This window comes from Phacochoerus africanus, chromosome 1, assembly GCF_016906955.1.
Source record: "Phacochoerus africanus isolate WHEZ1 chromosome 1, ROS_Pafr_v1, whole genome shotgun sequence".
NCBI classification, from domain to species: Eukaryota; Metazoa; Chordata; class Mammalia; order Artiodactyla; family Suidae; genus Phacochoerus; species Phacochoerus africanus.
In genome coordinates, this window is record NC_062544.1 from 165,134,166 (window position 1) to 166,287,598 (window position 1,153,433).

Sequence of the window (1,153,433 nt, forward strand, 5' to 3'; positions counted from 1 at the left end):
GTGCCGCGGGAGCAGCCCAAGAAATGGCAAAAAGACAAAAAAAAAAAAAAAGTAGGGTTGTTAATACAAGGATGTGAGTAGAAGGGGTTGAGGGTAAGAATGAAAAAATAGGAGTAGGTGAGCCCTCTTCTGCAGGACCAGTTGCCAGTGTCCCTCAGTGTCTTAAATGCATGTATCCTATGACTACCTAGCCCTTCCTCATTCTTCTTCTAAGACTGTCCTATAGAAATGTTATCATATACTCATAAGGCTATCTATTTTCAAACATAAATGTAAAACAGGATATTTGGATGGAAATGGACTAAGTCCCTCTTTTAAGGAATCAGGTTCTAGAGTCATGTCTCTTTTGTCTATTATGTCTCTTTCTCTTTTTTCCTCTAGATTATACCCTGGTGGAGGCCTCTAATATATGACACCACTTTGTGTATTAAGCAGAGCCATCAGGGATTACCTATTCCCTTTTGTATCAAAATGTTTGGCCTTAATTTTCCCCCAGATTATGTGTAGACAGCTTAATTTTTATTTTGATCCTGTGACAAATTCTGAGGGACACTCTTGGTTCTAAGACATCAGGAGAACCCAGATCCTAAGCAAACTCAGAATTTGGGTGGATGCTCTAAATGAATCAACTCCAAGTTGGCTCATAGATCTGAATTACCCGGAAAGTTGAAAGAAAGAAAAAGAAATCAGAAAATCATCTGACATACATCACAAAAGCCCATGAATGACCCCAAATCACAATTCCAACTTTGTGAAGCAGCTCATCCTGACATGCTAGCTTTGTCCATACTGTGTGCCCATTGCTTGTCATGTGATGTAGATGTAGTGAGTAAGAGAGGGCAGATCAAGTGGAGAGAGGACAGCCAGGTGCTGCAATGGGAGGGAAGATTTTGGCTTAGCCAAGTCTTGGTCGAATATCCTTCTCTGACATAGGAGAGGACCATCAAGTTATCTGTTTCCACTGAGGTGCATCATGAGACCAATCACATTTTATAAGATGCTTTGAGCCACATGTGCCTCTCTTCTTGGTTCCTTGAGTTTTCAGGGATCAAGGACTACTGTAGGGGATTTCACACACTGGTTTGGGGAAGCTTTTTAAAAACAAAAAACCCGATGTCATCATCCTATTGTAATTTTTTGTCTGTAAAACATTATGAAAGCTGCAAAGAAATTTTCACAAAACCCCCTATCCTTAATGATTTAGAGAGTGGAAGGGTTGTTTAAAGTAAATGAGTGCCAGAAAGATGAATTTTGATATATTTACTAAAATAAGCTTTTGATTTGTTTGCAGTTGTTAATAAAGAAGAGTCTACATCATATATGCAAATATATGTGTTTTTTTCTACTTTTTATATTATGGAAAATTCCAAACATGTCCAAGATGGAGAACAGGAAAATGAATCTTCATTAATTAAAAACATTCTGCCATTAGTTTTGATTTGTGCCCCATTTTTTTATTTTAGAGAAAGATGGTGTATTTTAAAGAAAATTCCAGATGTGGTATGTTAGCCATAAATACTTAGGTTGAAAAGGACATTGAAAACAAAGATAAATCAAATGATTTGTCTTCATATACCTTAACAAAGTTTCATCTACTGCCTCACTACTTGAAATGTCACATCTACCTTACATTTTATATGTTGCTCCTAATTTAAGGTAAATAATCTAGGATTTTCAAAAGAGCCATTAATAAAATAAACTGAGTAGAAATATAATTTTCAAACCAATAGATGTTAAGGGCTCTTTGAAAATCAAAATTATAGTCTGCAAATAAGAGTGCTTCTTTTGTAAACTGTTATGTTTGTTTTATAAAAACTAATACAGGATCCTAACACAAGACATACAAAATGTTCTAATATAACATTACTATTCATAGGTCAGGAAATAGGAGCAATCAGAATAATTCTGAATATTTGGTTCATAATATCAATAATTGGGAAAAAAATAACAATAGTTATCCGCAAAATAATTCAATTTATTATTTTTTATTTAGGTGTAATTGACCTATTTTGGTTTCAGATGTACAACACAAATGATTCAATACACATATATACTGCAAAATGATCACCACAATAAGTTTTAGTCATATCCATCACCTCCCATTGCTACAAATTTATTTTTCTTGTGATGAGAACTTTTAAGGTCTAATCTCCTAGCGAATATGCAATACAGTCTCCATGCTCTACATTGCATTCTCATGACTTATTTATTTTACAGCTGGAAGTTTGTACTTCTTGACCCTGTTTACCCATTTTGTCCATCCCCCACCCCCACCACCAATCTCTCCTCTGTATTGTTTTGTTTTGTTCATTCGTTGTCTTAGATTCCACATATAAGTGAGATCATACAATATTTGTCTTTCTCTGACTTAATTCACTTAGCGTAATGCCCTCAAGGTCCATCAATGTTGTCACAAATGGCAAGAATTCCTGCTTTTTTATAGCTGTGATATATTCCATTATATGTGTTTGTGTATATATATATACACACATATACATATACACGTTGTATACATATACATGTTGTATATATATTGAAAAAATTTTTTTTTCATTATTGGGCACTTAGGTTACTTCCATGTCATGGCTAATGTAAATGATGCTACAATAACATAGGGGTGCATATATCTTTTTGAGTTAGTGTTTCCATTTCCTCCAGAAAAATACCCAAAAGTAGAATTACTAAATCATATGCTAGTTCTATTTCTAATTTGGGGGGGAAACTCTATATTGTTTTCCCTCATGTCTGCACCAATTTTCATTTTTTAAAATAACTCTTAACTAGCAAAGCAAAGATCCTCAAAAATATGAATGGCATGTATTGGGTTTTCTTCATTCACTTGCAGTTCTTAACAATGCATGAACCATAAGCCTGGGCCTACAAACTGTTATAGAGTGGACACTGATTACCCTGCAAATTCACACATTTGATACCGAACCCAAGTTTGCTCTGCTCACTGCAGGACAGACCGATAAACTCAGAGATGAGTTGGGACAAGGAATAGTGACTTTAATCAGAGCGCTAGCAGACTTAGAAGATGGCAGACTAGTGTCTCCAAAAAAAACCCATCTTGCCTCAGTCTGAATTCAGGCTCCTTTTATACAAAGGAAAGGGAGGGGGAGGGGCCAACGGTCACTCACTAACTGTCACTTGCTTGGGGGAAGGGCCCACTGCAATGCTGACCAGTCGCTGAGCAGGACCACTAAAGGTCGCTCACTAATGGTTGCTCACTTACACATTGAGTTTAGGGAAGGCTGACAATATTGTCAGCCCATTTGCAGATAGTGGTGCCTTGTCTTTGTTTCCCACAATTAAACACATTTGCCAATTCTAAATCTTCTAGTCTTCAGGGGTGACCTTAACCATTAGGATTTAAATAAAAATGCTCCAACTTCTATTATAAGACCAGAAAGCTCAGAAATTCTGTTGCCATCTTAATATTTTAAGGCTCTTTATAAGATTTCCATTTATTATTTTCTTCTCTTGCTTTACTCTTTGGTGTCTGCCAAGCTCCCAACTCTTGGGCATTCTGTTACCTTCATGACTACCATCAACCCACACTGGACACCACCCAGATTAATTCACTTTCCAATGGCCCACCCTCTTGAGACTGCATGTGCAGCTGACTGAGGCTGGCGTTTGGGGAGTAAATCAAGAATAATTGTCTCATCACTGCCCCAGATGCCTCTTGGACTCCCTGTCTTTGCTCACGTCCCCAGCTTTGCCCACAGAGGGCAGGCTACCACATCCAGTCATCTTCTTGAGCATTTTCTTCTTCCTCTTCCTCCTTAAACCCCTCATCATGTATGCCCATGCTCTTGAAGCTTAAGCTTCATCTTATATTCTGCTAAATAGTTCAATATTCTTTAATTTATATGGCTGATGGACTGTGCCTGAGTGCTTCACTTTTTATATGTAGGAAGGAGTTTTTGAACATGCAGTGTCTCAAAGGAAGAAAAATTATCCCATTCTTCTAGAAGATGGGGACTCTAGTTATGTGCAGATTAAATGGCAATATTTACCCTTTTGGCTGCATTCTCCCTCTCCTTCTTTCTTTCTATCTCCTTTCTCTCTCTCTCCTCTTTATGGCTCTCTCTCTTCTTGCTTCCTCTCTCTGCATATGTCTCTATTTATCAACCCACCGTCAACCCACCCAACCATCAACACAGTATCGCAAAGGTGTGAGCAAGAGCAAGCTCACATAAACACACATTCAGACATTACCTTGGCTATTTCTGGGCTCACTTTTTGAGGGGGCACATAGAAAATACCACGTGGGCAAGGTAAGCTCTTGTAAATGTGGAAAAATTCTTACCTGGATTGCTTCTCCTCTGGATGATAAAGTAGAGGGACTCTATGAACATTGTTTTACCATTGGGTAAGTGGTAATCAGAAGCCTTCACAGATTGATAGAGTTTGGCGAGAGAGTGAGTGAGAAAGAGAGAGAACCCTAAACAGAAATCCCTTTGCAACAAGGCCACCTTACACTTCTGCTTACATACCTCCAGGAATGAAAGCCTCACTCCTCTGTGAGAGGGCTACTTTTATTTTTCAATAGTCCAAATTGTAAATGTTCCTTTTGCATTGCATCAAAATTTGACTCTATAATATCCACTCATTGCCTTTGGCTTTATTCCCTGGAGTCTCTTGAAGTAAGTTTACTCCTTCTTTCAAAAAAATAGTATTTCAAATATTTGAAAATTACTCATTAATTCCTGAAGTCATCTCTTCTCAGACTAAATACTTCTTTTTTCTTCAGCAATGCCTTTTATTTTGCAGCTTCCAGACCCCTTAGCTTCCTGACTTCAGTATTTTGGAAGTCATTCCATTTCCTCACTGTACACTCTCAAAATGCTCTATCAAAGCTGAACAACACACACGAAGAGGAGGGATAAATGCTGAAAGAATTTAATGTAACCAAGCGCCATACACTATATACAGTGCCAAAAGTATCCCCATCTCTCATCTAGACATTACACATTTATTAATACAAGATTGCATTAAGCTTTATTATAAATCTCACAGGCTTATACCAGAACCTGTCTTGACATTTTCCTCTTAATCTCCATTCCTTTATCTGAACTTGGTTATTTGATTCCCTGAATTGCAGTTTTACATTTATCCTCATACATTTCTGGAGTTCCCATCATGGCTCAGTGGTTAATGAATCCAACTAGAAACCATGAGGTTGCAGGTTCGATCCCTGGCCTCGCTCAGTGGTTAAAGATCTGGCGTTGCCGTGAGCTGTGGTGTAGGTTGCAGCTTGGATCTGGCGTTGCTGTGGCTGTGGCACATGCTGGCAGATGTAGCTCTGATTCGACCCCTAGCCTGGGAACCTCCATATGCCATGGGTGTGGCCCTAAAAAGACAATAAATAAATAAATAAATATCCTCATACACTTCATTTTGTTGATTCCATTCCATATTTTCACATTTTGGAAATTTTGAATCTATCCCATCATCACAGTACCAATTTTCCCATCACTTTCGGGTCATTTTTTAACTTTTGTTGGAGAAATCGTTTCTCCTTTTTTCTGTTATTTTTTATTTTAATTTCAATAAAAAGTGTTTTTAATGTCCATCAATTTTGATTTATGTATTGGATTGAAGAAATGAAATTTTCACTAAAAAAGTTTGAATCCCAGTTACAAGTTAAATCTTAGAATATTTCCTCAATTTTATTGTGTACCAGGTACCGGTCCTCCCTGCAAGAGTCACAATTGACATGAGTATATTAAAGGCTTGGAGAATTCCTTATGGTTAATAAATGTGTAATTTTGTTTTTCCTTTTATTCCAAATGTTTTTCACCATAGGGTCTAGAATTCTGTGTTCTTTGCACAACATTTATATTTTGAGGACCACCAGAGTCTTACGTGACATGTTTGGGAAACTCTTCTAGGTTGATGTCAACTAACATAATATTCAGAGTACCATTTCATGCCTTCTTACTCCTTCCACATCTTTTATGCTACTTTGAATTTGATTCTTTCAGTGAAAGTCCATTGCAATGACGGGTTTGCAACCTGGATTTCTTTGCTTCTGGCTCTGACTGGTATTGCAGGACTGTACATCTTTGGCGGAAATCACACCTGTGTATCACACCTGGTTATGCACAAGTACGGTTAGTCCAGCATGGCTCTGTGGAGTTGTGAGAACTCCACACTTCCTTTCCCACTTCCTGTGTGTCTCTTAGGCATCTCTATACACAAATTTCCACTATTGCTATCATTCAGTACCCATGAGAACATGTCCGTGGTCACCTGTTTCCAGACAACAGGCACTGTGGTCTCTCCCAGGTCGTCCTGAATCACTGAAAGTGTCACAGCTCTGAGTGTTCAGTAGCTCAATAAGGGGTGAATACTTCCTTTGAACTCCAGTGTTTTATGTGCTCCAATATTCAACAGTGTTTGGGTAGAAATTGCTTGTATTAATTGGTTTTACTTTTCACCGTGACAATGCTGCCCAACAAATACACCAAAACATGTGTGGCTCACAGTAATCATTTAATTTTTACTTGTGGTTGGGTGGGTTGGCATTGGCTCTGCTGAACTCAGGTAGGATTACCTGGACTTAGGCTGCAGGTTGTTGTCAGATCTATGTTCTTATGGAAGTGGCAGAAGTTCAAGAGTACTGAATGAAAACACATGATACATTTTAAGACCTCAGAAAACACTCTAACTTCTGTCCACATTGTATTGGCCCAAACAAGTCATGTGGCCAAGAAGTAGCTACTTCAGTCACAGTGAACCACGGCAAGGGCAGGGAGGGAGGAAAGTAAACTTTGGAGACAAATCTTTCATTTTTATACAGCCTTCTCTTTCATTCTCTTCCTATGAACTTCATGATCTCGAGAGGGCAGCAAAATAATCCCTTTGGCAAATGCCATGTTAGAGTCAGCTCTTCACCCTGAGGCATGGAGGGAGCATGGAGGGAGCTCTATCACTGAGTCAAGGCTATTTTTCCTTGTCAGGTTATTTTGTCTTCCTTAGAGTGTCCTAGAAGAGAGATGCTAGCAATCAGGCCTACTGCACCAGTTCCCCAGGCAGGTCCAGACCTGTTTGAAATTAACAATATGCATATTTATACTCAAGCTGAGAGGGATTTGTACCCTTTGATATCTTCTAAATTAACTTATTGGTGGGAAGAGGTGGGACTCCATAGGATACCACAGTAAAGCAACTTTATTTTTCCTCCATCTGCCTCTCTTAATCTACTTAGGGCACTAGTTTTTCACCACTCTTTGGATAAAGAGTTGAGTAGGTTTGGTGACTTTTCTTGCCACTCTCAGAGACCAGAATATCCTCCAGTCATTTTTGCATATTAAGATAACTTCATTTCAGGGAGTTCCCATTTTGGCGCAGTGGTTAATGAATCCGACTAGGAACCATGAGGTTGCGGGTTCGATCCCTAGCCTTGTTCAGTGGGTTAAGGACCTGGCATTGCCATGAGCTGTAGTGTAGGTTGCAGACTCAGCTTGGATCCCACATTGCTTTGGCTCTGGCGTAGGCCGGCAGCTATAGCTCCGATTCAACCCCTAGCCTGGGAACCTCGATATGCTGCAGGAGGGGCCCAAGAAATGGCAAAAAGACAAAAAAAAAAAACAAAACAAACTTCATTTCGGTAATTAGCATGTTCAGTCCAGTATAAGATCCAAACTCCAAATCTCATTCTTTTTTTCCAGCTTGGTAGACTGTGGCTGTAAGCCTGATGGGCAGTGAGCATGTGATTAGCACCTTCTCTATTTCCCTGTTGTATCTTCCCCTCCTCCACTCACAAGGCCACCCTGGCCCTCCAAGATTGGAAACAGGTAGGGAGCAGAGGTAAGGGGCAAGGTCAGTGCTAAGAAAATCTCTTATTGTTTTCTCTTGACCTTGGCAGGTGTTTAAAGCTAAAAATTTTATCTTGTGGGAGCATCTATGAATATCCTCTCCTGAGTAGCCAGACTAATCCCTTCATGTGGCAAGAACCTCCCCTGCAAATATTATCCTCCTACCCCACCTCCACTCTGGATTTTTCGCTGAGACAGCCTTGTCCTGGCAATGCCCAAGCAGACAGCCCTAGAGTAGGCTTTGCATTTGGACTTTGGGAAACACACCCAGAATTTTGATCTCCTACCTGTAGGATCACAGGTATTTACAAACACTACCCTTTTATCATTGCTGCAAAATTTTATCTGAGATCTTGTCAAAAATGAGACACTATTTTACTCCAAATCCTAAATACCGAAGGGCTACTCTGCACCACCCCCAGGAAGCTCCTGTCATGTAATTTAAGGTCATGGGGTGGGGGGAGGATTCCCTTACCCTGCCCTCCCTAGGGCGAGAGGCCTGGTGAGAGGGAGGGTGTATGTGAGGTACACTGCCACAGGGCATCCATGACTTTCTCCAGCAAGACTCTTATCCTCCTCAAATTTCATCTTATTAAACTCGCAGGATAGGTGTTGGCTAGTGGTACAGAACGTGTGTTTGGTCCCTTCTCAGGTAAGTCTTGGCTAAGTGGTCTTGTCTCCTCATATTGGAATGTGAAGACCCCTCAAGGTAGTGGCAACATTCTTTCAATTAAACTAAGGATCATAGACTCTTTGAACTTGAACAGATCTGAACATCTCATTCATTTTATAAATAAGGCAATTAAGTCTCTAAGTTAAGCAAATGCTCCAGGCTCATATAGCTTTTTGGTATAAAGAGACTCAAGCTATGTATAATCTGTGGTCCTCATCACCTCTTTCCTCAAATTTATCATCTTTAAAATGAGTGAATAATTATTCAACATAAGATGGCAAGTCAAGGCTTATTGTAAACGCTGAATGAGTTAAAGGGTTGAAAGCTTCAGCAGAATGTGGTACAGTAAGCACTTGCAGTCAGTAATGATCCTTCTCTGCCTTCTTTCTTCCTTCCTTCCCTACCTCCTCCTTTTAACCTCTTCCACTTTATGCAAAGATTCATGTGCCCAATATTGAGTATACAAGCAAGCAGTGCTAAAAGTGCCATTAATCACTGATCAATTTGGCAAAAATCATCTTTCGAGTTATAAAGCCTAGTTTATCCTTTATACTTTAAAATTATAAAGGGATATGTAACAGGAATTTCCAAACTGTAGCATTATCTCTACTCTGTCTGTAAAGGAAAACTTAAGTGTCCAAAAGCAAGGGAGCATTTAAAGGAATTTAGGGACATCTATACAATAAAACATGACATGGACTCTAAAATCTCATGGATAAACATAAAAACGTATTAAATGAACAAAAGCATTTTTCAAAACTGTGGTATAGTGTGATATCAACTTTAAAAATAAACTTTTTTCTTTTTTCTTTTTGTCTTTTTAGGGCTGTACTCTCCGCATATGGAGGTTCCTAGGAGCTGTAGCCACTGGCCTACGCCACAGCCACGGCAACTTGGGATCTGAGCTGAGTCTGCAACCTATACCACAGCAATTCCTGATCCTTAACCCACTGAGCAAGGCCAGGGATCCAACCTGTGTCCTCAAGAATGCTAGTCAGATTCGTTTCCCACTGAGCCATGACAGGAATTCCCATTTTTATTTTTATATTTTATTCATTATATTTTAGTTCTGGTCATCTAAGGTTGTGACCCACATAGGTCATCTTTGGGTTGGGAGCCATTGGTGATTTTTATTTTATACTTACCTGTGTTTCTTAAATATTTGTACAATAAACTTTTTAAAATATATATATATATATATATATATATATATAAACATGATGGGAATTGATTGAGAAGTTGAAAAACAGTGCTGAACTTTAGGATCAATGGGTTTTGTCAGATTATGCTTTATTGGCCAGAGGAAGACCTAACCCCACAGGTCTGCAGAAGCCTGTGTCCACAGATACTGTGCCCGGGAGCCATGGTAGAAACGTGGAGAACATGAGGCTCCTTCCACCAAGAGCAGCTGTTTCATCTGAGGCTTCATACCAAGCTCAGAGAACTGCTATATAGAGACAGTAAATCTGACAGGAGAAGTAAAGGAATGCTCTTAATCAGTATAACACTTTTAAATGTCTGCTTTTCCAAAGAGGTGGATGAGAAATAATAGTTTCTCCATTCATGCAATTTTTCTCTAAAGAAGCCAAGATAGAAAATGAAATGTGATGTTATAGAAAAATAGAAGGGACAGCAGGGCGAATATTCTCATTCTTTGATACGCATGGGACAGTCCCTCTTTCAGTGGGGAGAAGTCTTCTGATTGACTTGAAGGGCATCGAGTAACTGTTCCAACATTCATGAAATGGCTGTAGGTGAGACATCTGAAAAGTTTGCAGATCTGGTACTTCACTAAAAGGCAGGAAGCAAAATTTCCCTATTAAAAATTGAATTGAAAATTTTCTTTTTTTTCTTTCTTTTTTTTTTTTGGCTTTTTAGGGCTGTACCTGCAGCATATGGAGATTCCCAGGCTAGGGCTCTAATTGGAGATACAACTGCTGGCCTATGCCAGAGCCACAGCAGTGCAGGATCCAAGCCATGTCTGCAACCTACAACACAGCTCACGGCAATGCTGGAACCTTAACCCACTGAGTGAGGCCAGGGATGGAACCGGCAACCTCATGGTTCCTAGGCGTATTCGTTTCTGCTGCTCTACAATGGGAACTCTGAATTGAAAAATTTCTGACACTAAGAAAGGAACCAAGGATCAATGACAACTGAATTTCAAGGGATTTCTTTTAATAAAAGGGTTGTGGAAAAGTTGAATTTGTAATAAAATTTTAAACATATATATCAAAGCTATTTATAGGCAGAAAAAAAATTCCTTTTTCTTTGGCCTTTACATACCTTGTGTAGGTGTGTATGTATGTATGTGGGGGTGGTTTCTTTAGGCGAGAAAAAGAAAAATAAATACTTGCTATTTTATAATTCTATGGAAATCTAAAATGGCATGCCATGAAGTGAAATGAAAGATTGGTTCATTGGCTCATTATGGAAGAGGTTCAGACCTCAGAGCTCTTGAACCAGATCTTTATTCAAGTGGCTCAAATTAGCCAAGTGTATCTGTAATATACAAAACTCTCACTTGTTAAAAGATTCATCACGTAACCGGTCAGTTCCTTGTTGCCAGGGCCAATATTTTCTCAGTGTAGAAACAGGTGGAGGCTCTATATTTTCTGTCTTGATCGTGGTTTGGTCTGTTGTCCAGTATGGGTCAGGGTAGTGTTATGATCCAGGATAAAGCAAGATTGACATTTATTTATTTATTTATTTATTTATTTATTTACTTACTTACTTACTTACTTACTTATTTATTTTAGGGCCATACCCACAGCATATGGAAGTTCCTAGGCTGGGGTCGAATCAGAGCTACAGCTGCTGGCCTACACCACAGCCACAGCAATGCCAGATCCGAGCTGCATCTTGACTTACACCACAGCTCACAGCAACAGCAGATACTTAATCCACTGAGCGAGGCTAGGGGATCGAATCCACATCCTCATTACTAGGTACTAGTCAGGTTCGTTTCCATTGAGCCACAATGGGAACTCCTATTTATCCCTGGGATAAGCAGTCTGGATAGCAAAGGGGCATAGAAATAAAAATGGTGCTAGAGAAATCCAAATCTTGCCAAGAGCAGTGTTTCTCAACCAAAGACCCAGAGCAGCAGTTAAAGGAACACTACGAGTCAGGAAGGAGAGAGAGGAGGGCAGCTTAGGAGGCAATGATCACAATTGATCAAATGATGTTTAAATGGGCCCTATAACTATTAAAACCACACCTCATTCAGAAACCGATAGAGATACAGGCTTAAAGGCCAGGAAACTTAACTGCGAAGCTGTGATAAAGCTTTCACTACCAATAATTGCTCTGCTTTAGCTAAAACGCTGAGAGTGCATCAACATTTCAATTATTAGGCTAAATTGGTTAATATGCTTTCCAAATAATAAAATGGCTTTTGAAGACATCAGAACAATCTACAACTTTTATAATACCTAGCTTTAACCAATTTCAGATGCAGGAGCTTGAAATGATGGCCCTTAAATTCTCCTTAACATTATTCTGACTTAGGGCATTCTTTCTGGGGGGAGAGGGGCATTCTTTTGTTTTGCAAACATGTTATAGGAAACAAATGTGTTGGCCACTGATCTAAAGGACATATGTATTTAAAATGGACAATACGTTAGTTTCTACAGAATTATGTTCACATTCACAGTGATTAAATATTAATCGGACTCCTCTGTCCCATGAAATGCTAGAGGGAAAATGATAATTCATACGGTATTCTTAGCATCTACCATGATGTCACATATCAAAGACATCAATGATATCAAAGAATTGCATATTAAAGTGGTATTTTCCCCTAAAGGAAAGAAAAGCTGTTTCAGAAGTTTTGTAAAGGTTTTAATTTTGCTAAAAATTTTTGAGCCCTCAAGGAGAAAAAAGTTACAAAACAAAGTATTTCTGATAACCATAGTCCATTTATGCTTTTGGTGAACGGCCTGAGTTTTTGATAAGAGTCTAAAGACTTTTCCCTTTGCTTGTACAAAATGTGCTTGATAGCAGAGGAGAATCTTCCACTACAATATATTTCTATCACTAAGACATAAATGGATGTTTTCAAGGTTTGAATTGAAAATATGTTAATTCTCCAAGCTCTCGGATTTCAGGAGAGACTATAATTGTTAAGAGGAGAGCAAAGAAAATATGAGATTTCCTACACTCTTAAAAAACCTAAAGCTGTTTAATTCATATTTTAGCATTCAGATAAAGCCAGTAACTGCATATTCTCTGATGCAATGTTTTTACAGATAGATGATTAGTATTTTTGGAAAGCCTTACCACATGCCGTGTTTCATATGTGTTTCAACATGCGGTTAAGCTAATAAAGGGAGTTAAGGTCAGATGCAGTAAAATTTCTCATGATTTTTCAAATGCAAAGCAGTGCATTCTTCTTTTGAAGATGGAACAATCTAAAATGATTCAAAATGTTCTAGTATATCCAGATTATTGTGCTTTTGAAACATAACTTTTTAAAGTGAAATACATAGATTGTGTAATAATAATATCCAATTTGAAGAGCTTCTTGACATTGATCTATATGTGTTTTGTAGTAAATAGTGGAAAAATAATACCTGGAAGGCTGTAAGTCTATGTTTTCCTCATCATCAGAAACAGACTTTGAGATGGAGAATCATGAACTGGAAGTTTAATGAGTGAGCTTCAGAACAATACCCATGGGGGATGAAGGAAGCAGGGTTGTCAGCAGGAGAGGCTGGGGAGTTTTTCAGGAGTCCAAGTAGTACTCTCTGTTTCTATTTCATTTATTTTTATATTTTTCTTTTTTGACTGTACCCGAGGCAGGGGGAAACTCCTGGGTCAGAGATCAAACCCTTACCACAGCAGCAACCCTCTTCACAGCAGTGACAATGCCAGATCCTTAAACCAGCAGGGAATGCCATCTATTTCATTTACTTGTTTTGGTCTTTGCGGCTCTTTTATTCTTCTTTCCCAAGATCTGATTATCTCCTTTTCCATTCACGTGGCAGGAGGAAGAGGACTGACTGACTGATTGTTCCTCTTGTCCTTGGTTTACATCCCATCTGTACAGATTTCTGGGGAAGAGAGAATCTGGGCCAATTTGGATCAGGCATTTATTTTGTTCCAGTCATCTGTGGCCATGGTTGCAGGACCATATATATTATTTTATTTTTTATTTTATTTTATTTTTTGCTTTTTAGTGCCACACCCAGGGCATATGGAAATTCCCAGGCTAGGGGTCAAATCAGAGTTATAGCTGCCAGCCTACACCACAGCTCACAGCAATGCCAGATCCTTAACCCACTGAGCCAGGCCAGGTATTGAACCCGCAACCTCATGGTTACTAGTCGAATGTGTTTCCACTGTGCCACAACAGAAACTCCAGGACCATATATTTTAAATATGCCTATTAAAGTCCTTCCCCAGTGGACAGAATTCTCAGAAGAAAGGGTTTATGATAGGCAGAGCAGATAGCAGACATCACCTACTGTACCTGTTTTATTCAGGCCTCCTTAGTTTGTACATCTCTGAACATTGCAGGACATTCTTTTTTTTTTTTTTTTTTTTTGGCATATGGAGTTTCCGGGGCCAGCGATTAGAGCTAAGCCACAGTTGTGACCTACGCCCTGCAGCATTGCTGGATCCTTAAACCCACTGTGCCAGCAGAAGATTGAACCTGTTAACTGGAGCTGCAGAGACGCTATCGATCCTCTTGTGCCACAGTGGGAACTCCTGCAGGATATTCTTTCTCTTTTTTTTTTTTTTTTTTTTGCTTTTTAAGGGGCCACACCTGCGGCATATAGAAATTCCCAGGCTAGGGTATGTATAATCAGAGCTGAAGCTGCTGGCCTACGCCACAGCCACAGCAATGAAGGATCCAAACCATGTCTGTCACCTACACCACAGCTTACAGCAACACCAGCTCCTTAACCCACTGAGTGGGGCCAGGGATCAAACCTGTGTCCTCATGGATACTAGTCGGGTTCGTAACCCACTGAGCCACAATGGGAAATCCCCTGCAGGACATTTTTGATGGAGCGTTTCCTTAATATTGTTTTTGTTTACATACATGGATGTAGAAAACTAGATAAGAATGTGAATCCTGCTGAATTTAAATAATACTATAATCACTTTAATCATATATAGTGATGTCATAGCAGAAAATAAGTTGTTTGAATTGTTTCATATAAAGATGTTCAAAATGGATTCTCTTTTCTAAGCAAAAGAAAAACAGACTGAAGTTGATCTGCATAGTGTCCGAGTAGCGCATTTAGCAGATACAAGGGAGAATAGAATGTTCCTCATAATTCTTGACACCCAGGTGTTCACCCAGAAAACTAGATATTTCTGAATAAAGCAGGAAAGCTTTAGATAAGGTTTTCTTTACTAATTATTTCCCCCCCCCCCTGCTGCTATCAGCAGTGGGTTTATGTGAAAATAGAAAAGACGCTTATAAACCGGGCAATGTGGGGCAATCTTTCTGTTTTTCCCTTATGGCGTAACATTTACTCATACCTTATCTTAACTGCCAGTCTTTATTCCTAAAATAAAAGTTAGATACCAGATGTGATTGTGGATAATTTTTTTTCTTTCAAAAGGCAGTAAAACCCTCCAAGTCTGCCATATAAACAAAACCTTATCGGTTAGCTGGCCGGTTCCTCAGTTTTTAAAATGCCATATCCCTACGCTTGGGTGGAATCAGTGCAGCATCCTGTAAAGGGACCATCAGTGCATCCCCAGTACACGGTTGACAACTTTGTGTGTGAAAATTGCTTTCCTTTCCACTCCTGCCTCACCTCTTTTTAAAGAACATTTTATCATGCCAACCTCAGGCTTAGAGCTTTAGCCGAGGGCTAACAAAGGGAGTGTTGTACTTCTAACACGGCTGAACATGGTTTGCAGAATACAGAGCACTGGTAAAACATGCTAGGGTGGCAGAGAGCACACCATCCTACAGGGGAGAAGAGGAGAGAGGTTTGAAAGTTGGGTAAGTGGAATCACATGCACAAGGCCAGGTGACAGATGAATGTCCTTGTATAACAATCATTTCTTATTGAAGGAAGGAGAGAAAAAAATGCAATAGAGAAAAAGAGATGTTGCCACTGAAACAGTCATACCACCCTGTTTTCTCCCTATTGGGGGCCCGAGTAAGGAATCCAATTGTAAGGCAGAACAAGTGTTGATTTTTCTTGCTGAAAAAACAGCCTCCCGTTTTTATGGTCATGATATATCACTGAGTTCTTAAAGTGGAACTAAATGGTTACAGGAAGATGGAGATAGAGCAATGTTAGAATTCTATCTTGAGACCCTTCTTGTGCTGGCAGAATCCTACTTTACGCTGGTGATAAAAAATGATTTCTCTTTTGTGAGATTTTCTTCTCCCTGCAAGATCACTGTCTTCATCCTGACTTTAAAGACCTAGGCTATAGCTGAGTTCAACATACCAACTTATAGGCTTCTATTGTTTTTCCATTTTGTATTTGATTATTTTTTCAGTCATTTCTGTCATTTCTAGCTATATTCTTCTTGTGTCTTGTGAAAATTTTCCATTTTCTTTATGGATTTGATTTTTGTTGAAATACCTGAATGTGAATTTTTTGAAATCTCAGTAATTTACACCTGGGCTTTATCTGTACTTGTTCATATTTCTGTACTTTATTTACTCTCCCTTTTTTAGTCAGTCTCTAAATTTGATTTTTAGTGTTCTTTTTTATGCTTACCCTAAGTGAAAAATAATAACTCTTCCTGACATAATTTAAGCCAAGAAAATCACCCTGAGATATCAATGATGTGAATGAATTTCACTCTGACCTGGTAAACAGTGCTCAGAGGGCTTTATAGTTATTCTTTGGGGATTTACCTAAGCATCTTAGCTTAATGAGACTTCATTATTAGAATTTACTGGCATTTTCCCCATTTTTCTCTTATAGTTCATTTCAGACTGATCTTGAGAATTTTTTAATATTATATATATATATTATACATTTTATGTTTAGAGAAACTTAGGCATATTCATAGTTAGTGATGATTCTCATTTTCATAAAACTTCTAGGACAATTTCAAAAATAATATGGCTTTTCTGAGTTCATTCTATTATGATCAAACTTGTCTTTTTAAGGGATCCCAGTGAATACCCCCAACTTTTGGTATTGCTTTTGGTCCTCCATTACCTTTGTGAATAAGGTGTAAAATTATTTTATATAGTATATTAATATATTTCTTAATATATAATGTACATTGTATTACTATAGTACAATATTATATGGTTATTATATTTCATATATTCCCTTCAATTTGCTCTATTAGAGCCATTTCAGAATTTTAAAAATGCTTCCAGTGATCTCCTATTTTTCACTTATTGAGAATTTAAAAACCTCATGTGTCTGCAACTACCCTATATGTTTGTGAGAAAAGATACCAACACATGCAAAGTACAGCTTTCCTATATACCACTCACTCCTCTCTGACCAGTCTGTGGGTTTGGTTATTGTTTTGCAAACTGAGATTTAGAGAGAAATGCTGCACCTGTGATTCTCCCGGGCAGACTGGTTGGTGAAAACCCCAGGAGTGCAGGAACCTGGGCACTTAGAAAGCCAGCCACCCCTTCTGGTTGCCTCCATTATGATTTCCATTCCTACTCCCTCACACTGACTTAAAATCGATGTACCTGCTGCTGGGGCATTCTGGTAGTGCATACATTTTAAAGTCTCTGTCTCCTGTAATGCAGAAGCCCTGGAAAGCTACAAAACCATTTCCTCCAGGGAGGCCTAGAGAAGGAGGTCCAATCAAGAAGGCCTGATATAAAACGCTGGAGTCCTGAGCTCGTTGATTTCCAGACTGGCCCCTCTGAATTTCTCCTCTCATATCCACATCTCAGTAGGAGCTTACACCACTGGAATTCTGATAAGATCTAACCACTCTGAATTCCGCTGTGGGGAGAGTCCAGAGCAGTTGTGCTGGAGCAGTTTGTGGCTGTAAATCGTACCCATGTTATCAGTTGTATCATCATCGTGTAGTCCATCAGCCTGTATTCCATTCCTGCTTTAGTCAGAGAGCCTAGCTGTTCTTTGAGTGGCTTACTTTATCATAAATATTTTGTCTCTATGTAGGATTTTTGTTTGTGGCAATATTTCCTTTTGGTCTAGGAAACCTAGTCAAGACAAAGAGAACAATGTGTTCTGTGTGGAGAATGTTTTTAGAAAAGATAACCTGTGTGTGTGTGTGTGTTTCCTGGAAGAACCATTCAAATGTTGAATTCTAAGTTTTTGTGTTGTTTCCATATTCTCTAGGATTATGCTAATTAAATTTTAAGCCTTTTCCTATTTCATTTACTTATGCATTTTAAGGTTTTGAGGGTCATACAATTGAATAGTTAGCAACTATTCAAAACATCAGAAAGTCAATGAACTCTTGTTTATTTCTTTCTAAAGTTAGAATGTATTTTCCTTTAAGTATATTCAAGAGAGAGGTCTACATACCTACACTAAATTAAGCTTGTTTATTTTGTTAATCTAAATTTATAATTTACTGCTTTTTATTTATTTATTTATTTATTTTTGGTCTTTTTGCCATTTCTTAGGCCGCTCCTGCGGCATATGGCGGTTCCCAGGCTAGGGGTCGAATCAGAGCTGTAGACACTGGCCTACGCCGGAGTCACAGCAATGCGGGATACACCACAGCTCACGGCAACGCCGGATCCTTAACCCACTGAGCAAGGCCAGGGATTGAACCCACAACCTCATGGTTCCTAGTCGGATTCGTTAATCACTGAGCCACGATGGGAACTACTTTTACTACTTTTTTAATCTTCATAAATCCTATAGATTTCTAGACAGATAAAGTCTCTCCTTAATGAAAACTGACTAGTTTTTATTGTGTTCAGAAATTGCAGGTTGATATTTTGGGAGGACGGAGCAGTTTACCAAATATCCTGCTTGGTATTTATGGGGCCATTTTAAACTGAAGACATTTCTCTAGGACTTTTGAGACTTTTTAAGTTTCTTAACTATTTCCTATATGTAGCCTCTCTGATCACTTATTGCATTCTTCATGTCTCTGAACCTTTCTTCTACACTTCCTTTACTTTCCAGTTCCATGATTTTGCCCCATTATGCTATTTAGTCATTTTGCTAATTATATTTCTGATCATCGTATTTTAAACATTAATGCTTTCTACTTGTTTTCTTTTTCTTGAATGAATTATCTTCTCATCTCTCTCTGAAGATATCAATTGTCCTTAAAGTTTCTTCTTTTTGTTAAAGTACTTCTATTCTGGGGGGATGGGGTTTATTGTTGTTGTTGTCATCTGTGTTTATTTTTCAGTGTTGTTTTTCCTGAACCACATAGTGATTCTCAATTATGTATTCATCTTTGTATGAGAGTCTCTATTTCCCTGTTGCTGGAGGTTCTTCTGATAACCAGAGGCCATCTGCACTGAATGCAATGGGGTGGGTGTGAGAGTTAGAATGTGTGGCTTTTACCCATGGTTTTCCTTCTGGTAGTTCATAACTAGGTTGGTTACAGCCATCCTTACTACTCTTCTTCATGGACACGTGCTTCTGACACCAGTTGCTCAACAGAAATGTGAAAGAAAAAAGGAGCTAAGCAGTGTCTTTGCTTCTAACACAATTTCTTATTTCCAGTAAACTCCCTGGGGTATCTCATGAATCCCTGAAAAATTCTGGACAACCCTAGAGCCACTCTCACCTCTGCAGCAGTTCCAGCCTGAGTGGGTGTTATCTATGATTTTCTCTGCTGGTTTTATCTTGGTTTCTATTTTCACAGATTCATCCACATTTATGCTTCATGATTGACAGTATTTCTTAGTGGTGATCTGGATATATTTTAAGGTGAATTTATTGGAATACTTAGCTAACTCTCTATATATTCTGACATTCGAATGGCTTCAGTCAGCCATCTTAACCTAGTTTCTTCTCTTGTAATATTTCTGGATGGTTTAGAGATATAGAAGATTGTGGTTGTAAATAGCATCTTCTGCTTTCTATTTTAAGGCTTAGGATCTATTTTGATTAATCTTCATATTCAAGTTTCTATTACTGCACTAATGGAAATATGTTTCAATACAAAGAATCACTGTTGAATGAAACAGAGCTGTTCTTCATTCAAATCAGAGTGATTTCTAATTTTAGGAGTTAAGAAACACTTCAAACCCTCAAGCAACGTTTCACAATGCAGCACAAGTGGAAGATTTAAGAAATGAAATCTTTTCATTAGCAATCAATGAAAATATTATCACTAATAAATGCCCAGAATTACTAACAACAGGAGAAAAAATTGTGACAGGCTGCAGTAATTTCTTAGTTAAGTCAAAACCATCTCTCTAATAAATGATTTTCTTCTTCAGAGTTGAGTAATGAGACAATTTTGCCTTTTATCTTATCCTGATGCAGCAGAGTGACATGAGGTTCAGTGGAACCAGTTTTAAGTTGCACTGGTACCATGGAACACTAGTGGACTGGGCTCCCAAGGTGTTTCTGGTAACTAGACTTATAAGAGATTAAAATGAATATACCTCTAAAATATTGAGCTTATGGTGTCAGTTCCTCTAATGCTGTGTTCAGAGATTCAATTCATTCCAGAGTTTAAATATTACATTGAGATATAAGATATTTTGAGGGGTTTTTTTGTATGGTATGTCACAAATCCAGTCCAGGTGAAACTGCTTAGAAATGAAGTAAGGAAATGCAGCAGCTTAACAATCTCTGGGTTTCCTGCCAGAAATAACTTACTAATGCAAAGAAAAGATGATTAAACAGAAAAAAAGGCTTCTCTTGGTGGATGTCTTAATTGAAGCTGAGGTGATTATTAACTATATTATTCTAAAACTGGATCATTTCTATTCCTGAGGTGCTGGAGCATGCTGTGTGATTTCCTCAGTTTGATGAGGTATGTTGAGATGATTAGTTGTAATAGTAGCTGCTCTCTTGACACAAAACTACTTCAAGAGAAGGGAAGTGGAGTAGGAAAAAATAATATGAATAGGCCTTGGGTGCTGAAGGGACCACTCAGTCATTTTCAGGCCAGTGTGGCACAGGTGTGCCTTCATGGAGGGAGGCTGATGGAGTTCTGACTCCAGAGAGCAGAAAGCAGAAGAGAGGGCCTTGACATGGCCTGCAGTGTGGCTGGTTTTGGTCTCATGGAAGAAAGGTGGCTCTTTGCAAAATAGAAAAAGAAATATGCAGTCACAGTAGAGGACTCAGACCTCAGAGAATTGAAGAATATGATGAATGATGATCACACATAAATGGAAACCAAAAGAGCTAATTAGCCACCAGTTGATGGGAGCTGGATGCTCTCAGCTCTAAAATTTTGACAAAATAAACTTAGTCAAACAATCAAGACCTCTGTCTTCTATTTTCTTGGAAGTAAAAGGAGTAGAGAAAGAGCATATCTCAAAATCTGTTTTTTCAATATGTTCACTTTCCTAATATATTATTCTGTTTCTACTGGCCATATCCTGCAGCTGGAGTGGAATAAAGGTCTGTGAACGTAGGTGTTCTGGGTTGGGAAATCAGGTTGTGTTTGAGCTGATTCTCTGCCTCCTTCTCACTCTCCCTTTCTTCCTCCTTTCCACAAATCTTTTTTTGTTTTCCCACTTGGTGCTGATACTCTGTCTTGTTAACAAAGATGTAAAATGTATAAAGGGGTTAGATAGAGTGGAAGTCAGAAGATACTGAGGGAAGAAACAAAGAAAGGGAGAAAAGAGAGAAGAGAAAGAGACGTGCCAAGGTAAAGCAGGAGCCTGTTGGAGTCAAGAGCGGAGGTAGTTTCAGTGGATGATGTGGGTCGAGGAGCTCCTGTTGTGGCTCAGTGGGTTAAGGACCGAACAGAGTGTTCATGAGGATGTAGGTTCGATTCCTAGCCTCGCTCAGTGGGTTAAGTATCCAGCATTGACAAGAGCAGATGTGGCTCGGATCTGGCGTTGCTGAGACTGTGGTGTAGGCTGCAGTTGCAGCTCCCATTCAACTCCTCCTTATGCCACAGGTGCAGCCCTAAAAAGAAAAAAAATAATAAAAAAAATAGGTGGGTCAAAAGAAATTAAATATCAGACAAAAGCTTTAGGCGAAACATATGGTTTCCCTGTCTTTGGCGAAGAAAGAAATTTAGTGGGCAAATGAGGAGACAAGAGGAAGCTATGAAAGCAATTCACCTATTTTAAAACTTTACCCAAAGCCCATCAATTTTCAGGTTATTCCTGCATTTTACTGCAAAATGTGCAAATATCTCTGTGCCTTGTCCTTGAGCCTTTGTGCTCCGTACTAATGAGTGTATAATGAATGAAGAGAGCATCAAGGAAAATTGATAATCCTTTCCCTTAAAAAGTTAAGCTCTCTCATTTAGTTTCTAAGTCGTAGTCGTAGTCAAATTAGCCAGTGAGTGAAGGGGTGGATTTGGGAGAGTGGGGAGGAGTGCAAAGTCCTCAGCATGGGTCAGTGTCTACATGCTGGTATTAAGTCTCTTAGGGTAGGTGACTAATTGATATCTACAATAATATGAAAATGTGGGCAAGTAACTCAGAGTTAGTCCTGAATTTTTCCAAGTATTTAGGAGCTTCAACACTGGTTCATCCTCTCTCTAGCAGAGATAATGCTCCTCCTCTCAGGGATTCTGAGCAGCAGTTTGGAGCAGATGCAGATCTGTCCCAGCCTAACGATCAGCATTGTAATAGGTGTGATCTCTTCGATCTGTGCTCCAAGATGGTAGTGATTAGATATAATCTTCAGAAATAAAAATCAAACTGAGCTTTTAATGTATATTTGAAGATAAATAGATGAGAAAATCTCTGCTTGGACAGCAGCTGTCTAGGCAATGAAGGTTATGTCTTGACTCAGCAGTTATTTAAGTGTGTTTCTCCCTTTTTGGCATGATGATAATGGCCAGTGTAATGTATTTCATTTTTCTCCAGGGTAATGATGCAGCCTCTAATCATCCCATTGCCTGAAAATTATTTTCAAAATTGGCTAGAGAGGAACAGGATATTCTCATGATTAAAAAATATAAAAATAATTAAAAAAAAAAAACAGGAGGAAGGGGGCAGAAATGTGAAAAGGGAGCCATTTCTAAGAGTGGAGTAAAAGTGAATAGATTGTTAGCATGAGATTTTTAAGTTTTCTTCAGGGGAACCAGAGATATATGCTATTTTTAAAACACTGCTCTGTTTTGCTTTTTCTTACTTTGTCGAAATGCATTGATGGCATCATCTGTTAGTTTTGTGAATCTTTTACTTTTCCTAGTAACATCCAAGAGCGAAGAGCCATCCATACAACATATCATAGGTAGGATGGGAGAAGTAAAGATAGTCAGTCTTGAGCCAGTGAGGTTAGATGAGGGAATTGGATTTAGTTGCTAGAATAACAAGCCACCCTGGTGTCTGAGGGTCAGTTTGTGCATGAGTGCTTGTACATGGTGTGAATGTGCTTGTGTCCTCATCTCACCTGGGACTGCCCACATATTAATTCAGACTATGACCTGAAACCAAATATTTACCTCAGTCTCTTCTAAAGGTGTGAGAACATTGCCTTCATCTCTGTTACATGTGTTCTGTCTTAATTTAGTTTGTTGATAGAAGGTCATTACAGTCAGGAGAACATGTGCGGTGTGATAGGAAAGATCTGCTGCTAAATAGTTTAAGACGGAAAATTATTGGAATGATGACATTTGTTTGGAGTAACAACACAACCCACAAACAGGCAAACCATACAACACCTCGCTTTCTGTGAAAGTAAAGTGGCACATTTTACTGCTCAGGAAGTTGTCAAGAAGCAAAAAGTAAGGCTTGGGAAGGCTTCCCAGTAACCAAAATATTAAGGTCTTCACCACCACCACCACCACCAAAAAATCCTTACTTAGCGTTTATTTACTCTTAGTGTAAGTTTACTTTTAGCAAGCCTATTTATCTGGTTTCTGGGCTTGCAGCAGATCAGAACACTCAATTAGAGAGAGAGTAGATCTAGTAGACCCTAACAGAGTCTGTTAGACTCTTTCCCACATAGTGAGGAGAGATGACAACTTGGCCAATAGGGTGGTGAAGAACTGTTAGAAACAGACAAAAGTCCTCACAACACTACATTCTGTAGATATAGAGCATTCTTCGGTAACCTCTATATCACTGTAGACTAATTAACCCCAAAGGTCTTGAGAAATGCAAAATAAAACAAAATACATGTTTTAAAAAGTGAGAAAGTATGTCATATTTTTCAACAGCTTTGTTTTTGAGAATCATGGTGGTTTACCCTGTTAATGCTGAATAAATAAGGATTTGCTGTATATATGTACTGCTTTCCATTTCTTCATAAAAATACATCTCTTGGGGAAGAAGCTGTCTACTTTTCATGTTAAATGCATTCCCTTTTAACAATGTTTCCACTTTCTGGAGCTACATGTTTTGGCAATAATCTTTCTGGGTCACATGCTTGGTAGAGTAAACAGTGCTTTAGAGCAGAGCCAATTATACCTCTGTATGTAGGTCTGTGGTTTCTAAGTTATAAGTTGTAAGGTTCCATGAAGTAGAAGCCAAAATAGTGGAATTTCCTCTATGAATTTTCTATTGACTCCCTTTACTATGCAATTTCTTTTCTGAATATGGACCTCGGTTGCATGTTCCAAATTCTTATCAAGGCAATAAATGATTGAGCTTTGGCCAATGACAAGGAGAAAAAAATGAAGTTCAAGTAATAGAGCAAAAATAATGTGAATCAGGGTTGAAAAAGTTTTATTTAGCTATAAAACTGTTCCAGAAAAAATGCATTTCTGGCTATCCCAGAACACAAATACACTTGCTGCCCGTCAAGTCTAGTTCTCTTACGTCTGGCTTGGTCCTTTTTGAAATGTTCTTTTAAGACATTGGCATGTTTTCCTTTATTCCTTTCATGAGCGTATTTGTGAGTATTGTTCTTTCTTATGTGCATTTTAGTTCAAGAACACATTTTAAAAAATAACTCATCTTTTCTTTAAAAAGTATGTAATTTTTCTTTAAATGGTTTTGTAGATAATAAATGGAAATTTGATGGGTGCTTAGGGATGAACATTATGGTGTTATAATCCCCTGAGATCTTAAGCCTCCTCTTGGAAAACTAAAAGGTCTTCTATGGGAAACACTATGGAAAGATTCACCAACCAGAGCAGCTCAGATTAGGTGGGGCAGCTTGATATTCTTTCCACTGGGGATGCTACATCCAAGTATGAAACAAAATCATAATATGATATCTGAAGAAAGGCACATGGAACCTGAGCTGATGCTGTTGATTTCTCCTTTAGGTTGTAAGTAATCACACATATTTTACATTGGCAATAACTTGTACTCCATTCTAGATCACATTAATTGATTTGAAGAACCTCACCAGGCATATTTTTCATTCATTCTGAAAGAGTTTTGACTTCAAGTAGTCGCTTTAGCTTTAAGAAATAGATGTGAAAATATTACTTCCATTTTTGCCTGTATGCTGTGCACATATTGCTTACTTTTTATTTTCACTTTTTAAAGTTTTATTGAAGTATAGTTGATTTACAATATTGTGATTATTTCTGCTCTACAACAAAGTGATTCAGTCATACATATGCTCATATCCATTCTATTTCAGATTCTTTTCCCACATAGATTATCACAGAGTATTAAGTAAAGTTCTTTGTGCCATATGGCAGGTCCCCACTGGCCAATCATTCCATACATCTCAATGTGTATATGCCAGTCCCAAACTCTCAGTCGGTTCCTCCCTTGAACCCCACCTGTTCCCTCTGGTAACCATAAGTCTGTTTCTGTTCTGAAAATAAGTTCATTTGTATCTTTTATTTTAGATTCTACATATAAATGATATTATATGATGTTTGTCTTTCACTGTCTGACTAACTTCACTTAGTATGATATTTTTTAGGTCCATCTATGTTGTTGCAACATGAATTATTTCATTCCTTTATTATGGCTGAGTAATATTCCATTGTATGTATGTACCACATCTTCTTTATCATTCCTCTTTTGATGGGTATTTAGGTTGCTTCCATGTCTTAGCTATTGTAAATAGTGCTGCAATGAACACTGGAGTGCATGTATCTTTTTGAATTATGAATAGATTCCTGGAAGTGGGATTGCTGGAGCATATAGTAGTTCTATTTTTAGTTTTTTGAGGAACCTCCATACTCTCTTCCCTAGTAGTTGCACCAATTTACATTCCTACCAACAGTGTAAAAGTGTTCCCTTTTCTCCACAACCATTCCAGCATTTATTGTTCAAAGACTTTTTGATGATGGCCATTCTGACTTGTCTGAGGTGATACCTCACAGTTTTGATTTGAGTTTCTCTAACAATTAGTGATGTTAAACATCTTTTCATGTGTGTTTTGGCCATCTGTATGTATTCTTTGGAGAAATGTCTATTTAGTCTTCTGCCCATTTTTTTATTGGGTTGTTTGTTTTTTTGATATTGAGCTGCAGGAGGTGTTTGTATATTTTGGAGATTAATCCCTTGTCAGTCACTTCATTTTCAGATATTTTCTTCCATTCTGTGGTTGTCTTTTCATTTTGTTTATGGTATCCTTTTCTGTGCAAAAACTTTTAAGTTTAACTAGGTCCCATTTGTTTATTTTTGTTTTTATTGCCATTACTCTAGGAGGTGGATCTGAGAAGATATTGCTGTGGTTTATGTCAGAGAGTGTTAGGCCTATATTTTTCTCTAAGAGTACATAAATCCTGCTTATGAAAATTTACTTTCAGCTTTTGACTGCATCTCAAGGTTATCACAATCTTTTAGAATCCTACAATCACCTTCCTGGTAGCCCTCTTCCCCATCTATTAGTGTGATAATGGGGTGGGTGATATAAGGCCTCATCTGTGCAACTTGCAAAGCTTTCCCATCTGAAAGACATAGGCTATTCTTATAAGCATCTGTCTCTAAATTATGTTCTCTAGGAAGCCAACACTCAAGCGTGTACAACTAGAAATATCCTAGGGCCATCAGTGATAGAGAATAAATTAGTCTTTTGGCTAGAATACATGTCCTTATATACTTTTATTTTTTAATCTTCTAATGTATAAAGTGATGACTGTACTACTCAGGCTAAAGCATAGAGTTTATTCTTTGAGAGAAAGCAACATCTGAGAAAAGGGAGAACCCAAACTGTACCCAAGAAACAGTTGCATAATTAAAGATGGGCCTTGTAAAATCTGGCTGTACTGTGATATGGAAGTAACTATGCATATAGTTTCATTATAACACAACTAAATTTCAGTGAAAACCTTATCACTTGAACATGGTAGACTCTTCTACAAATAATCCAAATTAGTGAATCTTATATTTCATAACTAAGCTTTTAGATGTTTCTAAGAGACTGAAGAAGCTTATGATTGGAGCCAAGTCAAACCTGGCTCATCAACTCTAGAGGTAACTTTGAAGGATTACTCTTAGAAGGAGATGTCTTCCTGAAGAGATAGTAGTTAGAGTAGGTTTCTTTTTATTTATGGGTTCTGGTGAGAACAACAAACAAATAATATGCTGGGAGTTGACAGGCTTGTATTGAACAGAGTGTAATGACTTTGGGAGGCTTACAGTGGGCACACAATATTTTACCACAGTACTTTAGCATGTTTCCAATATTTGTTTTTTGGTTTTGTTTTGTTTAGTTTTGGTTTGGTTTGGTTTGGTTTGTTTTTATATCAAGGCATTTTTCCAACTATCCAATAAAGTTTACCTGAGGTTTTAGCCTCTATTCATTTGCTTCTTTGGGGGAAAATTTCACAGTAAAACCAGCTGGAATAGTTCTTCAACTAAAAGGAAGAAATGAAGAATGTTGTATTTGAATATACTATTCTATTATCTCTTCCATCATTTCCACTGCTATTGTTTGAGTTGGTTACTTATCTGTAGCTACTTCCAAAGAAAAGAAAAGAGAAATTACAGGGAAAAAAATTGAGTCTACTGTATGTTGTTGCCTATGGCCTTAAATAGACATCTGGTTTGCATTTTCTGTCTGTTTCAGAATTTTACTGGCTCTTGAAAACATGATAGGAAAATTAAACCATGAATAAAAAAATAAGCTGTTTCAGAATTAGGCTGAGATTGAAGAATGAGGTTGAAACAGGAAGAAAAAGTAGAAGACTTACCACCTTAGAGGTGGTAAGGAGGCAAGCATGTACTTTTTTGCAACTTATTCTGTGGAAGCAGGGCCTACATATATTGCTGTCTCTCTCTCTCTCTCTCTTGCATCAGAATGAAGCTATTAGGACAAGCACCTTCTGTTCTGGTCAAGCCCTTCTAGTTATCTTCTTGCTGCCTTCTTTAACTGAGGAGAATCAAGGAGGATCTGGAGAAACCTGGGGAAATTTAATTTGGGAAAAAATACACTTATGTCCTTTTATCACTTCTGTTACTTACTTTACTTCTTACCTTACTAAGTTTCCACAAATCTAGTTAACAATGTTGTGATGTTGTGAATTAAGAAGTGGTACAAAAGCATCTCCAACTTGGAAGGTAGAGCTCTGGGAAAAAAAAAAAAGAGTACAGTGACAAATAATACTTAGGGAAAAAATGTGTTTTATGGTGAAGGCAGGAAGAATCAAATCATGCAAAAGGAAGACATATAGCATCTGCTGTTTCTGGATAAAAATCCTTTTTTGCAAAGGACTGATAATGGTCTAAATTGCTTTAATGAATCATACCAGTAGTTTATCCCAAATCTTGAGCAGTATAAAACTCAATAAAATATCAACATGGGGCTATTTCTTTTTACTTATTTTCTTTCAAGAAATGCTTCTATTCAGAGATGCATCAAGGTCCCCAAAGGTTAGCAACATTTGACTTAGCACAATTTATATCCTTTTTGCACCAGAATTAATGAGCAGTTTTCTAAGGTTTTTGCAATATCCTCCAGGATTTTAGATGTATTCGTAATAGCTTGTATGAGGTTTGAAGGGATTTTTTTGTTTTTGTTTTTTAAATTATCTTGCCCTATTTTGTCCTTTTTCCTGATCTGGAAAGCATATGATGGGTCAAAAAAACAGGTTTCGTCCATCAGAACTTTTAGTGATTCAGTGTGCCCACTTGGAGCTATAAATTGGTGGAGGCAGTGAGATGGAACAGCTGTGTTTCCAGGTGGGGGGTTTAGAAAGTGGCACGTCCTGACTCAGAGGTCTCGAGCTCCAGGGGGCCTGGCTATCCTCCTTATAAGGACCAAGGATGGTGCTACAGAAATGGGTTGAGTGGTGAGTTCAGTCCCACTTGGATTCCATTGGTTTAATTTCCTTACATGTTAGTAGGAATAATGACGAATACAAAACAGACTCCTATTTTATTATCTCCTTTGACATTCTCAGGGTTGTCCCTTTGACATTCTGGAACACCTCTTGTTTCCCTCTGTTTTCTTCCTTCTTCCTCTTTGTCCCTCTGTTTGCCTTTATTTTTGCTTAAAGATTGATTACCTGCATTCAAATATCAATTCTCCAACTTCCAGTGTGATGTCGGGCAAAGATGGGCCTCCATGTCCTCTTCTGTAGAGAGGGGATGATAATAGCATTTCCTCTTAGAGAGATTCTTTGGGATTAAATGACTTGCACACATAAGGGATTTAGAATAATGCAGGGCTCATAGTACAGACTGACTGTTACAGGTAGGAACAGGTAGGTGACAGTAGGGGTAGAGTTTTGAGAAAGGGAAATTAAATGAAAGAGCTTTACCAATTTTCTTCACATGATCCTCAAATCTCGTTCACAAGAAGAGTTATTTAGGTGCTCTTTTTAGCACTTCAAGGCTTCTTTTGTGGAGGTAAGAACATATGAGGCTTTGGCCAAGAAAAAGCCACTGGTAGCCAAAAAAATAAATAATGTGCAATAACAATAAAAGGGGGGAAGTGCCTTGCTCATGAGTGGAGGACTGGCAAGTAATTTAGCACAACCTTTCTTGAGGTCAATTTGGCAATATGTACCAAAAGCCTTAAAATGTGCGTGTTTTTTGACATAGTAATTTCGCTTTCTGGAATTGTTCCCGAGGACATAACTAAAGATGTGGGAAAGATTGAGCTCCAAGAGTATTCGCTGGCATGCTTTTTGAAAAAGCAAAAGTTGGACATCACCTAGCACTCAGTTGGTTATGCAAATTATAGTGCTTTCAAACAATGAACCACTATGCTATAAAAAATGTAGATTTATTGACATAAGATGATCATAATATATTGGTAAATGAAAACAGCAGCTTCAGAAGCATCAGGGTTTGATTTGAACATGGCATAATAGGAAGGGGAGTTTAGAGGATTATGCACCAAGATGCTATAGTGGTCCTTTTTGAGTGGGTTGGATTTGGTATGGTTTTAATTTTTTCTTTTTGTCTACATATATTCTGATTTCCAATAGTAGACAAGTATTGCTTTTGCAGTTTTAACCAAACTGCCAAATGAAAGGCTTAAAGAGCCCAAATCTTACGTCTGATTTTTTAAAAGTCTGAAAACATCTGACCACACATTGTATGCAGATCTTGGTCTCCAGAAATCTAGCAAATGAGACTGTACACTTAAAACCAGTCCAGGTCTTCATTTTCTCATCTGTAGGATGGTCACGGTGATGATGAAACTGCCTCTGTGAGGCTGTGTGGATCAGATAAAATAATAAATGTGTAAGTATGAGTGTCATGTAGAACTTATTATTAATGTGGAAGAGTGATCCACTTAACCCTGATGAAGAGAGGGATAAGTTATAATTGAACAGCCAAAATGACAGGATTTCTTTTAACTTAGTTTATGCAGAACTATGCTTCTCAGGTTTCTTTAGACAATACATGGTCAACTTATGAGGCAGGTATTGAAGAACCCAATTGCTTAAGAAACTATCAACATTGTCTAACAACTTAGTGAAAGTCAGATTTCCTAATATGGAAATAATCAGAGTGAAGAAATAGTCAAGGTAGGATTTTCTAGACATAAATTTAGCAACTCACTCACACTGGCAAATAAACATATCATAGGAGAATGAATAGTCTACCACCAAAAACCTCTTACATGCCTTGACATGTAGCTGTGATTACATTACGAAACATTAACTGGCTGCCAGCATTAGGAATGATATAACAGATACTTTGCTTTAAAAACTCTCAAACATAATGCATTTTTTTTTTTGGTTTTAAGAATAAGTAAAAAAAAATGTAGCTTTAAAATAATAGCTCAAACATATTTACTGCTTGCTTACTATTTTCCAAGGGTTGTGCAAAATAACTTGCTTGTGTTATCTTACTCACTGGTTCTCAAAGTCAGGTTTCTAGGCCAGCAAGATCAGTATCATGTGATAACTTAATAATGACACAAATCCTTGGGCCCCATCACAGGCCTTTTGTACCAGAAACTCTAGAGGTGGTGCCCGACAATCCATGGGTCAACAATTCCTCCAGGTGATTCTTTTTTTCTTTTAAACCATTTTTTAAAAATTGAAGTATAGTTAATTTACAGTGCTGTGTTAGTTTCACATGTACAGAAAAGTGATTCAGTTATACATGTATCTATCTATCCTTTTTCAGATTCTCTTCCATCATAGGTTGTTACAAGATACTGAATATAGTTTCCTATGCTATACAGTAGGTCCTTGTTATTTATCTACTTTATATATATAGTACTGTGTATATGTTAATGCCAAGCTCCTAATTTACCCTCCCACTCATCCCCTGTGGTAACCATAAGTTTGTTTTCCATGTCTGTGAATCCATTTCTGTTTTGCAAATAAGTTCATTTATATCATTTTCTAAAGTCTGTACATATAAGTGATATCATATGTTACTTATTTTTCTCTGACTTACTTAGTAGGATGATCTCTTGGTCCATCCATGTTGCTGCAAATGGCATTATTTCATTCTTTTATTATAAAAGAGTAATATTCCATTGTGTATATATTGCTCCATGTGATTCTCATGTGTGCTCTTTTTGAGAAAAACTGATCAAAATTAGCCCTCATTCTAACTATATGTGTCTTCTTTTACTATCCATATTCTATAGCTGAGGAAATTCTAGGTTAGAGATTTTAAGCACCTTATCTGAGGGCACATAAGTACTAGATCCAGAACAAGAAATGATGTCTCCCGATTTTCCAAGCTGGTGAACATGACCACCATTGAATCTGAATATTTATTCCTCTCTTTTCCCTTCTTTTCTTTCATCTCCAGCCTAAGAGGTAGCATGAGTTGTGTTGAGATGGGAGAAACTTAGGAAGGGCAGGGACCCAGGAGTCCAAATATGATCCTGCCCTAGTGCTGATATTTGGTTCATTCCACAAGCAATTCCTGAATGAGAACTAGGTCAGGCAAGGACTGGGGCTTTAGGCTCCAAACCCCAGCGTCAGTCTTGAGCTCTAATAAATTGCCCTAAATGATGTGGAGCCAGAGGACTTTATTAACTTATTGGTAGCCTCAGTGTCACAGCAAAAACTGAGGTGCATTGGGGGTAATCTCTTCAACCCATTTCCTTTTAAGTCCTTGCATGGATCTCAACTCTCTCTAGCTTCTCTTAATAGCAAGAAAAGGCAGGAAGTCACACCAAGGAATGGAACAGAAAGTCCCTTTTTTCAGAGAATTTGTGCAGATGTTCTAGACTCGGGCTTCTTTTTACCGATTTTATAGAGAAAGACACTTTTCAAGAAACAGTTCTGAGGCGATTTCCCAAGGGAAAAAAAACTGCCGCAAAGGCCTATAATTTAATCCTATTCCCTAGAGCACTGAGAATTCGATACCCTTCACCTCTCCTTCAATGGGACATCCCTTTTAGCTCCTCTTCCCTGAGTCTCCCAGGGAGAATGCGGGGGAAACTTGAGCTCCCCCTAGAGGTCACTGAGATGGTGGTCATAAGGTCATTGCTTGGTGTTGCCAGAAGCAGATATCAAAATTGTTACTAAATATTTCAAAGTGTTACTTTTGAAAATAAAAGGGAGAGCAAGATAGGACATTTTTGTTTGGAAGCAGGCTTCATAGAGGAGACTACAGGCATTTTAAAATGTTTGGTTTATCTTTTGTCAGAAATGTAAATAAACCCTGAATTTGAAAAGATTTTTTTTTTAATTTTTAAAAAATCTTTTGGAATTTAATCAATTGCTCATCCCTCTCCTGGACCAAAAACCAAAAAGATATTTTCAATGTTTAAAATATTACTTGCAGCTGGAAACCTTTTGATCAACTTACTTGTTTTTCAGGGACTTAACTAATGGTACTAACTCTGATTTACTGTTTAGTATTAGTCCAAGCCTAGGTGGAGGCAACTGATATTAGACAGTTCTCAATTCAGGTGATGGGTGGCTTTGGAGGGATGTATAATTAGAATCATCTAGGGGGATTTTGCAAAAATAGACATATATCCCATCTCAACTTTTTGGGAAGGGGGGGTATATTGTAATCATGAGGGTTAGGTGTTATAGATAGAGAATGAGGGAAACATTTTGAAAAACTTCCTAGGTAATTTAGATATTGTTCAACATACTCACTACTGATAAATATTAGCTTAAGAAATACTAATCATGGGGGTTCCCTTTGTGGCTCTGCAGGTTAAGAATCTGAGTATCCATAAGGATGCAAATTTGATTCCTGGCCTCGCTCAGTGGGTTAAGCATCTGGCATTGCTGCAAGCTGTGGTGTAGGTTGCAGATGCAGTTGGGGTCTGTTGTCGCTGTGGCTGTGGTATAGGCCTTAGCTACAGCTCCAATTTAACCTCTAGCCTGGGAACTTCCATATGCTGCACGTGTGGCCATAAGAAGAAAGAACAATAACACTAATCATTTAAATTACAGAATTCTCTAAATTTCAACACAACAGTAAGCTAGAGCACAAGAAATACCTAGTCTGTGTTACAGTCTAGGAGTGACTAGATCATGTTAAGAGGATCATGCTCCCATCAGCATCCTTTACAGAACCATGATTTAACATTATCTTCATTATTCGTAAATCTCTATAGTTTTGGATATAAAATACACTTATATATAATATTACTTATACACTTTGTACAGTTTCTTGTCTGCAAAAATTTCTAGGATTCTTTATGAGACTCAAATGTGTCTTTACAAATCCAATTAATTTGTTGCTTATTGTTGGCACCCAGAGTTGTCATTGTGACTGGGCTGGAGGTTGCCTCCCACAAACTAAGCTCATTTTGGCTCCATTGGGGTGGCATTGTTTCCCAATGCTGTTCTTAACCTTCAAATTTTTTTTTTCTTTTTTTTGTCTTTTGTCCTTTTAGGGCCGCACCCACAGCATATGGAGGTTCCCAGGCTAGAGGTCTAATTGGAGCTGTAGCCACCGGCCTACACCACTGCTAAGCATCACCAGATCTGAGCCATGTCTGTGACCTATACCACAGCTCTCCACATCTCCGGATCCTTAACCCACTGAGCAAGGCCAGGGATCGAATCCTCAACCTCATGGTTCCTAGTCGGATTTGTTTCCCGCTGCTCCATGATGGGAACTCCAACCTTCACAATATTATGGCAGTTGGGTCAGCTTTCAGAAATGTAGAGAGGAAGCTTATTTCCTCTTTATTATGCTGTTAGAGTTTGTCACAGCTGGGTGTGTTGGTCACAAAGTATAGAATTCAATGAGAGAGTACTTTCACCTCATCTGTACAGGACTTCCTCTTAATTGCCTCTAGAGCTGTTGGCTGAAGACAGGTTTTGATGGACAGAAACCACTACTTCTATTGGACACACATGCCTTGGCAGGGGGCTGAGAGCTGGATTTTTCTCCTTTTGAGCAAGTATCTTTCAATGCTTTCATGGTCCTCATCCACTAGACTGCCTGGTATGTCCAAATATCAGAGCTGTTTTTTTCCTCCAGAAGGATTTCTAAACTCCATTGTACATAAGTAGATGCAATTGGATAAATGTAGGACGGATGTGCCTAATCTGGCATGCCAAAAACTCTGCCAAGACACGAAACTATTACATTTGTAGAATTAAGATAATGTTTATCTGTTACACTGTTCTGCATTCAATATGTAAAGTTTTCCTTAAAGCTAGGACTATTTATGTTGTCTTTCATTTAGCAACCATTCATTGAATGTCCATTAGCCAGGTACTAACCAGGTACTAAAATTAGCCTAGCAAAGATGCATAGGCTAGACCTTCCCCTCAAAGTAATCAGACTGCCCTTAGGAAGCAACCAGAATGCCATCTGAGAAATGCTATAATAGGGCACTTGAACACGTGTTTGCTGTTGCCTGAAAACTAACTCTTCCACTGCCTCTTTTTTGGAAGTCTTCTGCAGTTCATGGCTCTGCTCAATTACCACTTCCCTGAATGGAGCCCTGGGTGAAGCAGATCACCTCTGCCTCTGACCGTCTAGTATGTCCTCTTGCATTGTTAACTTTCCATGATGCCTTCTTGTGATACTTACCGATATCTGAAATGATTCTATTTATTTGTAATATAAACTCTGTGAAGGCAAAGCTGCCAGCCTTGTGCACTGCTGAACCCTCAGTGTTCACACAGATGCACCTTTTGGAGGAATTAGAAGAGTCTGGCTGAAGCTAGAAGACTGAGCTGCACTTTTTTCAAAACTAAGACAGGAAAAGAGTATAGGAGAGCATACAGAGAGGTACAGCCATATGTGAATCTCTTGGAGAACTGCAGAAAGTCCAGCGGTACGTGGTGTGGAGTGGATAGTGAAGGGGGGAAGCCAGCCCAGCATCCATGCATCACATCATCAAGGACTAAGAGCTTAGGAGGGGCTGGAAGTGGCTCTGTTGATGTTTCTGGACAATTCGAAGTTATTTCTTGAAGTGGGATTTGCAGCACACAGCTTCTTGAGCTTTTCCAGCATCTGAATTTGGTTTTGCTGCCTGGACTGGCCTGGGATGGAATGAGTAGAGATTTGACTTTGAGCAGCATTGTTATCTTACTTAATTATGACATCTAAGGTGGCATTTGTGAAGGTGCACTTCACCATTAGCTGGTCTTTTCCATCCTTCTCCTCTTTCACAATTCTTTAAATCCACCCAGACTCTTGGAGGTGGGTTTCCATTTCTCACAATATGGCATTTTCACAAGGGCAGGTGGTGGCTTGCTCACCTCTTGGGGAGCCCGGGTGCATAGGGCAGACAAGGTTAATGGAGGAGTTCATCTTTCTTGAGAGACTGAGAAGTTCACCACCAATGGTAGTTCCTGTCTGCCTTGGTTCTACTGCATTTTAATTATCATCCTGACCATCCTCTGAGTTCAAAGAGTGTGTGCATATTCACCATTGTTTTACCAATGTCCAACAGAGTGTTTTGCAAATCAGCACTCAATAAAGATGTGGAGATAAATGTCGCATTTAGACTTAAGTTTTGCTTTTGGCTGTGGTAAACATCTGCACCTGTGTTGTTCCAGATACTGGCTGGATTGATTGGCTTTAGTTTGTGATAACGGTTGTAGTTTTAAACTGCCTCATCTTTAAAATAGAATCTTAAATAAAATGCCACCCAACATTTTTTTTTTAACTTTAGAAAAACTCTCCTAGCTTTTCTATCACTGGCTCAGGGCAGCAGAGGTAGTGTTGCCTTCCAAAACAGATAATCCTGGTGTTGAATCATGGTTCTGACATGAAGTAGTGATGAAAAATGGTAAATAATCACACTGCCCTGAGCCTAACCATCCTCCTCTATAAAATGGAGACAAGTAAGCTGTTGTACATAGAATGTTGTTGTGAATATTAAAAGTGATAATAGTTGAAGAAAGCTTTCACTCTGCCACATGAGTACCTATTAATGTCAATTTCCACATTTTACTTTCCTCCATGAAAATCAAGAAAGTAAAACATCCCTTGTAAAGGGTGTGCCAAGAGGGGGGAAAAAACAAACAAACAAAAACTTCCTTCAATGCTAACTCAAATTTGTGACTTTCTCGCTGAATATCTTGAGTAATTTTCTTAGATGGTCCTCAGAGCTTCCTTGATTATGTGCTCATTTCAACACATATAAACCTGCCAAATGTCATTGCTGGTGAGGATAATTATGGCTTGTGGAGAGCATGACTCTCTCTCTCTGAATCCTAAGGAAAGAAGGGAAGCTATTGCCCCCCACTTGGTAATTCTAGATTGTACACGAGAATCAGTTAGGAAAACAAGCGTTTTGCTTAAGACTGCAGAAGTTGCTGTGTTTGTTTAATGATTACTACAACTTGCTTTGTAATTATGATTGCACGGATAATCCTGCATGATCTAGGGAACTTTCGGAAAGTAATGACAGTAATTTACGGCCATGTGGTTTCATCTGGATGCTTAAGTACTTGGTCAGTGCCCTGCTTGCATGCTCCATTGCCTGCCTGATGGACCCATTCCCTGCCTGATGGACCCATTCCCCACCTGAACAATGTACAATGTTTCCCCTTCTTTTTGTTTCTTTTTTTGCTTTTGCCTTTTAGGGCTGCACCTGCAGCACATGGAAGTTCCCAGGCTAGGGGTCAAATTGGAGCTGCCAGCTGCCAGCCTACACCATAGCCACATCAACCCTGGATCCGAGGTGTGTCTGCAACCTACACCACAGCTCATGACCTAGACCTAAATCCAGCTCACAGCAATGCTGGATCCTTAACCCCCTGAGTGAGGCCAGGGATCAAACCCTCATCTTCATGGATACTAGTCGGATTCATAATCACTGATTGCTGAGTCACAATGGGAACTCCCTGTTTTCCCTTTCATGATGGAACATTGTAGAATGATTTCTGAGATTGTGTGAAAGACAAAGGAAAGGGAATGTGTGTTGGGAAAGGGAGAGTGGAAGAAATTCCTTTCACTGTATTTTCAGCTTTTCAATCAATGAAAACAAATCACTATTTTCATTTTTTTCTAAGACAATGGAATATAAAGTCATTGCAAATTAGGCCGCCTGGTGGTTATCCAAAGTTTTAAAAGAACTTGGAAAATTCCTATAAGCTTCAGGTAAACTTCTGTGAATGTTTCCTTTTAACTGTATATTTTTAGATAATTGAAAACCAATTGAGGTAACTCTCCATGGCTTACAGTTACTCATGAGCATGTTTTATTCATGATGACAAGCTCCTTCAAAAAAAATAAAAGCCCCATGTTTAATTCAGATTTTGGGGGAAAGACAAGAATGATAAAGTTAAGAGAAAATAGTAATTGAGCATCTAGTTTCTGTCTATTGCCTTTGAAAACATGCCACATCCTGAAAGGAAATTCTACTTATGTGTGCCATGGTCTCCAAAAGGAAAATGAAGATGCTGTTTCAGTTCTTCAATAAGCCAGACCCAGAGAATTTCCTTTGAAGTTGCTTTGTATGCTTCTCTGCTGAAAAACTTTAAGTTATAACCCTGCTTTGTGCTTGGAAAATAAATTCAGCACATTAATTGTATTTATGGGAGAAAGTAGTAAATGTCCCAGAATGAATACACAGCCGTAATTTACTCAGAGGCAACTGCTACTGCCCATAAACTTCTCCTCCTCGCCTCTCCTGGTTTATGACATCAGCCAGCCTCACAGATGAATCACTGCTTTGTGCACCATCAGGTCCCTGCTCTATGTAAATTTCCACCAAATGCTTATCAAATAGGATTATTACTTATTGCATATTTTCTTTGCTGATTTTCCAGGAGATTAAATAGTCTATATATTAAAGGGAGGGTGTGGTTTATCTGAGCTACATATTCGCTTGGATTGAGAAATACTTGACCACCACTGGCAGAATATGAGGTGAATGCCTGGGGTCTCTTTGCATCAGGAATTGAGAAATCCTGTAAGAAAACCTCATCATATGGGGGAGAGAATTGGATTCATATCTAGCCACACCTTGCCATCAGATGGAAGAGGTGAGTCTGATGCATTATAGTGTGGGTAACACTAGCACAATGGTCTGTATCCACGCTTGAGTTCTAGAGGGAAAATGGTGCCTGGATAAAATCAAAAGAGAGCAATCTTTACATATATACCATGTTGGAGAAAAAGGCAGCTTCTTTGAGGGGTCAAAATAATAGAATAACCGTACAGGTGGAGGGAGGCAGCCTCCACTTTGGCATTGAGTAAAATGAAGCTCTGGATAACCAAGGTGAGGTGCTATTAAGACACCAAGGCCACAGAGGTGGCAGAGGCCCTCAGCCATGTCACGTCAGTACTGTGAGCAGATCAGGGCTGGATGGAGCAGGAGGCATGACCCCCTTGCCTTCCTCTTTCCTGGAGAGCAATTGGGGCTGCTTCATGCAGCACTGGGAGAAACTAAAGCCTCTGGACTTAGTGGCTGCTGAGAGAAAGGGTTGAAAGCCTACCTGTGCTGGTCCTTGGAGACTTGGAAGCAAGTTTGAGATGACTTCAAGGACTGAAAGTTATCCTCACCCATTGGGGAATGAAATCCAAAATAATGCTGCTTATTACTAATACTGAGACACCATTTCTGTCTCAGGGATGGTGTGGCCTGAGGTATTCAGGATAACTACTTGAATTCTTTAGTTTCTCCTTTAATCATTTTATACTTCTTGATATACTAATGGATAAAGGAATGTCCATTGTAGAGCATTTTCTATCCCATTTTTGGAGAAATATTTGGCTGTAACTTAACTATGTGCTATCAAATATTGGGAATAGTTTTCCAAAGACATATCGATTGATTCCAACAAATTCTATATGATTTCCCACACTTGCATTGTCTCTGTCTCCTATGTCAGAAGTGTCTGCTTTTTTAATGCTTCCTGTGCCACCAAACTTCAAAGAAATAGTAAGAAATAATATTTGTGGATTTTCATATCCCAAGATGAAATTTACTTTTAATTTAATTTTTTTTCTTTTTATGGCTACACCCATAGCATATGGAAGTTCCTGGACTAGGGGTGCAATTGGAGCTGCAGCTGCCAGCCTATGCTACAGCCACAGCAACATGGGATCCAAGCCATATCTGAGACCTATGCTGGAGCTTGTGGCAATGCTGGATCCTTAACCCTCTTGAGTGAGGCCAGGGATAGAACCCGCATCCTCATGGGCACTAGTCAGGTTCTTAAAACGCTGAGCCACAACAGGAACCCCTAAAGATGAAATTTATTAAAAAAAATTAAAACCCACAATTTTGTCCATATCTATTTGAAATGAGTGGAGGCTAAAATAATAGCACTAATGTATTTAAAATACTTTCAGGCTTTTTCTCTGATTTCTTATTGGTCATTCTGTTTGATTTTCCCATGAGGTCATCTTAATCTTTCAGACATAGGCAAATAAATCAAGATTTTTTTTTTTGTCTCCTATCCATTATTTGCACCTAATGACTCTAAGAGATGTTTGCTGCTAACTCACTTTAATTTTAAATACCTGGGGTAGTGTCAAAAGTTTGAAAAGATTCTAAATAAAATATCAGTAAATAAAAATAATTTAAAACAAAGCAGAAGCCATATAAACTCTTATAAAAACTAAATTGAGAAATATTAGAAAAGAAGGACACGCACATGCCATCCTCTACCACTACCAGCAAGTCCCTGTCCTATTAAAGCAGTTCTTTAATAATTTAAAAATAAATGACTGAAGGAGCACAAAACCTGTGAGAAGTGGTCGAAGAGAAATTATAGAGGTTTTTAGAAAAATTTTTTTTTTGTCTTTTTGCCATTTCTTGGGCCGCTCTCACGGCATATGGAGGTTCCCAGGCTAGGGGTCCAATTGGAGCTGTAGCCACCAGCCTACGCCAGAGCCACAGCAACGTGGGATCCGAGCTGTGTCTGCAACCTACACCATAGCTCACGGCAACACTGGATCCTCAACCCACTGAGCAAGGCCAGAGATTGAACCTGCAACCTCATGGTTCCTAGTCGGATTCGTTAACCACTGAGCCACGACGGGAACTCCGTGGTTTTAGAATCTTGAACACACTTATCAAAATAAATGAAATGTGCTCAAGCTCAGGAAGTTATTACAGCAAAATAAATTCAAGGAAAGTAGAAATAAATGATTAAATGTAAAAGTTGAAATTAGGAGAGAGAGAACTATCAAAAAAGATGTTAAAAATCAGAACCTGGTGCTTTGAAAATAACTATTAAGAACATCCTTTTGTTGATAGAAAAGACACCCAAGTTAATAGAAAACTTAGAAAATTTAGTTATATTTTCATAAGCAAGGAAAATGAAACTGCAGAAACTGAATCAATTAAAAACTATAAAAGAATTCTATGAAAAGCCTTATGTATACAATTGGAAAACTCAGAAAAATAACTTTCAGTTAACATTAACTCAGGAAACGTTGAAATATTGGGATAGACAAATGCCACTAAAAAACTTAAAATAGTGATTGAAATCTATTTCTATTATTGGCAATATGGCAAATTAATTATCTTGGAAAGATCTAACAACCTACAAGGACCATGTAATTTCCATACTAGATAAAATTTTTCAAAAATAAAAAATATGAAACTTAAAACTCAATGAATAAACTGAGAGTTACCTTGATACCAAAACCTAAAGAAAATAATGTAGAATAGATGTCATAGATTTTGTTTGTTTATTTGTTAGGGATTTATTTATTTATTTTTGGTAATTGTGAGTTTGTACTTTACAACTAATTACCAAGCTTGTAAGATGCTAAAAAGCTAAGGTAACCTAGTATATTTAAAGTATGATTTAGTTTTCAAAAACTTCAAGTGTATACTTTTCCAAAATATACCTGGTTTGCAAAAATTTTACTCATGAAAAATATCAAGTCAGGGGAGGGGAACTGAAAGCAAGCGAAGACTGAGTTCAAGCTGCCACATGGAGGAAATAAACCTCATGAAATTGCAAAAAAAATTTCACAAAAATCATGTATATAAGCACAGAAAAACAAGAGTGCCATATGAAAGCTCTAAATTTCTGAAAGAGAGAAAACAGGCACAGATCTACGGGCAAAAATAAGATGAAATAACAGCCAAAGACACATTGGAGGATATTGCTATGGCAATAGAGTAGTTCTAGGAGCTAAAACCAAAAATAAATGGACTGAAAAAGTCAAGAGAAATTAACTGGTAAACTCTTATATGTAATAAAATTCAGTAAGTTTGTTGAATCAAATTACAAAAATAACTCAATTTTATATACTACATAGTTTAAAGCAATACTAAATAAATGATACTGTTAAGCAAAATAGCAAAAATTAAAATTCTAAAATACCAATAAATAATCCTTACAAAATGTAAGGATTTTATGAAAAAAAATATGAACTTTTAATAAGACATAAAAGGAAATCTGAATGAAATAAATAAATAAATAGAAAGTTAGGAGCTCCTGCTGTGGCTCAGTGGGTTCATGATCTGGCTGGTCTCTGTGGAGGCACCCTTTTGATGGCCAGCCTGGCACAGTGAGTTAAGGATCCAGCTGTAACTGTGGAGTAGGTTAGCTCTGGCTCAGATTTGATCCCTGGCCTGTGAACTTCCATATGCTGTGGGTGTGGCTGAAAGAGAAAAAAATAGAAAATAAAATAAGAATAGTTAAAATAGCCTATTGGGTATTGACAGGATATAAAATTAGAAAAAGAGTACCTTCCCTTCTCCTCCACCCCCTGCAACAACAATAAAAAGCCAGAAAATCTATGAAATCATCATTTTTCTCAAACTCATAAAGAAGTTCAAGAATGGGACCCAGATAAGGTCTCTGGGCAACTAACTAGCCAGAACTTTAAGGAAAAGAAGGTCTCCAAAGAGTGTCAGCATGCCCGTACTATTTCACATATAGAACAGAAGGAAGAGAGGTTCACCATAAAAAAATGGAAAGAGAGTGGTCTTTTTTTTTTTTTTTTGTCTTTTTAGGGCTGTACCTGCGGCATATGGAGGGTCCCAGAATAGGGGTCTAATTGGAGCTCCAGCTGCGGACCTACGCCAGAGCCACAGCAATGCCAGATATGAGCTGCATCTGTGACCTACACCACAGCTCACAGCAACGCCAGATCCTTAACCCACTGATTGAGGCCAAGGATCGAACACGCAACCTCATGGTTTCTACTCGGATTCGTTTCCAATGCACCACTATGGGAACTCCCGAAAAAGAATGGTTTTGTCAACAAATGGTATTGGAACAGCTGGACATCCATACACCAAAAAAAAAAAAAAAAAGTATTTTGATTCATATTATAGACTGAATTGTCCCCTCACCTCCCACCCTCCCACTTCACCTTCATGTGTTGAAGTCCTAACCCCCAGAGCCTCACAAAAGGACTGTATTTGGAGATAAGGCCTTTAAAGAGGTGATTAACGTTAAACGGAGGCTATTAGGCTGGAGCCTATTCCAACCTGACTGGTACCCTGATAAGAAGAGGAGATTGGGACACAGAGAGAGAGACCAGGGATGATGCTCACAGAGCAAAGGCCATGTGAGGACATAGCAAGAGGGTGGCCATCTGTAAGCCAAGGAGAGAGGTCTCGGAAGAAATCAAACCTGCTGACACATTGACTTTGGACTTCTAGCCTCCAGAACTGTGAGAACATAAATTTCTGTTGTTTAAGCCACCCAGTCCTAGCAAACAAACACAATGCATAAATCAAATTCAAAACTCAAACCATAGGCTTTAATATAAACCCTACACTATAAAACTTATAGGAGAAAATGAGAAAAATCTTTATAACCCTGTGTTAGGCAAAGATTTCTTAAAGAAGACAGGACTAAAAGCATAATTAAAAAAATAAATTTATCATCTGGACTTCATCAAAACTAAGACTCTTGATTTTCAAAAGTATCTGCAGAGTGCCAAGGCAAGCCAAAGATGGCAGACAATACACTGTATCTGATAAGAATTTGGATCAAGACTACATAAGTAACTTCTACATCACAATCATGAAGAAACAACCCAATAATAAATGAGCACAAGATATGATACTTCACCCAAGAAGATATTGAAATGACAAACACATGAAAGATGCTCATCCTTAGTTGGGGAAAATGGAAATTAAAACTTCAGTGTTACTCACTGCACACTTTTTATAATGCCTAAAGAAGCAAAACAATTCAAAACCCCAATAATATCAAGTACTGATGATGAAGATGCAGGACAGCTGGAATTTTTATATAGTGGTGAGAATGCCAAATAGTATAATCCCTTTGGAAAACAGTTTAGCAAATGATTTAAAACATTTATTTGCTATGTGATTTCACATTCCTACTCTTAAGTGTTTACCTAAGACAAATAAAAACTTAAGTTTAGGAGCTCCCATTGTGGCTCAGTGGTAATGAACCCAACTAGTATCCATGAGGACACAGGTTCTATCCCTGGCCTCGCTCAGTGGGTTAAGGATCTGGTGTTGCTGTGAGTTGTGATGTAGGCCAGCCCCTAGCCTTGGAACTTCCGTATGCTGCAGTTGTGGCCCTGTAAAGCAAAGAAAACAAACAAAAAAAACCTTATGTTCATCCAAAAATCTTATAGTAAGTATTTCTAGTGGTTTGTTATGACCTAAACAAAAACTACCCAAATGTTTTTCACCTGGTAAATGGTAAAGATGTGGCCGTTTGTACAGTAGAATATCACTTTTTATAGAGCAGTATAAAGTAACTGTTTGTATCTTCAACTAATGAGATGAATATCAAGCCTGAAAAATGCTAGATTCAAAAGGCTGCACAGTATATGATGCCACTTATGTGACTTGATATAAGAGGAAATCAAAGGAACAGAAAAAAAGATCGGTGGTTTTCAAGATGTGGATATTGGGCTAAGAGCTGAGAAAACGGACTTGAGAGTTGAGTGACTTTTGGGAGATGGAATGGTTCTGTTTCTCTCTCTCTCTCTCTCTCTCTCTCTCTCTCTTTCTTTCTTTCTTTCTTTCTTTCTTTCTTTCTTTCTTTCTGTCTTTCTTTCTGTCTTTCTTTCTGTCTTTCTGTCTTTCTTTCTGTCTTTCTTTCTGTCTTTCTTTCCGTCTTTCTTTCCTTCCTTCCTTCCTTCCTTCCTTCCTTCTTTCTTTCTTTCTTTCTTTGGCTGCACCTACAGCATGCAAAACTTCCTGGGCCAGGGATCAAATTTGATCCATGCCCCAGCAGTGATCTGAGCTACAGCAGTGACAACACCAGATCCTTAACCCACTGAAGTTAAGGGAAGTCCAAGGAGCTGTTCTGCTTCTTGATTGTAGTAGTGATATCGTGATTGCATGCATTTGTTGAAACTTGTGCACTAAAAACAATGAATTTTATTACCTCTAAATAATAGCTCAGTAGACCTGGATTCAAAAGACAAGGTTTGAAGAAGGAATAGGATAATATATTGCCTTAATTTAAGGAATGTCTTCCTAAGCAAACACAAACCCCACAGATTTGGATACAAAAAGATTCAAACTTCTGTATAACAAAATACACTAAATATAAAATCAAACTTACATTAAATAGAAATAATACTTACAACATGTTTAACAGGCAATATCTTGTTATCCAGAGTATCTAAACTGTTTCTACAAATTAGGAAGAAAAATACAAAAATTGCGGTTAAAAATATTTTCAAACTTGAGTTTCAGGTTTACTGAAGTATAATTCAATGAAAACATGCTAACATATTTAATCAGGAAAAAACCAATTAACGACTGAGATGGTTTTACACTTTAGATTGGCACAAGCTGTTGAGGGTGAAAGACAAGTGGAAACTCTCATACATTCTGGTCAGGGTGCAAAGTGGGGGAGTCTACCTGGAAGGCAATCTTACAGTATCTTTCAAAAGTTTAAAAAAAGTGTGCTATTGACCCAGCAAGTCTATTACTAAAATCTAAGAGGTATATTTTTTTAAAAAAGTTGCTTCTTATAGTTAATAATAAAAATTAAGAAATGACCTATGTAACTGTCAACAGGGGACATGTTAAATAATCGTGCTAAACTATATTATGCAGCCAGTTAAAAGTTAGGATAAAGCTGTATGCATTTACATACAAATCTCTATAAGTCATATTGTTAAGGAAAAAAATAAATTAGACTTTGATGCATAGACTTTCATATCATTCATGTAGGAAAAAACTTTGCCCAGGGTGTGTGTGTGTGTGTGTGTGTGTGTGTGTGTGTGTGTGCGCGCATTCGTGTGCATTCTTGGATAAATAATGTGAGGCTTGCAAGCTCAATTAGAAGTCACCATTATCTGTGGGGTTGAAGTAAATGAAGAAAGATTTGAGGTTTTGTACTCTGTGTTTTCCTGTTTGAATCGTTACACTGACAAAAATACATGTAAATTACTGAAGTAGTTTGAATGAAAGGAGCAGAAAATAGAGAAAATAAATTGTACAATATATATTGTGCAGTGTTGCACAATGCCTGTGTTTTGAAATGTTTTGTTTAAAACAATTTATAATTGTTCAGATATTTTGATCTGGTAGTGTTTGAGTTGTGATCACTTAAAGCATCACAAGTTATTATAAGCATGTCTGTTTCTTGCATGCCATTATTTACACCCTTGCTAGGAAATAGTTTATCTCTATAGAAATTATGTCAGCTCCCTCCTCCTGGGACTTTTTGCTAGGTAATGCAGACATTCACATTGGGATATGTGATAAATACAATAATGTGTAGCTAGTTCCTGATAATGCCTGCATTACTACAGGGAAGATTCAGAGCCAGATTTGAACTTGTAGGCTTTCTTTTTCCATCAGTGTGTAACAGAGAAGGGAATATGACATGCTCATATATAATAACTCTTTACAATTTCTAGACAGCCCGTCACCTAGCATTTGAGACACTTTGCATGTCAGTGTTTTGCTTCTTTAGTGTCAGTCACCGAGTAGTTCAGGCTTCCATCTGATGGGAAGATTTCACCATTAATCTCAACCACCTCCTTACTCTGCTCCAAAATGTTCCACCGTCAATCAGTCATTACGTCTCATTTTCTTGAAGGATGGTATTATTAAACAACTTCCCTTAGGCCACAGAAGGTATCAGTTGTAAAACCTAGCAGAAATACCAATTCCTAGTTCAGTACTTGTATCAGCAAGTCTTGCTACCTTAAAGGAACCTTTTTCTTTTGCAGATATAAATTCAGATTTGCTGTTGGAATGTCTGATAACATCGTGCAGTCCCAGAGAAAGTTCTCACTGCCTGTTGATAAAGATTATTGAAGGCTGAGGGGGTTATTTCCATTCAAGGAGTCAAAGGAACTGGGAAGTGAAGGCTGGATATTAAACTCAAGGGTGGTAGCTGTTTACAAATATCTAGCTCTCTCTCTCTCTCCTTCCGAGCACATGGAAGGGTTGCGTGACTGCACCCGATTACAGTTATGCACAATCACATGACCTGTTTTGGCCTTCGAGAGTGAAGAAAGGGATGTGTGTGACTCCAGGGGTGGAGGGTTGAGGGGGAGTCAGTGTGTGCCTTGTTACATTTTTTCTCCATTAGATGATGGGCACTGTTCCAGATGGCTGTTGCTCCATCAGCTTGGGTCCTAAAGTGAAAACAACATGAATCAGAGCCAGATGTGTGATAACATGTGATATAAGTGAGGAAATGCCCCAGAAACCTGTTTTAAGCCACTGAAATTTAAGGATTGCTTATAATTGCACATATTCTAGCCATTGTGACTAATGATGTTTTCCTAATAATTTTTCCCTAGACCAAACTCTCAAGGTTTCATGATGGACATGCTCAGCTAAAACTGTCTATCACTGCTGTTAATAATTTTTGGCTTATAAATTGGTGCAATAGAATGTTGGTGTTTTTAAAGTATGTGCTTTTACAATCTCTTCTTCAAAGTTTAACATTTTCATTTCAATTTCCTGATTATATTTAAGTTCTGTAACAAGGGATTTTCATATCAAGCAATAAGGTTTGTCTTTATTTTATTGGCGTGAATTTCTTTTAAATGTTAAAGTTGTGACCTTTTATTTTTTATGTTCTCCTAAGGAGAGCTAGCCAGGAATCACTGCAGGCATCTTTTTATGATTCCTTATCCAGGAATTCTAATGGTCGTGCTACTGCTAATGGTAATAGCCATCACTGAATGTCTGTGTTCCAAGCTTAAGGCTTGGTTCCTGATACTTTTTATTTCATTGACTCCTCACTGTGTCTATGCAAGTTACAGGACAAACAGACAAACCAAAACTCAGATTAAGTAACTACAGTGTTTCAGAGACATTAGGAAAAGAATCCCAGCTGAAAGCTAGAAAGGAGTATCGAGCTAAGAGAGAAAAAAGGAGAGTGGTGTCCTGGAATCCAATTGAAGGAAGTAATTTAAGGAAGAAGTGCCTGATTGTGCAAAATGTTGCCGATCATTCAAATCAGAGGAGGATTAAAACTTGGCCATTAAGAATCCTAAGTTCTACATAGGAGTCATGGTGACCTTGACAAGAGAAGCCTTGTCTGGAATGGGTTAGGAGGAATGGAGGGAGAGGATCAGAGGATCAGAGGGAGAAAATACAGACCCCACTTTCAAGGAATTTTGCACTAACTGGAAATAAAGAAGTGGGACAGTAGCTGGAGAGAGAAGGGATGTGAGGCTTTTTGTTTGTTTATTTTGATTTAGAACTGGAGAAATATTAGTCTGAGTGTATGCTCAGGAATGCAGAGAATTGCTAACAGTGTTCTGGAGCAGGTGAGAGGGGGTGGGTGTGGGATGTCCGTGCACATGGGGGACTTCCACAAGAGCTTGGAGAGCTCATCTGCTTACCCATGAGGAGGGCTGATTGTGTGCTAAAAGGGAGATGTGGAAAAGGGTGGGGGAGTTCTAGAGAGTTCTGTTTGCTCAAGGAAATAGAGAGCAAGGCCTGTTGTGAGAGAAAGTGGGAAGAAGCTTGGGAGGAGAAGGTGAGAACATCTCATCTCTAAGAGCAAGGGAGGGAACAGACATGGGCAGAGGACGACCAGCTTGAGCAGTGGGTGTGATGCACTGTGATGACATGGGATTCAGAGATACAGGATTTCAGAGAAGAGGGAGAGAATGGCATGGAACCAGCAACCAGGGCCAAAGAAGACCTACACCTTCTCCAAACATGGGAACCATAGATTGAAGAGAAATAATAGCCTTCACTCGTGGGAGACACAGGGGAGGTAGTGTTTTCTGAAGGGATTCAGGACTCAATTAGGGCTAGAAGTTAAGGGACACATTGAGACATGAGGTTTAGATAGAGACACCAAGGGGTAGAGAGGGCTGGAGAAGGCCCGTGCAATTCAGATCTCATTGGGCTTCCTCTTGGTCCCTCCAGGGGAAGGTAGAGGTAGGTCTTGGCAGGTGTGTTCTTAGGGCACAGGACTCCCTCAGAACCCCACTAGTGGGCAGGCCTCACACATGAGCATTATCACAAGGGAAACTCAAATGACTACGTAGTAAAGAAGTGTTCAGCTTGACTTGAACCTCAGATTCCAGAGAAACAAAATCGTAAGAATGAATTCCTCTTTGTTGCTTTAGATTTGCAAAAATTAAAGGTTATATGATATCAGATGTTTGAGAAGATGAGAAGAAATGGGACATTTTGTGCCCAACAGTAAGATGGTAAGTTGTGGCCCTCATTCTGAAGAGCAACCTGGCAGTAAGACGGAAAGTTAACATGCTTATACCCTACCCTAGCAATCCTATTCCAGTGCATATCCATCAGGGAAGAGCTTTCACTGGTTCATAAGGAACATATAGGAAGATGTTCACTCTAGCATTGCTTATAGGATGTGGATGTGAAAAACATAGTGTATGTGCATGATGGTACAATGCAGCTGTACCAGAATTGAGTAATGAATTAGACACAACATGAACATATCTTAAAGTATAGTATTGAGCATGAAAAAAAAAGAACTGTGTGGAAATTTACAGTACAATTTAATTCATGTATATTGTGTCACACATAAGAATACTATATATTTCTAGAGATTCATATATAATAAAAGCATGTATTATATATATTACAGCGAGTGACCCAGAGGGAGAATGGGGTTAGAGATGGGGTTGAAGGAAAACACATTAAGATAAACTAGTAGGGGAGTTTGCAAAGATGATAACAGGCCAGAAAGGAAGGAGTCTGATTAACTCAACTTTGCACACCTGAAATTTAAAAGAAAAAAAATTCCTTTACGATCTACTTCTTGGATTGTAAATTAGACCTGGCATGTTATTGGTCTTTATGTAGAGATTAAGATGGAACCAAGTACTGATTTCAGATACTGTATACATATTAACTTAATAGATTTAAATAAAGAGCAAAGAAAAAAAGGAGTTGGTTGAACCTAAGCATTTCTTATTTCTTCCTGAATCCCCTCTAAGATATTTTTAAAGGGAGTGTTTATATCAACATCAAAAAAGTGTAGGCACTCATTATTAGAGAAATACAAATCAAAACTACGATGAGGTACCACCTTACACCAGCCTGAATGGCCATCATCCAAAAGTCTACAAACAATAAGTGCTGGAGAGGGTGTGGAGAAAAAGGAACCCTAGTACACTGTTGGTGGGATTGTAAATTGGTGCAACCACTGTGGAAAACAGTATGGAGATGCCTCAGAAAACTAAACATAGAACTACCATTTGACCCAGCAATCCCACTCCTGGGCATCTATCCAGAGAAAACCACGACTCGCAAAGACACATGTACTCCAGTGTTCATTGTGGCACTATTTACAATGGCCAAGACATGGAATCAACCTAAATGTCCATCGACAGAGGAGTGGATCCAGAAGAGGTGGTACATATACACAATGGAATATTACTCAGCCATTAAAATGAACGAAATACCGGCAGTTTTAGCAACATGGATGGACCTAGAAACTATCATGCTAAGTGAAGTCAGCCATACAATGAGACACCAACATCAAATGCTTTCACTGACACGTGGAATCTGAAAAAAGGACAGACAGAACTTCTTTGCAGAACAGATGCTGACTCATAGACATTGAGAAACTTATGGTCTCTGGAGGAGACAGTTTCGGGGGTGGGGGGATGTGCTTGGGCTGTGGGATGGAAATCCTGTGAAATCAGATTGTTATGATCATTATACAACTACAGATGTGATAAATTCATTTGAGTAATAAAAAAAAATGAAAAAAAAAAGTGTAGGCAGTTCCTTTCTTCAAGATGGTGAGCAAGTCTTCCTTCTTCAAGAATGAAGACAGTGTTATCAAGTTTCTGATTCAGTGCTAACTAAGGTAAATGCTTAATGAATGTTTGCTGAACAAAAGTGGATTCTAGGAGTTCCCATCATGGCTCAGTGGTTAACGAATCTGACTAGGAACCATGAGGTTGTGGGTTTGATCCCTGGCCTCGTTCAGTGGGTTAAGGATCCGGCGTTGCCATGAGCTGTGGTGTAGGTTGCAGACTCAGCTCGGATCTGGCATTACTGTGGCTGTGATGTAGGCCAGTGGCTACAGCTCTGATTTGACCCCTAGCCTGGGAACCTCCATATACCATGGGAGCGGCCCAAGAAATGGCAAAAAGACAAAAAATAAAGGGGGGGATGCTATATATTGAGAAAATAATGGTCAACAGTCATATTTTCAAATGCCAGAGAACTGAATCCTTTTTTTTTTTTTTTTTCTTTTTTGAGAGCCGCACCCATGGCATGTGGATGTTCCCAGGCTAGGGGTCTAATTGGAGCTGTTGCTACTGGCCTACACCACAGCTCACGGCAACACCAGATCCTTCACCCACTGAGCAAGGCCAAGGATTGAACCTGCAACCTCATGGTTTCTAGTTGGAGTCATTTCCACTGTGCCACGACGAGAACATTGAGAGGACTGAATCCTTTGTATGATGTTACAGATTTGGTTGGTGGCTGCCCAGGCAGCATGAATCAATCGATCGTCTTGTACAAGAAAAGTATGTCCCTTGGAACCTCTATTTCTAGTCACTACTGCAGTTCTCACACCTGCAATGAGAACTACTGTAAAATTTGAGTAGGTCCTATTTAGTAATTTAGTAGTTAATCTATGAATCATGTTAAAAGAAATGTTGATCAAGATGGCAGATTCAGAAGCCATGTTTATCTGCATTGCAAAATTCAGGACAGTTTATTTATTTAACTTAATTTGATTTAATTTTATTTTATTTTACTTTTAGGGCCACACCTGCAGCATATGGAAGTTCCTGGGGCAGGGCTCGAATCAGAGCTGCAGCTGCAGGCCTAAACAAAACCAGATCCAAGCCACGACCTATGCCGCAGTTTATGGCAATGCTGGATCTTTACTGAGTGAGGCCAGGGATTAAACCCACATCTTCATGGAGACAACCTTGAGTCCTCAACCTGCTGAGCTACATACAAAGGAACTCCCTCAGAACACTTTTTACATAATACATTTTAGACATAGTGACATCAGTGACATGTCACCACACTCAATTTCTTTTATGAATAGGACTGTAGTATGTGTTATTCTACCAACCAAAAAATATTTTTTATGGCATTGAATCTTATTCTTGTGTGTAAATCTGACATTGGTTATGGTCCAGAAGTAATACACACTACTGACCCTTCCTGGAGATACAGTGTCTATTCCCACCTGCAGAGAATGCCACAGCCCTGGGAGGGGTCTGGGGAAAGGTGAGGAAGCCAGGTAAGACCAGTTACACACAGGACTGAAGAACCATAGAAGGCCAGAAAAGATGAAATCACTCTTCTCTTTGAGAGAGACTTCTACTTCAAGCAGAGATTAGATAAACTGAAAAAAGCATCATTGCCCTTGCCAAAAAAGCAGAAATTTGGTCACCTGGACCCTAAGCTTAAACAGTTCTTACAGCAAAGTAATTCCATAGGTCAAGATTTCAGTTGACACTGGAAATAGAAATTAGTCTAACCCATCCATCTGCTGCAATGTTTTATAATTTGAGTACTTTATATTGTGCCACTTTCTTATTGTTGGACTTTAGAGGATTTCCATTATATACTTTGCCACAACAATTATTTTCAGCACATCTTTAGATCTCTTAATTTTTGTTTTGGATAGATTTCTTTGTGTGGACCTTACTGGTTCCAAGAGTAGAAAATGTTAACGGTTTTATTTGTATATTATCAAATTATTCTAAAAAAAAAATCAAATTTACCTGTCTACATTAGTTTATAAGGCAGTTGTTCTCAATTTAATTTCAGCAACTTGTATCTTTGGAATTTTTGTCAATACAGCAAAATGTTAACTAGTTACTTTTATATTTTTTTTAAATATGTGCAATTGACAAATATTTATATGCTGCTGGGGATATATGTTTCTTCTTCAAATTTCTTGGCCTATTTGTGTTTTTTGCTTTTATTTTAGTATTATTTTGCCATTTTATAGTGGTGTGTTAATGCTTTTATAATTATTTGTGTTATTAATACTTTAAAATATCCATATATCATATCTGGCAAATAGTTATCCCTGTGTATTATTATTTTTCCTTTATTTTATTTATGGTAGTTCCAGGAATAAATTTACTTTATTGGATTTTTTTTTTAATCACAAAAGTAATACATGTACCTATAACAAATTAAGTAAGATAGAGATCTGTGCCCCTGGCCATTCTCACATGCCACCAGTTCAAAGATGATCAATATTAACAGCCTGATCTGCTATCTTCTACATGTTCTCTATGTTTATATAAGCATATGTACACATGTGTAGGTGGTTTTTAAATTTTTTTTCTTAAACTAAGTGTAATTATAATAATGAAGCTAATTCATTCTTATCTTTTGAAAATTTAGTAATGTAAAAATTACTATCCTACTCAGATAATAGGACTTGTTAAGGTCACTGTATTTTATTTGATTGATCATTAACTTTCTATATTCTAGAAAGGCCTAACAATTGCTGATTAATAATGTAAATGACAGTAACTCTTTAAAACTGAATTCTTTGAAAGCCCTTAAAAAGTCATGCAGATATTTCCTTTTTAATTATCTGCAACATTATTTTTAATGGTTATTTTATATCTAATACATATTTTATTAAATCAGTCTTCTATTGTCAGATGTTTTATTGATCCTAAGATAATTTTAAGCCACAAAAGTAATAGAAGCCTTTGTGTCTTATTACTGCTTTTGATAGGAGGACCTCTAGTCTACACTGACATTGAGAAGGGTGAACTAACTATATTATTTGGTATGTTATTGACTAGTTGTTTTAGATATTCTTTATCATGCTCCCTAATTACTTCCTATTTCCCCTTTAAGTTCTTATGTCTAGTTCGTAAAATAAAATGTTTAGTGAAGAATTTTTTAAATGTTGTATCTGTATCAATTGCTTTATTTTTTAAAAAATGATCTGCTGTCTCTAATAGATTTTCCTGCTTGTTTTTGAAAGTCTTATTATTTCAAATTCTTTTACCACACTACATCAGCTTAGGAATTTATAGAGTTCCACTAGATCCCATTAAACGTTAAAAATTGAACTGCTGGGATAAAATAGTGAGTACAGATATTACAACTAGACTCTTCTCATGAGCTGAGGAGACCTTACTGTACTTGGGTGGGAAACCCCTCCCTGCACTGCCCTCCAGAAAGTGCTGCCAGACAGTACCCTAGGGTGACTATAGGGCTTTTTCGTTTGTTTTCGTTCTCTCAGGGATCACAGTTCTGCCTTGTATGTTGTCCAATATCTACAAAGAGTTGTTTGGTGTTTTTTGCCTATTTTTTTCATTGTTTTTGGTGGGAAAGCAAGTTGGTTTCAATGACTACATTATGGCCAGAAGTGGAAATTTAACAGATACAATTTTAAAGCAAAATGCAGACAAGTTATATGTCTCAATTCTACTCCATCTGTCCCCCTTTAATGGGTATTTATTCCATTTTGAAAGTTGTTAGGTGAGACAGCAGCATGTTCTACTATATAGGACACAAGAAAAACTTATCATTCCAGATGGACCATTTTAATCAGGAAGGATCATATGACATTTACCAAATTATTATATAAAGGAACGACTCACCATCAATTAAATATAAACTGAAATAATCAATACTCATTAATATTTAAATAATCAAGATTAATCCAACAAATAAGGCCATACCTGCGGCATACAGAAGTTCCCTGGCTAGAGGTCAAATTGGAGCCACAACCATGGCAACACCTCATCTGAGCTACGACCTACGACACAGCTTGTGGCAACACCAGATCATTAGTCCACTGAGCGAGATCAGGGATCTAAACCCACATCCTCATGGATACTAGTCATGTTCTTAACCTACTGAGCTACAGTGGGAACTCCATAGTATTGATATTCTTAATATTTAATCTTTAAGAGGTATTACACTGAGGTTTTTCAATGAATGAGAATAACTGATCATAAAGCAAAACAAAGTCATTTTGGCCAAAAAAAAAAAAAAGCTTTTGGAGTGCAATTATTTCCCTCATGTTAGAAGCTGCAGATGATAGAATCTTTACTGTGGTCCTGTCCAAGGCCAATGACAAGAAAAACAGTTGTTCCTGGGCTGGCGTCTCTGCTGTAGTGAGACAACTTGTATGTGATGCAAACAAATGTGGTTGTTGACAAAAATGACAAGTCTTGACTAATAACTAAAGCAGGGAGGTTTAGTTTTAACTGACAACCCGGAATATTTACACTGCAGTTTCCTGTGAGAGTTAAATCATGAACTGACAATAATCTAGCCTCAGCCACAATTACCTAAGGAATTGAGGATTTGAGAGAATCTAATAGACACGTTCATTGTTTCACTATTGAAAATTACCCCCCCTCTTACTTTAGATTCTGAGAATGTGAGGCTCTGGACTACCTTGTCTTATCTTCTCCCCCAGTACTCTCATTAAATTTTACTTTAACTTAATGTATGCTATTTTTACAAAGGGTGGTCTGAATGGATTTTTTGGTAATCACATAATTGAAGTGGTGTGGTACTTGCTGTGTCTTCTGCAAGGTTTCATGTTATGAATTCCTGCTTGAATTTCATTCTAAGAAATAGCACAGACTACAGAGACAGTGTGTGTACTTTCATCAGATAATGAAAAGAATGTAGTTCAACATGTTTCTCTTGGTATTTCAGCTGGTAGAAAACATGGAGCCCAGTTCTGCCCACACTAAAGTTCTGCCACTTACTTCAAGTGGGGGATGCTATCTACTTGCTTTTGGGTTCAGATGTTTGGTTGAAACCCTGTTTTATTTCTCCTTGCTCCATTTTATACTGTTTCACTTTGTAAGACAATTTAAATGCTTTTGGAAGAATATGGTATATACAACCTAAATTAAAAAAAAAAAAACACGTAATTTTCTTTTTTCTAGTTGCGGCTTTTTCTTTTTCACCTAGAGAAGTTCCTTTAACACTTGTTGTAAAGCTGATTTGTTATAAAGCTGATTTGGTGGTGCTGAACTCTTTTAGCTTTTGCTTGTCTGTAAAGCTTTTGAACTCTCTGTCAAATCTGAATGTGAGACTTTCACTAGTCTTAGTTGTAGGTTTCTCCCTTCCATCATGTTAAATATATTGTGGCACTCCCTTCCGGCCTGAAGAGTTTCTACTATCGTCAAAAATAATACAAATAATAAATGTTGGCAAGAATGTGGAGAAAAGGGAACACTTGTACACTGTTGGTGGGAATATATACTGGTGCAGCCACTGTGGAAAACAGTATGGAGGTTTCTCAAAAAACTAAAACTATAACTACCATAGAACCCAGAAATTCCATTCTTGGATATTCAAAAAGATACATGTTGGAGTTCCCGTCGTGGCGCAGTAGAAACGAATCTGACTAGGAATCATGAGGTTGTGGGTTTGATTCCTAGCCTCGCTCAGTGGGTTAATGATCTGGCGATGCCCTGAGCTGTAGTGTAGGTAGCAGATGAGGCTCAGATCTAGCGATGCTGTGTCTGTGGCTTAGACCGGCAGCTGTAGCTCCGATTAGACCCCTAGCTTGGGAACCTCCATATGCTGCGGGTGCGGCCCTAAAAAGACAAAAAGACACATGTACCCCAGTGTTTACATCAGTGTTATTTACTGATATTATTGTTATTGTTATTGCCAAGCTTGGGAGTAGCCTAAGTTTCCATCAACAAATAAATGGATAAAAAAGATGTATATGTAAATAGATAGATATAGATATATCGTACAACATGGTGAATATTGTTCATATTTTATAATAGCTATAACTGGAGTATAACCTTTAAAAATTACGAATCACTATAATGCACACCTGTAACTTATATAATATTGTACATCAACTATACTTCAATAAAAAAATAATTTTTTTAGGAGTTCCTGTCGTGGCGCAGCGGAAATGAATCCGACTAGGAACCATGAGGTTGCAGGTTTGATCCCTGGCCTTGCTCAGTGGGTTAAGGATCTGGTATTGCTGTGAGCTGTGGTATAGGTCACAGATGCAGCTCAGAGGTGGCGTTGTTGTGGCTCTGGTGTAGGCTGGCAGCTACAGCTTCAATTAGACCCCTAGCCTGGGAACATCCTCATGCCTTGCGGGTGCAGCCGTAAAAAGACGAAAAGACAAAAAAAAAATAATAACAATTTTTTTTAAAGTGAATGTAGGAAGAGAGGTGGGTGATCTGACTGATCACAAGCTAACAAGAGAAAATGATTAGAGAGGGGAAAGGTTTTAGGACTATGAGTACATTAAGGAGTGTTGAATGTAGCAAAAAACCATGATGCCATTAAGAGTTGAGCAGGGACCTTGGGATTTGGTCACTTTACTGGATCAGTGAATCAATGAAAAGGTAACCAGATTTCATAGGTTTGAGAAATTAGATGTGAAGAAATAAAGCTCAGAGAAATAGATTGTCTATTTAATTAGTCTAAAACATGAAATGTGCAAAACCAAGAAATATAAAACACTGTAGCTGGGTCATTTGCAAACCAGGGTTTTGATTTAGAACAGAGGATAAACCTATAATTTTGTATTCTACTTCAATTTCTCATTATCCTGTGCTAAATATGCTGTGTACTGTGACCTAAAAGCACTTGTTCTCTTTTAATTTTAAAGATTCTATTTCTGTGTGATTAAGAAAATCTATCTGCTGTTTTTTGGGGTATTTATTTCCACATGCTTTGGTGTAATTAAGTACTTTTCTAGGAAAAAAAGTAACTTGTGATTTTTCCCAGTTTTTCATATATGTAACAAGCTTTTTTTTTTTTTTTTTTTTCTTTTTATGGCCACACCTGTGGCATATGGAAGTTCCTGGGCCAGGGATCCAGAGCTGTAGCTGAGGCCTATACCACAGCCACAGCAACACTGGAAATATGCCCCAGCTTTTGGCAATGCTGGGATCTTTAACCTACATCCAGGGATCGAAACTGCATCCTCAGAGATAATATATAGGGTTTTCAACCCATTGAACCACAATGGGAACTACTAGTTTTTTGTATTATCAATGCATTTTTTTTTTTTAACTCATGAGTAGAGCTTGGGGAGCAGCGCAGGCAAATCATAAAAAGTTTACAACAAGGAAAGTCCCAGGAAGACAGAGACTACAAGTATCAGGCTTGCTCCAGTATTTCTCATGATGTCTGACTCAATAAACATGTGCTGAATGAGTTGCGATGACTGCATTGATAATCTGATCCTCGGAGAATAAGGCACATGTGAAGTGGCAGTAGCTAAGCACCTAGAGGCGATGGGCAGCATTATTTCTTCACAGTACTGATGCTAGAACTGTAGAAGTATTAGTTTCACATTCCTGCTGCTGCTTTGGACCGGTGAATGGACGGGAGGTGTTTCTGCATCTGACACCGGCACAAGATTTCATTAAAGGAAGGATACACCTGGGCATGCATCATCTGTATGTTTTAGCTAGTGTGCTTGGACCCTCCCCAGAGTGGCTCACACTTGGGAAGCTGAGATAACTCAACACCTGTCAGGACTCAGAGGAGCTGACATCTGGGTATTTGCTACTTGTGGGATAAGCAAAGGGTGGTGTCCTCTCTGTCCATCAGGAGATCAGAGTTCCAGGGTAGTTCTGCCCCTCTCTTAGCTGAGTACAGCTTTCACTGGCCGAATTTGAGTCACTCACCTTCCTGGGTCTCAGCATGCTCTTTCACTATAGCCAGGAGGTTGCTTTTCTAATGTCTTTCCAGCTCCAAAGTTTTATAATTATATTTTAGGAACCAGGCTGGCAATATTTCAGATACTCACCTGTTCAGGATCCACTTATTGCTTGCTGAACTGAGAAAGCACCTATTATTAGTCACTTTCTTTTTGGAGAATTAGGCCAAATCAGGCCCTTGTTGTCTTTTGTGTTTATTCTAGTATGCAGGTCCTGAGAACATTTCCAGTGTTTTAGGAAGAGCTGAGCCTTCCATTTAGAAGCAGGTAGTTTTAGTGAGTTCATAACTTAGTTTACAGAGACAAGTGCATGCCTAGCAGAATTGTCACATGCTTGTTTATGAGATCACTCTGTCTGCCAGCTGGTACAAAATGAATAGAGCAAGACAGCACTTCACCATCTCTGAAAAAAGAAAGTGCTTTCATTGTTTTTAAATTTTTCTATGTTCTGGCATACAACTGTGAAAGAGACATTTTATGTACCACCAGCAATGTTTCTGGGTTTAAAAATCAACCCAAAAAGAATGACTCCTCTGTTCTTTTTCAAGATTTCTAACAGATAAAATGTTAGATATTTTGGAAAGAATGAAGAAAGTTTTTGTTGGTTTGTTTTGTTTGCTTTTACTGGCTACTAATGACATTCTTTTTGAGGTATCTATGAGCATGAAAGAATAGGTTTACACAGAAAGACTAAATTCCCACCTCAACGTTAATTATTTTATTCTGTGCCTCCAATGTCTAATCGCCTCCACCTGCGTCTCTCTCCATCCCTCTCCAGTCCTCCTGTCTGAATGAAAAGATCACATTGTATCTCCGAGCAGAGGGAATGGAGAAGGCAATCTTGGAATGAGGGCAGCCAATTAGGAATAGTGATGATGGTTACATTAACCCAGGTGAGTAATGAAGAGAATCAGAATGAAGATAGGGTCACTAAGAATAAAAGGTGGGGGGCCTTTGAGAAATATCCACCACGCAGAAGATCTAAATTGTGTAATAAGATATCCAGAAAGACTTTTTTTTTCTGGAGGACTGGTGGATGTTGTAGCACCAACCATTGAGAGAGGACAGCAGGTTTGGGAAAAGATGGGGAGGTTTGTTAGGAAAACTTGTGGTTTTGAGCTGCCTGAGTGTCTTCAAGATGTGATGTCTGAGATGGTTGAATATGTAGGTCTGGTCTATTGCTTTAAAAGATTTGCAAACCTGTGAGCTTACAATATTATTGTTTCTATCTTTAAAGCTAAACAACTCAGCTAAAGAGGTTAATTCATTTAGCAAAGTAAAATTTCAATAGATTGAACATTGGTCACTCAAAGTCATGTGCATTCTGCCCTTCTCGCTTTAAACAGCTGGAGTGAATCTTGAAAACAAAGGCTTTTGAGCAAAAAATTTTTTTTTCTCTGAAAAAAAATTCTATATTAGAATGTCTTCCTGTCATCAAAAGAAACTTGTCTGAGAAAAATAAAAGAGTCTGGAAGAAGTTTCAGTGCTAATGTATCATGACCTTCCACCTGCCTCCCCACCTCGTCGCTTTTCAGATGGGCACTTGCTACTCTGGTGTCATCACACATGCAACCAACACAGGCTTTCTGTAGGATCTGGGAGCTACAGAGACCTTGGTGGCTCTGGTGTTTGCTGATTCGACTTCCTATCAAATAAACCACTTTCATTTGATGCTGTGGTTCCTGTGGTTACCCTTCAGGTAGGGGGTCGAGAGAGTTTACAAGCAAAGCAACTGAACTCTTTTCTACTCTAGCACTGTTGGTAGCCAGATGGCTTCACTTTGTTCTCCTTTTCCTCTCCAGACGCCTCCCTCACAGCCTTTTGATTCCTCTTCCCCTCGACACCAAATCTGCTCCAGCCCCAGCACTGGCCAGGCAACTCCCTTTGCTATAAGCTTTCTACCTGTCATCTCTTTGTTCCAGCTTACCCTAGAGACAGTGGGAACTTTTTCTTTTTTGCTTTTTTTTAGGGCTGCACTTGTGGTGGCATATGGAAGATCCCAGGCTTGGGGTCGAATTGGAGCTAGAGCTGCAGGCCTACACCACAGCCACAGCAATGAGGGATCTGAGCCACGTCTACAACCTACACCACAGCTCACAGCAATGCCAGATCCTTAACCCACTGAGCAAGGCCAGGGATGGAACCCACATCCTCATGGATATTAGTCGGATTGATTTCTGCTGAGCCATGACAGGAACTTCTGAGAACTTCTATGCCTGGTAACCTGGATCTTGACTAAGAAGTGAACATCCCACTTGTAAACAGAGAGGGTCCTGTGAAGATCCCTTATCTTTTTGAAAAAAAATACCATACTCTCTCCCAGTTACACATGGACTTGCAGACCAGTGACTGCCCCAGTCACTGCCTTATACATTCTCTTGAAGACATGGTTGTAGGAACTTTAAAAAAGTATTTCCCGAACAGTTTTCTTTGATTCTTAGTTCTTTGCTCTAATTTCAGTTGTGCCACTGGCATAATTTCAATAACTTTTCATTTCAAGATGTTTCATTTCATTACCTACACGTTAATGCTTTGATGCTGCCATGAAAATTTTACAGACTAATTTTTAAAAGTGCCACAAAAGTGAATGAGAGGCAATATATCTTATAATATCAGAATGCAAAGGCATTACTCAATATTTTTTATCTCTTTGAATCTGATGGTCCCATGGGGCTTCATGGAATATATAGTGAAATACAGCCTAGTTTGAAATTTTGGGTGCCCATGATGGCATTTCCCATTAGCACCTTACCAAAGGTTTTAGCAACTTTGTGAAATAGGAGGCTCACTAAGGCATGAAGTAAGTTTTAAAATGCCTTTTTTAAATTGATGAGTTAAAGTAAATTTTCTTAGCACTGGAACCACTGAAAGAACATGCTCCTGGTTAAGATGACTAAAGATAAGCTTAATACGACTAAAAAAATATAAGACTTGTCAGGTGGGAAATGAGTGAGGCAAGATGTGCAGAAAACCTCCTCCAGTGTCCTCCCAACAGGATAGGTATTTTCTTCCAGAGGACGAAAATAAATTTTCGGTCTTTCCTTTGTTGGTTTTTTTAATTTATTTCTACAGCAGGATTTTTTCTGATAATGCTGGTCTTTTGCTGGAATCAGGGCCGTGACAAAACTTCAGCAGTCTTTATACAGCATTGTCCCGTTTGCATAGGATCAACTGGGCTTTAGCAAATAATGTCCTTCAGTGCTAGGGGCGGAAATGGTCTGGCAGGAGCTGTGGTGAAGGGAAAGTTCTATCTAGGACATCTCATTCCCAGTTTATTGTGCAACACATCAAGAGCCATTTCCTCTCCACTTAACAAATACTGTTCTGTATTGTTCTGATCTTATTATTTATTCCTTTGGATGAATATGTCTATTCTTTTGTGAAAGTCATGCATGACATGACTGTGATGAAAAATTGGCTATGATGAAATATTATTAACCTTTACTTTTACCATAAGTTAGTATATTTACTATAAATAATTTGCAAATTTCAGATTCATTTAAATAGGTCTGTCCCAGTCTCTAGCCTTTGCATCCTTCTTCCTTATCTTTTGGGTCCAGATAGGGACATTAAAAAAAGTCATTGTCAATTGGAATAAAAAGTGAGGATGATGAGAACTTCCCTCTAAAATTTATATATAGCAGAATCACCTAGAGGGCTTGTTCAAACACAGATTGCTGCCCTCCCCAACCAACAATCCTCAGAGTTCCTGCTCCAATAGCCTGGAGTGGGGCTGAGAATGTACTTTTCTATCAAGTTCCCAGGTAAGTTGATATTGTGGGTCTGGAGACCACACTTTGAACAACTGCTGTAAGTCAAATGAAGTATTGAATTTAAATTCTTCTCTTGATCCTTCGATTTTCTCTTCCATGTATTTTATCTTTTTCTATCCACCCAATCCTGTCTCTTTAAATGGGTAGTGACATCCTTGATCATGCATATCAGGAAAACATCAAAGCCCATATGTCCTCAGTCATGGCCACCTCAGCCCTTCACAGTTTTTTTTCCTCCGTCCCCTCAACAAGCCCCCACCTACCCCTACTTGTTCCATAGTTGGGCTTCCACTGTATCCCTCATCCTCTTTATTTTTTTAATTTTTAATTTTTTTATTAAAGTATTGTTCCTTTACAATGTCGTGCCAATTGCTGCTGTGCAACAAAGTGACCCAGGCAAACATATATATACATTTTTTCTCATATTATCTTCCATCATGTTCTATCCCAAGAAATTGGATATAGTTCCCTGTGCTATACAGTAGGACCTAATTGCATATCCATTCTAAATGGAATAGTTTGTATCTACTAACCCCAAACTCCCTGTCCATCCCACTCCCTCCCTCACCCTCCCCCTTTTGCCTCCGTTTCCCTATTTGTAAAATTGTTTTGAGTATTAAGTAAATTAATATTTGTTAAGAATTTCAAATAGTGCTTAGACTCTAGTAAGCAATATATGTGTCTATTATATAAAGTAAACGATGCAAGAATTCCTTTCTATAATCATTTCTGATGTATGATCTTGTTCACAGTTTTTCCTGAATGCCTAGCATAGAACCTAGCAAATTTTAGTTGCTCAATTAAATTGTTTTTGAATGAACAATATTTGCATACTTCCAGAGTTGAGGATCATAAGCCCATGAATAAACCCACTTCCTAGTTGGACATCTTTAGATAATAGAAAATATTTTCCTTTAGTAAGTCAAAAACTGTACCACCTCTCATTCCTTCCTATTATTCTTAGTTCCAAATTCTGCAGCAACTCACTAAGAGTTCATCTCATTCAGAGGATGGCATCTTTTCACATATTTTGAGCATCATTTGCATATTCTTTCTCTTTGTAGGGCTAAGCATTCCTTAAGAATTGTTCTATTGTCTGGTATCTAGACACCTTATCACATTCATTACCAATATTTTCCTCTCAGAACTTTTCCTCCTCTGACCTTAGCCTGCTCATAAAATTTTTGGACTAGTTAGGAACTCCCAATGTGGCATCCTACTTAACTAGTGATTTTTTTTTTAACTTTACCCAATGAAGTCTTACTTGACCATGATCCATTCTTAAAAACTCATTTCTATGATAATTCAGTAAATTAATTCAAATTTAAATTATTTATGCTCCATAGGGGTTTCATTTTGTATATAAGTCATTACAACAAGTACATTAGGATTTTAGTATATTTGGTTTCTTATTGTTCTGTAAATTGGTAGGCAAGAAATAAGAAAGAATAGCTATAGGCTTTGGAAGCAAACATACTCAAGTTTTTATCACCAGCAATGTTATCATGGAAAGTGTTTGTTCAGACTTCACGATTCTGAGGAATTACGTGCAGTAATATATGTTAGAGCAATTAGCTCAGGATTGGCTACATAGTATGACATTTAAGAATTTTCATTGTCTTTCAATGTGTGTTGTTTTTCTTATTACTCAGATGAATTTATCACATCTGTAGTTGTATAATGATCATAACAATCTGATTTCACAGGATTTCCATCCCACAGCCCAAGCACATCCCCCCACCCCCGAAACTGTCTCCTCCAGAGACCATAAGTTTCTCAATGTCTGTGAGTCAGCATCTGTTCTGCAAAGAAGTTCTGTCTGTCCTTTTTTCAGATTCCACGTGTCAGTGAAAGCATTCGATGTTGGTGTCTCATTGTATGGCTGACTTCACTTAGCATGATAGTTTCTAGGTCCATCCATGTTGCTAAAACTGCCGGTATTTCGTTCATTTTAATGGCTGAGTAATATTCCATTGTGTATATGTACCACCTCTTCTGGATCCACTCCTCTGTCGATGGACATTTAGGTTGATTCCATGTCTTGGCCATTGTAAATAGTGCCACAATGAACACTGGAGTACATGTGTCTTTGCGAGTCGTGGTTTTCTCTGGATAGATGCCCAGGAGTGGGATTGCTGGGTCAAATGGTAGTTCTATGTTTAGTTTTCTGAGGCATCTGCATACTGTTTTCCACAGTGGTTGCACCAATTTACAATCCCACCAACAGTGTACTAGGGTTCCTTTTTCTCCACACCCTCTCCAGCACTTATTGTTTGTAGACTTTTGGATGATGGCCATTCAGGCTGGTGTAAGGTGGTACCTCATCGTGGTTTTGATTTGCATTTCTCTAATAATGAGTGATGTTGAACATCTTTTCATGTGTTTTTTGGTCATCTGCATGTCTTCTTTGGAGAAGGGTCTGTTTAGATCTTCTTCCCATTTTTGGATGGGGTTGTTTGTTTTTTTGGTATGGAGCTGCAGAAGGTGTTTATAAATTTTGGAGATGAATCCCTTGTCAGTTGATTCACTTGCAAAGATTATCTTCCATTCTGTGGGTTGTCTTTTCGTTTTATTTAGGTTTCCCTTTGCTGTGCATAAACTTTGAAGTTTGATTAGGTCCCATTTGTTTATTTTTGTTTTTATTGTCAACACTCTAAGAGGTGGATCTGAGAAGATGTTGCTGTCATTAATGTCAGAGAGGGTTTGGCCTATGTTTTCATCTAGAAGTATGATAGTGTCTGGTCTTATATCTAGGTCTTTCCTCCATTTGGAGTTTCTTTTTGTGTATGGTGTTAGGGATTGTTCTAATTTCATTGTTTTCCATGTGGCTGTCCAGTTTTCCAAGTACCACTTATTGAACAGGCTGTCTTTTCTCCATTGCATATCCTTGCTTCCTTTGTCATAGATTAGTTGGCTGTATGTGCGTGGGTTGAATTCTGGGCTTTCTATCCTATTCCACTGATCTATATTTCTGTCTTTGTGCCAGTACCATACAGTTTTGATGATTGTTTCTTTGTAGTATAGACTGAAGTCCAGGAGCCTGATTCCTCCAGCTCCATTTTTCTTTATCAGGATGTCATTGGCTATTCTGGGTCTTTTGTGCTTTCAAACAAACTTTAAAATATTTTGTTCAAGTTCTGTGAAAAATGTCCTTGGTAGTTTGATACAGATTGCATTGAAACTGTAGATTGCCTTAGGTAGTATAGTCATTTTGATAATGTTGATTCTTCCAATTCAAGAGCATGGTATGTCCTTCCATCTATTTGTGTCATTTTTGATTTCTTTCATCAGGGGCTTATAGTTTTCAGAGTACAGGCCTTTTGTCTCTTTAGGTAGGTTTACTCCTAGGTATTTTCTTCTTTTGGATGTGATGGTAAATGGGATTGCCTCTCTAATTTCCTTTTCTGCTCTTTCATTGATAGTATATAGAAATGCCATCAATTTCTGTGTATTAATTTTGTATCCTGCGACTTTGCCAAATTCGTGGATGAGCTCTAATAGTTTTCTGGTAGAGTCTTTAGGATTCTCTAGGTATAGTGTCATGTCATCTGCAAATAGTGATAGTTTTACTTCTTCCTTTCCAATTTGGATTCCTTTTATTTCTTTTATTTCTCTGATTGCTGTGGCTAGGACTTCCAGAACTATGTTGAAGAGTAGTGGTGAGAGCAGACATCCTTGTCTTGTTCCTGATCTCAGTGGGAATTCTTTCAGCTTTTCACCATTAAGAATGATGTTCACTGTGGGTTTGTTGTATATGGCCTCTATCATGTTGAGGTAGGTTCCCGTTATGCCTACTTTCTTAAGGGTTTTTATCAGAAATTTGTTTTGGATTTTGTCAAAGGCGTTTTCTACGTCTATTGAGAGGATTATATGGTTTTAATTCTTCAGTTTGTTAATGTGGTGTATCACACTGATTGGTTTGTGGATATTAAAGAAAACTTGCATCTCTGGGATAAATCCCACTTGATCACGAGGTACAATCCTTTTAGTGTATTGTTGGATGTGGTTTGCTAGTATTTTGTTCAGGATTTTTGCATTGATGTTCATCAGTGATATTGGCCTGTAGTTTTCTTTTTTTGTGGTATCTTTGGTTTTGGTATCAGGGTGATGGTGGCTTCATAGAATGAGTTTGGGAGTATCCCTTCCTCTGCAATTTTTTGAAATAGTTTCAGAAGGGGAGGTGTGAGCTCTTCTCTAAATGTTTGGTAGAATTTGCCTGTAAAGCCATCTGGTCCTGGACTTTTGTTTGTTGGAAGTTTTTTAATCACAGTTTCAATTTCAGTACTTGTGATTGGTCCATTCATCTTTTCTATTTCATCTTGGTTTAGTCTTGGAAGATTGTACTTTTCTAAGAATTTGTCCATTTCTTCTATGTTTTCCATTTTATTGGCACATAGTTGCATATAGTAGTCTCTTATGATCCTTTGTACTTCTGAGATGTCCGTTGTTACTTCTCCTTTTTCATTTCTAATTTTATTGATTTGAGTCCTCTCTCTTTTTTGCTTGATAAGTCTGGCTAGGGGTTTATCAATTTTGTTGGTCTTTTCAAAGAACCAGCTTTTCATTTCATTGATCTTTTCTATGGTTTTGTTCATTTCTATTGCATTGATTTCTGCTCTGATCTTTATGATTTCTTTCCTTCTACTAACTTTAGGTCTTCTTGTCTATTCTTCTCTCTCAAGCTGCTTTAGATGTAAAGTTAGCTTGTTTATTTGAGCTTTTTCTTGTTTCCTGAGGTGGGCTTGTATTGCTATAAACTTTCCTCTTAGAACAGCTTTTGCTGCATCCCATAGGTTTTGGAGTGTCCTATCTTTGTTGTCATTTGCTGCTAGGTATTTTTAAATTTCCTTTTTGATTTCTTCAGTGATCCATTAGTTGTTTAGTAGCATGTTGTTGAGTCTCCACGTGTTTGTGTTTTTTGCAGTTTTTTTCTTGTTGTTGATTTCCAGTCATAGAGCATTGTGGTCTAAAAAGATGTTAGATATGATGTCAATTTTCTTAACATTACTGAGGTTGGATTTGTATCCCAGGATATGATCAATCTTAGAGAATGTTCCATGTGCACTTGAGAAGAATGTGTATTCTGTTGCTTTCGGATGGAATGTCCTGTAAATATCTATTAGGTCCATTTGGTTTAATGCATCCTTCAGGGCCTGTGTTTCCTTATTGATTTTCTGTCTGGTTGATCTGTCCATTGCTGTAGGTGGGGTGTTAAAGTCCTCCACTATGATTGTGTTATTGTCAATTTCTCCTTTTAAGGTTGTTAGCAGTTGCCTTATATATGGTGGTGAACCTGTGTTGGGTGCGTAGATATTTAAAATTGTTATATCATCTTCTTGGATTGATTCTTTGATCATTATGTAATGTCCTTCTTTGTCCCTTAAAATATTTTTCATTTTAAAGTCTATTTTGTCTGATATGAGTATTGCTAATCCAGCTTTCTTTTGATCCCCATTTGCATGAAATATTTTCTTCCATCCTCTCACTTTCAATTTGTATGTGTCCCTAGAAGTGAAGTGGGTCTCTTGAAGACAGCATATATATGGGTCTTGTTTTTGTATCCATTCAGCCAGTCTATGTCTTTTGGCTGGGGCGTTTAGTCCATTCACATTTAAGGTAATTATGGATATGTGTGTTCTTATTGCCATTTTATTAATTGCTTTGGATTTGTTTTTGCTGCTCCTTTTTTCTTTCCTACTTCTCTTGTTCTTTTCTGGCTAGAGAAGTTCCTTTAGTACTTGTTGTAAGGCTGGTTTAGTGTTGCTGAATTCTCTCAGCTTTTGCTTATCTGTGAAGGTTTTGATTTCTCCTTCAAATCTGAATGAGAGCCTTGCTGGGTAGAGTAATCTTAGTTGGAGGTTCTTTCCTTTCATCACATTAAGTATATCATGCCACTCCCTTCTGACCTGCAGGGTTTCTGTTGAAAAATCTGCCAATAGCCTTATTGGGGTTCCCTTGTATGTTATTTGTTTCTTTTCCCTAGCTGCTTTCAAGATTTTCTCTTTGTCTTTAATTTTGGTCAGTTTGATTAATATGTGCCTCGGGGTGTTCCTCCTTGGGTTTATTTTATATGGCACTCGTTGTGCTTCCTGGATTTGAGTGAGTGATTCCTTCCCCATGTTAGGGAAGTTTTCAGCTATTATATCTTGGAATATTTTTTCTGTCTCCCTCTCTCTCTCTCTTGTTCTTCTGGCACCCCTATAATATGGATGTTGGTGCGTTTAACATTGTCTCAGAGTTCTCTGAGACTCTCTTCATTTGTTTTCAATCTTTTTTCTCTTTTCTATTCTGCATCCATAATTTCTACTAATCTGTCCTCCACCTTGCTTATTCATTCTTTTGCCTCCTGTATTCTGCTGTTAGCTGCTTCTAGTGAAGTTTTTATTTCAGTTATTGTATTTTGCATCTCTTCTTGTTTCAGTTTTATATCTTGTATCTCTTTGGTCAGTGCTTCCAGTAAGTTATCCATCTTTGTCTCCAGTTTATTTCCAATGTCTTGCATCATCTTCAGCATCAACAGTCTAAAGTCTTTTTCCTGCAGGCTGAGAATCTCCTCATCTCTTAGCTGATTTTCTGGGGTTTTTCCTTTCTCCCTCATCTGACTTTTTACAGATACTACATTTGTAGCCTCTCTTACTTCTGATGTCTGCCCCCTTGTGGCTGAAGTCGGTATGGGGGAGCTTGCTATAGGCTTCTTGATGGGAGGGGCTGATGCCTGCCCACTGGTAGGTGAAGCCATTCTAATCCCTCTGGTGGGTGGGGCTGAGTCTCTGGATGGGATTAGAGGCAGCTGTGTGCCTGAGGGGTCTTTAGGTAGCCTGTTTACTGAGGGGTGGGGCTGTGATCCCACCTGGGTTGTTGTTTGCCCTGGGGCTTCTCAGCAGCTGACTGATGGGTTGGGCCAGATTTTCCCAAAATGGCCACCTCCAGAGAAAGGCATAGCTGTTGAATATTCCCAAGAGCTGTGCTTTCAATGTCCTTCCCTCACAACAAGCCACGTTCACCCCTGTTTTCCCAGGATGTCCTCCAAGAACTGCAGCCAGGTTTGACCCAGATTCCCATGGAGACCTTGCTCTGCCCTGGGACCCAGTGCATGTGAAAGTCTGTGTGCGCCTTTTAAGAATGGGGTCTCTGTTTCTCCCAGTCCTGTGGAGCTCCTGCACACAAGCCCCACTGGCCTTCCATGCCATATGCTCTGGGGCTCTTTCTCCCAGTGCCAGATCCCCACATGTGAGAGTTTGATGTGGGGCTCAGAACTCTCACTCCTATAGGTGAGTCTCTGTGAACCAGTTAGTTTCCAGTCTGTGGAGCTTCCCACCCAGGAGGTATGGGGTTATTTATATAGTGAAATTGCCCCTCCTACCTCTTGATGTGTCCTCATCTTGTTCTTCTGGAGTAGATACCTTTTTTAAGCTTTCCAGTCCATTTGGGTGAAGAGTGCTCAGTCTTTAGTTGTGAATTTTGTTGTTTTTAGGAGAGAAGTTGAGCTCCAGTCCTTCTATTCTGTCATTTTAATCCTGTCTCCTCAATGTGTCTTTTGATGTCATCTCTAGTTCTTTAATTTCAAGACCTCAGGTATTAGATCAGGCCTTGATCATTTTCATCTAGGTATTGTGTTTACTTTCCTCCCTCCAATCTTTCCTCTACATTTCTACCAGAATTATATTTGTGAAATAGATGGCCATTTTAGGAAACTCTGATGATGTTATATTGCTTAAAGAAGAAAGCCACTTCTGCTTAATCAGATACTTGACTAGATTTTCACCCTATCTTACCGGCCTCATTATGTGACCATTTTTCTTCTTAAAATTTCTTCTTTTGTCACATCAAACAGTTTGGCAAGATGGCCATACACCATATGCTTTCATATCTTTAAATCTTTGTATAGGAAGTTTCTTTAACTTAGAATGCCTTTTGTGTTTTTGTTTTTATTTTTATTTTTTGGCTGCACCTGCAAAAGTGCCCTGGGGCCAGGGATCAAACTCATGCCACAGTAGTGATACTAACCTGCTGAGCTCCCAGGGAACTCCTCCAAGCTCTTCGTTGTTTTAAATTTAATTTTATTGGAATATTGTTGATTTTCAATGCTGTATTAGTTTCAGGTACAGAGACAAGTAGGTCAGTGAAATATATAAATATTTCCATTCTTTTTTCCCATCAGGTTATAACCATTGGGTAGATTTTCCTGTGCTATACAGTAGGTTCTCATTAATCATCTATTTCATACAGTAGTGTGTATATATTATTCTCACCCTCCCAATTCTTTCCTCCTCACAATGATTTCACCTATGATAACTGTAAGATTGGTTTTGAAATCTCTGAGGTTGTTTTTTGAACAAGTTCTTTTGTATCTTTTTTTTCCTGCTTTTTAGGTCTGCACCTGCAGCATAAGGAAGTTCCCAGGCTAGACTTTGAATCAGAGCTTCTGGCCTATGCCACTGCAACACCAGATCCTTAACCCACTGAGTGAGGCTAGGGATTGAACCCACATTCTCCTGGGTACTAGTTGGGTTTGTAACCCACTGAGCCACTATGGGAACTCCTTTTGTATCATTTTTGTTGGATTCCATATATAAATGATACCATATATTTATCTTTCTCCATCTGACTGCATTTACTCAATATGTAATCTCTAGGTCAATCTATGTTGCTGCAAATGGCATTATTTCATTCTTTTTTATGGCTGAATAATATTCCATTGCATAAATGCACTATTCATCTGTCAATGGACATTTAAGTTGCTTCCATGTCTTGGCTATTATAAATAGTGTTGTGATGAATACTGGGATGCATATATCTTTTTCAATTGTGGTTTTCTCTGGATAAGAATGAAATTGGAATATTCTCTAACACCACACACAGAAATAAACTAAAAATTGGTTAAAGACCTAAGCGTAAGGCCAAATACTATAAAACTCCTAGAGGAAAACATAGAATACTCTTTGACATAAATCGCAGCAATGTCTTGTTTGATTTACCTCCTAGAATAATGTAAATAAAAATAAAAACAAACCAATGGGACATAATTAAACTTCAAAGCTTTTAAATAGCAAAGGAAACCATTAAAAAAAAAAAAAGACAACACACAGGATGGGAGGAAATCTTTGCAAACAAATGACTAACAAGCAATTAATCTCCAAAATATACAAAATCTCCATGGAGCTTTATATATATGTGTATATACATATACATATATATATATATATATTTTAATATATATATTCCAATCAAAACAAGGCAGAAGACCTAAACAGACATTTCTCCAAAGAAGACATACAGATAGCCAATAGACATATGAAAATATGCTCAGCATCACTAATTATTAGAGAAATGCAAATCAAAACTGCAATGAGATATCCTCTCACACAAGTCAGAATGGCCATCATCATAAAGTCCACAAACAATAATTGCTGGAGAGGATGCAGAGAAAAGGGAACCTTTCTACACAGTCAGTGGAAATACAAGTTGGTGGAACCGCTATGGAGGACAGTATGGAGGTTCCTTAAAAAAATAAATGTAGAACTACTATACAATCCAGCAATCCCACTCCTGGGCATATGTCTGGAGGAAGTCCACTCTCTTTATGGTAAGTTTTACCTTACCAAATCCTTCTTATTCTTTTGTGTTTGATTCAAATGCCTCCTTCTCTATAAAGCCATCCATGAGTCTCTCAGAAAGAATTCACCATTTGCTTTTGTGTTCAAAGTATTTTTGTGTTCACTTTAAGGTTTTTTTTTTTTTGTCTTTTTTTTAGCTATTTCTTGGGCCGCTATATGGAGGTTCCCAGGCTAGGGGTTGAATCGGAGCTGTAGCCACTGGCCTACTCCAGAGCCACAGCAACGCGGGATCCGAGCTGCATCTGCGACCTACACCACAGCTCATGGCAACACCAGATCCTTAACCCACTGAGCAAGGCCAGGGATCGAACCTGCAACCTCATGGTTCCTAGTCAGATTCGTTAACTACTGAGCCACAACGGGAACTCCTGATTACGGGCTTCTTGTTCCTACTTTAGAGGGTTTTGTCTCTTTCTCTTTTTTTTTAGGGCTGCATGTGCAGCATATGGAAGTCCCAGGATAGGGGTCAAGTTGGACCTTCAGCTGCCAGCCTACAACACAGCCATAGCAACACAGGATCCAAGCTGTGTCTGCAACCTACACCACAGCTCACCAACACCAGATACTTTACTCACTGGGCCAGGCCAGAGATTGAACCCGCATCCTCATGGATACTAATCAAATTTGATTCTGCTGTGCCACAATGGGAGCTCTCAGGAGGCATTTTTTTTTTCGTCCTCTCTCCACACTGTGTCGTGATGGAGATATGCAAGTTTTCTGTTTCCTTTTTCTGTATATTGAGACTTTTTCTCATTTTCCTCATGTTGAAATCATAGTCCTTTGGTATATCCACTTAACACAGCATCTTCTTTTCAACTCTTTGCTTTTTTTTCTTTTGTAGTACTACATAAAATAATGCTGTCTGTCATAATCAAAGTCATCTTAGATTCAATATGGTACATCTCTACTTTAAATATGAGAAATTGATTCATGGTGCTTTCAATTAAGTTGTTGAAGGCCTATCAGACACAATTGCTAAACAGTAATGAAGGATTGAAGACCAGATACTCAGGCTGTGGGACCCTCTTTCTACTACCCCTGCCATTATTGAATCATGGAAGTGCATATTTAACTTGAAAAAAATGCATTATAACTTAGAAATTTCCTTATAGTCTACCTTTTATCACCAGTTGTCTTGACAATCCTTTCTGACAGTAGATGGGGGTTGCATAACAAATAAATAATTTAATCTGTACATGCCCATATAAAGGGTCAACAACAAATAAACAATATGCTTTGTCTCCCAGGCAAGACACATTCTAAAAGAAATAGTGACTGACCTTAGTGACTTTAATAACGTATGTTAACATACGTGATTCCAGATCTGCAATAAGTTCACTAAGAGAGACTTTCCAGTAGTATTTAAAAAAAAATTCCCATATTCACCCTACTGTAATTAGCTGCCATCCTGATGTAATACTCTAACCCCTAAGACAATAAGGCTTATCACTATATCTCTTGTCTAAAATCTGTGTCTGTTAACTAAGTTATTCACTGTTAAGGTCAGAGGGCACGTGATTATTTGACTCACCTAAACTCTTTAATTCAAATAATTAATGTACAGTGGTGAACCAACAAATATTAATTAAAAGATAATGAATTAAAACCCCAATAACAAAATTTGTATCCAGCTGTGAAAGTCTATGCATTTGAAATTTTAATATTTAGTTTTTTAATTTTGCAAAGAAAGAATAACCTTATTGCTCTAAGTTATTGTTTTTTTATCTAGCTTTACGTTTTAGAAATATTAAACATTTTTAGAAATTCCATACAAGTTGAGATAAGCTCTGAAATATTTGCCAATAAAGAACCACAAGTTTTTCTCAAGCTGCAAAGCAGCAGTGGGATATTAAATATTTAAAAACCCTACAAAGTGTTCTCTCTGAGCTGCCAACCCTTTCCAAAAAAATGTATTAAAAGAATTCCCTCCAGTCTCTATAAGATCCTTGCATTTCATGAATAAAGGTAATACTTTTTCCTCTATGCTGTAAATAAATCTAAAATTTCTTCTCACTGAAACTCCTGAAAGTAAACATATGATGCTTTTTCTCATAAGCTATAAGGAGGCCCCCAAATAGATTTTCACCACCTACAAATAACCAGGCTTTGGTTATTGGAAAGTGCCATATGTTTCTCAGTCTGGCACGTAGGGATGTGGGTTTTTAGCTTTCTTCCAGTTGGAGATGTGTGGTGTCAGACTGCAATACTAATAAATAAGACAAATAGTTCAGAATCTTTCTTAAGTAGTTTTCTGGGCATATTTAATTCAACAGATTTAGGAGTTGACATATGTTATATCCATATTTCATTTTGTGTAAATAAAACAGTGATCTTGTAACGGATAAACATTCTTCAATTATTTTTCGACACTCAGATTCTCTCTGAAATGCCATATTTTACCAAATTTCGCCTCACTTTTGTTTTCTGCTAGCCCTTTTACTTAGTAGATCTTTATTCTTTGTCATCTTTTTCCTTTCTTTTTTTTTTCTCTTTCCACTGTATTGTTAGCTTAAAGAGTTTTTTTTTAAAGTTGCACAGTGTGACTAAAATGTTAACTATTTAGCTCTATCTAGGTCTTGTACTTCATAATCATTTAGCGACTATTACAAAATGTATTTTTTCTTTTTAGGGCTGCAGTTGCAGCATGTGGAGGTTCCCAGGCTAGGGGTCAAATTGGAGCTACAGATGTCTGCTTACACCACAGTCACAGCAACCCCAAATCTGAGCCCCATCTTCGACATATACCACAGCTTACGACCTACACCACAGCTCATGGTAATGCTAGGTCCTTAACCCACTGAGTGGGGCCAGGGATCGAATCCAAGTCCTCATGGATACTAGTCAGGCTTGTTTCTGCTGAGCCACAATGGGAACTCAGTATTTTTCTTTCCTTCCTTCCTTCCTTTCTTTCTTTCTCTTTCTTTTTTTCTTCGTCTTTCTTTCTTTCTCTCTTTCTCTCTCTCTCTCTCTTTCTTTCTTTTTAGGGCTGCACCTGCAGCATATGGAGGTTCCCAGGCTAGGAGTGTAATCAGAGCTGTAGACCCCGGCCTACGCCACAGCCACAGCAACACCAGATTTGAGCTTCTTCTGGGAACTTCACCGCAACTCTTGGCAATGCCAGATCCTTAACCCACTGAGCATGGCCAGGGATCAAACCCGAAACCTCATAGTTCCTAATCGGATTTGTTAAACACTGAGTCATGATGGGAACTCCGTATTTTTCTTTTAAAGTCAGCTTTTCAAGCAACTTCTATTATCTTTAAAGATTCATTGCTATGTCTGAGTTCACTTATTTCCAATATAAATCCTTGAAAATTATTTCTCTTCAACAAATTATTGGTGGATATAGTAACGTTAAGAAAAGGAATAGTGCCTAATATTTTACTTAGTAATGTTTTAAATGCTTCATTCGCCTCAAAATAACACAATTAAAACAAAGAAAATGCATAGTGCTTTTTAGTTCTAAGAACTAAATTAAAAACCTTAGCACAAAAGAAAAACATTATACAAAGAGAGATTTATTGTGTGTTGATTTAGAATTTACAGTGCTATTACAGTGTAGGGCAATTCTGAAAGCTTTCTTTTGCTTTTTCTTAACCTGCTCAGAAGTGGAATCAAATTAAACCTGAGTGCTAGCCTCCAAAGGTGGCTGCCATCAGTTCCTTCTGTCTGTGTTTATGCATGCCACTCCTCCACCCAAAAGTCGACTGTGATTCTTCTTTCTGTAGTTCTGGGCTGGTGCTCTGACTGCTCTGATCCAGAGAAGTTAGTGTAAGTGGCATATCTGGTCTCCCGAGGCCAGGCTGTAAAAGGTTTAGAAGCTCCCTAATTCCTGCTTTTTGATTTCTAGCGGCCGTACTGTGAGGAAGCCTGAGTAACCATAAGTATATGTCCTCATGGAAGAGAATGGAAGGCTCTGGCTAACAGCCCCAGCTGAGCTCCCAGCTGGTGGTCAGCATCAGTTTTGTGCTTTTAAAGCCTTTTGGATCATGCAGCCATTTCAGCATCCCAACATACCATGAAAAACACAGATACACCCAACCAGCCCACATGTGCAGAGGTATGTAACTGGTGTTAGCGTGTGATTCTCTGTTAGGGAAAAGACTAAGACCTGGTCAGATAATCAGGATGAGTTCTGAGGGATCAGGGAAAAAGGGCACCAGGGAGGGCAAAGCAAGTTTGGCATTTTAAACTCTAAACTGTTTAGTTCCTCATGGGGAATCTGGGTGATTTTTCTGCAATTATACAAGTAATGATCTTACATACACTCCGGGCCGAAGAAGGAGAAAGGCTAGTTTATTAGCTAAAAATCATGTCTTACTTTTAGCCAATCAATACATAGAGAAGCCAGAAGAGCTTGCTAAACTCCTCAACCTCAATAATTTAAGTGCACCCAAAGGACACCTGGGGTGGGTGGGGGTCAGGGCTTCACCCTATTCAGCTTGTTCTACTGGTTTCTCAAAGAGCATTAATCATGTCTCTTTCCTCCTTTAGCACTAATTTTGTTCTATCAGTCTGCCCAGCCACCCACCCATCACCTACCTCCTCTTGCTAGTCTAGAGAGGGCTTCTAATCCTCTCATTGGAGGAGGTAGTTTGAGGCAACCTCTCCTCAGGAGTGCAAAGTCTGCTGTCTACAAGATGTTTCTATATTTTATTGCAGTATTAATGCTGTTTCACTTAGCATTTTAAAGGCTGTATGCTAAAATATTAAGTCTATTTTTCCTGTTCTCAGTTGCTCTACAGAAAGCAGCCTTATTTTTCTTTGCATTGTATATTCCGTATCCTAGGCAACCCTTCCGTGCCTCCCCCTGCCCACCCCACACCAACCTGTCACAAAAAGACAGCCTTAGGTTGCAGATTACTAGGTCTTTTTGGTGATTGCCATCAGAATATTTTTGGGCTCTCAACTTCACTTAGGGAATTAGTCTGCTCTACAGATAGGAATCCCCCCTTTTTTTCACCCATAAAGGAAATATACCTTTGTTTCTATTACTGACTTACCAGTAAGATGTTCTTAAATTACTTTCCATGCAGTTCAGAATGACTAATCTTATTGGCCTAGAGAATTTGCTTGGATTGATAAAGTTTTTCCCTTTATTAAAATTTTACCACAAAGTCTCAAGATCCTGAAATGTCTGCAAGAGAAGTTTCAGGGGCAGGAGATTCGTTAGGGTGTTCTCTCCATGGCGTGGTAAAACCTCTGCTCGTCTAACTCTGGACCAGGGGCCACTGATTGTGTAAGTATCCTTGACATAGTCTCTCCTGGATTCCTGGGGTCACTGAGCTTGCTCCTTTACTTCTTATGTTAAAAGCTGCTACTGGCGACTTTGTAATTTAAAGGTTTGGTGAAGTGTACTTGCCCCTAAAGCTATTAACTTTACTAAGTAACTTATAAGAATCTTAATTTGAACATCCAAAGAGGTATGACTTTTTAAAAAATTAAAATAAGGATATTCTAACAAAAGGGAAATATTTTTCTGCAGTAAAACCGAAATGAAGGATTTCCCGTCATGGCTCAGTGGTTAACGAATCCGACTAGGAACCATGAGGTTGCAGGTTCGATCCCTGGCCTTGCTTAGTGGGTTAAGGATCTGGCGTTGCCGTGAGCTGTGGTGTAGGTGGCAAACACAGCTCAGATCCTGCGTTGCTGTGGTTCTGGCATAGGCCGCCAGCTACAGCTCTGATTAGACCCCTAGCCTGGGAACCTCCACATGCCGCGGGAGCGGCCCTAGAAAAACAGGCAAAAAAAAGACAAAAAAAAAATGAAGTCAAGATTCAAAAGTCATTGGAGTTCCCATCATGGCACAGCAGAAACGAATCCCACTAGGAACCATGAGGTTGTGGATTTGATCCCTGACCGCGCTCGGTGGGTTAAGGATCCGGCATTGCTGTGAGCTGTGGTGTAGGTTGCACATGCGGCTCAGATCTGGTGTTGCTATGGCTGTGGTGTAGGCTGGTGGCTACAAGTCCAATTATAACCCTAGCCTGGGAACCTCCCTATGCTGTGAGTGTGGCCCTAAAAATACAAAAAAGCAAAAAAAAAAAAAAAATCATTGAAGTCCATTAAGTCATCATAAAATGATTCATGCATTATTGGTACAAGGCAAAAATTCAAATAGTTAATAGCGGGCACTGAAGACCACACGGTAACACCAGAATCAATTTTAATTGTATGAAAAAATTTACATATTGAATCTAATAATACTAGTCAAGATATTTTAAGTTTTCAAACATATTAGGAAATTATATACCCTGAAATAACTAATTATGCCTTTTTAAATAATTAGACTATAGTGATTTTTATGGGGTGTTTAGAAATATGGTGTTATATAAAAATGATATCTTGCAAATGCATAGGAGCTTTTAAGTATCAGATCTTTTCTAAGGGAAAGGGGAATAAAAATTATCCTCCAGATGATTTTGTTTTTTCTTTAACAAATAAAAGCTGGTAGATAAAACTTTTGTCAGTTCCAACAAAGAATAAATCACTTTCTTGGTTAATTTGATAGCATGTCCAGTTCGCAAGAATGGAGAAAGCCTATTCGAAGAACTGGGACCCTTGGGTATAGAGAGGTCACTTCTCTATTAAAGAGGACAATACATTATTTGCAAAATGCCACTCTTTCTACACATTTGTGATGAGTTTCTTGAAAATTAATGACAGTCTTCAGAAATTGCTGTTGTCAGTCCCTGTAGATTCTGACATCATAAATTGTACCATACCACATTCATTAGGAGAAAGATTAAAAAATATGTCAGCAGGACACAAAAAGCTGATGGCAGATGTTTTACCTGGTATTTTATTCAGGAAAAGAGACACATTGAAGGATGGTGTGAAAAATAACTTATTAAAAATCCAAAAATTTTAGCTGTGTTTTCACAGTATCCAGTGGTTTTTCTCTTTGATGCTGTCTCAAAGTACTGAAGGAGCTTCTAAATCCCCAAGTTAGGATTCAGGAATGTGAGTTTTGTTTGCCTGTTTTGTTGTGTTTCTAAATTCTAATCATTCAAACATAGGCAGTAAATTATTTCCTCTAGCTTAGCTAAATACTTTATTAACTAAAATGCTTCATTGTTTAAGCACTTTAGGTAATGAAGGGCGGCATTCCCAATGACCACATGTCAAAATGAATTTCCTTCCTAATACAAGACCATATTATTGAAACCAAGGGGCTAGTGAGAGTCTAAGAAATGTTCAGGAAAAGGATCTTGTGCATATGAGAATGGTATAGAAGTGAAGTGATAGAGTCAAAGACAGAGGTTTGGGTGTGAGGATGTTTCACAACAATAATAATCCCTAATATTGATTGACTGACTGATTGATTCATTTTTTGTCTTTTTGTCTTTATTTTTAGGGCCACACCCTCAGCATATGGAGGCTCCCAGGCTAGGGGTATAATCGGAACTGTAGCTGCTGGCCTACCCCACAGCCACAGCAATGCAGCATCCAAGCTGCATCTTCGACCTACACCACAGCTCACGGCAATGCCAGATCCTTAACCCACTGAGCAAAGCCAGGGATCAAACCTGCAACCTCATGGTCCTTTCCACTGCGCCTCAATGGGAACACCCCATAATATTTATTAAGCGCTGTTCATAGAATCAATGTGCTCAGTACTTAACATGAACAAGGCAATGTTAGGTGACAATGATTGTAGTGGTGTGATATTTATGCCCATTTTTCATAGGTGGGTGCAGTGAGTGATGAAGGACTTAAAGGGCTTGTTCAAGGCCACACAGCTGCTAAAGGGTGGTTGTTTAATTGAACCAGACTGTTTGAATCCAAATTCCAAACTCTCAAATGAGGGATTCACAATACAGCAGAGGCAGGGCAGGGATGGTGGTACACATAATTGCAAACAGATTCTTAAATGGTTGGTGAAAACTGAGCAAATTGGTGTCTTCAAAATAAATCTGGTAAGTGCTCTTATTTAAATATGTGAGATGCTATGCAGTTTTACCCTTTAAATTTATGGGCTCTTATTTTTCTGCTTTATGTCTCTTATGTAAATTAAGGCATTGATTTGAAACCCAATTCACCTAGTGCTAAACAGTCCCTGCTCAGAATTCCAGGGTGCTTGGGAAAAGCCTTTGCTAAAAGCAGATTCTTTCTCTGTTTCTCATTTTGTATTCCTATGGCCTCACATTTCTCCTGAATTCTCACATTTCAGGTTCCATCTATTGTTCAGATATTGACCCTTCTCTGTTCACTGTGAGAGTGACAAGTAGGTGACAAAACAGGAAATGTGTAGGCAAGCTCTTGCAGAGTTCCCTTTGAAGCCTGTCAAGGATTTTCGGAGAACACTCTGAGCCTATATGTAAAATGTTCCCAGGCTATTTGATCATTGATGCTTCCACTTGATTGTTAACTCTCTTTATTAATCTAGGAGTGCAAATTTTATAGGCTAACTTTAATACAAGTCTTTGAAAATGTCACCATCCCACCAACTCCCACCACTCCTCAAGAGGGTTCCAAACTTTTGTAAATTTATTCTAATATTTTATGACAGAAGAAAAAAGCAGGCAAAGGCTGGGACTTTCTGCCACTTTGTATTTTAAAAGCCTTACATTGGAATCTGCATGGGGAGTTGAATTTTCTGCTTTTACTAAGTCATGCTAATATAATGACAATAATGACAATAGGTGACATTTGTTGAGTCCTTGTTATATGCTTCTGGGAACTGTGCTTAATAAACACTCTTACACTTATCATCTCATTTAATGTTCACAACAGCACGAGGGAGTGTTCCTATCAGCCCTCTCTTACTGGTGAGACTTGGAGATTTTAAATAGCTTGTTCTGGGTCATAAGTTTGCAACAGAGTCCAGTTTTTTTTTTTTTTCTTTCACTTTTTAAAGTTTTGTTGAAGTATTGTTGATTTACAAAGTTGTGATAATTTTTGCTGTATAACAAAGTGATTCATTTATACATGTGTATACTTCCATTCTCTTTTAGATTCCTTTCCCATATAGGTTATCACAGACTATTGGGTAGCATTCTCTGAGCTATACAGCAGGTCCCAGGTGGCCAATCATTCCATATACCTCAGTGTGCACATGCCAATTCCAAACCCCCAGTCCATCCCTCCCCACCTGTCCCCTTTAGTAACCATTAAGTTTGTTTTCAAAGTCTATAAGTCTGTTTCTGTTCTGCAAATAAATTCATTTGTATCCTTTTTAGATTTCACCTATAAGTGGTATGTTTTATCTTTCACTATCTGGCTAACTTCACTTAGTACAATAATCTCTAGGTCCGCCCATATTGCTGTAAACGGCTTTATTTCATTCTTTTTTATGATTGAGTCTAATCTTAAAACATGCAGTCTCATTCTAGGTTCTATATATGTTTCTAAGTAAAAGGCCAAATGTCCAAGCAATTACCTGGATGTTTGGGCAGCTTGTTTGTTTACTTTCTGTATTAGTCTACTGGGGCTACTGTAACAAAATGCTACAGACCAGGTGGCTTCAACAACAGACATTCATTTTCTCACAGTTCTGGAAGCTGAAAGTCTAAGATCAAAGTGTCAGTGGGTTTATTTTTTCCTAAGGGCTTTCTCCCAGGCTTGCACATGGCCACTTTGTCTCTGTGTCCTTATGTGGACTTTTTTTTAAGCATGCCCAACCCTGGTGTCTCTTCTTTTTCTTATAAAGTAACTAGTTTTATTGGATTAGGGACTAAGGTATGATATCATTTAACTTCAATTATCTTTTTTTTTTCTTTTTCTTCTTCTTATAGCAGCTCAGGAAGTTCCTGGGCTAGGGATCATATTGGAGCTGCAGCTGCCAGCCTACTCCACAGCCACAGCAACACCGGTTCCAAGCTGCATGTGTGACCTATACCATGGCTTGTGAGCGAGGCCAGTTATTGAACTCACTGAGCAAGGCCAGTTATTGAACTCATATCCTCATAGACATTATACCAGGTTCTTAATGCACTGAGCCCCATTAGGAACTCCAAGTTTAATTTCTTTTTAAAGGCCGTACCTCCAGATACAATCATAGTCTGAAGTATGCTGGGCATTTGGACTTCAACAAATGAGTTTTAAGTGGTTGCATTTTAGTCTATAACACTTGCTATCAGAATTCTTAAATATCCCAGAGACTGAGTTTTCCTATTTATAGAGCTGTATCAGCAGGCATAAGTGAGCATAGGTCACTGCTTTGTGATTTTAGTGTAATATTACTATCATTCTTTAATCCACTCAGTCAACATAACAAAACAAATATAAACCCCCACAATATTGCTCAGGAAAGGATACAGAGAAAAAAATGCCCAGAACTAAGCCTTATAAACTAGGGGAAAAAGGATACAAAGTACCTCCACTTCTGCAAAAGGTTTGGGAGTTCTAGTAACTCAATGATCAACCTTCTTTTATGGTCTCTCTTTTTTCTCTTCTGTTTTTGTTTGTTTGTTTGTTTGTTTTCCCAAGTGAAAGTTTAAGGAGAGTAAAATAATTCCTGCAAACTGTATTTTTCAACTATCTGACCTGTCTTCTCTAGTTCCACCCATTCCCTAATCTCTGAAACTGGGGAATTCATTGTTCTCAGGTAAACAGTTTGCATTTGTGAAAAGCAAGTCATTGTTTTTTGAGTCCTAAATCTAATTTAGGACAACTGATAAAATAAATAATCCAGAGCAATGCAATTCAAAGTGCATTGTGAAAATGAGTTTTATGAGCTGTTCCATGACAGAAATTCTCTTAGTTACACATTTAGGAAATTGTACATAATATGTTTTCTATTGAAGGTTGACCATCTCAGTAAAGAATATGTATGCAAAGTTTTATGACAAAGATACCAGTGTTCATCAGTCTTCTTAAAAAAAAAGAAAATAATATTGCCTCCAATTAATATTCCTTGGACTTAATAGGTATATAAGATGCTATACAAAATGTTTTCAGTGGGCCTAAGTTTGTTCATGACCTAACAGGAATGACTAAAAAGGGAATGAATGGCAAGTTAAATCCAATCAAAAGTCCTAGAAAAAACAAAGAAGTCAAACTGAGAAATTATGGAGAAAGCAAGACAGGGTATCCTACAAGGCAAGAATAAAAGAGAAGGACAATCAAAAAGCATAAAGTAAATGGGCCAATTCGAGCATGAACAAACTTGACAAGGGTCTTTGCCAGAAACTAAAGACTTCTTTATTTACGTAGTCATTCACTAAAAATGTAATATGTGTCTATGCATTCTAGGTGTTATGCTAAATACCAAGGATATCCCAAACTGACCGATCTGTTTGCAGACTAAAAAGTAGTAAATAAATTTAAATTATGATACAGGAAGACAGAGTGCAATAGGGGGATAATTTAAGTGTCAAGGGATTGTAGTGAAAATTCCATGTGTTTTGTGTGGTTCAGCTTCAACCTGAAGGAGTGGGGTAATAGTCAAATCTTACAGGCATATGTGTACCAAGCAAAGTTAAGAAGGCTGGCTTTGGTGACATCATCTTAGAGTTATCTGATTTACTCTATGTTGGGCTACTTTGAATACCAAATGCAGGATATGAACATTAAATCTTTTAATATAAAATCTTTATTCTTTTGTTTTTCTTTCCTTTCTTTGCTGCACTAGATAGAGGCTGAACATCTGAAGATTAACCCCCCCACATAAGCACCCTTTGAGTTTCCAGGGATTTGGGATCTGGGATTACTGGGGCATTGATTCCTACTGTCAAAGACCTAGAAAAGAATAGATCTGAGAAGGTGGAAAAAGAATGGCTTTCTCAGGAGAAGAAAAAAATTTCAAAACAGAGATCATAGGAAGGATGGATTAACCCAGAGAATCTTGGAATCTGGAGAACTGTTTTTGAGAGAGGTTCTAAGGTGGGAAACTGTCCAAGAACTAGCTGGATGGAGTTCTGGGAAGGAAAGGCCTGAGGGGCATTGTTCAAATTCCCTGCAGCTTAGTGGGACTGAGATATAACCCTGGGATTTCCTAGCCCTCCCCTACATTAACATCTACAATGGTTTGAATCCTGAAGCTATGCCAGTTTTCTTTCTATTATTGTCCATTAAAGACTTCACTTTGTCAGCATCCAGCATTTTACTTGTTGACCTCTCAGCAGAAAAAATGCCCACCCATGCTATATTAGTTAGCTATTGCTTCAATCATGCTCCATAACAAATTTTTGTGATTTCAAAACAATGACCATTTAAATTTTCTCACGAGTGTATGGGGTGGCTGGGCTTGAAAAGTCTTCTGGGCTCCCTCATCCTCTTGCCAGACACTGGTAGGTCATCTTAGGGCTGGTTGGTCCAGAATGCCCTCAGCCAGGCTGAATCAGCTTTCACCTTCCAGCAGGCTAGCCCAGGCTTGTTCTTATGGTGGGGGCAGGAATTGAAAAGATGCACACAGGAGTTCCCATTGTGGCGCAGTGGTTAACGAATCCGACTAGGAACCATGAGGTTGTGGGTTCAATCTCTGGCCTTGCTCAGTGTGCTAAGGATCCGGCGTTGCAGTGAGCTGTGGTGTAGTTCACAGACGCGGCTCGGATCCTGCGTTGCTGTGGCTCTGGCGTAGGCTGATGGCTACAGCTCTGATTAGACCCCTAGCCTGGGAACCTCCATATGCCACGGGAACGGCTCAAGAAAAGGCAAAAAGACAAAAAAGAAAAGAAAAGACTCACACAGCCTCTTGAGGCCTAAACTCCTATTTGACCTACTGTCAGGTCTGCCACATTTTCTTGCCCAAAGCAACTCAGAAGGCCAATCCCAGTTCAGTGGGTGGGGAAGTAGATGCCACCTGATGGGAAGAGCTGGAAAAATCAAGACCTAGATTAAGGTAGGGGAAGATTTGGGACTATTTTCATAAACATTCTACCACATATACCTTAAAATTAGTCCCGGTCCTTCTCTGATTACTCCACAGGGTAAGATCTGGCTTCTTATTTGGGGGTAGTTATGGGACAGCCTTCCACACTGTTCTTGGGAGGGCTCAGAGAGGTTGACTGAGTTCAGACTCCCTAGCTGAACAGGGATTAATGATGCTTTTATTTTAACTTCAAAGAAGTTACTAATAGTGAAAACAGAGAGCAGGACCTGCAGTGTGAAGCACAGGGAAGATAGAAATTTATGATAAAATAATGGACACATTGTAGGAAATTAATTTAAAATTTAAAGCTAAAGGCAGACAGACAGATAAGAATGAACAAAAATCTGAAAAAGAATCCAACACGTCATCCTTTAGGCACAAGCAAATTAAAAGTTTAGTTGGGGGAGTTCCCATCATGGCACAGTAGAAAAGAATCCGATGAACCATGAGGTTGCGGGTTCGATCCCTGGCCTCACTCAGTGGGTTAAGGATCCAGCATTGCCATGAGCTGTGGTGTAGGTCGCAGACATGGCTCGGATCTGGCCTTGCTGTGTCTGTGGTGTAGGCCAGGAGCTACAGCTCCGATTAGACCCCTAGTCTGGGAACATCCATATGCTGTGAGTGCAGCCCTAAAAAGGAAACAACAATAACAACAAAAACCAAATTTGGTTGGGAAGTAGATGAAGCTTGTTACATATTTCTGGGCCACATCCTGTGGCTGAAGATGTTGCTCTGACAGTGTAGGAAACACTGCTGGATTCAACAGAAACTTCTTGTCCTCTCAGTGCTGCAATCTGCTTTCCATCACCCAAGTCCTTAAAGAGCCCATGTGGAATATTCAAATGTTTGGTGGAATATATTTATTATATTCATTATTATTAATAAAAATAAAGAACATATGCTTCATCTGTGTTTAATCAAAATATACATGCTTTGGAAAGATCACCAAACACCATTGTCTTTCTTTTTAAAAAGTGTTCAGGAGACACTTTTTTTTCTTCCTAATTTTGGATTAGGTAAACTATAAAGGCAGGAGAATGTTGTAATAAGAGAAAAGGCTAAAGAAACCAGAATAATTTAGAATACAAAGCACAGGGTCATTAAAAATTATTCAAGAGTGGGAGAGCTTATTATAGAGAAGATGATAATTTATTTGCAACTTGACAGGAAGGAGAACATTGAAGAAAAACTGTAGAATTAAGGAATCTTGATGGATATAAAGAACCTCCCAGTTGTGAGAAGTAAAACTTCTCTGAGCATTTTTCAATGTCAAGGAAAGTGAATCACAATCTTTCTACAAATTTGAGATTTTATTTTATTGGTTTGAGTCTGTATTTTTCCATTTCATTTATAACAAAAATGTAGTCTAAAAACTTGCCTTTATGTAGTCTCACTTCTTATAAATATGTTTTATAGGTATTTTCACATACCTTATTTCACTTTTTCCACAATACCCTAGAACAGAAGGAATAGACTTTAGTCATTTCTTTTGTGTGTATGTTCAAGATGAAGACGCTTGAACACAAGCATCTTATTTAAGTATCTTGCCCAAGGTCAAATAACTCAGGTTGAATGTGATGATTTTTAAATAAAAAAAATCTTGATCCAAATTGCTATGCAACTGTAATATGGGCTTGGAATAAGGACAGATTACTTATTTTTATTCATGACTATTTGCCAGATTTTGTGCCATTCTCTCAGGCTAATGTCATCCTCCTACACAGTAAATTCAGTGCCTTCTGGTTGCCTGTCAGACAAATTCCAGACTCTCCAGCCTGGGTTCACAGGGCTATAGAGTCTCTCCTGCCCTCCTCTCTCAGTCTTCCATTTTACCTAGTCTGCTAGCATCCCCACGACAGTCCCTTCCCCATCCCTGTAACCACTCTGAGTAGAGGGTAGATGATGCAAAATGTGAGGAATGGGGTATTTCCACTCATAAGTGGACTTCTATTAAAAATTATAAGGACTTTTCAACAAGAAAGAAAAATACTCTCCTGCCTATGTGCATCTTTGGAAGGTGCACTGGTATAGAAAGATCAAGGATATCATTTTAATAGATAAGTAATTCTCCAAGCTGTTGATGCTGCTCTCCTGGAGGGCCAACAGAGCTAAGTATAAATATCAAGTTACCTAGTTTCTACCTTCATCTTCTTAAAACAAGTCACATGCTTAAAAGTGTGCCTTCATCACTCTTAGTCTTCTCTCTTTCAATGAATAAGACTTAATGGTGGGAGAGTCTAAGGTGTAGACTATTTACTGACCATTACATTTGCTTTGGAGTATTGTCTTGATTTTCTGAAAGATCATCTCAACTCTTACAAGGCCTATCAGTATCTTTTTTGACGGATAACACCTCTAGATTCCTGCCAAAGATGATTTATATTGAAAGAAATGTAGAGGGACACCTCAAAAGCCATCATTCAGAGAAATCCTCACAGGGCAGGATCTTAAAGAGAGGGTGGATAAAGCTGATTCCTCTCCTGCATCTCAAGGGGAAGGCTGTTAAACCTTCCTGACATGTTGTAACAGTAGATTCTGTCATTTCCCAGTGCTCCTGGCTTCCTCCAGCAGCACATCTTCCCCACATGCACTAATCCCATTTTTTTTCCCAGATAGAAAATGATGAAATTGATGCTTCTAGTCATTGATGATTTCAGCAGTGGAGGGGAAAGTGATGGGTCCACCAGATAATTCTCCAATACCACTTCATGGACAAAGGAAATTACCTCCCATTTTTAGGAACTTATAGGTGTCCCATCAAACCTTTCTTTTTCCTTGTCGTATACCAGGAGGAAACTTTTACTTCATTCCCTAAGCTGGGAAGCGTACAGTATAGTGACTCGGTGTTTTCTTACCATTCAGAACCAGTTCCATGCATTATTTCTAGAAAATTATATGCAAAGGTTCTTTCTATTTAAGAATGGTTGATAGTGTCTGCTGCCTCATATGCTATATTTCTCTTTCTGATTGATGGCAGTGGAATAATTCCAGGGCAGATATAAGGCTAAGAGATCAACATTATTTCTTTGGTGAATTGATTACTTTCCTCTGAATTTATAGTTCCTACCAGGACTGCAAATTAATATGGTGGATGCACTTAGTTATTCTGATTGTGCCTTATATTTAAATGCTGCCAGCCTAGACATGAAACGGTCCACATTTATAACTCATAATCAGATGGTAAGTCCTATGAACAAGAGGAGATATTTGTATCATGTCTTAGTGGAAAATGTTTTTGAAATAGTGGTGGATCTCAGTGTTGGATACTATATTGTGTAACATGAAATATATGTCTGGCAGCCCATCTATTATTCATTACATCAATATGTATTCAACATCTGACTCTAGGTTCTCATCTAGGAGAAATGAACACATGTACCAATAGCTTGGGAAGGTTGTATGCTGTATATATACACATAAGTGATAAATTATATGTGTGTATATGTGAAATGACTGTATAGGAGTAATGTGATTTAAAATTTGTATTTGTGTATATTTGTTCATAAACAAAGAAAGCTTTTGCTTTTTTGATGTACAGCCTTCTATTTTTGAAGGTAAGTTACTAGGAGAGGGGAAATTCATCATAAAGGTTGTGATTTTTGGAGGGGATGATTGTTGTTACTTTTGCAAATTATAGTATAATTTAAAATTCTCTTTACCTAAATATAGGATTTTATAACTAAAAAGACGATTGAAATGAGCTTCCCTAAGTTTCTCAGATTCCAGGTCAGTCACTGGAGGCCCCAAGCACCAAATGACACAAGTGGGTCAGGCCACTCCTTGTTAGCAGAGCTGGCACTCTGACCCAGTTTATTGCTTTTGCTATTTTATGTTTTTTAACTGTAACCACAGATGCCTGCAAAGTGGGATCTCAATTCCTACATTCTGTGGCTATTTTAACTATGGTTGTCTTCAGGATTTTCCTAGGATAAACTAAAATAATCAAGTATTTGCTAGGTTCTATATTTTTCATCCTGAATTGTGACACAATCTTGAATCCACACAAAAGCAAAGGAAGATATCATCATGAATATATAATATTATTATTTTGGAAACAAATGTTGGGTCAAACATATCTTTTCCTTTCAATATTGATCGCCAAGATCATGATACAGAAAAAACCCATACTTATACTACTGCATAGCAAAAATCTTTGTTGTCTCAGTTGCAATGGTAGAGGACCCTCAAGTCGAGATCCAGAGGCTGTCCTTTTAAATGACTAAAATCTGAATGCTATCCTGGGGCATATTGAAGACATTTTGGGATTTGTTGAATGCATAATTTACTCTGGTTAATTTTTTTTGTAGGGGTGTGAAGAAATGCCCTTTAATTCTTGAGATAATTGATGTCGACTGGGTAAGTGTAATTGCGATGGAAATGCATGTGCGTATATTTAGATAGAACTTGACTCACTGGCAACTTTATTAGCAGAGCAGCTGCAGGCTGGAATTTATCACTTTCATATGACTTGTTTGGTACCAAAAACACAGAAACTGTTAGATACTGTGAGTACATTTTTTTCTCAAATTGTAGATTAGCTGCTCTTTAAATGATTTGTGTAGTCAGTCTTCAGGGCCAAAAAAGCTAGCTGTATATGGAGGTGGTGCCTTGAACACCATGATACACTGAGTAAATGTTTTCCATGTACTCCACTGTTTTCCAAAATTATAACTGTGTATTTATAAATCTGCAATGTGCTTATCATCTGATATATTACTTTGTATTTACTTTTAAGGACATTAAGTATTTCTCAGAACTGTACAAGGAAGTATAGGAGAAACTAGTTTTAACACAATAAGTTACTTAATAGTCCAAAGTTACCATATACTACTTATAAATAATTTCGTGTTTGCGTTGTTATTTTTGCAAAGTTTTACTCCAGAAGCTACAGAATATCTTCTTATGCACTGGGGCCATTTAAATCCAAGAGATACTCTTTTTTTCCAAAATGTATTTCCAAAGAACAGGATATTTTCTTAAAATAGGAGGAAACTTGTATTCATTCCTTTATCTTTGATTTTTAACTTTTTTCTCCCTTTATCGCCTGTGCCCTGCTTAGAGAAGCTGCAGTTTGAAAAAGTAGGATGCTATCCAACTGCTCCCCATCAGTTATTATAGGGCTGAGTATTGACAGATCTTCAGCAATGTCCTCAGTCCTGTGGCATGGTGGGTCTTCAACTCCTGAATTTCTGCTGCTTCTGGCATTGGTCTTCAGTAGATTCAAGGCAGTAAAACAGGAGGGGAGAAGGGCTTTCTTTGCAGTCCAGGACCCTGAGTACTTGCCTGGCTTCAGATCCTGGCATCTTGCTGGGAGCTCTGCTATCGGGCAGCCAATGCCCATGGTTGGTAACAGCTGCTGCACTTGGCTTTTCCTTGCACTCATGGAGTGATCCCTGTTCCCTTTCTTCTCACTACACTGGCAAGAAATAAGCTAATAAGTAGCTGTGTGTATAGTGGAAGCTGCAGCAGGAAGGTCTCCACCTCACTTCTTTCTTCATTTCCCAAGTTCAAAGTCTCAGTTAATATTAGAGCTTTCAAAGATGGATCTTCTCCCACATTGGATCTTCTCCCTATAATCCATTAGTCTTCAGGAAAATGCTCTGTATTATAATGATACTCTCCCCCAAGATAAATATGAACATAGGACTTAGAAGTATACTGAGAACTTCACATATACTGTTTTCTTATGTTTGGTACTTAACACACTTTTGGGTAGATATTATGATGAAGTGGGAACTAAAATAGCCTAAGGGGATCTTCCCCCCCCAGATTCCACAGCCAATTAAAAAGTGAGTTTAGAACTTGACTCTGGTAGATTTTGAATCTATGTAGACCCCAAATTTCAGACTTGATTCCAAGGATTATATGCTCTGCTGTGCGAACTATAGTGACACATAACATGAAGATACAATGCTTTACTTCTTGTATTAAGTATCTATCACTAGTTTTATTGAATCACTCAGTTCTTCATGTGATGTTCAAAGGTTATATTTAATGAACATGTGTTTTAACAAGTTTCATTGATTTCTTTGTAGTTCTGCATTTTTATTTCATTTGAATTTCTGTGTTTGGGATGTTGAAATGTTAACATCTTGTATGGCACAAGCCGTGCCATGTTTTATAGGTCATCTCAACTTTGCTTATAGTTAATCTCACTGTAGCTATGCAAAAATCTATAATAAGATCCCATCTGCTTTTATAATTGCTCAAGAAAAATACATTATCGGTATCATTTGGATAAAGTGGAATTCAAATGAAACTGTCCTGATGAAAATGATTACTTTGGGAGTTTGCTTTTTAAAATCTTATGAATACCTGATTCAAGATAATATATTCTGTAGCATATATAGTGTTTGTAAATTTAAATATGCTATCTGTATTTAAAAGAAACATCTATCAATTATATATAAAATTTTTATTCTTTTTTTTTTAACTGAAAATGAGATATCCTGGTTAGAGAGAAGAACAAAGAAATATATATTTTGGTTTCTTTTCTTTAATGACCCTCTCTATTATCCTTCTGTACTCTTAGAAGACTACATGTTATTGTGAGCAGAACGCAGAACTCATAAGATTTTTTTAAATCAGAGACAACATTGTTTTTATTTCCTATTATCCCTTTACTTAAAAAATATTGCAGGAATTATTTCTCTATCCCTGGACAGGTAATTTGGTCTGGTACATGACATTTATAAATCACTCTCAGATTACTGAAACTTTTAAAGTCAGTTTGTATCACTAATCTGGCCTCTGCTCAGAAATCAGAAGGGACAGTCACGTGTATCAATGAGAACATTGGGACTGAATTACAGCTAAATCTTCTTCCCTTCCTTGGCTGGGGTTCTGCTGCAGGCTGGTTGTTGGCAGTGAGAGAAAGAGAAAGGTTGCCTTTCTACAAAAGTGTTTTTTAAAAAGTTTAAAGCATGACTCTCCTGCAATCATAAAGTGAAAACATGTCAAAAATGTACATTAACTCATTAATGAGAAAATCAGGTGAATGATCAAGCTAGTTTTAGAGCATTTACAGAATCAATAGTTGCTCAGAAAAAGAAAGCTGAATTAATTTTCCTGAATTTGTCCTAGAAATGTACCCTTTTGGGTTCTATTTTCTCCTAGGCAGAAATCTATAAGTCAATGTCAAATTCCAGAGTCTGGGCCCTATTCAGTAGAGATAGTAAATGAAATAAAGATTCCTCCCTGGGTAAACCTGTGAGCCATGCTTTAATGCAACACTGAAAGGACATGCAGTCTGTTTTCCTCTCTTTGCCAAGTTTTAGACATTTTCCCCTAGCATCCCTGTTCTAGGCTTTGAATTTTTCCCTCTTTTCCCTCTGTTGCTTTGTTCGGTTTCTGCCTCTGAAGGCAGAGGAAAGAAGACAGGGAAGAAGGTAGGAAGGGTTTTTTTTTTTATTGGTGGTACTACTAACTGGCATTTCTGTCGCCTTGGCATCTGTTTAACATGGACTCTCAGAAGGGTGCCTTTGTGGATTCCCAGAGGCCCCCCCTGGGTACATATGGTGGTACTTCCCCTGAAGTGAATGCTGTTTTTCTCTCTTGTTTTCTGTGTACCCCCTGAGTTCTGGAATTCCAGAGGTCTCCTCCAGCACCCAGATTCTCATTGTTGGAGTTAGGGGAGCTTTCCAAGATGGTTTTCTCTTGGGGAAGCCCTCTTCAGCAATTGTGGTTGGCTCTCTATTTTGAGGCCTCACATCTGCTCAACAGGAAAAACTTATGCCCTTTTTTCCAACACAACTTCTGTGCGGGTAGACCAGATCCAGTATAGAAGCAACTTTCATTCTGCACACCCTCCAAGTAGCTCTCTGGCCAGTTCCTCCTGCTTACTAAGCCTCCTCCGTGGAAGGCAGACACTAGTTCAATGTGTCACCCTCCCTATAGGGAATGGTCCCCTTGAACTCTCCTTTCTTCTGACTTGAGTTGAAGAGGAAAGTGTTTTTCCTTCCCTTTCTTTGGGGTAGGGAATAGAATTCATCTTGCCAAACAAATTCTTTCCCCTAAATTCTCACTTCTCTCTTTATTTATTTATTATTTTTAAAAATTTAATTTCATTGGAATATAGTTGACTACTATAGATGTTATATTAGTTTCAGGTGTACAGCAAAGTGACTCAGCCGTACATCTAAATATATCCATTCTTTGTTCCCATGGAGGTTATTACAGACTATTGAGTAGATTTTCCTGTGCTCTATACAGTAATCACTGCACTCTTTTATACTTTTCACTTGGACCTAAGTACAACGCAGCTTTAAACTTATAGTTTACTTGACAGTGTCCTTTACAAATTTGTCTGTCTTGTTTCTTGCCTGGATATATAATATCTCTCCTAATGTCCCAGATGAATCTTCTGCTCAAATAGACCATGGGACTAGTTTTAGAAAACTAGGAGTCCCCAAGAGACACGATCTTGCAAGCATGCTGTACTCATTTGAATTTTTCCCAGAATGATTTTGTCTGCTTTTCTGGGGGGGAGAACTATCTATAGGGCAAACATTTAGGACACCTGTCTTGAGCCTATGTTTGGAGGAATATGGGGGACAGATGTGAAGAATGCAGGAGTGGGAGAAGGCCCAGAGAGGCAGGTGGTCATGAAATAATCTGACTCTCTTTCTTGACTGAAAAGATATATAAAAGCACAGCATCTGTGCCAACCCCATCTCCCCTTCCCACGTGCAGCCCCTTTTGTCTTTTTTAATTCCAGGCGCACTCAGCATTTTGACTTGCTGTCACAGTACAGTATTCAGAGGGGAGAAATTAGTGTTGTAGTGTAATAGTCAGTAGATTTCTCTTCCCCTTAGATAACAATTTCCTTGAAGGGAGAAACTCTATTATTCTCATTATTGTATCCTCAGCCCTAGCTGGTGCCTAGTGCACGATCAATCTGTATTTACTGAATGAATGATTGAGACAAAGGGGGAGGCATGTAGAGTAAGATTTCCCCCAGGGCCCTCTTTTCTAGAAATGATTTTGGTCTCTGTTTTTCCCTTTTAGAAGAGTTAGGATTGGGGAGGCGGTAAAGCAGAAAACCACACTTATCATTGTTTATAAGAGACTCTCTTCTGTCAACGTGATTCCTCATTCATCTGTGTGGACGTGTAGGAGGAAGGTATAAAATTATATGTAAAATTTTTGAATAATATTACACTGCATGAATATATATATACCCTGATTTTTAGAAACTATCTAAAAACTGTCTTAGATTGAAATTTTTTTTAAGACTATAATGTCATCATTCATTATATGTCATATTCACATTTAAAATTCATTGGTTCAATTGAATAAAATGACATCAACTTTTACTATCCTGACTTGATAGGATTGATCTCCTATTTGGAAGGATTACTTTTATTTTTAGTCTTTTCTTTAGTATGTCAATAAATCATCTGAATGGTGCCCCTTTTGTCCCTTCTTTTCCTCTACTAAATGTAATAGAAAACAGCAACCCATTTTTAGAAGGTAGACATGGTTATCCTTATGCAATTCCCCTCTCTTCCAGAGATTAGAGTTTACTGTAGGGTAGCAGCCTGATAGGATTGTCCAGGAAATGGATTTTCATATAAAATATTAACTTATGGTATGATGTGTAGCAAAAGGAAGGATCAAAATATTATATATATATTTTTTATTTTTTAATTTTTTTAATTTTTTTTTTGCTTTTTAGGGTCACACCTGTGGCATGTGGAAGTTCCCAGGCTAGGCATTGAATTGGAGCTACAGCTGCTGGCCTACACCATAGCCACAGCAATGTGGGATCCAAGCCATGTCTGCAACCTACACCACAGCTCCTGAAAACACTGGATCCTTAACCCAAGTGAGGCCGGGGATTGAACCCACATCCTCATGGATACTAGTTGGGTTTGCTTCTGCTGTGCCATGACAGGAACTCCAGGATCAAAATATTATATAGAAAGAAGCTACATTATTATTTTTAATAAGATTGGTATTGTGGTTGTAAAGAACATAATATCATCTGTTCCAGTCAGTGCTTTCTTTCCGAATTTACCATGAAATGTGTTTTACTGATAAGGCACAGCATTCTGATCCATTATTTCTCTAAAAGCCTGGTTAAAAGATTTCCAGTACAAGATACTGCTCATGGTCTGTGTTACTTCGTTGAAAATAAGAGCTTCCAGTGGGTTAAGAATCTGGCGTTGCCGTGAGCTGTGGTGTAGGTCGCATACGCAGTTTGGATCCTGCATTGCTGTGGCTGTGGCGTAGGCCTGCAAGTGTAGCACCAGTTCGACCCCTGGCCTGGGAACCTCCACATGCCAAGGGTGTGGCCCTAAAAAGCAAAAAAAAAGAAAGAAAAAAAGAAAGAGCTTCTATTCTAAAATTGAAGGAAACAAAATATGTATTTCACAGGTATGTATTTTTAATGCCCCTTCCCTGCATTTGGATTATTAAATATAAAACTTTAAATAGAGTCACTTTATGTCAGATTATATTTAGACAACAGAGCTCCTTGTTTTCTATTGGGAAAAGAACAAATTTTAAACTGCTCCACTAAAATGTTTATTAGAAAGTTTTCCAAAAATGTGTTTGTAGTTCTAATATCTAAAGAACAAAATATGTATATGTGGGGTTTTTTTACTCTATCCAATTGACATCTGAATTCTATGTAATCTAGAGCTATAAATTCTACTATATATATATATTCTCCCTATATAACACACTATAGGATATATACTATATAGCATATACTCTCTATATAGTATACTGTATCAACTGTAGTATAGCTAATCCTAGTATTTCCTTACCTTTTTTTTTTCTTTACTCTTTTTGTCTTTTTAGGGCCGCACCCTCAGCATATGGAGGTTTCCAGGCTAAGGGTCTAATCAGAGCTGTTGCTGCCAGCCTACGCCACAGCCACAGCAACACTAGATCCAGGCTGTATCTGCGACCTACACCACAGCTCATGGCAACACCAGATCCTTAACCCACTGAGCAAGGCCAGGGATCGAACCCGCAACCTCATGGTTCCTAGTTGGATTCGTTTCTGCTGCACCACGACGGGAACTCCTTTCTTTACTTTTCACTGCATTTTTTTGGTGGAACTTTTTAATGGAAACGTTTAGTAAGAAAAACAAGAGATAGTTTTGTTTTGTTTTTTTAATTTATTAAATTTCAAATTGTTAATTTAGGGAGGTGTGAGAAATAATCTAGGTGTGCTGATCATTTGACACTTGAATGGTAGGTCTACTGTTTTTGGAAGAAAAGTATTTGTGCATGTACATCATATGCATTCTCACAACTCCTTAAGTTAGTTTGGAATTTGATGATTGAAGGATATGACCTGTTGTTTTTCTTATTAAGAGTTTCCATTAAAATATTTCTAATGAAAAAATGCAATGAAAATTAAGGAAGTCATTCGTACTAGGATCAGCTATCTTTAAGAGCTTGATTGGCTATGTCTAGCTCCCAAAAATGTAAGCTAAAAAGTTAAATATATGTGTATACATACACACAAATAATATGCCCGCTGGCTTTAATATATTAAGTTTTAATATATTAAGCCTCGGCTTTACTTGAATATTTTAAGTAGAATAAAATTTAGATGCAATTCTATATTAATTGTGTTTTATTCCTAAACAAGCTGTTATAAAGGATAAGTTAAATGGAGGCCTAAAATGGGATAATATGCAGTCTGAGATCCTATGGAGGAAAAAAAAAAAAAAAACTTGTGGAGTTACTAGATAGTAAATCTACTTTGAGATAAGGTTGTTAAAATGTTTGGTTTTTTTTTTTTTGTTATTTCTTGGGCCGCTCCCGCAGCATATGGAGGTTCCCAGGCTAGGGATCTAATCAGAGCTGTAGCCACCGGCCTACGCCAGAGCCACAGCAACGCTGGATCTGAGCCGTGTCTGTGATCTACACCACAGCTCACGGCAACGCCGGATCCTTAACCCACTGAGCAAGGGCAGGGACCGAACCCGCAACCTCATGGTTCCTAGTCGGATTTGTCAACCACTGTGCCACGACGGGAACTCCTAAAATGTTTTAATATTTAAGAAAGAGAAAGATTCAGGAGTTCCCATCATGGCTCAGCAGTTATCGAATCTGACTGGTACCCATGAGGATGCAGGTATGATCCCTGGCCTCGCTCAGTGGGTTAAGGATCTGGTGTTGCCATGAGCCGTGGTGTAGTTTGCAGATGCGGCTCGGATCCTGCATTGCTGTGACTGTGGCGTAGGCCGGTGGCTACAGCTCTGATTTGACCCCTAGCCTGGGAACCTCCATAAGCCACAGGTACATCCCTAAAAAGACAAAAAAAAAAAAAAAGGAGAGAGAGAGAGAAAGAGAAATATTTAAAAGGTTTTAAAATCTCACAAAGGCTTTGCTATTGCTTATGTATATGTTCTAGCAGTAATTTCAAAAATTATTTTCAAATAGTTTGTTCTAAGGTAACATATTATGTTAAAAAAGAACTCCACAAAAGATGTGTTTCATCTTGTACTTCACTCAGAATAACTTCTTTTCCTTTTTTTTTTCATTTAAATTCTTGGTTTTATATTGTCATAATGCTTGACTTCGCGTTACCTCTTGAAGTGCTTCGTGATCATATAATTGGGCCTAAGTAGGAACTAAATGCACCTAAGCTTAATGGTTGCTGCTCACCAACTACATAATTATTGTCAGGGTGGCTAAAAATGCAGAATGTCTGTCAAATATGAAAGAAGCACAGGCGGGGAGCAGCGGTGGGGAAGATGGAAATCACAGCTGGAGGTAATGATTACTCTGAATGTCTTCCTACAGCAAACATAGCATTTGGAAATTCATGAGCATTCCTTTTAAGTGTTCAAAAGTCTTTGCAAAATAAACCCTACATTAACTAAAACACTCATGAAGGTACTGCCTACACACTAAGCTGCCCATAATTTGGAGGAAGTTTCTTTCTAGGCAACATCAAAAGAAAGAACCATGAATCTTTTATATCAGAATCAGCTTTGGTGACAAGTAAGTTTGAGATCAATAATACAAATAGTTCCACTTCTCTGACACCCAATATTCAATGCTATACCACATAATTTTCTTTAAAAAAAGTTTAAAGTTCAATATGTATCTGATAATGATTTTTTAAATGTGTCCATCTTTTGCTAAATAATGCAGAATACACAAGTCATAACAATTAATCACCCCAGACTGATTCTTTAAAAATCCACTTGGGTTAGTAAGCACCTCTTTTAGCGAGCAGCTTTGTGCTTTTTAATAAAAAGGGAGCTTGACTTACATCCATTCCAGTTCATATGCCCCTCTGCTGTTCTGGTGCCACCATTAACCACTGTTCTCTTTGGTACTGGCTGTTCATGGCCTCCTGGGACACAGAAGACAGCCCCTAGGACCAAGGGATAAAGACTGGCAAACCACAATTTCCTTTATTCCTCAGATTCCTGGTAAGTGGTCAATAAATATTTTATGAATGAGTCAATGAATGAAAGAAAGGAAAAATGAATGAATGGATGGATGAATTGAGATTCTTTATTTTTCAAAATATCCTCGTGTAATGCTACTGTGCTTTACTGGAGAAGTGGTGTAGGTTTTGTTTGTTTGTTTGCTTTTTCTTTCTAACTCCTTTCTAACTATAGTCTTAAGTCCTCTTTGCCTGAGAAATAGGAGTCCATTGCAAAGCCCTCTATCCAACTGTAATCCTTCCCAGTCTTGGAAAATACTTTTGTCCTGTAGGAAAGATTCTATTTTGCAGAAAAGGCTGAGGGCAATTGTGGTACGGAGATGGCTCTTCTCTTTACTCCATTTACCATTATTTTCTCAAGATAACACTTTCATAACAATATATATCAATGAATTCTTCACTTTTAGCTGTTTGCAATTCTGCTAATAGAGTAAGAAAATGAGAGTGGGTAAGAGGTCAAAGGAAAATCAGTTCTATTAAAGATGTCTATTCGAGATCAAGACACAGTTGTCCCTGGAAAGGATAGATGTCACCATTCTCTTTGCAAGAGGAGTAAGTGAACTTTCAAAGTGTAACTTGCAAAGTCTTCAAGCTGATAACTTACAGCAGAAGGATTGGAACCCAGAAGTGTCTAATTCTAACCAGTATTATTTCCATAATATAATACTTCTCCAAATCTTGAGAGAATGAGGGAGGTAAGAGTCATTTGGAGCAATACGGCAATTACTGCATAGGTGTATCGGGGAAGCATGGGGAATTTTGGATGGCAATTTTCAAGGAATTGATATCTTAGGGACATGGAAGCACAGCATGGCTCTAGCCAGAGAAAATCTTGTTAACTGAGTGGTTATGACTATTGTGAGGTCAGGTGATTTTTCCACCAAAACTGCTTGCAGGTCTTTGGAGTGTTGTGGTTTCCAGGCGTCAATTTAAAAATAAAACCCCTTTCATGGTGTCAAAAGTATTTTCCAAATGTGTCTGAGAGAAGAAATATGAAAATGATAAAGAGTCATTAAAATATTGTTTAGATATTTTTTCACTAGTTTGGAAGGCTACAAATCAAAGCCTACTCAGGTTTCTTCTCTTTTCAGAATATATATCAGGTTTTGGAAATCATTTGAGGTCCATGTTTCCCAAAGATTGTTCTAAGGAGGTTATTTCCATAGGCTGCAATTACATGTTATGGGTTTTGTGGTTAGACATGTTTGGGAAGCACAGTTAAACACAGCCTACATAGAGCCTTCTCTTTGTTAACATCCATGGTCCAAGGGTAAGAAGCCTTGTTTACCAGAATTCTTTGAACTTGGACCCTTTATACTTAAAGAGTCACTAAAGAGATAAGTGGCTTCCAAAATCAACAGAACTTCATGTCACATATTCAAAACATTAAAATCTGAACTAACAAAGATATTATTGTTTCCTAGAAACACCCTGTTACCTCTTTACTGATAACACAACTTACTGATTAATATTTTACTGCGTAAATATGGTGGCCTCTTTCATCTGTGTCTTAGCAGAACCCCGTCTAAACAGCCTTTTGTAATTTGGTGATTTATGATTACAAAGTCTAACCTCACTCTACTGCTGAGTTAGTGCCCTCCTCTTTGCTCACCATGGGGGAGGAGTCTGAGAAGTCTGAAATCCCTGCTTTGATATGGCTAGGGACCCAAGTGTGGCATCTCCAACTATGGGGTGAAAAACACTCCCCTTTGTACTCTGTCATGCTGGTCTTATAAGTGGCAACATCTTCTTAAAAAACCTGACAGTGCTGTGGGGATTTTCTATACCAAACATGACCAGTGTCCACAGGCCTTCCATGAGAAATGCCCTTTGATTCTAATGATATATCTTTTTAAGTGAGAAAAATCAAAGCCGGAATATGTAAGTTATTTGCTCAAAGGAGACAGAAGCTGGCATCTCTGCTGGGGAGTATTTATCCCTTTGGAGGGATCATAAGAACTTTCTTCAATTTGCTTGCTCTTTTCTAAAAGAAAATTAATATCCCATGACCTAAAAGAGAAAGTGAGCCTAGAGCTTAAAGGACAAAATCATTATCTTTGACAGCCAGCAAAAATCCAAACTGAAATCTGCCCAAATATAAAATGCTGAACTGGAAAAGGAAAACCTTGTCTCTAGAGGATTCTGGGAAGAATTTTTTTACATTGCTCCCCAAAATTTCTACCATCGTGTAATACCATGCAATCAAAGTGAGATTAATTTTGATTGAACAGACTCAGGAAGGAATGTGATGTGAGCACTGTTATGGTTTCTGAATGTGTGGGTCAGTAATACTTAACAGGTCCCCACAGACATGCAAGGGAAGCCCCCATTTTGAACACTATTGCTCATTAGTAAAACTGATTAATTTGTTCAGTGAATTGAAACATAGGAAGTTTTGCATTCTATTAGTCTCTTTAATTTTTTTTTTTATTTTTAATTTTTAAAATGAATTTTATTGACCTACAAGAAGTGACTGACTACATTGTATTAGTGTCAGGTGTACAGCGAAGTGACTCAGCCATACATATATATCCATTTTTTTTCAAATTTTCCCCCATAGAGGTGATCACAGAATATTGAATAGATTTCCCGTAGCTGTATAGTAGGTCCTTGTTACCTGTCGATTCTGTATACAGTAGTGTGTATGTGCTAATCCCAACCTCCCAATCTGTCCCTCCCCGAGTCTTTCCCCTTTGGTAACCATAGGTTTGGCTTCAAAAAGGATTTTTCTATTTTTTTTTTTTTTTACACACCTGCAGCATGTGGAAATTCTTAAGCCAGGGATCAAACCTGCCACAGCAATGACTTGAGCCATTGCAGTGACAACACTGTATCCCTAACCCACTGCACCGCAAGGGAGCTCCTACTAGTCTCTTTTGTTATCTTGTGGAGAAAAATAATGTTATCTTGTGGAGAAAAATAATGCAAAAATACCATGCAAATTCCAAAGTTCTTTGACAATTCACAATTGAAGATTTATTTCTTTTAAGAAGTAGAGCAGAAATATGACAAGCTAGAGGTTCATGAAGGGGATGAGTTTGGTTCATTTGAAAACATTTTGTTTAAATATTTTAATAAGTAGGTATTTCTTACAACAAACATTTCAGGGAATGATTATTTTTTTTGGTCTTTTTTTCTTATTAGGGCTGCACCCATGGCATATGGAGGTTCCCAAGCAAGGGCTCAAATCAGAGCTGTAGCTGCCTGCCTACGCCACAACCACAGCAATGCGAGATCTGAGCTGCGTCTACAACCTACACTGCTGCTTACTGCAATGCCAGATCCTTAACGGAACAAGCAAGGCCATGGATCAAACCCACCTCCACATGGATACTAGTCGGGTTCGTTAACCACTGAGCCCCAATGGGAACTTCCAGAAATGATATTTTTTATTTATGCATCAAGGTTGCCCACACAGCTCTCCTCCAGTCTGAGCAGTGTCCTCACAGATGAATGATCACTCTGGCCTGTGCTTTAACAATAATGGGCACATGGAAAAGACATCCCTTTAAATTAGAACTCAAGCCAGTCCACCTCTGCCCTCCCTTTATTAGCTGATGATTCATGTTCATTTCGTTATCTTAGTATGAATGCACTCTCCATCAGGAGCTTTGTTTAAATTGAGCTTTGAGAAAGATCTGCCAGCTAAGTTGATTTCCTGACTCTGATGCTGGAACATCTTGATGACACAGACAAAAATTCTCTGAAATAATCTGTCTGACAACACTGGGAAAGGATAGTTTATTGACATATTATCTCCAAGGGCAGGGGTTAGGTCTCAGATTTCAGGACTTACTGCCTGATTTTGTGAGAAGACTTTCTTCTGCAATTTCTTACCCTTTCCATCACCTCCACTCCTCAAGTCAGTGGTTTCTTTCTGTGGCACCGCCATGGGGCGCCTCTTTCCCCCTTCCCTATCTGCTATTCTGTTTATTTCATGGATTAGCTCATTTATCATATATTTGTTGAGATGTTGTTATGTTCTCTAGTACTGTTTCAGACTAAGAGAAAAACTTGGAAATTAAAAAAAATTAGAGAAAAGAATAAAACAAAAACTGATTACAATGAATCAGAACAGCAGCAAATATTTCAAGCTTATCCCCACACCTGGTGAAAGTTCATTTAGCTTTGGTTCTGATCATTCGTCCTTGAATTTTGGCTTTCTCCATAGGATGTTAACCCTTTAGGTTGAAATAATCCTTCTGTATGATTAACTACTTTAGGTGCTGCTAATTCTCAATCTTTTGTGTGTATCGAAGAAATCATCACCTAAAAGTTTTCTCTTATATATCAAGAGGCGGGACTTATTTCATACATCCTTCTAATTTTACAAACCATGGTATTAAGAAATAGGATAGCTTTTCTGCGCTGAAATAAATGATGCTTTTTTGCTTATTCTTCATGGCCCATGCCTCCTTAACAGGATATTGCAGAACAGCTCAGAGGAATGCTTTGCAAACTGAGCTGCACAAGACCATCTTAAAACATGAATTATAGTTATAGATTAGCACATGACACTGTCATTTGCCCAGATTTCTATGGATGCACAACACTAATGGCAACACTAGATTTAAATCTTAGAAATATATTTGTTAGAGGAGAAACACTCATGAAACATTGATAAACTTTGACATTTCAGTTTTCAGAGTTATATTAATTTATTATTCCAAACATTTATAGACTCATAAATTAATTCAAGGGAATAGTCCACATTATTTGTTGACGACTTTATAAGTCATGGGATGTCAGTTACAAAAATTTAAGCATTCTAACAGGTTCTATATTTTATTTTCAGTATCAGCTGAAATGTTAATATACTTATTAACATCTCTTTTTTGATTTTCGAAAGGAATATATTTATTTTCTTTGAGGCAAATTTTTAAAATGTACAGATCTTAATAGATCATTTCTATCATTCCAGAAAATTATCTTTCCAACTTCCAATCCTTGCCCCCATAGGCATCCACAGTTATAATTCTTGCCTACTCTTGAATGTCATATAAATGGAATCATATAACATGCATTCTTTCATTTGTCTGACTTCTTTTGTATCACATGTTTGTGAGTTTTAAGCACATTTTTCCAAGTATCATTAGTTTTTTAAATTACTGAATAACATCCTATTGAATAACCATAATTTGTTTTTTTCCATTTTCTGCTGATGTATTTTTTGATCATTTCCAGTTTTTGATTATTATGAATAAAACTTCCAAAAACATTCTTTTATGCTTTTTGGTATATATACTTAGATTTGGAATTGTTGGATTATATATTAGGTATACATGTAACATGATAATAAATGGACAGTCTTCCAAGTTGATTGAATCATAGTATAGCACCCCCTTCCCTCCAACCCGACCCCACCCTGCCCCTTGAATGAAGTAGAGTTTGCCTGCTTCCACATCTTTGCCAGTATTTGGTGTTCATTTTAAAAAAGGAGTCTAGATTTTCTTACATTTTTTGAAGTCCTTTTTTAACGTCTTGTTTGTTCTTTTGCTGTTCCTTGTGTTTATCATCACTTTTACAATAGGTTTTTTTTTTTTTCCTTTTAGATCTGTATACTGGCTTATTTAAGTTATTGCTTTTCAGTTGTGATCATGGTATATGACGTAGTTGATCACTGTGGATTTAGCTTTGATTTGTGTAATGGCTTAAGATGCCCAACATCTTTTCATGAGCTTATTGAACATTGATTTATCTTATTTTATCTTATTTTCATGAAATGTTTGTTCAGATTTTTACCCTTTTTTTCTTTTGTCTTTGTCTTTAGGGCCACACCCAATGCATATTGGTGTTCCCAGGTCCATTCAGAGCTGTAGCCACTGGTTTACGCCAGAGCCATAGCAATGCAGGATCTGAGCCATGTATGCGACCTACACCACAGCTCACAGCAATGCTGGATCCTTAACCCACTGAGCGAGGACAGGGATCGAACCTGCAACCTCATGGTTCCTAGTCGGATTCATTAACCACTATGCCATGACTGGAACTCCAAATTTTCACCCATTTTTAAATTGCATTTCATGTATTCTTCAGTTGTAAGTGTCCTTGTCAGATTTTGGATGCAAGTGCTTTGTTGGACACTTGTGCTGAGAATATTTTCTTCTGGTCTGGGCATTGTCTTTCATCTTTTAAGAATATCATTTGATAACTAGAAGTTATTTGATGAAGTCCAGTTTATATTTATTTTTTCATGTATTTTTAGTGTTTTCAATTCTTACTAAGAAATCTTTGCCTTCTTCAGGATTATGAAAATGTTCTCTTTTCCTCTGGAAAGCTTTACAGTTTTAGCTTTTAAATTGCTCATCATATCAATGACCATCTGGACGTCGTTTGTGGGTATGTGATATATAACACTGTATTTTGAATTAAATTTATTTAATTAAATAAATTATTAAGTAAATCACTTTTAGGATTAAGTATTTCTAATGAATTACCTGGTTTATCATAATTTTTGGTGATAACTTCTTTCTTAAAATCTATGTTCTTTGCTATTTCTATAGTCACACACTCTCTTATACTTACAATTCGAATGGCTTATAATTTTTGTGTTTCAATCTGTGTTGTTATATGTGGTACACTTGACTCTTACTTTCTTATTCAGCCTGACAAGTTCGATCTTTTAATACAGTTAATGTGACTGTTGATATGATCTAATCCTATAGTCTTGTTATCTGGAATCTCATTGTTTCCTCAATTATTTTCTTTTTTCATTTTCTGCTTCCTTTTTTGTTACTCAAATATTGTTTCATTATTTCATTTTAATTTCTATATAGGTTTTTTATTTATATGTTTTTGTTCTTATTTTCTTGGTTGGTCTAAGACATAAAATACAGTTTAATTGGAGTTAATATGTATCACATATTATGTATATATGTACCGCATATATATGAAAGGACCTTAAGAAAAATAATTTCTTCTACTCCCTTTATCCTATAATTTTCTTCTACAAATATTACAAAACTCAGAATGTAATATTATTTTTGCCATAAAAATTCAGCGTCCTTTAATAAATAGAGAAAAAATAGACAAGCTTTTCTATTTACCCACATACTTACAGTTTTCAGTATTCTTTATCTTTTTGTACCACTTCCAGTTTCCATTTGTTATCATTTCTATTCAACTTGAAGAATTTCTTTTAGAGGCTTTTAGAGTCCTGACCTCCTTGCTACTAAGTCTCTGAGCTTTTATTTTTCTGAAAAATATCTTTATGTTTTTTTTTTTAATCTTAAGAGCAATGGGATGCTATTGGAGGGATTTAGGCAGGAGAGTAAAATCACCATTTAATTTTTCTAAAGCTACACATTGCAAGCATAAATAGTTGCACACAAGTTGGAGATGGGCCAACACGATGCACCAGGCCAAGAAACAATTACACAGGCTAGGGCAGGACAGAGGTAGAAGTGATAAAGGTGGACACACAGCTTTTTCATTATGACTAGGGCTTATTAAACTGTCCAAACTGTCCTGAGGAGAGGACACAAACATTCTCTTCCAAACAAAATCTAAACCCCACTGTAAATTAACAAATCGATTTATCAACATCTTTTTACATTTGGGGGATTTTTTTTTTTTTAATTTTTACCACTGCACCTGAGACATATGGAAGTTCCTGGGCTAGGGGTTGAATTAGAGCTGCAGCTGAGGCCTACACCCCAGCCATGGCAATACTGGATCCAGATCCAAGTCACATCTGCCACCTATACCACAGCTGCAGCAATGCCCCAGATTCTTATTCCATGGAGCTAAGCCAGGGATGGGACCCACATCCTCACAGAGACAATGTCAGGTCCTCAACCTGCTGAGCCACAATGGGAACTCCCATTTTGGGGAATTAAATAAATCAAGCTCCAATCACATGTGAGTAAGCTGACAAAAGTTAAATGCTCTACACAATTAAAGATCAAAGCCAGAGGTCATAGTCTAAATCTACTCACCTTTTTTACTTTGACTATAATAAATAAATGTAAGCTAGACCACTATAAATCATGGTATAGGAGTGTCTTGTGCGTTAATAGAAAACAAAGCATTCTGTTATGTGCCTGTTATTTAACATAGAGTCTAGGCCAGATAATAATTATTGTCCAATTTTTATAATAGCTGACATCACTGCAAGACATATTTATTCCTCTGATAACTAATTACTAGATAGTACCATTTATATGTAAACTTAGTGAGTTATATGAGTAGCATGTGTGTTAAAAAATAGAAAATGTAAAGTATTTCTTCTTCATTTCTCTCTTATTCCCTTCAAAATAGGGTGAGATAGCTAGAGAGTGAGAGTATCACAATTTTTCACAAAGAACCTCCTTGTCGGGTAACTCTCGTAGAGTAAATCTCAGCTGTGGCTGATTTTACCCCTAGGAGGTATTTAGGAATATATAGAGTTATGTTAACTGGGGATGCTACCAGTATTTTAGTAGATGAATAGTAGGAATCCTAAATGTCTTGAAATGTAGTGGTCCATCCTACACACTAAAGAATTGTCTTACCCAAAACACCAGCAGTGCTCCTGTTGCCATATGGATGGGGCAGGGGTGATGTTGACCTCGTCTTTGAATCCTCCACTGTACTTAGCACAATATTTTATACTGTGGTTATTGGCTGTTCTATTTTAGGTTGTATTTTAAAAATTTAAATAAATAAGCTATTCAAAATCTACAGAGATTTATTTATCTGGCCTGGTAGGAATATAAATATTTCATTTTGGTTGGCTCTTCCAGAATTGGAGCCAACTCTTCCACCCACTCCATGCCCTGTTTAAAGTGAACTCTCTCTCTCTTTGTAAAGATGGCCAAGATCCTTTTTATTTAAGCATGGTACATGCATCATAAATTAATGCTGGCCTTACCCAATATAGCCAAGAATACAGTAGAATTGCTGGAGTCTTTCATCTTATGGACTTGCTGTGTAATCAGTTGTATGGCCTAATATTCCATTAGCCAAATTATTCTCAGTGTCTATATTCATTAAGTAGAGGGAAGAAGAAGGTTTAATCTGATCTGCTTCTCTTCTCCATATTTTTCATACTTATAAGTTTCCTTTACATAAGGGTACAGAGTAACATGTGGGACTGTGCAGCCTTTTAAAAATTTTTAATTCATATAGTCATCAGTTTCCAATCAACAATCAATTATTGCATTTCTATAATATTATAATGTTCTGTTACAAACTGGATGCATACATAATAGTAAGAGAGTTTCTACTCCTAAGAATTTAGAATTTAAAGGGGAAGACAGGCAGTTGAGTGTGATAAAGAGATGTGTGTTCTGGGACAAGAGTAGGCTTATTTCTACTGAAATGAGGTCCAAGGAAGAGAGTAACCAGTTCTGCCAATGTGTGTGTCTGTGTATGTGTCTATTTGTGTCTGTGTGTAGTGGGGGGAAGTGACAGTTTGGGGTAATATCTCAAGGAGTTAGTAACACTTGAGCTGGATCTTGAAAGAAGAGTGATTATTAATTAGGCAGGCAAAGGGGAAGGAAAAAAGAAGAGTAAATAGCCAAGCAAAAGCAAAGAGGTAAGAAGCAGTGAGGTACTTTGCATGCATGAGGGCCCATTTCTCATATCTAGATAGTGGTGTAAGGAGAGATGGGTGGACAAAGCTCTGTACACCATGCTATGGGTTTGAAATGGATACTATAAGCTGAATGATGGTTCTCAAATTGTGGTTTCAGTCTAGCATCAACAAGACCACATGGGAACTTGTTAAAGATGCTTACTCTCAAATCCAACCCAAACCTGCTGATTCAGAAATTCTAGGGCTAGGACCCATCAATCCATGTTTCAACAAACCTCCTGGGTGATTGGAGCATGCTAAAGTTTGAGAATCATTGGGCTAAGAGAAGCCCCTGAATGGCATTAATCTGGTGATAATATGTTCAAATATGTGTTTTAAAAGATTATTTTTGTGAAAATTTGTTTATGAAATAAAAGGAGCAGAGAGACCATTTATGAATACATGTTAACTTCCATTAGACCATAAAGACAGGCAGGTGTAAAATACCAGAAAGGAAAGAGAGAGGTGGAGAAGTCACAAAGGACATTTAAGGAGGAAGAATCAATGAGATTTGATTCAAAGAAAAGCAAAGACCTTGACCGCTACCATACTTCTACCTTTGATGCCTTGATGGTGAAAGTGGTGCCCTTCATATAAGGTGGAGAGTACAGAAGGGGGAGAGCTTCTATTTTAAAAATGCTAAGATTGAATTTCCTGCATCACAGTTGAGCAGATATGTTGAATAGGCAACTAGGTGCATAAGCATGGAGTTCTAGAATGGATCCTGGGCTGAAAATGGATATGGGGAAGTCTTTAGCCACTTTTAGATGACTGAGGGCTTAAGGCTTAGGAAAGTGTGCTGGATAAAAAGAGGATATGCCAGTGTAATGCTTCAGGGTCTTTTATGGTCTTGACAGGAAAGGAAGCAACTTTACATGTGACTGAGAATAAATGGTCCACTCTTTGGTGAGGTTAGAGGAGAAGCAGGAGAGTGTGTGGTCTTGGAGACCACAGGGAGAGAGTATTCCAAGGAGGAAGTTATTGGTCATTAGTGTCAAACTACAGAGAGATGAAAGCCCAGAAGCTTTTTTTTTTCCCTCTCTCTCTCTCTCTCTCTCTATGACTGCACCTGTGGCATATGGGAGCTCCAGGTGAGAGGTCTAACAAGAGCAGCAGCTGTCGGCCTATGCCACAGCCAAGCCAACACCAGATCCAAGCCACATCTGTGACCTACACTGCAGCTTGTGACAACGCCAGATCCTTGACCCACTGATTGAGGCCAGGGATCAAACATGTATCCTCGCAGAGACAACACTAGGTCCTTAACCCACTGAGGCACAATGAGAACTCCTAGAATCTTGTGTTTTGATTTTAGGGGATCATTGGCAGCCTCAGTCAGGACAGTTTCTTCAGTGCAAGGTGGATATTTTTGAGTCTCTGGTCCAGCAAGGACAGCAGACCTCCCATTTTAGACAAAGGTGCTGGTTTTATGTAGTTCTCAAATTATTACAGCCAATGTTGAACGTGCATGTGAAGTTGCTGGCTGAATCAAGTAAAGTATAGAAGGTTTAAGTTCTTGAGAACAGAGGGTATAATTCCTCCCAGATAGAAAAAAAGAGGCATGGAGGTACTAGAGGCTGAGATAAAGAGGCGAGGGAGGCCTGCATTCTCACCAGGCAGAGCTGACATTACAGCAGAGTGAACAGAAAGCCTCAGCATGTGGGTCACAAGGAGGAAATATCAGAGGTCTTGACAGGCAGCTGGGACATCAAGCTGACGGCAGGAAAAAGCCACATCTGCATGCAGAGAGAAAGGTGTTTGGAAATATGAGCAGGAATAATCGCTTTTCCATTTGCCAATCTTATTCCCAGGGAGCAAAGGTAAGACTTTGATCCTTTCCCTAACAAGAGTTCAAAACCATGGGATAAAGATTACATAGGTCCTCTAGTCTCTGACATTGACTTCTGCCCATCCTGGATGTTAGGTTTAAACTTAAATTAAATCTGAAACATTCAGTCTAGTCAAAACTTGAAAGATTTGTGTGACTTGAGGATGGCAGGTGGTTTGGGCATTGTTAGAATCGTGTTCCTGCCCATGGTGGCCATAGTCATTAACTGGAGTGAAATGGCACATATATATATACCATAAACATGAAATTGTTCTGAGCTTTAATTTTTGAAGTAAAAGTCCTAAAGAAATAAAAATCTTGTGTTGATTGTCATGTAAAACCATAATTTTAATTTTAAAGTGACTTTTTACCCTGTAATAGCTTGTAGCCACTGCCCTCATCTCCACACAAGGGCAGGAATCATGTCAATTAATGACATGAGATGAAATAAAATATTCGAAGACTGTTTCCTGGCTTCTTTATTTTTAGGACTGGGTTAGAATGAAACTTGTCCCAGGAGTTTGGGAGAATTAGTTCATGATACCCTATAGCATTAAATGCTTAATTGGCTTCTGGTCTAATTCTGGGTGTCTGAGACAGATTCTATTTAATAATTTAGGCTCCATTATTTTAGAATTGAATTGAAACGACCTTTGAATATCTGGGATATGTATTTCCTAAAAAAATCCCTGTATCTCCAAGCTTCAAACATTCATACTTGTCATATGATACCATTTATCTTCATATTTGACCAGAAAGAATAATTTTCATTTGTCATATTCCTCTGCCATTTCTGTCTTACTAGCATAAGTGGAAATATTCAAGTACCAAGTCATACAGTTTATTCTCTTCTTAAGAAATTACTTCTATGATGGAAAAATCATATTAATTTAGTATAAAGTGAGTATTGGAATTATAGAGAAGTTTTGGGGAAAGAATCCAAAAGGAATTCTAACAAGTTTTTATTTTGCCAAGAAATTAACAACAGAGAGAACATATTTATGGAGAACTGTGTTGTTTGGTTCTAGATCTTGTAAATGTTTATGAAGCCAAGATGCACATGAAATCACAATCTCTGAAAGTTGTAGCTCCATTTTAAAGAATATATTTATTATCTGATTTGATGTGCATATATATAAAAGCCTTTTAGTTTATATTTTGTAATGTTTATCATATTATAATAATAGAAATGGGCTCTACAGACAAATAATAGAAGTGATTAGTAGAATTAATCCATGATAATATAAATGTTTCCTACCTTTTGGTTTGATAGCATTCTTCCAAAAATTCAATTTAGGCAATAGATATTGTGTTTCTTCAGATTCTGCTATTTATTATTGCAGTTTTGGCTGCAAACAAGACTGACACAGTCCCCAGCCTTCAATAAGTTTGCAGCTCAATGAAAAAGACAGACAATAAGTAAGTAATTCTGAGCGTGACAGGTGTCTCAAAAGGCAAAAACAGAATGAATAGCATTGTAGACCTGTCCTTATTTGGGGGCCAGAGCTTTCTGGAGAAATGGAAATTGAGACTTATACTTGACAAATAACCAATGGAATAGTTGATTTGTCTTAGGTGTATCTTTTTTTTTTTTCCTTTAATTAGGACCACACCTGCAGCATATGGAAGTTCCCAGGCTAGGGGTCTAATCAGAGTTACAGCTGCCAGCCTCTGCCACAGCCACAGCAATACCAGATCTGAGTCACATCCTCGACCTATACCACAGCTCACAGCAATGCCGTATCCTTAACCCAATGAGTGAGGCCAGGGATCAAACCTGCATCCTCATGGATACCAGTTGGGTTCGTTACTGCTGCGCCATCACAGGAACTCCTGCCTTAGGTGTATCTAAAGCCAAGCCACAAATTGGGAAGGGTCCAGGATGACTGGGACATAGAGTCCCAATCAGAGTGGTGAAAATGAAGCTTTGGGAGTAGATGGGAGCCAGGTGTGAAGGACTGTATCAGTTGTGTCCAAGAGCTTTGATTTCCTCTAAGGCCGAGGAGAAGCAGTTGAGTTTAGCAGTGGGTGTGATTATATTTATGTTTTTACAAAATGTCTCTTGATAACAGAATGGAGAAGATTAGAGAACAACAGGAGTGGAAGTGGCAATACTGGCTTATAGGCCATGCAGTGGTCCTGACAAGGAAAGATGGCAGCTTGAATTAGAGCAGTGGCAGTGGGCATGCAGGACCAAGGTGGTTCCGACAGCTAATTAAGGTGTAGAAGCAGCAAATCTTGATGACTGTGAATGTGTGTGTACTGGGTAGCACCACTGAGAGAAAAGGAAGGGAATTCTACTAAGTTTATGGCTTGAGAAAGTAGGTAGAAGGCAGTGATCTTTACCAAATAGTACAGAATTACTGATAGATTCCAATGAGAATGAATTCCATTTTCTATTATGGCATTAAATGATACAACATAGAGAAGTAAGCAAATTTAAAATATGAGTCAGTGTATTATAATCCCCCAAATATTCTCATGCACAGCATAGCACTTAAGGAATAGTACTTCTGCATGATTTATTTTGTTCACAGAATACTTTATATAAGTTAAAATCATTTTTATTGAATCTTCCAGTTAATTACAGAGTATTACATTCTTGCAGCAAGATAAAAGGCCAACAACAAACACACACTTTTAAACATAGTTCAAATTATTTAAATTACACATTCCTATAAATGAATCTTGGGACCCTCTCAAGAGAGCTTTCTCTGTTCTTTTTCCTGGCACATCTCCTCTTGGGCATCTAGCAGGGGGAAGAGGCAGGCGTCTTCTCTCTGATCTTTCTGCTTTTTTCTCTAGGAAGCTAATCTGTATTCTTCCAATCATCATCTTTGCCTCCCAGTGCCACCCTCTTGTTCTATCGCTTCTCTTCTTCCAAGTTTATGGCCCTCCATGTATTCAAGGCCCTCATGTCCTTTTCAGTTGGAGACTCTTGTACCCAAAACCACTCATCATGTCCAGAGCGGAACCCAGTCTCTGTTGCATTAGGATCAATTTCCTTCCTGAGTCTCTGAGTCTTCCATGGATTCCATGTAAAACCCTTGTCATCTTCAGGCTCCTTCTCGTCCAATTGAGTTAATGGAAGCAGCTAACATAAGTCAAGCCACTACTAAGTGACACTACTCAACATTTCACATGTGGATCTCCTCTGCTTTACCCACCAACACTGTGCAGCTGCTATTGGGAATTACCCTACTCTACGGGTGAAGAAACTGGGGTTTGGAGTGGCTCCACCACTCCTAGTGTCACACATAAATGAGAAATGCAAACATTAAACAGTGTTGTCCAGACTCTCAAAGCACCCAAGTATATGCTCTTAAGCACTCTGCTCAAAGCCCTTAAAACCAGTCAGCTATCAAGTCATATTAGTATTTAGACATTTCGGGTGACCTTGTCTTCCCCATTTTCACTTCTATAGTCCTAAACCTGGTCTTCCCATATCATCCAGGAATAAATGTAACGACTTTTTTGCTGGCCTGCCTAACCCAAGCAGCCTTCTCTTTGATGCATTCAGTGTACTGATGCTTTAATAAGAATTTTTTTAAATTTTTAAAAAATTATTACTTAAGGAGTTCCCGTCGTGTTGCAGTGGTTAACGATCTGAGTAGGAACCATGAGATTGCAGGTTCGATCCCTGGCCTTGCTCAGTGGGTTAAGGATCCGGCGTTGCCGTGAGCTGTGGTGTAGGTCGCAGACATGGCTCGGATCCCGCATTGCTGTGGCTCTGGCATAGGCCGGTGGCTACAGCTCCAATTAAACCCCTAGCCTGGGAACCTCTATATGCCTTGGGAGTGGCCCTAGAAAAGGCAAAAAGACAAAAAAAAATTATTACTTAAAATAACATATAGTTACTTTACAATGTCATGGTTAGTTTCAGATGTACAGCAGTGATTCGGTTACACACACATATATGTATATCATATAAGTATTTATATATATATATAAATTCCTTTTCAGATTATTTTCCTTTACAGATTATCACAAAATACTGAATATAGTTCCCTGTGCTTTGCAGTAGGTCCTTGTTGGTTATCTATTTTATATTTAGTAGTATATATATGTTAATCCCAACCTCCTAATTTATCCTGGCCTCTCTTTCTCCTTTGGTAACCTAACCATAATTTTGTTTTCTATGTCTGTAAGTCTGTTTCTATTTTCTAAGTTCATTTGTGTTGTGTTTTAGATTCCACATATAAGTGATATCATAATGGTATTTGTCTTTCTCTGTCTCACTTACTTTGCTTAGTATGAGAATCTCCAGGTCCATCCATGTTGCTACAAATGGAATGATTTCATTCTTTTTTTATGGGTGATTAATATTCCATTGTATATATGTACCATTTTATGGCTGAGTGATATCCCATTACATATATGTACCATTGTATTTATCTTCTTTATCTAGTCCTCTGTCAATGGACATTTAGATTGCTTCCATGTCTTGGCTATTGTGAATAGTGCTGCTATGAACATACAGGTGCATGTATTTTTTTGAATAATTCCTAAATAATTGCTTTACATGATCACTTATATTATTAATTTCTTAGATTTTTAAAAAATTGCTGCGTCCTGAGTAGGCCACACCTCGTACCATCTACCAAGACTTCCACCACGATTTCTATACACAATCCCCCTCTACAGGCTTTCCCTATGCAAATTACTCCATGCTACAGCTGCCTTCTCTCCAAATTTACCTCTGTTACCTGGCAGCTTCCAACTAGATGGACATCTGATCTAGAAATATCCCATCTACAGCTGGCAGCTGGAGAGGTAAAGAGGTGAAAGCTTTATCCAAAGCATGGCTTAGAACCAATCCTCTCTCTCAGGACACGACTGGCCTTGTGAGAGGAGTCAGCTCAGTGGAAGTAGGAGCATCTGCATAAAAAATTGAACAAAGAATCTGATGAGGTTGCTATGAGAAGGAAACACAATGAACTCCTATCTCTTCAGAGCCCTGGAGCCTGAACCACACTTGGGTCTGGCCATCTGGTTACGGTGAGGCCAGATTTCTGTTCTCTGATGGTTGCTGGGTTCTTTTGAGACCTTGTTCTGCTTTGTCTTTATTTCTATGTTTACTCCTAAAAAAACAGACTCATGTTACTTGAAGGAAGTCAGTAGCAGGGTGGTATTTTTTTTTTTTTTCCCCTAAAAGAGCCCAACGTAGAATGTTTGCTTTTTATCACATTGTCACATAGTAATAATAATAAATACCGACAACTATTACATGGACTTCGCAGGCCAGGGGTGGAGCTGAATTCAAATGTAGTTTTGTTTAATCCTCACAATCTTTTCAAATGGGTTTTCTTAAACTTCATTAACAGATAAATCTCCTGAGGCACAGAGAGGCTCAGTAACTGGTCCAAGATCACACACTTTGGAAGTGGCAGAACCAGGATTTGACCTCTGGTCTCTGTGATTCCATTACCCACATTGTTACCATATCCTGTCAATCCTTCTTTATATGGTTTTAAAGACTCCATGATTTCTCGACATAAAACTTTGTGCTCACTTGTTCTTCTTTTCTTATGATAATGATGTCTTGTTGTCCCACTAAAAATCAACCTTATTTTACCTTATTATTTTTTTTTCCTTTTAGGTCCACACCTGTGACATGTGGAGTTTGCCCTGCTAAGGGTCAAATCAGAGCCTTAGTTGGCAGCCTATACCACAGCCACAGCAACTCCAGATTCAAGCCACATCTGCAACCTACACCATAGCCCATGGCAACACCGGATCCTTTAACCACTGAATGAGGCTGGGGATTGAATCTGCATCCTCAGGGATACTAGTCAGGTTCTTAATCTGCTGGGTCACAACAGAAACCCCCTAAATCTACTTTATTTTATTCGCTGTTTTGTTTTTTTTGTGTGTGTGGTTTCTTTGGAGGGGTGTTGTTGTTCCTCCCACCCAGGTTATCTTCTGACCTGGTCTAATTAAATCCTAAAAAGTCTTGGTTATTCTGCCTCAGTCTTCTTTAAAGTTGTCTAAATCCATCTATTTTTCCATAGGAAGAATACACAATGTTGCCTTGTTGAAGCTCCCATTCCATTAGTCCACATAACTTCACTTACTTACTTAAGCATTCTCCCCAGTTAGGTTAATTTTGTATACGGAGTCTTATCTTTTCTTCTTTATTTATGTGAAAATACATTTGTAGTGCCAAGGTCATGGTGGAGTCTTCACCACATCAAATACTTCATTTGCTGTTTGATTAAAAGGGTAAATGTATTAAGTAATATGTATAAAATATATTTTACATTTAGTTTTACACCAAAAGATTTTGGAATAATGAGTAATTTCAGTCAACCTTAAACAAAGTGATTTTTGTCACTTGACAATTAAATGACTGCTTCTTTGTGTATGCCAAGAATGTATGTCAGTTTAGTTTTATTTCGAGTCTAGTTAAAAAAAAAAAAGATGATAGTGGAAATCTTTGTCTTTGCTATGCAGTAACCATTCTCTCTCTTTTTGGTAATAAATCCACAATTGTCTTCTGATGAACAACACACTCCTTTATTCACAGTCCATAGAGTGCAATGCAGAAATCTTCACTTTCTGGCTCCTGGCTCATTGAAAGTATTGCTCTGGTCACCATGATTTAGGAATGGATAGAGACCCAGTCAAGGGAAATGAAATATAAGGAGACTTTCTGGAATCACTGAAAGAAAAGCATGACTCTTGTCTCCTAGATCTTGTTAGTAACAAGGAAATATAAGCCAGAAGCTCCAGGAGGCTACACAAGGAGCCAGGAAACAAACCCTACAGAGAAACCAAGTCCGGTTAATACTGAATGCATTCTTGGATCAAGCTGAACAAGAACTTTCTCTAGTCTCTTTAGATAACTGACCCAATAACATTTCTTTTTTTAGCTTAAGTTACTTTGAGATTTCTATCATATGTACTCACAGGAGTTCTGACTCATCTTCTTTTACCAATGAAAGAGATTAAATTTTTCGTTGCCCATGACTTCCAAAACAAAAAGTAAACTCCACACATTCCATTCACCTTGCAATATGTAGTCATTGTTTGCCCCCATTCAACCATAACCAGTTATTATCTAATTTCATTACAGAAAAAATGAAGGTTTGTTTATAGGTAGACTATACAAACACCAAACTCTGATTTTGCTGCTTGTACATCTTAAAGAATTTCTGTTTTGTTTTATTTAAGTCAACCTTATACTCTGATTTTTTTTCTGCTCTGTGTGCTTTGTGTTGGTACAGGTAGGTGATATCTGTCTTAACTAAGAATGTTAGGGTTAGGGAGTTCCCACTGTGGCTCAGCGGGTAATGAACCAACTAGTATCCATGAGGATGCAGGTTCAATCCTTGGCCTCACTCATTGGGTTAAGGATCCAGCGTTGCTCTGAGCTGTGGTGTAGGTTTCAGACTTGGCTCGGATCCCCCTTGGTTCTGGCTGCAGAATAGGGCAGCAGCTGCAGCTCCAATTTGACCCCTAGCCTGGGAACTTCCATATGCCACAGATGTGGCCATAAAAAAAGTTAAAAAATTAAAAAAAAAAAAAAGAATGTTAGGGTTAGAAGTCTTGCTAATTCACCTGAATTGAAATGAACAGGATTGTATAGGCATGATTCTGTCTGTCAAATTGCCCTACATATTTCTAGACTGGCTGGATAAGTCGTCAGAAGCAAACAGACCCCAAACGAGCAGTCCACTCAATTTTTTTTTTTTCTGGCCATATCTGCAGCATGTGAAAATTCCTGGGCCAGGGATCATATGGCGCCACAGCAGTGACCCAAGCTGCTGCAGTGATAGCATTGGATCCTTAACCCACTCTGCCACAAGAAAACGCCTTGAATTTTGGAATAGAAACTTCTTCAATTTCTTTGTCATAAAATAATTTAAAGTTTTCTAGCTCAAATGTCTTGCTGCTTCATTTGGAAGTGAAATGATACAGTCTTTCACACACAGAATTATTGACATGCATTACACTAGAATATTTAATAGCAGTATTCAGTGATCTGTAAATCACTCAGGAGATCCAGGATTAGCAAGATATTAATGTTTAACTGCACAAGATTACCATTAGTTTTATCTTTCAAAGTATTATGGTTTATGAAGACAGTCACACAATTTCAGTTTAAATGTCCCTTAAGTTATCATTGTATTAGAACTGAAGCTTGCTGTTAACTGGGACTTTATAGAGGAAAAAACCCTGAGAAATACAAATCTTAGTCTGCTGTGATTATGATGACTAATATATCATTCAGGAAAAACTTTAGACTTGGTATTTTTTATTGCAAGATCTAGACTATGTGGAGAAAATTTCCATGTCTGTTAGAGTGTTTTTAGCTGCAAGTAAAAGAATACCAACCTTAAAGTTACTTAAGCAATAAGGATTTATGATCTAAACTGCAAAGTCCAGAGTTGGCAGGACTTGGATCTTATCTTCTAGCAAAGCAGTGTTAGGGTCCTTCCATCTTCTAATTTTGGTTATTGGACTTTAGTTTTCAGGTGCATCCTCTTGTAGCTACAAAATAAACTTCAGCCATTAGGCATATCTCATACAACCCATTCAAAGGCAGAAAGAGGTCTTCCTTACTGGGGATAAACCCCTTTTCTAGAAACTCCCAGCAGACTTGCAACAAGCTTCCCTTGACCAGCCCTGGTGCTTATAAATCCATAACCAGGCTTGAAGTAAGGGCTAGGAAGTAGGAATCTAGTATTTTCAGCATCTACAGTGAGTAGATAGTGTTGCTGAAATTCGGTCTCTGTCTACAGGTGACAAACAGAGATGTGAGACAGAGTTTTGGGTGAGGGAGGAAAAAATAGCTTTATTGCTTTGCCAGGCTAATGCCTTAAAGACTGTGTCCGCCATTGGAAAGAATTGCCAGGAGTTTTATAGTGAAAAGGAAAAAAAAAAACACACCAGATTTTCAGATAGGAAACAGGATTGGGACAAACCTTCATTCTTCTTTGTTTGGGGGAATCTTAGACATCAAAACTGGAGTCAGGAGATCTCAGCACAATCATGGTGGTGATCTTCCAGGTTATTGCCTAGAATAACAGTATTTGTGAGAAGGGCATATTGATCAGAGATTAGAACAAACTAGGAAAGTTCCTGAAAAACATCATGTGCTAATAATATTTAACCCACAGGCAATTGTGCTCAGGGTGCCTAATCTTTAGCTCATGGGTGATTGTGTTTAAAGTGCAATTAAGCCAGGGAGAAGGACAAGGAAGGCCTCTAAGCTGTTCATTTTAAAGTACTCATTTCGAAAAGAAGCATGAGGAATATAACTTTTAAGAGTACCATTTGCCTATATTATTATGTGTATCCCTTGAGAGGAAATCAGGATCCTGCCTCAATGCTATACTATTGTTTCTTGACTGCTCCTCCCCTGTCTCTGCTTCCCCTCCCTTCCCTGATCAGCAACCATCTGAACATGCCCCTTGGAACTCAGGGAAGGTCATGGAGGCTGAATGAGGCCCATTTCCTAAAAACAAGAAATGGAGGACACAGAAAGGATTTTGTGCCCAGAAGCCCCGCAGGGCCCTGCTTGGTTATATTAGCAGCGAAGAAAATTAACCGGAGAACAACCCAGACAATTCTGCCATGTGATTACTTTGTTAAAGAAGCAAAATTTAGTGGCAGCAGTGGCAGCAGCAGCAGCTGTGGGCCAAATGAAATAGTTTATTAGAATCCCAAGTTAAATGAAGATTGATGAATTTGCCTTTGGGAGGAGTAGAAAGGAACTTTGCTCTCAAATCCTACCCTCCTTTTTTTTTTTTTTTTTTTTTCCAAGAGTCATCTTTATCTAGTTTTTGAGAGTCTACGAGGAAAGTGGGTCTCTGTGCTGAAGAAAACTCTTCATGCTGCAGCATTTTGCATTATAATGGATACTATGCTCTTAAATAAGTGGGCTGCTTCCTTTTTATTCATTGTAAAGTTTCCCCTTTGTGCTCTTGCTCTTGTCAAAGGCCTATGTGTGTTTTATAAATGGAGCTCTAGGCTACTGTATTGTGACAGAAGTCTACCTTCTTTAAGAATAGTAAAGTTTTCTAAATTCAAGAGGATATAAACATAATTATATTGCTTGCAATGATTCCTGGACAGCCTTCTCAGGCCAGTAGGTGTTTTGCTTTTAAGCCTGAAAAGATGAATATTCAAGTAGACACACACGACAACAACAAAAACAAAGCAGCATTCTAAAAAATAGGGAGGCCAGGCCTGTTTAAAATGATATCTAAATATTGAATGGTTTCTTTCTCCTTTTATCTTTGTTCATTGTTGAATGATCTGTCTGCTTCTTTGGAAAACATTTTAAACTCAATTCAATTAACATTAACTGAGTTCCTAACATAGAGAAGTCATCATACTAAGCTCTTTAGGAACACAATGAAAATACACTTATTGGTAAGGAACTTATCATTTCCAAACAAGACAAGACTCAATATATAAATGAGTATAATGCAAGGTGAGAGACATTCACTTTTACCTTAAGTTTAAACACTTACCATGGAAATAAGCAGTCAAGTCTGCAGAATCTGGAGAGACTTTTGGACTATAAATTGGCTCTTTAGGGTGGACAAAGGGAATTAAGACTCCAGTAGTCCAGATTGGAGGATCTAGATAAGAGGGAAGTTATGGGGTCAGGAAATGTTGAACAATTGGATGAGTTGTACTATACCATCAAGTTGGACTAGAGCAGACAAGGAACCTAAAATGGTGAACTTGAGCTAGATGAAAAGCCACATGAGGAGTGTGGAAGCAACATCAAGCTATTGATTATTCCTGGCCAAGGCTTGAGCTCCTCTTTGCTTTAGATTTACATGCCTCTGTCTGCAAATCACTGACATTCATTGAATACTATGTTCTGGTCAATATTCTAAGCACCTCAGACATACTAACTCATATAATCTGCCCCCAAACCCTATTAATTGCTTATTACTGTAAGTTTATTTTATAGATCAAGAAATTTAGTCACAGAGAGGTTAAGCAACTTGCCCAAGGTCATACAAGTTACCCAAGGTCATACTCTTAACTACCACCTCTGTGGATGGGAAGAAAAACACAGCTATTCCTTCCTGGTATACATTATTATTTTCATACTTCTATTAAAAAGGTGATACATCAAAGTAAATGTATCTTATTTTTGAATTTGTCTGATGGTTTACTGTAGCAAATTTACAATGTAAGCTTCAATTCCTGTAATTCTCTGTACAGGAAGATATCTCAGAAAAGTAAAAAAAAAAATAATGCATTAATAATCATAAATCTTTCATCTAGAAGAAAAGTTAGAAGCCACTTAAGGCATTACAACATTTACAATATTTATTATTTAAAACAAAAAGGAAAAGGCTTTATAACATTCATTTAGTCGATCCATGGGACGTTGGAATTAAAACAGACGATAATCATCAGCGAGGCTAGTTTCAAACTGGGTCTCCTCAGATGTGATTTGTTTGGCCTCCACAGTAATTTCTTTTCTGTCTTAATTGAATAACTTGCCGATTTTGAAAAATATCAGGAAAGTTAATCTAAAGATATCCATTTGCAGCATCTCATAAAAAGGAATACAGGGCAACAGTGAACCCACATTTCTATGGTAAAAATGAAATAGAGCTGAGTAGAGGGTAGTTCGTTCAGGTGGGTCCTGTAATGAATGCTTGGCTAGTCACAGAAAGTACACTGCTTTTCTATTGCTGCATAACAAATTATATACATTTATCAGCTCACAGGTCAATAGGTCAGAAGTACATCAGCACGAGTGTTTTTTCTGCTAAGTGTCTCACAAGCCCACACTCAAGGGACAGTTCGTCAAGACTTAAATCTGTAATGGTTTAAAGCTTATCCCAGTTTATTTATTTACATGGTGTGAGAAATATTCTTGCCAATCTTCTTTACATACTTAAGGCAGATGACAATTTTTACTTTGGATATTGCTTTCATGATTCTCATTTTCTCTAACAACTCCAGTTTGATTGACATTCATCATTTTTCTATATGCTCACAGCTTCAGTTTCCTTATAATTGGGTTTATAAGCCTGAAAGAATTTGTTTCTTTTAGGTGACATTGCTTATCTCTGCTTGATCACCTCTGAGTATATTTGATAATGGGGTTCCCCAGTATAATCTGTTATCTTTATTTCCAAACTAATTTAAACATCCACTTATTGACAACAGTAGGTATTGCTTGGATAATAAGGACAATGTTCATAGCTTCAATTTTTTTGACAGCATATTTATAACTGTAAACAAATTTCTACCACGAGTCTTGCAAAGCACTTGCCAATTATAAAAATTCATCCATTTGTGACTATTTGTTTTAGGTTTCATGTTTCCCTTCACATTTTATTTCCATTTAGCACAGATGTTCTGTAACAAAATTATAAGGGTTCCTAGAGTTTTTGCAAAGAAGATGCTGTTGAGGTCTAATATCATCAAACATGCATTGATTGCTGAAAATATAAGCATCAACTCAATCAGTAAATTTAATTAAAAACCATACAGATAACACAATTCAACTAACTCTTCTTTGAACTCCTGAGTGGTGGGGGAAACATCCATTAAAAAAAAAAAAAACAAAACAAACTATTAACCATGAATAAAGTACCTTGTCTTTATTCTGGTCCTTTTAATAAGATTGTCTTAATTTCTAAGTTGTGGTTATTCTGATTCTGAGAAAATCTGTAGTTTGATTCTAAATGAACAGATGAATTAAGCAGGATATAAACTTTTTGAGTTAAGAATGTATCATTTGCTTTCTAAATCTCTCCTTTTATAATGGCTAAAGTAACTAAAGGAAGAGAGCAAAGTTTTCTCCATATTCTTGGAATAGTTTATCTTGCAAAAGCTGTGATATGATTTTACATTTTTGGGGGGGTATTCTGGGGGATTATTCAATTTATATATGCTGAGGTAACAAACCTTTTAAGAGTTCCCATTGTGGCACAGCAGAAGTGCATCTGATAGGAACCATGAGGTTGCAGGTTTGATCCCTGGCCTCACTCAGTGGGTTAAGAGTCTGATGTTGCTGTGAGCTGTGGTGTAGGTCACAAATGTGGCTCGGATCTGGTGTGGCTGTGGCTGTGGCTGTGGCCAGCAGCAACAGCTCTGATTAGACCCCTAGCCTGGAAACCTCCATATGCCGTGGGTGCGGCCCTAAAAAAAAAGACCAAAAAAAAAAAAGAATCTTTAGAGGATTATAATATGCTCCATATGAGACTTCCAGTTTGTTTGAGGTTAAAAATTAGGCAAATTCTCTTGTTGGTTTTAGCCTAAGATGAACATGTGTAAAGGATCTTATTTTTGCAAGGAATTAAAAGGCCAGAACTCTAAATCAAAGAACCGCTCCTAAAGTTAAACACAATGTATATTACTGTCCTAGAAATGTAAAAAGGTGTCTTTATCCAGCTAGTGTGATAGATTGATATGTATAATCTCAAAAATTGACATTACAGCTAAATAGAATAATGCCATCACTGGAAATTCAGTCTTTAAGAGCAGTAGCCTTCTTGAGCTTACTCAGCATGCATTTATTGAGTTTTTCCACAGTAGAAAAGCCATAGAGCTATAGGAATAAAGAACTGTATTGCAATGTTTGCAGGTCACCCTACATAAAGAGCATAGATTCTACAGAAGTAAACATGACAATTCAATTGTAATGCAAGTCGAAAGAGAAAACAAGTATCATAATTATACCTCTCATTTTTAGCAAATAAAAATAAATTTATTCATTCATTAAATATCATTTATTGTCTATTAAATATTATCCTTTAACATTAATAACTATTGGTGTTAATATTTATTAAATAATAATAAATTTAGCAAATAAATAATAAATGTTGTAGAAGATTGTGGAATGAAGATGCTTTTTAGAAGTGTTGGAACTTAGGAAAAAGTCACAGGCTGGTAGCTGTGACAGTCATTGTTATGTGGTATCATAACTACAGAAACTGCATCTGATTTAGTACCAAGAGGCTTCTCTAAGCAGGATTCCTTCAGTCAGTCAGAAAAGTCACATCTTGCTCTTAAGTAATAGGAAAACTTGTTTCTCCTCAGATCCATCCAAGCTAGGCAGTAAGTAACAATTCATTCTGTTGTCCTCCAGTAAAAGACACCTTGGAAGTGTGTAATTTTGAGAACATTGAGTGAGGTATGTGTCTTGTTCATTAGTTTGAAGAACTGCTATTTTAGGTAACAGGAAAGAGTTGAATTTAGCATGTTTTTTATTGGGTAATTCTCAAAAATTTCTGGTTGACACCAAAGAGCTATCCAACAAGTTCCATTTTGGCAAAACTGGATAGTAATAGCAGGACAGAGGATAAAACTCTTACGTAAGATGTTCATTATATTGAAACATGAAGTTGCCTATATACACCATCTACATTTAACCTCCAACCTGGCAATTTAAAATTCAGCCAACCTAGTAAATAGAATGGCTTTTGTTTCACTTTTGGCTGAAGCTTTTCAGGCCAAGAATAACGTAATCAATGTTGAGGATCCCAAGAGTTTCAAACAAAGGTGCTACACCTTTTAACCAGGATGTATTGAGATGTTAAATTGATTCTATCATATTAGTGATCATTCACCTCCAAGCACGGAAACTTAGAGGCAGATAATGAATGAGGGAGATTTTCTTTAGAGAAAGTATGGGGGCTGTGTGTTCTCCCTTCTATGGGAGCAAGAGGAGAACTTATTCCTTCTGCATTTTATGTCAAGTGGGAGGAGACTAAGGAGAACTTCCCAACTCATCCAAGGGGTAGGGGGAGCCTGAGTGGAGCCATCTTGAAAGGAAATCGATTCAACACAATTCTGGGTGTCATAGACCAGCAATGTCCTGCTGGTCCATGGATTCTGAGGCTGAGAATGATGCAGGTACCCTGTGCGTCATGAGTATTCTAGTAGGAGGTAGTAGAGAGGGAATCTTAAAGACCCCCATAGTAGCAATTAGAGAAAAATTCAGCTTGGAACATACTCCAGTCTCATAGGACAGAGCCATCATTACACAAGTGATTTGACACTGCCTTATGTCTTTATTTTACTTTTTAATTTTTTTTGCTTTTTAGGTCTGCAACTGTAGCATATGGAAGTTCCCGGGCTAGGGGTCCAATCGGAGCTGCAGCTGCCAGCCTGTGCCGCAGCCACAGCAACGTGGGATCCGAGCTGTATCTGCTACCTACACCACAGATCATGGTAACCCCAGATCCCCCACCCACTGAACGAGGCCAAGCATCAAACCTGCATCCTCATGGATACTAGTTGGATTCCTTTCCGCTGTGCCACAATGGGAACTCCCTGCTTTGTCTCTTTAATCTTCTCTCCCCTCTGGCCCTACCCCTGAGAAGTCATCACTTAAATTTGTCATGTCTGGCACCATGCTAAAGCACAATGAGAGCATACTATGCATCAATAATTGGTTTCCAAATATATATATATATACATATGTATATATATATATATATATATATATATATATATATTTGGTTTCCAAATATATATATAATATATATATGTAAGACTGGGTCCCTGTGCTGTACAGAAGAAAATTGGCACAACATTGTATATCAACTATACTTTATTTATTTATTTATTTGTCTTTTTGCCATTTCTTGGGCCGCTCCCTGCAGCATATGGAGTTTCCCAGGCTAGGGGTCGAATCGGAGCTGTAGCCACCAGCTTACACTAGAGCTACAGCAACGCGGGATCCGAGCCGTGTCTGCAACCTGCATCACAGCTCACGGCAACGCCGGATCGTTAGCCCACTGGGCAAGGCCAGAGGTTGAACCCGCAACCTCATGGTTCCTAGTCGGATTCATTAACCGCTGCGCCACAACGGGAACTCCATCAAGTATACTTTAATAAAAAATAGTTCTTATAGTGCTTTCTCTATGCATAGAATAGATAATACCTAGAATGCTAAGGTTGTGTGTGTATGTGTGTGTGTACACAGACACACAAATACACAAGATTTTAAAATTTCAAACAGAATTGTACCACTGGCATATATAGAAACTATCTCTACATAGCAATAGATGTTACTATAAGATAGTGGGATGGCCTTGCGTAGGCTTTTCTTTCACTATCTCTTCTTTCCCTCATGCTTTCATTCCTGTTCTTTTTCTCTCCCTCTCTCACTATTGCTCTTTTATTTATCTGTTTGTATACTGAGCCACTTACCAGGTGACTCCTTCCTATGGGGGTTTAGGCTCTGAGCTGTTGAGCAACCCCAGCCTGCCTGCCACTCCCCTGGCCTGACTGTTAGATTTCTAACAGATGTCCCAGCCTTGCTTGGGTTTGCTTCCCCCTGCCCTTTCCCCTGGGAATTCCTACTCTGCCCACTAAATGCCTCCTCCTCTTCCTCCTATTTCCTCCATGATCTCTGGAAGGAAAGGTTCTTATCTGTGCAGGAACTCTTTATCTTTTCAGAAAGCTTTGCTTTGGTCAGACTTCATTAATTGAGATGACCTTTTGGAATGGCCCAAGGAATATCCAATAGATGCAAAATAAAGATGACATCTACAAGGCTTCTGAATGTACATAGGTTCCATAATAGCACAGTTCCACATGATGAGCATAAAATGTTTTCTTCTGTGAGATCTGACACCATGAGTCATATGATACCTCATACGAGTTCTTTGACCTTCACTTCTGATTTACTTGTTTATTCATGTGACTGATTCTTCACATCACATTGAATTTCACCTTCCCTGTGATTCTCAGTTGCCATGACTGCAACGCATCTGAAAATTGTCTATGCTGAAGGAAGCCCACTAAAAATAGTCATAGAAATACTTATACACAAACACATACACACAAACACACACACACAACAAATTGCCTACAAATTCAGGAGAGTAAAGTAAGGTTTCATGGCTGAAAACCCAGTTTATTGATGGGGAAAAAGCAAGGGCACAAACAACTATTTTTTATGAATAAAATGATCTTAACAGAAGCTATCTTTAAAGAGTCATTTCTCAACTTTTCCTACATAATATATATAGAGGATAATAATTTTGTCACCATCCTTTCACGTACGTGGAAAAGGTTTTTCCGGAAGCATCTGTACCTCAGCACATCTGTAAGTCATTCCCAGCCCTCAGGTTTGGAGGCTCTGCTTCAAGGATTACTGCCAGGCTGGCTTCATTTAAGGTTTTTATAAGCGATTGGGAAGATGAAGTGCCCAGTAAAATCTTCAAGTTCACAGATGACACTAAGCTTCTCCGAGTAATTAAATGTCAGGCTGATAAGGATAAACTGCAGAAAAACTTTCCTGCTTGTGTGTGAGGTCAGAACACAGAGATGAACTTCGCCATGGATGTGTGAATATTGTAGACTAAGAAAAAATCATACAAGCCAAATTTTATATGATGATGACCTTTGAGCATGAGTGATGACCCAGGATAGAGATTTGAGGGTTATTACTATCTTCTACTCCTGGAGACTTCTACCTCAAGTTTGTGGTGACAAAAGTTATTACAAGTCTGTGAATCATTAGAGAGGCCGTGAAAATGACACAGAAACATCAGTAGCAGTGCAAGTACTTTTATATATGTTATTTTGTGTAGTCCTCATAACAATCCTACGTAATAATTTTTAATGCATTGGCCATTGAGGGAGGTGAGGCTCAGTAAGTGATTAACTCTTGCACCAAAACATAGCCTTCTGCAGTTAGCTCTGGATGCTGTCTGTAAAGAAAATGGAAGTAAAAAATGTTCAGAAATGGACTTTTCGAATAAGGATTGGGTAATCAGAAGGAAGAACTAAGGAAAGAAACAGATGTCTCTAGAAACATATTTAAAAAAAAAGAGTCTTTGGTATGGAAAAATGACTTAAATACTGAATGTCATATGGCTTGAATGAAGTTCTAGAACTCTAGATATGACTAGGATGTGGTATGATGCAGAAAAAATGCTATATTAGTTTGCTAGGGCTGCCATAACCAATCAAACCAACATAAATGTTTTCTCATAATTCTGGAGGCTTGATGTCCAAGATAAGGTATCAACAAGGTTTGTTTCTTCCAAGGATTGTGAGGGAAGGATCTCCTCCAGGCTCCTCTTCCTATGTCCGTTCACATGCCTGTGCATGCCTGTCTCTGTATCCAGATTCCTTTTCTGTTTAAGAACACCCATGGTGTTGGATTGGGGCCCACCCTAATACTTCATCTTAATTATGTCTGCAAAATCTCCTTTCCAAATGAGGTTGCGTGTTAAGATACTGGGAGTTGGAATTCAATATGAAGATTTCAAGGGGACACAATTCAACCCATCCCAATTGACAAGGAAGCACTGCACAATGCGTGATACCTTTGTGAAAATTATCACTCTGAATAAGAACAAGACCTAAAGAATTTACATGTCAGTGAAAAACAGAGCATTGAGAAAGCATTAAACCAATAAAGAGATGTGGGTGGTGGTGGGAGGGGACATGGTGGCAGAATCTTAGCCTCACAACATTGGAGACCTGTGGGAAGCCAGAGAGATCACTGTGTTTTCACAGTTGAGCATTAAGAAAGAAGAAGCTTCTTTCCTTGTCCAACAACAACATAACCAGTTGATTTCATCTAATAGGGCATTAGCATTGCCAGTTATTTATGCCAGTTTTTTTTTTAATCCCAGAAAAGATTAAACCCCAAATATTTAAAAATACAGTTTACTGCAAAACCCAAATAATTTCAACTCTTTGAATACATAAGGAAAGCTTCAGGACTGATCTTCTCTTTCAGATTAAAATCAAAACAAAAACATTTTAGACAAGTTTATACTAGATACACTCATACTGATAACAGTTTCTAAAATGAAACTCAACCACATTTCTCCACGGAATTGAAGAAGCACTTTGATTCAAGTTTATTGTTTTAATTATTATTTTTATTTTTTGCTTTTTAGGGCTGCACCCATGACACATGGAGTTTCCCAGGCTAGGGGTCAAATTGGAGCTACAGCTTCTGGCCTATAACACAACCAAAGCAACGCAGGACCTCACCCGAGTCTGGGGCCTAGACCACAGCTCACGGCAATGCCAGATCCTTAACCCACTGAGCAAGGGCAGGGATCGAACCTGCAACCTCATGGTTCCTAGTCAGATTCATTTCCACTGAGCCACAATGGGAGCTCCTTCAAGTTTATTTTATACAGGATTCATCAAGCCCTATGTCACAATGTCACATGTTATATATGGGTTGAGAGATATCTTAAGGTATGTATTATAATAAATTTTTACTGTATTGTATGGAAGTAAGACATGAAATGATAAAGAAAGGTAAAAATGTCATGTTTATTTGTTACTGCATCCATCCTCTAAGACTGTAGCCTTACTTAAAAATGACCTTTAGTGTAGTCCTAATCATGATACCCTGTGCATGGGCTTTCTCCAGGACTGTTTCGTTAAGGTTATTGTCCATGAATCTTTGGCCTTTAAAATGTTCCCGTGGTTATTTTCAGTTTATACTGATCCTCTGAGCCCACATCTGAATGGATTTGGTCATTGTCTTCTCTAGACTTCTAACTCTTGGCTGGTCCCTGGAGAACCTAGTGGCTGGGGGTGATTGACAGCTTTGGCAATACCAGACAAGCCTCGCCAGCACTGGGAAGTGGTGATATGTAAATGTAGTTCCCAGTTTTCAAATGTAAATATCCTTGGGTTTCTTGTCAAAGGATCATCCAAGTTGACTTTTGCTATGTGCAGCAGGGAGAAAACTAAAAATCGACACCAGTTTGCAATGCCTTTTGAAACAGGATGATGACTTGGGTCTAGGCACTGAATGGGATTGGCGTTCGGCCTGGAATACCTGGATCCAAGTGTATGAAACAGAGAAGTGGGCAAGGAGCAGTGTTGAAGGCCATCAAGGGTAAAGACAGAAAGGCTTTCTCCCCAAGATAAGAAGATGGGACATTTTGTCTTTGGACATCTAGAAGTAAGAAACTCTGAATTGTTTGAAAGAGACCATGAAATGCTATTGCTATTTTTTAAAAATATGATTAAATTTTATTCTATAAAATTGGAATATAGAAAGAATAAAACATTCTTTGTTATCACAATATATAATTGCAGTATACACAACTAGTAATATTTTGATCAGTTTCTTCCCAAGCTCTGTATTGTTGTATATGTTTGTGTTTCTCAATATGTGTTTTATATGTTTATATATTTTATATATATGTGTTTATATATTTTATATATGTGTTTATCAATATGTATGTTTGTGTTTCTCAACAGTCTCTCAACACATTTCTAAAATTTGATTAGACTATTGAGAAATGTTTCTCAATAGTCTAATCAAATTTTAAAATTTTTATTTTGCATCAAGTACCTAGAATCTTTTTATGTTCACATTGTATATATGATCATCTCTGACTACTTTTTAAATGTTGATATTTCCCACGATTCTATTTTTAACATTTATTTATTTATTTATTTATTTATTTATTTATTTATTTATTTATTTATATTTTAGGGCCATGCCAGCATCATATGGATGTTCCCAGGCTAGGGGTCAAATTGGAGCTGCAGCTGCCAGGCCTACACCACAGCCACAGCAACACCCCATCCAAGCTGCATGTGTGACCTTCACCACAATTTGGCAGCAACTCTGAATCTTTAACCAACTGAGCAAGGCCAGGGATTGAACCCATATCCTCATGGATACTAGTAGGGTTCTTAACCCACTGAGCCACAGCAAGAATTCCCATTGACTTTCTTTTTTATTTTTTTCCTACTTTCCATAATCTCCCAGGTCTTTCTCAAATTCTTTTCAATTTTATCAGAACAGGTAACACCTAAACACTTACAAATCACAAATTTATACTTTACATTTCAGACTCACAAATATAACTATTAGCTATTTAGTTGTTCCTTAATGAATTAATTCATCAATAATTAATAAGTTAATGTATAGAGCTCTTAGTATGTGTTGGGCGGTGTTCTGAGTACTGGAATTTTAATATGAAAAATGGTGGTTGGATGTGATAGAAGATGATGAGCATTGAAGCAGGGTTGGACAGGTATGGAAAGTCTACAATTTGAAGGTTCTTAAATGAAAAATGTAGGCATTTGGACATTTATTTCTAGTCTACATTATGTACCCCTATTACCATAGTCTTTAATCATCAGAAGTATAGTTAGTTATTGGACTGATTATTTTGTTTGGATCTCTATTAGTTTTCAGTTGTAGCTGTGACAGATTGTCACACATCTCAAAACAACTCAGAATTCCTATTTTATAGTTCTGTAGAGCAGAATCCAACATGAACCTCACTGAGCTAAGATCAAGGTGTTGACAGGGTGCCTTCCTTTATGCATGTTCTGGCAGAAAAACCCATTTAGTTGCATTTTCCTCTTCTAGAGCTGCCAGCTTTCCTAGGCTTCTGATTTCTTTCCTCAATTTTCAAAGCCATAGCATGGGCCAAGTCTTTCTCACACTGCCATTGCTTTGGTGATATTTTCCTCATTTAAGTGCCCTTGTGATCATATTGGGACCACCCTGATAATCCAGGATAATCTCCTTATTTTAGGGTCAGCTGTTGGCAACCTTAATTCAATCTTCTGCCTTAATTCTCCTTTGCCAAGTAACTAACATATTTATAGGTTCTGGGGACTAGAATGTGAACAGTTTGGGGGAGGGGGTCATTATTCTGTTCATCACAGTGTTTGCCTCCCTCCCTCAGATTGTAAATTTCATGTTGGAGTCTCTGTACCCACTCTTCCCTTCTTCTTCTTCTTCCTCTTCTTCTTCACTTTTTTTTGTTGTCGTTGTTGTTTCGTTATCATGATTTAATAAAAAACCAGTAAATTAGAGCTTGGAGCAACTGTAAGCCTTTGTTCAATGTGAAGACATCTATATCTTTGCTTCTTTCTTAATAACAGAAGGTTGGCTTTATTCAATTGGGCCATTTCCCAGCTAATAAAATTCAATATCCTGGCCTCCACTGTAGAACAGAGGTGTAATGTGACACTGTTTTGGTGAATGAGTTATAAGGGGAAATCTCCTGAGTACTTCCTGCAGAGAGGTTGCTTTCCTGATAAGTATCACCCCTTTTTCCTGTACCCCTGCCTTAAAGTCTAAAGAACAGTCATGGGCAAGAATGATAGGAATGAATACACCAAGGCTTCTGCATTAAGGATAAGAAGTGAAAATATGGAAAGAACCATGGAAACACTGATAACATTGTTTAGCTGACATCTTGTATTAATCCAAGGCTTACTTCTTTTTTTTTTTTTTTGTCTTTTTGCCTTTTCTAGGGCTGCTCCCCGAGGCACATGGAGGTTCCCAGGCTAGGGGTCTAATCAGAGCTGTAGCCACCGGCCTACACCAGAGCCACAGCAACAAGGGATCCAAGCTACATCTGTGACCTACACCACAGCTCACAGCAATGCTGGATGCTTAACCCACTGCGCAAGGCCAGGGATTGAACCCTTGGTTCCTAGTTGGATTCATTAGCTCAAGTGCCACAACGGGAACTCCAAAGCTTACCTCTTCTGGACTTCTTGTACTTGAGAAGAAATGTTTGCTACACACTTAAGCTACTATACTAGGATTTTTGGTTACTTGCAGCCAAATGTAATCTTGTTTCATAGCTGACATGAAAGCAGGCACCTTTTCTATCTTGCTTACTACTATAATTCTAAAGCCCAGGGTGGAGCAGAACATTTGCTAGGAACTCAACACCTGTTTCTTAAACCTCTGTTGAGATTTTGACTTTCGATCTGCATTTAATGGATTAAGTAAACATTAATTAGTTCAAGAAGGAAGGGTGAGTAGATCATCCAAACAAAGAGTATTTGTTAATGTCCTGAAGTGGGAAGAAGCTTAAATTTGGGAAAATAGTAGAGAGCAGTATGACAGCAAAAAAATAGGGAATGAGAGAAGGTTGCAAGATGAGCTTTGTGAGATCAGTAGGCACAGGATCACCAAAGACCGTGTTAACATACATTTTTTGCAATTCTAAAAGCATTGATCAGAAATAGACAGATTTTAGGTGAGGTTATCATATTTGTGTTTTTGAAGGCTCTTTTAGGCTGCTCTATGAAGAAAGGCAGTTGAATGCTTCAAGAGAGATTAGAAGGATATGGAAATTGCTTAAGTAAGAGATGACAACAGCCTGATGATCCTGGAAATGGAGAGAAATGGATGGATTGGAGAGACATTAGGAGGTTAGATTGACAGAAGCCTAGACAGGATGTGAAAGAAAGAGGGAAGGGTCTGGAGTAAGTCTTAGGTCTCATAGCGTGTGAGGGAGGGTTTTGGAGGTGTTCCTGCAGCAGCAACAGTCTGGGCTTGCTCTGTTGAAGATACTTTATTCAGGATTTTTTTTTTACTGAATGTTTATTATGTAGCAAGTTAGTAAGTGCAGGACTGAGATGTAAACCTATATTTGAATACTTCAGAGCCTAAGAGGAGGTGCGAATGGAGACTAGTGCCTGAAGATAATGCAGAGCTCAGTTTAGAACTAGGGCTATGAAAAGCTTTACAATCTACCTTAAATAATGTGTTAGTTTATTTTTCTGTATGTACTTTTTGAGGACACTGTTTCAGGAGCTGTGGACATGAAGATGAATATCCTGTTTCCAATGAGCTAGAGTCTAATACAGAACTTTTTCATATGAATGAATCACAGATGCATCGAGCTATATACCCTTCAGCTCTCAGGGAGCCCAAGCAAGTTCCTCTACTTAATACCAGTGTGGGATGTGGGGTACACAGGTATGATTTTCTGTGTTTGCTCTGCGGAAAAATGTTGGGATTTATAGGTTTAGAGACAAGTTAGACACATAACTAAAGATAAGAAGGATAAACTACAGTACACTGTAATGATGTAACAGCAGACTATAAAGTGATCATTTTAAAACTTCCTACAGGAGTTCCCGTCGTGGCGCAATGGTTAACGAATCCGACTAGGAACCATGAGGTTGCGGGTTCGGTCCCTGCCCTTGCTCAGTGGGTTGACGATCCGGCGTTGCCGTGAGCTGTGGTGTAGGTTGCAGATGTGGCTCGGATCCTGCGTTGCTGTGGCTCTGGCGTAGGCCGGTGGCTACAGCTCCGATTCAACCCCTAGCCTGGGAACCTCCATATGCCACGGGAACGGCCCAAGGAATAGCAACAACAATAACAACAACAACAACAAAAAGACAAAAAAAATACTTCCTACAATATAATGATGTAATAAGAGAAAATAAGGCAATAATAATAGTTAAAACAAAACAAAACAAAACCTTGCTGTGGAGATGGTTTTGGTGATAGTTGGTACCCATCCTTCTGGATGCTTCAAGCCTGAAAGTTTTGGTAGGGTTTCAACTATAAGATTTTTCGTTTATTTCTTCAGTAGCTACTTATTTTTCAGGTAAAATGACATGAAGCATATTCCATCATATTTTATTAGCTGATGAATTTTGAAAATAATACCTAGAGAATGGATGGCAACATAATGCTTTGTCTCTGTACCATTTTCCCCTCTGTGTAAGAAATGGGTTTGGAGGGGTGATGTAGCTTATTATTAAGTAGAACTTGGGTGTTTCCTGAAGTGATATCATACTCTTTCAATTATTTACTTCCTTCAGCTTCCAAAAGTCTAAGTTATAGCTCTCTGAGAGTGTCAAATACTTTTTAGTAAAAGAATCATCCTTTTATAGCTCCTAAAACTGTACATTTGCCTGTTACAATCATTCTTTTTCACCACAGATTTGCTGTACATATAAAATAACATTATTTTGAGTGTTTTAGTACATAAGCACTTCATTAAGTCTGTATAATTGTATAGTTTGACACTCATCTTTTCTCAAGGAAGCATGTAGAAGGTCAAATAACATGACCATTTGCTAAATCTGGCTTCTAATGCAACTGTTTGATGAAACTTTCAATAGATTCCAAGGGGTTTTAAATTGTGATTCGGAGTTGAATTCAAATAAAGGAATCTTTTGGAGTGACCACTACAACTGAGCTGGAAACTGAAACTCATTTGGTTTACTGAGCCACTAAAAAGCGAAAATAAATAGTCACTGAAAGCTACTTATAACATATTTAATAACATCCAGATATGTTGAGCTGTCCTCAAACCCCTCCAAATCTGTCGTGCTAGCAGTTGGAAAGAATGTCAAACTCCCTGACTATTTTTCCAATGCCACTGATGTGCTATTACTCCCATGAGACTTTAATAATGAGGATTTAGCCTGGGCCTTGAAGCAGTGTCTAAGCCCTCCCCTACCCCTTGTTCTTCCTCGAGGTGCTTAAACCACCAATGGAGCTTTTCTAGACTTTTAGAGCTGAGCACAAAAACCATTCTTCCGTTTCACAAATGTACCATGTAGGCTCTTATACACAATCATTATGATAGAACTTCTTACCACATCAGCCCACTGTTATAATCAAGCTTTTTGTGATAAGAGTGTTTTAAGCCATCTTGACAAATGCTTATAATTATAATCGTTATCATATGGAGCACTCAGTATCCTCAAAGGGATTTAAGTATATGCTAGAATCTTCCTTTTAACAGAGTTTATCAGCCAGCAGATTTCCATTCTTATGTACAGAAAGTACATTTTAGATGCATAAAACCACAATAAATGAGCTCTTAGCCATGTCAACTGCTGTCGTAATCAAGCCCCTTTCTTTCTGAAGTATTTAAACTATCTCATTAAGTATCCTTCTAGAGGATATAATGGCATCCCTCCGCATAAGCAAGGAGAATGTCTTGCATTTATATCCTTTCTGATTAGACTCTAGAGTTTTAGAAGTTTGGTCTCTGTGATAATTAGTCAACCAGTCCTCCTCAACCCCCTTTGCCTACCTGTCAACTCTAATGGCTGGAGAAAGATAATTTGCCAAATTGAGAAAGTTGCTATGAGGCTGGAGGGAAGTGTAGGACAAAGGCAAATTTATAACCTGTCACCCTTAAAGGCTCTGAGGAATAATTTATGAGCTCTCGAGGCTAATGTCAGTGGCATGGCCCAGAAACATGGGCATTTCTTATGTAAGTCCTAAAGCATTTATCCATTGATTTAAAAATATGGCAATATTTGACCAGAATATTCCATGGAGGGTCTCAAGCAGCTTTAAAGTGGGGCAGGGCCTGCAGCGTGTGGGCACTGCTTGGCTCCTGGCCTGGTCACATTTGGAGGTATGAGTCAAATGTGGGTCCAGCTTCTCTCCCACATGAATTTAGAGTTTGAGGGTCCAAGACTCTTTTTCACATCTTCTAATTCTTCCATCAGCATTGACTATAGCAGGTAATAAGTGTGAGCCATGATGCAAAAGAATGAGACCTGTGTTTTGTGGAATCAGACTTATTGCTTTATCACTTTATTTTTACTTTAGTCCATTTTTTACTCCATCCTTTAATACAGATCTTTCCTATGTATAGATCTGCAGTGGGGCATGGGGTAAAATACTTATTTAGAAAGTCAAAATAAGGTGATAAATAAATTATTATATATATATACATATATATTTTATGTAAATGTTACACATGTACATTTATTATATGTTATATGTATATTTGTATATACACACACACTGAAGGGATGGCTATACAGGTTTAAATAATAAAAGCAAATTTTAAAGTGTTCATTTTCATTTTCAATAAAATAATCAAATAATGATAAGTAATTCAATTAAATAATAATAACAGCGAAAGATGAATGTAAGTCTTTTTTGTAGTCATCTCATCGTGATGCTCTCACACTCAAAAATCAACATCCAACTTCTGAGCTTATGATGTTGTAGTTCCAGTTTAATGTAAATCCTGTAAAAAGAGCTGCCTGCTCCATCGACTCCCTTACCTCCTTTGTGTGTGCCTTTCACCAAGTGTGCTTATTTACTGCAAATAACAGTGGCGCAGCCATAAATCTGTATGACTGTTTTGCTTTTCACAAGCTGGGAAAAAGGCAAAATCAAAGCCAAAATGAATTGGGTGGTACTAAGATGCTGATGGTATTTGTAAAGGGCACAGGCATATTTTGTTGTGCTGAGTAATGCATGGGCAGTTATCTGGTGTCAGGGCTGCCGCAAGACTGATGTCTTTTCACAGAGAGCAGTTTTCGTCCTAGGGGAACAATCAAATTGAGAAAATCAAAATCCTCATGTAAGTGGAAGCTGCTTCTCTCTAATTTGATGAGGTGTGACGTCACTGTAGACTGGATTAGCATTTCTTCTCCTTAATATATGGAATATTCCATGCAGTTTTCTTTCAACAAAAACACATTAAAATATTCCAGCCTGCACTTTAAAATTCTTCTTTTTGCTATTAGCTGCCTCTGGGTGGAACACAAGGTGGTCTTTCTTGTTTGATTGCTCTAGGCACAAAACCTAAAAGAAGCCTGCTCTCTTAGGTACCTAGAGGGCTAGAGACTGGGAAAACAAGCATTCACACCCTCAGCACATCTGAATTTGTTGGCACTGCCAAATCTTAACTATCATCCATGTCACCATCCCTAAGCACATCCCTCTCTCCAAGGACAGAGTCCCTCAGCATCGCTTCCATTTCTTGCTTGGTCCCAAGATTGTACTAATCCTGTGTCCTTTCCTTAGGTTCATTGCACAGAATTAAACTGCTTGCAATGCTCAGACTTTGAGCTGTCAGGGGTTGCCCTAGAACTGCTAGCCAAGTGTCCCGTGACCAGCCTTCTTGGAGGGAAATGGACAAAATGATGTTGAGAAATTGTGTGGCTCCGTGTTCTTTGGCATCAGAGCCTCGCTGTGATCGGAATTGAAAACTGTGTGTCAGCATTTGTCCTCATTCTGCTGCTCGGCATAGAGCTTCTGACAAGCAACACTTTGTCATAGCAGCAGATTTGAGAAGGACTTGTGCAGTACACTGTACATCCATAAATCAAAAAGCAGGGCTGCTCAGGTCCTCCTGTTTAGGAATAAATGGAATTGAAAATGAAATGCCTAGTAATGAACACTTAGCTGAGAAGGTTAGCAACTGGGACAAGGAGTGGGAGATGAGAGAATGAGGACTGGGTGATTTGTTAAATTGACAAAATCCCTAATTTTGCAATTTAACACCATTTCCCTTTGTTCTGCTCTCAGTAGAGATGGAGAACAGCTGGTTAGTACCACCTGTGTAAGAATCCATCATATTCTTGAATACCATTAATAAATTTTCCCACAGCCTTTTCAGCCTTAGAAAAAGAGCAATTCCTTTCATCTTTCCAAAGTGGTAAATCAAGCCACCAGTCCAGGAATTCAAAATGTTTCCTAGGGATGGTTTGTTTCCTCGGCTAGAGCCCAGAACAGAAACTTTCTCAACTAAATGGGGTAGGGATTTCCTGTCTGAGTGGGAGTAGAAATGACAAGGACAGGAATTCCAGCTCTGCTTTTAGGACTTGTAAGGAACTAAGAAAACTTAATCCCTTGAGCCTCATCAGAAGAACAGGAATCCTTGTCTACCCAGGCTTTTAGGGAATGGCTACTCTGGTTGGATTGCCATATTTCTTCCTAGTTTATGTTACTATGCCATTAATATTATTACAGCTATTAACATGACTTGGCTACTTTTATCGGCAGCTGCTTCTATGATTCACTGAACAACTGATTTTTCATTGGCTCCTAGTAAAATTTCCAGAGTGTTTGTGACTGACCAATAAAATTTTATAGACCATTTATCAGATTATATGTTGAGGTATCCTTCCATCCAATGTTCATCCTGGGTCCAATCTGTAATGGGGGGGGGGTCACACAATATAGAACATTTCCACCAATAACTGGGGCTTCCTAGGGCTCCTCTTGCAGAGTGAAATTGACTGCTCATCAGAAAATTTGGTGAGCCAGTCTAATAGGGTTAGCATAGATAGTGAAAAATGGGGTGGGCTGGGAAGCAACTTTTCTCTGTTGCCTTTTTATCTAAACACATCCTTAAGCTTACAACTGACTTCCTCTGCATCAGTGGCTATATCACAACTAAACAAATGTCAAATGTTAGGAACTGGGAGTTTTGCTTATTTGCATCTTTCTGCAGGAATTGCATCTTCTCACTTGAAACACTTTGTGAATTCTGAGCATTTGTGTTTTTTCACGTAGTTAAGTTGATCAGTTTCCAAGATGGCATTTGATCTATTTCTCTATCTTCTGGGATCAATTTCAGATATTTGTGTTTTCCTGAAAAAAAAAATCTTCTATTTCACTTGAATTTTATTTTATTATTATTATTATTATTATTATTATTTGCCTTTTCTAGGGCCGCATCCATGGCATGTGGAGGTTCCCAGGCTAGGGGTCTAATCAGAGCTGTAGCCGCTGGCCTACGCCAGAGCCACTGCAGCGAGGGATCTGAGCCATGTCTCTGACCTGCATCACAGCTCTTGGCAACACTGGATCCTTAGCCCACTGAGTGGTGCCAGGGATCGAACCCCCAACCTCATGGTTCCTAGTCGGATTTGTTAACCACTGCGTCATGACGGGAACTCCTCACTTGAATTTTAAATGCTTTTAGATAGAGTTTTGTGAAGTCCTCTCTTGTACTGGGATATGAACACGGGCTCCAGGATCTGACTCAGCACTTTCACTTTGATAAGCAGGAATGAATAAAGCTATTTAGGCTTCATCACTTATCCTGCCATCATCACACTGCTCTTTCTCTCACCTTACTTTTCAACTATTCTCCACCTTCTCCAAACACTGCTTCTTCTCTTCATTGGTCAGAGTTTACAAACTGTAGACCCTTCCCTTCAATTGATTCTTGCATTGCTAACATATGGTGTCTGTTCTATTATCTAGTCATCTTCAAGACATCTCCAGAAGTGGGTAGGGAATCTCATATCATCAATCAAATCCCATAGAGAAAGCACACTGCCTCCTAACGCCTGTCAGTAAAGCTTTAGCCATAACATAGATTAGTCAATGTGACCAGGCAGCCTTGAATATTCTCAAGTACTTGTGTTTATCTGAAAAATGTCTTCCCTCATTTCCTTTCTTCCAGTCCTTCAAGGTGCTTTCTGGTTTTTGAAAATATCACATTGGAAGAAAAGTGAGACTCCAACATCTGGGACATGATATCCTGAGTAAAACAGGCCTGCCTTTTTATTTTTAATTTATTTTATTTTATTTTATTTATTTATTTTTTTGGTCTTTTTGCCATTTCTTGGGTCGCTCTTGAGGCATATGGAGGTTCCTAGGCTAGGGGTCGAATCAGAGCTGTAGCCACCGGCTTATGCCAGAGCCACAGCAACTCGGAATCCGAGCCATGTCTGCGACCTACACCACAGCTCACGGCAATGCCGGATCGTTAACCCACTGAGCAAGGGCAGGGATCGAACCCGCAACCTCATGGTTCCTAGTTGGATACATTAACCACTGCGCCACGACAAGAACTCCAGGCCTGCCTTTTTAATGACCTAATTTTGAATAAACTATACTGTCCTTGCGGTGTTTAATTCATTAAAAGAATATTTTTTCTTAAAAAAGTGGTATTTACATTAGAAAATTAAGAAACAATGTTCATAAACAGTAAAACCTATGTGTTTTTAGCAGATTTTTCCACAAGAAAATGAACCTTTAAAGTATCTCTGGCATCTAGGTATATTTAATGGTGAAATGACATAAAATTAAAAAAAAAGAAGCTTAAGAGAGACTTTTCAAAGTAGTGATATATGACTGTTTCAAAATGCATTTGCATTCCCATTTTTACCCGGAGTCTTATTGCAGCCCTTAAAAATCTACATTTGTTTCTAATTTATATTGTCATAATCCTTCAGAATGCATTTTGTCAGCACCTTCTCATTTAAGGTTTAAATTCACTCACATTAAAGGAGAGGATAAGTGCAAAGTGCTATGTGTTTAAAATTAATTTTCAGTTAACTTTTCAAAATGTTGTTTAAAGATCTTTTTGATGTTTGGGAAAGCTCAAGAGAATTTTGTGTGTGTGGTTTTGCAATCTTTAACACAGAACATCAAGTTGTGTTTTGTGATGAATAAATAAAACTTTAAAAGATTTAGATGATTTTAAAATGTAGGAATTTTAATAAGTTCTACATTTGGCCAAATATTATCTCCCATTTTGCTTATTATTTTCATAGCTATCTTTTCTTCTTTTGGCAGTGCCCATGGCATATGGATGTTCCTGGGCCAGGGATTGAACCCATGTCACAGCAGTGACCCAACTGCTACAGTGGCAATGCCGATACCCCAACCCTCTCTGCCACAAGAAAAATCTATAACTATTTCTCTTGATGGTTAATTATTCAGCAAACAGATTAGGATAAGCTTAAGCTTCAGTACCAGGCAAACACAGACTCTCGGTGGATTAGCACTCAGCATTTATTTCATCTTATGTAAAGACAGCTGTAGGTCAAGTAACTCTCCAGCAGCCTGTCTTTTAGGCAGTGCCTTAGCAAGCCAGTCTCCCTTGACCTATGGCCAAGCCATCTTAGCTTTTGATCTCCACACTTCCTGTAAATGAGAAGAGAACTTACACTTGCTTTTCAATCTTTGGCAACCTCTGCTCATAGCACATGGACCAAAACTGGTCACATGGCCCTGCCTAAATCAGAGAGGTGAAAAAATGTGGGGAGCGCATAGATTATTTGGTTTGCAATGCTAGCTGTACTGCAAAAGATAATTCTAAATTTGAGTTTTAGAGATAGAAGTAATTTGTGGGAGGATAGCTCCCTAGCATTATTTTATAAATAATGAAGGGGAAGCTAGATGCTAGATCAGCTCACACTGCTACTTGTCTTAGGGAGTGTCTTCCTAATGCTTTATTTGTTTGTTTGTTTCATGTGTTTGTTTTTTTAGAGTATAGTAGATTTACAATGATAACAAAAACATTGTGTGCCATCTGAGGAGGAGAAAATGTGGACTCATAGTGACAGCATGATGGTGTGGGCCCATCTATTTTCTAGGAGACCTAAGATAAGAAAGTGGGTGTCCTGAGGGTTCCACTGGGTGCTGGAGGGAGTGGATGGTCTAACATGAATAGTGAGGTGCTGTACATCCTGGTGGCCTCTCCACTTTTATTTGTTGTCCTCCATGATACTCTCTTGCCTTCCAACTTCATGGGCCCCTTGAATCCATTCCCAGTCCCCTGCCAATTCCACGCCCCCTCTTGCCCCCAGCCCCCCCAACTAGACTGTCTGTTCCTCACCATGGGGACTTCTACACATGTTCATCCAGCCTCACCTCTTGCCAGGGCCTCTGCACTGACTGGGTTCTTCCCACCCTATCCTTCCCTCCAGTCTACTTGGCACACACCAGTAGACTCTGTATTAATGGCTTCTGCCATCTTTAGGAAAATACCCCAAATCCTAAACCAAGCCTTCCCCTTCAGCCACTGGTCCTACCCTGCTGCCTACACAGTGGTCACAGGGGCCTACTCTGAGGTCCTCCATTGAGCCAAGCACTTTCCTACCTGAGAACATTCACTCAAACACCTTGTTCTCTCTGCCTGGAAACTTCTTCAGCTCATTGTGACTGGTCAAGTCCATTTATCCCAAACAAAATTAGGTCTCTAGTCAAAAACTTCAAAGAACCCTCAACTTTTCTTCTGAAACTCTCATCTGCTTCTGATGACACAGGGACACATGTGGTGGTGAGGAAGGTGAGCTTGCCCTGCCATCAACTAGCTATGACTTTACAGCTGCCTCTTAACCTCTCTGTAGAAGCAGTAAACGTATTAATAGGGCTTTTGTGAGGATTAAATGAGCTTTTATCTAAAGTTTTGAGAAGAAAACTTTCAAGCTTACTTTACATATTACAAAGATAATTGAGAATTATCACTGCTGCTTAGAAAAGGGGGATATTTTAAATAGATGGTGAAAGCATGTCAGCCCTGGAGATACAGTTACTAAAACATTATTTTGCTTATGCCTTTCAATCAGGGCTTAAAGTCATGTTCAGAAATTTTCATATCTGGTGTCAAATCACCACCTTTACTTAGAAGAGGGTATACCGTGATTAAGCGTGCATTCTCTAGCCTGTGATTGTTTGGTCCAGAGTCTGGAATTTCTGCTGTGTAAACTGGAGAGAGTTGCTTATCCTCTCTGAGCCACAGTTTTTTTATATGTAGAATAGTGGTTGTGAAGATTTTTGTGAAGATTAATGAGAGGATGCATGTCAATTACTTGGATTTTTTTCATAGATACCCCATAAATATTAGTAATTATTACAAACTGATGAAGATTTGTATTGACTAAGATTGTTACTTTGACTAATATTTCTCAATCTTAAATCTCAGTTTTCTCATCTAAATTAGGGATCTGGAGTTCCTGTCATGGCTCAGTGGTCAATGAACCCAACTAACATCCATGAGGACATGGGTTTGATCCTTGGCCTGGCTCAGTGGGTTAAGGATCTGGCGTTGCTGTGAGCTATGATGTAAGTGCAGCTTACAGATGTGGCTCAGATCCCTTGTTGTTGTGGTATGGTCTAGGCCAGCAGCTACAGCTCCAATTCCACCCCTAGCCTGGGAACCTGCATATGTCACTAGTGCGTCCCTAAAAAGACTAAATAAATAAATGAGATCTATTTAATCAACAGATATTTATATGGTGCCTGGCACTGGACTGCAAAATACCTGTGGCTAAAAGAGAGAATAAAACTCAAGGAGTTAATAGCACCTACCTGCAAAATTTGTGTGAAAGTGTAATGAGAATGCATAATTGAAATATTCCTTACACTTTTTGGCATATTTTATTCATTAAACAAATGTTAGTTTCCTTCCTTTCTCCTTTTCAGTTGGTGGATGTGTCTTACTCTCTTTTTTATAAAGTCTAAGTATACTCATTTTTAAGTGATTTAATAGGATGGCCATGGAATAAATTGCTTGCTTTCCTTTTACTTTAACCCAAATGGTATGTGTTGGTGAGATACGATTTATTAGATGAATCACCTACATCAAGCTAAATTATTTTGAATTAGATCTGTGTAACCGAATGTAATAGAAAAATAAAAAAAGAATGCCTTGTTCTTATGGAGTGTCATAACCACATGCGTGTTTACTCCAACAGTGGGTTGCATGAAGGACTTGTAATGCCCAAGAAAAGCTTTTGGCACTTCATTTATTGCTGATCACACACTGCTAAATATGGATTGAAAGATAATCATAGATTGAAAGAAAATCACCTAAGAAATATTTAACTGAAGTATCTCGTAAATAATGAAAAGGGGAGTTCCCGTTGTGGCTCAGTGGGTTATGAACCCGACGTAGTGTCCATGAAGATGTGGGTTGGATCCCTGGCCTCACTCAGTGGGTTAAGGATCCCTCATTGCTGCACAGTGCAGCATAGGTCACAGATGCGGCTCAGAACTGGTGTTGCCATGGCTATGGTATAGACTGCAGTTGCAGCACTGACATGATCCCTAGGCAACTTCCATATGCCACATGTGCAGCCCTAAAAAGAAAAAAGAGGGAAAATGTTTTGATTCATTGTTCCCTAATCCCTGCTGCCATCCTTCCACCTTCTGTCCTTTATAAGGGAATTCTCAGGCCAGGAACTGAATCTTAGCCTCAACTGCAACCCGAGGTGCTGCAGTCAGGTTCTTAACCCATTTCACCACAGCAGGAACTCCCTACCAGAGAGGTTTGATCCAAATATGGAGGACATAGGGAACTCTTTTTTTTTTTTAAGGGCCGCATCTGTGTGGCATATGGAAGTTCCCAAGCTAGGGGTCAAATCAGAGCTGTAACTGCTGGCCTACACCACAGCAATGCCAGATCTGAACTGCGTCTGTGACTCACACCACAGCTCACAGCAACACAAGATCCTTAACCCACTGAGTGAAGCCAAGGATCAAACTCACATCCTTCTGTCCTCATGGGATCTAGTCAGGTTTGTTACCACCGAACCAGGATGGGAACTCCATGAGATGGGGAACTCTTTTTTTTTTTGTCTTTTTAGGGCCGCATCTGCGGCATATGGAGGTTCCCAGGCTAGGGGTCTGATCAGAGCTACAGCTGCCGGCCTACACCACAGCCACAGCAATGCCAGATCCAAGCCAAGTCTGCAAACTGCACCACAGCTCATGGCAATGCCCGATCCTTAACCTGAGCAACAAACCTCATGGGTTCCTAATCAGATTCATTTCCGCTTTGCCACGATGGGAACTCCAAGGGAACTCTTGAGAGTAGCAAAATACTCCAGGGTATCTGTTCTGATAGGTTGAGGCCCATGTTGTATCAATTGTTAAGAATCTTGAATAGTTACAGAAAACATATATACTCCTAGGCTGAGAATCATGCGGAGTGCTAACTATCAAATCGAGAAGGGAATTAGGAGGAGGCAAGCAGGACTTGAGGTAACATTGGGATTTAGAACAGATTAGAATCAGGGAAACTAGAATTGGTACAACTGAGCTAGAAGCAAATCAAAGAAGGAGACCTTACACTCTGGTTTTGAGTATCAGGTATCATTTGAAATTGGTTTTTTAGGGCACATATGGGGAGGAGACTGAATGTGTGGTTGGCCTCATTAAAGTATGAGTGACATAGTACTAGTGATATAGCATCTATTTTATACCTAATTGCGAATATTTCTGGAATTTGGATAAGTATTTCTTAGGTCATTTCTACCATTAATTTTTTTTTTTTTTTTTAAAACCGATGCTATTAACTTCAACTGAAAAGAGTTCTACTATTTACAGTAATGCTTTGGGAAAAGCTATATTACAATCAGAGGTTTCTGGTATTTGGGGCAATGATGGGATTGAATTCCCTAAATTGCACAAGCTTCCTAATCTTTTCTAAATCCTAGAATACACTTAGCTCATGTCAGCATTTTTTTATTTTTTGACTTTAGGCATTTCTAATCCTGACACCTCCCAGATAAGATAAATGGATTTGTGTGGGTAAGACAATGATGGTAAATTCAAACTTTAGTCATTATCTTAAAAGGTTCTGGCCCTATGTTTTGCAAACAAATGCTAGTATTTTATTTTATTTTATTGGCTGCACCTGCAGCATATAGAAGTTCCCAGGAGAGGGGTAGAATCAGAGCTGCAGCTGCAGGCCTACACCACAGCCACATCTGAGACCTACATGGCAGCTTGTGGCAATATTGGATCCTTAACCCAGTGAGGAAGACCAGGGATCAAACCTGAATCCTCAGGGTCACCACCTTGGGTTCTTAACCTGCTGAGTCACAGTGGGAATTCCAATGCTAGTATTTTAAATTACACTTATGAGAAAAAATTAAGTTGAAATATCTGGAGCAATTCCAATTTTGCAGTATGCATTGCTGAATGACTCTCTTCTGAGATATTGGGACATTTATGGGAATTTTTTTTCTTTTAAGAAGAAAGATAGGAACTGAAAGGAAAGAAACAGCCTTTACTATTCCAAGTAACTTGTAAAATGTGTAAAATAATGCCGTTACTAAGTACAAACCATATACATGATACTTATTGAAATTGATATAGTAATAGTTTCTAATAGACACATGTCTTTGCAAACATGAATCAATAGTTAAAGAAGTTCCCAATGTGTTTAAATAATAGTAATAGTAGTCTGTAGTAACTACTCTTAGATTTATAGGGCAGGGGTTGTCTAAACTATTCCAAATTGTTGTGCCTCCTCCTGAGTTCTCTTAATATTATTTTAGTCTTATTTACATTTTAGAGATCTGTTACTCATAATATTTAGTAATTATCTGTAGCTGATAAGACAGACATACATGTAGATGTATTAAAACCTCCCCTCCAGGTGCCACCATAGTCTCCTTCTTTGTCTTACCTCCCTGTGTGTTTCACCTTTCACCTCTTACAGCAGTTTATACCACCCTAGAAGATAGTGTTCTATTTGTTTTATTTTAAATATAGATGATCTTGAATCATAAGGGCACTGCAGTTGAGATGACTGCAGAAGTTATTTATTTTATTATAAATATGGATGATCTGCTATTATGGGGGCACCACAAAACCACCTGCCTTCCTCCCACCCCCAGCACTGGCTGAAAGCCAAGGGCACTGAGTCTGCACTGCAGAATGTGCCTTGAGGTGTCTCAGCAGATCGAGAGGAAACACAGTGGAGTGGTCAGTGGCTGGCTCAGGTGCCACAGTCCTTAGAGCCAGTATGGGTTTGTTGTATTGCTCTTCACGTCTTCTATATTTTCTCCAATTTTTAAAGTAATATTCTTCTATTCTATGTCTGCTCAGAGATATGCTTGGGATTTATGATGGAAAATCCCCTCAAAAATGAAGAAAAGCCTTACTTCAGAAATGAAGGCTGGAATAAAAGTGAAGGAGCCAACCTCTAAGTTCAAGTTGTCTCAAATGGGTATAAGAATCATTTTTTAGAACAAGGGAAACTATTTGAAGGAAGAAGAAAATGCGAAGTCAATTCAATCAATGGTGGCATGAAAATGCATGGGCTGAGCGATGAGGTGGAAACATGTGTGACTTTGTGGATGCCTGATTGGAAAATACATATGTCTCTGAAGTTCAAAGTCTAAAGCAAGAAATGAATTTTAGCATAGGTGCTTGAATCAATAAAAGGAATGCTGTGATTACTTCCAGAAGAGAAATTGTTGGCCTCGCATCAGTATTTAAGGGAAAACTTGATGCATGGCTATGGAAGTAGCCAAGGCTTTTTCCGAAAATGTTGTTTAGATTATTGAAAGGGAGGACAAGTATTTACAATTGATATTTAAAGCTGATGAAGCAGGGCTTTGGGGAAAGTGGTTACCCTGCAAAAGTACAGTCTCATGGTTACAGGAAAATGCGCAGGCCTCCTTTACAGGAGCTTAGTGATGAAAGAGAAGACCATTGGGATCAAGGAAAAATTGAGTCTCCATGAAGAGATGTCATTTTTGTTCACTCATGTTTTCCAAGTTCCTAGAACAATAGCCAACATGTAGTCAATTCTCAGTACTTACTTGTTAAATAATGTTTGAAGAAGCCTCAAACATTAGTGTATTTCATATTTTAAAAAAAAATCATAACATGCTTTTATAGTGTGTCAGGTGATTATATTGTGTTCCTATAAGACATACGTGTGTTTTTATTTTTGTTCCATTAATTTTGTAATCATGGCTTTGGTATTTCTTGGTTTGGGATAAAACGGCTTCTCAGGACCCTGAGTTCATAACATGGCATCAGTAGGAAGACAATGAGGTCAACTCATCATGGCTGGACTTGGGACTCTACCTAGGAACCCACTGAGCTTGTCTACAATCATTTGTCTTGTTCTTTTCTTCTTCCTTCTTCTCCCTCTTTCCCCACCCACCAGGGTTTCCAAGTAGTTGTCATTGCATTTACTGTTATTTTCTATTTTCCTTTTAGGTTTCTTTCCCTTTATATCTCTCAATTTGTTAGCTGAGACCTACTGAACACACCCAGCTATCCTCCTCACCCCAAATAAAATGCCCTAATGATATTTAGAAGGCAATAATAGTCTTGGAGGTAGACTAGAATATCCTACACTGTGAAATGATATTATATATAATAAACAGCAGTGCCACTATTTTCAACATCTTTGAAAGTCACTGGATGGCACTTTAGACTCTCCAGAGAAGTCCTGTTTTATTTTCTCTTCTTGTTAAAGCTCTCTGCTTACAGTGGAATTGGAAGTACATTTTAAAAATTACTATTAAACATTTGTATTTTGGTTCCATTTAGTTTTATTATTGCAGATGTATATGAATCTATTTTAAAATTGGAAAGCTGCAATAATTCAGCTACTTGCTTAAACATATTTTGTATGATTGCCAAGAAACCTAACCATTTGTAGCATTGTTTCTCAGGGATAAATGGACTTTTGGATCATATCCTGCTTATAAATAAGAGGCTGCCAGTACACTTAATAAGAATGAGGTTTGTACCAGGTGTTGCATAGGAAAATTAGATGGAAAATTATAGACCAAATGATTTTTGTTGTGCAAAATTTCACAGGTAGAGAAATCTTGATTTACTTCCTAACCATGTCACTGTAATTCTCAGCTGATTTTAATTTTAATTAATTTTTTTTTACCCATTCTCTTGATTTCTGGAACTCTAGAATTTTGGAAATAACGAAGCATGTAGCTCTATTTTCTCCAGACTTATACAACTTTAGATTATAAAAGGTCCTTTAAGTTTGGCACATAAGTTAGATCTTACATTTCATTCTGAAGCAATATCGTCTCCTTACTTCGCGAATTAAGATTGCGATTTTTATCTTTTTTGAAAGAAGAAATAAATTTTAAGAAAAAAAACAACAACCAAACTTCAGATTTCTTATCTCAAAAATCACTAAAATTAGGCTGTACTTGATAATTAAATAGAAGAGAATATATATCTGAATTACCTTACCTAAATTAAATTTTTCCTTTAAATTTTTTCATAAACATATTATCATACATGACCATGCTTTAAATTGTCCAACTTTTATATACAAAGCAGAAGTGGATCTGGGCCAAACCGAGAATGTAATAAATGTGTGACTATTGAATATAAATTATCAATCACTGTCCAGTATTTGGAATTTTTATCATTACCCCTTTCCATTCACACAGATAATCAAGACACTTCCATGGCATGAAAGTGACCTAATTTTCTTGAAATGATTAAATTTAAAATTCCAATGTGTTAACACACAAAGCCATTCTTTCTGTCTCATGGAAACATACCTGTTCTGCTTTTTCTTTTTCCTCAACTATTTTCCTGAACAAAAGCGGAAAGAATAAAAGATTCTGGCTTTTGTGTGTTCTGTGTGTTTATGTGCTAAATGGTAGTCAACCGTATAAACGATAGAAGAAACTTCCTTTTGGAAGGTCTTTTCATCTCTGAAAGCAGCTTACTGTAGCCATCACAGTTAATTTTACTATTGGCACTCAAGCATAAACCTAGTGAAACTGTGGCTTCAGAGTACATTTGCACATAATGATTATCCTGGGAATTCACAGTTCTGGGGTAAATAGCACCTTCTCCACTTTGATGACTCAGGGTGATTTGATTTTTAAAGCACTAATAACACTGATGGACAATGGGAAGTTCATGGTTTTATTTGTTTATTTCCCTAAAGTAGATCAAAGGGAATTTCACTGGCTTAGCAGTGACTCATGGTAATAAGACCTGGAACGTTCACCTTGGCCATAAGGTCTCTTAACAGGAATGTGATGTGGTTGTCAAAAGAAAACATGTTTTGGACTGTGTTACTAGAGAAATCATATCAGTCACTGCACACTGGGCTGATCAGGTTATTGGAGCCCTGGATCAGATGGCAGGGTCCCCACTGCAAAGAAGGCATTAGCAAAAAAGTGTCTTCAGAGGATGCTGTGTAATCGGCAATGCATGAAGCAACAGGAAGCATTGCTTTAGGAAATTAATTTGCAGTCCATAACACGAAATCTGTTATGAGCAGAGAAAATGTCTGCATTCTTTCAAAGCCGTGTTTTGTCTGATGAGTGATTTGTTTTTTGTTAGAGGTTGAATGTACGCTTCATCCACTGGCTCCTAGGAAAGTCTGAAGAGTGAATGTGACCAACATTGTGACTTTCTTTATACCCAGAGAAAAGGAAAAATCCCAATCCCCCAAGTGTTATTCTCAAGCCACATTTTGACGCTGTCATTGGAAACTTTCTCAAGGCCTGGAGGAATGGAAGGAGCAGTGTGGAGGCTTTTTTCCAAAAACATTCACCTTTACAAAATGAAAAGGCTTTTGGATTGAACGACATGGAACTCTACTACATATGCAAACTCCATGAATGCAAGTTTAGTTCAGATTTCAGTGTTTAGGAGTGCTTACATTTACCAAGAGAGAAAACCTTGACATTTTTCTGCTTTGAAATTTATGGTTATAATTATTATTTTTTTCTTTTATTTTTTCTATATGCCAATTTCAAACCTTGCAGGATTGGAGGAGAGTTAAGGTTTTTAGGTAATTGTGCCTTATCTTTTTTTCAGGGTTTCTTATACCAAATATCTTTGCTCATTTTATCTAGATTAAATTTTACCTGCTACAGAAGTAACATGGAATGACTTAATATAAACTCTTGGGATAGTTTAAATCATCCTTAAAAAGCATATATTTCTTGAACATATCGAAGGGTTGTTATTTAGTACTCTATAAGTCAGAATGGCTTCATTGGACAGTGGAAGACTTGTATTTGTTACATTCACACTAATATGCAGGACCTCATTTCTAAGAAGAATTTAGGGAAAACAAACCAAGGAAAGTAGATGGTGCTCTTACATACTCTTCTAATGAATTGGTCTTCTCAAATTATGGTTTGAATGTCATCTTTCTCTAAGTATTCCTTTAGTTAGTGCAGAAAATATTCAGTGTATTAATAAATTAGCTTCAGAAAGCTGAAGTTGGCAAATATTTTAGATTATTCAAAATACTTAGTGGAGCATCAAATTAACATTGCCCAGTTTATAAAGAAAACACTAGCAAGCACAGAGTGAAATTATTTCACCTCATAAAGACACTGAATGATATTTCTTTTGATTAAAGCTTATCCTTTTTTATTTGAAGTTTGGAACAAGTGGGCATGGATTTTTTACATTCCTTATTAACCAAATCCTGATGAAATAGGTTGCCTTGTGCTAGAGTCTATTCTACTTGAAAAAATATGAGTAGTCATGCCAAAGTACCAGAAAGGCTGCCATAGCTAAACAAAACACTCATTCTCCCTCAATTTTTCAGAACTCAATAAGAAAAACAGTAACATGGGCCATAGCTAATCACCAAACAGAAAACATGCATCATGATATGTAAAAATATACCTAACTCAAAATGCTCATGTAAAAAACATCAACAGTTCATAAATTATTTTTGGCCATATGCATTCACTGTAAATGTTCATACATGAATAAAAAAAGTGAAATTTAACTTTGGAAATACAAATATAACATTTATTTACTGACATTAAAACACTGAAATGAATTTCAGTTAGAGAAATTAAAAAACAAAAACATTCACATATGTATGTGCATCCACAATGATCAATTATGGATGCATAATTTGTTTTTGCTATAGTTTTAGAATAAGAGATTCACAAACAGTATGCTTGGGGGAAGGGAGGCTCTTTAGAGTGATTTACATGATGGCTTTACCTTAGTGGAGTCCCTGTAGTTCAGGGTCATGTCACTAGAGTACATCATCTCCTGATGTTGGGTGATCGGTAACTGATTCCAGGAGATTTTCTTTACCAAATTCACAAGGAAACTGATCAGTGTACCAGGTTTCCTAGTAGTTAAATTAAAATGAGACATCCAATTGTCATAGAGACCAGAGGAATCTAGTGTTGCCATAGGGAAGTCACATGGGAAACTAAATTAAAATCAGAATATTGCTTGGAGAGCAATGAGTCAGAGCAAGAGGAGCTTGTTGCATGATTAAAATAGCTAATAGGGCCAACTGATAATAACCCAATGCATCTGTTGTCATCATTAGGACTTGGCTACCATGGGAGCCACATAGTTAAGTTTGATGTATTAATACCACTCACACTTTGTATGGTTGCCTGCTTGTGAATTGGGAGCCACTATGCTTCCTAGGATGACTTTTGCGATGATTTTATTACATCTCTTATGAACTGACTTCATGAGATTAACTCTTAAAATCTTGGAGGGTCTACTGATACTCAGCAGTACAACAAAGTGAAAAGACTACAGCACCAGGGCCTGACCTTTCTGTGTTTGAGTCCTAGTTCTACAGATTACTATCTCAATTGTTAACCTCCATTTGAGACCAGGTTTTCAAGTTTGTGAAGTGGGAATGATAATATCTATCTGTTAAGGATGAAATATTGACAATGTCAACTCCATACACAGCAGAGAGCACTGTGTGTTTTTTAAGAGCATTCGGTTTGGAATTGACCTGACATTGGTCCCAGGTCTCCCATGGCTTTCCTCTCCTAGCCTCCTTTTATTCATTTCTAAAATGTGAGAATAGGCACATTGTAAATCAAATATGCTTTAATAAAAACAACAACAACAAAAAACCCACAAAAGGGATAAAAGAAAAAAAAAACAAAAAAACTACAAGGACCTACTGTACAGTGCAGGGAACTCTATACTCAATATTTTGTAATAAACTTTAAGGGAAAAAAAGCTGAAAAAGAATATATATATTATATAAATTACATGTTATATATTATATATGTATAACATTCATTTTGTTATATACCTGTACTAGTACAACATTGCAAATCAACTATACTTCAATTAAAAAATCAAAATAAATAAATAAAATAAAATGTGGGGAAAAAATTTCACCCCAGAGAGTAGCGTTAGGATTAAAAGAAATAAAAGTAAAACATTACAGTTTCTGTAAGTTAAGGCATGCTCCATAAATGATAGCTATCGATATAAATAACAGCACAATTAGTATTCTTTCCATTGCTAAGAATTAACAACTTTTGCTGTAGTGAATAAGTCTTGAGCCACAGTGAATTAGAAAATAATACTGTTTCTCAGGTTCCAAGGGATCATCTTTTATTTGAAGAGTTTTCAACTATTCTTGTCAGTCTTTCAGATGCTGACAATTTTAGGGCTAACTGAAAGCGATTACTCCTGAAATTTAGGGGCTCTGACGAAGGGACTCAATCAGCGCCCTTTGTTGAGCGCAGCATCAGAACTGCCCTGGATTAATAGGAGCCTCAGGGAATCTAAGGCCTCACTGCTGGAGCCTTCAGACTTGTCACATTCACTACCACAACACTCGTTCTGGATATGGGAAACTTCCACCTTATTTCCAGAATGATGTTGTTTGGAGGATTATTTAGAAATGCTGATTATCCCCAGCAAGAATCTGGCTGCTTCTTCTTTGCAATAACCTGGAAACCTTTCAAAAGAAAATTATTAGAAATTAGATGTAAGCTTTCAGAGAAGAGAAGGTCATGGCGGCTTCTCTTTTCATAAAGCAAGAGATGCAACATTGGTGTTATTTCCATCAATGAGATAGAGTTTGTATAAGTGACATTGCAGAACTAATATAATTTGAAGATATGATGAAATATATGCTTTAATGCCTAATCTTAAGAAGAGTGAAACTTTGCTGCAAGCAACTGCAAAATTAGAAAAATGTTGAAAGAATGAAGTATTTTCTAGCTTTGTATGTCAGGAGATCATAGGGTATATGTATATATATTGTGGTTATTTAGTAGTTACTGAAGTTACTATACAAAGTAACTGTCAAGTGGTAGCTAGGAAATGTGCCTGGAAAATAATTCCACCAGGTGATTTTCCAGGTATAAGCTAGATTCCAACCTAGCATTAAACAGATTAGAGTGTCTAAGACTTGCAGTTATTAAAAACACTTATGTGTGAAATTCAAAAGTCCCTAACTAAAACCTTGACTCCTTACTGCCCACCACAAATTTGCTTTTTCCACAGTTTCTTTTCCCATCTTAGTAGCTCAAGCCCCTAAAACTCCTTTCTTTTTCTCACATCTCAGATTCAAACCACTAGGAATTTCTTGTAGTTCTGCCTTCAGAATGTATCCAGAATCCAACCACTTGCTCTCTCCTGGGCTACCATACCTGTGTGAGCCATCATCACCTTTCACCTGGATCATTGCCAGAGCCTCAGTGTCTCTCTGCTTCCAAATTGCCCCCTACAGTTTTACGCCACACAGCAGTGATCCTTTAAACTCTGTTAGATCACGTCGCTCTTCTACACAAACCCTGTCTCAGGAGTATCCATTGTGGTGCAGTGGAAATGAATCCAACTAGTTTGTGTGTTCAAGCCATGGCCTTGCTCAGTGGATCAGGGATCCCGTGTTGCTGTGGCTGTGGCTCTGATTCTCCCTCTAGCCTGGGAACTTTCATACACTGCGAGTGTGGCCCTTAAAAAAAAAAAAAAAAAAAAAAAAACCAAAAACAACAAACCTGTGTTGGCTCTTCATTACAATCAAGCCAAAACCAAACCCGGTAAAACCACCTAAAAAAGACCTCAATGACTTGGTTCTCCATTACTTCTCTTCTTCCTACCTTAGTCCCTCCAACCCAGGGACACTGAGTGCCTTTCTGTTCTACAATCTACAAATCTGACAGCTCTATAATATTGCTACCCAAGGAACAGCATGGCGAGCCTGGATTTATAGGTGTAGAACACAAAGAGCCAGTATTCTGGGAAATGAAGACATATAAAACCATAACTAGTAGCAGTCTGTAAGAATTTATAATTAACAATAGAATTCTAGACCACTTGATGGAGATAGCTGGGATATTTTAAAGAAATAATTTTAGAATATTTCAAAGGAAATATGTTAAATGCTTATAAAAATTATATAAATATTTGTTAGAATAAAATATAACTGTTGTTAGCAATATTTGAAAAAAATGGATAGATTCATAAAACCTCAGAGATGAATATCTAACCTTGTGAATGTAACACTATGTAATATATTCACTCCAGTCTCCAAATTGTTCATTAGAACCATATTCTTGATGGGTGGACCATTATGTTAACTCAGTTTTATACTTTTTATGATCCCAAGGATTGCTTTTATATAATTTAAATATAATAGCAAATATACGTGTATAAGGTGTTTTCACAATTTGCTGTGAATTTTTTTCCTTCCATTTTTAACAAGAATGAAAGCAACTTTACTGGGCTGTTTTATCATTATACATAATGCTCATTGGATATACCGAATGGAATATACCATTATTAAGAAGAGGGAAATGGTTATCTGAAATCCCAACAAGCAGAACATTTTGGTGACTTTGCTTTTAAATTTATGTACAAACTTGCAGACACCTACATTTTGAAATATACACACATACATGAGAATTTACACATACATGATCATATAAACACTGGGGATCCCACATTTAATTAATTAAGTAATGGAGTAAATCCTTCCATTTTTTAGTCTAATTACCCTAAGTGCTCCTAAACAATATTAATAGTCAAATGTATATATATATATATATATATATATATATATATGTATTCTCCTATTCTCCTTTCTCTGTTTATTTAACCATTTAATCACAAAACACAGTCATATACAGACATTTTTGTCATTGTTATAAAAAATAAAGTTATGCTACTTTTCTTCCTCTAGCTTTTGAAATTTAATCCATGCATATTCAAAATCTTTCCACATGAACCAGTGGCACTTCAATTTATTATTTTTAAAATTATGAATAATATTTCATAGTTTAAATATAACCTAATTATTCACTGAATCCCCTATTATTCTGTTTATACTTTTTGTTCCCAACTTCTTGCCTTCAATCACAAACAATTCTACAATCAACCGCCATGTATATATATGTATCTTTATGTTTTGTTGCCTTTATTTCTATGAGAGAGATTTGTGGAATTGTGATTGCTGGCTTTACACTTATCAAGATGGATGGTGTTGGAATATAGATCACTGAGAGACAAGAATTTCCACATAAAGATTCTATATGCCTCAAAGATGTTTTTTACCCATCATGGTTAAAAAAAAAAAAAAAGATATTTGAAGCTTTGCAAAGGTTTTGAAAATATACCACCAGGCACTACCTCAAAGTAAAATATTAGAGAAAAGACTCTACAAGACAAATGAGTCAAAACAGGGACCTCTGATAGTAGAAGATGAAGTAGAAAGGAAACTGGTGAGCAGTGAATCTTACAATATGTATAGTTAATTCTAATGGAAAAATGATACAGTGATGGTGAAATGTGGAAATTCAGGGATATATAAAGCTTGAAACAGAAGCGATGTACTACAAGGAGAAAAAGTGAAACCAGAAGTCCTAAATTATCAGCAAAATTTGAGACAGGAGGAGTGTAGGGAACATGTATTCCAAGGATTTTATCTTACAGAGAGGAATCTGAATGGCAAGGAAACAGAAACTTTGGATGGAGGCAAACACGTGAATTTGGGGAAAGGGAAGATTTGTACACTCAACATCCAAATGAACACAGAGTGAAACATTATAAGTATCAACAACACCAAAAAAAAAAGGTAAAAGATGAAACAATAAAGTAGAATAAATTGCAAAAATTTAATAGAGTGAAGATAGTAAAATCAAATATGTAAATTTTTAAACTAAATGTGAAACATTGAATGATTCTTTTAGAAGATAAGAATGATAAGATTAGGGTAAAACCTCACAGCTACTTGCTGTTTAAAAGAAACACCCCCCCTTTTTTTACATTTGTTAAAAATTTAATTTTATTGGAGTATGGTTGACTTACAATGTTGTATTAGTTTCAGATGTACACCAAAGTGAATCAGTCATACATATAAACATATCCATTCTTTTTCCCATATATGTTATTACAAACTATTGAATAGATTTTCCTGGGCTATACAGTAGGTTCTCATTAATCATGTATTTTATATAGTAGCGTGTATATGTTATTCTCACCATCCCAATTCTTCCCTCCCCCCAATGGTTTCACCTATGGTAACCATAAGATTGGTTAAGAAATCTGTAAGTTTTTGTTTTTTAAATAAGTTTTTATGTCATTTTTATTAGATTCCACATATAAGTGATATCATATGATATTTGTCTTTGACTTGATTTCACTTAGTATGATAATCTCTAGGTTCGTCCATGTTGCTGCAAATGGTATTATTTCTTTCTTTTTTATGGCTGAGTAGTATTTCATTGTATATATATGTACCACATCTTTTTTATCCATTCTTCTGTCAATGGACATTTAGATTGCTTCCATGTCTTGGCTATTGTAAATAGTGCTGCAATGAACATTGGATTACATGTATCTTTTCAAATTATAGTTTTCTTTGGATAGATGCCCAGGAGTGGGATTGCTGGATCATATAGTAGTTATTTTTAGTTTTTTGAGGAACCTCTATAAAGTTCTCCATAGTCTTTGCACCAATTTACATTCCCACCAAGAGTGTAGGAGGGTTCCCTTTCTCCAGAGCCCCTCCAGAATTTTTTTCTTTTTTTTTTTCCATTTTTGGCTGTCCCATAGCATATTGAACTCCCAGGCCAGGGATCAGACCTAAGTCACATCTGAGGCAATGCTGGATGCTTAACCTACTGTGCCAGGCCAGGGATCAAACCTGTGTCACAGTGCTCCCAAGATGCTGCCAATCCCATTGCACCACAGTGGGAGCTCCAGCATTTATTGTTTCTAGACCTTTTGATGATAGCCATCCTGACTGGTGTGAGGTGATACCTCACTGTAATCTCCACTTGCATTTCTCTAATAATAAGAAACACTCTTAAAATGACATGTTGAAAGAGACTGAAAATGAAGATCTAGTCAAAGAGAGAACAGGCCATGTAATAGTAAATAGCAATATTATTACCACAAAAAGTGAAATTTTGGGTTAATGGCAATAAAAATATTGAGGAGTAGCATGTAATGAAAAAGTTCAAATTAAAAGAGAATAGTACAGTAAAAAAATTCTGTTCCTCAAACTGCATAACAATTGGAGTTCCCCTCGTGGCTAAGTAGTAACAAATCCAACTAGTATCCATGAGGACACAGGGTCCATCCCTGGCTTTGCTCAGTGGTTTTTAGGATCTGGCATTTCTGTGGCTTGCAATGTAGTTTGCAGACACAGCTTGGATCCTGTGGCTGTTGCGTGGGCTGGCAACCGCAGCTCCAATTCAGTCCCTAGCTTGAGAACTTCCACATGCTGCAAATGTGGCCCTAAAAACAAAAACACTACGTAGGAGAGCTCAATATATTTCAAAGCAAAAACTATTGGTAATGCAAGACTTTAAAAATTAAATTAAATTAATTGAATATCTTTCAAGATTGGGTAGAAGTCAAAAGCAAAAAATAAATTTAAAAAGAGCAACTAAATAATATATTCATAAGATTGATAAATGTATACACATATAACGCCTATATAAATATACAAAGATGTTTACGTATTACAAATAAAGGATATTATACACTTTTCATATGTAATATAACTTTATATATAATCACAGTTAGGAAACAAATATACGCTATTAAAAGCTGACCCTTTTTAAAAAAAATCAAAAAAGACTTTACCTAATTTAAAATTATAGGCTTATAAGTAATACTGTTATAGAAGAAATAAAGTTAAAATGGCAAGCCATATAAGAAGTAATGTAAATGAGGATACTTCATACCAAAATATATAAAGCAAAGTTTTTGTTTGCATTTATAGCTTTAAATGCACCCACAAGAAAGAGAAACCCACAGGAAAATGTGGGAAATTGATTTATAATTAATCATAAAAAATTACAAAAAGAATGACAAAAAAAAAAAACCCAAATGCGGTAACTAGAAAGAGGGACTTGATTAAGACAAAAGTTCAAATTAATGAAAAAGAATGATAAATAAAAGAGAAGAAACCTCAAAGTTCATTTTTGATGGATACAGCAAATTTTTAAAGTTTTTTACTCTAATAAACATAAAATCTTTTATCTCTACAGGTCTTTCTGTTATGCTTAAATAGTATAGATTTATTTATACAGAAATATATACTATTCCCTTAGGTCTAAGATAATATCAAATGTAAAAAACACCATTATTTTATGAACCACTAAGAAAGAAAACCCTCAATTAAACTGTTACTGACCATGTATTATAAGAATATACTAGAAAAAGTATGTCTTTTCTAGTATGTGTGTGTCTTCCCTGCATGAAGGGGATTATACTCTTGGTGTTACTTTGCAGTTCTCCTTTTTCACTTAATGTAGTGGTGGATAGTACTATTTAATTCCTTTACTTTACTGATATTTATTATTCTAAAATATGGGTGTATTTACTAATTAATGGTCACTTGATCTGTTCCCTATTGTTTGTTATTACAGATAATTCTATAGCAGTTCTCCTTCTAAACAGGTTTTGATACATAGGTGCAATGGATACTGGACAGTAAAGAGTGGAATTACTAAGCTAAAGATTATGCTCACTGAAAATGCAAGTATACATTGCTAAATTATGTTAAAATGCTGTATTAATTTATATTTCCACAAGGAGTGTTTTAGAATAATCATTTCTTCATTTCACTTTATTTGATATTTACAATTTTTCCAGTCTGATGAGTGAAAATGATATCTCATTTTTGGTTTAATTTGCATTTTTCATATTACAAGTAAACATTTTTACATGTATGTATTAGTCATTTGTATTTTGCCATTTGGTGATTGTTTTTGAATATATCCTTTTTTTTCAGTTACCTATTGAAATTTTGCCTTCTCTATTTAATTTATAGTAATAATTTAAAACATTTTGATTATTACTATTTTTATAATATTTTATATACTACAAATATTTTCTTCCAGTCTGTCATTTGATTTTTAACTTTCTTTATGAGTATTCTTTTGGCTGTTCAGAACTTTTTAACATTTAAAGAACTAAACTTACAGTTGCCTTATTTATTGATTCTGAAACAAATTTTTTTTTAGAGAAGTTCTTTCCTACCTCACGATTATTATTTCTTAAAAATCTTTTTATTTTTTCTAGTAGTTTAATAATCACCTCTTTAATGCAATCTGAAATTTTGTCCTAAGTTTTTATCCATCTTCTTTTTAATACAGAGGAAACATATATGTATACACAGAAGAATTAAAAAAATCAGTATGGTTAATCCTGAGAATCCTAAAATATCCAAGTGTCCAGATTATTTTAAAGGATTTTATTTGGTTCCAAAAATAGAAATTTTTTTTGGAGCATTACTTCAAATACTTGAGAAACAACTGAATGAGTTTAAGATATCAAGGTGTAGAACAAAGCTAACTGAACAGTTTGGGCTTTGCTGTTATTAACACTACTAATTGATAGAAGTAAGAATGAGATATCGAAAAAGGAAAAGTAATGTAAGACCAAAGCCAGGTCATCAAGATCAACAGTGGTAAGTCATACTGATATGAGGGAACCTTGATGTGGTGGAATAGAAATGGCACGTGACTCCTGGGATCTTCCTACCCAAAACCCATAACTTTGTCTGATTGTGGGAAGAAAACAAAACAAACAAACAAACAAACAAACAAAAAACAAATCAGACTAATCCCAACTGAAGAACATTCTACAAAATATTTGACTAGTAATTTCTTCAAAACTGTCAAGGTCATTAAAACAAATGAAGTCTCAAAAGCTGTCACAGCCCAGAGGAGAAGATTTGATGACTAACTATGGTATCTTGGATGGAATCCTGGGGCAGGGAGGGAGAAAATGACAGTAATAGTTTAAAAAAAGAAAAAGAAAAGAAAAACTATAGAGATTTGAGTTAAGTATGTATTTTGTTAATCATACAGTACTGACAATTTGTTCATTATTTTTAATTTATTAAGGTAACAATATAATGTGATGTGATATAATATAGGGGAAATTGGGTACACCATCTCTGCACCATCTTATAAATTTTTTTATAAATTTAAAACAGTTCTAAAATAAAAATTTATTTAAAAAATAATGTAGGGAGTACCCTGGTTGCCCAGTGGTTAAGGATTTGGCATTGTCATGCCTGTGGTTTGAGTTTGATCCCTGGCCGGGGAACTTCTACATGCCTCTGGGTGAACAACAACAAAAAAGTGGCATTGGTTTATGGAGTGGGTCCATGTTAAGAAAAATTATATGAAGGAAACTTTGGCTTCCCTTTAATATTCCAGTTTCCTGAGGGGATAGTGGGCATGTGGTTAAGTGAGTGAACATGTAGTTGAAGAGTTACGTACATTTCAATTCAAAAGAAAGTTTATATTAAGTTCCAGTGGAAGTAAGAAGAGAAAAGATTTGTGTTACTTTCTTGAACAAAGTAAGTAAAATATTTTGAAATCAGGATGGGCTGCTTTCTTCCTCCTCCCCCTCCCCTGGCCACCTCTAACTAAATGAAAAGTATTAAAGAAAAGCAGAATTTATTTTAAGAGATAACATTCGGGCAAGAAATATCTTCATTAAGAAAAGACCCAAACTTAGAAACTTTTTTTTTCTTGCCTCTCAGATTGATGACATGGATTCTTCACAGAACATTATAGTTTTCAATAGTTTATGCAAGTTACTAGAAAAACAATTTTCAGTGATATGGCATTTTAAAAGTGAGTATGAGATACTGCTATATAATCATTTCTGGGGTATATTTCAAACCCCTAGTGCTCTGGAGACAGTGAACCCCCAGGCTGTGTGGGTTCCTGATGGGCATGAAAAATGTGAGCCCTTTTTTATTTAATCAGAGAAACTGTAATTCAGTTATTAATTGGAAAACTGAATGAGGATTAAAGCTGACCTCTTGTGACTTATCCACAATAAGTTTATCTATCTTGTACAAATTTTCATAAAAAATGAGAATGAAGAGAACCGAAGTGAAAGCCTTCAGGCAATGTGAAAATGCTATATCATACATTTAAGTTAATGTATTTTAAATTTTCTTCTCTAGATAGACTCTTCCCAGTGATAGACAGGGACAACTTGAAGACTATCTGCAGCCATTTGGAGAAATAACTGTTCTCTTTCCTGCTTTCAGCAAACTCATCTACCAAAATTAAAACGTTAGAAATAGTATTTGCACTTTGCTTTTATCTTCTGGAATTTCTTAATGTATCAGAAGAATATGGTCATGTAGACAAAGGGAGATGGATGCAGATATGCATTGTTCTTGGCTACACAACATAAGCCACTTATTATTATTATGAACTGTGTTCTATACACCCTCTCACTCTCTTTGCAGAGTTTATTCTCTGCTTAATTCCTGTCTAATACCACATTTTACAAATTTTTCTTCCCTCTTTCTTTCTCTCTCTCTCTCTTTCTTTCTCCCTTCCTTCCTTTTTAAATCCATCACTCACTCACTCCCTTCCTTCCTTTCCTTCTGCTCTCCCGTTCTTTCCTTACTTTATTCCTCCCCCCCTTTTTTTAAAATTAGGTCTTCTCTCATTTAGAACTATTTTCACATAAACAAATTTATTTTAATTCTTTTTAAAATGTGCAAAATCCTTACCTCTGTATGTTTCGAAGTTCATTAGTCTCTATTTTGTATTTTTCACAACTTGGAAAGTGCAATGATATGTATGTTTATGTGTTACACAAAATGTTTCATAAAACTATTCATAATTATGTCACCTTTTGTTTTTATAATTGTGGCACCTTACTTTGTTTTTCCCAAGGTACAATTGATTTTAACAGTTAAATTATAAAAATTTGTTGTATAGCTCTAATTGTGTATGGAAATTTCCTTTTTTGTTCACAGGTACATACATTCATATATAAAGGTCCTATCTCCTTCTAGGACTAATGACCTTCTTTGCAGGGGATACTTTATTGTTTTCACATCCAGCATCTACACTAAAATTTTATTGTTACTTTTGTGTAGCAGCCGCTAAATTCTTGCTTACACAATGTAAAACTTAGTAGCCATTGGGGTGTTTATTATCCATGAAGCTCATTTCACATCTCATCTATTATATGAATAAAATGTGAAAATAATTATGTTTTTCTAAAAAAGACGCTGTTAGGAATGATTGCAAAGAAAACAAAGCAAAACAAAACAAACTCCACACAGCCCAAATTAAGTTTACAGATTGTTTTAACCTTTCTATTAATTTATTTTTATTTTTTTTATTTTTTATTTTTTATTTTTTATTTCTTTCCCACTGTACAGCAAGGGGGTCAGGTTATCCTTACATGTATACATTACAATTACATTTTTCCCCCAGCCTTTCTTCTGTTGCAACATGAGTATCTAGACAAAGTTCTCAATGCTATTCAGCAGGATCTCCTTATAAATCTATTCTAAGTTGTGTCTGATAAGCCCAAGCTCCCAATCCCTCCCACTCCCTCCCCCTCCCATCAGGCAGCCACAAGTCTCTTCTCCAAGTCCATGATTTTCTTTTCTGAGGAGATGTTCATTTGTGCTGGATATTAGATTCCAGTTATAAGTGATATCATATGGTATTTGTCTTTGTCTTTCTGGCTCATTTCACTCAGTATGAGATTCTCTAGCTCCATCCATGTGGCTGCAAATGGCATTATGTCATTCTTTTTTATGGCTGAGTAGTATTCCATTGTGTATATATACCACCTCTTCCGAATCCAATCCTCTGTCGATGGACATTTGGGTTGTTTCCATGTCTTGGCTATTGTGAATAGTGCTGCAATGAACATGTGGGTGCACGTGTCTCTTTTAAGTAGAGTTTTGTCCGGATAGATGCCCAAGAGTGGGATTGCGGGGTCATATGGAAGTTCTATGTATAGATTTCTAAGGTATCTCCAAACTGTTCTCCATAGTGGCTGTACCAGTTGACATTCCCACCAACAGTGCAGGAGGGTTCCCTTTTCTCCACAGCCCCTCCAGCACTTGTTATTTGTGGATTTATTAATGATGGCCATTCTGACTGGTGTGAGGTGATATCTCATGGTAGTTTTGATTTGCATTTCTCTGATAACCAGCGATGTTTGAATTAGTGGAGAAAGATGCTATATCTAGAGGTGGCACCCAAAACCCAGACCATGTGCTCCAAGCTATAAATGAAAATATTAGTAATGGGCCCCAAAGCAAATAAAATGAAACTTCTTTAGACTTTTCTGTCTGATGGAGAAGTATGGTCATGAGCCATGCTCAGGGAAGATCCAAATCTGTGAGGCCTAAAACTGACATAATTTGAGGTGAAGTTTCTCTTAGAAATACTATAAAAGTACAAACTCAAAATGAAGTTCCAAAATAATTTTTTAGAGTGAACCATGGTTGGAGCTTTGGAGATTCAGATCCATTTCACCTGATATCTCTCAATGTGATTTACCAGAGTTACTTCCTGATTGCTTCCCAGGTTTCCATCTCTATCTTGACCTTCAACACAACTTCCAATGGTCAGAGATAGAAGGGTTCCCAAGTTTAAACTTCATTGTCCTCAGGATAAATCTGCACCTGCTCATGCTGATGGTTTTTCTTTTCCATGTCTCTGCCTACTGTGGTTTTGTTTTTTGTTTTTTGGTTTTTTGTTTTTTGTTTTTTGGTTTTTTTTGTCTTTTTCCAGGGCTTCACCCACAGCATATGGAGGTTCCCCGGCTAGGGGTCCAATCGGAGCTGTAGCCGCCAGCCTATGCCAGAGCCACAGCAACACGGGATCTGAGCCATGTCTGCGACCTACACCACAGCTCATGGCAATGCCAGATCCTTAACCCACTGAGCAAGGCGAGGGATCGAACCTGCAACCTCATGGTTCCCAGTTGGATTCGTTAACCACTGAGCCACAACAGGAACTCCAGGGCTACTGTGTTTTTAAACCTGCCTCCTCATCTATTCTTCTGGGCTGCTTCCCAAATGTGCTCCCCACCCCATCAACTTTATTTTTCTACAATCTCCAGCTTTTCCATAAGCAATGAAAAAAATAGCTTTAGTTCTTTGGCCATAATACAGCATTTTTAAACTTTTTTTTTTAATGGCAAGTGAGAATAACTGTTTGCCCATAATTTTTAAGCCATGTTACTTCTCTTTTCAATACAGATAAAAATGATGATGTACTTTTTCTGCAGTTGAGGAAGAATGGCTTGAGTCAGCCACTTGAACAGCCTGAATGGCCATTGGGTAAATCAGCCACCCTAAGGAAAAATGGATCCGGGTGCACAAATAATTACAAATAAAAATGATTTTGCAAATGTTTCTGTGAGATCCAGAGCCCAGAGACCCAGGCATTGTGGTCCCTCAGTGTGTCTGGAGTAACAAAGGGAGATCAACCCCCAAACTCTGTCACTAGAGTGCATTTCATTGATATCAAATTGGTCACAGGGCCTGGGCATGTAGCTAAGCCAGTTCATATCTGGAACAAAGGGAGAGTGAGCACTTCAGCAGCCAGAAGGTTCTCACTACAGCAGTGATGCTGGGGCCAGGCAGTGCTTGTAACTATGTAAGCATAGTTAGGTATTCCTAGTCTTTTCTACTGTTGGTACTCAAATGCCTCATAACCTATTGTTAAGGTTTCAGCCAACCATGAAGAATTAGCTGATGATGATCTATTATATGATCTCCCTCCATTTTCCCATAGCTAAACATTTGAGTCTAAAAGATATTATACTCTATAGGCATGAACTGCTATTGGTGTGATGAAACCATAGATAAAACTGTATATGAATATTCCAAATCAAAATTGTGACTTTAGAGGGGAAAAGTCAAGCTGTTCCTTGAAGTTATATAGATAATTTAGCAGTTTAACATTGTCCTTTACATTGACAGATGCATTATTTTTAGCCTTTTTAAACCAGAGTTTGAGGAGGTCCCCAAGAATGGGAGCATTCTTATGAATTTGGAAAAGGAAATATATAAACACCAAATTTTTGCTGTATAGTTGAAAAAAAATTGTATTGTGGAAATAACAATTAAATAAATAAATAAATAAACACCAAGTTAGGACAATTCACATTGTATGCCTCATATTTTGAATGAAAAGATATTATAAATTGTGTAATTTGTCTGTGACGGTTTTGCTGAATAAGTTGATTTATAAAACTAAATATTTCTACTCATTAATTTTTCTAGCAATGAACTACTCTGTAGGCAAAGTCTAAAAGCTAGTCGTGAAGGTTGTTTTCATTTTTTAATGGTTTCTGTTGTTGTGCAAAAGCTTTTATGTTTAATTAGGTCCCATTTGTTTATTTTTGTTTTTATTTTCATTACTCTAGGAGGTGGATCCAAGAAGATATTTCTGTGATTTATTTACTTCAAAGAGTGTTCTGCCTACATTTTCCTCTAAGAGTTTTATAGTTTCTGGCCTTATGTTTAGGTTTTTAATCTATTTTGAGTTTATTTTTTTGTATGGTGTTAGAGAATTTCTAATTTTATTCTTTTATATGTAGCGGTCAGTATTCCCAACACCCCTTATTGAAGAAACTGTGTGTTCTCTATATCTTCTTGCCTCTTTTGTCATAGATTAATTGACCATAGGTGCGTGGATATCACTTCTATGTGGAATCTAATTTTAAAATGATACAAATGATCATATTTACAAAAGAGGAACAGACTCACATAATTAAAAAAAAACTTATGGTTACCAAAAGGAAAATGTGGTGGTGGGAGGATAAATTAGGAGTTTGAGATGAACATATACACATACTACTATACACAAAATAGCCAATTAACAAGGACCTATTATATAGCAAAGAAAATCTATTCAATATCCTCTAATAACTTATATGGGAAAAGAATCTGAGAAAGAATGGGTATATATATATATATATATATATATTGCTGTACACCTGAAAATTTACTTTTCTATACACCTGAAATCAACACAAGATTGTTAGGTAACTATACTCCAATAAAATTTTTTAAAAATTAAAAAATAAAACAAAAACTAGTGGTATTAATGGGGAATGAAAGGAAGGTCTGCTATATCAGGTGAGAATTACTTTGTGTGAGGCACTGTACTAGGAGTCATCATAAGAGTTATCCCATTTCATCTAATGAATGATAACAAATAAGCAAATCAAAGCACAGATGAGAAGTTCAAGTTGCTATGATTAGTGCCATGATAGATGTTTCACAAACTCTTTTAGGAACATAATTTTGTTGGAAATGGACATCCATAAAAATTTCTTAAAAGAAGTGATATTTAACTCAACACTTGAAGTTATGAGTAGGCCAGGTGAAAGCAGAAGAAATAGTTTTCCAGGCAAATAAAAGACTATATGGGATGCCAACACATAGGGTATATTTACGAGATGTCAAGAGAGTTAAATTACAAGGGGTGAAGGTGAAGGAGTGAGCTATCATGATAGAAAGGTGTCTGATGAGGCTATTTCAGGAAACAGTTTTAGCATAAAAATAATGGGAAGTCATTGATAAATTTCATGATCATAGTTTCATTTTAAGAAGTAATTTATGGCTACAGAGAATTTTGGAAAAGACTGAAAACATTGTTACAATACACATACAATTTTAGTAAGATATTATATATGTTCCAGGTAGTTTAGAATATAATTCTGGGTCTGGTTATCCAACACAACATTGAGAGTACACAGTCAAAGGTAGGTCAGCTCCCATTCTATCAAAGGGTCAGCTATACCATAAGCATTCCTTTAATCCTATCTCTAGTGAAAACCCATTCTTCGTTTGCTAAGTGGCATACTAAATGTTAGAAATCGTGTTTATTGATGTAAATGGAGGCCTGTCAATTAGCATGATGAATGAAAGAGATTATCATTAGTTATACTAAGTTTTCAAGACATGTGGAATGGCTATAATATTGTGGATATTATCAAGCATCACCAGAACCAAGACATGGAATGGCTACAATATTGTAGATATTATCAAGAATCACCAGAACAGAGCGTGTGAATTTACTGAGTGTGTGAAGCTTATTTCCTTTAAGGATGATGCCTGAGGTTTGAGCTTTGATTGATCCAATGTTCAGGCATTGATTTAGGAATATTTCCAATGGTATGATCCCAATTAGAGGCAAGGATTGAATTTTACCAAAGTCTCTCTGTATAATAAATGTCTATAGATTTCTCAGAATTTGGCTTGAGATTTTTTCTTGTTAAAAGTTAATAGGAAGGTAATGAGGGCATAGTTAAACTTTGCTCTCTGAAATTCTTTGACAGTTATTATTATCTACCAAAGAGAACCTAAGTATTATGCAGGACCAATTAGGTGTATGTCTGTAGAAGATAGTATTATGTAACACATCCCCAGCTTTTACAGGAAGGATGAGAGTGGCCTGAATAACTAAATTGGAGATGGTGGCTGGATTGACTTATAAGTATAAGAGGTAGACACAATTGAATATGATAATGATCAACAAGATGGGAGATTGAGGGAGAAAGAAGAAAGAACAACCATATCCAATTTTCCATCACTATCAACTGGGTTGGGGGAGTTTTCATTCACTAGGAAGACAAAAGTAAAAAAGCAGGTGTGGGGAAAGATGATGAGTTCAGCTTTGTAAATATTGAGTTTGAATTGCCTGAAACATTCAAGCACAGCCATCTAGCAATTAGATAGACATATCTGAAAACACGCAGGGTCTGTGCTGTGAATGAGCAATGGGATCCAACCATCCCAGGAAGAGGAAACAGGGCAGCAGATAACCTTACTTTCAGCAATCACCCAGCCAATGAACTATGCTGGTTTTCACCCCAGATTTCTCCTGGGTAGTAATCTTTACTGGCAGAACATGAGACATAAGGCCAATATTCAACCCTATAACTTATTGGCACTGGCTAAAAAATAAAATTTTTTAAGAAACAATACACATTCAGTCTCTAGAAGCTCCCAAGTATTCTGGATCAATTTTAACTCACTTTACATGATCCAAACTCTATTCCTCCCAAGGTGAAGCTAATTAGACCTTGAGTTTCCTACCTCTGATAAATATTTGTTTCATTCATGTGCGCTCCCCAACTTAAGCATTATTGGCAAAAAGATGGCCTCTATTTCAAAGGGAGTCCACAGTGTGGTGAATGAACAGAAGGGCCTTGCTTATAAACTTCTACTTGTTGGCTCTTTTTTCCTATGGTGAAAATAATACAAACATTCTGCATTTCCTCATTTTTAATTCATTTTTTTCCCCTTTGGCTGCACCAGCAGCATGTGGAAATTCCTGGGCTGAGGATCAAACCCATGCTACAGCAATGACAATACTGAATCTTTAACTGCTAGGCTACCAGGAAACTCCAGTATTTCACCATTTTTTTGTTTCTTTTAAGATTTTGATGACATTTTTACTCCTCTGAATGCACCCAATTCAAATATTTTAATTCTACTCACTGCCTCTGAAATATTTTCTTTATTTTATATAATAAATTATGCCTTCAAATCAACATTAATTCCTCAATGGAATTTGCTCAGGGACAGTGAGACTCAGAAGAGAAAAATTTCCTGAATAAGATTCAAATCAGACAAGCAAACAAATAAATAAAATAAAACAAATCAGTATTTTTTAAAAAAAAAAAAAAAAGCCCAGAAAAGACAAATTTGTAAAAGATTGGGAAAGGTAGCTGAACTGAAGGAGAAAATCCAGGAGAGTGTGGACTTAAGATGAAGAGAAGAGGAGGTTTCTGGAAGGAGGACATGGTCAGCAATGCCAGGGGCATCCGCAGGAGATGAATAGCTATTGCCTTTACCTACAGCAAGTTTAGTGCTGAGTTCTTGAGCAATACTGGGGACAATAATAAGTTCAGAGGGCAGTTTGCTGGGGAATTTGCAAGAGTTCAGAAACTGGAGAAAGAGCGAACAACTCTATTTTTAAATGTTTGGCTTAGTAAAGGAAAGAGAGTTAGCATGGTTATTAAAAGGGGCCAAGGTATTGACGTTGATTGTTTTGTTTGTTTAACGTAGAAGAAACGTGCTTACATTTCTAGTTTATTAATTCAGAACAGAAGAAATATGCAGAGAGGGAGAAGATGGAAAGAAAAGCTTAGTAGCAAATAATCGATTGATTAAATTGCTTAAGCAAGCAGAAAGTCATGGGTCTCAGATCCCCTGTATGCAGAAGATGAGCTGTGTGCAGGAGAGGGGCTTTCCCACTGTTTGAAGATAAAGGAAGGAAATGATATGCATCAATGGTAAAAAAAAAAAAAAAAAAAAAAAAGGTTTTGAGTGCTTATTATGTGCTGACCACATTTCTAAGTACTTCTCACTTACTAGATCAGTAGTTCCCAAATTCTGGTTCCCGAGCCTGGGCTGCAAAGTCAGCATCACCTAGGAATTGTTAGAAATGCAAATTCTGGGGCTTGATGTTAGATCTACTGGGAATGTGGCTCCATTTGTGTTATAACTATCCTGGGTGAGGCTGACACTCACCCAAGTTTGAGATCTACTGCACTATATAATTTAACAATACAGTCTTTTTTTAGGTTAGATGTTAGAATTGTGTCCATTTTATAGAGGAGGATGCTGAGACACAAAAATTTAAGTAATGTGCCAAACGTCACCAACTGTCTATATCTAAATCCCATTCTTTTCAGTCCTATCTTATGCAGTCTCTAAGCGTTGCTTTTAGAATCAGTGATGGGATGTTGAACAATTTTCTGTCCAATGATTTCATGATTTGTTATTGTTTTCCCATTAACTTGAGAAGAAGAGTCACTTCCTGAGATTGAGAGGGGCAAGTGGTAGGATTAGCATAAAACAGTAAATATTCAACATGAGAGTTCCCTTTGTGGCTCAGCAGTAATGAACCTGACTAGTATCCATGAAGATGAGGGTTTAATCCCTGGCCCCTCGCATTGGGTTAAGGATCTGATGTTGTAGTGAGCTGTGGTGTAGGTTGCTGACTTGGCTTAGATCCTAGTTTGCTGTGGCTGTAGTATAGGCCAGCAGCTAGTTCTGATTAGATCCCTAGCCTGGGAACTTCCATAAGCCACAGGTTCATCCCTAAAAAGACCAAAAAAAAAAAAAAAGAAAAAAAGGTTTAACATGATATCTGTAGAAAATTAAATATACACCTGAGTGGAGGAAAAGGAAGAATTGTTGTTTAGTAGATAGTAAATATCCAGGAATTTATGAAAGCAATAATCTGGATGGTTGTTGGTTGATTCCAACATTATCTAGGAGCAAAGAAGTGAAATAGGTGAATTTATTCAGGATTGACCTTTCCCTAGAAAGATGTCGCAAAAGGATAGAAAAGCAGGAAAATTAAAGGAATTGAGAAGAGAGTAGTTATAATGATAGAGAATGCTATCTCAACTGGATAAGAAAGAGAGTAAAATTAAGAAGGAGAGAACAGAAAAAAACAGTAGGGAGTCCACGTGTATGGATACTAACCTTCTCTTCTAAGCAACACAGCAATAATAATAACAGCAACATTAAGAATAATACAAATTAGGAGTTCCTGTTGTGGCTCAGCAGAAATAAACCTGACTAGTATCCATGAGGATGTGGGTTCCATCCCTGGCCTGACTCAGTGGGTCAGGGATTTGGCATTGCCGAGAGCTTTGGTTCAGGTCTCAGGCAAGGCTTGGATCTGGCATTGCTATGGTTGTGATATAGGCCAGCCACCATAGCTCTGATTCAAACTCTAGCCTGGGAACTTTCATATGCCACAGGTGTGGCCCTAAAAAGAAAAAAAAGAAAAAAAAAGAAGGATAAAAAGAATAATACAATTTAAACCCTACTGCTCTGTTGATGATGATGTAAATTGGGGCAGCTACTATGGAGGACAGTATGGAAGTTCCTTTAAAAGCTAACACAGAACTACCATATGACCCAGTAGTCCCATTCCTGGGCATACATCTGGAGAAAACCATAACTGGAAAAGTTACATGCACTCTAATGTTCATAGCAACACTCTTTACAATAGCCAAGACATGAAAGCAAGCTAAGTGTCCATCAACAGATAAATAGATAAAGAAGATGTGGTACCTATATACAATGGAATATTACTCAGCCATAAAAAAGAATGAAATAATGCCATTTGCAGCAACATGGATGGACCTAGACTTTATCATACTGAGTGAAGTAAGTCAGACAAAGACAAATATCATATGATATCACTTTTAGTGGAATCTAATAAAAATAACACCAAAGAACTTATTTATGAAATAGAAATAGACTCATAGTTTTCAAAATCAAGCTTAATGGTTACCAAAGGGGAAACATGGAGGGGGAGGAATAAATTAGGAGGTTGGGATTAACATATATACACTAATAAACATAAAATAGAAAATTAACAAGGACCTACTATATAGCACAGGGAAATATACTCAATATTCTATAATAACCTATATGGGAAAATAATCTGAAAAAGAAAGGATATATGTCTATGTATAACTGAGTCACTTTAGTGTATACCTGAAACTAACACAACATTGTAAGTCAACTGTATTCTGATAATTTTTTAAAAAAATAATACAAATTAAACAGGTAGGATATGTTTTCAGTACAGTAAACATAGAATTAAATATTCTCTTCTTGAAATAAGTTCTTAGTCTACATGACACTATATTTTTTGCTTTTTTTCTTCTAACTCCTCGTTCTTCTTTACAAGCTCATCTTCCTTTACTTTGTATTCACACTTCAAATGCTGAGATTTCACAAGGATTTGTCCTTTGCTCTTTCCTCTCCTGATTCACTTCTCTATGTGATATCATCCATACTTGTGGTTTAAATTTTAGATAAACCAAAAATATAAATCTCTAGTTCAGACTTTGCCTTTGAACTGCAGGTCGGTACACCTACTTGTCTGTTCCAAATCATCACTTGCATGTCTCAAAGTCAACACAAGTCAAACAGAATATTGTTTTCCTTTTTTTTCTTTTTAGGGCCACACCTGCAGCATGTGGAATCTGAGCTGCAGCTACCAGCCTACACCACAGCCATGGAAACATGTGATCTGAGCCAAGTCTTGGATCTACACTGCAGCTCACAGCAATGCCAGATCGTTAACCCACTGAGCGAGGCCAGGGATCAAACCTGCATCCACATGGATACCAGTCAAGTTCATAACCCATGCAACCACAGTGGGAACTCACAGAACATGTCTTTTTCACTCACTACATTTGGCCTTCTTCCAGAGTTTCTACCTTCACTGTGTGGCACCATCATCTATGTGGTTGTGCATGGCAGAAATATATGAATTGCCCTTAATATCCTGCCTTCTTCATACACAGTGCATGAAGTGGAGCCGATGTGTATCTTCCAAATATTGACCAGATTTGTTCTTCTGCCCTCCTTTTGCCCTACAATCTCTTGATCTCTGTTGCCACTATTTCTCTGTGTGAATTGTTTACCAGTCCCAAGAAACCTAACCCTCACCAGGATCTAGTTTCCACCTTGTAACAAAATAATCTTTTAAAAAAAATATGTACATCTCCCTAAGTCTCTTCTTCACCTTTTTGGATAAAGAGGTCTTTATATGGACAGTCTAGTCCAATATTTTTCAAACTGGGCATGTGACACATTAGTGGGTAATAAAATTATTTTGTGGATAATAATTGTTTCAGTTATTTCTCTATTTTTAATATCTAAGTATGGGTGTGTATATCCACTGGTTCTTGATATAAAATGGGTTTCTTACTGTGGGTCATGGTCACAAAAAATGAAAAGACACCATGTCAACTTCTCCAGCCTCTCATTTCTTACTATTCATTTTAGCTATGATGGCCATCTTTTAATTCCTGTACTAGGACCTTTGTACATTTTTGAACTTAGACAGATGGATATTACCTCTTAAATCTATCTGAATTTAAATTATATGAAACCCTGAGTTCAGGCATGACTTTCCTAGCATAGTCCTCACCAGTAACCTTTCTACAGCTTACAAAACCATACCAATGCTTTTGTAGCACTCATCATAGTTGAGCTTTTGCACATACTTTTTTTAAAAATGATTATTTTGTCCATTATAGTTGGTTTACACTGTTCTGTAAATTTCTACTGTATAGCAAAGCAACCCAGTCACACTTATTATTTGATAAATGCCTATCTCCCCAACTAGAATTTTTCATTTACTCACTAAATAGTTATTGTTTCCACTACATGTCAGTTTTTATTCAAGATATTGAGGACCCAGCAATGAATGAGATATGGTAGGCTACTTGCTTTCATGGCACTTGTATGGTAGCTTGGGATATGAACAATAATCATGCAAACCAGTGAATGAATATTATACTTTCTAATAGTGATTTGCTTAGTAAAATCAATAAGGCAGTGCTAATACGACAGACTGAATGCACCTCCTTTGATATAGTGACCAATTGGGTGTCTTTGAAGGGATGATATTTGAGTTGAAAATGAATGGTGAGGATAGGCCAGGCATGCAAATAATCTGTGAGGACTGGATCCAGGTGTGTGTTTGCTCATCAGTGAGCATGCTGATATTTGGCACACAGTACCACTAATGTTAAAAATTATATTGCTGAATAAATGAAAGAATACGTGGATGAAAGAGTGACTTTGCCAGATGGCAGAATGACAGTCTCTAAAAATAAGAAAAAATTATTTTATGATTATGAACTTGAAGATGTTGCAATAAGAAAAAGTAAGTACATATTCAGATGATTGGGTAGATAAGAATGCTTTTCACCTTTCTAAAGAAGTATGAAGAGTTATTACCCTTAAAAATATTCAACAAAACAAATGCAATCTGCTTTTCTTTTGAATGCCCGTAAAATGGTGATTCGACAAGGCAATGCTTTCATTTTTAAAGCCATTTGTTAGTTATATATTTGGCTTAGAGATAGAATTACATAATAAGATGGGAGGTAGATTGGAAGTTAACATTTTGTAACTCATTTTCTGCAAGATTATACCTTTATATGAAACAATATAGTCTTTGTTGGAGAGAAATGATAATAAGAACAGATGGTACCATTCTAAGATGAACCCTAAAGCCGTTTTTATATTCCTAAAATGATAGTTCAAAAAGCAATAACTTGAACAAATGTCTAGCCCTGTCTCTATTTTTTTGTTTGTCCTTCAGATGCAAAAATATCACAAACACACTAATTACAAAATTACAAACTAATGACACATTTCCTATATTTCCTGTACATTTATGTATTGTACAAATATACTCATGTTTACCAACCTGTGTCTTTTTAGAGGAAAAAGAAAATTTGGGGGCAGGAATTCTAGGATTATTTTTGGTTTTTTTTTCTTTTCTCAAAGTGGTAAGGGGGAAAAGGTGAATTGCTCCAGGGATCAGTTTTGTTAGGGGTGAGAAATCTTATTGATAGGTTCACAGTAATCATATCTTCAGATGTGGGACTAGTAATCATCAACCCCTTCATTCATTGTTGAATCTCTCTCTAGGAGTAAGGCACCTTTGTTTGGCAAAAAATGGTACTATAATTATCAAAATAAAAAATGACAATTATGGATATAGGCTAATTATATCTGTAAATTTTTTTGTTATGAAAATAATTTAGGGAATCCCATTTTGAGACTATATGTAACTACTTTCTCACTTTTAGAATGGGAGATGGAAACATATGCCTAATGTTTCTCTCAAAACCCAGTGGTTTTTTCCACCTTCCATTGCAACAAGATCTCCATCTGAGAATTAATGGATTAAAGCTATAAAGAAGGAAATGACACTAATAAGACAAAGTCATGTGTATTTTATTTAAGAAATCCTTTGATTGCTTTCCACTTCTAATCCCCAGACTGAATAGAGGTTAAAAGGGATTTTGTCTCTTTATCTCTGCTTATGAAAAATTTATTTTTTTTTTCTTTTGAGAAAGAGGCTAAGGGGAGCTCCCATTGTGGTTCAGCAGGTTAAGAATCTGACTAGTATCCATGAGGATGCAGATTCGATCCCTGGCCTCGCTGAGTGGGTTAAAGGATCTGGCGTTGCCACGAGCTGTGGCATAGGTTGCAGATTTAGTGCAGATCCAATGTTGCTGTGGCTATGGCCTAGGCAGGCAGCTGTAGCTCTGATTTGACCCCAAGTCTGGAAACTTCCATATGCCATGTGTGCAGCCCTAAAAAGAAAAAAGGAAAAAGAAAGAGGCTAAGTTTCCTTCAAGAGAATATAGATGTACTAGAACAAAACAAGAGCACTGTCTTTAGAATAAACACAGGCAGAGGTATATTAATATGATTATGATATTGAGATTGTAAAAAACATCTGGTAGACTGTTGGACCTGTTAAATATAATATTAAAATAAACATTTACTGAGTGAAAACTATGTGTCACTCAATATTATACTTACTGGTTACAAGGATCCTATGACATTGGTCTTAATATCATCCTCTTTGTATAGATGAAAAACTCAGATCATGGAGAAGAAACTTGTTTAAATCCATGCAACTACTAAGATCAGCATTAATTTAATTCAAAGTTATTTTTTATAATTTTATTATCTTGTAATATAAAATGAAATAATTTATAAATTGGATGAAGAGTCAGTAATATCTTTTATAAATTTATGCTACCTCTTGATTACTCTACTACTATGTCCTAGATTCATTCATTGAGCCCAAGCTTCATTTATTTACTTGACTGCTTAATAAATGCTATTTGCCCCCCATATACCATTTGCTATATCCCTTAGACAATAGGAATATAACAGGATTTTTGTCTATATGGAGCCCCTACTATAATTCATGTATAGAATGACCAATTTGACTACCATTAAGTCCTAAAGGGATAGTATTTGTTATTTGTAACCACAGCTAAAACTTTATCTGTAAGCACAGAAAACATGTATAGTATATGTAAATTAAGGTAATGGCCAGGTTCGTAATGATTTTTCCAGCAGTTGTGTTCATGCCATCTACTCTCTCCCCACTTGAAAACCCTCCCCCGCCCCTGCCAGAGGGACTCTGCCTCTGTCTTCTCATTCTCCACCCTGGCATGTGTTCTTAGAGGGATTCAGATGACCTGTCTTTCTGGCCACAGTGATTGGAATGAATTCAGAGTAACTCGATTTCCTGACCATACTGATTTATGCATGGATTGGGCATGTATAACTCCAATTGGGTAATCAAAGGGCTTGCATCTGTAAAATTGGAACTAAAAAAAAAAAAAAAGAAAGAAAGAAAGAAAAGAAAGAAACTCTTTTCTTTCTGCTTTTAAAACCCAGGATAGAGGTATAGGGGCCTCTGGTGGCCCCAGTCCCAGTGGAGGGGAATAATGAATTTGTCACACAGAGAAAAGCAAAGATAAGGGATGGGATGAAAAAAATAGAAGTCTTGAGAGCATTTTGAATATCAGATACTAACTTTCCTGCGAAAGCCTTGCAGAGGTTTGAACCAGTAAATTTACTTTCATTACATTTCATTTATTTCATGTCTTCTTTTATCTAAACTAACACAAGTTGGATTTCTGCATAAGTTAGGGGCTTAGTTACACACAATAGTTATGAATTCCCACTAGTTTAAGAAGAAAGGCAGTTTCAAAAGGATTTTATAAACCCTACTGAATCTTTGGGCTGGCCAGAGAGCCACGCTTAGAAACAACACATCCACGATCAATATGCAGAATTACAGGACATAACTGGACTGCTGAAGATGCCTCGGCTGCTCTCCTTGGATACACACACTGTGGGTTTGCAGTTGACAATACGTAGACTCTTATGCTCCTGTCTCTGGAAACTGAATGTTTCTGTCCTTCTACTGCCCAAAGAGATTCTTTACAGATACTGCTTCTTTGCACCTCTGACTTCCAGCTCTGTGTTTGGCAGGAATATTTCTGATGACGAAAATTAACGTGCTCTCATCCATACTCCCAAGGAGGCTGAGGAAACACACGTGGGAGTTCCATGGTGAGTAGTAGGAAAATAGCATGAAACTGTTTAAAGATGTTTGGTCACTAGAAAGAATGATAAATATTTACTACCATTTATGTCACTTTCAACCAAAGATGTCCTCAATAACATAGCTTATGGGTTAAATGGTGGCTCCAAAAAGATATGAAGTCCTGACCCCTGGAACCTGGGGCATGCAACTTTATTTAGAGATAGAATCTTCACTGATATAAATAAGGTAAGGGGAGGTTCTATTAGGTTAAGATCGGCCCTAAGTCTAATATGACCAGTGTCCATATAAGCAGAGGGGGATTTTTACACAGGGAAGAAGCCCATGTCTAGATGGAGGCAGCGATTAGAGTGATGCATCTTGAAACAAGGAAAGCAAAGGATTGCCAGCTACCACTAGCTGCTCTTAGAGGCAGGTAAGGAGCTGCCCCCTGAGCACGCAGAGACAGAAGTCCAGCCAACACACTGGTTTCAGAGTTCTAGTCTCTGGAAATGAGAAAATAAATTTTTGTGGTTTTAAGTCACCAAGTTTGTGGGTATTTGTTTTGACAACCCTAGGAAACTATTACACAGCTTCCTTCAGGAAGTGACATCTAAGCAGACCTCTGGAGGAGGAGTAATTAGAAGCAGATTCTGATACAGTTTAGTGGGCAGGCTGTTTACTAGAGAGAGTCACTGGGATCCACAAGTGTGGCAGGAAGGGGAAGGACAGGGCCAGCAGCGGGAGAAGTCAAGCTGTTGAGGTAGGTCTCTGCCGACCTCACAGGGAGCTACCATGTCCCATCAGAATTATCCTGTTACCCTTCGCCTCCATCAGTCATTGGTTGTGGGCTTTTCCAAAAAGGCCATGACCTTGGGCAAAGCAGTTCCCTGCGTCTGAGGCAATTCCTGAGCAGGATAATAGTTGAAGCTGTCTATCAACTGTACCCCCAGCCATTGGGACAACAAACTCCTCCTTGGGGGACTTGAGTATCATGTCTTTGTGTCACCACAGGAGTCCTCAATTAGATGAAGGGAGTATAAGGTGTAGATAGAGTGCCAGGTCAAGGTGATGGTATGTATGAAAGCCCTGAGGTGGGATGGTGCTGTAAATGTTCTCAGAAATGGAAGAAAATGTGACAAGGATAGTAAGAAAGCAAAGTGGGTCAAGGTAAGACAGTGAGAAAGACCAGGGGTCAGACCTTAAGGAGTCTACATATATTCTATCTTAATTTTAAGAAAAGTGGGAAGCTGTAAAAGTGTTTATATAAGTCTGAGGTTGACATCATTGAACCCACATTTTAAAATATCAACAAAGTCAATAGAATGTAGAGTAATATAATGGTGCCAACAGGACAGTTAGGAAGGTAGCATTCTATTATACTTCCAGTACAAGAAAGAAGACAGTTATACTGGGGTGGCAATATTCATTGGAAAGAAGAGGACAGACTTGAGAGCTTTTGTAGGAGGTGACTAAAAGTATCTAGAAAGAGAAGGAGAGGTATTGACAATGATTTCAAGTTTCCTATAGACTGAATGTTTGTGTCCTTCACTCACCAAGATTTATAGGTTGAAGTTCCAATCTTCAATGCAATGGTATTAGTAGATTGGGGGGTAATTAAATGATGAGGGTAGAACCCTCATAAATAGAATTAGTGCCCTTTTAAGAAGAGACACCGGAGACAATTACTCCCTCCTCTATGTGAGGATATAGCAACAAAGAGGCTGTCTGCAAACCAGGAAGTGGGTCCTCGCCAGACATTGAGTCTGCCAGCTCCTTGATCTTGGACTTCTCAGCCTCCAGAACTGTGAGAAATAAGTGTTTGTTCGTCTAAGCCACCCAGTCTAGGGTATTTGTTGCAGCAGTTGGAAGTAAGGCAACACTTCTTGCTGAGATGGAGACTTCCTGTAGAAGCCTGGCTTAAGGTGGCCCAAGCCAGGGGTCAGCTTTGGGAATGAAGCAGTTGAGCTTGCTGGTGGGTTTCAGTGAAAGGAAAAGTTATGATTGCATATGTTTGCATGAACTTCAGTGGAGACATTTGTCTTGAAATAGAAATGCAAGAGACTTTAACTGAATCCATGGGGTGGTTGGAGTTGCTTAGGGATTAAGGGGATATAATAGAAAAAGAAGTGTGTTATTGGGTTTCAGAAACTTGGAGGTTTAAAGACTGAAGAGAGACTAGTAAACAGGAAGAGCCGGAGAAGTAGAAGAGGTACCATGTCTGAACACAAACATATTTGTATCTGTGTTATAGATACAATTTTATGTTTTTGAAAGTACAGTATCGACAGAAGAAATATTTACCCTTTCATTTTTTTCTGACTCAAATTATATGATTGTTTGACATGAGATATGAATAATTGTTATGATGAATGATTTACTTCCTAATCCATACATTAATGTGATTTAGAAAATGACCTTTTCTATAAATAAAAAGTAGACTGACACAAGTGAGGAAGTATTTTAAGTTTTGTACCATTGGAGGAGTGACCTAATTAGGGTGTGAGGAAACCAAATGGATTTTTTAAAAAAGGCTATTTAACAGTTCATTCTGTTACTTTAATGTATATTTTAAAAGTTAAGATGCAAAGGACAGAAGGTTTGATTCGCCTCCTCCTTCAGAAAACTTTTGAAGTAAGATTTCAACTTGGACTCTGCTGGAAGGTGGAGGACTAATTTATGGAATAATATTAGTTCTCTGAGGAGGAGAACATGCAGGGTTGCCTTGAATTGCAGCATTAGAAGGGCTAATTAGGTGTCTTCATGCAGCCTAGGCATGTAGGCCAGCTAAGTCTTTTCAGAGTAAGAACATTATTATGCAAGAGAGATGTTGTTTGCATAGCGACCATGGAAATGGAACTGTTCTTCCACAGTTAGCCAACAGAAGCTAAAGCACAGCGAAGTTTCCTTGTTTTGGTTTCTTTTTGCCCTGCCCCAGTATAGGATTTCTAATGAATACTATGTCAGTGTATGGTCCCAGCACTCTAATTACAGGGTAAGAAGTAAGGCAATTTAGGCGATGTTCTAGCCTGGAAAACAGTGCTTAACATTGAAGTTTTTCTGTACCCACGGGGGACCAGGAAGAGTACAAACCTCTGGAAATGTACATGGGGTCCCGGTACTTGGAGTGAAGAGTTAAAGTCCAAGATGCAGTGACTTCTAATGACGGTATTTAGCTTCAAAGCAACTTATGACACTGGGCTATTTTATTTTATAAATTTTCTCAGATAATTTATTTTCTTTTAAGTAGTAACCAAATACAAGCTTTTATATACAATGCTTTAATCTAAATTACTCCATGAATTTTTCATAATTAAGATAATAAAGATGGATTATATATTAAACTGAGAAAATTATAACATATGGTTAGATATTCTTAATTTTAAGAAATTTTATAAAATAAAAACCCAAACACAAACTTCTTAATGCAGAAATGGTCAAATATTTACACATACCCAAAACACAATAATAAAACTGATTTCCTCTGTCTTAGTTTCTGTAGAATTTTCAAAAAAATAGGTCATAAGTATTCAAAGGGAAGATGGGAAGAAGTAGATGGATGGAAATTTGTGTGTTATCCTCAGCTCAATACCCACTTTAAATAAGCAAAGAGATAAAGTCTTTTGCAAGAGTCTGGAATACTGTTGTATCTTCTGTTTTCTCCTGCTTTGGGTGAGGGGAGCAGAATTAACCCATCTTAATTCAAGCCCAGTGAGAAAGACTTCCCAGGAAACCACTCAGGCTGTTGACCTGTGTCCCCTGAAGTTGATGAGGTGTACATTCCTGGGATAGGTCTGCAGCCAGAAAAGCCTGATTTGAGAGACAGGCTGGCTGGTGGCTGTCATGGGAGAACAAGAAGAGATGGCTCCTGTGGTCCTTTCATGGTTTGAAGATACAAAGTCTTCAAGGATACTTCCTATGAACAAGCATGGGAAGGGGGCTGGCCTGAAGCCAGCTTAGAGGGACTGAAACCAAGAAGGCTTCCTGGAAGGTAGATGAGGATGAGAGCCAAAAAGGAAATCTGCATGGAATTATAGGGAAACCAGGGGTTGAGTGGAGGAGGCACAGCCTGCCTAATGAGACTACTGGTAAGTTTATCAATGCTGAGGAATCTCCAGGGAGCATTGCATCTGATTGAATATCTGCTCTGACCAGATGAGAATAATGCAGACTCAAGGCAGACCTTCCCTGTGCCTCCTCCCTCTTCCTCTTGCTTCAACTTGGAAGACTCAGAGGAACCCAGTGAGCAGGCATTCTGTTCATATTAGACCTGAGCTGGAGAAGTGGCTGAAACAGTGTAAGGTTGCCTGTCGTCACCACTTCTTCTTTTTTTTAATGGCTGCATCTGCTGCATATGAAAGTTCCTAGGCCAGGGGTTAAATCTGAGCCACAGCTGCAAACTACACCATAGCTGTGACCCGCACCACACCACAGCAGGAACTCCCTGTCACCACCACTTTTATTTATCCATTCAGTGGAGTTTTGATCACAACAATAACACAAGAAAAAGTAGAAATTATAAGGGTTGAGAATGAAAAAAATGAAACTGTGACTATTCATTGATGACATGGTCTAGTCATAAAAAATCCAGGAGAATCCAAGATAAACTGTGAAAATTACAACAGGAATTTAGCCAAGTCAGTGGACACAAGATCAAAACATGAAAATATTTTGTATTTCTATATATTTAGACAAAAAGTTCATAGAGAATGAGCATTTCTAAAAATAACCCCATTCATGATAACAGCAGAAAAGTTGAAATGTAGTAAAAGTAGACAAAAAAGATGTACAAACAGTTCATACTGAAATACACAAAATATTGTTAAGAGCAGTTAATGAATATATAACTTAATGGAAGGCTATGTCTTTTCGATGAGTTGAAAGACAATATTGTAAAGATGCCAATCCTCTCTCAAATGAAGATGTTTTGTGGAAATTGCTAAGCTGATTCTAAAGTTCATATTGAAATTAATATCCTAAGGAAAAACCAAGGCAATCTTGGAGAACAACAAAGCTAAAGAACATAAATTTCCAGAAAAAATAAAAAAACTGTGGTAAGCTGATACCATACAGATAAATAAAGCACAACAGAGAATCCCAAAAGAGACCCAAATTTAGTTGCCTGATTATGACAAAGGTGACAACATAGGTAAAGTATGACTTTTCAATCAATGATGCTGGATTTGGAAGACAAAATATTTTTATCCCTGTATTAGTTCTTATAGAGCTGCTATTAACAAAGATTGCATGGCTTTAAACAAGAATTTTTTCTTGACACAGTTCAGGAGTCCAGAAGTCCTAAATCAAGGTGTTGGTTCCTTCTGGAGCCTCCAAGGGAGCAACCATGCCATGCCTCTCTCCTAGCTTTTGGTGATAGCCAACAATCCTTGGTGTTCCTTGCCTTCTAGGCCAATCATTCCAATCTTTGCCTCTATCCTTGCTTTCTTCTCCATGTGTGTCTCTACTGTCCTTTTTGTCTTTTTCTCTTGCATAAGGACTATCTCACTGGATTCTAATGTGATCTCATCTTAATTAATTTTTTTTTTTTTTGGCCCATACTTACTGAATGCAGAAGTTCCACAGGCCAGGGATTGCGCCCATGGCGCAGATGCATCCTAAGCCACAGCAGTGACAAAGCTGGAAACTTAACCTCCTGGGAACTCCATATATGATCTCATCTTGATCCTTACCTTAATTATATCTCTAAAGATCCTATTTCCAAGTAAAGTCACATTCTGAATTTCTAGATGGACATGGATTTTGGGAAGATATTTCTAAACACACTATCGTCTTCTGTCTCTTACTATGCAAAAATTCAGTTCCAAAGGAATTACAAGTCTAGATGTGAAAGATAAAAACAATACTGATTTAAGAAGAAAATGAGAATATTTTTATAAAATTGAGTTAAGAGTGGTGGTTAAAGAGTGGGATTTAAAAGAAATTTTCAAACATTCAAATCCTGATTCCACTGTTTACTAGCTAAGTGACATTTATGTAAGCACTGTTCCACAGTTTCCTCATCTCAAATACCGGCATTTATCATGATGCCTACTTCCTAGTGTTTTTACAAAAATTGAGGGAAAAAAAAGAAAGTATATACTTGGAAAGTACTTAGCATATACGTTAAGGGGCATAATTATTATGACTAAAGTGACCAAAAGATTGACTAAGTGTCCTAGAAATAACATTAGGGGTCTTATGGAGATTATTTATTCAGGGGTAGGATAGGATAACATCCTACCCTTCAGAGGATTTGAATAGATGTGTAACTGACAGGTTTTTTTTTTTTTAATTTTACTCTAATAGAATCATACTCAACCTACTGATTACATGCAAAAGATTATATGTAAAACATTGGGACATTTTTTACAATGTTAAAATGTTGAAAACAACTGAAATATTTAGCTGTCAAAGAATGATTTTTAAAATGATGGTATATACATCATACTGTATACAAATATGGAATAATTCCTATGGCATATTGTGAAAGAAACAAAAGTAAATTAAAGAATTCTCTGTATAGTATGATTCAAATCTTATAAAAAATGACTGCTATATTAGTATAGGTGTAAATCACTAGAGTAAGTGATTAAAATGTATTTGATATATAACAAATTGCAGACAATGGGCATCTCTGGGGAAGAGCCTGGAATTTGAGTGAGAACACAAAGACAGCTTTTATTCTATACTGCTACTAGTTTGACCTTTTAAAGAAACCAGGACCCCAAATATACAGTTTTTTGCCATATTAAAAAATAACACAACTTTTCAAAGATAGAGAAATGAGCAGAGCATATGAATAAATTATTTATAAAAGAAGAAAAACAGCCAAGGAATATCTTAAAATTAGCAAACTATACTTGCATTTAAGTAAATAGAACCAACATTTTTGTCACATTCTATTTAATATCAATTTTAAAAGTCTCAGTGGAGGTAATAACCATTGTTGAGTGATCCAAAGTTACATGTAAGACTGAAAAAGTGTTTTCTTCTTTTATTTAAAGAACAGCCATTATGTGTGTATGTGTGTGTATGAGAGAGAGCAAGAGAGCAAGAAAGAGCAAGAGAGAGAGAGAAACACGAAATAAAGAAAAACCTGCAATAACAATCTAATTTTAGTGTATGAGAAAACATTTGCTACAAGGATGTTCATTATAGTATTAAAGTATTGGGAAAATTGTATGTTCAATAATTGATTGAGTACATTGCGACACATTTAATCAATATAATGATATATATCAACTAAAATACTATAGAATAAAATGTGTTATAGAAGGAGATGTAGATGGCTTTATTATTATTTTTTTGCATAGAATACAGTTACAAAATTATAGATATTATATGAGACCAGCTTTTATTTAAGATCTGGAAGAGTGAGCACCAAAATATTATAATAAGTATAGTTAAGAAAATTATGGAACAGAGTTAATGACAGAGCTTTTCTACTAGTTATTAATACATTAATACATTAATTTATAAGTTATTTAAAAGATTATCTGTAAATAATGGAATTACAAGCTTATTATTTCATTTTGTAGGCATATCTGTATATCTTATTTTCTGCAATTACTGTATATTATTGTGTAATTAAATAATGAAAGTTTATATTCAAAAAGTCTCCTCCAAGTAACCCAGAATACTTTTTCATAAGTTATTTTTAGATTTCACAATATTCTTACATATTTAGGAGTTAAACATGGGTTCAGTTCTCTCCATTTCTATTGAAAAATTAGCCTGCTTTGGGAGGGGGCTACACCTTATTTCAACACTTTCTTCCTTATTTTATCTCTTGGACTAAATAGAAAGAAAGAATATATGGCAGTGGAAACAGAGCTTGCCCATTTGCAACAGAGAGATGATTACTCCAGGACAGTGGTTCTCAGACCTTAAATAGCATCAGAATCTCTGGAAGCTTGTTAAGCCCAAATTGGTGGGTCCCATCCTCAGTGTCCCTCATTTAGTTCAATTTCACCTGCAGCCTGAAAAATACCCATTTCTAACAAGTTCCCAGGCAGTACGGATGCTGCTGGTCTGGGCCCGACACTCTGAGGACTACTGTGCCTGGGGGTAGGCACATATTTCCTTGAATCTGGAGCAGCCAGCCTCATGGACAGGCTTTGCTCCCTGAAAGAGTGAGGTGAATAGATAGATACATTAGAGCATAACCAAAACTTGCCCCACTCCCTCTATGTTTTTCATCCTTATTGGTTCTTACAAAAAGATTAGTTGGGTAATGGAGAAATCAGATCTTTTTAAAGAAAAGTATGCAAGATTTACATGTATCTTTGATATTTCTGAGATTCTAATATTGTCTGCATGAATATATAAATTATCCGAGGTTACCCATATATGAAAGGCACTGAACCTAAATTCTGACTTAGGATAGATGAATTTGATTTACTGTTACTGTGTGTTCCCTGTTTGTTCATTTCTCTGCTAAATTTAGAATTTTTTTAAAAAAGATTTTGTGTCATATTTATATGTGAGCTCTGTACATAACAGTCTAGCTTTTGCTGTCAAGGTTATACTAACCTGGAAAAAAAGGATAAAGGCACAGTCTTTATATTTCTATTCTCTAGACTAAGGTCAAGAACTATCTGTTCCTTAACAGTATAGTGGAACTTGCCTGTAAATCATCATAGTGTGCTTTTGAGAGGTAGTTTATTTTGTTTGGAACGCTTTTAACTGCTACAAAATTCTGTGTTTCTTAAAGTGAATTTTGTTGAATTATAACATGCACAAAAGTGATAAAAGTAGAGCTCAACAAATTTACACAGAATTAATACAGCAATGTAACCACCACAGAGCAAGAACTAGGATGTTACCAGCACCTCCTGAACGAACACAACTTATAACTTACTTTTAAGTGTGTCCACTATCCTGACCTCTAAAAATTGTTAAATTAAAAAAAAAAAGACTACTGTATAACAATCTAAAATAAAGTTGAATTTACTTGCTTGCTTGGCAAGAAATAGCAACACTATTTAAGTACAAATGCAGTTTCTCTTTGTAAGGAAATTGGAAAAGGTGGATATAGATTTAAAAAGGAGAAAGTACAAGATTAGGCAGCTTTTTGAATTCAGGTCTCTGGGAGCCTTTCAAGGTGGGTTGTAAACTCTTCTTTGCAAGTGGCCATTACTGAGTTTCACTTTACTACTAACTGGAAGCCTGATTTTGAACTGTCTGGAATGAGTTGTGTAAAATTCCAGAGAATAGCGTTGTCCACCACATATACTTGTGTGTACACATGCAAAGTTGAACAAAAATGTTCTTCAAAATAATATGAATTAGTTTTGAACATCATGTCAGTGAAATCTTATACTATGAACTCTTGTATTTGGCTTCTTTTGCTTAATGTTACTTTTATGAAATTCATGTTACTGCATAACCTATAGTTCCTTAATTCTCATTATTTTATAGCATTCCCTCATGTGACATATATGTGACATATATACACTTAGCATCTGATATCTTATTTGTTTAGTTCATTGCTCAAGCTATGTTCTTTTCCTTCCGAATAGGAAACCATAATGGTATTTTGGTTTTCACCATGCTGGTGCTTCGGGGAAATGTGTGTGTGTGTATTTCATATTTGCTTTTTTGCGGAAGAAGCTAGACACTAATGATATCATGACTAAGTTAACTAACAAATCCCTCAATATAATTTATTCATCCATGTTAATGTTAATGGATAGTTGAGCTGTTCTAGCATCTGGCTCTTATTAATAGTCTAATATAAACATCTCTCTACTATTTTTATACACATACACATGCACACACACACACACTTTAGTTGGGCATATGCCCAGGATCAGAATTTCTGAGTCATGGGGCATGCATAGCGCATCTTTAGTGGATACTGCCAGTTTTCCTTAGCAGTTGAACCAATTTATAATCTCACCAACTGTACATGAGTTCCAGTGGCTTCATATCCTTGTCATCACTTAGTATTGTCAGTCTTTTTATTCTAACCCTCTCAGTGAATGAATAGTGCTGTCTCATTGAAGTTTTAATTTGCATTTCTCTTATCGCTAGTGAAAATGAACATATCTTTTAATGTTTATTGCCCATTTGGATAGTCTCTTTTCTGAACAAATTGTTCCAACATGTTACCTATTTTCTACTGCATATTTGTTTTTTTCCTCTCAAAAAATTACAGGAATATGTAACTACACACACAAATACATGCACATATACATATACACACATGTACACATATATGGATATGTTCTGGGTTTGAGATCTTTAAGGTTATATTTATTCAAATATATTCTGTTGTTCGACTTGCTTATTCTTCTTATCTATGCCTTGTCTTTGTATTCTCTTAATGGAGCCTTTTATTAGACAAAAATTCATAAGAAATACATCCTTAACAAATATAAATGATTCTAGCTCAAGTTTTCTCTTATTCTATTTTGCTAAGTTATAATTTATCAAGAAATGATTTATTTAATCTATTTTTTCAAATTTATTGGCATAAAGTTTCTCTTGCTACTACGTTATGATTAAAAAACTCTACTCAATCTGTAGTTAACTCACTTCTTATTACTAATACTATTTAATTGTGGCCATTTTGTTATGTTTTTTTTTTTGATATTGTCACAGTTTTGTCTTTTTTTTTTCAATAAGTTCAGATCTTTATTTCCATAATTGTAACATCTAAATTCATCAAGATAGCTTCATTTGATATCATGGGTTTATTTAAAATGCTTTTAAATTTTATCTAGAATATGGAAGACTTGACGTTCTTTACTTGGACGGAATGATTGTATGAATTTAAGAACATTAGACAACAGAATCATATAGGAGAGTGGATACAGAATATTTAGATACCAACTAGTATGTCCTGTTTTTTTTCATTTTAGGTTCTATGCTAAATTTATAGACACTTTTGAAATTCGGCCATTCTCTTGTATTTTTCTTTCTCATAGACTGAGAAATATGCAAATATTGTGTTGTATAAAACTAACTATTACTTGTGAAATAGCTGAATAAACATGGAGGAATTTAGGTCATGATTTCCACAGTAATTTTAGTGCAGTCTAAGTAGAAGTGGGTATGATAGCATTACAAGTCAAGTTACAAGACTTAAAGCTGCACAGAGTCCTTGGCCTCTGGTGGAGGTGTGTTTTGCACTTAGACTTGGAGGTTGCTTTTTCTCATTCAGACCCAGAACAGAATAGAAATCCCTTCCTACTGTGACAAGTCAGCTCCAAGTAGGGAAAGGAAAAGACAAGGAGACAGTGCTTTGCAAGAAGAAAAACAAAGCTATTTCTGGAAAATATGTTATTAGTGGAAAACATTTTCCAGAATATATTAGAAAAACAGAAAGAGAAACTCTTTAGATCTTTTAAAGCAAGATCAGAAATTTTAGAACTTACCTCCCCTACAGTCCCTTTCCCTCCCCCATCTCCCAAAATAACACAGTTCATTAAGAACTCTTAAAGTCTAGACTCTTAACAATAAGAAAGAATAACTAAGGATTTTTTCAATTAGTATAAAAGATAAGAGAAAATGCCTGCTCCTAGCCAGATATTGTAGGGTATGAGAACTCTTGAATTCAGAGAAAGGATAGGTAAATTAAATATATCCAGATAAAGGGAATGAGGAAAATAATTCAGGATGGGGTGAGCAGCATGGGTGTTAGTTAGTCATACATGGCTAAGACAGGGTCAGCAAGCACATTGCCTAGTGCCAGCATGCACTTTCCTGGCACTGCTGATTCAATATAGCATTTGTTTCCTATTGATCCAAGCATGCCTCAACAATCCTCCTCAGAACATACTTGAGGTTGTCATCTCTAACCTACCAGTGAGTGTTGTTGGCCCATGAGAAGCAACTATTTTGCTTAAAGAGTACAGTTATAGATGAGAAACTCATAGTTAATAGCAAACATGTATCACATGTGTAGATGGTGTGTGTGCTTATCCAGAAGCAGACTCTTTATTATTCTCATCCTACTGAATAGATTCCATCACTGTCAATCAATCTACCTTTATAAGTCTTGCATTAAGTAGCCTCTTCAGAGATTGTTAGAGGTGAATCTGGGGGGGCCTTACTCACAACTCGGTAAAGATTTGGGTGTCTATACTCTGTATAGTATACTTCCTTAATAAGACTTATTTCTGTTCCCCTGTACATTATTCATGAACTCTTGAGCATTTGTTTGCTTTCTTTGTTTCAGAATAATTTATTTTCAGTCCTCTTATTCTGTAACTATGTTTTAATTCTTCTCCTAGACTCTCTATCCTTGATTTTTAAAAAATATGTATTAAAACACAACCATCAGCCCCAGCCCAGTATCTTGGGGGCAACAAACCAGGTATGTGATCTGGGCCATAATGGGCAACCCCCTGGAACAGGGCTTCAACTAGGCGAGATAACCAAAACCAGGAGATTAGGACACATGTGGCCTTAGGTTAGTGATTCTCAGCCACAGAGAACTCTTACCAAACACCAAATTCTGCTCCACATTCTCTCTGGAGTTTCTGATTTAATTGGCTTTGGATTACTCCCAGACCAAGATAGTCCCTAGGCATTTGATATGCATCTAAAGTGAAAAAAAAAATTGTTTGGGGGAATGAAATTCTGACATTATAGGCAGATGACTGGATTTTTTAACAGGTGTTGTTTCTAAAAGTAGGATCAGTGGCAGCCAAGAGAACCAGACAAGTCTGTATTGTCCCACAGGGAGCAAATGCTTCAGAGTCAATTTGCTTTGGAAAGTCCTTGATCAGATTAGCTCTGTTTTTCTACAGTAGGTGGATCCCCAGGGCTACTCTGATGTCTTATTACGGCAGAGTCATATTTCCTAGTTATCCTTGGGCTATCTTCTGGTATGGTATTTCCAAGGGCATTGCCTCCACCCACTCAGCTTTTTCATTTGGAGGGAAATAGTCACCTTCATTGAATGTGAGGTATGTGATATTGCTGTAATCCAACAGATCTCTTATATGAACCTAAATGAAACCATGGAATAAAACTCCAATTTATGGCAGCTGGAAGAGGAAATGAATAAAGACAGTTAAGCAACTAGATAGACATTCTCAACATAAATAGAAATTTGGATATAGTAGAAAGAACCATGGGAATAAAAAGACCTCAATGATCATTAAAGTGCTGTTGATTGACAATTACTCAATGAATGTTTTTGTTTATATGGAAAAACTACCCACATAACCTATCTTACTTATTGAGCTTATTTAGCTTGTTCAGATCATTTATTAAAAATCTTAATCCTTTCAGCTGATATTTAGCAGAGTAACCAAATTCATTCCTGCCATGAAAAATAATAAAATAAATAATAAAATAAACTTTACCAAACATAACCCATCTGTTGAGATTTAAGAATTAATGTTCGGAATTCAAAACAAACTCAAGCAGTGCATTGATGCCACAATCTGTTCTTACCTCATAGGAAATGTCCTCTATAGACACAAACTGAAGTTGCATGCATCATACTAATTTAGAAGAGAACAAAGTAATTTGTCAAGAGATGACGACAGGCAGTTCAGACATGTTCCAACTGATTATTGCACTTAGAGAATTTCTAGATGTTTGTTCATCTGAGGAAGGTGAGTTGAGGCTAATCCATAATTTATCAATTCCACTGAAGAACTATCAAAGCACATTTATACATAACTAGGAATACTTTTGTGTGTGTGTTGGAAAATAGACCAGTAATCACATCTTATGACAAAGCCCCCTCCCAATATGTAAAATTTTACCTTTGAATTTTGCTGATATAACTAGATAATTAGTTTTGATTTTCAAAGTCTATGCCTTAGGATGAGTATTTGATCTCCAACTGCTGCATTCATTCTAATTTTGATTATTGAAAACATAGTGTAAGGATTAGTATCAGTAGGAGAAATAAAGAGACTTCCAATAAGTAGATAGATTTTAAGTGCGGTTTTAGACTGCTTTTATGCTTTACTACTAAGAGTTAAATTTCATGGTAACACAGCAGTGGGTGAGTTGAGGTACTTTATAATAGGCATTGAACATAATTGTCTATTCATAGCATTGGGCACAGCCTTTTCAAAACACAGAGAAACAGAGTGACTATGGAAAAGCAAAATTATTGAAGAGACTGATTTTAATTGTTTCTTATAAGTAATTTTTTAGGCTGGAATGTGTGCTCTTGGGGAAACAATGTGACATTCAAATTTGTTACAGACAACTAAAGTTCACGACAGAAGAATTATGTGTATTTCTAAAATATGGTTAGTGGAGATGTTTTTATCACGCTTGTCCTTATGTCTTTGTGGTTGGGGTTATTAATGTTACTGTTCTTCTCCCAGACACATAGATTCCAAATGCAGGCATCTTTGACTCATCCTTATTTTCTTCCATTTCTTCTTTTTTCCTCACTGCAAAGCATTTACAGGATGTTTAATCTTTCTAATTCATGGTGCCTAATATAACACTTACCTGTTCAGAAACCATTAATGCTTCCACATTGCATACTAAATTTTGAATTAAATGTCTTTTGCTAGTACAGGAGAGCAATATTACAAAAAATGCACATTTTCAAATATTGTGTCATACAACTAATTGTTTCAATGGGCGTGAGCAGGGGGGTGTGGAAGGTGAGGGAAAGAGTAAATAATACCAGAACAGCAATAACCAAATTAAATTTATTTCAGGAATTTCAAGAACAAAGAACTTAAAAAGGGCCAGATAAATATTTGGGAAAAATTAAAAATAATAAACTGGTTGATCAAAGCAGGCAAACATAAACCTGGGAGACATCCCTGGGAAAACTCTGAAGAGCATGTAAGATCAGACAAGAATCAATAAACTTTGTACAATCAAAAGGAGTGCTAGTGCTGTTTACAACCTCTAGCAGGAAAAAGAAGAAAGGACGCCAGCTGAGCATCTATTTACTGCCCACCAAGCAGGTGTGAGTTCTTACACTGTTTACTCAAAAGTGTTTTTCTACTGAGCGAGGTGCTTCTTCCCAGTCATGGCAACATTATATCCAACAGCTACTGGAGTAGTGCCAGTCATGCTCCTTAATTACTGAATCACATTCTTTCCAATTCATAATACAAAAACTCATGCTGTTGGAGAAATGCCTATTCAAAGTCTTCTGTCTAGGAGGTAGGCAAGGACCCCACAATCTACTTTTTTACAGATTTTTTTTTTCATTTTTTAAAGGTTTATTGAAGTCTAGTTGATCTCCCATGTTGTGATAATTTCTGCTATACAACAAAGTGATTCAGTTACACATATACTCATATTCATTTTTTTTAAGTCTTTTTGCCATTTCTAGGGCCGCTCCTGCAGCATATGGAGGTTCCCAGGCTAGGGGTTGAATCAGAGCTGTAGCCCCTGGCCTATGCCAGAGCCACAGCAATGCAGGATCCAAGCCGACTCTACAACCTACACCACAACTTATGGCAATGCCAGGTCCTTAACCCACTGAGCACGGCCAGGGATCGAGCCCGCAACCTCATGGTTCCTAGTCGGATTCGTTAGCCACTGAGCCACAACGGGAACTCCCTCATATCCATTCTTTTTCAGATTCTTTTCCTTTATAGGTTATCATAGAATACTGAGTAGAGCTCCCTATGCTATGCAGTGGGTCCCCAATGACCATCCCTTCCACATACAACAGTGTGCACATGCCAATCCCAAACCCACAATCCATCTCTTCCCTCACCATCTGTCTCCTTTGATAACCATAAATTTGTGTTCAAAGTCTATGAGTCTGTCTTTTAATCTACTTAGCTGGTTAAAGTCCTCCCCTTTGCTCAATAGATAGTACAGCTTAGTGGTTAGAAATCTGGGCTTGACAAGCACTCACCTCAGTTCAAATTCCAGCTCCCATTCTTGTTAGTTGTGCTCTCTGAGGCAAGTTATGGGAACACTTTGTGCCTTAATTTCTGTATCTGTAAAATGATGGGGTTGTTAATACTGTTATCCCCATAATCTTATTGGTGAAATCAGACCAGTTATTAGATCTAATTGTGCAGAATATTGGCTGCACCTAGCATGAAGTTCTTACCAGTTGGAGGTGGCTGTCATTACTTTCCTGCATCTGCATGGTTATTTCCTCAACATAAGCCTCTGCCTCTGATAAGCATGCTGTTTCATCCTTGACCTGCTAGAATCTTACCTGTTCCTATGGATTTATTTTGACCCATGTCTCATAATCTTTTCAAGTGGATGGAATTTTCTTCCCTTTGTACTCCAGTTCAGCAACCCCTCCCCCCTTTTGTATGGCCATACTTGTGGTATATGGAATTTCCTGGGCTGTAGATTGAATCCCTCCAAGCTGCAGCTGCAGAAATGCTGGATCTTTTACTTTAACCACCACACACTGAGCCAGGAATTGAGCATGCACCTCCACAGACACCCAAGCTGCTGCAGTAAGATTCTTAACCCACTGAGCCACAGCGGAACTCTTCTGGCCCTTTAGTTCTGGGACTTAATTTCCTAAGTTCAAGACCATCCATATGTATATATATAATCACTAATCACCATTGTGTGAAAACCATCATTTTAGGATTAACACATAGATGCTAGAGAAACCTGAAATCCAAAATCACAAATCCAATATGCTCTGTGATTTTGCAAGACTAGAAGTATTTGCTCCAGCTTGCAGAGTGTAATTCAGCTTGTGGACAGGTTACCCAGTATCAGACACACAAGGAACTTCCAAAACCAAACCAGTCATCTGAATGCATGTTAAGGTCACATTGATACCATCATGGTGCTTTCACTTAATGTTTCTTTGGTTAAGTTTTGCCATTTTATTGTCTAAGTGAATGTATTGGCTGAGCCAAAACACTATTGAAGATGATTTTTAAATACATTTTTTTTAAAAAATGCAGATAAAGGCTAAACAAAACAAAACAACTCCACCCACTTGGACCAGGCCCCAGCCTTGACCCATGGCATCATCCGTGGTGTTCTGAAAAGAATGTTTCCTGATAGAGGGGGTTGGATGACAGGGTCAGCTACTCCATCTCAGGAAATATATATATATCCCCCTTTTGAATACATATATATATATAAAACCCTCCTTTCCTAGCTATAAGAATCAGCTTTGAATTTATTAGATTAAAATGCAGCAAAATTTCTCATTCTCTTTTGAGATGATGAGAAATAAGTCAGGGAAGAGGATGATAGATGCTTCCCAAGGTTGCACTGGGCCACTTGGTAGGAGTACTTCAGGGTTTACTCAATTAAGAGGTAGGCAATGTCTGGACCTACAGATGAATAACTATGAGATAATATTTGGAAATAGGTGTTTCTCTATCATTCTAACCACAGGTTTGTACCTGAGGTTCCCAAAAAACCGGTGATTATCTCTGAATTTTCAGTCACCTGGTGACTGGTGCTAATGGCTCAGAATAAGCATGTTTAACTTAAGAAGCCATCTGGACTCTTGACCACTCATGATGGGTGATGCTAGTCACAGAAATCAGTTTATCCAAAACTGTGCAACCTCCTGATTTTGTTTCAAATTTATTTTCTTCCCCATGTAATCCTTTTGAGATCAGAGCAAAATATGTAACCTTATTTTTCCTAATAATTGCCCAAACTATAAGCTTCATACTCTTAACATAATTTTTTTTTAATCTTTTCATCTTTTTCCAGGGCTGCACCCGTGGCATATGGAGGTTCCCAGGTTAGGGGTCTAGTTGGAGCTATAGTGCCAGTCTACACCACAGCCACAGCAACTCGGGATCCAAGTCGCGTCTGTGACCTACACCACAGCAACGCCAGATCCTTAACCCACTGAGCAAGGCCAGGGATCGAACCCGCAACCTCATGGTTCCTCGTTGGATTCATTAACCACTGAGCCACAATGGGAACTCCAAATTTGAGTTTCCTACAAAAGTCATTTTGAATGAACTTAAAATCATTGTTAATGAGATTAATATTGTACAGATTGTTTATGCAATATAAAGTTTTCAAAAAAATGAAGGGAATTTTCTCTACTGATTTATTGTGCTGTTTTTAACTAAGGATACCAAGGTTCAAATCAAGATTTTGAAGGTGTTGTTTGAAACATGTTGGGATTGGTCATTGCTTATGGTATAAATTTCAAAATAAAGTTAATTCTTTTATGGAAAAAATGAAACCCGTTTCTAATAATTTAAAATCCAAGCAATTAATATTATTTAGATTTGCATAGGATTTTCTCTGTAAGCATATATGTATTCTAATTGTTGATATCTTGTTATTTTATTTGTGCATGCTGGGTCAATATAGGAATAATCTTAGTCATATTTATATGTGTATGTGTGTGTTTATTTATATATGTTTACTGAAATGTATATTATTGATGATAAATATATATGAATGCTTTTATATATAATTATTTTGTAGAGTTCATGCGTTCTGTTGACTTTATAGTAGCAGATGATATATAGATATATATATAGGTATTGGATAGATACTTCATAGTCTAATACTTTTTAATGCCTTTAAAAGTTTGGAAACCTAGTCTTTATTCTTGAAATGTACTCCAGACATTTTGTTTTATCTTTTTTTGGCTTTACCTGGGACGTGTGGAAGTTCTTGGGCCAGAGATCAAATCTGTGCCACAGAATCGACCTGAGCCACTTCAGTGACTGCATGGATCTTTAACCCACTGGGCCACATTAGAATTCCAATATACTTCAGAAATTATTAAGAAACTATATGAAAGTCTAGGAACAGCTTATTTTTATCTTAGAGATTTTTCCTTTGTATTGAAACAGCTTTTTTTGTTGTTGTTGTACTTTTACGGCCACAGCTGTGGCATATGGAAGTTCCCAGGCTAGGAGTCGAATGGGAGCTGCAGCTGCCACCTACACCTCAGCCAGGGCAACATCAGATCCCAGCTGGGTCTGCAACCTACAGCACAGCTCGTGGCAACACTGATCCTTTAACCCATTGAGCAAGGCCAGGGCTGGAACCGCATGGATACTAGTTGGGTTCTTAACTTGCTAAGCCACAATGGGAACTCCCAATTTAAACTTTGCTTTTAATACTCCGTCTTATTCTCTTCATTGTAGGAAATAGCAGTCTCCTATTGAGTCAATTGATGTGGCTCTCACTGAAGAGATCCATCCTTAAATAGAAGAAGGCAGTGCCCATGGGGAGGAGCAAAGACACAGCTGGTCCTAATACATGGGTCTTCACCCAAAGCTGTTGAAATCTACACAGTTACAGAAAAAAATAATAATTTAAGTTATAAATGGTTGAAGAAACAGTGGATAGAAGTGAATCAACTATAGTCTGAATGTAGAAGCAAGGCTATACATGGGAAGGAAAACCATGTAATCAAAAACTGCAGAGATGAAGAAACAGTTAGATTGTGGAATTCGAGGTGGGTTAGGTAATTGAGACAATGCTAGGGTAGTGAAAGCTGCCCAGTACAGAGCTGGCTGGATCTAGTCACATTTGACAACTACAAGGACCATGTGCTTGATAAAGTAATTGATGACTCTGTACAAAAATTTTTGAGCTTGAACAGAAGTTCTGTTTTAACTTTTGATGGCTATTTTTTAATAGCAATTATTTTTTTTGTGGTTTCAAGGATTGCCTCTATTTATTTCCAAATAGTTCCAGTAGTTACCAACAGTCCACTTTAGCCACAGAACCTATCCCATTGCCAAATAACCAATGAGAATATTTTCCCCGGGATATTATTTTGTTAAAAGAACAGATATGAATTTGTATTTACCAGTTTTCCCCTGAACTAGATTTCCCTTGTATAACACCATTTTGTTGTTGCTGAAGGCATCCATAGACCCCATTAACTATTCTCAGTATGTTTAGTTTCACTTTTATTTATCCCCTTCCTTTATACTTAGATCTTGAATTAAGTTGGAAAGTGGATATTAGGACAAAGTTTAGCTGACTGGACACTTTACAAATTCTGTTTTATATACTTCTGATGTATGGACAACATTTATATACACAGGAAGCAACTTAGACTAAGTCCCCTCATTGCCCTGGAAGGTCTCCTATAATGATTTCTAGTGATTTTACATAGGAGAGCTCTACTTTTACTGACATTAGAAAATCAGAGATACAACTCTATTGCTCAGAGCATAGCAACAACCTGGGGGCATCAAAAAATGTGAAATGTGTCCAGTATACTAGGCAAGTATAAAAATGGGAAATGTGGCTTTATTAAATTACTCTAAGTTATGCACTATACTTTTTCAATTCTCAAAAATTCAATTTAATTTTCATTTTAATGTTTCTAAAATTGGGAAACATAATTGATGTCCAAGTATACTTGAGGTCAAAAGAAGTTTATATGCTGCTGGGCAGTGAAGTAAATTATAAAATCGTTGTCACTTCTGAGCTCATGGTAGATAACATGGCCACGAGTTTTGCCAAGAGGCAATCCTTTACCCAAAACTCTTTCTCTGTTCATCTGATTGTGATTGCGTCAGATGGCAACATGAGAAGAGTTAGTTGCCTCAATACCACCAGAGCTGGTTGCATTTTAAATTTGTATCAGCATTTGTTATTCAAAATATCCTCAAAGAAGATTATACCTTTAGGGAGCATTGTAATGAAAAGTTACTGCAAACTAGATGATCATTTTTCTTTCGCCATCTGATGTAATTCAGGACAGTAGTGTTTCCAAAACTTGGAATTGATCATAGAATTTTCAGAACCAAACGAGATTTCTGGGACCGATTTTTGAGTCCTGAGGGACCATCACTCATAATTAACAGCCATTCAAAAACAAAACAAATAACTATGAGTTCAGCCAAATATTGAGTGGAGAATAAACTCTAGGATTATCAGACGTGTTTCAAAATTACACTGTCATTTTTAAAATTGCTAAAGAGATTAGAATCATGTGCACTGCTTATCACCATGATGCAATGCTTAATCACTGATGGTCAAAATTTATCAGAACAATCTTAAGATTTAGAATGTGTTATGGCTTAAATGCTGATATTAATCAACAACATGGCATGGAATTTTAAAGATAAGTGTACACTATTGTTGTGTAGTGTTCATTTTAATATAATACCTTTCCTCTAAATACTATTCTTAAATTGATATGCCTTAAAAATCAATACTGTTTTAGTATTTAGGAAATGTGGTAAATTAATGGTGCCATTGAAAAGATAGAGGTTGCCATACAACTTCATTTGCATTACTCTTAGGCTATAACATTTACTATAATATTCACATTTGTACAGTCTTATCTTCCAAACCAGGCAGGAAGCTTATTGAGGAAGAAGACATGAATACAATTAGCATATCCCTAGTAGGAGCTCATGAATTCTTGTTTCCCTGAAGAAGTTAGGAGAGGGTGAAGGAGTATGTAAACAAGAGAGAAAATAAGAACGGAAGTGAGAGGTTATATCAGAAGACAGGAACACATGCTAATTTGACTAGCTTAGCTCTTTGACTGATATGCAAAACCCCAATCTGCCAATATTTCCACCTCTACATTCATTCACTCATTCACTCAGTCTCTACATGTTAAGAGGCAAATGTTTACATTAACAGTTTTAAATGGGAATGAAAAAATAAATGAAAAATAATTTCTAAGGGGAAGGGTTTGTGGAAAAGATACATGTATAATTATAATATACCTGGTACAACATCAATGTATAAATACTAGAAATTATAAGGGTCTGGGGAAGTTCTAGTTTCCCATATGGGAAATAATACTAAAGTTGTAATGTCTTTGAAACCGAGCACAGCCCTGTGGAGCTCCTGGGTGCAAAAGCCTTTCTGTGTCCCCCATTTCTTGTTCTTAGGAAATGGGCCTCATTCAAACCTCCATGACCTTCCCTGAGTTCTTAGGGACAGGTTCAGACAGTTGTTGATCAGGAAAGGGAGGAACAGTCAAGCAGAAACAGTACAGCCTTGGGAAGGATCCTGGTTCCCTCTCAAGGAATACACCTAAGAGAAAAGTTATATTCCTTATGCTTCTTTTAGAAATGAATACTTTAAAATTGAACAGCTTAGAGTCTTTCCTTGTCCGTCTCCCTGACTTAATTGTACTCTAAACACAATCACTTATAAGCTAAAGATTAGACACCCTGAGCATAATTGCCTGTGGGTTAAAGATTATTAGCACATGATTTTTTTCAGGAACTTTCCTAGTTTGTTCTAATCTCTGATCAATATGCCCTTTTTGCAAGTGCTTTTATTCTAGGCAATAACCTGGAAGACCACAATCATGATCATACTGAGATCTCCTGACTCCAGCTTTGATGACTAAAATTCCTCTAAAGAAAGAAGGAAGCATGTTTATCTCAATTGAGTCCTATCTGAAAACCTGGTTTTCTCCTTTTTACTACAAAACTCTACAATTCTTTCTAATTGGGGGGGGGGCACAGTCTTTAAGGCATTAGCCTGCTGTGACCCTCCTTTGCCTGGCAAGGCAATAAAGCTATTTTTTTCTCCTTTACCCAAAACTCTGTCTCTGTGTTTTAATTCTGCACTGGCAGACAGAGGCCAAATTCTGGCAACATCTTCAGAGTAATGGCAAACGATTTATTTTCATGCCTTCAAGTCATTTTGCTTTATTTATTGAAGATTTTAATAAAAAATAATCATTTGTATATCACAAATGCCCAGAAAGAGTAGGTATTGTGTTCAAATCCTTTCAATTTGATTTATTGGTCCCTAGTTTATTTGAATGCCATGTCACAGGGTACTGCTAATAAAAGCATGAAGACTTGTCTTCGGGCAAGTTTGATTTGAGGTGAATAACATTAAACAATAGCCTATTGACAGGCAATTAAACAATACTTCTTTTCCTAGCACTGCTTTGAATCATGGTTGTCCTAACTAATGGAAGCATCCTTATGTTTTAGAATTCCAATGTAATCTAAGATGAGAAGAGCCTTTTAATTGGATTTTCAATAGAATCGGCCAAGACCCACAGCTCATCATCTTGACTGCTTATCTTCATTGACTGAGGCCAAAACAAAACAAAGATAAATAGCAAAATTCATTAACAATCCATTTACTTCAACTGCAACATCAAATTGAGTGGACATTATTCATGCCTACTGCCATATCCTGGGGGAATATCACATGGTATTCCCCAGACAGAGTGCTCTGCTTCTTAGCTTTCACTTTAATTTAGTCAACTCTTCAGCATTTTGGAGGAAGCTGGCTGATGCAAAAAAGAAATAAGGCTATTATTTTCTTCTCCCATTCACACTTAACGTATTTATTTGAAAAAGGAGAGACAAGCAAAGAGATACCAAAAAGAAATTAAGCACCTCTTTTAGCATCTAAAAAGAAGGGAAATCCCCCAAATACTTTACTAAAAAAGTCACAGGAGATATTTACACTATGCAAAGTAATACTGAAGTCAGCCCAGACAAACATCAAGGAGAGAAAGTTAATTATGATGTTCTCTTATAAAGGAAGAAGCTATTATTTCACCACTTAGATTTGATGATCCAAAAGTTGTGAAATAAAGGGACCCATGAGCTTCTGGGTTCTATAAAATGTCATCTGTGGGAGTGTTATTTAAATTCTTACATTGCCAAGGTACAGTCTTAGGGTGTTTAATTAGCAACCTCCTTCCAAGAGAGCCTTGTCACTTGTTCATGATCTTATTCCCATTTTCCATCCTCAACCAAGTCCAAAGGCGTTAGTACAGGTATTCTTAAGTTTTGCATTTCACCACAGTTTGTGGTGGTTTTAACAAGCAGCATTTGTTGCCAATTAAGGTGGTGTTTTATTTCCATGTAGCAACCACTAAAGAACTGCTTCAAATTAACAAAGAAATGAACCAGCTTTTTTTAAAAAAATGTTTCTTCATTGCCTGTGCCTTTCACATAATTCCAATTGCTATGTGCATTAAATCACATACAATTTTAAAATCACATATAATTTTGAGGGCAAAAGAATTTCACTGCAATCTGATGTGGGATTAACCATTTTGAAATGAATGCTTATACTGCCTAAATTATACCTGATCATCCAAGTAGAAACTAATAATGATTAGATAATAAACAGGCAGAAACCAGGTTGCTAAGGAAAGAGAAAAGGAAATTAACTCCCTAATTAGATAACCAAGGTTTTTTGTCTAAATAATGCCAAAATCACTAATTTAATATGTTGAATAAGTTAGACTGGTTTTTATCATGTAAGAAAACCAAAGGACTGATTCCTTGATGTTCAATTCTTCCATTAGCTGTGGTGGCATTATACAGACATAGGTTAAACATGTTTCATGCTGCTTTTCCTCTGTGTCTAAGGCAACATTTTCTAAGGAGCTGGCCAAAAGGGAAATTTTTTTCTCTTTGGTTATGAACCAATGTCCATGTTCAGAAATAAGTTTGATAATTCTGATTGAATTTACCAGTAGTGTTAGCACCAAAACTGTCTGCCTGAGTGTGTGTCTATATCAGTGTTTGTTGACATTTCAACAGAGTAAATTGATTTTTAAAAAAACATCTAGCCAAATATGTTTATTCATTTTAGTCAAGAAATATTGACAGGATAGCAAAATAATCAGAATTGTAGATCCAGGTCTTATCCTAGAAAATTTGTCTTCCTTTAGATTCTATGACGCCCTTGTTTCCTGGTTTCTCTCTAACCTTTATTTGGGATTTCTAATGCTACACATTGGAGTCTTTTATTAGTTCCAGGAAACTCAATCATAATGCTCTAAAAACTGCTTCTCAGAGGTAATACTCTGTACTTCTGGGACTCCAAGTAGGCATATGATAGCCCTTTGTACCCACTCTTCTTGTCTTAATCTACGTTTCAATATTTTCTATCTTGGAGTTCCCTTTATGGCTCAGTGGTTAATGAATCCGACTAGGAACCATGAGGTTGCAGGTTCCATCCCTAGCCTCTCTCAGTGGGTTAAGGATCCGGTGCTGCCATGAACCGTGGTGTAGGTCGTAGATGCAGCTTGGATCCTGCGTTGCTGTGGCTGTGGCTTAGGCTGGCGGCTACAGCTCCGATTAGACACCTAGCCTGGGAAACTCCATATGCAATGGGTGTGGCCCTAGAAAATACAAAAAGACATATATATATATATTTTTTTTTTCTATATCTCTGTGTGATATGGTCTGAGCAATTTTTAAAGAATCAAATTCTAAAAACTATGGAAAATAGAAGTTCCTAGGGCCTCTCTATGCTCATCTCTTTACTCTCAAAAACAGTTCTTTTGATTCTTTCATCTGATTATTTTGGCATTTGTTGGGCTGCTGCTCACAGGCTTGCAAGTCTTGTCACTGCCCAGCCTCAAGACCAAAGAAAGAATCTGGAGTCAGTGACAGAGATATCACAGTTTATTGGATAGGGTCTCTTATGTGTCCGAAGTAAGGGCTTGGAGCAACACCTCATTGCTAATGGGGAAGAAGGGAGGTTACCAGTTATAGGGTGAATTGATATCATGTTGTCTCATTGGTTACCAGGTAAGCCAGCAGAAGGGCTTGTCCCTCACAACCCCTTGATAAACTAGCATCATGGAGCCTTTCTGATCTAAAGATTAGAACAATCACCAGCTGCGGCCAGAGGTAGGCATTTACTGATTAACGCTCTACGATTAAGAGAGAAGGTCAGTCATATGAGCAGGGTGTAGGTGAAGCAGGGACTGATTGAGCAGTGGGTATACAGAGAGAAAGAGAATTATCACTTTTATTTTTTTGGCCATGCCCATAGCATGGGGAAGTTTCTGGGCCAGGGATTGAACCTGCACCACAGCAGCAACCCGAGTCACTGCATCAGCAACGACATGTCCTTAACCTGCTGCACCATGAGGGAACTCTGAGAATCACTATCTTGGGTGGTGTGATCATATAGCATTTATCTCTGTATTTCTTTCTTTCTTTTTTTGTCTTTTGTCTTTTTAGGGCCCTACCCCAGGCATACGGAGTTTCCCAAGCTAGGGGTCGAATTGGAGCTGCCGCTGGCCACAGCCACAGCCACGGCCACGGCCACAGCAACTGTAGATCCAAGCTGCGCCTGCAACCTACAATAAAGCTCACAGTAACACCAGATCCTCAACCCACTGAGCAAGCCAGGGATCGTACCTGCAACCTCATGGATACTAGTCAGATTCATTTCCACTGAGGCATGATGGGAACTCCCTATCTCTGATTTCTAAATAATAGGATTTAATGCATTCTTATCATTGGAATAATTGATTGTCTTCTTGTGGTAAAGTTGAGAATCTAGCTATTAAGGTCGTAGGGAGAGAGTAAAGGGCCAAAGTAGGTGATTAAGTGCTTAATCCCACTAGGGGATCATAAATAGGAAAAAAACAGTCTGGGAGACCCTGTAAGTTAATGATCACTTAAGAAAATAGGCTTGCTTAACAACAAAACCAAGCAAGTTTGCTTAGCAACAAAACGATGCAACTGACGCTTGAGGCATGCCCCCGAACGATAAAAAAAATGGTGGACTGAGACCCACATCCTGCCAAGAAGTTAATGATTCCTAGGACATGCTCCTCTGTGTACCCTAAAAATAAAAAATATAGGGAAAATGACATTCCACTGAAACCTGAGATGATTTACTGTATTTTAGTATAAGTTACTGCCTTTTTACTCATTTCCATTGCACCACAACAGTCCCAGTTTGACGAGGTAGGGACCTGCCCTAAGTGCAGGAGGAAATGGCGATGGAAGTTTGACATCTATTCAAGAATGAGAAAGGAAATGGTCTTTCCCCACTCTTCCTTTGACTATAAAACTTTAGCTCACTAAGTTCTCAGGGCGGCACCCTCTTGCCTGCATGCATATAAACCTCACAAGCATCCTATGTGAATAAACTCTTTCCTTAGCTATCACTCTGCCTCTCACTGAATTCTTTCTGCTCTGAGACAGAAGAATCTATGTTCTACTAAGTCCCGAAAGGCATTCTGCTATTTCAAAAGGGTCTGTTTGATATTGAAACTCATATCCTTCAGTTGTGGGAAATACTCTGGAATGAATTATTTGATGATCACCTCCCCTTGGTTTCCTCTGTTATCTCTTTTTGGAATTGCCATTATCGGGAAGTTTCATCTCTCAGACCAATCTTTTTACTCAGACACTAATTTGACTTCATTTTTTAGGACTTCTATAAAGTTTCTCATTTTTGCTATTATATTTCTAATCACTGAAAGCTTCTTTTAATTCTCTGAACCTTCCTTTTTATGGCGTTGTATTCTTATTTTATGGTGTATCATCTTTCCTATTTATGGAAAGATATTAAATGGTTTTCTTTCCATGTATCTTCTCTGTTCCATTAGGGTACTCCTTCCTGTGTATCTGCTTTGGTCTCTACCTCTTGGGTTAGAGGCTTTCCCAAGTTGTTTGCTAGTCGTTGGTTCTCTGCACATGATCAAGAAGAGTGAAAGCCTCTGAGAACTGTTGCCTATAAGCTTCATTGAAGAGTGATGTGATTGAGATTTTCCTTTGGGACACTTCTGATATCAGAATTTTAGGTCTTTCACTTGAAGTTGTTGAATTTTCCAGATTTTTTATAAAGGGTAAAGACCTGATTACCAGCATTCTGGGAGCCAGGTAGTGTAAGAAGTTTTGGGTATGGGGTGGGGAATGAAAGAGCCTTGGGAAAGGGGGGATCTGCTGGCAAGTGGCATGTTTAAATTTACTTTATTTCTCTCCCTTTTTTAATATGGTGTTTAATATTCCAAGATAAGAAATTATAGCAGTCTTATAAAGGTAGGCAACTATATGGTCTGGGGAAGGGGATATGGAAAATTAATTAGCTTCTTAAGATATCTCAACAAAACCTCTAAACTTTTGTGGATGATATAGCCAATATTTTGAGTTTTTGGGAATTCTGAAGTACAAAATGGATTAGTTGCCTGCTCATTTCACTTCCAGTTTAAAAATCACCTTTTTGCCTCAACACTGTCTGTGACCATTTGTCTAACTATTTTCCAGATATGTCCAGATTTTCAAAAAATCTTGATAGCATTTCTTCTCTTGTTTTTCCTATCCTTGTGGGTTTATTGACCTCGTTACAGGGTTTCATAAGGAGAGATTTAAATGTATTTACTTAATCTGTCAGCCTTTTTTAAAAATTTTTATTTATTTATTTTTTAATGGCTGTACCTGTGGCGTATGGAAGTTCCTGGACCAGGGATTGAATCTGAGATGCATTTGCAACCTGTGCCACAGCTATGTAATGCCGGATCTTTTAACCCTCTGTGCCAGGCTGGAGATTAAACCTGTGCCTCCATAGTTACCCAAGCTGCTGCAGTCAGATTCTTAACCTACCGTGCCACAGTGGGAATTCCTAACTCACTACCTTTGTTTGAAATTCTCCAGCGATTTTATTTTATTTTATTTTATTTTATTTTTTACTTATTCTACCTTCATCTTTTAAAAAGCCTATTTGCCTTTTTTTTTTTTTTTTAATAAATCTGCCTGTTCATTTTCTAGAGTTCCACTCTTTGCCATATTCCAAAAATCCTATCTTACCTGTTTAACCATTCTCCTTGGACTTTTTTTGTATTCTGTGCCTGGTAATTCCAATATATAAAGTATTATAGATCTGGTTTGGCTGTCTGTTGTTTCTTCTGGCTCTCATGTAACTATGTGATTTTCATTGATTCTTATTCTTCTTGAAATTTTCAGTAGGATTTCTTTAAGGTCTAGATGAATGCATTCCACCAGAGAGGACTGCACTTGCTTTTCCTGATCCTCTGGGATGGGAACCATTTGAAACTAAATTCTAAGCATTGGAGTTTCTGGAACAACTAGGTATTATCAGTAAAGCCTAGGTTGCACTTATGAATTCTTACAGGGAGAGGTTTTTTTTTTTTTTTTTCCCCTCTCTCTCCATTTCGCATTAAAATTTAAGAAGGCAAATTTCCTTCCTGCCTGCCTTTTTCAGGAGGAAATAAATTACTTTTTGTTTACCCTTGTTCTGAGGAGGGGATACCTGGGGAACTCAGCTTTATGTGGGTGTCCATTAGAATGCCCACACTGGCCTGGCCCTAGGTTCTGTCTTTTGCTCCTTGCACCCTGAAGGGTTGTGTCATCACTTGCATTAAGCAACTACTCTTAGAGTTAGATGACATGGATCTTCTTTGTACCATATAGATTCCCACTTTCACTTTGCTTTCACTGCTGCTGAAACTTTACTTTCTTTTTTTCTTACTGAAGTTCTTAAAAAGGTGCTTTGTGTGATTTATCCAGCAGTGCAGGTTCTTTCCAGTTGTAAGGTTGGTCATGGTGACTGACCCATTAGCCATTACCTCACCTTTGCAGCTTTTCTCCTAAATATATGAGGTCTATAAATTTCAGTCCTTCCTCCACTGCTGCTTATATCCTCTTTTTTTGGCAATATCGTACATAGCCATAGATTCCTCTAACATCTATGTTCTGAGAATTCCCAAATATGGGTCTCCAGCTCAGTTCTTTAAGCTGAGCTCCAGAATGTTTTTTCCAAGTGTATCCATGACATCTTTGTTAGTTCTCTTAATAATTCCAACAGGAGTTCTTAGGTTGTTAATGTTTGTTGTTTTGTATTTATTTATTTTATTTTTACTCAGAAGGAGCTTCTCTCTCTCTCTCTCTCTTTTTTTTTCTTTTATCTTTTTACCTTTTCTAGGACTACTCCCGCGGCATATGAAGGTTCCCAGGCTAGGGGTTGAATCGGAGCTGTAGCCTCTAGTCTACACCAGAGCCACAGCAACGTGGGATCTGAGCCACGTCTGCAACCTACACCACAGCTCATGGCAATGCTGGATCCTTAACCCACTGAGCAAGGCCAGGGATTGAACCCACAACCTCATGGTTCCTAGTTGGATTCGTTAACCACTGTGCCACAACGGGAAATCCAGAAGGAGCGTCTCTTTTTGCCTTCCTTATCTTGGATAGACTCACCAATTGAAAACTCAGGCTCATTGTAGTCTATTTAATTTTGCTACTTTCCTCACTATCAGATTCAGCTAGTGGCTAAAACCTGTCTATTCTATGTTCTTATTGACTCTTCTTTCTTTTTACTTTGTCTCTATTCTCTTGGCCACTCCTTGGAAATACGGTTATATTCCCTTAACTGGCTTGCCTTTTCTTATCAAAATTCTCACTATCTTGATTATATATATATTTTTATTTTATAATGATTTTTATTTTTTTCCATTATAGCTGGTTTACTGTGTTCTGTCAATTTTCTAGTGTACAGCAAGGTGACCCAGTTACACATACATGTATACATTCTTTTTTCTCACATTATCATGCTCCATCATCAGTGACTAGGAATAGTTCCCAGTGCTATATAGCAGGATCTCATTGCTTATCTATTCCAAAGGCAATAGTTTGCATCTATTAACCCCAAATTCGCAATCCATTCCACTCCCTCTTCCTCCCCCTTGGGCATACATCTGGACAAAACTTTCCTTGAAAAAGACACATGCACCTGCATATTCATTGCAGCACTATTCACAAGAGCCAAGACATGGAAATAACCTAAATGTCCATGACAGATGATTGGATTAAGAAGATGTGGTATATATACACAATGGAATATTACTCAGCCATAAAAAAGAACAAAATAGTGCCATTTGCAGCAACATGTATGGAACTAGAGACTCTCATACTAAGTGAAGTAAATAGAAAGAGAAAGACAAATACCCTATGATATCACTTATATCTAGAATCTAATATATGGCACAAGTGATTCTTTCTTTCTCTCTTTCTTTTTTCTTTTTATAGCCATACCTGCGGCATATGGAAGTTCCCAGGCTAGGGGTCAAATATGAGCTGTAGGTGCTGGCCTACACCACAGCCACAGTGATGCCAGATCCGAACCACATCTTCGACATACTTTACAGGCTTGTGTCAACACTGGATCCTTAACCCACTGAACGAAGACAGGGATCAAACCCCCATCTTCATGGAGACTATGTTGGGTTCTTAACTGGCTGAGCCACAGTGGGGACTCCAACAGGTGATTATTTCTAAAGTGCAAACCTGACCTTCATTGTCCTTAGTCCTCTCTATGGTTCCCACTTGTCCTCAACAAAAACACAAATTGCTTAAAATGGTGCTCCAAATCCACAATAATATGACTTTGACTTCTTTCGTTTCACCTTCTACTCTGTGGATCCTCATCTTGAGCAATAGATTGCAACTGTTTACAATTCCTCACACATCCACATGTTTTCCTTACACTTGCTTACCTCTGCATATCTTTACCCTTACACCTCTTGGAACTCCTTGATGAGATTCTTCCTGTCCTCTCTATCACCACTGAGCAGAGTGTTTACCTTTTTGTTTTGTTTGTCTTTTTAGGGCCGCACCCACAGCATATGCAAGCTCCTATGTTAGGTGTCAAATCAGAGCTCTAGCTCCTAGCCTACACCACAGCCTCAGCAACACCAGATCTGAGCCAAGTCTGTGACCTACACTATAGCTCATGGAAATGCCAGATCCTTAACCCACTGAGCAAGCAAGGCCAGGGATCAAACCTGCAACCTCATGGATGCTACTCAGATTCGTTTCCACTAAGCCATAACAGGAACTCCTACCTTTTATACTAGTAATTACTTTCTCTTCCTCATCAGAGGACAAACTGCTTGGACTATGTCTTTTTTCCTTTCTTTGTCCCATTAAGTTACTAATGTAGAACAGACACAATAAATTTTGAATTTATGAATGAATGAATTTATTGGAAAATTTGGAACGGAACTCTGTCTCCAGCCTTCCTTTTTGTTTTGCTGTGTAATCTGAACCAAATTTAATAAGAAGAGTAACTTTTTGTAGAAACACTTTTCATGTCCTAACAATTGTAAACTCGTTTGGAAACTCTGATCTCACAATATCATAACCTCAGGGCTGGAAGGGAGCCTAGAGGGTATTTAACTCCCCTTTCAAGCAGACTGTAGAGTTTCTGCATGAGTTCTCTAACATGTGTTTCTCCCAGATTGCATTTGAATAACTTCAGAGATTGTGAATATGAGGAAACCATGGGACTGATTGTTTCTATTTTTGTTAAATTATGACCACAGAAAAGGTCTACCTTTATACCAAATCTAAATTTCTCTATTTATAAGTTTCACATGCTCACCACAGTGAAACCCCCAGGCCAAAATGGGGCATATTTAAATACCTTTGCCATAAAATAGCCCTTCAAGAATTTGAAGACAGTTTATGCTCCCTGCTCAGATGTCTCTATCTCAGCTTAAAATACATAAAATGCTTTCAGGTGACATTTATAGGCCTTTTGCTATGCTTTTCACTACTATCTTTCTTTTCTCATTTACAAGGATACTCTATTAAATGTCACTCAAGCTTCCAAGATTATCTGACTTAAAATACTTTACTGTTTCTAATGTTTCATTTAATAATAAAGCCCAATTTTGCCTATATTTAATCCTTATCTCTCTTCTTTTTATAAAACTAATTACTTTTTCAATACAAAAACTTTAGACAACAAATAATTGCTTACAGAGTGTACGTGTGTTTCATAATTCTACCTTTTAGGCATTACCATTTACAACAATTTGGTATATATGGTTTTCAGAACATTTTTAGTACTCATATAATACGTATATTACATATATTTACCAAAATATTACAAAAGTTGGACTACACTATATAATAACTTGCTATTTTCATTTTACATTAACTTTAAACATTTGTTATCCATTTTGGTTATCTTTGCAAACCCGTACTCACAACACAAATTGATAATATTTAACAGCTGCAAAATATTCCAGTATTCAAATGTCATTTATTTAACTAATTTACTGAAGTTTCCAATTACTGGAATCATTAACAATTCAACAACAGCTTTTGAGCATTTGCAGTATGCACAGCATTACGTCAACCAATGAAGCGAAGACGATGAATACAATATTTTGCCTTCAGGGAGATCACGATCTAGTGTAATAGAGTAATGAATCCATAATCATATGGCAATAAGAGAGCTATTTCAGGAATATGCGAGACACACAAAGGAGGTAGACACTTGGCATTTTCAGGTAAAAGTTGCATGGAGAAGAACCGTTTATGTTGCACATCGAAACATATGGAAGAAGTCATCATAGAGGAAAAGTATTTCTAGTTGCTGAGAGCAGCATATTTAAAGTCATATTGTTATGCAAAATGATAGTGTATTTGAAGAACTGAAAGTAGTTCAATGTGTAATGTATGGTGGGGCCACACCACAAAATTTGGATCCTATCCAATGGGCAATATGGAGCCAGTTTGAGTCAAGGAAGAGAGCTAGGGAGAGGCGTAACATGCAGCAGTGCCAGATGGAAGTACGTCTTCCTCAAGCAAAATTCTGTAAGCAGTGGTATTTTGCCTGGTTTGCCCTATTTGGGCAAAGCAGGTGACATTTGTGCCCTGCCTCTCTCACCTTGGGCCCTTGCAAAGCCCTCCAGCCCTACTTCTGATTACACAAGGGTTATCTCTTGAAGTCAGAGACTGTTTCGCCCATGGTCATAGTAAAGTGGTGTCTGGCCAGGCAAAAATAAATGAATGTAATCTGGCCACCTGAATGATGAGTATATTCTTTTTTAAGATTTTTTAAAAATTATAGTTGATTTACAATATTCTGTCAATTTCTGCTGTTTAGCAAAGTGACCCAGTCATATATATACATATACATTCATATATATGTGAATATATATGTATATTTTTTTCTCACATTATCCTCCATCATGTTACCTCACAAGTGACTAGATATAGTTCCCTGTGCTATATAGCAATGAGCATATTTTTTGTTTGTTGGTTTTTATGGCTGCATTTCTGGCATATCGAAGTTCCTGCACCAGAGTTTGAATCTGAGCTGCATCTGTGACCTAAGCTGCAGCTGTGGCAATGCTGAATCCTTTAACCCATTTCACTGGGCTGCAGATCAGACCCACACCTTGGCAGCAACCTGAGCCCCACAGTTGAATTCTTAACCCACTGTACCATGTCAGGAAGTCCTGTTTTTTTTGTTTTTTTTGGGGGTTTTTTTTTGACATGAATCACTGAAAATAATAAGAAAAGACCCAAAACATTAGGTTATTATTCAGGTTAAATTCAGTGTAACTGAAAATGGATATTGTTATCAAGGGGTATACTATGTGAGAGTGAAGCACATGGATGAATTGTAGAGTAAGGAATTATGTTCATGTCATGTATAAAACAGTGTATGTGATTTCAAGATATTAAACTGTGAGATGAGTCAACCGTAGTTTCCTTGGAAACAATGATGAATTTAAATAACTCATTACACTGAATTAACTTGAGGTAATAGAGCTAATGAATTACCTCCTACCTACATTTCTCTTTTTCTTCTAGGTCCTTCCAGTAAGGTGTCTCCTGAGCTGTCAATCTTCCCTATATTATAATTTAGAGTTAAAGACATGATTTCAAATTCTAGAGTAGTCATCTCTTAATTTTTCATTATCTGCTTTGTTATTTTTATAACTGATTACTCTCTCCAATTCGTTTTTTTCCCCTGGTATTGTATATATGTAAGTTTTCTATTAAAAAAAAAAAAACACCTTATCTGTCATAATAAGACTACCTATGGGAATACTACTAATGATTGACTTTCAAATGTCTTTTACACTTTACATGCTGTTTTTGCTGTACTAGGTTAGAAGATGTGTTAAAAGAAAGCAGGGTACGATTCAAAGACTTATTAATGACATGATGGAAAATTCAGAACAAGTAATCAGAAGGCTTAGGTTTTGATCTTGCTTCCAGCTTCCTTTCTGGTTACCTCTTGTAGATTCAGTTTTATCATCTTTAAAACTGGGATGAGAAAGCTGATTCTAACTACCTCAACTAGGTTATTGGGGTGAATGAAGCCATACACATGAAAGTACTTTCAAAGCTGTGCTCTGACATGAAAATAAATTGTACGGAACACGTAATATAGCAAACAGTAATCAGTTCACAAGTTCGTTACATTAAAATAAACATATAAATAATTAAATGAATTAGACAATATTGATTGAATGCTTACTTTGTGTATGTTTTAACCTAGTAAGAAGCAGATATTATTTTTTTTTTTGTCTTTTTTTGGCTATTTCTTTGGGCCGCTCCTGCGGCATATGGAGGTTCCCAGGCTAGGGGTCAAATCAGAGCTGTAGCCACTGGCCTATGCCAGAGCCACAGCAACGCGGGATCCGAGCCGCGTCTGCAACCTACTCCACAGCTCACGGCAACGCCGGATCGTTAACCCACTGAGCAAGGGCAGGGACCGAACCCGCAACCTCATGGTTCCTAGTCGGCTTCGTTAACCACTGCGCCACGATGGGAACTCCAAGAAGCAGATATTATTATTACCCCCATTTTGCAGATGAGGAAACTGAGGCACAGATATGTTAAATCATTTACCTAGGGTTACAGAGCTATTAGCAATAAAGATGAAATTAAAGCCAGGTTTTCTAGCTCTAGGATTTAGATTTTTAACCATTTTACTCTTGTAATGACTTACGAAATTTGGCAACAAAGTCAGGCTCAAAAGTTAAAAATAATATTTTTTCTGGAGAAGAGATTGGTATCTATTGGTTAATCTGTTGTGTGTGTCTTCATATCTGACTATGCCAACTCCATTATTTTTTTTTACCTCTTCTTTCCTTCTCACATCCTGAATCAGCCAAGGTTCAAATAGGAAAAATAATTCTGTATTACAATAAAGGGAAGTTATAAGTGGATAATTTAAATAGGTAATAAAAGAACTGAGATGCTAGCAGGGAATGAGGAGACAGCCCTGAAATTAGGAGCAGTAGTGGGCTCCAGCAGCCCCTGAGTTAGAAGGGAAAAGGAAATAGGTATGTGCAGAGCCCAGGGGCCCCTGTACCCACAGGAGGAGGTGGAACCACAAAGGCTTATCTGATGGAGGCTAGGTCCACTGAGGAGACTCAGCTTCTGTGGAAGAACCTACCCAGCCAGAGAAGGAGGGTATACATACCCTGGCTTCTCACTCTCTCCCCCTTACCCCTTCTTTATTTCCCACGTCTTTCCTTGGTTGAAACCTAGGAGTCTGGAAAAGGCAGCTAAAGGCATCAGCCCCATCCCTGAGTTAGACCTTAGAGAAGGGTAAGGAAAAAGATGGTTGGAGCACTATTTACAAGAGCCAAGACGTGGAAACAACATAAATGTCCATCAACAGATGGATGGATTAAGAAGATGTGGTTCATATACACAATGGAATACTACTTAGCCATAAAAAGAACAAAATAATGCCATTTGCAGCAACATGGATGAGACTAGATTCTCACACTAATTGAAGTAAGTTGGAGAGAGAAAGACCAATACCAAGTGATATAACTTATATGTGGGATCTAAAATATGGCATAAATAAACCTATCTATAAAACAGAAACAGACTCACAGACAGAGAACAGACATGTGGATGCCAGTTGGGGGGGTATGGAGTGGGATGGACTGGGATTTGGGGGTTAGGAGATGCAATATTACATTTAGCAATGGATAAGTAATGAGGTCCTACTCTATAGTACAGGAAACTATATTCTATACCCTGTAATAAACCGTAATGGAAAAGAATATGAAAAAGAATATATATATAAATAAACTGAAAAAATTGTATATAAGTATTTGTATATTTATATAGGAAATATATGAAATAAAATGAAAATATATAAATTAACTGAATAACTGCTGTACAGCAGAAATTACAACATTGTAAATCAAATATACTCCAAATTTTTTTAAAAAAAGGTAAAACACTGCAGTCTCTAACAGGCACATCCCCTTCAATTTTTGCAGTTTTAATCTTCCTAAGTAATCCATTTCTACTATGTTGGCTTCATCAGAGAATGAGTTATGATTATAGCTTTATATTGTTTAATGACACTGTATTGTTCTTTCTTTTACTCTTTAAGTTAGACTTGGCTGCTACAAACTCAAAAGAATCTTCCCTCTCTCTTGAATCATTTAGTCCTAGGGATTAATGATGGAGGAATAATGTGGAGGAATTAGTAAATATTTAAAATGATGCCACAGAGGCCCGCTAAAAAGTTGGTACTTCACATGTAATGAATATGGTGAACAGACATATTTTGGGGAGCAAACATGGATTAATTTTATTTTTCTAGTAACTGCCACTAACACAGTTGATAAAGTCCTTTTATTCTCTGAGTATTTGGCTCCATTTATGGTCTCTGCTTGATCACAAAATTCTTCAGCAGCTTTCTCTTGTTAGTCACATAGCCGTTTATAAAAATTAGACCATATATTTTTCCTAACTCTCTGTCTTGGGACCATGTACTTTACATTTAACTTTACTAATTATATATTCATACTAATTAAATATAGATGTACATAATTGTGTGTGTGTGTGTATATATATATATATATATATATGCATACTATTTAAAAGTAAGTTGTAGACATTGTGGCATTGTTTTCCTAAACCACATAGAAAAACATCTCTAAGAATAAGAATACTACATACCATTATCACTCTAAGAAAATAAATAATAATTACATTTTTGGAAATGTTATGGAAATTAGGAAAACTTTTACAGAAATACAGAAAGTAAAAATAATGCTATAATATTGTCTAATATCCAGCCCAAATTTAAATTCCTTCAATTGGAGTTCCCATGGAGGTGCAGCAGTAACAAGCCTGACTAGTATCTGTGAGGTTGTGGATTCAATCCCTGGCCTTGTTCAGTGGATTAAGGATCTGGCATTGCTGTGAGCTGTGGTGTAGGCCAGTAGCTATAGCTCTGATTTGACCCTTAGCTCAGGAATTTCCATATGCCATGGGTGCAGCCCTAAAAGACAAAAAAGAAAAAAAAATTCTCTCAATTGGCCAAACAACGTTTTTCAATATGTATAGTCAGAAACTGTGTCCCCAAATTACTTGAATTATGTTTTTCTTCATGACTTGGTTATCATTTCAATAAAAGTTAGATTCATTTACTTCCTAAAAAAATTTTATCAGAGTATAGTTGACTTACAAAGTTGTGTTATTTTCAGTAGTACAGCAAAGTAAATCAGTTTTACATATACATACATCTATTTTTTTCTTTTTAGATTCTTTTCCCATATAGGTTATTACAAAGTATTGGGTAGATTCCCTGTGTTATAGACTAAATCCTTGTTACCTATCTATTTTATATATAGTAGCATGTATATATCAACCCCTACCCCCTAATTTATTCCTCCTTATCACGTTTTCCCTTTTGTTTTGTTTTGTTTGTTTTTGCTTTTTAGGGCCGCACCTGCAGCATATGGAAATTCCCAGGCTAGGAGTTGAAACAGAGCTATAGCTGCTGACCTACACCACAATTGCAGCAATGTCAGATCCTTAACCCACTGAGCAAGGCCAGGGATCAATCCTGCATCCTCATGGATACTAGTTGGGTTCATTTCCACTGCACCACAGCAGGAACTCCCACGTTTCCCCTTTGGTAACCTAAAGTTTGGTTTCAAATTTTTGAGTTGTTTTGGCTGTGTAAGTTCTTTTGTAACATTTTTATTAGATTCCATATGTCAGTGATTTCACATATTTGCCTTTTTCTGTATGACTTACTTCACTTAGTATGATAATTTCTAGGTCCATCCTTGTTATTGCAAATGGCATTCTTTTTTTGGCCAAGTAATATTCCATTGTATATATGTACCACAACTTCTTTATCCAATATCCTCTGTTGATGGACATTTAGGATACTTTCTTATATAGGCTATTATATTTAGTGCCACAATGAATATTGGGGTGCATTGTATTTTTGAATTATGGTTTTCTCTGGATATATGCCCAGGAGTGAGATTGTTGGATCATATAGTAGTTCTATATTTATTTTTTTAAGAAACCTCCATACTGTTCTTCACAGTGGTTGTACCAGCTTACATTCCCACCAAATTGTGTGTGGGGGGATTCCCTTTTCTCCACACCCTCTACAGCATTTATACTTCGTAGACATTTTAATGATGACCATTCTGACTGGTGGTGTTGATACCTCATTGTAATTTTGATTTAGATTTCTTTAATAATTAGTGATATTACACATCTTTTCATGTGTTTCTTGGCCATCTGTCTCTCTTCTTTGGAGCAATGTCTTTATACCCTCTGATCATTTTTTAATTGGGTTGTTTGGGTTTTATTAGTATAAAGCCTTATGAGCTGTTTTATGTTTTGGAGATTAATCCCTTGTTGGTCACTTTGTTTGCAAAGATTTTCTCCTATTCTGTGGGTTATCTTTTCATTTTGTTTATGGTTTCCTTTTTTGTACAAAACCTTTTAAGTTTAATTAGGTCCCATTGTTTATTTTTGTTTTTATTTTCATTACTCTAGGAGGTGCATCAAAAAATGCATTGCTACAATTTATTTTACTTATTTCTATTTATCATCAATTTTAGGATCTTCTTTTTATTTCTATTGGTTTAATTCTATTTATTGGATATATAAAACATTTATATGGTTCAAACATCAAAACAATATCCAAAGATATACCCAGAGAAACCAAAGTCCCGTCTCCATTCATTCCATCTCATTTTTCTCTCAACACATAATCAATTTTTAGTTTATAGCTTATCTTTCATATATATGGTTGTGTGTATATAATTTTCTCATTTTTTTCACAAAAGGTAAAGTTACTATAGATATTCTTTTGCATCTTTCTTTTTTTGACTTAAAAATATAACCATAGTTTTTTATAGAGATATTCTTAATTCTATTTTTCCCCCAAACAAACAAAAAAAAGTGTATTTCCTCATAATTCTTGGGCTGAAATCAAGGAACCAGCAGGGACTTGCTCCCTCTGAAGGACCTAGAAATAATCCTCTTTGCCACCTAGCTTCTGGTGGCTTCCAGATATCCTCAGTATCCCTTGCCTTGTAGCTGCATTGCTCAAATCTCTTCCACTGCCCTCATGTGACTTTCTTCCTGGTGTGTCTCTGCATCTCTGCCTTTTTTAAGGGAACCAGTCATGTTGGTTAGGGGGTCCCACATAATCTATTGCGGTCTCATCTTAAATTAATTAATTACAGCTGCACAGAGCTTATTCCCAAATAAGCTCTCATTCTGAAGCTCCAGGTAGACATGAGTTTTTGGGTGAAAATTTTTAAGCCATAATTGTCTACTATTGGCCCTTCAAAATTCTTATCATTGCAATGTGCTCAATACATTCACATCATCCATAGCCACAAAATTTTAACCCATTCTAGCTAGCATCAATTCTAAATCTAAAATCTCATCTACATGTAATCAACTAAAAAAATTCCAGATGTTTTTAAATCAACTAAATCAAGTATGTGTCCATTGCAATGAACTGACTCTGCCCACCCGAAATTCATATGTTGAAATCATAATCCCCAGTATAATGGCATTAGGAGGTGAGACTTTTGGGAGGTGATTAGACCACAAGGGTGGAGATTTTAGGAATGAAATTAATTCCCTTATAATAGGGACACCAGAGACTTCCCTTATCCCTTCTGCCGTGTGAGGTTCAAACTTGAGTAGTTGGCAGTGTGCAACCCAGAAGAAGGCCTTAGACACCAAATCTGCTTGCTCCTTAACCCTGGACTTCTCCAGAAGTATAAGAAACAAATGTCTGTTATTTAAGCTTCCCAGTCTATGGCATTCTTTGACATCAACCCAATGGACTAAGACATTCATCATGGGGTAAAATCTCTTTCTCTCTACAGACTTGTGAAACTAGAAAATAGGTTACCTGCTTCCACAGTGCAATGATGGGACAGGCTTGGGCAAGATATTCCTATTGTGATGAAAGGGTGAAAATGTGAAGGATAATGGGGTTGCTAGTCTACAGCAAGTTTCCAATCCAGCAAGGCCAATTCCATCAGGTTTTAGGGCCTGAAGAATAAGCCTATGTGGCTTGATTCTCTGTCTTCCTGGCACACAGGGTCCATTCTTAGCTCTGCTCTCTCTGCCTCTGCATCCCTGACTTTAGCTTTAGAGTTGTTTTTCCTTCATTTTTTTCCCTATCTCTGTCTTCTTGTGTTTTTTATGGCTTAGCAGTGTTTTATTGTACAGATGAACTATAGTTTGCTTAATCAGTTTCCTATGGATAAACAGTTGGGTTGCTTCAAATATTTTGTTATTATGTACAATACAGAGTACATATCCTGACATATATGTTGTTTAATATTTATAAAGGATCATTTTTAGGTGATTGCCTAGAAGTACAGACTGAATCCAGGGGGAATGCAGAGATAGGTATTTGATGTACTGTCAAATGTTTTTCTGTAGAAAGTGATATCATTCTGCAATCCCATGAGTGGTGTAAAATCATGCCCATTTTCCTACAGCCCTGTTAATGAGTTTATTGTTTAGCTATTATACTTTTGTCAATATCATGGGTGAGAAATTAAACTTTATTTTACTCATATCTTTTTGGTGGGTGCACAATTGGAGAAAATGGAAGTTCCCAAGCTAGGGGTCGAATTGGAGTTTCAGCTGCTGGCCTATGCCATAACCACAGCAATGTGGGAGCCAGACTGTGTCTGTGATCTACATCACAGATCAAGGCGACACCAGATCCTTAACCCACTGAGTGAAGCCGGGAATCAAACTTGCATCCTCATGGATACTAGTCAGGTTCATTACCGCTTATCTGTGACAAGAACTCCAATGAGTATCTTTTCTTATGTTTGAGGGCCTCATTTTTTCAATCTTTATCTTTATTTTTTCTTAAAATCTCTTTATATATTGGAGGCTAGTCTTTCCAGTGAGAGTAGTATTCAATTTAACAATTCCACCTTAACCTCAAACCCAGTGCTTCTCCATGCCTTCACCCACACCAAGGGGGTTAGATCTTAGGCTCCAGTGACTTGGCATGAGATGGAGAGAATGTTCTGCTCCCTCACAACCTCAACCTTTTTCACTTCCTCCTCTGAAGGTAGCATGGGAAACAGGGAGAGGAAAACATGCTACTTCCTCTGTAACTACTCCTGAAAAGCTGGCCTCCCTCTTCCACTTTTGTTCTTACATAGTCTCCATCTAACAGTGGCTGGCAGTTTTTGGTTCTGTGTGACCAACACCCAAATGCTGGCTCTTACTGAGGAGTCTTTCACTTTCTTCTAAGGACTCTATTGAGACCTCTCCTTGTACAACCTCTGGAGCAGGATGGGGATCTGACTCATACCTTTTCTAGCTCCCTCCCCTCTCCATGAGTTGATTGTCTATCTACAGGCTCTTGCTGATGAGATCTTCCTGTCCTGTGGCCAGTCCTCCCAGGAGAGTTACTAGCAAGGTGATTGCGATTCAGCCACTTTTCACTTGATTCATGGGACATTCAATTATTCTTACCCAGTAATGTGGTTGGGATACAGGCTGATCTCTCCCCTTTCCCCAGCTCCTGCAGACTTCTCCCAGCTATAGCATCACCGTCCCACCTGCCCTCCCCAAACCAGCAATTTCAGAGAATCTGCTAGTTTAGATGCTATGCAACTTTTAAACTGAAGACAGTTGATATTTTCTGATTTTTTTATGGGAGGGCAGATGATCTAGTCTCCAATTTTGTAGGAAGGAGTATAGAACCCTGAATTGAAGTCATCTCTCCTCCCCCACGTCAGTCTATTGAGAAAGAACTGCTATTTCTCCAAGTTTAACATGCTCTGGAGTTCCTGCTATGATGCAGCAGTGCCAGGATATAGGTTTGATCTTGACCTGTCACAGAGGGTTAAAGGATCTGGTGTTGCCACACCTGTGGTGTAGTGGATCTGATCCCTAGCCTGGGAACTCCAGGGGTGGCCAAAAAAAATTAACATGTTCTTGCTCTCCAAAGGACAAGAGGAATAAGGTGTGGTGGCTGTAACAATGTCCTCTGTCAACCTTGACCAGAGAGGCTGACCACAATAGGAGGAGGGTCTTTAAATCTGGAATATGTGGTCCAGAGTACATTTATTTTTTTCTCAGCAATAGACTTTAATCATCATTTCTAGAAAATCAAGAAAAAAAAAGTTACTTCACTTCTCACATGATTATATTACTCAGGGATTTACAAACCAGAAAAAAAGAACCCCTAAGATGATGAAATAAAATTTTACCACTCTTTAAAACTTGGCAATCTTGGGAACTCAATAATGGACTGTTTTTAATGTAGTAATCTACTAATGTTTTTGGATATAAAGATGGATAGAAATCAGTTAACAAGGCAGTTGAGTTTTTCTGATTCTTCATTGGAAATCTATAAATTATAATAAAGTGAGAGTTCAATTGGGGTATAGGTAATACACTATCTTCCTCCTTTTTATCTTTTTTTTACTGGTGTCCTAGTGTTCAAATAATCACCAAATACCAGCACATCTTTCTAATTAATATTTTTGATAAACTCACAATTTGATGATAGAGAGTACATTTTATTTAACCCTAAGTGAATAGACATTGTTTTATATTATATTTGAAGAAGGAAAATAGAGTGGGGTTGTATTCAGATCTTAATTTAATTAGTTATAAGCATTGTTATTACAGAAAAAAGAAGAGCAGAAATAGTTGCTAAATGATCATGTCAAAAATGACTCCTTATTCACAGAGAAGTGAAAAACAATAAGGTTTTACTTGTAATTCTGTTTCTATGAATGAAACATTGACTATACAACAGCCAAGAGAGAGAGAAGGCCACACATGCCTTAAAATGTTTTCTCTAACTTGCACATAATCTCATTCATATTTGGGTTGGAACAAGCCCATTCCTCCTCAGCCAATTAAAAGCAGTTTGTGTGCCAGCCCGCCCCAGAGCTGTGCCATTTTAGCTAAGGCTTATTCTGCTAGAGCTGCCCTGTATTTGAATGGATCACCAGGAAATATATTGGTTGCCGGTTGCCTGGTTCTCCCTGCAATCTGCCACTGTCTTTGATGCTAGGCCACCCAAGTGTTTCCTTAGACAGCTCTGTCTTTTTCTCCTTGAACTCCTACCCAGAACACTTTGAAAGACCACCCAGTACTGACTCTGATATTGAAGCATGGCAGAAAAATGTTGAGAGCATGATCCACACACAGGTAGGGGTTTGTGAACTTTGTAGAGGTGGGTTCTTGAAGTTTGGAGAGTAGGGGTGAGGCCTGTTAGAAAACCCACCAAGGAGACTGAACAGCAGTTGGCACCAAATTCAAAGGAGTCAAAATATTTGCCCATTAAATATTTATTTTCTATTTGAGCCTTTTGGTTTACCTTAGGAAGCCTATTTAAATTTCAAGAATTCAGATGACTTAGAAGTTTAAGGAGTTAATATTTTTGTTTTCTAAAATGCTTAGAAATGTTTTTGCAGTTAATTCCATTAAAACATTTCAGCCAACTCAAGAACCATTATTTTAGGAAAATTAACTGAAAATATATTTGAATATCCTCTAACATAAATGATGGGACTTTGGGGGGCTCTTGCCTCTTTTCTGCTACTAGTTTTAAACTGATATGCAGTATGTATGTCTATCTATCTTATGTATCTTTCTACCTGTCAAATAGAAACTTAAAAAAAATCATATATATTGCTGATAAAGCTGGATGGTAGAATGAGCTTGAATTTGAGGTCAAAAGGGGCTTCTTATTCTACCTTCCCTGTGAATTGAACTTATTCACCCAATTGCGGATAAAGCAACTAGACCACATGTAGGTTTCCTTTACAGAGGAAGAGTCTGTACTGGAGGGGCGACCACGAGACAGAAGAGGACTTGAAGTGGGGCACTCCAAGGACAGAGAACCAAAGAAGAAGAGAGACAAGGCACTTGCAAACAAACATCTGTAACCCACCAATATATCCTCTCAGTCTCACTGCGGCTGAGGGCATGTCATGCATCAAAAACAACGAAACAAAATCTGTACCCCTTCCTTATGGTGGTGTTTTCACTGGAAATATTCTCAGCCAAAATCTATGTATTTTAGCCTACCCCTTGCCTCCAGGCGTGGAGTCATATGACTATCTTTTTCTAGTGGAATATCAGGTGAAATGATGTAGGTCAAGTCTGGACTATAGCGTGCTTTCTTCACAATCTCTTTCCTTTTCTCACTGGATACAGTGGATTTCAAGACCCTAAGAAATGGTGGAATCATACAAGGGAGGAGTATAGGTCCTTAAATCAAGGATAATAAAAGACTATTACCTTCCAGCCAGAACCAAAGGCATTGTATTATTATGTGAATGAAACTGAAATTTCTATCATGCCAAGCCACTGAAAGTTGAAAGTTTATTTGTTACAGCATCAAGTGTTACCTTAATTTATATAGTCACTACTCCTCTAAGATCGGAGGGAGAGAAGGAGGTACAAAGAGGAGTGAGGGCTCATTTCTAACACTCCTAACAAGATTCTTATTAAAGAAGTTGAAGTAGAAATTAAGGGAGAAGGAAAATAAAGCTCCCTTTATAGTAACTCCCCAAATGCCAAGGGACAAAGTTACTTTAGCAGTTCAAGTTTAGTCCCTTAGAAGACAGGAAGACAAATAAGTGGGTTGCCACATAAATCTTCCTGGTAGTTGTCTTTACAGAGTAGTTTAAGGGAGTTCCAGCAGCCCTGAGACCGTTCTGAAACCTTTTCAGGAAAAAGCCACAAGATGAGTTGAAAAATAAGAAATCTTCCCAGCAATTAATTAAGCTAGTTGGGTGTTAGGTGGTTATTACTTGTTTTTGAAAACAAATAGAGCATATATTATATACACCTATAAAGGTAAGATTTTGAAGTAGGAAACATTAGAATTGGAGGAGATTTTTTTTCTTGATGTAATCTAGATAAAATAATCCTTTTAGACTCCTAGCTGCTCTGATTTCATAAAAAAATAAAGTACTTGAAAGAGTATTACATTCATCCTAGATATTATGAAAATGTAAACTTTCCAGATTAGCAGGTAGGATGACTGGTTCAGAGGAATTTGGCTTCTGTGTGATAGTTTCAAGATACACTAAAAAGAAATTGGATCTCATTTTTCTTCAACCCACTTTCAATCATATTCATTTATTCATTCATTTATTAATAAATATATACTGAATACCTACTGTACTAAGTCCTTTTCTGGGCACTGAGGTTACTGAAGAAAGAAGACCAAAACCTCTACTTCCAGAGAAGTAAATTCTAGTGGGGGAAACAGAAAAAAGAAATATGCACATTTCAGATTATGCCAGAAAATTATTCACAATATGGTTACAAGTAAAACAAGACCTCTCTCTCTTTTTTTTTCTTTTTAAAGAAACTTATGGAACACCATGATTTATGTCAAAGAGGCAACTATTCTATCTAAAATGAAAACTTTTGGAGGTTGTAGTAATACTGGGCAGTCTGCTTTTAATGCCAGAAATTTAAGTGTCTTTTGAGGCTGTCTAATAGAGAGAGGAAATGAGAAATAGTACATTTTCTTTTTTTTTTCTTTCTTTCTTTTTTTTTTCCTAATGGGCTCTGAATTTCTTGCTTGAAGAAGCACTTATCTAGCAATAGCAAATGATTTCTTTATCATGTAGTCCTTTGAAATGTAAATGCAGAAAATGAAGGTCTCTGTGCTAAGAAGTCCAGGGATGATTCATTTATATTCTCTTGAATAACTTTTATACCTAAAGAGCTTCCAGCATAGTCTCTGGCATCTCCCACAAACAAAAAGAGGTGGCAATTTTCAGGCTCCATCTGCTATTTACTTGCTGTGTGACCTTGGGAAAGTTACTGAAACTCTCTGACCTGAAGTACAAAAAGAATAATACTTAGCTCATTTAGTTACTATGAGGATTAAGCAAAGTTCTATCAGTAATCTTCCTAGCTTAACATTTTCTCAGAAAATGCTAGCTTGTATTATTACCACTGTTTTTATTATCGCACTTATTTCACTTTTTTTTTTTTTTTTTTAGAAAAGCAAAGTGAGTTATGCATGATGTCCTTTTGACTCTTCATTTTTTGGATCACAAAGTAATGCCTAGGTTACTGACTCAAGGTCTAATGCTGAATGAGTAACAACAAATTTTCACCAAGTGACAAATCAATTAACTGGCTGGCTTGAAACAGGTTTTATTTTATTTTTATTTTTTTAATTTTTTGTCTTTTTGCCACTTCTTGGGCTGCTCCCGTGGCATATGGAGGTTCCCAGGCTAGGGGTTGAATCAGAGCTATAGCCGCTGGTCTACACCACAGCCACAGCAACACAGGATACGAGCCGCGTCTGTGACCTACACCACAGCTCATGGCAATGCTGGATCCTTAACCCACTGAGCAAGGCCAGGGATCGAACCCACAACCTCATGGTTCCTCGTTGGATTCGTTAACTACTGAGCCACCATGGGAACTCCGAAACAGATTTTCTGAATGATTTACTAAACTTTCCCTTGCAGAAAGAAAAGAACACACTTCACTTAAGTCTTGTTGTTCTTGACACTCCAGCTGACAGTCTTCATATAAGACCACGAAACAAGCAGCATCGTAATTCACTTGTTACAGTTTGCCATATGTAAACGATGACTGGATATGAATTGGCTCTTTGTCTAGAAACTATAATTGGATCAAATGTCCCACAATCTCGCTTTCATCTAAAGATTTCCAAGAAATTATTCTATGTCCACCCAATTTTTAAAACAAAAACATGATAATAGTAATATTAGTAATAAAGAACTTACCCAACATGATTGTATTGGCTGCACTATCAACTATCATTTTCAATCTTTGTAGATATTTTGATTTAATACCCCCTTTTTTTTTTTACTATAAAAGGAAATAGTAAAAAAATATATACAAAACAAAACACTACCACACTGACTCACAACTTTCTGCTTCCAGGAATCAGGGATTATTTTCTCTTCTTCCCCCCCACCCCCACTTTTTCTTATCTGGTAGCTCCCAGAAGACTCAAGAGAGCTTATCAACTATAGATTCATAGCATGGGGACTCTAGAAAGGGTTTTAGAAGTTCTATGGTCTAAGTTTCTTGATTTAAAGATAAGAAAGCTGAGGTTTATGGTAGTAAAAATGCTTGTTCAAGTTCATAAGGTATGTTGCAAAGTGTTCAAAATAGTTTGAATAGCTAACATTTATTGATTATTCTTTATTTTAGAGGTATTTTGGCAAATACATGAGAGGCATTGTCCTATTTAAACCTTCCAAACATCCTTGTCTGTTTCATTCACTAGGGTGTCCCCAGCACATAGGAGAGTCCCTAACAGAAAGTAGGTGTGCAATAAATATTTTTTGAAAAAGAATAAGTGAAATAACACTTTAAGAATGAGGGACTATCATATCTCCATTTAAGATGATGATATGGAGGCTTAAAAACATTAAGTGATTTGCACAAGATCATACAGGTAATGATAACCAGAATGGACTCTTCTCAAATGTAAGTGACTCTGGAATCTTAGTTCTTACCCATTTTCAAGGGCTGCTTCTGGGTTTGTGGCCTATTGGGGCTAGAAGCTGAGGAAAATATGCATTGTGGACATTTCCAAATTCTTGGATTTAATTTCATAGGATGCCTAAATTTAATGAGTTCTCCTGGCTTTCTTGCTTGAAGAATGATATGAGAATTAAATTTCTTTATATAAGAAAACCCCACAAACGGGTGGTGAAACAATTGATTTGAAATACTGTGTTCTGCATAAAAATATTCAAGGGAAGAGTTTGACCCTTTAGGATATTCGATTTGAAAAAATTGGTAAAAGCAAGAATTTGTTTTACATCTTCTTGAGAAATAGGCAGTTGGAAAAATATACATTGTAATAAAAGATTTACGTTCCTGGCATAATCCAGACTCCAAACTGCTCAGCTGATTTTACAGAACTTCTATGCTTGTCTTTTCATTGTCTTATGAGCATGCATTGTTCATTTCTACCTGCCCCTAGGTTTTACTCCTTAATAGGAGTAAAGGATTCTCTGACTCTTTATTTCTTTTCTTTATCTCCTGTTCTATAAGGGCCTGTTCAATTGCCCTTTCCTTCAAAAAAAAACACTTCCTGAAATGACTTCAGCCGCAGGACTGTCCCTCTCTCTTGAATCATGTTAATGTCAAACTTTTCCCATATTTCATGTTTAATTACAGTCTGACATGGAAGGGTTTTTTGCTTTCCAGTCCTGAGTGCCATTCTATGCAAAGGGTGGCAAGGTCTTCAAGAGTATGTCTTGCATTTTATACTTTGTATCATCACAGTCGAATGCCCTATGTATGATGATGTCTCAATTTGATATCTGTTGAAAGAAAATGAGGGAGAAATAGACTTAAAAAAAACAATCGCACTGTTAAAAGAAATATTTTTTTCTGCTTGATTTTGTTTTATAAATTATAAATCTTTAGCATGGCAAATTTTGAAATGTAGGCTTGCACCTTATAAAAAGAATATGCAAATTAATTTAATATATTTTTTCTTCTTATCTTCATCATGGGATGAGATATTTATGTGGTTTAGTGCTGAGAGCTTGAAGCTGAGTTTTTCATGTGCCCTGTTGATCTAACTAATTTTTTGCTCACTCCCAATTTATGTCTCAATTTCTACTCTGTTTTCATAAACAATCATAGTGTGTCCTTGGAGGAGATCCATGAAATTTAACTTATGTTTTTGGAGACCTCTGGGACATTTGTGTGAAAGTGTGTAAAATGCAAATTATCATTGTGGATTCTTCTACCTTCATTTGCATGTGTTTTTTCTTGTGTAATTTTGGAGGCTGGGAATATTTTCATTATTTCACCCAAAAAGATTCAACCAAATTTTCTGTCCTCATCAGCAAGTTGGTCCACTGGCATCATGCTGACTAGTTTTTCTTTTCTGGTCATTTTTTTTTTAATTAACCATAGCTTAAATGTTAATTATCAACCTTGGTAACTGTAGACAAGTCAGACCACTATCATTAGAACAGACAAAAACAAGAAAAATTTCTAATAAACCGGATTTTGTGTTGAACATTTTTACAGCCCACATGAGTGACAACCTCTGGAATTTTGGTTAGTCCTTGACTTACTATAAGAAATGACAACAGGAGTTTGCTTTTAAGAAGTCTCCAGTTTCAGTTCAACTAATCAGGTGAAAATCCTTCCTCACCAGACTAGGTTTGTCAGTTGGTGGCTGGCAGTGGCTGCCAAAGAAAAGCTACTATTCTGTGTTCAGATTATTGCCCTTCTATGAGCAAGAACCAAAGGAAAGAATACTTGATAATTAACTCAAGCCAAGCAGGCTCAAGACTTGTCTTGTTTTGTTACAAAAAACCAGGTCGATAGTGAAAAAAAGCTTTAGTAATTAGCCCAGAAACAGGCAAGATGTTTTTTTTTACTTCCAATATATAAGAGAGTAAGGTCAAATAAAAACATCATACAGAAGACAATAGCATGAAATGCGACGAGAATTTACCTGAATAGGTCTAGGGGTCATCTTTCAGAACACTGATAGCATGAGCTATCTTTTCCTGAATTTCTAGGAATTCAGTGATATGGTACTAATCCCATACTTTAGAACTGGATTTCTGTCTGACTGTTTAAAGACTAGGAAAACCATATCTATTGTTGTGTCTTATTTATTGTGCTATGTTCTTTTTCATGCATATACATTGTCTTCAAAACTGCCCAATAAAATAGGTCTTATCCAGTATTATTTACGAGTAGGGAAATGGGCAATGAATTCCTGATACGTATACTTCATGGGTTTTTTTCCTAACCTTTTAAAACTTATCTAGATTATAAATATGACAGAATCTTGAAAATTAAAAAATGTTGTGTATATATATATATATATATATATATATATATATATATATATATACATTCACACACATATACATGGAAAATCTTGGAGGAGGAAGCAAATAGACCTACTATATGAGACAGAAGTTAAATTCTGTCAAGGTGATGAAGATAAGCAGGAGCGGTGAGGACACAGGAGAAATGGAAATGAAAAGGGAAAATTTCCCTTGGGCTTACCAAATCACAATAAGCTATTTTCAATATGGCTGTGCCTAAGCAAATTTTGCAAATGTAGAAAATATATTGGAGAAAAATGTTAACTACCTCAAACGTACACCTAAAGCTCTCATGCTGAGGATGGTTGAACTGAGTATTTTGTAGATAAGCTTTAACATTGGGTAATGTGGCATAAAATACCCCAGTTACAGTGAGTAAAATCATCAAAAGATAAAACCATCTATCTTAGTTCCCTCTATGCCATTCTTCTAATCTGTTAATGAATAAACTGAGGAACAGAGATGCTATATATAATTAGTTTGTCACACAGGTAAATATGGGCAGATTGGGAATAAAATGCAGATTTCTGGATTCCAGCCTCAATTTTCTATAGTTCAATCTTGTTTCCTTTGATTTTCTTAGCTCAATTCTACTTGTTAAAACAACTATAAATTTTCTTTCCAAAGTTAATTGTGGAATAAAGTTTCAATATAGGTTTCTTTTTCTGGTATTGAAACATGTGCAAAAGATCTATTTATTCTTAGAGTTTTACTATAGGGAAATAAGGAATCAAAAATAAAATATTAGAAAAATTACAAATATTTAGAAAAACTCAATTTGTTGAGTATCCACACATTTTAATTATACCTAAATGGAGCTAGAACAGTATAATATTGTCTTTCTTCAGATTTTTTTCTTTATTTTATTTATTTAAATTTTTAGAGATGGAGCTTGCCTTATTTCCCCACCCTGCAATCCTCCATGCTTTTCTGTATTGATTTTCATTTGGAGCTTTCTTTTTCATGATCCATAAGTGTTTTCTTTATCTCCATCTCAATTATGATTCATAATTTGTTTGCTTTCCACCTTTGAGTTATTGGCCATTTTTGACTTCTAGAATAGGGAATCTAATTATTGCTAAAATCTTTTAGCCTCTAACTAATTAATGTTGCAATATTCTAACTTATGAGGAATTTCCCAAGTAAACTTTAGTATGTATATGCTTTACATATGAATCAGGACACTGTAATAAGAAAACTGTGCTAGGATTGAGATAGCTATGTTTTTCCAATTATGTTAACTACTATTTGACCTTCTATATCCTGGTATTTCTTTTGGTTTTAATAACCTCTAAGTATCTTTTACAACTACGATTCTCCAATTCTTTAAGTTGTAGGTCAGTGATAGATAACTATGATATAATATAGAGTTGATTATGAGAGATAAAAATTAATCTTTTTAATAAAATAGATTAATGAAAACTGATTAAAATATAAATGCTTTATGTATCTTCTTTGACTAGTTAGTGGAAAATTTTGATTCACATTAGTTCAAGGATTTTAGCTCTAAATAGACAAAATGACCTCCATTTTGACACATAGCCTCAAATAATACCTCAGATGCCTTAGCTATGTCACAAAGAGATGGCCAATCCAAATAACTAACAATGTGAGTTTTGATTAGTACAAAAAATTGAATATTAGGAAACAACTCAAATTACACCAATGATAGGCCAGTGGCTAAATCTTTTTTTTTTTTTGTAGAAATGCAATGATATTTAATTTTGTAAGATTGAGTATGTAACCGGTGGTCAGTTTTTTGAGTAAATGAAGTTTGTTCTGTGTCTCCTCTGGTCTAGGTATGTCCTGAGCAGTGGGGTAAGGTAGAGAGGAGTCATTATATTAGCAGATCAAAGTTGCTATATTTACTAGAAGGTGAGAGGAGAGCTCTCTAACATTTGAAATACATTCCTAATGCAAGTCTCGTTAACTTGAAAACTGGTAGAACAAGGAATACAATGTTTTCCAAGAACTCAGTGCGGACCAAGTGGAAAAATGAGGGAAAAGAACTGAAGTATAGTTTTCTTGAACCCTGCTCAATGAAATTGCCTAGTGAGGTGAAAAGAACTTAGCAAAAAGCAACAGTAGATGTTCTATAAGAAGTTCAAGGGCAAGTGACCTCATTCAATGGAAAAACATTCATCTAGAACAATGGAGCCCCAAGAGAGCGGAATTCAGAAGGAATCTCTTGGGAGCCCTCGAATGAATGTGGCTTAAAGAGAAAAAAAAGAAATCAGTTTAAACCTTCTTTTGGTGCAGAGTAAGAAACTAGCTTACATCAGTACAGTATGGATCAGACCCTCCTGTTCCTTTAGCTTATCCCTCCTGCTTAGCCTCTGGTAGTATCAATACAGTAAATGTGCTTGTTGATTACAAACCACATATAGCTTGTTCATCATGATGGTTGTCTTTTTATTTTTATCTGTAAGAGCTTTTAATTTTGAAATTAAATTGCTTGTTGAATGAACATGATTTTCTTTTTGAAAACTTCCTTCAGGAAACCCTCTGGATTTCTGTACAATTTGGGACAATTGCTTTCTAATTGAACTGTTCATTGTTCTCTTTGAAATGTACTAGTAGAGTAGGTCTATGTTTTCTAGCTTATCTTTGCATTTCTCTTCTGCTTTGTGAAGAAAGCATGGGGGAGCCAAAAACCTTTCTAAGAACTTACCAGTTTTTTAAGCTCCATTGAGGCAGATATTTTATTATGTTTTGTTCACTTTTGAATCTCTAACTCTAGAAGAGTACTTGTTTTTTTCATCTTTTTTTGGGGGGTGGGGAGCTGCACCTGCAGCATATGGAAGCTCCTGGGCTAGGGGTCAAATCAGAGCTGTAGCTGCTGGCCTATGCCACAGCCACAGCAGCTCAGGATCTGAGCCGTGTCTGCAACCCATACCACAGCTCAGGGCAATGCCAGATCCTTAACCCACTGAGCAAGGCCAGGGATCAAACCTGTGTCCTTGTGGATACTAGTCAGGTTCATTAACTACTGAGCCATGATGGGAACTCCTAGAAGAGTATTTGGGACATAGCAATGTTCAATAAACATTTATTTAAGAAGGAAGGGAAAAGAGGAAGAAACAAAGGAGTAAGGAAGGGAATAAAAAGTAAAAACTCTATATTGGATTTTGTTCTAATAAGTGTAAGAGGGTAAAAATTAATCTATTCATTAAAAACAAGCTTGAGTTTTCTTCCAGTAAAGAATATCTTCTGTTGGGAAAAAAATATGTAAGTTTCTCAGCAGTATTTTCATTTTGGGTTGGACACAGTAAGAGTAACCTCCAGTAGATGGCCAGGCTGGAAGACGTGCAGTTAAGATATTCTGAGAAGCTTTGCCAATAAGATTTGTTAAGTTTCTTTTTACTTAATAAGAGTAGACTGTTGTTTGGAGCTGGATACTACCTGCCTGTTTACTATCTTTGAACAAAGCAGTACCACAGAAAGAAGTCATATATACAATTTGGTTTTAAATGACAGACTTAGCTATCTGAAAATTTATGAAATTATAATTAATAAAATAACCGCCAATATCAAAACCAGCTTTATTCTGACATGAACAAATCCTTCTCATTTTTCCATCTGATAAATATATCTGTGTATCTTTAAAAATATTATTGAATATTTTTGTCTTTTGACTTGCAAAAATATAGACTTTTCTTCTTCCAGTTTCTCCGTTTGAATCAAAGTCATGGCTGGCATTTTATGCATCATACCCTCACTCACAAGAATCTGGTTAGAGGAGTACTCAAACTGACATAAACATACAGACTTCGGGGAGAAAAGCCTGAGAACTCACAACAGAAAATTAGATTATTAGTGCCTTCTTTCAACCTTGACAGTGCCACTTTGGATGAAGGATCGAAATTCTAGGCTAAACCCTCTTTTTGATTATTTTGATTAAACCAGAACATTTTTAGAATGAAATGTTTATACATCACCTAGAGACAGAAAGACTGCTTTTGAAACTGTAAGCTTGAATAGAAAAAGATAGCAACAAGACTGTTTACTTGCAATTTCAAGAGATAAAAGCAAATATTCCAGAAAATGATTTTCTTGCTCTCACAGACACTTAAAAATAAAGAAATTAAAATTCTCTTTGAAATAATAGTGAGATCTCATGCAAGGCTTCTGCCCTGTCATAGAAAACTAGTTTTAGAGGCAAATACACTTGACTCTTAGGAATTTGGAAACCAGAACTGCTAGTGGTTTAATTAGGACAGCTCCACTAATTTGAGCTAGAGTTATGACAAGTACTTTTAATTTAAATTACTCAGCAGGATCCCTGTATCATACTAACAATGTCAAGGGCTTATGTTCTAGTCTTAAAAATTGGCTAAGATCCTTAAATTGCCAAATAATTTAGCCTCGGAGGGACCATATTGCTTTGAAAGACAGCTATGTGGGGATTTGAAAAGAGCCAGAAATGAATGAGAAATAACTTAAAGAAGATATCTGGTTTGGTATGTGTACCATTTCCCCCCATTTTTCTCTTGTTACTAGCCAATTGATTGGCATTCCTAAAGTGTGAACTGCTTTCAATCATGAGATTTTAAAATTAACTGCTGAGGGTGTTTACGGCCTTTTAATAGTGTCAGTGTGTGACAAAGGTGAGTTCTGAGAGGATAAGCCAAGTTTTGAAGCCCAGGAGACTCAGGCCTGTACTATTACCCTTTGGCTTTCCCATTTATTTTTCTGCGCACGAATCCCCTGTTGACCTTGAATGAGATATATCTGAAATATATTGGGGAGAAAGAGATGAGAACTGGGCAGCTGAATACTAATTTGGTCTCTGCCACTGATTACCTCTGGCTCTTTTAGCTATTACCTCTAGCATTCAATTACAATGCCCACTTCCTTGAATCAGGGCTCTGCAGGCAGAGGTCCTAAGAATGAATTCCTTAACTTTTCAGCATCAGTGCAATAGAGATGGAAAGAGTCAGATAATTATTGGAGGCTTCTACAGTGTGATGCACTATGTAGTATGTCTATTAACTGGAGATCGCAATTGCAGAGGTAAATGATACCAATTTAAGGGTAAGTGATACCCACGCTTATATACATATTTATCATTAATTCTGAATATAGACTTGGGCTGCAACAGCAGTTTAATGGATTCAGAGCCATTTATTAAATTGGCTTCATGTATTTTCATGGTCATGTGTTTAAAGAATTGTATTTTTAAAGGATTTTCACAAATCTAAAATGATTTGCAATCAGATTAATGGAAGAAGTAAATTGAAGACACTCAGGTGAAGAGGCTGATTTTTATACTGAAGAGTTCAGGATATGATTTGAAGTTAAGTTTTCCTTGTGTGCTTTTTGTCAAGTTTTGCTTCTTATAATTAACATAGTTTTAGAAACATTTCTAGGATCTATTACTATTTCAGTGTTCTTTTTTTCTTTACTATTTTGGTAACGTAGTCACCGAAGTGTATAAACATTCATGCTAGTGTTGAGAGCCATGCTAAGTGGAAGAATTTGGTTTCACATCTCTACTGCTTTTAAACTCTGATGAAGATTGTTGCATGGTTTTATGTTTAATTAACTCATGGGATCAATCACTTTGCACCTATTGCTTAAGTCACTTTATCATTAATGTGGCCATATTCCTTTAAATAACCACAATACTATCAAATAGGCCATCTCAAATAAATGTTAGATGATCCAAAGAGCAAATGACTATACACATCATGAGTGGTTGTGTGTGTGTGCGTGCGAGAGAAAGTGTGTGCCTGTACCCATACTTAAGGGTATTGGTTGGTTTAAGAAATGGGCAAGGTTGTAGGTTTGGGGAGACGTGTGAAAAATTTATCCTGTTAATTCTCTTTAAATCCCTGATATCAGAGTAGAAGCCAAGAAATTTTACTTCTAAGAGAAGAAATAATAATGCCATATCTGTAGTTAGTGGGCTCTAATATACTGGAGTTAGCAAAAACAAGCAGAGATTAGAGGAAAATGTATTGGAGGGGCATTTTATCCCCAGAAGTCAGGAAGCCCATCTTGGGGAAGGGAAGTTCAAGTGCCAGGTTTCTACCTAAGGGGTTGTCTTGTGCTCAGTGAAGACGGGTGCAGTCTTCACGGCATTGTTCAAAGGCCCTTTGCATCCGTCTGCAGAGAAAGGGCATTTATGCTCTTTATCAGAGAAGTTTATACAATCTGAAAAATCCAGGCTTTCTCCAGATAGGTAGAAGCAGCAGAGAGCATAGCAACAAAACAGGAGAGGGGCAGGGAGCAAAGGTGACCAAGTTAATGGGACTGGAAGAGTAACAGCCATGGAAAAGAGCTCAGGGGTGAACTAGAAATCTTGCAGGAGGAGAGAGGGCACCTAAGAGCCTTGAAGTCCTATTGTTTTCATTGGACAGTAATGCAGAGTCCAAGTGTACTGGAAATAATATCTCTTATTTTTAATGATCTTTTACTATCGTGCTTCTTGCTCCTTAGCTCCTTAACCATATACGTAGTTTTCATTGTTGTAACTCAGGAAATAAAAGGCTAAAATTATTGCTATGACCACCATCTCAATTTTTCAATCAATATTTTGATTATAATACAATTTTTCCTGCTTCTGAAATTGATACCAATTTTTAATATAATTTAAAATTTTTCTTGCCATTATTGTGCTGACTTTAAATCTTCACTAAAATGTTGACTAGAAATGAACAGTGGGCATCTATGTCTCATTCCTAAATTTAAAGGGAATTCTTTTAACATTTAAATATTATGTATATTGAACTTTTTTTTTTTTTTTTTTTTTTTGCTGCACCATTGGCACATGAATGTTCCCAGGCTAGATGTCTAATCAGAGCTGTAGCTGCTGGCCTACACCCACAGCTCATGGCAACACCAGATCCTTAACCCACTGAGCGAAGCCAGGGATCAAACCTGCATCCTCATGGATACTAGTCAAGATTCATTTCCACTGAGCCACAATGGGAACTCCTGTTGAACTTTTTTTAAATATGTCCTTTATAAAGTTAAGCAAGTTCTCTTTTGTCCTTAATTTTTACCCTAAATGGGTAGTAGATTTTTGCATATATTTTTCTATATCTAATAACATGATATTATGGCATTTTCCCAGATTATGTGCTGCTATAGATAAATTGACTGATAAATTATTCTGTGGTTAAATGATTTTGAATTCTCACGATAATCTCTATTTTTCAGAATTAAATAAGAATTGCTACATATTTTAGCCAATGTGAGAGAGTCGAGAGTTTTTACATTTATATTCATAAGTAGGACTGGCTTGTAATTTTCCTTTTGTGAACTGTTTTCATACGGTTTTAGATCTGTGCCATAATAGCCATGTAAACTGAATGGGTAGAATTCTTGTTTTTTCTATATTAGGAAAATATTGTATCAAAGGAATATTTATTTAAAATTCATAGCTGGATTTTTAAAGCTTAGCTCTAAATGATTATTAGAATTGACATGTATATTGGGATGTAGTTCTTCTATAACAATTGGCGGAAATTTAAAAAATCATGATTATCCTTGGCTCTGGTTTTCCCTCTTTCTTGGCTTCTATTGGATAAATTGGATGTCCTTCACTATCTTTTAAATCTTTTCTCTATCAGGCTTGGAAGTTAGATATTTTTATCAGTATACTTAATTGAATGTTCTGATTAAAACAAAACTAAGATATATAATGTAATTGGAAAGTAGAGTGTTAGGCGAATATGCAAAATTTAAAAACAATTTTTTATTTTTCTTTTTTCTTTTTATGGCCATACCTGCAGCATATGGACGTTCCCTGGCTAGGGGTCAAATCAGAGATGCAGCTGCTGGCCTATGCCACAGCCACACCAAAGCAGGATCTGAGTTGCATCTGCAACTTACACCGCAGCTCACAGCAACACTGGATCTTTAACCCACTGAGTGAGGCCAGGGATCCAACCTGCCTCCTCATGGACACTGTGTTTGGTTCTTAACCCACTGAGACACAAGGGAAACTGTAATATTTTATATTTTGTTTCGGGACTTAAAAAAATAAAACATGCCTACACCGAGGGCCCTAAAGACATATAAGAAGAGGATTTATGAGGAATGTTTCTTTGGAAAGAGTTGTTAGGGTGTTGTGATTCTTATGCCCAAGCTCAAGACTGATGGAAGTGAAGAATTCAACTCTTACCTCAAACCTAGCGAAAGGAGCTCCACCAGGACTGTTAAAAGCTTGATCTCTTCCTCTGCTTTAAGGAGAGACAGGAGGAAGGCAGCTGCCTTCTGTTTGGGAAATATTAAAGGATGAGAGAGGTAATTCAGCCAGTGATCTGGTGGCAGTGGCAAGTCAAATTCTTGTGTAAGTGAGTGTTGTTGGCAGAAGAGGTGTGGGTTTCCTTTGAACTCCATGTAAACCACAAGTGAAAGGGAGCTGTTGTGAAGGTTGTCTTAGCTGCTCTCAGATAAGTCTGACTGGAAGCATTCAATCTCTGAAAAAGTGGTTAAAATAAAATCACAGGGTTCCTCGGGGCTGCCACATCAAGGAAACTGAAAGTCAGGAGGCCCCAGGAATGAGATCTTTAAAACCACAGAAGTGCTTGAGTGACCTTCACTTCAAACAAAATGACATTCAAATAAGAAAAGTCCTGATTCCCTCATCTAACCTCAAAACCCTCCTGGCAAGTGGTGGAGGACTCTGAAATGGTTGACTACCATGTTAACGGAGAGAATCAGCAAGAACAAAGATGCCAACTGCACTCTCTGAAGACAAGCAGTCCTAATACAACACACCACAGTTTAAGGATGAAGGAGGAGGTATTATCTTTGAAAAGAGTTAGAGGATTTTATTAATAAACCTGGTTAGACATTCTACATACAAAATTGAGACTGCATAGTCAGGGAATTTCCTATTATTTCTGTGAGATCAGAAAGTCATGAAATAGATTACTCTGTAGCATAGACCTGGTTATATTCCATGAATTCTGTTTGATTGGTGTTCTAGTTAAAGTACTCTATTTCTATTATTTAGTAGTTATCCTTACATTTTTAGCACATACACCTGAGTATGCATATCTTTACCCTCCTCCTGAACAACACAATGATATTAGAACTAGAAGTTTCTAGCAAATTCTTTTAACTTTGCTATGTAAAATTTTAACATAATCCTGTATGTTAATTTTCTACCTTTATAGCTTCTGAGTTTTCCCTTCTTATTTAAGACAGCTTTTCCCTCACTGATGTTTTACAAATATTCTCAGGTTTTCTTCTAATGCTTTTATACTTGTTTCTTACCTTTACGTTACTGATCTACCTGGAACATTTTTCCTGCATGTATAATGTAGTAGGATGTTTAATTATATTTTTTCTTTTAAATAGATTACCAGTGCCCTCAATCCCACTTATTTCAGAATCTATTGTTTGCCCAAAGATGTGTACTGCAACATTTAATAAAAATTTTGATATATGCCTGTTCTGCTTCTAGATTCTTTATTCTCTTTTCTGTTGCTGCTTTTACCATACTATTTTTATATTTCTTTAGCTATGTCTACTCTCTAATATTTTTCCACTTTTTTTTTTGAGAGGGAATTCTGGCATATTCCTTCTTCTTCATGAAATTTAAAATAATACTATAAGTTCCAAAAAGATCTCATTGAAATGCCAATCAAAGATTTGTTAGATTTATATATGAACTTTTGATAGATTTCTATTTTAATTAATTTTCCCTTTTAGGGGCACAAGCCATCTTTCCATTCATTTAGATCTTTCCTATATACTTACTTCATAGGTTTTTTCCTCTCATGGCTGCCTGACTTTTGTTGTTGTTATTGAATCCATTCCCAGATTCTGTATAACTATTATTGCTCTTGCAATGAGATTTTCCACATGCAGCAATTTGGTAATACAGACTCTAGGAAGCAATCTTCAGAAAGTCTCCTAGGAGACTTAGGTCCAAATGTGCTTGGGGCACAGACAAGAACAGGTGTGAGCCTCTTTTGAGCAATGTGGCAAGTGCTGAGCCATTGTGAGAACACAGGGAACCCTGCCATTTATTCCTTCCACAAAGATTTACTGAGTGCTTATTATGAAGTACCAGGAACTGCTCTAAGATGCTTTAGTAGACAGAACAGACAACAATGACTACAACAAAAAAAAGCTTGGGCTTTATTTAGTTTTTTCTTTCTTTTTTTCTCTTTTTTAAGTAAAAAAGACAGATAATAAACAAGTAAATTGTATGCTGCATAATATAGCAAAAACTAAAGCGAAAAAATAAATCAGAGAAGGGAAATAAGAAACACTAGGGTGGGTAAAGTTTCAGAATGGGTGCACCATCTAAAGAAGAGCAGAACACTAAGAGAAGATGCAAGATAGATCTCAGTCAGAGAGAACCAGGTCATATAGTGAGTTATAGGTCCCAGTAGCAATGGTCACCTTTACTCTTAAGTGAGTTGGAAAGCCACAGGAGAGATTTTAGCAGAGAAGTGAAAGACAGGACTTGGTTTAACTGTATTCTTTTGGCTCAGGGTGGAAAACAGACTAAAACAAACTAGCTCTGACCCAGGTAAAAGATGACAGTAAGAGTGAAGGGAATTCTGGGGATATTTTGTAGGTAGATAAGGAAAGATCTGCCAACTGAATAAGCAAAAGTTGTGAAAGAATCAGAGGAATCAGGAAAGACACCATTGCTTTTTTCGTCTGAACATCTGGAAATATAGAGTTGCCATTATGGTAGACAGTGTTCACTATGGAAGGAGTGGACTTTGGCATGGTCAGGTGTCAGGAGCTCAGTTCTGGACATGTTATTTAAGAGAGCCCTGTTAGAAAAATTAATATGAGTTAGTGGTTGTTGAGTGTGGATCTTAGGGACCAGGAAAGGTGATACAGATGTGGGAACCATGAGTATATAGGTGGTATTCAAAGCCGTGAAACTGGAGATCCCTTAGCAAGCAGGTTAGATAGAGAAGAGAGTTAAGGCCTGAGACTTGGAGTACACTGACATTTAGGGGTCAGGAGGAAAGGATAATTCAGCAAAAACAGGGAGAAGAAGTGACCAGAAAGGTAGAGGAAAAATCAGCCAAATGCGCCATAAGCTAAGGGAGGCACTTGCATCAAAGAGGAGAGAGTGATTAATTGTGGCAAATGCTGTTGAAAAGTCAACGGAGAGGAGAAATGAGAGTCGACTATTGTCTTCAGAAACATGGAGTTGGTTGATGACCTTGATTAAGAGCAGTTTTGGTGAAATGGGGTAGGAGCAAATTCTCTGGAGTGATTTTTGGAAGTTTGATGAGAAAAACTGGAGACAGGAAAGAGAGATTCTTTTAATGAGTTAGGCTTCAAGGCCTAGGAGAGAAAGGAGATGGATTAGAAGAGGAAGAGGGTAAAGGGAGGCCATTTTTGAAATAGGACAAATTGCAGCAGATGTATATGTTTAAGAGAGGATAAAAACAATGTTGCAGGAAACAAAGGAAGAGAATAGGTGGAGCGATGTCTTTGAGTAAGCGACAAGGGATTGCATTTAATTTACAAGCGAAGGACTGGCCTTGGCTGCCAGCAAGGAGGTAAGTAGAGAATATGGACACAGATGCAGGCAGGTGGGTAGATGTGGTAATAAGAACCTTGTGGAATTTTTCTCTGGCTGCTTCAATTTTTCATTGAAAAAAGAAGCCAAGGTCATTAACTGAAAATCAATATGGGGAAAGTTGTGTTGGAGGTTTTCAGATAGAGGAAAATGAAAGACATTGTCATACAGGAATAGGACTCTTTCAGCACCAAGCTGTGGGTAATGTGTAAAACATCTCTAATTGATCACTTCAAAATCATTTTTTCTTCTTCATTACAGTTTCCAGTTTTCAGCTGGACACATTATTTTATGGATCGTGATGGTCTTTGCAGCTGGGATGGCACTTTGTCTAAATTTAGCCAATGAGAGCAGGTAGAAGTGTTGCTTGTAATTTCTTTCTTTCTTTTTTTTTCTTTTGTCTTTTTAGGGCCGAACCCAATGCCTATGGAGGTTCCCAGGCTAGGGGTCCAATCGGAGCTGAAACTGCCAGCCTATGCCATAGCCACAGCAATGCCAGATCCAAGCCACGTCTTTGACCTACACCACAGCTCATGGCAACGCCGGATCGTTAACCCACTGAGCAAGGGCAGGGATCAAACCTGCAACCTCACGGTTCCTAGTCGGATTCATTTCCACTGCACCAAGACAGGAACTCCTGTAGTTTCTGACAAAGTTTCCTGAAGAAGGAAGGGCTGAATAGCTTTATCTCCTTCTGCTTTCTGTTGCTTTGATTGCAGATAGGTAATCTTAGATTGCTGGGTAGCTAAGTAGGCTAATTGGACCATGAACTGATTGTTCAAACGTCCTTAGAAATCAGATCCCAAAGCAAACTTAGGCATTAATTCATTTTTGGAGAGTGAGAGTAAAAGGGAAAATGAGGCTGGGAAGAAGGAAAAGCAAATACCAAGTGGTATGTTTCTGAGTCAGCCACAGCTTCATGAGAAAACATGTTCCACAATCATGGGAAAATCTGTAATGGGTAGGACTGGAGCAATTTATGTGCCATCTTCTTATCTCTTCTTGGCCACACTTCTCCTTTTGGGACATTCACTCCTTTCCCTTCTGGATTGTCTTCCCTTGTCCTTCCAGGTGGGTGCTGGGGAAGCCAGAGCATCAATGTGTTAGGACATGGGTAGTGGAGCTGCCCAGTTGCCTGCCTCAGTAGGCCTGGTGGAGGTGCTTATCCCAAGAGGAGGCTGAGACAGCAGTGGTGGGAAAGGATAAGAAGTTCCCACTGTGGTGCAGTGGATTAAGAATCTGACTACAGGGTCTCGGGTCACTGCAGAGGAGAGAGTTCTCTGGCGCAGGAACTTCCATATGCTGTCGGGCAGCCATAAAAAAATTAAAAATTAGAAAATTTTTTAAAAGATAAGAAGATAAGTATTGGTGATGAGGGCTCTACCATTGCAGGAACTTTGTGATTTTTGCTGGGACTACTCTGGCCAGGAACCAGGAGACAGACCTATAACCTCTCATTCCAACTTTGCTATCATCAATTAGGGAGATCATGGGAAAATAACTTCAGTTTCCATTTATTCAACTATTTCAAGAAACTGCTTTTGGGGATAAGTAAAATTGGCTGGAAATGATATTCAATGTCATTCCTGTTACATGTGATCCAAGAGGTTCCAGCACCTTCAAAGTCTAATTCCTCTGGGTTATCTGTTTATCTTACAGTATATTATGAAAAAATACTTTGGACAATATTTATAGAATGCACATGACATTAGATTCTAAATTCTAAATGTGGGGTGTTCTTGCTGCAATGGCAGTAAGTCTAGTTGAGTACTAGAGGGTTCAAGTTCTTAAAATGCTGCAGTACTGTCAGAGAGGTCCCACTATCCAGTTGATAAAATTAACTTCAAGCCTATCATCAAATGAGGAATAGACTTTTTAAATGTTCTGTTTTGCAATCTGTGGAAAAATGTAATTTGAAAAGCCTTCTTCTCCATCTTTATTTACTTTCTAACCTGTTTTTAAGCCTATAAATAAATAGCTGAACCAACTCATTCTAAACTGATTGAAGGCAGAAAGGAGAAGAAGGCAGCTCCACTTGTCCCTGTAAAAGTGGCACATGCCAAGTGACTGGGGTGTGGGGGGTGGGAAGAGAAGTGGGGATGGCAGTTTCAGGGAGGCTCAGGCTGAGGAGAAAGGGGACTAGAACTTGGAGGGGCCTCAAAGAAAGGACACACGTCAGATAAGGTGGCAGGTTGATAACAGTGTGACAGAACTATTTAAAATGGTTTCAGTAGGGAGAAGGAGAAATCAATTAATCTGGCTTGTATGGTTTGGATGCAAAAGGCTGATATTCTGTCAGTGTTGCTACAGGCTCCCTTGAGAGACATTCTGGCTCTGGGCGAAGGGCTGCTGTTGACCTTACTGCTTGTAACATTCAAAGGCTTAGAAAGAAAACTGACCAGAAAAAAGGGAAAGGCTAACCAAGGGATTTGAGGGCCAGCATGTAATGAGTTTCTGTTTATTCTTGTTAATGGAATGGAACTATGAAGTTTGGACAAAAATGATAAGAAAACCCAAATAAAGGTGGTTTAAGCACAAAATTTATTTTCCTCTCACATAAAATTTCATAGGTGGGGGTCCAGGGCTGATGTGGATATTATGGTCCATGATAATAGGGAGCCAAGATCCTTCTATCTTTCTGCTTTTCCATGTATGGCCAAGATTAGCATGGTCCAACATAGCTGCTCTGACTAACTGTAAAAATTACTCCAGATGACAGGGAAGAGAACAGAAAAGTGGTGGGTCATGTCCCTGCCCTTTAAAGACATTTCCAAGGATATGTACACTACATGGAAGTTACACCGCACTTTCTAGACTCCATCATCTGGGTACATCTGGTTGAATGGTGTGCCAGAAAGTATAATTTTTATTTAATGTTGCCATGTGCCCACCTGAATTTGGGGCTACCTATTACTGAGGAAGAAGGGCATACAGACCTTGCGGGGACAACTAGCAGCCTCTGTCACAATCGACTGAGCCACTAGCATTTGGTTATGCCAAGTCATTGTATAATTTTGAATAATATATTCTCATTGTCATTTTAAAAATTTAGATGCATATTACAACTTATCTTTAATAAATACTATTTATATATATATATTTTTAGACCTTTAACACACTAATTGAGCAGTATAGAATTAGGAATACAATTCATATAGATTTCTTACCTCCACTTTCCTCTGGCTGGGCATCTGAAAGTCATGGATTTCCCACCTTCTCAAGATAGTTTTTCACTGAGATAATGTTCAAGTTATATCTTCAGATGAGTAGATAAGATGAAATTGATTTACCACAGTGCTGAGACTATTTCTAAATGACTACTTTTAAAGCATTTGTTTGCTGACCTAGGAAGGAAAATAAGACATATACCCTGCCTCCAGAATTCTATTTTATTCAACAGGCTTGGAACACCCATAGTGTGTCAGGTGCTGTGCTGTGCACTGTGTTCAGCAAAAAAATCCATAGAAGTCCACATGGTCACCTTGGATGCAGAGGGATGTGTACAGGGCATTGAGAGTTGAATGTAGGACACATCTTTTACAAAGGTAAGTAAGTCTATTGAGTACTTTAATAAAGTTGTATGCAAAACGAGGGAGTATCCAGCAATTTAAAAGCATGGACATTCATTTTAGGAAAGGTAGAGTTCATTATGACTTCTTCTGCTGCTATTATGACCATTTAGAATTGTAGTTGCAAACTATTACATTTAGAAAGTATGAGCAATGAGGGTTCTACTGTACAAAACAGGGAACTATATACAGTTTCTTGGGATAGAACATGATGGAAGATGGTATGAGAAAAAAATTATATATACATATACATATAGATGTATATGCATTATTAGGTCACTATGCTATATAGCAGAAATTGACACAACACTGTGGATCAACTATAAAGAATTTTTTTTTTAAATTATGATCATCCGTCTTTCCTTTTTCCTTGCCAATCCTTTATCTCCACTCCCACAGGCACCAGGGTCTCAGTGCATTTTGCAGGACCATCTCCCCACATTCAGACTGTGGAAGTGGAGTGAACTTGTTTTCCCTTTGTGTCAGTTCTGGGTTGAGCTGTGATGAGTGAAGCCCATCTTCCTGACCACCGAGGCTGGCCTGGGAATGAGCATCTCACCAGAGCAAAGACAAAAAGGCACCTAAGGGACTGTCACTGAATGATGTACAAGGAGAAATTTTTTTTTTTTTTTTTTTTTGCAAAACTAAGAGGGTCAGAGGAGATTTGAATTTGCTGAGTGGTTAACTTATGAAGAAAAAAATGCCTAACAGGGAAGCGAACCAGGAGAACAGGATGAGGAGAGCCAGAAGGTGGGTGTGGAGGCACGAGTGTGTCCCTGGAGCCAACCTCAGTCAGATCCAGCCCTGCATTTTCTTTTTCTTTTTATTGAAATATAGCTTATGCACAATGTTGTGTTAGTTTCATGTATACATCAAAGTGATTCAGTTATATAGACGTGTGTGTGGTGTGTGTGCATATATGTGTATATATATATAAAATGCATTTTTTTCATATTCTTTTTCGTTATAGGTTATTACGAGATATTGAATATGGTCCCCTGTGCTACACCATAGGTCTTTGTTGTTTATTTTTTATGTGGGAGTATGTATCTGTTAATCCCCAACTTCTAATTTATGCCTTTCTATTTTGGTAATCATAAGTTTATCTTCTATGTCTGTGAGTCTGTATTTGCTTTGTAAATAAGTTCGTTTGTATCATTTTTTTAGATTCCACAAGTAAGTGATAGCATATGATATTTGTCTTTCTCTATGTGACTTACTTAGTATGATATTCTCTAGGTACTTCTATGTTGCTACAAATGACATGATTTCATTCTTGTTTATGGCTGAATAGTATTAGATTACCACAACTCCATTCATCTGTTGATGAAAGTTGCTTTCATGTCTTGGCTATTATAAATAGTGCTGCTATGAACATGGGGATGCACATATCTTTTTGAATTAGGGGTTTTCACCATTTTTGGGTATATGCTCAGGAGTGAGATTGCTGGATCATAAGGTGACTCTATTTTTTGTTTTTTAAGGAAACGTCATACCCAGCCCTGTACTTTCACTTCCATTTGGTAGCAAACTCTTTTTTTTTTTTTTTTTGCTTTTTCAGGTCCACACCCATAGCATATGGAAGTTCTCAGGCCAGGGGCAGAATCTGAGCTACAGCTGCTGGCCTACTCCACAGCCACAGCAACATGGGATCCGAGCTGCATTTGCAGCCTACACCACAGCTCACAGCAATGCTGGATCCCCAACCCACTGAATGAGGCCAAGGATTGAACCAGCATGCTCACAGATACCAGTTGGATTCATTTCTGCTGATCCACTACGGGAACTCCTCAGGTAGGTAGTAAACTCTTGAGAGGTTTAAATCAGTGTATATTTAGCTTATGCATTTGCATACAAAAGAGTTCTGACCTACATGGAGGTGATAAGAATATAGTGAGTGAAGTGTCTAGGACCTGGGGAAGTGTTTAAGAATCACAACTATTCCAATGTTGAATCTTTTACATAAGGTTTCCCCAAGCAGTGTTATTTGTAAACATGTTTTTCTACAAAACCAATGATTCTATGAAAAACAGCTTGTTGAAGAGTATTGCTAATTATATCAATCATTTGGGGCTACATTTTGTTAAAATCTCTGAGAAATCTTTCAGAGGAACCTGGTGACTGTGTTTGAAACCAGTGTCCCCAATTTTATTTGCCCATAGCCACCTCTTTTCCTCATAAACTTCTATTTTGAGAAATGCAGTTTTTTGGTTGGTTGGTTTTTAATTCTGCTCTTCAGTTTCACTTGGAGGAAAATGCTAGGTCAGGGGATAATATTTAGACAATATTTAAGCATTTTGTGGCCTTGGGGTTTGATTCCTTGATTAAGAAAAACAGAAATCTCTCAGAATCACCTAGATAACCTCTGTCTTCATAAAGTCTAAGCCTTGTTAATATATTTTGCTGAACTTTGGGAATGAATGTCATAGCTGTTCAGATTTGTGACATATTAAAGATGACTATTATTCTGGATAATGAACACAGTGCTACATAAAGTCAGCTGGAAAGGTGAAGTTCATCACAAAATTGTCTGAAAGATTCCAGTCAGCCTTTGGCTTAATTCTAATATCAGAGTTCCAAGCCACATTTTGAAAAATAGCATAATTTATTTTATTATCACTGGAACAATTCCTATATTTTAAAACAATTTAATAATATTTTCAATTTATTTTACAATAAGCCTGATATAAAGGAGGCAGAGAATCATTTTGGAATTAGCACATTTATTCTCGTTTATATTCTTTTTCAGTGATTTCCCATATATATATAGTTCTGAAAAAGGAAAGGAAATATAGTAATTATAACCAACTGTATTGGGAACTATGCTACATTAGCTCTTTTATTTGACTGTGGGTTATATAAGATATTTCAAATATGATTCAGGTATGAGATTTGCAAGAAAAATCATATAAAGACTTTAGGGAATGAGTATCATTTTATAATTGAATCACTAACAAATTCTTGGTCAAAGTCCTTTTGTATCAGAAGTATGTTAAATGATCAATTATCAAATCCCATAGGAAGCTGCAGGACTTTTATAATCAGTTTTTAGAATCTGAATGTAATACTCACCTCGAATTCTTTCTTCTCACCAGTAAGGTCTACCCTGACCACTCTAAAGAATGTGGTAACATCTCCCACCCTTTGCACACTCTGATCTCTCTTCTCAGATCCACTTTTATTCTGAGGGCATTTTTCATTATATAATTCACCAATAGCTTATTTGTTTATTATAATTCTTTTCTAAAGTCTAAGCACCCATAGGCTTGGATACTTGTTTGTATTTTTCACTGTTGTGTGTCCATGACCTAGAATAGTGCCTGACTGTAAGTTTATGTTAAGAAATGCTTGATACCTGAGTTGTTGTGGTCTCTGCATGAGGGTGAAAACAGAATGTTCCAGATTCAAAGCAAGGTGAAGAAAAGACACATTTATTGAGGCAAGAGACACTGTTAACACAGCAGGCCAATTTCCTGATAATCATGGAGAGCTAACACTTGGTGCATTTTCATGTCTGTTTTTATAGCCCAGAGACAAAGGAGAGCAAGGGGAGGTCTTACCATACACCTGTTGACCTTCAGATGGGTTGGGGAAGGGTGGGGTCTTCTGATACAATTGCTGGTTTGTTGAGGGCATATATTGCCCCTATAGGGGTGGGGTAAGGAGTGGGCTACATACCTTTCCTAGTAGGGGTAGGAAGGAGTAGGCCAAGATGCTGGGGTGGGGAGGTCCTTAGGAACATTGTAACAATTATAGCGAGACAGGTGGGATGATAAGGGTCTGTTAATTCTTATCTTAGCCAGAAGGTTTTTGAGTTTTATGTCCTTGGAGAAGCCTTGAAGTCCCACATGAATGTGTGAACAAACAGAGGACATTACATGTACAAATCACTTTACGGTATTTCTTGCCCTCACAGTTTCTAGGATCATCTGATACAAATGTTGCCTTGTGCTTAAATCAGATCCTGCCTGTGGAATAATGTGAGAAGCCCATAGAAAGCTAGAATACATATCTTCTTCAGCAATGCCTTAAAATTAAACCATTAGTGGTCTTCTTCTTTTCTTTTTCCTCCTCCTCTACCCCTTCTTTTTGTTTTTAACTAAACACTCTTTTTTTTTCCTAGAGGTAGGGTATTAGAAAATTGAAATACCTTTGGGAAGGGTAACACATTCCATTCCTAATGTCTTAGTGAGATCACTACCTGTCATTACTGCTGGATCCAAGCCAGAAGCATCTCCTCCCTAAATTATTGGAATACCATTCTAATTGGGCTCTCAGCTTCTAATGTTACTGCTCTAAATTCTCTTATAACAGAATATTCCTTTGAAAATGATAGCAGATCATGAGTCTCTTATGCTCAAAACCTCCAACCAGCTCCTAATGTCTCTTATTTTTCAAAGCCTGAGCCTTCACAGACCTACGTAATCTGTGACTTCATCTCCTACACTTCCTCCTCCTCTCCATGACCTCCTTATTATCCTTTAAATACTTCTTAGGATGTTGGCATCATCTGTTCTCCCTCTGCTCTTTGGCAAGATACCCTCATGGCTAACTCCTTGCCTCTTCCATGATTTTATTTACATGTTGCTTTATCATTGACCCCTATCCTTACTACCCTTTAAAAAATTGTAATCCCCATTGCCACTCTAAAATCCTCTTAGCCTGTTCTATTTTTTAAAAAATCTTTTTCATAGTACTTGTCAACTTCTAACATAATATAGAACATACTTATATTTATCATGCATTGTCTGTCTCCTCCTACCAGAAGGTGGATTCCATGAAGGCAGAGATCTTTGTTAGTTGGAGTACAGATATGCCCCAAATACCTAAAACAGTACCAGGCACATGGTAGATATTCAATTGCATTTTTAGAACAAACGGCTATATAAGGTTTCATCTGTGAAGGACAGGAAAATATTTGCAAAGTATAGAAGTCTAGGATGTCTTACAAAGATAAGCAATGACTGAGAAATAAACTATAGAGGGTGAAGGAATTGTATTACACCTGGACTGTAAACAGATTTGAGGCCAATATGGCAAGACATTAATTTAGATCCTGAGCTTATGATATGATCATTTGATCATTTTCCAACTTTATCTTACCACCTTCCCTATCACCTAGAAAGAAAATGGACTGTAGCAGGCTTAGTCTCATGCAACCTGTGTAAATTCATGGTTAGGAACCAACTAGTATTAAATATGATTGCTCCCCAATGGGAACTCTTTCAATTCCACTGTCTTGAAGACACTTAGATGTCCTTCAGTTACTGCCCCAAGGCAAATGACCTTTTTCTTAAAGTATATGCATAAGATGGCTGTGGAAAAATTATCAGAAACTTGGCTGTATCAGCAGTATACTGTTGACTGCTGATAAGCCTGCCAATAATTTGGGTCAAGGATGAGCCTGCAACAAGGACGGAGAGAAGAAATCCCAAGATTTTAACTGACAAAACCAGGCTCCATATTCTTACAGAAACTTCTCTAGTAGGCAGTATTTTGCCCAGAGATGTACTGACCAAGAGGTGAGAAAAAAAAAAAATTGAAAAGTTTGTATTTTCTGAGGAGCTTTTGGGAGCTACTAATGACAACTGTATTTGGACCTCTCTGAAAGACTCTCCTGAGACTATCTGAATGATTCATCCTGAAAACTATTGAAGGAATCCACTGGTAAAGAAACCATTAGCAACAGTGGTTAATTTTGGAAATAGAGAGTTGTAGAATAAGAGGGAAGATTTTTCATTTCATGCATATTTATACGGCGTAAATTTTTGTGAGGCATTTGGATTACTTAAAAGTTGTCAACATATTTTGTGGTGAACTCAATAGTTAGTGTTTGCATCTTGAATTTCATGCAAAAATTAATTACTAAAATTATAAAAAAAACCAACATGAAACCTAAAGTTTTTATTTTATTCAGTCTATGTCATGGACCCTAAGGGATATATCCTATACTATACATATGTAGAGAAAATTCTCATCTGAAAAATAGGCTAAGTCCCAAAGTTTATATACATTTCAATTGTTTAGAACCTGAAATGCATTTTTTCCCTTTAGAATTAAATTTGAACAGGTGGTCTGATTCTGTTATAATTCTCTATGTAACTCACAAACAAACATAGTCACATATCTATAAGGAAAAATGTTAACAAATCTTAAGTTTCAAGCATATATTAGCCATATTTCAATGAAAGGAAGGTTTTTCAGAATTCCAATATGGAATTCTCTGCCTGTCTTTATTCCACCCCCTGTTGTGGGTGTGGTCATCCTTTCCTCCAGCTCTCGCTGTTGTATATAAGAAGGTTTCCAAGAGCTCAGATGATGCCTCCTGGACAAGAGAAAAGACCTATGGAGTAGAAGGTGAGGGATCCTGGATGGTCAGAGAAGAATGAGGGGAAGAACTTGGACCTGGGGATTTGAGAAGGATAAGAACCAGATGAGGCAGGACCCGGGGGAGGAGCAATGGCTGAGTGAAGTTCATCCGCCTTGACCATTTATTTTCTGTGTTTCTATGGCTGTTCAGTGAATCTCGTATTGGCTGGGAACACTTCTAGGAGTGGTAGAGAGGGAGAAGCAGCAGTCCCAGCAGTGCTCTGAGCTAGCAGGATAGGTTTCCCTTGCTCTTCTTTCCTTCTCTTGCTAACGTGCAGAGACAAATGTGACACGGTTGTTAGGAATGGGGGGAAGGAGGGGATGAGAGCGGGGATCAAGTGAGAGAGAGCTGAGGAGGTTTTCCCTTCCCTTTTCTCATTTACTTCTTTCAGGTGCACCTGTTAGCTTACCATTTATGATGAACTTAACCCAAGTCTCAAAAGTGAAGAAAGAAAAGAATGTGAGAACCAGGGCAGAGGATGCTGCATCAGAGGAGACACTAGGAAGGGACTCAGCTCCCACTGCTGAGTAAGTGTGTAGGAAGTTGTCTTTTCTTCCCCATCCATCTGCAGTGCCCTCTTCTGTAAGACCCTATACTAGCACCTTCTCAGTCTTCACAGCTTGGAAAAGGAAAGAAGTAGAATAAGTATTAAGTGGGATATAGTAATTTTTATGATTACTATAACTGAATTTGTTGAATACTATTTCCCTGGCATTTTTCTAAGCCTCATATATGTATTAATTGGTTTAACCTTCATAAAGACCATGTAGTGTAGGTATTTATTATTATCTTCTTTTAATGGATGAGGAAACTGAGGTACAGAGAAGTTACATAACTTATGCAGGGTTTTATATAGGTGACTTAGCAGGTACAACTGCTCAGTTGTATTCAGTATTCTTGAGAGGATCAAAGGAAAATCAAAGCCTGCTTACATTGCATGTCTGCAGGTATGAGTAGTTTGTCAGAGGTCTAAGACATGAACTAGGCAGTTCTCCTATAGAAATGCTATTTACATGCAAATAGAATTATATCAGAAAGAAATACATACTCGTAAATTGAGAGGGGATTACTTTGCATAGGTTTTTATAGATAGAAAACATTATGAGAAGACTAAGTTTTCCATAAACTTTTAAATATAAGTGAATAAGTCAGCATAGGAGAAAAGTCTCTTTGGCAACTATTCCAGCTGGCTTTTATACCTAGTATAGAGCAGTAATCTTGGGGAAATTGAAAGAAACCGATTTCTTGAATGATGCAAAATTTTTGTTGGGGGGGGTTAATCAAGATGAGGTTATAGGTTTTCTCTATTTCATATTCTTTGAACCTTGGTGGAAACATTTTCCCTGTTTTGTTAAGTATTCGGTCGTACTGATTCATATTTTACTCTTTGTTTTGGAGGGTGTTACTTTTAAATTATTGAGAGACTATCAAATGCCGTTTCAACATTTTATGATGGATTTCTTATAGGGTTTAAAAAGCAGCATTAAAAATTAGGAGTCATTTTAGTATTTGGATTACCTTGGTAGTTCACAATTGCCCATTAGGATTGAAATATACTAGAACCATAGAAGACAGTTATAGGGTTTAGTGACTATATATAAATCACATGTGAATGTAAGTTATCATATTTAAAAAATAAAATATCACCTTCTCTTGCTTGATGGAACAACTAGATAATGACAACAACAAAATTTATTAAGCAAGCCACTGTACTAGGAATTAAATCCTTGCTCACTATGGTACATCTTCCCAATCATTTTGAAGCATCTGTTTTCCTCGGGAAAATGTTAATATTAATACATTATTCTATGATATTTTTTCTTCAGCATAGACCACTCATGGCAAAACAGTGTGAAATATTGCCTTTGATTCCCACCTCCCTGCTTGGCCTCCAAGATAAAAACTATGGACAAAATCATCTACTGACTTCTGCTCTTTACTAAATGTTGCTTGACATTCTAAAAAATCATTTGTTAATACTAGGGAACCAATATAAGGCAAGTTAGTATTAATGTTTACTGTTGTATGCTTTTATTCTGTGCTAGTAATATTTAAAATATTCACAAAAATAAGTGAAAATGTATTAACTCTGTAAATTTCTGACCACCGTAAGAATCTGGAGGTTGTGCCTAAATAGTCAGTTTTGAAAGTTTTCACTCTAAATTCAAATTTATGTTGAAATACATACAAAAGATGTCAGATACAGAAGGAAGAAAGAGCAAAATGACCTTTCCAAGGAAGGGAGGAAGGAAGAAGGAAGGGAAGGAGGGAGGAAGGAAGGAAGAAGGAGGATGGGAGGGAGAAAGAAAGAAGGAAAGGAAGAAGGAAGGAAGAAAGAAAGAGAAAGAAAGAAAGAAAACAGAGGGGAGGGAGGAAGAAGGAAAGGAGGAGAGAGGAAGGGAGGAAGATATTTTTAAAATGCATACTTTATTATTTTCAATGCAAGTGAATGTGGCTAGATGAAAACATTTTTCCCTGATTTAGGCAAATTCTGGGTCTATAAGAGTGAATTTTAGAGGCCTGCTTTAGTTTGAAATAACCATGATGATTTCATACTTCTGGCATATTGGCCTTGGCATATTGAGAACACCAAATATGAGGTGCTATTGAACCACCTCCCTTTTCTCTGCACGTGATAGGACACCTTAGGCTTCTGATTTGTGACTTGGGTACAGGGATTGGAATTTACATTACGGCCAAGTGGATTCCCTCCAGGATCCTGGCACTCCAAAGGGTGACATTTTTTAAGAAGGTACCCTTTGTGAAGACTTTTTAAATAAGAAGAGTTTCTTAAAATTACTTTGAAGTGAGAAGTATATAACCCAAAGGCAAGCATGACGTTATCACACTTCTACATATTTGTGATTGGCAAAACCTTCTGGAGACTGGCAGTATTTAACAACTCTATTTTTATTAATTCTTAAAGTTCCAGAAAAATCTTTATTCCAAACTCTCTCCAAATGATACTGAAAATGCATGTTAACATATATGAAGATTATAAAAATTGGAGAGTATTTTAATTTGGAACATTGAGATATCCTCATGGAAATTTTTTGTAAAGGCATACATTTAAATATATAAACTATGACATTGATTCCTTTAATTGAACAAAGCCGTCACAAGACAATTTTTCAGGCTGAAAAAGGAATCGCAAATTTGTAAATCCAATGTTCCTGCCTGTAGAGATGAAACCTCAAAATAATGATGTGGTGATAACTTTCTCAATGTTTGGTAAGTTCAGTCAGAGTCAGAAGCAGAATGTTTATACCTTAAAAATTTACAAAAAAGCTGTAGGTGCAAACTCATGTTCACATGATACTCCTTAACAAATTCTTATGTGATAAACCCAGTAGGGGCAAAAAAGAAAAAAATAATGTGAAAAGAATACAAAATGTCTGTATTTCACATTTAGCAAATTTAACTGTTTTCTCCAGATTAGCACCAGATTGGCCTTCTGAGGCGCCAAAGAAGGTATTCTGCCCTACATTTTAGCACTTTCAGTTGGAAAGGGGGGAAAAAATGACAAGTACTTTGAAAAGGCTAACAAGATTTAATTATATTCATGATATTTAGCTTGCTTTGGAAAAGGAAATTTTTAAAAAAATTCTTTTAATTCTACTTTAAAACTTTTTTTTTTCTGACAGAGGAGAGAATAGTGGGTTCATTCCATGTGGCTAAAAAGTGCCATCAGACTATTGTTTGCACCTGATACTAATTCACACAGGCCATCTTTCATGTTAATGATTCCTTTCTCATTGTTTGGAATAATAACTCTTTATGTATTGTTAGTCCAAACACAAGTGGTTTAAATTCATTGTACATGTAGACATACACTGGTTTAGAATGATTTGAATTTGCAAAAGCTGAAAATTCTTACAATTATGTCTAGAATTCCCTTTTGTTCTGGAAACCCTTCTCATCAACAGACCAGGCAATGACCTTCTGGGCTTCAGCCTTTTCTATCCAGAGTTTGCTGACTGTGTCATCTTCTCAGAAAGCCAGGGTGTTAAACCCAGCCTACATAATCAAAACAGACCATGACTGATTCCTTCCAGAACATTCTCTCAGCCACAAGAAATTGCTTATATTTCATATGGAAAAAGAAAAAATATTTTTCTCAATTAAGCTATGACTTAACACACATAGTCAAAGTGAACACAGCCATTACTTTGAAGAGACGCTTTTACATCCATCAGGGAACTGCTGTACCTGAGGGGCAGCTGAACTGAATGATTTGAATTGATTTCCTTGATCCTTGGCTAGTGGCAAGATAGCATTCACCTTCTCTTCTACACTCATTATTATTTTTTTTTAAAATTTAAGAATAGCTGATTTACAATGGTATGTTATTTTCTGGAGTACAGCAAAGTGATCAGTTAAATAAATACATTTTCTCAGATTCTTTTCCATTATAAGTTATTACACAATATTGAATATTTCCCTGTGCTATATAGTCAGTCCTTGTGGTTTATCTATTTTATATAAAGTAGTGCATATATATTACTCACAAACTCCTAATTTATTCCTCCCCTCACATTCCCCTTTGGTCTCCAAGAAATTATTTTCTATATCTGTGCATCTGTTTCTGTTTTGTAAATAAATTCATTTGTACCATGTTTTTAGGTTCCACAAATAAGTGATAGCATATATTTGTCTTTCTTTAATTCAAAGAGATATGTGCACCCCATTATACATTGCAGCACTATTTACAACAGCCAAGGCAAGGAGGCAACCTACATGTCCATCAACAGATGAATGGATAAAGAAGATGTACATATATATATGATGGACTATTACTCAGCCACAAAAAAGAATGAAGTAATGCCATTTTCAGCAACATGGGTAGACCTAGAGATTGTCATACTAAGTGAAGTATCAAAGAAAATATCTACACTTAATCTTAAATTTCTGAGTGTCTTCTCTGGCATTTCGATCCTCATAATAATTCTGAGTGATACCGTTATCCATGAAATGAACCATCTGAAACCCTGGATTCTCAGTTCTTCTCCCTTAACTTCTTCGACCTACATCTCTATGCCATCTCATGAATCCATTCTCAAAGTTAGTTCTTGTTCCTTGCCATCACCTGCACAATCTCACCTCTGAAATTCCAAATTAAATCATTCAACTCTGTGACCATAAACTCCTGCCTCTCACCTTTCTCAGTTTTTTTAACTTTCTTGTTCTTTAATACTTGGGAGTCCCTAGTTCCTACCCCTTATTTTTTTCTCCTTCTCCCTTCAACTCTTCCAGATTTCACTTCTCTCCTTTTTCCATTAAGAGCCAGCATCCACTAATGCCTGATGTGATTCCCTCAGCCTCTTGCCATTAAAGCCATGGGCTCACCCACACCTGTATCTATGCGTTCCCCTTTCTGTCTTGGAGTTGAATATTTACCCCACCTACTGTTCCAAGCCAGTCCCTTCACCTGATCTATGGATCCCATTTCATTCTGTTTCTCAGGAACTTTTATCTATTGATTATGTTCCTTCTCCGTATAGCTTCGATTTCCCCTCTCTTCTGCTCATCCTCTATCAGAGTTAAACATCCTCAAGTCTTCTCTGTCTTAAAAATGATAGATTTTCTGTACCATGAGAAAACTCTTTCATCTGTACTTGATCTTTGTCTCCCTTCTTCACAGGAAAATTTCAAGTGTGATATCTCACTTGCTAGCTCTATTTTATCTTCCTCAACACTTTCTGTGAAAGTTTTCTTGTCACAGTCACCAATGGCATCTTTTTTTTTTTTTTTTTTTGACCAGGGATTGAACCAAGCTGCTGCAGGAAAACATGGGATCCTTAACCCACTGCACCACTGGGAAAATCCACCTATTGCATCTTTTTGATAAGTACAATGTGCCGTTTTCACAACTCGGACCCACTGGTAACTTTTAACACAGTTCATTACTCCTGCTTAAGACACTCCTTTTTTCAGGAAATCTTGGGTAATATACTTGCCTAGATTTTAGCCTGTTCTAGCTGCCTCTCAATCTCTTTGCAGGTGCCAATAATGCTATTTACCTCTTAAATGTTAGTCCCTCTTCTCATCCCACTTTTCCTTAATGAGCCTAATGACACTCATGGCTTTAAAGGCAAAATGGGTTTTGATATCTCCCAAATCTCTGTCTGATTTAGATGTTTCCTCAGCTCCAGACCTATGTATCTATCCACTTATTGGACATTTCCAGTTGCATTTCAAAATAAATTCACCCCAAATTGAATTAATTATATATTGTGCAAAACTTGCTTTTACTGAAATATATATTCAAGAGAACAGGATTACCATCCACCTAGTCGCCCATGCTAGAAATATGGGACTCCATATGACCCTTAGCACTCCATAACTCTCCCTCTCTGGACAAATAAGTTACCAGTATCTGTTGATTTTACTTCTCAAATATCTTTCAAGCCTGTCCACTAGCCCTAGTTCAATGTGAAATTGTTCTCATTAGAACTTAACTATGGCTCTTCCTGTCTTTAGTCACTTTTCCACACTGCAGTTAGAAATCTCAAAATCTTACTGATTATGCCAGTACCTTGCTTAAAATACTCCATGTTTTCTTACTGTAACTAAAAGCATGTTCAAACTCCTGTCTATGGCTTCTGAGGTTTTCTTTTGCTCATATATCATCTCTCTCTCTGGCACCATTTTCTATGTGTCAACCACGGGGAATTAATTTTCATTATCTAAAGATGTTTGCTCTTTGTAAGATCCAGTTCTTTGCCTGCTGTTCCTATTTTCACTTACTTCTTCCCCAACTTCTTTAAGTAGCTAACTTCCATTTCCATTCAACTTAAACACAGGGTTTTTTTTTGTTTTTTTCCTGGAAGACTTTCCTGATCCTTCTCCCCCCCCTCCCCCATGTGAATTCTCTTGCCCTTTGTTTTTGCAATAGCTAAAAGCTGTACTTTCCCAGAGATACTGTGCTATGTTGGAACCACTTCTTATCTTCAACTTCTATTAGAGCAGTAATTTTATCTAACTTGATCACCATTATTTCCCTAGTCACTAGCACAAGATCCATGCAATAAATTTTTGTTTTGTAGATACACAATTGAGTGCAAAAATTACTGAAAGCCTGTTATATCTTAGGTTATAAAATTGGAATCTTTAGAGTTAAATGCATCCCCCCAACTCTTTAGGAATTTATAATTTAAATAAATAGGGAGAGGAAAACCATACTCCCTACCCTTCCCAACAAGAAGGATTTTAAAAACTTCACTGTGCTATTTGACCTTTAAATTCAATGAAAGTTCAAGAATAAAGAGGTAAATTAAGACAAGAAGGGAGTGAAATCAGATTATTAGGGCCATGAAGCTGCATCAGTGAGGCCGGTTTTGAAACAGCAAGGTATTTTTCAGGTAGCAATAGAACTGTAGCATATCAACTGGAAAAAATAATTATTAAGACATATAAACTCATTTGGGAAAAATAACAGGCCAGCATCTCTCCCCTTCCATTCCCCAAAATTGAATTGCTTATTTTTATTTCATCTACAGATTTCACTGTTGTTGACAGTCAGCTATAGATCTTGGGATACATAATTATATTCCCTTGGAGGAATCATCATGTTGGCTAGTTTATGGTTGACTACATTTCAATAATGCAGAAGATTTAAGGAGACATTAGAGAAATCATCAAATTTAGACTCTTGGGAAGGGTGGTCATATATTATCCATATCACACAATTTTAACAGACATTGGTATCTGTTTGCTTGGTGCTTTAAGGAAGTTTTAATATTGGCATAATGTATCTATTCTTAAAAGGACTACAGAGCATAGTTTTGCCTTTTTAAAAATATTTTTTATATAAATTATCTTTCCAAAATTCATCATTTATGGAACCCTACATGTGCTTTAGCTTCAAGCTATATATCTGCAGTGGTGATAATAATGGTATACACTTTGTAAGGTTACTGTGAGATTTAAATGAATTAATTAGTGCCTTCTCATCCTTATTTTAGTTTTTTTATTTATGAAGAAAAAAACTATATCTACAGCATAATGAGTGGAAATGATGAGGTACATTGTGGTAGGTCCAGTCTAGGGGAATCCAGCATGGGTTTCTAATTATCCCAGGACCCACATGAATTCCCTAAGAGCTGTGCAGATATTACCTTGGGAACTCTTGAAACCTACTGAAGGCACATATTTGGGAAGCCCTGAGCTTGTAAAGCTCTTAAAATTGTGCCTGACAGCTAATGAGTGCTTCAGCTATTGGGGGGGGGGGGTTGCTTTACAATAAGCTCACAAAGGTGAGGAAGGGTAGATACTATCACCATGTTATAGACAGGCATCCTGGGGTTTGGGGAGATGTGTGACACAACCCAGCGGTTCTTTCCAGGGCAGACATGATTTTAAGCAGGAATGAGACTCCTAGAACATCCTCTCTCCAGCCTTTACCCCAAATGAGCTGAGAAAGACATTGAAGAATTACACAAAAGGGGCAAATCAATTACACAAAAGGGGCAACATTCCCAGTTGAGTTACTCCTGACATTTGGAATGTCTCCATGGTTGTAGGCACTGCGTTACAAATGTAGAGAAGGAAAAGAACCTTACTACTGTAAAGATACTGGTCAGTTTCATTTATTTATTTATTTATTTATTTATTATCTTTTTGTCCTTTTAGGGCTGCACCCACGGCATATGGAGGTTCCCAGGCTAGGGGTCTAACAGAGCTACAGCTGCCGGCCTACACCACAGCCACAGCAATGCCAGATCCAAGCTGTGTCTGCAACCTACACCACAGCTCATGGCAATGCCGGATCCTTAACCCACTGAGCGAGGCCAGGGATCCAACCCACAACCTCATGTTTCTTAGTCAGACTCATTTCCGCTGCGCCACGACGGGAAGTCCAGTTTCATTTATTCTTTGTACCGTATTGTATTGCACACTGTGGATAATGTTAAGCACACAGACAGAAATTACCAGTGATAAAATATGAACGTATCATTTCCAGAAGCTCGTACTTATAATTTGGTCATGTTATTTGATTCTTTCATTTCTCTGAAGAAAAGTCCTTTAAAATTAATTCATTTTTTTTTGTTTTTAAATTGAGAGAGGTGGTACTAATTTTGTCACATCAAGGTCTTGGGTTTCTTGAAATGGAATTAAAGGATATCATAAACACACACACACAGAAACTAAGTAATTTGCTCCAAGAGCAAGAATTAAAACTGTGCATATGTACACACACGCACTCCAAAAGAAACCGTGAAGAAAATAGCATGGCCAATATTCATGAAATCATACATGATCTACTAAGATATTTAGCAAAAATAGGGCAGTTACATAAATTAGTTGAATTATGATGTGGTTACCCTTCTGCCAGCTTCAAACGTTTTATGGATTTCTTTAAAATATTCTAGTACTTCATTTTTTAAAAAATAAAATGATATAAAACATCATCTACAAATGTGTTAATTGAATAGTTCTTCTTTTTGTTGACTCTGTATTTTTCACATTTCCCTTATAATCATCTGAAATTTCATCAGTAGTAACTTGCCATTGTGCTTAGTGAAAGACCAAAAGAAACCCCAGAAATTTAAAGGATAAATGGATTCATAAGTTATAATAGGCTGATAGACACTTATAGGCACAGAATGCAAAGGCCTTTTTAAAATAATAATTTACTAAAATAGTCTTTTTGATTATTTTAAAAATGATAACATTAGAAGACAGCTGTAATATATTTTGCTTTTAGTAGGAGACTTTAAATTGGAAAAAATGCTAAAATATACTGTTCTAATCTGTTGCTATGGACCGAATATGTTTCCCTAAAATTCAGCTGTTGAAGACCAAATGGTATGTGCCTTTGGAAGAAAATTAGGTCATGAAGGTGAAGTCTCACGATGAGACTAGTTTCCTTACAAGAGGAACAAGCTGGCCAACTCTCTGCTCTCCACCATGTGAGGTTACCATAAGAAGATGACCATCCATAAGCCAAGAAGTGTTCCCTCACCAGACACCAACTCTACCAGAATCTTGAGCATGGACTTCTCAGCCTCCAGAACTGTAAGAAATAAAGGTTTGTTGTTTAAACCAACTAGTCTTTTGAGTATTCTTGTTGTAGCAGCCCAACCTAACACATCTGTATAGGAGAGAGAAGGAATGTGGGGTTTGGATCTTGGCAAATCCTGGATTTCCCTATTGCCTGGACATCTAAACAGATAAACAGATGTTTAGTGATAAAGGACATGACTTGATAGTGAATATGAATATTCACTAAAATGAACTGCAGAGTGATTACAATAAAATTAGACTCCCCAAATAGATAATCACATAATGCTCACACGCAGAAAACCTTTAACACTATTTATAACAGAAGCATCTGGCAATACCCAGATGTTCTATAACTTCCCTCTGGAAGGAAAAGTCAGCCATAACTCAGTGGACCATTATTAGAAAATATGATTTAAATGTTTCTTTTCCCCTTGAGTGACTAGTGATTGGAATAACACAGAAATATATCCTGCATAGTTTAACTCCATTAAAAAATATGTTGCGTGCAAAATATGTGCAAAATCCTGTTAGGTATTGAGTGAAATGTAGAAATGGGGGTTTGGGACTGGCATATGCAAACTGTGGTATATGGAGTGATTGGCCAACAGGGACCCGCTGTATAGCACAGAAAACTCTACCCAGTATTCTGTGAGAATCTACATTGGAAAAGAATCTGAAAAAGAATGGATATGTGTATATGTATAACTGAATCACTTTGTTGTACACAGAAATTATTACAACCTTGTAAATCAACTGTACTTCAACAAAACTTTTAAAAATGGAAAAAAAGAAATGAATAGGACATTATCTTAAAACTGATTTCTGCTTTTGAATTTATAAGGTATACAAGCAGGCTCTGTATGAATGAAACCCTGACTGATGTGTCTCATCATAAGCAAGTGCTAATTTAGTGTAGGTTCCTGATATGAAATGAAGTACTACATTCATTTCATAGTAAATATCAAGCACTCCAGCAGAGTTTAATATTTCATTTATTTATAAGTATCAATTACCTTATTAATGGTTTAGTCTGTTGAACTACCTCTAAACACATATTACCCCAAACCTTATTATATTGATAAGAAATATTATTTACCATAAATTATATTACTATTTAAAATGTATATTAATAAATTTATATCAATATTTTAAATGTAATACTATTTTAAACTATTTTAAGTAGTTCTAAAATAATTGACTAATTGATTTATAATGATTTCAAAAATAGTTTTTGGTAGAACCTAATGAATTTACTATTAATTAATTTTCTAAGTATTTGAATTCAAGGACATTTCCCAAGTTTTAATCTTTACCTGTTAACCATACAAAGCACTAATAACATGAATGATCATAGTTATCCATTATGATCATAATTACACATTAATAGGCCAGAAATGATGAAATAGATGGATAATTCTCAATACGCCTCTACTGGTTTCCAGGAGAGATTTCTTTTCACATTATCTGTGTAGATATCAGCCATGACAAAGAGGTTTTTTTTAATGATAATATTTATTGTTATAACCTCCTCATCCATTTTCTATAATGAAATTCTATAATTACTCCTATGTAGAATGTGAAAGATGTAAGTGATGACCTTTCAAAAGTTTATTTCAGTCAGTATTTCCATGAGAATACATCTGTCTCTGCCTGTTTCTGATTCTAAGCATGTAATCATCTGTCCAAATTCCTAAGATAATGTCAAAGGAGAATAGCTGAACATATTCTAAGTAAGATGGGGCTCAGAGAATGTCCAAAGGTAAATTAACCATAATACTGGACAAACCCATTTCAAGGCAGATGACCTAAAATATTGAGAAGCTGGAAGTCATCTGCATGAACAATAAGAATATAAACTCTGCCTGGGGTGGAGAGTTCAATGGCTGGCTTCAAGAACCCAGGAAAGACATGTGATCAAGTCACGTTAAGGTGAAGCAGCTTCATGAATTGGAAGTCTGAGATACATACCTAAACCCTGCTCATCTGCTTATCTGCCCATGAGTCAAGCTTCCAGACTTGTCTTCAGCATCTGTGGAAATCTGCTTCTTACATTCACAGAAAGCAAGTCAGGGGCAGGTCAGCAAGTTCCTTTTGTTAAAAAGGACAGCAAGGAATACTGTGTAGAAGATGTTGATGCCTGTCTCTTAGTTCCTCCAACTAATTGTTCACTCGTTTGGGTTAAACATGCAAGTTGGAAAGTAAAGAAATATAAATTTGTATTTCAAAAGTCTAACCCAAGTGATTCGTTAGAGCTAGAAAAGCTTGCCACTTCTGCTCAGACTCAGCTGTTTAGAAGTGTATTCTTTGCTTCCTCATTATTGAGAATGAATAGCCATGGGGGTGGGGAGGGGTGACAAAAAGGAGATGAGATTTGACTGATGCACTTAAGTTCCCATTTTATTTTGGAACTGAGGTCTGTGCGTGGTAGCTCCAAATGTTTATCCTAAATAAAGGGAATTCACAGCCCTTGCTTATATTCGCAAATTGACAATATGACTTGTATATGAAACCTGTATGTATGTATGTGTATATATATACACACGCACCCACATGCAGAGAAATATATATCACTTACTCACTGACATCTTTATACAAGCACATTTTCTTTAAGTACTTGAGTCTTTACACACACTCATATTGAATTTTCCTGTAATGTGATTTCTGATTAATACTCATAATACATGAAACTCAACATACAGACTTTTACACTGGTAACTGCATCTTCTTGCTTACAGAAACTTAAAGGCAGCAGTATTCAAAGAATTGATACCACTGTGGGATCAGCCTTTGGAAGCACGTTTTTTTAAGAGATGAAAATATCTGACATAACTACACATGAGCCGAGAAAACATGTTACAAATTGGATTGCTTTTTCTACATGTTGCTTTAAGTTTGCTTAAGTCAAATCCACCGCATCAAAGACTGTGCAATAATATGGGCATTGTTTCCTTTGTAGATGATTAACTAGCCCAGCTTCTTATAATCTGAAAAGTAAGCTAATTGTTGTCTTGGATATTAAAGGTATGATGCCAAGAACCACAACAGTAACAACAGAAAGGTTTCACAAAATCACAAAGGTACTAGGTACACAGGCAAATCTAATAGTCTGCTCTCATGATTTACTTTCAAAGCCTCCAATATCCAACCATTTGTGTAAACTCATATTGCAAATTCATAGATCTACCTTGCAAAGCATGTGGAAAAAGCCATTTAGAAAAAAAAAATCACTCAGGTAAATTGTAATTACTATTCTGACTTTGGGGCAATAAACTCTTTCCCCAGACACTGCAGCAGATTTCATCAGTGCGGGCTCATTGCTCTTAGGGGCTGGAGAAGAGCAGTGCTGTTTGGGTGAGTTATTGAGGGGACATCTGCAAAGTGACAGATGTCTGGCGCCTGGGCAGTGCTGGGTAAGCTCATGTTTTGTTTATGAAGCAGCCTCTCTTAAAAAAAAAAAAAAAAGGCATTTCTTTTTACTCTTGTCTCAGCAGAGCCTAAAATCACCCTTCCCTTTAAGTGGTACGTGATTTATATATTAACCTGAGTAATTTGCCTCTTTTCTCTTTACTGCAAAAGTAATTCCAATAGACAAACTCCATGGACTAACTCCCCTTTCTGCAGCTTTGTTTACTCAATTCAAATAAAGTGTGTAGCGATGTGTATTTTTTAAAGGTCAGTTCTCAGGAAGATGAGGAGAGTTGGGATTCTAAATATATTTTCAGTACCTGAAACATCTGTTCTTCTCTTTCATTCCCCAAATTCAAACTAGACCCGAGGCCTTGTTTCTATGGCTTCAGCAGTTGTTGTCAGAGTTATTTCAACTACAAACAGACTTTTCAATTCTCTTGCTTTTGTGCAACCTCCATAGTTTTAAGCCTTATCTTGGGCTTTTCTTCTTCTTCTCTTTGATCCTGTGCCAGAAAAAATCTTAAAAGGCAAGGCGAATTTGTGGTGTTTGCTCATTTTTAGCTTTACAGTTCTAAGACAGAACTATCAGAAGCATCAGAAACCTTTGCCCTGGTCCAAGTGAAGCAATGGCTGCAGACACACACAGGACATGACCTATCCTCAGGGACTATGTATCGACGTGCTGCACACATGTGTGCACTTTTTGATGTTATTGTTACATTTCTACTGGTGAAACCTTCAAACTGGAAGAACATGTAGAGAGTGAGAAATATTATACAAATTAGAAAATACTTCTAAAAGACAGGGGAGTTCGGGCTTGTGCTCATGTTTGAAGGAGGCAAATGTTGATGCCTTTTTTGTCGAAGGTGTAAAATTCCTATAGAAACAGACAAAATATTTTATAGAGAGAATCTCTTTATGGAAAATTCCTGTGTAACTTCTTTTTTGGCAGTGTTTTAAAATTATCACTGAGGGTGTCAGGAATAACAAAGAAGAGAGTACTAGTTGGGTATATCTTACCCAATATATCATAGCCAGAAATGAGGCAAATTTGGAGGTAGCACTGTTTTGTTTTTTTTTTTTCCCTGTTTTTGTATATATCATTGAGAATTTCTTTTGTCTTCTCCCTTTCCAAGAAGGTAGGGGAGCCAAGGAGTGTATTTCTTTGTATGAAAAATTTTAAATTAAGACTTAAATGAATTCATTGCTTTCAGTCTTTTTAAGTAGAGGGCCAAAGTCTGAGCTCTGAGTTTGCCAAAAAATGAAATAAATTAAATAAAACAAACAAACAAACAAACAGTGAGATCCTGGCAGGCCCAGTTTCAGAACTCCCACTTCTAGCATGTGACTGTCCAGCCTGAGAACAGACTGCCACCTGCTGCTGTGAGACAGAGGGGCATATGGTCTGCAGGATTCTGAGCATCTTCTCATAGGCCTCCAACTCACCACATCCTCACTAGGACATTAGTCCCATTCTGGCCTTCACTTCTCTAGAGATCATATTCAGAGAAGAGGAAAAAAAATTGAAAAGGAAAATATTGAAGGATAAAATACTATCTCTTAAGGAAAAAGAAAAGCAAGAGAATGTTTTCATTTCCAGAAAACTAACCTGGGAATTCTCATCACGGCTCAATGGAAACAAATCTGACTAGCACGGATTAGGATGCAGGTTCGATTCCTAGCCTCAATCAGTGGGTGAAGCATCCGGCATTGCTGTGAGCTGTGGTGTAGGTCTCAGACGTGGTTTGGATCTGATGTTGCTGTGGCTGTGTAGGCCAGTGGCTACAGCTCTGATTTGACCCATAGTCTGGGAACTTCCATATGCAGGGGGTGTGACCCTAAAAAGACAAAAAAGAAAAAGAAAAAAAATAAAAATAAAACTAACCTGAATAGAGAATAGAGAAATGGTTAAGTAATTCTGGAGAGCCCAGGGGACAGATACTCTTAGGTACAGAATAACAGGAATTGGTTTGAAACTGCAGCATAGGAACCATCTGCATAATAATGATCTAACAGCCAGGATAAACACAGCCTACAGACAACACTTTGGGATAACTGTCCTTGTCAAGGAGATAATGTAATCTTCATATATTTGAAAAAAATTCAGTGCTAACTATGGCTTTAGTTAAGATTACAGCTTGAAGCTAAACTTTGGACTTCTTTGTTGATTTTCTTTTTTAGAGTTAAGAAGTTCTGCTACCCACTTGCACTATGATCCAAATCATGATTTTAAAAAACAAAAGGCTAAGTTAATCATATTTCAGTAGTGGAAAGGCAAAATGTTGAAATGATTTTTTTTCTTGTCCTTATTGTTTGTATGTGAAATTGTTCCATGTGAATCTGAGATGGACTTTTGCTTATAAATTTTATTTTTCTATTTTCAAGTCTTTCAGGAAAATCAGTGTTTGAAACCCAGCTGCTGACATTCAAGCAAATCCAAGGGCAGGAGTGAATGATGATGATTAATTTATATTATCAAACATGGTCACTGAAATTCTCAAGTCTGACTCCTCACTCTTACACAGGAGGAAAACAGGAGCTCAGTCTGTTGAAGTGAATGGTCCATTGTTACAGAGCTATTTAGGGGCAGTAGGGTGACAAGTGTCACATCTCCTGAAATTCAGAGCCTTGTCTTTTGTACTGCTCCACAGTTTCCCTTAAAGTACAAGGCAAGATGATAAGAGATACTTAAGTAATAGTTCTTGGGGGGACAGAAGAGGTAAATTTTTAGTTTTAAAGAAAGAATAATTCTCTCTCTTTAAAAATTAGTTTCCTTACAAACTGTTTATAAGAACTGAGGCAAATTTTCAGAATATCATTGCATTGAGTCAACCTGGAAATGCCTGCCAGACATTTTCTTTCTCTTTACAGGTGTAATGTGCATTGATTATTTTGTTTGATAATAGCCAATTCTGCTATAGAAAAGAAGAGATGAGCTGTATGAAACCCACGAAATGTGTTAAATATAAACAAATAGTAAGTAGAACATGTATTAAACTGAAAGGATAGATGGACCAAAGGAAAGTTAATATTCATGAGTCTCTGTGAATTATAAGAGGCATCTGAGCCTCAAAATATACAAGAGTCCCTGAATTTGGGGGTACAGTTAGTATACATGAACACTTATTCAGCCACTCATTGGTGACACCATTTTGGCCCCCTGTGCCCTTAATTCAAGAAATACAATGAAACCCATGGCTCTTCACCAAGTTAATTGTTTACCAGCTATGGCCAAGTGTACTTATCCTTGTGTCTTGCCAATGTGCATCACTGATCCAGGGCATCTTCAGTCCATGGATACTTTTGTTCACATCTTAACTTTAATTCTCTTAATTACACCGTTGGAGCAGTTGGGAGGCTGATGTGGCAGAGAAACAGACAAGACATGAATTGTATGTAACCAGGATTCAAGTAATACTCTTGTACCCTATCTTAACTGTGTGCGCTGACTTCATCTCATTCCTCTTCCTTCTTACTGTGTGCTTTAAATTCCTTTAATAAACCATGTGATTTGAGCATTTTCATTTGGTCTGTGAGCTACTCTTTTCTTTTACCTCTAAAATAGTCTATTAGTTTCCTATTGCTGCTATAACAAAGTACCACAAACTTAGTGGCTTAGAACTGCACAAATCTATTAACTCACAATTCTAAAGGTCTGAAGCCCAAAATGGGTCTTATTGGCTAAAATCAAATTGTCAGCAGGGCTGTGTTCCTTTCTGGAAGGCTCCAGAAGAAAATCCTTTTTGTTGCCTTTTCCAGCTTCTAAGGCCTAAATTCTTAGCCTGTGGCCCCTTCCATCTTCATCCGGAAGATTCGATACAATGCCATCCCTCTGGTTCTGATATTTCTGCCTCACCTTCCCCATTTGACAATCCTTGTAATTACATTAGGCTCACTTGGATAGTCATGTATAATCACTTTATCTTAAAGTCAGATAATTAGCAACTTTAACTCTCCCTTGCCATGTACTGTATCTGTGGGTGTCAATTAGGACATGGGCTTTTGGGGAGGTCATTTTTCTACCCGCTACAGATAGCTTCCCTGTCACTGTATCCAGGCAACTTTTCACATGACTACTGGACTCATTCCTCCAACAATCTTTCATTTATCCAATATTGATTTACTACCATGTACATTACCGGGCTAAGGAATCCTTTTCCTAAAGCCTTACCTCCCCAGCTTCCACTTAGAACCAGAAAGTATGTAGCTTTATCCTGCCCTTTTCCTGATATTACCAGGGAGATTGAGGAGCTACAGGTGAAACCCTGAACCTCCAAATCAACTGGAGGTATAAACTCAAAACCAGAGTGACCAACCATCCTGGTTTGCCTGGGACTAAAGGGTTTCCCAGAACCCAGGACTTTTGGTGCTAAAACTTAGGCTGTCCTGAGGAAACCAGGACATCAAACCTCTTTCTAAGCCTCCTGTCCATCCAGTCAAGCTCCGATCAGACACTGGAACTAGAGGCACTTTTGCTGTAATGTTTTTTTGTTTTGTTTCTTAATGGTCAAACATGCGGCATTTGGAAGTTCCTGCACTGGGGGTCGAATTGAAGCTGCAGCTGTTGGCCTACACTACAGCCACAGCAACTCTGGATCTGAGCTGCATCTATGACCTACTCTGCCCCTTGTGACAATGGCAGATATTTAACCCACTGAGAGAGGCCAGGGATTGAAACCACATCCTCACAGAGACAATGTTGAGTCTTTAACCAGCTGAGCCACAGCAGGAACTCCACATAGTGTTCAGGCTTGAACAAGGAATCTAAAAGCCGTGGCTCTGTGTATTAAATATCTAGGGGTTTGAGAGCATACCACCTAAGTTTTCTGTTCCCAAATTTGCTTAATCATAGAATAAAGAATTTGGTGAAATTATTACAATATTTTTCTTCAATTATAAAATGCTATGATGTTTTTATTGCCTGTTTTCTAAGTGGCTTGGAAATAGTTTACAGAAAATTTCAGTGCTGTGGCTCTGTTCTTCCATTACCAGATTCCTGAGCAGCTACTCACAGCATAGCTTTCTAAGACTCTCACTGGTTTTTGGCTATTTACATAGAAAGTACTTTGGCTCTTTCTGGAGTTTTCCCAGATCCAAGCAAATATTTGAAGTTTGGGGCTTCTAAAGATTTTAAATAGAATGAACAAGCATATAATTAGGCTTGGGTTTCTCTTAAGGCTTGTTCCAAGATGTTCCAAAGTTCTGTAAGTAATTACAATATGTTTGTATGTGCATTTGTGGCAACAAGTTTGTTTCATAAATGTATTTGTTTTCTGTACCACAAATAGAAATGTGAATTGCTGATTCAATAAAATATTCTGAAAAGTGGATATCTTAAGATATAGCAAAAAGATGATGGAAATGAATTCTTTAACAGTACATGGATAAATGTGGGGTTTGTACAAAATAGTTAATGATTAATATGTTTGCAGTGTAAAGTTAGGCTATATAGCGTTTGAATTGGAGGTGAAAATGGAGACTATTTAAACACTGTTGAGGGGAGTCCTATATATCACATAGCAATGCATATCCTTCAGGAAAAAGAGTTAGAGAAATGGTTAGAACTTTATGGCTTCTTGTGATTGTTAGGGAAAAAATGGCCTTTTGCTATGCTACCTATTTAACTCCTGACACTGTATGTACTGTAACTTCTGTGGCCACCTCTTGCAGCCCAAACCAGGCAATTCAGGCAGTCAGAATTCTTTTTTGGTTTGTTTTGTTTTTAAGGCTATCTCATTATCCCTTAATTTGAATGCCTATGGCAAGGAATCCAACAGGGAGGTCACCAAACACAGCATCTGTCCTCCTTAAACTAGCCCACACTGTTGTATGTATAAAGAAGTCCTTGACCTCTTTCCTATGGACAGTGGCAGGGGATCTGGACTAAGAGCCAAAAGGCTGTGTATAATTTATGTTTTGCTACTTCCTTTTTTCCCACATGGTACTGATAGAAGAATAAGAAAAAGCGAAGATGGGCAGATGCAAGGAACATTTGAGAATCTGGTGTTTAAAAAGGAACTCAGCGGTCTATCTCTCTGGCCTATAGTCGGGAGACTTGGAAAATATAATTTTCTGCCATTTGTTCCTCTGCTGCTTCTCTATTTTCTATGGCCTTAAGGAATTATAAGCTGGTCATCACCACGGTATTCATTTTTATTTAACCTTGTCCTTTCCTTCTCTAATATCTCCTAGGGCCTTTAGAACTTGATAAAACTGTCACATAAAAAAGCAGGATGGGATTACACATATACACACAACTTTTATATAAAATAGATAACTAAAAAGGATCTGATGTATAGCACAGGAGGTCTACTCAATGTTGTATAATTACTTTTTTTTTTTTTTTTTGCTTTTTAGGGCCGCAGCTGCAACATATGGAGGTTCCCAGGCTAGGGGTCTAATCAGAGTTATATCTGCTGGCCTACACCACAGCCACAGCAACTCCAGATCCGAGCCATGTCTGTGACTTTCACCACAGCTCATGGCAACGCCAGATCGTTAACCCACTGAGCGAGGCCAGGGATGGAACCCGCACCCTCATGGATCCTAGTCAGGTAAGTTTCTGCTGAGCCATGACGGGAATTCCTATAGTCACCTTTATGGGAAAAGAATGTGAGATAGAATGGATATTTGTATACATACAACTGATTCTCTTTGCTGTATACTTGAAACTAATACAATGTTGTAAGTCAACTATATTTCAATAAAATTAAATAAAAAAGCAGATGAATAGATGTGGTCAGCTAAGACTTGGGATCACTGCAACACACTGCCTAGTCAGAGAAATGTAGTGGGAAGTGCATCTGATTCATAGATGAAATTACCCAATAAGCCTGAGATTTGGTGGGTCCATCTTAGACATGTACCATTAGACTGAGTTTCACCAATGGGTGGCTGACTGAAGCCTCATGAGGATTGAGGCTCTTTGCATATTTAGTACTGCTTAGGCCATCTCCTTTACCTAGAATTAGCACTCATATGCCTTCTTTTACTTTGTCTATGGCTTCTGTGTCTTATGAACTTATTTTTCTTTGCTTAACACATGTTTGAGTTTCATCCACTGCATTTGTTTTGTATTCTATAGAATATTTGAATGTTTTCAAACAATAAAGCAAATGTATGCTCTGCTTCATTAGAAAATGAGTAGGAAGTATATAGTAATTTCACTCTAATGTAAACAGATGGAGCATACTTTCATGTCTTTATTGATCGCTTAGTTTCCAAGTTTGTCCTATGGTTATGTTAAAATATAAGTGGGACTATAGGGATGTGTAAGTTATTGTTACATAAAGGGGTTGAAGATTAAAAAATGAACACCCTTTTACTAACATTTCATTAGGCTTAAATGAATAATTATTGTCAGTATTTATTCATTCAACATGTATTTTTGAGAACCTAAAATAACAATCTTTTGATAAAGACAGTAAATGGAAAACAAGGAAATATATAATTACAAACTGCTCTATATGGTCTAAGGAAAGTGAAAAGATTCTAATTGCAGAAAAATGTGTTGGTTTGATGATGAAGTAGTGAAGATGTATATCAGGGAAGCCTTCTTTTTTAAGTAATTTTTTTTTCTCATAGCAATTATTACATGTCTGACATTCCCACCTCCATTCAACTGTGAGACTGTGAGCTCCTTGAGAGTAGGAGGGTATTGCTATTCTTTTTGTTTTTGTTTTTGTTTTTGTTTTGCCACCCCACAGCATATGGAGTTCCTGGGCCAAGGATCAGATCCCAGCCACAGTTGCAATCTATGCTACAGCTGTAGCAACACTGGATCCTTTAACCTACTGTGCTGGGCAGGGATTGAACCTGCGTCTTGGCACTGTAGAGATGCCACAGCAGGAACTCTGAGGGAAGGCTTCTCAGAAAGTAACATTCGGCCTGCAAAAAGGGGTAGGCCATACAAAGAGAACGGAAAATAATGTTTTAGTTTTCATTCAAACAGCTAAGATTATACACACTTAAGTCTTGTCTTCTAACACCTGCCATGGCTAAGATGCAGAATAGTTGCACCCATTGTCCTCTTGTCCTCTATCCACTATCCCAAACACCATTTGTGATTCATTTGGATAGAATTCAGACATAGTTCTGGCATCAGATGAGACTTAGCAAGTTGATTTCTCAGTCAGATAACTGCCTTCAAATCTAGAAACTGCCTCCTAATTGTCTTCTAAACAGGTAGCATGTGTAAGAAGTTTTCTCTGGTGATGTTACCAGGGAGACAAGCCTGCCACTTCTTTCAAGGACTGAGAATTTAATGGATAGAATTATCTACCCCATGACTGCAGTGCTTGGTTATTGAGGCAGGTGGGGGAGGGGCAAGGGATCATTCTCTTTTCACATAGAATATGAGATTTATTAAGTTTTAAAGGCATAATAAAAAACTAGTGCCAAAATATGCCTGATTATGTGGCTATCCCCAGGCAAAATTCAAAACAGAAATGAAAGCGTTGAGTTCAGAAGACTTTTAATTAATTTGCTAATTAGTTAATTAATTTTCAATTTACTGTAGATTTCCCATCATGAGCCAATGGCAGCGGTGTCATATTTTATTCATAAGCAATTGACTGATCAAGGTAAAATTCACTTATCTCAGTAAAAATCTTAATACATTGGGCTTTATATCATGAAAATCTTGAAGGCTACAGACGGCAATTTTAGCCTTTATTGCAATTACTCTTTTATTTAATTTTTCCAAAGGGAATTATATAGTTTAGAACAGTGAATTGAATTTCTTCTATGAGTGAACATATGTTTCTGACACTATATGCTTGAAGAAGTTGGCCAGTCTTTTTTTTTTTTTTTGCCTTTTAGGGCTGCACCTGCAGAATATGGAAGTTCCTTCCCAGGCTAGGGGTCATATTAGAGTTGCAACTTCTGGCCATAGTCACAACAATTCAGGATCCAAGCCATGTCTTCCACCTACACCAGAGCTCACGGCAATGCTGGATTCCCAACCCACTGAGCAGGCCAGGAATCTAACCAGCATCTTCAGGATGCTAGTTGGATTGGTTTCCACTCACTGAGAACTTCTGAGGGTAGCCAGTCTTAATGACAATGACCTAAGCAGTGGTCTCCTGGTCTCATGTTGTTTCCTTGGCAGCTGGGAGTAATTAAACTTTGTGTTTTGTGGAGAAGTTTGCAAAGGAATCCCAATCTGATATCCACAGATTAAATTATATTACAAGGATCTGACATTTTGCATGTCTACTGAGTGCTGATATAGGGTTAGTACTGTTGTGAGTGAGGTGGGAGGCACAAAGACCTACTTTAACCTTTGCTGCTCTAGGAAAGAACACGTATAAAGATCAGAAACTCACTTTTAGGAGTATGTGTCTAAAGTCTCAAAGATCTCAGAATCCGACATTCTCAGTATCAAATAACCAAAGGCTCATTTACCTTTTTTCTTAAAAAATCCACAATATTCCCACTGATAGAGGAAGAAAGAATATAAATGATAATTATTTTAAGGTCACTGGATGGAGGGTTTAGATATCTGTTGTGACTACCGTGTGCTGAGCATGCAGTAGCCTTAGAGGAAGACCACTTACTTAGAGTTTTAAGGTCACTGGATGGAGGGTTTAGATGTCTGTTGTGACTACCGTGTGCTGAGCATGCAGTAGCCTTAGAGGAAGACCACTTTACTTAGAGTTCCAAAAATCACATGGAAGCAAAATTCATAGATTTTAACTAGGCTATACAAACTAAGGATATTCTGAGACTGATTAAGTCAATCTTGTGTTGTGAGTTACCCGTGATTCTACCACAAAACTACCACTGAAGTGAAAATAAATCAAGCATTGCTATTACCCCAAATAACAAAGTTAGGGTGATTCATTTCTAACACTGCTACCTGGAGAGTGGGTCCCTGTTGATGTCTGTGGCAAGTTATTTAAGTATGGGACAGCAGCAAAATCTACCCACATAATTTTGCAATAGTTGTGAACTAATGGACTTACAACCGAGCATGGAGGGTAGGAGAAGAAAACACATGAATCCATTACAGAGTAACATGAAACAATAAGATAAAATGTCAACTTTAATATAATTGTGCTAACATAAGTTTTCCAGAATGATGATTTTAGGAGAATATTCCAAATGCCTTGCTTTTAACATTAATGTCTAGTTGTATTGAATACCTATTAAAATAAGCAGACATGTGCCACATGTTTACTTTTCAAATAAAAAAATAATTTATGCAACTTTGCTTAATAACCCAAATATAAGTTAATTAGATAAGCATTTTTACCAAGTGATGGGATCTGGCTTTACCAGCCTACCCATGCCTACCTCTTCCTTGGGCAAGGTCAGCTTGTGCTAGAGCATTTGGACAAAGGCTGTCTCCATCCTCATCTGGAGTGAGGCATGCTGTACTCTCTCCCTCTCTGGACATGAAGTTCCCCATGGCCACTCTCTTACACCCACCTTGTTCTTTTTGCTATGGTTTCAGCCTAGAACTATGGAATTAGCATTGTCCCTTCAATAGGTTTTCTGCTTGTTTGTTTGTTTGTTTGCCACTACAATAACCTCTGACACTGGGTTTTAATGCATTATGTAATTAATGGATGGTTTGGGGGTAACAATAGGGGATTACAACACTGAGAGGGGAAAGTATACCTACAAAATCAGATGCTAAGATTGTTTTCTGGTGTCCAAGGACTGAAGATAAAAGAAACTCAACTATATCCTAGAATTTCTCTCTTGGGAACACCCTGGTTCATGACTTTATCTTCTTTTTTGCAGCTGCCCTGAAAGAATCTGCTTTCTTTTTTTTACAGTGTAAATGTACCTCTTGAGGGAAAATCTTATTCGCTAACTACCCTCTTCCACCAGCATAATATTCCATGCCAGTCTATTTGCAGAATCTTGAGTTCTGCAATCTGAAAAATAGCCTGTGGGAGTTGGTAGGAATTTGAGCAAGAGAAGGAGTCGGACAAATTGCTTCACAGAAATCCAGCACTTAGAATGGGTTTCGGGGCTCCCGTCCCTCTCCCTGCTTCCAACAGAGTTTGATATTCTGACATTCTCTGCTGCTGGTGGCTAAGTCTTGGAAAAAATGCACTCCAAACACTCCAACAGATACATTCTGGAGAAAAAGTATATATCTCAAAGTTACAACAGTATAAATCAGTTTAAGATAAATTATAATCTTCATTTTGGTGAATGGAAACTTTTGGAAAGATACCACATTATTATGGAATATAATATGGTCCTTTACATTATTATGTAAAATTGTTTTTGTCCTTTTTTTCAGTCTCATTCTTAGCTTCCAGACTCTATGGGGTTTGATTTCTCATTAAGGCATAGATAAATTAGTGTCTTAAACAAAATAGCAGGTTTCCTTCCTTAATCCTAAATTTAATGTGGAGACATCCCAGTTATGTTCCAAATACTGATTGAAGCTAAATTTGTTTATTCCAGGTGACATAGGCCAGTGACACACAATTCCATCAGACAGATAGAAAGCCTTTTTTTTTAACCCCCCCCGCCCCAGGACTCCAGGGTCTGGATTTACATGGCTTGGGAAAATTTTAGTTGATTTTTGTTGACTCTGCTCCTTCCTCTACTAAGAATTTATGAAAAAGTGTAGGACCATTTTATAACCTCAGTTTGGTGTTTGAAACCAGAGTGTTCTGGCTGACTTGGACTTCCTGTTTCATTCTATATAAGGTTATTTGAATGGCTTCAAATTGATCTAGACCACCAAGAAACTTATTAAATGGGAAACAATTCATAGTCACAAATCATTCACACAATATTTGAGGCATCTTTGGCTTCTCTTTGGTATAGTTCTATATGCAGCCCAATATCACCCAATCTTGCCTTCAGCCATGGCTACAAATAGGACTTACGCAAATCAATGTACACTCACATGCCATACATGTTACAATGGTTTTAGACCCCACTGATCTTCAGGCAAGACATTTTACCTTTCAAGATAAATCCCAGGTGTATCAATGAGTCTCTCAAAAGATGTATCCCATGTGTCATGGAATCAGATGTAATTATTATACAAAAATATCTGCCAAGTTTACCTGTCCTCATCTGGCTGCTCCCTCTAAGCTACAAGAAGAAAACTTACTGTATTCTTCTGCTCATTCATCTGCAAAGCTACAAGAAGAAAACTTACTGTATTCCCTGCTCAAGGTGGCCTACCAAGAGCATCTATGTTTATGCCATGAGATGCTGTCTCCTGCTAACCCCCAGTTATCCAAGTAGAAGGGGAGTGCTGGATGAGTACAATGGACGAATTTCCTATTTCAATCACTTGGGCTGCTTTATAAAGACCCTCAGAGAAACAGTTCCTTCAGATTATAGTACTCTCCCAGAATCTAAAAATCTTTCACACATATATTACTATTCATTTCTGGAATTCACCTTTCTAATCCATTGATTTGCAGGAATAGATGCCATGTCATCAACTTCAGCACTGTTCCTCTCTTTTCTAACTTTTTGTTTCAAGTAACCATTTTCACTTCTCATGAACTTGAAGAAGAATATAATATGAGAAAAAGAATGTATATATACACATGTATGACTGGGTCACTATGCTGTACAGAGTAAGTTAGCACAACACTGTAAATCAACTACACTTCAATGAAAGAAAAAGAAAGAAAGAAAGAAAGAAAGAAAGAGAAAAAGAAAGAAGGAAGGAAGGAAAGAAAAAGAAAGAAAGAAAGAAAGAAAGAAAGAAAGAAAGAAAGAAAGAGAAAAAGAAAGAAAGAAAGAAAGAAAGAAAGAAAGAAAGAAAGAAAGAAAGAAAGAAAGAAAGAAAGAAGGAAAGAAAGAAAGAAAAGAAAAAGGAAGGAAGAAAGAAAAGTGACCATACATGTACAATGATGTTGGTGCTATGTTTACATTTGCACTCCCAAGTCAGAATGGCACACTGGCAGGATCTAAGCCCATCAGCTCAAACCACTGAACTTGTTGTACACAGTTTATAGCCATTGTCTTGGGGATTTGTGAGTGACAGTTCCAATTAACATTGGTTGTGAAACAGGGTAAAACTTAAGGTTCAACTCTGTCCCTTGGTTTGCCTTTTCTTGTCCTATTTTCTTTTTAAAAATAATTTTTATCTTGCTTAGTTTTTTTTTTCTCTAATCCCTGCTCCCTAGAATTTGTAAACTCTTTTTTTCTCTCTTTCCCATAACCTAACCTTATTTACATTATAGAAGTCCTCACTATTATCCTTTCTGTTTTTCTTTCCAGAGTTTTCTAGATGGCTCAGGATGGGTCATTCTGCTTGATCTTTGGATATTTGCTTTCTACTTCTCTTTCGTCTTCCTGAGATCTTTGAGTTGGTTGCGAATCTTGTTCCCAGGATCACGGTCCAGAATGGCTATGGCATTGTACCTTTATTGAAGATCCAGCCTGGTATTTATACTTTCAAGCTCTGGCTAGAGTATGGGTTCCTAACCTCTGCTTTTTGAGTTCATTGTCTGGACATAGGACCAAGGCCCCAAATATTGAATTCTACCCTAGCACACAAAGTAACTATTGTTATATTAGAAAAGAAGATTATTGCCTCTGTGCTTTCACAGCTATGAGCCTTTATCAGCAGATAAAGATAATTATTTTACATAGAATACATAAAAATTAGATGAAGCTAAAAAGCACTTTAGAGAATGTATAAGCAGAAGTGCATCCTTATATTTTCAAAAACTATGAAAGTACATAGCTCTGCCCCAACAAAGTAGTCAATATCATATGAAATTGATCTTAAACATGTATCTGAATTATGAAATTAATTATTTTATTTATTTATTTATTTATTTTTGGCCAGGCCTGAGGCATGTGGGAGTTCTGAGGCCAGAGATCTAACCTGCGCCATAGGAGCAACCTGAGCCAGAGCAGTGATGATGCCAGATCCTTAAGCTGCTGAGCCACCAGAAAACTCCTGAAGTTAATTCTTTAAGTGCATATGTACTAAATCTGAAATCAAGGGATTAAAGAATTACCTATGATAGTTTTACATATAAATATAAAACCATGTATAAAATGCATAGCATTCCAATATTAATAATATAAACCAAATCTATCTGACAACCAAGAGGATGGAAAAAAATAGAAATCTATATGTTATACATGATGAGACAAGTTTTATCCTAAAAATTTTGTGGAGAATAATAAAGGCAAATACATAGCTAGAAGGAGTGGAAGATTTTGCTAGTGTGATTTGAGTAAATACAAAGAAAAATAGAGAGATGAAAAACTGAGGAAGATGGGAGTTCTCTTTTTGGCTCAGTGGTTAACAAACCTGACTAGGACCTATGAGGATGCAGGTTCAATCCCTGGCCCTGCTCAGTGGGTTAAGGATTCAGCATTGCCATGAGCTCTGGTGTAGGTCACAGATGCTGCTTGGATCTAGCAGCTGTAGCTCCGATTTAACCCTAGCCTGGGAAATTCCATATGCCATGGGTGTGGCCCTTAAAAATACCCCAAAAAACTGAGGAAGACAACCACAGTCATAGGGCAACATAGAGGTTGGGATTCATGCTTGAGCTCGTGAAGAAGGAAGGGTGTGGGTAGAAGGGTTGTGGAAGTCAAAGGTCTAAGGAACCATGACTCAGGAAGCAGAAGACAAGGGCTGAATCATAGGGTGAGAAAGACGTTGGACCAGATATAGGTAAAAATATTTTTGTAAAACTTCTTATAACAACAGCAATAATGTAAATATCTTAAATTTATGGAATGCAAGGAAATAATTAGAATGTTTAAAAATACAGTATACTTGTTTCAAAATTTCTTATAAGACCAAAGACTAGGAAGAGTTAAATTTTCCAGCTATAGATTCTTTGGTTGAATAAGTCATGGTGCTTCCAAATACTGGAATAGATTATAGCAATGAAAATTAATGGCATAGGAGTTCCCTTGTGGCTTATCAGGTTAAGGATCTGGCCTTGTTGCTTCAGTGGCTCAGGTTCAATCCCTGGCTTGGGAACTACTGCATAGATAAAAAATTTTAAAAAATAAAATAAAATAATGACATAGATTCTATCTTTTCAGTATGTAAATATGTTCACAATACTTATATGTAATAAAGGTAGGCCACAAAACAGCACTGAAAGTACAATTCATCCAATACTGTAAAATTATATTACACACACACACACACAGATGGGCCCAAAGAATGATTTTCATAATGGGTCTCTGGGATAGTGAGATTAAATGTAATTATTTTTTTTCCTTCTTATCTTCTTCAATGTGTGTTTTGTAAGCTGTTACTTACAATGACAATGAATTGACTTTTTGTCAGAAAACAACTGAACTAAAGAATAAAGAAAAGGAAGACTGTATCAATGAAAAGCCATGGGTTAAAATGGAAGCTGAGTATATAGGCATATTGTCGGAGCATTTGACATTTTCAAAATACACTACATTATGAGGAGCAAATAATTCATTCATTTGTTACTGTTTTTCCCTCCCTTGGGAGCACCAGGGCTATTTAAAATAATGGCTCAGGAGGTTGCAGGCTTGAATTGTTCACTAAGCAAGGGCACTTCACAAACTGCCATAAAATAGAAGTAATTACAAGATTCATAGAATTTGTGCTGAAAAGGACCTTAGAGGTTTATTCCAGATTACTCTTTTTACACATTAGGATGCTGAGACCCAAAGAAGGTACTGATTTGCTAAAAATAATACAAGTAATAGCAGCAAAGATAAGACTAAAACTCATGATTCATCTATTGTTTTTTGTTTGTTTGTTTTGTTTTGTTTTGTTTTGCTTTTTAGGGCTGTGCTAGTGGCATGTGGAGGTTCCCAGGTTAGGGGTGGAATCGAAGCTACAGCTGCCGGCCTATGCCACAGCCACAGCAATGCCAGATCAGATCCGAGTCTGCAACCTACACAATAGCTCACGGTAATGCTGGATCCTTAATCCACTGAGAAAGGCCAGGGGTAAAACCTGCACCCTAGCTCCTAGTCAGATTCATCTCCGCTGAGCCATGACGAGAACTCCTGATTTGTCTATTTGTTTGTTTGTTTGCAATCTGGACACTTTCCACCATGTCACAATTATTAACAATGGCAGAAGCGGAAGAAGAGAAGAACCAAACTAATTTCTTAACTTTTTATTTCTATTTTAAAATGTTGTGGGAGTGAGAGGAAATATAATTTACCAAGCCATGATAACTTTAAGTCAATTTTATGATTTCAAAAACGCCTAATTGTCCCAGCTAACAAAAGCATGAGGCAAATCATGTATAAGTTTATAATCTGCTTAGAAATTAATGAGATCAAGAAGTGTATACCACCCCCCCACACACATACACACATACGCACACATATATGTATATAAAATGGATGTATTCTGAATTTCAGGTGGAAATGCCTATAGGACCTATAGGCTGAGCTTTACAGTTGGTTGTAAAGAAAAGGAAAGTCAAGGCCATGTCTCATGGGCATATAATGACTGATAATGGTTTACAAAAGGACCTTGTTTCCTTTAAAGTTACACTAGAGACCTAATTTCAACCCGAGGCTTTGAGCACCTTTCCTCCTCCAGAGGAAACACAGATCCATACTTACATTACCTTTCATACAATTAATTTGTTTCAAATGTCTGTTTCCTAAACTCCTTCCTAAAGTCATGAAATATTTATCCCATTTTATCATTATCAAACTCTAAAATTATGTTTACATGGTCATTGTATGAATGCGATCTTAATTTCTGCAATGCAGGGTGCTAACTGATCTTTTACCCCTTCTAAAAAGAATCCAGAGGAGTGAATCAAAATGAGGAAAAAGAAATTAGTCTAGAATGTCTTGCTCTACGTTTTGAGAAGGAACAGAAATGAACTCTGTCATGGTTTGTCTTTTAATGGTCATCATATTGATCAAATTAAACACATTTAGTTATGGAGAGGTTATCACATATAATTCCCCAGAAATTCCAGTGTAATTTTGCATAGATGAGAACCCAGCTTGTGCTAAGAGTTGTATAGATTGATAGTTATGCAACTTTCTTTCCCTGCAAGGCCGGTTCCAATATCCTGAGTCCTCAGCAGATACTGCTGGTTCTTTCAGCTATCAAGCCGTGCCCCAGAGAGAAAGGCACTGGGTGTCCACCCAGAGTCCAAGAAACTCCCCTGCTGAAGCCACTCTGGACATTTAGATGTGAACCCGAGAAAATCCCCAAATCTGCTGCCGAAAATACTCAGTGATCATAAAGTCTTATTTTCAATGTTTTGTAGAATGTATACCTCTAGCAAATTTTATTCATACCCAAAATAAACTTCGTGTGGGGTAGTTAAAATCCAACAAATTCTATCTTTTCTGAAAATTATAGCTTTTGAGATCTCTGATGATACCTGACTGTTAAACTTGTTTAAAACACCATTAAGCAATGTTTCTTCCTTTGGTTGATTTATATGAAATTTAAATTAGAAACTCACATGAATTTATAGCCTCTAGTATTATTAAGAGAAATACTTAAGTACTAAGAATTTATATCCATATGAAGAATGTCATAATACACTGAGTTCCCTTATCATTGTGTTCTACTGTTACTACATTTTATATAATCTCTGAAAATGGGTCAAATTAATATATTTTATAGGTGATTTTAAAGGGCATGGTTAGATTATTTTTAAAGCCATGGTTTGGGATAAGATATGAGTTCATTAAAATGTATTATTTCTTATATTAAAGCCTGATTATGCAAATATATGTGCATATTCTCAACAGTTGTGTCATATTAGATAAGATACTTACATTACTTATATAGACTCTACCTATAAGAGATAGATAGAATTACATTAATAGAACACCGTCTGGATAAAGTAACCATTCGATCAATGTAAGGTACTATTATTATTATTATATTTCCATATATATGCAGCTTGGCTTTGATCTTTGGAAAATTAATATTTTAAAAAGCAAATACACATGTACTATTAAACTTGCAATTGCAGTTAAATATACATAGTTAAAAGTTTAAGAAAAATAGTATTTCATTTTTAAGATCTGAAGAAATGGCATACTTAGAAATTCATTGATGTAGAAACTCATTTGGTGGAATAGCCAAACCCAGAAGACTATTAGTACTGTCTGCTAAATTATAACTGTGTGGGCAAAATGTCCATTTAAGCAATTGAAATGTATTTTTATAGTTTTGAGAAACTGGCAAGATTACAAAGATGACCAAAAAGCTGAACTTCATGTGAACCCTATTAACTAGTTGTTTTCATGGAGAAGATACACAATGGAGAGTCCATAGAAGCAGAAAAATTTATAGTAAAGGAAGATAATTTGGAACAAATGTGCCTCTTTAATGATCTAGATAAGGCTCAAACAGTAGAAGACTTTATAAGCCAGAGTGAAAATTTTGAACTTTATTCCTTTTTTTTTTTTTTTTTTAACTGGGGGAGGAGAGATACCGGATGAGAATTTAAGATTTTGAAGTGCTAACATAACGGAATCGTTATTGAGCAGATAATGTAACAGTAACATTTTCGAGTCCTCAAGTACATTACATTCTGATAGATGGATTCAGACAACTAAACAAAAATTAGAATTAATATGATAAAAACTTTAATGTGGAAGCAGCATGTATTGGAGGAAACATTTCCGAGATGCACATTGCCTATTCTTCAGAGGAAGGGACATCTTCTTAGCTGTTTGGAGGAGGATGAAAGATTAAATTTGAGATATATTAAATTTGAAGTGTGTGAGAGTCATCTAAGCTGACATTGAGCTGTTTCAAAGAAAAATTCAGAAGAGAAACGGATTGGAGAAGCAGTTCTGTGATTTATCAGTGAATACATATCAATATCCTTAACCAGGGAGTGTAAAATCCCCCAAAAATTGTAAGAAAAATGTTGTACCCATGGTTCCATGCATAAACACCTAGAGAGAGGATCCCCAGAATTCTCCAGATTCTTAAAAAAGTCACCAAGAAAAATGTTCACAATGTATTATTTAGAGTAGGTGGAAAGTAAAGCTATGTTAGTGGATCATATGATTCAAAGTTAGGATGCAAATCGAGAGGAAGACCTAAAACATTACTTGTAGAAACACTAGCATTTATGATATTGAAAAAAAGTAAAGGAGACAAAAACTGAGATTGGATTGGAGAGAAAAGAATGGTGCTTGGACCTCTAATGATAGAGATAGGACCCTATGAGGACCCTGGCCATCAAAAATGCACTGAATTAGGTAGGTTGGATCGGGGGAGCACACTTTGTGTGTCAAGAAGTTAAAATCACAGATTTCAGGATAATAATTTGTCCTGTGTCTTCAGTTCTCTGATGTATACACAAAATGTACTAATTTTCAGTTCTTAGCTTTTTTTTTTTTTTAAGAGTTTCCTTTAGGATTTTTAAAAAATGATGTTTATTTTTTCATTACAGTTAGTTTACAGTGGTCTGTCAATTTTCTACTGTACAGCAAAGTGACCCAGTCATAAACACACACACGTATATATATTTACATTCTTTTTCTCTCATTATCCTCCACCATGCTCCATCACAAGTGACTAGATATAATTCCCAGTGCTATGCAGCAGGATCTCATTGCTTATCCATTCCAAATACAATAGTTTGCATCTATTAACCCCAGATTCCCAGTCCATCCCACTCCCTCCCCCTCCCCCTTGGTAACCACAAGTCTATTCTCCAAGTCCTTTCTGTGGAAAGGTTAATTTTTGCCACATATTAGATTCCAGATATAAGTGATATCATATGGCATTTGTCTTTCTCTTTCTGACTTACTTCACTCAGTATGAGAGTCTCTAGTTCCATCCATGTTGCTAAAAATGGCATCATTTTTTTCTTTTTATGATTGAATAGTATTCCATTGTGTATATATATCACATCTTCTTAATCCATTCATCTGTCAATGGACAATTAGGTTGTTTACATGTCTTGGCTATTGTGAACAGCGCTGCAGTGAATACATGGGTGCATGTGTCTTTTTTAAGGAAAGTTTTGTCCGGATATATGCCCAAGAGTGGGATTGCTGGGTCATATGGTAGTTCTACATTTAGTTTTCCAAGGTAACTCCATACTGTTTTGCATAGTGGTTGTACCAATTTACATTCCCAACAAAAATGTAGAAGGGTTCCCTTTCCTCCACACCCTCTCTAGCATTTGTTTTTTGTGGACTTGTTAATGACGGCCATTCTGATTAGTATGAGGTGGTACCTCATAGTAGTTTTGTTTTGGATTTCTCTACTTTTTTGCTCTTTTTTATTATTCAATGAATTTATCACATCTATAATTGTGTAATGATCATCACAGTCCAATTTCACAGAATTCCCATCCCATGACCCAAGCACATCCCCCCACCCCCCCCAAACTGTCTCCTCTGGAGACCATAAGTTTTTCAATGTCTGTGAGTCAGCATCTGTTTTGCAAAAAAGTTCAGTCTGTCCTTTTATCAGATTCCCCATGTCAGTGAAAACCTTTGATGTTGGTGTCTCATTGTATGGCTGACTTCACTTAGCATGATAATGTCTAGGCCCATCCATGTTGCTAAAAATGCTGGTATTTCATTCATTTTAATGGCTGAGTAATATTCCATTGCATCTATGTACCACCTCTTCTTGATCCACTCCTCTGTTGATGGACATATAGGTTGTTTCCATGTCTTGGCTATTGCAAATAGTGCTGCAATGAACATCGGAGTACATGTGTCTTTGCGAGTCATGGTTTTCTCTGGATAGATGCCCAGGAGTGGGATTTCTGGATCAAATGGTAGTTCTATGTTTCATTTTCTGAGCAATCTCCATACTGTTTTCGTTTTCTGAGGAATTTCCACACAGTAGTTGCACCAATTTACAATCCCATCACAGTGTAATAGGGTTCCTTTTTCTCTACACCCTCTCCAGCACTTATTGTTTGTAGACTTTTTGATGAGGCCATTCTAGCTGGTGTAAGGTGGTACTTCATAGTGCTTTTGATTTGCATTTCTCTAATAGTGAATGATGTTGTTGAACATCTTTTCATGTGTTTTTGGCCATCTGTATGTCTTTAGAGCACTATCTGTTTAGATCTTCTGCCCTTTTTTTGATGGGGTTGCTTGTTTTTTTGGTATGGAGCTGCAGAAGGTGTTCATAAATTTTGGAGATGAATCCCTTGTCAGTTGAATCACTTGCAAAGATGTATTCTCATTCTGTGGGTTGTCTTTTTGTTTTGTTTAGGGTTTCTTTTGCTGTGCAGAGACTTTGAAGTTTGATTAGGTCCCACTTGTTTATTTTTGTTTTTACTGTCATGACTTTCTAAGAGGTGGATCTGAGATGTTGCTGTCATTTATTTCAAAGAGTGTTTGGCCTATGTTTTCCTCTAAGAGTTTTATAGCGTCTAGGTCTTGAATCCATTTTGAGTTTTATTTTTGTGTATGGTGTTAGGGAGTGTTCTAATTTCATTGTTTTCCATGTGGCTGTCCAGATTTCCCAGCACAACTTATTCAACAAACTGAAGAATAAAGACCATATGATCCTCTCAATAGATGCAGAAAAAGCCTTTGACAAAATCCAACACCCATTTCTGATAAAAACCCTTCAGAAAGTGGGCATAGCAGGAACCTATCTCAACATAATAAAGGCCATATATGACAAACCCACAGTGAACATCATTCTCAATGGTGAAAAGCTGAAAGAATTCCCACTGAGATCAGGAACAAGACAAGGATGTCCTCTCTCGCCACTACTATTCAACATAGTTTTGGAAGTCCTAGCCACAGCAATCAGAGAAGTAAAAGAAATAAAAGGAATCCAAATTGGAAAGGAAGAAGTAAAACTATCACGATTCTCAGATGACATGATACTATACCTAGAGAATCCTAAAGATTCTACTAGAAAACTGTTAGAGCTCATCCATGAATTTGTCAAAGTCGCAGGATACAAAATTAATACACAGAAATTTACAGCATTTCTATACACTAACAATGAAAGATCAGAAAGAGAAATTAGGAAAGCAATCCCATTTACCATTGCATCCAAAAGAATAAAATACCTAGGAGTAAACCTACCTAAAGAGACAAAAGACCTGTACTCTGAAAACTAGAAGACACTGATGAAAGAAATCAAAAATGACACAAAGAGATGGAAAGACATACCATGCTCTTGGATTGAAAGAGTTAATATTATCAAAATGACTATACTACTTAAGGCAATCTACAGATTCAATGCAATCCCTATCAAATTACCAAGGACATTTTTCACAGAACTTGAACAAAATATTTTAAAGTTTGTTTGGAAGCACAAAAGACCCAAAATACCCAAAGACATCCTGAAAAAGAAAAACGGAGCTGGAGGAATCAGGCTCCCTGACTTCAGACTCTACTACAAAGCAACAATCATCAAAACCTTATGGCACTGGCACAAAGACAGGAATATAGATCAGTGGAACAGGATAGACAGCCCAGAATTAAACCCACGCACCTACAGCCAAATTATCTATGACAAAGGAGCCAAGAAAACACAATGGAGAAAAGACAGCTTGTTCAATAAGTGGTGCATTTCTTTTTTTTTTTGTTTGTTGTTGTTGCTATTTCTTGGGCCGCTCCCATGGCATATGGAGGTTCCCAGGCTAGGGGTTGAATCAGAACTGTAGCCACCGGCCTATGCCAGAGCCACAGCAACGTGGGATCCGAGCCGCGTCTGCAACCTACACCACAGCTCATGGCAATGCCGGATTGTTAACCCACTGAGCAAGGGCAGGGACTGAACCCTCAACCTCATGGTTCCTAGTCAGATTCGTTAACCACTGTGCCACGATGGGAACTCCCTGCTGGCCTACACCACAGCCCACAGCAATGCTGGATCCTGAACCGACTGAGCAAGGCCAGGGATTGAATCTGCATCCTTATGGATGCTAGTCAGTTTCCTTTCCCCTGAGCCATGATGGGAACTCTCAACTGTGTATATTTTGAAGGTAGAGCTGGCAAGACTTACTGATAGGTTAGATGTGTGATGGAGAGAAAAATGAATCAAGAATGATGGATGACAAGGTTTAGGGGCTGAGAAACCTGAAAATGGCAGTCTTATTGAGTGCGAAGTACTAGAAGAGGGGCCCTTCAGAGAGAAAAAGTTGTGGAGGGTGTACTAGTTTAGCAAAAATTTTGAGACTAGGATTTGTTTGTAAATAATTTACCAAAAAGATGTTTCCAAGAAGAGAGATGGATAAGGGAGTAGAGGAAGTAAGAAAAGGTAGGGGAGAAAGCCAAACAAGAAGGCTGGGGCAGGCTAAGGCCCAACCGTGGTGGATCTAAAAGGAGCTCTCTGGAGTGCAAATCATATCTCGGAGTTTTCCTGTCTTCAGGCAATTTGAGGATGGGCTACTGGGGTCAGGAGAGAGGAACATAAACTCCCGGGCACTTCAGGTTCTCTGTGCTTCTAAGAAGCTCCAGTAGCCCAATGGCTATTCTTTAAGAAGATGCTATGAACTGAATTGTGTCACCCCAAATTCATATGTTGACTCTCTAATCCCTAAAGTGATAGTATTTGCAGATGGAGCCTTTAGGAGATGATCAGGGTTAGACAAGTCCATCAGAAGGGGGCCCTTATGATAGGGTTAGAAGATTTATAAGAAAAGGGAGAGAAAGAGATCTCTTTCCACTATGTGAAGACACAGCAAGAAGGCAGACATCTGAAAGTTAGAAAGAGGGCTTTAACCAGGAACCAAGTCAGACAGCATCTTGGTCTTGGACTTCCCAGCCTCTAGAATAGTGAGAAAATAAATTTTCATTGTTGAAGCCACCCAGTCTGTGGTACTGTGTTATAGCACCCCAGGTGGACTAAGAAGATTACAGGTACAAGTCAGCAGACTCAAAGTATGTCGAAGCTGGAGGAGGGGTACAAAAAACAAGGAAGAGGAATCTCAGGAGCTACGGGTGGAGCACCAAGGACAATAGCCTGTAGTGCCCACTTCAGAGCTTAGAGTCAAGAGTTCACTTCAGCAGGCACTGAGACATATCAGAGCATCAAGTCAAATGAGTAGCTAGTTGGACACATGAGTTAGGAGAGAGGTCAGGAATAAAGATAGGTGTGTTACATCTGTGGTATTTAGAGGCAGGACTGTCTATGATCATTAGGGAGTGAAAAAAAGTTGAGCACTGTAGTAGGTACTGAATGAGGCTCAGAGGAAGTATGACATACCATCCATGTCCTTAAGCGACCTTGACCTTATTTGAGAAATAGGAATAGCCCAAGACAGTATGGCTCTCAAGGGGTGACATCTCTGGTAGATCTTCAGTGTTGTTAATATGTTTTTGACTATTTTATCTTATTAATTTATCCATTTCTACATCTCTGCCCTTTGCCCTTTTTCATGGGAAAAGGTATACTCAGCATCTTTTTCTTCTCCTCTTTCAATGCAGAAGCATCATTAAAAGCAGATCCATTTTGATGACAGGTAGTTTTTAGACCAAAGATAAGCAAATATATGGTGTTGTGATAGTTTGAGAATCACTTGGGTTCTTGAATTACCTCAAATTATCTGTAAAATTCTCATAGAAAATAAATTTGAATTTTAAATAAAACAAACAAACACAACCCAAACTAGCAGATCCCATGCCTTTGAAAACAGGATAGTATTTACTATATGAAATAAAATAAATAACATTAAGTGGGTCTGAGGAGTTGGAATTCTGTTGGAGGGATTGGCTCTTAAATGATCCTTAATCCCCACCCCCCTCTTTTTATGTACATATTAGTATAAATCTTGGCCTTGAAGGAAACAAAACAGGCTCTTCAGACCAACTTCTGAAGTCCATGCCACCCCATGAAGAGTCAACTAACCTTTGCTCAGATCCTAATTGTAGGAAACTCAGAACATTCTACACCTCTTACACCAATGCTGCCATTCTTTGTCTGAACTGCCTTCCATGAGTCTGGACTGCAAAGCCAGTCCTTTTATATTAGATATTAAATTTTATTAAGCACAAAACTATCATATTAAACTGAAGGGGAATTAGTAGAATTGCTTTTTTCTTTTTTCTTTGGCCTTTACTTTTTTTTTTTGTCTTTTTGTCTTTTTTTAAGGCTGCACCTACGGCATATGGAGGTTCCTAGGCTAGGGGTCTAATAGAAGCCGTAGCCGCTGGCCTACACCACAGCCACAGCAACACCAGATCCAAGCTGTGTCTGCAACCTACACTACAGCTCACAGCAACGCTCATTAGCCCACTGAGCCAAGCCAGGGATTGAACCCACGACCTCATGGTTCCTAGTTGGATTTGTTTCCTCTGCACCAGGGCAGGAACTACTGGCCTTTACTTCTTCATCAACACAGTCATTCAGTGACTAGAGAGTGTGGGAGCGTATATGGTGATATTAGCTACCTTCTGTGATACAGTACTAGTACTTTGCCTGTATACACAGAATGAATCCCCCTCACAACAACTCTATCAGGTTGATACTATTTTTATATCCATTCTAGAAAGGAGGTACAGAGGTGCTGAGAAACTTGCCCAAAGTCACTGAATTAGTAAGTGGTGGAACCAGAATTCAAACCCCATAAATCTGGCCCGGGAGTCCAAATTCATAACCATTATAATATTCAGCCCCTGCATTTGAAACTTTTCCCCCTACCTTTGTTCAATGAAGGCCCCACAGCATAATTTTACCCCACAATAGCCAAGGCCACATATGGTGGTCATGTTTGTGCTTGGTTTCAAAAAGGCTCAAGGCACTGCCTCTCAGAACACAGGAAATTTATGAGGCAGCTTATAGTCCCATGCTGGAAACTGATGAAATTCTATTAATCTCCCCTCTGCTAATTTGATTTGGTGTGTTCCTTTCACAGAAGACACCAGCTTATCATAAATCTGACAGGCCTGTGCTCACGCTGCACTGCTTTTATTATTATTGTATTACAGGGTTTCAGTAACTTGGATTTAGGATTACAGACATAACTGCCAGAAAAATTTATAGCAGGCTGCCATCCCCACATTTTTATGGCTTGGCTTGTTGCACAGTTTCTTTTAAAAATCTTAACACTTATCCCTTGACTTCAGTTTAAAAATACAATTGGTGCTTTTTCTGTCTATAAGAACTGTTTGTATTCTGAGTTAACTAAAGCAGTTCTTAGGTTTTTTTTTTTGTATTTTTGTATCTTCTGCATGAAATTTGGAAATATTCTTAATAGAAACATTTCCTAGGTTAGTCAATAGCAATTAGGCATTACTCTTAATTCGCTGGCATTTTAATATTGCATCTTTAAAAATGCACTTGGAGGACATGCAATGTCACCTCAAATAAAACTCAAGTGTAATCTGAATCCTTGTAATGTGACTCTTAATTAGTCTTGAGAAAAGGCAAAGCTTGTTCATTATTATGCTGAGGAGGACATCTAATGTTTTAAAAGGACAAAGATAATTATTAATTATATGCTTAGAATTTTATTTTGGGGCAAGAAGTATGAGGTGTAAGGCAATTATTTAAATTAATTAATTTTCAAATTATTAATGATGGAAATTACTAGACTGTAGTCACATGCCACAGAATAAGTGGTTTATTTGTATTATCTCATTAAAATGTGTCAAAAATCTTATAAGATAATTAAAATGTTTTAAAGCAACACAAAATAAAATATATTATCTTAGACTGCCCAGAATACAAACAGTTTGCACCATGTCATATATTAAATTTTTCACATACTATAGGGTTTGTTTTGATAATATTTGTTCCTGGATCTATCTTTTCTGCTTTTGTGCCAGGAACACTTGAACAGACTTGTAGAGGCAGGAAGAGAGTGTCTCTCTCTGTTTTCCATGGGACAATATTCTTCTCATATCAGTGAATTTTAGTGCAGCATCTCTGTGTGTTCTCGAAACATTCCAACACAAATGAGCAAGGGCATACCTGCAGGTTCTTTCTGTTTCTGTACTGCTTAAGTTATTTCTTCCTAATAATATTATATATTTAAGTTTTGATTAGAAAATAGAACAAGACTATGGAATGAAGACAAATGAAGACAGTGGAGTGTTTTTTAGTAGCCATTTCCTCATGCTTGCTAGAGTTTAATTTTTTTTGTCTTTTTTAATTTTTTTTTTATTTTACCTTATTTTTTAGGGCCACACCTACAGCATATGGAAGTCACAAGCTAGGGGTTGAATCGGAGCTGCAGCTGCCAGCCACAGGCACAGCCATGCCAGATCCCAGCTGCATTTTCAACCTACACTAGAGCTCACGGCAATGCCAGATCCTTAACCCACTGAGAGAGGCCAGGGATTGAACCTGCGTCCTCATGGATACTAGTAGGGTTCATTACCGCCGAGCTACCATGGGAACTCTGCTACAGTTTTTTTAGACAGGCGTCTTTGTCACCTCTTTTAGGTTCGAGGATAGCGGAGGAATCTCTTAAGTCTCTGTTTGCAGAAACTTCACGGGCATGGCTCTGGGAAACAAGTGTGGGTAATACCTGATACTTAATGCTACCCTGAATAGAAAATCAAGACTTTAATGAAAAACACTTCTGATGAATATTAACCCTTTAAGGACTTGAACTTTTTGTTCATTTTCTCAGTGAGTTATAAAAAGAAAGGAATCAAGGACGTTGGAAAGTCGGGGTATAGTGGATACTGAAGTGAAGATGTTTACTAGTTAATGAGATATAAAAATCTAGAGTGAAGAGAGAAGTCAGGGCTGGATGGCCAGTTAAATACATAAATACAGATCTAATTTTTGACTTTGCATATAGCATATTTATTTAGACATATAAAGCACGAGGGCTGAAAGTATACATTGTCCTGCTTATAAAAATATTTGCATTTGGAGGATTTGAATTTGAGGTTTGGTCAAAAGGGGTTTTGGCTTTTTCTGTTTGAGCTTTTCCAATTGAGAATGTATTCATGAATGCTATATGATATTAATGATTAATAGAATTTCAGAAAGAAAAACATGTGCTAGGTCAACCACACATACTTAGGCTAGGCTCTGATGAAATAAAAAGTTGTTCTATGTCAATGGGAAAGAACATGGTCTGCTTTCTTCAAATCAGGTGGAGCTAGCTAACAATGTCCATTTTCCTAACTTCCCTTGACTCTACCTTCTTACCACCTTATAAATATTTACTCACTTTTTAAGACATTGCCAATATTCCTGCTTTTGTGAGGGCTTATTCCATGACTCCTCTCCCAAGATAAGGCTTATTGATGATTCCCTTTGCTGATTATCTTCAATTCCTCCTCTTCTCTGTGCTGCTCACATAGGCTCCCTGACAGTTCACTTCCTATTGAGTCTGGCAACTGGGGACCATAAGGATGAGATTAGAAGGCAGAAGGACAGAAAGTTGTGGTGTTTCCTCCCTTGACCACTCCCTTCCTTGGCTGCACTTTTTGCAGTGGCCACATGCCACTACGATGGCAGCTCCTGTGGACTGGGGAAAGGGGATGGGGACACTCCTCTGTGGCTTCTGCTTTCATGTCTACTTCTTTGGTGACAATATTCCTTCCTCTTATTCAGACCTAGATCTGGTAACAGTTTCCTGCTGTTGCTATGTTCTGTTTACTTCAACCTCATTCATCAATTCCTAAGAGCAGCCCTGATGTCTCTTCATTAAAGTCTTTCTGTGAAACTGTCAGAGTGACATGTCTTGAGAGGCCCTTGAAGAATACACTTCTTTTTTTGTGCCCACTGTTCCGAGCTTCACACAGGTGTCTATCACAGCATCTATCAATGTGGTCTTTGATTTTTTTTCCTCATGAAGACCCAGAACTCTGTCTCCTGTTCCCTTTAAAACAGATAAAGAGGGTCATCATTTCTTGCTACATCTATGGCTGCCACTCTTGGGCAAATTGATATATCCTGCTTGGATGACCTCACTTCCTCTTGACTGACCCCCAGTTCTACTCTTGCTCCACTGTAATCTATTTTCAACTGAGCATCCGGAATCACCCTTTGAAGCTGTAAGTCAGATCTTGTCTCTGCTCAGTCCTTTATTGCACTGAGAATAAAATCAAACTTCTTCATCACGGCCTAATAACCCTACAATATGTATTCCCCCCCCCACTATCTTTTTGATCTCAGCCTTCCCACCAACCCCAGGTTATGTATTGTTGCTCATATCCTGAGCATTTTACCCCAGGGCTTTGTAGGGATTTTCCTTTGGCTGGAGTGCTGTCCCCAGACATCTTACTGCCACTCCTTCCCATGCTGTCGCTCTCAGCTCAAAAATCACACAGGTATCCCACCCTCTTTCAGAAGACTCTATCTCATGACTCCACCTTATTTCTTCTTTCCGGCTTTTTTTTTTTTTCTCTCCTACACTATAATGTAAATTCTATGAGAAGAAAGATGTTTTGCATTTTAATCACTGATTTCCCAATAAGTGTGTTTTCACCCCTTTCAGAATTTGATAATACATATATCAATGTAGATATTTTTAAGTGACACAAACATGATGTTAGAGAATGGGGTATTGGTTATGTATTTTGTTTTTAATTTTTACAATTTTGACAAATATTTGCATATTTCATTTAGATACTGAGTAAACACATAAACCAAACTAAACATGTGTGTGTGTGTGTGTGTGTCTGTGTGTGTGTGAATGGGACTTTGTGCATAGATATTAGTTACATGTTTTTCCCCAAATCGAAGTGAACTAATTTGAATAATTAACAGGATTTCTGTCCAAAATTCCAAAATCAAAACATTCTATGATCATGGGAAACCATGCCAATTAATTTACAAATGGTGATGCTCAGAGGTGGTGGTGGGGTAGTTATTTAATGAATATTGTATGTATTTATGAGCACTTAAAATATTAAATTAACTTGCTATTATCTTTTATCCTTGTCACATTAAACTCAGATCATCTATTTAAAGCTTCTTATAGTATAATACTTATGTAATTTAATTTGGCATATTTGCTTACTTATACTGCTAGACATTGCTAGATGTTTACTTAATTTTTATTCCATTTTTGAAAAGTAATAGGAAACTAATTTGGGATATAATGGCAATATGGTCATTGGAAAGTACTTCCCAGAGTTCCCACTGCAGTGCAGCTAGTTAAGGATCTAGCATTGCTGTAGGTATGGCGTAGGTAGGTCACAGCTGCAGCTAGGATTTGATCTCTGGCCCAGAAACTTCCATATGCTGGATATGCAGCCAAAAAAAAAAAAAAAAAAAAGAAAGAAAAAAGAAAAGAAAAGAAAAAGAAAAAGTACTTCTCTTTCCACAAACTAGCATGACCACATGACCCTGTTCTAACAAATGAGAAGCCTGAGGTACTCTTCTGCATGAGTTTTGGAAAATTTATTATTTTTCTGGAGGGAGAGAGAAACAAACTCAGCTAATACACACTTCTGGGTTTTTGTAATCCTATTTGGAATGAGTCTAGAGTTGCTGCACTGAATACTTTGTTTTTGTTCTCCTCTTCTCTCCCTCACCCCTAAGAAGCTAATGTCAATCACTTAATGTATTTTTCTCAATGCTTCCTTATCCTCATTGAGTCATTTACATATTTATATTCATACATGACATTAATTGTTTTGTGAATATGGAATTTGCATATCTATTACTTATATTCTATTTTACTTAGCAATGGACCATAAAATCTCACTAAGTTGGGAAAAAATTTATTTAACTCATTCTTTTTAATTGAAACATAATGATGCATGGTTTGGGTAGATGTCAAATTATGCAATTATTCTATCACTGGAGGACATACAACTAGTTGAGAATTTTCTTTCTGATGGTATTTTAAATTAGAATTTCTATGAAAATATATGGTAATAAAAATAATACAAATGAACTTTTTTTGCAGAACAGAAACAGACTCACAGACTTTGAAAAACTTATGGTTACCAAAGGGGACAGGTGGAGGTCAGGGAAGGGATGGACTGGGGTTTGGGATTGGCATATGCACACTGGGGTATATGGAAAGATTGGCCATTGGGGACCTGCTGTATAGTACAGGGAACTCTACCCTATATTCTGTGATAATTTATCTGGGAAAAGAATCTGAAAGAGAATGGATTTGTGAATATGTATGACTGGGTCACTTTGTTGTACAGCAGAAATTATCACAAACTTGTAAATTAACTATACTTAATAAAACTTTAAAAAAATAAAAATGCTTTAATATTTATTTAGTTATTTGCTTTTTAGGGCTGCACCTGCTGCATATGGAAGTTTCCAGTCTAGGGGTCAAATCGGAGCTACAGCTGCTGGCCTATCACAGCAATGTGGGATCCAATCTGCATCTGCAACCTACACCATAGTTCACAGCTGCGCCAGATCCTTAACCCACTGAGAAAGGCCAGGGATGGAACCTGCATCCTCATGGATCGTACTTGGGTTTGTTAACCGCTAAGCCACGAAGGGAACTCCAACGAATGCTTTAATTTTTTAGCCACTTTTTTATAATGAAACTTTTATAGCAAAGCTTTTGTGTATTTGGGATTGGGGAATAAATCTCAGAGTAGCCATGCTGTTTTGGACAAGGTATTTGCAAACCCCAGTTGTGTGGTAAACAATATTTTTTAAATAAATTTCCCTTTTATTATCATTGCCATTTCAGGCCCATTGATAGATATATGCATCAGGATGTTCAACTTTCTATAGTCCTTTGAAGTAGAAAATTCATCCTGAATAAAACAACCCTTTTTAGAAAAATAGCCATAGCTGCACATAGGCAGTTAAGCAAATATCTGGATTTCACTTGCAAAATAGGTTTATTTCACTTGCAAAAAATATATTTTGGATTTTGTTTTCTAAACTATCTTTCTGGATTAACAAAAAATATTTAATTTTTATTTTCTATTTTCTGGGTAGATATAGCCAAATCAAATAAAGAGAAATTAAACATGGCCAACAAGTATGTCAAATTGTGATTAGTGGAATGTTTTGTGGCATTTCTCTACTGATTAAATTTTTATTTGATCAAGTCATCATCATCTTAAGCTGCTTTCAAATGTGCTTAATACCTTCACATTTATAGGGGAAAATAATCAAGATTTAAATATAGAAAGAAATTTTATGAGGTAATTTACAAATGATTAGCAATCTGCCAAAAGGAAGTGCACAAAAGAGAGAGTAAACCAACGCATGTCAACAAATGAAAATTATCCTTTTGATACATTCTCTTGGGAATTGAATTTGAAGTTGTTTTCTGTTTTCTTTCTTTCCTTCCTGAATTTGAAAGATGAAATGCATATTGATTCATACCTGATGAATTTTCAATGACATTTTTTGGATGTCAAGTTAAAAATAAGGCTAAACACATATTTTTCCAGACAAAGGGGAGTGGTCCTGGGATGGGAGACTTGGAAGCTTTGTTTACATTTCCTTAATGGTTTCGCCTTCTTCAGCGTCTGAATTTTGCATGTACATGACATAACTAAGCAGGTGTTGGAGACAACTGTGTCTGAGAAATATGTGAGTGCAGAGAATGGAATTGAGTCCCAAAGAAGAATGCAGAACCTCCAGCTCCATATGACTCACCGAATTTCATTAAGTTTTCATAAATTGTAGAGCAGCACTTCCAACTCTCTTTCTATTCCAGGCTGACCTTCATACACTCCATTCTTAGTTTCCCTCCAAAAGTACAGGAGTTCACTCCTGCTGGAGGAAAGACTGGCAATGTAGATTTCAACAGCCTCTGAGACCCTGACCATGCAACCATATATTTACAATAATCATTATATTGCAAAACTTCTTTTCTACCCTTTAATTTTGATATTGAAATAAGTCAATTTTCTAAGACCTTCTGCCCACTGTCCTTAAAACATGTTTATTCTTCCTCACCTCTAAGTGCACTGCATTGAAATTTATGTTGATTTATTGGTCATTCTCAATATATAGTAATTTTCTTCATTAGTTTTTATATGACACAAATAAGAGTGACAGTGTCAGAACAATATTTTAGGAGTCTAGGTAAAGATAAAGAAGAAGTAGGGTTTTGAAAAACTATTCTATATTTTAATCCACATTTCCAAATATATAGATAAATTCTCTTTGGGGATTAGATGTACCTTTTCTAGTCATTTTTTTTTTCTAAATTACTTCACATTTCAGTAAATCTTTCTAATATGTTCTGGTTGAAGCTTTATAGTGATAGCGATTGCTGCTTGATATCAGCCTAATTCCACAGTATTAAATAAGCATGATTACTAGAATTACCCAATTATCCTCTTTCCATTGGTCCTAGCTCTGACCTCTAGAAAAACAAAAAATTTGCTTTTTGTTACCTCCGAAAGGGATTTTCTGTTTTGAATACAGTGATTGATTTCTTGCCTACTTTGCACATACTCATTCGAACTTTCCTAGTATGGCATAGATTCTACACCTTGGTGATCATAGCCATCATTTTATGTTTGTGCTTGGTTTTGCTGGGTCCTTCATGTATCTGGTGCCTGCAGTGCATTAGATAATGGGTTAGATTCTGGGGAACATATATTTTGATTTAGAAAATATTTGTATATCACTTTTTATGTTCCAGGATTTCTTTCTACTTGCCTTACAAACACTAACACATTTAAACCTCTTACCAAACCTATGCTTGGGCTATTATTCTCTCCATTCATATATGAAGAAATCAAGGAACAAGGAAACTAAATAACTTATCTATGGTCACATGGTTAAGGAGTGGGAAAACCAGGTTTTTAACACAGGGAATGTAACTCCAGAGTCCGTCAAGGTATGCTATTTCTCGTACATGGTGTCTACTCTCCTGAAAAGGTTCTTTATGAACACAGAGGATGTAACTGTGGGAAAGCTAGTGTGGAGCTTACCCAGAGAAGAAGGAAAAAATGTGGGTCTTTGGAGACCTCAGTGCTCTTCTAAATCAAGCCTCATCTGAAGCAACTGCTCTAAATAAGCCAGTTTTCTGTTCAATAAAACCAGTTTTCTAATATAATAAAACCACAATAGTGACAAAAATTATGTATATATTGCTCAGTATAGAAATGAATTTAAAAGAATAGTCACGATACTGTACTTTCTTAAATGCTGCTTAAGAGTGGGTGCATTGCCATTTTATCATGTGATGGTGCTAATTTTAGAATTTATTAAAGTACACAGACTTTTTTTCCTATATGATGTATTGCCAAATCAGATTTTTTTTTCCAGTTCTGTTGCCTTGCAAGTGATTTTTTTACATCTATGTATAAGACTACCTCTGTTAAATTATATATTGATCTGGGCCATCTGGGATAATGAGTTTATTAAATTAGTTATATCTTTCAACTTTATAACATAAGTATCTCACTACCAAATGTTACTTACATGAAATGCTATTTACATAAATGGAGTATATCCTAAATATTCATTACTATGGATAAAATTTCCTTCTATGTAAACATAGACATATGTAGTCTTGAAAATCAAGAGAAAACAATCTTGGCAAAATTGGGACATTTTAGTCTATTTTATACATGTGGAAGTATTCTGAGTTGTAAACAAATGCCAACACTGTACAGCTGAAGTCATCAGATATAACAATAGCTTCATAAGTTTGCGAAAGAGTTAATTCACTGAAATTTATGTAAAACTTTTTTTCTGAAATGATGTGTAGTAAATTGGTTTTGTGTGGATCAATTTAACATATAGAGACCACTTACTTCAAATAACTGAAGTATAATAGAAATCATAAAATGGGGAAATTATGTGATTGCACTTAGAAAACTATAAAGTAGTGATGAATAAGAGACAACACTCCCAAGTTATAAGTTTACAGCTTCAAAATTAAAGGCCATCTGTAGAAGATGGATTACAACTGAAAACATACAACCTGTAAAATTTCAACATATAAAACTTGATTGATCCCAGATTCATATCTACATGTATGTAACATGATTATAAAATATTTAGCTAGCTAACTTATATGAATCCTAAACTCAAAATATTAATAATGGATACATTTGTTGAAGGTTTACTATATGTTGAGCCCTATGTTAAACTCTTTTTGTGATGATATTATTTATTCCTCAGGTAAACCTTGAAGGTGAGTATTATCACCTTTGTAATAGGTGAAGAAACTAAAACCTTTAATGGAATAAAGACTTGTCCAAAGTCTTCACATTGGTTAATCTACAAACTGAGGTTGAACTCAGCTATCTAATCTTTCAACCTCTTTTTGCCTCTTTCTTATTGCAATGAGTGTGATTCTATGCAGGAAGCAAGACACCACTCTCCTGCTCAGACATTGCTAGAACTCCTATTAGAGAATTGCAGCAAAGGCCAATTTATGATCTATTGCAAAGGGGTATTATTTTAACTGCAGCCTAAATAATATTTTGGACTAGATTCTCTGAAGCAGACCCTGAGAGGAGGGCTTTTTTAGAGAAAAGCTTATAGGAAAAGGTGGTCAGGGAGTAGAAGTAGAATAGAGAAAAGTTCCTAGTGTTACAGCAGGCCGATAATTAACTATGAGCAGAGAAGGGTATTATGTGGTCAAATAGCAGGAAACTCGGCATCATGCAAACAGAGGGGTCCATGGGCAAAGAAAGGCAGTAACCTCCAGAGCGACAGGAAACCATACCTTTTGGGGTGATAAATGCCCTGGTGGCAGACAAAGAAATGTGGACAAGGGTGTGAATCTACAAATGCAACCTGTTGCTCATTATGCCCTCATAATAAAATTAGTTATGCAGATAAGAAGTATCCATCATGCACTGATGCCATGACACTTTCAATAAAAGCTAAATAAGGACAAAAATCCATCCTCCCTTTGGGAAGGTGGAACTGGAATGAAAATTAGGGAATCTGACCCCCAAACCCCACCTTTCCAGTGGATATCCTTCCCATCCAATTGGATGCCCCTTATAACTGGCTTGCCAGAGAAACACAGAGAAGTTGCTCACCTTTCTTTAACAGATGTATTTCTCACTTTAATAAATCCTTACTTTTCTTTTTCAATTTCTGTCTTGTTTCTGAATTCCTTCTGTGATGAGACAAGAACCTAACTTTTAGGAACACACCTTTAGCCTGGGTGTGAATTCAGTCAGTCCCTACCTCAGCTTAATTTTGCAGGTTAGTCCTGAAATATGAAATTAACATTCAAGTGTATCCAAACTTAGGCAAGGACATAAGAGTTTCATTCTTCTGCATAGGGCTCTTCGTTTCCCATAGTTTTTTTCTTCTCAGAAAGCAGAGTTTCTCTTAGGGTGATACAATGTATTTGTTCCCCTCAGAACTCCTTAGCCCAAAAGTGTCAAAATGTGTCTCTGGATATCTGTTTCTTTGCTTCAGAACATTGTATAACACTTATGAACTGCTCTTATCATGATTATGTTACAAGTTTTCAATTCTTACCATAAAAATTTTACTTAAATATTTGGCAACATTCTAAATTATTTGTTAATAGTAGACATTGATGTGTCTGTGCTGTGCATACATACAGCATGCATTGAGTAATATTAATAATTAAAACATTCCAGTATGGAAAGATAGGTTTTCTTGAGTTTACAGAACTCAAGAAGAAAGAAATTTAATAACAGATAAAATTAGTAACTTGCCCAGTATATTCATTTTTCTAGGGCTGCCCCTGCTAAGTGCCACAAAATGGATGGTACAATGAGACACCAACATCAAATGCTCACTGACATGGGGAATCTGATAAAAGGACAGACAGAACTTCTTTGCAGAACAGATGCTGACTCACAGACATTGAAAAACTTATGGTCTCCAGAGGAGACAGTTTGGGGGGTGAGGGGATGTGCTTGGGTCATGGGATGGAAATCCTGTGAAATTGGACTGTGATGATCATTATATAACTATAGATGTGATACATTCATTTGAGTAATAAAAAAATAAAATAACAGAAATATATTCTCTAATAATTCTGGGAGCTAAAAGTCCAAAACTAAGGAGTTGGCAGCACTGATTTTCTTCTAAGGCCTCTCAAGGAAAATCTATTCCAAGGCTCTGTCTGAGCTGAAATTCTTGGTGTTTCCTGGCATGCAGACATACCTTTCCAATGTCTACATCTGTCTTCACTGTCATCTTCTTAAAAGGATGCCAGTCACATTGGATTAGGGGCTGTCCCTACTCAGATATGACCTCATCTTACCTAATTACATGTGAGACTAGCATGTTTCCAAATAACATCATATAACAAGGTACCAGGAATAGGATTTCAATATATCTTTTTGTGGGAGACACAATTCAACCCATAATACCCATACACTAGCAAAATAGAGGTTCTAAAACAATTTTGTATGACTCAAAATTCTATGATTTTTCTATTTTTGAAGTGCAAGAATGAAAACTCTGGTACATAGGTAAAATCCAAAAAGTGAAAGGAAAATGGAAATAGGTTTTTCACTTTTACTTTTTGTTTTAGAAGAAAGGAATAAGACTAAGACTTTTATATTTATTCACTCACACAGCTACAGAGTGTTTTGTTGAGAAAAATTAGGGGATAAATGACTAGGTTTTTAAATGAACAGTATGAAACATTTGTGAAGTTGAGGACAAAGCAGACCAGAGTGGAAGAAGTGAGTGGCATATAATTTGAGCAGACAGACTGTTTATTAACATGCAATATTCCATAAATACTGTTCCACTGATTTGGTTTGCTTGAAGCTTGAATGCATATGAGTAAATCACAAGGAAATTGCTTGAAGGTACAAAATGTGGAAGTAGGGATAATTTGCAAAAGAAAAAGTAGCACCTGAAAAAAATGATAGTTTCTTAAATAAATACAACCCTCATAATTGTAAACTCATTTATTTCTCTAAAAAGAGAAAAAAAAAAAAACCCTATAAGGAACAAGTTAGTACATTTGTTAAGAAACATAATGCAGTATTTAGAGTGAAATGATGTAATTTAGAGAGCAGAGATTCTGCTTCGTTGAGAAACTGGATTGATGACTGAAATGCAAGATAGAAAGGTTGAAATATGATCTATCTAATGGTACAGGAGACATAATATGTTTCCACAATTGGGTAAAAAAGTTATGAAATAAATGAATGAAGGGATAACTCCACTATGTATTTTCCTTATAAATTACCAAGTCCACATATTGTTTTCACTAATAAGGACATAAATAAATCAGTCTCTTTCTCAACAAATCTTTTGTATTTTTTAAGAGAATTATGGGCCTGTGTGCTTCTGTTAAGCCTTGGGCAAAATCAAAGGGGTTTTGGTGTAATATATAGTCTGTGAAGATCATTTCTAAATCTCAAAAAGTTTATAATCACAGAATTCAAATCTTAGTTTTAATCACTAGGAATAGATCATTTAAGAGATGCATTTTATAATATTACAATGAAGAATATTTTGATTAGTTGCCCTTGAATAATAAAATAAAGTCATTATAAGACATAAATCTTAATTCAACACTGTATGCCAGCTGAACTAGTTTGGAAAGTAGAACTTTTGTGAGTGAAATAGGAAGCTACATATTCTCTCCTAAATGTTACGATGTCTCAATTTTGTTATATAACACATGTATTTGAAAGCATATAATAATTGGATCTTTTTTTTCTTTTCGTTTTATTTTATTTTTAAATAGTTTTTTTTTTAGGTTTTAGTTTTTCTATTATATTTGATTTACATTGTTCTGTCAATTTCTGCCATACAACAAAGTGGCCCAGTCACATATATATATGTATACACACATTCTTTTACATCCTCCATCATGTTCCATTACAAGTGACTAGATATAGTTCCCTGTGCTATACAGAAGGATTTCAGTGCTTTCTTTTCCACTCCAGATGCAATAGTTTGCATCTACCAACACCAAATTCCCAGTCCGTCTCACTCCCTCCCTCTCCCCCTTGGCAACTACAAGTCTATTCTCCATGTCCATGAATTTGTTTCTTTTCTGTAGAAAGGTTCATCTGTGCTGTATATTAGATTCCAGATGTGATATCATGTGGTATTTGTCTTTCTCTTTCTGACTTCACTTCATAAGAGAGTCTCTAGTTCCATCCATATTGCTGCAAATGGCATTATTTTGTTCTTTTTTATGGTTGAGTAGTATTCTATTGTGTATATATATCACACCTTCTTAATCCATTCATCCGTCAATAGACATTTAGGTTGCTTCCATGTCTTGGCTATTGTGAATAGTGTTGCAATGAACATAGGGGTGCATGTGCCTTTTTCAATGAAAGTTTTGTCCAGATATATATCCAGGAGTAGGATTGTTGGGTCATATGGTAGCTCTATATTTAGTTTTCTGAGGCACCTCCATACTGTTTTCCATAGTGGTTGTACCAATTTACATTCCCAACAACAGTGCAGAAGGTTTCCATTTTATCCACTGCATTTGTTATTTGTTGACTTGTTAATGATGGCCATTCTAACTGGTATGGGGTGGTACCTCACAGTAGTTTTGATTTGCATTTCTTAATAACTAGTGATGTTGAGCATTTTTTTATGTGCCTGCTGGCCATCTGTATGTCTTTTTTGGAGAAATGTCTATTCAGGTGTTCTGCCCATTGTATTTGGGTTGTTTGTTTTATTTTTCCTGGACTTTTATTGTAGGGAGTGTTTTTACTACATATTAAATTTCATTTCTAGTGATCAGTCTGTTCAATTGATGTATTTATTCTTGATTCAGTTTTGGTAGGCTGTATGTATCTAGAAAGTTGTCAGTTTCTTCTAAGTTGTCAAATTTGTTGGCATATAATTATTCATAGTATTCTATTATGGTTTTTTGTATTTCTGCAGTATCTGTTTTCTCCTTTTCATTTCTTATTTTGTTTATTTAAGTTCTTTCTCTCCTCTTCTTGGTGAGTCTGGCCAGAGGTTTGTCAATTCTATTTACCCTTTCAAAGAACCCACTCAGTTAATTGATTTTTTCTATTTTTCTTTGAATCTCTATTTTATTGACTTTCTCTCTGATCTTTATGATTTTCTTCCTTCTTCTGACTTTAGGTTTTTTGTTGTTGTTGTTGTTGTTCTTTTTCTAATTCTTTTAGGTGGTGGGTTAAATGGTGAATTTGGATTTTTCTTCCTTTTTGAAGAAGGCCTGTATTGCCATGAATTTCATTTTATGCATTTCTTTTGCGGCATCCCATAGATTTTGAATGGTTGTGTTTTCGTTATCATTTGTCTCGAGGTATTATTTAATTTCTGCTTTGATTTCCTCATTGACCCATTGGCTTTTTAGCAGTATGTTGTTTAGTCTCCATGTAGTCAGTTTTTTCTCATTCTTTTCCTGTGGTTGGTTTCTAGTTTCATGCCATTGTGGTCAGGGAAGATACCTGAAATAATTTCTATTCTCTTAATTTTTTTTTTGGGGGGGGGTCTCTTTAGGGCCACACACATGGCATATGGAGCTTCCTAGGCTAGGGGTCAAATTTCTGCTGTAGCTGCTGGCCTATACCACAGCCACAGCAACTCCAGGTCTGAGCCATGTCTGAGAACTACACCACAGCTCCTGGAAATTCTGGATCCTTAATACACTGAGTTAGACCAGGGTCAAACTTGCATGCTCATGGATCCTAGTCAGATTCTTTTCTGCTGAGCCCTGATGGGAACTTCTTCATATGCTTCATTTTGTTGAGCTTAGTTTTGTGGCCCAGTATGGGGTCAATCCTTGAGAATGTTCCATGAGCACTTGAAAAGAATGTATATTCTGATTTTCTGGATGTAATATCCTGAACATGTCAATTTCATCTAATTTTTCTATTGTGTTATTTAGGATCTCTGTTGTCTTATTGATTTTCTGTCTAGAGGATCTGTCCATTGATGTGAGTGGGGTGTTAAAATCTCCTACTATTATTGTATTCCCATTCATTTCTCCTTTTATGTCTGTTAGTATTTGCTGTATGTATTTGGGTGCTCATATATTAAGGGCATATATATTGACAATTATAATATCCTCTTCTTGTATGGATCCTTTTACCATTAAATAGTGTCCTTCTTTGTCCTTTCATTGTGGCCTTTGTTTAAGAGTCTATTTTGTCTGATAAGAGTATTGCAACTCCTGTTTTGTTTTCCATTCCTATGAAATATCTTTTTCCACCCCTTCACTTTTAATTTTTATGTGTCCTATGCCCTAAGGTGAGTCTCTTCTGGACAGCAGATTGTAGGCTCTTGTTTTTTAATACAATCTGCCACTCTATGTTTTTGATTAGGGTATTCAGTCTATTGACATTTAAGGTAATTATTGATGAATATGTATTTATTGCCATTTTAAACTTTGTTTTCCAGTTGATTCTATGTTTCTTTCTTTCTTTTTTTTTTTGGTTTGATGATTTCCTTTTATTTTATGCTTGTGTCCTTTTCTTTTTAGTTTTCACAAATGTAATGTTTGGTTTTGATTTGTCATTGCCCTATTTTTAAAATATGTTAACCCCTTCCTATGTCTGCTTGCTTTAGCCTGATAGTCATATAGGCTCAAACAAATTCCAAAAAAAAAAAGAAAAAAGAAAAAAAGAGTCTAGATTTACTTATTTTTCTTTCTCCAATGTCATGATTTTGAAATTCTTTTTTTAACATCTTCATGTTTGTCCTTTTGCTGTTCCTTGTTTATCATTGCTTTAACAATAGAGGGATTTTTTTTTTTAAGATTTCTACTGGCTTATTTAAGTGGTTCCTCTCCCATTGTGATTTCCTCCATTCTTCTTACTTCTTTTTTATTTAGAGGAGCCCTTTCATCATTTCTTTTAGAAAGGGTTTAGTATGGCTGTACTATTTCAGTTTTTGTTTTTTGGAGAAAATATTTACTTCTCCTTATATTTTAAATGATATTCTTTCTGGGTAGAGTATTCTAGGCTGCAAATTTTTCCCTTTTCGAACTTGCCACTCTTCTCTGGCCTGTAGTGTTTCTGTAGAGAAATCAGCTGATAGCCTTATGGGGGTTCCTAATAATTAGCTCTTTGTTTCTCTCTTGCTGCCTTTAGAATCTCTCTTTAACTTTGGCCATTTTTATTACGTCTTGGTGTAGGCCTTTTTGGGTTCAACTTGTTTGGGGCCCTCTGTGCTTCCTATATTTTTATATCTGTTTCCTTTAGACTTGGAAAGTTTTTAGCCATAATTTTTTCAAATATATATTCAATCCCCTTTTCTTTTTCTTCTCTGTCTAGAATCCCTATTGTGCATAGATTGCCCCACTTTATATTATCCCATAGATTTCTTATATTGTTTTCATGTTTTTTTCATTTGGTTTTCTGTCTGCTATCCTGACTGGGTGATTTCCATTACTTTGTCTTCCAAGTCACCACTGCATTCCTCTGCGTTATTTATTCTGCTCTTTAGTGTCTTTAAGTCAGCTTGTGTCTCTGCAAATGAGTTTTATAATTTTTCTTGGCTCTTTCTTATATTTTCTAGTTTCTTTCTAAAGTAATCTGTTCATATCTTCTCTTAATTTCTTCATATTCACTCTTAATTCCTTCATTATTTTCACTATCTCCTTTTTTTTTTTTGTCTTTTTGCTATTTCTTGGGCCGCTCCTGCGGCATATGGATGTTCCCAGGCTAGGGGTCGAATTGGAGCTGTAGCCACTGGCCCATGCCAGAGTCACAGCAACACAGGATCCGAGCCGCATCTGCAACCTACACCAAAGCTCACGGCAATGCTGGATCATTAATCCACTGAGCAAGGGCAAGGACCAAACCCGCAACCTCATGGTTCCTAGTTGGATTCATTAACCACTGCGCCATGACAGGAACTCCACTATCTCCTTTTTGAACTCAGTGTCTGTTAGAATGCAGAGGTCTGTTTCATTGTGTGCTCCTTCAGGGGAATTCTCCTGTTCTTTTAATTGGGAATGGTTCCTGAGCCTCTTCAGTTTGTTATCTTATTCTGTGAGTTAGGGAAAACAACTACTATATTCTTGGAGGATTGTTTATACGCATGAGTGCCCCTAGGTATTTTGTTAGGGCTTACTTTTTATTTTAGGGTGCTGCATGTACTTCCAAGGAGATGGAGGTAATGGGCAGGGCTAGTAGCCATGCCTGGTTGCTGGGCCCTTGACAGTGGCAAGAACCCATGGAAAGGTGGCACAGGTTGCTCCTAGTTGCAGGGCCCTGGGAAGTGACAGTGATCAGGCATGTGTAGGCAGCTCCAGGAGCACTTAGCAGTGGCAGCAGCAGGGTCAGTGTCTTTCCAGGGGAGTGAAAGCAAAAATGGCTGGTACTTAGTTGCAGTGCTCTTCTTTGCCAACGTCTGTGGTGACTGGGGCCACAGGTAGTATCTATTCACAAACCCCTAATGGTGGCAGGCCATGCCCCCCTCTGGCATCTGAGATGACTGCTGTGGTTTGTCCCTCCCACCTGTAGATCATGCAAGAGGTGCCATGTCATGCTTAGCCTCCCATTGACCTTAGGCCACACAAGAGGTTTCCCACCACCCACAGACCACACATGAGGTGGCTGGTTGCCTGTAGTCCACGCAAGTGGCACCTTGCCACCCATAGCCTGTGCCAGAGGTGCCCCACCCTCTAAGAGTCTGTGCACATGTGCAGAGAAAGAGATTCCTATGGCAGTCTGCCTCTCCTCATCTTTCCCTCCCCAACAATGGTGCCTTGCTTCTTCTGGGGGCCCAGAACTCCTCCAGGGTTCCCTTGGCTGTGGTGTTTCACTCCCCAGCCTGTGGTATTTGGCTCCCAAGCCTGGGGCACACTGCTACCTAGCAACTCAGGCTGTCACCACATGGCCAATCCTTGTCCTTTCCCTGTAGCTAACCTCCAGAGCCTGAGTTTCAGTGCCCAGTCCCTGCCCAGGTGTCTCAGGCTGTGGTGTTTGGGGTTGGTAGTGCATATGGTCTGTGAAGCTCTCACTCTGCTTTTCCCTCCTTAGTCAACCCTCTGCAGTTTTCTCCATGACTCTGAGCTCTCTCCATCTTGGCCAGTCTCCCCATTGGTTAGGTGGCTCTCCAGGGTGTGGGTACCTTTCCTCTTTAACACTCCCTCTCAGGAGTGCTAGTCCCATCCTATTCCTTTTCATTCTCTCTCTCTTTTTATTTTGTTCTACCCAGTTATGTGAATGGTTTCTTGCCCTTTTTGGAGGTTTAAGGTCTTCTGCCAGTGTTCAGTAGATGTTCTATGTGAATTGTTCTACACGTAGTTTTTTTTTTTTTTTGATGTGCTTGTGGGAGAAGGTGAGTACCACATCTTACTCCCCTGCCCCTAATTTGATCTTAACAATGATTAGTACATTGATAATGTATATATAAACTTTTATAAGACATACATTAAGTAACTTATTTAGATTCCAAATTGGAATCATGGCTCTATAGCCTCTTAAAATTAACTTGGTTATATTGATATCAAAATTAAAGAAAATACATAATCTGACTAGTGAAAAATATGAGAATTTTCACATTTTCTAAACTCAGCCAAATACAAGGTAAGATTTTTTTTATACAATCCTTAGATTAGATTAGAGCTCAAGACATTTTACTTGACATACCATAGCTAAAGCATGGCATCAGACATCACTACCAATATCTGGCTTAATGTATAGACACAAAATCAGTTAAATTTAAGATTTCACTTAAGGTCATATTTTTCAGGCTTGTGTTAGATCTTAAATTATAGAGTGATAGCCGAGGTCTTTAGCTATTCATGTGCCTCTGCACTAGGTTACATATTTAATCATCTTACAGGGAGAAGGAATCTAAACCTTAAAGTTTTGGGAGGGAAACATTCAGACAAATTTAGCATGTGTCAGAAAAAAAGCCCTTTCTGGGTTGAAAAAAAAGAAATCTCTTATTTACAGACAAACACTAGATAATATATCTAAAAGAATGATAAAATTAAAAACAGTTGAAAACCATTTTTCAAACCTCAATGCAGTATAATCAGGCATGAATCATATGTGAATGATAAAATCATTGGATTAAAGGTTATCGCAGAGCAGGATATTCATATAGTGCCAGATTAAAAAAAAAAAACAACACATAGATTACTAAACTAAGTATATCCACTAACTAACTACAAAAGAGAAATACAGTGGGGAAAACCAACAGTCATTACTGTAACCACCTTAACCCCAGGACCAGACTTAACATCACTTATACTGGAGAAATGGGATTTTAGAAGGCTTTTAATATGAAGCAATGTGAAATACAGAGAATCAGCCTTGAAATATAATTTCCAATAATATCTAACCTGAATCTAATAAAGCTTTCAGACCTCACTTCTTTTTTTTACAAGATTCAGGAAATAAAAAGAAAAACATAAATAATGCCACTGAAATTAGATAAATCTAGAATGTTGAACTTCTATAAGACAATCCCCTGGTTTATTTTTTTTAAAGAGGAAGAGAACAAGAGTCATGATAATAATCAAATGCAATGTGTGATTCTAGGTTTGATAGAAAATTGAAATAAGCAGGTGTAAAAGGCATTTGGGGATAATTTGGGAAAACTGAATATAGATAGGATGTTAGATAACATCATAGAATCATTGTCCTTTTCTTAGATATGTTTTTGGGATTTAATTTACATAAGAGGATGTCTTTATTTTTAGTATACATATGCTGAGGGAGAGTCACTCTGCTTGCAAATTACTTTCAAGTTTCTCAGAGGAAAAAAAGGTATATGTATAGAAAGAGATAAAACAAACTTGGCAAAACTGATAACTATGGTAAAGATTTACAGGTGTTTATTGAACCATTCCTTCCATAAGTTTTTATTTTTTAAAATAAAAATTTGGGCAAAAGTCCTTTCTATTATATCGACTAAATTAATTTTAGATTTTAGATGCTAAAACTTTATTCATTTCAGGTAAAATATGAATGATCTGTGATCAAGAACCTAAAATGTTTTTTAAGCAGTGAGTATTTTCTTATTGTAATAATTTTGCTATAAATTATGTTGTATTTGGCTACAGAGTAAATATTTCCTAAACTTATAAGTTTTTTGTTTGCTTGATATTTTTTAATGAATCGATATTTACCATAACAAAGAATTCATTATTTGCTTTACATTGTATGTGTTTCCACTATTTGCTTCCACTTAGGACATTTCCATATTGCTAAATTCTGGTGTTTCACATTACTTTCTTTAGCTGTGCCACAAGTGACTGGAAAACTATGTGCATGACTGCTACACAATTAGTTAGAGTGGCTAGAGTAGAGGTTTGAGTATCTATGTTCTATCTGTGCCATTTAGCTTTTCAACATTCTCCTCTAATAAAACCTGATGTGCTCATTATACAATAATTGTAATTAAGAAGAAATGCACACTTAACCTGAATACAGGGTATCTGCTTTCCCTTCAGGAGCCTATAGTGCCCTATTAATTGCCCTTCTTCCCTTGACAAGATGATAGGGAACTGAGATAAAAGAAGCTCCATTTCCCTTTAGCATTGGCAATGGGCTCTTCTGGGAGTGGAGCTTCTCTCCTTTATCCTAGAATTTACGCATTTCTATGCTCTTACTTGACCAAGGAAAGAGGTGAGTGTACTGTTATTATTTTTGGAGCCATTGCCCTTTACAGACACCATCATATTTCTGTTTTATGCCACTTTTTTAAAAAGTTTTATTCAAGTATATTTAATTTATAAGGCTGTGATAATTTCTGCTGTACAACAAAGTGACCCAGTCATACATATACACAAATCCATTCTCTCTCGGATTCCTTTCTCACATACATTATCACGGTATACTGGGTAGAGTTCCCCATGCTATACAGCAGGTCCCCTTGGCCAAGCATTCCACATACCTCAGTGAGCATGTCAGTCCCAAACCCCTAGTCAATCCCTTCCACCCACCCCCACCTGTCCCTTTTGATAACCATAAATTTTTCAAAGTCTGGTAAGTCTGTTTCTGTTCTTAAATAAATTCATTTGTGTCTTTTTTTTCAGATTGCACATATATAGGTGATAATATATGATGTTTGTCTTTCCCTGTCTAGCTTCACTTAGTATGATAGTTTCTATGTCCATCCATGTTGTTGCAAATGACATTATTTCATTATTTTTATGACTGAGTAATATTCCATTGTATATGTGTATCACATCTTTTTTTCTTTTTAGGGCCACACCCATGGCATATGGAGGTTCTCAGGCTAGAGGTCGAATTGGAGCTGTAGCAGCCAGCCTACACCACAGCCACAGCAATGCCAGATCTGAGCCAAGTCTGCAACCTGCACCACAGCTCACAGCAACAGGGATCAAGCCTGTGTCCTTATGGATACTAGTCAGATTTGTCTCTACTGTAGCATGACGGGAATTCTGTGCCACATCTTCTTTATCCATTGCTCTGCTGATGGACATTTATATTGTTTCCATGTTTTGGCTATTGTAAATAGTGTTGCAATGAACGTAGGGTGCATATAACTTTTTCATGGGTGGAAAGATATACCATTCTCTTGGACTGAATGAATTAATATTGTCAAAATGACCATACTACTGAAAGCAATCTACAGATTCAGTGCAATCCCTATCAAATAACCAAAGGCATTTTTCACAGAACTAGAACAAAATATTTTGAAACTTGTTTAGAAAAACAAAAGACACTGAATAGCCAAAATAATCCTGAGAAAGGAAAATGGAGCTGGAGGAATCAGGCTCCCTGACTTCAGGCTACACTACAAAGCAACAGTCATTATGCAACTGTTGTACAATATCCAAGAAGGTAGGTGAATATAGTCCTACCCCTCCCATTATTCCTAACACAACCAATACTCTCATCAGAACCACAGTAGATAACATACAAGAAAAATCTGATTGATTTTAGTCAACATATAGTTGCAAAGATGTGTGATACAAGAGTAGCAGTAGGCATGAAAAGGAGACCGTTCATTTGTAAAGGTTTAGGGAGAACCATATATGTGCAAGTCATTGTGCCTCTCATTGTCTATAATCAATGAATAAAATTTGGTTCTTGATCTCTTATTTTTTATTGCCATTGTTTTTTTATTTAATTATTTTAACACTAAACAAAGAAATGTGCTAAATGTTCCAAAAGGTGGAAATAATGCATTACACTCTCTATAAGAAATAACAATTAAATTTATTTAATCAGATATCATAGCAATGAGAAATGACACTTTGGACTTAAATAATTAGGCAGCTAATATATACATTAGTCTGCACTATTTAAAAAGTCAAAATGCACTGACATAAAAAAACAAATTTATGGTTACCAAAGGGGAAAGGAGGAGAGGGATAAATTGAGAGTGTAAAATTAACGGATACACACTTCTATATGTAAAATAAATAACAAGGACCTACTATATAGCACAGGAAACTATATCTAATATCCTATAATAAACCATTATGGAAAAAGAATGTACAAAGAATATGTATATATGTATAACTGAATCACTTTGCTGTACACCAGAAACTAACACAGCATTGTATGTCAACTACACTTCAATAAAATAATAAACTTTTCCTTCCTTCCTCTTTCCTTCCCCTGTCTCTCTCTCCCTCTCTTCTCTCCTTTTCTTCTTTTCTTCCTTCTTTCTTGTTATTTATTTTTCAAAACACCCCTGCTATGTTGCAAGGACTAAAAAAGGCCCCCAAGTAAGCACAGCGAATATGCAGGTATAATCTTTTTGTTCTCAGAGCTAACAGTCTAGGGGGAAGGAAGGAATCTAAATTTCAATAAAGCAAGAGATGTAATGTTAGCAAAAGTTCTGATAATACAAAAAATTAAATAATGAAAAGGTTCCAAAGCTTTGAACAAATATAAACACTACTCAAATAAGAATACTGTGTAATCTGAAAATAGCCGCTCTTAGACAATGTGCAATTTAACCTGTGCACATGGCACGCTGGACAAATAATGCTTCTTTTCAATGGGAAATTCCTTTGTCTGCAATAACTGGAATTGTGCCAGCCACTCAAATTCATTAGGTCTCTTTTCCACTAATAATGATAAGGCATTGTTTTCACTGTGTTCAAATGACTGATCTTTCAGATACTTATGTGCAATTGCTTTATCCCATGAAATTGTTTCAAATACAAAATAGCACATAAAGAAAAATATAACAATATATTATATTATCATTTTATCATAATATATAATATATTATCATTTTGGCATATTCTTTTCAGACTTTTAAAGTAAATTATACAATTACAGACACTTTAGTATACTTTTTCAATTTCATCTTTCATTTCCCTTTCTTGGTGAAACCTAAATTTTGTGATTGTCATTTCTATTAAAATATTTGCAGTATCACTACAGCATGTATAAACAATGGGTAGCATTGTGTTCAATATACTGATATTATCAATATATTGTATGTATTATTCTACATCTTGCTTATTTTGCTCATTATGACATATAATACTATATGAATATATAATTCATATGACACATAATATATGTACTATACATGTATATGTATATGCATATATTGCATTTTAATGGCCATTGTGTATTCCATTGATTATATCATATATCATCTAGCTATTTTTATTGAAGAACATTTAGATAGTTTCCCATTTTCACCATCACATATCATGGCACAGTGACCATTATTGTAGAGACTATCTTTTCCATATGTTTTCTTCTTCCCTTTTCCTTTCTTTCTTTCTTCTTTCCTCCCTTCCTTCCTTCCTTCTTTCTTTCTTTCTTTTTTCCCTTCTCTCTTTTGTTTCTTTCTTTTCCTTCAATCCTTCCTTCCTTTTCTTTCTTCCCTCTTTTCTTTCTCTCTCTCTCATTTTTTCATTTTCAGTATGTTAGAAAGAAGTCTGGAGATTACAAAGCAAAAGGAAGGAAGACCTTTAAACTTTACCAGATACCTTGAATTTTTCTCCAAAAGACACTCATTATCTTTCACTATCTGTGCATGAGATTTTCCATTTCTTTTCCCTACCGACAGACAGACTGTTTGATTTTACTTATTTCTAAACTGCTGAACATGAAAATGTGTCTTAGATTATTATTTTTTGCCTTTCTCTGATTAACATTGAGATTGAGTTTCTTGGTCACTTGCATTTCCACTTTTATTAGTTTTCAACTCATATATTTTGCCCATTTTCTAGTGAGTTGTCTTTCTTTGATTGATATGTTGGAGTTTTAAAAAATTATACATACTAGCATTTTATGAATTATACAATTTAAAAATATTTTATCACTGTCAGTGGTTTGTCATTCTCCTTTACATTAGTTACTTTTGATAAAGTACAGTTTATCATTTATAAACATATATTTGTGATTTTAAATAAATATTCCCTACTCTGACATAAAAACTGTTTTACATTTTCTTCTAAATTTTAAATATCTGATAGGACAATTCTTACATTTGCTCTTATTTAAATTACTTTAACAACACTTGACCTTTTGTCCTTTTACATGAATTTTAAAACAAGCTTGACAGTTTCCATTAGTGAACAATTTGAAATTGTGATGAAATGTCTTTATGAAATGATTTGAAGCAAAATGACCTTTAAGTAAAACTAAGTTTTCCACTTCATGCATGTATCTCATTTATTCATATCTTACTTTTGCCCCCCACATATGTTAAACTTTTTAAATTCCAGTAAATATTATTGTTCATAATCAGAAACTTATACACAGTTCTATTTTGTTTCTCTGAATTTTATAACAATTTATCTGTAATTACTATGCATATGCAGCAATTATATCAACTTTTAAATGTTTACCTTCTAACCAAAACTTTTACTTCAGTCTCTACTGGCCCTGTACATTTGTGTAATCCATGAGATCTTCTTGGGAGACACTCACATCACCTACCAATAAAGAGAAATTTTTATCTCTTTTCTTCCACTTCTTACAGACTTTCTTTATTTGCCACACTGCCTTGGCTGTGATAACCTATATGAAGCTGTTAAACATGAAGATGGGAGAATCATTATCTGTTATTTACTTTTGAAAGGTACATGTCTAAAGTTTCCCCATTAAAGTGCTATTGCAATTGGTTATCAGGCTAAGAAAGTTTGACTACTGCTGTTTATTTTGTAATCTCTGTTTTTTTTCCTAGATATATTCCTGGGTCTATTGTTAGGATCATATACTTTCACCTTTAATCTGTCACTGTGATATATTATATTAATAATATTTTCTGAAGTTGAAATACCTTTGGTATGCTTTCAAGGACCCTATTTATCCATGGTGCATTTTCTTTTGATGTGCTGCTGGAATTGTGTTAGTTTCTTTTTATGCTTTTAAAAACTTAGAATATTTGCATATATCATTTAGTTTCTGACATAAAATTAGTATTGGTGACACAAAAGGAATTAATCAACTTCACTTTTCTAGTCTCTGGAATAATTTATAAACATACAAAAATCCATTCCTTAATTTGGTAAAACCACTTAAAAACCTGACTAGAGAGTTCCCATTGTGGCTCAGCTATAACAAACCTATCATCTATGAGGATATGGGTTTGATCGCTGGCCTTGCTCAGTGGGTTAAGTAAGGATCTAGCATTGTGGTGAGCTGTGATGTAGGTTGCAGACACTGCTCAGATCCTGTGTTGCTGTGTTCATTTATTTATTTATTTATTTATTTATTTATTTATTGGACATGCCTGTGGCATTTGGAAATTCTGGTGCCAGGAATTGAATCCCAGCCATAGCAGTGATCTGAGCCATAGCAGTGATAACAGTGAATTCTTAACCCCTGGGCCACCAGGGAACACCAGTCTTTCCTGCTTTTAAGAATTTTTCTCGAGAGTACAAATTTACTTCTAGGTACTATCCTAACTGCATTTTGTAAGTTTTGATAACTGATTCTTTCTTTCTTGTTTGTTATATAATTTCTCTAGTGCTTTCCTCATTAATCTATGAATTGCTTAGGACTGCATGTTCAAATTTCTAAACACAGAGTTTTTACAGCATATTTGTAAATTGCTATGTTTTACCAATAATTTTATTGTTGATGCCTTATTGAATTTTATTTTAGTTCAAGTTTTTTGTTAATAAAATAGCAATTCTTTGAAATCTGATGAGACACTGAATCTCTGTACATGCTCTTTTTTTGGTAAATGTAATATATGTACCTGAGAAATATGTTCTATGATAGGTGCAGTGTGTGCGTATATTTATGTAAAGTTTTCTACTGTTACTAAATTTTTTGGCCTACTTAATTGAACTTCATACAATAGAAGTGTATATTGAACTGATCAAGTTCAGGATTTACTATTTGTGTAATTTTCTTTAGTTATTTGGGTTATTATTGTAGCTTTCTCTCTAATTTCACCATTGCTTTATATAATGTGGCAGTGTTATGTGTTCTTGGTGGATTACTACTATATTATTTTCATTATTTTTATGTTTATTATATGGTATTGTATAAATTATAATTACTATTTTGTTTTATAAATTTTTATATAATAAATATTTATTTCTATCATTGTTATATTGCATAATATATTATACAGTATTCTTTACCTTCATTACTTTTTACCCTTGATTATATTTTGGCTGATAATATTGTCATGTCTTTGTGCCTTATCTGTTTGTAACACTTATATTTAATCTAAGTATATGGGTTTGTTTTAGATTTGTCATTTTAAAGCAGTGTATAGCTTGATTTAAAAAAATACAATCTGAACACTGGTGTCATTTGTTAAGGGCATTCACTCTTAGTGCTGAAATATTTAAATTTATTTCTAAATCATATTCCTTACTATTTACTGAGCACCATCATTTTTCTTTCCTCCTTTAGGACCCCTTTACAACTTATGAGATAGATTTGGATTTCTGTTACTTTCATTTTTTTCTTCCTTTCTTTCCTTCTCTTCCTTTTTGGTCTGCTGATTTGTTATTTTTAGCATTGTTTAGCACGTTTTGCTGATGAAATTATGCTCTCCTCATAATTATTTTTGGTAGATCATTTTTATTTTGTTGATTTTAAAAAATAATTTTCTCTTCATTCCTGAGGTTGTACAGATCACTATGCTGTTTCTAGATGTGAGTTTATCTTTATCCCACACTGTGCTAGGGATTATACTTTCAAACTGAAAACTCAGCCATTGCTCTATTGACTTCTGCAAGGCCTATCTGAAGATATATGATGAAGACTCTTTAAATTATCATTATGTAGTGAATTATCAGGATCTTCCATTGCAACAGTTTTCCAAGAAACTGTGGCTAATCTACTAACATTTTATTAAATAACCACATTCTTCATATTAAAGAGTTCTAATTTGTTTTTTAATACCACCCGTTCTTTTATCTTTTCTGCTAATTTTGTTACACAATTTCTTGTCTTAGGTTTTCAGTATTCATTCACTGTATAAATATTTGTATAAAAATACTTTGTCACTTATCCCATAAAATTAACTGCATCTGGAATAAGATATGTTACATATAGGTTAAGTATCTTGCTTAGACTTATTCTGATTCGTAATTTGTGTTGGCTAGGTAGCTTGTTGCAGTTTATTATTTATTAATTTTTCATTGATTTCTCTTTAATTGCTTTGTTTACTCATCTCTTTGAGCTGCTTCCAACCGTCTCTATTCAGGGCCTCTGTCCAGGATCAGATATTATTAATGACCTCTGGATCCACTGTCTTTGAAGCCACAGACTTGATCACTGTTAAGCATTTCTATTTCATTTATAGAGTAACGGAGATGTTTGTTTTATTTTTATGCATGGCATTTTGTTTTGGTTTTCCACTTTTCAATCTTATTTCTTGATGTGTATTTGATTCTCCTCAAAGCATGGACTTGTTTTGCCATTTTAACTGAAAATCTTGGTGGCTATGTAAATGGACGTTTGAGTCCATTAGACTTCCTTGTCTCTTTTTTTTTTACTAATGTTATGGGTCTTTGTCTATGTGCTCATTACTTTGCTTCACTTTGGGAAAATTTAGCTGTCATAATATTTTATAAGTTGCATGTTTTCAATATATAAAATTAATTTCTCATAAATTTGGAATTATAGTCTTTCAAATTCTTGATTTTTTATGAGAGTAAAGTGAAGACATTTGACCTAAGATATGATTCAAGGTACCACTTAAAGTAATAGTAACTAAAGTAATATGTGCGAAGGTTACATAAGAAATCAAATTTTACACAGTAGGGCAGAGCATAATGGAGTGACTGTGCAGAATACGGAGGAGAACACTAGGCTTTGGGTTGGAAGATATGTATCTACTCTGGGCTTTGCCAGAGGTTAAAAGGATTAAAACCTTCTCTAAAGATTCTTTAAAACCTTTGTTTTCTCATTTGCAAAATTAAAGTGTTGGATTACAGAACTTCTAAGATTTTTTTTCAGCTTTAATGTAGATGATCCTGACATTCTAATTGATATTATACTTCTGAAATGATGTCCAATGTTTGCAAACAGCTTTAATCAGAGTAGAGGCAATTTTTATGGAGGTTATAAAGGGAATAGACTCCAAATGAGGCATTTGGATTTAAAAAGAAAAATACCTGGCAATCATGCACAGGTAGAAAAATAAATCATGACAGAAAAGAAAATGGTTGTAGTCACACAATCGTTCAATTTCCAAAGAAAAGAATATTTCATCTGGGCAACTGAAAAGTACAAGATTGTGTTTTCAATTTTCAAGTTTGAAAATTACTTTAATCAACTGCTTACTTTTTATTTTAGCCTTGAACATAAAAAGAGTGCATAGAATTCAAATAAGCAGAGTGATAACATCAGTATATATCATAGAGTCTTCCTTTCAGTGTCTTGTTTTTTATGGTTATAGAGGGAAGTTGACAAATGTGTACTCACTTTCAGAAAAGGCAAGGGAAAACCACTCCAAGAATTTAATTTTCTTCTTACAGAAATACAAACATTTTATAAATTTAGGGAATTATGCAATGATTACAATTTTTGATAGTTTACTTAGTGTCAAATCTATGATTTATTTTGTTCTATAGTTGAAGCCTTGGCATAGACTCTCTTAATTTACAGATAGCATGTTTTCAAAGGATAGAGAAGACTCAAAATGTTAGCATGAGGACAACTGAAGGCTGAAACTAAGTGCAAATCATGTTTGCATCTTTAGTACCTATTGTAATATTGTCTCACATTAGTTATATATTGTTGGCTGAATTTATTTTAAAGAGATTTAAACTCTGAGGATGCAAAGTGATTGGGTGTTTCAATGTTCATTCATCTAACAAAATCCACGTATTAGAGTTTTGCTAGACTTCTTATAAATCTAACAGAGGGTCTAGAATCCCTTATGTAAAGGTCCTTGGTTTGATAATTCAAACTATTTTGTATTATTAAGGGTGATTTTTGCATATACTATATTACCGATCAGCACAAAGCAAACCTCTTGATCAATACATAATTTCTATAGCAAAAAAAAGTTCACATTAGTAGTTCATATTGGTATAAACAGCTTCACATCAGATAAGGTTTTGCTGCCAAAATGAGTTTGTGACATACTTAATAAAAACAAATTTTTTTTCAGAGCTTGTGGTTTTGGAATTGCAGGTAAAGGATGATGTACCTACATTATATTAAAAGTACAGAGAACCTGGTGAGCGGAATACAGGGTATGTTTGAAAAGATCTACTTGCATTATACAGAAATATATTGTAATTCAACAACCCCTGAGAATATTAATGTGTTTAGTTGATGCAATCACACACTTGCCAGGTCCTCTCAAGACACAGCAAAATTGTAAAGATGACAGTCTAAGTGGATTTAGTGGAGCAATATGTCAGGAAATGGATTTTTTAAAATATGAGATTAACAACCCAGAAGGTAACAGACCCAGGACCTTGACTTCTTCAGAAACAGACACTTAGCAACAGAATCAACAGAAGTAAGAAAAGTGGATAGAGATTTTAAAAAATAGTTTAACTATTGATGAGCCATAATTAAAATTCTAGAGCCACTCTGGGTAGTTTAGGTTATCACATTGCTCATGTATGAAGTCACATGAGGGCAAATTCAAATACAAAGAAAAAGATGCCTTCAAGAGGAAGAGAAGAGACATTTTTCTAAGTAAATAGACAAATGAATAAACCTAAAACAATCAAGTAAATACAGAGAGAGTGTTGCTAAACACATATACATAGAGTAAATTTCTGACATACATCCATTGAGTATTTTTCTGTATATAATTTAAAATTTTGCATCATGCAGTGGGTCATGATATAAGTAGACTCTCCTTATTCAAAATTCAGGAGCAAAAATGGAAGAAGAGTAATTGTGCTTATTATGGTAGTGAAGCTCTCTGAAGTAGAATGGTTCATTTGAGCACAGAAAGACACAACATAATAAATAAAAGCTATTCTGAAAGCAGAAATGGTTCCTTGAAGATATTCTCTCCTCCCAGTAAGCAGTGTTATCCGTGTTTAGTAATAGTAGATAATATACATGGACATTGTTTTTGTGTGTCTACAAGTTTTATAAATCTACTATACAGTGTGGTATTCTTTACCATCATTAAAGGAACCAGCAGTGAGCCGTGTGCTAGGGGCTTGAGATATTAATTGGATGACATCAGAGGCTGAGCGCTTCTGCCAGTAGTAACAGTGAAGAACCATGGTCCAGAAGGAGATGTCACACGTGTCTGAACAGCCAAACTCTGTGAAGGAGCCCTGAGCCCACTTAAAGGACAGTACTTGCCAGTTAGACAACCCTTAGCAAGTCACTGAGTCTTCTGAATCTTACTGCTCTTTTGAGATAATGACCTACTCACAGATGCCCAAGAAAGCATCTTGTAAACTGTGAAAAGCAATAAAGATAATATAAGACAGCATTGGTCTTACCTTGCTCTGACAGAATAGCATGATGGTTTAGTATCTCTCAGCCTGGTTCAGGTTTCAGCATTTTTTCACAACCAGCTTCTGACCACATACAACTTACTTGAATGGTTATGGCCTTGGTATCTGAAACTAGAAAGCAGAGAAAATATGAGTATTAGCGAGTATGGTCCATCATTAATGGGACAGTGCATATGTCAGGCACAAAGTTCTCAATAATGTGACTTTTGATGATGATGGTGAGAAGGTGAGGACTATGCTGGTGGTGAAGTACCATCTATGTCCTCAGAGCAGTTCAAGCGCAATCTCAGAAGCAGATCTGAGACAATGCTTTAGCCAGTGAATTAGGCTATGCAGGGGGAGAGTCCCTATAAGTCATTTGAATATTGTTTATCTATGTTTTTCTGAATTAGTTTTAAATTCTCTATCTTTTCTCAGGTAAATTCATTATTGTGCATTTATTCATCATGTAATTACAAGTAGCTATGTAATATATACTGTGTAGTTAATTCATACTTTTAAAAAATACCACATATGCCAGTGTTCATTGTACCACTATTTACAGTATCCAAGACATGGAAGCAACCTAAATGTTCATTGACAGAGGAATGGATAAAGAAGATGTACATATATATAATGAAATACTACTCAACCATAAAAAGGAATGAAATAATGCCATTTGCAGCAAATGCATGGACCTAGAGATTATCACACTATGTGAAGTAAATCAGACAGAAAAAGACAAATGTCATATGATATCACTTGTAAGTGGAATCTAATAAAATAAAACAAAATAACTTATTCATAAAGCAGAAGCAGGGAGTTCCTGCTGTGGTGCAGCAGAAACAAATCTGACTAGGAACCATGAGGTTGCAGGTTTGATCCTTGGCCTCGCTCAGTGGGTTAAGGATCCTGTGTTGCCTTGAGCTGTGGCATAGGTCACAGACCTGGCTCAGATCTGATATTGCTGTGGTGTAGGCCAGCATCTAAGCTCTGAATGGACTACTAGCCTGGGAACCTCCATATGCTGCGGGTGTGGCTGTGAAAAGAAAATATATATATATATATATATAAAGCAGAAACAAACACAGACGTTGAAATCAAATTTATGGTTACCAAGGGGAAAACCATGGGTGGGAAGGGTAAGTCAGAAGGATGGGATTAACATATATATACTACTGTACATAAAATAGGTAACTAATAAGGACCTACTGTATACCACAGGGAAATCTACTCAACATTCTGTAATAACATATATGGGAAACGAGAATGGATATATGTATATGTATAACTGATTCACTTTGCTGCAAATTTGACAGTAATACAACATTGTAAGTCAACTACACTCCAATAAATTTTTTTTAGTTTTATAGTCTAATATAAATAAATACCAATTTATGATTTCATATCTAAAATCAATCAGTAATGAGTAAAAACTGATCTTTAAGGCTTGTATACTATTTGCAAGACTGAGACAGTTCATAGGTAAGAGTGAACATCAAACAGTGATCATAACATATTCTCCTGCTAATTTTGAGGAAGATTTCCAAGAAGACATAAAAAAGAGGTTTATACATGCTATTATTTTTCAATGGATGTTAAGAATTTGGTATAATCTGGCTAGACTCAGTAAGTTGCCTGAATCTTTTATGTTGTACACGTGTTTTTAAGCTTCTCAAGATATTCTTTGTATATGATTTCAAGTGCTTTTGATATACTTTTAATTCACTAAAAGAAAGCAACTTTTCAGGTTGATGTTCTGGATTTTGCTAACTTGCTGGTAAGAAGGGATTTTTCAATGTCATAAGTTACCCTTTTCCTTTTATTATAAAACAATATTTTATATTGCAGAACTGTTTCACTATCCTAGTCATCTTCAAATTTATTTATTGTCTGGTTATTTATGACATCTTTTCATAAGTTATCAGTTTTTATATATTGCTCTCCTTCTCCATAAATGAACACATTGCTCCAAAATTAATGTGAAATAGATAATAAGTGGCCTCACATAAATCAGAGGAAGTTTTTATGTAAAGAATATTTTGTGAAAAGTCACAATTTCATTTAGTTTGTATTTCAGAACAGCAGCCAAAGCCATAAGGTAGAAGAGTTATAAAGAGAAAGAAATTATTATAATCTTGATTAATAGTGAATAAACTGATCATGCATCTAGGCTTTAAAATATTGAATAAACTCATACTTCTGTAATAAATTAAACCTACCTTTCTGATCACCCAGCCTCTTTTTCCATTCTAAGCCGTAGTAAATTGTGACCTCATTTTCACAATTGAACTCAATTAGATTTGTAATGTTACAAAAGTGCTATATATTTCTCTTATTGTAAAAGAAGCTATTCCTTTTTATTTATATTTCCAATGCTAAAGCTACACTGTGTAGAAAATTATTTTATATTAAAAGGTCTTATAACAGAATCCTTACTCTTCTTAATGCTATGAAACCATTTTAAATATATAAATATTAGCGTTTTGTAAAAAAAAAAAAGTTATGTTCAACAATAATCTAGTGTTCTGTAAGTAAAAATTCTAAAGATATGTTTAGTGGGGAATTTTTAAAACATTGTTGGATTGTTTACTATACACTGCAGTATTATTACAGTCTCTAACTTCCTTTTGAGAAACAAAAGCAACTATGGTTGGGTAAGGATTTGGGGATGCATTTTACTTCTTTCTGATTAGAGTAAAAAATTAGCCCTTAATATGGGGGAAAAGTATCAAAGGAGTAGAAGGTCCACCAGGCTAACCAGGTAGATATTCAGTAGACGGTAGCTGCATTTCTGGAAAGAGGAGTTTTAATTTTTCCCAAAGTTCTGAGACGAAAATGTAAATGTAACAGAATATAACTAAATGAGGAGAACCTCACACCTGGAGGAATAACAAGTTTTGGGATTCCCTATCCACTACTTGTAGACCAATGTCCCTATTGACTTCAATGGAGGGAATGTTTATGAGAATTACTCCTGAAATGAGTAATAAAGGAATAGCAGGACTGATTTCTTTACCTAAGTAAATAAAACAGGGAGCACTGAGACGTGTTAAGGGATTTGATAACAAATAGGTATGAAGTTCCAGAATTATAGGTCACCTGAGTGAAGGTTCATTTATAGAGAAATATTCTGGATGAAACTAGGAAATAGATTAGGGTCAGTTTAAGGTGTGAATTCATGATTAATTGAATGATTGATTTGAATAATCATAATTAAAGATTACTGAAAAAGGTATTGGATTTTACACAAGCGCATTATTACTTCATAATACAACTGACTTTACCCATTAATCAGTGTCATATAAGTTATCTTAATGGAAATACTTTTCTCATGCCAGTAATTTTCACTGGTAATTTTAAGTGTAGCTTACAGCAATATTTCTCAGATTGTTACACATGATATATCTGTTTTTAAATTATAAGGGTAATTGTCAAAATGTATATTGCTGAGTTCCAGTCCAGACATATTAAATAAAATCACAGAGAGCTCTAAAAATCTGCATTTTTAGAGCTTTCTAGGCTATTATTGTTATATTAATATTTAAGGATCACTGGCTTCAACTGCATACATAATATGGCCACATAATTGAGAACACCAGAATTAGTCTACAAATAATAACTTCAAATACTTTTACTGGGAGATAATTCCTTAGTAAATTTAATCTATAAATCTAAACCTATGAGACCACAGGTACCACCACTCTGATTATCATAAATCAAGCTCTACGTTAATATTTGTACTTGTCTATTTTACAAGAATTTTAGAAGGCAATGACTAATTTTAAGGAATTGGTACACAACCAGAGGGTCTCCAAGTACACAATAAATTTCACTGTGATTTAGTCCATTATGTCAAAATAGAATGCTGACTAGTAAAAATTTCAAACTGGCATAACGTATGGTGAACACCTACGAAATGTGGAGTGTCTAGAGAAACATCTTTTTCAGACCAAAAGGGCTTAATTCTCCATCAAAAAGTAAAGCATACTTAGAAATGAACTGAATAAAACTGAGTTTTAAAAACTATTTTTATTGATTATTATTTTAAAATTTATTTTGACAGGGGGTTGTAATAAGTCTTCTCAACGTTTTATTGTAGTCACAATGAAAATTTCAATGGAGAGAATATTTTTACTAATGGTAAAATACTTCTTAAATGAAATGAAAATGCCTTTGCGGTATCAGCAAAGTCTATGAGCCTTACTTTAAATATAAGTAAAACTACAGTGAAAGGAAGTTAAATGTTTTTCCCAGGGTCATCTACAAAATCAGTGGCAGGCAGAATTAAAATGAAGAGCAAATGATAGATTAGACTTATTAAATTCAGGAAATGGATCTAAACACATCTCATTTTTAGCAGAATATTTGAATTATTGTCATCAGTTCATGTTGAGTGTGTGTGTGTGTGTGTGTGTGTGTGTGCGTGCGCGCGCAGGCATATACATTTGTTAATTCTCCATATTCACTATTGTAAGGTTTTGTTTTATTTTTAATTATACAATTTTTTGAGCAATTATGCTTAATAAACCAGAAAGAAATCTGTTTACTGTGGCACCAAATTGACTTAGACTTATTGATTGAGAAGGGAGGTTGATTTTTCTAAATTTTAACCTAGACCTCAGTTAAAATCTCTGGAACCTTGGATAAATGATCATAATTGTTAAGAAAGATTTTACATTGGGAAAGTTTTTTTTGGAAAAGACAATCCATTTGTAGTTGGGGAACTCATTTTTTTTTTAATCCATTATGTTCAAACTCTAGGGGAAAAATAATAATGGCATCTTGACAAGTGCTTCCATTCTCATTTTAAAAGAGATTGAAGGTTTAATGATAACTTAAACCATGAGCTGCACACTTACTAATGCTCAGTTCATTAAAGATTATTCAATCCTATGGAGGAGGAGAGTGATAAAGGCATGGACCTTAGAGCCAAAGGGCTTATATTCTTTGCTTCCTTCTCTCCCTCCCTTCCAATTCCTTTCTTTTCCTTATCTGGGAGAATATTTTTATTGAGATTTCTAAAGGTAATAAAATTATTTATTTATCCAGGATGAGGAACCAGATAGAAATAAAAATAATAGCAGTGAAATAGTGAATAACCTAAAGCTTTTATAATTGTCTCCCCCATCCCATGTCACATCCTTGGGATGCACTAGAGGAGAGGAAAGAGCTGACCACAAACAGTCTCCACACAGACACAAGGAGATTTCCAGAAAGCCTCACATCTTTCCTTGAACACTGGTACAGAGGCCCTGGGACATGTTTTGTAGCCTCTGATCCTGTCTTGGTCCTCAATTCAGGTATTCCTATCATATAGAGAAAGCAATGGTTACTTGGTGTTTTTCCATGCTAATTGGCTACCCCGAGCCCCTTCCTTTTCTATGGGACACCCTGATTCATTGTTTTATTACTATAGTGCATTTTAAAGTTCTTTAATTTTACCAAATGCAGTACTAGAATAATTTACTAAATCAGTGGTTATCAACCCTCTTTTCATATTACAATCGCCCTTAATAATATTTTAGAAAAATAATGATTTTAGGACCCCCATCCCTGAAAGGCTTACCCAATTAGTCCAGGGTAGGGCCCTTGCAATGGATTTTTGTAAAATTCTCCAGGTGATATGATCATGCAAATAGGTTTGAACAGCATTGCGCTAAACTGAATAGAGATTGGGAATAACAAAATTATTTTTATAATTTATATACAATTTTTTTGTTCCCTATATATATAATGTGACATTTGAGCTTATTTTTTATGAGACTTATTTTAGAGGTTCTATTCTGAAATTACTTAAAACATGTTGACCTAAAATGCTCATGAGCAAAGATCCAGGCAAGTCCTTGTTAAATTCTTTCCTGATGTCTCTAGACACGGTCACAATATAGAGGAACCAAATAGCTCACCTGGATCCTGCCTCACCCTGCCCATTTGAATACGTGGCTTTGGCACCAGTGTGTAGGACAGACTGAGTGAGGAGAGCCTGGAAAGAAGAAAGAGGCTATGAAAGGAATAGCAGAGAATGAAGATCTGAAGTATGGCAGTTGGCAAAAGCATCAGAAAGGAGATGCCAGCTAGCATTTTATGATAATTACTCAGGCTAATGCTGAATCTGAAATTGCTGTAGCTCAGATAATTTTACAAAGTGAAAATTAATGAAGTCCTCATAAATGAGCTGAAGTTAAAAAAATAAAACCTAACAAAACAAACACCTTCCTGAACTCTTAGACAATTACGGACCTTGCAAATCTTCTTCATTCCCGATAGATTTGAACCAGCTTTTGGAGTTTTAACCACAGGATCCTAGGTGTGGCTGGAACAGCACTTTGTGATAGTAGAGATTCAGGGAGCAGCATAAGGTTCAAGGTGTCCCACTCAAGTCCCTTCTAGTTTCCAGACACCATCTCCCAACAGGTTCCTCCTGGGTTAGTGTGGGTTGTTGTGGGAATGATGGTCAAAAACAATGCAAAAACCCTGTCTAAAGTGTCACCATCATGCAACTTCAGGTTTTGGTTGCCATGTGAAAATTCAGGCCCAGACATGCAAGATCTTCCTATTTTTTTAATAGAAAAACTTAAAGTGTTTCAAAAGAAAATACAAAACTCATTATGATATAAATAAACAAAAAATTTTCTCTTAGAATTTCTATTTCATGTTTAAAACTTTTAGAAATTTAGAAATAAGCTCTGAAAAGTTTTCACTCAATAATATATCATTATAATATCTGACTTCTTGTCACCAACTTTTGCTTTTATTCTGAATTTACAGTCCTTTTTGCTCTCTTAAGAATAGTTTCACTATGCAAGCATTTGTCTTCTCTAGCCAAATACAATGTAATAAAATACAGATCTTTCAGGACCTAGAATTTTTCCTGAATCTCTACAAATTTTGTTTCAATGTCAGAAATCTTGAAGCTAGAAATCAGAGTATTATTTGAGTCCCAGAAATGCTATGCTATTAATTTGATTCTAAAATGATAGGCAATTTTATTACCACATATTTTCTACGTTCCCTAGTGTATTTCCATGTTAAGTAATGTGTTTGTATGAATGCCCAAATGGATTTCCAATTTAAGAAAATGAAAAAGACTGCTGAGCAAGTGTTCAGTCTTGGTCCTTTTGATTTTTTTATCTTGATTTCTAAAAGAAATAATGCCAGCAAACAAACAATTTGAACCTTCTGAAGATTTTTGGAAAGGTCTCAAACACACACACACACACACACACACACACACACACACACACAAGGTACTAGAGTCCTGTATTAAAAAAAAAAAGATGAAAAGGACATAAACTAGAAGAAAAAGGTACTTATATTTAAAGTTGTTTCTTGGCAAGGAACTACTAGCAAGAAAAAAATTTTAAGAGTTTAAATGATGCTAATGTAACTGAAAAGCAATGTCCAAATGCATGTTTCCTTTCAGCAAGCAATTTTCATGTAGGATTATATTGATAAAGTACCAAAGCAGTTTATTCAAGTTAAGCAACTTTCATATAGGATGATATTGATAAAGTTAAGTACCAAAGCAGTTTATTTGAGTTAATTTAAGAAAGAGCATGATCTGCTCTTTAAAGTCAGTCAAAGAAGGCAAAGATGGAGTACCTAAGAACTGTCAATCTTTGACCACAATATGATCTTTAGAGTTGAAAACTGTATAATAACCAAGCAATAAGCCTGAAGCTTTACCCCAACAGAGCAAAATATATAAATAAAAAGCTACAAAGGATTAGACATTTTCCTTTTGCTCAAAGGTGCTATAGGATTTTGTTGCTACACAGGAATGTTGGGTTCAGTGGTAGGTGGGACTAAAACACTGGTGTAACCTTAACTGTGCTATTGTTACCTAGCAGTGCCGGAGTTTAAAGGGCAAAGCTCTGTTGAAGTTAGCTTGACCTCAAAGATTACACTATCAGAGAAGGAGTGAAAAGATCAAATCTGCTTATTGTCTTACTTCTTCTGTGCTAACCCAGATACCTGTATGGATAAAAACAAAAATAGTCAGCTCAAGGAAGTTCTCAATAAGTAATTGTAGAAAGGAAGAAAAGAAAGGTCAAAGGAAGAAATGGAAAGAAAGAAGGAAAGACAGAAAAGGAGAGAGGAAAGGAAGAAGGAAGGAAAGAAGAAGGAGGAAAAAAGGACGGCATCAGGGGTATATAATATGAATGGTTGCAGTTACAGAAATGGAGTTGACAGCACAGCTGAGTTAGACCAAGAGCTGAGCTCTCTGTATAAATTGTGAACATCTCTCAAGTTGTGTTGGTAACAGGACTTTCACTTATTTATAATGAGTTATAATAAGAAAAACCCTTATGAAGTGAAGTAAATAGTAAAATAACTATACATTCAGTAATATTAAATTACATTTTAAAACATTTTAATATATGCAACTGTAGGTAAACTTTAAACCCAGTAGCATTTAATGTGCTTTATTCATCAGGGCATGGAAAGCAGTTATTTCACTACACTGGTAAGTGAGATGTGAGGTGTTAACATTTCAGTATTAATGAACATCACCAGCCAAGAGACTGGGAGAAAAGTATCTTTCTGCTACTGCTTAGAGTTAACATTAGCCTAATGAATATGTGAAACCGTTGAACACATAAAAATTAGTTTCTCAATATAGCTGATGTCTTGTTTATGCATCACTGTGTGTTTATATGAATATGGCATTTTTATAATTTTATAATTTAGATCCAAATGGGAAAATAATTTCACATAGTACAACAAATACGGAATTGACTTTAGAAAACCTGGATTGTCTCATACCTGCTATCTTCAACTATGTATAAACTGGTCTTTTACTCACTTTTTTCATAGTTTCTTAATTTTTCAGATAAGAATATCTATATAATTGGGTTTTTATATTTGCTGAGTGACATTCACTAATATTTTTCATTTACTATGTCTGAAAACAAGTTTTAAACTAAAAAGCAGTATCAATCTTTTGTTTATTACGATTCTGTTTTAGACTTATACCTTAAGTTATTTTATGTCAACTTTTTTTGGAAATATGTTTGCTAGTTCTATATTATTAACCATTCTGTGATTGGCAATATCACAGATTCAATAGCACATTTTGATGTATAAAGTACTCAAGAAATTTGTTCTACATTACTACTAAGAAACTTTAAAGATATGGTTGCATATATATATGCAAATATATCAAGGCATGGTATAGCCTTGATAGATATGGTTGCATATATATATATATATATATATGCAAATATATCAAGGCATAGTATAGCACAAAAAATTAAAATTGACATCTCAACCAAGTGGGCCAGCCCACCAAACTGACTTATTTTGATTTGTGTTCATATGTAAAAATTACAGAAACAACCACAAAAAGATCTCCAAACCTCAGATTGTATATAGTTTAGTGAGGGGTATCAATACAAAGAAGACTGTCCCTTTGGTTCTACTATTATTAATTTGCTTTTTCTTATTAACCAAAATAACTTCAAAAACAGCAGCACAGAAGAAAAAAATGAAGTACCATATACTATGAGGGGAAAAAAAAGATAGGACCACCAAAGAGCTGGAACCAAGGGGGGCTACCCACTAGCACAGACTAACAGGATGTCTTGTTCTTATAAAAGTCTTCAGATTAGTGTCTCCAGTATAGTCAGAGTGAGCTTGGTCTTGATCCCCCTTCAAAACACCTGTGGAGGCTTCTACAGAACAATGAGGTGTCAGAGGAACATCCACACAAAGCCTTAAAGGAGCCCCAGCACGTGGATGCAGCCAAGGCCAACACCTTTCCCACCTAATTGTTGGTGCCAACATTTGAAGCCCAACATTCTTCCTCAATATTTCCTGATTTAGTTACAAACAATTCATCTCATGAATTAAATATATTTCCAATGACTAGAATTACAAATTTAAATAGAAAGTGTAGCTCAACTGCATATGTGTTCAGCAAATTAGAATCATTCCCTACATCTCCCTATCCTTCTACCTCATTTGAGGAAAGAGCTGAGTTTTGACCTCATTTGAGCTCACTGCTGAGTGAGGTGTGTGAAACTGTAGTTTCACCACGATTTTGATGTTTTCTGAGAGGATTCAGATTCCCAGTCTTCTCTGGAGCTGCTGCATCCTCAGTTGCCTCTTACCTGCTGCTCTGTCTCAAGTCTCATTCCACGTTCATAATTCAAACATGACACCACTAACAGCCTGTAGGTTGGGAGTTTCTCCTCAGTGGAAATAGTAACTTTGAAACTTCATTAAGAGAGGAAACTTTTGAAAAAAGTGAATTCTTCTCACTTCATCAAATCCACAACTCAACAGTACTTTGGAATAGATTTCAAAATCCTTAGTTTAGCAAACAAGATTTATTCTGCTTGGGTCCCTGAAAACTTTTAGCCTTATCTCCTGCTCCTCCTGAAGCAAAGCCTTTGTTTCAGTCCTACAAACTATTTGTCACTTTCTCTTGGCGACATATCACATGTCATTGCCCCTCCTACATACTTCTTTACTCTTTTGCCTGGAATGTTTCTCTACCTCATTCTTTCATTGCCTTTTGCTCCTTCCCATACTCAATTTTTTATATCCTTGACAATTATATACATATATGTATATTTCTCTCGGAATATTGGATCATCTGTGTTACTTCTCTAAATTTATCTTTGGTGTCACATTTTCCATCTCCTTTTATTCTCTTGCCAGGGATGTTTCTTAGCATTATCTTTCAGCTGGTCTATTGAATTGTTAATTTATTCTATCATACTTTTGTATTTCCAAGAAGTTTTTTTTTTCTCCTTTTGTAGAACTTTCTGTTCTAGTTACATGGATAAAATATATTCATTTTTATCCCTCTAAGGCTATTAATCATAATTATTGATTTTTCAAGTTTTCTTTGCTCCCAACATAATGTGTCCACATGCTCCCAATTAAATTTTTTGGTGGGTTGTTTTTGTGTTTTGGTTTTTTTAGTTTCTTATTTTAGTTTTTAAATTGTATGCTTAGAGACTTAAATTATCTACTGTTCTTTTTCTCTATTTCTTATTTCATGAAGCATTTAAAACTGAAGTATTAAGATGCTAATGAAAGCTTTTTTTTTTTTGGCATAAGAGGGCTATTCTATAGATGACCTAATCATTGCATGGGGACACTGAAATGTCAATCTTAGGACTGTGATAGAGGTTGCTCAGTTTCCTTGGAAAGTAGTCTTCCAAACTTCTGCCTGGGAGTAGAAAAATTCGGTGCCATTATTTGAAAGCTAAGTTGTGGGATGTCAGCTGAGTTTCACTATTCAATAAGGTCTTGTCATTCTTTCCCTAAAGTAGCACTACAGGGAAAATTTGTTATTTCAGCTGATTTTTAAATTTGGAAAAATAAAGGTTTTTTTTTTTCCCCCTTTCTCTTTTTAATCCCAGCTGGCTCCAGTCCAGCATGACTATTTCTTCCCTAATATCATATCTACAATATGGAAATTGATTAATATTGTTCTTAAGTTGTTGTGACCACTTCAGTGTAAAAGTGCAAAGTGCACACATTTTGTTATCCCGGAATTATTCATATTTAAATATTTTTATATTTTAGAGTATACATTTATTCTTTAGATAAGATCACATATAGAATCTCAATTTCTTAAAAGGAGAAATTTGGGAGATTTACAGAAGGATTATGAGGCTGGTAAATATCTCCTACACAGACAAGCGTATTACGACAAAATTGTCATATTATGAAACAATCATTTCAGGGTTTTGGAAGTTGACCAAAGGCTAACAAATTGCTTATACATAAACTCCAGAAAAGAACACCTGGAGTGGCAGTTGTCTAGCACAGATTAGCTCCACAGACCTGTGAAATAAGGAGATTTTATCAAGGCAGGGCTGACCATGAGTGCCAGTGGATTTGCTTTCAGAGGGAACTGATGTGCTATGGCGTAGAGGGCAAACAGCTGTCTAGTAACATTTTCATTCAGAGTAGCAAATTTGTTAGAAAACAAATAGGGAGAGCAATAGCTCAACTCCTTTGAGGTTGCTGTACCATTTGAGGCAAGTGGAGGACCAGATGGAAATTTAATAGGGTGATCCAGGAAACAAAGGATCTATATAAGGGCTAGACTTGTCTTCATATGTCCCTGGCTGAAAACTATATAAATATGTGATGGGGGACCAGAAATGCTTTGCAGAAAGTAAAATCTGAAGCAAACATTGAAATTTCCCTAAATTTGGATGTGTTCCCAACACACATACAGATCTGTCTCCAGAGGGAAGCGTTATGGGCTCTAGGGATTGTCAATAATCTTTACCCAATCATTGCCTGGCCACTAACCTATGGCATTTGGAAATATTTTGGGTGTGATAAAAATATTCTAAAGCTGAATAATGGTGATCTTAGCACAACACTATGAATCTACTGAAATGCACTATACTGTTTGTACTTGCAATAGTTACATTTTATAGCAGGTAAATTATGCTTCAATAAATTGGCTAAAAAAGGTTTCAAAATGAAATTTTCTTTTAATAATATTTTTACCAGTGGAATTTTCACTTTCATGTTTTTATGTCTAATACTTACAGGGTGATTATGCCACATAGAATATAATATCTAAGCTCTTGTCCTCTGAGCATCATATTTTTTTCATGTAATTATCTTATAGAAATCATAAATCTCCAAGGTAACAAATCCTTTCTAAAGAGAGGTCCATGAAAAGATTAATTTTCTCAGGTTGGAGAAGAGTTTAACTGTTAAAAACACAAAACTTTACCTTTTTATTTTCTTGGAACACACTAATATCACCACCCTCAACCCTACCTCTGGGGAAGCTACTCTACAAGAGTTAAAAATGAGAGTCCTCAGGATCCTCTTCATTCCTGATTTTACATCCCAGCTAAAGGATCTGTGGATTTCCTTTGAGGACTTAAGTCCCTGTACTCACTTTAGACCATTCTTCTCCGAGGAGAATTCTTGGGAGTTTTTGGATAAGTAGGCTAGAGGCGTGACTTCAGGATTAATGATAAAAACTGTGCTGCAGTAGTGGTCTGATATCAGACAACCCTATGATGAAGAAGTTGTGATCATCTGAAAGGTTAATATGTGAAACAGCACCTAATTGAATTAGAACCACATGTGATTATTTTAATGAAACATGGAAAGAGAAGCAAATATTCATTTCGTTTGAGATTGAGTGGTAATAAGAAAGTAGTTGAACAAAACTTTCAAAAAAATTGTAAAATAATAGTTGTAAAATAAAAGTTACAACATTTTATTGTTGGTATCTAGAGATGCTGTGAGTTTTAAAAGGTAAATTTTAAGGTGGGAGATTAGAAGAGCATGCCTCACATGAAAATGCAGTACTGTGTAAGTGATTGATTATGCAGGAAAAAGACAGTTAAAACTAGGGTTTGAGCTCAGATTAGGATTAGGGCTGAGGAAACTTTTTCTGGGGTTATAAATGAAATTGAACATATATATATTTTTTCTGTTTTCTTATTAAGCTCTTCAATTGAAATTAAGCAACAATCTCTTACAATTTTGAGGAAAATGTACCTTCCAGTTTTGTTGTTTGAAGGATACCTTATTTATCCTTTGAATATTGCTACTCTATCTGACTTATATTTTTAATTACCTCTTTTAGGATACATGAATTACTTAGGCGTTCATGTGATGCTTAAAACGTAGCCAACTAAGCAATAAAAACATAGCACTTGCTTTAATAAATCTAAAATCTGATTCTAAATTATGGTAATTTATATGCATCACCATCCTCTGCTAAACATAGCGGTCAGTAGCCATAGCTTTGCAGCAGACATTTATGTTTATATTTGCTAAATCTAACAACTTATGGTGCTTCAGTTTTGAACTTGGCCTTAGAATTTATTGCAATATAGTTGTTTTAGAAAGGCTGAATTTAGTGGAAAATACTTAAGTCCTCTAACCCCACTTACCAACATTTCTTTATTCTCAATCTGGCTTAATTTATTGCACTATTTTTCTTTTTCTAGTTGACATTGAACTAAAAGCTTGTAGAGCACTCACTGGAGGCAAAAAATAAATACTTTAAAAATGTATAGAAAGTTATTAGAGTTTTTTTAAAAACAGCTTTGAAGTCTTGAATGAAAAACATTTATAAATAGAAAAAGGAAAAATCAATCTTCATTAATATTTCCAAGTGGGTATCCTAGTTGAGCCAAGGAATCAGGATGAATTTATACTTTCTCACTTGCACAAATGATAAATATTTACATCAACACCACAGAAAACATTGTCTAGCAAGAATCAGAGAAGGAAAGCACTGAAGACTAAAGGGGTTAGAAAACATTGCAAGACCCACGTGCTGTTATTTCTTTTAATTTTCTACCTCATTAACATTTCATACAAGGATATGCTGAGTTTGCAGAAGTTATAACCTTTCATTATTAAACACTTCACTGAAAACTAGTTCTTTATTGTCCTTGGGGTGTGTGTGTGTGTGTTTGTGTGTGTGTTATGTAAAATGTTTTACAGAAATCAATGTAGTTTATATCTCCATAGTTTGAGACACAATAAAAAGAGTAAAACTATTGGGTATGTAGAATAATTTACTGAACATTTGATAATTTTGTTTGTGAAGTACTTTTATTTGGTATAAAATAACTATGTTCCAATATATTTCAGACCTAAAAGTGTCTGAAATGAACCCTCCTATGATCTATTGCAGAGTGAGGAAAAAGAAACCAGGACATATGAGGAAATGATTTATTCTGGTCTCAGCATTAAATATTTGGTATTATGGGAAAGTCATTTAGATTTTGTCATTCTTAGATTTACTGAAAGATAGTATTAGAAAATATTGTTTCCAAAGTCATGAGTATTCCTTTCGTATTTTCTTCACTTCTTATTTTATCCCAATTTTTCAGTCTTAGGTTGCTTTGTAATGATCCACTATTTACTTTCTGCCTCACTGAGCAAAATGTGAGTTCCTAGAGAGCAAGAGCATGGTCTTAAATTATTTATCTTTCTGTAACACATATGATCTGCAGCTTTAAAATTACAATGTATTTTGTTGTTTTTCTTAATGATTTAAATATATAATCACACTTATAAAGTATAAAGGTATAAGTATTTAGCAAATTTATATATATATACACACACACACACAAGCATGACAAAGTAAGACCACATGTCCCTTGAAATTATGATTTGCTGTCTAAAAGGGCTTTGCTTGTATTTGTAAATTTATGCAAAGCTTTTCTCTTTTACATAAAATTACTGTTGTGCACATGTATATTTTTGTAGGTTTTTCTCTTTAAAATGTTAGCCAAGGGAACATCCTTAAAACTTGGTCAGCAAAAAACAAAGTACTTAATATTTATATAATCATTTACTATTTAATCAGGAGTTTAAGCTATAACATGGGAAGAACTGAGTATGTATATCTATTTAATCATGCACATTTATACATGCACACATATGTATAAATGTTATAATTACAAAATGTGAAAAGTATGACAACAGAATTTACAATATCCTACATTAAAAATCATTATTTTGCTAAAGCAAGTTATGTGGCTTTACGTATTAAAGCTATGATCATTTTTCCTCCCATATATTATACTGTACAATGCACTAATTTCCATTAGTACATTTAAAAATTATTAGTGCGTTTTATTTGTTTCTTTCTCTGTTTCTTTTGGTCTCTCTGTCTCCTATTTCTCTTGGTGTAATTCAATATGAATAGTGGGCTACCTTGCCTTGCGATTTAGAGACTGTGCGGAGCCCAACACGAGGGTGTCAGATCCTGGGTGTTGTCAAGAAGGTAGCCACACTGAAAGGCAGCCCACTCAGGGGAGGACAGACATAGCTGACTAAGAAGGATGTCCCCTTGGGAATACAGCCCAGTGCAGGATGGCAGGGCTCAAGCAGGTTGAGGAGGATGTCCATAGTAGGGGATATCCTGCATGTGGTGTCAAAGTCCAAAAAGACTGAAGATGTGTCTTTACAGAGCTGTGTGTGGTGTCAACCACCAAGCAGGAAGAGGAGAGTGTCTGCAGGGGAGAATTGCCTGGCATGGGTTGAAGTCTGAGGAGGATGAAGAGAGGCTTCATTAAGTGGCAGGGTGGCAACAGTGGCCTGTTATGAGATTTCTTAGCCCAAATAACATGAGAAGTGCACTTGTCTAAAGCAGGAGGGGGAAGAGTTTAGTAGGGATTGGACACTGTTCTCTTACAGGGATTTGAACAAATTAGCAAACACATGAAGAATCATGGGCACTAGTTTTCTAATAGTCTAAGAAGGGAAATATAAAGGTGAAAAAGAATAAAATTGGCATGAACTCTGGGGTGTTGGACCAAACTGAAAGCATGTGAGCAAACTCATGACTTGGAACAGATATAGAATGAAATATAGGGGTATGTATATTTATGTACATGAATAAAAAATTTATATATATGTATGTATGTATATTTTGTGTAGGTGCACATGTATGTCCTAGCCCTGCTTGGTAGCAGGAACACCCTATGGCAATAATCACAGCTAGAAAATAGATTCTGTCTTCTAAATACCCTCCTTTAAAATAAGTCAGTACTCAGTGGGAAAATGGTTCATTCCTAGAGCTAGGGAAGGATCATACAAAATAAGTCTTGAATATAATGCTGCACCAGAAAATACAAAAGTGCTCAAAGATGGATGGGACATATTAAATTGATAGTAAATGCCACTGGCCAAATCTGTCACCATTTTGAGCATAAAAATCAGTATTGTAGTATCAGGTTATAATCCACTGAATAAATGAGGAACAAAGATTATCTATGAATCTATACTGGAATGAATGAACGAATGAATGAATTTGTTAGTATACTTACCAAACTTACCATTAATTGATTAATTGACTAGTGGAAAGTTTGCTAAGTGTATTAATTTTCTATACTATGTAATGAATTACCACAAACAGCAGATTTTAAACTTGAACAATAGTATCTCACAGTTTCTGTGAGCTGGGAGTTGGGCAAAGCATGACTGAGTTCTCTGCCAGGCTACAGAGTCATCCAGGGTCCTCGGTAAGACTACAATCAGAATAGGCCAGGGCTGAGCTCTCATCTGGAGGACTGGCTGGGGAAGATTCTGCTTCCAAACTGTTTGAAAATTAATTTCCTGATGAATTTCCTGGAAAACTCATGTTGGCTTAGTGTTTCTTGAGGCCAGCTATGGGGAGCATGATTCTAGAATAAGTAAGAATAAGTAAGCTAGCAAGACAAGTCTTACATACAATGAAATCATGGGAATGATAGTCCATCACCTTTGCCATATTCTACTGTTAAGTCCTACTGAACAAGTCCTAGTTCCTGCCTAAAGAGGAGAATATACAAGGGCATGTATATCTAAAGGTAGGAATCCTTAAGGATCACCTTTGGGAGTGTTTGCCAGAGTGAGGAACAAATATTTACATAACCCAGAGTTCCAGTCCACAAATGACCTCTTAATTACAAAGGGAAAAACAGTAACATTACAGTGGGAGAAGTCTGACACACACTCCATTGCTCAAATGATCAATGCAGTAAATCTAACCTGTAATGCAATAAAGTGAAACTGGGTGACATATTATAAAATGAAAAGAACACAGCATCACTTCCATGATATTTTCTTGGCAAAAATGTATAATCTGATTTTAATCATGAGGAGACAAGCTCAAATTGAAGGATATTCTACAACATATCTGTCCTATAATCTTAAAAATGTCAAGATCATGAAGTCAAGGTAATTGTTCCAGACTAAAGACAAGGAAATAAAACATAAAGTTCTGAGCTAAAAATCACAGGTTCAAAGGGCATTACTAGGGTCAGAACATTGTATTGAAGTATTTTATTCATGTTAATTTACTGATTTTGATGTTGCTGTTACAGTTATGTGGAAGAATGTCTTTATTGTTAAGGACACTGATTTTTTTCAGGAGTTATCAGGGATAATGAGACATTAGGCAGAAACTTATACTCAAATTGTTCAGAAAATAGTTATTTGTCATGATATTTGAAACTTTTCTTTTGGGTTTTTAATTTGGGGCCATTGCAATGTAAAAAATAATAATTAATTTAAAACTCCTGATTGCTCTGTCTACAGTTGCATTTACTAAAATTTGTTCCTCAGGACATTAATTGCAATGGCATTTAAAATGCTTCGAGCCAGAGTTCCCATCGTGGCTCAGTGGAAATGAATCTGACTGGCATCCATGAGGACTTGGGTTCAATCCCTGGCCTCACTCATGGGTTGGGGATCCAGCGTTGCCATGAGCTGTGGTGTAGGTCACAGACATGGCTTGTGTCTGGTGTTGCTGTGGCTGTGGTATATGCTGGCGGCTACATCTCCAATTCAACCTCTAGCCTGGGAGCCTCCCTATGCCATGGGTTCTAGAAAGACAAAAGACAAAAGACAAAAAAAAAATGTTTCAAGCCAAATACATTTGGGAAACATTGGTTAAATAATGAAAGATTTCTTAGACTCTTAACCATAATACATAAGTTGCTAATCTCAAAAAAGTTTAAATAATATCTAGTGTTTCCAAACTATTTTTCGTTTGTTTTTGCCTCCTTGTGAGAATTTCATGAGATTGGGGTCTGCAGAAAACACACTTTGGTACATGCTAATGTATAAATAAAATTAAATGCTCCTTAGGCCATTATACAAAGCTGCTTTTGTAATTTGCCCCTTTCTCAATTCTCAACCTCATTACCCCAACAACTAAATTACTCTGTTTATTTAATAAAATAAAATGTTTACCAAAAATTATTTTAATCTTTCAGCTTTTATTATTTATGAGAGTATATAGCCATGTGTAAAGAAGAAAATTAAATTAGAAATCCCACCCCCTAACATTTTGATGTCTTTCTTTCCATTATCTTCCTTCACTCTCCTTGGTACATATATCTATCTTGCACTTTTCATCATTAATTTTATATTATGTATGTTACACTGTAGTAATATTTTTACTTGACTTTTTTTACAAGTATATTCCTTAATTATAAAGCATTCTTTAAAATATTATCATGATGACAAAATGTATATGGATATTCTAGTACCATACAAAAAAATTTCACTGCCTTAAAAATCTATCTAGTGTGCTCCATCTATTCACCTCTCCCTCCTTGAAAGACTGGCAACCACTGATCTTTTTACTGTCTCTGTAGTTTTGATTTTTCCTGAATGTCATGGAGTTGGAAACAACAGTTTTTTTCTAAAATGCCTCAGAACTTTACAAGCAAGCTTGTTACCACATGTGCTTGCCAATTGTTAAGTGTTAGCGTTAAAAATATTGGCCAATTTAAAAAACATAAAATTTTATTTTCTTATTTAATTTCAACCTCACACTTACTGCTGTCTTTGGCCATTCTGACTGACATTGTTTTCCCAAAATCAGTTAATTTTTAACAACATACAAGTTTTTATCATGATCTACATAGGTTCTTATGACCTTACCTTACCCAATTTTCTGCCTTATATAACTCCCCTTCTGTTTCCCTAATCTCCAGCACCATTTATCTTCTTTCTCACCATTTATTTAACCCAGAAATACTCACAGAACTCCTACTATGTGTTAGGCATTTTTCTAAATGTTATACAGAGGTAAACAAAGTTCCTACACCACTGGCTTACACTCTATTTTATTACATTCTATTCCTCAATTAGCCAAGTATATCATCACTTTGTGACAGCTTACACAATGCTGCCTAACACAGCATTCGTCAAAAGTAAAATTACATTTTTGATTCAACAAAAGTAAAATTAAATATTGTAAGTAGACAATGAATGTTTGAGATGCTTTGAACTTGTATAAAGAAGGAGGGAGCAGTAGCGTCGGTAAAAAAAAAACAAAGGAAAAAATACTAACCTCAATAATTAATGTTAAATAATCTTTTAAAAATAATTTATGGAGAAAAGGGAAAGGAGAGGGAAATAGGGACAAATAACACATAAAGTCTACTCTATTTTGTTGTTGTTTTATAATAATACTTTAACTCTTGTTTATTTCTTCGTGTATTTGAACCTTAGATAATTAAAGTGCTTTCCCTGAGGGAGAGATTTTCACAAACCAGAACATCATGGTAAAGGGTTGCACATGACTGCATATTTTGGGGTTGTTTAATTTGACATTTTTTCAACATGCTTGGGTTGAAGCTTTCACTGACTTTTGCTACTTTTTCTCCCATTTTTTTTCTTTGCTGCTGAGAATGCCTATTAATCAATCTAATTCCATCCGGACTGATTAGAGTTGTTAAATAAGTTACCCATAGCAGACTTTGTGAAATAAATCTAGTAATGCAATTATCAATGGACTGTAAAAATCTGTTATTAGTTAATTATCAAGACACTTCTTAGTGATATTAAATTATCCCATTTGTCTTCTGATTATTATTCTGGTGTCATGTAAAATTATAAGATGTACGAAGAGCATCCTTTTAAATACTGAATTTCCAAAATGAGTAATTTTTACAGTCACAAATTTAAGATTTTATTCGTAAAATTTCAAGAATTTCATCCTTAGCATTTTTCATCACAATTTTTTACTTTATGGACAACTGTATAGTTCGATATTAAAGTGGAATATTTTTTGAGTCATTAGATTTCACTAAGGATATGTCACCATTTCATTTACCTGAGTAAGGCATTATTTGTAGATCCATGTCTGGAGATTAGACAGCCAAATCCCTCTGCACTAATGCACAATGATAGGCAGTTTTGCTCACTTTACTGGCAATTCAGCTGTGCCTGCCTTCACAAAGCAAATGAACAGTTAATTCATCAACAACAAATGCTTGGTTTCTTTGATTCATATCACATACTCTGTGATATGTCTTTCTCATCTCTAAAATAGGAACAGTATCTATCTCATGGTTGTTGTCAAGACACAATGAGCTCTTGACATACATATTGGCTTAATATTACAAGATCTTACAGGTTAGTACCTTGTGGGCTTTATCAAGATGGGCTTTATCAAAAGGGTCAGATATAGCAGGATGTTCCAGTAAAATCGAAACAAAAAAGTTTTTATTGGATTTGTCAAAATGAAGGTCCTTAGTCTCAATTTTATTTTATTTTATTTTTACCCCCCAGGTTTACATTTCAAGGTACAGTATCATCCTTTAAAACCATGGGCATTAATGAAGTATTTTCCTTTCTATTTATTGATTGACTAAAAGAATAATAATTACTTTCCCTACATGGTGGCCTATCTGAAGTGAATGTTTTTTGTACCACTCATTCAGTTAAAGTAATGTTTCCAGGATTTTCTTCTTTTAAACATATTCCTTAAGGAAAATAAGTTCCATTCAAGGCATTTTCCTCCAGATTAATCCATGGTGAATTGCTTCTAGAGGAAACTCTGCACCCAGTACCCCTTAATGCTCTTGAAATGATCCACGATTCAGTATTTCAGCCACCCCTAATCTCTACACTTCTCTTGGGCTGAATATTATGTTCTCTCAAACAGGTCATTCAAGAAAGACAGTAGGTTAGGAAAAGGAAAAAAGTACTCATAATTATCTGTGCTATCCAGGAAAATCCAATTGACAATTAACAGATATGTTGAAATAGGCTTTATCAGAAAGTATGTAATTGTTCTCTATTTATTCCTACAATGTTGTTACACAGTTCATTGCTCAAATTTAGTGGAAGACTAAATGATAACTCAAACAAATGTTATTTTAAAAAGCTTTAACATCCTTCTGAATAACAAGTAAAAAACAAAATGCCTGGGTAATAATTGTTTAATGCTTCTTGGATGAAGAGGTCTTTTAATAGGCTCATTAGGAAGAGTCTAGAGTAGCCAGATAATGTTGCTAACATTTAGGACCATAAGATCCTATTCATCAGAGGAAAAAAAACCCTAAAGAATGAGTGAAATTGAAGTTAGGAGTTTGCAAAAAAGTATTATTTAAAAGTATTAACACATCTAAGCTATATTTTATTCTCATAGATATCTAAAATTAATGTCATTTATATAAGTTAAGAGTTTGTCTAAGCACGAATTATGAGAAGAGGAAATTTTAAATGGGATCAGAGAGTGGAAGTTTAGAAGAAGCTTATATTAACTGATCTAATCTGTTAAAATATTGGAGCATTTTTTTCAAAAAGAGATTATCATAAGGATAAAATTGGCTTCAAAGATTGATTAAATGGATGCTGCATTTATATGACTCTTCTGGACTGAAATAATTTTCAAGACTTTACTCCAGTAAACTAATAGTTATACATTATGAAAAATTATCTTTTCTTACCAATCATGGAACAATGAATTCCCATTATCAATACATCATCATTTTATGGAAATCATAGATTTGTACACATAAATAATTATCCAAATAATAATTTTAACATACAGAAAACCTATTAGGAAATAATGAAAATATGATGTAAAAATTATAAATTTTCTCCATTAAAAGAACAGATTGTACTCATATGGCAGTAAATGTGAGAATGTATTACTTGAGTATTTATGGACTTAGAAACTGCTAACAATTTTTGCTCTAAGGTATTTTAATATATACATATATACATATGACTATCTATATCTACATACCCAAGTTTATACTGCAAGAAGGTGAAAATCTAATTTGAGATTTATAATTTATGGAAAAGAAAATATGGCACAACAGATAATATATGTGAAAATGCTAACTGTATTGCTTCAACTCTGTTATTGGAAACTCTTTGGAAAGGGAAGAGATGGGTGTTTGCTAAATGAACCAATCAAGGACTATAAGAGCTGGAAGAAGGCTTAGAGATGACTCTATTAACTCCAGCCTCCTTGGAACACACATGAAAACTAAGACTCAGAGAGATAGTCACTTTCAAGGTTGCAAGGCTGGTATCAGAAGCCGAGACCATTGTCAGTTCAGTGTGTTTTACATGGACTTTCATTTTGGCATTTCACTGTGATAGTTCTTTCTTTAGGGCACTGTCTGACTCATTGCATGTATTATGCATCTGTGCTTCTTGCTCACTAAGCAGCATTGCCAAATGTTCCAAACATTTCCAAATGCTTCTTGGGAGATGCCCTGACTTTGATTGAAAAACTTTTTAATGCATGAGTCCATTTAATCACAGGAAATTAAGATATGTAGTAAAATTTCAAGATACTGTAAGAAATTCTTCAACAACTGGGAATTTATTATTTTGGTGATGATTATTTACCTTTCCTGCTGGGATTGCAGCAGAATGTTTTATGAACATTTCTAATGGAACTTTTTCACCAACCTATAAGCTATGGATAGGACTAGTGAATAGATTAAACACAGTTGCAGTGCAGGACATTTTATTATATGATTAAAATCTCACTTTCCGGAGTTCCCGTCATGGTGCAGTGGTTAAAGAATCCGACTAGGAACCATGAGGTTGCGGGTTTGATCCCTGCCCTTGCTCAGTGGGTTAACGATCCTGCGTTGCCCTGAGCTGTGGTGTAGGTTGCAGACGCGGCTCGGATCCAGTGTTGCTGTGGCTGTGGCGTAGGCCAGTGGCTACAGCTCTGATTAGACCCCTAGCCCGGGAACCTCCATATGCCGAGGGAGCTGCCCAAGAAATAGAAAAAAAAAGACAAAAAAAAAAATCTCACTTTCCTCTGCTGTTGTCTTCAAGCCCTTTTTTTTCTCCACATGTTGATATACTCTAACAGTAAAATTATTTGACTGGCCCAGTAATACGTTCATCCAACACTTCATCATGCACTTGTTGAATAGGTTCATAATAATTACCTTTGGAAGAAAATTAAATATAGGTCTACAACATGCAGGACTGTGAAAGGCTGCATGTCAGAAGAATTCAGGGACATCTTGTGAAACTAAGGAAGAGTCATTAACAAGCTTTGAAAGAAGGATAGAATTAAGGTAAAATTTAAATGTAGCAGCATATATTAGGCTTCAACATATATTTTCTCAGAGATTGTTAAACTCACAATGCTCACTCAAGTTGAAATAGGAGTAAATATTCAAAGATAAAGCTGGATTGAAAGTAAATATAAACAATTTATGATCAAGGTTTGCAAACTTAAAACTCAAATGTCTACACTGGCCATTTTACATGGGTAAAACAAACAGACCAAGCTGGACTGAGATCCTATTTTGGGCCCTCACAGTGGCATATGGAAGTTTCCAGGCTAGGGGATGAATTGGAGCCACAGCTGCCAACTACAGCCACAGAAACACCAGATCTGAGCCTAGTCTGTGACCTACACCACAGCTCATGGCAATGCTGGATCCCTGGCCCACAATGCAAGGCCAGGGATTGAACACGCATCCTCATGGATACCAGTTGGATTTCTTTCCGCTCAGCCTCAACTACTGAACTTGAGAACAGATGCCTTATCTTCTCCACAGCTGCCAGCAGAATAGCCTCAGTGTTGTCTTATCAGACCTTACATTTTTTCTATTATAAACTTACATATTTGTATGAAAAGTGTCAGTTTTTTCATATTGCCAATTAAAACATTTTATAAACATGATGTTGGTTAAATAAATGCCCACCAGTAGTTCCCGTTGTGGCTCAATGGTTAACAAATCTGACTAGAATCCATGAGGACGAATGTTCGATCCCTGGCCTCGCTCAGTGAGTTAAGGATCCGGTGTTGCTGTGAAGCTGTTGGTGTAGGTTGCAGACTCTGCTCGGGTGCCAAATTGCTGTGTCTGTGGCGTAGGCCAGCTATAGCTCGGATTAGACCCCTAGCCTGTGAACCTCCATATGCTGCGGGTGCAGCTCTAAAGAAAAAAAAAAAAAAATGCCCACCAGTCAAATTCTACCTCTTTCTTAACAAATAGTACAGAATCAAGGGCTGACAACGTTTTCAATCTAGGCACAGCCATTAAGCTTTGTCTGAAATGTTCTTCACTGCAGCAGTTCAAGGACATATATTTCATACATTTCATAGGTTGTTTTATCCTGATTATTGAGTGAGGACTGCAGATAGCTTCTTATAGAATTTTTTCTCATCAATTTTTGATGAAGTCTAAAGACGATTACATCTTATATAAAAATTAAGTACCCATAATGAAATGCAATCCTTTCATTTTAAAGGGTTTTGTTTGTTTGTTTAATTGTTAGGTCTGATTCTTTAAATACATTTCTGTTAACTCACTAATCGATGGTTACATATTCCTAAAAATTCCAAATTATCAAGTACATTTTTCCTATTTAAAAGAACTCAGGCTCGGAGTTCTCTTGTGGTTTAGCAGCTTAAGGATCTAGCATCATCACTGTTACGGCTCTGGTTACAGCCATGGTGTGGGTTCCATCCCTAGCCTGGGGACCTCCACATACCACAGGTGTGGCCAACAAATAAACACACAAACAAATACATAGATCCCATGCTGGATTTGAGTAAAAAAATGAGGCTGGGGTTATACAAATTATTAGTACTTATATGGCACTTTCTACTTTGGGAAGTAGGTTTAAATACAATCTCATTTTGACCCCTTCATGTGATTTCTCAGATAAGTATTATCTTTATTTTATTGAATAACACAAATGCCATTTAACTATAGAGGTAGAAATTCTTCAATCCAATCCCACATTCTTTCCAGGGTACAAGAATGCCTCAAATGCGTCCTAAAAATCTCTTTGATGTTCATTCTATGTGTAGACAATTAAAATAATATTAAAAGCTTTATCTTTAGCTGTGTAAAAGAGCTCAACTGATTTAAAATTTAAACAAAAGAAAAAATAATCTTCGTGCTAAAAACTGATCATATTTAAGAAGCAAACTTTACCTTTGGGGTTTATTTGTACAACTTTAACAGCTTTTTGTAGATCTAAGCCTGAATATAAAATAGGAATATATCATTGGAGTCCTATGGTGGCTCAGTGGTTAAGGATTCAGAGTCATCACTTCTATGGCTTAGGTTGCTACTGTGGCAGGGGTTCAATTCCTGGCCTGGGAACTATTGCATGCCTTGTGTGTGGCCAAAAATAAACACAAAACAAAACAAAATCCCCCCAGATAGGGATATATCGTGTTACATCTAGAATTATGTCTTGAAAATCAGAACTTTTTTTTTCTTTTTAGGGCTGCACCTGGGCTTACGGAAATTCCCAGGCTAGGGGTCGAATCCGAGCTGCAGCTGCTAGCCTATGCCACAGCAATGCCATATTTGAGCTGTGTCTGTGACCTACACCCTACACCACAGCTGATGGCAATGCCAGATCCTTAACCCACTTAGCAAGGCCAGGGGTTGAATCAGGATTCTCATGTATACTAGCTGGGTTTGCTACTTGTGAGCTACAACAGGAACTCCTGAAAATCAGTTGGTTTAGAGGAGACTTCAAAATTATTTTTAAAACTTTATTCTTTGTACTTGTGTTTGAAGAAATATCACATGTTTACTTCTGTATTTCAGTAAACTAAATTTCAATTTTAGTCTCATTTCTGAGAAGTTTAAATGTCCAAAATCATTTTAGTTAAAATGTTGCAAGGGAACTTTTCTATGTGAAGCCTTAGCAAGGCACTGTGTTTATCAGAAATACAATTATGAAGCTCTGCCATACATCAAAGAAGGTAGAAAAATATAGCGAATGTCAATCTTTCACTGTGATTACAACAGGAGATAATAGTATAGTTCTTGTACATCATTAGATTTTACAATTAGTTGAAACATTTATTTATTTATAGCCATGTAACCAATTAAAAATCTACATATATAAGAGAGGAAGTTATTGGAAAATGCCAAAAGAAATTGTGCAAGTCTAAGCTCTAAAATAAATCATTTCAAGAATAAAGAGACCTTCCACTACTCAGTTTTTCTATGTGGAATACTTAAAATTCATCTTCCACTTAAATATGAGAAATAGCTAGCCTAAGCATCAAAAATATTATGTTTATGAGAATAACAAAGGGAACTAAGAAGTAATTATAATTAGCTGTTCATAAAGGAAAATGATTATTTATTGTTGAAATGAATTGAGTAGGAAGCATCAGATTATTAATACAGAATGGCATAACCTATTCCTAACATAATAGAGTGAATTACTGCTTAAATAATACATAGTTCCAGTGTCTTCAAAATCATGAATACTATATAGTTATAATTTGGGAAATTAAGTAAATGTTTTGGGTTTTTTTTTGGGGGGGGTGAAAGTTGTTTCTCTATAATCAGATGTGATTAGGAAGGAAAATCTTTATAAGTTACTAAAGATTATCTTAAGTAAAACTAACTATATTAACTACATTTCTTACTCCTTTCCAACCTCTGTTTTCAAAAAAAGACAAATACTAAATTCCAAGTAGATTACTAGATGAGATCTTTTTAATAAAAACAGTAATGATGTATTTTTCTTTACCCTCAAGAACCCTCCAAGTAATTTTATTTAGACTAAACTTTTTGAGGGTACACACACACAGACATGCACATATGGTCAATTACTCTAGTTATAATGAATGAATGTTCAAATAAATCACTCTGCAACTGAAGAGACACAATATAGTTAAAACATTCCATATTTCAACTCAGACTCAGAACCTAGATCCAAGATAACAGAATTGTTATTGCTGGAAGGAACATTAAAGTTCAACTAGTCCCAGTGTTTAAACTGAGGAAATTAAGTCCCTGAGAATGTTCCCTTTAAAATTACGCATGAGCCTTGAATTGCCAAATTCAAGGATCTGCTCTATCTTCCCTCTGCTTGATCTTTTAGCTGAATCTGACCTTCTTCGACATTCTCACATTTGGCTTGTGCTGTTCTCACATTTGGCTTGTATTGATGCTTTTTCTTAGTTCCCTCTCTTAATCTTTCTCTTTGGCTTCTCTTTTCCTGACAGTACTTCACCAGTATGTCCCAAAGTTCTGCTTTATGTGCCTCTCCTTTTACATCTATAAAATGTGCTGGCCGATGACAGCCATTTTTATTGCCTGATACCAACATTCCTAGTCTATGATCTTTATCCTGAAACTCAAATTCACATTTCCATATTTTTTATATGTAGACTTTACTTTTCTTCATGATTTTTTTCATTTTGGAAAATTGGACAGCTTATTAACCTTGACTAGATTTCAGTCTCTATTTTCACTCTAATTCAATATACACTTAGAATTCAGCTGTCTTCTGAATAGATATGATTCTTTTAGCCCTCATGTTTGTGGTACACTTTTCATACAGCTCACATTTTGAAGATCAACTCTTTCTGCTTCATTTCCCAAACCTTAAGCCCCAACTCAATGAACTATTTTCCACTCCCCAAGCACGCTTTTGTATACTTTATCCCTGTTGCCTTGTCCTGGAACTCCCTTCACTCATTCCTCTACCAAGTAGAATTTCCCTTCTTATAAGTTACACAAGGGGTACAAAGGAGGGACTGAAAGTAATATTTTCTAGGGAGATGCAGATCACTTTTCTGAGGAATTCCTTGATCCTTCTCATTTCCAAAAGTAGCATGCTCATTTAATGAGCAATGTCTTACTCAACTTCCATTAATGTGTCTAGCCAGTCTTAGGGATATTATAAATTAAATGATTTTCATTGGTATAGATGTACCATTTAACATATTTTTAAATCCTCTATTTTCTATGAAATTAATTTAAATTATTATTTTTTTCTATTACAAGCAGTGATTAATATTTATTTTTTCCTTGGATTTTATAAGTAATATTTGCAGCAATATAAATACTAAATGACAAAATAACTGACCATCTAAACAAGCACAGGATTAATAATGATATATATATGAATATATATAAAATATATAAAAAATATAAAATATATATAATAAAATTAATATCAAAGCATATTTTCATCTCACTGAACTTTTAAACTCATTCAGTAAGGAAATTTTTCACTGCCCTTTGGAATTTTGATTGAGATTATGTTGAATCTATAAATCATATTGGGTAGAATTGGCCTCGATAATATAGAGCCTTTCAATATCTTTCTCTATTAATTTAGGTATATTTTAAATTTCTTCCTGACTGTTTTGTCATTTTTAGCACACATATCATACAGATAATTGTTGGAGTTATATCTAGGCATTTCTTTTCGTTTACTCTTCTGCTTCTCTTCCTTCACTCTGTGTTAGCTTATTAGGGCTACCATTAAGCAATTACTATGGGCTAGATGGCTTAAATCAGTTATTTATTCATTCATGATTTTGGAGGCTAAAATGAGGGAGGAGATAAGATGGCTGAGCAATCAGAATCTGTCTCCTGTGGAGAGATACTTCAAGATAAAGATTATGGCAGGGGCAAGGAGGAGTTGCATCCAGCTTGGATAAAAGATAGAGAGCATGTATTTCTCATTCTTGAGTTCAGGGAGATCTCCAGAACTAAACATTTGCAGAAAAGTTGAGGTCTTCAGGGGTCAGAGAAAGCAGCAGCACCAGACCAGAGTACAGCCTATCAACTTCCCAGAGACCCTAGCCATAGAAGCCATCTTGACTAAAAGATGCATATGCACACAGAGCAGGGCCCTGAGTCAGAGTTCAAGGCCAGACAAAGCAAGGTGATTGGCCAGTGGAAGTCCAGAAGGACTGCCCACATACAAGTGATTTAAATGCCCTCCAAAGCACCTGTCATTCTCTTCCTCTCTTGCTGTTTCTCTCTCTCTTTGCACCCCCACCCCAAGCCAAGCCTACCTGACGTCTCTCTCTTCTCTCTTAATAAACACTTTATTTGCCTTACTACTCTCAGCTTATTTAATTAATTATTTGTCCAAAGGGACAACTTCTGGGTACCTAAATCAAGTGTTTAGGTTTCAGTGTCCTCACCCCACAACAACTGGAGAATAAGAAGTCCAAGATCCAACTATCAGTAGGTTTGGTTTCTTCTGAGGCCTCTCTCTTTGGCTTTCAGATGCTGCCTCCTGGCTGTGTCTTCACATGGTCTTCTCTCTGGCAGCCTGCATCTCTGGTATCTATCTTTCTATTCTCATCTCCTTTCCATAAAGACCCATCAGATTGGATTAGGGCCCAACATAAGGATTGTGTTTTTATTAGTTAATAACCTCTTTTTCCTTTTTTTCTTTCTTTTTTTTTTTTTTTTTGGTCTTTTTAGAGCCACACCCATGGCATATGGAGCTTCCCAGGCAAGGGGTCGAATTGGAGCTGTAGCCACTGACCTACACCACAGCCACAGCAGTGCTAGATCCAAGCTGCATCTGTAATCCACACCACAGCTCATGGCAACACTGGATCCTTAACCCACTGAGCAAGGCGAGGGATCAAATCTGTATCCTCATGGATACTAGTCAGGTTCGGTACCACTGAACCATGATGGGAACTCCCTTAATAACCTCTTTAAAAGGCTTTATCTCCAAGTACAGTTACATTGAGGTACCGGGAGTTAGGGCTTCAACATATGGATTTTTGGAGTGACACAGTTCGGCCAGGAAAACTTCCCTCCTGCATGCCTTTCTTTATTTCTTTGGTGTTTTATAAATGCTACTTGTTTTTTTTTTAAATTATATTCCAACTGTTCATTGCTAGTAATCAGAAATATCATTTAATCTTTGGATGATACTTTGGATACCAAACGGCATATTGTCTACCTTTTTCCACTAGTGCCTTAAACTTATTAACTATAATTATTTGAAATTTCCTATCAGATTCTTTGACCACTGTATCATATCCGAGTCTCATTCTTCTGATCATTTTGTCTCTTCAGACTCTGTTTTACTTGATGTTCTTACGCCTCAGAATTTTTTGGTGAAAGCAGACATTTTATGTGTGGTAGTAGAGACTGAGATAGTTTTCATGTCTGGATATATGTATGCTTTTCCTTCTGCTAGACCTTTATAGCAGGATTTCATTTAATAGACTTAGGACTTGGGCTAGGTTTGATGTTGTTGTTGCTATGGTTACCCTTATTGCACATCAGATTTCAGATTTCCGTAGAGATAGCTTGTATAGGGTGGGGGATGGTTTAGCAAAGAAATGCCTGATTCTGAGGTTTAGATTTTCCATTTGCATGGTGCCTTAAGCAAAGCTTCAACACATGTTCTTGTTCCTCTCCTGCCACCCTTTCAGCAATATTCTGCTCATACTTGTTATCTGTAACTTGTTACCTTGAGGTGGGAGTGTGTTCATTGCTTTTCTGACTAAGCCTCAGACTTGGGCTTGTGCCATGTCACTGGGTCTAAGAGGTGTGACATTCCCAGGTTTTTGTCCTTCTCTCAGCTAAGGTTGTGTGTTCAGCATAAAATATTGTCTCTTAGCCAGCGTAGGATTTTTTCCTGTTCCGTTTCCCATCTGTAATAAATGTTTAGTAGTGTCCTAAGGACTGCAATTCTTGCCTTTCCCACTGATAAAGTCTTGTGTTCTATAGTGCAGATTGAGAATGTTGTAAGTTGAATTTTGTCCCTCAGAAAACCTATGTTGGAATCCCAACTCCCAGTATCTCAGAATGTGACATTGTTTGAAGTTAGGATCTATACTGAGGTAAAAATATTAAAAGGTGGTTATTTGAGTGTGCCCTAATTCGATATGGCCTGTGTCCTTTTGAAAAGGAAAATTTTCAGGCACAAAACCTGAGACATACAAAGAGAGAAACGTGTGAACATGAAGTCAGAGAGTGAGGTGATGTACCCACAGGCCAAAGAAAGCCAAAGTTTCTAGCAAACCACTAGAAGCTAAGCAACAGGCATAAAAGATATTCTCCTTCAGAGGCCACAGAAGGAACCGACCTTACTGATACTTAGATCTCAGACTTGTAGTCTCCAGAAACGTGAGAAAAGAACTTGTGTTATTTAAGCCATCCAGTGTGTGGTGCTTTGCTGTGACAGCCCTAGCAAAGTGATACAGAGGAGAAGGGTCTGTGGGACTGCTTGCCCTCTCACATATCTGTCCTCTCCCTCAGCTGTCCTCTCCCTCAGGGATGCCTCACTTCTTGGGTCTGTTTCTAGTCTTTTCTGTGAGCACCTGGTACTGTTAATGGGATAAGAACCAGAAAGAGGTGTGGACTCCCCAGTTTCTTGACTCCCAGAAGTTTCACATTATTCCACAGTCTGCAATCAGTCTTTACTGAACTGTCAAGTATTCTAGCTGAACTCTTTTGCTAGTGTCCAGTTCCATCAACCCAGGTGAGTGCTGGCCATGTCCTTGTATGACCTTCCCTGCAGGCATTGTCTCGCTTGAGATTTGGTGCAAGGTGCAAATTGGTTGTTCTGTGAGCTCAGCCACTTGAAGGGTTCAAGCAAATTATACATTTGAAATTTACTCAGTTTTTTTTCACTCTAAGGTGGAATCAGTGCTTCTTCTGGCTCCCCATATAGTTAGGCAGAAGCTAGAAGCCCCATCTCTTTTGTACTGATGACAAATTGTATATCCAATGGACTTGGAAGGCCTATTTTTTATTGTCTATTTTTATTTGTTGGTTTTATTTTGTTTTGTCTTCCATATGTATTTTGATGTAACATTTACTGTGCTCTATGTAATCATGAATCTTTCATTCAAAGTTTACAAAATTCAAATCATCAATATTTATTTTTTCTTTATTTCTATTTCTTTTAACTCACATCTTTTTCAGATTCAGTTTTTTGTTGTTTTCTTGCTTTGCTATAATATACTCTCAAATTTTTTCCCCTTAATAATGTCTGGGAGTTGAGTTGTCTCAGTTCTTGAACTTACAAAGCAATGTTTATTTGCTTTTAAATTTAATTGATACTTTGTCAGAGTAAGTAATTTTCTATGCAGAACAATCTCAGAAATTTTAAACTACACTGTTTACCAGTAATGTGCATACTTGAAGATAACAAGTTTGAAATTTCTGTTTATCCTTTAAAAAACTACTATATTTGTTACTTCCTTGGAATTTTCAATTTACAATTGCTAAACTTCGAGAAAATTTGAACCCATCTTTTCTGGATTATCTATGAAAGCTATTGTCAGATAGGAGAGTAAATCGTCTGCCATGGTCTCATTTATAAGCGGTCAACATTTAAAATGTAAAGAATATTTTTACTGAGTTTATCTACTAGAGATGTTTACTTATTTTCAGAACTTCTGTAGCATTCAATATTTATCAAAGCAGTATTTTATTAAAGTAATATTACCTGTTGACATGTGTTACATTTTTCACCCTAGGTTATAGATATTTTTAAGGTAGACCTAAGTCTTATTTTTATTGTCTCAAGGATTATAAGAATTCCATGCTATTACTATTTCACAATTTCACTTAGCTTTCAATTATTTAAAAACCAATTTTAAGGCATTTTAAAAAAGTATATTCCACTTTATACCCATTCATATATGCCAGTAGATTCCCAGGAACAAGATATGCTTGTCTATTCATTTCACATATAATTTCTAAAGTTACAGCCAAGACACACGGTGGGGGAGAATTCCACTTGTATACTGTGTTATTTAGGTAGGTTTCTAATGTCCTAAAATGTGTTATTTGGCATATGATACAATTTTAATATAAGAAAACAGTAATAATATAGGATTTTGACAAGTATTTGGATTCTGAAATAGCAATTGTCCATATTTTGTATTTACCAGTGAAAAGCTGTCATTGAAAATTCCCTGTAATATACTACAGAGCCTTAATTCCATTGCATTCTTTGAGTTGATTACAAATCTCTGGCTTATATACCATGGAAACAATTTGTAATTTCAAAGGCACTGAAGTACTTCATAGATTTCAATTTTCACATTAGATTTCTTTCAAGGAAAATATGGCCTGTACTTCTTGTAATCAGCTCTTATTTGTTGGCAGTTTAGGTTTCACCAATTTTGTTTACTGTGGATTGGTGTTCCCTTGTGAATTCTTGTTCTCCTTGTCAGCTCTTTTAAATCAGCATATCAATATAAAACAGGCAAATAGTTTATTTTAGATGAATATAATAATTGAAAATCAGAATGAAAAAAGTCATTAATGCTAAATTTTTTTTTTAAATTTTTTTAAATTTTAAAAAAAAAGGAAGTAAATATAGTCATAGAAAAACGCCAGCACTGTTGGGTGGTTGACAATGTTCCTTTCTCATATATAAAATGTCCTCAAAACCTTTTTAAGCAATACGATTGCATTGCCCTTTAATATAACATGAATGTTCAATCATTTAGTTTCTGAGGTCAGAATACAAACTTCTACAATGATTTAAAGTCAAATTCCTCTGGACAAGAGTATGAATTTATTCTAGAGTACTCTACTCACTTTAGAGTATTCTAGAGAAATTTATTCTTGGTCTTATCTCTGTAGAATCAGTCTTTATTCTTTGAGCATTTATTTCTGCCATACATTCTGCTAGAAATCTTACATGTTATTCCATTTAATTTTTATAGCTATAAAAGGGAGGCATTGTTACTTCTATTCTTTAACTGAGGAAATGGAAGCTCACGGACATTGAGATAACATGCTCACCTTCCTCGTGGATTATACTTTTTGGAATTAGTTATGTAAATCTTTGTCTTTTGCTCAGAAAAACTTGAGCTCAGTTTTACTTTTTCTTGCAGTATTTCTGCCATTTTTGTCTTCTGTCCTAAACTTTACAAGGCAGCTATAATTCTGAAAGAAAAATGAATTATTTCCACATTCATTTATAACATTTTACTAAATGTGAGGGACCATTCTCATTACATAGACCAGGGTTTCTCAAACTCTACACTGTTGACGTTTTGAGCTGGATAATTCTTTGTGGGAGAGAGCTCTTCTGTGTAGTTTTGTGTACTTTATGATGTTTAGCATTATTGCTATCTTCTATTCACTAGATGCTAGTAGCACCTCCACAGTTCTGTTAACGAAAAATGCTTCCAATAGTTTCAAAGTTCTCCTGGGATAAACTTGTCTGGGTGGAGAACCATTCATTGATATAGATGGAAGGCTAACATTTGTTAACTTAGGGTTGCTTTCTCATATATAAAATGTCCTTGAAACATTTTTAAGTATAGAGTCAGAATATACCACTTTCTGAAGGCAATTTGAGAAGATGATTATATTGGGGAAAAATAAGCAAAATATGATTGTTGAGTACTTTGTATAAGATTTGTCATATTTTCTCTTAAATAAATGATGTATTTTATAAACAAGATCTTTATAAAGTTAAATGATAAAGATTTAAATCATAGAGTTAAATCATAAATATTGTACAAGTAATATGGTAAATACATGGCCCAATCACACAGATAGTCAGTGGTGGACTTGTGATTCAAATTCAAAAATAATTTTTTTTGCACTTCTAGAGCCACATTCTTAGTTATTTTTAATATCTTCATAAATTAATATATGAAAAATATGTTTGAATATACTCCTCTCATTTACTGCCCTGTGAAGAACTTCCTTTTTTTTTTCTAGGGTCACACCTGGAGCATATGGAAGTTCCCAAGTTAGGGGTTAAATCAGTGCTGCAGCTGCTGGCCTAAACCACAGCCACAGCAACGCAGGATCTGAAAACACATTAGTGATTTACACTGCAGCTTTCATCAATGCTGCATTCTTAACCCACTGAGCAAGGCCAAGGATCAAACCTGCATCCTCATGGAGACTATGTTGGGTCCTTAACCCACTAAACCACTACAGGAACTCCCAAGAACTTCCTTTTAAGAACTAGCTCCTTCTACCTGATGGTTGTCATCTTCTCAATTTGATTCCTTCAGTATTTACTTATATTGCTTATATTCCCTACCCCAAAACTGCCTTCTTATTGACTTACAGTAATTTCTTTCACTTGGCAATGTATTTCTTGTGCCCATTCTTTAAAATAATAAATTTTCTAAGCTAAAAATCATGGCTTTCAGTACTCTTCTTAATCCTGTAATGTCTCTCAAGATGATATTTAAAATGTTGGGAAAATTATTTAGATGATATGTAACAATCAAGAGAAACAGTTTTTCTCAAAACACTATGTACTCCTTTAAAGAGCTATCAATAAAACACTACCAAAACACACCCCTCAGGGTTATAAAATTGGCATATTTGATAGATATAAATTATGAATGACCAATTACTTGCTTTGAAAGCTGAGATCCATTTTTCTCTTTGAATTGAGTATAATAGAAAATGCTTTGATGAAAAAATTATAAAAATCTGTCCTTGACACTACATGCATTTTAAAACAACGTCACTCAGATGTTACTGGAAAGGAAAATTCATGTTTTCTGGCGAGTCCTCATCGGGAGACAAACAAACTGCAATTCCTTACACTTAAAACAGTTGCAGTTTTTGATTTAGCCATGATTCACCATCTGCTTCATAGAAAGTGATATCGGCCCTGCAGCTGAGACAAGCAGTTTACGATATCAAATAGATAAATAGAGGAGAGCCATCATTCTCTGTCAGAAAGTAGGGTTAGGCAAACCAATTTCCATATATTATGTTTCCCACTAGCGTTTTTATGTTTCTAGCTTCTAACTTACATTGGAACACTGACATTGAACGCATTTTTCCTGCTTATCTCATTCGCCTTGAAGAAGTCCAAAGCACGCAACTGTATTTCTATTTGACACTTGCTGAACGTTGACATATGATACCCATATAGAGTGACAATAAGGCACAAACACCAATTTGTTTAGGGAAATCTTTAGATATTTCCTCTCTTCTATGAATTGAGGGGATTTACTAGGTTTTTCATTACATTTAGAAAAATTACTCCCAAATAATTTCATTTGTTATTGTTAGTCCCATGTAGGGACTGATGCCTTGTTTAGCTAAAAGCATCAAAACAACTAATGAATAGACAGATGTCAGTTTGGGAAATCAAGAGGACAGACAATTTCATTGTAATTATTTGTATGTGTGATTTTTTAAAAAAATAACTCTAATTCAGTTAATACAATGAGCATAGTAATTCACTAATGGGTTATATTATTTTGACAGTTTAAGAAATTGATTCCTAAAGAATAATAACTATATTTTCTCATGTAGCTATTAAGTGTGAGGAAGAATAGAGGATGTTTTAAATAGATTATTTTATTAATCCTCACACAAATTCTGTGACTCCTTTTATAAATGAAGAAACTGAGGTTCAAGAGTCTAGGTAACTCATCAAAGCCCACATAGCTATTATGTGTCATTGTTGAGAATAAAAATCATTTGTTATATTTCATAGATGGGAAATTTTTGATTCTTCAACATGACCATTTTTATGAGTTCCATGACCAAGAAATGGATATTATTTTGGTACTCTGGTTAATTATAGAGGAGTTTTCCTGTGAACATAGCCCTTCTGTATTCTTTACTGAAGCAAAGATGTGCTCTTCCTTTTTCCTTTTTTTTTGAATTTTTAAAAATTTTAATTTATCACAATGATAATGTGCATAATATCAAAATATTTCTGTACGTCTTTTAACAATCTGTAAAGAGCAGTCTCCTGCCTCAAGCCTCCTCATCAGCTTCCCGTTTTCAAGGGTAAATATATATTTTATATTGCTAGTTGACACTTCTGGTGTTTACATTGATATTACCAGATAACATGATTATTCTACTACTTTTTATTTTTAATTTTAAATATCATCTATTGATTTTATATGGAAAATGTGAGAACTCAGCTCTCCTCTGTGTTCCCAAACAAGTACATTTGTCCTTTCATATTCCTAACAGAATGCTGCCATAACAAAAACCTTGAACATGTGACATTGCCTTGAGGCTGGAAAAGCAGTGAGGAGATCATAATAAATTCTGGAAAAATAGCATATAAACTGGAAGCACCTCCTTATACCTGTTAAACTGGCTACGTATATTTCTAGTTAGTTATCAATTTTTCCCAAGTTAGCCAATTTGTTGGCATATAAGTGTTGATAGTAATTTTCTATAATTTTTTTTTTGTTTGTTTTAAGGCCACACTTGTAACATACGGAAGTTCCCAGGCTAGCAGCTGCTAGCTGCTAGCCTAAGCCACAGCCACAACAATGTGGGATCCAAGCCACATCTGTGACCTACACCACAACTCACCACAACACTGGATCCCCAACCCACTGAGTGAAGCCAGGGATTGAACCCACATCCTCATGGATACTAGTTGGATTTGTTTCTGCTGTGCCACAAGGCGAACTCTAATGCATATTTTATTTACGATATTTTCAACTTGATGGGTTTATCAGGATGTAGCTCCATGATGAATAGAAGAAGATTTATACTTAACATAATTCTTTTCTTTTCCTTGGACATTATATAATGAAAATAATAAGTGCAATAACTGACTTTAAATTTAGGTCTAAAAGGCTCAGAAAATCTGAAATTATTAAAATAAATTGCATTTTAAAAAATATTATATATATTAATTGTGAAAGAGGAAATTAAAAGTTAATATTGAGGGATATTTCCAAATTCATCTTCTGCTGACACAGATGACAGGAAATAGACAGCTTGTTCTATTTAAAATTTTGGAACAGATCTTTGTGAAACCAGTAAATTACTATTCCTTTTAGTGGGGATTCCTTTCCCCAGGAGAGAGCTGACTATGTTATACTTTAGTTTGAATTTTAAAGGAGATATATATATATATATACACACACACATACAGAGAGAAAGAGGATTTTCAAAGTATACATAAATGTGGCAGATGTTAAAAAATTGGCATCATCTTTCCAGTAGGTCTATCTATTTATTTGTCTGTTTATTATCATCTACCTGTTTGCTTGTTTGTTTTAAATAGAAAATACTTGTGAAATTACCAGAAATACAAGATGTAAGATCACAATGGAAAAATGATAACAAATGGGATGTATTTTCCATTGAAAGAGTAAATGAAATTAGGACAAACACAGCAGAATTCCCTACTTATTTAAATTACAATATATGAGTAATACTATAATGTAATATAATTCATATATTGTGAATATATGATAACAAAATATCATATTTGATAGAATATATGATAATGAAAATATTGAATATGAAATGACTAAAGAGACAAGGGAGAGAATGAAAGAATCTTAATTGTGAATGTAAGGCATAATTAATAAAAAATTAAAAAGGGAAAAATTGGAGTTCCCGTCGTGGCGCAGTGTTTAACGAATCCGACTAGGAACCATGAGGTTGCGGGTTCGGTCCCTGCCCTTGCTCAGTGGGTTAACGATCCGGCGTTGCCATGAGCTGTGGTGTAGGTTGCAGACACGGCTCGGATCCCGCGTTGCTGTGGCTCTGGCGTAGGCTGGCGGCTACAGCTCCGATTCTACCCCTAGCCTGGGAACCTCCATATGCCGTGGGAGCGGCCCAAAGAAATAGCAAAAAGACAAAAAAAAAAGGGGGGGGGGAATTAATATGGATTAAAGAAAACTATTTCAAGCTTGCTAACTTATTTAAAAAAATTTTTTCTGCCTCTGAAAGCAAACCAAGAATAGCTACAATTTTATATGTTCTTGGCAATTGATGTCATGGTATGTGTAAGTCAGCTTGGGCTGCCATAACAAAATACCCCTGGACTGGGTATCTTAAGCAACAGAAACTTGCTTCTTAGAATTCTGGATGTTGGGAAGTGGCTTCATTAATGAGGCTTCTCTTAGCTTGTAGGTGGCTACCAACCCACTATGTACTCACTGATTTATTCTTTAGATGTACACAGGAAGTGAGGGGAGCTCTTTGGTATCTCTATAAAAGCCTACCTTTCTTCGTTTGAAGGCCCTAACTTCATGAGCTTACCTAACCCTAATTACTTCTCAAAGAACTCATCTACAAATATCATTACATTCAGGTTAGAGCTTCAACATAAAAATTCTGGTGGGATTCAAGATGCAAGCATTGAATCTATAATATGATAAAAACTTCCTTTGTGACTACCAAATTGATTTCATTAGAAAGCTAACAGCATTATTAATTTATTCATAGTATAGACAGAACATACATTTCAGTCTGAATGCAATTAAATTTTGATCCATTTAAACATGTCTGGGTTTATAATCTTTCATAAAATCTTTAAAACTTACAGAGGATACAGATGTGATAACAATGCTCCTTTTCAGACTAGCAAGGGGATTTTTCTTCCTTTTCAATTTCAGCCATTGGGTATTTGTTAGAGACAATGCTGAGGATAGGGAGTTGGTAGTTTTCTAGTACATATTCCTTTTGTCTTAGGCTGTGGGTTCATTAACAGACTAAATCAAAATTTTGGCATCACTACTTTTGCTCTTAATCTTCACCCAGACAAAACTCAGAATTTTGGCATTTCTTTTTACACAATGAAATTAAATTAAATGAGTTAAAGTTTATAATTGGTGGCATGGAGAATTCCAAAATGGTGTGAAGAAAATTAAGCAGACTTCCCAACATGTCATCAAATTCTCTGAGGATGAGTTTTACCTACCAATAACTGGTTCAATAAAACAAAAATAAAAATATAGATCTTATTTGTTACAGACAGATTTTAAACTTTTCTATAACTACATGTTTTTATTGTTCTTTTACTTTCTTTATAAAAGCACACTGTTAAAAACTCTGAGTTTGGACTCACACCTGGATCCTAAGTCCTTTCTGACCTAAAGAGCTGTGAAACCTTCTAACCATGTTGAACTTGGGAATTCTTCATAGACAAATGAAGGAATCAGGGTTGAGGATGAGTTCTATTCCTCCTGGTAATTAACTGTCCTTGATTTTCCAATCAGTTTTATCAGAGGGTTGAATCTCATCTCTGTTCTGCTCAGGTATGAAAACAAAGCAAGGGTCCTATGGGGCTCTGGGCACAAAAGACTTTCTGTGTCCCCCATTTCTTATTTCTAGGAAATGGGCCTCATTCAGCCTCCATGGCCTTCCCTGAGTTCCAAGGGGCAGGTTCAGACAGTTGCTGATAAGGGAAGGGAGGGGATGCAAAGAAAAGGGAGGAACAGTCAAGTTACAACAGTAGAACCTTGGCATAGTATCCTGGTTCCCCTCAAAGAATCCTGGTTCCTACACACAATGATGTAGGCATTTAATACACCTAAGGGAAAAGTTATATTTCTTATGCCTCTTTTAGAAATGAATAGCTTAGAAACAAATAGTTTAAAATTGATAGTTTGGATCCCTTCCTCGTGCTTCTCCCTCATTTGATTGCACCCTAAACACAATCAATTGTGAGCTAAATATTAGGCACCATGAGAACAATTGCCTTTGGTTTAAAGATTATATAAACACATGATATTTTCAGGAACTTTCCTGATTTGTTCTAATCTCTGATCAATATGCGCTTTTCACAAGTATTGTTTTTCTAGGAAAATTCAGGATGCCATAACCCAGAAGACCATCACCAGCATCATGCTCAGAACTTCTGACACCAGTTTTGATGACTAAGTTCCCTGAAAGAAAAGGAATGCATGTTTTCCTCAACCCTGATTCTCATCTGAGACTCTGTTTTTCTCCTTTTAGACTATAAAACTCCCTCCAATTCTTCCCCAAACAAGGGCATTGTCTTTAGGCATTAGCCTGCTGTGGTCTCCTCTGACTGCCCAAGCAATAAAAGCTATTCCTTTCTCTTTCACCCAAAACTCTGGTGGGCAGAGGCTGAGTTTCAGCAATGGTATGTTACATCAAAGAAGAAATTAGCTTTGATTTTCTTATTAAAGAAAGAAAAGATGATAGGGATAGATACTTTTGGTGAAAAATTTTTTCTAAACCAAGAAAAAAACAAAGAAAATTACAGAAAGAAGCTCTTATTGTAGAAGAGGGAGAAGTAAAAAAATTGAGTCTTTTTTTTTTTTTTTTTTTGGTTCTTTGCCCGCAATTGAGAGTCATCATGCCATATAGCAATGGTTAAGGCAGAAGGAGGAGCAGGCAGGGGAAGTGGTCAGGGTGCAATGAATAGTTCTTAGATCCATAGCTCTTAAGCCAAAATAATCGATTCTATCCTGTGGTAAAGGAAAAGCTATTTCTCACTTTGTTCTTTTGTGACTTTGAACTTCACATTGTATTAATATTATCTGTGTATCTTTCCTTAATTTTAAGAAACCTATTACAGAATGATACGTCAAAAGGAGACACTGTAAACATTCAATTGGTTTAAGATATGATCAGGACATGCCCAGTAATGTTCAGGTCAGGGCATTTTGAGAAACACTCTAGCAACAGGGAAGTAAGTGGGAGACATGAAACCACTGCAGGTATATGAGAAATATATTTTACTTGTGGTAAATGACTTTTCAAATTAAAAACCCAATCCTAAATTAAAAAAATAAATTAGATTATCATGTGGTTTTTGACTTTTATTAATGTGGTGTATGACGGTGATTGATTTGCATATGTTGAACCATACTTGTGAAACTGGGATGAATCCCACCTGGTCATGATGTACTATCTTTTTGATATGGATTTGGTTGGCTAAAATTTTGTTGAGAATTTTTGTGTCTATATTCATCAAAGATATTGGCCTATAGTTTTCTTTTTTGGTGGTATCTTTGTTTAGTTATGGATTAGGGTGATGGTGGCAGCATAGAATATCTTTGGGAGTGTTCCTTCTTCTTCAACCTTTTGAAAAAGTTTAAGGAGGATGGGTATAAGTTCCTCTTTGTATGTTTAGTAGAATTCACCTGTGAAGCCATCTGGTCCTGGACTTTTATTTGTAGGGAGTGTTTTTATGACATATTCAATTTCATTTCTAGTGATCAGTCTGTTCAGTTGATCTATTTCTTCTTGATTCAGTTTTGGCAGGGTGTAAGTCTCTAGAAAGATGTCCATTTCTTCCAGGTTGTCAAATTTGTTGGCATATAATTGTTGATAGTATTCTTATATGGCTTTTTGTATTTCTGTAGTATCCATTTTGACTTCTCCTTTTTCAATTCTTATTTTGCTTATTTGGGTTTTTTCTCTCCTCTTCTTCATGAGTCTAGCCAGAGGTCTGTCTATTTTGTTTACCTTTTCAAAGAACCAGCTCTTGGTTTGATTGATTTTGTCTATTGTTTTTTTGAATCTCTATTTTATTGGAGATCAGTATGGAGGTACCTTAGAAAACTATACATAGAACTACCATATGACCCAGAAATACCACTCTTGGGCATATATCCAGACAAAACTTTCCTTGAAAAAGACACATGCACCTGCATTTTCATTGCAGCACTATTCACAATAGCCAAGACATGGAAACAACCCAAATGTCCATCGACAGATGATGGGATTAGGAAGGTGTGGTATTATACACAATGGAATACTACTCAGCCATAAAAAAGAACAAAATAATGCTATTTGCAGCAACATGGATGGAACTAGAGACTCTAATCCTGAGTGAAGTAAGTCAGAAAGAGAAAGACAAATACCATATGATATCACTTATATCTGGAATCCAATATATGGCTGGCACAAAGGAATCTTTCCACAGAAAATAAAATTCCACAGAAAAGGAGAATAGACTAGTGGTTGCCAAGGGGGAAGGGGAGGGACTGGGAGGGACTGGGAGCTTGGGGTAAATAGATGCAGAATGTTGACTTCAGGATGGATTAGCAATGGGATCCTGCTGTATAGCACTGGGAACTCTGTCTAGTCACTTACGATGGAACATGAAATATGAGAAAAAAGAATGTATACATGTAAGTGTAACTGGGTCACCATGCTGTACAGTAGAAAACAATATATATAAATAAAAGATAAAAAAAAATTTACCAAGTTGCACTACACAGCTATGTTCACTTTGTGATAATTCTCTGAGCTCGTATTTCTTTTTTAATATTTAAAATTCTGAAGACTGGTCAGAGTAGCAGCTTCTACTTTCAAACACAGATGTGTTTGTGAGTATTCACTAGATATACTTCTGTGACAATAAAATATGTTTCTGAAAAGAAATCAATCGAAAATTTAAATTAAAAAATATAGTATTTCATGTGTAAAATCATTTAAAGAACATTTTTATCCTTCCTTCTCTCAGAGCTCATATGAAATGCTTATATATTGTTAAAATTACAATATACAAAATATTACCTTAAAGATTCTATTTTTGGAGTTCCCGTCATGGCTCAGTGGTTAACAAATCTGACTAGGAACCATGAGGTTGCAGGTTCAATCCCTGGCCTCATTCAGTGGGTTAAGGATCCAGTGTTGCCATAAGCTATGGTGTAGGTTTCAGATGCGGTTGGGATCTGGCATTGCTGTGGCTGTGGTCTACAGCTCTGATTAGACCCCTAGCCTGGGAACCTCCATATGTCACAGGTACGGCCCTAGAAAAAACCAAAAAAAAGAAAAAGATTCTATGTTTTATTGAGAAAATCCCAACATTAATAAAAGAAAAATGTGCATACTTATTTAACTAATTTACCTGCTTCACATTTATTTTTCAAGACACATGCTAGTCATTGCTAATAATGCATATAATTACAAGGTTCCTTTGTGTACAATTAGAGTTCCTTTGTTTTTCTCAAAAGAGATGTAAAAGTGTTCTCCAAATTCTTACGTATAGGGTAGTGTGAGGGGGCCTCTGAGTTCACTGCAGTAGTCAAAGGCATAATCCTTGTGTTTTAATACTAATCATGTTTGGTTTATTCAAAATTAATATTGGTCATGGTGGAAGAGTATTCACTAGCTAATGGATAAAACAGTTTCTTGCTTAAAAGAGTATCTGAAGGAGTCTTTCATATATAGTTGCTTGATAACTTTTTGGTCCCATTTCATTTCAAAGTCTTTTGTGCTTTAAGTGCATAATCAAATCATTATTTATTCTAAAGTTATTCTCAAGTGACATATTTTCATTTTGCTTTTATATTGATTACTTCTTCTAGCCATACAGTATTCTTCAAGGCCTAATTAATGGCTGTTGCACTAAACTACATCTTTGAGTGTCTTATTCATCTTTTTAATGAAGGACTTATGTGCTATTTATGAGGAAAAGGTCTTATTAAACCACATAGAGAATTTACTTCAAACTTTCCTTTTCTGTGACTGTTCATTTTAATAAAAACTTTATTAGATTTTCTGACAAGAAACTCAGCAGGAGATGGTTCCTTCATTAGAAAATTTAAAGTGCTTAAGGGAGTAGAATATGTTAGCTTCTTGTTTTCAAATTCATTACACTTTTTTTCTTATTTCTGGCTAGTGGGACATTAGGCAGAAGGGAAATCATGTTACGTTTTCCTATACTTGATAATTCATATTTTTATATGATTTTTGTGCAATCTTAGCTCAGAAGTTTTACACAATGCATAGTAATTTTTGGAGAAATGTAAAATATTAAATTCCTATTCCGGAATAAAGAAAAATGATAAACACATAGACAGTGGAACATTTTATCTAAATGCATTTTACCTGATGACATTTTCACATTTCTACAGAAGCTGTAGCACACGGGAATTCACTGCAGCTTATTATATCTATAATCTGATTTTGGCTTTTGGGTATTTTTTTTCTGTCCCCCCCTAAATTTTTCAAATGAGTACACTTTAATCTGCATAGAAACATTCACACTGTCTGGAGCTAAGAAAAGGATTCTTATGTTAATGAATTATTAAAATTCTGAATAGCAGCTTCAGACAAATGGAGGAGAAATGATAGGAAATTAAAACTTTGGAGATATACTTTCAGTATGGTAATTGGATTCAAATATTTTATCTTTCTGGAGAACATCAAAGACCCACTCACAAGCCTGAGCCTAGATTAAGTGAAAGTTATGACATACATTTGAATATATTCAAACTTTTTTTAAACAATTTAAAAATATAATTTCTACATTCATTATCCTGGTGAAAACCCCAGTTTTCGCCATCAGTTTTATGAGTGGGAGTGATGACACAAATAATGATCAAGTCCTTCTGGCCTGGGATGGGAGACAACTGACCAAACAGGATGGACAGTGGTCAAAACCCATTGGTTCCAGCACACCAATCCTGGCTTTCATTAATCATTTTACTCTTGCATCATGTATATCCATAAGAAATCTGTGGCCCCTGTGACTTCCTTTGAGATTTAAGCACTTTCTTTTCGTTTGGTGAACCACCTGCCTCTTAGATCTCTGTCCAGAATCAGTCTCATCTCTTTGCATTTTTCTAATAGTTAAAAGACTATCATATTAAGTGAATAAATCAGACAGAGAAAGACTATATGATATCACTTATATGTGGAATCTAAAAAAAAAAAAGATACAAATGAACTTACTTACAAAATAGAAACAGACTCACAGACATAAAAAACAAATTTATGATTACCAAAGGGGAAAGGGGGAAGGGTAATTAAGAGTTGGGGATTAAAATATACGCTACTATATATAAAATAGATGACCAACAAGGACCTACTGTATAGCACAGGGAACTCTACTTAATATTCTATAATACCTATATGGGAAAAGAACCTGAAAAAGAATGAATATATGTATTTGTATAACTGAACCATTCACTGTACACCAGAAACAAACACAACATTGTAAAGCAACTATACTCCAAAAAATAAAAATTAAAAAAACCCAAAAAATAGAAGTTAATAAAGCAGACGTGATTTTTAAAAATCAACACAACAATACAATTGTTCAAAAAACTTTAACTCTGGTTACTCTAAAACAAAAATATTATCAATGTAGGCAATGGTTTTGTAAATATGGACAAAAAATAAAATTAAGCATGCTCAAATAAGCCATGTACAATTCTGAGAACTGAATTGGATTACAGATACAGATGAAATTAAAACTTATAATCATACAGTTGACTCTTGAACAACATGGGTTTGAACTTCATAGGTCCACTTATACATGGATGTTCCTCGACAGTAAACACTACAGTATTACACAATCCATGACTGGCTGAATCTAGGGATGCAGCCACAGGTATGGAGAGACTGAGGATATGGAGAAACTGCCCATATGGAGGGCTGACCATAAATTTTACTTGGATTGTCAACTGGGTCCCTAATTCCAGAGTTGGAAAAAAATATATATATATATACATATATTTTTTTCTCATTAAATATGTATATGAAACAATACTTTTGAAAACAAGGTAAAATGGATCAATTTACAGCTAAAATGTTAGTAACTACATCTCCAAAATTTGGAAACCTGAAATTACCAATAATAATATATTTTAAAATTGACATTTGGAATTCCTGCTGTGGCTCAGTACGTTAAGAATCTGACTGCAGTGGCTCAGGCAGCCTGTGGAGATGTGGGTTCAATTCCTGGCCTGGCAGAGTGAGTTAAATGATCCGATGTTGCTGTACTTATAGACTCTTAGGTAGTAGCTGCAGATTGGATCCAATCCCTGGCCTGGGAACTTCCATATGCCACAGGTGCAGCCTTACAACGAAAAAAAACAAAACAAAACATTTAATTTCAAAATTAGACACCGGCTTTGGATAACTGCATTGATAAGTTGTACTAAACTTTCAAGGAGTAGGTATTTCTCAAATTATAAAGTCATTATAGACTATTGAAAAGCTGAAAATGACTGAGTTCATCTTCAACAGCTTAATGTACTCTAATACTGAGACAAAATGGGGGAATTCTTGTAAATAAGAACACAAAAATATTTTACATAAGTATTATCAAATGTATCCAGCATTGAATAAAAAGAAATCACAGCCAACTGGGAATTAAACGATGGTGCAACATTTAAAAATCGGTTAATGTTCTCTGCATTACAAAAATACCACAACAGCAGGAAAAACATTTGATCAAATTCTACACACATTTTTTGATAAAATATTTTTATAAACTATCAATAAATGGGAACTTCTTTTATCTAATAAAAAGTTCAACTATAAACACAAAAATTATCATACATAACAGTTAAACAATATAAATATTCCCATTAAAATCAAGCATAGGACAAAATTCCACCACTGTTTTATTAGCATTCCTAGTTAATTCTACAATGTTTCCAAAGGAGGAAAAGAAAAATAAAACTGTCATTATTCATTGACTATAAAAATGTCTCTTCAGAGAATTGAAAATAAATTAACGGACACATTATTATAACTATTGAGAAGTTTTAACAACATGGCTAGACACACATAGTAATAAACCTGCATTAATGAATTAAGAAATAATAGAAAATACTGCATTTATAATAGCAAAAAATTAAAAAGTAGCAAAGAACAAACCTGGGAATAAATAAATAAAACCTTAATGAAATTATAAACATTAAAGAAAATCAGATTAAATGGAGAAGTACATCATATATTTGAAGTATAAGATGTCAGTTCTCCCAGAAGTTATCTACAAATTCAGTAAAATAAAAATCTATATTTATACAGAGTATTCCTAACATAGGTTATCCCTAATTTAGATGTTTTTGATAAGCACAGGGAAGTATAAACTTAAACCAAGCCTTATTATTAATAAAGGCCCATAAATAAGGAGACATATTGTCAGGCCTCAAAATATAATTATAATGTACATTATAATACAAAGCTGTGACTTATAAATCATATTTACATATAAATTATGATTTACATTATAATTAAAATCATGTGTTAAGTCAGCCATAGAAAAAAAATACATCAATGGCATTTTGAAAGAATCCCTAGAAACAAGCTCATGAATACATAGCTATTTGTTACATGATAACATTGGCATAGCAATACAATGAATGAAATTTAAGACTGGGTTTCTAACAGTATTGTCCATCCATTGTTTAGGAGAGAAAAAGAATCTTACCTCCTGGCTTTATCAAATTTCAAATGGAACTTAAAAATCTAAGTGTTAAAGAAAATCTAAAAATATTTACTTCATTCAAGTCTTCACTTATGTATTCTTTTCACTTATATTGTAAGACCTACCATGACCACTCTACTTTAACTTGCAAATATCCCCCCTTCACTTTTACTGTACTGACCCCATCATCTATACTAAAATATAAACTTCTCAACATCTATGATTACTTCAATAGAATACATTCATTAAAGTACATTCATGTATGATTTTATTTATCTCTTGATACATATTAAGGGAATACCACATCCTCCCTTTTCTTTGCTATCTTGCCACATACATCCCTTGGTGTATTTTACAGATTTATTTTCCAAGAGATGTATACAGAGGTACACAACTCAGTTTATCCTCACTAGAACTGTAGATGTTTTTTCATGTTTATTAAGTGTAGAGGCATGAAATGCCTTCTTATTTTTTCTATTTTAAATCAGATTGGCCATTATATTCAAATTCTTCTTTTTTCTTTTCAAATTCTTAATCAATACTGGTTTCGGAGAAATATTCTACTTATTCGCTATAATCATTTTTTTTTGTGTGTGTGAAAATGTGCCTAACAACATTCCCTATATATTTGGACAAAGAAAATTCCAATACTACTGCTTATAAAATCCTGAATAAGAACTCAGTTTTACTGAGGAACATAGTATATTATATAATTCCATGCATGCATAAAGCAAAGGATTGAAAGTACATGTTCATCCTGTGAAAAAGCTGTTCTATCATAAAATATCATTAAAATGTATTACACCATCCTCCATTCTCCTGTTTTAATTTTTTCATTATAAAGTATATTATTTAGCAATGTATAGTCTCAAGGGGGTCACAAATCCTTTGTTTTGATAAAGATCAATGGTCAAGACTATATTTGTATAAATCAAATCATCAAATTTTACATTACCTTTAACCAAAGTTAAAAAATCAAAAGTTCTTGAAATTTGGCAGAAAACTAGAAGTGATTTTAAAAGAAAATACATCTCTCCCTTGACAGTACAAGCTCATTTACAGTCCTATTTTAGATACATGGCAATTTTCCCATGTCTTATTAACCTAACTTTCTTGTTTCTTTTCATTAACACCTGGTTGGAATTCAATCTCCCATTGGGAAACACCTGTCCACAGTTAATAAGGTGTTAATTGTAAAAACCATAAAAAGTGGAGTTGGGGAATTAGTTCACAGATTCTTAAATTATAAAAAATTCAAGAGAGTAGAAAATTTACAAGAAAGTACGTTATTTATTTATTTATTTGTTTTTTTTTTGGCCACTCTCATGGTATGCAGAAGTTCCTAGGCAAGTGACAAAACATGGACCACAGCTGTAACCAGTTCCACAGAAGTAACAGCGCCAGATCCTTAAACTGCTGAGCCATGAGGGAACTCTAGGATATGTTATTTTTATAAGAAACAAAACTTCATAGAATTGCTTTGGAACTTGGGGAAAGTTATCAAACCTCTCAGTGCCTTGCTTAACCCATCTTCAGGATGGGGATAAAAGCATATTATTTCATAAAACTCTTATAGAGATCAATGCAGTCAATATGGGTGGTATAACATTAACTTTGAGTTGATAGTGATTACTTGTCATTGCATCTTTTATCCTGTAAAGGACTAATTCTAAACAAGCTGTGATTCCCCCCCCCCCCCTTATAGCACATTTGGGAATATCTGGAAATACTATTGGTGCTACTGACATTTAGAGGGTAGAAGTGAAGGTATCTAACTACACTATGACAGCTCCTCATAACAAAGAATTATTCAGCCTTAAATGTCAATAGTGCTCACACTGAAAAACCCTATCCTAAAGCAACTATTTAAATAGCTCAAGAGGTATGGCTAAAATACCAATAGAGGTGTTAAATTACTATATGAAAAAATTTTAACTAACCCAACAGGAAGCATGATACAGAGAAAAAAGAAAGGGAAAAAAAAAGATGTTGTAAGTAGAAGGCAAACAGCAAGATGGTAGACTTAAACTCTTCTATATATATAATTTTATAAGATGTAAATGAATGAACGAGGTCACAGAAGTAGGTAGGCCAACTGATGTACTTTGTTCAACATTTTGAACTTTAGAGATCCTGTTTTAAATGGAGATCTTTTTCCTTACTTGAAATCTAGAAGATGGGGAGGAATGGAAAGGTGGGGGTGGGGTAAAGGTCATGTTTTACTTAAATCAAGACTTTCCATGTAATTAGAAATGCTCACAAGACTATCACACAAATTAAGGATACAGTTGGAAGCCAACCTGAACACTATGCTGTGAAATTCAAACTTTTTCATTTTATACCTCCTAAAAGAATTTTAAAAAACTCTGTCTGCGCTTGTGGATTTAAAACATATCAATAACTTATGATCATAATTTTATATACTGTAAAAGGTTCTCACAGTTTGTTGATTGGATCCTCCTTTAAAGAGACAATAAAACCCGTTGATGTAGTTCCCTTGTGGTGCAGCAGGTTAAGGATGATCTGGCATTGTCACTGTAGCAGCTCAGTTTGCACTGTGGCACATGTTACATCCCTGGTCCAGGAACTTCCATATGCCTTGGGCATGGCCAAACAAACAAAAACTAAAACAACACTGATACCATAAACTCAGATGGAATGCCATTGATTCCCATCCTTCAGTTTCATTCTGGTCATTTAGTTAAGCCTGCAATACTTCAACTCTGTGCTTAGTGCAATTTAAGTATTTGAACTTTGCTTTTAGTGGTAGAGTGGGATTTTACTAAGTTTGTCATCAACACTATGAAGCTTCAGATTTAGTCTTTTCAAGCTTGGAAAAAAGCCATCATATAACTTAAATGACAAAGGTAGTTCTTAGTTAAAATCAGGCTGAATTTCCATGAAAACGTCTGCCTTCACTTTAATTTTAATTTAAACATAATTAGTTTTTTATTCCCATGACAGAAATCTCACTACTTAATTCTCAGGTAAATAGTTAGATTAAGTATATGGAAAGCCCTACCTTTACTTTGTTACCTAGATGAAATAAGGTGCTTCCCCTTCAATATCTTTCTCTTTACTTTGCCCTTACAGTGCTCTCCACAAAAGCAACATGTCTAGAATACTCCTTCGGTGCCTACATGCATTTTCACCCAGTGGCAAAGTACCACATTATGTAGGGTGGATAAGATGTACCTTTTCCCTTTGTATAGTGGTAAAAGGGCAATTTTTAAAGGGAAGGTGAAAAAAAACTGGCAAATCACAGATGTTCTCTGGCATATTGATTTCTGGAAAGGACACGTATAGAAGTTAAGGGTCTGGAAATTGATTTTTTTTTTTAGAAGCTATCTATGTCCTGCCCACATACCGGCTAGAAAAATCTTTGGGTATCTTTGGGTGTTTAGGTTCGTAATTTCGAAGACTACTGCTTTATAACAGTTCAAAAAATGTCTTAGTGACATTTTTCACATTTACTTTCTATGGATAAGGTCTGAATCATATAAAAGAATGGTTCAAAATAAGAACAATCAAGGCTGTATATATGAACTTGTTCTTTTCTATTACTTCAGTTAGTCTTTTCCTCTGTCTTATATGAACCCACATGCCTATACACATATATACACTTATCTACATGCATACACACACAGCCCAATTTTGCCTGCAACAAAATTCTCATTCATGTTTAACACTCAGTTATTAAATAAATTAATGAAGTTATACATCTACTGGATACTTTGCTAGGCTCTGTGGATATAAAAACTTGTAATAAGCAATTCTTAATCCAAAAGAACATACACTCTAGAGAAGAAAAAACACTGACAGTTATTACCTTGTCATTTCCTGAGTGTCTCATCACATGACAGTCATTGGTACATGTACAGCTCCAGAGCACCAAGTGATGGGAGCTGCAGGGCTGCAGAATCTCCAGTCCGCCTAGCACTCCTAGTAGGTGCTGGCGTATCCATGACTGCCTCTGTGAGGTCCCAGGTGATGCTCTGTGCTAATTACTCAGTGTGGATGAATTATTGCTGTGCCTGGAAAAGTATAGTTATAATGTCTTTTTGTTTGTTTTATTGTATTTGTTTCTTTTTAACCATAGCACCAAACTTAAGAAAGAGCTAAGCTTCACCCTAGACTAACCCCATATGAAAAGCTTTCCTTTTGGGCTCTCATATAGGGTGTCTCCTTCAAATGAATTATTCCTGAGGGCTGATTTATATCCTGAAAATAAAAAAAAAAGTCTGAATAGCCTTAACCATGACAGTTAGAGACAGTATTTGAAAGCCTAGAGGGCTATAATCCCAGTTATATCCATGAAAGAAAGAAATGAATTAAGCTTTGCAGCTGCTTAAGGCTTTGCTTATTTCTTATTATAATAGGTTTTTTAAAAGCACTTTTGGCATAAAAAGTTATCCTTATTTGAATTCTTAAAATAAATTCCAATCATCAAAATTTATTGTCTTTAACTTTACTTTCAATAGATTTCATGGCCATTAAATGAATCTATACTGATCAGAAAAAATATATAGTTAGAACAGAAAATTTGCCACTTAGAAAAAAAAAAAGAACCTAAGTACAGTTTGTATTTTATAGATTTTTTGATGCTTTAGTACAAATTAAAGATTCCTTCCTGCCAGTTACTAAAAGTATGGCAATGAAGTCATACAATAATTTTGTTGCCACACAATAATTTTTATTTACCAAAAGTAAGCCTCAGATAACTGCATTGATTCCTCCACACTTGAGGCCATTCAATCGTAAAGAAAAGTATTGGACAAAAGACATTTAAAAATAACAATAGCAGCAAAGGGCAGCTGCTAGAGCTTTAATGAGATTTTTTTGTTCAGATAAAGTTTAGCATTCCTGAAGAACAAGATCAATAATGGCTTATTTGACTTAGATATTTTGGAAGATTTACAATAGCAGATTAAAAACTCTATTTTTAAATCATAGATTCTACTAAGAAACTCTTATCACAGGTGGCAAAGAGATCCATATGGATTGCTCAATCCATACAAAAACTGACCACATCCAAAATATTGACATATCTTCTCCCTAAATTTGATCTATGAAAGTAAAATTTTTTTGGACCAACCACATGCAATTCTAGACCTGAAAGGCAAATGGAAAGATACAGAGGATCCGAACAAGTATAACCAGACAAAATTCCAAATGCTGCATTTATTTGAATGTACACATTTCACAAAACCAAGTTCCCTTTTTAGCTATAACATTAATTTTCCAGCATACCAATTTAGAAATGTTTAGGAAGATCTTAAATTCTAAGGTAGAGGGCTAGTGATTTCTGAGGAAAATATCACAGTAATTAATATAGTATAATTAATATAGTATAGTAATTAATACAGTATAATAATAACACTTGTTACTGTAAATTTATTAATGTACTCTGCAACTACCGTGTGACAGAAAGTATTTTTCATATATTTAAACACCACCTTAAACATAGGTACCTAAAACACCCCTGTCAGGAAGTTATTTTTATCTTTATAATTTTACAGTCATTGAGGCTCAAAAGAATAAATAAGTTACCCAGTATTGAGCCATGAATAGTATCTAATCCAGGATCTACTTTTGAATAAGATTGGTGCCAAATCCTATGGCCTTACAAGTAAATGGACACCTCTGAAATCTTCTCAGGAAGAGATTTCAGTACTAGAATGGCTACTAACATCCAGGGATTCATAAAACAAAAATCAATAAGCAAAGTCTTTACTCTCCACTTCAGAAATGGTATGTAGGCCTGTAGGATTCACAAAATACAATTATCAAAATCCTTTAATAAATTGAAATTTTGATTCTGAGAGATCTCATAGAAATAAATTATAGTTTTCACAGGTTAACTCTTAGCCATGTGTTTTATGAACACCCTGCTTTAAAAGTTAAGCTCTTACATTTGTTAACTGGAAAGGGATGTTTGGAAGTATACTTTTGGATCAATGGTACTGGCACTCAGTTCTGTTACCTAAGATTAAATCTACATTCTTGTTCATCTGTAAATCTCTTGGGTTGAGGCTACATTAGGTTATTTTGTTACACAAGTTCCAAGCTCCAAGTGATAATAACAATAGAAGCAACTAATAGAATACTACTAAAATTTTAAATTGCTTCAGTGCACAATATTCAGATTTAATCTGTGTAGTAAAATATTGCATTTGTAGACACTCTCTGAAGCACATCAAAGATTTTTCTTTTATTAAGTAAAAGTCTAATAGAAAAAAATACTAGTGAAATCTATTAAATTTAGTCTGATTTACTAGAATTTTTTTTAAGAGTTGGTGGAGTAAGGTTTTAATATCTTGCTTAATTATCTGCTTCATGAACAGGTCCTTGGATATACTCACATAACATTGATTTGATTTTGGTGATATGGGAGACAAATACCAGCAGCTTCTGATTGTAACATTATGGATATTATATGACATTAGATAACTAACTGCATAACTATACATGAAAAGTCCAGTAGAACATGTTTAGTTGATGAAAGAATCGTTAGTTTTGCCGCACAATATTAGTTGTATTTAGAAATTCTGCTAGGCCTAACTAATATGTATTTTTTCAACATTTAAAAGAAAAGCTTACTTTTTAAATAAAATGTATTGCTAGTGATGCAAGGTTATTCCTGCTTAATAAAACATTAGTTTTGGTAGAACAATGTAATGTTTATTTAAAAACTCAAATCAAGAGCTTTAATATTGGTATACACTGGTGGCTCCCAACACTCACTGTCATCGGATTCACACGAATACCTGAGTCTAACCACGGACATTTTTGCCCTTGTTCTAGCTTTGGGCCTGAGTAGAAACACTTTTATTAAAGCCCCCCAGGTAATGTGAATGTGCAGGCAGAGTTGAAAATTGCTGGTTCAGATTAAAATCAAAGAAATTAAAAACAGTTTCCGAATCCAGGTGAAAAGTAGAAAATGATTTTTTAAGAGAAATGCTCCCTTGACAAAACAAGGTTATTTACTGTCCAATTTCAAATACATGGTGATTTTCCTGTCTCACAGTCACCTAACCTTCTTATTTCTCTTCATTAACAGTTAATTTCCATCGGGAAACATCTGTCTACTGTTTAACAAGGTATGTACCATAGAAACACTTAACAGGGGATTCACAGAGCCAGTCCATTGACTCTGAAGAAAGAAAAACATTTTTCAGGAGTAGTATGTCCCTAACGGTACCTACATGCTTCAGAAGCCATGCTAAGAAGTTGACAAAACACAGATAATTCCTGTTGAGTTTTACAAAGATGTGAAGAAAACTGAGTAAATATCCCCATTTCCTCACCTTTTGTGACGAAGTTGAGCTGAAAAGGGTTATGAAAGAGAAATGGAAAAAAATAAGTGGACAGTGTTTTGTTCTCTGGTGTAAGAACTGTTCCTGAATTATAAAATCTGAAATCCAAAAGTGTCATTTTGCAGTCATGACACACACCCAATGAGATGGTGGGAGCACAAGGTAAGACCTTTTACAAAATGTGAGATGTGAAAGATGAGACAAGGTATGCCAGGGCCCAACTTGACTGAGTTCTCTTCCTTCTTCTATGGCATTGTCTTTAGAAAATGGAAGAAAAATCAATAAAGAGAGAAAACAACAGATCCTCAAACTCTGTCTTGGTGAGGGGGACCTGGTCTATCATTCTGGGATAAGGGAAAGAAGAGTTCATGTCAGATCAAAGAAAAGGATCATGAGCAAGGTTTTTTTAAATGATGAAAGAAAAGTCTACATTTTGTAAAACTCAGTAAAAAATTAACCCAGCCTGGAGAAATAAAACCACAGGAAACATAAATTCTCCAGAGATGCTTTGTGCTGTAAAACAACAATATGAATATGTATGCAATAGGACAAAATAGAAAGGTATGTTGATAAAACAGAAAGCAAAGACAAACTAAAGACATAAGAAAAAAAATGTTAGGACCAAGACACCACAAAAATGCAAAAAAAAAATTAGAGTGACAAGAAATGTATACACATCTGAGATTATTAAAGTAATAACATTGAGTAATGGTTTCAGATAACTCCAGCAAATATACACAAAAAAGACAGAGATTAAAGCAATCAGTGAGGAGCAAAGTCATATGGAAAAAACAAAATTGATTCAGTTGAAGCATTACTGATTTCCCCAGAATAGACAGCACAATAAATTTATCAAAAATCAAAGCATTTTCAGAAATATGAGCAACATTCTCTGAAATAAAGGACTACTAATATGCATTATGAAACAGCATATATAGTTCTACAAAAATTCCATAAGGAACCCATGTGACCCAAAGATGAATTCCAATTAATTTATTATACTCTGTTCATGAAGAAATAATATTTAGGGAATCCATTAAGATAAAGGAAATCTTTCGGGAGAAAAAGTCAAAACTGAGACACTGCCCCTGAGACACTTCCAGCAAAGTTCAATGGCTGATGCATTAATATCTACTAAACCCTGAAACAAAGAGTGATCCAATTACCATAGCTGGCAAGTTACAGTTTGATGATAGAGCAAATATTCTCAAAAATAAAAGAGCTCAGACTAGTCAGGCCTTCTTGCTACTGGTAAAAATTACTTGTTTGGAAAACATCCAAAAAACTAGGAAGCATTTAAAAATTAAAATAATAACAATTTACAGGAAAGATAAGAAATACTGTGTTAAAGAGATTTATGTAAACCATTGAATAATGTTGAAGAAATTCTAATTATTGCACAAAGGATGCAAATGTTATCAACTTGGATTCTACAAAACTTTAGTAGAACTAACAAAAAGTGAGGCTATTGCTCAGTCTTTCATAGAAATAAGTCAATACAACTGTCTATAATAGAAATTTATAGTTAAAAACTAGGTGTTCCTGCTGTGACATAATAGAATCAATGGTGTCTTTGCAGCACCAGGACACATGTTTGAACACTTGACAAGCTCAATGGGTTAAAAGATCCAGTGTTGCCAAAGCTGCAAGCAAATGGAACTCCATATACTGCAAGGGGGCCAAAAAAGAAAAAACAAACAAACAAAAAAACTAATGACCTCAATTCCTTTATACAAAATCTGTTTTCTCAATTTTATAAGGATCTTTTAAGAAATATATCTTTTGGTGAAGAAATAATTACTTCTTCAGTTTCTCTTCATTCATATTACATAAAAATATAGCCAACACTTTATTTTGAAAGGTATAATTTATGTCTTGTTTTTTCTCTGGAGGCATGAAGAAAAGATGACCTTGAATGATGTCATTTTATGTGGCAGGATTCTGAATTTCCTTCCTTCCTTTCCTTCTTTCCTTCCTCGCTCCCTCCCTTCTTGCTTTTTAGGGCTTAACTGAGGCATATGGAAGTTTCTAGGCTAGGGGTTGAAGCAGAGCGACAGCTGCCTGCCTAAGCCACAGCCACAGCAATTTGGGATCCTAGTGGCAACGAATACCACAGCTCACTGCAAGGCCTGATCTCCAACCCACTGACCAAGGTCAGGGATCAAATCTGCATCCTCATGGATACTAGTCAGGTTCTTGACCTGCTGAGCCACAATAGGAACTCCCAGAATTGCCTACATCCTTTATAATGGGTATAAGAATGGATTTAGTTTTATTTCTCAAAAAAATTTAAAAATTGGCCTCAGACCATAGTCTCTCTCTTTTTTTTTTTCTTTTCTTTTTTTTTAGGGCCACAGATGGAAGTTCCCAGGCTGGGGGCTGGGGTCAGATTGGAGTTAGAGCTGCCAGTCTACACCACAGCCACAGCGACGTGGGATTCAAGCTGCCTCTATGACCTACACCACAGCTCATAGCAACACCGGATCCTTAACCCACTGAGTAAGGCCAGCATCAAACCCGCATCCTCATGGGTCCTAGTCAGGTTCGTTAACCACTGAGCCATGAAGGGAACGCCTCAGACGGTAGTTTTTAATTACATAATTTTAAGCACTGGATTACTTACATATCTTTGCATCAGCCTGATAAAATAAAAAGAAATTTGTTTAAAATGACTATCTAGTAATTTTATGATATAATGGTTAATAATAACATAGAATACATGCTTATTATTACCTAGACCTATGCCAATTACTCTACACGTAATACCACATGTTAGGTAGTGTTACATACCTTCTGGAGTTGGTCCCCAACAAGGGTCCTTCTACACAGGGTTGCTGAAGTCAAGGGAATTGATCCTTTGACAGAAAGACTGACAGGTGGGAGCTCACACCCTTCAGTCTCTGGAGGCCCTGAAAGGCCATGGGCGGGGCTAGTCCAAAGGATCCTGTGGTGCCGGTGGAATTCTCCAGAGTGGGGCGGGTGGAGTTCTCGCGAATGGGGCGGGGCTGTGCCGCTCAGGCTCCAGATCTCAGAATGAGTCAGCGTCTCTGCGCTCCACTTGTGCTCCCGCCATCATGGTTGGCAGTGTGGTTTTTGGGGCTTCTGCACGGTCTGTGGAGCCACAGAGCAGGGCGCAGCAGCTGTTTTACACAAGGAACTCTGGTCCAAAGTGCCGCGTGCGATGCCTCTGCATGCACACCCCTGTGAACAAGTGAAACTAGAAGAAGGACAAAGGAAAAGAAATAAAAAAAAAAAAGGTTAGACTTTATTACTCAGATTCTATTTTTATTTCCTAGTAATTTTTAAGGGGTTTTGGCAGTGACAAATTCCTCCAGTCTTCAGTCCTGCTGCTCCTCATTCTTGAGGAGCACTGAGGGGTGAAGATCTGTCATCCCTACCTGCTTTCTGCTGCATTTGGGTGTCATCATAGCCACAGGTGGAGGAGCAAAACTTCCTCCCTCCCAGCTGCCTTTAGATATGTTTGATTATCACCGGTACTTAGCCTTAACTGTTTCCATCCCTGAGCGACTACCATTTGGGATTTTATGGATTCTTACCTTTTAGAGACAAAGGACATCAGACAGTTTAGGATGCTTGGCTCAAATACTAGCAAGAGAATTAAGGTCATTAAGGAGCCCAAGAAAGGTACAAACCCAGTGATGCTAGGGAGTGTAACCCACTCCACATTGGTTCGACCAAATGAGGCTGACTAGTTTCTGCCACTCAAGTACCTTTTTCCAGTAGCCAGTTTGCAGTTTCTTCAATAAGGCCACTTGCATTAATGTAAAAACAATACGATATTTTGGTCAGTGCACACAGGCCCCTCCATGGTCATGAAAGAGATAATCTAGGGCACTTGATTATCCAGGATCATCCTGGCCAGCAAGTCAGCGGACTTTTGTAATAGGTTGAAGTTGAGGCCAGTCTCATTAGCCACCAGTGGCTCAGTGTTACCTTTTATATAGTGACAGTGTTCCATACAGTTCAGTTGCTCCTGCCAAGGTCACTAGCCCTCCCATGAAGGCAATGATTTCTGTAAATTAGTAGTGTGCTCTTAGGGGGAACACTGTTGTTTTTCAAAAGAGAATATTCAGATCAGAGAGAGGTTCACATGAGTGGTCAAAGGAGGATAAGTTGGCCTAGGTTGTCTCTCTGGAGGATGGGTCCTTTTCATGGGAGTTTCTGTCTCTGAAACTTCAGGGAAGAATGGGTAGTTAGAATCACCAAATGGTGTCTGTTCCACTTAGGAGTGAGTTGGTCTTGCAGGCTGCTAGTTTCCCAGGTTTTTAGGTTGGAGTTTTGGTGTTGGGGTTTCCATTGTGCAGATGGGGCATATTTCAATTATTCGACTGATTATGCTTTTCACTCCAGGAGTTACCATGACCTCAATTAACCAATTATGTAGGGCTGCCCTCCCATAGTGAGTTCCTTGATGAGCCTCCCTGATAGCTTGACAAGCTGCATTTGGAGAAAAAAGTATTGCCAATGTTCATTAACTAGCCCCCCATGGCCTCCTAGATCTCTATTGGAGTCCCATTTCTGGGCTTTGTCCAATTTTTCCTGTATATAGACTGAGGGGTAATTGGAGGGATCTGACCTCTTAGGCATGAAGGATAATTATCAGGTTACTGGTTCTAGGGCTGCCCTTACGTCTTCTTGTTGTTCCCATTATTACCTCTGCATTCCCTTTTTGATGACTTTTGCAGGGAATACCTGCCACTTCTTTTAGTAGCTGCACTTTTTCTGGGAGTCTCGACATGTTTAAACCTTATTTTACCCACTTATTCTTTGCAGTAAGCACACCCCTTTCTTTCCAAATAGCCTCATGTGCCTGTAGGGTGGCATGTGGATACTGGGAGTCTATGTAAATATTTAAGATCTTCTGTGTCCTGAGCTCCGAGGCATGGGTGAGGGCTGTTAGCTCTGCCTTTTGGATTGAAGTCCCTGGGGGTAGCCTCTGTGCCTCCATAACTTGGGTCTGAGAGATTTCCTGCCAGCTCTTTTCCCTCTTTTATAAAGCTGGTCCCATCTGTGAAACATTCCTCTTTAGCATTTGGGTTGAATGGTTGGGTGGCTGGAATAAGTCATGTCTATGGTTTCTTACAATCATGCTCCAGGGGAACTGTTTCTGTGGGTAGCAGGGTGGCTAGATTTAGTGTGACAGGGTTTTATGGTAACCACTTAGGTTGTATAAAAATGTAGCCTGACCTTGAATCAACCTTCTGGGGGAAGTGAAATGGGATCTCAGGATTGCACTACCTTACAGTGGCTCAGGGTAAGTGGAAGTATAGCTTAGAGTCATTCTCTGAGGCTCTAGGAATGCCCAAGTTTTTGGTTGCCTTTTTTCTTTTTTTTAAGGACTGCACCCACAGTATATGAAAGTTCCCAGGTAAGGGGTCTTATTGGAGCTGCAGCTGCTGGCATGTGCCACAGCCACAGCAATGCCAGATCTAAGCTGCATCTATGACCTACATCACAGCTCATGGCAACACTGGATCATTAATCCCCTGAGCGAGGCCAAGGATGGAACCTGCATCCTCATGGGTACTAGTCAGATTCATTATAGCGGACCCACAATGGGGACTCCCTCTGATGGCTCTTGATTGATATCTTTTATCTTACTCCAGTTGTCTGGTTTCTTTCCTGATGCCTGGATTTCCTTTAGGATCATATTTTTATAATGGGTCAACCTCTGTCTTCCACCTTCTTCTTCATTGTCTCAGTGGTCCCAGTTGGGCTCATTACCTGGGACCGCTTGATTCCCTGATCTGAAAATAGCATGATCTGTATTGTTTCCATTTTCCTTCTTTGTTTCCTCTTAGGATTTTGAAAAGACCATGACCTTTTCTTCCCCTGTGAGGAGTACATTGAGGACACTATGGATGTCAGCCCAGGTGGGGTCTGAAAGATTCCCCAAATCAGATTCAGGAACCCCTCTGGATCTTCCCTCAACTCCCTACTCTTACTTTTCCAGTTCTACAGATCAGGAATGGTAAATGTGATATGTACCTGGATGAACCCTCCTTCTCCATCGGGGACCTGCCTCAAAGGAAGTATTTTCCTAGTAGATTGTTATCCTCTAGCTGGTAATTAGCCCCACTTTATGTACTTGCTGGAATGGGTTTTGGGGGAGGGGGCTGGTCTAGAGGGGGACCCTCAGGACTGGCCAAAATGGGGCATATGAAGGAGGAGGGTAGAGAGAAAGCAGTAGGATAGAGAGGGGATCAAGAAGGTCTTGAGGGGATCAAGAAGGTCTTAAGGGGGAGGGTCAAGTGCTGGCAGAAGACTTAGTTTCCTTTGGTTTTTCCTCAGTGGGGGAGAGGCCACATCCTCTTAGAAGGACTTTGTTCTGATATAAGGCCATAGAAAACTAGACACAGGAAATTGTATCCCATTTATTTTGTCTCTCATAGCAGGTCCAAATATAGGGATGTTCTAATTTAGAGACCCATTGATGGGACAACTTTCTCCATCCCCCAAGCAATATTGGGGCCAAGCTATATGACATAGGAAGATTGAATGTTTTCTGGTCAGATGATAAAACCTGAAAAACTGGTTCTGCAGGATGTACCCTAACAAGCTATCCTTAGGCATGGTGGATGTTAGTTCTCCATATCTTAGATGTTCTGTCTTGGAGTTGTTTCTAATGACTGAGGGGGATAGTTGGAATGATCTGTTGGCACACAAATGCCACAAGATTTGACCTGAATAAAACTTCCAATTTGGAAAATTTGGAACCAGCACCAAATTTTTAATAGATTCTGCAAAAAGACCCAAATAGAAGGCATCCAAGTGGTGTGGACTCTGATGTAACTGGGGGCCCCCTGGAATTTGTAACAGCCCATGCTTGAGGGAATTGGTCCTTCCTCCACCAGAATATCCCTCAGGAGATTAGACAGGATGGTCTCAGGGCTAGAGCAGCTCATGCACTCCAGTTCTTTCCCCACTTGTCTGTTAGGCGGTGCCACAGTCTCTTGGGGTTGGGGGTGCTCTTGTCCTTTCTGCCAGGAAGAACGAGTTTTTCAATCTCCCACTGGGTGAGGCTAAAAATTGGAGGGATTCCCAGGGGTACTCACCAGATGACTGGGGCAGTTGATGCTTTTTGTTGTCAATGCGAGGAGAGCTCATAAGACCTTGGTCAATAATCACCCCAAGTTCACCTCATAAGCCAAAGGGGAAGGGGTTTGGAGGATTAAGAATTGGAAGAAGGATCACAGGATAGGTGTTACCTGGTCTTGCCAGTACTCATGGGGCCTCCAAATATCACAGTTTCCTGGTCTTACAAGTGGCTCACAGGGCTTCCTGGCTCACTTCAGAGAGAATAGTGCTAATTTGAAGAGAGGTCAAGTCACTGGCCACATACCTACCTTGGGACCCTTTCACACCTGGGTGTTCCCAGTGTTGTTTCCTGAACTTGCTTGTAAATAACTAGTTCCTCAAGTGTTAATGTTTTCCTCATTAATTAACAAGAGTTATTAAACAAAATATTTGCTCATGTTCATTTTCTGTTTGCATGGGTTTCACAATTTTGCCTTTAGAAAATTTTACTTTAATTTTAATTTCAATATGTCAAATCAGTAATGTCTTCTTAATGTTCCAGTGCTTAAACAGCTTTCTCTAATACCAAATCTGGTGCTTTATCTATGTTACTGCTTCCTTCAAATCTCTTTGTCTACAGAATAGAACTCAAATTGTTTAAGAAAGAAGTCTAGTCCACAAAATTTAACTTCTGCCTGCTTCTCTTGTATTTTCTCTTGCTGTATCTACCCTCAAATTCTATGCCACAATCCTATTGAGTTTTTAATAGTCTAAACATGCCTAACTATCTCATAGAGTCTTTATGCTTCTGCTATTGTATTATTTTTTCTGGGAATGCCTTTCTTCTAAGCACCTGACCCACCCCTTGTCATCTTTCCAGAAATACCAAATATCACCTATTTTTTATAGAAAATCTTTCTGGACTAATCATCTCAAAATGCCCCAGGTAAAATCGGCTTTCTTCCATAGTTCCCAGTTCTAACTTAATAGCTCTCTCAGCACACCTGCAATTCTTTTTTCTAAAAATATAATATATATATTTATTTAAAGCAATACATTGTACATTTAAGGTTTAACCAACTTCATAAAAATCTTTGACGATAGCAACAGAAGTTCCTCGGCCAGTGATCAAACCCAAGCCACAAGTGCAACCAGAGCCACAATGGTGACAATGCTGGATCCCCAACCAACTGGCTCACAAGAAAACTCCACACCTACAATTCTTTATTGCACCTACCTATTTACACATTTTTTTTTTCCATTTACCAGATTATACTTCTTAAAGGCCGGTATATATCTTATATGGCGTTGTATTTCTAGCAGTTTTGCTGCATAGTTCTCTAACAGTCAATTATTGAAAATTAAAATAGTCCTCGAGGATGTGAATTGAGAAGACATTCATGTGGCTTAGTATCGTAATGTGAGACCTGGAAAGGATTTTAGGGATCAGCTAGATATTTTAGGGTTTCTAATCAAATTACATACTGGGTGAGTAATCCACCTAAGTTCTACATTTTAGACACTAAAGATAGAATGGAGAATGTCTCTGTTTACTCACTCAATGATCCCAAGCCCTCATTTATATAAATAAATTGAGGCCTAGAAATAAAGCAAATTGTCCATGATCATACATCAATTTAGTGACAGAATCAGGATTAGTCCTTTTGTTTTGAATCACAAATAAGTACCCTTATAACTGGTCCCAGGGCATGAATTATTTTTTTCAAAGGTTCATTTTGATTCTTTTTAATTTTAATTCTGATGCATTAGCCTTACCTGTAGAGAACTGTATTTAGAGATGGGCCTGAGTCTGAGTAGAAGATGACTGCTTATACCACATTGCTTTTTCAGCATCCCCAAAGACATTCTGACCTTTTAATTTAAGTTTCTTAACTCTGTGGGATGAGTATATCCCATTCAGAGTAGCACCAGGAGTCATTTCAGTTTTCTTTGGAGACAAAATAACATTACAAAGATCAGTTTTTGCTAATAACTTGACCTTTCAATTCAGTGAGGCTCATACTGGTAACATGTGAGATTTCTTTAAGAAAGGAAAAAGAAAATATCAAGAGGTTTATGTTTTTCTGTTAGTTAGGAATTCTAGCCAATTTACTACCATAGCATATCATCAGAAAGAATAAACTCCATTTTTCTTTTTGTATACAGAGTTACAAAGCATTTTCTTCTTGTTTTAATCAAATAATGACCAAATTTAAAAAAAATAAATCATTCCTAAAAGCAAGCAGACTTTTGAAATGCTAGTATGCAGGAGGTATGTCTGAGTAGTCTTAGTAAGTGTAATAGAAAAAAATATTGTTATTTATGCAAATATGATTCTGATGTTCACAGACCTTAAAGCAATTCATGGTGAAATTATTTTAAAATGATGAATTATTTCTTTCAGATATATAACCTTAACATTTAAATTATTTGTCTAAGCCCTGGAAAGAGAGTTCCTTAGGAACAGAACATAACATTAGTTGATACTATGTGGTTGTGCTCCCTTTTTGAAAAACAGAATGGAAGATTCTATGTTTAAAAGAAATTGAGACTTACATTTACCAATAGGGTGTATGATCTGCCATTCTTAAAACAAAGTACAAAATATTTGTGACTCACTTTATTTCTGCCTCTCTTCCTCCTTTAACTCAACATCTTTGCTATCTTTACTTGCTCAGGAATGATGCTTGTTGCTGCCAAAATGTATCCAGAATAAATGAAAGAAGGGAATCAAAAACAGTGGCTATTTTAGCTAAGAAAATAATGAACTATTTCATTGCTGCAAATGTATTCATCTGTAAACTATTCTGTTGGTAACATAATAGCTAAAATCTAGTTACATACCACTGAGACTATAGAATTCATATACTGTAATATAGGTGGATTTACAAACAAGATTATTTTTAATCTTGTTGAAATCATTGATTTTCATAAGGTTATAGGCTGTTCTATGTAATGGAGTTTCTGTTGCAATTTATAGGTAAACATTTTAACTACCTTAGGGCATGTTTTTCTTACTGTAGTGACAGAAGTTAAAGGAGGAATGTGTCTTCACTAACCTTGAAACTGTTGGGTTTTGTTGGTTTGTGTTTTAACCATCTGTTATTTAAACATATCTGTGTGGTTTTGACATTTATTTACTAACATATATGGGACACACAGAACAATTTCTGTATTTCAAGGTTAATGGTGACAGTCCTATAGTTTAGGATTTATTTAAAAGTGCTTTTTCTTTCTTTCTTTCTTCTTTCATTCTTTTTTTTTTTTTTTTTAGTGAAATAGAAGAAAATACTTCTCATGTGTTTTAACAATGACTTTGATACTTACGTTTTCCCCTAAAGATGGCGGGTTATAATTCTCTGCTGGGACATGCATGCACGTGTGTCTCCAAATTCACATGCATACACTCTGACAGCAAAATTCCAGCAAATGCTGAGTTGTTCCACTATTCTTGTTGTTTGTGGTCATAGCCCCTTGGAAAAGAATGATCACTTTACTAAGCAGCTTCTGCAACCTCAGGAGTGCATCTAGTTGTTGAAATATGTTTGATTCTCCACACTCACTCAGGATCCTACTTGATTAAATATCTTGATTTTGAAGGAGCCTCAGATTGAGACAGCTTGGTGGTTTTTAGGAAATAATGGAACTGGTAAATCTGTCTGAAAACTTGATGTAGAAAAAGCCCAATTCTGTTTCTTTTTTAATGGGGACAGAATATGTTTACACATTCTCAGCCAGCAAGATCCAAGGATGAATTATTGGAGTAGTACTTTCAACCTTTTAATCTTAATTGTTTCTGCTCAAAGCTATGACTTGACTTTCTATAAAGCAGAGTAGGGAAAAAACAAATAAACAAAAACCCTGATCTGAAATCTGTATCCTCCTATGGACAGATTTGGATTTCAGATTTACAACTCTATGGTCATAGGAAGGTTATTTAGCTTTCTCACTGAATGACTTTTGCCAAGTTACATTAACTCTCTGCCTCATTTTCCTCACCTGTAAAGTCAAGATAACAGTATCTTCCTCACAAAACTTCTATAGGATTTAAATCATCTCATGTATGTAAAACACTTGAAAAATGTTTGCATACAGTATTAGTGTTTACTATTATTATTTCTGTTGCAGGAAAATTATGGTCCTCTAGAAGTGTTCAGATCCTAATCCTTGGAACCTGGTAGTATGTTACTTTACATGGGAACAGGGACTTGACAGACATGATTAAAGCTGCAAATCTTGAGACAGGGTGATTTCCTGGAATCTCCTAGTGGGCCCAATTTGATTATATGGGCTCTTAAAAACAAGAGAGAGGCAGAAGAATGAGGCAGAGAGATGAAGTAAAGGAGTCATTTAGAGCGTGAGAGGAACTTGACCCACAGTTGATGGCTTTGAAAATGTAAGGAGGGAGACACAAGCCACATAACGCAGGTGACCTCTAAAAACTGGGACCTCCAGAAACAGAGATCTCAACACTTTAACTTTAAGGAGTGGAATTCTGCCAACAATCTGAATGAGCTGGGAAACAGATCCTCCCTTAAAATATCAAGCCCTGTCCTCACCTTGATTTTAGCTGGTGAGACCTGTATCACATGTATACTTACAGAACTCTAATATAAAATACTGTGGCTTTAAAACACTTTGTGTTTTAAATTACTAATTGCAGATAGTAATTTATTTACTATCACTATTAAATTTGAAGTTTCATCATTAGCAATTTGAATAAACAATTGCTGCCAGCAGAACCTTATTGAAGAGTCACTATATTTCCAGAGAGAAAATTGATATGTAAATATTTGCTATCAGAACCAGTGTTTTCTAATAAGTCTCCAAGCTATGCAAGAACACAAAGATATTTGTGATTAGTCATATTGGATTTATGCTGGTCTTTCACTCAGATGAAGAGCAATGTGTCACATTACTAGAAATCTCTGAATGGAGACAATTTCCTCTAGCCTTTTAATATTATTTCTGCCAACATTGTAGTCTCATAATCTTCTCTTCACATGAGAAATTAGAAACATTTTAAAAAAATGCTAAACAGGTAAGGAATACACAATGAAAACATCTCTAGAAAATAAAGTTGGACTATTGATTATATGCAGAAGCACAGCACTAGGTTAGAGTGATTGCTAGATCACTTTAGAAAGAAAAGAAGTTGGTTTCCGTGGAGCTCACACAGCATCAATTATGATCACATCAGGAATTTTCCAGAAATTCTTTCTGAAGTGACTGGCTTGAGCATCCATAAGAATATCTTTTACATTTTTTTATCTGAAACCTAATAAGTTAAATGAAGAAAAATCCTTAAATTTCAAAATAAGATCTATAAGACTATAGAAATTGGTAATAGCCACATATTAAATATCATTTTCAGAAAATATTGAAGCTGGAGTAATTCCCAAATTATTAATTCAAAAAACTACTCTAATTTCTAGAGGTAGATTTCAATATCATGTATATTTGCTGTATAATCTCTTTTTTTGTGTGTGAAGATCAATTGCACTAAAATTACCAAGGTGCATTTACTGGCATGTACAAACATTTATCTTGTACATGAGCATGAAAAATGAAAATATATACAATATGTGAAGTATATCATGTGACATTGTAATTTTTTTGTATAAGGTTTTAATTTTTCTCTTGCAGAATACCTAAATAAAATTATGTATAATTAAATAAAACCTTTTTATTCTACATTTCCAATCAAAAAGAATCAAAGAACAGTTGAATAAAATTTTAAAGCCTTGAATTTATTTATATATTTAGTCCAAGCTAAATTTTTTCCTTTCATTTTTAAATTAAAGCATAATTAATCTGCAATATTGTTAGTTCCAGGAGCACAGCATAGTGATCTGATACTTCTGTATATTACAAATTGATCACCACAATAAGTCTAGTTACCATCTGTTACCAAAGTTAACACAATGTTATTGACTATATTCTTTATGTTGTACACTTTATCTTTGTGAGACATTTATTTTATAACTGGAAGTTTATACCTCTTAATTACTCTCACCTATGTCACTCAGTTTCCCATCCCACTCCCCTCTGGTAAACAAGTACATGTTCTTTGTATCTATGAGTCTGTTTCTGTTTTGTAATGTTTATTCATTTGTTTTTTTTAGATCCCACATATAAGTGAAATTATACAGGATTTGTCACTCTATTTTTAACTTATTTTACCAGCATAGTACCATCTAGGTCCATCCATGTTGTCACAAATAGCAAGATTTCATTCTTTTTCATGGCTGAGTAATATTTCTTATGTGTGTATATACTACATCTTCCTTATTCATTCAACTGTCAGTGGACACTTACATTGCTTCTATATCTTGGCTATTGTAAATAATGCTGCAATTAATATAGGAGTGCATATATTTTTTCAATTAGTGTTTTTTGTTTTCTTCAGAAAAATACCTAGAAGTAGAATTGCTGGATCATATGGTAATTATGTTTTAAATTTTGGGGAGACCTCCATATATTTTCCATATTGGCTGCTCCAATTTACATTCTTACCAACTCTTCTTCCTTCTTTGTTATATGTTAATTGGCCATATAAGGTTAGGCTTATTTCTGGGTACCCTATGTGTTCCATTGATCCGCATGTCTATTTTGGTACCAGAGCCATACTATTTTGATTCCCGTAGCCTTGTTAGTATACTTTGAAATCAGAAAGTTTGATGTTTCACACTTTGTTCTTCTTTCTCAGGATTGTTTTGACTGTGCAGTTTCTTTTTTATTTCCTTACAAATTTTAGAATTCTTTGTTCTAGTTTTATCAGAAATACTATTGGTATATTATAAGAACTAAATTACCTCTGTAAATTTTCTTGGGGAGTATGGTATTTTAACAATATTAATTTTTCCAATCCAGTAAATATGGTACATCTTTCCATTTGTGTCATCTTCAATTTCTTTTATCAGTGTTTTATAGTATTCCAAGTATAGGTCCTTTACTTCCTTAGTTAGATTTATTCTTAGGCATTTTATTCTTTTTGATGTGATTATAAATGGAATTGTTTCCTCAATTTTTATCTCTTACAGCTTGTTGCTAGTGCACAGAAACACAATAGATTTATGTATATTAACTTTGTATCCTGCGACATTGATGAGTTTTGATAGATTTTTAATGGCATCTTTAGGATTTTCTGTGTAATATGTCATTTGCAAACAGTGATAGTTTTTCTTACTTTCTAATTTGAATTCTTTTGCTTTTTTTTTTCTGATTGGTGTGGCTAAGACTTTCAATACTATGTTGAATAAAAGTGGTGAGAGTGAGGATCCTTGCCTTGTTCCTGATAATATAGAGGAAATGCTTTCAGATTTTTATCACTGAATATGATGTTAGGTATGGGCATGTCATATATAACCTTTATTCTGTTGAGGGATATTCCCTCTTTGTCACTTTGTTGAGAGTTTTTATCATAAATGAATGTTAAATTCTGTCCAAAGCTCTTCCTGCATCTACTGATATTATCACAGGATTTTTATTCTTCAGTTTGTTAATGGGGTATATCACATTGATTAATTTGTAAATATTGAACCATTCTTGCATTCCTGGTATAAATCCCACTTAATTATAGTGTATGATCCTTTCAGTGTATTGTTGGATTAGGTTTACTAATATTTTGTTGGGCATTTTTGTATCTATGTTCATCAATGATAGTGGTCTGTAATTTTCATTGTATGTGTGTGTGTATGTGTGGTATTTTTATATGGTTTTGGTATCAGGATAATTCTGGCCTTATACAATGAGTTCAGAATGTTTCTTCCTTTTTAATGTTTTGGACTAGTTTGAGAAGGATAGCTGTTTACTCTACCTTAAATGTTTTGTAGAAGTCACTTTGAAATCCTCTGGTCCTGGACTTCGTTGGGAGTTTTTGATTACTGATTCAATTTCCTTGCTGTTATTCAGTCTGTTAATGTTTTCTATTTCTTCCTGATTCAGTCTTAGAAGGTTATAATTTCTAGGGAATTACATATTTCTTCTAGGTTGTCCATTTTATCAGTGAATGAAATCATTCAGTAGTTGTTAACAGTAAGCTTTTTGCTTCATTGTATTTCTGAGGTGTCATTTTTAACTCCTCTTTCATTTGTGATTTGATTTACTTGAGCCCTCTCTTTTTTCTTGATGAGATTGGCTAAAAGTTTATCAATTTTGTTTATCTTCTCAAAAATTCATATCTTAGAATTTGTTGATTTTTTCTATTTTTTAATCTCTATTTCATTTATTTCTGTTCTTTATGATTTCTTTCCTTCTACTAACTTGGGGTTTTGTCTTTATTTTGTCTCTTTATTTTATAGTTCCTTTAGGTGTAAGTTTAGGTTGCTTATGTGAGATGTGTGTGTGTGTGTGTGTGTGTGTGTGTGTGTGTGTTTACTGAAGTGGTCTTGTATTGATATAGACTTCCCTCCTAGCACTGCTTTTGCTGCTGCCCATAGATTTTTTAGCATTGTTTCCATTTTCATTTGTCTCCAGTTTTTTTTTTTTTTTTTTTTAATTTCCCTGTTGATTTCTTCAGTGGCTCGTAGGTTTTTACTATCATTCAGCCTTCACATGCTTCTGTCTTTTGCAGGTTTTTTTTTTTTTTTCCTTGTAGTTGATTTACCGTCTCATACCATTGTGGTCTGAATAAAACATGCTTGATATGATTTCAGTCTTAAATTTACTAAGATTTATTTTTTTGTCTACCATGTGATTCTGCTACAGAACATTTAATGTGCATTTGAAAATATTCTGCTGCTTTTGAACAGAATGTTCTGGATATATATCTATTAAGTCCATCTGGTGTAATGTGTCATTTAAGCCCAGTGTTTTCTTATTAATTTTCTGTCTGGATGATCTGTCCATTGATATAAATGAGGTGTTATTGTTTCCTACTATTAATGTGTTACTTTCAATTTCTTCCTTTACATCCATTAATATGTCATGTATATATTTAGGTACTTCTACTTAGGGTGCATGCATAAATATATTTACAATCTTCTTGTTGAATTGATCCCTTGATCATTATATAATGTCCTCTCTCTCTCATATTATTTTTGTTTTAAAGTCTATTTTGTCTGATGTTTAGTATCGGACAAAACTGGCTACCCCAGTTTCCTTTTCATTTATGTGAATACTCTTTCCATCCCTCACTTTTTCAGTCTCTGTATGTCTTTAGATCTGAAATAAGTCAATTTTAAGTGGTATATGAGTCTTGATTTTTTTTAATCCATTCAGCCACTTTATATCTTTTTATTGGAGCATTTACTCCATTTATATGTAAAATAATTATTGATATCTGTATACTTGTCATTTTATTAACGGTTTTGGAAGTTCTTTTTTTCTTCTATTGGTTTCTTCTTTGTGATTTGATGACTATCTTTAGTGTTATGTTTTGACTCCTTTCTCTATTGTGTGTATGTTTATGATTATTTTAAGCTGATGATCTATTAACTATTTAATGGTGGTCTATTTAAACGTATTCTGTATATTTACTCCCTTATCCACCATATTTAATATTTTTAACATTACATTTTACATCTTTTGTGTGTGTGTATCCTTTAACTATGTACTGTGGATTTTGCTATTTTTGCCTTTTAAATGTCCTACAAGCTTTAAAAGTGGTTGATCTGGTTTACTGTATGTTTGCCTTTACCAATGAGATTTTTTTCTTTTGTAATATTTATACTTATTATTTTGGTCTTATCTGCTTAGAGAATTCATTTTAACTTTTTTTTTTTTTGTCTTTTTGCTATTTCTTTGGGCTGCTCCCACGGCATATGGAGGTTCCCAGGCTAGGAGTCCAATCGGAGCTATAGCTCCCGGCCTATGCCAGAGCCACAGCAACGCAGGATCTGAGCTGCATCTGCAACCTACACCACAGCTCATGGCAACACCAGATCATTAACCCACTGAGCAAGGGCAGGGACCGAACCTGCAACTTCATGGTTCCTAGTTGGATTCATTAACCACTGTGCCACGACGGGAACTCCCATTTTAACATTTCTTATAAATCTAATTTAGGAGTGCTAAACTCTTAACAGACAAGTAAGTTGTTTTTAAAACTCTTTATCTCTTCTTTAGATATGAATGATAATCTTTCTGGGTAAAGTATTCTTGGTTGTAGGCTTTTTCCTTTCATGATTTGAATTTATGATGTCATTCACTTTTGACTTGCAAAATTTCTGCTAAAATGTCAACTGACAGCCTTAGTCTTACAGGAGTTCCCTTGTACATAACTAGTTTTGTTTTGTTTTTGTTTTTGTTTTTTTTTCCCTCTCTCTACTGCTTTTAAGATTCTCTCTTTAATTTTTCAATTTTAATTTTAATGTGGCTAGGTGTGGGCCTCATTGGGTTCATCTTGTTTGGGACTCTTTGTACTTCCTGGACCTGAATGTCTGTTTCCTTTCCCAAGTTAGGGAATTTTTTAGCTATTATTTCTTCAAATAAGTTATCTACTTTTTCTATTTTCTTCTTCTGGGACCTCTATAATGCAAGTGTTAATATGCAAGAGTTTTTTCAAGAGGTCTATTGAGCTAGCCTCATTTAAAAAAAAATTCAGTATGGTTTAATGCAGATGGAATTAAATTTTCTGTCTGATGGATAACATCAAGAAAGCTTTCCAAGTTGGCTGGCTACTCTGTTCTATGTAGTCATTATGGAACTCAGGTTCTTCAAAATTTCTACTCCACCAGCCTTAGGATTTTGGCCACATCTGTGTGGTTAAAGCTGAGCAGTAAGACATAAAGGAAAAGAGAATATGGTGGAAGAAAATCTAATGACCACTCTCCTCTGTGGCCCCAAGCTCTGGGGAGTTCTTCTTTGTCCATTATCCTATATGGTCACAACCCACTTCTTGCTTGTGCACATCGTCATTTTTGAAAATCATCATTATTACTTTTTTCTGTTCAGCTTGGGTGATTTCCATTACTCTGTCTTCCAGTTTGTTGATCTATTCCTCTATATCATCTAATTGTCTAGTATTGATTCCATCTAGTATATTCTCAGCTCTCTTTGACTCTTCTTTATATTTTCTCCTTGTTAAATTTCTCACTGTGTTCACTTATTATGATCATTATCGAACTCTTTATAAGATAAATTGCTTATCTCCAGTTTGTTTAGTTGTTCTTCTGGGGTTTTCTCTTATTCCTTCATTTGGATCATATTCTTCTATCACCTCATTTTCCCTAATCCTTTTTAAAATTTCTGTATGTTAGGTAGGTCTGTTAATTTTCCTAACCTTTCAGAAGTGGCCTAGTAAAGGAAATGTCATTTAGAGTCCAGCAGTGCACTCCCCTTCACTCATTGGAGCTATATAGGCAGGGCGAGGTCTCAGGAAATCTGGCTGGGTGCACAGTGCTAGTACTGGCCTACTAGTGGGCAGGGTTGGCTTCTCATACCTAGATGCTCAGCCAGGGGTACTGGGACTGGTACTGTCTTGTTGCTGGGCAGGCAAATTCTGGGCACTATTAGGCTAGAGGGAAGGCTCCAAAATGCTTCTTTTAAGCACCAGTGTTTTTGTAGTAGAAATAGTTCCAAAAAATGACTGCTACCAGCAGCTGTGTCCCAAAGGGGAATCTTACTTGCCATCTGCCTCTCCAGGAGGCTCTCTGAGATCTTACCTAGGTTTAGTGGTTCTGACTTAGGTGTCTTTCACATTACTGCCTCTGTGCTGGATCTTGGAGTGTGTGAGATTTTGCCTGCATCTTTTAAGAGTGGAGTCTCTCTTTCATCCAGCCCTCTGGCTCTCCTATTTGCAAGCCCCACTGGCCTTCAAAGCCAGATGTTCAGGGAGCTCATCTTCCTGACACAAGGCCCCCAAACTGGGGAGCCAAATATGGGGCTCAGTACCTTAGTTCTTTGAGGTAAATCTCTGCAATTGTGATTATTCTCCCATTTGTGGGTTTCCTCTCCCCAGGTGTGTGTCTAAACTATATCATGTTTGTGTCCCTTCTATTTGTCTTGTTATGGTTTCTTCTTTATATCTTTAGCTTTGGAAAATCTTTTCTGCTAGTTTTCAGTTCATTGTCATCAATAGTTGCTCTGTAAATAGTTGTAATTTTGGTGTACCCATGGGAGGAGGTGATATCAGGGTCTTCCTACTCTGCCATTTTGGTCCCACCCTGTTCAAGCTTAATTTCTAAGTTTAAAATTATCTATGCAAGCATTTTAGTAATGTTTTAAGTTATTTTAAAGATTAATAGAAACTTCGGTGTTCTAGAAATTTACCTTAGAGAGCAAGAAGAGAGATTTTTAAAATGTGCCTTTTGGAGGCATAGATAACAAAATATAGCTGCCCATATACAACTAAAAAATCTACATGCTTACTCTTAATTTATGATATATAAATATGTCAATTCCCAAAGAAGTTGTTCACAAATTAGTCACAGTCAAAATGGTTCTGGTATGTTACTTTCTTCCAAGTCTTTCCTGTTTTTGCTTTTGTTTTGTTTTGCTTTTTTTGTGTTTTCGTTTGTTTTTTTTTTGTTTTTTTTTTTGGCTGCAAACGCTTTATTTTGTAGAAACAACTATAATTTTTTGCTTTTTTTTCAAATACATCAAAAGTTACACTAAAATGCTCTTCCTTGAAGTTCTATAATCTTTCACAATGATAGCAAAAAACACAAGCAAATCTTCACAAGCAAGTCATTCACTAGTTACACATATGGAATATTATTTTTCTACAGAGCTCCTAAATTTAATCCTCTTATTTGAGGAGTCAGTATGAATATAATCCTACATTGGAACAAAGAAAGAGGCTATATCTGAAAGGAAAGCTCTTCATTTATGAACTTTAACCATGTTTATGAAACTGAGATGAATTATACTTGGTAAACTTATGCTTCACCTACCAGCTGAAATGAGTGTTAGTATCATTTACACTATAATAAAGTAAGGAAATATAAGAATGATGCTAGATCAAAAGTACAATAAAAATAAACTTTGTATCATAAAAGTTTAATACTTTAAACCTAGTGTATTTATTTTTCAAGTCCATCTCACTAAAATTTACCTGCATACAGACAACCCATTTTCTAGGACATATAAAATTCCTACTTTACTACATTTATTTCTAAAAATCAATGTTAGTGCTTTTGCTCAATTTAAGTGATTCTAATGAAAGGTAAGTATGTGTTTGGATATGTTGATTGAAAAACTATACACATGAGATTCTCTTTTTTATCATTAACCTTTTTCTTATAATTTCCCAGAGTCATTATACATATATCATTAATATTTTCAAAATAATGCATTCCTCTTTCATGTTGTGGAGTCGTCAAAATTTTGACTTGATTTAATTATTTTTCCCTTAAAGTAAAAGTTATGATTCAATGTTTATAGCTGAACTCATAATAGTTTAGCATCTACAAGCTAGTATTGATTGGTAGACTTTTGACAGCTGTTTCTCATTTGTTGATACCATTATTTTCTCACAAATGGTCAAATTTGAAATATAATTGGGCCCAAATTATTCATAACCATGTTTCACCAAAATGATCTCAATCATCCTAATTTTTGAAATGAAATCTTTAAGTGTTATCTCTGAATCCAGTTGTTTCCATACACTTAAATATGACATCTTGTGAATGCAATTGTGGAGTCCAAATACAAATTCTCTACCCTATAATTATCTACAAAGCTTAATTTTTTTAAATTAGTAAAATTTATAAATTCAACCCAAGACATGATTTTAGTGCTCATGTATTATTTACAGTCTAAACAAATAACATCTGCAACATACACCCGCTACATTTTCATGTCATTCTGCATATAATTGTTTTGTTTCTCAGACTTATAATTGGGCATTATACAATTTTCACTTCATATTTTAATTTTATAATTAATGTTAATAAAAACATCTAAATTGTAATAAGTGTTGGAAAAAGAAAGAAGAGAGGGCAAATGAGGGAAGGAAAAAAGGGAAGACAGAAGAAAGGAAGGACTGACTACATACTTGACCATGTGGAACTTGTACTTCAAGTAACTACATTTACAAGTAAGACAAAATGTACTTTGAGTGAAAATTTAGTGCAAACTATTAAATAAAAGAAGAAAAGTCTGGCATTGGATGAGTTAGAGAAAAGAGGTGTTTTGAATTGTACTTCCAATAGTCATATCCCATGTTATTTTGAAATTTAATCAAACTTATTTTAAAGGGTTTAGCATCATGCTTGAATAAGAATAAATATTTAATAAATTGTAAATATTAATTACTTCCACTGCTTCTGCAGCTGCTATTATTTTTAGCATTATAAGACATTTTTGGAATCGTGAGGGAAGATTTCAAGTGGATAAGCAGTATAAGCAAAAGGATATTGACAAGAATGAGAGCTGCATGGTAACTGAATGGTGTAGGGATTGTCTTGATTAAATTGCAGAAATGAAGGAATACTTTTGGAAAGTTTTAAGATTAAATAGATTTTTTTCTTAAAGCCTTTTAGAATATTTGAACGAAAATTGTTATTTATGCTTCATGTTAACATATACTATGAAAAATTGAAGTCTAGAAAATGTAAAAAAAATAATTGTATAATTTTACTATTTTAAGTCTCTGTAAACACTTTGGTTTACTTTCTCCACAGGAAGAGATTTTTCTATGTAATTATTTAAAAATACTTGGCATTGTAATTGATAATATAATGCACTCATACCTTTGTGCCTTTCTTCTTTCTAAACATTATAATGCAAGCATTTTTTTTTTCTTTTGACCCCAAGGTGTATACAATAATCATTTAATGGACTCATACCAACTTAATTCTCTCTGCTTATTCCATCTTTCCTCCTACATTCTGGTCACAGCAATCTATTTGCATTTTTCTGAAGATTTCAAGCTGAAATTTACATATCTATAATTTTTCTTATTCTGCCCTATTAATCAAACTATTTCCCACCTCTGTATTTCCTCCCAACTCACTTATAATGTTTTAATAGTAGGCGCAAGCACCAACTCCTCTATCAAGAATTGCCTCATTACTCAGGACAGAGTACTGAGCATCAACAAAGAAAGAACAGTCAAGTTTCTTGAAGTTTTTGCTTTTTAGTGCCATAACCATGGCATATGGAAGTTCTCAGGCTAGGGGTCAAATTGGAGCTACAGTTGCCATCCTACACCACAGCCACAGAAACATGGGATCTGAGCTGCATCTGTGACCTATAACACAGGTCATGGCAATGCCAGATCCTTCACTCACTGAGAGAGGCCAGGGAATGAACCCATGTTCTCATGGATATTAGGCAGATTTGTTACTGCTGAGCCACTATGGGAACTCCTTAAAGAGTTTTTTTTTAATGAGTTATATAGAATGGAAAATAAATGAAATGAAGCAAGATTTCAGGTAGGATAATGAAAATATGAGTCTGTAGCTTAAAAGAGAAGTTTTTATTATCACATACCAAAAATGTAGTACACATGTCAAACCATCCATAACAGAAGAGAATAAAATATGAGAAGAGAAGAAAAAATGGAGAAGACCAAGGACAGAGTTTTGGAAAACCTCATCTTAGAGCTGATCAAAGAAATTAAAACTCAAAAAGAGACTGAAAAGTAATGAAAGTGGGATTAGTGTGCTGAAACACTGTGATGTAATAAAAGGTGCTGGAGGATAGTTTTCAGAAGGAAGCAGTCAATAAAGACAAATGCTGCAAACAGGTCCATTAAAAAGGATTTAATAAGGTATTGATTATATTTTCCTTTTTGCTTTTGTGATAGTGAGGGATGAAGGTAGAGAAAGATCATATGATTGAATAACAAGTATGTCTTCTGGGAGATATACTATGTACACTTATCTTCCTTTAACTCAAATTTTTTGTGTGCAAATAAAATAGTTGGGATGCTTACTATGTGCCAGATACTGTTAAAAGGGCATGATATTTTTTTTTCTCATTGTAACAGCCCTAATATATTGGTTATAAAATGAGGTTTTTATTCCCAGTTTACAGAGGAGGAAAACAGTGAGGTCATGAAAAATCTAAATACCTTGTAAAGGAAATCCTGGAAAGGAATGGGAATGTCTTTGAAAAACAATCAAGGTAACTTATCACCATGGAATAAATGTACAGGTCTTATACAACTTTTTATAACTTTATTCCTAATGTTTGCAGATTTTTGAGGCTGTTTTGAATGTTGTTGCTTTCATTCTATTTCTTTTCATTTGGTTTTAGCATGTATAAACCAAACTGATTTTTTACATTGCTATTGCATCATTATCCTTTGCTAAACACACTTATTACATTTAATAGTTTTTTAAAAATAGACTGTATTGAGTTTTCTACATAATCACTATTCATATCACTATGACTTCCTTTGCAAACTGTATTTATTTTCTATCTTTTCTTGATTGATTGCAATGGCTATAAGATCTAGTGGAGTGTCGAATAGGAGTGGTGATAATGGACTTTTTTATGATGTTAGGAAGAAAATTAACTATAATGCTAGCTATAAGTTTCTCATGAATGCCCATTATCAAGTTTGAGGGAATTCTCTTCTTTTTCTCAAAATTTTATCATGAATATATGTTGGATTTGATAAAAAGCTTTTCTATATCTTCTGACTTTACAGCAGGGAACTCAGGTTTCAGTTATAAATACCCCAAGATAGCTGGGATGGAGTTTTCTTCAATAGGGGCTTTGACTAAAAGGTCTTTTTATGGGAGTAGCAACAACAGCAGTAGTGATACTAATTATTGCTCATGCACATGGGATATTAATAAATGATCTCTGGTCAGAGACTCCCTGTCTACCATATTGTCAGTCTTCTCATTCTGACTTTAAGAGTTTATCACATATGTTTCCTTTCCCTTCTTAGGACATACAAAAAGAAAATTTTCTCTTTCATATTGTATTTAGATTGTTCTTATTTAGTAAAGACAGCCTCTCTTCTTTTAATATAGAAATTTTTTTACACCACTGAATAAACTGATGGCAAAATAACTGAATATGTTTTTGCCAGTTTTTGTAAAATACTACACAAATCCAAATTATAACACCTAAATTTTGAGTATAAGGCAAACTGAAGGAAAAAAGAAACATTGCTGATTTAGAATCACAGTAGGGTTCTAAAAGCCATTTTTCAAACCTTCATGTCCATGTGTGTTTCTTGAATTTTGGGAATTCAAGATAGTTCACACATCATTTATTATCTATCACTGCCAACAGGGCCTAAAGAAGTAGAACTTAAATTAAACCTATAATATCTCAGCAGTGATACATACATATATATATTTTTTTTAATTTTTTTTCCCCACAATGTGAGATAACTAAAGACCATTTATAGCCTCACAGTGGTTCAGTTGAATTTTGACTAGAATTAAGTTTGCCATAATTCACAAATATATGTTTGTTTTAAAAAGATATATTTTTAGAATGGTGGCTAAAATGTTTTGTGCCTATCATGGATACTGAATTTAATTTTTGACAAAATTCTTTTACACTTATTTCTGATTATACTAACGAATTTCATAATTACATTTTAAGTTATCACGAATCACCCCACAAAACTTGGACATTTTGGCAAAAATTGAGGAAATTCATTTACTGTAATTTATGTAAAGTGGTGCTAGGAAACATAGTTACTATAAGAAATATGTTTCATAAGGGAAATATTTATGATGGTACTATTTTATAAGTTAAATATTTTCATTTTGGAAATCTCTCTAATGTGAAAATATTATAAATTCAACTTAAAGTTAGGTTTCGTATTGTATCATTGTCTTTTAACTTTCTTATTTTATGAACTAGATGACCAAAAGGTAATAGACATTAAGTATTAACTCTGGCTATATCTTTATAGTGTATTCTTATATTCATATATTTTTACAGTGTATTCTTATATTCATTTTACATAGAATTTATATGTTTGACTCTCACTTTTATCATTGAAGTATTTTTCATATAACTCTAGTACAAAACATTTCAAAATTCTACAGAACCTGCTCTGTTATACACTTGTAATAGAATAGCAAAAACAATTTTGCTTTTCAGCTTTTTCCCTCTAAATAAGAGAAAAAAATGACACCGATTTGGTAGTGAGTTCCCATTATTGTGCAGAATATAGGTGCAAATATATTATTACTGAGATAAAAGAAAAGGTATTTGGTTCAACTACATATAGCAAGAACACCTTTCACTAACCTCTTGACTAAAAATGAAATAGTCTGTTAAGAATTATAGGCAGGAAATAACTTGAAAAGTAGCATAAACATTTCAGTACAAGGTCATAAACGGAAAGGATCATGAGAAAGTAAAGAAAGAGGTGGTAAGGAATAAATAGAGGTACCCTCAGTGATATATCTTTTGTCCAAGATAGAAATATAACTGTTACCTTGTTGCTGTTTTCGACAGAATGGTGAACATATGGAGAATTGGCACCATATGGGGTAAACCGTTATATGACTGTGTTTCATATAGATACTTGGGCATATGAAGACAGATTTTATTTTTTAATGACTATTCTAAATAAATATCTATAATTCAATACTTTACAATCTTGGTGCTATTTGTTAAATTACTTATTTTTGTCAGTAGAATTTCACTTCACTATTCTGATAGCAGTAATGCTTCCTTCCTAGGAGTCACTGGCACAAGAATATCTTATTATTTAATATTAAATTTGACAACTACAATTTCCTAAACATTTATAACCAAATCAGATATGCTTAAAATATCTGTTGAAAATATAGATTGAAAAGAATGTCATTTTATTTTTCGCACTACTGCTTCCCCTACAGATTATAAACCATAGTATAAATACACATGTAACTATTAGATATCTTAGAAAATATTAACTTTTTTACCAAAATAAATCTTTCTTTTCTCAAATAAGGACAGCCAGAAGGAACTATGTATGTTGACAGACAAAAAACCCCAGCATATTTGAAAGTTTTCATAAATAATATTTAAATTTTCAGGACTGAGGGATAAGATTTCATTTTGGAAATGCTCACAGTTTTCACTTTACAAGATAACAAAATAAAATTTCTTTTTTTTTTTTTTGTATGTGAGGATTTGGCAAATGCTATAAATTCTTGGATTTGGTGAAAATCTTACACAAATTATGGTCATGTTTATCCACGTATCTAATATGGCAGGTGAATATATCTAAAGAGTTGGCATTTGTAAAAACAATAGATAATGACTATTGACATAAATTTTGTTTTATCCCAATCAAATATACTCTGTAAATACATATGTATTCCACATCAGGAATAACTCATTTTCATAAAATGTATTAAATTTGTTAAAGCTTTTTTATGGTCCAATTTGACAAAATTTTAAGAGAATAGTCGAGTAACTATGGATGTAGATATAAAACTATGATGAATGTTATAAATGGCTTTTATCTATAATTACATTTTGGATTATCAGAATATTTGTGTATCAATTGAAAGGAGATGTCCCCTAATTTTCTTCAGAATGAAAAGGTATTCAGTGTATTCAACAAATGAATGTACAAGGCTTCGTGTAAGATTACTGAGATATAAAGAGGCATATATACTCTGCTTGCCTTTGAGGAGCTTAAGAGTAATATATGAGTCTTAAAAAGATAATTAGGAGTTCCTGTCATGGCGCAGTGGAAATGAATCCAACTAGGAACCATGAGGTGGCAGGTTCGATCCCTGGCCTCACTCAGTGGGTTAAGGATCTGGTGTTGCTGTGACCTGTGGTGTAGGTCACAGATGCAGCTCAGATCTGGCATTGTTATGGCTGTGGCGTAGGTCAGCAGCTGTAGCTCCAATTGGACCCCTAGCCTGGGAACTTCCATATGCTGTAAGGTATAGCCCTAAAAAGCAAAAACAAGACAAAACAAAACAAAACAAAAAGATAATTAGAGCTTAGGTACCAATACAGTTAAGCTGGGTTTTTCAGAGGAAGGAAATTAGAGAAAATGATCTTGAAGAAGTGATTCAGTTGAGCCTTTCAGGAAAGTCAAGATAGCCAAATTTTCATATAGGAAGAGGTTAATCTAGGATGAGAAACAGCTGTGTTATGGTTCAAGGGACAAGGGACTGAAATTGGGAACTTTAGGGAAATGATAAAACTGGTAATCTAAAGAAAGGCACATATGAAAACCATGGTGTTATGGGAAAGAGTTTGGTTTCATTTTGAAAACCATGGAGGTTAATGAATAGATTTAAACGGAAAAGTCATTTATAATTCACATTTTAAAAAGATCTTTTCAGGAACTATGGAAGAATCAGTCAGCAAGGACTACGACTGAAATTAGAGATGCAGGTAATGAGACTGTTACAAAAATTCAGAGAAAAATAATGAATATCGAAACATAGGTGTTGTCTGAAGGACTGGAGAGAAAGGGGTACATTTGAGAAATAGGAAGGAGGGAGAATGAACTGGGAAGTTTAGTATGCAGGTTTAGAGAGAGAAATGATAAAAAGTCTTCCATATTCCTGGCTTGGGAGACTGGGTGATTGGTGTTGCCATTACCTGAGATAAAGATAATGTAAATAAGAATAAATATGGAGCGAGGTAAGTAAAAATGAGTTTAGAACCGGACATGTTAAATTTGGGGGGCCTGTGGGACTTCAAGGTACTGATGTCAGTTCTGCTGGGATAAACTCCTTTCTAACAGATCATAAACGCAAAATTTAATCCTTAGAAGCTGTCTATCCCTTTCATCATAATTTGATCATAAACATGTGTTTGTTAGAATCCTTTAAGATGAAGAATTCCAACAGTTAAGCACTAATGCCTCCTTTGTATCAATGAACTATTGTATCTACAGCCATTCTATAATAGAAAAATGCATTTCCTTGAGTTTAGATTTATCATTAAAGAGGTTGTATATTTGTATAATAATTTCCAAAAATGAAATTAATTTCTGATTATAATGAATGAAAGAGAACCAGCACAAGGGCTTTTTCTCATGCATCATTTCCCCAAATGGTTATCTGACTTTTTAAAGGCAAAATACTTGGAACAATTAACTTTAACTCTCTTTCTATATTGGGCTAAGATGAATATATTCAACTCAAAGTAATATTTCAAGTGTGGAGTTTTGTGTATTATTTAAGTTTAGAAAAGTGTGTCTATGGCCCCTTATTATCAGTTTCCCCTATGTAGACCATGGTGCCTGATTTTAAAAATGCCACACTTGGGAGAAAGTCTTCAGATTATTTTGTTGGCTTGTACCTCCCTCTTGATTGCAACTTCACAAACAGTATGGGATTAGCCACAGATTGTGTCCATTTATATACAGGCTGGCTGCTTTGGGATGTCCTTTTTTGTGCAAGGGAAAAGAACAGAGGTACCTTCAGATGATGTTTTGTAGAGCTCCTTTAAACCTTATTAAATCTTTTCATCAATAGGAGGGAGACATCCTACTGAGATAATTTCCTTTCACCATCTCTCTTTCTCTATCTCTCTCCTTTCAAATCTGAAAGCAATTGTATTCTGCAGAAAGCAGATGCAAAGTGAATGGGACTTTTAAAAAGCTCATACAAAAATAAGAAGGTAGCTGTCATCAATGTGTAATGTTCATTCACCTAAAAATATATATTAAGCCTCTACAACTTGTCAAACACTGCATTAGTCTCCAGTATATATATATAAAATGATGGCAAAAGTAGTCATGATTCTTGCTTTCCAGCAGCTGAGACTAAGTATAATGGTGAATATAGGATTGATTTTTAAAAAATGATAGTCATAAATACATAACCCTGAGACCTGTCAGGATTAGCTTCTAATGTCATACAAGTGGCTTTTTTTTTTTTTAAGAGAAATCTTGGGTATGGAAAAAGCCACAATTTCACAGAACTATAGCTGTTTGGAAATGCATCATTTGCTTTAAAATAATTTATCTGGATCAAAGTGGTTGAAAGAGAATATAAATCAAAGGAATTAGCATATAGAAAAACAATATTTGCATTTATTTTGTGCCATTAGTGTTTGTTTAATTTTCATCATCTGAGGGAATTTTGTTAACTTTGTGGACAAAGATACAAATATATATTTTATATATATTTTAATATTTCTACTTATTTTGCAGACCTCAAATGTATCCTTTATTTGTGCTTCTAGTGTATATATCTGGTATAAATGAATTTTAAAACATTAATCTCTGATAAAAATTATGTTGTCTGAAGACAAAACTTTTATCTCTGACAAAAATTACATTGAACACAGTTTTATAATAGGTGGAAACTTTGACATTTTAAAAAGCTAAATAAAGTCAAATTATTTTTAAAAGGCAGATGTCTCCAAGAATAAATATAAATAAATCTCTCAAAGCAAAAATCTAAAAAGATAAATTCTTCCCAAAGACATTAAAAAGTTATAAAATTATTTTATTTTACATAAAAATTAAATAAAAATTAGATAAAATCCTTAAAGATTGAATAAAAATACTGAAAATTTATTTAAAACTTAAAAAAGTGATTGATAGGACTTCTGGTTTTTTACTCCACATGTTAAAACCTTAGAAGTCACCACTCTATCCTAACAACAAGTAAAAAAAGTTGAAGATTGAAAAATCTACAATTCTTGGATGTATACGAGAGGAAGGTATAAGGCATTAAAGAGGAGTATTATGAACAACTCTATAGCCACAAGGTTTATAACCTAGATGGAGTAGAGCAATTACTTTAAAAGTACAATCTGCCAGAACTCATATAAGAGAAATTTGAATACACCTTTATCTATTGAAGAAACTGAATCAATAAATAATAACCCTTTTAAAACAGAATGTGCCATTCACTGGTGAATTCCATGACATATTTAAGGAAATTATACCATTTCTCTATATAATCTATTTCAGAGGATAGAAGCAGTGGGAATGCTTCCTAACTCTTCTTATGAGACCAGCATTACCTTATTATCACAACCCAAAGGCATTACAAGAAAACTACAGACCAATATCTCTCACTGAACATTAGTGCAAAAATTCTCAACAAAATATTACCATGTTAAATCCAACAATGTATAAAGAGAATTATATTCTATGACCAAGTGGTGTTTATTCCAGGAAGACAAGCTTAGTTCAACATTTCAAAAATCAATTAATGCCATCTAACATATCAATAGGCTAAAAAAGAAAATTCACATGATCATATCAATAACTGTAAAAAAGCATTGACAAAATCCAACACTCATACATGATCAAAGCTGTCTGTCAGTAAATAGGAAAAGAAGGAAATTCCCTTAGCTCAATAAAAAGTAACTTCAAAAAAAAATCCACCACTAATATCATACTTAATAATGAGAAGCTCAATGTTTTCTCACTGAGATAAGGTACAAGGCAAGGATGTCCCCTCTCACCACTTCTTTTTAACATCATACTAAAAGTACTACCTAATGTAATAAAACAAGGAAAGGAAATAACCTGTGTATGGCTGGAGAAGAAAGACATAAAACTGTCTTTGCTCACAGATGACATGGTTATCTATGTAGAAAATCTCAAAGAATTGACCAAAACACTCCTATAGCTAATAAGCAATTATAACAAGGTTGCAGGATACAAGATTAATATACAATAGTCAATCACTTTCCTATATATACCAGTAATGAACAAGTAGAACTTGAAAATTAAAAATCACAAAATCAATCCCCCAAATCAAACATTTAGATATAAATGTAACAAAATATTTATAAGAACTATGTAGGAAAACTATAAAATTCTACTGAATGAAATCAATATTAAATGGAGAGATATTTCATGTTTATGGTTAGGAAGACTCAATATCAAGATCTTAGTTCTTCCCACTTTGATCTATAGATTCAGTGCAATCTCAATCAAAACCCCGCAAGTTATGTTGTGGGCATCAACAAAAGTCATTGCAGTGTTTATATGAAGAGACAAAGACCCAAACAGCCAACATAATACTGAAAAGAAGCAAAGTTGGAGAACTGACACTACCCAACTTCTACACTTAGAATAAAGCAAAAGTAATCAAGCCAGTGTGGTATTGACAAAAGAAAAATAGACCAATGGAACTTAATAGAACATCCATAAGTAGGCCCTGGTCAATATTGTCAGCTGATCTTTGGCAAAGGAGTAAAGGCAATACAATGGAGCAAAGGTAGTCTTTTCAATAAAAGGTACTGGGACAAATGAAGATGCGAAAAAATGAAGCTTGGTATGCACACCAAATACCCTTTAAAATTTACTCAAAATGAATCAAAATAATAAATGTAAAAATCCAAAAATATAAAACTCCTAGAAGATAACAGGAGAAAACCTAGATGACCTTGGTATGGTGGTGCCCTGTTAGGTATAACCTCAAAGATATAATTCATGAAAGAAATAATTGATAATCTGTATTCCATTGCAGTTAAAAACTGCTCTGTGAAAGACCATGCCAAGTGAATGAGAAGACAAGCTACAGACTGGGTAAAAATATTTACAAAAGACACATCTGACAAAGGATTATTATCCCAAATATACAGTAGTTATAAAGCACAAGAGTCAGAAAAGAAACAACTCAATTAAAAATGGGACGAAGTTCTTAATAGACACCTCACCAAAGAATATATCCAGATGACAAACATATGAATAGATGACCAACATCACATGGCATCAGGGAAATTTATATTAAAACAATGGTATACCACTACACACTTATGAAAATGGCCAAAATTCAAAACACTGACAATACCAAATGCTGGCGAAGATGTGAAGCCACAGGGAATCTTATTCATTGGTGGTGGGAATACAAAATGGCATAGCCACACCTTGGAAGACAATTTCACAATTTCTTGCAAAACTAAACATTCATTTACCATATGATCCAAAACTTGTGCTCCTTCCTTTGTATTTACATAAAGAAATTGAAAACTTATTTCCACTCAAAATCATGCACATGAATATTTATAGTAGCTTCATTTATAATTTCCAAAACTTGGGAGCAACAAAGATATCCTTCAGTTGCGAAATGGGTAAATAAACTGGTACATTTTAAATGATGAAATGATATTCAGTACTAAAAAGAAACTAATTATTGGGAGTTCCCATTGTGGCTCAGTGGGTTACCAACCCTAGTATCCATTATGATACAGGTTTGATCCCTGACCTTGCTTGCAGAGTTAAGGATCTGGCATTACTGTGGGCTGTGGTGTGGGTCTCAGATGTGGCTCAGATGCCATGTTTCTGTTGCTGTGGCTGTGGAGTAAGCCAGCAGCTGCAGCTCTGATTTGACCCTTAGCCTGGGAACTTCCATATACCGCAAGTGTGGCCCTAAAAACCAAAAAAAAAAAAAGCGAGAGAGAGAGAGAGGAAGGAAGGGAGGAAGGAAGGAATTATCGAGCCATGAAGATCCATGGAGAAATCTTAAATGCACTTTACTAAAGGAAAGAAGTCAATCTGAAAATCATTATAGAAAAGTGTAAAAAGTTTAAAAACATCAGTGGCTGCTAGAAGTTTGGGCATAAGGGACAAATAAGCAAAGCACAGAGGATTTTTAGAGCAGTGAAAATACTCTGGATGATTCTATAATGATGGATACATGTCATTACATATTTGTTTAAACCCATAGGCTGTAATGCCAAGAATAAACCTTAACGTAAACTATGGACTTTGGATAATTATGATGTGTCAATATAGGTTTATCAATTGTAATAAATATACCATTGTGGTAGAGGATGTTTATAATGGTGGAATGCTATGCATGTAGAGGTATAGGGATATACGGGAAATCTCTGTACCTTCCCTTAATTTTGCTGTGAACCTGACACTACTTCAAAAAATAAAGTCCTAATAAAGTGAGGGAAAAATAATATTATATAGTGCATAGAATTGATCAATTCATGAAAAATGTGTTTTTTCAGTACATCTACTTAGCGTTGGCTACAGTTGCCAACTGATTTGCCAATGGGCAGTTGTTCCTTTGATTCCCCAAAAAAAGTGCCCAATGCAGTAGACATCTTTCATAATTCTCACTCAATTGGCTTGCTCTCAAAATATATTGCGACTTATTTTACCTTTTGCTATCACATCTCAATTAAATCAAATAAACGCAACGCCTTTCAAGTAAGCATATTGTTTTTCTTAGATCTTAATGTTACTTAGTACAACCTGCATTTCACCTAATTTAAAACAAATTCTTCAATTTTTGTGGCATATGTGTGACATCTTCTTTTGTTTGTTTCTACTTTTAGTTCACATGTTTCTTCCTTAGTTGTGTTTTCTGTTAGTCCTTCCCTTAGCTTTCATTTGGTGACTGGTGATGGAATTGGCAGGGGACAGGAATAACTCTGTGGTCATACTGCTCCTCTCCTTGAAAACTCTTGCTTATGTCCTTTATGGAGAGTACTGTATCAAATTGAAGAGCCAACAGAGTGCACAGGGCACATCAGTGTGTTGTTGATAAAGTCAGCCTAAATTTGATTCCTTATGTATGATATCTTAAGAAAGCTTCTCCTAAAGTTTGCAGCTGGGTTACTTATGCTTTATATATTTGCACACAATGCATGTGTGTGAATGTATGTGTGTTTGTATGTATGTATATGTGAATTTATATGTATATATCAAATATACATATATATGTGAATAATTTAACTTGCTATGTTGCTTTATAATTATCCCTTGTTAGACTGTGAACACTCTGGAGGTGGGGAACATATGTTGGTAATATTAAAATCCCCAAGATCTGATTTAATACCTGAACATAGAATAATTTCAATGTATATTAGTTGAATTAAGTATGGTATATTTTATACATAAGAATACAGATGAGTGTTCCTTATTGGTATGAAGCATTGCCACTTATAAAGTATTTACATTTATTTCCTATTTGCATAATTGCCCATGTTTTTGCCTAATTGTTTAACGTGATTATGGTCAGTGAGAGGACACATTTAATATAACATGAATTTACCACCTTTTTCAGTGTACTTTGGAACTATATCTTGATAAAGGTCATCAGTACATTATTATTTATAATTAGTATTTAGTTTTGAAATTACTTCTGTTTATACATTATTACCTACATATAATAATTTTCCAATTTTGATGCTTGTTTTATAATCAGACATTAATTGTACTACCATTATAACCTTTCTGATTAATCTCTCATTTCAAAGACAGATTGATTTGAATGTTTTTAAAAATATTTCATGTTGATGATTAATGTGTTGTTATATGTATGAATTAATTAAATATGTCTCCAAATGCTGAAGTCATAAAATTATGATATTAACTAGAAATAGCTTACTCAGTTATTTTCTTATATTAAATAAGATTGGGGGAAGTTTTTAGTTGGTTTAGTAGCTCACAATTCAGCTTGAATATAATTTGACACAGCCAATATAAAATTGGATTTGTTCACTTTTCTAGTATGATCCCCCAAAGCCTTAAAATATCCATGAAAGAAACTATGGCATTGGTGATAAAGGATGCAACGTCTACCAAAGTGTGCTCAGATGCAATCTCCATACATCAGCTAAGTCGTCCTGGAAATTAATGGAGAAGGTGTAGGTGAATTGAATTAGAATAGGAATAGGGTATGATGTATAACTATAATAATTATGGCCAATTCACATGATGTACTTTGTCAAAATTGCCTTTCTTAGTGCTTGTATTGCTAGTTCTGGGCTTATAGTACATGGAATGGCAAATAAATAACTGAATTCTGATTGATAAACCCCACCCATCCTCCCAACTGATATGTTTTCTATTATTTGTGAAAACAGATATAGTTATAGCACCAACCACAGATATTTCTTGACTAGCCACTGTGCAGAACAACCTCTGGTAGTGATTTGAGATATAAAGAATGTACAATCTGTAGGGAAAATCAAGCACACATAAAAATGTAAGTGGTAATAAGAACTCAGGATTGGTAGAAATTATAGTTTGATCAGATTAAGTAATGTTAGAGAACTTTATTGAAGCCATAACAATATATTATCTAAACTTTGCATAGGATTATTTACAGAAGTTAAATAATAAAAATAGTACGTGTCGTTATTGAGTTTCATGATACTTTATAGTATTATGTTGAACATCTGCCCTATGAAATGGCTCTTATTATTCCTATTGTACCACTAGGAAAACCAAATAATTTGTAGGGAAAGCACACAGGTGATAAGTATTGTGGTTGGAATATGAATTCAGGACTCACTGATTCTAAATCCCAAGCCCTTTCATGATACCATGCTGACTGCTAATATTACCTCAAGCTCTACTTGCCCTATTCAAGCAGTGTAATTTCATTTGGGAAATAATAACACAACTTTCAGGTAGTAAGGAGTTGTGATAGAAGAGACAAAAGATGAAAGCTTAAGGATGAGGAAGTGAACTTAATATATCATTACATCATTGCAGACACTGCTTAGAGGACTTTTTATTTCTTTTTTTCCATTCAGCACCAGATAGCCCTAGACAGAAAAGACAATGATGCATCAACTTTGAGTTGCATTTGGTTGCAAGTGGCAAAGACCAGAATAACAGCGGCTTCAACGTGAGAAAAGTTAATTTCTCTCTCATATTGGAAAAGTAGAAATAATGTAGTCCAGAGCTATTCTGGACTGCTATGTGGTGATCCAATCAAGGACCTACTTTTTTTTCTTTCTTTCCATATCCCCATTCTTTGCATGAGCTTTCCATCTTTAGGTTCACCTCCAGATCCAAAATGGCTGGCGGACTAAACTGTCTTCATGATGATCCATATTTCAGAGAAGGAGCAGGAATAAGAGAAAGGGTGTATGCCCACTCTATCTGCTTCTAAAAGAGCTTTCCCCCAATTCTACTCATTAATGTCCACTTATTTCTCATTAGTCATCACCAGCTTTGTTAAAGACTAGGAAATATAGTTATTTAGCTAGAAAAATTGTTACCTAGAATTATACCTGGATGTTGTTACTAAGGAATAGGGAGAATGAGTACTTAGTAGCAGTCTGTGCCCCAAGCACTAAGGGAACAAAACAGTGCACATATTCCAGGCAGGCATTATCCAAGCAATTTGAGTAGCTTGGCTTTCTTGTTAAGGTTAATTGGGAGTTTGTGGAATCCCCATTGGGAGAGTTTCAAAGGGAAAACTGAGTGATCAGGTAATTTATGCAGCTCAAATCAGGTGAAAAATTCAGTTAAACTCTTATGATGTGCTCTGTGTCACAGAGCTGTCTGTCTGCTTACATTTTCTTTCAGCTCATCAGAAGAAATTAAGTTAATCAGCAGTATAAGTTCAAAACTGTATTATGTATGCAGTTTTATATTCTAAGCAATTTTTCATCAATTTAGAATCCATTTTCATGATAAATTGTCAAAATTGTGTTTATATTTTCATGGTCAGTTTTTTATTTTTATAATTCACATTCATTAATATATAATACATAACATTCACATGCCTTCATGATATTCAGATATCATATCCCTCAGGAAACATTTCAAATGATGCAATTCACAACATGCAGAAAAATTCTGACAAGTCAAGTTTAAGGTTGCCTCGATATTTTTCTTAGACCTAAAGTAAATTAATTCCTTGGGAGAAAAAAATAGGTTACAGGGAAGCAGTTTAAAAGAGAATAGACTTTATTTTTTTTTTAATTCAGTGAATTTTATTATATTTATAGTTGTACAACCACCATCGTGACCTAATTTTAGAACATTTCTATCCTAAATGGACTTTAGATTTGAGTAAATCTCAGTTTCAATCTCATCTCAGACCATAATTCTTTTGCTATTTGACTTTGTACAATATCGTGTCAACTCCTTCATCCTCATCTTTAATCATAAAATCATGATTCTGATACACATCTAGGCCTGAGAACCTCTGTAGTACAGTGTACTTAAGAAAGGTCTATCTGTTTACTCTCTGATCATTAGCCTACCAACAAGTCAACCTTCCTTGGTTAACACAAGGTAAACCAAATTCTAAGAAGTGGGCACCTGCTTCCTTAACCCATCAGTTCAGAGACGCAGCATGGGTAGCAAATATGTGGGACCACAGGGCTGAGCACATTCTATAGGTTGGAGTCAGCACATTGAATTTTTGTAACTAATTCTTTTTGTCCTGAGGGGGACTGGAAGTCTGGACACAGTTCACTGTCTATAAACTGAATTCGTCCTCAGGCTGGCCCTTTAAATCCTTGAGAAAGAACAGAGTGTGAGGAAAAAATAAAATAAAGTCAAAAAACTATGCTGCTACATCTTGGAACACAGAAACTTCTGCTTTGGGATCAGTTAAAAACGTTGTAACCCAAATAAGAGAAATGCACTATCTCAGGTTTGCTGTAAAATACAGTTGCATCTTTTGCCTCCCAAATGCTGACTTGAATATCTGAAAGCCGAAGTGGAGTAGCTGTGATACTCACCATAAAAATAGGACAACTGAGCAAAGTATGTGACCATCCCCCTTAATAGCAGAGCAGTATGGTACAGTGGATATATCCACTACGCCCAGCCCGGCTGCATAGCTCCTGGCTGAGAACTGCTCAGTGCACTGTTTCAGAGGAACTTCAGCTTCTGACATCTGAGTGTAGAAATTCTGGGAATGGAGGATTGCTAGTGATCCTTCCATAGCCTCTCAGAAATACATACAGAAGGCAGACAATACACGGGATTAAGAATTCTAAAGTTAAGCAGATGGAGATATGAATCTACAAAAGTTGGTTATATGTGCTGTGATAACCAACTCATGGGTATTTAAGCTTGTATTCCAAGTCTAGCAGCTGTTTTTCTTTCTCACTGCATATTATCTTATTTGTTACTAGGCAGAAGCCGAGTGGAGGTAAATCCTATATTTGTACTCTAGTCCAGCAAGGGGAATAAGGTTTCCCTAAGGAGCAGCAGCAGTATATTGAAGTTCAAGATTAGACACCACGAGGTAAAACAAGTAGATCCAGAGTGTCAGTCACAAACATGTAAAGAACAGGCCGCCAAATCCTGTATGGTCAATTAAGCTAAAATAATCAAGAAATCCACACTGAGTTCACAACTTCAAGAACATTGTAAATCAACTCTAATAAAAATTTTAAAAAAAGAATTCTTATGGACAAGGAAACTTCACTTTGAATTGAAAACAGGAGGCCGAGAGACAGTAGATGTGGCAAATAAATGAGAAAAGACGATGTGGCAAATAAATGAGAAAATCAGGCAGCAGATAAATGGTCTTTTTTGTTTAGTTCCTCAGAGCAGAGTAAGAACATGTTGAAAGGCATGGCTGAGTTTGTAGACAGTTGGGGACCTCGTGTGACTATCTCCAATCCTTCAAGACGCTGGAGTTCTATAAGTTAGACCCTAGTTCTACTTACCCTAATAATTAATTGCCATAGATTTCCTTATTTAATGATAAGTATTTTTCACCTGTCTAATATTTCCTTCTTCCAGATTCTTTTATGCTTACTTTCACATATCCAAAAGCATCCTCATAGAACCAATCCTTGCTAAAAGTCTCTGAAGATAACCAAGGCTTGCCTGAATCTTTACCTAGTAGTATACTCTAGATTATACTCTACCTGTCTTCCTGATTATTGTTGACAGAGGATGGATTTGCCTTTAGGTACCTGTTCCCCTGTAGTAAGATATAGGTCTTATGCCCCACTTCTTAATTGGTCAACCAAGAACCACTGCTAAGAGAACCTTTTCTTCCGGATTGATTTTTATTGCCTGTTAGGATGATGTAAACACTCACAGATAGGAGTTCCCATCATGGTTCAGCGCTTAGCAAACCTCACTAGCATCCATGAGGATGTGGGTTTGATCCTTGGCCTCGCTCAGTAGGTTAAGGATCCCATTAACTGTGGTTTAGTTCGCAGACGTGGCTCCCATCCAACATTGCTGTGTCTCTGGCATAGGCTGGTGGCTACAGTTCTGATTGGACTCCTAGCCTGGGAATCTCCATATGCTGCAGCTGCAGCCCTAAAAGACAAAACAACCAAAAAGAGAAAAAAAAAAAGCACTCACAGATAAACCTGCTAGCCCCAGACACAAAGCCTTAGTCATAATAGAAATTTAGAAATTTTATTCCAAAGAGCAAGTATTATTTAAAATAAATGTGATGTCTTAGCTTGAAGGGCTGGGAAATAAGACTAAAGTATAAGTTTGCATGCCATCAAAAGGATCTGGACTTAGGGCCTCACTTCAAGGTAACGGTTTGATTTGGTTGAGGGATAGGGAATCTGCCATCGTACTCCATTTCTGGGTACATGGCAGTGACTGGACAGCCCTGTTGCTCAGCCACATGGCAGAATCTTTTCCCTATCCTTGGAGTTGGACAAAGCTTCTAGAACTTTTCACCTCTCCTTAGATGGTTTTCCCAGAATATAGCCTGTGTCTATATTGGATATTCCTGGATTTAAAATTTGCATCCAAAGTTACCTTTTTTCTTTTTTTATTTATCAGTCTTTTCATGTCCTGAAACAGGAACTGGTCTAAAATTCAATTTGAAAGGTCTTTGATCTCCTTTATACATGTTTGTTTTGGTTTTATAGTCACTCCTACTCACATAGGATATCTTTTCACCTGGGGTTTTCTTTAGAAACCCATTTCCTCTTCTGAGTTTCAGATTAAGTACCAGCCAAGTTTTATATAAAACCTCTTCTCATTATGCCAGTAAAGAAGAATAGATGAGCTGGTTCAGCTAGAGTCTTTAACCAGTAATTGAGTGGAATCACCATGGTCCAGGATCTGGTCCTTAATATTTCAAGTTGAGAAAAATAATTATATCATTTTATAGCTTTTCAGTCTGTAGGAGATAAGCTCATAGCAATGTAATAGACCAAAACGACACTCATTAGGTCATTTGGCTCAAGAACTAGGGTTGTTCCCCTGCAAAGAGCTCTTCCCTCTGCCACTCAAGAAACTAAATTACAGATCTGAAGTTAGCATTATCAGCATGAAGCAGGACAAGGGATGCTGGATGTGCTCAAATTATGAGGAATAAGTGACATCCTGATTCATGTTAACAGTGTTCATGAGGAAATAAAGTTGGTCTTTTGGAATCAGCCATTAAAATTCTCTGCTGAACAACAGGAAACAGTTTCATTCTCCATCTTTTAAATTTCTTTTAGATTTCATTTAAACTGTATTAGAAGTGATATGACAGCACAACTCTTAACTCATATATTTGAATATGATAGAGTTTTGGGGTGACACCTGTATCTTCCTGGTTAGATCCAGGGAATATTTGAGTCCCAATACATTTGTAAACCTTCTCTTTGCATATGTGATTACTATTTATTTTACTTTCAGGATATTTGTATGAAGTTGTCCCAAATTCCTAAAAATCCACATTATAATACTTATCACATAGATAACGTTACACTCTCTAAAGAAGGAAAAACTGTTTGTGATGGTCAGTTTCGAGGCAATCTATCCATTCCTCATTTATTTAGTTTTTACTTTAGAAAGTAACTTGCCTTGTAATTTAAAGCATCTTCTCAAGAAGAAAATGCAGTGCTCTGACAGATTTACAAATGTCCTTGCCTCTTTGGCTTATCAACACATGGTAAACTGTGAAGCTGAATATTTTTAAAATTTATTTTATTGAAATACAAGTACAGTTGACCTAAGAGTTGTGTTAATTTTGGTGAACATATATATACACACACACACACATTCTTTTTCATATTCTTTTCTGTTATGGTTTCTAAAAAGATATTGAATACATTTCCCTGTACTAACTACTAGGGACTTTTCATTTATCCATTATAATAGTTTGCATCTGCTAAACTCAAACTTCCAATCCCTCCTTCTCCCACCTCCCTCCCCTTTGGTAATGACAGGTCTGTTCTCTGTGTCCATGAGGTTGTTTCTGTTTCCTAGATAAGTTAATTTGTGTCATATTTTATGCTACACTTATAAGTGATATATGGTATTTGTCTTTCTCTGACTTACTTCATTTATTATGATAATCTCTAGGTCCATCTATGTTGCTACAAATGGTATTATTACATTTTTTATGGCTGAGTAGTATTCCATTGTATTTATATATCACATCTTCTTTATCCATTCAACTGTTAATGGACATTTAGGTTGTTTCCATGTCTTGGTTATTGTAAATAGTGCTGCTGTGAATATAGGGAGAAATGTATCTTTTTCAATGAAATTTTGTCCTGATATATGCCCAAGAGTGGGATTTCTGGATAATAGGAAATTCTATTTTTAGTTTTTTTTGAGGAACCTCCATACTGTTTTCTATATGGGCTATACCAATTTACATTCCCGCCAAAAGTTTAGGAAGGGTTCCCTTTTTTCCACACCCTCTCTGGCATTTGTTATTTTGGTAGACTTTTAATGGCCATTCTGACTGGTGTGTACCTCATTGTAGTTTTGATTTGCATGTCTCTAATAATTAGCAATTTTAAGAATCTTCATATGTTTTTTGGATGTCGACATCATTGGAGAAGTGTCTATTTAAGTGCTTGGGTTGTTTGCTTGTTCGTTTTGTTATTGAGTTGTATGAGCTGTTTGTGTAATTTGGAAATTAATTCCTTGTTGCTCACATCATTTGCAAATATTTCCTCCCATTTCATAGATTGCCTTTTCATTTTTATTGTGGCTTTCTTTGCTATACAAAGCCTTGTAAGTTTCATTAGGTCTATTTGTTTATTTTTGCTTTTATTTCTATTACCGTGGGAGATTGATCTAAGAAAACATTGGTATAATTTATGTCAGAGAATGTTTTGCCTGTGTTCTCTTCTAGGATTTTCATGGTGTCATGTCTTAAATTTAAGTCTTTAAACTATTTTGAGTTTATTTTTTGTGTATGGTATGAAGAAGTATTCTAACTTCATTGATTTGCATGTGGCTGTCCAACTTTCCCAACACCACTGGTGAAGAGACTGTCTTTTCTCTGTTGTGTATGTGTTCCTACTTTGTCAAAGATTAATTAACCATAGGTGTGTGGATTTATTTCTGGGCTGTCTAATCCTGTTCCATTGAGCCACATATCTGTTTTTGCCAATGCCATACTGTTTTGATTACTCTAGCTTTGCAGTATTATCTGAAGTCTGAAAGATTATTTCTCCTGCTTTTTCTTTTTCCTCAGGATTGCTTTGGCAATTCTGGGTCCTTTATGGTTCCATATAAAGTTTAGGATTATTCCAGTTCTGTGAAAATGTCATTGATAATTTGATAGGGAATGGATTAAATCTGAAGTGGTTTTGGGTTTATTAACCCTTCCAATACAAGAGTATGGGATATCTTTCCATATCTTTGAATCATTGAAGCTGAGTATTTTAATCCAAGTCCTGGGTCATTCTTTCAAAAGTACATAATCTGTGCACATAATCTCAGATTTTATTATTGGATAAATTAGGATTGATTTAAAAATTATCAAATAACAAAACATTAAACTAATACCCTAGTAATAATAACCTGATTTACAGAAGGACCCCATTATTGAATGTAATAGGAATTTGAAAAATGCTGTGTAGTAGCATGTGCTTCAACTGTATTGTAGATACTTAAAAGCTATCTTATTTAAGTACATTTTAAAAAATTCATTTATTTTTCCAATCCATGGGTGATTATTTAGACTTTTTTAAGCATATAATTTTTTTCTACTTAATCTATATTCATTCAGATGAAAGTGTTGGCAGCTTGTAAGTAAACAATTTAGATATGTCAGCTACATGGATAATTTATCAGGAAGGAGAGATGTTTGGTACCTTGGCTGAGATTATTTTTTTATAAGATTTGGAGAAAGATGGAGTATTAAGTATTAAACAAAAAACTAAATCTGAGTATTTTCTATACTCTCTTTCATTCATACACAGTTTTGGATATTGGCCTCATGTTAATACTAACCACTTGGGGAACAGTAGCACACATCTATCTTGATAAACATAATCTGAAGCTTTATTTCATTAGCCCCACCTGTCCTTAATCACTAAATTGCTTTCCATTTACCAAAGACAGTCTGAATTAATTTATATATGATTTCTTTCCAAGGTGCTTTTTATATTTTTTGTGCATCATTCTAGTAATCCTGCTCATATCCCTAAATCAGGGGGAGGAATAGAGAATATTCACTTATATTCTTGATTTTTTGTGTATTAATATCTAGTACCTGTCAAGAGCATAAGAGTTGGAGATTTTACCCTGCTTCTAAGCTAACAAGCTATCCTGCAACAGTTTCTTGGATGTTAGTGGAAGTCATGGTATTTTTGGGTCAGAGAAAAAGATTTTATGTCTTACAACACAGCAAGCAACTTAAGCTTCTTGTTTGCTTCCGTTCCTCTTGCCCCCAAGTCCCACAATGGCACACGAAATGTGCAAGTGGATGTCACACATGTAGTGGTTTTGCACTGAAGCTAAGGAGACTTAAACTTAGGCTGCTCAAATGGTTTATAAAGCAAACTTCTCCAAACTTTTCTCTGGAGATTCACAATAGGTTTGATATACTTGGCAGTAAACACACCTGTGCTCCCCTCTGGAGGGAGCTTCTATCTATATCTTCTAAGGCTGTTCCTTACACAAACATGCTTGAAAAATAATCTGGAAAACAAGATGTCCATGCCTCTCCTGCAAGATATGCAGAAAAACAAGAAACTAGCAGATAATTGCTTCCAACGCATACTTTATAGGTACATATTTTTTATGGTACCTAATGAGCAATAGACTATTCTGTTTTATATATAACACTGAGAAACTGAATAGTCACACAAACAGTGGTCAGATCATATATGAAAATAGACCTCTCTCTGGCCTCCAACCTCTCCAGCACCCAGCTTTGGAAACCAAACCACAACCGCTGCATAAATCAGCCCTGAATTGACAGAACTTGCTCAAGAACTGCTAGCTTTCCTATTTTTGCGTCCTGCTTCCAACTCAGGACCAACTAGAGAAAGCTAAATATATTTCCCCAAACCTATCACAAAAGAGTCCCTGCTTCTAGACAGCCACTCTCCAGCTTCCCTTGCCAATAACCTCCAATCAGGCATACCTGAAGCCTTTTTTTTCCACTATAAAATTTTCCTACTCCCCTGCCTGCCTTGAGTCTCTGCCAAACACAAGTGATGGACTAACTCCCTTGTGATAGCAGGCTCTGACTTGCCTCTGTTTTCATTTCAGTGGTTTTCATTTATTTCCACAATGTACACATTTAGACAAATATGAAAATTAGAACTGGATCCAGCAACAGTTTAATTCCTATAAAAGATATGAAATTAAGACATTATGGCTATATGTGTGTGTGTGTCTTAAAATATCTGGATAGAATTCAGGGGAAAAACAGAATATAAATAGTATAATCTTTGTGGATTTGTATATATTTTTGAGGTAGTGTGGGTGCTCAACATTAATGAAAAAAGCAAAAAAAATCTCGGTTTTCTTAAATTACAAATTTAGTCTCTGTACTCTTATAGGATGCCATGTAGCTAGAAATACTGTGAATATCTTTAAAAAAAATTCCTCTACCATATAAATATTTAAAATCCACTAAAATTATATTGCTTTTATAACCTTATTATTTATGAAATGTTAGATGAAATAACCTTCCATGCTGTTGTTCTTTAGTGCAAAGGAAGAAGGAATTTTGCAACAGTAGCTTGCCTTATCAACATTGGTGACATTCTACAGTAAATGAACCCTTACAAAATGTGCAAACTGAAAGGCAAAAGTTCCAAAGTTTTAAAATATGCCCTAACTATAAAAACTAAAGAAATGTGGTACAGAATCTCCTGGATATTTTTTTTTTTTTTGTCTTTTAGGGCCACACCTGTGGCACATGAAATTTTCCAGGCTTGGGGTCAGATCAGAGTGGCTATGCCACAGCCACAGCAATGCCAGATCCAAGCTGTGTCTGCAACCTACACCACAGCTCATGGCAACACTGGATCCCTGACCCACTGAGTGAGGCCAGGGATTGAACCCACTAGTTCTCATGGATACTAGTTGGATTTATTTTCGCTGCTCCACAAAGGGAACTCCAGAATCTGCTGCTTTTTGTATTTTGGCTTTGACTAGCAGATATTAGGTGTTCAATCATATTTGTTTAATAGATGAGTGAGAATATTTCTAGAAGCAGTCTCAAATCCTTCATCTTGTCCTTGTAAACTTGACTACTGATGGGGCAAGGAGGAGACACATGATTAAATTAGGTGATTAGTAACTTGCATGTAGCCTCCTGCCTCCTGTAGGCAGTTCAGTGGAGATTTCATAGATATCAAGATGATGCTTTTCTAAAACAAACAGATAACTCCATTCTGTCATCTATAAATGCTTCCACCCTCAAGCAGATATTTCCATGGAAAAGTACAACTACCAGAAATAACTGGGTTAATTAAAGACTTAGAATGATGGCATTTTAGCTATGTGTTGACTAAGAGTGGACTGATAAAGGTGATTAGAATGGCTCTTGTTCATGCTTTAGAAAAACTTAAGAAATGACAGAAAGCTTAAAAATAAAGATGACATCAAGAACAAAATTTATAGCATTTCTGACATGCAATTAGCAGCCTTAGACCTATTCATTGTAAGGCAGCCCATTTCATTTTCACACAGGTTTATATATTAAAAATGGACCATCCAATAATAGTGACCCCCTTTCTTACCCTCTAGGTAAATATAGCTATTTTTTTTTTTTTTTTTGCCAGACATGTGGCATGCAAAAGTTCCCAGGCTAGGGATCAAAGCCACACCACGGCCGTAACCAGAGCCACAGCAGTGACAACACCAGATCTTAATCCATTGAGCCACTACAGAACTCTGAACATAGCTATTCTTAAAAAATATTAAAAATTAAAAAAAAATTTGGCAGGCTTTACCCATATTATCTCTAAGTTCCAGAATAAGCATGCCTGGTTATAGTGACCAGTCCCTTTGATGCCTTCTTTCCAAATCGCTGAGCATTTAGATTGTCTTCTTTTGGATTTATTTATTTGTATATATTCCTTGAAAGGACAGTGCTATACTTGGATGTGATTTTTCAGAGTGAACTGATTAATTCATATCTTAATTGGAACACCATTACTGTTTTTTGTGTGTGGGGGGGTCTTTTTAGGGCCGCACGCAAGCATATGGAAATTCCTAGGCTAGGGATTGAATTGGAGCTGCAGCTGCTGACCTATGCCACAGCCACAGTGATATGGGATCCAAGTTGCATCGATGGCCTACACCACAGCTCATGGCAGGGCCAGATCTTCAACCCACTGAGCAAGGCCATGAATACTGACACTAACTGGGTTCATTACTGCTGAGTCACAACTGGAACTTCTAAAACACTGTTACTCTTGATGTGAACATTCCACATATGAGTATGTATATACTAACATTTTGAGATGTGAACAATACTCCAGATTTATCTAAACCAGATCATTTTTCCATATTTATTCAATTAACCATTAAAATATGCATCTTGAAATTATGCTTTTTCAGATTATGTATCTGTTTTCTGAGTCCTGACTCTAATATACTCAGTGTTTCCTGCCACTCAGTGGATGCACTCTCCCTCTTCATAGAGCAATAATCTTATTGCCCCATTTTCCTGTAAGTCACTGATAAGGTTGTAGAAAGTAATGGGGGCCTGAGTTTAGCACTGATACACCACCTCAGCTGGCAGCCATGTAAGTAGCACTAAACTAATACTGCTCCACCCACTCCCAACTCACATGGAGAGAACAGGTGCTGTGACTGGAACCTCATGGTTGATATATAGGAGAAAGATGTTCTATAGGAATTTCTCCTTGTGGCTCAGTGGGTTGAGAGCCCAGCATTGTGTTTGGAAGGGTAAGGGTTTGATCCCTGGCCTCACTCAGTGGGTTAAGAATTTGGCATTGCTGCAAGCTGTGGCATAGGTCACAAATGTGGCTTGGATCGTGCATTGCCATGGCTGTGGCATAGCCCTCAGCTATAGTTGCAATTCGACTTCTAGTCTGGGAATTTCCATATGCTGCAGGTGCAGCTATAAAAAGAAAAAAAAAAGAATGGTATTCTGCAAAAAGGAGATGTGTACATTTCCTAGAAGATGGGGATGAACCACTTAGAATCACTAAGGAAACAAGGAGAGTTCTATCTAGGTCTAGCTTAGGTTCTGAAAAGAATGATGGTATGCCAGGATGATGTAAATGCTTTGAGTTAGGAGAAATACAATGAGTTCTGCATAATTTATGTTGAGTTTTAGTAAAATTTATATCAAAGTCCTCTAGGCAGCTGGGTCTTTAGAACTGGTAATGTGTGTACTACTTAACCTAAAGCTGTACATTGAGTCGTCGGTATGGAAGTGATGACTGGTCTTGTAGGAGTGAGTGGGATAAGAGAATATTGGTAGAGAACACTAACAGAAGTTGTTACATTTGAGAAGGATCCCAAAAAGCACTGCCTTGTTGCTGATCATTATGACTATTATAGCCAATGATAGAATTGGATGTGCTACCTAGGAAAGGACTAAATGTTTCTTCTCTGGCTCATCTGGAATAACATCACCCAGGACTGCTCTCAGAGGCTGTATCCTGTGGTGTAGACCGAGATGGTTCTGTTTCTGTCTTAAGGCAATCCTTGAAATTCACCTAAAACATGCCTAAAGTAAATCCAGGGTTGACTGTTTTCACATAGTTTTGCTTTCCCTTACTTCTGTGTTGGAAAAATAAAGCTTTCCCTTGAACAAATTACAGTGTAGGAAATAGAATATACGCTTAGAAAACTAAAGAGCAAAAAAAAAGTGCTGATACATTCAGAAGGAATAAAAATATCCATTTTTAAACTTCTAGAGGCATTCATTGCTGTTTTAAGATCTAGTTCTAGAGTAATAAAAGTCCAAGTGGCCAGATAAAAATGCTAATTAAGTTGGCTTTCAGCTCCATCATTGTGAGGTTTGGAATAATTATGGAGCATTCGTTGTCACATCAAATGAATCAGGTTTAACCTTAAGACTGTCAGAGGAAAATCAACATCTTAGGAATCTGCTGCGTGTTCTCTTTTACTCTTTTTTTGTTTAGTCATTTTCAAAGGACTTCTGCTTAACCTCATGCAGGATACTCAGGCTTTATTCCATAAATTGATACCTATCATTTAGTTGCCTTTTTTTTCCTTTTTCTTTTTTCTTTTTTTTAATGTTTTAGTAATGCCACTAGGCTTGAGAGGTGAGGAGGGGCAAAGACCTGTCAGTTATCTGTAACACTGTCTTTGGCTGACTTTGGTTAGTGTTGCACTTGTGAGTTTCTTGGAGCAAGTACAGGTGGATGCTTTAATTGGTCAGTTTGACTTAGGGAAGAGTTTATAACTTTTTAAGAAAAACTGTTTTGCTGAATCGATAAAATCAAGCAGTAATTTTAGTGTATTGGGGAGGAAGGTAAAGTGTGTCTCAAGTAATCTAAGAAAGTTTCCCAGTTACTGCTTGCTTGCATCTAAATGAGCTTAATGTTTACTTCATGAAGATGACTCATTATACCTTCACATTATAAAAAGCAGTCTTGGTCTAAATCACATCTAAGGTGTTTCTAAAGCTTTATGTTTGCATATCAATTTAAAATTAAATTGAATTTGTTACGTGGTAGTTTACAGAGAAGTCCTTGGTTTGAGTTCCTTTCTGGTTAAATATTACTATATTGGATCAGACTTGAATACAACTGATGATGAATCTTTTTCTTTAACACTTAATATGCTCTATCTAATATTATTTCAATTTTCATAACACCCCAAATTTTGACAGTCTCAGATACCAGTGTCCTCAAGCTGTTCTGACCAGGCAGCCTCATGACCTTCTGAGATGGCAACATCCTGAGAAACCTTAGAATAATTACAACCTCTCTCACATGGGGCTGTCTCCTGTCTCAATCCTAAATTCTCATATAAACAGAAGTTATCATCAGCTCGTACTTTGGATTTAAACCACATATGATTCTTAACTTTAGAATAAGACCTCAAGCATCAGTCATAATACTGTGGCAAGACTGAATTGTGTTTTTGACTTATGCATATGATATTTGAAATCAAAGGTATAAATACTTTATCCAATAAAGCTGCATCTAAATTAGGTCCAGAACTTCCAGACCTATAAAAGTACTTTGTTTGATAGCTCTAAGCCAGCTATTTGCTAGTAACCCAGTCTCACCCCAGCAAACACACTGTCTTAATAGTTTCTCTACTTTTTCTTTCTTTTCCTTCCCTCCTTTCTTTCTTCTTTCCTTGCTTCCTTCCTTGCTTGCTTGCTTTCCCTCCCTCCCTCTTTCCTCCCCTCCCCCATCTCTCTCTCACACACGCCATTACATATGGTGGCATTCACATGTGTGGGGCACTCTCTGTGCTGTTCTAAGATCCCCCTCTCACTCTTTCACTTAAGGAAGCATATCAGCAGTAATGCGAATAAGATTGATGGTGTCCTAGGAAAATTGCAATGACTATCTAATTTGTAAAGGGCAAATTATTTGACAAATGTAGTATGTATCTCTTATAATATGTCTCCTTAATCATGTAAACTTCTTCACTAGATAATAATGTGCCTCCCCAGAGTGATGTATCCAGTCACTCTAGCCCAAACCCCTGAAAGCGTCCTTGAATCCTTCCATTTCCTCTGCCTCCAATCCATCGGCCCATGCCCTTGGAATCCCTTCAGCATTTAGCTTTCCACCTCCAAGACCACCACCAGAGTCCTTGCCACCTTACCTCTTGCTCAGGCCACTGTATAATCCTCTTCACCTGACTTCTCACTCTGTAATAGCCAGTCTCCATGCAGTATTAAGAGTGATCTTCTCAAGATTAATACCAGTCTGAACTGGTTCAGACATTGCTAAATAAAGCCAGAGAATTAAACCCAGATATCCTCCCATGTCTGCTAAGTCTTTCCACAACCACGTCCTCCCTATCTCTTGGTGCATACTATAGCTTCTCCCCTTAGCTTACTGGGCTTAGCTGCCCTGCTGAACTTTCTCTGAGAGAACATGGAGGCTTTGCTTGGCCTAGTATCTTTGCCCTTACTGGAGTCTGATTCATCAGGATTGTCACATGGCTGGGTGCCTTTGGATGCTCAGCCTCCCTACTCATCCTCCATCCACTGCTTCTCCTCATGACTTCCCATCACATAACTGTATTTACTTTCCTCATAGCATTCGGCAGACACTGATCTTTCCAAGGACAATGCCCTGCCTTTCTTTTTTAGTTCCGTATCCCCTGCACCTGAACTAGTACCTGACCAGGAGATGATCAATATTATTTACTGAATTTTGATCCATGTGATCACTTTCTAACGATATGAGTAATCTAAGTCCAGGTACCAAACATCTGTTTACAACCTCTAGCCTGTTTCACATATTCTGCAGTGATACAATTTTACAATTACACAGCCCCCAACATACATTAAGTAGGATGACACAATGGAAAGAACATGAATTTAAGCATCAGAGAAAGCTATATTTAAATTTAAGCTCTAGAAACTGAGGTGACCTTATTTAGTTTTAGAAGTCAGGATGGTACTTAAATTTGGGAAGAGAGAGAGGGTAGTGATTGGGAAGGGTAATGAGAGAGGATTCTGAGAAGTTTGTAATGCTGTATTCATTTGAGCAGTGGTTACACAAGTGTATTCACTGATAATTTGTTGACTTGTAACCTAATGGAATTTTCCAAATCATATTATATATATATATTATATAGATTATATGTATATAGTCTCTATAAATATATTATGTACTATATATAATTACATGTACATGTATTATGCATATAATGATACATAACTGACTACATATATTCTAAATTAAAATGTGTATAAAGTAGTGAATTGCTGGGTTCAGGGGTCTGAAACATATTCAAGTTTTTGACACATATTGCTAAATTTTCCTTCAGAAATTATTGCCAGTGTGCATGCTCACCATTTGCTCATTGTTTACTTACCAATCATCATTAATGGGCCCTTGACCACTCAGAATCCTCTCGCTAATGAATATCTTTATTACTTAATAGCCAAATATATAACATGTTTTGCTTTTTTTGTCATTAGTCAGGTGGCATGATTTTCAATATATTTTTTTCTACTGAAATTTGTTGGTTTGTTTATTATCCATATGCACTGTGCTAAGTTTCATTTTGAGGTTGCAAGTTCTTTAAGGATTAATTAATAATTAATTCTTGTATTAAGAATTATCCCTAATATTCCTTTTTATGGTTGAGGATTCTAGAGAAAGGTTGTGAATCCATAAGATTGCCACCAAATTACTCCTGTCTCTCTCTCAGCTATACTGGCATACTTTTATACAGCAAAAGACTGGAAAGGGGTATCTTAAAATACTGCAAGAAGCATAATGGTACAAATACAGAAATTTGAGTTCATATACACACACAGGTGTGTGTGTGTGTATATATATACATTGCTATATATATATATATATATATCTCACTTTTCCTTTTTTTTTACTTTTCCAAATGTGACATGTATAGGGTATATAATTTTAAAAATAAAACCTAAGATAGTTAATACAGAATTTGGTACATAAATCATGTTATTTTTTTTTCTTCATATCATTCTTATTTTCTTCTTTTATAACTTCTTTCCTCACTAAATCTTCTGTATGCTATTAAAAAAAACACCTAGTGTGCTGTAAAATGAACATTCTTCACAATTCCTTTACAGAGAATATGCGTTCATCCTAGAGAACAAATATAGAAAACAAAGAGAATGATGACCATAAACCCTTGGTGGCTTAGTAGCAGTAGTAGGAATAGCAGTAACAGTACTACATGCCCTTTTAGAGGCTGTTGATGTAAATTTTTAAACTGTAAGTTGATAATGGTGGCAGTTATTGAGATGATTGAAAATATTAACTAGTCAGTGACAGTCATTCTGCTAAGCACTTTATATACTTCATCTCATTTAATACAATACCTTCATTGTAGATTTTAATGTTATCCCCATTTGACATAAAAGAAAATAAGGCTTTGAATAGTTTGTGTGATTTTCCTCAAGATACCCAGATCATAAATAGTAAACCTGAGATTCATACCTGACTGAAATTTATCCCAGGGATAGGCATTGATCAGGGACAAATACAAGCAATGATGTGCAATTTAAAGTAAGCATGACTGGCCCAAGGGGTGGATGAAAGGTTCCTGCCCTCAGGAATCTCAGTTTTCTAGTGGTACCAGATGAACATGATTTAGCGTTTTGATAATTGCTATTCCAGAGGGTGGTGTAACACTGTGAGAGCATATAGGGGCTACATCTACTCCACATTAATGCTGAATATTTTTTCGTACCCCAGCCCAAAGTGCCTGTTCTTATTATAGAAGCAACCTAGATTCAATGAAACACAATCCAAATACCCAATAGACAAACTGAAGACAAATTTCAAACAAACAAAACAAAAAGTTTATAAAACTATCACTTAGGATAGTATTATCCTTTCAGATTTTAATTTTCCAAACCTGGGATCACAGAGCACACACTCTGTGGTAACTGAGGCTTCTATGGCTTAGGCTTTACCACAGGTTTCCATAGCCTCTAAGATTCTTTCTTTTAAACTTCACCTGTCAAATTTCTATTGAGTCTATGCTCCATTACTTAGCCTCAAATTAGGTTACTCTATTAATTTTGTTCATGCTATTGCCTATATTTTTTTTGTCTTTGGATTTATTACAATTTATAATCAGGGACACATATTTAAGCAAAAATTTTTGTCTTTACCACTAACTCTCCCTTAATGAGTATTTCCTTCATGTCATGTCATAGTGACACATGTTGGAAAAGTGATCACATATTAATAGCCCCCTAACACTGAGTGTTTTAAGTTCAATGATTAGAGATTTTTCTGGAGACAATCCATAAAGAACAACTCGATAAATATTTGTTAAACTAATGATATGTCTGAACATAATTTTTTAAATGATTTTTATTTTTTGTTTTTTCTGTTGTACTGTACAGCAAAGTGACCCAGTCACACACATATATTTATATATATTCTTTTTCTTACATTATTCTCGATCATGCTCCATCAGAAGGGACTAGATATAGTTCCCAGGGCTACACAACAGGATCTCATTGCTTATCCATTCCAAGTGTAATAGTTTGCATCTATTACCCCATATCCTCAGTCCATCCCACTCCCTCCCCCTTCCCCCTGAGCAACCACAAGTCTAGTCTTCAAGTTCATGAGTTTCTTTTCTGAGGAAAGGTTTATTTCTGCTGTATTTTAGATTCCAGGTATAAGTATATCATATGATACTTGTCTTTCTCTTTCTGACTTACTTCACTTAGCATGAGAGGCTCTAGTTCCATCCATGTTGGTGCAAATGGCATTATTTTGTTCTTTTTTATGGTTGAATAGTATTCTATTGTATACCACATCTTCTTTTTATTTTTTTTCTCTTTCCTTTTTTTATTACTCAAATAAATTTATCACATCTGTAGTTGTATAATGATCATAACAATCTAATTTCACAGGATTTCCATCCCACAGCCCAAGCACATCCCCCCACCCCCCTAACTGTCTCCTCTGGAGACCATAGGTTTTTCAATGTCTGTGAGTCAGCATCTGTTCTGCAGAGAAGTTCAGTCTGTCCTTTTTTCAGATTCCACATGTCAGTGAAAGCCTTTGATGTTGGTGTCTCATTGTATGGCTGACTTCACTTAGCATGATAGTTTCTAGGTCTACCACATCTTCTGAATCCATTCATCTGTCAATGGACATTTAGGTTGTTTCCATGTCTTGGCTATTGTGAATAGTGCTACAGTGAACACACGGGTGGATGTGTCTTTTTCAGTGAAAGTTTTATCCAGATATATGCCCAAGAGTGGGATTGCTAGGTCATAAGGTAGTTCTATATTTAGTTTTCTGAGGTACCTCCATACTGTTTCCCATAGTGCTACCAATTTACATTCCCACCAACAGTGTAGGAGGTTTCCTTTTTCTCCTCACCCTCTCCAGTATTTGTTATTTGTGGACTGGGATCATTCTGACCGGTATGAGGTGGTATCTCATAGTAGTTTTGATTTGCACTTCTCTAATAATCAGGGATGTTGAGCATTTTTTTCATGTGCTTGTTGGCCATCTGTGTATCTTCTTTGGAGAAATGTCTATTCTGATCTTTTGCCCATTTTTCCAGTAGGTTGTTGGCTTTTTTGCTATTGAGTTGTATAAGTTGTTTGTATTTTAGAGATTAAGCCCTTGTCACTTGCATCGTTTGAAAGTATTTTCTCCCATTCTGTAGGTTGTCTTTTTTTTTATTTATGGTTTCTTCTGCTGTACAAAAGCTTGTCAATTTGATTAAGTCTCATTGGTTTATTTTTGCTTGTATTTCTGTTGCCTTGGGAGACTGACCCAAGAAAACATATATACGGTTGATGTCAGAAAATGTTTTGCTTATGTTCTCTTCTGAGAGTTTGATGGTGTCTTATCTTACATTTAATTTATTTTATCTTACATTTAAGTCTTTAAGCCGTTTTGAGTTTATTTTTGTGCATGGTATGAGGGTGTGTTCCAGTTTCATTGATTTACATGCAGCTGTTCAGCTTTCCCAGAAATACTTGCTGAATAGACTGTCTTTTTCCCATTTTATATTCTTGCCACCTTTGTCAAAGATTAATTGATTAAGGTAACTGGGTTTATTTTTGGGTTCTCCATTCCTGAACATAATTTATTGATTATTTTCCCACCTACTCTTCTAAAAAGTCCAAATAGCATTTGCTATTTAAATTTTTAAATAATTCCATACAGTTAAACAGATACCTTGTCAATATTTTTACATTATCATCCATGCTGCAGCAATAAAAATACCATACTTTTTACCCCAAAAAATAAATGCCTAGAAATAAAATGATTATATATATATATTTACATTTATAAGACTATTGACAAACGGTGATACAACATAATAAAATAACTCTCAGAGATCAATAAAATATTTATCACAGGCCATTTATGCAATTATTTGAATTTGGTCTCCTGAAAAAGCAATAATCTCTTGTATGTTTATGAGTTACTCATCTCTGTTTTTTTTCTTTTTTCTTTTTCTGTTGTTGATGTCCAACTTCATACTTTTTCAGTGTACATAGATTATTCAAAGTCTATTAGTTCAAAATTAGGAAGAGTGGTGAAGAAATGGACTCAATGATTAATGATAATTTATTTAAAGCATGACATATGAGGGTCATCCTCATGTTATGAAAGTATAATCTAACTTTTGTCATACAGCAGTATTTGGTGTCCACCTATAAATCTTGAGTGGTTGGTATTGATTTTATTTTGCATTAGGATAGAGTTTTTGCATAACTGACAACTTAAAAGCAGCAGTTTGATTATAATTATGAATTATTATAATTCAATTATCATAAATTAAATGATGTCACTACTTATCTTGCTTTATCAGTAACTCATGCTAGGGTCATGTAACACTAACTCAGGAACATTTTTATCTATGCCACCTAATTTTATACCTAAAACATTCTTCAAGATTTAGTCATTTTAGAAATTTTAATTATGTGGTACAGATTGCTAACTTACTCTCAGAATTTCAACCTTCCCTTCCTCTGTAGTAATAAAACTGTAATATTATTTAGGATGACAGTGAGGTTTCTATAGTTTTCTGGAACTTAGGTGTAGCTATATAACTAAATTTTTGTTATATTTAATGTAAGGAAAAGTATCATCCAAGACTGCTGATAATTATCCCTATCCTTTATTTCTACCACTTGTTGACTTGAGCTTAAGCAGTCACCTTTGATCATGAGGAGATGCATTTATAAGCTCATCAGCAGTGAAGGCCACAAACCAGCCCTGAACTGTCTATAACTATATTTGCTTTTATAATTAACTGTGATCTCTTGTGTTTAAGCCAGTTTATTGGGTATATTTTCTACATATGGTCAAACATAATCCTAAATACAAGATGTTCATATTTATCCCAAACATTCAGACTATACTTAGAAATCAGATTGAAAGTCTTGCTCTTCATTGTCTATGGAATGTCTATGAGTTTCCCAACTGTAAATCATAAAGTAGAGAAATAAGGTCCACCTATTACCTAGGATGGCAGGTCTAATAGGAGAGCCCAACAAAGTCAATGTTTTTGTTTCACTAAATATTTCTTGTTTTTATTACTTATTACTGTGTAACAAATTTCTGAAAACTAGTGGATTAATGCAACACATGTTTATTATCTCACAGTTTCTTTAGGTCAGGAACTGGGCATAGCTTTGATAGGTTCTCTGCTTTAATATATCATTTGAAAACTGCAGTCATAGTGCTGGCCTTGGCTGCACTCTAATCTGAAGTTTCAACTAGGGAAGGGAATGCTTTCAAGCTGAATGAGGCCTCAGTTCTTTGTCAGCTATCAGCCAGGGGCTGCCATCATTTTTTGGTTGGTTGTTGACCCAAAGCCACCCCTTGCTACCTTGTCACATGGACCTCCCCAACACGGCCACTTACTTTATCATAGCCAGCAAGAGAGAGCATCTCTAGAAAGATGTCCTGTCACCTTTGCTGTGTTCTGTTAGAAGAGAGTCACAGAAGACAGGAGGGGATTACACAAAGGTGTGAGTACTGGGAGGCAGGGATAAATGGGTCATCTCAGAGTCTATATGCTGCAATTCTCTGAAACATTTGAAAAAATCCATCACATGTTTCTATATACCTTTAATGTTTATTGATCTAAGGCCTTTTGCAGAATCTTATTTTGCAATATCTTCTGTGAATTGTATTACTTCCCAAGGTGTCACAAACTTCACCTGGCTATGGAATAGTCTGCAAAATATAAAATGCACTTTTTAATTCCTTTTATCAAACCACTACAGATATTAGTCATTCTGATCTGAGTATGTATCTCTGTTGTTTACCATTGAATCAGCTCAAGAAATAGAGAAAAATCTTCCTTAAATGGATTGTATACATTTCAAGATAAATAAATGTATATAGAGTGCTATATGAAATAAATTAATTTACATATTTTCCTCCTTTATTGTTCTACTGTGGTATTGAATACAAAATATATGAGAAGACAAATTCTTTGCAACCGAAGTGACAATTATACACTGAAGTTAATAATGGGAGTCAAATAGAAGTTTACTTTTGTTCCTGGATGAACACTAAACATTTAAATCAGGGCCTGAAATGTTATATAAATGAAGAAAAATATATTTTCTTTTTTTAATTTTATAATGATTTTTATTTTTTCCATTATATCTGGTTTACAGTGTTCTGTCAATTTTCTACTATACAGCAAGGTGACCCAGTCACACATACATGTATACAGTCTTTTTTCTCATATTATCATGCTCCATCATAAGTGACTAGATATAGTTCCCAGTGCTATACAGCAGGATCCCATTACTTGTCCATTCCAAAGGCAATAGTTTGCATCTATTAACCCCAAGAAAAATATATTTTATAGCACGGTTGCCAGATTTCGCATCCTGGTTGCTGAATATTCCTTGGCTTGTTTTAAATTTATAAAACTGTGTTACTCTATTTAGAAAGTTGGTGATAATTGGGAAAAAAAGCATTGGGGATGCATAAAAAATTGGCAGTGTAGAAATAGCATTGGAATGAAACTTTGAGAGAGATAAGGAAAGCTAAGCTAAATATACTTTGGCTTTAGGATTGCATTCCTCACTGTTATGGGGGAGGAGCTGATTTTACAACAGTTTACAGCTAGAATCTGCTAAGATCCATCAGGAGGCAATATATTATGTGTTTACAGGGGCACATTCTGTGGAAAACTGAGTTTAACTTTTCACTGTACATCTACTTGCAGAATGGCCATGGCAGGATCATTTATTCTATCTGAGCCTCAATTTCGTCATCTGTAAATTGGGATTAAGTTCATATTTCTCAGGGGTATTGTTGAATATTCACCAAATCAGATCCAAAAGTGATGTATACTTGGAAAGCTAAAAGAGATAATAGATAGCGTGTGTTTTTTATGTATATGTGTTTGTGTGTGTGTGTGTGTGTTTTGGAGAGGTATGCATGGTAAATGGAAAATCATGCAATCATCCCTGAGTACTACTTGTATAATTAAATCTGGTAACATAGCTAGTAAGTTCACTTTCTTTTAAGTTCATTATCATGGATCCCTAAAGCTGATAAAGACCAGAAACAGAGTCTGTCAATGAGATATTATATTTGAAGTGGTCAGCGTAATTATTGGCTTATAATAGGCACTCAGTAAGTATAGTTTCCTTTCTTCACAATCCCAAGTCCGTTACTGAAGTTCAATAAAATATCTCTGTACAAATACTTTTAATTTTATAAAGTAAAACTTATTTTATCCTCAAAAATGTGCTTTTTCCTTGGAAGAGTTACACTTTAATTTACTCTTATTACAGTAAAGCTTGCTTACATATAAAAATATAACATGATGATCTTTGTGGGAACAATGTTTGAAATTAAATTTTATAGAAGAACCTATCGCTGTATGAATGATGAAACTTGTAACTTGACGATTAAGTTCTGCTTTCCAAAATCTCCTAAGAACATTTTTCAGTACATTTATTAAAAGCATTTGAATTGTTATTTTAAATGACACATTGCATGGCCTTATCCCAGTTGTTAAAAATGAGCCTCAGAAATATGATAGAAACCAGAATCTGATTAAGTTTGCTCTTAAAAGCTGTTTGTCTACATTGTAAAATTACATTAGCATTTTAGACTCTGGAAACTTATTCAGTAGTATGCATTTATTCTTATCTTTCTGGTCTCTGCATGTTATCAAGTATATTTTTAAAAAAATAACTTTATACTGAAGTTAAATTATTCCTATCCTAATTCATCAGTAACAAGAATTATATAATCTTTGAATTTGGGGGTATGTATTATTTGTTAAGTACAAATATCAGTAATTACAAAGAATATCTATTTGGGATTAAAAATATAATTGGAGATACTTCCTAGTATGTTCATTTTCTATCAATATGTATAGAGAAGAAAGATGAGAACAAATTTTCAACCTGGATGCTGAGCTATGAAATAGTTATGCTAAGTATATGGTGCTTGTAAAATTGGCAATGTATGTTGCATAGAGTGAATGTGGTAGCATATGATAATAGATATGTGAATTGCCCAGGGTATTTGAAGGTCAACATAAGAAATATGAGAAATCTACTCTCATTTAACTGTGTCAAAAAATATTGGAAAAAAAATAAAGCCTACCTGAAGAAATAATTAAGATAAGCAAGAATTCTCTTAGGCAACTATTGCATATGGAAATTGTTCTAAATTTGTAGTCAAGAGTCATGAGCTGCATCCTTGATTTTCTGCTTGCTAGCTGAGTTAACGTAGGAAGGCATCTCCAAGTCATAATTTCTTTATCAGTGAAATAGAGATATTAATACCTACTTCACATAGTTGTCATAAGGCTTATTAGACATGAAAGCCTGTTGAACATTGCTGCACAAATGTTACTCATTAGTAAGATGTGTACAAAGACACTATTAAATATGAAGCACCACATTGTTATTGAGATATAGTATACCAATTTTTTTATAATAGTATTATTGGAATATATATTTGAAGTTTACTTATTCATGAAATAGTAGTCTTCATAAGACATATTTGCTGTGGAGTTTTAAAAAGGCGCTAGCAATTCTTATGTTTCCACCTATTATTGATTCTTCTTAATAATTATGATACAAAGAATGTAATTGACATAGGCGAGGTTTATATAGATGCTGTTACAGCAGGGACACTGACTGGAATTTGGCCAACTACAAAACATTAAAAAATGATGAGTAAACTGAGGTCTTCTAAATAGGTGTTAGATACTTTTTAAGTTTATTGGTTTTTTAGATGATTATTTTCTAAATAATAATAATCCTAAAGAATTATTAGCTTGTTTCCTTCTGTTTTGTTATTACTACTAATTCTTCTAGTAAGCAAGTTTCTCAGTTGCTCTCTTCAAGTTTCAGTTGGTTCCAGGTTGGAAAATTTTATTTCCCTTGGTCTTTCAGTAGAGAAATGGTAGAACTTAGCTGGAACTAACCAGATGGAGAGACAGAGAGTATGTAAGATACGCATGGGGAAAATGACAAGAGAAATATTAATGAATGTTTTTCATTCTTCTCTGAATTATCCATGGTTAACATAGGAGTATGCATAATCTTCCCCATTTTGCCTTTTTTTCCTCCTAATTAAAAAAAGAAACTTTGTTACTTTGTATGTGGAGTACATTGAGTGAAAGACTTCGGATTCAGACACTGGAAACATGAGCAAGGGATAACTACTTTGAATCTTTGTTCTACAATAATTAATTGGGAGGAAATGATTTTACTGTAAAGTTTGTTTTGAATATTCATTGAGATACTCTAGCCATTTTTAATAAAACACGTGCCACTATTCTACCAAAAATGTCCTGCCAAGGACACTAATAATCTCTGTCTCTACATCTAAAGGTTGTTTTTCTGGTCTTCTGAAATTTGACTTCTCATCAGCATTTGATTGAACTTATTATTCCTTTCTTAACAAACACTCTCTTCCATTAACAGGTATGGCACAATGCTTTTCCTGTTTTTCTTCTACTACTTAAGTGATCCTGTCTCATTCTCAAGTGTCATTGTAATTAACCCAGAGAACACAGTGAGCTTCCAGAGGCTCTCTTTCTTCTTACTCTGTTGACTTTCCTGAGGCAGGTTCACCCCTTCCCTTATTATTATTTATCATCCAAGTAATAATGACTCAGGGATGTATATCAACAGACCAGATCTCTTCTTTGAGCATCAGACCTTGTGTATCCAAAACTTACTCAAAATTCTCACACCTCTAGGATGTTTCAGTCTCATCTCAAGTTCAGTATGTCCCAAGACTAAGCACCTGATATTATAAGTGTTCTCTCCCAAAATAAGGAACAATAATCAAGCATTATTTCTTGTTTCTAATCTAACTTTGCTGTCTTGGCAAGTTTCACCATCTTCCATATAGGCACACAAGTCCAAAGCCTAAGAAGTATCATCAGCAATGGCTTATCTCTCCTCACATAGTTATTCTGTCATCAAGTTCTAACAATTTTACATCTTCAACACATTTTCTATCTATCTATTTCTCCATCACCATTCCCCTATTCAAGTTACTTATTTTAACCCATCCACACTACTGCAATATCCCCTTGCCATGTCTCCTAGTGTCCAATCTGTTCTTCAGACTATAACGGCAGTTCTCTTCTGAAAACACAGATCTGATACTGCCACACTCTTAAAAAGTTGATTGAAGTCACTTTATTGCTTCCCCATTGTTCTTTGAAAGAAGTCTAAAGTACTTAGTATTGCAGAGGTTGCCCTGCAAAGGTTCTTTTTGTCACTCTCATTGCTCTCCAGTCTTAAAGGTTTTCTTTCATTTTCTCCTGTCACAGTGCTTTTACACATATTATATTTAGCCTTCAGAATTCTCCCAAACCTCCCCCGCTCCTGCCTATATCTTATTTGTCCTCCAGAACTGGAACAAGTACCTTTTTTTTCCAAGAAAACTTGCCCTGACACTCCTGTTTGTTCTGGTTCTTTAGTTAAAAACTATCATGTACTATACTCCCTTCCCTCTTAACACTCTACTCAGTCTCAGTTTGTAATTGCACCCATTGTTGGTGTGATTATTTGAATAATGTTTGTCTCTGTATGTAGAATCTAAGCTCCATGACAGGAGTAACTGTTTCTGTTCTCCCTCTGCAGTACCCTGGACATGAGTCTTAATGTATATTTTAGTCACTTTGTTGTTAAAGCTAAAGAGCTCTACAGTGCCTAGGTTTATTGTAATATTATTATTTTAGGCCTGGGCTTTATTATATTTTTGTCCACATTTACTTTATTAATTTACATCAAGTTGATTGAGAAGTTATTTTGTGAAGTATATTTTAATAATAATGGTTGTCAGTTTATATGGCACTTCTTTGGAGAAGCACTTATGCACCTCAAATAAATATGATTTATATGTAATTCTTTTCTATATCCTCAATTCACCTTACTTTAAAAGAAGATATTTAAAAGCAAAAATACCTTGACTTGTATTACACCCATAATGTTAAATGGAAATGAAATACTATTATGCTGCCTTGTCCTTTAGGGTCTATCGGAGCATGAAATCAATATCACCATTAGCTCGAGTACAATCAAACACTTTTTCCAATTTCTGTCACTTGCTGTCACCTGCATTTGCAATTTCATGACACTTTTCTTTCACACACTTTCTTTCTGCACATTTCTGCAAAATTCACATAATCATCTAGAATTATCAAAGGGTCACTGTCAAGCTGAGTAGGATTAAGCTTAGAATAAAAGATATGACTAATGTAATGGGAGCATGATTATCTCGCTTTCCTTGTTGACTCTGCCTCTACATTCTTTTCTCACAGGAAAGCAGGGTAATGGAATTGTAAAGATTCCAGTATGTGCCTCAGGACTGAGTGTTGTGAACAATGATTAGTTACTGACAGAGAGGCTGAGGAGACTTGGGAAAGCTGGTCACTGAGATATACTGACCTAATGGAATGAGGTGAGACATAAAGAGTGAAGGTACACTGAGCGGTCTGGGAAAGGCCCTAGGGAAGGAGAAGAGAAAGAGCTGAGGAACAAATCAGTGAACTGAAATAGTGAGCTCTTATGAGAAAAATGAAAGGAAATTTAGAGACTCACAATAATTCAGATGAATGAATACTCATCAAAGAGAAGATTTTTTTTTTAATTATCACAAGAATGGAGGGGAGGAAACTTTAAAACATAAAGCCTTTCACAGCCTGAGATAAAGACAATGTCCTTAGACTGACAGGCTCAACCAAGGACTGAATGGGATGAATTTAAAATATTCATCTCTAGACATATGTTGGAGCAAATGTCAAAGTATTGAATATTGAAGGTGGACTCCTAAACCCCTTCCAGTGGGAATGGATAGATTTACTTTAAATAAGGAAAACTAGATTATCATCAGACATCTCACTGGTATATCAGATAGATGAGGAAAGTAGAGAAACACGATGAAATTCTGAGGGAAAATCATATTGCCCAGTTTCTAGAGTACATACTGAAATTAGGTAAATAAATAAAAATAAAACCTCAGTAATGTGGTATAGAAAGTAATCTAAAACATATTTTAACAAATTTAAACAATGCCAACTTGGAAATAAAACATCAGAAGATCTCAATGACAGGGAGTTTGCTAGAGCTCTGAAGGGTCTATAACATTTGGGAAGTTGGCAAAGGCTGGTACAAGAAGACATTTCTTGTCTTATTTGGGGGAGGGATCTCTAGGATAGAGAGAAAATATGGCTATGAAATTTGTGTTAAATTTTTTTAAAGCTTAATATACTTATAACCCATACAAAAAAATTCAAAGGGTAAGTCTAAGCAGAAGAATATTCACAATGTGTCAGAGCAACTTAACCTATTAATGGCTTCTGAGAGCAGGTTTAAAATGTTTAGCTAGATGTTGTTTCCAAAGAAAGGTGTTAAAAGCAAACAAAACTAAATCATTTTATATGGGAAGTTTGGAAAAGGAGATGTGTGTGTGTGTGTGTGTGTGTGTGTGTGTGTGTGTGTGTGTGATGTTTAAAAAAGAAATAGGAAATTGTATCCAAAACAGGACTCAAAGCAAAACGCACAAATTGTCATGATGAGGGATATTTCATATCATTTCCCCCATTTAAGATGAAATTTTGTCTGCACTCCTTTCTTCAGTTTAAATTGTGATGACGATGATTTTAGGCTATAATGGAAAGAATAGACTGCAGCAAGTTTGTTTTGTATCAGTTGTTCTTTGAGAAAAAAAAATTAGATCACTAATTGAATATGTTTCAAAGATAACATTCAAATGGAAATTATAAAATTGTTAAAAGTCTCAAATCGGGAGTTCCTTTCGTGGCGCAGTGGTTAACGAATCCAACTGGGAACCATGAGGTTGCAGGTTCGATCCCTCGCCTTGCTCAGTGGGTTAAGGATCCGGCGTTGCCATGAGCTGTGGTGTAGGTTGCAGACGCGGCTCGGATCCTGCGTTGCTGTGGCTCTGGCGTAGGCGGTGGCTACAGCTCCGATTCGACCCCTAGCCTGGGAACCTCCATATGCCGCGGGAGCGGCCCAAGAAATGGCAAAAAGACAAAAAAAAAAAGTCTCAAATCACAGAGTATAGAACCTGGGAGTAAGGCCTTCTTAAATAAGACACAAAATACCAAAGCAAAATTATTATTTTGAAAATTACTTTTCTAAAATTGGTGAAATAAAATGCTCCATAAATACAATTAAAGAACAAATAAAATTATGCTAGAAAGATGGCTGTAATGCAATTAAAAATTGGCTAAAAATATTTGGATGTAATTTTTTGTTGACTGTCAAGTGGAATTAAAAATTGCTAAGGATTTTGAGGATGATTTGGCATAAATAAATCTATCATTTAGGTCATCATTCACTGAAATGATGAGGCTCTCCATCACAGGGAAATGACTATGTGAAGAAGAGAAGAGCCCCATCAAGGAATATTAAGAAGATAAGGAGCAAAAGATAGATTTATATGTACCACTATGAAGAATTGTAAGTATGAAAGAAAACATAACCAAGGGTAGAACAATATCTACACTTGATCTTAGCCAAAAGGCTGAGAAGCGATTAGAACAATATCTAAAGTATGATACCACTAATGTAAACTGCATTAACACACACAAGCTGTATTTTCTAAGGGTACAATGTAAGCATGTAACATTTAAGAAATTCTGGAAGGATACACAGAAAAATGATATTAATAGTTATATCTGGGGAAGGGATCAAAGTGGAATGAGAATCAAAGAGAATTTTCAGTGTGTATTGTCTAAATAATATTAAAGTATATTAACAAATATTTATATTTTATAACTAAAATTAAAGCAAAATGGATTAGATTAAAAGTAGAAAGCCAAAAACTGAGCTAAATTTAGGGGATGAGCCATCAGTGAGTTTCTGGTTGCTTTAACTTTGGAGAGAAAAAAAGTCCCTAATCCTGGCAACTAGGAATACAAAGAAGTCATTGACATTATAAAAATATTTAATGTTCTGTTTAGTCTTGAAAAAGAAGAATTTGTGTACATCTATTTAAAAAATAAATAAACTGTCAACACACTCATATATAATTCCCAATCAGTTTTGTTACATTCTTCCTGACATTAATTACTGTTATTATAGTCCTACAGATGGTATTTGGTAAAAGAGAGGCTGGAACATTCAGAATCTCAGGTTAGAAATAGATGCGTAGGGAAACAATGCAGTTTCAGCACAGAGCATTTTGTCATAGGGATAAATTTTTTCAATATAAATTTAAACATTTTAACATTGACCTACTATTGCATTTATAGTCTAGAATCATGCTTATAAAATACTTGTGGACGTAGAGAAACTTCTCTGTTCTTGAGAGTAGAGGCTTTCATTTTGAACAGAATTATGTTCCAAAAGCTTAAATATGACAAATAAAATCTTACAATTTGTAAGCATTATCTATAGTATGTACTATAGATACATATGTAGGTATATCTCTGGTATATGCTGTAAGTATTAAATAATAGTTGTGAATATGTATCTTAATATAAAGTGAGCATTTAATTATTCATCAGTTCAATAAATATTTACAAAGTAACAGGCATTGGACTATGATTTCAAGATATAGAGATGATTGAATCACAAAGCCTGTCCTTTCAGGATTTACAATTTAATTACTAGGTAAATGATGTATGCAGATGGGTTATCATACAACACAGTATATACTGAAAATATGTTATGATAGAAATATGTAGTTGGCCTGGTAATGTCTGTGTTCTGAGACTTCTTTAAGGATGTTTCATTAGCTAAATCTTAGAGAATGAGTATGGTGAGGAAAAAGATACCATAAGCAAAGATTAACAGGTACAGAGTCTCCTTTCTTATGCACAGTCAAAATTCCCTACTTTTTTCTACTTTTGAGCCTTTGATCATACTGTTTTCTCTATTGGGGAAAGACTTCTCTTCCCTGCTTGACAATCCCATGCAGTCATTCAGAACCAATCCACTTGGGAGGTCTTCATATGACATCCCAGAATCATTATTCTCCCTGCCTTATCTTATTGCCCCTTTAAACAGTGTCTCCTGAATGTATTATCTGTGCATATGCCAAATTTTCTTTGGTCGACCACCTCTTTGAAAGCAGGGATGATGTTTAGTTATCGTCATATCACAAACAAATCCTTTCCTAGTTCTTTGCACTAAAAAAAAAATTTTACTGGGTTAACTTTTCCTCATTTAATGACCTAGACTTAGAACATGATCAGGTTCAGTATATGATAGACATGTGTGGTGGTAAAAAGTATAAGTTGAGAGGAGGCTGCCAATGGTGAAGGAGTTACTGTGCATGTATAGAGACACAAATTTTAGCAATCATATAAAGAAGCAATGCCACATCAATTAAAATAAAAAAGCAAGATGTTGGTTCTCTTTTCTCTGGAATATCCAGTTTTCTTTGTATATTGAGTGTCAGGAAGGACAAGATACAGGATAGTCTAAATGCTTTTAATGGAAAGTTGCTTCTTCACTCTGTAGAGTTATGCAGACAATATCATGTCTTATTCAAGACCATTAACCATCCCTTCGAGTAGTGTTTCAGAGGTTTTCCATTGTCGTTCCCATTTAATCACTTCACGTTCTATACTGAATAGCTTCTACTAGCAGGATTATTTTTATATGCGATTTATCTGAACTCTGGTTTAATAATCACTGAGTACTTTTTTGTCTTAGTATGGGGTAAAACATTTTTAGCAAATTGTTATTCTTTATAGAGTTGAGACACTCTATTTCTTAGATATATCAAATATCTAAAGTTTATACACTTTCTTTCTTTTTTTTTTATCTGTACCTACAGAGTATTGAAGTTCCCAGGTCAGTGATCAGGTCCCAGCCACAGATGTGACCTGTACCACAGCTGCAGCAATGCTGGATCCTTAACCCACTGTGCCAGGCCAGGAATGGAACCCTCTCTGCCATGGAGACACATGAGATCCTTAACCCACTCTGCCATAGTGCAAACTCCTATTTCTATTTTTAGAAAGGGGTCCAGATACCTCTGAATAAAAATTTGCAATTGCTGGGATCACTTTTTTGGACAAAGCAATTCAGTAGAACAATATCCTGAATAGAAAGAAAAAATGAGTAGGATATTATGTACTTCTATTAAAATTTGTGTAGTGCAATAAAAGATATCAATTCAAGGAATACATCCTATCAGGATAAAAAAATAATCCCCAAGAAAATACTTTCAAAATTTCACAAAGGACTTAAGGTACCATAACTAAAGTCTATGTTAGAAACAGATGTATGGAATATATTCTCACTTGTTAATTCTTCATCAACCTTTTAAATAACAAAGAAAAAATGCATGGCATTTTGCCTTCAAAGGAAATTTGGGAAAATAGGTTTTAAATCAATTTGTTTTTGAAAGTTGAGCTAAATGAATTCTATTCTAAACTTCAGCTGTGCTGTGGGTGAAAAAGAAAAGCTGCTATCTGAAATGAGGTCAAGTTCATAGCTGGTCCAAAGCAACTGTTCTCAAGTATTTGAGAGTTTCATTTCTGCACCTGCAATTTGATAGTGCCAGAATTGCTGACTCAACTGCCCAGCTGTCCTGTCTGTCAGATGCCTAAACTCAGCTTGTTACCACAACACAGCTAAAAAGTAGTCCAAGACAATGAAGGGAACACATTCCATTTTGATCTTTGTTCAAATCACTGTTTGCCCAGCAATGTAATGCATTATATTTAGAGAGTTATAGTATGTAAAAAGATGGTTCTAGAGCGAATAATGCACACGAAGATAACTAGTGATCACATGGCTTTGTAATGCCCTCCACATTTAGCAGCACTGCGGAGTTCTTCAGGAAGGCATATTATGTCTTTGATAATTGATTTTTTGTGAATTCTCAGAAATGAATTTAGGATGCACTGAACAACTAGATCATTCATCTTGTGAAAATGAAGTATGATGTTTTATTACTCAGATTACCATCAAAGACTGATAGAAATACCAGAGCTCTAGCAGTATCTGAATGTGTCTGCATTGTGAATATTCACAAGATTTACTTCTCAGGGATGGATGACCAGCTCTGAACCCTGCCATCCTAAAAAGTACATGCTCTTCTGATCCTGCCCTTTCTTGTCTCTGAGGCATATCATCCTGTTCATTTCTTACTTTATTAATTACTTGGTGCTCTCTCTTATTCATTAATTTTTCTTTCTCCAAGAAATGGAGACATCCTTCAAGGGTTCTGTGGTGTCTTTTCACCTTCATTAGGAATTCCTTCCTGATGATACCAGTTAATAAAATTACTTAAAGGAGCTCAAACTCTTCCATCCGCCATGTCCATTTGTGTCAAGTGATAGTTCCTTGTATTATTTTTTTTCCAGAAACTGCAGAAAATATTTCTTTGACATGTAATTACTCAAACATCTGAATTGAATTAAGAGCAGATTCTTCAGCATTTTTTGTCATTGTTTGTTTCTGGCTTTCCTCATCCCTGATGACTCCAATCCATGAGATGCTGGGATTTAAAAAGCTTAATTTTCCTATGATACATTTTCCAAAATAAATGTCTGCTTCCTGAGACTTGGGGAAGGCTTTCTCTCAGTGTCCTGTGCTCAGCGCTGGCTGTTCTCTTTGGCTCTGATTCCTGTGTGTATGTCACTAGCTGTATTCTTGTAGTGGTGGTGATAGCGGAGAAGAGGGAGAGAGAAGAGGAAGAGAAAAAGGCTGCTGTGGTGGAGTGAAGGTGCTGGTATAAAGCGAGATTGTACACATCTGCAACTGTGATAGCAAAACTATTTCCAGTTTGTACACTGAATAAAAACATTTTTTCACTGTACGTAATTCTGGCTTTCATAAGGAGAGTCTGTCCAGTTTGAACACTGCTGGAAAACTGTTTTGTTTTTTTCACTGTGCATAAATTTCTGAGCCTCTGATACTTCCTAAGAGGTAATTTTAAGCACATCCTCTTCATCCCCACCATGCAGCCAAGGATTTTGTTGTAAGCCAGTTGATTACCTTCACATTTAGGCCACACTGACACAAGATACAGTAACAATACGTTTTTGCAGAATGAATGACTGACAATACGTTAATAAAAAATTATTGTCCTATCTGACTAATGCTACAGAAGCAACAAAATTTACTACATTCCCTGATTCCACTCCAATAAAATGAGCAAAAGCAGAAAGAAATGCTGTGGTTTGTTCTACTCATTGGAGAGAAATCAGAGACTTTGTGCTAATGGAGCTTGTTAAATAGAAATTGCTAGAGCAACAGTTAATGACCTACTTTGCCTCCCATGGAGTGTAATACCATCATACTATTGTACTTTTCATTTACTAAATAAATTGCATATAAATTGTTCAAAATTATATACTCTGTGATTATTTTGAAGATCCATCTTAGACAAAAGATTCCAGAATAATCTTTTGGAATTTGTGTGCATGCACACACAGGCACACAAACATACACAAATGCATATATACATACATACATCTTCCCAGGACTTGTGCCAAAAATGAATAGACAAAGCACTTTTTTCATAAAGCACTGTGGACTTAAAATCTCTTCCATTTCAACATGCTTAGTTAACACTGTAACTTTTCCTCTTGAGAAGAGCTGCCAATACAAACCTGAATGAATTGATATGGTGTCAGTAATTATTGGGATTTTGTTCTGTCACCAACAGACTATGAAGGTCTTTCAGAGCTGACTTGAAAGATAAGATTTTTCCCTATTCATTCATTAGCTCAAAGAATGTTAATTTTTCTTTAAATTTCAGATGTTCAAATAAAATTTTAAATACATTCTAATTAACTACTGAAATATTCAAGACTTTAATCTTATCCTAGGAGAGCCTTGATGTACAATGGCCTTAGTTGACTTAAATGACACTTAAAAACTTAGAAAAATATGGAAACTATACAGTTTCTTATGCCATCAGCATGGAAAACATAAGTTGTTTGAATAACAACATTTTACTTACCTTTGAAGAACACCATGGTCCTTTGTTGGATTGTGGGCATCTTTCATGATCTGATCAGGGTGCAGTGACATCTCCAGCCTTCTCTGTATCCCATGTTTTGGCACTCTTCCTTGCAGTTAGAACCATCTTCTTTATACAAATACAATTATTTTGGAATTGATGATGGTAATCTTTTTTGGAAAACATACTAGTAGATACAGACTTCTGAAATCCATGTATACGAGATCAGGAGGATTTATACTTTGTAGAAAATCAATGAACAGAACCAGCACATCCTTCACAAATGACAATAATTAACATTTATGTCATCGTGTCAAAACACTCATAGTCATGGTCTAACATTGTAGACAAGCAGAGGTAGCATGTTGCTTACCTCTTTTTTATCTATCGTTATGGTGTGAATGTGGAAACATGTGCTGTGGTAGAGTCAGCAATGTTAGTTTTAAAACTTAGCATTGATCCACCATGCCCTATTAAAAAAGATCAAAGCATGTGTAAAAAAAAATAGTTGAGATCAACTACATATTTACTTAGAGGGCACAACTTCTCAAAATTGAGAGGAAAAAAAACTTCTGGTTCCAAAGATTCTGGTTAACTAAGTTATTAAGTCACTGAGTCTTAGATTTTTCACTTTTTGAATCTATTCATATAATGAAAAAATACCACTTTTTTTCAGGCGTTCTAACTTTTATTTTATTTTATTTGTCTTTTTGCTATTTCTTTGGGCCGCTCCCGTGGCATATGGAGGTTCCCAGGCTAGGGGTCTAGTCGGAGCTGTAGGCGCTGGCCTACTCCAGAACCACAGCAATGCCAGATCCTTAACCCACTGAGCAAGGCCAGGGATCGAACCCATAACCTCATGGTTCCTAGTCAGATTCATTAACCACTGAGCCATGATGGGAACTCCAGACTTGGATGGTTTTTGAAAATTAAAGTAGCAATCTTCACACACACACACACACACACACACACACATACACAAACATGGCATGGTAGTTTTCTCTCCAGAATTCCTCATTTAACTCTTAGAATTGTGCAGTAACTATTTATTTTTATTATATTAACCAGTTGCTGGACTGGCATTGATTTATCTAAGCTTATCCACTATCAGGTAAGGTGACCTTGCTGATTGGTTCAGGTAAGGAGTCATCACCTCTGTCTTCCCAATCAGAATAAAGCTCAGAAATGTCATTAAATCATGGTGGTAGTAGTGAGTGGTGCCTCTACCTTCTCTTAAAATGCATATTCTCTAGATGTAGAATGAAAGCTCCCTCAAGCACTTTGCTTTGATGAAAGACAACTTGAGAAGAAGCAACAGGAAAGATCTGATCAAATAAAACGTCCCCAAATGGATCTGATGTCTGATCACAGCATGCTTAGGGGTTACCTAACCACTAGAATAAGGGTTGGATTTTCTGTCTAATAGTTGAAAGCATCTTAAATTATAATATGAGTGAAAATTCATGACATTGTCCCTGGTTTATCATACAGATATGTAGCTATCAAACAACTGGGAACTATTTGCATTTTATTCTTGGCTTTCCACCGATTTTATCCATTCAGTTTGGCAATATTAAACACTCTTCAGTCTTATACAGTGCTTCAGTCCCACAGTGCTTTATTTTTTTAAGTTATTATGGATACAACAGTAATTTATGTCAGATGAATTAGGGCTTGAAATAAACCATCTCATCAAGAGGAATTTTAAAGGGACAAATCTGAAAACTCCAAACAAAAAGTCATTTTACACGGGCAAAAGTTAATATTAGTGACAAAAGCCACTATTTACTAGGTGCATACTGCATCCCATGGACTTATATGTACTAGATTATGATTAATCCTTATAACAACTCTGTGAGGTCTGCTTTATTATCATAATTTTGGAGCTGAACAATTGAAACTCAGAGAATTTTGATAATGGGTAAGATTTATTCAGAATAAGTGGAATCTTATAAATAAAGCTCAGATTCTTTTAGATTCAAAAGTCATGAATTTTATTCACTCAAATGTTTTCCTTTCCCAAATTTATTTTCAGAATTTACTGAGAACCTGGTCTACTCAGGACACTATATCAGAGAGTGAGAGTTACATTAAAGCATCAAATATATATTTCCTGAGAGCCTGAGAATTCCACCTATATAGTATATAGAGAAAAAGAAAAAGAACTCTGTGAGGTTTTAAAGTGTGTGTGTGTGCGTGTGTGTGTGTACTTATACATGTATACACTAATAATTGACTTGAGGGCAAAAAATAATGAGTTACAAAAAGCTTCTGATCAGGCATTATGAATTCTAATTCCGAAATCATGGACAATTTCAGTGATAGAATTTCATTACAGCTCAATCCGGAAGGAGATGGATATTCTTGTAGGTACAGAGTGGAGAGGCCATTCTTGGCTGCAGATTATTTGTGAGTTAATGTACGAAAGGCAGTAAAATTCAAAGCATGTAGAGGACAGACTCATATGATATAGACTGTTGATGAAGAATAGGGTCTAGGAAAAAAAAATAGAACCAGATTTTTCTAGATTTAGAGAATGCAAATTAAAGATCTGTGGATTAAGTCTGTATGGCTGCTTAATGTGACCTGAAAATGTTTGGAAATATTTGAATGATGACATTTTTTTGGCCACACCCACAGCACATGGAAGTTCTGGGACCTGGGATTGAATCTGAGCCACAGCTGCAACCTATAGCATAGTTGTGGCAATGCTGGATCCTTAACCCATAGTGCCAGGCTGGGGATTAAACCCATGCCACAGCAGTGACCTGAGCCATGGTAGAGACAATGCAGGATCCTAACTCACTGTGCTGTAGCAGGAACTCCCTGAATAATTAAAACCTTGATCTGTGATCATTAGCTCCCACAGATTCCATCAAGCAACTTCACTCACCCTTAGTGTACCTTTACTGGACCTGAAAAGTATGTTGAAGATTTTGAATATTATTCAGTGAAATAGGTATAGGGGGACTTAGAAGTGACATGATCTCAACTGCTTTTACATAAATAACTCAAGTAGCAATATAGGAGATAAGTAGATCTATTGAATAAACTGACATTTAGGAGGCTAGTTAAGAGGCTAGTACAATAACATGGGTTCCATTAAAAAAAAAAAAAAAAGCCACTATCTAAAGTAGTGGCATGGGGAGTGGAAAAATGTAAGACTGATTGCAGAACTCTGCAGGGTAGACTGAACAGGATGTTCTGTTATAATATTAAGATAATTAAAAAAAATAAATGGCAACCATAGAGAGGACTTCTCAAAGGGAAAAAAAATACATGCATACAAACGAAACAAATGATTTTGATTTAAAAGTGATGGGATTGCTGGTGGATAGCATAGATTGTATCAATGCTTCTTAATTTTGGAAATTAAATTGAATGTGTTAATTATTACAGTAGTGTGCTTGCTGTAGTTTAGGACTTAACATAGCCATTTTGAAAGAAATAAGAAGTTTCCATTCCTTGGTCTTGAAATTTTCACATTTGGGAAAAATTGGTCTTAGTATGCTATGTTATTTAGTGTGTCTTTTATTTTTATATGTATAAGGCAAAATATAGTTATTTGGTGGACATTTTCATTTAAAACCTGATTCTGATATAACTCAAATGTGACTTCAGATTGAGATGTGGTACACATGGAACATTTTGTGTGGGCATATGACTTTTGTATGTCTTTACACAATTATGCACCATAAATATAGAAAATTTCTCCCTCTCTCCCACATCTAGATTTAGACTGCCTTTGATTTATAAAAATATATTTTTCCTCTTTAGATATGTGAATGCTTGTGTAAGATCTTGGTCAGAGCTTAAGGTTAAGAATGAAGACCGTGTGGCAGCACAGATTACATCCAGGCTAGAGTATCTTCATCTCTTGCCAATGTAAAGAATGGAAAACAACCACCCTGAACTTGGCAAAGTGCTACCTGGAGTCCTTTGTTGCTGTGCCATTTCAGCAACTCATTTCAGACTTAATAATCCAGAATCTTGGAAGCATATGGTCAACCAATCTGATTATATTTATCCCAAGGGCCATGGACTTGATAGCTCTTTATGTGAGTGGGTAGCATTCCCCTTGAAGATAGCGAAAGTTCCCATTGTCAAATCCTGGAAGAAGATCAATTGTAGAAGGAAATGAAGTAACTCTTAAAACAAGTAAGGAAAATACTTCTCTTTCTGCGCCCTTTGGCATCATGTGCCTGAGATAAAAAATGCAAAAATGTTTTGAAAATTCTGAGAGTGGGAGAAAGTTGAGTCTGCTGCTTGAAAGCTGACCAGGAGCTAGACAGGTATCATGGCAAGTCTTATCCAGTTAATATCCCAGTATTTCTCTTCTCCCAACATAGGGTTTGTGATTCCACCTACTTCTCAATTCCTATTGCAGTGAAACTCATATGGGAAATTATCATTTTAAAATGTGTGTTATTTCAATCTTTCCATCCACACTGATCTTAATGCCTCTGAGCTTCTTTCCTTGTAGTTACCTTTATTTAGAAAGAAGAAACTTTCTAAAGCACTAGTCTATTTGTGTCACCCTTCTTCCTAAACTATTTCAGTGACTCCCCATTACTCTGTCAGAGAGTGGTCTTCAAAAAATTTGATGTAGAATAAAAAGTAGCCTTGACAAAGACCCTGCCTCCAACAGTTTATAGGTAAGCTTTCCAAGCAAACCAGATTCATTTGAACAGCTTAAGAAGCATTTTTCATGAAGAATGAAAAGATAACAGAGAAGTAATTAAGGAAAACTATATTAAAGTCTTATATTGCAAAGAATAATATTTGGTATAGGCAGATAATTTTTGAGTCAGGTTTATGAAGTTTTGAACTTGTGTATTTTTCTCATGGATTCTGTCAGTGCAAGAAATGAGGCAAGATTATCCAGTTATTACTATAACAACAGACAACCTAAAAAGTTGAGTTTGAGAAAAGCTGTAATAAGATGAACATATCCATTTGAAAGGTAATATAAAAGTGCAGTGTATGGTGGCTCTTAGAAATAATGCTTTAGAAGCTAATTCTTCCAGGAATTATATTAAACATTAGAGACCATGATTTGCTGGTATTCTGATATTATTCACTAATCTCTAATTTCTCTTTTTAATAGTAAATCAAAGCTGAAAAACATGTTAAATATATTATGATCTAATTATTTTACCATGTAATATCAAAGGTGTGGATTTGTCTCCTAGTAAATTTTTGTCATTTGAGAAATCCTGTATTTCAGTCTAATTATGACAACCCATCAGAAGATACAAATCCACCTCCCTACCATAAAGCACGTACTTTTTCACACACAGACCCATATCCCACTCTTTAGGGACTCCATGTGTGTTACTTTGGTTACCTAGGATCCTTTGCTTTAGTACATAGACTTTTTTTTTTTTTTTTAAATAGCTATACCTGTGTCATATGGAAGTTCCCAGACTAGGGGTCAAATTGGAGCTGCAGCTGCAGGCCTGTGCCACAGCCACAGCAACATGGGATCTGAGCCACACCTGTGGCTTGTGCTGCAGTTTGTGGCCCCACCAGATCCTTAAGCCACTGAGTGATACCAGGAATTGAACATGCATCCTGCTCGTGGATACTATAACCCACTGAGCCACAGAGGGAACTCCCAGTAAATAGACTTTTAGAACCAACCAAAATGGTTTACAAAGGAATTTGGGGCAAGTGTTAATTCAAAATGAAGAACTGGGAGTTCCCATTGTGGCTCAGGGGAAACGAACCTGACTAGGATCCATGAGGATGCAGGTTTGACCCCTGACCTCTCTCAGTGGGTTAAGGATCTGGCATTGCCGAGAGCTATGGTGTAGGTTGCAGATGTGGCTCAGATCCCATGTTGCTGTGGCTGTGGCATAGGCCAGCAACTGCAGCTCTGATTCAGCCCCTAGCCTGAGCACTTTCATATGCCACAGATGCAGCCCTGAAAAAGGTAAAATAAAATAAAATAAAATAAAAAACTGATTTCACAGTTATGCATGTAATCTACTTAAACTCCATTGATCCACTCTTAACCCTAGGCCATTTCAGCTAAATGAACACTCCAGCTACTCTTCCACCTTGCTAGCTGGGGTGGGAACAATGAAGGAGAAGCTGCCAGTTTGGCCAACAGGTCTAGGGAGGCAGAGGCAACTGCAAGAAGGACCCCTGTTCAACTGCAGACTTAGTGGAAATGGTTTGTTTAGAGATGAATGGTCACCCCTTGTGGGTGATTCCAGAGGAAACATTGTCATCAGATGAGAACCATGTTTAAGTTAGACAGGAAATTGACGACAAGAATGTTTTAATCTTTGCTGCGTAGTAAAATCACTTGAAATTTTTTCAGTTTCTCTGTTCATTCCCTACCACTAATTATTCTGCTTATGGCACATTCATCATTTCTCTTTTTCATGTATACATTTTCAGTCCTCTATATTATTTTATTCTTAAAGTTTAATACTTGCTATTTACTCCTATAAGAACTGACATTAGGGAAAAAAAACAAACAAACCGAAAAAGCTACTGATATCTTTTTCCCTGGAAATGGTCGCATGCCCAATAAGTTTGAGGTGGCTTTTGTTCTGCTGTAACATAGCCATATACAGCTAGTTTTCCAGACATTTCTGTTTATAATCCTTCCTCATCACATGTAAGCATAGATGAGTAAATGCCTGGGTATATGTGTAGTGTGCATATATGTGAGCTGACAGTTTTCTGCTCCTTGTCCCAGGTGTCTGCTCTCTCCAGTCCCAGAGAAATGGAGAATCTCATCTTCTTGGAGCCAAAGTACCAACTCCATGAGATAGGCTCCATGTAGCAGGCAGGGAGCATCTTTGGGCCCCTGAAGAAGAGCCGGCTGAGGGAACATGAGGTGGAGTGGCTCAGGAAAATATTGGACAGCCTGGTGAGTCTCCTGCAATTGTGCTTCTATGCCTGTCTGTTGAGGCTTAGCCCTCAACTCAGTCAGTACAAGGCATTAGGGGGACCTGAGAACTTCTGGCCTGACAGTTTTGTTGTTATAGCATCATTAATTGGTACCTTAACTTTAAATTTGTGGTCATTCTAATAGTGGTTAAGTTTTGTGTGTGTGTGTGCACGCTTTTTTTGAAAAAAACTGAGGTATTACACATCCTTGACATCTAACATTGTACTAGATTCAGTCATTGTTAAAAATAATAACTAATCTCTAAGAGAAATAGTAAGGGGTTTTGTTTGAGCCACACTGAGAACTATAGCCCAGGAAACACAGATTCAAGAAGTTTTTGAATTGTGTTCTACTGCACTACCAAATGGGCTTATAAAGGCAAAAAAAAAACCCCAAAGTTACATAAAGTGCTGTCAAGAACTAGGATCGGTGCTAGCAAGAATTAAGGATATTTTGGGGTTCAAAACTTTTACATAATTACAACGGGCAACCTTGAGACCATAAGGTTGTAACTGGCAACTGCTAGCAGATACTGTTTTGAGAATGGCTGGTGGTATCCTTGAGTCTGATATAGTTCAGAAAATTCAGGTCTTAGTAATGCAGAAACATGTATGAAACCACATCCAAAATGGCCACTCAGCTCCATCCTGATACTTGAGCCAGTTGCTCCATTTTGATGTTTTAAATGCAGTGTTTTCTTTTTTTTCTTTTTTCTTTTTAGGGCCACATCCATGGCACATGGACGTTTCCAGGCTAGGAGTCAAAGTGGAGCTGTAGCTGCCAGCCTACACCACAGCCACAGCAAGGCGGGCTCCCAGCTGCATCTGTGACCCATACCACAGCTCATGGCAATGATGGATCCTTAACCCACAAGGCAAGGCCAGGGATCAAACCCACATCCTCATGGATACTAGTCCTATTCGTTTGTGCTGCATCACAATAGGAACGCCAATGTATTGTTCTCTTTAATGGTTAAAGCAGATGTACAGTGTATGTTTAACAGAACACAATAAACTGTTCTAGTTAGCATAAAGTCCAAGTTAAATTATGCATAGGACAGACTTCTCCATACCTCAACATGTGAAAATTTCTTTCATCAAAGTGTATGACATAATGATTTGATACTTTTATGTATTGTGAAATGATAACTATAATAAAATTAATTAATATCCATCAACACAATTTTTAACAATTTTTAATGATTATTAAAACTTTTTCCTTGTGATGAGAGCTTTAAAATCTGGTATCTTAGCATCTTTCAAATAATGTATTATTAGTTATAGTCACCATGCTTGGAACTTACTCATTTTTTAACTGGAAGTTTGTACTTTTTGACCTCATTCACCCATATTATACACACATATCTCCTGCCTCTGGTAACCACAAATATGTTCTCTGTATCTATGAGTTTGTTTTTGGTTTTAGATTTTACATATAAGCGAGATATATGCTATTTGTCCTTCTCTGACTTACTTCACTTAGCATAATGCCTTCTAGGCCCATTGATGTCACAAGTGGCAAGATTTCCCTCTTTTTCTGGATGAATAATTATCTATCTATCTATCTATCTATCTATCTATCTATCTATCTATCTATCTGTTATCTATCTACCTATCTACACATCACATTTTCTTTCTCCATTTATTTTTTGATTCATTGCTTCTATATTTTGGCTATTATGATTAATGTTGCAATGAACATGTGGTTGCATGTATCTTTTCCAGTTAACGCCCCCCCCCCCCCCCTTTGGATGAATATCCAGAAATGGAATTGCTAGGTCATACAGTAGTTCTATTTTTGATTTTTTGAAGACCCTCCATATTGTTTCCAGAGTGGCTGCAGCAATTTACATTCTTACCAACAGTTCACAAGGTTTCCCTTTTCTCCACATCCTCACCAACATTCATTATCTCCTGTCTTTTTGATAATAGTCATTCCAGTAAGTGTGAGGTCATATCACCTTGTGGTTTTGATTTGCATTTTCCTCATGATTATCAGTCTCAAACACTTTTTCATGTACCTGTTTGCCATCTATATGTCTTTGGAAGAATGTTACTTAGGATACTCTGCCCATTTTTTTTTAAATTGAATTTTGCTTTTTTAGCTGTTGAGTTGTTTGAATTCTTTATATATTTTGGATATCGATTCCTTATTAGGTATATGATTTGAAAATATTTTCTGTCAATCTGTAGTTTGCCTTTTCATGTTGTTGATGATTGCCTTTGCTCTTAAGAAACTTTTAGTTTGATGTAATCACACTTTGTTTTTCCTTTAGTTGCTTTTGCTTTTGATGTCAAATCCCCCCCACAAAAAATAAAAACATTGCCAAGACTGATGTCAAGGAGGTTGCAGACTGCATTTTCTTCTAGGAGTTTTATGGTTTTAGGTCTTATGTTCAAGTCTTTTATCTATTTTGAGTTAATTTTTGTATTTGGTGTAAGACAGTAGTCAAGTTTCATTCTTTTGTATGTGGCTGTCCAGTTTTCCAACACTGTTTATTGAAGAGGCAGTCTTCATAATTCTAGTTGTGGGACATATACTTTTGTGGAACAACGACTTTTTAAGAAAATTATCCCAAGTGATTATATACTGTGCAGTCAGCATTGAGAAATATTGATTCAGACACTGTAGTAACAAACCAAGCAAAAGTAAGAATGCATAAACCAGAAAGAATAAAGAACTCCCTTTTCTGACATAATATTTTATAGTTTTATTATAGCACTTATCCTTTTAGACTCTGGTAAATTTTGCATGTCACTGTGTCTCTGACGAGACTTTGAGTTCCTTAAACCGAGGCTCAGGTCTGATTCATGTTTGTATCATGTTGAGCTTAACACAATGACTTTCCCAGATAGGTTTGTTTTATTTTCACCTGACAGCTATGGCATCATTGGGAACTGGTTTTATTTAATGAATAAAACCTCCAAATAGGTATTGTACTTCTTATCCTTCTTTTTTATCAGCTCTTTCCAGATGGTATTGTCTTCTAAATTACTTAATGCCACTATTTTCTATAAGCAGTCTATCATAATTATAATAATTAAATATTGTTACATGATATTTCTGTTTCTTGTGCAGAACATCAAGCATTTAAATTATTTTGGGCTACTCAGTAGGAGCTCAAATTTTGTCATCCAGATAGAGATTGGATTTTTTAAAAGATATATTTAATCCTAAACTTGACAAGGCTGACGGCATCTTAGCTCTTAGAGTGAATTATTTCATCCACTTGTACCTTCATCAAGGAAACTGGGAATGCAACTTTCACTGATAAGCAGATGCCATGTTGGTGCTAATGTATCCAATTAATCAGACAGTAATCTTACAACATAGCAAAAATAGGTGAAAGCAACCACAGAAAAAGGAATACAAATTCCACGGCCTTCAGAAATTATTGTTCAGACCATCTTAGGGTCTACAATTTGACCTTAAGTAAATGAAAATGGTACATGAAGCCCACCACTAAAGAGGAATTATTTTATTATTTTTATTCTAAGAATATAGAACCAATAGAGTGATTCTTTTAAAAATATTTTATTTTCTTCATCCTTACACATTCTCATTTGATAGAAAGGTTTGACACCTATTTTAAGCTAAGTCTACAATTTGGTCTAAGTACCATTCCCAGAAAAATATTTTACTTTTTTTGTTTGTTTTTTGTTGTTGTTTTGAGTAAAATGTGATTTTTTTTCTTTATCTTCTAGCCATTTGAATTACAGATAAAATAACTTGACGTGTTATAAAAATGTAATGGTCTATCTGGAATTTTTTTCATTTTTTTCAAGTTTTATTGAAGTATAGTTGATTTACAATGTTGTGATAATTTCTGCTATACAACAAAGTGATTCAGTTATACATGTATACACATCCATTCTTTTTCAGATTCTTTTCCTATATAGGTTATCACAGAATATTGGGTAAAATTCCCTGTGGTGTCAGTTAAAATTAATGACTAATGAATATTTTTATAGAATAGTAGATCATTACTACCTCTAAATTGGCTTGGGCTCAGCAATTAATCTTGACAGAGGATATAAAATGGTATTAGTTATGTGTTTTTTATTCACCTGTTACTATGCTGATGAAATCTAAATAAAAGAAACTTCATGTTATCTGTAAGTTCAATTTATTATCTTCTAAAATACACCTGATCCTCTCTATCTACATTCTTACTACTTCCAATTCCAGTAACTTTCACATAGTCTCTTAACTCCTTCTCTCTTATCTTTCCCAACTCTAATTTCTCGTTTATAGTTACCACTTAAATTCAGAAGTAACTTTGATGGTAAATATGTTTATCATACTTCTGCTTAAAAAGGAAAAAAAGAAAATAAATTAACTCCAAAATGCTTAATAAAGAAACCCAAATGGCTTTTGAGGCCTTTTACGTTCAGATAGGTATGTGCAGGTTTCAGAGGTATGAAGTAGTTAATGTCTGCTATAGAAGTTCAGTTACGCAGATGAGACTGTTAGTGATACTTTGGTCTGAGGAGCCTATTCATGAGAATGAATCCATTTCTGATTGTCTGATTAAATAACTAAAATAAAATGAAGTTAGTGGTTGGTTGGTCTAGAGGTCTATTCACTGAGAAAAAAAATTGTCCTTGGTTAAATAGAGATACACACTGGATATTGGTAGTTCTAAAACTATAGAACTATGATTTGTTGATTAAACACATGTCTAATCTGTGCTAGTGGCTACATATTATCATGGCTAAGGAACAGTTGGTTTGACTGTTCCTTATATGGAAAGGATGTGGAGACTTCTTTTTAATCTCACCCTTTCCTTTCTTCCTTTTTCATGTATCTTTAGCCAAGGCTATAAGAGTGACTATCAAGGATTAACTAGACTTTAGTCACTGTTATTAATTCTCTTTGAACACGAGGACTTTTGGTTTTGTTTCTTAGTAAAGGACTGATTTTGTGCTCTAGTATCACTCAGCTTAATTTTATTCTGTTTTTGACTGTTAATTGTTTTTTGAACCATTTGCTTGAAAAGTGGATAATAAATATATTTAAGATTCCATGTGTACACGTTGAACAACTGTGAGATAAACAAGAAAACTAAAATTAATGAAAGGCAGCGCAAGATGTCTCATTTTAAACATGACCTAAGATAACCAACAGATGTCCAAGAAAATAAATCCTAATAACTTTTTAACTCTATCTTAAATAACTAGGTGGGCTTTTCTTTTAACTTAGATATGGCTTGTTCAATTTTAGTGTTAGGCCAGGTAACACATGAAGTATTACCAATTTGTAGATTTCCCATTTTTGACCAAAAGAAAAATCCAGGGCTATTTTGTTGTTCATCTAAGAAATTGAATGTGATTTGGGGACCCAAAGGCATGAATTGAATTGTTAACTGTGTCAGATAAAATAAGACACACATTTTTTTATGGCCATCTTATATTTTTCAACTGCTAAGGATAAAGGACAATCTCAAGAGTCTTGCCAGAGATTATTATTTCTTTTTCCAAGAAGGATTTTTATCTCTTTGGACTATTTTGAAGAAGACTTAGTAAATAGAAGATGATGAAAAGTCATCTGCTTGGAATAGATGGTTCATCTTATAGAACATATTCAATTATTATTTAAAGTGATTGTCTTAGCAATGACTTGGGAGAGTTGAATTATAAATTTAGAGTGGTAATTGTCCTTAGTATATCTTAGGGGGAAATCACAGACTTACCCACACACACACAAACACACAGTAAAGTAGAAATATATGATTAAAGTAAGAAAGTGTAAAAATCAATAATTTCATGTGTCCCTTTGGTCTTAAGTGTGAACTTTTTGCTTAGGGAAGGCATCGATTTGTTTTGAGGATCTAGAGTCATTAGTCAGCTTCTGCTGATCTTCATTTTCTGGAGATCTTTTCTAGAATCACTGTTAAAGGTATCAAATATTATAAATGTCCATTTCTTATAAGGTCTTTTCCACTTTTCCAGAGTATTAAAAAATAATATTATTTTAAAAATGATATTATTACAAAAATCAAGTTCTTGAGCAAGTGACCAACCTTGTATAATTCATAATAGTTATGCCAATAATAAGTGTTCTTCTACTACTGGATAGATAATGAGGAATATCTTAGATAAGAAATATGATATCTGTTGTTTTGTTGTTTTCCATTATAATATCTGGTTTTGACAACATAAAGTTTTAAGTCCATTCAAAAAAAGAGGATAATAGAATATTTTTATAACTCGTAGAGAGAGGAAGTTACCTAAACTATTCACAGATGTTCAATGTATTCTTTAAGATATGGTTCTATTGTATGCACCATTATTACAGTTTTTTACATAATTAAATTTGTAGGATATGATGACTGCATCGTTTACTATTCTAAAAAATTTTCCTTATTAGTATTTCATATAATGATCAATTTGAACCAATTGTGAAGGACTATCTCATGGAGAATTTTTAGCAAATGTTGACTTGAGGTTATATCTGATACTACCTAGGCAACCATTCTGCCTTTGCCTGATCTTGTTCTCATGAACCTAACTGCCAAGACCAGCTCAGCAGGTGAGGGTTGAAGAATGGTGCTGTGTAACTTAAGAAAAGTTAACATAAAACAAGACACAAAAATATTTATCTTAATTAAAGGTGGGAGCTGGGGGACTCAAGGTCTCAGGGACCAAGAGCCCTGCCTCAAGAAACCACACTGCTTTTATTGTGCTCTTTAGGATTACATCAAGTGAGGAGGGGGTTGTAGGTGCAGGATATAGTTCTTTTATTACTTTAAAAGTCACATAGCTGGTAGCTGGTTAAGCTTTTATTCTGACTTTTAGGCATTTAACAATCATTAGCATTGAGGAAGCCTGGAAATAGCTGTCTATGCATAGCATCTAGAGAATCATCATTGTGCTTCCCCAGACCTCATGCCTATCTGCTGCAACCCAGAGTGCCTAGGTTTGCACCTCTTCCTCCTTTCTGATGCATATTCTGCTAACAGCCCCTCATAAACCCCCTGGGGCCATGAGGCTCCTCTTTGTCTTATTCTAACAGGAAATATCATGCTGTGCAAACTGCCTGCCATTCTGCACATGTCTGGTATGCCTAGACCAATGCATATGTCCTCATTCAGCTGACCACATGAATAACTTATGCCTTTAGGTCTTTGTTCTTAAGCTTAAGTCATTTACCAGCACTGCCACTGTTTTTCAAGCAGGAATATGGGGTAAGGTAAAGCAGGAGAAGATGGAGTTTTTAGCATAGAAAATAGAAACAGAGAGGCTAAGAAAAGATTGTAGAAACATGTCTGCTGACACCTAACAATTCAGTCATTAATTATTGAGGCCATATATTGTGTGCATATGAGATATCTAAATTTCTTTTTTTATTTTTATTTTTTGTCTTTTCTAGGGCTGCACCTGCAGCATATGGAGGTTCCCAGGCTAGAGGTCTAATCAAAGCTGTAGCCGCCGGCCTAAGCCAGAGCCACAGCAACGCCAGCTCCGAGCTGCATCTGTGACCTACTGCAGAGCTCACAGCCATGCCAGATCCTTAACCCACTAAGTGAGGCCAGGGATCGAACCTGCAACCTCATGGTTTCTAGTTTGGATTCGTTAACCACTGAGACACAATGGGAACTCCCAAGATACCTACATTTCTGAAGCAACTTATACAACTCAACAGGAAAAAAGCCAACCACCCAATGGAAAAATAGGCAAAAAGACCTGAATAGACATTTCTCCAAGGAAGATATACAGGTGGCCAACAAACACATGAAAAAATGCTCAAGGTCCCTGGTTATTAGAGAAATGCAAATCAAAACTACCATGAGATACCACCTCACACCAGTCAGAATGGCCATCATTAATAAGTCCACAAATAACAGATACTGGAGGGGGTGTGGAGAAAAGGGAACCCTCCTGCACTGTTGGTGGGAATGGAAGCTGGTACAACCACTATGGAGAACAGTATGGAGGTACCTTAGGAAACTATACATAGAGCTACCACATGACCCAGCAATCCCACTCTTGGGCATATATCCAGACAAAACTTTCCTTGAAAAAGACACATCCACCCACATGTTCATTTCAGCACTATTCACAATAGCCAAGACATGGAAACAACCCAAATGTCCATCGACAAACGATTGGATTAGGAAGATATGGTATTATACACAACGGAATACTACTCAGCCATAAAAAAAGGACAAAATAATGCCATTCACAGCAACATGGGTGGAACTACAGACTCTCATCCTGAGTGAAGTCAGTCAAAAAGAGAAAGACAAATACCATATGATATCACTTATATCTGGAATCTAATATACAGCTGGCACAAAGGAACCTTTCTACAGAAAAGAAAATCATGGGCTTGGAGAACAGACTTGTGGTTGCCAAGGGGGAGGGGGAGGGGGAGGGAGTGGGATGGATTGGGAGCTTGGGGTTAATTGATGCAGATTGTTGCCCTTAGAATGGATTAGCAATGAGATGCTGCTGTGTAGCACTGGGAACTATGTCTAATCACTTGTGATGCATCTATACATGTATGTGTAACCAGGTCACCACACTGTACAGTAGAAAATTCACAGAACACTGTAAGCCAGCCATAATGGAAAAAGTAAAAATCATTATAAAAAAAAAAAAACTTAAGGGAATAAAGCTGGAAGTAATTAACATAATTTTACAAATTCAATATAATTATAAAGGTGGTGGTGCTGTCCTTTTATATTTTGAAAATATCACCTACACAATATATCTAATGTTGCAATTCACATTATATTTACATGCTTTATTAACAACAAACTCCGCCATTGTAGAAAATATCTGATTTAAATTTTATCTTTGGGATCAAAAACATACTTAAGCCCCCCTATTTCATGCTAGAGCAGTGATAGGGAATTGTACAGAATCCTTTCCAGCTACTAGGCAGACATTTTGTAGCCATCTTTGATCGTTCCTGACCACATTTTATATATTCAATCTGTGCTATCTTGTTGATTTTTCTTTAATTTTTTTAATTCTATATTTTCAAGTTATTTCAATTGTTACTCTAAGTCAACCTGTTGTCTCCCAAATGTCTGGATGATTATAATAGTCCCCTACTAAATGGACTAACAGGTCTCATTTCTCAGAGTCACAAGACAAATCCCCTAAAATAGTGTTTAGAACATTGATAAGGACCAATATACCAAAAGCACTGCCATGACGTCAAATCTCAAAACCACATTCTAGCTTTTCAGAATCTTTATGCTATGCATAGCTTACTTAAATTCTTTAGACCAGGAGTCCTCCAAATGAACTCCTTTAACATCAGACCAAATTCTTTACAGCTATGATTACCAACCACGATGCAAATAAGCATAGGGTGTATTGAATAATTAGTAACAAATTGTTACTAATAAAATTAAACCATGAAGTTCTGATTGATAACATACTCATATTATCAAATCAAATGGACAGAGGTATTTCTCAGTATTAAACTTTACTAAATATTCAAATAACACTGCTAGTAAGATACAGCCAAGGCCTAGAGAAGTTTGAAAGTATATGCTGACTCCCTATTTACTTTCTCAGCACATTAGGACTGACTTCGGTCCATATTTAACATATAAATTGCAAAATGATGCATTCGGGACATGGCTTGCAGAAAAGGAGATACTTCAGTCATGAAACAACTCCATCTTAGACTGTAATAATTATTACGAATATATGACATTCCTAGCAGGTCATAACTCATAAATCTATAAATTCTATATTTATTTACCATAAGCAATTTTCAGAGCCCTGGAATTTCTGTTAAATGGATTTCATAGAAAATGACTCTGCATTCTCTTTATGGTATCAAATATTTTCATAGATTTTGCATGGCTATTTCCTTTCTTTACTTCTAGAGACATTAATCCTCCGGAAATCAGAGTATGTTGGAGATAGTCATTAACCTTTTGGTTTCAGTTTGCAAATAGCTCATATTCCAATTTCATATATATTGTCTCTTGGGTGGAAGAGAAAGAGGCAAGGTTAAAAGAAGACTACCTAGGAATAGTGAATAATCCTGGATTCAACCATTATACCTATATGCATATCTATTCACATAATCTATGAGATGTTAGCCAACTAGATTACTTAAAAGCCTTTGATGACACAGAGAGACAGAAACAGAGTCAGAGAGGAAGACAGAGAGAGAGAGAAAGACAGGGAGAGAAATAAACAGAAATGCTTAAAATAATCAAGGTACAAAAAATTATAAATATCCCATCTAGTAATATTTTTAATGCATTGAGAAGAAAACAAAAGGGAATAAACTATTTAATTCAAAATTTTTAAAGTTTTTTTTGGCGTTCTGGTTGTGGCGCAGCAGGTTAAGAACCTGACTAGGATCCATGAGGATGCAGGTTCCATCCCTGGCCTCACTCAAAGGGTTAAGGATCTGGTGTTGCCACCAGATGCAGTGTAGGTCACAGATGCAGCTCAGATCTGGCAGTTCTGTGGCTGTGGCATAGGCCAGCAGCTGCATGCAGCTCCAATTTGACCCCTAAACTGGGAAATTCCATATGTTGCAGGTGTGGCCCTAAAAATAAAAATAAATAAATAAAAAATTTTAAAAAGAGAAAGAAACAACAAACTTTTCATTTATGGGCGTATTCCACAAAGACTGAAAATTGTAAAGAATATTAAGATGAGAAACTGAGAACAGGAAACTTTTCCAGATAACATTCTGGTATATTCTGGTATGGATTTAATAGCTGAAGTAAAGGGAGTTTGGGACTCTTTTTGAGAAACAGGGGAAAAAAAAGTGGAATCAAAATACAAAATTTCCATTAAGAAAAAAAAACCCAACATGTATCTGAATAGTTTTAAAGAAGTCATAGAATGTAAACAAGATAGAAATCAAAACAAACTTATGGTGCACTAGATAAAACAACTGGTTTTGAAAATAAAACCGAAAACAAAAAGTCTTCTGTTCTTTCAGCATTGAAAGTCTGTGGGTTAAGAACCTCAGTAGATACTGCAAACAAAGGCCCATTGGAAAAAGCAGTGTCCCATGTTGCATAAGAAACAAAAAGGCAACTGTACAGAATTCCCCCAATTAGGCTCTGAGAGTTATGTTAGCACTGAAAATTTCCCTATTTTCTCTAAACTTCCAAGAGAAGTTCATATTTATAAATATAAGTAGACAAAAATTAAGCTTTCTTATTGACAGAGTGTTACTTCCATAGAACATCAGATCTTCAGAGTCATTTTTAAAGTGATTTTCACAGAAAAACATAGGCAAACTAACCAGTTTTAAGAACAAAAGAGGAAAATAAAAATGTCTGATTGTGCCAAAATATGAAAGAATACAGTAAAAGTAATCTTGTGTTGGATAGCAAATTATGGAAAGGTTGACAGGGAAATGAACTGTCTGCCTTGTTTTTCTAGAACCACTCAAGTAGATGGAATTGCCAACATTTCTAAATCCTTTCCCAAGTCCAAACTATAACTCATCTGGTGACTGTTATCAAAAAGATACTTCTCCCATTTTGTGTTACAACCCCTAAAACACAATAGGTATAATCTACTTTGAAATCAATCTTTCCAATAATGTACTACAGAAAGATTTTTTAATTTTATTTTTAAGGTTTCCCAAACATGATTAGATTACTGGTGATCTTGACACGTACTAGGTATGACTCAAAAAAATAAACAAATAAATCAGAAAAAAAATAAACAAAAAAGACTCCATGGATTAAAACATAATATATGTAACAATACACAAAGGAGTACAGATTAATACTTCCAAAGGGATCATAATCTTTTAACATGTGCACAAGGAAGCTTTGTTTTTTTTTGGACCAAAAACTACAGCAGCTTGATGTGGGTCCTTAGTTCCTAGAACACGGATTGAATCTGGGCTGTAGTGGTGAAAGCACTGTATCCTAATCACTAGACCACCAGAGAACTCCCTCATATGTGCATGAAATTTTAAACTATGCTCTGGGATTATTAATAGCATGACATACATTAATGACTTATTGACTACCATCACCTAGATCTTGATATGACAGCCAATACTTACTATTCTGGCCTCAAAGCAATTTCAGCCTTAGGAAAATTAACCACAGAATCTTCAACACATACTATAGAACCATTAAATGTGGTGGTACCATATGCAATATAATTCCTATTGCTAACTGAAAACATTTAATATGTTTTAGATAATTTGCTGATTATGAAAAAGCATCGCTTTCTTTTCCTTCTATTATCATCCATAATAAAACATTCTCAATTTGTCACATTTATCAACCTCAACCAAAGAAGGAATAATTCATAATTATCTTCTTAGGCTTAAGAAGTATCCATGCACAGATTCTTCTATTTGGGATACTTTATTAACAAATTCTAAGCAGTGTTCTTGTTTTAATGTCTTGTTTTCAAAATTAAAAATGACAGTGCTAGTCTTGGGATGCAAAAACTAATCTATAATATCCAATCTTCACCAGAAGTCAGTCAACTCCAATAGCCATAATTACAGATTTTTAAAGAGCACATCAAGTTACTAAAAATAAAAGTGTAAATATGTCTACAATGTACTATAGAACAATTATTGCTTGATGCCTTCATGTTACCAAAGAAATTGTTACAATGAAGTTAGGATCACAGTAAAAAAGATACCATGGTATACAGAAAAAATGCTTTAATAGGTAATCATGCTAAACTGGTTATATGACTAAAGTTATATTAATGTAAAAGAAAGAAAAATCCATTCAGAAATTTATTTTTTAAGAGTATAATTTCTCCTTTATTTACTAACCTATCAGAAAAGGGAAGCCATTTTGGAATTTTTGTTTTGTTTTGTTTTTATTTCCCCAATACATTTTTTTTTCTACTGTACAGTACGGTGACCCAGTTACACATATATGTATACATTATTTTTTCTCACATTATCATGCTCCATCATAACTGACTGGACATAGTTCCCAGTGCTACACAGCAGCATCTCATTGCTAATCCATTCTAAGGGCAACAATCTGCATCAATTAACCCCAAGCTCCCAATCCATCCCACTCCCTCCCCCTCCCCCTCCCCCTTGGCAACCACAAGTCTGTTCTCCAAGCCCATGATTTTCTTTTCTGTAGAAAGGTTCCTTTGTGCCAGCTGTATATTAGATTCCAGATATAAGTGATATCATATGGTATTTGTCTTTCTCTTTTTGACTGACTTCACTCAGGATGAGAGTCTGTAGTTCCACCCATGTTGCTGTGAATGGCATTATTTTGTCCTTTTTTTATGGCTGAGTAGTATTCCGTTGTGTATAATACCATATCTTCCTAATCCAATCGTTTGTCGATGGACATTTGGGTTGTTTCCATGTCTTGGCTATTGTGAATAGTGCTGAAATGAACATGTGGGTGGATGTGTCTTTTTCAAGGAAAGTTTTGTCTGGATATATGCCCAAGAGTGGGATTGCTGGGTCATGTGGTAGCTCTATGTATAGTTTCCTAAGGTACCTCCATACTGTTCTCCATAGTGGTTGTACCAGCTTCCATTCCCACCAACAGTGCAGGAGGGTTCCCTTTTCTCCACACCCCCTCCAGTATCTGTTATTTGTGGACTTATTAATGATGGCCATTCTGACTGGTGTGAGGTGGTATCTCATGGTAGTTTTGATTTGCATTTCTCTAATAACCAGGGACCTTGAGCATTTTTTCATGTGTTTGTTGGCCACCTGTATATCTTCCTTGGAGAAATGTCTATTCAGGTCTTTTTGCCTATTTTTCCATTGGGTGGTTGGCTTTTTTCCTGTTGAGTTGTATAAGTTTTTTATATATTTTAGAGATTAAGCCCATGTGCATTGCATCGTTTGCTACTATTTTCTCCCATTCAGTAAGTTGTCTTTTTGTTTTCTTTTTGGCTTCTTTTGCTGTGCAAAAGCTTTTCAGTTTGATTAGTTCCCATTGGTTTATTTTTGCTTTTATTTCTGTTGCTTTGGGAGACTGCCCTGAGAAAATATTTGTAAGGTTGATGTCAGAGAATGTTTTGCTTATGTTCTCTTCTAGGAGTTTGGTGGTGTCTTGTCTTATATTTAAGTCTTTCAGCCATTTTGAGTTTATTTTTGTGCATGATGTGAGGGTGTGTTCTAGTTTCATTGGTTTACATGCAGCTGTCTGGGTTTCCCAGCAATACTTCCTGAAAGGACCGTCTTTTTCCCATTTTTCTTTTTCTTGCCTCCTTTGTCAAAGATTAATTGACCATAGGTGTCAGGGTTTATTTCTGGTTCTCTATTCTGTTGCATTGGTCTGTATGTCTGTTTTGGTACCAGTACCACACTGTCTTGATGACTGTGGCTTTATAATATTGCCTGAAGTCTGGGAGAGTTATGCCTCCTGCTGGGTTTTTGTTCCTCAGAATTGCTTTGGCAATTCTGGCTATTTTGTGGTTCCATACAAATTTTTGGATTGTTTGTTCTAGTTCTGTGAAAAATGTCATTGGTAATTTGATAGGGCTTGCATTGAATCTGTAGATTGCTTTGAGTAGTATGGTCATTTTTACAATATTAATGTTTCCAGCCCAGGAGTACTGGATATCTTTCCATTTCTTTACATCATCTTTAATTTCCCTGATTAATGTTTTAGAGTTCTCAGCATATATCTTTCACCTCTGTGGTTAGATTTATTCCCATGTATTTGATTTTTGGGGGTGCCATTTTGAAAGGTGTTGTTTTTTTGTATTCCTTTTCTAATATTTCATTGTTAGTATAAGGGAATGTGATGGATTTCTGAATGTTAATCTTATATCCTGCTACTTTGCCGAATTTGTTGATCAGTTGAAGTAATTTTGGGGTTGACTGCTTCGGGTTTTCTATATATAGTATCATATCATCTGCACACAGTGACAGTTTTTACCTCTTCTCTTCCTATTTGAATGCTTTTTATTTCTTTTGTTTGACTGATTGCTGTAGGTAGGACTTCAAATACTATGTTGAATAACAGTGGTGAGAGTGGGCATCCTTGTCTTGTTCCAGATTTTAGTGGGAAGGCTTTCAGCTTTTCTCCATTGAGTATTATATTTGCTGTAGGTTTGTCATAAATGGATTTTATTATGTTAAGATATGTTCCCTCTATTCCTACTTTGGTTTGAGTTTGTATCATGAATGGATGTTGGACCTTGTCAAATGCTTTTTCTGCATCTATTGCAATGATTATGTGGTTTTTGACTTTTCTTTTGTTAATGTGGTGCATGACGTTGACTGATTTGCGTATGTTGAACCATCCTTGTGCACCTGGGATGAATCCCAACTGGTAGTGTTGTATGATCTTTTTTATACGTTGTTGGATTTGGTTGGCTAAAATTTTGTTGAGAATTTTTGCATCTATATTTATCAAAGATATTGGCCTATAGTTTTCTTTTTGGTGGTATCTTTGTCTGGTTTTGGAATTAGGGTGATGGTGGCATCATAGAATGTCTTTGGGAGTGTTCCTTCTTCTTCGGCCTTTTGAAAAAATTTAAGGAGGATGGGTAAGACTTTCTCCTTGTATGTTTGGTAGAATTTGCCTGTGAAGCCATCTGGTCCTGGACTTTTATTTGCATGGAGTGTTTTTATGACATTCAATTTCATTTCTAGTGATTGGTCTGTTCAGTTGATCTATTTCTTCTTGATTCAGTATTGGCAGGGTGTAAGTCTCTAGAAAGTTGTCCGTTTCTTCTAGATTGTCAAATTTGTTGGCACAAAATTGTTCATAGTATTCTGTCATGAATTTTTTTTTTTTGCATTTCTGTAATATGTGTTGCGACTTCTCCTTTTTCATTTCTGATTTTGTTTATTTGAGTTTTTTCTCTCCTCTTCTTGGTGAGTCTAACCAGAGGTTTCTCAATTTTGTTTGCCTTTTCAAAGAGCCAGCTCTTAGTTTGATTGATTTTTTTCTATCGTTTTCTTTGAATCTCTATTTTATTGATTTCCTCTTTGTTCTTTATGATTTTCTTCCTTCTGCTGACTTTAGGTTTTTTTGTTCTTTTTCTAATTCATTTAGGTGGTGAGTTGTTGATTTGAGATTTTTCTTCTTTTTTGAGGAAGGCCTGTATTGCTAAGAATTTCTCTCTGAGCACTGCTTTTTGTGGCATCCCATAGATTTGGAGTGGTTGTGCCTTTATTATCATTTTTCTCGAGGTATTTTTTAATTTCCTTCTTGATTTCCTCATTGACCTATTGTTTTTTTAGTAGCATGTTGTTTAGTTTCCACGTAGTGTGTTTTTTCTCATTTCTTTTCTTGTGGTTGATTTCTAGTTTCATTCCATTGTGGTCAGAGAAGATACCTGAAATAACTTCTATACTCTTAAATTTGTTGAGGTTAGCTTTGCGCTCCAGTATGTGATCAATTCTTCAGAATGTTCCATGTGCACTTGAGAAGAATGTATACGCTGATTTTTTTGGATGTAATGCCCCAAAATATCAATTAGGTCTAACTTTTCTATTGTATCATTTAGAGTCTCAGTTGCCTTATTGATTTTCTGTCTGCAGGATCTGTCCATTGATGTGAGTGGGGTGTTAAAGTCTCCTACTATTATTATATTCCCACCTATCTCTCCTTTTGTGTCTTCTAGTATTTGTTGTAGGTATCTGAGTGCTCCTGTATTAGGGGAATATATACTGATGAATGTAATATCTTCTTCTTGAATGGATCTATTAACCATTAAATAGTGTCCTTCTTTTTCTTTCTTTATGGCCTTCATTTTAAAGTCTATTTTGTCTGATATTAGTATTGCAACTCCTGCTTTCCTATCTTGTCCATTGGCATGAAATATCTTTTCCCATCCCCTCACTTTCAATCTATCTGTGTTCTTTGCCCTAAGGTGAGTCTCTTGTAGATAGCAAATTATAGGTTCTAATAATCTAATCTGCCACTCTGTGTCTTTTGATTGGAGCATTCAGTCCATTGACATTTAAGGTGATTATTGATAGATATGTATTTATCGCCATTTTAGACCTTGTTTTCCAGTTGATTCTATGTTTCTCTTTCCTTCTTTTCTTTTTTTGGTTGGATGGTTTCCATTTTTTTATGCTTGAGTGTTTTTCTTTTCAGTTTTTGTGAACATGATGTTCCATTACGATTTGTGATTAATTACCCTGTTTTTTAAGTATGTTAACACCTTCTTATATCTGCTTACTTTAGCTTGATAGTCATATAGGCTCAAATACATCATTAAATTTTTTTTAAATTAAAAAAAAGATTCTGTATTTTCTTATTTTCCCTTCCCTTATTGTATGATATTTTTGTTTTTTTCCAATTTTTTTTTAACATCTTCATGTTTAGATCTGTAGGCTGGCTTATTTAAGTGGTTGTTTTCCAGGTGTGGTTTCCTCCATTCTGTTTCTTCTTACTTTTTTTTTTTTTAATTTATAGAAGCCCTTTCCATATTTCTTTTAGAATGGGTTAGTATTGCTGTACTCTTTTAGCTTTTGTTTTTTGAAGAAATTCTTTATATCCCCTTCTATTTTAAATGATATTCTTGCTGGATAGAGTATTCTAGGTTGCAAATTTTTTCCTTTCAGCATTTTAAATATATATATTGCCACTCCCTTCTGGCCTGTAGTGTTTCTGTAGAGAAATCAGCTAATAGCCTTATGTGGGTTCTCTTATAATTCATGCTTGGCTTTTCTCTTGCGGCCTTTAGAATCCTATCTTTATCTTTAACTTTTGCCATTTTACTATAATATGTCTTTGTGTGGGCCTGTTTGAGTTCAAATAGTTTAGGGCCCTCTGTGCTTCTGTATCTTGATATCATATTCCTTTGGATTTGGAAGGTTTTCAGCCATAATTTCTTCAAATATATTTTCAATTCCCTTTTCTTTTTCTTTTCCTTCTGGAATTCCTATTATGTGTAGATTGGCCCGCTTTATATTATCCCATAGGTCTCTTATATTGCTTTCATTTTTTTGTTTGTTTGGTTGGTTTTCTGTCTGCTGTCCTGATTGGGTGATTTCCAGTATTCTAGCTTCCACATTGTTAATTTGTTCCTCTGCATTATTCAGTCTGCTCTTAATTGCCTATAGCTCCATTTGCATCTCTGGAAATAAGCTCTCAAGCTTTTCTTGGCTCCTCCTTATATTTTCTAGTTCCTTTCTAAGTGAATCTTTGTTACTGTTTGTGTCTTCTCATAATTCTTTGATATTCAGCCTTAATTTTTTCAGTATTTTCACTATCTCTCTTTTGAACTCAATGTCTGTCAGACTGCAGAGGTCTGTTTCATTGTTGACTACTTTAGGTGAATTCTCCTATGCTTTAACTGTGAATGCTTTCTGAGCTTCATCTTGCTTATGTTTTCCTTTTTCTGTGAGTTTGGGGAAGCCAAACTGTAGTTCTATAAGGCTACTTCTAGGCAAGAGCACCCTTTTGTATTTTTTTAGTGGGGTTACTATTTGTTTTTAGTGTGGGAGTTTAAATATTTGCTGTCTTTTTTTGTTGTGGGCAGGCTGTTATCTCCTGGGTGTTCAGTGTGTTTTCAGGGAGAAGAGGCAAAGGGTAGGGCCAGCGGTCAGTGCCTGGTCACTGGGTTCTCAACAGCATCAAGGACCTGCAGGAAGGTGGCACAGGCTACTGCTAGTTACAGGGCCGTGGGGAGTGGTAATGAGCTCTAGGCAGATCTACAAGGTGTCTAGAATATTTGGCAGTAGCAGCAGCAGAGTGCATGTGTTTCCAGGGGAGTGAGAGCAACAACAGTTAGTGTTTGATTGCAGTGCCCTCCTCTGAGGTGATTGGAACCGTAGGTGGTGCCTGTTCAGGGACCCCTAGTAGTAGCAGGCCATTACCATCTCTAGAGTCATGACCACTGCAGTGGTTTGCCTCCACTACTGTAGACCATGCATGATGACATGATCCATCTCACATAGTTCACATAGAAGGTGCTGCACAGGCTGTTCTTAGTTGCAGGATCTTGGGAAGTGACAGAGATCAGGCATATGGGTACTGCCTGGAGCATTCAGCAGTGACAGTAGCAGGGTGGGGTGTTCCCAGGGGTGCAAGAGCACCAACAGTTGGTGTTCAGTCACAATGTCCTCCTCTGTGGTGCCCTTGAGTGATTGGGGCTTCAAGTTGTGCCAGTTCATGACCTCTAGTGGTGGTGAGCCACTCCCGCCTCTGGAATCAGAGATAACTGCAGTGGTTTGCTCCCACCACCTTAGACCATATAAGAAGCACCTCATCCTACGTAGCCCCCACAGGATGTGCTGCACGAGGTGCTCTTAGTTGCAGGTTCCTGGGAAGGGACTGTGATCAAGCATCTGAGCACTGCCCAGAGTGTTTGGCAGTGGCAGCTGCAGGGCGGGTGTGCTCCCAGGGGAGCGAGAGCAGCATCAGGTGGTGTTCCATCTTATTGTCCTTTTCTATGGTGCCCTCTGAGGTGGTTAGGGCTGCAAGTGATTTTTGTTCAGGTGTCCCCAGTGGCAGTGGGCCACGTCCTCCTCTGGAGTTAGGGGTAACTGTGGTGGTTTGCTCCCACCACCTGCAGGCCATGCAGGAAGTACCCTGTCCCACTTAGACCATGCTATGGTGTGTTGCACCAGCTGCTCCTAGTTGTATGGTCTTGGAAAGGGACAGTGACCAAGTGTCTGGGCACTGCCCATAGTGTTTGGCAGTGGCAGCTGCAGGACGGGTATGTTCCCAGGGGAGTGAGAACAATAGCATATGGTGCTTGGCAGGTACCATGTTGCACTTAGTCCTCTGATCCCCTTAGCCCACACTAGAGGTATCTGGTCACTGGTAGCCTGAACAAGAAGCGCCCAATCTCCCATATATGAGAAAGAGGCTTCTCTCTTGGGAGCCCTGCGCTGGAGCCACCCTGTCCATTGCAGGCTAGCAAGCGGCTTCTGGCTTCAGGTGGCTTGTGCTGGAGATACCTGGTCTGCCATGGGCTAGCAGGTGGCTTCTGACCACAGGCAGCCCATGCCAGGAGATGCCCAGTCCTCCGAGTGCTAGCAAGTGGCTTCTAGTTGTGGGCAGGCCATGCAGAAGATGCCTGATCCGTTTTGGGCTAGCAGGTGGCTTCCAGGCACACGCGCATGCTCCGTGCAAGGAATTTCCTGTGGCGGTCCACCCCGCCTCCTCTTATCCTCCCCAACAATGGTGCCTTGCCTCTCCTGCAGGTCTGGACCTTCTCCCGGGTTCCTCCTGCCATGGCTTTCCATGAACCAGCCCATAGCGTACTGCTCCGCCACCTGTGGCACACTGCTCCTCAGCCCTTAGGCTGTCTCCACACTGCCAACCCCAGCCCTCTCCCAGGGGCAGACCTCTGGAGCCTAAGTCTCAGGGCCCAGCCCCAACCTGAGCATCTCTGTGCTGGTGGTTCAGATGATCTGTGTGGCTCTCACTCTGCTTTTCCATTCTCAGTCCAGCTAACACACTTTTCTCAGTGACTTTGAGGTCCCTCCAGCTTGGCTGATCTTTCTGTTGGTTAGGTGGCTTCCCAGGGTGTAGGTTCCTTTTCTCTTTCACAGCTCCCTCTTGGAAATGCTAGTCCTGTCCTGATTCCTTTTCTCTCTCTCTTTTTTTTTCTTCTTTTGTTCTACCCAGTTCTGTCAAGAGTTCTTGCTCTTTTTGGAGGTTTAAGTTCTTCTGCCAGCATTCAGTTGATATTCTGTGCAAGTTGTTTTACATGTAGATGTGTTTTTTGATGCGTTTGTGGGAGAAGGTGAACGTGACCTCTTACTCCTTCACCATCTTGCTCCGCTCCCTTAAGTTTTTATCGATGCCTCCTACAATTTTAATCTCATAGAAGATTAATTAATGCATTCATTTAAATGATCATACTGTAAGCATGATGATAGGCACTAGGAATTTGCCTGGCTATTAAGACCACACATCAAATACGTTAGATTCAGGAGTTCCCGTCGTGGCGCAGTGGTTAACGAATCCGACTAGGAACCATGAGGTTGCGAGTTCGGTCCCTGCCCTTGCTCAGTGGGTTAACGATCCGGCGTTGCCGTGAGCTGTGGTGTAGGTTGCAGACGCGGCTCGGATCCTGCGTTGCTGTGGCTCTGGCGTAGGCCAGTGGCTACAGCTCCGATTCAACCCCTAGCCTGGGAACCTCCATATGCCGCGGGAGCGGCCCAAGAAAAAGCAACAACAACAACAAAAAACAAAAACAAAAACAAAAACAAATACGTTAGATTCAAATATATTAAGTCATTTTCCCAAGTACTGCAAAAAAGTTAGATGGCGCATGCTTACCATCCAGGGTGCTTTACAACTGCCAAACCCAATTTCTTAACACATAAAAATTACATGATTTCTTTTACAGAGTGATATAGTCCTAGGCCCATTGCAAAAATTGCCTTGTGGTTAGCAAAGAGAAAGTACCCCCATGACACTTACAGGGAGAAGGGAGATTTGGTTTAGCAGTTGTAAATTAGCAAGTTTACAAGTTTATTTGAAAGTGGTACTAAAATCACTAATAAAAATCTTTTTCAAAGACATCAAAGTGTATACTGCATAAGATAGTTGGGAATGATCATTTGGTTGATTTTTTTTGCTTTCTTTCTTTGGCTATATAAGATGGTACTGTTTTATTGAGGAGAGGCTGATATAAAATTATAGGGTCTCTTTCAGATCTTAGAGAAGTTTTCAAAAAATCTAAGATATGTTTTCTTTTTATTATATGATGGTATTCCTAATTGTAAGAAAATCTGGACAAATGTGTGTGAGAAGGAGAGTGTATGTATTTGCATTTCAACTATTTAATGTTACCCTGTAGTTCACTAAGCTTGTGAAGGACATAATTTGATTGCTAATTCTAGCCAAGTATATGCATTTAATATTGGCTTTATACCATTTTGTCTTGTGGAATAATGTCATGAAATGTTTTACCTAGTTCAGAGTTAAGTTATCTATTTCAGATTAATAAAAAATTTTAATACTTGACAGTGTTATCAAGAAGTCTGCAATTATTAAAAGAATACAAATGCAAGATGCTAGTATTCCCTGAGATGCACTTGTTTTTAAAGTCACCCTCTCTGTGCATTTTAAGGAATATTTGACTCAGTACTTACAGTCAAAAGTATGAATCATATATAGTTGGTGTACTAGTTTCCTGATTGACAGAGCTCTGAAAATGTCACCTTCTCTAAGCTGCTCATTGAAGGATGGGGAAACCATAATTGTATTTCTAAAGGCAAAACAGCCCCTAAGGCAGGGATCCCAAGCATTTCATATCACAGGACACAAAGAAAATGATAAAGTATATGTAGTTCTTGGGTGTAAATGGACCAGACTGTTCATGGATAGGAGTTACTGTTCTGGCAATTCCAGTTCTCATCCAGCTTTCTTAAAATCTGAGGGCTTCTGCAGGTTGTCTAATTCAGTCAGTTAATAATGAGTAAAATAGAATTCTTATGATGGAAAGGTGAATATTAAGTTAAAAAGATGAATCACCAATGCCATGCTCTTGTGTCAAGGAAAGAAGAAATATACATGGAAAAATTTTATGTAATCCTTTTTTTTCCTTTTTTCAAAATGGTATAAATTTGATGTATCTGATTGATATTCTATTTTTTTGAAAAAAAAAGACAATATCTAAAAGATTAGTAATAATCTAGAAGTCAGAAACAATTAGAAATTGTGACATTAACATATTAGTCCACATAGTAGTATACCAGCAACACCCGTACCTACACCATTACCTATTTTTATTCCTATAACTAATACTCATATTTATATTTCTCTCTACCTCACAAATAAACCACTGGACTATAAACCAAAATCCATTAGTAACTTAGAGAATGATTATGGGGGAATCTCTTCCAGTGTTTACTTTTCTTTCCAAGCAATTTCTTCTTCTAAAATCTTCTATAGCTTCACATTTCCTAAAGAAGAAGCATTTTAACCAGCTCATATAGTAACTTATGATCTGAATTTCCATTATCTTTCCAAGAATTTCTTTCACTATTTTTCTTTGTGCACCCACACTCCAGCTGTTTTCTATGGCTGGGTTAGAAATCATCACAGATTAGTGGTTTAAAACAATTCCCATTTATTCCTACCCTTGAGGAGGGCAGAAACCTGATAGGCGCTTCTGAGTTCTCTGCTCGGGGTCTCACAATCCTGAGATGTTGGCTGAGCTGGCTCAGTGTCCTCTTCCAAGCTCATGTGGTATTTGTAGAACTTATTCCCTTGAGCTGTAGGCTAGGAAACCTGAATCTTCACAGTTGTCAGAAAGTGCATCTCTGCGTTTGAATCTCCCTTTGAAGACATCATCTGATTAGGTCAGATCCACTGGGACAATCTCTTTTTGGTTAGAGACTATGGCTACAGCTACAAAAATCCTATTGCCAGAGAAAGTAATATAATCATGGGAATGATATGCCCTCATGTTCGCAGGTTCTGCCACAGTCAAGAGGAACATATTCCACAAAGAATGCATATCAGGGAGTTCCCATGTGGTTCAGTGGGTTAAAGATCCAGCATTGCCACTGCTGTGGCTTTGGCTACTCTTGTGGCATGTGTTCGATCCCTGGTCCAGGAACCTCAGTATGCCATGCGCATGGCCAAAAAAAGAAAAAAGAAAAAACTATGTATATCAGCATGTAGGAATCTTAGGGGCCATCTTAGAATTCTGCCTACCACACCAGCCAAACTGAATTACTTGCTCTTATTTATTCATGCCTCACACATTTTTACCAATACTTTTATTTGTGTACTTCTTTCTGTCTAGAATGATTCCTTTTCCTCAAATTAATGTAGATGAATAAAATATAGTTTTTTATTCAACATTTAGCGTAATACTATCTTATTGAAGAAGTTGATTCTCCAAGTGGCTCAGTGTTTTCATACTATATATTGACGGTTAGTATATTGTGAAAGTAGCATAATGAGTGAACACTCATTGTTAAAAATAATAGAATAGAATATATTAGCAATGTATTAACAACAGAATAGAAAATATTAGAGGGTATTACCTAGGATAAAGATAAAATATTGTTTGTAACACATTTGTTTCAGCTTTGTGTATACTACACAATGTAAAATAAATTTATTACTGTGGGTCGAAGTAAAAGAAGTTTTTGAGAAGCACTGTTGCAGCAGATCTCTAAAGCCAATTGTCATTTTCTGCCTTGAATTACAGTATCTCTATCTCTGTCATATATGTTCTGTATTATTCATTTCTTCCGGGAGGAACTATGTCTCATTTATCTTTGCATCTCCCAAAAGAGCAAATGCAGTGCCTTATTCATAATTAAGAATCCAATAAAAATGTGTGGAATGAACAAAAGTAAAATTTGTTTTGTATTTTCAGTTTTGTCCTCCAACAAATGATCAAGTTAAATGTAAATTTTTTCTTTGAGTTTTCTTGATTTCATCTAAAAATTCTTTATTATTTAAATTGAAGGAGTACTTTTATCAGTAAGAAGTCATTGTAAATTTCAGGTGTTGGCCTTATATAGACATGCAAGTGATTCATTAAAATGTTTCCTCTATTAAATAATTGGATTTCTGGGAAAAAGTATGTTTTACTTCAACAAATATTTACTAAATGTTAATGAGTTCTGGGTACCAGAGATGTAATAGAGGATAGCACGGTAAGGCCTTTGACCTTGGGGACCCTGCAGTCTACCGGGAGAAATGGTCAACACATAAATGGAAGGATTATACTGAGACTATTATCATCAAAAGCTGAGTTTTGCAATAGAACATTGCTGAGAGGCAGTCAGCGAAGTCTTCTCTGAGGAGAAGGTCAAGAACTTGAAAATTGGAGATGTTTTAAATCAGGACTAGAAATATGCAGCATTCACCAATAATTAACTGTGGAGTCATGTGATTATGTCTTGATAGAAAATATTAATTACTCACTAGCAATTCTTATATTATTCAGTGGTACATAATCATTCAATGAATATTATACTATTATATGCAAATTTGTATATTTTTGCCTTTAGCTTTTAACAAAACCAAAAATGTATTTAGCCCTTACACAAAAATTCAAAATTCTCCTCCTCTCTCTTTATAAATAAATTTTTCTCCATATTTATGCAGACATATATATACAATTTAAACTCTACATGTTTATGTTTCAATCTCTTGCTCATATTTAAAAACATTAATCAAAAGACTACTTGATTTTTCTCTTGTGGTATTTGACAATAGAAGCTTTTTACTTAACTGACATCGTCTACTTGACCTAATAATTTTAATTTGGAGGACATAGCTCTATGCCAATATTCTGCTTGTATACCTTCCTCAGTTCTTTGTGTTCTAACTGAAAGTATGCTATTGTCAAAATTCCTGAAATAGCCAAATTAAAATCACCAAATCAATACATACTCTTATTTAGTAAGAGTTTATTATGCATATAAGAACAATTTGCTAAATGGGAATTTTCTTTGCTTTTTTTAATCTGTTAGGGCCACACCCAAGGCATATGGAAGTTCCCAGGCTAGGGGTTGAATCAGAGCTACAGCTGCCAGCCTACATCACAGCCACAGCAATGCGGGATCCAAGTCACATCTTCAACCTACACCACAGCTCATGGCAACATCAGATCCTTAACCCACTGAGCAAGGGCAGTGATAGAATCTTTCATGGATGCTAGGCAGACTTATTTCTGCTGGGTCATGACAGGAACTCCAAGGAATTTTCAAATTCAAAGATGGATATGAAACTCAGGGGGCTTGAAGTTACAGGATTGCTCATAATGTGAAAATGGGGAATTTATTTACCCCTTACAAGGACTGTTTATTATTATAATGTGTGAAGGGGCAGCAGGGGGTTAGTTAAAAGTGATTATCTCATACCATTTTTAGGAAGATGACTTTAAGTTTCTTTCAGGATTGTCAGATTTATTTATAGGAAATTACTTAAGTTTTGCTTATGTTCATGAAGCAAGCAAAATATTTAGTTTTGCTTATGTGGCCTAAATGATTTTGTCTGCTTGGAGAATTCTCAAGTCCATTCTCAAGTCATTAGTTTGTATTTAGTTTTAACACTTTGGGGAAGCAGAATTAATGAAATTATTCTTTAAAACCTGGGTTTTCAAAAATGGACACTTTGATACTGGGGGATATAAGCTTTGCCAGTCAAATCTTTTACCATAGAATATTTAGTAATTTAAGTATTGCATTTCCAGTTACTTCCCTCATATTTTTTTTCTGAAGTGAAAAAGTTGTTCTCCCTGAAGGTATAACTCAAATTCAGAAACTGCAAATATTCAGAAACCTAAGCAAGTACTGTCATGTACTTCAAAAACATATCTGTCCTCCCCTTGGCTAGAATGTCCAAGTAAATGCATTAAAATATGTTTTCAATGAAAATAATTTTAAGCAATACATTTGTGGCACAGTCTATTTACTTGTATACTTCTTAGTTCTGTCCGGATTTTCACAGTAGGATTGGAAGGAACATTGATGTGGCAAGGTAGTAAGTTTTTGGTTTCCACTGTCTTAGAGTTTGGAGCATGCTAGTTCTGTATTTAAAGACTCTTCTTTTGTCTTTTTTTTTTTTTTAATTTTCAGGGCTGCACCCATGGCATATGGAAGTTCCCAGGCTAGGATTCTAATCAGAGCTGTAGCTGCCCACCTATGGCACAGCCACAGCAACACCAGATCCCAGCCACATCTGCGACCTATACCACAGCTCAGGGAATGCCAGATCCTTATCCCACTGAGCAAGGACAGGGATCCAACCCAGGTCCTTATGAAAACTAGTCTGGTTCTTTACCATTGAGCCACAATGGGAACTCCTAAAGACCCTGAATGCAAACAACTCAGCATGGGGTCCAAGGATCGTCAGAATATACTCTACATTCCTATTTCATCCTACTTGCCAACTACTCCCTGCACAGAGCCTATATTTTATCTGAATAGAAAATCTTGCTCTTTTTTCGAGTAAGGTGCCTCAGTTCTGGTGTCTGTGACTGTTCTTAATATTCCTTTGCTCATGAAATTTCCTACCTTTCTAAATGTTTTAATTTAACCCACTCTTCAAAGTCCAGCACAAGTACTGTCATTTCTGGGAAGACCCTAGATTACTTGGAAAGGATAAAATCTTTTCCTCCTTTACATTACATAGAAATCTTTTCTGGACTCTGCTATGGTAACTGTCATTCTCTGGCTTGTGTTATTTATTTTGTATATTTAGCATACCTTCGCTACTACACTATAAGTTTACTCTACGTTCATTGCATATTTGTGATGTAAAGATGCTTAATGAATATTCTCTGAAAATCTTTCTTCAATAGCAGCTCTGGAAGGCATCATGACTTATGCTTCAATTTGTAAGCTTTAAAATGTATTTAAAGCACCACTTTCTCATGGATTATTTAAACTCATACTTATGCCTAAAGGAATGATTCAGATTTTAGACAATTATTTTGAAATTTCATATTCTTAACTTTTGCCCAAAAAGTCAGCAAATTTTTGCTTTTGTGCTGTATTGTTATTGCTTTGCTTGAGACAAATTTACAAAGCCAAAATGTTTTGTGAAGGTATAGTTCTGTCTATATTATTCGTAATAATTTTCTCCTCCAATGAAACAGGTTTTTTAACCTTTGTTTAGAAAATCTTTGGTGTGACTGAATAGTTATTTAGTAAGTTAAGAATTTGATAGTTTAAATTCTAAGACTATAGTTCTAAGCAGATGTGAAATAATTTTATAATTTTTGTAATCTTGTGGGTTTTTTAAAATATAAAGAATAACTAGGGAGTTCCTCTTGTGGCACAGTGGGAGTGAACTAGTATCCATGAAGATGCAGGTTCAATTCCTGACCTTGCTCAGTGGGTTAACCATCCGGCATTGCTATGAGCTCTAGTGTAGGTTACAGATGCAGCTCGGATCCCATGTTGCCATGGTTGTGGCGTAGGCCAGCAGCTGCAGCTCCAATTCAAGCCCTAGCCTGGGAAATTCCTTATGCTATATGGGTGCGGCCCTAAAAAGACAAAAAAGAAAAAAGAAAAAGAAAAACTAAAGCTAGAGTGAATTAGTGTTAACCGATTTCAAAGTAGTTGCCATAAGGATTTTTCTATTTCTCTATTTCAAACAAATATGCCTCAATGTTACACTTTAATAAGATTAGGAGAATATTAGAAGATATGCACAAAACATTTTTTTGTATGTGTGTGAAGACTACATTAAGAACATTTTCTTCTAGAAAACTGGAGTTTATTGAACTACGCAGCCTAAGACAGAAATGATAAAATTCATTTTTGTTGTAGCAGTTCGGACCCCTTCCAGGGCCCAAGAATAGGCTCATGTCTAACACTCAGAAATGAATTGTCCAAGCAGACAGATGTGCTGACAAAGCAAAAGACTTTGAAGGGGCAAGGGGTACCTGGGTGGAGAGCAGCAGGGTAAGGAAACCCAGGAGAAATGCTCTGCCATGTGGCTCACAGTCTCTGGTTTTATGGGAATGGGGTTAGTTTCTGGGTTGTCTCTGGCCAGTCGTCTTGCTCAGCCCTTACTTGGTCCGACCCAGGGTCCTTCTTGGTGGCACATGTACTTCTTGGCCAAGATGGATTTCAGTGCCAAGGATCCTGGGAGGTTGGTTGTCTCCTCCCTCCTATTGGCCCCTCCCAAATCCTCCCATTTAGTCTTCAGGGCAGCACCATGAAGAGACCTTATCAAGGCCTCCTTCTGTGAGACTACTCATGCAAGTGGTTTTCATCCAGTCTGGCCAAGATAGGCAGTTTCAGTCAGAGGTCTCCAACATTTTCATTAATTAGACTCATCAGGGTTTGAGGCCTTTACTTGAGTCTCTGTCTTCTGCTTTCAACATATATTTTTGCTGCTTTCTTCTGAGTATGACTTTTGAGAGTGTATATTTAATTAAAGAGTACATGACTGCAGCCTGAATAAGATGAAGTAAGAACTGCAAAAACTAACCAAAATGTCATCCTAGGCAAATATAAAAAAGGCTGTCTGGGTATGAAAAGAGCCTGCTTTTTTTCTGGATGAAAACATAAAACAAAGAAATCCCCTCACCTGAAGTTCTAGCTGCAGATGTTAGTAGAAGAGTAGCAGCATGGAGAATTGTGGTTTTTATGATTCTATTAAGGATACAGTGTTTTACATACAGGCTTTAGATAACACGGTGTTTCAATTTCTCAGTGAAATAGGTTTGCATATGCAGATAATAATGAATACTGACTGATATATTAATAGTGGTCCTAAAACTTTATGTTTTTTTATAGAGAGAATTTGATAAATCTTTCTGACAATGAACTGGTGGTGTTCAAACACTTGAACCTTGGTAAAATGCTCTTAATAAATGACTAAACATGTTTGTAACTTATAATTCCAATGGTATAGAAAATGCATTTGTTCAAATGAAAGTTTCTTCTCAGCAAAAGAATATGCATTTGAAATTAATTATCATAATTCGTTATAATTTGCATTACATTTGATGGGAAAACATTGTCTCGGAAATTCTTAGGAATATAATCTGCAGATCTGCAGAAAGCTATCCAACAACCATGTAAACATTCATCAGTTTTGCCATTGGACATGCAGAATTTTATTTTCTTTGCAGGGGAAAGGAAGATTATGCATAGACATTGTTTCTTTTACCTGGTGACTCATTCATTCAAAAAGATGGCTTCTGTATGGAATGTCACCTCCAGTACAGGGAATTTATCTTAGGAACTATGAGATTTTGAGAAAACTTTTCTTTCTGAAATTGCTTGAAGTTATTCTGAATATGAGCGATGTGCCTGGTTGATGCCCGGAAATTCTGACTGAAGTACTAATTTCTGTTAGTGTTTCCACTCGACCCCACTGTATTTGCCATTTCAGCTTTTGTTTTCTCAACACTCCTCTCACATCTCACAATCATCTACCAACCCTATCATCCCTACAAGGACAGAGTATTTTCCCTTGGCAGAGGCTGGAGGACTTCATGAAGAAGGTAAACCTATGAATAGAATCTTGAACAACGTAAGGGATTGGACTTCATAACATAAAAATCTTATATACACACACTTATTGATACCTCTCCACATCATAAATTACTAGTACAATTATAACACTTTGAAAATATTTTTTCTACTAAATATTCCCTCTGCATTCATTCTTTGTCTCATTTCTTCATTCATTTCTCATTAACTATATGTTTTGCACAAAAGGTGTGGAAAGATAGTTATATGGGGAACTAATTATATTAAAAAATAAAATGATGCATTTATAAAATCAGAGGTGCATTAGAAGCTATGAAAGTAGAAAGGGAGAACTGAACTTATCTTTACAGTGGACATGACACTTGAACAATTATGATTGAACAGTAGATGGGAAAAAGAGATAAGAAACTGCATAAGCACAGGTAAAAAAATAAGTTATGTTTGGGAAAATATAAGAAGAGTAAAGAGATAAAGCTTTTGAGAAGAGAAGATGAATGCAGACTATGGCTGACCTTGGATGTCACCCTAAGGTAGAGGTTCCAAAGAGCAAGCCTGTGGCCCTCCCTTCCTGGTCCATAATTCATTGAAGAAATTCCTCTAGAAATTCTCTCTCTTTTTTTTTTTTTTCTTTTGCTTTGTAGGACTGCACCCACAGCATGCAGAGGTTCCCAGGCTAGGGGCTGAATTGGAGCTGTAGCCACTGGCCTATGCCATGGCCATAGCAATGCCAGATCAGAGCTACATCGGTGACCTATACCACAGCTCATGGCAATGCTGAATCATTAACCCACTGAGTGGGGGCAGGGATCTAACCTGTGTCCTCATGGATGCTAATTAGATTCATTTGCACTGTTCCACTAAAGGAACTCCAAGGAATTCTCTTTTTATTTTTTCCAGTTGAAATAAGAACCAAATTTATTTATTTATTTATTTTATTACTCAATGAATTTATTACATTTATAGTTGTACGATGATCATCACAATGCAATTTTATATGATTTCCATCCCACAACCCCAGGACATCCCCACACCCCCCAAACTGTCTCCTTTGGAAACCATAAGTTTTTCAAAGTCTCTGAGTCAGTATCTCTTCTGCAAAGAAGTTCAGTCTGTCCTTTTTTCAAATTCCACATGTCAGTGAAAGCGTTTGATGTTGGTGTCTCATTGTCTGGCTGACTTCACTTAGCATGATCATTTCTAGATCCATCCATGTTGCTAAAAATGCCAGTATTTCATTCCTTTTAATGGCTGAGTAATATTCCATTATGTATATGTACCACATCTTCTTGATCCACTCCTCTGTCGACGGACATTTAGGTTGTTTACATGTCTTGGCTATTGCAAATAGTGCTGCAATGAACACCAGAGTACATGTGTCTTTGTGAGTCATGTTTTCTCTGGATAGATGCCCAAGAGTAGGATTACTGGATCAAATTACCAAGGACATTTTTCACAGAACTTGAACAAAATATTTTAAAGTGTGTTTGGAAGCAGAAAAGACCGAGAATAGCCAAAGATATCCTGAAAAAGAAAAATGGAGCTGGAGGCATTAGGCTCCCTGACTTCAGACTAAACTACAAAGCAACAATCATCAAAACTGTATGGTACTGGCGCCAAGAAATTATTATAGTTACTATCAATGACATTGCTATTGACTGTGGCCCATGGTAGATCCATGGGTTGAGACACAAGAGTCCTAGGAAAGAATTTGTGTGTTTTGTTTGGTTTTATTTTCTCAGTTTTTATTTTGAATTAGATATCTCTTTTTATGTAGTTAATAGACTAGAATAATTTATAACCTAATCAAAGTGACCAAGTCAGGTAATCCGCAGGAAGATGTAAAACAAAGTCACAATCTAATAAGTGACATCATACAATATGACTGAAACAATGGCATGATTAAGGTGACTTTCCAAAGATGACTAATTTTCTGCATATCCCAGTACTGAACAGGTGGCAGAGACAGCTTTGAGTGTCCAGGAAAAAAATTTGGTCTTAATTAGCAAGTAGCAAGTGTTTACATATAACTGTCAGAATATTTATTTGAAATTTAGAAACAGGCAAAAGAGATTACTGGCTCCTCTTTTCCTAAAGCTTGACTTTGCATTGATGAGACAATTTTCATATCGTAAGGGCAAAGTAGAAGACAAATTGTAAATTTTTGTTAAATAAAGATGCAGATAATTTCTTTGCAGTGCAGCAGATTAAACACCAAAGATTGTGATTTATGCCTCCATTAGATATTTACCACTTTAAACATAATCTAATTTATCAATTTTATTTTATTGTCATTTTAATAAATTGCCCATATACTTCTAGTTTCTTAAATGATCTTTGAACCATTTTAAATGTCTTACTGGTGGTTTAATTAATAAGTAAAATAAAATATTTGACATGGGGCATTCCCATTGTGACTCAGTTGTAGTAAACCTGACTAGTATCCATGAGGATAAAGGTTCGATCCCTGACCTTGCTCTGGCATTAAGGACCTTGCTCTGGTTAAGGATCTGGCATTGCTGTGAGCTGTGTTGTAGGTCACAGACTCAGCTTGGATCTGTCTGTCATTGCTGTGGTTGTGGCATGGACTGGGAGCTTCAGCTGTGATTTGACTCCTTGCCTGGGAACTTCCATATACCACAGGTTGGCCCTAATAAAGCAAAACAACAAAAAAAAACAAACAAAAAAAACTTTGGCATTGTTGCACTTTACATTTGTGTAAGAGTGATGATTTTCTTTAAAATTATACTTGAATATATTCTCATAACAGAGAGGGCATTAGGCAATCATTATTTCCCATTAGGGTTTTCAGTTCTTTCGTTTTATAAGCACGTTTTGATAATAGTTTGATACCCACATTGATGTGAGAATTGTGTCCTGCTGTCATGTATGTCACATTCTCCTGGGAAATTGGAGTCACACTGATAGGGATCTCATTCCCAGTTCTTCCATGTATTAATTTCATGACCTAGGCAACAATTAATATTCTCTGATTTTCTCAACTCATTGGTAAAATGAAAAACCTATTGCATAGTGCTATATTGAGAATTTTTTAATTTTAAATGTTTTTTTTTCCTTATAACTGGTTTAGAGTGTTCTGTCAATTTTCTACTGTACAGTAAGGTGACACAGTTACAATACATCTATACATTCTTTTTCTCACATCCTCCCTCATGTTCCATCACAAGTGACTACATATAGTTCCCAGTACTCTACAGTAGAATCTCATTGCTTATCCATTCCAAAGGCAATGGTTCGCATTAGAATTTAAAAAGAATATTTCATTTTGAGTGCCTAGCATGTGTAAAACATAGGAGGAACATACACATTCTAATAATCCTATTTGTATTGAAGTTAATGCCTGTCTTTGGCTTTTTCATGTAAGAATTCATGACTAGTTTTCTCTGTCACATTTACTTAACACATCTATACCTCAAACATTGTCTTTTTATTATTGTAACATTTGCATTTTTTTTAATTGGTAATTCCTTCTTTCCTCACCCCAGGTGTTTCTATAACTTATTTTCTGCTTCTCCACTCCAGGGTTTATAGAATGATTTTTTTTTTTTCCCCTTAGCAGTGTGTTTGGGAGGAGTAAACCTTCATGCCTGGCTCAGACCCTAACCTTTCTCCCTCCCATGAGCTGACAGAGGGCAGGAAGCAAGCCTTTTCTTGATGCTTCTTTAAAGGAATATACTGAGTACCCTCTCCTAATGATAGGAGGTGGCGGTGGGGGTCCATATCTGTATTTGTATTTGTAAATCAGCTTAATTCTGGATTTAATTAACAAAATTTATTTTGCTTCACACTCAGTTATGACTCCATGTTTGTTAGCTCATTGGTTCATCACTTGTAAAAGTAATCTTTTGGTTTACCCTGCCACTCCCTTGTCTCATTTCTTAATGTGTTGGGAAGTAGGGTACTTTTGTGGGAGTACGTAAGATACCCAATACCACGTCAATTTCTTCCTTTTCCTTTAAGACATTTTATTTGATTTTCTCCAGTCTCCTGACATTTTCTTTCCTGTGTTAGACCACAGGTAATCCGTGGCTATCTATGGCATTCATCTTTTCTTTGGCATCACCAACTCTAAATTAACTTAAGTATTCCTTTTTTATTTTTAAATATTACTTTATGACTGCACCCACAGCATATGGAAGTTCCTGGGCCAGGGATTGAATCTGAACCACAGCTACGACCTTCACCACCGATGTGGCAACGCCCCATCCTTTAACCTACTGTACTGGGCCAGGGATCAAACCCACACCTCTGCAGTGACCCAAGCCACAGCAGTCAGATCCTTAACCCACTGTGCCACGATGAGAACGCCATAATTAGATATTCCTTTACTGTTGATGTTACATAATTTTATCTAGAAAATGAACACCCTAAAACAAGTAGGTAATAGTTAATATTGAAAATTTATTTATTTGGTTTTCTTTATTGCTTGTGTTTTTTTTTTTAAGGCTGTTCTTACAGCATATGGGGTCAAATTAGAACTGCAGCTACTGGCCTATGCCACAGCCATAGCAACATGGGATCCGAGCTGCATCTGCGACCTGTGCCACAGCTTATGGGAATGCCGGATCCTTAACCCACTGAGCAAGGACAGGGATTGAACCCACACCCTTATGGATACTAGTTGGGTTCTTAACCTACTGAGCCACAACAGGAACTCCTTATTATTGTAAATTTATATGTATTCTTGATAATGTCCAAGCATTGTCACATAAAGTTTACAATAAAATTATTTCCATTTTAGAGAAGAGAAAAAATTGAGTCAGAGAGTAGTATGTTAACAACCAGAGAAGTCCAACAAGCTCAGAGCAGGAATCCAAACAGTTTGATTTCAGGAACTTTTAAATTCTTCACTGCAATCTCTGTGTATGAGAAAGCAGAAACAAAGATATGCTAGGGACTTGCCTGCAGTTGAGAAGATTTGCTTATCTGAGCTCCAATGTTTACTAACTCTATAACCTTGAGAAAATTTTTGTAACATCTTGGAGCCTCAAGTTTCTCATGTATTCAGGGGAAATATTAATACCTGCCCTGCATTCTTGCCAGACTTACTGGGAAGATAAATTTTAAAAAACTTTATTTCATATGTCGTACCATGCCTTGTTCCAAAATGGATTTAAGGCAGTGTGAACATGCATGTGGAAGCTCTTTCCAACTGTTAAATGTTAAACACCTGAATGTAGTCATTGTTTATAAATGTAAACCTTTGCAGAGGTGAGTGTATACCTGCTCCCAGGAGAGAAACCATGCTCTGTCATGGCAAGTCTTTCCGCTGCTGGATGAGGAATTTTATAGAAACACCCATCATGATCGTGAGGGGAAGTAGGGATTTCTAAGGCATTGATTGTCACAATGCTGCTTATGGTCATCATGATCCAGAAGATATGACTGAATAAAAGTTCAGTTAAATAAATAAAAGATATGATTGAATAAAATCTTATGATTTCAGAACTTTGAAAAATAGAATCTGAAAACTGCATCATAGAAGATGAAAAAGGGTAGCAACAACCATATGATTCATGGAGGAATATGGAAGAACCTCATTTTAAACAGAATTTGCATAGCAGATATGAAATAGAAAGTGCTGAAAGAATCTAGGTAAAAAAAAATAATTTAAAATTGGTGTGTTTAAAAGCTGTGTATATAGCTTTATGAACATTTCTCCAAAACCGCTCTGTTTTCTTCTGCAGTTAATTTGCAGAAATACTTAGGGTTCAACAACATGTATAAAAAATTATTCTCAGAGAATAAATGACCCATTTGTATTCAAACCACTGATGTTAGTAATGTGCAAAGTAAGTGAATCACACTAGCTAGTGAGCACTTTGAAACCACGTTAGCCACAAGTATTACAATATAGGGAATAGATGCTAGTTTTAAAAGCACAGGAAATGGAATGATGCTGGCAATTAATATTCCATTGTTTAATACCATAATACTTTATCAGAAGAAAAAATAGAATGAAATCAGTAGACATTCCCCTATATTTTTAGAATGTATGTCAAAATGCAATTATATATGATTGCATATTTTAGATTAATTGCATTTCAAACTAATTTCCAATTTCTATATTGAGATAACATTAAAATAGAGAAATAAAAAATATAAGGGTGATAGGAGTTCCCATTGTGGCTCAGCGGGTTAAGGATCTGACATTGTGAGGATGTGGGTTCAATCCCTGGCCTCGCTCAGTGGTTTGAGGATATGGTGTTGCTGCAAACTGTGGTGTAGGTTGCAGATGTAACTTGGATCCAGTGTTGCTGTGGTAGTGACATAGCCCTCATCTGCAGCTCTGGTTTGACTCCTAGCCCAGGAACTTCCATATGTTGCTTGTATGCTGCAAAAAGGAGAACAAAAACATAAGGGTGATAAAATGAAGATTTTACATTTTGCTACTAGAGAATAAGAAAACTTTGGCTGTTAAAATTATGGGCTTCTGAGTCATCATACTTGGATTTAAATCCTTAATTTGCCACTACTTCCTAGCAATGGGCCCTTGTGTAGATTTTTGAAATAACCGATACCTCAGTTTTCCTATCTGTAATATTAATATCAATTAATAAGAATAATAGATCCATAAGACTAAATGACAGTGTATAAGGGACAGACTACATGGTGTTGACTTATAAAACTCAATAGATGGTATGTATTCTTCTAGATTTTTTTTTTTTTTTTTGCTTTGTAGGGCCACACCTGCGGCATATGGAAGTTCACAGGCTAAGGGTCAAATTGGAACTTAACCTGCCAGCCTATGCCACAGACACAACAGTGCAGGATCTGAGCCATATCTGTGACCTATACCACAGCTCACAGGAACACCAGATCATTAACCCACTGAGCAAGGCCAAGGATCGAACCCACATCCTCATGGTTACTAGTCAGGTTTGTTACTGCTGAGCCAAATAAGCTTCTTCTAGCTATTTTTAATGTTATTGGTATAAATCTGATATTTCTCTTTATGGGTATTATTCTGTCACAGTGAAGACCTGGCACATCTTTATAAAGAGAAAGCAAAATAAAAACCAGATGGTAATAAATTTGTTAAAGCTACACAATCTTAATGAGCTTGCTTATTTACTATGCAAAGAAGATGATTCATGCATGTTTTCATGAGATATATTTATTTTATGAGAATGGAAGGAAACTGGCAATTTTTTAGCATCTACTATATAGGAGGAATCCTATTTGGATCTTTATATCCAACAATAGTATGAGATTGATATTATTATCCATATTTTATAGACAGAGATCATGGACAAGGTGTCTTAGGAAGTTGGCCTCTTAAACTATGTAGAGGCGAGGTGACTGGTGGTGGTTAAGAAGATGAATTCTAGAGTCGTATCACTGAGGCTCAAATCAGGTACAAAATCATTAAATGTAATGATATATTTAGAGTGCCTGTGTCATCGTAAACACTCAATGAACAATAGCTATTATTATCACTGTACAATACTATTATAAATGTTTTTCTTGGAAAGAGAGTCAGATTCTCAGCTTTCTCCTGAAGCGCCATTCAAGTAGCAGCCTATGTCAATGCTGTTTGGTGATCAAAGAGAACCTGCCATATCTAGGTAATGTTCAGCAGGTACTGGTCAGTGTTCTGCCTTATTCTCACCAGACTGGTTGTGAAAGACAATGAATGTCACCTATACTCCTAATCATTTCACATCTACAATTGTAATCAATATTGTTATGTGCACTGGATGGTATATAAGCGAGACTGAGTTAGAAGATATTTCTCTTCTGCTCTTCTCTTATGCCACCAGATATGCTCTATAATAAAGAAGGTATGATATATTGGGTGTGTGAGCATGAAGTTGAGCACAAATGAGATCATGCATGGAAAAATTAATGATTTACAAAACCTATTTTTAAGAATTAAAACAGAAAAAAATGGAGTTCCCAATGTGGTTCAACAAGTTAAGAACCTGATGTTGTCTCCATGAGGATGTGAGTTTGATCCTTGGCCTCTCTCACTAGGTTAAGGATCCTGGGTTGCTGCAAACTGCAGCAGAGGTCACAGATGAGGCTCAGATCCTGTGTTGCTGTGGCTGTGGCATAAGCCTGCAGTGGCAGCTGCAAATCGACCCTTAGCCTAGGAACTTACATATGTCACAGGTATGGCCAAGAAAAGGAAAAAAAAAAGAATGAGAAACAAAAAAAGCCTTGCAATGGAATTATATTAACAGGTTATACAAAGATACAGATGGATAATTTCTCCTTTTCTCTGATTAAATTAGATATTCCCAAGGGCCACTAAGATTATTTATATCAGTGACTGTCATACATCTGACAGTCAAGAAAAGAAAAGCTATTCTCTCTGGTATAAAACTTTAGCTAAGAAAGTCATCTTAAATATATATTCAGAAGTTCCCATTTTGGCTCAGTGGTTAACGAATCCGACTAGGAACCATGAGGTTTCAGATTCGATCCCTGGCCTTGCTCTGTGGGTTGATGATCTGGTGTTGCTGTGAGCTGTGGTGTAGGTTGCAGATGCGGCTCAGATCTGGCATTGCTGTGGCAGCAACAGCTTTGATTAGACCCCTCACCTGGGAACCTCTATATGCCGCAGGTGCGGCCCTATTAAGGCAATAAGACATATACATATATATATATATATGTATATGACAAATATATAAGGTATTTGTGACTATTTGTTATATTTTTTCCTAATTCTCTCCTTAATTAAGTAGTTATGCTGTGAAGAAGCCTACTTTTATAAATATGATTTGAAAAATTGACTTGGCTGGAGGTGTAATCATGGAACTGAGGTAGAATCCTCACTTAATGAGTAAAGACCTTTGCTAGAAGTCTAATGGAAGGAAGGAGAACTCATCCAAATGAAGTTAATATGTATGATTTAATTTTACAACCATCTTTAATTTGAAAATCCCCAAATGCTTGCTAAGCAAGTGCATGCTCTCTGTATATTTAATAGGCCATCTATAACAATTTCATATTAATCCATTTGGTCAGGAGAAGAATCGATACAAGAACATGGGGATATAGAAATGTTTTCATTTTATGGTTATTTTAAAATTATATCATATTAATCTTAGAATATTTTTAAATCAAACTTTTAAACTCTAGATAAAAATCCTATATTCATACTCTTTAAAAATTGGAGTGATGAATAGAAGAAACTCACTATTTATTAACAGTTTATATATCTGCAGTTTATATATATGAATTAACAGACACACGCTTATGCCACATCCAGCCCTGCAGGGCAATAGGAGATCCTGGAAGAGGGATGGCGCAGCATAAAAAAAACGCACAAGACTCTTTTACATCTAGAAAGTGGGGGACCAGGAGGCACTCTGTTCCGCAGAACAAAGGCCCTGGGCTTTAGCCCACATGACTTTTATTAGGGAAGGTGATGTAGGTTAATGCACAAAATCAGGTGCAGGTAATGATAAAGCTTTCTCTTAGTGGTTGTGCTTATGCACGTGTGCCAAATTTGTTTACTTCATTGTTCAGCAGTTTCAATGGTCTCCAACACACCTACACACAAAATAAATGTACAATTTTGTCTTTCATTGAAATTAGATAATATTAGGATGCGTTAGAAATAAAAATAGTAAATAGCCACACATTCGGTAGCTGTACATACTTCTTACTAAATTTTTTTCATATATGAAGGTGAATTTCATTAGCCTGATACTCATGTTTCTTCTGCTGATGGATACAGCATGGGAACTGAATGTTTCATTTTTATAAACCTTTTTAAAATTGGAAAAATGCTACACATCTATTCAAGATAAAGTCATGAAATATTCGCTACTCTGAAAAGGTCTATGATTTTGCAAATCAAGCTTAGGATTGCTGATTAAGTCTCTTTGGTAGTCAAATAATTTGTTAGTAAATAACATTCATGAAAGAATATTCATGAGATCAAAGTGCCAATTTAAACGGCAGAGGAATATTTAATCAAGCTGTATTTTTATCCTAAATAGGTTATAGCCTCTTTTTAATGTCACAAATCATTATCACCGCCATATTAATTTGGAAATCTACCCTGAGTCATCTATTTGAATTTTCTGGTCAGAGTCAAAATGAAGATAGTAACATGTTTAAAATGAGACAGTATGCTTATGAAAATTTTAATATACTTTCAAACACTCCATCATATTGTTCAGTATTTTTGGAGCATGCATGCCTCTGTGTTTGTCGTTACATTTTGTTAAAGCATCAGAGTGTTCTTATCAGTCTGTTTAGGTGGGTATGGGGAGTACTTACACATACGAATATTCTGGTTCCTGAACTATGGTAAGAAATGTTTATTTTCTTTCCTCTTCCCTCCTTCTGTTTCTTCTTTCCTTTCCGAAAACGTATCCATTGAGACTAAAAACTCCCCTTTGGTGGAGAATACACATTAAGAAAATTATGTAGTAAATTAGAAGGTAATGCATGCTCTAAGAAAAAATGGTGGTCAGGATACAGGAAATTGAGTTCTGGGGATGAGGGTGGGGTTAAAATTTTTAACAATGAGTTAGGCTATGTCTCAATGCATAGGTGAAATGTGAGCACAGAATTGAAAAGATGAAAAATTTAACCAGCTGGGTGTATAGAAGGACATTCCATGCAGAGAAAACAGCCCAAAGATCCTAAAGCAGATTTAAACCTGTCATAATCTGGAAATATCAGGAGGCATCTGTAGTTTGTGTAGCGTCAGTGAGGGGACGACTGGTGGGGAACAACATCACAGAGACAAGCAGGGTTCAGATGATCTATGACAGGAGCCAGTAAACTATGAGGATCCATGAGCAAATGTGGCCTGTAGCCTATTTTGTGAATAAAATTTATTGAGACACAGGACACATCATTTGATTACATACTGTCTACAGCTGTTTTCATGGTATAATTTGAATGGTTAGGATAAAGACTTACGGAGCCAAATATTTACTATCTAGCCTTATGTGGAAAAAATATTGCCGCTCCCTGATCTATGGCCGTTGTAGAGATTTTCATATATTTTTTGAGGAAGACAGGGAGTCATTGGGGGGTTTTGAACAGAGTGGTAATATAACCTGATAATGTTTAAAATAATTATTTTGGGAGTTCCCATTGTGGCTCAGTGGTAATGAACCTGAGTAATATCCATGAGGACCTGAGTTCAATCACTGGCCTCACTCAATGGGTTAAGGATCTGGTATTGCCATGAGCTATGGTGTAGGTCACAGATGCGGCTTGTAACTGGTCTTGCTGCGGCTATGGTAGAGGCTGGCAGCTACAGCTCTGATTCAACCTCTAGCTTGGGAACTTTCATATGCCATGGGTGCAGCCCTAAAAAGACCAAAAAAAAAAAAGAAGAATTATTTTGATTTCTATTTTGTGAACAAATGAGGAGGGGAATGAGTAAAAGAAGACACTTGAGGAGCTAAGTGCCAAAATCCAGGTGAAAGATTATGACGGCTCAGACAGTTGTGGAAATGCTGAAAGAGAAGTCTTGAGCAGTCTGATTAGGGCTCCCTGGACTTTAAGGACCATGCTTGTTAGGGCTCAAAAGGACACGAGGAACGTATTAATGTGTTACAGTAGACCAATGCACCCCTCTGATTGAAACACTTGCTGTTCTATCCTGAGGCCACCTTGAGACCATACGTGACCAAGTGAAGGTACCACCATCAATCACAGATGTTATATTCATTTAATACAAGTTTTTAATTTCAATTTCCATTTAAAATTTAATGTTCCATTTAGAAATTATGGTAGTAGTCACACCAAAGAATGACTAAAACACACACATATGGTACATGCACACACATATACATGTATAAAGCTACTTTTAAGTGCATAGATAACATGTAGTTACACATGTACACATTTCTCCCCCTTATGCTTCCATTTTTCTTCGCTATATATAATCACTATCTTGCTTTTCTGGGGTATCATTTTATAGTTTACATTAATATAAATAGCCAACATATAGTTTAGAATTTCAGTTTTTTAAAATTTAAGTAGATAGGATTATGCTGATTTTTGACTTTTGTAATGTGCTTGTTTTGTTTGACAGTCCATATTGACTATGTCTCTGTAAGTCTTGCCAGATTTTGTGTGCGGAGAAGGTGTCTTCCTCTTCAAAATATCATTGACGGAATATAGAAGTCAAAAAAGTGACAATAAAATGAATATAGAAGTCAAAAAAGTGACAATAAAATGACTGACCTTTTTAGATTGCTTTTAGTACAGATTTATTTAGTTAGATTTTTTTTTTTTTTTTTTTTTTTTGCGTGTGTGTGTCTTTTGAGGGTCCCCACCACAGCATATGAAAGTTCCTAGGCTAAGGGTCAAATCAGAGCTGTAGCCACTGGGCTATGCCACAGCCACAACAACACGGGATCCTAGCCATGTCTGCAACCTACACCATGGCTCATGGCAATGCTGATTCCTTAACCACTGAAGGAGGCCAGGGATCGAACCTGAGTCCTCACAGATGCTGGTCAGATTCATTTCTACTGAGCCTGATGGGAACTCCCTATTTAATAATGTTTAAGAAAAATAGGAAAATCTGTGTTTTGCTAAGGGAAATAATTTTCCTTACATTTATTTAAAATATTACCATAGGGAGTTACCGTCGTGGTGCAGTGGTTAACGAATCCGACTAGGAACCATGAGGTTGTGGGTTCAATCCCTGGCCTCACTCAGTGGGTTAAGGATCTGGCATTGCCATGAGCTCTGGTGTAGGTCGCAGACGCGGCTCAGATCCCATGCTGCTGTGGCTATGGTGTAGGCCAGTGGCTACAGCTCCAATTAGACCCCTAGCCTGAGAATCTCCATATGTCATGGGTACGGCCCTAGAAAAGACAAAAAATAAATAAATAAAATATTACCATAGGAATTTATAAAGACTTTATCAATTTATAAACGTATCCCTCAATGACATCAATCAGAAATTATATCAGATTTTTAAAAGGGCTTATTAAAACTTCTTTCTTTCTAAATGTGCTTGTCTACTTCTTAGGATCCAGTTGGCCTTCATAAGAATCAAACTGTCATTGACTCTTGATATAATTTATATTTCTGGTTGTATTTTTCAAGATATGAAGCTCTGCCAGATTATTCCTTTTATTAATGGATAATTTGACAAATTTGTAATTTGAAGTTGAGTGTGTTACAACATTTTAAATAATCTAATATAAATTGTTATGATATGTCATTATGATGAAATAAAAACAAGAAATTACCTCATTAAATCATGGAACATTTTATGACATATCATTAAGTGGTACTCAGGTGGCTGAATTCAATATAGTTGTCAAATATGTGTATATCCTATTAATAGTAGATTATAATAATAGATTATAAATGGATAAAGTGTATAATATGATTTAATAGGGGTTGTCTTTGGGCATCTGATAAATTGAAATAGATGGTTACAAATAAGATATATCTAGGAATTTCTTGATGCAGAGTGATGTAACCACTAACTGAATGATATATATTATAATCAATTTATTTATATCAGATTTATTTGATATATTCATGGTTCACAAAAATTAAAAATAAGATAGACATAAATTTTGAAGAAGATAAGGAGAAGTAAATGGTATAGATAGCAAAGAAACCATGGTGAATTTTGAACAAAATTGTTATTCATGGTTCTAGTTTATTTCCCAAAGGTTAAAAAAAAAAGATGACTAAGTAAAATTTTCCCTTCAATCTCTGTTTAATTTTGGAATCTTATGTTAGAATCTATTTTCACACAAATAGCTATCTCTTGTGTGATTATAAAAGTCAGTTGCATGAAAAGAGAATACTAGATCTGAACAAAAAAAGTAGAATATCCTCACAAAAAATGTGTTCATGCCTAATAATTTGACTTTTGATAGCATATTTTATAGAAACAGATAATTTCCATAGGTAGTGAGTTTCTTGCTACTAGGTGTATTTTAACAAAGTGGAGTTCTTCTACTGGGTTCTTCTATAAATTTATACATTTGACTTTGTTAACTTTGACCTAGCTGTCTTAGAACTCATCTTAAATAAGGGCACATATATCAGAACTTTATCAGAAAATTATTCTACCATAATAAGAGATATCACTTGAAAGCTTTCCAAAATGATAATTAGTGAAGAGAAGACACATAAAACTGTCCAGGTGGAAGAGTTATTGATACTGATGCTCCTTGTCAAAATGTGAATGCTATTTATCTTCAGACATTAATTATAGATGGCTTTTCTCAAGTAGGTTAACAGATAATTTTCATTGGCTGTCTCTTGTAACATAGCTCAAGAGTCGTTGTAATGAATGGGCCACCAGGTCTGAGAGTATTTGCATTTCAGGTGGGACAAGGTTACCTCAAGCTCTTAACAGTATGGAAAATTTGACACTTAACATGAAATTACTCTCAATGGATATACTTTGCAAATGTCTTCTAGTTCTACCAGCACAATATTTCAAGCTCGGTAGACCATTTTGTTTTTGTTATTTTAATTATCATATTTTGGACACATGGAAAACTTTAAAAGACAAAATAAGACTTAACACACTATTTGTTGAATTGATCATAGTCAAATTATAACGATTCTATTTTGACAAGTGATTTTATAGTTTTTTTTTTTTTTGTCTTTTTGCTATTTCTTTGGGCCGCTCCCGCGGCACATGGAGGTTCCCAGGCCAGGGGTCGAATCGGAGCTGTAGCCCCTGGCCTATGCCAGAGCCACAGCAACGCAGGACCCGAGCCGTGTCTGTGACCTACACCACAGCTCACGGCAACGCCAGATCATCAACCCACTGAGCAAGGGCAGGGACCGAACCCGCAACCTCATGGTTCCTAGTCGGATTCGTTAACCACTGCGCCACGACGGGAACTCCTGATTTTATAGTTTTTAAGAAAATACATTTGTAAGATATTTTAACTTCAGAAATTAATAACTTTTTTTAGAGGTGAATTGTAGAGAATAAGAGAGGGTGAGATATAGATAAATGATGTGGCAATTTATAATGGCCAGTCTGTTTGACTTAAAGTTGGATCCTTTCAAAACTGTCTGTGTAGACAATATAAGAAAGGGAATGCATGTGTATATATATTATATATGACTGGGTCCCTTTGCTGTACTACAGAAATTGGCACATTATAAATCAACTACATTTTAATAAAAAAATTTTAATTTTTAAATAATGGAAGTTAAAGTTTAAAACTTTCTATGGGGCTTAATATTAGTGTGAAAATAACAATTAGATCATCATGAAGAACTTTCACCAGGGATCATTAACACTTATTCAATTCAATTTACCTAAATCCATTATCACTTTAACCAAATATGTTGATCAATCAGATGAATTTTATTTAAGTAAAATGGAGGCTATATTTGAGTAACACACACACAAATGCATATATAAAGTGACTTTACATTGAGTTACTATTTGTGCCTCAAACACAAATTCAGATGTTGGAATTTAAAATGCTTGGAAAATTGATTTTTATGAAGTCCTTCTTTCGAGTTTTCTCCTTTTTGGTGGGTAGTGATCTGAATACTATGCTTTGATAAATATATTTCAATGTGTCTGTGCAAGCGGATGTATGGTATAGATATATCTACATACTGTGTATGTATGATTGAGCATTATTTTTGAAAATAGAATCAATGACCTAAAGAAAACATCATCAGCCAACTGAACTTCTAATGTGCTAGTCTTTATAATAGAACTATGTCAAAAAATATAAATGAATATTGCTTAAATACAAATACCTTCCTAGGCTTCAATAATAGTTATAGTTAAGAAATTTCTGATTCCTTTAACATATTTAGACTGCAACTATTTTTAATTTTTTTCTTTTATTTTTCCTTTTTTAAAATATAGTTGATTTACAATGTACCTTCAATGTCTGCTGTACAGCAAAGTGACCCAGCCACCCATATATACCCATTCTTTTTTTTTTTTCTCTAACCCAAGAGACCAGACATAGTTCCCTAGGCAATAGAGCAAGACTCCATCACCCATCTGTTCTAAATGTAACAGTCTGCAGCTACCAACCCCAAATTCCTTGTCTGTCCCCCTTTCTTCCCCCTTCCCACTGGCAAGTACAAGTCTACCCTCTATGTCCATGGTCTTTTTCTGTTTTTTAGATAGATCATTTGTGCCATATTTTAGACTCCACATATAAGTAGTATCATATGGTATTTGTCTTTATCTTTCTGACTTACTTCACTTAGTATGAGAGTCTCTAGCTCCAACCATGTTGCTGCAAATGACTATTTTGTCCCTTTTTATGGCTGAATAGTACTCCATTGTATATATGTACCACAACTTCTTAATCCATTCATCTGTTGATGGACATTTAAGTTGTTTCCATGTCTTAGCTATTGTGAATAGTGCTGCAGTGAACGTCAGGGTGCATGTATCTTTTTCAATGAAAGTTTTGTTCAGGTAAATGCTCAGGAGTGGGATTGCTGGATCATATGGTAGTTTGATATTTACTTTTCTGAGATACCTCCATACTGTTTTCCATAGTGGTTGTACCAATTTACATTCTCATCAAGAGTGAAGGATTGTTCTCTTTTCTCCACATCCTCTCCAGCATTTGTTGTTTGTTGACGTGTTAATGATGGCCACTCTAACTGGTGTGCGGTGGTACCTCACAGTAGTTTTTATTTGCATTTCTGTAGTAATTAGTGATGTTGAGCATTTTTTCATGTGCCTGCTGGCCATCTGTATGTCTTTTTTTGGAGAAATGTCTATTTAGATCTTATGCCCATTTTTCATTTGGGTTGTTTGTTTTTTTGTTGTTGAGTTGTCTGTATAGTTTGGAGGTCAAACCCTTGTTTGTTGAATCATTTGCAAAGATTTTCTCTCATTCTGTGCGTTGTCTTTTTTTTTTTTTTTGAATCGTTTCCTTTACTGTGCAGAAGTTTTGAGTTTAGTTAGGTCCCGTTGGTTTATTTTTGTCTTTGTTGTCATTGTTCTAGGAGATGGTTCAAATAAAATGTTTCTGTGATTTATGTCAAAGAGTGTTGCACTTATGCTTTCCTCTAGGAGTTTTATAATGTCTGGCCTTACATGTAGGTCTTTAATCCATTTTGAGTTATTTTTGTGTATGGTGCTAGAGAATGTTCTAATTTCATTCTTTTACCTGCAGCTGTCCAGTTTTCCCAGCACAACTGCCCTGGAAACACAAAAGACCTCAAATAGCCAAATCAATATTGAAAACAAAAAATGGACTAGAGGAATCAGGCTCCCTGACTTAAGACTATACTACAAAGCTATAGTCATCAAAACAGTATGCTACTGGCACAAAAACAGAGATACAGACTGCTGGAACAGGATAGAAAGCCCAGAAATAAACTCATGCAGCTATGGTCAACTAATCTTGACAAAAGGGTCAAGAAAATACACTGGAGGAAACATAGACTTCTTTGATTTACATGTAGCTCTCCAGCTTTCCCAACACTACTTAGTGAGGAGACTGCCTTTTCTCCATTGTATATTTGTGCCTCTTTTGTCAAAGATTAATTGACCCTAGGTGTGTGGGTTTATTTCTGGGCTGTCTGTTCTGTTCCAATGTTCCATATGTCTGTCTCTGTGCCAATACCACACTGTTTTGAATACTGTAGCTTCGCAGTACTGTCTGAGGGGGTTATTCCTCCTGTTTTCTTCTTTTTCCTCAGGATTGCTTTGAACGTTCTGGGTTTTTTATGATTCTATATAAATTTGAAATTATTTTTTTAGTTGTATGAAAAGAAAGTCATGTGTAATTTGATAGATCACATTAAATCTGTAGCTTCTTTGGGTAGTATAGCCATTTCAACAATATTAAATCTTCCAATTCAAGAGCATGGGATATCTTTCCATTTCTCTGAATTATTTTTTCATTTTTAAGTTTTTACTAAAATACAGTTGATTTACAATGTTGTGATAATTTCTGCTGTACAACAAAGTAATTCAATTATACATGCACATGCATCCATTCTCTTTTTGATTCTTTGAATCATGTTTAGTTTCCTTTATTAATGTTTTATAGTTCTTAGCATATAAATATTTCACCTTCTTGGTCAGGTTTATTTCTAAAAACTTTTTTTGGGATGTTATTTTAAAGGGGACTTATTTTCTTAACTTTCTCTTTTTGATATTTCATTGTTAGTGCACAGAAATGCAACAAATTTCTGTCTTTTAATCTGGTATCCTGCTACTTTGCTGAATTCATTCATCGGTTCTCCTAGTTTTTGTGTGGGGAGTCTTTAAGGTTTTCTATATAATATCATGTCATCTTCATATAATGACAGTTTCACCTCTTCTCTTCCAATTTGGATACCTTCTATTTCTTTTTCTTGTCTAATTGCTGTGGCTTAGATGTCCAAGCCTATGTTGAATAGAAGAGGTGAGAGTGGGCATCCTTGTCTCATGTCAGATTTTAGCAGGAAGGCTTTCAGCATTTCACTGTTAAGTATTATGGTGGCTGTAGTTTTGTCATTAGTGGCTTTTATTATTTTGAGATATGTTCCCTCTATACCTATTTTAGTAGGAATTTTTTATTATGAATGTATGTTGAATTTTATCAAATGATTTTTCTGCATCTATTGAGATGACCATGTGGTTACAACAGTTACTTAAAAAATGTCTCTTCTGTAGTAGAATATGATGAGTCAATGTAGAATTTGTAGTTTCTGAAGTAAAATGAAACAAGAATGTGAAAATCTCTCTCTCTCTATATATATATATATATACACTATGTGCAAATGAGCACTGAGATTTCTCTGGTACTGCTGTATTTTTATAAAGATGATTTTATTTATTTATTTAGAAATTTCACAATGTTGCTTATTTTATAAGATTCTAATTCCCTCACATAATTTTTGTATTAATCTTCAGGATTTTTTAATCCAGACTATTTTTCTTTATTACATTCCTACTTCAATAAAATTATTTTAAATCCTCTGTAGAAATACCAAATTCCTTTAGCTTCTTAAGAAGCATTCTATACTTACTATTATTTTAGTTACAAAGTTATAGTTGCTCAAATAATGTTAAAAAAATGCAAAAATGTAAAGAAAAGTGACCATAAATTAATTGGACAGAAGTATACATGCAACATGTTGCTTTTTATTTCTTTTTTTTTGTTTTAAATATGGAATTTTAATATGAACATGAATAACTTTTAAATTATGAGTTCATCATGAATATCTTTCCAGATACATAGAAGAAGATCTAATTATTTGCACAGTTTGGAAAATTCATAGAGTATGTATACTGTGATTTATTCATTTATTTCTCCCTATTAAGGGACATACAGGCTGTTTCTCATTTTATGTCAGTATAAATAATTCCATTATAGGTATTCATATAACTATTTGTTTCTTTCTTTAAACATTGATGCTTTTATTTCTACAGAATTGATTTCTAGAGACAGAGTGGCTATATCATGTAAACTGTACTGATAGAGACTCACAGGGGCCTTCCTAAGGTTATTATAATTCACTGTCAAAGCAGCAAGTACCTGAACTTTATGCCTTGAGTATAACAGTTGGTCTTTTCCAACTTTTAATAGATTAGTATTGAATTATTATTTTTTTAGATTTTGCACTAATTGGAATATTCCTAAATGTCATCTATTTTGATGAGCTTTTTATGTGTTTATTGGCCTTTTTGAGACCCAACAGAAACAAATAGTTAAGATTATGGATTTTAAAGACAGACCACTTCTATTTGAATCCTGGCACTACTCGGTAGTACTTTTATTTATTTATTTATTTATTTATTTATTTATTTATTTATTTTTGCCTTTTCTAAGGCCGCTCCTGGGGCATATGGAGGTTCCCAGGCTAGGGGTCTAATCAGAGTTATAGCTGCCAGCCTTTGCCAGAGCAACAGCAGCGCAGGATCTGAGCCGTGTCTGCGACCTACACCACAGCTCACGGCAACGCCGGGTCCTTAACCTACTGAGCGAGGCCAGGGAGCAAACCCGCAACCTCATGGTTTCTAGTCGGATTCGCTAACCCCTGCGCCATTATGGGAACTCCCTAGCTAGTACTTTTGTAACCATGGGCAACTGACAAGTTCTCTGTAACTCAGTTTTTTTGATCTACAAAATGAGATAGTAAGTTTCCAATTCAGAACAGACATACCTGTCTAGATAAAGCTTACCTTTGTTTTCTTCCACTTCATATCTGATGACTGCTAGCACTACATCCACCACCAGCTGTTTGTCCCCAGAACCACAGAGGTACTAGTTCTATAGGAACAGTTTCCCTTAAACTTTTTCATAAATTTCCCCTTAATGATAACACTTTGGATTTCAAGCTATGGAGAAAATGAAAAGAGCTCTTCACATCCAGAAGTCAGTCTTACATATTGAGGTCCTGGTATTCTCTTGTTCAAAATAAATAACTTCACAAACATCAACAACAGGCAAGATCCCTCTCTGACCTCGATGGATCAGAACAAAAACAAGACCACCCCATACACATGCCTAGTATGGGGAAAACATAGAACATTATCCAAACCATAAAAATGACCACACATCCTCTAATCTTAGCTTGTATGTGTAATTTCTACTTCTATGCCAACTATAGTTACAGCATTGGACTAGTCTTCCCTCCTTCTAGATAAGATTTATTAAGATTCCAATTCACTGAATTATCCTTGTTTCCAGACTAAAGACCTGCTTGAATAAACCTGTCCCCAAATCACCTAATACAAACCCAAATCTTATAGTAATTCCTTTCTAATATACTCTTACTTGGTGTGCACCTCCTTTGCTATAATGAATAATAAACTTACTTTACTCAACTTGTTCAGATATGTTCCTGGTAGCTTGAAGGGATCAACACTGCAAACGGATAACTCACACCAATGCTTCAGATGAACTAAGAAACAAGTTAGCAACATGTTTGATTCTCAGAATCTCTCTTTACTTTCACTTTATTTTCCCAGCTCTTCCCACTTTTGTGTAACATTTAATCCTCATGACTTTCTCTACTCTGCTGACCAAACACCAATGCACTCTAAATAGTATATATTTTGCATACTAATATTTTCCCCAATTTTATCAAATGTTCTATTCATGCTTTCCTACTATCTTAATAATACTTTCAGTAATAATATATTTGCCTGAAGTCATTCTGAAATTTTATTTGGAGTAAGGTATGTTTTTTTTTTCATTTTTTAAAGTTTGCTTGAAGTATAATTGATTTATAAGGTTGTGATAATTTCTGCTGTACAACAAAGTGATTCAGTTATACATGTAAATTTCTGCTGTACAACAAAGTGATTCAGTTATGCAAGTACACACATCCATTCTCTTTCAGACTCTTTTCCCACAGATTATCACAGAATATTGGGTAGAGTTCCCTGTGCTATACAGAAGGTCATCATTGGCCAATCATTCCATATACCTCAGTGTGCAAATGCCAATGGGGATAAGGTATGTTTTAAATAAACAAAATCTTTTTATCCACCATATGGAAGACTTTTGAATTGACACAAGCATATTTCTAATTCTTAAGATATTTTATAAATATATAGTCATATCAGTCACTCATATGATTTACTTTATTCTGATTTATATCTCTGTTCTGATACAATTGGCAGGCCAAATTTAATGTGTGGTGGTAGAGACCACTGACTTCATGATATTTCCATAATGGGAGTTCAAAAGAGATCATTTATAGGGTGTCATGGCACACTAGTATGTGAGCATCCTTTTGAGGTAGAAAGAGCTGTGTTCAAACTTTTCTTATGCCACTTTTTTTTTTGTCTTTTTAGGGCTGCACCCTTGGCATATGAAAGTTCCCAGGTTAGAGATCAAATTGGAGCTGTATTTGCTGGCTTACACCACAGCCACAGCAACGCCAAATCCAAGCCGTGTCTGCAGCCTACACTGCAGCTCATGGCAACACCAGATACTTAACCTATTGAACGAGGCCAGGAATTGAACCCACATCCTCATGGATATTAGTTGAGTTCATTACTGCTGAGCCACAGTGGGAACTCCCTTTCTGGCAGTGCATGATCAGGGGAAAGTTAATTATACTTTTACAGTTTTAGTTTTCCCATTTGTAAAATGGGGGCAATACATGAATTGCACTACTTTTGTGAAGGGACATAAGTATGTAATGCCCAGCAGAATATCTGGAATGTACTTGGCATATAATAATAATAGGCATGCCAACCACCCACAAAATTAATTTGTTCAGTTATCCATTTGCTCATTTAGCATTAATTTATTGAATGATTTCTCTATGCATTGTGCTAAATGAAAGGAAGTAATAGAAAAGATAATAGGAAGAATTCCATCCTCTAAAGAGTTCACATTCCAGTGAGAAAAGCAGATAAAAACTATTTATTGAAAAAAAAAAGGAGGTAGAGGAAGAGGAGGAAGAAGAGAAAGGAAAATAAATTCAATTCAATGTAACACTATTTCTTTCCAGTGTGAATGTTGTTTAATATTGCATTATTTGGAGTTCCTGTCATGGCACAGTGGTTAACGAATCCGACTAGGAACCATGAGGTTGCAGGTTCAATCCCTGCCCTTGCTCAGTGGGTTAACGATCCAGCATTGCCTTGAGCTGTGGTGTAGGTCGCAGACGCGGCTCGGATCCCGCGTTGCTGTGGCTCTGGCGTAGGCCGGTGGCTACAGCTCCGATTCAACCCCTAGCCTGGGAACCTCCATATGCCGTGGGAGCGGCCCAAGAAATGGCAAAAGAAGACCAAAAAAAAATTGCATTATTACTTTAACCTGTCCTTTACAAAGTTCAATATAAAACATCTGAGTAAATGTATAACGTACAAACTACACAGAAACTAAAGGAAATTCCACAGAGTTGGATAAGAGTCACTTGTAGGGATTTAATACTGTTTTGTCACATGTGACATTTGATATGTAGCTTAACTTCTCCTCCATCTTCATAAGTTTGTTCTGAAAATTCAGTGAGAAAAGATGTAAAAAATGCCTATCACCTAAGTATATACACAGTAATTATTATTTATGCTTTATGTTTCACTGTCCTTTATCACTCAGAATTTTTCTCTCCATCCTTATTTTATGCTATGGTCAAAGTTATTTATCTAGTGTTACAGAAAGTGATGTACATTTGTGTAGTGCTTTTGTCTTCCAGTGCCCAATACCAGACCCCACCCCATGTTAACTCACAACTCACAGTGCCCAAACCACACCTAACACACTAGGTTTAGAAAGATACAGGGATCTTGTCTCTACCTTGTAAGCACAAAGTCCTATTTTTAGGTTAAAGAGAAAGAGGAAGCAGTAGCAACACTATAGGGTCTACTGGAAGTAGATTTTTGCCACAAGACATGGATAAATGACTTGTTAAAACAAATCAACTAAAAGTTTAAATAACTCCATGCTTGGATATAAAAGTTTAAATAACTCTAAACTTGGAGATAGAAAATAATATATAAATTATTTAAAGTAATAATGGGTCATCTTAGAATAGACCAGTTAGAGTGTAGAATAATATGGAATTTAGAAAAATGTTTTAAAGCTTGTAGAAGGAATCTGTATGAGGCCAGATCTTGGGAGTTCTCCGGCTTATTTAAGGGTGAAGTGTTGGGGGTATAGTTTAGAACAGAATTTTACCTTACAACTCAATAACATTATATCTCCACAGGATTTTAATTAATTTAAAATGAAATTTTATGTAATTCTTACTCATCATATTGTAAGGAAATGGTTGGTGAGATATTTAGGGGAGAATTAGAATTTGGTGGTTCAGGATTTTTGCCTTTTTAAGCTAATAAGTTTCTTTCAAATTATTATTATTATTATTATTATTTTGGTCTTTTTTGCTATTTCTTGGGCCGCTCCCGTGGCATATGGAGGTTCCCAGGCTAGGGGTCGAATCGGAGCTGTAGCCACCGGCCTACACCAGCACCACAGCAACTCGGGATCCGAGCCGCGTCTGCAACGTACACCACAGCTCACGGCAACGCCGGATCGTTAACCCACTGAGCAAGGGCAGGGACCGAACCCACAACCTCATGGTTCCTAGTCGGATTCGTTAACCACTGCGCCACGACGGGAACTCCTCAAATTATTTTTAATTAAAATTTGTAACTGATTGAGTAGCTAGATCAAGAACTTAAATCCCTAGAATATGTGAATTGAAATTTACAGAATATGTTTTAATACCTATGGAAACCTTAGGTTCATAATGTTATGTGACTATTCTCAATGTCTATGAATTAATTTTATAGGATTTTTTAGGGGAAAAAACTCAATTGTCTTGTACTTTGTTTTTCTAATTTTCTAATTAATAACACTTACAGTTTGATGAATGACATTTTTGCCTTATGTTAATTTTTTATTAACCTGACAGCAAATTTAGGGTATAGAAATAAAACTATAGAAGACTTGCAATTTAAATTGTCATAGAAAATCTGAATATATATCTTATCAGTGTCCAATGATCTTTCATAAGTAAATAAATTTATTTTAATAAATGAGACATAGGCGAATATATTCTTCAGTCATTAATAACATCTTGAGTGAATTTACATGACAGGGATTTTCTTTTTATTTTTCCTATTTTTCATATCATTTTTCAAACTTACTATCTGTATTTGCCTGCAATTCATACAAAATTTCCCAAGAAGAGTGTTTATGTATTAAATGTACAGACATAGAATTTAAGATAGCAAGGCTCACATATACACAAAAGCAGGAACAATGGTTTATTTATGCTCTGCTGATGTTGCTGATAAAGCTATTTTCCCAAATGAATCTTCATACAAATATTTAGTTAAAAAAGCAATTTGGCTTCAGAACATTCACAGGATTCTACAAAACATCACCTCCTAAGAGTTAATTGCATATACTCTCTATTCCCATACATTTGGGAAATCATTCTTGCAAACACATTTAATAAATCATAAAAAATGATTGAAGTTAACTTAATGGGACTTGCTCTTTTTTAAAAAGTTATATCCAACAGCTCCCTGAAGTGTAGACTTTATTCTTTCAATCGTAGAGCAGTAGGGTAACAATTACAAAAGTCTGCACACACTAATGCATTTGTTTATGAAAAATTGAACTTCAGACAGTTGACAAATTTGATCCTTTCTCCTCATAACAGAGGTCCTTTCAGGTATAGTATAGTAATATTTTAAGAAGGAGCTTCCAGGATAGTCTTCCAAAGCATTTAGTTGTTTTTTTTTTTTTTTTTTCTGTTTCTCAAGACTAAAAAAAAAAAAAATTCCCTGTTAATCAAATTTCTACTCCCTTTGGGCAAAAGCTTCCAAAAAAAAATTCCTGGCCTGAGTGGCACATGAAGATTTAAGAATTCTGTGCTAAATTGTACCACTGGATTTCTTATCTGCCTGAAGCTTGGGGAATAGGTGGTATAGTCTCTAGAGATATAGGATCACTGTCATTGTATGAATAAACATTCCAATGTTGGGTTTTTTCCTGTGGAATTAGTACTGGCAAGTTATTTTGCTCTTTGTATGTTTCAGTTTTAGTAGGACCTTTAAAGGAAGTATTGATGACCTGATATGCGTTATATATGCATATTTGACTTATTGTTAATTTTTATACAATTAAAACTTTTCAAATCCCCATATAATAGTCACATGATCATCAGTTATTTTAGCTTCTTAAGAGAGAAGCTATTTATCACAGCAGTGTTAGAAAGGGTCATGTACTATACTTGCTCAGTCATATAATTCTCCCTATTTTTCCTTATGTACACTCAAATATGTACACTGTAAAATCACTTACAGTAATAACACCCAAAATTTATTGAATTTCTACACTGCACATATTTTATACATCTTGAAACCCACAACAACTCCCTTCATGTAAAATTATCCCCATTTTATAGATGAGGCTTGCAAGGCTCAAGTGAGTTAAGGCCACTGAGTTAGCAAGTATAGAATTCATATTGTAATGGAATTTAACTTCAAATTATATATATACACTTTTTATTGTAGTGAACTGACTATATGCTGTATTATTTATTTCTTTACTGGTATGTATGGGCCCAATACAGATAGGTGTATTGGGTGATTTCAGGTAGGTGAATTTCAGCCCAAATTCTGAACCACTAAACCATATAAAATAAAAGGCAAAGAAGGTTCATGGCAGGCTCCTGTTTAAACAACAGAGATGGTTTTCTAAATTTGATACTCAGACTGAGATCACTTTAGAATTTTGTTTCTTGTATGTACAAGCATATTTTGAGGGTTTGTAACACAAGCTTGTTTATGATTTATTCATAGTAATGATTGGGATATTTATGATAAAAATTCACATTAATGGAATATAATGTGTATAATACACAAGATCATGGACAATTGGCTTGGGTTAGGTTAGATAATAAGACAGTTGTATCATTCAGATTATCTTCTATTTTCCTGATGCACATTTGACTAAACCCTCGAAAGAAAGGGCAATGAATATAAAGCAGAAACAGAAACTAACAAGCCAAAATCCTTGTTTTATTACACTTCCTTTAGGGCAATAATATAGGTGCTGGTGTTGGCAAATGTAGCAGTTTTGACAGACATTTTTTAATCATCAGTTATGGAGGTTAGAGATTGAGCAAAGGCCTTGAACAGTGCTCTGGACAGTGGAAATCATCACCAAAAGTCAGGGTAAGGAAGGGAGTTCCTCTCGTGGCGCAGTGGTTAATGAATCCTACTAGGAACCATGAGATTGCAGGTTCAATCTCTGGTCTTGCTCAGTGGGTTAAGGATCCAACATTGCCGTGAGCTGTGGTGTAGGTCGCAGACATGGCTCGGATCCCACGTTTCTGTGGCTCTGGCATGGGCTGGTGGCTACAGCTCTGACTGGATCTCTAGCCTGGGAACCTCCATATGCCGTGAGAGTGGCCCAAGAAATGGCAAAAAGACAAAAAAAAAAGTCAGGGTAAGGAAGAAAGGAAATACTAACTCTCACTTGTGATTCTGAACACAACTGAAACAACTCTTTAAGTTCTAAAAGAGATTTGCAAAACAGTATTCCTAACATCAGGTGTAGAACCAGAAAAAACCTGTGGTGAATATTATTGGTACCCACATTTTAACCCCAAGCTGGTAATGATCTAGGAAGCAAAGATATATAAATTTATAGAGCTTGATAATTAGATAGGAATTTAGAGAGACTGTGTTTCTTCTTAATAATTATATACAGAAAAAAAAAATGAGTTTCTGAGGTGAGGTGACCTACGTAAAGTCCCCTAGATAGTTATTAGCAGAGAATAAGAAAGAAGCAAGACATTCAATCCCACCTAAGTTCCTTTACACTAAGCTATGTCTTAATTTTAGAGTACAACTGTGTGTTGTGGAGATACTATTAGTTTAGTGTCTCAGAGCAGAGAGTTCTGGGTCAGTTAGATATGGATTCCATTCAACTCTTTTTCTTACAAGGTGTAAGACTCTGGGCAAATTATAGATCATTCTATGCTTCAGTTTCCTCATTGAAAATATCCAAATAATGATAGTATCAGCCTCAAATGCTTGTTTTAAGCATTAATTAATGATCAAAGAATGGATCTCACTTTATAAGTACTCAACCAAGAGTAGTTATTTTATTCATTTGTACCGTATTAAAAATTCCAAAGTATTTTTCTCCAGATGTCAACATATTTTCATGTAGTTTATAAATAAATTTTAGCAATAAGAGGAATAATCATTTTCTGTGTTAAAAAAGTTCTGTGGATACAGTACTTATGTACAAGTCATTTGCATGAAGCTACCATTTCAAAAAATATTTACAAAGATTCAGTCTTTATAATAGCACCCAGTTATTCTAATTTTGCATGTAATAATGAGCTGATGGCTACATTAGAGAGCCAGGTAGCTAAAAATATGGATTGATAAAGCAATAAAATGATTAATTACTTTATCACAGATCCAAGAATATGAATATCTACAATGATCAGAACTCTATAATAAAAATGAAATTCTTTCGCTTTTTAAATAATAAAGTGGTTTTTAAGAAATTTGCATGATCCTAAGAAGAAAGTTACTTGTTTAATTCTCAAGTTTTGATTTAAATGCTTAAATTAAGACATACTTTTAACAAAAAAAGTGATTGCCGTGATTGTTCAAAGTAGGTAATATTGAAAGGAAAATTAGACAAACTAAAATTTCAGTCAGTTTATCCTCCATATTTTGTTTAAAATATCTGAATCAATATTTGTTAGGTGCTATTATTTATTTGTGTTTTATAAATTAAAACCCAAAGATTAGACAGTTCTGCCAATTGTTCAAAATGAGAAAGTTAATAGGTGGAAGATCCAGGATATAAAAAATCGTATCTAAAGAATCTAAAACCTTGCTTAATTCATAAAGTCAAACTATATATTCATGGTGATTGTCTTGTTATTGATAAAGTATGATTTTTGTTCTGATGCATTTGTGGTACATAGGTGGTTATTTATTCCAAGTAAATTTTAGCAAAGTAAAATATTGATTTATATTGGTTGTGTACAATACTAAAACATAAACTTCAAAATCTGAGTAAACTAGATTAAATTGAGGCTGCTTATTTTGAGAATAATTTAAATGTTGTTGGATTTTTTTAAAAGCAATTAAAAACATCCTAAGCAAGGAGAAATAAAGTAAGTGAACATTAAGCTTAGCACTGTTCTTCCTAGCAACCAAGGTAAAAGAAGAAATAGCTGAATAATATCACCAACATTATCTGTTATGAGGAAATACAGCTTATTGAGAAAGAAATATAAAAAAGGATAAAAAAACATAATGCACCTACCATTGACCTTTAAGGGAACTTCCCTATCAGGCTGTATGTATAAGACATGCTATATACACTATCAAAGATGATAATTGGAACATTATATGTCCTTTTTCTAGGTCAACCAATTCTAAGCCTTAAGACAAAATGTTAGATCCTAGATCAGTGAAAGTATTTCTATGAAGAACCGATGAATAAAGTCCAGTTACTGAGCTTGCTGTCTGCCCTCTTAGAAAGATAGAATTTTTAAAAACCCATAGAAATAAATGGTAATAATGTCCCTTAGGTCAACCCTTTCAAATATCAATTGTCAAGCTTTGACAGCAGTTGTACCAGACCAAGTTCCAAGTAGAGAACTCTGGCAAGTAAGTGAAAGGTGTTCTGAGTTTTTGATTGAAAAGAATCCTCATACTCTGGAGACCTTGGATATAAGTTATAAAGTTCACATTTTGGAATAAAAGTTAAGCAGTATGACTAAATTCAATCAGTGTGCATTATTTCATGAAATAATTATTATTTGCATTGAAATGAAAAAGTCATTAAAATGATAAAAATCATTCTTACCAAATTAAATTTAGTGATTTAAAATTTAGAACTGCAGCTAAGAAGCCTTTTCTAAATATTTTTCTCAATATTTTCCAATTTGAAAACAAGGCCTATTTATTTGTTGGGTCTTTTGCTATGTCTGTGTTACCTCTAATATTTTCACACCTATATATTAATTCATAATATAATTTCATTGTTATATAAATAAATTTTATGAATCAAGTGCTTATGTTAAAAAGGCTCATTTTTTGATTTCCCTAAAGCCAAAATATTCATGCTATGTAAAAATAAGTAATTTTGTGTCATTAGGACACAAATCATTCTATTGTGGTGTTCAACATTTATTCTATCTTCAATTATTTTTGGTAAAATTTTCTTCATGGCTTTTATATTGTCTGATATATATTAAGTTCCATAATAAGTTACAATAAGTCATTTTTCTGGGGCTGCTTGTCTATGATTTCCTCTCTTCAATTCTACCGTTATATTGATCGGTTCAACTGAAATTTTCTAGGTAATATGGTGAAAAGCTCATATTCATTGATAAAGTGACAAATGTGGTAACACTGTTTTGCTGTAAAAGCATAGCTTATATACATTCTACCGATTAAAACTAGAGCATCATTAATTAGTATATAAGTAAAGATGGCTCCAGTCTTTAGTTTTGACATCCATTGCTGTTCATAGGGCTAGCTAGAGCTGATGGTAATCATTTTAAATCAATTTGAGGGTCTTCTACATGTGTAGGCATTATATTGAGCAATGCAAGAAATACAAAGATTCATATTACCCATTCATTCAGCAAATATTTATTTAGTTGCTACTGTATTCCAACTACTGTTCTAGGTATAAGGGATTCAGCAGTGAAATAAAATGACAAAAAGAGAAAGACGTGAAGAAAACAAAGATACATTAGTTACAACCTTCTCTTAAGGAAAGGAAGAGAGCAAAATATGTACATCTAGATAGTATGGACCAGAGCAGTTTCTGAAAACAATATAAAGAACTTGTTAAAAAGCAACATTCTTTGAAAGTTAAAAGCAAAAAATGGAGTTGATCTTTAGAATCTTATCTTAATCTTTAAAAGTACTGAATGCATATTTTTTAACCTAATAATCAGCAAATATCCTCTGGATAGAATAAGTAGAAAATAGCATCAGACCTGAAGTGACTATTCTCATTCTCTCATTGTAGAGTCCACAATACTTAATGTTCTTATAAACCACTTGAAACAGCCTTCAAATGATGCACTTGGGCAAGAACTAATCTCCGATGATCATTTTGAATGACGCCATCTTTGGAGAAATATTTCACAATGAGTACTGATTTAAATAGAAATTGTTTGATTAAAGAACTTTTTTTCCCCCTGTAAGGTACCTCTGAAAATTCTCCCATCCTTTAAAAGAATATTCTGATGACCTCCTCTGTATTTCCATAACAACAGATTAATAACACAGTGCGGTGTTTGCACATGTCAGTTTCTACCAGCGGAGGGCGTGCTGGAGGACAAGGATGGGACTTTGCTCGCTCTGTCTTTTTCCACATTTAGCCCCACACTAAGTAAGTGTACTTCAAACAAATGTTGAACTATTGAATTTTCATCCTAATAAAATGGGGCATTCTTGAGACTAGCATTGTATCAAATTCAAACAAAAAAAAAAAAAAAAACAAGGCTCGAAAAGCATTCAAATATCATGACTCTTTAGAGAAGTGTCTTTTGAGAAGGGAAGTAGTGAGAAAAAGGACTGACAGTACTCTGTATGCTTGCTCATCTCTTCCAAAGTCCCTCTTATCAATGCAGCTGATTATTTTTTGCTCCTTCCTTTTCCCTACACTTTACAAATTCCCAAAAAGATGCACAAGTGTGTAGACTATTTCTGTTTTCTTACCCTTGTGCCTTGGTAGATATTTCTCCCTCGATTTCACCCCATACCCTTTCTGCACCATCTTAGTCCCTTTTAGTTCACCACTATTTTTACAGTCTTCCCTCCTACGGGCAAAACTAGGTCCTATTAATGCTGGCCGTGGAACAAAAACACTCCTCCTTTTTAGGCAACTGGAAAGAACAGATCAGTGTAAACGTTCAGAGGTTTTTGTTTGTTTATTTGGTTTTTGTTGTTTTTATTCATTTCTGTCACAAGCTAAATACTTTTGTGTTGAAATGTATGCCTGTTAAAAACTTTTGAGGAGATCCCGTTGTGGCTCAGCAGATTAAGGACCTAACATAATGTCCATGAAGATGCAGGTTTGATCCCTGCCCCCATTTAGTGGGCTAAGGATCCTGCATTGCCACAAGGCACAGTGTAGGTCACAAATGCAGCTCTGATCAGGTGTGGCTGTGGCTGTGGCATAGGCCTCAGCTGCAGCTCTGCTTTGACACCTACCCTGGGAATTTCCATATGCCACAAATGCAGCCCTAAGAAGAAGAAGAAGGAAAAAACAACTTTTAGTAAATACAGTGATATCCAGCAACTTCAGATCTCTGTGCAGGAATACAGGCAGAGCCAGTGGTCTATCACATTACACTGTTGGAAGCAAAAGGTCCTGGAAATACTCAGTTACACAAAGAAAATTCAACAAACACGAACAGGTACACTGTAGCCAGTGTTGTAGTTATCCTGATAACTCTGGCAAGTACTTGAGAGAGACTAAAATCAAAATTGAATTAGCAGGGTGCTGCAAATTTAGGGATGGAGATGTCTCTTAGGGGCTGAATACATCTACTCCCCGGATTCTCAGCCTTCCCTTTTTAGCCAAGCGTGAGACATCCTGATTCCTTCAGTGGAAAACTCCTCTGGTGGAACTGCAGATCAGACGCACTTTCACTTTTTCATAATCTGGCATTTATCCGCTCCCTTATATTTTCTATATCCCCTACTCCACTGGATCCTTTCCATCAATACACACTTATATTTTAAAATTCCCTATCTTATTATTTTTTTAAAAAATTCTGTTCAATTCCACATTCACCCTATAATACTACTACTACCCCATTTCTCTGTTTTTCTTCACTTAGAAAAATGACTGAAAATTCTGACACCTTCTGTCACTCTTCTTGAAACCACTCATCCTTTAGTTTTCATGATAACATACACTTCGTGATTTTCTTCTTACCTCACTAGAATTGTCTTCTAATCCTCCCTGGCTGTTGCCTCTTCCTTGACTGTAAAGGCTGAAAAAAATCAGACCTTTATTCTGGGCCCATTTCTCTTGTCTGTCTCTCTGTACAATGAATATAGGTTATATCATCTATCTAATCCTATGCCTTTAAACAACATCATTGTGCAAAATGCTCCCTGAAATCCCAGAGTTGTATACCAGACTGCCTCCTTGCCATCATCACGCGATTGTCTAGATGGCATCTTGAACATGTGTTGGACAATACGGAGCTCTGGATTTTTTCTGTGAACTTGTTCTACCTTCTTCTATTCTATTTTAAAAAAGAACACAATTCTCGGGAGTTCACGTTGTGGCTCAGCAGATTACAAACCCAACTAGTATCCAAGAGGATGTGGATTCAATCCCTGGCCTCGCACTGTGAGTTAAGGATCCAGCATTGTGAGCTATGGTGTAGGTCACAGACACAGCTCAGATTCACGTTGTGTGGCTGTGGTACAGGCCAGCAGCTGCAGCTTTAATGGGAACCATAGCCTGGGAACCTCCATATGCTGCAGGTGAAGCCCTAAAAAGCAAAAACAAACAAACAAACAAACAAAAACAAAGGAGGGAGGAAGAGAGAGAACACAATTCTCTTCTCAGAAACATACCCCTAACTCACCTTGCTGCTCCAACCTTTGATTTCTTTGCAATATAATTTCCATACAGCCAACAAAGTAATATTTTCTAATGTAAATCAGATCATGTTACTTTATGCTCTAGAAATTCCAGTGGCTTCCTTTTAGAGTTAGAACAAAACCTAAACTCATTATCCTGGCTTATAAAGCTCTAAATGATCTACCCTTATTGACCTCTTTGCTTTGAAAGTCAAGCCTCTGACCTACCTTACCCAGCATACTTTTGTGAGTAGGGCTTTCTTTAGATTTTTTTTCAAAGTTGCTGATCTGAGTTCTGTTTAGGGATTTTGCACAAGCTGATTCCATCTGTATTTGGTTGTGCACTTGCCATCAGCCTCTACATGGAATAAAACATGAGCCACTGCAGCTCAGGGTGGAGGCCAGGAGTGAGCACTCGGTACTCAGGGAAAACTGGAAGAACAGGTCTTCAGATATTTTTAGCGGAAGATTTTATGAGCCCAATTCTTGTATCTCTCATGTCTAGAAAAACACTAAAATCTGTCAATGATGACTGATGTCTGTGACTAATAGTAACCTTCACGAGACCAGCAAAAAAACTCTGTAAAATGTGTGTATAGCTGCATGAACCTCCCCCTTCACCTTTATGACTTGTATCTATCTGGATAGTCCCCCTTTTCTCTTTGGGGCAGCTATCAGATAACTCTCTGAAATACTGCCCCTGGGGCTGTTGTTAGTGGGCAAAACAGAAGATGTCCTGGTCATCTTTGACAGCAACCACTCCCAAGGGTGGCCCAGTGAGCCCTGAGGGAACTCAGGGAAGAAACAAAGAAGACTGGCCCACAGCTGAGGTGCATATCAAAGGAGTGAGTCCAGTAAACCCAAAACTTTATGTCTTCCCATGGAAATGGGTTTTATGTACATCTGGTTATTTTTAAGTCTTTTGCTCCTACTGCCTTCCCTACATTGCAAAAAACTCATATATCCTAGCTCCTCCCCTTACTTCCTCAGAGTGGTTTCTCAGGGCTACCTGAAACGCTATCTCCCAGGCTTAAGTCCTAATTTCACCACAAATAAAACTTAATTCTCAACTTTCAGGTTAATTTTTTTAGTTGACATGGTCATATGAGCATTTTTTAAAATAAAAATATCAGTAGTAATGTTTAAATTATAAGCATTACCAGAAAGCCTCATGAATTTCAAATTCTGATCATGCTCATTTACTAAGCAAGTTTGACTCACATCTATACACAGGTCCTCAATATGACCTTCACATGGCTGGCTCCTCATTATTTATGTGCTGACTTAAATGTCACCTCTTTAGGTAACTGTAAGAAGTCACTCCGTCACTCTCTATTACATCGCCCTTTTCAATTTCTTTGTCTGTCACTCAGCACTAAAGGTGGAGATTGTGTCCCCCACCCCCCACCACTGGTTTATCATCTTTCTGTCTCTGCCAACTAGAATATATTCCTCATGTGAACAGAGACTTTGACCCTTTTGTTCTTTGTTTTGCTCTCAGGTCCTATGCCTGGCCCACTATTTCTCCTCAGGAAATAGTCATTGCATTTCTTATGCACCTAGTATAGTGCTTGACTCATATTTTAAATTTAACAATAGCTTCCAAGTGTTTATTTCTGAGTCCAATTTTGTGCCTTTTATAGTCTCATTGTAACCAACACTCAGGTATTTGGACTGTCTCTCCCCCCATTCTTTATTGCGAAAAGTAAAGCAATAGAGATGGTATACATAAGAGTTCCTTTAATAGAAATTAACAGAGAATTGTCAGGGAGGAAGAAACTTTCCTCTATGTTTTTAGGTTCTTCTGGCTTGTCTGAGTGCTAAATTGACATGAACCAGGTTAGAAGGAAAAAAATTAAAAGTTTGATTACATGTAAACATGAGAGAGTCCCAGGAAGACTAAGTAACTCACCAAAATGGCTGAAGTCACGATCTTAAATACCATCTTCAGCTGAAGGCAAATGAGGATGTTGGGGGTAGTGGTTTGGGACTTCAAAGTGGAGGAAGGCAAATTCACATGGAGATGGAAAAGCGAATGTTTGGTAAACCGATGTTGGCCAGGCCTTGCAGAGACAGTGGGACAGGGAAAAGAATTTTAACAGACTTGCTAGGTTCCTCCTTGTCTACACACCTAGTATATCCTCTAGTTATTGTGGTGATGGCCCCCTTCTTGGAACAGGTCCTCTATCTACATTCTTTTAGGCAGTTTGGAGGAAGGTCAAAGATTCTTTCTGAGTCTTCCAGGCCTTGAGTGTTTTCCACTTGCATACCGAAGAGACCCATTTGAGGTGGCAAATTTTGCTACCCTACAGAATTCTGTGGCATCTCTAGAAAAAAAGGAGCAAAAAAAAGAAAATTAAACTTTAGGCAATTTACATCTTAAAACAAAAAATATGGTCACTGCCCCTAGTTGGACACATAAAATACATACTATAAAGATTTTTTCCAATTATGTATTACTAAAAGGTAATAGGAAAAAAAAATGGGTGTGAGTAAAGATTCTAACTTCTCATGTGTAGAATGCCAGGTCCTCATGTCTTCAAAAGTATTCCCCTTTTCATCCCTATGTTGCTGAATCTCGTCCTCTGTCTACCAGTATTGAATAGAAATTTGGAGCGAGAGATTTGGGTGAAGGAGAAAGAAGTAGTTTTTAATTGCTTTGCCAGGCAAAGGGGAACCCAGCTGGCTAATGCCTTAAAGACTGTGCCTTCCTTTGGCTAAGAATTGCAGAGAGTTTTATAGTCTAAAAGGAGAACAATAGGATGGAAATCCTGTGAAATTGGATTGTTATGATCACAACTACAGATGTGATAAATTCATTTGAGTAATAAAAATAAATAAATAAATAAATAAATAAAAGGAGAACAATAGAGTCTCTGATAAGAATCAGGTTTGAGGCAAACATGTCTTCTTCTTTCTTTCAGGGTATCTTAGTCATCAAAGGTGGGGTCAGATTTCACCAGGATCCTGGTGGTTATCTTCTGAGTTATGGCATGTAGACATTTCCTAGAATAACAATACTTGTGGAAAGGGCATATTGATCAGATTACAACAAACTAGGAAAATTCCTGACAAACATCATGTGTTTATAATCTTTAACCCACAGGCAATTATGTGCTCAGGATGCCTAATCTTTAGCTTACAGATAATCATGTTTAGGGTGCAGTCAAACTAAGGAGAAGCTTATGGCACAAGGAAGGGCTCCAAGCTGTTCAGATTTAAAGTATTTATTTATAAAAGAAGCATAAGAAATATAACATTTTCTTAAGGTGTATAAGATGCTTACATCATTGTGTGTAGGAACCAGGGACATTTGAGGGGGAACCAGGACCCTATGCCAAGGCTCTACTATTGTTGCTTGACTGTTCCTCCCTTATCTTTGCATCCCCTCCCTTCCCTGATCAGCAGCTATCTGAACCTGCCCCTCAGAACTCAGGGAAGGCCATGCAGGCTGAATGAAGCCCATTTCCTAGAAATAAGAAATGGGGGACACAGAAAGGCTTTTGTCCCCAGGCGCCCCACTGGGCCCTGCTCCGTGTCACCTATGTTTCCTACTTCTTTCCACTTTCTAATTTTAATTTAGCATTACTTTCAAGAATCACAGAGTTCCCATCGTGGCGCAGCAGAAATAAATCCAACTAGGAACCATTAGGTTGCGGGTTCAATCCCTGGCCTCGCTTAGTGGGTTAAGGATCCGGCGTTGCCGTGGGCTGTGGTGTAGGTCACAGACACAGCTCCTATCTGGCATTGCTGTGGCTGTGGCGTAGGCCAGAGGCTACAGCTCCAACTAGACCCCTAGCCTGGGAACCTCTATATGCAGTGGGTCTCTGCATTATTCTCTCAATCCCACCCCATGGTGAAACACAGAAATGAGACAGTGGGCATTAGAGATGCAGGCCATCTCTCTAGGCAGGGGCATTGCATTGGGATCCTAGTGATGGCCTGGTCAGAATGGAAGGGAACCCCCTTAAAGTGACAGCGTCATGGGTCAAGAGTTACAGCTCTTGTTGGGGCACTTTCAGGGATCATCACCCAGTCTGCAGGAATGAAAACACTGCCTCTGTGTGTTGCCTTGGAGACAGCAATCAAGTGGAATCAAATTTGCTGGAATAGAAGTGTACACCAGATTTATTTAAAGTGAAAGTATGCTCTCAGAAAGGTAGTGATCCACCCTGGGATTGGGGACTGGCCCCCCTTTACAATTGGGTTTTTCTTATATTCCCATTCTGCAGACCTTAATGGGGACCTGGTTTTTCCCACGCAGGACTGGCTGCTCAGGCATAAGAGCTGAGTGTTGATTGGTCTCTATTTGGGACATATTTCATCTTCTGATTGGTCTCAGGCAGGATACCTCATCAGCATGACAGACAGTTTATAGGGAATTTCCCTGGAGAGTCCCTTGATGTTAAGCCTGCTAGGCCTGGTTGCTCAGGGTGGGGGGAAGGTGCATTACAATGAAACAAGTGGGACAATGATAAGGGTCAAGTAATTTTTGTCTTGGCCAGAGGCTTTGGGTTTAATGTCCTTGAAGGGGACTTGAAGCCTAGCAGTAGGAAATTTATAGATGACTTAGTTACTGTTAACTGCTTTCACTGCAAGTAATGGCTAAGTTATTTGCCTGAAATTACATTTCTTTGACAAACACAATGCTTTTCTTTGGTTATTTTTATTTGGGGTGTTTTGATTAAAGTGAGGAGAATATGAAAGAGAGGACTAAAACTCTTTCACTCACTTAGGTTTAGCACAGTACTCTTTTCTGTACTCTTAAGAGAGGGTTTTGTTTCTATGATTTTTTTTTTTTTAATTTAAAATTGGAGGTCAAAATAGCAACTTGCATGGAAAACTTGAATCAAATTTATGATAAATTATCTTTTTATCCCCCACGAATAACTAGCAGTAACTTCCTTCCTTCATCATGTAAGCTTTTTCTTATGAAATATCAGTGATTAATGTTTAAATTACTATAATCATCAGAAAGCCTAATGCATTTAAAATTCAAAGCTCATTTACTAAGCAAAATTGACTTACAAATTTGTTCCCCTTTTCATACCATTGTATATTAAATGTCAGCCAGCATTTAGTGAAATTGAAGTGCCAAGTGTCAAATGTCTGCAAAACAACTTACTAAGTAGTAAGTAGACCAGGTCAGTTTTCCTCACAAGGAAATGCATTTGACAGTCTTGCTAAAAGGTGACATTACAGCATGAAAGAGCAGAAAGATAAACCCTCATGAATATGCACAGAATATGGGTGACAAATGATTTTATGATATAGCCCATATGTGCAACAGTTTACTGAGTTTTAGACTCTTACCTTTTTACTGAGGATAGTTGAACAATAATCACGGCTGCAAAGAATGGTAGACCTTTATTTAGAGTTTTAAGAATTGTAGTTTAGGAGACACAGATTTGGGTAAAAAGCAAAAAAAGTATTCAGGGGAGAGAAAGAGTCAGGGGCTTATAAAAGCAAAAGCCATGAGTCAGTACTCTGACACGGGAAAAGAAATATTTGTCCTTAAGGAAGAGGCCATCATGAGTCGTTAAAGGACAAGTGTCTGATAAGTACCGAGGCAGAATAATAACTCAGGTAGTCAGTGTAGGAACATAGGCTTCGATGCATTCTTTGATATGGCTATTGATTAACATTTGTGGCTGAAGGGCTCCAGGGGGTAACATCCCCACAGGCCTTGTTTACTCTAGGGAGTGTACCTATACCCAGATGGACATGAATCTGTAATCCCCTGTGACTCAGTTTATGGGAAGAAAAGAGCAAAGAAACCATGAGACCTACAGGACACTTGCATCCCTGAGACCCAATTGGACAAGGACTGATATACGTAACTGGGCAAGGTCAATGGGAGAAAACCATATCTTTCTGGACCCATCATTGGTACCCCCCCCCCATGTTTAAGGGATATAAACCCCTATAGGACAATAGAGAAAGGGGGCTCTTCTCTCCACTCCCAGCAGCCCTGGGAACTATTTGCTTTCCTGTAGTAAAGACTTTGCTTGCATACAGTGGGGGGAAAATAAAAAAGAATTTGCTTGCTTACTGCCTATGTGTTCATGGAGTTCATTCTTCATCTGTGTGAACAAGAACCTGGATTTCAGTTACATCTTTCCGGTATCATTATCTTGAGTTTCTGGCAAATGATATAGATGCTTTCATTAGGGCAATAAGTGAGCCAAAGATTAGGTTCCATCCAGGCTGAGGCATGTACAAGTCATACTTCCTCAATGGTCTCTCAGCTCCATTTTTTTTTTCTGTTACTTTTTGTGGCTGCACCTATGGCTTATGGAATTTCCCAAGCTAGAGGTTGAATAGGAGCTGCAGCTACAGGCTTAGGCCACAATCACAGCAACAATGGATCAGAGCTATATTTGTGACCTGAGCCACAGCTTGTGGCAATGCCGATCCTTAAACCAATGAGCAAGGTCAGGGATAGAACCTGCATCCTCATGGACATTATGTTGGGTTCTTAACACAGTGAGCCACAAGGGGAACTCCTCAGCTCCATTTCAGAGAGTTCTCTTAGCAATACTAACTCTGTTTTGATTTTCCTTTCACAGGATGATTCCCTTAAAATATCACTTTGAGAGAAAAAGCTTTAAGTGAAGACACATTAGCCCTCAAAATAATGATAAAGGTGGGAGCTAAGTTCTAGGGTTGCATTTTTTTCTCAGTGTATATGTTCTAAAATATTCTAAGAAAAATCACAAAAAACTTATACTGAGAAAGAGTTTAGCATAAGATAGCTCTTTGTCATAAAGATAAGGGAAAAGTTGTTAGTTGGTCAAAGTTTCCTTTATACATGCTAAAATAATCACATTTAAATTGTCTTTTGTTTTAACATATGTACTTTAAAGGAGCATGTGCTGTTTTAAACATACAAATACATGAGTGGAGATAGTGCTCTGCAGAAACCAACTGCTCTGGTTTTAAGAACACTCAAATTTCCCCTGGCAAGATATGTGTGAATCAACATTTTCACTAAGAAGCAAATTTTGCTCTCTACAAGAAGGCTCCCACGTTGAGATGCCTTCTCTCCAAAGCTAAGTTGTCTTTTGATTAATTAATATTTCACTTTTAAGTGATGCTCCATTGTAGCCCCTCTTAGGATAATTGGGACATTGATCAGCATTATTTTATTGTATCGCAATAAAATATAGTAAAATGTTGGATTAGGTACATGAAATTTAGTCTTCTGTGATATATCTGATCATACTTTAGAGAAATTGGGTGGTTTTTTTTTCACATATTGTAAGTAAAATGATCTACTTAAAAACTTGATAGTTTGAAGATGTAAATTTCTAATAAAGCTATAGGGTCAGTGCTTACTATCATCAGTTAGGTTTGGATCAAAAAAAAAAAATCCATGCCTCAGCACATGTGCCTTTCACAGTGAACACGTGATTTATGAGCCTTGCCTCTGTATGGGGCTATGGCCATGGCCACTGACATCATGACACTGTGACTACATTTGACCATAGCATGTGCTCTGTGAAGTGCCTGCTCTTAGACTTTCAGGCCCTGCTGTCCAAGGCGATACTTTGTCTTCTCTTCAGGACTAGGTCCCATGCTTGGTTCTTATAGGGATTTTCTGTTACTTATGGTTGTCATTTCCCTATGGGAATTCTTTATTTACCAAGATTGTTGGTATTTGGAAACCAGGCACTCCAATGTGTACAGTTTAGAAACACAGTATTTCTGTGAGCCTCACCACTGTTCTGAAACAGTGACTAAGCACAGACACAGGATTTTTAAATAGCCTAGGACTTGGTATCAAAAGTTAGCATCATGTCACTTCTGACTCTGTGTGATGAACATCTTTCACACTGAATATGATAGTTTAGTTGTACCCTAGAACATAGGATGCAATACTTGGCTGCAAACCCCTCTTATAAAATTGAATTGAAATTTCACTTTGTTTCTGTTCATCTTATTTAAAATGTGCAAATGACCACTTCGTTAAAATGTATTATTTTCCCGTCTTTCTTGTTTATTGTAGTATCATAAATATGTAAATATGTTGACAGTGTTCTCCACCAGACTTGCCAACTGTTTAGAAATCTAATGCCATTTTTTTTTTATGGGCCACATGTGCAGCATATGGAAATTCCCAGAGTAGGGTTGAATCAGAGCTGTAGCTGCTGGACTACGGCCTCCACTATAGCTACAGCAATGCGGATCTGAGCTGCATCTGCAACCTACACCACAGCTCAAAGCAATGCCAGATCCTTGACCCACTGAACGCAGCCAAGGATCAAACCTGTGTCCTCGTGGATACTAGTCATATTCATTACTGCTGAGCCACAACAGAGGTAATGCCATCTTAATGTGATTTAAGTATAATCAGTGATTAGGCTTCCCTGCTTACTTTTTCATTTCTTTAATCAGAATACTTTGATATGCCCTTCCTTCTGCTTTTAAGTCATTGGTTCATGTACATAAAGATGAATCCACTTTGTTAGACACTCAATCCATAGATAGGTTTAATTGTAAAAATTTATGTAAGGTTCTAGGAGGTTGGCTGTTACGTTGCATTTCAGATTCTGTCATGGAATCTTTTAAACTTGTCATTTTCAGAATTTTTTTAACATTTCCAGCTGAGAAATAAAATATTTTCCCCATATTGACTGTTCTGAAGTGATCCCATAGCATATGTAAAAATAAAAGTCTGAATTTTAATGAACTCAAAAATAGATTTTGATTTTCCCTCTTGTAAAAATAACAAATTCAGTCAATGTAGCTGTGCTGTATTATTGTTTTCCTACACTTGATTTTATTTTGGATTTATGAGAGGAAGTAAAAAATTCTAGTCAATGTAGAAAACAATTTAAATAGTGAGATTCATAAATATTCTGAGGGACGTTTTCCAAATTTGTGAAAATACTGGAGGAAAATCTCAAATTAATTAATTTATTTAACTGAAACTAGTGACCATTGTCCCATATGTTTTCCTTTTTTTGAATCACGACATATTTGAATTAAAAAAATGTATTTAGGGGTAAGTTGGCTCAAAATAAAAGGAGAACAGTGAACTAGATCCTATTAAGAGCAGAAACTCAGAAGTTCAGATTGTGGCTTAGTGGGTTATGAACCTAACTAGTATCCATGAGGTAGGTTCAATCCCTGGCCTTGCTCAGTGGGTTAAAGATCTGGTATTGCTGTGAGCTGTGGTGTAGGTCACAGATGTGTCTTGGATCCCACTCTGCTGTGGCTGAGGCGTAGGACAGCAACTGTAGCTCAGATTTGACCCCTAGCCTGGGAACTTCCATGTCCTGACCCTAAAAAGGGGAAAAAAAAAAAAAGAGTACAAACAGGGAACTAACGACATAGATCACATAGATATTATATATCTGAATTTTTGTAACATTAACTCCAAAATACATACATATGCCATGCACATACACACACATATATATTTCTTTATGTATTTAAAACTATTTTAAACTATATAATAAAATAAAAATATGAGAGAAACAAGAGACTATTTCAAAATGAACAGATAGAAATGAAAAAAGGAAAAACATTGTTAGAATTAACAATTTGATAGAGACATTAGTTTAGAAATCGCAGGGGAAGAGAGAAGCTGTGACTTGCGAGATGAGCCCTTAGAAAATGTTGTATAGGAGAAAAGGATAAAAAAGAAATCATAGAGAAGTTTTGATACATAGAGAGCAAAATAGGAAAGACTAATAAATATTTAAGCAGAAATGTAAGAAAAAAATAGAACAAAGTGAAAATAAAGAGATGATAGCTGAATGTTTCCAGAATCAATGAGAATTATGACTGAAACATTATGCATGCTAAGTAGGATAAATAAGAAATCCATACCTTGATACATGTGAAACTGTAGAATACGTCATAATAAGGGTTCTTAGAAAGAAAGGGCTAAAGACCTATAGGAGGTCACATGTCCTTAGAGCAAAAATAGAAGCCAGAAGAGAGTAGAATATTATCAAACTGCTGAGTGAAAACAATAACTTAAACTTTGCAAGAAAAATTTTCAAAATGTTGTTTAGAAGTATATCATCCATGAAAGGAATGATTTAAAAAAAAAATCTGTGCAGCTAAAGAACAATGATAAAATGAAAATAGTGTGCTGCAGATCAGCATTAACTTTGTGGGTAGGTTGCAAGGCCTTTGGTTACCCCTTAGCAAATAAATACTATTCTCTTCCTCCCTAAGAAGTATCAACCATCTTGAATTTTATATTACATATTCCTGTGCAGTTCTTAAAGTTTTACTGCCTAAAATATCTATTCCAAGCAAAAACACTGTTTAGTTTGTTTTTCTCTTCTTGAGCATGGAATCAATCTATACACAGTGCTGTATTCTCCATACTAACTTTGCCAGTAGTTTGGATGAGAGGACCCATTTAGTCAGACCAGTATCGTTATTAGTAGCCTGCAGATTCAAGAACAAGCAGTAAATTCAACAACACCTCAGAGAGGTGTGACCAAAATGGTGGAGGAGAAAGGCCCTGACCTCACCTCCTCCCAAAGGCACATCAAAATTAAAACCACATAAAGACCAACTGCAGTCTAGCAGGTGGCAGCAATTTGGGGGAGGTCATTCTACCATGTGGACCCTGTTGCTGACAAGAGTGATTTTGTAATTCTCCCTCTAGCTTATTAGCCCTAGGATCCAGATTGCCTATTAGTCAGCACCAGTACTGTGACGCTTCAGTCCTGCAAGCTAGCCCCGTGGAGACAGCCCCACCCTTCAGCAGGCCAGTTACCATTGGACCCCCTCAGCCCCCAGCCACTGGGGGCTTCACCCACCAAAGGCTAGCCCTACTTGTTTCCCATTGAATTTTTAAAAACAATATTGATTTTATTATAAGAGTGATGAAGATATCCATTGCTGATGTTTTTGAGATTTTGTGTAATGTGACTTTCATTTTTTTTCTGCTTGATTGGTGTAAGATTCAGAGAATTCTTAGAGTTCCCATTGTGACCCAGCAGTAAGAACCTGACTAGTATCCATGAGGAAACATGTTCGATCTCTAGCCTCACTCAGTGGGTTAAGGATCCGGTGTTGCCATGAGCTGTGGTGTGGGTCACAGACAGAGCTCGGATCCCTCTTTGCTGTGGCTGTGGTATAGAGGGGTGGCTCCAGCTCTGATTTTACCCCTAGCCTGGGAACTTCCATATGCCGTGGGTGTGGCCCTAAAAACCAAAAAGGAGAATTCTTATCACTGTTATTTTTATTATTGTTGTTTGTTTTGTTTCAATAGTTTTAGTGGGATATAATTTTCACACAATAAGCTGTACATATATAAAGTATACAGTTTGATAAGTTTTAATATACGTATTCATTTGTGAAACAATCACCCCATTAATTTCCTAGCCCCTCTTTATAAACCCTCCATCTCATACCTCTTTACAGTCTTTGCCCAGTCAGCAACTGATCCTTGTCTATCATATAGATTTGTTGATCATATGGAAGATATTAATTTTCTGGAATTTTATGTAAATGTAACCATATAGAACATATTCTTTGGTACTTTATACTTAGCATATATATTTTAAAATTCATCCATATTGTGTAGAGCAATAATTTATTCCATCTTATCACTAGCTTCTTTGCTATCACTCTTTGTTTTGTTATTTTAGTGGTCATGTGAAGATTTATGGTATCATCTTTAACCTATCACACTCTACCTTTAAGTGCTATTATACTGTATCACATAGAGTATGAGACTTATAATAGCATGTTTTCATTTATCTCATCCTAACTTTGAACTATTGCTGCCATACAGTTTTTATTTAAATATCTTGTTTAAATATCATTTATATTTGAAAAGATCAATTACATTTGAAAGAGATTTGAATAATAAGAAGAAAAAGCTTACCTCTTTGTTAAAGTAGTTACCATTTACAAGTTTTTCTTGTTTGTTTACTTGCATAGATCCAAATATCCATTTGGGATCATTTTCCTTCTGCTAAAGGACTTCCTTTTATATTTTTATAATACACATCCCCTGGTTATTAATACTGCCACTTTATGATATCTGAAAAGTCTTTGAATGGTTTGGTTTTAAGTTTTTATTCACTACCTATTAGCTGTAGAACTTGGGTAATTTCTCTACAGCTCATTTTCTTTATGTGTAACATAGAGATGGTAATAGTATGCACTTTAAAGGATTGTCTTGACAATAAATTAGTGCATGTAAGTCACTTGTAATAGCACTTGACATAGAGTAAACTCTCAATAAATGTTTTAAATTATGGGAGTTTATGGGGACAAGCAATAATAATCTGAGTAGCTCTGACTTAATCTATTATGATGTTAGTTAACAGGAAATCTAAGATGAGGTAGTTCTAAGGTTTATTTTGCAGCTAAATGAAATTAAGGCAAAAGTCTGATATCTCAGTGATTTTTTTTTCTCTTATTGAACACAAAATGATTCTTTTAGCTCCAAATAGTACATTTTCATAGCAGTTATCATACGCATAAAAGAAGGAGGAAAGAGATGACACAAGTAAGCCACCTATATACTCCTGTCTCTTTTGCCAAAAAGCAAAATTATTTTTCTACTACCCTCCTAGTAGGCCTTCCTTTGAGTGATCACTGGCCAGAACCCTGTAGTATGGACACCATTAACTTGAAATGAGTGTATTCTTCAGGGAAGGGGATAATGATGGTTGAATTGTGATTCTTTTTTTGGTGTTGGCCATTATGCTACCTGTATTAAAGTGGACATATCTTCATAAGGCAGAGAGGGGAAGTAATTAGTAAGTAAGAAACTTTGAAAAACATCTAGCTTTGGAAATTTCATATTAAATTCACCTTTTATTTTTATTTTATACTTGTGGCTTACAAAGGTATAAAATACTATAAAACACAATACAACATTTTACTCAATGCCAATTGCAAAAAAAAAGTATTGCACCTTAAAGTTGATAAAAACTGGTTTCAAAAAAATATGGAAATTGGCTTAGGGTGTGACTGAAAATCTGATTGTTTTTCTTTTTCATGGAATTACTGCTTTCCTTGCTGCAAATTCTATTTGAACAGAATCACCCTTGGCAAGAAAAGTCGTCATTGAATCACAGGCAGCTAAAAACCTGATGATTAACTGATGTTTTTCTGAATATTTGGAGCCTTGTCACATATCTTTCCATGAATAACTTTAGGTGAAAAATGTTACGCATGAATTACCATGTTTTACTTTTCAGCGATAGCTCTTTTTACAGCATTAATTGTATCATTTCTTTCTTGGTTTTTGCAATATCTCTGGCTCAAATAGCAAAACATAATCACCATTATTTTCATTGTCACCTCTTTTTTAAAAATTATCTCATACTTTTGGGGACATTATAATTAAAAATTACACAAATACATAGATAAACAAAATACCAGGTTCTAATCATTTATTTATTCACAAATATATTTTTAGACTACCTTTTATTTCTCATCACAGTACCATGGTGAGAAACAAACTCTTCCTGCTCATAGAAATCTTATATTTTAGATATACACTAGACTAGTGTGACAGTGAAAGATTTCCAATAACTATTACATCATATTTCCTTAGTTAGAACACTGATTTTTTTAGCTAGGCACATTGAACCAAGCTTAAAGACTACATTTCCCAACCTGCATTGTAGGAGAGTAATGAAACTCAGATTCCCCAGGAAGCACACTATGAAATGAAGATTTGCATGCAGGAGTTTTATTGAGGAGTACTTTATGTATCAATGCCAGCAGGAGAATCAGAAAGCAGGACTGGTAGCATTGCCATGCAGACACAACAAAGGATTTACCCAGTGAAATGAAATGAAATGGCCAAAAGTTGTCCCAAGTTAGGGATGAATTATCAGACTTTAGCCCTTTGTGTTGCCTGATTTGGAAGGAAAGGGGATGGGACCTTGAAAAATCTTTCTTCCTCTGTTGACAATCATGGCATCATGGCAGTCATGGGGAAGGGGGGAAGTTGGAGGTGGAGGAGCAGCACAAACTCAGCTGAAACCTTTTAACCATTAGCACTCCCACAGTGGCTAGAAAAAGCATACTTCTATCCTAAAACAGTAGCAGACCACAGGACATCATCTCTCAGCTGGCGCCTGGGCTGTGCTCTCAGCTGCTCATCACTCTTTCAGGCTGACCATTTCTGGAAGGTGTGGCATGTGATAGTACCAGTGGATCTCATTGTCATGCATCATTACCCTACTTTCTTGATTGTAAAGGAGGTCTTCTGGTTCATTTGGAAGCTAAACATAATCCAGGCTGATGAGTTAAACACTCTGTATAAGTTCTAGGGTATTGGTGCTGGGTGTAGTGTCTGGAAAGACAAAACTGCATTTGGAATATGGATCAAATCTAGTTAAGATATATCATGACCTCTTTTGGGTTGGAACTTGACACCCAGTCAAACCTGTCCCTCTAAGGAAAATATACCAGTTTGGCCAATAGTAATGTGATGCTCAGTACCTGTAATTGAGTATTACTAAAAGATAATAATGACAGTAATAGCAATAATCAGTGACAGTGTGATTCCTTTGTAAGGGATGGGTCTCTTGAAGAGCTGGCCTTCTAAGAGGAGTTGAACAGGGCTGAACACTTTGATTAAATTTGGGGTCACAAAAGAAGCTGCTACTCTGGGCATTTTGATTTATCAGGTGGGAAGGTCAAACTCAGAGGAAAGCAGGTCTGGCTCTCCTACTTCAAAGTTGTGTTTTCTGGGAAGGATGACACATAGGGTTATGGCTGAGGGTGACTGAGGTGGGGTTAAATGGAGCCACTGGGAATGCACCTGGGGGCTAAGGATATTAGGTGGTTGTTCATTGTGATATTGAAGGTCCTCTGACTGTACCCGAACTTAAGAATCATTAAGGAGTAAAGGAGACAGAAATCTCCAGTACATGAGGAGAACAGCAGGGAGGCAGAAGATAAGCTGAAAGTAAGGAGACAGAGAGCAGAGAAAAAGGAGAGGAGCCTCCAATATATCTTCTTTGTGGAGGAAAAGCAATAACTTATTGCATCATCCTTGTTTACATGGGTTGAAAAATAAGGAGCAGCATTTACTTAGAAGAGCTGAAGGAAATGTGTATCCTCAGAGAAGATTAGGGTCTTTGGGAGAGGTCCTGGAGGGATTCAAGAAAATAAGGGAGTTTACAGCGTTGATGATAAAGGAAGAATGAAAGGGATCTTTGATACAGAATGAGGTTTCATGGGCCATGAAAAACAGATGTGTGTGAGGAGGGATTAATGAGAGTATGAATCAGAAAAAGGAACTGTAGACCCAGATACAAGAGTTAGCAAGAGCAGATAGCTGGCCCAAGATATTTACATTTTGGATATTGATGGTACATGATATGGATGTGAATTAAATGGGCTGTACTAGGCCACAAATCTTTATTGAAAAAAAAAAGACCTTATTTTTTATGATAATTTTCTTTCTTACCCCTGAATGTTCATTTTGATCCTATTTTCCCTAAATAGTGTTTTGGGGTGTTCCAAAATGCAATATGCACCTTTCTATCAAACATATACTGTCATAAGAGGAACTTACCATTCTTGGTCCATGGGATCTTGAATTTTAGGATTAATGTAGGTCAAAGTAATTGGTGATGCCCATTAGAAAATAGACTGGGAAAAGGGGCACTAAACAAAACCTATAATCTCAGAATAAGTAGAAATAACAGGATTTTTTTTTTAGATCACATATAGAATCAAAGCATTATATTAATTTTTTTTTTTAATTTCCTCTAGAAGGCTTAGTTATCTTTGGCCAGGATATCAAAGAGAGATATTTGCTACAGTTGCCATTACTCTAAAAGCTACCATACTATTTCAGGAAAACACTGTACAAACAGTATCAGGAATCATCTGAAAACATTGAGAAGTAATTAAATGTTTTTCAGCCAAATAGACATTTTATTTTCATGTGTTTAACATTGTATAAATTTAATTTTAAGTTAAATAGTACCTAAGTTGACTAATGTGCATTCATCTTTACAGGCTTTTAAATAAAATTGTACACAAGTGTCACCATCTACATAACTCCTGTATAACAAATGAAAAATTAGTCCAAACATTCTGTTAGATGTGGGTTTGGTAGGCCAAGCCCTAAGGGAAACATCTTTTCTATTTTCTATTAGGTAAGTAAATTGGCTTCTTATTTTTTTCATGTGTGGTTCTTAACTTTGTGAAATTAGCAGATTTTTTTATGGAGAGGCTCACCTGCTTGGTTCATTTAATTACAATTTGCTGGAAGCCTGTGGCAACCTGGGAAAGAGGGCTTTGGCTAGAGCAAACCCTGGGATTAGTTTCAGTTGGTAGCTGGAGTGAGAGACGGAAGAGTCATGAGGGCCTGGAAACTAACTTTTAAAGTCAGGAACAGGCCACACAGGTACAGAGGCATGCATGAAAGTTCACTTAAAATGGAAAAACCCCTGGACTGTTTGAGTTGGGAGACTAACTAAGGCCTGTGTTGAGGGCCAAATAAGGATTTTCTAAGGCACACAGGAAATTTTCTATCCATTTCCCTATAATAAATGGTTTCACAAAATAAAATGAAGAGTCCATCAATCTTCTCTTGCCTTTTAAAATTAAATAAAAAGCTTAGAAATGTGCATATTTAGAATGACACTAATTGTATTGAACTCTAATTCGAGGGTTGTTTCAGAATTGCCAATTAAGTGATTTTCTTACACAGTATGTAAAATCTGAAGGTGAGGTGGGGCATATTTGAGCCTTAATGTGCATCACGCTGTTTTAATGATTCCTTGAGAACATTTCAGAATAGTGATGTAAATAAAGATTACTTTTCTTTAAAATTTTTTATAAAACATATTATTTTTCCATCTGGACTATTATGTGTAATATTATATACAGCAATTCCAGTGAGTAGTTGTTTGAATCCAAATTGTCAATTAGTATATAAAGTTAATTTAAAACACTCTACCAAACAAGATTCACTATCCCAGCTTTTATTTCTGAATATTTACTTTCACCATGTAAAAATACTAAACCGAGTAACTTCAGATTCTTCCCTTTAGAAAAGATTTGTAACTCACCTACAAAATCAAATTGCCATGAAATTTTAATGAAAATTTCTGAGATATTTAATAAATGGAAGAAGGAGATCTTTATGTTATTTTCTTACATTTTCTTTGCCCCTCGTCATATACCCTACAACAAGCAATTTAGCAGTTCAGAAAACCCTTTGATGACCAGCAGACAGGGAAATGAAGAGTCATACAATGGAAGGAATATACAAATATTATCGCAGAGAAAACAGTTTTTAAAATGTTTTTTTCACTGTTGATTTTTTCCTTGACTTGGCTTTATGAGTATTGGTTAATTTGTGTTTTAATGTTTAACCTCAATTCTATATGTATCCAGTACACTTTTTTAAAGATTTTGCTTGTTAACTATAGAAAGTTCAAGCAAAGCCAACCTAAATTTCTAGGCTCTTTATACTGTGTTTTTTCTTTTTATTAATCATCTTGGTAATACAGTTCAATAATAAGTCAAGGTATTTTGGGTACTGAATTGCCATATTAGGCTTAAGATTTAAAATATGAAACATTAATGATGTTAAAGGGATGAAATTGATAAAATGATGTTTTCCTTATTTAAATCCTATTAAAAGATGACAATGTATTAAATATTACATATTAAAATAATATTTTGGTTCAGTTTGATTGCTTTTATCCTTCAGTTTTGTTTAGAAGGACCATCTTAGAAACTTGGACTGTTATCAAAGACACATAATCCCATTCCTCATACTTTGTCATGTTTTTCTGCTCACATTTATTTTTAACTACTTAGGATAACTTATTGGTAATCAGATGTGCCACTATTGTGATCCTCCACATTTAAAAAACTCATTTAAAGAAAAATTATCTTCCTCAAAGACAAGTATAAACTCTAATGAGTTGTGCATCCTTACTGATTTCTCCAGTGATGTGTTGTACTAATACATCATTTCTGAAACCTGTCTCTTTAATGATATATTAATATAATACATCATCAGGCTGAGGTAGAAGAAAGATGGATTGCCTAAAATATGGTGCCTTCAGTAGAACAAAAGATTTTTGGAGTAGATTAATTTCAGTTTTAAAAAAAAGGGAGTCTACTTCTGAGCAAATTATATCAGCTCTTACCAGTCAGCATCTACATCTCTTTAACTAAATTTAAAAATTCTGTTTAATTTGGCTCTTTTATTTGGAAGTAATAAAAATTATGTACAGCTTTTTTTTGCTGCTCAGATTTGAAATATAACCTTTAGTTGTTTTCAGTTATAATATATAATACCCACAAAGTTTCTCCTTAACCACAGTAGTAAGGACCTTAACTATATATAGAGATATTGTGATTATATATTATTTTAAGGGTTCTTCTTCATGTATAATAAATTATAATAAATCCATATTATGTGAAAGATGCTCACCTACATAAGAATGTTTTATATATGATTGACTATCAAGGTAGAAGCTCAGTCAGCTTGGTGACAAATTATTTGTCCTTGAATATTCATTCACCTTTGTACAAGGATTCTGTCAAGGTTTTGTCCTCTGAAAAAACTTAGTAAGTTATTTAATTCTCTGAACCTCAATTCCTTTATCTATAAAATATATATATATATATATATATATATTGTCTTTCTAGGGCTGCACATGCAGCATCTGGAAGTTCCAGGGTAGGGGTCAGATTGGAGTTGCAGCTGCCAGCCTATGCCACAGACACAGCAACACAGGATCCAAGCTACATCTGCGACCTACACCATACCTCACAGCAATGCTGGTTCCATAATCCACTGAGCAAGGCCAGGGATCAAACCCACATCCTCATGGATACTGGTTGGATTCCTAACCCACTGCACCACAATGGGAACTCTTAAAAGAAATTATTAATACAAGATGCACTTCCAATTCAGACTCTGTATATAAGCCCATATATGCTATTACTATAGAATAAGTGTTTTGTCCCTCTAAGATTTAAATGTTGAAACTTATTGTCCCATGTAATGGTATCCAGAGGTGAGGCCTTTGAAAGATGACTAGGTCCTAAAGCAGAGCCCTCCTGCATGAGATTTGTGCCATTCATGAATGAAGGAGAAGACTTCCTTTCCCTTTCTCTACTCATCTTTAAAATGGTTCTACCTTGGACAGATGCATACTGCCAAGAAGCTGTTAAAAATCATTATTTTCAATCTAATTCACTGTAACATCATACTCCTTATCTCAAAATTTTTCTTAGGTTAACTTTTATACGAGGAATTAATTTTCACTAAAAATAGTGTCACCAACATTTCTTTCAACATTAAGTATATAAATATTTGCTTCATTTTTTTTCTGATTGTCTAATCTTAAAAACTATAGGATTTTTGAATAATATTTACATTTGAATATTTTGAGTTTATACTTATGAATTTCTGTATATTATCAGATTATATACCCTGTATAGTATGTAAATGACAGGACATTTTAGCTTAAAAAAATCAGAAACTGAAATAATGCATTGCTATGTCCACAGTGTAAATACTTTAGCTAAATTTGGCTATAAAGCTTTTAGAGGTGATTTAAGAGGTAATAAGGTTAATCAATTTATATGTCTTGTAAAAAATTATCTAATAGAAATGTAAAAAAATTACAGTGATTTATTTTCAGCATAATATGTACTAGTCAGAATATGAAAATATCCAAATATAGTTTAATATTTTATGGAGATTGCTTTCAGGTAGCATTTTGAATGATATGAAAGCCAAAATTTTATCTGTTAGAGAGATGAACATTGAGTAGAAAATCCTTATAGAAAAATAGGAATATATAGAAAATAAAAATATTTTCTCTGTGTATTAGAAATACTATAATGAATTAAAGTCATAAAAGTTTATGAAATTTTTTTGTTGAAATATGAGAACTTGCTATCTAGGGTGACCTAAATGGTTCTCAACCAAAAACAATAATGGATCAAGTTTAATTATGCTTATTCCTTAAATGTCTTTGTATAATAACAAAGTATTATAAATACTTTGTAATTTAGTAATTTAAATCTAGTAATTTAAATCTCTCTATATTAAAATTTATCAGTAAAAAGAAATAGACATAGTGATAAAAGCTCTGCCATTTAAAGAGCTTGGAATCATCCTTCCCATCCTCATTAGAAGGAAGCTAAACAAATCGAAACCAATGACTTTTTCTAGGTGCATCAGAGAATCAAGGTCACAGGAAAAACTAACATCTCAGAATCTGGAGAGACACAAAAATATAGAGAATTACAGCCAAGATCAGTTTACTTGGGAGAAGTCAGTACTGACAGGAACATTTAGTTGGTAATTTTGATGAGTGATAGTGGCTCAGTATAGTTTGGTATAAAATTGAAAACTCTTTTTGAGCAGTAAGTCTCAACACTTGACTTACCATATTCAGCAAGCATTCTTGTAAACAGATGTATTGTCACCTAGGCTTTGTTGTTCCATTTATAGAGATTAGGCAGAATAGATTAAGCATAATTCTTAAGAGACCTAGGATTTTCAGAATGTCAAAAGAGCATTAGATTCAACCTGAAGTCCCCAGCTGCATTAGACTCTAAAAAGTTCATTGAAGCTTTGAACCAAGGCCTTGACCTCTCTTCTTTAGCTATAAAAATCCTAGATGGCATCTTCTTCCAACAGAATTAGTAGGCTGTTTGATCTACATTGAAAATGTGATGTTCATTAATGATCTTAGATCTTCTGCATAACTTGTTGCAGCTTCTACATCAGTGCCAAGACCAGCTTAGCAGGATGGGGCTGAAGAATGGGTGCTATGGAACTTAAGGAAAAAAAAGTTAACATAAAACAAGACACAGAGACATTTATCTTAAGTAAAGGTGGGAACCAGGGGACTCAAGGTCTCAGGGACCAAGAGTCCTGCCTCAAGAAACCACACTGCTTTTATTGTGCTTTTATTGTGGGGTTGTATGTGCAGGATATAGGGGTTTTTAAAAATTATTTTATAAGTTCTTTTATTATTTTAAAATTCACTTAGCTGGTAGATGGTTAAAGTTTTTACTCTAAACTATTGGCATTTAAGAATCATTAGCATTTGAGTTAGCTGTCTATGCATAGTATTTCAGAGAATCCTCACTGTGCTTCTGCAAATGGCCTGCCTATTTGTGGCAACCCTGTGTGCCTAGGTTTGCACCTTGGTTCTCTTTTCTAATGCATATTCTCTTAACGACCACTCATAAACCACTTGGTCATGAAGTTCCTCTTTCTCTTATTCTTTAGAGGACATATCATGCTTGTGCAAATGGCTTGCCAATCTGCACAGGCCCAGTGTGCCTAGACCATTGTATTATGTCCTCATTCAGCTGACCCCGTGAATAACCTATGCCTTTAGGTCTTTGTTCTTAAGCTTAAGTCATTTACCATCACCGTGACTGTTTCTCAAGCAGGAAGACGGGACAAAGGAAGGAAGGATAAGATGGAGTTTTCAGCAAAGAGGCAAAGAAAATATTATAAAAACATGTCTCGCAACACATCAGCACTTGCTTCTTCACCTTATACTTTTATGTTATGGAGATGGGTTATTCCCTTAAACTTCATGATCCAACCTCTGCTAGTCTCAAACTTTTGAAGTTTCATCACCTCTTTCAGCCTTCATGGAACTGGAGAGAGTTAGGACCTTTTTCTGGATTAGGCTTTGGCTTAAGGGAATGTTGCAGCTGATTTCATCTTCCATCTAGACTACTAAAACTTTCTTCATATCAGCAATAGGCTGTTTCCCTTTCTTATCATTTATGTGTTCACTAGAGTAGCAATTTTAATTTCCTTCAAGAACTTTTTCTTTGCAATCACAACTTAGCTAACTGGCATAAGCCTAGCTTTTGGACTATCTCAGATTTTGACATGCCTTCCTCCTGAAACTTAATCATTTCTAGCTTTTGATGTAAAGTGAGAGATATGCAGCTCTTCCTTTCACTTGAACATTGAGAAGCCACTGAAAGTTTATTAACTGGCCTAATTTCAATATTATTATGTCTCAAGGAATTGGTATTCATGAGGAAAGGGAGTGAGATGGGAAACAGCTGGTCAGTGGAGTAGTCAGAAGACATATATTTATTTGCCATCTTGTGTGGGTGTGGTTCATGGTGCCCCCAAACAATTACAACAGTAACATCAAAAATCACTGATCACAGGTCACCATAATAAGTATAATAATAAGTTAAAATTTTGAAATATTGTAAGAATTACCAAAATGTGACACACAAACATGAAGTGAGCAAAGGTTATTGGAAAAATAGCACTGAAAAACTACCTCCATGGATGGTTGCCACAAACCTAATTTTTTAAAAAATGCAATGTCCATAAAGTACAATAAAGCTAAGCACAATAAAATGAGGTATGTCTGTATTGTTATATATATTTCAGACAAAGAAGTCTTGAGAACAAGGAAAATTATCAAGGATTAAGGGCAGTTTGACATAACAGTAAAGTCATCAATTCTCCAACAAAGCATAACTATCCTTATATGCATCAAAAAACAACATGCCAAAATATGTGTGCAAAACTGATGGAACTGCAGGAGTGACATACAAATCTACCATTTTGGTTGGATAATTTAATATCATTTTATCAGTAACTGAGAGATGCAGCAGAAAGAAAGCCATTCAAGATATAATTGAACTGAATAGCACAATGAGTCAACTGGATTAATTTATAGACATTTATAGAATACTTTATCTAACAATAGTAGAATACACATTCTTCTCAAGTTCACATGAAAATTCTTCTCAAGCTCACATGGAACTGTCCCCAAGATAAACCACATTGAGGGTAATAAAACATCTTCCATTTAAAAGGATCAGAATCATATAAATTATGGTATGAATGGAATTAAACTAGAGATTAATTACAGAAAGATACATGGAAAATGCCAAAATATTTGAAGATTAAATGATACATCTCTAAATATTCCATCATTTAAAGAGAAAAATCTCAAAAGAAATTAAAAAAATATTTTGAATGTATGATACTGAAAATACTACTCATCAACATTTGTAGACCATAGCAAAAGCAGTGCTTACGGAGAATATATGGCATAGAATGCATATTTATAATAGAATAAAGATGTAAAATTGATCATCTAAGCTTCCACCTTAGAAACTAGGGAAAGTAGTATGAGATAAGCCAAAAGCAGAAGAAAATAAATAAAAATTAGAGCAGAAATGAATGAAAATGGAACCAGATAAACAACGGAGAAAATGGAGAAAGTCAACAAAATGAAAGGCTTTTTTTTTTTTTTTTTTTAAATCAATAAATTGTTAGAACTGTTGCCAGGCTAACCAAGAAAAAAAAGAGAGGGGTAGAAAACATACATTAGTAGTAGTAGAAATATCATATTAGGAAGATTGGTTATCACTATAATTTCCTTGGACATTAAGAGGATAATAAAGAAATATTATAAATAAGTCAATGCCCACAAATTTGATAACTTGGATGAAATTGACAAATTCTTTGAAAAACACAAACTACCAAACCGCACAAAGAAAAATAGCCTGAATAAGTCTATAATATATAAATTGTATCTGTTATTATTTTCTCCCAAAATGCACAAGAACCAAATTGTTTCACTGATGAATTCTATATTGGAAAGAAATGATACAATCTTCTATAATTTCTTCTAGAAAATTAGAGGGAGAACTTTCTAACTTATTTTATGATACCTAAATTACCCTGATACCAGTCAAATAATGAGATACAAGTAGGAAAAAAAATCTATGGAACGATATCTTTCATGAATATAGATGCAAAGGTATTCAACAATATACTAGCAAATTGATTCCAACAATGTATAAAAAGGAATACACACAATGACCAAGTGGAATTTACTTCAGATATGTAAGGCTCATTCAACATTTGAAAATCAGTTAATATGATCCATCATATCAACAGGCTAAAGAAGAAAAATTATATGATCATATTAATAGATGCAAAAAAAATTTAACAAAATCTGAAATCTATTCATGACAAAATGTTCATCAAACTAGGAATAGAGAAGGACTATTTCAATTTAACAAAGAATATTTATAAAAAATCTACAGCTAATATCAAACTTAGAGGTGGAAAATCTAGAAGATTTTTTTTCCTTAAGATCAGGAGCAAGGCAAGAATGTTCCTTCTCACCACTCATATTCAACATCATACTGAACATTATAAATAAAGTAACAAGAAAATGAAATAAATGTATACATTATGAAGGGAAAAATATAAACCTGTCCCTGTTCACAGATGATATGATTGTTTATGTAGAAAATCTCAAAGAAACAAGCAAGTAAACTAATTAAGAACAGCAATGACAACAAAAAACTAGCATTTATAATAAGGTTGAAGGATACCAGTTTAGTATAAAAATGTTAATTGCCTTCCTACCTATCATCAGCAATAACTGAAATTTGAAATTAAAGACAATTTCTCTTTGATGTCTTAGCATTTGTTGTATGTATCTGGGTGCTCCTATACTAGGGGCATATATATTGATGATTATAATATCCTCTTCTTGAATGGATCCTTTTACCGTTAAATAGTGTCCTCTTTATCTTTCTTTATGGCCTTCATTTTAAAGTCTCTTTTGTCTGATATGAGTATTGCAACTCCTGTTTTCCAGTCTTTTCCATCCACATGAAATATTTTTTTCCATCCCCGCACTTTCAATTTATATGTGTCCTTTGCACTAAGGCGAGTCTCTTGTAGATAGCAGATTGTAGGCTCTGATTTTTTTTATTCAATCTGCCACTCTATGTCTTTTGATTGGAGCATTCAGTCCATTGACATTTAAGGTTTTTTTTTTTTGGTCTTTTCTGGGGCTGCACCTGCGGCATATGGAGGTTTCTAGGTTAGGGGAATCAGAGCTGTAGCCACTAGCCTTCGCCAGAGCCACAGCAACGTAGGTTCTGAGCCGTGTCTGCGACCTACATCAGAGCTTATGGCAATGCTGGATCCTTAACCCACTGAGCAAGGCCGGGGATCAAACCCACAACCTCATGGTTCCTAGTCGGATTCGTTAACCACTGAGCCACGATGGGAACTCCCTGTAATTATTGATAAATATATATCTATTGCCATTTTAAATCTTGCTTTCTAGTTGATTCTTGATTTCCAGTTTTTCCTTTGTTCCTTTCTTTCCTTTTTTTTTTTGTTGAAAGATTTCCCTTTATTTTATGTTTGTGTCCTTTTCATTTTAGTTTTTGTGACTGTAATGTTTGGTTTTGATTTGTGGCTCCCCTATTTTTCATGTATGTTAACCCCTTCCTATATTTGCTTACTTTAGCCTGATAGTCATAAAGAACACAATGCCATTTATGTTAGCACCAAAAAAATTACTCAGGCATAAATATAATACAATATGTAAAAAAATAGGTAAGAACAAACTAATATAGCAAAAAATGAAATAATAAATGAATAAAATGAATAATCAGAGAAATATCTCATATTTCATGGAAAGGAAGACACAGTATTGTTGCCTATCTTGAATCTGTACATTTAAGACCATCCCTTTTGTAACTGCAACAAGATTTTTTTAAATGCATATTGAAAAACTGATTCCAGCGTTTATATGGGAAGGCGAAAACCCCACAATGGTCAGTGAAATACTGTAGAGGAAGGACAGTTTCAGATACTACCAGACCTCAAAAATTACTTAACATAATAGTAATAAATACAATATGGTACTAATAAAATGTAGACAAATAGATCAATGGAACAGAAAGAGAGCCAAGAGACAAACACTTAAACATCTAATCAACTGCATAGCAAAACAATATTCTTTTCACCAAGTGGTGCTAGAACAATCTGATATCTATATGTTAAAATTAGATAAAAATGGATTGTAATCCTAAATGTAGAATGCAAAACTATAAAATTTCTAGAAAATAACGCAGAAGAAATCTAGGTGACTTTGAGACTGGCAATGAGTTTTTATATATAATACTAAAAGCATGATCCGTATAAGAAAAATATTGATAAATTGAAATTCAATAAAATTAAACATTTCTCTGTGGATAACACTATTAAGAGAATTTATAGACACAGCACAGGCACACTGGGAGGAAATATTTGCAAAATATATCTAATAAAGAAGTTATATTGAAAATATTAAAAACATCATAAAAATCAACATTTAAAAAACAACCATATTAAATAATAGAAAAAAGATCTGAGTAAATACCTGAACAAAGAAGATATATAATGGCAAACAAGCATGTCAAAAGATGCTCATAACATGTCATTGATGAACTGGAAATGAAAATAAGACACTGCCGTCCACCTATTAGAATGGCTAATATTCAAAAACTGTCAACCAGACACTGTCAAGGAGGTAGAGCAAAAGAACTCTCATTCGTTGCTAGTAGGAACACAGAATGGTTCAGCCACTTTGCAAGACAGTTTGGCAGTTTCTTACAGAGTGAAACATAGTGTTACCATACAATTCACCTGTCACAGACCTAGGTGACTACCCAGTTAACTGGAAAACTTATGTCTTCACACAGATTTGTACATTACTGTTAATAGAAGCTTGGATAATAATTGTCAAAACTGGAAACAATTAAGATTTCCTCAATGGATTAATGGATAAACAAACTGTAGTTCCTCCATACAATGGGATGTTATTCAGAAGTAAAAAGAAATAAGATATCGAACCAAACAGCCTAGTCTGTATACTGCCAGAATGGTGGGTACATGATACTCTGTCACAACTCATAGATGGAGCTGTGTAACACAAAGAGCAAACTTTAATGTAAACTATGAACATTAGTTTAATAATATATCAATTCTGGCTCATTTCTTATAAAAAATGTATCACACTTATGTAAGATGTTAATAATAGAGAAAATTTTGTGTGTGGAGGGGGGTTACCCCATGGGCAGTCTTTGCAATCTGCTAATTTTTTTTTCATAAATCTAAAACTGTTCTTAAAAAATGAGTGTGGGAGGGGCCAGTTGGAAAAGAGACTGGAGCTGGGAAATGGGTTCATTGTACTTCCAAGTTAAGTGATTCTAAGAGGAAATATCAGAAAACATCTTTGGGATTTTGTTTTCTCTTCCCAAAAAGAGTCTCTGTCCTTTATAACTAGATGCAGCTCCTTTGAGATCTCAGTTTCTGTGATCTTTTCCAGGAAATAACTATGCACCAGTTATGACTCTTTCTGCTCTTACTAAATTTGTACATTATGAAAACTCATGTCAGCATATTGGGCCACACAAATGAGATAATTCCTAAAGGAGTTTATTATCCTAAAATAATCTTCTCATAACTTACTTCAATTATATCAATTTTTAAGTCATATATGCAAATGACCTTAACTACAAATGCAATTGTCATGCTGAAAGCAAGCATGAAGGAATAATGAAACTAATAAAAGGACTGTATTTGGAGAACCCATTGTTTTCTGGAACAAAGTATTTCATTGACACAAAGTAATGAACTGTAGTGTATAAACAACTAAAAAAGCCTTTAAATTTAATTTAAAATATGTTTCCCCTCCAATTGTGAATATTTCCCCTTTTGTTATTAACATAGATGAATTAAAAGTTTTATCAACAGTCTTATTCACAAAGAAAAAAAAGAAAAGGGGGAAAGAAAAGGTTGTTTAATTGTGTTTGAAAAATGAAATAGTCAGAAATCCTGATTACTGTGGGAGGAATAAATTATTAAATCTACCCACATGCTCCACTTTTAATCTCTTCTATTCAATTTTGCATCCATAAATGTTCTCATACAATCTTCGGTAAAACACTAATTAGTATTTGAGAACTGATTCATTTTTTGCTTGACCTTTAGCTAATTTCAGTTTTTGAATTCTATTCTTTGCATATACAAATAGCTTGGCAAAATTGATTTCTTTCAGTTCTAAAAACCCAGTGTTCAATTAAAATACTTTTAAGTTATTTTTTCCTGTGCTAAGTGAAGCCATATTTCATCATAATATAAAATGTCTTCATTAATTATTTCAGGAGTAAGAAGCATTGCTTTTTAATAATAATCCAGTTTTAATGTAGACTCCTTTTCAAGGTTTCTTATGGAGTTAAGAAAGATTTTTAAACTGTAATTATGTTATACTATCTTCTCATCAAAATGAGAAGGTGGGAAGTGTTGTGATTATATAGATGAGTAACTGAACCGTAGATAATTAAAACAATTTAGGTCCCATTGTATAGCACAGGGAACTATATCCAATCTCTTGGGAAGCTAGTATGAGAAAAAAAATATAATTAATATATATATACACACACGCATATATGACCCAGTATATATATATATGATGGAATCACTATGCAGCAGAAATTGGCACAACACTGTAAATCAACTATACTCTAATAAAAATAAAATAAAATTTAAAAAGCATATATTATACTAAAATACTTTGATAGTGGTATTTAAAAGACAAAAAAAAAATAATTTGTCTGTTAATCCACATAGGGAAATTGAGAAAACAATATATCCTGTATCATGCTTACCTTTATTTCAGTAAGAGATACCACAGGAAGCATTTACTAAATCCCCAAGAGTATCCGATATAACTGAGTATCACAAAAAATGCAAAGTTCACATTTGTCCTTATTTTTTTAATCCATATCCTAACTTTAATCAATCAGTACCGCTTTACATGGGGTTCTATTTAGGCTGAACCACTGGTTTGAATTTGTTCCATGAGAGAGTAGAATAAAATATTTCAATGAAAGAGACATTTGAAATCCACAAATAACAAGTGCTGGAGGGGGTGTGGAGAAAAGGGAACCCTCCTACACTGTTGGTGGGAGTGTAAACTGGTACAGCCACTATGGAGAACAGTTTGGAGATACCTTAGAAATCTATACATAGAATTTCCATATGACCCCACAATCCCACTCTTGGGCATCTATCCGGACAAAACTCTACTTAAAAGAGACACATGCACCCGCATGTTTATTGCAGCACTATTCACAATAGCCAAGACATGGAAACAACCCAATGTCCATCGACAGAGGATTGGATTCGGAAGAGGTGGTATATATACACAATGGAATACTACTCAGCCATAAAAAAGAATGACATAATGCCATTTGCAGCAACATGGATGGAGCTAGAGAACCTCATACTGAGTGAAATGAGCCAGAAAGACAAAGACAAATACCATAGGATATCACTTATAACTGGAATCTAATATCCAGCACAAATGAACATCTCCTTAGAAAAGAAAATCATGGACTTGGAAAAGAGACTTGTGGCTGCCTGATGGGAGGGGGAGGGAGAGGGAGGGATTGGGAGTTTGGGCTTATCAGACACAACTTAGAATAGATTTACAAGGAGATCCTGCTGAATAGCATTGAGAACTTTGTCTAGATACTCATGTTGCAACAGAAGAAAGGGTGGGGGAAAAATGTAATTGTAATGTATACATGTAAGGATAACCTGACCCCCTTGCTGTACAGTGGGAAAAAAAAAAAAACAAATAATTAAAAAAAAAAGAAATACATGGACTATTATAGGGAAAAAAAAAAGAAAGAAACATTTGTTTAAAACCTGAGGACTTCTTGTATGAGCTTCTACTTCTCAGTCATGTGTTTATTGTTTTTCCCTGTGTTAACTGACAACTCCCCAGAAGTCTACTGCAAAAGCCTGTTGATTAGTGAAGCCAAGGGTATTAGACTTATTTCAGGAAGAGAGAACACACCTTGATAGAACTTTGATCATGTTTCAGAAAAGAAAGTCAAATGGGATATCATAGGGTTTTAGAGTCTAGACTGGATGGTTTGTGTGCATGTCTTACAAGGTAGGAAACTAGATTGGACAGTTTAAGAAACACAAACCTTGTATTGGAGAGCACAACATGGAAAAGTTTTTGAAATGATTCCTGATGAGAAAGTTTTGGTAAACTGATTTTAGTCTCATCTCCCAAGAGAAAATATTTCTTGGACCAAACAGCTAGGTTATTTTCACTTATTCTCAGTATTGCTTAACGAAAAGAGGGAAGAGGATTTCCAGTACTGATTAACACAAGAACAGGGACTATGTTCACTTCATGCTTAATTTTGTGGCTATCACTTTGCAGCTATCAATCTTGGTCTGGAACAGAAACAGGTTGTCAGCTCCAGTCTACCTCCCAACTTTCCAGATTAGTGGACAAGTCAGATTGTTACTGCATTGATTGACTGGAGCCCTACTAGGGTGCTAGTCCGGGGTGGAGACCCCTTGTCTTGGCAAGGGAAGTTCTTTTCTCCAGTTGGATTCATGCTGCCAATAATAAAACCAATGCTGAGATTGAAACAGCACAAGCTTTACTCAGTGGTCAAGAATGGAGGAGCAAGAATCTAGTTCATAAATCAACTTCTCAACCCAATCTGGTTAAAGATACCAAATATATAGAAGGGTCAAAGTAAAAAAGGAGGGAATTGGAAAGAGTTGGGGGGATATTCATGAATTATCAGAGAACAGAGGTGTGATTTGGACCTGGAACTGATACCATTCTCCTTTTCAGTCTATTAATGGACTTTTCTGGTTGTTGTCATGGCCATAGTTAACTGTCATGGAGCAGGCGGATTTGTTATTTAGCATGATGATTTTATTATAATGAGTGTATAATGAAGCTCAATTCTACTGGAAGTTAAATCTTCCACCATCTTGGGCCTAGTTGGTTCTAGCCAGTTCTAGTTCTTTTTTCTTTCATTCCTTTCTGCTATAAACATTGTAATATCTTATTTTCTAAATATTTAGCTTTACCCACTTTTCTTATTTTTTTTTCTTATTTTTTATTTTTTTATTTTTTTTTGTCTTTTTGCTATTTCTTCAGCTGCTCCTGAGGCATATGGAGGTTCCCAGGCTAGGGGCTGAATTGAAGCTGTAGCTGCTGGCCTACACCACAGCCACAGCAATGCGGGATCCTTAACCCACTGAGCAAGGCCAGGGATCAAACCCGCAACCTCATGGTTCCTAGGCGGATTCGTTAACCACTGAGTCACAAAGGGAACTCCAGCTTTTCTTATTAAGCATCTTAAAGTGATACTTTAAAATTCTCTCTTTTAAAACTTTCATTCTAAAATAATCATCTAAACATATTTTTCTCCCAAATACTGCTTTGAGTACACTATATTTTCAGTGAGTGCTATATAAGAAGGCAAAGAGTCATCTTGGTTTTATTTCAACAGGGAACATATTTATAAGTTGACACAAAATTTTTGCTCTCTGCGCATGTCTATGAATGATCATGAAAGCATTGCAAGCATTAATCTGGGTCTTACAAATAATTTTGAGGTCGTTACAATTAATTTGGAGATAATTTAACACTGTTAAATAATATGTGAAAAATGCTAAAATGGGTGCTATAAAAGCATAGAATTTTTTTCAAGTTCTTAGTTTTAGGAATGAAATAAGAGTAACAGCAAAATTATAACTCAATTCCTTTAGTATCTGCAGATATAAAATTGCATAAAACTATTTTACAGTTAGCTAATATAGTTCTGCAGGTACTTGACATAAATGCAGATACCACTCAAAGCAATGGATGTAAAACATTAATCCTAATGTTTGTTTTTTATAAAAAGCTATTTATTTCCATACTTGGAAATAACAATGCATATTCTCAGCACGGTCTCCAGATTGTTATCTAATTCTTATGTTTATACATTCTGAAGATATTCCTGACCCTTTGAAGTTGACATTCTACTCTATTATTTTGATAATATTGCACATAGCCCTCCAAAATGTGTTACATTTAGTAACATCAGATGCCTAGACAGTATGATTTCTATATTAGGAAGAATTTTTATTTGAATATCACACTAGTTTTAGAAAATACAGGATTTTTTTGGTAGGAAACTGGGATAATGCATGCAAAGAAAGTTCAAGAATGAGGAGTTCTGCCTGTGGCACAGTGGGTTAAGGATCCAGTGTTGTCTCTGCAGTGGCTCAGGTGGCTGTTGAGGGCTGGGTTCAATTCCTAGCCCGGTGAAGTGGGTTAAAGATCTGGCTTTGCCACAGCTGTGGCATAGTTCACAGCTGCAGCTCAGATTCGATCCCTTGCCTGGAAACTTCCATATATTCCATATACCTTGGGTACAGCCCCCCAAAAAAACAGTAACAACAACAATAATAATAATGATTCAGAAGAAGCAGAAACTCCCCAAGAGTTGGAGAAGCCCCGACACAGCTTAGTGCCAGCACAGCCTTATTTAATCTCACATTTCTTCTTCGTCCTTAGTACTGTTTTCAATCTCTCAAACTGGCCTGCCATATCTTCAAGTATGAATGGATCTGTAACCAAAGAGGACTTAAGAAAAATCCCAGAGAAAGATTCTGACAACATGGCAGGCACTGACCCAGAGCTGAAGGACACAGTGATAGTACAATATCAGCTACTTACATAACATTTGAGTAGGGGGCAATTGGCAATAGGACTGGAATCATTCATATTGCTGGAGAGGGAGAGGCAGTTCCCCCAAACAAAATGAGGTATTAACCACCAGAAGAAGGAGCAAAAGATGTTGGACAACTTTAAGCAACATATATACATTTCAATGAATGTCAAAATAAAATATTATAAAATATTTCTAGAGATCCCAGGAGAAAGATATATTAAAAGAGTTTTAACTTAGAATTTCTTTCATAGTAATCTGCCTCTGGAATAAATTGAACTATTTCCAATCCAGAGAAAGATCTAAAGGGATTATTCTATTCATTGTTTTCTAAATCCTGTCTTTATATGGAAGCTTAAGGGTACTGGAATGATTCCCAGTGAGAACAACACTTATTGAGTTATTCTACTTTTAAGTCCAAAAATTACTTTGGAAATAGACCTGAAGAAAATTCTATAGTCCTCCAATGGAACACCCCTAACAGGGTAATTATAATACCTCCTCAGGCCACTAGGAACGAGATCTATTTAAGCAGTTACTTGAGCATCTAGTTCTTGTTCACTTCTTCTAATGGAAAACAATGGTTAGTTCAGCAACTATATAATGCACCTTTTTCCAGTACATAGGTTCTCATTTTTAAAGCCAATTTTTCCCACTTGAAACCATGTCTGAAAGAAATTGCTTTAAATACTGACATACTCTCAGGTCAATATCCCTTAGTGATCTGTGTTTACTAATATAGTATAAGGATTCAAAAGGTATTTAAGTTAATGTGAGAAATTAATGGAATTTCTCATCTGCTCCCTTTATTTCACCATAGGAATGGACATAGCAAGCTCAATGCATTATTTCCTATAATGGCTAATTATTTTCTAACTTGAAATAAATGGATGCTCACCAGTGGCAAAGAGACTAGTGAAGAGGCTATTCCAAAAGCACTGCAGGCATTTGTGAGCATGAATAACAGGGTATAGACCCAGTAGAAATGGGGAAAAAAAGAAGATGTAGTCTGATCCTTTATGAAATTATATGGATGTTTCTACAAAATCCTACATGACAAATAGCATGTCATAAAACACGTATATTGATATTAAAAAAAGGGATGTAAGCTATTGAGATTCTAAAGTGGAGAATATTTTTTAAAAATAAACCTTAAACTATAAAATACATTTCTAGAGAGAATACCCAGTTTACCAGTGAATATTAAGTAATAGAATCCTTAAATGACAAACATGAGTAGATGACCAAGAGCAACAAGAGAAAAACAAAAACCCAAAAAAGTGTGGACCATGATGGACAAACAGAACAGAGGACTCTGAGTATCAGCCAAGTCATTGATCAATTATGAGAGTAAAACTGACTAAACGTGGACACACAAGAGTTCAGATATTGTGCCTACCCTCCACAGGTCTTTTCTTTTATTTACTTAGGAAGTAGTGTAGCTGCTGTGGACAGTTCAAATCCTCCAAGAAAGAGGGCCTAACCTAGGAAATAAAAAAAAAGGACAATTCTAAGATGAAAAATGTGAAGCTGGTCTAGAAAGTAATTGGTATAATTAAAATAGGAATTCTTTGAACTTTAAGAAAAATACCTTTAAAAATAGGTTCATTTATAACAAATATATAATTAGGGTTCCACAGGACCTTGGGCATAAAGTGAAGGTAGCTATTAAGAGAGTGCAGAAGGAAACAAGCAAGTGAGTATGTTAATAGAGAATACATAAAGCAAATAAATACAGTGATGTCTTCTTTTAAAACAACATAACTGTTTAAAAATATCTGAATAAAGAAATAGATGTTTAAGTGTGTTATATACAAATATAAGGGGTATAATTAAATAAAAAATAAAAATTTAAAAAAAATCTATAATTTTAGCAAAGATTTAGAAGTATAGAAGTAAAGGATGGGACTATAGTAAGATAAGTGTCAACTTTTAGGTAAGGATGGTTCTTAATATTGACAAATTAATAAATACGTGTGTGCAGATGACATTTATAGCTATTGAGATAATTATCTGACATCCTAAAAGCAGACTATTTAATAATGCCTCTGAGTAGATTGTAGACTTTTATTTTCATGTGATATACTTCAGTACTGAAAAGAGCTTGCTATCTAGTACATGAATTGCTCTTATAATAAAGAAAAAGAAAAGTAATAGTAGCAAGATGAAGTTATATCCATAAAGTATCATTGAAAAGATGATTACTAAGCAAAAAAGATGATTACCTAGCATATGATCACTTCTTACTATTGATCACACATATTACTACCAGTGCTACTGGCCTAATACTTACACACTCTTACCAACTGTCATCATCCATTGACCTGCTAACACATCAACAACTGTTTTACCCCTTTGGCAGCTTTTCTTATATTACTCTGGTACAAGCTCCCAACCACTATCCCTTTGTACGTGTAATGATCTGTGTGAAGCAAGTGGTGATTTCTAGAAGACAGATCTCATTATATTCCTTTTTGTGTTAAAACCTTCACAGTAAAGAAGATATGCCTGTTCTGCTGAATCTAAAAACAAGTGTTGTAGATTTTTATAAAATACATTGGATATGATACTTAGAAGGGACAGACAGAAGCTTGCATAAGCATCTGGGGAGAGATTTCCCCATTGGACTGATTTCACCCTTTAGGAAACATTTTTTTCTCTGAGGTAAATGCTAGGACTAGGTTAAAACCAGCTGCTCCTTTCCCAGGAGATAAAAGGAAGAGGGGGTACATTGCAGCTGGGCTGTTTCTTACATCAAAGACATTATGTGAAAAGTTCTTAAAGAATTTTGCTGTGATGTTATCCTCTTGGGGAAAAAAAAGGAAACAAGACTCATGGGAAAGCTGAAAATTAGGTTTGTAAAGTATACTCGAAGTGTGGATGAAATGTTAAGCATATGACTGCTTATTTCCTTGTGATATTTCAGGGTTCCACACTTGGCTTCACAAAATCATTGCACCACCACCAACAATAACAAAAAGCACCCCCCTTGCAATTAAATGGACTTAGAAATGATAAAGTAATTGGTAATGCTGATGTAAGATCCATAAAGAGATGGATTCATGTACATTGACTGCCATTGATGGCAATTATCTTTTGGGAGGTCCATTGTATAAATAGTCTCTTGGTAACAGGCTGGGACTGCCACTTAGAGCAATGCCAGACCCAATGTACTGGTTTCTCCCCTTAAAAGAAATACTAGCATAGCTCTGCAGTGAGTAAGCCAGGCTTCAGGTGGAGTCACTACCTATCCTCATTCATCATAAGTGAACTCTCTTGGACTGTTAAAGTGTGTGGTGTCTTGTGTTCCAGAGTGGAGGATATATATTTTTTTTCTTATTTTTCTTGGAAAGAGAGATTTGGAGCTAAAAGTTGTTCATTATTTTATATTTCTGTCAATAGTTACTCATTTTCTTCTTCCATCCTACTCCTGTACTTGTTTCCACAGCTTGAGTGTAAGGAGTATTCAATTTGATCATGCCAAAAATATTCACTAGGGAGTTTTTGGGATAAGTGACTACTCTTCTAGCTATCTGAGGTGCCATTCAAAACTAGGATAGGAAATCAGATTCAGTTTTAAAATATTTAAAACTTAATGAGAATAGGAGTTCTCGTCATGGCTCAGCGATTAACGAATTTGACTAGGAACTGTGGGGTTGCAGTTCCATCCCTGGCCTCGCCCAGTGGGCTGGGGAATCTGGTATTGCCATGAGCTGTAGTGTAGGTTGCAGATGCAGCTCAGATCCTGAGTTGCTGTGGTGTAGGCCAGTGGCTACAGCTCTGATTCAACCCCCAGCCTGGCAACCTCCATGTGCCACAGGTGCGGCCCTAGAAAAAGAAAAAAAAAAAAGCTTAATGAGCATAACTTGTATAATATTTACAGTCATATTTTAGTTTAAAAAGACTCCCACTGTATTTTTAAAAATAGTTGCACTATTTGCCAATTAACCTTTTAAATTTTTGCATTCTTCTAGTATTTCTGGAAGTTTAAATAGTCAGTACCTTCTAATCTGTAGTATTAAAACTACAGCCAAATGATTTGATGGTGATTTACTTATAACAATGTATTTTATTACCTAGATATTCATTCAGGATACTATGTAATTGGTCCTCAGGTCATTACATGTTGGAAAACTGTACGTAATTGCCAATAATAAAATTTGTTATTTGTGCAAATTATGTGAGTTAAGTTGTCAAAAAGATGTGTGAATTCTTACTAAAAAATTCACTATTCTTAAGTGATTTTATGTCCAAATGACTTCTATTTTTATGAGGTATTAGCTGAGAAAATCACACTTTCATTTAATTTTGCTCTAGTGAGCCTATTGTCTTCATTTCATGTCCTTCTTGGGATACATTTTTCTCTGTGTTCCCGAAGATTTATTCATGAACTCCCATTAGCGTTAATAGGGGTTGTATAACTCTATCCCCTACACAGCCAGTGGTAAATGAAATCCCTTTGGCATAATTTTCTGGCATTTAAATGAGTCTTGGGCTTTATATAAAATACAATTATGGTGCAATGTTACAAATGTAAATACCGAGAAGATATGGGAAAGGGAATTAAAGGTGCCCTTTATAATGACACATGAGAGGCTCCACTCTCTCAATTTGAAAGACACGATTGAGAGAAGTTCTCATATTATCCAACTTATCATCACCAGTTTGGGGAATAGCTCTATCTCTCATGGAATTAATAGCTATTAAATCCAAAATCTGACTTACCCATCAGATCACATAACTTTTGTCTTTTTTAATGGTGGAAACAATGGCAAAGTTATTTTATTGCTAGTACTTGACTTTTTAAACTGCAGGGAAAGTATTTATAGCCCACCTTGCTTGCAAAAGACTGTAATCATTTATAGATTTTCTAATTTGAGTAGCCTCAGTGTTAGGAGAGTTACATAATTTCCAGTGGGAAAGTTACAAATAATGATAAACAAGGCATCTAGGAGTAGGGCACATGGAATTCTTGTGCTAAAAAAATGCCAAGCTCTTGAAGATATCAAGAATGGAAACTCCTTTTTCCCTACTCAACACACCTAAGGTGGGGTCAAGTTTGATTCTCTCTTGTAAGTAGGTGCACTGAATATTACAAATATGATACTGTAATATGAGGAAATTTCATCTTTCACAAAATTTACCCTCTTTTATGTCACTGTTCCTTTAATCCCACCATTAGTAATTTGTCCCTTTTTCTGTCAAAGGGAATTTTAAAAATATCTTCTGGAGACCTTTATAAAAATGAGTCCAGAAGTAACCTACTGGTAGCTTACATGTCAGAAAGGTGTAATACAATAAATAATTAATAGTTTGATAGAACTTTTCTACCCAGCATGCCAGCTGAGAATCTGTATTTGTTTGGATGGAACAACTTGCACACTGGGAAAAATGGGACTTCAGAGTCACAGCAATAGCAGGGGTAAGTAAGGGGTAGAGGGGAACGTCTCTGACCATGTCACAGTGAGCCTGAAGCTGGTTCTCCCAGTGGTAACTGGCAATTACATTTACATCTCAATCCCACTGATTCTGTTCAGTGATTGCTTTATAGTACTGAACTGTGGGGTACTGATTTTAGATATAGACAGACTTGGGTTAATTGCTTTTATCTTGACATAAATAAACTTTCTGAACGCCATTTTTCTAACCTGATTTCCTAACCCTTGATAGTTGTTAGCATTATTGATACTGACATGTGGTAATGTTCCCTTTGCATCAGGTGGAGGGTCTCCTGGAACTGGGAGCCACCATGACCAGCAGAAAGATCTGGCTCTTGTTTGTAATTATGGATTCAAGAGGAAAGGTAGTCCTAATCTGAGCACCCACCACATTTGAACGTCTGTTACTTAAACTTAGTTTCATCTCATGAATAATTTTAAATGATTTTGCATACATTTTGGTATTTAATGGAAAACTTCCTTTGCTATGGCATTTTTTCCATATGTACCATCCTACCCTTGGATGGACAGCACTGTGGTTCTTTATCCATAGCAGCTATCTGAGAGCATGGTATTTTGTAAGGTAGTTTGAATGACAGATATTAGTAGAAGCACAGCTCTATATAGGCCCAGAGTAGTATGAGAAGTGCACATAAAATGCCACACAGTGATATCACGAGCTGCTTTTAGATCATATTTCAGATGAAAGAGGCTGAATTTCTGTTACCTTTGTAGTCCATGTTTATTTTCTCTACTCTGCTATTATGGAAACGACAATGTGTGGAGAAAGCTAATCTGTCAGCTTTTTAAATGATGAAGTGGAGAGAGGGGATATCTGTTTCAAAAAATAAGTACTGAATTCTTATTTTCCAGACCCAATGACAGTCTTTTGTGAACATTAATCAGAACAAAAGATGATTAAGTAGATTTTAGTGTCCTTTGATTCTAAGGAATGTTCTCAGGGTCACCCAGGTAACATGTAGAAGAACCTACATAAAAATCAAAGTACTATGAGGCTGTTTTGTGGAAGTATGTATCTCCACTGAGTCCACTTGCAGACAAAGGAGTACACATGCACACATACAAAGGAAAATACAGTTACTAACAAACACATGGGACCCTTGGTCACTCAGGCACAGTTTTACCAATAATATTAAATTGTTGCTGTCATGACCAAAACCATTCAAGGAAAAAACTCAACCTCTCTTGCATATATCCTCAAACAAAAGCCAACTTGCTTCCTAGTACCACAAAGTTTGGTGTCTCTACCTCAGGGACAGATTGAAAGGATTGGAACTGTATAATTGCTTATGGGAGAAAATTCAAATTAATTACCTTGTCAAATCTTTAATTTTAGTAGGATGATTGAAATAGATTCTGCCATTTATCTTCCTTAACTCTTCATATTACAAATTGTGGTTGTGGGAGTTCTTGTGAATTATTGTAACATTTCAGTGGTTGCATAGGATAGCTAGAGAGACATGTTCCAATGGTAAACTGATCTTATATTTATATGTATATAATTCTAGACCAAGGATCAGCAAACCATTATCCACAGACAAAATCTGGCCTGCTCTCTGTTTCTGGAAACATTTTCTTTTGATAACACAGTTATATTCATTCATTTATATATTACATATGCTACTTTCTTGCTACATTGACAGAGTTGAATAGTTGTATCAGAGCTGTATAGCTCATAAAATTAAAAAAAATTTACTGTCTGCTCCTTTGCACAAAAATTTTGGCAATCCCTGAATGTACTTGTAAGGTGTTACTAATTTTTATATAGGCAACTAGACATACAATGAATATTAAAATCACAGATAGTTTAATCTTTCTAAAATATGTAATTATGTTTAATTTAATCTTAAATAACCCTGTCACATTCAACTTCATATGAATTATTTAAAATTTTAATTTCTCAATTACAATTACTATGTTGAATATTTTAGAAGAAAATACTTTAAGCATTGAGAATAATTTTAACTTTTTATGTTTTAATTACCTATACTATTATTCTTTTTTGATTAAGATATATTCAAATGTTTACCCACTGAATACAATTACATGTTAGGTTTAATCCTTTAACTCACTGAGAATAAGTAGAAAAGCAAGAATTAGGAAGAAATAAAAAAATACCAAAGTGGAGCCCAGAAAGTAGTAAAAAGTAAAAAGAAAAAGAAATTTTGACATTATGACAATATATTTTATCAGCGTAGAAAGATGGAGCATAATTATCAAGTTTTTTCTTAGCTTACCTTGACAGCATTGTTTATTTAGTCCCATGGTATGCAGGACTGCATATGTGCTCTTACTATAGCCCTGCAAATGCTTAGAATGAGCCAGGTCAGTTCCAGCCTAGGCAGTAATCAGCTCCTTTAGGGCATCTCTATCTGAATAATTCACCCTAAATTTTATCAGCTTGTCTGTCTACTAACCGTGGCAGGTTTGTTGATCAGGAGAAGAGGCTCTCAACTTCTTATTGACAGTCACACTTGGCATTTGAAGCTATCACCCAAGATAAGATTGATCATGACACTTCATTATCTTCTCATTTTTCATAATTATACATCTGCTTTTTGGGTAGAGGCACTGTTATTTTTAGTAACTCAAATTTGTACAGTCCTTTTGGCTTTCTGGCTACAGTGTTAACTTGTAATTGAAGAGTCATGTTTCCTAAGAAAATACACAACACTACAAACTATATATAAATTAATGTTTCTGGTTGCTTAGGTACACTGTAAAAAGCACATGCAACAATTTTCTTCAGTAAATGAAATTAAACTTCTGTTTGGGTATTTATTTCAGCATTGGGATTAAATGATTGGATTCAGTTTAACCAAATGTAGATGAAATTAAAATATATCCCATGGTAATTCACAGAATTCACCTAATCAAGGGAGGAGGGCACTGGACATCAAGATAGGCAATCATGCTTTAAAAGTGAAACCAAGGTAAGAGAAGTCCTTGTGATTTCTGATATGGAGGAATACACCTTAAGTATATGACATTGTTAACCATGAAAAAGCAAGTCATTTGAAATTGCAGAAGCTGAACTTCAGGGCTGAACTTACAGGTGAGCTTCCTCAGGTAGTATAACAGTATAGGGTGGGACAGTAAAATTTGTTTACTTAACAACAATATTTCTTCCAAGCAACACTGGTTATAACAAATAATCTGAAATCAGCCTAAAAGTGTAGGGTTCCACAGGGACATTTTAGAACTGTATCTGCACACATTCTCTGACATATTTTGGGCAACTCTATTAAAACCATAAGCTTTAAAGAAAGACTTTCTGTAATCCTTTCCATGACAATTTATCTGCTTCTACCAAAGCTGGGCTTTGAAATTTTGTACTGATTTAATTTAATCAAAACACAGAGTTCTTTGAGTTTAGGAATGTGTTACCCTCCTAGTCTGAGTGTTCCCTGGCTGGTCCAATGGCCCAAAAGGCTATTTGTTTCCTTAGCACAACTAACTCATCTGTGAATCTAACTCATAAGCTAAAATATGTGTGATTTTCCTCCTTGTTCCTGTGACTTTTTTTTTTTTGTCCAAATACAAAAAGGACCAACGTCCCATCTGTGTATTTCTACTTTCTGCTTGACATCTCTGAAGTTCAAGAATATTTAAAGTTAACTTGGCAAGCCTTTCTTACTTTACACCTGATCTTTCTATTTAATCAGTCTACTTAGTAGTCTCTGCATTCAGTTTAATTCAGCAAATTTCATTGGTCAATGCAAGCTTCACTCTGCCCCCTTCTTTGCTTCTCCACTGCCTTGCACCTGCTTAGCCAAAGTCAGCATCACCAGCATCTTACACAATTCCAGTTGTCTCCTGACTGGCTTCTGACTTCCATTCTTGCTTCCATTCAGCCCATTTTCCATATAGCAGCCGGATTAGTTTTTTAAAAGTTATCTACTTGCTCTTCTTGACCTTCAGTGTCTTTCTACCATCTCCCAAATGAAACCCTTTAACATTGTCTGTGGAGCCTCATGGCCTCATATCTGCACCTTCTCCAACTTTATCTCAGACATCCTTCCCTTTTGGAATCATGCCCTAGCTGAATTGGCTTTTCTCACTAGGTTTATTCCTGTCTCATGCAGCATGAACATGGTATAGCCTAACTTTCCCAATCTAACATGAGTTCTTCCTTGCTCATTTTTGTCTCTCTGGCCCTATTCTTTTCCTTTACAGAATATTATTGTAATTTTTTATGATACATTTTTATTTGCTAATTTTCTTATGGCTTTCTTATAAATTAATAATAACATTGATAAACTTTCATCCTCACCACATAAAGTATCTATGGTACACCTGGCTAAGTTGTCTAGCTAACAGTTAATACTCTAAGCAAGGGATTGAGTTGTTTTAAAGTCACAATGAATTAGCCAAATTTTTGGTGTCTAGTTGAATACCCCTAACATTAAATAACATGTAGCTTTTTTTCCCAAAGAAAAGAAGAAAACAAGGAGAGAAAAACATAACAAATCTGATGCTGCTCAGAAGAAAAAGTCAATTGATCACTCATTACATAAAGTTTAAATCTTGAAATTTACACAAACCTATTAATTATTCTATCTAGAATATTGAATGGTTCCCAAGAAATGCTAAAAAGGATTATACACCTTTTATAAAAGCAATTTTAATTCATCTTTCAAGGTCACATTTTTGTGGATTATAAATGGGGGGCAATATTAGAAGGGCTTTACTACTCCATGCTTTACCCCTTCCCCAAAAACTGTTTCTTCTTAGACCATTTTCTAGCCCTGTGTTGCTAAGAACTGATTTAACTTCATTAACAAGGCACCATTTTTTTAACAGTTACTTAAAAAAAAAGTCTTTAAGGGTTTCCAGATAGCATAAATTACCCTTAGTCTTTGACAAGCAGTGATTTATGATTTATATATTATCTTAAATGTATTTGCAAGCCTAGAAAGGTTCATGTTTGCTTGCTATGTTTTGAGAGAATAGACATTTCATCAACTTGATTCAACCAACAGGACACACATAAATTGGAGAAAGCAGAGACTTGGGGTAATGATACATCACATTTAAGCTAGCAGAAAACTACCCCGAGCATTCTAATTTATTATATAGAAGGAGTTATTATATCTTGTCATGGTATTATCTGAGGCAACCAAACATCCTAATAATTTTTAAAGGTTTCAAATCCAGAAAACAGACCATATAATCTAAAACTTTATATTATAACACTTGAAAAGATTCACTCTAGTAAGGAAGTATTTGTCTCTAACTTATGCTATACCTACCAGATTTTTTAAGTATGAATTAGTTTAGAAAACTTTGCCAGCTCTTAAGCACATAAAACAAACTAAAAATAGAAGTCAGTCTTGAAAGCTGACATGCCTATGAGCAACAAAATTCTGCAGTGGTTTTGCAATAAGTGAAGCAACTGAAATGAAAATGGAATATTTGCCTCATTCATTTTGAAAATCATGTCTTAAAATATCTTTTCACTGTCGATTCAGGTGATGGCAGAATCACTACAATGGTGCAGGTGTTCTTTAGTCCACTCTGGCATTGATGAGGGGAAACAGTTGGGACTGAGGTGTCCTAACATTCCCTGATGCTTATAGTGGAGATTCCAGACTTATTCTTAGACCATGAAACTACACTTTAAATTTTATTTTATTTGGTGGTGGAGTTGAGAAAAACATTATTTACTGAAAAAAAATAAATCTCTAAGAAAATTTATGATAGCTATGGCCTATAAGTGTGTTTCATGAAGTTAGGAACAGTAATTAGTGCCATAAAAATAAAAGGAATGTAAATCCAGTTTACAGTTTGCTTGAAATTTGTAAATGCTGTTTAAAAGATCTCTTTGAAATGCTATTCTGTGTATCTCACGTACCAACCAAACCAGTGTTCAATTTGAAAGTGACGTTATGGAAGTGTCAAAGGGTGAGGAGTGTCCTGTCTATGTCATAATCCTCACAGATTTGAGACAGAGAGTGGGACATTCGCTTTATTTTATATAGATGCACACAGAGATAGGAAGAAAGCAAGGGAACCATTCAAAGTTTTATGACTATGCCAGGGGAAATGCAAAGACATTTCTCTGAGCCTATTTCATGGAATAAGACTTGCCTTAGAGCACCCCAGGACTATTGGCTACATCATTAGAAGCCATAAGCATAAAAATATAAGCACTTTGTTGAATGTTTGGACTGTTGGTTTGAATTTAGAGCAAGGTTAATTGATTGTTGGGGTGAAGCAGAGAGTGAAACAGTTGAGCACATCTGGCATCAACTGATAAGAACCTCAGCCACGCACACCAGTGCCCTCAAGGGAGGAACTGCCCTCTACTAGAGAATTTACTAAAGATCTCCTGCCTGTGATGCCTGATGTCACTGCTGGGAGCCCCTGATGCAAACAGTCTCCGTGCTCTGACGGTAGAAAGAAAGGGATTTGTGATTTAAGGAGAACTTTAGTATGCTGAAATCAATTCTACTCTTCTTTTCCTCCATTGGTGTCCCCTGACTGCTCTAGGAGGGTGGATGAAACTGTGGGGTAAGCTCTCTGCTTTGAGAAACTCTCTTTTAAACTTCTGGTACAAGGCATCAAATAAAATAAACTTATGTGTTTAACACCAAAGCCTATGTATGTGTATGATTTTTTTTTCTTTAGACATATTCACACACACACACACACACACACACACACACACACACTCTTAAAGGGAAGAGATGACAATGCAGAGCAACAGACATTACTTCTAGTCTAGTGCTTTGGGCTTTATTTCAAAAAGAAAAAAAAAAATACTCAGATGACTAAGATATCCCTTAAGGTGAATAGAGAGTCTAGCAGATTTAAAGGATGATTATCTTAAACCATTCTTTGAAACTTACTATGTTAGAGGAATCACTCAGGAATCTTATTAAAATGTGGATTCTGAATCAGTAGGTCTGAGATAGGTTTTATAAATCTCTATTTCTAACAAGCTCCCATGTGATGATAATTCTTTTGGTCTTTAGGCTTTATTTTGAGTAACAAGAGTCTAAATTATGACTCTAGATTGTTAGAATGGAAATAACAAACTGAAAACTTTACTCCCCACTGTTTTGTGCAAGTAAATTTTGCTTTCCCATTTTGGGTATGCTTTCTTGTTTTCTTCCGGATGTCTTGAAAATGAAAAAAAAAATTAATATCCTTGAGTCCAAACTTACAAGTTTTTTTTTTCTTTTCTGCCTGAACACAGTATACATTTTTTAAAATCACCTGTAAATAAATAAAGTTTAAGTTAGTGTATTTATTTATCTGGCAACTTGCTTATGATATTTACATTGTACTAAACATCTATTATTTAGGCTGTGGATTACAACTTTTTGTTTTATAAATTCAGTTGAATCCAAGATTTCTTCAGTGCCATAATTAGCCATTGAATCTTAATGGTCCCCACCAGTGAAATGGGGATACATATTTATGGTAGATGGATATGAGCCATCCATTATATCTGTCTCAGTCACTCCCTAAGTAACAAGAGCAACCTGCCTTGTGCCCAGGAGAGACATGGACAAGAAGGCAGGCTGCCGTCCTCTTGAGACTAGACCTCCTGTAAATATACATAGTAAAATATAGTAGATTTCCCACACATTTTTGCTGATTTAAAATTCAACTGAAAAACACTTCTGTGAGAACTCTGGTAAGAAGCATTCCCCAGTTCTACAGTTCTATTCGGTAAAGGTTTTAGTAGTTAGAACACTGTATGCATTAGTTTAGCAAATGTACTTTAAGTGCGTATTTGCTAGGAGATACACAGACAGAAAGGAAAGTCTCTAACCTCAAGGTGCTATATGGTCAGGATGCAAAAGTTGCAGGCAGTTATCCACCATAAAGTGAGAGAATGTCTGTAACAGATTCTGCACAACACACAGCAGGAGCCCAAGAGAAAGGGACATATAGCGACAGTCTTTAGGAAGATATAGTTTTAAAATTAGTGTTTGGGAGTTCCCATCTTGGCGCAGCAGAGGCAAGTCTGACTGGAATCCATGAGGACACAGGCTCGATCCCTGGCTTTGCTTAATGGGTTGAGGATCCAGCATTGGCCCATGGGCTGTGGTGTATGCTGCAGACGCAGCTCGGATCTGGTGTGGCTGTGGTGTAGGCTGGCATTGCAGCTCAGATTCGACCCCTAGCTGGGAACCTCTATATGCCATGAGTGCGGTCCTAGAAAAGCAATAAATAAATAAATAAATAAGTAAAATTAGTGAAGACTGATCTTAAAAAGATGAATTATCCAGGCAAATTCAGTTTGGGGAAGGAGAGTTGGAGAGGGAAGGAGAGCATTCTAAGCAGCAGAAGTAGCATACACAAAAGTCAGGGATGTTTTGGGATCTGTGATTTATTTAGGGGTCCCTTTGTCATTCAGAACTGATGGTGTGATATGTTAGGGGAGAAAGGAGAGAGAGGTGGTACTGAGTGTGTAGACAGGGCTGCAGTATGAGAATCTTCTATCTTAGAAAAAAAAATATATCTTATCTCTTAATAAAGGAAGCCATTTAAAATTTTAGCATCTGTAATATCATAGTCATATTCAAATGAATTGCATATAATTTCTCTGCTTAATATAGTATGTGAATAAACATTTTTTTGGAGAAATCTGATTTTTCTTCGCATCGGCTTAATGTTAACAATTAAAATGTTTCCAGTTTCTGCCCATCTTTCCTTTTACCTATTGTATGTGCCATTCATCATTGTATTTGCCATTCATCAAGTAACAAAGAGGCTACCATCTTCTTGCACCTCAAGCCTTTCTTTCTCTCTTCTCCCAGTTTCCTTGCTATGAGAGTAGAAAGAGCCATGTTTCTGCCAGTATTGCCAGCAACGCCTCTCCCTACTTCATTACAGATCTCAGATAGGGCACACCTATTTCTCTATCCTTTTAATTTAAGTGTCACAATTGCTTTTGCACTAGATATTCAAAACTATGCTAAATAACTGCATCACTTTGTTAAGGTGAAATCCTGAAACACATGTATGTGTATGTTATTGTGATCTGAGTATCAGAGCTATGAATTTGACCTTTTAAATTTAAATTCCGAGGACATGTGGAAAGGGTGGGATTTGCAGATATTTGGCAGTTATTTGCTGGCAGTACAACCCCAAGTAATTTTCTCTGGGCACTTGAAAACACTGAATGGATCTCTGTTGGCAATGTTGGTTCTCTAGCTTTTTGAAACACATGCATTGGAAAGCCCCTCCAAGTTCAAATTGAGTGTTAATTACAGAAAGAACACATATTACCAGTTTCCATTATATGAGAATCAGATGTCTTTCTGAAGTTAAAGATTTGAGAGATAATGTATTTATGTAACAAGAAATTACTGAAAAATATTTTCTAGTAGTTGACAACTCAAATAATGGTTGTTCTTTTTATGAACAAACAATTTATTTTGGGAACAGCTGGAGAACTTCATTTAAATGTGATATATGAGGAATCTCAAAATTTAACCTGAAATACTGAGAAAATGATGTTTGATCTCACTGTTTCTTCAAATCAGCTCAAAAACTTAAATAAAATCTGTAATGAACACTTCTGGTTTTATAGTGTTAGGTAAGCTAAATGCCTATTAAAATTGTTAAATAATTTTGTCTTTTGTAAGTATAAAATGCTGCCTGATATCTCTTTTCTTTAGCAGCAGATGGTTCTTGAAAAAGAAAACTCTTTCTAAAGGACTTTTTCGTTCAGCTCAACTTTATTGGTCATGGTTCTAAAAGTTTAGAGAAAGGATATGTGGCACATTGGACAAACTAAGTATCTAGTTAGGACATAAAGAGTGAATAGCTGGCTCCCTGACATTTATGTGATGTAAAAATCAACAGAAGAGAAAAAAAAATTGTCTTATGATTATCTTTAGACTAGAGAGAGCATGAGAGAGGGCTGATTTCTGAAGATGGTTTATTCTATAAATATGCTTATATATACAACACATTCTTGATATGTGATCAACAATCACTAAAAGAGTTCACAGGAGACAGGAAATTTCTGATCCATGTTAAACTCAGGAAAGTGCTAAGAGCATAGATTAACTGAATAATTCTACAGTTCTGATTCAGTTCTCATGGTGCAGAATATAACAGTAGCATACAGGGAATTTTGAGACTTGCATCATTTTTACCCCTAATTCTCACCACAATTCATAAAATGTAATTAAAGTAGTGACAAAGAATGGTTGTTCTCAATTTCCCCAAGTCCCAATATGGATTGGATTAAAATATAACATAGAATCCTTCTGTCTTTATTTGTGCTCTCATCTACTCCAGAATCAGTTAAGTATTTGCCTCTTTCCAATAATAACCAACAGTCCTCCATCCTTGAATTTCCTTAGTGATTGTGGTCTGTTTCCAAAACCTAGGCCACTACCACCAAATTATTTCTTTGGTTTTTGTTTTGTACATAAAATATATGGAGGAGATGCAAAGAATATAAAAACTTGGTTCATGCCGTAGAATCATAATGTCCCATTCCATATGATTCCTTGAAGTTACATAAAAACTCCTTTTTTTCAGAGCTATTTCATACTTTCATTTTCCTTAAGAATAATTCCATAATTTCCACTTTTATCACTTAGCTCTCCACGTTCACCAGCTTTAAGTAAATAGCCTCATTTTCTGCTTTGTTTACTATTCTTATTAACTGCAGGGACTATGATAACTAATTTGGATGTATCATAAGGTAGACACTATTATTAATTTAATTTTACAGATTAGGTGATGGCATATAAAGTTTTTATAAATTAAAGGACTGCATATGATATTTGAAGAAAAATGTTATTTTTCAATATTCTTTTTTAATTTCCTTGTAGTTCTCTATCTCCAAGTCAGAGCAGTGAAATTTACTGCCCCAGGGAAGAAATGAGGTGGGGATTACCAAGAACAAATTGGCTGTTTGATCAGTTTTTGGTCGCAAATCTGATATTCTTGATTGCTTTAATTAGACTCAATTTGATAAAAAGCCGATAGAGTTGAGAGATAAAAATTTTAAAAATGTCTTTATTATTCTCTTTCAGTATATCTTAAGGCAGGTCAATGGACTTTGCTGTAGCTACATTTTAAAGCGATGTCTTAGAACTATGAGAACAAGAAAGAAAATCCTCCAATTTCCATTAAAATTACCTGTGGGAATAAATCTGTGTTGAACTACATTTTATGACTACTTCTGGCCTGAGTTCCAGAGAAGAATCTTGTTAGGAAGATTCTTAATCTGTCAAGGATAAGAGATCTTTTATTTCACCTAGTATTTGGGACTTTTAACAAGAGTCCCCTTCGTATGCAGTTTTACTAAGGCAGTTTAACCTTTTATAGGGCAAATGTAAGGCTCTATTTAGCTCTCCTTACCTTCCCTTGGCTCTTTACTATTGGAAAATGACCTATAATTTCCATTGTGATCCTGGTACACATAGGGGTGTGTGTGTGTATGTAAAAATGAAGCATATAATATATAGCTCATAGTCTAACCCACTGGCCATTGAGAATGTTAGAGGCAGATATTGCAGAGAATTAAATGTCCCTAGAGATGAGGGATGAAGGATGGGTTTCCTAGAGCGGTTGCTAGAGAGAAATCAGACCACATAGGAAAATCAGTGGAATCAGTCAGCAGAAGGAGATGGATGAGTCAACAGGAGCATAGCCTAAATTAAGAACATAGACCATGTGTTACATTAGCATCAAATTTGACTACAGAAGTCATTGACAAGTCTGGAATGAGTTCTCTCACACCCCAGCAGAGATTAGCAAGGATCACAAGGATGCTGAACAGTTCTCAGTAGCTCCCCTTATTACATTTCATGTGGTTAAACCCCATGCATACCCACAGTTTCCCCATATACCCAGATAACATCTTAAAGAGGAGAAGTAGGTGTGAGGATACTTTTGAAAGAATGTGCATTCAACAGAGTCATCTAGGCACATACCACCTTGCAAGAGAAATCATCTAAGTTACTGAACTGGCCTGAGATTACCAGATCAGAATCTGTCTAGTTTCCCTCAACAGTGAAACACCCAACCCCACGTCAGAAGGTCAGGAATCATGAGGAGGATAATTTTAGTTATAGTGAAATAAAGAAGATATTTTTCTTTGTGTTTCTAAGTGTAATGCGAATAAACTTCCTTAAACAATTACAGCTGCTATACTGTGAGCTCTGTGACCAAGGACCACGCTTTTTTTGTTGTTGTTGTTTTTGTTCATCATCGATGCACCAGTGTCTGCCTAGCCACTTGTTACACACTTTTGGAATACAGAGAGAAAGAATTTGTTGCTTTTCCTTTAAGGCATAGAGACAGAAACATAATTATGATTCTGAAAACTAAATTTTTTCCCACTGATTACAAACCCAATTCCTTTCACTTGTTTTTTTCTCATTTTTCAACCACTCCACTTTGTCCCAGCATAGTCAATCTTGATTTCATTAGTCACCTTTTCCCTACATCTATAAACATGTAAAAGTTGTCTCTTCTTGAAATAAACAACAAAATTGAACCTATATGAATATTTTGTCCCTTGGGGCAATTAACCTTTATTACTTTCCAAACATTTAAATTAAGGTTTACAGTACCCAAAACATTTCCATACCTTTCTCTCTCTTCTTTTCTGTTCTCTTTTCCCCTTCACTAACTTCAGAAATCTTACCTAAGAACTAAGAATTAGTCTTTGTCGTTATGGACATGACCGAGTTGCTGATCATAAATGGAAGAGTATATTTATAATTTCTTTTCTCCTTGACATCTCTGGAAACCTTGACCTTGAACCATACCTTCTTTATTGATGCTTTCACCTCCCACAGAATTAGGAAGATGCATGATTCTAATTCTCCTCCCACCTCCTTGCTACATCTATCTATTCTTTTGCTGTTGTTGTCAATGCCTTTGCTTTGTTTGCTTCTGGGCTCACTGACCACACAAGCCTTTCCTTTTTTAAAGCCAGTTTTTTTAATACTTTGAATACATGTCCACCTCCCAAACTGCTAGTTATTCAAAGAGCATCAGTGTGATAGCTGAAGAGGACAGGGTTTGTATTTAGACATATCCAGGGTAGACTCTTAGCTGAGCTACTTAATGTCTGTGTGGACTTAGACAAGCTCTAAACTTTCCAAGTAGAAGTTTTATGATCTATGAGAATTGGATAATTATGTTTATATCAAACTGTTGCTTGATGATTAAAAATTAAACCTTAAAAGTGGTATTAATAGCTGGAATATATATATTAATAAATGGTAGCTATATTCATTCTTGATATTCTAAGCATTTATTTGTTCTCGTTAAAATTATAAACATTCATCAGAACTTGGCTAAAGTCCTACCTCTTTCACGAAGTATGTCCATTATACTCCAGATTCAGGGGTTTATTTGCTCCACTAAACAGATTTTAAAGCATATATTGTCCATTAATTACATCTTACCCTTGTGCAGAGGATTATTAATAAAAAGATATTTCTATTACATCATAAAAATGATCATCATAAAGACAGTCTGACATAAGAAGAGTAGATTCTTTTTTTTTTTATTCTTCCAGTCACTTTATTAAGAGGAACATTGACGTAGAATCATGCCATACTAAAACTAGAACCTATCACATAGATTTTTTTCATCTAACACCTTCATTTCAAATATGAAAAATAAGCTACACCCAAAGATTAAATAATAGGTCTAAAATCTCTAATATCTTATTAAACTAATAATTTCCTGTTCCCAAACCTTCTTATGGATTCTCTTCTATTGTGCTACATTGTTATCATTTTCTTCCCTTCTTCCCATTCTAATAAGGTGTTTTTTTTTTTTTTTTTTAATTTTCCCACTGTACAGCAAGGGGGTCAGGTTGTCCTTACATGTATACATTACAATTACATTTTTCCCCCAGCCTTTCTTCTGTTGCAACATGAGTATCTAGACAAAGTTCTCAATGCTATTCAGCGGGATCTCCTTGTAAATCTATTCTAAGTTGTGTCTGATAAGCCCAAGCTCCCAATCCCTCCCACTCCCTCCCCCTCCCATCAGGCAGCCACAAGTCTCTTCTCCAAGTCCATGATTTTCTTTTCTAAGGAGATGTTCATTTGTGCTGGATATTAGATTCCAGTTATAAGTGATATCATATGGTATTTGTCTTTGTTTTTCTGGCTCATTTCACTCAGTATGAGATTCTCTAGTTCCATCCATGTTGCTAGAAGAGTAGATTCTTAATGTAAGAAACTTTGAATTGTATATATTCAATTTCCCTTTTGAATTTTGTACTGTTGTGATAATACATTTTATTTTTACATATATCATAAAACACAATACATTGCTATCCTTTTGTTTAAATAGTTATGTATTACAGAGATTAATATAATAAGAAAAATTTGATAAACTTACCAACATAATTACTATTTCCAGTACTCTTTTGTTTTTTCTGAGTAGCCACATTTCTATCTGGGATGATTTTACCTGTAACCTAAGGGACCTCCTTTAGTATTTCTTGACATGTGGGTCTGCTGGTGATAAATGTTTTCAGGATTTGCATGTGCACAAAAGTATTTTCTCATATTTGAGGAAGACTATTTGAATGGGTATAGAATTCTAGGTTGACCAATGTATTTCTTGTTTATGTTAAAACATGTTACGCCACCATCTTCTCATTTACATTTTTTTCTGGTAAGAAATATGCTGTCACATTTATCTTTATTTCTTTGCATATAATAAGTCTTTTGTCTCTCGCTGCTTTTAAGGGATTCTATCAATACTAGTTTTGAGTACTTTGATTTTATTGTGCCTTAGAATAGTTTTCTTCTGTTTTTTTTTTTTCTTGGCATTTTTTCAGATTCTTATATCTGTAGATTTATAATCATCCAGTGTGGAAGATTTTCAACCGTTATGTCTTCAAATAATTTTTCTGTGTCCCTTTTTTCCTTCTCTCTTAATGATTCCAATTACGTGTATATTAGTACAATTGAAGTTTCTCTTAGTTTTCTAATACTCTCTCATTAAAAAAAATCCCTTTTATCTCTGTGTTTCATTTTGCATAGTATCAATTACTATGCTTATAAAATTTGTTCATGTTTTTAATGCAATATGTAATATGCTTTTGATTCCATTCATTTATGCATTTTATGCATTTTAGTTTACCTCTGTATATTTTTAATTTAGGAATTTTCTGTATGTTCTTTGTCTTTACTGAACTTTTGAACATGTAGAATGTAGTTTATAAAAGTGTTTTATTGTTTTTGTCTGCTAAGTCTAACATCTGTTTTGAATTGCTTTCTGTAGATTATTTTCCTCCTCATTATGGATCATATTTTCGTTTCTTTTGATTAGATTACATGTCAGATTTTGTAAATTTTACAAAATCATGGGTATTTTATTTTCCTATAAATATTCTTAAATATCACTCTGAGATGCAGTTCAGTTACACACACACACACACACACATATTAGGTAGGACAAAAGTAGCAATCAGTCTAGGGACAATTATTCTGTATTACTGAGGCAAGTATACACCTCTCAAACACTTCTGAATAATGGGATTTTCCATTTCTGGCTGTTAAGAACAAGCCTTCTTCTGAGCTGTATGTGGTCACTGGGCACTAGTACTTCTGACTGTTTGAGGGTAGTTCATTCTCTGGCCTCAAGTACTTTCCTCACATACATCTGTTGAATTCTAGATAGGGACCATCCGCAACTCTCCGAATTTCTAATTCTGTGCACTTTCTCCAGTACTCAGTACTCTGCATGAGGAATCTTAGTAACTTGGTATCCCCAGACTCTCAGCTCTCTGTCCTCAACTTCGCCTATGTTCTCATTCACAAAGCTAGAAATTCTCTCTAGGCAGTAAGCTGGGGGCAACTATTGGGCTTATATTATTTGTTTCTTGTCTTTTAGGGACCTCTTTCTTTTATTACCTGATATTCATTGTCTTAAAATTGTTGTTTTCGTTTATCTTACCCATGTTTTATTTTTTCAGGTAAGAATATCTTAACCAGTTACTCCACTTAGACAATATTATAAGTTCCATTCAAATGTGTTTTGATTTTTTCCAGTTTGTAATCACTACGGTGATTGACTGGGGACTTAAATTTTATTCTGGCTGAAAGTTTGATCTATATTCCTTAATGTAAATTAACATAATTTAGGCAAATGTAATATTATACATGTATAGCATATATCTGAACACACACATGCACCCCTCCCTTCTGTATATATGTATAGTCTTCAACTTTAATAATATATTGCTAATTTGCTTCAATCATTCATTTGCTCAGGTATAAAGCTCTTTGCTTTAAGTATTAAATACCTCCTTTGTGTTGATTCCTTTGAAAAGCATAAGGCATACAGTACTGGACATACAGAAAATTTTCTGCTCTTAAGGACTTTAAGATAGAATGAGTTTACTCATATAGTAATACAGTTCATTCTTTTTATTTCACCCATAGATCCTAGTATATTGTAGGCTTATAGATAGTTACATGTGCATTGGAAATGTAAGTTTTAAATTTAAAAGAAAATTCTCAGATAAATTAAGTTCTTAAATTCTAATATTCTGTGTGTGCACATGTGTGTATTTAGCAATAGGGATAATTTCACTATGTATTATTTAAAGTGCTTGGAATTTTTTTTAATGTGAATAAAAGTTAGCTTGATGTTTAATATATTTAATCTACATGCCTAGTCCCACATACCCATACCCTTCTAAAATACTTTGCTTTTGAATGTATCTGATGAAGCTTAATTAATTACAATATTTATTTTTGGCCAAACCCATGGCATAGAGAATTTCCCAGGCCATGGATCAAACCCATCACAGCAGTGAACTGAGCTGCCATAGTGACAACTCTGGATCCTTAACCCACTGAGCCACAAGGGAACCCCAATTCCAATATTTTTTAAATCCAGCACTTCTGTTATGAAGATACAGTTTCAAGATTGAAGGCCTCATTTTTAAATTTATTTCTTAAATAATTTGTTAACAATCATGAAATAATTATGTCAATGTGACTTCCATTTTATTTTTTAAATTATTTTTAAAAGTGAATTTTCTTATTTTCTGTGCTAAGGGTATATATAAAGCATGAACAAAAAATATTTTTCTTAACTATTATCTGGCATTGATCATTCATGTCTATTGGTTAAGGTTTCTGTAAAAAGTATGACAACAAATAAAATCTCTTGATACAAGGCTGTTCTAATATATTTTGTCTGTAATTGAGTCATTATGGAAATTCTAATGTATTTCTTCATGATTTAGACACAGTATAGTTACTTCAATATGGTTATAGTATAATTATAAATATCCATATACATTCTCTTTATATTTTTGAAATTTTAAACAATTACCTTTTTAAATTTTAATTCCAAAGTCTTCCCATAAAAACCAAACTAGAATCCACACTTGCAGTTATTTTAGTCCTTAGAAGCTACTGTTTAAATTGGAATTGCTATTTATATAACTATATACATATACATACAAATTCTATATATATTACTGGCTTTGCAGCTTCCTTTAGCCAAATATGCATGAGATACATGAAGGCAAATATTGTGATTTATATGCATAATTGAGGTGACTCAATTTATTATACAGAACTCATTATATCTCAAAGAAAATTGGATTTATTTTGTTATTCAAGGACATCATTAAGTAAAACAGAGCACTGATCTCTAAACACAAACTTTGTAATTGGGCATATTTCTCTTTAAGTATTTAGAAATAAAAAGATTAATTATAAGAATATTTTATATTGGGGTCAGATGAATACTAGTATTCCAATAATCTAAAAATTTCTATCTTCATTTCAGTTGAAAGCTTCAGTTAATTTTCACAATCTTTCACCTTGTGTTATTTTTCTCCATGCTTTCACCAACTTTAAAAATATCAGTTTACTCTTTTCCGAACTAATACATGCTCCTCAGGAAGTTTGGTCTGAAAATGCTTCTTCTGTATCCAAATTGAGCTCTTCATTTCAGATCAAATTAGAAGTTTTAAATTTTATTTCAAACAATACCAGTTTTTATTGTTAAATAAAAATTTATTGCAATGAAAGTCGTTTCCTTATAAAAATAGAATGAACTTAATATATAATCCCAAAGTATAATTTTAAGTATAATTTCATCTTAAAGTATGAAAGTGTTGTTGTTCTTTTTAACACAGTTATTTTTGTGGGGAAAGTAGGGAGTGACAAATTGGTGTGACTCCCTACCTCCCAGGGATTTCTCCTGTGGCCTTCTCAGTGCTTCTAAGCTCTCCTTTTCATCCAAAAAATACTTGACCATGACTAAGTGCTCCAAAATTCAGCATTAGCATCCCAAGCTGAACCAATCTTACATTTTCATTTGTGGGTTGAGATTTATACAGAGAGATATAAAATTGGATGTGAGAGCACATTAATCTCATAGCAAGGCCTCTGGGTGAATATCCCTAAATACTGCTACATTTTGCCTCAGAACTTGCCCAGTTTCTAATTGATTTTTTCTTTTCAATTTTTTTAATGAATCCACTATCCTTTCCTTTTTATTTTGGTAGGTGAATTATTTATTTATTTATTTATTTTTATTATAATTTTTTTCATTTTTTTAGGGTTGCACCTCTGGCATATGGAAGTTCCCAGGCTAGAGGTTGAATCAGAGCTACAGCTGCTGGCCTACATCACAGCCACAGCAATGCAGGATCCAAGCTGCATCTGCCACCTATACCACAGCTTACAGCAATGCTGGATTCCCCAACCCACTGAGCAAGGCCAGGGATCGAACCCACATCCTCATGAATGTGTTTCCACTACACCACATGTGGAAACCACTATTTTACATGTGTTTCCACTACATGTGTTTCCACTACACCACAGTGGAAACCACTATTTTAATTTAATGATTTTTTTGTACATATAAGCATATCCATTCTATTTCAGATCCTTTTCCCATGTGTTTCTTGTACATATAAGCATATCCATTCTATTTCAGATCCTTTTCCCATGTGTTTTTTGTACATATAAGCATATCCATTCTATTTCAGATCATTTTCCCATGTGTTTCCACTACACCACAGTGGAAACCACTATTTTAATTTAATGATTTTTTTGTACATATAAGCATATCCATTCTATTTCAGATCCTTTTCCCATATAGATTCTCAGAGAATATTGAGTAGAATTCCTTGTGCTATACAGCAGGTCCCCATTGACCAGTCATCCCATATTCTGCAGTATGCATATGCCAGTCCCAAATCCCAGTCCACCCTTCCCCCTAACCTGTCCCTTTTGGTATCCACAAGTTTTTTTCAAAGTTGGTGAGTCTATAAGTCTGTTTCAAGGTCTGTGAGTCTGTTTCAAAGTTCATTTGTATACTTATTTTTTTATTTTATTAATTAATTCATTAATTTTTAAAATTATTTCACAAATACAATTTTTTATACTGTACAGCATGGTGACCCAGTTACACACACGTATACATTATTTCTTCTCACGTTATCATGCTCCATCATAAGTGACTAAACATAGTTCCCAGTGCTACATAGCGGGATCTCATTGCTAAACCATTCCTAAGGCATTACTTTGCATCTATTAACCCTGAGCTCCCAATCCATCCAACTCCCTCCCCATTCCCCTTGGCAACCACAAGTCTATTCTCTAAGTCCATGATTTTCTTTTCTGTGGAAAGGTTCATATTTGCTGTTTATTAGATTTGAGATATGAGTGATATCATATGGTATTTGTCTTTCTCTTTCTGACTTGCTTCAGTTTGAGAATCTCTTTTCAACCACATTGCTGCAAATGACATTATTTCGTTCTTTTTATGGCTGAGTAGTATTCCATTGTGTATAATACCACATCTTCCTAATCCCATCATCTGTCAATGGCCATTTGAGTTGTTTCCATGTCTTGGCTATTGTGAATAATGCTGCAATGAACATGTGGTGCATGTGTCTTTTACAAGGAAAATTTTGTCTGGATATATGCCCAAGAGTAGAATTGCTGAGTCATCTGGGTAGTTCTATGTATAGATTTCTAAGGTACCTCCATACTGTTCTCCATAGTGGTTGTACAAGCTTCCATTCCCACCAACAGTGCAGGAAGGTTCCCTTTTCTCCACACCCCCTCCAGCATTTGTTATTTGTGGACATATTAATGATGGCCATTCTGACTGTTATGAGGTGTTATCTCTTGGTAGTTTTGATACAGAATGAGAGAAAATATTTTCAAATGATGGCAAATCTCAAGGACTTAATCTCTAAAATTTACAAACAACTTATACAACTCAACAACAAAAAAGCCAACAACCCAATTGAAAAATGGGCAAAAGACCTGAATAGACATTTCTCCAAAGAATATACACAGATGGCCAACAAGCACTTGAAAAAATGCTTAACATCCCCGATTATTAGAGAAATGCTAATCAAAATTATCCTGTATCCTTTTTTTAGATCACACATATAAATATCATATTATGTTTTTCTGTCACTGTCTTCATTTAGAATGCTGAACTCTAGGTCCAATTATGTTGCTGCAAATGATACTATTCATTCTTTTTATGCCTGAGTAATAGTTCACTACACATATATACCATATCTTCTTTATCTGTTCCTTTGTCAATGGACATTTAGGTTACTTCCATGTCTTGGCTACTATAAGTAATGTTGCAGTGAGCATTAGGGTGCATGTATCTTTTCAAATTATGGTTTTCTCCAGATGGATGCCCAGGAATGGGATTTCTAGATCATATGATAGGTCTATTCTAAATATTTGAAAAACCTCCATACTTTTTTCCAATGTACCAATTTACATTCCTACCAACAGTATAAGAGGGTTTCTTTTTTCCTGCACCTTTTCCAGCATTTATTGTTGGTAGATTTTTGATGATGGCTAGTCTGGCTGGTGTAAGGTGTTAACCTCATCATAGTTTTGATTTTCATTTCTCTAATAATTAGTGATGTTGAGCATCTTTGCATGTGTTTTTATTTTTTGGCTATCTGTATATTTTCTTTGGAGAAATGTATATTTAAATTTTATGCCCATTTTTTATTTTTTTATATGCTTATTGAGCTGCAGATGTTTACATAGTTTGGAGATTAATCCCTTTCAGTTGCTTCATTTGCAAATATTTTCTCCCATTCTGTGTGTTGCCTTTTCATTTGGTTTATGGTTTCCTTTGCTGTGCAAATATTTTTATATTAAATTAGGTCCCATTTTTTAATTTTAATTTTTATTTTCATTACTTTAGAAGGTGGACTTGAAAAGATACTGCTCTAGTTTATGTCAGAGTGTTTTCTTCCCATGTTTTCCACTAAGAGTTTTATAGTATTCAGTCTTATATTTAGGTCTGAAATCTTATATTTAGGTCTTAATTTAACATTTAAAGAAGAGTTAACACCTACCCTTCTGAAACTATTCCAAAAAATTGCAGAGGAAGGACACTTCACAACTCATTCTTTGAGTCCACTATCACCCTGATCTCTAAATCAGACAAAGATACCACACACAAAAAAGAAAATTATGGGCCAATATCCCTGATGAAAATAGATGCAAAAATCCTCAACAAAATACTAACAACAATATAGTAAAAGGACCAGGCACCATTATCAAGTGGGATCTTTCCCAGTGATGTAGGATTTTTCAATATCTGCAAATCAATCAGTGTGAAACACCATATTAATAAATTGAGAGTAAAACCTGGATGGTCATTTCAGTAGATACAGAAAAAGCTTTTGACAAACCACAAACCATTTATGATTAAAAAAAAAATAACTCCAAAAAGTTATCAAAGATGTAACGTACCTCAACATAGTAAAGGACATATATGACAAAATCACAGCTAACATCATTCTCAACAGTGAAAACCTGAAATAATTCCCACTAAGATCAGCAACAAGACAAGGGGGTCCACTCTCACTACTTTTATTCAGCATAGCTTTGGAAGTCCTAGTCACAGCAGTCAGAAAAGAAAAAGATATAAAAGGAACCCAAATTGGAAAAGAAGGAGTAAATCTATCACTTTTTTGCAGATGATGTGACACTATATCTAGATAATCCTAAAGAAACTACCAGAAAACTATTTGAGTGCATCAATGAATTTGATAAAGTTGCAGGATACGAAATTAATACACAGAAATAAATTTCATTTCTATATTCTAATAATGAAAGATCAGAAAGATAAAATAGGGAAAAATCACACTTTCCATAACATCAAAAAGAATAAAATATGTAGGAGTAAACCTACCTAAAGTGACAAAATACCTGTACTCTGAAAACTATAAGACACTGATGAAAAAAATCAAAGATGACATGAACAGGTGAAAAGATACACCTTGCTCTTGGATTGGAAGAATGAATATCGTCAAAATGACTATGCTGCTCAAGGCAATCTACAGATTTGTTGCAACCCCTATAAAATTACAAATGGCATTTGCCAGAAAACTAGTACAAAAAAAATTAAAAATTTTTTGGAAACACAAAGGACCCCAAATAGCCAAAGAAATTTTGAGAAAGAAAAGTGGAAGCAAGATTCTTGACTTCAGACAATACTACAAAACAGCAGTCATAAAAACAGTATGATACTGGCATAAAAAGAGAAATATAGATTAATGGAATAGGGTAGAAACCCCAGAAATAAACCCTCACACCTATCGTCAACTAATTTACAAAAAAGGAGACAAGAATATATAATGGAGAAAAGAGAGTCTCTTCAATAAGTGGAGCTGGAAAAACTGGACAGCTACATGTAAAAGTATGGATTTAGAATACTCTCTAACAACATACACAAAAATACTCTTTCATTAAATGTTATTTTTTGCCTAAGTCAAGCAAGTTAGTCTGAGGGTCAAATAAAGGAACTTGGTCTATCATTGTGCAACTATAAATATAATAAAAGTCATTGAGTAATAAAAAAAGGAACTTGGTCTAATTCTAAATAAGTATATATATTGAAATCTAGTCAACAAATAACAAATCCTGAAAAGGGTGTGGAGAAAAGGGTCCCTTCTTTATTGTTGGTGGGAATGTAAATTTGTACAGCCACAATGGAAAACAGTATGGAGATATCTCAGAAAACTAAATATGGAACTGCCATATGACCCAGCAATCCCACTCTTGGGCATATATCTAGACCAAACTTTCATTGAAAAAGATGTATGCACTCCTATGTTCATTGCAGCACTATTCACAGTAGACAAGACATGGAAACAAACTAAATGTCCATCCATAGATGATTGGATTAAGAAGCTGTGGTATATACACACAATGGAATACTACTCAGCCATAAAAAATGAAGAAATAAGGAGTTCCCATCATGGTGCAGTGGAAACGAAAGTGACTAGGAACCATGAGGTTGCAGGTTCCATCCCTGCCCTCATTCAGTGGTTTAAGGATCCAGCATTGCCGTGAGCTGTGGTGTAGTTTGCAGATGTGGCTCGGATCCAGCGTTGCTGTGGCTCTGGCATAGGCCGGCAGCAGTATCTCCAATTAGGCCCCTAGCCTGGGAACCTCCATGTGCAGCAGGTGCAGCCCTAAAAAAATAAATAAATAAAAAATAATGAACAAATAATGCCATTTGCAGCAACATGGATAGAACTAGAGACTCTCTTGCTAAGTGAAGTAAGTCAGAAAGAGAAACACAAATACCATATGATATCACTTTTATCAGGAATCTAATATGTAACACAAACAAAACTATTTTTAGAAAAAAATAAATTCATGGATGTGGAGAACAGACTTGTGGTTGCCAAGGGGGATGGCGAGGAAGTGGAATGGACTGGAGTTTGGGGTTAATAGATGGAAACTATTGCATTTGTAGTGGATAAGCAATGAGATGCTACTGTATAGCACAGGGAACTATATCTAGTTACTGGTGTTGGAAATGTTGGAGGATAACGTGGGAAAAAGAATATATATGTGACTGGGTGGGTCACTTTTCTGTACAGCAGAAATTGACAGAACATTGTAAATCAACTGTAATAGAAAAAATAAAAATATAAAAAATAAAAGTCAAAATAAGTAAGTGTATATATTGAAATCTAGTTTAGAGAGATACCAAATATTAGTTTTGGTATGTTAAGTGATACACCTTAAGAATGGGTGGACTATTTTCATTTTTGTAGTACTTATGTTTATATTTATCTGACTTTTTAAACAAACTGTTGCAGTAGCAGGGTCCATGACAGAATAGATGAATTTTTGCTTTGAAAACAACTCTGGTGAGTGTATTTGGATGTAAATAATGAATTTTCTTCCCCTTTGGAGGTGCTAAAACAGAAAGGGAATGGTTTCCCCTCAATAACATAAAGAGAAGAACTTGGAGATTTTATGATCATCTCTGCAGGATAGAGACAATAGAGCAAAAAATGCAAGGGAGAGATCTTTTGCCCTAATCAGTTGTGCCTGAGAAGAAGTTAATGGTTTCTAAGAAATATATGGCAGGGAATAGATGGCTATCATGAGGCACACTGACATTGAAGTTGATTTTTGTTTTTACTGTATTGTACAAAGAAAGACACTATTAGTATTGTTTCTGCTTAAGTGAAGTAGGAGGAATTGTGTCCAATATGGAGTAGAGTGGAAGCTGGAGGAGTGAGGCTGATGGAGGAGTGGCCAGGCAGTCTAGACAGAGGCTGCAGCAGGAGCTGAATCAGAAAGTAGTCCTCCCTGATGTTTCTAGACTTCTCATGGCTCAGAGGATGAGCATTCAGCTATTTTATATGGACATTTTAAGAAAGGTGACCCAGAATGGCTGAAGACATAAGGCCACTCAAGCATGAGGCTTTCTCTTCATAGTGTAGGTTTCTGAGAAATAAAAATTGGCAAGACAACGAAAGAGATTAAGCTATTCTGTCATTGAGGTCAGTGAGGTTTTATAGCACTTTGAGTAAATCACTTTTTATTTACTCAGTGCTCTCACAAATACATTAAAGGCAAATAATATAGCTTCCCCCCTCATATTTATTCTTGATTTAGCTTCAGGGTATTGATTGACTTTATTTTTTTAAGTTTCTTATTTTAGAATACTTTTATTTTTTTATTTTTTAGAATACTTTTAGAGTCATAGAAAAATTGTAAAAATAGTACAGAGAGTTCCCATAAGACCCTGTATTTCCTTATATAAAAAATTATAATAGCTGATGCTATATCACATTACCTCCAGATTTAGCATCTTAAAAAAAAAAACTCTCAAAAAAACCCTCTATTATTTTAGAGTTCCATAGGAAAAATTCCAGAAATCTAACACGTATCTCACATGGTTAAAATTGAAGTGTCAGCAGAGCTCATTTTTGAATGATCTGGGAGAAAATCTATTTTTTAGATGTTCCTAGCTTCCAGTGGACACATACATTCCTAGGTTAATGGTTATGTTCTTCCTTCTCCAGAGCTGGCAGTGGTTGGAAGAGTTTCTTTCATGTCTCAAATCATTCCTGCTCTCGTTCTCTTGTTCTGCATCTCTCAACATAACTAGGACATTTAAGGAATTATTAGATTAAATCCACACAGATAATCCCAGATAATTTCATCTCAAGGTTCTTAAATGTTATTACATCTGTAGTTTGCCATATAAGATTGGATATTCACAGGCTCTGAGGATTTGGATGTGGATATCTTTATGTGAAATAGTACTCTGTCTATAGCACCCCACGCCCAGGTTCCAATATTATTTTATCATACTTTGTTTTCCATCCTGGCGCACATGACTTTTTTTTTTTTAATTTGTGTATAATAAGTTTACTATTTGCACTGTAAAGTTGTATAGATTTTGTAAAATACATAGTATTATGTACCTGCCACCAGAGAATATACAAAATATTTTAATTAAAGAATCCGCTGTACTTCACCTACTTACCACTCCCTCTTGTATCCCAGCAAATACTTGTATTTTTACTATACCTATAATGTTGCCTTTTACAGAATGGCATATAATATATAGAATATAATATAGTAGAAGGTTAGATATCATACAATATGTAGCATTTTCAAGCTGACATTCACTAAGCAAAATGTGTTTAAGATTCACCCATTTGTAGCATGACTTAAGTCATTCATCTTTATCTCTGAAAACTATTGCATTATATGAATATATTATAACTTTTTTATCCATTTAACTACTGAAGGATGTCTTGGTTGCTTTCACCTTTTTGTGATTGTAAATAAAGTTGCTAATAATACTTACATATAGATTTTGTATGGACATATTTTTTCAAACAAGTAGACTAAATACTCAGGAGTACAATTACTGGATCTTATGGTAAAGTTATGTTTAGATTTGTAGGATACTGCAAAAAAACATTGTCCAAAGCAGCTGAACTATTTTGCATTCTCCAAAACAATTAACGACAGCTCCTCTTACTCTGAATCCTGACCAGAAATTAATATTGTAAGTTTTTTTTTATTTTAGTCATTTAAATTGGGATATAGTGGTATCGTTGTTTTAATCTATATTTCCAAATTAGGTTGAATATATTTTAATATACTCATTTACCATCTGTATATCTTCTTTGGCAAGTTGCCTGTTCTGATCATTTTTAAATTATGCTTGTTTTCTTATTGTTAGTTTTAAGTATTCTCTGTGTATTTTGGATCTATCTTGTATATTTAAGTATTCTCTGTATGTTTCTTAGTGTTGTGTTCTCTGAAAATTTTGGATCCTTTTTATCAGATATGTGATTTGCAATTATTTTCTTCAGTCTGTAGTTTATCTTTTCAGTTTTTGATAGAGCCAACTTTTTAAATTTTAGTAAAGTCTAACATCAATTTTTAAACATTTTATGTATCATGCTTTGGATATTAAATATTAAAAAATTATGATAAGAATTCTCTTGTGGTGTAGAGGGTTAAAGATCAAGCTTTGTCACTGCAGCAGCTCGGGTTATTGCTCTGGCCTAGGGACTTCCTCTTGCTATGGGCATAGCTAAAAAAATTACAATCAAACCCAAGGTTGCATAGATTTTTCTCTTAAAAAATACATTGCTTTGCATTTTACATTTAAATATTAGATCCATTTTAAGATCCATTTTAAGTAAGTTTTTGTGCAAGTGGTAAAGAAAGTGTTTAGGTTTTTCTTGTATATGGATAATTCATTTGATAAAAAGATTATTCCTTCTCCATGGAATTGTCTGCACACATTTATCAAAGAAATTTGTTGTTTATCCTTATCTGTTTCCGAGCTCTCCATCTGAATTTTCTTGATTTATGTGTCTATTCTTTTGTCAACATCATGATTTTTTGAGTTCTTTAATTGTTCTTATTCTTTGGTTATTTGTTGGTTACATGAGGTCTTTTGCCACACCATATGAAGTTTAGATCAGCTTTTAGCTATCTACTAAGTAGTTTGAAGTTTTCATTGGGTTTGTATTGAGTCTGTGAATTAATTGAGAATTGCTAACTTTATGTTGAGTTTTCCAAACCATGAACATAGTATATTGGTCCAAGTAGATATTTGATTTCTTTCACCAACATTTTGTAGTTTTTATATACAAATTTTCTACATATTTTGTTAGCTTTATTTCTAGATATTTCACTTTGGGAATACTACAAATGATATTTTTTTAAAATTTCATTTATTCATTGCTGGTATATAGTATTCCCCCTTATCCATGAGGGATATATTCTAAGACCATGAAACCCCATATAGTGCAGAACCCTGTATATAGTTTGTTTTCCTGTGCATACATAGCTATGATAAAGTTTAATATAAAAATTAGGCAAAGTAAGAGCAATAACTAATAATAAAACAGAACAATTGTATAACCATCATGAAAGTTAGGTGAATGTGAGAACTCTCTGGAAAAATGTCTCATTGTACTGTACCTACTCTCCTTTTGATGATGTAAGATGATAAAATGCCTGTATGATGAGATGAAATGAGGTGAATGACTTAGGCATTGTAATGTGGCAATAGGCTTCTCTTGCCATTTTGTTGATATGTCAGAAGGAGTTTCAGTTAGCTATGATAGCATCTATAGTTGGATGTCAAGAGAAGAAAATGTTGATGGTTGGGGATCCCAGGTGGGATGGAGCAGGACAACTTGAGATTTCATCATGCTACTCAAAATGGCATACAATTTAACACTTACGGATTGCTTATTTATATAATTTTCCACTTAATATTTTTCGGTCTTGGGGGACTGCAATTAACTGAAAACTCAGAAAGTGAAACCGTGGATAAGGAGGGATTACTATATAGGAAAGCAGTTGACATTTGTTTATTGATTTATGTACTGCAAACTTGCCACACTTGCTTATTAATCCTAGGAGTTTTCTTATAGCATCTTTGAAACATTCTACATAGTCAGTTATATCTTCTGGGAAAGAAAATAATTTCATTTTTTCCTTTTCAATCTATAAACTTTTTCTGTCTTTCTGATTTTCTCTCTCTTTTTCTGTCTTCTCACCCTCTGCCTCCACCCCCAATCTCCCTCCCATTCTTTCTCTCTTCTTTTCCTTCCTTCCTTCCATCCTCACTTTGTTCCTTCCTTCCCTCCCTCCTTCCTTCCTTTCTTTCTTCTTTCCTGGAAGGTTGTTAATTAATGCTCAGTTTCTCTAAAAGATATTGGATTATTTAGATAAACTCTTTTTCCTCATGTGTACATTGGCAGTTTTTGTCTTTTAAAAAAATCCTCCACTTTATCTAAGTTATCGGATTTGTGGTAATTGAAATCATCATAGTTTTCCTTTCTTATTCTTCCAATATAACCAGTAACAAAGACCCTTTTTTATTTATGTTGTTGATAATTTTTGTCTTATCTCTCTTTTCTTGATTTGTTAGCCTAGATTTTTATCATTTTTATTGATCTATTCAAATTACCAGATTTTTATTTAGTTGATTTTTACTATCATTTTCCTTTTACCAATTTTATTTAGTGATGCTTTAATTTTTATTGTTTATATTTTTGTACTTCTAATGGGTGTAAATTTGTCCTATTTTCCTAAGTTCCTAATGAAAGCTTTGGCGATGAATTTGAGATATATTTTTCTTCTTATATATGCATTTAATACTATGAATTTACTTCTAAGCACTACTTCTGCTATATTTAAATTTGATAAGTTGTATTTTCATATTCATGTAGTTCAAAATAGCTTGTAATTTACTTTAAAATTTCTTCTTTGATGTTTTTGTTATTTCAAACAGTTTTGTTTAATTTGCAAATATCTCAATTTTTTTCCAGCCATCATTCTGTTATTTGTTTCTAGTTAACTTCATTTGTGGTCTGAGAACATACTTTAATTTCTGATCTTCTAATTTTATTACAGTGTATTTACAGTGTATTTTATGGCTCAGAATGTATTCTCTTGGTGAGGTTGAGAGAAATGTGTAATTTGCTGTTGTTAGATAAGTATTGTATAAACTTCAGTTTTATCCACTTGATTGATAGTACTGTTCAGTTCAACTATGTCTTACTAATTTTGTGCTGCTGGATCTGTCAATTGCTAATGGTATAACTTCTCCATATACTGTAGTAGAATTTTCTCTTTCTCCTTTTAATTCTATCAATTTTTGTCCCATGTATTTCATCCTCTATTTTTACATGTATACTCATTTAAGATTCTTATGTGTTGTTCAAGAAATGACCTTTTATTATTATGTAATGCCCTTCTTTGTCCCTGATAATCTTTCTTGTTCAAGCATTCCTTTTTCTGAAATGAATAAGCTGGCATTCTTTTGATTAATTCTAGCAGGGCATATATTTTTCTCTTTTAATCCATCTAAGTCTGCATAACAAGTGAATTTCCTGTAAAGAATATGTAATCACATTTTTAAAACTACTCTGCCAACTTCTTTTAATTAGTATATTTAGTTCTTCACATTTAAAGATTTAAAGTATTTTTTAGGTATTCTTTTCTTTCCCCCTCTTTTCTGCCTTCTCTGATTTTAATTGAGCATTTTATATGATTAAATAAAAAATTAATTGCCCTAGACTTTACAATATACATTCTAAATAATGTAGGTTCCTCTCCAAACAACATTATTCTACTTCATGGGTGATGAAGGCTCCTGGCATCTAAGTGTTCCCAGCTCTTTTTTCTTGCCCCTTGTAATTTTATTCTCATTTATTTCATTTATCCATGTAACTATGTAACCCAATACACTGTATTGGAGATATACTGTTGATTTAAACAGTTATCATCTAGATTGATTAGGAATATAAAAATAAAGATTTTATTTTTACCTCACTATTTCTTCTTCAACCTTCTTTGCTATGATAGATTCAAGTTTTTGACCTTTATTATTTCTTTCTCCCTGAAAAACTATAATTTTTTTTGCTGGACAGTTCTACTGGCAACAATTTCACTCAGTTTTGTTTGTCTGACCTTATTTCTCCTGCATTTTTGAACGATATTTTCACTGGATATAGGTTGGTGTTTTATTGATTTTATTTTTTCTTTCCATCATTTTAAAAATTTTATTCCTCCCTCTTTTTGTGTGCCTTGTTTCTGATGAGAAGTGTGCTACAATTCTTACCTTTTTTTTTTTTCCTCTATAGGAAAGATGGCATTTCCCCTCTGATGGGTCTCAAATTTTCTTTTTTGTCTTAAGATTTTTCTTCAGCTTCAGTATGATATGCCCAGGTGTAGTTCATTTGATATTTATCCTGTGTGATGTCCTCTCTAGTTTGGTGTTTGTTATTAATTTTGGAAAGTTCTCAGTCTTTATTACTATAAATATTTCTTTTGCTTCCTTCTTTTTTCTCCTTCTAGCAGCCCAATTACACATATGCTATACCATTTGAAATTGTCCCAGAATTCTTGGATACTCTATTTTGGCTTTTCATCCTTTTTTCTTTTTCTCTTTTTATGGACTTAATTTCAAGCACCCTAAATTCCCTCTTGTGTTGTATCTAGTGTACTGATGAGACATTCTTCATTTCTATTGCAGTGTTTTTGATACCTCTCATTTGCTTTTAAAATCATTTCTTAGAGTTTCTATCTCTCTGTTTACATTATCCATCTACTCTCTCATGATGCATGTTTTTTCCCATCAGAACCCTTAACATGTTAATTATAGTTTTATTTTATTGGATCTGATAACTCCAATTCCTGTGTCATATCTGAGTCTGTTCCTGCTGCTAGGTTTGTCTTTTCAGACTGTACCTTTTGGTATGTCTTGTAATTTTTGTTTGACAACTAGATGTATGTTGGGCAATAGGAAATGGGGTAAACTAGTGAGGGGATGTATTTTAATCTGCCTAGGAGTTAGGCTGTGTTTAAAGTTTGCTATAACAGTACATGACAGAGGCCTCAAATTCCCCTCCAGTCCTTTTCTTATTATCTCCCTTAATTGGCTTTGGATGTCCTTAAATATACTTTGTCAGTGAGTCTGGTCCTTAGAGACTCCATATTACATAAACAAAGCTTCTCCAAGGCAGAAAAGTTGTCACTTTTACCTCTGAGTATTTAGCACCTTCTCTTCCATAGTAGATGTCTAAAATTTTAAGTGAAAAAGTACATGTGATGATCAAATATTAAATATTAACTAAAGTTTATATTAACTGACTAAAACTAGAAAATAACAAGTATAATTCAATTATCTAGGGAGAAACTACTTTTTAGATTTGTTTAATGAGGAATTACTTTACTTTGCCATATAGTCTAGGGCTAAATAACCTTAACTTTACTGGTTAAACTCAAATTATGTTCTTTTCTTTTAAATTCAGAGATAGCATCTAATTATAACATATAAATATCAAGTGGATATATACAATGTGTAAACATTCCAAAACCTATGTGGTAAATATGTATATACAACACATATATATAATATGTATGGGGAAAAAGTGAGTTTCTTATTTCAAAAAATATGTAATAAAATTTAAATTATATTTCCAATGATTTTCAAAGAATTAGCAAAAAAATATTATTTGCAAGCTTTGATAGAGGAAAAAGTGTATCATTAAATTTTGCAAAGGAAATAATTCAAAATGCTATGTTCATGTTAAATTAAAATGCCATGTGAATTTTATGACCGTTTTGAACATGATGAGACATTGTTAAATTTGTGGGCAAGTTATTACATTTCTGTTTGACAGACTTCTTCTGGGGAAAAGTTTTTCTTTCATATCTTCAAGATATATTTGGATAATCCAGTTGAAACCTTTTAAAATTATTCAATCCACTTAGTGAATATGCATTTGTATAAAATATTATTTTTTAATTGAGGTATAGTTATTATAGAAAAGATTATTTTAATTTTAGTTTTCAAATATTCCTTTTCTATGATTTTCCTCTGACTTAATTTATTTTTAAATTTCCTTAATTTATTTAAATATCCTAGATATTTTGGTTTTAATGAATGTATACAAAATAGAAAAGGCACTTTAATTTCATTAATGTAGTTAATAAACTTTATTTTCATTAATGTAATAAAACTGGTTTTCTAAATTTGGTATTTTAAATCAATTAAAAACAAGAAGTTTTATAATATTACAATTTCTTAAAAATGTCTTTGACTCTCTAGACATGAATATTTTATTTTAGTGTTCATTGCTTTAAAATATTCCAGAACATAATTTTATTTTGCTGTACATTACTAAAGCATGTTATTAAATCTAGCAATAATTTTTGTATAATCAAAACAGCTCACAGTAAAAAAAAACCAAAAAACCCCAAAAGAACAACAAAAAAACAAGAGCTCACATATGTTTCCTTAAATATTGAGAATTAAAATGAAGTAATCTTGCTTTTATGAAAACACTGCAGCATTATTCTAGTTACTTTAAATTTTATAATCAAAATATTTATTTGAAATCAAAATGCTTATTTGTTTTTAGATTTATACAAACCTAAAAAGTAGTTTCTGCCTAGATAATTGAATCATACTTATTGTTTTCTAGTTTTACTCAATGAAATGTTTATTTGTTATTTTTTTGGTGGAATTAATAGAGACATCCTAGATTTTTGTCAGATTTTTAAGCCACTAGTATAATATGTAGTTGTTATTTATTTGATACTCAAAAATATCATATATCTTTTCATATATATATTTATGAAAGTAATAGACTTGGTATTCTGTACATTCACATAATCAATTTCTGAAACCTTCACTGACCTCTGGGTACAATGGCCTTAGATTAACTAAAATGTTGCTAATATTTCAGATATTAATATAGAATATGCTTTAAAGATGATTTGGAATTTTTTTTTACTAAGTTTTTGGACCAAGAGCCCAAAGTATTTAAATAGGATGGTATTCTCTGTTAAATAAGGTAAAATCATGTTTTTAATATGTTCATAGTAGTTGTTGTTGTTCATGAGATTCAAAGAATCCTTCCACTGTCGTCTTTTCAGTCTCTTTTGTTAGCTAACCTGGGGGTACATGAGAGGTGGCATGAGGTGGGGGCTAGAATTCATGAAAGAGCTCAGTGCTCGCTGAAGGAGCATTTCAGAATGCCAGTAGGGTGTATCATATTCAAGAATTTAAATGGAATGTAAATAACTCATTTAGTGTTTTAAGAACCCTGAGAGAGACTATTAACTGTGTTATCTTTTTAAAAATAGGCAAACAATATTTCCTTTATCTTCACAGTTTGATTTTTAGGACTTATATGAGTAATAAGGAGAGAAGGAGCAGAATACTCAATTTTAAGTGTAGGAACTGATTGACAGAACGGAGTTTCACAGGTAAACTGAAAGCAGAAAAGGAAAATGGGAAACAAGATTTTTATTGTGTAGAAGGAGGTGGTAGAAAGTTAAATAATCATAAAACTATATATTTTATAACCATCAAATCAAATAATTGCAGAGTATGTTTATTTTTAGATAATTTTTCTCATTGCATTGAGAAATATTGCAATAGCTTTATGCTATTTTTTAACTTCTGTTTGTGTTATTTTGTTGCTTTAATTCTTTAGATGGGTTTATGGTTGAGTTTAAATCATTATTCGCTCCATATTTTATGTATCCACATAACATGTATCCACAGTTATGAATGATTTGTTTTAGAGGAGTGTCAGTAGATATTCTGGTGTGAACCACTAAAATTACTAGATTAAATGTGTTTTCTCAAGAGTGTATGATAACTTGTTACTATTAGGTTACTACTTATTTTCTACATCACTGCCAACTTTCACTTTTCTATGTAGACTTAATATATCACATGAACAATAACTGAAACAAGCTTCAATATACACATGTTGCAATTTCAAGGTGAAAATAATAGTAGGTTTTAACAAGATGGATCTTTCTCCAAAGACCTTTATGTTTCAAATGTTGTTCAATTTTTTCACTTGTCATAAAACAAAATATACCACTGTGACATGCTTTATGTTTTCTAATATCTGGAGGCAAACTGGCTGACAAATGTATTATTCTCTCATAAAGAAGAGGATGTTTGCAGCTGCATTACCCAGGCTGGACCAAACTGCTGCTTTTGTTCATGCTGTCTTAACAGCTATAGAAATCATTTGTGAGGTGCAAACCGTAATGCTTACTTCATAATGCTATTTTGTTCTTGCTGTAAAGATGCACTGTCATACATTAAATATGCCCATAAATCTCTCAGTAATTGTATATTATTTTTCTGTTACCTCTACAGTTTACACATTGTATTCAACTTTGAGCTTATTCTTTGTACAGTGATATGGCAGGTTTATGGGATGTTGTAAAGCTGAGAAAAGTAAGGCAATTATTGTTAAGCTTTTGTAAGCTATTTGAGAAAAGACATTTTCCACAAACATGGTACGAGGACCAATTCTACCAGGTATGCGTTAACTTAGATTTTTATTTAAACTCTCTCTAAAGGAGGGAGTGCTACTATGAACTTTTCAAATGTTGAAACCTTCACGTAAAGCTCGGACCTTTTCATTACTCTTTAAATAACAACCAAAGGGTATCAGACGAGCGATAAAAATAACATGAGTGAATAAAAATTGTTTTTTGATCTAATGTGAGTGAACTGAAAAGACATTCTAAAGGAGTTATATGAATGAAAATTTTAATCCTGTATCCACACGTTCCATGCCAAATAAAAATCTTCATGAGCTAGCCAATATGAATGATACTAATATTTTATGTCAGTTATCTCCATAGAAGTAGTTATAGATATTGAAGGGTAGCAGAATATGCCACCCCAAAATATTTTGATTGTAGGAGTTCAAGACATGCCACCCCAAAATGTGCCACTTTGGTATTTTGATTATTTTGAGCTGTAGGCACTTGCTAAACAGCAAATGCAGGGAGAGCTTTTCTATGAACTCCTCTTGCCTGCCTAAAGGGGATGAGTTGTCACAAATCCCCTTTTTGGGGAGTTTCATCAACCAGGGAAAATTGACTTTCCTACAGAACAAGGGGATAGAATTCAATACCACATCTAGACAAACTGTCACAAACTGTCACACCTCTCAGCTCTTCTTTTAAGGTCCCATTCATCTTTCCTAGAAATCATTTTCTCTCTCCTAAGAGGCCTCCATACCCTCTCCCACAGTCCTATTAAGTTGGTATTTAATCCTATATTGTAAAACTGTCTCTCCGAGAATTATTAAGTTTACCTGGGTATTTCCCATGTATACATGAAGTATACATGTTAAACCCCTGTCTGTCTTTCTCTTGTTAGTCTGTCTTTTATTAAAGGGACTCTCAGTCAAGAACTCAAAGAGGTAGAAAGAAAATTATTTTCCTCTGCTATGCTGTATGGTCACTGTGATAGGAAAAATCCTTACAGCTCATATGTCTATATGTTTATAATATGTGGAATGCATAATGTTGATATATATGAATACTAATTTTTTGGATGTACATAGACTTTGATAAATGTTACAGTATAGTGGTAAAGAAATTCACATTAGAATATCTGTGTTTCAAACCTATGGTTACCAAAGGGGACAGATTGGGGGAGGGGGAGGAGGGATGGACTGGGGGTTTGGGATTAGCATATGCACATCATGGTATATGGACTGGCCAACAGGTACCTGCTGTGTAGCACAGGGAATTCTGCCCAATGTCCTGTCATGGTCTATGTGGGAAAAGAATTTGAAAAAGAATGGATGTGTGTATATGTATAACTGAATCACTTTGTCGTAAGTAAGCAGAAATTACCACAACCTTGTAAATCAGCAATACTTCAATAAAAACTTTAAAAAATGAAAAAAATATAAAGTAAAAAAAAAAAAAGAATACCCATTTAAACTTCAGCTTGGCCTTCTCCTCTTGACACTGACATGAGGATCAAAAGAGATTAAAAGAAAGCCCCCTGCCTACTGCCTTAATGGCCTACAAATGCTACAATGAATCTTGTGATCACTCTTCAGTTTGTTCCTTCTAGGTAACTTGTGATAACATTCCATTACAGATAAGAGAGTACTCTTGTCTAGACTTTATTATATTTCTAGATTCTGAAGAGCTTTTTTCCCCACCCTTAGGAGGAAAATTCTTAATGGATTTAGGATCGTTATTAAGAAGTAATATTATTTGCTTATAGATATTTAAATACCAAGATTGTATCATTAAATTTTACCAGAGGCATGCTTTTACTCCAATATTACTAGAATGGTCTCTGGCTGGTTCTTCTCAGGTTTGTTGGTTGACCTCTATACTGCTTGAACTGTAAATGCCTTAGGAGAATCACTTCTTTCATTTCTTAAAAAACAAGTCAAAGGTCTGAATAGGTTCTTAGCCTGTCATGTCTTGGCTACTTTGGTAATCTCTAGTGACTAAAATAGGACTTGAAATTTTTATTTCCTGGTTTACAAGTTGGCTTTTGCAGAATGTTTGGTTGGATGCAAATTAGTCCATCAATCAGAAGTTCAACTTTCCTGCTATCTCCAGAGTGTATTTTCCAACTCCTATCATCAGAAATTTTTACTAATTTTTCTCTGTAATTATACCTAGAAATATACAGTCAATAAAATGTTGCTGAATAACTGAATGGTTGAATGAATGCTTGTTGCAATTCTTTATTTATTTACCTAAAGTTAATTGTTCTTTACAGTGAGTAAATTCTCTTTAGAAGATGAACATTTTCTTGTCTGTTAGCTGTGGTTGTATATGTCACTTTAAATACATGACAGACATTATTTTTTTTTCTTCCAGGTCATAATAAAAACAGATTCTTCCTTTATGTAGAAATTTGGAAGCCATGATTAGCTCTTTGCACAGTATTCTACATTCCTCTGCAATGGCTTCTTCTCATTTTTTTTTTTTTAATTACGTACCCATTCATTCTAATAGCTGCTCAAGAACTGTGTCAACAAAGAGATCCATGGCTGATGCTCAGCAACTCCTGCCTCTAGCCCTGGCTTTCTGTTCACATACCCACAGATAAACACTTGTTTCTGCTGGGCCTATATAAAGAATTATGGTTCCACAGAAATAAATTTTCACATTGACAAATTACTCACTCTCACTTATTAAGTAATTTTTTAGTCAATTAGCAGAGCCCACTGGCTTATTACGGCTTAATGAAATTATCTTTTATTTAAACAACATTGATAATGGCAACAAAGTAGCATTTATTTTCCTTTCACTTTTATTATAAGTGATTTATAAATAGATATTATGGACAGTTAATGAGGATTATATTTTATATACTCTGCTTATAGAATGAAACCTGAGGATGATCCCTGCCTCACTCTCAACTGTGAGCTGAACTACTAAGACAAGAGCACAGTTGCTTTATTTTCTGATTGTTCTCTGATTTAGACACTATCAAGAGCTCATCCAACTTCCTTGCATGTGCTGTGGGTCTTATTGGATTATGTGCCAAGTTAAGATCTTTATTGCTAAGCTTAGATCTAGAAGGATGCATTTATATCCATCACTCAACACCAGTGACTTCAAGCCAACATTTGATCCTTTTGCCTCTTTGTGGACTACCGGATTTTTCCACTACATTCATTATCTAGCTCTGCCTTCAAAGGTGCTGTGTCTTCCATTTTGAAGACAATATCTCTATGGAATCATCCTTTTTAGTATTAATTCAACATAAAATGTGTGATTATAAAATTTCAACTGTCTTATCTCTTCTTTCATTTCCATTCCTGTGGTGATTTTCCTTGGTCAAATCTTTATATTTAAACTATCCTGCTGTCACTTATTCCTTTTGTAAAAATTTTCTTTAAAATTTCAGCATGGTTTGCTGTAGTGAAAACTCTACACACCTCATGTTCCTCATTCATATCCTTAAGTGACACCACATAGTTTTCCAGAAATTGTCAAAATTCCTTTGACTGACTAACAAGGCTTTCATTGATCAAGACAGTTTTATATTCACATATGTCCTGACTCTTCCCCTATGGTTAGTTCCTGCCAGAACAGAGTTCTTGCCAATCTGTGACTATACACTGTCCATGTCTCTGTCTACATTTTGGAGAACCTTTTCTGCTATTGACTCATCCCTTCAATTTCTCGTCCCATGTCTGCCTTTTCTCATAGTTTATTTGTTTTATAGTTTTCCCGTTTGTTTTCTCTGTAGAGAATTTCCCAATTATTAAACTTGTGTGAGTTCCCAGCCCAGACTCCTTAAGTGTTTGAAAGAATTGATTCAGTGCTTACTAATCTTTGGCACATTGTGAAGAACTGGGGTATAAATATAAACTACCTTTTCCTCTACTTTTATTTCACTATGACATATGCCCAAAGATAAACATAAAAAAGTGTCATGACAGTAAAAAGGAGTGGGGTAGCTGCTATCTGTATGATTTTTACCTCCCATGTAGCCTTGTGTAGTTTTGGAAGGAAGGTATTCTTTCTCTTCCCCATATAGCACCAGGCATTCTGTAGTAACATCCCATCTCAATAAAACTATGTTGATTTGGATTTTGTTTGATGCTTATTTTAATTATCAACCTTAAAAATCACCTTGTAAAATGATGACCAGGAAGTTGACAGATTTTCTAACCCTTTTTCAACGAATTCCTAAAGGGACATTCAAGAGCACTAAGTCTAAAAGTGCTAAAATTTCCCTTTGAAATGGGATTTCATGATTACCCTTGAACATGAGAATGTCTTAGAAATCAAACAATATAACACCTGCACAGGCCAAAAGGAGCTGAAACACTGCTTGGTTCTTTTCCTCGTTCCCAGCCCACATGTAGCTCAGCTGGCTCACTCACAGGAGATGACGCTACTCACACTTTGCCTAGAGTGGAAATGATGACAGAGTTTTAATAGTTCAAAGAACTTCTTCTTTGATGTGCAAGAAGTATCAGATATTAACAAAGAAATAAATGCAAAAATACATTTGATTACTGAAGTGCTGTAAAAAATAGTTGGAAACTGGAAGTCATATTTAGATAAGCTGAATTACCAGTACTCTTATACTCTTATACTCATGCTTACGCTCATATACTCTCATACTCTTGCCTCTTTCTGTTTCCTCTTTAAGGATTTTTTGTGTGTATGAGTGTGTGTATTACAGCTGACCATAATCTATTAAATTAAGCCATATGAAAAACAATACAGATACTAATGTTAAATTATGTCATATTGACATTATGATATTTCCTTGTTTTTCACCAGAATGTAGCTCCTTGAGGCAGGTATTTTGCCCAATTTGATGTTGTATATCCAAACTCTAAAACAATCATGGCATAAAACAGATACTCAGCAAATGTTTCTGGAAGGAATTAATGGACGTTTTGTATTTTTTTTTTTAAGAGAAAGGTGGTGTTATAAAAGAGTAGATGTGGATTCATTTTGCTCAGTAATTAAATCTAGTGAAAATCAGAGTTGTTTCAGATTCAGCTAACTTATGCTCTGTTTTTCAAATGTTTTGCATTAACAAAACCTTTAATGAGTTTGGCCGCAAGGAATTTTTCTCCAATCCATATGTTTCTGATTCCCATAGAGTTAGCTCTTACCAAAACTATTTTAATTATTTATTTGAGTTCAAAGAAGCCTTTTGAAAAGTTTCGCTAAGGGAATTTTTATGTCTGACTTTTAAATATAGAAAGTCTTATTTTTCTCATTTTTTTTTTTAGGTTACATCTTCAACAATCTATCATCATTCTGAGATTTTTTTGTTTTTTACGCTGCTCCCTCATTTCTATTTCTAATGTCATTGGAGCAAAAATGTCCTTATTTAGTTAAATGAACAACCTCTCTGTAATGCCTTTCTTTGTTTCAAAATTTAACTACAGCATTTATCTTAACAAACATATACCTATTAATCTAATAAATGACAATCCCCTTGAGTTACAATATGGGGAAGAAGTTCTAAATTTGCCTTAGAAATGGATTTTGAGTTTACATATGTTAGAGTTGAGGTGAAACAAGACAAGAAAGAAATCCAAATGATAAAAGACACAACTGTTTTCTCTCCTGTGTTTAAACTCCCCATATCACAAGCAAATGCTTTTTTTTTTGCAGAGATTTTCTTCTTGGTTCTTATTTTCAGTAAAATGATGATATTTAAACATAAAATTAAAGATAAAATATTATTTGAATATACATATCTGTCCATTAGTTCAATCACTGTAATCTTATTTATTTATTAAATTTTGTAAAGATTAATCACATCCCTGTTGTGTGGCAGGGATAGGGGATCATATGCTTTAATTTTTAGTGAATTCAAAAACTGTCCAAGTGTGCTAGGAGTGCTTTATGATTGAGTTGCATTTAATAAATGCCTCTGAATGACTTAATACTAAAACATGGAGTTAGCCTCTGTATTTGGTTATTTTTATCACTCAAGTATTTTGTAGAATATTCTTTGCTAGAGTATTTGCTATTTTGAAGTAAAATTGTTTTTCCTGGGATTAAGCAGTTAGGTAAAATAGATTGTACAAACTATCTAATTCCTATATTTCTATGTTTTATTGAAACACTTATACAAAATATAGACTATTTACTATATTAAATAGATAATTTGGTAAACTAAAACAAATAAAATGGCAAAAGAGTACCTATAGCAATCATGTAACAGTATGAAGGAATTTCTATTTTGAAGTCTTTTCTTTTGAAATAAAATTATCTCTGAAATGTAAAAGCCTTTATTATATTGTCCATTGGTAATTTTGGTGAAAACATAGAAATATATACCTAATGTTAATTATTAGATATTGACATTAAATGTTAGTAAATGCAAAGGAACCAAACTGGACAAAAGCATAATTCCCTACGCTGTAAAATTTTTATTTAAGATTTTAACCCATTTAATAGTATGTCTCCCAGAACATAGAAATATTTTCTAAAGCATAATGTAAAAAAATCTTAAGTTCAATGCTTAGATTCAATGTGAAAGCTCATTTATGAATAAAAACATTTTTAATATAATTGATTTTCCTGAAATTGATAGCATAAAATAAATTTGCCACATATAAGGAAAGTGGTGAGGGAGTTGAAGTTCATGAATAGATGCCCATCTGCTCTTTTATCATTTCAGGTGTGAAAATGTTATGAATGTTACATGGTGTGCTATCAGAAATAAAGGAAGCAAGGAAAGAGTCAAACTGTTATGCCAATATATTGTATCAAGATACAAGTTTTTAAGAAATTCTCTACATTCCTTTTTTTGGTGTAAATATGGGTTTACAAAAACAGGTTACATGGTGTTTTTCTTTGTTAGGAAAAAGTGAAGAACAATGGTATGCAATTTATTTTGGCAGATTATCCTGGTTTTAGCTATAATGTTAATTACAAATTATACCTCAAAGTAAAGAGAAATTAGAAAAAAGGAAATATTGTAGCTTGGGTTATATATGCCTCAAAGCCTGGAATGATACAGATTTTGTTTTTCATCAGAGTGGTATCAAGGACGGTAATGACTTAAACATGTTTTAATTAATTATTCCCTTTGATGCAGAAGCAGTTGGGTAGAAATCATAGTCATTAATATCTAAAAAGGGCCATATCCCTGATTTTTGGCTTTGGTCATTATAACTTGAAATTTTTAATGCTGCTTCTAAGAAGGCTGACTAAATATATTTAGGATTAGAAAGCAAATTCAGTAATTTTTATTTTATTTATTTATTTTTGAACAAATTTTTAAAAGGTTTTTATTATAGTTGATTTACAATGTACTGTTGATTTCTGCTGTGCAGCAAAGTGAGCCATTATAGATATGTGTGTGTGTGTATATATATATATATATATATATATATGTTATATATATATACACATTCTTTTTTTCTCATTATCCTCCATCATGTTCCATCGCGAGTGATCAGATGTAGTTCCTTGGGCTATATAGCAGAATCTCATTGCTTATCCATTCCAAATACAACAGTTTGCATCTATTAACCCCAAACTCCCAGTCCAGCTCAGTCCCTCCCCCTCCCTCTTGGCAACCACACATCTGTTCTCCATGTCCATGAGACTGTTTCTTTTCTGTAGATAGGTTCATTTGTGCCATATGTTAGATTCCAGATATACATGATATCATATGTTATCTGTCTTTCTCCTTCTGACTTACTTCACTTAGTATGAGAGTCTCTATTCCATTGATGTTGTTGCAAATGGCATTATTTTGTTCTTTTTTATGGCTGAGTAGTATTTCATTGTGTATATACACATCTTCTTAATGCATTCATCTGTGGATGGACATTTAGGTTGTTTCCATGTCTTGGCTATTGTGAATAGTGCTGCAATGAGCATACGGGTGCACGTATCTTTTTCAAGGAAAGTTTAGTCCGGATATATGCCCAAAAGTGGGATTGCTGGTTAGTATGGTAATTCTGTATTTAGTTTTCTGAGGTACTTCCATACTGTTTTCCATAGTGGTTGTACCAATTTACATTTCGGTAATTTTTAGACAACATTTCTATGTAGTGCCCATGCCATGTTAAAACCTTGAGTACTGAGAATATTCTAAAACCATATTTATAGCATTTTCTAATTGAAAGAGATCTCAGAGATAATCTAATCCAATTACTCATTTTCTGTATGTAGGTAAGATTAGATAACCATCTTAACTAAATATTATAATTTGTTTAACCTGAAGCTTCTAAATTCTTTCTGAATTCTTTCTCAGTTATTCAAAGCTTGTTTTCATTAGCTTAAACTTGATGAAACTATTGATTAACTTAGCTTTTAATTGAATGGTATCTTCATTTGAAAAAATAAAAATATTTTTAAAGTAGACAAAATTTGTGCAAATTTAGTGCCATTTTCACTGGCTCTAAAATAACATTCATGAAAATAAACTGACATAATTTTAAAAGAAAGAAATATTATATAAAAAAGGGATATGCTTAGTTAAATAAAGAGGCCTGTTTTTAGATGGCTGATGAATGGATCAAGAAAGAAATAACCAACCAAACTCTGCATAGACAAAGCAATTTTTAGGCAGAAAACCCTAGCAGGGTGCAACAGATATGATGACCATCTGTTTTTGTTCTTACACATAAATTAGACTGTCAAAATTTAGCAATGGCATTATTTTTCCAGTGTGGTCTTTGTAATTATTGCTCTGAAACAGTAATTCTATCAATAATAAAACTAACCATGGGCCTTAGATACTAGTCTAAGTTCTTTACATATAGCATCTCATCTAATAATTAAAACAGCCCTATGAGGGAGGTATTGCTCTTTTCTGTTTCATTGGTCATATAGTTGAGAATGATTTTAAACTCCCAGTCTTAACTATAGCACTAAGTAGAAATCAAATGCAGGAGAGATATTGATAAGTTCCAAAAAAGTGAACGACATCAAATGAAACTCCTATTTCAAGAGTTAAATCCATAGTTCCCGTCGTGGCTCAGTGGTTAACGAATCTGACTAGGAACCACGAGGTTGTGGGTTCGATCCCTGGCCTTGCTCAGTGGGTTAAGGATCCGGTGTTGCCATGAGCTGTGGTGTAGGTTGCAGACGTGGCTCAGATCCCATGTTGCTGTGGCTCTGGCGTAGGCCGGTGGCTACAGCTCCGATTCGACCCCTAGCCTGGGAACCTCCATATGCCAAAAAAAAAAAAAAATAGTTAAATCCTATTTCCTTCAGATTTTGAGAGACTGATATACACTATAGGCTGATTTTATTTTATTTTTTCATCTTTTTGTCTTTTTAGGGCTGCACCCACAGCATATGGAGGTTCCCAGGCTAGGGGTCGAATCGGAGCTGTAGCCACCAGCCTACGCCACAGTCACAGTCAGAGCCATGCAGGATCTGAGCCGCATCTGTGACCTACATCACAGCTCACAGCAGTGCTGGATCCTCAGCCCACTGAGTGAGGCCACTGATCAAAACCACAACCTCATGGTTCCTAGTCTGATTCATTTCCACTGTGCCACTATGAGAATCCTAAGCTGATTTTATTTTTTTCCTGAAGCTATGGTCTGACTAGTTGCGTTCTGATAAGAATTTTAATTTCTGGAGCTCCCATTGTGGCTTAATGGGTTAAGGGCCCAACTTTGTCTCTGTGAGGATGCCGGTTCAATCCCTGGCCTCACTCAGTGAATTAACGATCTGCCATTGCCGCAAGCTTGATGTAGGTCACAGATGTGGCTCTGATTCGACTCCTGGCCTGAGAACTTCCATATGTCACAGGTGTGGCCATTAAAAAAAAAAAAAAAAGAATTGTAACTTCTCACAAAGAATGGTGTCTTAGTCCATGCGAATTGTTATAACAAACTTACCACAGACCAGTAGTTTATGAACAACAAAAATTTATTTCTCATAGTTCTAGAGGCTGGAGGTACGAGATCAATGTGTGAGCACGGTTGCCCTCTTCCTGGCTCATAGCCGGCACTTCTCACTTCTCACATGGTGGAAGGGTAGGGGTGTCCCTGGAGCATCGTTTACAAGTAAAAACTGTCCATTTCTTTCCCCTCACTAGCAGGGATTCCTCTCCTTACCTTCCCCTTCTCCCAAGCCTAGCACTGGCTCTTCTCCCTTACTGATGACATTCATTCTGGGAACTGGTATTTGTTTGCCTTCTATGTGTAGCACTTTCCAGTTCTGTCCTAGCCCCCAAAGTGTATCATAAGACCATTGTGCTTTTCAACCAATAAAGCTGCAGTAAACAGGCCACTCTTTAGAAGGCAATATAGAAATCTTTTTTTTTCTTGAAAGTACCAGAGAGCTATCTGTCACACACTATAGACAGTATATTAACATGTTCTTGTAAGTTATCCATATGGTCCTTTGTGACTTTTGTCATTTGTTTGTAAATTATTAGCATCAGTTAAGTACAGGGATGAACCAAAGGTAAGCCCTGGCATTTTATGACCTTCTGTTGATACTCTCTCAGGCCTGAGTTACACAGTCCTGGGTATATCACTTGCTTCTCAAATTCTTAGCCTTCAGATGTGTAAAATATGTGGATGGCTTAGATAGTGTTTTCTAGGTCTCCAGTCTTGATTCTCCCTCTCTTTCAATCTCTCTCTACAAATAACACACATGAACTTGAAGTTACCTAAAACATTTTCAATTTCTTAAAAGATCTTATAAAAAGATATAAATGCCAATTAATATAACATAATGCATACATATGTTGGCAGCATGAACAGAAAGCTGTTGAGGCTACTTTGTGTTATGGATCTGATTGTTGTACTCTTCTGATTGTGGTGATAACATTTGCTAGAAAAAAGTTTTAGAGAGTGATTTGGAGGCCAAAATGAGATACATGGGAATGTGTTTTAGGGAAAAGTACTTGATATTTTTATGCAATAATTAAACCTCCAGACATTGTTAAAGGATCTTGCTTGAGAAAAGAAGTGTGGTAAAAGTTGAACAATTTTATGCAATCATGAAGTAATTGGGACAGTTCTCTACTCATGGTGTAAGACAAAGAGTAACAAAACTATATAACAAGCATCTCAAACACTGTGCTCTCAAAGTTTCCCAATTGTGATGAAGTAAGCCACTTATTTTTCTCTCATCAGGTTATATTCACGGAAAACTCTTCTTAAAAAGAAAATGTTCTGGCTATGCAATAATGTCTGTGATTTCATCACCTTGCTTTGAATACCATTTAATAACTGGAATAACTTAAAAAAAATCACCAAATAATCAAATGCAGTGCTTAAGAAGCACTATTATGTTTTCCTTTAACTGCATGGTAATTATTCTTTACAATAGAAGAGTCTAAACTGCAGATATCATGCTGCAATAAATTTTACTGGAAGCTGATAATATTTAAAAACTTGTAAAGGGCAAAAGTATTTCACAATGAACATAAAATTACACCTTTATTAATTATGTATGGTACAAGTTATTTCTGACGTTGTCCTTTGGTTAAGTGTCAGTTGAAAATCTCGAGGTCATTTTATTTGTACATGTTAAATTGTTCAGCCACCAGCTGTTTTGTGAATAAATTAAACACCTTTTTCATAAGACAAACATCAACTCAGAACAATTATTGAAGGCATTAGGAGACAATGCTAATGTATTTCATGCTTCAAAGGCTACAGCTGCCAAAAATTCATAGCAATCAATCACCATCTTTTCCGCTGTATTTCATGTCTTAAACAACCCACCAGGGGTAATTATTATGAGTAGATTTTCTTCTTTTAGATAAAGTTGCCGGATATATTGATTAACCTATTGTTCCTTTGTGACTGCCTCATATGTAGCTAAAATATTAAAGCTATAATCAGTTTTTCATTTAAAGAAAAAAATGTAAAACTCACTCTAGACAATTTAACACAATTCATTGCTTGTGAACAGAATTACTTTTTTGTGAGTGCTATTATAATCCACAGTTCAGAACTAGAAAGCTGAACAAAGGAATAAAAATGGATAAAGAATTTGTTTTTCACAGGCAAGAGATTTTGTCCTGAATTCTAAAACACATTTTGGTGGTCACTGAGAGCCCCTAGGGAAAAGGGATCTCTGTGAGAGAAGCGTCTCAGCTTATTGGAACAAGTAGATATAAAGTCGGGTCATAGCTGTTCGTTGTTCATGGTAATAACTCCTTAGCCTCAAATGCAAAAATGATGTGCACTATAAGTTGAAATCCTTAAGGAAAGGAAGGACCATAAACCAAAACCTACCTTGGATTTTGCCTCCATTTTGATAGACCTCTTTTTCATCACTGCCCCATTGGAATGAAATCCTTTAAACAAACCTATCAGGATAATGGCTCCAGAATGTGATGCATTCACAATCTAACTTTCTCAACAGTGGTAAGAGGATGATTTCTAATTCAGAAGTTTCAAACTGGCAGTCTTGGTCTAAATAACGACCTATAGCTGTTTTGGGTTTGGCCTACACAGTAATTAAAAAGAGTGTTAACTACATTGACAGTATTTAAAAATTGGAATAATTTATAGTAAACATCTTTATTTTAAATTTTTCTTGAAAAAGTAATTAGACTGCCTAACAAGCTTGAACCTACATTGCATGTGGCAGTAAGCTGAGGAAAGAGAATTGTCTCCTTTCCTAAGTGTCTTTAGATGCCTTCCTTAAGGCACATTGATTTCTGTAAATATTGGCAACTTTCATCACATTTATTTGTGTACAAGTCTTACTCCTAACTGGCACTGGCTTCTTAAAAGAGGAAGGAATATCTTATCTTTTGCAGTGTCTTGTTGGTACAAGGCTTCATGCAAAGAAAAAACTTTATAAATGTCCCATGCCTTTTAACATGTATGAAATAATTAATGAAAAAATAATGTAATACACCACTAATATAGTAGACTTTTGAATGTAATGGAGTTTCCAAAAGATAATAATGAAATTGAAACATACTAAAAACATTTATTTATTAAAATTTTCCTGTAAAACTTTGTAATCTGTTTATAAGGAATTTAGTTACAGTGCAGGACAATGGTTTTTGAGACTCTGTTACTCTTTAGCAGAGAAACACATTGGTTTGTCTAAATCGAAATTAATGTGGACACCAAGTATATATTGGAGAGAGAGACAGAGAGAGAGAGAGGGAGAGAGGACAGTGCCCCCTGTTGAAGGAGACGTGAAAGGCCCAGAGCCTCTCAGCTAAGCCTCTTTTTCAGCTCTAATGCACTTTAAAAATATCACCTAGGTTTCTGTGGAACAGTTTGGAAACCACTAATCTTCTCAGATTTCGCTTATTGGAGAACAGAGGAAATTGATGTTCAAAGAGGATAACGACTTGGCCTTTTATGAGCAGACTCAGGATTACTGGTTTACAAAGATCTATTCTCAAACGTATGGGGATTGAAAAAGTTTGTCAGACACCCTTCCTGCCTACAAAGAACATAAAAGGAAAAAGGAGAATGTATGAAAAATAATCACATAAACAAGTACCATACAGCTAAGAATTACTCAGGAAGCTAAAAGTGTCTCTAAAAACAAAAGCAAATATAGGGGATCTTGCTAACGTAGTGTTTGAGGACTGTTTAGTCTAAAGTACGGGAGCGCTATTTTATAATTGTATATTCTATATTTAAGGTCGCTGAGTCTCAGCAGCATTGGCGTTTGGGGCTGGATAATTCTTTGTTGTGGGAAGTTGTGCTGTGCCTTGTAGGATGTTTAGTGGCATGCTTGGCTTCCACTTATTGGATTCCAATAGAATTTCCTAGGTTGTGATGATCAAAAGTATTTCTGGACTTTGCCAGATATGCCCAGGTTCAAAGCTACACTTAGTATAGAACCACTGATCTATATTACCATTTATAGATGCTAATTCTTGGCAAATAAGCCTTCTACATGCACCTTCCAATTCCAATTATAAGACAAATGAATTATAATAATTTTCAAAACATTTGGAATTATTATTATTATTATTTGTCTTTTGTCTTTTTTTTTTTAGGGCAGCACCTGCAACATATGGAGATTCCCAGGCTAGGGGTCTAATCAGAGCTGTTGCTGCCAGCCTATGCCTGAGCCACAGCAATGCCAGATCCGCGCCGTATCTGCGAACTACACCACAGCTCATGGCAACGCCGGATCCGTAACCCACTGAACAAGGCCAGGAATCAAATCCGCAACCTCATGATTCCTAGTCGGATTTTCTTCTGCTGCACCACGATGGAAACTCCCTGGAATTATTTTGAAACATCCCATAAGACTTGATATTAATTCTCCAGTATAGAATTTGAAGCAAAGGTGTTTTTATATTTATCACTAAGGTGGAATCTGGACTTGGACAATGAAGCTGTTTATAAGTGTATTCCTTGCTGTACTAAAGATCAGGTGTTAAGGAAGATAACTCAGCCTGGACAAGTGCTGGGCTGGGATTACTTAAACTTGATTGGAGTCCTTCTTTACAAATGCTAAGAGTAGATGTAGGGTTTGTACATGAAGCATTTTCTGCTAACATTTGAAAGCAGTCAGTGAGCCCTTGAGGAAATGTCTACTCTCATCTGCCTAAATTTGATTTAAAATTTGTATTAGGAAAAAAAAATTAACCTCGTATGTAATATATCACTTGTTATATCCTAGGCAATGTCCCAAGCATTTTATGTATATTAACTGATTTAATCCTCATGGCAAGACAATGATGTAGCTATTATGACTATCCTTTTCCTATTCATAGAGAAGTCTTATAATATGGCTGTGGTCATTTAGTTAGTAAATTAATACAGCAACAACAATAGGATCAGAAACCTGATGTTTGGCCTCCAGAGTTGTTACTTTAATGTTTATTGTTCTATCTCGCTTCTGGAATATATATGCCTTGATTTTTTTATTCTTAGTTATTTTTTATATTTATAATCAATGTATTAGAGAACTACACATACACGCACACACACACACACACATATTTGGTAAAAGAATATCTCAATCCAACAAATACTTTGTTTAAACAAAATTTTATCACAGAGAGTTTCCTGGTGGCTCAGCTGGTTAAAGATTTGGCATTGTCACTGCTGTGGCTGGGGCTCAATTCCTGGTCAAGAAATTTCTGCATGCCACAGGCATGGTCAAATTTTTTTTTTTTCGGATGTATGGTTTTCAGATTCTGGTTTTCACTGATTGCTCTTATCATCCAGGAAGTTACATTTTCATAAGACTAGAGTTCTAATTTATTTTCTGCACTTTAAATGAGGTTCATACATAATTATATAAAATACCTAAGTATAGATATACATGTAATGTACTGTGCATTCATGGATTCCTTTTTTTTTTTTAATTTTTATTTTGATATAGTTTCAATCTTACGGAAAAACTGCAAGATTCTCTCTCCCTCCTTTCCTTGCCTTCCTTCTTCTTTTTTCTTTTCTTCCTTTTCTTCCTCTCTCTCCTCTCCCTCTCCCTCCTTGTCTCTATGTGTCTCCTATAAAGTTGCTATCCTCTCCTCATAATTAATACACAGTTTGTAGGATGATACTTTATACCTGTGCACATATCTCACTACTCTTCAGATTTTTACCTCTGGTTTTAGAATCCCTTGATAAGCTTATGTGAAGCAATTACTATTATCTATCGTTATGTTTAAAAAAAATTACTCCAAAATGTGGCATCTTAAAAGAGTAAGCATTTATTATCTCACAGTTTCTGTGGGTGAGGAATTCAGAAGCTGCTTTCCTAGGTGGTACTAACTCAGTATCTCTCCTAGGTGGCAAAGAAGATGTTGGCTGGAGCTATAGTCAATCTGAAGAATTGACTGAAGCTGAAGAATGAGCTTTCAAGATGGCTGACTCACATGGCTATTGACAGGAGACCTCAGTCACCACTGGCTGGCATATTTGGGCCTCTCCATCTGGTTGCTTGTGTGCCCTCCTGACATGGTGAGTACTTACCCTCGACTGAATGATCTAAGAGAAAATGAAATAGAAGCTTCAAAGTATTTTATGTCTTAGCCTCAGAAGATATATACCATCATTTCCACCATATCTTACCCATTACAGAGGCAACCCTGTTTATTGTGGGAGGGAAGTACATAGGGCGTGAATATAAGGAGGTGGAAAAATTGGAACCATCTCTGATTCTGAGTACCAATGAGGGTTGAAAAATGGAATTTTCTAATGCCATTATTCCTTCTACATTATTATTTGGCTTTCTAAAGCAAAGCAGAACTTTTCTTTCTCTTTCACTTATTGAAGAATGTATTTAATCAGTGTGACTTCATGAATTCTTATTCAATGGACTGTAATCTCTTACTAAAATTATTTACTTTGATTCTTAAATTTTCCCAGACTCAGCCAGCTCTGTTCCTTTCAAGATCCTTTGTTTTCTTTTAATATGCATCTGTTACTTTGAATTAGCCGTATTAGGAATTATTTATTTCATTGGCCTTCAAAGGGTCATTTGTATGGGCCTCTAAATTCCCAGACCCTTTTAGTGGAACTGCCAGATCAGAACTACTGTCATAATATTACTGTAATCCCTTTCACCTTTTTTACTTGGGTAATATGTACACTGATAGTGCAAATGATGTATATGGTAGGGAAAATTGCTGGAAATAGCACTAATCAAGGGAGTCCTAACAATGTACTCTTCATCGCTCTCAGAATGAAAAAAAAAAAAATTAAAAAGAGGCAGTCTCACACGAAAATATCCTTAATATATCAGTAAAAATGATTAATTTTATTAATTCTGTACACTTGAAAATTATCTTTTATATTCTATGTGATAAAATGGAAAGCATTCATAAAGTACTTCTGCCGCATACCAAATTACAATTACTGTGGGGTAAATGCACTTGATTATTTTTGAGTTGTGAGCTCAACTGCTTTGGTTCTTGGAACATACTGGAAAGAATGATTGAGGATCAAGCCATAGTTACTCAAACACTTCAAATATACTTTGTCAAAAATGAAGCTAGGTCTGTAGCTTTAAGGAAAGCAACTGATAGTATTAATTGTCAGTGATATAATTTAAGCTTTAATGTGAAAATTAGACATTCAAAGTACTTTGATCAGCCACCATTGGCTCAGGCTTTTTGATGAGACTGATGGTAACCTTAACAAATGTGATTTTAATATTGTTTACTCAAACATGTCAACATCTGGAAGATCCACATAACTCAGTGAATCAGTACTTTCCAGATGACTAATATGTAATGTGACAAAATCATATGTGGGTCCTTGCAAAATAATGCAAGAGGTTTGAATGTAATTTATGAAAGGTTCATGGATCTTGTTTCAGAACCCATATTTCAACTAAGCTAAAAAAACAAACAAATTAAAAAAAATAAAAATAAAACCTACCACTTGGTGAGTTCTGGTATAACATCAAAAAGAATGTGCACAATTATCTGTAAAGTCTATTAAAATACTTCTCCACTTTCTAACTACATATATGGTGTTGAATATTCTTCATATGCTTCAACCAAAGCAATATATAGCAAATGATTGAGTTCAGAAGCATATACTAGAATCCAGCTCTCTTCCAATAAGTTATTTACTCTCTTCTAGTAAGTCAATGCCGCATTTCTTATTAATTTGGGGGGGTATTATTTTTCACAACCATCATTATTATGTTAACATAATGGTTTTATTACTTTTATTTTAAAACAAATGAATACAGGGCTTTCCCTTTGTAGCTCAGCAGGTTAAGAACCCAACATAGAGTCTGTGAGGATGCAGATTTGATCCCTGGCCTCACTCAGTGGGTTAAGGATCTGGTGTTGCCACAAGCTGTGGTGTAGGTTGTAGATGCAGCTTGGATGCCCTCTGCATTGCTGTGGCTGTGGCATAGGCCTGCAGATGTACCTCCTATTCAACTGAATCTTAACCTGGGAACTTCCATATGCCATATGTGCAGCTCTAAAAAAAAGAAAAGAAAAGAAAAAAAAAGAATACAAAATTTTAAATATTTATTTCATCTCTGGAGTCCCCTTGTGATGCAGTGGGTTAAGGATCTGGCATTGTCACTGCAGAGGCTTGGGTGCTTTCTGTGGTGTAAGTTTGCTCCCTGGCCCAGGAACTTCCACATGCCGCGGGTGCTGCCAAAAATAAAAAACCAAAAATATTTGTTTCATTTCAATTATGGTAAATATATTTAAATAGAGTCTATATGAACAAATTTTGCAAGGGGGTCTTTGATAACTTTGAGAGTACAAAGATATCATTAATCCAAAATGGTTGAGAACTGCTGTTCTGAATCATTTTTCCTTTCATATTCATCTATTTTATGACTTTTTATTTCCTAATTTTTAATATTAAAACAAAAATTTTGGCCATGTCTGTGGCATATGAAAGTTCCTGGGCCAGAGATTTAATCCAAACTGCAGCTGCATCCTAGGCCACGGCTGCTTGCAGCAAGGCTGTATCCTTAGCCTACACTGGTCCGTCCAATGTAGAATGGACTGGGCATTGAATGCTCACTGCTGCAGAGGCAAGACTATATTCTTAACCCACTGCACCACAGCAGGAACTCCTATTTTATGACTTTTTAAAATGAAGTATCTATGTTTTTTAAGATTTTCTTACTTTAAATTTGAAAATGTTAAACTGTATATACAGGTATAAAAGGGGCAAAGGAAGATAGAGCCCATGCCTCTAGCAAGAGATTATCCAACATTATTTGGAGGGTGGGGATTTCCCAGCCAGTTTCACAATAAATTCCTTCAGCTATGACTAGACACAAACACTGATTTTAAAATCAACCAGAGAATCTTGAAAGTCTTATTTTAAAATGAACTGAGCTTGGTAACTTAAGGGGCAGAAATTTATGCCCCTTACCACACTCCTAGAAGTTTATGTCTTGTCTCCCTGGGAGCTATAAAAGTGCTGGATTCATTTGTTTCTAATGAGTAGTTTTTCATGTAGAAATACACAGTTTAGAGCTTTTCATTTACTTCAAATATTTGGTATACAGGGACACATTCTGTAATGTATACATATACACATATTATTATATATACTCATGTGTGTATTTACACATATATATTAGCCCTATATATATTGTTTTTTGCATTTTACAAGTATAAGGTTTACCCAGAAGTAGTGGGAGATATATATTCCTTCCACATAGACCAGAGAGGTTCACCATTTTTGCAGAGGTAATTCAAGCTTTCTAATCCTGAGCTCTTCTGCTGCTAGTCTCTGATATTCTGGGCTGCCTGCGGACCAACTGATAACACACAGACTTTACCACTTTGATAACTAGATTTATCTTTAATATAAAAAAAAACTACATTGAATTTCTGTTGTAATTGTATTAGGACTTGGACTGCCCAGGGGTTTTTTTTGAAATATAGTTTGGGGTAGGGGGGCAGTTTGTGGGGGTATAAAAAATGCAAAGAAACTAGTCTGGTCATAAAAAATAAAAATGATGCACACTTTAATGAGATTCTCTTTAAAGAATGTGATGATTTTTGGTGGTTTTATGTTTTTCATTTAAAATATTCTAAAACACTAAATGACTTATCTTTATAGAAGATTGATTTAAAATACCCTCTAAAAATATTGTGATTAAATGTCATATACAGCTCATATTTATTTCTCACATGAGGGCTCTGGACTAATCTTCATTATTTTAAAGCTTCATTTTCATATTCAAAGAATGCACTTGAGCATTGTCAACTGGCAATTAGGTTTTGATGGTTTTTATATAATAATTTAATTTGAATGCTTAAATATTTTTTGCTATCTACAGGGATTTGTATGTGATGACTATGATGAAGTTCTTTCTCAGGTCAAATGATTCAATTAGCACTTTAAATGTAGCAAAATAAAAGTTAGTTATTCTTAGTTTATTTCACTTTTAAAGTTAAAGTAAAAACAATAATAATTTTGCAAATTAAACTGACATTGTTTTTAGGTAACAAGTTTTATCACTTATGATTACATTGCTAAGAGTTTTTTTATTTTTGGCTTTTTAAATTGTTTTCACTTAGCATTTAATCTATGAACTTTTGAAAATTTGGTAATATACTACCATTTGTCCATTACTATAAAAAAATACTTATTTAATGCTTGCCAGGTATCAAGTATAGTTTATATACTTAAAGTTCAATCATGCAGATTAAAAACTCATGGGCAGTCCCATAGGTTTATTTTTGTTTTTATGTCTATTGCTTTTGGGAGACTGACCTAAGAAAACATTTGCATGGTTGATGTCAAGAATGTTTTGCCTATGTTCTCTTCTAGGAGTTTTATGGTGTCTTATATTAAATTTAAGTCTTTGAACCACTTTGAGTTTATTTTTGTGCATGGTGTGAGGGTGTATTCAGTTTCATTGATTTACAGGCAGATGTCCAGTTTTCCCAGAACCAGTTTCTGAAAAAACTTTTTCGCATTTTATATTCTTGCCTCCTTTGTCAAAGATTAATTGACCATAGGTGTCTGGGTTTATTTCTGGGTTCTCTATTCTGTTCCATTGGTCTGTATGTCTGTTTTTGTACTAGTACCACACTGTCTTGATTACTATAGCTTTGTAATATCATCTGAAGTCTGGGAGAGTTATGACTCCTGCTTGGTTTTTGTTCCTCAGGATTTCTTTGACAATTCTGGGTCTTTTATGTTTCCATATAAATTTTTGGATTATTTGTTCTAGTTCTGTGAAAAATGTCATGGGTAATTTGATAAGGATCATATTGAAGTTGTTGATTGCTTTGGATAGCATGGCAATTTTAATGATATTAATTCTTCCAATCCAGGAGCATGGAATATCTTTCCACTTCTTTGAATCCTATTCAATTTTCTTCATTGATTTTATATAATTCTTAGCATATGTCTTTCACCTCATTGGCCAGGTTTATTCCTAGGTATTTGATTTTTTGGGGTGCAATTTTAAAAGGTATTGTATTTTTGTATTCCTTTTATAATATTTCATCATCAATATACAGAAATGCAACCAATTTCTGAATGTTAATCTTATGTCCTACTACTTTGCTGAGTTCATTGATCAGTTTAGTTTTTGTGTGGAGTCCTTAGGGTTTTCTATGTATAGCATCATGTCATCTCCATAGAGTGACAGTTTTCCCTCTTCTCTTCCAATTTGGATACATTTTATTTCTTTTGTTTGTCTGATTGCTGTGGCTAGGACTTCCAATACTATGTAGAATAAAAGTTGTGATAGTGGGCATTCCTGTCTATAACCAGTGGGACCTTATCAAACATAAAAGCTTTTGAACTGCAAAGGAAGCCATTAAAAAAAAAGAAGGGACAACCTATGGAATGGGAGAAAATAGTTGCAAATTTTGCAACTGTCAAGGGCTAAATGCCAAAAGATACAAACTCATACAACTCAACAGCAAAAAAAAAAACAAAAAAAAAACCCAAAAAACCCCAAAAAACAACACAATTGACCAATGGGCAGAAGACCTGAATAGACATTTCTCCAAAGAAGAGATACAGGGAGTTCCTGTCATGGTGCAGTGGAATATCTGGCTAGGAACCATGAGGTCGTGGGTTCAATCCCTGGCCTCGCTCAGTGGGTTAAGGATCTGGTGTTGCCGTGAGCTGTGGTGTCAGTTACAGATGTGTCTCAGGTCTGGCGTTGCTGTGGCTGTGGCATAGGCTGGCGGCTAAAGTTCCAATTCGACCCCTATTTTAGGAACCTCCTTATGCCACAAGTGTGGCCCTGAAAAGACAAAAAGACAAAAAAAAATAGATACAGATGGCCAATAAGCACCTGTAAAAATGCTCAACATCACTAATTATCAGAAAAATGTATATCAAAACCGCAATGATGTACCACCTCACACTGGTCAGAAAAAAATAATGCTATTTACAGCAACATGAATGGAACTAGATTCTTGTACTGAGTGAAGTAAGTCAGAAGGAGAAAGACAAATACCATATGATATTTCTTATCATGTGGAATTTAATATATGGCACAAATAAACCTATCTACAGAAAAGAAACTAACTCATGGATTTGGAGAACAGACTTGTGGTTGCCAAAGGGGAGAGGGAGGGAGTGGGATGGACTGGGAGTTTGAGGTTAGGAAATGCAAACTATTGTCTTTGGAGTGGATAAGCAATGAGATCCTGCTGTGTATCACAGGGAATCATATCTAATCACTAGTGATAGAACATGATGGAGGGTAATGTGAAAAAAAAGAGTGTGTATAAATGTATAACGTGGTCACTTTGCTGTACAGCAGAAATTGACAGAACATTGTAAAGCAACTATAATACAAAATTTTAAAAATAAATGCAAAAACAAGACAATTATTGACAAACTACTGGTCAAAGAATAATACGGAGGAAAGGAAAAAAAATCCCAAGACAACTCAGGGAGAAATAAGAGGATAAGGAAAGGCTTCAAGAAGTGTCATTTAGTTTTTTTTGTTTTTTTTTTTGTCTTTTTAGGGCCAGACCTGTGGCATATGGAGGTTCCCAGGCTAGGGGTCCAATTGGAGCTATAGCTGCTGGCCTATACCACAGCTATAGTCACGCCAGATCTGAGCCATGTCTGCAACCTACACCATAGCTCATGGCAGCTGGCAGTGCCAGATTCTTATCCCACTGAGTGAGGCCACGTATAAAACCTGTGCCCTCATGGTTACTAGTTAGATTTGTTTCCACTGAACTGCAATAGGAATACCCCGTTTAGGTTTTTGAAGGAAACTGAGACAATCTATACAAAGACACATAGGTATGTTCTATTTCATCTGAATTTTAAAGAAATAAATCACAATGACTGTTAAAAAATAAAGCAAGAAAGATAAAACCCATGAGACTTTAACAAATTAAATCAGAACGAACTGTATAATTTCTATATCTAATGAGTATTTTAAAAGAAAACAACCCAGAGGGAGTTCTCGTCGTGGCGCAGTGGTTAACAAATCCGACTAAGAACCATGAGGTGCCGGGTTCAATCCCTGGCCTTGCTCAATGGGTTAAGGATCCGGTATTGCCGTGAGCTGTGGTGTAGATTGCAGATGTGGCTCAGATCCTGCGTTGCTGTGGCTCTGGTGTAGGCTAGTGGCTACAGCTCCAATTCGACCCCTAGCCTGGGAACCTCCATATGTCATAGGAACGGCCCAAGAAATGGCAAAAAGACAAAAAAGAAAAAAAAAAGAAAAAGAAAACAACCCAGAGTGATATAATGTATAATACTTTTGTGATCTTTATTTTTAAGAGGTTAGGGATGATTTTACAGAAGAATTTCCAATTATCAATTTATACTGATATCTAAATTTGAAGAGCATTTGCTCACATGAAGAGTAGGAGGGCATATGCTGTATTACTGTATGATGCAAAAGCCCTAAGTATGAAATAATTTGATGCTTTCAAAATACAGGAAATGTACCAGTGTGGCTGGAGTGCAATGAACAGGGTAGGAAAAGATAAAATCAAAATTTTGAGGGGCATGCCAAGGACTCAGGATATTAAGTCCATGAGAAGCTATTGAGGGTTTTTAAGCAGGAGAGTGATAAGATGAAATTTCTGCTGTGTTAATAAAGAAAAAAAAAGGTAAATCATCCTGACTGCTACATGGAGAATGGACTAGGATGTGGCAGTATTGAAAGCTGGTAGACAAGTTAGTAGGCTCTTTTAGTATTTCAAAGTGGAACACTGAGATGGATAAAGGTTACAGCACCTTTTGTAATAAGAAGCAATAGAATTGAATGTTGGCTCTATAGGATAAAGTGGAGAATATGCAAGGTTCAATGTGATTCTGGGTTTTTATTTTGAGCCACTGATGGTTCGTTTCCTCAGATGAAGATCAGAGAAGTATATTTTTAGATAATGATTAAGAGGTTGGTTGTGTTTGGGAGGTCCCATCGTGGTGCAGTGGAAATGAATCCAACTAGGAACCACAAGGTTTCAGGTTCCATCCCTGGCCTCACTCAGTGGGTTAAGGATCTGGCGTTGCTGTGAGCTGTGGTGTAGGTTGCAGATGTGGCTCAGATCTGTTGTTGCTGTGACAATGGCATAGGCCAGCAGCAACATCTCCAACTAGACTCCTAGCCTGGGAACCTCCAATATGCTGTGGGTGCGGCCCTGAAAAGACAAAAGACCTAAAAAAAAAAAAAAAAAAAGTTTAGTTGTGGACTATTTTGCTTGAGCAGTCCTTAGAAGAATTCTAGAGGAAACTCACAGAGGTAATTTGATGTATGCAAAAATTTCAGAAAGGAGGCCTGGATTCACTTGTTTTGGTACCATAGGATGTAGCTGTGAGTTCCTGCCATACTTGAAGGAAATGAGATTGTCTGTAGTAAAATGTAAGGTAGACAAGAGCAGTCTAATATTTGGATTCAAGCAGAAAATATTCCAGGAATTCCTTCCCTCTGTCTCTAATACCTCATTCATGAATATGAGCTTTGTACAAAGGATGATCCCATTAACCACAGCTGAATTATCAGGGTTACGTTTTATGGCAATCTCTTTTCAATGGATATGTTAATCTGGCAAAAATATTTTTTAAATTGAAATTTGATATAATTTATCTCTAAAACTCTCCAATTGTGGATTTATTTTAATTATCCTCTTTGGCATTTAATTGGCCCTCTCAATCTGAGGACTCATAACTTTCTTCATTCCTAGGTGATGATCTGGACCAGTAATAACAATAGATCTGAGAAGGAGGGGCTCCTGTGCTGGGCCGCACACTTTCATAGTCTCCATTAAACACTTCTTCAAGCCATGTTTTCATTAAAGTAGTAAAGTCAACCTGTCTAGCTAGGGCCACATTCTACCACTGGACCATATTTCAGGGCACCTAGAAACCTTATCCTTAGCTTAAATAGCCCTAGCATGCTCTCAGGGCCGGTGTTGCTCTCTCGTCCATTCACCCAAGGGTTGGTTGCTCCCTTGGTTTTATAGTCTCCTAGGGTCACAAGTTGGCAAAGATCTGCTTTTTTCTTTTCTATCACAGTATTGTTCTACATCCAATTATCTAATTCTTTTTTTTTTTAATTCATTTGTTTGTTTTTGTTTTTGGCTGTACCCACAGCATGCAGATGTTCCCAGTTCAGGGATTAAGTCTGTGCCACCGCAGTGACAGTGCTGATCCCAATGACAGTGAGCCACTGGGGAACTCTTCAATTAGCCAGTTCTTGACTGTGCTCTTGAATTTTTAATTTCTAATTCCTATTAGACCTTAGTAAGTCTCCCTTGCAGGATGAGATAAGAAGTTTTACTATGGCCTACTTTCAGGGAGAATGGATGAGGACATCTGTAGCTAGGATAGAATATTTGCCTAGCCCCTTGAGTATAGATGAAGGCTGCGTGCTCTTCCTGTTTTTTTTCACCTACTTAGAACAGTTCCTTCTCTCTCAGCCCCATTTACTGTAAGTGTTTTCCAAAGAGAAAGGAGATGTCTAGGTCACAAATGGCTCAGTTAAGGGGTAAAGTATAAATATCTAGCTGTCCATGTTGTGGCACCCCACCTAATGGTCTTATGTCTTGCCTACATATTCTCTCTCATTTCCTACATTATTATATAAAGTCAACTTCAAATCAGTGCTCCCATGTGCAGTATTAATCCTTGATGTAAAGTAACCAAGGCTTTCTGTTGCGTTGGAATTCAAATCTACTTGAACCATGGTTTCCATTTTTCTTACTCAAATGCCAAGGAGAAAACCATACCTGAGGGCCCTGCATTATCCACCTAAGAGAAAATCTATACAATGTATGTAAAATGGACCTCAAGGAAACATCAGTTACAAATTGTTAGCAGATACAATGTGGATTTTTTTCCTACATTGCCCTGCATATAAGTCAAGATTCTAGCACTTAGCATTCAACATGGAATTATTTTTCTAGGAAGATTTTTGTAGAGAATTGATAAGAAGATACCAGTGAATATGGCAGAAAATTTCCTTATTACTTTGTTACAGAAATTCTTGTATAAAATTTAATTTTTAATAAAATCTTTCCCCTCTCTATTTGGCCTTTTAGTTCCCTGGATCCTATCTGAATGCAAATAATCTGTAAGATTCGTATTGCCCTCTATAATACCATTTTTTCTTTGATAACTAGCTTAGCATTTTTCAGGTTTCTAATATGAACATTTCCTCTTCATGAACATTTTCTCATTTATCATTATTACCTACACTTTATTTAAACTTTAGTGAAGGATAAATTACAGTAGTTTTAGGTTTGTGAATATTTCCTTATTCAGCTTCCTCTTCCATTTCATCCATGTTGCATTCGTTCTCTCAAGGATATTTCACATTTTTACTCTACTATAACTTTTTTGTTTGCTTTTCTTCTCCAGCATGATTATGGACTGATTAAAATTTTTGAATATTCTTTATACTATTTACAGCATTTGGGGCAAAAAGGAGAATCTATAGCATATGCACAGTTTCCTAACATCTTTTTAACTGTAGTTATTTCTCAAAATTACCTTGCAGATGGTGATTCAGTAGTTCTGGTATAGGGTTCAAAGATTTGCTTTTTGTTAAACTTCCAGAGTATTTTTATGAAAAAGCACATTAGGAAAACATGATTGTAATGCAGGACAATCCAATTCAAATTAGAAGACCTTGGTTTCAATTCAAATTCTCTCACTTGAAACTAGTTCACCGTCTTTGAACCTCAGTGACTTTTACTATAGGGAATGATACCCATGTTTCAGAGTTGTTGTGAGGAATGAAATTGACAAATCAGTGAAGCCAAGATAGACTGCCTACTAGTGTTTTATAAACATGATTTCCTTTTCTTTCCTGAACTGCACAGATAAAGAATCTGTTCTGGAAAACCCATAGACACATGACGCATATGGGGTCACTTGATCTCAGGTCTCGTTTTCTTGCCATTGTTATCAAGACAAACATAATTTTATGCAATTATGTTAATTTTCCCTGATTTTTATCTTGTGTCTTCTGGGTAATATATTGCTTTAGTTTGGATTTTCTCTAATTCTGATATGTGAGGAAGATTCTATTGCTGTGCTATGCGCACATCAGGGATGAAGTTTCAGCAAACACTAACCATGCTTAGATTTACTTAGGGGAAGGCATTCCAAAAGCAGCTTGGAGATGGAAAGCACAAAAAACTAAGAGGGACCGAGGAGAACATGGTTCTGGCTCTAACTTAGTTTTTTTTTAAACTTTTATTTATTTATTTTTAAATTTTAATGGAGTATAATTTACTTACAATGTTGTATTTGTTTCAGATGTACAGCAAAGTGAGTCAGTTGTACATACTTTATTTATTTATTTATTTTATTTTTTATTTTTATTTTTTTGTCTTTTCTAGGGCCACACCCACGGCATATGGAGGTTCCCAGGCTATGGGGCTAATCAGAGCTGTAGCCGCAGGCCTATGCTACGGCCACAGCAATGCAGGATCTGAGCTGTGTCTGCGACCCACCCCACAGCTCACGGCAACACCGGACCGGTAATCCATTGAGTGAGTCCAGGGACTGAACCCGCAACCGCATGGTTCCTAGTCAGATTCGTTAACCTCTGTGCCATGACAGGAACTCCATACTTTATTTTTAATTTATTTTACTTTATACCTATGTTTTAATAGAGTCAGAAAGAAAGCTATAGATTCACTTTAAAAGTAAATTTTGGAATAGCCCTGATTTTCAACTCTTTTTTTTTCACATAATCCATGTAATTTGCTGCAATTCTCTTTTGCTAAACTCTTCAATGTTTTTAAAAATTTTTAAGTTTTTATAACTAAGTTTTCCAAGTTTCACTGGGTAGGGTAATTTGCTCACTATAGGGAAGATTGTGCATACACCCCCCCACCCACGCACCCCCCCCCCCCCACACACAATGTATATGTACACACATACATATATGCATGCATAACTAAAACACTTGAAAATATAATGGTGCTGACCTCAATGATCTAAATATATGATTCAAATCCATTCACTGTATTATAGCTTTATTCACAAGGCATTTAAACTCAATTACTGTGTTGACTGTCACTTAATTCTGCATTCATATAAGTAAATATCAATTCCAAGTTGATTAATTCAGAACTTTTGTAGATTATCATGGAGTAATTCTGTTTTGGTCTTTCCTCATGAAAAAATCTTTTAATTTACTTAAAAGATTCACTAAAAATGTTAATGCTGTTCATTTGCAACATTTCACAGATATGCCCTATTAGAAATAGTGTATTTTCTGCTGTTTTCTCTTTTAATTTAAATTAATAGCTAAGTATAAAATTAAGTATTGAGTAATAAGGCCTGTATAATGATTTCTATGAAAAACCCAGTTTTGAAAAAAAGTATTTTGAGTGCTCTAATTAAAAGCTAATGAAGATTAAAATGTTTTTAATTCCAATTTTCAGTAATTTTAGGGTTATCCTTCCCCAGAGTGAAGATGAATAACTACTAAAGTCAAACTGCCATTTTTAAACAGTGGTGTCATTAAAAAACAAAGCAAAGGGACAAAAACATTTTTAATGCTATTTAACTACTGAAGAATGAAATAGTTTTTTCTCTGTATATGGAATAAAATGAACCAAACTCTATGTTGGATATATAAACATAAATTTTTTAACCTAAGTTTGTCAGTCTAAGTTATGGTTATAATTATCCTAACAATGCTTATACATGATTTTAAATTGTAACTCCAGGAGGTTATTTTCTAGAGTTAAGTTTTCAAATTAATTTATGTTATGTTAAAAAAAAATCATTACATACAGATTTTAAAATTTTCAAAATAATTTTCCCAATACTTACACATTTTTTGTATTAAAGAGACATCTTTTTAGTTAACAAATACATATTAATGTTTACTCTCCAAATATAGATGTTAATTAGCTACAGTTGGGTTAAAAATTACTGTTTTTTCTGATATATTTCTGTAATGACAATTTGAAATTATACATCATTCTATATATACAATCAATTGCAGTAAAAATCATTTTGATAAAGTGAAATCCAAAGGTTCAAATTTAAAAATACTGCAACTCAGGGGAAACTCCTTTGATAGATAGAGTTAAGATATCTGTTGGGGCAAAATAAAGCTATTTGCTAGTGTCAGCAAAATGTTTTCCCACCATACCCATACCAACTACCCATTTCCCCTTTAGACTCTGCTTATAAATATGAGAGTTCTGCCCTTACAGAATCAAAATAGTAAAATAGTTTCTGATTTTATTCAGAAGTCTTTAAGTTGCATTGGCTAGAGAAAGACTTGAAGAAAAGGGATTTCACTCAGTTGTTTTCTTTACCCGTCATCGGTCTCTTTTTTCCTAAATGTCTGTATAAACATCATTTCTCTTAACTAGCTGTGGGCTTCCTGTTCTCAGTGGAAGATCTTTATTCCTTCTTTACACAAAGAATTTAAGCCATCAGCCATCAGAGATGTATGTACTCAGAAGACTTTGCTGTTTCTTCTTAAAACAACAGAAGTTACAACAGTCACATTCCTCCTTGCTCCCATTGAAAGTTCAGTGTTATATCTTCCCAATCTACTCCTGATGACATCTTCTTCACTCTCACCACTGGAGTCATTTGCTTCACTCTGATTAAATGAGTCTAACTAACCTTTAACTAACCTCTTCTTTCTAACTAACCTCTTCTTTCTCCTAACTACTCCCTTAACCTGTAAATGACCATTGAACAACAGAGGTTTAAATTGCACAGGTCCCCCATAGGTGGATTTTTTTTCCCCTAAGTAAATAGCACAGTACTACATGATCCAGTTGTAGTATATGTGCCACATGATCCAGTTATATGAATGCAGAATTAAGTGACAGACAACACAGTAACTGAGTTTAAATGCCTTGTGAATAAAGCTATAATATGGTGAATGGATGTGGAGCCGCAGATATAAAAGGCCGACCTAAAGTTACACATGGATTTTTAACTCTGCAGAGGGTTGGCGTCTCTTACCCCCATGTTGTTCAAGGGTCAACTATATATCCAAACCTCTTTATAAAAAACAAACAGGAGTTCCCATTGTGGCTAAGTGGTAATGAAACCAACTATTATCCATGAGGATGGAGGTTTGATCTCTGGCCCTGCTCAGTGAGTTAAGGGTCTGGCATTTCCGTGAGTTGTGGTATAGGTTGAAGATGTGGCTTGGATGTGGCATTGTGTGGCTGTGTTGTGGGCTGGCAGCTGCAGTTCTAATTCACTCCCTAGACTGGAAACTTAGGCCCAAAAAAAAAAAAAAAAAAGAAAGAAAGAAAGAAAGAAAAAAGAAAGAAAAAAAAAGAAAAAAAAAAATAAATAATACAACTTCCCTTTATCCACCAGTTACTAACTGGTCTCTCAGACAAACTTCTTAGACAGGATACTGTCCAAAACAAACTTCTTGGACAGGATACTGTGATGTATCTTCTGACACCAACTAGTTCTTTGACATGAGATGGATGTCTAACAGTCTAATTCAGGTCTGACACTAACTACTTGGAAATATGTAGACCCTGCAGGTTAGTAGCTCAGTCTCACAAGTCTCACTGTTCCTGACTTCAGACGTCAGTTACAACTCTTAAACTACTTGTACTTCAGACTGATTGGCTATAAACAGGTGTCTCTAAGACCCCATCCTAGGGTTCAATAATTTGCAGAATGGCTCACATCATGATGGAAATCATTTTACTGGTTTATTATTATAAAATAAACAACCAGGTAAATAGATATAAAGGGTGAGATCTGGTAAGGTCCTTAAGTATAAGAACACCTGTCCCTGTGGAATCAGTGTGTGTGGCACACCCAGCTTTCCAAACATTGTCATTCAGGAGTTTTTATTACCCAATCTCCAGCTCCCCTTCCTTATCATTGCTGGAGGTCAAGATGGGGCAGAAAGGAGAATATATAACATATGCACAGTTTCCTAGCATCTTTTTAACTGTAGTTATTTCTCAAAATTACCTTGCAGATGGTGATTCAGTAGTTCTGGTATAGGGTTCAAAGATTTGCCTTTTGTTAAACTTCCAGAGTATTTTTATGAAAAAAGCACATTAGGGAAACATGATTGTAATGCAGGACAATCCAATTCAAATTAGAAGACCTTGGTTTCAATTCAAATTCTCTCACTTGAAACTAGTTCACCATCTTTGAACCTCAGTGACTTTTACTATAGGGAATGATACCCATGTTTCAGAGTTGTTGTGAGGAATGAAATTGACAAATCAGTGAAGCCAAGATAGACTGCCTACTAGTGTTTTATAAACATGATTTCCTTTTCTTTCCTGAACTGCACAGATAAAGAATCTGTTCTGGGAAACCCATAGACATATATACTATTTTGTATATGTAGGGGAACCAATTTTGATACCCAAAAATATATCACTGGCATAAAGATTAATTCAGGATGATTATATTTAAGAAACAAAACACTCAGAAAGTTTTTCTTTTTTACCTCTCCCTTAGCTGCTTAAAGAATTTACGTAAAGAACCTATTCCTAGAATAGAGCTGCCACCAGAAATCTCTGCTAAGAATATGGACAAATTTGTGGCGGGGGAACTGGGCAGGCCCTAGAGATCTGTCAGGGTCCACTCAGCTCCTATTATCTCTGCACAGCCTAGCAAAAATTTGGTAAACAAACATTTGCTTTTTATCTCCCTATGAATTGCCTTCCTTCCCACAGAAGTCCAAAATCACTACCCCAACATCCTCTTCTTTCACGTAAGATGATATTTAAGGCTATTCTGGTGAATTATCCAGTTTTCCTGGGTCTCTTTCATGTATATATATTATCAAACTTTGGTTTGATTTTCTTAATCTATCTCACATCAACTTAATTCTTAGACCAGCCAGAAGAATTTAGAAGGGTAGAAGAAACGTTCTTCCTACCCAACATGCACTTTTATAATGTTTATATACCCTATATCTATCCTTCTTTAGTTTACATTTTATTCAATCCATTTTAACAAGATTTAACCCTGTTGAAATAGGTAAATTTGGCTATTGCTTTTAACAACTATGCAATGTATTATTTCATTTATTCTTCTCTTTCTGAAAATACTGAAGTTATTTCAAATTTGTAACTATTGTAAAAAGTTTTTCAACAAACATCCTGGGAAGTTCTTGTGCAAATGTATAAAAACAAATTAATGTATACTGATGAGGGATTTCTGTGTCATAGTGTATGATCACTGTCAAGTTTATTAGATATTGCCAAAATATTTTCCATAGTGGTTGCATGTAGTATGCTACCTCCTATAGTATCTACAGTGGCCACTTTCCTCCATCTACACTGATATTGATAGATAGTGATTAAGAGCATGTGCCTTGGCATTCAATCTTGGCTCTGATATTTATTAGCAATAAAATATTGGGAAGTAATTTAATTTCTCCGTTCCTCATTTCCTCATCTTAAAATGAGAATAGTGTAAAGAAAAATGCACAACCAAAAAGTTGCTAGTTATGTTTTATTTGAGGACTGAAGACTATAGCTTAGGAGATAGCCTCTCAGATAGCTCTGAGGAACTGTTCTGAAGAGATAAGGGAAGAACCAGGATACCCAGGTGTTTTTGCTGGAAAGAAAAAAAAAATCTAGTTGAACAACTGAAGAATACTGTTAATCACTAAAAACAAACATCTCAATTAATGATTAGTGCTTTTCTATATGTGGGAAGGACATGAAAGTCTCAGCTCAGTGAAAGTACGGCAGATATTTATTTTTACACTATCCAGGGCCAGTATACTGTTTTTCTTCATCCTGAATTTCCCTCAGGGTGCATCATCTGGGTGGGCAGCTGCAGTAGCTTGACAACTCCACCATTCATTGTTTACAGGACTATCAGGCAACATCCTTCATCCTCAATACCTACTTCATAGAGCTATTGTGATTATTACATGATTTAATAAGTGTAAAATGATTAGAGTGATATCTGGAAAATAGCTGATTAAGGCTTAACCATTTTACTATTGTTGCTGTTATTTCTATCCGGAAAAAGAGTGATGATATTAAATGCTGAAGGTTGCATTCCAAAGAAGTTTAAATTCTAGCTCCATCACTTACTCATGACTTATCTGAGGCTCAGTTTTCCTGTCTATAAAAGGGGAATTATAATAATCTCTAGCTCATAGAGTTTTTGACGATCTAGTGAATTAATCTATGAACAAGCATAATACATCTATTACTAAGCATTCAATATTCACAACTGGTTTGTTGTCATTTTTTAATTGCTAGAATGATAGGTGTGAACCATTTTAATTTGCATTTCTCTGATTGTGGATAAAGTTGAGCATCTTTGCATATAAATATTGACAGTTTAGATTTTCCTTCATATAAATTACTCATTGTAGGAGAATCATATATCTGATCAAAGGACTTGTTAGCATTGAAACCAAGCAGGACCCTCTGGGGCTCCTGGGCACAGAAGCCTGTGTTCCTCATTTGTTGTTAGCAGGGAATAGGCTTCAGCCTCCATGACCTTCTTTGAGTTCCAAAGGGCAGGTTCAAATAGTTGCTAGTCAGAGAAGGGAGTAGATGCAGAAACAAGGGAGGAGCAGTCAAGAAACAATAGTGCAGCCTTGGCGGGGGTCCTGAGTCCTCCTCAAGGAATACACACACAATCTTTGAGCTCTTCTGCAGAACTAGAACCCCTAACAAATGGAAAATGTTAACTACCTGAGGAAGCATTCTTCATTGCAGAGAGAAGGTCACGATTTGATAACCTTGATAACCACAGAAACACTTCAGGAGAACCCCTGAGGCCAAATTAAAGGAATAGAGGCCCTGCACACACCCGGATCCTTATCAGCAACCCCATCCTTGAACCATGGCTATAAAACTCCTAATCAGATCCTCCCAGGCAGCACACACAATTTTCAGAGGCATTAGCTTGCTCTCCCCCATTGTCTAGCAAAGCAATAAAGCTATTCTTTTCTCCTTCACTCAAAACTCTGTCCCTGAGATTCAATTTGAAGTCAGTGCACAGAGGCTGAATTTGGCAACAGCATTTCTTCCAGAAATAGTTGAGTTGATGGCATTCAATTCAGAAATAAATATGGACCAGGCTGTACAAGCCTGATTTAATCATATACAAGCCTGACTCAACCATAGTGAACTTCTTGAGGACTGGCAGTTTGTCTCATTCCCTGTTCATCCCCTGCTCCTGTGCCACAAGAATATAGTATGTGATATAGATTCATACATACTTACACACTGGAGCATTTAAGTCTTATAAGAGTATTGGTTATTGTTGCAGATGCTGTCAAGGTTCTCCCTTATGTCCTCAAACTTACAGTGTGCTTAGGTCACACTAATTTTTAACTGCCAGTATTTGCATCTCCATACCCATGGGCAAAATTGAGCAGATTTGCAGAAGGCCTTTGTGGATTCTGTGCCAGGTGAGAAGTATCAGGGAATTAACACTGCCTTAGGAACAGCCCTCAAAAATATGACTCCATGGAGTTGGTTTCTGACTCCTCAGTCCTCTAATTAGTTATCTGGCAATCCACATAGCCCCAAACTTGCTGGTTCCCTCACCTCAGGAGTGGCCTTTTGTCTGGGCCTCTTTTGTATGTCTTCAGTTGCCTCTCCTATAGTCAGAAGAGCCAAATGTTCTGAGTCATTAGAAGGGTATCGCCTTAGCATCTTGTTGTTTGTCTTTTTCTACAGTTTTTTCCCTCAAGTTTTGCTCAAGTCAGCAGCTGTCCCTTGTCTTTAACCATGTGATTTTAAATTTGATGTGGCTCTTTTGATTATCTGTAGCACTTACCACATCTACCTTAGTCCTCATTACCAGAGTCAGAAGCAGAAATCTCAGTTTTTATTTGTATTTTATTTTTATTATTTTTAATTAATTAATTAATTAATTATTTTTGCTTTTTAGGGCTGTACCTGCCACATATGGAAGTTCCCAGGCTAGGGGTCGAATCAGAGCTACAGCTGCTGGTTTATGCCACAGCCGCAACAACTTGGGATCCCAGCTGCATCTGCGACCTATACAACAGCTCATGGCAATGCCACATCCATTAACTCACAGAGTGGGGCCAGGGATTGAACCTGTGTCCTCATAGATACTAATCAGATTCATTTCACTGAGCCATGATGGGAACTCCTTTATTTTATTAACTGAGTCAAAGAATATGGGTTGTATACTACTGATTCTTATTTACTTAAACTTTGTGAAATGATACCGACTTTTACAACCATTATGTGTTTATTTAATCAAGAGTAGAAATTTTCTTTTTTCTGTCTCTTTCCACTGTATGGCTTAAATTCCTACTTGATCTATCAACTTCTAAAAGAGTGGTCAACTTTTTTGCTATGATTGTGGTTTTTAAAATTTTACCTAGTAATTCAGCCATTTTGATTTTATCTATATTTTATGATAGTTTGTTATCCCATGCAGGTTCAGGATTGTTATTTCTTGTTTCTTTAATCAATGAGTAATGACATACTTATTAAAGAATAACAATCATTTTGCCATAAAATCTATTTTCCTTGTATCAAAGTAGTTTTATCACGTTCTCGTGTTTTATGATCCCTAGGATATGTATTTTATCATTCCTTTACCTTTAGTGTTCTTATTAGTTATGTTTTAATGACTTTTTAAAAATTATGTAGTGACACATTTATATATTTGTTACCTTTTTATTGAAGTCTGAAAGTCCTTGTGTCATAACTAGCAGTTTAGTTTATTTGTCACTATTCTGATTACTGATAGATTTGGAATTATTGTGACATCTTGTTTTATGCTTTTCAATACCATGCCATTTCTTTCTATTTTTCTCTCTTGATTTGGTTCTGTTTATACCATTTATGTTATTTACTGTGCTCTTTTTCCCCCCTTTCTCTCCTCTTTAATAATTTGACCATCTTTTTTTATTCTTGTGCCCCTTGCTGCTTTGAAATTGTATTCATTTGGGTTCCTACAGTAATTCCCTTTAAGTATTTAAAAGCTTCTTTTACCTAAAATAGTTTAAAGTTATTATTACATCTATTGCCTTTCTCTATTAAATTTGGATTTAAAATGCTTTGACTCTGCCATCTCACCCCAACTCTTCTCTAATGTTATTCTGGTTTAGTGTATTATCTGTGTTTGGCTTTAAACTATTTCTTTGTTTTTGGCACCTGAGGATTTTTTTTTTTCAGTATCTTCTTTAAACTACTATAAATATATTTTTAGTCATTGATATGGATGTATTTTGTAGTCTATACAGATGTGCACTCAATATTTTATCAGGGTATTTGAAGTGAGATGTGAGGTCTTACAGTCCTCATTATCATCTTCCATACTGCAAAAAAATAATCAACTTAAAGAGCAAATTAGAGAGAATTTCAGAGTACTATTTTGACATTCTTCTCATTCGCTTGCATTCCCACATGCTATTTGAGAAATGTATTCAGGAGTACAGCTTTTCTCAATAGCAAGGAATTACATACAATCTGGAACTGACTTAGTTATGGCATTATCTAGAGAGACTGACATTACTTGTACCCATTATTAATTGGGATAGTGCTTCATATCTTCAAACATATTTGGAAAGTTTCAGTAAAATCTGGAAGTGAGTTTTAAGTGCAAATGCCATTTCTCATGTGTATTAGTATGGAAATTATTTGAGAATGGTGTATTAAACATTGCTTTTATCTGATTCCATCCTTGGCCCACATATCTTCTTTTTCCACACTCTGATAATCACCATGGTATGTTTTCACTCTCATTGTTGTAATCACATTCCATGTGTTACCCATCTAACTGATCTTCAGACTGACAGATATTGCCATTTGAACAAGTGACTGTTACCTCAGATTCATCAAGACACAGCTTGAGCAGTTCATCTCTGCACTAAACCCTTTGCTTCTTCATAATGTTCCCATCTTGTCAGTTACCCAATCATTATTTTAAATACTATGTTTGAATTCATGAGATGTAAAATAATATCAAAATTTTATTATCAAAATAGTTTGTACTTTGCATATAACAAAACCATTATTCAGGGAAAATTTACTACATTTGAATTCCTTTTATATTTGTGGACTAAGAAAGACATGTCTTTTCCTCACCAAACTCTCATATTGTAAAAATATTGATTTAGGAGTTCCCGTCGTGGCTCAGTGGTTAATGGACCTGACCAGCATCCATGAGGACGTCAGTTCGATTCCTGGCCTCGTTCAGTGGGTTAAGGATTTGGCATTGCCATAAGCTGTGGTGCAGGTTGCAGACATGGCTCAGATCCCACATTGATGTGGCTGTGGCACAGGCTGGTGGCTACAGCTCCAATTCAACTCCTAGCCTGGGAACCTCCATTTGCTGCTGGCGTGACCCTAAAAGACAAAAAAGACAAAAAAGACAAAAAAAATACATGTATATTGATTTAGTTTCCCTCCATTTTTTTAAATATAAAATAGTGGATTGAAGGGTTTTTGCCGTTTTTAACCAGAATATGAATGTTTTTGTGAATAACAACATGAAGGTAATACATTAAAAAAGAAACAAAATCACATAAATTATTTAACCATTACTTTAGGTATCTGAACTAAAATTTAGTAAGTACTTTAAGAGTCCATTTTAGAAATGTACTTAATTTCCCATTTAGAAATTCCAGATGTTGATCAATGCCATGGATTAAGCTAAAAGCGACATATTATATTTCTTGACAATAGTTTTGAAAGCTCTGATGGATTTTTTACATTATCCTTGGTTATGACAAGGACTGAAGTGCAAAATATTCTATTAGAAAAGTATTCTTTCAGATATTCTGTAGTCTCAGCAAACAGATTTTCATACAACAAATACATATTCAATTATAATGTAAATATGCACTTGGGTGCAGTAGGAATACAGACATACTGCATTTATTATAATAACTGTTCTGTATTTAGTACTTTGTACAATATGAGCTCTAAGTCTTTTAAAAGGAATGGTGCTCTTCACTCTGTTCTCTGCAGGGAAAATTTACAGAATGATGCTAAGCAGAGCAATACAAAAGGAAATGAAAAAAATGTATTTCAACTAATTATTTCCCATTATTTAGATTAAATCAAGTACTTAGGGGATTTTTTACTGCATTTAATACAGTAAAGCACTGTCTTTCCTTGACTTTTCTTACCTCTTTTATATCTTTTGTTTTCTCTCCATCCATACATGCCTAGGAATCTTCCCACTTTGTTATCATATTCTTAACAAAGCCAGGATTTGTCTTAAAATCTATATTCACTTTTGAGTTTAGTAGTTTTGATTTCATTCAATATATTTGAAGAATATATAGTAAACACTTATGGATTGGATACTGTACTAAGAAGGGCATCATGGAAGCAAATGATAGAGACCCTGCTCTCAAGGAACTCAAAATATGGTGAAGGAGATACATGTAAAGATAATTCTATTAATTAATTCTATAATTAATGAATGAGAAGTACATGCCTTAATAAGACTGAGAATCCATTAGGGATTGGTCAAGAGACCCTTTACAAAGAAGGTGATCTTTAAGTCATCCTGAAGGACAAATGCTATTCCAGGCAGAAGACATGGCATGTGTATAAGCACTGAGTTATAATAAATACATTTATGGAACAAGCTACAGTTTAATGAAGAGGCCATTCATAAAATTGTTTTAAGGACATTAGCTAAAAAATTGTCTGTTTGCACAATTAAAGTATTATTTCTCATTTGTATGTAGAAAATGTTAATTATAAGAACAGCATTGCTTCTAAATTAAACATGTTAATTATGTCGTAATTACAAATCAGAGAATAGGTCGTAAACCAATTATCAGAAAATGACCAGTTTCAAAGGGAACTATTAGTAACAGTCTCTTGAAAATGAGGGGGCATGGTGAAATACATCTGAGTGGCGCTGGAATCATGCAGAAAAGCAGAAGACTAGCTATGGCACCTGGATAGATCAGGTGAGAAACAGTAAGAAAGTCATTGCCCAGGAGACATGTGGCTGGATCAGTGCACTTGAAACAATACATACAGTGCAAGCGAGATAATTACATTAATTCTAGACTCCAACAAGGCATCATTAAGGGGATGCTAATATTTATAGAGCATCAGTTTAAGACCTGGGCAGGAGTGACTCAGGTACAGCTGGAAAGTAAATGGACAATATAAGGACAGGATTAGAGAACTAACAAAACTGGCTGACCATATTTTAATCACCAAGCTAGATGGATTTTGCAGTTTTATGCTTTTCTGTTGAGTTTTGTGCTTTTATGTTGAGTTCAGTTTTATGCTTTTTGCTCATGGTGTTTCTTTTTCTTTCAAGCTCAAATAAAATACTGTGTCCTTCAAAATCAATTCAAGTATCATCTCTTCTCTGAGACCTCCCCTGGCCTCGTACTTTTTCTCCACATTTAGGTGAATGTGAATATAAGCAGTTTCAACTTCACTTTTTTCATAGAAACATGTACATTTCCTACCTTAAAAGTTGTTACACTGTACAGTTACTTAGGGTCTTGGACAGGTCCCTTTGAAGATGTTAAATTTCAGATTCATTAAACTGAAATAATTATAGGATTATTTAAAAATCATGGACTCTACCATAAAAAATAATGAAATAATGTCATGTGCGGCAACATCGATGGACCAGATTGTCATACTAAGTGAAGTAAGTCACACAGAGAAAGGCAAATATATGATATCACTTATAAGTGAATCTAATAAAATGACACAGAAGAACTTATTTATAAAACAGAAACTTACAGATTTTGAAATCAAATTTATGGTTACCAAGGGGAAACCGTGAGGGGAAGGGATAAATTAGGGGGATAGGATTAACATACACACACTGCTATATAAAAAGTAGATAACGAGCAAGGACCTTCTGTACAGCACAGGGATCTCTACTTAATATTCTGTAATAACCTATATGGGGAAAAATGGATATTATATATATACTCCTGATTTGCTTTGCTGTACACCTGAAACCAATACAACATTGTCAGTCAATTATCCTCTATTAAAATTAAAAACAAAAAATAATGATAAAGTAAAAATAAATAAGTAATGGACCTTTTTTAGTAGGAAAAATTTAATTTGAAACAGAGTAACTAAAAGAAGAATAAATTTGTATATGTGTTTATTGATCTTGTTTCTTCAAAATGGTGATGTTCTTTCCAATAATGTTCTCCATGTTAAATGATATACCTTAGCTTTAGCTGTACTCACAGTGTGAGGTGTAAAGGGTCCTCAATGCTCAGATAGAGCTCCCTCTAATTCTGAATCTGTAGAATTTAACAGCCATTCATCATATAATTTCTATGCTTTGGAAGATATTTGAGCACTAAAATTTCCCTTTTGTTTGTTTAATATTTATTAAGCTATCATTGCCCCCATATCCCTCTCAATATTGACTTTCCTTTGCTCATTTTATTCTAGAATAGCAAGTGATGGCCTTTTCTGTCATCTTCACTCTTAACAGTCACTGTCATAGTTTCACTGTTAGAGGTTTAGGTTACACCCTATACAGTGATTGATTGTATTTAGTAATGAGAATTCCAATGACCTGATAGACATTTACAATACTTTCTGGTTCATAGCAAGAAAAATTTAAAGGAAGTAAAGATAATTATATCTTTTCTGCAATATTAGTATTCCTGCATTTTGCATGACATCTATGATTTTGACTAAATTTTATTCTACTACAATACATTTTTCTAGACCCTAATGGCACATGTTTTTTTACCCCCTCTGAATTTATTTAGGTTTGCCTTATATGTCTTATGTAATTACTTTATCCCATTCATTGTTCATGTCAGTGAATGTGATACTGACTACAGAGGATTTTTTGAGACAGGACTGCCTTGGTTCTGACCTATTGTTCAGAGTTCATGGAGCTATAAAGTGGATGACTCTTCACACATGTAATATTTTGATCCCTGTGCAGCATGGATCACATTTGAAAGAATATTCTGTAACAATGACTTCTTTGTGGATTTAAAGGCCCATTAATGTAACAGCTGTAATTACTCATTTTTATCACTAAGTTGATTAGTTAATGCCATGGAGGGCACATTGCTTTCTAGAGTTAATTAACAGTAATATGATTTCTATCAGGGTAATAATCCTCTAAGATCTGTATTCAGGACACTATATTTTTTAGTCCATACTGATAATAGCTATTTGTTATAACATAATTAGAATATATTGTATTAGCATATGTATACCTATTGTTTTTATTTTCTCTGTGATCCTGATGAAATCTGCCATTGTTGTTATTATTATTAATATTATTGCTAGTATTAAATTGTGCTTTTCCATTTTGGGGGAGGAAACTTTCTGAATGTTTTGCACCTGAAATTAGGCAGGTAAGATGATGTTTGGGGAAAGCGCACCAGGATCTAGGATGTCTCAGATTCATGGCTATTCTGCCACGTATGCTTTATGGACTTAAGTTACTTTAACTCTCTGATACCAGGTAAAATTAAATGACATAAATATATAGCTTGGGAAATATTATAGTAAAGTATAGAAATTTACATGGATGTTTTGGTGACTTACAAAATTCACTTTCCTTCTGAGAGGGTAAAAGAGGATGGCAAGGAGTGTAGAGTTGCCAGAGATAAGTAGCACACCCAAAATTAGAGAGGATGTAGATCGCAATTAGCTTGAAGGAAAAGGCCATCATCTTATTGATACTTACATTTATAGTTCTCAGCAGCATGGTTCCTGCCCACAGTAATTCTTCTAGAGGCCTTCTTCTAACCCACTCATTCTATTATTGTGCTTGGTGAATCACATTTGAAAATGATAAATTCCTAGATAGCACGGATTGTAACAGTTCATGGACTATATATATTTATAATGGTGCTTAGGAATATAAGTCATTTTTTGTAATTAATATTAAGAATTCATGCATAATATCATTTATGCGAAATATCAGGAAAACTTTCCTAGGTCGTATTTCTAAAACTGTAGGAATTACAAAAGAAGATATATAAAAGAAGGAATTATAAAAATGAAGATAGTAATCCTTGATATCACTAATACATATTTCCATTGTCCTGCAGTTAGATTACTTTTTTAATTTAATTTTTATTTTTTTTACAGAATAAAATGCATATATTTAAACACAATTACATTCACACAGATTATTATATCATGGATCTTAAGAAACAGATTAAGGAGTTCCCGTCGTGGCGCAGTGGTTAACGAATCCGACTAGGAACCATGAGGTTGCGGGTTCGGTCCCTGCCCTTGCTCAGTGGGTTAACGATCCGGCGTTGCCGTGAGCTGTGGTGTAGGTTGCAGACGCGGCTCGGATCCTGCGTTGCTGTGGCTCTGGCGTAGGCCGGTGGCTACAGCTCCGATTCAACCCCTAGCCTGGGAACCTCCATATGCCGCGGGAGCGGCCCAAGAAATAGCAACAACAAAGACAAAAGACAAAAAAAAAAAAGAAACAGATTAAGTGACTCCCTCTGGAGAAGTGGAATGGAGAATATGCTGAGACAAATAGGAAATTTATTCTATACTTCATCCCATTTTGTAAGGCTTTCATCTTTACTATTTAGTATTATCTATTACATTTCAATTTTTCTTTAAATATTAGCATTATATTAAAATTGTGTATATTGTGCAACTAAAATTTATATAGAAAAAAAGCCTTATATACCATTAAATATTTTACATAGCATAATAAAAAAATAACTGGTAACAATAACAAAAATAATATACCCTCTGAAAATAAGTAAAATATAAAATGCATAAATTGGTTAAAAAACAGTGTAACTATATAAATATGTCCTCACAATTTGTTACATCTTATTGATTCTTCAATATAGGCATTACACCATTCTAGGTGATGTGATAAAAAAGACATTGTAGACCTTACATTGTACCATGGAGAGAAATGGTTATTAATAATACAATTGTAGAACTGTATTATTTAATTGTACAGTGGCATTATTTAATTATAATCGTCATAAATTCTTTGATAGAGAGGAAATCAGAATCAGATCTAAGGAGACCTCAGCATGCCAAATGGCTCCCTTCATGGTGGATTATGCACTTATTTACTATGAGATATATTTCTTCTCCAGAGATTCCTTGTTTGTGTATCAACTGTAGATTTTTGGTTTGCAGTTATTCTGAAGTTTTGATGTAAGAGTCTATATGTATATGAGATTGTTTTAAGTTGCTGTTCTCTTAATTACAAGTTCATCTCCAGTGTTCTGCATTTGTATCCACCTCTTGTCATGATTTCTGATTTTGGTGGTATAATTGTGCATGGATGATTTCGTATCTTTACTGTATATATACCTTTACTGGTGAGCCTTGTCATTTGTGGAATTTTTGTTTCCTGTTGCTGTCTTTTCATTTCTGCCTAGAGAAGTTCCTTTAGTATTTGTTGTAAGGCTGGTTTAGTGTTGCTGAATTCTCTCAACTTTTGCTTATCTGTGAAAGTTTTGCTTTCTCCTTCAAATCTGAATTAGAGCCTTGCCAGGTAAAGTAATCTTGGTTGGAGGTTTTTTCCTTTCATCACATTAAGTATATCATGCCACTCCCTTCTGGCCTGCAGAGTTTCTGCTGAAAAATCTGCCAATAACCTGATTGGGGTTCCCTTGTATGTTACTTGTTTCTTTTCCCTAGCTGCTTTCAATATTTTCTCTTTGTCTTTCATTTTGGTCAGTTTGATTAATATGTGTCTTGGTGTATTCCTCCTTGGGTTTATTTTATATGGTACTGGTTGTGCTTCCTGGATTTGAGTGAGTGGTTCCTTTCCCATGTTAGGGTAGTTTTCAGCTATTATCTCTTGGAATATTTTTTCTGTCCCCTTCTCTCTCTCTTCTCCTTCTGGCACCCCTATAATATGGATGTTGGTGTGTTTAACCTTGTACCAGATAGATTACTTTTTAAATAGTATTTGACCATGCATTTTGAACAAACCTATAAAACCTTTACAGAATGTAAATAGGTATTAAATAGGTATGATCAGACAGACTTAAGAAGAAATAACTTGCTTTGTGTTTATAGAATTTAGTGCACATTTAAAGGAGTAAATTCACTGATACTACAACCAAGACCTAATTTTTCCAAATTCTAAATTCAATGAAAAGGTCAACTGGACATGGTTGTCTGTTTGGGGTTTTTCAATCATTATATTTATGTCATTACTTCATGAAGCCACCGGAAAATACTCATCCAGCTCCGTAGGGTATGCCTCTGATATAAGCAGGCTATTCTTGAGTTGTAAATAATTATACTTTTGTTATTCTTGAATAATTGTGTATGCTTCTGTATCAGAATAACTAATTCTAACAAATGAAGTGCTGGAGGTAATGTAGTTTAACAAATTGGGGCAGAACATGAAGCAGAACTACTTAAAGATCTAGCTTAGCCCTTCATTTAACATGTCTCAGTTGGATTAAACCATTTTTTTTTCCTGCAAAGAACTGACTGATGCCAATTATGTTGTTTATATCGCATAAATTTATTGTTATTGAAGGAATGATTTGAAATAAGCTCTAGTATTCACTTACTTCAATAAAACATTTAGCAATTTTGTGCCATGCACTGCCATAGGTATGTGTGACAAACCTTCAAAGACTTTTGTCTTCAGGAATAATGAAGTTAAATTATAAGAGAGAAAGTGCCACATTTCTGTTATTTGTTACTGTAGAAAGTGTCATGTTCCAACAAAATCTTTATTTTACAAGTCTCTGACAAATGAAACTAAAATAAAGGAAGAGACACTTTTCCCAGTTTGCCCAAATGTGCCATATGAGCTAATGGCATCCTTGTCGAGACCGAGTTTTTTATTGCATGAATTAACGAGCATAGGGTCATGAATTTGATTCTTTCATGAATCCATTGCTGCCCTTTTATTGCCTTGGGAGTCAATAAAATTTGTCACCCCCTACTTTGGATTGCCTTTCTTTGACACTTTAAACTGACTACTGCCAGGGGCTGGTAAGGGCTGATGGTGCCATCCACTCGGGGATCCTATCTAGACAAGTATCCATTTGGTCCCAACATCTGATTTTCCTTTTCAAGTCACTCTTTGAACCTTTATTGCTAATGCTAAGTAAATCAGATGCCTCAAGAAGCTCTGAAAGTCACTCCTCTGGGTCCTCCTTGGAGGATGTTCCAGGAGGATGGTCTGATCAACAGATAGTTACCACTGGTGGGCCTTCTTTTTTTTCTTTTTTTTTCTTTTTTTTTTATGATGAAGAGGTATTTGCCATCATAATGGTGTTGTTAATGCTGATTGGGGTGACTGATAATGTTTATATAGACAGAAGCCCTCCAAAAATAGTTTCAGAGGATCCTGCACATTCTGGGGACAACCATGTATGGATTAATTGGCTTTTCACTATTTTTGAAGAAGGAATAGAATATTGACCTTTATCAACTTTCTAATAAGTAGGTTCCGCTAATAGCCTTACTTCTGTTTTCTTCTTTGTTATGGAATTATCTCTTTTAATTTCCTTTATTATAGTTTATACTGGGTTCTCAGAGGTAGAGAAAATAAATATATGTGTTCATTCTGCATTTCAAATGAAAAATTACCCCTTTATGCTAACAATAAAATTAGGCCTTTTGCTTAAGTGATTTTTGAATATATTTCTATTACTTTTTAAAAAAGATTATTTGACATGCCTAATTGTCAGGCTTAAAATATAATAAATTGGCAATTTTATTGTATTATTTTTCTAAATTTAGCTGTGTCTCAGAGTAGGTTATAACTCATTAGAATGAGGCACAGATTGCAATATCTAGGTAACCATGGGAGTCAAATCCTGAAATAGTTAAGGCTATATATGGAAAGAATGAAAAGGGAGGTGGGGGAAATGCAACATGTAATATATTGCCCCTGCCTTTTTATAGAATGGAAAGCAGTGTGCACAAAACCTTAATGTGTGGTCAGCAAGAAGTCAGAAGATGCTGAAGAGGAGTTAAAAAAAGGAGAAAAGGGCAAAGACACAGAAATATGTGTGTGTGTATTTAGTACCTCCTAGCTAGATGGAGGACAAAGATGATGCTTTCCCAGTACATTTTCAGGTGATCTCTGAGATGGGGGTGGTTTGAGTAGACTAGATCTCTTAACTCAAAATTACTGTTTTTGTTATGAAAGAAACCCATGTGAATATGTGTAAACAGGGCATTTTAGAGATGAATTGCTTTGTCACTTGGTTTTCCTTTAGCAACTTGAAGAAGCAATGTGAGCTACTAAAAATTAACCTAATACTCTGAGGAACAAATGGAGGTAACTGGAAATTTGGGCGATGGTGACCATAACATGTTAGGAACCATTGTACTTGAGGAAGAGAATAAGATACAGTTTAGGAAAACACAATTAGAAGTGGATAGGATTGCATTAATGACGAAGATGTTAAACAGAATACTAAAGAGTGGTGGAAGGAGCTTAACAATACAATTTTGGCAATAAAAACACAGATGGTAGTGAAGGGGTGACATTTATATAAATACATGTTTTCAGCAACTGTCTTTGGGAAATTTCATTGTGTCAGATACTGTGCTAAGCCTCACAACACAACTGTGATCAAGACAGTCAGATCCTGCCCTAAAGAAACCCACTTTCTAGTGGAATAATTTGCTGGGACCATGAAAGTTCCACCATGGTCAAAAAGGCTAGTGTTCCACTTGTGTTCTGAATGGCAGTATGTGTCCAGGGCTTCTATCCACCACATTCAGTTCCATTTTCCTAGTAACATCATACCATTCTAAAGATTACAAAATTTATAGAGAGAATGAAACCTTTCATTCATTATGGAACACTTGATTCTCATTATTTGCAGATTCTGTATCTGATAATTTGCCTACTGGCTAAAATTTATTCAGAACCCTCCAATCAATATTTGTAACATGTGATCATTTGTGGACATTTGTATGCACAGAGAAAAACTGAGTTTCCCCAGGCAAACTTTCTCAGTTGAAGTAGAGCATAGTGACTCTCTGCCTTCTTGTTTCAGCTCTCGTACTGCAAACAAGTCTCTTTTCTTAGGGTTTATTTAGTGTCATATTTTTCTCATTTTTGTGGGTTTTGGTGGTTGTGCTATTTAAAATGACCCCTAAAACCTAGTGCTAAAGCACTGTTTAGTGTTCCTTAGCACAAGGAAGATGTAATGTGTCTTAGGGAGAGAATAGGTATGTTAAATAAGCTTTGTTCAAGAGTGAGTTAGGGAGTTCCCATCGTGGCTCAGCAGAAATGAATCTGACTAGCACCCATGAGAATGCAGGTTCAATTCCTGGCCTTGCTTAGTGGGTTTAGGATCTGGAGTTGCCATGAGCCATGGTGTAGGTTACAGACACAGCTTGGATCCCACATTGCTGTGGCTGTGGTGTAGGCCAGCAGCTGTAGCTCCTATTCGACCCCTAGCCTGGGAATCTCTCTATGCCATGGATGCGACCCTCAAAAAAAGAAAGAAAAAAAAAAAAGAGCGAGTGAGGGTGCTGTTGACCTTGTACTCAGGGTTAACAAATTAGCAATAAAAATTGTCTTTAAACAGGAACACACATAGGATAAAGTTATGCAATGGTAAATTGACAATAAGCTGGCAAAAATGTAACTCTGCATTTTCCCCAAAGCAATGATGATTCAGTATTTGCTAATTACTGTTACCAGTGCCTTCAGCAAACAAACTACCATGGATTGAACATATATTGAGTTTTCTTACAGTTCATGTCACTAACATGTAACCATTCAATAATTGTGTTTGGTGTTAATTTATAAGCCCTATTTTCTTAAAAATTGGTGAGATTATTAACCCTTGCTCCCACCAGCAATCTCTCTGCCCCTTAGCAAGAGCAAGGCAATGTGATTTTGTTTGAGTCTCCTCCTTCTATTGTGTTAATTTATTGACACTTTTTATCCACATTTTCTGATCTGCTTTCCAACTGCCCCATATCCTATCTCACTATGGCTGCTTCCTAATATTAGGAGTAATTAACTTACCACAGAAACTTTTGGATTTCTCTTTAGGCAGTAGCTCTTTGTTCATTTATTAAAACAGTGACTTTCTGTCTCAAGTATATAGACTCTATCACCTTTATTTCTATCACTGTCACTATTTCTCTTCTTAATTGCCTCGGCAAAAATCCATGCAAATGCTGAAAGTCAAGAAAAAAAAAAGTTTTCTTTGTATGCAAACTCACTCCATCAAGATGCTTTACAAAAACATCTTCAAATATCCACTTTCACTTTGATAGGAGGGATTTTTATAGATCATTTCAATTTTAGTTAGAGAGAAAAAGAAAGAAAAGATCCTTTGGGCTGTAGTCTGGATGACCTTGTGTCATTATTATTTAAAAACTCTTTATTCTAAGGTTGTTACTTTTCCCTTTCTATAAAGCAGCTGGTGGAGACACTGTAAAACAAAGGCACAATTCTATAGGAACAACAGGAAAAAATCTAAAATCCAGGATAAACTGTGGATCTTGTAAAACTGTAGGCAACCAAAAAAGGAGCTTATAAATTGTGTTTATTTTAAACTAAGGAATCATCTCAATAGTTGAGAAAAATATAGACTATTTTTCCCTTCTGTGTACTCAATTTAAAAGAAAGTATTTTTGCTGTAAAGAATTTTTGAAAAGTTAAGGGGAAATTGAAGTCAAACGTATTCAAAATGAAAGTAGGAAATCTGAAGGTCACTAAAATGGTGAAAATTCAGGCCCAGACATATTCCTGGGTATGTAAGTACTAAAAGGAATACTGGAAACACACACACACACACACACACACACACACATATTTCTTTTATAGCCACACCCACGGCATATGAAAATTCCCAGGCTAGAGGTCAAATCAGAGCTTTAGCTGCCATCCTATACCACAGCCACAGCAATGTGGGATCCAAGCGGCATCTGCAACCTACACCACAGCTGTGGCAATGCCAGATCCTTCACCCACCGGCAGGTGAGGCCAGGGATTAAACCTGCATCTTCATGGATACCAGTTGGGTTTGTAACCACTGAGCCACAATGCAACTCCAAGAGTATTGGATATAATCATGGGGTTCCTTGCCAAGACTCAAGGCTCAAATATATTTTTGAAAGTGAAAAGGTTGATTTTAGAAAATACAATATAGAAAAGTATGTGGTCAAATCTTATAAAAATTCTAAAATTATCAAATCAAGTGGTTTTTAAGAACTTAGATATAGAAACCAAAGTTACCAAAGATCAACATTCATTCATGATAGACCGTATCTAAGCTTTTAAAGTCTATTTACTAAGTTTATTAAACTTTATAATTTGAATTTAATTTACATGTATTTTAACAAAGTCTTTTAAATTCGTTATACAATGATAGTCTAAGATCATAGATAATGCATTCCATGATTTTAAGGCCTTAGAATAGACACTTGGTTGAACTATCTCAAACAGGTTGTTGCATTCACAGTAATGAAATTTATGGCCTAGAGCAAGGGTTGGCAAACTGTGGTCACAGACTAAATCTGCCTACAGCCTCTTTGTGTAGGACTCATAGGCTGAAAAAGGTTTTTACATTTTAAACAGTTTTAAAGAAGAAATTCAAAGAGAATAATAGAGGCAGTAAGTTGCCCACAAAGACTAAAGAATTTATTATCTGCATTGTCCTTTAATGGAAAAGATTTGCCATCCCCTGGGCTATAAAACAGTCTCTCCCTCAGTATTTTCAAGACTATCTATTCTGTGTTTGATCAACAATCTGAAGAAAGGTAAAGCAAAACAAATACCTAGAAAATGGAATTTAGTGGCTATTTGTATATAATATATTCAAGATAATATATTCGTTGAAGTGAAAATTGTCACATGCTTGTACACTTAGGAGAGGATAATTTAGAATAATATGTTTGGATGTGACACATTCCTAGTTAACTTAATCTTACTTATAATCTATCTGTCTTTCCCTCAACCAGAATCAAATGATTCCTTAGACACAAATAATGCAAAATTAATAATATGTATCTCACAAATTGGTATCTATAGAGCCTGGTATGTTTTTGGCACCAAATACTTAGTTACTAAATAAATGAATAAGAAGTATATGAAGGAATCATTCTAGTACTGTGCCTTATATAACAAATGCTCAAAAAATATGTATTGTCAGTGGATTAATGAACGAACAGTTCTGTAAGAAAATGACTGTTTTACTGTATTACTAAAATTGTGTGTCTTATGCAAAGGGTCATTCATGATTAGATAAAATTGAAATTATTTAATTCAGTTAAGGAAAATTCATTATTTGAAGTCATTGGTTAACTGCACTGTGTCAGGAAAGAGTTGGAAATTATGGGGATATGATAATAAGAAAGTATTTATCTTAGTTCTTATTGAAGAGTTTTCTCTAGCATTTCTTGTGAGTAAATGTGCTGACAGTAAATCTCAGTTTTTGTTTGCTTGGGAAGCCTTTATTTTCCCTTCATATTTGAAAAGTATAGAATTCTGATTCAGTAGTTTTTGTTTGTTTGTTTGGTTGGTTGGTTTTTTTTTCAGTAAAGACATTGCTCCATTGTCCTGCAGGAAGCATTGTTTCTGATGAAATATCTGCTATATGTTTTTCCTCTATATGTAATAAGTGTTTTTATTAAGGGTTTTTTTTTTCCCCCCAGTATTTTTTGTTTTAGTAGTTACGTATGATATGCCTCTGTGGTGTGTGTAAGTGTGTGCACATGAGCATTCTATACATCTATCTCAGTGTTCTCAGACCTGCTTGGATTTGTGGTTTAGTGTCTGTCATTAATTTTTGAAAATTCTCAGTCATTCTCATTGCAAACATTCCCTCTGCTGTATGGTGTATGTTAGATAACTTGATATTCTCCCAATATCAGCTTCTGATTGTTCTGTTTCTTTATTTTTCCTCTTTGTGCTTCTATTAGGGTAATTTCTATCTTCACGTTCCCCTATCTTCAAGTTCACTGATTCTTTCCTTAGCTGTTGAAGTTTTTTTTTTTTTTTTCATGGTAGCTACTTTGTTTTTAATTTTAGTGTTTCCATATGATTTTTCATATAGTTTGCATCTCTTTGCTGGAATGACCATCTGATCTTACATATTTAACATATCTATTTGAAAGTTAATTTATTTATTGCTAGAATATTTATTGGGTTTTATTTTAAATCTCTATTAATTTTTTTCTTTTCATAGTTTTCAAAATTTCCTGATAAATTTATAAGTCCATTTTTCCCCTCAAACATTTCATCACAGTTTTAAAAAATTCTATAGCTGATAATTCCTATATCTGGAGCCTATGTGTCTATTTCTTCTACCTCTTGGTGATGCTCATTTTTGTTCATGTTTTCCTTACTATCTATGTGCCTAATAAATTGTCTATGTGTATTGGATACTATATTTAATATTTATATAAATAATTGAGGACAACATCTTTTTTTCCAAAGAGAGTTTTGGTTGTTTCTGGCAAGAATATTAACAATCTCAGTTTCAGGGATTCAGATAAATCAGGACTGAGTACAATCGCTGCAAGGGCTTATCTATTTTGAACTCAACATTTGGAATCCTGATCTGTAGTAGGAGATTTATCAATCTTTTTTTAGCTCTCTACATCAATGTTGTTTTTATACATGCTATATACTTGAGTCTTCAAAATGTTCTGCTCAGCTTCTCAGCTGCCTACTTGCCTCTTGTGGAATGACACATATTTCAAAGTTTGAAAGTTCTCCCAAACATCAGATTTAATTGAATAGTGTTCTGTGTGCTCCTAGATATGACCTGAGTAATTCTTCACTGTCTTGATAGCTTCAATAATTTCAAGCAGTTAAAATGACATATAGTGCATATTTTTTAGTGGTCCTCAGTAAGAAGCTTGATTCAAATGATCTAGCCTACTGAGTCCTTGAAAAATGGTTCATTTTCCTAATTTACTTTTTTCCATATATGTTGGTCTCAAATGATATATGTTTGTCAATGGAGTTTTTTTTAGCAGTTGTTCATGATAGTTCTATGTGTTCGTATCCTTTTTTTACAGCCATTCTTGTGGATTTCTGGTAGTATATTCAGATGATTTTAATTTGTATTGCCCTAAAGACTAAAAAAGTTAAACACTATATATATGTCATATAGATTTATTTCTTTTGTAAAATTCCTATTCACTTTTTTCCCATTTTTTGTTTTTCCCTTTTTAAAAAATTGAATTGTATATTTTATATATTTATATACACACATTTATATTTTCCCACTATGTAGTGGGCTGTTTTATTTATCAAGAGCATATTTAAATAACATAAAATTTAAGTTTGATGGAGTTCACTTATTATTTTTTGAAGTAATTTTTGTCTGCTGAATAAGAAATAGTTATTACCACAATTATAGAACAATATTTTTCAACATAGTCTTAATAGGTTATGATTTTATTTTTTACATTTAGATTGGCAATCCACCTGTAACTGATTTTTGTAAGCATGCAATTGGCCTTAAAATAATATCCTCCTCCCCTTACTGCATTTTTACTGTGTCATAAATGACAACGGCCATATCTGGATGGGCCTATTTCTTAATTTTATTAAGTCCATTGGCCTGATTTTCTATTTTTACACTAATTCTACACTGTCTTGTTTACAGTGACTTTGTTTACAATCACAGTTTGTGCTGAAATGTTTGAGTTTTGTCATTTTCTACAAAGATTTAGAAAATCATGGCAGTGGATTTTTTGAATGAAGGTGTTTTAATTCATGGGGGAGAAAAATCTAAACGGATCTACTGACAAAATAACCCAACCCATTTTACCACAAATGAATATATCATTGTTAATTCTTTATTTCCCAGCTAAATTCAAATTAACCCTAAAATCCTTACTAACATTATCAATCAATGCATTTTATAAAATTCTGTCTCATTGATCTGTTAGAAGAGTCTTCAGCAGGCAAATCATGCATTTCTAAAGAGTGAGATTTAGGAAGAAATGAAATGATTTTTAATACCCCCTGGTTTTGATATGAAATCATGAAGATGACAGAGGCAAAGTGGATTCTAAACAGCATAGTAAAAAAGAGCAGAAAGGAATAGAGACATCCTGGAGGGGGTGTGTGAGGGGAAGGAGAATAAGTGAAAGCCCATTAGATGCTGAGAATTCCCCTACAAAGCAGCAGTGGTTGGAACTTTAAATCCTGAAGGAGGTGAGTAGAGGGACCTTACACAACCCATAAGACAGGAAACAGAACCTGGTGGCCCATATACAGCTGAGGGCTGGCGTCACTGTTCCTGTGCTTGAGTGGAGACTCAGGCAAATCTCCACACTCCCTGAGGCTTCTAGAAAGAAGCATCCTGCTTGCCTTGCATAGAAAGAGTAAGCAAAATCTCCCTTAGTTCAAAAGGTGAGCCCCTGGTATATCTTGTTCTGATACTATGGATTTGATCTCCCCATGGGACAAAGCTCTTGGGTAGCTCATATAAGGCCTGTATCCCAATTACAGTCTCCAGGGAACCCATAAATTGTGGTGGCCTTGAATTACTTGATAGGAGAAGGGAGATGGTGGCAGGGCTTGAAATTCAAAACTCTCTTGGAGGTGGGTGCTCGAGAGGAACTTGATATTCTCACATCAAGATACATTTTTGTGGAAATTCCTTTTAAAACCATTCCCTCTGACACTATCAAAGTAATTTTCTATAACCCAGTAAACCTTTATCTTTACTGCACATTCCTTCATATCAGTTTTCAATTTGTTTCATTTGAAGGAGAAACTGTTAAAAGTTGTAGGATTTACTTGTGTCTCCTAGGTGACTGAGTACTGTGTTGTATCCTACAAATATGTTTGTGGTGGGTAGAATGAACTAGTCTCTCACAAACTGCTCAGCAGATTATAATAAAAGCAGGTCCCAAATTCTCTGCCACCCATGCTGACATTTATTAATCCTGTGTTTATTAGCAAGCAAACACAAAACAGTTTGAACTGTTTATTATGTCTGCTTGAATAAACACTTCTGCCTTTTTAGGTGTCCTGACCACATCCTGAAAGGATCATGTAGGTCAGACCCTCAGCTTTACACAGCCAGGCAGGATTTTATAACCGCAGGTTTGTCATCACAAATCCACATAAACTAGTGGTTGGACACAGTGTATTTTAAGAGTCAAACCTCTAGTGCCATCCCTATGTGCCTGTCCTGACTCACTGGATTTCTTTATACTGCTTATCCATGTATGGGAAGTATTTCAAAATATTTTAGTCATTTCACATGCCTGGAATACATTTTACTTTATCAAAGAGAACTTCATTGAAATATTTATCATGCTGGTTGATGGACCATTATTTTTACCAATAAAAATCCGTTTCTGACATTTACAATGTAAATTTTATAAATGTAGCTTTTTGTAAATGTTAGAGCCATCTCTGACATGGAGTTTTTATGAAATAATATTAAATAACTTTGTATAGACTATGTATTCTTCATTAGCATGCTAGTTGCACAGGATTGTGTTTTAACCAAGATAACACCCACATAATACCACACTGTATATAATAAAGTATTTTAAAGTAAGTTGTAAGTATTGTAGAAACTAGTTAGTCTAAAATAATCTAATCACAGAAATGTCAAGTTACTTTATTATTTAATATGGAAAGATGGAGAGAAGTGTGAAGATTAATGGATTAAGATGTTCAAAAATGCAATTAATTATCAAGTTGAGGATATATTTTGCATCTTAAAAATTTATGTTAAGAAAAAACACTATTAAACTGTGATATTCTGGAGACAGTAAATTTATCCTGGGGCAATTAATTTATTTTTATTTATATTTTATTTTTTTGCTTTTAGGGCTGTACCTGCAGCATAAGGAAGTTCCCAGGCTAGGGGTTGAATCTGAGCGGCAGTTGCCAGCCTATGCCACAACCATAGCAGTGCGGGATCCAAGCTGCATCTCTGACCTATGCTGCATCTCTGACGTATTCTGCAACACTGGATCCTTAACCCACTGTGTGAGGACAGGGATCGAACCCACATCCTCATGGATACTAATCAGGTTTGTAACCTGCTGAGCCACAATGGGAACTCCCATAATGCAATTAATTTAAAGATAACAGTATAAAGGAAACAATCAACTATAATTAAAAAATTGAAAAAAAAAAAAACAACATAAAGGAAACAAAAGGAGGGATACCTTAGAGGATGAGTACTGTGGTTATGCTCATTTTATGGACATTGAAAATGAGCCACATCATGTAATACAGTTTTTGATGAAGAATCTTAAACATACTTCATCATTTTATTGTTCTTAACATGTTCTTTAGGTAATGCAGAAATTGATATAGATTATTTAGTTTTTAAATAGTATCATATAGAAATCAACGTTTAAGGAGTGTTTTAATGCAGTTCAAATCATTATTGTAATTGAAATCCAGTAGCCAAATTGACATTGAATTTGTAAGATATGGACTCAAGTTGACAGGAAATAGCATATCAGGAAACTGATTTCTAGAGACAAGTTCATTTTTCCTTTGAGAGAATTATTGCTAACACTTCACCTCTTTGGCAAAGAGGGAATCTACTGTGTTTACTTTTTCCTGACTTTGTGTCTTTTAGGGAAATTCATCAGTATCTTTGGAATTTATTCTCAATGTAGAGTGGCAAATGTATGTTAAGTACTCGTAAAATTAATGTCAACAATGTATATAGTATTTGCAATGCACTTACAACTTTCAAATATTTTGATCTATTAATGATTACATCAGTATCATCCTATTGAAAATGATCTATTCCTATTTAGCTTTAATTTTCACTTTAAAATACAATGTGGAAATTAATGTATTTTTGCAATAGCCTTACAGGAAAGACAAAAATTATAGAATTCTATTTAACTGAATTTCTATACTGTGCTTTAGATAAAATGGAATAACTGAAGTGATGAAAAGAGATAAAATCTAAGTGTCTAATAAATTTATTTTCAAATGAGCATTGATTTCTTTTCCTATTCTAAAATAAATCTGAATTTTTATATTTTTTTTCCCCAGAAACTTAATGGAATTGTTCTAACCACATAAGCAGTGTTTCTGGAAGAAAAAAATAAAATCACATTCTAAAATGTTGGTGACAAAAACTTTGTCCCAGATAAGATATGGTAGCAAAAAAAATAAAAATAATAAATAAATTAATATAGGAACCTTTTCTATGTTGAAGCTGAATTGATCACTCTAATTCTGTATTACACATGCCTAAGAAAGTAATTTCAGTGCTTAAGAAGCTTAGATGCTAATCACTCCCTCTCTGAGGGACTTAGTTACGTTTCTTTTGTGTGTTGTTTTACTTTTTCTGCTTACATCTTTAGAGAGTGAAATAGCTTTAAGACAGAAATGATAACTTGAGGGTTTTTTTTAGCACATAATTCAGCTGTCCATGTAAGGATAAAGAATGTGATAGGCATGAGGCATACTGTACCTTCAATTTGAATGAAGTTCAATGACCAGAAAAACACTTAAAAAATCAAATCATATAAAATATTTAAAAGATTTTGATGCTAACAAGGATCGAAAAAGCTGTTGAGGTCAGTATGAGTGCAGTTATACATCACACAGTGCTTTAACTGTGTTATTAACATGTGCATGGAGGAACCTTTAAGTTTAAAACCTACAGCTGCAGTTTAGTCTCCACATGATCTGAGTGATCCTTTTCAAATTCTAAGCCAGATGAAGTCATTTGTACTCAAAATCCTTCAATGGCTTCCTGTCTCCTTCAGAATAAATCCAGGCCCTTCTCTGCATTTTCATCTGCATCTCTCTCCTTCTCTGACTGCTGCCTTCCCCCCACCCCCATGCTCCTGCCACACTGGTCTTCAGGTATGTCTTTGAACACACCACATCTTCTCAAGCCTCAGGGACTTTGTCCCAACTGTTTGCTTTACCAGGAAATCTCCTACATTGTTCAGATAAACCCATATCTCAGTCCTTTGTTTCAGCCAGTGCCCAGTCAGGTATACAGAAACCCTCTAGATAATTCAGAGAGATTCAGTGCTAGCACATGGTTTCAGAAGAGATGGAGGGGCCAGGAGAGCAGAACAATAAGGCTATTACCCAAAGGTTAAAACCTGTCACAACCTGTCTTAGGGAGAATACTGCTCTTATGCACCCCAAAGATGTCCATGTCCTAATTCCCAGAAACTGAATATGTTATGTAACTAAGGCAAGGGGGAATTAAGATTACAAATGAAATTCAAAATACTAGTCAACTGACTTTAAAATAAGAAGATTATCTTGGATTAGTCAGGCGGACAGAATATACAGTAGACCCTTGGACAATTGAGTTTGAACCATATGGGTCCACTTTACTGGGATATTTTTCAATAGTAGGTACTACAGTACCACATTGTCCCTGATTGGTTGACTCCAAAGATGAGGAGGAATGGTGGATATGGAGGGCTGACTGTACATTATGAGGGGATTAACCCCTGAGTTGTTCAAGGGTCAACTATAATTACACTGGTCTTTATAAAGGGAAGAGAGAGACAAGATTTATAATCAAGAGATTTGAAGATGTTACTCTGCTTGCTTTGAAAATAGAAGAAATGAATCAAGAAATAGAGTAGCCTCTCAAAGCTGGAAAAGTCAAGAAACTAATTCTGATCTAGAGCCTTTGGAAGGAACACAGCACAGTCAACACCTTGCTTCTAGTGTAGTGAGACCTATTTTGGACTTCTTACCTCCAGAACTGTAGAAAACAAATTTGTGTTTGTAAGCCACTAAGATTGTGGCAATTTGTTATAGCAACCATAGGGCTAAAACACTACCCTGGAATCTCCAAAGCCATATGTTCATCTGTGCTGGTGGGGAGGCTAATCGAATAAATTTCAAAAAAATTCAGTGCAATTTTCTTCTTTATAATAGTTTTGATTATTGCCAGCTGGTTCACATTCACTGGGCTTTCACATTCAGCTTTAGAGTTTTAACTTCCACCCATACATTTATGTGTTTTAATCTATCCTCTTATCACTGAATGCTCTAGAATATCAAATTTATATCAGGATTTTTTTCTAGATATTTTTATTGGATGTTCATAGCTAACTCAAATTCATTATGTTCAAAATAAGATTCATAATATTCTAAAAATTAACTATTATATTTATCCTCTTTACTCCTCAATATCCCTCAAAAAGACTGCATTTTCCTGCATCCCTTATTCTGTTGAAAGTCCTCTTATCACTTGGCATTTTAAAACCAGATTCTAGCATGTATCAGTCATAACCTACCAGCTATTTTGTTTCCTAACTGCTTCTTCACTTTCCCCCCTTCTCACGCTCTGAATCATGCTGACTCCTGCTGTGCTAACTGTCCTTGCCTGGATGATATGGCTTTTCTTATTGTAGTGTCTCCCATTTACAGTAGATAGTTTTTATTCTTGCCTGTCTCAATTCTTTGAACAATTTTTGATTTTTACATTTTGATATTCTCTCCCCTTGTATGTTCCTCCTTCAAATGGTAGAACCCCAAAGCCACTATTTCCTATTTTCCCATGCAGGAGTATGTAGACTTGTGGTCTGGATACCACCACTGGGACACAAACGGGCAAGGTTCTAGCTCTGAAGTGAGTGATGAGGGGTCTGTTATGCTGTCAGAGTTAGTGGCAGAAAGGGTGCATCGTGTTAATGTCAGGCCATTCTTTTTGCAGTCTGAATTGATTAGTGTCACCAAGCGAGTGTTGCCAGCCTAGTTTGTGGTGAAGTTCTGAGGACTTCTCTGATGAATTTAATCTCAAGCCTGTTTCTCTAGACATCTCAGGGTTTCTATGAGCTAATATCCTTTGGCAAATTCTTTTTCTGGCTAACAAGCTATAAATATACAGAAGCATATTTAAGTCCCATATTTTGATGAGAATGATCTTTAAAAAGCAAAAATCAAATTCCACTGCCAAACTTCATCATTGTTGAGTTCTTTCAATGACACAAAACAAAATGAAGGTCCTAACCCCTTTAAATTACATACAAGCTTCTCTGTGACCCAACTCTGACCTTGGTTTCTGTTCTCTCTCATCCTCTGCTCCATGTGAAGAAGTTTTACAACTCCAACATTCTTGCTCCTGACTCTACCTAAAATATTCACTTGCCCTCCTCAGTCCCTATGTTCTTGCTGATTTTCTAAAACCCATATCAAGTATATCTCCTCTAGGCAGCCTTCAATGTCTTTTCCCCATCCCACTCCCCTGTCCTGTTTTGGTGCCATTTCTCTGTGACTTCATAGCTCCCTGCACAATCCTCCTTTATAATACTCTCTTCACTGTATATAATTATCTGTGCCCATGGATCTCCCCTACTACTTCTTGAGTTCCTTGACATAGGCTGCAAATATCCATATTAGTTAAATGCGTGAGTTCTCCATCCTAGCGAGCACCTGCTACTGAATACAATCATGTATGTTTGAGTTTTTATGTTTCAGAAAACAGAGAGAGGCAACAATAGATGCTTTGTGATCACAAGATGCTTTGTGAGAATGATATTCTATGAGCAGATAGGTTCAGAAAATATTGCAGATTGCACCTCTTCTTGGAGATTTATAATATTCATTGGCATATTAAAGGTTCTGAGAAATCATGCAGTATTAAAAATGTATAACTTGGAGTTCCCGTCGTGGCGCAGTGGTTAACGAATCCGACTAGGAACCATGAGGTTGCGGGTTGGGTCCCTGCCCTTGCTCAGTGGGTTAACGATCCGGCATTGCCATGAGCTGTGGTGTAGGTTGCAGACGCGGCTCGGATCCTGCGTTGCTGTGGCTCTGGCGTAGGCCGGTGGCTACAGCTCCGATTCAACCCCTAGCCTGGGAACCTCCATATGCCGCGGGAGCGGCCCAAGAAATAGCAACAACAACAACAACAACAACCACAAAAAGACAAAAGACAAAAAGACAAAAAAAAAGTATAACTTTATTTCTCCATTTTGTAGCATTGCTACTAACTGGTTAAGGATATAGGGTTCTGAGGGATCCAGTTGAAGGAAAGTGTATAGGTGAAAAAAGAGCCACAGTTCTCCCACTATTATTTTGTCTGTCATTTTCATTGCCGTGGTAGTGGGAGTCTGTTTTATTATTCTATTACTGCACATTTTTCCAATGTTCAAAAAATTGCACTTTAAATGTTTTATTTGAGAAAAGAGCATAGTGCTTTTAGCCCTGATCAGAATCAATGATGGCATTACTAAGCCTGAGCAAAAAATATTTGACAGTAAACTTCTTTCTTCAATCCATTCATTTCACATTAATCTTTCAGAATTGACCTATGCAGCTGTCAACAGTGTTCACTTTAATACTGATTTGACTCAATGTCAAAAAAACCAAATAATCAGGGTTCTGAAGCAGGGGAAGTCAAGTTAGAAGACAGTAAAATTGACACTCGAAGAATAATTTGTTTTAAAATGATGAATATCATAATTTTCATGAGTCTACACATTATGATCAAAGCTATGTGTCTGTAAGGAATTTATTTCTTACCAAAATAGCAGCTAGAGGTATATTGCATCGTAACTATCCATGGAAATGTGGCAAATTTGTTTGGAATTTTATTCATATAGTTACTTATTTTACTCTCTCAGAGCAGAAATTGCTAATTGGTTCTTTCTCCATATGTTTTAATTTTTAACTGGAAAAAAATGTCCTCCTAGAACAATACATCTCCCCACTTTAGATATGAAGCTATAACTACCTTCTGGCCAACTGAATATAAATGGATGTTTTCTATATCAGTTTTTAGTAATTTCCTTAGGAGACCTATAGACACATCCTTCCTGTATCCTGATGCCTTTACTAGAGATGAAATTTTGCACCTTGGAAATCAGGGATACACCACAGAGATGACAAATGAACACACTGGAAGAATCTGGCTATAGTAGCTTATTTACTAAAAATGACCACTGCTATATTTCACATCTCAAATACGGTTTCTAGAACCTGTTGCCTGTTACTGTTGCCACTACCTATAAGAGGTAGAGTGGTTTCCTTTGCACTAGAACCTGAAAGGGACTGTGATGATCTGAAAGAAGAGAATGTGGTAGAAGTGCCGTTGCAAACCTTCTGAGGCTAGGTCATAACAGGAAATACAGCATTTGCTGGGTCTCTTTCCCTCCTGGGACACTTATCCTTAGGACTCAGCCATCATGCTGTGAGAAAGCATGTATGAAAAGACAACAAAGAGAGGTACAACTACCAGATTTCTGACTAATCAGGTTTCAGATGAATCCAGGCTCTGGTATTTAACTCTTCCAGCTGACAGTCTCAACACCAGAGTAAACCCACATCATCCCTCATCCCTGCTGTGACCCATCCAAAGTCCTCACCCACACAGCCTGAGTATAGGGTTTGTTTTATGCTACTACATTTTGGGGGCAGTTTTGTTACAGAGCCAGATAAATCTAAACACTGCATTACTGGGGGTTTTGTGGCTAGTGTTGCCATATAAAACCTGAAATAGATAACTCTGAACTTTACTGTGAAAAATAAGTAAATATCATCATATTTAATCACTGTTATTCAGGGTTTTTTATTACTTATAGCTGAAAGTAATCCAAGCTTTACGTGTGCTCTCCCACAAGCTTGAAGCTACAAGTGCCATGCATATGGCACTTCAGATTTCTCTCTTGAACCCAGATGTTGCCATGACCTCGGATTGGTGTGTTTAATTTCCTACTGATGAACTTTACCCTCATGTCTCACAGGAATATCAGATGCAAGATATATGTCTCAATCTGAAGTCATGAACTGTTCTCCACAATCTGATCTTCTTCTTATATTCTGTACTTTGGTTAAAGGTATCATCAAATACCCAGTTAATACAAAAACTAAATGGTCCTCCTTTTCTCTCTCCCATGCATAGAATTGTTCCACTGTCCAGAATCAAGTTCTTACGATTTTGTTTACTAAATTTTTCCATTCTTCAGTACACATTGCCCATGTCACAATTGTCTATTATTAATTTCCTTTGCCATCTTCACCCACAGTCCTTTTCTACAGTAGCTTCCCTGCTTATACTACCACAATCTATCCTCCACCACACAGCTAATGAAGTCTTTTCTGAAATGAAAATGTGATCACATCAGTTTCCTGATTATAGAGCTCTAGCTTACATCTCCCATTTGATCTTTCATCATAATTCCAACTATAGAGAACCAAGACTAATGAAGATAATTCTTTTCTGTTTCCTCCCAGCACCATTTTCATGTATTGGTCACAGCATGTAACTGAGAATTCCTTGTTTCTTCCATTATTATGTTCTATCTAGAAGGCACTGACTGTATCTTTTCCCTCTGTATTTTCTAGCCTAATCCCTGACACTTGACATACACTCGTAAATACTTTTGAAATCAATTAACTACCAAACAGCCTACTATTGGCTTAAAATTTTCAACAACTGTTTACCATCCCTCCCCCTCTCTAATGATGAGAAAAAGTAACAAAACCTTCTTTTGCTTACTCAGTATTTTTCACCACTATAAAGTTTACTTATAATTGTCTGTACATATGACAGCATTCATTTATCCAATCCAGAGCAGAGACAGATTTACTCTGTAGTTAATGAGGCTTAAGCTGCAGGGCCACTTAATTACATGACCTCATCTAAAAACATGTATCTAATTTTTTTCTTTAATTTTTATCCTTTTTCTTAAACAACATGTGTGATTTCCCAAATTATACATGCTTCAAAAAATCTGAATTTATTCCTGTTACAATCAGAATTTATTAAGTTCTTACCACATGGCAGAGACTACACTACATCTGAATAAACCCAAGGGTAAATGAAATGTACTTAGTTCTACATAGTATTTATTCAAGATATCAGAGTGTTCTATTTGCAGGAGGAGGTCATGCTCATTGCATCTCATATTATCACAGTATTTCTTAATGTCTGGTCTCTCTATCCTCTTATGCATTCCCCTTATTATTAACAGAATTAATCCCAAACTCTAATCTAATCTCACCATGCCCTTTAGTCACACAACCTGCAATGTCCACACTTCCTAAATGCCCCTTTACTTCAGTAATTATATGTTCAAAGTAAACTAACTCATTAATAATACCCTGATTGTTTCTTTGCTCGAGTGATTTTTCTCCTTTCAGCATCCCGTATTTGTAATACTGTTTAATACATTTTCCAGCTTATATTGTCAGAGTTAGTACTGCTTCCCTCTCAGCAATTTGATCCTATCTTTCAAATGGTCTTTGTCCCTCTGTGTTTGCTGAGATATCAGAATTTTATCCACTGCTGGGAAGCACAATATTGATAATAGTGACTCTGTTAATAACTTTTTTTAAAAAAATTTAAATTATAGTTGATTTACAACTTCTGTTGTACAGCAAATTGACCCAGTCATGTATGTGTGTGTATTATTTTTCTCATTTTCCATCATGTTCTCTCACAAGAGATTACCTTCTATTTGATCATCTAGGACTTTTCTCCTCCCTTTTCTGCTCTGATCTGTGCCCAGGAAGGATAGTTTTTACAGACTGCTTCACTCTAAGTCCTTCCCCTCTAGATTCTGATTGGGTTCAGCCAATTGGAGTTTCTCTCAAGAAATTGGTATTTTAAAGGAGAAAGTGTCAGAGTGTGCATTCTTCCCTCTTTGCCTTGGTGGTGGTTCTGTCCTTCTTCCCGTAGCCTCAGATCCTATTAAGTGACCTTTCTGCTGTGATCCCACCTCTTGCTTCTTGTCAATTTCTTATCATCGTCCTCCTTTTGACATGCCAGACAAAGGAGAGGTGATGACTTTATTCTTGCTGGATCTGGGTGCATCACCATCTTTACTTAGTTCATTTAACCTTGACCTCGCCACTGCATATAATCACTTTGTTACATTCATTACATTTTAAAACAATTGGCTCTTGGAGTGTACCTTCTGCTCCCTGCAAAGAGTATCAGTATCATGTGTGGATCCAGAAGACAGTCAGAATAGATATGATTATCTGTCTTTTCTTGTAATGGCAAGTGCTTTTGACAGAATCAAGAAGGAAAATCATACAAATATGAAAAATTAAAGAAGTGTTTTTTCTTGTAAAGCATTCCCTTATTAACTGTTGGCATTAGATTATTTGGTACTGGCTTTTGCCTATTTTTACCATCAAATTATGCTATGCTTTTAGGGAGGTTGAGATTATGCTGTGTATTCTTGAAAAGAAGAGGGGAAAAAAATTCTGTCCTTTGTACAAGAACGTTTTGTTTGTCATAAACAACTTTTTTCATTTCAGAAATATCTGTCACAGAATTGATTTCATGAGGAAATGGAGTTTGAGAGCAGATTTGGGGAAAATGATACTTGACTAGGAGTCAGGAGTTAGTTCATAGTTCTGATTCTACTAAGACATCACCTATGTGACCTTTCAAAACTCTTAGTTTCCTCCGGAATGTGAGGTTTAAGGCACCATTCTTTGGTTTCTTTTCAAAAGGTTTGCAATATGAGAATTCTGTGAGTAATCTCTGGTTACAAAGAATTTTTCTTGGGAAGATTCAATTGATTTTTGGTTCTGAAACGATCACAAGTCTCTCTCCACTGGTGTGGCTTGGGGCACATCTTTGAAGAAAGCATATACTCAGGGGAGAAGATGTCAAGGTTTAAGATACTGTCCTTAGATTACTTCTAGCTGAAGAAATTACAAACATGAGGAAACCCTAAACTGATTGAAGGCAACCTTGAACTGAGAGGAAGAGCTAGATAGACCCGAACAACCCTTTTTTTACTCCTCATTGCCTTGAAACCATCATCTCTCACTTGCATTTTCTCATTAAAATAGTATGGCAACCGTCCTTGCTAGCTCATGGTACTAGAGTGTATTATTTATGTATAGGGAGTAATATTTATGAAGCTGCTATGTCCTAGGATTTCAAAGCTAGATCCTGACCAGAGGATGCTTAATGAACACAAGTGCTGTCTAGTGTCTCTGTGGGGACTGGGTCTTTCCTCTCTATTGAATGCAGAAAATAGGGCTTCTAGCTCTCTTCCAGTAAAAATACCAGCCTGATAGATATATCCCTGGGGAAAATGAACTTACTGGTTAACATAAGTGAAGAATATAATTACCTTAACAAGAAATAGAGCACACTGCATTACATCAACCATCTAAACAAAAGTATTAGTTCACAAGGACCAAAAATTAAAACTATTGACCACAATCGACATTGCAGATACAGTAATCAGTCCCATTGGAGAAGAAAAGGAATAAAATCAACTCAAGTACATTTATTTAGGAACCTTTAATTGCCAGTGTCAGTATCTGGCACATTGCCCTCATGAGACATTAAAGAGGAGATAAGCTTAAATTTTGCTCTGGAGTTTTCATTTAATAGTTAAATAATAGTTACTTTATCCCCTCAAGTAAGCCCTTTTGATATATACTGGTATGATCACTCTGATCAGCCTTATTGCTTTAATGCCTGTAGCCTTATCTTTTAACTGTAATATGCAATAGAACATTGCTTACCTGCAGAGGAACAGCCCCTATGTACACCCTTGTCTTTGTTTTTTGCTCTTTATAACAGCACTGCAAACTTTTTTTTTTCTTGCTGAACTCAAAGTTTTGTGTGCATCCTAGTTACACCATTTTTATAAATTTGTATGTAACTGGAATGCCTAATGGGATTTCTGAAAGGAGGATTGATAAAGAGGAAGTGAAAGAAGCAGGAGTAAGAAGCATCATGGTGAAGCTACACAGGATAGAAAAGGGAAAACCAATGCCCTAGAACATATCTGCATGATTTCTTACCAAGCAGGCAGTGGGCTTGACTGTAGAACTACTGGTGTTCATACTCTCTGTCTCCAAGTGCTTGGCCTGAATGAGTAATTTAAAGGCTACTAGATCATACATTAATGATGCCTCCAGTTCTGTCATTAATGATTCTGCAATATCCTCACTGACTTTCATTCATATGATATAAATAATCTGCCCTATAAAACTTGCAAGAAAAGATAAAAGGATAAAATGAAGTAATATGTGTAAATATTCCTATTTTTTTTGTTTTAATAATGAATATTTTAAAAGAGGAATAGTTATTTCATTGTTTTTTTTTCCACTAAACACCAGACCTCATAAATGGTAGGAGTTTCATCAAAATGGCCAGAATCTGGGTCTCAAAAATGGCACAAAGTAGGCAGCTGCTTTTCAAACTCTATAATGAAGTTGCTGCTATTCTCACTATCTTACCTTTTCCCTTTAAATAGAATACCATTTGGATATTATGGTGTATAGATAACAAAATGCAATAAGGAATAATATTTTGGGATAGAAAGAAAATATGTTCTCCAGGGGTGGGAGGAATGTTTACAAACAAGGGGACCCAAATTCTAGAAGTGTCCCTTCATGTTTACAATCTATTATCAATCTTACTTTTATTTCTCTATTTGTCTTTGTCCTGTGTTTGGTAAATAAGAGTAAATAATTTATTTGTATTGTATTTGTAGTGTGTGGTCAAAAGTTAGTTTTCAAAATCACTGTGTAACCCAGGAACAAAATATCAGGCATCTTTGTCCCAAGTGTGAACATGTGTGAAGAATGCAGGGAGATCAGGCAAACCCAAGGAACATAATAAAAAATGTCTGCTCATTTGGGGCAGAGATTTGTAATACAACTCATGAATGCTATAATAATATTAAGATAAATATCATATCCAGAAACAATTAGGCCCTATTAGACTTGCCTAATAGCTTTGCTGACACAGATAATAATAACATTTGTGAATATTAAGATATTAAGAAGGGTATCTGTCAGTTTTACTCATGCCACTGATATTTAAGGAACCTATAATGTTTGAGATCTGTGCTAATAGGTTCTAAACTGTTGCCATCAATTTTATCAAATGAAAAACTAAATGTTAATTTGTGTTTATAAATTTAAATATTTAAAGTGAAGATTGAATCTGTAAACATAATTTCATCTATTTGAAATGACTGGAATATTTCATTATCATAATTATGAGAATATGTATTGTTATAATTTGGAGTGAACTTATTATTATTTTTAAGTGTCATTAAGTTATCATATCTTGCAACATGTCTATTTTTTTCTTTTTTATTTCTGTCTTTTTTTTTTATTGGCTTCACCCACAGCATATGCCAGTTCCCAGGCCAGGAATCAAACCTAAGCGACAGCAGTGTCCCAAGCTACAGTAGCAACGAAGCCAGTCCTTTAACCCACTGCATCACATGAGAAGTCCACATGTGTTTTTTCTTGATGTTCATACCCCATATACTTATTCCATCTAATAGGTTAAAGCCATTTTAAAGAAAACTTTGTCAAATTCTGTTGTCAAGAATGTGACAGGATTGGGGATAGTAAGAATAAATTAATTTAGCAAGAGGGGGATATAAAAATGATATAGGAGCCATTAAATATTTCTATCTCAGAAACACAGAGGTAGGAATATTAAGAGAAGGAACACTCTGAATAGGGAAACAAATCTAATATCCATAAAATCTAAGCAAAACCCAAGGAATTTACCTTTTCCTAATTGCAGACCAAAGTCATACAAGACAAAGATATTCACATAGTTTTCAGCACTAGGAATGACTTGAAAGGGAACATATGGCACTCAAACCAGATGAGTATTGGGGATGAGGCAGCTCAAGAGTGGATGTATCTTGAAAGCAGTTTTGAAATAAATAAGAAATCTCAACAAAGAAACCCCATGAATATGTTGGCTTGCTCTTTGTCTAATGGTATTTTCATTTGAAAGCAAGATTTCATTGGAGTTCCCGTCATGGCTCAGTGGTTAATGAATCCTACTCGGAACCATGAGGTTGTGGGTTTGATCCCTGGCCTTGCTCAGTGGGTTAAGGATCTGGTGTTGCCATGAGCTGTGGTGTAGGCTGCAGACACGGCTCAGATTCCACGTTGCTGTGGCTCTGGTGTAGGCCAGCAGCTACAGCTCCGATTAGAGCCCTAGCCTGGGAAGCTCCATATGCCGTGGGTCTGGCCCTAGAAAAGGCAAAAAGACAAAAATAAAAAATAAAAATAAAAGCAAGATTTCATTGAGCAAACACAGAAGACCATGACTTTGAGACTTTCTCTCTGATGCCCTTTGCCAAGAAACCAGTCATTTTTATTGCAATTTACATTCTAATAGGAAAAAAGAAGTCTCTGGATCAGAGAATAGATAACTTACTATTTAAGGAGCATCTTAGTGTTGGTTCTCAGAGGCCCAGTCTTCGTGGATGTGAGAACCTCATGTTGCCCTGCATGTGCAATGGGTGTGGGTGCAATGAGGAAAGCAATGCTGGCATTATGAGATCAGAGATGGTATTGGATTGGCTGGTACAGCTGTCCCATCTGATCCTGGAATGTAAGCAAGTGGTTCTGGGAAAGATAAGCCTCCAAATCTCTCCAGAGTAAATCATTATCACTTACTCTCAGGGCATATTTATGATTCAGTCATCTTTTACCCTTTGCCTGTGGCTCATAAAGTCTAGATTACATGTGGAAATGTGAAAATACTCATAGATAATCTTTTCCCAGCAGATCACTATACCAAATCCAAGATGTGAAATTTCTTAGTTTCATTATTTTAGTTAAAACCTCCTAAATCACTCCTCTTTAAGTTCAACTTTCTTTATGGAGTGTCCTTTGCTTATGCATACATTCTTCACCCATGTTAACATTACTATGAAAAGTGACATAATAATTTAGCTTGTTAGATTTATCCTATCAGAGGCAGAAGACATTTAATAGAGAGATTGTAAACTCTGCCTATATTTAAATAGCTTTCTACTCTCTGTATCTACAACAATCTACCTAAGATTCTGCTTTTCACCTGAGTCAACATCCTATTAAAGTTTCAGTGGCATGGTGTTAGACCTCTTTATTTAAAAATGAGAATCCTCTAATAAAGGAAAAATATATAAAATATAACAAATTAATAGGTACATTATTTTCACATTTATTTAATAAATCATAATTGTTTATTAAATAATTCAACACCAGTTATTCAATTACATTTTTGAATCAATAAAAATATATTAAATGCTAACATAAAAATTGCATACATAATCATTTTCTTAATTTAGTATTTATGTAGCCACATGGTAATGTTTCCTCAAATTAACAATAACTTCTGTTCCTTTTCCTTGCTTTTATTTTTAGCATATCATTTGAAATCAATACCTCTTATAGCACTATATTATATTGTTTAAATTAAATAGAGTTAACAGTAACTGTTTTTTTGTTGTTGTTTTTCAGTTGGTTTGGGCCAATGCCCAGATATTCATTCCTCTTTCTTCCATAGGTCATCCCTATAAGCACACAAACATTCTCTAATATTCCCAAAGCTTAAAACAAAATTTAAAATAACAACAGCTTTCCACCATTACTTCATTTATTCTGTGACTTTTATTCATTGAGGTTTTTTTTAAAGGTTATATTCATTTCTTTACCTCTCATTTATTTTTCATTTCAATCTGTGTCTACCAATTTATGGAAAATATTTTATGTCAAGGTCACCAAATACATTCTTTTGCTAAATCTAGTAGACAGCTATAAGCATGAATTTTTTAAACATATTTTCTATGCATATCAGCAAATCCAACTGAATGGCTAAAGATCTTTTTCTTGTAGGCATCTTTATGAAAGAAAAAGACTAAAAATATTTATACACATTGCAAGTTTAGTTATGGTTAATTATGTGTAGATTATTGATTCTAATAATTAGTACATTCAGTTGCATTTCTAGAGGTTGAGATATGTGAGGTGGAACTCAGTGAACTACGAGAGAAGCATCCAAGGATTTATATTTTCCCAAAAGCAAAACAGAGACCACTCATTTAATCAGTAGCACCACTGTACTTTGTTTCATGCAAATATTCTTGACCATACTGACCTACTTTCTTAGGAAATTGACATTAAAGTAACTAAATCTTTGAGAGGAACCAGCAAAAGTGGATTCTACCCATGCGAAAATTTTCCTTGCTAATGGATTGTTGACCTTAAGCTAGGCTGGTCATAAGGGACATTCACCTTACTCAAAAAGTCCATTTAGTGATTCTTTCTGGTTCACTTGGTCAGATTCCTTATTTATATCTAAAGTTCAGGTTATTACATTTATCATTACTGTGTACAGCACTAGATTATATAGTATTTATGCAACAGACTGCATAGAATATTCACATTAGTTGGAGATTCTTTCTACAAAGATGGCTTTCTTGAAAGGTATTTACTCAAACATATCGATAATGTCATATTGCCATAAACTATTAATGATTTCAAAAGTGGTAGGTATTATTTTCAAATTATTTCTGAAAAATATTATTTTATAGACAGAAAATTTAATCTTATTTCAAATATCTAAAGATAGAAACTCCTTGTTATTTTGCTCTAATGGGGATATGCTCTGAAATGGATAGTAATCTTGAAGGTTAATTTTAACCATAGGTTCTCTTTTTTCACTCATAAGATTAGCATATCTTATAAGTAGGGAAGATTTTTTTTTTTCTTTTCCTCCTGAGAGTAGAAATCAGTGAATCCAGATCTGAACCCTTAGATGTTTAGATGTATTTATTTATTTATTTAAATGTTACTTGAACGTCTCCTTTGTTCTAGGAATGGTGCTGGGAAAGAGATTCTTATAATGAGCAAAACAGCAAAGTTTCCTTGACTGCATGGAGCTTATATTCTACTAGTGGAAGTCAAATTATGAAAAAAAAAGAGGAATTATTTATTGAAAAAAAAATTATATTACCAAAAAAGTGCAAAAAGCTCAATTCTTAAAAATATCTGATTAATTGACTAATCATATATACTAGCATCATATGCCAACTATAATAATTTCAAATTATGAATTTAAATAATTTTTAAATGAAAATGCTCATAATTGATACTAGAAGAAAACTTTATATAGAGATTATACTCACACGTGCACATACACACACATTCACAGAGTTGATCCTCATTATTAGCAGATTCTTTATATGCCAGTTTGCCTATTTGCTCAACTGTATTCATAACCTAAAGTCAATACTTGAAGTGGTTTCTTGGTCATTCTTTGCCATGTGCATATGTAGAGTGATGAACAAATTTGAGTGACCTCAGTCAAAGGTTCTTAGCTGAGGTTGGTCAAGGTGAATCTCTGATTTCCTGTTTTGGTTCTTGTTCTGTAAACAAGCCTCCTCTGCTTATATTAGGTGTCACATTTTCCCCATTTGGGGGCTTTTGATTGGTGATTTTGACATTTAAAATGGTTCCCAAGCATATTGTTGAAATACTTTCTAGAGTTTATAAGGACGGGAAGGCTGTGATGTCCCTTTTGGAGGAGAAAATTTGTGTGCTAAGCTTTGTTCCAGCATGAATTACAGTGCTACAGGCTGTGAGTTCATATAGTTTGTTCAAATCAACAAACTATATGAAATAAAATGGTTTAAAACACAAACTTACAAAACATAAGGCTCTACCTTGATCAGTTGATGGAATGTTGCAACTGGAGGTTCAGAGGCACTTGACCCTGTGTTTCCCAAGAACAGTGATTGAGTATTTGCTAATTCAGGGTTTGTGGAACTTGTAAAGACTAATTACCACAGATTATGAGCATCAGTTGTATGCTCTCTCTGTATAATTTGCTCTTTTGATTTCTTAGTGTTTTATCATGCTATCATAAGCATCTTCATTTCCAAAATTATTACTTGCTGCATGACCATAGCATAAAATAAATAATTTTACTTATATAAAACGTTGTATATTACTATGTATGTAACTATGTATTACTTTTTTTTTGTCTTTTTTTCGGCCTCTTTAGGACCACACCTGCAGCATATGGAGGTTTCCAGGCTAGGCGTCTAATCGGAGCTGTTGCTGCCAGCCTACACCACAGTCACAGAAATGCCGGATCCTTAACCCACTGAGCGAGGCCAGGGATTGAACCCACAACCTCATGGTTCCTAGTCGGATTCATTTCCACTGCACCACCACGAGGGGGAACTCTAGCTATGTCTTACATAAGTAAATACATATAACCATATAATTATGTAAGTGATTGTGGTGTTAGAACAGGATAGGGAATCAGACCCAGGTGAGTCAGAACAGGCCATTAATCATCACCGAAAACAGGATGCCTGTAGTTAAATGATAAGAACAGGAGTGGGCACAAAGTCAAGGGACCTTTGGGGAAACTTCCCTGTGACCCATCCCCCAGGTAGGTGAGGTATCCTGCCCAAGACCAATCAGAAGATCAATTATGTCCCATGCAAATGAGGCATACAGTTGAGAGCAATCAGCAATCAATCAGTACTCAGCCCTCATGCACTCTGCTTAGTAGGCCTGAGCAGGAAAAACCAGGTCTTCGCTGGTTTATATATATATATACACACACACACACATACATACTTACATACGTATTTGCATATATATGTATATATGTATATATATGTGTGTGTATATATATGGGCAGGAAAAACCAAGTCTTTGCTGGTTCATATATATACATATACACACACATATACACACTTACATACATATTTGTATATATATATGTTTATGCGTATATTTTGAATTTTTCTAAATTTTAAGAAATATGCATGCATTGCTTTAACAATAAGAAAAATAAGCAAATAAAATTAATCTTAGAATATGTTAAATGACATGGTATGCTACATTTAGAGTACAATTTCATGTTTAAAGATAACTTCATATCTTTAATATTTCTTGTATGAATAGCAAAAAATATTTTAAAAACTTTAATATCTATTTTTCAAATTTATTTTACATGTTGCAAAGAAAAGAAGAATTTAAAAACACTGCCACTTCAGAAAGGAAAAAAAGTAATGTTTTCCTTTTAGCAAAACATTTTTACTTTGCCTTATGTTATTTGCTCTCTCTCTCCCTTTGAAAAAAATTTGTCTTTAGTGGCTTGACATTAGCACTTAGAAATATCTGTCAAATAATTTAAAACAATGATACATATGTCATTAATTTTAGTCTTTCAATTAGTAAGAATATATCTGTCTCTGACTACAAAGTATTAATTACATGGGGTATAGAAATTACATAGTACTTTACAAACTAATAGAAATCAGCACAATATCAGATGCTACTAGTAGGATAGACTGTATTAGGTTTTCAATAACACTTTAATATGATGGAATAAAATGCTTGAGAAATGCAGGAAAAATAATTTTCAATATGAAATTAAAATTAATTTAAAATTCATTAATCTATCATGTAATTTATAGCTTGTGTACATCAAAAATAAAATAAAGACTATTAGAACTAATAAAAACTTTATAATGGCTGTATTAATTTGTCAGACAAGGGGATACTGGTCAGTGAAGAAATTCACTGTATAGATTGCTAGGAGGAAAACTAGAGGAATTTCAATGCTAAAAAGAAGGTAGTGTTCATGGTGGTAATGCTGATTAAGAATGAAAAACTAGCACTAAGTAGTATGCGATGAATATGTAGGTCCATACACAACTGGATGAAAATATGTTTCATTATTCATTGGTCAAGACAGGGTCTTCAGTGCACTACATTCAGTTGGCATCTGGTATCCCAGAGTCACCAAAAGTTCATTGTCCTTTATTGGCTTAAAAAGTCATTTCTGATATCTACTAGACAAATGCTGCATAAGTGGAACATTTTCCTTATACATGCGTGATTTGATTTCTGTCCACCAATCTCAGGCTTTTCTACTAGTATCAGTAGCACAACCACTGTAGATTTACTACAGAAAGAATTAGACTGATCAGGTCTAGAAATTTTAAAAAGAGAAAAAATAAGGTACTTTAAAAAGGCCTGCACAAATTAGAAGTAATTATAGGATGTAATTACTAGACGACATTGTCAGTTTTGTTTCTGACTACATAAATTCAAACATATCTGTAAATTGATTATAAAAGGGAAATATATCCAAGTGAAACTACAATATATTGTGTTCTATGGCTACACCAGGACTTCTAGTTAGGATGGTCTTGAAATTGGCATGCTGATGAAAGAAGGTACTAGGTTGCATTTATTAATAAGCTCTGTGTTCTTTAGATTGCATGTTTCTTTAGCACGGCTTGTGGGAAATGGTAGCTGTGTGTTTTTTCTGCTGGAATGGAGGTGGATGTTAGTTAATCTTCAAAAGCCATATTCTGAACAGCAGTGGTTAAATTTTAATTATTCAGAATTAACAAAGAATGTGGTTTCTCTGTGGAAATGTTGTTTTCTCTAAATTGTATATTGGATTACTATTAAAGAATTTCCTTCTACTATCCAGAAAAAAAATGGAAAAAGAAAAACATTGAATATGTGAATTTTGTGTTTTATGCTGAAGAATGGTAATGAGAATTTTAATACTGATTTATTGATAGGCAATATATTGAGAAGTGCTTGAGGAAATAAGTTTATTATTGTCTTTATGTTCCTTGCCAACAAAAATCTCTTCAACAAAAGATTCCCTGGTCTCTACCAAGATATGATCAGGGTAGTGAGTAAGCCTTTGGCCATAACAGCTTACAGACCTATGATTGTTTTAGTGACACTTATTTCACAATAATGTATGTTTGTATACTTGTTAATTATTTAGGCTGCAATCACTCAGGCCCAAGACAGTAGTAATGTATGTGCTGCTTCATATGCCACACCAAAGAGAGTCATCCTTTTTCTTTCAAATACCATGCCCTTTTTGAGGAACTTAAAAATATCATTTTCATCTGAATAATAAGTGACCTTAGGGGAGACTGAGATAAGTTTATTATGTAAATATGACCACAAATAAAAAAATATGCTTTACTTTTTGTAGTTTATTTTAAAATAAACATAGTTGTTTTTGTGGTTATTTTAGAAATGTAAAATTTTGATAAAAACTTGAATATGCTTTTTCTTTTTCTTTTTCTCTCCCCCCACCTTTTGGTTTTTTGTTTTGTTTTGTTTTTGTTTTTGTTTTTGCTTTTTAGGGCTGCACCTGTGGTATATGGAATTGCCCAGGGTAAGGGTTAAATCTGAGCTGCAGGTTCCAGCTTACGCCACAGCCACAGCAATACAGATCCAAGCTGTGTCTGTGACCTACGCTGTAGCTCATGGCAATGATGGATCTTTAACCCACTGAGTGTGGCCAGGGATCAAAACTGTATCCTCATGGATATTAGTTGGGTTTGTTACCACTGAGCCACAATGGGAACTCCTGCTTTTTCAGTCTGATATGCTGTATCCTGGACATCCTAATGCCCAGCATCTCTCAGCCAGGCATGGATCACTAGGTTAGAATATCTTTTTTTTTGTCTTTTTAGGGCCGCACCCACAGCATATGGAGGTTCCCAGGCTAGGGGTCTCATCAGAGCTATTGCTGCCAGCCTATGCCACAGCCATAGCAACGCCAGATCCAAGCCATGTCTGCACCCTACACCACAGTTCACAGCAACGCCAGATCCTTAACCCACTGATCGAGGCCAGGGATCAAACCCACAACCTCATGGTTCCTACTTGGATTTGTTTCTGCTGTGCCACGATGGGAACTCCAGGTTAGAATATCTTTAGCCCATGTAATTTAACCATTCACTGAAGTAAAATACTTCCAATTCATTCCCATTTTATTTTGTTTGCTCATAGTACTCATATTAGCTGAATGGATGTCAAATTTTCCGTGAGTAGTTTCTGTCTACTTGTCCTTTTTTTTTAGGAGAATCTTGGCTGATTTACTTGCTGAGTCATTTATTGCTTAACATGTATGTATTGAATGTGTACTATGTCCAAGGCACTGTTCTAGGATGTGGGGATACAGCCAGTTGTTCTATTGAGCTTGTTTTGAATATATGTATGCATTTGAATGCAGTTGTTCTATTAGGGAAGGTTTTTTTTGTTTGTTTGTTTGTTTTTGAGTAAAACATCAACCTTTTATTTGCTTATAGATGGTTTTCTTTGGGAGAAACACTGGGTGAATAGAGAAACCTATAACCTGCTGAACCAAATCTCAGAGGAACACAAAACACACACACAAATGCATGCAAGCACATCACACACACTTCATACACTTGAAACATCACAGTTCATCACGTGTATTATGAGCACCATCCATCTACATCTGGCGTGATAACTTATCATTGGATTCGGATACATCTCCTTCCACTACTTTACATCGGTGCACAGCTGAACCCTTCTAAAGGCCACTTCCACAAGCAAACTCCAGTTTTATCGAAGGTAAAGTACTGTATTTATAGTTGTGTTTATATATGTTTTCCCCATTTAACATGTGTAAATATGTGTTATCACTCTTTAAATGTGTTACTGACAAAGTTTTTGAGTTTGTGCCCTAACTCCATTTCCCCCACAAACCTTTTGGTTTTTATTGTGTAATTTTGCATTTTGTGGTGATTTTTTGGAACACCTACACGGTGCTGTAGCAGAACTACCTGTGTATCAGTGAGCCAAAAGAAGGAACAAGTTATGCTCTTACAGAGTTTATATTCTAACAGGAGGAAGAAAGAACATAAATATACCAGTGAATTATATAATTCAAAAGCTGAGAAGCCCTTTGGAGGAAAAAAATAGCAAGGAAAGGCAATAAGAAACACTAGAGTTGATGGTATAGCATTTAAAAAAATAAGATTATAGTATAGGAGTCACTGAGACTCCTATACAAATACTTGAAGAAGATAACATTCTATGAAAGTATACATTTCAAAAAGTTAAAACATGCTCTCATACTCATACAAATATGAAGTGTGCATGAACCAAAGATCTTATTCTAATCATTAATTAATGAGGGATCGGTAAGAAGGGTTCATCAAGGAGATTTGCAAAGCTTGAGATTTATGGGTGATTTACTAAGGAATGTTAGAATAAGCTTGTTAGGTTAGATACACAAGTAGTTAATGCCTGGTGGTCTAGTGATTAGGATTTAGTGCTTTCACCACTGCAGCCCAGGTTCAGTCCCTGGTCTGGGTACTGAGATCCACATGAAGCTGCTGCATGCTGCAGCCAAATAAAACAAAACAAAACTAGCCAATGTCTTCTGAACTGTAAACCATAACCTGTGGGACTTTTGTTTGTATTAGAGAGAATTATGTGTCTCTTTGCTAGAGAAAGATCTACAGGTCAATATGCAGTTTCACTAAATCTTCACTAATTCTCCTTTCAGTCCCAGTAGTAAATATTGAAGCAAAGAGCATTCCTTTAAATAATTCTTGGGTGGGCCTGTCAAATAATGCTCACAAATAATAATGAAGGAACATAACACCCACCTTTTACATTTTTTTGCCTTATTTCCAAATTTAAGATAGTTTTTCAAAGGCGGGTAAACCAGGATATTTTTGAAAAGAGCTTTTGAATCAGAGGAATCCACCAGAGCAGAAGTCCTCCAGCAGAAGTTTTCCTAGACCGTTCTATAATTCACAAGTAAACCACAGCAGTTGGAAGGGAATAAGTGAGGGGGTATAAGGATTTGTAGGGCCGTATGTGCCATAGAAAGGATTGTGACTTTTAGATTGACTAAGAGAGGAGCCATGAAAGAGTCTGAGTTAAGCACTGACGTCATCTTATATTTTACAAGGCTCACTGCACCTATTGTGTTGAGGATACATACGGGGACATGGGTGGGAGCTGGAGAACCAGATGAGAAACTATTGCAGTGATCCCTGCTGGGATCAGTGTGGTATCTACGAAGGTGAGAGAATCATCACAATCTAGATATGATTTTGGTTGAATAAAAGCAGGGTTTCCTGAAAAAGACCTCATTTGGGGATTTAGGGTATGGGAAAAAAAAGTTTGGGCTTGAAACAACTAGAAGATAAAAATTGTTATTACCTGGAGTTCCCGTCGTGGCGCAGTGGTTAACGAATCCGACTAGGAACCATGAGGTTGCGGGTTCGGTCCCTGCCCTTGCTCAGTGGGTTAACGATCCCGCGTTGCCGTGAGCTGTGGTGTAGGTTGCAGAGGCGGCTCGGATCCCGCGTTGCTGTGGCTCTGGCGTAGGCCGGTGGCTACAGCTCCGATTAGACCCCTAGCCTGGGAACCTCCATATGCCGCGGGAGCGGCCCTAGAAATAGCAACAACAACAACAACATCAACAACAACAAAAAAAAGACAAAAAAAAATTGTTATTACCTGAGAAGGCTGTGTTTGAAATGGGCTTAGAGGGCAAGATTGAGTGTTGCGATTTAGACATGTTTAGTTTGTGCTACATTTTGTCTCAGCTTCTTAACCAAGGAGTTCCTCTGTGGCACAGTGAGTTAAGGATCTACCACATCACTGCTGTGGTGTGGGTTCAATTCCTGGCCTGTGAACTTCTGCATGCTATAGGCATGGCCAAAAAAAAGAAAAAAAAAAGAAAGAAACTTCTTAGCCAAAAGTTTGAGTGGTTAACTTAGAGTAAAGAAATGGAAGCACCTCTGCGAAGAAGAAATACAGTTTTCTTTAATGAGATTTTCACAAATGCAGGATCTTCAGGTTAACTTTAGGCATTTTTTAATGGAGGTAGAGTAATTGCTATATTATAAACAGGACACTATAATTAATTACCTAATAAAATAGTGAAAACAATTATGAAGAAAAGACAGACCAAAAATTTGAAGAGGCATTCACTGTCTTAGAATGAATTTAAATATGTGATAATGTTAAGTTGTAAGTTATGAGTACCTTAGTCCAGATGTAAGTGAAACTTTTGGTTTGAAATCTGGCTTCTAGGCACATTCACTCAGGTCGATTGAATATTTGACTCAAATATCTGTGGTTCAATTTAACTATTTGATGAGGGATTAAAGAAGTTTAAATAATTAATTTTCCTATGGTTTTACGTAAAATATCATGGAATTATTATTGTCTTAACTTTTTATAGAGTCTATTCTAATTGTTTAAAAGTTAAAGACATTCAATTTCATATACACTATAACACTATATGAAAATACCTTTTAAAACTGTGAAAAACAAACATTATCATTGCTATTTCCATATCAAATCTTGAAATTTAAATTATCTTGGATAGTAGGTCTATCTTACCTACTTTCTTTTATCTACTAAGATATAATAGTCCAACTTTGAATCAAATTTTTTATTTTCTCACTGTTGTAAAATTAAACTAAGAGAAAAAAGAAAATAATAATGTGTTTAAATATATTATGTGTGCTCCAAAGACATATTTATATGTTCATGCACCAAATGAAACATGATTAGACATATGTATTTTACAGATATTTTAGTATTAAAAATGAAGTCCATACTGTATAATTTTTTTAAACATTTTCTTTACTTATCGAATGCTCTAGATTCCAGTTGCTTAAGTCGAATGTTTTCGTAATAGAAAATAAACTGTTTTATATAAAAATATAATTAGCTTTTCCCTGTATCCTTTTTAAAAATAATTCTACTTTAGGTATTATGGAGAATAAGGGACAGAGAATTCTATAAATGTATAATATGTCAAGATATTTTAAGAGCCTTCTGGGATTAAGGGAGAAAGAACTGTCTTTTTGTCAGTCACAAAATAACTGAAGAGATAAGGATTTTTCTGTTTTGGATTTTTTTTTTAAAGAACATGTTCAAATTCTGGCCATAAATGTAAGATTTATTTTTTTTCCTTTTTTGGTCCAAACATCCCAGAGTTTACTGTTTTATATATAGTAATGGCTTTATAATATATTTCTCCTCTGCAACTTTTTGTTGCCATTGTTTCTATTTTTCTCAATCCCTTTAATGGTTTATTGTTAAGGAATGTAGTATTAATTCGTCTGTACAATATGTGATGTACACTTTGTCACCTAAATACACTGATTAAAAAAATAAAAGCTTTCTGAGTGGCTGGTGAACTACTGTTAATGCTTACACAAAAACTTAATCATATTATTAGCTTAATATGTAGGTTAAGTTCTTCTGAAGTATTATATATATATACTATATTTGCCATATGGAAACTAAATTGGAAACAATATAGTACCTCCTCTTTTTTTTTTTTGGCTGCACCACTGCTCCAGGCTGGGGATCAAACCTGCACCTCAGATGCAAGCCAAGCTGCTGCAGAGACAACCTGCATCCTTAATCCATTGTGCCACAGCAGGACCTCCACTACCTCCTTCTTTTTTTAAGCAATGATTTCCTTTAATTTTAACAGAAGTTTAATCTTAAGAAGCTGAAAACTAACCTACATCTTACAGAGTCAAAGTGGCAAAATTGTTACAGAGTCTAGAAAATTGCTTCTTAATATATTAAGCTTTAAAAAAAATCAATTTTGATTATTATAAATGTTTGTGATTTGGGATATTATATTCTGGTGAACATGAGCACTCTGTCTTATTTCAAGTCTACATAATTAAAGGAGGGAGATGAGATTGAATTTTTTTAATAGCATGTTTTATTTAAAAGGCAATAGGGAATGAATTGCCCAGAGTATCTACTTTGGTATTTTAATCTGCTAAATCGAGGCAATGATATTCTATCGAAGGACCCTGGGAAATCTACAAAGCTATAGAAAAAGGGTAAAGATGCAAAGAGTTTAGAACAAAAGAGATAAAAGACAAGCATCTATTAGAAGGCTACATAAGGACTCATATTTATTAATTGTATTATGATAAATCTGTTTATCAAGTTTGGTATTGTGAAAATACTTGGATTAGTCCTTGGAAGACTTAGGTATCTGACTCTGGTCTGCAAAGTTTTATGTGATAGAAAGAAATGAACCTAGATTTTGGAGCCATTTGGAGCAGAATTTGAAATTAGTTCTACCACTGACTGCCTAACCTTGGCCAAGTTGCGTAAACTTTATGAACTTCAGTATGGAGATAATTCATATATTGAAGCTTTCATAATTGTTGGGAGTCTTTAATTTGCAAGTGACAAAAAACCTCAATATAAACTACATTAAATAAAAAGAAAAAGGAAGGGGAGTTCCCATTGTGGTTCAGTGGTTAACGAGCCCGGCTAGTATCCATGAGGACACGGGTTCGATCCCTGGCCTTGCTCATTGGGTTAAGGATCTGGCATTGCCGTGAGCTATAGGTTGCAGACGTGACTCTTGGATCTGGCATTGCTGTGGCTGTGGTGTACGCCAGCGTCTATAGCTCTGAATGGACCCCCAGCTCCTGGGAACCTTCATATGCTACAGGTGTGGCCCTACGAAGACAAAAGACAAAAAAAAAAAAAAAAAAGAGAGAAAAAAGGAAGGCAGGAAAAAAGGAGTAAAGATGGGAAGGAAAAAAAGAAAAGAATGAAGGAAGGAAGGGTAGAAAGGCAGTTTACTTACTGGCTTATGAAATTGATATTGCATGTGTCCACTTGCCTTCCAGGCATGCTTTGATTGTGTAGATTCAAAAAATATTAAAATCAGCCTCTGTTTATCTACACTTCTTGGCTTTGTTCAACTTTATCTTTTTATCAGTAAGTTCATGATGTGTTTTTCTCCACTTTTAAAGAGATTTAGCTTTTGACTAAACCAGAGTGTGATTGTAAGAGTGCTTCTTAGGCTAATGGCACTCTTCATGTGGGTCTTGTTGGAGTAGAGGAGGCATTCTGGACTTAAAGTTATGATTTATTCCTGATTTTAAAATGATGACTTTGTGTGAAAATAGATTCCACTAATGGTATGGCTCTTTTATATCTTGCTTTATTGACCTACATGTATTGAAATTCTAAGTTAAATGCTTACTATTTAAAAAGTTAATAAAGAGAAATATATATTATTCCACATGAGATTTATAGAAGGATAATGTATAGAAACCAAAAATAATATGAAATAAAGCATTTGTTTAAAAGGAAAGGATTTTGATAATTTTGAGTAAATGAAACAAGCTTCTAAAATTTTCTAAGTCATAATGAGTATTTAAGCATAACTATTTTAAACTAAATTTAGTGCCTTCATGAAAATGCTTAGTAATATCTTTTCCAGTGTGAGAGTCACAGTGCTGTTTAGCAAATGACAGTGATTAATCTGCAGAGAGATGCCAGAACTCCTGTTATGGTCATTTCAGTTTCCTTTTTTTTTTTTTTTTTTTTTAGGGCCACACCCATGACATATGGAGGTTCCCAGGCTAGGGTCAAATTGGAGCTGTAGCCACTGGCCTACGCCACAGCTACAGCAACACCAGATCCAAGCTGCATCTGCTACCGGTACCACAGGTCACGGCAACGCTAGATCCTTAACCCATTGATTGAGGCCAGGGATCGAACTTACGTCCTCATGGGTACTAGTCAGATATGTTTCCACTGAGCCACACTGGGAACTCCCATTGCAGTTTTTTACCTCTTTTCATTGCAAATTTAATTGCATATCTAAAGATAAATGCTTTGAAATAATCTCAAAAACCTATCAAATAGTTCTATTAAAAAATTAACTGTAAGCTAGCAATTTTTTATAATGTTGGAAATACTTTTACATGGAAATCAATTTTAGTAATTTTTAAAAGAATAAAATCATGTTCTAGACTAATACAGAGATTAAAACAATATAGCCAAGTTTTGGGGTCTTATAAAATCCATTGTGTTTATGTGAAAATGTACATATATATGAACATGCAATTACTTTTGAAGCAGTGATGCAATCACAAATGTTTATTTGCCTACTAGAAGGCATATAGTATATGAAAAATCAATAGAGGATGGACATTTATCAAATGCATTTTTTTAAGTGGTGGAGTGAGTGAGGATGATTGATTTTTCTTTTACATTTTCTTATACTGCATATTTCTTAAACATTCACAGGGTATTAAGAATGGAACACATTCTAAATAAGGTGTATTTGATGTTTATGGTTTCAGCCTATTGATTTCCAATATACAGTACTTTCCTATGGAAATATTCTTCCCAGAAAAAAATGCAGAAAGAAGCAAAATTCATGTAATGTATATAAGATATATATGTTCTTAATACTAGTTTGAATGATATTGAATGATCCAACCTAGTGCATAGCCTTGTAATACTTTTCAGTTAAAACAGAGTCCTTCCCCTTAGGTAGCCAGTGTATGTTCATGTGTGTGTTTTCTTCACCAAGAAGAACATTTTACAGGATCATTTTTGGAATGCTATAATCAATTTAAATAAATGATATTTTATATACTGCAAATATTTGGAAATAAGCTCAGAAGAAATAAGTGCCTTATAAAAAAAAAGTAGAATTATGCCAGGAACAAACAGAAATTATGTTAAATTATTAAATGTATACACTAGAAAACTCACAAGTTAAACACTTCTAAGTATAAATCATATCTATAATAATGGACAAAAGGATCTGTCATGGTTTGTGATTGAAAGCTTATTTCTTGTATATGTCTGGGCATTGATGTATTATATGAACATAAATGACTGACTGCATATTCAGACTATTTCCTTCAGTATTCCAGTCACATGTTTGTGTTGCCTGAGGCTATTTCTAAGGAAATATGTGAAATTCAAACTTTATTCATAAGAACTCTAAAAAGTAAATTCCTGTATTTACGATATAAGACTGTGAGGCCTGTAGGGTCTAAGCACTTTGCAAGAAATTTTCTGAGCAATCACAAGTCCTTGTCACTGGAGATTTCTTTTGTGCTAGAAGAAGGAAAGAAAAAACTTGGAATGTTAATCAGTTTTTTCTTTTTTTTTTTTTTTTTTTTGGTAAAAGTGCCGTTGATTTTTGTGGATAAAGGCACAAAATTTATTTTGTATTCCAAGTTTCTAACATATTGTCTGTTTTGTAGAAGGTGGTTGTGGAAGGGGGGCCATAGAAATAATGACACTGAATAATATTGTAACTCCTGAAAGGAAGTAGGAAATAATACCTTTGTCATGATTTAGATCATGGTTTTTGGTGGCTATTGCACTTGAGTTTTGACAACCAACACCATCAGGGCAAAGGGTTGAAAGTGGGTGAACAGTGAGCGTCATCTTATTCTTAAGTAAACTGACTCCCCTATTTTGGTGTGTCTTTGACTGTCATTTTGATGTTGCATGGGTATACTCTGAATTTATTTTTGTTCAAAATGAAATAACAGATAAGTTAATGATGTGTGAATGAATTCTTGTCATTGTTGGTGATGTTCTCACTGTCTCATTCTTTTCCTTCCTCTCACTCTCACTAGTCTATGAATTTACACTAATAATGTTTCAATTCTTAGAGTATAAATTTCAGGAGCCTTCTTAAAAACATTCTGCAAGACCATGAAGGGAAAATTAAGGTTTTGGTATACCAGTGTATTCTGCATCCCAGGCAGAGCCTCATTTTCTCTCTTGTGGGAGTTACTGATTCAATCTCCCACAACCCTAGGCTCTAGACTACAGATGAACTTGTATCACTCTGATGCAGATGATTAGTCACTAGATGGGAGCAGTGCAGATGAATCTGATCTTGGACCCCAGGTATTAGAATTTGGCTCCTACCTCCTTGACTTGAAATTCTGATATCTTACTTCTTCCTTGTTTCCCAGAGCCTACAACAAAGTTTTACAACCCTTATCTCCTTTACAGTGTTCCACCTTCTCCACATCTGAAGGCTTGAGGGAAACTGTGTTCCTCACTAGGTTTCAGAATTTTTTGTGATGTCTTGTGAGGTCCTGGGCTGGGTTGCCTGTTCTAATCATGTGTCCTATTTTATTTTCAAATCTGTATAACTCATAGTTCATCACTTAAAACCCAATGCTGCTGACCTATGGTGCTTCCCATTGCACACAATTTCCCAGGAGGCTGAGTTTGGTCTTATTTCTCCAGTGCTTCTCAAACATTAGCACACATCAGAACCACCAGAAGGACTTGTTAAAACACAGATTGCTGGGCTCTACCCCCAGAATTTTTGATTTTGTAGATCTGGCCAAGGGCTGAGAATTTTCATATCTAAGAAATTACTAAGTAATACTAATGCTACCCACTGCTGTATTCTAACTCGTGGTTCCAAGTGGCTCTGTCATATCAATATTGCTTTCCCATTTCTTCCTAGACTGCTGATGGATAAAATATCTCCTCTTTTTTTTTTTTTTTTTTTGCTTTTTTAGGGTCACACCTTTCGCATATGGAGGTTCTCAGGCTAGGGATCAAATAGGAGTTGTAGCTGCTGGCCTACACCAGAGCCACAGCAATGCCAGATCCGAGCCTCGTCTGTGACCTACACCGTAGCTCATGGCAATGCCGGATCCTTAACCCACTGAGAGAAGCCAGGGATCGAACCTACGTCCTCATGGATCCCAGACAGATTCGCTTCTGCTGCTCCATGGTGGGAACTCCTAAAATATCTCCTTGTTACTAGAACAATATTGAGAATTTACTGAACTCTTACTCTGTGCCAAGTAGCATAGGTATTTCATATGATTTATTTTAATCCATAAAAAATCTAAATTATTCTTACTTTATAGGTAAGGAACATGAGTTTCACAAAGATGTGCAGAAATTTCACTGTTTACTTAAGTCGTAAGTGGGAGAATTGAGATTCAATTCTATTAGATTCAGGCTAATTGAAACCTTCATGTACTAGAAAAGTTCATGTTATCTTTATGTATCTATCAATGGCACTAGAAATTTTCTTTAGACCAAAGGTTCTGACAGAAATCATATTTTTGTCATAAAAATGGTGGCTGTTATAATTATATACTTATAGTATTCTGCATAGAAGAGGCCCCAAGGAAAGTACTGAATTCCTATGACTGATGGACAAGATATAAAGACTTTAAAATCAACATCACAAAGACAGAATAGTTGGAAAACTGGCTGTGTACTCAAGCAATTAAGAAATAACTTTATCAATATAGCTCATACCAGTAACTATATATAGACAGCAGTGTATAGGAAAAGTATGCTGATATGAGGGGTTAGTTGATGAATGAATGCCTCCTGTTATCTTCAGTTAAATATACTCATATATGAAAATAGTTACAATCCTAGAACAAGGTTATATTTTTCGAAAGAATATTTCTTTCAGGTTAGTCAAAGTTGAAAGAAAAAATGCACTGTTTCAATCAGTTGCCCACCAATCTATTGACAGCTTTGCATTTGCCTGATAAATATAGTGTAGGAAGTTATACATTCTTACAATTTTAGAATTTCTTTTTCCTGTATTTCAAAAGCAACCTATTACTTCCAAAATGCTCAAGACTAGTATCTGCATCATCCATCTAATCCTATTTTGTGTCATAAGGACATCCTCCCTTCTACTCATGTGATAGCAAAACAGAACTGAGGATTACAAAGTACACCAGAGAGATTACCTAACAAGTTCTATGGCTGGTTACAAAAGATGCTTTGAATACCTTGAAAGATAAGAAAACTTCAGCTGTGGCCTATTTTGTGTTTTACTTCCTTGACAATTATACAATTACTAACTACACAAAAATAGTATAATTGATGTTTCTGTTACTTTCCTTGTCAGCCTTGATTTTTATTTTTATTGCTATGGATAAACAATTCAGAAAGTATCAATAGACATTTAAATTGTGATGGTACCAAATGCCAGTTGAGGATTGCTTAGAAGTCTTTGGTTGAAGAACATTTAGTTGGAATATATAGAATACTCTTCTGGTTAAATATCACATTTAATTGAATACTACAGATTGGATGAGCTGCCAGTTCTAAATAACTTAGGAAGTGGGTAAATGAGGCCATTGTTTTTGTTAAAATTAAGCATACTTCACAACTGGTTTCAGTTGAGATCTCAAGATAGTCTGGAATCATCAGGGTAATAATATATAAAAAAATGGACTTGGAGGGATCAGTTGGAACTCAAGTTGCAAGAAGAAATTTAACTTCATTAAGACTGTGTAGGAAGTTAGAAGTACAGATAAAAAGGGAACTTGGATAACATTTTCAAGAGTAGTTTATGTTATCATTAGTCACTATGTACTAAATGTATTTGATATATTTGTTTGGAGGTATATATACATAAATACATACAAACATTGTGGTTTGTTTAAACTATGACTCCTTGGAAAGTTAAGAAATGGAATTCATTGCAGTAGCTAGGACACTACCACCAAGAAATTTATAAATAAATGTTTTGTTATTTAAAAAAAATAAATTTTTTGTTATTTAAAAAAACATTGTCTTCCTAAACAAGTAGTGCTGGTCCTATTACATAGCAAATATTTATCTTCAAATTTTACCCCTGTTGTGATATAAAAATGACAGCTGTTAAGACCTTATTTTTATAAACATCTATGGGCACCAAACAAATTAGAGACTCATTTTAATGCAATAAGCCTACTTTATTTAGGGACTAATTTTTAATTTATAATATCAAATTTTAGAAAATCATGTAAAGATGGACTCCAAATCAAATTTAAAATAAATGGGAGAGAGTATTTTATATGGAATTATGCGGAATTCATGCAGCTTGGAAATAGCCAAAAAAAGCCTTACGTTCCTTGTTTTAGAGATGATGACACTGAAACACTTGCCCTGAAGTTTCAGTTCACATTAACATGGCTCCCTAATTACTGGGTGACAAAACTGGAGATGGTCTTTGAAAATATTACTCCACCTTTGCCAGGTTAAAAATAACTTTCAAGCAATCATCATTTCACTGGTAGAGCTAGAAGCTTTGGAATAATAGCAGAAATTTCTAAGGAAAGCTGAAAAGCTACCTTCTAAATGAACTTGTCATAAATTTTCAAACAGAAACAAAGCTTCTTACCTTCAGAAATCATTTCAGAAGATAGTAGATTTTTCCTTATGCTAAATGCTATGAAACAAGTATGGGGCACGGAAAAGAAAGCTACACACTTGTGGCTATACCAACTTATAAAATGATGTTTAATGTGATCTATCTGTCATCTGTCATCCATCTATTTATAAATCATCTTTATCTGTCTATACTAATTTTCCCTGGCTGCCATAACAAAACACTGCAGTCTGGAACAACCTGGACAGGAGCCATGACTAAACAGTTCCACTTCTTCTCCCTCTTCTCATGCCCTGTATTGTCAGAAGCTGATGGGGATGCCAGCTCAGGAAGAAGTATAATTTGCTTAATAACCAATGTAAGTAATATCATTTGAGGGGTTAAAGGTGGGAAAAGATAAATAGTAAAATTAAATGTCTCTGAAATTCCACTTGATCAGAAGATTTTTCAGTCTGTAAAACAAAGCAAGATAGAATTGACATAGCCAATTTAGTGGAATTTATTCCTGATCAAAACATGCTCCCTCAGTTCTATCAAATCATTAACTTACTCTAGGGGCTTTCATTCCTTCTATATATAATCGTTTATTAGATCATGTGAAGGATTTGTTTTCAGTACACTCATAGAACTTTGAGTTCTAAAATTTTAACATTTGTCATTTTAAACTGCAATAACATTTATCTGTCATCATTACTTTCCATTTGCCTCATTGCTTTCTCATGGTTACCCTTCTTTGATTCTAAATCAATATTCATTTAGCTTTGACTTTAAGAATTTGTTTTTCACCTTTGCGAAGTTATAGTAAATGATTTTATTCTGCCCTATAGGTATATTTTATTTAGCTAAATCCATCAGAGACAGTTTTAACTTCGTGTTTTTTATACATCTTCTTTCAAAGTATCTTGGCACTCACTTGATGTTGTGTTTACTAGTTTGAACATCTGTTTGAAGATTTCTCCCCCAAGCCAAAAATAATCACTTCTGCCTCTTAAATCCATAAAGTTTTATCTGTGCCTCTATAACAGGGTAAACATTTTCCAATCAGAGCTAAAGTTATTTATTATACATGTTTTTCTCTCCTAATCTACTTTTAAATTAAAACAAGTTCTTTTTGCAAGCATCATTTGTGAAATAATTTATTATGTAAAAAGAATGTGTATTCAAATAAAGAACTTAGTCTTATGAAATTCAAAATCAGCCAGGAGTGGTATATAAATAAATAATTTTAGCAGTATGAGATGAGTGTAATAACAGTAGTGTATGAAAGATATAGAGATGACACAAAGAAAAAGTGATTCATTTTGCTGAAAGTGGATTGAAGGAAATTCTAGCTGCATCTTAAGTTGACGTTTGGATTGGAAACAGTCAGTGGTGTTGGGCTGTCAAAGATGACACTTCCTGTAGAAAGCCTGGCATGAGTGGAAATACAGACGTGAAAGCTCAAGGTGTTCAGTATAGTTTAAGACTGGATGTGAATGGGGCATTCAGTAGAAGAGATGTAGGCAGTGTCCAGATCATAGAGGCGGTGCTTGGATGCAAGGCAAAAGATTCTGTGCTCCATTCAGTAGGAAGTTTATAATTAATACAATATTGTAGTATAAAACTCTCAAGTAAGCTCTACTTAAGAGAGATCACTTAGGGTCTGGTGGATTGGACCAAGGATCCACTGAAGTCAGAAGGACTTTAGGAAGTAGATTGAAGGCACATAACCAAATTGAACACTCTTACTCAAGACATTGCATTTTGAGGAAAAGACACAAAGAAATCCAGAACACTTTGTAATTAAATACATCAGTGAGTGTATCTTCTTTGCCTGTTGGCAGTAATTTCTAGGCTTCCTATTTTTTAGTGTCAATGATATAGGGAAGGAACAAATGACATACTGACTAATCTATTTCTTGCAATACCTAAGGGGGAAATTCTTACTCTAGTCCTAACCTGGTTCGTTTTAATTCTCCAGTGTCTCCTTTTGTTTTGTGAATAAAATGCCCTACTTCCAATAAATTTCTTTTATCTTTAACTCAGAATTATTTTCTGTAGAATCCCAATTGTCTTTGTACAGATCTGAGTCTCAGCTACAAGTTGCATTACAAAAATCTAAGATAATATCTTTAAAAATATAAAAGGTGATATGAGTTTCAAAATATTCTTACTTTGAAAACCATGAATGCAGTCTTAAGATATTTTAAGAATGCTTTGTTGAAAGTAATAGTGAGAAAAAGATTTGACATTATAATTGCATTTCAAGACTAGAATTACTGATTAAATGAAAGGCATTTTTTTCATAAGCCCATATGAACTATATTAGAGTGCTTGAGTAACATGTTTTATAATCACAGTTTATTAATTTTTACTGACTTTTTTAAATTTTAGGAGATTGGAGAAAAGAAAAATAAAATATACATTACATAAGTATAGAGAAGAGTGCTTTGAATTTTATAAATCTTCCTGATTCCTTCTAAAATGCTTTTATGCGTTTATTTTGCCTTTTGTAGTAACTAGTTATTATTCTAGTTAACACTGATAATAACACTTCCGATATTAATTTGGTTGGAATATTTAAATTATTATGTTTGATAAAAGAAATTTTTTTTGGATATTATCATTTATTTTTAAGAAGGTGCAATTTACATACAGTAAAATTCACCCTTTGTAGTATATACATTACTTTGTCTTCTGGTTTGCAGAATTTCTGCTGAGAAGTTTTCTATCTGTGATTCTTAGCTTTATTCCTCCTTATGTTCAGTGTCTGTTTTTCTAGTTGCTTTCAGAAGTTACATTTTCATATTTGGTTGTTAGCAGCTTAAACATTATGTGTCCAGGTGTATGTGTGCATGTGTGTATCTGTGAGTGTAGTTTTGGAATTTGCACTCATTCTGTTTAAAGTTCTGTAAGCTTCTTGGATTTTGTTTTGTTCTCTTACATTAAATTTCAAATATTATCAGCCATTATTTCTTTAAAATTTCTTTACTTTAGCATACTCTTTCTCTTGCTTCAGTATAACAGCTGCCTGTTATATTAGATAATTAGATATTGTCCCACAGCCCCTGGGATATACTGATTTTTGGTTTCATTTTCATTTTTTTCTCTTTCTTTTTTAGTTTGATTAAAGAACTATTGATTTGTCTTTAAGACCATTGATATTTTCTTTGGTTTATCAAATCTGCTTATGTGACTTGATGGCATATTCTTCTCTCTGTTAACATGTTTTTCATTTCCTGCATTTTAATTTGATTCTTTCTTAGAATTTCTATCTCTTTGATGTAATTCTCCCTCTGTTTCTGCATGATATTGGACCTTTCCACTTGTATCTTTAAAATATTAATTATAATTATTTTAAGTCCCCATCTGATAGTTACAATCTCTGAATTATATCTGAAACTCATTCTATCAATTATCTCTTAACAGTGATTTTTGTGCATCCCATGATTTTTAGTTAAAACCTAAGTATTTTGTGTAGCACATTAGAGACTGAGGTATATATTATTTAAACCTAAAAAATGGATACATCTCTTTTTTTGTTTGTTTTTAATGTGAGGGGTTGAATTAGTCTTGTTAGGAGAGGATTTAACTTTGGGTTCTGTTATTTCTGTTTAATATCCCAGTAGCACATATTTGAAATTCCTCTAGCATTAGCATGTAAGCTAGTTTGCTGGAGAGTCTTTCCTCAATGTCTACTTTACTCTCAATCTTAGGTCTAGACTTTGACCCAGAAAAGTTCTTACTCACACTCTTGTCTAACATAGGGAATACATTGCTGTTACTTCTTTTCCAAGACTTGCTAACCAGTTTGTGAGGGGCAGAGGACCAGGAAGTGGTGTGATCTCCTGTTCTTGTTCTGTTCCATTTTAGGAAGGTAGTGTACTGCTGTGTCTCAGAGATGGGCCTTCTCAGAAAATTCATAAGCCCCACCCTCCTGCCAGGCTCAGTGCTCTATAATAGTCTCAGGATGTTTTCCTAAAAGTCCACAGGAGAAACATTTTTTCCTATCTTTTTTCCCTATGAGCATTTATTCTCACTTGTGCCCTGAAGGTGATAGAGTTTTCTGTCCTTTTTCCAGAGGCTTAAGCCTTTTGTTCAGTACAAGTGATAGGGGAGAAAGATCCAGGTGAGGATTTTATGCTATTCCATACTGGCTGCTGGTCTCCTGTCCCAAGTCTGCACTCAGGAAGTTTTGTCTAGTCTTTCCCTTCCCCAATCCTTCTGATGAATAGTTAGTGACATACTCAGAGAAGAACCTACAAGGGCTGTGGAACCTATAAGGAACTTGCACCTGAAGTTTCTGTGTTTTATATTCTCAAGCTAGCCCACATGTGGCCATTAGGAACTGTTAAAAATCTTAGCTAAAGTATTTTTATCAGTTTACATTTCATCGTCAAGTGTCTTCTCCAGGCAAGTAAGTTCTCAAGTTCCTTTCTCTTTCCTTTGGTTTCAAATTAGTGGTTGCTCTTTGACCTCAGCTCTTTTATTGCTTTAAGTTTTATTGTCGAAAAACAAAAAGGAAAGTTTGAAGAAACACTGAGATGATGGAATAGTCTGAAAGAGGGATTATACTGAAGATACAAAAATTAAGATGGAAGAGTGGGTTGTAGAAAGCAACTAAAACATCCTTCCTCTATTGCTTTTCAGTCACATAGAAACAAATATATGACTATGGTAAATCATTGTAAAAAGAAGATTGAGATATAGTGAAAAATCAAACTCTTTAACCCATTCAAATTGTTCAGTTAATACCACTCAATATGAGCAACTTTAAAAAAATGGGGGGGAGTTCCCATGGTGGCTCAGTGGTTAATGAACTCGACTAGGATCCATGAGAATGTGGGTTTTATCCCTGGCATCGCTCAGTGTGTTAAGGATCCAGCACTGCTGTGAACTATGGTGTAGGTTGCAGATGAAGCTCGGATCCTGCATTACTGTGGCTGTAGCATAGGCTGGCAGCTGTAGCTCTGATTGGACCCCTAGCCTAGGAACCTCCATATGCCACGTGGGTGTGACCCTAAAAAACAAAACAAAAAACACACAAAAAAATGGGGGAATGAGATAAGAAGAAAGGCATGCTAGGTGACAAGAGGAATAAGATAAAATTATGAGAGTGATGTATATGGTAAATGTGAGCGGGACCTCAAAGTGGGAAGGTAAAGATGGGGCTTGATATCTCATCCTCACTATTTATTCACTAGTAATTCCCAAGAAAGAGGTCTTCAAAGTCTCACTCATAATGGAAGGATGGAAGTGGTTGGTAATGAATGATATATTGCTACCACTGAAGTTGCTGTTGTGGCACAGCAGAAATGAATCTGACTAGTATCCATGAGGATATAGGCTTGATACCTGGCCTTGCTCAGTGGACTGGGGATCCAGCATTGCCATGAGCCATGCTGTAGGTTGCAGAAATGGCTCAGATCCCGAGTTGCTGTGGCCGTGGTATAGGCCAGCAGCTATAGCTCTGATTTGACCCCTAGCCTGGGAACTTCCATATGCCACCAGTGTGGCCCTAATAAAAGTAATTGCTGCTACCACTGGCTCTTCTTTTGGTTGTACTGTGTCCCTACACAAGCTCCCTGGTACCATCTCCTCCAGAAAATCAGCCCTGAGTTGTCTTATAGCATCCCCCTTCCTTCTACACTATGCTTTTGTGGACATGAAGGTTTTTCTCCCATGATTATTCCATCACAAATAGCACTAACAGAGCAGTGCTCTGTATTAACTTCCAAAGTAGTATTTACTTGATTTTTGAGGGGAAGGAGAGATAAGATTTAATTAATCCAGTAAATTAAAATCCCATTAAAACCCATGAATGGGGTCCAAAAATTCAATTACATAAAATTAAAATTACACTACTGAGAATTTTGATGACGAACAATATTTTTAGTTATTTTTTTATTGTCACAAAAGATAAAAAGTTCCCTAAAAAAGGAATGCTATATTGCAGACAAGTAAATGAATTCTGAAGTGAAAAATTACTAAAGGCTCAGGAGTCTTTCAATTTCTAATAGAATTCCTCTCCATCATAAGGGAGAAATTTTAATGTATTTAACTTCTTTTTGAGAATTTTGGACTGAAAGACTGTAGCCAAGTGCCAATCATTAAATGCCATTTTTTGTTTTCCTAGAATTTTAGTGTAAGAATCAAATTAATTTTGTATCCAAACCTTGAACATCAGTATAAAATCATCACCAATTTATTTTCTTAGAACAATACTCTAATTTGGGTCAAACTCTAGGTTACCCTTTCTTTTTTCTGAGGAAATGTAAGGACAATAGGCAATAGAAAACCCCTCAAACACAGCTGAGGTGAGGGGCAATCCACAGTCTGGAAAATAGATATCACAGAGGCCCTCTCATGGGAATGATAGTTATGAGCCCCTCTTCAGGATCCCTCACTGGGGGTTTGACATGGGGAGGAGGAGCTCTCAGAGCACTTAGTGTTGAAGGCCAATAGAGCTTGTGCAAAGAGGCTTCACAGGACTAGGGGAAATAGAGACTCCACTCTAAGAGGGCATGCACAGTCTTTCATGTGCACTGAGTCCCAAGGCAAAGCAGAGACTGCATAAGAATCTGGGTCAGATCTACCTGTGGATATTAGTAAAACAGGGATGGTTGTGACTCATTGTGGGGGAAGGACATTGCAGGCAGAGGTCTTGGGAATAATCAACAGTGTGAACTCCCCTGGAGGTGGCCATTTTTGAAAAATCTGGCCCCACCCGTCAGTACCAAGAAGCCCTAGGCAAAACAACACACAGGGTGGGAACATAGACCCACCCATCAACAAACAGTCTTCCTAAAGAACACCTAGGCACACAGCTATCTCAGATCACACCCAGAGACAAAGTCCCACCCACCAAAGGGATAAGAATCAGCTCCATCTACCAGTGGGCAGGCACCAGTCCCTCCCATCAGAAAGCCTGCAGCAAGCCCCAATGCCAACTACAGCCAGCAGGGGGCAGACAGCAGAAGCATGAGAGGCTACAATGCTATTGCCTGAACAAAGGAGACTGCACCCAAAATCTCTACAAAATGAAAAGGCAGAGAATGGAGACCCAAATAAAAGAACAAGAAAAAAACCCAGAAAAATAACTAAGTGATCTGGAGATGAGCAACATCCATGAAAAAAAACTTCAGGCTAATACTTGTAAAGATAATTCAAGATCTTGGAAATAAACTGGAGACAGATTGATATATTACAAGAATGACCGAACAAAGAAATAGAAGATTTAAAGATTAAGTAAGAGAGATGCAGAGTATAATAACTGAAATAAAAAAAAATTCACTAGAAAGAACCAACAGCAGAATACAAGAGGCATACCTATGAAGAAGCAAGGTGGAAGACAGACTGGTGGAAATCACTGATGTGGAGCAGAAAAAAGATTGAACAGAAAAAAGATTGAAAAGAAATGAAGATAGTCTAGGAGAACTCTGGGACAACTTTAAATGCTCCAACATCCACATTATAGGGGTGCCAGAAGAAGAAGACAGAAAGGGATAGAGAAAATATTTGAAGAGATAGTAGTCGAAAACTTCCCTAACATGGGAAAGGAATCCCTCACTTAAGTCCAGGAAGCACAATGAATACCATGTAAAATAAACCCAAGGAAGACACATATTAACTGACTGAAATTAAAGACAAAGAGAAAATACTGAAAGCAGCTAGGGAAAAGAAACTAATAACATACCTGGGATCCCCAATAAGGTTATCGGCAGATTTTTTCATCAGAAACTTTGCAGGCCAGAGGGGAGAGGCATGATATACTTAACATGATGAAAAGAAAAACCTCCAACCAAGATTACCAGGCAAGGCTCTCATTCAGATTTGAAGGAGAAATCAAAAGTTTTACAGACAAGCAAAAGCTAAAAGAATTCAGCACCACACTAAACCAGCATTACAACAAATATGAAAGGAATTTCTCTAGCTGGAATAGAATAGGCCACAACTGTAAACAAGAAGATTACAAATGACAAGCCTCATCAGTAAAGGCAAACATGTAGTAAAGATAGGAAACCCTCCACAAACAAATATGCTATCAAAACCAGAAAATGTGAGAAGAGGCGGGTAAAATGCAGGATAGTAGAGATGCACTTGCAATTAAGAGACCAGCAACTTAAAACAATCATATATATTTATTTATATATAAATATATATATATATTCCTATATATATATATATATATATATATATATATATATATATATATTCCTATATCAAACTTCAGGGTTAACTGCAAACCAAAAATCTATAATAGGTACATACACAAATTTGAAAAAGCAATCCAAACATTGCACCAATGATAATCATCAAACCACAAGAGAAGCGGAGAAAAAAACACCAACAAAAACAAATCCAAAACAGTTAACAAAAATGACAATAAGAACATGCATATCAATAATTACTTTAAGAGTTCCCATTGTGGCTTGGTGGTTTAATGAATCTGACTAGGAACCATGAGGTTGCAGGTTCGATCCCTGGCCTCACTCAGTGGGTTAAGGATCTGGTGTTGCCATGAGCTGTGGTGTAGTTTGCAGATGCAGTTTGGATCTGGTGTTGCTGTGGCTCTGGTGTAGGCTGGAGGCAACAGCTCCAATTAGATCCCTAACCTGGGAAACTCCATATGCCATAGGTGCAGCCCTGGAAAAGACAAAAAAAAGACAAAAAAAGAATTACTTTAAATGTAAATGGACTAAATCCATCAACAAAAAGACATAGACTGGCTGAATGGATACAAAACCAAGATACATATATACGCCATCTTTAAGAGACCCAATTCGGTTCTAGGGACACATACAAACTGAAAGTGAAATTATGGAAGAAAATATTCCATGTGGATAGAATTCAAAAGAAAGCTGGAATAGCAATACTCATATCAGACAAAATGGACCATAAAATAAAGAATATTACAAGAGACAAAGAAGGACATTACGTAATGATCAAAGGATCAATCCAACAAGAAGATTTAACAGTTGTAAATATATATGCACCCAACATAGAAACACCTCAATATGTGAGACAACTACTAACAGCCTTAAAAGGAGAAATTAATAATAACTCACTAATAGTGGGGGACTGTAACTCTCCACTTACAGCAATGGACAGATCATCCAGACAGAAAGTCAACCAAGGAACAAAAGCCTTAAATGATGCATTAGACCAGATGGACTTAATAGACATTTATATAATATTTTATCATAGCCACACTGTCTATGATATTTTGTTTATGGCAGCCTGAGCTGAATTATGCAGATTTTTGTACTGAGAAGTGGGATCCTACTGTAATCAATATCTAAAAATTTGGAAACAGATTTATTTTTTCATAACTCCTGGAGCTGCAGTGTCCAATGTCAACATCCTACAGGTTTCAAATTCTGGTGAGAGTTCCTTTCCTGGCTTGCAGAGGGCAATTGCCCCTGTGCGCTCATATGGTCTTTTCTTGATGTACACACTTGGAAAGAGAGCAAGCTCTTTCATGTCTCTTTTATGAAGGCACTAATTCCATCAAAAGAACCTCACACTCATAACATCATTTAATTCTAATTACTTCCTAAAGGCTCATCTCAAGATACTATAGCACAGAGGATTAAGGATTTAACATATAAATATAAGAGGAGAAAAAAAAAATTTAGTCAATAACAAGTGGTAAGGGAATTCCCCTTGTGGCACAGTGGTTAACGAATCTGACTAGGAACCTGAGGTTGCAAGTTCAATCCCTGGCCTTGCTCAGTGGATTAAGGATCTGGTGTTGCTGTGAGCTGTGGTGTAGGTTGCAGACATGGCTCGGATCCCGCATTGCTGTGGCTCTGGCATAGGCCGGTGGCTACAGCTCTGATTAGACCCCTAGCCTGGGAATCTCCATATGCCTCAGGAGTGGCACTAGAAAAGGCAAAAAGACAAATAATAATAATAATAATAATAATAAATCTCCATATGCCTCCGGAGTGGCCCTAGAAAAGGCAAAAAGACAAATAATAATAATAATAATAATAAAATAAATAAATAAATAAATAAATAAATAAAAATAACAAGTGGTAAGGTAAAGACCAGTGACACAGTAGAAAAAATGGACCAAGGATATATATGCACCATTCTCAGAGAAAGAAAATATAAATGGCTCTAACACATTTGAGAAAATGAGACATAACATTTGTAATCAGGGAAGTATATTGAGATACTTATTTTTCACCTGATGACTGCTAAGATCCAAAAGTGTAATAATATCTCCTGATCATGAGGCTGATAGGAAACAAGAACTTTCATATTACTGGAGAAAATGTAAATTGTTACAATATCTCCACCAAGAAATTTGGTATAGTGTAGCAAAATAAAAGTTCATATATCTGTAGTCCCAGCTATTTATCTGCAAGTAAAAATTTTATGCTTTAGCAAAGATATAACACAATTGTATATAATAGCAAGTGTCCTAAATGCCCATCAATCAGAAACTGCTTAAACAAATGAAGGTGAATCCTTTAATGGAATAGTTTACATCTGTCAAAACTACAAGGCAGCTCTCTATGTACTGATATGAAAAGACTTCTGAGACACATGACTAGTAAAAAAAAAAAAAAAAAACCAAAACTGCAATAACGTGTATATAATGCACTACATTTTGTATAAATTGGGGATAATATGTATTTACATTTATATTTATTTGCCTGTGCTTAAAGAAAAAGGAACTAAAGATTGAAAAATACTGATTCTTATGTTTCTAGCAAATGGTTGGTGTTAAAAATGGGTAAATAAAGGAAGGAAATGAAAAGAAAACTTTGACAGTGTACTCTATGCATTCTTTTTTGTTCTTGACTCTAGTAAGTAACTTACTCAAAATTAAATTTTAAATCATTTAAAAATATTTCTGATTTTGTAGAAAGGCAGAACCCAGAAAAGAGTCTAAATATAAAATACTGGAAGTTATGTAAACCCCTAAATAAAGAAATCAAGATGAGATGGGCGAGATTTGTGAGGTCATTGCACTAAGATTTTTAGAATAATTTTTTATGTAAAATGTAATTTCACATGAAAAATAAAAATTTCGCAGTAACTATGAAGTGAAGAAGTTGGAAGGCTTGGCAGGATCAAAACGTGTTTTTTTGAATGATCCCCCTAAGAAGGAAATACCAGGTGACTGAGGGAAAGAAAAACAAAAGAGAACATTAATAAAACATTTAGCTTATGTTACTATGAGAAGAAGAGGCAGAGGATTGCAGAGAGCTAAATGAAGATAAAAGCTCAAGAAAGATGGATCAAGGGCCCCAGATGACCATGTAGGAGAGGTGACCATCCATGAGATCAAACTATGGTTATTAAGCCAGTGAGATTTTAAGGTGTCCTCTCCCAGTAGTTTTTCTATTAGGATGAAAAGAGTGACTTAGCATGTGTATGTCTTCTCTTTTATTATTTTATTTTATATTTTATTTTATTTTTTGTCATTTTAGGGCCACACCCATGGCATATGGAGGTTCCCAGGCTAGGGGTCCAATAGGAGCTGTAGCTGCTGGCCTACACCACTGCCATAGCAATGCCATAGCAATGAGATCCTAGCTGTGTCTGTAACCTACACCACAGCTCAAAGCAACACTGGATCCTTAATCCACTGAGCAAGGCCAGGGATCATATCTCCCTCCTCATGGATGCTAGTCAGATTTGTTTCCACTGAGCCATAACTGGAACTCCCTGTGCCTTCTCTTTCAAATGTAATAATTATATTCACTATCAAACAGGAAGCTTGATGAATTTTACTCCCAGTGAAATAGAAGGACAAGGCTATTTCTAAAATATATTCTCCATCTTCTTCAAGGGAGGAAAAATTTTCATTACTTCCTTTATATTTCCATCAGACCTTAACACATGTCAAAAAACATATCTGATATACTAATTTTATTTATTAAAATCAGTTGATATTATTGAGTGACATGGGATCACACTCTAAGTAAAAATTAACAGTATACATATCTTTTCCTAATCTGTATTAGGAGAATACAAGCTTTTAAAATAATACACTTAAATAGGCAGAACTTTTTTTAGATATGTTCTTGGCACATATAATAATATGTGTGGCACATATATAATATATATATATATATTCCGGGCTGATGTAACCCCATACTAAACTTCTCAGATTGATTTTTGCTCTTAGAGGCCCCTCTCTGGTGTGATCTTGCGCAGAGCACAGTCTAATCAACCTTGTGCATGATATGGACAACTCAGAAGTACAGAGATGACACAACTAGGGAGAAGCAGAAGAGAGGCTGAAATTAGAGTAGAAAAGTATCTATAGTCATTTCCTTACTTAAAACTTGGTGAGAGCAAGGCAGTATTAGCATCCTTTAATGAAGTCTTTATGACACATAGCAAAAGTTAAGATGGTCCATGGTATTTGATTAATAGTAAGCTTGACTTTTCCAGAGCACCAAAGACTCTTTGGGGAGTAAGCTAGAGATTGCTTGGAGATGCATTGGCTCCTTCATGACCCTAGAGTTTCATTTCTCGAATTGCATAATATTAGAAACTCAAAGTACCTAACTTGCTCTCAGGGACCCATTGATGATCAGAGAGACCTTGCTTCCCGCTCAGTGGTGATGAGGCAGCAGAACTGGGAATGTCAAACTGTGGCGATGTGTGCTACGGGGAACAATAAGAATCAAATTTATGTTACTCTCTGCACTTCCTCAGGAATCTCCTTGTGCTCTTGGAGCTGCTCTTAGCATCCCTAAAACCATGCATTTTGTGGAACTATCATTTTCTCCCCCTATTTACTCATTGCATTGAGAGTTCTTGGTATGTATCACCCAGTGTAATGAGTTACTATAACCTGAGCTATTTTCTCTCTTTCCCCCAATGGAAATAAATCAGAGAGTTTAATTTATTCATATGCAGTTTGAGTCAAATTCTCTTTGTATTTTTATGGTGGCATAAAAGCTATCAGAAACACTCCCATGGCAGCCATGAGCACTATAATAAGCAAAGTCTCAAAGAACGATTTCAGATTATGCTCTAAATGTGCACAAAAATAATTTTGGAAAACTATATTATTTACTTAATAGTCCATTCTTAGGCAGTTTGAAAATACAAAATGAATAGCTAATGCCATCAACCATAGAAACATTTTGATAGAGCTAGGCTGATCATAAACTTGATATATTAGGATATGCAGTTGCATTTTCAACATAATATGTCTAAAATATTAATAAAGATGTAGATATAAAATGGTATGAAAGCATTAAAGATGGGCAGCATTGAATTCTGTATGACTCTATGCCTGCTTCCTTTTGATAGCATGATATATCTTAATCAACTTTATGACCTAGAGAAAGCATTATAAAAAGATGAATGTATTCAAAACCCAGAGCCATGTATAGTTTCAAATCAGAAAAGAAAAATGTATTCTGTTTCACTTTGCTAAGCATTGTACTTCATGGCAAAGAAATTACACAGGCTGTCCTGGAAGGTAGACAAATGCTTAATGATAATTGAGTTATTACATTGTTTATGCATTTATATTTAGATATAATTCTTGGTTTCTAGGGAAATTGTTTAATGAAATAGGAACACTACTGAATATTACAATCTGCTACAGGAAAAAAATTTAGAATGATTTAAATTTTTCATTTAAACTTTAAAAAAAAAACAGAGAAACTGACCTTGAAGAGTTGTTTTAAACTTTTCCAGTTTCTTTTTATTGTTATTACTTTTTGTAACTTCATCAAGAGTATACTACCTATCTAAAATTACTAACAAGAATAGAAGACATTAATAAAATAGAAATTACCCGTTTTCCTAATCATGTAAGTTTGATTTAGAAATCTCAGTTAAAGCAGCTTCTAGCTGACAGCTCCCAGTGAGGCTTCTCCTCATTTCCCACTAAATTACCAAAAAAAAACTTAAGCACAATACTCAGAGTGATAGGCAATGTCTTTTAAGAATCTGGGAATAAATTTCATGATAAATAATTGACAGTTAATTTTTTTAAAAATCATACTCTACTGAATGAATCAGAGCATCTCAGCTAGTCGGGAAGATCAGGAAACTGATGGGTGGGGGGATGAATAGAAAGGATGCAGATTAGTTGTTTCAGTGGCAGTATGTTATGTAACAATATTTGGGGCTGGTATATTGATTCATCCTTCACTTAATAATTACTGATGCTGAGTTAATACGTAAAAGGAAGGCAGTTTAAAATTTTATTTTTAGGTTTTCCTAACTTTTCTAACACTCTGCATCCTCACAGAGAATACAGCTCATGGAAGAAGGGTGGTGTAAAGGGTTGAATGCAGCACCCCCCCACCCCTGGGGGAAAAAAAAAAAAAGATATGTATTGGTCTTACTCCCCAGAACCCATGAATGTTACCTTCTTTATAAAACAAACAAACAAAAAAAGGTCTTTGCAAATGTAATTAAGGGAAGGATCTTAAGATCAACACCACTTTTCCACCTACAGTCAGAATCTACTTAAAAATTATGAATTCCGATGTATTTTAGTTGAAGTCTCTGATACCTGTAGGTCCATGTAATTCTAGTCATCAAAAGAAGGATTCCATATTAATCTTATAAACTTGTTATCTCCAGCTTTCAGAGGGCATCTTTTAATACAAGTCTTAATCTGAGTTTGTTTTAAAGTAATTGTTCTGGTTTGCTTGTTGATATCTCTTATTTTCAGTTAAATACCCACAGGACCCAATTTTCCTCCAAATCAGTTTTTTGATTGTATTTATTATTTTGTTTTTACTTTAATCTTTTTCACTTGTGTCTAGTTTGTTCTCCAATTTTATTCTTCTCACACTTTAAGATACAAATAACATGGATATACTGCTATTTTGGATTCAAATTCCAGGGTGTAGCCTATAAATTTGTATCTTTAACAAATCCCAGGTGATACAGATGCTGCTTGTTCATAACTACATTTTGTTTAGGAAGAAAATTCTTCTAGTTTTTAATGTCATTCAGCTCTTTATTTCCTAATGCTTACACAATTTACTTTCCAATATTTCTAATGCTAAAAATGGTTTTCTGGACACCATATTATGTTCAATAACAATGTCTGGAATATGTTCTACCTTAACATAAAGTCACTCAAGGCATAAGTGCTTTTAAATTCTTTGTTAAAAACTGATAAGCTGGGGTTCCCTGGTGGCCTAGCGGTTAAGGACTCGGTATTGTCACTGCTGTGGCTTGAGTTCATTGCCTGGGCCAGGAACTTCTGCATGCCATGGGCACAGCCAAAAAAAGTGATAAGCATGAAAAGTATGTATATATATGCTTCAAAATATCTTGGCATTAGTATCCCATATCCCATGTATAGGGTCAAAATGATGAGGGCAGATGTCACTCTATAGCTCCATAAAGGTTTGTATTACAGGAGAGGAGAATCAGAACTATGACTCCCAAAGCGTATACTGAGCAGTTTACAAAGCTTCCTTCTTTCAGGGGAAAGAGAGATTTTTATCTTTCTAATGAAAATAACAACAATAAGATGTCTATTTTTTTTAATGTGTATACCCTTTGAAATGTAAATACATGGCTCTATAGATGACTTCTCTCCTGAGAAATTCAGCCTCTCCAACTTATAAGGCTTGGTTATCATTCAATCATCCTTTAACACAGGTTACCAGTAATTTTGATCAGAAAGCCCTGGACTTGCAGATAGGTGAAAATATCCATGAAACATTGATTTTCAAAAACCTTTTCTTTTTTTTCTTTTTCATTTCCTTTTTTAGGACATCAGATATTTTATGTTTCAGGTTCACATTCATTAAATAACATATTTTCATCATCGTTACTAACCTGTATCTTCTTTTTTTCTTTCCTTTCATCTATTTATTTTCTTTCTATTCTGTTTCCTTCCTACTGAATGTCCATAGCAAACCATTTTACAGAGTTTAACGTATACCTGTTTATGTTCTTATTGTGTTTTAAATTCATGTATTTTTTGATGAATGTATAATTTAAATAGTGTAGAATGAAAAAATCTTAAGTGTGTTGTTCAGTGGATTTTAACAAATGCATATACCCTTACAAATATTCCCCTATCAAAATATAGAACACATAAATTTGTATCAACACACAAAAATTTGTTTTCTTTCTCAGTCAATCCTTTTAAACTGGCCAATCCCTCCCAGAAGTAAAGACAACTGCTATTCTGATTTCCAATTGATTAGTTTTGCATGTCCTAATAATTCATATAAAGAACTATGCACTTTGTATCCACAGAGAACTCTTGAGACTCATTCATGTCAATAGCAGGTATCAGCCCTGTGTTCCTGAGTAAGGCAGAGTAGTATTTTATTACATAAATACACAAACATTTGTTTATTCAGTTTCCTCTTGAAGATATTTGGGTTGTTTCAGTTTGAAGCTATTAGGGAAAAATATTAAAAACATTCTAGTTCAAGTATTTTCTTGGTTAAATACATAGGAATACAATTTCTGGGTTATAGGTTAAAATATAACTTTTTAAGAGTTTTTGAGAATTCCATTTTTTCTGTCCTCAGCAATATTTGGTATTGTTAGTCTTTTTTTCTCTTTTTTTTTTTTAGCCATTCTAAGGTGTGTGAATGGACTCCTAAAGTATGTATTAGCTAATATGAGGATTATTCACATCTTTATAATTATAAAATATCCTACCAGACAGTATAGAACATTTATCTTTTTTTTAAATTTTTTAAAATGGTAATCAATTGTTATTTCCCCAATACATTTTTTTTTTTACCTAATGTACAGCATGGTGACCCAGTTACACATATATGGACACATTCTTTTTTCTCACATTATTATGCTCCATCATAAGTGACTATTCATAATATTCAAGACATGGAAAAATTTATCTTTTGAATTTAAATAAATTAGTTTATCTTTTTGTTTTGTTTTGTTTTGTCTTTTATCCTTTTTAGGGCCACACCAGCATGTGGAGGTTCCCAGGTTAGGGGTCTAATTGGAGCTGTAGCCACCGGCCTACCCCAGGGCCACACCAATGCCAGATCTGAGCTGCGGCTGTGACTACACCACAGCTCATGGCGACGCCAGATCCTTACCCCACTAAGTGAGGCCAGGGATCAGACCCACAACCTCATGGTTCCTAGTCGCATTCATTTCCACTGTGCCACGACGAAAACTCCAGTTTATCTTTTAAAGTCTTTAACACTTTTATTTTTTTTTTCATTTCAGATCATATTTTGTTCATTGTTTTAAATATATCAATACAGCTAGTTAAAATTCTATGTCTGAAAATTATAATGTGTGACATTTGACAAAATCTGTCCCTGCTTTTTTTTTTTTTTTTTTTTTTGACACACACATGGCATGTGGAAGTTCCCAGGCCAGGATCAACCTTTGCTGCAGTTATGACCTGTGCCATAGCTGTAGCAACGTCAGATCCTTAATCTGCTGTGCCACAAGGGACCTTCCTGTTTCTGCCTTTCATTATTTCTGTTTCTGTTTCTTAACCCACGTACCCAAACAACACAGAACCAATTTAAATCAAATTCTCCATTCAGGGTGTTTTAGACCTCATAAGCAGCACAAATTTAGGCATAGAATCCCAAGAAAACATACTTTGAGCTGTGTTTTCGCCTGGAAGTTTCCAGATCTTGGAGGATTGAAATAATTTATATTTATTGACATAATTTATAGTAATTCTATAAATTATTGAAATAATTTATAGTTCTCTGATCACAGCGAGATTAATAAGAAAACAATAGCAAGAATAAAAACACCTTTAGGTTAAAAATTAGAAATTAAAATAAACACTTCTACAGATATGTATCGGAAAAGAAATCTTTATTGAAAGTAGACAATATATTGGACTGAGCATAATTAACATGTATCTGTATCCAATTCACAGATAAGGACATGTTCAAAGAAAACATACCTATATAAGGTCATATATTAAAAAAGAGAATTATTTTAAGAAGTTATCAAAGAAGAAATCTAGTCCCAGAGAATGCAGATTCAAGTAAATATTAAATATAAAAGCAGAAATTAATGTTGCATACCACAAACAGTAGAGAGAATTAACCTAGACGATACCTTGCAAGATAGATACTTTGTAAAACTGATCGATTAGGAAAAAAAAGAGGAGGCACAAAAACAATCAAAAATACAAAAGGATCTTCTCTATGTATATTACAAAGATGGTGACAGTACGTTGCAAACAATTTATGCTAAAATTTTTAAAATGGGAAGATCCTAGAAAATAAAGTGACAAAATTGACAAAAGATAAAATAGAAAATTTAAATAATTCTGTAATTGAATCCATAACTTAAAGCTTCCTGTTTTACTCAAGGTAGGCTAGGATCAAATTACTCAAAATCTCAGAGATTTAAAAGGACAAATACCCATTTCTTGCTCATGATAACTGTCCATCATGGTTTGTTGAGGTTGATATTCTTCTCTACATCACCTTCCCCCAAGAATTAAGGCTTATGGAAACTCTAACTCCATGCATGACTGATGTGCCAGGGGAAAGAGAGTACTATAATATCTTAAATGGAAATTTAGTACTTCTATCTGATAACAAGATCTATAATGTTCACTCATTTCATTGGCAGCAAGAGAGGCCATGCCTTTATTCTTGGGCTCAGAAATGTGCAATTTCACCATGCCTATGATTTCATGAAATGTAAAGTCCCCAATTAGAAAATTTAAGAGTAAAGTAGATACAAGATATATCCAAAAATGTAGAAAATGGAGATAAAACAAACCAATCCGGTATAATTATTCTCATGATAAAGTTTAAGGCATAAATAGTTGATATGGACACATGAAGGACATTTCTTCTAAAGTGAATGAACTAAATTCAGTTTACTGGGATGAAATCACAGTTTTAAATATGTATGCTTATCATACCATAACATTCAAAATAAAGTAAAACAATTACTGAACTGACTGAAAAGGGAAAGAAAAAGATCTGTAATCCTAGGGAGAAATAGTAATATCCTCATTCCATAGAATAATAGCAGAAAAAATTAAATAGATTTTATGAAAAACACATCTTTAATAAAGCAATCTACTAGAAATTTTGCAACATTGTATAAAACTGATAAAATATAGTACATTTTCAAATAAATGATGTTAAACTTTAAAAATTTCCCCAAATAGTGAGTCATAAAATAAATCTCATCTCAATTCCATTACTTAAGTCACCCAAAGAATTTTCTTTGACTAGAGTGGGGTAAATAGAAATCAATAACAAAATGACAAATAAAAAAAGTCTAACCGATGGGAAGTTAAAGCTTTTCCTTATAAATAGCTTATGGGTTACAAAAAAGGGTTATAAGGGAAATTAAAAACCTTTTTGTGTTAATTAACATTATGTTATGATACATCAGTCATGGAGGGATACACCTCAGCAATATTTCAAGGAAGATTTGTCCCTTAAAGTGGACCCGTTAGTGAATAAGAATATCTGGAAAACATTGCTCACAGCATCTACTTCAAGAACGTTGAAAAAGAAGGAAAATTTCAATATTTGAAGAAAGAAGTAACAAGACAAAACCAGGTATCAACAAAATCGATAGTTCAGATGGAACTAGTGAGCTGTTCTCCCTCAAGCGCCTCTCATTTTCTGTCAGCTTATGCCACGGAAGTTTTTCCTATAAATAACTGAAAGTGAAAAAAGTAAACCCAAGCAGGCAAGTGCTTTTCAAGTTTTTGCTTAAATCATTTTTGCTACCATCTCATAGCCAAGCCAAAGTTAGAGTGGAAGAATGCTGAAAATTACCAGATAAGAATGTGGATACAAGAAGTGAAACATTGGTACCTTCAGGCAAAGTTAACCTATGGAATATTGATGTATCGGTGGAAAGGACTGTTAGGGTACAGACTGCTTCTGGGATGTTGGTGATAGTCTGTTCTATGATTTGACTTTTGTTTCAACGGGAATATTTGTTTCTAAAAATTCATTGAGCTGTATATACTTATTTGTATGTATAGGTCATTTAAAAATTTCACTTTAAAAAAATCCACCATACAATCAGCTTTTAATTAAAAATTATAGATGAAAAATATAGTTCCAAACATGATGTATTACTATATGATCACAAAATTTATTACATTTAAAAAAATCTTAAAACACAATCCAAATATTGGTAAGGACGTGAATAGGAAATTTTACGTACTTCCGATGGTTCTTTTCCCTACTTAGAGATAATTTGTACAACCTCCTCAGAAAGTGAATTTCTACTATCCTACAAGTACTGGTCCACATGCCATATGACCTTGCAATTTGACACCTAAATATAGACAAAAGAGCTAATTACATATGTGCAGTAAGTTATTTTCATAAAAACAGGCATACAGTGACATTCAATACTATAATAAATGAAATACCCTATGCAAAATAACATGGATAAATTTAAGAATCATAGTATAGAACCAAAAAAACTCCAGGCCTGGAAGAGTATATATTATATTGATTGCATTTATATGAAGTTCAAAAGTCACTAAAACTAAATCATAGTCTTAACAACTGTGTGCTGAGATGGCAAAACTGAAGAAATGCATGGTCATCATTGCCATAGAATTCAACATTCTGTTAAATTGGGGCGGGAGGGTAGAGTGCAATGACTGAGAAGGGGCATGGGAAGGGCTTTGATGGTGCTCAGAATATTTCATGTACTTTCCTGTTTGGAGGTTACATTGGTTTTCTTTGTGATAAATTATTGAGATTTACATTTTCCTTGTATTCATTTTTCTCTATATATGTATGAATTCTCAGTGTGTAATTATCTCATATTTAAAATGGATGCAAAATTCAAGTTATTTGAGTATTGTTGGCATTTTTTTTTTGAGGAATAGGGATGTATTTGGCCAGAGCTACTTGGAGGACATCAGAGACACTGGTAATATTTTATTTGCAAGTCTGTGCCCAGCCTCAGGGGTATTTATTTTATTACTCTTCTTTTAAACTCAAAATGTCCCTTATATACATCATGTTGGTGTATTTGATATATTTCCAAATAAAATATATTTTAAAAGAATAGTCATACATTTACAGGTTAAAATGTGCTTTTCTTCATAATGTTGCCACAATTCTGCTATTCCTCTTAAGTATTCAAGTAATATTATCCAATCATTCAATTTATATGCAAGTTGAATAATTATAATGACATATATGCAAATGCAATTAAGGGTGCTCATATATGCAAATAACGATAACTTTCAACTTGATAAATATTTCAGTAATTCTATAACAAGGATAGCATTTTTCAGGAAATGATTGCCTACTGCATATTATGAAATTTATTATAATTTCAAATATTTCTTTTATGTATATTTTGAGATGGTAAAGATATACAAGTTTCATTAGAGCTCTTCACACATCCTGCAACTATAAACTGGAAGGATGGTCTGCAAAATTTGGTTGCTCAATTTAATTATTTGTATTAGATTGTACACCTTACCAGTACAGCTCACTTCCCAGAATTTAATAAAATTCAGGGCCCTATCTCTCCATACCCCAATAATTTATATTTATTCATTATTATCATAGCCAATATATTTTAATTATGCTTTTTTCTCTTTCCTAATATTTTTGCCATACTTACTGACTCTGTAACCATTTCCTCCTTAACTTTATTTACTCCTGTACCTATACACTCTTTCTAATTTATTCACACCAGTGTTTTTAGTTTGATTGTTTCTTTTCTCAAAATTCAGGTAGCCTGGATATTTTTCATCATCTTGCATTATACATAAAACACCATGAATTCTCTCCTTCATGCTATGTCCAGATTTACCTTGATTATTTCCAAAGCAATAAGAACAAAGGTTAGACACAGACTTTGTATTTACATCTTCCATTTTTTTAATGTAATTATGTAGTCAGATTTTTAATTCTGAATTCTGTAAATATAAACCGGAACAATTAAATGCATTACAATGTTAAAAAGGTTTTAAGCAGACACTTTTGCTTTAAAAATGCACCTTGTGGCTTTTTAAAAAAATCTTTCCTAAAAAGAATTATCATCACCATAACCATCATCATCATTATCATGGAGAAAAGCTGTGGATTAAAATCTTGTCTAAAAATTTTAATTGCACATTAGCATAATAAAATTTCAGAGAAATTATTCGGCAGAGAAAGCTGTTCACTTTGGTTGAACCCAAGGTTTTCTAAATTTACTTGACAAATTATTTTGTATTGTGTAAAACTGCTTAGTGACTTCCCAACTGATGCTTTTGAATAGTAAATGCTGACTTTAGTCCATGTACATTTTGTAATAATAAGCATCCTCTCTAGTTAATATTTCAGGTCACAATTTGAACCATGTAATAATGACCATGGTTCAGTTAGAACCTACATAACTCACATCAGGCTCAGCAAAGTCTAAAGATTAGGGATCCCAAGTGCACATTTTGAATTTTTTTTTTCTTTTTTCTTTTTTTGGTTTGTAGAGCCATACCCACGGCATATGGAGTTTCCCAAGCTAGAGGTCAAATCAAAGCTATAGCTGCCAGCCTATGCCACAGCCACAGCAATGCCAGATCCAAGCCATGTCTGTAACCTACACCACAGCTCATGGCAATGCCGGATCCTTAACCCACTGAGCGAGGACAGGGATCGAACCCACAACCTCATGGTTCCTAGTCAGATTCATTTCCACTGTGCCACAATAGGAACACCTATTTTGAATTTTTTAAACAATTTTTTATTGCACTTGATTTACAGTGTTCTGTCAATTTCTGCTGTATGGCAAAGTGACCCAGCCATACACACACACACTTTTTTTTTGCTCATAATATCTTCCATCATGTTCCATCACAAGTGATTTGGTATAGTTCTCTGTGCTACGCAACAGGACCTCATTGCTTATCCACTCCAAATGCAATAGCTTGCATCTACCAACCCCAAACTCCCAGTGCAGCCCATTCCCTCCTCCTCCCCCTTGGCAAATGCAAGTTTGTTCTCCATGTCCATGAATTTGTTCTTTTTTCATAGATAGTTTCACTTGTGGCATATGTTAGATTCCACATATAAGTGATATCATATGGTATATTTCTTTCTCTTTCTGAATTGACTTTACTTAGTATGAGAGTCTGTAGGTCTATCCATGGTTTTGCGAATGGCATTATTTTATTCTCTTTAATGGCTTAGTAGTATTCCATTTGTGCCATATATTAGATTTGAGATATGTGATATCATATGGTATTTGTCTTTCTCTTTCTGACTTACTTCACTTAGTATGAGAGTCTCTAGTTCCATCCATATTGCTGCAAATGGCATTATTTTGTTCTTTTTTATGGTGGAGTAGTATTCCATTGTGTGTATATATCACATCTTCCTAATCCATTCATCTGTCGATGGACATTAGGTTGTTTCCATGTCTTGGCTATTGTGAATAGCGCTGCAATGAACATAGGGGTGCATGCACATTTTAACATAAAATCTTATGGTTTACAAAGTGCCAAATAAGAAGCTGTGTTGCAGCCAAATTGTTTAGATACAGAATGACAGGAAAATCATCTATCAACCCAATTATGAGTGCTACAAACAGTACTTTTTGTTTTGACAAATAAACTGGAAAAGGAACAGACTGGATTTCTTGGCACAAAAACTAATTAATTTGCTCCACCCATAGGAACTAAATTAAAATTATAACACAAATTAAAGCAGCAATTAAGCTAACATATAATTATTCATTTTTGAAATAAATGAGGTTGAAAGAGATGGATATTGCTCTTGATGCTCCAGACCAAATTACTTAAATAGTTAAAAAAATCAATTAGATGCAGTTAATAAAGTTTGCGTAAAACTAGCATTTTTATTAAAAAAGAGAATGTTATATACCCTTCATTTCCAACTATGACAGAATGTGTGATAAACAGCTTACTAGAAAGTGCTCTCTGTGATGAATTTCATCAAATTTGGTTGACTCTCATTTCCCTAGGGCCTAGCAAAGTTTTGGTGACTGTGTTAGTGTTCAATAAAAATGTATTGAATTAGTGAACATTAGTGAACCTGGTAGAGCAAAGCAAATGACCAAATAAAACTTACTTTATATTTATCATTCTACCGTATAACACATTCATTAATAATCATAAGTTACTAATAGCCATAAGGCATGCATATGTGTGTGAGCGTGTGTGCACATAGGGAAGCACACACACACACACACACACACACACACACACACACACATATAAAATCAGTATAAGCATCTAGTAAGTTAATAAGTATATGCGATATGTGCAGGCATGACAAAGCTATCTCAGGAGTGAACTATTCTTACCTAGACAGGTAAAACATAAAATTTCAACAGATAATTTATCAGAACTGTGGTAGACAAAATGGTCTAGTCCTATAAAACACTTTACAAAAAATTGATTGGAGATGTTAACACATGAACCTCAGCGTAGTATCATTCACAAGAGTGACAGGTCAGCCTTAGAATAGTAGAAGACATGACATGATCAAAGAAAGCCTTACAGGCACCTGTTCAGACAATATGTAGATATCCTGTCTGGCAAACACAAGTATGTTTTGCCATAGTTTCACATTGTGAAGAAGAGCATAGAAATTATACAACATCTTTTTTTTTTTTGCTTGGTTTCCATTTTCACAAATAATTTTTTGGATAATTGAGTTCTTGGAAAGTTTTTCTGTAGGTAGATAAAGTCCTCTTCAGACCAATGTACCATTTTGGTCTTCATGCAATGTCCATTACAGTTATCTGTATATCATACTCATAAGTGATATATAGCATTCTATTAATTTTGGACAGAGATAAGATAGGGTTTCAGAGTATAAGTCTGAGAAATGGATCCTAGAAAAAGATCATTTTACCAAAATAAATATCCCATGGTGCAGAGAATCACTCAGACTTTCTAAATGACCACCCCTCCCCTACCTTTCACCTCCATTTCAAAGAACACTCTCTCTGCTTCTATGTATTTCTTTTTTCTTAATAGACTGTTTTATAGTGTTTGCTCACAGCAAAATTAAGAAAAAGGTACAGAGATTTCCTACTTACCCTTGCTGCCACATATGCATGGCCTCCCCTCTCTATCAACCACCCACACCGAAGTGGTGCATTTGTTATAATCAGTGAACCCACATTGACACATCATTATTATTCAAAGTTGATAGTTTACATTAGGGTTTACTCTTGGTATTATAAGTTCTTTGGTATTGAACTTATGTATAATGACATGCATATAGTGTCCCTACTGTAATGAATAGTTTCGCTGCCCTAAAAATCCTTTCATACCTCCCTTCCCCTTTCTTCTGGTAACTACTGATCCTTTTACTATCTGTATATTTTTGCGTTTTACAGAACATCATATAGTTGGAATCATACAGTGAGTAGCCCTATCAGACTGACTTCTTTCGTTTAATAATATGCAATTTAAGTTTCCTCAGTGTATTACTTCATAACTCATTTCTTTTAGAACTGAATAATTTTCTATTGTCCAGATATACCATAGTCTACTTATCCATTCATCTGCTGATATCTGATATCCACCAACTAAGGTTATCTTGGTTGCTTCCATGTTATGGCAATTATATATAAAGCTGCAATAAACATCTGTGTGTAGGTGTTTATGTAGACATCATTTAGAGCAAGTTCTGATAAATGATCTGTTGAAATTTTATGTTTTACTTGTCTAGGTAAGAATAGTTCACTCCTGAGATAGCTTTGCCAGTGCCTGCACATATTACATATACTTATTAACTTACTAGATGCTTATACTGATTTTATATACGTGTGTGTGTTTCCCTATGTGCACACACACTCACACACATATGCATGCCTTATGGCTATTAGTAACTTATAATTATTAATGAATGTGTTATATGGTAAAATGATAAAGTAAGTTTTATTTGGTCATTTGCTTTTCTCTACCAGGTTTAACTTGTTTGGGTAAATACCAAGGACTGCAATTACTGAATCATAGGATAAGAGTATGTTTAGATTTGCAAGAAACTGCCAAACTCTCCCAAAGTGGCTGTATGATTTTGCATTTCCAATAGAAAGGAATGAGAGTTCCTGTTGCTCCACTTCCTAGCCAGCACTTGGTTTTTGGCAGTTCTAATAGCTGTGTAGTGGTATCTCACTATTGTTTCAATTTGCATTTCCCTTATTACATATGATGTTAAGCATATTTTCATATGCTTATCTCCCATTTGTATGTCTTCTTTGGCAAGGTGTGTGTTTGGGTCTTTTGCCCATTTTTTAAAAATTGTGTTGTTCATTCTATTGTTAAGTTCTAAGAATTCTTCAAGTATTTTGGGATAAGAGTCCTTTATCAGATATATCTTTTGTGAATATTTTCTCCCAGTATCTGGCTTACTTTCTCATTCTCTTGACAGTTTCTTTTTCAGAGAAGAATTTTTAAATTTTAATGAAGTCCAGTTTATCAATTATTTATTTCATGCCTTGTGCCTTTGGTGTATCTTAAAAGCCATCGCCATACCCAAGGTCATCTAGATTTTTGTTTATGTTATTTTCTAGAGTGTTTATAGCTTTATATTTTACAGGTAGGTCTATGATCAGTTTTAAATTAATTTTTGTAAAGGATTTAAAAACATCCACAAAGGATGTAAAAAACATCCCCATCCACCAAAAATGACATCCTGACATCCACTTTTTTTTTTTATGTGGATGTCCAATTTTTCCAGCACCATTTGTTGAGACGACTCTTTTCTCCATTGTGTTGCCTTTGCAACTTTGTCAAAGACCAGCTGACTATACTTATGTGGGCATGTATTCCTTCTCAGTCTCTAGTTAAACATTTCCTTTACAAGTATACTGGAGGCTGTGACATACTATCCTAATACTTTTTCAGGATGGAAGGACTTATTCTTTTAGCTGCTTGGAAGTACAACTGGCAGATAGCCTTCAGCTATCTTTGAGGATATTCTTGGTTGAAGTGAGTGATTTGCACAGGGGTATGAATCCATCCTGAGGCAGCTCAAATCCAGTGAGTGATTAGCCCAGTGTGAATAATACAGCTGACCCCTCTGCCCAATCAGGATACTCTGAAGTACCTTATAGACTCAGTTTTCCCTTATCCTGTGGCTAATGCCTTTGTTGAGAATGCATTGAAGCCCAGCTTCTCTTGACTAATCATTCTTATTTCCCCACCCTTTCATGTATGTTAAGAAGAGCATGCCCTAATAAATTTCTTATGTGTTAATCTTTGTTTCAGAATTTGCTTCCCAGGAACCAAACCTGTGATAATTGACTAAATTATGGCCTAAGTCCTCACTGGGATCACACTGTATATGAAAAAAAAAAATTAAAGGGACAAAGTCTTTTGGTATTTGAGAGTGTGTTTATTATGTTTTCAGGCAATTAAAGATATTGGATGAATTAAATATGTGTCCTGGCTTGTGTTTCTCTTCTTTTCTTTTTTTAAATTATAGTCGTTTTACAATGTTCTGTCATCAGAGTGACCCAGGTATACATACATATACATTCCTTTTCTCACATTATCCTCCATTGTGTTCCATCACAAGTGATTTGATATAGTTCCCTGTGCTATACTCATTGCTTATCCATTCCAAATGCAATAGCTTGCATCTACCAACCCCAAACTCCCAGTCCATCCCACTCCCTTCTCCTCTTCCTTGGCAAACGCAAGTCTGTTCTCTATCTCCATGAGTTTGTTTCTTTTTCGTAGATAGTTTCACTTGTGCCATATGTTAGATTCTGCATATAAGTGATATCATATGGTATATTTCTTTCTCTTTCTGACTTGACTTTACTTAGTATGAGAGTCTGTAGGCCCATCCATGTTTTTGCAAATGGCATTATTTTGTCCTTTTTAATGGCTTAGTAATATTCCATTGTATGTATAGCACATGCTCTTAATCCATTCATCTGTCGATGGACATTAGGTTGTTTCTATGTTTTGGCTATTGTGAATAGTGCTGCTGCAGTGAACATAGAATTGCATGTATCTTTTTCAATGAAAGTTTTGTCTGGATAGATACCCAGGAGTGGGATTGCTGGATCATATAGTAGTTCTATATTCACTTTTCTGAGGTGTTTCCTCCATAGTCCACGAAAGAGGTTGCCCTGCCACCCATAGCCCTTGCAAGAGGCCCCTGTTGCCAAGGGCCTGCAGGTGTACATAGAAAGATATTCCTATGGTGATTAGCCCCTCCTCCTCTTGCCCTCCCCAACAATGGTGACTTGCTTCTCCTGTGGGCCTAAGCCTCCTCCCACTTCCACTTGGCTATGGTGTTCTGCTCCCCAGCTCATGGTGCACTGCTCTCTAGCACCTCAGACTGTCTCCACACAGCCAACCCTAGTTCTCTCCCTGGAACTAACCTCCAGAACCCAAGTCTCAGTGCCCAGCCCCCTCCCGAGCTTATCAGGCTGTGGTGTCCAGTGTGGCAGTACCAATGGTTTGTGTGGTTCTGTCTCTGCTTTGCCTTCCTCAGGCCAGCTGCTACACTTTTCTCTTTGAGTTCCCTCCATCTCGGCTGATCTCCCCATCAGTTAGGTGGCTTCCTAGGGTGCAGGTTCTTCGCTCTTTCACAGCTCCCTCTCAGGAGTGCTGGCCTCATCTGGATTCCTATTTTTTTTTTTCCTTTTTTTCTACCTAGTTATGTTGAGGGTTTCTTGCTCTTTTTGGAGGTTTAGGTCATCTGCCAGCATTCAGTAGATGTTCTGTGAAAATCATTCTACATGTAGATGGTTTTTAACTGATGTATTTGTGGGAGAAGGTGAGCACCAAATCTTACTCTTCTGCTGTCTTGATCCTGCCATCCTGGCTTGTATTTCTATGGTAACATTTTAAAAATTAATTTCTATTTTATTTATTTATTCCATCATTTCCAGATCTGTTTCCAAAAGATTTTGGTGTTTTTCAAAAGATTCCTGGTACTGAAACATATTTAGGAAAACAAAATTGGAGAAAATGCTTAGATAATTTCACACAAACCTGAAGTGCCTAATATAGCAGCTACTCCTCTTTCCTTCCCTAAAACTTGAGGAATTAAACAGTAATTTTCACAAATTAGTTTCACCGAATGAGATTCTTAAACGTCATATTATTAGTTTGACTTGGAGAAAGCAGACTCACTGTTTCATGTTTTAGTGATTTGTGATTTTTAATTGTCACACTATTTATTGTAACACATTGAAATAGATCTGCATAAACTTTAAATGCTATTTTAATTTTTTCCGTGGTCCTGATTATTCTATAATTTTGACAAATCACAAATATATTTTATTTTTTATTTGCTTTTTGCTTTTTAGGGCTGCCCCTGCTGCATATAGAGGTTCCCAGGCTAGGGGTCAAATTGGAGCTGTAGCTGCCAGCCTACACCTCAGCCACAGCAATGCAGGATCCGAACCACGTCTGCAACCTACACCACAGCTCATGGCAATGCCGGAGCTTAACTCAGTGATCAAGGCCAGGGATCGAACCTGCATCCTCATGGGTGCTAGTCAGATTCGTTAACCACTAAGCCATGATGGGAACTCCAATCACAAATATATTTTAAAAATTTGACAAATGATTGCCTACTTTCAGCAAATTCCTGTGCTCTCCTCTACAATACCACTTCCTTGAATTTCAACTGGGCTATATTTAGTTTTCTGATTTATCAGAAACTTTACATTTTATTTTTGGTGATTTTATTATAATTTATTTATTTATCCTATTTTTATCATTAAAAAAATCATCCAGCACTGTAATTAGGAAATCTTTCCCTTCATCAAAAATGTCATAAAAATTATATATTAATAATCAACTGACTAAAACAGCTCAGGTGTTTGCTATAGGTACATAGTAAAGCTTATTAATAATCATGCATTCAGGAGTTCCTGTCATGGCTCAGCTGTTAATGAAGCCGTCTAGTATCCATGAGAATGCGGGTTCAATCCTTGGCCTTGCTCAGTGGGTCAAGGATCTGGTGTTGCTGTGAGCTGTGGTGTAGGTCACAGATGCAGCTTAAATCTGGCATTCCTGTGGCTGTCACATAAGCCAGCAGCTGCAGCTCTGATTCAACCCCTAGCCTGGGAATCTCCATATGCCATGGGTGTGGCCCTAAAAAGACAAAAAAAAAATCATTCATTCATAATACAGGCTGTGGCCTTGAAAACAGCCTCCTCAGCTTTCCTACTCTGGGGAGCACAGTTCACTGATAGGTCTCACAGCCACCTGCTTTGGATCTATCTATTATGAATCACTCCAAGGCCATGCTTTCCTGGACTGCTCCTGGCAATGACTGTGCAGGTCTGTTTCCACTGGGCATGGAAGTCCTGTACCAGGAGGCTTTGACAAGTGGACTTCCTATAGGTCTAGCCAATGCTTTCCTATTACTGTGCACAGTCTGAGAGCCTTCATACCTAGTCCTCCTTTCCTCCTGCTCTTCTTTCACAAGTGTCAGACCTGCTTCAGGGTGTGAGAGCTCTATGCACCTACTCTTGCTTCTTTGATCCTACATCCATGCCATTACTGCTTATATTAGTGCCTTACTCAGTGAACAACACCCAGTCGTGGTAGATTAGGAAGCTACCTGGGAAATTACGTTTGGCTAAAAAGGCAAATGGAAATAGACTAAAGGAATAGGCAAAGTGATTTCATTTTTAAGGTTCAAAGTCTAAGGAAGTTCCTAAGCTATTGTGAAAACTAGGGTAATTATCTAGTGTTCTTGATGGGATTTGATTTTTCCACATTGATACATAGTGCCTCTTTACCTTTATCCTTGTTGTCCTTTATTTATAGTCCATACTAATGCTGAATGCTAATTCCTAGTCACTTATATATGTGATTAATCTCTTCTCTCAGATTTTGTCTTTTGTTCTCTCTTCTGAAGCCTGCACTGGGTATATACTCATGTTCTCACTTAACGGTTCAGCACAAAGATCCAATGTGTGTCATCACTATTATATCACACTACATATACTACATAGAATTTTAATACATGTCACAAATTTGAGGTACTTATTTTTTGAAAATTTGAATATGATATAAATTCGTAGGCACAGTTAGACCCTTTGCATAATTCAACTTTTAAATTCAAGTTTTCTATTATTTTTCGATCAAGTGTATGGATGATTTTAATTAGAGTGGTTCTTGAATTTACAAGGTAAAATCTTTAAAAAAATAAACTTTTACCATTTTTAAATTATCTATGTCAATCGGAATACAAAATAAATTATGCAAATAAATTGAATGTTGACATTTATATGAATTCATAAACCTCTACTTACAATTTTTGCTATGTTCATCAAAACAGTGCTTTAATTCTAGATTATAAATTTATGATAAAGGCTATAAATACAATTCCCCAAATAAATTTATAATTATGAAATAAATATAGCTTTTAGAGAATCTATAAATTAATATGTAGATGAAGCAATAAAGCTATTAAAAACTCTAATGAGTTAGTAGAACTGAGGGAATATACAGACTCCTGAAAATACTACATGGATGTTAAGGCTATTAATATAAATTTATCTCTAACAGAGCCTTGGATTCTCTATTTCTCTTTTTTAAACTATGTATAGCAAGTTCCTGCTGTGGTGCAGTGGGTTAAGGCTCTGACTGCAGCAGTTTGTAGTCACTGTGAAGGCACAGGTTCGATCCCCTGTCTGGTGCAGTGGGTTAAAGGATTCAGCATTACAGCAGATGTGGTGTAGGTCACAGCTGAGGTTCAGACTCAATTCCTGGCCTGGGAGTTTCTGTAAAAAGCCAAACAAAGCAAAAAAAAAAACCTGTTTTTAAAGCTTCTTGTTGTGTCACATGTATTTGTCAGAAATGTGTTAATGCAAATTATTTTAATCTCCATGAACTCTAAGATCAGAAAAAACATGGAGAGTTATTTGGATTAACTTTCATTATTTCTGTTACTGAACTAATTCTGAAACATCATGACCTATTCTACAAGGCCAAGGTGATTCAAAGGAATAGCATGGGTGCCTGGGGCAGAAGAAATTATACAGGAAGAAGCTGAAGACAAACATTTCTTATTTCAACATTTAAGAGACTCCATTTCCTTCTTTCTCCCTCATGCATCTTTTGGTAAGTTTTTTATTAGATTCAGGGTTCAGAGGAGCTATATCAGTAATTTAGCTCAGATACAATACAGGTTAAGTGGAATTTTGAGGGAAGCAACTACTAGACATAACTTGTAGTGCACCTTTGAGAAAACGTATTTAGAATCCCAGCTAACAGACCTGTAAATAAAATTTTATAACAAAACCTGTCTATAAACTAGGAGTTTTTCACCTAACTAAAATAAATACTTCTTTCCTTGGAAGCAAAAGATAACTCTTTTAAACATTTTTCTTATATTTCTGGAATGTTTCAAACTGTGCTATGAAGCATTATAGATCCCCTGAAGTACCATGAGACATTTCTTCTTTCAGGATAGTATCTTTAGTGTGGGTTGCTATTGTGGCAAAATAAGTATCTGAATGTACTGGCATTTAAAATTATAAGAGCAAGGCCATGAGTTTGATTTGTAGCTATGACTTAGCCATACTGTATACAGTGAAGTCTGTAGTTTACAGTCTTCTTTAAAATAATACATAAATGAGAAAGGAAGCACAATTTTTAATAGCTTCTTCAGATTTAATCTGATGACTTTGAAATAGCAAGTCAAAATGTGAACTTTCTTTTCATTTTATTTGTAAGTTAATTTTGCAGAGGAAAAGAATATCCCATTTCAGTCTTTGTTTTTGAGATATATTATCTCATATTTAGGCAGCTCTGTGGACTCTTTCATGTCAAGGGTGTGTTTAAATAAATCTCAGCTCATGAAAGATTGATCTTAAAGAATTAGAAAACATCTCTACTGTGAGCAATTAGATCTGTTTTTATTGTTGAGTTCTGGTTCAATAGGCATGAAATTCTAGGGAATAGATTATGAGTTATAGTACTCCTGGGTCCTTACTCCACTGGCAAGTTATGATGTTTCCAAAATGAAACTCCAGCTTCATATTCAAATTCTCCTTTGTTCAATGATCCTTGTAATGCATTTTGATGTTTCAATCTCTCAAGTGTTGGTTGAGTCCAGGTTTAAAGAATACTATCAAAGTTGCCATAGATATTCAAAGAAAAAGATATCCAGTGCAATACATTGGTGAAAGAAAGATGAATAGATTGACGCACAAGTGGATACATTTTACATAGATAATCCACTTGCCAATTTTAACCAATATTGAGTGTAAAGAATACACTTTCCTGTCCACTGAGGTTGTACATAGCTATGTGATTATTTCCGGCCAGTGATGTGTGAGTAGAAGAAATGGGTGTTACTTTTGGACTAGGTATTTCATTTTACAAGGTCAGTTTACAGGTGCTTTCTTCTCAAAGCACAGCAATTATGAAGCATGTGCCAGAATGAAGACTCCAAACACCTCATTCTGTATTTTAAAGCACTGAGCCAAATCCTCCACAGTGAACCCACACTAGACATGCAGGATCAAGAAGAAATAACCCCCTTCCTTTTTTAAAGCTACTGAGCCCAAATCTTATAGCAAAACTTAGCCTATCCTGGCCAATATAAATAGAAAGATGGAAATGGATATCTACTTAACTATGGGATAGTTATTATGTAAGGAATATAAGAAAATATTTCTTCTTTCCTAAAGAAACTCCTTCAAATTTTGTCTCACCAGTATTTTACACAAATCTGAAAAATCACGTAACTTTTTCATAAACAATCTTTAGGTCACTTTGGTAGGCATTTGTGTATTTATGTGCATTAATATCTGCTTACTGAAATACCAATATTTAGGCTAGGTTCAGAAAAAAAAAATTAACCCAAGCTCTTTATTTTACAAAGATAACTGAAGTGAAGAGATTTGCCCAAGGTTACCTAGAATAATAAAGGTATAAAAACCTACCTTTTTAGAAAACTAGGTCACAGTTCCATCACTTACAGTATATTGTCTTCCTATCATCATCTAGCCTTTGATTCATAGAGCAGCCTGGGAACCTTGTGCAGGAAAGGACATATTGGGAGGTAAGAATTTCTAAAGAACAAATTTGGAGATAGAGGAGAGAGTTATAGGAAAGGGAAATGGTAGAAAAATCTCTATATCTTAACACTTTTGGAGCAAATGCCTACATTTTCTTTTTCCATGAAAGTCACACCGCTATGGTTCCAAAGGGACTCAGTGACTATGGAGTCCTCCAGGCTGACATTTCACATGAGTCTCTACCTGTTTTTCAATCATTTCAATAGCTCTTATAAGTAAATCACATATCAAGCTTCTAAGTAGATTAATGTACATTTCAGGATCTGTTCTATGAATCTTCAGGCAAAATTCTGTTTTCCCTTTGACAGTTTTTTGGATTTGTTTGTCTAGCCTTTATTTGTTTCCTGCCCAACATGTTTGACGTATAAGCAGATTTTTTTGTAACTGTTTTAGAAGAAAAGATAGCCTGATTCTTTCAGAACATCCTCAAGATAATGACCTGGAACTAAATTAACATTTCTAAAAGTCACTTAGATTTTTAGATAGAATTCAGTATAAATGTACCCAGTTAGATTTTATTACCACTTATCAGGATCAGGCTACACATGGTATAGTTCTCTGCACTTTGTTTATCTCTGTTTTAATAGGCATTTCATTGACATTTTGATAGACTCCTCCAGTGCTTGAGGTTATTAAATTCTGTGCTTCAAGTTATTAAAGTCAAAGCAATGCAATTAAAAGCACTCCTTTGATCATTCATATTCACTTATTTTTAGCTTTGAATATTACAGTGGAAACATTTTAAAAGCCAAATGTTTTAGATGATTTTGAGGAGATATTCCTAAATAATAATAATAAGCCTACAATTATTCCTTTAAAACTGCTGTTTGGACATTTTGAAATGCAATTGTCATTGATTGTCACCAAATTTATACAAGCATATGTTGAGCTTCCATTTTTCAAATTTGCCTTTCTTCTTTCTTGAAAAGAAGGGAAAATATGTGAAAATTTACTGGGTTTGAGTCAAAATTTTTATATGTTTGCAAATCTGCAAGGACTTCAACTCCCAATAAAGTTTATTTCGCCTTTAACTTAATTTATATTATTTTGTGGAGATAATAGTTTATTTGTCTCTAATGATGAAACAGTGAGCTGACTAAAGTTCACAATATTAATTAGTAAGTTCATTGTATTAATGGCGATGATCCTAAAACTTTTATAAAAATTCTGCACTTTTTCAAATTTTGTATTACAAATTATTTATATATTATGTATGTGTGTGTGTTTTGTGCTTAAATCTTACAGCAAATTAAGAGGTGGGTAGGATTATTTCCTCTCTACAAGTGAGGATACATGCTTAAATTGGCTAAAATCACTTCACTAATGCATAGCAGAACCACAATTCAAATCTAGCACAATCTCACTGGAAAATTATGCTAAGCTACTTTACTAACTTGCCTTGTAAAAGATTACTTTAAAAATTGTATTTAAACATTTATGGTGATAATTGCTGATATTGCTAGAGCTTTTATTTTGTGCCAGGCACTGCTGTCACTGACTCAAAAGTATTAACTCATTACTTCTCACAGCATCCCTGTGTTATTTTATAGGCAGTGAATGGTATAGGGAGGTGTTATAATTTGATCGGTTAATATAGGTACTAACTGATGGAGCCAGGTTTCAAACTGGTGCCAGAGTCCAGGCATGCTTACTCTGACTCTCAGTTCCAACAATATCATCTTATAGAGGAAAACATTTCTATGAACTGTGGGTGAGAGCTCCCTTCTAGAATGAGAATGTGCTGCATGGATTTTCTGTCTGTTCACACTCATCTTTTTATTTCTTTTTCAGCCTTTGATCCCAATCTTCTCAGATCCTATGTTTCATCTTGTCTGTTAATTCTTCTAAATATAGTATTGATCTGAAATCCTGTTTTAAAAATAAAAATTTTGAGGCTACATGTCTCTTCAGTGAGTTAGGGTGTAATGAATGTATGGAAATTTTTGACAAGTATGCAGGAAGGTGGAATTGTTTAGTTGTCATATTTACTGTAACAGATACAAATATAAATCCTTATCTAAATGTAAACAGAAATGCTTTCAATAGATCTAGTTCATATATTTATTGTTGATGGTGTTAGTCTAGCTCTATCTTGGCACCTCAGTCCTAAATTGAAGGCTTCTGCTTGATCTTAAATGTATAGCAGTTTGTTTCACAGTTCCTATTAGAGTCTGCCTGAGCATCTACCTCAAAAAGTTAGGAATAGAACCCTGTGCTCTTTTTGACAATTCCATAGTCTCTAACTTGAATATAGTTGCCCTTCTCTAGGATGATGATTTCCCACCATGAGTATGATTTACCTGAATAATCCTGGATTCTTTACTCTGTGTGTTACCATTCCCAAATAGCATCCCTGGGTTTCCAGACTGCATTTCCTCCAGCAGCTCTGATTCTGGTATCAATTTCATTGTTACTTCATGTGCTACTCACATGACATTGTTTACAGAACTTTCGTCAGTGTTGGCACACGTTTTCAGACATCACTCACTTGTTAACGTCTGTTTTGAAATGTAGCACTCAGAGCTAAAGGAACTATCAGTGCAGAGCCCAGTGATAATTTCTCATTCCCTCATTGAACTTTACAGGAGGCTTCTGTTACTATAGCCAAAAGTGGCATGAGGCTTTGTAGCAGCCGTATCATTTATGGCTCATAATGAATTTGCACTTAAAATTCATGCAAGATTTGCTGTAAAGACAAAAGTCCTCCCTTATGCACTTAACATCTAGATGCATATTAACACCTTTACACCTATTAAATATTAACAAATAATCACTTTCGAATGTTTTGATGTGATACAATTTAAAAAAAAAATTAGGTTCTGTCAGTCACCTAGCCACTGTCTCTCCTATATTTGTGTCCTCTACAAATATGTTGAAATTATTTTTTGTTGAAATGGACAGGGTCAAATCAAGGTTCTTTGCCATTCCCCAGGACATCTCCATCCTGCCTGACATTGTACCATTGGTACCAACTATACTAATCAGCTATCTTTAAACGCTAGTTATCAACTACACCACTAGTTGCTAATGATGCCATTGATACAAGTGAGCAAGTGGTTACTCTTTGCAAAAGGCACCCATTTGTGATGTTCCCTTAGCTTATTTATTTTAAGAGGTGGGTTGATTTTTTTTGTCAGGTACACATGATTCTCAATCTCATCAAGTTTCAAAACTAGAAATCAATGCAACCTCTCTCCTGGTTGACAAGTGAAATCATAGGTCATATGTATAACCTCATCTTTAACTAAAAATGGGAACACAATGTTCTGGGACTTTTTAAAGAATGTAACCTTGAGATCGATGATAAATATACTTATCCAAATTCTAAGTGAATGTGAATTAGTCTCTGTAGAATATATCCTAAACATTATACAATTCTTCCTGTTACTTAGGTAATAAACACTTGGAGTGTGAACACATACATGCAAATTAATAAAACCTCTATATTGTATGCAAATTTATGTGAATATTCATTTTGAGCAGAGTAACCATACCTCTAATAAGATTTTCAAAATCATATATGTATCAAGTGGCCTAAAGAAGCTTTATAAGGCTCTTTATAAAATAGTTGTGAAATAGTTCCCTGAATTTATTAGACCTTTTGTCTTTTTGCCAAATGAAACCATTAATTTGTTATCTCATAGGATTTATAATCCTAAATGAGCATTGAAGTAATTCTCACTGCTGTCACGTAGGATATTACATGAAATAGCTTGATGAAATTCATCATTCTAATATAGGGTTGATGATAGGACCATGTTTTCCTACCTATATTATTTTTATGAGATATAATAAAATAAATAGTGGATAAGTATCAGAACTTGATTTACTGTGCTTCTCCTGGGGACATGGGCTACTTGTTAGTTTCTCTTTGTAAGCTTTCCATATTTTTTTTCTCTTTTTGTCTTTTTTGTTGTTGTTGTTGTTGTTGTTGTTGTTGCTATTTCTTGGGCCGCTCCCGCGGCATATGGAGGTTCCCAGGCTAGGGGTCGAATCAGAGCTGTAGCCACCAGCCTACGCCAGAGCCACAGCAACGCGGGATCCGAGCCGCGTCTGCAACCTACACCACAGCTCACGGCAACGCCGGATCGTTAACCCACTGAGCAAGGGCAGGGACCGAACCCGCAACCTCATGGTTCCTAGTCGGATTCGTTAACCACTGTGCCACAACAGGAACTCCTCCATATTTTTTTTGATATTTTTCCCTGCCTCTTCCTTGAATTTGCTGTTAGAAATCATAAATTCTAATTTTACCTGTAGGAAATGTCCAGAAGGCATAGATTTTCTTCATCTAATATTTCTTCTTATCTTTTTTTATACTTAACCTCTTCCTTACTTCAGGTGCTTATTCATATTTTATTTGTGTTGCATTAAATTATTTATGGTACAAAGCAGATTAGAAATAAATAATTGAGTAATTAGACCAGGAAATAAATAAATGAACAAAGTGCCTATCATATAAATCACTTACACAAAGTATGAATCATGACATTTATTTGTCTGAATCAGTGATATTCAGTGACATTTTCAGTGATGAGGGAGATATTCTATAAATGGATTGTCTAATATGGTATCCACTAGCCACAAACAACTATAAAGTACCTGAAATGTTGCTATAGCAAGTAAAAGGCTAAATTTAAAATTTAGTAATTTTAGAATTTTATTTAAATAGCCACATGTGGCCCGAGGCTACCACATCGTACAGCAGGGAAGATCACAACACTGTTCATTTTACAGGAATCTACAAATCAAGGAAGCTCATTTTTTGTAACTTAAGAACAAATTTCTAAAAAACCAACAGTTAATCAGTTTATTATTCTTCTTCAAAATAGCACGCCTCAGAATTACTGCATTTGTGCAGAATGTGTCAGTAAAAATGGGAAGTGTTTGTCGACTCACCTTTCTAGCAATGCTGTGTGTTCCTTCTTGGGCAATTTGGCGGAATAATTTCTTATTTTATTTTATGTTTTGTTTTATTTGTTTTGTTTTAATCATGAGAGGAATATCATTCTTTACCAGGGGTTGGTGAGGTACCCCTGCTGGGTGAAATAGAAGCTAAGTTCTTCCTGTTAGTAAAGATACTGAAGCCTGGGGGTTGCCACAGGAGCTAAGCATTCACAAGTACTTTTACCATATTTGGGGGTTCTTTGGCTGGAGTGCCCTCATAGCCAGCCTAGTGGCCCTGCAACTAGAGTGTGCATCACAGTCACCAGGAAGGGTTTTTGAAAAACAGATTTCTGGACCATATCCATAGAGTTCAGGTTTAGTAGGCCTGACCTAGGGCCCAAATATTTACATTTTAAACAAGTTTCCAGGGGAGGCTGATGCCCTTGGTCCAGGAAGCGAACTCTGAGCACCTAGAGACTGCTTATAGATTTCACCTCTGGGGTATCTAGACGCTGCTTACCAATGCGGTAAAACTTTTTGAGTACAAGGAGAAAAGCATTGAAGAGACAGTTACTGGCCTAGGAATTAGGATACCTGTATTCTGTCAAAGTATTTGTTCTGGGGTTTATATATTTGTGCTGGGAGGTGTCACAGTATATTAGTAAGTTTTGCTTGATTGTGAGTATGTTACATATAATTCATAACTAATAGCAATTGAATCACAAAGCTTGTGGATGATTTGCTTATATGTATTATTATTTATTTATTTATTTGTTTATTTATTTATTTTAGGGCTGCACCACAACATATGGAAGTTCCCAGACTAGGGGTCGAATCTTAGCTGTAGCTGCTGGCCTATACCACAGCCACAGCAACACCAGATCCAAGCCACATCTGCGACCTACACCACAGCTCATGGCAATGCGAGATCATTAACCCACTGACCAAGGCCAGGGATCAAACCTGAGTCCTCTTGAATACTAGTCAGATTTTTTCCGAGTGATGACAGGAACTCTTATAATATATTGAGAATGTTGATTCAATGATATAATAATTTCAAGGAAATAATGACAATAATATGAACATGCATGATCATATTTAATTCATACAACAGGACTTTTGTAAATGTATTTCTAGTACTCATAGTTTGCCTGTGAAACAAAGAAAGCTTGAAAAACCAATCATTTGCCCATGAGCAATAGCAGGGGCTCTGATTCAAGTTTCATAGCTCACTTTCAGCTACTAAGAATGGATAAAGGTGAGCTTATCAAAATCTATATACAATCAGGAGTTCCCATTATGGTTCAGCAGTAATGAACCTGAATGGTATCCATGAGGATAGGGGTTCAATCCCTGGCCTTGCTCAGTGGGTTAAGGATCTGGCGTTGCTATGAGCTGTGGTGTAGGTCACAGACCTGGCTTGGATCCTGCGTTGCTATGGCTGTGGCATAGGCCAGCAGCTGCATCTCTGACTTGACCCTTAGCTTGAGAACTTCCATATGCCACCAGTGCATATGGTAAAGACCCCCCCCCAAAAAAAAGATCTATATGTAATCTGAAAAATTATTCTTTTCTTAATGGCTAGAAACATAACAATTAAATGCAAAGTTGTTTGCGGGGACATTAAGTGTCTATGTTGATATAGAATCAAAATGTTTTAAATATTTCCTGAACCAGTCAGCATCCCTTTGATGTAGAAAAATACCTTGTTAAATAGTTTGTCAATATCTTGTTAACTTTTCAATATAGTTAATCTGATCTTTGAGTAAAAATCATTTAGTATGGAGAGGAAATAAGAAAATCTAGTTTTCCAGTTGTTATGTGTAAAAACTCTTGCTCTTTAGGGAATTAAAGGAATGTATAATGTGCTTACGTGCTAATGCTTTGCATAAAAAACATTATAAATATGTCTTAATTCCAATTTTAATGACTCTAACATGGAGACAATCTCTAAAACGGATATTTTTAAAATTATAGGTTTTAGGAGTTCCCATCATGGTGCAGAGGAAATGAATCCAACTAGGAACCATGAGGTTGTGGGTTCGATCACTGGCCTTGCTCAGTGGGTTAAGGATCTGGCATTTCCGTGAGCTGTGGTATAGGTTATAGACATGGCTCAGATCTGGCATTGCTGTGGCTGCGGCACAGGCTGGCAGCTACGGCTCCTGTTGGATCCCTAGCCTGAGAAATTCCATATGCCGTGGATACGGCCCTAAAAAGACCAAAAAAAAAAAAAAAAGATAGATTTAAAAAATTTTATTTTATCTGACTTAAAAATAATCTTTTTGAATAAATCCGTGGAATTTTGGTACAATAGTTTTTATAACATGTGAGTTTTTGTCTAGTTTTATCCTGTTTCTTGGTATTGTGTTATTTATAACAAAATACAAGACATTTTTCTCATGCATAAATCTTAAGATAATCTCATTAAAAGTGAGTTTTTATCTTTCTTTAAACAAAGTGTTATTCCATTATTTTCTAGGTAAGTTTAGGAAAGAAAGTGGGAAAAATGCAAGTGTCTAATAATTCAAATTTATCCCTTGTGATCTTTCTTCATGGCGAAGTATATTACATAACAAGTGTTTGAAAATAATTTCCTGTAGGTATGTATATCCTTAGAAAGTAATTGAAGCATTGCTTATAATATCATAAAACTGGAAACTTCAAAATGCCTAAAATAGGGAACCACTGGGAGTTGTTAAATCAATGGTGAGAATTTATAAAGTCATCAGGACTCTTGAAGTAAATTTCATTGTATAAATGACATGTAAAATTGCATTGCGGAATATATGATATGACCTTTTCTGTAAGAATATAAAATGTTCTGTAGGATGGGTAGGCAGATAAATAATTTCTAAAGTGAAAGGCAAAAAGTAAAATGAGTGCTAGCCTCCTAAGAAGAGAAGTTGGATGTGTTGGGGGAAAAAATTTCCTGCAGTTTACACTTTTGTGAAGTTTTGTCTTACTTCACAATAACTCTGCAAGGAATATCCTTGTCCATAAATTTTGGTAACAAATCAGAATTTTCCTTAGGATAAATTTCTAGGATTATAATTCTAGGATATAAACTATACTGAGTAAAACATCCCTTAAGCAGTGCTATATAAGTTAAGCTGCCACCAGCAAATATCTGATAGAGAATTTGTCTGTATCCAAAGAAATGTTAAGGTTCATCCTTTCCTATGTGATGGAAGAAAAAAAACTCATAAATACTAATTAGTGAAAATTATGGTGGTTGAACATTTTTTCACATATTTGAGTAATTTTCACTTTCAATTGTTTATACTCCTTATCAATTAGTAGCTAATTGAAATTGAATTATGCTCTAAAAAGCAATAAATATGCTTTGTTATATTTGATATATGGAAATATGTAAACCTTGTGTAATGTAATCAAAATATCTAAAATTAGGATAACTCGGAGGGATATTAAACATAATTTATACCACATTCCTTGTTTTAAAATTAAATAACTCACGTCAGAGAGGTGAAGTGACAGCTCCTATATTATAGATGTTGCAAAATACGAAATTATCTTTGGAGTTTAGTATTAGGATCCATTGTCTTTCCCCATTATCAAGCCCAGAATAGCCATATTATCATAAAATTTTAATCCCTAGGTAAGTAGATGATAGTGAGGTTGTATCATGCATATGTCACCTTTTATTTTATTTTTGGTACTACGAATGATTATATATATCTTGGACATTGTGCAGGTATTACAAAGTGGCGTTTATTCTCCAATAAATGCTGACCTTTCCTTTTTCCTTTTCTTTCTTTCTTTTTTTTTTAAATTAGTAGCTGAACTAGAAAATATAAGCTTCAAATATTTGTTTCTTTCTTTTTTTTTTTTTGTCTTTTTGCCTTTTCTAGGACCGCTCCTGCAGCATATGGAGGTTCCCAGGCTGGGGATCTATTAGGAGCTGTAGCCTCTGGCCTACACCACAGCCACAGCAATGCCAGAACCGAGCAGTGTCTGTGACCTACACCACAGCTTACGGCAACGCCGGATCCTTAACCCACTGAGCAAGACCAGGGATCAAACCTGCAACCTCATGATTCCTAGTCGGATTCGTTAACTACTGAGCCATGATGGAAACTCCTTTATGTTTCTTTTTTGATCCCCTATATAGAATAGGTTCACATTAATTACCTGGTAGTAACCAACTGTATGGATTACATTGAGAAAGCAGGGCTGAAAATATTCTTTACTTATTTTGAGAGACAATAAGAATACCTAAGTGAATCCAGAGTTTAGTTTGTGAATTTGCATGAACAAAATGATATTATGTTATAAAAGAATCTAAATTCATCTTGAATTACTGACAAATTTTGATCTTTCATACCAATAAGAAAAGTCAAGAATATGAAAGGAGAAAAAAACTTTATAAACCTGAAACATTTTATATTATTTTAATGTGAAATAGTTTCAAGTAAATTGGATGCATTTGAACTCAGTTATTGACATTTAGTAGAGAGAAAGAATAAATATGAACAAACTAACTTAAGCATTTATGAAGCATTTTATATCAATGAAGAGACAAAATTGGGCTTTCATCAGCTGTAAGATAACAGAAAGGTTGAATTTCTTACTTGGGATCTCACAATAGCACAGTGAAGGCACAATTGGAACCCAGAAGCCTGAGTCATACTCTTAAATTAGTGCAGTGGGTTTTGCCTTGTTAATTCAATATTTGCTGTTTTTTCCCCACATAAAAGCAATAGTTCCCTGTTCATATGCATGTGAATAAATAGAGAAAAAATGATTAAAATTTACTATTAGTAGAAATCATCACAGCAAAAATGCAGAATTTTGACAAATCACTGTGCTATGAGGCAGATAAAATGGTTCCCAATTTATAGATGAAGAACAGGAAATTTCTAGAGGTTGTGACTTTCTCTGTCTCAAGCATCTGGTAAAAACTAAGGCAGTACTTAAATGTAGGTTTTCTCCAAGTTCATGGGTCATAGGCATAATGGAAATATTTAGGTTCCTTTTTCTTTTCAAGTGACAGAAGCCCAACTTCCTAGCTTAGGTTAAAAATGGAGGCCTTTGCTGGCTCACAAATTTTAAGCGAGATTAAAAATTATTAAACTACAAGAAGTGCAGGAACAAATCTGAAAGTGACTCAAACACAGGATGCTGATGTTTTATCCTTCACACACACACACACACACACGCATCTGATTTTCTCTGCAGGGTCCTTTCATTGTCTTTCACTAAAGTCTTTCTCCATATGGTGAGAAAATGGTAACGTGCAGGGAATGGGCTTTTTTTCTCAGGTTCTCTCAAAAACTTCTTGTTATTTAACAAATACCATTGTCTAGACTCCCCAGAGGCACTGAGAGTACAAACTTGCCATGTATTCACTCTCCTACTTCTGCTTTAGCAGGCTTCTCAGAAATTTAAGCAAACGTCATTAAATGAGCATCTAGTTATGTACTGATTGTTAAGAACCATGGGTTAATATCTATTTTAGTGCCCTCTGTGGTCAGTTCTGGGGGAGGTGATTTATATTTTACCTCTAATTTTCACAAAAACCTTGAAGACTAAGCATTATACTCTGCTTTACTGATAAGGAATTAAGAAAGAGCTGAGCTTTTCACTCACTTCCATGCAACCCCTCTTCCTATGTTATCTGATAAACACAGGCTAGTATTTATTGGGTTTGTGATTAGCTTTAAACAATTTATTGGGCTAAGTTTATCCCTTACCTCCTATCCACAAATACATTGAATTTTAAGCTGCTTTTGAAACATTTACAGATGTGCAATTAATATCAAGAAAATAATTGTTTTGCTGAAATCAAGTTTATGCAGATTTTTTCCTTAACAGTTAGTTCATAAATGTAGCAAAGAAGTTATGATATTTCAGATTTTAAAACAGAAGAATATCAATATGGTCATTTTAATTTCAGAAGACAGAAGTTATTACACTTATTGGAGTAACATGTCAGTAAGCTATATGTTTATGATACTTTTTAGCTACCATTTTGATTAATGACAAAAATATCCTTCTATATAAAGTAAAAAAAAATGGAAGAATAATAAATAGAATTTCAATAAATATCAAGGTAAACAAATCTGATTCAAAGCTAGTAGTGATGGAAAACATATTTTTATAATCTCAAACACAATGAAAAGCAATTAGTATCTGCTCTGTCAAATTATGCCTTTATAGCTTTCTCATGTAGAATTTGAGATGATGTAATATTTTGTTTCAGTTGATTTTATATTTTAGTAGTAGTAGTTTCTTTTTTTTTCACTCATTGGAAGAATAACTTCAAATGGCATTTTTAATTTGGTTAATAATTTTATATTCCCTTAAATGTCTAGAATTAACAGCAAATCTACTAAAGAGGATCTAAATTCTCTTTGAGTTAAAATGCTTTTGATGTACTGCTGGCTGTCTTCATTATGATAGGTAAGTGCCCAAGCCACTGACCTAATCCTCAGTTTTCATCTCCAAAAGTGAGGGCAATAAAAATTCAGTTTGGATGTTCATGTCAAAGACCCAAGTTATGATGAGAGTTTACTGATCCATGCGTTCGCATGGTCTCGCTCTTCCTTAACTCAGACCCAGCATTGTTGTAGCTAAAACCTGCCCTTTCGCACGTGAGCCGATCAAGGCACACGTGGTAGGTAATGGTAGGCAAATATGGACTCTCCTACTGGTAGTCTGCCTTCTTAAGAACTAAACTCTGTGGGTTTTTTGTGTTTTATGAGTACATTAAAATGCTATATACTAATAGTAATAAGCAATATGAGGTTAAAACTTGAAGTCATGAAGTAAACCTTAAGAAAACATTTTCTCCTCTGGGGCAATATTTTCATGTTTTTGAAACTCACTAAAAATGTACCTAATTCAGATTCTGGATACACAAAAAACATAAACACCAACAGCTGGGATAAGTGGGAAGAAGGTTGTGATCAGGCAATACTGCCATGCCATTTTATTTGGAAGTACCTTGGATTACACCTCTCTTTTTCCCCCTAACTCCCATCATGCTTGCCCTGGAACTCTCACTGGGAAGGGTTGTCATAAGGCAATATCTATATTTCCGTTATTAGCTTATTTTGTGGAAGCGAAGTGATTAAAATTTATTTCCCCTAATGTTGACACATATTGCTAATGGCATCATGTATTATATACACTTAATTTTTCTGCATCAACCCAGCTAAGTGCAGGAGGCACCAAATAATATTTAAAGCAATCAGCCAAGCACTGATACAGACTAGGGATTGCAATATTCTTGAAGTTTTGAAACTTATGTTCTGCCTTTATATTGAATTCAACTTTATCTTTATGATCTGTGTTTAATTAATGGCATTTTTTTTACTTAATTCATTAGCTTCATGTCAGATTAATGAGTTTCAAAGGCTCACAAAGGCTCCATGACTCATAATACTTCTCTTAACTGCTCACTTCAGGGGTGATGTTTCATGCTAAACAATACAATTAGATTCTTTTGATTTTTATGGAATAAGGGCTGGAATCCATTCTCTGCTAGCTACTTATATTTATTTACAGTTCTTTACAGCCATGTTTCCACCAATCCAGTTAATGAGGCATCAGTGAGGTTAAATGCCTTGCCCAGCATCACCCAGTAGGTGAATTAAAAGCTGAGATTAGAATTTCAAATTTCAGTCTTTCTGTGAGTCACTGAGCCAAGCCATCTTGGAAAGCATTAAAGTATTTCTTTGGTAATTTTTAAAAACACTTTCAAATTTCATGATGAAGTTTAAATATTTTTGGAGGTAACCCCTTTTTTATAATTAACTGATTTATAGCAAAAGTGTTAGCTAAAAATTTATTAGTTGTTTCATTCTGACTATGTATTTATATTATAGAAACAAATGTATTTGTATTTTTGTTTTATAAAAAAATACAAATTATTCACCAATAATGGTCTATGAAGTTGATAAGTAGGAATATAAATCTTTTTGACTCAATGACTGTGTTCTACTTTTGTTAATATGTTTACAGTAAATTATGTTATGGTGAAGAGTATTCTAGTCTTGTAGGTTACTAATGTAGAGCCAGTTTTCATCCATAGAAGACTAATGCATTAATAAACTGAGTTATAACAGATGACCTCTAATTAAAAATAAATCATATATCATAAACTACATTTAAAAGCTCTGTGAGGAGTTTCCTGGTGGCTCAGAGGGTTAAGGATCCCACGTTGTCACTGCTGTGGCTCAGGTCACTGCTATGGTGTGGGTTTGATCCCTGGCCTCAGAGCTTAATATCAGTTGCAGCCTGCCCCCCCCAAAAAAAACCTCTGTGATGCGAGCCCATTTTTGTGTGAATAATTATATCCCTTATTGAAGAACTTAATAATATGTAGTATGATTGAAGAAAAATTACTGTGACACAATCATTGACTCACAGAAAACAAGCTCTGGAAGATATTAACACCTCCCAGGAGTCCTGATTGTAGAGCAGAAATAAAACATTCATTTATGCATTTATTCTGAAGGCTTGAGTTTTTGCTTTGACTGAGATAGCACATCTCCTCTGGATAAATCTCCAATGTGTTTCATCATATTTCACAACTGTGCCCAATGCTCACTTTGCCCATCCCTCACAGAATCACATGATTCTGGAACTGAAAGAAAATTTTGGATTTTTCGGCTTATTTGTTCACTTTTCAATGATGATGCAGAGTTCCAAAGAGGTAGAGTTGCCTTCCACAGGTTACACAGTTGGCCTATAGTTTTGTCATTTTCTGTAATTTTCACTCAGGTTCTGAGTGACTGCAGGAGGCATGATTCTATTCAGAGTTCCAGTCCCAGCTTCCTGGCTTTGTCTCTTCCACAGGGATATGTTTTTTTTTCTTAAAGACTAAATGATCAGGAGAGTGTTTTCAAAGCTAACGAGTTAATTAAATTTTCTAATCTTTAAATTAAGAAAAAGAATTCCTTTCTGCAGTACCGCCATAGGATTACATGAGATAATCAATATAAAGTACCTTGCAGGCAGTTGGCTTTCTCATAGCTCATAACTCTTAAGCAGAATGTGGAGTTGTCACCTGAAAGGGCCCAAGTGGCTCCTTCCACAATACAGTTCTGAAAATAACCAAGATCTCTCCACATGATAGCGTTAAACAATAGAGCTTGAGTTTCACACATGCTTTGGGTATGCTGAATTCTCAGGTTTTTCTTTCTTTTTTCTTTCTTTCTTTTTTTTTTTTTATACTAGTGAAAACACTGACCAAAGTATTAAACATCTGGAAAACTGACAGAATTGCAGAGTTTATATCACTTTTTCCCCACCTATAAAATATAAAAGGAATAGATAAAAAGTATCAGAAAATTAATTCCTGGTTGCCACAAGAGGGTAATAATCCTAAATTAGAAGGATAACCAGCACTCTCTCAAAGCCTCAAAAAATTGAGGACTCTTATATGGAGATAAAACTAGATATGTTTTAGAAATTATTTATTTATTTATTTAAGGCCACACCTGTGCATATGGAGGTTTCCAGGCTAGAGATCAAATCAGAGCTGCAGCTGCCAGCCTACACCATAGCCACAGCAAGGCAGGACCCAAGCTGCATCTGGGACCTATGCCACAGCTCATGGCAATGCCAGATCCTTAACCCACTGAGCAAGGCCAGAGATCGAACTTGCATCTTCATGGATACTAGTCTGGTTTGTTGTTGTTTTGTTTTTGTTTTGCTTTTTAGTGGCATATGGAGGTTCCCAGGCTAGGGGTCAAATCGGAGCTACAGCTGCCAGCCTATGCCAGAGCCACAGCAATGGGAAATCCAAGCCGTGTCTGCGACCTACACCACAGCTCATGGCAATGCTGGATCCTTAACCCACTGAGCGAGTTCAGGATTTTAAGCTACAACCTCATGGTTCCTAGTTGAATTCTTTTCCACTGTGCCATGGTGGGAACTCCTACTAGTCTGGTTTGTAATTGCTGAGCCACAGCAGGAACTCCTAATGTATTTACTTTTATGTAATGAATATCATCATATGATCATAGATGTTGCTGCAATGGAAGGGATGTACTAGTGAATAATTACTTTTTGCAATATAACTGAATTATGATTGACATGCAATACATATTTAAAATTTATAGCTAGATATGCATGTACTCAGGCTATCACCAGTAAAATTGAAATTGTTAAAATCAAGATAATGAACGTATTCATCAACAAAACAAATTGACCCATGTGCCTTTATAATTCCAGTCTTCTGTTCTCTGTCTGTCCTCAGAAATGACTGATCTCTTTCTGTCACTACACGTTAGTTTGCATTTTCTAGAATTTTGTAGAAATTAAATCATTCTGTATGTATTATCTCCTTTCATTCAGCATGGCTATTTTTAGATTTGCCAATCTTGTTGTTCATATCAATAGTCCATTTGTTTATACTGCTAAGTAATATTCCATTTCATGGATATACCACAATTTATCTACCTGTTCATAAGATGATAGACATTTGGGTTTTCAGTTTGAAGGTACTATAAAATTTTTAAACTTATTTTACAAATATAGTTGCTATGAGGAAAGTGGTACACTGTTGTGCAAAGTAGATGTACCATTTTTCATTTCCACCAACAGTTTAGATAAAACTTTTCTAATAAATAATACTTTTTACTCCAAATCCTTACTAATACTTGGTATGGTCAGTCTTTTAAATGTTAGCTATATTAATAATTGTGTAGTGGTATTTCATTGTGGTTAAACTCCTATTCCTCTGACTAATGACACTGATGATCTTCTCATGTGTTTATTTGCTATCCAGTTAGTTGTTATAGTAAAGTGTTACTCAAATCATTTTCCTCTATTTTAATGCGATTAGTATTATATTTTAAGAGTTTTGTCTCTACATTATCAGTTCTTCATCAAATATATAATTTACAAATATTTTTCCCATATAATACCTGTATCTTTATTTACTTAATAGTGTTATTCAGTGGCCAGAAAATTTTAACTTTGATGTCATCCATTTTGCATTTTTTTTCTTTTATGTATCAGGCTTTTTTGTCATGTAATATGTCTTGACATAACACATAATCTAGTTTACAAAGATTTTTCTCCTGTATTGATTTGTATAAGTTTTAGAGATTTATGAATTGCATATAGAACTATGATCTACTAATGCATCAATAGTCAGATTATGACAGAAAAGGGATGTTTTCAACACTGAGTTAAAACATTGTTTATTTTACAAATTATAAAAAATAAGTATGTTTTTATGCAAAATATATAATAGAAACAAGTTTTAGAACTTGCCCATTCAGCAATAAAACAAATATTATGCAACTAAATTTTTTAAATTACTGAAATTCCTCAGGAAAACAAGTTACAGAAAAATAAAAATATTTCATAATAAGTGTGTCAGGTTGCCTCCATGCTGTTGGATATTTAGGGACACTTGTAAGCAAACAAGGCTTATTATTATTATTATTATTATTATCATTATTATTATTATATCTTTTTAAGGCCACACCGGAGGCATACGGAGCTTCCCAGGCTAGGGGTCCATTCAGAGCTGTAGCCGCCAGCCTATGCCACAGCCACAGCAATGCTAGATCTGAGAGCCGCGTCTGCAACTTATACCACAGCTCATGGCAACACTGGATCCTTAACCCACCGAGCAAGGCCGGGGATCGAACCAGCATCCTCATGGATACTAGCCAGATTCACTTCCACTGAGCCACGACTGGAACTCCAAACAAGGCTTATTTTTGAGTGACTAAAAGAAGCCCCAAACAAGTAGACATCTGGAATATGGCAAATCCACAAGACCCATGGCCTTAAGCCATCATTTTTGTCCTTTTGCTTCTTTTTTCTCTGTTCTGATCACTAAAGCATAGTTATTCAAAATCAAAGGTGGCAGATGAAGCTCCATGCATCAGTTCATTTTAGGCAACAGGTAGAAGGAAAAGAGAGATGGGGAAAAAAGAGCTTTTATGAGATTTTCTAGAAGCTGATACATAGCATTTTCCATTAGATGTCAATGTCCCTGGTCAGAACTTGGTACCAACCTATATTATCTACAAAGAAGGTTAGAAGATATAAACCAAATGTTCTAAGACCAGAAAAGAGAACAGATATTAAAGCAGGCCTCTGCAATAATGTGAATAGTGAAAACAAAACAAAACAAAAAAACCAAAAACCAAAAAATCAACTCCACCCCAAAACAAACAAACAAAAAACCCCACCACCATTCCACAGTATAGTCATATTATTTATTTAGGGAATTTCACCTCAGAGGACCTTGTCCCTGGGATTATTCTAAAGAAACATTTGTGCTACCATACCAGCCTCCTTAGTAAGAGAGCCTAGGATACTGTTTAGGGTTGTTACAGTCTGTCACAGTAAGGAGGCTTATTTTAAGCATGAAAGCCAGAACTGTTCTAAAAACTCTTTTTGAAATGTAAAGAATATGCTTGCAAGAATTCAAGATCGTATCAGGTATAAGAAACAAATGGCAATGAATAAACAGTAATTTTTATTATAAAATTCCACACATACATATAATTTTCATGTGCACACTCTTATAAACATTCAAAAGGCAGGATTTAATTTCAGATCCACTGGCTGATAATAGTTGGAGAGAGAAAACATGCATTGTGTTTCTGAACAGAAAAAGAAAAGGAATTGTAGTAATGGCCGTTTATTGACCACCTATATGTTGTTGAACACTGTGCTTAGTGTTTCACTTACATTTATAAAATGATCACTCCAAGAACCCTGAGAGGTAAAAGTCATGTTCATTTTTACAAATAGTAGCAATAAAAGGGTTTTGAATATTTTCATGACATAAAATGGAAATGCTATGCCTCCAAGACAATAGCCTTACCCATGAGTTGAAAGGACATTTAGTGTCTAACAATTCTAAATTGACAACCTTCTAACACTTCAATGAATTATTAAAAGGAATTTGAGAACTTGACTTTGGTAAAAATGTACTTGTTCTTTCAAACAATGTAAATATTAAGGGAATAGTCTAGATCACTCTGTCTTTATTCTAGGAAGTATAAGTTTTGAAAATATAATACTGAAATCTGAAAAAAATGAAATCTATTGATATACTAGGACTTTGAAATTTCAGAAATTTTATGCTTTTTTTATTGAACTGGAAATTGGGGAGGGGGGGAATTTCATTTACCAAGTCTTACCGACATCAAGGCTATTTCAGAGAATAAATTGAGAAGAAAGTGTATGAGAAGTGGAAATAAAATGCAAATGTAGCAAAAGTGTACAATTTAGTTTGATTACAGTATAGGTCAGCTTGGCAGATGAGCTGCTTGAAATAGATGATCAAGATTGTATGAGTTAATTCTGAGGCATGCTGAGATATAACTGGCAGTACTTCTAATGCCCTGCACCAGGAAGCACATAATTACCGCTGTTATTATGGAGGATGTGAATGTGGTTTCCTAGCAATATGCTAAACACCCTCTCTCTTGAGCACTTAAAGTGTTTCATCTGCTTCAACTGGCAGTTTTTATTCATATAGAAAACAGCAAATAAAATTAAAGAGTAGTCAAAGTTCAATTTAATTTTAAAATTATGTGTGTGCATATATATATATATGATTTAAACTAGTCTAGATTTTTTTAAGATTAATTCCTAGTGAGTGTGTGATACAGGACAGTCTTACATTCTAGTTATAGATATTGATACCTTGATTTTTAAAGCTATAAATAAATGCAAATATGTATAATAAGTGAGATTGTGATCATTTTAATTATCAAATACATATTTGTTATTTAAAAATGTGTTATCTATACTTTTATTTTAGAACAAGTTGTTCTTGGATGTCTAAAAAAACACCATTTGTTTAAGAGATACTAGTTAAGGCATTCTCTTGTGGTATAGCAGGTTAAGGATCTGGTGTTGACACTGCAGCAGCTCTGGTCACTGCCATGGCACAGATTTGATCCCTGGCTCAGGAACTTCCACATGCTGTGGATGTAGCCAAAAAAAAAAAAAAAGTAGTAATTAAAATGAAACAGAAAAATTTAAGGAAAAAAACATAAATGAAGATAAGGCATATACTAGCTGCCAAAATATTAACAATGTAATGAAATAAATCATTTCACAAATTACATTTTATAGATAAGCCCTCCATATTGAGTGAAGCCTTCTATGAACCTAATTGCAATTTTTCATCTTAGTTCCTTTTTTTAATGCATGAGGCCTCATACTAAGCACTATGACTTTTCATCCAAACCTAGATAAAGTAAATTATATAACATTAAAAATACAAATGAATAATAAGTTGATTTTCTTCTATCTATATATTTTCTTCTATAATCATGAAATGTCAAGCAAATACATTGTCTAAATTCACTAGAGGTGATCCTATATAAAAAGCCATCTTTTTTTTCCACACCAGATTTGTCCCTGCAGCTCTACAACATGCATGCTCATTGACAATATATAATTAAATGTCTAAGAGGTGTTCTAGAGCCTGGGATGTTATGGAAAATATCACATTAACTTGTTATTACACATGCTCTTGAAGTAAAAGTCAATAATTCTCAACCATAATCCCCTAAAAAAATAGGAATGGGGCATTGCAGATGCTAATAGTAGAGAGTTAGCTTGCTGGGGATAGATAGTAGAATTGAACTCTACCATCCTAATTCTGGAGGAAATAGGTATAGATTTCTGTGTACAGTTAGTTGTACAGTAAATCTATAGTTCTTCTTTTCTAAAAGTGAGGCAGTATTGACTGAATATTCCAGGCTAGGGTTGTTGAGTACTAGAATTCATGAATCAAATATCATTTTCTAAATTTTGTTACTCTTTGTGTTATAATTATGATCACACAAGCTTTATGAACACAAACACAGTTTTCTGCATTCCTATTTTGTGCCAAATTATTAAATTAAAAGTGACAGTTTTGCCTAATGTAGCTTCCCCAATCTCCACAACTCTTTTCTACACCCTGGATTATTGTTCTCATTTGCTTTACTATGCAGAGACTCAGCTAAACCTGTCTGAATAATCACACCAGCCCTAATTTAAAACAAATAAAATCTAGAAAATAAAGACAATTTAGGAACAAATTGTATACATTTATTGTGTGCTACTTATCATGTATAATAACCTTGGTTCTTTTTTACAACTCTGGTAGGCAGTGTATTATTACCCCTCTGTAACAAACTGAGAAAATGAAGTGCCAAAATATTAACCAACTTATGAAAAAATATATCACCAGAAGGTGAGAAAGCTATCTGGCCCCAATGCCTGGGTTCTTTCTGTTATTGCATAGTGTATAAGTCAATAATTTTGACATAATATGAGATGCATATTAAAAAGTGAAACTCAGAACTCTACAAATAGTAGTGTTGAATTATTTATTAAATAAATATTTGTTCACCTTCTTGCATATTCTCTGCACAATTCTATGTGCTAGGCTTATAGATTTGCATAGGGCAAGACCCCTGTCTTCATAAAATTTTAATACCATAGGAAATAGAAAGGAAAATTATCCCAAAAGTAATAAATCAAATTATTAAAAGTTGTTTTCAAATGTAGATAAATACTATTAAAAAAAGAGTAATGTGATATCAAATGCCACTTAAAAGTATATGGCATTTAGGTTAAACCTGAAGGATTATAGTTACTGGGCCATGTGGAGAACTGAGAAATGGTCTCTCTAGATAGAGGAAACAGATTTAAAAAGCTAACACTTAAAAGGCTTTTGTGTATCCCAGAGTCAGAAAGAAAACAAAAGGAGCAGGTATAATGATCTGTTAGGTAGGTGCAGATAAGTTTGAAGAAGTAGGTATGTCCTAGCCATTCAGGGCCTTTTAGGCTATGGTAAGGTGTTTTGGAATTTATTCTAAGAACTGTGGTGAATTATTACAGGGTTTTATGTAGAAAAAAACAAAAACAAAAACAAAAAACAATGCCATGGACTTTCTAACAGTTATCACAAAGATTAGATGAGACTTATGCTTCTGGGCAAGAAGGTGTAACAGAACCAGATTTTCCCTCTGGCTGAACAAGCAAACAAAAGATCAACAAAACAAAGGGGAAAAGTGGTTTTCAAGTTAAGTGACATCAAACATTAAAGGGCTGTTACTTTATCATTTGACTGGGAAAAAATATGTGACAAAATCTAATATCTGTTTCTCTCAAAAAGCTCTCAGTATGTACAATCAGGTCAGAAAAAATAAGCTAAAATCATCCAAGGTGGAACAGGTAAACTAAGAATGGCTTTTTTCATGGAAGAAATGGAAATATTTGCATATCATATACTGGGTATGGAATATATATCCCTAATATACGTAGAACCTTTAGAACACAGTAAATCAGTCATTTAAAAATGGACAAGATAGGAAGTTCCCATCGTGGCTCAGCAGAAACAAGTCCGACTAGTATCCATGAGGATGCAGGTTTGATCACTGGCCTTACTCAGTGGGTTAAGGGTCTGATGTTGCTGTGGCTGTGGTATAGCTTGCAGACATGGCTCAGATCCCGCATTGCTATGGCTGTGGTGTAGGCTGGCAGCTGTAGCTCAGAGTTGACCCCTAGCCTGGGAACCTCCATACGCCAAAAAAAAAAAAAAATAGGAAGAAAAAAATGGACAAGATATTGGAACACACACCTCATCAAAGATGAGTACTGAAACAAATGAAAAAAGATGAGCAACATCGTTAATCATTAGGGAAATCCAAATTAAACAACAATAAAATACTACACACAATTAGAATGGCTAAAATTAAAAAGAATGGCATACTAAATGTAGGTGAGAATGTGGAGGTACTGACACCTTATATACTGATGGTGGGAGAGTGAAATTGCACAATCACTTTGTACAACTGTAAGCCCGCTAAAAATGACTTGGAAATGTAAAGACTGAGAGGTAGTAGATAAGCCTCATTCAAGAAGCAGCAAGGAATCCAGTCTAGAAGAATGACAAATGTGGAGTGGTGAGTGAAGTCAGAGAACTGAAAGAAAGCCTTGCAGTGCACTCGTCGTAAGCATATTCACTTTCATTTTACCTGACATTGGAAGCCATTGGAGGATTTTGAGCAGAGGAGGTATGTGATCAGGGTTTTTAACAGGATAATTGTGATTTTCATGTTGAGAATAGACGTTGTTATTAATTGACTGTAGTGGCCACATGTTTGACACAAAGAGACCGATTAAGAGACTCTTGTAGTGGCCCAAGCAGGGCAGGAGGATGGGTTCATCAAGAGTAGTAAAGGTGAATATATTTAGATTCTAGATATATTTTGATAAAAGATATCCTTTGAAGACAGGACTGACAGGATTCGTTGGGCTGTATAGAAAGTATGAAATAAAGCTAAATAAAGCCTAACTTCAAGGTTATTGACTTTAAATAATTAGTAGAATGGAATTCCCATTAACTAAGGAAAGATTGAATGAGGGTTTCAGAAGAAAAACAGATGGATTTATTTTTTGTAACTGAATAATAATTAAATACATGAAAAATACTAGTTAATGGTAGCAGAAGAGTATTTAGTCATTGCTTAGTTTAAAAAATAGAATGGAAGAATTAATCAATTTTGAAAATAGAAAGGAAGAAAATACTGGTAAATAATAATGTATTGGTAGAGAAAATCAACTAGATTAAATTTGATTCTGAGCATTTTGTGGAAGTTAGGGTAAAGAAGGAACCTGGCATTATCTGAAAAAAAAAAAAAAAGATTTTAATTTTCCCAGAAAAAGAAAAATGCTTTCAACATTAAATATTGGAATGGGAGCTCCTGTCATGGCTCAGAGGTAACAAATCTGACTAGCAACCATGAGGATGCAGGTTTGATACCTGGCCTCACTCAGTAGGTTAAAGATCCCAGCATTGCTGTGAGCTGTGGTGTAAGTAGCAGATGTGGCTCAGATTCCACGTTGCTGTGGCTGTGGCTTAGGCCAGCAGCTGCAGCTCCGATTGGACCTCTAGTCTGGGAACCTCCATATGCTGTGGGTGTGGCCCTAAAAAGACAAAAAAAAAATTGGAATGAATTTATTACATGAGAATTTACATTAAAAACATAATGGAACATTTAAAAATATGATCCTTGAAAACAAATTTATGGTTACCAAAGGGGAAAGGTGTGGGAGAGAGGGATGGATTGGGGGTTTGGGACTGACATATGCCCAATATTGCATATGGAATTGATGGTCATCGGGGACCTGCTGTATAGCCCAGGGAACTCTACTCAGGAGTCTCTGTTAACCTATATGGGAAAAGAATCTGAAAAAGAATGGATATATTTATATGTATAACTGAATTACTTTGTTATATAGCAGAAATTAGCACATTGTAAATCAACTATACTTCAATAGAACTTTAAAAAATGAAAAAAATGGAAACATATAATTGATTATTAAAAGATATGACCTATATTTTTTTTCCAGGAACTCTAGGAGTTAAGTTAGTAAGGCTACATTGTTGAGCTAATAGTGATAAATATAGAAAGAAATATAAATTCATGCTAGGCATTTAGCATAAATAAAAGCTGGGTCTCATGGGAACTATAAATTCCTCTTCATGGGATATTTTAAAAACTTTGGACAGACTGCTAAAATGTTTTCATGTTCATTCATGCTCTGTTTTTCTTTTATCTCCCCAGTTCTGGATCACCTATAATATCTGCCCGCATTTTGCCAGTCTACCCACAGTGGACCGATCACTTGTTGACTTCAGATTTGATATCCTCATTATAATCATCAAACCTGTGTCTGCAGTTGATCAAAGATAACATTTTTCTGCTTTTTATATTACTCTGGATATATTATTGTAGAATTTAATTTGTAAAAATACATAACACAAGTTTATTACAGGTGAAAATTATAAATTAGATTGTATTCCTTAGAAACCGTTTGAAAAATGCTTTGTTAATATATAGTCTCTTGTGGTAAGAGTTCTGCAGGATTTTTTGGCTTAAAAGAATATTTTCTTCTGGGCTGAAAATAGGCAAGAATATTATTTCCTATTAAAATAATAAATTATAGTTGTTTCTTATTTCTCATTTTCAAATATTTCCTAGTCTTTAACAATCAGGTTAGGTCAAGGTGTTCTCTCACTGAGGCTATGTTTAATAAATTGTTCATTTCTTCCACATGAAAGATAAATCTCATAAAAGAATCTATGATTTCAGCAGTTCCCGTGGTGGCACAGCAGAAACAAATCCAACTAGGAACCATGAGGTTGTGGGTTTGACCCCTGGCCTCACTCAGTGTATTAAGTGGGTTAAGGCATTGTTGTGAGCTGTGGTGTAAGTTGCAGACGCAGCTCGGATTTGTGGCGTAGGCTGGCAGCTGTAGCTCCAATTTGACCCCTAGCCTGGGAACCTCCTTATGCCTCGGGTGTGGCCCTAGAAAGCAAAAAAAAAAAAAAAACTAGAATCTATGATTTCATAAGTTATGTATTGTAATCATTTTAGCCTATTAAATTCAGGATTAAAACTATCTCTTATTCCAAGGTATAAAAATATTGAGATACCAGGACAAGATGGCGGAGGAGTAGGGGGACACGCTCGCCCTCTCCCACAAACACAACAAAAAAAGCACATCTACAGAATATATGACTCGCACAGAACAGCAACCAATCGCTGGCAGAGGAACCTAAACTCCAATAACGGCAAGAAGTTCGTGACATTACTGGGCAGAACAGGAGAAAAGAGGAGAGTGAGAGAAGGTGAATCCGAGCGGGATGGGCGCTCTTGAAAGGGAACTGCAGAGGAGAAAGGGATCCCGCACCCTGGAAAGTCACCTACACGGGGGAAAGATCAAACGAACCGGAGGAATCTCCAGATGCAGAGAAGAGTGTAGCAGTAAGTTGGAGTACGGAAAAGCCGATCAGGAACCAAACAGACCATCTGAACTACGGGCACAGTCACCAAAAATTGAGACGCCTGGGTGGGGGCTGGGCACCGAGATCTCTGCTCCAGAGGTTAGAACCTGAGAACGGGCTGGGGGGGAAGGGCGGGGTGGAAACTGCTTGGGAGGTCTAGAAACCATTTGACGGGGCAGAGACTGCCTGGGAGACTAGAAAACAAAGATGTCGCAGAGGAAGGGAGCAATACTCTAGGGGCGGGGAAGTGAAAAGCCGCATCAGAGGGAACCTGGGAGAAGAGCCTGGTCTGCGCCCATGCTGGGGAGGGGAGAGAAGAAGGGGTGGGTCCCCATAGAATACCCCCCACGCCACAGCAAGCTTACAGGCCCGCTAGCTAGCAGAAAGCTGTGCTTCCCAGTGCATCCCCTCCCCCCACCCCCGCCACCCCCTACGCTCTCACGGGACCTGGGGCTGCCTGCCATCCAGGAGGGCTGGCCTCAACAAATGCCTGAAGCCTACCACCACAGGGGCTGTCACTGCACAGGCCTGCTTGCCCTTTGGAGGGGCTACATTTCCGCAGAGCAGCACCAAACACCACTAGCCCCCGAGAAAAGGCCTGCAGCCCAGAAAAGCTAGAACAAGCCTAACCAGGCTGTGAATAGATCGGCCTAATTCTCGGACATTTTTTCTGAGTCGGGCTGCCCCAGGGGGGAGCCTCTTGGGTCTCCAACGGCCCTGCTACCCACCCTAGCCCCCAGGGGGTGCCCTAGTGGATCAGCTGTATAGGACTGCCAGCTCCAGGCAGGACCCCCTGCAGCCCAGAAAAGCTGCAATAAGCCTGGCTGAGCCGGGAAAAGATCTCAGACGGTCTTTCTGAGTCGGGCTGCCCTGAGGAGGAGCCTCTTGAGTTTCCAGTGGCCCTGCTACCTGCCCAAGCCCCCAGGGGGGGCCGCACTCCCACGGAATAGCTGCTCAGCACCACCAGCCTCCTGGAAGAGCCCCTGCAGCCCAGAAAAGCTGCAACAAGCTTGGCCAGACTGTGAAAAGATCTGCCTACATTCTCAGGCCATCCTTCTGAGTTGGGCTGCCCTAGGGGAGAGCCTCTTAGGTTCTCAGTGACCCAGATAGCTGCTCCAGCCCCCAGGGGGTGCTGCACTCCTGAGGAACAGCTGCCCAACACCGCCAACCCCCTGCAAGAACCCCATAGCCTAAAAACACCAGAGCAAGCTCTGACTGACCAAGTGAAATCTGCTACCATCGTGGTGTGGACCTCCCAGTCCTGTCTGCCCTCAGGAAGTCCTCCTTTGCTTCAAAGAAACACTGTTAGCCCCATTAACACTCCAGAAAAGCCACACTGCCTCAAAAAAGATTGACCAACAACGCTAGTCCTCAGGAAATATTCCACAGCAGTGACAAGGCAAACACTGCCCGGTCACGGAGAGTACAACTCCCTCAGGAAAAAGAAAACAACAAGCAAGATGAAGAAGCTGAGAAACTACCCCCAGTCAAACCAAAAGGAGAACTCACCTAAAACAGTCAACAATGAAACAGATCTCTGCAGTCTGACAGACCTGGAGTTCAAAAGAGAAATAGTGAAAATACTGAAGGAATTAAGAGAAGATATGAACAGTAATGCAGATACCCTCAGAAAGGAACTAGAAAATATAAGGAGGAGCCAAGAAAAACAAGAACATTCATTGGCAGAGATGCAAACTGAACTAGGGGCAATAAAAACCAGAATGAATAATGCAGAAGAACGAATCAGTGATGTGGAAGATAGAATAATGGAAATCACTCAATCCGGTCAACAGACAGAAAACCGAATCAAAAAGTGGAAAGCAATATAAGGGACCTATGGGATAATATAAAGTGGGCCAATCTATGCATAATAGGAATTCCAGAAGGAGCAGAAAAAGATAAGGGGATGGAAAATATATTTGAAGAAATTATTGCTGGAAACTTCCCAAATCTAAAGGATGCTGGGTTCAAAATACAAGAAGCACAGAGGGCCCCAAACAAACTGAACCCAAATAGACCCACAGCAAGACACATCATAATAAAAATGGCAAAAGTTAGTGATAAAGAGAGGATCCTAAAGGCAGCAAGAGAAAAACAGAATGTTACCTACAAGGGAACTCCCATAAGAATATCAGCTGACTTCTCTACAGAAACACTACAGGCCAGGAGGGAATGGCAAGAGCTATTTAAAGTGCTAAAAGGAAAAAATATGCAACCTAGAATACTCTATCCAGCAAGAATATCATTTAAAATAGAAGGGGAAATAAAAATTTTTTCCAACAAACAAAAACTTAAAGAATACTGCAACACAAAACCCAGGTTCAAGGAAATATTGAAAGGGCTTCTCTAAACCAAAAGAAAGGAAGGAAAGGGAAGAAAAAAGAAAAGAAAAAAAAAAAAAGAAGAAGAGGAAGAACTAGGACTGAGGAAACTGCAATCAGAGAGCAGTCACTCAAATAAGCCAGCATACAGATTTATTCATGAACATGCTTCAAACAAAATAAAATTAAAAAGAAAAAAATAAAAAAGAGTCATCAAAATCATAAAATGTGGGCAAGGGATGTTAGGAAGTAAATAACCCTTTTTGTTTGTTTGTTTGTATGTTTCTCTTCTTAATTTTAATATAGTAATGAAGTGTTTGAACTTACAGGACCATCAGGCTAAAACACACAATTATGGGAAGGGGTTAGCATACTTTAAAAATCACTCAATCCACAAGCCAAAATTATGGGAAGGGGTTAGCATACTTAAAAAATCACTCAATCCACAAGCCAAAACCTAATATTGCATTTGCAAAAAATGAAAAAAAAAATACACTCAAGCAGATAATAACAGGAGACCATCCAACCAAAAAAAAAAAAAAAAGAAAGGAAGAATGGAGAACCATAGAATCAACTGGAACATGGCAATAAATAATCATCTATCAATTATCACCTTAAATGTCAATGGACTGAACGCCCCAATCAAAAGACACAGAGTGGCTGAGTGGATAAAAAGGCAAAAACCTTCAATATGCTGCCTACAAGAAACTCACCCTAGGACAAAAGATACATATAGATTGAAAGTGAAAGGGTGGGGAAAAATATTTCACGCCAATAGACATAACAGAAAAGCAGGAGTTGCAACGCTCATATCAGACAAAATAGACTTTAAAACAAAAGACATAAAGAAAGACAAAGAAGGACACTACTTAATGATTAAGGGATCCATCCAAGAAGAGGATGTTACTATCGTCTACATATATGCCCCAAATACAGGCGCACCCAGATACATACAACAAATATTAACAGACATAAAGGGAGATATTGATGAGAATACAATCATAGTAGGAGACCTTAATACCCCCCTCACATCAATGGACAGATCCTCTAGACAGAAAACCAATAAAGCAACAGAGGTCCTAAAGGAAACAATAGAAAAGTTAGACTTCATTGATATCTTCAGGACCCTACATCCAAAAAAAGCAGAATACACATTCTTCTCAAATGCTCATGGAACATTCTCAAGAATCGACCACATATTGGGACACAAAGCGAATCTCAATAAATTTAGGAGCATAGAAATGATCTCAAGTATCTTCTCTGACCACAATGCCATGAAATTAGAAATCAACCATGGGAAAAGGAAAGAGAAAAAACCTACTACATGGAGACTAAACAACATGCTACTAAAAAACCAATGGGTCAATGAGGAAATCAAGAAAGAAATTAAAAACTACCTTGAAACAAATGATAATGAAGACACAACCGCTCAAAATCTATGGGATGCCACAAAAGCAGTGCTCAGAGGGAAATTTATAGCAATACAGGCCTTTCTCCAAAAAGAAGAAAGATCCCAAATGGACAACTTCACCCTCCACCTAAATGAATTAGAAAAAGAAGAACAAAAAAGGCCTAAAGTCAGCAGAAGGAAGGAAATTATAACGATCAAAGAAGAAATCAGTAAAATAGAGACTCAAAAAACAATAGAGAAAATTAATAAAACCAAGAGCTGGTTCTTTGAAAAGGTGAACAAAATTGACAAACCCCTGGCCAGACTCACTAAAAAGAGGAGAGAAAGAACCCACATAACCAAAATTATAAATGAAAAAGGAGAAATCACAACGGATACTGCAGAAATACAAAAAACCATAAGAGAATATTATGAACAACTATATGGCAACAAGTTTGACAATCTGGAAGAAATGGACAATCTTCTAGAATCTTACAGCCTGCCAAAACTGAATCAAGCAGAAACAGACCAACTGAACAGACCGATCACTAGAAATGAAATTGAAGAGGTCATAAAATCACTCCCTACAAAGAAAAGTCCAGGACCAGATGGCTTCACAGGTGAATTTTATCAAATATATAAAGAGGAATTGGTGCCCATCCTCCTCAAACTCTTTCAAAAGGTTGAAGAAGAAGGAATACTCCCAAAGACATTCTATGATGCCACCATCACCCTCATTCCAAAACCAGGCAGAGATACCACCAAAAAAGAAAACTATAGGCCAATATCTTTGATAAATATAGATGCAAAAATTCTCAACAAAATCTTAGCCAACCGAATCCAACAACATATCAGAAAAGTTATACACCATGATCAGGTTGGGTTCATCCCAGATTCACAAGGATGGTTCAACATACGCAAATCAATCAGCATCATACACCACATTAACAAAAAAAAGTCAAAAATCATATGATCATCTCAATAGACACAGAAAAAGCATTTGACAAAGTCCAACATCCATTCATGATCAAGACCCTCGCCAAAGTGGGTATAGAAGGAACATTCCTGAATATAATTAAAGCCATTTATGAGAAACCCACAGCAAATATAATACTCAATGGGGAAAAACTGAAAGCCTTCTCACTCAAATCGGGAACAAGACAGGGATGCCCACTCTCACCACTTCTCTTCAACATAGTTTTGGAAGTCCTAGCCACAGCAATTAGACAAACAAAAGAAATAAAAGGCATCCATATAGGAAAAGAAGAGATAAAACTGGCACTGTATGCAGATGACATGATACTATACATAGAAAACCCTAAGGACTCAACCCCAAAACTACTTGAACTGATTCATAAATTCAGCAAAGTAGCAGGATATAAGATTAACATTCAGAAGTCAGTTGCATTTCTGTATACCAACAATGAAATATTAGAAAAGGAATACAAAAATATAATACCTTTTAAAATTGCACCTCACAAAATCAAATACCTCGGAATACACCTGACCAAGGAGGTAAAGGACCTATATGCCGAGAACTATAAAACTTTCATCAAAGACATCAAAGAAGATGTAAAGAAATGGAAAGATATTCCATGCTCCTGGATTGGGAAAATCAAGATTGTAAAAATGGCCATACTACCCAAAGCAATCTACAGATTCAATGCAATCCCTATCAAATTACCCAGGACATTTTTCACAGAACTAGAACAAACAATCCAAACATTTATATGGAACCACAAAAGACCCAGAATCGCCAAAGCAATCCTGAGAAACAAAAACCAAGCAGGAGGCATCACTCTCCCAGACTTCAAGAAATACTACAAAGCCACAGTCATCAAAACAGTGTGGTACTGGTACCAAAACAGACAGACCGACCAATGGAACAGAATAGAGAACCCGGAAATAAACCCTGACACCTAGGGTCAATTAATTTTTGACAAGGGAGGCAAGAACATAAAATGGGAAAAAGAAAGTCTATTCAGCAAGCATTGCTGGGACACCTGGACAGCTGCATGCAAAGCAATGAAACTAGAAGACACCCTCACACCATGCACAAAAATAAACTCCAAATGGCTGAAAGACTTAAATATACGACAGGACACCATCAAACTCCTAGAAGAAAACATAGGCAAAACACTCTCTGACATCAACCTCATGAATATTTTCTCAGGTCAGTCTCCCAAAGCAATCGAAATTAGAGCAAAAATAAACCCATGGGACCTCATCAAACTGAAAAGCTTTTGCACAGCAAAGGAAACCCAAAAGAAAACAAAAAGACAACTTCCAGAATGGGAGAAAATAGTTTAAAATGATGCAACCAACAAGGGCTTAATCTCTAGAATATATAAACAACTTATACAACCCAACAGCAAAAAAGCCAATCAATCAATGGAAAAATGGGCCAAAGACCTGAATAGACATTTCTCCAAAGAAGATATACAGATGGCCAACAAACACATGAAAAAATGCTCAACATCGCTGGTTATAAGAGAAATGCAAATCAAAACTACCATGAGATATCACCTCACACCAGTCAGAATGGCCATCATTAATAAATCCACAAATAACAAGTGCTGGAGGGGGTGTGGAGAAAAGGGAACCCTCCTATACTGTTGGTGGGAATGTCAACTGGTACAGCCACTATGGAGAACAGTTTGGAGATACCTTAGAAATCTATACATAGAACTTCCATATGACCCCACAATCCCACTCTTGGGCATCTCTCTGGACAAAACTCTACTTAGAAGAGACACGTGCACCTGCATGTTCATTGCAGCACTATTCACAATAGCCAGGACATGGAAACCACCTAAATGTCCATCGATAGATGATTGGATTTGGAAGAGGTCGTATATATACACAATGGAATACTACTCAGCCATAAAAAAGAATGACATAATGCCATTTGCAGCAACTTGGATGGAACTAGAGAATCTCATACTGAGTGAAATGAGCCAGAAAGACAAAGACAAATACCATATGATATCAGTTATGACTGGAATCTAATATCCATCACAAATGAACATCTCCTCAGAAAAGAAAATCATGGACTTGGAGAAGAGACTTGTGGCTGCCTGATGGGAGGGGGAGGGGGGAGGGAGTGGGAGGGATCGGGAGCTTGGGCTTATCAGACACAAGTTAGAATAGATTTACAAAGAGATCCTGCTGAGTAGCATTGAGAACTTTGTCTAGATACTCATGTTGCAACAGAAGAAAGGGTGGGGGAAAAATGTAATTGTAATGTATACATGTAAGGATAACCTGACCCCTTGCTGTACAGTGGGAAAATAAAAAAAAATATTAAAAAAAATATTGAAAAAAAATCATTGCCAAGACCCATATCAAGGAGATATTTTTCATATGTTATCTTTCAGTTTATAATTTTCAGTCTTATATTTAAGCATGTATGTACTTATTGAAGAGATTGTCTTAACTCCATCGAGCGTTCTTGGTGCCCTTGTCAAAAATTAGTTGGTCATATAGTCATGGATTTATTTCTGGGCTTCAAATTAGGAGCTGTAATGTTTCCTGCTTTGTTCTTTCTCAGGAGAGCTTTGGCTATTCAGGGTCTTTTGTGATTCTGTATAAAGTTTAGAATATTTTTCTACTTTTGTAAATAATGCATCAGAATCTTGGTAGGGATGGCCTTGAATCTATAAATGGTCTTGGAACTATATGTATTTTTAACAATATTAATTCTTTCAACTCATGAACACAGGATATGTTTCCATTTATTTCAGTTTATTTCATTATTGCTTACAGTTTTCAGTTTATAGAACTTTCACCTCTTTGGTTAAATTCATTCCTAAATATTTTATTAATTTTGATGCTATTGTAAATGGGTTTGATGTTTTCATTTCTTTTTCAAATAGTTTTTTGTTAATGTGTAGCCATGTAATGGAATATTATATGTTGATTTTGTATGTGATGTTATGTAATTAGTTTATTAGTTCTAAGAGTTTTTTGGTGAAATTTTTTTTTAGTGTTTTCTAAATGCAAGATTTTATTGTCTACAGAGACAATTTTACTCCTCCCTTTTTGATTTGGATGCCTTTTTTTTTTTCTCGCCTGATTTCTCTGGCTAGAACTTCCAGTAATGTATTGAATATGATTAGTGAGAGTAGGTAAACTTGTCATGTTCCTGATCTTAGCAGGAAAGTTTTTACCTTTCACTGTTGAGTATGATGTTAGCGTCGGCTTGATATATATGGCCTTTATTATTTACATGTACTTTCTATACCCAATTTGTTTAGAGTTTTTAATCATGAAAGGATGTTGAATTTTGTTAAATGATTTTTTTCTGCATCTATTGAGATGACCATATAATTTTTATTTTTTGTTTTGTTAATGTGGTATATCACTTTTATTGATTTGTGTATAAAGAATCATCATTACATCCCAAGAGTAAATCGTACTTTATCATAAATGTATAATGTGCTTTTCAGTTTGGTTTGCTAGTTTCTTACTAAGAATTTTTGCAACTGTATTCATTAGGGACATTAACCTACACTTTTCTTTTCTTATAGTGCTCATATGGCTTCTTTTTTGTTTTGTATTGTCTTTTTTTTTTTGCTATTTCTTTGGGCCTCTCCCTGCGGCATATGGAGGTTCCCAGGCTAGGGGTCCCATCGGAGCTGTAGCTACCAGTCTACGCCAGAGCCACAGCAACGCGGGATTCCAGCCGTGTCTGCAACCTACACCACAGCTCACGGCAATGACGGATCGTTAACCCACTGAGCAAGGGCAGGGATCGAACCCGCAACCTCATGGTTCCTAGTCGGATTCGTCAACCACTGCGCTACGACGGGAACTCCTCATGTGGCTTCTGTAGGAAAGTAATGCTGGCCTCACACAATGAATTTGAAAGTTTTCTCTTCTACTTTTTTGGAAGAGTTTGAAAAGAATTGGCGTTAATTCTTGCTCAAATGTTTGCTTAAATTTACTTGTTGAACCATCTAGTCCTGGGCTTTTCTGTGTTGTGATGTGACATGTGGTGAGCCAAGCCTCAGGTCAGATTCTGCCACACATATAGTTGTAGTGCAAACAAATATGAGCAGAGCTAGCACAAGGCATTTCCTAAGCTTGAGACAGAAAAATCCCAGTACTCTATGCTTTGGTTACACCTCTATGAGGCAAATACATGCATTCTAGAGACTGATCCAGAACCAGAATTCATCTTGACATGTTTTCAGAAATCAAATCCCACACCAGGATGCAATGTGACCCAATACCTTAATGCCAGAACATTTTGGGATAAAGCCAACCCCATGAGAATAGTTGGATACTTACTTTTAGTTAATTAAAGGCTGGGAAAGTCTCTAAATTGTTTCAGCTAATTCACATATATTGAATGCCTTCCATTTTACTAATGAGAGCTTGTTTCCTATTTCTTCATGATAACTGGATCACTTTTATCATTATGTGCTGATTCTCATAGTATCAGTTGTTGATCAAGAATGGGTTTCAGAAAGGCTTGCCCTGGCTACCTGTGGTACATGACCCTCCTCTGTACCTGATGAGCTCCCTGGAAAGCACATTCTTGGATCATGTCAGTTGAGCACTCCTGGACTATGCGTTTTTTATTATATAGAATTCAAAGATTAAAGTTCTTGACGCAGGAATCATCAGTGTTGAAGTGATTTAAAGGAAATCGCGGGCACGATGACCTCAGACAATGCTGTGTCATCCCTTTGCTGCTGCTGAGTCAGTTCCTGAAGTCAGTGGTGCTCTTACCAGCTTAGCTACCTCAGCAAATGTATTACATTTATTGAATTTGAAGCTGTTACTTAGAGATAGGGGAGATTTTCTCCTGTTCCCTCTTTCTGCCCCACTTTCCACCTTCCTGCCCTGCTCTATATCACCTAAGGATAATCCAAATTATAGTTAATTTTCTTTTAAAAGATGATCTCTGTTGCCAATACTGTAAATATAAAGGTAAATCCTTAGCTTTTACCTTTTCCTTAGGCAAATAAATACGTTAATATATTCCTAATTTTTTTTTTGTCTTTTTGCTATTTCTTTGGGCCACTCCTGCGGCATATGGAGGTTCTCAGGCTAGGGGTCCCATTGGAGCTGTAGCCGCCAGCCTGCCAGAGCCACAGCAACGCGGGATTCCAGCCGTGTCTGCAACCTACACCACAGCTCACGGCAACACCGGATCGTTAACCCACTGAGCAAGGGCAGGGACCAAACCTGCAACCTCATGGTTTTTATTTTTTTTTGTCTTTTTGCCATTTCTTGGGTCGCTCTCGCAGCATATGGAGGTTCCCAGGCTAGGGGTGGAATCGGAACTGCAGCCCCCAGCCTACGCCAGAGCCACAGCAACGCAGGATCCGAGCCGCGTCTGCAACCTACACCACAGCTCACGGCAACACCGGATCGTTAACCCACTGAGTAAGGGCAGGGACTGAACCCGCAACCTCATGGTTCCTAGTAGGATTCGTCAACCACTGCGCCACAACGGGAACTCCAACCTCATGGTTCTTAGTTGGATTCGTTAACCACTGCTCCACGACGGGAACTCCTATTCCTAATTTTTTAATTATTATATATTTTTTGCTTTAAAACACATCTATTATTATTTTCTTTCTGATTTCTGTACCTGACTCCTATTTTCTCCCCTATACAATCTAATAAGTTTCATTATGTCCTTATACATAACTTTTGTAATATGTGTGGTTTCATTGCATTTTTTGATTAATAGATGTTATTTTTTAGAGTAGGTTTACCATAATAGAAATATTGAGCGGAAAGTACAGAGTTCACATATACCTCCCCCAGTTTCTCCTATTGTTAACATCTTACCCTAGGGTGGTACATTTATAACAATTAATAAACCAATATTGAAACATTATACACTCGACTCCGTAGTTTAAATTGGAATTCACTCTTTGGATTCGGCAGTTTTATGGGTTTTAACAAATGCATAATACCAAATATGCACTCTCACAATGTCACATAGAAAGATTTCCCTGCCCTAAATCCCTCCTTTGTGCTCCTCCTGTTCATTCTTTTCTCCCTTGCCCTTCAAACCCTGGAAACCACTGATTTTTTTTTTCACACTCTTACAGTTTCATCTTTTCCAGAAGGCTGTATTGTTTGAATCATACTGTTTGCAGCCTTTTTGGACTGGCTTTTTCCACTTAATAATATGCATTTAAGGTTCCTCCATGTATTTTAGTGACTTGATCATTTCTTTTTCTTGCTGAGCAGTAGTCCATTTGCAGGACATATCACCGTTTTTTTATACATCTACCTATTGAAGGACATCTTGATTGCTTCGGTTTGGGCAATTATGAAAAATAGTTCCATAAATATGTACATGCAGGTATTTGTGTGGAATTATGTTTTCAACTCTTTGGCTAAATTCCAAGGAGTGCTAGATAAAATAGTAAGCGCATTGTAAGTTTTGTAAAAACCTGACAAATTGTCTTCTAGAGTGGCTGTACCATTTTGCTTTCTCATCAGCAGTAAATGAGAGTTCCTGTTCCTCCATAGCCTCTCCAGCATTTGGTGTTGTCCATGTTCCAGATTTTGGCCAATCTGGTAGTTGCATAGTAATATCTCAATGCTGTTTTAATTTGCAATACTCTATTGACATATGATGTTGAGCATCCTTTTTCATGCTTATTTGGCTTTTGTATGTCTTCTTTTATGAACTTTCTGTTCAGGTCTTTTGTTTACCTTTTAATTGGTTGTCCATCTCCTTCTTGTGAATTTTACAAATTATTATTATTTTTTTTGTCTTTTGTTTGTTGTTGTTGTTATTGTTGTTGTTGTTGTTGTTGCTATTTCTTGGGCCGCTCCCGCGGCATATGGAGGTTCCCAGGCTAGGGGTTGAATCGGAGCTGCAGCCGCCGGCCTACGCCAGAGCCACAGCAACGCGGGATCCGAGCCGCATCTGTGACCTACACCACAGCTCACGGCAACGCCGGATCCTTAACCCACTGAGCAAGGGCAGGGACTGAACCCGCAACCTCATGGTTCCTAGTCGGATTCGTTAACCACTGCGCCACGACGGGAACTCCTACAAATTATTTTAATATTTTGCTAATCATCCTACCAGTACTGGCTCTAGAGGAGTGCTTCTGCTTCCATGAAGTTGTGATTCTTGGTATCTGCCCTACCTCCAGTTTGGGGCCAGAGGTCTGTCTTATGACTGCAGTTCTCTAATGGATCTAAAGAGAATTGTTGATTTTTAGTTTGTTCAGCTTTTTTTCTTGTTTTGAGGATGTTTGAGGATATCTAAAGTCTTTCATGTCTGAACAGGAAGTCTGATATTTTTAAAATTCAAATAAATTTTCTCTAAATATTTAATATCTACTCATTGCTCAAGAATATTAATCTTATCAACTGCTTATTACTTTGTACTATGTGCTAGCCACATATTACTTTTTAATTCCCCCAGTGATAGATACCTAGGAGGCTTCCAACTTCTTGCTCCAATAGTTACCTTGGGCACACTCAACCATGTTTCCTAGTTCCTATTTCTTTTTATACTTGTAATTTGGTATATTATAAATATACCAAATATTTATAAATATTTTGCATTTTTTTTAATATATTGCATCTATAAACTCAACTCTTTAATACGCAACTCCTTTGACCTTTCGTACTCCTTAAAATAATTTTATGAGACAAATACTATTCCCATTTTAATTTTTCAGAAGAAGAAACTGAGAAGTTATGTAAATACTTGGTAGTAAGTACCTGTGTAGCGTAAACCCAAATCATTCTATTTTAAAGATAACTTTTAACTACTATATTGCACTTGGTTTTATACTATTAAATAGTTTGGATTGCAGACTTACAGAGTATAATCAGGAGTAATGTTATTAATGAAATCTACATTTTCCCCCAAATGGCTGCACAGATCCATTTCTACTAGCAGTGGATGATAGTGAGTAACTATCTAATCTTACCCTTAACAACCTGATTATTAGCTATTATTCTGACTTTTTGTACCATGCTGACCTGTGTATACATTATCTTACTATTGTTTTAATTTAATTTAACTTGGTAATTTAGTTTATCTCAATGTTATTTTATTTCTAATGAGGTTGAGCAATGGTTTGGGAAGTCTCTTCTGTGCAAATTTTAGTTCTACTCCTCTGCCATTTTAAATATATTTCTCATCATGTTTTAGTTAATTTGCAGGAATTTCTTATATATTTCAGATATTAATCGCTTACTAGTTTTAGTGTCTTAAATATCTTCTCCCAGGCTGCCATCAGATCTTTTACATGCATATGTGGTATCTCTCATTAAGTAAAATATTTAATGTTGTGAATTTATCACAAGCCCTGGAAGAAATATGAAGCATGCCTGGAAGGACTGCACTGTGAAGTCAGTACAGACAAAGACCTGGGGCACATGACCTTATTAGGATCTGTGGGTGGAGTGCTTTGATGTTCTCAGTCTAAGGTTGGATTGATCAGTTCAGACCAGAGGAGCAGGATTTGGGTAAGTCACATGAAGTTCTTATCTAAGAGCCTTATAAGGGAAAAGTTTTAGGAGACAGGGAAGACTTGATCACAAGGGTGGTTGGAGAAATATTTTTGTTTGTGACTCTGAAGGCTGCTATCTAGGGGATGCACTTGTATGAGAAGCTAATGTCCCTCCAGGATGTTTGGCTTCATTAAAAAAAAAAAAAAAAAAAGATTGCAAAGTCATAAGGCAGAAATACCATGAAGTGTAGCTTAGCTAAACTTTCAACAGATGTAGTCAAGTCACTCTGTTTTGCTTTATAGAGAGTGCTTTTGGCATCCTATCAAGACTCTTCCCACTCTAATTCACAGTGACATTGGCCTGAATTTTCTTCTTTGATTTTATGGTTTTCCTGCTAAAATTTAGGGTTTTTTTTTTTTTCTCAATATCAGGGATGTATATTAGCTAAAGATTCAGCTTTATTTCTTATCTAGTTGCCAGTTTTCCCAGTACCATGTGCCATTGACTAACATGTGGCCACCTTTATTGTATTAATATTTCTCACACATCCAGATCTATTTTTGAGCTCTTTCATCTGTTCCAGTGATCTAGGAATATCTCATTCGGTTCATCCTCTTCTTTAAAATGATTTAGCTATTAGTGGATCTTCAGTCTTTGAAAGACATTTTGGAAAGAGTGTTAGATTCCTCAAAAAAGAAAAACAATTTAAATTTTATTAGTATTTCTTAGAATGTGTAGATTGGTGTTTGGAAAACTGACACCTTCCCAATGTTTAGTCATTCTGTAAACAAACATTCAACACTCTTCTTATATATGTCAAGGAGATTATAAAATCCCACTACTAAAAAACTATGTATCCATTTTTACAAAGACTTCAATACTTGAAGACATTATTTTTTTCTTTTTTGGCCATACCTATGGCATATGGAAGTTCCCTGGTCAGAGATCCAACCCAAGCCACATCTGTTATCTACACCACAGCTAAGGCTATGCTGGATCCTTAACTCATTGTACCAGGCCAGGACTCAAACCTTAATCCACTGTACCACAGCAAGAACTCCAATACTTAAAGACTTTTATAAAGACACATTTAATTATAGGAACAAACCAATGACTTAGACATGACAAATTTATTATCCTATATTTTCTTGAAAGACATTTAAAGTCTTACCCAAGGATATATAATTTTTCTTACATGGTATAGCCTAGATGTCATGTCTCATTAGTTCTACTTGAAAGGTATGCTCTATGCACTCTGCAGAATCACCTTCTATAGCAATAGGAAAGACATTCACACTCTTTGAAAAACAAAATTTTTAGTTGGAAGTCTAGTGAAAATATTATTTAGTGAGAAACATTTTTTTCACTTGCCTGTGCACTCATGAAGGTATTCTTGTCTGAAGAATGTTTTGATATGTCAGGAATGATTTTTATTGCTTTTCCATTTATTAATGCATTCATAGTATTAATGCAAGCTGGGGGAATGAACACATTTGAGATTTTAGGAAATTGTCAGGATTTTCAGTTGATATCTTATAAATTTCTTTTAAAATAAACAAACTAACAACTCCCCTTTGGATAATTTAACATTCAATGTTAATGAATGAGGTATTTTCATAAAAATTTCCTACAAACACATCTAAATAAGAACATATGTCTCTCTTACCACTGCGGTTATGTACATGAATAAAATTATTTTTTCCTTGCCAGGAAATCTGTTTGGGCACAGTAAACACTGAATCTGTGTTTATATTTCATCTTGGGTAAGTTTTCTTTTTAAGGAGGATCATTTATTTTGTTCAAATTATCTTATTACTGACAGGCATTAACTAGGAGAAGATGAGTCAGGGCCATCTGGCATTCTTTAGTAGCTTGTTTTGACACCTCACTCATTTGTTTAAATAATTCACTGATCCAATATAAGCTAACTTTCCAAAATGAAAGGTACTTTTATTTCCAGACTAAATCTGCATACATTTTCATTTTTATAGGTGCAAATGAATTAATGCATGGAACATAACTAGGTCCCTTTGATATGTTTGTTCTCCCACCCCCAATCCATTCACTTAATCTAAAGCTCCTGTCCTATACTTTGCATGATGTTAGCCTCACCTGGAGACCCAGGTTTGCTGTATCAACGTCAAACAGACTGACAGAATGTCAGAAATGTCCAGAAACTAGAGTAGAAGCATTAGTATCCCATTTTTATAATTGACATATATGTACAAAGTTTTTAACTTTGTTGAACGACATTATGGGGAGATAATATTTCTGACTCTCAACTTGGATCATGACAAGCTCAATAGAGGCACCATGATTTCTCCTAACTGTTGCAGTCCCACATGGACAGTTTTCCTTGGTCTCCTCACTCTAGCTGATAAAGAAAGCAAAGTTTCATCCTGAAAATATGACATCCTTTCATTTTTATTGTAATATATAATGTATCAACTTGTTCTTCACATTTTCTGAGTAGAAAATAATGTCCAGTTTCTTTTTCCATAGTCTTTGGACAAATAAAATAATATAGGATCTGATTTAATTATGAATAGTTCTAACATTTGCACCAGAACATAATTTCTTTATCAATCATTCAAAATAGCCAATGAAAGAAAACAGGTGTTAACATTAATCCTTTTTAAAATATAAAAGGTACCTAAGTCTTATATATTTTCTCTTTTAAAATATGAGTGAATTTCCAAATGGGTCTAAAAGCCATTTTTGGACTATTGATTATGTTTATGTTTATTACATAATGCTCTAATTAATAATAGTTCTAGAACTAATGACTCAATATAATCAATGTATTGTTGGTACTAAACTCATTAGCTTACCCTGAAAGGTGAACATTTTGTTTTCAGATTGTGTTACAAATATTTATTTTATGACTACCTAACTAGTGACAGGAAGATAAAGATACACACATAGACAGACATATGCACATACACTTTCCTTCAAGGAACTTAATAATCTATTAGGAGAAATGCACAAAAAATAGTTATATTGTGGTAAATGCATGAAGCAGATATGTCAGTGACTTACTCATATTTTCTTTTAGAGTTTACAATTTCCATGCACAAGAGCCTGATTTCCACTAGCTGCTTCCAATTTTTTAGCTATTACATGTCTCTGGCTGCTGGAGCCTGTTCCACCTGGGTGAGGGACAGATCAGAAGTAACAGAGAAATAACAGTTTCTACCCATCAGTATTCTGCCAGTAAATGATGGAAGTTGGGTAACTATAGGCATGTCCTACATTGCCTCTCAAGTTTCCTAAGTGGAGTTAAGCTTCACCCAAAGTACAGTGACAACTCTAAAACAAGATACCTTTATTAACTCTTTCTCTTCCCTGTGTCACTTCTCCAGTCTGCAGTCTGCTATCAATGTTTTCTGGGATCATCTGCCAAATAAACAACCTGCCCTCAAAGGCTTGTCTGTATATATGCATAGACCTTTCATTCTAAGAAAAGTAGTGCCTATGAGAAAAACCACAAAAGTGAAGAATATCTTAGTGATGCTTCAAAAGAACTGAGTGATTTTTAGTTTTAGGATGATCAAATTGCGAGTGAACAATATAAGAAATTTGACTGAAGAGTTGGTAAAAATGTTTTGGAATTGGAATTTTGGTGAGCAGGTGTGATGAAGGATGATTATAATAGAGCTATTCCTGACCAACCATGGGGTCTGAGCTATGTAGTGTGAAACAGAGATCAGGAAGGGTTGATACTGTAAGTGCAAAAAGCATTATCAAAGTATACATATATAAATGGAACTGAAGGACGGAGAAAGTGGAAAATAAAACACAGGAGGTCATGATCAGAGTTCAAATACTAGGGATTAAAATTAGAAAAATAGACAAGTTATGGATGAGGATGCTGGCCAGGGTAAGACCTCAAGAGTAGCAGGCATGGAGTTGGAGAAATTACAGCACTTTGAAGGTCTGGTATTGGGGGGCATGCTCATTCTGAAAGGGTTTGAGCAGACAGCGTAAAGGAAAACATTTAAGTGTAGTTTATCAATAGTTTGAAGGATCAGAGAATGATGGACAATACACAGTGTGTATTGTGGGATGGAACATTGTTTACTCCATAACATGTACTACAAAGAAGACATGATTTTTATGTAGAGTTGAAAGTATTAGGTCCAAGGTTGGTATTAGTAAGTGAGAGAAAATTTCTTTCCTTCCATGTTCCCAGTAAGGTCGTAAGGCAAATGAAGCTAGGCATTTTGGCTAAAAAAAATTTAAAAAAAAAATTGACTATGTTTGGAAATTTTCCTAACATTTCCTTAATTTTTTTTTTCTTGAGTCCCTATTGTGGGCATAGGGCCATGCCAACATTCATGCAAACAACTGAAAGACAATATAAACACACACACACACACACACACACACACACACACACACGCATACACATACATTCCTTATTTTAAAATGATTGCTGTAAGTATGATGTGGGTCTACATAAACATGGATTTTATAGGGTGTAGTGAAAATGTATTTATTGCCAATATTATTAACCAAATAAAATTCTAAATATGTAATATTCAACCTCTCTATGCTTTTTATTCAATCTTTCCCTCATTCCTTTTTTCCTTTCTATATTCCCCCTACTCTTCCCTCCCTCCCTTCCTTCCTGCCTTCCTGCCTTCCTTCTTTCCTCTCTTTATTTCTTTTCTTTCATATTTCACTATCTATCTACCTATCTAAGCATGAGTCATCCCTCTCTCTCTCTCTCTTTGTTGGGTCACATTTTTTTTTTGTATATTGTTTCAGTATTCCTCTCACTCATAATTACAAATTTACGTCACATTCAAAAGCTTTCTGTGTGTGGATTTAGTGAGAAGAACTAGGTACAACTAAATAATTCAAGCAATTGTAATGTCATACGTTACCATAAATACTTTACAGAATATCTTTACATAGATTGTATAATTTAAGCATTTAATATACCTCATAAAGTTGTACCCTAGAGTTAGAGAATCTGAAGCATGTAGAGGTTATATGATTTGGCCTTACAGAAACAAGGTGTGATTCCTTATCTCCCAAATATAAACTTTGAGCCTTAGCTTTTCTAAGACATTACTTCAAAGGCTCATGATGTAAGGTCACTAAATATAGACTATATTTTTAGTCTGCAAAGCTAGATTTGATTTTTCCTCTTTGGAAAGGCATGAGGTTAAAATATATATCTTCTCTGTCCCCTAAGCCTTGTAATTACCTTGGAAATATAGGAATGAATAATAACACTTCTATTATTGGAAGACTAAGGAGTGTCTTAAGAGAAGCGTATTTCCACTTTGCCTTGTTTGTTCATCCTGAAAACATATCATAGTATTTAATTTCTTTCACAATGACCGTAGGAGAGGATAATGTATGTTCACAATATTAAAGTATCTAAATGAGACTTCATTTTCCTCAAGGTTTACTAAAAAAAAAAAATCATTTGCTTCAGTTTTCCCAATTATTATACTCACATACTTAAAAGAAAAAATATATACTTTCATTTTTATTTGTCTATATATCTGATCAGGGGAAAGCTTCAAAGAACAGTTATTTCAGTATTTTATTAGGAGGTTTAGAACAGCTGCTCTCAACCACTTCTGAAGGAAATTTTTTTAACATAAATATTTTAAACAGTTTAAACCATGTTTACTTTGCTGTCAGTATTAGTGACTTCCCTTTTCTCTCTGTAGCAGTATGATGGGTAAGTTATAGGATAGTGTTTTTGTTATAATGTGGGAGACAATATTGTGTACTTAAGAAGTGACCTTTTTCAGATACTCTGCCAGCACCACTGTATAATTCTCACTTGCATTATACATATAATTTAATATTTAATGTAACTTAAATCTTTTGAAACTTCATAGGTTAAAGTCATTCAGCTATAATTTATTTTAAACACTGCTAATATTTTTGAGAGAGATTTAAAAGAAAATGATTTGTGTTTGCATGTATCCATAGTACGATCAGTTCTTTTGGAGGCACATCTATCAGCTATATTATTGTACAAAATATTTGTATTACATGAAAATAACTCAAGAATAATAAAAGATGAAGTTCCTGTCATGGCTCAGTGGTTAATGAACTGACTAGTATCCATGAGGATGTGTGTTCGGTCCCTGGTCTCGCTCAGTGGGTTAAGGATCTGGCATTGCCATGAGCTGTGGTGTAGGTCTCAGATGTGGCTCAGATCCCTCATTGTTGTGGCTGAGGCAGAGGCTGGCAGCTACAGCTCTGATTCAAACTGGGAACCTCCATATGCTACAGATGTGGCCCTAAAAAGACAAAAGACAAAAAAAAAGAAAAAAAAAAGCTCTTTTAAAATTTAAAATTGGTATATACCAATTTCAATAATTTCAATGTAAATATTATTTTAGGAATTGTCTCTCTGTATCATAAATAAATATTTAAAATTAAGAAAAATGTAGAAAAATGATAGTGGCAAGGGTCAGTGTGATAAAGTAGGAGTTTTATTGTGAAGTATAGATATATTCAGGATATATTTTGAAGTAGATTACAGAAACAGGACAACTGACTGTTTTGTATGGTAATTGATAAAATCCTGGATTCATAAAAAACTTTATTGGAACAGTTTGTGAAGTTAAATAGACTGCTGCGGAGTAGAAGATAGCACTTCATAATAGATAATTTAATTCCTGGAATTCGATGGTTACGCAGTAGTCTTTAAGAAATATACACTGAACTGTCAAGAGATAATGTAGCATTATGTCTTTAAGGTATCTTCAAGTGGCTAGAAAAGAGAGATAGAGAGACAGAGGGAGAGGGAGAAGGAAAAGATGAGGAGGGTGACAGGGAGAGAGAGAGACAGAGAAAGATGGTAAATGGAAGAAGTTGACAACTGGTAAATCTCTTCTGTAGTTTTGAAATTATGTCAGTATAAAAAAGTGAAAGACGATCCATATGTTCTGGATGCTTGTATAGAACAGGTTTGGAAAATGGAGATAAAGTCCTCCCATAAAGCATTATAAATAAAGACAATTTTTCTCTTCAGAACATAGAGTAGGCAAGTTTAATGCCTGTTGTAAAATTGTCCTGTTTTCTTAAGCCAGAGTTTCTCTTCTGTAATGAAGCCAACTGGTTATGCATATGCCATCTGGCTCTCTTTCTGTCACCCTGTAGGAACCAGAGCTGTGGTACAAAGAAACATCAAGAATCTAGCAAGGGCTATCACTGTGTGTGATAATGTCCTTTGTCTCTGACCGAGGATTCTTGTCTTCTACCAGCATGTTGAAGCTCTGATTAGCTAACTTCTTTGTTTGCAAGTGGGATAAAATCTCAGAGTCTTCACAGTTCTTAACAGATGCAGCTTTTACCAGCTAAGGTCTTTATTTCCTTCAGACATTAAAACCAGTTCTGTATGAAATTTAAAGCCAGCCTGGATTAGAATTAAGTTTACCTATCTATTTAGTGAGAACTGAGATCTTTATGACATTTAGCTTTTAGCTCTAAGAACATAGCATGTCTTCTACTTGGCTATGTGTTTACTGGTGTCATTATTGGAACTTTAAATTTTCTTCATAAAGTCCTGGGAAATTTATTTTAAGTCTATTTTTGTATTTAAAATGTGTGTGTCTGTGTGAATGTGTGTGTTTAAGAAACATATAGCTGAGTACAGGTATACCTCATTTTATCATGCTTCACATTATTGCACTTCATGGACATTCATGAATATTGTGATTTTTACATATTGAAGATTTGTGGCAACCCTTGTATCTAGCAAGTGTATTGGCACCATTTTTTCCCAACAACATTTGCTCACTATAGTGTCTCCATATCACATTTTGGTAATTTTCGCAATATTTCAAACTTTTTCATTATTATTATATCAGTAATGGTGATCTGTGATCACTGATCTTTCATGTTACTATTGTAATTGTTTTGAGGTGACAAAAACTGCACCCATGTAACATGGCAAATTTAATCGAGAAATGTGTGCATCCTGACTCCTCAATTGACAAGCTGTTCCCTGTCTTTCTCCTTCTCCTCAGGCTTTCCTATTCCCTGAGACACAACAACATCGAAATTAGGCCAGTTAGAAAGTTCCCATTGTGATTCAGTGGAAATGAACTCAACTAGTAGCTATGAGGATGTAGGTTTGATCCCTGGCCTCACTCAGTGGGTTAAGGATCTGGTGTTATCGTGAGCTAAAGGTGTATGTCACAGATGCAGCTCAGATCCCTCGTTGCTGTGGCAGTGGTGTAGGCCGGCAGCTCCAGCTCTGATTGGACCCCTAGCCTAGGAACTTCCCATATGCTGCAGACACAGCCCCAAAAAGACAAAAAAAAAAATAGGCCAGTGAGCCAGTGATTAACCCTACAATGTCCTCTAAGTGTTCATATGAAAGGAAAGGTTCCATGTCCCTCACTTTAAAGTTAAAGCTAGAATGATTAGGCTTACTGAGGAAGATATGTCAAAAGCCAAAATAAGCTAAAAATCTAGGCCTCTGGTGCCATACAGTTAGCCAGGTTGTGATTGCAAAGGGAGAGTTCTTGAAGGAACTTAGAAGGGCTACTCCAGTGAACATACAGATGATAACAAATGAAACAGCCTTATTGCTGATATAGAGGAAGTTTTAGTAGTCTAGAGGGAAGATCAAACCAGCCACAACATTTCCTTAAGTCAAAGTCTATACGGAGCAAAGCCCTAACTCTCTTCAGTTCTTTGAAGACTGAGAGAGATGAGGAACTTTCAGAAGAAAATTTTGAAACTAGCAGAAGTTGGTTCATGAGGTTGAAGGAAAAAAGTCATCTCTATAACATAAAGTGAATAGGGAAGCAGCAAGTGCTGATATAAAATCTTCAGCAAGTTATATAACTTATAACTAAGATAACTCATGAAGGTGGCTACACTAAGCAAAAGATTTTCAATGCAGACAGAACAGTCATCTATTGAAAAAAGATACCATCTAAGACTGTCATAGCTTGAGAGGGTAAGTCAATGCCTGGCTTTGAAAGATAGGCTGATTCTCTCATAGGCTAATGCAGATGGTGACTCTAAGTTGAAGCCAATGTTTGTTTACCATTCTGAAAATCTGGGGGCACTTAAGAATTATGGTAAATCTACTCTGCCTGGAACTACAAAGCCTGATAACAGTACATCTGTTTACATAATGGTTTACTGAGTATCCTAAGCACATTGTTGAGACTGCTCATTGACAATGCATCTGATCACCCAAGAGCTCTGATGAAGATGTGCAATGAGATTGATGTCGTTTTTATTCCTGATAACAAAACATTCTGCAGCCCACAGATCAAGAAGTAATTTGACCTTCCAGTCTTATTATTTAAAAAATACATTTCAGGAGTTTCCGTCATGCCTCAGCAGAAATGAATCATGACTAGCATCCATGAGGACTCAGGTTCGATCCCTGGCCTCTCTCAGTGGGTTAAGGAGTTGCCATGAGCTATGGTGTAGGTCGCAGATGCAGCTCAGCTCCTACATTGTTGTGGCTGTGGTGAAGGTCAGCACCTATAGCTCCCATCTGACTCCTAGCCTGGGAACCTCCATATGCCATGGGTGTGGCCCTAAAAAGACAAAAAAATAAATAAATAAAAATAAATACATTTCATAAGTCTATGGCTGCCTTAGATAGTGATTCCTCAGATGAATCTGGGCAAAATCAATTAAAAATCTTCTGGAAAAAGTTCACCATTCCAGATGCCATTAATAACATTTGTGATTACTGGGAAGAGGTTGATATATAAATATCAACAAGAGTTGGGAAGGAGTTGATTTCAGTCCTCATGGTTGCTTTTGAGGGATTCAAGACATCAGTGGAGAACAGAACTGCAGATGTGGTAAAAACAGCAAGAGGAGTAGAATTAGAAGAGAAGCCTAAAGATGTGGTTGAATTGCTGCCATCTCATGATAAACCTTTAATGGATGAAGAGTTACCTCTTATTGATAAGGAAATAAAAGTTGTTTATTGAAATCAAATCTACTCCTGGTGAAGATGCTATAAAGACTATTGAAATTACAACAAAGGATTTAGAATATTATGTCAACTTTGATAAAGCAGCATCAGGGTTTGACAGGATTGATGCCAATTTTAAAAGATCTGCTATGGATAAAAGGCTATGAAATAGCATTGTATGCTACAGATATATTGTTTGTGAAACAAGAGTCAATTGATGTGGCAAACTTTGATGTCTCATTTTAAGAAACTGCCATGGCAAACTTTGATATCTTATTTTAGGAAACTGCCATGGCAAACCCAACTTCAGCAACCACTACCCTGATCAGTCAGCAGCCATCAACTTAGAGGCAGGATTATTACTTACTGAAGTCTCAACTAATGGTTAGCATTTTTTTTTAGTAATAATGTATTTTTTGAATTATGGTATGCATTTTTTTAGACATAACTGCACACTTAATAGATTACAGTAAAGTGCAAAACATAAATTTTATAGGTACTGGCAAAACCAGAAAATTTGTGTGACTTTCTTTATTGTGATATTTGCTTTATTGTAGTGATCTGGAACCAAACTTACAATGTCTCTGAGGGATGCCTGTATTTTTTATTACTCTATTTAATAACATCTGACTTTGAGTTATTAAGCCCTTTCGTATTTAAAGCAATTGTAGGTATGGTTTGCTATACATCTGCCATAAATGTTTGTTTTATAATTATCTTATTTGTTTCTTGTTTACCCCTTTCTGCCTTATTTTTCAGTATTTTTTGGCATTCTATTTCTTTCTCCTATATTGAAATTTATCTAAGACTATCATATACTAATGGTTGCTCTAGAGATTAGAAAGTTGCCTTTACATTATCCTCTTGTACCTTCAAATAACATTATACTATTTTATACATACTATAAGAACTTTACTATAATAATGTTTCAGAAAGTCTAAACTCTCTTTAAAGATTTCCTTAACAACTCTAGTTTATAATCGTTTCTCATTCCTCTGTAAAGTTATAGTCCTTATAATCATTTCTGTTAACCTGGGGGGTACCCAAGTTTCTCAGAATTGTTCCTTATTCTCTTTTCTTGCATATGCTTGGTCTCCTGTCTTGATTGTAGAATCATGCAGGGTGAGAATTTATATATATATATATATATATAATATATATGTTATCTATAATTATTTGAATATTTTGCAAATGATTTGTCACAATAAATTATTGTGTTGTTCTTTTTATGATATGAAAATAATCTGAAGCATTTGCAAACATTTCTAAACAGTCCTCATAATTAGATGTTTCAAAGTTAGCTGATAAAATTTTACTATAGCAGAATATTTATAAAAATTCATATTAATAGATCAGTGATTATTTTTAGGCACTCTATTTGTACCTTGAATATTATTTTTTATTTATGCAAAAATGAAAGTTCTTATTTACAAAACTGAAGCAGAGAAATTTGCCTACTGTTATACCTCTAGGAGCATTTCCTTGAGAATGTGTAAAAAGAATAAAAAAATTTTCTGGTGGAAGTTCATCTTCACCCAAGCCTCAAAAAATTTGTGCAGACAGATTTAAAAAAAAAAAAAAGTTCACAGTAAAAGCATCACAAAAGTCATTAATGTTTTACTTTTTTTTTCTCCTTTTTTTTTCCCCAGGGCCACAGTCGCAGCATATGGAGGTTCCCAGACTAGGGGTTGAATCAGAGCTACAGCTGCTAGACTACGCCACAGCCACAGCAACGTGGGATCTGAGCTGCATCTGTGACTTACACCACAGTTCACAGCAACGCCGGATCTCTCACCCACCTCTCAAGACCAGGGATTGAACCTGCATCTTCATGGATAATAGTTGGATTTGTTACTGCTGAGCCACAATGGGAACTCCTTACTTTATTTTCAAAGCAAAAACAAAATTTTTGAATCAAGGCATACTATTATTACTTATAGTGGTAGCAATATAGATTGTCCTCTTCCCATTTTCCCCATTACATAAGAACGATGTAATAAGAAACAAAAGGTGATACCCGGAATGCACAGCAGAATGATATTGGTGAGGGCTCCCCAAATTATAAATCTGGGGCCCTAAATAGGATAGCTGCCCTTCTTACCAACTAAGAGAAGGGAAAGAAAGGAATCTTCTTAGTATAAACAAATCCTATTACCAAACCAAACTTGGGTCCATTGGCCTGTGTGCAGTAAAGTCAATCTTTCTGATACCAGGTTGTGGTAAAGGAAAGTGCAATCTTCCCTGCAAGCCACTAAGCAGGAACTCCAGGCAGCTAATATTCCAAAGACTCAAACACCCCCAGATGGCTTTGAGGGAAAAATTTTTAAATACAGAGTGAGGGAGAAGGTTTCAGGGTATGTGATCAGATCCTGACCATTCTCCTGATTTGTTGGTGGTGAAGTAACCAGGAGTCAACATCATCCACCTTCTGGGCCCATCCCAACCTGCCTCGGGTCAACGTGCTTGTGATCAGCATATAGTTAACTTCTTCCACCTAATGGGAGTTTCAGGATCTGCAAAACAGATATGGTTCAGAACCCTATCTATCACCTTTGAGGGAGAATTCCAGGTCCTTGACTTTGTTTAATGGCTAACCGATTATTATTTAGTCTTGCTTGATTATTTTCCTTTGTTTCTGTATTTTCTTATTTCTTTGATTAAATTTATTCTTTGGAGCTTGGGGAAGGCCTAGGAGACTAAAACTTTTCTACAAAGAAGAAGCAGGTGAAGGACATGGAGTGTGCTCTCCTGGGAAGGCCCCATAGGGTCCTGCTTGGTTACAGTCCATTGCTTGTTACTGATTCTGAGTGTTATCCTTTCTTAAATATAAACACAAGCCTGTGTGGAGACAAATCTTTCTGGAGATCTCTATATATCCAATCATCTTTTAAATTCTTAGAAAGCCTATAACTGTGCATAAACATGAACAAATTCTTATTACTTCCCAAAAAGTAACAGCAAAAACAAGAGACAGAAGATATGGATTTGTAAAATCTTTTTTTTTTTTTGTCTTTTTAGGGCCACACCCGCAACGTATGGAGGTTACCAGGCTAGGGGTCGAATCACAGCTATTGCTGCTGGTGGCCTACTCCACAGCCACAGCAATGTGGGATCTAAGGCGCATCTGCAACTTACAGGACAGCTCATGGCAATGCCAGATCCTTAACCCACTGAGCGAGGCCAGGGATTGAACCTGTGACCTCATGGATGCTAGTCAGGTTCGTTAACTGCTGAGCCACAACGGGAACTCCTGTAAAATCTTTAGATATTGCAATTATCAGAAAATAATAAACTACATTCTTTTCTAAGATATTTCAAAAATGTAATAGTAATATAAAATATGGAAAAGAGACAGTTAAGAGAAAGTCTAGGATTAAGACAATAAAATGTTTGAAACCAAATGTTAGAGGAATGGGTTTAAGTAGTAGATGAGGAAAATACAACACAAATATAATCACATGAAAGATAGATTTGGATAAAAAATAATCCAGAAAAAAAATCATGACAAGAAAATAGAATGTATAAAGAGACTCAAACAACAAAATGAGAATACTAAACATATTTTAGATTCCCTACAATGGAAATTTTAATGTAATAGTGACCAACCATTGTGACCAACAAAATTACGAAGCAAAATATAGTCCCATGATTTCCAAACTAATCCAGGGTATAGAATTAACTTTTTTTCCAGAACTCATTTTATGGAGTTTACATAAAATTTATACCCAGATTTGATAAGAAATGCACATGAAAAGCTAATCTCAGTACTTTATATTGATGCAAAAATGCTATATAAAAACCTAGAGAACCTAATCTGGCACTATATAAAAAAAGAGAATGGATTTTGGCAAAGTTGGGAATGAGTTTGTTCTCTGAGATGAAAGTTGCTTTAACATTAGAAAATCATTCAGGAAAGTTTACTTGATTGATATATTCACATTAAAACTTATGTGGTCCTGTCAACAGAGATAGAAAACGCATGATTGTGTTTTTAACAATCAAGATAGAACCATACTTTTTAGCAAATTATAAATAGAACTTTTACATCCACACAGAGTTCTTCCTGTTAAACAACGAGGTTAGCAGCAGAAGCAAGGGGTGCCCTGCCTAAGATGCTCAGCAGTTGTCTCACTGTATGACACAACCAGGGCATGACTTATGAGGGAACCAACTTTGAAATCATTAGGATAGGTTTTACCTTATAATCAATGAGGAAAACAATATTGGAATTGGGCCCTTTTCTCATATCATACACATATATCAATTTATAATTGACTAAGTTTTAAATGTGAAAGACCAAATTATACGTTTTTTGGAAGAATATGATAATACTAAGTCTATGACCTCAAGGTTGGGAAAGATTTTCTAATGAGATATAAAAGTATATCTACTAAAGGAACCACTAAGAACCATTAAAGAATTCTGTTCATCAACAGGTTCATTAGTATAGTGAAAAGATAATTTAAAAATTAAGATATTTTCAGGGGTATAGAATGAATTTCTATAATGCAATATGACAATCTTTATTGAAATAGTATAACACTCAGTGCCTACTCCAGGCAGTAGGCACTTAGAGGGCTTTACCTATTGTTTTTTGCCAGTTTCAAATTTTATTGTTTGGTGCCCATGCCATAAATTGTTAAGTATGTGGAATATTATCCCTGACATGTAATAAAATGTATAGATATTTAAAACATAATATTGTATTGAGAAGTTAAGAAACAAAATAATATTGAGAAAAACACTATATATATAAAATGTATGTATATATGTTAAAATCACACATATATATATGTCCTACATAGTTTACAATAACACATGCGTAATCACTTACATATATTAATCAAAGTGGGTGCATATAGAGATGAAGGGAATAAAAATGTGAATTAGAGATAAAAAAGTAGAACCAAGATTTTTAAAAATTCAGAGTAATTAAAGTTGTCATGAACTACAGTGTATGATTAACTCATCTCTGCATTTGAGTTCCAATGTGTGTTTGTACATTGGTGTGTGTATATATGTTCACGTGTGTGTGTGTACTGTATGAAGACTGTTTCTTCCATTAGCAATTTAGCATATACCATCATCAAGCCAGAGGGAAATTTTTTTTCAGACATGGAGAGTTTAATTATAGAAGACATTTCCAAAAGGACAAATCTTAACTACTATTCATAAAAAGTAGTGTCTATTACTATCTACTAAAAGTATAAAACAACTTTATGCAGTACAACTAAAGAGTTTCCACTCTTTTAATTGTCTCAGTAATATTTATGTAGTCTTTGGCAGGGAAAACAAATCAGTCATTCCTTTTGTTATCATAGTTTGCATTCTTATTTTTAAGAGGAACTTTTTGGTGTAGAGTGGAGGATTTTGAAACAAAATCCTGTCATTTTAGCATCTAAAACTTTAGTTTGCTTGTTTGTTAACACAAAAGCAATGTGTGAAGGATTTTTATGCAGGACAAAGCTTCCAGTTGTGAATCTTTAGAGAAATATATCACTTGCTGAGAAACAGTGACTTTAGAAGTAAAACTCATTGCTATGCATATTAGAGGACAACCTGCTGTTCCAGACATTCTAAAAGGAGTTATTCTGGCTCAAGCAGTAAATCAAGCCTGAATGTTAGAGTGAGTGTCCTCACTTAAATCATTATTATGCTGCAAGTAGTATATAAGCCATATTGGAGCTGTGGGGCCCTGTACAATACATACTGGGAAGCAGAGAGAGTAGGGCTGACAACCTGCCACTCAGTTTGACTTTCTTTACTTTGCATCTAATCAACAATGCTTGTATCAGGTTGAAGTCATGGCCACATTCCCAAACCAGTCACATGGCAGTGATTAAAATAATGAGGATTTTCAGTGATAAATCAATATATTTTATTCTTCTGGAAGTGCCTGTCATTTTGAAGCTGAAAATCTAGTTACATGGTTCAGCTCAAGCTAAAATGAATAAGGGCTATTATTTGCTACAAAATTGTTGTTTTAAAATTCACTAGTGACCAAACACTAAACTATAATTATATTGGAGACAGTTTGTACTGCAAGTAATCTTTGTTTTTCTAAAATCTCATTAATCTTTATTTTAGCAAACTTTAGCTTTGAATTTAACTTGAGTATGCACATATTTTGGAGGAAAATGGAAATTACTGGGGAATTTAATGTAGACAAATTGAAAGCCCACTCTGAATATAGAAAATCTGGAATACCCAGACCTACCACCACTAACTTACCACCAATCATAAATGTTAGTTACATATCATCTGATTCCTCTCAACTTGTTCAGATCCAGCCATATTCCGAACCATAATACTTAAAAAAAAGCAGTTTTAACAAAAGGTATTCATTAAGATTACAACTAAAATAATACATTAGAATTTTTTTTTTGTCTTTTGTCTTTTCAGGGCGACACCCGCAGCACATGGAGGCTCCCAGGCTAGGGGTCTAATTGGAGCTGTTGCTGCCGGCCTATGCCACAGCCACAGCAACGCCAGATCTGAGCCGCCTCTGCAACCTACACCACAGGTCACAACAATGCCGAATCCTTAACCCACTGAGCAAGGCCAGGGATAGAACCTGCAACCTCATGGTTCCTAGTTGGATTCATTTCCGCCGCTCCTCAATGGGAACTCTAGATTTTTTATTACTATTTTCAGATGCAGGATCCAGATTCTTTGTTATCTTGCTGTTTGAATATCAAACATTCTAGCTAAAATAATATATTTTCACATATAATAATTTATTTAGAAATTTATTTTATAGTAGAATTTTGCTGTTTTAAAACTATTAGCTCTAAGAGATGGCTCTAAATCATATTAACAAACAGAATCACAGTAAAGGAAATTCCACACTCGCTTCTCTTCTCCACCATCCTATGTGCAGTTGAATTAATTCCTCTCCATGTCTTCTCACAAGACTTTCAGGATCAAGTGATTCCTGGCCAAGAGACAAAAGCAGAATTATCCCATCCCCCAGTGGATTCAAATGAAAACTGGTAATAAAATCATGTAAAATTCGAAGAGAAGACATTGGAGACCGAACCATGCTGGGTCTATAAGGAGCCTCTGCACATGAGGTGATGTGCATATTTATGCTATGTGGCGGTCATTTACTTGCATCTTACTATATCACACTGAAAACAGCACAGCCACAGTTAGATATATCAAGAAACGGGTCCTCTTTGTGTTGGTGTTTCTGCATAGCACTTTGCCTCAGTAATAAATATGTGAAGGCCTCTTGTTGGAAAAAAAAAAAAAAGAAGAAATTCCACATACTTATTTGTTGCTCTTAGTATTTAATGATGTTCTGCCAGAAGCTAGAATCTGGCAGTTGGAAAAGCTTCAGGGTATTCATGATAAAAATGATTGACTAAAGGCAGTCACAAAAATAAAATATCCTTTCTCTATTACAACAAGAAATGAGCAAAAAATGTTATATGTGTATAGCTTATTTTAAACACACATAAAATGTATATGTATATGTACACACACATCTATATATATATACTTAAATAATTATTAAACTGTTGGTATTATGTAAGCCATATGGAGTTATGGATCCTTGTATAATACATACTGGAAGCTATGGAGAAATTATGTGTGTAAAAGTATTAGACAAAAAAGGAAGGAGAAAATATTTCCTCACTCAAACTACAAAAAAACTAGAACAGCATGGAGTTTCCCTTGTGGCTCAGTGAGTTAAGAACCTGACGTAGTGTCCCTGAATATGTGGATTGGATTTCTGGCCTCGCTCAGTGGGTTAAGGATACAGCATTGCCTCAAGCCCTGGTATAAGTCAGAGATGCGGCTCAGATCTGGCATTTCCATGGCTGTGGTGTAGGCCTACCTGCAGCGCAGCTTCAATTCAACCACTAGCCAGGTAACTTCCATATGCCACAGGTCTGACCCTAAAAACAAAACAAAAAAGAGCATTATACTGTGGTTATCTTAACACATGAATGCTATCCTCTCATGATTCTTTTTATAATATGTTTCATAAAATTTAGCTTAAATGTCAAAGCTCTGTCTGCCAACAAAGCAGCAGCTCCAGACTATCCCTACTTATGTCCATTGCCTTCTCTAATTGTTCCTTAATACTCAATATTAGGACAGGAGGTGGTGTAACAGTCTTTCCAGTGCAAATCAGAGAGACCAATAGGTCTTAGAAAATGAAGGGAGGAAGTTTTCGAATTCATCCGTTCTGTAGCAGTGCAAATAGAAGTTCTATAATGATTCCCCACATAAGTGTATGTGAAATGAAGGAAGAGAATAAGATAAAGAAAAAACATATGGGATTCAAACTATTCAAACAAACTTAGAAAGGAAGGAAGGGCAGGGGGTGGGGGAGGAAAGAAGGAATTAAGGGAGGGAAGAAGAGAGGGGCAGAGGGAGGAGGGAGAACTTGTGGGAGGGAGAAGGGAAGGCAGAGAGTAACTACTCAAGTACAAATTAATAATAAAGGTGGAATACACAATTCTAAAGAAACAGTGACCCGAGCATGTATTTTTTAGGAAGAACAATTCTTTTTTGTCTTTTTTTAAAAAAGTAAACATCCCTTGAAAAATAGTATATTTTACTTCCTTGATCTCTATATTAGTACCCTGTACTCTGACCTGTACATATTAATTTTAATTTTAAAATATTATGTGATAAAAAAATTATCATTAATTTAATTGTTAGTTTATAATTTGCCCTTATTTAATGTATTTTCATACTATCTTGGGTATGCCAGGCTTGCCAATTTGAGTGTAACTCTTAGACTATAAAGAAAATGTAGTGCTCCATGTACCATAACTGGAGAGCACTACACAAGAGAGAATTCTGCACAATTATACATTTAATAACTGTTCAGTGGGGATGTCTTTGCTCAGTTTCTCTTAAGCAGTTTATTCAGGGAATCATCTAATTTTTATTGTGCAATGAAGTAAGAGTGGGTGATGGTGACAATTACACTTTTTTGTTTTCAAAGTATTTATTATTATTACCAGCACCAGAATCAATTAAATAAAATGGTTTTTATATTGCTTTTGTTGGTTTTCTGCATAGTTCAAACTCCATGAATAGCCAATTATTGTTTATGTTTCTGGGTTTATATAAACTACATCACATCAAATTATGTGTTTTTATAATACTTTCCCCAGAATGCCTTTCAATATAGATTTAAGGTGTAGAGTCTATCAACTGAGTAGCAGCATAAATAATTAAGTAACTCGACAGTTGTTTCCCTTCAACCAAGAGCATGGACACTGAAGACCTGGTTTCCTCCCTTCCCTACAGTTTACATTTTAAGAATTAGGATACAAATGGAAAACTAGATAAATTTAAATTCATAACAGGGTATGGATTAAAAGAAAATTTGCTATTTTAGAATTATGTTGTCTTTCAGTTATAGATGTTCAGTTGCAAAGAGATGAGAGACTGTACCTACAAATTAGAGATTGAGCCTTGAACATTTGTCAGGGTTTTGAGGTTATGGGGAGTAATTTATATTTCAGGAGAAACAACAGGAGCCAGAGAGAGGGGGAGATTCAGTCATGTGTATACTTAGGTGTGAGAGATAAAGGAAAGCAAAGCAAATGACTAGAGACTGTGATGAGCAGATGTCATGGGACCTTGAAAATCAAGTGAAGTGTAGACGTTTTGGAAAAGAACTGGAAACACTGTAATGTCAGGGTGTGAGTAATTTTATCCAGAACTGAAGATTTCAAATATAAATATAACCACTTTGGGTAACCTCATTAACATGTAATCATGCCAAAATGATTGATTGGAGTAAATATTAAAACTGTTCCAGAAGTACATTTAAATGTTTATTGAACCTGATTTAATTCCTTCAAGTCAAGGATCTGAAGCCTTTTAAGTATAAATAGGCTGGTCTAGAGTTATCGAATATAGTAGTCCATCTTGGAAAGAAAAATAGGTTATATTTATGTCCTTATTAGGAATGCATTATAGTTAACCAGTTTTATATTTGTATTTTTATTTTATTATATATTTTTTTTAATTTTTAAAATTTTTTAAATTTTTTGTCTTTTTGCCATTTCTAGGGCCACTTCCACGGCATATGGAAGTTCCCAGGCTAGGGGTCTAGTCGGAGCTGTAGCCGCCAGCCTACACCACAGCCATGGACAATGTGGGATCCAAGCCGCATCTGCAGCCTACACCACAGCTCATGGCAACACAGGATCCTTAACCCACTGAGCAAGGCCAGGGATTGAACCCACAACCTCATGGTTCCTAGTCGGATTTGTTAACCACCGAGTCACGATGGGCACTCCTATATTTTTATTTTTATGTTTAGTTTCTAAACATACTAAAAGAGATGACTATAATAAAGGAAAATTACATAATTGAGCATTATGGCAACATTTAACCATTCTTAAAATAATTATTAGTTAAAGATTGCTGCAATAGTCAGTTAAGACTACTCAGAAAAGGAAAACCAAGGAGTCAAAGTTTATAGAGAAGCATTTGCAGTGTGACAGCTGCTTCTATATCATCTCCTGGCACCTTATCATCTCGTAACACCTGATTGTGCACATTTTAAATGTTAAAGATTCAGTGCACAATAGAAACTTAAAGATTCAGTAACTTACCAAGGATGCCACTTAGACAACTGACAAGCCTGGATATATCCATGGCTGTTCACACTGTAGAAAAACTTTAATGAAAATAATTGTTTAATAAGAGTACAGCTGTAAAGAGGAAAAAGAAGAAATGAATTATAAAGTCCTAAAATGATCAAAGCATAGATTGAAAATTATTTCAAAAGTAATATAGAAATTATCTGAAACATGAAACACTTGACAAACATGATACTGAAAAAGTCAAGAACAGCTAAAGCATTTGTGAATAAGACTATTATGAAGAAAATCTGTAATATATTAGATGAATGATAAAAAGATAAACATTCTCAACCTAGGAGTTAAGATATAATTAATAATCTTATAAAAATGAAGATTCTTTTGACCACAATAGGGGAATGAGGTTTCATTAGGCTACAGCATTTTAAAAATTCTTTGGAAAGAAAAAATAGAAAAGGAGTTTACTAAGCTTACTCTCATAAGCTTCCAAGAACAACCAGTCAGGAAATGACCTTATGATTATATTTAATGGCTTAAATAAATATCACTTACTGAAAAGACTTTTGGACTTAATACTTATCTTCAACTATTTTACATTAGTTGAAAATATTATTCTAGGAGTTCCCATCGTGGCGCAGTGGTTAACAAATCCGACTAGGAACCATGAGGTTGAGGGTTCGGTCCCTGCCCTTGCTCAGTGGGTTAACGATCCGGTGTTGCCGTGAGCTGTGGTGTAGGTTGCAGAGGCGGCTCGGATCCCGTGTTGCTGTGGCTCTGGCGTAGGCCAGTGGCTACAGCTCCGATTCAACCCCTAGCCTGGGAACCTCCATATGCCGCAGGAGCGGCCCAAAGAAATAGCAAAAATAAATAAATAAATAAGATAAAATAAAATATTATTCTGGCTAGAAAGTAAATACTAATTTTTAACTCATCCCAGGAGGAAGATTTATATGTAAACTTTTAAATGAAGAATGTATTATAATTAAATTGACATAGTCATTTACCTTTTAATCTTATGTGATAGATTATCCCTTATTTTAATATATATTTTAATGTGCATCATTTTTTCCATCTCAGATAGCCATATTTCAACTTTCTAAAGTTTATTAATAAGCTTTAGGTAACCTACTTTGAGTTTAGATAGGTGATGAATGGGCCAAGGTTGTAAACCCCTGAGTGGGATGAATAACTTTGGCAGTTATTTAATGATCACATAAAATATGTTATTCTCACTAACAAAGAGAAGATTCACATTTAAAACTTGTTGTACTATTCATCATGTATCAGGGAAACTATTTTAAGGACAATGGCATAATGATTGTTATGAAATGTTAATTCTAATAAGTTGCTCTTGGAAACATGAATTATAACTTTTTAAAAGTAATCTCTCAATATGTATTAAATAAACATTTCATGTTGATCCAGCAATTTCATCTTGGAGGTCTATCCCATAGAACTACAGATAGAAAGTTGAATATATTTAACTCAATAGATGACCAAATTGAAATAATCAGGTACTGAAGTGATGCCATTAAAAACAATGGAAAAACAAAACAAATCTATTCAAGGGAGAAAAACATGGCAGAGTACACACCAAATAATTAACATAGGCTTGATAATGGGATTGATTAGAAAGATATGTAAAGAGAACTCAATTTTTTTTTTTTTGCTTTTTAGGGCTGCACTTGTGGCATATGGCAGTTCCCAGGCTAGGGGTTGAATCAGAGCTACAGCTGCTGGCCTACAATATAGCTCACGGGAGTGCCAGATCCTTTACCCACTGAGCAAGGCCAGGGATCGAGCCCACAACCTCATGGTTCCTAGTTGTATTTGTTTCTGCTGTGCCACAGCCAGAACCCTGAACTCGATTTTTATTTATTCTTTAATTCTACATTTATTGGATTCCTACTTTCTCACAAATGTCTTTTTAAAGGATGATAATACAGCAGCAAATACAACACACAAAATTATTGTCCATATAGAATTTACATTCTAGTATAGAAGACAGATGTTATCCTCCAAAAATTAAGTGTATAATACAATGTCAAATAACTGCTTTGAAGTAAATAAAATTTTATGGAGCTGAAGAGTGAAGGGATATATATGTTAATTAAGAATGAATAATTTTGAAAACATGACAGAATAGAAATGTGAATGTAATGATTCACCCATTGCTCATTTTAACATATTTTTAAATAATTTCAAATTGATCAAATAAATAAAAACAAATTAGACCAAGGATACCAAAGACATCTAACCCAGACAGCTAAATTGAAAAAAAAAAAAAATTGTGGCCAAGTCTGTAATACCAGATAAATTGGAGTATCTCAATTGCTAGAAAAATTATAAGGGATATAAAAGTTAGCCTGGGCTCTATGACCACTGTTAATTTTTGTTATTTGTTTGTTTTTAGTGTTTTGGAATTGTCTCATTTAGAAAACTGAACTCTATTCTGTCTTAGATATAAAAGCTTTCAGAACTTTTTTTGAGATCTTTAGAGCCTGTTAAAGAAAACCCCATCTAAACCAAATGCCTATTCACCTGGTACCTTTTTATGCATATTCATATGATCTGAAACATGACTAGTCACAGCATCATCTCATTTGGAGGCAGGGACATGTAGTAGATGACTTATCTTACAAAACTTTATCAAAATATTTTCTGAATGGATTAAAAATAAATTTTTTTATCTTCATTTATGTTAGCAAAGCCATTGCTACATTTTGAAGTCCCCAAAATCTTCAAGGTAAAAATATGTAGAAGGTAGCTTATCAAATCTCTTTCCATAGCTGCAGGAAAGTCTGTTGGAACATGCTTGGTGTATTCAGGAAAATAGGATCTCTACTAGTCCAGGATCCTCGAACTCAGAATATGAGTGTGCTACCTAGTAAATTACATACTTGTATATCATCTTACCACACAGGACTAAAGTAAAGATCAAAGGAGATATTTTGTAGGAATTCATGAAAAGATGAAGAGTTAGATGTCAGTATAATAAATTATTATTTATTATTATGTAAGTATTTTGTTGGATTTTACTTCCTGGATCAAATGCCATTATTTTCACCAAGTAAAAATTTCTTTTAAAAAAATTAAAGCACTCTTTTAGAATTTTCTAGATACTGTATATTACTTGATTAGATCGAAGGAGTTTCCATTGTGGCTCCACTGTAACAAACCTGACTAGTATCCATGAGGACACGAGTTTTATCCATGTCCTTGCTCAGTGGATTAAGTATCTGGCATTGCCATGAACTGTGGTGTAGATCACAGATGTGGCTCAGATCTGGCTTATTGTGGCTGTGCTGTAGCCTGGCAGCTACAACTCTGATTCAACCCTAGCCTGGGAACTTCCATATCCTGTGGGTGCAGTCTTAGAAAGACCAAAAAAAAAAAAAAAGATTGAAAAAAGAAGACAAAGTCATGGTCTCAGTGTACAAACCTATGCAAACTGGAAAGACAATAACTCATTTTTTAAATTCAAGTTACAGGGTTTTCAATAAAAAATGTGATAATAAGAATGGAAATGAGATTTCAATCATATAACTTAAATTGTATGCTACTTTATATAATTACTGAAAATTGTTATTTTGAGAACCTTGCAAATACTATGTTTATTATCAAAGTCAATATCCTTCCTTCCTAATAAATAGCCCCTTGGAAAATAAGCAAAAACAAATCCTAATTTTTTTCTTTCTTTTTTTTTATTGAGAAGGTAAGAAAGATTTCTTTGGAATTTTGCTTTAAACAGAGGAGCATTCTCATTTTAGTATATCAAGCCTCAGGTCTTACATTTATATGAAGCCAACGGAAAATGCTTGGGTGCCCACAGAGGCTGAGTAGACTCATCTTAGATGAACATGTTAGGCACAATTAAGTAGACCATCATGATTAGTTATGAATTCAGATGTTTTTTATGATGATAAAATAAAAGTACATTTGTTTATAAGGTTAGTTTCCCAGAGAAGTTTGCAATTATTTTGCTTTGAGGAAGGGGACAAATACTGAAATAGGTTCTAAGAGGGAATATGTACATGTGAAGACTCTAGTTGCAATTCTTTTTTTTTATTTTTTTTTCATTTATAATAATTTTTATTTTTCCATTATAGCTGGTTTACAGTGTTCTGTCAATTTTCTACTGTACAGCAAGGTGACCCAGTTACACATACATGTATACATTCTTTTTTCTCACATTATCATGCTCCATAAGTGACTAGACATAATTCCCAGTGCTAAACAGAAGGATCTCATTGCTTATCCATTCCAAAGTCAAATAGTTTGCATCTATTAACCTCAAATTCCCAATCCATCCCACTCCCTCCTTTGCCCCCTTGGCAACCACAATCTGTTCTCCATGCCCATGATTTTCTTTTCTGTGGAAAGGTTCATTTGTGCCTTATATTAGATTCCAGATATAAGTGATATTCTACGGTGTCTTTCTCTTTCTGACTGACTTCACTTAGTATGAGAGTATCTAGTTCCTTCCATGTTGCTGTAAATGGCATTTTTTGTTCTTTTTAATGGCTGAGTAATATTCCATTGTGTATATATACCACATCTTCTTAATCCATTCATCTGTCAGTGGACATTTAGGTTGTTTCCATGTCTTGGCTATTGTGAATAGTGCAGCAGTGAACATTCAGGTGTATGTATCTTTTTCAAGGAAAGTTTTCTCCAGACATATGCCTCTAGTTATAATTCTGAGTAATAGTGATTAATTGTGTTTTGACAACTGAAATTGAGGATAAAGAAATAGAAGTCATTGAGTCTTGATAAATATGGCATTCAATTACTAAGGTGATATCAGTAACTGGGATAAAGTAACTTAAAATGTAAAAGAACTTTAACTCAGAAAATACATGTTGTAGTAGAGTAAATCATGTAAATCATACATTTCCTTGACTTAAAGTTGGTAATCTGTAGTTATAGTGACTCTAAAAGATGTTTTACGTTTCTGTTAACTCATGAAAAGAAAAAAAAAGTTAATGGATGAAGAGAGGTTTTATTTAATTACCTAAGGAATTAATAGAAAATATGTAACAAATAAGCATTGCACCTACCTGACAGTATTTTGAATTTTACTTTCAAAATAACTAGTAGATGTAGATATGGTAGCATGAATATATATTTATATACATACAAAAATTAAATTTAATATATATTTTTCACAGGTGTGATTACTATACCGAATGCTACTGAAAAAAATACAATTGTTGTGGTAGGTGAAAAAACCAAAAAATACCACTAATACTAAAATAAATTCACATAGAAAATGATGTAGAACTAAATTGTTTCAAAGGAGGATATTAAAAATTAGATATTAAGACCAAAAGGGTATATTTCAATGAAGAGTGATATGTATCACTAAAGTAACAAAAAGGTATGCTTAAAGAAGATAGTTTATAAATATTTTGCAAAACATTCTTAAAATTATTGCCTTTGTTGATTGTATTTTTTCTGCTTATATGTAGGTGTATGTATTTATGTACACAGATAAATACCTCACAATAATTATGCATGTGTATGCATGTATATGTATTTGTTTATACTCACAAACATTAGAAATTAAATATAAGACATAATATAACCATAATTGTCAGTTATGGTATTAAGTAGGTATGTATTAATATGTACTAGCATGGACAAAGTACGATGTTAAGGTTTTCTTTTGTTGAAGCAACATTTTTATTATTTATTATCTTTAATTCCAAATTGTTTCAGTGGTTTCCTCTGAGTATATGAAAAATCAGTTCCAATACTCCTTGTGTGTCATTAAGTTTGTCTTTGACAGAAGAGGAATGATGAAAGTTCCTATTATCTTTCTGTTTATGGATAGTAATTCTATAACATAATACTGTGTATATTAAATTCTGATCATACCATGGAAGCATACCAACAAAATCTGTTAGGTGATTCATTTATATTTTTATTTGTATTTATTGATGTATAGTTGTGTACAACATTATATGTTACAAGTTTTCATTATAGTGATTCACAGTTGTTTAAAGTCATACTTCATGTATAGCTATTATAAAATATTAGCTATATTCCCTGTGCTGTACAATATGTCCTTATAGCTCATTTTATACATAATAGTGTGTACCTCTTAATCCCCTACCCATGCTTGTCCCTCCCTCCTTCCCTATCCTCACTGGTGACTGCTAGTTTGTTCTCTATGTCAGTGAGTCTACTTCTTTTTTCTATATTCATAATTCATCTTTAGATTCCACATGTAAGTGATATTTTACCGTATTTGTCTGATTTATTTCACTTAGCATAATAACCTCAAAGACCATTCATGTTGTTGAAAGTGGTAAAGTTGCATTATTTTTTATGGCTGAGTAATATTTCATTGTATATATATTTACCACATCTTCATTATCCACTCATCTGTTAAAGGACCTGTAGGTTGCTAACATGCATGTCTTGGCTATTGTAAATAATGCTTCTGTGAACATTAGGCGCAAGTATCTCTTTGGATTAGTGGTTTTGGTTTTTATGGGATATATGCCCATGAGTGGAATTGCTGGGTCATATGTTAGTTCTATATATTTAGTTTTTTGAGAAACTTTCATACTCTTTTCCACAGTGGTCCATGTGATTGATTCATTTATATTGCTTCTGTCTTACCGTCTTTGTTTTCACTATCAGTGCAACTGAATTTTACTTTTCTTTACTTGTTTTTTATTCTATGAATATTTCTAAGTATCATTAGTTGTAGGAAATGCAGAAATGTCTTGTTAAGTGAGAATATTTGAAATCATCATTAATTCATTATATTGCTGAAGTAAAAAAAAGCTTCCATTTATTTTTTCATTTCCAGATTTCTGATTTAAAAAAATACAAATAGAAATTCTTAATAATCTCACTAAATTCTTAGTGAAAAATATAATAGAATTCAGGGAGAAGTGTTTAATAATATAAAGAAAAAACTTTGTACATAGGAATTATAATTTGGGGAAATTAAAAATCTGTCACTTTGAAATATTGATATTTGGTAATCATTGGTTAATCACTGGTAAGATTCTTGTTTAAAATTTTATAGAATCCAAATTACAAATAAGTATCTTAAAAGCATTCTTACAAATTCTTTGAAGCTGATGTTGAAGTTTGAGTAGTGTGAACAAAATTGGTGTGTGCTTTTGTGTGCTTAAATTTTTCCATATCCTTTTATTTTTAATTGTGATGATTTATCATGGATATTGCTGTTATCTTGGAGCTTTCCTCCATGAACATCTGAAACGGGAAGGTAAATTTTCAGCTATTAATTCATTCTCACATGATGAGAAAAAAATCTTTGAAAAGAGCCCATATTTTGGTAAGAAAATTAGTCTAAAAGAATTATAAATAAAATTAAATATATTGGTGAAAGAATAAATGTTTAACCTTATGAATGCTAGCAACCAAAAACAATTCTACAAACAGATAAGAAAATAAGTAAATGGCATAAGAATGAAAGGATTACAATAAAACCTGTATTTAGAAAGCCCATTGATAATAAATTGTTAGAATTAGTAAAATAATTCAGCACTGCCCGTACTTACTAGATTAAATATTTACCACAGAAGTAGAACTAAAACTCTGATGAGAAATAGAAAATATTCACTATAGAATCTGAAATTTAACATTATCTAGTAATTGATTTTAAGGCAAATTATGACTGTTATGGAGAAAAATTTTTATGACATAATGCCAAAAAAGATGTTCTGAGTATTTAAAGAGTTAAACAGTTTTCATGAGTGGAACTGAAATTGAAATTAGATCAGTTCTCCCTAAATTAATTTACAAATGAAATGCAATCAAAATAAATATTTGGAAAAAATGATTAAAAAACATTAGAACATGATTATTCTAAAATTTATGGAATAATATAGGCCAATAAAATAGTCAACTTTTTAAAGAGATGGTTCACTCAAGACATTGAAACATGCTGAAGAAAAGCATATCAATCATCATACAAGAACCAATGTGCTATGGGTAAAGAATAGAGAGCTAACCAATAGATCCAGGCACAGAGAGAGTTGGATAAAGCTGAAAAAATAAATCAGTGTCCATATTAGTATATTACATACAAAATTTAACTCCAGATGTGTTCAAGACCTAAATGTTAAACCTTAAATAGTGTTTTCTTTTCATGTGACAGAACTCAAGATGGCTTTCTTAAACAAGATTTCTAAAGTAACATTTTAAAAAGAGTACATTAAGCCTTCAAAATTAAGAATTTCTTTTTAATAAAGGACACCGTAGACATTGTTACCAGAGAGATGACAGACTAAGAGAAAATATTTTGTAATTCCTGAACACATTAAAAACAATCCAGGATACCTAATTAAAAGTGTGTAACCAGAATTCTTGGAAAGCTGAATTGAAAGGTAATACGTCTATGAAGAGACTGTCAAATTACAACTCAAATGGAGAGTGAAAATTACAACAAAGGGAATATTTTACAGCCAGAAGCTGAGCAAACTTTAGAAATATAGCAATGATTTTCATAACTGAAGATTTTAGTACTGCTGGTGATAGTGTAAAATTATTATATATTCCTGAAAGCAATCTGGAAGTATTTGAAGTATGTATGATCAATAACTTTTGTTTAGTTGCTCAAAATTATATATAATTTAGGTATGCATATGAATAATATAAAATGAAAACTACGTAAAATGTATTCATATCCATAAATATATTTTATTAGACAAATTTCAGATCAAAAAATTGCAGATACTATAGGTGTTCAATCCTAAAGGAATAAATAAATAACGAATGGGAAAAACATTCTCTGAAACATTATTCAGAACTTGGAAGGAAGATGTCAGATGCACATACAGTAATATGGACAGATCTCTAGAACACAAATGAGTAAATCAAGAAATTCCATCTCCAGAAATGACTGAGTAATCTTATCATACCATTCCTCCCAAGGACAACAATTACAAACTCAAGGGAAAAAAAAAAATTCCATCTCAAGTCACTAGAAATGGAAAAATAGCTATCAGCTTTTGGAGGGGGCTGACAACTGGAAGGAGGAAGCAGCACTGGGAAAGTTTCCCATTCTTTGGTTTGAGGGCAGTCAGAAGTGTCAAAATCATGGAAAGAACAGCTACAGTTTTACTGGTTTAAAGAACCAGTTAGGGCAACTCTAACAACTATAAAGAGAGGTGGGGAATCCCACCTATGAGAAAAAACCATTGAGAAACAATCCTATGTTCTGTTTATAAACTGCTGAAATACCATGTCTGACCCTCCACTAAGAGTGGAGGTGGTAGAGTTGCTAGAGCTCAGCTAATGCTGATGGTACTAAACTGAGATCCAGAGTTTGGAATTTAAGTTTAGCGTGTTAACTGACTACTAAAACAAAAGACTCATTCTCTTGGTAAGAATATAGTTGAATCTGAATCCAGGATCTCTACAATGAATTATTTGTAATGTTAATGGAGTTCCTAGAGTCACTTTGTAATGCATTTTGGTGAAAAGCCAGTACTAACACTTAAGCTGGATTCAAAAAGCCAATGCATTGAGACTACTGCTGCATTTACTGAAAGAATGGTATTATAGACAGTACTGTGTAGGTTCTGTGTTTTGAAGACACAGGTAAGAAATGTTTAGCCCAGAGCCAGTGAATCTTAAGTTATTTTGTTATGATTATTGTTGCCAATTTTTCATTGTTAGAAAGCTGAAACTAAATTTGAGCTCCATCTCTATCAATTGTGTAAAAATGTCTACAATTTGATGTATCTTATGTGTTACTCACTCAACAATCCATGACAGTCTTCGATACCTCTCCTGTTTGGTTTATTTTTTCTTACTTTTGCATTAATAAATGCAATTATGTTTTGAATATCAGCTATGGGTCAAGGACTCTTTCATTTTGATATAACATGTGAGTCTTTCTAAGACACTCTACATCTTTTATGGAACATGGAAAATATAAATAAATAGCCATTTAGTGCATAATTTTTGAATGAATGCATAATGAAAGTAGAAACCAAACCAGTTGACTTAAGAAAATGTTACATTAGGCAAATCGATATACTTTAAATCTCTGATGCTACCAAAGGTTTTATAATCTTTTAAGAAAATAAGCAGGTATATAAAGTTAAAAATGGCTTGTACTTTTGAGAATACCAAGATGTGGGGTCATAATGTTACAGGAGATGTTCCCTGATTTATTTTGGACAATGCATTTGCTTTAGTTGTGTTTGTAACAATATATTCACTTTCAGAAGTATGACCAATCCTATGTAGACTTTGGCTGTCTTCACAACTCCAGAATTTTGCCTGACCCCATTCCTTTTTTTGTGTAACTTCTGTTACACAGTGAATATTTCATTTTTGCTATATAATTCTTTGTAATTGTCTGGTGGCTGTTGGACTTTTTCTTTATATTTTGTTACTGTCACAATGAATCTAATCTCTATTGTATGATTTTTCACAGGTATCTTTCATCAATGAAACCTCCTAATTTTACATAACTGAAAGTAAAAATTATAGATCTTAATTCTCAGGTTCCTCTGCTATGATTCATTGATGAGTTGCAAAATTTAAAATAATGCAAAGTTGAATAAACAAATAAGTAGGATACTGTTAGAATCTATAATTGTACATGTGGCCTCAAATGTAAATATTAACACTTGAAGAAAAATGTATTTACATTGAGGTGAATATAAAAATATTACATATAAAGAATCACACAAACTTCTTGGGAAAGCATGCATACATACTTAGACACATACATGTGCACATACACACATATTCATACAAGTAAAATAAGAAAAATTAAAGGACAAAACAAGCTAGGGGGAAAAAAAAACCTAAAAACTGCATAAACAACCTGCTAAAGTTAACCTGGAAAGAAATCCAAGTATAAAGCAATGCAGGCTTCTTCCTTAGAGCAGTAGTCCCTGTCCAATTTGACCAAATAGGGCCTTAATCATGTGGAATCAATAAACACAGATTCAAAGACACTTACTAAGATTCCAAGTAAAGCTTCAAACACTTTGCCAAGAGCAGGGAATTTTCTCACAAGGTATTTTATTTTTAACCTGGCAAACAATGTGAACCAAAGGTGATTTCATAAAAAGGATCATGATTTTAAGCTTCAGACCTAAGGGATTTCAACATGGGATGAGAAGGGTATTAATAGAGTATATTTCATAGTAAATCAAAAGCCCATCACCCAATTCATAGTAGGTCCTTAATATTTATTTAAAAATGCACAAAAAGAAAGATAAAAAGTGAAACATAAGCTTCCTTTGTTTCTTAAATAAAAGGTCAACTTATTAACAAAGCGCATTAAAAAGATCATTAAAATGAAATAAATCAACAAGCAAATCTTATAAAGTAATTAAAGGTCATGTTTATTAGCTAGTACCTGATTTCCTATGTAGATACTACATGTGTATTATCAAATAATTAATTGTCTAGACATTTCACAGGATGGAACCTTACACATTTTTCTAATTGTTCATTGGAGTGTATGTGTGTAATGATTCTACCTGTACAGGTAGATAATTATGGAATTATAATGACAATGACAGAGAAAAAGTCATTCAATATTCTTTATTTTCAACATTCACCTTTTCCAAGTATTTTCACTGGCATGAAACATACGTAGCATTGTCCCTAACTTTTTTAGTTTGCAGAAGGAACAGGGTAGATTTGAAAGTTTTGTGTCTGATACACCTAAGTTTAAATTATTCTCATATTTTAGCTTTATGTATTTTGCAGAAAGATGATTAGAGGTAATGTATGCTCAGTACTTAGTATAGTTTTTGGAACACATTTTTTTATATCCTCAATAAATGGCGTAACTCTAGACGGAAGGTGGAAAGGTAAGTGATGCATTTTAAATGGTACATTACCAAAATAAATCATGAATGAAGAAGTTTTGGGTACTTGTATAAATAGAATTTCAAGTTACCTAATGTAACTGCAAAAGCAAACTTCCTGATTACATCAGATAAAGAAATATAAAATTTATTGGCTATTTATAACATTTATTTAATGTGGTATGTTGGTACCACGCTTGAAACTGAAGGCATGAGCAGAGAATCAGAATTTTAAGTTTATTTATTTATTTATTTATTTATTTATTTACTACTATGTTCCAGACACTGTTTTATTTATTTTTTTTCATTTTTTTGTTATTTCCCCAATACAGTTTTTTTTTCCTACTGTACAGCTTGGTGACCCAGTTATGCATACATGTATACATTCTTTTTTCTCACATTATCATGCTCCATCATAAGTGACTAGACAGAGTTCCCAGTGCTACACAGCAGAATCTCATTGCTAATCCATTCCAAAGGCAATACTCTGTGTCTATTAATCCCAAGTTCCCAATCCATCCCACTCCCTCCCCATCCATCTCCCCCTTGGCAACCACAATTCTATTCTCCAAGTCCATGATTTTCTTTTCTGTGGAAAGTTTCATTTGTGCCATATATTAGATTCCAGATAAAAGTGATATCATACGGTATTTGTCTTTCTCTTTCTGACTTACTTCACTTAGTATGAGAGTCTCTAGTTTTAGCCATGTTGCTGCAAATGGCATTATTTTGTTCTTTTTTATGGCTGAGTAGTATTCCATTGTTTATATATATATATATATATATATATATATATATACACCACATCTTGGATGGACATTTGGGTTGTTTCCATGTCTTGGCTATTGTGAATAGTGCTAAGGAGTTATTTAGTCAAGTATTTATACTCTTATTTTTATTGCAAAAACACTTCTGAATACATGAAAGCACCAATATTTATATTTACTTGTATAGTTTTCATTAGCTGTATGTTATTATTGCTGTTTATATTTAGTTTCATCATCTCAGTTTGTGACCTCCAGCAAGTGTTGTTTGTTCACACAATCTCTATAGGCAACTACACAATTAAAATGTCACTAATCTTGAAAAGTAATGCAATCTCTTTGTACCCAATTATCTATATCATAAATTGCATTAGTTTCATACTGGTTATATGAGGTGTTGTCATGAGAAATATAAATATCCATGATAAATATTGTATGGCTTGGTATAAAAATAAGACATCCCTGAATAACAGTGACTCAGCTGATGGGCAACTCAGATCTAATTACATGAAATGAAGCATAAAACTGTTATATCCTTACAAAGATATCCCTAAAAATATAACATGATAATGCAAAGAGCAAGATGGCTTTAATAAATGTTATTGAATTTTCCCATGGCCTACTGAGTGGGAAAATAATAATAAATGACGTGTTCTATTGAGACATAATTGATATGAAATAAACTGCATATATTTAAAGTATACAATTTGATAAGTTTTGACCTGTAGAACTGACCACAACCAAAACAAGAGGCATACATCCATCTCCCCAAGAGTTTCCTCATACCCCTTTCTAATCCCTCAGTTTTGTATCCCCCTGCCTCCACAATCCATAGCCAACAACTGTAATGCTTTCTCTTACTGCATATTAATTTATATGTCTAGAACTGTACATAAATGGAATTAGTATGTACTTTTAATTGGAGGAGAAGGCATCTGACTCCTATCACTCAGCATAGTGATTCTGATATCTATTCATGTTTTATGTGTGAGTGGCTAATTTCTTTTAATTGCTGAGCAGTTTTTCATTTTTCTTCATCCATTTATGGCATTATGGACTTTCAAGTTATTTCTAGTTTGGGTCTATTAACAATAAAGCTACTTTGGATATTTGGGTACACATCTTTATATGGATATATGCTTCTCTTCAGCAAACTAGTAGTAGAATGACTGGCTCATATGGTAGTCATATGTCTAAAACAATTGCCAAATTGTTTTCAAAAGTTGAGTCATTTTATGTTCTTACATCAGTGTAAGAGAATTTTAGTTCCATCACATCTTCCTCAACATTTGATGTCATCAGGCTCTATAAACTTAGTCATTCTAACAAAATGGTATCTGTATTTCAATGTAGGTGTAATTTGCATTTCCCTAATACAGAAAGTTGTGGAGCATCTTTTATGTATCATTTGCTATCCTCTATCTTCTTTGCTGAAGTGTCTGTCCATGTTATGTCTTTGTCCATTTTTAATTGGCTTATTCCATATTACTGAATTTTGAGAGCTTTCTGTATATTCTAGATACAACTTCTATATCAGGCAAATGAGTTGAAAATATTTTTTCCCAATCTGTGGTTTATCTTTTCACTCTCTTATTGTCTTTAGAAGAGCAGAATCAAAAATGGCCTTTTGCAATCTGAGTTGAAAGTGGTAAATTAATTCTTGGATTTGCAGAAAGAGCAGAAAAGCTTTAATGATGGGTGAGAGAGAAAAGCAAAAAAAGCTTAACAGAAAAATACTTTTATAAATAATAATATTTATCAAAGCAGACTATATTCTAGAATTGTTAAGTGTAAATGAATTCCTCAAAATTTATGTTCTAAAACTCATGTTATTAGTAGCTTGGTATAGATTTGTCCTTAGGAGCAAGTGTATAAGTTTGTGTTCTTAAAGCTGCTTAAATAATAATCTGACAAACGCTTGTACTGATAATGTCTTCAGATCACCCCTGGGCTCTGAAGCCTTAATCACTGTGATTTATTTTATTTCCCCAATTCCAATATTTTCAACAAAACTTAAGTCTAGAAGAGGGCTGGACAAGGAGTTGTGTCAGTAAATCTTTAGGGACAGCACTGCCGTGGCAATCAGGGTAGAAGATTCCTAAAGCAAGTTATTTCTTAAAAGCAATTATCATTCTGAATGGATCATTTCCCAATGGAGAGTTCTAGTCTTTAACTTCCTGAATGGGTGACTATTATGAGTAATGCTTCCCATAATGATTTTTGAAAATATATGTCTGGTAAGAATGAAATTAGATATTCCACAGTCACCTTTTACATCTTCTTTTTCCTTTATCTAACTAAGGATCCTTTTAATAAAGAATAAAAATCACTACTTTAAGTAGCACCCTCTTTAGACTGAAAAAAAATTAAAGTTTAAAATAAGCTTTCATCAATCTGGAGAATGGATTACTATATACCGTTCTATAGAAAGAAACACTCTAAGTTATAACTAGTTTGTGAGCTTTTACTTTATAACTTGCAATTTTTAGTGGAGGTCATGTGGTCTAATGACCAGAGACACAAAAGTTTATATATTTATTTATTTATTTTTGGTGTTCAATTGAGGTAATGGGAAAAAGAGAAGAGCAAAATTCATCTGTAGGGGAAAGTGAGAATGTTTCCTCTCTCATGTGCTATATCATACATAAATGTTTATCTTCCAATGGAAGAATATGAAGACTGTGCTCCTCCCCTCAGGGAAAGGAGAGATTAGCAAAGAAAGGAAACTCATATACAGCAAGCTGTGATCACAAAGCATAAGTTTATTACATGGATGGCAGAAATAATAGTAATGATTGAAGAAAAGCAACACTGGTTTCAAGTGAGAAATGAACATTTGATTATTTTTATCTTTACTAAAATAAAAAAGATTTTCGGTTCCTGTTGTGGCTCAGTGTGGTTAAGACTAGTATCCATGAAGATGAAGGTTCGATCCCTTGCCTCACTCAGTGGGTTAAGAATCTGGCATTGCCACAAGGTGCAGGGTTGGTCGCAGATTCAGCTTGGGTCTGGCATTGCTGTGGCTGTAGTATAGGCCGGCAGCTGCAACTCTTATTCAGCCCCTAGCCTGGGAACTTTCATATGCCCCAGGTACAGCTCTGAAAAAAACAAACAAAAAAACAAAAACTCTTCAGTTTGGAATGAAAAGGCTAAACATCCTAGTTTGTCTGGAACAGCCCCAGTTTCACGTTTTATTCTGGCATATCATTCAGCTTAGAATTTGTCATGGAGTTTTTGTTTTAATATGGAGTAATATTATTACTAGTTGTAATACTATAAGCCAGAATGTGTTAGTAGATCCGCCCTTTATAACTCCACCATCTATTATGATTTCAACCAGTCAAGTATTAGATACAACCATGGTGAATGCTGACCTGACACACTGTATAACTAAATTTTAGAGGTAACTGGGATAACCTTTTCTCTTTTATCTGATGCATATGAGGATTTGCAAAAATGAGAAATAAACTTGCTGCATGAAGCTGCTCTCACATCAGCTACATGTTACTGTAGCATATCTCAACCTCTCTTATTATTAAACTGTGTCTGGAAATTTTCATAATGTACCAAGGCCTCTATGAAAATTGGGCTACTAGAAAAAAAATATACTGGTCATGTGCTGATCAGCTGTTGCAGGAATGAGCTCAGAATATGTGGTAGCAATTTCTTTTCTCTGTTTTATGATTTGACTCCCTGCTTCAAACTGACCCCATCCACCTTCAATATTTGGTGGACATTTTTGCAAAATTTCCGATATATTCATATACTAATAAACTGAAAAAAAACTTTTGTATTCTAATATTATAATAAATATCTTATTTTTAATACTCATTTCTGTAGTTTCTTCAGGTTTAGATGTAGAATGGGAAAGCTGGAGTTTGGGCTCTGTCAGAAGCCATGCTAAATTGATTCTTAAGAATCTGCATCTGCTGCAGATTTACCGAGGTGAGTGACACATGTTAATTTAGAGATTAGACAAACTAATAAAGAATCAAATTTGAAGTTTTTTCTTTGCTTTGTTTTGCTTTTCTTTTTAGGACTACACCTGCGGCATCTGGAAGTTCCCAGGTTAGGGGTTGAATCGGATCTGCTGCTGCCAGCTTACACCACAGCCATAGCAAGGCAGGGTCTGAGTGGTGTCTGCGACTTACACCACAGCTCATGGTAACGCTGGATCCTTAACCCACTGAGTGAGGCCAGAGATCAAACCTGCGTCCTCATGGATAATACTTAGGTTTGTAACCTGCTGAGCCACAATGGGAACTCCTCAAATTTGGAGTATTTGTATAATTCAGAGATGGGGTCCTCAGGAACGATCAATGAAAGAACTGGCATCTATTCCTGTTCTTCAAATCTCTATATGGACTTCTCAGGGAGAATCAATTAATTAACCTCTTTGGCCAATACTTCCTTATCTGGACTATCTCTAAGGTTCTTTGACATTAATATTTAATGTGCCTATTACACTTCATCTAACTTCAACAGAATATGTTAGAGATAAAATGTAATATTTGTGCCTTATGTTTTGCTATTTTATTTTCATAAATGTGAAGTAATTTGTGTTTTTCTCCTTAAACTGCAGTTATTTGTGCCAAATTCAGAGTGAAAAGTTTTTTAAAATCTGCAAACCAAGTTACTGTGCTGTTTTGTTGTATTATACCATGTCAAGGCTTCTCTCTTTCCCCTTTTCTGTTTAGGAGTCTCAAATGAGAGTCAGTGTTAACACAAATGACAGGTTGGAATAATCACTTTTAATTTAAGTAGTTTGCAATATATGGATGCATACTTGGAGTTCTCCTTCACTTCACACCCCGTCAAGGTTCTAGAGATATTGATGAGGACAGTTCAACTGCACATCCATGGGGAAGTGCTTAAAAGTTCGCTTTAGGATGTGACTAGTCAGGAGGTTGTAGGAGACCTGTTCTCTTGAATTCAAATAATACCTTTGCATCTTAATTAACATAAGGTGAACTGAGAGTCAATTAACACTCATTACATAGTTTCGTGGGCGTTGATTATGTGCTATTCACTTGAGGCTCTATTTAATCTGAAATGCAAAGATATTTGCATACTGAATTTAGATCACGAGGTAACACAGGTTAAATAGAACTCCTCTTTCTCATCTTCTGAGCACTTCTGTACTCAAATCCTGGGCCGTGGACCAGCAGCATCTGCATCTTTGGGAGTTAGTTAGAAATTCAGAATCTTAGGTCCCACTGGATTAGAAAATGCGTCTTAACATGATCCATAGTTGATTTGCATGCACATTCAGGTTGAAAAGCATTCCCCTAAAAGATGCTCAAAGTAGAGCATTGCATTGCATTGTAGTTTCCTAACACTATCATATCATTTTATTCTATTTAATTTTCATACTTATTTACTATCATATTAGTTTCCTAATTTTAGCATTTTTCTTTAGAATTGAGATCTAACATGACTGTTAATTTTAAAAGGTTCTCACCAAAATATTTTTTATATTATCTTTAAAGTGTGTATTTTACTAAGGCTTTGTTTAATTTGGTTTCCAATATAGTGTAAAATAAACACTTAATATTTCTATAGTCTCTTAAGTTAAATATTATCCTTAACTTTCATCACTATTTTTTTGCATTTTTTTAAATAGTGATTTTTATTTTTTCCATTATAGCTGGTTTAGAGTGTTGTGTCAATTTTCTACTGTACGGAAAGGTGACCCAGTCACACATACAAGAATATATTCTTTTTTCTCATATTATCATGTTCTATCATAAGTGATATATGATAGAACATAAATATAGTTCCCAGTGCTATACAGCAGAATCTCATTGCTTATCAATTCTAAAGGAAATAGTTTGCATCTATTAACCCCAAATTCCCAGTCCATCCCACTCCCTTCCCCTCCCCCCGTTTTTTTGCATTTTTAATCCTTCTTTAAGTGAAAGCAAGCTTAATTTTACTGCAGGATCAGAAATGGCTTAGCCTTTTGGATGAGCTATTCATTACAACTTGTGATAGTTCATTCTAATAAAATTTTAATGAATACATAAAAATTGCTTTTGGATGCATTTCTTTTGTTAAAAAGCTAAGCGAAGCAATTTTTGAGCACAAAAGAAAGAAAATAACAAATTTAAAATTACCTTTATTTCTTTGGAAGAACATTTTAAAAAATAAAATGCATTGGTTCAACCTTCTGCACAATTTTCAAGGTCATAATTTATACCAATTATTTGGTAGAAAGATGCCATTAAAATTTGCATTATTTTGGAATTCCTTTCATAGCCCAGCAGTGATGAACCTGACTAGTATCCATGAGGCCTCAGGTTTGATCCCTGGCCTCACATGGTGGGTTAAGGTCTGGCACTGCTGTGAACTATGGTGTAGGTTGCAGACACAGCTCGAATCTGTCATTGCTGTGCTGTGGTATAGCTGGCAGCTACATCTCCAATTCAGCCTATAGCCTGGGAACTTCCATATGCCACAGGTGCAGCCCTAAAAGAAAAAGAAAAAAAATTGCATAATTTTTATCATATTGTCGTAGATTTTAGATCTATATTACTTACTATTTAGTGTATATTACTGTTACATTATTCTGTTTTCATATTTAGCATTATGAGGTCAATGCAAGCAACATATTGACTATAGTTTTACAATTAATTTATGTTACAAATTGTGAAGAGAAATGGAAAATGCTGACATGGTAATTGTAAAGGATTATTTTTTATAGAATAAAGTGTTTGGGAAAAAATATAAGACTATGCAGTTGTTTAACTACATTTAATGGCAGTTGGATTCCTTTTTTCTCTGAGATGAAATTCAAGCCAATTCTTGAGCCAAGTAAACTGTAATTACTTTGTCTAATCATCAACTACCTATCAACCATATGGCTGCTTATAGCAGTGTTCTAAGTGTATAAATCTTCCTTAGCAGAATGAAAGCAGGCCAATATTTTAAGCTATTTCAGGCCAGTTTTACTTTTCAAAATATTTATAGATGAGTGTGCTTTGAATACCTGTTGGTTTTAAAATAGTGTTGTAGTTCCCCATGTCTCTTGAAACTATCACAAACTTTGTGGCTTAAGACAACAGAAATTATCCATTCACAGTTTTGGAGTCCAGAAGTATAAAATCACTACCACTAGGCCAAATCAATATGCTCTCTCCAGAGATTCTGTAGTGGAATTTTTTTCTTTGCCTCGTCTATCCTCTGGTGGTTGCCAGCATTTATTGGGCTTCTGACCACATTACTTCAAACTTCATAGTCAGCATCTTTAAATCTCTTTGCCCTGTAGTCACATGCTCTTCTCATTTGTGTGCGTGTATGTGTGCGTATATGTGTTGTGCCTGTATGTGACCCCTTCTGCCTTCCTATTACTGTAAGGATACATAAAATCGCATTGAGGATGCACCTGGATAGTCTCCTCTAACTTAGTCTGTTACTCTACCACAGATGGAGTAGCTTATAAACAACATAAATTTCTTTCTTATAATTCTAGAGGCTGGTAAGTCAAAGATCATCACACCAAGAGATCTGATGTGGTGGCTGGTGAGGACCTATTTCTTGGTTCATAAATGGCAACTTTCTCACTGTGTCTTCACATATGCAAAGGGCTAGGGAGTTCCATGGGATTTCTTTTACAAGAACACTAATCCTATTCATGAGGGCTCTGCCATCATGATCTAAGCTCCAAAAGCCCCACTTCCTAATACCATTACACTGGGCATTAGGACTTCAACATATGCACTTTGAGGTCACAAACATGCAGACAATAACATGTCCATTTCAGTATCCTTAACTTTACCATATCTGCAAAGATTTTGCTTTATAGAGTAATATACACCAGTTCCAGGAATTAGGACATGGATATCATTGGGAGGGACCATTTTACAGTCAGCCACAAATAGAATCTTAGAATTTTTTATTTTTTCAACTTAGATACTACCAAGTACATGTATTAACTTTATGATTCTGGAAAATATTCAAGTTTTTTTGTACTTCATGTTAGCACTGAAAATAATGTCAGGATATCTCTGCATGCTGAAAAACTTTATGTGTTAATATATCTTAATGTCTGCTACTCTAAATATGAATTTGAAGAAAAACCTACTCATATAGTTCATTCCAATAGGCAATTTGAGCTTCATAGACAGCTGGAACATTCTAAATTTGTCCATCTTCAGAGCAGAAACACTGTAACTGTTAGGTTATAAAAATTGCATCAGATTTAGAGAAAATCTCTGAGAATCATCTAACTTCAAAAATGTTGAAAGAATAGCAATGTATTCTCAAATGCATGTTACATAACTCTACTATAGCTGAAAGTCAAATGATAAAATGCTCAGCATAAAGTTCATTTTTTTTTAAATAAACACCCTTGCTTTTCAATAGTGATAACTAAAACGTCAGTACATGCTTCACTGGTTCACAGACTGTTTTTCTGCCATAGCATGGAAATATCTAAATGTCTCTAATATACAAGATTTAATTAATACATTTTATATTTTAATCTTATAGGCAGGGAATTGATAGCTGCATGTGTTGGGGGAGAAATTAAAGAAAGTACATTACTATGTGTGTTGTTTGAGATTGTGGTTTGGACCCCATACTGAACCCTACATGATTTCTGGCTTTAATGAATAGTGTTTTAGTGAACAATTCCCTAATAAAATTAGCATCAGTTTAATTCTCTGCTATATTTAAATGTTTTAATAATACATTATTTTGAATAAGCTTTTCCTTGACTCCCCCATTTTTTTAATGTATGAAAATAACAAAGATGGCAGAATAAGTCATTTCCCAGTTAGACAGATAAGGGCTCCAATATAATTACTTTTTGACCATCTTAATAACATCCCCACCTTAAAGGAGTTTAGTGTCCTATTTGTAAAGCAGAACTGTTATAACAATTAAATATGATGCCATAAGCAGGTGACTTATCCTGCATTGTGTCTGACACATTGCAGTTGCCAATAAATACTAGTGTTCTTCTATTACATTGAGTTTTTTTTAATAATAAATTATGTGGCTTTTCAAAATCAACATTTCCGATGAGGGATGTAAAGAGTGGGAAAGATCAATGGCTAGCCATATAAAAAGAAACAGATAAGCTACAAGATAAGCAACAGACAAGTCAGATAAGCTACAACTTGTCATAGCCTTTTTTGAACCCAGAGAGATGAGCTAACTTGATGTCTTGGGAAGACAGGTGCCAGGAGGGAGAGAGGATTGCAAGTATTTGCTTAACTTAAGATGAACACCAAGCTGGACACCAAGAAGAGTTGAGTTGTAATAACTGAAGTTTTAGTTAGTCTGAGGGTGGTGTATGTAGGGAATGTGAAAAAGCTTTTATTCCCATGATCAGGCCCATCAGGGAAGTCTAGACTCCTGAAAAAAAGTTACTAACAAAGTGAAGACGTGGAAGACAGGAATAGGTAGCAATAGAGGAGGAGACACAAAATTCCTCCCTGCTTCTTCTCCCTTATCTTGCCAAAGGGAGTAGGGGCGAAACACCAATCTGCTGGGAAAACAGCAAGAAAAAGTTAAAAAGTGATGGCTTTAGGGAGTCTGGGAGGTGGAAATGCAAAACAAACAAACAAACAAAAACCCTATACCAAAAAACGAATCACTGGAGAGGAGGCAGAAATACATGACAAGTTCAGAAATAGAACCAGAGGAGGGACAGGACATTTGAGAAAGCCATTCTCTCAACAACAAGGGACACAATGCCTGCTTAAAACTCAGTCATATTCAGAAAATCACAGAATACTTCTCTCCAGCCCCAATCACCAAACAAGAATACCTCAAGGAAAAGTAATGTCGTAATACTGCAGTGATAGTTCCAGGGGAAAAACTCTGATTTGCCAGTGAGCATCCTAAATCCAAAGTACTGCTAGAGGAATTTGAACCTTCTGTTGTGGTCAGGGTGAAAATATCAACAACAAATCTCAAAGCCCAGTCCATCTTCTTTGTTCCACACTAAAGATAAAAGAGAAGATAATGTATGATCATTTCCAAGCATAAAAGTCACTTCACCTTCTACTGTTTTAAGCAGAATGTCTGCTTTTCAACAAAAGATTATGAGGCATATACAAAGGCAAGAAAATCAGCACACTCCCAAGACACAATTCAATCAACAGAATCATGTTCACATATGACACAGATGTTGGAACTATCTAGCAGAGGATGTAAAAAAAAAACCTGAGTAATAGATATGTTAAAGACTGTAATGGAAAAGATGAGAGCAACATGTAAGAGCAGATGGGTACTTTCAGCAGAGAGATTAAAAAACTGTAGGAAAAAATCAAATGGGAAGGCTAGGAATGAAAACACAGTGAGCTCTATGAGGAATGTCTTCAGTGGGCTCCCCAAATAATAACAATAACAGTATGTTTTCAGGAGTTCCCATCATGGCTTAGTGGAAACAAATCTGGCTAGCATCCATGAGGATTCAGGTTCGATCCCTGGTCTTACTCAGTGGGTTAAGGATCTGGTTTTGCTGTGATCTGTGGTATAGGTCACAGATGTGGCTTAGATGCCGTGTTGCTATGGTGTAGGCTGGCAGCTATAGCTCCAATTTGACCCCTAGCATGGGAATCTCCATATGCAAAAAAAGTATGTTTGTAAAATACATAAAAATACAATAAATGAATGACAGAAAATAGTCAAAAGAATAGAGGGAGGAAATGGGAATATACTATTATAAAATCTTTGTATTTTTAAAGAAATTTAAAAATCTTTAAATATCTTAAAATTGTATTACAAAAAAGAGGTATAATATTATTTAAAGTAAGACTGATTAATTTACTTTAGAAATTAAATTTTGACTAAACACAAACAGAACTGTACTTTAGATAGTAAATTTCTTTTCACAAGGTTATCAATTTTGAAAATAGTTTATATAGCATGATTTTGAAATATAGGTAATAAGAACCATCTTTCTTATTGTCCATAAAGTTACAAATAAGAAAAGAGAGGAGGCTAGAATGAACCTAGTGTGCCTGGAAGGAGGAATATTTGTTTTTTATGTAACTGCTAAAGTTGGCTTCAATAAATAATTAGCTATGAGTTAAGATTTTATTTTATTTTATTTTATTTTATTTTATTTTATTTTTTTGTCTTTTTGCTATTTCTTTGGGCAGCTTCCGCGGCATATGGAGGTTCCCAGGCTAGGGGTCTAATCGGAGCTGCAGCCACCGGCCTACGCCAGAGCCACAGCAACGCGGGATCCGAGCCGCGTCCGCAATCTACACCACAGCTCACGGCAACGCCGGATCGTTAACCCACTGAGCAAGGGCAGGGACCGAACCCGCAATCTCATGGTTCCTAGTCGGATTTGTTAACCACTGCGCCACGACAGGAACTCCAGATTTTATTTTTTATAAATTTAAGACAATACTTTGGATACCAAAGGCAAGAGAATTTTAATTTATAGCTCTGGCTTAAGAAAGAGAAGCTGTATTTCCTTTCAATTTTTTTTTATTTTTATGATACAAAAAAGGAACTTAGTATGGAATACTTCATATAACACAGGCAACTTTATTACTAAAACTTTAGGATGAACAGATACATAGGCCTAATGACAAAACTCTCACACTATCATCAAAGCAGTTTAACTACAAAGATAGTATAGATTTTCCCAGAGTGTTATTTTAAGGTTTGTCTGTTTGGAATTTAGAAGGTATTTTTGAAGTTCTTTTTTTCATCAAATATCTCAATACAGTCTTCACTAAAGTAATGCTTTTTCAAACACTTTATGAATTTTGTTCTCAGTCTTCTCATTACCTGAGAACCAAAAAGGATCTGAATATTTGTGTTGGGAATCAAATTTTTGTTCCATATTTTTATGTTCCATTAAATACTGTTCTTTTTAACTTACTGAATTTGTGTTTTTAATTATTTGTATTAGAGTAGAAAATGTATAAGTTAGTAAGTTACAGAAAATGTTATTTAATTTTCCATGTTTGAAGCTCTTCTTTTAGGAGTCAGTATATTCACTTACTACACAATAAGTCATAAATTTATATCATAAAAAAGACTCTGGATCCATTGTCTTTGTTCATTAGTAATTGCTTTATTTGATAGGTATAATTTAACATCAATCAACAGATATAGCATTTACATTTTAATGTAATCCTTCAAGCGATAAATACATCCTTAACCAGGGTTAATGTAATACAATTACAAACTAAACATTAGATTAGTACATTTAAATTTCAATGTAATAAGTAATGCCAAATTAATTAGTAAGGAAAGTGCATTTGATACAGGTCTTTAGTTGAAGCAATGTCATTTTATATATATATAAGAATGAAGTACATGCTGGGGGTGAATGCTTTTTATTTATTTGTTTGAAAAAACTTTATAATGGTTTTAATAATTGAAATTTAAAAGCAAATTAAATAAACAAATTATCTTGGGGAAACATTGCTTTTTTTCTTTCTGAACCTGGCAGGCTTCAATATAGACAAAACAAAATCTGATGATGGTCTTTCAGAAAGAGTTATTAGAAGAGACTACAACATTCATAAAATTAATAGGGTGCTCTTTACTAGCTGACTTTAGAGAGGGCGACAGTTGTGAATATAAAATTCCACTTTAGCAAGTATAAATGATGTCAAGTATAACCATACAATGGACAAGGACCCTTGTACAATTTTTAAAATGAAACTCTGAGGAAATTTTCCAGTGTGGTATGAAATTGCTGATTACTAAGAAACAAACTTCAGCTTTTTAATTGAAAACTGAAACTCTTATTTACAATGAAGTGTATTAACTGAATCTGTAAATAATAGATGCATAATATCTAAATGAATTTTTATTTATTTTTCCACATACCCATTCTCTAGCTATTCCGAACTTCACTCTATAAGGAAATTGAAATTAATGGAGGCATTTCTCAAAAATCTGAATAATTGCTTAATAATTGGAATTGAAAATAAGATGCATAAGCAATATCTTGGGGCATATTTTTCCCCCTATCAAAATTTAGACTTTCTTAATGTAAATGGAAACAAAAAGTTTTATTCTGATTTTTCAAGGAGGATAAGGGAAGAAAAAGTGAGTACAAGACAGACTGACCATACAATCTGTGGGGTCCAGTGCAAAATGAACATGCTGTCTTAGTGCTGTGGAGAGGTCAAGAAATATGAGGATTGAGGAGTTCCCGTTGTGGCTGAGTGGCTAACGAATCCGACTAGGAACCATGAGGTTCGGGTTCAATCCCTGGCCTTGCTCAGTGGGTTAAGGATCCGGCATTGCTGTAAGCTGTGGTGTAGTTGCAGATCCAGCTGGATCTGGCGTTGCTGTGGCTCTGGGGTAGGCCGGCAGCTACAGTTCCAATTGGACTGCTAGCCTGGAAAAAACTCCATATGCTGTGGGAGCAGCCCTAGAAAAGGCAAAAAGACCAAAAAAAAAAAAAATGAGGATTGAAATATATGGATATGTGGAGTTACTGGTACCAATACTGAATTATTTAATGGAATTATGGACCCCAAACAGAATTGGGATGTGTTTGGAAGGGTGTAGGAGTTGAGAAAATAGAGCAGGGGTGATGACAATCCTTTCAGCAGCTTAGATGTGCAACAGAGAAAAGGGAGCCAGTGAAATATACACAAAGATATGGGGATGGAAGTTATCTTGCTTCTTTTTGGTCTTAATGAAAACATTGAGGGTTCCAAAGGGATCCTGTAAGAAGAGATATGTACAAGAGAGAAAGGGATAATTGAAATGACATAGTTCTTTGGAAGCCAGGATGAATTGGGAATTTAAACACAGGTTCAAAGGTATTAGGAGGGCCAGATCTTCTGATGTATCTAAGAAGTGCGAGAAAGGGTGCAGAAGCAATAATTGTGGATATTTGGAGTTGAAACACCTAGGAGTTCTCATCTGATTATTTTTTCTTTTTTATGTATTTCTAAATTTATTCTGTGAACAACCAAGCAAAGTTGTTTCTTGTAAGGAGTGGAATGAAAGAATATGAGAGCAGTAAACCATGTTTGAAAATGTGATCACAAATCCCCTAAAAGAGAAACAGACATACCAACATGAAGTATTGGGATCCCTTTTAAAGCTGCCGATGATGGGATTTTTGTGGAACCATTTTGCCCAGTATTAGGACTTCCTCCATGTGGCTCCTCCTGATATGTTTACAAATATACAAAAGTTTTTAATTTTTTGTTTTGGGAATGATTTATGGAAACATGAAAAAGGAATGTTAGTCTATCATTATGAGTGACCTTTGGTCAAATGCCCTGCTACTTCTGACAAATAGTGGCTTCACATAGAAAGATGCATTGCAATTCATTGAATAAAGTCTGCTTTCACAATAAGTCCCAAATTTCTTGCTTTGATCTACAAGGCCTTGGACAACATTTTTTGTACCAATGTCTCCATCCTCCATCTCCCCCTCCATTTCCAGGTTTGTTACACTCTGGCTTCATTCTATCCATCTATCCATCATTTCTGTTCTATCCATCCATTAAGCCCTCCCTTGCCTTGGGAACTTTGTAGAGGTTATTTCCTTTTGCAATTTACTTTTTGTTCAGACCTTCACCTTCCTGTCTCTTCAGAAGCCTGCATCCTTCTTAATCTTGAAATATCAGTTCAAAGACAAATTCTCAGTCCTTCTATGTCTGCTTTATCTACAGTAACCATGTCTACACCATCCTTTCAGCTACTCTCCATCACACTATTTTGCCTATGTCCTTCAGAATACTAACCAAAATTTGTACTTATTTCATTATGACTTGGGTTTTTGTGTACGTTGATATTTTTCACCAAAAATTTAAGCCCCCAAAGGCAAATGTTATCTTTTTTACTACATATTGTTCTCTTCCTTGTCCCTTTTAAATTTTTTTTTGTCTTTTTGCTATTTCTTGGGCTGCTCCCTCGGCATATGGAGGTTCCCAGACTAGGGGTTGAATCGGAGCTGTAGCCACCGGCCTACGCCAGAGCCACAAAATGCGGGATCCGAGCCGCGTCTGCAACCTACACCACAGCTCACGCCAACGCCGGATCGTTAACCCACTGAGCAAGGGCAGGGACCGAACCCGCAACCTCATGGTTTCTAGTCGGATTCGTTAACCACTGCGCCATGACGGGAACTCCTAAATAATTTTTTTTTTATGTTATGTGCATTTAGGTTCTCTTGTTTGAGTTTGTGTGGGTTAGGTTCTAAAGTAGGCAGAAAGATGAACGTTCTATAGGAGTTCCCGTTGTGGCTCAGTGGTTAACGAATCCAACTAGGAACCCTGAGGTTGCAGGTTCGATCCCTGGCCTCGCTCAGTGGGTTAAGGATCTGGCGTTGCCTTGGGGTGTGGTGTAGGTGGTAGATGCGGCTCAGATTCCGTGTTGCTGTGTCTCTAGTGTAGGCTGGTGGCTACAGCTCTGATTAGACTCCTAGCCTGAGAACCTCTGTATGCCATGGGTGCGGCCCTAGAAATGACACAAAAATATACTCTGTGAGAGACCCACTTGCTATACTCTCTCTCAGATGCTCAACACAGCTATTTTTTCTCTAGAAAATCATAGAATTAGATCACTATTTCTTTATTTGAATGAGATGAAGTTTATGACTTGAGCATAATAATGATTACTGTAAGAATAATCTATCTTAAACACCAGACACATCCTGACAGGAGTACAGTAAGATACTTACACTATGAGAAAGATATGGGAATTGAGACAGAGAAGATATCAGATTTATCACTCCCATGTCATACTTACATTAGGGAATAAGACTAATAAAAAGCTGGCAGAATTCTACAAAATATTTAAGGTTCTTGCTGCTCTCTTTTAAGCTGTTTCTAGTTTTGCTTTACTTTTCTGTTTATAAATCACCTATGGTTAAATTTATGTAAAAATAGATATTGTCTTAGGTTGAGTTTCCTAGGAACAGAAGCTATAGTGGGGGTTTTGTGTCATTGATTTATGGAGGAAAGTCACACAAGAGAAGCCTTTACTGAAATGAAAGAAGCAAGATTGAGCAGAGAAAGGAGCTAGACTCATGTGTTCAGCTGAAGTCTAAACTCAGCTGATTTTACAGAGAGCTCTCGAGTAAGAATGACATGAGCAGTGGTACTTTCTTGAACTCCTTCTGTACTATCAAATCATCCATTGATTGTGGGCTTCCTAGTAGAAGGGGCATTACATCCCAGAAAAATATAGCCAATGAAATTTCAGACAGATAAAGGCAATTGTCTCAGAAAAATAGACAAATGTGAGCTCTTAGCAGTTCATTTAACAGCACCTAGGAATAAAAGAAGAGTTTGTAAAGAGAATCTTGTTGGGACTTAAATCATATTTACTACACTCTTATTCTCAGAGTAATTGTGTATCTCTCAGAACTGCCTAATTTTCATGTTAAAGTTTATTCCATTCAATTGTAACTCCTTCCAGATTCTAGTTATTGGCAATTTCTAGATATAGTTGTAAAGAGAAATACACAGCCCAAGTGCTCTAGTTGGTGCCAAGCCTTTAAGACATAGTCATGGGCATTCCCTACTCCTAGAGATTAAGGATCTGGTATTATCACTGCTATGTCTTGGGTTCAATCCCTGGCCCAGGAGCTTCTGCGTGCCATAGGCATAGCAAAAAAAAAAAAAAAAAGTCATTTTCTATTACTCATTTTAGATTCCTCTGGCACTTGAGCGGCCCCTCTGTCAGCATAGGTGGCTTGTCTGGTGAAGTAGACCAGATCCTCTAGGTTCTCATTCTTGAGAAGTCTGAGGTCCAGGTTGGAGTGCCATTATTAAGTTATTAGAGCTCTTTTTGTCCTTTTATTAGTAATCATGTGCATGGAAGTACAAAAGTTACTTCACTGGATCCCCTGAGTGCCAAGCATAATCCCTCCTGCCTTCAAATACATAGAAGCAGTCTGAACTCTTCATAATGATCAGGGTAATTTATTTTTGCCAGCCTGATAAATTATTGTTTTGCTGTCTAGCATACTGGCATAAGTGGATACATATGATTCGGCAGCAGCTATAGCTCTCTTTTATGAGTTTTTGTTGTTTTCTCTCATTCCTCCAATATAAGCTTCCCCTCTCTGGAAATGTAGATCTCTGGAACAATATACATGAATTTGCAGAGGTAGAGAGTACATATTCTAGGGAATCACTGGGGTTGCTCCTACTACCCCTTGACGCCTATTTCCGTGTATTCCACTTATGGACATCACAGCACCATGTGGTAACTATTGGTTTAAGGTATTTACCACGTTCTAAAGGCATCTTCTCACCAGGTATCATTGTCAAGCTGGCAAAACTCTACTACACCCTTAAGAGACTGCTCATTGCTATGTAAGGATGGAAAGTTCTAGAAAACTGCACCACATGGTGAGTCAGTGAATCTCATGTCTCTGCACCTATTGCTACACTTCCCTTAGTATAAAGCAATATTAAACTAAAAATAAACTAATAGACATATCAGTAGGACAGGTGCTTTATGAGCCCATGGAGTTGATGATGGTTGAGATGCTACAGGCAGGAAAGGTAAGTCTTCCTGGTATGTCCGCCAACGCAAATCTTTATCCAATATCTTCCAAAATATTTGGGTATTCTTCATTCCTCCATGCATGATTATCAAATTACATAGATAAATAAGCAATGACTTTAATCCCCTTTGTGGAGGGGCTAAAGTAATTTCTACCATGTATACTTGCTGTAGTGTCGCAGAGAACTTCCTTATAAGCATAAGAGACCTCTCTTTTTCTCAGTTTGTTCTGAGTCTGGAAATTGGCTCCTGTTTGCAAACTGAGCAAAAGATTGTGAATTTCCATTAGAGACATTGACCTTACTTTCTACTCATCCATCCTTTATTTCATTTGCTTATAAGTATTAAGCAACAGTTCTGTTTTTACCTTGGTGCTCAACTATCTGCCCCTATGGACATTAGCCATCCCTATAGATTACCCAAAGATCAAGTCACCCTGGACTTCTTCCTAATCTTGTGTTTTTATGACAATCATTTCTATCCCACTTGTGATACTTAAGTATGGCAGCTGGTTGGGAAAACTGGAGAGAACTGAAGGGAAATTAGATGCTTTTGGCCAGTTGGGGTGGAGTGGGGATGGTCAAGAAGTTTTCCTACCATTTGAAACTTAAGGAATGAACAGATTATTGAGTCTTAGAAATTCAATCAACAGAATTCCTCTGAAGAATAAAGAACAGCTTAGTAGAGAGATTACTCAAACCTTTACTGAGTTTATATTTCAAATATGAGGTACTATTTATACCATGGAAACATGTTAATTGTCTATTCTTGTTATTAACCATCTATTATTCTGCTCTTATGAAATATATAGTGCATTATAAACCACACACACACACACACACACTCCTATATACTTATCTATCTAATCTATCTGTATTGTTTCTATTTTAAATGAATTGTCATTTTCTAATATATAAAGAAATACTTGCCATCATTAGGTTTATTTAGAATAAATTAGTGTTCCATCTATAGGAATTGCAATTTTAAATATTTAAATTGAAGGATACTTATATATAGGTGTAAAGGATAAATCAGTGATGTGGATGTTGCACATTTTTACTATGTAAGAGCTTAAAAGTCAAATGTAAGGGAAGTACTTTAGCAATAGGTCACTTCTATGAAGATATTTGCATGTTTCATTATGTAGCTTTCTGAAGTTTCAAGTATCAGTAGCCACTATTCGAATATTTTCTCTCTATAAAAAAAATTTTATTATTTCCCCCTTTCATACTGCTAAGAATTTTTTATTCCAAAGATAAAATTCCAATAGCCAGAATACGTCTGCCAACTCAAAGTAATACTTATATCAGATTTGAATCTGCATTTTAAAATATGTGTGGCTTCTTAGGCAAAAGCCTTAAAACTCTGTTTCAGTAGAAGGAAAGGGAAAGAAATGGGCAAGGACAAATATATACAGAATAAAATTTAGTCTAATAATTCATTTCTCCAGTTGAGAATTTTAAAATATATGCCTGCCAATCTGTTGAAGAACATGCATATATTTGTTGCTGAAAATTCTTAGAACTAAGCTATCATTTCTCACTGTGCTTTTAGAGGGTAAATATAAGCGAACACATGCAAAATATGCTGCACATAGCATCTTATAACCATATATGCATATATGATAGTCTCTCATTATATGTAAGCTTCATTTAAATTTAAATTTTGACAATTTGCTGTGATTTAAGGTCTAGATTTCTGAGCAATTACATATGTATTATTATTCATAAAATGCACACTTACTAATAAAAAATAAATTAAATCTTGGGAGAAAGATAAACAGCAATTGCTAATGTGACATTTAAATTCATGAAATAGAGAAATGGAGAAATGATTATGATTGATGATAAACTATAAGAGGAAAAATATTACTAAACCCTAGGACTTAAATTCAAAAATTATGCAGGTGAAGTAAAGGGGAAAAAGATTTTTGAGGTTATGGTATTTCAGAGTTTTATTAAAAAAAAAAAGTAGTGGATTATATTACCAAAAAATATTTTTTTGTATATTACAATGCTGTTGAAATGACTTCATACATATTTATTTTATAGTCAAATTTAAGTGGGTCATTCATAGAAAATAGTTATATGTCTGCTGAAAAGCTGGGAAAAATTATGTGTTGCAATCTGTCAGGTCAATCAGACAACTAATAGAACCAAAAACTTCTAACAAGTATGACCTAATGAGATCCTCTGTGAACAGAGAATCCAGCTAGCTCCATTCCTGACATTTTCATTCATGCCTAAGGCCATTTACCATTCAAAAGCACTCACCCTGGTGGGAATGCTCTCTCTCTAGGGATATTTTAGAGTTGTTTTTTACCTTGTATGTGGGAAAGTGTCACCTTCTATAAAAGAGAAAGATAGATCCAGGGCTCAAAAATAGGCTTACTTCCTGAGTAGAAGTGGTAAGTCTTTCAGTGTAAGAAACTGATGAAGATAGAGTCAGAGAAGAGAAGACTTAGGGAGGAGAATTTCGTCATTTGATTGAAAATCTTTTTTTGTGGATTTGTCCAACTGCATTTTTTTAGATAATGGTGATTTGTTTTTAGAAAACCAACAGTAATGATATAATTGTTTTGCCTATATGTTTGTTTTCAAAATTTAAAACAGAATGTCAAGACTACGCATTTCCACATCTACTTCAATATTTTTGCCTTACATTGTGTGCCTTAATTCTCCTCAACGTTTTCCCTAAATGGGTTTTAAAGTGGTTTTCTTGGTTGTGGAGGTTGGGGGCTAATAAATAGACAAGATTTTAAAAAATGCTAAGAATTGTCCTTACCCTGCTCAAAAGACCTGTGTCCCTAATTGGGATAGATTAGTTTGGGCAGTGCACTTTGTGATTTTCTCCATTGGCCCTTGCCTGACTTCAGTCTAGAGGGTTTGTAGGGTACTAGCTATTCCCACTACAAACTCCATACCATAAGGAAACTAAAAACCAACAAATAGTTTGTTTCCAGCAATTCCTTTCTAAACAAATGTCTCATTGAAAAATTCCCTCAACATATAATACTGATATCTGACCAATGGAAGCAAAAATAAAATCAGTGTGCTAAGGTGAGGCTGCAGGAAAGGACTTTGTTTCTGCAGCATCTTGGAAACAAGGTATGTGTGACTTCACCCATTTCTGTAATGAAGATGTCAAAAATCTTTTTGTTTCAACAAAAGACCATGTGGAAAGGACACATTTAAATTGTCTCTATAAGGAAGGTCATTTGCTTTTCATTCATCTATGATAAATAATTGTGTTATCATATCATATCTATGATAAAGAATTGTTTAATTCTTTTTACTAGTAGAAATCAGCTCGTTGACATCCACAATCAGCTCAACTCCTTAATCACAGAGCCCTTTGAACATAATTTCTCTAGACTTTGATATTCTAGTTTCTTCCAGCAAAGCATTACCTTTTATGTCCTTGGTGGTAAATATATATTAGCTTCTGGCTAATAAGCCTATTAGAATTCTTGGGCTCTTTAAAGTTTTTAGCATTTATTTTCAATTTTAGAGCTATATGGATGCTAATAACAATAGACAGGCATTCCTACTAAAAGTAACCAACAGTGTCAAAAATTAAACCCATGTTCAAGGTCTAGGCTTTTGTTATGGACTGAATATTTGTATTCTCCCCAAATTCACATGTTGAAGCGATAACTCCTGATGTGACTGTTGTATGTCATGTATGAAAGTTGGTAAAAGAGAGTAAATTATAAGAGAGCTCATATCATCACAAGGTAATTATTTTGCTTTCTTTTTTTACTTTATATCTCTTTTTTAAAATATTCTTATTACTCAATGAATTTATTACATGTATAGTTGTACAAAGATCATCACAATCCAATTTTATAAGATTTCCATCCCACAACCCCAGCACATCCCCCCAACCCCCAAATTGTCTCCTTTGGAGACTATAAGTTTTTCAAAGTCTGTGAATCAGTGTCTGTTCTGCAAAGAAGTTGATTCTGTCCGTTTTCAGATTCCACATGTCAGAGAAAGCATTTGATGTTGGTGTCTCATTGTCTGACTTCACTCAGCATGATAATTTTTAGGTCCATCCATGTTGCTAAAAGTGCTGGTATTTCATTCCTTTTAATGGCTGAGTAATTTTCCATTGTGTATATGTACCATCTCTTCTTGATCCACTCCTCTGTTGATGGACATGTAGGTTGTTTCCATGTCTTGGCTATTGCATAGAGTGCTGCAATGAATATTGGGGTACATGTGTCTTTTTGAGTCATGGTTTTCTCTGGATAGATGCCCAAGAGTAGGATTGCTGGATCAAATGGTAGTTCTATTTTTAGTTTTCTAAGGAATCTCCATACTGTTTTCCCCAATTTACATTCCCACCAACAGTGTAATGGGGTTCCTTTTTATCCACACCCTCTCCAGCACTTATTGTTTGTAGACATTTTGATAATGGCCATTCTGACTGGTGTAAGGTGGCACCTCCTAGTGGTTTTGATTTGCATTTCTCTAATAATGAGTGATGTTGAACATCTTTTCATGTGTTTTTTGGCCATGTGTATGTCTTCTTTGGAGAAGGGTCTGTTTAGATCTTCTTCCCATTTTTGGATGGGGTTGTTTGTTTTTTTGATATGGAGCTGCAGAAGGTGTTTATAAATTTTGGAGATTAATCCCTTGTCAGTTGATTCATTTGCAAAGATTTTCTCCCATTCTGTGGGTTGTCTTTTCATTTTGTTTAGAATTTCCATTGCTGTGCAGAAAAATTTGTTTAATTAAGTTCCATTTGTTTATTTATTTATTTTTTTACTGTCATTACTCTAAGAGGTGGATCTGAGAAGATGTTGCTGTCATTTATGTCAGAGAGTGTTTGACCTGTTTTCCTCTATGAGTTTTATAGTATCTGGTCTTATATATCTAGGTACTTAATCCATTTGGAGTTTATTTTTGTGTATGGTGTTAGGGAGTGTTCTAATTTCATTCTTTTCCATGTGACTGTCCAGTTTTCCTAGCACCACTTATTGAAGGGGCTGTCTTTTCTCCACTGTATATTCTTGCCTCCTTTGTCATAGATTAGTTGACAGTAGGTGCGTGGGTTTAATTCTGGACTTTCTATCCTGTTCTACTGATCTATGTGTCTGTCTTTGTGCCAGTACCATACAGTTTTAATGATTGTTGCTTTGTAGTATAGTCTGAAGTCCAGGAGCCTGATTCCTCCAGCTCCATTTTTCTTTTTCAGGATATCTTTGGCTATTCTAGGTCTTTTGTGCTTCCAAAAAAACTTTAAAATATTTGTTACAGTTGTGTGAAACATTTTCTTGGTAATTTGATAGAGATTGCATTGAACCTGTAAATTGTCTTAGGTAGTATAGTCATTTTGATATTAACTCTTCCAATCCACGAGCATGGTATATCTTTCCATCTATTTGTGTCATCTTTGATTTCTTTCATCAGTGTCTTATAGTTTTCAGAATATAGGTCTTTTGTCTCTTTAGGTAGGTTTACTCCTAGGTATTTTACTCTTTTGGATGTGATGGTAAATGGGTTTGCTTCCCTAATTTCTCTTTCTGAACTTTCATTGTTAGTATATAGAAATGCCATCAATTTCTATGTATTAATTTTGTATCCTGCAACTTTACCAATTTCATGAATGATCTCTAACAGTTTTCTGGTAGAGTCTTTAGTATTCTCTAGGTATAGGATCATGTCATCTGCAAATAGTGATAGTTTTACTTCTACCTTTCCAATTTGGATTCCTTTTATTTCTTTTACTTCTCTGATTGCTGTGGTTAGGACTTCCAAAACTATGTTGAATAGTAGTGGTGAGAGAGGACATCCTTGTCTTGTTCCTGATATCAGTAGGAATTCTTTCAGCTTTTCACCATTGAGAATGATGTTTGCTGTGGGTTTGTCATATATGGCCTTTATTATGTTGACATAAGTTCCTTCTATGCCCACATTCTGAAGAGTTTCCATCAGAAATGGGTGTTGGATTTTGTCAAAGCCTTTTTCTGCATCTATGGAGAAGATCACATGGTTTTTATTCTTCACTTCGTTAATGTGGAGTATCACACTGATTGATTTGTGGATATTGAAGAACCCTTGCATCCCTGGGATAAATCCCACTCGATCATGATGTACGATCCTTTTAATGTATTGTTGGATGCATATTGCTAGTATTTGGTTGAGGATTTTTGCATCTATATTCATCAGTGAAATCTGCATGTGGTTTTCTTTTTTTGTGGTATCTTTGTCTGGTTTTGATATCAGGATGATGGTGGCCTCATAGAATGAGTTTGGGAGTATTCCAGGTTTTCCGTTTTATTGGCATATAGTTGCATATAGTAGTCTCTTATGATCCTTTGTATTTCTGTGATGTCCGTTGTTACTTCCCTTTTTCATTTCTAATTTATTGATTTGAGTCTTCTCTATTTTTTTCTTGATATGTCTGGCTAAGGGTTTGTCAATTTTGTTGATCTTTTCAAAGAACCAGCTTTTAGTTTCATTGATCTTTTCTATGGTTTTCTTTGTTTCTATTTCATTGATTTCTGCTCTGATCTTTATGATTTCTTTCCTTCTACTAGCTTTTGTTCTTGTGTGTTCTCTCTCTAGCTCTTTAGATGTAAAGTTATATTGTTTATTTCAGCTTTTTCTTATTTCCTGAAGTGGACTTGAATTGCTCTAAACTTTCCTCTTAGACTGACTTTTGGTGCATCCTATAGGTTTTAGATTGTCGTATCTTTGTTGTCATTTGCTTCTAGGTATTTTTCTAATTTTCTCTTTGATTTCTTCAGTGATCCATTGGTTATTTAGTGGCATGTTGTTTAGTCTCCATGTGTTTGTTTTTTGCAGTTTTTTCCTTGTTGTTGATTTCCAGCTGTATAGCATTGTGGTCAGAAAAGATGCTTGATGTAATTTCAATTTTCTTAAAGTTACCAATGTTGGATTTGTAGCCCAGGATATGATCAATCTTAGAGAATGTTCCATGTGCACATGGGAAGAAGGTGTATTCTGTTGCTTTTGGATGGAATGTCCTATAAATATCTATTAAGTCCATCTAGTGTAATGCTTTATTTAGGGCCTGTGTTTCCTTATTGATTTTCTGTCTGGATGATCTGTCCATTGCTGTAAGTGGGGTGTTAAAGTCCTCCACTATGATTATGTTATTGTTCATTTCTCCTTTTAAGGCCGTTAGCAATTGCCTTATATATAATGGTGAACCTGTGTTGGGTGCATAGATATTTAAAATTGTTATACCTTCTTCTTGGATTGATCCTTTCATTATTATGTAGTGACCTTCCTTGTGCCTTAAAATACTCTTTACTTTAAAGTCTATTTTGTCTGATATGGGTATTGCTACTCTAGCTTTCTTTTGATTCCCATTCGCATGGAGTATTTTCTTCCATCCTCTCACTTTCACTTTGTATGTGTCCCTAGAAGTGAAGTGGGTCTATTGAAGACAGCATATATATGCATCTTGTTTTTGTACCCATTCAGCCAGTCTATGTCTTTTTGTTGGGGCATTTAGTCCATTAACATTTAAGGTAATTATTGATATGTTTGTTCTTATTGCCATTTTATTAATTGCTTTGGATTTGTTTTTGTTGCCCTTTTTTCTTCCCTTCTCTTGTTCTCTCCTCTTGTGGTTTGATGACTATGTTTAGTGTTGTTTTTGAGTTGATTTTTCTTATTTGTTTGTGAATCAATTGTAGATTTTTGGTTTTCAGTTATTCTGAAATTTTGATATAAGAGTCTATATATTTACGAGATTGTTTTAAGTTGTTGGTTTCTTATTTGCAAGTGCATCTCCAGTGTCCTGCATATACCCACCTCTTCTCATGATTTGTGATTTTGGTGTCATATTGTGCGTGCATAATTTCGTACCTTTACTGTATATATACTTGTATTGTTGAGCCTTGTCATTTGTGGTATTTTTGTTTCTGATTGCAGCCTTTTATTTTCTGCCTGGAGAAGTTCTTTAATATTTGTTGTAAAGCTGGTTTAATGTTGCTGAATTCTCTTAGCTTTTGCTTATCTGTGAAGGTTTTGATTTCTCCTTCAAATCTGAATGAGAGCCTTGCTGGGTAAAGTAATCTTGGTTAGAGGTTTTATCCTTTCCTCACATTAAGTATATCATGCCACTCCCTTCTGGCCTGCAGAGTTTCTGCTCAAAAATCTGCCAATAACCTTATGGAGGTTCCCTTGTATGTTACTTGTTTCTTTTCCCTAGCTGCTTTCAATATTTTCTTTTTGTCTTTAATTTTGGTCAGTTTGATTAATATGTGTCTTGGGGTGTTCCTCTTTGGGTTTATTTTATATGGTACTCGTTGTGCTTGCTGGATTTGAGTGAGTGGTTCCTTTCCCATGTTAGGGAGTTTTTCAGCTATTATCTGTTCGAATGTTTTTCTGTCCCCTTCTCTCACTCTTCTCCTTCTGGCACTCCTGTAATATGGATATTGGTGCATTTAATGTTGTCCCGGAGTTCTCTGAGACTATTCATTTGTTTTCAATCTTTTTCTCTTTTCTGTTCCTCATTTGTAATTTCCACTAATCTGTCCTCTACCTTACTTATTCGTTCTTCGCCTCATGTCTTCTGCTGTTAGCTGCTTCTAGTCAATTTTTTATTTCAGTTATTGTTTTTTGCATCTCTTCTTGTTTTAAACACTTTGCTCAGTGTTTCCTGTAAATTATCCATCTTTGCCTCCAGGTTATTTCCAATATCTTGCATCATCTTCGGCATCAACAGTCTAAAGTTTTTTCCTGGAGGCTGAGAATCTCCTCATCACTTAGCTGATTTTGGGGGGGTTTTTCTTTCTCCCTCATCTGAGTTATAGCTCTCTGTCTTTTCATTTTTATAGGTTTTTTGTGTGGTGACCTTTTTATAGATAATAGAGCTGTAGCCTCTCTTACTTCTGGTGTCTGCCCCTCTGTGGCTGAATCTGGTACAGGGGCTTGCTGTAGGCTTCCTGTTGGGAGGGGCTAATGCCTGCCTACTGTTAGGTGGAGCTGATTCCTATCCCTCTGGTGGGTGGGGCTTTGTCTCTGGATGGGATTAGAGGCAGGGCTGAGTGCCTGGGGTTTTTTTAAGCAGCCTGTTTACTGAGGGGTGGGGCTGTAATCCCACCTGGATTGTTGTTTGCCCTGGAGCTTCTCAGCAGTGATGGGTAGGGCCACATTTTCCCAAAATGGCCACCTCCAGAGAAAGGCACACTGCTGAATATTCCCAAGGGCTTTTCTTCCAGTGTCCTTCCCCCACAACAAGCCACATTCTCCCATTTTCCCAGGAGGGAACTGTGGTCAGGTCTGACCCAGATTCCTGTGGAGACTTTGCTTTGCCCTAGGACCCAGTGCACTTGAAAGTCTGTGTGTGCCTTTTAAGAATGGGGTCTCCATTTCCCCCAGTCCCATGTGGCTCCTGCACACAAGCCCCACTGGCCTTCAATGCCAGATGTATCCGGGGCTCTTTCTCCCAGTGCCAGATCCCCACAGTTGGGAGTTTGCTGTGGGGCTCAGAACTCTCACTCCTGTAGGTGAGTCTCTGTGAACCAGTTAGTTTCCAGTGTATGGGGCTTCCCACCCAGAAGTTAAGGGGTTGCTTATATCACATAGTCACCCCTCCTACCTCTTGATGTGGCCTCCTCTTTGTCTTTTGGAATAGGATATCTTCTTGAAGGTTTCCTGTCCATTTGGTTGAAGGTTGTTCAGCATTTAGTTGTGAATTTTGTTGTTTTTAGGATAGAAGTTGAGCTCCAGTCCATCTATTCTGACATCTCTTATCTTATCTCTATGAAATGATGGAAGTTCACTTAACTTAGTTTGATAATCATATATTAATATATGTGAATAAACATTATGCAGTGCACCTTAAGCATATACAGTGCTATATTTCAATTACATGTCAATAAAAGTGGAAGAATAAATAAGATTTTTATAAGCTAAATAATGGCATCAAGAAAGAAAATTTAAAGTCATATAAACAACAAGCCTGAACTCTAAAACCATTTCTATACTGACAGTGGAAACTTAGAGTGATTCTGTCCTATAATGTTCCAAGTGGGATCTGAGATTTGTTTTGCTATCAGAACTTAGAATTCAAAAATTTTTATTTTCTACAGTGTTTTTTATATGAGAGCTAAACTTTCACTGCTCTTTTGTTTTTTACAAAACTCAACATTTCCCTGTTAACTTTCCAAGAAATTACTAAGTCTGACCTATATAGGTTTAGGTCTTTTTCAGTGATGAAACACTTAGATCCCAGATATGCCATTTACATCTAGCTAAGGTTTTCATACTTCTCATTTCTATAAAGACTGTGAAATTTCCCCTGTGGAATTTCAACTGTAAGGGTTACACTGTCAACCTATCTTTAATATTTAGTACATATAACACATATTTCAGGAGGTGCTTTTCGTTCAGGTATTGAACTTGCCTTCTCTGTTAGATACTTTCTAGATTCTGAGAATTTGGTGTAGTTGATATTGTGTTGGCTATTTTGAGATACTCATGCTTCTGAAAATAATTCTGAAGCAAATTGAGTTATAGCTGATCTCAAAGGTATACCACCAGCTATTCTATTTCAGAGTAGACTACAATTTTTCAATATGTTCAATTTCAAGAAGTCTTTAAAATTTCTGCTTCTGGAAGCATCTCCAGCTGTGATGATTCCCCCATAAATGGCAAAAGGAGCCAGTGGGTCTGTAGCAAGAAGAGGAAATAAAGTATGTCAAGAATGTGGGAAGCCATTGGCTTTTGTTCTTTTGGACTTAGCTGAGGAGTTAAGTCATGATCTCCTACTGGCTTGATTTCTGAACCTGCAGAATTCTCCTAATATATCTGGGAATCAGCTTCCTCTTCTGTAAAAATAAAATGTGTGTACAGCATTATAGGCATTATAATGTTATAAAGAACACATTGGAAGTCTTCCTAAATCTAAAAAAATACCCCACAAGACAAAAAAAGAAAAAAAGAAAGAAAATTCAACATATTGACTTGCTAGAAAAACTGTACCTGTATTGTCCTCCAAAAAGTAAAATGAAATAGTTAACTCACATAACATGCTGACAGTTCCTCAAATATCTGGCCAAAAAAGCCCGCATACCTCTTTGGTTCTACAGAGTAAGTGGTGCTAGAGGTTATCTAGGGTCAATTCACTGTCAAGGTAACATCTTTGCTTTCTAAAATTTTTCCTGCACTTGTGGGATGTGGACCAGAACCAGACTGACATGCTTTATTAGCTTGCATGCCATTTTTAATTGATTTATAGTCTCTTATTCACTAGATATATTACCAAGTAGGTATTATACCTTTGGCTCTTTTCTTTTTTCCCCCCATCTATTCTCCACCATGTCCTCAGAGTCTGCTCAGGGCTATAAATAATTTGATAAATCCAGCACAGTCATATCACTAATGTTCTTCTTCACACAAATATATCTTAATTTCACTTCCGTGAGCTTATTAACTATTCTCAGTGCCTAAAATTGCAAATTATTTCCCTTCAAATCCTGTCCATACTTAAGGACTCAACACAAGACCATGTATTGTATGGCATGCATTTTACAGGCACACTCTTTAACATACATTCCCTTTAACCCTACATTATTTCTTTTACATTCTCTTCAAAATTATTAAAATTTTGGCTAGTCTAATATAAAGTTATGTTTGTTCTGATCTGCATCATTTGTTTCACTCAGATTTTTCATCTACAAACTTGCTAATTCATAACATTTGTTAATTTTATAATGGATTTCATTATAATTTCTTTATTGATTTGCAAAATTATTTTTATGTTTTTTTATACTCATCAGTTTTAAGCATTACAGATATTACCACATAGTCATATATCTTTTAACTTTGTTCAAAGTGTTCTTAACTAAACTGAAATCCTTTAATTAGATATACTATATAACCCCATCTTTGTTCTTCTTCTTCTACTTTTAGTTGTACTGTGTAGTTGTTTCAGAATGTTTCCTACCTATGCAACAAGAACATGCCTATCTTATTTATATTGATAATTTTACCTTTGGCCTTTTGTCATTATCCTGTGTGAAATTTTTCACAAATAGGCAAAAAGTGACATTCATTTTTATTTTTCATATGGTGAGCCCTTACTCTTTTCTACATAACCCAGCTTTTCCATAATTATTTGTTTGATAAATCTTTATTCTAAAATTTCTTTAAAAATAGATAACAGTGCAATGGATTTCTTTGTAATCATAACCCATCTTCAACAATTGTCAATATGTAAACAATCATTTTTAGGTACCACTCTCAATTACTCAGCTCTCCCAAGTGCCCCTCATCCCCAGATCCTAGGGCTAACCCCAAGATTATGTCATTTTATCCATAATAGTCAATATTTATCTGTATCTTTAAGAAATAGTATTTTAAATCTGGTAATGATACCTTTATCACACCTAAATGTCATTTTATATTGCATCATTGTTCATATTTCAACTGTCTCACAGATTTTTGGTACTTTACATTTAGTTTGGTTAAATCAAGATTTTAAAAAAAATGCCCAGACCTTACATTTGATTGGTATATTGCTTAAGTCATTTAACATCTATAACATTTTGTGAACAATCAGGTCATTGACTCCACATACTTTCCTGTTTATAGATTTTGCTTCATTAATTACTGCCTAATACTTTTATCTATTCCTTGTGTTTCCTATAAACTGATAGATCTTCACTATATATAAATTCAGTTTGGGCAAGCATATTGAATAGGCTACAGTGTATACCTTCTATTGCATGTTGCCAGCAGATAGAATATGTCTCTCTTTTTACTGTTAAGATCAATCACTGGGGTGAAACTGGCCCATGTATTATAAACATTATTTTGACAGTTTTCATTAATAAATTGCTGAAAATATACTCCTTCTTCACACCTTACCCAGGATACACAGGAAAGTTGGAAAGAGAAGGGGATGAAGAGAGAACAGTATCATGAAGGAGAAAAGATTTCAAAACTGGGCTAACAATATGATCAACAGATAGGGCTAGACATGGAAGAAATAAAGTAGCAAAAATGATCAGAAAGAATTCCAAACTAGATTATCAAATACATTGGTCCATATTTAAATAAAATTGATAATTTTCACTATTGATGAATCAGACACTTTTGGTAGAAGAGTAAAAATGCAAATATATTCATGCGTTCTGATATTGAAAGATTTACAATAAAACCACCATGGTAATAATAATAAGAATCATGTTAATAAAATAAGAAATGACAACACAGATTGCTAACTTCACTAGAAACCGCCAAAAACATGCCTTTCATTTAATTAATTCCCTGATACATTTATTGTTCTACTTGAAAAAAAAATGTTAAATTTATATAATGGATTTTGTTTGTTAAATCAAAATCAAACATAATTCTGGAGGCTTTCAAATGGCTAGAAGAATTCATTCCAACCTGCTAGCAATAGGGCACTGTGGCACTTTGAGTATGGGTTTGGGTGAATTGAAGGGTGCTTTATTTACTTATTTACAGATTTCTATAAAACTTTGATTTTATGATAATATGTTACTTTTAAAATGTAAAAGTCATACTGAGAAAAACATAATGAGTTCCAAAGTGAAAAGTAAAGTTTCTATAAGTCTGTAAAGTGTCACCCTTTCAAACAATAATATTCTAAGGACTCACAGAAACTACTTCATTTTCTTCATTTTTAAGAGCTGGCTAATATCAAGGATTCATAGAAATGTAGTGAGAGATTAGTAATTATCTGAAAGCTGGGAAGAGTAGTTGAATAAATGGTGATTGATCTTTGCAGAACATCATGAACAGTCATGTTGTGTGGGAAAGTAGGAGATGGTATATTATCTACTATAGGTCTTGGTTGTTTATCTATAAGAGATGTTTTAGTGACACAGGTGAATTTTTATTCCTTTATTTTCTTAATGCTGTCATTGAACGCTTGCTATATGCAAAGCAATTTTCTAAGAATTTTAGATCAGTAACTCAAAATATGTTAGGGCAAAGGCTTTTTTTGTTTTTATTGTTAACGTGAAATACATCATAGGCTAATGCTTTTGTAACAGACAAAACACTGTATTGGAAAAGGAAATTTTAAAAGAGAGAATAAAACCTATTTTTAATCATTATTATGGTTAATAGCCAGAATTATCCTGTAAAATTTCTATAAAGTTTCTAAGGCTTACTCTAAAATTGTGTACTTACCCAATCAGAGACTGGTAACAGTTTGCAGATCAGCACAGGTCTGCGGTGCATTTTATGAGTAGTATTGATCTTTTGGTTTTTCTAATTCTTGCAGTCCTCACATTATATCAATGAGGTGGGCCTATAACTGTCCATGCACCCTAGTTGAGGACACTAAGGTACCAGGAAGTGAAATAACAAGCAAATCCCACAGCTGTCAAGGAGCAGAATAGGGATTCAGACTGAAATAGCTTGACTTAACAGCCTGCACTTTAACCACTAGAAAATACTGCTTCTACCAGAAGAAGAGCCCAAAGACACATTTTTATTCATGCATTTTTTTTCTTTAATTTTTCTCTGTCTGCCATCCATATTCAACATAGTGTCTCATATCATTGACTTTTGCTTAGGACAAAATATATTAATAAATGTTGGGCTAAATAGTTTTTGAAGTTATTCTGCAGAATAAGAATAAACTTTATTTGTACTTCGTAAAATACTCCCTACCTCCTTAATGTATTCTGTTTGCATTGCCTATTCCCCATACTGATGATTTAAAACACAACAAAGAAAACTGGCCTGTGGCCAAGAAGCTCAGACTATTCCAATAAACATGAAGGCTTTAATTCAAACTGAAATGTAATTTGAAAAGTAGAATCTCATTCCTTATTTGCACATAGAAATAAGCCAATCACACATTTATAACAAAATGAAAGAAAAGAAGCAATTTATATTAGGGACTAAACCTACAAAACTGTTAAATCCTCAAATCAAAAATATATTTGTAATCATGGTTTATTCTTTGTTATGGACATAAATAATGAATAATTAGGTTCATTTATTTATTTTTATATTTCACTGCTCAAAATGTATTCTGTCCTTTACTAAATAAGTTTTGTTTTCATTTTGTTAATTCAGAAGGGTTCAGTAACCAACTTTCTCTTTCAGTGGATCTGTTTAAAGATACATTCCAAAAATTAATTTAATATTTTATGATAACATAAATATTATATTCATATTCATAAGGATTGCTTTATCTATCAAATCATCATTTTGTTTTCATTCAGCTCATTTTTATTGAAAACAAAATCTTTATCAGGGACTGTTGTTTACCCGTTTTTTTTTTTTTTCAGAAGTTGGTGAGATGCATAATTTTATACTTGGGTAAAATAAGATCCCTCCCTACATTCCCCACCAAAATTGCCTTGTGTAGTCAGCAGGGAGGAGCCATCAGGGAATACTCTGGCTGGGGGAGATGAGTATTTTAAATCTGTGCTGAGAATATAAAGTTCAAGAGGGTTACAGTTCTTTTCCATTGAAACTCTAAATGTGGACTTTTTTTTTTTTTTGAGATTTTTTTCCTTTCTATTGATTTGCTGGGTTGTCCTATTTCAAAGTTGCTGCTTTTAAATCAATACATTACTTGAAATTTTTCTCCTCTTTCTCCCTAAAAATGAATATAAAATTCTAAAACTATAGCATAATTTTCACTTGCTAAATAGAAAATTTCTTCTGTGACTACCTTAAAAGAATATGCATACATGAATATATTTCAGTGACTGTCAAATTAAAGTTAATCACGTTTGGATTCTATTGATAAGAGACAAATACAGTGTTATATCCTTCTTTAGCATTATTTGTTGTTTACCTTTATTTAATTGCTGCCATGTTTTGTATTATAGAATATATGGTTAAAGATCTGAGGGCTGAATTCACTCTGAGCAAAATTTATGTCTCATTTTCCTCAAAGGAAATAATTCCTATTCCATTTAAAAATAGATGGGACTATGTTTACATCTTTAATAAAGGGATAATGATGCTATGGGTAAATGAATTGCCAAAATTAACAAAAGAAAGGGTAGAATACCTATAGACCATTAGCAATAGGATAAACTGTTTTGCTATTAAATTTTCTCAGAATGTATAGAAAAGACTTCCTTGATGTTTTTGCAATTATGTTGTAATTTTTTTCATTTTGAAATATTTATAGATTTACAGGAAGTCAAATTCTGTTTTTGCATTCATAATTTTATAAAATTTAATAGATTTATGTTATATGAAAAAATTAGTAAAGATGTCATCACCATGTATATGTTATATATGTATGTGTGTTTGTATATATGTAGAGAGTTAGAGAGAGAGTCACTTCCTTAATATAAATCCAGAAAACCATTTATGTTATGCTATTTTGTTATGCTATTTCTCTCTGAAATGAGAAGAGATTTTAATCTTGGCAGAGTTTGTATTGAGTTGCTGACAATATTCTTTCCTATATTTGATAACACTGAAAATCTCAGAATGGTCTCACTCAGTATCATTTGGTAGTGTATACATTTTCTATTCCTTTTACAGACTTTTTTTTTTTTTTTTTTTTAATCAAGGGAAGCAAATAGGATTTAAAGCAAAAGAAAGTGGATTTGAAAACCTCACAAGATAAGCTGGCCAAGTCCCCCAGAGTTATGTATTGTTTTTGCATTCCAGCTACTGTTGCAGAATGCAGAACATTTGATTTGTGTACACTTAGGCATGAAAATAAACTCTTAAATTTATTTTTTGCTGACTTTCTTGTCAAATCTGAGATCTAGCTTCTTACTGTATAATAAAACAGCTGTTTGCTGACTCTTTAAGAATAAAGAAACACATACATAAAACTATCAAAAACATTTTTCAATTCTACTATCAGTTTAAGATTTAGGTTTGCTGACTCTCCTGGTTGCAATCAGCATCATTTATTGTATTCATTGTATTCTCCTCAGTGCCTGCCAGGTTGGCTAGATTGGTTGAACCAGTATTCCTATCAACTTCTTTAAAGGATTTATAAGATTCTGTGAATAAGAGATTATACTTTCTAATTCCAAATTTTAATTGAAAACCCCATCTGTTCCCTTACTTTTGTGTGGCACCACCTTTACCAGCATTGTCATCATTTTCTCCTGATTGGAGGAGCATAGAATTTATTACCATTATGTGATGTACTGAGCAGAGCATTTAAAAATAAGTGCATGTGTATAGGTACAACTGAATTACTTTGTTGTACAGAAGAAATTAACACAACATTGCAAATCAAGCATAAGTCAGTAAAACTGAAAAAAGTACGTACATACCTGCCCCTTAATCTCCACCCTTAACCTCCACTAACCTTCCCTATCTCTTGGCTAACACCTCTTAGGCAGGGGTTCCCAGGTTTTGAATGAACTGAATATTTTCTTTCAGTATCAGTATAATCAATAACAAATACAAATTTAGATACAAAAGGGAATATATTTCTTTAGAATTGTTATAGTCCATAATTCTCGGCCTCCTTAATGTAAATTAATAAGAATCCAGACAAGAAATTCAGGCAAGCCTTTATTGGGGCTCCTGATGTAGCAGGAGGGAGCACAAACAAGTAACAGGTTCTCTTGCTCGCTTCCCAAGGAGTGGCTTAGGTCGTCTGCCCACTCCCTTGGTCGTGCTGTGTGGAGGATGCATGTGCAGTACACTGTTTTTGCTCCTGGCTCCTCAGGAGTGGCAGTTGGATTTTTTTGTCTTTTTTATCTTGTCCATAATTCGGCCCACCTGCAAAGGCGCACATGTATTTTTAGTCCCCTATAGTTTCTTTGTTTTATTACTTGAGATGTTTGTCCAGGCGCAAGCACTACAGCAAAAGTTTCTGGATCCCAGGTCGTCAGAATGAGGTCATAAATCACAATTTACTAATTTTAGGAGTTCCTGCCATACTGCAGTGCATTAAGAACCTGACTGCAGCAGCTCAGTTCACTGCAGAGGTGTGGGTTCGATCCCCAGCCTGGTGCAGTGGGTTAGAGGATCCAGAGTTGCCACAGCTGCAGTGTAGGTCACAGCTGTGGCTCAGATTCAACCCTGGCCCAGGAACTTCCATGTGCTGCAGGTGGGGCCATTAAATTAAAACAAAACAATTTACTAATTTAAAAAAGCTCATGAACTGCATAAACATCATAGAATATATACTGCTGAGAAGATTTTCTAGGGTCCCCTGTGGTCCTGGAAGGGGCCATAACATGAGAACCCTGAGATTTCAGTTGTGTGGTATCCACGACCAGTCAGCATTGGCTCCCACTACTCCTATCCCTTCTCCCTCTGCTTGAACCACCCTGGTTCTTTGATGCTCCTGGAGTTCTCCAGATCTCTTGCATAGATACCTCCCTTAGCTCTTTGACCTCTTTGCTCAGATGTCAACTTCCCTGGTGGCCTGCAGTATAACTGCAGGGTGTTGTCACTGCTATGGCTCTGGTTTGCTCCCTGGCCCTGGAACTTCTGCATTCTGTGGGTGTTGCCAAACCAATTAAAAAAAAAATGATGCCACCTTCTCTGATCACTGTATTCAGACTTCCGATCTCTCTTCCCACCAGCATTCCCTAGCCCTTCTCCTTACTTTATTTTTCTGCATACCTTTCATACCATCTTAAATAGACTTTTCACTTAAGTGTTGTCTTACTGTCTCTTTCTAGTTTTTACAATGCTAGTTTCATGGTAGAAGGACTTTTTTCCCTTTTTTTCTCAAGGTATCTATTTATCCCAGTGCCTGAGATAGAACAATATATTCAATGTTATGTTTAACAGAGTAACCGTATTCAAAAGACAGATATCATTTGACCAAGTGAAGAAGCAGCAAGAGATGAGAAAGCATCAGATAGCTAAAAAAAAAAAAAAAAAAAAAAAAAATCAGTAACCTTTGAGTATAGAAGGAAGAAAAAGTCTTCTTCTAGGAAGACTGACTCAACCTTCTTGGTTTTCTGTGCTCCTTACAAAGTCAGTACATAATTGTTTTTTAAAACTTACTTTTTTAGACTTATCTAAAGAAAGTTATTACAGATGAAAAAGGTCCTCACCAAATGAGGAACACTTATCTGAAGTTTACCTACAAGGACAAATAGATGCTTCAAAGTAAAGTGGATTTCAGTGGCAATCGGAGGGATTTTAACTTGGTGTTAGTGATTCTTGGTCTTGAAATTTGGTTTGTAGCACAGTGAAAGACACCCTCTTGGTAAGCATTGCTTAGAAATTACTCATGTGCACTTACTGTTAAAAGCTTTAGCAAATCCTCATTTACAAAAGCGTTAAGTCTTCTAACTATTCCCTTTTGTCCATTCCAATATTTTTTAAGAACTTTAAGAAACCATTAAACACAATTCACAAAGCCTGTATTTGTTTATATAGCACTTCCTCCATGTCTACTAAATACACACTTGTACTTAAATGTGCACTGTTTCCTTTTAAAAGTTAAGAGCAAAGGGACAACAGTAAAGTACAAATAATTTTAATCTTCCTCTTACCTAGTATATTAGTTTTCCATTGATGCTCCAACAAATTACCACAAATTTAGGGGCTTAAAACAACACAAATGTGTTGTCTTCTAGTTGTGTAGGGAATTACTAGTCTAACACAGGGTTACTAGACTAAAATCACAGTGTCCTCATACCTGCGTTCCTTTGGGGAAGCTCTAGGGGAAAAAAATCTCCCCAACCCTTCCATCTCCCAAAGTCTTCAGGCTCTCCTTGGGTTGTAACCACCCATCCCCACTTCCTCCAACTGCTAAACCATCAAGGTAACATCACAGTGAACCATATCCTATCATCATTTCTCTTTCAATTCACAGAAAGGAAAGATTTTCCTCTTTTAAGAACTTGTGTGATCAGATTGAACACACCTGTCTAACTCCAGCTGCTCTCTTTGTCACAGGCTTGAACTTAATTACCTCTGTAAAGCCCCCAACCTTTGCCACTGAAGGTAACTGTCACAGGTTTGGGGATTAGGGCCTGGATTCTGGGGACTATTAGTAGGTCTGTTATTCTTAGCATAAGTATTTAAATGTTTCATAAATTGGTTCTAATGGGCTTATTTAGGCTATTTTTAAGAAAACCAATTTTACGGTCAATATTAATACTCAATGTATCTTAAAAGAGAAAAATCAAATGCTTTTATAATTTAGACATTTCTATTAAAACACACACCAAGCAAGACAGACCTTCTCCTGGAGAAATTACAAATGTAATTTCCCCATTAACATTTCTGTCTCTCTTTTTTTTTTGTCTTTTCTAGGGCCGCACCCACGGCATATGGAGGGAAGTTCCCAGGGTAGGGGTCGAATCGGAGCTGTAGCCACCAGCCTACACCACAGCCACAGCAATGTGAGATCTGAGCCACATCTGCGACCTACACCACGGCTCATAGCAACCCCAGATCCTTAACCCAGTGAGAGAGGCCAGGGATCGAACCTGCAATCTCATGGTTCCTAGTTGGATTTGTCAATCACTGAGTCACGACAGGAACTCCCCATTAACATTTCTTACTCTTACCTGAATAATGTGATAGGTCAAACTTTGTCAAATAGGATTAATTCTCACATAACATAGAAGACATAAATATATTCAGGGCTTAAATTAGCCTTTCTTTCTTTTTGGACTGCATGGAATAATCCTTTAATTTACCCCCTTTGTATCAATTTATAAACAATTTAAGTGGAAATAGGCCCACTCTAGGAATGAAAGAAAATAACATAACAGAACCAAACAAGATAATATGTATTTTCTGGTAGGAAAATAAATAATGATTTAGATGATTTTGTTACTATTTTATTTATGTATTGCAATTTCAATACTTCATTTATAAATACCATGTCTTTTCATAAAATTATAACTATATGCTTTAATTTGAACTTGATATGGCTGAGTAGCTTTATTTTTTTAATAATTATTGAGAATGGCACAAATGGCTGATCTTATCTATTGCATTTTTTTATTTACTCTCTTTTACTAGGACCCCATTGAGTATCTACTAGATCATAAATGCTATTAAATGAATGAATATTTTTGAATGACTGAACAACTGATTGGGAAATTAAGCCCTTAATTAAGGAAAAGTGTACTAAAGGTGACAAGCAATTACCAAGGTGAAACTCACCTGACGGAATGGCATGGCCAATGATTGCAGTCACACACAAAACAAATGCTAGTCAAAAACAAATAAGCAAGCTACAGACAAAAACTACCAGCTTGGGATGAATAGAATGATAAAAAAAAAAAAAAAACTATAGGCATTTTCTTCCTCTTTATGCTAACCAGAAAGTAAACAGATGGAGCTAAATATTTGAAAAAATAAATGTATTCACCCCTGAGGTTGAGGAGGTGGAAATGTGATGAGTATGATGAAAGCAGCTGTTCTGTTTCTCAGAAGGAAAATTAAAATGAAGCAATAGATTCTCTTTTTACTAAAAGTGAAAGATATAATTGTTTTAACCAACAATTTTCCTAAATCATAATTATTCAATTATATAATTCTTTTTTCAAATAATATAATTCTGTATAAATCTATCTTGATTTATGAGATTTTCCTTATTTCCTCTGCTTCTATTTTTCTAAATCTTAAAAAAAATTAAGGAATAATTATTAGGGAATAAATAGGAACTATTTAAGATTTAAGGAAAGATGTATCCTTCACAAGCTAGTAGAATATTTGAATCAACATATCAGGTAAAAAGCATGTCATTATTTTTATTGTAAGTAATAATAGTTGTTAATTGTCTTCGCTTCACATTCTACTTCTTAAGACAAACACAAACATAAAGTTCTTTCATGGCCTAGAAACTCTGAAATTAGAAACATATAATTTTGAGCACATTACCTTATCTTCTTTAAAATGCATACAATAGAGTTAAAGGAGATTTTAAGAGATTAAACATAAGGAATGAGACAAACTTCTTTATTATGAAATAAACATTTTATTACATAGAGAATAAATATGCTTTTTAAAAGACAAGTTCAATATTTCTGCTCTGCACATACAGAGCCTGCTGGCGATGATGGCCCATCCATAATCCTGGCAATTTCTACCCAAGTAAATAGTATGAGTGGTGGCGCTCAGACTTCTCAAATGGAATATTAAAAAACTGAGAAAGAGAGCTTCTAAGGTTTTATCATCTTGTGCCATTTTATAATTCAGTATTATTTTTGAGACAAACATTTCAAAGTTTGAACTGGGATACCTTTGGTATTTGATTTTTCCTTTAAATAGGCTTAATAATATTTTTATCAATATCCATCCAAATACGCCATATATCATGCCATGACAACTAATTTTTTATAATTCATTGATTAAATTTTATTTTTGTGTGTGTGTTCCAGTCACATTTAAATATTATTGGATTTATAACGTCTGTATGTTTGCTGTGTTAAATTACATTTGAGATGTTTTGTGCACAAGCTGGTAGTTGCTGATCTGAGGAATAAAGTGCTTCCCTATGGCCCTTCCCGAGGAAAGAGCCTGAACCTGGCTTTGCTGAACCTTTGTTATGAGGCATCCTTGGGCTATAATGAATATTCTTACTTTTTTTTGCTGTTCCTATATTGTATCTTTTTCCTTCACTAAACCATAAAATCATATGTATTGATTTTTGGGTAGCATAAATCTTTTTTATCCATTGAACCCTGTTGGCTACCATCATTAGAACCACTTCCCAATCAATTATTTTGGATTTTCTAATTATCAAGTATATAATTTCCAAAATCAATTTTATTAAACCATTTTACACGTTTATGTTTCTAAATTTTTTCTTGTTCTAATTTTGGTAAATAGCACTTTCAGAAAAATTGTTAAACAACAATTTCATCCTTTAATTGTACTGCTAATTTAATGAGAATGTACTCAATGTTTTCTTAGTATTTTCTTTTGCCAATATTTTAAAAGATTTTTTGCACATTGAGATTGGTCTATGATTTTCCATTTTTGCAGAATTGTTTACAAAAAATGAGACTTTCTCTTCCTCTTTTAAATATATTCTAGATATTTTTAAATGGCATTATACTTATCTGTATTGTACAGATTTGTTTTGGTAGAATTCTTTTATGAAATTATCTGTATTCAGTGTTTTCAAGAAGAATATTTCTTTGGGAAATACGATGTATGTTTTCTATAATAGTAAGTGTCTATTTATAATTTCTCCTAACTTTAGGGTAATTATATTTTATAAAATCTCATCTAATTAACCTGGTTGTTTTGCTGTTGTTGTTGTTTTTCATTTTAACTGCATGGAGTTGGGCAAATTCATAGTTTCTTTGGTAACTATGATTACTTTTCCCTTAATTTTTGGTATTTTATGTATTTGTGTTTTCTCCCTTTTTCTTGAGTAAATTAGCTTGCCAGCTACATATCAGCTGTTTCCTTTTTTTAAAATAATTCTATTTTTTGTTATTAAAGTTACATTTTCAATTTTATTTCTTTTTATACTATAAGATTCTCAGATCATTGAAAAATAAAACTAGAAATTTATTGCAGATAAAAATTATAATACCTGGACATTAAGTAACAAATAGAAAATCACCCTTAACTCAGGAAAAGTGAACATCAAAACCAAATCAGAAGGTAGCTAAAAAATTCTCATAAAATACTACACATTAAAACATGTTGAAGGAATTCCCATTGTGGCTCAGTGATAAGAAACCTGACTAGTATCTATGAGGATGTGGCTTGATGCCAGGCCCTGCTCAGCAGTTTAAGGATCTGGCATTGCCATGAACTATGGTGTATGTCACAGATGTGGCTCGGATCTGGTGTTGCTGTGGCTGTGGTGTAAGCTGGGATTTGCAACTCTGATTCGCAGCTGTGGCCCTAAAAAAAGAGAAAAAATAAAATTAAAAATTAAAAAAAATAGGAATTTCCTTCATGGCTCAGCAGTTAACAGACCCGACTAGGATCCATGAGCATGCGGGTTTGATCCTTGGCCTTGCTCAGGGTGTTAAGGATCCGGTGTTGCCATGAGCTGTGGTGTATGTTGCAGACGTGGCTCAGGTACTGAGTTGCTGTGGCTATGGTGTAGGGTGGCATCTGTAGCTCCGATTAGACCCCTAGCCTGAGAACCTCCATATGCCTGGGTGTGGTCCTAAAATAGCAATCAATCAATCAATCAATCAATCAATAAAATATGTTGAATGTATCTTTGAAACAGTGTCGAGAAAAATTCACAATTTATTGTCTGTGTCACTAAATCATATGTTTTAAAGATAAATTTATTAAGTTTGAACAGTAAATGTTTTAAGAAACACAATGAGGAGTTCCCATTGTGGAGCAGTGGTTAACAAATCCGACTAGGAACCATGAGGTTGCGGGTTTGATCCCTGGCCTTGCTCAGTGGGTTAAAAATCCAGCGTTGCCGTGAGCTATGGTGTAGGTCGCAGATGCAGCTCAGATCCTGCATTGCTGTGGCTCTGGTGTAGGCTGGCAGCTACAGCTCCAATTAAACCCCTAGCCTGGGAACCTCCATATGCCGCGGGAGCGGCCCGAGAAATGGCAAAAAGACAAAAAAAAAAAAAAGAAACAACGAAATATAGTACTTTTTATTTAGTAATTTAAAATAAAAGTTAATAAACAAGAAAAATTTAAAAGTAGAATGAATACATTCATGAGCTAGATCCAAATATTAGTGAACCGAAGAAGGAGCTACCAATTTTATTTAATTTTTAATACAGTGAAAATTTTTAATGGTAATACTCCATTTATAGTTACTAGAAAATATTCGCTATGTTCCCTGTGTATATCCTTGTAGTTTATTTTATACCTAGTAATTTGTATCTTTTAAACCCCAACCCATATCTTGATCCCCCTTGCCCCCCTCTCCTCTCCCACTGGTAACCACTAGTTTATTCTCTACATCTGTGAGTCTGCTTCTTTTTTGTTATATTCACTAATTTGTTGTATTTTTAAAATTCCACATATAAGTGATATCATACAGTATTTATTTTTCTCTGACTGACTTATTTCACTTAGCATAATGCCCTCCAAGTCCACCCATGTTCCTGCAATAGCATAATTTTGTTCTTTTTTATGACAGAGTTGAATTCTATTCTATATATGTACCACATCTTTATCCATTCATCTGATAATGGACACTTAGTTTGCTTCCATATCTTAGCAATTGTAAATAATGCCATTATGAACATTGGGGTGAATGTATCTTTTTGAATTAGTGTTTTTGTTTCTTTCAGATATATACTCAGAAGTAGAATTGCTGTGCCATATGGTAGCTCCATTTTTAGTTTTTTGAGAAACTTCCATACTGTTTTCCACAGTGGTTGCATCAATTTACATTCACACCAACAGTGCACAGGGATTCCCTTTTCTCCACATCCATGCCAATATTTGTTATTTGTATTCTTTTTGAAGATAAGTCATTCTGACAGATGTGAGGTGATATCTCATTGAGGTTTTGATTTGCGTTTCCATGATGATTAATGATGTTGAGCATCTTTTCACATGCGTGATGGCTACCTGTATGTCTTCTTTGGAAAAATATCTGTTTGGGTCTTCTGCCCATTTTTTATTTTATTTTATTTTTATGTTGGGCTGTATGAGCTGTTTATATATGTTGGATATTAATCACTAAACTTTCATATCATTTGCAAATGTTTTCTCCCATTTAGTAGGTTGTCTTTTTGTTTTGTTGATGGCTTCCTTTGCTGCACAAAACTTTTAAGTTTAATTAGGTCCGATTTGTTTATTTTTGCTTTTATTTCCTTTACTTTAGGTGATGGATCCAAAAAATTATTGCTACAATTTTATCAAAGAATGTTCTTCCTATATTTTCCTCCAGAAATTTTATAGTATCTTGTCTTAAAATCCATTTTAAGCTTATTTTTGTATATGGTATTAGAGAATGTACTAATTTCATTCTTTTCCATGTATCTGTCTAGTTTTTCCCAATTCCACTTATTGAAGAGACAGTCTTTTTCTCCATTGCATATTCTTATCTTCTTTGTCATAGATTAATTGACCATAAATGCATGGGCTTATTTCTGGGCTCTCTAAAAGGAATCATTTTAGAAGGCAAAGAAATCAATAAGAAAATCTTCAAAAGACCAATAATAAAAAGACAAATAATACTCATAAATATCAATGACTATGAAGGCCTGATGAATTTCATAAGCCATCAAATACACACTGAAAGTCGCAAATTACTACTCTCTTCCCCTGAGATTTGCAAGCAATAACAAAAAAGATAGTTCAAGCTGTTTGTTTACATGATAATAATAAATGACATCACAGTTTGGTGGGAGCATTGCATGGAGATTACATTTTTGTTTTTATTCATTAATTTTTTGAGCAGGCAGCCATGCACTTTCAGTAACACCATTTTTCATTGCAACTAGAGGCAAAACAATAATATCATAGTCTCGCATAATATGTTGCATCTTTGATGCCGCAAACTCCTGAATTTATCTAGAGCAAAATCAGCAGCCTGGTCTGCAGTGAGAAGTCAGAGAGGCCGTGAGGTTGGCAAGTTTGCCTCCCTGGGGAACATTGCTGCTCAGGAAGGTCATTGGCTGACACAGCCCCACTAAGGATCAGGTCATTTCACTTGAGGAAATTGGTTACATTCCTGTTTGTTCAGGACAGAGATAATCCCTTTTCCCCACTTTGACCCAGCACTAGTTGGTCTCTGAGATTTAGACACCTGAAGGATGAGAGAGAACAGGAGGTTAATTCAGCAATTCTGTAAATAGTTCAGTACCAGGAGTGTTTGCCAAATAACAAAAGCTGCTTCTTTCCCCAAGGACAGAGAAGTAAAGACATTATTTTTTCGAAACACAAACTGCAATCTGATGAGGATGGTGTTGGTATCTGGCCAAGCATGGGCTCTGCAAAGACCAGAAGTCTGGGCCTGCCTGTGGCTTTCTTTATAGCTTTAGTTCTCTGGATTTAATTCCATCAGCCCATCAATTCCAGAGTCTTAAAAGTGTCCCTCTCTTTTAGTCCTATAGTCCTTTTTCTGGATAACGTTCTAAGGAAACAGATGACAATATCAGCCTATAATTAAGAGTGAATTTCAATAGGACAGCCATAGTAATTACTTCAGCATGAGAGGATAAACATTGTTGTGTTACAAGCTAAAATGGCTCCTAAAGCATCTCTGGAAAGTCAGAAGAGACATAATAGGGCCACACTGAGAATGGAATTACAGCACTAGGGAGACATATGGGTAGAGGACAGGGTGTGCCATCTGCCACACCAGACAGAAGTAGCTGTGCATGGGCTCATCAGATTGAAGAATTCTGCAGTGCTGCCCAGTGAAAGCTTCAGTCAAAAGGCAATTCCTCAAAAACTCACAAATACTTCCTTTGAAGAGTTAGAAGTCGGTGGATGCAAGCTCATTCCAGACTCTGATCTGGTTCACCAGAGCCACCAGGATGGTCTCAGGCCTTTATGCTGCAGTAGGGGTAGCAATAATCAGGGTTTGGAACCACTGGAACACTGCTGAGTCCTGAAATTCTCAAGATAACAAGTAGAGTGTCATGTTGTAAATGGGACAGGCATTTGAAGTCATAAATAGAACATTCTTCAGAGATGTTTCTAAGATAGGCATCAGAGAAGCCAGAGGAATGTTTCTGTAAGGTCTAGCTATTAGGCATGTCCTTCCTTGAGGTTTTGCAGGTGGGCTCTCAGTACATGAATGCCTGGGATTTTATACTGAGTTCATAATTACCCACAATCAGCTGGGGAAAGAACTCTCTGTTTTTGTCTTCTGATTTCCAGTCAAAATTATAATGCTGTACCATCTGCTAATGCACTATAAAATGTGGCTTATAGGAGTGTTTTTACATATTTTATTTTTTTGTTTTTGTGGATTTTTCATTTTATGCTTGCATGTCCCCTTGAAGAATATAAAAAAAAGTCCTCTCTTATTTATTACAAATATTAGTAGCACAAAATAATAAAATCAACACATATAATATATATTACATAATTTGATGAATAATTAAAATTAAAATTTTGAAACAATGTTAAAATAAGTATTAAAAGTCTATTCCTTAATGAGGTGAATAGGGTTAGGGCTTTTTAAAAACAATCATTCAATTATCTGCAGAATCATGAATTGATTTATTTCTAGAATAAGACAGAATTAAACATCAATTCTGTTTCTATATTTTTCTTTTTATTTACTAAATCCTAAGTAAACATGAAGTTGGTAATGAAAGAGTTTAGTTATAGCAATGTCATTCAAATTTATCAATTCCATTGAAGTTATTTGCTGACAACTAGTGATCTATGAAAATTATTTTTAGGCCAAAAGCAAAATAAAAGAAGAAAAAAAACACTTGCTTTGTGTTGTGGTTTATTGCTCAGTTATTGACTTTGACAATTTTGTGAGAGTATGAAAAATAAAATATATAAAAATAAAATAAATAAAATATATCAAATGACTAAATTATATCTCTTCATCTGATTAAAGATGTTTTGCTTTCCAACTAATGGCAAGTCCTAAATGAATATTGAAACAGCTGATAGGAATTGCTTATGTTTTAATATGTGAAAGAGTCATATTTAGCATATCTCTTATGAGTCTTTTATAAAAATCTCTCTCTCTAGCCTTTCTCTCAAGAGTTGTGTTTTCTTTCAGAATAGTCAAGGGAAGAAGTGAGGTAGTTAAAAGAAAATTGCTAGCACTCCCAATGCTCTTATTTTACAATATATTTGACTTCAGTCCTTGCCAGTGCAAACTAAAACATCCTTTCTTGTGGCGCATTTCATGTTTCTCAAATATATTTAGTAATGCAAAAGATAGGATGCCCTGTGGTGGTTTATGGTGCTCTGATTATTTACTAAAGCAGTCTTTTCTTTATTATTACATTTATAGGTGTACAACAATCACTACCAAATTTTATAGCATTTCCATCCCAAACCTTCAGTGCATCCCCGTATCCCCCAACCTGTCTCATTTGGAAACCATAATTTTTTCAAAGTCTGTGAATCAGCATCTGTTTTGCAGAAAAGTTCATTGTGTCCTTTTTTTAGATTCCATGTGTAAGTGATTGCATTCGATGTTGGTATTTCATTGTTTGACTGACTTCACTTAGCATGATAATTTCCAGGTCCATCCATGTTGCTAAAAATGGTGGTATTTCATTCCTTTTAATGGCTGAGTAATATTCCCTTGTGTATATGTACCACATCTTCTTGATCCACTCCTCTGTCGATGGACATTTAGGTTGTTTCCATGTCTTGGCTATTGTATGGAGTGCTGCAATGAACACTGGGGTACATGTGTCTTTTCGAGTCATGGTTTTCTCTGGATAGATGCCCAGGAGTGGGATTGCTGGATCAAAAGAAGTCTTCACCCATTCCAATAGTTGGGAGGTTTTACCCTCGGAAATATTATGTATTGTAAGATTTGGGAGAGAGGGCAATTTGTTTGCAAAGTGGAAGAGGGCTGTTGTGAAAAGGGCAGATGGGAAGAGGGAACAAAAATGTTGGGAGAGAGTCCATTTGGAAGCAGATCTGGAAATGCAGTCTCTTGAAACTGGTAGTATGCACAGAGTATCAGGTTTAGACACATTTGCCACGGGGGTTCAGAAGTTTGTAAAGCTGAGTTTGTGTAGTAATAATGTAAATTGAAAATTGTAATTTGCTCCTCTGAGAACCCAAGGAAAATTGTTTATTTATTGAATCTGTGAGTGCAGAAAAGAAAAAAGGAAAATCTGTGAGTGCAGAAAAGAAAAAGGAAATTTGTTTAGCTAGGAACAAAACTAACAAACTCAAAACTAAGAGGCTGCGGTAGTTTGGGGAAACTGTAAAAGTCAGAGATATGATTAAATATAATCTGAGTGTTGTGGACCCAGCTGGAACAGATAAAAAGAGCTCTATTCTAGGGAATGATCTGCAGCAGTGATTTCCAATCTAGATTGCATACTAGGATTAGAATCCTCTGGAGGGCTTTAAAAACTATCAGTGCCTGGGACTCACCCAAGACCAATTAAGTTAGAATCTTCGTGGTTGGGGACTACAAATTTGAACATTTGAAAATTTCTCAGGAAATTCTAAAGTGCAGCATAGATTGAGGGTCACTATTTTAGATACTTTTTGTGTGTGTCTTTTTAGGGCCACATCCACAGCATATGAAAGTCCCAGGTTAGGGGCTGAATTGGAGCTATAGCTGCTGGCCTACACCACAGGCACAGCAACACCAGATCTGAGCTGCATCTGCGACCTATACCACAGCTCACGGTAATATTAGATGCTTAAACCACTGAGTGAGGCCAGAGATCGAACCTATGTCCTCATGAATGCTAGTCAGATTCATTTCTGCTGAGCCATTATGAGAACCCTCAACTTCTATTTTTTAATTTTCTTTATAATTTTTTTGATAATTTTGATGTAGAATTATATATTTGAACAAGATTTTATGAAATAGAAAAAAGAGACATTGCTGGTAATTTAGAGATATTAGAAAATGGAAATTAATATGATAATAATAAGCATTGTCATGGACAAGAGTGCCTTTTCCCCTGCCCTCCTTAAAATTTGAGAGATAAATTAAGATTAAATTTTTTCAGAGTCATACTTCCTAAAAGGGCCATTATAGCGAAAATGAACTTGAAAGGTGGGGAAGGGGTCATGTTTTTATAAATGCTAGATCAAATATTTAGGCATACATTTGTGGAAGAACAGGTCCTTAGTACAATTAATTTTAATAAAAAAATATGCTGTAAGATGACCATTGTTGCATTAAGTTGTCTCCATATGATGGAATATACTGCAGTTATTAAAATGTTTTCATGTGATATTCAATTTATTTCCTAAAGCATGAATAATTTTAAGGTACTAGATAATATTTCATATAAAATACATTTGTGTATATGTGTATGCATGAACATGTTTATGTGTGTATATATATAGTTCTCAAAATATTAATGCTATTGATTGGCTTCTTATTTTGTTTTCTTTCTGCCTTTCTTTCTTCTTTATTTTTTTCTTTTTGGAGCCACACTTGTGGCATATGAAAGTTCCCAGGCTAGGGGTTGAACTGGAGCTGCAGCTGGTGGCCTGCACCACAGCCACAGCACCAGCATATCCAAGCCATGTCTGTGAACTACACCACAGACAGCGTCATGGATACTAGTCGTGTTCGTTATCACTGAACCGTAATAGAAACTCCTCTTTCTGTCTTTCTATATTTTACTTTCTTTTTAAAGAGGGCAATGAGAATACATTATATTTAATATCTAGATGTTAAATATTTTTCAAAGACTGAATATGAAGAAGATTAGTCACATTCTAGTGACACATTTAATGATACAAGCATAGCATATTTTAAAACAAATATTCAAAATAAATGAAGCTCAATAAATGCTAAAATGTATGCAATTCTCTCAAACATACATCTGTTCTAAGGTGATATACCTAGAAAGCAGTGTGCGCATGTGAGTGTTTAATAATTTCAATATTGATTTATCAAGTACATAGTTGGTAGATTTAATGATTCACATTTTCTTGAGTGTTTTCTAAAAATATAGTGAGTTAAGCATGTGAAATTTCTAAGTAAAGTATTCTAGGGTACAGTGTATCACTTTTATTTAAATAATAGTATTTAATCATTACCAATCATTTTTATTTAGTAGCACAGAAGCATGATCGAAAAATTTGTAAGACATAAAATATTTTAGAAAGCTATAATCACAAAGATAAAGTAGTATTCACTGTTATTTTTGTATTAGAATTTATTTTAGAAACATACTTTAATCAGTTTTATTGCCATAGAGTTTATATAAATAAAATCCATCAAATATGTGTATTATTTGGTGAGTTTTAAGAAACTTACACAGTCATGTATTCACCATCACAGTCAAGCTGTGGAATATTTACCTCATCCCAGTTCTGATTCTAATGGAATCAGATAGTATGTAGTCTTTTGTATCTGCTTCATGCACTTAGCATACCCTTTTTGTGGATCATTCATGTTGTTGTGTGTATTAGTAGTTCATTCTTTATTATGGCTAAGGATTATTTCTTTTGTTGGGTAGCCCACAATCCATTTACTCATCCACCTGTTGAAGGGCATGTGTATTTTTTCCCTGTCCCAGTTTTTTTGTCAATTAAAAAAAAATGCTGTAAAATAGACTACTACAATTATTTCTTTGAACATTTTTCTTGGATGAATTCCTAGAAGCAGGATTTCTAGTCATGTGGTAAGCATGTATTTGACTTTACATAAAATGTCCCAATTGTTTTTTAAAGTGGTTTTACCATTTTTCACTTCTTCTGACAATGCATATGTTACGGTTTCCCCACATCCTCATCAACAATTGACACTTTCAATCCTCTTTATCTTTCACTATTTTAGTGAGTATGAAACAGTAGCTCATCTAGTTTTTAATCTGTATTTTCCTAATGCTTAACAATATTGAATTATTTTCATGTGCTTGTTGTTCACTCATATAAACACTCATATATCCTATTTCATTAAGTACATACTCCAATTATTTGTTTATTTTAAAAATTGGGTTCTTTGTCTCTATTTCATTGAGCTGCAAAAGTTTTTACTAGGAATTTGTTTTGAAAATTTTTTTTCTGGAGTTCCCATCATTGCTCAGCAGAAACAAATCTGACTAGCATCCATAAGGATGCGAGTTCAATCCCTGGCATTGATCATTGGGTTAAGGATCCGGTGTTACCATGAGCTGTGGTATATGCTGCAGACACAGCTCGGATCTGGTGTTGCTGTGGCTGTGGTGTAATCTGACAGCTACAACTCTAATTTGACCGCTAGCCTGGGAAACTCCATATGCCATGGGTCCAGCCATAAAAAGACTATATGCATATATACACATATTTTTTCCCAGGCTATGACACTTCTTGTCATTTTCTTAACCATCTTTTTAAAAGCATATGTTTTAAATTTTGATGAAATTAAATTTAATATATTGGATTACCGATTATTATTGTTCAATGTTTTGTGTTCTAGAAATCTCTTCTTATTCTTGGTCACAAAGATTTATTCTATGTTTTCTTCCAGAGCTTTTGTAGTTTAGCTTTTACATTTGGCTCTATAATCCATTGAATATGAATTCTATAGTGCAAGGCCAGGGTAGAGTTTCATTTATTTTTTGCATGTGGTTATCTAGTCTTCTCCTGATTGAGTCATTTGCACCCTTAATGAAAATCACTTGACCCTATTGGAATGTGTCTATTTCAGAAATCATTATTCTAACTCAACTAAACCGTACTGGCTACCTTATGCCAATATACACAGACAATAATTCTACTTTATAATAAGTCTTGAAATCAAGTAGTTCTTGTGATTAAACTTTTTTTTTCAAAATATTTGGCTCTCTTTTGCATTTCAGTATACACTTTAGAACAGTCTTATCAATATCCACAAAAATATGTCAAATGAAATTTTGACTGGGATTGTGTTGAATATATAGAAAAGTTTGTGGAGAATTGACATCTTAACACTGCTGAGTCTTTTATTTTGTGAATATCTATATATTATCATTTATTTAGATCATCTTTAATTTCTCTCAGTAATGTTTTATAGTTTAAAGTGTACAAGCCCCCTACACACATTCTCAGAATAATTCCTAAGTATTTGATTTTTGGTAATTTGATTTTCGATTGTAATGATTCTATTTTATTTAAATTTTAATTTACAAATTTCCTTTGTGATTATATAAAGATTATATTATTGACCTTACATCCCACAACAATGAATATCACTTAACTTAGTTATTAGTTCAAGAAACTTGTTTCAAGTTTTTAAAATAATTTTCTCCATCGTGTAATTTGTTAGTAGAATCTTTCTCTTTAATTTCCTGTATCTATGATTTTATTTCTTCATATTTTTTTGTATTCCACTGAATATAACCTAAAAGAAAATGTAATAAAAAATAGTGAGAATATACAAACTTGTATTGTTTCCAATCTCAGAGAAAATATTTTCAGTCTTTAATCATTAAGTGTTTTGTTAACTATGAGTTTATTGTAGATGTTCTTTATTGGGTTGAAGTAATTCTCTTTAATACCAGTTTTCTGACAGTTTTCTTTTTTAAATTATAAATGTGTGTTACATTTTGTCAAATCTATGGTGCAAATTATGTTTTTTAAATATACCATTAATATTACATTACATTGATTGACCTATTTTATCTCAGTTGTTTTTGGAATGCTGAAACAATTTTGCACCAATTAAATGAACCTCAATTGAAAGTCAAGGTGATTTGCAAACTGGAAAGTCAGTGACTTAAAACTTGGAGGAGTCTTAGAGAGACAGGGGAATACGGTGGTAGCTATGGATTAATGATATAAAAGAAAAGGAAGCATTGTAAAAATGGAGATATTCAAATGAATGGGATGGGAGTTGTAAGAGTTTTAAGTGTTGAAGTACGGGGTGCATTTGCTAAAGATATTTTGAAGATGGGACAGTTCATAGTGACAACAAAGTTTGAAGTGTGTCCTGGCCTGGCAATTGAAAGAAATGGTCATTGAAGTTTAGGCTGTTACTATATTCAGAAGCTAGGATGATAGTCAGAATAATATTTGAATAGAGCTATCGCCAAAACAAGATGTTGATTGCGGAGCAAAGAGAAAGACATTGATTCCAGACTGAACATATTCAATAATAAGAAGTAGCAAGGGTGTATAGATGTAAAAACAAAGAGAAGAGAGTGTCCTAGGATTCAAGTGAACAGAGATTTTGCTTGAATGTCAGACTGAAAATTAGACAGGTTCAAACTTAAGAGAGTTGAGAGAGATTTTTAGAAAACTGACTTTGGCTCCACTTAGTATTCCCAAAACCAGCAAGGAGTATGTTGGCATTATTTTATACCCGTTATTGCAGTTGGTGAACAGATAGGCTCACCAGCCAGAGTTTCAATAGTGATCACCTTCTTGAGGGTGACAGCACTGGAGAAGGCTCATTATGGCTCAGGAGAGCCCATAATTAAATTTTCAGGGATTATTAAAAATCAGTCATTACCAAAAATTAAATTATATAAATTTCTACTTTAATTATATTAAAACAAAGCTAATTAATCCTCAAACTCATCATCAATTTCTATTTATTTTACTACATTTATTTTACTATTTTCTCTGCTCTTGAGGCTATTTATGTCCATTGTATCTGTAAGATTTAAAAATTACATATTAGTTTGCTTATGCACATTTCTTCCCAACTCTACATTTGGAAACTTTACACTAAAAGCTTAAAAATTGACCATGATGGACATCTTTACCCACAGAAATTGTCAAATATTACAAATCAAAACTGTCCTTAGTGTTTGGTTGATTTCTAGGCTAATAAAATGGTGTCAGAAAAAAAAAATGTTAATGTAGATGAAACAAGGTTTGCTGCATCTGTGGCCATTAAATCGTCACTATTACAAACATTTTTTGTAATATTTTTCCACTTTTTGAAAGCTACTATCAAATTTAGCAAAGAAATCACACGTGTCATTGCAAAGAAGTACAGTTCTGACACGCTTGTCTTTGTTGTTTCATTTTATCCTAGTTATTAATGTAAATGAAAATATCAACCAACATCCAATATATTTTTGTGGACTTTTCCCATCATTTGTGAATGGAATTGGCTAGAAATACAAGAGTTCAGCAAAAAATTAACCAACACATTCTGTAAGAATTCATGATGATACATAATTTATAATAAGAATTGAAGTATATTTTAGTATTATTTAAAGTTGTGTACTATACCACCTTTATATGTGTAAAGTTGATAATAAACCTATATATTTGTGTAAATATATATGTACTTATGTATATGAAAAATACATATGTACAGCAGGAAATTGTTATTAAGCATTTAGCAGCACATCACCTAGTGTGTAGGTGATAAAATGTGGTCAAAGTGCTGATGCTTGAAATGCTGACTTTTTACTGAAGTAAAAGACTTGGGAGTAATGATGGCATTAATCAGCAGATTCATTCCTGGAAGCAGAATTCTGTCTTAGCACAAAGAACCTGATTTTTAGTTTGCACCTCTGCTGGTTTTGCCTGGGCTGCTCTCTTCAACTGTGTGAACTTTTGTGCTGAATGTGGGGTCTGCATGCTGAGGCTTTCTAATCAGCAAGCTGGGTAGTTATTGCAACTCCCTGCAGGCCTGGATATATGGCAGGAAGCTGCAATTTTACTTGGAGCTCATAGTGATTAAAATGTTTTATTGCGAACCAAGGAAAAAAAGACAAAATGTGTTCTGCAAAAATTTTTTTTTTTTTCCTTCCAGGGAGGCAGGATTTTACTGGCTTGAAAAACCTCCCTTTTAATAGGGAGGAAGTTCTCAAGAAAAATCTTGTGGCCTCCATAATGAAGACAAGTCATGATCCTTGAGGATGAAATACTTATTAAGCCATAACTTTCATAATTCATTCTGGGAGCATTTTCATGATTAGAACAACAACAAAAACAAACAAAAACAGAACCAAAGTCACAACAAAATAACTACCTGTAGTCACTAGTATGAGAAGTCACAACATACTACAATATCTTGCAAAACACTCCTCTGTTTTCCTCTCTTTACCTGATATCTTTAAACACTTAGCATGGCTTCTGATCATCTCTAATCAAAATTTCACACACAAAAACACTTTCTTTTTTAAATTCATCTCTTCCCCACCAATTACTGCTCTCTAATATTCTTGTCTAAAGGAAGGGAACACAGATGAGTTAAATAGGAAACCATGTCCTAGAGCCAGATAGTCCATGTAAAAAGCCTAAATCGACAGACATGACTTTTTCTATCTTTTAACTAGATTAATAATATCAGCATATGACAAGGGTCTATAGTAATGATCAATAAAAAGCGCTAGAACAGAGTTTGATGTAGAGTAAGTGCTTAAGAAGTATCAGCTATTATGCACCTCTTCTTTCCTTCTGACTAGTGAACAGATTCTGGCAGGGAGATGTGGAGGGATGTAAGATTTAAAGAGACGGTGTAACATTGGGAACCTGTGTAAAATATTACTGTTCTTTCTTCCCAAATACAGGGCCCTATGCAGAAAAAATACAGGTGAATTTTAAACTGAAAGAGTCTTAGAAAGAAAGAGAGCCCCTGCGGTAATATTTATGCTCTGGGATTACTCATTGTTGACTTGGAGAGACATTTTATGGTAAAATTCTTAATCTTTATGTTCATGTCAAATATCTCATTTTTGTTAAAGTTTACATCACTTTCCAAAATGCTATATTGGATTTTAAATAAGAAATGCAAAATGTTTCAATCTTTTCCCTCAAGTGGTGTATATGTAATACACAACTCTTTATCCTTCCATTAAAAGCAGCCTAATCATCCTATGTAATGGAATCCCCAACCCTCAAAGTGTGTGTGTATAAATTTATAGCTGCATCCATGGCATACGGAAGTTCCTGGATCAGGATTGAATTGAGCTGCAGCTGGATTAGGCCACAGCTGAGGCAACTCCAGATCCTTAACCTATTGCATTATAATGGGAACTCTGAAAAGTATATATCTTCATTAAAGCAGAAAATAATATTTTTAAAGTTACATGCCTCTAGGCAGAGTTAATATACTTTTGTTGTTAATATAGAGTTAATATACTTTTGTTGAAGTTCAAATGTTTTCATATTTAATTTTAAAGTTGTGTACTAACACCTTGGGTAGAGAAATTTTTAGTTTTTGCTTCCAATTTGCACAAATAATTGATGGCTCATTAACAACTCTGTGGGAACACTGCAAAACACACACATGCCTGAGAAAAACAACTAGATATGACAAGAAGAATAAAGTCTGTGTCAATCACATTGAAATCCTCTATTACATTTCAAATGATAAGTTATAAAACACTCTGAATAATGCATTAGCATAAAGAGTCTCAAATTATGCTTGCTAATGAGATTTATAATTTTTCAAAATCATATAACAAACTTGCTTTTTTTCCTTTTGCTTTACCTAGACTTTTTTTTCTATTAAAATATGCCTGTCCAAATGCCATCACCTATTTGACTGAGAGCATGTAATTGATCATAATTTTAGAATACTAGATAATTTGATAAAAAGTAATAATAATTAAAAAAAATCCTAGGCACTTATCTTTTCAAGTATTTGGGAAATAAGCTTTACCATTTTTGTAAATTTGTTTCAACAAATCTAATGTTAGAATCCAATTTTGAGATATCTACTCTTAAATATAGGAATGGCACATGTAGATTGTTATTGTAACAATATATCAAATTTAACTTGCAAGGTGTTATTTAGCCAACAATGCTGTGTTCGGACTCCTTCACACAATTATCTGTGTGAACAAATTACTTTCTGCTTTCAGAGATTTCAAATTACCAAGAAGGTGTGACTCAGATAGAACATGCTATGACAATGGGATTTGAAATTTGGGAGAGCAACCAGTATGGTAATATTCATTTAATGAAAAAAAAAATCAGTATCTTTTTTCCTGATACACATTTTAAACTCTTCCCACAATGGCAATATTTTTAAGTGGTAGAATTAATGGATAGCAAGTAAAATATTCTCTAAGATGTGGAAGAAAAATGGTCTCTTTCTCATTGTTTGGTTATTTAAACATGAAATTTTGACTTACCCACAAGTTCACCATAGCAGTGACAACAGCAGATCCTTAACCCCACTGTTCTCATCTGAATGCATGAGAAATCAGCTTTATAGGGGGTATCTCAGGTGTTCTGATGTTCATAGTTACATAGGAAAGCCCTCTATATGGTCAAGATGTATCCTGGATAAAATGTAGACAGAAGTTGTAACTCGCAAAGCTTTCTGTTGGTTACTCCCATTCTCCTGCCTTACCTCCTAACGCTTTCCTTCCACATACCCCACATTTCAACAGCGTCACAGACACTATACTACCCAAGTGGCATCCATGTCTGGGTTATTGTCACTGCTTTTTCATGGGCACCTCTACTACCCAGGTAAACTGATACTTAAATTTCTTTTTCACCTGATTTACTCCAAGCTATCACTCTGGACTCAGCTAAGGTAATACAGCCTCCAGAAAGTAGGTTCTGGACCATATGCCTTCTCTTACAGGAGGTAAATATCCTCAGTGCTTCTGCCTTTTGATTTAGCACTTATCACTCTTTACTGTAATTTCTTGTTTAGTCTTCTATTTCTCCCATGAGATGAAAGTCTTCTATTTCTCCCCTGAGGTAGAGATTATGTTTTATACCCTTATATCCCCTTTAAAATCCATGACTAGGAGAATGATACACAACTTCTATTTTCTTTCATTTTGACAACTTCATTTAGTTCTGCACCTTCAGCATCCACCTGTTTCCTTAAAACTCTCAAATCTAAATCCCCCAACCTCAGTTCTCTCCTAAATTGTAAAACTACATAACCAAAATATACACTAGAAATCTCCATTTGGTTATATCACAGGCTCTTCAAAATAAAAAATCCAAAACAGAACTCATCTTTTTTTTCTGAAAATTAAATTGAATACTTCTCTCAATTAAATTGAATTGAATAAGACTCTCTCTTATTAAATATCACAACAAAAGCAAAATTATTAAATGGTTTGGCTCTGAAAGATCCAGGTGTTCAAGGTCTGCTATTTATACTAACTGTAATCTTTAACAATTTCTATGCCTCACATTTCTTATCTGTATAGTAAACCTCTTTCAAATGATTCATCTGAATGTTAAATTAGTCATTAATATAAGTCACTTAAAATACTTCATGGCAAAGAGTATGTGGTCAATAAATATTAACCACTATTTCAACTCATCCAGTTACTTAAGCTAAAATACTGAGTCATCTCTGACTACTCTTTCTTCTCTTCTTTCTCTCCATGCCTATAATATATAATACATATAAATAATGAACATACTTAAAATGTTGTCAAAACTATTTCTGTCTCTTAAATTTTGCCATGTCTCTTACCCACTATTGTCACCATCCTACTTGAAAGCCACCTTCATCTCTCACCTTCATCTCTTTATTTTTTTAACTGCTCATACCCTTGGCATGGAGGAATTCTGTGGGCCAGGGCCAAATCACAGCAGTGACAACAGCACCCACCATGCCACCTGGGAACACCTCACCCAGCTTACCTTTAAGAGCCTTCCAACTCATCCCTTGTACCAAACTGTCCTTCTCTAATCTTGTCATCAGGCTGCAGACTGTGTGACTTTAGCACACATCTGGCTAACGCATGCATATGGCTAAGCTGTTTATAATCCTTTCATCTTCTCTTTGAGGTTAATGTATGTCTAGAATACTTACCTTTTCTCCTGAGTTCCTCCTGGGTCTGTTATTTGCCAACTTCACCCTTTTCTCTACTATTGTCCCCAAGTCTACCTCGCTTTGTCCTGCTCTGTCCTCATGTCCTTCAGTTCCTATAAAATACCTGACTCTTACTCACTTCTATGGCATCTTGGCCTTGATAACATGATGTTCCCTCTTCCTTGAACACATTTCTTCCTTCCTTCAGGAACTCCAGGGCCTGAATGTTCAACTTCACACAGAAGCATAGGGCCCTCTTGGTACTTATTTGTGTAGTGTCTGTAATAATAGTCTACACTGAATTACAAACTCTGTTAAGCAGGACCAATATCTTTTTTTATTCCCTCTGTCTTAAAGATCTTGGAAGTCACCATTCCACCCTAACAATAGATATAAAGTAAAGTAGACCGAAAAATAATTTTTATTGGATACATAAAAGAAGGTGAGGACACAGGGAAAACTGCTGCCCTCAAAAGTGGAAAAACAGGCAGGTCCAGGAAGTCATGGCATCCTGGAGGAGACACATGGGAGTAGAGATCACTTCAGAAAAAAGTGCCAGGATAGGATCAAAAAACATGACCCAAATATGTGTGGTTTACAAAAAAAAAAAACCCAATTTATGTTTAAAACTAAATGGATGGAGAGGAACATACCACATTAGCATTAATCAAAAGAAAGCAAGAGTAGCTGTATTAATTTCAATCAGAGCAAACTTAAAAGTAAAGAAAGTTTCCGTAGTTAAAAAGGGAATGGCATAATGATAAAGGGGCCAACCCTCCCAAACTACATAGTAACTCTTAACATATATGCATCTAAGAATGGAGCATAAAACTCTATGAGGCAAAACTGATAGAACTACAAGGAGAAATAGGTATGTTCAGGAGTTCTTCTGTGGAACAGTGGGTTAAGGATCTGGCATTGTCACTGTAGCAACTTGGGTTGCTGCTGTCACGTTAGCTAGATCTCTGTCCTGGGAACTTGCATATGCCATGGGTGTGGACAGAAAAAAAAAAAGAAATGTGTTCACTATCATAGTTGGAAATTTCAACACCTCTCTCTCAGAAATGGATAGCTCCAACACATAGAAAATCAGTAAGGATGTAGCTGAAAATAATATCATAAATCAGTTGAATGTCATTGATATCATAGACTACTACATCCATCAGAAGCAGAATTTACATTCCTCTCAAGCTCACATGGAACACTGATAGACCAAAATATATTCAAGTATAAAGCATACTTAACAAATTTAAAAGTACAGAACTCATGTAAGATCTGCTCTCAGACCACAGTGGTACTAATCTAGAAATAGTATCAGAAAGATAACTGGAAAATCCCCAAATACAAGAAGATTAAACAGTGTTTAAGAAGAAATGGCTTTCATGTGATAAAACAGCATCCAGGAAACTTAAGTGCCTATTACTAAGACAGAGAAGCCAATCTAGAAGGCTATATACTGTATGATCAAACTGTATGACGTTCTGGAAAGGACAAAATTATGAACACAATAAAAAAGATCAGTGGTTGCCAGGGATATGGTGAGGGAGTGGGGGAGGAGAGAACAGGCAGAAAATAGAGGATTTGGGGAACAATGAAGATATTATCATGATGGATCTATATCATTAAGCATTGGTCCACATCCACTGAATGTACACCACCAAGAGTAAACCCTCAAATAAATTATGGACTTTGAGTAACTATAATCCATCAATGTAGGTTTAGTTAAAAGATTCTTTTCTGTTGAGTCGTGTTGATAATGAGAGAGGCTGTGCTTTTGTGAGAGCAGGAGATTTATTGCAAATCACTTATCTTCTCAATGTTATTGTAAATCTAAAACTGCTCTAAAAATAGTCTTAGAAAACAAGGTTATATAGCCCCCATAACAAGTACATAGTGTATAAAAACTTGAACTTTCTCAGAAAGTGTGAAAGAACTCTGACTTTGGGGTAATCTCGTGGACTTTAGTGATCAAGATGGTGATCTCTAGAATAGGGCAGGCCTGTATTCAAAGTGATAAATTGTTTCAAAGTCCATGAATTTAATAATTAATTGTGTTATAATTGCACAAAGCTCCTCTATTATTTATTTTAATTTGAGTTAACAATGAATATTTGTTGTATTACATTTATAGAATACATATTTTGGGTTTCCTTTATTAATAAGTTTTCATACAGCTAAAGATAGGAGATTTGTGTTATCTTAAACCATGAGAATAGAAAATGATTTATTTTGAGCACATATTTTTGGTTATACTAGAAGTGTAAACTGCATGGTTACTACTCACAAGGAAAGGGGTAAAAAAGAAATATATCACATATCATTTCCCTTCTTCCCTATCATTATAAAATAATTAGATTTATATGAAATACTTTAATATTTATAAATCTATATAAACTTGATCACTGATTGTAAAGAATAAAGTTAAGAAATTCCCTAAAGCAAATATTCAGAGGAAAAGATTGATATCCATTGCATACAAAGTAATATCCATTATATTAAAACTAATAGGGGAAACTGTTCTCTTTGTATTATTAATATTTAGAGTAAAACTGAGATGGATATATTGGTGGTTTATTACATTTTTAATGTAAATAAAGTTTTAATGTAAGGTACAGATAACTTAGATGTGGACCATGTAAACAATACTCAAAGATAATTTAAGTATTGGATAAGGGGAAAAATAACTCTGACTAGAGGAAAAAAAGCCTTTAACAGGTAATAATGCATTTGTCTTAGAAGTTTAAGAGTGTGTACAGTTTCTGAGGGGGGATAGTAATGTCATTTCAGGAATGGGATTGTTATAAGGAAAGGTTAAGATTGGAAGAAAGTTATGGATAATAAGGGTCCATGTCACTAGTATAATGAGAGCAAATGTGACAGTGTGGGAACCTTTTGGGGATAAAGATTCAAGCTATAAATTGGTATTAAAATTTGAGGGACATTGAATGATGATGCTCAGAGTTTCACAACAGGTAATCAAGTAGCTATTTATGTAGACAGCAACACTATCATATCTGTGCTCCAGTGAGTTCTCAGCACCCATGTGAGGAAAGATTTTGAGACAAAATGAGGAAAAAATGAGGGCAGTAGGTAACATCTCTAAACAGACATGAATGTATACCAGTGAAAAGAGAAGTAAAATATTCAAAAGATTCTTGCAGAGGTAGTATTCATGGGTTGGTTCATGATGTGCCAGAAGTTTTAGAGATGTAGGAAAATTGAAATTGTTATGAGCTTATTTCTGCTTTATTGAAAGTATATCAACACCATTAACTGGGAGAAATATCAGAAAAGAAGCAAGTTTTAGGAGAAAAGTTAAAAAATCTGTTGGCATAAAACTGTACTCTGAAAAGAGATTAGGCTTTGGCATCATCCTGAAACAATTGATAGCTCATATGATGGGAATGGATAAAATTGTTCCAATAAGGATGACAGATTAGTGAATGTATGAGTATTGTACTTTACACTTTGAGAAGTGCATGTATTAAAGTATACCCATTAGCTTTCAAAGAAAAGACTCAGCCACTGAAGAAAACAAAGAAAGTTAAGAAAATATGTATGTTGATCAGCATAATCTGGTCAAGAACCAGAAAAAATAAAATGCAATGATTTTTTTAGTGGGAATAATTTTCAAGTAGGAGGAATTTTATGGCCAAATGGTAACGATAATGTATCACTTGAAATGCTGAAAAACAATCTAGTGTTAAAATTCTGCACACCTAAAGGAAACTTGTTAACAAGATGGACTTGATTTTCAAGAAAGTGGGTGTACATGTTAAATTAAGATGCTATATATTATTTCCTACCATCAATATTAGAGGTTCATTTCATTACTGCTATTTTATTTATTTATTTATTTATTTATTTATCTTTGCTTTTATAATCTCACACCCTTAAAGCTCATCCATTCTTTACTACATGCACTGCAGAATTCCTGCAAATGTATTTGTGGAGAATATGCTTTAAAAATTGAATCTCTGTAATGTTTAAATGTCATTCTTCCTTTTCAAAGCGCAAAATTTATGATACAAAGAAGTAGTAACTTTTTAATTAATGTAAAACTTTAATATCTTTCTTTTGAGCAATTAAATATACCCTTATGATTATTTTTCTCACTGAGAATACAGTCAAGATTATTTTCAGAATGTGTTTGTAATCTGAGAAAACTGTTAATTATTTTATAAATATTTGGTAATTTGTTATTTTGTATATAACCTCTTAGGTACAAATTCACTAAGGTAAACATTTTATTATACTTAGGGAACATGGAAGAATTGTAAGTTATTTGTGAAGATTTTAAAAACTTGATTTTCACCATCTGCTTTACTGTGTTTCTTATGTTGTATCTTTTGGTTTATAATAATTAGAGAAGTGTTTTTAATAGGGAAATATTATTTTCCGAAAGAAGAAAGCACATGTACCCACTGAAATTACTTCTGAATATGTTTTGATTTTAGATTCTTTTATGAGATCATATGGTATTGAATGGAAAGGCAAAATTTAAAAATACTGGAAACTTTTTTGTGAAGTCCCTGGGTTGGCTGATTTCTTAGAATCTTTCAGAACTAATGAAAGTCAGCACAATGAGTAAAGTCCTGGCACAGAGAAAGACTTCTTACAGGCAAAAGAAAAAAAAAATTCAGTATAATCAGGAGTTCTCATCGTGGCTCAGTGGTTAACAAATCCGACTAAGAACCATGAGGTTGCGGGTTCGATCCCTGGCCTTGCTCAGTGGGTTAAGGATCTGGCATTGCCATGAGCTGTGGTGTAGGTTGCAGACATGGCTCGGATCCTGCATTGCTATGGCTCTGGTGTAGGCTGGCAGCTACAGCTCCGATTAGACCCCTATCCTGGGAACCTCCATATGCTGCAGGAGTGGCTCTAGAAAATGCAAAAAGACCAAAAAAAATTAAATATAGTCAATTTAAAGTGTTGTGTCAATTTCTGCTATACAGCATAGTGACCTAGTCTTACACACACACACACACACACACACACACACACTCCCCATCTATCCCACTCCCTCTTCCTTCTGCCTTGGCAACTACAAGTCTATTCTCTATGTCTGTGAGTCTGTTTCTGTTTTGTAGATAGGTTCATTTGTGCCATATTTTAGTTTCCACATATAAATAATATCATACTGTATCTGTCTTTCTCTTGATGACTTCATTTATATGAAAATCTATGGTTGTATCCATGTTGATAAAAATGGCATTATTTTTATTATTTTTTATGGCTGAGTAGTATTCCATTGTATATATGTACCACATCTTCTTAATCCATTCGCTGTTGATGGACAGTTAGATTGCTTCTATGTGTGGCTATTGTGAATAATGCTGCAGTCAACATAGGAGTGCATGTATCTTTTTCAATTATAGTTTTGTCTAGATATATGTCTGCCCAGGAGTAGGATTATTGAATCATATAGTAATTCTATTTTTAGTTTTCTGAGGAACCTCCATACTGTTTTCCATAGTGGTTTTACCAATTTACATTCCCACCAACAGTAAAGGAATTTTAGGCAGAAAATGAAAATAAAAGGCCACAATTAGAAATAAGAAAATTATAAATGAGAAAGCTCACTGGTAAAGGCAAAGATACTGTAAATGTAGGAAATCACCCATTGCCAAATATGATATCAAAACTAGCAAGCATGAGAAGAGGAGTAGACAAATGCAGAACACTCAAAATGCATTTGAAATTAAGAGAACAGGAAACCAGAACATGTATACATATGTAGATGGTTATATCGAAATCTATTGGGAACCCAAACCAAAAAACTCCAATAGATACACACATAAAAAAGAAAAAGCAAAAAATACAACACTAAAGATAGTAAGCAAATCACAAGAGAAGAGAACAAAAGAGGAAAGGAAGAAAAAAGACCTAAAATAACAAATCCAAAACAATTTAAAAAATGGCTCTTGTGGCATTGACAGAATACTGTGAACCAACTATAATGGAAAAAATAAAAATCATTAAAAAAATAAATAAAAAAGAAAATGACAATAAGTACATACTTATCCATAATTACATTGAATATAAATGCATTAGATGCAAAATTGATCCATGACTTCTTTTTGTCTTTTTTGTTTGTTTTTTTACGACAGCACCCATGGTATATTGAAGTTCCCAGGCTAGGGGAATTTCTTCCAAGATAGAGAATTGTATCACCACTGTCTCTGGGTTGTCATGGTTGGGAATAATAGCAGTGATCTGCATGAAGGCAGGGGGCTCCTGGAGAAGAAAGTTTAAAAGCGTGCTATGGGATTGTGGCCAGAGATAGGAAAACAAGAAAACTGGAAAAAACAGCTTGTTTTTGGTCACCAAAACTGGACCCAGGGAATAGATTTTCATGATTTCCTCTATAACTTAGCTACACCAATGTACTGAGGAAGGAAGTGCAGGGCCCTATTAACCACCTAAGTGGGTAGCATATGAGAATCCCCAGAGCCCATACCCTGGATATCACAGGGCTCAATAGCAACTTAGCACCCATAAGCACATGTTGTTCTATGCACATGTCAGGGCTTACAAAATATAGGAAAGTCTATTAGAAATATACCATATTCGGACTTCTGTAAGCTCTATTGAGCTTCCCCAAGCATGGGTAAAATGTCCACAGATAGCTCCACAAATAGAACTCGGGGGACTGGGGGAAACAGAATCGAGCATAAATAGTAGTACAGATTCATTTGCATTCATTTATACCCAATAAAACACAGAGTTTGAGAAGTTTTAGCTGTTTTGTACTTGGTGCTTTATCGATTTTTCTAGAATCATAATAACACTGTGGGAATATGATATAATTTACCTTTTTTCCCAACTGTGGAAAAATTCAACTTCATAAGTGTTATAACGAACCCAAAATATCAGAGCTAATAAATAATAGACTCAAAACTCAAAATCAGATCTGCCTGGCACAAAAAGCCTTTTACTTTTCATTACACTGCTCTGAGCTTCTGAAAGTGAAAGGGTGAAAGGTATTATACAGGTGAAAATTACATTTTTTTATCCTTCATATTTTAATCACTCATGGAAATGACTAATATTTTTAGATCTTAGTTCCAACCCATGTCTGTTAGCGAGTTTTTTTAAACTACTTCTAAACACCCAGTGACCTTGACTCATTCTCAAACAAATGTACTACTGTTTGAATAACTCATATATTAAAAGTTAATATAACATAAAATTTTATGGTTGTAATTAAATATAGTACCATATGTTTATATTCCTAGAATCTGTCTTTTTTATTGGAAACACTACCACACTTTAGTGAACTTTTTATCACAGTGTAATAAAAGTAACCAAACTATATAGTTCTTAAAGATTTGGTTTTATCTGTCTGGTCATCTGATTCTCAAACTAAAGCTTGGAAAATTTAATAGGTACTTTTTTAGAAAGAGGATTAGGATAATTTCTGCCTAAGCAAATAAATGGGATATTATTCTTTCATTTCCTCTAGGAGAATGCATACACTTGTTCCACTATTGGTAGATATAATTGAAGTCACAGATTTCTTCTACAACCTGGGAATTAAGTAAATGCTCATTAATACTTCTTATTTTTAGAAAGCAATGTCAAATATTTGAAATAATGCTTGCTCTGGAAGTGAGAACAGGCTCAAATCCAGAGTCCAAATGAGACTATGGAAAAGTTAGCTTTTCTTTCAAGGTCTCAGTTTTTAATCCTCTATTGTCAGACAAAGAAATAAATGACAGCTCCCCAAAATGATAGCTCCCCTAATGATGATAGGGTGAATTTAATGAGATACATATAAATACCAGGTAGTGTTTGGGCTTGCAATTGAGGGTAAATAGCCTCTGGCAACAATTAATGTTACTTCGTGAAGTTGGATGACTGGAAAATGCATTGACAAATATATTTACGCAAGTGAAAATTTTCATCCTACGCAGCGAATCTGAATGTTTCCCCACATTTTAGAAGTCATGAATAATCAATGTGACAACTCATGTCATTTGTAGTCAAAGAATTGTATCACCTTGGACCGAGAATGTCTTTGGTGTGGGAGAAAATCTTCAACAGCTGTTCTCTGTCTGGCTATGGCTGTTCACTGATTTTCCTTCATCACAGTAGATGTCTGATGGGAAAAGAGAAAGAGAGAGAAAGGGAAAAGCTCTTTTCTTACAGCCCCCATCTTTCTATATCCATCTTTCTCAACTCAAAGCCATGACCACCAATATTGAGGCCAATGAGGAGCAAGTAGAAACCAGTGAAATTTCTTTACGTCAGACCTTTAAGAATGTGCCCAGTGTTCCCAAGTGTGGGAGCATAGTTCTCTCAAACAGCAATAAAAAGAGTGAAAAACAAGGGAAACTAAATCTACATCTGCATATTATGTGTCAGTTAAATAATCCTTTAATATCTTTAATATAGAGAGATAACTTAAAAGTCATCTTAATGACTTTGATTAATTGTCTTCCCAAAAGAGAATAGACATCTTGAAAAGGTAATTTCCCAAAAAATAGATCCTAGCATCCAAGATGTTCAAAAAGTGAGATATTCAAAATGTAGGAAATATTTGAAATGTATAAAAAAAAGTATGTTTCAAGAGAGCAAAGTGTATTGTAATGTTTTAAAAGAAAGAATGAATAAAAACTAATATGAAATAATTGTATTGGTAAACATTAATTTTTCCATGGTTATTTATAATCATTTCTCTTTTATTTTATTCTAAGCTCGTTAAAACTTCTTCATTGGCCATTTATTTCTCCCTTATACTTAGGGAGAAGATTTGAGGGTTATACTTCTCAAATTAAATGAAACACATATTCCATTTACTTTCCAAATCTTCCACAACAAAGTGATTTGTATTTCCTATGTATTTTCAATAATGTTTATATCTTTTTTTTTGTCTTTTGTTGTTGTTGTTGTTATTGTTGTTGTTGTTGCTATGTCTTGGGCCGCTCCCGCGGCATATGGAGGTTCCCAGGCTAGGGGTTGAATCAGAGCTGTAGCCACCGGCCTACGCCAGAGCCACAGCAACGCGGGATCCAAGCCGCGTCTGCAACCTACACCACAGCTCACGGCAACGCCGGATCATTAACCCACTGAGCAAGGGCAGGGACCGAACCTGCAACCTCATGGTTCCTAGTCGGATTTGTTAACCACTGCGCCACGACGGGAACTCCAATAATGTTTATATCTTATATATTTTATTTTTTATATCAGACTTTTAAAACTTTTATTTATTTTCTTCTTACCTTCAGTTTTCCTTGCCATAGATGTCTATGGTGAGTTTAGGTGCTTTAATGACATTTTTTACGTAAAAAAAAATTTAAAATTATTATTAATTAAAACATTACATATCTAGCCTATGGTGAAATAGCATAGAACGCTATATGATGCACAATTGCAAACAAAATGTTTTGTTTTTGAACAATTGAAACATACTTAAATACATTGTTTTCTCAAAAGGATGAGAATGGTTTGTTGATAAATTTATAAATCATAAATATAAAATATTCTTCTGTCTATTGTGTATAAATATATATGTACATTTATATACACATCATAGTGTGTGTATGTGTGTGTGTGTGTCTTCATGCTGATAAAGTTCAGTAAAATAATTGGCATGCTGGTAAAGTTGAGTAAAATACTTATTTTTAAAGATATAATAGCTAAAGTTTGGCATTCTGGAATGGTAGAATAATGAACTTGGTGGACCATCTCTCTACCAAAAAAACAAATTAACTGCTAAAATTTTTTATGTTAAATTACCTAAAACCATTTTACAATAAATGAGGTATACAACAAATGAGGAAATATGCTTTCAAGAAAAGTCATTCAATCTTGGTGAGAAGAGCAAGAATCTATTATTTGCACCATGACCTCCTCCTCTACCTGGCTCCACCCCTAGATTCTTATTACAGGAAATCTATCCCAGGTATTTTAATCTTGGCAGGGCTAGCAAAGAAGGCAGGGACTCCCTCTTCCCCTAGATCCCAGTGAGGCCAGTTTTACCCCAGCAAAGGTGGGCTGCTGGTGTGTCTTATTTCCCAGCCCTATCTTACATAATCTCTATTTTAAGAAGAGCAGAGAAGACTGAGTTTCTTGTTTCATAACCAGCCCCACTCATAGATTGGAAATTCTACTTCAAGCACAATGGGGTCAAAGTAGGGTTCCAATTTCTTGACCTCTGCCCACTTGTAGAGAGGAAGTTTCCACTCAAGCCAAGGAGGAGAGAGGCTGACACCCATGACAGGACACCAGCACTCATTATGCTTAAGGTCATTGTTGAAAATAAATCTGATCTTGGTGGAGAGCAATCGAGAAGAAGCTGGTAGCTCCAGGATGCAAGCAAAATCTGCGAGGCAGTCACAAGTTTAGTGGAAGAACTAGGGAAAGGGACAGTCAGTTAAGAAAGCCTTCCTGGATCAGTCAACTCTGTAGAGTCTGGGTGGCCGTGGATGTGCCCTGCTAGGCTGTTTTCACTTAAGAGCAATTAGAGAAGGACAGGAGGCTAACTTGAGAGCATTCCCAAGGCAACAGACTCATCACCAGAAGGCAGCATCCTGACTGGCACAATGGGATTAAAAGCAGTCTTTAACCAAACTCACAGGAAGGCAAAACAAGGGGAATAGAAGAATGAAACATGTGAAGCAAAAAGAACACAAAATGACAGACTCAGCCCTAACATGTCATTACCTTAATGGCATGCCTAAATATACCATTTCTAAGGCAGAGATTGACATATTGATGTACTGACTAGATTAAAGAATAAAGTAAAAAATAGCAAAATTCTCACAACCTATTTGCTGTTTAAAAGTAACTCACTTCAAATACAAACACATAGGTAGGCTGAAAGTAAAATAATGAAAAAGATTGACCATGAAAATTAGGAGTTCCCTTTGTGGCTCAGTGGTTGACAAACCCAGCTAGTATCCATGAGGATGCTGGTTGCATCCCTGGCCTCATTCAGTGGGTTAAGGATCCAGTGTTGCTGTGAGCTGTGGTGTAGGTTGCAGACACGGCTGGGATCTGGCATTGCCTTGGCTGTGTCATAGGCCAGCAGCTGCAGCTCTGACTCGACCTCTAGCCTGTGAACTTCACATCACACAGATGTGGCCCTAAAATGAAAAAAAAAAAAAAAAAGAAAAAAAAAAGAAAAAAATTACAAGAGCACATGTGAAGACAGGCAGATTTTTTTTCTTAGCATTGCAGTGAGTCAGGGATCCCTAACCAAGTTTGAAAAATAAACATTGTAAGATAAGAAAGGAAGAAAACACTTTCCCCTAGGCTAAAATGTAGAAGCCTTGGAGGTATAAAGATCAATTTTGATTTTGAAAAGTAATGATTTTTCTTGGAAATTTGAGGGTCATATATCATTAAATGCAGAACTTTTTTAATACAAAAGATATACTGTGCAAATAGTGCGGTAAACTTCTAGGACTGGTAGAGTCATTTAGGTTTCTAGTTTTTGAGTATGTGGTCTTGGACATATAACTTCACTAAATCTCAGTTTCATATGAATGAGAAAACAACCCTGAGAAGGTTGTTGCAATCTGTAACTATTATTTAGTTATTGGCAGAAGAGCTAGATAGACTCATTTTCATTTAAACTGAAATGTTTTATTTGGAACAGTTTTGTTCACCATTTATGTGGACACTGACTGGTATTCAAACTTTGATATCACATTAAACATGTTAACTTGCTGTGTTTTTCAACACCGAAGTCACTTAGGAAGTATATAAAAAGCCATGGTTCCATGACCTCTTTGCAAAGCTTCTGATGTAACTATTGATGGTTAGAACCTTGATAACAGTATTTAATTTTTAAAGCTTGACACAGTGTTAATGATCATTTAGGGTAAAGAAAGCTTATATTAACCTACTCAGCTTTGGGGGAGGGGGTTGTTTTCCATTGACTCTGGCATACATGTCATTTGTATGCACTATTCATTAAGACATAAAATGTACTTGCAATTTTTGTGGATAATACAGTTTTTTCTTTCTTTCTTTTCTTTTTCTTTTTAGGGGTGCACCTGTGGCATATGCAGGTTCCCAGGCTAGGGGTCTAAATGGAACTACAGCTGCCAGCCACAGCCACAGCAACACCAGAATCGAGCCACATCTATGGCTTACATCACAGCTCATGGCAACACTGGGTCCTTAACCCACTGAGCGAGGCCAGGGATGGAACCCTCAACCTCATGGTTCCTAGTCAGATTCTTTTCCACTGTGCCACGACGGGAACTCTGTGAATAATATAGTTTCATGTGACAGTTTTTAGTTTAACTGTTAGATGTTTAAGTGTTAATAACTAGGTAAAATAGTTCTTGCTTCCTTATGTTGTTTAATATAGAAAGTGTTTCAATTAATTTGGCAAATATTTGAAGAGATTAAACATATGACTCTGAGGATTTTACCTAAATTTGTTTCTTTTGTCTCATCTTTGCTAAGTATAGCAGTATTCTATTTTGAATAGAAGATATATAACACTATTGCCTTTGGAATGGATTAGCAATGAGATCCTGCTGTGTAACCCTGGGAACTATGTCCAGTCACTTATGATGGAGCATGATAATATGAGAAAAAAGAATGTATACATGTATGTGTAACTGGGTCACCATGCTGTACGGTAGGAAAAAAAATAATGTATTGGGGAAATAAAAAAAAAGATATATCAGATTCCCAAGTTCTAGTGACAGAATGGCAAGTATCTTCTCCTACATGTAATGTCTGAAATGAAAGACTTTCATTTTGGCTAAAAAGACTTAATAATAAGCAATTCAAACACACATTGCCTCCAGGGCAGTGCTTAGCAAGACTCAGATAGAAAGTCTAGTGTGTCCCAGTAACAGTCAGCTGAGAAGTCTCATATTTCATGTGGCCAGGCTTAGATTCTCCATATATGTATTTCCTGGATAAAGTGTGACTATGGTAGCTGTACTTTAGAAAAACTGTGTTATAACATAATTTAAATTTATAGAAAAGGGTTATAAGAAACACTCATTTTTCTCTCTCCTACAACTGCATTTAAAGATAGTCTCCATGTTTATTAATGTCTCTTTGATAAAAAAACAACACAATAAGCGACACTATAAATTTTGTTGGGAATGGGAAACAGTTCCAAAAATAATTTAACTAATTTGTGTTCTTTTCTGTATAAGTCAAATAAGTTGATGTATTTTTCATTTTGCCATAGCTACAAGGAAGCTCACATTTATAATGCAGGAAATCTCTGCTACATGGCAGTATCTACTTATTCTTTCCTCTACTTTCCTTCCTCCCCTGGTTGCTTGCTTCCTTCCTCCCTCCTTTCCTGCCTTTCTCTTTCTTTTTCTTTTCCTTCTTTCTGCCTTCCTTCCTTCCTCCTATTCTTCCTGCCTTCCTTTCTTTTTTAGTTAATATATTTTCCCTTTATTCTCTAATTTCACAGTTAGTGGTCTCAAGTTTTGTTCAGATATCTCAGCATTATATTTTAAAATGTGATATAAAATATGAGATAGTGCATAACCAGATGCATTATCCTTATATAAGCTAAATCTTTACTGCTAAAACTAATGACCCTGTTGACAAAACACCAGCCCCTGGCTTCAGCTACATTCTGCTCCACTTCTCACATTGGTTGGTAGTTATCAGATTAGTCATGATATGTTTTTCTACCCCTCCATCCATACATATATATGCTCTGATAGAAAATATTTGGTATTTCTGTGTGTATTTGTAAACATAAATGATATGCCACACATATGATTTTATAACTTTTTAAAAAGTCTGACAGTGTATCTGGAGGAAATTGCCATACAATCTGCATAATTATAAATCTTAGTATTTTAGAGACATTTAAGTTGTTTTCAATTATGAATAATGCTATATATTCCTCCTTTAATATAGGTGAGAGTATTCTCCATGGACAATACTAAGAAATAAAATTTCTGGGCTATTGAATATTTACATTTTAATTTCATTGAACACTTTCAAATTTGTTAACAAATAGGGTATAAAATTTAAAATATCACTAGCTTTGTATGAAAGTACCCATCTTACAACAATCCCATAAACCCTTATGTTTAATTTTATTTTAAAAATCCCAGTTTAATGAGAAATTTATCTATCCATCTATATGTATCTATAAACCTACAAGAATCTTCCTAATTTTCTCAGAATGAGCTTCTTTTCATGACATCATTGACTATTTGTGTTTTATTTTTTTGTGAGTTGCCTATATATATCTATACATATCTTTTCACTATGGATTTCTAGTAATTTAATTTTAAATCAAGATATTGGTTAGTATGTAATATAAATATGTTGCACATTTTATTGGTTTTACAAATATCCATTGACTTTGTGTCATCTTAGAGAAATGTAGACATTTTTATTTAGCATGAACAAGATTTTCTATTTTTTTGTTACATGCTTTATTTGCCTTGTTTACAAATACTTTCTGTTCCTCATGAACATAAATGATTGTATATTTTCTCGTAATATCTTTTATTGTGTTGTAGAATTTTTCACATTTAGCACATTAATATATCCATTTTTATTACATAACATAGAGAATCTATATTTTTTTATTTAGCCTTCCTTTGTATCTAAAACATAAATTTGCTGCCTGTGAAGATAAAATACCACTTAAATATACATTTATATATTAATATATCTTAATATATTAAATACATCAAGATAAATATAGAAGAACCCTGGTCGTGGCCTTGTGGGTTAAAGATCTGGCATTGTCACTGTTGTGTCTTGGGTTGCTGCTGTGGTGCAAGTTTAATCCCTGGCCCTGGGACTTCTGCATACTAAAGGCTCAGCCAAAAAAAAAAAAAATGCATTAAGACACATATTTATTGCCATTCTTAAAGAACATTTTAAACATCAATTCATAATGTTAAACAATGCATTCCAAGGCAAGTAGGCAATATCATTATCACATACATTTCTGACTAGTGTAATATTCTTCAGAAAGTGTGAAAAGTTTAATTCATGTTTGAATTATGTCTTGCCTGACTTGTAGATTCATTTAAAATAAACTACTATTGTACGGCTTGATTTTTTTTCCCTTTGCTTTGAACTGACTCATCCTGTATATGTCCTAGAACTAATAATTCTATGAGAGTTGAAAGAAGCTGGGAAAAAGAGCAGCTGATTTTTAAGATTTAGTTTCCTCTTTGATAACCTTATCAGTACGCTACCAGATGTTACAGTAATCATTTTCTTCGCTGAAGCAGCTGCGATTTTTATGTGGAATATCTAATTGGTCATCATGAGGGCTATATTACTGTCAACTGCAGGAAAAGTCATTGAAATTGGATTAAAGTAAGGACTGGATTATTGCTACATGGGGCCCTAGAAAGCTTTGAGCACTATTAATTGACTTGGAGCCAACAAAGAAGAAAAACAGCTAGACAAGTCCAAATTTGTGTTTGCTCTTCCTACTTAGGACTACAAGAACAGGAAAGCCTACTGAGTGTTCAAGTTTAGAAATATTATTTTAAAAAGCTTCCAAGCTTGAGGAAAAATGATGTTTTAAATAAATGTAAAGGATAATGAAGTTTACAGAAAGATAAAACATTAATCAAGAGGAAGGGAAAACAACTTAACCTATTTTTAATGCATATTCTGTCAAACACTGTTCTCTGAACATTGAGGCACAAAGTTTTATATCTATTATGCTCACAGAAATCAAATAAAATACACTAGTAGAAGACTGCTTGATTATAGTATGCAGCATCTTCCCCCAAACTTTCCAATTTTTCCAGTATGCTGTATAAGAATAAGTTGCATCATAAAATAGGTTTTCTGTCCTACAGAACGGTTTGTAGATGTTTGCCTATATAGATGTAAACATCTGGTGTCTCTAACATTATACTACATTTTTGGTTTTCCAAAAGGCATTCACTCTGTAGAAGCAAATAATTAGAGCAATGAGATAAACTAAGTTTAGCAGGTCTTTTAAATTATTTATGCATAAAATTCATATGTGTGCATTCTCTCTGTTAATGGGGTCCTTTCCACCTCCTTGTGTTCTCTTCCAACTAATGAATAATCAAACCATTTTCACAGCCAACTGGGTTTAGACTCTTGATTTTACAGTAGTGACTTACCCCACTCCTTCATCTGTCCACCCAGTCAGGAACCGCATCCTGTTATTTCCATATTTGTGATGTCTCTCTATAATTTTTTAATCTAAAGTATTACAGTAGAATCCTAAATTATTGATATTTCCAGTAGCTTTCTTCTTCTAATCCAGCTTTATCATTTTTAAAGTACAGGTCACCCCTCAGTCTTTTATATTTACTCAAAAGCCTTGATGCTACAAAATAGTCTCTACCTAACAAAGGTACAAAACAGCATTTAACTAAATAATTCCCCAAGCTGGCTTCCTTAAATAAATTTCTTTATTCTCCTGTGCATCCAACATTGCATTCACATTTGGACCATATGTTTTCTAACTAGATCATCTATTTTAAACCCACCTGATTTTGTTTATTTTCTTCGTTCAACCTACACTTCCCTTACACTCTTATCTCTACCTTTCAAAATCCTACTTATTGTCCATTGAAGTATTTCAAGTGTCACATTGACAGGAATACCCCCAACGCATACCACACAGTTAATATAAATCTTTATTTTTACTGTTCTGATAATATTTTGTTGAAAATTTTCATAAAGTGGAAGGGAGAATGCATTTTTAGATAGATGCCTTTCAGTTTTAACCCTTGGATTTTCTATTTATTAACTATAAACATAGCTGATCCTACATGAACATTTGCTGAGTGTTAATATGATTGATGACAAATGAAACTGAACTATTTATTTAATTATGAAGACCCGAGTAAGTGTAACAAAAGACTAGTATCTTTGACTTATAAAGAATAACTACAAATATAAAAACATTATCAGAGCCACAAGAAAAAATGAAGTGTTCATTCTCAAAAGAAAAACCATTGTCCATAAGAAAAAAGTTCAACTTCACTAGCAGTGAAAGAAATAAGTATTTGAATCATTAATATAGCATATTTTACCTATTACATCAATGTTGAAACTGTAATAGTCAGAGCTTAGGTAGGTAGGGTTGAGAGAAGTGAACACACTCATACATTTCTGTTGGTTAGATAAATTGGCACAATCTTTTTGGAAGGTTGTTTGAGAGGTGGACAGAGTTTTATAAAGGAATATTTTCTCTGATGAAGGAGTCTCACTTGAAAATTCTTTTAAATCTCCGTAAGTGCTGTCAGATATTTACACATAAAAAATGTTCAGTGTAGTTCTTAGTTAAATCAAACTTTAACAACAGTTTATTTCCTGGTGCTAGACCTAGAAATACATTTGTAATCTTCAGTTACAATCTTCAAGCTATTTATGCTTTTTATATCATTGATTAAAATTTATGTTCAGAAAATAAATATTAATTAAAAGATATTTGAGAAGTTCCCTAGTGGTACAGCTAGTTAAGGACCCAGTGTTGTCACTAAAGCAGCTCAGGTTGTTGCTGTGGCGTGGGTTCAGGCCCTAGCTGGGAAACTTCCACATGCCATGGGTGTGGCCAAAAAATTAATAAATTAATAAAATGGAATTTTATTTATTTATTTATTTATTTATTTATTTATTTATCTTTTTTGCCATTTCTTGGGCTGCTCCCGCGGCATGTGGAGGTTCCCAGGCTAGGGGTCCAATCGGAGCTGTAGCCACCAGCCTACGCCAGAGCCACAGCAACGCGGGATCCAAGCCGCGTCTGTGACCTACACCACAGCTCATGGCAATGCCGGATCCTTAACCCTATGAGCGAGGCCAGGGATCGAACCTGCAACCTCTTGGTTCCTAGTTGGATTCGTTAACCACTGAGCCATGACGGGAACTCCCGGAATTTTATTTTAAAAAATGACTGAAGGATTATTTTTTCCCTTATTTTCACTTAAATGAATAATAAAATAATGAAATGAAGAAAGTATAGAAGAAAGGGGAAGATAAGGCCAGAAGTGTAATCAGCACAATGAAGTCCATTTAACATGAGAATTAGGGAAAAAATACTAATTCAATATAAAATTCTTACTTTAAAGGACTTTCCCCCAAGTACATATATTCAATTATTTTGTGTGAAAGTTAAGGTTATGCTTTGTATGTATGCTTTTATGGTTTTTTATGCAATATGTAATTTTTTCTTATTAGGACTGAATGTAACTCTAAAATACTCCAATAATGATAGTTGGTCATTAAATTATACTTCTAGTGTTTCCGTTTTCATTAGGCACAGGCATTTTGCAGTCACATATGCTATATTAGAGCATGATTTAAATAAAAATAGCACAAAATTGAATAATATTTTTTATTTCTTGCTTGTTATAAATCCCAGGGTATATCTTTTGGTAACATTATTGTTGTTCTTATGAAATGAGTCTGCATATAAATTTTCCTTTCCAGTGATGTAATTTCTACTGACATTTTAATAGAATTAATTTCCTTTACATTAGCAAATCAGGCTGCTTCAATAGTTGCTAAACATTTAATTTAGTTCTTTCTGAATGACAGGATTTGTAAAGACATAGAATTATATAAAGTCATTCTATATTTTACCACAATTGCTTGCTTTCTTGTTTTCTACAAAATATATTTAGATATCATCATGCTTTTCAGTGGAATTGAAACAATATTTAGAGCCCTAGAATAGTGTTGATTTCCATGATGTCAAGGAAGATTGAGTGAAAATGCCAGGAACATCATAAAAATATTTAATACCCCACATTTATAGAGGCAGAAGTCCATAGGCTAAAATGGCCATCTGTAAAAGTAGGTCCACCTCAGAATACATATTTGGTTAGGTCCGCAATTTTTAGTGGTTTTGATTATGATTAATTTATATGTGATTAATTTTAAATGTTTTTCAGAAGACTCTGGAATCCAAGCTTGCATATTTATTAGTTTTGAGAAAGCTTTGGAATGGTTCAGTTAACGCAGCTTGGACAATTAAAATATTCAGATGCCACCATGTGTTACATGTTTCAGCAGAGCAGCAAAGTAGAGACATAATAAAGAAACTTAGGGCAGAGTAGAGCCATTCTCAACTCTTTCACATAGTAGCACTTTTTAATTTGGAGTTCCAAAGGAAATCTCCTCACTGTGATCCAGAAGAAGCATCTTCTTTCAGAGAATCTACAGGTAATAAATTATCTGCTGGATGTTTTTGGCCTCCTTGCCATTGTTTGAGTTTCAGATTGAGGAATAGCACATCTTTCTGTAAAGACCATACAGCAAAACACCAGTAAGATAAAATTAAGAATGCTCAATTTGGACAACTTCTGGAACAAAGTAGAAATTCACAAAATACATATTAATGGCTAAAGAAAGCTGTCACTATAAACTTTTCTTCCCTAGAAAAATAAAATTTGTCTTTGATTCTTAAATGTGGGCAAACCAATTCAAACTCAGGTATTTTTTCTCTTCCTTATTTTATCAAAACATTTCTAAAAGAAGTATCTACACTTGATCTAATAATATAACCACACTCATGTTTTTTGGTGACAACTATTATTAAATTTGTTCTAGAAGCCTCTTAATTAATTGTATCATTTAAGTAAACATTTCCTGAAATGAAGTACAGGCTAATTTCAAAATGGTTTCTGAAGTAGATAGATTATCTCAATAGAGCCTATCCCTCACCTATCCACACATATAGACTGAAATGGACATTTTACACCAGACATTTAAACAAATAAATGAGGGCTGTGCACTGAATTAGTAACAAAGAAGGAAGATGCCCCATGACTTGTCACCCCAATGCTCTTACCTTTGAACCTGGCACAGGATAATGGGATGGTGGCATGAACCTATTCAGATTGCATGCATCAACTAGGAATGCAAACTAACATTCCTTTGACAACAGTGGTGAGATTTCTTTTGGGAACCAGTAGAAGGAATAGAGTTGTGTTTCATGGGTTATTATTATTCATTCATTCATTCAAAAAGATTTGCCTAATGCCTGCCATGTGTCAGGCTTCATTCAAGAAGGAACTATATACCAGTTGAAATGCTTTATTCATAACAGGGTAGTCAGTCACTTTAGGGGGCCTACAGCCTTCTCTTTTCACAAGTCCCCATCAGACATGGGCTTTTATCCCATTCTTTTCCTTCAAGCTTGTTTTGTCACCAAGGAAGGCTTACTTTGATCTAAAACTCATTCAAAGGAGAGGATGACTTTGATATTCTTGCCTCATCTTATTTGAGAGAATAGATTTTATGACATTTAGGGAAAAATTGTCTCTGAATCATTTAGTTTCACAAAGCATGCTAAATCTAAGCCTTCTCAATATTTAAGGGTGAATATGTTGATTTTATCAATTATATAGTATATAGCGAGTAGTTATAGAAAAGCTAACCCATTCATTTGTGAGAATAAATTTATTTTATTTTATTTTTTTTCAGTTTTACCATTAAATATTTTATATAGCATAGTAAAAAGAATAACTTAACTAATTTTAGTGCCACAGACACATCACTTAATTCACCCATCCATCCATCCATCTATTTATTTGTTTATTCATGTTTCTATTTTGTTCTTAATATTTTCAAGTCTGAAGCTTGTAAAAATTCCAATCCTAGAAATGGTTTAGGATTAAATCCATATAGTTTTTCAATATTTAACAAATATTTAATCATTAAAAATACTATGTGGCAAGTTCTGCTCTAGGTACTGGGATTCAGCAAGGAGCACAATGAGCAAAAGGCCCTGCTTTCATTTACTTTATATTTTAGTTCTGGAAAAGAGGCAATGAAAAGAATTTAATCAAATACATATTGTGATAAGTTCTGAGGAGAATAAAAATAGGACTGACAATGTGATGTATGGAGAAGACATTTCAGATGGGATTGCCCTAAAACCTTCACTAAGAAGGTAACTTTTGAGAAAAGACCCTAAGAAACTCATGATTATATTCAGTAAAGCATACACTTACATGCCCTAAAGTTAATATTCTACATCTCACCAAATCTTGCAAGAAGAATTCAGGAAGATATAACTAATCCTCTCTCACAGAAGAGGAAACTGAGGCTTATAGAGGTTGAGTATCATCTTACAAAACCTATAGCTAGACTGCAAATATTCCATACTCCATAACTCCAACCCTATCCCTCTTCCCAGGAAACATTTTTTAGGTCTCTCTGTACAGGGAAGAAAGCATTTGCCAAGCAAGGTAAATAGACACTGCTGTATTTCCAATAGCTAGTGCTATCTTCTTAACCGCCTTCTTGGATAACATTTTAGCAGTTTCTAAGCATCTCAAGACCACACAGCTGTGTTATCATCATTGTTTTAGCTCTAGAGGAAGTCTTGAAGCAAACATTCTTAAAGCTGTGGATACAATGGCTGTTTGGTAACAGTTTGGATTGAACTCTCTCAATGCTTTTTCAGGCAGAGCATTTGTCCTTCAATCCTCATTCACATGTGGTGAATTCTTTCAGCAATCCACTAGCTTTCCAGAGGTTGTAGTATAGAGTTCATTATTCTTCTTTAGAAGACAACTGTGATAAATAGAAAGAGTTTCAATTATTTTTATGGATGTAAGTCTATAGCATATACTCTAGGAATGCAAAAATTCTCCAAGCTTAGTAAGTGTAATTTTCCCCCAGTAGTGCCCCGAACTGAGACTATGACTTAAACTTGTCATTAATGCCACATTTTCTCACTGCTTTATTTTGAAATAGGAATGAGTTAAAAACTAACATAAATGATGCATTTTAGAGTGATGGAATACTTATTCTGGGTGCTCTGATAACATTGCCACTATTTTTTTCTTATACATTTTCCCTGATAGTTTATTAAGTATGATTTTGGTACTTACAGGCTCTCAATAAATGTATTGATGTAAAAGATACCTATTACACAGGTATATTTCATTTTTGTAATGCTTTGTAGTATCTTCTCTCCCTCCAAACCCAAATAATAAGGATTCGTGCCTCCTTCTGCTTCTCTTTCCAGACATGTGAAATCTAGTTTATAAAATACTTCTTTGGAGTTCCTGATGTGGCTCAGCAGTTAAGGAACCTGACTAGTATCCATGAAGATGTAGGTTCCATCCCTGGCCTCACTCAGGGTGCTAAGGATCTGGTGTTGCTGTGAGCTGTAGTGTAGGTTGCAGATACAGCTCAGATCCTGCATTGCTGTGGCTGTGGTGTAGGCCAGCAGCTGCAGATCTGATTCCACACCTAGCCGGGGAAACTTCATATGCTGCAGGTGTGGCCCTTAAATAAATAAATAAATAAATGAATAAGGCCAAAAAGAAAATACTACTTATCCTCCCAGCAGCTAAAAATATCATATGTAAGCATCATAAACTATTATTGTACTCTCTTCAGAAATGATAAGCAAAATGCCCAGTTTCTATGCCCTTTTAATATTAATATACTAGTAAAACACTAATTACTTTCCATTAAATAGCAGACTGTAATTTAAAAATAAGTATTTTAAATAAATATTGTCATTAAAAACCACAATTATCAACAGGCTAGATTCCTGGGATTTCCTTTTAAAAAAGCAAGAAATACAATTCTCATTAGCAAAATTTTAAATCTAATTTTCATGGATAGTATTGGTAGAAGCTTGATTTATTTAGTTGTAGAATCAATCCCATTCCTTTATTTTTCTTCCTTTAATATAGTCATGGATTTTTTTCCCTTTGGCATTCACATTTCTTTAACCACCACAATTTTATTAGATTTCTTCTTCTTATCACCCTCTCTTCATGTACTAGAAAATGTATTATTCTTATCAGAAAAAGCCTGTATCTAATTCTCTCTACACATTCTCAGTGTGAATGCTTTTATGACAAAATATTCAGCTGGTTATATTCATAATTATAAAGGTTATCATTTCAAAACTTGAAATGAAAATGAATGTGTCCATTTTTGGTGACCTCCATTTCAAAGAAAGAGCATGAAAAATCTTCCATGTCTTTTCATTTGCCAAATGTATCATAAAATTAACTTACTAAAGAAAAACAGATTGAAAGGTCCTGATTACTCAAAGTTCTTATTAGTCATAGTCGTTAGTCATTAATGTTTTCTAAACAGAATTTAGAGTCGGTTTTCAGTTATTTGAAAATGAACTACTAGACCATGCTAAGGTATTAAGTGTACTGATGTGTAAACTTCTATGGCACGTTTTCCATTTTGGTAGGCATTTTCTGAAAATCCAACATCTAACCCAAACCTAGTTCTTAATCGTGAAATGTGACCTACTGACAAGGGTATAAATTGTAGGATTAAAAACTAATTTTTCTTTTTTTTCTGTCCAAATCAAATCACTCTTTGGGCAGTTCAAATCCCTGTTGCATATCTGTTTTCCCACTGGGCAGACTAGATGAAAAAAAATCTGGTTCCAGGTCATCTAGTTCAAGCACCTTCATTCAACACATAAAATAAAATAAACTGCACCTTCCCCAGAGCTATCAAAAGACAATCTGGATCATATTAATGAACTATGCTCACCAAACCAAAATGGGTAATTCCAAACTCTAATGCATAGTGTGTTTTGATTACACACTATCTCCATCACTCTCCCTTAATATCCCCAAATCATTCAATATTAAACTATCAATACTCATATTTCTGAATCACACTCTAGCAACTGATCTCCTAAGATGCTATTTGGGAATTTGACGTAATGTTCTCCTTATTCATCTGCCTGGCACCTATTCACACTTCAAGCCTCAACATTGAAAAGTATTACCTTAAAAATGTTTTTCTGACTTCACAAGATATATAGTCTTCTGTGTCTATAAGTATGTATCATATACTCTGTTTTTAATATAACACTTTTAGAGGAATAGAATATTTGTTTTTTGTGAAAAATAAACAACTTCGGGTGAAAAAATGCATCATTCTTTTTTATATACCTAGAAAGGAGCTTTGACCTTGACATGAGTGCTCAGAGAGAGAAAGAACTATATTTGATTGCCAACTTAATGTTTTTTTACACCATGTCTTCTATGTGTCTAAATGTCTCTGGTAATCAGTCACAAACCTCATTCTAACATTAACTTTTAAATTTCTGAATTCAATGCCTATTCTCTACTGCTTATACTAAGAAATATGAGTTGTTTTTCTATAATACCCTTTAGTGAGGGATGTGGAGAATGCTAGTCCAGCAAGAGCAAGCAGTTATGATTTATGTTTACAATAATAAATAACTCCCCTTTGAGTTGTGAGTTTTATTGATATCAGTTACCTAATTTTCCCTGTCATTTTTTTCAGATGGGGAACAGATGGTTATTAGTTTCATGAAAATAAGAAATATGGAATTTAGTGTTAAATTTTTTATTGGGTTTCATACAAAAGCCACGATAGTGTATATTTTATTTGTGGAGTTTTTTGCAAACTTCACAAAAGCAAGTTAGTGTGTGCAGCCACATACCTTTTGCAGGGTGGGATAGATGTAATGAATTTCCTTTAAGAAGTTCTGGACTTGCTCTAAACATAAAGCTATTAAAAATTGCATCCTCTTACTTGAAATATTAACTATTTTTCCCTTGCATGTGCAAATTTGCAAAATCACTTTCATTACATGATTCAGCATCATGGAATTTAATAAGTACACTCACAGTACTTGCAAAGTTTTTAATGGAGGCATAATCTGTTTGACAAATGATAGGTACAATGACTATTGTTTACATTCACACAGATGTTTTTTCTTTCTAATCAGCAAGTATTTTTTGGCAAATTATCTCCTTCCTATAATCTAGACCATTTATGTATTTGATTTTTTAATCAGTTTCATTTTTGGTGAGTCATCTCATCATTTCACATTGTTTGTATATTTGTTGATCTATGGTTGCATACCCTTTTAATTGCAAAATAATGTGCATATGACTTTTAAATTGCAGAGTAAATACATGTCATATATATATGTATATATATATGTATATATATATGTATATATATATACATATATATATATATATATTTGCTTCCAAATCAATTCCTTTGCCTGTACTTATTATTTTCAGTTAGTTCTGAAGTGGTTCATATTCATTCCCTTTTCTTCATTAAAGCTCTAAACACAGCTTCTCTTGGGAGGAATGCCCTGCTAGGTAGTGTGTCTATTTAGAATGATGCTAATACAAGTGTCAGCATTATCACCAGTGTATTTAAGCCTTCAAACAAATTCTAAACCATCGGCTTTATTTTCTTCTATACCATTTAAAAGGAAATTACAGCATTTGAAAAATTGTATCCACTTTGTAATCACTTATCTCATCACTTTTTTGGTCCCTTCTATTTTCAACCTTCTGTAGTCTTGATTATACCTCCTTTCTGGGGGAAAATAGCAAACTACTGCAAAGAGTACTCCCATTAAAAAACAGAGATGCATTACATTCAAAACAGACAGTTGTGAGAGAAAAAACAGAGAACAGCTGCATTTTCATTATTATTCTAATTTATTTTTCCTTTACTCACTCCAAGCCTAAGTGTGAAGTATGGACTGTAGTTTCCCTATGTATTTTACAATGTGTTCATCGTTCTTGCTAACTTGGCCCTAGTTCAGAATTGTCAATCAGAAAAAGAAATTTGCCCTAAAGGCCTGCCATAATTTGAATGGCACAAATTGTTTTCATTTATGTGTTTCTTAGGTTTCCATCATGCTAAGACATATCAGTACAGTTTTTGAAATCAACTTTATTAAGTAACTATTATTAAATATTACTTAGAAATATTAAGTAGAGCTGGATTGGTGATCTATATAGGTCTACCTTGTTTTATCACAATTGATTATATTGCAGTTCACAAATAGAGCATTTTTCAAAAACTGAATTTTTTGTGGCCACCCTGCGCTGTCAGATGATAGCATTTTTTAGTAAATAAGTATTTTAAACTAAAAGTATGTGCGTTTTTAGACAGAATACTGCACTCTTAGTAAAATACAGTGCAGTATATACAACTTTTATATGTACCAGGGCACCAAAAAAATTGTGTGACTCACTTTATTGCAATATTTGCTTTTGTGTGATGGTATGGAACTGAACCCATCTCATTTCCCAAGTATACCTATAATCTTAGTGAAAAAGAAGAGGCGTTTGTAATGACTTTATGAGGGAAAAACATGTTGAAAATCATTCTAGACAATATAATGAATGCAGTGCATAGTCTACTTCAGATAAATATTTATCAGAAACTATTGGATGGCATTACGTTTTCTTCAAATTTTGAGGTATTTAATATAGTAAGAACTTTTATGACTGAAATCTAAGAAGAATTCAAAATAGTAAAACTAGTAAAGTGCAATACTATCTATCATAAGTGATTAGCATCTTTAATCCTTTAAAAATGTAGCAATAATTTATCTGCCTTAAGCTCTCTGCCTATATGGTATTATTTACTTATTTGTCTCATTATTTTTCCCAAAAAATTTTAGGAAAAGAGAAAAAGGATTATTTCAGAATGTGAAACGTGTTCACAATATCCAGTGAATTGAATAAGCAATTAGTAGAAATAGAAAAGATTCTTTATTTTTCTTGATTTAAAACTCTTATTTTATTCCCATCTTCAAACCTCCATGTGATCAACTCTTCTACACTTTTCATATAAACTCTCCTTGGTATCCTCTAGCTTCATACAAGTTAACTTTTTGCTATGAAACCCATTTCTGTTCTGTCTGGTCTAAAATTATGAGAGCAGGGCTTATAAAAAATAAGTTAGTGTTCAGATTTCTTCCAGTTGCCAAATCAAAGTTCTCCCAAAAATCCATCCTGATTTTTACCACAACTGTCTGTGGTAGCCATTACTGCATTTCACTAGACATTTGTTCTCCTTTTTCAGAGCCCATTGCATCGTTATGCTACTGATTCTCTTGTGGCAGTTGGATGTGGAGATATGTGCATTAATTGCTGGTATGAACCGTATCTCTAGGGTCTTCCTTTTCTCTTTTCCTGCAACTAGCACAGTTAGAGATGATGTCTACCCTCAGCCTCGGTCTTAGAGTGAAGACAAGCGTGGTAGAGAACTTACCCAATCCACAAATGGTTGGATTTTAATTAGAAGGAATTAGAATCATTAGAATTAGAATGAATAAAACATGAATCACCTTTTTTTTTTGTTTGTTTGTTTATGAACTACTAAGAATTTGAGGTTGTAATTTCAGCAAACCCAGGTTACAGAAACTAATAAAACACTATTGGGTCATTTTTGGATTATTGTTTCAGGCATTTCCCATTTAAACCTGCTCAAAAAAACACTGGAGGAGAATAATTAAATTTACTACTTTGGAAATAGCAGAAAGAATGAAATCACAAATATTTACAAACTCAGTAGGAACTATAAAAGTTATTCTGGCAAAATCATGCATTTAATGCTTAATGGCCTTCAAACATAAACGTAAATATCATCCAGACTTATCTTAACTCACTCACAGATCAGGAATCTTATTTTCACTGATGCCACTTCTAATGCAGACAATTTTCATGGTATAAAAGTAATTTCTTTGAATAAATCCAAATGGTCTTTCTAGAAGTTTCTATGCTCTTTTCCTAGTTAGATAGATATATAGATGATAGATAGAAAATAGACACTTTTTTTTTCTGTACTGAACAAGTGCAACCTGCTTAGTTATATAAAATCCTTAAACTGTCAATTATTTGACAAGAACCAAATGATTTTAAATGGCTTTTTCTGTAACTCTATGCTGAATCCATTCTATTTTTCGCTACCTATTTTCAAATGTATGCTAAGTGGAATACAGCAGAAAAGTTATATTTCTTATTTCATATTGAAAGCATTTTTCAATAATATAGCCTAATTTGCATAAATTATTTTGATAACCACTTAAAAATAAGATACTTTAAATTGTTAACTTTAATTGTTCTTGTCTTCTGATTTTCCTAACTTTTATTTTAAAAAAATTACCTAATTAAGCCATATCCCTTTGGCTCCTTGTCCTCAGGAATTTTATATTTGATTCTAAGGTACATATCCAAATTAAATATTATATTTTTATATTTGATCTGAAATTCCAGATACTTATTGAAATTTTGGGCCATGGCTCTCTGAGATTCTATAAGCAATATACTACCATTCCCTCCAAGTATTATTTGTTTTTCAAATTCATTAACATTCATTCTGAATTTACATTAATGTCATTGATAAAAATGTAGAACAGAACATATTAGGATCTTTGACAGACACCTTTCAGGGTGGAACCAATTGATTTATCAAAATTCATTAATTCTGAACATTATTGTAACTCACATAAATATTCTGATCTCCACCATATTTTGTGGTATTTGGTTCCTTACATCTATGAAGGAATTTTGTCACAAAAAATTTCAAAGGAATAGAAATAGATTTTGTGAAATTTTCCTGAGTAGGTAAAAGAACAAAAAAAAAGCAAGTGTCCTGCATGGGGGCTTATTTAAGAAGGCCAGAAACAGCACTGGCAAAGCCTGGGACATTGAAGATGTTAGGAATCATTTCTTTTCTTTTTTTCTTTTTTTTTAAATAAAGTATTTATTTATTTATTTATTTATTTATTTATTTATTTATTTTAGGGCCGCATCTGCAGCACACGGAAGTTCCCAGGCTAGGGGTCAAATCAGATCTGAAGCTGCTGGCCTATGCCAGGATCTGAGCCACGTCTCTAACCTACACCACAGTGCATGGCAATGCCAGATCCTTAGCCTGCTGAGCAAGGCCAGGGATTGAACTCAAGTCCTCATGGATCCTAACTGGGTTTGTTACCTCTGAGCCACAAAGCAAACTCCAGGATTCATTTCTTGCTTGTATACACAAAATAACCCATGAAAAATCAGAAAATAAAGAGGGATGTATAAAAGGAGATAACAAAAGAATAGATGGAAAGCACCCTAAACAAGCAACAAGGAGTCCACAAAAATTATTTTTCAGATAAAAGATGCCAGTACACATCGTTTAATGAGTAGATGGATGAATGAAGCAAATGTTCTTTGATTCTTTCACAGAGGCTAGAAAGTTTTCTTCAGGGGAAAATTTAGTCATCCATGTGATCTATAAGGCAGCTCTTTTGATATACAGATCTGAGTAAAACCTGAAAAATTTATACATGAAAATAAAAGTAAAATATTATCAGTTTTACGTCATCTCCTTATTCAAAATGAACATTTTTGTAATAATCTTTATTGATCTGTATCTATTCTAAGATTATTGTTGTATCTGAAAAAAAATTTTACTTATGACATTTTTTAAGTATTCTACTAAAATCATTTACTGAATAAGCAGTGTAAATCTGGTTCAGATTTCTGAAGATTTTGAATTCATTCAATTCAAAAGAATCAAAACATTTATAATACAAATTCTCCATAATTCTATTGCACAATTAACACATTGGCATTTCCACACTCTCTACTCCCCCATAACAATATGGATTTTTTTTTTCCCATTTCATTCTGTAGTGGGTTTTTTGACTTTGTCCTTCACTTTTTTTGTTTGTTTGTTTGTTTTTAGGGCTGCACCCACAGCATGAGGAAGTTGCCTTGCTAGGGGTTGAATGGGAGCTGTAGCTACTGGCCAACACCACAGCCAAAGCAACACCAGATCCAAGCTACATCTGTGACCTATACCACAGCTTATGGAAACACTGGATCCTTAACCCACTGAGTGTGGTCAGGGATTGAACCTGTGTCCTCGTGGTTACTTGTTGGGTTTGTTACTGCTGAGCCATAATGGAAACTTCCCCTTTACAATTTCTTTATTGCAACATTTGTAACAAAATAAAATTGTTATACCAGGAAAAAAAATAGATCAACATAAATGCTGAGGGACTTGTATCCATGGATGTATGTTGAAATAAAGAAAAAAAAATAATGCATATCATGAGTTTTCAAGCCAATTAAAGTCAATGTTTATTTTTAAGGAAGCTTACCTTTAAAATATAGTAGTCTTAATTATTTTCTTATCACTTTGTCATTGACTACATGTAATTTCAGGACAGATATAATGGAGGTAAATGAAAATTTCAAGGGAAAATTGCCTTTCTCAGAGAGTATGCCTCCATCATAAATGGTGATGTCACTTTATGAGAATAAAAATGTTCATTATTTTTTGGAAAATTTTTATTATGGTACAAATTGATAAAGTAGTAATGTTTGCCATAAAAGCTTTTTCATCTGAGATGCTAAATGGAATATTGAAGAAAAAGCCTTGTGGAAAAATCATAGAGGAGTCATTTAACATTTAACATCTGTACATTCTTTGTGATCCAAGGCCATGCAATTTTCTGCTGAAAGGAGGCAGGAAAATGTAATACATCTTATATACCTAACATAGCTGTTCTCTAAATGAACCTAAGATATACGACCGAATGTATTTAAATTTTAAAATTAACTGAGACTAGTAGCCAAAAATTCATTCTGTTCTTGTTTTACCAATTTTTCATTTAATGCCTTGTAGCCAATTTTAAATATTTAATTTTAAATTCAACTCAGCTTATTGATGGAGGATGGTGGTGGGAGGAAAGGGTATTAAAAGTAAGAGGACAATGGCATTTTATGTCCAGTGGATTTATAAGTAAGACTCTCATCATTATAAGGGAAAAAAAGAATTATCAATAATCCTCATTTAAGAAAGCCTTTTCATATTAACAAGGAAATGGATACTGAATGGAGCATAAAATCTAATAGATGAAACAGTTAAAAATTACTTGACTTTATTTGAGCACTTTCTAAAATTGGTCTTCTCCCTGTACGAACCTTCAGGTATATTCAAAGTAAGTTCCATGACTGCGCATGGTAGACATGCATGTCAACACACCTCTTTATTCCTATATTACATCCACTCTTGGAACGTCATTATCACTGACATTGTAAGATATCTTATTTCTCCAGTTCTACAACTGGATCTAATGAAAATGGGTTTTCTACTTAGTAGAACTGCTATATTTTCAAAGGCAATGATTCCATATTGAACAAAGCATACCAAAAGCCTTTGGTTCAAAAAGAGAGAGAAAAGAAGAAAGGCAGGCAGGAAAGAAGGAGGGAAGGAAGGAAGAAAGAAAGAGCAGTAATTGTTTAAAATTAGTGAGAATCAACATCAACAGTTAAGACTTTTCATAAAGGGAATTATTGAAGTGATTGAAAGAAATTTCAACTCAAGATATCAAGTTTTATGTTATAAATTTCATCTTCTTTAGAAAGAATACTTGCCTTCAGATTATTTTATCTGTATATGGGATGTGTAATTTGATCCACTTTACTTTTTCTCATGTGTGAAGAACCTCTCTTTCTGATTGACTCTGGAACAGCCTCAGAATTCTAAGAAAATAAACTTTTTCAAGTGCAGAAGATTTATGGAGCTTCTTCCGGTACAAAGCATCCCACTAGGAAAAGAAGGAATTATAGGAGTGGAGGTGACTAGGAATAAATGGAAGAAAAAGTTTCAAACAAAGTCATTCTACTTGAAGGTGTTTATTTCTAGGTGTTAAACATATGAGGAGAACATGCAATTTAATTCCAGATAATTTCCCACAATGACAGCTATAACAAGCAGTAGAATTAGCCACCATATATTTTGTTGTTTCTCAAGCAATTTTATTTATGGTGTGTCAGAACAAAATTAATTTTGTGGATAGAATCATCTTTATTTTCAATGATTTTGACCACTAAAACAAGCAATAAAACTATGAAACTGAGGCATTATTTCACCTATACAGAAACATCTTATGTACTGATTAGAGTCAAGATATTTGTGTGATTTTAATTCTTTGTCAGAGGACCTAAAACTTAACCTCTGAAATCTCCTGGAATAGAGTAGCATTTTCCTTCTAATAGTAGTCACTTCCCCTTAAAGGGTCAGCTCCTGACAGAGTCCAGGGAATTCTCTTGGCAACTGTAATGCTGAGGGGTCATTTATAGTTAGCCAGCAATATATAAAGCCCCATTTTTTCCCATGGAAAGCAAAATTCTAATTAGACTTCTCCCATGGGATCTATGCTTTACTTTGTTACCTAGTGTATGTGACCTCACTGTAATAGAAGGAGGCAGAGATCTAGCAGGGCTGGGATTATTTAATCACAAAGTTTCTGAAGTGCTACTGTGGGGTTGCCAGGATGGCCATGACCTCTTTTTCATACTGCCCTAACTAATCACATAATGACATTGTATATGAAACACACTGAGTATGTCAAGTGAATGTCAGTAGGCAAGAGGCATTGGGTCATTTTCAAAAAGACTAAAGCCTAAGTGAGAGTTTTCACTGTGTTTGATGCTGAAAATCATGAGCATAGAGTTGAACTCTGCTTGGGCTCTAAGTTGGGCGGAGAAACCAAATGAGTGCCTTTTAAAAAATGACAGTTTGAGTTTACTCTGAGGATGTTTGCAAGGGATATATCTATCAACTCAGAAACAAAAGTTTGAATTTGATCTCCTTCTGGCTCAATAGAGGATCATATGATAGGGGCAGGAAACATGCAGATTAGAAAGAATGAAACTATTAGGAATGCTGTATGACTGTCTCGATTACCACGAGGAAATAAGGGTACATCCAGTTCAAAGTGTGCTGCTTCAAACATTCAAATTGCACAAATGGTGGTTTCAGCACTACTTGGAAGGTTAATATCATTTGAAAAACTATTAGCTATAAGGCATGTTGGGAGTTTAAGTGAGTAATTATTTCAGTGATCTACATCTTGCCACTATCCCAGATAGGTTTTGCATAAGGCTACTGCTTTTGGAGTACTAGCTTTCCCATTCCAGATCTTTCTCTAGCTATTTCAAGTACTTAAAGATAGATGAGAAATAAATGTGTATGAAAATGGTCACTAACAAGAATCCCTGAATGGAGAAAATCTGACTTTTTATGATCCAAGTTATATGAAAAAATACTGAATATATATTAATAAAAATTATTTTATATAATGAATTTCTGATAGTAATGAATTTAACAAAACTTATTTCTATTATATAAAATAATACATATTCATGACAAAAATAGAATAAGTTTTAAAGAAGTGGAAAATAATGAAGCAATAAAAATACTAATGAACTCTGGCACCTGAGGAAACCATTATGAATGCATTAGCATATTTTGTTATAGTAGCTTCCCTGTGTTTTATAGTTTTGAAGAGGAAGACTACTCTGGTTATATAATGGGATATGAAAGAATAGAATGAGATCTATAATGGCAATATGGATAATTATCAGTAATATAATCTTGATATTAAAGAACAAAACAAGTTGCAGAATATTACATACATTAGTATGATATTATGATACCATTTATGTATATTTTAAAACACAGGTAAGAATAATATGTATTATATTTACACATGCATAATCATGGTATATATACATATATAAAATGTTTGCATATAAAAAACAATATAAATGACTAAATTTTTTGAAATTTTCTTTATAAAATGATTTTTTAGTAAATGTTAGCTTGATTATCTTTTTCACTCTTTATCTTTTAAAAGACTACTGATCATTTATTCATGTTTTTTTTTTTTGGAATCTAGCACTTGTATGTCTGAAATTTATTTCTAACTAGGAATGGCATATGTTGGAAAAAATGAAGTACAAGCAGAGTTGCATTGAGGACCCCTAAAGTGTATTCACAGACTAAAATGTTAATATAATTTTTATTCTCCTTTGCCTACTACTACCAAACTCTTGTTAAGTCCTAACACCTCAGTATTAGTTAATTACTCAGAAAAATTATAATACATATTTTTAATCATTGAATGCATTTTAGAGAAGAAGATAGAAGTAAAAGATATAATGGTTTGAGGTGTAAGGCTGTATTCTCAATTGAAATTAAGTGAAATAGAGGCTCACTAGGGACTTTTCTTTTTCTTATGCTTTCAGTTCCCTTCATATGACTATTATTCCATTGGTTTGTGTTTCCTTTTTCTTATTTTTTTGCTCTCAGCTTTTATTTTGCTCTTCTCCTTTGCTACCTTTTTTAGATAACCAAAAATTTAGAGGAAAAAAGAAGTTAAGGATGACCTGAGGCAGTGAGATGAAAAATTGAAGTATACTCTTTCAACTTACAGCTTGAGAAAAGCTGTAAATATTAAAGAAAGTTTTAAGTAATAAAAAGAAAGGAATAAACCTAAGACCAATAATTTTGCTAGAAATTCAGATATGATAAATGGGACTGTAAAATTCAAGGAAATTATCAGGAAATTATATCTTTTGTGTGTGCATGTGATTGCTAGGAACATTGTATAAATTCACTGATTCTTTCAGAAAGAAATGAAAGCTATTTAAAAGGTATAGGGACTTATCTTCTGATACAAAGAACTACTCAGGTTTTCTATAGTAAAATGACGACATTTCACCCATTTTCTCTACTCTTTTATTTTTTTTTTCAAAGCAGCAGGAAGAAAAAAAAATAAAATTAAGGCAAAAAAAAAAGCCTTTGTGTTGGCTTGTCAGGTGAAATTTTATTAAAGGAAGCTGCTATGTACATTTCCATTAAAAAGAGTTCATCAAATGTCTGGAAAATGTTTGAATCCTAAAACAAAAGTAAAGTTTTTTTTTTTATTTTAATGATTTTTATTTTATTTTTTAAAGTTGTTCTGATTAGTATAATGTCATTCAAGCAAAATATAATAATTCTAATTTGCTTAATTTAGTTGAACACCTGAAATATTTTCAGCCAGGTTACCTGCCAGTATGTTCTCTTTCAGAAAATAATCCTAAAATTTAATAGTGATGCAAAATTAGACAAGAAGGGGAGTTCCTGTCATGGTGCAGTGAAAATGAATCCAACTAGGAAGCATGAGGTTGCGAGTTTGATCCCTGGCCTCGGTTAGTGGGTTAAGCATCTGGCGTTGCCGTGAGCTGTGGTGTAGGACACAGACATGGCTCAGATCTGGCATTGCTGCGGCTCTGGCGTAGGCCAGCAACTGTAGCTCCGATTAGACCCCCTAGCCTGGGAACCTCCATAATATATCATGGGTGTGGCTCTAAAAAAGTGCAAAAAAAAAATTAGACAAGCAGTTCATAAATATATTTAGTGTGCCTATGATACTCTGACTATTGTGGGTTCTATGACACAAAATTCTTTGGAAGAGAAACTAAAAGCAAAATATGACCGCCTTTCCAAATGTACATTGTATGTCTCTTTGATGAACTGTATGTATGTGAGCAAGCTACAAAACTTTAGAACTGGATGTACACTGTAAACTGAAAAAAAATGTTCAACCTAAAAGTTTCAGATTTTATTCAGGGGCCTTACTGAGAACTATATTCTGGGAGACAGCCTTTCAGATAGCTCTGAGGAAATACTCCAAAGACATAAGGGAGAAGCCAGGATACAGAGGAGCTTTGGCTGAAAAAAACAAATCAAAACAAAAACATGTAGTCGAACATCAAAAGATTACTGCTAATCATGAAAAAACAAACATCTCAAGTTAATGATTTTAGTGCTTTTCCGTGTATGAGAAGATGCAAGAGTCTTGGGCTCATTGAAATTATTCCTTAGATATACATCTTAACTATCTAAGGTCAGTATCTAGAGCACAAAATATTTCCTGTTTTTTCTTCATCCTGAATTTCCCTCAAGGTGCACTGTGGGAGGGGGTTTGGACAGCATGGCTGATGGTTTGTGGCAGGCAACATTCATTGCTTCCTAGAATGCTACACAACATTCCCTTTCTACAGTTCTTAGCAACAAGTCTAGTATAACTGAAGCAATGCTTTTAGAAAGAAAACTCTTCAATTTCCATCGTAACTAATCTAGCACATTAAATGTTTTGTTATTGCACTTTTGCCTTAAAGCAAATATCTGAGAAAAATAAATATTACTGAAGGTCAAGGCTTTTGAATACAGAGCATATCAAGGCATTGATTTTCTTGCATTTCCAATCCAACTCAACAAGTTGACCATAGATTCCTATTAAAGATGTATTGTTTTAGGAATATACTTCTTTATATCTGAATAATGATAAACATTGTTTAATAGTCAGTAATAATCAAACATTTTTGTGCACAAACCTGCTTCTCCCCAAAAGCTTAGACTACTATGTCTTATATAAAAACTATGTTCTTTTTTTCTCAAGACACATAGCTAAACTGTATTTGATGTACCATATGTCTGTGTTATGACCAAAAAAAAAAATATTATAAGTGATAGGAGGCATGGCCTATGCAGGGTTTACGCACATAAACCCTCTATGGGTAACTTTCCACACTCTGTTTCTGCCAGTTCATTGGAGAGGTCCCACAAGCACCTAGATGACTGAAATTGAAGCTCTGAATGACGACACAGAATGTCCCTCAACTAGAAGCACTTATATTGGACTGTAGTATGAACTAGAAATAAATGTGTGTTGTATTTGGAGCCTGAGAATACAGCTTTTATCTATTATATTAACTCCTGTTACTTAACTTACCATCTGAGTATCTCCTTTTGATCACTGGGCAACACCATTCATTTCAAATACTCTCGTCAAAATTTAGGCAGTGTCTTTTTTTTTTTTTTTCCTAAATTCTGTTTGCTTTCCTTTGCTTGGAATAATATATTTATTTCTACTCAAGATCTCCACTGCACCAATATTTTTTCAATCATTTTCATACATATTATTTTTTAGATTATTTAGCAACTTCTACTTTAGTAAAAAAACTTTTTGTCTCTTCTTCAATATCCCTACGCATCCGCTCTTCACACTGAAGTCAGGGTCATTTTCCTAATGTAAAAAATTTTTAAATAACTTCCCCACTTAAATACATGAAAGGTTCTTAGTTTCCTTTAAACCAAATGCCATATGCCTAAGTATGTAATATAAAGCCCTTTGCTGTCTGGATCTTGATTACTTTTCCCATCTCAATTTTGGCCTCCTTAAAACCTAGTCCTTAAATAGAATACATTACACACTCTTTGTCTTGCATATGTCCATAGTGTCTTAGGATGCCGTCAAGATACATCCTTGAGGAGTTCCCGTTGTGGTGCAGTGGTTAACGAATCCGACTAGGAACCATGAGGTTGCGGGTTTGATCCCTGCCCTTGCTCAGTGGGTTAACGATCCGGCGTTGCCGTGAGCTGTGGTGTAGGTCGCAGACGGGGCTTGGATCCCGCGTTGCTGTGGCTCTGGCGTAGGCTGGCAGCTACAGCTCTGATTAGACCCCTAGCCTGGGAAAACTCCATATGCCACCAGAGCGGCCCAAGAAATGGCAAAAAGACAAAAAAAAAAAAAAAATACATCCTTGAGTGTTTAGACTCCTCACAAGTCTTGGCTTAATGGCCTTTGGGGAATCCCATAGAACACGGTGCTTTCCATTGTCTTAGCCTCATAACTTGTTTTAATCTCCCATTAATTCATAAACTTTATGGACTCTAGTTTCCATAATTATATAACTAATACTTGGCATAATACTTGGGATAAAAATATAGAGTATATTTAATGTATGAATTTAATTAAGATAGAATGTACTAAGGTGTACTAAATATAATTAATTGAACAACTAAATATAACTCAGAATGTGGTGAGTTAAACATTAGAATCTGCTCATAGTAGTAATAAAATGGGGAGAATCCTAAGCAAACTTGGATTTGAATCTTGACTCTAGTACTTTTCAGGAATGTTCAGTATTCTAAGCTACAGGTTCTTGGCAAAGCAGAGCTGATAATATCAAACTCATTTGCTCTCTCAAGAATGAGTATCAAGTAGTAAATATGAAAGATGATTAATTTAAGGTAGATATCAGCACCGTTAATGCATAACTAAAAATTAAGTGATTTGAAAAAATGAAATATAGAAACAATATGTATAATAAATTTGTTATTTATGTTATGTACAATATAACATATAAATATTATTTACTATATATATATAATATATATATTTGCCTTGAAATGGAAGGCAGGGTAATCATACTCTGTTATGAAGTAGGCAAAAACTAGATGTGTAATAGTAAATAGGACCCTTAAATTTTTGGGATACTAATTTTACTATTATTTATAATATTTAATAACTTGTATTAAACAGGTACTGGGCATACTATGTATCAGTAACTATATTCTGTTTTGAGTGTTAAGTGATAGCTAAGATAGACAAATTCCTGACCCTTTAAGATATTAGACAATGATGAGGGATACAGATAAGCAAGTATAACTTAGAAGTAAATATAACATATGACACAAGTGCCAGGGAGAAGGAGCACATAGAAAGGTCCTCTTAACCTATATTTGAGAGATTGTCTCCAAGAAGTGACATATAAAGTGAGGCACTGAGAATCAATAGCCTCAGTTCTGAGTGACAGTGGGAGGAGACTAGGAAGACCATTTCAGTTATAAGGGGCATCAGAAAGGAGAGGCGGGACATAATAAAGAGAAGGAAAGTAGGTGAGTCTGACTGGGAGCAGCAGTCTGGCCAGGAGGGTATGGAGACATGGCTACAGAAGTAGGCAGGAGCCAGGCAAGCCTTGGGAGCCATTTTTTGAGTCCTTTAGAAATACTTAATCTTTTAAACAGAAGGTTTCATGTTCAGATGGGTGTTTTTGAAAAATCATTCTGCAAAGAAAAGGTTGGATTCAGGTAAACTTGAGCAGCAAGTCCAATTAGGAAGTACTTTCAGTAGTTAAGGAGAGTATAGTAGTGCCTTCAGTTTAGGTAATGGTTTTGGGATCAAAGAGATAGTGTTAAAGTATAATTCTCAAAATTACAACATAATTTTCATACTAACAAAGAATAAATACAGGGCAGAGTTTTTCATTTAATTAATGGGAAGCTTTAAGATGATAAAGCTAGTGAAAAAATTTTGGGGGGGAATTGATTATCCGTAGGCTTTCTTTCTTTCTATATTTTCAGAAAGATATGAAAATCAGATAGTCAGATGAGATGCAAACCTGATTAATGTCTAACAGGATGATAAAACCAAATATCTTGCCTTTTTTTTTTCCCCAAAAAGATTTCTTTAAGTTACACAGTTTCATAGTGTCTGGGGTCCAAATGCAGATAGAAAAATGTCCCTAGATGGCTTTGAAAGTTCATGCTAATATTTCATCTCTTTCTGAGTTTTGGATCTATTTTCTAAGGTATACACACTAATTTTAGACACTCTTTAAGAATGATATGGATAGAAACAGGCAATTGGATATGGAGTCATGGAGATAGAGTGATTAAAAATGATTCCCAAGCTTCAATGTTGCACAACTAATATCTCATTGGATGCACACAAAGTCATACACAGAGAACACAGAAAATAGAATACATTTTTTGGGAAGGAGGGTCTATTGTTTTGGGAGGCAGGGGGAAGAGGTATAATAATACATGAATAAAGAAAATAAACTGTCCTAGTGACTGAACAGAAACCAAGTTGCAGTCAATAAATAAGAGAAGGAAACAAACTGAAGATTTGGAAGCTGTGGGTGTAGAGAAACTTAGACAACATTTAGGGCATTTGACTGTGACATGCAAGGGACATGAGAGATAAAATAGTGATTTGAAGAAGATACGCATTTAATTTTTCAAGTGGAAAAAGTAGAACTGTATAATTTCTTTGTTCTTACCTCCTTAAGAAACTAAAGAACTTGTTCTTTATGCTAAGGTTGCTAAGGTTGCTTTGTAAATATCTCTTTTTGTAACTTGCCGACAATTATTTGAGTAAAATCCTAGGAATTGTTCATTTCTTGTTTTGTATTTCCACACCTGTGTGTGTGTATGTGCGTGTGTGTATGAATGACTGGGTCACTTTGCTGCACAGCAGAAATTGGCACATTGTAAACAGACTACGCTAATAAAAATTTTTTAAAGAGAGGCAAATCGCATTATCTCATGGTCTTAAATTCTAAATTCATAGCTCCATGTTAAATTTAGTAGGCAAAGAAAAGAGGAAACCAAAAAAGAAAAAGAAAAAAGAGAGAGAGAGAGAGAGCAAGATCAGGGCGGAGCAAAAGAGAAGAAAGCAGATCTCCAGTGTACTTCCCAATCTTTACAATCCTTGACTGACAAAAGTAATAATTACCTTCCTTGTAAGACATCAGCTACTTGGATGCAACTTTGAGGAAAGAGGTAGATCAGCTTTTGATTTGTAATACTCTTGGTTGACATTTACAATACTCTTGATCTCCAAAGTGTTGAGAGGAACACATATATACAGAACATGGGGATTGACCTCAAAGTATATCTGATCTCTTAGACTGGGAGTTTGGAGAGAAATATCAGGTCAAAAAATGTGGAGTACGCATAACAATAATGCAAGGTAAAATATACAACTGTGTGCCATTAAAACAAATGTAAAACATTTAGGTATCTGAATCCCACTTTTACATGGGGAGAGAAATGACTGTATGAAGGATCTGACAGTTTATAGAGCTCATGAGTTTGGCAACAATTTCCTGTATTTACATAGTAGATACTTAAATATTTAACCAGTATTTCATTTTCCTCAGCCAATACAAACAGAGAATTTATAAATATGTATTCAATGTTCTACTCTAGGTACAAATACTACAATTTTTATGGTAATATATTGTGTTACAAAGTGATTAAAAATCTGTGTGTTTGTGTATGTGTATTCCAACAGGCAGAATAGCATGGAATGCAGTATTGATTGTTTTTTATCTTATCCAGACAGAGAGGTTTTGTCATTTAGGGTTGTAGCAATTTCAGCATTAGCATGGTTACTATTTATAACTTTTTAACTACATGATTTATTATTGGTAAAAATGCAGAATATTTCCCATTTTCTTTATCCTCATAATCTTCATAATTATTATCACAGCAGCAGCAACATACATTTTTAAGTGTTTATTATGTTTGCATTATTCTGCTTTCTTTCAAAGTTGCAAACGAGTAAGCATTGTCCTGCCTTCAAGGGTTTTTATGTTATGTACTAAATTAAGAATACATAAAGATGATCTTTATACCCATACTAGGTACACAGCTCTTTTCTCCTCAAGGCCTAGCAATGTATCTGAGGTAATATAAAAGAAGATAAAAAATAAGTGTTGAATTATGGAAATAATTGTCTAGGTAACAGAAAGTTTTTCAGTGCTGAAAGAAATGAACTTTATAGCTATGAAAAGAAAATGGAGAACTCTTAAGTGTATATACTAAGTGAAAGAAGCCAATCTGAAAAAGCTATTTACTGTATGATTCCAAATAAAAGACATTTTGGAAAAAGCAGAACTGGAGACAGTAAAAAAGATCTGTGGTTGCCCATGGATAGAGGAAAGAAAGGAAAGAATATGAGGAACACAGAGGATTTTTAGGGCAGTGAAAATACTCTGTATAATATAATGATTGATGTTTGTTCTTATACATGTATCCAAACCCACAGAATATACAACACCAAAAGTGAGCCCTAAGGTAAACTGCAGATTTGGGAGGGATTATAATGTGCCAATGTAGGTTTATTAATTGTAAGAAATGGAGGATATGGATGATAGGAGAGGCAATGGGTCACGGAATATGGGAAAATCTCTGTACCTTTCTTTTAAGTTTGCTATAAATAGAAAACTTCTCTTAAATATGGTCTCAATGATCATCACAACCCGATCATTGTGCTACTATAAATGTAATTAATTCATTGAGTAATTAAAAAAATAAAATAATAAAGTATGGTCTTTTTAAAAATTCACAAATATTTGGGGGATCTTTACTAAATAAAGCTCAAAAACTATCTTAATGAATGAACAGAGGAGTGATGCAAATAAGGAAGCAAATCAAAAAAAACTTAACTTGACAGCAGTGTGGACAGTGGAGTAGAACAGGGTGAGCTTGAAGGCAAACAGTCCAGTTAAGAGATTTGTGCAATAATCCATGAATTATTTTGTTTTCTCCAGCCATATAGCAAAGTTGGTTAGCATGATGATTTAATTATTATTTCTATAAGCAAGTTTGGTTAGTAAGATGAAGATTCTATTCCATTTCATTTCAAATATTTGAGAAGAATTAATATAATTTGTGGCTTGTTCCCATCACATAAAGGGTATTGTTTTATGTAAGTTGAATTAGATTCTAGGCTGAAGTTAGCAAGGATGTTAATTTCTAAGTGCATATTTGCATAGTGTTTGTTCAATTATCTTTTTTTTGAACTTTGGGATATTAAAGTAAACTGTTGTTTAAACACAATTTTGTCCTAGCTTTAGTGAACACAAAGATAATGGCAGGGTAATTTGACAAATAGATTGGAGTTATAAAGCAATCCAAAAGCGTTTTTAAGAATTGAATGAGCCAAGTGTAATTGATTCTTGTATGTGAGTGGTGTACTGACGAGGAATCCACCAGCAATCAAACTCTCTGTTCTTTTCTAAATGAATCTTAATGAGAAAGGAAAAATCATAATTTGCTTAGTGGAAAAACACTAGAATAGAAATGAGTCTGCAGGAGAGTAAAGTGCCTTCAGTCTTTGATTTGTTCGGAGGGAACTTATTGAGGACATTTAATAGCTATTCTCTGAGTATGTTGAGTGTGTCCACATGTAGATTATTTTTACATGTATTTCTGTAAAATTATCATGATGGGAAGTTTACGTATTCCAAATTTGGTTTCCTTGGTGATGCTTATTCTGCCACTTAAGATAATTCAGTTGAAGAACATCATCACATAGCATTAAAGCATCACTTTTTTCTATTGCAGAAGTATGGTTTCTTCCCCTTTCCTTCTCACTCTCCGTATCCTACTGTCTTTCCTAGTGAACATACTTAGAAAACACATGGACCTATAGATTACATTGTTAAATTTAAGAATGTGAAGATGAAAATAATTACAATTAGAAAACACCATTACTGAACAAAATATGTTCAGAGTATTTTCCTTATTGCAGGGGAAAAAATTAAAAGACAAGAAAAACTGAGCCAGGAATTTATTTGCTGGAGTTTCACATACACTTTCTGACAAATGAGAGTGGAATAATCTCTTTCCCACAGGACATGGGCTCTATCCAATGGCATTTAGATCAGTTTATACCAGTTCCCAAAATTTGATTGGGCACATTAATTCCCATCCCCATGTGATGCCCTTTTTCTGGTCTGAAATCAGCTGTGGTGGGAGTATTTTCATTAAGGAAGTCAGCAAATGCTGCAAATCAGAGCTTCTTCCCATCCCCATCCTGTTTTTTAAATTTTTCCAGCACATCACTGATTTTCTTTTTGTTTTAATAATGGTAATCCATCCATGTCTCTGATCCAAGTTCCTCTGAGATGAGTGAATAAGTTTTGATAACCACAATGCAAAAGTCTTTTGCACAAGCATTGTCATCTATGTGGGTGGCCTCTAAAATTTTCGATCATGTGTCTGTCAATTAGAAAAAAGTTTCATACTGCCTAATAAGTGTATATTTATTTAGTTGCAATTTGAGGGGTGTATATCACCATTCTGTCAATTTTTTATCACATGCAAAAAAGCAAAAACAAAGGTGTATAAGAAAGTATCAAAATAATTAAATAAGATTTTAAATTAAATGGTGACGTCTTATATTTAAGCCTTTCAGGGAGTTCCTGTCGTGGCTCAGTGGTTAACAAATTTGACTAGGAACTATGAGGTTGCAGGTTCTATCCATGGCCTTGCTCAGTGGGCTAAGGATCCTGCATTGCCATGAGCTGTGGTGTAGGTCACAGATGCAGGTCAGATCCCGCATTGCTGTGGCTCTGGCGTAGGCCAGTGGCTACAGCTCTGATTAGATCCCTAGCCTGGGAACCTCCATATGCTGTAGGAGCAGCCCTAGAAAAGGCAAAAATACAAAAATAAATAAATAAATAAGTCTTTCAGCCATCTTGAGTTAATTTTGGTGCATGGTGTGAGGGTATGTTCTAGTTTCACTGATTTACATGCAGCTGTCCAGGTTTCCAGCAATACTTCCTGAAAGGACTTTTTCCCATTTTATGTTCTTGCCTCCTTTGTCAAAGATTAATTGACCACAGGTATCTGGGATTATTTCTGGGCTCTCTATTCTGTTTCATTGGTCTGTCTGTCTGTTCTGGTTATCAGTACCACACTGTCTTGATTACTATAGCTTTGTAATATTACCTGAAGTCTGGGAGAGAGATGCCTCCTGCTTGGTTTTTGTTCTTCAGAATTGCTTTAGCAATTCTGGGTCTTTTGTGGTTCCATACAAATTTTCAGATTGTTTTTTCTAGTTCTGTGAAAAATGTCATGGATAATTTGATAGGAATTGCATTGAATCTGTAGATTGCTTTGGGTAGTATGGCCATTTTTACAATATTAATTATTCCAACCCAGGTGCATGAAATATCTTTCCATTTCTTTACATCTTCATTAATTTCCTTGATTAAAGTTTTATAGTTCTCTGCGTATAAGTCCTTTACCTTCTTGGTCAGGTGTATTCTCAGATATTTGATTTTTTGGGGTGCAATTTTAAAAGGTATTGTATTTCTGTATTCCTTTTCTAATACCTCATTGTTAGTATACAGAAATGTGACCATCAAACTCCTGGAAGAGAACATAGGCAAAACATTCTCTGACATCAACCTTACAAATGTTTTCTCAGGTCAGTCTCTATTTCTGTTGCTTTAGAGAAATAAAAACAAAAATAAACCAATGGGACCTAATCAAACTGACAAGCTTTTGCACAGCAAAGGAAACCAAAAAGAAAACAAAAAGACAACTTACAGAATGGGAGAAAATAGTTGCAAATGATGCAGCTGACAAGAGCCTAATCTCTAAAATGCACAACTTGTACAACTCAACAGCAAAAAAAAGCCAACAACCCAATTGAAAAATTCACAAAGGACCTGAAGAGACATTTCTCCAAGGAAGATATACAGACGGCCAACAAGCACTTGAAACAATGATCAGCATCACTGATTATTAGAGAAATGCAAATCAAAACTACCACGAGATACCACTTCACACCAGGCAGATGGCCATCATTAATAAGTCCACAAATAACAAATGCTGGAGGGGGTGTGGAGAAAAGGGAACCCTCCTGCACTGTTAGTACGAATGGAAGCTGGTACAACCACTATGGAGATCAGTATGGAGATACCTTAGAAAACTATACATAGAACTACCATATGACCCAGCAATCCCACTCTTGGGCATATATCCAGACAAAACTCTGCTTAAAAAAGACACATGCATCCGCATGTTCATTGAAGCACTATTCTCAATAGCCAAGACATGGAAACAACCCAAATGTCCATCAACAGATGATTGGATTCGGAAGATGTGGTATATATACACAATGGACTACTACTTAGTCATAAAAAGAACAAAATAATGCCATTTGCAGCAACATGGATGGAACTAGAGACTGTCATCCTGAGTGAAGTAAGTCAGAAAGAGAAAGGCAGATACCATATGATATCACTTATATCTGGAATCTAATATACAGTGTAAATGAAGCTTTCCACAGAAAAGAAAATCAGGGACTTGGAGAATAGACTTGTGGTTGCCAAGGGGAAAGGGGAGGGAGTGGAAGGGACTAGGAACTTGGGGTAAATAGATGCAGAATGTTGCCTTTGGGATGGATTATCAATGGGATCCTGCTGTGTAGCACTGGGAATTCTGTCTCGTCACTTATGATGGAACACTTAATGTGAGAAAAAAGAATGTACACATGTATGTGTAACTGGGTAACCATGCTGTAAAGTAGAAAATATATATTTATGTATATATATAAATGATTTAAAAAGATTTCAAATTAATGATTTTATTTTTATGTATTAACTTTATAAAACCTTTTGGTCTTTGCTGCATTATAGATAATTGAGTATTTTATAGAAAATGAACTTGTATTTATGCTATAATATCTGAATATTCAGGTTTAACACACTGGAAAAGTAATTGGAAGGCATGTTTTTAGGTTTAGTTTATTTTGATAATTGGTTGTATTATCTGTGATACCTGAAAATGAGACTTTATAAATATATATAATTATATACATGTATATACAAATAGAAGAATATTGAGTAAACTTAAAAGTATTACTTTTCAAACTCTATGTATAAGTATGCAAAGACTTTTATTACAATTCAGAGGTTAAAAATCCTATCTTCTTTAATGTTGTTCTATGAAGTAATCTTTTTTTTTTGTCTTTTTTTTGATGTTGTTGTTATTGTTGTTGTTGTTGTTGTTGCTATTTCTTGGGCCGCTCCCACGGCATATGGAGGTTCCCAGGCTAGGGGTCTAATCGGAGCTGCAGCCACCAGCCTATGCCAGAGCCACAGCAACGCGGGATCCGAGCCGCATCTGCAACCTACACCACAGCTCACTGCAACGCCGGATCGTTAACCCACTGAGCAAGGGCAGGGACCGAACCTGCAACCTCATGGTTCCTAGTCGGATTCGTTAACCACTGCGCCACGACGGGAACTCCTGAAGTAATCTTAAAATATGTGCACTTTATATAAATAAATTTGTTCAAACTCTATTGAAAATGTCAATTTTGAAACGTTTTAAATGGATTAGAATATATTTTCAACTTTTTTAAGGGTGTAGATTTAAGTGTATTGTTTTAAGTCATACGTATTATTTTAGCTAAAAAAATGATAAAATGTTGGGAGATATTGAAATATTCATATCAAAAGTGTTTCTTATTATCAGAAATTTATTTCACCAAACATTATTTTCTCATTCATTTTCAAATAATGACCTTTAAATTGTACTTATGTTTTCAAAAAAGTTCTACCTGATAATATACTACTAATAGACATTTATCATAAGAAAAGTATCAACAAATGTTGAATATTTACTTTTTATCGTTATTTCCCCAATACAATTTTTTTTCTACCGTACAGCATGGTGACCCAGTTACACATACATGTATACATTCTTTTTTCTTCCATTATCATTCTCCATCACAAGTGACTAGACATAGTTCTCAGGGCTACAGAGCAGGATCTCATTGCTAATCCATCCCAAAAGCAATAGTTTGCATCTATTAACCCCAAGCTCCCAATGCACTCCCTCCCCATCCCCCTTGGCAACCACAGGTCTCTTCTCCAAGTCCATGATTTTCTTTTCTGTGGAAGGTTTCATTTGTGCTATATATTAGATTCCAGATATTTTTTTAAATGTTGCTCATTTTTATTTAATTATTTTAACTACTTTGCTATGAAATAGCCAGCATACTTCTCTATGGTTAAAAAGATTTTCCCTGGGAGTTCCCGTAGTGGCTCAGTGGTTAACGAATCCGACTAAGGAACCATGAGGTTGTGGAGTTCGATCCCTGGCCTTGCTCAGTGGGTTAAGGATCCAGCATTGTCATGAGCTGTGGTATAGGTCACAGACGCGGCTTGGATCCCACGTTTCTGTGGCTCTGGTGTAGGCCAGTGGCTACAGCTCCAATTTGACCCCCTAGCCTGGGAACCTCCATATGCCACGGGAGCATCCCAAGAAATGGCAAAAAGACAAAAAAAAAAAAAAATTCCCAACTCTTCTTCATGTCCTGATAATATTATAAAATGTACTATTCATTTTAAAGATCTCATTTTATGGAGTGAATGGCATGGATGGTGATGTGTACCTTTGATTTCTACTGAGGTAGAGGAACAGTAACTATTCTCTAAAAATGTTGTGATGTTCATGTATGTTATGATCTTTATACAATTAGCCTAGAACATATAACTTTTTCAAACGTATTTTAAAAGACATTTATTGGGAGTTCTCACTGTGGCGCAGCAGAAACAAATCCAACTAGTGTCCAAGAGGCTGTGGATTCGATCCCTGGCCTCGCTCAGTGGGTCAGGGATCCAGTGTTGCCATGAGCTATAGCGTAGGTCACAGATGTGGCTTGGATCCCGTGTTGCTGTGGCTGTGGTGTAGGCTGGCAGCTGTAGCTCCGATTCGACCCCTTGCCTGGGAGCTTCCATATGCCATGTGCGGCTCTAAAGAATAATAATAATAATAATAATAATAATAATAATAATAATAATGGTAATAGGCATTTATTTTCCAGTGCATTTTTTCCTCTAGTAGCTTACAAAAAATACTTCTCGATGTATTAGTTTGTGAAACAAAGTCTGGAAAATAAAATGAGACCCATTAAAAATATCTGGACTGTCATGTAAACCTTCCACAGTGCATAAAGAAACTTGTTTCTTTAGGTCATCAATAGTATACTCTAGCACCTGTCAACAGTGCATACTGACAAAATAATGCATGCTTATTTGTTTCTGTTTTGTTTTCTGTGTATTATTCTAGCTAATTTTACTGCTTCAGTAAAGCGAATGTTTCAGTCATAGTATAGGGCCTTTGTCTTCTGTTATTGAGTGAAAAACATGAAAAAAAAAAAACACTACATTATTTTTCCGAAATATTGCCATTGAGTTTTGTTTTCTCTTTTAGTGGTTGTCCATTAAGAAACACTGACCCTGCCATTTCTTTTAATAGGTAACATATCCTGAAATATTTATTATTATCCTTTATTATTAGTTTCTTTGCAGGAAGATCAGTTCTCCATTTTCTAACATTGGTTAAGACTAAAGAACAAAATCTATAAACCAACTTAATTGGATGCCTAGAAACTGTCATAAAATGCAGCACACAGAAAGTGAGGGCAGATGGCCCTCAAAACTCCTCCGCCTTGTGGAAACACAACACTTCTGAAGGACAGGCCATGTGCCAACAGTGCATATGACCACCTAAGGAGACTGATTCTATTTTATGCATTAAATATTACTGAACTTTAAGTTCTATGTTATTTTAGGTAATAAACAAACAAACAGTAGGAGTCCCCATTGTGGCTCAGCTGGTTACAAACTTGAATAGTATCCATGAGAATGCAGGTTTGATACATGGCCTTCCTCAGTGGGTTAAGGATCTGGCGTTGCTGTGAACTGCAGTGTTAGTCACAGGTGCAGTTTGGATCCTGCATTGCTGCAGCTGTAGTGTAGGCCCTCAACTACAGATGTGATTCAGTCTCTAGCCTGGGACCTTCCATATGCTGCAGATGTGGCCCTATAAAAGCAAAAAAATTAAATTAACTTTAAAAACAACAGAAAGCCTAATTCTTACCCTCTATACCACAGTAGTTTGTTTTGTGCCTTGAAAACAAGTCTTTTATGTACTTGAATGAATTAACTGGTAATTCAATGACCCTCTAATATCAATGTACCTAAGAAATACAATGGGATGTTTGAAAATGCATATTCTCAAGCCTTATTCTAGACCTAATGAATCAGAATAATTGGGAGTTGGGCATTTGTTAAAACCAGATAGCTAAATTCGGGAAAAAACAAAAACAAAACAGGTGATTCTTTATAAACATTCTATACATTACACATTGGTACATATTGGCAAGGAGTGTGGAAAGTTAAATCAATGGTGTTGAGCAAATGAAGGCACCTGACCCTAATGAAATGTTTAGGATAAAAAAGAGATAAGTTGTTTTCCCAAAACATATTTACAACCTGCTATTCTGAGGGATGTTATAGGTAGACAATATGAATAGGTCTAAGAATGCTTTGCGTAAAATCAAGGTGATAATATGTAGTGCCTATCATTGTAGGTTACCTTATGGATGAAAAGGATTATGAGATACAAAAATGCTACTTAAACAGAGTCAATATTTTTCTTTTCTTTTTTTTTTTTACTTTTTTATGTCAGTATATTTGTCATGTTGTATTTCTAACTCAATTTTTAAATGTTTTTTTTCTCCCCCTAATAATGTTATATCCACTAGTAACAGTGAAGTTTTCACAAGATTCTTTTCTTTAGTTGTTTGTGCTAGGAGACAGTAAAATTTAATTCATTTTAGATTACTGTAAGGTAATTAGTTTTGGGATATGGGGACTGGGGCATTGATCAGTTCTAAGCACTGATGAGGAAAAATGATACAGAAGTGATAGTTGCAAAATAATTGTCAACATCAGACCCAGGGCACAGCTTCAGAAAAGAAAATTAAAGCAAAGGAGTTACAGAGGCTAAAAGATGGGGAATATTTCCAAGATGATTTTGGACGTGCAGAAACACAATGGCATTGAAAGTTTAGGTGGATGACTAGATAACAGGGTTACCCAAGGACCAGATGAGAGATTGAAAAGTAGAATTGGATTTGGAGTTACTAATAAAAAAGATGACTACTGTTAAAATAAGGATAAAAATCTATCAAACCATAATACCACAATTGGCTTGACCTTTAAGGCAGACATCTGTTCTTAATAAAAAAGACACAAATTAAGGCAAAGTGAATTCAACATTCTTAAAAGGCTAAATTATCATACATTTGGAAATTAGGTACTATATATTTAGATTCTTTAACTCTGAATTAAGCTTTTGAACTATGTATGTTTTCAATATTTAATTATTTCCTTCTTTATTTCCAATAACAATGGATATGGCATATACTTATGAAAAATTTGCAGTGATATAAAATACTTAAAAATATGAACATCTATAGTATAAACAAAATCTTCTAGAAAATATTAGGCAGAAGAATTGTGATATAGCTAAAGAAAATCAGCCTAGTTTACTATTCAGAACTTTAGGAAAACTGTCACACTTATTTTTTGAAAGAACACTGATTTCTTTTTTAAAAAAATAAACAATAATTTTTATTTATTTATTTATTTTCATCTTTGTAGGGCAGCACCCAGGGCATATGGAGGTTCCCAGACTAGTGGTCGAATCAGTAGCCACTAGCCTACACCACAGCCACCACAACCTGGGATCCAAGCCTCATCTCTGACTTATGCTGTAGCTTGTGGTAATGCCAGATCCTTTAACCCAGTGAGTGAGGCCAGGGATTGAATGTGCATCCTCATGTATACTAGGTGGGTTCTTAACCTGCTGAGCTACAACAGAAACTCCCTAATTTCTTTCTTCTTTTTTCATTTTTTAAAAGTTTTATTGAAGTATACTCAGTTTACAATGTTGTTATAATTTCTGCTATACAGCAAAGTGACTCAGTTATATAGGTACACACATCCATTTGTTTTCAGATTATCTTTCCATGTAGATTATCACAGAATATTTGAGCAGAGTTCCCCTGTGCTATACAGAAAAAGTACCCATTGGCCAATCATTCCCTTCATCACAGAGTAGACATGTCAGTTCCAAACCCCAGGACCATCCCTACCCTCCCCACATGTCATCTTTGTAACCATAATCTGTTTTCAAAGTTTGGGAGTCTATTTCTGTTCTGCAAATAAGTTCATTTGTATCCTTGTCTTAGATTTCACCTATAAGTGATATCATATGATGTTTGTCTTTCATTGTCTAACTTCACTTAATATGATAATCCCTAGGTTCATCCATCTTTCTGCAAATGGAATTATTTCATTCTTTTTTATGTCTGAGAAATCCATTGTATATATACCACATCTTCTAATGAACACTAATTTCATAACCCTTAAAATCTCAGCTGGGAAAAGATACTCTGAGCAATATTCTTGTGTTCTCAGATTCCAAGAATATGATTTCAAGGAAAATGGAATTCATGGTAAAAAATAATTCTACAGTGCTAAGTAGAATAGTTTATGTTGTCAACAGAAATATTTTACAATGAAATATCAATTAATGCAGTTTACATCTGGCTCACAATTCACTTTTATAAGTATCTCCTTCCTATCAAAAAAGGGAAAAATGCAAAGGGAACATAACTGATGGTAGACTTATCCCTTAGAAGTTTGATAAATTTGAACTCCATCTTTCTGCAGCCCTAAAAAGAAGAGCCATAAAGTAGTAATTTAGCTTAATTTTATTTTCCAACTCTTCACATATTCCCAATAATAAAAATCCTCAGAAAGTGATGTCTTTGTCTCTTGTTTAGCTCCTATATTTTGTCTCAACCAGGACACTAGTTTACTCTTAGACATAGTATGGATTGTTCTCTCTCTCAACCTAGATTAATCATAAAATTAGGTTAAGGATTAGTTTCAGATGTAGAATTAGGTATAAAGTTGGAATTAACCTATCTTTCATACATTTATTGGCAATTGTTTTTCTTTAGGAAAATGTGTGTTTATTTTCAAATATTTCCTTCTTTGCTTCTCTGTTTTTTTATATTTAAATTTCCATTTATAGGAACATTGACATATTGTGCATAAGATCTTTTAACTGAAGCATACGTTGCATATATTTTCTCCCAGTCTGTCACTTGTTATTTTTGTTTGTGACATCTTTTAACATACAAGCATGGTTGAATTTGTCAGTCATTTATTCATTATCTTATGGAAATGAGGTATCCAAAGGAAAATCAGGTTTTTATGTTCTCCAATGTTTGAATCATTTTAATCTCTTGGATGGAACACACGTTTTATCAAAATTTTATATTGTGTTTATCTCATTCTATGCTTTTTGCCTTGAATCTTTTTTGGTCACATTGCCCTTCTTTTATCATTAGTAGTCTTACTATGGAGGAAATGGCCAGTTGCTACAAAAGCCCTCTTCTTTTCTGCTAGAGTACTTGGCTAATGAGGCTGTTGGAGAGCCCCACTGTATGACCTTACCCATCTTTCTCTTTCTTAAACACACACTTACTGAGATTAAAGTATTTGTTTACTTACCTAGGTTAGTGAGTGTGTGTGTTATTTTCCTATTGCTGCTTTTACAAATTACCACAAATTAGCACTTTAGAATAACATAACTTTATTATCTTATAGTTTAGGTCAGAAATGTGAAATAGGTATTGCTGGACCAAAATCAGGTTGTTGGTAGGGCCATATTCTTTCTGGAGCCTCAAAGGAAGATTCTGCTTCATGACTGTTGGAGCTTCTAGAGGCGGTCTTCATTCTTTGATTTAGGATCCCTTTTCATCTTCAAAAACATAATGTTATCACTTTAACTTCTGCTTAAGTAGTCACAGCTCCCCATATTATTTTCTGCTTCTGACATACCTGCCTACTTCTTTCACTTATAAGGCCTTGTGATTATATTGGGCCCACTCAGATAATCCCAAATAATCTCCCTAGTTCAAAATTCTTAATTATTTCTGCAAAGTCTCTTTTACTATCTTAGGTAACATATTTAGTGTCCTGGAATTAGGACACAGACCTGTTTGGGGGTCTATTTTTCTGCCTGTCATAGTATCTAACATACTATGTAAATCTTTGAGTTCAAAACTGTCTTTTAATTTAGTGTTAAATATACAAAACATAAGGTAGTATTTTTAATAGAAGTACTTACATATTTTTTTAAATTTTTGAATATTTTACAGCCAGATGAAAACTCCAAAAAGTCATAAGGAGAAAAAATTTTACAGATATATACTACATAAAATTAAAGCAAATACATTACAGTTACCTGCCTTTTCCCCACAAATAATTATCTGTGTAGTAAAATGTCCTACAAAAAAAATTAAAACACAAATTACAAAGTGGAAAAATATTTATGACACAAAAAATGTACAACGGATTTTTTTCCATGAGTACATAAAAGATCTCTGCAAATAGTGAGATAATGATGCTCAATTTCAGCAGAGGCGAGGGAGATATATTTTTAAAACAAAAATGTTTATATAAAAATGTTCTGTAATCGAGTGTATGAGGTGGTTGTAGTGTAATTCACTCACATAACTTGGCGGAAGTCAAATATGTGCAGCATTTGGAAGCAATACATCTGGAGATTAAAAATACTTCTACATTTAAATAAATACATACTCACAGATGCCCACAAAGAATCATGTACAAGCATGTTTTTGAACATCATTTGACATAAGCAATATTTGGTAGATAAGGTAATTGTATAATTGAATAGCCATAAAGAAATGGTTGCATTAATCTGATTACACCCATACAACTTGGAAAATAATGAGATACAGCCCTCTATATATTAACATAGAAACACCTTCTGGAGTTTCCCTTTACCTAGTTGCACCAGCAAGGTAACTGGTACACCCTCTATAGACCACTAGGGATGGTCCCTTTAGTTCTTTAGATTTTATGGCTGCTCACCTGCCTGGATCATTTAGAAAACTGTACTTAAGGATGAGGAACCCCAACAAAAGCTGTTGTTCAAAGACCTAAGATAACATCAAATGATTTCACTTATATGTGGAACCCAAAGAAAGGATACGAATGAACTTATCTTCAGAACAGAAACAGACACACAGACTTTGGAAAAAAAAAAACAAAACAACTTTTGGTTACCCAGGGGACAGGTAGGAGGGAGAGATGGACTGGTGCTTTGGGACTGGCATACGTAAACTGAGGTATATGGAATGACTGGCTTACACAGACCTGCTCTATAGCCCAGGGAATTTTACCCAATATCCTGTGATAATCTATATGGAAGAGTATCTGAAAAAGAATGGATGAATGAATATAAATTTATAACTGAAACATTTTATTGTACAATAGAAATTATAATGACATTGTAATCAACTACACTTCATTAAAACTTTAAAAAAACTAAAACAAAGACCTAAGTCTTGAGGGAAACAGAAACCTGTACATCATAAACTGATTGAATTAGCAGTGAATACTTTCATGATTCTTAGTAAAGAATAAAGTTTTGCAATTATTGATTTAGCATGTTTCACAAATACTGGCTACATGCAGAAATAAAAAATAAGTGAAATAAATATATAAAATATATGAAATTTAGAAATATAAAAATAATATACTTGAAAAAAGTAGCATTTTCCATAAATGAATATTAAAGCCTCTGATTTCATAATGTATAGAAGGTATTAGTCAATGAAAATGCAATATATCTGTAAATGTTTAAGAACTGTAACTCATCATTAAATGTTTGATAAGAGTTTATTTATTGCATACAGTGAGGGAAATTCCATTTTAAAAGCCTACTCTCTTCGCCCCACATTTGTGGGAAGCTCGTTCACAGATTCTTCTAATTAACCTTCATTTTTATTTTTTTCGTATTTTTTTTATAATCCTTGTTTTTAAAGAGGAAGCAGAGTATTGGGAGAATATTAAAGATCAAATAAGTTTTGAACCTTAAAGCCAGCCAAGCGGTTCAGTCTACCCTGGATTTCCCTCAACAATTTCAGTTCCTTTGTAATAGGAATCAATAGTGATTCAGATGAGAAAGTGGAGGCTTGCCAGGGCAGTATTTTGGTCTGGTGGTCCATATATAACTTTATGTGACTTGATTTGCAAAAAAAGTCAAAGTATATTTATGAATTTAGATGATAATGAGGAAGAGATGTGTGTTGATGTGCCCTTGCTAGAAGTTTTTGATTGTTTACTGCATGGATCACCTCCTATTCCTGACAGCCTCTCTTCCTCATCAGGTCCTCATCCAAATTGTTCAAAAGTCTTCATTCAGAATATTTTTGAAATAGTATTCAGGTTCTCTTTAAAATGAGTTTTCAGCAAACTTGTTTTATAGTCTTTTATCTTTTCTGTCTCTTGTTCCCCTCCTGAGATCTTTCCATCTCATCCTTAATCTTCCCATGCCTTATAGCCATTGTCTTTGATGAAAGCATTCTTTTTATTTTTCTTATTCGTGAATCTAGCTCAATTTTTGCAGCATTTATTATAGAACACCAGGCACATCAATCCTCCAAGATCAACCCTCTGGTCAGTCTTGAATTTCTGCATCTCATTTCCCCCTCTATCTGCTCTCCCTCTCTCTTCCTCCCCTGTCTCTTATCAGAGGGATGAATTCTGTAATAAATCCATATTTGCATATAAGGAATACTCATTTTGTTTTGCAGTTTCATTACTTCAACCTCACTTTATGTGGTTTGTTTTCTCATTTTACTATTTATTTGGTGGTTGTTCTTTTTATTCATTTTTTTCCTCTGCATTTCTGTCCCCTATCCCAACTTTTTTTGCATTTTAACTATATTATATCATTTTTCCTAGCCTGTGCCTCTTATCTGTGTAATCCTAGGATCATATCAAAATGCTTCAATTTTTGGAAAAATAATTTTTTCTTATCTTTGTCATAAAAATTTGCTGCTTGTTTAATTTCCATTCTTGCAACAAATAGCACCTTATGGTATGTCTTAAATAACATGTATAATATGAAGCATAGGTAATTCCTCATTGCATTTAAGTAAATGCTTTAACATAAATAATTATTAACCTACTGTCAGAATATTTTTTGATTTCTGGAATGTTTCCATCTAAACTTATAATATCAATGTGTTTTTTAGAAAATATTATTATAGAATATATAATTTTAAAATTCTTTTGTTTTATTTTGATAGTGATATAATCTAAAACTTTAATATTTATTAAAACTATACTTATGATACCCATTAGTGAAGTGAGAATGTTCTTATATTCTACAATATTTTTTAGGGTCAAAAATTCCAGGCATTGTGCCAGAAAATTCATAGACAGATCTAATTTAATCATTAGAATAACCCTATAGCATGATCTTAGAGCTTCATATTACTTTTTCTTTTTTAATTTAACTTGTGAAAATTGAATCATAGAGAGCTTAGTTAAAATATTTCTTCAAAGACCCACATATAGTAAATGTCAAAACTCAGATCTGGGTACCCAGAAATTTTTAAGATTTCTTCTTATTATTGCTCCATTTGAATTACTTCCAGTTTCTTATCAGTGAAGCCCTATTATTTACAGTGAGGGTCACAATTTCTGATCCCTGCATATGTCAATTCCCCACTTCTTGTTTTCACGTTTTTCTAGTTTTTATCCTTATCCTTAGAGAAAAACTTAAATTAACCTCTACAAAATATTTTTCCATTTTCTTCTGTGTTTAGTTCTACTTTTACTGCCTTGAGGACACCATTGTCATCTTTTCTCCTCAAGCTCATATCATTACCTTTATAAGCAGGTAATGCTTATCCTGCATCTTGCTATAATTTAAACACTGTTCTTCTTTTTTTAAAATCCCTTTTGGTTGATATGTTTCTAAATCAAATATTTTGGGAACTAGTTTTTAGAAAACAAAACACTCGTTTTTAGTGTATAGCTTAATGCACACTGGTATAAGGATCATCACATTCAAGGTATTGACTATTTTGGCCATTGCTACAAGTTCCTACATGGCCCCATACAGTCAATGTCTACTCAACTCTGGCTCTAGGCAAATATTGATCTGCTTTCTGACACTGTAGTTGATTTTTGTCCTTCCTGGTATTTCTGATAGATTGACTAACAGAGCATGTTCTCTTTTTGCCCATGGGTTCCCCTGCTCAGAGTGCTTTTTACCAGTTCATCCATTTTAAATATATCAATCATTGTTCAATTGTCATCTATTGCATAAATATGCCACACTGTTTATCCATTCTCCAGTTAATGGACATTTGTATGATTGCCAGTTTGGTATGATAAAGAAAGGTCTTATGAATACTTACCTGCATATCTTTATATGGACATATGTTTTCCTCTTTCTTCAATAAAAATCTAGAAATAGAATTGCTATTTCTTATGCTAAGCATAGGGATAATTCTATAAAAATCTGCCAAGGCATTTTCCAAAGTGGTTGTCAAAGTTAATGTTCTCTTCAATAATATATGAGAATTCCAGTTACACATCTTAGGAACACTTAGTTTTCTTAATTTCTTAAATTTAAACTTTAATAGAAGGTGTTTTGAATCATCCTATTGTGATTTTGATTTTCATGTCTCAAATTACTAACAATGATTAAACACCTTTCATGTAATGGTGGCACATTTGTACATCTTTGTTTATAAGTGCCTCTTCAAAATTTTCACCCATTTTATTATGTTATTTATATTTTTGTATTTCCATTTTTTAATATTATAAAATACTAATTCTCAACTGAGCATAGTTGTTTGTTTTTATGAAATAAAGACAATGAAACAAGAAAATCAGCAATAGTGGATTTTTTATCTGTGCTTTCTCAGATTTCCTAGCACATTGAAGATAATATCATTTCACTCTATTATTTCACTAGATTTTATAAATGATCTGATATATTAAATATCTTAAGTAAGAATTGGTAGTTTAAGAATTATGCAAAACTATTTGAAAACTTTCATGATGCTACATACTTATTTTCATTAGCAATTTACTTAATTTGTCTGGAAATTAGTTACTTCTTTTCAATAATTGAGTCCAAACTTTTTTTTTCTCTTTTTGTCTTTTTTGTTGTTGTTGTTGCTATTTCTTGGGCCGCTCCCGCGGCATATGGAGGTTCCCAGGCTAGGGGTTGAATCGGAGCTGTAGCCACCGGCCTACGCCAGAGCCACAGCAACACGGGATCCGAGCCGCATCTGCAACCTACACCACAGCTCACGGCAAGGCCGGATCGTTAACCCACTGAGCAAGGGCAGGGACCGAACCCGCAATCTCATGGTTCCTAGTCGGATTCGTTAACCACTGCGCCACGACGGGAACTCCAATGAGTCCAAACTTTTAGGTTGTTTTAAGGATTCAATGTGATTGTGACCTGTATGGGGAAGGGGACCAGGGAGATACTCATTTCTGAACATAAGTACTCAGTAATTTTAATATCCATTCCCTTGTAATCTTAAAGACTACTGATTTATCAAAAAATTAAATTCTAGAATCACTGCTTACAGAGATAAAAACGACATTATCGGAGATAAAAACAAAATTATCAGGTTTGAATATAAATTTTTCTTATTTTGGAGTTCCCGTCATGGCTCAGTGGAAACGAATCTGACTAGGAACCATGAGGTTGCCGGTTTGATCCTTGGCCTTGCTCAGGGGGTTAAGGATCCAGTGTTGCCGTGGCTGCAGTTGTAGGTCACAGATGCGGCTCAGATTTGGTGTTGCTGTGGCTGTGGTGTAGGCCAGCAGCTGTAACTCCAATTATACCCCTAGCCTGGGAACTTCCATATGCCTCGGGTGCGGCCCTAAAAAGATAAATAAATAAATAAATAAATAAATAAAATTTTTCCTTTTTTTTTGTCAGAGCAGAGTAAAGCTCACATTTATTTTCATTAAAATAGAATTTCCATTCCTTGGCGACATATTCCACAGAACTAGTAATACTCAAAATATTTTAAGTCTATTGAATGTAAAACATAAAACTTTTAAAAAAACATAGGAGACAATATTTATGACTTGCTATTAGAAGAGCATCCTTAGACATACCACCAAAGACACAATCTATGAAAGAAAAATAATAATAAATTGAATTTCATCAAAATTAATATCTTTTTCTCTGCAAGTGACCTTGTGACACAGATACAAAACAAGACATAGACTAGGAGAAAATATTTTCAAACAACATATCCAAAAAAGAATTTGTATCTAGAATATTTTAAGTTCAATATTAAGAAAACCAACATGTCCAATGAGAAAAAGAGCAAAAGACCTGAAAAACCTCTTCACAAATGAAAATGTTTACATGGAAAGCACATAAAAAGATATTCAACATTATTAACCATTAAGAAAATATAAGTTAAAGCTCCAATGCAATGGTATGCTACTACATACCTATTAGAATGGCTGAAAAAAAAGTTACTGGCAATACCAAATGCTGGTGATTATGGGGATCACATGTATTGTTGGTGGGAAGATAGAATGGTACTATCTTCTATGTAGGAAAATAGTGTGTCAGTATCTTATAATGTCAGACATACTTACCCAAGATCTAGTTATCACCCTCCCTGATGTTTATTCTAGATAAAAGTAAACTTAGGCTCATACAAAAATATGTACTGAATATTTAGAGCAGTTTTACTTGCAATAGTCTCACACTGGAAACAATCTAAAATGTCCTTCAGTGGGTGTATAGATAAACAAATTGTGTTACAGATAACGTGGAATATTATCTTTCAATAACAAGAATAAACCATGGATATGAGCAATATTTTGGATAGAACTCAAAGGTATGATTATGCTGAATGAATGTGTTGATCTCAATGGGTTATATATGCCATGGTTCCATTTATGTGAAACTCTCAAAGTTACAAAAGAATAAATAATGAAGAATAGAGTATTGCTTGCTAGGGCTTTGGGTTAGAAAAGCTATATGACTATTAAAGAGTTATCTAGGGGAGCTCATTCCTGGTGACAGAGCAAGTGTATTCTGAATGTGATCATAATTACTCAAATCTGAACATGTAATAAATTTTTATAGAACTAAACATTAAAAGAATGCATGTAAAAACTGGTGAAATCTGAACAAGATCTTTACTTAAGTTAATAGTATTTATTAGAAAATACCCTGGTTTTGACAATGGCTATGTTAGATGTTCTTTGTGGGAAGCTAGGTACATAAGAACTGTGTACTATTTATCTAACTTCTTGTGACTTAAACTAAGATAAAAAGTTAGAAAACGGCAACAAATAAATAAACATGTTAGCTCTAAAAGAAGTGTTATCAATTGTGAGAAAACCTAGGCATCATTTGTGTTTGGGAAAAAGGTAAACATGAGCAAATTATTGACCAACATGTTCAAATAGAGGAAGGAAGAGTTCCCATCTTGGTGCAGTGGAAATGAATTCGACTAGCGTCCATGAGGATGTGGGTACCATACCTAGCTCTGCTCAGTGAGTCAGGGATATGGCCTTGAGGTGAGCTGTGGTGTATGTCACAGATGTGGCTCGGATCCCACGTTGCTCTGACTGCTGTGTAAGCCAGCGGATGCAGCTCCGATTGGATGCCTCGTCTAGGAATTTCCATATGCCATGGGTGCAGCCCTAAAAACCAAAAAAAAAAGAGGAAGGAGTTAGGCAGGGTGATGGAAATAGTTCAGAAGCAGAAATCCTAGAGAAACCTGGCCTCAGACAATAGGAAATAGAGTCCTACTGTGGAACCCAAAGTTCAGAGTCAGGAATCCATTACCCACTGGTAGCCACAACAACAAGGCAAGGTGTATTCTGGTGGGTTATCAGGACAAAGACTCAGAGCTGGATAACATCGGCATTCCATTTTCTATAGCTAAGGTCTTAACTATCATATTTGGCAATACATAGCCATCAGAATTACAACCATCTGTCTTCTAATTTTTTTCTACCTGGCACTAAGACTAGCCTCAGAATCTGGGTCACAAACCTGAGAGAAAATAAGTGGATTACCCAGAGTCACATAGCTTTTAAGTTAGTTCACAGTACACACCACGCATACCATGAATAAAAAAATACCCTGTAATTTAAGTTTGCATGTAAACAACTCTTCAGAATTCTAGCAAAACTTAGATGTCAAACAACAAAAGTACACAATGTGCAGTTTTGTAATCAGTTATCACATGACTACTTTTTTATTTTCTATTGTCCATATTATTTTTGTATATTTCATCAAACATTAGAATAAATGGACTATGCTTTATTAATCACTTACCAGCATTGATATAATAACATAATAACCTCTCCACATGTAATTCTATTTCTTATAGAGTGTGCTCTTCTTACATGTAATATTATTTCTCTTTTGGTATAATGTAGTTGAAGGTAATGAGAAGGAAAGCTAGAACAAGTCTATCAACATTTTAAAGATAATTTTACTACCCCTATTTAAAGATAAATTTACTACCCCTTCCTAAACCTATTGATGATATGTCACTTCAAAACTAAAGTGTAATCAATATACTGTACAATGGCAATGAACAGTATTTACTTCAGAATTAGAGAGTGGCAATATCTCAATAACTGTAGTAATCCTATGATGTCCCAACTCTAGTAAACTCTTTCAAAGGCTATTTAGCCTCACACAGACATTTGTAATTTAAAATCAACATATTTTACAAGAAAAATGAGTCTGGGTGATACTGTTTAGCCATTCAAATTACAAGTTATCACAAAGATGAATTGAATCAAGAGTGTTGCTACTAAAGATAAGGAAAAGTAATTAGAAGCAAGAAAGGCACATATATTTCCTTCTAGCTATCAAGGTTAAATCAGTAGAGAAATGATAATTGGTCTCCATTTTGAGGAAGATGAGCTTTTAAAAATACTTGAATCATTATTTTGCAATATTTCTAGCAAAACACCTGTCCCGAGTATCAAATCCTAGTCTCAATATCAGATGGACAACAACTGCCTATAGCAAAGATGGATTGGAAACACATTCTTCCCTACAAGTTCACCTGCCATTTTACTATTTCAGGTAATCATTGTGTTTCAAATGCATTTAAATAACCTGGAATGTAATGAACAGAGAATACATGATTTAAGTGACAATCATGGGTAGTTATTATTTTGCCATATTATAAATATGCATGACTAGTTTAGTTACATGTGTATTCAACAAATATTTCTAGAGAGTGATATTAGTGGCCAAGTAGTACTGTACCTAAGTTGACAAGAGGTTCCTACACCAGAGAAGCATCTATGACATAATCTTCTCAACACTGGGACTCTCTCAGCCTCCCTTATGCTCCCATTACCCACAAAGACTAATATCTTCTACTGAACACCACTTCTATCGAAATTGTGTATCTGGCGCCTCCACCAGATTGAGAATTCCTTCCCCACCTCCAGGCAGCCTCATGGACTCTAAAATCATCACTTTAACTCCCACAGTTGATCCTATATTGACTTAGAGTCTAGAGGATTTTCTCTGTTAAAGTTTCAAGTTCTAAGCAGAATTTGCTTTCTTTGCGTCCACAAATGTCTATACATTTGTCTTTATATCTCTCAGGCTCTAAGCTCATCCTAGACCTTTAAATTCATTCTTCATATGTTGCCTTTTAGCAAACAAAAATGATGTTCCGGGCCATGGACATGAGAAAGGCTTTCCTTGTACAAAGTCAACTTGCCTAGTGAATGTTCAAGCTGGAACTCAACCCTAGCAGTATCAGTATTAATCAAATGAGTTATAGTTCAAGATTTGGGCCCCTCTGAAGCTCATCTGGACTGCTTCACACATCATATAAAAATTATACTAAGCAGCAAAGTTTTACTTTTATAGGAACTTGCTGAGAGATGAGACAAGAATACCTTCATTCACTCATTCATTCAATTTTTGTTTTGTTTTTGTATTTTTTCCAGTTATATGTCTCATTCTGTAAGTAGGGGGAGAATTTGGAGAAATGATTGTTTAATAAGTACTCAAGTGAGACAGATGTGAATTCCCAAGGAGATGGGATTGAAATTACTCTTTTCTATGTATAAAGTTTAATAGAGAATAGATGAGATTTACAGCTCAAGAGACTAATAGGAAGAAAAATAAGGAGCAGAAATGAGTGACATATTTGAAGAATCATGAGGGATTGAAACCACAAAGCAAGTGGCATATCTATCCAATTTCAGGAGGTTTTGCATATTTTTTATTTTTCTTTTTATTTCTTTGAAGCTCTTTGTGCACTTCTCACATTACCCCATCCTTGGCCTCTGGCAACCATAAATCTGTTCCCTGTATCTATAAGCTTTCTTTTTCTTTTTTCTTTTTTTAATGACTGCACCCATGGCATATGGAAGTTCTCAGACCAGGGATTGAATCTGAGCCACAGCTGTGACATAGGTCACAGCTGCAGAAATGCCAGATCCTTTAACCCACTGTGCTAGGCCAGGGATCAAACCTGTGACTCCTTAGCAACCTGAACCACAGCAGTCGGATTCTTAACCCACTGTGCCATGGTGGGAACTTTGAGACTACCTTTAATCTTTGTTCCTGGAATATTGTATAATCCCGTCAGGCCCAGAATAAATGTTTGATGAATGAAGAATAGAAACAGATTTTTAAAAAATAGTTTATGATGTTCCAACTATATTTTTATATACTTGCTTGTTCATAAGAGGTGTTACTCAGTCTCATTGAGATAAATAAAATAGTTGAGATTGTTTAGAACTTTTATAACAAATTAATGGACAACTTTTAGAGTTTGTTGGATATAATAATTTAAAAATTTGCCTAATCAGTATATATTTTTGAGAATTATTTCTCTATTTACTTTTATTATTTTTAAAGTATCAATCCATGACACATTAGAAATACATTTGAAAAAATAAAATGTATCCTTCATTACTGAGAATTTAATAAAAATGGCTGCCTAATTCATATAAAGCTGTGTATGCCAGAAGAGTCCTATTAATGCTAATTTAAAACACAGTATCACTAAGAAAATATCTGGGATTTGAATTTACAAGAAAGGTTTTTAAAAATTGGCAAACACTGATAGTCTCTGACTGCAACATTGTGAAACAACTACCACATTAAATTAAAAACAATATTTATTAAGCTGCAAATGCATAATAGAGTCATCCCCCTCTCTCTGAGTGCATTGGACACATGTCTGCTATTTTTGTTCCCAGCATGTGCCTCCAGGTATTTCCTACTGAGTAACTGAAGTTGGCATAGGAGATGGGATCTATTTGTCATTTGACACCTGAGAATTCAAGTGGAGAAAAACAGCACAGAGCATTTCAACCTCAGTGCTGTTTACATGTGAAGCCAGAAAGGTCTTTGTTGTCAGGACTGTGCTATGGACTGTAAAAGGTATAGCATCCAGTCATTGCCTAGTAGCAGTCCTTCCCTTCTTCCCACATAATTGTTTAATCTGTAGCATTAAAATTGTCTCCAGACATTGCCAAATTTCTCACAATGGCTAAAATCACCCCATTTGAGAACTTTTGACTGATGGTAATAGGAAGTATTAGGGATTTCTGGGAAAGAGGGTTGGAAGTACAATATCTATAGTATACATTGCCCTTCTTATTCTTCTATTGAAGTCTGAAATACAAATACTACAAAGTAGAAAATTCACAGAACTGGAAAAGAGAGGTCCTGGATTCTAGCCAGTCACAATTAAGCAATTTGTATGCTGACATCTCTAGCCCTCATCTTTAGTACAAGTATGTTAGAGTTCTGAAATTTCATGTTTTGACTTTTTCAAGAGCTAATATCCTATTTTAAAAATATGTGTAATATTTATTTTCTAGTGCATTAAGCTGTCCCTGGACCAGTAACATTCTGTAAAGAAATATGTCCCTTTTAAATGGTAGAATTCCCACCTATCATTTAGTCTCTAATAAATTTTCATTTCAGGAGACCAGAAAAATAACCTAGATGTTTGTTGGTTTTATATTATATTATAGTAAATAAGAAGCATGTTTATGAGTTTTAATAAAGACCTGCTATTTACACAGGCATTTAATTTAAATTATGATATCTCTTCTGCCAATTTTCTAAGAGACAGCAGCAATAACACTGGTAGTATTCCTTTTTGGAAAGAACTTATATGGCCCCGGGATAATGTCTCAAGAACTCTTATAGTTTATTCATTACATTGAATTCACTGAAGATTGCAAAATCCAGTATTCACCAAAAAACAATATTTAGAGTCTCTGATCCATTAAGTTGCCTTCTAAATTATCAAAGCAAAATCAAATGGCATTTGTATACTATTTACTTTATAGTTAACAAAGAATTATTAAAATTTTCAACTTTATCTAAAAAGTATTTTTAAAAGTAATGTATATGTAAAAATTATTCCCCAAATTATAATTTTTAGTAATGATGTTTTCTTTATACCTACTGCTTATAAATGTGTACATGAATACTACATAATTTTGTTTTGTATTAGGTTTAGCTAAAGTTTCCCTCCTCTGCTACAACCATGTACATTTTAGAGCTTGAATATTGGGAGGAAAGGTCAAACACCTTACATTCGTTCACATCACAAACATACAGGTGCACATACAGACACAGAAGTGCTTCTATTGGTAACAAAAATGAACAGGAGTTTAGACCACCACCACCATCCTACTTATCCACTGATATATACTGTGCTACATGGAGAGGGGATGAAGGGGTCTTTTGAGAAGTACCTCACAACAAAGGATGAAGTTATCTTTACAAGAAAAACATACTCGGCATCAAGGTCAGAGATCAGAACTACGTGAGTTGTCAGTGGAAAGGAGTAAGAAATAGCCACATATGTCAGAAAGGAAGCAGCCTTACCAAAAAAACAAACAAACAAAAACAAAAACAAAAACAAACAAAACAGTCTAAATGTGCACAGGTTAAGATTTGTTTGTTTGCTCATTCCCTGAGAATAATAGGAAATCAGCATCCTCTTACTCTCCACTGACACCCTTTCCCAAAGATCTTGTTTGCTAAATATAGTTAGGAGCCTTCTGAATTGGATCTGAATTGGTCCTGCATAATCATTGTAATATATTACTTTGATATAAACATGACAACATTTTTATTCATAGATTAAGAAGGCCTGGAAACATTAGGTTATAATGACTCGATTTTATGCAACTCCAGATGTGAGGAAACTTTAGATACATCTCCTCATATGCATAGAGGGGAGTATTATTAATATCCTGTTCCTCTAGTCCAGCCAGAATAAAAGGAAACATACTAAAGAAGCTATAGCATCCTTTAACTTTTAAAATATACATTCTATTAAACTTTTATTAAATATCTATAAGAATAAAAACAGCAAGGAGTTGATCATGTTTTGCATAGTAGCCCCACTGATTAGCAGTATTTCTGGACCTTTTTTTTTTTCTTTTGCGTTTGGCCCATATAGTGAGTGAGCCAGATACACTGCTAACTCTAACCACCTTGCTACCCATCAGGCCTACTTCTGAGTTACCATCTAGCAACACTGTGCTTTCTTCACCATGAAGTACAAAAGGGCACATTGAGACCCTTGTCTAAGACTAGTGACTCCTAAGCAATAATTTTACACAGCATCTTACATTTCTAAATGACTTAGATAAATGCAGGTCATGCAGTTGTTTTTATGAACTCACTATGCAAGTTCAATATATTGGAGGAAAAAAAATTATGTCAGAAAGTGGATGGACTTTTAAGCAAGATGTTCCTAAGGTCCACATCCTGCCGTCTCAACCTACTAGGTGTACAAACTTAGAAATGTTACTAACCTTCTCTGCGTATCAGAACCCGCATCCATACAGTGAACTCAAGAGACATAACTTTCAGGGTTTTGTAAAGGTTAAATAAAAACTATGTGTGAGAAAGCACCCAGAACTCTCTCTGATGCTTACCTGGTATCCTAACTGGTATTCAATAATGCTATTGTTATATGTGAGCAAAGCCTGTCCTAAAGTAAGTGAATTTTGGGTGCTTGATAGTTAGAAATTAATGTGCACATTGTTAGTTACCAAACTAAAGAATGTTGCTGAATCATGACAAAAAAATCATTCAAATGAATTAGCAAGTCTTAATAAGACAGAGGATTTATTTTATGCTAATACACTGTGAGTTGCCCTCCACTTCCTTTTAACTTATAGTTATCATTGTGAAATAATCATGATGTTATGCTCCATTTTATAGAAGAGCTAAATGTGGTTTATGGAGTAAATTTCCTGAGGGTCACTCTGGTGGTAAGAAATAATAAGCAAAATCAACCTCCTCTCTACTTTCTCTTTTGCAATTATCCTTTACACCAGGGCTTTAAAAAGTAAAAAAAAAAGAAAAAAAATGGTTAGTTTCGTCAAACCAATTTTGAATTAATAAATGCAAGTAAATTGAATTGCAATTTGATCTCAGACCATGATTCCTGAAATGGATGATTTTGCAAGTCCTCTCTTCCTGTCTGATCGACTGCTGTTGCTGTGGTTATGATGTTCACTGAAGGGAAGACTAGGTCACTTATGCTTGGAAGTACATCACGTCTTATGGGGTCTAGGATTCTGAGGGTATCAGAAAGAACATTGGAAATGAAGGGAACCAATAAAGAGTCAGATGGAATTATTACAACCTGAAACCAATAAATATTCCCTGGACTCTATGATTACATGACGGATTAATCTAATAACTCACTTTAAACTAAAAATACACATGCCAATGTTTGAGTATCTGTAATTTCCTCAGATTAGTGAGGTTACAGCCTAATCATCATTATTAAATGTTTAACTCTGTGGAGATACTAGTTCATCTACTCTTGTCTAATAAAATTTTATCATTATAACCTAGATACATTCATTACATTGATGATGCTTTAAAAATGTGTACTTTCCCATGCTGTTCTCTAATTTACAGAAGAATTCAAGATCAAGGGCACATTCTAGGAGCAGCTTTATCTTAATGACTTTTTGGTAAAACCCTTTGAGACTATCTTATTATTTTCATGTTCAGGTTCTCTGGGGCTGTGACAAATGAATGCTGTTACTGGAACTTATTTTTGTTATTTTTCCTGTTGACATTTAGGAGACAATTATATGAGCAGTTTCTGTTCATCCTCTGAACCACAATATAAAAATCCATATTGAAGCTTATTACAAGTGAGGCTAAATCTGCTTTCCAATTGTAAGCTTGGTTCATTTAGAATTAACTCCTCAGGTCACTAGGAGCAAAGTTTTGTTTCATAAGCTATTGTTTCTATGCAAAGAAGGTACTAGAAAATATAAACCCAAAGAAAAGTTTGTCAAGTCAGAATTTTGGTTCTAAGTTTCTATCATTAAAAATACTACTTCCCGGAAGTTCCTTTGTGGTACAGCAAGTTAAGGATCCAGTGTTGTCACTGGAGGGGCTCAGGTCACTTCTGCAGCATGGGTTCAATCCCTGGCCCAGGAACTTTCACATGTGACAGGTGCAGCCAAGACAAACAAACAATCAGAAAACACTCACTAGTCAATATTACTGTTTGTATATATTATTAAAATTTTGCTTATTATCTATCTACTTATATTGTCTTCTCTTCATCTGAGGAAGAAAATCCCATTAACATGTATTATCTTATGCAAATAGTTGTTTATTTGCCTCTCTTGGAAGGGAAATATTAATCATTCATTTACCTCATATAGCAAATCATTATTATTTTTAAATAACATTTTATATCACTTTTGGATTTTAAAAAGTTGCAAAGACTGTACAGTTTCCATACTCTCCATACACAGTTTATCCTACTGTTAACACCTCATAGTATGGTATGGTGCATTCCTTATAATTAATGAACAAATATTGCTGTATTATTATTTTAAAAAGTCCATATTTTATTAATACTTTCTTAATTTTTACCTAATAGCATTTTTCTGTTCCATGAACCTATCCAGGTTACCACATTACTTTTACTAGTCACATCTCCTTAGGCACATGTTGACTGAGACAATTTCTCAAACTTTCCTTGTTTGTGATGATTTTGACAGTCTTAAGAAGCATTGACAAGTGTTTGATAGAATGCCCCTCTATTTGGATTTATCTTACACTTTTTCTCAGGATTGACTTGGCTTGTGGTTTTCTGGGAAGAAGACCACATAGGAAAAGTGACATTTTCATCATATCGTATTAACATGACTTGTCACTGTTAATATTGATCTTTATCACTTGGCTGAGGCAGGGTTGTTGGGTTTCTGCAATGAAAAGTTACGTTTTTTCTTCACTTCTCATACTACAATCTTTAGAAGGAAGTCAAGCCTAAAAGGAAATCAAGAAGGAAACAATAACAACAACAACAACAACATATGCTGGTTCAAAATTCAACTTATACTGCTTGATTTTAAGACTTACTCTAAAGCTGTGTTAATTGAGGCAGTGTGGTATATAGGTAAAAGAATAGATGCACAGACCAATGGAACAATACAGAAAACACAGAAATAAATCCACCCAAATATAGTAAACTGATCTTGACAAAAGAGCAAAGGCAATTCAACAAAGAAAGGACAGTTTTTTTCAACAAATGGTACAGAAACAATTAGATATCCATATGCCAAAAGATTAATGTAGTCCTAACATCACTCAGAAAAATGTAGTTTTAAATGGATAGTAGGGCTAAATATAAAATATAAAACTATAAATACTTCAAAAAAAACATTGGAGAAAATTTTGTGACATTAGATTTGAAGATACATTTTTAGATACAACACTAAAAGCATGATTCATGAAAGAAAAAATGGATGTTAGATTTTATTAAAATTAAAAACTTTTGCAAAAAGAAAAAAACTGTTAACAGAGTGAAAGAAGTCACAAAATGGAAGAGCCTATCAGATGACAATATTTGATAAAGTATATGTGTTTAAAACACACAAATAACACTTGAAACTCAACAGTAAGAAAACAAATAAATTTTAAAAAATGGGGAAAAGATCTAAATGAACACTTCATCCAAAAAGATATATAAGCATTTTAAAATGTGCTCTGCATTATTTGTCATTGATGCATTTTAAAATAAGACAACAATGCAATACCACTACATACCTATTAGAATAGCTAAAATATAAAACACTGAGAACAGCAAATACTGCTGAAGATGCAGAGCAATAGGATTGCAAAATGGTGTAGCCACTTTGGAAGATAGTTCGGCAGCTTTTTACAAGGCTAACCATAGTCTAACCACATGATTTCAGCAATCATGCCCTAGGTATTTACTCAATTGATTTGAAAAAAGAGCCACACGAAAATCTGATATGAGTGTTTATAACCTCTTTACTCATAATCACCAAAAACTGGAAGCAACCAAAATGTTCATTAATAAATGAATAGAAAAACAGACTGTGGTGCATATATACAGTGAAATATTTTTCATCAATAAAAGAACCTCTAAAGCCACAAAAAGGCATAGGTGAATCTTAAATGCATATTGCTAAGTGAAAGAAACTGGCCTGAAAAGGCTATGTACTATCTGATTCCAATCATTTGACACTAGAAAATGTGTCCTCTTAGGTGAGACAATAAGACTAGAGTGGGCTATAGTGTGAGAAATGCCTTTTCCCCACATGGCATCAACTCTGGTGAAGTATCCTTCCCTGGAAATGAAGTATTTGTGATAAAGAAGTTTTGGTCTTATATCACTGTGATTTCTCTTTCTCTGCCAGAGTCACTAGAGATCTTTCTCAGATCCCACCAGGAGAATCTAGTGAGATTTCTAGAGGTAAAATTCATTAAATTGTGGTGGCCTCTCTAAGACAATGCCCCCAAGAGGATCACTTTCAGGCTAGTCTGCATTCAGCCTACAGAAATGTATCAAAATCACCATTTTATGTGTTTTCCCCAGTGGCTCTGTTCCAGGTCTGAAGATCTTGCTGAGACCCTCCAGGTCTGCCTGTCTTTTAGAATTTGGGAATTGTGGTTCTGCCTTATCATCTAAGTTCTACAATAATGTCAAGAAAGTTGTTGATATTCAGTTTGTTTAATGTTTTACTATTGTAAGGACAGTAGTCATAGCTTCCAAACTCTTTGCATATCAAAGTTAAAACTAGAAACTAATCGTTATGATGCTTAAAGTAAGTAATGCTGCATTGAAAGGGAACGTTGGTATAGACCAATATTGGAAGAAAATTATTCCAAAGAAAGAAACAGTATTACATAGCCAGGTTCTGTATTTTGATGTTAGAGGAAACAAGGAGATGCCATTTTTAGGGAAGTTAATTTCATCTTCTTTCATGTTATTGCTCATATGATACAATGAAGGATCCAGAAATTCCAATAGGTAAGAACAACTAATATATGAGAATTTCATACTAAAATTTAGTGAATTAGGGATATTTGGATTATTTGAAGTTTTATGAATAATTATGAAAGCACAATGCTCAGTTAAATATTTTTATTCATGAAAACCGATATTTTTTGACAAATATCTATTGTTCCAATCAAGGTAGTTGCGAATAAACAGATAATAAGCTTACCTACAGTTTAAGTTCTAGCCGTGCAATAGTGAGAGCCATGACCAAATTGCTTCCTTTGTTTTGCTGTGAGGCAAAGCAGTAAAAACATTGTATTCTAAGATACAAATCCTTTTAAAACTAATTTTTTTATTTTCCTTAAGTAAAGAATAGCAGCTCTTTGTAAAATTATGTACTAGTCCCCTGATCGACTTGGGAAGTAACAATTTCTTTAATATTTCAACAAACTTAACCACATAAAGATTTCAAAAGCAGCATCTAAAATCATAGTTCTCAAACTGAGTACTGAGATACCCCAGAGTACTGCAATGAACTGTCAGTAATGCCCTGAATATTTTAAATTTTTGAGGATATCAGTGATACTTGACATCATAAACAGTTTAATGTGAACTACTAACTCAAAGTATTTCACAGTTTTATCATTAGATCATGTTACATAAGTTCGGACATTGTCATATCTTTGCATAATTGGGTTTCTTTTAGTTTCAACTGTGAAACAAGTACAACCATCAATGTAGACTAGGAAATTAGTAGTCTTTCCAATCTAATGCTAACGTTTAAGAATATGTGCATTGCCCTACATAGACACATTTCATTTGTAAGAAATTGTGGTTATTTTAGAATGAAATAAATATTTTTCTTCAATGAGTGGGTGTTCTTGTTTCACACAATTGCTAAGTTGTTGGATATAAGTACTTAGCTTGGAACTACCTGCTTTAAAAGTGGAATTCTTAGGTGTTTCTTTTGGTCTTAGGATACTATGAAATAGTGACAGTCAAAGGATGCTAGAAACTGAATAAATTTGAAAGCCTCTTGGCTAAAACATAAAATGACCTGTATTTAAAAACAAAGGATCAAACAGGAGAGGTGCATGCATACAAAAAAAAGTAGACTATAGTTTACAATGTAGTGTATTTATAATTTTAACAGTGAAAAAGGAAATGAGAACAATTATTTTATAAAAACAATATCTTCATTATCTTTAAGAAAATAATAAATATAATAATAATATTTTATGACTTTAGGTTTTTAAATTACTAAATACATATTGAGTTTACTATTAAATAAAATCTGAATACTTGAAAAAAAAGAAAATAATAGAAATTGAAAAGATGGTTAAATAAGGACTTTGTTAATGGTGATTCATAATTCTAAGTTTCTTTGATTTTAAAGGTACAAAATAATTTTTAGAGACCTATTTTAGTTTTAATATTTATTCCATTAGATATTTGGGCTAGAGAATCTCTTTACCTCAAAATATGAAGTTCTATATATCAAACCCAGGCCCAGAGTGTCAGTGTACATGCAGTCGGTATAGTTTCTATATTTATTTGCACTCCCCTTACAGGCATGCCTTTGGTTTTAGAAGCTGTCGGAACTGTTCATGATATTTAGAAATAGGTTTAATGTTTACTGTCTCTTATTTGAAGCATTGCTTTTATAATTGCAAACATTAGTAAGCTGACAGATCTAATTATATTTCCAATTATATGTCTAAGATGTTATTTAGTTTTTATTAATACTCCTAAGATTGTTTCTAAAGAAATTACTATGGAAAAACTCTAACATAGTTAGAAACGCACAGTATAGTCTCAATTCTGCTTATATATATGTGATTTATACTATTTTCTTTATTGTGATAAAATATATATGGCATAAAATATAAGATTTTAAGCATTTTAAATGTATATTATTCAGTGGCATTAAATACATTCTCATTGTTATGCAACCATCACCCCCATTTATCTTGAGAACTTTTTTTATTATCTCCCACTGAAACTGTACCCATTGACTAGTAACTCCCCATTCTTTCTACAGACCCATCGCAATCACCAGTCTACTTTCTGTCTCTATGAATATGGTACTCTAGGTACCTCGTATAGGTAGAATCATGCAATATTTGTCTTTTAGTGTCTCTGTCTTACTTTACTTAGCATATTTTCCAGACTTATCCATGGGGTAGCATGTATCAGAATTCCATTCCTTTTTAAGACTGAATAACATTTCATTATGTGTATATATCACATTCTGTTTATCCACTTATCTATTGATGGACATTTTGATTATTTCCACCTTTTGGCGCCTATGAATAATGTTTCTAAGAACATTGGTGTGCAAATATATTCTTATTGTTTTAGAATGAATGGATATTAATTCATGAAAATGCTCACTAAATGTGACATTTTGGTTACTGTTTTTTTACATTTATAGTTAAAAAATGGGGCCTTGGCACACCAGTTCTTTCTTGGAACATTTCCATTTAGAATTGATTCTACAATCAGATTACACTATCATGTGTCTCTACTTGATAGCACTTATTCTGTTTATTTTTTAATATTTATTCATGTGATTATTTGATTAATATGTTTTTCTCATTTCCTCACTATACTATAACTCTACAAAGGCAGAATCTGTCTGGCTTTGCTCCTTGTACTTTACATGTCAAACAGTAACTAATATAAAGAATACAAACCTAGGAAGACACTAATCTCTATATGCTCTCTAATATATACATAGTATACCAGCTGCAATATAGACCATAAGGAAGACATTCCTGCAGGATAGCCTTACTCAGTCTTTTCCCAATTTCAATTGGTATGTGATACAAAATGACAGCTACTTCCATCATCTTCACTCAGAGAGGTGAGACAGAACCTATTTGTACAGAGGGTCAAACCTACTCATTTTAACAACCTTAATTCTTTGTACTTTAATGACAACACCTCTCTTTTCCTTATGATATCTGGGATTTATTAAGCATGGGTGAATGACATCAATGAGAGACAATAGTTGTTAGATGACCAGCTAATAATGTCTGCTACATCATATACTGGGTTTTTTTTTTTTTTGGAGAAATAAACATAAACTACACAATATATAGAAGATTTTTTAAAGATGCAGAATAAAGCAAGCAAAATTTATGTGCTTTGCATATATAGTGTAATGAAAAATTGTATTTTTTTTTGGCCATACATGTGGCATGTGAAAAATTCCCAGAGCCAGGGATCGAACCCGTGCCACTGCTATAACCAGAGCCATAGCAGTGATAACACCCAGTATTTAACCTGCTGAACCATAAGGGAACTCCAAGAATTGTATTTTAACCTACTTTACTTTAGCTGATTACTAAAAATGTCAATGATGATTATACCATATGGCTCAAGTGTGGAGAGTATAGTAGCGGCCAAAAGTGTAATGATGTAACCTGAATATTTCCCTTGGATATTTGCTCTTTGAAAGATTTAAGAAGACTTAGTATTCAATACAGTCTTCATTTGTATTGAAAACTGCATGCTATGGAAAGACTTAGAATAGATTTTGAGAGCAAAGAACTTTAGATTGTAATAAAGTTTTGTTTAAAATAAGGTAAGAACCAAAACAAAGTAATGTTTAGGTATATTGTTGAAAAAAGGTACATGCACATGGAAATATATGGGATTTAGGATTGATTTTCAATTTGATTAAAGAAATTATGTGTTTCATTAATATGTTAATTACTCATATATTTGTGTGTATGTATACTGCTGTCATGTCCTAACCCACCAATGTAAATTATTTTAAGCAGCATGTAACACCTGGCCAAATGAGACCATTTTTGTTTCCCTAAGCAGCACATCAGTATATGCACATCACCTTTTTGGAACCTGGAAACAGACATCCTTATGCCTGAATATTACATATTATTGATATCTTTAAAAGGTCTCAAATTCTTAAGTTCCTGAGTCTTCCAAAATGTCTAATCCAAAATAAATGAAGGACTTTAAAAGTCAGCCCTTCAGTTGAAATACCCAGGGGGAGAGATCAGTGCCCATGTTATAAGGCTTATTAGTATTAAATCAATATTTGTCAACCACCTAATTAGTCAAAAAAGGGCCAAGTGTCTTGGTTGGCAGAGTAGCTGACATTGTTTGATTTTCTAGTCCCTTGAGTACCTGAGACACTGCTTAACAGGACAGGAAGGATCATGTTGTAACATTAACAATCCCACTTCACGATGAATATACGAGAGTCATAGAATTTTGTGAATCAAATTTATTGCAATAGCATCCAAAGCAAAGCCCTTGTAAATATAAGTGGAAAACTTCAATGTATTTTTAACATAGATTTAATTATAAAATAAGTATAAGATATAGGGATGGAATAAAAACTAGATATAAACATGAACATAGACATTTGTTTTCTCTCATATCTATAATTTTACTAAAATTCCCCATTGACTTTTGTTGTGATATAATTTTATTCCTATATTTATTTCATTTTCAGTATATTGCATGACTATTTCCAGACAAATAAATGTGTTATCAAATGAATATTTTTTTTCACTCCCTAAGATTAATTTTAAGGAACAAGATTGTTTGGGTATGTTAAAACAGGAGATCCACAAAATTCAGAAGGAAGGTATCAAATGTCAGATTTTCAGTTTCAAACAGACTAATTCTTTTTTCTTTTTTCTTTTTTTTCTTTTTTAAATTATTGTTATTATTTAATTATAGTTGACTTACAATGTTTCTTCAAGTTCTGTTGTACAGAAAAGTGACTCAATCACATACATTTCCCTGTGCTGTATAGTAGGGCTCCAATGCCCATTCTAAATATAGCAGTTTACATCCAAAAAACCCTAAATTCCCATCCATCCCACTCCTTCCCCTTTTCCCCCTTTTCTGTTTTTTTTAAATTTTTTTTTATTTTTATCTTTTTGCTTTTCAGGGCCGCATCCGCGGCATATGGAATTTCCAGAGCTAGGGTCCAATCAGAGCTGTTGTTGCCGGCCTATGCCACAGCCACAGCAATGCAGGATTCGAGCTACGTCTGTGACCTACACCACAGCTCATGGTAATGCAGGAGCCTTAGCCCACTGATCCAGACCAGGGATCGAACCCACAGCCTCATGGTTCCTAGTTGGATTCGTTTCCTTTGCGCCACGACAGGAACTCCCCACCTTTTCTGGGTTTGTTTATTTGTTTTCAGATAGGATCATCTGTTCCATATTTTAAACTCCACAAAAGGGTGATATCATGTGGTTTTTGTCTTTTTCTTTCTGGCTTACCTCACTTAGTATGAGACTCTCTAGTTCCATCCATGTTGCTGCAAATGGTAATAATTTGTCTTTTTTGTAGCTGAGTAATATTCCATTGTATACATTAACACATCTTCTTAATCCATTTATCAGTCAGTGGACATTTAGTTTGTTTCCATGTCTTGGCTACTGTGAATAGTGTTGCAATGAACATAGGGGTGTGTGTATCTTTTTTAGTGAAAGTTTTGTCCTGATATATGCCCAGCAGTGGGATTACTGAATCATACAGTAGTTCTATATTTACTTTTCTGAGATACTTCCATACTGTTTTCCATAGTGGTTGTACCAATTGACATTACCATCAAAGGTTAAGGAAAATAACTTTCTCTGTACCCTACCCAGCATTTGCTATTTGTTGACTTGTTAATGATGGCTATTTTGACTGGTGTGAGGTGGTACCTCATTGTAGTTTTGATCTGCATTTCTCTAATAATTAGTGATGTTAAAGATTTTTTCATATGTCTATCGGCTATCTGTATGTCTTCTTTGGAGAAACAGACATTCCTTTTTTAAAATTCAATTTTATTTAATTTTATTTTTTGTATATTACTCAATTAATTTATTACATTTATAGTTGTACAATGATCATCACAATCCAATTTTATAGGGTTTCCATCCCTTACCCCAGTGCATCTTCCCACCCCCCAACCTATCTCCTTTGGAGACCATAAGTTTTTCAAAGTATATGAGTCAATATCTGTTCTCCAAAGAAGTTCGCTATGTCCTTTTTTCAGATTCTACATGTAAGTGATAGCATTTGATGTTGGTCTCTCATTGTCTGACTGATTCACTTAGCATGATAATTTCTAGGTCCATCTATGTTGCTAAAAATGCCCGTTATTTCATTCCTTTTAATGGCTGAGTGATATTCCACTGTGGATATATACCACATCTTCTTTATCCACTCCTCTATCAATGGACATTAAGGTTGTTTCCATGTCTTGGCTGTTGCAAATAGTGCTGCAATAAACATTGGAGTACGTGTGTCGTGGTTTTTTCTGGGTAGATGCCCAGGAGTGGGATTGCTGGATCAAATGGTAGTTCTATTTTTACTTTTCTGAGGCATCTCCATACTGTTTTCCCCAGTGGTTGCACCAATTTATATTCCCACCAACAGTGTAATAGGGTTCCTTTTTCTCCACACCCTCTCCAGCACTTATTGTTTGGAGACTTTTTGATGATGGCCATTCTGGCTGGTGTAAGGTGGTAACTCCTAGTGGTTTTGATTTGCATTTCTCTAATAATGAGTGATGTTGAACATCTTTTCATGTGTTTTTTGGCCATCTGTATGTCTTCTTTGGAGAATTGTCTGTTTAGATCTTCCGCCCATTTTTTGATGGGGTTGTTTGTTTTTTTGGTATGGAGCAATAGGAGGTATTTATAAATTTTGGAGATTAATCCCTTGTCAGTTGATTCATTTGCAAAGATTTTCTCCATTTTGGGAGTTGTCTTTTCATTTGCTTAAGGTTTCCTTTGCTGTGCTGAAACTTTTAAGTTTAATTAAGTCCTATTAGTTTTTGTTTTTACTTTCATTACTCTAAGAGGTGGATCTGAGATGTTGCTGTCATTTATGTCAGAGAGTGTTTGGCCTATGTTTTCCTCTAAGATTTTTATAGTGTCTGGTCTTATATCTAGGTCTTTACTCCATTTGGAGTTTATTTTTGTGTATGGTGTTAGGGAGTGTTCTAATTTCATTCTTTTCCATGTGGCTGTCCAGTTTTCCTAGCACCACTTATTGAAGGGGCTGTCTTTTCTCCATTGTATATTCTTTCCTCCTTTGTCACAGATTAGTTGACTGTAGGTGCATGGGTTTAATTCTGGACTTTCTATCCTGTTCCACTGATCTTTCTGTCTTTGTGACAGTACCATATAGTTTTCAGGTTTGTTTCTTTGTAGTATAGTCTGAAGTCTGGGAGCTTGATTCCTCCAGCTCCATTTTTCTTTTTCAGGATGTCTTTGGCTATTCTGGGTCCTTTGTGCTTCCAAACAAACTTTAAAATATTTTGTTCAAGTTCTATGAAAAATGTCCTTGGTAATTTGATAGGGATTGCATTGAATATGTAGATTGCCTCAAGTCTTTAGGATTCTCTAGGTATAGTATCATGTCATCTGCAAATAGTGATAGTTTTACTTCTTCCTTTCCAATTTGGATTCCTTTTATTTCTTTTACTTCTCTGATTGCTGTGGCTAGGACTTCCAGAACTATGTTGAATAGTAGTGGTGAGAGAGGACATCCTTGTCTTGTTCCTGATCTCAGCAGGAATTCTTTCAGCTTTTCACAATTAAGGATGATGTTAGCTGTGGGTTTGTCATATATGGCCTTTATTATGTTGGCATAGGTTCCCTCTATGCCCACATTCTGAAGGGTTTCCATCAGAAATGGGTGTTGGATTTTGTCAAAGCCTTTTTCTGCATCTATGTAGAAGATCACATGGTTTTTATTATTCACTTCGTTAACGTGGAGTATCACACTGATTGATTCACAGATATTGAAGTATCCTTTTATCACTGAGATAAATCCCACTTGATCATTATGTACGATCCCTTTAAGGTATTGTTGGATGCATATTGCCAGTATTTGGTTGAGAATTTGCATCTATGTTCATCAGTGAAATTGGTCTATAATTTTCTTTTTTTTGTGGTATGTTTGTCTGGTTTTGGTATCAGGGTGATGACGGCCTCATAGAATGAGTTTGGGAGTGTCCCTTCCTCTGCAGTTTTTTGAAATAGTTTCGGAAGGATAGGTGTTAACTCTTCTCTAAATGTTTGATAGATTTACCTGTGAAGCCATCTGGTCCCAGACATTTGTTTGTTAGAAGTGTTTAATCACAGTTTAAGTTTCAGCAAATGTGATTTCTCCATTCATCCTTTTTATTTCATTTTGGTTTAGTCTTGGAAGATTGTACTTTTCTAAGAATTTGTCCATTTCATCTAGGTTTTCCATTTTATTGGCATATAGTTGCATGTAGTAGTCTCTTATGATCCTTTGTATTTCTGTGATGTCCATTGTTACTTCTCTTTTTTCATTTCTAATTTTATTGATTTGGGTCCTCTCTTTTTCTTGATAAGTTGCTATGGGTTTATCAATATTGTAGATCTTTTCAAAGAACCAGCTTTTAGTTTCATTGGTCTTTTCTATGGTTTTCTTTGTTTCTATTTCATTGATTTCTGCTCTGATCTTTATGATTTCTTTCCTTCTACTAACTTTAGGTCTTGTCTGTTCTCCTCTCTGTAGAAGCTTTAGATGTAAAGTTAGGTTGTTTATTTGAGCTTTTTCTTGTTTCCTGAGGTGGGCTTGAATTGCTATAAACTTTCCTCTTAGAATGGCTTTTGCTGCATCCCATAGGTTTTGGATTGTCGTCTCTTTGTTGTCATTTGCTTCTAGGTATTTTTTAATTTCCTCTTTGATTTCTTCAGTGATCCATTGGTTGTTTAGTAGCATGTTGTTTAGTCTCCAAGTGTTTGTGTTTTTTTGCAGTTTTTTTCCTTGTTGTTGATTTCCAGTCATACAGTGCTGTGGTCGGAAAAGATGCTTGATGTGATTTCAATTTTCTTAAAGTTACCGAGGTTGGATTTGTGGCCCAGAATGTGATCAATCCTAGAGAATGTTCCATGTGCACTTGAGAAGAATGTGTATTCTGTTGCTTTTGGATGGAATGTCCCATAAATATCTATTAAGTCCATCTGGTCTAATGCTTCACTCAGGGCCTGTGTTTCCTTATTGATTTTCTGTCTGGATGATCTGTCCATTGCTGTAAGTTGGGTGTTAAAGTCCCCCACTGTTATTATGTTATTGTCAATTTCTCCTTTTAAGGTTGTTAGCAGTTGCCTTATATATTGTGGTGAACCTATGTTGGGTGCATATATATTTACAATTGTTATATCTTCTTCTTGGATTGATCCTTTGATCATTATGTAATGTCCTTCCTTTGTCTCTTAGAATATTCATCATATTAAGGTCTATTTTGTCTGATATGAGTAGTTATTGATATGTATGTTCTTATTGCCATTTTATTAGTTGCTTTGGATTTGTTCATCTTTAATTTTGGTCAGTTTGATTAATATAAATAATTACTTCAAATGTTAATGGACTAAATGCCCCAACAAAAAGACATAGACTGGATGAATGGAAACAAAAACAAGATCCATGTATGTGCTGTCTTCAAGAGACCCACTTGACTTCTAGGGACACATACAAACTGCAAGTGAGAAGATGGAAGAAAATACTCCATGCAAATGAGAATCTAAAAAAAGCTGGAGTAGCAATACTCATATCAGACAAAATAGACCTGGAACAACAGCAAGCTAAATTCACCCCCTGTTTTCCTAGGAGATCCTCTAAGAACTGCAGTCAGGTTTGACCCAGATTCCTATGGAGACTCTGCTTTGCCCTTGGGCCCAGTGCACATGAAAACCTGTGTGTGCCTTTCAAGAATGGGGTCTCCATTTCCCCCAGTCCTGTGGAGCTACTGCACACAAGCCCCACTGGCCTTCAATGCCAGATGCTCTGGAGGCTCTCTCTCCCAATGCCAGATCCCCAGGCATGGAGACCTGAGGTAGGGCTCAGAACTCTCACTCTTGTAGGTGAGTCTCTGTGATACAGTTAAGTGGAAAGGAATTTTGAAATGGCTTTTCAACAAAAAAATGGAGGCCTACCCCTCTCTTGGCATAGCAAAACAGAATAGGCTCACAGAAATACTATCAAAAGAAAATTAGCCTGTCACCCATTCTCCATCCCCAGAGAAATCTCAGGATTCAGAGAGTATCACACTTTTGTTTGCATAACACTTTTTGTTTTTCTATTCAGGGAAGCACTCATGGCACATGGAAGTTCCTGGATGAGGGGTCACATCAGAGCTACAGCTGCCAGCCTACACCATAGCCACAGCAATGCAGTATCTGAGCCATGTCTATGACCTACACCACAGCTCACAGCAACACCAGATCCCCGATCCACTGAGTGAGGGCAGGGATCAAACCCACATCCTCATGGATACTAGTCAGATTCATTTCCACTGCACCACAACAGGAACTCCTGTTGTGTAACACTTTTTAAAGGTATGATTTCAAAATGTCTTTGGTCATTTTTTATCCCCCACTACACCCATGCTTCCAAAGCTAACTTTCAAAAATTTATTTAATCTTATGACATCAAGAAAAGTAGACACAAAGAAGGGGAAACTTGTAGTTAGACACTGCAAACTGAAAGGTCTGGTTTTCATCAATAATGAACTCTTATTTAAGGATTACAGACACAAATGTGTATTCATGTCCTGCATTTATACTCACACTCACACATAGGTACCAGTGGGAAAATGTTCAGGAAGGACCATGACTACAAGAATATTCCATCATAAGAAAATACAAGAAAAATTTAGAAAATCATATGCATCTCTTTTATCTGTCTCTTTCTATGTAACAAACCAGAACAAAACTTAATGGCTTAAAACAAAAAGTGTTTACTAACTCTTAGGGCTTTTAGGTTGACTTGAATTGGCTCTAATTCTTTCTGCTCCCCATAATGTTGTCCAGACTATGTTCAACAGGAGGTTTGATTGGGGCTGAAATCTTCAAGATTGCTGACTGACATGGCTAGTGATTGTTACTGGCTAGGTGGTACCTGACAGGGGCTGGGTGGCATGGTTTTGCTCCTTTCAAATGACCTTTTCTCTAGTCCCTTTGGGTTTTTCATGGCCTGGCAGCTCTAAAAGGAAATATTCTAAATTGTGAAAGTAGAGACTATGACTTTTTCAAGCAGTGCTTCAGAAATTGCACAACATCTCTTTTTCTGTATTCTATCAGTAAAAACTAGTCAGAAAGCCAAGTAGATCCAAAGAGATGGTGAGGTAGTATTTAGTTATCAATGGAAGAAATAGCAAAGAATTTATGGCCATTTTTTATCTACCACAGTTATTTTCATTAGGATGGAAGGAAAAATTCTCTACAAAATCGATATAGAAGCTGATAAAAACATAGGAAAAACAGTAATAGGAAGAAAACAAAAGTAAATTGGATTGTTAAAAATATATTTTGCAAATTTCTGCCTACTTCCCATTTTAAAATAATCTCTGGTAGTATCTTTACGTATCTGTTTTTAAATATTATTTAAATATAATTTTAAATATTATTATTTATTTATTTATTTGTTTATTTGTCTTTTTGCCTTTTCTAGGGCCGCTCCTGCAGCATATGGAGGTTCCCAGGCTAGGGGTCTAATCGGAGCTGTAGCCACTGGCCTATACCAGAGCCACAGCAATGCTGGATCGAGCCACGTCTGTGACCTACACCACAGCTCACAGCAATGCTGGATCCTTAACCCACAGAGCAAGGGCAGGGATTGAACCCTCAACCTCACGGTTCTTAGTCGGATTCATTAACCACTGAGCCCTGACAGGAACTCCAATTTTAAATATTAATGAAATCTAAAATAGTTAATATTGTCTTGAATTGCCTGATAAACTTTCAGTTATTTTTGTTTTCAGATAACTTTTTAGCTGTGGGTCTGGGTTAGACAGACTGTAAGGATAATGAATCTCAATAAATTTAGGAGGGAAACAAAATTTAACAACGTGTATGACTTTGATAAATTTCAGGTTTACACTGTAAAGCAGCTGTAGTGGAAAAAATAAAAATTGTTTAAAATAAAAAAAATAAAAAAAGCTGTAAAGGGCAATTGTCTTTCAAAAGAAAAAATAAATTTCAAGTTTAAAGAATATTGACATGATAACTATAAAAAAAATGAGAATGCTTTAAATCCCACAATCCTTTCTTACAGATTCATGCACCATATTTATTTGATCAAACCAAAAGTGTTCAGCTCTTTCCCACAAACCAAGATACAATTTGAAATCTCTTCTAGAATGTTCAGCACACATGGAGAGTCCTTTTTGCATAATTTATAATGGATTATATTATGTTGAATTTTTATTATTTGTTAGACTCTATGTCTCTCCTGAAAGACTGTGGGCTTGGCTTTCATTATTTTATGAAATTACCCTGAGGATTAGAACAATTCTTAGCACAGGGTTTGCTGAAAACTGAATTAATATATTTAAATGTTAGATAGAAGACAACTTAAAAATTCTTTCTATCCCAGTGTTTGTGTATTTTATTGAGAATAAATAATTTTTTTTCTGATTATTGTTTATACATATTATATGACAACAGAATTAACACACATAGTCCCAGTTTGGAAGGAAAATTCTACCACTTTGTATTTCTCATTTCAAAAATGACTCTCATGATAACATCAGTTCTATGATAGCAGAAAGTATGTTTTCCTCAATATTAGTATTTTCCCACAGAACATGTTCATAATATTAAAAATTAAAAAGGCAAAACTATAGTTTATACTTCACATGTGCTAAATAGGATTTATTAGTTAATTATGTTTGGTATTAACTGTGAAAATCTGGTATCTATATTAGCTCTGACTGTACATTTGTCCATTTAACCATTCACTTACTACTGCCACAGTCTCTGTTGGACAGTGGATCTATTAAGAAGAATAAGACATAGCTCTGATTAATTATTAATTAGTGGTTGCCTCTGCAGGTGGGTATGAACTGAGTGCAAAAGATCAAAATGGGAATTTCTGGAGGAAAAAAAATTTATATATGTGGTGGTGATTGACATATACAATCTCAAAATTTATTGAACTGAACAACTGACATCTGTGACATTTATTATATGTAAATGAAACTTCAATTAAAAAGAATAAATCTGGGAGATGGGATTAAGATGGTGGACTAGAAGGATTGGAGCTCAACTTCTCTCCTAAAAACAACAAATTGACAACCAAATGCAGAGCAATCTTCAACCAAATGGACTGGAAACTTTCCAAAAGATATCCTACTTCAGGAGTTCCCGTCGTGGCACAGTGGTTAACGAATCCGACTAGGAACCATGAGGTTGCGGGTTCAGTCCCTGCCCTTGCTCAGTGAGTTAACAATCTGGTGTTGCTGTGAGCTGTGGTGTATGTTGCAGACATGGCTCAGATCCTGCATTGCTGGGGCTCTGGTGTAGGCCAGTGGCTAGCTCAGATCCTGCACTGCTGTGGCTCTGGCATAGGCCAGCAGCTACAGCTCTGATTCGACCCCTAGCCTGGAAACCTCTATATGCCCTGAGAGTGGCCCTAGAAATGGCAGAAAGACAAAAAAAAAGATATCCTACTTCAGAAGACAAAGAGGCAACATCAAGAGGTAGGAGGGGTGATCATGTGATATAAGCAACCCCATAACTCCTGGGTGGGAAGCCCCACAAACTGGAAAGTAACTGTATCACAAAGACTCACCTACAAGAGTAAGAGTTCTGAGCCCCACATCAAGTCCCTATGCCTGGGGATCTGGCTTTGGGAGAAAGAACCCCCAGAACATCTGGCATTGAAGGCCAGAGAGGCTTGTGTGCAAGAACTCTATGGGACTGGGGGAAATGGAGACCCCATTCTTAAAAGTTGCACACAGACTTTCATGTGTACTGAGTCCCAGGGCAAAGCAAACTCTCCATAGGAATCTGGTCAGACCTGACTGCAGTACTTGGACAACCTCCTGGGATAATGGGGTGAATGTGGTTTGTTGTGGGGGAAGGACATCGGAAGCAAAGCTCTTGCGAATATTCATCAGCATGTGTTTCTCTAGAGGTGGCCATTTTGGGAAAATCTGGCCCCACCTGTCAGTTAGCACTGAGAACCCCCAGGGCAAACAACAATCCACACAGCCCTGCCCATTGGTAAACAGGCTACCTAAAGACCTCCCAGGCACACAGCTGCCTCTAATTTCACCCAGAGACAAAGCCCTACCCACGAAAGGGATAGGAAATCAGCTCCACCTATCATGTGGACAGCTATACCTACCAGGCTCCAATCAGGAAGCCTACAGTAAGCCCCTGTACCAAATTCAGCCACAAGGCAGGCAGACACCAGAAGTAAGAGAGGCTACAACTCTATCATCTGTAAAAAATGATATCATTTGTCACCACACAAAAAACCTATAAAAATGAAAAGAGAGAAAGATAACTCAGATGAGGGAGAAAGAATAAACCTCAGAAAAACAGCTAAGTGATCAGGAGATTCTCAGCTTCCAGGAAAAAGACTTTAGATTGTTGATGCTGAAGATGATGCAAGACATTGGAAATAAACTGGAGCCAAAGATGGATAACTTACAGGAAACACTGAGCAAAGAAATACGATATAAAACTTAAACAAGAAGAGATGCAAACTACAAAAACTAAGGAAAAAAATTCTTTACAAGCAACCAAGAGCAGAATACAAGAGGCAGAAGAACCAATAAGTGAGGTGGAGAGCAGACTAGTGGAAATCACGGATGCAGAACAGAAAAGAGAAAAAATATTGAAAAGAAATGAAGAGAGTCTCGGAGAATTCTGGGACAATGTTAAAAACACCAACATCCATATTATAGGGGTGCCAGAAGGAGAAGAGTGAGAGAAAGGGAGACAAAAAATATTCAAAGACATAATAGCTGAAAACTTCCATAAAATGGGAAAGGAACCACTCACTCAAATCCAGGAAGCACAGTGAGTACCATACAAATTAAACCCAAGGAGGAACACCCTGAGACACATATTAATCAAACTGACCAAAATTAAAGAGAAAATATTGAAAGCAGCAAGGGAAAAGCAACAAATAACATACAAGGGAACCCTGATAAGATTATTTGCAGATTTTTCAGCAGAAACTCTGCAGGCCAGAAGGGAGTGGCATGATATACTTAATGTGAGGAAAGGAAAAAACCTCTAACAAAGATTATTTTACCCAGCAAGGCTCTCATTCAGATTTGAATGAGTAATCAAAACTTGACAGATAAGCAAAAGCTAAGAGAATTCAGCAACACTAAACCAGCCTTACAACAAATATTAAAGGAACTTCTCTAGGCAGAAAATAAAAGGCTGCAATCAGAAACAAAAATATCACAAATGACAAGGCTCAACAGTAAAGATATATATACAGTAAAGATATGAAATCATCCACACACAATTATGCCACCAAAATCAGAAATCATGAGAAGAGGAAGGTACAAATCTCCAGGACACTGGAGATGCACTTGCAATTAAGAGACCAACAACCTTAAACAATCTCATATAGACTCCTATATCAAAACTTCAGAGTAACTGCATGCCAAAAATCTACAATTGATAGACACACATGTAAGAAAAATCAACTCAAACACAACACTAAAGATAGTCATCAAACCACAGGAGGAGAGAACAAGAGAAGAAGGGAAGAAAAAAGAGCAACAAAAACAAATCCAAAGCAACTAATAAAATGGCAATAAGAACAAACATATCAATAATTACCTTAAATGTTAATGGACTAAATGCCCCCACCAAAAGACATACACTGGCTGAATGGATACAAAAACAAGACCCATATATATGCTGTCTTCAATAGACCCACTGCACTTCTAGGGACACAGACAAAGTGAAAGTGAGAGGATGGAAGAAAATATTCCATGCAAATGGGGATCAAAAGAAAGCTGGAGTAGCAATACTCGTATCAGACAAAATAGACCTTAATATGATGAATATTCTAAGAGACAAAGGAAGGACATTACATAATGATCAAAGGATCAATCCAAGAAGAAGATATAACAATTGTAAATATATATGCACCCAACATAGGTTCACCACAATATACAAGGCAACTGCTAACAACCTTAAAAGGAGAAATTGACAATAACATAATAACAGTGGGGGACTTTAACACCCAACTTACAGCAATGGACAGATCATCCAGACAGAAAATCAATAAGGAAACACAGGCCCTGAGTGAAGCATTAGACCAGATGGACTTAATAGATATTTATGGGACATTCCATCCAAAAGCAACAGAATACACATTCTTCTCAAGTGCACATGGAACATTCTCTAGGATTGATCACATTCTGGGCCACAAATCCAACCTCGGTAACTTTAAGAAAATTGAAATCACATCAAGCATCTTTTCCGACCACAGCACTGTATGACTGGAAATCAACAACAAGGAAAAAAACTGCAAAAAAACACAAACACTTGGAGACTAAACAACATGCTACTAAACAACCAATGGATCACTGAAGAAATCAAAGAGGAAATTAAAAAATACCTAGAAGCAAATGACAACAAAGAGACGACAATCCAAAACCTATGGGATGCAGCAAAAGCCATTCTAAGAGGAAAGTTTATAGCAATTCAAGCCCACCTCAGGAAACAAGAAAAAGCTCAAATAAACAACCTAACTTTACATCTAAAGCTTCTACAGAGAGGAGAACAGACAAGACCTAAAGTTAGTAGAAGGAAAGAAATCATAAAGATCAGAGCAGAAATCAATGAAATAGAAACAAAGAAAACCATAGAAAAGACCAATGAAACTAAAAGCTGGTTCTTTGAAAAGATCAACAATATTGATAAACACATGAAAAGATGTTCAGCATCACTCATTATTAGAGAAATGCAAATCAAAACCACTATGAGGTACCACCTTACACCACATAGAATTGTAATCTCCTAAAAGTCTACAAACAATAAATCCTGATGAGGCTGTGAAGAAAAGGAAACCCTATCACACTATTGGTGGGAAGGTAATTTGGTGCAACCACTGTGGAAAAATCAGTATGTAGATTCCTCAGAAAACTAAAAATAGAATTACTATTTGATCCAGCAATCTCACTCCTGGGCATCTATCCAGACAAAACCATGACTCGAAAAGATACATGTACTCCAATATTCATTGCAGCTCTATACAATAACCAAGACATGGAAACAACCTAAATGCCCATCGACAGCAGAGTGGATAAAGAGAAAGTGGTGCATATACACAATGGAATATTACCCAGCCATTAAAATGAAAGAAATAACAGCATTTGCAACAACATGGATGAACCTAGAAATTATCATGCTAAGTAAAGTCAGTCAGATAGTGGAGACACCAACATCATATTCTATCACTTACATTGTAAATCTGAAAGAAGGACACAATGAACTTTTTTGCAGAACAGATACTGACTCACAGACTTTGAAAAAGTTATTGTTTCCAAATGAGACAGGGTGGGGGTGGGAGGATGCGCTGGGGGTTTTGGATGGAAATGCTATAAAATTGGGTTGTGATGATCATTGTACAACTATAAATGTAATAAAATTCATTGAGTATTTAAAAAAACAAAACAAAACCCTTGCAGTTTATAAAAGAACCCTTATCCTACTCCCTAAGCTACCTTTCCTCCACATCAACTCTCACTTAGTAGGGGATATATACTTAACATAAGGGGGAACTTTTGTATTTAATATTCTGTGATAACTTACATGGGAAAAGAATCTGAAAATTCATGGATATTTGTATATGTGTGACTGAAACACTCTGCTGTGCAGCAGAAATTATCGCAACATTCTAAATCAACTCTACTTCAATAAAACTTTAAAAATGAAAAAAATATTGCTACTGCAAATGGAGATAATTTAATTTCCTCCTTTACATTCTGAGTGTATTTCATTTATTTTTTCTGCCTAAGCATTGTGGCTAAGACTTCAAATGCAATGTTGAATGGTGGTGGTGAGAGGGGACACCCTTGTCTTATTCCTAGTCTTAGGAGGCAAAGCATTCAATCTTTCACCTTTAACCATGAAACTAGATGTTTTTTGTAGATGTCCTTTACTGAGTTGAGAAATTTCCCTTCTACTCATTTGTTGAGTTTTTTGCTTATTGTGAAAGGGTATTGGATTTTGTCAAATATTTTTCTGTGTGGGTTGAGGTGATCACATTCTTTATTTTATTGATATGGTGTCTTATGTTAATAGATATTTACCAAACCTGAGGTTAAAAAAAAATGAATAATTGAAGGAGAAAATTGTGTAATTGTCGAGAGACACTAGAGCTTAACAGTTTTTATGAAGATTACAATTTTATCCTAAAAGAACTTCATTAATTGAAATATATATGAGCAAATTCCTGTGGTGGTTCAGTGGAAACAAATTCATCCTTCCATGACGAAGAAGGTTTGATCCCTGGACTTACTAAGTGAGTCAAGGATCCCATGTTGCTATGGCTTAATTTAAAAATATATATGAGCAAATTCCTGTGGTGTTGCATTGGTAACAAACTCATCCTTCCATGAAAATGAAGGTTTGATCCCTGGACTTACTCAGTGTTGCTATAGCTGTGGTGTAGGCCGGTAGCTGTAGCTCCGATTCAACCCCTAGCCTGAGAACTTCCATATGCCATGGGTGTGGCCCTAAAAAAAGCAAAATAATAATATTAATAATAAATTCAAAATAAATTAAAAAAATGTCCTTTTCACTATAATCTAATAGTAATTTTATCTTTATAAATACTTTGGCTTAAATTAAGGGCTGCCATTAGATAGCCCTTGTGAAAGGTGTTATAGTGTGGTAAAATAATTTCTATCTATTTATATGTAAAATAATTTATATATATTTACACATTTATATATATATCTTCCCCAGGTTCCTGGCATAGAGCTAGAGAAGTCTTGTAATTCCCTAAGTGATAAGAGGGACTAGAAACATCTATTGTTCTATTATTTGGCCTTTGTCCCTGGTACCTCACACAGAGCTCCTAAATGCTGTGGAATTTCTTGAGTGAGGGGATTGTCTTTTGTTCTAATGACTTGACTCTTCAGATCCTGGGTAGCTCCAGGAAGGAGACTGGTCACCGGAAAGATCAAGACATGGTTAGAAGCCCCACCTTGGTCCTCTGGAAGAATAGAGAGGCTGGAAACTGAGTTAATGATTGACAATGCCTACAGAATGAAGGCTCCATAAGTATCCCCAAAGGATGGGGCTTGAGGGGTTTCCAAGTTTGTGAATACATCCACATGCCAGGAGGATAGAACCTCAACTACCCAGGGACAAAAGTTCCCAATCTTGGGACCCTTTCAGACTTTGCCCTTTTTATCTCTTAACCTGGCTGTTCTCTTGCATCCTTTGTTACATCTTTTACTACATAACACAAGTGTAAGAAATGCGAGAAAGTATTCCCTTGAGTTCTGTGAGCTATTCTATCAAATGATCACACCTAAGGAATGAAACCTGGACTTGTGACTGGTATCTGAGGTGGGTTGGAGGGCAGCTAACTCTGGTTAGTGTCAGAACTGAACTAAATTGTAGGACACTGAGCTGGTATCACAGGGAATTGGGGGTGGAGGGGGGAATCCCCATATTTGGTGTCAGAAGTACTGTGTGTAGTAGCAGTGTGAGAGTAAAGGAAAAGCAGTGAGTTTTCCCTGGAGACTGAAATTTATAACAAACTTTTCTAAATCTAGTCATTAAATGTCAGACACAATTCCACTTAAACAATTGGAAGTCATTTAATCTTCACATAGACTCATGTCTGCATCTGCAGATGAATCATTTAGATTCATTCAGTATCAACATTGGTTCAGTACATTTTAAGGAGAACTAATAGCAATGTTGATATTTTTTCCTCACTGAATTGATGTACCAGTGGAAAAATAACTTATTAGAACAACAGTGAAATATAATTTGGGAACTTTTTAATGATACTGAGAAAAGAAGCCCAATGCTGTCACTTATGTCAAAATATAGTTATTATCTTGCTATGTTTGAGTAAATGTTAATGGGTTTCAAGATTTAAATGTTACTAAGTGATTTTCCAAAGTTGGGTATGGACTACATAAACATTAATTAGACATGTCAAACTTCAAATAGACTTTGCATGTTGTATGCATTAGTATATATGTGTGTGTGTTGTTTGTGATATACATGAAATGAGCATATAACAGAATATGTAAATCAGAAGGGAAGTTTATCATATATTTCATTATTTATAGAAAAAAAATGTAGTTCTGAACTTGTAGTATAATGAGACAAAGTATATTCTATTTTCAAAATATTATACATCTGTGACTTATACTACAGAAGAAACAGCTACTTTCATTCTAAGATGGTTTTGCCAAAAATTTTTTTATCCATATTTGAAAATGCTAGCCCTTTGCTTGGCAAGGCTTTGAACTTCCTCTGACTTAAACTTCCAGTAATACTGAGCCAAGCACCCCACAATTGAAATGCACTTTTTGTACCAGATAGAATTTTCCTGGAAACCCTTTTCCAACCACCAAATGCAAGGTCTAACATCTTCTCCAGGAGTAATTATAAATCCACATAGTAAGAACGTTCTCACTTCTTTGTGAGCCAGGCACCAGCTGCAGTGTGACAGATGTTTAGTGACACAGTTGTGTGTCACTGCATTCTCACTGATATGCAGTAGAGAAACCCAGCTACTTCTCTCCTCTCCACCTTCATGGTCTTGCTCCATGCCCCCCGTCCTGTCACCATGTCAATTATATTTTGTTCAGAGGAGATATGACACCAAGTTTATCATTTCCCTCATCATATTTTATTATAATTATATTATATGTGGTATCATTGTAAAGCTTTATTTATAGATGGAGGGAGATGGAATTTTATCAGCTCTGTTCTTGAGGGATACAGAATTGGATCATTTTCTTTTTTTCTTTTTTTCCTTTTACAGCCATACTTGTGACATATGAAATTCCTGGGCTAAGAATTGAATTGGAGCAGCAGCTACCACCTACCCCACAATCACAGCAGCAGGTGATCTGAGCCTCAGCTTGTGGCAACACTGGATCCTTAACTAACTGAGCAAGGCTAGGGATTGAACCCACATCCTCACAGACACTATGTTGGGTTCTTAACCCGCTGAGTCACAACAGTAACTCGATTTTCTACCAGCTATTGTGTGTGATTCCAATGCTAATCAGTAATTTTCATTCCTAATTCAGATTGTACTTTTCTAGAACTTTCTGACCTATAGTTCCCTGCATCCACCTTTCTTTTCCTATTCAGATAGAGAGACACACTTAGGTATGGATTTCAGATTGATATCTTAATACACAAAACACTATTCATATAAGTTTACAGAAAGGTGTATTTTCATTTTTGTATAAAAAAGTATATACCTAAAATTAAAAAAAAATGACGTTTATTTATGCCCACAATCAGGAAATAGATTATCATTGTTATTTTATCGCATTATAATGAAAGAAAAAATGAAATACAGTTTTGATATCATTCCCTTTGATAGATTTAACAAACAATTAGATCTAAAATCACAGTGTTAAGTATTGGCCTTTCTACTCAACAACATGAAAGAGCATTGAAAGCCTGAAGTGTATTATTTACCTATTCTTCATCTTACATAATGTTTATCTTCAAAATAAGCCATAGTTTATACAATGTTTACTTTCTAAATATTGTGTTATGTCTCCACCTTACTGTTTCCTGGGGACAGTTTGAAGCAAAATGAAAAAGTCTTATATAAACAGAATAATTTGCCAGAGGGTTTTGTGAGACTAAAAATCTTCCATTGTAAAGTCTGGCACTGCCCCAAGGAGCTCTGTCTAAATTGATAAGCAGGGGTGTTACAGAATATCAGTATATTTGAAGATAAAAGGCCATTCTTTGCAAGTCAAATGAAGATAGCCTATTTACAATTTTATTTTTACTTTACCACAAATGATTTGGAGCTTTTCTAAGTATAAAACAAGGGGAGAAACTTCCATTTAAATTTCAGTGTCAAACAATAAAAGGAGCATTATCTACAAATAGGTCCTGTGTCTCAGATATCATTTGAAATGTATTAAAATAAAAAGACAAGAGCATTGATGTTAGCAGTTGTAAAAGAAATAGCCTTTCCTTTCTAAAGCCAATTCTCTATAAACTTCAAATATTTTTGCTTTACTAAACTACAGTAGGACTTAGTGGAGAATTGTTTTATTTATCTTATTGCCTCCTTTTTGTGCAGTTCCTTCTACATTTATGCTTTTTCTATTTAAGCAACATAAACAATTTGAGGTTGATTTTCACAGCATACTCTTGTCTACAAAGTAATCTTTTGCATTTAGGCAGAGTGATCCTCTGTAAGGAAACAATAATATGTATGCCAAGCAACCTTTGATTTGTCACCCGGTTTGTGGAAGGAGTTCCATGTGTAGTTGGGGAGGTCAAGCATTAATAAAAAGGGTGTAGTGACAAGTACATGCATGGATAAAAAGTAAAGACAGTGAGAAGTAAATATTCATAAAAGCTTAAATTAAAAGTTCCTTAGAAGTACTTGCTTTATACAGAAATCTCTTTAAAATCTTATTAGCAAATGGCCTTTAGTTTTTGCTTGTACATTTTAGCTACAGGCATCTTGATATTTACATGCCAGGGTTTTTCATACTTGAGTTACACTAATTATTATAGTTTCCCTTTTATTAAAACAACTCTTTAACATAAGGTGATATTAATCCACCTCTTATACAAGTTGCATTATTGTATGTATCAATGCAAAGCAATATATTATTCCATCTGCTTTCACTGGCCAATTTTTCAAGACAGATGCACATAAACTCTGTTTCATCTCATTTAATTATTACAGTAAGTTAAAATACATTTGGAGGGAAATAAAAAGTTATTTCATCATTACAAAATTGTTTTTATTTCTAGGTATTTCCTTTTTTATCCCTAAGGAAAAAAAAAAGTTTGTTAGGAGTTCCCGTCATGGTTCAGTGGTTAATGAATCCAACTAGGAACCATAAGGTTGCGGGTTCGATCCTTGGCCTTGCTTAGTGGGTTAAGGATCCGGCATTGCTGTGAGCTGTGGTGTAGGTTGCAGACACACCTCAGATCCCATGTTGCTGTGGCTCTGGCATAGGCCAGAGGCTACAGCTCCGATTGGATCCCTAGCCTGGGAACCTCCATATGCCGTAGGTGCAGCCCTAGAAAAAACAAAAAGTCCAAAAAAAAAAAAAGTTTATTATTTCATTTTTTTTTTCTTTTTTCATTTTTTGGCCAGGCCTGTGGCATGTAAAACTTCCTGGGTCAGAGATCAAACCTGCACCACAGCAGTGACCCCAGCCACAGCAGTGGCAATGTCATATCCTCATCTTGCCAAACCACCATGGAACTCCAAAAAGTTCATTATTGAATTCCGCTGTTTTGTAACTTCTCCTACTTAGTCCTAATGCTTTGTTATATAGATACAAAGAATATATATATTCTTTTTCCACATGTCAAGACTTTAAATATTTAGGTAACATAGTTATATTCCTTGATTGGTCTTCTCATATCCATGTTAATAATATTAGGTGGCAATTAGAGATTAATCAAATGTGATTTCGAGCCCTTCATGTTCCTGAGAGACCTTCTTTGTATGTACTCTGATTGATCAACTATAAAAGTACCATTCAAAATGAAAACAGTGTCCTGACATGGCCTGGAGACCAGACATAATTTATTGAGGGATTACCTACATTTTTCTTAATGCAGCTTGCATCTGTGTTTATTTTGGTGCTCATCTGACTCATGATTTCCTTTAAGCTTTCATATAACATCTTTTTCTTTCCTTTTTTTTTGCATGAATATTTGTCAATTCAGTTTTCCACCTATATCAGGATAATAGTCTATATATTAGGTATGCCTATTTTTATAACTATAGACTTTATTTTTATAATTTATCTTTTAACTAACATTTCATTTTACTTATTACTGTTAGGAAGTCTTGACCCCTGTATTTTAGTTGCATTTTCTAACTTTCTACTTCTATAACTTGAACAGCATAACCTCTACATGTTTTCATTCAAATAGGCAACTAAATGTTTGTCTATACAGGCGTGAGGACAATGTAAAAAATGACATTTGCTAACAGTACTATACTAAATGGAGATAAACTCTATTAATCAATATTTTTTGGATGTCATCCATTTTACATATATTTATGTCAACTGACACCACAAACTGTTTTAGGTGCTACTGAATCAGGTTTTCAAGTAACAATAAAGGAAATACAATTATTTTGCATGATATTTTCTTTATGAACTCTATGCTGTTTTAAGTAAACACTATTTTCTTTTTAACTACTATGTTCTGAATTTAGAATTTTATTGAATAGATTTATATATTGTAGTGCTTGTTAAGTAAAAAATTGCTAACTTATGAGTGTTTACACAGGACTTTATTATGCAATAAGCAAGTATTACACTCACTAATATGTCATTGCTGTAGTGGTGAGGACTGTGTGTGTGTTCTCTATACCCAAACAGATTGAGAAGGCTGTCTGCAAGGAATAGGTCAAGGTTAACCTCCACAGGTTCGGCCTGGTCAGAGCCACCAGGCAGTATGGTGTAATGGCATCTCTAGTTATTTTGCTTTCTTTTTGGAAAAAGATAAATAACTGCAATAAAAGCTAGTTAGAACTTTCCCTTTTTCTCCCAATTTGAGACATTCAAAGGCCTTATTTATGTGTTCGTTTTGTTTTTGTTTGTTTTCTTATTCTTAAAGAGAGATATTAAAATATGCAATTCTTGGATATACAAAGAGCTATCGGAAATATTTTATGAAATATTAAAGTCGTTTCTCCCCTTTTCTTGTACACACACACACACACACACATTTGACTTGAAAATGCACTGCATGAAAGTTGTGAGTTTAAGTTTTATTCAGGGACTTACTGAAGACCATAGCCTAGGAGACAGCCCCTCAGTAGCTCTGAGAAGACTGATCAGAAGAGGTGGGGCAAAAGCCAGTATGCATATGATTTTTGCCTGTGGAGTATGTACAGGAAAGAAAACAACTTGGTAAAAGATTATGCTTGTCAAAAAGAACAGAAATATCACATTAGTAATCTCAGTATTTTTCTATGTATGGGAAGATGCAAGTATCTGTCTTCATTAAAATTCTTCCTGAAACACACATCAAACTATCTAAGGGGCCTGCTTATCCAAAGCACAGAGGGCTTCATCCTGTTATCATCTTAATTTCCTCTTGGAGTTCACTGTTGGTCAGTGACTAAAGCAGGATACAACTTAATCCTTAACTAATCCTTAACTAGGTGGTAAGTGAAGGTCTTTATTCATATATATATATATACATATACACATATATACATATATATGTGTATATACACATACACGCACATGCATAGTTGGAATAAACTATGCATTGCTTTGATTGTCAGGGAAACACTGATAGTTTTTTCAGCAGTGTATATGAATGCCCCTCAACACACACACTATCAGCTAATATCTCTGTGGTGTACAGCACTGCACATTTGGGATAAGGGCAAAGGAGAGATAATGTCAAAATATTAAAGAATATTTTGTAGGAAAAAACTCAAAGATAAATGACTTCACCTAGTACTATTATTTCTATTATTAGCCTTTGTTTTGGTCTTTGAGCGTGTTCATAAAACACATATATTACTTCTGTTTTATGGTTGATAATAAATCTATAATAATATATACATGAAGTATATTTTAGATGGCTATATCTCATAATGTTCAGCTTTGAGAGTTATAAGATTTAAATAAAATTGTGCATGCACCACATTAACATAGAGTCTGGCACATTGTAATTTCTTAATAAATACTTGCTAATATTTGGATTGTAGAATTTCTGGAATGAACATTCTGGTGTATTATTATTTTTTTCCTTTTATATTTTCCTGAATATAATTTTTTTCAGAATCAAAATATCAGTTTAAATATTATAAGTACTTTAGTGATTTCTGACATATATTATTAAAATGGTTTTCAGAAATATAGTAATGTTTACTTCTACTAAAAAGTTGCTCTTTTTCTCTCTCACATATTAGTTTTTCAAAATTATTTGCTTGTTTAATAGGCTGATAAGATTACTTCATTGTTCCTTTAATTTAAAGTTTAAATTTTTGTCAGGTTTGAGTATTTTTTAGGTCTTTGCATACCGAAGACATGAAATTTCCTCTTACATTAAATCATAGATCTATGCCTTAATGACTAATTATCAATTTGGGTCTTTGCATTTCTTTCTTTCAATTTTGCTTTAGAATAAAAACATACACAATTCTACATAGTATAATCTAACAAGAAGTCTGTCTTCACTTCTCAGGAACATTTTTGTTACTTTATCATAAACTTCAATCATTTATTGAACAGCAAAGCTGGGACTTATTCAAGACAAGAGATGATATGGGTGCTTGTGAAGTTAGCTAAAATCAAAATGACCTTATGAGAAATGGATTAGCCCATTCAAATAATTTAGAAATTACTTGCAGTCTGAAAAATCATTATTTTGGCTAAAACCACATGTAGGTTCAGGGTAGAATGTGAATCTGCAAATCTGTATATTAGCTGAAGCTTCTAACTAGGAGTCTGTAGATTTGGGATGAAACACCTGTATTGGAAAAGGCCCTTGGGTTTGAGGAGGATGAGAGAGACTCAGCAATACTAACAGTACACTGCATGCTAGTTTCCTAGTCTACCTTCCTTCCCTCTTACTAAATCTCATTTAAGTATACCTCATTTTTTCTCTGTTTGTTTGTTTGTTTGTTTGTCCTTTTAGGGCCGCACCCGTAGCACATGGAGGTTCCCAGGCTAGGGGTCTCATTGGAGCTGTACCTGCTGGCCTACGCCAGAGCCACAGCAATGCCAGATCTGAGCCGCATCTGCTACCTACATCACAGCTCACAGCAACACCAGATCCGTAACCCACTAAGGGAAGCCAGGGATCGAACCCTCAACCTCATGGTTCCTAGTCAGATTCACTTCTGCTGTGCCATGACGGGAACTCCAAAGTATGCCTCATTTTAATGTCAAGTTTGGCCAACAACAACAACAAAAAAGTGAAACACATGCTGAACAAAGATATGATATTAATTTCAGGTTACCTTATGATCTCACCCTAGGCTGCAAACCTTATTCTCATAGCAACCAACATCTTGAACAGGTATACCATATACTTGTCATTCAAGGTCTTATTTTTGAGCGCTCTAGTTTAGGGCAGGTTTTGACATGGGAAACACTCAGGTCATACTTAAACTGCAAAGTAAACTTTCTATTTGAGCATGCATGTTAGGAATTGCTACAGAATTTAAAGCCAAAGACTTAGTTATTTAATTATGAAGATCAAATGAACTGCCTATCACATATGCATGAGTTCTCTATCCAGGAAGCAAATGAAACAAAACAAACACCAAATTTCTTGCAAGGTTACAGACTCGAACTCCTTATGTCTGTTCCCAGGCTTCACCTTGGATTTCTATTTCTGCTAGCAATGCAAGGTGTTCTCACATCCTCTTGAAGATCCTCCCTTTAGAGTCTCAATTCCGAGATTCTTCCAAAGTCTTTTAAAAGTTTATTTTTTTTAAAAAAATATGTTTTTAGCAATGACAATAACAAACTTTTTTTCAATAAAGGATATATTGGATCATTGTTATTAGGATCTTTGCTAAACTACGTTAAAATGTAATGGAGTTGTCAATATGTTGAATTAATAGTCATCATTTTATAATAAATTCTGAAGCCTTCCCTTTATAACAATGTCCTTGGTAATTTACATAGACTCTCTATGCTTCAAAGTATTCTTTTTTTTTTTGTCTTTTTGCCATTTCTAGGGCCGCTCCCACGGCATATGGAGGTTTCTAGACTAGGGGTCAAATACGCCAGAACCACAGTAACACGGGATCCAAGCCGCGTCTGCAACCTACACCACAGCTCACGGCCATGCTGGATCCTTAACCCACTGAGGAAGGCCAGGGATCAAACCCTCAACCTCATGGTTCCTAGTCGGACTCGTTAACCACTGAGCCACGACAGGAACTCCAGCTTCAAAGTATTCTTTACAAAAATATATTTTATAAAGTTTTGGTGACAATTATTTAGTTAAGAGTCCCCCCGAACCCCATGGCATAATGGGTTAAGAATCCAATTGCAGTGGTTTGGGTCAATGTGGAGGTGGAGGTTCGATCCCTGGCCTGGTAAAGTTCACAGCTATGGCTCAGATTCAGTCCCTGGCCTGGGAACTTCCATATGCTGAGGGTATAATTATTTAGTTAATATACATAAAGTGTTTTGCACTGTCTTGACATGCATTAAATACTTGATAAATGTATTAAATGCAGACTCACTTTTAATCAAAATTTATGATATAGTAGATATTTATATAATTATAAACATATTTATTGAATTTTCTTGCAAAGTGCTTTAAAAGAAAAAAATATCCTGGAGTTCCCTGGTGGCTCAGCAGGTTAAGGATCTGGTGTTGTCACTGCTGTGACACAGGTACAGTCTCTGGCCTGGGGATGTCTTCATGCCATGAGTGCAGCCAAAAAAAATGTGTTTTAAAAGATCCTTTCAAGCAATTAATTATGATTATAATATCAAGTTAAAGTGTTTACCAATATACTTTTTACTGATTTGTTTCTTTCAGAATCAGATTGATGGGATAAATTCATTAGATTATAACACAGTTCACATACAATGTAGAGAGTGGAGCAATTCCCTAAACATATACATTTTACCAAAGAATTTCCTGAGAATTAAGATTTAAGAAATAGAAAAACAGAAACCTCACATGCTCCTTATGAGAAAAGAAATCCACTATTTGAAATTCAGAGAGAACACCAGAAGTAATGTGCAGAACATACAAATTGGTTGGCTGATGCAATATATGCTATTCAAGGGGCTGTGAGGAATTCAAAATATTGATCTTGTTTTACGTAGAAAATAATTAACGTAGTCTAAGTTGAAGATAATAGAGAACTCAGGAAACAGATTGCAATACAGTATGTACAAGGTTAATTTGGTAGGTCAGAGAAAATGAGAACATTAAACTTTTACAAGGCAAATATTAAGAAAACAAAATTTGAATAAGGAAACAAGGATAGATAAGTAGAATAAAATATTTATCAAAATAATAAATGTCTAGTATAGTATTCTATGGCGATTTTCAAGATAAAATTTTTACCACTGCCTACTGTGTGTGAAACAGTATGGGGATGGACTTTATGTTATAGATGAGAAAACTGAAGTACAAAATGGTTAAGCAACTTGTCAAGATGATCTACCGGGAAGAGCCCTTCTCTGTAGTTCAAGGGGCTGGGGCCCACAGATGCTATGCTGGGTGTGACCCAGCATACCCAGGCTAGGCTCCTTGTTATGATTGCTGGCCACCCCCAGTAGCATCTGGGAAACCACGCTAGTTTCCTAGGGCTGCTATAAACAACATAAATTTGTCTTTTAAGTTCTGAAGTTCAGAAGTCTAAAATCACGTGTTGGTCAGGTTGTGTTTCTCAGGAAACTTCAGAAAAGTATCCATTTCCCTGCCTATTTAGGCTTCTAGAAGCCACCTGTCTCCCTTGGCTTGTGGCGCCTTAAGGGCCTCACGGCATACTCTTGTTCTCGTTGTCACCTTTCCTCCTGCAAGTATGATCTTCTCTCTTTTAAGGGCCATTGTGACTACATTGGTCCTACCCAAATAATTCAGGATAATGTCCGTATCTCAAGATCTTTAACTTATCATGTATGATAAAATTGAGGTTTTGGGGATTAGTATGTAGGCATCTTCAGGGGGTCAGGATCTAAATGATGGAGTGTGGCTTTGAACCCATGTTCTAAAGCACCCTCCTGTGTTGCTTTACATCTTACAGACTTTTTGTGTGAACCATTCATGGTTATTAGGGGCAATGCAAGTCTGTTATCTTTCTAGGCTCAGTTTTCATGCCTGTAAATAAAAGAATTTCCTTAAATACATTCTAAACTGGCTATTATAAACTTCAGTGATTCTGTGTTTCAAGCAGTCTCTGGGGTTCTTCAGTGAATAAAGCCTTTCATTCTTAAGTGTCTATTTGAGGCCCATTTCCCAAACAAGGAAGAGGTTCTTATCACCTTAATAAAGTTCTTCCATACCCAAGTTAGTCTACTAACTCATATGTGGTCTACTGAGTGATTACTTATTAATCAATTACTGATCTCACACATAGGAAGTCCCCTCACTTTCTTACACTGTACAAATTCCTCTTGTCTTTTGAGGATCACCTCTACTCACATCTCCTCCTATAGTTTTTCTTGATGGTCCTAATTTCTATCAATCAGTATCACCCTGACCAAAATAATCCTGACAGGCTGCATCCACTGGTGCTTGATAAAATTTAGTCCTGTTCTCTTCTATGACATTGTACCTCTTTGATCTTGGTGCTGCTTTGAGACTTTTACTTCCATCAGCCCTGTCCTGAAATCCAGTGCTAATCACATACACTGTGGTGTACCTTCTAGCCACTGTCTGCCATGCACAGGATGGGGGTTTTAATGAGTTCCATGGTTACAGGACCTCAAAAATATATACCCATAATAGAGGTTGAACTGCATAGTTCAAAATTAAAAACACTATTGGAAGAAGTAAAATGACCATTTTAGAAAACAAAATTATTTTATAAGAATAGCTAGATTTTGAAAGTCATAGAAGAGGAAAAATATGACTCTCTTTCTGGTTCTGGAATAGAAAACTTCCTAATGAAAAGATCCTTACAAAATGACTTTATCTATGTTTACTAAAATGGAAAAAAAAATTTATTTGAATTGACCTATTTATCTGTGACAATATTTGATTTTAGATTTTAATGGGTCTTTTAAAATTTAACCAAATTACTTAATATTCATACAAGCTACACATTTTTTATGAATCTAAGATGAAAATGAAAATAGACTATTTTTACCAAGATGTAATTTTGGGGAGATATGTGCTCACAGAAAAAATAATAATCCTATAAATCATTAGGTATTAGAAAATTTGATTATACAAACAAAATGAAATAAAACAAAACATGAAGTTTTATTATGATATTTGATGTATCCATGTTCTATACTTTATTATAGCTAGGACTTTTGTTTTAAAAATGGTAAAATAAAATTTATTATAGGCCAGGAAATTAAGAGTGTCTAGTTGGCATCTAACTCTCATTAGGACAAACACTTCAAAGAACCTTGGAAATGATGTATTTAGCTTTCTTTTTTATTTTTTTATTTATTTTTTATTTTTTTATTTTTTTGTCTTTTTGCTATTTCTTGGGCCGCTCCCACGGCACATGGAGGTTCCCAGGCTAGGGGTCACAATCGGAGCCATAGCCACCGGCCTACGCCAGAGCCACAGCAACGCGGGATCCGAGCCGCGTCTGCAACCTACACCACAGCTCACGGCAACGCCAGATCGTTAACCCACTGAGCAAGGGCAGGGACCGAACCCGCAACCTCATGGTTCCTAGTCGGATTTGTTAACCACTGCGCCACGACGGGAACTCCTATTTAGCTTTCTTATCTTTGATTTTGAGATTGATAAAACCATTAATTTTTTAAACTATTTTTAATTGAAGTATAGTTAATTTACAATATCATATTAGCTTCAGGTGTACAGCAAAGTGATTCCATTATACATATATGTATATATTCTTTTTCAGATTCTTTTCCATTATAGGTTATTACAAGATACTGAATATAGTTCCTCGCTCTATGCAGAAGGTCCCTGTTGGTTATCTATTTTATATATGGTAGTGTCTATATGTTAATCCCAAACTCCTAATATATCTCTCCCCTGCTTCCCTTACCTCTATCCCCTTTGTTTTCTATGTCTATGAGTCTGTTTCTGTTTTGTCAATAAGTTCATTTGTATCATATTTTAGATTCTACATATATGATGTCATATGATATTTATCTTTGTCTAATTCACTTCACCTTTTTAATATGATAATCTCTAGATCCATCCGTGTTGCTACACATGGCATTATTTCATTATTTTTTATGGCTAACATTCTTTACATACACCTCCCCCCCCAAACACACACAGCTTTATCCATTCATCTATCAATGGACAATTAGGTTGCTTCCATGTCTTGGCTGTAGTGAATAGTGTGCTATGAACATTGGAGAGCATGTATGTTTTCAAATTAGAGTTTTTGTCTTTTCTAGATGTATGCCCAGGGGTGGGATTGCAAGATCATATACAATCAAAACCCTCTATTTTTAGTATTTTAAGGAACCTCCATATTGTTCTGCAAATTGGCTATACCAATTTATATTATACAGTGCAGGAGGGTTCCTTTCACTCTACACCCGCTTCAGCATTTGTTATTCGTAGACTTTTTAATGATGGCCATTCTGACTGGTATGAGGTGATGCCTCATTGTAATTTTGATTTTCGTTTCTCTAATAATTAGTGATTAAGTGTCTTTTCATGTGCCTGTTGCCCATCTGCATGTCTTCTTTGAAGAAAGGTCTATTTAGGTCCTCTGCCCATTTCTTTATATTTCTCTTTGGTTTTTGATATTAAGCTGTATGAGCTGTTTGTATATTTGGAAATTAATCCCTTTATCATAGAATCATTTGCAAATTTTTCTCCCAGCCCATAGGGTATCATGATAAAACCAAAGATTTTTAAGCTCTGTCAGTTATCTGAAAGCTTGTGAAAAAGATGAAGACATTTAAATATTATTCCTTAGGCTAAATGATTTTGAACTCAGGAAGTTTACTTTGAAGATATTTAATTTAAAAATATTCTCTTTCTGATGAACATAGATTAAAATACCTAAAGTTTCCTTAACTATCACTCTCTAAGCCTCAGTTGCTGCATAATATCCAATTTCCAGGGTTAATCTATATTACACCGAAATCAGTATTCTATAAGTTAGGTACATTCATTGAATAAAAATATTTCTTAAAAGATTTACACAGTCAGCCTCCTCAGTGCACTTATAATATGGCTTGGTTGTTTATAAACATATTACTTTCTACTGTAATTTTCCAATTATATACAAGAGATTAAAATAGATAAGATTATAGGAATTCCCATCGTGGCGCAGTGGTTAACAAATCCTGCTAGGAACCATGAGGTTGCAGGTTCGATCTCTGGCCTTGCTTAGTGGGTTAAGGATCCGGCGTAGTTGTGAGCTGTGGTGTAGGTCACAGACGTGGCTTGGATCCCGCGTTGCTGTGGCTCTGGGGTAGGCCGGTGGCTACAGCTCCGTCCGATTAGACCCCTAGCCTGTGAACCTCCATATGCAGCAGGAGCGGTCCAAGAAAAGGCTAAATAAATAAATAAATAAGTAAATAAAATATATAAGATTTTAATACACTGGAACTTGCTGTGTACTTGGCACATTGGCTAAACACATGTTTTATACAGATTTAAAATAATTTCATATGAATCAGCCAATATTTTTTAAATGCTGTCATTAGGTAGAGATTAAAATGCAAATGCTGAGCCAATTTTTCAGAATTCTATGGAAAATTACTTTATAAGAACTGAACATTTTGTATTTCTTTATACTTTTCCAAGCACCTAATAATGCTGCAGAATAACACTTTAAAAATACCAACTATTTTTTTTTTTAATGGCTGCTCCCATGGCATATGGAAGTTACTAGCCCAGGGATTGAATCCAAACTGCAGCTGTGATCTATGCCACAGCTGTGGCAACACTGAATCCTTTTAACCCACTGTCCTGGGCTGGGAATCAAACTCACTCCTCTGTGGAGACTCAATCTACTGCAGTTGGATTCTTAACCCACTGCACCACAGTGGGAACTACTCAACTATTTTCTTTTGTACCCCATAGTTCTTATCAGAATCTATTTGAAGTGAAAAATCAAAATGATGCAAATAATTTAATTATCTAGGGAACTGGGACTATAAATAATGAAATTTCTGACAAAATATTAGAATTTTATATAAGATTTACTTATTAAACTAAAAATATGAATAGGTATAAATATATTTTATATATTTAGTAAGAAGGTTGAGGAAGAAATTTGCTTAAGTATAGTCTATATATACATATATATATAGTTGATATTCTTTCAAAATGGGAAGTTAAGCCTATGTTCAATTTTCTAAGCTTCAAAAAATTTGGGGGGGACCTGCTAGCATTATATAAAATGAGATCATTTACAAATAATTCTATGCTTAACTCCTAATAATGATCTTCTAAGAGAGGAATATGTATTTTACCAATGCATCTACTTGCCACCTTTAATGGGGATGAATAAAGCATATTTGTGCAGACAACAGAATTAACTTGAGAGAGGACTTTCTGCTAAATTAAGTACTTTAGTACTAAATGCTAAAGTTACCTGTTAAGGGCACTGAATTTCCTTCCCTAGAGGTTTTCTGTTTTATATATAAATATATATATTTAATACATATCATAGTATCACGCATTGCTAATATACTTCATTATATCTCTAATATCTGTTTCCATGTCCCAGCTTCTGTTCAATACCCAGATTTCCAGGAAATGGAGTCCCTTCAAATTTAACAGATATCCATGCCTGTTTTTAATAGGAAAATTTATCAGACAGTAAAAGTCTCTAGATGTCACCTTTTCAGCTACTTGCCATGGCTTCTTCCCATATCAGATTGAATCAGACAGTGGCAATAATCTGATTGCATTCGGTATGGTGCCTGCAGAAACATCTTTGCTTTCTGAACTGCTCTATTGTACTCATCTTTTTTAGATTGCATTCAGTTTCATTAAGAAATGTTGCTGCAAGCTTTTATTTAGGATATGGGGCGGGGGGAGGGGGAAAGTAAAAGCAAAACACTGAAATTGTCTTGAGAGATTTCAGTGACATCAGTTTCAATTTGTCATACCTCAAGATAAATTTCAAAGAAGACTAGTTAAAAGAAGAGTTGGCAGGAAATATTTAGTTGCTATGCACAAGTAACTTAGCCTTTTTGAATTGAATTTCACTTAACTAATAGGAATTTTAAAATATGTAAGGAAAAACTTCATATAAACTAGAAGTATCCTTTAGCTAGAACCCAAATATCTGTAGGCCTACAGAGCTTAGAATAGCAATGAATTCATATTTGCTTTTAAATTCTAGTATTATTGACACTTACACCATATACACAAGTAAAAATCTTTAGAAACCCCATTCAACCCCTTTTCCTTCCAAAAATGCTTTGCTTGCCAATTATTTCTCAGACAAATCTTGTTTTTTGTTTTGTTTTCTTTTCTTTTTCCTTTCTATTTCCCCTCAAGTGTTTCAGTCATTTTCATGTTGCTAAAGCAAACAACTCTTCTGTACTCCAGTCCTCACAAAACCCCTTGTAAAATGAGCCGCTTTATCCTCTCTATAGACATCAAGCATTTAGTAGTGTTCTAGGACAGCTCACACCACTTCTCTAGAATCAATTATTGAAATTTCAGGACTTTCAGGAGCCAGTTGTTAAACATAGACAGCAATAAAAATTAAATTATATGAACTAAAATAAAACAAATTACTTTAAAAATATGGGCAATAAGTTCTCAAAATGTACCACTTCCTAATTGTTGTTGTTATCGATCCTTTTGGGGTTATTCATGCCTCATATCTCAGTGGTGTAAATACTAGTAATGAGATGCTGGTGTGCTTGGCTTCCCAACTCCACATTCAGTGAGGTCAAGTTGGTAGCTTAAAATCACCCATAGTGTGTTTTAGTGATGTCTTGATAAATGCTTGACAACCAGTTCTTCAGAAGAAAAAAGACTTGCTTTGTAATGTTTGTCAATTGAGGTGGTAGATATATCTCCACAATAGTTACTGGCCTGTAAACTAAAAATTGGACTGTTTCCTCTATTGAACTGGTTGAATTGGGTTCCAAGAGATCAGTGAAATTTTGATGGCAGAAATAACAAAACTGGCAAACATTAACAACAAAGTTTTCATTATTTTGTTTCCTCTGGTTTTATTTCATTTATTTTTAAGCCAACTTTTAAATACCACCCAGCACAGGAGAGTGTCAGGTTGAGTTTCTGAGGTCCCAGGTGAAACAGACACTTCAATCTTTTCCTTTCCTTCCTTCGGCTCAAGGTGGTTATCAAGACCTGAGACTTGAACTAAATCACAGGCAGCCAGACTATAGTTCTATCTGACCTGCGCTCTGTTTTTGCATAGACCTGGAACTGAGAATATATTTTTTTAACATTTTCAGAGGCTTATAAAATAAAACAGAAGAATATGCAACAGACACCATATATGTAGTATACAAAATATTTACTATCTGGCCACTTAAGAAAAATGTTGCAACTCCTGCTCCAGTTCCTTGTTCTAAAATTTCTGCCTGGGCTATACTTCAGTCTTCTCTCAACTATCAGTGAGTCCAGGTGCATAACACTGGATCATAATTATGTCTCACATTTATTGATTTCCACTAGCTATTGTATCCGCCCTGCCTTGTGTTGTTTCAGGTCCAAAAGCTATATAATACTCCTGTCAAAACAACAAAGTAGGAAACTAGAGGCCCAATTAAAATATTTAGCCATGTGCTTTTAACATGAATCTGTTTCCAGAGAGAATGTTCAAAGACCTGAGCAAACATGTAGAGAAAAGCAGGTCAGAGAGTTTCATGTCCAGACACTGCTTTGGCTCCTTACTGTTTTCTAGTGTCCTCATTTATTTACTCATTGGAAACAGAGAGGCACGATGCTGACCCTGGAATGTGCCACAGAGCAAAAGAGAAGCAAACACACTTGAGTCTTAGCTTCTAGTTCTAGACTTCTGCATCAATACTGTCTTGTACTTTTTACTCTGGTTCTGGGAGATAGGAGAATATCATTCTAAGATCCTCTAGGACCCAACCAGCTATGAAATTATTTTTCTATACCTAAGAGAATAAAGTTTGGATTTAATCAAAATTCTTGCATTTTTAGATTTAAAACACCAATTGGAATTTGTGAACAAATGTAGTTATACATATGCTTATGTACATGTATATGCTTATATACATTTATATTACACTTGTTTGTAAATATATATTATATATGCACATGTATATACTTGTGTTTTATTATTTTTCCCTGTCCATGATAGATAATCTGTTCCTGAGTTTCTCAATCTAAAATAATTTTACTTCTTTTATAATTTGAAACTCATACCATTTATCTTTGGGAATGATATCCATGTAAAGTGTTCATCTCTATAAAGTGATGCAATTACAGGCTCTCATGAATACCCTGAAAATGTTGAATTACTATAAATAGGTTTTATTCCTTTTATAATTATAGAAAATCATTTTCAATCATTTTTCTAAAGTTACCTCTTTTTTAAATATTTGCAAGCTTTATGAAGAAGTTTTATGATAGGAATTCTGTTAATTAATTTATTTTTTTAATGTGCTGATTTTTGTGCACAGAGAGTTATCAAATTTGTGGGGTTTTCTCCTCTGTGGAATTTTCCAATATAAGTTAAATAAGTTTTATCTAAACTCATCCAAGATTATAGAAAAAAAAAACTACATGGAGGGAAGGCAAAGAGGGGGAGTGGGCAAGATGGACAGTGATTGATTGTCAAATAGCATTGCCTACTTCCATTTCATTAACTTTAAACTGCATTGAATAGCATTTAAAGTGCAGTTAACTCCTCTCCTATGGTGTGTTCCAGGTGACTGGAAGCTCTGCTACAGGAAGCCTTTACCAGTGACATGTCATTTTATACTTTGACATACAGTAGAATTTGATTTTCAATCAATTTAGCATATAAGACTTGTCTTAACATTGCTGACAATCCTGATTTATTTTCATGGGTTGCCAAATACCTATTTCTTTGCTTACTGATGTTCCCCATTTTTCTTAAATTTATTTAATATAGGAATAAGCTTTTCTGACTCCTCCATTCCTTTCTAATCAATCTGAGTTCTTCTCTAAAGTGCTATAATGACACACCTGTCCTGAAACAATAACCCTCTTTGTTTACATTGTTTTCCCATCTCAGAACTATTAATCCTGTCTTTAAAACATTTAGCACATGCTGTTCAGGGAATTGATTTTTGTAAATGTGTGTTTTTGTCTTCATCAGCAGATTTCAATGTTTTAAACACCATGAGCCATGACTTATAATTCTTGTGCTCCCTCTCTCTGTATCTCATAAACACTCGTGGATATTAGCAGAACACAATGCACATGTAGGGGAGGAAAAATAATTTTCCCTCTACCTTTCTGAGTTGTTAACTCTAATAAAAGGTGAACAGAGAAAGCAAACAGACATTTACTAACATGTATCCCTCATGAATACATGGGAGATAATCAGGGGAGAAAAGAGTGACTCAAAGAGATAACTTAGAATCAGACTCAGAATTCAGTCTTAACAGGGAAAGGGCAAGGAGATATAGATCTCTTAGAGGAGAGCAAATGATTTTTTAAGAAAGATGAAGGGTCCCTTAGAAGAATAAATGGGAGGTGTGGTAGTTTGCAACAGTTTGTCTCATGGATTGTGGACTTCTGGTCTCCTCTCCTGTGACAAGAGTCGGTCTCTCCTGATTGATGTAAGGCCTGAGAGGGGATCTGTGGCAACTGAGTTCCTTTGGGAGGATCTCGCTTTAGGCAGAAAAGGGAGTTCAGAGAAACCTCTCTTTGCATTGGCTGTTTTTCATGTGCCTACAGCTCAAAATAACTGATATGCCAAAGTGGTATATTCTGGGGTGGTAGATCCTGCTACCGTGAACACATTTCATAAATAAATATGACTGTCTTTGAAATATAGTCTCTAAATACTCCATTTAAGAAACTTTATAAGGTTTATATGGGGGAAAAAAATCTAAAAAAGAAGGGATGTGTGTTTATGTCTAACAGAATCGCTTTGTTGGACAGCAGAAATTACCACAACATTGTAAATCAAGTATACTTAAAAAATTTAAAAAAAAATCTCATTAGTACTAAATTAATCAGTTTACATCCTACTGTATATAAAGTAAATCACCAAAAAGGACATACTCTATAGCACAGGGAACTCTACACAATATTCTATAACAACCTATATGGGAAAATAACCTAAAAAAGAATGTAATATGTATATGTATAACTAAATCACTTTGTCATCCAGCAGAAATCAACACAACATTGTAAATCACCTATATTTCAATAAAAGTTTTAAAAATTAAAAATTTTAAAATGGAATATTCAATTGGCCATGTAAAATTTCTTTTTTGGTTAATTAATTAATGTTTTAAAACTTTGTCAGCCTGTAGTTGATTTATGATATTGTGTTAGTTTCAGGTGTATGGCAAAGTGATTCAATTATACACATACATATATCCATTCTTTTTCAGATTCTTTTCTCATATAGGTTATCACCAAATATTGAGTAGAGTTCGCTGTGCTACACAGCCGGTTCCTGTTGACTATCCATTCCAGAAGAATTCTGGCATTCATCTTATATACATGATAGTTTTACAGTGCACATAGCAAAAAAGAGAAAACATGATTTAGTTATAAAAGGAAGGCAGAGGTAGATCTGTTTGATACATTACATTCTTAACACCACTATCCTTATTTATATTTTCTTATCTAGTATAATTTATAACTTTAAAACTATTTTATAAATATCATGTACAGGAACCTTAGAAATGATGTTCTTCAGTGAATACATTTAAATATTTCTCTGAGTAGAATTTCAAAGTGTACATAAACATAAACATACAAAGAGAAATGTATAATTTTAAAATTTTCTGACTGACTATAATCCTAAATATATTTCTGAGAAATATTATGTGAGGCAATCCAGAGGTGCCCTTTCTCTTGAGAAATAATAGTTAAATAATAATAATAATAATAAATAATAATAATAAAACACTCTGACCATAAACAAACCATAAATATAAGAATACATACATAGTATGTTTGGTTTGGAGCTAGAAAAATATCTAGTAGGATATGATCATTTTACAAATAAAGGAGAATCAATGAACATACGTACTTTCTCTAGTGTTATACAGATATTGGGCTAAAGCATAAATCCATATGTCCTTATTCAGATAGTTTCTTATTTTTCTCTCTTATTTCTCTCTCTTTACTTAAATGAATAAAACTGAACACCACAAGTTTTATATCTGAAGTAAAGAATTCATAAAATACACAGAGCACCTTCTACCACATATAAAATATACAATAGTAACCTAGACACCATACTATAAAATTGAAATTAAGTTTATTCAATTAATTAAAAATGGGATAAACATTATCAAGAATCAGTCAATTGATTTTTTTTTTATGCTGTTGAGAATCAAGCTTTACCTATTGAGCGCAGGCAGGAATAATCAATTTAATATCTAAACTATTTCTTAAATAAGCAAAAAATGGTAGCAGTGGCACCACAAAGGTTCTTTAATTAAGTTTAACCTGGCATAAAATTTTCTGACATTCATTTAATTATTTCTAACTTGAATGTAAAGAAAATTATCCCAGAGGCAAACACATTTGTGAGCCTCTTTGAACAGAAATCATGTTTTCTGCACTTAGGAAAAAAGCATGACAGTATGGCAAGGATTTTTTAATGTGGACATCTGTCTCTCTACTCTGGAGAACATAAATACAGACCACGTGACAGGTTCCAGATGGTGAGCTTTTTCAGTTTCCATAGCCCAGATAGAGAGCGGAGGTAAAGCAGCATCTCTCTTATTGCTGAATGCTCTGGATCTCATAGGAAATGAAGAGCTGAACCTTGTATAATTCTATATGAGTGACAAAGAGACATAATGTTTACAGTGTTGAAATGTTTGGGATATGTGTTTCCTTTTATATAGTATGTTCTATTCAAGTGTTGTATATATTTTGTTTATATTTAGAATGTTACTATAAGTTGCAATGGCCAGCACATTTTCTTGCATAATGTCCCTGCATTTCCTTGATGATTCTAACAAAAATAGACCATTTTCAAACATATGGATCCTAATCATGCATTACACTTTAGAATTTTGGAAAACTAAACCATAATTTTTTAAACATAAATAGCTCACCAAATTTATACAGTTATTGTAGTGAGGTATTACAATCTGCTAAATCTTCAAACATACCTATAACTGAAGGAGGAAGAACAACCATGGGAGAAATGCAGAGAAATAGAAATGCTTTGCAGGTATTTTATTTGTGGTGATGACATTCATGGTTCTTTCCCTTTGAAATTTTTAGGTTCTGGGCTTAAGCATCATTGATCCAAGAGGAAGCTACCAACACAAGAAACAGACATTTATAAATAAGATTGTTGTCAGGGATTTGAATGTTCAGGAAAGACAATTATCTTTAGGTTATCAAGACTTGAAATGAGAGATAAATATGTTTAAAAGTATATGTCCATATTCATTCAGATTTAATGTCATAAATATCTTCACAGTGTCCATAAATTTGTGAAATAGTCCATGGGTTTGTGTTGTTTTCTGAATGAATTAGAGATGGTGTCTTTTAAAAGGGACAAAATATTTCTTTCTATTTATAGTGTTATTAATATAGATAGTGAAAGGCATTATTTAGTCAGAATATGTTCATAATTTTGATATATTATTTCTTTAGTTTAATTTGACTAAAATATGAAGATTGTTACTGAAAAAAATTTTGAAATTTATTGATGCAAAATTTATAGTCACATTTTCAGTACTGTTTAACTTAAGGATTCTAGCATTGGAAAGCTCAATATTTATGCAAAATATGCTTCAACTTAGACCTATATAAAAATTTCAATTCTAATGATATGCCACATTAGATTCCTAAGAAATCCACCAAGAAAGAAAGAAAGAATAAAAGAAAGAATAATAAATGAGATGAGTTCAATAAGGTCACAGAGTGTAAAACATTTAAAAATCAATCATAGGGAGTTCCCGTCGTGGCGCAGTGGTTAACGAATCCGACTAGGAACCATGAGGTTGCGGGTTCGATCCCTGCCCTTGCTCAGTGGGTTAACTATCCCGCGTTGCCGTGAGCTGTGGTGTACGTTGCAGACGCGGCTCGGATCCCGTGTTGCTGTGGCTCTGGCGTAGGCCGGTGGCTACAGCTCCGATTAGACCCCTAGCCTGGGAACCTCCATATGCCGCGGGAGCGGCCCAAGAAATAGCAAAAAGACAAAAAAATAAAATAAAAAAAAAATTGTATGTCCATATTCTAGCAATGACAAAAAGGCCACCAAAATAAAAAATTCAGCATCATTTATAACAGCTCAAAAAAAGAGAAATACTTAGGTGTAAGTATTTATTTACAGTTATTTGTGCTGGAAACCACAAAGCACTGATGAAATGAAATAGAAAATCCAAACAAATAGACAGAAATAACCTTTCATAGATTGGAGGACTTGACCTGGTAGAGATGATAATCTCCAAATTGATACATATCACAAAATTCTTAGCAAATGCTCAATGAGTTTTTTTTTTTTAGATAAACACAAGATTTAACTAAAATCTTTACTAAAAGAAAAATAAATAAAGAAAGGAACTCTGACACAATATTTAAGAATTAACTCAAAATGGATGTTGGACTTAAATGTAAAAATATATATTTTAAAACTTTTAGAAAAAAATAGAAAAAGTATTCAGGATCTAGCACTAGGCAAAGAGTTCTGGGTCTTGAAACCAAAAGCATGACTTCACACACTGGATTTTATTAAAATTTAAAAATGTTGGTCTACAAAAGATTTGTTAAGGACAAGCATCTAAAATTCATATGGGACATTCAAAACTCAGGAAGAAACATTTCACCAAAGAAAAGAGCAAATGAGAAGCATGTGAAAAGATGCAAACATTGTTAGCTACTAGGGAAAAGCAAATTAAAACTACTATGAGATATCACTGTACATCTTTTTAGGATGGCTAAAATTTTTTAAATAAATAAAATAGTGATGACATCAAATGCTGATGTGAATACAGTGAAACCAGACCACTCATAACTAGTGTGAATGTGTAGTGGAAAACAATACATCCATATTGTGGAATACTACTCTGCAATAAAGAGACATAAACTATTAACATGAAAGAATTTATAGAATCTCCAGAGAATTATGCTGAGTAAAACAAAAACAAAAACAAGAAAACCAACAATCCTAAAAGGTTTCACGTTGTATCTTTCCATTTACATTATAGTCTCATTGAAATGGAAAATAGATCAATAGTTTCAAATGTTGAGGAAGGGATGGGGATAGGAAGGAGCATGAGGATTTCTGATGATAATATTTTACATTGAGTCCTTAGGGTTTTCTATATATAGTATCATGTCATCTGTATACAGTGACAATTTTACCTCTTTTCTTCCAATATGGATACCTTTTATTTCTTTTGTTTGTCGGATTGCTGTGTCTAGGACTTCCAGTACTATGTTGAATAACAGTGGTGAGAGTGGGCATCCTTGTCTTGTTCCAGATTTTAGTGGGAAGGCTTTCAGCTTTTCTCCATTGAATATTATATTTGCAGTGGGTTTGTCATAAATGGCTTTTATTATGTTAAGGTATGTTCCCTCTATACCTACTTTGCTTTTTCTTTATCTATTGAGATGATCATGTGGTTTTTGACTTTTCTTTTGTTAATGTGGTGTTGATTGATTTGCATATGTTGAACCATCCTTGTGCACCTGGGATGAATCCCACTTGGTCGAGGTGTGTGATCTTTTTTATATGTTGTTGGATTCAATCTGCTAAAATTTTACTGAGAAATTTTGCATCTATATTCATCAAAGTTATTGGCCTATAATTTTCTTTTTTGGTAGTATCTTTGTTTTGTTTTGGTATTAGGGTGATAGCAGACCCATAAAAAGAACAAAATAGTGCCATCTGCAGCAACATGGATGGAACTAGAGACTCTCATACTAAGTGAAATGTCAGAAAGAAAAGACAAATACCATATAATATCACATATCAGAATCTAATCTATGGCATAAATGAACCTTTCCAGAGAAAAGAAAATCACGGACTTGGAGAGTAGACTTGAGATTACTAAGGGGAAGGGGGAGGGAATGGGATGGACTGGGAATCTGGGGTTAATAGATGCAAACTGTTTCCTTTGGAATGGATAAGCAATGAGATCCTGCTGAACAGCACTGAGAACTATATCTGGTCACTTATGATGGAGCATGATGGACGAAAATGTGAGAAAAAGAATGTGTAAACGTATGTGTGACTGGGTCACCTTGCTGTACAGTAGAAAATTGACAGAACACTGTAAGCCAGTCTTAATGGAAAAAATAAAAATCATTTAAAATAAAAAAAGAAAATATTTTACATCTCTATCAATGTCAATACAGTTTTTGTGGTATTAATAATAGTTTTGCTACATGTTACTACTGGAGGACACTGGGTAAAGGGTACATGAGATCTGTATTATTTCTTACAATTGCGTGTAAATCTACAACTCTTTCAAAAACAAAAAGTTTAAATTATAAAAATAAATAGCTGTAGAAAAGTAAAAAAATAAATAAATAACCTTAATTCTATTCTTACTACCTTGGATTAAATTCTGTTAATATCTCTATGGTTGGTTGGTTGGTTTGTTTTTTGGAGACATCATGCTCATTATGTTATAACAAATATGTAAAAATTATAGTAACAATGAATATAAATATTTAAAAAGATAGATGATGATGATAGATATATAGATATACAGTATTTGGGAATGATAAAATTGCAGAGAAATCAACAGATCAATTGATAGTAAAATTAAATATAGATGCATATATGCATCTATATATACATGTAGAAGTACAGCATTTTTGTATTTACTTGTACCTTATAGTGTAGCATATGAAGACTACACAGAAAGGTTTGGTGAGTAGAATTAGACGGAAGAATTAAAGGACTGTGATTTCAGAATACAGAGTTATAATCACTGTAAAGAGAAGTGTGGCTTTTTTTTTCTCTCTTTTTTAGTGCCGCATCCAAGGCATATGGAAGTTCCAAGGCCGGGGTCTAATTGGAGCTGTATCCTCTGGCCTATGCCACAACCACAACAACGCAGGATCCAAGCCACATATGTGACCTACAACACAGCTCACTGCAAAGCCAGATCCTTAACCTACTGAGCAAGGCCAGGGATCAAATCTGCGTCCTCCTGTACGCTAGTCAGATTCCTTTCCGCTGAGCCATTATGGGAACTTGAACTGTGGCATTTTTAAGGAGGCAATTCACATAGACAGCTGTCCCTATGAATTTACCAGGACTGAATAAGAGCCTCCTCTAAACCCAGTGCTTTGCTGTTTCACTAGTCCCTTCCAACATTTGATCTCAAAGTAACCTTGAGATCCTACCCAGATTTGCTTATTAAACTGTTAAACTTGACCTTCTAAATTGCTTGTGAAAGAAATCCTACTCAAATAAGCTTAAGTAAAAAGAATCCCATTAGCTCCCAAATAAAAGGAAGGCAGTATTGCTCCAGGACTTCCATGATCCCTTTCTCTCCTCTCTGCTTCTGTCTGATCTGTGTTATAGTCACTCTCTCTTAATTCAGATGGTTCTCCTTGACATACTAAGAGGAGTTAGTAACACAGAAGAAAAAGAGAATTCCTCTCTTCTCATTTCATTATGTTTACATTTCATGGAAGGTCTCTGACACGGGAACAAAGCTTGTGCTTTTGACAGAAGATTGGCCCCATGTCAATAAGCTTTATTATTAGTCAGATCTCAGGGCAGAAAATTTCTGTAAAGAAGGGAGGAAGAATGATATGCTGTATGGTCATTCTTGGTTGCTTTGGGATCATTGCCTCTACTCTGATGTCCAGTTTTGGCTCCTCTTTTTTTTTTTTTTTTTTAACACATGACTCACCTGTTGGCACTAATCATAAAGGAGCTGTAATGGAAAATTATTGATTAAATATGCATTTGTTGAATTTGATCTGAATTTATGTCTGTAGCTCACAATTGGTCCATCTCCTAGGAAAGCATATCACAGGAAGTGGCACCAGAATTTTACATGTTATATATTTTGTATATGATAAATTTTCTCCACATTTAACACATCATCTTCTTCAATAGGTACTCAGAAACTAACATGGCAAAAAATAATTTGCCAAAAAATAATCATTGCTTGTTTGTTTATGCATTTGTTATTGAAACTTGACTCTTCAATCAATATTCATTATTTATGCCAAAATGATGCAGAATTATCTCATATTCTATGACATACATGATTTTTTCTTTTTCACAGTCTTGAAATTATGCATCTCCTTGCAAGTAGAAACTCAATGTTAACAGCCTTTCAGAATTTGTTCAGTTTAGTATCTGTCAGATAATAGACATGCTCAGTTCTAGTATACACTGATCAAAATTTAGTAGCTCAACAAAGGATTTAACACAATGGTTAAAAAATCCTACTCTGTAGAATATAGGGCTCCATTAAGAGATAACCATGGGACACGGCATGTTAGAAACTTTTAAAGTAAATACTATACACCTTAATTTTAAATGGATTTTAAAATAGAAACCTCTGCTACAATGAGTCTTCGCCTATTCAACTCTCTTCCTTAATTCCTCCTTTCTCATACATTAAGAATGGAGACTGTCCAACTTGTGATTGCCGGGAGGAAGGGGAAGGAGGAGGGTAGACTGGGAATTCGGGGTTAGTAGATGCAAACTATTACATTTAGAATGGATAAGCAATGAAGTCCTGCTGTATAACACAGGGAATTATATCCAGTCTCTTAGGATAGAATATGACTGGATCACTTTGCTGTACAGAAGAAATTGTCACCACATTGTAAATCAACTATACTTTAATATTTTTAATTAAAAAAAGAATGAAGATTGTCCTATTATTTAATTCTGTTAAATTTCCTAGTTCCCTATTGTAAAAGAATAGGAATATAGAGAGCCACTTCAAATTGGCAGGAATCAAGCATAAAATGTAAGTAACAGGAAGTGTAGACTATCTAAATACAGCTGTTTTACATGTTTTTGTATTACCCAGAAAAATAAATCTGTTATTGTTATTGGCCTTCAGAATGGGGTAAAATTTAATATTTCTGAATAATTTTTTAAATTACTCTGACTTTCTACTTCCTTCTCTTCCTTTCTTTTACTTCAAAATCCTGTTAATTTTCTTATTTCTCATTTCAACATTTCATCATTCATTTTGAATGGAGAAGCTTTTAAATATTACCCTGGATCAAGTTGCTATATTATGACTGATAATTGGTTAGAAAATTAGTTGTTTGCAGATTTTTCCCCAACAAATCTTTTATGATTATTTACAGTCTTAATTGTCATATACTGTCAACCACATAAACCATGGCATCAAAAATTTGAAAATTATACAGTACAGAAAACCATGTTTTATATGACACATTACTTTCTTGGAATATGTTTATTTCCAAAATAATATGTTCCCATGGTTTACTAATATATATATATATATATATAAATACCATTATATTTCTTTTTTGAATTTTTTATTGAAGTGTAGTTGATTTACAGTGTTGTGTTAGTTTTAAGTGTACACTAAAATGATTCAGTGACATATATGTGTGATATAATTTTTTTTTCTTTTTCAGATTCTTTTCCATTATAAGTTATTATAAGATACTGAATATAGTTCCCTGTGCTATGTAGTGAGTCCTTGTTTATCTGTTTTATATATAGTAGTGTGTATGTGTTAATCCCTAACTCTTGATCTATCCCCCTCTTTCCCTTTTGGTAACCATAAGATCATTTTCTATGTCTGTGAGTCTGTTTCTGTTTTGTAAATAAACTAATTTGCATCATTTTTAAGGTTCCACAAGTAATTGGTCTGACTTACTTCACTTAGTATGACAATTTATAGGTTCATCCATGCTGCTGAAATGGCATTATTTCATTTTTTTATGGCTGAGTAACACTCGATTGTGTGTATGTGTATATACACATATGTATGACATATATAACACCATACATATGTGTGTGTGTGTGTATATATATATATAGTATATATATGTGTGTGTGTGTGCATAACGTGTTCTTTTTCCTTTCATCTGCCAGTGAACACTTAGGTTGCTTCCATGTGTTAGCTATTGTAATTAGTGCTGCTATGAACATTGGGGTTCATGCATCTTTTTGAATTAGAGCTTCTAACTGGAGAAGTAGACACTTTAAGACCAACATTCCCCAAGCTTCCCTGGAGCTGTGGTTCTGGGTGCAACGTGGATTTTCTAATTGGATGCAAAGTTTTGAAATTTTGAAAACAGAGCTTATATAGAGTATTTTTTCACTAGCTTCTCTTTTGTTGGTAAACACAGTTGTGGAAACATGAAGTATTTCTTCTAATGGCTTCCTCTATCCATTCTTCAGCTTCTGGAGAGTGTCAAAAACAAACCAACCAACCAGGGGCAGCTTCATAATCTGACATCTAAATCCGTAGATAATGGCTATATTGTCTATTCTTCATTTTTTTTTTTTTTTTCTGGATTTCCTGCAGCTTGTTGCAGCAACGACAGTGGTGCTTTTCCTGATTTCAGCATAGCTTTCTCTGGCAATAACCTCAGCAGCTGTATAATAGTTCCTAATAAATCTAATAAATCTTTGTTGAGTCAGTTCATTTTGTTCTCAGTGTCATTCCTGAAGACTCAATCTAAAAATCCCCCCAATATTTTAAGCATATAACTACCTGTATTAAATCATTCCTTATTTAAATTAATTAGTGTTTTCTATTTTCTTTTTGCCTTGACTTTGATTGATCTTGCCTTTATATAGATATTTAAGGAGCAAGAATATTATAAAACATACAATAGATAAAATAACATTATTTTTAAATGATACTGTTTTGATTGGTTTAATATAGGTTGCCAATGGATGATAGAATTGCCCATGATCTCTTGATGGTTTGAACCACTAATTGTCAGTGTTTGGTTTGCCTTTGTGGATTTTTTTGTTTCCTTTCCAAAGGCAAGTTTGGACATTTTTGCTTTAGTGGGTTAATCCAAATCTTTGAGAATGGTAAACTTTATATAAATAGTGAATTTCAGTGAGGAGTAAGAATAGATTAAAACAATTGTGGCGCAGTGGTTAACGAATCCGACTAGGAACCATGAGGTTGCGGGTTCGATCCCTGGCCTTGCTCAGCGGGTTAAGGATCCAGCGTTGCGGTGAGCTGTGGTGTAGGTTGCAGACGCGGCTCGGATCCCGCGTTGCTGTGGCTCTGGCGTAGGCCGGTGGCTACAGCCTCGATTCGACCCCTAGCCTGGGAACCTCCATATGCCGGGGGAGCGGCCCTAGAAAAGGCAAAAAGACAAAACAAACAAACAAAAAACAAAACAAAACAAAAAAAAACAATTGTGGAAAGTACTGAGAAAGAAATCACTGGTTTTAAAATAATTTGCACTTCATTTGATTAAAAAAAACCTCTCGTTTTTATTGGCTGCCTAAAACAGAGAAATGTTTGCAGGCCACTTATTGAAAAGTATTTTATAATATGCAACTTCTATATCATTCTTGAACATAGTATGTGAATCATTTGCTTTTTTTATTCACGCTTGCTTCTAATTTATGCTACTAATCTCTCTGTATTTTATACAACTTTAAATCCTCTTTGAAAAAAGGTATAGTTAAATTAGCAAAGAAACAATTTCTATTGAGAAAATTAATCCTTCATATGCTTAAAAATTCACAGATGCATCCAACAAATAACTTTCTATTTTTACTATTGTTACTATGGCTAATACAGAGTACCCAAAGTTTTGAGTATAAAAAATAAAACTCTATAGTCTTTCAAAAAATGAAAGGGTCCATGATAAGAAAGAGGGCTATTCCTCTATATTTCCTCTTGGCCTGAACAATAGTGATAACTTCATTCAATAATTTCTTCAAAAAAGAAATATTATTCCTGTAAACTTAACTTCAAAGGATAGTCTTTTAATTGAAATATATATATATTCACTGAATTGAACTTCTGGAAGACAATGTTGTTGTGTTGTCAGTGATTTAAGAAAAAAGAAAGAGAAAAAGCTTAACATTGACAAGGAGAAAAGAATTATTTTGATTTAAATATTTTTTGGAGTTCCAATTGTGGCCCAGTGGGTTGAGAACCCGACTAGGTATCCACGAGGATATGGGTTCAATCCCTGGCCTCACTGAGTAGGTTAAGGATCTGGTATTGCCACAAATTGCACCATAGGTTGCAGATGTGGCTCAGATCTTGTGTTGCTGTGTCTGTGACATAGGCTGGTAGCTAAAGCTCTGATTTGACCCCTATCCTGGGAACTTCCATATGCCACAGGAGCAGCCAGAAAGAAAGAAAACAAATAGTTTCTATATACTTCTCTCCATCATCACATATTTCTGCCAGAGCAATTATCAGTGTGTCAAAAATGATACTTTATTTTTCACAAACATTTATTCTCCTTTCCATCCTATGAGCCTGTGAGCCCCATTAAGACAGAAATTCTACCTGATTCAACATTACAGAATTTAGCATAGAGTTTGTTCTGGCTATTTTTCTTAAACACTCTGCTTTAAGACTTCAATATTGCCACAAAAGTTGAGCTTCAATTTCTCATTGTTTAATTGTCCATCTTACTTTATCAGTCATAAGTTGAGTTTATGGCAGTGTAAACTATGTAAACTATGCATCTGTAAACAAAAATATGTTTGCCTTAAATCAGTTCCCTCACTAATAAATTGAAGAATGTTTTATTGCTATGAATAGACCAAGAATAACTCCCATTATAAAAACAGTAGTTTTATTCCTGTCACTAAAGAGTAATTAATTTTTTGAAAATTATATTTATTACAAACTATAAAATCTGAGCAATCAAATACCATTTTCTTACACTCATGGAAATAATCTGCCATACGATATACTAACAGATAATTTTCAAACATAAAAGAAAATATGAAGCTTTCTGGGAAGAGTGTAATGATAGCTAGATCAACCTGTAATGACTGACTTTCAATGATTCTCTAACTTATTACCTGGAAGGCAAAACTCTAATGCGACTTGATTTTTTGTGTACATAGAATTTAAAACTTATTTAGTAATAAACCAGAGTAGGGCCGGCAGGAGAGGCCTGGTACAGCAAGCAATAAAACACCAAGCTCCCTCTCTGCCCTGAGGCTCCCTGTGCTTCCTGTATGTCCATCTGTCCATCTGTCAGTCGCTGTCTCGAATGACTGTGGCCTCAGGAGAGCTCCAGGCTGCAGGCGATGGCCTCTCCACCACCCAAGAGACTGAGAACTAAGTATTTTGCCTCATCCATTTGTACTGTAACGATGTACATAATTCAGTTGGGATTTCACTGTTTAATTTTTAAGAAGCCTATTTTACTAGTGTTTTATATGAAAAAAAAATACTGCAGAAGTTAAATCTGTGTAGTATTTTTTCTGAGAGGTTTTGTTTTAAAGGTGATGACTACTGAGCTAACTTTTTCCTCAGTTTTTATAGGCCAGATACAGAGAATTTGTAGCGGTTATGGTTATTTTTATATTATTGAGCAACTTGCAAACAGACCAAATGAGTGAGTGGAGGGGAGGCAGGACTCTGGGTGCTGCAGCCTGGGCCCTGGGTGGGGCTGAAATTCACTTGCATTTGACTGAGGGACATTAAAGCACAAAAAAGCAAAAAAAAAAAAAAAAAGCAAAAGAAAAAGAAGAACCAGCCCCTTTATGAGAATTTGTTGAGGGAGTTTATATCTTTAACTGACAAATTTTTTTGACTCTCCATTGGAAGGATGAAACAAATTTCTATTATTTTCCTCAAAGTTCAGTACATTTTGACACTTTGATAATTCTGAGTTTATTTTAAATTTAAATCATGGCCTATGCCTTAAAACTGAGAAAAAGCAAGCGGGCAATAATTTGTTTACTAAATTTGTATTATTTGTCCAGAATTCCACAATGGAAGTCAATTGTAAATGGAAGTCAAATTTATATTATTTGTACACAGTGTAAGTCAATAAGTAAAGTCATTTATTAAATGTATTTTTATAATTTTATTTTCTAAGATAATTTTATGTGTGTATTGAAGTTTTGTGATTAATTCAATAAACATTGCCTGAAAATCTTAGTATTTGTAAGATGCAGGCTAGGATCTGAGAACACAAAAATGGCAAAAAATGACCTGACCTGTAGTAGTGAAACAGAAACGACAAGAATTTAATGGCAATAAATCTAAATGAGAGATAAAACAAGAAACGCCTAAGTTACTAAAAAATATATTTTTCTGTTTAAGTTTGTGGAAAATGTTTTATGAGCAGCCTTTAAAAATAACAGTTTATTTACTGAGCAATGTTAAAGCATTCATACAGGAAAATTAAGTGTAGTCAAGTCTCTTATATGTTAATCCTTCCAGCAAGACAATTGACTTTCTTTAAATAGCCTACATAAGTATGACCTGGATAATTCATGGGGTTAGTAATTGTTTTCTATCATTACAGTCAGGTATCAGGAAACTAGGACAAAACTTTTATTTTTACATGCAGGCAGACATATTTACACATGCACACATAGTTTTGGGTTTCGAGATTTTTTGTTTATTTGCTTTTTATGTGCAACTGATTTTTAAAAATTTTTTAGATTAAAGCATAGTTGATTTAAAATGTTGTGCCAATTTATGCTGTACAGCAAAGTAACCCAGTCATACATATATATACATATGCATACATGCATATATATACACACACATATATATACACACGTTTTATACACATTTCTTTCTTTGTATTAGCTTCCACCACAGTCTGTCCCAAGAGATTGGAGACTGAATATAGTTCCCTGTAAATAGTAGGACCTTACTGTTTATCTATTCTAAATGGAGTGGTTTGCACCTACTAACCCCAAACTTTCAGTCCCTCCCCCCATCTTGGCAATCACAAGTAGGTTCTCCATGTCTGTGTGTCTATTCCTGTTTTGCAGATAGGTTCATTTGTGCCACATTTTAAATTCTACATATAATTGATATCATATGGTATTTGTCTTTCTCTTTCTGATTTACTTCACTTCATATGACAATCTCTAGTTGCATCCATGTTGCTGCAAATGGCATTATTTTGTTCTTCTTATGGCTAAGTAGTACTCCATTGTATATAGATAACACATCTTCTTTATTCATTCTTCTGTTGATGAACATCTAGGTTGTTTCCATGGTACTTAATTGCGGTTTTGATTTGCATTGCTCCAATAATTAGTGATGTTGAGCATTTTTTCATGTGCCTACTGGCCATCCTTATGTCTTCATTGAAGAAATTTCTATTTAGGTTTTCTGCCCATTTTCAATTGATTCGTTTGTTGTTGTTTTTTATTGTTGAGTTGTATGATTCATTCGTATGTTTTGGAGATTAAGCCTTTGTGGTTTCATTATTTGCAACTATTGTCTCCCATTCCATACATTGTCTTTTCATTTTGTTTATGTTTTCCTTTTCTGTGAAAAAGCTTGTAAGTTTGATTAGATACCATTTGTTTAGTTTTGTTTTTATTTCTATTGCCTTGGAAATCTGACCTAAGAAAACATTTGTACGGTTTATGTCAGAGAATGTATGTCCTGAGTTTCTATTCTTTTTCTTACTAAGCAAGACAGAATTATAAAAACAATAAGCTGGCTTGCAGCTTTGCTTGTAAAAACACAGAAACCCATTATAATTAATTTAGATTCTGACGATAGATAAATACAAATATTCTTTTTGGTATTGTGTAAGTCATGCAAAAATTAACTATGATAATAAAATATATTTCTTAATATGTATATGTAAATGGAAAAAGTCAAGGATTTAATTGGAAATTATTTTTACACAGCACAAATATTGCTGACTTTAAGCATTTTCTAGAGAATTAATTTTTAGAAATAGCCTAAAAGCAAATACTAAGCTGCTTTTTAATTAAAAAGAGGAGTTGAAGAAATTTGAAAACATCATGTTCCTAAATGACTTCATGAGATTAATTAATGATAATCTGGAATAAATGAGGTAAAGGAGAAAAAACGAGTCCATTACTATATCAGCAATATATAAAGCATCCTAGTTTCTCTCTCACTTTCTTCACTACCATCTTTCAAACACATAAATCAAGATAGCATATCAACTTTGACATAATATAATAATGCATAGAAGACTTTATTATTTTGATCATTTGAAAATCATAACAGAAAAAATTAAAATTTTAATGAAAAACCAGATGAACAACAATTAATTTCATGAAGTTTATAATAATGATTGTATTGGATATAAACAATATGTGTTTGGATATTATATTTGGAGAATAATATGTAAACATATCTGGATATAAACAAGAAATATTAGAGTTGCCCAATTAAAATAGTGCCAAAGAAATTTCATAAATATTATTTGGTCAATTTAATAGAACAAAACTGTTTTCTGTTACTGTAAATTCTGTGAGACCATTAGTGGTGACTCTTAAGTCCTAGATGGCTATAGTTTCTTAATAATATCAACATAGTTGTTTGATTTGCATATTCATGAACTCTTCAGTCTGATTTGTGGCTCTAGATTGTTATCGGTGCCCTAATCACACATATAGACAGTCACAAAGTCTGAAAAGCAACACTCATTGGAGGACAAACCACCAAGCAGGAGCCCTCCACTTTAGAATTGAATGCACTTGAGCATTTATGGTGTAATTGTACTTGCTGTCACTTCTAGAAGTGCATTATGGGCCTCCTGCTCTCTCAGAGTGAAGGTTTAGTTTCTAACATAAAGCAGAGCAAAATCTTCTCATGGAACTATCCAGTGGTGACATAAGAGGTGGGAAAGCTTATCTGTACTTTTCAGAAAACTGATGGACTATCAAAGGAATCCTTAGGCATGGGTGTATTAATAGGAATGTTCAATCTATACAAATGGAACATTTTTATATTGTGTATATGTGTTACATCAAATATTGCTATAGTAAGTATAAATAAAGGATTCCTTTGGTCAGTTTCTACTTTTACAATTAAGCCAGTGGACTGAATGTACCATGGTTCATTATAGGTCTTAGGCTTCCTTCCCAAGGCTTTCCCTCACCCCCCAAGTCTTTTGAAAGAGACCTTACTTCTAATAGCTATTCAATTTATTTAGAAATTAAAAATTAAAGTACGATTAATGCAAGATTTCTGACACCAAGCAAATATAATATTATACTCTTCAGTACTTCCCAATGTTTATGTCAGTAAGAAAAAGACAAAAATATATGTACAGATAGAAAATGAAAAAGTAAAACTTCTGATGCAAAGATAAAAATATCTAGGAGCTCCCTTGTGGCACAATGGTTTAAGGATCCAGCATCATCACTGAAGTGGCTTGGGTTGCTGCTGTGGTACAGGTTTGATCTCTGAACCAGGAAATTCCACATGCTGTGGGCACAGACAAAATATATATAAAATTATATATATAAGATTATCTACTAACTACTAAATTAATTATCTCGCAATATCACATAAGGTCAAAATATTTCTATATGTTGACAACAAAGTTGGAACTTGAAATTTAGCAAAATATGATTTAAAATATCATCAAAAGCATGACATTCTTAATGATTATTTTTAAATATATGCAAGAGCTGTACTTTAAAAACTATGGTGTATTACTGAGAGAAATTAAGATCTAAATAAACGGAGATACATCACATTCATGATTCGGAAATCTCAATATTGTTAAGAGGTTAATTCATCCCAAAGTAACCTGCAGATTTATTGCAACTAAAATAAAAATCCCAACATGCTTTTTTTAATGGAAATTTTCAAATATATTGTAAAACTTAAAGTTGCCAGAAATTAAAATAGAACAATTTTAAGAATATTAATGAGGTTAGAATTTTAATATTATCTGATTTTACAAAACTACATCAAGAGAATGTGTTATTGGCAAATCTTTATACGGGTAGATCAGTAGAACATAACTCCAGAATTAATCCCAAACGTATCTGGTAAATTTATATTTGACATACTGTCAAAGTAATATGATAGATAAAAGACTTTTTTCCCCCAAAAAATAACACTGGGAAAATTATATAGCTTTATGTAAAAAAATGAACCTTGACCATTTACTCACACTATAATAAAAAAAGTAACTCAAAATATATCATGGACATAAATATGAGTTAAAACTATATTACTTCTGGAAGAACACAGAGTAGGAAATGTCTGTGACCTTGATTAAGCAAAGATTTATTAGATAGCATGCAAACCCACAAACTATAACAGGAAAAAAATATAAAATTAGCAACATGAAAATTTTAAGAAGTCCATTCTTCACTTTCATACAAACACTATGTAACACTGTAATCCTACTCTTGGATATGAACCTAAGAGAAAAGAAAATTTTTGTTCACACAGAAACTTTATAGCAGCACTGACATGAGATTTACTCATTATTGCTTAGAATTAGACACAAATATTCCATTTACATGATATTCTGGAAAAGCTAAATTTACTAGGCTGGAAGAGGATTATGGGGTTGGGAGTTGACTACAAAGATATCCCACAAGGAAGTTTTTCTGGTGATATAACTGCTCTGAGTGGTGGTGGTAAATTCATAACCTGAGCTAAAGATCTGACCCTATATTTTTCAAAACTCATGGAAGTATATCCCACAAAGAATGCACTTTGTTACACAAATATTAAAACCAAATCATTTAGAGATATTCCAAGGAGGAATGCACATTTTGAGAAATGGTCTAATTGGATTACAAATATATGATAAACCCCATCTAAAGGTGGAAATAAAGTAGCTGACATAATTTTCAAAATGTGTCTTAAATGGATATGATACTGTGAGATGGAAGACAAAATATAAGTGTACGTCATACTGAATTCTAGCTTTTTTTTTTCTTTAAAGGAGTACTGGCTGGCAATTAAGAAACAATCTTATATATATATGTGGGATTGAGGACATGAGTTTAAAAAAAAGTGTGTATATTAATAGCCAAGTTCCTCACTGTCTTAGAAAGAAGTTAAAAATAATCTTACAGGAAAGAGAGAGGATTAGAGTGAACCCTGTGATACTGGATTAAAGTATGAGATATTAGTATCAACTCACATTTATCTTAATATATAGGAAGATGAACAGACTAGAATTAAATATAGAGAGTTTTTATTTTCAAGACTCAATATACCCATTATATTTCCTAGGTCTATCTCTTGAGACAAACTAGAAGCAGTGACATCCTAGTAGCAACAAGCATTCCTAAGGCTCATATCTTTGTTTCCAAATGCTTTTTCTAATAGAAGGAAGCAGAACTGTAAGTAAATATCTGTTTTCTAAGGCTGGACCAAAGAAAATACAAGATGAGTCCAGAGCTTCTTATAAGGTCAAAAAATAAGACAGTTCTTACAAATAAAATTGGGGGCATGTCAAAATGACACAGAAGCTAACTTCAAAGGGCTCTCAAAGCTAGAATCGTTGGAGCACAGAAAAATAAAAATAAAAAATTTAAAATATAATATTAAATTACCATACAGAGTATTAAATACCAATGATGTAAGTATAGATAAATAATTAAATAAGTAAATAAATAAATGGTAAAGTACATATCTTTCATACAGAATAAATCCAAATTATAAATATGAGAGCAATGAGGAAATAGAAAATCATCCTTAGAATGTCACAGCCATAATTATAGGCAAGGAGCACAACTGAATCCTAAAATATGAGGGTGAAAATTTAAAGAGAAATAGGATATTTGTATTGCCTCAAATTCTCTCTTCTAAGATATGAATTAATCACGGGGTGATTTTAGTATAAATAGAAATTGTTTTTTACTCTTCCCTCCAGCAGGTGGAGCTTCATTTCCCTCCACCAGAGTAAAGGCCAGACTTAAAAATGTACTTCTATGTATTCTGAAGTGGAAAAAGCTAGTAGATAACCACCATAACCAAGTTGTCAAAACAAATTACATCAGTAAAAAGTCATGATGATGTAATTTGCCCTCTGATATGGTGTAATAAGAAAGGCATTTCACTTCTGTGATACACTTTCCCAAATTACAAACCCCCTGTCTAATCATAAGAAAATATCAGACAATCCCAAATTGAGGGACATTATGTAAATTATCTGACTGGTAGTCCACAAAAGTACATTACTGGGAAAACAGAGAATCAGAATAGAGTCTGTAGTTTATAATGCTGTGAAAATGTTAATTTTGATAACTGTACTGTAATTAGCTATGGTTTAACATTATAGGAATCTGAATGAAGGGTGTATAGAAGCTTGTTTATTGTAGCAGTATTTTAAAAGTCATGGAAACAATCTAAATGGATCCAGATATATAGTGAAATTATTCAATATTTAAAAAAGAAATTCTGCAATATGCAACAATATGGATGAACCCTGAGGACATTAAGCTAAGTGAAATAAGCTAGTCACAGAAAGATAAAAACTGCATATTTCCACTATCATGGGGTATCTAAAATAGTCAAATTCATAGACTCAACTAGCTAAGGAGAGGGAAATGGGGAGTGAGTAAGCACTTAAGTGGTATAAATAAGTTCTAAATATCTGTTGTACAACATTGTACATACAGGCAACAGCAAAATACTGTACACCTCACAATGTTAAGAGGCTAGATCTCATTTTAAATGTTCTTTTCACAATAAAATAAAATTTTTAAAAATCAGTTACCTTAAATAAGATTTCATTATTTTTGTCAATGTAAAACTTGTGGAAGCTTGTTCATGAAAGAGGAAACATCTGACATTGTTAATAATTTTGAACATTAGGTTGAAATGTTTTTGAATGAAGGTAAATATTATGATTTTAGATTACATTGCTGGTCTTATTAAGTTAGAAATGATATGCAGGAGAAGTATACTTTCATTATCTCTGGAGCACTCATAATATATAATTAAGTCTAAAATAAGCTGCCAATGAGAGTAGATTGTATAATTTCAAAATACCAAACCATTTTTATATATAAAGCAAAATTAAATGACAAAATTTGTTGTAAAACTAGTATTTAACATAAAAAGATTTCAACTTAGCAGAATGTACTCTCTTTTATGTCCTTCATTAATTAGAATTTTAAAATATTTGAACTATACAAAACTACTCTTTAAAACAATCTAAGGGATTTATAATGATCATTTTATAAAGGAATTTTCTAAACTTATATTGTGATTTTCTTGAAATCAGTTGAAATTATGTGATGTCTATATCTACAAATTATTTACAAAACATTTCCATTTATGAAAATTTCAGGAAATTACAATTATTAAAAATAAGCATACAAAGAGGAAGCCATTGAATGTTATTCAATTATGACTGCACAAGTGATACATTTTACTTTTTTATGTTTTATTCAGTCATTGAGTTTTGAAATACCTTGACTTGTGGGAATGTCTTTTTATGGACCTTCTATTTTCATTTGATAGATTCACATTCTGAAACTAAACAGAGATTGAGAAAAGTCCTCCAGTTTATTAACATTTAAGATAAAAACAATAATAAATGCAGATAACTTACTGGATGATTTATTTCTTGAAAATATTAATTGAAGAAATAATCTGGGAGTTAGAATATTTGCATAGATCATTAAAAATATACATAGAATATATACTTGAAGTAGTAGAATGTTTTCTACTCTTACCTGGTACTCAGTTCTTATAGAAAGAATATTTCTCTCATTTAAAAATACTATAGGATCTATTAACCGCAAGCTCCCAATCCATCCCATTCCCTCTCCCTCCCCCTTGGCAACCACTAGTTTGTTCTCCAAGTCCATAATTTTCTTTTCTGTGGAAAGGTTCATTTGTACTGTATATCAGATTCTGGATATAAGTGATATCATATGGTATTTGTCTTTCTCTTTCTGACTTAACTTCACTCAGAATGAGAGTCTCTAGTTCCATCCATGTTGGTGCAAATGGCATTATTTTGTTGTTTTTTATGGCTGAGTAGTAGTCCATTGTGTATATATACCACTTCTTCCTAATCCAATTGTCTGTTGATGGATATTTGGGTTGTTTCCATGTCTTGGCTATTGTGAATAGTGCTTCAGTGAACATGTGGGTGCATGTGTCTTTTTCAAGGAAAGTTTTGTCTGGATATATGCCCAAGAGTGGGATTGCTGGGTCATGTGGTAGTTCTATGTAGAGTTTTCTAAGGTACCTCCATACTGTTCTCCATAGTGGTTGTACCAACTTACATTCCCACAAACAGTGCAGGAGGGTTCCCTTTTCTCCACACTCCTCCAGCATTTGTCATTTGTGGACTTATTAATGATGGCCATTCTGCCTAGTGTGAGGTGGTATCTCGTGGTAGTTTTGATTTGCATTTCTCTAATAGTCAGTGATGTTCAGCATTTTTTCATGTGCTTGTTGGCCATCTGTATATCTTCCTTGGAGAAATGTCTATTCAGGTCTTTTTTGCCCATTTTTCCATTGGGTTGTTGGCTTTTTTGCTGTTGAGTTGTATAAGTTGCTTGTATATTCTAGAGATTAAGCCCTTGTCAGTTGCATCCTTTGAAACTATTTTCTCCCATTCTGTAAGTTGTCTTTTTGTTTTCTTTTTGGTTTTCTTTTCTGTGCAAAAGCTTGTCAGTTTGATTAGGTCATATTGGTTTATTTTTGCTTTTATTTCCATATACATGTATGTGCAACTGGGTCATCACGCTGTACAGTAGAAAAAAAAAATAATGTATTGTGGAAATAAAAAAGAAGTAAAAAAAAATACTATAGGAGACATAGCTTCTAATTACACATATAATGTTCTTGGAAATCATCACCCCTTCCTAACAGGTAAAAAGCTGAGCAGACTACAAAATCCATACTCTTCTTGGGTCCATAAAAAATTAGAGGAAACAAGGCAAATAGCTGCTGCCTCCAAGATTGGAGAAACAGACAGACAAATACAGGAAGTCACATCTTACCAGAGCAGAGGCTCACAAGCAGAAACCACTTCAGGAACAAATTCTGGGGCAGAAATATAAGCTATTACTGGCAAATTGCTGGAGACTCAGTATGAATAACTCTAAGAGATTAAATCTCTAGCATGACTTGGTCAGAGAGGGTCCCTAAATATTGTGAGATTTAACCCAGGTGTTCTACCAGATTCCCATAGTAAATGTAAAAGTAAAATCTCCTCAGGCTTCAAGCAGGAAGAGAGGAAAAGAAAACATTCTGAAATATGCCAGAACACTCTGTTCTTCCTTACAAAGTCTACCCTCAGGGAAAACTACTTAACCAGAGCCTAACCTGTTAGAGCATCATCAGAGCCCAACCATTTTGGAGGATGGAAAACACATAACAGTAGCCAGTTTTAGCTTTCTACTTTAGAGAAGAGATAAACCCAACTCTAGCCCCACATAGCTATCCTATCTCACCAAAGGAGGGAAGAAAAAACTGAGAAACTCTTATGAAGTTAACAGTCAACCGTAATAGACTCACTAAAAGACTGAGACCCAATAATAGGACCAGAGAACACTTTTCTTCTCCACACCACACCATCACATTAATAAAAGCCTATTTACAGCATTTCCTTTCACACAGGAAACATCAAGTCTGGTTATCAAGGAAAAATTACAAGGCCTACCAAAAGTCAAAAACAAACAAACAAACATGATTTGAAGAGACAAAAATAGCATGAATCAGACCCATTCATGGAAAGGATTTGAAATTATCAGGCCAAGAATTTAAGACAACTATGATTAATTTACTAAGGGCTCTAATGTATAAAGTAGACAGCACACAAGAACAGATGAGCAATGTAAGCAGAAAAAAACAAAGAGAAGTGTTAATCAAAAACACTATTGGAGGAATGAAGAATGACTTTGTTGTAGGACAAAGTAGTAGCAGTACAAAGACTGAGAAAAAGCAGAACAGAATATCCAATGGCTGTGGGACAATTATACAAGGTATAACATATGCATAGTAAAAATACTAGAAAGGAAGGAAAAGAAGAAATATTTGAAGCAATAATGACAGAAAATTTGTCATATTAATCATCGATCCACAGATCCATTAAACTCAGAGTATACCAAAGAGAGTAAACTAGAAAACAAAAGAAACAAACAAAAAACTCCTACCCCTTGGCATAGCATTTCCAAACTCCAGAAAATCAAAGATTAAACAAACCAAAAAAAAAAAAAAAAACCAACCTGAAAGAAGCAGACTGGAGGTGGGTAGAGGAGGTGCCCCTTACCTATAGGAAAACAAAAACAAATTACATCCTACTTCTCTCAGACACTATGCAAATAAGAAGAGAGTGAAATAAAATATTTAAAGTGTTGGAAGAAAAAACAAAACAAAACAAAAAAACATTGACTCAGAATTCTTTACCCTATTAAATTATCCTTTTAAAAGGACAAATAAAGACTATCAGACAAACAAAAATTGAGGGGGTTTCTTGACAGTAGATTTACCTTGCAAGAAATATTAAAGCATTTTTTAGAGAGAAGGAAAATAATATAGGTCAGAAGTTCATGTCTATATTAAGAAATTGAATAAATAATAAGTGAAAGTAAAATTAAAACTTCTATTTTTCTTATTATTTACTGATCTAACAGATAACACTTTGTTCAAAATGGTAATACAATGTATTCAATAGTGTATGCTTATCTATACAGCTTTTAAAGGTATACACTAAAATTTAAGGAAAAAAAATAAAGCAACTCTTGATTGCTGTCAGCTTAACCAGCCTGACTCTAATAGGTAGACCACAGTGCGTTCCTACCGAACATAAATTATTTTATTGTTCAACTTGTTCCACCTCTGGCCATTAGAAGCTCTTTCTTTTTCTTTCTTTCTTTCTTTTTTTTTTTTTTTTTGTCTTTTTGCTGTTTCTTGGGCTGCTCCCACGGCATATGGACCTTCCCAGACTAGGGGTCCAATCAGAGCTGTAGTCGCTGGCCTACGCCAGAGCCACAGCAACGCGGGATCCGAGCCGCGTCTGCAACCTACACCACAGCTCACCACAACGCCGGATCGTTAACCCACTGAGCAAGGCCAGGGATCGAACCCACAACCTCATGGTTCCTAGTCGGATTCGTTAACCACTGCGCCACGACGGGAACTCCTAGAAGCTCTTTCTGTTGGCTACTCTGACCCTTTGACATACCCCATAGTTTTGTTTTTGTTTTTTTTCTTCTCATTTTCTTCTTTATGGCACTAGAAGATGCCCCATGCTCCTGTGGCATATTCTTGACCCCAGCTCTTGATTCAGCCATTTTTCCAAGGAATTCTTGTTCCTTTTATTAATAAACAGTATTAGAAACCACAATCTGGGCACTCAGTGTATTTGCTCCTACTAGAGCAAATTTTAGTCTCAATTAACAGACTAAAAAAATGCAGACCTACCTCAGAGATACCACAGGTTCAGTTCCAGACCACCACAGTAAGGTGAACATCACAATAAATTGAGTCACACAAAGTTTTTAGTTTTCCAGTGCATATAAAAACTGTATTTATACACTACTGTAGTCTACTGAGTGTGCAAAAGCATTATGTCCAAAAATAACATATACAAACCTTAATTAAAATTACTTCTAGGAATTCCCTGGTGGCCTAGAGGGTTAAGGATGAAGCATTGTCACTGCCATGTCTTGGGTCATTGCTGAGGAATGGGTTTGATCCTTGCCCCATGAATTTCCACATGCTGAGGACAAGGCCAAAAAAATATATACTTCCATTGCTAAAAAATGATAACTATCATCTGAGCACTCAGTGAATTGCAATATTTTTGCAATAGTAACATCAAAGATCACTGATCACAGATCACTGTAACACAATATAATAATAATGAAAATTATTAATTATATTTTCAGAATTACAAAAACGTGACATAAAGCAAAGTGAAAAAATGTTGTTGGGAAAAAGGTGCCAATAGATTTGTTTGATGCGTGGTTGCTACAAACCTTCAATTTGTAAAAAAAGAAAAAAAAATGTATTATCTTGGAAGCACAATAAAGCAATGATCAGTAAAGCAAGGTATGCCTTATACAAGTGTACACTGATCCATGCATATGTAAATATACAATAATATTCTGATATATTGTATATATGTGTGTGTATGTGAGATATATATATATATATATATATGTATGTATCTGTCTTAAGAAAAACCTGAGTTCACACTGTCTCCAACGCTAATCCACTACCACATGGATCATTCTAGCCTTCCCCCATGCTCATCTTTACCCTCTTAGTCTGACAGTGGGAAACCTAGCTCTCACCATCTGCCAACTATTTATTTAATTGTTCAATTCTGTTTATCTGATGGGTCCAAAAGTACTTGATTTTCATTTTGTTCAACTTTTCCTTATTATAAGCAAGAGATAGCTTTCAAGTTAATACATTTGAGCTGAAACCAGAAGTAGTATGAACATATTTGTATGTGTTTCCAGGTCAATGTGTACACATGAAGACTGCAAATGTAGGGAACCCAGGTTATCAAAATCCACTGATGCTGCATCCTGAATTCCATGGCTCTGTTTTGCTGAGGCCATGCTTTCCTAGAAGTTTCTCCTACCTAGTAACTAAATGCAGCAACACATAAGGCATAAACTCCTGGAAAATATGTGACTACTTTGAGGAAACTGTAGCTCAAGAACTATCAGACAACTCAGTGGAACCGTCTTTAAATTCTCCCACCCAACTTTCTCTCCCTCTCTCCTTCACTGAAGGTCAAATTTACATCAGTCTGACAGGTCTTTCAGCCTTGTCTGATTTCCTACCTATTTTCTCTCACACAGGCATTTCCATTAATAAAATCCTTGCACATTTTACCCCTTTTGAGATGTTTCTCAGAGGACACATTATACACTCTAATTTAGGGGACTCAGACCCCACTCACAATACATATACCAAGAATCACTAGTTTATGAATTATATACTAACCTATTATAGAAACGCCCAGAAGTTTAAGTCAAGACATGAATTGAAAATATAAAAATTGAATTTACATAAAATATATATGTATTAAAAATATTTGTTAGTTCAGTGGCTAAAGTATATATATGTACATATATATTTATATAGACTTTATGTAAATGTTATATATACATATATATTTTATATACATATATATATACACACATACTGTAAAAAGAAAAAAAAATGCCCTTCCAAAAAAAAAAAGAAAAGTACACATTATTTTTGCTTTTTTGCTTTTTAGCCACACCAGTGGCATATGGAAGTTCCCAGGCCAGGGGTCAAATCAGAGCTGTAGCTGCCAGCCTATACCATAGCCACAGCAACACAGAATCCAAGCCATGTCTGTGACCTACACCACAGCTCCCTGCAACCCAGATCCTTAACCCACTAAGCAAGGCCAGGGGTCAAACTCTCATCCTCATAGTTACTAGTCAGATTCATTTTCACTGAGCCCCCATGGGAACTCCCTATTTTTGTATTTTATATAGAAAATCTAGATGATTTTACAAATTTATATGCCTAATCAAATATCACAAAATTATTAGGAGAAACTTTAGAAATTGTTAGGTTTAACCTTATGTGTAACCCATAAGTACACTTTATAATAAGTGCATTATTCAGACTCAAACATCTCATGATAATTTTTCTGCTAATAATTAAATAGCTATTAGTTTAATTTGTATTAATTAAAATTAAATAGATATCAATCTTTAGTTTCATTTAAGGAAAAATGCTGATGCTATCCAAATTCTTACATTAGCAGGTATTACATACATACAATACTTGTGATGTGAAATATTTTACAAAGTTTTCATAGACATGATTTCATCTAGTCTTTATTTTTATTACAGGAGAATAACTTTAAATACTAATCATCACAAAGTAAAAAAGAATTATTTTTAAACCCTCTAAATTAACTTTTATTACCATTGCCTTTTCTTATCTACCCTCCCACTCCATAGCACTACCTATTCCGCTTTCTGTTTGGTGTCACAATGTTCTTTATCAACACAAAATAACTCGAGAGATGAGCTGTTTTTCTTTGTGACTTCTTCAGTCAATAAATAAAAACCCATAATAAATAAAATCTGAAATGCTTATGCCAGCAGGTCCATTGCCATGATTTATAGTTTATATAGATTTCACTCTTATAGTAAAGTACCATGTCAGAAATATTTTGTCAATAACAACATTACAAAAACATAACCATAGCAATATGACTGGGAAAAAGGTATTAGTGTATAGAAGTGTATTAGTGTATAGATCATCAAGGAATATCCTTATCATACAGTTTGGGTAAAGAATGTTTTAGCTTCATGTTAGTCAAAGAGAAGGGAGAACTCTCTGAGGTTCAACATTTTCCTGTTAGCACAGATATATTTCATGCTCTTTGTTATGCTGGCTTTCCATTACATTTATTTATGCTCTGTCGTTCTTAGGAGAAAACTAACATTCATGCAGAATTTTAGTTGATCTCACATTTAAAAATAGCATTCTGCTTTTTCTTTTTTAGTCACTCTTGCACAAAACCATTTTTTTTACATTAAAAAAGAAACTTCCAATAAAACTAATGAATTAGATTTTGACTTCTTGTGTTATACTCAATAGTATTTTTAGCAGTTCTGACATACAATGAACTGCAATATCCAAGGTGTACTATTAATATATATGTATACTCATGAAACTGCTGAAATAATCAAGATGAACCCAACTATAACCTCCAGAAGTTTCCTTGTGCCCTCTTATAATCTCTGGTGCCCTTTCTACTCTTTCCTAACCCATTTGCAGGAAAATACTGATTAACTTTCTGTGACTCTACATTGTTTTTTATTTTCTATAATTTTATAAAATAGAGCCATAGCATATGTATTTCTTTATGGAGCTCTTTTTACTCAGCATTATTACTTTGAAATCTGGCTATATTGAGTCAGACAGTAATATGTTCATGCTTTTTGTTGCTGAATAGGATTCCATGGTATGGATATACCACAATTTGTTTATCCATTCACCTGTTACTGGGCATCTGAGTTGATTCCTGTTTTGTGCTATATGAACTAAAGCTATTATAAATCATTCTATGGAAATATATTTTATTTATCTTCCAAGGCATGGAATAGCTTAATCACACTGAAGTGTAGTTTTAATTTTCAACTAACCACCAGAATAGTCACTGAGACTGTTACAGAATTTTAGGAATATAATCAAAGTGATGCCCACAATACCTGTGTATCTTTTCATGTGGAGAAGTGGTGAGAAATTCTTCAGTCAAGAGAAAAATAGCTATGAATCATTTGGTGTATAAATAGCATGGTTTTGTTGTGGCATGAAAGTTCAGCTGGAGGTAGAGGATCCATACAGAAAGTGAATGACCAGATTTGTAATTTATTACCTCTTCGTTCCAAATTCATCCCTATTTTCCCATTTGGTAATAATGAGAATGGGGTTTGTAAAAACTTCTGCCTCCTTAGCTAGCACAATATATATTAATTCTGCCCAATAGTGCTAGATGAACAAGTAATTTATCTTGCACTGAGTTCCTTTGAGGACTAGATTTTTCCAGCCCCTTATTCTTTTTTTTTTTTTTTTTGGCTTTTTGCCTTTTCTGGGACTGCTCCTGTGGCATATGGAAGTTCCCAGACTAGGGGTCTAATTGAAGCTGTAGTTGCCCGCCACAGCCACAGGCACAGCCACAGCAATGCGGGATCCGAGCCGCGTCTGCGACCTACACCACAGCTCATGGCAACACCAGATCCTTAACCCATTGACCAAAGCCAGGGATCGAACCTGCAACCTCATGGTTCCTAGTCGGATTCGTTAACCACTGCGCCATGACAGGAACTCCCCTTTATTCTTGAATACATCTGGACTCTTTCCTGATAGGCTCCTGTGTGTTGTAGCTTTTTCCTGTGCTCTTCTGCACAGTGTGGTTTCTCTCAAGGTCAGCACTTGCAGGGACAGCACCCAACCCCTGTAGAGAGTCCTTTTTTCACCTTCTGTAGTTCGGGGAAGTCAGGAATATCTGGCAGCTTGCAGCTTCTAGGTACACCTCTTCTGGAAGTCTCACAATGGAATGTAAGCCTCGCAGTGAGGCATCTCCTGTGAGCAGACTTCCTCGGCATTCTCCCAGATGTCTTTGCAAGTCTGAGGCATGTCTCCTCCCTGGGGATGACTTTCCCCAGCCTCACAGATTTCCAACAAGTCCCACCGATTTCTCTGCTCTATAGTGAATTGTTGCCACATCTTTGGAGATGAGGGTGGGTATAAGGGGCATGGATAATGGCTTCTCCTTGGGTATTTTGTCTCAGTCTTGGGAATGGCCTCTGCTCCACAAATCTGCTAATGTATTCTTTAAAGTACTCTTTAACCCTTACCAGTCAATTTCTTATTATTCTAATCCTTTGTTTAAAAAATTATATTCACCTTTTTTATTCAATTTACTGTGTGATTTCTAATCTTATTAACCATGATCAATATATATTGTTTCTTACAAAAACTGTCTTCAAGTACTGTTTTGAGGTCATATTGATTGAAAGGAGTTAAGTCTTGACAATTTTACTGTTTTTATGTAGCTTATACCTTGAATCAGATAGTTGTAAGACTAGATTAGTTACTTTTTATGGGGATATTTGTGCCTGTTCCCCACATCCATCATCTAGCTGCTGGTTTGTGAAATGCCACATTGTCAACACCATTATCTGGAGTTAAAATGATATCTGTTATGAAAAAGGAAAACTCTTGAGAAGGCTTTTGACATTAGACTTTCTCAGAAATTCAGATCTTGGTGGAAGTTTCTCTTCTAATCATTTCCAAACCAATGGCTCTGTAAAACAAACTTCTGTCTGTTTAAGCAATTATTTTATTTGTGTGGGGTGTGGGTACAGATATGTGTTTTGAGGTTGGAGGTGAAAGTGGGAATGAAGAAGTAAGAGAACACCAGAGAAGGTAACACAAGCTCTGAAAAGAGGGAGAGAGTGCGGCAAAGAAAAAGAAATTTACTCTGTTTCACAATTTTAGTAGACCTAGCCAACATAGCAATTAGAAGATGTCTTAACATTTATTTATTTATTTATTTGTTTGGCAAGTAGTTATCCAGTGCTGACTAGCCAGAGAACACAGGAAACAAAGACAAGTATTAATCCTTGTTCTTACAGAGTTCACTATTCAATAAAGGTCATGCATTATCATATATTTATACATAAAGGTGAAGAGTGATGAGTTCCACAAAAGATATATACAAAATGCTAGGAGGGATCAGAGAAAGAAAATCTTATTTCTTGCCAAGGGGGATGAGAAAATGAAAATTCAGTTATGTTTATCCTTTTTAAGTTTTTTCTACCCGGAGGTTGTTAGTCTTCGTAGATACTTCCCATTGTTCAAGCAGATAAATAAGATTTTCAGATTGTATTTAGCCTCCTGGCCCCATCTTCTGTCTAATATCTGCCTATTATCCAGCCTTATCACACTATTTGCAGATTCTTCAAATAGCCTATGTTGTTCTTTGAGTCTCCTTACAGATTTCTTTGCTTGGGAACATGTCTATGTCTATGCCTAGAAAGCATTTTACCAATTTCATATATTCCAAATGTCACTAGCTCTGATAAACCCTCCTCAACATCCCGCTTCCTTACACTCAGCCCCCATATAGCATGTACATACTCACTTCTGCCAAGAATATGATACATACAGTAATGTAATGTCTATAAAATATGTGGTATATTGTGCATGATTCTATCTTTATGCCCTACCCTTCTTTGTATCTGGCAGAATTTAACCAAATATCCAGATCATCTGGCCTTCAAAATATACCTCTACATTGAATGAACAATTTGGCATTTAAAAATCTTCAGAAATGTTTGTCTTTAGAAGATGATGCAGTTTGCAAAAAACGATATGATATCATGTCTCCATTTTTAAACCACCAATTTTTTAAAAATATTTCATATTGTAAAAATGGTTTATATTATACAATTTGTGTCAATATCTATGACCAGCAATATCATTAACAATGAGTCACTGGTACTATGGAAGAAAGTCATATATTGGTTTAACTGAAAGTCTATGCTTTCATTTTTGTTATAGTGATAATGCTTGCTATAAAACATATTCATTTTAGGGAGTTCCAGTCTTGGCTCAGTGGTAGCAAACCCAGCTAGTATCCTTGAGGATGTGTGATTTCTGGCCTCACTCAGTGGGCTAAGGATCCAGCATTGCTGTGAGCTGTGGTGTAGGTCACAGATGCGGCTTGGATCTGGGTTGCTGTGGCTGTGGTGTAGGCCGGCAGCTGTAGCTCTGATTAGACCCCTAGCCAAGGAACTTCCATATGCCATAGGTGAGGCCCTAAAAAAGGGGAAGGAGGCATTTTAGAAAAGTAAGAGAAGAAACAGGATATGTTTGAAAGCTCCTGCAGATGTCTGGTTAAAAGCTAAAGATGACTTAGTCTAGGGTGTAAATATCATTAATAGAAATTGATGAAGTAAGTATATATTTTAGAAGTAGAGTCAAGCCTGACTGTGGGATGGAATATGAAAAAGTGATGGAAATAAATAAAGCTAGCTCACAGATTTTTGGCTCAAGTAAAATTACAACCAATTGGGATGGTGAAGACAAGAGAAGAGGAGTGTTTGGGGGTATAGGACATCAAGATTTCCTTTTAACTTTAAGTTTGGGATCCCTAAAATGCACCCATGTGCTTCATAATGCAGCTACAAGATGTCATAATGCAGCTACAAGTGCTAGAGCAGATCTCAGATAAGGCAGAGCTCCGTAGATAGAGACAAAAGAATTACCAGCATGAAGATAGGGTAGCTAAGACATTTACTGCTCACCAAATATCCTTGTGGTCCTTCCCCCAATTTACTAGCCTTCTTGAATTTAGGTGGGACCAGATGATTAGTTCTGTTGAAAGACTATGATTGAAAATAATATGTTTCATGTTCAGATCAAATCATTTCGAAGCCACTGTGTGATACTTGAGCTCTCACCTTTGCTCTGATGACCTAGATGACAATGTTTTCATATGATGCATTAAAATATGGTAAAATGTTCACTAGCCTGGTTCCCTGGATAACTATGAAATTTTATATGTCTATTAGGATTACAATGAAGGAATCAAGTGAGTAGCTAAATATGTGTTTACAGTTCAGAGTAGAGGTACAATCTAAATATACACATTTGGAAATTATCAACATACAGGTGTTTTTATGCGCTGACAAAAATTCTTTGCTTGACCAATCTTTCAACAGGTTCCTGAATCTTCTCCTGGGTCCATGCACTTCCTTGTAAAGTTTTATATAGCTTTTGCAAGACCTCTGCTGAGTCAGTTTAATCAGATTACCTTTGCTTTCTGATGGGGTTTCTTTACTTCTATCATCTGAAGGTGACATCTGATCACCCTGGCCTGTCTTCAGCAAAAATCCTGTTAGGTCAGTTTAACCAGAGACACCCCTCCCCCTATCCTTGATGTTTCTTCTTAGTAATTTTCCATCTGCTGACCCCCTCCCCACACTGCTTCTTAGCTATAAATTTGCATTTGTCCATGCTATGTTCTGAGTGGAGCCCAATCTCTCTCCCCTACCATAAAATGTCATTGTACTGGTCTCTATACCTATTGCAATTAACCAAATGAAATTTGCTTTACCATCTTTAATAAGTGTTGTTAAATATTTTTTCTCTAATAATATCCAGAATAAATGAGATCAGGAAGTGAGAAAAGGTAAGTAAGAAAACAGATGCTATAAAAACTGAGCCCAGAGGCATTTTAAAAAGACAAGATAAAGAGGTACCAGTAAAGGAGATTGAGAAAGGCTAATACTTAGATGAGAGGAAAAACCCAGAGTATGGTATTCTGAAAGCTACATACATAAAGTATTTTAAGTAGGAGAAATCAACAAACTATGGTGTATTGTTCATTTCGGATAAAATTTAGACTTAAATTGACTACTGCATTTAGAAACATGGAGGACACTTGTTATGTTGAGACGCAAATGTGGAAGAGCAATGGATATCAAAACTAATTGTAGGAAATTCTAAAAAGACTGGAAAGAGAATTGTTTTCAAAGGTAGTACATAATAACTTTAGGAGTTTTCTTTCCTGTAAAATAGAACAAATAAACTGATTATTATAAAGAGGGGATTTACAGTTAAAAGAGAGGTTTTTTTTGTTTTGTTTTGTTTTGTTTTTGTCTTTTTAGGGCCGCACTCACAACATTTGGAGATTCCCAGGTTAGGGGTCAAATCGGAGCTGTAGCTATTGGGCTATGCCACATCCACAGCAACGCCAGACCGGACCTATACCACAGCTCATGGCAAAACCAGATTCTTAACGGATTGAACCGGCGTCTTCATGGGTACTAGTTGAGTTCATTAACCACTGATACATGACAGGAACTCCAAATATTGTTTTAAGTTGTAAGAAATAACTGCATGTTTTTATGGACATTTTTATGTTAGAGAGGGAAAAATGGATGATGCAGAAAACGTAAAGTGATTGATTTCTTGTTTTAAAATTCTGTGGACATCCTGAAGTAATGCCTCTGAGGAGAGAACATATGATGTGATCCAGTGCATTCTAAGAATTGCCCTCAGCACTCTGGAGAATTCATGTATTGTAACAGGAGAGAAAACAGATTTCAGTGGAACAGATGCAGTTTGACAAAGCACTGTTAGGATTACATTATCTTCTGACAGCTTCTATTTTCTCAGCAACATAAAAAGTAAGGTCATCAGTTGAGGATGAAGAAAAGGAAAAAGATATCTGAGAGAGGATATAGGAGAAGGTATTTACTAGCATTTTAAGAGAGTGGAAGCATAAATATTCTAAAGAAATGCAATAGTTGCTCAAAAACTTTGTTCAATAGAAACCATAGATTCAGATGGTAAACTGAATAAAGTAAACTTTGCCATTTACTTTGCAATCATGAGAAAGGAGAAGCATTATCACCATCTAGAGAGGGATACCATCTTAATCTGAAATAAATGAGTTGTGCTCTAGCAAATTACAAATTACTCCCAAAATTTCAATATTTTAATAGAACAATATTTTATATCTATTCCTAAACAAAAGCAATTAAAGGGTTTTGTTCCACACATTTCTTTATGGAATAAGTTGACAGATGCTTTGACAATAAAACACATATATCTTTATGTCACTGTATCAGAGGAAGAGATAGATTACAAATTGACATTCAGCTCTTAAATGCTTTGGTCTGCAAGTGACATATGCCATTTCCACACACATTCCATAGGCTAGAACTAGTCATATGTTTCTGATTAACTGCAAAAGATAATGCAAGAGTCAAAGGGTAATTAGTAATAATTGTTGTCTATGACCTGGAGTTCCTGTTGTGGCTCAGTGGGTTAAGAATCTGACTAGTATCCATGAGGATACGGGTTCAATCCCCAGCCTGACTCAGTAGGTTAAGTATCAGCATTGCCACAAGCTGTGGAATAGGTTACAGATGGGGCCCAGATTCTGAATTGCCATGGGTGCAGCATAGGCTGTTGATTGCATCTCTGATTTGACCACTAGCATGGGAAATTCCATATGCTGTGGGTATTGCCCTAAAATGACCAAAAAAAAAAAAAAGTCTATGAGCCAAAATTTTAGTGTTTTAACATAAAAAATTATGAGCTTCTTAGGAGTTTCCATTGTGCCATAGTGGAAACAAATCTGACCAGTATCCATGGGGACACGGGTTGGATCGTTGGCCTTGCTCAGTGGGTTAAGGATCCAACGTTGCCACGAGCTGTGGTATAGGTTTCAGACACAACTCAGATCTGGAATTACTGTGGTGGTTGTGTAGACAGGCAACTGCAGCTCTGATTCGACCCCTATCCTGAGAACTTCCATATGCTATGGGTGCAGCCCTAAAAAGTAAAAGAAAGAAAGTATCAGCTTCTTTTGTACAGAAGTACAACTTTAAGAACCCTCAGAGAATTTTCATGGATATTCAGAGCACACATCTGTAATTAGAAAAAGAATATATCGAATTCTCAACAAAATGTCTTTGTTAATGAACCAGCAGTTTGAAGCCTTTCTAAAGTACATTATTACCACTTCTCTTTGGAGCCCAAAGTCTCCTATTTTCTGGGCTAGAGTCCTCAAGGAATTAGGAATAAAGATTTCAATTCCATAAGATAACTTAAATAAGTAAAGGTGATGTGCATTATTGTCCAGTAGCATGAATTTCAGACATAGGGTTGGGGAATGAATGATCAGAAGTAGCAGTGAGGTATGAAGAGAACATCTACTTCCTCATGTGCCAATGTAAAGAACCAGTGAGAAAATTAAGCATCCCTCCTGAAAGCGCTAAAGGAAGAGTAGAACTTACCGAAAGTCAGCTTTCACTTAAAGCAGTTAGTGAAAGGATCTCTCAGAAATAAAATGGAGAATATCGGGGCCGTTAATAATGACTGACCACAAATTACTGAAGGAACAACAAAAGTTCAGTTGGTTCAGAAGTGGAGACACAGAATCAATGAGGCTTAAAGTGAGGAGTATTATGGATAACCTGGGGGTCCTGTGGGTTTAGGAGTGGGGGAAGTGACCTAATTAAAGAAGGATAAAGAATATAATGGCAATTCTTTGGTAAGGCTCTGACTGTTGATAGAGCAGGAGAGGTGGCAATTCTTGCCAGAAACATGGTGCCCACTTTTCAGTTTGGTCAATATTTGAATGAGCGATGATCTTAATCGGGATGCTCAGTGTTCAGTAGTTATCCTAGTCTTTTTAGAAGTGCAACATTAAGTAAGAAAATAGGACATTTGAGGATACACCTTTTAAACTGAGCAAAAGAAAGCCAGTCATGAAAACTAATGAAAAAGATGTGATAGAGAAAACTAAGAGAGTGGTGTCATAAAGAGAAATCAGATACAAGCAATACTTATAGAAAGGAGTGGCAAACTGTGCTAAAATGATACTGAGAGACAATGTAGTGTGTGTGTGTGTGTGTGTGTGTGTGTGTGTGTGTGTGTATGTGTCTACATACCTGTTCATTTCATTTGTTGTATGGCCATGATAGATTCTGAAGTGACTATTGTCCTTATTGGAGAAAGACAATTATACACTAGTAAAGTATTATTTTTTTTATAATTCATTTATTTAGTCATACATTGAAATACAGACATACACACACAGATTCCCTGTGCTCATTAATTAACTTCTGATGGATTTTTTTCTCACCAGGCTAAGCATTAATTAAGAAAGAATTTCTGCCTTCTTAAAAACTGTTATTGGCTAAAATATAGGGAAACAGAAGAATCAAAATCAGCAACTAATTTGGTTTGTTAATGCTTAGAGTCAAAGTAAGAAATCTCATGAAAATAACTCATAATGAATGCACAGAGTAAACAAGGTCCTAATTAATGTCCTTGTTAAAGAAACTTTTTTTACAATGGATAGTAGCCAAAATTTGGTCTTTATTCAGAACTACATTATAAAAATTTGTTTATGCTTTGAAACAACAGTAAATGGCAATGAATTTCAAAGACATAAGGTATCCTTCCAAATTAAAATATGGTTATTATAATGATATAAAACATGGTTTTTTAATATTTATATTAATGAGATTTCAAATTTGAAATTTATAAGATTTACAAGAATGGCTACTCTACCACAGCTTTCACTACCTCCTGTATCAAAGTGAGAATAATGAAAAAGGTGGTTTTAATATTAGATTCCACATCATTATAACTACCTATGCTAAACTATATCTGGCTCTATTTATGACAAACAGGAGTAACACTTGTAGAAATTGCTAGGACACAGTCCTACCTCGTTTACCTCTTGGAATCTTTGAGATATTAAAGAGGGTTTATTTTTATTACATTCAAAATTTTTTTTGTTTAGAAAATGATTTTTCCTTATATCTAAAACATCTAAACTCAGATTCACATGAAATTTTAGAAAAGTATAGTTGAACTTTTACAGTTGGCAATTTTTCCTGAGGTCCATATAAGATGGAAGAGGATGTTATGCAATGAATTATTCATGGAAAAACCTATTATAATAGAGATTACACTTTCACAATTTTGAGAGGAAAATATAAATTGAATTTACATCTATTTGAAGAAGTTTTGTGTTTTGAGGTTACCACTAAATAAATGTTAATTACTAGCCCATTACAGAAAAAGAAAGTAAAAATAACACTTCGGTACTTATCACAGGAGACCAGTGAAAAAATACTGCAGATATAAGAATTTATTGCAGTCCTATAACTTATGTATTATACCCATTTCATAAAGTAAGAACTGAACCTTCTGATATTTAATAAATAGCCTAAGACCAGATACTGGCTTCAAGCCTTGTTTTCTGAATAACAACTTTTTCCTCATTCTGCCCTATGACACTGGGCTGTTTCTTTGAATGTGCCTTTTTTGGGAAGACATGCTATCAAATTGATGCCAGCTTGACTTAAACCTGGAACTATTCATTCTTGTTATAGATTCCCTTATCTCCTGGGCATAAACTAAGATTAGAGCTTAGATGTTCACACTAGGAACTGTAAATAATACAGAAGTGGTGATTTAAGTAGCTCAATTATTATAGAATAAAGGGCTCTAGCTGGAGAGTGTGACAAGTTTTATTTTGAGGGCCAATATCCATAACATAAGACTAACTCAAGCTGAGCTCACATGAGCCTGGGATCAGATTTTTTTTTTTTTTCTGGGTATGATGCCTTGTAAAGAAAGGAATGATGAAGACAGTCATCGAAGACTCAAGAATATGTCACAATTTATTCTGTTCTGGTGGGGAAGAGGATTTCCGACTTCCTGTCCTTTGACACTGTTCTAATTCCACGGTTCTCCCCAGTACCCTGGCTCTCACTTAAGTATGTAACCAAAGCCAAAAAAAAAAAATGTTTTTAATGTGATGCTACAGCTAGTTCAATTTGTACTACGTTCCCTTCTTACAATTTACTGCACATCCAGAAAGAGTTATATGCCTCTATTTTTAGCAAACTTTAGGACAGTGAGTCAGATTTTATATTTTATCAGTGTTGGACTTAAAAAAAAAATCCATACAGAATACATCTGGAGACTGGTTTCTATCCAGTGTGCTCAGAGATTGCAAGAGAAACAAGATGTATTCTGAAGGAAACATAAAGAATTTTTTTTTGGTCTTCTGTCTTGAGGGCTAAAAGAGGGGCAAAAATCAAACAGAGAAGCAAAATAAAAATTAAATAACTCAGCACCTTCTGTTTATTTATTTATTATTTTTTTTTAATTTTATGGCCTCACTTAAAGCCTATGGAAGTTCCCAGGCCAGGAATTGAATCTGAGCCAGAGCTGTGCCAATGCTGGATCCTTTAACCCATTGTGCTGGGCCTGGGATTGAACCCACACCTCAGCAGTGACTTGAGCTGAAGGAGTCAGATCCTTAACCCACTGAACCACGGTGGGAACTCCTGTAATTTAAATGTCATAGTAGGTGCTGTGGTTCACAAATTATATATGAAGTAGGCTTTTAAATTAAGTTTTTGCCATGTATTAAAAGTTAGGAGAGATTTTCAAATTGTTTAGGTGAGTTAAAACAATATTTATTCAAAGCAATATTTGTTAGGATTAATAGGCAGCTTACAGCAGTTAATGTTAAAATACAAACTCTCTAAATGGAAGGGCTTCAGGAAAGAGCTGCATTTTCTTTTCTGTGTTCTTATCTTTAAGTTTAATTAATACAGAACATTAGTTTTCAAAAAATAATTCATAAAATAGAAGAAATTGAGTTTCCTTTACAAATGACAGATATCTTTTTTTTTTTTTTCCTTCTGGTATAAGACTCATATCCACTCCTATTTTATTGCTAAATAGAACTGAAGAGTATGTCAGGAAAACCAAGTTCTAGGCCTGACACTAACGTGCTTCGTAGCTTTTGTCAGTTTAAACTTCTTGGGCTATACTTTCATCATTTGTATAGTCTGCAGAACAAAATAGGAAGAGGGGTTTTGGAGTCAGAATATCTAGAATACTGGATCTTTGACCTATGTAAGTTTAGCAAATTTCTAAACCTTCCTAAGTCCTATCTTCCTCATATATTACCTACAATGGCTGTAATAGATAATAAACCATTTCTCTTAGGGTGGTTTTATGTCTCTAATATGATGATACATGCATGACATATGTTATGTAAAAGCATTGTAGTTAAAAAACACTTCTCCAATTCAAATGAATGAAATTAGTCAGTGATATAGGCACAGGGTGACTCAAAACAATTATTTATAGAAAAAAATGAGGAAATTGGTATAAAAGATATTTACCTTTTGACAAATTGAGTTAATTACATGATGTAATTTTTAAGAAATAACTCTAAATTTTGGTCATGATAGAGGCAATGGAAGCTATAAACTCGTAATATTTATCACACTATTATATGAAAGAAGAGGGCATTGTGTTTCATATTTGTTTGCTTTCTTTTTCTCTATATGTGAGTGATTGGTTTGTGTAATCAAAGGCATACAAATGTAAGTCAAATTTCATCCTGTTCGATTGATCTCAGGTTTTTGGCTATTCTCCAGACTTGAGCAAGTATTCACTTTAAGTTTAAAGGGCATGCCCTTTCTTGGTTGTATTTTGCAAATGTAGTTGCAATAACATTTCCTGTTCCACTAGCATTTTATCCAGAGCTATAATGTATTGTCCCTCCTCTTGAGGACTGGAGTGTATTTGTGGCTGCCTCCACAGGTAGTGTGAGGAAAGTGACTTTCTGAGGCTCCAAGACCCCAGCCCCAACCACCATCTGACCACAAACCATGAGAGACTTGGAGACAAGAACTGTCAAACCCCAGAAACCAGGAGAAGAATACAAGTTTGCTAGAGTTTTAAGCTGTTTTGGGGTGGTTTGTTATATAGCAATTGATAACCAGAATAACTGCTATAGCTTTATCAAAACTGTTGATAAACTTTCAGAATTAGATATAAAGGTAGTAACTCACAAAGGTAGCTTTATTTCGAAATTGCATGGTGTGACATGTCAAAGTACAGATTTCTGGGCATTTATCCTTACTGAATTTAATATTTTGTATTGTGATAAAATATACATAACATGAAATTTACCATTTTGACCACTTTAAAGTGTAGTGGCATTAAGGACATACTTAATGCTCTACAATGACCATCTAGTACCAGGGCTTTTCATTCCCCTAGAGAGAGGCCTCATACGCAGTAAGTAGTCATTCTTCATCCCTGCCTCCCTCAACACTCTGGCAACCACAGTTGGTTTTCAGCCTTTACGGATTTGTGAATTTTGTGTATTTCATATAAACAAAATCAAAATTTTAAGTAGCTTACCAAGTTATTTTATATAGACCAATACCTATTAGCTGATGGACATTTTAGGAACAGTGTACTACTGTGTATAGTTAGAAATTCCCTTCAGGTTAATATAGATCTAGTCTAGTGTTCTATTCCAAAGGCATTAATTTCAGTTTCCTGGGATTTAGTCCTTGTTTTTGTTTTTTGTTTTTTGTTTTTTCCTTGTACTTTGTATCAAAAACCATGAGTACATATTTAGCTTCTGTAATCTTACTGAGAATGGATATACAATTCTTCAGTTTGTAGTTTGCGCGATCTAACTTCCTTCTCATCTTAATCATCAGAACAGACCATAAGAATGAATTAAGGTTTAATTTCAGACCCACTGCTGATTTCCTTGGTCCATTAGGAACCAACAGTCGTTCAGAGAATCACAAATTATTGGTCTATATTTATTTTGTCAAGCCAGAAACATGGGATCTGTGAACTTTGAGGTTCACTGCCTCCAAAATATTTGTCTCCTCTGCATTGTTTCACAATTAAAAAACAAGTAAACTTTAAAGATTAATACTTTTAAAAAAGTATTATTTGTTGTCACACTTGAGTGTATAAGATATATCTTTTTCTTTTTAACTGTCTGTTTTATAACTGTTTTTATTTTATTTGACACAAGAGAATTTATCCTTGTGCAGTTTTCTCTATTCCATGCATGCATTTCCAATAACAAGATAAAATCAACGTGATTTAAGTAAATTTTAATAGACATATTTTTAAAAACATATAATATTTTGTTATCCTTAACATTCATGATGTTTCTCTTTTTATATATAATTTCAAGCTTCTAAAACTGAAGAACTTTAGGTTGGATAAAATGTTCTTTGAAATTATTTAGAATGCTTGTTTTTAATTTAGTTTTTTTTTTAATTTAAAACCTGGCTTTTAAAAAAGAAATTTATTCATCAGTACCCTGAACTGAATCTCTTAAATAAGTAAATGCAGTAGACCAATCAATGGCCCCCAAAGACTTCCTAATCCCTAGAACAATTAATTATTTTATAAGACAAAGGAACTTTTAGGCTAAAATTGAGGACCTGGAGGTGGGGACATTATCCTGGATTATCTGGATGGACCCAATGATAGTCACAGTATTCTTATAAGAAGGAGCCATACGGGTCAGAGCCAGAAAGAGAGAAAGTGGAAGATGCTATGTTGCTAGCTTTGAAGATGGAGGATATAGCCATGAGCCAAGGGAGGGAGGTGGTGTCCAGAAGCTAGAAAAGGTTGGAAAACAGATTTTCTCCTGGAGTCTGCAGAAGGGGCACAGCTCTACCCCTTGACTATAGCCCAGTAATACCAAATTAATACTTCTGACTCACGGAATGTAACACAGACCTTTATTATTTTAGCCCACTAAGTTGTGGAAACTTGTTTCAGAAATAATAGAAAACTGATATGTTAAAAAAGGCTTAGTGATATTCTCTGATAATTCTTAAAAACTCACCTGCGGGTATACGCCTTTGTTGGCAGAAATAATAATTCTGTCACTTCAAAATTAAAAAAAAAAACCTCTTCTTTTTAAAATGTATATTTTGGAGATACATTAAATCAAGTACACTAATGATTGGTTGTCTTTCATAAACAACTAATAGCAAATCTAAGAAATCATTATTTATGTCAATGATTGAGATTTTCTATCTAAAGTTCCTCTCATAAGTAGATGTCTGCCATTTGAATATATAGAATTGTTCTTACTCCATAGAGATTAAAGACTCACCTTTTACACAATTATATGTAAATATGATATAGAACATTGCTATTTGTTCAATCTTTCAAGCAGAAACAATCCTAATTATTTTTGTAGTATTTCTAGGTCTGTCTCTTCTGTTGCTTATAATTATAAAATGTGGGTCACTGAGATAATTCTGCCAAAGGAGTGAATAAGATAGACTAGATGTCAAATTTAAGACTATTCCAGGATACTGCATAAATACTTTACTGTTTATAAAATTGTTTCACATACTTTATTCCTATGGAAACTTACAACAAATAAGACACAGGATTCCTTGGTTCTGTACCTTAGTACATTTGTGTCTTTCAAATTCGTATGTTGAGACCTAATCTTCAATGTGTCAGTATTTGGAGGTGAGGGCTTAGGGAGATGATTGAATAGTGCATGAGGGTAGAGCCCTCATGAATGGAATTAGGGCTCATATCTATATGGATGTACACTCATACCTACACACACATACTTATGGAATGTTGCTCAGACATCTGTCACTAGTATGGTACATTAGTTATAGTTAAGGAACAAACATTGATACATTTGTAATAACTAAAGCCTATAGTTTACATTAAAGTTCACTTTTTGTGTTGTACAATTCTTCTATATGTTTTGATAGATGAAGTACTACATTATCATACAAAATAATTTACCACATTCTGAAGAGCCCTGTACTTTACCAATTCATCACTTAACCCTCACCTTAATTCCATAGGAACCACTGATCTTTAACTGTCTATAGCTTTGACTTTTCCAAAACATCATATAATTAGAATCATATACTATGTAGCCTTTCTGGACTAGCTTCTTTCACTTAGTAATATGCATTTAAAATTCCTCCACATCTTTTCCTAGCTTGATTTTTTATTTCTTTTATCATCGAATAAGATTCCATCATATGGTTGTACACAGTTTGATTATCCATTCATTTATTGAAAGACATCTTGGATACTACCAGTTTTTAGTAATTATGAATGCTGTAAACATTCATGTGAAGGTTTGTATGTGAACATAATTTTTCACTCTAACTTGGCAGATATGTTTCTGTATTGTATGGTTAGACTGATATTATCTTTGTTAGAAACTTACAAAAGTCTTCCAAAGTAATGGTATTTTGCATTTGTTTTTTAGGGATGAACCTGCAGCATATGGAGGTTCCCAGTCTAGGGATCCAGTCAGAGCTACAGCTGCCAGCCTATGCAACAGCCACAGCAACAACGGGATCCGAGTAGAGTAGCATCTGAGACCTACACCACAGCTCACTGCAACACCAGATCCTTAACCCACTGAGTAAGGCCGGGGATCAAACCCACATCCTCATGGATACTAGTCATATTTGCTTCCACTGAGCCACAGTGGAAACTCCCAGTGGTATTATTTTGCATTCCCAATAGCAACACAAACCAGTTTCTGCCACACCACATCCTGATCAGCATTTGGCAGTGTCAGTTTTTTGGGTTTTAGTCATTCTAATAAGTACATGTTCACATGTCGTTGTATTAATTTGCAAATTCCTAATGCTCATTATGCTTTTCATATGTTTATTTGCCCTCTTTATATCATCTTTGGTGGGCTCTCTATCCAGATAATTGGTTCATTTTTTTAAAATGGGTTGTTTTTAATTGTTGAGTTTTGAGTGCTTCATATGTAGGAGAAAATGTCCCAATAAAAATGTAGAAAGGAGAGACCCCGGCCATGATGACTAAGCAAAGTCTAGTCAACTGCCCCAACCACCCCTCCCCCACGCATCTGCTTCTGTAAATTTGTTTCCGCATCTACTACCTTGCCTGAGGTCACTCCAGTCCAACTAGCCAAGCTTGGAACCGGAAGACGTAGCCCATAAAAGCCTTGTGAAACCCTTCTTCCGGGCTCAGACTCTGGAGATAGATCTCATCTGAGCCCACCGGCATAATAAACCTGAGTTCTCCAACTCTCTGAGTGCTCGCTTGGTTTCTCGTCAGGTAAAAGAGCTGATCCACTGCAGCCACAGAGCTGCTGGAGCTAGTATGCTACAGCCACAGGGCTATAGCCAGAGCTGATACGCTGCAGTGCAGGGCTGCTGGGTATCTGCCATAACACATATATTTATGGATACAAGTCCTTTACCAAATATGTTTTGGTAATAGCTTCTTCCAGTCTGTGGCTTGTATTTTGACTCACTTATCAGAGTCTATTTTTGTGCAGAACTTTTTAAAAAATTTTAATAAAGTCTAATTTATCAGTTTTTCTTTTGGGGGTCACATCTTTGATATTGTGTACAAAGCTTATCACCACACCCAAGGTCATATCAATTTTCTAGATTCTAGTCTGTGTTATATTCTAGAAGTTTTATAGTTTTTCACTCTGGGTATGAATTCACTGGAGTTAAATTTTGTGAAAGGTCCAAGGCTCATGTCTAGATTTATATGTTAAATAAAAATATTTGATATGATTATTCAAATATTCTGCCATTTGTTGAAAAGACTATCCTTTCTCCATTTACTTGTCTTTGCTCCTTTGTCAAAGATAAATTGATTATATTGTGTAAGTCTATATTTGTGCTTTCTATTCTGTTCCATTGATCAACTTATGAATTCTTTTACCAACACCACACTCACTTGTTTTCTGTAGTTTTACATAAGTCATTAAGTTGAGTAGCATCAGTATTTCAGTATCAGACTTTGTTCTTCTTCTTCAGCACCTATCAGTCCTTCTGGGTATTTTTCTATTCCATATAAGCTTTAGAATTAGTATGTCAATATTATGGACTGAAATTTGGCAATTGCCATCAGCCTCTACAAGTAGTAAAATATGAGCTGCTACAGCTACCAACCTGCAGCACCCCCTGAGTGGAGCTCAGGATGGAGACCAGGAGTGAGGCACTCTGCGCTCTGGGAAAACTGGAAGAATAGGCCTTCAGATAGATATTTTGGAGAAGATTTTATGTGCTCAATTCTTGCATCTCCTCGTATCTAGAAAAACACTAAAATCTTTCGTGGTGATGGCTGCTCCTTGTGACTGGTAGTAAGCTTCATGAGATCAGCAACAAACTTTTGTAAAATATGTATATGCTGCATACACCTCCCCCTCACTTTTGTCATATCCTGATATTCTCCCTTTTCTTCCTTGGGTGGTATTTCAACCCGGTTTGCAGTTAAGGATAAAGAATGTCAGTCATATGTAAATGCAGTCTCCTCCAAGAATGAGAGCCTGAGAGTCCTGCAGGCTGTGAAAATTCAGCATACTAGCCCTCATAGATGATGTGCATATCAAAGGAATGATTTCAGTAACCCCAGGCCTCTTTTGTTCCTGCTCCCTGAACTTTGTTGCAAAAACTCCCATATCCTAGCTCATCCCTCACTCCCTCTGAGCAATTTCTTGGGACTACCTGAGATGCTGTCTCCCAGGCTTAAGTCCTAATTTCACCCCAAATAAAACTTAACTCTCAACTTCCAGATTGTGTATTTTTTAAGTCGACAATATTCATAAAAGAGCTTTTCTGGGACTATGATCAGGACAACATTGACTCTATAAGTCAAATTGGGAGTAATGACATGTTAAGAATTTTGAATCTTCTTACTCATGAACATGGATGATCACTCCGTTTTTGCATATCTGTTTGATTTTTTTCATTGGTGTGTTACAGTTTTCTGCATGCACATATTGTATCTATTTTTTTAGATTGGGCTTCAGTATTTTTCTCTTTTTTAGTATTTTTAATTTCAATTTCTAATTGTTTATTGCTAGTACATAGGAATAATTTGGCTTTTATATATTAACTTATATCCTGCAACTGAGCCATAATTATTTATTGGTTTCAGAAGTTTTTGTTTTTGTTATTCATTTTTAGTCAATTCTTTGAGATTTTCTACGTAGACAATCGTGTCATTTATGAAGAGAAACACTTTTATTTCTTTCCTTTGCAGTCCATACACCTTTACTTCTTTTTTTGGCCTTATTGCATTAGCTAGGATATCCAGGAAAGTGTTGAATAGGAGCAAAAAAGGAGGTATCTTGCTTTATTTCTGATCTTACAGGGGTGTGGAAAATGGAATAGGGAGCTTGACAAGAGTGAAGCCATTTTGCTGCCACCATCCATCTTGGTGAACTTAAGGTGACTCATACGAGAGCTCAGAAAAACAAAGTCATTAGGACTTGAGAAACTCTGGGCCCCAGTTGTTCTAAAGAAATTCAAAAATAGCTAGATTGTACCTGAGGTTAATCATTAAAGTAACAATTTAAGACATTCTGTGTATGAGGTTAACTATAGATTTTTTTAATAGGCATTCCTTAGGAAGTTACCCTTTATTCCTAGTTTTTTTGAGAGTTTTGTGATGAATATTGAGGTTTTGTCAATTTTCCCCTGAATTTATTAATGTGATAATATGGTATTTCTTTTTTAACATAATCATGTGGTGAATTCCATTAACTGAATTTCAATGTTGTATCAGTCTTGCACAACTGGAATAATTCCCACTTGGTTTTAGTGTTTAATTTAGTGTTTTGATTTAATCTACTAATATTTTATTGAGAATTTTTGCATTTATGTTAATGAAAGGTATTGATCTATAGGTCTGTAGTCTTATTTTGTTGTAATGCTTTTATTTTGTTTTATTTTGGTGTAATTTTGTCCTCATAGAATGAGTTAGGAAATTTTCTCTGTACTTCTTTTTACTGGAAGAGATGAAGAGAGTGGGAATAAATTCTTCCTCACATGTTTACCAGTGAAGCCATGGGAGTGAGTCTTTCCTTTTTGGAAGGTTTCATTATTAATTTCATTCATATCTATCAATTTTATTAATAGGTATATGTCTATTTATGTCTCTTTCTATAAAGGTATGGTAATTTGTGCCTTTAAAGGAATCAATCTTTGTTATTTAGGTTATGAAATTTGTGGGTATAGAGTTATATTGATCTCTTCAAAGAACCAGCTTCTGGTATCATTGATTTCCTTCATTGATCTCTTGTTTTCAATTTCATTGATTTCTGCTCTAATTTATTTTGTTTTTAATTTATACTGTCCTTTTTTCTCTGAGGTGGAAGCTTATGTTATTGCCTTATATCTGTTTCTTTTTAAATGTATGCATACAGTACTTCCCTCTAGGTATCCTCAAAATTTTGATAAGTTGTATTTTTGCTTTCATTTAATTTAGCATGTTTTAAAAATTTCTTCTATGATTTATTCTTTGACCTGATGGCATTTGGAAATGTGCTGCTTACTCTGTAAGAATTTGAGGATATTCTAGATATATCTTTTATTGATTTCTAGTTTAAAGAGTTTAAATTGACTTAACCTTTAAGAATTTAATTGTGTTGCAATATCAATGCATTCTCTGCATTATTTCTATTCTCTTAAATAGGTTAAGGTGTGTTTTATGGCCTAGAATGTGGTCTATCTTGATAAATCCTCCATGTGAACTTAAGAAAAATGGTATTCTGATATTTTTAGATGAAGTATTCCATAAATAGCCCAGTTTAGTGTTGAGGCTATTCAGTTCAAATATATCCTCACTGATTTTCTGCCTACTGGATCAGTTCATATTTCATATTTCAGAGGGATGTGAAAATTTGCAAAAATAATCATAAATTCATCTATTTCTTCTTGTGGTTCTATCAGTTTTCATCTCATGAATGTTGATGATCTGTTGTTAGGTATATACAAACATATTTATTATAGATTCTTAGAGAATTGGTCCCTTTTATCATTATATAATGTTCCTTCCCATACATGATAATTTTCCTTGCTTTAAAGTTTGCTTTGTTGAAAATTAATATAGTTACTCCAGCTTTCTTTTGATTGATATTAGCATGGTATCTTTCTCCATCTCTTTGCTTTTAATCTATCTGTGTCTTTATATAGGTGTTTCTACTAGACAACATATAGTTAGCTCTTTTTTTTTAACTTACTGTGACTATCTTATCTCTGTCTTTATTTGCTATATTTAAACTGTTTTCATTAAAAGTAATTATTGATATAATTGGACTAATATTTACAACATTTGTAACTGTTTTCTATTTGCAGCAATTTTCCTCGTTTCTAGCTCTCTTTTTTAATATTTTCTTATTTTTCTGCCTTCTCTGGTTTTAATTGATCATTCATTTAATTTCATTTTCTTTCCTCTTAGCGTATCAGTTGTCCTTCTTTAAAAAAAAATAGTGGTTATTGTTGTTTGCAGTATACATTTACAACTAATCTAAGTGCACTTTCAAGTCACATGGTATTACTTCATGGGTAGTACATTTAAGTTATAACAGATTTTTCTGAATTCCTTTCTCTCATTTCATATAACATTTCCACAATTTATTTTACTTATCCACACACTACAATTACCCAGTACATTGTTGTTATCATGGTTTTAAAAAATGAGTTATCTATTAGACTAAGCAGGAATATCAACTTTAAAAAAATTTTTCTCCATTATTCTGTCTCTGTTGATTTCCCTTTCTGATATGAGTTCTGACATAATTGAATTATTCCCTTTCCTCTAAATTGGGGTTGGGAGATTAAAAAAGACAATATTTAACCCCTCCCCTGGCTCTTAAATTCTTTGATCATCACTTAGGTGCTAATTTCCATGATATTTTTATTTTTTAAATAAATTTTATATTTTAATAGCACTAGTTTGTATTTTTATTTTCCTTTTGAATGAAGCTGAAAAAGTATGATTCTAAAATTTCATTTCCTCTGACCTTACTATTAAACTTGTAGACAATTTCTCTTTAAGTTTTCATAATTAAATATGACAACAACACTATAAAAGTTCTAAAACAAATTAAATACTCCAAAATATGCATGATACTTTTCTTTGGTTGATCAGATTATTGGTGAGAGTAATTACCTTTTTAAAAAATCATTCCATGTATCTCTTTTATAACTAGAAATATAAATATCAAAACTCTGTGAACAAGTGTTCATAAGTATTTGATCATTTTTTAAAATACTAAGCCAGGTCATGCTACATTAGGAAATCAATTTAAGAAAAATCTGGTTTATTATGGCATTCTTTAATCTCCTACTATTAATGCTGTCCCTTCTTCTCTGCTTAAGCTGACTCTTTTCCAATGATTAATTGTCAACCTGGGATTTTTCAGAGTGTTTGTGCACTGATATGGCTCAGCAGGAATGCCTGAACAAAACATTAACACGAGCAGTGGTGTGGGAAGATTAAAGATTAAAAGTTGCATTTAATTTTCTAATCACTGGGAGGGCAATTTGCCCCTGGGATGCTTCTTTTAGCAGCTTGCAAACCCAAGAAATGTATATAGTAGGAATGCTTTGATTTGACTTGGAACTAAACTTTGACCTTAAGATGGAAATTTTTAATGTGCACGGATGTGCTGAATTATTACATAGATTTGTCTTTTTTTTTTTTTCTTAGTCTTAAAGTGGAAGGGATATTATAAAAGCAAATGAGATAATATTTTTGAAAATACATAGAAAAACTTTAGAAGGAATATTTTTTCTTCATTTTGCCTGTTATGGTCATAAGCATCACTCAGAACCAGGTTTACTATCACTTTTTCCATAAACTGTTCTTTCTGTGGGGTAGTTAATGATTGTATTTACAGAGCTCTAGTGCCATATTATGCATACATCTTTATATTATGTATCCCATTATATTTTATTTGGGTCTTTCAGCTGAGGTATATCTCCGATCTCCAGCAAATTAACTGCTGTGCAAAAAATAACTGTTAGGATAGTTAACATTTTTCAGGACTTTTTTTTTTTTGACTTACACTTTTTTGATTTGCATGTGTCACTATAATCCTTATAACACCCTTTTAGAAGTTTAGAGAAGCTAAGTCACATTAAGGATCATGTAGTGATTATTCAGTAATTACTTATGTTAGAATCTAAATCCACATCTGTCTTTTCCAAAGGCTGATTTTCTCTCAACATAGCATATGGCAACATGAGTATTACTTGAATAACACCATGAGTGTTACTAATTCTTTTTTTTTATTACTCAAATGAATTTATCACATCTGTAGTTGTATAATGATCATAACAATCTGATTTCACAGGATTTCCATCCCACAGCCCAAGCACATGCTCCCACCCCCCAAACTGTCTCCTCTGGAGACCGTAAGTTTTTCGGTATCTATGAATCAGCATCTGTTCTGCAAAGAAGTTCAGTCTGTCCTTTTTTCAGATTCCACATGTCAGTGAAAGCATTGGATGTTGGTGTCTCATTGTATGGCTGACTTCACTTAGCATGATAGTTTCTAGGTCATCCATGTTGCAAAAAATGCTGTTATTTAGTTCTTTTTAATGGCTGAGTAATATTCCATTGTGTATATATATGTACCACTTCCTCTTGATCCACTCCTCTGTCGATGGACATTTAGGTTGTTTCCATGACTTGGCTATTGTAAATAGTGCTGCAATGAACATTGGAGTACATATGTCTTTGCGAGTTGTGGTTTTCTCTGGATAGGTGCCCAGGAGTGGGATTGCTGGATCAAGTGATAGTTCTATGTTTAGTTTTCTGAGGCATCTCCATACTGCTTTCCACAGTGGATGCACCAATTTACAATCCCACCAACAGTGTACTAGGGTTCCTTTTTCTCCATACCCTCTCTAGCACTTATTGTTTATAGACTTTTGGATGATGGCCATTCTGGCTGGTGTAAGGTGGTACCTCATCATGGTTTTGATTTGCATTTCTCTAATAATGAGTGATGCTGAACATCTTTTCATGTGTTTCTCGGCCATCTGTATGTCTTCTTTGGAGAACTGTCTGTTTAGATCTTCTGCGCATTTTTTGATAGGCTTGTTTGTTTTTTTAGTATGGAGTTGCAGAAGGTGTTTATAACTTTTGGAGATGAATCCCTTGTCAGGCGATTCACTTGCAAAGATTTTCTCCTATTCTGTGGGTTGTCTTTTTGTGTTGTTTAGGGTTTCCTTTGCTGTGCAGAACCTTTGAAATTTGAGTATGTCCCATTTGTTTATTTTTGTTTTTGTTGTCAATACTCTGATAGGTGGATCTGAGAAGATGTTGCTGTCATTTATGTCAGAGAGTGTTTGGCCTCTGCTTTCCTCTAAGAGTATTATAGTATCTGGTCTTATATCTAGGTCTTTCATCCATTTGGAGTTTCTTTTCATATATGGTGTTAGGGAGTGTTCTACTTTCATTCTTTTCCAAGTGGCTGTCCAGTTTTCCTAGCACCACTCATTGAACAAGCTGTCCTTTCTCCATTGTATATCCTTGCCTCCTTTGTCATAGATTAGTTGACAGTAGGTGCGTGGGTTTAATTCTGGGTTTTCTATCCTGTTTCACTGATCTATGTATCTGTCTTTGTGCTAGTACCATACAGTTTCGATGATTGTTGCTTCGTAGCATAGTCTGAAGTCCAGGAGCCTGATTCCTCCAGCTCCATTTTTCTTTTTCATGATATCTTTGGCTATTCTGGGTCTTTTGTGCTTCCAAACAAACTTTAAAATATTTTGTTCCAGTTCTGTGAAACATTTTCTTGGTAATTTGTTAGGGATTGCATTGAATCTGTAAATTGCCTTACGTAGTACAGTCATTTTGATAATATTAACTCTTCCAATCCACGAGCATGGTATGCCTTTCCATCTATTTGTGTCATCTTTGATTTCTTTCATCAATGTCTTATTGTTTTCCGAGTACAGGTCTTTTGTCTCTTTAGGTAGGTTTATTCCTAGGTATTTTATTCTTTTGGATGTGATGGTAAATGGGATTGCTTCCCTAATTTCCTTTTCTGCTTTTACATTGTTAGTATATAGAAACGCTGTCGATTTCTGTGTATTGATTTTGTATCCTGTGAATTTGCCTAATTCGTGGATGAGCTCTATCAGTTTTCTGGTAGAGTCTTTAGGATTCTCTAGGTATAGTATCATGTCATCTGAGAATCATGATAGTTTTACTTCTTCCTTTCCAATTTGGATTCCTTTTATTTCTTTTATTTCTCTGATTGCTGTGGCTAGGACTTCCAGAACTATGTTGAAGAGTAGTGGCGAGAGCAGACATCCTTGTCTTGTTCCTGATCTCAGCGGGAATTCTTTCAGCTTTTCACCATTGAGGATGATGTGGCCTTTATCATGTTGAGGTAGGTTCCCTTTATGTCCACTTTCTGAAGGGTTTTTATCAGAAATGGGTGTTGGATTTTGTCAAAGGCTTCTTCTGCATCTATTGAGAGGATCATATGGTTTTTATTCTTCAGTTTGTTAATGTGGAGTATCACACTGATTGATTTGTGGATATTGAAGAACCCTTGCATCCCTGGGATAAATCACACTTGATCATGATGTATAATCCATTTAATGTATTGTTGGATGCAGTTTGCTAGTATTTTGTTGAGGATTTTTGCATCGATATTCATCAGTGAAATTGGCCTGTATTTTTCTTTTTTTGTGGAATCTTTGTCTGGTTTTGGTACCAGGGTGACAGTGGCCTCATAGAATGAGTTTGGGAGTATCTCTTCCACTGCAATTTTTTGAAATAGTTTCAGAAGGATAGGTGTTAACTCTTCTCTAAATGTTTGATAGAATTTGCCTATGAAGCCATTTGCTCCTGGACTTTTGTTTGTTGGAAGTTTTTTAATCTCAGTTTCAATTTCATTTCTTGTGATTGGTCCATTTGTCTTTTCTATTTCATCTTGGTTTAGTCTTGGAAGATTGTACTTTTCTAAGAATTTGTCCATTTCTTCTAGGTTTTCCATTTTATTGGCATATAATTGCATATAGTAGTCTCTTATGATCCTTTGTATTTCTGTGATGACCATTGTTACTTCTCTTTTTTCATTTCTAATTTTATTGATGTGAGTCCTCTCTCTTTTTTTGCTTGATAAGTCTGATGAGGGGTTTATCAATTTTGTTGGTCTTTTCAAAGAACCAGCTTTTCATTTCATTGATCTTTTCTATGGTTTTCTTCGTTTCTATTTCATTGATTTCTGCTCTGATCTTTATGATTTCTTTCCTTCTACTAACTTTAGGTCTTGTCTGTTCTTCTCTCTCAAGCTGCTCTAGATGTAAAGTTAGATTGTTTATTTGAGCTTTTTCTTGTTTCCTGAGGTGGGCTTGATTTGCTATAAACTTTCCTCTTAGAATGGCTTTTGCTGCATCCCATAGGTTTTGGATTGTCGTCTCTTTGTTGTCATTTGCTTCTAGGTATTTTTTAATTTCCTCTTTGATTTCTTCAGTGATCCATTGGTTGTTTAGTAGCATGTTGTTTAGTCTCCACGTGTTTGTGTTTTTTTGCAGTTTTTTTCCTTGTTGTTGATTTCAAGTCATAGAGCGTTGTAGTCGGAAAAGATGCTTGATATGATTTCAATTTTCTTAAAGTTACTGAGGTTGGATTTGTGGCCCAGAATGTGATCAATCTTAGAGACTGTTCCATGTGCACTTGAGAAGAATGTGTATTCTGTTGTTTTTGGATGGAATGTCCTATAAATATCTATTAAGTCCATCTGATCTAATGCTTTATTCAGGGCCTGTGTTTCCTTATTGATTTTCTGTCTGGATGATCTGTCCATTGCTGTAAGTTGGGTGTTAAAGTCTCCCACTGTTTTTGTGTTGTTGCCGATTTCTCCTTTAAGGTTGTTACCAGTTGTCTTATATATTGTAGTGAACCTGTGTTGGGTGCGTAGTTATTTAAAATTGTTATATCATCTTCTTGGATTGATCCTTTGATCATTATGTAATGTCCTTCTTTGTCCTTTAAAATATTCTTCATTACAAGGTCTATTTTTTCTGATATGAGTATTGCTACTCCAGCTTTCTTTTGATCCCTGTTTGCATGGAATATTTTCTTCCATCCTCTCACTTTCAATTTGTATGTGTCCCTAGAAGTGCAGTGGGTCTCTTGAAGACAGCATATATATGGGTCTTGTTTTTGTATCCATTCAGCCACTGTACGTCTTTTGGTGGGGGCATTTAGTCCATTAACATTTAAGGTAATTATTGATATGTGTGTTCTTATTGCCATTTTATTAGTTGCTTTGGATTTGTTTTTGTTACTCTTTTTTCTTTCCTTCTTCTCTTATTTTTTTCTGCCTAGAGAAGTTCCTTTAGTATTTGTTGTAAGGCTGGTTTAGTGTTGCTAAATTCTCTCAGCTTTTACTTATCTGTGAAGGTTTTGATTTCTCCTTCAAATCTGAATAAGACCCTTGCTGGGTAGAGTAATCTTGGTTGGAAGTTTTTTCCTTTCATCACATTAAGTATATCATGCCACTCCCTTCTGGCCTGCAGAGTTTCTGTTGAAAAATCTGCTGATAACCTTATTGAGGCTCCCTTGTATGTTATTTGTTTCTTTTCCCTAGCTGCTTTCAAGATTTTCTCTTTGTCTTTAATTTTGGTTAGTTTGATTAGTATGTTTCTTGGGGTGTTCCTCCTTGGGTTTATTTTATATGGCATTTGTAGTGCTTCCTGGGTTTGAATGATTGATTCCCTCCCCGTGTTAGGGAAGTTTTCAGCTGTTATCTCTTGGAATTTTTTTTCTGTCCCCTTCCCTCTCTCTTCTCCTTCTGGCACCCCTATAATATGGATGTTGGTGCATTTTACATTGTCCCAGATTTCTCTGAGACTCTCTTCATTTCTTTTCAATCTTTTTTCTCTTTTCTGTTCTGCATCCGTAATTTCCACTACTCTGTCCTCCACCTCGCTTATTCGTTCTTCTGCCTCCTGTATTCTGCTGTTAGCTGCTTCTAGTGAAGTTTTTATTTCCGTTATTGTATTTTGCATCTCTTCTTGTTTAAGTTTTATACCTTGTATTTCTTCGGTTAGTGTTTCCTGTAAGTTATCCATCTTTGCCTCCAGTTTATTTCCAATGTCTTGCATCATCTTCAGCATCAACAGTCTAAAGTCTTTTTCCTGGAGGCTGAGAATCTCCTTATGGCTTAAGTGTTTTTCTGGGGTTTTTTCTTTCTCCCTCATCTGAGTTATAGTTCTCTGTCTTTTCATTTTTATAGGTTTTTTTGTGTGGTGACCTTTTTACAGATAATAGAGTTGTAGCCTCTCTTATTTCTGATGTATGCCCCCCTGTGGCTGAAGTCGGTATGGGGGGCTTTCTGTAGGCTTCCTGATGGGAGGGGCTGATGCCTACTCTCTGGTAGGTGGAGTGGATTCTAATCCCTCTGGTGGGTGGGTCTTAGTCTCTGGATGGAATTAGAGGCAGCTGTGTGCCTGAGGGGTCTTTAGGTAGCCTGTTTACTGAGGGGCAGGGCTGTGATCCCACCTGGATTGTTGTTTGCCCTGGGGCTTCTCAGCACTGACTGACGGGTGGGGCCAGATTTTCCCAAAATGGTCACCTCCAGAGAAAGGCACGGCTGCTGAATATTCGCAAGAGCTTTGCCTTCAATGTCCTTCCCTCACAACAAGCCACATTCACCCCTGTTTTCCCAGGATGTCCTCCAAGAACTGCAGTCAGGTTTGATGCAGATTCCCATGGAGACTTTGCTTTGCCCTGGGACCCAGTGCACGTGAATGTCTGTGTGGGCCTTTTAGGAATGGGGTCTTTGTTACCCCCAGTCCTGTGGAGCTCCTGCACATAAGCCCCACTGGCCTTCAATGCCAGATGCTCCAGGGGCTCTTTCTCCCATTGCCAGATCCCCACATGTGAGAGTTTGATGTATGGCTCAGAACTCTCACTCCTGTAGTTGAGTCTCTGTGAACCAGTTAGTTTCCAGTCTGTGGAGCTTCCCACCCAGGAGGTATGGGGTTGTTTATATCATGAAATCACCCCTCATACCTCTTGATGTGTCCTCCTCTTTTTCTTTTGGAGTAGGATATCTTTTTTAAGTTTTCTTGTCCATTTGGGTGGAGATTGCTCAATCTTTAGTTGTGAATTTTGTTGTTTTTAGGAGAGAAGTTGAGCACCAGTCCTTCTATTCTGCCATCTTAATCCCATCTCCTCGGAACAATGAGTATTACTAATTCTTAAACACACGACAGGAAGTTTATAATAGTGCTAGAATTTCAGTTTATGCTGAGGTTCTGTGGCCCAGCATTTAAAATAATTGAAGACATAATGAAACAAACAAAACAGTGTGTATACAAGCATCCTTTGGGTTGCTGTAACAAATAATTACCAAAGTAAGTGGCTGTCAATAAGTGACTTTAGTGCTAACTCACATAATTAGTTCACAGAGATTCCAAGCTGAAGTTTCAGTAATGAGCAGTCAGAGGATTATGCTCTGAGTTATTTGGGGTCTCAGGCTGATAGAGTCTGTGCCATATACAATATAAAATATCTTCTTGGCTTTTCTTGAGCACCAGTCTTTCAGCTAGCATAAAGGAAAGAAGATGGAGAATCACATGTGGGACATGTGAAGTGATGCCCATCTTTCCATTGGAAAGAACCCAGTAAAATAACCATGAGTATCCATGTAGGGGGCTGGAATATAGTCTGTGTGCTAAGAATATGAAGCAGAAACAGCTTTGATGAACATCTAATTAGTTTTACAACAGAATGATCTAAGAACATTCTCATCATCTCTGCAAAGGAGCAGCCTAAGGTTTCATCCAATTGCTTCATCTGACTCAGCATTTGCATTTGATCTCTTAAGTAACACCTTTCTCCAATTCTAACCTTAAATCGATCAAATACCAGCAACCAAAATCAATATCAGCAAACTAGTCCTTATAAATTCTCAATTTGACATATTCAAGGGTTCCACTTCCTGAATGATAAGTTGTGATCTTTGTACATATTTGCCTTTGATAAATTTCCAGTAAACTTAATTATAATAGTTTCTGATTTCTCTCCAGATTAGAATCAAAATTGCAGTTAATTGGTAGAACTTGCAGGAAACCAAGTAACATAGAAGAAATCTGGGAAAAGTAGCAGAAGTTATAAGATAGAGAACGCAGACTTAAGCATTAAAACTTAGTTATGTGTAGCTATTCCTTCCCAGGGTGCAGATTAAAAGCAGAGACACTGTTCCAATTTAACACATGAATGTTGTAGAGATCTGCAAAATGTAAATACAAAACATGACAGAAACAGTGTTTGAATTAATATTAAAGATTCAGGGGATGGCATAATTTTTCTGTTCAGAAATGCGTGTAAGAAATGCTATCATAATTCTAGTTTGAAAGCATTACATTTGCTGAGCATGTCTTTTTGTGTTTTAGAAGCATGTGTATCAGATGCATAAAATTGCAAACCACCTGAAATTTTATGAGCATTATTTGTTATGTCACACCACAATTTAAGTGTAACATATTCTAAGACAGCTGAATACTTCATAAACACAAGGAAAAATGTATTTGGAAGACAATTTACAACTAACATGAGAGTAATAGTGAGCAAGAGAGTGAGTGTTAAGAATGTTTTCCAAGATTCTGAGCAACAAGCTAAATATTTGTTATAGAGCATATTTCATACAAGTTCAGAAGAATGAGTCAAATTATCTCTCTGTGAGGGAAAGAATCTTAAAAATTAAGATTAGTTAATTTAAATTGTTTGCCTAGACAGCTTTGGAAAACATTTATCTCATTTTTTATTATCCTATTGATAGATATTTATAACCACCAAGGAGCAGATACACACTGAAACAGAGGGGAGAATATGTCAATGTTAACTACTTATTAAGTTCTATACTAGCCCTTTTTCGTATATCTTCTGTTTAATTCTCAGAATAAATACAATTATTATATTTAATGATTATATTTTAACCCTAGGATCCTTGTTTTGTGGGACATGAAGTTAAAACATTTGTGTGGCCATGCATTTTGCATTTGTTTTTTCATTTTGTATACAGGAAGGATCTCATGCAAGAGAGAGGCTTTGAAGCTTAATCTTCTATAGCTTCCTGGTAAGGTGGCCTCTGTCTGTGGTAGCTATTTGGCAAAAATGTGTCTTAGAAAAGTTAGGTAACTTTAATAATAATAAGTGATAAAGCTGACATTCAAACCCACTTGCTTCTGAATCTATAGACCATGATTTTTAAATTCAAAGTGTGGATGAGTAGGAAATTGATGTAAAAATGTGGAGAATATGTGTAAGCCCTGGTAAATCAAAGGGGCCAGTGACATATTTACCATTCCATTTAGCTTCTGGACTTATATAGCCTGCTAGGTTTATGCAGAAATTCATAGATGTGGTCTCTCTATCTTTCCTCTCTTAGATAAGTCAATTTATATTTTTACTGGGAAAATTATGATATTATATAATATTTACCTCTTTATGTTTCCTTCTCTGCCCATCAACTGGGAGTTCATCAAAGAAAACTAGCATATCTTATTGACCTATCTCCAGTGCTTTGGATAGTCATGGAAACATAGGAGGTTCTCAATGACTATCTGCAAGGTATTTAAATAAGTAATATAAATCTTCTTAGATGCAATAGTATTTTTATGAACATAAATATATAAAAATAGTTCATTGTTTTGATCTAAAACAAGTGTTGATTTATAGATTTGTCATGAACACTTCGGCTTGTTTATTCATCACTAAACATTTTCTCAGAAATCATATCTGAGCTCTGAAATTCTGTCTCTCAAGACATCAAAGTTATTGAGGAGGATAACTTACACTGTATCTCATAATACACACTGCTTATAGGAATAATCTCTCTTTCTCTCTCTCTCTCTTTTCTTTTTTTTTAGCCACAACCACAGCATGTGGAATTTCCTGGGCCAGAGATCAAACCCAGGCCAGAGTAGTGACCTAAGCCACAGTGATGACAATGCCATATCCTTAATGTGCCAAACCACCAGGGAACCGCATGAATACTTTTTTTTAATTTTTGGATATTTGGCTCCTTCCATTGAAACTGAAGACATCATATATGTTTCTAGCATCCATGAAACCACAAAATTAAGCTAACATTATCAGAAAATATTTCAAAGAAAAGGGTTAACTAGCAAAGAAGTAGCCTTATTTGTCATGAAAATAAGTATATGTTCCTAACATTTTTGGTCACTATTTGAACTCTTTCTTTAGCAAATATCAGAATCTCACTTTAAAGTACTTTAAGCCAAAAGAGAAGTATTTGCTCTAATGAAGAGAGCAAGTAAGAGTAGTTTTCAGGATGAGAAAATAAAGTTAAAACCCATCAGACCTTTTTCTTCTCCCAACCCATCTCAAATTCTCTAATGTCATCATATTCATTTTCTTACACTGCAGATGTGCTGTCCCACTTGGAAGAGATTGCAATGGGCAGCACTTTTCTTTTTCCTATTCTTCTCTGCCCTTGATTTTTTAGGGCCACATCCATGGCACATGGAGGTTCCCAGGCTAGGGGTCAAATTGGAGCTATAGCTGCTGGCCTACCACACAGCGAAAGCAATGCCGTATCTAAGCCATGTCTGTAAGCTACATCACAGTTCATGGCAACACTGGTTCCTTAACCCACTGAGTGAGGCCAGCAATCGAACCTGCATCCTCATGGACCCTAGTCAGTTTCATTTCCGCTGTGCCACGATGGGAAATCCTGGGCAGCACTTTTCAAGATTAATCTAGAATTACTGAAAGGGACTATCTCTGCCTTCTCCCACCCCAAACTTTCCAGTTATTGCCTCCTGTCCCACTTCCACCTGCTTGTTTAAAGGTCCATTCCAGTGATCAACGACTGGAGGGAAAAGAGCAATTTCCCAAAAGAAGAGGAGTAATTTTAGCCAGAGGAAAGAACAATATATGTTTATCCTACTCTGGCTTCATATTAAAGTAGAAATGGATGCATGCAGTATATCTGGGGTGCATATCACTGTTTCTAGAAATGTGTTACATATTTCAGTTTTGCTAATTCTTCAAATGATATCTCACAACTATGTATATCCATAACTTAATATTCTCCAGATTCATTACCCTTAGTTTTGAAATTAATTATTGTCTTACACCCACTTTTGTACTTAAACATTGATATCCACTTAATAACTCTTGATAGCATCTTGTTTTTAGTTAATTCATTTTAATTCTGAGCAGAACGTATGCATTTAATTTTTTGACCATGTTATTAAATACTAAGAGTCAAGTTTTTTAAATTGCGACTCATTCATTTCAAGTCTATTATTAGTTTCTGATGTCATCTCACACAAAAGGGTCTAAAATGAGGAAATAGCAATTTGAACATCCACAGAATTTTTGCTTTACCTGAGCTTTGTTCAATAACTTTCATAATTAGTTGTAGAGTAACCAGTAGTGTGACTAAATATACCTATTGATGATGTCTTTAAAACCTTTATGACTCTAGGATTTCCTGTCACGCCTCGGTGTTAACAAGTCCGACCGGTATCCATGAGGACACGGATTCAATCCCCGGCCTTTCTCAGTGGGTTAAGGATCTGGTGTTGCTGCGAGCTGTGATGTAGCTCGCAGACATAGCTTGGATCCTGTGTTGCTGTGGCTGTGGTATGGGCCGGCAGCTGTAGCTCTGATTTGACCCCTAGCTTGGGACCCTCCATATGCCGCAAGTGCAGCCTTAAAAGCAAAAAAAAAAAAAAAAAAAAAAAGGAAGAAAAAGAAAAAAACATTATTGCTCTATAAACCATAAAGTTTGTCTTAAGAAAGTTTTATTATGTATGTGTACACTAGCTTTCCATTTCAGGGATTTTAAATGATGCAGGGTTTTTTTTAGAATATAGATATGAAAACTTATGAGTTACTCTCTTACATTTGTTTTCATTATTATATCTCTCACACTTTTTTTATTTTTTATTAAATCTCCTCTCAGGTCCAATGAATGATTAGTTCCATTATAAATCAAGCACAAAACTGTTTTCCTTTGCAACATATATCACCCATAAAGAAACCCACAATGGCTTTAAAAAGACCCTCATCACCTTTATGACAATGAATTTTGATTCCTTCATTTTACCGTTAATTTCCCTCTAACATCTATCAATTCTACCTTGTCACTCCTATAAAATATTTTGTGTTCTCTCCTCTTCCTATTAACCTTCAAAGTCAATGAGTTAATGTTTTATTTTGTTTTAATTTCTGTGAAAGAATCTCCATGATATACTATATGAATTATTTTTAACATGTAAACTCATTCACTTATAAAAGTGAATTCTGAAGCACTCTTTATTATTAAGGAGGGATCTCAGAAAAAGGCAAATTAATAATGATTTATTCCTTTAAAAAAAAAGTAGAACTGATACTGTTTTCATTGTTTATCCCAACTAATTACTTCTAGACCAGGAAGTGATAGAAATGAACTTTCCTTAACTATTTTAATTTTAGAAAACAAATGTTGGTGTATTATACATGCATCTGCAAATACATAACCCCTTTTCCCCAAAACAATAAGCTTAATATCAGATGGAATAGTCCCAATGAATTTTACATAATTATAAAAAATACATTTTATTAACATTTTACTAGACCATGATGAGTTTTAAAATTTGGCACAATATGATACATGCTATGAAATGGAAGGATTGTCTCCAAAGGTTCCGAAATTCAAAATAGACAAGAATATTAAAACAACTACTAAAGACTAAGATGACCTATGAGACAGCCTATGAAATATGCAATAATATCAAATTCTGCTGAATGAGTGAAATATGGAAATAGTTTTTAAATATTGTTTTCTTCAAGAATATGACAACTTAAAAAACACATCAAACTGCTGTCAGACTTATTTGGACTATAATAAAATCCTCCTTTTATGCAGAAACCATTCTACAAACTACTGGTTTTTAAAATAATACACAAATTGATCCCTTTATAAAATATTTTCTACAGTTATGTATCTCAGGTATTATTTTCCTCATTTAATTATTAATGAATCAAATAATATTTCTTATAATATCTCCAAATTAAATAAATTACACTGAAGTGTAATAAGAATATCTAAAATATCCATGGAAACAATTATTAAAAATTTGTAAAGAAGTGAACATTAAGTCCACTAAGATTTCTGATTTATAAATATTAAATATGGAAATTAAGAGTGACTGATCTGTTACATTAATTACACATTTAAGTTTTCTTAAGCACATCTAAAATTACCTAAATTATTTGAACTGAATATTTTAAAAATGTAATTTTAAATATTAGAGTTGGTTTGAAAGATTTATTCTAGGATGTCATTAAGAAGCACTATTATTTATAGAAACAAGCCTCTTTCAAGAAACCTCTTGACGTATCTCCAGTGCCCTTGGTCTTCAAATGAATGATGGCTTATGGAGTGATAAAATTGCTAAATCCGTAGGAATTTAAGATTTCTTATGTCTCAATTTCATTTTGGTCAGTATTCAGCAATTAATTTCCTCGAGATACCTTCTTTGATTATTGTATCAAAAATAGACCTCCCATTGCAACCAGCTTTACTTTTCTTCATTGTACCCATTACCCATCCTCATGTTTTCTTATATAAAATTATTAAATTTTCAAGTATGTATTTGTTTAATAAGTTATTATCTATATCCTCCTTTTTAATGTAAGTTCGAAAAGTCAAAGAGCGTTTATTATTTTCTCTTCAGTGCCTTCAGTCTCTTCAATAACTGGCTCATTGAAGGCACTCAATAAATATTTTCTGTAGGAATGAATACATTTGACTGTCAAATAACTATGTACCTTGTCATTTAAATAAAACATACACATCAAAAAGAAGATATTCATCAATCATAGGCCTGATAAATGAATAAGCCTGGAAAAAGCTTATTCTTGATCTTGCATTCAAATCTCCTACCTAGGAAAGCCCTACATTGGAATACTTAGGTCATTAGAGAAGACAAGAGTGAAAATAGTGGCAAGATTTGTGGTATTGTTTGAAAGTTTATATTTAAGACTGTTGATATCCTCCCCCTTCTCTACCACTCTCTTAAGGAAGATAGTTTATGGAAAGATATTTATCCACAGAACAAAACAGAAAATGACAAGTTCTTTCCACAAAAATTGAACACACAGTGTGAGTTTAACTAGGACAGATGATAGTGGGCTTGGTGTCTCAGTGTAAAGCCATTTGCATTTTGGTATTTTGTAACCCTCGGGCTATTGGTTAGTGCTCTTGTCATCCCCTCTAGTTTAATTGTCCCAGACAGGCAGTTCCCTGGTGGCCTAGCAGTTAAGGACCCAACAAAGTCACTGCTATAGCACAAGTTCAGTCTCTGACCCAGAAACTTCCACATGCTGCAAGTGTGGTCAGAATATTAAATAAATAAATAAATAAATAAATAAATAAATAAATAAAACTATCCCAGACATATATGCAGAGTTCTTATAGGACTTTCATAAATATGGATGGACCATGTATTAACAGGTAAATGATAAAGACCAACATAATAAAGAGAAAAACTTGTGTAAAGCTATCAGCAACTACCTTGAATGTAAAAGAATTAAAAACAGCAGTTAAAGGATTGTTAACAGACTGATTCATATGATTAACAAATATTTGCTATGTATAAGAAAAGTATTCTAAATAACGACATGGATAAATCGAAAGCAAAGGGTTAGAAAAGATGGACCATGAAATACTAACCTACAAAAATGCTGTGCCACTGTGTTAATATTAGGTGAAACAGGACTTTGGCCAAGTATTATTGAGAGAAAACAGGAAAATTTCTTTCTTCTTCTTTTTTTCTTTTTCTTCTTCTTCTTCTTTTTTTTTTTTCTTTTTTGTCTTATTTAGGATGCTACCCGTGGCATATGGAATCTCCCAGGCTAGGGGTCAAATCGGAGCTGCAGCTGCCAGCCTTCACCACAGCCACAGCAATATGGGTTCCAAGCCATGACTGCAACTTCTACCACAGCTCACAGCAATGCCGGATCCTTAAGCCACTGAGCAAGGCCAGGATTAAACCCATATCCTCATGGATACTAGTAGGGTTTGTTATTACTGAGACACAAGGGGAACTGTAGGACATTTCATTTTGATAAAGGTTATTTCATCGTGGAGACTCATAATAACGTATGAGAGTTAGAAAGGAAGAAGTAAACTCTAATCTACAGGGGGCATGATTGTGTAGTTGGGAGATTCAAAATAAAATCTATTAAAAATAATTGAATTAGCAAATGCTGGATACTGAATCAATATACAATGTTTTTTAAAAAATCTCTATATACTAGAAACAAATATTAGGAATATAATTCTTTTAAATAGCCTTTATAATAGCATCAAGAAATATCACATACCTAATAATAAATAATTAAATACGTGCAAGATCTTTTCATTTAAAACTAGAAAATACCAATAAGACATAGTTAGAATTAGTAAAGAAATACACTATATTGAAAGCTTTAAAAGCAGTTTTATCAAGTTCATTTTCTCAAAATCAAAATACAACTTTAGTGCCATGCTGGTCAAACTCTAATAGATGTGTTTCCTGGAAAATTGCCAATGAGATTTTAAAATTTGTATAGATATATAGTGATCTAGAATAGTCAAACAATCTTCAGAAATTAACAATGTAAATTTATACTAAAATATATCAAACCTATTTAAAAATTCCAGGAATGAACTTACAATGGTATTGCTATAAATACAGGCATATGAGAGTTCCCATTGCAGCTCAGCAGAAATGAAGATGGCTGGCATCCATGAAGAGGCAGGTTAGATCCCTGGCCTCGCTCAGTGAGTTAAGGATCCTGTGTTGCCATGACCTGTGGTGTAGGTCGCAAAAGCAGCTCGGATCTGGTGGTATTGTGGCTGTGGTGTAGGCCAGCAGCTGTAGCTCCCATTCAACCCCTAGCCTGGGAACCTCCATATGTCGCTAGTGTGGCCCTTAAAAGACAAAAAAAAAAAAAAAACCCAAAATCCAGACATATGTACAAGACAAACAGAATAGACTTGTGAAACAAACTCATGCATGTATTCGATAATCTAATTTATAACAAAGAGACAACTATGAAATCAAATAGATAAACACATAGAAAAATATGAGCCACGATCACTAAGGTTAAATTACAAACACATATATAAATAAAAATTTATCATAGATCTTATAGTAGGAAATTAAACAAATAATGCCTTTAGAAGAAACACAAAGCACTAATTTTTTTTTTTTTTTGCCATTTCTTGGGCTGCTTCCGTGGCTTATGGTGGTTCCCAGGCTAGGGGTCGAATCAGAGCTGTAGCCGCCGGCCTACACCAGAGCCACAGCAATGTAGGATCCCAGACACGTCTGTAACTTACACCACAGCTCATGGCAACGCCGGATCCTTAACCCACTGAGCAAGGCCAAGGATCGAACCCACAACCTCATGGTTTCTAGTCGGATTCGTTAACCACTGAGCCACGAAGGGAACTCCACAAAGCACTAAATTTTATCTAAAAAGTATTAAGCATGAAAAAAAAATATTAATTAAATGAATCTAATTAAAATGAAAAACTTCTGTTCATTGAAAGATGATATTAAAATAAAAAGTTAAGCTATAGATTGGGAGAAGATATTTAAGATACCTTTTATGATACATTTATCTTGTTATATAATCATAACAGAATATTCTATGAATCAATTAGAGAAATAACTTAAAAGTCTTTTTGAAAATGGAGTGAAATACTTGAATAAGTGCTAAGAGGATAGACTAATGGTCAGTGAGCCTTTGAAGGGAAAAATAATAATAATGCTTGACATTATTACTCATCAGGGAAATGTAGATTATAACCTTATTGACACACCAGTACACATCAATGACAACAATAAAAACAAATAAATATCAGGAATTGGTGAGACTGTGTAAAAAGGGGAAAATTTAATAAATTGATATTTTAAAGTTGGTACAAATGTTTTGAAAATTATTAGGTACTACCCACAAAAGCTAAACATAGCTCTATGTTATGACCTATCAGCTTTACTCCTAGGGACATAATAGAAAGACACAGAGAAGAGTGTTCTCAGAAGATGTAATACAAGTACGCAAAATTAGATATAAACCAAATATCCATTAATCATAGAACAAATAAATAAATTATACTATATTCATTTAATTTAGTATGTAAACAGTGATTTAAAAAAATGAATCAGTTATTTTACGTTGTTCTCACTAAGAATACTGAGCTCTTGCTATCTCCCTTTATTTACATTTGCTAATATTTCTCTTCTTAGCTATTGTTCAATAAATCACTGTTTTGAAATCACAAAATGAATCTCAGATTAAAACTGATTGTTGAAAGAGTCCAAACACAAAAGACTACACACTCTATGTTGCCATTTATGTTATGATCAAAAAAGACAAAACTGATCTATGACGACAGAAGTCAGAATATAGCTACCTTTATACGAGAGGGATGTATACTAGGAGGAATAAAACGGGGGACCTCCAGCATGATGAAAATGTTGTATATCTTGATTTGAGGTGATTATGAATTTTCTGAGCTTTATACATTACATCTATGCCCTCTTCAGTATGTAGAATACAGCCCAATTTAAGAAATATTAGTACTTTGTCACATCTTTATATGCTGGTATGGTTTCCTAAAACACAATTTGACAGGAAGAAATAATTGACAAATATATGTACATTATAATAAACTTTATATAAGAAAAATATTTCCATCAAATGCTATTCCATACTTGCTAGAGATACATAGAGAAAAGTGTAGAAGGAACTATAAACTAAAAACACCAGTTTGCAGAGATAGTGGGGGTTAAGGTAGTAAACTGAAGTTAACTAATGGTGGAAACAGTAGCCAAATGAATCTTTAGCTTTATTTTTTTTTATTTAAAAATTTTTAAAGAAGATCATATTTGTTACTTTTTCCATTTAAAAATATTCAAAAGTGGAGTTCCCTTCTGGCTCAACATGTTAAGGATCTGGCATTGTCACTGCTGTGGCTCTGGTTGCTGCTATGGTGTGCATTTGATCACTGACCCAGGAACTCCCACATGCCACAGGGGCAGCCCCCCCCAAAAAAAATTTAATGTTTAAGAAAGACTTGTTATAAATTAAAATGACTGTTGAAATAAAAGAAGACAAAGCAACAGAAGTTTTAGAATAAAAATACCAACAATCTAACATGCTGTGAAAAAAACAAGGGGATGGAAAACATGAGTGAAAATATGGGAGATGATGAAAATCAGTCTGTATTTCCAGTGACTGGTGTGTTCTTGTTGTGGGCTTTATGTTCCATCTCACCTCCTTTTTGCAATAACACTGCTATTTACCTGTCTTGTATTACCAGATTGTTATTAGATACAACTTGGTGGGGCTGTTAAGTAACTTCTGCCTCCTCTAGACAGTTGGTGATCAGGTGCCCCATGCAAAGCTAATTTAAACTACTCTCTTCTATAATTAGAATCTTGTGTAAAGTGACAAAAGCTAACAGTGATTAGAGTTTTCATTGGTTTGTTTCTTTGTTCTGTTTTCTATCATTCCAGTGTTAGGAGCAACTAGAGATCAGAAAACAAAACAGAATGGTTCCTATCATTTTTGAGCCTGTTCTTCAAACTTTCTACTGTTTTATAAGCTTCCTAATAATATACCCATTTTTAAATTAAATTTACTTATTAATTAAGATACCAGATTTATTCCCCATAGTTGAAATCAAATAATTTTCACTGATAGAATGCTGCCAAAAATATAAGGACTATATAAAAATGAAATAGAAAATTAGAAGGAGAAAATTAGTTAATAAAAACAAAATATTTCATAGAATGGATGTAAAAGTCTCATCTGCATACACTTTATGTAATTTCTGGAGATATAGGTAGGAATAGTACTCATTATTCACTTATACTTATTTGTACTGCTTGGATATTTCTCATTTGAATGTAGAATTTTCATATGCATAGATTTTTAAAGTATAAATGCAATATGCAATAGATATTTTATCAAACCTCCAATTATTAAGGAAATATAGCAATCAAGAACCCTTCTTGAATAAAACTACAAATTAATGAAAATTCAGCATCTAAGTGATTAAACAAAGCAAAATATTCAAGGATGGGGCGGTTCTGTTAAAATAATTAGGATAAGATAAATAAAATGGACTTTCAGGGATAAATTAATGATAAATCATTTTATAGTTTTGTTGAACAATTTAATGTGTTGAGCAAAGTAACACAAATCAAAAAGATCAAATTTGTTTTTTCCCAGCAATAATGTAAAACAGGGCATTAAGCCTTGATATTCTATTACTAAATAAATATATAAACTTTAGGCTAAAAACTGAGGTTGATGGTAGTTTTCACGTATGTCAAAAATAATTAGGTATTAGAAAAAGAGCAATGATTTTTGAAGTGATACCGACCTATGATTGAGACACAAATCTACCACTTGATAGCTACACAATCATGGTCAAGTCCACCATTTCTTCATTTAAAAGACATAATTGTGGGAGTTCCCATTGTGGCACAGTGGAAATGAATTCGACTGGTATCCATGAGGATGCAGTTTTGATCCCTGGCCTCAATGGGTTAAGGCTCTGGCATTGCTATTAGCTGTGGTATAGGTTGCAAACACAGCTCAGATCCCACATTGCTGTGGCTGTGGTGTAGGCTTTAGTCTGGCAGCTCTGATTTGACTCCTAGCCTGGGAACTTCCATATGCCACAGGTGCAGCCCTAAAAAAAATAAATAAAATAAAATAAAATACAAGACATAATTGTAGAACATAACTCGGAATTAAGCTACATAGTATGCATATGTCCTCCAGTTCCTTAAGTGTACGTTTGTAGAGACTGCCAATTAAACTATTGGTTATTTCAGTGTGTGTAGATTCTACTATATTGGCAGTGTGTGGACTTTAGTTGTTAACTAATATTTCATATTATTTAATTCACAATTATAGTTATTTACATCTCTTTCTTATCTGTAATTATCCTTTGATAGATATGCTATTCATTTACATAACATACTTCAATAGAAAGAACTAGGAGCAGTGAGACCGAGAAGACATTGACAGGCTTACAAATTTTCTATAGCCTCTGGACATAAATAGTGCATAAATAAGCCCTTCAAAAATCACTTTAAGCAGGGCTGGTTGGCTGTTGTATAATTTTCTTACATTGACAGAGTAATTATATCTAGGTTCCTGCAATGTTTTCTGTCCTTAGCAGGATGGATTGACATGCATTCTTAACCTTAACATCACATGAAATTAGATTGAAGGCAGCAATTTTAGTTGTCTGCTTATAGAGATAGAAATATATTATGACAGCATTCAAACAACATGTGAAACGATAATACATATACAGTCACTAAAACATTAATTACCAAAATGCCTTTTTTTTTTCTCCTGGTTCTTTATTTTTTTATTTTATTTGTTATGATTATTATTATTATTTTGTCTTTTCCAAGGCCATACCCGCAGTATATGGAGGTTCCCAGCCTACGCCACAGCCACAGCTACATGGGATCCGAGCCGCATCTGCGACCTACACCACAGCTCACAGCAACGCCAGATCCTTAACCCACTGAGCAAGGCCAGGAATTGAACCCGCAACCTCATGGTTCCTAGTCAGATTCATTAACCACTGAGCCACGATGGGAACTCCCTTTTTTTTTTTTTTTTTTGTTTGTCTTTTTAGGGCCACACCCACAGCATATGGTGGTTCCCAGGCTAGGGATCGAATAGGAGCTATAGCTACCAGCCTATACCACAGCCACAGCAACACCAGATCCAAGCTGCGTCTGCTAAATACACCACAGCTCACTGCAACGCAAGATACTTAACCCACTGAACAAGGCCCTGGATCAAACCTTCGTCACCGTGGATACTAGTCAGATTCGTTTCTACTGAGCCACGACAGGAATTCCTCAAAATGCCTTTTATTGCATCTTGAAAATTGAAGAATCCTGATTGAGAGCATTAAAATATATGATTCACTGCAAAAACATTTATGTTACAGAAATTATTAAATTTTCATAGAAACTTAAGTATTCAACTGAGTCATCTGTATAGACTCTTCAATTCCTTGTCATCCATTTATACTTTACTTATACAAATGTTCTATCCTGTCCTTCATTTTGACTGCATTCTTAGTTGGCCTCCAAAACACAAGACATAAAAACTACAAATAGGTCTTCTTTAAAAAAAAAAAAAAAGCTATTCCAGTTTTGAATAATTTGATTTACCCAGCTTTGAATAAATTATTCAAATTTATTATATTCTTATTATATCCTTTCTTTCCATTGCTTTTGTGGTATTTTCATAACCTAGTTCTCAAAGAACTTATCAAATTGCAATTAAAGGATTTGTCATCTTTTCTTAATGTCGTCTCTTCTTAAATATGGATAACTCTAATTCTTTGTTCTTGTCTTGACCAAGTCTCTTAGCCTGGAGTTTATTACTTTTATTTTAATTATTAATTATTATTTTATACATATTACTCCTGGAGACCTCTTTTCTCAAATTTTATAGTCTACATTGCTCTTGTAATTAATTCATCAAAATATTCATTCATTCAAAATATTATTTTATACTAATATAATTTTGTGGGTTTTATTTATTTTTTTTGTCTTTCTAGGGCTGTACTCACAGCATATGGAATTGGAACTATAGCCACTGGCCTATACCACAGCCACAGCAATGCCAGATCCAAGCTGTATCTGCAACCTATACCACAGCTCATGGCAACGCCAGATCCTTAACCCACTGAGCGAGGCCAGAGATTGAACCTGCATCCTCATGGATGCTAGTCAGTTTCTTTTCAACTGAGCCATGATGGGAACTCCTAAAATTTTTTATTGACATATAGTTGATCTATAATATCATCAAGTATTAGCACGGTAGTTTCAGGTATTAGCACAGTGACTCAGTTAAACATATATATAAATATATATATATCTTATATATATAATTGTATTGAGAAATTACTACATCAAGCACTATTTGAAGCACAGTGAAAAAAACCCCAAAATTTCTGATTTTGTGAAGTACATGCCCTAGTTTTACTTCATGATTGGCACTGAGGACAAGAAAGTGGCTAGATGAGGAAAAACAGTGTGATAGATGTGTGTACAGGTCCAGGACAGTGCTACTTTATATGAGGTAGCCAGTGAAATTACTGATAAGATGTCTATAATTCCAGACTGTTTTAAACCTCAAGATTTTTGATATGTTTTCTTTCTCATTCCAGTATAGAATGTTACCCCCTACTTTCCATTTTATACCATAAATGACTGACTCTTCAATTTACATCTCTCCCATATCCATTTCTGCTAGTTTGATGCACATATGTCCTGTAAAAAATATCTACAATATCATACCCCACCACCAAAAGCACTCCCTACTTAATTTCTTATTCCCAATGAATTCATTAATTTATTTACTCATGTACATTATGGTGGACATGGTACTTGGCCTTGCAGCAAAAGTGATAGTCTCATACCTTTCCTCACAAAACATAATTATAGATTTTAATAAGGAATGCTACACTTCTCCCTATAGCAGAATAGGAATTTTAATTATATGGACAACTCACCCTTCTAATTAGCCTTTCAAGACATCTATTTCAGTCTCTCTCAACCACTCAAACTTTTTTCTTTTTTTTTGCCTTTTAGGGCCACACCTGCAACATATGGAAGTTCCCAGGCTAGGGGCTGAATTGGAGGTGCAGCTGCAGGCCTATGCTACAGCCACAGCAATGCCAGATCCAAGCTGCATTTGCAACCTACACCACAATTCAAGGCAATGTTGGATCTTTAACCCATTGAGCAAGGCCAGGGATTGAACCCGCATCTTCATGGATACTAGTTGGATTCATTACACCTGAGCCACAAAGGGAGTTCCCTCAACCACTCAGTCTTGGTGACTCTTTCTTTAAAATATTTTTACGAATTACTACTTCTCTTACATCTTACTACTTCTCTTACATCACCACTTTGATTGCCTCATTTTTGACTTTAAGGTCCACAACAAGGAAAAAAATCCTCATATTTTTTGTAACAGGATTTGTAACAGGATTTCCTTCCTCCATTCTCACTTTTCACTGAAACTTCATACTGTCTACATGGTTTACACAATTACCCCCTAACTCTCATGGTAACAAAATGGATTACATACTTATTTTATATAATTTTGCACTTGCAAAATTTTTACATTTATGCAGTTGGCCCTAATTTATACAACTAAGAAATGGTGGCGTCAAGATTTGACCAATCTGAAACTGTTCATCTCTAGCATCTATGCCTTCAACCATTTCTCTAATCAAGGTATATATTCCCATACCATTTTTTTAAAATGGTATAAAAGAAGTAACTCAATAAAAGAGGAGGAGTTCTTTGGTGGCTCAGAGGTTTAAGTATCCGATATTGTCACTGCTGTAGTGTGGTTTCCATCCCTGGCCAGGGAACAGCTGCAAGATGTGGGTGTGGTCAAAAATATAAAATAAATAAATGAAAGAGAAATACATAACTTCTGTGCACCCAGGCACACAGTGATTTATGGCTATTTTTATTGGAATGTCATAGCATTGACACATCAGTAGTTAAGACTCAAAAGCAGCTTGCTCATGATTCCCTCCACACAGTTTTCTGAGATACCCTGTTGGTAGATGAATTATTATTGCTTTGGCTCTCCATTTGCCACCCTATCACTCTCAGCTGTGCAAGTGTTCCTTCCTTGCCCTCCAGACAACAGCTCATAGGCTCAGGCTGTACACCCCAAAACGGTGTTATCAGCTCAACAGTTATGCAGTTTAAATTCTAAAAAGACAACAATATTAAACATTTTGGTGTTAACTTTATAATCATTTATTACAAATTCTAATATGGATATTGAATGTCTCCAGAGTTTCTTTCTTGTTTCCTTCTCCTTGCAAATTGATTTTAATGTTTTGCTAAGAATCTTTTTTTTTTTTTTTTTTTTGAAGAGGTGAGTGTTAAAGAATCCTAAAAATCTTGGAGTCAGGTACAGAGATGTGAAGTGTGTATTTAGTTTTGTTTGTTTTTTCCTCTTCCAAAATAGCATCTAAGTCCAAGGCTTAGTGCTTGATGATCCCTTAGGTAACTGAGAGTCTAAAATATTATAAAGCTGCAGTATCAACCACTTAAGGCTGTTTAAATAGTTGTGGGTTCCTGGTAAGTTGATTAGCCTTACATGATGAGAAGTGGTGAGTAAATGGTGTATTTAAGAATATTAACCTCTAGGATTCTTTGGGGGAACACACCCTTTAGGCATATTGGCAGTATGATACTGTCTGAATATCGAGCAGAAGACAAAAAGCATTTTAAAAGTGTTATAAAATACGTACATATGTAAAAATTCTCTGGAATTATATGGAAAAAATGTAACTCTGTATGTTGATGGGCATTTATTAGATATTGTGGGGATCATTTCATGATATATACATATATTGAATCAGTATGTTGTAAACCTGAAACAAGTATAATATTATATATTAGACCTCAAATTTAAAAAGTAGAATCATGTGGAAAAGAGCTAAATACATTCTTAGTGTTAACCAAAATGAATATGGCATGCCTTCCAAATCAGTACAGAGATAAAATCAAGCAACTCTTTGTTCCCATATTTTGAGAAGAACTCAAAGAAAATAACTGATATAAAAAAGGCCATGATCATGCCATGAGTAAGACCAATACACGTTAGTATAATAAAACCAAAATATATACCACCCTATTGAGACAAAAATTAAACTTTTTTATATAAAGTATATGGCCATACGCTTCCCCTCCAAATATCCCCTTAAAATACTTCTGAAAATTTGAAGAAAAAGAGAGATTTTTATTTTGAAAATAAAAATGAACTTATTATCAGATATGACATTTGAAATTATATTGTTTCAGGACTGTTCAATAGAAACAAGAGTAGCACAAAGGAGTTAAGGAAATCCTGTCACAGTCTACCACAGTTTTACTAGGTATGATTCTCTAACATTGAGCAAGGTACCCACTACTTTTTAATTTTTAATTTAGTGAAATTTTCATTTATGTAGAACATTCATTCATTCAGACTCATTACTGAATTCACACATACTGCTTCTTGGTGCATCAGTCATTAAGGTCAATCATTGATTTCTTAATGACGTATGAGATATTTTATTTCTTAATCCTATAGTGTTCATTGTTTCATTTTTCAATGATTCTAATTCTCAATTTAATTTCTTTTTTTTCTTCCACTGTGTCTACCTTTTTGCTGTGCATCCATATATTAATTATAGCTCTTTTGAAATTTCTTATCTGTTAACTCCAAAATTTGGATCACCTCTGTGTTGGCTAATATTTATCTTTTTATCTCTTATTTATCTGATCTGTCAAATGTCCAGACTATGCCTGTTAATTAATCCTGTTATTTTTAAATTTTATTTTATTTGTAATACCATTCTATAGACTGAAATATTTATGTGTATATGTATTTTTATACATATATATGTAAATATACACTCACATGCAATTTTTTATATCTGCACCTGCAGCATGTGGAAGTTCCCAGGCTAGGGGTTGAACGTTGCTACAGCTGTGGCCTACACCATATCCACAGAGACACAGGATCCTTAATCTACTGAGCTAGGCCAGGGATTGAACCCACATCCTCATGGATATGATGATGGGTCCTTAACACATTGAGTCACAATGGGAACTCCCCAGACTGAATTATACTATCTTCTAAAGCAGAAGTTGTCATTCTTTTCTTAGTGAGCAAGACAACAAACGTTTTAGGGCTGGAATCATACTAGATCACAACTACTTAACTCTGCTATTGTAGGGTACAAATACCCATATGTGAACACATGGCTGTGACCGTGATTCTATATGTTAATTACCCAAACAGGCAGTTACCCTACAGGCCATAGTTTGCAACCTATGGTTGACTTTCTAGCATACAGTTAAATTTCAAGTAAAAAACCCTTATGCTTGTCATGGTTTGGTTTTAGGCTTTATTATGGTAGATATATTTCAGCTTTCCACTTCGTCTTAAGGGTTAGCTCTTTTTCTGAAGGTTTGGCCCTAAATGTCAGAGCGTGGGTTTTATGTGGTTTCAGATGAATGCCTGGTATTGACCATGGTCTTTCATCTTTGGCCATCTCAGACCTCCAGGGTTTCCCAGCCCACATGAGCCCCGATAGTTCTCTTCCAAACCTCTGGGAGCCTTACCTTCTGAGTCTGCCTCTTAGGAAGCCAGCAGGGACCAAAGGGAAAAACGCTACAACATGTTCAGAGCTTTTTCTCTGTGCTGCCCTCCTCCTAGGAACCTCAGTAGCCTGCCCCAGTCTTTTTCCTCTACCTGTCACCACTGCTGCTTTCTACTTGGACTCCATGTCTCTGCGTGCAATTAGGAAAGGGCCTCCTGGGTAAAAGTGATGGAAATGAGACTTACTCAAGTGTTTCTCATCTCAATAATCACAACCCTGTATTTTTTACTGCTAAAGCCCCCAAATAGTTGTTTTTATACATACTGTCCATTTGTATATGTGTTTATCATGAAAGTGGAATCTAATACTAACTACTTCATCATGTTCATAAACAAAATACCGGCCGTCTAATGAAAATCATATAGGCTCCAGATGCTGCTCTTTTCTAACAGGATGGATTACTGATCTTTGCTAGGCAGCTAGATTTGGGTCTGTTTGCCTTAATCCAATTAGCTACTGAGCTAAATTGTGTCTGGGGTCTAGTTTGTCAAGGCTTACTCCACCTCTGGCTTCCACCTTTTTCTAGAACATAACCCTACGAATATTTGGACATGATCCTTTGTTGAGTTCACCAGGGATCCTTCCCCAAGCAGGATCTGAACTTGAATCCTTTTCTCCTCATCATAGTGAGATTTCTGAAAAGAATTTAGAGAATGTATTCAAAAGCTAGGAGAAACTGATAAATTAATAGAGTAAATGAAAAATGTTGCTGAGTCACTCCTCCAGTGTTTAAAACTTAATTAGTATTTTGCTTGAAGCCCAGATATATTTTGACTTCTTAAAGCTCTAATGATGTTTGAGGATATTCATAAAGACAAAAACACAAACACACAATTTTCTAGCAAGAAAGAAAAATATTAGCTTAATTAGAGTTTAAAAAACACACAAAAAATCTTTCTCAGCTTCACTGAACGGACCTTTGATCTTAGCTGAACACCAAATGATTCTCTGTAGATGTGCCTGGATGAACGTTCTACTGGAGCCAATTAAACTGTTCTTGAGACATGCATGTCAACAACTGTTGAAACCTGATCACTCTTTTGCTGGGTTCCTGGGGTAACCTCATGTGGCAAACTTGCACTTTGGCTTAAAAAAAATTTTTTTTTTTGTGACTTTGGAAAAAAATCATTCTCCCTATTTGTTAAAGAAAATAGATGAAAGATTTAATGGCCTCCATAAAAATAATAAATTTAGTTTTTACCGATTTGATCTAAAGAAACTAAGTAGTACTGATTTAAAATAAACTAAATTTTAAAAAAAGGAGTAGCTGAACTTCTAATGGTTTAAATGCACTGACATTTTCAGAAGAGTATTTCCTAAAATTCTGTCATTTGTGACAATGTGAATGAATCTGGAGGATGTTATGCTAAGTTAAATAATCAGGACACAGAAAAACAAATACTGTCTGACCTCACTTTTGTGTTGAATCTTAAATGATCAAACATAGAAGCAGAAAGGAGAATGGTGGTGGCCAGGGGTTGAGGGTTGGGGGGAGTGGGGAAATATTGATCAAAGCCTAGAAAATTTTACTCAGGCAAGAGGAATATGTTCAGGAAATTTAATGTGCAACATGGTATGTTTACTGCACTGTATTATATACTTGAAATATGCTAATATAATTACTGTACTGTATTATTCGCTTGAAATATGCTAAGGTAAATATTAAGTGTTCTCACATAACACACAAAATGTGAGGGGATGGCTATGTAAATTAGCTTGATTATGTAGTCATTTCACAGTGTATACATGTATCAAAACATTAAGGTCTAGACCTAAAATATTTTTTATATATTTTTTATTTGTCAATTATACCACAAAAAAGCTAAAAAAAAAAAAGCCTTTTATAGACGCAACCAACTAAAACAAAAACAAAAAAAGGAAGGAAACATAAAGAAAAGTTGTGACAATCACTGACTAATTAAATAACAAGCTGGAAAACAATGAATCATTTCAAAGGAAAGTAATGCTCTTATAAAGCCTAGGCTTTCAAAACAATGTAGAGATTTTAAATACATAGAATTTTATATTAAGAAAAAGTCTAGTAATGTTCCCATTTAACATGAATATTGGAACAGATTAGACTGGCTGGTAATTTTTGTATTCAGATCTGTTTGTCTTCTAAATTACTTAAACTTTCTTAATTTAATATGCCAGTTTATGTGTCAAATAAGTTAACAGTCTTTCCAAAAAATATGTTGTTTGAGACTGTAAACATATGTGTTTAAGTATATGAAATATTAAGGTTGCTGTCTTTTAAGAGGATCTATCCCTGTATACTCTGAACATTGATGCAAACAATTTAAATTTAGTTTTTCTTTTACATTGTTTGAAAAAAAAAGTATTAACTGTTGCTTTACTGTTACTATTAATATCATCAGTGACTATGTCACAAGATAAATTCTTAATGACTTTAAACACTTTAAATAATATTAAATTAAATAAATAATGGGTGCTCTTTGATTACCATTTATTTTTCTTTACCTAATCAATTTCAAAAAACATAAATATTTAAAACGGCAAATAATTCTATGAAAATGTATTTACTCCTTGAAAGCTCCCACTAAGATGGCAAATTCAGTGTGGTAATTGAGAGAGGTTTTGAAAAAGAAAAAGAAAAATCAATATTCAGAAAAAATAAGTCATCCTTAAAATATATCTTACTCTTACCTCCATACATACATAAATTGTTTTCTATCTTTGGAAAAGAGAATTATTACATTAAAAATTATTTTTCTGAAAAATTTCTATATATGTAGCTTGTCACTGATCTTGAAATATTTTTGTACATGTCTTTTATTACTTTATAGCTAATACTTGAATAATGGTTTTTCTTCTTTTTTTTTTTATGTCTTTTGTTCATTTTAGGGCTGCACTCCCAGCATATGGAGGTTCCCAGGTTAGGGGTCTGATCAGAGCTGTAGCCACCGGCCTACACCACAGCCACAGCAGCTCCAGATCTGAGCTGCATCTGCGACCTACACCACAGGTCATGGCAATGCAGGATCCTTAACCCACTGAGCGAAGCCAGGGATCGAACCCACAACCTCATGGTTCCCAGTCAGATTTGTTTCCACTGAGCCACGATGGGAACTCCAGAATAATGGATTTTCTTTAAACATCCATGACTTCTGTCTATACCTTGATGTAAGAATATGTTCAGCAACTCCTTTTTGATATAGTCCTTTTCTAAATCCAGGTCATAAATCCTAAATAATAACGAATATATTATTTATATATAAAATAGTTTTGGAGTCTCCCATGCAGTCACTGGGCCATACAAAAGATGTTTCCTTACTTTATTAAAGGAAGAATATCTAGATTTTGATTGGTTTTACACAACTATTTTTCTGCCTAGTTATCAGTTTAAAAAAAAAATCTGCAAAACTGAAAAAAAAACATTAATTCTCCCTTGGTTAATTATTTAGAGGGAAATGTCACTACCATAAATGCTTTAGCAACTGATTTCTGGCCAGGATGGGTAGACACTTAGATTCATGTTCAAAGAGTGGCACACAGTGTAAACAGATTTTTTTCCCCATCTATAAATCCTCTTGTCATTCTTGGTGATTATAACATTCCTTTATGGTACAAATCAAAATGCCCTGGAGGTCAGTCAGCAGCCTTTTTATCCTACTATTACTGCCATCAGGATAATCATGGACTGAATATTCACAAGTAGCAGATTTTATTCTCCTCCATTATGGTAATGTGTGTTGATGTAATTAACCGAACAGACCTATCCATATTTGTCACCAACAAATTGGTTTTTGCTTTTATCCTACCCATAAATAAAGGCCTTTGCCAAGGGGTACAGATCAGAATTCAGTTTTGTGGAAGAAAGTTCAAAAGATCTGCAATAAAAATCTGTACCTCATTTCTGCAAACAGCCAGCATGCAGATTTATCACGCAGCTGGCTTAGGATGTCCAGCCTGCTCTCAGTCCAGAAGCCAGCAACTTTGTAGAAAAAAAACTGCATAACTCAAGACCCAAAAGACAAGAATCAATTCTCTAAGACAAAGTGAGCTGATTTAATTATGGCTTCTCAATATATCATTAGCCCTAGATTTAGCATACTGGTGATGGATATCTAGTTTCAACAGATCTCTTGGAATTTAGAAAGAAAAATTTCTGTGAAGGATCAAAATATGAATATGAAGTAGAAAATTTTTCCAAAGAATTAAAGTTAATGATTCTATCTATATGTGCATGTACATCCATCTATTGATTTGTCTTCTTTGTAAAATTATTCAAAACAGTGGTTAAATATTATGCTAAATAAGAAAATCCTTGCAAAGTGTAAGCTAGTAACTTAGAAGACATTAAACATGTCAGTGCAGATGAGTAAATTAGTAACCATCCAGACATGTTAGGAATGAATTAAAGTAAACTGGTTATCTTGGGACATATTTGGTAAAGATAAATTGAGTAGATAATATCTTTGTTGAGCAAAATGTAAAAAAGGATGGAAGGACCAGAAACCCCAAATATTCATGACACAGTTACTACAGATGAGACTCTCAATATTTATGAGGTGTTAAATTGGCTATCTCAAGGTAACAGCCATTGTGGTTCCCCCCCTCCACTACTCCATTAGGAAATGCAAATAAAGCTTATAGCTGTTCCTAAGGCTCCTGACTGCAGCTACTGGCCAGGCACACTTGCTACTATGTTGACCCAACATAGCAAGTACACCTTGGTTTCAGGCACCTTCTGTTTGTTTCTGGGCTCTCTTGATCACATTTCAATTCTGGTCCTCCAAACCACACCTTCAGCAGGGGAAGGCTGATGCAGCAATAAGATGGGACATAAGAATACCCTAATTCGGGTATCATGGCCTTTCTTCCATGTTTGCTCCTTATTGTAAGTATGGCAATCTACTTCATCTATTTCCCCCTCATCACTGTGTGTTTTGCACTGATTTAATTAACTTTATGATCTGAACATTATAATTTGTCAGCTTTATTCTTCTGTCACCTCTAAACTTGCTGATCTGGTAACGTACTTAGAGACTACCGTTGTATTAAGACTATCATTGTATTAATGTGATTTCCCACACAGCATGTACCAAAAATTTGATCCTCATTAAACTCAGAATAATGAATAATTAATTGCCTTAAAATCAAAACAACAGGCAGAGGAAGTTCCATCAATGTGTCAGATAACATCTTATTAAAGGGCATTCCATTTATTTCCCTGAGAATACAAGCCAAAATTCTTATAAGTAGCTTACAGTACCTACGACTGTTGCATCCATAACCTCATTCCTTTTCTGACCTTTTCTCATGACTCCTTATTCTGTTACTCACTCTGCTGTTGCACACTGGCCTCTTCACAATTGTTCCCTGTGTCTTGGCTCAATCTGGAATGTTCTTAAAATATTCCCACTGTCAATTCAAGTCTTTGCTCAGATGTCATCCTTTAAATGCCCACCTGCCGTTGTCATTCCATTTACAATTAAATCCTGTGTACCTCTACCACCAACATTTCATATTTTTCTATTTTCCCCATAGAACACGATTATCTATTTTTCGCATAGAACACTCTATTATCATTTCATATAATTTATTTAATATATGTACCAAAGTTTTCTCCAAGAGAATGTTAATTTTTAAGGGAAGTTTTATCTTTCTATTTGGTTCTTCTCCATGACTCCTACTCTTAGATCATGCCTGGCTTGTGATTGTTGTCCATTCAATTAATTAATGGATGAAAATGAATCAATAATGAATATACTTTTTCATATTTCCACATGATAAAAAATAAAAACTTTCTAATTCTCAAGACTTGTAAGCATCTTATGAGAAGTTAATATAACTATATTACTGGTGAGAATTTGTAGAATTAATTTGACCATGGTTACAAATTCTGAAAGTACCTATACATTGTGAATCATTTGTTAAATTTCTGACACTCAATTTAAGAGACCGATTTTAAACTATAGGGAAAGGTTAAAGTGTTTATCTATGAAATGTAGACATATCAGCAATTTTTTCAGTATAATTTTCATGAGAAAATATCTGAGAGCTTAAAATTATGTCATTTGGCCTTCTCTTTTCAGGAGAATATAGGAATTCAAACATATATAATGACTCCAATTTTTTAATCTATTTTTTGGTCAGATATTTCATAGCATAATTTTATGAGATAATATTTTATGATGATAGTAGAATGGCTTCTGAACTTTTACATCAAGTTGAAAAAATTATTTCATGTAATAGAAAATATGCAATTTTTCCAGATCATAAAGGTGAGATAGTCATTATAATTAATAATCATGCTGCACTCTTATTGGTTAAAAGAAGAAAAAAAATTGTTAAGCATATTTATAACTGACATCATGTGTCTTCAACTGACTTTTCTCAAAAAGATTGATTTTACTTTATTATAAGGTTGATGGATTTAAATACTGGACGTCTTCACTGTGGCATGGTTTTATTTCCTCCCCTTTACACCTGTGTATCTTTTAAAAAAATTATTTGATTGAACTATGTATCTAAGGATATTTAAATCACTTTTCAGGAGAAGAATATATTTCTCTTTTGTTAATAATAGTCACTGATCCTTCGAAGATATTGTGTGAATGTATATTGCTGTAAAACAAATCATCCATAACAGAAGGGCATAAAATAACTCTTATTATGCTCACAGATCTGTGAGTCAGGAATTCAGGATATAATGGCCTGGCTCCACTCTGCTTCATATCTGGGACCTCAGCTCAGATCATTCAGGTGGTTGCCTTGAACAACTGGGGACCAGAACAGCAGTAACTAGAGGAAGCTTTTCCAAAATAGTTTCTTTCTCAGTGCCTGGTACTTGGTTTGGGATAACTAAAGGATGGGTTCAGTGAAATCTTCAGGTGCAGCATATGGAAATTCCCAGGCTAGGGGTCAAACTGGAGCTATAGCTGCCAACCCAACCACAGCCACAGCAGTGAATGATCCTTAACTCACTGAGCGGGACCAGGTATTTAACCTGAATCCTTATGGACAATAGTTGGATTCTTTTCCATTGAGCCACAACAGGAACTCCCCCAGTGAACTCTTAACAGAAGCACTTACGCTTGACCTCTCTGAAGTGGCAACATGGAGGTTTAGCTTCCAAGAGTGAATGTTCCAATAAACAAGATAGAAATGTAAACAGAGGAATCCATGAATGAAAAAATATAAGTAATGATAGTTTTAATTGAAGCATTAATCCTTCTTCATGCTTGCTTTTAAAATATGAACATGAATAATAAATATATATTCAACCAAGAGCAAGTGTCTTTATGAGCCTCAGAGAAAGAATCAGAGGGGGAAAATCTAGATAGGTAAACAGATAAAGGGAGGTAAAAACCAAAAATAATGTGAGAGATGATGTGTTGTACCCAAGTAATCAGAAATCTAGGTTAACATGGCTTAGAAATGCATAGGAAAAGTTAATAATAGTGGGCAATATGCTTTTAAATCTCTAAGATTAAAAATGCTTTTACAGTTAACACAGTACATTCATTTTGTGAAATTAAAGGAGTCTTGCAAGAGTTCACAAGATCCTCAAGACTATATTGGTGGAAAGCTAAGTATGCTAGATTCCAGTCAGTTGGTCCTAATATTAGATATACAAAGGCTGATATTAGCCCTATATTTAGTAAATGTCTGAATGATGTTTAGAGATTTGGTTTAGCCACTGTGCTCAAATAAATAAGATTATATGAATTTACTTACATAGAATGTAAGCTTCAGATTTCACCCCTTTAATATGAGATTATTTGCATAGGAGAAAATAAGCTAATACACGCACATTAATATTTCCTTTTTTAGAAAAGAGTGAATTTAGCAATTATGTATTTTCTAATGTAACAGCATTGTCTGTTTGATGTAGCTAGGCAATTGTAGGCAGGCTATGCAAGTTGATCCTCCAAACTTCTAGGGGGATATACCATAGAAACCCAATCTGTATGGTGATCTCAAACATCACATCTGAGTAAAACTTCAAATGCAGGGGCATACATTCCAACTTTTCCTAGGATATCTAATAATAAAAAACACACACTGTGAACTGCTACTCTGTCATATATGCCAGTATACAGTTGGGATACTAAAGGGAGGAAGACAGATATGGTCCCTGCCTGAAAGGAATAGATACATTCTGTGTGTGTGTATGTGTATGTGTGTATTGTGTATGTACGCATGTGCCAGCACACCCCTGCACATGCCAGAGCCTATGGTGGAAAAGAAGATGATGAAAAAACGTGATGTAGATGACATTTGTAAAGCGAGTGTGCAAATGTATGAATGTTCAGAAGGGAGGCCATGGTGTACTAGTCTTCCCTGTCTGTCATAACAAAATACCATAGACTGGGTGTCTTAAACAATAGGAATTTATTTTCTGACAGTTCTGGAGGCTAGAAGTTCAAGATCAAAGTTCCATCCGGTTCCATTTCTAATAAGAGCTCTCTTCTTGGCTTGCAGATGGCTGCCTTCTCTATAGGTCTTCATATGGCCTTTCCTCAGTGTGTTTTTACAAAGAGAAAGAGATTTTTCTTATGTCTCTTCTTATAAGGCCATCAACCCTATTAGATCTGGACCTAACTTACATGATTTCATTTAATTTTAATATTTCCTTAGAAAACGTATTTCCAAATATAGCTACACTAGGGTTAAGGCTTCAACCTGAGAATTCTGGAAGGAAACAGTTGGAGAACCATTTCTGAGTCATTGGTTCTTGAAAAATTTTTATCCATGCCTTTGTTTCAATTATCTTCCAAGAACCAGTAAGTCTCTTTTAAGACCAGCAGGCTCAGGACTACATTGTGAGCTACTTTGACACATGTTGGTTAACTAGAGATAAATAATTCTGAAAAGAGTAACCAGGAGAAGTAAACAGAGAAGTAATGGGGGAAAAAAGTCAAGAGAGATTGATGTAATTGAAATCAAGAATTGGAAGGTTTCAAAGAGAATTAAGTACATATCTGTATAAAAGGCTACTGAGATGTCAAGGAGGATATAAAGTTATCAGTGTTCAGATAGTAGATCATCTAATTTGCTCTGAGCAGCAACTGTTAAGATTTTTAAATATTTTGAAAGTTCAATTTGTGCTGTTCAGCATAAGTATCACAGCATAGAGCTCAGCATTTGAGTAATAATTCACCTATAAATAATTTCATCTTCAGAGTGAGTCATCTACCCATTAACTCACCACTTGAAATAGCCTGAAAATTTTCTCTTTAGATGTTTATAAGTTAGCATGTAATGGTATATAATCATATTTATATACTTCACATCTATTCATTCATTTATAATGTGTTTATACTGGAAATACATTAAATGGCAGTCTTCTATTTAACAACATATGACTAATAATTCTGTGTTTCATGTGTGACACAAGTTTCTGCTTCTGACTCCTATCACACAAGATTAGTAGCCAGATTATTTTCTAAGTAAAAAAATATCTTTGCAGAAAACCTTAGCAAAAATAAATCATTTAGCAAAGCTGTGGTGTGAGTCATATGATGCTATATTTATTAGTCACTTGCTAGAACAAGAACTCAAGCCCTCTACCTGGTCTTTTGATTTAAACTGTACTAATATTAAATAAACTTATAAGGTAACTGAATGTTGATTATTTTTCACTTTTTGTTAAAACCAAAAGTGAAGTTCATGTAATTATTGAAATTCAGCATCAACCAAATAGTTGTCAATATTTACTGGAATTCCATCTAAGGCAGGATAAAGCTTAACTGTCTAAACATTAGAATAACATAGATATTTACCTTAAAAACATTTTGGGGCATTCAAACTTTGTATCTTCCATCCATTTCTTTAAACTCCATTTTATTTTAAGAGTTTTCCTAGTAGTCTTGCTATTGCATTTCTTTGTAACAGTGAATTCTATGAAAGCTTTTATTGTTTCAAATGTCTGTCATAATTTTCTATATTCTTTAATAATCTTTGCTTTTTCTTCTCTTTCCTGACTTTCAAATGTTATTCTGGGTAGAATTCAGGGATATAAAGTAATCTGATCAATGCCACAATCTTTATTACTTTTCTGATTAACTTCTAAAGAGCAAATATGTTTACCATTCCTAAATCTAAGTAACTGCATCTGTTATTCACTGTCCACAGGCAATATTATGAACAACAGACCTTGAAGTATTACCTAAGAGGATACTATAGGAAAAATAAATACAGTGGCATAACGAACTAATATTTATGAACTTATAGGCCAGCAGGACCTAATTACTATCTTATGACTAGATCAAGGCTAGCAAAATGGGTAAGCTGAAAGTATATTTGAAAGGAAATTGATTTTATTATTTTGAATTTTTCAAAAAAATAGTTCCAACATCGGGTCAAGGAATTAGAAGCATATGAAAGATTAATGACAAAGGGAAAGCAGAGTTGACTCAGTATATACAGACATATTGCTATACAAGTTATGGGCAATATACCAAGTGCAGACTGAGTTCTCAGCTGTGTTTAAAGACATTGATGTTTAGGAGTTTCCACTGTGACACAGTGGGTTAAGGATCCCACTGCAGTGGCTCAAGTCATTCCCCAGCCCAGTGTAGTAGATTATAGTCTCCAGCATTGCTACAGCTGGATTCAGTTCCTGGAGCAGGGAACTTCTGCATGCCATGGGCACAGCCATTAATAAATAAATAGATAAATGATTTTAGAAATGAGAGTAACTTCCATTCAATAGCAACTAACAATTTAAATCTCTCTAAAAAACATGCAGATACATATAGAGAGAATCTAAAATTATCCAGGGTCCACACTAATATTATCTAAGAAGGAGCATATACTGTGTCTTACATACATGGAAGTGAGGAAATAAATAAATGACATGCAGATAACACATCACAGCAAAAAACAAAGCAAGGACTGTGCAAAGAAAGGAGTATGGTAGCGACATGATTTTGGAGGAATGCAGATAATATGAACAAAATTTCACTTCCACAAGATGATTTATTTTCCTAAAATCAACTCTGGAGACTCAAAAAAGAATGTCCATTTTAAATATTATGTTATATTATATCATATTATATTTTTACCCTTTGCCTGTCAGTTAAACTTCTGAAACTCAACTCTGAAGATTCCCCTTCAAAAGCAGAAACTATATATGCACCATTCTGCATATTCCTTATAAAAAAATTGGAAACAAACATACACTTTAGGCTGACTAACAATCTTTTAAAAGATCTACAAAATAAATTTAAACTTCAATAATTTTAATGTTAGCAGTAAGAGCAGTATTATAATTTTTAAGTATTTTGGGCATTTTGTAGGATAAAATCTAAGACTTCTTTATAGGAGAATAAGAGAATATTTGGCACAAACATAATTATCTGTTTAGAAAAATGATCACTTCACAACTTTCAATGTAAGAATATATTTGAGCAAGAATTATCAGTGGATACTAAGATCCTTTATTGAAAAGTTGGATAATTTCACAAAACTAAAGAACCACAGATAACATATGAATTAGTAATATCACATCTGATATCAAAAACTCTATGCTTTCTGACTCTACTATCTCTTCCCAAAATAAATATTGAGATTTTAAATAGATTGTTGGAATGTCAGCTCCCTCACTTTAAATTTTTCTTTTAAAAATATTATATTTAGGAGTTCCATCATGACTCAGGGGAAATGAGTATGACTAGCATTCATGAGGATGCAGGTTTGATCCCTGGCCTCACTCAGTGGGTTAAGGATATGGTACTGCCTGTGATGCAGGTTGCCGACACAGCTCAGATTGCACGTTGCTATGTCTGTGGTGTAGGCTGGCAGCTGCAGGTCTGATTTGACCCCTAGCCCGGGAACCTTTATGCGCTGTGGGTGTGGCCCTAAAAGGACAAAATAACTAACTAACTAACTAAATAAATAAATATTATATTTGGAAATCAGAGAGTTTATCTTTCCTTGTTTTTTCTTCTTCTCCTGACAGCTACTTGCTACACCAGAAAAAAAAAAAAAAAGATGTACATTGATATGTCCTATAACAGAGTTTTCTGAAGAGTTCCAAATAAGTAAGGCAAATTGAAATTGATTTAAATAGAACCCTAAAGAGTAGAACTTCACTGTAAATAAGAATTTAATTTGAGGTCATCATGTTGAGTAAAACCAGCATTTCCCTTCAACAACATCTTCAAGAGGAAAACAAGTTATGTCCTTTCTCTCAATGAAGGCAACCTAATCAGTTTTCCTTTGATGCCAGAACAAATACCTATTACTGTGTAAGAGCACAAGATAAAGATCTGGGTTATAATTTGGGGTTGAGATATATTAAAAAAGTAATCAATTTTAAAACATGAATTTAACTTTTATTAAGTTAGCATAATTTAAATTCACTCTACCAATGCATGACCTCATATTGAATAGAGCAGACTGTCAATGAAAGTCGAATACTTAAAAGAGTTCATCTCCTACACATATCCAAGTTCCTGGCATTTCTCCTCCATCTAGAGCTCTAGAGATTTAGATCTAAAGTCTTCCTTATTCACATTTCCTCAGAGATCACCTCCATCTTCCCTTGGACAGAGTTTGGCCATAACTTAAGATCCATTTCCCTCCCTATCTGGGTAATCAGTGTACAAAAAGAACACAGGGTTACAGATGTAAGAAGAAGGTGCTGAATTCGGTGCTCTCACTGTAATATAAGATTCCTGTTTATATAAACTAGAAAAATGCCCTCCTTTCCCGGATAGACACAATTGAGCTATAGCACATGGCTTGCAGAGTAGAGAACAGGCTGGACACTAGCTCCCAGTAGTTCTCAAGACGAGGACTTTCTTGATATGCCCAAACTGAACAGCATTAAAACAGCTGTGGATAAATTCTGCTAAATATTCCTGGGTAATTTCAGACATGTGAACACTCATTCACTGTCTTTTTAACAGTGTAAGAATTAAATATTCCTTCCATCAATACTTGGTGATCTTGCCAGTTTTGGATCTTTCTTTCCCATAGATACATATCCATACAGCCATACACCTCAAAAGAATAAAAGAAGATTCTATAGTAGCATAGCCTATTCAGGATTCATATTAAGGAAGAGAAATATTTCCAAAATAGGCAATTAAACTACCAATGTCACCTCTGCCTAGCAATGGGAGTGATGTTTTACATCATATGATGAATTGTGTCCTGTTCTGCCTTGGTTTAATCTGCTTTCAATTAGGTTGAGTTGCTCAGTGGTCATGAAAATTGGTTGGTGTTGGGGTGAACCTAGTTACCATTTAATATAGTAGTATTAAAATTAGGGCACTTGGCCTTGGCAGCCCCTGGGAATTTGTTAGAAATGCAGATTTCTGGCCCCAGCTTAGACCTTAACAAATCACAAAACTTTGAGGGTGGGGCCAAGCATTCTGTGACTTAAGCCTTCCAACTCATTGTAATGCCTGCAGAAGTTTGAGAATGACTTCCTCCGAACAAAGAACTACGTTGTGTACCAAGACTTACTTTGTTTGAGCCATCTTGAATCTGAACAAAGAATGAATCCCCTACGGTGAAGCTATGAGAGACAAATCTTGGATAATGTGTGGCACATAATTAATTTAAAGCATTGAAATGAGTTCAGGAGTAATAGTTTTATTTTAAGTGTTTTTGATTTATTCTTTGTTCCCTTTGACTATAAAGAATGTGGTGACATGAATAATAAGGAATAGTTTATTTTAAAATTTCTCATTTTCTTTTTGTTTCAAAAATATTGCTATAAATTCCACTTATCATTAGAAAGTTACAGTCAATTATTTTGTATTAAGCTTTATTGAATTTAAGTCATCTAAATTATTTAAAAAATACCTATTGGTCTTCTGGGTTTGTAAAAGGAACATGGACTAATGGACCTAAAATTTCATGCCCTGCCACTAAAATAGCTTGAGATTGGTTAAGTTATATAACCCTGTATCTCTCAATTTCCTCTTCTACACAATTTGGTAATGGTACCTGAAATTTACAGAAAACCATATCATTATCTTTAATTAAGTAAAGTGAGTAAAGAGCAAACATGGAGTCTAACAGCTGGGGAAATGTGCTACACAATTAAGGTAATATTTCAGATCTACCATCTCTCTTCTGAAAGAATTCTCATTTTCATTTCTCTTACTTAGTAATCCTTTCTACTCACTCCCAGTGATACTTTATGGGTGAAGATTACATTTGCTGCTGAAATTCTACTTTCACCATCATAATAGGTATCCATCCAATTCCAATATCGTTTTTTAAAATCCAATATCTCTAACTAATCTTAGTTTATTACAATCACTCTCCTAAAAGGAACAGACATGCATACACTCCAGCTAGATAAGGTAGCATAATGACAAAGAATGAGAAAAAAAAATGCAGGTATAGATACTCACATAGATAAAATTTTTCCCCAAATACTTCTGAAGATAATTTGACAAAACTGCACAACATAAGTATGGTTAGAGAGAAAGGTATAAAGGACAAGGAAAAATAAAAAGGAAAAAGATAAATGGTTATCATTTTGACAACAGGAAATGAACATGTTATATCCCTAAAAGCTTTTTCAGGAATAGAAAAAAATACAGTACATTTCTAGAGTAAACCATCTCATCATCTTATGTCTATTTGAATAGGCTGCTAACTTATGTGGCATCGTATTCAAGAAATAAGATTTTCCTTCAAACTTTCATGAATTTTAACATAACTCTTTAAAAATACTAATGCCGATTTAATTGCATTAATATACATTAAATATTTATTGAAAGTTAAATATTACAGGTAAAAAAAAATTATAGATGATTACCAGCCTTCATTTTAACCCCCTTTTCATAAGTCTCTAGTCTTTTTTGAATCGATTACTTTTTTAATTAAAGAAGAAAATAGGTTCTTTCATGCCTTTTAGAATTCAGAAGCCTGGAAGAGAGATGTTTGTTTCTAACTTTGTATTAGAACTAATAGAAATAACATACATAGCTCAGGGCTTTAAACTCTCAGATTTAGTCAACATCAGAGAAGCAAAGCGCTTATTTTATGGCCCTAAAATAATCCTTTTTGTCTAGTAAACATAAGGGCAACTTTGCTGAAAGTCAGGACCATATTTTAATTGCACTGTTTACAGAATTACATATGTAAACTCACTGCCTTATCTAGAGTCCATTTGAGATTTAAGATGGCAGGAGTGGGATTTAGAATTGAGACCTCCAGGTGAACTTGAACAAAACTGGAAAATCTAAAGCCCCTGAAATGTGGAAACAGATACAAACCTGCTTCTCTTTCAGTGACCCATGCAGTAGTTTCTTAAGCCAAAATCTAAACATCATATTCTTTATTTTGTCTTTCTTTATTCCCCACATTCAATCAGATGCCAAGCTCTATGAATTTTGCTTTCTAAGCATCTTTTAATTTATTTTTATTTCCATTGTCATTACTCTAATCTGTGCATGATCTACTAGTACATTCTCCCCCAGGTGTGAGAGCTATTTCCTTCATGAACTATGTCTACATCACACCAGTATTGTGTCTTTGCCTTTTCAAAATTCCAATATCAAAATTCACCATATTAGATTATTTCTATGAAAATTAGTACCCTAGAATGGGTTCTTCATTCAGTATCTGATATAGTATCCATCTGGGAATTTTCAAGTGCTTGGGAGATGCATATGGGACAATGAGTAATTTTCTGCATGGTCTAAGTCTTCAATTCACAACAGAGATTACATTTTGAAGATTTTGTAATATAAAAAGTTATATAGAAATTTAGAAAATCATCCAAGGATGATGTGCTGAAGGAAAAGATCTAGATCCACAGGGTCCAGAGAAACTCAAATGTTAAATAGAGGAGAATCTACAAAAGACTTAAGAACATGGTCAAGTAACAACTAATTTCCTTTTTTTAATATTAGCCATTGCATTCTTTTTAAATTTTTTTTAAATTAAAGTATAGTTGATTTACAGTGCTGTTCCAATTTCTGCTGTAAAGCATAGTGACCCAGTAATATATATATATATATATATATATATATATATATATATATATATGTATATGTATATATGTATATACATATACACACACACACATTCTTTTTCTCATGTTATCATTCTTAGGTTTAGACATGTACTGAAAGATATATTTTATATGGATGTACTAGAATAACAATGCTTATTTTATTACCCTAAGTATTTGTAAGTCATATAATTAAGTATAAGATTTAAACAGACTCTTTGTTAGAGACTAGCTCTTTTCCTTTTCAGAAATGAAAAATCAAAGTTAGAAAAGTTGCATAAAATAATGTCAAAGAAACCCACTTCCTAAGTTAACCAGGAGTAAGAACATCTAGACTAATACTTTATTTTTAGGTCATACTTTATTTTTAGGTCAGTCTTCTTTCTTCTATGCCATTTTCTGTGAATTTAAGACAGTCTTAGTCGGGGGAAGAAAGAATAAATAAAGAATTCTCAAGGTTATTCATTTCCTGATATAAAATTTTTGACAAACTGAATAATTCTGACATAACTTGCCTTATGTACTTGAAGTGATCAGCTTCCATTTTTAAAAAATAAACCTAGTGCTCAAACCCATTAGACCCACAATTTCAACATCTATTTCTCTCTCAACAAAGCAAAATGTTTGTAGTAGGTCCATTTACATTGTCACAGACTAGTGTGTCATTTACTTGGTGCCTAACCTTGGCAAAATTTCTTAGCATCCTTTCTCCTCAGTTTCCTCATCAGTAGTGAGAAGAATAATAATAGAATGTCACTATTAGAATTAAATGAACCATCTCATGGAAAATGCTTTAAAAGTTAGCACATAATGAATGCCCTGTGAGCTATTATTTTTAATAATATCACTATTAGTCTTCCATCTATCACTCATAGAAATTTATTACAGTGTGCTAGCAAGTGAAAATGCAATGCAGTGTGGAATGAGTTTTATATTGATACCTAAAATTTGATTTGTAATGTTAATATTTTAGTTTTACAATTTTTGTGAAAAATTGAGCACATCCTTGTACACACACATAAACTTTACCAAGGAATAGAAGTTAGCTACTTCATGTAGTGATTAATAATAATTATTAAAATCACTATTATCAAATTTTGTGTGTACTACTTTTATCAGTTAGTTAGGAATTATTATTTCCAGTTTACACATGAGAAACTTGAGATTTACAATGCTCAAATAGATGGTCCTTGGTCCCTTCAATAAGTGATGAAATTGAGAATATGTAAATTGTTTAGATTTCAGTTTTATTAAAATGTTAAGAAAGCCTCTAAATATGTCCAATTGACTGATTATGTTTAAACCAATTTATCATATACAAAAAACTCAAAATAACGCATAGGTTTGGATAGATAATTCAATTTATTTTTAATTTTTAAAACAATTTTATTTTTTTGTTTATAATTTATATCAAGCAAATCATATTCATTTTATGGCCACAAATTATGTATTCATTTTTCCACAGGTTTTTAAAAAATATTTGAATGAGAGTGCATAAATCATTGAGAAAACAAGTCATACTAGGTAGGCATCTGTTATTTAAAGGCCAATAAAATACTTCAGTATATTCTGCTGCTGCAAAACAGATAATCGGTTAATCAGAGTGCTTCATAAAAAGAAAATGAGGTAGTATAGGTATAAAGTATGTATTCACATGTAAATCAGAACTTGAGCATTACAAAGAAATTAAAGTTTAATATTTTTAGTTAAAAATATTTGTAGGATAATTTACTAGATTTCAAGCTAACGGCTATTTTATTTTCTCACTTTCATATCTTTTACTGTGTGTTCTATTTTGTTTGCATGTCTTCTGATATATAGGTATGCTTGTATTTTTATTCTAAATTTGCCTTTATACTTATTACTCTATAAGTCCTGTTTGGTTTGAGTGTGTGTATGGGTGTGTGTGTGGTAATATTCATTAAATATATATTCTGGACAACAATGTTAAAAACTTGCATAAACTTCCTTCCATATCCCTTCTTCTCCACATTATGATTTTTTTTTTCTTTTTTTGTCTTTTTGCCTTTTCTAGGGCTGCACTTGCGGCATGTGGAGGTTCCCAGGCTAGGGGTCGAATCGGAGCTGTAGCCACCGGCCTTTGCCACAACTCAGGATCCAAGCTGGATCTGCGACCTACACCACAGCTCACAGCAACGCCGGATCCTTAACCCACTGAGCAAGGCCAGGGATCAAACCTGTAACCTCATGGTTCTTAGTCAGATTCATTAACCACTGAGCCACGATGGGAACTTCCACATTATGAAATATATATTTTTGCCATGTACTTAGTAGAATCTTTTAAAACTTAGTCTCATGTAGGACAATCATTGATGAGCTTACTCTACTTTCCGCCTTCTCTCCTCCTCCTTTCATTTATATTCTCTTTTGTCCCTCTTATCCTTACATTTATATTCTAAAACAAATGTCTTAAAAAATATAAAGTTAAATGTATTTACTGCAGTTGTACTCACTGATGTAAAATCTGTCTCAAACTTTCCTTCCTTGAATATCTATTAGATCTGACTCCATTCTTTTGCACTGCATGGTACTAGGAAAAAGCCTATAGCAACCTGATTATCCTTCTAGTAAGGACTTCATTTTTTTTTTTTTAAGTTGCTCTCCCATTTTTTTTGTTTGTTTTTAATGTTTAAACTGTAGTAAGTGTATCTTTATTAATCTTCTCTTATCTTTCACTATTCTGTTTTACTTTTGCTCAGTACATATCTGCCACTTAAATATGGAATTTCAAATGAGCTTTTTTTAGTAAAGTTTTGTTTGAACTTATTTTAAAATATATTTTTAGGTCAATTTCCTTAGTTTTCTTCTTTAGTATTTGATAGATTTTCATTGTAATCTATGCCTGTACTTCTTCTCTAATAGCTTTTATTTCTTTATTTCTGTTTCCCTTTAGTTTGAGTGTTAGTTGTCACATGCCTCTTCTTTATGTACGGTGTTGTGCTTGCCACACTGTTTATTCTCTATAGTACTGAGACTAATTAGCCTTTAGTTCTCCCAAAAGCCTCTTTTATTTCCTCCTTGAATTCTGTCAGTTCTTATTTTACTTCCTACTTTATTGTCTACCCATCATCTTTCGTTTTCTGGTCATCTCTTTGTTTCCACTTTCACTTTTTATCTTTTATTTATTTATTTTCATTTATTGCTTCTTTTACCTAGTGTCCATTTGTGTTTATTTCTGGTTGCTGCTCATACTTTTTGAAATAACAGACTAAATTTTCTATTTATGCGCTTTGGTGTATGATGGAAAGTAAATGGAGACATTGTGCAATCTTCAGAATGTTTATCACCTTCAGAAACCCCTCACATTTGGTTACTTCCTCTGCATGGTCACACTTCTCTTTTAAGTTTTTGTCATTCAAAAGTTTGGATTCACCTAGTTCTCTACTTTTCACAGATTACTGAAACGTGTCCTGGTGTGAGGAAGTAAAGCCTAGAATTTAGAAAGTATTCTTCCTTAGAACTACCTCCTTCACTATTTAAAGTTGCATAATTGGCTTCCTAGGAGTACTTCTGGTTTTTCCTTTTTCTATTCTTACAATAGATATTTTCTTGTAATCAAATTATTCTTAAATATGCTTTTTAGGAGCATGACTGTTACAAATTCAAGTACACTCTTTGTATGCATATTCACTCATGAAATGCTCAAAACTATTTGTGAGGTGGGTCTTATGCCTATAACATTAACAAGGAGAGGGGTATTTATTTTACTTGAACAGTTAATAATTGGTAGAATTGGATTGTAGAATCAGACAGTCTGATTGTGACATCTTATTTCTACATTATTCCACCCTTGATCTCCATTATGTCAGGCAAGACTTATAGGTTTTTATATTTAAGGAGAAATCAAATTTATAAAATAAAAGTAGAATAATAAAAATTACTCAGAACGAGGGACACACTTAGCCAGGTTTTGCCAGAAGAAAAGGCAGAGTCAGAAGTAATAAATTCCCTGGAGTAGCTACAGATGGAGAAATATAGAGAAAGAAAGCCCCAGAGGGAATTCTGTTCCCTGATGCGAATATCAATGAAGATACTACTACATATTTATTTGATTGTTCTTTCTCTGCAAGCTGGGATAAAAGTGGAGAAGACCTAGAGAATTAGAATAAATAAGAATGATCATTTGAATATTTGGGGCTTATTGATATCAAAGGATATTATTCAAAACTGGTCAAATATTCCAAAGTTCTAGGGTACCCCCAAACACTCTAAAGAATTTAATAAAGGAACATAAGAAAATAATCATACTTGATAGCTGAAACTTCCCAGAATGAAGTCTGAGATAGCCCTTTAAGCATCAATATCCAATGACACCTTCTTCAGGAAAGAGAACAAACAGAACATAAAATATGGAGTCCAAAAGTAAAAGAAATGTAATTTTAAACCTTGTTTTTAAAAGAAAACATAATAGTTTCATCTATATTATATAAAAAACTGATTAAGCCTCATTGAGTTACTCATATCAGATGCAAATACATCAAAGAAACCAGGAGTCATATACACAAAAATATTATAAACCATTCCAAAGAGAAGGATATCATAAAAAAAGTTCAAGACCTGTTTTGAAATGGGATGTAGAGAAAAAGTCCACGAATGTTCCAAGATATAAGAAAATTTAGAATTTTGCATAAATTCAATATAATGGAGACAAAAATTGATGCAACAAAACAAACAAAAAAGAGATAAAATTGGGAGACTTAAAATGAAGTGAAACAGATTGAAGATAAATATATCATAGCTGTGAATAACAAAGAGAATAGATATAGCTGTTACCAATTTTTTTTAAACATGAACAAAAGCTACAATTGATTAAAATGACTACAGAAGAAAAAAAGTAGATTAAAGAGGCAGTGAGATGATAACAGCTACTGAAAATAGAACTTATTTTGGGAAGACTGAGGCATTTAAAGTAGAAATACAACAAATATTAAAGAAAATACATTAAAATTACCATTGAAGAAATAGTTTCCAGAAATGAAGTAAGTACACATAAACATTTAAAACTATTACAGGAAAAATAAACATTTAGTCATTTGTTTATAAGTGTGTTTAATCAATAGTGATTATGGAGTTTCTTCTCTATGGCACTGGAATAAAATGCAGAGAACATACATGGAAACTGGTCTAATGGAGCTTACATTCCAATATGGTACCCTCCTGAGAATCAGCAGTAAGAAATAACTCAAATACCTCCAAATTTGGTAAATGTCAGTAAGAAGATATAATCTACTGGGATTATAAACAGAGTGATTGCAAAAGGGCTTTAGGAAAGAGTAGAAAGTAAAATTATTAAAAATATAAGAATGATCCATCTACAAGAGGATAAATGTTTCTAAGAAAGAAACAAAGAATGCAAAGTTCCTTAAGCAGGAAAGGAGTTGCATTTTTCTTTTTCTTTTCTTTCTTTCTTTTTTTTGGGCATTCCAACCCATAAATAAACTATCATTATTTTTTAGTTTCCATATAAACATACAGCAAGATTGAGTCTACTCTGTACAATTCTGTTTAATTCTCTTTAACTTATAAGAAGAAAATAGTAGCAGGTGTTACCAAATTTTTTTTCCTTCCCAAAGTTGTTGTGCCTATTTATACTCCCATCTACACGTCCAGGAGTTTTCTTTTCCTCATAATCAGATATGTGTCTCACTGATGTTGTAGTTTGCATTTTCCACTTTTAAGTATCAAATCCATTAACATAATTTTCTCTGAATTCAGACACTAATAATAAACCATATTTTTTTTCTTTCTTTCTTTTCTTTTTTTTTTGACTGCATCCATGGCATATGGGAGTTCCCAGGCCAGGGGTTGAATCCAAGCTGCAGCTGCTGGCCTGCACAGCCAGGGCAATGCCAGATCCTTAACCCTCTGTGCCAGGCCAGGGATCAAACCCATGCCACCACAGAGACAGTGCCGGATCCTTATCCCTCTGTGTCACAGATGGAACTCCCAATAATAACCCATATTTTTAAGCAAACGAGGATAGTAAACTGGAGGTACATACCCAAGACCTTTAGTAAAAAGACCAACTTCTTTTATACCAATTATAAATGCCCCAAATGCATAACAACCTCTGTGTTGATGAGTTTAGTTTCAATTCTCCAGAATTCTGCTGTTCTTTTCAATCAAACAACACAAACACCATATTAGTATGTTTTCATTATATGCTAGGATAAAAGGATACCAGCAAAATTTTGCCACAGTTGACCAATTTTGAGAAATCTTTCAATGATTATGTTAGAATCCATCTCTTTAAAGGCTTCACACATCTGCCTCAGGAACTGCTGGAACTGAACAAGTGAAGGCAGGAGTCTTGCTGAGTTTCTACAATAGGAGCTGATCACATAGAAAAAGCTTCCATATAAAAAATCATAATCAGAAAAAAGGCCTACTGAACTGTGAGCCATTTCAGAAAAAGAGAAAAGGTAATGGACATTTACAGTAGCCTGCCAAGCACTGAAGGAAAAGTGAGCATACGTTAAATAGCCCTGGAGCCCGGGAAGTCCAAGATCAAGGCAATGGCAGCATCAATGACTGATGAGGTCCCAGTTCCTGGCTTATAGACAGTGATCTTTTTCCTATGCCCTCACCTATTGGAAGAGTAAAGAGTTAACTTTTTAAAGAGATATGCAGATCACCATGGATTAGTAAAAAGCTTGGGAAGAAATATTGGAATTATTGAACAGCTGAACTTAAGGTCTCTTTATACATAGGATTTTTTTCTCTACTTGAAATTGAAAATCATCAAATGTTTTAAGCACTAACTGACATGGTTGCTTTTTATTTGAGATCACATTTTTGTATTATGTGTTCATTATGTAAGAGGTGTTTAGAGTAAGAGGTGGAGATAATAGGCAGCTTTTATATGGTTCATATGGCAATGACACCTCACTTAGACAAGGTTAGAACATGTTAACATAGGGGAATACTTTTGTTTTATTTTGAACATAAAAAGATTGAGTATGCTCAATGATTTGAAGTGAATAATGAGGAAAAATGGGGATCTGAACACAGCATTTAATTTTCTGGCCTGAGCCTCTGGTGTCCACACTGAGGAAATTTCATTTTACTCAGATGAAGGAAATTGGAGTGGAGTAAAGGACAGGTCTGAGACTTAAGAGTTTATATTGGAACATTTAAAGGTAGGTTTAAAATAGGAAGTTCACTCTAGATAACCAAGAGATGTTATATAGGCAGCTGAAAATACTAGTCTCTGTTTGGACAATAGTTTGGGAATACAGATATAGTTTTTCAAACTATTGATGTAAAAATGGCACTAAAATCCAAGATTTAGTTTGAGAATAACAAGGGAAAGAATGTTAAGAGACAAGGAAGAGGAATCAATTTAAAAGGAAGAAATAACAAGACTGAAGGATAAAAAGCAAACAATTAGATGACAGGAAAATCTTGGGGCAATGCCAATGGAAGCTAAGAGAACCAAGTGCCTAAAAACTGTAGAAAATGGGTAAGTGACTAATTCCTGCAAAGTTTATCCAGATAAGGAAACTGTGACTAAGAAATATTATAATAGGATAGCCACAAGAATAGTTATTAAACTATTATGATATTGTGGGTAGAATACATGGTAAGAAACAAAATGACTTAATTTCTTCATCTTTTGAAGGACATTAATAGAAATGGCTGCAAATGATCAATCTAGTTTTAAAAGCTTAATTATTGAAAGTTATGACATTAACTCCCAGTACATCTAAATATAATTATGTTAAGAAAAATTTGGAGTGAAAGATTTCAGGAAAGTCTGGTCTAGATATATACCCAAGAGTGGGATTGTTGGGTCATATGGTAGTTCTATGGTAGTTTTCTAAGGTACCTCCATACCATTCTCCATAGTGGTTGTACCAGCTTACACTCCCACCTTTTCTCCACACCCTCTCCAGTATTTGTTATTTGTGGACTTATTAATGATGGCCATTCTGACTGGCATGAGGTGGTATCTCATGGTAGTTTTGATTTGCATTTCTCTAATAATCAGAGATGTTGAGCATTTTTTCATGTGCTTGCACCCGCATGTTCATGGCAGCACTATTCACAATAGGCAAGACATCGAAACAACCCAAATGTCCATCAACAGATGATTGGATTAGGAAGATGTGGTATATATACTAAGCCATAAAAATGAACAAAATAATGCCATTTGCAGCAATATGGTGGAACTAGAGACTCTCATACTGAGTGAAATAAGTCAGAAAGATAAATACAAATACCACATGATATCACATATTTGGAATCTAATATATGTCACAAATTAACCTTTCCACAGAAAAGAAAATCATGGACTTGGAGAATAGACTTGTGGTTGCCAAGGGAGGGGGAGGGAGTGGGGTGGATTGGGAGCTTGGGATTAATGGATGCAAACTATTGCCTTTGGAATGGATTATCAATGAGATCCTGCTGTGTAGCACTCAGAATTATGCCTAGTCACTTATGATGGAGCATGGTAATGTGAGAAAAAAGAATGTATACATGTATGTGTAACTGGATCACCATGCTGTACAGTAGAAAGTTGATAGAACACTGTAAACTAGCTAAATGGAAAAAAATAAAAATCATTATGCAAACTAAAAATAAATAAATAAATAAAGAGACTTCAGGAGGTATAAGACGGTTAGAGGGAAATACAAGGGCTCTGGTTTTCTCATCTTCTTTTTCAGTAAAACTCCAGTGGCAAAGTAACTTAGTAGTATAACCCACAATTCTCTGGAATCAGCCGCCTTGATTCAGATCCCAAGAATATTACTCCTTGGCTCTGAAAATTTGGCAGTTACTAAACTTCGACGTGTCTCACTTTCTTCATCTATAAAATAAGAGTAATAGCAACGCCTGCCTTTCATGGCTTCAGTTAAAGAAATGAAAGGAACTAATCTCTGCAAAGCACATAGAAAAAGCCCAATTATATGAAGAATGTTTGCTATTTTTATGCTGTCTACAGTTGATAAGTCAACCTAATTATTCCATAAAAACATGAAAAACAAAAAATAACAAGTATTTTGATTATTAACTTTCCAATCACTAGGAGAAACCCACCCCCAACACACACATATGCGGCAAAGAGATTATCAGTATGATTTTTAAAAAGTTAATGAAAACATTAAGAATAAATTATAATAAAAATGAAATGAAATTATAGAAAAACTTAATATATCAGTTATAGTAATAAAAATAAATAGGATTCTTTATCTTTGTCTTATCCAAAAGGCACATCTAAAGTAATGAGTATACTGTAAAAACCCTGACAAAGAAAATCACTTTATAATAGTAAACTCATAGTCTAAATAAGTCAAAAAAGTCATAAAAATTTAGTGAGAAATATAATGTTAAAATACCTAAGGCATGAAATAATTATAGTAGTGGCTTTTAAATTTGTTGGGGATTTCTTTACTGCTTTTATGAGTAAAATAAGACTCCATATGCTTACACACCCTATTACTGATCACCTTCAGTGTCTGTGATGCCCCAAGATAACATTCAGATAATTCTTCCTAATGTGTACTGCTCACAGCAAAAGCTGGAGTGTAGGTTATCAACTTCCTGTCCTTCAGGATGTTTCTCAGCCTATGTCTCCTGACACTATAAAACGAGTATCCACAGATTACAAATTAATTCTTAAGTCACACCTACTGAAACATAATTAGGAGTGCTAACTTTCTATATGAAATGGCATTCCAAACCCAAATATGAATGATTTCTTGTATACTTACTACCACCGTTCTCCCATTCATTAGCAGAGGTAATTAAGAGTTGGCTGCAAATTAAAACATCATTAACAGTCTTTTATTATCCTTGTTCTGTCTCCAATGGAGTTTAATATTCAGGTTCTGGCACATTTTCACATTATTGTATTTGTGTTAGTTAAACTTTCTGGTAGTCACTTCTCATTCTCAGACATAAAGGAAGTGAGCCAGATATAACCCAAGAGGGAAGTAAGTAATTGAGGCACCAGGATCTGGACTATCTGCTTGCTTCAAGACAACATTAGTGAAGGAGAGTGAACTCTCCATTCTGGAAAGTTTGCATAGCATGTCAAAAAAAAAAAAATCTAGCATACTTATTATTGCCTTTTAAGTAAATGTGTATTTACACTTACCCTTTATTCATGAATGCTTCTCCCTAAAGCATCTAAATAAAATGGCATTTATGTCATCATATAGTACTACAGTAATATATAAGTAATTATGGTCACTTACAGGTGACAAAAGATCTAAATGGTGTAGTTTTTGAAAACTTTCATTTATGATAAAAATGGACTATTTTATGTTAGACAAACTGAAGACTTTTGCAAATTTCATTATGGTAAATGTTAAACATTTCAATCAGCTATCACAAGTGTTATAACATTGACTCTAATAATGGTACCACTTAATCATGCTTAATTTTTGAAATTAAAATATCTCTTCTGTTCTACTAATGCATTGGATGAAACAATGCAGGTAAATTAGCTAGCACATTGCCTGACATTTAAAGTGTTCGACAATAGTTGGTTTTGGAAATTATTTTCAGTATTAATATCTTTAGTTTGTCATACATATTCATATACTTTTTAATTTAACTTACATATAATAGAGTAATAGTGTTCCACTGTAAGCCAAAAACAGCCAGGAGATAGGAGAATAAGGAGAGATTGGGACTGGAGGAAATATATTTTTTGTGAAAGCAAATTCTGTCCTTTTAAAAATAGACTTTAAATACATCTTACTGAAAATTTGATTTGTAGATTAAGTATCAAGAACTATGAAGCATAAAAATAACCATCGTATTAAGTTCACTTCTATTCCATGTGTTTTTATATGTGCACACATAGCAGATTAAATATTTTGGGTGACCACATGTATTTGTTTAAAGCATTGTTGGAGAGCAGAGTCTCCAGTGGAAGACAAGTGAAAGATTAAGTATTTTGCTATGACTCTATGACTAATGAATTTGCTATTGCGACTTTCTTCAAATTCTTCACAATTTATGTGTTTTAAATTTTTTATGTTCTTATGTTGACCATGATTCTCACAGGGATGTGAGAATAAGATTTATTTATATATATAATTTCTATTAGTCTGTTTAAATTTTCATAATCGATGTTTCTAAAATCACTCTATATATTGCTATCAGAATAATAGAATGGTCTCTGAGAGAGAGATGGCTGAGGTAGGGGAGAGAGAATAGCAGCTTAAAAATGGCCTACCCAGAATTCTCTTATGGCACAGTGGATTAGGATATGGCATTGTCACTGCAGTGCCTCAGGTCACTGCTGTGGCATGGATTTGATCCCTGGCCCAGAAATTTCCACATGCTGTGGGCATGCCTCCCCAAAATGTCCTATCACCTTCACGGGAAAATCAAACGCCCTTAGAATAACATTCTTGATTTTGAGAATTCCCATCTGAATCTACTTCTGCAGCTTTTTGCACTACAATATCAAATTCACCCTTTGCTCAGTTGAATTACATTGCTAACATTTTTGTCAAAAACAGTGGAGCAGAGACATGATTAGTTTTTTAAAAGAATATGAGAGCAGAGACAAAAAAATGTCTCGTGGTAACAACATTAAAATGCAGTTCTTATTTTTATAAAACAGCAAAACAGATTACTCATTTTCAATTCATAATTTTGTGACCTACATGGAGTTCTCAGATATTCAGTATAGACAAATGAATGGACTGCTTGCACATTCTATGATAGTCAGTCTTAATGTGGTTTCCAAAATTGTCAGATGAAGCAAGGAATATTCCATTGGAAGGTACCTATGCTCACCACTATACTACTAACACTGTACTGAGAATATTCTATTGAAAATTAATTTTAAATTATGTTATTTCTTTCTACATAGAACTTACTATATATGCAATTTTTGTTTTTTAATATGATATATCTTATATTACAAATAGAATTTGTCAAACTTATATATAATTTCTATTGGGAATTTTTCTTTTTTCTGTCACAGTTGTGACCTAAGCTGCAGCTATGCCAACAATGGACCCTTAACCCACTGTCACAGACCAAGAATCAAACCAGCATCCCAGTGCTCCTAAGACACTGCTGATCCTATTGTGCCACAGTGGGAGCTCCATTTCTTATTTTTTTGTTAAAGTATAGTTGATTTACAATGTTGTGCAATTTCTGCTGTAATGAGTCATACATATATACACTTTTTTTCTTATTTTTCTTCCATGATGTTCTATCCCAAGCGATTTGATATAGTTCCTTTGCTATACAGCAGGATCTCATTCCATATCCATTCTCAATGTAATAGTTTGCAACAACTAACCCCAAATTCCCAGTACACGCTGCTTTCCCCCTCATTCCCCTTGGCAACCACAAATCTATGTCTGTGAGTTTGTTTCTATTTTGTATATAGGTTCATATGTGCCATGTTTTAGATTCCACATATAAGTGATATCATACGGTATTTGTCTTTTCCTTTCTGACTGACTTCTCTTAGTATGAGTATCCCTAGGTCCATCCATATTGATACAAATGGCATTATTTCATTCTTGCTTATGGCTGAGTAGTTTTCCATTGTCTGTGTGTGTGTGTGTGTGTGGTGTGTGTATGTGTGTGTGTGTGTGTGTGTGTGATACCATATCTTCTTAATCTGTTCATCTATTGGTGGACATTTAGGTTTTTTCCATGTCTTGGCTATTGTGAATAATGCTGCAATGAACATATGGGTGCATGTGTCTTTTTGAATTATAGTTTTATCCATATCTAATGGAAAGTTTAGTGAAATCTAATGGAAAACTTTTGAAATGAGTGTGGCATAGGAGGAAGAGCACTAGAATACATCCAAGAGGTAAAAGACTTCATTTTTAAAATTCTGTCTCTACCATTGCCTGACTGTTTAGCTTTGAAGGAATCACATAACATTTCTTGGCTAAAGTCTCCCCAATTATTTAAATCTGAGTTTCCAAATCTAACTCCCAGAAGCCACCAAGGCATCGGCTTGAGTGTAAATAAGCTTCATTTTGAAAGCATGTTATAAATGTGGAGTCATGGAACTGTTCTTTCCATTCCCAACATTCTGACTGAATAGTTCTAAAAATATGCACAGGTATGTGAATTTTAAATAGGAAAACTTGGGCATTAAGCAATAGTTTGACCATCCATGATATTGAGAAATACCTTCTAAGTTTTGCCTGGATGCCTCAAGTCCTATTTTGAGATGAGGTTCCAGGATTCTCAGCTTCCCATTTCTCTGTCTTATACACTGGGTTTCCTTATGTTTTTTTCCTAACTACACAAATTGATCCTTGAACCCAGTGTTTCACACCATTCTCAGACAAAAATAAAAAAAATCAATTCAGTTATTCAAAGAATTATATACTAGAAATCACTAATTCCCTTTTATTGTTTGGATTCCTAATACAGAGTGTTTTGAAAAGAATTCCAGTTTATTATAAATATGTTAGTTTGAAGGTTAATAATATCAAGAAAATTTATGTATGCTGTGACCCACAAGTAAAACAAGAAAGAAGGCAAATGAGGATATTCAACACAAAAGAGCATGTTTTATATAATACACTTCTCAGAACATAGAAAAGTATATTAATTTGTTTTTTCTTGAAGAAAACACAAATAAGACCCAGGTATTTATTATTGAATCTAAACACATATCAGTGACAGTGTTTACATTTAAACTAAACACATGGAACATAATTTCTTTTACAAATTTATTGGATATTTAGAAGTAACAACTGGATATACAAACTGAACAAATATGTACCTCAAAGAGAAAAGCCACTGCAAAAATTAAATTAGGAATTCAATTGCATTACTTACTCTTGACTAAATTGAAGATAAATTAGTTCAGATTATTAAAATCATATTTTCCAGAACTATGCATAGAAAAAATATAGCTAAGTATCTCCAGTTAATTTTATGAACATCCTATTGAGTGAAAATGTTTTTTTATTTTAATTGTTTCCATTTTATTGAGATATAATTGGCATATAACATTATATTACTTTAATGAGCACCCCATAATTATTTATGTACAGATTGTGAAATTATTACCAAAATAAATTTACTTCACATAGTTATATCACTTCACAGTTACAGTATTTTTCTTGTGAAAAAGTTTAGAACATTTAAGATCTAAAAAAGCACTATATTTCACCTCCTATTTAATCTCTCCTCCTCATTCCCCTTCTTATGGTTGAAGGATAACTAGTTAGTATTAAAAGATAAACTGAGGAGTTTCCACTATGGTGCAGTAGGTTAGGGATCCAGCATCATCTTTGCATGGTGAAGTTTCAGTCTGCGGCCCAGGATAGTGAGTTAAAAATCCAGCATTGCCACAGATGTGACCACTGTGCTCAAATCTGACCCCTAATCTGGGAACTTCCATATGCTGTGTGCATGTCCAAAAAAAAAAAAAAAAAAAAGAAAAGAAAAAGAAAAAGGGATAAAAGATAAAATGAGACATATTAAACAATTTAAGAGTTTATTTGAGCATGTATTGATTCAAATGGGGCAGCACCAAACCAGAGTGGTTAGGACAACTCTCCTGACAGGAGTTAGGGGAAAGACATATAAGAAAGGGCAGAAGCAAAACAGGAAATTATTGATCGGCTGTAGCTTAAAACCTACTTGGCTGTTTGTCACTTGTTGTCCTTAGCATTTTGATTTCATAACCTCGAGGCATTTAAGTCTTAGACGTTGGTTGGCTTACATAGTCCACTGTGGCATTAGAGTCACCTCAGTCTAATGGTCTCCTTTTTAATTAATTTAATAATCCTAACTCAAGTATTTCAATTAAAAGAGTAGTTATCAGAGTTCCCTTTGTGGCTCAGTGGAAACACATCTGACTAGCATCACTGAGGTCACAGGTTCTATCCCTGGCCTCACTCAGTGGGTTAGGGAATCTGGTGTTGCCCTGAACTGTGGTGTAGGTTGCAGACTTGGCTTGGATCCCTCATTGCTGTGGTGTGGTGTAGGCCGGTAGCTACAGCTCCAATTTGATCCCTAGGCTGGGAATCTCTATCTGCCATGGGTGCAGACCTAAAAAGACAAAAAAAAAAAAAAGAGTAGTTGTCTCTAAATTATGACAGTATCATTTGAGGATTCTCAGGGGTTTTTTGTTAATTTTGCCCAAATATTTAAAATTATTTGCCACTTGAGAGGACTAATGTATTTTTCCACAACACAATTATCAGTCCTTATGCTGATATTATGTTTCAAATCTTCTTACAGTGGTGTAAAATATACTTAAATGAGTAATCAACTGCAATTTAAGACAAAATGAGATATTTATGCCATTCTGACCTGAGGAATAGGATAAGGACCAAGAGCTTCAAGGACAGAAGTGTCATTCACAGGAAGGTCAGAAGAGCAGAAGTTTGGTAATTAGATGTTTTCCCTGCCATATAGATGGGGGCTACTTAGATAAAATTTATCTCCAGTAACATGACATCAATACTTATAATTAATGCTTTCTAAGAACATTTTTCACAGCATAAGTCTTCAATTATTCTCATCATACTAAGGATACAATATTCTGGTTGCTTAATTTTGAAGGAATTCTCCCCTCTTCCATTTTAAAATCCAGGCATAAAGGAACATATTTTATTATTTCATAGTTTAGAAGATTAAAAACTAAGTCTACTTAGTTAACTAATTAATTATTAGTAGACTGATCAAAAAATAAATATGATATGATTTGGAAATTCTTAGTTTGCTCTTACTGGAGAGAAAGAAAGCTTTCTTCTAGACTTTTATATCCTTCTGGGTAGTCTAAGAATTAAATAGACATGAGACAGATTCACAGGAGAAAATAAAATCTAATTTTGTATGTGAGGGAATTCCACATCCATGAGACAGAGACCCCGACAGGCATGAGAGTTTCAAAGACAGAAAGACAAAATGAGATATTTATGCCATTCTGACCTGAGGAATAGGATAAGGACCAAGAGCTTCAAGGACAGAAGTGTCATTCACAGGAAGGTCAGAAGAGCAGAAGTTTGGTAATTAGATGTTTTCCCTGCCATATAGATGGGGCTACTTAGATAAAATTTATCTTCAGTAACTCTAAGGACTCTCTGGGAAAAAATCCCAATATAAATGCTTTTAGGTGGTTCAAGGAGGGATAATAGTTTCTCTAGAATCAAGGGTCTCATTGACTTTAGCTCAAAATAACCATCATAAAAAGTGACACCTCTTGGGGAGACTTGTTCTGAACCCCTACATTCTAATATAATACTCAATTTTCTCATTTTATACAATACTGTCAAGTTTGTCCCTTTAGACATTTATTTAGTTTCTGTCTGATTCAGAATGAATCTGATGTGCTTTTAAGTAGTTTAGGCCACGTAGGGCATGAATCAGTAAGTGTTTGAAATGATGGCATGGCTGTTACTAGTGTCAGAAAAGGGAAGTCAGTCATAGTCCAAGCTCTGCATTCAAGAGAAAAATCAGTAATATGAATAGGTTATCAAAGTGTAAAAAAAAAACCTGTAAAAATATAAAAAACACGCTCATCATGATGGAGGGTGATACAAATATAGTCAATGGAGATGTTAATAATTTTTTTCTGCCTTTAAATTTTAACCAAGATCTTCATATATCTCTGTTTTCATGGTTTTTAGAGTGCTTCCTTTATAAAATGAAAGGGAACTGAATACACCACCCTAAAATATCCCTCTTTATCTAAAGGGTTATTTGGGGCTGCTTATTTTTAAGAGTCTGCCCACAGAAGAATCAAAGTAGAAGCTGCCGTTCTGTGAAGGAAATTTACTTGCATAAAGGAAATCTCCACTTGGAAGTGTCTTTCTGTATCAAGAAGAGAGAAATAATTAAATCTCTGGAAATTCTTATTTTTCCCCCTCAGAAAGCAATAATGAAGGATTAGAAGTTTTAATTTCCATCACATTTGTGACCATATAAGTAAACTTCAGTCAGCTATCTTTAACATCAGCAGTACCAGGGAGGAAGAAATCTTCCTTTACCCTTCTAGGTTCTTCTGCCTGGTCTAAATCAAATTGACTTGAGAAATTAATTGGAGAAATCAAACAACAACTACATTAGTAGTACAAAACAACATTAGTAATGTGTGTGCCTGGTAGAGACTTGGGACAGGCAGGTAAGAAGTGTTAGAATACAAGAGGCTGAAGACCAAGGAATGTGAGATCTCAAGCAAGTTTACTGACCAGCAGAGTGGCCAGGAGCACAAAGTCAAGAGCAGACTCAGGCTCCCTGCCATGCAGGCAGGGGGCTTCTTATATATGTAAGGAGTAGGTCTTAGTCACATACTGATAAGGAGCTAGAGTATGGAATGGGGAAGACAAGAAAGAGAAGGTATAGGTTACATTGTTAAAATTTAATTGTTCCTCCAGCTATGTTTATCTTGAGGTTTTGAGGTTCACAAGGTTGTCTTTGTTCCAGGGCCATCATCAACCATGGTCTGGAGAGCATCTAATTATAAATCCCAGGTCCTCTGGTTTTGTTGTATTTCAGTTCCTCTCCATTTTTACAGTTACCACCTAAAAACAAGAACTTCTCGATTCTTCTGTTTCTTAAAAATTCAGTCAACATTAATATTGAGGTGGCAAATTTAGCTCACCTACATTATTCTATTGCCTAAATTCATTACTTTGAAGGGGATTTTAATTTTTTTAGCATATTCAAAGTTATACACTTCCTACTTGAGATTTACAAAACAAATATGTGTGTTTCTATTTTTAAGCAATTGCCTAGTAGTACAGCTTTCACAGTCTTAATCTTCCACTGAGTAAGGGTTTGTGTGGAAGAGACTGCCCCAAACTAAGGAAAATAATTTATAGATGGTGAGAAAAATGTGACTCATTGTGAAACTTTTTTAATAAAGAAAAACTTATATTCCAAAAATATGCAATCATATTTTCATAGATCTATACAACATTAGGGAAATATCCTAACCAAAACTTATTTAAATATAACAGTTACATAAAGAAATAACAATAATAATAAAATAATCATAAAAAAATAAAAAAGAGCTAAATAATTATTTTAAGTAAGTACATAAATACATAAATAGAGTTCTAGCCAGGAAAAATAAAAAAAATAAAATTTCATGATGTTTATTTCTTATTTATAAATGTAAATGTACCCTACTCATATGTTTTATTAATTTTTTCTCAAATATTTCAAAGACAATCATGTTGTTTTATCTTTTTGTTCAAAATGCATTAATTTTATTCACACATCATCCTTTTCCCAGGCATTTATAATTCAGACTCATTTCTAAATCTCTCTTAATAATTCATTGTCTTTAAACCTTTGCTTTCAGTTGCTTAAACTTTAAGGCAAAACAAAACTTCAGGAGACTAAATTTCTTTCATTACTCCTTTGGCACTGAAAGTATTTGTTTTTTATGCAATTTTAGATGTTTATATCTGCTGGATTTTACTTTGTATCTTGGATTTAAATAAAGGATTAAAATAAATTCCACAGAAAATATCTGTACGCCAAAATACTGTCTCTTGTGGGCCCCATGAAGACTAGATTAGAGATTGTAAAGAAGTTATTGGGAAAAAAAAATTCAATAACTTCAGGTTTGAATTAAATATGAAGCTTCTAAGAATTCATTGCCTTCTTATCTTTGATTCTTCTCATTTGCAGGTAAGTAGGGAATCTCACCTCCCCTTGTCCTCTTCCAGTTATTGGGTGACGTCCAGAAGCTCTGAGGGCAGGACTTACTTTTTGTGATAACTTTGAATTGCTGATTTCCTCCAGCTGTTCACAGGGACCTCGCAAGTCCCATTTAAATCTCTCTAAACAACTGGTCTCAATGATATCCCATATGACTGTAGGCTCTGCAGATTTATAAAACTGTGCTCATTTATATACTCTATTTCCTTTTAGGAGTTTTACATTTCCTATAAATTTTTAACATTATATGTCCCTTTGCTCTTGTATTATGGAGCCAGATGAAGAGATGTGATCAGTGCTATTTTAATAACCTATTCATTATTTATCATGCTGCTGAAAGGGAGCATTTGCTCCCTCCATTCAAGGTCTGGTTGATTTAGTTACTTCTAAATCAAAGAATTCTTTGAGTTACTCTTGCCACTACCCATTAGGACAGCTTATTCCTATTTTCATAGGCAGAAACTCTGATAAAACAAAACGCTAAAGGTTAATATGGATCTGCTTTTCACATTACTTATTCCTAAAATAATATTAAAGTTATAGCTATTGATTAGGTAATTTCTGTATCCATAGGGACAGCATCTTGATATTCCTGGTATCTGTGTCAAGGGGAATGTAAACATGCTCATATAATTTTCTTATTATACTTCTTCTATGGGATGTAGTGGTTTCTATTTTTTTATAATTAATTTCATAAGTTGTTTTGATCTGTCTTCAGTTTGGCAGTTAACTCGTGATGAGCCAAATAAATGCTTCATATGATTATAAGAGAGCAAAACTTTCCACCGCAGAATGTCCCTTTCACATGTGTATTATTTCAAACTGAAAACAATCAAGTCTCAGCAGACTAGGAAGAAAATTTGACTTTCTACCTAACTGCCTAAAATAATTTAGATAAAGGGCCTGTTCCCAGAATAGAGCCTTCACCAGAGATATCTACAAAGAATATGAACTAGATGTGGTGGGGGAAATTCTAGAGATAAGAATCCATTCTTTGTCCCATTGTGTCTGCAGGACCCAGCAAACATTTGTTTATCAAACAGTTGCTTTTCATCTCCATGTGAATTTCCTTCTTTCCCATTTGAAGTACCAAACAACTTCCCCCAACATCCTCTTTTGTCTTTGGCTGAAGATGGTATTTAAGGTATTTGGTCATTTCAGTGAGTTACCCAGTGTTTTCTGGGTTACTCAGTATTTCTCGATAGCTCCCATGTACATATGTTATTAAATTTTGTTTGATTTTTCTCCTTTTTATCCCTGTCTTAGGTCAATTTAATTCTTAGTTCAGTCAAAAGAACTCAGAAGGATAGAGGAAATTTCTTCCCTTACAAAATTAACAACTAATTATGGGTAATCTTTGATTTTACTTTGGAATTCAGAAACATATTTGTTCAGAATAAAAGATGAAAATATATATTATGTTAAATTATACAATTTCTATATAATTTCCTTTATAGGAAAGAAAAATATATTTTGATAAATTATATAATTTATATATAAATTTCCTTTATAGGAAAGGAAAATTTATATATTTTCCTTTATGCTTAGATCTTTTTGATAATTATGTACATTTGGTTTTTATAATGACTATATCCTCCTAGATTTTCAAATCTTATCAACTGAAATGTCTATGAAATGAATTATTTATAGCTTCTAAAAATGTATATTCTTCCTATAAGTGTGCATGTGTAGATATGTACATTTAATTGAAAAGGAGTATATGCTTATTCTTCTTATATTTCAGTTTATATTTCTTATATTTCAGCCAAGTGCTTCAGCACTTTTTTCGATCACAATTTGATCTGTGTGATATCTGATATATCAAAAAATTAAAGAAACACTAGTAATAAATGGATATTTACTTAGAAACAACAACATAAAAAAACACAACCTGAAAGGAATGTCAAAAGATGTTAACCATCAGTTCAGTAGGGTTGTGCCAACTGTGTTGAAATAAACAGTTATCCTTTACTTTCTCCTTTCTGTTTTATTTAGTACTATTCATTTTAGAGTTTTAGAATCAGAGTGCTGACTGTCTCCAACCAATGCCATCTCCTCTTGGGACAGAGATAATAATAGGTCATAGCATACACCTCTGGCTCTCAAACCTGCTAAGGGTGAAATCACACATTAACACTTACTTTGTATAATTTTATTTTGATAGTTAACAGAAAATAATATATTTGCAAAAAAATCATTTCCCTAGAGACACTGGATTTTTCCATTTATTTGAATAGCTAAAGATCAATTTTAAATTTTAATATTTAAAATTATATTTTAAAAAATTGCTCCTCCTTTTTCATGAGGAGATTGTTTCTTTATTTAAAATTTTAATAGTTTTAAAAAGTAATAAGGAAAATCTCAATTTCCAACAAAGTTATTGCAGAAATTAGTGGTGGTAAATGCCATTTTAGGAAGTTTCTAAATTTATTTTGGTGTTTGACATATATTTTTATTGATTACCCTATTGCTAGACATTTATTTTTTCAAAATTAAAAATTGTGTAATCGATCATTAGAGATATGCTGCAAGGCAGAAAGATATTGAATAATATCCTCCAATCTGAGAAAAAAATGTCAAGACTGGAAAACAAAGCAGGCAACTCCATGAAGTGCAATTATAAAGTTTATCATTGTTAACTTACATAAGGGGGGAATGGAATCAGGCAGATGACTCTCCAGAGGCATTTCACAGCTTCACCCTGCACCACCAAAGCAGGATGAGGACCTCAAAAGCTAAAGATGGAGTCTCACTACCTCACAGAGGGGTACTGGGGGCTTTTCCCCAGCCCCCTCAGGGGTTTCATGACCATAAACCACCTGCACTAGAAAAAGGCCTTCAACCAGTTTTTATAACAGATGAAGGCAAGAGTAAAATAGAGAAGATCTTTGCTGGCTTGAGTGCATTCCTTGTAAGATAAAGCTAAAACACACAGAAAGAGGAAGGGGTAAGACTTTGGGAAAAAGACTGAGCTGACACAATGGAGTCAGTGTGGTTCACCCACTCATAGATGTCTCCTTGTGACCATGTAAAGATTTTCTCTAGAATAAACTCCCCAAAGTATTGCATCTGAGTCAAAGCGTCAGAAAATTTGATTTTAAGTCACAGGTAATTTGCACTTCATAGTCATTATAACTATTTACATTTTAACTCACCAACTCCTGCAAAGTTGTGAGCTTTGTGAGTTATTACCGCAACATGCCATGGAAGGTGGATAATGTACATAAAGAAATTGGCAGTGAACGCCCTTCAGCAGTGGTATAAATCATGTGCATAGGTCCATTCAGGAATGTTTTTTTCTAACAGGAACTCTTAGGTATCCTGTCATTTACCCTTTTTAAAATGTCTTCTTTGGGGGTAATTTTTTTTTCCCCCTTTGGGCTGCAGGCATTGCATAAGGAAGTTCCCAGGCTAGCGGTTGAATCGGAACTATGGCTACCAGCCTACACCACAGCCACAGCAAAGCGGGATCCGAGCCACATCTGCGACCTTCACCACAGCTTACAGCAATGCCAGATCCTTGACCCACTGAGTGAGGCCGGGGATTAAACCCACATCATCATGGATACTAGTTGGATTCGTTTCTGCTGCGCCACAGTGGGAATTCCTGGGGGTCATTTTAAAATTGTAGAAAAGTTGCAAAGATAATACAGAAATTTCCCATGTACAATTCACCCAGTTCACCATACTGATAATGACTAAGGTACCTTTGTCAAAATTAAGAAAACAAACATTGGTATATAACTATCAACAAATTCTACAGTTGATTTTCATTTCACCAGTTTTTCCACTTATGTCCTCTTTCTGTTGCAAGATCTATCCAGGATACCACATTTCACTTTGTTGTCATGTCTCTTAGTCTTCTCCAGTCTATGAAAGTTTCCCAGTCATTCCTTATTTTTCATGATTTTGATACTTTTGAGACACACTAGACAGGTATTTTGCAATACCTTCAATTTAGGTCTATCTGGTGTTTTTTTTCTCATGAGTATATGGAACTGATGGATTTTCAAAAAGATTAAAGAGTTGAAGTGTCCTTTGTGTCACTTCACATCAAGGAAAACATTCTAGCCACAGGACATCACTCATTTTTAAAAATTTTATCACTTGTTTAAGATGGTATTTAGCAGTTTTGCTGGTATAAAGTTATTTTTCGTTATTCTTTGGAAACAAGTCACCAGGTCTAGCTTACTCCAAGAGATGGGAGGATTAAATTCCATCCACTGGAGAGGTATCTACGTATGTCATTTGGAAATCTTAATGAAAGTCTGTTCCTTTTTCTGTCTTTATGCAATTTTAATTTATATGATATACATATAGGCTCAAGGGTATTTATTTTTTAATTTGGGTTATAAATTAATACTATGTTATATTTTAGTTTTAAAATGTTCAATGCTGGTTCTGGGAGCTTTCTCAGTTTGGTTCCTGCAGCCTTTTACATGCGCCCCTTCTTGCTTTTTGACCTCTTCTTTACTTTGTTTCTACAAAGTACTCCAGGCCCATTTTATATTTTCCTTTCCCAGTGATAGAATCAGTGATTTCTCCAAGGAGAAATTTTCCTGGAGAATGATCATTTAGAAACCAAGATGTGATGGTGGGTATGCTCACTGCTTTTGAAGTATCATTGCTTTTAGGCTTTCTCATGGACAGAGCTGTGATTATATATGTATGTGTGTGTGTATATATATATACACATATATATATATATACACACACTTACATACACACGCATACATATATACACAGAGATATATGTGTATTAATCTATGCATATGCACATATTTATAATTGCTTCTGTATCTAATCATCTGAATATATGTTAGGATAAATATAAATTCACATTGATGTCTCTGACTCGTATCCTGTCATGTGCTTTTAATTCCCCTCTCTGTTGCTTTATTTAAAGCATGTGTAGACATTAGCACTGAAGAATATAAATATTAAAAAGCAATTACATACAGTATTCAAAGATTTTCCATAATTAATATTTTATATATTAGCAATGTTTTATTCTATTCCATCAACTAATCCCAATTAATCATAAGGAAGCTAAAGATTAGGAAAAATAGGTAATTTACTCAAGTTAAACATTTATCAGTGGAAGAACTAGAAAATAGTACATGAATTAGGATAGATACGTGAAATGTCTTAATAGAAGTTTTTTCACATTTTTTTCAATTTGGAGTGAAAAAAACCTTTCATATCAGCTTTATTTTAAGAAATACGTACAGAGTGACAATGAAGATACAGAATGGGGAGAGAAATTTGGAAGATGACAGTGATATAAAAATTACTTATGTTACTTAAAACAATATAGATGTAAGCTGTATTAAGTATTTATATGTTAATTTTTTTAAATAAATAGACTTAAAATATTAAGTTTAAAAATTTCTAATGCCATATGAAAGATTTATGGTAATAAAATGTTGACAGTTATTTGAAATTGCTTATGTATATGTTAGCTGACATTAGCATAAGTAAATTGCTTCTATTCTGGAATTCACCTTGAAGCCATTTTTGAATTTGATAATTCCTTATCTTTTAATATTCAAGTCATACTTAAATGAAAAATGAGGAGAAAATTGCTTTCGTTACTCCTGGGTATTCAATATGTTCATGGATTTCTAAGTATAACACATGGAACGAACTGCCATGATGCAACACTGTGTGCCAAATTCTATACAACTCAAAATAGAGAACTTGATGATCTAATGAGAAAAGTAATCAAGTATAATAATTAATCTTTTACTATATTTGGTTTATTTCTATGAGCTATTATTTTGGAAATCAAGAACGAGCAGAAGAAGGCCTTCCCTGGTAATATCCAAGCTGATAGTCACAAATCCTTTTTTAAAATTTTTTAAATGTTTTAACAAGTATCCTTTGTGAGTATACAGAGAAAATAAACTTGACAGTCCAGTATCAAATCTTCTTTCACTCAAGAAAATATCTCTTAATTATATTCCAGCACCTGCCCTGTCAGTGACATTGAGACTCAAAAGAACATGTGAATAGTGCTTCACAAAACATATAGCTATTTTTAGAAAATAATCAGCTATGTAAGCTCAAGAAAAAGGACATCAAATCTAACTCCTCTTTTCTTCAATGATTCTTAGTTGGTTGAAACAATTAGACATCAGCTGTAAGTAATTTGTGAAAGAAAATTAGTGCTATAATCCAATTGTATAATTATCTAATACTAAAGGATTCCAGGAATAGTGCTTTAGGATATTCCAGCCAAGTTTAAGTAACAATTTTATTTTACATGCTGAGTAGCCTGAAATTCTGTGTAGTAATTTCCTTCTTATCTTCCTTTTAACCTTTAAGTTTATTTTTTTTATTTTGAAATTGTTGTCTCATAACTCTAACTTGCTAGTGCTTTGTTTCTTCTCAATTTCTTAGATAGCTGAAATTATTTTTTTTATTTTATAAGCATTTCAGATATAGAAAGTATTTAAGTTATTTTTCATTATCTTAAGAAATATTTTTGAGTTGGATAACTCTTCTAGCATTAGATTCTTCCAATTATTAACACATTTTTACATATCATTACAAGAAGCACATTTGTTGATATAATCAACAATCTTTTCAGAGGAGCCTTTTAAGTATTAGAAAACTGTCAAGCTCACAGTGGCAGATACGAGTTTTCTGAAATTTTAGTTTTCACTCAAAAACACGATTTTTTCTTAGTTTTCCATTTTTTTAGTTGACGTACATATTATACAAAAGTTAAAATTTCAGTTATTATTATTGGCAAAGAATATTGTTGTTCATGTTCTTTGAAGTGACTCATTTTATCCATGTTTAAGAAAATATTTCTTAAAAACTCAAGTCTGAATAAACATAATTTGTCTGTCAGTTGTTCTATTAAGTAAAAATACTCTTCCATGGCAAAAAAGTTACTTTACTTTCAAAGCCAACAAATTGCATATGTGCTTATAGATAACAATTATACGTCAATATACAGTGGAAAGGCTTTATATGTTCTGGTTTCATCATTCAGAATATTTTTAAACATGTACTTAAAATTGAGCTTTCATAAAATTGATACCTTTTACCAATACCAGAAGAAAAATCTTTAATGAAAATTTGTTTTTCCCTTCTGAGTGCATAGTGGGAAAAATAATATAACTGTTCATACAGCTTTGTACCACTGGCTTGATTTGTGTTAAGGAAGCAGGAGTTTAAATCATCACTATACATGACAACACAATTATTTCTGAATAAATCCTGAGATTTAAATTGGTGATTCAACCTGAATATTTTAGCACCATTTCTGTTCATTGCCAAGGCTATCAATAAAACAAGATTTTCTTTGATGTTACGTGGTACTGATCCAATCAAAAAAAGCACAGACCAATAAGCCTACCTTATCTGTAAATTTATCCATTGGTAAGACATAGATACAGTTCTGCAGATAACATATGGCATCAATTCATACTTGAAGATAAGTCTTTAATTTGAAAAACTACTGTATTTTTGGAAAATAGCAACATTGTGATCCCTATTACTGACTTATCAAGCAGGCATTCAGCAATGTCAACTTCATAAAGCTTTATTAATCATTTAGCTACAATGTGCATTTCTCAAACCAATATAATATGATGGGTTACTCTATTAAGTTGCTCCAGTGGCTTTTTCATTTTCAGTTTGAAAAATTAGAAAATAAAATGCAGGGCTCCTAAAGTTCTCATCAAGTCTATATTTACAATATTTAATTCAGTATTCTTTTTAAATCTGGGCAATTAGTCTTAAAATGATGCTACCACTTAAATGGCTGTACAAGATTATTAGAAAATCTTTTTCTGCATAAGACATAAGATAAATCATGAACATCTATAAAGCCTAAAGAATGATAACATTTTCCAGGTCTGTTTTCACTACTTAAACATTTTGAACATTTTCTTCAGAGTAGATTCCTTTTTCATGAGACAGAAAACTATGACACATCTATGTCATCATATTCAGCGTCATTCAACATAGACTATGTGGGCTGAAAGGCAAGGCTCCTAGTTTCCCCCTTTTAAGCTCATAATCCACTTTGAAATATTAGAAAAATACGTAAGAAATAAATTTTATTTTATAATAAACTAATACTGTGTTCTAACATTTATTGGACAAATATTAGATTGGAGCAATTATAGCAAATATAACTGAAAATGGCTAGTAGATAGCTAGTAAGAAAAGAGAAGTATCCAGAAGTGTATGATTTAATGTTTCAGCATGTACATATTTATATCCTAAACCTAATCACTTAGAAATTTCTAGAAAAATAATACACAATTATACTCTCAAATATTCAAAATAGTGCTGACATCATTATAAGCACATAGCTTCCAGAAAACAAAATCAAAAAACCTCACTGATACCCATGAAAGAATGAGAGTGAAAAAGTAAAATAATGATTTAGTATCATTATGAATGCAGTTTGATGTTGCCAGCTCTTAGAGAGGGTCACATATTCCTGCCTTATTATTTCAGGACTAAAATTAAAAATACCAAAATGTATTATATACACAAGGATATGTATTATCTTGTAATATGTATTTTAGATATACATGCATATATGTGCACCTAACTCTGACATAAAATAGATTTCTTACTGTCAGTTGCAATGAAACCAGCTCTGCCAGGAAAGCAAGGAATAGTAATGAGAAGGAAGTTGGATTGAAGCCAGTAGGGTCATACAGAAGAGTGGTGGACACAAATCTTCTGATTTTTCATAAATTTAACTTTCTATAGGAAATATTTTCCTGTAAAAGTATTGGAAAGTGATAATTTTTTACCAATACTATTTTCCCCTCCTCGCCAAATACATCATTTTCCTTAATTAATTTTGTATCATGGTAGTTTTACCAAAAAGGTTACTTTGAAATAATTTAAAAATCTCCTCTATTACGCTTCTTATACTCCAAACCATTTTCTTGACTATCCTTCAGTATAAGTCTTGATTACTCTCTTCTGATTCTCTCCTCCCATTCCTATTCACTCTTCAAGCCTTTCCAATTAGGCGTCCTGCTCTATCACTATATTTAAATTTTTTCTAAAGATTACCAATAAATTGCACACTAAAAAAATCCAATAGACATTTCTAATCTTACCAAATTTTTTCTAAAATATTATAAATGGTAACCATTTTCTCATTGAAATAAAATTATCCAACTCTTCTTTTAATCAGAGAGACCACCCTTTCTTGGTTTCCTCTGCTTGTTCCTGTTTTTACATATCAGAGTGTCCTAGTTGCAGGTCCTGCAAAATTAGCATTGCCTTCTCTCTTCTGCACAGTGCTTACCGTAATCATTTTGATCTCAATGAGAAGAAAATTAAGGACAAAGGAAACTGAAACATACAGGCAAATTTCTTACCATATAAAATTCCAGGGGCTGTTGTGGCTCAGCAGTAACAAACCCAACTAGTATCCATGAGGATGTGGGTTCAATCCCTGGCCTTGCTCAGCGGTTAAGGATCTGGGGTTGCTGTGAGCTGTGGTGTGGGCCCACAGCTGCAGCTCTATTTCGACCCCTAGCCTGGGGATTTCCATATGCAGCAGGTGGGGCCCATAAAAAAAGAAATTCCAAGTATTACCCATTCTGGTTGTGGACGAAATGAGATAAGATTCTTCAATGCAAAATTTTTGGACCTAAGACTAGACAGACTTCACTAGGCACTGACAACTAGTTATTTTTGTGATTATGACTATAAATGTAGAACAGAAATTTCTCCTAAAGCTTACCTCCAAATCTTATAAACAACTGGGCTAAGTCTCTTTCCTTGGACATAATTTGTGGGCTCACGTTAACACTTAAACAATTTTGCTTTCCTTTACTTGCAATGCAAAGGAATGTGCTTTCCCCCAGTTTACCAAAAGGGACATACATGACCGGAGGATAAGCAGGTAGGACTTCTAAACTGAGTTTACGAAGGAGAGGAATTTTGAGTGTTCCACATAACTTAACCTATTTGCAGATTAAAGGTAGCTGTAGTGTCTTTGACACTCCTCTTATTGAAAGGCAGGTCTGGGACTTCCCCTTGTTGACCTAATGAACCCGACCAGTAAACACTAGGATTCAGATTCAATCCCCGGCCCCGCTCAGTGGGTTAAGGATCTAGCATCGCTCTGAGCTGCCGTGTAGGTCGCACTGTGGTGTGGGCCAGAGGTTGCAGCTCAATTTAGCCTGGGAACTTCCATGTGCCACAGGTGCAGCCCTAAAAAAAAAAAAAAGAAAAAGAAAAAAGAAAAAAAGAAAAAAAAGAAAGCCAGGTCTGTTTTAAGTCTCTTTGAAAATTAGCTGACCTGTGACTGCTTGAATTAATACAGCCTGGAGGACATAACACTGTGTCAGCACTGACTCTAGCCTCTTTGGGCTTTTAGCTCTCTTGGGGAGCCCTGAGTTGCCACGTGTGAGATTAACTGTGCACTGAAGAGACCACATGGGGTAGCTCTCAAGCTACATGGAGAGAGAAAGGAGACCAGATGATTCCTTTCTTCTACCTATCTCTACCAAGTCACCAGATTGAAAAGCTGCCGACTGCATACTACCAGCTGACTCTGGTTGATGCCCAAGGAATGGAAGAATCAATAGTCAGCGCCTGAATCACTGACTCCAAAATTATGAAATATGATTAAGTTACTGTTTTCTAAATCACTAAATTTGAAGTAGTTTGTTAGGCAGTAGTACATAGCCAGAATAAAGTTTGATAACTGGTGCTCATGGGCTACTATAATAAAAACCCAGAACATGTGGCATTGGCTTTGAAACTAGTTTAGAGTTTGAAAGGACCTTACTTTTAGTGGTAGATGGAAGGCCTTTGAGAAACCTATCCATGAAGATCTGAATGATAGATAGGAAACCATTATTGGGGGATGGGGGAAAAAAAAGGATCTCAATTATGTAATGCTAGAAAGCTTCTCAACACTCTCACATGTCATACTGGGGAAACTTACAAGATACTTAATGACCTTGTGTTTCTGGCTGTGGAGTCTTTTGTATAAAATAGAAAAATGGCTTTTTCTTTTAAGTTGCCTGTGATAAAATGAAAGATAGATGCATTAAACAAAAAATAAAAGTGTAGCAGAATTTAGAAGAAATATAAAGCACCCTGGGTAGTCTGTTAAAACACAAACATACCAAAAATAAAACAAAATACAACAATGTGTTTCTCATCCTAGTCTCTTTTAGCAAAGTGTTATTAAGGTAAGAAATAGTCTCAGTGGGGAGGGAGGAGAAAATGGAAAAAGGTGGTCAAAAGGTACAAACTACCACTTATAAAATAAATAGGTTCTGGAGATGGAATGTACAGTATGGTGACTATAGTTAACAATACTATATTGAATATTTGAAAGTTAAGAGAGTAGAACTTAAATCTCATCACAAGGAAAAAACTAACTGTGAGATCATGGGTGTTAACTAAAGTTAACTTTTCATTTTGCAATACATAATCTCTCAAATCATTATGTTGTATAACTTAAACTTATGTGTTATATGATAATCATATCTCAGTGAAACTAAAAAAAGAAAAATCAAGTCAAATATTAAATTAGGATCAGAGGTAGGATATTAAGATATCAAATCATACATCTTCAGATTCATGAAAGGCTTTTTTCGGCTTCTTTTTGTTTTTTACATTTTTAATTAATTAATATTTTTAATTTTTGGAACTCAGTGATTTTTTTTTACATTTATAGTTGTTCAATGATCATCACAACTCAATTCACAAAAGGCTTTTTTTATATTTATATAATAATTTTTTTTTACATTTATAGTTGTGCAATGATCATCACAACTCAATTCACAAAAGGCTTTTTTTATATTTATATAATAATTTTTTATATTTATATAATAATTTTTTTCCATTTAGCTGGTTTGCAGTGTTCTGTCAATTTTCTACTGTACAGCATGGTGACCCAGTTACACATACATGTGTAGTTTATTTTTTCTCACATTATTGTGCTCCATCATAAGTGACCAGACATAGTTCCCAGTGCTACACAGCAGGATATCATTGCTAATCCATTCCAAAGGCAATAGTCTGCATTAACCCCAAACACTCCATGCATCTCACTCCCTCCCCCTCCCCCTTAGCAACCACAAGTCTATTCTCCAAGTCCATGATTTTCTGTTCTGTGGAAAGATTCATTTGTGCCATATATTAGATTCCAGGTATAAGTGATATCATACGGTATTTGTCTTTCTCTTTCTGGCTTACTTCACTTAGTATGAGAATCTCTATTTCCATGTTACTGCAAATGGCATTATTTTGTTCTTTTTATGGCTGAGTAGTAGTCCATTGTGAATATATACCATATCTTCTTAATCTATTCATCTGTTGATGCACATTTAGGTTGTTTCCATGTCTTAGCTATTGTGGATAGTGCAGCAATGAACATACAGTGCATGAGTCTTTTTCAAGGAAAGTTTTGTCCAGATATGTGCCCAAGGGTGGGATTGCTGGGTCATATGGTAGTTCTACATATAGTTTACTAAGGTACCTCCATAATGTTTTCCAAAGTGGTTGTACCAGCTTCCATTCCCACCAACAGTGCAGGAGGGTTCCCTTTTCTCCACACTCCTCCAGCATTTGTTATTTGTGGACTTATTAATGATGGCCATTCTGCCTGGTGTGAGGTGGTATCTCGTGGTAGTTTTGATTTGCATTTCTCTAATAGTCAGTGATGTTCAGCATTTTTTCATGTGCTTGTTGGCCATCTGTATATCTTCTTTGGAGAAATGTCTATTCAGGTCTTTTTTGCCCATTTTTCCATTGGGTTGTTGGCTTTTTTGCAGTTGCGTTGTAAAAGTTGCTTATATATTCTAGAGATTAAGCCCTTGTCAGTTACATCCTTTGAAACTATTTTCTCCCATTCTGTAAGTTGTCTTTTTGTTTTCTTTTTGGTTTCCTTTGCTGTGCAAAAGCTTGTCAGTTTGATTATGTCCCATTGGTTTATTTTTACTTTTATTTTTGTTGCTTTGGGAGACTGACCTGAGAAAATATTCATAAGGTTGATATCAGAGAATATTTAGCCTATGTTCTCTTCCAGGAGTTTGATGTGTCTTGTCTTACATTTACATCTTTAAGCTATTTTGAGTTTATTTTTGTGTATGGTGTGAGCATGTGTTCTAGTTTCATTGATTTTCATGCAGCTCTCCAGTTTTCCCAGAAAAACTTGCTGAAAAGACTGCCTTTTTCCTATTTTATGTTCTTGCCTCCTTTGTCAAAGATTAATTGACCATAGATTTCTGGGTTCATTTCTGTGTTCTCTATTCTGTTCCATTGGTCTGTATGTCTGTTTTGGTACCAGTAGCACACTGTCTTGATAACTAAGGCTTTATAATATTGCCTGAAGTCTGGGAGAGAGATGCCTCCTGCTTGTTTTTTGTTCCTCTGGATTGCTTTGGCAATGCTGGGTCTTTTGTGGTTCCATATATATTTTTGGATTGTTTGTTCTAGCTCTGTGAAAATGTCTTAGATAATTTGATAGGGCTTGCATTGAATCTGTAGGTTGCTTTGGGTAGAATGGCCATTTTTACAATATTTATTTTTCCAACCCAGAAACATGGAATATCTTTCCATTTTTTTAATCATCTTTAATTTCCTTGATTAATGTTTTATAGTTCTCAGAATATGTCTTTCACCTCCTTGGCCAGATTTATTCTCAGGTATTTGATTTTTGGGGGTGCAATTTTAAAAGGTATTTTATTTTTGTATTCCTTTTCTAATATTTCATTGTTAGTGTACAGAAATGCAACTGATTTCTGAATGTTAATCTTATATCCTGCTCCTTTGCTGAATTTGTTGATCAGTTCAAGTAGTTTTTAGTTTGAGTCTTTAGGGTTTTCTATATATAGTGTCATGTCATCTGCATACAGTGACAGTTTTATCTCTTCTCTTCCTATATGGATGCCTTTTATTTCTTTTGTTTGTGTGATTGCTGTAGGTAGGACTTCAAATACTATGTTGAATAACTGGTGAGAGTGGGCATTCTTGTCTTATTCCAGATTTTAGTGGGAAGGCTTTCAGCTTTTCTCCATTGAGTATTATATTTGCTTTGGTTTTATCATAAATGGCTTTTATTTTGTTACAGTATGTTCCCTCTATACCTACCTTGGAAAGAGTTTTGATCATCAATAGATGTTGGACTTTGTCAAATACTTTTTCTGCATCTATTGAGATGATGATGTGGTTTTGACTTTTCTTTTGTTAATGTAATATATGACATTGATTGATTTGCCTGTGTTGAACCATACTTGGGCACTTGGGTTGAATCCCACCTGGTCATGGTATATGATCTTTTTTATATGTTGTTGGATTTGGTTGGCTAAAATTTTGTTGTGAATTTTTGCATCTATATTCATCAAAGATATTGGCTTATAGTTTTCTTTTTTGGTGGTATCTTTGTCTGGTTTTGGAATTAGGGTGATGGTGGAATCATAGAATTTCTTTGGGAGTGTTCCTTCTTCTTCAACTTTTTGAAAAAGTTTAAGGAGGAAGGGTATAATTTTCTCTTTGCATGTTTGGTAGAATTCACCTGTGAAGACATCTGGTCCAGGACTTTTATTTGTAGGGAGTGTTTTTATGACATATTCAATTTCATTTCTAGTGATCAGTTTTTTCAGTTGATCTGTTTCTTCTTATTTCAGTTTTGTCAGCCTGTAAGTCTCAAGAATGTTGTCCATTTCTTCTACATTGTCAAATTTTTTAGCATACAATTGTTCATAGTATTCTCTCATTATTTTTTGTATTTCTGTAGTAGCCAGTGTAGCTTCTCCTTTTTCATTTCTTATTTTGTTTATTTGGGTTTTTTTTTCTCTTTTTAGTGAGTCTGGCCAGGGGTTTGTCAATTTTGTTTACCTTTTCAAAGAACCAGCTCTTGGTTTGATTAAGTTTTTCTATTATTTTTTGAATCTCTATTTTATTGATTTCCTCTCTGATCTTTATGATTTTCTTCTTTCTGCTGAAGTTAGGTTTTGTTAGTTCTTCTTTTTCTAATTCATTTAGGTGGTGAGTTAAGTGGTCAACTTGAGATTTTTCTTCTTTTTTGAGGAAGGCTTGTATTGCTACGAATTTCCCTCTGAGCACTGCTTTTGTGGCATCCCATAAATTTGGAGTGGTTTTGTCTTCATTATCATTTGTTTCTAGGTATTTTTTAATTTCCTTCTTGATTTCCTCATTGACCCATTGGCTTTTTAGTAGCATGTTGTTTAGTCTCCAGGTAGTCAGCTTTTTCTCATTTCTTTTCCTGTGGTTGATTTCTAGTTTCATGCCATTGTGGTCAGAGAAGATACTTGAAAAAAGTTCTATACTTTTAAATTTGTTGAGGTTAGCTTTGTGCACTGGTATGTGATCAATTTTGAGAATGTTCCATGTACACTTCAGAAGAATGTATATGCTGATTTTTTTGGATGTACTACCCTGAAAATGTTAAGTCTAACTTTTCTATTGTGTCCTTTAGGATCTCTGTTGCCTTATTGATTTTCTGTCTAGAGGATCTGTCCATTGATGTGAATGGGGTGTTAAAGTCTTCTACTATGATTGTATTCCCATTGATTTCTCATTTTATGTTTGTTAGTATTTGTTGTAGGTATCTGCATGCTTCTATATTAGGGGCATATATATTGATGATTGTAATATCCTCTTCTTGAATGGATCCTTTAACCATTAAATAGTGTCCTTCTTTGTCTTTCTTTATGGCCTTCATTTTAAAGTCTATTTTGTCTGATATGAGTATTGCAATTCCTGCTTTCCTGTCTTGTCCATTGGCATGAAATATCTTTTCCCATTCCCTCACTTTCAATCTATCTGTGTCTTTTGCCCTAAGGTGATTTTCTTGTAGACAGAAGATTGAAGGTTTTTGCTTTTTCATCTAATCTGCCACTCTGTGTCTTTTGATTGGAGAATTTAGTCCATTGACATTTAAGGTGATTATTGATAGATATGTATTTATTGCCATTTTAAACCTTGTTTTCCAGTTGATTCTTTGTTCCTCTTCTTCTATTTTGTTGGTTGGATGATTTCCATTTGTTTTATGTTTGAGTAATTTTATTTTCTGTTTTTGTGAATGTAATGTTTTGTTTTGATTTGTGGCTTCCCTGTTTTTTAAGTATGTTAACCTCTTCCTTTATCTGCTTGCTTTAGCCTGATAGTCATATAGGCTCAAACACATAATTAAAATAAAAAAGAATCTATATTTTATTACTTTTCTTCTCCACATTGTATGATTTTCATGTCTTTTTTTTTTAACATCTTCATGTTTAGATTTGTGTGTTAGCTTATTTAAGCGATTGCTTTCCAATTGTGGTTTCCTCCATCTTAATTCTTCTTACTTTTTTTTTCTTTTTTAATTTAGAGAAACCCTGTCAGTATTTCTTTTAGAATGGGTTTAGTACTGCTGTACTCTTTTAGCTTTTTTTTGTTGGAGAAATTCTTTATATCCCCTTCTATTTCAAATGATACTTTTGCTGGATAGAGTATTCTAGGTTGCAAATTTTTTCCTTTTAGTGCTTTAAATATATCTTGCCACTCCCTTCTGGCCTGTAGTCTTTCCGTAGAGAAATCAGCTTGTAGCCTTATGGGGGTTACCTTATAACTAATGCTTTGTGTTTCTCGTGCTGTCTTTAGAATCCTCTCTTTATCTTTAACTTTTGCCATTTTTGTTATAATATGACTTGGTGTGGGCCTGTTTGGGTTCAACTTGTTTGGGGCCTTCTGTGCTTCCTGTATCTTTATATCAGTATCCTTTAGATTTGGAGAGTTTTCAGTCATAATTTCTTCAAATGTATTTTCAATCCCCTTTCCTTTTTCTTCTCCTTCTCTAATTCCTATTATGCGTAGATTGGCCTGCTCTTTATTATCCCATAGATCTCTTATATTGCTTTCATGTTTTTTTCATTTGGTTTTCTGTCTGCTGTCCTGATTAGGTGATTTCCATTACTCTATCTTCCACATCACTAATTCATTCCTCTGCATTATTCATTCTGCTTATTATTGGCTTTAGCTCAGTTTGCATCTCTGCAAGTGAATTTTCTAGTTTTTCTTGGCTCCTCCTTATATTTTGTTTTTCCTTTGTAAAGGAATCTGCATTACTGTTCATATCCTCTCTTAATTCCTTCAGTATTTTCACTATCTCCCTTTTGAACTCAAAGTCTATCAGACTGCAGAGGTCTGTTTCATTGTTGAGTGCTTTAGGTGAATTCTCCTGTTGCTTTAATTTGGAATGGTTTCTGAGCTTCTTCTTTTCACTTATGTTTTTCTTTTTCTGTGAGTTTGGGGAAACCAAACAGCAGTCTTGTAAGGCTACGTCTATGTAAGAATACCCCTTTGTATTTTGGGGGGGGAAGTATTTTTGGTGTGGGAATTTGAATATTTGCTGTCTCTTTCTTTGGTGTGAGCTGGCTGTTATCCCCAAGATGCTCAGTGAGTTTTAAGGGAGAAGGAGGCAATGGGTAGGGCCAGCAGTCAGTGCCTGGTTGTTGGTTTCTCAACAGTAGCAAGGACCTGTAGGAAGGTGGCACAGACTACTCCTAGTTGCAGGGCCCTGGGAAATGGTAATGAGCTCTAGGCAGATCTACATGGTGTCCAGAACATTTGGCAATAGCAGCAGCAGGGCGTGTAAATTCCCAGGGGAGTGAGAGCAACCCCAGCTTTTGTTCTATTGCAATGCCCTCCTCTGAGGTGATTGGAACTACAGGTGGTACCTGTTCAGGGACCCCTAGCGGTAGTGGGCTGTGACCACCTCTGTAGTCAGTGATAACTGTGGTGGTTTGTTCCCACCATCTGTAGACCTTGCATGAAGCAACCTGTCTTACTTAGCCCACATAGGAGGTGCTCCACAGGCTTTTTCTAGTTGCAGGATCCTGGGAAGTGACAGAGATCAGGGGTGCAGGTATTGCCCAGAGCATTTGGCAGTGGCAGTGGCAGCAGCAGGGCAGGTGTGTTCCCAGGGGTGCGAGTGCACCAACAGGTGCTGTTCAGTCACAATGCCCTCCTCTGTGGTGCCTTTTAGGTGCATGGGGCTGCAAGTGGTGTCAGTCCACAAACCCCTGGTGGTGGTGAGCCACTCCCACCTCTGGAGCCAGAGATAACTGCTGTGATTTGCCCCCGCCTCCTGTAGACATTGCAAGAAGCACTTTGTCCTGCTTAGCCTCCACAGGAGATGCTACACAAGCTGCTCCTAGTTGCAGGTTCCTGGGAAGGAACAGTGATCAAGGATCTTGGCACTGCCCAGAGTGTTTGGCAGTGGCAGCAGCAGGGCGGGTGTGCTCCCAGAGAAGCAAGAGCAATAACAGGTGGTGTTCCATCACAATGTCCTTCTATGTGGTGCTCTCTGAGGTGGTTGGGGCTGCAAGTGATTTTTGCTCAGGTATTCCCAGTGGCAGTGGGCCATGCCTGCCTCTAGAGTCAGAGATAACTGCGGCAATTTGCCACTACTGCCTGCAGACCATGCAAGAAGCACACTGCTCCACTTAGCCCACACAGGAGGTGCTGCACCAGCTTCTCCTAGTTGTAGGGTCTTGGGAAAGGACAGTGACCAAGTGTCTGGGCACCACCCAGAGCGTTTGGCAGTGGCAGCTTCAGGGCGGGTGTGTTCCCAGGGGAGTGAGAGCAACAGCGTATGATGCTTGGTTGCAGTGCCCTCTTTTTTTCTTTTCTGCCAACCCCTGAGGTGACTGGGGTCACAGGTGGATCCCTCTCACAGGCCCCAGTGGTCGCAAGCCATGCCTCCCTCTGGCCTCTGAAACGACTGCTGTGGTCTCTCCCTGCAACCTGTAGATTGTGCAAGAGGCACCACGTCGCACTTAGCCCCCTGATGCCCTTAGCCAACATAAGAGGTGCCTGGCCACTGGGAGCCTGCACAAGAAGTGCCCAGTCTCCCCTAAATGAACAAGATGCTTCTCACTTCCCATAGCCTGCACCAGAGTGGCCCCAGCCTCTGAGAGCCTGCCAGTGTGCATGCACGCTTAGGTGCAGGGAATTTCCTATGGCGGTCCACCCCTCCTCCTCTTGCCATCCCCAGCAACGGCACCTTGCCTCTCCTGTGGGTGCAGACCTTGTCCCGTGTTCCCTCTGCCATGGCATCCCCCTCCCCCCCGCCAGCACGTAGCGTAGTTTCCCTGCCTGTGGCACACTCCTCCTTAGACCCTTAGGCTGTCTCTACAGAGCCAACCCCAGTCGTCTCCCTGGGACTGACCTCCAGATCCTAAAGTCTCAGCCCCCAGCCCCTCTCAGAGCATCTCAGGCTGCGGTGTCTGGGCTGGTGGTTCAGATGATCTGTGCAGCTCTCACTCTGCTTTGCTGCTCTCAGTCCAGCTGCTGCACTTTTCTTGGTAACTTTGAGGTCCCTGTGACTTGGCTGATCTTTCCATCAGTTAGGTGGCTTCCCAGGTATGGGTTCCTTTTCTCCTTCACAGCTCCCTCTCAGGAATGCTAGTCCCATCCTGATTCCTTTTCTCTCTCTCTCTTTTTTCTTTTGTTCTACCCAGTTATGTCAAGAGTTTCTTGCTCTTTTTGGAGGTTTACGTTCTTCTGCTGGAATTCAGTTGATGTTCTGTGTGAGTCGTTTTACATGTAGATGTGTTTTTTTGATGTGTTTGTGGGAGAAGGTAAGCATGACCTCTTACTCCTCCGCCATCTTGCTCCCCCAATTCACAAAAGACTTTTTAAGGAGCTTAAATATGTCTTGTAATTTTGCTCCTTTAAATTATATAGTTTCCAAGAATTGTTAAGGACTTTATGTGACAGCAATCTCATATACCATCCAAGATAATGAAAAAATATTTAACAATACATCTCAAAAGGGCAGAATGTGAGTATGGCATTTGTCCATTTACTTTAGGAAATGGATCCAGAAAAATATTTCTAAAGTTTATGTCAAAGAAGTTTCTGCCTATGTTTTCCTCTAGGGGTTTTATAGTATCTAGTCTTAAATTTAGGTCTTTAATCCATTTGGAGTTTACTTTTATGTGGTATGAGAAAATTTTCTAAGATCAGTCTTTGACGTTTAGTTGTCAAGCCTTCCCACCACCACTAATTGAAGAGACTGTCTTTTATCCAAAGTACAGTCTTGCCTCCTTTGTCATAGATTAATTGTCCATAAGTATGTGAGTTTATTTCTGAGTTTTCATTGATCCCTTGTCCATTTTTGTGCCAACACTATACTGTTTTGATGACTGTAACTTTGTAGTATAGTCTGAAGTCAGGGAGCATGATTCTTTTAGCTCTGTTCTTCCTCAAGATTCTTTTGGCTACTCAGAGTCTTTTATGTTTCCATACAAATTTTAGAATTGTTTCTTCTAATTCCGTGAAAAATGCCATTGATAATTTGATAAAGATTGCATTGAATTGTATCCAAAAATGGACTCTAGAAGACCACAAATGACTACATATTTTTTTACATTTATTATATATACACTGCTCTATGTGATATGAGTTTTTCATCATCTCCAATCAAGAAATGGATTTTTTTTCCTCTATCCCTGATTCTGGATTTTGCCATGTGTTTTGATTTTGCCAATAGGACAATATCAAACATGATTAGATAGAGACTTAAAAGTTACTTGTCAATTGAGGATTGACCTCTCTTGGTAAGTTTGAAACCAGAGACCACTGAGTAAACAAGCCTAGCCTCTGTCGAGTTTACTGGAAGACAGTAGGCTACATTAAGGGGAACTGAGAGGCTTTGGCCAACATCTGCCAATCTACACTATGTGAATAAGGCTGTCCTTAATCATCTAACCACCATCAAATTCCAAAAATAATATAGCCAATAAAAGAACATAAATCAAGATGAGCAGAGCCAGTCCAGACTTGAAGAACTATTCAACATAGTGAACTAAATAGAATGCTTATTTTTCAAGCTGCTGAGTTTCAGGTGGTTTGTTATAATGCAAAAAGAGCTCAGCAGGTTAAGGATCCAGCAATGACATGAGCTGTGTTGTAGGCCACAGATATGGCTTGGCTCTGGTGTTGCTGATGCTGTGGTGTAGGCCAGTGGCTGCAGCTCTAATTCAACCACTAGCCTGAGAAACTTCATATGCCTCAGGTGCAGCCCTAAAAAAAATAAAAAAATAAAAAAAATAAAAAAATAAAAAAAATAAAAATAGGAGTTCCCATTGTGGTGCAGGGGAAACAAATCTAACTAGTATCCATGGGGATGTGGGTTCAATCCCTGGCCTCACTCAGTGGGTCAGGGAATCTGGCATTGCCATGAACTGTGGTGTAGGTCACAGATGTGGCTTGGATCTCAAGTTGCTGTAGCTGTGGTGCAGGCCAGAAGATGTAGCTGCAGTTCTACCCTTAGCCTGGGAACTTCCATATGCCATGGGCATGGCCCTAAAATAAATAAATAAATAAATAAATAAATAAATAAATAAATAAATAAAATGTCAAAAGATTACTGATGCTATCATCTTATCCTATTTCTTAACTGTTACAGAAAAGTGGTACCAAGAGATGGAGTGATATCATAGAACTTATCCACATTCATAGCAGGCAGTAAAGATAAAGGTCGAACAGGCTAGAAACCTAAGGATGTATATTAGACCAGGGCAAAACATTAATAAATCTATCACTTTAAATACTTTGGAAGTTGAACTACATTAACAACACATCCTATAATTTGTGCATAATTGGTTAAAAAGTTATTGATTTTAGAATGTGTGTATGTTTCAGTAACTTATTCAAAACCTGTTGCAATAAGATCAGGAAGATATTCCACAAACCCTTCACTAGAGAGAAGGCTTCCAGTGTCCCCATTACCCTATTCTTATCTAATGGAAACTATGTTCAATTACTTGTTGGTAATGAAATAGAATTATATATCTAATACATGATAGTAAAAATAAGGTAGCTTCAACTTCCACTGGATCACAGCGTATTCTTGTTTTCCATATGACTCTACAGAAGCTAATCTCCCAGATGCCCTCCAGTAATCCTCACTTCTGGGTATTCATGAACTTGTGTGGTCTCTTCTCACATTGAATAGGTTAGGCTTGTATGAGCAGTAGGAAATTATGGAGGTGAAAGTATGTAATTTCTGAGGCTAGATTTAAAAAGGCCTTTTGCTTTTGTCTCTTGGATCACTCACATTTGGGGAAGCCAGGTGCATATGAGAACACTCAGCAGTCCTATGAAAAGAACTACAGAGAATTCGGTGGAGGACCAAGTCTTCCTGTCCACAACCAGCTAGCCATGTGAGTGAGCCACTCACATGTGAGTGGGTATTCCAGCTCCAGTCTAGCCTTCAGATGACTAACAGCCCTGGCTGACACTCTGACTGAAACCTCATGAAAGAACCCCCCAAGGAGGAACTGCTTAGCTAAATCATTCCAAAATTTCTGGTCTGCCCAAACAGAAAGAAACTAAAAAAAAAAAAAAAATCTTGTTATTTTAACTATGTTTGAGCAATGACTATTATTACAGCAGTAGAATAAAGCAAATTATAAACTTTTAAAAAAAATTTTTTAAAGTGTTACTTGATGGTAAAAGGGCCATTTACTGTTACCCTGGGCAAGTTGCTTATTTTCATTTGTTCATTTCTCTCATCTGTAAAATGGAAAAATAATAGTTATTGCATCAACAAAGTATGTGAAATTTATGTTAAATAACATATATAAAGTGATTAAGAAGGTACCTGGCATATAATAAACACTTAACCTCTACCAAAAGTCATTTTTGTGAAAGGGTTTATGATTTAAGGTTGACTATACAACATACCACATTTGACTGAAATTGAATACTTCAGGCTTTGTTTTTCAAAATATAATACTGGATATAACTGTACTTACTATTTTTCTCATGAAATATTTCTAGAAGTTGCTTTTACTTCTACTTGTTTTTGTTGCAAAAAATCATAAGGCACTTTGTACTCCTGCTATAAACAAACCAAGCTTTATAAAGATAGGCAGTGGTAGTTTCTAACTGATAAAATAGTCATCCTCAGGCACAGTACAGAGATATATATCACTTCAAGGTCTGGATACAAAGTGGACAATTCTATTAGTATTAAGTATTCACTTCTCCAATTTTAGACTTGCATCCTTTATCTGAGATTCACACTCCTTGGGAGACATATCAAATTGTAATTCTAACCCTTTTGATGTTTACTATAGCAAATAACTTATTTCCTATGATGCTATTCATTTTACTCATAAATAAAACATTCTTTCACCTATTATATATTTTATTTGTTATGAGAGCAAATCCTAGGACTAGCATCAGGGTTTTATTTCTTTGGTCTGGTCATTTTATTGTTCCTTTAAGCTACCATATATTGGGAATACTTTTGCATTACAGGCTAACTGTTGGAAGCCTTCACCTTTTATAACTTGTACCTGCCTTCCAACTCCCCAAGTGACTAATTCTTCTCTAAATAATGCTTCCTTTCCAGCCGAGCTATTGTTCATATATATGATGAAAAAGTCATGCCCCTAAAGGACACCAAAGATAAAATACACTAAATTTAACTCTGTTTTTACTTTTTAAAAAATTTTACTACAGTAATCCAGGTTAATTTCTGAATCGATCATCCATAAGAAAACAAAATTAAAAAGGATTACTTAAAATGGCTAATGATGTAATAATTTAATAGAGAGGCTGATTTCTAAATTGAGCGTATTCTTTATTAGTTCAACAAATCATCAATATTTTTAATTTTAGGAAGACTATGACATTGAGATTTTCAATTATATTAATTACATTAGCATAATAAACAAAGGAGAACACTTGAATATGGTATATATGAGAAAATAGGAAAGGCTATCAGGTTACCATAGGTTTTTTGACTTGGCCAATCACCAACATGAAGAACGCATTTTCACTGAGCTTTCTATGTAGAACATTGAACTACACATATAAATTACCAGCTTCTAGTTGCTAAGATGAACATACAGGAAAAAAATAACTGTTTAGATAGCATCGTAAAATTGTTATTGCCAAAGCAAATCAATTTATAAAAAGTTCATATAACATTTTTGAAATATTAAAAAAATTATTTACATCATTCTGACTAGGTAGCACAGATGTAGATAAAGTGGCCTCAGTCAGTGTTCTGTACTTTGTTTAACACTCAGAAGAGAATGAAAATGAAAAACCTACTCTCTATTTCTTCCCCATCCCTATAACTACTTGATAAAGACAGAGCTTGTGGCTGTGGAAAAACACCCGGTCATATCATATGGATACTTGACAAGAAGAGCACTGCATATTCATATAATTAGATATAAATGTGTATAGATATACACATATAGACATTCCTGTTGGATTGCTTTTTACAACTCTACACAGACTCTGCAGAACTTCCAAAGAGATTATTCTTGCACATAAACTATAAACAGTTTATAGTTCTTAGATGATCTGAGATTGAGAAAAAAAATCTTTTTCTTTTCTTTTCTTTTCTTTTTTTTAAGGGCTGCAGTTATGGCATATAGAAGTTCCCAGCTAAGGTTTGAATCAGAGCTACAGCTGCCAGCCACAGCCACAGCCACAGGAATGCAGGATTCTCGCTGTGTCTACAACCTGCACCACAGCTCATGGCACTGCTGGATCCTGAGCCACTGAGCCACAGAGCCACTGAGAGGGGCCGGGATCAAATTTACATCCTCATGGATACAAGTCAAGTTCATTTCCACTGTGCCACAGGGGGAACTCCTGATTTCTTTTTCTTTTAAATCAGAGGACATGAGTTTTAAGAATAAATGGTGTGAAAGGTTTTAAGCATGTGTAATCTGGAATAATATTTACCATGTTATTATCTTCTAATTGTGCTTGAGTACTCCTATTGTTATAATATAACTAAATAAAATGTAAATGCCTGACACCCAAGGTAGAAATGGGAAATACATTTTGTATGTATATTGAGTACTGAATTATTACACATGGATCAAGACAAATCAAACAGAATAGATGAGGTGCAACAAAGACAGAGAGAAAAAGAGAGGGAATAGATGAAGGGAGGAGGGAAAAAAGGAAGAAAGAAAGGAGGGAGGTAGGGAGGGAAGGAAGGCAGGAGGAAGGAATGAAGGAAACCGTTTGGTACTCAATTCCCCACCCCCACCCCCCCAAAAAACACCAAGTTTACACAAAGGGACGTACCCAGGGACTAGAAGTTAGTAAGCCTAAAAGTGAGGAGGATTTGCCATCAGGCAGACATGCTGTTGAATCTCTAGTCTATTACTCTGCAGTAATAACTATACCTTGGTCACCAGATTTAAATGCAGTTCTTTTAATAAGAATAATAAAAATTACTTTCCAGCATGTTTGATGAAAAATTAAATAATATGATACATCTAATACTCTTGATACAGAGTAGTTTCTTAAATGTATGCATTTATTGGGACAATGAAATATTGCTTAGGTGACCAGAATTGAGCATAGGCTGTTTCCAGAGTATTTCTTTCTGAGCTGTTCATTTTTTTAATCTAATTCTATCTTGTAATAACTAAAAACTCTATGTTTGCCTATCTAATAATCTATTTACATAAATGTTATTAAGAGACAGACTACAAATCTTCAAATGTTTATTAAATAAATAGTCTGGCTTAGTTAAAATTTGCAAGTTAGAAAACTAAGATAAACCAACCCACAATAAAAGAACAAATTAAAAATGCATTGTTTTAAGTAAGATTTATATAAATAGGAATTTATCTAAATTTTAGAAGAATTGCCTCGTATTAAAACTTTGGTTCAGAACCATAGAGAGACAATTAAAACCTTTTTAAAAATTATTTTGGAGTTCCCATTGTGGCTCAGCAGTAATGAACCCAACTTATATTTATGAGAATATGGGTTCAATCCCTGGCCCTATCCAGTGGGTTAAGGTCCAGCATTGCCATGAGCTGTGGTGTAGGTCACAGACATGGCTCAGATCTGGCATTGCTATGGCTATGGTGTAAGCCAGCAGCCACAGCTCCAACTTGGCCCCTAGCCTGGGAACTTCTATATGATTCAGGCGCAGTCCTCAAAAAAAGAAAAAAAATTTCCATTAAAGGTACAATTTTATTTAGATGTCTAAGAGAAGACTAAAACTGGAAAATCATAGAGGCATAGTAAAATAATTGCTGCATTTAACGAACAAACCTGATAGGATTCCAATGATTTATATATATAAATAAACCATGAACCCTCAACCTCATGGTTCTTAGTCAGATTCGTTAACCACTGAGCCACAATGGGAACTCCTGATTTATTTTTTTTATATTAGTTCATAGCATAAAATATTTATAGCATCATCAGTACATAACATATCAAGTTTTCATAGAGTATAAACATGGATGAAGTTAGGGCCTTTTCATTTTATAGGATGCAAGGTAGAACTAACATAAAATTGGAAAAAACATTAACCATTGTTTCAATACACCTTTCAGTTTGATTATTTCATAATTATTGATCTTTTCAATCCTAGTCAATTCCTCCAAAATTATGGACAAGTGTTGTCTTTCTAAATATGGTAAGAAAAGCATACATACACACACACAAAATGAAATTCCCGTCATGGCTCAGGGGTTAATGCACCCAACTAGCATCCATAAAGATGCAGGTTCAATCCCTTCATCCTTATGGATCTGCCATTGCTGTGAGCTGCTGTATAGGTTGCAGACATAGCTTGGATCTCACGATACTGTGGCTGTGGTGTAAGCCAGCAGCTCCAGCTCCAGTTGTAACCCTAGCTTGGGAACCTCCATATGCTGTGGGTGCAGCCCTAAAAAGACAAAAGACGGAGTTCCCGTCATGGCTCAGTGGTTAACGAATCTACTGAGATTGTGGGTTTGATCCCTGGCTTTGCTCAGTGGGTTAAGGATCTGGCATTGCCATGAGCTGTGGTGTAGGTCGAGGATGCTGCTCAGATCCTGCGTTGCTGTGGCTCTGGCATAGGCCGGTGGCCACAGCTCCGATTCGACCCCTAGCCTGGGAACCTCCATATGCCACAGGAGCAGCCCTAGAAAAGGCAAAAAGACAAAAAAAGACAAAAAAAAAAGACAAAAGACAATATGTGTGTGTGTGTGTGTGTGTGTGTGTGTGTGTGTATACATAGACATATGGTAAGAAAAGGTAAAACACTATCAAAGGAAAATAATAACTTTTGCCTGGAACATTTTATAACATCCAGAAACTTGAGCAATGAAGTGGCTGAAAGGGCTTCTTGACTATGGTAACTTGGCTCCTAAATTTGTCTGTAAGTAGAATTTTAATGTTATAAATGTTATAAAAGTAGATACTTCTAGTTCAGTTGGAGAAAGATATATGAAAGGAATAACAGAGTAAAAATTTGCTGTTCCAGAAAAATTAGAATAAAAAATTGAATACATGAAAGCTATTATTTTGTTCTTGTTTTTGTGTGTGGGCTGTTCAATTTGCTAGAAATTCTAATATAATATAAAACAATAATCTTAGTACAAATATCCTGTCTAGTCCTGCTTTTAATTAAAAATGGTTTTAATATTTCATTAGGACATTTTCAGTGACTTCTTTATCATACTTAGAATGTTTAATTGTTTTGTCAGTTAGGATTTCTATTAGCAAAAGCAACTAGGTTTTATTGAATTCCTTTTCAGATTTTTTTTGTTATACTAGATTTGTTTGCTCTTTTTCTTGTTGATACAATGGGTTAGACTAATAAATATGGCAGTGAAATACTTTAAATTCCTGTGATAATCCCAAATAGTTATTAAAATGTATTCCTTTAGAAACTTTTTAAGAAATTAGCTATTGAACTCAGTTATTCATTTCCAATATATTTATCATTCCCTGATTTCACTTATTATCTTTTTACCTGTTTTCCTGTTTTTCTTATTTTCAAATAATTTGTGGAACTTCCAATATCTAAGTGTGTAAGGAGCCTGGGAATTTCCACTCAGTCCTAAAACAAGTAAAAAGCTAAACAGCTCTTCTTGGATCCCTGATGCGGGGGAGGACACAGGGCAAACAGCTGCCCCTTAGAGAGACAGGCAAACAGAGATATACAAGGCTTGCTGCAGCACATACTCATTCACCAGTGGATACTGCTCAGAGAATAAGTGCTGGAGGAGGAAAACCTGAACTGTAATTGACAGATTTGTTGGAGGCATAGTGTGGGTAACTCTGAGAGTGAAACACTCCAGGAGTACCTTGCCATGGGGGTTGGGGGTACAGTATTGTAAGATATACCTCCAGGAGCTCAGCTGATTCCCACAGTAATTATAGGAGCAAAATCCCCTCAGCCTTTAAGCAGAGGAAAAGGGAAAAATAAATTTATTTTTGAAATGTCTAAGCACTCTGTTCTCCACAAGGCCTGCTCTCAGATGGGTTATAAGGAGCCTCATTGACCTGGGAAAGGGAAATACCTGATTCCAACCAGCTCTCACCTTCCACTTGAGAGAAGGGAAGTACACAACTTCAGCTACTCTAGCCATCCTATCTCACCGAAGTAGAGAGAAAAAAACTGAGAAGCACCTGTGAAGTTCACAGTCTGCAAGAGCAGACTCACTAAAGGGCCGAGCCCAAATCATAAGATTGTACAGGGTTTCCACCCCACACCTCACACCACGTTCACAAAGGCCTACTGGCAGCAGTTCCTTTCACCCAAATCAAATCTAGCTGTCAAAAAAAAAAAAAAATTTACAGAGAATACCAAAGACAAAAAACACAGTTTGAAGAGACAGAACAAAGACGAGAACCCAGACACGACAGGAGGTTAGAATGATCATACCAGGAATTTAAAACAACTAAGATTAGGATACTAAGAGCTCTAATGTTTAAACTCAGTACAAAAACATATGGACAAGTAGAGAGGTAGCAATCCTAAAAACCAAAAGGAAATGCTAGAGATCAAAAACATTGTAACAGAAGGGAAGAATGCCTTTGATGGTCTTATTAGTAGACTGGATTTGACAGAGGAAAGAATCTCTGAGCTAGATGATGTATCAATAGAATCCTCAAAAATAAAAAATAGAAGAAAAATTAAAAACAGAAAAAAAAAGGATATCCAAGGACTGTGGGACAACTACAAAAGATATAACATATATGCAATGGGAATACCAGGAGAAGAAAGAAAAAGGAACAGAAGACTATTTGAAGCAATATGAGTGAGAACTTCCTCATATTAACATTAGACACCAAACCTCAGATCCAGGAAACTCAGAGAATATAAAGAAGGATACATACAGCAAACAAACAAAAAAAACAGGAGTTCCCATTGTGGCTCAGTGCTAATGAACCCAACTAGTATCCATGAGGACGCAGGCTCCATTCCTGGCCTTGCTCACTGGGTTAAAGATGTGGCGTTGCCATGAGCTGCAGTGTAGGTCACAGCTGCGACTTGGATCTGGTGTTGCTGTGACTATAGTATAGGCTGACAGCTGCAGCTCCAGTTCAACCCCTAGCCTGGGACTTCCATATGCTCTGTGTGCAACCCTAAAAACAAAAGAGAGAGAGAGAGAGAGAAAGACAAAACAAGAACAAAATGAAAACTACACATAGGCATCTGACCTTCATACTACAGAAAAATCAAAAATAGAGGAAAAAAAAAATCCTGAAAGAAGCCAGAGATAAGAGTTGCATCCAATTCCTCAGAAACTATGCAAACAAGAGAGAGTATAGTGAAGTATTTTTAACTGTCAAGAGAAAAAAAAAAAAAAAGAAAAACAAAACCCTGTAATTGTGTATCCTGTGAAACTATCTTTCGAAAACGAAATAGAAATAAAAAGCTTTCTCAGACAAACAAAATTTGTAATCAGTTACCAGAAATGTTTTTTGAAAGTTCCCTGGTGAAAAAGAAAATGGTATAGATTAGAAGCTTAGATCTACATAAGAAGAATACTGAAGAAGAAATAAGTGAATGTAAAATAAAAACTTTTATTTTTCTTATTCATAATTGGTTTAAGAGATAACAAGTTGCTCAAAATAATAGCAACAATGTATTCAATTGTGTATCTTTAGGTACATATCTTATATATAAGACATGCTTTATATGCTTATATATCAGTGAAATGAGTGACAGCAATGATACAAGGGATTGGAGAGAGCAATTAGAATTTGTTTGTTGTTATAAGGTACATGCTAGCTGTGAGCAGGATAATGTTGTATGACAGTGGACTTGGATTAGTTGTATATTTCAAGCTAGAGGGAAAACACAAGTTAAAAAATATATAATTGATATAATAAGAAAGGAGAGCAAAATAGAATCATATAGAGTACTCAACTAAAACCACAAAAGGCAGAAAAAAGCTGAAAGACAAAAATAGGAACAAAGAGTAAGGGTAGCAAATTGAAATAGTAATGAACATAGATATTAATCCATAAATCAATAATCACTATGAATATTAATGGTCCAATTAAAAGGTGGTGATTGTTAAAATGGATCATAAAACATGGCCCAAGTATATGTTGTCCAAAAAAAAAAAGCTTCACTTTAAATATGTAGACACATAGAGTTCCTGTTGTGGCTCAGCGGAAACGAATCTGGCTAGCATCAATGAGGACACATGTTCGAACCCTGGCCTCGCTCAGTGGGTTAAGAATCCAGCATTGCTGTGAGCTGTGGTGGAGGTCACAGACATGGCTTGGATCCCAAGTTATTGTGGCTGTGTCATAGGCCAGCAGCTGCAGCTCTGATTCAACCCCTAGCCTGGGAATCTCCATATGCTGTGGGTGTGGCCTTAAAAAGACAAAAAATAAAAAAAAAAATTTTAAAAAATATGTAGGCACATATAGATTAAAAGTAAATGGACAAAGAAAAATATACCATGCCAACAGTAATAAAACTAAAAAAAAGGAGTAACTATATTAATTTCAGACAGAGCCAAGTTCAAATTAAGAAAATTTATTAGTGAGAAAGGAGGGCATTACATAATGATAAAGGACTCAGTTCTCCAAGAAGATATAAGAATTTTTAATATGTGTATGAATAACAACAGAGTATCAAAGATGTGAGGCAAAAACAAAAAAAAACAGACAGAACTGCAAGAATAAAGAGATAAAGTTACTATTGTAGTTGGAGATTTCAATACACTTCTCTCAAAAATGGACAGATCCAGCAAGGAGAATTTCAGTAAGGACAGCTGAACTCAATAACAAGAATCAAACTCAGTATCAGGGAAATATAATTGACACTTATAGCCTATTTTGTCCAGCAACAGCAGAATACACATTTTTCTCAGGCTTACTTTGAACATTTACCAAGACAAACCACATTCTGGGCCATAAAATGCACCTTAAAAGTTTAAAACAATATGAATTATATAAAGTCTGCTCTCAGACTAGAAATCAGTAACAGGAAGATAACATTAAAATCTTGAAATATGTGAAAATTAAATGACATATTTCTAAATAATACAGGGTAAAAGAAGAAATCACAAGAAAAATTTAAAGATGTTTTTAACAATGAAAATGGAATTACAACAAAAATCTGTGGGACTCAGCAAAAGTGATGCTTAGAGGGAAAGGCTTTTTTGGATCAGGGAAGTTGATATAGACAGATGTAATGCTAAGCTTTTGTTTTATGACTTCATTGCAAAACCACAAAAATACCTGCTAATTATCTGGATTTGTCCCAGTTTATGTAATGTTCTATTACAGATAATAGAAAAGGGTTTGTATCATAAATGGTGCAGCATGGTAGTCAGAAAATCAAAAGCTTTATTTAGGCTTAGAGATCAGGCTTACAAAAATGCATACATGCATCTATAAAACCTTTGGCTTCTGATTCAAGCTGACAAAGGAAAACTACCTTCAACAGTCAATATTGCCTTTTTAAAACTTATTTCAACTCCAAAATAGTGATATACATTTTTTCTTTTCTTGGAGGGGTTATAAGATGAATTTGGGAAAGTGTGGTGAACAAAATGGGGATCAAAGTAAGGAGTTTTTCGGTGTTTTATTGGTTCATTTATTTTATTTTCAATGAGATATTTAATCAAAAGCATTGGTAACATTTTTGTTAAAGTGACTTCCTATGTTTTCCAATGAAACAGTATTAACCACCTCCCCAATAAAGGGAAGGAAAGCGGTTACTATATAACACTTTTGAATGTAATTTTTGTAACATTGCATACAATTTAGGGGAAAGGGGGTTTTAGCCCTTTTATCTTTTTTCTTCTAGAGTTTTTAAGGCATTATGTGGATTTCTAGTTAGTATTTTCAGTAAATATTTTGTGCATGATATGTCAATCCCCAAATCATTTCACGGAATGTATTTGGAATCAGAATAGATTTTACTAGTGTAATAATACATTGTTGAATAGAATTGAACAACTAGTTTCAGTATCTAGGTACATAAAAACTTCTGAATATCCGTAGTATAAATTGGTGTAAATCTAGTACCAGAGTTGAGCTATTTCGTGAAAGATAAATTTTATTTTATTTTTTGAAGAATTACATTTTTAAGCAAAAAAGACTTCTGTGTTTTCCCAGCCAGGTTCGAGTTCCTTGGACAGTGGTAGTAGATCTAGTCTATTATTGAAATTGTTCTTTGAATTTGTCTTCTATTTGCTTTATTTTTTATGTTTCTTAGTGCTACATAATTAAAGTAGTTTAATAGGGAAATAGTAGCCTGTAAGATTAATGGAAAGTGCAATTTTTCCCCTAAATATAAAGAATAATTTTTCATTTATCCATCATCCATTTTTCATTTATTTATGAACCCAATCCTTATTTTCTCACCATTCTCTACTTTTAAGAGAGTCATATTTGTGCATTGGTACAAAAATAAAAGATCTTCTGGGATTCTAACTTGTGGACAGGGTGTCTCTAGTAAGTGAGTATTTGTTAAACAAACAAACAAACAAAAAAAAAAAACCTTTAAACTTGGAAAAGAATAGGTTCTGACTAAAGAATTCCAATCAGAGTTCAGAAGCCTCAACACTAATGAAGAATTTGGTTAACCCTCCATAAGACAGTGCATTTCACTCAGAGGATAGAGTTACACATGTTAAACTCCACTGAGGAGGCAAGATATGAGTGAAGAGTAGAGAACCCCAAAATTGGCTAGGAAGCAAAATGACTAGAATAAAAGGTGTACACTCAAACACTTGTCTCTCTTTTGTCCACTGTTACAGGGATACAGTTGAAGCCGTGTCTTAAGATGACTATGAATATTCTGTGCATATTCACATCTCTTCTATCTATGGATTACCTAACACATAATGATGCTCAGCAAGTATTTGTTGAATGGGTAAAATAAATATTTTGTAAAATGAGAAAAGCCACAAAAATTAAAAATAGGAGTTTTAAAACCCAGAAATTCACTAGTCTTAATAAGGACCAATATTTTCCAAAACATTTAGTAATGACCTATACCTTTTAAAATCTTCTCTGAGACCAATGACATTTTTTAAAAAATCTTAGTCATTATTTTAGTCTAACACTAGTTTTAGATCTCAAGTACTTACAACAAATAAATTTATTTAAAAGTTCTTTGTTATGACTCTTTATAATGAATTGTTCCCAATACCTTTGGAATTTCTCAAAATGCCCTGAAGTATAATTTCTCCATTGTAACTGACCTTGTATCAAAAATTTATGTTTCAGATCAATATATTTAATATCTCTATTTCATCTTCTGTCCCCTTATTGAAATGGAAAAAAATGATTTATGTTTGCAGCAGATGGCAAATTACTTCAAGATCAAAATAAAAAAGTATTATATTTAAAAGTATTATATTTAAAAACAAATTAATTAAATGAAAAGCTGTCACCATTAAGACTTGTACGGAATTGCAGCTTTATTCAGAATTGATAAACAACTAAAATGTCTATGGTTAAGCAATAAAATTGATCCAACCACTAAGCAATGACAAACAACAAATTGCCTGTACACGCAACATGCTTGAAGCCCATAGGTACTTCATACTGTATGACTGCATTTTTTTAAGTTCTAAAAATGGTGAAACATTAGTGGCTGCTGAGGTCTGGGGATGAGAAAGAGGACTGACTACAAAGAAACACAGAGCAGATGGGATGAAACTGTTGGAACATGTAAAGAAGTGAAAAATCAAACCCAAATAAAGAAGATTGCTGCAGAGTTAACCACATTTTTCCAACAGAGTAAGCTCAGAGTGATGCAACATACAAAAAATGAGCAGTGTGTCTACCAACTTTTTGGTCATGTAAAGCAGAGCAGGATAGAAAGAGGTAACATGTCTCCATGTACCACTCAGTGGTAACTTGTAAAGATCCAGACTAAATTCTAACAAAGATAATGAGGAAAAAAAAAATGTAAAAATGTTATGTTAGTTCCAAACATTATTTACCCTAGCAAAACTGCTTAGTAACAGGGTTTAGCAGTTTTCAAACTGGTCCAAGGGCTATTTTTGCCCTAATATAAACTCTTAGTATTATCATTGTATTCTTCATTCTCATTCTCCCCCAGATGTGTAGCGGAAAACTTCTCAGAGATCACATGATGTGGTGACATCATCTCTCTGAAGGCTAATGGAATGTGTATACTTGGGTTTAAAATGGTTTTTTTTTGTTTTGTTTTGTTTTGTTTTTTGTTTTGGTTTTAACTGTTAATATAGTAAACATTAGAAGAGATAACTCACATAAATAAAAGTGTAGAAGTGAGTTCTAAAACCAAAAAGTTTGAGAATTGCTAGTATAGTTAAATAAATAATGGACCACTTACCAAGATTGGACCTGGAACCAGCCCTAGCCTTGCCTCCAGCATGAAAAGTAGCACTTGCTTCCAGGTTCCAGCTGTGAGAATTACTTTCTAACTGCAGCAAAAATGTTCATGGGGACCTCATGTGGCTTAAAAACAGAACATTGTCAAGGGTCACTATAGACCTCTACAGGGGACACAAATGAAAAATGAAAAATCTAAGCATTTTTCCATTCAATAATGTAATATTACTCTAAAGTGTTCCAACATAGGAGCATCCTTATTTTAATCTGCTCATAATGGACCACACATGCTCAGAGGAGGCCTAGAGGCAGCAAATTCAGGAAAATAAACAGACTAGCCCAACTATTTAAAAAATATATTATTTCTCACAGTGCTGCTCTTGTGGAAACAAGATCAAAATGGAATTGGTATTGCTAAGAGAGCTCTCTAAAATGAAGTGGGGAGGCTAGTGAGGAAGTGTGATTCGTACAGGTCTCAGTTTGGGTGGAATCTGAACTTTTGACCTCTTGTCCTAACAAGGCATCCAGAACAATTAACCATAAATTCAAGATACTTATTGGACACTTACCCTAAATCAACTAATTTCAGACATCCCTTAACGACAAATATTCCCTTTCTTGTATCAGAGTATAAGCCCCCTGCCTTTGCCTTTACAAGCACCTGACTCTTCTGTTCCCTAGCAGCCTCTTCTGGTTTAACTCAAATCTGTGTCTCCTGAATTGCAATTCTCAAGACCCCAAATAAATGCTTTTTTTATTTGTAGCATTCTGCACTTTTTTCTCTTTTTCTTTTTGGTTGACACTCTCAAATATAAAAGCACAACAAAGACAAATGTTTGAGAAAGGTAAATAATATTAAAGAAAAATGTACTATGAACAGTAAGGACAACTGGTGCAGCCAAAAACTGGATCTATGAGTCTGAAGACAAACATAACACTATGTAATAAATATTATAGCATAAATCAAAAGCATGTTATATTCAGAAAATTTCAACTAATCTAAAATGCAGGCAATCAGAAAATAAGAAATAATTTAATAAAACCATAATTTCTATAGTGAAAACGTCAATAGAATGTGAAGATAAGACAGTACACATATAAATGACTTGAAATTTAAAATGTAAAAATCTTCCAGAAGTTTCAACAGTAAGTGAAAGAGATATAAAATATAATAGAAAGGGTTAGAGATAGCACAAAGACCTAAGTTTGAACATTCATATAATGAGAGTATCAACAAGAGAAAATAATTTATGGTTATAACCTATAGTTGAAAATATACCTGACTTGAATTAATCTTTACATTTAGATAATCCACTAATATCTGGCAGAAAATTATTTTAAATATACATATATCTAGACATATACTCCTGATTTTTACAAAAACGGCTGAAATTTTCAATAATAACAGTAAAAGTAACCTTACCTCCACATTAGCAAGAATAATGCTGGCATAAGATGTCTCATTAATGATATTTGATGCCAAGTGACTGACAAAGTGCCTCTTCAAAGTTTTAACATCATTGATCCTAGAATCATATATGACCAAAATAGTCAAATGTGAGGGTGAAAAAAAAGTATTTTCACATATGTAACAACTCAAAAAGCTTATCTTTCTGATAGTCTTTCTAAAAAATTTCAATTTTCTTCTCAATAAAATGATTTTTTAAGATCTTAATTTTCCTAATCAATAAATTATAAATATATACTTTTATGTATATGTATAACTGAATCACTTTGCTATACAGCAGAAATTACACAGCATTGTAGGTTATAGACAGTTTCAAAGGGCTGTTTCCACTTGACATTTGTTAACAAAACTAACAAACATCAGTTACAAAAACAAAAAGAACTTGATTAAATCAACTAGAAAATGTAAAAGAGGAAGATATGATTTGCATCTAACCCAGGAGTGAGATGGCTAAATGTGCCATTAGGCCGGGGCAGCAGGCCCAAATTATGTTAAGAAAACAAAGGAGAACTTCCAGTGAAAGTGTCTCATGAGCCTATACAATTTCACTGCACAATTGATAAGACCTATGCCTCAAATCTTACATTTGATCATTTATCTTCCAAGGCAGATATATGAAGAAAGCAAACCTATGTGTATGTATGTGTATCAGGAGTATATGTCTAGATATATGTATATATATATGACATGCTAAACAATCCCACATTCGCAGTTGCTGACAAAATCAGCATCATTATGTCATGTGGTAAATATCCACTGAGGGTCAGCTGGGCCTCTATTTTACTTTGTCTTTACCTGAGGGCCAGGCTAAATAGACTCCATCTTTGGGTTTCCATGTTTGCTAAGGCTGGAAGGAGTGTATGTGGTAAACTCTGCCCAGGCTCAACATTTTCAGCCAGACTGTCCCTTCTTGGTAGACTATTCTTCTACTTTACAGACAAGAAATAGGAAATGTAATACACAGAAAGGTTAGGTGATAGAGAATTTCACAGTGCATTTTCCTGCTCATTTTGAAGTTTATTACATCATTTGTATAGCTAAGATTGCAAGTATTTTACTTCAAACATATACAGCAAATCCCCCCAACAAAAGCAAAGAAATAGTAATAATAATCGTAATCACGAGAATAGAATTTATCTCAAACAAGGCCAAATGCTCTATTTTCCTTTTTCAAATCTCCATTTGCCTATCACATAATAGGCTCTTAAAAGTTAATGATGGTTATGAAGCAAAAAAAAAAAAATGAGATAAATGTAGACGAGCCCTGAAAAATATGTCATGTAAGAGTCAAGACAGTATCTAAGATGTATTGCACAAAATATTTGTCAGCAAAATGCTCTTCAATCTCTGCAGGATTCTCTCCACTTGAAAGAACAGATGTTCATTGTGTTTGATGAGCTGCGGAACCACTGTCTGCATTGAAAACAAAACAAGGAAGGAAGTGACAGTGACATGTGGCAAAAGCAGCCACTTTGCAACAAATTATACTCAGCCACTTTTACCTTCCTTGAGTAGTCTGTGAGATTCTGATAACAAAATATCAAGAAAGTATTTATTCATTTTGCTTGATTATAAATTATGGATTTGCTTCATTCAGTATTCCTCAAATATACAGATCTTCTTCAGTCTTTTTAAAATTCATACTAAGCTGATATTAAACCTGTATGTTCTGATATGATCAGACTAGTTCCTAGAAAAAGGAAAAAATTCCATACTTGTATAGTAACTATCATTCACCCCAATTCCCCCCAGCCACATTTTGTCTTCCTGAGCAGCTCTATGGCCCAGCAACCAGAAGATAAGCATTTGGCTAACAGAAGGGCTTCAAACCTTGCTCCAGTGCCCTGGACAGTCAGCAATTCTATTGAGTGGCCAATACAGTTAATTATTGTCAACATTGCTCTTGGATATATCAAAATGTAATTTGTCATTTTGTAATTGGTAATTCCTTCTCCTACTCTCTCATATTATTTCTCTTCATAACACTTTTCCAGCTTCTAATAAAGTATAAAATATAATTATAATTACATTAACTTCATAAGGGTGAGTATTTTATCTATGTTCTCTACTGGTGTATCCCAAATGCCAGGAATAGTGTAGATTCAATGAATGTTTGTTGAATTAATATCCTCATGCTCTTACCAACACTGGAAATCTGGAAATTTTTATACTTTTCCAGTGCTAATAAACTTTTGCTAATAAAACTTAAAACTAAAAATATTGCATTTTTCTGTCAGTTCACATGTCCTGACTACAACTGAGATTGAAAATGGTGTTTTCAAATGATTATTGTTTATATAAATATACATACATTCTATAAGTTGCCAGATTACATATCAATTTATCATTCACTGATTTGGTTCCTCATATATTATTCTCTATTAAAGTCCCTATACTTTGTCTGAGGGCTACTTGATATCTGATATATTTCAATATATAGTTTTCACTTATTCCTTCCACTCATTTATGTTTATAGATTTAATTTGATTTCCTTTATTTATAGGGTAGGTTTTCTTTTTTTGAAAATTTCTACTTAAAAATTTTGCATTTTGCTCCTGTTTACCAGTTTTATTTCACTACAATAAAAACAAAAGGCTTAAATGATTTTTTTACTTATGAAAAATTATTTTAAATTTTCAGTAAAAATTAGTTACATTAGACAGGCCACACAAGTTTATACTTGAATTATATAACCCCAGGCCCTTGGTGACTTGGCAGGCAAACATTTTTCCTTTGCTCTTATTGGATGGATGTGGGGGCTCAGTTCTACAGAGTCACTCAGGGTCAATTTGATCTTGAATTTCTGTTCTCCAGGGCTATGAGAAAATAAACTTCTGTTGTTTAAGCCACAGACTCTATGGTATTTTGTTAATGTCAGTGAGTTGACTAAAAAGAGGCATTTCATTTGCCCTTATCCCCAGTGGTTATTGTGGAATATAACCCACTTTCATAGTGCCTTCATACCCACAGCATATTGGGGTCCCAAAGGCTATTTACTTTCAAAGGGTCACGGCAGTTTTCAAATCTAGACTCAGGGTTTGTTTAGCAGCACTGCAGTCTCCATTCCTGTCCACTTGAATCTAATCAATTCCTTGTGGCAGTTATTTTTGAAAAATCTTTTTTAGATCTGCTATCTTTATTTTTTGCCAAATGTCTCTCTCTTGAATTAAGCTCTCAGACTTTTCTGTCAAATCTAGCCCCTACTCTGATTTGTGTCCTGAATCATTTTATGCCCTGACAGATATTACTAGTTGTCATATCATCCTACTACTGTATTTTCCTAAATTATATTTATCAGCTGAGAAGTTTTTACAATAAGAAAGCAGCCTAAACTCTTTGCTTCCAGGCTGAATTTCAAGGGCCTTCATTGCTCACATATTTTCAGGATTTTACCTCTTTCTGAAAGGATTAAAAAGCACTTTACTCTTTCATTATTTGTACACTCTGAATTTTTCAGATTTCTTTATTACTTTTTATTTTGACTTGAGGACAATCTATTTTCTGAACTCATTGTTATCATGTAATACCTGGTAAAATCCAGTCAGTAGTGATTGTTACACAGTGTTATAATTCAACTCCAGAATATCTTCTCCAAGATCTAAAAGTTCAGTAAGTAAATGATCTGCCTTCTAAGCTGTATCTGATGAGTTTTACTACATGTTTTGCCAGTGAATGACATAGGAATCATTCTCAGGGATCAATTTCTTAATTGGCCATCACCTGGTCCTTAAAATAATGCCAGCTATTTTAGGTTTCTGACAGGGTGACCTTACTTCCAGTAACAATACCATTATTTCTATTATGATAGGATTGAATAGGATAGGATGTATATGCTACAGTAACAACACCAAAATTTTCAAAGGCTTAAAACAATATTTGTGTTTTGAGCTCTGGTGACATGTGTGATGTCACGAACCAGCAGAGGTTTCTCATCCATTAGGAGGTGAGATCTTTAAATTTGGATGTGGCATAGGATTGATTTTACCAGTGGGATGGTAAGCAATGTGATGCAAGTAGAGACTTAAAACAACTAACATGAACCATATGAACCATAATCTTGCACAGGAAGTTGAGTGGACCAATGGAAGAGAAGTAAGCACCCTGTCTCACAATTCACTAACTTCCAAAGATATGAGAGGCCATTTCAGATTATCTTGCCTCCTGGGCAGCTGTCTACAGGCACAGGATAGAGCCCATCAGAAATTCATTTGAACTCCCTCAGACTAGAAGAACTACCTGGCACTAAAAGAATCAGAAGTTAAATGAAATAATTAGCTTTTAAGCCAATATGTTTGTTAAGCCAAATAGATTTTTTTTAAGATTTAAAATTTAAATCTTACCTTTTTTTTTTTTTTTCTTCATTACACAGCAAACTCTTAACTGATACATGAACTACCATCTGGAAATGGGGTGCTATGGTAAGAAAAACCTAAAACATGTTGTATGAATTTGGGGCCTGGGGGCTCACAAAGTCTGAAAAAACAGTAAGGAAATTATTGGTGGAACTTGGAAAAGTGTCAACCAAACTGCTATATCAGGCTGGAAAAATGGCAACCTGTAATAGATAATGTTGGAAAAATTATGAAAACTACTACTTATATTAACTTGTGCTATAGAAATGTGGCCATGGAGCTTGAGATATTGGCTAAAGAAATTGCTAGAATTTAATATAGAAAATCCACAAATATTTATATATTTGAGTAAATTATATTGCCAATTTTCTCAGAGTTTCCCACTGCCTCTCTAGGTACACTTTCTATGCTGCTTCTCTCCAGGAGATTAAAATGTGTGGATGAAAATCAATAGGTTACTTTACTCCCTGATTTGTATTAGATTCAAAAATTTAGAATCACGGGCACAGAAAAAGAAAATGGGATGACACTGAAATTTGTGTATTTAAGGTCATGGCTCTTTTCTTTTCAAGACACAAAAGGATAGTGATGGATCCAAAGTCATAATTCCTGCTCCACTTACAGCTACAGCTTCCTCTATAGCTTCTCTCTCTCTTTCCCTCCTTTCAGCCCCAGGGTGGTTAACATCTCACTGTCCCTGGTCCAGGAGTACTTGACATCCTTGATTGATTTCTTTTAAACATTCCAGGGGTTTCCTTATTAGACTTTGACTGATACATCAATTGAAACGTTGTTATTATTATTATTCAGTAAGAAGACTGGTTAGAATTACAACTTTCTTAAATATTATGGACTGTTTTTGCAGGTCTTAGTTTGTAAGACTGCTTTGTATTAAGCATTATAAAGACGTGTGTGTGTGTGTATGTGTGTATAAAAAAACACTAATTATAGTATTTACTGTTCTTGTAGCTAAAAGGTAAGGGGAGATAATTCTTCTCTACATTGAAATGATTTTTTAGTGAACTGTTAGCAGAAAGAACTTGCAATTTTTCAAGGCTGAATGCTTGAATTTTACTAATTCTCACAGGGAGGAAAAAAATGCTGGATTGAAAAGCCTGATGAAGATTATATGCAAAAAAAAGGTCAGGATAAGATTATTAACAGATTATTAACAAATGCCCAGAATGTGGACACATCCTGTTTTCCATTTGTACAGCATTGGTACAAATTTTTCTTTCTTTTTTGTCTTTTAGGGCAGCCACTGGTGGCATATGAGGTTCCCAAGCTAGGGATCAAATTGAAGCTGTAGCCACCGGCCACAGCCATAGCCACAGCCACAGCAACTCAGGATCCGAGCCATGTCTGCGACCTACAGCACAGCTCACTGCAACGCCAGATCCTTAACCCCCTGAGTGACGCCAGGGATCGAACTCGCGTCCTCATGGATGCTAGTCGGGTTGGTTAACCATTGAGCCATGACGGGAACTCCAGGTACAAATTTTTCAGTAAGCAAAAGTAAATGTTTTGTTTAACAAAACAATCATTTGTGTAAATAAACCAAAAAACAGTAGGAAATGCAAAGAACTGAAACAAACAAAAAATCAAGAGATGTTACCTCTGTTGGAGGGAAGGACTGTGACTGGAGAGGGTTATATATTATGCATATGAATATGTACATTCTTGGGAGTTCCTGTCTTGGCACAGCAGAAATGAATCTGACTAGGAACCATGAGGTTGCGGGTTTGCTCAGTGGGTTAAGGATCCCGCATTGCCATGAGCTGTGGTGTAGGTCACAGATGCGGCTCAGATCCCAAGTTGTGGCTCTGGCTTAAGCAGGCAGTAACAGCTCCAATTGGACCCCTAGCCTGGGAACTTCCATATGCCACGGGTGCAGTCCTAAAAAGACATAAGACAAAAAAAAAAAAGAATAAGTACGTTCTAGTATGTTTAAATAAAAATAGATGGTGTAATCACATGCTATAGAGTAATACTGGAAACAAATACATATTACCATATATCAACTTCACAATACATGTTGAACACATTGAACTGAAATGTTACCAAACAAATTTAAATTTAACGTGGAATGAATCATGTTCAAAGGCAATTTAGATGTGATTCCAGTGCTTAAATAATCATAACCACACATAAATAATCATAATGCTATACTCTAAAGAAAGATTAAAAACAGAAGTGTTTAATTAGGATTTTAAAAGCATGTGTAATTTAATGGAAAATGCCGCATATAGTATCTAGGAAAAGAAAAAACAATAGCAAGCAGATTTTGTATCTAATGATGTTAAATATTTGAGTCAACCAAAAATTTTGGAAACTGACAATTAAGATAATTTCAGCAAAAACAAATAACTGAGTACTACATGCACCAGTTAAAACAGAATTTGCTTGATGAAAATGCATTTATTCTGTTTTCTTAGTAAAGATAATTTTATATCTTTGATTTCATATTTTAACTTTCTTTTCAATCTAAACATAGACTTCAGACCTTTGGCAAATGTCATTTCATAGACTCATCCTGTTTTGAAAATATCAGTAAAGAATATATTACTGTCAGACAAATGGATCCACAAAAAAAAACCCAGTTAGTAAAATGGGAAATCACGTTTTTAATTTGATTTATTTCTAATGAAACCCATCATTAAACTTTAAACATCAAAGAAATATATGATGCAACTACACCTGTAATTCCTTAAATATATTTGTTATTAGATTATATATTTTGAGCACAATTAAAAAGTAAAAACAACTAGGATTTGGAGAATAGATTCAAATTCATATATTGTTAATATTTATATTTGGTTTCTCTACCCATACTCATTCCCTTAGTGATCTCATTCACATAACTGGTTTTAAATATCATTATAACCTGGAAGATACAGAATTTGTATTTCTGTCAACGAAGTTTCAAACTTTGAACCCAATTATCCAATTGTCTACTTGCTATTTCCACTCAGATCCCTAATAAATATCAACATTTAACTTGTCCAGAGCAGACCTTCTAATCTTCTGTGTCCCAAACTACACAGCTTTTACATAAGATTTGATGGGAAATGTTCTTAGACCAAATATTTTAGGGACACTTTGATCTTTTCCTCACACCTCACATCTAGTTCATCAGGAAATCCTGTTGGTTACACCTTCAAAATATATGTAGAATCTGATCATTTCTCGCCATCACCACAAAAATGATCCCAATCTGAGTCACCATTATCTCTGCCTGGACCACTGCCACACCCGTGTACCTGGTCTGTTTCCATTCTTGCTTTGCTATGTTCTTGAACATGTATATCAAATCATGACTCCTTTTTTCAAAACCCTGAAGGAGTTCCTCATTTGACTAAGAAAAAAAGCCAAAACTTTCCTTGTTTCTCATTCTTCTCAATCCACGGGAGGTCTCCTTGCTACTTCTTGGTAGAACCAGGTACAGTCCTATCTTAGGACATTGCACTGGCTAGAATGCTTTTCTCCCATGTATTCACTTTGCAGATCTCCACACCTTTTCTTTCAAGTTTGCTCAAATGTCGCCATCACTTGAGGCCAACTTTGTCCAAACTGCAACATGATTACTGCTTCCTTTCTACCCATTCTTGATCTTCCTTATGTATACCGTGTGTGTGTGTGTGTGTCTGTGAGTGTGTGTGTGCATTTTACTTTCTCAGTAGAACTTATATAGTGCCTGGTACAAATACGTGCTAAAAAAATATTTGTTGAGCATGTGTAAAAATGAATGTGAGTGAATGAACATTTATGACTAAAGAATTCTAAAATTAGCTAGGATGCAAATATGGTAAAACTTAGTGGGTAAACACTGTAATGTAATTTCTAATTGTAGAGGATTAAGTCATTTCAAGATCATTCTCTTTAGTAGTACTTAAAGTATTAGAATTACATTTAACTTTCCTCTTTTATCAAGCAAATCCCATTTCATTTTTACTTTAAATGCCTATTTAATTTTCCCTGCTCTTACTAACATATTCACAAATAACAATAATTTAATTAAAAATATGCATGACCATAAAATAAACCCTATTAATGGGATTGTCTTAGATCATTTACATTTAATTTAAATATAGATAAGTATAAATTGCCATCTTGCTATTTGGTTTATATTTACATCTTGTATTATTTGATGTTTTTCTCCTCAACAGTTACATTTTTATATTTAGACTAATACATAATTTTAAGATCTAACACATAGGTAAAAATATTTTATTATTGCATACACTAGGGAACCAAAATGCTGAATTCTATTCAGAGTAGAAAGAATTAACTCGTCTCATTAAACAGAATGAAAACATCAGTTTCAGTGAGCATTCAAACTGGTTTTAATTTTGTGTTCATAGTTAGGATTTGTTTGCCCTATTAAGTTCACAAAACTTTCGTACATTTTAAAGTTGTAAAATTAAATTTTCATATCCAACAAATATGTCATTTGACAATATTGCGATTCTTCTTTTAGAAGTTAAGAAAAAGATCAGATTACAAAGTTGTGTGCAAGATACGATAACTGACAATGTGTCTCCCCTGCTCACTTAGCATGAGAATTTGAGGATGAAACGTGTAATATTCTTTGTAGACAAGGATCACTGGAGAATAACAGCTCCAAAGTGTCACATGGAGCTAAGGAGAATGGTAGTAATAAAGACCAAGTTTATACAAATAGATGTATCCGTATTTAGATTTCATCAGCTTGATTGTGTGTTCATTATGTCTTTTCTTATATTGCTTTGAGGCAGCAATAGAAAGAAGTGGAATTCAAAAATTTGAAAAATATATAAAAACCACAAGCTTTTAAAATTAAACCTAACTTTCACATATTTTTATCTTCTCACTTTCCCTGGATATATTGAAATATGTTTGTTGTTGTTGTTGTTTATTTCTCCCACTTTTGATAGTTTAGTCACACACATGTGCTGATCAGTACTCTGGTGAATGTTAGGGGGAGTACGCAGGGTGTATATTGGACTCCCCTGGCCCCCTTCCTTTTAGAAATTTTCCTGTAAGCTCAGACAATTGTCAGGCTCACTTTGTTTGTCTCTCAGATATCACTGTCCTTTGTAGCCTGATGTTGAATAGTTTAAGAACTTTTGTTTCATGTTTTTCTTAGTTTGTAGTTATTTTAACCGATTAACAAATCTAGTCTCCATCACTTTGTCTTGTCTGAAAGTGAAAGTGCCTCATGTATATGTATTTTTAAATAACAATTTTTTATTATTTGGAAAATTCTACCTTACTTTCTGAAGCTCTTTCATAAAATAGTCATTTACAAGTTCTAATCATTAATGCTATGTGTATTCATCAATAATAAATTAACACTGTTGTGCATATAAAAACTTTTTAAGAGGATAGATCTCATGTTTAGTGTTCTTAAAACGCACACAGACAAAGTGGACACAGAAGTCTTTTGCTGGTGATGGATATGTTTATTATCTTGATTGCGATGATAGAACCATTAATGTATACACAGGTCCAAACACAGAAAAATGTATACAGTAAATATGTAAAAAAATTTTATGCTAAATATACCTCAGTAAAGCTGAAACATAAAAAGAATAGATGTCTTTCATCATTTCCTATAAACCTAGTTTTAATTTAATCTAACAATTTCATTTTTGAATTTTCTCTTCAAAGATATAGCTTTATGTTTTACTTATTGCATAAATGCTTATGCATAATGGAACTATTAAAATGTTTCTTTTAATGAAACATATACTAAAATATGCCAGTTAGGAATACATTTACTTACAGTTATGAAATGTATTTTTATTTTGAGTAAAAGAAGATAAAAATAAGATTATGATGTATAACAATTAAAATATCACAATTTAAGGAGATATCTGCCTTCTTTTTTGAAATTTACTAAAATTTCATCACATTGATAGCTCCATATATTTTTTACTGTAATCTCTATATAGTATAATTTAATGATGAGACTATCATTGAAATGTCGCATTGTATTCATCAGTTGAGAGTAGGGGGCTATGATCAGTATTATTCTTGAGATAAATGTGCAGGAAAAAGCATGAAGAGATGGATGGATAGATAGGCCAATAGATAAATTGATAGATCCTTGCAATTAACCATCACATCAAATTATATATAAAATACAGATGCATTGCTTATAAGTCAGTAAAGAAAGGGGAGTTCCCATCATGGCTCAGTGGAAATGAATCTGACTAGCATCCATGAGGACTAAGGTTTGATCCCTGGCCTCACTCAGTGGGTTAAAGATCTGGTGTTGCCATGACCTGGGGTGTAGGTCACAGATGTGGCTCAGATCCCGCAGTTGCTGTGGCTGTGGGTAAGCTGGCAGCTACAGCTCCCATTTGACCCCTAGCCTGGGAACCTCCATATGCCTTGAGTGTGGCCCTAAAAAGACAAAAGACAAAAAAAAAATCAGTAGATAAAAGTACAGTTATACTGCAATGATCTGATCTTTTATGTATTTGGAGAGAGATGGGATGTCCCATTGAGTTAGTTCTTCTTTTTTTCTCAAGCTTAATTAATCATTGATTCTGGAAGAGCTAATTTACCTCTTACAAATGACAGTAAAACATGAAGAATATTCTTGGGGAACAGGTATGAGGAGGGGAGGGAAAATTTGTCACTCTGCACATCAAAGCAAACCCTTTGCAAACATTTTTAGCCTATTTTCCCTAACTAAGAGCCTTTTTCTTTTTTCTTCACCAAGGCTAAAAATCTTTTCTACATCCCATGGAAACACCATCCCATAATCAATGTAAATGACCAAATTGCTCACAGGTATTTTAGAAGCAGTATCATGTAGGTCACTGAAGTGGATAATTTCCTTTGAGAATAAAAAAACAAACAAAAAACAAAAACAAACAAAAAAAAAAAACTCATGGTGAAGGGAACTGACCGTGTTCAGGTGTTATTAGAAAAGCTCAACTTGCAAACATCCAGACGTCTCCTTTTCTGTTTAGAGCACTGGCTGCAGTGTCCCATCACACCATCCTCTCTTAAGGACATCATTCACATAATCATGGCTCTTCTGATGAAAACCTTCCAAGTAACAAATACAATAAATTTGTTTCTGGGTATACAAAGGTATGAAAATTAATGGAAAAGAATCATTTTTCTGTGTGGAAAAATGTTACACCTTGCTGAACAAGGGAAGAGAAAAAGCAGATGACTTGAGAAAAATTGCAGAGGACTGGAATTTCCACGTGGGTATTAACTATCAACATTTCTATCAAGAAGCTTATTTTTACAATTAATTACTCATTGCATTGATTTTCTTTGTATGAGTTGGACTCAAGGATATAATCTGCTTTATCACTTAAACTGGCTCTATCACTAGTTGATCAGGTAACGGACCCAAATAAATTATGTGGAAAATATCCCAATAATATTGGCTTTATTTTGATTCTAGCATTCTTTTTCACAATTTGTCTTCATGTTTAAAAGTTGAAAGTACAGATCTTCAAGTCATATATTATAATTAATAGTACTTTCATTCAGTTTAGGGTCTGTACTTGACACCAGTTACTAAAACAGAACAATTAAAAGGAAAAGTCTAATGAAGACATTTGCTTGCCATATATTTTTGTTTTATTTATAAAACAATAAAAGTCGGATCCTGTGGTGGCTCAATATCCATGAGAATGCAGGTTCCACCCTCTAGCCTTGCTCAGTGGGTTAAGGATCCCGCGTTGCTGTAAACTGTGGTGTAGGTCACAGACATGGCTCTGCTGTGGCTGTGGTGTAGGCTGGCGGCTACAGCTCCAATTTGACCCCATACCCTGGGAAATTTCATATGCTGTGGGTGCAGCCCCCCCCCCAAAAAAGACAAGAAAACAAAAATAGATAAAATACTATGTGCCAAACACAAATGCTTTATCTTTAAAAATAATTCTGAGAGTAAATCCTTTTTTATCTTTACTCTCTAGATGAGGAAAATGAGACAACTAGAGAAGAAAAACATTTTGCTCAGAGTTATCATTTAAAAAATTGTAGGAGTTCCCATCGTGGTTCAGTGGTTAACGAATCCAACTTGGAACCATGAGGTTGTGGTTCGATCCCTGGCCTCACTCAGTGGGTTAAGGGTCTGGCATTGCCGTGAGCGGTGGTGCAGGTCACAGACATGCACCTCCAATCCCAAGTTGCTGGGGCTGTGGTGTAGGACGGCGGCTGCAGCTTCAATTAGACCCCTATCCTGGGAGCCTCCATATGCCGTGGGTGTGGCCCTAGAAAAGACATAAATAAAAATAAATAAATAAATAAACAAATAAACAAACAAACATAGAAAAGAAGTTGAACCTAAGTTTTTCTGGCAATAAATACTATCTTTTTTTTTTTTTTTTCAGCTGTACCAGTGGCATGTGTAAGTTCCAGGGCCAGGGATCAAACCTAAGCCACAGTAGTGACCTGGCCACAGCAGTGACAATGCTAGATCCTTAACCCACTGAGAGACCAAGGAACTCCAATACTGTTTTTACTGTAGTACACAGCTCCTAAATTTGAAATGAAATTAACTTTTAGAGAAGCTTAAAGACTGGGATTAGAAAATAATAAGAGTTTCATATGTGTCTGATACAAGAATTTGCACTAATTTTTATGTAATCATGCCAAAACTGTATATTGTATTTGAATATATCAATTATAAAATTTTACCATATCAAGACAATTATTGTTTTAGTTCTTATATATTTCATATAATATGTATGCATTTTTATGTTACCACCTGTAGCAGCCTCTAGTGATAGTCTACTAAAATAACTTTACCTTCTCCTTAATATTTTCCCCTCTTATGCAAAGATAACTCTATTCCCAGCTCAGGGAGAATATCTAAATTTGTCTGAAGGTCAGCTGTGGCAATTGCATTCTCCTTTTCAATGATTAGTTCACGGTCATTTGATTCAATTCTGGCCAATAAGATATGAAGAAATGTCTTCAGGGACTTGTAGGAAAAAATTGTCTATTATTTAAAATGAGCCATGAGGAAGAAATAATCTTTCTTCTTCTATGTGATGCTGTTGTGTCTTAATGTAATACACAGAACTGTTGCTACCACAACAGAGCTTCTAGCACACTGAGTTTGGCAGAGCAGAAAAAATAAAACATTGGGTTTCTTGATTAAATAACAAGACTTGGAGACACTGTACCAATAAATTTCAGGTTATGTAAGATAATGAATTTCCTGTGTTTAAATCATTTGAGTTGAGCTCTTCTGTTATTGGTGACCGAAGGCACCCTACTTTTTGCCCTGTGATACAGAGGTGCATTTTTATTTCTAATCATTATGAAAACCCACTTATAATTCATTCTGAATGAAAGTTCATTAAAGTGAAATCAAGGGGTCATTTCAGCAAGTGGTGCCTGCAATGCATTTCCCCTCCATTTTTCTTTCCTTGTACTAGCATTTTTATGTGTTATTAATTTGAGTTGAAATTCACACACTTTGGAGTTAAGCAATTAAAAGTAAACAATTTGGAGTTTCCACTGTGGCACAGTGGGTTAAGGATCTGGTGTTGCCACAGCTGTGGGTAGGTCATATCTGGGCTCAGATTCCATATGCCGCAGGTATGCGCCTCACCCCCCAAAAGTGAACAATTTGATGACAGTACATTCACACTCTTGTGCAACTACCACCTCCATCTAGTTCCAAATTATTTCTATCCCTAGAAAGTACATATTGCTGTACGTCTACAAGTTCCTTCAGAGCAAGTCATGTTCAATACTTTGTATGTCCAAAATAGAACAAAATTCCTGGCACAGTGTAGATACTCAAAATAAGTTCTTTAAAAATACAGAGAGTGATTTCTTTATTACTAAACTTTTTTTTATATAAACCCAAGTCTAAACTTAGATCCCAGAACACATTTAATGAAACTATTTAGCGTTGACAAACCAGATTAGTTAATATAGAACCTGCCATTTTTAAGAATCTGTCCAATAAAATTAAAAAGTACTGAAAAAAGCAATATTTTGAGAAAAAAAACTTTTACAGATCTGTTTTTTCTTCTTTTTATGGCATCAGATACTTTTGATACATTATAAAGAGGTAGTCTATCACTCCAAGCAATGTAACATGTATCATTGTATTAATGTAAGTATTTATGCATTATAAAATAAAATAATATAAATTAGTATAAATATACATTCTACTAGTATACAAATTACATTGTATATTTACATTCAGTATTATATATAACAAAATAACATAATACATGTTACTACATGTATGTGTGTATGCATAGAACATATATCTATTCCTAAGTATATATGTATAAATTAGGAAAAGTTGGAGTTCCCGTCGTGGCGCGGTGGTTAATGAATCCGACTAGGAACCATGAGGTTGTGGGTTCGGTCCCTGCCCTTGCTCAGTGGGTTAACGATCCGGCGTTGCCGTGAGCTGTGGTGTAGGTTGCAGATGCGGCTCGGATCCAGCATTGCTGTGGCTCTGGCGTAGGCCGGTGGCTGCAGCTCCGATTCGACCCCTAGCCTGGGAACCTCCATATGCCGCAGGAGCAGCCCAAGTAATAGCAACAACAACAACAACAAAAAAAAAAGACAAAAAAAAAATAAATTAGGAAAAGTTAAAACCAAAATCAATATTAAAAAGAGACTCCAAAAAGTAAAAAACTGAAATTTGCTGGAAAAGATTGTTTTCCTTTGTTCATTGACTAAGTCAGGTCTAAATTGCTAATGTTAGGAATACATTGTTGTGTTTCTTCAGATCATCACTAAATAGCAGTTGCTACTTATCTGCTTAGTTGACATTTATAGTCATGTTTATTTTTAGTTTGTGTTACTTATGGGAGATGTTCACATTTCAAAAGATGATTCTGAAGAAAAAGATGTGTAGTGGGCAGTTGGGATACAGAGACATTATCACAAAACAGTTACAAAATACAAACTTTAGAAAGGAGAGGACAAAAACGCATCTGCAAACTAGCATTTCAAGAAAAGCAACATGTCACACCACATTTATGGACCTTTTGATTATTTCAATAACATTCTATTTTTGATAAATTATGTTCTTATGAATCTTGGTTTAATCTAAACTTTTCAAAGGTCGTTACGATAAACAGTATTTGCATGGTGCTCCTGAGGTCAAAGTCATGAATTTGACATCAATTCTGAAGGTTTGTTTAACCTAGAAACCTTTGACTCCCTGGTGAGGAGTCAGCCTCAGTGAAAATGCCAGAGTCTCAGCAGGAGCTCATCACCAAAATAGGGGAATGACTGAAGTGCTGTGTTCTGACAGAATGAGGAACATTCTTGTTTCAAAGTCAACAAAGCTAACAGTTGCAATTTTACTTTATATCAAAAGCTCATTGGAAAAGAGTAATCCTAATTAATCTACATCAACAAATGAGTCAGCTATGATCATCTCCTAGACAGACACAAGTTTCCTCCTTTGCTACAATGTCCAGGTGTGTTGGTTACTGTTTTCTTTGTGTGTATGTATTTGTGTTTGTTTAATCAGGGAGCATGAGTTGTTTTTTTCCTCATTTTACAGACATATATGTATCCTTGTCTACCTATGCCAAAAAATTATTTGTTTGAAAATTAAGTCTATCTTGTGTAAAGATAAAAAGAACTACAAACTGCAGCACATATTCACCTGAAAGTAATACAGATTCCATTCTCTGTCAATAGCATAACTAAGGAGATAGTACTGATTAGACCAGGAAGGCTTGATACCCTTACTGTGTGGAGAAGCACCTGATAATAAACTACAACTACACTGACAAGGAAGCCTTTCCAGTCAGTAGAACAGAAAGTTTCACAGACCAAATTAAAATGCCTGAATCACAATGTTAATTTGATTCACACTAATAATACACATAGCATAAAGCTAGGAGAAAGAGCTGGAGTAAGTCAACACGGCATAGAATCCAAGTGCTTTGGAAGGACTCCAATACTGAATCTGTGGTACCCAATCCATGGTACACAATTGTCTTGTCTCTCTGACTTTCCTGTGAGGATATGGTTACCAGAATGAGAGTTGAGGTTCAAGCCTGGGAGCTCACCTGAGGAAGGTGCCAGTGGTAAATGACACACTCTTGCTTTATCACAGATACACGAAACAGTTTAGCTGGGTTAATAGCTGTTATCTTGCCAATTAACTTGCTGAATAGCTAAGGATTTTATGTGAGTTTCTTGGGCGTGCAACTGTCAGGGCCAAAATGGGTGTCATCAATGGGTAGCTGGATTAAGACCTCATGAATAATAAGTGCTTCAAATGTCTCATGTTTATTTAATGTGGCCTGTTATTTAGTGCTTCTGGTACCTCATGCATATTTAATACTTCATGAATAATCAGCGTTCTTAGTCCATCCTCTCTCTGTTTAACTCATACATGCTCTACTTACTAGCTTCTTATCTATACTTAACATAGCTTATGAATCTCACTCATTTTTTTCCTTGCAAGAATTGAATACTCTCAAACAGTACAATAAATAGATGAATCTCAGCTATTGTCTTCTGAACGGCTTTAAATCAGCTATAATAATCAGAATTTTGGAATTTATTTAATTTAGAAAAAACAGATATGTCAGAATATATGAATATATGTATGTGTACAGATGGATAGATAAATAGATAAATATTGAAGAGAGTATTGTATTCACACATAATGCTGAACTGACTTGAATATGCAGGAATTATTTTAATTTGCAAACCTAGGAGTCACAAGTAACTAGTTACATGAAAGACATTTAACATTTCTTTTTCAAAAATAAATTTTAAATTTAATTAATCCTCAAGAAATTCGACATTGAGTAATTTCAAAGCAATTATTCTTTGAAAGAGCTGAATTCCCAGAGGCACCAAATCTTTTTATAAAATTAAATGTATAGATGTGGTATTAAAAAAAGTATTCTTTTTTTAGAGTAAAAATGTATTATTACTCATCATCAATTTATTTCTACACTTTCTATTATTGCTGAAAATAATGGTCTTAATCTTATGCAAATATATCAAGATAATATATAATATATCTAGTTTTACAACTCTAAGTATTAAATTGAATTACTAGGCAGGATCAGCTCATTAATGAAGTCAATCTTGACACATTCAGTATGAATTGTATGCTGCCTTGGCAGTTTCAATAAGTAAAAAAAAAAAAGATTAATTTTAGATTATAAACCAATGTGTTGATTTTTGTGTACGTGTATGTTGTGGGTAAATGTAGTGTTGATGGTCTGAGCTTTTCTCTGTACCCAGATCCCAGCAAGGGAGGAAGAAAGTAATGATGCACCTGCTTGGAAAAAAAGAGAAAAGCAACCATGATATAAAATATGAATTTTAAATTTTCAGAATAGCATGCACATGAAGCTCTTTGCTTTAAACAATATAGCCACATTTATATTTCAGTGTTAAATTTGGTTTTTTTGCTCCTTCTGTCATCAGAATAAAATGAGACCAGTTGTAACCTACAAAGAAATTTATTTTTTTAATTTAACCTTTTGAAGTATAGTCAATTTACAATATTGTGTTAGTGTCAGGTGTACTTTCTGGGGAGTTACTTATATGAAGAAATTTAAATTTTTGTGGAGATTAGAATATAGGAGTGAAGTTAGCAGTTCTAACCTTAGTCTACATATTTAAATTTCAAAGTATACAAAGAAAAATAAATATTAACACTACATCAATTAAGGATAAATCTTCAATTCCACTCTTTGTAAATGTACTAATTTTAAAGTTATCATCATTAACTGTCCACCTGGGAATCAAATGGATATAATTAGCTATCCATCAATCTAAAATATGTCAGAGTCTAAAGATATACTTAGATTTATGTTGGTAAATTAAATTAACCTGAGGTCATTGATCTGGCATTATCATGAACCAAGAAGAAAGAAGGATAGTTGCCCTTTTGTTTATCAACCCATTATTCAATTCTGTCTCATAAATGCGCACTTATATATCTGCTTTCTGCTACCATGGATCAATTTATTGTTTCTGTCAATGATTTCAGGAGTTTCACAAGGCAAATCCAATAAAAAAAATTTCATGCTATGTGTATAGTTTTTTACACATCTATTACATCTAAACCAGGAACCATTTTAATAATTTTCAGTGAGATATAATTGTATATTGTAAAATGTACAGATTTAATATGATGAGTTGGACATTGACACACCCACATAATCAATACTCGCCAGCAGAAATAGAGCATTGCTTTCACCAAAATTCTCTTCTGTCCCTTTCCAGTTGTTCCTCACTCCCCTAAGAAAATGCTATTCTAATTTCTATCATCAAAAATTACTTCTCCATCTCTATAAACTTCAGACAAATGGAAACACAAAGTATATACTCTCCATCCTCAATGAACATACTGTTGTGGAGACTGATCCTCATGTATATCATTTTTTTTTTTTTTGCTGTAATTTACCTTTCTATTGATGGGCATTTGGGTTAATTCCATGATTTTGCTATACTGAATAAAGTTGTGCAAGTATTTTTGTGACATGTTATTAGAAATTTGGTCATAAATATATCATTCTAATTCTGGATAATAATTAGAATAATAATTATTCTAATTAATCTATTCACTATCATATTTATTGTAACTTTATGCTCAACTTTATACATTGCTTAACTTGATTTTCTAAAATTCTGTTGATAAAATATAGGTGTTTGTAATTTCTTTTTATAAAGTTTTGCCTTGTTTTGGATCAGTTTAGATTGGCTCCTCAGGAACAGTTGAAAAGTTTTTCTGCTCTATTTTCTTTAAGAGAGTTTTTTTTTTTTTCTTTTTATTATTTGTTTACAGTAAGTAAGTGTGTCTTTCTTAAATCTTTCAATCTTTCATGGAATTCACCAGTGAAGCCATCTGGGCCAAGAGTTTTCTTTTTCTTTCTCTCTCTCTCTTTTTTTTTTGGCTGTGCCCACAGCATGTGGAAGTTTCCAGGCCAGGAAATGAACTGCTGGATCAAACCTCAGCCACTGAAGTGACAAAGCTGAATCCTTAATTTCTAAGCCACCAGGGAACTCCAGGAATTTTCTTTCTGAAAAGATTTCCTTTGGAATTTATTTATTTATTTTTTTTAAGAGAAATGGAGCTATTCACTTTCTTTCTTCTTAGGTCAGTTTTAGCAAGTTGTATTTGATAAAAAACTTATCCATTGTACATACACTGTCAAAGCTATTGGCATAAAATTATTTATAATATCTTAAATTCTGTTTTTTGTAATATTTCCTTCATTCCTGATATTATTAGTGACTTACCTATTTTTTTCATCAAGCTTTTTAAGAGTGTACCTGAATTTTTTTGGAGAACCACTTTTCTGCTTTATTTTTTTTCTCTACAGCTTGTATTTCTATTCTAGCAATTTCTGATCTGATCTTTATTATGTCTTTTTTCTGATGTATTTGCATTTCCTTTGCTCTTTTTCTTTTCTTTTCTTTTTGGGGGCCACACCTACAGCATTTGGAAGTGCTCAGGCTAGGGGTTGAATCAGAACTGAAGCTGCCAGCCTATGCTACAGTTGCTGCAACACCAGATCCAAGCCACATCTTCGACACACTTCAGCTTAAGGCAATGCTGGATCCTTAACCCACTGAGAGAGGCCAGGGATCGAACCCATATCCTCAGGGACACTATATCAGGTTCTTAACCTGGTGAACCACATGGGAACTCCTTATTGCTCTTATTTTTCTGTCCTCTTAAAATGGAAATTTAGATCATTAAATTTAAAGTTTTTAAATTTTCTAACATACGTCTTTAAAATTGTGAGTTTCTAAGCACAATTTTAGTTTCAGCTCACACTTTGATGTTTTGTGTTTTCATTAATATTTGTTTAAAAATATAATTTGTTTCCTTGGTATTTCTCCTTAGACTAAAAAAGTTTATAATATCTTTTCTTAATTTGCTTAATTTTCAACTACTTGAGGGTTAGCTAGATTATTTTTGTTGTTGTTGCAGATTATTAAACTGTTGCAGCCAGAAACTTATTTTGTGTAATGTTAATATTTGAAATTTGTTGAGAATTTTTTTCTTTTCTGGTATATTATCCATTCTCAAAAAAGAATGTGTTTCCTGCAGTTGCTGGGTTGAGTGTTTTTAAAATATCTACTAAGTCTAGTTACTTTATCAAATAGTGGGAGAGGATATTAAAATTCTCCAGTTGTAAATATAGATTTCTATATTTCTCTCTGTATTTTGAGCAATTTTTGTTTCATGGGCTTTGAAGTACTACTACTATTAAAAAATTTCTCTTTGATGAATTGACACTTTTATCTTTATGAAATGTCTCTCTTTGGATCTGATAAAATATCTCTCTTTAGATATATGTCAGCTTTGTGTGACATTGGTGTAGTCACTCCAGCTTTCTCACACTTGATATTTGCATTTATCTATAAAGTTAATCTGTTACCTTTTTTTGCCCTAATTAATTGTGGTAATGCAGCCTTTTAATAGGATTAAATCCATTTATTTTAATGTAATTATGCATATAGTTGTATTTAAGACTATCATCTTTCTCTTATTATAAGCATTCCCTCTCTTTCTTGTTCTTTTGATTCTGCTTTCCTTCTTTATTTTGATTCTGCTTTCCTTCTTTCTTTTGGATGAAAAAATTATTACATAATATTCAACTGTATTTCTTGACTCTCTGTCCTCCTTCTTTCTTTAGATGTTTTTCTGAGGAGTACATTGTAATCTCTAATTTATTTTTTACCACTTATTTTCATTTCAATCCTTTATGTAAATAGAAACATTCCATTAGCCTCATGCTGATTAAATTTATTTGTTATTTCTTACTGTGCTTGATAGTCTGCTGGCTACAAATTCTCTTTGCTTTAATTCGTCAGAAAATATACTTTGGACTATTTTAACTGAATAGAGAATATTGATTCTGCTTTTGTGTGTATTTCAAAAATGTAATTCCATTATCCTCTTCTTTGCATTTACTGTTGATGTGACATTAGCATTGTTATTATTTTGATCAATCCCCTTTTTGTGTGTTCATTGATTGATTTTAGCATTTTCTCCTTATCTTTATACTCAGTTATTGCACTATCATGAACTTATATTTGCTTTAATGAGCTATTTTTATTTAAGGATTGATCATTTTAGTTATTTTTTGTATTTTTATTTATTTCTTTTTTTTAAATGTTTTATGGCTGTGCCCATGGCATATGGAAGTTCCTGGGCCAGGGATTGAATCTGAGCTGTGACTTACACTGCAGCTGCAGCAATGCTGGATCCTTTAACTCATTGTGCTGGGCTGGGTATCAAACTCCTGCCTTTGCATTTACCAGAGCTACTGCAGTTGGATTCTTAACCCACAGTGCCACAGTGGGATCTCCTAGTTAATATTTTTTTAATTCCATCCATTATTTCTTTAGATAATTTTTTTCTGCCCAATCTGCCCCCCTTTTCTTTTAGGACTCCAGTAACATCTTTGTTAGTTTATTTGATATTGTCTCATGTTATTCTTTTTCCCTATTTTTGTGCTTCTCTTCAGATAATATCAGTTGATATTTTTCCAGTTCAATGATTCATTCTATTACACTCTTCATTTTGTAATTTTGCATGTAATTTTGATTTTTGAAATTGAGTTTTTCTATATTAGAATATATTTTGTTTTATAGTTCTAATTTTATTGCTGAGATTTTCTGCATTTTCTCTCATTCATTCTATCTTTTCCAGTGAATCTTTGGTCATACATGTAAGATAATTATTTTAAATTCATCTCTTTCTAGTTCTAATATCTGGGTTTATGAAGAATTTGTTTCTGTTAATTTTATCTCCACATTATGCATTCTATTTCTGGCTTCTTCAAGTTTCTTGTAATTTTCATTGGATAGTGGATATTTAGTAGACAATAATAGGGTTGTCTGAACAGCACTATTTTTGCTTAGCTTTGTTTTTTTCAGAGAATATAAGTTTGTTTTTAGGACTGGTGGCTAGGTGAAGAATTGATCTTTCAGATTCATAACAATTAATTTGTCATCTATATATACAACAGATGTAAAAACATATCGGTTTTTCTGTCAGTTTAGCACACTCAAGTTTATACTAAGGTCTCTTTCTCTCTGTTGCAATTATTTATATTATAAAATTTATCTTCACTTCTTTAATTTCTGTCTGCTCTGGTATTCTTCAATTAAAAATCAATAGAAAATGATCAATCATGAGTGTAGATGAGGATAAAGGCAGAAGCATAGCTATCCATATTTCCCAAATTTTCTCTCCAAACATATGAGAAAAGAAGATAAATAAATTCTACACAAATCATGCCCTCAGCACAACTGAAAGAAAGAAAAAGCTTAAAATACAAATTAACTGTGAGTGAAAAGAAAAAAAACACTAATCCCAGCATGAAATCACTCCTGCTACTGCCCCAGCCTTACCCAGCCACAAGGCTACATGAAGAGCAAAACCATAATGAGAAAAACTCTGAGGAAGATAGCAAATGAAAGCTAGAAAAGGGGCCTAAGGGTGACTTGATGTAATTGTGAGAAATATAAAATCATCTTCTACCTATAATTGCTGGAACTGTTTTCAGACATATCAGAGCACTTCTGAGTATGTGTGGTTTAAAGGAACAGGCACTATTTAAAGAAGCAGACCCAAGTAAAGACAAGCCTGACTTAAAGGGACAAGCACACATAAAAGGGCAGTTTTTGAAATGCACTGCTTTTGGTGGCAAAGCTTTATGTCTATTTGACATAAAGAGGGGGAAAATGTTTGGCAATTGGGTGGTGATGATAAAAAGAAAAGGAAAAACATCTTAGGGTCCTACATGGCAAAAGAGAACCATAAAATAGGAGGATTCACAACTCTTCTTCACCATCAAGACAAACAAATAAGCAAACAAAGCTACAACACTGTCTGATATATTTTGTAAATATGTCCTCCTACTTTATCAGTTGTCCTTTGATTTTTTTTATGGTGCAGTTTGCTATGTAAATGTGTTTTGTTTTGTTTTAATGTGGTCAAATTTATCAAATATTTTCTTTTATTTCCTCTGAATTTTGAATCATAGATAGAATGCCTTATCTTTCACCAAGATTAAAGAATTTACTAGAATTTTTGTCTAGTATTTGTTATTTTTAATTTAGGCCTCTAATCAATTTGGAATTGATTAGTGTGTATGGTGTGATGTACAGATCTAATCTCATCTCTTTTTTCCCAAATCTCTACAATTTTGCAGTAGAACAATGGGAAAAAAGATGTGAACAGTCATATATGTATAATATGTGTGTGTATAGACACACCACATACACACACACACATAAAACATATAAAAGATTCAATCTCATTCATTGTTAAAAAAATGCAAATTAAAATAATGCTAAAATGCCATTTCTCGTTATCAGATCATGAAAATGAAAAAGTATGACAATAAATTCTGTTGGGAAAGCTATGAGGACACAATCATTCTCAAACAATGCAGATGGACATGCAAGTCATTACAACTTTTCTGGAGGGGAATCTGTTAACAGCTAACAAATGTGCTTAGGTTTTGACCAGTAATCACACTTCTAAGACTCTACCCTAAAGGCATACCTCCAAAAGTACAAAAATACATATAAACCAGTTATTTATGTACCATTGTTTATAACTGCAAAATATTTGATATAGCCCAAAACACTGAAGGAGACTATTGAAGAAAATATACTACAGCCTCATAATACAATGCTGTGTAGCCTTAAAAAAAATGAGAACAGTCCCTATGCATTGATTTCCACTGATTTTCAGAACGTAATGTTAAATGAAAAAACTAAAATGAGAAAAAAATTATAATATGCTATTTGTCATGTGAAAGTGAGAGGGGTAGAGGAAAACATAAATGTATCTGCTCATTGGTGTGAAAGAATTGCTTAAGGATAATCCACAAACTAAATAGATTATTTACCTACAAGGAAGGAAGTGGGCCTATTATGCACACATGTAATATTTACTGAGTGAATTATTAGTGATAAATGAATATTTATTATTTACATAAAATTGTGTCATAAAGAATGTATAGTTTTTTGGAGTTCCTGTGTGGTGCAGTGGAAACAAATCCAAATAGTATCCATGAGGATGTGGGTTTAATCTCTGGGCTCACTCAGTGGGCAGCGGATCCCACATTGCTGTGAGCTGTAGTGTAGGTGGCAGGCATGGCTTGGATCCCATATTGCCCTGGCTGTGGCATAGGCCAGTGGCTGTAGCTCTGATTCGACCCCTAGCCTGGGAACTTCCATATGCCTCAAGTGTGGTCCTAAAAAGCAAAAAAAAAAAAGAAAGAAAGAAAGAAAGAAAATATATAGTTTTAAATTGAAATCTGTTGCATTGTTATTTTAAATAAATGGCAGGCAGTATGAACTTCAATATGAGTATCAAATTTAAGTGGTGTATTATTGCCTGTAGATTATTTTCTTTTAATTTAAAAATACTCAACCATCAAATCATCTGTTCAAAATTCAGATTTTGGAGAAATAATAGAAAGACATACCATTTACTATGTGCTAAGAATTCTTAAGCATATTAGGATTTTGTGTACATTTACCCTAAGCAGTTTATTTTTGACAGTAAGTCAACAAAGATGTTGGATTATCACCTTTGTTCCTCATTATGTCAAAACGGATTACATTGTATTTTAATCTGTTGGAAAATCGTCATAGAATATTGACTTTTCTAAAGGAAGACATGCTATTATCATCTATCAGAAAATTTTAAGATTGCTTATCTTTGGAATTGATACATTTAAATATATGTATACACATATCTATGCCTATAAATATTCACAACAATAAAGATGACTATGATCTGATATCTTAGGTACCCTTTTATGGCACCATTAGACATCACACAACTTTAAAACTCTATGTGATAGCACTGCCCACTGGCACTTCTTTGAACTAATTTGTAGTCACTTCCTCAAGAAGGAAGCCTGACACTTCATAGAAACATTCTATGAAGCCAGCTTTTGCCCTTTCCATCCACAGAGATTTTATTCAGAGTTTTAATTGCTATCTCTTGCCCTCTTATGCTATTCAAATAGCCCATCCAGCTAAAGCAGTAGGATTATGCAGTTTTAAGTATAACAGTGAATATGGTTGATATCTTAGGTAGTTTTCTCTCCACAAGTTCATGGCCTTCAGAAATTCCACCCATTACTCCTTTTTCCAGAAATCATCAAACACTAAATAACAACAATTTTATTTCCTGGGGGGAAAATCAATCTGCATGTCCAAAGAAGCACACTTTGTGGAATTTTTCTGAATGCTATCCCATACCACTCACTCATGACAACAGCAGTATAGCTATATTGGCATTAGACTTATCCTCCCTAAGAAATATGGGAGAATAATATTCTTTTTTTTTTCTAAAGAAAGTTGAATGACAAAACTGGAAAGAATATTAGGAGGTTATTATGTATAATTATTTAATTTTTCTTTTTGAGTTCTTGGACCCAATTCCAAGGTAGATGTGGGCTGGGTAGGGGAGGCTTTCCCACACACCCCACCAAGGAGTTCTCAAACACCAGTAGGGTGTCTGAGAATTCAACTTAATTCTGAGACTGTCTACCAGGAGAAAGCCTCATAATCCACAGGTTGAGGACTCAATTCTACAAGACTTCTTACTCTCTGCCCCCTCCCATTTCAGACACCATTTGCAAGCCCAGGCTGTTACCTCTGCTTCTGACCCACCAGCAACAAATTGGAGGTTTTAATGAACTCCTCCAACACCAGAATGCCCATCACAGATCCAGATTGTTACTTCTACTTCTGACAGACTGGCTATAAATATGAGGTTCCCATGACTTCCTCCTCAAATTTGACTAATTTGCTAAAGTGGCTCACACAAGTCAGAGAAACATTTTACTTATTAGACTACCAATTTATTACAAAAGGATATAAAGAAGCAGCCAGATGGAAAAGATATACAGAACAAGGTATAGGAAAAGGACATAGAGCTTCCATGCCTTCCCAAGGCATCATTCTCCCAGCAAATCCAGATGTTTGCCTATTCTCCAAACTGTCCCCTTCTGGGTTTTTATGGAGGTTTCATTACATTGGCATGACTAAGTCACTGGCCATTCATCTCTCCTTCCCAGAGTTTGAAGAGGGGTGGGTGGGACCAAATTTCTAATCCTCTAATCACATGGTTGCCTCGACTGCCAACCAGGACCCATTCTTAGATGCTTTCCAAAAGTCGCCTCATTAACATAACTTAATAGACAACTTTAAGATCCTGTTACTCATTTTTGGAGCTGTGAGCCAAGAACCATGGATGGTTTCTTACTATAAATCACAATATCACAATTTTGTAAATAGAAAACTAAGAATTGGAGTTGTCAAGGGGTTGGCCATATCTGGCACCTGCAGATATGAATATAACTGGCAGTGAAACCTATATTTCCCGAATCAATCAATCTACTACATATATTTCAACTTCTTTTCTACTAAAATGTAGAAAATCTTTCTGTAGTTTTCCAAGTGATGATATGAAAAGTGTTCAGACAATTTTATAAAATGCATTTTGAAAAGTAATATTTATTTTTATCCTTCGCAGTTTTATGGAAGATAATCAAAATAAGAGTTTGCTTATTAAATAACATGTAAGATAAACTAACTTTTTAGCAGGGAGATCTGTGTAAAATTCAGTTCTTTTGATGAATTTATCAATAAAACCTTGATCTGCTAATGACTAAATATTATGATCTCTTTCAATCTTTTGTGTGCTAATGTAATAAATATTGTGTAGAAAAATCTTTAAGGTTTGCTATTTTCAACTCCTACTATATACATTTAGTCACTTTCAAATTCCCAAGAAATATTTTATACCATGTGTATTATAGCCATTAGAAGGTAAATCCGAAAGATACAAAGCAATGCGCTTTTTGCTTAAAAATTGTGTTTGTAAGATTTTCTAATAGCGTATAAAAGATTTATCTTTTGGCTATCAGATTTTTATATGATTCTAGATATAAAGGACTTTTTTATTTTTTGTCTTTTTGCCATTTCTAGGGCTGCTTTTGCAGCACATGGAGGTTACCAGGCTAGGGGTCTAATTGGAGCTGTAGCTGCCAGCCTACACCAGAGCTACAGCAACGGGGAATCTGAACCACATCTGCAACATACACCACAGCTCAGGGCAACACTGGATCCTTAACTCACTGAGCAAGACCAGGGATCAAACCTGCAACCTCATAGTTCCTAGTCGGATTCGTTAACCACTGAGCCATGACAGGAACTCCCAATTCTAGATATAAAGGATTTTCGATGCTGTCTGGGGTGGAATTCCGAGACCATTCAAGCAGATTGATCTCAGAAACATTTGTAGGTTAAATGGAAAGCTCAATAGAAGTTGAAAAAAATGTGAGTTATTTCAAAAAGTGAACTGCCTTTTTTTTCAAATCCCTAGGCTACTATTCTTATATCAAGGGGGAAAATGTGAATGTGTTGCTATCACAGATGTCAACAGAAGTCAATGAAACCCATCTTACTGCATCAATGAATCCACTAACTACATTTCAAGTTCTACTGTTTTTATGGACAACTATGCAATAAAAGTTTATATAAAAGAAGACTCAGAACCTCAGATTCTATAAGTAACATTTTAATTAGAAAGACATAGGAAGAAATATAGACCTCTATGAATAAAATCTGACACTTAGCTGTTGACATATGTTTAAAAGTGTTTTCTCTTCAATGACAAAAAGGCAAAATAGTTTAATTCTCTAAAATTATACTCTTCAGAGAGATGGTGGTAAATATTTCTTAGCACTCTATCGGTTATATACAATATTGCTTTCCTAAGCGCTGATATATTTGAAGTTCTTACTTTTACAACTAATTTTCAGCTAGACTATATAGACACCCAGATGGACCCTAATTATCATATTCATAATTTTGGCAGTTATCTTCTTGGGTGAGCACTGGCAGTAGAACAATTAAGCTATGGTAGAAGACATTATTACAATTATAATTAGTGGGCTTAACCATCTTTTGAACTCTCAAATGAACTTGAACACATGATTTTCATGTGAAGGACATAGGACCTAATATCTATAAAGTTTCTCTCCTTAAGGGATTCTTGTGTGTCTATTAACCTACAAAGAATAACTTATTATAATTTCCATACTTGACTACTTAATGGCAGGGGAAATTAAAAGAGGCAATTTTCAGTGTATTCTCACCAGAGGCCTCTGATTACTGTATGTGACACTGGTATCATGTGCATAGATGTAATAGTAAAGAAATCAGAGAGAAAAAAATAATTAAGCCTGTGTTTTCCTTGAGATCAAGGACCTTGTGTAATTAGTCTTTTGTTATTTATTTTTTATATCCATTAAGTATTTTGTGTTCATTTAACCCATGTTAAATTTATTAATAGATTGTTACAAGTGGTTGACATGAGGTCAGAAAACATGGATGATTAGAGGCCATGTCTGATATGAATTACTATTAATGTAAGATAGAAAAATGAACATAATTACCCCTAGGCTATATTTACTAAGAGTAAAACAGAAAAAAAAAATATCCTGGTACTCTCCTCATTTATTGACATGACAAAATTATTCCAACACCATAAATATTATGTAGAATTTAAATATATAAAGTTGAAAAAGAAGGGACAAAATTATGTTCCTGGCAGAAGATATGATCAAAAATATGTATTTATTTTAAAAAGCATAATTGGAAAAGTATTAGACATTTTAAAGTAATTTGGTAATTGCATTTAAATATACTATTGGTTTGTAAAAATGAACAGTTTTCCTACACACCAGCAAAAATATATATAGAATCCATAGGAGAAAAATGAATTCAAGGTAACAACAAAATTATTAAATGTTTATCAATAAAATAATGAAATAAAAAAACATCAAAAAACAAATGTATATATTTAAGAAATGATATATGAAGATGTAATAAAATGAAGATTTATGTTTGCAAATAGAATAAATGTAATGAAGTCAATTTTTATCTCAAAATAATCTATAAATTTGATGCATTGCAATCAAAATCTCAACAAAATCCATCTTGAAATTTCTAATTTTTTTTTGTCTTTTTTTTTTTCTTTGCTATTTCTTTGGGCAGCTTCCGCGGCATATGGAGGTTCCCAGGCTAGGGGTCGAATCAGAGCTGCAGCCACCGGCCTACGCCAGAGCCACAGCAATGCAGGATCCGAGCCGCGTCTGCAACCTACACCACACCTCATGGCAATGCCGGATCGTTAACCCACTGAGCAAGGGCAGGGACCAAACCCGCAACCTCATGGTTCCTAGTCGGATTCGTTAACCACTGCACTACGATGGGAACTCCTTGAAATTTCTAATATTAACATAGAAAAATAAAGGAGCAAGGGAGTTCCCATTGTGGCTAAGCAGTAATGAACCCAGCTGGTAAACATGAGGATGGGGGTTTGATCCCTGGCCTTGTTCAGTGGGTTAAGGATCCGGTGTTGCCATGAGCTGTGGTGTAGGTCACAGATGTGGCGTGGATCTGGCATTGCTGTGGCTGTGGTGTAGTCCGGCAGCTACAGCTCCAATTCAACCCTTAGCCTGGGAACTTCCATATGCTGCGGGTGTGACCCGAAAAAAACAAACAAACAAACAAAAAGTAATATATTGGAAAAGAAAGAGGAGAATTTGGCCACCGAAACCATAGAGGAAGGAAAAAAAAAATCTCAGAATCGCTATTTCATAGCCATTATACATTAATAACAAATATCTACAGAGTAAAAACTTGTGTGTGAAAAACAAGTCTAAGAAATTTATTTTTGGCCATGTAGAAGTTCCTGGGCCGGAGATCAAAACCACACCACAGCAGTAATGCAAGCTGCAGCAATGACAATGCTGGATCCTTAATGCACTGAGACACCAGGGAACTCCTATGAAATTATTTTTTAAAAATAAAATTCTATGTTTCAGTTCTGAATTGGTCAATTTTGAAAGGCCTCCTTAAGGATCTCACACACACACATAACATACACCATAAACATGAAAAATTGGGGAATTTGATCAACTTTATTAACAATACATTTTAAACTGACCTATAATGAAATACAATGTAAATGAAGTTTAAAGACAGAAGAATGAGGAAATAGGCCAATTGATACAACAACGAATTACTATTCTGAACATGTAAGGAATACATTCAAACCAAAAAAAGATTTTAAAAATAGAAAATGGAGGGAGTTCCCATCATGGCTCAGCGGAAACGAATCTGACCAGTATCCATGAGGACACAGGTTCCATTCCTGGCCTCGCTCAGTGTGTTAAGGATGCAGCGTTACTATGAGGTGTGGTGTAGGTAACAGACGTGGCTTTGATCCCATGTTGCTGTGGCTGTGGTGTAGGCTGGCAGCTGTAGTTCCAATTTGACCCCTAGCCTGGATCTTCCATATGCCACAGGTATGGCTAAAAAGACAAAAAAAATAAAAATAAAAAATAAAATAAATTTGAAAATATTATACAAAAAGAACACAACTAAAGTAATAATCTGGGAGATAAAAATTAAACAAGTAGGTCATGTATCACCCATCAGATTGATAAATAATTCTAAATGAGTAATTCCAAGTGTTTGCAAGTATGAGGGAAGTGCACTGATAGACTTCATACTGGTACAGCTGCTCCCTGGGGCCATTTGGTTGCATCTGTTAAATTTAGAAACAGACATGCTCTATACCTCAGCAATCCTACTGTTTCTGTGATGTGCTCTAGAGGCATGCTTGTAGATCTTGATCATTTATATTATTATACTCAAGCATTTAGATGGATAATCTCTACTGAATTTTTGTAGTAGTGAAATTTTTGAAACAAAATAAATGTCCACTTATAGGGACATATCTAGGTTGTATTATTAAACACAATGGGATAGCATGGAACAGTTTGAAAAAATGATATAGGTCCATATATACTAGCAGGAAAGTCCTTCAAGAGATATTATTAAATGAAAAAAGCTAATGGTATAAGCATACTTCAAGTACACCTTTTATGTATTTTAAAATATTACATATTTTTCTACATTTTAAAACTTAGTTATGGATTATAATGTACCAATCTAATTACAGTAGTTACTTCTGCCTAGGGAGTACAAGGAAGAGAATTAGCAGTGGGGACCCATGAAACACTGCCTTCTTTATAAAGTTTAAATATTTTTATTACAAGAACTTGTGGGTTTGAAGAAAATTGGTTAAAATCCAATTTTTAATATTCTCCTTACACTCTTCCCCCCAGACATAAATCTAGAACAGGTTACCTCATAGGCAACAACTTTAGCATTCCCGGGAGACAGAGAATATCATAAATTTCACATTAATTGTAATTAGAGAAGAAAATAAATTCCAGCATACCCTATACATGTTTGCCTACCGTTCATTGTAAACGTGTGTGTGCAGAAAGGAAGGAAAAGGAGCTTTTAAAAAAACTCAGTGAAATAACGCTCAAAGAAAGGAATCGTAGAAAGCATAGATGAAACTACCATAATGGGAAATGGCAAGCTGTGGTTAGAAATGGCTTGTAGTTACCAGAACTGGTTAAAGAAAAGTGAGAAAGTGTGAAGGACTGAAAGTGGCAGGCTCAGAGAGGTATTGCTCTGGAAATGAATGATATATGGAAAGGTGAATAGAAAAAAAAAGCAATTCTTCTTAAAGATGAGGCCAGGAAGGTAAAGGAGCAAATCAAAGGGGAAAATAAAGATCTCACAGAAATTAAAGAGAAACTAGAAAGGAAACATCAACCCTTTCTTCTTCCCTCCCACAATCAACAGCACTTTCCAGAAAGAACTTGCACAGAAGATCATGGAGCTAATAAATCTCCATGAGTACTAACAAACCAGAGATCCTGACCACAAAATGAATGGGAATAGAAAGATAGTAGACCACATCCTTTAACAAACGATACTGGAAAAAAAAAAAAAAAAGCCTGAAAACGCAAATATGAAACTTTTCCTGTTGATCTGTTGATGAAAATCTTGGCAAAATGCCATCAATGGTGAGGAAGAGAACTATAACCCAATATTCCAAGATAAAATAACTATCTCAAGATTTGGGAAATATTTAAAATTTAAAGAATATGAAAAAACTTCAAATCAGAAATATAAAAATTAAGGAGAAATGAACAAAACCTAGAAATAATTAAAATGCGAGTTAAATGGATTTGGAAAAGTAATATAAAAAAAAGATAAAATCATATCAGAAATAGAGACTGAATTACAAGGTTCCCAAGGGAGAGTAGATTCAAATGAAGACCTAATAAAGAACTTTGACAAACAGGAAATCAGGCATTTAAAAACAAAAATGAGGTAAAGAAAGAAATAAACAACCCAAAGCAAAAGTGGTTGAAAAGGAAGACAGTTGAAGCCCATCTTGTAGTAGAGTTTGTGGAAACATTTGTAAAGTACCTGAATTCTGACAAATTCAAAACTCTTTTCTTATGCTCTGAAAATTTAGACAATTTGGTCTTGCACTTTTTGAATTTTTTTTGATTTTCATTGTACTTCCTTAAGTTTCTTGAGAATTCTGCTCTGTATTGCTTTTTATCACATGGTTTCTTGCAGAGTAATTTGATGTCATTCTGATTCTTTTATGATTTTAATCTATTTTGTATCTTTGCTTGAGGCTCTGTGGACTTTTTTTGGCGGCGGGGGCAGGAGGCTCTAAAGCCCTATACATTTACTAGAGGATATCTTACAGTTGTTTGTTTTTGGTCAATTTTCCCTGGTAACCAGTGGGCTCTTCCAAAGTGAAGATTCACATTATCTTTTATTTCTGGAAATTTTTCTTGAATTACTCCTTTAGGTATTATTTCTATTCCAACGTTTGGACTTTCTTCCAGAGAGTCACCACTCTACATGCCTATTTAAAGAAAAAGATTTTAAAACTGGCTCTTGAAACAAAAAACTAACTCTATGCTGTGTACAAGAGACACATTTAAAATGTCATAATTCAAATAGGCTGAAGATAACAAAATGCATAAAACTTACCAGACAAAAAGAAAACAAGGTTTGCAAATCTGATACCAAGGCAGACTTCAAGCCAAAAAGCATTAAATCCAAAAAAGGACACTTTATAATGTTACAAGCCACATTCTAAAATGAGGATAGCAGTTAAGCATATCTGTTTAGCAAATAGTACAGAAGCTGTCTGTGATGATTAATTGTATGTGTCAATTTGACTGGGCCATGATTAAATATTATTTCTGGTCGTGTCTCTGAGTTTGTTTCTGGATTAAATTAGCCTTTTAAATCAGTAGAATCAGAGAAGTAGATAGTCTTCCCCAATATGTGTAGACATCATCCAATCTGTTAAAGGCATAATTAGAACAAAAAAGAATGTGTCCCCTTCTGACCTGTCTGCTTGCCTGAACTGGGACTTCGGTCTCCTTTTGCCCTTGGACTGGGTCTTACATCGTCATTTACCCTGATTCCCAGGATTGTAATCACACTACATTTTCCCCAGATTTTCTTGGGTATCTAGGGGTTTGCAGATAGCAGGTTATGGTGCTTCTTAGTCTCTTTCCTCCATGAGCCAATCCCCTCAAGTACTGGAGGCTGGGAAGTCCAAGATTAAGATGTCAAATAAGGTGTCTGGTAAGAACCTGCTTCTTCATTAAAAGCTGTCTTCTCACTATGCCCTCATGTGGCAGAAGGGCTAGGGAGCTCTATGGGACCTCTTTCATCCCAATTATGAGGGCAGCCTATTCACCTTCTAAAGACTTCACACCTCTTAATACTATCACTTTGAGGATTAGGATCTCCACGTATGAATTTGGAGGGAGTGGGTGCAGGCACAAATATTCAGACTGTAGTGCTCAATTTTACTTATTATAAATAAAATCCAAGATTTTATCAAAAAATAATTATCACCTCAATCTGTTGAGCCCTACCATGAATAGGATATTAAGCAATCCATGCATCCCCTGCTTAGTTACATCATCTTCCGCCTATCTTCCACACTCTAGGAATTGCTGCTATTTATATCTCCCTTGACCTTTCCAATCCTTGTAGTCAACCCAAAACATTGTATCAGGAAATCATAAATGAGAAGAAAGGCAATACCATTGTCTCAAGATAATGGTAAGATTAAAACGAAGGTGTTAACACAAACTTTCTTACACACACGTTCATTTTTCTCTCTCTGACACACACACACACACACACACACACACACACACACACACACTGAACCATGAGGAGAGTTGAACAAAAAGCCATTTCATTTAAGACCATTCAGCTTTCCCAGATGATGTGCAAATGAGCCATGTGAGCAGTTCTAAGTCATTGATATCACTTCATTCAGCATGCAATTTCCAAAAACAAGTTAACGAACCAGTTTAAAAAAATCATTTAGAAGCACACTTTGACACATATCAATGAAGCCACTCCATTTGCTGTGGAAATAGACTCTATCATGGGTCCTTTTTAAAGCAAATTTGACATTGCCTGTCATCATAAATGGTACAAAAATTCAAATAGTTAAGTGTACCCCTAGACTTTTGAAATAAGAACTATTTTCTCAATTAATGTAGGTAAACTATATTCAAATAATCAAAATAACTCTATAAGAATGAAATGCTTCATGATAAATTTAGAAGTAAAAACATTTCTCTTTTTGTTAAATGTTCTTGAGGTGATTATTCAAAGAACTTGAATAAGGAAAAGACAGCCTTCATTCTGAAGTATTGTGTATCATTTGGCTCTGTCTATGAGTATAAGTATGTTGTGATTTTATGTTGTCTGCATCACTGGCAGTGTATGTTTGTGTGAGGACAGAACAAACTTGGAAATGTTTAGTCTATTGTTTCATGTACACTTCGCCAAGATGAATATCCATGTGTATTTTATTGCTCTTGGAAATGCTTAAATTCAGAGTTTCTATTTAAACTATTTTTAGATTAAAACCAGTAAGAATTATTCCCTAGAAATATGAACCATTTTTAATAACTTTTTATATCATCTGTCATTATATCTATCTCCTTTTCTTCACACTTTCATGCATCTTAACTGTTACAGTTTATAACTATTTTGCTTATCCAAATAATCCTGTTCATTTATCCTTGATCCTTCATTCATCTACAGCAACATCTTCAGACTCTTTGGAGCTTTATCTGAAAAAAAAAAAAGAAAGAAAAAAAGAAGAAAAAAGAAAAGAAAAGTTCAGCTCTACCTGATATCTAATTCTACAATGAGGAAAACCTGTCACCAGAAATTCTCTAATCTACTGACTGGTTACTCTCTCGAGACCATCTATCGTGGCCTACTGTTTCAGTGTTTATTGTCATTTATAGACATACCATTACTTCTCCACTTCATTTTAAAATGTCCTCTTCTTTTATAACCTCTATTTCCAATATCGTGGATCTTTATTTCTAGTGCCATGAATACCACAGTTCTGTTCATTGCTGCTGACTCACCATCTCTCAGTCTATTTATTCACTGAGGAATTGTATGAACTTAAAATTGTCCACCTTATACTAATTCTTGCCACTGCTGTAAAAGACACACACACATCTATCTATATATCTACATGTATAGCATATATCAAGCTGTATGTATATATCATGCATATATGTATGTATGTAGATATATGTGTGTGTGCGTATATATAAACACATATATATTTATCTTTCAATATGTATGCCTTATCCAGCAAAACAATTTCAAAATTAGTTAACTTCTTAACTCCACTAATTGTCAACTATAATCTATATCAATAGACCACAACCAGGATCATAATCTAGAATTTATCACCCAAAAAAATTCCATCCCTGAAATCAGAAATATTGATACTCTGACCACAAGCTCCTTCCTTTCACATCTCTCACTGACTTTACTTACATCACATCTGTTTTTAAATTTTATTCAAGCAAAATTGTTCTTTGCTCCCTGCTCCTTTACTATCATATAGCACTCAATTTAGTGAGGGACACAGGATGTGAAAGAATTAGATTACGGTGTGATTGAGTGCTGTGATTGGCCAGCACTTTCTCAATCCTTTCTCAGATGATATTTACTTAACATCTCTCCAACACATTCACTTATTTTCCATCTTTATTGTATGTTCTAGAGAACTGACCACAGGCATCTCCTGCTTGGGTGACTCTGATATTTCCTTCATGAAATTTTCATGTATTGAATTCTCATGATGCAGCATGAGTGATCTTTCTAAAATGAGCAGTTTATGTACCTTCCTTGTTTAAAATAATTCAGTAGCCAATCCATTAATATTGGAGCAAAGAACAGATTCTTTAATGTGATTTATAAACCCTTGGGATGTTTTCTCTGCTGTCTTCTACCCTTTCCCTCCCTGACTCCCTCACATGGAGCCCACACTGCAGTTACACCGTGTTGTTGGACAAATTAAGCTTCTTCACACTCAGCCACTTAGCTCATGCCATTTCTCTGATGCTAACACACTCCTATGTTTAGCTCTCCCAAACTCTAGTTAACTATTTCTATTTTTTTTGCCTCAGGCTTTTTATATATTGGTAAGGAGAATCATTTTTGCTGTTTTTATTGCATTTTTCAGCCAGGTAGAAGGCCAGGACTCTAGACAACCTGAATTCTGCATGGATTTATGCCTCGAAATAGAAAGTGCTAAGAGTTAGTAATGCCCATGCCTCTAAATAAAAGGTGCTATGATTAATAAGGGGCATTAGGTTCATTGTCTAAATTTAACTTTTTTTTCTGTTTTTATTCCATTCACAGCCAAGTAAGGAAATTAAACTCTGTGGGCTGAAGTGTGCGATTCACGTAGCTGGTCCATGACTAAATATTTGCTGTCTATCACATGGAGCTCAGTTGGCTCTCAGTGTATTAATCAGTTAAACTTTACCCTTGAGTTTAGATTTCAGAGACATAGAAGTGACTACCACTTACAATGGTAGAGTTTAAAAAATGAAAACATGAGAAAAGAACAGGAATACTAAGTATGAAGAGAACATGCCATCTTCTTGAATACAGTAAAGAAAGAAGAAAAAGTTTTGCAGTTATTGCAAACCAAAGCTATAAGAGAATTTGAAACATATGTGCCTGGTAGACCTCCTTTCCACAAAGCAGATTTTCATTAAGAAATCAAAGAATAATTGAATTTGCTTTCAAGACATGCTTCTTTCACTTTGCGTGCAAAATGGGAGAAGTGTGAAACAGTATAAAAGAATTATAAAAGAAAACAAGCTTGTTAAACTGGAAGAAGAGAGCAAACTCCTTAGGAGATGTTAGCGAGCTTATAAAACTGTAGAAAGAGACAAAGAAATCAGCCTGAGCCTAGTTTCTTTTGAAGAGAAAATTTCAAAAGAAAGAATGTTTTAGATATTACTGGAGCTAGGACAGTAATCATTTCCTAAAGAAAAATAAAGAGAGGATGAAGTGATTTGTCCAGAGGGATCGCAGATCCAATAAGGTGTTTGCAGTCATATTGTTAATGCACAGAGTCTATAATGAGGGTGATTGGGGAACAAGCCCTTGAACAGTAAAACAAATTTGCAAAGTGGTTTCGTAAAAGACGGACAAATATTTAAGTAGGCAAAAATAGGGATATCAAAGAAAAGTTTTCAGGTACTTTCACTTTTTGTTATGTTTCACACAACACCATTACTGTGGTTGGAGATGCAGGTATTGCCTGGGTCCCCAGGGAGCACACAGTATAAATTTTAAAAACGGAATTTTAAGGAAAGTGATATACATTGAATATGGAGTATAAGATATATTGAAATATTTGGCAGGGCCATGATAGATTGAACAGTTGCTTGGATTTCTTGTTAGCCTCATTAGAAACACCTCCTGAGTGCTATTGTACAACTCAGGGAAGTAAAATGAAGACAAGATTAATTTTGAACAGCAGCTATGTTTTCCTCACTTAGCAGTGACTGAACTCATATTTCTTACTCAGAGTGAACGCAAAAGAAGAACAATCTAGAGAAGATGTCAGAAAATAAATGTCTGAGCCTCATAGCAAAAGCAAAGTTAGAGGAAGGAGGGAAGCCCTTCCATCTAACCCTGGAGACACACAGAAGAAAAAACCCAACCTAACCATTGAGTCACATTAAAAATGCAGATGTTGGGAGTTCCCTTCATGACTCAGTGGTTAATGAAACCAACTAGGATCCATGAGGATGAGGGTTCAACTCCTGGCCTCAACTCAGTGGGTTGAGGATCTGGCATTGCTGTGAGCTGCTGTGTAGGTCACAGATGCAGCTCGGATCCTTCATTGCTGTGGCTGTGGTGTAGGCCAGTGTTTACAGCTCCCATTTGTCTCCTAGCCTGGGAACTTCCGTATGCTATGGGTGTAGCCCTAAAAACAACCACAAAAAAATGTAGATGTATGTCTTTCTCTTGAAAGGAGAATGTCCCAGGAATATAACACTCTAGTGTTGTATCTCACAACTGAAGAAGGTTTAGTGGAAGAATGATTAGCCCAGAAGTGAAGATGATTGAGTATCTTCTCATTTCAAGAACTCTTTCTTTCCCCAAAACATGGCAATGATGTATAAACTCTGAAAAGAGGAAACAAAAAGAGATATCCAGCTCAAAAATATATGACTACCTGTATTTGTTTTTCTATTGTCGTTGTAAAAAATACCACAATTGAATTGCTTGATACAACATGAATATATTTTCTTATTTTTTGTTAAGTCCAACACAGCTCTCACTGGCCTAAAATCAAGGTATCAGAATGTTTCTGGATGTTCTTGGGGAAAATTCCTTGGCCTTTTCCAATTCCAAGGAGCTGTCTGAATTTCTTGGCTTATGACTCCTTCTTCCAACTTCAAATCCATCTTGAGTTGAGTCCTTCTCATGTCACATTGCTCTGACCTTCTGCTTCCCTCTTCTACTTTTAAGGACTCTTTTAAGTTCATTGGCCCACTTAGAACATTCTGGATAATTTCTCTATCATAAGTTTAGATGCTGGGCAATCTTAATAATATCTGCAATTTCACTTTGCCATCTATTATAACATATGAACAAGTTCCAGGGAGTAGGATGTGCACATCTTTGGTGGACTTAGTTCAGTTCAGATTTTTAACAAAACACCACAGACTGGGTGGTTTCAACAACACATCTTAACTTCTCTCAGTTCTGGCAGCTGATCAAGTTAGATCAGGGTGTCAGCATGGCCACCTTCTAAGAGAGGGATCTCTTCTTGGTTTACAGACAGCTACCTTCCTGCTCTTTCCTCATAAGGTGGAGAGAAATCATCTGTGTCTCTGCTTACAATGGCACTAATATTATCACATGAGCTCTACCATCACGATCTCATTACCTTCCAAAGCCCTCACCTTCAAATACCATCACATTAGGCACTAGAGTTTGACATATGAATTTGGAGGGGACACAAATATTCAGTCCATGGCATCTACCATGCTATCTCTATGGAATATGAATGGAAAAGTAAACAGGGCTGATGGGTTTGACACAATGGCAATCAGGGAATTTATCTTTTAAGGGACATGGGGTGTTAAAAGGCTGTTAAGACATAAAATATCTGTAGTTAAAACAAAGTAACGAGTGGTACAATGACACCTGGATTTTGTAGAGGGGAAGGGAAACAAGATAAAATTAGATTCATCTTTTACTATATACCAAGATAAATATCTCAATTCTAGATGTAAAATATAATTTTTTTTGGTCTTTTTGCCATTTTTCTTGGGCCGCTCCCACGGCATATGGAGGTTCCCAGGCTAGGGGTCTAATCGGAGCTGTAGCTGCCAGTCTACACCAGACCCACAGCCACGCGGGATCCGAGCCGCATCAGCTCATGGCAACGCCAGATCCTTAACCCACTGAGCAAGGGCAGGGATCAAACCTGCAACCTCATGGTTCCTAGTAAGATTCGTTAACCACTGCGCCACGACGGGAACTCCTAAAATATATAAGTATGAGTGAAAAACACAAATAATGGGGAAATCTTTCTTTTGAGCTATGACTCAAAATACACACAAACTGAAGAAAAAGAAAAAGGGAAAAGGAAATTTTGTGGACTAGCTTTATGAAAATGGAAGTAGAGCTTTCCTAATAGATTGCTAATCTCCTCCCCTGCAAAAGGCATTGGTTTTCAAGGTTAACTAGAGAAGTAAAAGCTAAATCCAAAGTAATGGCTAGTCAAAAAAGAAAAAGGAAGGAAGGAGGTAAGGAAGGAAGAAACCCACAGAACCTTAGAAAGTCATTTCTATCCCCCTTGGTCTGATGTCCATGAGGGTCATCAAGTAGAGTCACAGCTGTGATCCATGTTCTCCTCTTTCTTCTTCTCCCATCCCAGTAAATCTCACATCTCTTGGACTTTGACATTTTTCAATTGGTTGGAGCTAGCCCACTAAATGACTGAAAGTAGAAGTTTATCATTTATTTCAGTTATATGAGTTACAAATATCATATCCCACTTAAATTGCCTTTGGTACAATTTCTAATTTTAAGTTTAATGGATCCATCTTTTCCTTTACATCAAATAAGTTTTGTATCGTTTAGCAATTCCTTCCCTTCCCTTAGGTCAGGAGGATATGCTTCTATATTTTCATCTAAAAATTTAATAGTGTTACTTTTCACACTTAGCTTTTGGTTTCACTTGATAAAAAGACAGAGTAACCTAAAAAACACTGGAAAATTAAAAAAAAAGGTCACACACAGGATTATTCAAATAGCCAAAAAAAAAACACACAAAATTGTGCTCAACATCATTAGTAATCAAAGAAATGCTAACTAAAATGACAATGAAACACTTCTAGAGACACACCAATTGGATACAATTTTTGAAGTTTAATTGTCCCAAGTATTGATGACGACTGGAAACATGAGAAATTTTGACACTGACAGTGAGAGTGTGTAAGTCTGAGGCACATGTACAGAGTGTAATTGGTACACACATTTGGGAAAATGGTCATTATATGATAAGTTGAAAATCTACCTGTCCCAAATCTACTGGAAGTAATATATCCTAGAGAAATTTCTCACAGATAAACCAGGATATATACAGCACCTCATGGCACCACTCTTCAAAAGAGCATGAAACCAGAAGTAGCCCAAATGTCCATCCAAAACAGAGTGGTATATCATTTATGGTGTGCTTATATAATAGGATACAACAACATACAAGATACAAAAAGAAAATAAAACAACAAAAAATTAGCTGTACAACATGCAGGACCCCCAAATGGGGTGGGGTGGGGGCATCAAGGGACCACTGAAACTGCTGTGAAAAAAACTAGAAATTATCCTTAAAAGTAAATTTATTAACATGAAAATCATGAAGAACAGAGAAAAAAGATTCCATAGCATTCCCAAAAGGATGAGAGAATGAGTTTTTAGGAAATAGATTACTTGATTGTGAATTATTCTTTGGCAAACTCATTTTTAGGGCACTTGTCTTGTCCGTAATTATACCATCGCAATTTTCTTTGTGGTCTTAAACTTCTATGTTTTAGAGACAGGAGAAGCAACTAAAATCTAATTATTAATGCCTATGGAGGAAAATAGAGATAGTAAATAAATAGAGAAATTGACGTTACCTTAGTTGCTCATATGAATCCTAAATGTACCTCACCCTCATTCAAACCTGTTCTATACTGTATTTCTCCAGAGGAGGATGAAATATAATTTCTGAGCAACAAATCTGTTGCAACCAAAACACTTCTTTTTTTAATGTTAAGAAGGAAGGAAATAACTTTAAGACTTTGAGTTCTTTCAGAGTCACATTTGTGATTAAATTGAGCAATTTCAACCCACTGTTTTTTTTTTTTTTTAAGACTGTATAATGCAAAAATTATGCATCAAGCGAATAATAAAAGATGTGACTGGAGAGATTAAAAGTTAAACAAACCTGCAGAAATCACAGCATGACAGCAAATTCCAGATGGCTGGAAATCCCCAGAGTCCTTGAGGAGTATTGAAAGGGCAGGTTGCATGTCATGTAACAGATTTTCATCCCTGTAAGCCTATAAAGGAAGAAAGAAATGTTCCTGAAAACACACAACTTCAAAGAATGGTTGTTTTGAACTCTGTGTGGGGTCCTGGCCTAGCTCATGACCCAGTCATCCAAGGAAGCACATGTCCAAGGAATCAGAGTGGTTCTAAGGAGACTTTTCCCCTCTGGCCTCAATGCTGTTCTTTTGTTTTGCACGTGCATCAACTCTGAAATTAGGTCTTGCATTTTCTTAGCTTTTTAATAGAGGTCATAGGGAAAAATGGGAGTGGAAAATACAGGCAAGACTTTGGGGGCCCATGTGAGACCAGTGCTCCTGATGGATGGGAGACCCTGGGATTTGGGAAGAGACTCTGCTTCTAGAAACACTTAACTCTTTATGAAAAATTAATAACTGTGTGATATGAAATAACATACAAGACAGACTGGTATTGTATCTTGGATATGCTACTTTTTTAGTGGTATGCTCCTTAATGGCAGTGTGGACTTCAAAAAATTGTACAACCTGAAAGTTGAGAGTTAAGTTTTATTTGGGGTGAAATTAGGACTTAAGCCTGGGAGACAGCATCTCAGGTAGCCCTGAGAAACAGCTCTGAGGAGGCGAGGGGAGAGCTAGGATATATAGGCAGGTAGCAGAAACAAAAGATTATGGAAAACCAGGTAACTTAAGTCAAGGAATTCAGTCCCTGCTTTTCTATGGGAAGATGTAAAAGTCTGGGCTTACTGGAATCACTCCTTTGATGTGCACCTCAGCTATGGGGCTGGTATTCTTTGTTCCCTTCCTGAGTTCCCTCAGGGCTCACTGGTTCACTCTTGCAGTGAAATTCAGATAGCTCTGAAATACTGCTCCAAAGAGGGGGAAATAATATCAGTGCATATGTAATAAAGGTGAAAGGGGAGGTGCTGCAGCCATACACTCATTTTACCAGTTTGCTTCTAGTCTCATGAAGGTTACTACTAGTCACAAGGAGAAGACATTACCATGAAAGATTATAGTGTTTTCTAGATATGAGGGGATGCAAGAATTGGGCTCATAAAATCTAAAATAGCTAACTATCTGAAGACTGCTCTTTCAGTTTTCCCAAAGCACAGAATGACTACTCCTTGACTCCACCCTGAGATCTACTCAGGGGATACTGAAGGCCGGTGGCTACAGTGGCTCATGTTTTAATCAATGTAGAGGCTGATGGCAAGTGCCAAACTTCAGTACACAGCAGTATTCTTTGTGCTTTTTATAGAAGGAATAATAATGCCTATATTAGGAGTTTTGTGAGGATTAAATGAAACATGCCACTCATAAAGCACCCAACACCTTGTAAGCCATCAAAAATGTATTAATGTCAATTTATCTCCCTTTCTCTATACTGGTGTGTATACATGTGCTCCCTCATATTTTGTCTCTAAAGTTCCTCTACAGTGCAAAATAATATCTACACACAATAGAAAATATAATGCGAAGATATACAACATGCCTGAAACCCTTTCTTCCCATAGCACTTAGTGTGCTCTTACACACAAATAACACATCATGCTACTCACAATTCAAGAGCTCAGTTGCTACATGTAATGGAAACAGGAGGGAAGGGAGGAGGGCACAACCCTTAAAATAATGACATAGTCCTGGAGTTCCTGTCGTAGCTCGTGGAAACAAATCTGACTGGCATCCATGAGGAAGCAGGTTCAATCCCTGGCCTTGCTCAGTGGGTTAAGGATCTGGAGTTTCTGTGGATGTGGTGTAGGCCAGCAGCTACAGCTCTGATTTGACCCCTAGCCTGAGAACCTCCATATGCCATGGGTGCATCCCTAAAAATTAAAAAGAAAGAAAGGAAGGAATGAAGAGACATAGTCCTTGTAGATGGTTAGAACCAACTCGGTCCAAAATAGTGGATAATTTGCCTTGAGTTCCATTACATATTTATTGTAGTGCATTAGCTACAATGTGCTAAATGACATGCCCACAGGCACCATGGCAGTTTGCAGGTTTATTATAGAAGGCCAAAGAATGGGTGGTGGCCCAGTTCCTGGAAACCCCTGCCCCCTCCCAGAAAGAATTGGAAAAATCCTCCCACTCATTAGCTCTGAAACTGCCCAGCCCATAAAAACTCAACACCGCATATCTCAGTGCCTCCCACCCTCTCACCTCTTACCTTCTGAAATGGCCCACCTCTGTCTGTGGTGTGTGTTTCTCCCAGGACCACTATCTTGCCTTTTGAGACTGACCACACTTTGTCTTATCTCTCAACAAATCTGCTTCTTACCTATCACTTTGCCTCTTGCTAAATCCCTTCTGTACTGAGACATAAAGAACCTGAACTCCAGTAAGTCCTGGGACCAGGTGTGTCATTTTAATTTAAAAAAAAGTGGAGGCGGTTAAGTACTAATCTGGATTTTTGGCTGGGTTTGAGTTCTGGCTTGTGGGTTCACCTCTCAGTCTGAGTCTTGGCTGAGTCCCAGCATGTGGGTTCAAGTACCAAATTGATGTGTAGTCTTCATAACTAGTGTTACTTTATTGGAATAGTAGTTTTAGAGTATAAGGAATGTAAATTTATACTTAGCTGGGAAATAGTGTTTTGCTTTGGGAGCCCAGAAAATTATTTCGTATATCCTTACAGTCATACTGTTCTATGCTGCTAGCAAATTCATTCTTCCTCTGTTACCAAACAAAAGTTCATGTACCCAGTGTACAGTGGGGCCAAACAAACTGAATCATCAGAGTTTGGAGCCAGAGAAAGGTTTATTAAGGGGTCATGCAAGGAGAATGATTGGCTCATGCTCAAACCCCCAAACTGTCCAAACGTTTTGGGGGGAAAGTTTTATAGGTCAAATTTGGGGTGAAGGCTGCTGGAATGTATAACTTTTATCTGATTGGTCCATGGTGAGGTAACGGGGTAGTGCTCCAGGAATCATTGGCTCAGCCTGAAGTGACCATCCTCTACCTGGGTCGGGAGACTTAGATCCAGGAGAACTCAGAGATATTGTTATGTGTATTTCTTGAGGAGAAACCAAGACCCCATCCCAAGGCTGCACCATTGTTTCTTGACTCTTCCTCCTTTGTTTCTGCATTCCCCACCTACTCTGATTAGCAAACGTTTGAATCTGCCCTTTGGAACTCAGGGAAGGTCAAAGAGGCTGAATGAAGCCCATTTCCTACAAACCAGAAAATAGGGGCATAGAAAGGCTTTTGTGTGCTGTGTTTCCTTCTTTACAAATTATGCATTTCATTTTTTTTTTCTCTTGCTTTTTACTGCTAACCCTACATGCACCCCCTAGTTCAGCTAATGTCCTTGGTTAGGAATTTACAGAAATAAAATAATCAATATGTTACTTTCTCTATCCTCCTACTATCAATAAGCACAAGCCCATCTGCATTCTTCCTCCTCTTCAATTAAAGCACATGAACTGCCTGTGCCATTATTTAAGATAAACTTCACCAGTTTTGAGTGGTTGTATTTCCTCCTGCTTCCTGAAGAATTCAACCCTCAGCAATTATCCTCCCTCTCTTCTTTAAATTATTTTTTTCTCCTCTGTACAGAATCATTCTCACCAGTTTTCAAATATGCATAAGAGCTCTGCTATAAAATGAAATAATAAAATTACAAAAAGATAAAAAAGAATAACTCATGATCATACATCTCCTTACAGTTACTACCATCTTTCTTCTCCCTCTGTTGGGGACATGGCTTGGATTGTCAGTGTCAAAAAACGAGACACATGAACACGGGGAGATCTCGACAAGGCTCTTTACTTATGCAGAAGGGTGCAGGTACTCCAAAAAGTGCATGCACTGAACAAAGGACCCTCCCCTATTTATCCCTAACACAGGTGATGTACCTGTCCCCTTCCCATAGGTCAGGTCAGGGTGTACATTCTTCCTGGTTGGCTAATTTGAAACAAATTGTTACTGGGATAAGAGGGAAAGAGGAGGAGGGTGTCACAGAAAGGTGAACAGGAGCAAAATGCAGTAACCAAGATTTCCTTTGATAGAAAAGACATTATGTTACTTTCCATACATTTCACAGAAAATTCCTTTGACATGTACCATCTTTTCTCTCATGCCCACATTTAATTCATAATAAAAATTCTATCAAGTCTAATTAAAATATATATCATGAATCCAACCACTTCTAACCTCCTAACTTCTTCCACTGTTACTACTGAGGACCAGCCACTACTCCCCCTCTCTCTACAATCATGATAGCCTTCTTGTAACTCTCCTTGCTTCCTCCTTGGCTCCCAAAGCCTCTTTCTACACAGCAGTTCATCTAAAAATGTGATTAGATTATATGACTTCCCTGTCATCAACCATTCAAAGACTTCCCATCACCCTTGGAATAATACCCAAAATCCTGATAAAGTCCAACATAATATCGCTCTTGGTGTCATCTCTGAAATCATCTCTCACTGTTCAAATGCTATTGGTTTATTAGCTTTTCTGGAACACACAACAGTGTTTCCTTCTCAGCATCTTTTCACTTGCTGTCCTCTCTGTCTCTAAAGCACATCACCCTCATTAGGAGAAAGGATACTCCCTCACCTCAAAGAGGTCTTTGTTCAAACATCAAGGAGGACTTCCCTTCCCTGGAGACAAAAATAACATACCTTTCCTTTCTTTAATTCAGATGTCAGGTTGGTAAACATTTTCTATAAAGGGCAAGGTAGTAAATGTTTTAGGCATCACAGTCTATATACAGTCTCTGTTGCATATATTTTTGCTTATTTTTACAATATAAAATTTTTACCTATAAAAACAAATCTTAGATTGCAAGCTATACAAAATTAGGCCATGAACCATGTTTGACCCATTGCTCAATTGGGCCACAGCTGCTCAGGACCAGTCCTTTCCCTGGCTGTACATCATACCACTTATCACCTATCTATATATCTGTATCTGTATCTATGTCTATGTCTACCTCTATCTCTATCTATCTCTGTCTCTAACTCTATATATTTTTTTAATAATTATTTTTATTTTTTCCATTATAGCTGAATTACAGTGTTCCGTCAAATTTTCTACTGCACAGCAAGGTGACTCAGTCACACGTACATATATACATTACATTTTTTCACATTATCATGCTCTATCATAAGTGACCAGACATAGTTCCCCTTGCTATACAGCAGGATCCCATTGCTTATCCATTCCAAAGGTTAGAGTTTGCATCTATTAACTCCAAATTCGCAGTCCCTCCCATTACCTCCCTCCCACCCCACTTGGCAACCACAAGTCTGTTCTCCATCCATGATTTTCTTTTCTGTGGAAAGGTTCATTTGTGCCATATATTAGATTCCAGGTATAAGTGATATCATACGGTATTTGTCTTTCTCTTTCTGACTTACTTCACTTAGTATGAGAATCTCTATTTCCATGTTACTGCAAATGGCATTATTTTGTTCTTTTTATGGCTGAGTAGTAGTCCATTGTGATCTTCTTAATCTATTCATCTGTTGATGCACATTTAGGTTGTTTCCATATCTTAGCTATTGTGGATAGTGCAGCAATGAACATACAGTGCATGAGTCTTTTTCAAGGAAAGTTTTGTCCAGATATATGCCCAAGAGTGTGATTGCTGGGTCATATGGTAGTTCTATATATACTTTTCTAAGGTATCTCCAAACTGTTCTCCATAGTGGCTGTACCAGTTTACATTCCCACCAACAGTGCAGGAGGGTTCCCTTTTCTCCACAGCCCCTCTAGCATTTGTTATTTGTGGACTTACTAATGATGGCCATTCTGACTGGTGAGGTGGTATCTCGTGGTAGTTTTGATTTGCATTTCTCTAATAATCAGGAATGTTGAGCATTTTTTCATGTGCTTATTGTCCATCTGTACATCTTCCTTGGAGAAATGTCTATTCAGGTCTTTTGCCCATTTTTCAATTAGGTTGTTGGCTTTTTTGTTGTTGAGTTGTATAAGTTGTTTGCATATTTTAGAGATTAAGCCCTTGTCCATTGCATCATTTGAAACTATTTTCTCCCATTCCGTAAGTTGTCTTTTTGTTTTCTTTTTGGTTTCCTTTGCTGTGCAAAAGCTTGTCAGTTTGATTATGTCCCGTTGGTTTATTTTTACTTTTATTTCTGTTGCCTTGGGAGACTGACCTGGGAACAACATTTGTAAGGTTGATGTCAGAGAATGTTTTACCCATGTTCTTTTCGAGGAATTTGATGGTGTCTTGTCTTATATTTAAGTCTTTCAGCCATTTTGAGTTTATTTTTGTGCATAGTGTGAGAGTGTGTTCCAGTGTCATTGATTTTTCCCAGCCCCACTTGCTGAAAAGACTGTCTTTTCCCTATTTAATATTCTTGCCTCCTTTGTCAAAGATTAATTGACCATAGGTGTCCAGGTTTATTTCTGGGTTCTGTATGTCTATTTTGGTACCAGTACCACACTGTCTTGATTACTGTGGCTCTGTAATAGTGCCTGATGTCTGGGAGAGTTATGCCTCCTGCTTGTTTTTTTTCTCAGGATTGCTTTGGCAATTCTGGATCTTTTGTAGTGCCATATAAATTTTTGATTGTTTGTTCTAGTTCTGTGAAAAATGTAATGGGTAATTTGGTAGGAATTGCATTGAATCTGTAGATTGCTTTGGGTAGTATGGCTTTTTTTTTTTGTCTTTTTGCCATTTCTAGGGCTGCTCCTGTGGCATATGGAGGTTCCCAGGCTAGGGGTCGAATTGGAGCTGTAGCTGCTGGCCTACACCAGAGCCACAGCAATGTGGGATCTGAGCTGCATCTGCAACCTACACCATAGCTCACGGCAATGCCAGATCCTTAACCCACTGAGCAAGGCCAGGGATCGAACCTGCAACCTCATGGTTTCTAGTCAGATTTGCTAACCACTGAGCCATGACGGGAACTCCGAGTATGGCCATTTTTATAATATTAATTTTTCTAACCCAGGAGCCTGGAATATCTTTGCATTTCTTGGCATTGTCTTTAATTTCCTTGATTAATGTTTTATAGTTCTCAGCATATAAGTCTTTCACCTGCTTGGTCAGGTTTATTCTATATCTACTCATTTTATTGGCTATTCTTTTCCACTGGAATAGAAGCCCCATAAAGGCAGGGACTTTGTTATGTTCAATATTATATTTCTAGCACCTAGAGCAGTGATTGATAATAGGTAGAAGAAGAGGAAATGCTGTGAATATTCAATTCCAGGCTTTGCTGGATCTGACTCCAACCTACTCTAAGTAGCTTCACTCGTGGACACACGCCTGACACACACACTTGCTCCTAATGTCTCATCCACACTTGCCTTTGCTTCAGTCTCCTCCCTCAGGGACTTTCTCACAGGTAATTTCCTCTGCCCAGAATTATTTTCCCAGGATCTGCAAATCTTTATACTTTCTCAGTTTTGTATTTAAATATCACTTCCTCAACATGACATTTGCCTCCTTGACCTAAGATATCTTCTCTTCCATCATCTTCACTTAAAACAGGAAAGTGTACCTAAAATGTTATTTTTCCTCCCTAACTTTATGAAAATTATGACTTCATTATACATATTTGCATGGTTATTCATTTTTTATACATACCTCTCCCTGACTAAACTAAAATCTTCATGAAGGCAGAAATTATGTTTTTTTTTTCTTCATCTTTGTGTTCCTAACAACTGTAATCATTCCTGGCGTCGATTAAGCACTCAGTATTACTCTAATAAAATCTCTGCCTCCCTATGACTCATCTAAGACAGTGTCCTATTCAAAAACAATGTTAAAAGTAATTAATGCTATAAAGTAATTTTACTGTTTACTGAAAGCTCTGGAAGAGGCACCATATGGGCAATTTCCTTCCATGAACACATCTGTCTCCTGAGTCCTTATAGCAGTCACTCCAAATGTCATTTCTCTCATTATTTGGATATCTGTATATCTATCTATCTATCTATCTATCTATCTATCTATCTATCTATCTATCTATCATCTACCTGTCCACCTGTCTACCTCCTCCGTGTTGTAACTTTGCTCTTCAATAAATGGAGAAATTTAGTCTTTTCAGAATCATTTAAAATATCTCAATATTCCAATCATCCTAAATAATCCCTCCAAAACTTCCAGATAAATACAAAACTATCCTTATCAATCATCAGGCAAATGGGTGTTTAAGTACTTAGAAGCATTTGCCCTCTTCATAAATGGATGAGGAGTTCCCTAGTGGCTTAGCAGGTTAAGGATCTGGTGTCATCACTATGGTGGCTCTAGTTACAGCTGTGGTGCAGGTTCAGTCCCTAACCCAGAAACTTCTGTATGCCATGGACATGGCCAAAAAGAAGAAAAGACAAAAATGAATGAATGGATGATTGATTGAACCATGGTTTAGATGTCACTCAGGGTATTGACAAGCATGGATTTCAAATCAGTCTGTCTTGGCCCAAATTCCTTCTGCAACACTTATTAATTGGCAAACATTGAAAAGTTAATTAATCTCTCTAAAACTCATTGTTCTAGTCTGTAAAATTTCAGTAAAAATACCACGACAGAGAACTGTGAGAGTTATACAAAATGATATTAAATAACTAGCAGATCAGACTGAGCATAGTGGAAGCTCAACAAATATATTTTTATTCTGCTTCTTTAAAAAGGCAAGTAACCTCATACAAATTTGTGCTTTTAGCTTTTAGCACTGGATGCTATTTCGATTTTTAGCATTCTTTGCATCAAACAGCTCACATTAGCTTAAGAATTCAGTACCAAGGAAACTGCATTTTCTCTCTCTCTTGAAGGGCAGGTGAGAATCCTCAGCTATTTTTCATCACTGATTGTAAATCACTTAGCATCTCTTTATCAAACAGCAAAAAGAAAACAACATAAATTTTATACGATTTCTGGGTAAAGTGCTTTTTCATTTAATTGGAATGTATTCTTACACATTGCTTCAGTTAGGAGACAATTTCTGTGATTTGATATTTATTCTTTAGCATGTGGGGGAAAAAAAAAAAAAAAGACCACCAAATACCCAAGTTGTGTTTTTCCTCGCAGTTGAGAACAGCTGGGCTCTGAGAAATGATTAGTACCTCTAGCTGGCTCTGCATCATGATTCACGGGCTCCTTTGAACCTGAATTGAGTACTGATAGTGCTGTTTATTCTGTATTGGAGATGATAATTGACAGCTAATATTTTCTCTGTGGGAAAAAAATATCCTTAAGGAAACAAATTTTGCATGCTTAACAGTGAATTGTGGCCCAGCAACAATCAAGACCCATCTTATACTTAAAATATCCCCAACCACAATAAATGAAAGATATGATGTCATAAAGCATATATTATAATATTTGTTATAGCAATAGAAGGTGAACTGCATGTTATTGTAAAAGAAAATCCAATTTACTGCCTGCTGCCTTCAATTTTGATTTGACAAATGCTCAGTCATGTGCAGAATTTCGACTCTCTTCATTTATCTTTTAGAGCATGTACTGTAATGTCTCCTTAGGGCAAATAAAAGAATCTTTCCATTTTGTTTACTAAAAATGCTCATATATATTGGAGTTTACTACGTACAAATATAGGAAAATCATTTTCTGTTGTTAAAGGTTTTTTTAACAGCATGAGATTGATCCTGACTTTATTGTTTGGGTTTGAAAGTACTGATTGCATCTTTGTGTGACAAGAGGCAAGCCTACCAAAACTATTTTTATTTTTCACACATGTACATCATATAATTTAGTGATGCATATCAGATTTCAACAACTGCCTCAAGTCAAAGTATTTAATTATTCACCTTAAATAGTTGAATTGACTATGAAAGCAAATTTTTCTATAGGCTCCAGTTATTTTACAATTTGTATTTAAAATCAAGAGAAATACCTTTAAACAGTAAAAATGTTAGTTCTGTCCATTCATTCACTCCCGGAAACTTATTGTAGAAAAATGCAAAATATTATGTGAAGGAATATCTTGGAAATTAAATCTCAAAATTTTAATATATTTATTTGCTTTTCAGGGCTGCACCTGCAGCATATGTAGGTCTAATCAGAGCTACAGCTGCCAGCCTATACCACAGCCACAGCAACACAGAATCCGAGCAGCATCTGCAACCTATACCACACATCATAACACCAGTCCTTAACCCGCTGAGCGAGGCCAGGGATCGACCCTGCAAGCTCATGGTTCCTAGTCAGATTCGTTTCTACTGCACCACTATGGGAATTCCCCTCAAAAATTTTAAGTAATTATAAAGACTTGCAGCAAAACTGGGCATGAATTACGTGTTTATTGCCACTCTCCAAAAATTTGAACAAAAATACAGCAAAGGAATAAAAGGGGTATACTCTCTAACACATAGAGAATGGAGAGGGAAAGAAAGGAAGTGAGATATATCAACCATCTTTGATTTAGATGAAAATGTATGGATGATGCTACCTGACCTGGCACAAAAAGGTGAAACCTAGATGCCAAATGAAGAAGAAGCCAACAAGACTTAAATCAACACATAGCAAAATACTCAAAAAGAGATTAGGAATTGAAGGCAACAGTTGCCTCTGGTAAATTCTATTTTTCCCAGGTGAAATAGAAAAACCTCAGTTAAATTAGAAAATTATAAATTTGGGGGCCATAAATATCTCCCAAATCATGCATGAGAGGCATACTTATTTAAAAACATATTTACTGTTTTTCTGAAAGTCACATATGGGACATACTTATTCTAAAAAAAAAATACTGTTTTTCTGAAATTCAAATGTAACTAAGCATCCTCTAATTTTATATACTAAATCTTTCAACCTACTCTGAGCGTGGGTGAGACGTACTGCTGTATATGGTTTAGTTGAAAGTGGGTATAAGAAGCAGTGCCATCTCCAGATTTCCTCTCCCCCACAATCCACACCCACCCCCAGAGAAAAAGGCATTTTATAAAGCCCAGCAGGCAGTGGGGATTTATTCTCTGGAGAAATTGAGCCACAGAAACCAGGTGTCAGGGTAAGTCACACGAGAATGACTGGTATTAAGTGAAAATCTAAGTAATGAAGAGTGAGACCCTCTGGTCTCCTTTCCCCACTCAGGTTATAGATTCTAGAAGACAGAATTACCTGCCCCCACTCCCATCAACTCAGAGATTAGAGAACCTTTTTAGGAGCAAACCCAAGAGAAAAAGTCCATAGATACTGATAACTTAGATTCTGACAAGTTCAACCATGTTCACAGGCATTCATACCAGATTTTCAGTACTTCCTTTTGAAATAAGAAAGACTGACAAATATTCATCTATTCATTCACCAAAAAATGTGTTGAGCAAGCCCTATTCTAGATCCTGAGATGCCTCAGTAAACAAAGCATCAAGAAATATTTGACAAAACTTTCTAATATGGAGGGAAGGAACCAAAACAAAAAAGATAGCAAAGAATAAATTTAAAAAACCTATAGTTAATACACTCAGAGAAGGAAGAAAATATTTCCTCTTTTACCTAAAAACAGTTTAAAAGAAACATTTAGATGATAACAAAAAGTCTTTGGAAATTAAAATAATAATATTATGATTCAAAAATTATGAGAACAATGACACTAAAGTTGAGAAAATATCACAAATATAAAGAATAAGAATCAGACAAGAGGGATATAATAAAAATTAGAGAAAACAGTTAATACAACGAATAAACTTATAGAAAGGGAGAAAAAAAGGAGAAACATGGAGCTGAGGAAATTATTTTAAAATTACATAAGAAATAAAATTCCACAACTAAATAATATGAGTTTTCACATTGAAAAGTGGGCAAAATATTTAGCACTAGAGGTACACACACGCAAAGCTTACATTTGTGAGACTGCGAAATAATAGAGTTAAAAAGAATATCCTAAAAGCTTCCAAAATGAGGGGGAAAAATTCAGGTTCTCATATAAAAGACTGGAATGATCATGACTTTGTACTTCTCAATAGCAGTTCAAGTTGCTATAAGAGCAATGAGTAATGCCTTAAAAAATCTCAGGAAAATTTATTTGCAACTGAGAATTCTAAATCTAGCCAAGTTACATGCTTTCAAGTTAGCATGCTTTCAGATTTGCAAGGTTTGAAAAACTTATCTCTAATGCACTTATTCTCAACAATAAATGTAAGAGAGTTTCTCTCTTTCGCAGAAGACAATAGGTAATGTATGAAGGAAAAAAATAGCATTATAAACCTATTATTTGGTAACTACTATTTTTGCATCAGAACAGATAAAAGAATTGAAGGTTGGGATGTGTGTTATGTTCAGTGTGAAGAACTGTGTTTTTTCTTTTGGGTTTGTGAGTACTCTGCCTTTTTAAAGTATGCACAGATAATAGTTTGGTAAACATAAACGTTAAACAAAATAAAAACTCCACAGAGGACTATGAGATCCAATTAGCTCTCCTAACATAATAAGGAGCACCACTGAATGTTATGTACATCAGAGCCATAGAATTTCAATCAATCTTTTGGAATTGATTTCTGCAATTTGGATAAAACATTTGTTTAACTGTGACTTAAATCACTTGAGCAAAATAATGCAAACACAGCAATGTAAGAAAAGCACAAAGATTCATATAATCTCTAAAACAAAAAGTCAATAAAGCATATTTCCTGAAGGTGTACACTTTACCACACTCACATCTACTTTTTTTTTTTCTTTTTGCTATTTCTTGGGCCGCTCCCGCGGCATATGGAGGTTCCCAGGCTAGGGGTCCAATCGGCGCTGTAGCCACCGGCCTACACCAGAGCCACAGCAACGCGGGATCCGAGCCGCGTCTGCAACCTACACCACAGCTCACGGCAACGCCAGATCGTTAACCCACTGAGCAAGGGCAGGGACCGAACCTGCAACCCCATGGTTCCCAGTCGGAATCGTTAACCACTGCGCCATGATGGGAACTCCCACATCTACTTTGAACTCATTTAGTAGTAACATGATTGCTATAGGATAACACTCGCTACTGAACACTTCTCATAGATCCAATTTCTCTGGTTCCAAACATTACACCAATTAGGTAAAAAATTTTTGTCAATTAATCTCAGGCTTAATGATTAAGGTGTAAGTGACTCTTAGTGTAATGATGAAAAGGTAATTAATTGTAGGTCCTACCAAGAAAATCAAGCAGGAAATTGCTGAGTCTTTTTAAAAAAGAAGAGCAAGATAAAAGTGATGGCGAAGAACTAAGACAGTTTTACGCTGCCTTAGTTACCCTAAAGTTGCAGTTATTTGAAAAAACACACCAATCTAGAGTGGACCTAGATTGACATGACCTCAGATGGCCTCTATCTTTCTTTAAATATCATCACTTGAGCTATCTATGGAATGATAGGCCATGCTTAGAACAAGAAAACTTACTTGCACCAAATATTTCTGATATATGTCAAAACAATAGTACCCAATAAAATAGCCCCTTGGCTTGCTTTGGCCAGATTCTTTATTCCTCTTTATTTGATCCATACATTTATTCACCTTGTGGATAATGTGATAACAGTGAATGTGCTCCTCTAGAACACTGAGGAAATTGCCAATTACAAATATTCCTATCCTGCTTCTTATTGCACAAGTGAGATAGGGTGATAACTTGTGGTAGAAACTGCAGTGTGATAGAGATATAGGGTTTTCTGATGCCATATAGGAATCAAACAAGAGGGAAACTAGGGAGGTTGGTAATGGGGAGGAGTAGACAATAGAACCAAGGCCGTGAATGTGGCTACTTTTTAGCACATGGTGTTAATTGAATATTTAGTGCTGTCTTTAAAAATAATAAATTATGACTTATCACATAAACATTCAGTATCCCAATTAGAAAATTCTTATTATCCTGGAAATTATCCGTAGGTTGTTTTATTCAGTAACTCCTAAATATTCATTGAGAAGTTTTCAGTCAAAAATGCTTATGAGGCGGTCCCCCAGTGGCACAGTGGATTATGGATCTGGAATTGTCACTGCTACAGCTCAGGTCACTGCTGCGGTGAGGGTTCAATCCTGTTCTGGGAACTTCTTCATGCTATGAGCATGGCCAAGAATAATAATAATAAAAAAAGTTATGGAGCTCTCACTATATACCAGGCATTTAAATGTCCTAGGAACAAAATGGTGTATTGAGACAATCGTCTTTGAAGCTTACATTCCAATGGGGGAGGGGAGTTAAGGAGGCTAACATAAATCAAATAAGTAAGGGAAATATATATTATGTAAGATTAAGATAAATAACCAGGAAAACCAGGAAAGCAAGAGGATATTTTAATAATCTATCAAAATATGTTGGTGGCTTGGTCAGGGTAGAGGTGATGGTTGGAAGACAGTACAAGGGTAGTTGAATGAGTGTAAAAACTTTTAAGAAAAGTAATGTTCTAAATTACGCTTTTGTTCGTTTACTGTATTCAAGGAAAGTATTTCAGATGAATTCATGTTGACCTTGACAATTGTTTTTAGGATGAGTGGTGTTGATACTAAAATTTAGATGGTAGGTCATTTTTTTCCAAAATTTCTTACATTGCCATGAATAATTCTCTAATCATAAAATTTGCTTAAGTCTTTTATAAATGTATTTATTACCCTCTCTCTATTGATGGACTTATTTGTTTATAAGTCACTTTGCTTGTTTATTAATACTGTGTATTTCTGAGCTTTATTGTAGATGCAATGAATCAGAATTTCTACATATCAGACAAAACAGTTTTAATAAATAGCCCAGGTGATTTACATATACCTGAAAGTTGGACAACCACTAATTTGCTAATGTGATAAGATATGATAAACAAATTCTTATTCATTCAGTTTATACTCTCATATATTTAGAAATCTGAATACCAGGACAATTGGATTCTGTCTTTCCAGTCTTCCCATCCTCTAAACATGTATCTATGATCAGGGGATTACCACAAATATCATGAAAGATGAGCTGCAGGGCCCTTCATTTGATGATCCCAAACACTGCATAAACCTATTGACTCGCCAAAAGATAAGGGGTCCCTGTTAACTTACTTCTTTTAGAGAATAGTCTCTTGCAAACTAGAAGCCAGAAACCAGAGGTTAGGTACACTGCCACAGACCTGGGGCTCCAAGCCAAGTTCTCCTAATACCTAGTATAAATTACACATTTGCAACTCCTTTAAATCAAGCGTCACTTCTTTACTTTAGGTTTGTTTTTTTTTTTCTCAATAGGGCTGTACCTTTAACATGTGGAGGTTCCCAGGCTAGTGGTGGAATTGGAGCTGCAGTTGAGGGCCTATGCCACAGCCACAGTAATGCAGGATCTGAGCCACATGTGGGACCTACACGACAGCTCACAGGAATGCCAGATCCTTAATCCACTGAGTGAAGCCAGGGATCAAATCTGCATCCTCATGGATCCTAGTCAGGTTCGTTAACTGCTGAGCCACAAAGGTAACTCCTTATTAGCCTTTTATATTGGATTGTGTTTACGCTTTTAGAGAAAAAATGAAATTTGGGTATTTAAAAGGAAAAAAAAAATCCAGTACTCTGAATGAACATCTACATTTCATGTTCTTCACTTTTGCTATTGCTTTACAACTACAACAGCAATAACCGCTACTGCTGCTATACACACACAAAGATTCATAAAAATTTCATATTTCATATTTTGAGGTGATTTAGCATGATACAGTTGTGTTATAAAAATCGGAAAGAATAAGTTTGCCTGCTTAGAAACAGATGTCTCGGTGAGTTTTAAATGCTCAGTTGGTCAAATTGCTTTAAAATATTTAATTTAGTCTTGGAGGTTCCCAGGCTAGGGGTCGAATTGGAGATGTAGCCGCTGGCCTATATCACAGCCACAGCAAGTCAGTATCCTAGCCACATCTGCGACCTACACCAAAGCTCATGGCAACGCCAGATCCTTAACCACTGAGCAAGGCCAGGGACCAAACCCACAACTTTATCGTTCCTAGTCAGATTTATTTCCGGGGCCATGATGGGAACTCTGCTTTTAAGATAAAGTTCTATACTTTCTTCTATTTTATAAGTTTATCAGAGCCTTAAAATCAACCATTAATTCAATCTTTGTTATCTTCACACACACACACACACACACACAGACACACACACAATCAGGAAATACACACCACACAATCACACATAATTGCTGGCAGATTCTTGAAATTAATGCAATTTTTCTGGCATAGAAGATAACCCTAAACCTAACCCTAACCCTAACTCTAACCCTAAACTAAGAGCACCTTAAGGTCAATAATAGGTGTTTCTAGAACTTTCATGGACAGCACAGTGAGTAAATGCAGGCTTGGCATTCAATAAATGTTTGATGATAAATGAATAAATGAATGAATTCAGATCTATGTTCTTGACTGAAAACTAAAGTGACTTCTTCACCATGTTCTTGAATAAAGAGATGTTTAATTACAAACTTGATTGAGACTGTTCCTTTAATAGTTTTTAGACTCTAAAATACAGTAACCAGATCAATTTATCATGGACCTCTATTCATGACCAGCATGATTGGTTCAGGATTGAGAACTAATGGCTTCTTGCAGCTATAGCTTCAGATTCAAAAATAATCTATTTACAGGGATCCGGCTGACACCCAATTTCAGTTCCTATAGAAACATATTAGAGAAAATGGGTGTGTTTTTAAGAATTGTTTTCTCTGACATGTGTTTCAGTGTGATATTTACACTGCTGTCTCTGCTCATTATGGATTGCATTGATTATACAGCAGGAATGTCAACATAACTGAGAGGTTTATTCCTCCATGGGACCTTAGCGCAAATGAGATAGTTTAGCTTACCTCAGTGCATCCTTATTGCTTGAGAACAATTTTCACAAATAAAACTAAATCAACATTTCTTGTTTCAGATTTAACCACGACCTTCAAAAAACAAACAAAGGTCACTGCAGGGACTTTTGTAACTAATTATAAAAATTGAAAATTAAGAGATTGATGTACTGCTGTCAAATAATGAATGAGCAGAAGGTTCGTAAACTGGCAATCCAAAGTTCTATCAGTTTATTTGGGCTCTATATACCCTATGTAGTGAAGACTTTCTTAAATAAGTAAGAATGGTAAAACAACAAGACTTCTGCAATTTTCTGCTAAAAGGCATTAATGAGTTTTAGTAGGATTATTATTTTTTAAGTCAAGACAATAAACACTGACCCTAAGGGGAAAATCCGGTATCTCTGACTCTGTTATAACATTAAAAGACATCATGCAGAGAGAGAAAATAAAAATCACAAGATGCGAAAAGAGTTTAGCATCACAAACAACAGATGAAGATTTTATATTTAATTTATATAAAAAGCTCCTACCAGTCGACAAGAAAAATAGGAAAATGACATATCAGTTTCCATGAAAATGGATAGAAAGGATTTCCAAGTGGCCAATCAGGATAAGGCCATACGAGGTATTTTAGAGCAACAGTGTAATACTGTTAATATCCAAAGAATGACTATAAAGGAAAAGTCTAAAAGATGAGGCATGACAGGGATGGAGGCCAAGCAAAGCTTTTCTATACTGCTAGAGGCAGAGAAGTTTGTAAAGTTTGTCATTATCTGCTTAAGATAAACATACACAACTACTCCTATTCAGCAACATTACACTTAGGTATATAATCAACACAAATGTCTGTGCACATACATCAAGGGGCATTTACAAGAAAAATCATAACTCCTTTATTTGCAATAGACAAAAATTGTAAACTATTAAGATAACTATCAACAGTATAAATGGATAAAAATAATGTATACATATAATGGAATAACACAAAAAATAAAAATAAACTACAGCATTACACATTATAGATGAATTCCACAAACCCGATAATCATTAAAGAAGCTCAAATACAAGAGTACAAACCTTACAATCTCAGTTCATTGAGTTCTATCCAAAACACAATAAGTTACACCTTGGATTTTGTGATGCGTATTGCACCATGCAATATTAAAAAAAAAATGAAAAAAAGCAGAAAGAATTAATTGCCATAGCAATTAGATATATTGTTATTCTTAGGAGGGAGCCGTGGTGGATAATTTCTAGAGAACTGGTGATTTATATTTCTTAAACTGCCTGGTAGTTATGGAGTGTTCACTTTTTTTTTTTTTTTTTTTTAGTCTTTTTGCTTTTTCTAGGGCTGCTCCTGTGGCATATGGAGGTTCCCAGGCTAGGGTTCTAATCGGAGCTCTAGCCACGGGCCTATGCCAGAGCCACAGCAACGTGGGATCCAAACCGCGTCTGCCACCTACCCACAGCTCACGGCAATGCTGGATCCTTAACCCGCTGAGCAAGGCCAGGGATCGAACCCTCACCCTCATGTTTCCTAGTCAGATTCACCAACCACTGCGCCACGACGGGAACTCCTGGAGTGTTCACTTTATAATCATTTCTTAACCTGTACAATTGTTTTACAGAGTTCTCTATATAAGTTATTTCATGACAAATAGATGAAAATATACAAATGTATAATACATATATTTTAAAACAAAATTTATTAGTCATCAAAAAATACTACTTTGGTAAAATACCAATTTTGTGTATTTTAATTTATTAAAAATTAAATTGTGTAATGTACATTGGTATATACTGATCAAAAAATTTTTGGAAAATGATTTAACAAACTATAGTAAGTGTTTTTGTATATTAGTTCCAATCATCCTCATTATGGAAATCTCCTAGAGGAATTAATTCAAAATGAGAAAAAAATGTGTACAAAATAGATTAATTGTGTTATTTATAGAGACAGCACTGGAAACCAATCAAATGGCCAACTGTAGGGAATTCAAATAGAATTCATTAAATTGGCAGTTGGATTTTTAAAATATTTTGACTATTATGTACGGAAAATTCACATATATCATACAATACTGAATGTGCAGGAAAGCTTTTCTTAGAAACATTAAAAATACCTGCTATAGTCTGAATGTCTGTGTCCTCCCCAAAATTCACATGTAGGATACCTAATTCTCAATATGATGGTGTTAGGAGTGCAGAGGGGCTTTGAGGAGGTGATTAGGTTATGAGGATGGAGCCCCCATGAATGGAATTAGCAGTCTTATAGAAGAGACACCACAGAGCTCCCCAGTCCCTTTCAACATGAAAGGATCAAAAGCAGTGTCTGAAACCCAGAAAAGAGTATTTACACAACAATGTTGACACCCTGATCTAGAACTTCCAGCCTCCAGAATTATAAGAAATGCTTGTTGTCTATAAACCATCCTGCCTGTGGAATTTTGTTATAGCAGCCCAAACAGGAAATACCAAATGTTAACTTTGATATATTCTGCCAGTGTAAATGTGTATTTTGGGTTGTTGGGGTTTTTTTTTTTTTTGTTGTTGTTGTTGTTTTTGTCATTTCTTTAACTCTTCCATCTTTTGTGCTTTAGGTATATTTTTTTTTTCCATAAGCTGAAATAGTGAACAAAAACACAAGCTAAATTCATCAGATGATTTGCTTTTATCTTTTGCATCTTCATTTCCAGTCAGAATGTATTTTATTTCTTTTTCTTGGCTAATTCCACTAGCTAGAACCTCCAGTACAAAGTAGAGTAGAATTGGAAAGAGCAAGCATCCTTGACTTCATCTTCTAAACGGAAAGCATTCAATCTTTCACAATAAAGTAAGTTAACTATAGGTTTCACATAGAACCCTTAATCAACTTTAGAAAATCTCCCTCTATTTCAAGTTTGTTGACAGTTTTTATTGTAAATGCATGTTGAATTTTATCAAATGCCTTATTCTCTTTATTTAAATGATCATAAGATATTTAATCCTTATTCTATTATATTGGTGTATTTAATTGAATTTCTAATGTTAAGCTGAACGTCTTATATATACATGATTTTTGCATCTATATTGATGAGGAATTTTGCTCTGTTGTTAATTTTTTGTGATATCTTTATCTGGCTTTGGAATCAAGGTCATATTGA

General features: G+C 35.3%; 1 non-coding gene across 1 annotated transcript; it reads right to left on the minus strand.

Moving 5' to 3' along the window:
* Window positions 1–438,891: 438,891 nt before the first annotated feature.
* LOC125114633 (U2 spliceosomal RNA) lies at window positions 438,892–439,082 on the minus strand. The gene has a single exon (XR_007131867.1). It is a non-coding gene; the product is annotated as a U2 spliceosomal RNA (small nuclear RNA).
* Between the last annotated feature and the right edge of the window lie 714,351 nt (window positions 439,083–1,153,433).